Genomic DNA, 1,153,433 nt, shown 5'->3' with positions numbered 1-1,153,433 from the left:
CCTTATTTTTCTCTATGTAACGTCATTGTAACCAACAACTATTTGAGGTCAGATTAGGTCAGGAGTACCCAGGAAATTGAGAAAATAACTCTAATGTTCTGAACACAAATTATGGTGTTCTTTGTAGCTTAAAAAAAAAATTATCTGGTATGACCTATTGTGGCTCAGCAGTTATGAACCCACTAGTATCCATGAGGATACAAGTTTGATCCCTGGCCTCCCTCAGAGGGTTGAGGATCTGATATTTCTGTGAGCTGTGAGCTGTAGTGTAGGTCTCAGACACAGATCAGATCTGTGACTGTGGCATAGGCTGGCAGCTGCAGCTCCAATTCGACCCCTAGCCTGGGAACTTCCATATGCCATGGGTGTGGCCCTAAAAAGAAAAAAAAAAAATCTGGCTCGTAATGTTAAATTTTAAGTTATTGCAGTATATACAGTTTTATGTTTTACATTGTTTTTGAAAGCACTAAAATATTTGTTTCTCAAAGATATTTTGAGGGACCAATTTACCTTCCAGTACTGAAATTATAACAAGAACTGGATTATTTGGGGAAATTACAGTGTTTTTCTTGTTTCTTTCTTTTATTCCATTTATTATTCCTGTTAGTTTTTTCTTTTTATTCCTGAAAATACCTCCCAGACACAACCCAAAACCATGTGCATTGTCCAATCCATTGTTCACACTTAGTGTGTGTTAAGCAAGTGTTTGCTCAGTCGTGAAGAGGTAGCAGAAATAGCCAACTGGCCAGTTTGTAAAACGGTTGCCCTTCAGGTATTGGAGTCAATTTCTGTCCATGTCATTTCCACATTTGGACACAGACTGCACAATAAAGTTCAAATCTGGCTCTTACCTACTCTTCCAAAGCAATTTCCCATCCCATCTACCTCTGCCCTCACCCTCAACCCCAGATGACAGAGTCACCTGCCAGTAGCTCATTAGGGGACACACCTGGATGAAGCAATCCCAGGAAATGAACGCGTGCACACTGCTTGAATGGTGGCCGAGAGCAACTTGGGGAAGGGTCACGTGTCTAAAGGGGTGGGGGAGGGGCTGCTGGTCAGCTCCAGCAGCCTGCAGGAAAGAGGATCCACAGTTGCTAATTCCTCTGCTTTTAAGAAAAGGCAGAGAGCTGGCTTTTCTAATTTTGTGACATCCTGATCTCTTTCTGACCTTTGGCAGGGTATTTTGTATTCACTCTGCCACCATGTTGGTGAACCATTTCCCATCCACGGATGGGCAGCTGGCAACCTGCAGAGCTGCGCCCTAGTGATCCTGACTACTTGGACTTTTCTCAGAAAGCAGAGTTATGATCACACCTCTGAGCTTTGGTTCCTGCTGCCCCCTCTGCCTGCAATGCCCTCCTCCACTTATCGGCTTGACAGGGCCCCACCCACACATTTTTTCTTTTTTTAATTAATAATTTGTTTTAATGTATATAAAATTTCTTTATTTTTTCATCTTAGGGATGCACCGATAGCATATGGAAGTTCCCGGGCTAGGGGTCTAATCAGAGCTGCAGCTGTCGGCCTATACCACAGCCACAGCCACTCAGGACCCGAGTCACGTGTGCAACCAATGCCACAGATTGTGGCAACACCAGATCCTTAACCCACTGAGTGAGGCCAGGGATCGAACCTACATCCCCATGGATCCTGGTCTCATTTTTAACTCCCTGAGCCACAACAGGAACTCCCCACCCACCCATTCTTTTTCTTTTCTTTCTTTCTTTGTGTGTGTGTGTGTGTGTGTGTGTTTAGGGCCACACCCACCCCCATATGGAGGTTCCTAGACTAGGGGTTCAATCAGAGCAACAGCTGCTGGCCTACACCACAGCCACAGCAATGCCTGATCCTTAACCCACTGAGTGAGGCCAGGGATCAAACCTGTGTCCTCATGGATACTAGTCAGATTCGTTAACCACTGAGCCATGATGGGAACTCACCCACCTCCCCACTCTTAAACCCTGGCTCAAAGTGTTCATATCACCCTGCTCACACCCTAGGGGGGAGAAGGTGCTCCATTGGAACAGACTTAGCTCTGACCAGTATCCGTCTCCCTCGCCAGCATGTAAAAGAGATCCTATTCCTCTTACCATCCTATCCTATTGGTCCTTTATACAGTGAACAGCCCTAGGACTGGCTGGTGCTTATTGAAACAGCATAGAGAATAAAGGGTTCACACAAACTTCCCCTGCCTGCCTCACCATCAGGCATCATTTTCTACGCACATCAGAGCAACACAGCCCCAACAGTCTCAGGGAGAATAGTCTACAGTTCAGATTGCAGAATGACTCCTGCTCTGAGACCGTATTTTCAGAACCCGTGAGGCTGTTTTCTGCCATCATGTGCACTGGGAACACACACATGAGCCTGCTCTCGGGGGGAGGGGGGGGCCCTTACATTCTGGTGGCAAGGTCAGAGCATTTGATCTAAAACTGACCATCATTTAGGCTCCTAATCTAAAAGCAGATCAGCTAACACTCCCCTTTCCCATCATTCGATTTGTTTTTAAGGTGCAAAACTTAAGACCTGCAAAATGAAGCAATTTATCCAAAGACACACAGCCAGTTTGTCTTCCAAGTAGCTGTGGAAATCATGTCCAAGCATCAGATGCAGTAAAAATAAATGTTCCAAAAAGCTGTTTCCTCTCTTTTAAATGTAGCTAAACTTTTTATCCATACACACCCTACCTACACAATATGCACACACCACACACTCTCACAAGTGTGCACCCACTTTTTTTTTAGGGCCACACCCTTGCCATATGGAAGTTCCCAGGATCGGGGTTAAATCAGAGCTGTAGCTGCCAGCCTACACCACAGCCACAGCAACGCCAGATCTAAGCAGCATCTTCGAACTACACCGCAGCTCGCAGCAATGCCGGATCCTTAACCCGCGGAGCAAATTCAGGAATTGAACCTGCATCCTCACGGATACTGGTCCGATTCATTACTACTGCACCACAACAGGAACTCCCCCCACGCAGGAGGAATTCCCCTTGTGGCTCAGTGGAAATGAATCTGACTAGTATCCATGAAGATGCAGATTCGATTCCTGGCCTCACTCAATTGGTTGGGGATTCAGAGTTACCATGAGCTGTGGCGTAGGCTGGCAGCTGCAGCTCCGATTCGACCCCTAGCCTGGGAACTTCCATATGTCGCAGATGTGACCTTAGAAAAGAAACAACAAACACCACCCCCGCCCCCCCAAAAAAACTAAATTAGGAATCAGCCACTCTTAGCAGATTTTCATCTGTTCTATCTTTTTATCATTTTATTTGGCACTTCAGCTGAAGTTTTGAGGTGAAGTTGGCTCTCAGGGACCCAGAGCCTGAAATCCTGCTAAGGAGCCTCCTTAAGTGGGGCATCCATCCTTGATGTGCTCCTTGTGGCTCTCTGGTCCCTCAGGACAACCTCCACAGGACCTCTCTCCCTTTCCAGCTTCCACAGTCCAGCATTTTCCTGCCCTGCTCTGCTTCACTGGCCACATCATCATACCTTTCACCTGTGTCCCCACCCTTTCCTCGGCTCCAGAGACCGTGGGAGTGGCTGGTACGGGAGGATGCCACTCCTTCACCCATATTCGTACCTCAACAGGGCCTTCTGCAGGCCACACCCAAGGTAAAGAATGACACACACATCCTGAGGAATTTTGCCACACAGGCAAAGAGGCATTTGAAGCCTCCAACACTGGTCGTACCCTAGCTATTTTCCATTTTGTGTCATGTTTTCAAGTAAAGTTGGATGATGGATGTTTTGGCCAGGGCTGCCATGACAAAGTACCACAGATTGGGTACCTTCGAGAATAGGAAATGTATTCCCTCAGAGGCTGGAAGATTGAGATCAAGGTGTTAGTAGAGCTGGTTTCTTTGGACTCTCCTCTTTGGCTTCTAGATGGCTGCCTTTTACCTGTGTCTTCACGTGGTCTTATAGTTGTAACTGTGGGTGTCCTAGTCCTTCTTACCAGGATATCAATCGTGTTGGGTTCGGGTCCACTCTAATGACCTCGTGTTAACATAACTACTTCTTTAAAGACTCTTATCTCCAAGAAAAGGGAACCCTCCTGCACTGTTGGTGGGAATGTAAACTGGTACAGCCACTATGGAGAACAGTTTGGAGATACCTTAGAAATCTATACATAGAACTTCCATATGATCCTGCAATCCCACTCTTGGGCATATATCCGGACAAAACTCAACTTAAAAGAGACACATGCAGCCGCATGTTCATTGCAGCACTATTCACAATAGCCAGGACGTGGAAACAACCCAAATGTCCATCGACAGAGGATTGGATTCGGAAGATGTGGTATATATACACAATGGAATACTACTCAGCCATAAAAAAGAATGACATAATGCCATTTGCAGCAACATGGATGGAACTAGAGAATCTCATCCTGAGTGAAATGAGCCAGAAAGACAAAGACAAATACCATATGATATCACTTATAACTGGAATCTAATATCCAGCACGAATGAACATCTCAGAAAAGAAAATCATGGACTTGGAGAAAAGACTTGTGGCTGCCTGATGGGAGGGGGAGGGAGTGGGAGGGATCGGGAGCTTGGGCTTGTCAGACACAACTTAGAATAGATTTACAAGGAGATCCTGCTGAATAGCATTGAGAACTTTGTCTAGATACTCATGTTGCAACAGAACAAAGGGTGGGGAAAAAAATGTAATTGTAATGTATACATGTAAGGATAACTTGATCCCCTTGCTGTACAATGGGGAAATAAAAAACAATAATAAAAAATAATAAAAAAAAAGACTCATCTCCAAATACAGTCACATTCTGAGGTACTAGGGGTTAAGGCTTCGAAATATGAACTTGATGAAGGAGACACAATTCAGAACGTAACAGACGTGAAGGTCAAATTTCCGATTCATCTACTTTTCTCGTATTCTACTATCAGAGAATTTGGCAATGAACATGACTTAGAATTGTTTACATCAAGGAACTTCTCTAAAACATTTTTTTTTTCTTGGAAAGTGATATAATTCCATCACTGATTTTTTGTTTTTGTTACCACAGATATGGTGCCGTAGGCATCTGTGTTCTAGAATCTGCGCTAGATCCAGCTCTACAGGATAATTCTTCAACTGAGAAATGCTGTAATTTTTTTCTTTCAAAAATAAATTTAAGGGTGTTTCGTTGTGGCACAGCAGAAATGCATCCGACTAGTAACCATAAGGATACAGGTTCGATCCCTGGCCTCGCCCAGTGGGTTAAGGATCTGGTGTTGCTGTGAGCTGCAGTGTAGTTCACAGATGCAACTCAGATCCTGCGTTGCTATGGCTGTGGTGTAGGCCGGCAGCTACAGCTCTGATTCAACCCCTAGCCTGGGAACTGCCACATGCTGTGAGTATGGGCCTAAAAAGTAAAGTTAATTAAATAAATAAATAAATAAATAAATAAAGTATTGCTATTATCTATCTAACACTATTTTCCTTTATGTTTAAAAAACCTTTTTTTTTTTTTTTTTTTTTTGTCTTTTTGTCTTTTTAGGGCCACACCTGTGGCATATGGAAGTTCCCAAGCTAGTCTAATCGGGGTCTAATCAGAGCTGCAGCCACCGGCCTACGCCACAGCCACCGGCCTATGCCACAGCCACAGCAACGCCAGATCCGGGCTGTGTCTGTGATCTACACCACAGCTCATGGTAACTCCAGATCCTCAACCCACTGAGAGAGACCAGGTATCAAACCTGAAACCTCATGTTCCTAGTCAGAGTCGTTGCTGCTGAGCCATGACAGGAACTCCCAAAAACTTTTTTTATATTTACCAAATTACATATTTAACATGAATAATAAAACCTTATTTAACCCATTTGTATTTCTCCCTTAAGCACACTCATAACCATTTATGAGAATGTTAATTTCTATACTCAATAATTTTTCAACTGAAGAAAAATTTAAGTGATGTAATTATCTTTTCTGCAATGGTTTGATAAAATATTGATGCAGTTTGTCTCCATGGGCCTCTAAGTCATGACTATTTATGATTCAATAACCAAAGAGGTATTGCATTGATGAGCAACCCATTCCTCCATTAAGATAAATGCAAACATGATCTCCTCCTCCAGGTAAAATATATACACTCACCTGCCTGAGAAAAAAATGGAAGCACATGAAAACGTTAAGAGTGCTTAACTTTGGATGGCAAGAATTGCAGTAATTTTAACTTTCTTCTTTGCTTTTCTATATTTTCAATACAATGGTATATTTTAATTTTATATTTAGGAAAAAAACAGGATAATTTGTTTCAAAAAAGAATAAAAATATACAAATTGGCAGTCTCACTCATAATAGCTATGTCAAATTAAACATTTAGCATATTATGCTATGGTCTACTTATTTTTTAAAGTGGCCAAACTTTATATGACCTGAAAATGGTTGAACTAAATTCTATTATGCTCAAGACTAAAGGATATTTAAACATGATCATATATATGAGGCGATCATGGGAAAATAAAATGTACCCATAAGAGCCTCACAGATGCTCATGGTCTGCACACAGGCAACTCTGCTCTGGTTCAGCGAGAGCTGCTTCAGGGCATGCCTTAGGATTTCTTGTCAACAAATTAGACTTACTAACAGGCCAAAGCCCCGGTTTTCTCATTTATAAAGCACTGATAAAAAGATCTACCTCTTCCTTTCCCAGCACATCTGTTGGAGACATCAGCTCTTAGAAAATAAAAACTCGTGATAGACACAGAAGGTTCTAGAATAATAATAGAGTTAGAAACTATTTATTTGTGTAGAGTTTGTATGAGGGTAAGAAAGCGTTTTCACTCGGTGGAAGAGTCCTGAGAATATAGCAATATTCATTCATTAATTCAATAAATATTGTTGAGGCCTAAGTGCCAGACACAGTAATAGGCCCTGGGATTATGATCAAGAATGAGACAAAGGTTTTTCTTGTTTGTTTGCTTTTGGCTGCCCCGTGACATATGGCGCTCCCAGGCCAGAGATCAGATACCAGCCACAGCCTCAAACCAAGCCACAACATTGACAATGCCAGATCCTTAACCCACTGTGCCTGGCCGGGGAATTGAACCCGCGTCTCAGTGCTCCCAAGACCCTGCCAATCACATTGTGCCACAGAGGGAGCTCCAGAGAATGAAACAAGGTTCTTGCCCTTGTGGGATTTACAATCTAACAGACAAGACAATGAATAAGGAAATAAACAACAGGTAAGATAATTACATAGTAATAGCCCAGTTAATACAAATGACAGCATAATCACATAATTATTTTATAATTAACTACAAAAAGTAATAGTGCTTAGTTCTACGAAGGAAACTGGGTGCTGTGGAATAGAAAAACAGAAGGAACTGACTGAAGGTAACGATTATGCTGAACATAAAGATAATTCTTTGTAGGTCTTATATAGGTTGGAGTAGTTGTGTGTTTTGCCCTTTAAATATGAGGATGGAACATGCAATCAGAAATTCTAATGATACAAAATTAGCTGCACTGAGAAGATAATGACTAATTCCCTTACGAGGGGCACTTTTGAGTACTAGGGACATTTTGTTTCTCGAGCTGTATCTCACCTTTAATCACTTACCTACACACAAGTAAGCATTTTACTTTCAAAGTGTTTGCAGTGTCCTCGACTTTGCTGGAAATCTCAGAAAATTGCTGACCCTTTACACAGCCCCTACCGAGCCATCATAAACCCATTTTGTGAAAGTAACAAGTAGAAGGATGGGTGGAAAAAAGAAAAACAAATTTTGTCACTTGTGAAATATGCCCAGATCCAACCTTCACTAACCCCATTGTGTAAAACGTTCAGAATAGTATTGAGAGAAAGCTTACAAGTGTAAATATACTTATTCTCAATGAAATCAACACCATCCGACTGATTTGTAACTATTCCCTTAATGCTGCTATAAACTTTATTGCAGTGAAAACACTGGTTCTACAGATTGCTTTCCTCTTCCTCAGGATGTGTTTGACCTTTGTGGCATTGCCACTATAAATCTCATGGCCCAACAACCCCTTGTCTGCAAGTGATTTCAAGCACTATCATAAAAATGAAACAGACAGACTTAATTTGAGTTCCAGACTTGAGGAAACTCAACTAAAATATTAGCATAATTTTGCTGAGGACAGAGGAAATTGTTAAAATATGTGTATTTGAGTGTCTGCAATCCGATCGATCTTTTTTCTGGCTCTTGGGTGCCACCCAGTGATTAATTAGCGGCAGGTTTCCAAAGGGGCATGTGGTGCACAGAGGGCTCTGGTCACAGGAGAGCAGGACCAGGGCTGCTAGGGTGGTGAGGGCTAAGTCCTAAGTTACATTTAGGAATTTAAAAAAAAAAAAAAAAAATCTCTGTTTAGAGATTTTTGTCCCATCCAGAAAAACCTGGCTATTGTGTTCCTTTCCAGACAGCCAGACAATGTAGATGATCTGGGCTGTGAATAAGGAAAATCAGATCTTTAAAACACAGACTGGTTGGACAGACGCAAGAAGCAACTGGCTCCCCTTTCCTAATCATCTTCCCCATCGCTGTCTCAAGCTGTCCAGTCCCTCTCCCTGATTTTTTTTTCTTTTTATAGCTGCACCTGTGGCAAATGGAAATTTCTGGGCTAGGGGTCGAATCAGAGCTGCAGCTGCAGGCCTATACCACAAGTTTGCAGCAAAGCTAGATTCTTCACCCACTGAGTGAGGCCAGGGATCGAACCCACATCCTCATGGAGACTATGTTGGGTTTTTAACCAGCTGAGCCACAAGGGGAATTCCCCTCTCCCAGGTTCTATCCTAAGACAGGGTTTGAAAAACTCTGCTTTGTAATCACAAAGACAGGAGGGTGATTCAGTGATTATTTTCAGCTCATACTGAAACTCTCATCCTTATAATTCATGGGGTGGAGATAAGAACAAACCCTCCTGTTAGCTTCACACCCCACAAGAATCAACAGCCTGCCAGTGTTGTGCTTGTTGTCTTTAAACAGAGTTCTCTATGATATTTCTGACATATATAATACATTTTACCAAGGATTAGTGATGCTTTTTTTTAAGAGGTAAAGCAATCTGCACTCAACTTAATGAGCCTTATGTTTTCCTCCAGAAAAATATAAAGAGCTTATAAAGAAAAACTTCTCGGAGTTCCCGTCGTGACGCAGTGGTTAACGAATCTGACTAGGAACCATGAGGTTGTGGGTTCAGTCCCTGCCCTTGCTCAGTGGGTTAACGATCCGGCGTTGCCATGAGCTGTGGTGTAGGTTGCAGACGCGGCTCGGATTCTGCGTTGCTGTGGCTCTGGTGTAGGCCGGTGGCTACAGCTCTGATTCGACCCCTAGCCTGGGAACCTCCATATGCCGTGGGAGCGGCCCAAAGAAATAGCAAAAAAAAGACAAAAAATAATAATAAAACAAAAAAAGAAAAACTTCTTCCTCTATAATACATATTTTCATTTTTTACTATTATGTATTGTTACCTATTTTATTATGTCACATAAAATGTTACATATACTTTTATTTTGATTTATTGTATGTCTTTATATATACAACGTGTACTATTATCTACTTATTTTATCATTTGTCTAGTCTCTCCTCTACTAAAAGTTCCACCCAGGCCATGATGAGGTCACAAAAGTAGGAACGTGAGATGGATTCCTCAAACCATTGCGTTTTCTCCCCGCTCAGATGCTATCATCATGGTTTCTGAGGGAGGCAGGATCAGGGGACAGACAGTTGAGAAAGAAGAAAAACATACATACTTCAGAGAACTAACAAGGTCCCTAACAATGAAGTGGGAAGGGCAGAGACTCCGGGATGGGAAATGAGTATGCGTGCTGGTCCCCTGGTCTCCACCGTCTCCACCGCGTACCTGCTCCATCACCCCTTCCGCAGAATTTGCTCCCACACCACCCTCTCAGCCCTCCGTCCCTCTCTCTGTCCTGTATCTACAACTTGGCTGAATTAAATCAGAGGGTGGTGGTGATGCTAACAGCAGGTCCAGATGTTGGTCCGAGGCCAGTGGGGACAGCAAGAGCTCATCTCCAGGAACTAGAAACCACCCCGACACCTGTGAAGTGAAGAACAGATGGATGCCAGGCGAACGGGGACAGATGCAAAGAAGTTCACCCTGGGAGAAACCTTTAGAGGAAGCCGTGGACTTGGCGGCCTTTCATTCAACGCGGCGTGACTTGAAGGAGCTAGGTTCCTCTCAGCCGTGTCTCTGTCCCAGCCACCTTTCCTCCTGGTGGTTTTCCTGACGCCTTCAGGAAGAAGGGTGGCGGGGGGGAGCCATGTTCCCAGACCCTCTTAGTGACACGCTCCCTTCTCACAGGAGGCCGCTTTGCCAAAACCAAAGCGATGACTAGGCCCTTAGGCTGACCCTTAAAGACACACAGGAGACCCTTCCTGATTCTAATTTCTCATGGCAGTATCACAATAGCAAGAAGATGAAATGTTTTAGTTTATGATGAGATCATGCTTTTTGGCCAGTTTTAATCATTTATGCACTGCTGACATATACCAGGCACTGAGCCTATGCCATTTAAAACTTCAAATCTTTAAATACATATTATTATTATTGCTGCTGTTATTATTATTACTCTGCTTTGTATAGTTGTAGGAACTGAGGCAAACAAGGTCAGGACTTACCCAGACTTTGCTGGTAACTAGCAGCTAGGATTCATCTTCTGGCAATTTAAACCCAGAGCCTTTTAGTAACTCATTATTTGATATAATACCCGAAACAACATATATTAGTAACTTAAAAAGTTGCAAATTAAAATGATTTGTCTCCAAATGGATTAAACAAACTGAGTCTTAATATGGATTAAATAAATATTAGACAAGCACACTTTCATTTTTTAACACTATTATGATACCACTGTTTTTGGAAATGTACTCTCACTTTGTATCAGCTTACAAATAGAATTTTGAAACACAACCAGTTGGTAAGTTGGGTACAAACTACATACATAATTTACCAGGAAAACTTACCAAAATTGTTACTTACCACAAAATCTGATATTTTAAATCTGCAATTTCTGAGATCCATTCCAGCCCTGTTTATTTATATAAATATTCGTGAAGGTTAATTCTTTTACCTCATAACTGCTGGAAGTCACGACTTAAAAAAAGCTTTGGATTCATCCAATGTTTAAATTAGTATCTCATTGAAGTTCCAGGTTTCTGTAGTTTAAATCATGAAAGAAATAACCTTACTCAGAAAGACTTTTCACCTAAGCATTAGCAAATCTCTAATTCTGAAATGAGATATTCAGTGCACATGTCATTTTTCACAGGCTTCATCCTCGTGCATCCACTAGAAGAAATTGGCCCCTAAATCCATTCTCAAATAACTAACACATTAACATGTTGAGTGAAACTGTTGCATATTATCTAACTGGATGTCAAACATATGGGGTTTGATTGGAGCATATTACTTGTCCTTAAAAGTTATTGACCAATACATGCACCCCTATGTCCATAGCAGCACTATTCACAATAGCCAAGACATGGAAACAACCTAAACATCCATCAACAGATGAATGGATTAAGAAGGTGTGGTACATATATATAATGGAATACTACTCAACCATAAAAAGGAATGAAATAATGCCATTTGCAGCAATATGGATCCAACCAGAGAGTCTTATACTAAATTAAGTCAGAATGACAAATACCATGTGATATCACTTATATTGGAATCTAAAATATGTCACAAATGAACTTAACTACAAAACAGAAACAGATTCACAGACATAGAGAACAGACTTGTGGTTTCCAAGGGGAAGTGGGGAGGGAGTGGCATGGACTAGGAGTTTGAGGTTAGAAGATGCAAAGTATTACATTCATTCATTCATTCATTCATTCATTATTCTTTAAAAAATTTTAGCCGCCCTGCAGCATGTGGAGTTCCTGGACCAGGAATCAGATCTAAGCCACAATTGTGACCTATGACACAAGCACAGCAATGCCAGATTCTTTAACCCACTGTGCTGGGCCAGGATCGAAGCTGTGTCCTGGAGACATCACTGATCCTGTTGCACTACAGTGGGAACTCCTCAAACTATTGCATTTAGAATGGATAAGCAATGACATCCTACTGTATAGCACAGGGAACTATACCCAGTCTCTTGGAATAGACCATAATGGAAGATACTATAAGAAAGGGAATGTATATATAGGTATGAATGGGTCATTAGGCTGTATAGCAGAAATTGGCACATTATAAATCAACTATATTTTAATATAAAAAAATTTTTAAGTTGTTGACCAAAACATCCATTTACTGGTTAATCACTGACAACAGTGGCTCTCCTGGAGTGAGAAGATTCAACTGCCTTCATGTTAATGCAAGAGTGTTTTTCTTGTGTGTTATAGGAAGAAAGAAAGATTCCAGGGAGTTCCCATCATGGCGCAGTGGTGAACAAATCCGACTAGGAACCATGAGGTTGCGGGTTCGGTCCCTGCCCTTGCTCAGTGGGTTAAGGATCCAGCGTTGCTGTGAGCTGCAGTGTAGGTTGCAGACATGGCTCGGATCCCACATTGCTGTGGCTCTGGCATAGGCCAGTGGCTACAGCTCCGATTTGACCCCTGGCCTGGAAACCTCCATATGCCACTGGAACGGCCCAAGAAATAGCAAAAAGACAAAAAAAAAAAAAAAAAAAAAAAAAAAAAGATTCCAGTCCACCTAGAAGCTTCAGCAGATTGATATATAAACTTTACAAAAGCCTCTTTTAGTATCATTTAAATAAATGTTGTGTCAAAAGGCCATCACTGCTATTCTAATGCTCTGTGTTGTGTGGCAATGGCAACTCTCAAGGAGAAATGGTATATACCAGATCAATGTTGAATTCCACAACTGGGCCTGAAATCACAGGCCAATATGGTGGTGCCTGAATGCTCATCTGTGCTGTGGAAACTGACCTAATCCTGGAACCCAGGAAGATGAGAAATTGGCTCCCTTTGAGATGATCAGATCTTAAGGGCCCTAAAGGATGATGGCCAGACAGTCAAGGATGTCCAGAAAACAGACATTCAATGATCAGCAACCAACCACAAGGTTTACAGCCTTGGAGCTGGACAAATGGACACATCAGCCAACAACACAAATACCCTAGGTCAGCCCCTTTTGTGTTGCTTTGGAGAAGCTGTTGGTCTTCTTCATGTCTGCTCAATATCATCATGTCGAAGCTTTCCTTGACGACTGTCCTCCTTCCCTCAACTCTGCTCCCTTCTCCTGCTTTACTTGTCTCCAGAGCCCTTATCACTACCAAATACATTATTTGTATATTTGTATACTGACAGTTTCTATCCGTTAAAATGTAAGCTCTGTGAGGGCAGGGCCTTTGCTGTGGTCACATGAGAAGCCTTCAGTAACTAACTGGTGGATGAATGAACCTTCCTCAGTTCATCTGTCTATAAAGTCCTGTTTGGGGAGACTAAACAAGCCTTTTCCTTATACATGGTGGGTACTTTTCTGCATATTTCTCAAGTGGCTTGGAGGGAGAAGCGCTTTGCTTCTAGAAACATCTGAATCTTATATTCTCTAATCTAAACCACAAACATCAAAATCAGTCATATTCTTTTATGTTTCATGGATAGATAGGCTGGCCTATTCACTTAAGTCATTTATTCATTCAACAAACATTTATGCAGCATATAGAGGGGCTACTCTGATGCTTTGAAGATTCCTAGAAGCCTGGTTTCTCGAACCTTCATTATTCCTGGGCCTGGGATGCACCTGAGATCAAACTCCTGCCTCTTGAGTGCAGCCTGAAAAACTAAAGCTGGCTTCTTCTACAAGAGAGCATCCTTCTTATTTTCCACAGCTTCTTGTTGGCATGAAAGTTATGCTGTTTTATCTTTCTCTTAGAGTGAACCTCACTTCTTTCTTAAGCCACTTCATCTAGAACATCTTATTTTCCAAAGGGAAAATCACAGCAAAGAATTTGATTTCAATTGTAGTAGCAGCAACTCTTGTTTGAGCCCCACAATTCTGACCTCTTGTTTGTAACAGAAACAGGCAAAATTAGTGAAGAAAGCAACCCCTAAAATATGTTCTTGTCTTAAACCCTCATGCAGCCATAAATCTGGATGGCGTTAGCCAAGGTGCCTACTGATGTGTATCTCAGTGAACCAGATCTTTTTTTCATGTATGTGGAGAGAGCTGTAGCATCATCCTCTTCCATCAATTGCCTCACAGTATCCTCAAGTCAACAGCACTCTCATCTGGCTAATCATTTGCTTCGGAAAGATGAGCCATGATGGTGACAACCGGAACAAAGGTCTACCCACAAATTCCCCCAATTCAATTGATGGTTGTCAGAAACAATGGCACCTGAAAATCTGTAGGTTGTGAGTAACTGGCCCTGATTTCATTTTAGCATCTGAGCCTTTCATTTAAGTCTGAGATGGTAGGAGAAGCACCGTGAACCTCCTTAACTGATTTATCAGAACACAAACTCATTCCGCAAAATTCCTAGGGAGTCTGGGCCAAGACCTCCTAATTCCCTCTGCTGGAAAAGAACATGCCTTTGACAAAGTCATGATGCTTTCCAACCTTTGCTTTTAAGCTGAGAAATTCCAGATACTGAGATAATGCAATGGACACCTTCAGCCAATGCAGTTTACCCACAAATGGAATGTTTTATGGCCAAAGTAACACATGCATATCACTTGGGGATAGGTTGAACTTCTCTGGCAGTTTCTTTACTATGTCTCCATAGAAAATATAAGATGCAGAATCTTGAAATCTTGAATAATTTTGAATTTGGTGTATCATCAGAGATGAGCCAGAATTTATTATTAAAATGTCCAATGAGAGTGGCACAGCGTGACTCAGATATTCAGTGGCAGGTTGAGGACATTTGAATTTGCTATTGTTCTCTAGAGTTGTGGGTGTGTTTTTTTTTGTTTGTTTGTTTGTTTTGTCAGAAGTCCTTTGCCAAAGATACAGCAGAGAGGCTGCAACAGTCCAGATATAATTTTTGATCACTATGAATTTTAAGACAAGACCTTGGAAGCGACTGTAGTACTTCCTGATCCCGACCAAAATCGTTCTGTCAACTTGTATTTGGGTCTGTGATTCCAGTCTGCCTTCTATTTTTCTTGAGTAATGAGCAATCCACATTTTCCAGCATCGTGTGGCAAAAGAGATTTCCAACGTGCTTGTGCTAGGGCCATCTCGAGACTTCCTGGGAATGCTAAAATATACTGGAGCTGTAAGTTTCATGTGTGGATTCTACTTTGGACATCTGTTTGCAAAGAAATACTGTTTTATATTAAAACTAAATTATTGCAGAATAGAATCCCAAGTTTAAATGTATTTTAAAGATGAAACATGAGATTTCGAAAAATTTCTGACTTTGCTGTGCACCTTTTTCTGGCCAGGCCCTCAGCCCGGGGTTTACGTGATCTTCTTTCTGCTGTTGGGGGTATTTAGTAGGGAAGACTCAGAAGCACTGTTTGATGCTGAAATGCTAAGGATATGAAATCTCAATGTGTTCCCAGACTTTGAAGTAAACGATCACTTCACCATTTAGAAAACACTCCTTAGACTACAATCCAACATCATGGAATGCCTTTTTCCCACAGGCAATAATGAAGCTCTGCAATGGTTGCCTTTTATGGAAGAAAAATGTGGTAGAAACTCAATAGTACCAGAATGACCTGAAAAGCTTTGTTTGCTTTTGGAGGTGTATTGTGATTTTTTCCCTCCCTCCTTGTCTTGAATAAAGTAAATATCAATCGTTCTGGGGCAGAGATGCAAAGTCACTATCACAGTTCTCATTTTACAGTTTTCTTTTCCCATTGATGGTCAGATCACTATAGGACTCCCTAATTTTTTTTTTTTTTTTAATGGCCACATCTGCAGCATATGGAAGTTCCCCAGCTAGGGGTGGAATTGGAGCTGCAGCTGAGGCCTATGCCACAGCCACAGCAATGCCGGATCTGAGCTATATCTGCAACATATGCTGCAGCTTGCAGCAGGACTGGGTCCTTAACCCACTGAGTGAAGCCAGGGTTCAAACCCTCATCCTCACGGAGACAATGTCAGATCCTTAACCTACTGGGCCACAATGGGAACTCCCTTAAATATTTCTGTGAATGTATTTTCAGTTGATGCCATAACACATTCACCCAGTTGTCCTGTAGAGCCTTTGAATTCATCAGAGCCCTAAAACTTCACTTCTTCCTGCATGCAAAGGGTTGGCAAATTTTTCTGCAAAAGTGCAAATCGCAAATATTTTAGGATTTGCAAGCCATGCAGTCTCTGCTACATTACTCAATTCTGCAGTTGTAGCAGGAAAACAGCTACAGATAATATGTAACAAATGGGCATGGCAGTGTTCCGATAAAGCTTTAACAACAATATGGAGGCAGGTGGGGAAGACAGTAGACTTTACAAGTGGTTTGTTGATCCCTGCTGTCTTCTTGCTTAGTGGTTTCCGCCACTGTCTATTCACTCTCCCATGACCAAAATTCTCCCTCTCCGTTCATATCCAAAAGGATTATCTTGGATGTTTTACCTCTTTGATCAGTTTTCTAGGGCTGTTATAATAAATTATGATGAACTTGGTGGCGTAAGTCAATAGCAGTTTATTCTCTCACAGTTCTGGAGACCAGAAGTTCGAAATCAAGGTTGGCAGGGCCATGTGGTCTCTGAAGACTTGAGGGATGGCATCTTCTTGGCTTCTTCCCAGGCCTCTCTGGGGTGCAGGAAATCCTTGGCATTCCTTGGCTTGCAACTGCATCACTCCAGTCTCTTCTTGCCTTATCACGTGTCCTCCTGTCCCTGCCTCTGGATCCAAACTTCCCTCTTTTCATGAGGACACCACTCAGATTATATTAAGGCCAATTCAATCTAGTATGGCCTCATCTTAACTTTATTATATCTGTAAAGAGCTTATTTCTAAATAGTGAATTATTTACAGATTCTGAATGAACATGGATTTGGGGGAAGGGGACATTTCCTATTTTCTAATCTGTCCTCTACTTTCTACCTCAGCTGCCACAGCCCTAATTTAGGCTTTTGTCACCCCTCACCTCTCATCTGACTATCCCAACAGCCTCCTCAGAGTCTCACCTCCCATAATCTAGAGTGACCTTTCTAAAATGCAAATTTCACCGTGTCTTTCTCCTTTTAAAAAAATCCTTCTTGTCCCTGTCATCTTAGCAGTGATTCCCCATATTTTTCCCAGTGCACATGATGGATGAGTTCCCTGTGTGACAACAAACTAGTGGGTGCCCAGGGGACATGCAGACTAACTGCACCTCCACTCAATTGAGTCTGCATTAATTTATGGAGAAAAGTCAGTCATTTACATTACTACTCCTGATGACATTACTTTCAACTCACCACTAACTGCACCAACTCAACAGCTGAAAAATCATTGGTCTTCTGGATACAAACTCCTCCTTGATGGGACCTTAGCAGCATCTTTTTATTCTTTGTCCTTGAGCAACTGGTCAACTGTGCTGTTTCTCCTTATTGTTTTATTCATATCCATTGTTCTTGTCTTTTTTTCTGGAATAATACTCTGCTTTCTGGTAACATAAAGATAAGATGTAACTTAATGATCTCATCTTACCCTCGGGAATTTGAAGTTCATTGGTGAGGCTGAACAACTCTGACAAGTACAAGTGTACTTTGGGGAAGAATTTGACTGTGTGTATGAATCAGGTCTATCCTGGAAAACCCAGGACACATGGTAGTCTTATGGAAATATAGCAATATACTAGCATTTTAAAATGTATTTTCCATATTTTCTGCAATGAGGAGATGCTATCATAAAGGGACATGTTAGACAGAGGTCTGCCTCCTGTACTCAATCACTCTCACCATTAGATCAGTTCTTTTTATGCCAGGACAGTTTCCCTCAAAGCATATCTCATCACTTACCCCTTACTGACTTCTGGGTTAGACCTTTATTTTTAATATGTTAAACAAGACCCTTCATGGCTTGATCCTGCCAATTTGTCAATCACCTAGGAGCTGAGCCCAGAGTCTGGCCCTCAGTAGTTCTTCAGAAACATCTGTTGAATGAGTGAATCAATAAATGAATGACTGCATGGAATTTTCACACCTCCCAAAAAAACACTTTAAAATAAGCTATAGCTTACTTGATCACAAATAAGTCTCTTTGTTGGAGGAACTAATCAAGAGGATGTGACCACTGGTTGACCCTGCAGCTGGACCCAGGCAATTAGAAATTCCTCATGCCATCCTGGTCCTTGGAATCTGCGCCCTACCTACTGTTCTCACAATGGGAGCCATTCCAAGGACACAGCCTGGGGAGAGTAAGGTGTTGTTGAAGCTGTCTGGATTGAATACATGACTCTATCCTGTTAAGGCCTCTATATACAGATTTGGTGGGTGGGTAGAGAAAACTACTCCTTTTGCAGCTACTCAAGACCAGCCTCGTTAGTTCCCTTGCTTATGAAACCTGCCGCTCACCAATCTAGACTGGTCTGCTTCTTTCCTGGGTCTCTCCCTGCCCTCTGTGACTGGGGCACCAGTTTCCAATTATACCTAGGAAGAGCCAGAGGTTGTGACCCAACACCCCTTTGCACAGAGGAAGAAAGTATAATACAAAGAAATGAAATAACTTGCCAAAAGTCACACGTGGGAACTGTTGAGTATTCTGACTTCAAATCCTGCTCCGTAAAAGAATAATACATCTACTTTCATTTTATCATTTTAAATGTTCTAATCAAGCTATGCTGCTATAGTCAACTTCATGTTTTCAAAAGCCATTGGCCTGTTAGTTATGTAAGTTTGATGTAAGAAATTCACATAAACTAATCTAATGGACATTATGAAATACATTCTGCACTTTTAACCACTGACCACATGGAAAGTCATCTTTTATGTTCAATTCATTCATTCTTTCATTCACTCGTTCATTGTAATACTGTCAATCAAATGCCCATCTCCCCATCTGGCCTTTATAATGTATGAACATCATGGCTAAGTTACATGCTGTTCGAAGGTTAGAAGACATGATGTACAAAAGCACATTTTCTCCTTCAGCTTCTACATTAGCACCTGCTTAACCGTTCTTTATCATTTAATGTTATTGAGGTTAAACAAGTTTACATTTTAAAATATTTGCATGCATGCCTCCAGGTGTGACTCATACTATAACAATGCTTCTAGGAAAGACAGGATTTGTCTGAAGATGATTAAGACAAATGAGAGATAAACATCTAATAACTTGTCAAATTAAAGGAAAACAGTTGCAGACCATCAACTAAACTATATTGTACAAGCTGTCAAAAGAAACTGAACCCCAAGTGACACGATCTCTGATTACAACTGAAGGCAAAGACAACACGGTAAGAGAAAACTATACATGTAAACATTTTATCCAAATGTTGGAGAAAAATACAAGAAACGGGTTTGGAAAAAAAAATTTTTTTTTTTAAATTTTGCTAGGGTAGCAGCCCACACAAATCAGCATTATTTTTCTTCTGTCTTGATATAGAAATCAAGCTGCTTTAGGCTGCAGATGTAAGCTTAATGTCAGTTTGCCAAGAGCATTGTAGAGCACTGTAGGGAATACTGGAGTGAGCCTTGTTCTTGCGGGTGGTTGAAAAAAAAAAAAAAAAAAAAAGGAATGTTAGAGACCAAACTCCCTCAGCTTCCCTCCTTACTTCCTGGCTTTCCTGTTCTCAAAATTTCCCTGCATCTACATCCAACTTCTCCCCCACCTCACCTCTTTCCTCTTACTCCGTTCTAATCTTTCTACCTAATCCCTTGTTCCCTTGTTGAAACACTGCTGAAGCAATTCACTGGCCCCCACACCGTCCCCACTAACATTGGTTAATATTTCCCCTCTTCAAGAGTTCCCTCCATTCAGCCTGCCAGCATGCTATTGTTTTCCCATCCAAGCCCAGGGGCTTTCTCTTGATCCTGCCAGTCCCTCCACCTCTCCCATGCTTTCCTTACTCCTCCTTCAGACTGAGGCCAAATTTCTGGAAAGAAGATTGTCCACCGTAGTCCTCCAGCGCCTACTCAGACCCCCGATCTGGTTCTCCCAGTTTCTTGAAGCATCTCACTCCAAAACTCACTCTCTTTGGCTTATGACTCTCACCTCTCCCGGGTCTCTTACTTCTCTGACCCCTGCCATCTCTGTCTCTTCTTCCACCTGATAGTCTCTACATGAATGTCATCTGCATGGATCTGTCTGGTCTCCTCTACTTCTTTCTCTGGAATTTCCTTCCTTCCTTCTCTTCCTTTCTTTCTCATCCAGTTTCAACTAGTAATCCATGTAGGTAAATACCCAAACTTTTGCTTTTACTTTAAACACTTTTCTTCCCTCTGGATGTGCATTTCCCTCTGCATCCTGAATATGTTTATTTTATGTTCTATCTTGGTCTTAAGTCCAGGCATTGCTGTGTTTATTTGATCACTCACTCAATATATTTTTAGGAAGCACTTTCTATAAGATAAGAATTAACCTGCTATGCAAATATGATGTCTTTCATAAGGCAGATGTTTATTTTTCTCTTATTTGACAAGATGGCAGAGCACCTACGCTCTGCAAATTCATTAAGAAACCCACGGCCCTTGCAAGTGATGGTTCTGCCCCTCTACATAGGTATGGCCCAAGCTGGATTACTTGCCTGTCAGCGTGTGAAAATGAGAGAAAGAAAATGGAAGGTAGCATGCCCAAGGTTTGCAGACCAAGGCCCAGGGTGGTCTGTATCATCCAGCTCCCATGTCATTACCCTGACTTAGTCATGTTACCGCAGGCTGACAGGTGTCAGGAAGGCTAAGTCTCTAGCTGGATGTCCTTGTCCTCTGCTAAACTCTGTTGCTATGGAAGAAGGGAGAATATACTTTGGAGGGAGGGGCACCAGGTGGTCTGTCACTCCTACTAGGACCAGGCATTGCGCCAAGCATTAAAATTCATTGTTTGGAATAATTCTGGTTATATTTCCTTCCAAATCTGGATTTTGTTCAGTATTTTACACTTCTGTGAATGGCACTAAATATCCCAGTATATTTTTATTGAGGTATAGTTGATTTACAATATTATATTAGTTTCAGGTGTACAACATAGTGATTCAATAGTCCCAAGATATCATTAATGCTTAATCAACCTTTCCTAACTAACTCCCTTCTTACAACAGCCACAGGTTTCCAAAGGATTATATCGTCTTCCTCTACTTCTGGCTTAACCCCAGCCTTTTCCATTTCCCTTAATACTTTTGAAGAGTTGGTGTACATCACCATTTTTTTCTTAAAAAAAAAAAAAAAAAAAAAGGCTCCTAACTTATCTCCTGCATCCAATCTTGCTCTGCTCTTATTGATTTTGTACATCCAGCCATAGTCTTTCTGCAGCAAGTATGATTCCTATATATAAAAGAATGGTATGGACTCCTCAGAATGGCATTCAAGGTTTATAAGAAGGGTGTGTGTCTTATCCAGGATTGAAGACTGGTGACAATCATCCTCCCCACTCATTTAGCTGGCCCTAAGAGGTCCTACTTTGGGTCCATCTTATTCTCCTCTGCACATCTGTTCATCTTTTTCTCCTGGTTGCAATGCCCTTCTAAATCCACAGATCCAAACACTATCAATATTTCAAGATGCAGTTTAAATTCCACCTTTTCCAAAAAGCTTTCTTTGTTTCTTTTAGGGAAAAAAAAAATCTCTCTCTCTTCACATCTTTTATAAAACTTTATCTGTACCTCCCTTTTGGTACTTAACTCTTTATTGTATTATAGCTTATAGGTACATGACTTATCTTCCATAGTAAGCTCCTCAATTTGGGGACTAAGGCTAATTCTCCTGAGTAATCCACTTAGATTCTAGTACAATGTAGGACCCATTGTGGGTATTGAATAGATATCAGTTTAATGAATGAATGTTTGAGGAATCAGCTACCAGAGTATGGTAAATACAAAGCAGAGTCTACTAAGAAAATAAGGCATTTTGACAAAAGGATTGATGCACTATTACTTCTGGAACTGACTTCCACTCTTAAAATATTGGTAAGACATTTAGGAGGACAGATTTGTAGTGATAGCAATTAGTACCTTGGTCTTTTAAGTTAGTAACATGGATACAGGTTTAAAAGAATCATCATGAAAGCATTTTCCCCAAGAAGACATATTTTCCCTGTGATTATCTAAGATGATTGTGAGGTCCTAAGTTTTTGAACTATTGTGGGTTTGTTTTTTTTTTCTTTGCACCATGTTTTCCAGTTAAGCCTAGAAATATTGAAATAATTTTCACTCTAATTATTATGTGGTATTTCCAGTCACAGTCAGAAGTAGGGCTATGAAAACTCTTACTAGAAAGAGCCTTTTCATAGTATTTTCCAATTGCATTTTATAGCCTGGAAATATTGCAATTCTTAAGATAATTTTCCCCCAAAGTCCAACATTTTTCCAAATAAGAACTCCAACTTTTTTTGACATTTATGTATCTGAAGCCTTGGTAAAAATCAAACTAACATTTACTTGTAACAATTCTACATCTGCCGTCTGGAGTTAGGCCAACATTTAAAAGTGGCAGGATCTCATAAATGTTTCATGGAAAATAAGAGAAACATGCTATAAAAATCACCAAACCATGAGATAAGAAGGAAGAGGAAAGAGAGGGTGATCAAGGAAGCCCTCTGGGATGATCTGGAATAAGTTCTAAATATTGGCTTCTCCACAACTGATAAGCAATTTTCTGGCCATTCATTAGATAATTCTGGAAATTGCTTTAACTCTTTTAAGAACTATACCTCTATTTCCTACACAGCTAAATTCGGTCCTTTCTATGGAGTCTACAATTCATTCTGGAGTCCTACACTTCATTTAGAAGTAACCCCATATTCACTGTGTAATCTTGGCAAGTTACTTTACCCTCGCTAAGCCTTAGTATCAATATCTATGAAAACATCCTAATAGAGGTTTCTATTACATTGATGATAGACTTGTATTATTTTTAATATATAGACTTGTATTATTTTTGAATGTTTGAAATATCATTATAAATTTAATTCATCTAAAACATATGCAAAGTTTATAAGGCTATAAGGAAATTATGAAGGCAAATTATCCAGGTCAGTACATGGCTTAATAATTGATCATTATTATTGCTAACAATGATGCTATTGCAGATGATGATAACTTGTATTTTTTTTTTTTTTTTTTTTGTCTTTTTGCCTTTTCTAGGGCCGCTCTTGCGGCATATGGAAGTTCCCAGGCTAGGGGTCTAATCGGAGCTGTAGCCACCGGCCTACGCCAGAGCCACAGCAACGCGGGATCTGAGCTGCATCTGCAACCTACACCACAACTTACGGCAACGCCAGATCCTTAACCAAAGGAGCAACACCAGGGATCGAACCCACAACCTCATGGTTCCTAGTTGGATTCATTAACCACTGTGCAACGACAGGAACTCCTATGATAACTGTATTTTTTTAGCAATACTATGTACAAAGGAATGTCTTAGGCATTGGCAGGAGTGGGGAATGGGATAGGAAGATAATGATTAAAAAAAGAATAAGATCTAATTATTAGATAAATTGAAATCAAAACTACAATGAAGTAGTTATAATACAGTGAGGTACTACCATGAGGTACCATCTCACATCAACCAGAATGGCCATCATGAAAAGTGTATAAATAATAAATTCTGAAGAGGGCGTTGATAAAAAGGAAAGACCCTACACTTTCAGTGGAAATGTAAATTGGTGCAGTCCTATAGAGAACAGTATGGAGGTTCCTTAAAAAACTAAAGATGGAGTTACTAGATGATGCAGCAATCCTACTCCTGAGCATATATTCAGAGAAAATTCTAATTTAAAAAGATGCACGCACCTCAATGTTCATAGCAACACTATTTACAAAAACCAAGACATGGAAGCAGCCTAAATGTCCATCAATAAATGGATGGATAAAGAAGATGTGATGTATGGAATATTACTTAGCCATAAGAAGAAGGAAATGATGCTATTTGCAGCAGGATAGATGGGCCTAGAGATTATCATCCTAAATGGAAGCTTACATGTGGAATCTTAAAAAATGATACAAATGAACTTCTTTATAAAACAGAAATAGACTCACAGACATAGAAAACAAATTTATGGTTGCCAAAGAGGAAACAGGTGGCAGGATAAACTAAGAGTTTGGGATTAAAAGATACATACTGCTATATATAAAATAGATAACCAACAAGGACCTACTGTCCCACAAGGAAATATATTCAATCTCTCTCTGTATGTATCTATATATAGATATATAGTTGAATCACTTTACTGTATATCTAAAACTAGTAATACAACATTGTAAATCAACTCTAATAATTTTTTAAAAAACACTATTAAGTAACAATGAAAGGCAGTATATGATTAAGGTCAAAATGAAGTATGCAGATATATGTTCCAAAGGAGTTCAGAGAACCATGTGCTCAAATCATTTGTGTGTGTGTGTGTTTGTGTAACACACATTAAATAGGACCATGCAGGACTTTTTTTTTTTTTTTAAATCTTTCTAAGGCCACACCTGCTTGCATATGGAGGTTCCCAGGCTAGGGGTTGAATCGGAGCTACCACTGCTGGCCTGCACCACAGCCACAGCAACTCGGGATCTAAGCTGTGACTGTGACCTACACCACAGCTCAGGGCAATGACGGATCCTTAACCCACTGCTCGAGGCCAGAGATCGAACCCGAAACCTCACGGCTCCTAGTTGGATATGTTTCCACTGAGCCATGACGGGAACTCCACAACCATGCAGGACTTTAAGAAAGCAGAAACCTTCCCATTTCAGTCCATATAATGACAGAGTACTGCCAGAGTTTGTTATTTAAGAACTCATTCAGGGTCCATTTTTTGAAACCCAGTGACCTATTCGTGACAAGTCTTCCCCCTCCTGCCTACGAATGCCACTCGTGTACTATTATGCTGACATATATGGTAGAGCGTAAAATATGCAGAAACCACTGAATTGATGAGTTAACAAAATACACATGAGCACCAGGAAATTAACAAGATGATGGTCCCAAGTTAGCGGGAGGCATATAGCGTTCTGCTCCATGTGGTTTTCTGGCATGCTTATTAGACTCCTGGGCAAGGAAATGCCTCTACCTGGAGATTTAGACACTAGAATTGATACTCCCAAGTGAGAGCATACTGTTCGTAATAAAAGCAGTCTTTGTGTGGAGAAAATAAAACTGCAATCTTTGTGCACTTGTAAACCACCACTGGCTCACAAGTTACTACTCCTGCTTTACTCTCAGATTGAAAAGGGCTTTTAAATCTGATATATTTTAGCCTAGGAGGAAAAAAAAAAAAAAAAAAAAGCCGAGTAGGATTCTGTCAGCCTAATCTCATTACACATGTAGCCATTACCGTCAAAATGAGTTTCCTCTGAATAAGGTTGGGTGAGTTTCAAAACCAGTTCTCAGAGGAAAAGAGTCATTATGTTAAAGTAGCGAGATTTGGAGATGGGGCTTCCTATTGTACCAGGGCTTCTCATTTATGTTTGCTTAAACCAGAAGGTGATGAGATGAATAACCCAGCTTTTGTTCAGTGAAAGGAGGGAAGACAAAACATTTAAAATGAGTAATGTTAATACTTTGTTAAAAGGTTTCTTTAACAAGGAAAAAATAATAGTGTTGGAAAAATACGCTCATAATACTCTCTTGCTTCTATTTTACATCCTATCATTTTATATCTATTTTATGTCTATTTTATACTCTCTACTTAGAATCATTTGCCAATTGGCCCATTCATTCCTTTCAACTAATTCACTTTCATCTCCTTCCTTATTCTTCTATGTAAAACTCTGTCCTCTCAAAATACAAGCTTTTTGATGACAAGGATTTGGCTTGATGTTCACTATGTCTTCAGGGACAAGAAAGGTGTTTTCTCCCTAATAAGTCTTCAATTAGTGTTTGTCTGTATACTGACTGTATTCTAGAAGCTCTCTCTCTAGTGACTCTGTGTGAACCCTGTATAAAAGCTAAAGTCCTCATTATGCATATATTGGTAAGGGCAGTAATGGCTCCAAATACAATTTTCCATTGAAAGGAATCTGGCTCAGAGAAATATACTGAGAAAATATCTGGAATAGGAAATGTATACCATCAGCCTGGAAAGTCTTCTTGAATCAGAAAGAAAGGAAATAATAGTGATTATTGGTGTGGTACCCAAGGAATTCAGAAGAGTCCCACTGACCAAAGATGAGATAATTTGACCATTAAGTAATAACAACTTCGATTGTTGTTTCACATATGTGTAAATCCATGAGTTCGCAATTATATGTGGGTGGGTGGAAGAACTTCATTGGTTCTCTTTAGAGGATGCGAGGGAAAAAAACTCACTATTCTATAAACTGATAAATGGGGGAAATGAGCATTTAATGTCTTTTCTGTTTAAATTGTATCTCAGGGCAACCAAAGGGTTTATGAGGAGAATTTCCTATTTTTTATAGAAATTTTCTACCAAGTAAATGAAGATGGAATGACAGAGTATCATCTTTTTCCCAAATGCTAATTAATGGTTCTTAACAATAGTCATCAAAGTCTGCAACATGATGAAATGAGAGGCAAGTGGAAACTATGCCTCTATTGATAGAAGTACATAGAACCATGTGTAATCACTCTTGCCAAAAACAACACAGAACATATCAACCTTTAAATCTAACTGCCTTTTGATTTCACTGGCCCAAGATCATTGGCAGAGAAGGCAGATAATACTGCTGTGTGCAGATATTGCTAATCCTGGTGAACCGTTGCTTATCCAAATTTTTATGTCAGATAAGCTGGGTGTGTGTGTGTGTCTGCACCCGTGCATGCTCACATACTGAAGGTGGGGGTGGGTTGTCATCTTGTTGATAGGGAGAGGATATTGAAATTTCACTTCTAGAATTCTTTACACTTTGTTGAGATAACATCAATTGTCATTATCAAAGAAGGGGGACCCTAGGGGAATTCTTTAGGAGAGTCAAAGCTCCCTTGTGCCCTAGAGCTACTTTAATGTACTATAGCCCCAGACAATGGAGTAATTAATGTATCTTTAGGCTCCTATTGTCAGTCTCAGGAGGGGAGGAAAAAGATGCTACATTTCAACAAAGGGAGTTTCACAGAGGAACTATGTACAAAATGTGGTAAGCCAATACGCACAGCAGGCAGCTGGTAGTTCGCAATATTAGGAAGCCATTATCACCTCTATGCTGAAGGTGGAAAGTGGGGGAAGGTAAATGGGAATCCAGAGAGAGCTATGGCAGAAGCTGTAGAAGAAAGCTCCCAAATGGGAGATGTGGTCTTTAACAGAGAAATTCAGTCAGGGGCAACCTGTGGTCCAGCAGAGAGGGAACTGGCTTCTGTCCCTTCCTATCCTCTGACCTCCTGGTTTCCTCCTATCACCTCCCATTGGATGAACTGGACTTGAAGCCAAGTGGAAGCTACAAAGCAGGAGAGCCCGCTGACTCAGGTCCACAAAGGTCAGGCTTCTGAGGTGATGTCAGCAGGTCAGCAGGGTGGGAAAGTGTGGAATGCACACACCTGCCACAGCCTCCATCTGCCCTGGTCCCCTCTTGTCTAGGGAAAGCTGTCTGATAATGGATGATCCCATCACCATTTTTGATACTATATTGAATCTCAGACTTTGACACCATCACATAAACCCTTTATGATTTTTTCTTCTAGGCAGTAGTGTAGGTTCTTTGCCATCCTGCACATCTCCAGTGATTCCTCACATGCCCATCTATATCCCACAAAAGAAAACAGGGAATAGGCCACTTACCATCTGGTTGAGCCCAATCCTGCCCTTGGTTCACCCTTATTCCATCCCCCTTATTCAAGTCTGAACTCCCATCCCCTTTCCCCTTTCTTCGCCCAAGGCAGGCATCATCAATTGATCTTGGCTCTCCTTCCTAATGAGCTAAGATAAAGCCTCAGAATCTTTCTTAACCTAGAGCTTTAGCAATCAAATCAGTCAGAGTTGGAGTACAAGATGAAAGCCATTTATCTTTGATCCCTGGTCTGTGAGTAGCCTTAAATGAGATGTTTTTGGTGTTTTCTTTAACAGGTCATTTTCCATTAACCCTGGAAAACTTTGCTACACTGTTTGCCTTTACCAACGGAAATAAAATTAGTAGTAGTAGTAGTAATACAGTAGTATCATTAATTAATAACCCTTTCTTGAGATTTCTAAATAACAAGGTCTCAACTTATAGAATGGGAGAAAATAGTTGCAAACAATGCAGTGGACAAAGGCGTGATCTCCAAAATACACAAACAACTCATACAACTCAACAACAAAAAAACAAACAACCAAATTGAAAAATGGGCGGAAGACCTTAATAGACATTCCGTCAGAGAAGACATACAAATGGCCAGTAGGCACATGAAAAGATGCTCAACAACACTAATTATTAGAGAAATGCAAATCAAAACTGAAATGAGGTAACATCTCACACCCATCAGAAGGGCCATCATTGATAAATCTAAATAATGAGGTCTCATAACTTCACATTTATCTTAAGTTTCTTTTCCTTTGTCTAGCTTAGGTCTAGCATTTCATCTTTTGTTTACCACTCCTCACTATCTCTGTGCTTTCAAGGCCAGATTCTGATTGGAGATTTGATTCTCTTACTTAGGAGATGCTGTTCCCTCACCAGGATCCATAATAATAGCCATACCTCACATATATAGAATGATTTACAATACATGAAATATCCATATGTTTATAAAAGTCTTTCTGATCAAAGGCAACCTTCTGTGATGTAATTAAAGGATTTCGGATTTTCGGTTTATGGGACTAAATTGCTCTTCAGATGCTTATTATCTTCCTATGGCTTTTAGTCACCTTCTTTAAAAAAATAACTTTTTACCCACAAATTTCCAAGGTTCTTTTTCCTCACATATTTTCCCTCAATTACATAGGTAATTTTGGCTTTACAGAGTTGGTCAAAGGAAATAAGCCTTTAGAAAAATAACTTCTGATTTAGGAAATGAACTACAAATACTTTCTTCTTCCAAGATGATATTCAACAATTGTACAGAATGTAAACTACGTTCACATGTGCAAATTACTTGTGATTTCAGAAACATGTAGACATTACTTTTTAGATGTTTTTTCTTAAGTGATCTTTTTAAGGATATTAATGTTCTAAACTCTTCCTTTTAAAAAAAATGTGGGGGGAATAGTTTGACATTATTTTAGCTGGTCCTTAGAGAAAGTTACAGATGAAATTTACTACATTTCCTGTGGTCTTTTTTATAGGGGGCCTTTTAAGAAAATTTTTTTACCTTTTTAAAGGCTGCTGCACCAATGTCCTTCCTCTTAGACATAATTTGTCCAGGTGCTCTGGCTGAGCTTGTAAAGCTTTCTACCATGATGAGTCTTTAAACTGGAAGCCTTCCTAAACTTTTTAAAATAATGAGACCTCACCAGCAAATTTATGATAAGGTGCCTGTCTTCCCAGGCTAACGCATTGAGCCTCACATCAATTCATAGCTGGCCAGTGGCGTGTAAGACAATGGCAATAAACAATCAAAAGAGTTTCCAAAGTACCACAATCTCTTTATGAGAAGGAAGAAATGACCAAGTGATTTCACATTAGCCTATCAAGTCAATGGCTATATTGTGACGCTGTTATTAATCTTGAGTTCTGATTCTGGCTCCTCTCTTTTTCTCCCTCACATTCCTTGCTTCCCTTATTCAATAAAGCCAATGCCTATGATACACTGGAAGATAGAAAAAGAAAAATAAGAGCTAAAATGACAGCATCTTTTATCCTCTCTTAATGTTCCTTCTATTTCCCAAGGAATTTCCAGGTCATGGTTAATCCAGAGTCTATAGTTCTAACATTCTTAGGGTATTTTCTCTCTTCCACAATTCAGGGCCACCAACACCCCAGGGAGGGTTTTTAAAACAGGAAGTTACTCAAGCAAATTATTATCTTTAGGAGGACAGATCTATGGCCAAAACACTGCAAAGGCCAACTGCATTTTCTTCAGGGAGGCGAGCAGATGGAGGCATACTTCGAGAGCAGAACTAAACACCCAAGGTTGCAGCTATGTCATAGCTCTGTTACTCCTTAGAGAAGCTACTGAACTAAAAAGAAGAGTCACTTAAGGCATGTTGTTAGGAAGGACTTGTCATCTTCAATTGAGTTCACGCAACTTTTTCAGTAAAGCAGTAAGTGGTTATAAACACACTCATTTTCCTTCCATGTCCCCACCTTGCCTATGGTTCAGTGGCGAGCTTCATGGTGGCTTTTCATTCGAATTCCACTTCTTTTTCCACTTCATTTGTCACCGGGGGCTCCAACGCATGTGTGCCCATGCAGCTGGCTCCTGATCTTCGGGGGCGTCGGGGAGGCAGCAGGGAGCCCAAGTGAGGAGTCTGATGATTGTGATGAAATCCAGCCAGTCCCTCTCATACTGCTTTGATTGTAGGGCTTGAAGATCCCTAAATCTCATTTCCTATAGCCCATGACAGAAATGGGATGTAAGGGACATCCACTGAAGGTCACGTTCAAAGGCTCGGTGCTAAAGATGGGAGTGATGGAAATGGATTTCAGATTCAGTGTTAAAAGCTCTACATGTATGTGGAACTGGGTGACCATGCTGTACAGTAGGAAAAAAAAAAAAGTACTGGGGAAATAACTTTAAAAATAATTTTAAAAAAGATTAAAAAAGCTCTTCTAGAGTAGAACTAAAATTTTTTATTGCACAGAACTTTTAAAACATGAATAAAATGATTTTGTAATAGGAGTTCCCATCATGACTCAGTGGTTAACGAATCCGAGTAGTATCCATGAGGACGCAGGTTCCATCCCTGGCCCTGCTCGGTGGGTTAAGGATCCGGCGTTGCCCTGAGCTGTGGTGTAGGTCACAGACGCGGCTTGAATCTTGCGTTGCTGTGGCTGTGGTGCAGGCTGGCAGTTGTAGCTCCAATTCAACCCCCAGCCTGAGAACCTCAATGTACCATAGGTGTGGCCCTAAAAAGCCAAAAAAAAAAAAAAAAAAAGATTTTGTAATAAATGTGTATGTTGGCCATCTGATAAGGAAAAAAGCAGTTTAAATAGCCTGCTCAGACTATAAAAGACCTTGCACAGTGCATGCAGTGTGGGGTATGAATGCCTGTCATGTCCTTTGCCTTTTGGGGCCACCGCCATAGGTCTGGAACCCAGTAGGCCTTCAAGAATTGCTTTTTAGATACATAGGGGTCCTTAAAAGTGAGTTGTGTTGAACCACAAGTAAGTTTAGGCAGATGGTAATAGAAAAGAGAGGTAGAAAGTATGAAGCGAAAAACAGCCCTCCATTCAATTAAGTTTTTCCAAGATGATTGGGCATGTGATGCCTAGTAAAAGATGAACCTGAGTTCATAGATGCTTCCGAGTCCCTTCTACTTGCAATTTTTAAGGTTTTTTGTTTTTTGTTTTTTTTAAAAAAAGCTTCTTTTCAAAATAAAGTATAACACCATGAAAACACTGAATGTTTGATGTGGAAGCTTTTTTAACATCAGTAAAAAGAAAAAAAAATCTTTTATTATTTCAAAAACAGGGAAATGGTTTTGGATTTCCTTGAACATTTTAGAATTTAAAAGAATTTCCCAAGCATGAATAAAATCAGATTTTCATCAAAAGGTTTTTAAGCAAAACTCCACACTTTCCTCCATAAAACCAAACAAATATTTTTCAGAGCAATATTCTCTTACACAAAAGATTTTTTACAAATCATTAGAGTGTTCTGTGTGAGGAAAATAAAATTCAAAATTATTCAGTAAAATATTTTTCTTTCATTTTTTTATTGCTACTATGAATAAGAAAGCATTAAAGAGGATGTACGTCTATAGATGAAAGTTACCCTGCCAAATGTTAAAAAAAAAAAATTCTTTTAATGTTTTGGTCACGAACTCTGACAATGATAAATCACTTTTCAACAGCTGCAGACAGCTGTTAAAGTCTGGAGCCTAAAACGCTTAATTGGGGAAGTGTGTTAAAAGTTAAAGGGCCAGTGTCTTTTTTTTTTTTGGCTGCGTGGAGACTTCCTTCCACACACTCCAAACAGTGCATTCCAAAGTTAGGGAAAGAACACACTACACTCTAGATTCATTAAACACAAACAGTAGGTGGACAAATGCAAAGCACTCCCATTTACATACATGAGCAAGGAACAAGAGGCAATGTTTAATAAAAGAAGGCACCTGAGCTCCTTGATGAACAGTTTTTATATATTACTTGATATGACTGAGCTTAGTGGTGCTCTTTTACTTCAAATGTTTGAACTGGCAGCTCCTAATCACTTCACTGTGGATCTCACTGCAATAAACTCATTTACCCAGGGTTAATTTATTGATGATTTCCAACCCTACTCAAGTCAGTAGTACAAGAAATTTGTTTTTTAAAGTTTATGTGTTGCTTGAATGTTATTCTGACAGTCTTTGGGAAGGGAGATATTCCAGTTGGTTTAGGGACTCCTTCAACTCAAATGTTTTCTTCATTAAGCTATTTCAAACCAATACGCAGTTATCATATTAATTCAGGACACACAACTGCTGAGATAATGTAATTTTTCAGAGTATGATATCTAATATACATTAGCTGCCTATATTCACTGCAGAACCGTTATATATATATATATATATATATATATACACATTTATAGTGTGTGTGTGCGCTCAGTACTAAGATCTGCGAGAACTACACTGATGGTTTTATTTTACTTTTTCCATGGGTACCAAGTGTGTAAAGTTAAACATCATATATCTGCTTGAAAGGGGACGGTTCCTGTTGAGTAACTGTCGGTAGGTCATTTCTCCTCTGTAAAACTCCTGACATTCAGGAAAGGGAGTAGTTCTGTTTCACACTCCGTAGCAAAGGTGATCTCTGGGAATTGTTTGCCGAGTAATTCGCTGTTACATAATACATCATTTTTATTGGTAATAAGGCAGATGTCACCAACAGTAGAGTTTGTCCAAGGCCGGCTCTGAAATTTCCTTTAAGGCATTACAGTCCCAATCAGGCAGAAAATTGTCGTCAGCTATTGCAGATTGAAAGATCACATTGCAGTGTCCAAGGACTGTTTGTGGCTTTTCCAGCTATACACGGAGTGGGTGGTGGAGAGTGGCCTTGGGTAAGCATGTTTGTTCCAGTTGTGATGTGTCTACTGTATAAAATTGGGGAAGAAATGTGCCATAAAAACATGCTCTGTGAAGTTTGTATTGTGTGAAACAGATGAGTTTATATCAATTGAAGATAGAGGGAAAAAGATCCATTTGCAAAGTCTCATAAACGTGTCTATTTGAAGTAGCATTACCTATTGTTTAATAAAAAAAAAAAAGATGAATGGCTTTAAGTGAAAGCTCTGTATTGTCATTTTAACTAGAGACAGGTTTACACTTTCCTTTCATAGGAAACCTGTGGACCAGTCTTAACACACTGAACAATGACCATTGTGTCACGATCTATACTTTAAGTTCTGTGCTGCAGAGCTTTAAAAAGTTTCAAAATCAATGACAACTCAAATTTGAGACAATACTGTACTAACCCTCGAAGCTAGATTTGTGACTTCAATCTCCGTGGAATGTGGAAAAGTCTTATCCCACTACCCAGCAGAGCTGGAATATCAATTTCCATGAGTTTCAAAAGGTGGCTTATGTCCAGCACTGTGCCCAGACATACTCTCTCCTGTAGCTTTGTGGCTTATCCTAAGGGCTGCATGTTTTTAAAAGTAACCCTGACCTTGATAGAGCCCCCCCTCCCAATGCCTCGATGGCTTTAATAAAATCAAGGTTTATTCCTCTCACATCAGAGGCCAGTATAGATGTTCTTGATCAGGTGATTCTATCTCAAGTGGTAACTCAGGGACCCAGGCTTCTTTAGTCCTGTGGTTCTATCATCCTCAACTGGTGCCTCCAAAGCAGCCCTAGGGGATGATACCCATTAAGGACTGGCATGAATGGAAGCATTTGGAGGGCTCATCCCACTCGCCCAAATGCCATTGGTCAGAACTCAGTCACACAGCCTGACCTGGGTGCAAAGAATGCTGGGAAATGTAGTCCCTGACTGGGCAGCTACCTCCTAGCAACTTCTTCCGAGAAACTCCATATACGAAAGCAAACAGGAAATTTTAGTGGGCATCCACCTCCACCAGAATATAGAGAGATGAAGATCTCATATTTGTTATTTCCTCAACACTTGGTTACTTGTTTGAGGGATTACAAAGTGGGTAAAACATACAGTAAAAATAAATGAAAATGATACATAAGAAAAATCTTATTTTGTGGGATTTGGAAGTCTTTGCAAGGCGGTTCTTGACTGCTTTTGTTTTTACAATAGTCAACTGATTCATGACATAAGACTTGGTATCAGGATTTAATTAAATGAAGAAAATGTCTATATCTGCCTCCATTCTTCCTCCACCCTCCCCACCCACCAACCAGGCTGACAGCTCATAGAGTTAGGTACACAATTCTTCTTAGGGTCCAAAATGTATTTGGTACACACTATGTGCCAGACATCTTTGAATGTTTACCTATATCCATCCATAGATGATGGAGTCTTTGTGGAACTGGGTGAGTACACAAATTTAGCCTTGTTTCCTGCTGGAGTCTGTTTTCAAGACTAGATAATAAATGAATTAAAATATTTCTTGGGACCTCCCTTCATGGCTCAGCAGTAATGAACCCCAAATAGTATCCATGAGGACAAGGGTTCAATCCCTGGCCTCGCTCAGTGCGTTAAGGATCTGGCATTGCAGTGAGCTGTGATATAGGTCACAGACATAGCTCGAATCCTGTGTTGCCATGGCTGTGATGTAGACTGGCAGCTGTAGCTCCACTACAACCCCTAGCCTGGGAATTTCCATATGCCACTAGTGCCCCCCCCAAAAAAAAAAGACACGCAAAAAAGAATTTCTTAATCCAGTTTTATAAAAAGAAAAGGGAGGGGAATGTAAAAATCTAAATTTAAAAGCTAACCCTGAAAAGAGACAAGTGCTAAAACTGGAGCTTCTAAGGTATTTCCTAAAGTGAGGAAATTTTACTTCAATTATACAAATGATTAACGCTCATCAAATTAAAAAACAATGTGTGGCAAAAATATTGCGGAAGTATTTTTAAGTGCTGAACACTAAAATAACAATAGCGCAACACTTAGGACAGATGAAAAGATATTAAATACGTAAAAAAACAATTTCCACAATGACAATAACAAAACCCAAACAATTTAAGAAACTGAATGCAAATATCTATGTCCAAAGGGAAAGAGTTGGCATCCATTCCTCAAGGATGAATCCAGGGAGACAGGTAAGCTAAGACACATAAAAGTTAAGGAAATGGAAAGCCATGCTTGTGTAGACAAAAAAAAATATGACGAAGACTAGTGTTTCCATTTAGTTACATAGACAAATACATCTTTTATTTTTTAATAAAATATTTACTTTAAAAATACTGAGGCCAAGCCAAGCTTTGTAAATGGGCAGGAAACCACTTTGTGTAGGAAATCATTTGATAAAATCTGGGTTAAAAATAACTGGCCAATGTCTTTGAAAAGATGGAGACAGGAAAGAACCAGCATTGCTCATGATTTAGAAGAAAAGAAAAAAGCCTTTGCCATTCATTACTAGGTAAGTAGGAAAAGGAATCCAAATAAAATCCATTTGCCCTCATAGACATTAAGGGTCTATGATCCCCAGGAACAAATTCCATTAGGTTGTGCAAATATCTGCCTCCAACAAAAGAGAAGCCAGCATATGGCTGAGGAGGATTCCACACTCCTCTGCTCAGCATATTCACTAGTAAACTCAGCAAAGTACCTGAGACCACTTAACTCAAGTATCTTCACACCTACAAAGCACTTCATTCTTGGAAAACTGGTAGTAGCAAATCTGAATCTTAGAAACGTCACAAGAGGTAGAAAGCAGCAACTGATCATCCTTTGGTTTTTGTTTGTTTGTATTTAAAGAGCCAAACCTGTAGCATGTATAAGTTCCCAGGCTAGAAGTCAAATCTGAGCTACAACAAGGGATCCAAGACACATCTGCGCCCTACAGCGTGCAGCAATGCCAGATCCTTAACCCACTGAGTGAGGCCAGGGATCCAACCAGCATCCTCATGGATACTAGAAGTGTCTGTAACCCGCTGAGCCACAGTGGGAACTCCCTAAACTGGCACCATTTACAGGAACTTTGCAAGCTGCTTTCTCAAGGAAGCCCCTAGACATATCTTAACTGATTTCATAGCTGCTCTGATACCACTCCTTCCCAGGCTTTATCTTGATTGTAATTTAAATCATTGTTGGGAATGATGATGTGTTTAATATTTATTCCCCTCCACCCCCCGCGCCCCACCCCAGACTGAATTCCCAGGGAGGGCAGCCCTCCAGACTGGTCTCGGGCTGCATCTCTAGTATCAGACACTGGCAAATAACAGACTGCCAATCAGTGTTTCTTAGTGAAGGAATGATCTTAGGTTTGAAGAATGTTCTCGCCTCCACTCTTTGCTTGGTTAACCCCTCACCATTCCTCGTATCGTGACTTAAGTGTGGCTTTCTCAGGAAAACCTTCCTTGACCCCTTAGATGAAGCCAAATCTACCTGTTCTGTCACCATTTGGCGTCAAAGTTGCAATTTTATTATTTATTTGCTCTTTAGGGCCACACTTGCAGCATATGGAGGTTCTCAGGCTAGGGATCTAATCAGAGCTACAGCTGCCAGCCTACACCACAACAGTGCCAGATCCAAGCTGCATCTGCAGTCTATACCACAGCTCATGGCAACGCTGGATCCTTAACCCACTGAGCAAGGCCAGGGATCAAACCCACAACCTCATGGTTCCTAGTCGGATTCATTTCCACTGTGTCACAACAGGAACTCCAAAAGTCGCAATTTTACACTTACATTTGAGAACAACTGATTAATGTCTCTTCTCTCAATAGTCTGAAAGCTTTATGAGTAGATAATTTTATTCCTAATACCTAGCATAGTAATCAGCATATAGTTGGCTCTTAATTTAATTAATCAGTTGATAATTATCTCAGAGAGTTGGATGAAGGAACAAGCAAATGAATACATGAATGAATGAAGAGAAAGCTATAAAGTTTGCCATTAAACTTATCTTGTAGTTGCTGAAGGGGAGGGAGTGGGATGAACTGGGAATCTTGGGTTAATAGATGGAAACTATTGCATTCAGAATTGGATAAGCAATGAGATCTTTCTGTATAGCACTGGGAACTATATCTAGTCACTTGTGATGGAGGATAATATGAGAAAAAGAATGTATATATGTATGTGTGTGTGTGTGAGTGTGTGACTAGGTCACTTTGCTGTATAGTGGAAAACTGACAGAACACTGTAAACCCACTATAAAAGAAAAAAATAAAATTAAAAAAAAATCCTGAACTTGGGGATAGTCCATGTATATAAGGTTTGAGAATTAAAATATAAAGCGACTACTCAAATTAGTATGGTCATGAAAAACAAGATGTATAATAACATAATAAGGCTAAAATATAAAATGTACAATGCAATGATGGGAATAGTAGACATTAGACACATCTTTGCTAGGTGTGAGTAAAGTCAGAGTTATCTGAAGAGTGACACTTTAAAACCCAAAATTGAGATTCCAAAATTATGTGGGTGGGGAATACACAAGGACAGTGCTGAATGCCCACCAAAGAGAAGAAATGTGTCCATATCTGGCTACACTACTGCAAACAGGATAAAAAAAAAATGGATTCAGGGGAATATCCATCTGAAGAATGAGTCAGGGAGTGAAAATTAATTCTTAAGAAAAATGCTAAAAGGATTTGTGCAATTGAGCTTCAAGAACAGGGAAAGAAGCCACGTTCTTCATGTAAGACCTTTTACACTGAGGCTTTAGGGAGCTATTTTCCAACGCTTCTGTTGCCAGAGCAATAAAAATCAACAAAATGCCACAAGTGGGATCTATGTTAGAAGTAAAATTGTTTGAAATTGAGCTTTCCAAACTTTGGGCTCCCTTATTAAGGGCAGTATGTTCCTCTCAAAAGTCCATAAGGACAGACATCCTCTCGGTGGGGTGAAATGATTTAGGGGAACATGAGAGGAGGTCCAGGACAAAGGCCTCCGTGACCTCTGCAATGCCCTTAACCTTCACACAAAATAATGAGAGTGGGTTGGATAATGAAAGAGTGTTTTTCAATGGAAATCTTTTGTCTTCGTTGCAAATTTGCTCGGTGCTCAACCACAGGATCTGCTTACTTTGTCAGTGAAACACCTTCAGAGGTTTACAGTTAAAGGAAACAATCATAGCAGATTTATCCAGAATATGCATAATAATGCAGAATTATTGGCTCTTATGGAATCCAATGGGCATTTTTAAAAATTTGGGCTCAGGGACTATAAATTGAGCTTATGAAGGAAATTTTATACTATTAAACCAGAAACAGACTGAAATTTGGGCTAAGTTTATGAAACAAGGTTCTCAAAACATATCAGTTGACCAAGGATCAAGTATCTGTGTATTGAGGGAGCTATAGTTTTTTTGTCCCAAAACGTTCAAATTATCATTAGTTCATGATGGAACGTGGACTTGCCCAGTGACCAGCTAATTCATTTATTTGTTCATTAAGTGTCAAGCAAGTATTAATTGAGCACCTATCATTGTGTGGGCAAAGTCAGGTGTTAAGGTCTATGGAACTCAGGAAATTTAAAATAAGAAATCCTCCTTTATGAGATTTTCACGCTAGTTTTCTTTTGATTCAATTTATCCAAAACTGGACCTAGCAAACTAGAAAGCATCTACTTTTATTCTGCTTTAATGTAATTAAACTCATTTATTGATTCAATCAACATGTATTTATTGTGAGAGAAAAGCCATATTTTATCTCAAGGAATTTTGGTTTGGTAGGAAAAAAATCATTTTACACCAATATCTAAAATATTAGGCAACTTACTTTCAGTTCCTGAGGTTGGCTCTCTCAACACCACCATTCCCAAACCACCTTGTTTTTCTAATCTATCATTAAAAACCAGAAAGCCAAATGCTTGATTTCACAGCCTTTCTTACAGTGAGGAGTGGCTTCGTGACATAGCCTTTTCCAAACGGATGCAGGCCAAAGTCTGCTGAGGGAAAGACTGCAAAAGCTTTTGCTTTCCAGATAAAAACAGACACAATTTTTCATTGTCCTTCCTTCTCTTCCTATCTGGAATGAGATATGCTACATGGAGAAGCAGCAGCCATCTTGTGTCAAGAGGTGACAAGTATAAAAATGAAAAGCCAACATAACAAGGATAGTGTAACCCTGGTGCCAATGACACCAGTGATCAACCAAATAAACCGGCAAAGCCTACCTCCCGACCTAGGGCAGGGAAAAAGTTGTAAGGACAACTTAAGTTAATGTTAGTTCATGTTTAGACATAGAATGTTCTCATAAATGTAAGTTAAATAAATGAATGTTTATATTCTTTCATTCATATTAAACATAATGAGAAATACCAAAAAATTGTGTCAACTGATACAATTCCCTAAACTAGTTTGACTATACATTTTGTTTATGCAATTCCATTAGTACATCACAAATATATATGTAAATACTTATATTAACATATTATGCAATTGCAAAACACACCAAATAAGATGTTAAGAGAATGAGATAAATATAATAAACTTTATGATTCCCCCACTCCTGACCTCAAGAGATCAAGGTTAACATAACCATTTGGCAACATATTTTTTGTAGCTTCCTTTGGGAAACACTACTCTTACAATAGGACTATTTTAAGGCCAAGAAGAAATTGATGAGTCACATAAATTATATCAATATCTCCATTCACACTATCCATCATTATATATCAATTATTTCTAAGTTTTCCAAACTTTATAGCTGTAAGAATCAGTGCCCAATGGCTAAAAATAAATTGATTACTATGAATCCAATCAGCTGATCTTACCTCCATTTGCTCTGATGTGAAATAAAAATGCACCTAGGAAACATTTACTTATTTATTAAGTCCCTCCTGTGCTGTAGACACTGTGTTAAGTGCTGAGATATAAACATGAACTGTCCCAACTCTTCAGGAGCATTGGGAAAAGAGGTGAGTGAATGGATGAAGCACCATAGTTTCTACAATAGATGCTTGTCTCCATACAATGGAGCCACGCAGGAGAGATTCCAGCAAAAGTTTCTTAAAAGTCAGTGACATACACTGTCAAGGTCGTTAAAATGGGCTCTGCATTTTCATTCGCTAGTTCTGGCCAAGTGAAACATCCTTTATACTTTATTAACTAATAATCGATGTCTTACCTTTTACTATGAATAAAATTTTAGAATGAACTGTTCTAATAATAGAGTAGTCATGGCCTACATGTGCCATTAAAAATTGTCTTGGAAGCACACAGCAGATTTTTGGGCCTAATGCTTGTACAGCACAGGTCATTCTTGAAGTCAGCAAGGATTTATTTTTAGAAGTAGAAAAATGGCCCTTATTACAAGGTGGCCTTATAAAACATCTGGCTCTAGAGCCCACAGCATGGTTCCTAAGGATATTATTGAAATATAAATCTAGGCTAATAGTTTTAAGAAATAGTTTATTCAAATGATTTAGAAATGAAATGAAATTATTTGCGTAAATTTTCAGGAAAAGGAAAATAAGTGTAATAAAACAACAAAGTTCTTTTATACTCTACTGAGGAAAAACAGTGAAGAGAAAAACTTAAATGAAAATTCTTTCTTCCTTTAATTTTAGCCACCCTGCCACCCCCAATCATTTCTAAGGTGGTTTCCATACAGAGCACATTTCAAGTGTGTAGCTCCTGGGAGGCACAAGGCTCTTTGCTTCAAGTCCTTTGACTTCCATCCCCTCCCCCAACCCTCAACCCACCCCCAGTGACTCTTCATTCAACACCTCTGAGAGCAAATGAGTTTCTTTTGTCTAAAATTGTCTAGACAGATACAAAGGGGCAGCGCGCACCAGACCCCCATTTGTTTTTAGCATGATAATTGAGGCTGTATTAACTCACTCCATACCAGTTCCTACTAAAGAGTTTAAAACCTGCTAATGTAAATCCACTTACTTTGATAAAACCATACTGCTTAAATGTCCATTATCTGGTGGTGCCTGAGTATTATGAATGTCGTATTAGCAGGAATAATTTCGCATCTGGCCCCAAAGATCTTGGTGCTCAAATCTGTTCTTTCATAAAGCCCTAAAGGGTAGGCACCCTTCTGCCACTGGGGGCTTACGTGAAAGCAGAAAGCCTATTTATTACATTCCCACGTTTCAGCTGAAATGTCGCCTTTGTTTCCACCTTCCCGGCAGGTTTTCAACTTCAGCAAGATTTTCACAGTAATTTTTATTCACAAAGAGAGTGATAAGAATTCCTCTCGGCTCAATAATCAGTGGACAAATAGATGCCCTTGGAAACCGATGATCTGCATCTACTCCTGAAGATGTCAGACGGATAATGAAGGATTAGTTTCCAGGGTTCTAAGGGACTGTTTTCTGCATGTGTGCGTGTATGAGATGCTGTGTGTAATGGTGTGTTGCTGTGTGTTATGTATGTATTAGTGTATATTGGTGTATGTTAGTGTGTGTGTGTGTTAGGGTGGTTGGCATTTCAGTGTGTATATTGGTGTGTATGCTAGTATGTGCACGTGTTAAGGTGGGTCGGCGTGACAGTGTATGTCTTGGTGTGCATGTTAATGTGTTCTGATATGTATATTAGTGTATGTGCATATAATGTGTATTGTGTGTGTATGTCAAGGTATGTGTGTGTGTTGCAAAAATAGGAGGAAGGATAAATCCACAAGTAGGAAAAGGAAAACTGATGAATGTATTTGTTGTTGTTGTTTTGCTTTTTATGGCCCCACCTGTAGCATATGGAAGTTCCTGGGCTAGCGGTCATCAAATTGAACCTGCAGCTGAGGTCTATGCCACAGCAATGCCAGATCCAAGCCACTCTGCAACCTAAGCCACAGACTGCAATGCTAGATTCTCAGCCCATGAGCAAGGCCCTGGATCAAACCTGCATCCTCAAAGACACTATGTCAGGTTCTTAACCACTGAGCCATAACGGGAACTCTGATGAAGGTATTAATTAAGGAAGGCTGAGCTCTGTTTGTTGTTTTCCATGACCCATTCAACAAAGTCCTGGGGCAAAGAAAACACTGGGAAGAGAAGAAACTGAGAGGGAGCAAGAGTGAGGAGAGAGAGTGCGAGGTAGACAGGAAGGGAGAGAGAAAGAAATCAGACAAGCTGGAAAGGCAGCACCACCACCTGGCCTGTGGATGCCCTTGGCTTCCGCATGGACTTATGATCAGAGATCTAGTCTCAGAGCACGAGGAAAAATGATCAGAAGATCAAGTTCAACCACGTGGGCTGAATCCATCTCACCTCCGTTATGTTTTGTTCTCTTTGTACAGAATGTTAATAACCAAGCTGATGAAGACAGCATGGAGGATGAGAGACCTGAACGCTTCTAAGCTGCTGGTGACTTCCGGGGGTTGGACAACAGTGTCCTCTTGTCACCGCAGCATTGGGCCAAGATAGAACAGGAAAGCTGCCCAGGGAATTAATCATTTGTGTCGGGAGGAGGAATGGGGTGGGGGTGGAGGGCAAGAGAGAAAAAGGGAAGCATAATTTCCCCATAGGACAAAGCTTTGGAAGCTGCCAAATAGCCCTACCCATTCTTTTTTTTTTTTTTTGGTCTTTTTGTCCTTTTAGGGCCTCACCTGAGGCATATGGAGGTTCCCAGGCTAAGGGTCCAATCAGAGCTGCAGCTGTTGGCCTACACCACAGCTCACAGCAATGCTGGATCCTTAACCCACTGAGCAAGGCCAGGGACCGAACCCGCAACCTCATGGTTCCTAGTCAGATTTGTTTCTGCTGCACCACGACAGGAACTCCCCCTACCCGTTTTCATGTGAAGATTTTACTAAAGGCATTTTATTATGATTACTGGTAAAGATTTAGTCATTATTTATCCACACACACATACAGTATCCAAGAGCCTTGCCTTGCAAAACAAAAATTTTAATTGATTACTGGTACAGATTCAGTCATATTATTTACACACACACACACACACACACACACACACACACACAGTATCCAAGAGCCTTGGCTTGCAAAACAAAAATTTTAATTGCATTTTAAAATACGGGAGGTTAAAAAAAATTTTTAAAAAGGAACATGTTTGCAGAGATAAACAGTCATTGCAAACATGCAAATGTGATTTGGACTAAAGTCATGAGTAACGTAATTAAGAACAATGACAACAAAACCACTGGAGGATTTGTGAGAACTCAAAACAAAACGCAAAAGGCGTCAGAGTGGTGACGGGCTTTCCGAGGCCCCCACTCCTCCGGCTCAGGCCCCACGTCAATCACTGCCCTCCCAGCGGTCACTAACCTGGCTATTTGTCCGTTCCCACACTGCCGCATCACAAAACATCATGCCCACTTGACTGGAAAAGATAATATCTCACACATATGGGGCCCGCCTTTGATCTCTGTGGTCGAGCTAGGGGTCAGAGGCCTGCCCTCTCCAGGCCCCTACTTCAAATGATTCCTTTCATTTATGGAGCAACCAAACGTTAGAAGGGCGAAGGCAGGAAAAATAAAAGCCGTGATTTAATAGCAATTTATGTGTTTGGCCTATTTCAGCTTGGGTTTTATTCTCTTTGGGTCACATCTAATTCGTCACTCCTCCCTGTCCCCTGGCCTCCCACCCCCACCATTTGTTTGTTTTTCAGCCTTCAGACAAATTGGCTAAGAGATGCTCTTCCAGCCTCTCAACGCCCCGTGCCTCATTTTTTGTCTTTCTAAATGTAGCATTCAGAGTCTTCATTCACTGTCTTTTGTCCATAGAAGAAAATGTTGTACGTTAAGCTGTAAATCACAGTTACGGGGTGGACGCTGGTAAATTTAATGCTTGAAATTGTGGCTATAAACCGCTTCTGAAACACACCTGATCCACCAGGGGAATGTTCTCTTTGTCCACAGAGGCGAGGAAAGGAGGTAGATGATGAAGCAAGTTGGACCGCAATTTGAATTTGCACTTAGACGTGGAAAGTATTTTACAATTTTTTTTTTTTTTTTTTGTCTTTGCTTTCTAGGGCTGCACCCACTGCATGTGGAAGTTCCCAGGCTAGGGGCAGAATCAGAGCTACAGCTGCTGGCCACAGCCGCAACCCAGCAACTTGGAATCCGAGTTGCATCGGCAACCTACACCACAGCTCGGGGCAACATCAGATCCTTAATCCACTGAGTGAGGCAAGGGATCAAAACCGAGTCCTCATGGATACTAGTCAGGTTCGTAACCTGCAGAGCCACAATGGGAACTCCCTACAATATCTTCTCTTTCAGGAATAAAATAAACATTGTAATATCTGAGGGTGCTTCAGATTTTAAAAGTATGAATTTTTATGTAAGATACAACCAATTATTTTGCAAGGTCATTAATGTTAATCAAAATGCTATACTTCACTTTGTAACTACACAGACAAATAAAGGTTCACATTTATTACAGGCAGCCCATATGGACCAAGCACTGAGTAGGGTCCTTCATCAGCTTTATTTCCAATCATCCTCACAGTAAGTCTACAAGATAGGTACTATTATTCTCCCTTTAAAAATGGCAGGCAGTTATCAGTGTGTGGCAAAGAAAAATCCAAACCACTTTGATTTCTCTGGAACTGACCATTCCCCTGGTGAGACTGACTGGAATGGAAGTGTTTTACTAAAAAAAAAAAAAAAAAAAAAAAAATTGAAAACACTATGTTCTTAAGAAGGGAGAACTGGAGAGCTCAACTCAGTATTGCCACGCTTGCATCATGGCAGCTCACTGTGTTCCCTGCTGCGAATACAGGCAGGCTGGCTGAGGCTCTGGAGTCAGAGGATAGTGGGATCTCAAAGCCGAAGTTAGCCATGGGCCATGGGCAAGATATGGAACCTCCCGGACCCCGGTTTCTCTATAATGTGGGTATAAAGAGTACCTACTCCATGGGATTGTCATGAGGATTAAATGAGATGACATATGTGAAACCTTAGTTTAGTGCTTTGTGTAGTCCCATGCACACATGGCATGAGTGTGTCCCATAAGGCTATATTCTAATATATATACATATACATGGGAGGCAGGGGGAGCGAAAGAGAAACTTGGAGACTGACCACTGTCCTGCCGTGGATGGCACTGTTGAGTGCAAAATGGGACTTGGGTGCAAGCAGACACAGCACCCATGTGATATAAATGTCAAGACTTTTACAGCTCAAAAGGGTATAGCAGGAAAAATTCCTCAAATAATTCAAACTAGAACAACCATATGGTCCAACAATTAAACTCCTGGGTATTTATCCAAAGAAACAAAAACACTAGTTAGAAAAGGTATATACACACACACACAAACACGCAATTTACAATAGCAAAGATATGGAAGAAACCCAAGTGTTCATCAACAGATGAATGTATAATAAAAAAAAAAATGCTCAGCATCACTAATTATCAGAGAAATGCAAATCCAAACTACAATAAGGTACCACCTCACACTGGTCAGAAGGGCCATCATTAAACAGTTTACAAATAACACTTCTGAAGAGGGTGTGGAGAAAAGGGAACCCTCTTACACTGTTGATGGGAACATAAGTTGATACAATCCCTATGGAAAGCAGTATGGCCGTTCCTCAGAAAACAAAGTATAGAGCTACCATATGACCCAGCAATCCCACTCCTGGGCATATATCCAGGCAAAACTATAATTCGAAAAGATAATGCACCCCACTATTCATTAGTAGCACTATTCACGATAGCCAAGACATGGAAACAACCTAAATGTCCATTGACAGCTGAATGGATACAGAAGATGTGGTACATATACACAATGAAGAATTATTTAGCCATGAAAAGAACAAAATAGTGCCATCTGCAGCAACATGGATGCAACTTGAGTGAAGTACTAAGTGAGGTAAGTTTGAAAGAGAAAAGACAAATACCATATATAACTTACATGTGGAATCTAAAATGAACCTATCTATAAAACAGAAACAGACTCGGAGACATAGAGAACAGACTTGTGGCTGCCAAGGGGGAGGGAGTCAGAAGAGGGACTGAGTGGGAGTTGGGGTTATCGGACGTAAGCTATTATACACTGAGGGGATGAACAACAAGGTCCTACTGTGTAGCACAGAGAACTATGTTCAATGTCCCATAATAAACCATAATGGAAAAGAATATTTAAAAAAAGAGTACGTGCGCATATATATGTATAACTGAATCGCTTTGCTGTACAGCAGAAATTAACACAGCATTGTAAACCAACTTCAGTTAAAAACACAGATGAATGGATAAAGAAGATGTGGAACATACATATAATGGAATATTATTCAGCCGTAGAAAAGAATAACATCTTGCCATTTATGATGATGTGGATGGATTTGGAATTATGCTAAGTGAAATGAGTCAGACAAAGACAAATACTGTATGATTTCACTCATATGTGGACTCTAAAAAAATGAAAACCAAAACAATGAACAAACCTAACAACGCAGAAGCAGAATTATAGATGCAGAGAACAAAACAGGTGATTACCAGATGAGAGGGGGTGGTGGGGAAGAAAGAATAAGTGAGGGAGATGAGGAGGTACAAACTTCCAGGTGCAAAATAAATCAGTCACAGGCATGAAATGTACAGTGTGGGGAATATAGTCAATAGGTAACATCTTTGTGGTGACAGATCATAGCTAGACTTAGGTGGTGATCATCTTGATATGTATAGAAAAAATATTGTTGTGTAACAGGAACTAATACTGTAGGTCAATTATACTACAAAAGGAAACAAATTCAGAAAAAGAGATCAGATGTGTGGGGGGTGAGGGGAAGGGGAAATTAGGTTCAGATGATGAATTCTAATAGTGGGCAACTGTAGAAAATAATGTTTTTCCTGAGAGTCCAGTGATAGTGAACTATAATGGAACACCTATAGAATTAAACATGGCATCCAATGCATTACTAAATTAATATATTTGTGTGGTATATCACTGTGAGGTTTCACTGAATTCTAAATGGGTTCAGAATGATGACACACCTGGACTGGAGGTTTGGGAGTGGCATATGCACACTGAGGTATATGGAATGACTGGCCAAAGGAGATCTGCCATATAGCACAGGGAACTCTGACCAACATTCTGTGATAACCTATATAGGAAAAGAATCTGAAAAAGAATGGATGTGTGTCCATGTGTAACTGAATCACTGTTGTACAGCAGAAATTATAACACTGTAAGTCAACTATTCTTCAATAAGACTTTAAAAATGAAAAAAGTATGGGGGAATATTGGATGGTTGAACATTACAGAGCGGTTAGCTTATGGAAAAGAACAATGCAAGACCTTTACACATATTATTGTCTGACATGGAATTCAGTTAATTTGGTATGAGCAGCTTTCTACACATAGTAGGAGGGCAAAGGTACCATCTTGGAGATGCTGCCTGGGGCTTGGAAGTCTGCTGAAGACAAGGTCTTGCAACTGCAGCAGCCTGCTCAATTTTCTGTCAATAAAAGGGCAGGTGGCGTGGCAGTTAAGAGCCTGGACTTTGGAGCCAGGCAGCCTTGGTTCAAATACCAGCTCTACCAACCATGATCTCTGGGGCCATGAGCAGAAGCAGCATCTCCACTTCCCCATAAGTCCAGCACATAATGATGTGAGGGGATACATGAGATCACATATGTCAAGCACTTGGAATGCTGCTCGGCACTGTGTCAAGGTTCAAAGGATGATCTCTTTATAGAGACCAGGTATCAGGCTGGGTGGATTCAACTCAGAGCCAGAGGCTGCCTAGAATGTTTGTCAAAGATTTCTTTCATGGTGCTCAGAATCTAATGGAATATTATTAACAAGAAAACTGATGACATGAGTTTTTAAGAGGCTTCTCGTGTCTGATTCATTCACTGCTGGATTGAGAGAGAACACCACGCCTTACACCAACCAGGGTACCATTCGCTTCCCCTGCTCCTGAGTAAAAACATTCAAGATCCAGGAATAACCCAAATGCTGAGAAGATTCCAGTGAGAGAACAGCAAGATTACACATGCTCAAGACATAGGAACTTGCTGCGAACGGATGTTTATTTTTACTGGATATTTCCATGAAATATGAAATTCCGGAAGAATTTTGGAAGGATGGATTGGAACTTGAAGCTAATCTAAGAACCTTCAATCCCAAGATGACCACAGAGCATGGGAAAAAAAGAACACCATTGCTTAGCCTTGTAGAGCTTTGACATGCTCATCCGGCAGTAACTACACTCATGGGACAGATTTGTGCTGGGAAAACCTACATGATAATAAGATTTTAAAGGGTAACGTCTCCCTTCACCCTGAAACAGGTGAATCCCGTATTTTAGAAGGCTCATAGCAGATACCTTAGAGGCAATTACATAATTAGCCTCAGGTTTTCCTGGAGTTAGAGGGAAAAAAAACCTGCAACGGACATGTAGATATTAGGCAAAGAAGTTCATTATTCATTGGAATCCAAGAAGCAGGGTCTGGGGCAGCGGACACAGGGAAAGCTGGTCCCACCCCAGGTCCCCGCCACACCAGCGGAATCCTTTTCCCAGGTGTGCATTCCGCAGCTGGAAAGCCTACAGAAAAGGGATTAGCCCCACAGCACCTGTGATCGTCTAAGCTCGGGCTTAGACTTGGGACACATGAAGACAAGCTTTGCCAGGAAGGAATTCTTACTTTCCACTTGTTTGAACTGAATGCAATGCTCTTTTCCCACACTTGTCACTTACCATGGAGCCATCTTTCTCTTTTGTTTAAAAAAAAATTTCTTGGGGTCTCAAGCTGAACCCAGTCCTGGTTCACTCAAACCCACTAATCTCCTCACTTACAATAGTCTGAGGTCCTGAAGGCCTGGATCTTTTTACCCACCTGCTAGTCGTTAAAACAATTACATGGTCAGGAGCTCCCAAACAAAGCGCTTCATAATGGACCCGGGTCCTGTTTCTTCCTGGTCCCTTATGAAGGCGAATGAATTATGTCCTTGTCCCATCCAGGACCTGTGTCTCTGGAACAATGGCACACACACAAGAGTGCGGGGATGGGGGGCCGAAGGAGAGGGGTGCTTTTACAGTTCCTGTCCGGACATCCATCTCCCCAAACCCTCACGTCCATTGGCTGACATAATTTACTTTTTAAATCCTGCACTTATGTTCTGCTCCCTTGCGTGTAAACGGATTTTAGTTCATTAAGTCGACATTTAGCACGTGTTCATGAGTACTGACTGTTCTCGGTGTCGGGGTACGGCTGTAAATGGCAAAAGCCCTGACCTTCTGGAGCTGACTTTCTCTGGACTGTGTAGTCTGGCTGCAGCAGGGCTTTGCAAGTTAGATGGAAAGTTTTCCAAGGGTACACAGGATGCTTTCTCATCTTTTTAGTAACAGTATCAGTTTTCACACTGACCATCATTTGTGCTCACTTCATAATGTGCAGAGAATTCTGGTCCTCGCATTCCCATTTTGTCCATCCCAGTAAAAGGCACCATCTCTGCTGGGCTTGTCATTTTGTGACAAGAGGTACTCTGCCTTCTATTTCTTAGAAATCCTCAGATGTCCCATCACACTGCAGGTAGGGTGGCTCCTTCAAATTCACGCTTTTTAAAAAACGATTTCTTATAATGAAAGTCATGCTGAAATAAAACATTACAGTGTGCACGACAGGGTACCAGCACTAAATTCAGAAAACAGGGAAAGGTAACATTCCGGCTGGGGAAGGCGCAGGGTGGGGTTAGACCCTTGGCATAAGAGATTTGAGGAGCTACCTTTTCACTGGCATTTCAACTAGGAAGCTGATCTTTTTACTCCCCCTCCCCAGCCCAGGCAGGCCCCCTGTGGCTGGAGTGGAACCTTCTAGAAGAAAGGGCTGTGGACCCAAGAAAATAACGAGAGCTCTGGGCATTTTTGGAGCTCGGGGTAGGGCAACCCTTTTTAAATACAGCTGAATTCATTCCATTTAACAGACGTGGGCCATCCACCGTCTCTATGATAGGCTTTATGCCAGGTGTCTTGTGAGGGCTAAGTTGGGGAGCGAAGATTCTAAGTAGGGATAGAGCTGGGTTTTTTGTTTGTGTTTTTTGCTGTGTATGATTATCTTTTTCATTGAAGTATAGTTAACTTACAATATTAGTTTCAGGTATACAACACAGTGATTTGATGTTTTATAGCTTATTTTCCATATTGAGTTAATTACAAGTATTGGCTGTATTCCCTTGCTGTACATTACATCCTTGTATCTGATTTTCTTCCAGTAGCTTGTACCTTTTAATCCCCTCGCCCACCTTGCCCTGACCTCCCCTCTCCCCATTGGGTCCTGTTCTGTTTCATTATATTGTTTTCCTAGGTTCCATGTATAAGTGAAAACATACAATTGACTTTTCATTTCAAGGAGGAACTTAGTATGGTTTGCAGATACAAAATTGAGAATTATCAGTGTAGTTGTTACAGGGGTCCTGATATAAAGACGCAAGAATCCCAGCGTGTCCCCGAGTGACCAAATGTTAGTAACACAAATAAGAGGAAATGAAAAGTGAGGGGAGGGTGTTAAGAAAATTTTGGTGTTGAGCAGAAGAGAGACAATGGCTGGCACAGAGAGTCAACCAATTCCTATTGCAGAGGAATAGAAATCAATATAAAAACACCATCACACCAAGGTCCTACACCACAGCTCAGGGCAATGCCAGATGGCAAAGGTTTTTAAGCAGAGATATGAGATACTTCCATTAGTTTTTTAGAAGGTCAGGCAATACCCACATTGGATGAGGCAGATGCAGTGGAAATGAAGAAAAATACCTCCTATCGACTAGTAATTACATGTGATTATATAAGTAGCAGAGACCCAGATCAACAATTATTTAATACAGAGATTCGGTTTTCTCTTACGGAATGAGCATTCCAAGGCTACAATAGTGGCTTTTTCTTACCTCTACCTTCCCCGAGGTGTATCTCCAGCCTAAAAATAATCCCATGATTGTACCGTGGCTGACGCAGTCCTAGCCACCACACAGTCACTCCAGGGGAAGAGAAGCAGAGCGCAAAGTCTTTCCCCTTTTTAAAGATCCTTACGGGAAGCCCCACCCAATTCTTCCACCTGCATCCCATTTACAGGGATTCTGGCTACCCCTTCCGCTGAGAAGCTAAACATGGAGCTTTTCAGCTGAGCACATCACTGCCTCCAACAAAATCAGAATTTGCTGAAAGGAAGAAGGGAAAAATCAATACTGATGGGTTTGAGACATATTTAGAATGAGAATCCCTAGACCTGGCTGAATTGGGACAGAGAATTGAGAGAAAGGGAGCAATCAAGATAGAGGCCACAGGGGACTGGGGAAGACACGGAGAAATTGATTAGGGAATCAGAAATCCACCTGGGAACTATCACATTTAAAATACCTGTGAGAGAAGTTCCCGTCGTGGTACAGCAGAAACGAATCCGACTAGGAACCATGAGGTTGCAGATTTGATCCTTGGCCTTGCTCAGTGGGTTAAGGATCTGGCATTGCCGTGAGCTGTGGTGTAGGTTGCAGACACTGCTCGGATCCTGTGCTGCTGTGGCTCTGGCATAGGCCGACAGTTGTAGCTCCGATTTGACCCCTAGCCTGGGAACCTCCACATGCCAGGGGTACAGCCCTAATAATTAATTAATTTAATTAAATACCTGTGAGATATCTACCTGACCTTGCTAAGCAAGCTTGGCTTTGAAAAAAAAAAAAAAAAAACTGATGGAGTTCCCTGTCTCAGCTCAGCGGTAATAAACACGACTAACATCCATAAGAACTTGAGTTCCATCCCTGGCCTCGTTCAGGGGGTTAAAGATCTGGCAGTGCCGTGAGCAGGATGTAGGTTGAAGACTCGGCTCAGATCTGGTGTTGCTGTGGCTCTGGTACAGATCAGCAGGTACAGGTCCGATTTGACCCCTAGCCTGGGAACTTGCATATGCCACAGGTGTAGCCCTAAAAAGACAGAGGAAAAGAAAAAGAAAAAAATCCTGAATCCAGAGAAAAGGTATGGTCTAAAGGTGCAAACTTGAGAGTGATCATCTAGTTGGAAATTGAAGCTTTGGCTGGAATGAAGCTGCCCCGAGAGAAGGCAGATAAGAATAATAGAAACTGGTTGAGGTCTGTCCTGAAAAGTTCCAAATGGTAAGGTTCGGTCTGATGAGAGGGAGCTGGCAAAGGAAACAGAGAAGAAGCCAGTGATTTGGGCAGGAAACCAGAGGGTAGGTCAGGGCAGCGCCAAGTGGAGAGAATTTCATGAAGATTGGAGTCACCTTGTTTAAAGCTTTTGAGAGGTTGAGTAGTATCTGGGAGATTTTGCAAATGAAGTCACCAGTGACCTTGAAATGAGCAGTTTCAGCAGCCTGTTAGTGTAGAAGCTGACTGAAGTGAGTTGAAGAGAGAAGGGAAGAAAGAGGGGGTGCAGAGAGCATGTGAAAGACCCCCCTGAAAAGCTATATGACTTGGAGAGGAGCAGAGTGATGGTGATTGTTGGGGAACGGACTGAGAATCAAAGGGATTGTGTTTGTAAACTGGGAGACACTAGAGAATCTTTGCATACTGAGGGGGATTATCCAACAGAGAAAGAAAGAATGAAGATATAGGAAAGATGAGGGAAACCAGGGGAGCTGCATCTCCAGGAAGCCAGAAAGAATGGAATCTGGGGCAGAATGGAGGGCCTGGCTTGTGAGCAGAGCCTCCCTCATCCTCTGCGAGGCCATAATGCACTGCGTGAATGTGGGTCCATTGTGTAGATCAGACATTTCGGGGTGATCTCTTTGCTTTGTGATAAAGGGCTCTTCCAAATCGTATGAATTTCCTTTGAGACAAGGATTGGACCCATCATGGGCTGACAGGGTAAGCAACCCCTCCTATAAAATTTGAGGATTGTTCCATTCTGCAAGCACAAGACAAACTTCATAGGTATGTTTTTTCCCCTTTCTTCACAGCACCCATTGAATATCACATTATTCCTCTCCTTCCTCTCTCTCCTCTCTCTCTCAAGATTTTTGTTCCAGAACATATTTACATGGATACTTAGCTGGAATCATGGACACGGTATTTGAGTCTCAAACATTCACGTCGAAAAATGGCACATGGCTGGGTCACCAACTTTCCCAGTTTGCCCAGGATGAAGGGTTAGCACTTTCAGGACTGAACAGGGAACGTTCAAGCAAACCTGAAATGGTTGGTGACACTAAGGGTGGGTTATAATGTAAAGGTTGTTTAAAGTATCTTCTGCCTTATGGTAAACCTATCAAAACATTATTTTTTTTTTCTCATTGCTCAGTCAGGCTTACAACACAAGACTATTTCTGACAAAGATCATGCAAGTATAGTTCAATTACACCAAAGTGTCTGGGACAAGTTAGCCTTGCATAACGCTTAAAGCCAGGTTTTAGAGTCAGAAAAACCTAGGCTTGCGTTCCCAATATTATTGCTTTATGAGCTTGGGCAATGTAATGAGTCTCTCAAGGCTTTGGTTTCCATATACACACTACTGTACATAAAACAGATAAACAACGAGGACCTACTGTATAGCACAGGGAATGCTACTCAATGTCTTATCATAACCTATGATGGAAAAGAATCTGAAAAAAATATATATGGATAAATGAATCACTTTGTTGTACACATAAAACTAACACAACATTGTAAATTAGCTATACTTCAATTTTAAAAGACAGCAAAAATAAATAATAAAATGGCAAGATAACATTAGGACTTGTCTCTAATTATTCTGAGGATTGCCCACCATAACACATGCAAAGCACAGGCTGGGTCACCAACAGGCTGGGCATGGAAGAATGGCTCAGTAATTGGTAGGCGTGATGTGAGTGTTGATAATCATAAGTAGATATAAGGTAATAACTCTGAATTATGCCCAGTTCCATACACTGAAACACTTGAATTACATTTCCTTTATTCGCGAAAGCAGGGTAACTGATATTCTCATGAAACCTAGAGACTGAAATGTCCTACGTCCTGCCTGCATAACTGAAGAAAGGATAAATCATATTAGCATTTGAACATAAAGTATGTCAGTGTTCAAAACAATTTCTTAATTAGAAGTAAGACCCATTATGGCTCAAAGCACAGGCTGCCTGGGTTCAAAGCCCAGCCTCACTACTTTCCCGATGACAAATCTCAGACAAGTTCTTGAACTATCTGTATCTCTATTTCCCATAACTAAAATGGGAATAACATCAATTTTTATCTCACTAGATGATCTGAATATGAATTGGGATTAAGACAAATATAGTTTGGCACCAAAACCAATACCTATGTTTATCCCCTTGATAATGATCCCCTTAGTTAATAAGGATATTTAATTAATTGACTAACATGAAAAAATTTGTTAGTTTAAATTAAATTAAAAATAATGAAAAATGTTAATTAGAAACAAAAATTAAACTAAAAATAGTTTAAATTAAAATTCACAAAAAATATTAATTAGAAACAATTGACAAGAAAAATGCTAATTGATGTGATAAACCAAAAAAATGAAGCTTTGAACATAAAAAAACTTATTCTCTTTCCTATCCCAGATATGTCAATTAAATATTTTAAAACATAGAATATTCCAAGCCTTCAAAATAAGAAAAACAACCTTTTATTTATGTTAGAAGTGAATATATATTTTTTTCAGTTCAGAATTTTTAATAACATATTTCTCAAACCGAAAGAAATATATGAAGTTATACCCCAAATATTTCTAATATAGAAAAACACAAGGATAAACTCCATCTCAAATCCCGTTATCCAGAAATTAACATTTTGGTATTTACACTTTCAGGGCTTTTTTCCACACACACACTCCATGTTTTGTATTTTTATGTTAATAAGTTAAATTCATATACATTCGGTAAACTATTTTCTCATTAACAATATACAATGCATTTTTTCCGAGTCATTAAATATCCTTCTACAATATCGTAGTATAAGTGTATGTACCGCAATAGACTTAACTGATCACATCTTTTTGAACATTTAAGTTTTATCCAATTTATAGCTTTATAATAAACCTACAATATCTACTCAATAACCTTTGAAGAATAATAATTCAAAATTTTTGGTTTTATTCAAAAGAACATGTTTTAATAATTAAAACTGATAATGAGATCATCGAAAGTTAATAGCTATAAAGATAATACAAGTTAAAGTTCAATGAACTTATAATTGTAGCAACGTGATGAAATAAATTCTAAAACTGCCTCTCTGAAATTCTTAACACAGTAAACTTAAAAAAAAAAAAAGAGCTCCTTTTATGTTCTCAACTGAGCTGGATTTGAGATGGTTGGATTCTTAACTTTCCTACTGATTCAGTTTTCTACCAATAGTTACCTCTGGATGGGTCTTAACTTTCCTACTTGCCTGGAAAGTTCCAAACTCTGGAGATCACATGTTCCCCCCGTGGTATCACCTAACCCAGTAACCAGCACTACATGCCTGAAAACTAAATAGTACCAACTACACGTGCTAATTTAAATCACTGAAAATGTTTGTGATGTTTACTTTCTTTAAAACAAAGATGAGAGTTCAGGATACAGTACAAAGAAAATGATTAAAGATTTTTCTAGCAAAAAATTCTCTAAATGGTGATGAGAAAACTGAAGCAAAGTTAAAACACAGTAATGAGGGAAAGGGAGTTACAGTAGGAAAGTGCTTTAAGCATTCATTTCAAAAGCTATCTATAGGAAACTAAAAAACCAGGCTAAATAAATGCAATGTGAGATTCTGCATTGGATCCTGGAGCCAAAAAGAGGACATTACTGGAAAATCTAGTGAAATCTGAATTAGTCTGTAGGTTAACAGCATTGTTCCAAAGTTTTTGTTGTTGTTGTTATTGTTGTTTTGGTTTGGTTTGAAGTTTTTGTTTTTTAGTTTTGGTAACTGTATCATGGTTATGCAAGGTGTTAACATTAGGGAAAGCTACAAAAAGCTGAATAAAGGGTACATGGAACTCTGAATTATTTTTGCAACTTTTCTCTAAATCTAAAATTATCTTGAAATAAAAAAGTTTAAAAATCTATAATGATAACCATAAAACTATAAAGCAACAACCAAGGCCATTTTGGTCTCCTAAAATATTGGAAAATCCAAGTCACATTTCATACCGAAGCTTATTGAAACAAGAGAGGAATGCAAACACTGAAACAGGAAAGTACATGATGAAAATCATCATCAGATGTTTAAATGTGTCCATCTCTATTCAATTCCAGGTCAAAGTTACAATTTAAAAAATTAAATTTGTGCTATTGAGGGTATCTAAAAATGGATGGTGAAGAGTTCCTTAATAATATTTTTCTCTGTCTAAGCTAACTTCTGACAGTGTGGCTTAGTTTCAGAGAGTGTAATAAATAGAGATCAATTTCTTCTTTTCTTCCAAATGCCTGAAAATAAAATGCACAAACCTCAGTGAGTTTTGTCACTGGACTTAAATCTAGAAGACACACATACTTAAGAAAATGAAGTTTCCACATATAAATTCATATTACAAAATGATAAAGCAATGAGAACCATCTAAATGACAGTTTATATGAAATACCCAAATTAACCATATGAAGTATTTCAATTAATTTTGAGCTTGTTACCCTTCTATCACTTTTCTAAAATCAGTGTATTAAATTTTTATTAGAAATTTTAAAAGTGCAGAGGTTCACAGTTTACTTTGTCTTGTATTTCTTGATATGAATCAGCCCAAGTATACAAGTTTTATAACCTATTCTCAGCTCCCACAGTGACCTACTTTTTATATCTGGGAAGAGGCATCATCTGACAAATGAACATTAAAAAAAAAAAGTTAAACAAATACTTATGAAAGCTTTGCAAAGAAAAAAAAATGTAGCTAACATGTATTTACAATTTTTTTCCTTTCAAAAGGTATCTTTGGAAGTCAATGATTACTTTCCACTAGTATAAATATTAGTATCAAAGTATTTCCAGAAACTGATAAAAACAGATTATGTCCTTACTTATAATATTCCTAAAATTCTGCAACCGTACACACAGATATTTACTTTTTTTGGACAAGCAAATACATCTATCTGAACAATAAAGGGAACGGGAATTGTCTTGGTGATACTCTCCCCGTAACTAGCTGCGATTGAAAAAGTAAAACGCTCAAGGGTCATTAGCCTCATCTGAAGGAGAGGAAGTGTATTCTTCATTTCCCAGCAGATCCTCTTTAATTTGGAAGCTACAGTGACAGGTGGCCTCAACACTCAGGGCCTTGCAGACCACCTTGCAGGTCTCAGCGCCAGTAGCCTTTGAAGTCAGAATAATCAACAAGCCATCTGATACCTGATCAGACGAGACCCCATGGACTCAGGTAGACTGATGGTCTATCTAATAGGAATAACTCGATACAGTTTGCTGAGCCAATTTATAGGCTTAACGAAATGCTAAAGCACAGATAAATGGGCACTGCAAACTAATTTTCAGTCCTCTTACTTTCTAGATGTGTTAATACACTTTCTTTCAAGAGTACATAAACATCCACAGAAAAATGATCCTTTACTAATAATGAAGGGAAGAAAAAATCATTCGTATTTATGGGGCAGATAAAGCTCCCCCTTTTTTTTGGTAAATGGTAAATTGTTTAATCAAATATTTTTAATAAGAGGTCATCCAAAGTCATGCATGGTACAAGAGGAAAAAAGGGTTGTTGTTTTTTTTTTTCTTTTACCATGATGTGTAAATAGACGGAGAAAAGAATTTCCATATTTGGGAAGGAACGGATGTTTTCTATCAGGACATAATAAAATTTTCTGGGCACTAAATAATTTCTACTCTGTGATGATGGTTATTAAGATTTCTATTTATCAAACTTGATTCCAGTTGCATTTGTTGAGTTCTTAGTTGGGTTTTTCCCTTCATTGAACAGGTAAATAAATTCATGTTTTTGCCTTGTGTAACCAACACTTCCTGTTCAATTGAGGGTAATTTACAATTGTATTGTGAGCTCAGGAAAGGACCTAACACTATTTATATATACATTTGTGACCCTCATATTGTCAATGTTCATATCAATTAACTTAATAAAATAGTTAATATAATGCTCACATCAAGTCAACTTAATACAATTATTTTTGAGCCTCAACTATATTTCACTGTTAGACCAGGTGCTATGAAGTGTATTCCATGAATTGCAATGGTTTTCTCAAAAATATTGAAAAATATAGACAATCTCCCCAAAACAAATGATGTGTTTGACATCCTCTTCGTATCTGCAGTTCCCAGAAAATCAGTTTCCTAGTTCACAGGAATGCTTGACCTTGTGGAAAACAAAGAGGGTCCCATTAACAAGGACAATTCCCATGATTCATTACATGAACTGGAAGAAAACGTACTGCTGTTGTTAATCTGTACCTACCATAACCTTCCTGCTTCCTGAGAAGTTCAACTACAATGAAGGAAGAGATGAAAATTAAAGCGTTAAATAGAATAATTTTTTGGATACGAATCAGTAGCATTGAGAATATTCCAAAATAGTTAAAGACTCGTCTCTCTACGATGCTGGAATCAATGACCATTTGCCTTATCATTGGTGAATGTCTGTCACCTGATAGTTGCCACATGGTACTTTGGCAGAGTCAAATATAGGCTCCAGAGTCAGACCATGAATCAAGTTCCGACTCTGCCACTTAAGAGTTGAGTGAACTTAAGCTGATTACTTGAGTTTTCAAAGTTTCATTTTCCTTGTAACATATGGGTAATAATATACCTACCACATTCTCAGAGGCTCTCATGAAGATGGAGGAGAGATTGCATGTAAAGCGTTAGCACATAGCTTGGAACAGAATCAATGTTCAATGTCATGTAGCTTCTATTTTTATTTGGAAGTACTCAAGTCTTCCTTAGAGCTACTTGGCAAAGTATATGGCATTTTTCAAGGCCCTCGGTTTCTGTACTTGTTATTGCTCTTGTTTAGCTATTAAACCACTATTGTTCTTTCCCTCCTCCCCTTATATCTGAAATTCCAGAACTCAAAAAAGATACTTAATGCCTAGATGAACTCAAATCACTTTTGTGAAATAGCAGAAAAGTCGTAAAGACTGTCTTGAATACTATTCTGCAGAGGTTGTATGCAAAGAGTTTTAATGTGAATAACAGGAGGAAAGCTGTGGTTGAAGAACACTGGCTGAGAATAAAATGTTGACAACACTGACTACAGACACAGAAGGCAATGACAGAGACTGTTAAAATAATCCAGGTGTTAACTGGAGGGAAAGAATAGTAAAAGCATAATGAAAATGGATATGTGGTTTGAAGAAATGAACCCACAAAATGGAACACAGAAAGCAATACCATTTACATTAGCAACAGGATCAAGTATTTAGGAAAAAATAATCTAACAAAATATATGCAGCAAAATATTCTGACAGCTACAAAACTCTGATGAAAGAAATCAAAGACCAGAATAAATGGAGATATATACCATATTCATTTACTGGAATGCTCAGCATTGTTATGGCCAATTTCCCCCAACCTGATTTATGGATTTGATGCATTCTCAATCACTATCCCACCAGGATCTTTTTAAAAGATATTGACAAGCCTGATTCAAAAACATTTTTTGAATCACACACACACACAAACAGAATAGCCAGAATAATTTTGGAAAATAAAAAGTCGAAGGACTACATGATTTCAAGAATTACTATAGAGTTCTCAGAGCTCCTTCAATGGCTTCTACCCCTTGGTGGATTCTTATCTTTTCTCACAGGATGGCCCCCAAACACCAGTCTGCACTACCACCTCAAGCAAAGAAACCAAGACCAACTCCTGCACCCAACCCAGAGGAAACTTGGAACTTGCCAAAGGAAGAAAAAGAACAGCAAGAAGCAATTGAACATATTGATGAAGTACAAAATGAAACAGATGGACTTAACAACAAGCCAGGGAGATTTTGAAAGCAGAACAGAAATATAACAAACTCTGCCAACCATTTTTTCAGAAGAGGACAGAAATTATTGCCAAAATCCCAAATTTGATGGTATCATTTGTCAACCACCCACAAGTGTCTGCACTGTTTGGGGAGGAGGATGAAGAAGCATTGCATTATTTGACAAGAGTTGAAATGACAGAATTTGAAGATAAATTTGAAGATAAATCAGGTTACAGAATAGATTTGTATTTTGATGCAAACCCTTACTTCAAAAATAAAGTTCCCTCCCCAAAATTTCATTGGAATGAGAGTAGTGACCCACCCTCAAAGTTCACTGAAATCAAATGGAAATCCAGAAAGGATGTGATGAAACATTCAAGTCAAGGCAGAATAAAGCCAGCAGGAAGAGACAGCATGAGAAACCAGAGAGTTTCTTCACCTGGTTTCCTGATCATTCTGATGCAGGTGCAGATGAGTTAGGAGAGGTCATCAAAGATGATATTTGGCCAAATCCATTGCAGCACTACTCGGTTCCTGACATGGATGATGAGGAGGGGGAAGGAGAAGAAGAAGATGTGATGATGAAGAGGAAGAAGGGTTGGAAGATATGGATGAAGCAGCGGATGAAGATGAAGATGATGATGGAAAAGAAGGGAGGAGGATGAAGGAGAAGATGACGAATGGAACACTGATGGATTCCAACCTTTTTCAATCTTTTCCAGTGTCTGGGAGTAAGTTGCAGTCATTTGTTTGTTTGTTTGTTTGTTTTTCCCTCTTGTGCTCAGCTGCCCTGTTTTCTCTTTTCTCTTTTTACCACGATTCTCAATTTATTTTGGAGGGAAATAAAGCAGAATTCAGTGAGAAAAGAATATTTACCTGTTTCTGTTCCAAATTCGTTTTTATCCCAACAAAAACTTTATGGACTCAACACCAATGCTCTTTGGGAGAAAAGAAAAAGCTTCTGCTCCCTTTGCTCTGCTGGAAGCTGGAGGGTGCTAGACCCCTGCATAGTGGTGCACAGAATTCTAGCTTTTTTACTCCTGTCTCTGTATATTGAGCTCAGAGATTACACTGTAACTCTATGTGAATATGGACAGTTAGCATTTACCAACATGTGTCTGTCTAAAATGCGGTTATTAAAGGTCAACAAAGGGTGAGTTTGAGATGTTTAGGTGGGTTAAGTGGGCATTTTGACAACATGGCTTCTCCTTTGTCATGTTTAATTGTGAGGTTTAACAGACATCCTTGCAGTTTAAGATGACACTGAAAAAAAAAATTCTCTACTAATGGTGACTTGAGCCCTGCTGCTTGATGGGAGAAGCAGCAGAACCTGTAAGATCCTATTTGCAATTGACATTTTCTATTGTAATTTTGTTCCTGTTTATTTTTAAATTTTTCCTCCTGTTTCACTGCAAAGGAAAGATGATGCCCAATTTTAAATATTAAAAGTGTACAAGTTACTTTGTTACAATAAAACTAAATGTGTACACAAAAGAAAAAAAAGAATTACTATAAAGCTGCAGTAATCAAGGCAAGTGGTATTGGCAAAAAAGATAGACACAAAGATCGATGCCACAGAAAGAAAGAGGCCAGAAATAGATGTACATACAAATGGTCAACTTGGGCAAGAGATTTTGCCAAAGTGCAAAGACAATTCAGTGGAGACAAAGAATAGCCTTTTCTGACAAATTGTCCCGGACAACTGATCTTCATATCTGAAATATATGAATTTCAACTTATACCTTGCATATATACAAAAATTAATTTCAAATGGATTATGGACTAATATATTAAGCCCAAAACTAGAAACTAAAATTTCTAGATGAAAACATGTGAGAAAATGTGTGTTGCCTTGATTAGAGATTTTTTTAGATGTGTCACCAAAAGCACAATCTGCAAAAGAAAAAATTGGTAAATCAGATTTCACTGAAATTTAAAACATCTGTAAAAGATACCCTTAAGAGATTAAAAAGAAAAGCCAAAAACTGGAAGAAAATGTTTGCAAATTACATAGTCAACAAAAGACTGTATGAAGCTTATATAAAGAACCCTCAAAATGAAATAATAAGAAAATAAATTAGATTATTTTTGAAAGTGAGACAAAGATTGGAACTGACATTTCATACATGAAGATAATAGTTTGGCACATAAGGGCATGAAAAGATGCCCGACATCATTAGTCATTAGAGAAATGCAGATTTAAGCCACTATGGGATACCATTACAATCCTATGGGAATGACTAAAATTATAAAGACTGAGGGAATTCCCATTGTATCTCAGTGGGTTACAAAACCGATTAGAATCCATGAGGATGCCGGTTTGATCCCTGGCCTTGCTCAGTGGGCTAAGGATCTGTCCTTCCCATGAGCTATGGTGTTGGTCACAGATGTGGCTCGGATCCTGAGTCGCTGTGACTGTGGCTGTGGTCGGCAGCTGCAGCAGCTCATATTGAACCCCTAGCCTGGGAACTTATGGGAGTTCTCACTGTGGTGCAGTGGGTTAGGAAACAAATCTGACTAGTATCCATGAGGACATAGGTTCGATCCCTAGCCTCGCTCAGTGAGTTAAGGATCCAGCGTTGCCATGAGCTGTGGTGTGTGTCTCAGACTCAACTCAGATCCCGCATTGCTGTGGCTGTGGTGTAGGCCAACAGCTGAAGCTCTGATTCGACCCCTAGCCTGGGAATCTCTATATGCCACTGGTACAGCCCTAAAAAAAAGAAAAAGAAAAAGAAAAAAGAAAGAAAAGGAATCTGATTGCAGTGGCTCTGGTTGCTGCAGAGGCACAGGTTCAATCCCCTGCCCAGTGCAGTGGGTTAAAGGATCTGGTGTTGCTGCAGCTGCAGCATTGGTTGCAACTGTGGCTCGGATTCAGTCCCTGGCCCAGGAACTCCATGTGTCGTGGACATACAATGGAAAACAACTCAACAAGAGAAAGGAAAAATTTTTATAGATGAGACAACAGGGATGACATGAACGTAGTATGCTAAGTGAAAGTCAGACTCAAAACTACATATTGTATGATTCCATTTAATAACACTCTAGAGAAGGCCAAATTTTAGGAACCAAAAATAGATCAGTGACTGCCAGGGGATTAGGGTGTGAGCAATGATTAATTACAAAGAGGCAGGAACTCCCACTGTGGTTCAGCAGGTTAAGAGCCCCACATAGTCTCCATGAGGATGCAGGTTTGATCCCTGGCCTTGCTCGGTGGGTTAAGGCTCCAGTGTTACCGCAAGCTTTGGAGTAAGTCACAGATGCACCGAGGCTCCAGTGTTGCTGTGGCTATGATGTATGCCTTCAGCTGCAGCTCCAATTAGACCCCTAGCCTGGGAATTTCCATATGCCACCGATGTGGCCCTAAAAAGAAAACAAACAAAAAAAAAACGATTAAAAAAGGGGGACAACATGAGAAAATCTAGGGAGGTGATGGAATATTTGTGTATCTGGATTGTAGTTATTATCACACAATTGTCTGTCCAAACCATATGTCTAAACCTATAGACCTGTAAGCCAAAAAGAGTTCATTTTACTGCATGTACATTTTTTGAGTAGGATAAAAATAAAATAAAATAAAAATCAAGGTTTTTGAGCTGGTATGGTGAAAAAGAAACAGATTAAAGGGGTAAAAACTAGAGAAGACCTCAGAGAAGCAGAAAGAAAACCAAAACTATGTAGAGTCATGGAGGGGAAGGAAAAGTACTTTCTAGAAGCAGATGATGGCAAACATAGTCAACGTTAAAGAAAGTCAGTGTTGATTTTAGAAAGAGCTGTTGGAGCAAAAGAGTTACCCCATTCAGCAACTACTTCATTTTTTCTTAGGTCAGCAACACATTAATTTGCCATTGAACTAACCACTTTTATAGGAGGCAGGCCTGGTAAGGATAAGAGTAGGGTAGTGACTAGATGAGGCTTCAGGTTCAAGAGATAGAGCTTTAAAGATGGGGATAGACTTGGGAATGTAAGATACAAGGGGCGACAAAGGATTCACAGAGGAAGAGGAGACTGAAGATGTTCGTGGGAGTGAAAACACAGCCCCTCTGAAGATGGGAAGAGAAGTTAGCCTTTAAGAATGGGGATTGACCTCTCTTGCCTTGAGTCAGAGGGAAAGTCCACAGATAAGACAGTGAAACTGAGACTCAGGGTTCAAGGGCTGGGCTCCCTGGAGTGATTATCCCAGATGGCTGTGAACGCCATCCTTTCTCTCTCATGGTCATGGGTCTTCATACTGCTTATTCCTTCCTGTGGCAATTTCAGAATGGCTGGTGGGAGTGTTTTTGTTATGCGGCTTTGAATACTGTCTTGGGCAAGCTTTCCCCACTCTGTGGTATATCCAGGAAAGTGTTAAACTAGTGCCCCCTTGTGGCTTCAGGATAGAACACAGCCCATTGTACATCTGCAAACACAACCCCCAACTTAGACTGGTGATGCTAAGAGGCCTATGGAGGTTCTATTGCATCCATCAACTTTTTTCCTCCCTCCTGTTACCAAGGTTTAGTCAAGTGTCGCCCTGAATAAATATTCAGGGATAATGTGCAAGTAGAAATGTTAATAGTAAGTAAAAATAATGTTTGAATGAATTCTACTTCCAGATGTGTTCAAGTACATTTATAGCTTTCATTCAGATAAGACTTGGGTATATAACTTTTGGCATCACCCAAAAAAAGGAGAGGAAGAAATGGTTCTAAAATCGTTCTGCCTATGTCTAAGCCATTACCTAATGGGTGTCATTCATAAATCTATTTGCAAAGCTATGGACCAATGACTGAAGCAATGGAAACCAATTTGCAATGGCATGTGGAATGGAACCTTAGGATATGGATGTTAAACATCGGCAAACTCAAGGCGATTTTTCATGAAAAGGCCTAAGAATTGATCAAATTTGACATATGTCATACCATGTTTTCCAATTAAATAAAAACCCTACAGAGACACACATAGTGCTTTAATTGCAAAAATAACACCTCCACTCAGGAGGAGTACAGCAAGAATTCTCCTGACTCCCATTACCTCTAATTGGAATCAAACAGCAAAATCCCTGACCTCCATAAGGCATATTCATTTCACAGCTGACATGTGTTTTTTTTCTCAACTGATATTTTAAAATTATCACATAGGCAGAAAAGTGTTTTAGGACTCTGCTTGGTTCCCTGTTCTAGCCTTGCTTTGCAGGATTACATTCAGAAGCCAGACTGAGCCCTTTCCCCACACTCCTTTGGAGCCATATGGCAAAACAAAAATAGAATCAGGTAATTGTGGCTTTTCCTTCTAAGCCATCTTGTAAATGGGAAAGTGCTGGGGCAAAGCAGAGCAAGGTGTGAATTTCGACACTCAGAACCAGTAAATAAAGAAATAAATTACTTTATGGTTTCCATCCCTAAATGGAAACAAAATGGCTTCACCTTTGACTCATGACAGTTCTGTCCATTCCAGCCGAGTCGTTCCCAGAGGCCAAGCATTTCCAGATCTGGAAATGATTCAACGTGGCCAAAGTGAGAGGCAGGCCAAATGTTTATCCTCAGTTTGACTATACAAGGCTGATAAACTGACAGCTGAAATTTATAACAGTTTCAGTGCTACTGTGGTATTTATTTCTCGAATTGGCCTGGTTGGGGATTAATAAATCTGTTGAGAAGTACCATGGGAATTCCTTCCCAGGTTGCTTGAATGGTGAAGAAGAATTAAAGTAACAGGTCTAAGAGCTGAAGTAGTACTTGGTGACAGCCCCAAGTCTCTACAAAAGCAAACACCTGAATAAAAAAACTTTCAAAAATGCAGTAAATTACCCTAGATATTGTGCCTGTCCAATACCCAAGTACACAAAAGTCCATAAAAGTTCAGAAACAGTAACTATAAAATAAGGTCTTTTTTTTTTTTTTTTTCCAGGGCTTTAGCCATGGCATATGGAGGTTCCCAGGCTAGGGGTCAAATCCGAGCTGTAGCTACCAGCCTATGCCACAGCCACAGCCACACAGGATCCGAGCCGCATCTGCGACCTACACCACAGTTCACAGGAATGCCAGATCCTTAACCCACTGAGCGAGGCCAGGGATCGAACCCAGAACCTCATGGATCCTAGTCGGATTCATTTCCATTGAGCCACGACGGGAACTCCATTAGGTCTATTTTAGATAAAATCAGCCAGGAGAATAAAACCGCCCCTGAGAGTAATGGTAAATCAGAAACAGAAAAGAGTAGCTATAGAAATAAATTTAGAAATCAGCTTTAAGGAGGGACTGTGTGAGCAAATGAATTTCCTGAGTTTGGGAACAGAGAGAAGGACAAATAGAAGATCAAGCAGAGATGACCAGCAGAAACATCCACCATTATGTTCATCTTTGTCACCACCTGGCATTATACACTCCTTTAGTGTCTTTCCTCCTGACCCCGTCCCTATATGGAAGCTTTGGAAGAGCAGGTGTCTCATGGTATTTTGACGTTCCAGAGCCTAGCTCGTTGCTTGTAATGCAGTGGGTGCTCCGGGGAAAGTACATGGAGCTGGTAAATGAGGCAGAGAAAAACACAAAGAGATGGGAACCCAGGAGAAAAAGTGGGAAGAATCATTAAGAAGTAGATTGCTTATTTCTGTCAGATGAAGCTGAAAAGTACGGATGCAAAAAAAAAAAAATTAGGAAAGGAGACTGTATATTAGGATAATACATTAGAGAGAGGTTAGTGGAGTTGGGAGCAAACAGGCCACGTCATGAGTGTGTACAAGCCTCCAACTGAAAAATGTGAGTCTCTTTTCAGTTAAGGCAAAGCATTTGTTAATTTGCAGTGAAAAAAAAAAAGAAGGCATAATGGAACACTAGAAGCTATTAATGCATGGATATGTTTCTCAGGCGGTCATTTTCCCCTTCCTTGTATGCTTTTTAAGATGGCAATAGAAAAATGTGTGATAGAATACAGGACAAAATGTCTCACCAATTATTTGGAAAAGTTTCAAAAATTAAGATTGCTTTGGAGATTAGGACTGAAATGTATTTGGAGTAAAGGATGTGATGTCTCTTTACAGCACATGGAATTTCCTATTTTGATCAGGTTAATGTTAACTTAAGCTTTGTTGTTTGCAAGTGTTCATGTCAAGGGCAGAAAAAGTGACCCCAGCGGCTAATACGGTACAGAGGAAGCAACTTAAGATATAAATGTGCTCTGAATATGTACAACAAGCCACCTAATATTTCTGAGTTATCATTACTGGTCGATGGCAACCAGCCAGAGGAAATGGATTTCTATGGAGGGCTGGTTTGAGCTTGAGACAATTTAACTTTTTAAGCAATGACACATAAAATCTCATAGAAAAAGTTGCCATTAAATATATGGATGACTAAACTAGGCCACTATGGTGCTATAAAGAACGAAATTAAAAATAGCAAAGCAACCCTGGTAAAGCGGCAAATAGAAGATGAGGACATACGTGAACGACTCAGTATGGAAAGTTAGGTTACATTTTGACAGGAGTCAATAAAGAAGGAGGAAAGGGAAGAGAGGGGCAAAGGAGGATCCATGCTGTGCAAACTGGACTGAAAAAAGATCTGATGGTCACAGGGACCTGCAAAATACATACTAATTAGTCATGTAGAAAGTCTCGTGCACTTTTTTTTTTTTATGAAGGCAGCTATTACCTTTAATACATGAGCAGGGACATGGGGGTGGAGGGAGTACATATATGAGTTGTTTTCTCTGTGTTTTAAAAACTCAGACTACCAGAAATTGAAGTCAATCTGCCATAGCTTCCTTTGCCACTCAAGCCCCCCACATTAGGCTGCAGAGATCTGCTGGAGCGAAGCCATTGTTTCCCAGATAGGTTTTCCCATAGTTCCTACTTCCTCCAGGCAATGGTGGCCACTGGTCTTGAGCATTCTTTCCCTAATCTCCAACCTCACAATTATGTGAGCAAAAAGAGGCTGTGAGAAGGAGCCTCCCCAGGAGAAGAGCAGCCCTCAGCCATCTGGGGAATTCACTCTTTGGTCCAATTGCTTTGCTAACCACACCTGGAAATTAATGACCACCCGCTGCAGCTGGAACAATTTTCCTCCTTCTTACCGAAGCACACTAACACACTAACCGTATCTCCACTCCAACAGGATGCTCAACAACCCCCACCTAGTCACTGTGGCCTCCCGCCTGTCACCACTAGTGAGAGATGGGAGCTGACTGGTCGTGTAGGGAATGAGCTGGGACACAGGTGCCTGGAACACACACGCAGGCCACTGGAGTTCTGATTCCAACTTCAGTGTGTAGTGGAACAACCTGGAAAATGCTCAAAAACAGTGGTGTTGTTAAATAGTATGATTATGGGTTCGGGAACCTGATCTGGAGAGGAAAAGAAAAATGAACTGTATATATTTAATAAGCAGAAGAGAATCCCCACTAGGGACTTAAGGGGATTCTGTGTGTGATGCTTAGTGACTGTTTTATGCACACTTGAGAATGGTTCAGGAGCCTTGCTCTGCCAGCGTGAGAGATTTAAGTTGGACATTAAGACTTGCCTAAATGAATTCCTTAATGAAGATAATGAACTTTGCTATGAACTTTTCAGAGGAAACCCAGCATTTTGGAATGTTTGAAATCAGTATATGAAGATATGTGAATTTTGGACTGTCTCCAACTGGAACTTCTGGGGAAGCATTGCTCTATTTTAAGGGAAAAAATTGTCCTCAAAGAAGCTCAAAATCTCCAGAGCCATTGAGTCATCTGGCTTTGAGTATTGTCTTGTTTGCTCCATTCTCCAGAATTTTTCTTTTGAACCCTGGAGCCATATTTAAAATAGGACCATAATTAAAGTTAAAGGAAACTTTTAGAGTCAAAGAAGAGGGACTTGGAGATGGTTGAGTAGGGGTGGAGGTGAACTCTTCTAGAAAGGGAGAGAGACATGAGACGGTTGGGGTCAGGAAACCAGATTAATGACTTTTGACCCCAGGTTAGTGACTTTGCTAGCTCTGTGACCCTGAATTAACCTTCCTGAGACTGAGATTTTTATCACTTGTAAAATAGGAATGATATCTACTGTGCAGTGATGTTAATAGGATTCATGTTGATTTAAATAAACACTTGACATACAATTGGTACCCAAATTGTAGTCATGGTTACATCTCTTCCTACACATGCCCCACCCAGAGCTAGGTTATACCATATTGCATTGTATATATTGTGATGTTTTCCTTTATAAACATGGTAGGCACCCAACTAAATTTGAATTTCAGATAAATAACATTTTTTTTAGTATAAGTGTGTCCTCTGCAATTTGGAGGACATACTTTCACTAAAAATTATTTGTTACTAAAAAAAATTATTTGTTACTTATCTGAAATTCAAATGTAGCAGAGTACATGGCATTTTCATTTTCTACATCTGGCAAGCCTGTTTACTCAGCATTTATTCCCTGTTTATCCCTTTCTAACAGCATGTAGATTTTCATTCTGGTAATGAACCCTCCCCTACAATGGTCAACTCCACCTAACACCGAGATAGGCTCTACGTGGTTTAGCCAGTCAGCACGTTTCATCCTCCTGGACCAAATAACTGGTTATTGGGTAGGCACATGATCTAAGTCATAGCGAGTTTAGGGACTCTGGAACACAAAATTAGAAATACCTGTTCTCTCTTAGGTATAAACAAGAAGTGAGAACTCTCCAAATTTTTGGTGACCATTTGGTTCCCATGTGAGAAGCTGACCCACAGAAGACGCAAAGCCAAGGTTACAGCTGAAGAATTGCCATCCTTGGCGCTAGGAGTGGGATCAATTTCCCTTGAGGCACATGACTTTGTGGGGAAGAGATGGACACCTAAACAAAAGCTTTTTTCTTCTTTCTGTTTTTGTTTGTTTTTTAAGGAAGGAAGAAGGAATGACTGATGCATCATAGGGAATAGAATCCACTTCACTTCGTGGAACTAAAATAAAGTGTGTTCTTCCCTGAGTTAGAATGCTTTAGTTGCAAGTAATAGAAAAACCTAACTCAGACAGGTATAAACAATAAAGGGAATTTATAGGTTCTTATAACATAAAGTCCCAAGGGTAGGTGAGCTGCTGGTTTGTCTTCAGGGTCCTCTCTGGGGAAGCTGTTTATTTAATAGTGAAATATGGCAACAAAGAGAAAGCAGGGAGGAGTCTTATTCTTTTTATTAAGTTAGCCACTGCTTCTATTTTTATGATTCCATAATTTTAGGATGATTTGGCAAACGCAAAATGCAGCTGTACTCATCAGTTTTCCAAATTAATATTTATATAACTCGATGCAGCATCCAGGGCCAAATTTTTAGTAGAACTTTACAAACATTTCATTGCAGTTCAGTCTTATCTGCTTAAAAATGCAAGCATCACATTTTCCTACACACATCCCAGAATTACTTCTGCCAATTCAAGATTTCATGATAAGTTTACATGATAAGTTTGCATTTGTAAGCTTCTTTTCCTGATTCCTTGATTGGTGCCCCTGCAAATTATGATTCTGTGCATGTTCAGTAAAATTAAGAAGACAATCAAAAAGTCTGGCCTGCAATGGCCCTTACTACCCGAATTTAGATCTCAGATTTTTTATAAGATTTTTCCCACAGCTGATTTTAATAAAATCTGTAACAATAATTGCTATGAAAATAAAGAGCACATGATAAAGAATCTTCTTTTCAACCCAGCAATCATGTTAAACACATTTGTGTCTAGAATATTCTTGGAATATTCGTGGAATATTCTTATATACACGAACTACTGATATGCATATAATAGAAGGTCTTTGATCCAGGAGTCTGAATAATGGAAACATCCAAAGAGTGGAATTGTCCTGAAATATTTTTAAACAGCCATCCCTTTTTAAAATTATATATTGAAATACTTGAAAATAATAGCTAAGTATCTTCCAGCTGCAATGATAGCTCAGTGTTGCTTTGTGGCCTAATAGATGCCAGGGTGGCAGAGCAAGATTCTCACCTGGTGGGCATATGGGTACCACACTAACTGCCTTAGGCTTCAGCTGGGACAGAGTTCAGAAGGCAATGACTATTTTAAAGTGTTATTTTCCAATCATGCAAATATGTCTCATACAAACCATTCCTAAATTAGTAGAATGGAAAGAAATACCACAAGAATGCATCTCATAGAACAGAGTCTTTTCCTAATTGCCAGGCTCCACTGGAGTGAAGACATTTCAGCTCCAGAAATACTGTCAATTTGGACTAAGATTTCAGACCATCCCAGTGAATTCTGCCCTACTAGAAATACCATTTTATTAATAATGAAAATAAGACGGGCTCATAGTTATTATGGCTATTATCATGTCAGGAACAGAGCTAAGAGTTTGACATTTACAGCCCTGTTCCCATTTTGTGGATGGGCATTTTGCAAAGTCCGGTGTAATGATGGGCCCCTTGGCCCAAGACCCTATGACAGCAGAGCTAACAAGAACACAGATTATTCTAGGTACTTCCAGGGATCAAAGGCAGTAGGCTACACCCTTAATATTAGAGCTTTGTGAGACAGGCGCTAGTGTTCCCAATCCGTAAAAGAGAGGAGCTAGTAATTTGCCCAAGTCACGTAGCTTATAAATGGAAAGCCTGGATTTAAATGCAGAACTTCTGAACTCAACTTCATTGTTCTTTCTACTAAAATCCTGCTGTAGTCCCATTCAATTTTTTTATTTTTATTTTTCTAAGGGCTGCACCTGCAGCATATGGAAGTTCCCCGGCTAGGGGTCGAATCATAGCTGCAGCTGCCAGACTACACCACAGCCACAGCAATGCCAGATCTGAGCCACATCTGCAACCTACACCACAGGTCAGGGCAACACCGGATGCTTAACCCACTGAGCAAGGCCAGGGATCGAACCCACGTCCTCATGGATACTAGTCAGGTTCGTTACTGCTGAGCCACAAGAGGAGCTGCCCCCATTCAGATATTTTATCTGTTTTTTATTAATTTAGTATAAAAATTTTAGGGCATGCTGATGATATCTCCCTAGACAAGAAGAAATGTTCAATGGCAGAGCTGAGACAAGTTAGGGAAATTGAGTGGTATAATTGACTTGGAAGTGTTGATTTTTCAAGAGAATCTTCAGCCTCAAAAACAACTTCTTTTTAGACAGCATGATTAAAGGTAGCTTAATCCAAGCAATAATGTTCTAAACCCATACATTTCTTCTACCCATAAGACAAAGAAATAAAACCTTGCAAATAACATTAACTTTAAGAGAAAAGTTTTCCTCACCACACATTCAAATAACATGTACAAGCTCTATTGCTGGCATTGCTGGGAAATTGGTTTTTTTATGTCATTCAAATGGCACTAATGGTCTTTCCTTCAGGGTCTGGCCTAAATTCAAAACCCAACAAACTACAAACAAAGACCGCCCTTTTCAAATTATCTTTTTGTTCTGCAGAGCTGGGGCCAGCTAGCCCTCCAAGTCAGAGAAATTGGTATTCTAGCAGAAAGCTGCTGTTTTAAGCAGAGCGGCCTTTAATATGGCAAGATTTTTCCTTAGAGTGCTAAAAGTTTTGCAATTCTTCTTGTAGTCATCTGTATTATTATGATCTACCATTAAAAACTATCTCTTTCAAGCAAGGTCGTGAGAAGTAAATTGAATATTCTCAAGGTCAGATTGGAGTTCCTGTTGTGGCTCAGTGGGTTTAAGAACCTACTAGTCTCAGTAAGGATGTGGGTTTGATCCCTGGCCTTGCTTGTGGGGTTAAGGATCCAGGGTTGCCACAAGCTGCAGCATAGTTTGAGGATGCAGCTTGGATCTGGCACTGGGGCTGTGGTACAGGCTGGCAGCTGCAGTTCCAATTAAACCCCTGGCCTGGGAACTCCATATACCACAGGTGCAGCCAAAAAAGAAAAGAAAGAGGGAGGAAGGCAGGAAGGAAGGGAGGGAGAAAAAGAGGAAGGAAGGAAGGAAGGAAGGAAGGAAGGTCAGAGTGTCCTTTTCACTATCTACTTTCTCCCCCATGAGAACTGGACCAGATATGGCAGAGTTCGTCACCCAGCCTGTGAAGGTTCCAGAGCCTAACCACATGGGATTCGAAGTTTATGTGCATACTTTCGTGTGCACGCGTGACCTTTTCCCACCTGTCACCTTGGAAAAGATCACTGGCCTTTTTACGCCTCAGTCTCCTCATCAATAAAGTGAAGGCCCTGGACTGGGTTGGCCACTCTCAAAGAATGGCCCGGGGGTTCCCAAGACCCTTTCCAGCAGTTCTCATGGCCAAAACTATTTCCACTATGACACTAAACCTATTACTTTCCTTTTTCACTCTCATTCTCTCACCGGTGGACAGTGGCATTTCCTGGAGGCTCCCTGACACATGATGATGTCATCAATCTGAACATGTGCTTATGTAATCTTGGTTTAAAATCAGGTTTTGTCTTATATATCTAATACTATAAATATCAATAAATATAACTCATAAATTCTAATAGGGTTCTCAGTGATTTTGAGGAGTGAAAAGAAGACTTGAGATCAAAAAGTTTGAAAACGGCTGGACTAGGTCATCTCTGCCTCAGCGGTTTCTAACTGCTGGTGCTAGGGTTAAAATGCCTTTTTTTTTTTTTCTTTAAGGTGGTAATGGTAGATCTTAAATATTTTTTAAAAATTTCCTACTTGGTAAGACAAAAAAAGTGTTCCCCTTTATAAGAGCCTCCATTACAAAAATTACTATACTAGTTTACACACAGGCAGCGCTATGAACCAACCCTTCTTGTGACCAGCTATGATTGAGAAAAACATTAGTTTCTGTGTAGACTATTATCACCCAGATGGGTACTAGATGATGTTCTATGAAACTGTCCTCAGGCCCCAGGAGTGTTTATATTAAGTTTGTACTTGGTTGAAAACCTATAATAAGGACCCACTTATCCATCACTAATTCTCTAATGTCAAGTTCTACTCTGTTTTGTCTTTACCTGGACTTTCCTAGGTTTCCTACAATGGATTTCAAGTCAGATCCTGAGACTGGAGCCAAGAATTCTCTCCTCACACTTGATATTAAAATGTCAGAAGCAAGACTTGGCCAATGTAGACTCTTCTACTAGGTACTCAAAAAATGCCCGCTGGCAAACTCCAAGGGAAGAGCTCCCAATTCAATCAATAGCTCTCTTTGCAACACTCTATGTCTTTGACAGATTACTTCTGGCTAAGATACAAAACTGAAAGTTCAATTTTCAATTTTAAACAAATAGAAATATTTATGCTTAATTTAAAGACTTGCAGCTCAGGATAATATCAATGAATGTTTTCTTTCCCAAACCAATTATATGGTAAAGTAGGATTATCATGTCCATTCAATCTGTATAAAGCCCATAGCATTAAATGATAGGTCAGATAATTAATTGCTTTCACAGCACTTTGGTAGTGCTGAAGATTGCTTTTCTTACTCTCAGACTCCCTCTCTAACTGGCTTTCCATGACCTGGTGCTTTTCTCTTGATTTTTAAGTACTTCTTTTTATTCTCCATTATCTCATCTTTTTCCCCTCCTTGTTGGACTAAAGTGACAAGGGACTTGTATGAAAAAAAAAAAAAAAAAAAGTAATTGAGCCTAGTGAACTAACCACAGGAAAATCTGAGTTCAAGCTCTGGCACCGTCTCCCCTTCATTATCAAACCCTGGAGTGTCATAATGGGGACAATGCATATTGTTACAATAATTCATGGAAATGTTGTAAAGATTACTGAGTAGATTTCCTTTGGCATCACTAGTCTAAAGAACGATGCAGAGATAAATGCTTTTCCAAATGTACTACACTGAATGATGGTACAAGATCTGGGAAGCAGTTCTCTCCCCAAATGTCGATCGAGTCAATAGCAATAGAAACAAAGTGATTAGAAGTATGCTTTTTTTCACTTGTAGGAAGTTGTAATTAGCTTAATTTCTTTCGGAGGGAATCTGAGGGCCCTGTCTATCACCTGGGAAGTAGGACCTGTTCTTGCTGTGAAATTGACTTCATTCTGGTATGGGTTTCAAAGGCAGGTGAAAGGATCAGGGAGCAGGTCTCAGGCCTGAATGCTCACACCGCTTTATTACACTGACCCCTTCCTTGTCTTTTCATTTGCTCTCTGGGAAATTACGAGCTAAAGATTTTCAGCTCAGAAGGCCTTTGATCACGGCAGAGTTCAACTATGCTCCCATGGAAGAACCTTCACAATGCTAACAGCTCTGTCTGTAGCAGAGCTGCTCAAACTTGACACTGTTGAAAATTGGGAGGTGGCTAATTCTTTGGGCACGGGAAGCTGTCCTGGTCATTGTAGGATGTTTAACAGCAACCCCGGCCTCTACCCGCTAGATGCCAGTAGCATTCCCTCTCCTCAGTGGAGACAATCAAAAACGTCTCCAGACATTGCCAAGTATTCCCTGGAAGACAAAATCACCCTCAGCTGAGAACTGCTCAGCTATAGGCTCATAGAGTGACAGAATTAGGAAAAAACTGTTCACATCATGCATTTTTTTTTACCCCCAAATTGTAGCTCATTGACCATTTGTGGTGTACGCGGTGATTTTATGTAGGAAGCAGCACTGAATGGCACTGACTCTCGTGGTGGAGAATAATCACCTTCGCAACTGTCACTCAGATGTTCGATTTAATCAAGAGGAACGTCTCTGTTCAGTGCTAGATCCTCTTTAACACCTCCTAATATTTGTAAGTGGGAGCTGCCAAAGCAAGTGGGGCCTCAGGTGCACAGGCTTCAGCAGACATTATCACGCTACTACTTCATAATTTTGCTCTCTTTTTATGGTTATTTATTTATTTATTTACTCATTTATTTATTAGGGCTGTTATCTGCAGCATATGGAAGTTCCCAGGCTAGGGGCTGAATCAGAGCTGCAGCTGCTAGCCTACACCACAGCTTACCACAACACCGGATCCTAAACCCACAGGGTGAGGCCAGGGATTGAACACACGTCCTCATGGATGCTAGTCAGGTTCATTCCCGCTGAACCACAGTGGGAACTCCTATGGCATTCATTTTCTATGGTTGTCTTCTATTTATGATGTGACACTGGTTCTCCACTTGCCCTATTGATGGAAAAGTTTCTTTTAAAATAAATGTATTAATGCATTTGATAATCACATGGGAAAATATTTAGCTATCATTCAGCAATTCTGTTCCTACACAAATGTGGATTTATATTCACCAAAAGACTTGTGGAGGAGGTTCTAACAACCTTGTTTGTAAGAGTCTCAAACTGGGTATTATCCAAGTGCCCATATGCCAATACACTGCGTTGCCCACACAGTGGAATTCACCCAGCACTACAGCAGCGAAGATGAATCTCACAAACAAAATATTGAGTGAAGGAGGTCAGACCAGGCAGAAGCAATCTATTTGGTTAGAAGTCAGGATCATTGTTTCCCTTATGGAATAGCGACCGCATGGGGGCATGAAAGAGCTTCCGGAGACTGTTAATACTCTGCTTTTTCATTTGGTGCCATGGGTGTGTCCCATTTGTAAAAGTTCGTCACAAATCATAATTATGATTTGTGTGTGCGTATACTAAACTTCAATAGCATTTCAAAATGAAAATTAAAAGACAGCTAAAATAGCAGATTGAGAGACAAATATTAGGCAATATTAAATAAAAAAATGTACCCATCTTACCTGAAATAAAGGAACACAATTGTATATACATAATTTGGAGACAACTGAAGTTGTGGAAATCTTGATTTTGTAAAGCCCTGGGGTGTTAAAGATGAGGGCACAGAGGGCCAGGAAAAGGAGGAGCGACCATCCCAGAGTCCTTGGGCGACGAGTAGCTGGGGCCTCTGCAACTGTAATCAAAATGTTAACTCCCAGTTCAGTGCCTTCTGGGATGAAATGCGTGCCCAGTTCCCTACCACCCGGCCTTAACTCTCAGCTTCTAGCCTCTCCTTATCCTGCCTCTCATCTCGGCCACCTGCCATACCAGCTTTTTGGAGCTGACAAATCAGAAACTTCTTGATATGACGCCCTTCACCATTTTGGCCCAGGTTCTCCAGAACATCCGGGTCCCCACGGGTCTGAGACAGGCACTGGACCAGGTCCAGAAACAGGCCTCTGCCTGGGGAAGTCTCCATGAGGGTCTTTCCCTGTTGGTTGAAATGAAGGAACAAAGCAAACTGGGAGGCCTCTCAACCATGCTAATTCTCATTATCTTAGTAGAAACACACGGCTGAGTTCTACAGCTTGACATTATTTTCAAATCATGTTAAGGCATTTCCAGGCATCACTGTTTGACATGAAAGCAAAATGCATGACACTGACTGCAAGAAGGGAGGAAGAAAGAGTAAAGGCACCGTCTTTTTGGGGGGGTGGGAGGGCACACCTGCGGCACATGGAAGTTCCCAGGCTAGGGGTCGAATCCGAGCTGCAGCTGCCAGCCTACATCACAGCCACAGCAACACCGGATCCTTAACCCACCGAGGGAGGCTAGGTGTCGAACCCGCATCTTCATGGATACTAGACAGGTTCGTTGCTGCTGAGCCACAAAGGGAACTCCCCATTTTTTAGCCACACCCACAGCATGTGGAAGTTCCCAAGCCAGGGATCGAGCTCTCACCACAGCTGCCACCTGAGCCACAGCAGTGATAATGCTAGATCCTTAACCTGCTATGCCACCAAGGGAACTAAGGCACCCTCTGCTTTCTTGGAGAAAACATAGCGGGAAAAGATCCTCCATAGGCCCCCCTGATTTAGCAGTTATCTCCATCATCCTGTAAGTCTTTTGAGAACTCTGCTCCCGAGTTCAGAACTGCTGTGGTGAAGCAGACAGGCTTTGGGTGGCATGCTTTCATGGGAGCCGTTCATCTCACAGAACTTCAGATTCACCATCTGTGAGAAGGGGACAAGAAAAACATGCCCAATTTATCCTACAGGGCCGTCACAGGAACCCTGCAAAATAAAGCATGTGACAACATGTATAAAATGCGAAGTGGGGTTGTTTCCTTTGTAAGCAGTACAAACACTATGCCTCTCCTAACGGACGTTGTATTTGGCATATCTTCACATGAACATGAAAATGGCAAGGCTAGTTTGCCTCCGTGACATATTTTAAAGTGGCCAGAGACAGCATGTGACAGTTGCTTCATTTATAACAGTGCGACCCCAGGCTTACAGTTCTGCAAGAAAGTTTCCATTTCGTTGCGATGAGATATTCGACTTCAACAGATTTACAACTCCTGTGTCCCTAGGATGATTATTCTTCTGGATGGAAACACTTTCCTGCAGTTTTCCTCATGATAAGCCAGGCTGCATTCTGGGAACCCAGCCAGCTCCATGGAGAACTGGGTATTACAGAAATTTCAACGTGAATTGTGTACAGGGTAATTCTGTATCAGTATTAGACATTATGCCCATGACGCAATAAATGATCAAGCTGTTATTCTTAAAAGCTACTAAATCTCTTTGCATGTTAAATCAGAGTGAGAATAACATTGATCCATGGCTTGCGTGACGCTGAGATTTGATTTCCAAAAGTGAGTTTTGAGCCTAACTGGGAAGACGTTTTTATTTCCTAGGCCAAAATGATGTCAACATCGAAGACTTAATTGCCGTCTTGTCAGTGTGTTTGGATACAGTGGAAGGCCCTTGTTTTTACTTGTACATGACAGTCTCATCTGTCCGAAGGAACAGAAAAAGCTACTATGATTAAAAAACTCTGCCATGAAGAGACTCAACCTTTGCAAGTTTACAAGTTGTTGGATTTGAAATGGCATGAGAGGAAGCCTTTTGGGCCGGAAGTTGACATGTCATTTTTGTAGCCCTCAGCCTGACCTTCTCCAAACATCAGCTCAGACACAAAAGACACTGGGATCCAAATGACTTTTTTACCTCCAGGCTGGTAACCCTATCATCTTCCTGAAAGACACCTCTGCCACCTCCACTCTTGTCAGGAAGGAAACCTTTGAATTCTCTGAAGCTCGAAGCCAGCAGTGTTCTTCACAGTGACCTTGAGGGGCTATTCAGCCCTTAGTACTTGCCAACTGCAGATTAATTTCTATTGTTTGACCCAGAGAAACCTGTCAGGGAGCTATGGATTCATGTAAGCCTCCCTGATGGGCTAAGTCCGTTTGAATTTACTTGCAGGTGAATTTGTGATTGATATTTTTGATGGGAATTACCAGACACACCAGGCTATTTAAAAGTAATTGCTATTAGAAAAATAGTGTGAAATATCAGTGATGGTGAACATATTTGCCTCCAAGTAAGGACTACAAAATTGTTAGAAGAAAAAAATAGGGGCTAAACTGTTCTATTTTGTTAACTAACCCAAGAGAAACACAGCCAAAGACTCAGTTTGAGGGTTGGCCTCAAATAGTTGCCTGCAGTGAAAATTGGGAGACGAGCAACACTCCAAAGGCAATGAGAACCAACTTTGATTTAAATAAAGCTGTTGGAAGAGTACTTTTCCTTACCTTGTTTTCCATTTAAAAAACCCTCTTTCTCACTTAGACTGTGTGAGAAATTGCCTAGATATTATTGAAAAAAAAAAACTTGTAATAATGGGCCATCCAACACATTTTGCTTCTGAGGAACAAAAGGAAAAAAGCCCAGGGATCCATCCAAAGATATCACTCAAGAACAGAGTTACTGAGAGTTGAATTTGAAGATGCTTTTTACAGTTTTGTGTCTTGGCATTGACTTGAAACAGAAGTCCTTTGGGAATGCTGGAGCATCATGCACTTGTGTGGGTCCTCTGTGACTGTTAGGAGCTGATGGGTCTGTGTGTGTATACTTGTGTGTTTTAATTGAGGTATTATTCCCATCTCATAAAATTAACCCTTTTAAAGTGTGCAACTCAGTGCTTTTTGATATATTCACAATGCTGTACATCCACCACCTCCATCTAGTTTCAAAACATTATCATCCATAAAAGAAATCCCATAGCAGAGTTCCCATTGTGGCTCAGTGGTAATGAGCCTGGCTAGTATCCATGAGGACGTGGGTTTGATTCCTGGCCTCGCTCAGTGGGTTAAGGATCTCAGGTTGCCGCAAGCTGCAGATGTGGCTTGGATCTGGCGTTGCTGTGGCTGTGGTGTAGGCCAGCAGCTCCAGCTCCAATTCGACCCCTAGCCTAGGAACTTCCATATCCACGAGTATGGCCCTAAGAAGACCAAAAAAAAAAAATCCCATGGCCATCAAGTAGTCACTCTCCATCCCCCATTCCCATTAGTCCCTTAAGCAACTACTAATCCACTTATTTCTGTGGATTTGCCTGTTTGCAAAATCTCATAGAAATGGAGTTGTGCAATGTGTAATTTTTTATGCCTGGCTTCTATCACCTCACATAATGTTTTCAAGGTTCACCCATGCTGCATCATATATTAGTACTTCGTGCATTTTAATGGATGAATAATTTTCTATGGAGTTCGCACTGTGGTTCAGTGAATTAAGGACAGTGTTGTTACTGAGAATACAAGTTCAATCTCTGCCTTCGCTCAATGGGTTAAGGATCTGGCATTGCCACAAGCTGTAGTGTATTTTTCAGATGCAGCCAGGATCTGGCATTGCTGTGGCTGTTGTATAGACCACAGCTGCAGCTCCATTTCCACCCCTGGCCCAGGAATCTCCACATGCTGCAGGTAAATAATAATTATAATAATACTCCTCTGTTGTATGGATAGATCACATTTGTTGATTCATTCATTTATGGACATCTGTGGTGTTTCCAACTTTAAGCCATTGTGGATAGGGCTGCTATGAACAGGTGCATGCGTTTGAACACCTGTTTTCAATTCTTGTTGGCATGTACCTAGGAGTGAACATGCTGAGTCACATGGCGATTCTAAGTTTAAACTTTTGAGGAACCACCAAACTTGTTTCCACAGCACGTGCTCATTTACTTGTGTGCATGTAATCCATCCCTTTTCTTTTAACATCTTTTTGAACAGGGCTCAAGCAAAATAGATAAACCTTTAGGTGACCTGGTTTTCTTGAATCTTCTCGGTGTAGAACAGAAGTAGCAGCAGTTATCCATCCCATGTGGAAAATCTTTCCCGGGGGTGGGGGGGTGGGCTGAGAATGAGAATTTATTCAGCCTGCTTGATGAATCACCCCAAACTCCAAACCTGTCTCCATAGGGGAGGACAGCTGTCATATTTGAGAAGAACGAAGGACGGTAAACACTTACCCTGGTGTGGCTGCTTAAGACCTGGGTCTGCAGTTGGAAATCTGCCTCTTTCCCTCACATTTGTGTAGAGCAGCAAAGGAACATTTAAGTCAAAAGAGCCAAGTTCCTGAAGCTGCAGAGGACTCTGAGATTACTGGGTTCCTGTGAGGTCTTCCAGGTCACACTGCATCCTCTTCATGTATCCAGGGACTGCATCCCTGAGTCTTGAGAAGTGGGAAGAAATCTAGCAGGTGGGCCTACAGGAGAAGGGAATTCCAGGCAGAGAAAATGGCCCGTGGAAATAAACACTGCAGAGGGTGAGTAAAAGGAAGGACCCTTGGGAGGGGTATGGAGTATTTCCAACCTTCTTGGTGGGAAATGGAACAGGCAAATCCAACACTGTTGAGAAGAAGTAAAAAATCCCACATGAAGTGGGGGGTCACCTCTAAAAAAAAAATTTTTTTTTGTCTTTTTTTTTTTTTTGCTATTTCTTGGTCCGCTCTCACGGCATATGGAGGTTCCCAGGCTAGGGGTCGAATTGGAGCTGTAGCCACTGGCCTACGCCAGAGCCACAGCAACACCGGATCGTTAACCCACTGAGCTAGGGCAGGGAACGAACCCGCAACCTCATGGTTCCTAGTCGGATTCGTTAACCACTGTGCCACGACGGGAACTCCCTACCTCTAAAAATTTTTAAATCAGTTTTTTTGAATTTTCATCCAAAGTTAGAAAGCTCCTTTACTCTATTAAAAAAAAAAGAAAAAAGAAAAAAGAAAGAAAGAAAGGAAAGAAAAAAAAACTACATAGATATCTTTGAACTTTATGCTTTGTCTGGTTCATACATGGATACTGCATAGAAATTTGAGGTTTTGACATTCTGGAAAATCATCCAAACCATTGTTTAAATTTTGAGACAATACTTGTTTTTCCTCGGTCTTTGCTGGAGGCTTCCAAGTTCTCCAAGATTAATAAATAAATAAGAGTTGTTTAGCCATTTCTGTGAATTGCTTATGTTACAAGGACATTTCGAACCTTTAGTCTCCAAGCATTCCGTTCCTGTTTGCAGACAACTATTAATACACGGATTCTCTGATTCCCTGAGTGTTCGGTTGGGCTCGAGTTTCTAGTTAAATGTGGATTTAAGGAGTTTATTCTTTCTGACTTCAAGTCACAATGACTTCTCCATCTCTTCTCATTTACTGGGAAGACAATGTCCCCTGGGAACCGCTTTCTTGGTTCTTGAAATATCTCTGAGTTCAACTCTTACTGGCTCCCAAGGGCCTGGTTTGATACCTTGTGGCCCCAGTGGCTGAAGAGGTTTTAGTTGACATTCCAAGTAATTAATTTATGACCCCAGGCTAACTTGGACACAGTGAAGTGGCAAATCAGAATCCAATTTTTCTTGACGGATACACACACACACACACACACACACACACACACACACATAACTTTTTTCTCTTGGCCAATAGACCACATTTGTTTGTACAGAGATAGTCTATGTTGTCTATTCTTCCATTTCACCCTTACATAATAAAGTCTTAGAAACTCCTACTTTTACATTTTCTTGTTTCATAGGACAATACTACTCATGAGACCAGGGACATTTATGTACCTGGATGTCACTTCTTTTCCCTGTCATCTGACGATGGGAGAGCTCATATTTAAGAATTGTGTTTCCAGGAGTTCCCATCGTGGTGTGGTGGTTAACGAATCCAACTAGGAACCATGAGGTTGCGGGTTCAGTCCCTGCCCTTACTCAGTGGGTTAACGATCCAGCGTTGCCATGAGCTGTGGTGTAGGTTGCAGACGCGGCTCGGATCCCGCATTGCTGTGGCTCTGGCGTAGGCCGGCGGCTATAGCTCCGATTCAACCCCTAGCCTGAGAACCTCCATATGCCGCAGGAGCAGCCCAAGAAATAGCAACAACAACAACAACAACAACAACAAAAGACAAAAAGACAAAAAAAATTAAAAAAATAAAATAAAAAAAAATAATAAGAATTGTGTTTCCAGTGGCTTAAATGGGCAGTGATGTTATGAGGAAGCTGGGAAAGGAACACGTCTTCTCCCAGGTCTTCTGGAAAAGGCAATGTGATGGCTTGTGTGTTGTTCTCAGAGACACAGGTTGAGCTGGGGCAGGACCATCACTGGAGACAAGCTGGGTCGCAAAAGAGCCCCTGGAGGTTATTTAGTGGAGCCAGCTGTGGGACAAACGACATTCTTTTCTCAACTGTTTTCAAGATGCAGTGAGTGCAAGATGATCTAAGTGAAGTGCTGAGAACACCTGTGAAGGGTCATGTCCTGTATTTAAAAACATAGTTAAGAGGTTGTTGGTGGAGAAACCTCCACTCAGAGGAGAGTGTGGATGCCCAGACACACCATCCTTGAGCTCCTTTCACATCCTGCCAAACCAGGCCCTCAGCTTTAGCCTGGTTTGGATGTGAGACAGTCTCCTTTTCTTCTAAGGGGGTCATGGATTCTGTTTTGCTTTCCATGCTTTTTCCTGAAAGTATGCCATCGTGTTACTATACCTTTCCCCAAAGTGAGTCAGACGTGCTGACCAGTAGAACACCAAAGTGGTCGTTCCCATGGCAGCCAGAACTACATGGAAGCAAACAATAAAACACCACCACTGTTCTCAAATCAGTGGAGAGCTCCAATCACTGGAGCGAATCAGGGACATAGTCAAGAGGCTGAAGACTTTCCCAAGTTGACATTGCTTTTCCAAACTGGAAGAGTTGTTCCTCCTTCTCTGAAGGCATCTTTGCAAAGTGAATATTAGAGCTGCTCCGACTTTCCGAGGAGGGAGGCTCTTAAGTTTCCTCTTGTGTGCACGGTCCTGGCTAGGATGACGTTATAGGGTGGACTCACAAACAAGACCCTTTTGTGGTCTTTCAAAGTAAAGCCAGATGTTAGCTGCTGCTTCCACAAAGACTAAATGAGGTTTCAGGTAAATCAGATCTATGCATGATTATAAAATTGCATGGTCCATTTCATTGAAATCTGCACTGGTGCAGAACCTGATCTCTGTGGTACAACCTTCAAGTGTGGAGTTGAACATTTCCCTGGAAATATTTTCAACTTACATAGAGTCATATTTGGGTGAAAGAATTAAAGGGGACTTGCCAGTTTCAGAATATTTAATTTTGGGACAAGGAGACAGAAGAAACAAATGCTCTTAGAAATGTGACCAGAAAAGATTTTCTCGATTCTGGGTAAATAAGACCCAGAAAACATTAAATTGGAGTCAAAAACAGGAAAAATTCTGAACCAACCCATTGGCATGCACAACAGGGAGACAATATAACTTAGTGTTAAGAGCATATCCTCTGAAATTAGGCTGATCTGAGTCTGGCCATGTACTTAACACATCCAAGCCTCAATTGCCTTCCCTTATGAGGGAAATTAGAGTGAAAGCAGTAGTGCCCATTTGATGAACATTTCTTGTGTGGCAGGTACCATGTCAAGGTTTTATCCTCATTGAATCCTCAAAACCACTTTACAAGGTAGCTGCTATTACTGTCCAACTACAAATTGGGAAACTGACATAGAGGATAGTTTAAGTAAGTTGCCCAAGTACCTCACAGAAATGACCTGTGGATTAAGCAGTTACTATGGTGTCTGATACACATTAGCACTAATAGGTGATAATGGTGCCTGATACATATTAGCTCTAACAGGTGATATATGACTGATTGGATCATTGCTATAATGTATACCATTATTTTCTGTTTCATTTTGAAATGCAATTTTAGAACGTTCTTTCTCATTTTCTTTTTCCAACTGGAATACCAAAAACCACACATAATTAACATACATAATTTTGTGAGCTTGGCTAGATGCAAACACTTGTGTTACCACCACCAGAATCCAGGTAATAAACATATTCATCACCTCCAAAAATTTCCCTGTTGCTGTACAGTGGGAAAATAAAAAAAATTTTTTAAAAATTTCCCTGTGTCCCTTTGTTGAGTTTTTTGTTGTGAGTGATAAGAACACTTAATATGATAGACCCCTCTTAATAACATAAGTACAGAATACCTTATTGTAATTATTATAATACCTTATTATTAACTAGCATCACCATGTTGTACAGCAGATCTTCGGAAGTTGCTCCTCTTGTATGACTGTAAATTTATAACCATTTTCAAAGGTCAAATTTTATTTTTTTTAATGCTAAACATGCTTTGAGTGATCATCTTTGCTATTTATAAAAATAATACATTTATCGGCTTAGTAAATATTCCTCGTCTTTCTTTTTTTTTGGCTGTGCCCATGGCATGTGCAGGTTCCCTGGCCAGGGAATGAACACAGAGGTCAAATTTTAAATCCCAGAAACTATTCTCCCCCCTACAAGAAATAAGCAACAGGTCCTCAACAACAACTACAAGTTTATGCTACTGGTTTTTTATCTAGAATCACCGATAAATGTCAAGGGGTAGTTTTATTTTAAAAGGCTGTTCTTATGCTACTCTAAAATTGGTGCTCTCACCTCCAAACTTATTAAACTTTTTTTTTTTATGTTTTGGGGAGAGCATTTCACCACTTTTTCACCTCTCATGGAGAAAGTATAGAGAAAACTTTCTTTAGGGAGAATTTCTCCCAGTGGAAAGGAAAAGCCTAAAAATAAATCTGAACAATCCAAACATCCATAAGTTGCTTTAAAAGCAAATATTAGGACCCCCGTATTTATACACAGCCAGAGATATACATATTTTCCTGAACACTGGACACGAGCCCAATCCTGGCAGTGTCTGCAGTGATGAGAAAAAGAAATAAATGTATATGGAGCTATGATATAGTGAAACCCTTATAAGCCTTATTGTTTCATGCCAGATAAAATAAAAATGAGTTGATTGGGAAAGAATTCCCAATAATGCCAGCATCATCAAGAAATAAGCTAAAAGATCTTGGAGTGAAATGAGGGCCAAAATAGATAATCATGGGCTTATTACATAAGTAATAATCTATCCTCATACTGTGGTTGTGGCCCATAAATCTTGATCCACTTTTCTGGCAATGGGGGTGAGTGTGTGCTGACCCCCTTCATGGTCTTGTCTGGACCACCTTGTGATGAGGGTTGGGAATTTATGGATAATGGGTGGGAGCTGAGCGCTGTCCAGAACATGAATCAGGGACACGGCTTTCTGGTCCAAAGCCTGTCCTGGCTATGCTATCGTGGCGCTCTAACCAAATGAGTTACCACAGGAAGCTGACAGCGTCTAAGCAGTATTTCCTGAGTTTCAGAGGATGTTTCATTGATGCTTCTTGAACTCACACTTCTAAAAAGACAGCCTTTGTTAGAGCTGACAGGTCTGGATGGAACTCTAGCATTTCTGCTGAAGATGGTATGCCCGAGTTACAGATTAGTAAATATTTTGAACGTCACCCTGAGTGATGGCAGGGTCCAATGTAACTTGTTTACAACATACCTATCAAAAATATGAAAGCATATTCACTTTGTAAAGGATCGATGCAAAATTGAACAGTAGAGATCAGAGGTCTGAAATTTGACTTGCTGGATTTCTTGCTGTGGTGCAATGGGATGGGCGGCATCTTGGGAGCACGAAGATGCAGGTTCGATCCCCAGCCCCAGAACAGTGGGTTAAGGATCCAGTGTTGCTGCAGCTGTGACTTCAGTCACAACTGAGGCTCGGATCTGATCCCTGGCCCGGAAACTCCATATGCCATGGGGAGGCCAAAAAGTAAAATAAAATAAGCCTTGCTCTGACCACTTAGATACAAGATTTTTAATTTTTTGCTTTGTGAATGTATCTCTTTCCAGAATTGCCAGGTGAGTGTTGATAAACTGATTCTTACGTCAAGGTGTAGGCTCCCACCATTGAAGAAATGATTTAAACCAACCTTCTATGACGATAGGATCGACCTGCTGAAGCCAATCTCTGAGTCTAAGGACCATCCAGACTGCATAGCTGTTTCAAAGTATACATTTAGACATCACAGTTTTGAAAAACTTCCAACACATCTGCCAAGTGCCTTTCCCCTCCACCTTTTAATATTTGAACAGATTTAAGAGAAATCTAATCCATATGTTTCTGACTCATTTACACGTGAATCGTAAATATATTACTATCTAAGAGACATTTACTATCCAACAGTTTTGTCACTTGCAAAATATATATTTTAGACCTCCCTCCCTTAAAAACAAATAAGCAAACAAAAAAACCAACCCAAATTTGAGCAAACTAACATAGAAAATATGTACAATTCTGGTTCAAAGTTCCTGTTTGGGGTTCATCTTAAACTTGGCAAAGTGTGCTCCTTACGTGTTCCCTATTTGTTATGTTAACTTCAGAAGCATGCCAATTTTTCATTCTTTTACTATATAATTATTAACTTTAGTGCCATTGTGGTCCCTGTTAATTCATTCCACACGTTGAATATCCTCTGGAGGCTTCTATTTTTCAAGTATCTTTAAGCTTAGGTCATTTGGGGCTTGAAGAGTAAAAGTAATGGTTTGGGGGCAATTTTGCTTTTTTTGGAAGGTGAATCATTTTTCAGCAAATAATTTCTTAAAAGGCATATACACTATGTGATCCATAGCCAGCTCTGAATTATTTTTTTTCTTCACTTGGAAAACAAATAAATAAAATTCCAGACGGCATAATCATTCTAGGAAAATCCTCCAAGGAGGCCAATAGCCATTAATGCAGTCCTTGAATTTAAGGTGATTTGAATCGGAATCTGCTGTTTCCAACATACTCATGAATAAAGAGGATTGAAGGGCTGGGAACCTCAGAAACACTAGTATTACACTTTACTGTATGACAGCCAAAAGCTTTTATTTTTTTAGCAAATATTATTTTTTCACTTTCTCCAAAAAGTTCATCTTGTTTAATGCATTTCAGTAATGGCCATAGATATGTTTCTATTTCTCACTGAAAATATTTCTATTAATTGCTTCCATGTGTCGGTATCCATGCTGATGTAAAGTTGTCTTTGCTGAGAAGCACCCAGTTACTTACTTTGACATGGCATTTTAAATATCCTGTCTTTTCCTTACTTTTTCTTTTTTTTTTTTTTTAACACTCCAGACACTTGATATAGTTCAGGTGCTATCAGATTGATAGATCTACCTTGAGAAGTTAAGTGGAGCCCAAGAATCTTCCAAAGAATACTGTTGGCCCTGTGAGATTTTTCATGCATCTCTATGTGATCTGGCAAGCCATCTACCAGTGCATATTTATTATAAAGTATAATTAATGTGTGACAAGAATATCCAGATTCTGTTAAGCTATTTAGCTCAAGATTTTTTTTTTGTCTTTTTTTTTTTTTTGCCTTTTCTAGGGCTGCTCCCGCAGCATATGGAGGTTCCCAGGCTAGGGGTCTAATCGGAGCTGTAGCTGCCGGCTTACGCCACAGCCACAGCAATGCAGGATCTGAGCCGCATCTGCAACCTACACCACAGCTCACGGCAACGCCAGATCCTTAACCCACTGAGCAAGGCCAGGGATCGAACCTGCAACCTCCTGATTCCTAGTCAGGTTCGTTAACCACTGTGCCAGGACGGGAACTCCTATTTAGCTCAAGATTTTAAAATTCACTTTTCATTGAAAAGGCATCTATACGCATTCAAAGAGATCCATGAAAGTTGATTCTGATTAGAAGGTATATCAGAAGTTATTAAGTGAAAACAGTTCAGACTGTATCTACATGATAAACTCATAGTGGTTTCACAATGTGTGTGTCTACAGCAATTCATGGCAGATGCAAACTCAATGGCATGGTCGAAAGAATGGTTGGTATGGGTGGCCTTGCCTTTGCAGCTAAATGCTTTGTTGTCCCCATGCCCTACCCCAAGAGCCATTTCATCTGCTTATTCACTTGACTGACAGCATCTCAGGACTTTCTTTCTATTCTCCCACCTCCTTGATACTTGATCCAGTGTCACTTCTCACCCTCTCTGTCCTCTTTATGACATCCCTCCTACCTTCCACAGCTCCCACCAACATATACAGAGACATTAGCTTGAGACATATATTTGCACTCCTATAGAGGAAAGAGAGCTAGTATTATGGAAGAATTCACAGCAATTGAGAGACTTTCAGGGACAGATGAATTCCTAGAATGATAACGTTTTGCATACCGAAGCCTGCTTTGGGGAATCACCCTCTCATTGATAAGCCACACGGCATAATTTACCTCTAGGGGATGAGTGCTTCAGGGAGCCATGCACCAAAGGTTTTGTCAACTCCTTTAGTAACCACAGTGTATAAACATAAATGGCATGTGCCAAAGAAACAAACACATACACCATCAGGGCCAGTAATAGTCAATGCTATGATTGAATTCATGTTTTAGACCCCTGATCTTGTCTTAGAAAGGAAAATTGCTGTTTTGAATAGAGAACCCAGAAATAAACCCAGACTCCTTTGGTCAATTGATCTTTGACAAAGGAGGCAAGAATATAAAATGAGAAAAAGATAATCTTTTCAGCAAGTCTTGCTGGAAAACCTGGACAGCTGCATGCAAATCAATGAAACTAGAACACACCCTCACACCATGCACCAAAATAAACTCAAAATGGCTTAAAGACTTAAATATAAGGCAAGATACCATAAAACTCCTGGAAGAGAACATAGGCAAAACATTCTCTGACATCAACCTTACAAATGTTTTCTCAGGTCAGTGTCCCAAAGCAACAGATATAAAAGCAAAAATAAATCAATGGGACCTAATCAAACTGACAACAAACAAAAAGACAACAACTTACAGAATGGGAGAAAATACTTTCAAATGATGCAACTGACAAGGGCTTAATCTCTAGAATATACAAGCAACTCATACAACTCAACAGCAAAAAAGCCAGCAACCCAATGGAAAAATGGGTAAAGGACCTGAATAGACATTTCTCCATGGAAGACATACAGATGGCCAACAAGCACTTGAAACAATGCTCAACATCCCTGATTATTAGAGAAATGCAAATCAAAACTACCCAGAGATAATACCTCACACCAGTCAGAATGGCCATCATTCATAAGTCCACAAATAACAAATGCTGGAGGGGATGTGGAGAAAAGGGAACCCTCCTGCACTGTTGGTGGGAATGTAAGGTGGTACAACCACTATGGAGAACAGTATGAAGGCATCTTAGAAAACTATGCATAGAACTACCATATGACCCAGCAATCCCACTCTTAGGCATATATCCGGACAAAACTCTCCTTAAAAAAGACTCATGCACCTACATGTTCATTGTAGCCCTATTCACAATAGCCAAGACATGAAATCAACCTAAATGTCCACTCATAGATGATTGGATCAGGAAGATGTGGTATATACACACAATGGAATACTACTCGGCCATAAAAAAGAACAAAATAATGCCATTTGCAGCAACATGGATGGAACTTGAGACTCTCATCCTGAGTGAAGTAAGAAAGAGAAAGGAAAATACCATATGATATCACTTATATCTGGAATCTAATATACGGCACAAAGGAACCTTTCCAAAGAAAATATAACCATGGACTTGGAGAATAGACTTGTGGTTGCCAAGGGAGGAGGGAATGGGAGGGACTGGGAGCTTGGGGTAAATATATGAGAATGTTGCCTCCGGAATGGATTAGCAATGGGATTCTGCTGTGTAGCAGTGGGAACTCTTGTCTAGTCACTTATGATGGAACATGTAATGTGAGAAAAAAGAATGTGTACATGTAACTGGGTCATCATGCTGTATAGTAGAAAAATGTAAAAAAAAGAACATTGCTGTTTTGATTCTTACTTCAAGCCGAGGAAACAGAACACATGTTCTGAAAGTATTGGACAATATTAAGAAAATCTCCAAACAGAAGCCAACTCCCTTAGCGTTGACATTCCAAAGGCTTGTTTCTTAAGGACCCAGGTCAGATGTTCAGAGAATGTATGTTCTGAAATCCTGACTCTGCCATTGGCTTGGCACATAGCCTAGGGTACGTGACTTGGACACCAATGTATCATGAAAATATAATGTGGGGTATGAACTATAGGGTCCTGGTGGAAGGGCTAGCCTGTCCTCAGGCCTAGGGATAATCACAAAAACAGAAATAGGGGAACCCATGGTGGGTCACAGTATGGATGGGAGCAGAGAGAGAAAGAAAGTAGCAGGAAAGATGACCTGAGGCCAGACTGGGATGAACCCTTTAAGCCATGCTCTTGAGTTTGCACTTTATGCTCATGGCCATAGGGAGCCACTAATATAATTAAGCAGAGGGTTGACAGACATTTAGAAAGTTCCCCCTGGCTAGAAAAAGGGTATTATTAAAATTTGGGGTCAACAGAAGCACTATGGACCTTTGGGGGAAACTCAGCATTATTCTGCCAGGCTCAAGAGAGAGGCCGCCACTTAACCAACACCTATACTTTTCAAGATCCTCTTAATTCTGATCAGTATAAAATAGAATAAGGCAGATGGTATTATGAGTTGTTTTACTGGCAAAAACAAAAATTGAAAACTAAATGTTTCTTCTCTGCATTACCTTCAAGGGTTAAAAGAATAGCCTAGTAACAGTTTTCACCACTAGGTTAATCTTTAATACTACTATTTCTTTTTCTTTTTCTTTTTTTTTTTTTTTTTTTTTTTTTTGCTTTTTAGGGCTACACTCACGGCATGTGGAAGTTCCTGGGGCTAGGAGTTGAATCAGAGCTGCGGCTGCCAGCCATAGCCACAGCCACAGCCACACCAGAACCAAGCCTCATCTGTTACTTATACCACAGCTCACGGCAATGCCAGACCCTTAACCCACTGACCAAGGCCAGGGATCAAACCTGCATCCTCATAGATACTATTCGGATTAGTTTCCACTGAGCCACAAGGGGAACTCCCTAATCCTACTATTTCTATGTGTCAGATCATCAAGTTTATAAGAGGTGATAATACACGTAAATGATTCCATATTCTCATTCCTTAGGAGTGAGATAAATTAATCAAATTCTCCACATGATCCTCAGATGTCCTCATGTGACAGTGACTCTGAATAAATCGCTGATGTCACTAAGGGCCACATTTCCTCCTATCCCAAATAAAATACTGTATTGAAACAGCCATTCCTTTGAATCAGTTCAAAATCCATTCCTGGACCACTGGGCTGCTTTCCAACCTATCAGCTTCACTAATATTTCTTTACTGTGGCTTCTGGAGGGGCTACTGGAAAACTTGTTACGGTGGCCAGAAAGGGAAGGAACAGGAGAGAGACAACTTGAGGTGCAGGCTGAAAAAAAGATCAAGTGGAGAAAGAGTCATGAATCTGCAGCGTGGCTTTTGCTCAGGGTAGAGAGAATTCAGCTTGGCCCAAGCTGGGGAGAATAGTTGTTCTGTGATTGTTATTACTTCTGATGGTCATACATTCATTTTCCACTGGAAAAAAAAATATTTATTCCACGAGCCGCTCCATGGGACATGACTAATAAATAATAAATGGAAACAATAACTCCATTTGGTACCATTTATTTCAGTGGGTCAAGGCACATTTTTATTGCTTGCTGTCGAGGACCCGGTGTTTGGAGTGTGTTCACGTGTCTATTTATCAAGAGACAGGTACTGATATTGGCGGAAGAGGGGGACCAACAGGAACTAATCAATTCCAACCCCGTGGTTTCTCTCGAGTTCTTCGGCTGCCAACGCACAGGCTGCATTCAACATTCTAAGAGCCTCGGAAACCACAAGTCAGGAAAACCTGCTTTCCTCTTGCAGTTCTGCATCCTGCAGAAGGACAGATTTCCCTGGCTCGGGGGGCACCATGACATTTGCTGGTGGGAAGGAGGTGGGGGCCGACGTGGGCCTCCGGAGAGGCCCTGGCACTGTTGACTGTTGAGCCAGCTGTCTGGCCTCACATTACTTGGAAAACAACCCTTCATTTTTCACTCCCCTGAAGCTGGAGGGCGGTAATTCTTGGGCTCATTACCCTTGTCTGTAAAATATTGGAATGTGAGAATGTGCCGGAGTAGGTTTCAAAGCCGTCGGATTTTGCGGTCTTGCTATCTACTTGGGTGCCCAGCTCTGCATTTTATGGAACCATTGTCTTGTGTGCTTTGGGGGCGTCAGGCTGGAGAAACACTTTACTGCAGCCAAAGCCCAGAGGACTTGGAGGGACCAGACTATATACTGCTGTCTGTCATGAAAACTCTGATTGCATGGAGATATTTCTAGGCTATTCACTGTGAAATGAAAAAAAAAAAAAAGATTATGAAAGATGGATAGATATCTGTGTGTATGTACAATAATATATAAACTTTATATGTGATATTCATAGGGGAAAATCTGCAAAGCTACACAATAGTGATGTTACAAATAGTTTCTCCTGAGTAGTGGGGTTTGGGTTCATTTTTCATGTGTTTATTGCTTGTACTATTTTAAGAGAGCCAATTCCGTGTCTGCGATCTGCCTCCACACACACTAATAGCTGGTGATTTGGGATATTATTTAACTTCTCTAAATTTCAGCTTCTCCACTTGTACAAATGGAAATAATAATAGTATCCACTACAGAATGAAATGAGGTTAGATATATTAAAAAAACTTAGTTCAGAGTTCCCTTTGTGGCTCAGGGTTAAGAACCTGACATAGTGTCCATGAGGATGTAGATTCTATCCCTGGCCCCACTCAGTGGGTTAAGGATCTGGTGTTACCATAACCTGTGGCGTAGGCCTCAGCTGCAGCTCCAATTTGACACCTAGCCTGGGAACTTCCATATGCCGTACGTGCAGCCATAAAAAGAACAAGATTATAAAAAAATAACAAAAACTTTTTAAAAGTAAAAAGCTTAGTTCACAATAGGCACTCGATATATATTTGTTTTTGCTCATATAGTACTATTCTGTTGGTGGTGGTGGTGTTATTCGTGATATATACATACATATACATTTGGTGAAATTAATAGAGGTATTTCCCTAGACCTGTGATTACCTGTTCACATATGCATCACTCATCGTCCCTATGGGCCAGGTTGTCCCAGTAGCACTTCCCAAAAAGGGTAGGTTTGGGGGATTCCAAGCCCAGCCACACCACTCACCAAACTGGCTTGGTCCATCCTTTATCTAAGAAAATCTTACATTCATCTTTTTTGCCTTAACAAAAAAGAAAATAATCTTCATGTGGTATATATACACGATGGAATACTACTCAGCCATGAAAAAGAACGACATAATGCTATTTATAGCAACATGGATGGAACTAGAGATTCTCGTACTGAGTGAAATGAGTCAGAAAGACAAAGACAAATACCATATAATATCACTTATAACTGGAATCTAATACACAGCACAAATGAACATTTCCACAGAAAAGAAAATCATGGACTTGGAGAATAGACTTGTGGCTGCCTGGGGGAGAGGGAGGGAGTGGGAGGGATCAGGAGCTTGGGGTTGTTGGATACAACTTGGAATGGATTTACAATGAGACCCTGCTGAGTAGCATTGAGAAGTATGTCTAGATACTTATATTGAAACAGAACAAAGAGTGGGGAAAAAAAAATGTATACATTTAAGTGTAACTTGGCCCCCATGCTGCACAGTGGAAAAATAAATAAATAGATTAAAAAAAAGAAAAAGAAAATAATCTTCAGACCATGGTTACTCACCAGAATACTCTGAGTTCTCATAAATCACTAGGGTTGTACTGAATGTCACAGCAACTTAATTGAAGAGTCCCGTGAGAGAATTCCAGAGTGAACATCTCACTCTTATGAGGTTGAGAAGTCCCTCAACGTTATGAAGCAAAGAGAAATAGCCCCTAGTGCGTGGTTCTTGCAATCTCAAAGACTGAAAAAAAAAAAAACAGGCAACAGGTGAGAATTGCATACTTTCCCACTATGTCTCATTAGGATGCTGGAAATCCTTACAATTTCACATGCATTAAAATCAAGATATTTGGGAAAAGTTGTTGAAATTTCAAGTGGCCTCTAAGTATTTTGAGTTTCTCCACTCAAATAAAGGTTGAAGCTTTTTTTATACCTAAATCATCTGTATCCTCTGTCTATAAAGTCATGTAGGTGAAGCTATATGAATTTTTTTTTTCTTTTTAAGGCCACACCTGTGGCATATGGAAGTTCCCAGGCTACCACAGCTTGTGGTAACGCTGGATCCTTAACATATTGAGTGAGGCCAGGGATCAAACCCACATCCTCATGGACACTATGTCAGCTTCTTAACCTGCTGAGCCACAATGGGAACTCTGATGTGCATTTTTACAAGGAGAATTGATCTTACGTGAGAGTATCTTCCCATGGATACAATTTAAATAGTCCAGTCTTACAAAAATCAGTTACTACATGGACTATAGACTGTGTTTACAGATGCTCCAGCTTCAACCCCATACATTTAATGCTACCTAAAGAGAAGGCCCAGATCCGTAATGTGGCTCAGTCTCACAGACCCAATCCAGAACCAGGTAAAGGTAAGGTAATTCTTCAGCTGCACAACCATGAGAGCAAATGTCTACAGAAACCCTTTCTTTGCATCTTTTTCTCCTACCACGGAGGTGGCCAGAGAATCTTGGTCCACTGGAACGGGCCATGACAAGATCAGGCTGCACAGCCATCCATCATCCAGTTAGAAAACCTCATCTTAGCTTCTCTCTAGGAGAGATGTTTCAGTGAGATGACTCCACAATCTTCTACTTAAAACCAAATTACGGTGGAAATGGAAATTCTGTCTTCTTTAGACAAGGCTATCTAGACCTTATTTAGATGATCTCAAATATTTTGCCACTTTTCCGAAGCCTTCCAGTCACGAGTGACTTCCCTCCAGGTTGGCTGGTGCAGTGACCCTGACTCCAGTGGTGCTTCACAGTGACTTCACAGTCTGAGCTCTTTGGTGAGAAGAACCTCAAATTCACAGTGAAAGCAGAACATGATGCTTAAAGACTGATGGTGGAGGGCTCAGCTTTGTTCTTTGATGGAGAGAGGGTTTCTGAGGGTACAGGTGGGCAACCTGTAGAGTTCTGGGATCTTAGTTCCCCAAAGTGCATGATAGCCTGTGTCTGCGAACATTATTCAACTTAATGCTTTTATCCTCAAATCCTTAGATTTGACTCAGACGAGATCAAGGTGACAGGACATGATTGGAAGCTCTGTTCTTCACCTCTAGGGCTCTCTTGAGGGAAAACCCACATCGATGTTATAAAAATCAGAGTGGCAAAATAAAACTAAAGGGATTTTTAAATTACCTCATAGAGGGAAGCTTGCTGTAACAATAAATCAAGCAGTTAAATAACATAGTAGAGATTTGAAGTCACTCTCAACACACATGCAAATACACAGAGAATTGGTATAACATCAGAAAAAAATTCTTAAAAGCCAAAAAAACACTGGGAAAAGCAATAAGTGCAGAGTAACTCAACTGTGAAGTCAATGCCAAAAAAAATTGGAAGATGTTAAAAACATAGAGTTGATGTTTCTGTTTGCAAATTTTGACAATTTGGCTGCCAATCCTATCATTCTGAACTTTACCACATAGGTCTGCAGAATTGAAAATGAAGCTCCTAGTTTTGCTTTTCTTCATTATTTGTCTTTCATTATAAATGTATTAGATCGAGGAGTTCCTGCTGTGGCACAATGGGATCCGTGGTGTCTTGGGAGTGTTGGGACGTGGGTTCCATCCCCAGCCTGGCACAGAGGGTTAAGGATCTAGCACTGTTGCAGCTGCGGCTTGGTTCTCAGCTGTGGCTCAGATCTGATCCCTGGCCCAGGAGCTTCATATGCTGTGGGGAAACCAAAAGGAAAAAAAGAATGTTATATTAAGAGACTGTCTTGCTCAGAGAGATTTAATCCTAATGTTTAGGTAGCTGATTCATTCAGGGTGGCAACAGTCCCATTTCTTCATCCATTCCTTCATGCACTCGTGCATCCTTGCATTCTTATGCGTGTATTCATTCACCTACCAAGTGAGATTTAGAAGCTAAACAGAATGATCTCATCCTCCTCCCTTCAACTATCCTCTTCAGCCTTGACTATCTCTGTAATGGCATTCTTGGTTTTCCAATACCCATTTCACATCTCCTTCATTTATCACTTTCATTTGAAATTTACTAGTAAATATGACAAGTTTGAAGTGCTTAGGAAAATCAAATATAATTTGCTTCATACCTCTGAGCAGTGGTGAGTACTCTTCTTTATCTGTTCTAATGTCTTCTGTGCTTTTCTATATGTTTTCTATATGTCTAAACTTTTAAAAGACTATATAGTTAATATTTCATAATAATTATAGACGGAGTATCACTTTTAAAAATTGTGAATCACTATACTGGATATGTGGAACTTATATAATATTATACATCAACTATACTTAATTTTAAAAAGAAAGAAATTTTTAAATAAAAAGGACTATATGCAAAAAATAAAACAGGATCTATTCTTTAACGCTAGAGAATCATTCTCTAGGGAAGGGCCGTGTCAAAAGCTCCTTGGAAGGCTTTATTTTATCAAAAATAATCCTTTTCAAGATGATTTTTCTACTGAGACTCATCTATGAGCACAATTTTTAAGTTAGGTAATGAGTTTGCAGAAAAAATGTATTAGAGGTCAAGGGAAAAGCAGCATATATTGAGATGGAAGGCAATCTTGCTCCTTTCACAGGCAGAGGCTGCCCTCTGCTGTAAGAAATAAGCTTTTACAGCCCCTTTTCAGATTCAACAGCAGAACTTTTGTATCAGAAATGCTGCATTAAAAACAAGACTGTATATGAGGTATTAAGCGCAACCTTTACATTCATTATGTGAAAATCTTATTGCCTTGGATCTGAAGGGTAGAATCTGGAGCTTCAGATTGGTGGATCCAGTTAATAAGGTGATCTTCATACACGCCTTAAAAATCACTTTTTTACCGCATAAGGATTCCCCCAAATGACCGAATCTTGTTTAATGGGAGGTCAGAGCCACTAGCCAGATCACTTCTTTTACTCCCCTGTCAGATGGAAGTACCAAGCTCCTGGCACAGGTCAGGGGTGCAGATTAAATGACATATGCCAAGCAGCTAAGCTCAAAGCCAGATACCTAGCAATTGCTCAGCAAAAAGTTTTCCTTATTTTATCATCATCATAACCATATCAAAAGCAGTGTGTTAGTTTGCTAGGGCTGCCATAACAAAATATACAAACTGGGTGACTTAACAGAAATTTATTTTCTCACAGTTCTGGAGGCTACAAGTCCAAGATCAAGGTGCCTTTGGGGTGGGTTTCTGGAGAGACATCTCTTCCTGGATTCTAGATGGGCATTTTCTCCAAGCATGTGTGGGGAGAGAGCTCTGCTGCCTCTTGCTCTTCTAGTAAAGACATTGGTCCTATTGGATTAGGTCCTGCCCCTGTGACCTCACTTAGACTTAATTACATCTGTAAGGTACCCATCTCCAAATACGGTCACATTGGGGGTTAGGCCTTCAACACATGAACTTTGGGGGAACACAGTTCAGTCCACAACAAGGAGGATAATAAAAATATCTCTTAGGCACATCTTGGAATGCATAGACAGGCTGGTTGCCTTCCTTTCCACCTTTTAGGTCTGCAACTGGGTCAAATGTGCATTCGGGTGTGACAAAATAACCCCAAAGCATTGTCCAATTCCCTTGCACCTTCTAGCATGGATTCACATGCTGGCTTCCCACATTTCAGGAATATTTGCAATAAGGGCTAAGACAAATGGCCCAGGAACCTGCTGTATAGCACAAGGAACTCTACCCAATATTCGGTGATAACCCATGTGGGAAAAGAATCTGAAAGAGAATGGATGTGTGTCCACGCATAATTGAATGCAAAACTTTGTTGTACAGCAGAAATTATCACAACAGTGTAAATCAACTCTACTTCGATGAAACTTTTTTTAAAATGGGGAAAAAAATTGGATAAACCTTAATTTAAGCTGAAGATTCAACAAGAAAAACTCAGCCCTCAAAGCCATCTGATTAATAGATGTTTCACTCTTTTTTGTTTTTCAGTGGTTCCATCACACATCTCAAAGCCAGAATGGATTCTTGCTGACCAACCACAGGGGCAGTCAGCCTGTCCCTGTCCATGCCAACACTCCATCCGACAGAACTGAAACAGCTCTTGGTCCTTAGAAGGAGGTTGCTTTGTGCTGGGAATAAATGTCATGTTGTGCCCACAGGACAAGTTTTTGGCCTCCCAAATTGTTATTTCATCCACAAGTCATTTAAGATCCAAGGCGTTCTTTGGCATAAGGTGGTGACTACAGCAGAAACACTCAATGTGCTAAGATCTTTGTGGATTTAGTTTAAAAAAAATAAAAGGAAAGAAATTATTAATGCTTTAGCCAGAACATCCACTTTCATTGGCCCACCATCACGTTTCTTTTTAAAGAATAACTCAGGAAAAGAGGACGAAGCACCAATATCATTCCTATATTGCACGCTGAGATTTAAATTGTTTCTTGTGTTTTTGGAGTAAGAAATCAAGTAGAGAAAGAGAACAAATTAATGCAGAGGAGAAGACAATGAATCTATATGCTAAAGATGATGGGCATCTGGCCTTCCGCCTCCTCCTTCCCCTACTGTGGAAACTATTTCATCCTTTGACAAGTAGTCAAAACTTGTTGCCATGGAGTGCTTTCCTTTTGGAAAATAACAATCTTTGTGGTTTTAAAAACCTTCTTTTTCAACCCCAAATTATTCCCATCAGTTTTTTTGAGGGGTAACGGATACTTTTGTAACTTCATTCTTTCAAGGATCTCGAGGGACTTGCTCGAACAAGACTTCTCAACCAGGGCAGCCAGACTGGTGCGGATCTAGCCTCCTCCTCCCTCTCCAGACACACCTTTTCCTCACCTTCTCCTTCCTCCAACCATCCAACTCTCTGGTCCCTAAATAGGCTGCAGTTGCTCTCTTCAATCGCCATGCCTTTGCATAAGCTATTGCTTTTGTCTAGAATGCCTCTCCAACCCCATGCAGTCTGTCAAACTTATAATCATGTACATTTTAGATTCAATCTTGTGACCCTCTGAAACATCTTCATGATCACTACAGAATTTGTTTTCATAGGACATACTTCTGTTTCATCACTTCTTATAATGAAAGGCACTGTTTCTTCACATTATAATAACAGCTAACATGTTTTGAGTACATAATATGGTAAGAACACTGTTGTATATTCTACATGCATTATTTCCACTCCCTTTAAGTTGTATTTATGTGGAAACAGAGGCTTAGAGGAATTAAGTGCTTTGCCTGTGGTTACACAGCTTGGGTGTGTGAAGCTCAGAGGCAAACCTATTTCCTTTCAGGCCACAAGCTCTGCAATTTGTCACCACCTTACACTGGCATTCTTCACTGTCTCCATGATGAGCTCTTTTATGTCAGGCTCATGTTGGATTCCTTTTGGTACATTCCCAATGTAAATCACAGTACCCTATACCTAACCGCTGTGTTGAAAAGCATGCTGGCTGAATATATGGATATCAGTGAATCACTGCAAGAAATCGGAGTTCCTGTCATGGCTCAGTGGTTAACAAATCCGACTAGGAACCACGAGATTGCGGGTTCAATCCCTGGCCTTGCTCAGTGGGTTAAGGATCTGGCGTTGCCATGAGCTGTGGTGTAGGTTGCAGGCGCAGCTCGGATCCTGCGTTGCTGTAGCTCTGGCATAGGCCGGCAGCTACAGCTCCGATTAGACCCCTAGCCTGGGAACTTCCATGTGCCGCGGGAGCAGCCCAAGAAATGGCAAAAAGACAAAAAAAAAAAAAAAAAAAAAAAAAGGAGTTTTTTGAAATGAAGACAAAATAGTAAGAACTCTACTTCCTAAGGTGGAGGAAGGAGGTCCACGGAGGGAGGCAGTATGAACTGCTCCTGATCGAGCCCCCATCCTCACCTCCATCTACTTCCCTGCTTGTCCCCTGTCCCCTGCACTTTAGTCTAGCAGGACTGTTTAATGTCCGTCTCCTCTGGAGTTCCCACTGTGGCACAGCAGATATGAACCCAACTAGTATCTATGAGGACATGAGTTCGATCCCTGGCCTCGCTCAGTGGGTCAGGGATCCAGCATTGCCATGAACTGCAGTGTAGGTCACAGACAAGGCTCGGATCCCACATTGCTGTTGCTATGGCCAGGGTGTAGGCCAGCAGCTATTGCTCCGACTCAACCCCTAGCCTGGTAACTTCCATATGCCATGTGTGCAGCCCTAAAAAGCAAAGAATAATGATAATAATGTCCACCTCCTCAGAATCCCCAGTGCACCTGCCCAGGTTGCTGTGGATGTTCCCACTCCTCTCTCACCTTCCTAGCCAAGCCCATTTCTTTTCCATCCATGTAGCTTATGAAATCAAAAGTCCTCATCCAACACTATGATCTCACTTATACATGGAATCTAATTTTTTAAATGATACAAAAGAGCATATTTTTTTAAAAAAAGAAACGGACTCACAGATTTCAAAATCAAGGGTATGGTTACCAGAGGGGAAACATGGTGGGGGAGGGATAAATCAGGAGTTTAGGGTTAATGTATACACACTGCTATATACAAAAGAGATAACTAATAAGGACTTTCTGTATAGCACAGGGAAATCTACTCAATACTCTGTAACAATCCTTATGGAAAAAGCATCTGAGGGACAACGGATATGTGTCTACATATAACTGAATCATTTTTCTGTACACCTGAAACTAACACAACATTGTAAGTCAACTACACTCCAGCAAAATTAAAAACAAGGAGTTCCTGTTGCGGCACAGTGGAAACGAATCTGACTAATATCCATGAGGATGTGGGCTCAATCCCAGGCCTCGCTCAGTGGGTTAAGGTTCCAGCATTGCCATGAGCTGTGGTGTAGGTTGCAAAAGTGGCTCAGATCCTGCATTGCTGTGGCTGTGGTGTAGGCCAGCAGCTGTAGCTCTGATTAGACCTCCAGCCTGGGAAGGTCCACATGCTGCAGGGGCAGGCCTAAAAAGAAGAACCAACTAACCAAACCCCAACACTTTTCTGGATTAATGAGATGAGGAGGAGTAAATTACAAATACAGAAAAGCTGTAAAGAGCCAACCTGCAGGGCAGCAGTGTGGAGGGGTCTATTGTGAAGACGCTGGGGTCAGACACACCTGACACACATTCATTGGTGCTGCCACTTACTTGCTGCATCATCTTGGAAAAGAAGCCAGCAGTCTCCATGTGTTAGGGAACCGTGGACCAAAACCTCCCACCTTGGCCAGGGGCGATAAGAACCAGTCCCTCGAGTTGTCTCACAAGCAGAAGTCCTGATAAGGAACATGGTGCTGCCGCTGAAAACTAACCACAAGAATTCAGGAGAAGCCAAAGGAGAGAGGAGAGGACAGCCCACAACCGTCCTGCCGACGTCACTGAAACTCTCACACCTGAATCCACCTTGGCTGAGAGATGCGCGCAGCCAGGAAGGGCCCTGAGTCAGGACCAACATGGGCCGAGCAAGATGATTGGCCAAGGACAACCTGAAAACTAACCTCATTACCATAAACCCTGAGTCTGGGAGCTGCATGGCAGAGCAGTTCTCCTGGGTTCCTTACCCTCCCACTCTCTGCTCCAGAGCCCCTTTTCTTTTCTTTTTCTTTTTTCTTTTTTCTTTTCTTTTTAGGGCCACACATGCAGCATATGGAGGTTCCTGGGCAAAGGGTCGAATCAGAGCTACAGCTGCCAACCTACGCCCTGGCCACAACAACATGGGATCTGCGACCTGCACCACAGCTCAGAGTAACGCAGGATCTTTAACCCACTGAGTGAGGCCAGGAATCGAACCCACATCCTCATGGATACTAGTTGGGTTCATAACATGCTGAGCCACAAGGGGAACTTGCCAGAGCCCCTTTTCAATAAAATCTTTGGCTTTGTCAGTACGTGTGTTTCCTCAGACAGTTTGTGTCTGAGTGTTAGACAAGAACCCACTCTCAGCCCCTGGAAGGGGTTCCCCGCCCAGCAATACACAGGACAATCTTTCCAAGTGTGCCCATCACCTAGGGTAGTTCTGAAAATTCATGCCTCTGAAGCTTAGGATTTGGTACAATATAAACACTCAAAAATTATTGGCTAAGCGTTCCCATTGTGGTTTAGGGGAAACAAATCTGACCATACCCATGAGGATACAGGTTCAATCCCTGGCCTTATTCAGTCAGTTAAAGATCTGGCATTGCCATGAGCTGTGGTGTAGGTGGCAGAAAAAGCTTGGATCTGGCGTTGCTGTGGCTGTGGCGTAGGCCAGCAGCTACAGCTCTAATTCGACCCCTAGCCTGGAAACATCCACATGCTGCCAGTGCAGCCCTAAAAAGACCAAAAAAAAAAAAAAATTGGGTAATATATTATTAATAAAACAGAAAAGGAAACTGTAACCTTTTGTAGACGAATGGTCAGGCAGAATGGGAGGGGAGGAGTGGTTGTTAACCTCTCTGAATTTCAAGGCCCAGCTTTCAGTGATTTGAAGAAAAAACATGACTCCTGAGCTATGTACACAGATGCAGCCATTGTCTATGAGTCTTTGAACGCACATTGAAATTTGGGATCAATAAGGAGAAACCATAGTCTTCCACCTAGTAAACCAGGTAACAACTCCACACCCTGTGATTTTTGGCAAGGAGATTGATTTAAGGCCAACTGTTCAGGAAAAACAAGCCATTTCCTATTTTATGGAAAAGGCTCATAAACACATGGGCTCTAGTCTTTGAACTCAAGCACGTCAGGTCTCCAGTGACTAGTGTTCACAGAAATTATTAATTGCAAGGCAGGGACACTTAACAAGTGTTGAGTCTCAGAGAAAATGAATGATGATTTCTTCAGAGGTACAAAGAGGGAGCATGATGGGGTTGGGGGAGGAAATAGGCTCCTAGAAGGAGCAGGGGCCCATGGAGAGACAAGTGGGAGGTAAGAGTGCCTGACTGAATTTTTAACTCTTCTTCCCCTAATGCATGATGTACTTCCTTTACCTTTTTACCTATAGATTTCCCAACAGCTTCTTTGACAAGTAAAGCGGAATATTTCCTCTTCCTCAGTGTCCCTCTGAACTAAAGGCTCTGCCCCAAACAGCACTTCCTGGGGGCAAAGCCTTTGGAGGAAGCAGCTGAGTGTGGAGGTCAAAGCAAGAGGTTGAAGTAAAGTAGCCTTGGCTTTGATCCCAACTCTGTCACACGGTAGTAGGTGACCACAGGCACTTAATCTTCCTGAGGAGTTCCCGTTGTGGCGCAGTGGTTAACAAATCCGACTCCGACTAGGAACCATGAGGTTTCGGGTTCGATCCCTGCCCTTTCTCAGTGGGTTAAGGATCTGGTGTTGCCGTGAGCTGTGGTGTAGGTAGTGGACGCGTCTCAGATCCCGCGTTGCTGTGTTTCTGGCATAGGCTGGCAGCTACAGCTCCGATTCGACCCCTAGCCTGGGAACCTCCATATGCCGCGGGAGCGGCCCAAGAAATGGCAAAAAGACCAAAAAAAAAAAACCTTCCTGAATCTTGGATTTCTTTCATTGTAGTAATCTGGATAAATAATTCCCACTCCAGTTAACGATCCGGCGTTGCCGTGAGCTGTGGTGTAGGTTGCAGACGCGGCTCGGATCCTGCGTTGCTGTGGCTCTGGCGTAGGCCGGTGGCTACAGCTCCGATTCGACCCCTAGCCTGGGAACCTCCATGTGCCGCGGGAGCGGCCCAAGAAATAGCAACAACAACAACAGACAAAAAAAAAAAAAGACAAAAAAAAAAAAAAATTCCCACTCCAGAAAATTATTGTAAGGACTCAATCTAAATACTTATGAAACATCCCTTAGCACGTGTTGGCACTCAACATTTGCTAGCTACTATATACATGTATGTATAATGTACGTATTATATGTGTGTATTTTATATATATATATACTTGTAATTAATCAAAATTATATTTGTGGTAGATTCTCAATGCCTTATAATAATACATCTATTTTATTTTATATTTAATTGAAGTATAGTTGATTTACAATATTGTGTTCCCAGTTTATAGCAAAGTGATGTATATTTTTTCAGATTCTTTTCCATTATAGATTATTATAAGATATTGAATACAGTTCCCTGTGCTACACAGTAAGTCTTTGTTGTTTATCTTTTTTTTTTTTTTTTTTTTTTGTCTTTTTGCCATTTCTTGGGCCGCTCCCTCGGCATATGGAGGTTCCCAGGCCAGGGGTCCAATCGGAGCTGTAGCAGCCGGCCTACGCAAGAGCCACAACAATTAATTAATATATGCAGCAACTGAGAGCCTGCAATAGGCAAGATATATGATGATACACACAAAAAATTCTCTCAAACTTTTATTAAATGAATGTAAAATCTTTTGGTTAGGTGGGAACCAATTCCAAAGGACTCTCTAGAATATTCTTTTTTTTTTTTTTTTTTTGTCTTTTTTTGCCATTTCTTGGGCGGCTCCCGCGGCATATGGAGGTTCCCAGGCTAGGGGTTGAATCGGAGCTGTAGCCACCGGCCTACGCCAGAGCCGCAGCAACGCGGGATCCGAGCCGCGTCTGCGACCTACACCACAGCTCACGCAACGCCGGATCGTTAACCCACTGAGAAAGGGCAGGGACTGAACCCACAACCTCATGGTTCCTCATCAGATTCGTTAACCACTGCGCCATGACGGGAACTCCTGTTTATCTATTTTAAATACAGTGCTGTGTATCTGTTAATTCCATACTCCTAATTTACCCCTTCACTCCCGCTTCCCCTTTGGTAACCATAAGTTGGTTTTCTATGTCTATTTAAAATACGAAAGAGAATCCATTCCCAAAAGTCATCTTGCTACTCTAGGGATCATCACAGCTGCACAGAGGTGTTAGGTCATGACACAGTTTTCATCTTAGGGGATCTTGCAGTTTTGTTATATGACCAATGGGAAAATCCACCTCATTATTCCCAGGGAGCAAGCAACTTACCAAGTTAAGCTGAGTCAAATTTGCTTTGTGAGAATTTCAAGTCCCATCTAAAGAGATAAAGCTACTGTGTAGGACTGTTAGAGCCAGATTCTTTGGCTTCCCACCCTAGAAGAGAAATACTGCAGGTCGCTCAGTGGCAACCATCTGACTGTGCTTGGGAATGAGCCAACTGACCTACTGGAAGACCCAGCATTGGCTTCTCAGTAATCATCCTTGGGTTTGGAGGAAAAGTATTGAGAAAACCAGAATAAAATGGAATAAGCCCAAATTCAGCTTCTCTGCCTTATAGGAATTGCTATACATATTATCCCTCTCACCTTCAAATAGAGTGAAAGGTCCTGAGGACAGAGCAGATCTCCTGATGAATACCCCACGTGGCAGGTGCCCAATAAATGTCTATGTAATTGTTGAGCTGAAATTTATGGTGACATTGAAACACTACCTTTAGTGAGTATAGGGATTCCTGTTCCTACATGGTCTTCAGAAGGGGTTGTATTTGTCAAGCTCTATTTCCCCTGATTATAGTTAGGAAAAAGGCACGTGAGGATGGCATTGGCTAAGAACCCATCCTAAGGAGAATGTTTGAACTATAAATAGTGTGTTTATTGGAAATGAATAGAACACAGCTTAAGTTTTAAAAAGACGAATATTGGTACATATTTATAAAATTATCCAGCCACTAATCACTCCAACTTGTCTTCTAGATATATGGTATATTTATAAATGGAAAATTCTTAAAAAAATGTATATTGAAAGAGCAAAGCTTTCTAATATACCCCACAGCCCCCCTAGTAACATAAAAGAGGTGAATGATGATTTCATCTCTGCAGTTCTAATAATACCCAATCAGAATTTACAGAGAGCACTTGCTGAGTGTTTAATGACAGAACTGATGTTACACCTGAAAGTGACATCATCATTTATTATTATTATTATTATTTTGCTTTTTAGTGCCGCACCTGTGGCATATGGAAGTTTCCAGGCTAGGGGTAGAATTGGAGCTGCAGCTGCCGGCCTACGCCACATCCACAGCAGCGCCAGATCTGAGCCACATCTGCAAACTATACCACAGTTCATGGCAATGCCAGATCCTTAACCCACTGAGCGAGGCCAGGGATGGAAACTGCATCCTCACGGATAATAGTCAGGTTCATTAACCACTGAGCCACGACGGGAACTCCCATGAAAGTTATATTAAAGATTCTGTAGGTTAAAGCAATCTTCCCAGGTAGGAAAAGTCTGCCAGGAGGCGAAAGGGTGGGTTCCAGACTACTGTGGCTTTGTCCCTGCCATTCAGCTTAAAATGATAATCCCACCCCATTTTTCCTCCTTGGGATAAGCTTGGTATTTATTAGTTCCATGCATTTCTTTTAATTTTGCCACCTGAATGTTTATCTCCAAGCAACACATAGCATTGCTTTGCCTGTATTTCAACTTTACATATGTAGAATTCTGCTATGTTCTGCCATTTTTTGCTATATATCAAGAAAAAGATTTCTGTCTACTTATATTGAAATTCAAAACTTCTGATCATCAAAAGACCAGAGGCAGAAGGAACAATCCTCAGATGGAGAGATGATATTTATAAAACTTCTAACTAATGATCACCTCTCAGAATCTAAGCTCACAATATTTGTCAGGTTGAAACTTGAATCTCTAGCAATCACTTTTTGGGCCTCTGGATAAATGCAGCCTATGATGCTCAAAATGATAATGTCATTAGCACTAGACCCACAAAGCCTTTCTGTCATATTACAGCTGCTCAGTAATGAGCACAGATCAGAAACTGAGGTCAAGTTCAGACAGCTTGTTTGGAGACCACCCAGAAAATGTGTTGCCTGTGCCAAGAAATCCAACTTCTCCAAACCCAGCTACATTAGGCAAGTCAGAGGATACCAAAGAAGAGAAAAGAAAAAGAATCTGGAGTTCCCGTCGTGGCGCAGTGGTTAACGTATCCGACGAGGAACCATGAGGTTGCGGGTTCCATCCCTGCCCTTGCTCAGTGGGTTAACGATCCGGCGTTGCCGTGAGCTGTGGTGTAGGTTGCAGACGCGGCTCGGATCCCGCGTTGCTGTGGCTCTGGTGTAGGCTGGTGGCTGCAGCTCCGATTCGACCCCTAGCCTGGGAACCTCCATATGCCGAGAGAGCGGCCCAAGAAATGGCAAAAAGACAAAAAAAAAAAAGTCAAGGGGAGTTCCCACTGTGGTTCAGCAGGTACGAAGCTGACTCGTATCCATGAGGATGCAGGTTTGATCCCTGACCTCACTCTGTGGGTTGAGGATCCAGCGTTGCCCGCGAGCTGTGGTGTAGGTCACAGACACGGCTCGGATCCCAGGTTACTGTGGCTATGGCATAGGCCAGCGGCTACAGCTCCGATTCGACCCCCCAGCCTGGGAACGTCTATGTGCTGCAAGAACGGCCCTAAAAAGCAGAAAATTTAAAAAAAATAAAAATAATAAAAAGCCAAGAGAAGTAACAACCAGAGCCCTTGGAATCATAGAACCCAAGGCCATAGGATGACACACTGTAGGGAGCTGAACATATCCCCCCAAAGATATGTCCACGTTCGACCCCCTGGAACCTGTAAATGTGACATTCTTTGGGAAAATGATCTTTGCAGGTCTAACTGAAGATCTCAAGATGAGATCACCCTGATAATCCTGGTGGGATTAAGTCCAATGGCAAGTGTCTTATGAGACAAAGGGGGAGGAGACATAGAACAGGAGAAGGTGAGGAGAATGCAGGCACAGATTGGAGGCATGTGACCACAGGCCAAGGGATGCCTGGAGACCCCAGAGACTGGAGGAGGCGAGGAAAGATTCCTTCTCAGAGCCTTTGCAGGATGTGCAGCCCTGTTGACACACCCGAAATCTCTCAGAAAGCCAACTGTATTCTCATTGTCTAGGATTTTCCTTTTTATTAGGCCATTTCCAATATTTAAAGAGAGCTGGCCTCCTCTGTTCTCTGTCAACTCTTGGACCTGCTGAGCTACCTGAATCTTCCATAGGCATGTTCTTTTCGAGTCTCCTGAATAGGGAAACAAATTTGAGAAATGGATCAAACCTATACTCAATGGTTAGAGACTTCAATGTCACTTGAATGGGGGCCCACAATTGAAAAAAAATTCACAGGCTAAATTCAGTTTTCCAGTTTGATGTTAAATGGACATACACACAACGTTATAAATTGGAGATAAAATGATACAGCTGTGCAAGTAGAAATTAAATAGGTTAGTGATAGAACATGTGACAAACAGTTAAGCTAAGCCAAAAAAATGAAAGTAACATGCTTGTCAATAGAAATAATACTGGGGCATTCCCTCCATGGCGAGGTGGGTTAAGAATCCAACTTCAGTGGCTTGGGTAGATGGGACTCTGGGTACTGCTGAGCAGAAACATGTAGGGGTGGGTGGGCCTTCAAGAAACGAACAAGAAATAGCCTGAGAACGGGGAACTCTGAGTGTGATGTCTCATGAAGTCAAGGGACAGCTCCTGGCCCGGGGTGTTTGTGTGGAAAGAGATTCATGGCACTGTGGGGACTGCCAGTCACCATGGCTGTGCAAACTGAAAGACCGGGAGGGGGAAGTAGGACTTTTCCAGAGAGGGAGACATCTTTGAAGACTCTCACATTTACATTCTGTTGCCTTGTCTCATATCTATATGTCTTTGAATTGAGATAATCTGAGGAAAAAAAAAATAATTCACCTGTCCTCTACCTTCACTTAGGGTCTAAGTGGTTGTCCACTGCTGCCAACCACCTATGAGGAAAGGTCCTGAAGGCTATCAGAATCAGGAAAAAGAAAAACAAGGTAGTAAGTTTTCCAGCTGAAAGACCCATCCTTCATTTTGGCATAACATCCTTCCTCCTTTTTTTTCTGAGTGTTAAATATTCGGTCATTTTTGAGATCATGACGACCTCTGGAACTTGACTTTTTTACATGTCTGATTTGGGCAAAATAAAAACTGAGGCTCCTTGTGTGATTTTTTTTTGGGGGGGCGGAATTTCTTCTTCTGGCAAACCCCAAAATCTGAGATCCAGGCTTCCATGATATAAGGGAAGATAAGATTGAATTTTTTTTTTTTTTTTTTGGTCTTTTTGCCATTTCTTGGGCCGCTCCCTCGGCATATGGAGGTTCCCAGGCTAGGGGTCAAATCACAGCTATAGCCGCCGGCCTACGCCAGAGCCACAGCAGCGCAGGATCCGAGTCGTGTCTGCCACCTACACCACAGCTCACGGCAACGCCGGATCGTTAACCCACTGAGCAAGGGCGGGGACCGAACCGCAGTCTCATGGTTCCTAGTAGGATTCGTTAACCACTGCGCCACCACGGGAACTCCAAGATTGAATTTTTAAAATTCAAAGACAGGAACTTCAAAATTATGATTGAAGAGCTCTTTTTTCCCAAAGACATTGGTAGGGAAGGAAAGGATGTTTAGATATGTTCCTTATACATAGGAAAGTTTTCATTTATTTATTTATTTTGGCAAAGCCCATGGCATATGGACGTTCCAGGGCCAGGGATCAAACCCAAACCACAGCATCAACCAGAGCCACAGCAGTGACAATGTCAGATACTTAACCCACTGACTCACTAGGGAACTCCTGAGAAAGATTTTAAAATGCATAGGACGGGTGCATTCTTAATATAGAATCAAATTAATGAGAATGACTTTTGGACTAATTATTATGAGCTTTAACATTTAACATACAATTCAGTTGAGGTTATTCTAGTTTAACCCGGAGAGTAATCATCTCCTTTGTGCTTACCTGGGCCAGGTACAGAGCAAAGTCTTTCCATGCTGCATCCACTCCCAGCCAATCCCTCTCACATTCACTGCATTTTAAAGAAGAGGAACCTGAGAGTTTGGAGAAAGAATTCCATTCTGTGCCATAGAAATAACCACCACAGGACCAGCTGTTTTCCAAAATAAACTTCCTCTCCTCTCCCTGGAACGCCCTCATTCCTGTGATACCACTATTGACCACAAGGGGAAGTAGAGACTCATATTTGAATGTATTCATTTTAAATGACCAATTTTATCTATTCTTAGATTAATTAAAAGTTCAAAGTGCCCAAATGCATGCTAACAATGTTTTCCATGCTTCTGCTTTTACCCACAACATTATTTGGCTGGATCAAAGAGCCAAAATGGAAAAAGTGAACAGAACTCAGTGCTTCATTGGAATGCGTGTTTTCATCCTAGGACACAGATACTGAATTTATGCATGAGGGATGTAGGTTTTCCACGTGGAGGAGCAGAGGGATTCTGGTATTTTCATAAAGACACAGCAAGTGAATCTACCACTTTGCATTTATTCTTGAAGACAAGTCTTAGATCTAACATGTATAAAGTGGCAATAATGACAATAAACTTCCCACTTACTTCACAAAGGACCCTTGAAAGTCCAAATGAAGCAATCATCTCTGGCCTTCCCCTGAAATAACTACTCCACTTCCCCTCCAAAAAAATCCTCTAAGAACTGTTGCAAATATGATCAAATGACAAGGCAATCAAGCTAGCTAAATATTTGTATCACCTGAATGAAGTAATTGTGAGGAACATCCTGAAGCTATTTTCAAGAAGGGCTCTGGTGGGTGTAGGGTCCTTGTAGAATTACTGCAGGGGATCTGAGAATCCCCAGGTGAGCCACAGACAAAAGAAATAGCGGCTGTCTTGTGGAGGCCCCTAATATTTTGACACAGGTGCAGAACTTAGTATAATAAGCCTCTTATTTTGTTATTGTTTTTCTTTTCTTTCTTGCTTTCTTATTCTTTTTCTTTTTAGGGCCACATGTCTGGTATATGGAAGTTCCCAGGCTAGGGGTCAAATCAGAGCAGCAGCAGACAGCCTACACCATAGCCACAGCAACACCAGAGGCAAAGCCACATCTGCCACCTATACCACAGTTCATGGCAACACTGGATCCTTAACCCACTGAGCAGGGCCAGGGATAGAACCCAAGTCCTCATGGATACTAGTCAGGTTTGTTAACACTGAGCCACAATGGGAACTCCACAAGCCTCTTTGGATTCCCTCCAGTGGGGTTAGGTCTCCCGAAAGACCCCTTCCACTAGCTGCTTTCTGGATGGTTGCCGAAAAAGAAGTCCCAACCCCAGGGAAGTAAATTTTATTGAGCTCCTTGGCTGCCTTTAGGAACCCAGCCACTTAATGTGAAGGAATTATGATGCCATCATGTCTAGGGAAGAGGGCGGGGTCCCAGCCCCACATGGTTCCCAGAACAAGAGTACAAGAGAAGACCCTGGGTCAGTAGACTTCCAGGAAAGGGAGAGGGAGGGCAAGAAATCCTCTGCCATCCCTCCACAAGACCCCCACGCCCCCTCCCACTAGTACCACCACCATTTGGGGACCTGGTAGTTTCCTGTGTCCTCTCTGAGGACGTCCAGCTCGTCCCCAAACTGTAATCAGCTTAGCTCTGCACCACCTGATGTTTGCTCGCTCTCCTTCTCTGCCTCGCCCTCTTTTCCTTCCTTTTTCTCTCCTGTGATTGCAGTTCCCCGGTGAGGTGTTGGCCTGCAGGCTTTTGCTTCAAACTGTGTCCCCTGGGGAATACAGGATTAGACGGAATGTTTTGTTGCTTTAGAATTTGAAGTCTTCACAGAGGCTTGTTACCCCATCTTGTATTCATGATCGGGTTTGCTGCACCTTCTAAACTGGTCACTAGATGGCCAAACTTGTAGTCATTCAACAACCCTGATCTGGTATTCATAAGGCTTGCTGCAACGTCTAAATTGGTCAGTAGATGGCGCGCTAACCACACCCTTTCATGACTGGGGACCGTTGTATGGTGCTCAAAAATTTGACCTCCTTCAAAAAAAATTACTTTTCTGACCTGTGGTAAGTGTTGGAGCTGCAGAGAGTTCCAAAATAACAGAAACAATAGTTATGTAAACAATATAGTGCGGCAACGTCTATTAGATGTATTTACTGACCTTGAAGGTGGGTTTCAAACAATTCATTTTCTTATACTTGATAAAACGTATTACTTTTAAAAAAGAAATCCCTTTTTGAGGTTAAATTCAGATAACATAAAGTGAACTATTTTGAAGTGAATAATTTAGCGGCATTTAATACATTGACAATGTTGTGCAACTATCATGTCCATCTGTTTCCAAAACATTTCCATCATTACAAACTAACACCCCTTTTAAGCAGTTTCTCCCCATTCCCCCCTCACCCCAGCCCCTGGCAACCAACCAGTCTGCATTTGATCTTGATGGATTCATTTATCTATTCTGGGTATTTCGTAGAAATTGAATCATACAATATATGATCTTTTGCGCCTGGTTTCTTTCACTTAGCATAATGTTTTCAAGGTTCATCCATCTTGAAAAAGTATATTGGATCATGTCATCTGAGAGTGGAGATCATTTTAATTCTTCCTTTTTCATTAGATGCCTTTCATTTTTCTTATCTAATTTCTCTGGATAGAAATTTCAATACAAAATTGAAGAGCAGAGGTGAAAGTGGGCCTCTATGTCTTGATCCTGATATGAGAGGGAAAGCTTTGGGTCTTTCACCACTGAGTTTGATGATAGCTGTGGGTTCTTCATAAATGCCCTTTGTGATACTGATGAAGTTCCCTTCTTTTTCTAGTTTTCTGAAATTCTTTTTTATCATAAAGGGTGATGAATTTTGTCAGTGGCTTTTTCTGTGTCAACTGAGATGGTCATGTGGGTTTTTTCCTTCATTCCATAATCTGATAACATTGCATTGACTGATTTGCTTATGTTTAAAACCACCCTTGCATTCCTGGGCATTTATATTTTAAACAGCTTTTTAAGAAAATGAAGACATAAAATGGGGTAAGACTATAGATGAGGTAGAATTAAGTATGCAGACCAGGGAAAGTGGTGTAGAGAAAAGGATGGGTGGAAAGAAGGAAGAAGAAGACAAACCAGCCAGTGAAAAAGATAAGAATGGCCTTAAATGCTAAGAAAATGAAAGCCAACTCTTCTAAGAGAGTCTTTCTCTGATCCCATATAGCTGAGAAGCCATATCCAATTTCCAAAGATCCAGGTTCATTTTCCTTATCTGTAAAGTGAATAGATTATTTGGGGTATGATTATTATTATTTTAATTATAATTCCACATCATGCTCAGAACATAAGCCTTTCCTAGGTAACTATACACATGGTTGCATAATAGCCCATGGTGAGTAATCACCTTAGGCATTAAGATTCGTCTTTATTTTTCATTAATGTTAGCATATTCTGACAAACACAAAGTACATTATCTATGAGGCACCTTCTAGCTCTAAAAGGTTGTGGCTTCCTGATTCTATGAAGTGGATATATTGCAGGTCCTACCTAATTCCACAATTCCTAATCCCATATGGTTAGAAAACCTGTCCAGCAGGCAACTTCCTCCGATCTACCCTAATTCTCACGTGTCTCAATTCAGTCCTATTATCTCTTGTCCTGCTCTTGTGGAAATGGATAACAGTGAATCACCTGTTGCTAGTGCAGAGCCGTCTCTTCCTCAACTCACTTAAACAGTTGTCTCCGAGGCACATCTAATCTGATTGTCTCTTCTAGGCAGAGTGAGAAGACAATGAGAGAACACGTGTGGTCCTTGCCAAGGTGTTTCCTGCTCTCTCCTGGCTCTCTCCATCCCTTTTTCCCCCTCCAACAGTTCCTCTCTGATCTTCAGGTTAACTCCTTCTTGCCTGCACTGCTGGGACCTCCGAGAGTATATCATTCTGTAAGCTAAAACTCCCAAGTGAGGATAGAGCTACTGCTTTTAGCCCAGCACCGAAACATCAGGCAGTTTTCAACTCATCTTCATTAGAAGATAAAGAGGAACACATTACCAAGATGAAACAGATATTTTTATAGATGACAAGTGCTTTTCCCTGGCTTGCTTTATTGGTGCTGCCAGCTATGCAGACAGACCCTGGCTCCTTTCCTCCCATCCTGAGTGCTGTTCTAAGCACTCAGACCCAAGTGTACCTCCGTGACTCATCATCCACTGCCCCAAGTTCACATCCAATGCTAAGGTGGCCTGAGTGGGCCCCGGTTTTCCTATCTGTAAATGAAGAGAATCAGAGAGTCACTAATGGTCTAACGAGAGACTTAAACGAGATACTCCCTATAAAGTACATGGTAGGAGACCTTGCACGTATATAATGTTAACATGTCTCTTCCAATTTTAAAGCTTTGTCCTTTATCACTCAGTGAATTTCCTTTCTGCCTGAGGGATCCCAAAAACCATCAGCTTCTGTGAAGAGCAGATGTGCTGTGTGTGTGACAAGTTAGTGTCATTTGTCAAAACTTGTCCTGGTTGTCTGTGATTAAACCAGTGTCCTGGTTGCCTGTGATGACTCAGGTGGCTCTAGAGAATGGGCTTTCCCAAATCATCATCATTTCACAACAGAAAAATCATTTAAATCAAAGAGCAGCAATAACTATTCTCTATTAGAATGAATTCATTAAATATGTCTTGAGTGCTTGCTTTGGGCCAGGAAGATGGGGGTTATGATTTTTGTAAAAATGCAAAATGGAAAAACCACGGTCCCTGTTCTGAAGACCTTTACAAACCAAGGACAGGAGAAGGTCATGTTCATGCAGAACTGGGGAAGCGACGTTGGTTTCAAGATTTGCATCTCTGAACCGAGGGGTCCTTGTCTCTCTTTCAGCTTTTAGTTGTTACTGTACCTCCTTCAAATCTGAACCCCCAGAACAAGACCAGATGCAATCAGGATCTTGTTAGGCCAATGGACGGTGTAGTTCCTAAATGAATGGTTGAGTTTCAAAATTCTGTACTCTTTTAAACTCACCCATTTACACTTTAGTGATAAATGATGACTCATGATGTACTATTGTTCACTGTCTGGCCCAAGTTAGAAACCTCATAGTCATCATTAATTCCTTCCTGTCTTTCGTCACCCCCATCCAGTCCACAACCCAGTCAGTTTGATTCTACCCGTAAAATGCCTCTTGAATCCACCCCTTGTGTTCCCACTGCCACCCTCAGCCCAAGCGCTCAGTTTCTCCTGCCTGGCTGGTCCAGTCCACACCTCCTTCAACCCATCCTGCACATCACAAGCCAGTCAGCATCCCAAAAGCCCGGGCTCAGGTGCATCACATCATCTGAAATCATAAAACATCCTTACAGGTGTAATACTAAAACACCAACCAAGATTTTGCGAAATTGGGAAGGCAAAACTACTAAAGGAAAGCGATAGGAAATATCCTACCTAAAGAGGGAAAACACTCACTAGATTCCAGAATTCTCAGAATAGACCAAACGTCAACATTTCCTAGGCTTCTAGGAGTTTAAAGAAAACCATCTCTCTCTCTCTCTCTCAATCTCTCTCTCTCTCTGTCTCTGTCTCTCTCTGAATTGCCTTCTATTTAGAATTGATGTTTTTTCACTCTAATTATTAATCCAGGGGAAATCAAATGTGATCAGAGAATTCTTGTTCAAAGATCTGACATATCTCCTGTCTTACCACTATTTAATACCTATGAAAATCTGCCTTTAGATGGAAATAGCTTTAAATGCCCAAAATACTGTGCTTATGTGATTTCATTATCTTACTCAAGAAGCCTCTAGTAACTTGGTAAGTTTAAATATTGACAATAGAAATGAAAAGTCTATGATGAAGTTTATAACTGAAAATAAAATCATGTGGCAAGAGCTCTGTTCTACAGAACAAGTCAAAACACACCTGAGGGGTTTGAGCTCATCTGAAACATTTAAGGTGGACTTTGTCCTCCTGCTCAGGGGCTTAGTCTCCCTGTTTGCAACCTACCAACCACCTGCAGGAAACATCACTACTGCCATTCAGAAGACCCATAAGACATGGAATCATGTAGAACTGAAAGGAATTGGAGACCTCCTCCAGCCCAGGCCCGTCTTTTTCGATGAGAAACCCAAGTTGGAAAAGCAAGGGACTGCCCAGGGCCACCCAACTAGTCAGTTTCTCTGATCACCCCACTTGTCACCCTAGGCAGGCTCCTCAGTGCTTGGCCAGTGCTCATGGAAAGGCAGCTGCAGAAAATAACTGTCATGGTGCCAAATTCTTATCTGCTGGTGTCCTTTCAGACCGGGTGGGCTGAGTGCCAACGGGAAACTCAGAGTCTGTGAATTCTAATCCTGGACAGCTCTGCTCATCGTCTTAAGTTTCCCTCCAGAGCCGAGGTCCTGGGACAAATCAGAGGGGACTTGAAACGCATGAGTGGGACCCATGGGTGCATGTGAATCAGGGCATGTTGTTGGTGCTGTTTATAACACTGTAACAACCATATGTTCTGATGGCCTTATAACCAGTCTACACATTTTTCTATCCAGCTGTCCTGATTAAACACATATATTTTAGCAATCTCTTCTCACACCCCAAAATGGGTAGATGTGTGGCTCATCGTGCAAATCAATACCTAGAAGATTTCAAAATGCTGAGGAGGCCAATCCCTTTAGAGGAGGGCTGGAAGAGAATTGCAGTTAAAGGCTTAGAATTTTCAGATTTAAGGAAAAATAAAGGGGCTCTGAATGCTCAGGGACTGTGAGCTTTTACTCAATGACGTTTCTCAAATGGTCATCTCCATGCGATGATGACCGTGATGCTGACACTGATAGCAATGACTAACATTTGCTGACTTCCTCCTAGGCAGGGCACTGGGCTTAGTGTTTGACCTTCACTATTGCTTTGACCTTCACAAACAACCCCAGCCAATAGATCCTATTATATCTTTGTTCTACAGGTGAGGAAACTGAGCCTCAGTAATTTTAAGTCACTGGTAAGAGTCCACACTGTTCACCGCCATACTAGATGATCACTGCAGTCACCAGATTAAATGTTGAAAGCCTGCCATTACTTTCCGTTCTTTCTGAGAAGCCCTTGTCCAGACTGGCCTCACCTGTCAGCTCTCTGGGAAGATTTCCACGTCGACTCAAGGCTGGGTGTTGTGCCCTTCCTCCTGCCCTGGGGGGGGCACCCCTCATAATACTTGGCACCCCATACTTAAAACACCAGTCCATCCATCCATTTCTCTTTGTTCCTTAACAGCTCTTCGAGGCGAAGCAACTGTGTCATTCATTTCCTTCCACCCAATGCTGTCCTGGCTCATAGCTGATGATCAATAAGTGTTTTGTGAATAAATGGCTGATGTGCAAATTGACCATATGTTCTGGTTATCCATTTAGCTGAGTCATAAACTACCCCCAGTTTAGTAGCTTCAAATAATAACTATATGATGATTGTGTCTCAAACTCCATAGGTCTGGAATTAGGACAGGGCCCAGCAGGGATGTCTCACCTCTGCTGTCTGTCCTCCATGGTTTCTTCAGTTTCCATAAGACACCCCAACAGTGGGCTCTGTTGAGCTCCTCCATTCTCCTGTGTAATCTCAGGATTTCTCTCTCCCTCTCTCTCTCTCTCTCTCTCTCTCTCTCTCTCTCTCTCGGCCTCTTCATGTGGTCCCTTCAGGAACATGGTTGGAATTCTCACTTGGAAGCTCAGGAATCCCAATTAAGTACAAGCAGAAGTGGCTAGTCTGCAAGGCTCAGGAACTGTCAGAGTCACTTCTGTCCCCTTCTATTTGTTAAAGCAGGTCCCTGTGCCAACCCTACACAGGGGCCTGGGCAGTGGGGTCCTGGTTCATTGGGGACCATCTTTGGAGTTTAGATAGGAGAGCCAACCCCAGTCCAGCCCAAGCCTCCAAAGAAATGATGTTAGTCAGAGGAGGACCAAGGCAGAGAAGATGAAGAGTTCAGCTTAGTCTGTGAGAACGCTTTGAGGGAAAACCTATCATTAAAACACATAAAAGGAGTTCCCATAGTGGCACAGCAGAAACGAATCTGACTAGGAACCATGAGGTTGCGCATTCGATCCCAGGCCTCCCTCAGTGGGTTAAGGATCCGTCAGTGTCATGAGCTGTGGTGTAGTTTACATACGAGGTTCAGATTCTGCATTGCTGTGGCTGTGGTGTAGGCTGGCAGCTATAGCTCAGATTTGACTCCTAGCCTGGGAACCTCCATATCCCACGGGTGCAGCCCTAAAAAGCAAAAAAGAAACAAAACAAAAAAACACATAAAATTTAGGGATTCTCAGAGAGTTCTGTGCACCTGAGCCAGTATAGTGCTTGGTCAAAAACACCTGAGATGTTCTATCTAGAACACAGCTCTCAGGAACTCCCATAGGGCTCGGTGGTAACAAATCCGACCAGTATCCATGAGGATGTGGGGTCAGTCCTTGGCCTCACTCAGTGGGTTAAAGATCCATAGGCGTAGGTCACAGATACAGCTCGGATCTTGCATTGCTGTGGCTGTGGTGTAGGCCAGCAGCTTCAGCTCTGATTTGACCCCTAGCCTGGGACCCTCCATGTGCCACAGGTGTGGCCCTAAAAAAGAAAAAAAGAAAGAAAAAAAATGTGAATTTTTAAAAATTCCAAAAATAAGAGCTTCCTGGTACCTCAGTGGGTTAAGGATCCAGTGTTGTCACTGCTCTGGCTCTGGTTACTGCTGTGACGAGAGTTCAATCCCTGGCCAGGGAACTTCCACATGTCTGGGCGTGGCCAAAAAGCAATTCCAAAAATAATACATAAACTTTTTTAACAAAGATAAAAGCTTCTTGCTCTTTGCTCCTCACTGTTTCTACTGATGATAGAATATCATCAATATATTTTCACCAAATTGAAAGCCCCTGACTGAAAGCCCCTGCTCTTAACAGCTCCGTAAGGCTGTTTACCACAGCAGCAAAGGATCCCAAAGTTGATCTGTAGCCTATCTTGGTGACAGTAGAACCACAAGGGCTGAGATAATTCAAGGCACCAGTACTTCAGTGCTAATTGTATTTACACAATTACATGTAGATTTCAGGTTCTGGCTACTTTCTAGACATTCTTAGAGTCATGGATTCCAAGGATTTTTCTGGACCATTTTTCACCATTGTGGGAGAGAGAAGAAAAAAATAATACAAAAAGCAAAACAGCATAGAGAAGAGGATAAATGTTGATTCGGGGGGTGAGTGCAAAGATGCAAGTACGCTGACTATCCTCAGGTGGATAAGAAATGCCCAGTGAGGGTTATTTTGCTATATAGTAAAATGGCACATTATGAATCAAGATACTTTAATTAAAAAAAGTGAAAAGAAGTAGCTAGGTGCCCTGTTACAAAAGGGGCTTTTTAGGGCCACAGCTATGGCATATGGCAGTTCCCTGGCAAGGGGTTGAATCAGAGCTGCAGCTGCCAGCTTACACCACAGCAATGGTCATGCCAGATCCAAGCCACATCTGCAACCTACACCACAGCTCACAGCAACGCCAGATCCTTAACCCACTGAGTGAGACCAGGGATCAAACCCATGTCCTCATGGATACTAGTCGGGTTTGCTACCACTGCGCCAAGATGAGAACTCCCAAAGGGGGCCAATTTTTACCTCCTGCTATTAGATGCTTGGCAGTAAGAAGCCAGTGAAGAACTTACCTGATATCTTTGTAATATCTTTGCCCTTCCAGATATTATTAATATGAATTTTTATCATTTTAATTTGTTTCAAAATATTAGCCAACCTATCTATTACCTATTACAATAGGATGTGTTCCACTTAGTTCTTTTTACGAAGGGGGGGTGTCTTTCTAATTTTTTTGACTTATGAGGTTTTATTACTGAGGGAAAAACTATGCCTGTAAAAATAAAACTAAAAAGAAAAACAACAAAAAAACTCCTTTGTCAATTGTAATGGTCACTGTCACTGTTTGTAAAAGAGCCATCAGAGTAAAATGAAGTTGTAACTTGAAGCTCAGTGCAAACGAATATGCCCCAAATCAATTCTACATCCATGACCAAGAGAGACGCCTAAATGTTTCAAAATTACAGTGTTGAAAGCATTTCTTTTAAAATATTCATCTTAGGAAGAGCCTGTGAAAGGGGGTTTTTTTGTTCTCTTTGATTGAGTCAGTCTCACTAATAATAATAATAATGCTTTGGTCCCTCAAAAAGCCCCCAAAGAGCATTTTTCAATTTACTCACTTGATTTGTTATTCAGTACTTTTTACATTATATTTCTTAAACATCTTTCCCTCCCCCCCTTTCTTTTTCTCCCACATCAGTGTAATCACATTGAAATAACTAAGGACAAACTTATTTCTCCTTCTTAAAAAAAAAAAAAAAAAAAAAAAATTCCTCATTTCCCCTGTTTCAACACCTATTCTCCAACCCAAATCCCTAAAGGAAAATGATGGGGAAAAAAAATTAATAAAAGTTTTGGGATGCCTTTCTACTATGGAGCGCACACGAGAGTTAAGGTGGACCAAGGAAGAACTGGTTCGGGGTTCTTCAGGCCTCTCCCAACAGCAAACTTTGCCCAGAAGCTTGAGAAATTTATACTGATTCATTGGGACTTTCTAGAAATTGGTCTCTTTCTTTCTTTTTCATTTTTTAAAAATTTATTAAAGTATAGTTGATGTACAATGCTGTGATAATCTTTTTTTACAATAACATAATTCTTGACACTGAACTTTTTTACAGAAACCCTGGAGCAAAAAAAGCTCAAGAAAGTTTTTTTTCTTCTTCTTCTTTACAAATGATCAGATTATCCAGTGCCAAAAAATGAGTTTGCCCGTTATTTTGTAATAACCTATAAGGGAAAAGAATCTGAAAAAGAATATATATATATATATATATATTACTGTTTGTAGGAAGATATATATATATATATATGAGAATTACTGTGCTGCTGTGCTGTACACCTGAAACTAACAGGACATTGTAAATCAACTATACATCAATAAAATTTAATTTAAAAATGAGTTTGCAGAGGACAACACTCTGGATAAGTGAGTCAGTGAATAGCACCCACTTAATGGAGCTGGGGGCAGAGTACAGACAGAAAATCTGTCTGTTTGCCCCTGAAGTGTACTGGAAGAATACAATTATAGTAACAAATATTAAAAATATTTCCTTTTACTTATGAAAATGTGCCCTAATATTTCCTTGTTTATTCAAATGCTTTTTTTCTAATCTGTATTCGCCTCCAACACAGGACGTTTTCTTCTTTTCTTTTCTATTTCTGTTTCGCCTCTGGTGGGGCACTTCTCCCTCATTGCCTTAATCCAGGCATCTCAATACACGACTCCGTCTTCAAGACTGGATTCCTGAAATGTCCCACCTGTTTAAAGTGTCCCCCTTTGCCAAAGCTTCCCCCTCTCTTTTCCTTTAGGGTCAGGCAGCCTACTGGGCACTGCTCACTGCCTTAGAAAGGTTGCTTAAATGTTATCACATTTATTCCTGATGATCCTCTTCCAAGATGGGCACAATTATTATCCCAATTTGTAGATGAGAAAACTGAGGCTGAAAGGGGTTGCACAAGATCACCAGTCTGTGGGGTGGCAGAGCTTTGGATTTCAAGGTGTGCTCTGAAGACATTCAGTTTCACCTTAACAAGAGACTACATAGTCTCCTTTCCTGAAAAAAGAGCCTCATTTGCTGGAAGCTCTGAAAAAGACTTTAAGGCTAGCTTGCAGCAGACATCCCACCCCCAAGAAGCCAGCCACCAGAACTGGTGACCAGGCTAAGAATCTCTAAACACCATGATAAGGTCACTAGTTACTAGTCCGAGTCACGCGTTACTCCCAAGTTCTCCTTTAACCAGTAATATCACCCCGCTGCTGACTTCTGTCCCACAAGACTGGATCCTGAGGGCTGGATCCCCCCTAGGTAAGATCAAAAACCCAAGAAAGACAGAAAGCCATTTTGCAGCATTTGGGTTCAGTGTGGTTCAAACCATGCTCCCTCACTTCCCTCTCACTTCCTAAACTCTGGCCGTATTTTCTCTCCCTGGTCAAGAAACCTACCTTTCCATTCCATAAAATAACAGACACACCCCAAATCAGGCAGTTGTTTGGGAAGTTTTATCCTTCACACTTTTTAAATTTTTCTAAGGTTTCTATAAAGAGGATGCTCCTTAAAAAAAAGACCTGTGTTTAAAAAACCATGTGATGGGAGTCCCAAATTATTATTTCCCTTGACAAGTGCAGGTGATGACGTCAAAAAATTCTATGTAAACCTTATTTGAAAAAAAGAAAAGCTTTACTGAAATACAAATTGGTGCCTTATATTGTGGTTTTATTCTGCCAGTTAGACCTGAGGGCCAATCCCCCACCATGGGTGTGTGGGCTCTAGGGGATTCTTGAACTACTTGCAGTTGTTAGCACTGGAGTGTTTGGGGCTGGAGAAAGCTGTGTGTGTGTGTAAGAAAGAAATGCACTATATTGCTTTGAAAAGTGTATGCCTTTTACCATGGCCCTGGCTCCCAAAGACTCTTTAGGTCCAACAAGCCTCCAGTTGTTGCCCTCCTGTAACCTTCGCCTTGAGAAGAAGAATCAGAATCACAGAAATGAAGGCGAGTCATATTTGGAAAGGCAGTAATCCAAAGGTGATCATCTCTTTTTCCGCTGACAATGGTCCAGTTCTCATCCACAGCCGAGAGGGCGCCTTTAAATTAATTCCCAGGCAAATTCAGTCCGGGGCAACAAAGACCACATTTTGACGCCCCGAGGGCACTTGGTTTTCACAATGCGTTTTATTATTCATAAAAAAATAAATTTATTTACATTTGCTAGTTACTGTGATGGTGCAGTCTGGACAGCGGCGCGTTCCCCGGAGCTGGGTCACTAGGTACCGAACAGCCCCAGCGGCCCGCTCCGCGATCCTCACGCGGGAGGAAGAAGGGGGGCGCAGGGAGGCGGGGTTGGAGGCGGGAGCCACACTAGCTTGGAGAGGGGAGACTGGATGAGGAAGGTTAGGACGAGGGCGCAGCAAGTAGGCGCAGGAAGAGGGAGCAGAGTGAGGCTCCAAGGCAGATCCGAGCCAAGTTAGTGCGGCGGAGGGGGAGGGAGGGGAAGGGAGGAAGAGGAGACACAAGGGGTGCTCAAGCCAAGAACCAGAGAGCTGCCACTGCAGCCAGGTTAGGAAGAGAGGGTAGTAAGGGGCGTGACCGCACCTGGAGGCCAAACCGCCCGGAGCGCTCGGGGCAAAACCCACCCGGGAGGTCTCTGAAAGCACGCCTCCAACTCTTCCCGCCCAGAAAGGGCGTCGTCCGCCCGCCAGGGGGTGGGGGTGGGGTGGGGATGGCGCAGACTCGTGGAATGCAAACCCAGCCCAGGTATCCCACACGTCACTATTTGCAACTTAAAAACACGCCCAGATGTAGGTCTCCTGTGAAGACCTCTGTCTTTGAAGCGGAACACTGAGTGCGCGTGCTAACCGTTGCCAACCCTGAGACGCCAGGGCTGTGCAAAGTCAGGCCATCACACGTGTGTACCGGGCTCTGCTTGGAAACTAACCCCTAGGTGGCTAGGCGCTGGGCTCAGTCTGCGGCGGCGGGGCTAGTCTACACTGCTGAAGCTCGAGGTTGGATCTGAATCCGCGCGTGAACTTTGCCCAGACCTGCGGCAGCCTAGCCGTCCCCGCCCTGAGATGACAGCCGCGCCGCCGACCCTCAGGCTCGGCCCCCCCAGGCCCGCCACCACTAGGTTTCACAGTTCCGGGGTGGGGGAGGCTAGGAGAATCCAATAGGTCTTTCTTCCTGTTCTCCGCGGATTCTTGCGCAGTTTCCCTTCTCTCCCTGACCCCCAAACACAGGCGCTTAATCAATAGACCCGTCAAGTGAGTTCGAGTTCGATCTAAGCGGTGGTCCCACATAACCTGCTGGCTGCGGAAACTTCTTTGGTGTCAGAGTCGGGTCGTCCAGAAACCACAAAGGGCCACGTCTGTAAAATCAAAAAGGTCGTCAGACACTGGAGGAGAAACCATTTCAAGCTGAAACCGCTCTCTAAAGTGAACCCTAGCATATCCCTGGCTTTGAGTAGCTCAGATTTTATCAGTATTCTGGTAATCTATGCATCTTTCCTCTCAGTTAAGAGTTTAATTTTACTGGATTTTGATTACATGAGACATCAGATGTCCGTCCATGCTGCCCTCTCGACGATTCCGCGAAACTTGCATAAACTGGGGATTTTGTTGCTTAATTCCCTTCCCTACAACACACACACACACACACACACACACACCCACCACCATGAGCAGCCACTCGTCCCAAGTAGAAATTGGGATATGATCTTTCTCAAGCCCGGAGAGTTGGCAGGTCGGAGAGGGACTTTCCAGACAAATCCCTTGTGGGGAAACCTCTGCTATTCTTCAATAATTGAAAAATCCAATGACTTTTAAAAAGAGCTCGCCCTTCCCTCTTTCCTTTCAGAAAGCAGGGCTGGTTGATTCAAACCTGTCAGACTCTTAACTGGAAGTTTGGAAAGCGAGATTTGCCTTTCAATCTGCAACGGGATAGCGGACTCAGATGGAATTGGTTCACCCCGGAAGCAGGATATTAGCCAACAGCTGTCACTGGGCAAAGCACCACTTAACAATCATCAGAATGATGCAAGCACAGGAGGGTGGATGGTTCTCCTCCAGGAAAATGGCTGGTCCCTCCTGCGATTTGGGAGAAACTAAACTGGCCTCCCCACCACCCATACCAGATCTCCCCCACGACCGCCTTCGGATTTTTCCCAGAGGCCAGACACTGCCCGAGCCTGGGAGCTCACTGGGCATCTCTCGGCTGCTAGCCACGGGCCTCACGCGAGGCTCCCCTACCAGGTTCACCGGGTGGACGTAGCCGTTCTCGTAGCGGTCCTCCTGCAACAGCTGCCGCAGGTGCGCGATGTAACTGGAAGCCAGCCGGAGCGTGTCCAGCTTGGAAAGCTTGGTGTCGGGGGGCACCCAGGGCAGGCTGGTCTTGAGCCTGGAAAAGGCTTTGCTTAGAACGCGCATCCGGGCGCGCTCGCGGGCGTTGGCCGCGTTCCTCTGCGACTGCTTGCACTCGGCGGCCGAGCCCTTGGGCGGGAGGGGCTTCTTGCCGCCGCCGCCGCCGCCTCCCCCCGCCACACGGGGCCGCTTCCTCTTGCAGCCTCCGGCGCCGCCCGCCGCGCCCAGCGCACAGCGCTCCTCTTCGCCGTCGGGGTCTTCCTCCTCTGCCGATGAGTTGTCACTGGGCGAGATGTAGCTGCGCTCCGCGCCCCGGAGGGGCAGCCTCTTGGAGGCGGGGACCGGGTACCCCCGCTGCAGCCCCCGCAGCTCCATCTCCTCGGGGTCGCTCACCGAGCCGGTGGACATCGCTGAGTCCCGAACGCCCCCGCCTTCCTCCCCCAGGCCAGTCTCGCGGTGTCCGCCTTCCGCTCCCTCGCGGAGGCGGGGGTCAGGCTGAACTCTGGAGAGAACTAGAAACCGGGTCGGGAAGCGCGTAGCCGCGAGAGCGAGCCCCGCCGCTGACCCCAGAGAGGGCGGCGGCGAAGTCGGCGCCCTGGCCCCTGCTCGGCGCGCACCACCGCGCTGCGCCTTTTGACAGGACTATTTATCTGTACTCCTCGGAACAAACCACCCCCGGCAAAAAAAGAGGGGGTTGGAGAGGGGGGACAAGAGGTGGGGCGGGGGCGTGGAAGGGGTGGGGACCGCTTTTCCGAGTGTGGAGGATCTGCTGGTGGGGGAGGGGAAGGGGAAGTCTTCGCTGAGCCTTTTGGGCCCCTGGGCCCCACCGACCAGGATCCGTCAGTTCGAGTTGAGTGTGCGCAGGATGAGCAAAGGAGGGGACCTTGTTCATATCCACCCCACTTCCACCCCCAACTGATCTTTGCGCTGGCGAAGATTGTCAGACACTTGGAAACCCCAGGATCGCGACCTCTCTGCTTCTTTCCCAAGTCTTTTCAGCAGAACTGTGTTTTCCAAGTTCATCATTCGTAATGTACGACTGCTTATCCAAGCCTGGCCCCGACAAAAGAGCAGAAGCCAAACAGGCGACACCCGAACAATCCTCGAACTACCTCTCATTGTCCTCGCCTCTTTTTCTTTAGCGTCCCTTCATGGTTTACGAAGCACTTTCGTCTACGTTGCTTCGTTTCATTTTCAAACATCTGTGACTTAAATGTTATTGTCCCCACTTTGCAGAACCTGAAGCTCAGCAGCCCGGATAGATATTAAGTAAAGGACCCCAAATCAACAGGCTGGTAAGTAGCCTATGGGCCCAGAAGCATCCTGGCCCCTCGATATTGCAGTCGCTACTTGCCTCCCATCCACACAGCACAGATCTGCTGTTTTCTGCTGTCTTGAGAGTTCTGTGCATTAATTTTGTTTTAATACCACAGTGTGTAAGATAGAGGATCCTGTCCCAGCTCTTTTGAGTTATTAGCTAGGGAATCGATTGCTATTTTAGATAGTGTGTTGAAGAGAGCTTCCCGGATGCAGAATGCTAAGTCAGCAAATCATCCAAAGTTTTAAAAAATGACAAAACAGCACCCAGAAGTATGCCCCTTCCCTCAAATGAGACAAAACATAACTGAGGTCTCATTTTCTAACTACAAGGGCCTCTGTAATACGTGGCCTGGAGAGGTGTGCTTCGTTTTGGAAGTGGACACCAGTGCCAGCTGTTGCCTGACACTGGACTAGATGTCCTGTGACTGCCCACTGAGTAAAACGAACAAACCTAAAACAACACAACATGATTAAATAATTCTAGGAGCTTGGGATCTGGTTAGTTGCTCCGTCCTACACTGAGGAAACAGTCTTCATACCTGAATTAGGTGTTTACCTGTGCTTTCCCTAAAAGCCCAAGCTGAGCCTCCCAAGCTGAGCAAAGCTTAGGGAGACAGAAGGGCAGTCAGCCCAGGACCGAGCGGGCAGAAGCCGCCGGGCCAGCCTTACTCCGCCGGCTCTTCCAGCAGAACAAATGCGCTGGGCTCTGAGCCTGAAGTGCTGCAACAGGTGGCTGGTCCCGGCTGACTTCATCACTCAGGCATCATTGTTCCACCTTCGTCTCCCAGGCCCTGCCTCCTCCGTGGGGATGTTTCGTGAAACCCCTCCCGCTCATCCCCTCTTGCAGAGGTTTTCTCCCTGGATATTTTGTCATTTTGTTGGGGGTGGAGGTGGAGTTGGGGGAGGGACACCCCTGGGATCAGTACGGTAAAAAGATCCGCTACTCTCAGTTCTCTCTGCGCTGGGAAAATGCAGAGAGTACTTGACAGAGCGTAGAAATCTGTCCTGGAACGCTTGAACTTGAACTTGACTCAAGATGCGCCTGGCTAAGGAGAAAAGCAAAAGGGGCGGGGAGGGGGAGAAAAAGATGTAAAAGGGAGATCTCAGGCAGCTTTCTGCATCGCCTATTGATGACTTGAAGCTATCAGTATAAATACAGTCTCACACATTAGAGACAGGCGTATAGGTTTTTAAAATCGGGATTGTTTATACAGGTGCAGAACAAAGTCTTTCTTTAGAAAAGATTAATGGCAGAGAGCGCGCTAGATTTTTCTCTAAACAGCCGCAAAAACAGTACCCAGCCTCAACGCTAAGCGGGTCATGGCCAGATTCCTTTTTTTGAAGGAACTGCCTGCCCCCGACAATTTGTGGGTTTTTTCTTTCTTTCTTTTCAAAGCTCTTTCCTTTTTTTCCATCTTCTTCTCTTCCTTCCTTCTTTTCTTCCCTTCTCCCCTCCCTTGTCTCTCTTATTCCATTCCTCCCTCCTGATCTTTTACAAGAAAGATAGCTATTTTCTCCATTTTCTTTCTTCTTGTGGTTTTTTATTTCCCCTTTTCCTCCATTTCTTTCTAGTTATGTTTTCATTCTTTCACCCTTTTTTCCCCCCAAGTTGCGGGCTCCTAATGAAGATAAAGAAATGTGTCTTTGGAGTTCTCTTGTGGCTCACTGGATTAAGGATCTGGCATTGCCATTGCAATGGCGAAGGTTGCTGCTGTGCTGAAGGTTCCATCCATGGCCCAGGAACTTTGACATGCCACTGGTGTGGAAAAAAGAAAGAAAGAAATGCATCTTCATATACATTTCATGTTAGTATATAATTGCAGTTTGCTTTAACAGGCTTGTAATTATATCTGACATTTTTCACTTATTTACACTCTCAACATGCATTTACTTTTCCTTCTTTTTCAATGATTACAAAACCTCCATGAGCTGAGCAGTGAAGTACAATTATGTCTTTTGTAAACTCAGTTGTTTTAATTGTTTTGGTAAGTTACCCCACATTGTAAATAAATAATAAAAGCTTCATTTTTGAATTAAGAAAAAAGCACATTGAAAGCAATGTCTATTTGCCCATGCTTTACAACCTTTTAGATCTGTGACATACATCTTGATGACTCTGAAATTCTTTAAGATGCCCTTTTTAAGTATTTAATGGGAGATGGGGTTAAAGTTACATTAGCGAACATTAATACATTTAATAATCGTTGATACATTAATAATCCTGGCTCTCCTGCTTATCAGCTGTGTGACCTTTAGCAATTTGCTTCTTCTGAGGCCCAGATAACTAATCTATAACATGAAATATCTATCTAATAGTTGGGAAGGGAAAGTATATGAGAAATTGCCTGAGCCACAGCCTGATGCATGGGAGAAAAATCAATAAATGCTAGTTATTTTCATTACTGTGAACTGCACTCCCCAACATCACCCACCTAATAAGGGTCTGGGCCCAGAAGTGACCAAAGTTTTGGACACCAGGGCTTGTTCTGGATTTCAGACAGCACCTGACATTTCATTTGCTTTAAACTGCAGACTTCTATGGTCTGACGTGCACCGTTCCATTGGTAGACATTTTCCACAGGCCTCATAAAAGACTTCACTGAGGGAAAAATGGATGGGACTGCATTTGAAATTTTCTTTCTTTTCTTTTTTTTGGGGGGGGGGCCGCACCCGCAGCATATGGAGGTTCCCAGGCTAGGGGTCCAATCAGAGCTGTAGCTGCCAGCCTATGCCAGAGCCACAGCAACACAGGATCTGAACTCCCTTCATGACCTACACTGCAGCTCATGGCAACACCAGATCCTTAACCCACTTAGCGAGGCCAGGGACCAAACCTGCAACCTCGTGGTTCCTAGTCGGATTCGTTTCCCCTGCATTGCGACAGGAACTCCGATATTTTCTTTCTCCAAGCTCTCTCACCATAAAGTCACAGCACTTCTCCAAGTCTCACTTCCCCTATTTGAAAACTGGGATAAAACTTCTACAGCAGTTACTGAAAGGACTCAACGAGATGGTTGGTGGAGAACCACTATACTAAGTGTAACACCAAAAAGGTGCTTAATTTACTAAAATATTTAAAATGCAGATTTCTGTTTTCAAAAATGGAAGAGTTGAGTGGTTGAAAATCACAGGCCATAGACAAGAAGGTCATTTAACGCCATTCCCCTTTCCAACTCTGAAGTAAGTACTGGGTAAAGAAGTGTGAAGTGGACCAGGCCAAGTTGTTTGGAGTATAGGTCGGAGAAGGGCTGTGTCTATACCCTGTGGACACCAAGTCAAAGGATGTAGTAAGTAGATGCTTGGAGTTCCCGTCGTGGCTCAGTGGAAATGAATCTGACTAGGAATCATGAGGATGCAGGTTTGATCCCTGGCATCGCTCAGCGGGGTTAAGGATCTGGCGTTGCCATGAGCTGTGGTGTAGGTTGCAGAAGTGGCTCAGATCCCATGTTGCTACGGCTGTGACGTAGGCTGGCGGCTACAGCTCCAATTAGACCCCTAGCCTGGGAACCTCCATATGCCGTGGGTGTGGACCTAAAAATAATAAATAAAAGACAAAAAAAATAAAATAAAAAAATAGGTGCTTAAGAAATAGTCGTTATGGAAATGCATTTCCCATATGACTTTCCTAGAGGTATCGCCTCAGGGCCTCCTGAAGTTCTGGGTTGCCTAGCTGGCTGAAGAAATTCCCATACCTTTGATCTAGAAAAACAGAGTTAAATCAGCACTGGCCAATCTGGAAGCCACCAGTCCTATGAGGCTATTGAGCACTTGGAATGTGGCTATTTATATACAGTGTTGTAAAATACACACTGGATATTAAAGACAATATGAAGAAAAGAAAAATATCCCGTGAATATTTAAAATTATGTCAAACATTGATAATTCTCTGGATATGCTGAGGTAAAGAAAGTCTATTATTAAAAATAAATCATACTTTTTATTTTTAGAATTGGCTACTAGAAATTTGGAATTGCAGATGTGGCTCACGTTCTATTTCTATTTCCATTGGGTGATTCAGGGATTAATGCTGCAATTGTGTATTGAGGTCTAGTGTTTGCTGTGGCAGGTGTTGGTGAGACCGACTCCCGCCCACTCAGAAAGTACATTCTCGTGGGAAAAAGCGCCCTAATGTAGGAAGCATAGATGACAGCATGTCTCATCTCACTAATCCTTGCCATCTAGCCTGCACCTCTCCACGTGTACCGCACCCCACCTAGTCACCCAACCCGAGAAGGCATTGAGAAGGGCTGCCAGTGGGTTTGGATTTCCGCGGCCCTTTGTACCCAAAACACTTACAAAGAGGCATTGGGCTCCATTCCCCAGGCAGGATGGGCCGCCTCACCGACACCAGAGAGGGTTTCAGTGACCAGTTCCTTGGCCTTTTCCAAGTGGCCCTGAGTACAAACTCTGAGGCCCAGGCCAGGGAGCTGAAGGTTCCGGGTCTGTCCGTGCGCAAGTCACGTGGTAGGCAGATCACGCGGTGTGCGGTCCCACGGAGGTGGTCGGTCACGTGGGAGCGCGGAGTTAGGCTGACAGGTTTCTTCATCTCCCTGAAGCTTCTGCCCTGGGGTCATCCAGAGTATCCGCGAGCTCCCTGACCAGGAAGGAAAGGACCTCCCGGCACTTGGACCCAGCCAGCCACGTGGTCAGACGCCCTTGGGAACAGTGGGACGCGCGGGAGGAGCCCTCATTCACCCTAGACACAACCAGTCCTCCCCTCGCTCATTTATCCAACAATTGCGGCCAGACTTCTGCTTTCTTGGACCCCTGTGAGGCCTTATTGTTTAGAGAGGCCAGGATCTAGGCACATTTGGTTGGCGGAGGCTGGAGGTAGAAAAGCCGGAGTTAAGAATAAAAAAGGCGAGAGGGAAGGTGGTGAGCCTGAGAGACCTGACTTTTCTCTGCCATTTAGGACAGAAGAAAAAAATCTTCATTGAGTGTCTTGACAGCTAAAAATGCAGGTGACTTTGGAAAAGATTTTTGTTTAAGCAGTAGGTGTTAGGTAAATGTAACTATTCTGCAAATCCCAGATTCCAACTGGAAAGCTGCGAGTCTTCTGCAAATGACTTTTGAATACTCCATTAGCCAGGTACAGCAGCCCAGCTCTCAGGAAGAAAAGCCTTGTGGTAAGGCCTCTGGAGGCCTATTTGCAGAGTCCCTAGGCTTCACTGATTTGGAGAATCCTGAAGGACAAATTAATCTGGACTGTGGCTCACGGGCCTGATAGCAGTCATATTTCATTCTCAAGCAAAAGCTAAGAAACTCTGTCTTGGGAGGTTTTTTCTTTTACCGTTAATTTTTATTGGCAATAATTTGAAAGCGTGAAAACACTCTATTACGCGACATCCCTTGAAAAGGAGCACATAGCCCTGGTCTCCAGTGTGTGGTCCCAAGACTTTGGGTTTATGCGTGGAATTAACCTGAGAGAGGATGACATCCCACCATGTGACACGTTCTGCTGTGGACATTAGGATATTTCTGCCTATTGGGTCTGTGGCTCAGGGCCCCTGCAGCTGCACGAACTCCCCTGGAAATTGTTCAACATTGTACAAGGTTAGTTATTACATTATCATTGTCATTCCTTCTCCTGGGGGCTCATTCTTGTCCTAGGCCCTCTCCGAAGGGTGGGCCCTGCTCAGAGTCACTCTCATTTTAGCAACCCTCCCCACCCCCGCTTCACCCTTCATTCTCTCTAGAACATCACGTGAAAACTAAATGCCGCCTGGCGCCAGGAGGAAGTTCTCATGTAATAGATACTTCATGGTGGCAGAGAGCAGGGATTCTGTACACTCTGTCAACCAGTCCCTTCTGTAAAAGAGGGTCCTGGCTTACTGACATACAAATGTGTTTCCTGAGCCCCAGGCCTCTCTGACCTCCAATTCTAAAATGAGCTCTCATAATGATCAGAGAACAGGGAGGTGCTTTGGGAAACGTGCCCACTTTTTCTTGATGTTTTTCTTTCCCTTTGGATTATTTGTGCCGCTCTGCCCAATTAGCAAGGATAATGAGCCAATTAGCTTGCCGAGGGGGAAAAGCGCTGCTACATTTCTCTGTAGGTTTCAGTCTCCAAGGAGCACTCCCAGAGGATGCTGGAAACAGAATTGGATAAGGTATCCTCACGCCTGTGTCATCACCCTGCCCTTATTCCTTCTTAGGTTGCCACATGCAGGCAACTTCCTTTAGGGAAGACAGGAACAGAATTAAAATAATTAATGAGAAAATAAAAAGACTAAACTGTCAATTCAGCGAAGGCAGAGGCTGTGCCTTTTCCATCTGGATACTCCCAGTATCTCACGCTCACTACCTGTGAAAGGCACTGCCTAAATATTTGGTGATTGAAAACATTCACAAACATAATCCAGTCTTTACCCATAATTAATGGATGGCATGCACATAACCCCTTATTTGCCCTTCATTTTAACAATTCAGTTTTTCCCTGAATCAACACTTACAGAGATCCAGTTACATTTCTAATGAACTGATTAGACTTCTAGAAAGTATTTCATGTTTTCAAATGTAGGTTATATATCTATTTCCTTACACTATGCTTGTCCCAACCCAGAGTTAACTCTAAATAACTGAAGAATTACATTGGCTATAAACATCCCAGTAATGAGATTTCTCCTTATAAAAATACAATCTGGCTTTAAATACCATTTATAACTTTTTTCCTGACTGAAAAAAAAATCAGAATTTTTGTAAAATTTCAGGGGATCATAAACCTACAAAGCCTCAGATTAAGCCTTCATCCTAGAGTAAGGGGGGAATGGAACCCTTAAAGGCCCACACATTTAATGGGTGGACAGAGAAGGGAGATTCAGAGAGAAAAAGACAGTCATCAGATAGGCGAGAAAAAAACCAAAAGAGAGTAATGTTTTTGAAAGCGGAGGAGGAGTTTCAGGAAATAAGGGGTGGGGACTTCCAGTTAAGGTGGTATGGTAAGGTCACATTTTGAAGCTTCCCTTGTGCTCTACACACATGGCAAGAAGAGTTAAACGGCAAAAGTAGGAAACTAAAAAGATAGCCATGTTCAAAAGCAAGAAAAAAATACCTCTGTAGACCAAGAGAAGAAGAGAAACTGAATGTTGAATGAGATCACAGCTCCTGGCATGTCCTTGGGGGCATCGAGAAGTCGAATTCCTTTGCAGAAAGTGGGGGAGCATCGCTGTCCCATGGGAGGAGGAAGACTGACCTGGGTCACTGCCTACATTAGGATGCCAAAGCAGGGCTCCACCTTGGTGAAGGCAACAACAGGAAACTAAAGCAAGCCCAGCCAGCGTTTGGCTCTGAGACCAGATCAATTTCAACTATGTTTCTCTTAATTATAGGTCACATTTTCCTGCTGCTTTGCATGCCTGGTGACTTTTGTTTGGATGCTAGACATTGTGAATTTTGCCTCTTAGGTGCTGGGTATCTTTTTATTCTTATAAATATTATCAAGCTTTGTTTTGGGATGCAGTTAAGTTACTTGGAAATAGAGTAATCCTTTTCCGTCTTGTTTTTAAGACTGGTGGAAGGAATCAGAACCGTGCTCATTCTAAAGCTAATTATTCCCCTTCTGAGGCAAGACTTTTCTGAGCTCTCAACCTAGTGCCCTGTGAATCATGAGATTTTCCAGTCTGGCTGGAGCACGTATTATTCCTGGCCCTGTGTGAGTACCTGGCACTGTTCCCTTTAATCTCTTTTGGTAGGAGTCCCTTCAGTCTCTGGCAGTTTCCTTGTAGGCTTGTACTGATCAGTTGAAAATGCCAGGGAAGCCTCTGCAGATCTCTGGCGTTCTCTTTCTGTGCAGTTCCCGTCTCTCTGGTCCTCTGTTCTGTGAATTTTAGCTGCCTTGTTCTTTCTACCTTCTCAGCTCTGTCTTTTCCACTCGGAGGGTTTGCCTGGGTTCTCTGTTTCTGCCCTTCAGCCTGGAAACCTCTGTGGTAGCAGTAGCTGGGGCAACCATAGCAATTTTAGAGTTTTCCTTATGTGCTTCCTGTCTCTTAGGGTTCACTGTCTTTTACCACCTCCTGCCCAGTGTTCAGTGAACCATTGTTTCATATGTTTTGCCAGTTTTGTGGTTGTTGCAGACAGAGGAATGAGTCTTATCCCTGGAACTCAATTTGGCCCACAAGTGGAAGTCCTTGGAATCCCACCTTGGGAAACCAGTTTCTTTTTGTTTTGTTTTTAAGGGTTAGAGTTGTTTTAAGTGTGCTTATGTTTTAAGGAAGAGATTAAAGACGTTAAAAATAGGAGAAACAGAAGGGAGTAATGATAGGCTAAGTTCCCAGAGGAGGTGGAAGGAGATGGGGGGGTTAGCTTTGAAGAGCAGAAGATGCACCTCTTTGCCTAAAATGAGCTGAAAATAATGTTGGATTCCACTGTAGATCGGTAAAGGTTTCTCATGTTAAAAGTTAAAGAGGTTAGCGTCTGATAAGTTTTATTTGCTCAGTAGAGTGTTAGGTAAGGTTGTCAACTTAAAATGAGTAGACCTGAGGTATCCAGATTAACAGATATGGAAAATGTGGGAAGTAACCATTTTGGAGAATATAAGAAAGAATATTAGGTGTAAAGAAAAATATTTCAGAGCATTGTTAAGTTCCCTGATGAGGTTGACTGAGTAGCCCTTATACCTGTTATCAAATGTGGACTTTTCTAGCTAGTGGTTGATATGTAGTGGCTTTCAGGTAGAAAGAGTTCAATCTTGATATTAAGATTCCCTGTTTACATCTTTGATAATAAGAACTTGCAAGAATAAACCATTAATGAAGTAGAGAGTCAATTTAGGAATACAGAGATACTATTATAGATTTAGCTCTAGCTTCTATAATTGGAGACCCATGGTATGTCAAAGGGAGGCCAAATGAAGCCATATTTTATGGGGTTTTTGGGGGGGAGGGGGTGGTTAGTAGAGAGGAAGGGATTTTCAAAGACACAGTGCCATTATGTGCCAAGTCTCAAGCATTCCATTAACATAGAATTCAATGTGGAAGAATTCATCATTTACATATTCTTTCTTATTGATTTTCTTTTTATATTTTTCAGTTGCACCTTGGCCATACAATCAAAATACATAAACACATGCATACCTGCATATGTACACACAAACTACTCTTTAAAATTGAGGCTACCTGGAGGTATTAGATTTCTTTCATTATATCCCAAAGCCACTTAGAACACAGCAAATATCGGGTACTTTAAATCAATGCTAAGCCCCTGGTTTCTTAATGTATGCCATAGGGCACTCACTGGCATGTGATATATGGTTTACCAGGGGGCAAAAATGTAGAGAAGGTCAGATTAGTCCCGGCTGCCCTTATTTTCTCACTCTGCACATTGTTTCAGTCTCCCCCCACAGTTTGCAGTGAAAGTATCAAGGAGGTGAAGTCCCTTGCTGAGAGATAGTTAAGGGGAACTCAAAATTCCAAACTAGGAGTCTAGCATCTCTGTTACCATATGGTGCCCATGATGGTTCATTTTATGTGTCAGTTTGGTGAGGAAGGAACTCAAATATTTAGTCAAACATTATTCTAGATGTTTTTGTGGAGGGTTTTTTTTTTGTTGTTTTTTTTTGTTTTTGTTTTTGTTTTTGTTTTTTTAAGGTGAGCTTTGCATTTAAATCAGGACACAGATTATCCTCCTTACTCTGAGTGGGCTTTATCTGATCAGTTGACTGTCTTACTGGAAAAAGACTGACCTCTGTAGAAGTGGAAGAGAAGGTTCTGCCAGGAGACTGCCTTCAGACTTGAACTCCTCCTCTTCCCTCTGTCTCCATTCTGCTGGCCTACCCTGCAGATAATGTTCTTAAATAAAGACTATTAAATTCTGGGGGATTTGATAAGCAGGATAATGTGTAATACTAGGTACTCTGTGCTTAAATTGGGAGTATTAGAATTATAGAAGGATAGTGAATTTCATAGTCCTTGAAATTTAGTCCTTATTTTATTTTAATTTTATTTTTTAGTCCTTATTTTAGAAGTCATGGAAAAATTAGTCCAGACATGGAGGAAAATGCCCTAAGTAACTGTAAAGTATCAACACATTGACTTTTCATATTTTCTTCTGATATTATTTTGCTACTTGATTGAAAAATACTGATTGTAATTTTTCTTCACATTGCTTGGATGGATATAAGCACTGAATCTTTTAATGCAAATATAATTCTCATGCCATAAAATTCACCTGTTAAAAATATGCATTTCAGTGGTTTTAGTGTATTCACAAGCCGTTGTATATTTCCCAAACATTTTCATCATCTCAAAATGAGACTGCATAACAATTAAAAGTCATTCCTCACCTCCTGAAAACTTCTCCTCTGCAGCTCCTGGAAACCATTAATCTTTCTGTCCCTGTGTTATTGTCTATTCTGGACATTATTATATAAATGGAATCATTTAATTCCATTTATAAGCCATCGATATAGTAAGCTACAGATCTTTGTGCCTTAGTTTATCTCACTAAGTATAATGTTTTTCAAAGTTTGTCCATATTTTAGCATATATTATCAGTGCTTCATTTTTATTTGGTTGGATAATACTCCAGTGTGTATATATACCAAACTTTGTTTATCTGTTCATCAATTGATGGGCATTTGGATTGTTTTCACTTTGGGGCTATTGTGAATAATGATGCTATGAACATTTATGTAGAAGATTTTGTGTGAACATATGTTTTCAAGCCTTTAAGTTATACATCTATGAGTGGAAATGCTAAGTCATATGATAACTTTAACTTTTTGAGAATCTATCAGATTGTTTTCCAAGGTGGCCGTACCACTTTATATTTCCAGAATCAATGTAGACAGATTTCGATTTCTCTACATCCTTACCGACACTCTTTATTGTACTTTGTTCTGATTACAGTCATCCCAGTGGGTGTGAAATGATGTCTCATTGTGGTTTTGATTTACATTTCCCTAGTGACTGATGATATTCAGCATCTTTTCCTGTCTTTATTGGCCATTTATGTATCTTTGAAAAAATGTCTGTTCAAGTCCTTTGTCCATTTTTAAAATTGCACTGTTTGTCTTTTTGTTGTTGAATTGTAAGTACTTTTTAATTTATTCTGGATACTAGTCCATCATCAAATATATGATTTGTAAGTATGTTCTACCATTCTGCAGGTTGTCTTTTCACTCAGTAGTGTCCTTTAAGCACAAACTTGGAGTTCCTGTCCTGGCTCAGTGGTTAACGAACCCAACTAGCATCCATGAGGATACAGGTTCAATCCCTGGCCTCGCTCAGTGGGTTAAGGATCCAGCGTTGCCCTGAGCTGTGGTGTAGGTCACAGATGCGGTTCGGATCCCATGTTGCTGTGGCTGTAGTGTAGGTTGGCAGCTACAGCTCTGATTCAACCCCTAGGCTGGGAACCTCCATGTGCCACGGGTGCAGCCCTAAAAAGACCAAAAAAAAAAAAAAAAAAGCAGAAACTTTAATTTTGACAAAGTCTAACTTTTTTTTTCCTTTTTTTGCTGAAGCTTTATGGGTCATGTCTAAGAAACCATTGTCTAATGGTCACAAAGATTTACCCTTGTTTTCTTATAAGAGTTTTATAGTGGTAGCATTTATGTCTAGTTTAATGGTTGATTTTTAGTTAATTTTTATGTATGGTGTGAGGTAGAGATCCAAATTCCTTTTTTTTTTTTTTTTTTTTTGTCTTTTTGCCTTTTCTAGGGCCGCTCCCATGGCGTATGGAGGTTCCCAGGCTAGAGGTCTAATTGGAGCTGTAGCTGCCAGCCTACGCCACAGCCACAGCAACACAGGATCCTTAACCCACTGAGCAAGGCCAGGGATCGAACTTGCAACCTCATGGTTCCTAGTCGGATTTGTTAACCACTGAGCCACAAAGGGAACTCCGAGATCCAAATTCTTTTTTCTTTTCTTTTCTCTCTCTCTCTTTTTTTTTTTTTTTGTTCTTTTTTTGTTTGTTTTTCCTTTTTTTTTTTTTGTTTTTTTTTTTTTTTGCATGTGGATATCCACTGGTCCCCATACCAACTGTTGAAAAGAATGTGTCCATTCCCACACTGCATTGTCTTGCTATCCTTGTCCAAAATGAATTGACTATAAAGGTAAAGGTATATCTATGGACTCTCAATTCTGTTCCACTAATCTGTATGTCTGTTCTTATACCAGTACCATAAAGTCTTGACTATTGTGGTTTCTAATAAGTTTTGAAATTGGGGATCTTTTTCAAGATTATTCTGACTATTCTGCATCTTGAATTTCTGTATGAATTTTATGGTCAGTTTGTCAATTTCTCAAACCTACCAGCTAGAATTTTTTTTTTTTTTTTTTTTTTTTTTTTTGTCTTTTGCCATTTCTTGGGCCACTGCTGCGGCATATGGAGATTCCCAGGCTAGGGGTGGAACTGGAGCTATAGCTGCCAGCCTACACCACAGCCACAGCAACGAGAGATCCAAGCCACGTCTGCAACCTACACCACAGCTCATAGCAATGCTGGATCCTTAACCCACTGAGCAAAGCCAGGGATTGAACCCGCAACCTCATGGTTCCTAGTCAGATTCGTTAACCACTGAGCCATGACGGGAACTCCCCAGCTAGAATTTTGATAGGAGTTGCATTGAATCTGTAGATTTATTGAAGAGAGTATTATCATTTTAATATTAAATCTTCTGATTCATTAACATGGGATATTCAGTCATTTAGATATTTGTGGCTCTTTCAACAATGCTTTGTAGTTTTCAGGATATAACTTTTACACTCCATTTGTTGTTATTATTTTTTTTGGTTGCACCTACAGCATACGGAAGTTCCCAAGCCAGGGTTTGAATCTGAGCTGCAGCTGCAACCTACAGTGCAGCTGTGGCAATGCTGGGCCCTTTAACCCATTGCACCTGACTAGGTATCAAACCTTAGCCTCTGCAGTGTCCCAAGCTGCTGTGGTCAGATTCTCTACCCATTGTGTGGGTATTCCCATTTGTTGTTTAATCCTACATATTTTATTTTTTGATATGATAGTAAATGGAATAATTTTTTAAATTTCTGTTTTGGATTGTTCATTGTTAGTGTCTAGAAATACAATTGATTTTTTGTATGTTATTCTTGTATCTTGCAACCTTTCTGAAGGTTTCTTAATTAGTTCCAAAGGGTTTTTTTTAGTAGATTCTTTAGGGTTTTCTGTATATAAACCTATGTCATCTTCAAATAGAGATAGTTTTACTTCTCTCCAATTTGGATGCCTCTTTTCTTTCTTCCTTTCTTTCTCCCTCTTTTCTCTTTCTTTCCCCTTCCCTCCCTGCTCCCTTCTATCTGCTTTCTTGCTTTTTCTTTTTGGTCTAATTGTCCTAGCTAGAAAGGTGAAAAGAAGAGGTGATCGTATTCCTGCTCTTAGAGGGGAAGCATTCATCCTCTTACCATAAGTTTAATATTAGCTGTGGATTTTTTAGTGGATAGATGTCCCTTGTCATATTGAGGAAGTGTTATTCTAATTCTAGTTTGTTTAATGTTTTATCATCAAGAGGTGTTGGATTTTGCAAAATGTCTTTTATATAGCTATTGAGACAATCATGTGATTTTTGCACTTTATTCAGTTGATAATGGTGAATTACATTAATTGGCTTTTGGAAGTTAAACCAACTTTGTATTCCTGGAATAAATCCTACTTGGTCATGTTGCCTAATCCTCTCCATATGTTGCTAGGTTTGATTTGCTAATATTTTATTGAGTATATTTATATCTATTTTCATAAGAGATATTGGTTTTATCTTGTTTTGTCTTTATTTTTGGTATCAGGGTAATACTGGCATCATAGAATGAAGTAGGAAATATTCCCTCTACTTTTGCTTTTTGAAAGAGTTTGTGTTGTGTTTGAAAAACTGGTGTTAATTGTTCTTCAAATGTTTAGAAGAATTCACTAGTGTATATATGGGTTTTCCTCTGAGGAATTTTGTGATTACTAATTTAATCTCTGTCACAGGTCTATTGAGAGATTTTATCTCTTCTTGAATCAGTTTCAATAGTTTGTGTCTTTATCTGAAATTTTTCCATTTAATCTAGATTATCTAATTTGTTGGCATACAATTGTTCATAGTATCTCCTTATAATCCTTCTCTTTTTTGTAAAGTTGGTAGTAATATTCCCTCTTTAATACCTGATTTTAGTAGCTTGAGTCCAGTCTTTTCCTTTTGATCAGTCTAGCTAAAGGTTTGATTTTGTTGATCTTTTCAAAGAGGCAACTTTTGATTTTGTTGATCGTTTTTGTATTCTCTATTTTATTTCCACAATAATCTTGTTTTCTTCCTTCTGCTTACATTTGGTTTACATTGCTCTTTTAGTTTCTTAAGATAGAAGATTAGGTTATTCAGTTGAAGTCTTTTTTCTGTTTTAATAGATGCATCTACAGGTGTGATAAATAATTTTGTTCCAACCTGGGCTAAGGAATGCCCAGATATCTGGGAAAACATTGTTTCTAGAAATGTCGGGAGAATGTATCCAGAAAAGCTTAATATTTGAATCTGTAGACTACATAAAAATGATTGCCTAATGCATGGACATTATCCAATCCCTTGAAGGGTCTGCATAGAACTAAATGGTAGAAAAAGGGCAAGTTTACTTTCTCTGCTTGAGTTGAGATATCCATCTTCTGCCCTTGGACCTCTGCTGTCCTGGTTCTTGGGCCTTCAGACTCAAGACTGAATTACACTACCAACATTCATGGTTCTTCAGCTTTCATATGGCAGCTCAGACTCCATAATTCTATGAGCTAATTCCTATTTTAAGTCTCCTCTTAATATATATTCTACTGGTTTTGTTTCTCTGGAGAACCCACACTAATACAGAAGCTATCAATTTCCTTCAAGCACTGTTTTGGTTGTATTCCTTAAGTTTGGGTTTGTTGTGTCTTCATTTTCTTTCATCAAAGTATTTTCTAATTTCCTTCGTGACTTCTTCAATTCATTGGATATTTTAGAAATATGTTGTTTAATTGGAGAAATACTTGATATTATTTCAGCCTCTTGTTGTTGGGGGTGTTGTTTTTTTTTTTACCCCCTGTGGCATATGGAATTCGTAGGCCAGGGGTCAGATTCAAGCCATGGTTATGACCTAACCTGCAGCTGTGGCAATGCCAGATCCTTAACCTGCTGTGCCAGGCTGGGGATCGAACCTGCATCCCAGTGCTCCAGATATGTTGCAGGTCCCATTGCACTACAGCAGGAACTCCTATTTCAGGTGTTTAATTTACTGAGACTTGTTTATGATGTAGCATATGGCCTGTCCTGGAGAATGTTCCATGTGCCCTTGAGAATGTGTGTTCTACTGTTGTTGTGTGGAGAGTTGTTATAGATGTCTGTGAGGTCTACATGTTGTATAGTATTGCTCAAGTATTCTTTGTTAATCTTCTTTTTAGTTTTATATGTTATTGAAAATGGGATATGGGAGATGCAACTATTGTTGATTTTTTCTTTTTTCTTTTTTTTTTTTTTTTTGTCTTTTTGTCTTTTTGTTGTTGTTGCTATTTCTTGGGCCGCTCCCGCGGCACATGGAGGTTCCCAGGCTAGGGGTTGAATCGGAACTGTAGCCACCGGCCTACACCAGAGCCACAGCAATGCGTGATCCGAGCCGCGTCTGCAACCTACACCACAGCTCACGGCAACGCCGGATCGTTAACCCACTGAGCAAGGGCAGGGATCGAACCCGCAACCTCATGGTTCCTAGTCGGATTCGTTAACCACTGCGCCACGACGGGAACTCCTTGTTGATTTTTTCTAATTATTCTCTTAATTCTGACAGTTTTTGCTTTATGTATTTTTGGGCTCTGCGAATAAGTTTATAATTGTTATATTTTCTTGGTGAATTGACCCTTTTTATTTTATCATCATTAATGTCTTTGTTTAATCTAATAAAAATGTATTAAAGTCTCTCTGATATTAGTATAGCCACTCTAGCTCTTCTAGTGACTATTTTTAAGGTATATCTTTTCCATCCTTTTACTTTCAACGTATTTATGTCTTAGAATCTAGAGAATACCTTTTGAAAATAGCAGGTAGTTGAATTATGTTTTTTTTATCCATTCTGCCAATATCTGCCTTTTAATTGGGGAGTTTAATTCATTTACATATAATGCGGTTACCAATGAGGCAGGATTTATGCCTACCATTTTGCTATTAGTTTTTTGTATATCTTATGTCTTTTTTATTCCTCTTTTTTCCAATTACTTCCTTCTTTTGTGTTAAATAGATATATTATAGTGTATGATTTTAATTCTCTTATCATTTATTTTACTGTATATTCTTTGGAGTTATTTTATTTTTGGTTGTTCTGGGGATTACAATTAACATTTTTATAGCAGTCTATTTTACACTAATAACAACTTAATTTCAATAGTATCCAAGCTCTGTTCTCTTCCCTTTCATTTTTCTGTTACTGTCATACAAGTAATATCTTTATACATTGAAAGCCCATCAACACAGATTAATTTTTGCTGTATGCATCTCTCTTTTAAATCAAATAGAAGAGTTACCAACAACAGAAAACATTTATTCTGTCTTTTATGTTTACCTACAAAGTTATCTTTACCAGTGTTCCTATTTTCTTCATATGTTTTCAAGGATTTAAATTACTGTCTAGTGTTCTTTCTTTTCAGACTGCAAGATTCTCTTTTATATATCTTACAGGGCAAGTTAACTAGTGACAAATTTTCTCAGTTTTTTTTTTTTTTAATCTAAAATGTCTTATTTTGCTTTTTATTTTTGAAAAATATCTTTGCTAGATATTGAATATCTTCTTTTAGCAATTTGAACATGTCATTCTACTGCCTTTCGGTAGAACATGTCGTTCTATTTCCATGGTTTCTGGAAAGAAATCAGTTATTAATTTTTATCGGGGATCCTTTTTATGTGATGGTCACTTCTCTCTTGTTGTGTTCAAGACTCCCTCTTTGTCTTTCTTTTTGTGACAGTTTGATTTTTATTGTCTCAGTGTAAATATCCGAATTTATCCTGTCATAATTGGTTTAGTTTGCGGTATGTGTAGATAATCTTTCTTCTTCCCAGGATTTGCTCTTGTTTTTGGTTTGTTTGGTGACTTTTCTGCACTAAGCCCATGAAGTCTATATTCTTTGTTTTGTGTCACCACCCAGATTTCTGCTTGGTTAGCTTAATGGCCCTCTGATGACTGGACAGAGATTTCCTTAAATGCCTGAAACCAATAAAGCTCCCAGGCTTTGCTCAGGGGCTCTTTCTGTGTGTTGGGGTGCACAGCTTCAAAACTTAGCCAGGTAGTTTGCAATTCTGCTTTAGCTTTCACTTCCTCCTTCCTCAGAGCCTCAATGTCAGCTGGAGGTGAGAGTTTAGGGCCTTTCAGGTCTTTTCTAAGCATGTGGACAGCTCTGGGAATGTGCACAGACCTACTTGTGTTTGTGGTTTTCTTAATTCCCAGGAGCATGTCACAGCTTTTCAGAGCCCCCTATAGAATTCTCATTCCTAAGCTTTACTCTTCAGCATTTTCACATAGCCTACTATTTTCCCAAAATGTTATTTACCACCTTAGGCAGCTTCAAAGTTAAACAGTTGCCTATAATTTTTGACAAATGCACGTAGTGAAAAGACTTTTTTGCATCGTGTGAGCTCTGAGTCAGGTTAAATAAAGACATCACTTCATGTGGGGTCTTTCAGGGAACTAGCAGGTTAGATCGTATCAGTTCTCTTGGAATGTAGCTTTAACAGTGCTCCACCTCATTTGGCTCCCTCCAGTGGCTGCCAGTCTGCTGATTTTCACTTTGATTGTGAGCTGTCATTTTTCAAGGCTATCAGAGCTGGAGAGGAGGAATGGGCATAGGGCAAGTTAAAATCCCTCAAAGCACACTGTTCTTATCAAGATTCAGCTCTTTTTCTTGAAAAGCTACTTCCCAGATTTTTGGGAGTCTTTGGTTCATTTCTAGGATCCTGGAAATATTGAGCCTGACGATTTTTTGTGTTTTCTCATTGCTTTAATGGAGGAGAGAATTTTTGGACATTCTTAACCTGCCATTTTTGCTGACATCATCCCATTTCCCACTGAATTGCGATGTACATTATATATATCATGGGATCCAATTAGAGAGCCAGTAAATGAAGTGCCAGTTATCCTGTTCATGTGTAGGAAGGAGAATGTTAAGAGGTGTCATACATGTTAAGGAATTTGCTTTCAAACTTCCCTTGGTATAAGAATCAGGGGACTCAAGGAGCAGCTGGCCATTGAGATTGAGCAAAACTGTATTCACATTGCTTGTCTACCACATCTTCCTATGTCAACCACACTCCTGTGCATTTGTGCACTTGTGTTTTTGCCTCTCCGTCTTCCTTAATAGCTTCTCTGTGGTTAGACTTTCCATGGCAGGGACTGAATCATTCCCTTGAGAGTCTGGTGTAGGAACAGCTGTGTCTGAAAAGCTTTCCCTCCACATTCAGGAGGGAAAACTACTTAGAAGAAGAGGTGCCATTAACTGTTTACATCTATGATGATGACAAGTTAATATTCTCTAATATTTTTGTAAAACAGTTCCTAGGTGAATAAAAATCAACAAAATGTATTTAGTTTCTTTTATTCTTATCTCCCAATGCTTTCAGATACAAGCCCAAGTCTTCTGTTACTACCAAGAAACAACAGTCATTTTGGGATATTTCTGTAATGAACTCAGTTCATTTAAGTTCAGTTTTTCAGCAAGGATATGACAAGTACCTACAATAGACTAGGAATGTGATTAAATTTTTTGCTCTTAATCTCCCAGAATTCCAGAATTCTCCTGCTCCTTCCATATCCTGGTTGTGAACCATGTGCTGTGAAATTGACTTCTTTACTTCCCATTGCTTTATCCATAAACACAGAACAGGGTAGTCTAGATGTCACACAAAATATCCCATATTGTTCCTCCCACACAAACACACAACACAAAGTGAAATAGAAAAATTACCCAAAAAACCAAAAAATGAGAGGTGAAAATAATTTTCTTAAGCTTACAGCACTTCCTAGTTTGAGCCAAGGTGTACTAGGGAATGGTCAGCAGTTAGTTTTTTTCTACTAGTCTTGCTCAACATTCAGAGATATGTTCAAATACTAATCTGAGAATTGGAGATAGGGCGGAGGGAACTCTTCTCTTGAAAGATTCTGCTTCTGCATCCAATATGTGCAAGGTTTCATTTTCAAACATATTTGTATCAATTTACGGTATAGAGTTCAGAATACTCTGGTTTGGTACTAGAAGTAGTGAGACTGCCAGGGTTTTCCTGTTTCTTGTGTGTCACCTTGCTTTCTCTTTGTACATAAGCAGACATAATCTGCACCGGGCTTGGTACCCCCAGTCATGTGGGGGAGGGTGGGAACACTGACAGCTGCCAGAACGGCTGTGGTGGTGGACGGCTGGATGCAGGTGCACAGACTGCCTCGATTTGATAGGCTTTAGGGCTTGCATTATCTCCAGCAATATCCAATATCCTAGCCAATAAGGTCCTTGAAAACAACAGAAGCAACATAGTTACACATATTCATCAGGGCATTCGGTTCCACCAGGTTCACTCAGCGCCACATGGATAAGACATCTGCAATGTGTTATTTTTGTGATCTCCCTGGTCCCCATGTCACAGCAGCTTAGAAATTAAATCATGCACCTGACATCCTGATGCTTTGTTATCTGCATGATTTTCATTTTGCCCACACCCTGTATGCCACATGAGGCTTAGGATTCTTAAGTTTGTCTAATGGTTTCTTGACAGAGCAGAAGCAAGAGCTAGGTGGTAACTAGTGGGTGAGTTATTCTTCTGGTAGAATGTTTGTGTAGACTTTTGAGGTGGTGGAATGTTAGTGTGCCTCTGATTTTGAGATTCTGGCTTCACTGTCTGATGACCTGGACTTTGTCCCACTCCACTGCTAACTAACTAGACCATAGATGAGTCACTTAGCTTTTCTAACTCTCCATTTTCTTGGCTGTAAATTGAAATGAATAATCCCTGCCTGGCAGTCTCACAAGGTGGTTTCGAGAATGAAATGATAAGAATGCGTGTGAAAGTAGTTTGGAAATGGCTGTTAGAGGCAGATAAACTGATTACCTCTCCTCCCTGCCATCTTCTCACCTATAGAGAGAAGAATCACCAGCCAAACGGGGGTTCACATTATCTTTTTAGGCAGAGAAGCAGCAGATAAAATTCAGGGCTCTGGGAAATCTAGGTTGGAGAACATGGTTTAGACCTTAAAATTCTGGGCTCTGGGAAGTCTGCCTTGGAGACCATGGCTGAGACCTGAGGCTAAAATTGCATCCCCTTCCTCCCAGTCCAAATAAAAACCTATGTACTTGCAAAGAGAGCTGCCAAATCTGCCATGCAGCCTTCTTGTCTGCTTACTGGTGGTTCAGACTTCTGCAGAGCAGGAAGAGCTGGGACACGGGGAAAATGGCAAGCATCCCCGTGGGTGGAGTGGACCGCCCCAGACAGTCAGTGCTCAGAGCCGTAAGTGCCATGGCTCACACCATGGGAGAGGGCTCTCAAGCCTGAGCCCCGGTTCCTCCAAGAGAACTCGACGTCCTGTCATAGGTGAGCAGTGACCATCATCTCATCCAGCAGGAAAATGGGCTCTAGTGGAAGCCAGGCTCCCACCCAACAGATGAGCGCCCTTCTCTCCTAAGGGGAGGAAGAAGTCAAGGGGGAGGGAGACTGGGAGTGTTGACCTCATCACTCTCCAGAGGCGGGAGGGGATTGGAAGTTTGCCCCTCTGTGGGTCTGTGAAGGAGAGCAGGAATCCTCTCCTGTTACAGCCATGGCCGTGAGGCTTTCAAAGTCATCAGGGTTTACCTTATAGGGTTTGCCTCATTGAAAAGTCTGAGGAAGTTGTTTATTAAGGTATATTTGAGGTTACATAAATAGCCCCCTCATTATACAGGGAGAAGGGGCCAAGGATGGGTAAGTGACTGGCTCAACTAGAGTAGAGTGCAGCCATGCAATGTCATTGAAAGGCAATAAGAAACACAATTGAGAGCGCAACAGTTCATCTGTGTAGAAATTTCATCCGTGATACCTGGGATCCCCTGTCAGCCTCAGAATGCCCTTGGTATTAATGTCGGTGCAAAAAGGTTGTTCTACATTTTTAAGTCCTTTCTTCTTGAGCTATAGCCCCCCCCACCCCTTCCTTTATGTCATGATAATCATAAGTTGGCTCTACCTGCTGGCTGCCTGAGATGGAAATAAATTTGATGATTCTAGCTGTGGAATGAAGGAAGGAAGGGAGGAAGGGAGGGAAGGAAGAAGGAAAAAGAAAGACAAGACACACATAATACTCATGCTTGGAATTACCAAACTCAGAGCCATTATTGTTGTATCCATAGCTGAGTCTGTGAGTTTGCATTTGGTGTAGGAATTCCCAAGGCTACTGCTGAAAGTTAAGCGGGGGGAGGTTACTGAATTATGAGTATTCTATACTAGGTTTAATATTTTGTTCAGTGCTTTGCATAGAATTGCTCAAGTGTCATGAGTAATATAGGGGGTTTTGCCATCATTTTTCAGTTGTTTGAGGAAAATGTTACCTTTTAAAGGCTTCTTATTTAAAGTTTTATAAAAAAAAGTCATCATTTTATTTCCACTGATTGTCTCTTAAGCTGTGTGTGTTTTTACTTCTTTAAGGCATCTCAAATTGCAATATTGAGAAAATCTGGAATGTAGGTTTGCAAATTCTGTTCTGAGCAGCAGGCCAGCTGGGAGCCCTGCACAGATACCATGAGCCACTGCTGTGGGAAAATAGAAACCTCTCTCACCACTAATGACCCCTATGAAGTCAATCAATTAATATATATATATATATATATATATATATATATATATATATATATTCATATGCACATTTAGCTGTTAAATGGCTACTAAAATGGCTATTAAAAATCTCAATTTTTAAAATGAAGCTGTTTCTACTCAAATATTTGGAAGAAAGGAAAGAAAGAAAGAAAAAGAAAGATGACAAATTAGCATAACTTTTAAATTAATGGTAATCAGGTCAATGATAGATTATTAACCAAGGTATTATACAGCTCATCTATCTTATTTCATATTTTAAGATCAATTTAGGTAAGGAACTAGCTTTAAGAAAATATATATTCAGTTGAAATTTACAGTCACTCCTTGGCATAGCATCACATTGTTTTTCTGATAATTTAGGCAACTCAACTCAACTTCTAGGAGGGGAAGAAAATTCCAGGCTTTGCTCTATTCACTCTTCTACCTCATTAAGTGCTTCACTGTCCCTGTCAAGCCATTTGAGCTGTGTTTACTACAGTAAACTCTGATCACCGTTAAGACCTCCTCTCTTCACTTATGTGGAAATGTTCATTGGATAATATTTGTACAGTGTTTTGAAAGCCTCCAAAGTATGCACGTTGTTCCCCAAATTCAATATGTGCCCAATAAGTCTCATAAAATACCCCAAATAATTTCCCATCCGTATTTACTTTAACTCAGTTTTTGAATATATGAGTCCTATTGACTAAAATACCCACCCTCCCATCAGCATTCCCACTGACTACCTATTTTCTCTGTTTGGTTAACGTTTTATCACACAGACAAAATAAGTATTTGTATGCTAGCAGAAAACCACACTGAACCAATTAAAGCAAGCAAAGGAAAGAAATAGCTGAGAAAAATCTGTGGTGTTTTATGGATGAGATTTCATGTACAATATCTTACCTCACAGGGCCATAACTCATAACTTCTTACTTTCTTAATGAGTGACAATAGCAAATCTGGAAAACATCTGCCTTGAAAAAGAACACTAACTGCTCTCTGCTTAAAAAATGTTGCTCGGCTATTACTGTATGGCAGCCATGCGTATCATATTGTGGTATGAGATGTCTTGGTTGCAAGAAATTAACATTTTCATGTTTGATTTCAAATTGTCTAGAACAGAATCCGGGCATAATTCAAATCATTGTAAAGCCACAGTTGCAATAAAGAATATGATTTACTAGTAGCAAGCCTTCAACACCGCTACTCAATTCCCAGCAATCATTGCAACTTGGATGAAGAAAATTTAACAAACTACTGCTAGTGTGTGACATCTAAAAGAAAATCTGCAATATAAAAAGAAAATCTAAAAATAATCTCTCATTTACATAACTAACTATTTCAACTGGTGAGCATCTTTTGGCTGGTCAAGTGAAGTATGTTCTTTCAGTCTCATTACCATCTCAAGAGAAGCTGCCATCAGAATAAGTTCATTAACATTCCCACCTCTGTTTCTGTCTTAGGCACGCATATGCTTCCTTTCTTCTCATTACCAATCGATAGATGTTTGGAAGATGAAAGAATGACACTTCTAGAAGAAGGAACCAAAAACAATGCCATTATCATTTGTGCATCCCATGACCTAATTTTTCAAGCTAATGTCAAATAGATCCAAAAGTTAAAAGTAGCTGCTCAGTCATTTTTATTTCTCCTGAAAGTAAGAAGATCACAGTGAACTGCTTTTTCACTTTGAATGTGTGTTCTCATTGTACTAATACTGTATTATTAATTTCTAAACCACTGCAAAAGTGTAATGTTTGGCAAAATGCTAATTATTTCTTTCTTGGCTTAGAAAATAAATTTGGTCATGGAAAAGAATTCATCTCTGGACTATCTCAGATAGTTGTCATCTTTTTTTTTTTTTTTCATTTCAGTAGTGATGTCTTATTATTACAAAGTGTGAAAAATTTCATTCAAGGGTGACTTTATCCAAGACATTATCTAATGGAACAGCTGGTACCCTTGTTCACATTGACCCTGAACCATGGAAGAGGTCACAGTTCTCACAGACTTCTAACTTGCCTTTGTTATGAACAGAACAGGGTCTAAATTATTTACATTAACTGTTTATCTTATTATCCATTATTACATTTGATGAAATAATTCACATAAACTGAAAATAGAGGTTTCCACATACCAACCAAGTTGTTGTTTTTTGTTTTTTGTTTTTTTTTTTTTGGCTTTTTAGGGCTGCACCTGTGACATATGGAAGTTCCCAGGCTAGGAGTCTAATCGGAGCTACAGCTGCTGGCCTACGCCATAGTCACAGCACAGCAATACTGGATCTGAGCTGTGTCTGTGACCTATGCTATAGCTCATAGCAACACAGGATTGTTAACCCACAGAGCGAGGCCAGGGATCGAACCCGCGTCTTTATGGATACTAGTCGGGTTCATAACTGCTGAGCCACAAGAGAAGTCCCACCAATTGAGTTTTAAATTACACAGTTGATTTAATTTCAAACGTTTCCCCCCTTTTTTTTTTTTTTTTTTTTTTTTTGGTCTTTTTAGTGTCCCACCATGCCATATGGAGGTTCCCAGGCTAGGGGTCAAACGAGCTGTAGCCTCTGGCCTACACCACAGCCACAGCAACTTAGAATCTGAGTCACATCTGTGATCTACACCACAGCTTATGGCAATGACTGAGCCTTAACCCGCTGAGAGAGGCCAGGGATTGAACCTGCGTCCTCATGGATACAAGTCAGATTCATCTCCACTGAGCCATGATGGGAACTCCCATTCAAACATTTTTGACTACCAAAAATGCTCTCAAATTATGCCCTCAAATTCAAAATTTCTATATATCTATATAGATGTATATCTGTTTTTAGGTAATTCTATTGTTTAGCCCAGAGCATAAGCAGATTTGAATCGTTAATCTTGTTAGTTCCAGAAGACAAATCTAGCAGTGTGTCAGAAGGACTGAGCCAAGTTTGATGGTAGCTTGTGAATATTTCTGACACCAAATAGAATCATATACTGTTTACAGTTGTCTTTTGCATGCAGGTGCATTGTGGGAAAGTAACCCACCTCTGAAATCACAGGAATCCTTTGCTTCAAGTCTTTTAGTCACATTGTAAAAATTAACAATGCTGTATTTGTTTTCTCTTTAATATTTCTCATATTTCTTATTCTCATTCTGAAGGAATGCATTCTAATCCAAGGACACATTCTCATACATTCAATAATCCTTGTGCTCCAAAACGATTCACATGAAAACTCAAAATCAGATGGTTTCATGTGTTCCAACATAGCTTTTGCTAAAACAGGGTCATCCTTGAACTTGTCATCTGCTGAGGTATTGAATTCCCTATTTCACTCAATTACATGATCTTAAGAATGTGGCCATTTGCCATTTCTGCCTTAACTTTGAACACATGTTTTTGCATCTAGCTGTTCAGCCTTACGAATCCCTGAATTATAAATGACCTACTGGAAAAAAAGAGTAAAATACTTAAGGAACTACCCAAGTAATACATAAAAATGTTATTTCTGTTTAAAAATAAGGGATTTTTAGTATAATTTTCCTGGTGATGACAAGTTTAACTCTTTGAAGCATGCTACTGCAATATCTGAGATATGAATTGATTGTTTAAAGAGTAAAATATTCCTTTAGTTTTGAGAGGAAATCTCATATATTTATTGATGTTTTAATCAGAGTGATATTTTAATCAGTCATCATTTTATTCTAATTGAAGACAGTATTCTGATGTGGAACTATTTAATCGTAAAGAAATTATTTTCATATATGTATATTGTGTTGCTCAGTTTTTTTCTGAAAATGAGTGGATAAATCTTAGTTTCAGATATTTATAATCAAATAGTTGAGTCAAATTAAACACAGTTTGACCACTCTGCTGGACTAAAAACTCCTTAAGGGCATAGATTGTGTCCTGTTCATTCCTCAGATGGAGAAATGATTAGGACAGTTTGGCGTATAGTTGGTTCTCATTCAGTGTTGCTGAACTGATCTGAATCTTTATGTGGCCAGATATAAAACACCATATTTTATTTTTTTATCAGACAGCCTTCAATTAATAAAATATAAGCTCATAGTTTGCATTCATCCCATATCTTTTTTTTTTTAATTTTCAGATACCTTTCACATAAATGTACCATTTGATCTTTTTGGAGTGATAGGTCTAATAAGTCATATCAGTCCATCTTTCTTGTTAGAAGTCACACTGCAGGTTAATTAATTAATTGCATGGCAGGAACTGGAAATTAGATTTTTTTTCTTTTAAAAACTTGTAAGTCCTTTACCCCATACATATTCACTGTTTTATGAGAGATGTATGGGATGGGCCAAATTGCTTCTTTGTAGAATAAGACCTCTTATTTCAATTTGGAAATGAAGAGTGATGAAAAGACTATCGCTCCCACATAAACAAGAAGAAGAAAAGCTGACAAGCTGGAAATTAAGGACTTTCGAACCCATGCGTGAACTGAGATTACAGGGCAAACAACCACCTTGAAATATGGGAAGGGACATATTGCCAAACTCCATATAAGCCAAAGAGAAGATATGGCTAGAAATTTATAACAAATTGCTGTAGATTGTGTGGGAGTGTGAAGTCTCTGGGGTTGCAGACATATTTGTATTTGTATATAGGAAGGATTTTCCTCCAGAAACTAATGGGGAAGATTGAGGAGAGGCCTAAGAAAACTTCCCCTGTGGTTCTGGCTGGATCAGGAGGCCACTGCTGAAACATTGCCAGATTCATTTTCTGTATCATCTCTGAGGAACAAAAGCCTTAATATGCAGGAAAAAGTGAACAAAAGTGTAGACTAAGGTCTCTGGGTTACAGCTGGGACCCTGAGGACCCAGTACTACCCCCTGGAGAAGGAATAAGAATACTTGAGATTGTCACAAACTCAAGACCCAGGTTCACAAAGCCTGCTTAAATCTGGAGCTTAATAAGAACATCAGACAACACCTCCTTCCCCCCCTCACTCACCTTCATTACCCTATCAATGTCAAATAAAATTAAGAGTGGAATACAGCTGGGAGAGCTGCAAGAGACAGTCTCTGTTTCACAAGGAAAAAGAAAAAACCTAAGCCAAGTGGGAGACCCAAAGCCAAGCAGGAAACAAGCTTCAGACTCAGCCCAGCTTCTGACAAGATTGACATGAACGCGAACACTTATAGCCCAACAGAAGGAAAAGTGTGTCCATCTCCAAGTATAACAGTTATTTATCTCAAAATATGTTGTTGTATGCAATTCGTCCAACTTTAATCAAAAACTTTAGGCATACAAAGGGCAGGGTGTGTGGGGGGGGTGACAACACAGTTTAAAGAGCCAGATTCAGACGTGACCTAGATGTTGGAACTATCCAATGGGGAATTTAAAATAGCTGTGATTAATATGTTTCAGGCTCTAATGGAAAAGGTAGACAACATCCATGGTCAAGTAGATATTTTGAGCAGAGACATGGAAACTATAAAAATGAAAATCCAAAAAAAGAATAATAGAGATGAAGAATGCCTTCAACAGTTTTACCAGTAGGTTTTATGCAGCTGAAGAAAGAGCCAGTGAGCTTAAAAATAGAGATCAACAGAAATTACCCAAAGTGAAACACAAAGAGAAAAAAAAAAAAAAAAAAAAGAATGTTAAAAAAACATAGCAGAGCATCCAAGAGCTATAGGACAATACCAAATGACCTAACATAGGCAAAAATGGAATTCTAAGAGAACAAAAAAGAGAAGAGGGCAGAAAAAATATTTGAAGAAACAATGAGCAAGAATTTTTCAACATTCCAGTACCTATGAATATTGTATTCAACCTTCTGAAAGCCAAAGACAGAAAACCTTAGAGGCAGCCAGAGGGGAAAAATGATGTTATGTAAATAAACAATGATGAGAATTACAACAGATTTCTCATCAGAAACCATGTAAATAAAAATACAATGGAATGGTGTCTATAAAAGGAAAAAAAAACTGACTTATATTCAGTGAAAATATCTTTCAAGGTGGAGCAGAAGCAAAGCCTTTTTCAGACAAACTGCAATTGAGGTAACCCGTTACCACAGACCTACTCTGCAAGAAATGTTAAGGAAGTTTTTCAGTTTGAAGAAACATGACATCAGAAATGTTGATTTATACAAAGAATGAATAATGAAAGTAAAATGGAATTTTTTTTAATTTTAGTTTTTCTTTCTTTTTTTTTTTTTTTTACTTTTAGGGCCCCACCCGCAGCATGTGGAGCCCAGACTAGGGGTCTAATCGGAGCTACAGCTGCCAGCCTACGCCACAGCCACAGCAACACAGGATCCAAGCCGTGTCTTTGACCTACACCATAGCTCACGGCAATGCCTGATCCTTAACCCACTGAGCGAGGCCAAGGATCAAACCTGCTACCTCATGGTTCCTAGTTGGATTCGTTTCCGCTGCACCATGAGGGGAACTCCTAGTTTTAGTTTTTCTAAAAGCTAACTATTCAAAGCAAAATCATAACAATGTCTTTATTCCATTAATAAAAGTGAAATGTGTGACAACAATGGCACAAGGAATGGGAGGATTTGGGAATGTACTGTTACATTGTATACAAAGTGGTATACATGGTATATAATTAGTGGTAAATAATTTTATTTGAAGGAAAATTCATTAATGATTAAAAAGTTAAATGTTATTAAAAAAAAAAAAGTATCAAGCCTCCATAAGGAAGACACTGTGGCCACTGTTCCTGGCTCACCACTGTTTCTTTTTGGTGAGGAGGAAGGTGGTAAGGAAGTTATGCTGCAGCCACACAGCAGCCATAGCTTTTAAATATTCTGGAACAACACCAGTGGAACCAAAGTGGAGATTCACTGAATAATTACCCTAACTGTCTGCCATGTAAAATTCCTGGGAGAGGTGTGCGCTGATTTAATCTAGATGAAGATTCACAAGCACCTCATTAACTTGGAGAATCCTTCCAAGAGGGTTAAGCAGATTACTTCTATCATTATTGAGCCAGGAGTAGAGATTGAAGTCTTCACTGTAGTTGCTTAAGTCAACTATTTTAATAAATCGATTATTATTATTGATTAAAGTATAAATATTAAGTAATTGTAGGAACTAAAATAGAATCATAGGTGTTCCCATTGCAGCTCAGTGGGTCTTTAAGAACCTGATGTTATCTCTGTGAGGAAGTGGGTTCTAACCCTGGCCCTGCCCCGTGGGTTAAGGATCTGGCATTGCTGCAAGTTGCAGTGTAGGTTGCAGATGTGGCTTAGACCAAGTGTTGCTGTGGCTGTGGCATAGGCCAGCAGCTGCAGCTCTGATTTGACTCCTAGCCCAGGAACTTCCATATGCTGCACGTGTGGCCATAAAAAGTGGAAATAAATAAATAAATAAATAAAATAGGATCATAAAATTGCTTAGTCATACAGAGAAGGCAGAAAGTGAACAACAACAAAAAAGCAAGAAAGGCCATTTGGAACAAATAGAAAACTTCTAGCAAGATAATAGATTTTGATCCAGCCGTAACAGTATTCACATCAAACGTCTAAGTGTATCAGTTAAAAGGCAAATTTGTTAGAGAGATTTAGAAAGAAGACTCAAGTTGGTTTTAAGAGACTCACTTCAAATATAAAGGCATAGGTCAGTCAAAAGTAAAACAATATACAGGTTCCCCTGCTATCGAAAAGTAGAGTGTTCCCATGAAACTTTTCATAAGCTAAAATAACCTTAGAACACATCTTGCTAACAGATGCACAAAATAAATTGAGATAAAACACAGATGCTCACAGATGCAGTTCAGAGCTATGGTGACTGGATACTAAGATGTTGAGAGTAGCTCCTAGGGAAGGAGCTTGGTGATGCCAGTCTCTCTGCTGGGGGTGTGCTGCCTCTATGCTGAAAAAACAAAATTAAACAAAGCAAATGCTGAATGCTATTTTTTATTGAAGTATAATTGATTCACAATATTACATTAGTTTCAGGTGTATAACATAGTGATGCAATACTTTCATAGACTATACTCCATTTAAAGTTATTGCAAAATAATGGCTGGATCTCCCTGTGCTCTATAATATGTTCTTCTTGCCTATTTATTTTATACATAGTAGTTTGTGTCTCTTAGTCTCATATCTTGCCCCTCACCCCTGCCCTCCCCATTTGCTTTTTGCCTTATTTTCATTACAGCAAAAATCTGCTTCAGACTTCTGTCAGTTCGCAAAAACAGGTACTAGTGTAGGTTTTCCATAAAAGGAAGTGGTGTAAAGTGAACTTTAAAATGATGGAAGATAATTGTACCAAACACTATCACCTCTCTCTCCCTCGCCCTGTCTCTCTCTCTCTCTAACACACACACACACACACACACACACACACACACACACACACCCAAAGCTAGTCTTGCTGCCTTAAATTCAAAGTAGACTTCAGAAAGAGATATTATCAGAAATACGGTAGAACATTACCTAATGATAAAGTGGTAAGTTCTGCAGATGAACGGAACAGTCTAAAAGTTACACACCTAATAGCAGATTTTCAAAATACATGAGGAAAAAACTAATGAATCTGAGAGAACAAATAGACAAATCTATAATTATCATTAGTGACTCCAACATGCCTTGTAGTTACTGACAGAATGAGTAGGCAAAAAAAAAAAAAAAAAAAAAAATCATCAGTAGGGATACAAATGATCAGCACTAACAACCAGCACTAACAACAAACACTAACAACAAACACTAACAACACTAACAACAAACAGCACTAACAACCAGCTTGACATAAATGGCACTTATTACTTCATTAAAGAACTTCAGAATACCCATTCTTCTTAGTGCACTTAGAATGTTCCCCAACATAGACTATATATATTCTGAGTCACAAAATTAACTTTTACAAATTTAAAAGAATAGAAATGATACCAAATATGTTCTCAGATCATTATAGAATTATACTAGAAATAAAAAAATATATATATCTGGAAGATCTCCAAATATTTGGAAATTAAATAATACATTTCTAAATAACCCATGAATCCAAAAGGAAGACTCAGAGGAAATTTTTAAATATTTTGAATCCTCAACAATAGGAAAAGAAATAAGCCTGTGAAAACAGGGCAAATGATCTTGACAGAAAACTCACCAAAGAAAATATAGAGTTGCAAATAAGCATATGAAAAGATGCTTAACATTATCTGTCATTGGGGAATTTCACATGAAAATGAGGTGCCATTTCACACCTATTCAAATGGATAAAATTTTTTAAATCCCTGACAATACTAACTGCTGACAAGGATGAATAACAGCAGGAACTCTTGTCATTTGTGGGGATGCAAAATGATACGGCTATTTTTTAATAAGTTTGGTGATTTCCTACAAAGCCAATCGCAATCTTATTACAAACTCCTCCAGATCAAACTCCTAGGTCTTTAGTCAGTTGATTTTAAAACATGACCACACGAAAGTTTCACCTGAATATTTATAGCAGCTTTATTCATAACTGCCCCAAACTGGAAGCAACCAAAATGTCTTTCCAATAGGTAAGCAGATAAACTTTGGTACACCCATACAATGGAATATTCATCAGCCATACAATGAAATGAACTATAAAGCCACAAAAAGACATGGTGGACCTTTAAATGCATCTTGGTAACTGAGAGAAGCCAGCTTGAAAAAGCTATATATTATATGATCAAAATTATTTGACATTCTGGAAAAGTCAAAACTATAGGAACAATAAAATGATCAGTATTTGGAGTTCCCGTCCCGGCTCAGTGGAAACAAACCTAACTACTATCGGTGAGGATGCAAGTTTGATCCCTGACCCTGCTCAGTGGGTTAAGGATCTGGTATTGCCGGGATCTAATGGCGTAAGTCACAGAGGTGGCTCAGATCTGATGTTGCTGTGGCCGGGCCGTGACTTAGGCCAGCAGCTGCAGCTCCAATTCAGCCCCTAGCCTGGGAACCTTCATATGGCACAGGTGTGGCCCTAAAAAAAAAAAAAAAAAAAAAAATCATTGTGTGACAGGAATCTGGGGGCAAGGAGAGAAAGATATATGGTTGAAGCACAGGGGACTTTCAGGGTGAAAAAATTATTGTGCGTTCCACTGTAACGGTGGATATAAGACATTATGCCTTTGTCAAGCACATTGAACTTTATAGCACAAAGAATGAAGTTTAACATATCTGAAGTTATAAAATATCTTATAGACGGTTGGGGGGACCCAGGATGTAATGCAAAATGTGACAAAACAATCTAACTGTATCACAAATGTATGAAGGGGGTGTGATAAAAAGGTACTGAACTAAATAACTTTGGAAATAAGTGGAGTCTGTCAGGGTGTACTCTAGTTGATAAAGCTGTTTGCCATAGGGTTATGGTTTAATAATTCTGATACCATTACATATGTAATACTGACATTGAACAACTAAGTGGACAGCAATGATGGGAGATAGGTTTCTCACTGTTGCAGAAGGAGTTTAGAGATGAGCAAGAGGAAGAGGCTAGAATGATCCATGTGCTAATAGATTAGAGTTGGACTTAGGTTTGTTTAGCTTAATATAGATACAGGTGGTTACACATAGATACACACACACACACATACACACGGGTTAGTACGCACCCATACATTTCCTCACTCTGTTAGCTCAGGGTCTGAAGCAATGAAACTTTAGTAGCACGACTGTACCTACTACCCAAGTCTTGGTATTATCCTAGTAAAAAGAACAGGGCTCCTTAGAGAAATGGCTGATTCTAGAATTGGGGCAGGAGACATAGAACGTGAGCCTGGAGCATCTTTTAGTGTTATAAATGAAAAAATATGAAACCAATAATAATGGGATGTGCCAAAGAGACACAGGGGCCAACTGAAAGAGCTCCCAACCCCCAAAGCTAGAACAATTTGAGCTCTACCTAATAAAATTTTTTTAGTGATGGAAGTGTCTGTGCTGTTCAGTATGGAAGCCACTAGCCACACATGGCTATTGAACACTTGAAATGTGGTGACTCAGGAGGTGAAACCAAATTGATTTAACTTTAATTAATTTAAATTTAAGTAGCTGCATGTGGCTAGTGACTGTTGCATTAGACAACAAAGCCAGCTCTAGATGATAGGCTCCTTGAAAGCAGCAGTTTGTCTTACTTACTTTTATCACTTGTCTGAATAGTACTGGAGCTATGTGGTAAATAAAGCTGACACTGAGACTTTCCGGAAATTCTGGTCCAGTGTAATGGTTTTCAACCTGCATTAGAATCACATGGAGGGAACTTTAAACAAAATTTAATTTGTGCTTTACAACACAGGCAGTTAAATCAGAATCACTTTAAAGGGGTGGGAAGAGCCAGAGGAGAGAAGGAATGTGCAATTATAAGTATTTTATTTTATTTTTTTATCTTTTTTTTTTTTTTTTTTTTTTTTGTCTTTTTAGGGCCTCACCCTTGGCATATGGAGGTTCCCTGGCTAGGGGTCCAATTGGAGCTGTAGCCACCGGCCTACACCACAGCCACAGCAACGCCAGATCCTTAACCCACTGAGCGAGGCCAAGGATCAAACCTGCAACCTCATGGTTCCTAGTCGGATTTGTTTCCTCTGAGCCACGTTGGGAACTCCCATCAGTACTTATTTTAAAAGATGTCAGGTGATTCTAAGACAACCAGAATTATGAGAAACTTTTCAGTAAAGCCGGGATATATAACCCAATTATCTAAAAGGGATTCCCTACCTTTTTTATAACTCCCAGACTTTCTCACATTATCTAATAGATTGCAAAGTAGAATATAATTCGAAACAGGTAAAATGCCAAATAGTACTTTTAGGAAAAAAGAGACATTGTCTTATCTTTTAGGCTATTGTAATTTTGGAAAAAATTTATGTCTTGCTGGATTAGACAGTACATACATATATGTGTGTGTATATAATTAACATCAAAGAGAATGAGATATCATGAATATATATCTCTGCAGTTGAGAAAAAACCAAATAGATAAATCCCAAATCGCAGATTTTACTGTTGTAGTAGAAAGTGGTTAAAGAGAATTTTTTTTTTATTTCTGATCTATATAGTACCTAGAGATTAAGTAGGTTTGTTACCTGGGCTTTGAATGGTAAATTAACATATGAAATGAGGGGTTTGAATCTTTTTCCTTGGAGTAAAAGCCCAGGAGCCGACTGCCATTGTTTGCTCACTCCCTAAGAATTTCCTCCTTCAAATTCCCAGATTTCTGTGTTTTAATTTGGTGTGTAGGTTGGGAGAATACGTTTAAGCCATTAAGGGATTTTCACTGGAGAAAGGTGAGAGCTGAGGCATACATGTTACTGGATGACAGTATAAGGTTCCATCAAACCCATCAAACATTGATCTTCAACTTGGATCATCGTTTATCTTCTCTGCATCCAGAATGCCAGCTATAATTGAAATCAATTACGTGTTCCTTTCCTCTTAACTTTTTTTTTTTCTTTTTCAAGTAGAGTGATTTGGGAGAATGGGGAGCTGAGAGGCATAAAAACCCTATTAGTCATAGAGAATTATTTGTTGTATAGAATTACTTATTACTGATGGTGAACTGTTCTTATGGGCCATTTGCTAGACTTGGACATGATTTAACTGGTGTAGTGGGAAGAGCATGAACATTGTACCGAAAGACCTGGTTTGGAATCTCAGTTCTTTCACTTACTACCTAGATAATTTTGGCCAGTTTACCTCTTTGAGTCTCAGCTTCTTTTTCTACGTGGTGGGAATAATAATAATACCTGTCCTAGTAGAGCTGCTGCGAAGAATAAATAAGCTAATGTTATAACGTATGTGGTAGGCACTAATACATTCTAGTTTTCCTTCCTTTATGACACCCCATGCTTCTCTCTAAAAGGTCATTCCACTGGCTCCTTCTGGCTCTCAAGTGTCCCAAACTGTGTCCCCACTGTGTCTATTCTGCCACCCTCCTTTCACCCCAGCATCACTACCTCCCTGTGGTCTTTCAGGTTCCTGCATGTCTCAGCATGTTGACTGCTATTACTCCTCCTCTTCTAACCACTCTAAGTTAGTATGTATTGAGTACAGTATTAAGCTCTTTATAGATGTATGTCCACTTAATTAATAATTAATAACATAACTCCTTTTGTCTACTTCATCTCACAACATTATCCTTTTTTTTTTTTTTTTTTTTTGTCTTTTTAGGGCCGCACCCAAGGCATGTGGAGGTTCCCAGGCTAGGGGTCAAATTGGAGCTGTAGCAGCCAGTCTACACCACAGCCACAGCAACACCAGATCCCAGCCATGTCTGCAACGCCGAATCCTTAACCCTGTTTTTCAGAGGAGACAGGGACAGAAAGACAGGATTTTTCCCAAGTGGCATAACTGACTCATGTGACACAACCCGTCCACTCTCTTGGTTGGCTCCAGGTTGCCCACAGTCGGTAACAACTTTTCAAGACAGAATATCATCCTGTTCACCGTTGGTCTCCTGGTGGTTCAACTCAAGGCTTCAGACCCCTCAAAGCCATCCTCTAAATGATCCATATCTCCTGTGTTTCCTGTCTTCTCACATGCTAGTCCTTCAGCCTGCGGTGCCCTGATTTTATTCAGATTTTCCCCATTTTACTTGGACTCATTAGTGTGTAAGATTACACTAAAATTTATCACCCATATAGGTTTGTGTATCCACCACGACAGTCAAAATATCGAACTGTTCCAGTACTACAGGGGCCCATCCTATGCCCTATGATAACTGCATCCCTGTTCTTCCACCCCTTGCCTATTTCCCATTGCATCCTTAACCTCTGGCAACCATTTATCTGTCCTCCATTCTAAAATGATGTCATTTAAAAAATGTTGCATAAATAGGAGTTCCAACTCTGACTAGTGGTAATGAACCTGATTAGTATCCATGGAAATGTGGGTTCGATTCCTGGCCCTGCTCAGTGGGTTAACAATCTGGCATTGCCATGAGCTGCAGTGTAGGTCGCCAACATGGCTTGGAGCCAGCATTGCTTTGGCTGTGGTATAGGCTGACATCGGCAGCTCCAATTCGAATCCTAGCCTGGGAACTTCCATGTGCAGTGGGTGTGGCCCTAAAAAATAAAGAAAAAAAAAAGGTACATAAATGGAATCATGCAGTGTGTAATCTTTGGGGATTGGCTACTTTAACTCAGTGTAACTCTCTGAAGATCCTCTGAGTTATCGCATGTGTTAATAATTGATTCCTTTTTATTTCTTGATAATGTTCTACAGTGTGTCTATGTTGTACTTTATTTAACTATTCACCCCTTGAAAGATATCTGGGCTGATTCCAGTTTGAGGTTATTATGAATAAAGCTGCTAGGAACATTTGGGTTCAGATATTTAGGTGACCATACATTTCAATATCTCTGGGATAAATACCCAGGAGTGCAAATGCTGGGTCATATGGTAACTGCATGTTTCCTTTTATAAGACTTGTTTGCCAAATTGTTTTCCAGAGTGGCTGTGCCAATGATGCATGAGTGGTTCAATTTCTCTGAATCCCAATTAGCATTCTGTATTGACATTATTGTTTTATTTTGGCCACTCTGATCTCTCTCTCGCTCTCTCTGCCCCCCTTCCCTCTTTCCCTTCTTCCCTTTGATATTCCTTTCTTTTCTTCATCCTGGGAATTACCTCCACCTCATTGTGTGCAGTCCTCTACTGTGAGGGCATTTTTAGATAGGTGTCTGCTTCGCTCCATGGATGTATATTATCCTGCCTCCTGTACGTAGAAATGTTGTATGCATGGAAGGGAAGGCAGAGGTCTTTTATTGTAGGGTGGGGTGCTGACTCTCTTTCTGCTATGGTTCCTCCTTTCAGTACCTATAGTTCCTTCCTACTCCTAAGCTCATTTCTCCAAACACCCTCCTAGGAGACCTTCAATGTGTTTTTCACAAATTAACCTTTGTTTCATTTAACCAGATATCTGTTGCTTACAACTTCGAATCCCAGGTGATGCCATTTGCTTTTTCAATTTTATATTCCTTTTAATTAATTAATTACTTAATTTATCTTTATTAAAGGATAATGTATAATGTGCCAATTTCTGCTGTACAGCAAAGTGACCCAGTCATTCATATATATATATATATATATATATATATATATATGTATGAATACACATTCATATTATCTTCCATCATGTTCTCTCCTAAGAGATTGGATATATTTCCCTGTGCTGTACAGTAGGACCTCAGTGCATATCCATTCTAAATGTAAGAGTTTGCATCTACTAGCCCCAAACTCCCGGTCCATTATGTAATGGTTCTAAATACAGAACCATTGCATAATGTGGAATAGTGCTAAGTATAAAGGAAAAATCACGTAGCTTCAGAGAGAGAACTATTATATTTACCAGAGTAGAGATGGGGAGAGGAAATCAGGAAAACCTTTATGGAAGATATATAGAATTTGAGTTAGGTCTTAAAAAGCAAGTAGAATTTGGACAAATTATAATCCACATTGCACAGCCATTTGCTGAATTTTGGTTTTATATCCGTCCAAAGAGACCACATGATATCCGTTGCATATCTTTTCTGCATTTTCACTGCTTACATATTTACCCATTCTAAATAGGTAGAAAAGAGATCCTGTGCTCTAACACAATCTAACCCAACCTTAGATGGGTTTAAGTATATCCTGTTTGCCCTGAGACAGAGTGACCGCAGTTATGGTGGAACTAGATTGTCAGGACTGGGGAAGAGAATGCAGTCTGATATAATAGTACTAGGTTCTTTCTTTACAAGATGATGCTGAAATTTTTCTTGTTTTATTTCTATGATTACTGAAGGTTTCTTTCTAAGTTTTTCCTAAAAATATACTGAAGTTTATTCAGTTGCAAAACAAGGTGGAGATATGAATTTTAAGAGTATCCACTTGATTGCGCTGGCAGGAGTTGAATCACCCCAGGGGGACCTACCCACCCATGATGCTCTCATGGGTGGTAAGGAGCAACATCAATGAAAGGAGCATAAAAAAAACTTGTAAAGACTTCTTCATGTGTTATTGACATAGTTTAGTGTGTTTATTATAACTACTGAAATGAGAGCATGGATTCCTACATGGAATGTTATGACCTCACTGAATATTGTATTTCACGTAGCTCTAGAAGCAATGCAATCTTCTCAAGTTATCAGGTCATAAATTTATATGAGAGGTGAGAGTAACACTTGCAATATAGTTAATAAAAGAGAACTGTATTATTTTAACTTATATCAAGGGGTTAATTTGTGACATTGTTGAGATGAGCAACATGAATCCCAAAACATGGTGATAAATTCTGAAAACATATATCACAGCCCATATTTTTTATTATGACATATATCATCTCTATAAAACAGTTACACATACACACATACACTATAATAGTAAAAAAGCCATATCCCTGGCACTCAGCTTCAGAAATATAATATTCCTGATATATTTACAATCTCTATTTTCCCTGTTGGACCCCTTCTTCTGCCTCCGTCCTGGAGGTGGTTGTGAGCCTGAATTTTGTATTTATCATTCTCTTGTATTTCATACTGATTTTATTACATATATGTGTATCCATACACAATACATATATTTCAATTTGGCATTCTGCTGAGGTATATGCAAATGAAATCTATTGTATGTATTCCTCTGTGATTTGCTTTCTTTTTCCTTGTTATGTTTAAGCTTCAATCATATTGAAGCTGTGGTTATTCTTGTTTACTGCTCTATAGTGTTCATTTGTAATAATGTCTCACAGATATTTTTATCCATTCTAATTGCAATGAATGTATATTTCAGGGTCTACTTTTAGTGGCTGTAAGCACGTAGAATGTGAAATAATTTATAAACACTGTTTTTCTATTATAAATGTGAGCTGAGATACAAGGGTTTCTCTAACATAGTATTTTATAAACTCTTCTGACCATGACCACAAAACAGTGCTTTGAGGATTTCCCTTCTGGCTCAGCGGTTAATGAACCCCACTAGGATCCATGAAGATACGGGTTTGATCCCTGGCCTTGCTCAGCGGGTTAAGGATCCAGTGTTGCCATGAGCTGTGGTGTAGGTCGCAGATGCGGCTCAGATCCCGCTCAGATCCCACATTGCTGTGGCTGTGGTGTAGACTGGCAGCTACAGCTCCCATTCGACTCCTAGCCTGGGAATCTCCATATGCCCCAGTGCAGCCCTAAAAAGCAAAAATAAACGAACAAAAGTAGTACTTGGATTATAAGGGATGCTTTTCGATATTTTCTATTCCATTCCATTTCATTTCGTTTTAGAAAATTCTGGTTATGGTCTCCTGTATTGATTTCTTGAGCTACTAATGGATCATCCTAAGTCAACCGGCAGTTTAAAAATACTGTGTGTGCTAGCACCAGGAATGGAGATGCTGTGTTGCAGAACACACACACTTTTAGTGTTTTTAGACAGTGCCCAGTGGATTTCCTATCAGCCCTACTAAATTACTCTTCCCACAGCAGCAGCCTGGGTTCCCTTTGTTTTACAGCTTTGTTAACAAGGGAGAGTGTCAGCTATTTACATTTTCTGGTTTACTGCATTCCACGTTTTTAATAAAAGAAAACTGAACAGGAATCCAATTTTTTTATTTTTATTTTTTTATTTTTTTATTTTCCCACTGTACAGCAGGAATCCAATTTTAAAGCTCACACAGATAATCCAGAATAAAGGGAATCTACTCAGTCTGTCACAAAAAAATTACACATTCAGAAGAAATCAGAAGTTTCCAGTTCTAGGCACTTTAGTATATGATTTTTTTTTTTTTTTTTTTTTTTTTTGCTTATTTAGGGTAGCACCTGCGGCTTATGGAAGTTCCCAGGCTAGGGGTCAAATCATAGCTACAGCTGCAGGTCTACACCACAGCCACAACAATGTGGGATCCAAGCTGCATCTGCAACCTATACCACAGTTCATGGCAATGCCAGATCCTTAAACCTCTGAGCAAGGACAGGGATCGAACCCACATCCTCATGCATACTAGTCAGATTTGTTTCCACTGTGCCATGATGAGAACTCCTTAGTATGTGGATTTTTTTAAGGAAAAAACAAAAAAACAAAAACTGCTGTATCCTAACCAAATACATTAAAAAGTGAACTGGAGTCAGAAGCCCAGATTCCAGATTGACTCTTTGGGGAACTCAGATTGTCCAGATTGATAGTCAACTATGAAAAATGTAATCCCATAGTTATAAAAATATCTACTTTGGATTTTAATCTGGGTCAACAGAAATATTATTATTATTATTAATACCAGTAAGTAAAGGAAATGTGTGTGTTTGGGGTTTTCAGAGCTCAAGTATACAACCTACTGAAGGAATTCCTGCTGTCATCTTTCTGCTGTTTCTATTTCAATTTGGACAAAGCTGTAATTCCTCAGTGTTCCCACTGTCTTCAGTGATGAATGATAGGAAGAGATTAGAATAATCTGCTTCTTTCACTTCTAAATCCTTGAGAGACATTTCTGGTGAACATGCCACTCACCAGTGGTAAATTCGGGGCTTGGGAGGCACAGGGACTTGTCCTAAATGACTTATGCCACTAGCTGGCATGTGGAAGGTTCAGGAGTGTAGGATTTCTAAATTTCCATGCATGCAATCTTTCAGAGATTTGCAGCCTCTGCAGCCCTTCCCAACGCTGGAGCAAATTAGCAAGACCAAGAAGTCAGTTATTTGCTTGCAGACGGACAGCAGATTTATTTATGGCAAATTCTTTGGCCACTTGCCAACATCAGATTATGTTCACAAATGAAACTGGCTGGGGAAGGGAGGCAGAAACAGAAAGGCGGGGGAGCTGGACCCTGTTCTGTAGCATCACCAAGGCCTCCAAAGCGGCCTCCACCTGGGTTTGAGAAGGGCTGTTTGGGAGGCTTCCTAATCTCACTTAAAAAGAGAGGTATATTCTAATGTTGGGTGGACCTTTCTGCTGCCTGGAAAATGATACTTTTTTTTTTTTGTCTTTTCTGGGGCCGCTTCCACGGCATATGGAGGTTCCCAGGCTAGGGGTCTAATCGGAGCTGTAGCTGCCAGCCTACATACACTACAGCCACAGCAACACAGGATCCGAGCTGCGCCTGCGACCCGCACCATAGCTCACGGCAATGCCAGATCCTTAACCCACTGAGCAAGGCCAGGGATTGAACCTGCAACCTCATGGTTCCTAGTCGGATTCATTTACCACTGCGCCACGATGGGAACTCCTGCAAAATGATACCGTATAGCATTTCGGTAACGATATTCCATTTTGCAGAGCAGTAAGTAAGAGCCCAGGAAAAGGAAAGAGAGGCTGGTAGAAATTAAGACAGGCAGTTTTTGGTCCCGGTTCTGTTGGCGGTTTGGCAATTCAAAAAAGACAAAAAAAAAAAAAAAGAGAGAGAGAGACAATTTCCATTTAGAACTTGTCAAGAAGTTTTTAGATCCATACAGTTCTGTCTATATTCACAGATTAAATGCAACCTATAGAACCTTTGGCCATTTAACTCGCAGGTTATATACTGCCTTATTTCAGAAAATGCTGATCACTAACAGGAGGACTCTGCATGCTGAGTATTTTCCATCAGTTGACTTTGAGTTCTTAAAACTTATGGTTTTTTTAAAAAAATTTATTGGAGTATTCATCTTTATGTTTTAAAGAAATAGCTTTATTTAAATGTGAGTCAGAAGGCTGGAAAAAACCCAATACATTTTAAAGACATTCTTAGGTCAAATACAAATTAATATTTAAGTAATAACCTTCATTTATCATTCATGCATTCATTAAGCACCATGCCAGATGTATATTGACAAAAGCTTAATGTTTTTCAAAGTACTTTTATGCGTCATTTCGCAGAAGTCCAACAGAACCCTGAGAGTGTCTTAGTCGGTCCTCTCCTATCAGGAAGGATGGTGTTTCCTGGCTGCTGGAGGCCTGCTGAACCAGCCTGAAGCCTGAGGGCCTGCGCTGGGAGGCTGCTTGGCAAGCAAAGGAGGTATCTGAAGGCACTGGGACCTTGGTCACAATTTATCCCTTCCTCCCATCATCTACACTGAGCCAGAGCCTATGCTTTGAATGACAAGGCTGAGATAAAGACACACTGACTATGCCACCCTTCCTAGAATAGCCCCCTGAATGCCACAGCACAGCCAGGAGGAAAAGCTCACAGAACTTTCTCAGGGTGGAGCTTCATGTGTGCTGAAACCTAGGTGGAGGAAACACCTTTGCTGATGACCTATTCCCTAGGCCAGGAAAACCCAGGTGGTAATTTTTGCATTGACCTTATTGCTTCATTAGTGTAACTTTTCCCTTTAGCAACAACTGTAGGACTTCTGATATTTTTGTGGCTATTTTAGCTGCTACCTTGAGTAAAAACTTCACCAAATAGATAAGTTGGAAACAGTTTTAAATAACTGTGGGAAAGGAGTGATTCTTAAATCTACTCAAGAAGCATCCAGAACAGCTGGAGGCTATGCCCCCAGTCCTAACAAGCTGATGAAATAACCCACAAGCAAACCAATTAGCTAATGATGAGCTGAATGAGCTGAATAAACTGAGCAATTCTTGAACTCCTGTTGCTGGAGAGGAGCTAGCTTCCTGCCTTTGCTTTTCTTCCAAGTGCATATGTTTGATAATGTTTTGCATATATTAGTAGACTCCATGGAAACTGTTGCCAAGGTCCCCCTCTCTGCCTCTGGTGGTCCTGATGGGCACAGATACTCTGGCAAAGCAAGGAAGGAAAAGAAGAAAAAGTTGGCCATGATTAGCAATGGAATCATGGAATCATGGAATTTGCATCCCTCTGGAGGGTTTTGTTTTTTTGTTTTATTTTGCTTCACCTGTAGGATCAAGCCCTCACCACAGCAGTGACAATGCCAGCTGCTTAACCACCTGAGTCACCAGGGAACCCCCCCCCCCGGAGGTTTTAATGGCACATGTGCCTCAGGTTAAGAAAAGACTAAATACATTTTAGCTGCTTAGGGGGGTCTTCCTCTCATGAGAAGAGGGGAAGTAATCCACCAGGGACTTGGGGTCAGGTGTGGATATTAGGGAACCACTGATTCAAGCCACTCACCTTGGCCAGGCACTTGAATGAGTTGTCTCAAAACAGGAGGCCCTGGACTTCCAGTTGTGGCTCAGTAGTTAACAAATCCGACTAGGAACCATGAGGTTGTGGGATCGATCAAGATGCACAGAGCAAGGTCCCAGCAACTGGGGAGCTGAACACAGGACCCAGTGCCCTCAAGAGCTCACCTGCCTACTGGGGAAAGTAAGAAGCCCCAGTGAGGACAGCCAAGGTGAAAGGGGAATGCAACCTGTGGTTGTCTTCAAGTTCAGACATGGCAGACCATGAGTTGGCTAACCCAACATCCATTCCCAGTTGCCGACTTCTACTCTAGCAGCTGGGAGAGCTGCAGTCAGGGGCAGACATGAGGCAGAAGCAGAAAACTGCACTAAGTGTGGGGAGTGGGATTCTGGAAACACTTCTGCTTTCCTAATAAAAAGGACAGGTGTAGCTTCTTTGCTCCTTTCCCCTTTCTTCCCTTCTTTCTGTCTTAAGTGGGGAGGTGTGGTTAGAAGCTGGGGGCAATTATCTTATGAAGGAGACACCGGGGATTGAACCTGCATCCTCATGGATACTAGTTGGGTTTACCCATTGAGCCACAAGGGAAATTCCCTGGACTATTTTAAATGAGACAGCATTGTTCATTTCAATACAACAATTGCATCCCTATTATTCTTGTTTTATTTTCAGGTCAAAGCCCCAAGTTTAATTACCCCAAGGGAAACTTTTCTTCTGAAATCTGCATCTTTTCTCTTCTAGAGCACCCCCACCCATATTCAAGAAGGCTGAGAAACATACTGAAGTATGTCTAATCTCATAAGCTTTGTGGGTCTGTTTTCAAGCAGAAGTGGAGTGGATAAATTTGGATGATCTGAACCCTTAGAGAAGGGGTGGTATCCATTGAATTTTCCATTTTGCCAAGTGTGATGAAAACAAAATAAAACAGGTGCCTTACAAATGAAGGCTTGAACTCTGCAGAGGTTTCCCCCTTCAGCTGAACTGTGATGGTTCTTTCCTGTGTCCAATTGGCAGGCGCTTAGCAATTGAGTTCTCCCTTCTGTGGGGTATTGTGAAGGGTGATGGTGCAGGAGTCAAACCTGCTGAATAAGGTTTGCAAGTTAAAGTTGACTGGAAGTATCTTCTAAAATTTTATTATTGCTGGTCCTTTTTTTCCCTGAAAGTCAAATAAATCTTCAGAACTCTTCACATTTCAAACATAATATTTTTTCACATCCCTGAAGTGATTTTTCTGAAGCTCTTGAGTATCCTTGCTTCATGCATGTGGCTTTTATGTCCGCATAGTGTGTCCCAGGACTGTTATTAGTTACTTCTCCTGTGAACTCTGAGGGTAAACTCATTTTGTTGCCCTGGTTGGATACTTAAGACATCTGGCAAAGGCTTATCAGAGGCCACCTCTGTGAGCTCTTAGAATGGTGACATGTGGAAATAGGTAAATCCTTCTGTACTTTGTCCAGGTTTCTATTTGATTCTTTTTCTTTTTTTCTTCTTATGGTCATTCCCACAGCATATGCAGGTTCCCAAGCTAGGGGTTGCATTGGACCTGCAGCTGCCAGATATGCCACAGCCGCAGCAATGCCAGATCTGAGTCACATCTTTGACCTATGCCACAGCTCACAGCAACACTGGATCCTTAACCCACTAAGCCTCAGTGGGAACTTCTGTCTATGTCTTTAAAGAGTTTTTTTTTTTTTAAATATCCTGCTTAAAAAAAAAAACCTGCCACATCTTCTTACCTATTTTGCCACTTCAAGATATATCCTGCAATAATATCTCATATATGTATTTTTTAAATTCCGTTCCTTCCTAATTTAAAGTTGACTCAGACCTTTTTTGTGTAGAACTCGGATTGGCCAACATCCTGGGGAAACGATATACTCGTATCCAATACTCTTTCCAGAAATAGCACCCCAGTTCCCACTAGGTATAGAAGGGGAAGCACTAACCTTGGCTTCCTTATCTGGAAAACTGGAAACCATTCTATTAGCTGGGGATTTTGACCTGTCACTGACACCTTGTGACTCACTGAATGGAACTAACTCAGCTCCCCTCACCCCCCACCCTGAACTGGCTGGGAGCAAGACAGAGGGGAGGTTTTGTATTGCAGAGATAGGGGGTTCGAGTAGTTTCACCCAGAGCCAGTGGCTCTCACCTCTTTTATCCTGAAGATGGGCTGTTATTTTGACTTCTCTCAGGACAATTTGGCATTTGGCTCAGAGGAGGATGGTTTTAGAATCAAGGGACCAGGAAGCAGGTAAAGCACTGAACTCTTAGGTGCTCATTTAGCTGTTTTTCAGACTCCTTGACCTGTGTTGTGTATGCCAGGACTCATGACCCTGTTGAGACTGCTTGTGCTGCCTTTGCCAAGGGTACAGAAGTGCCCAGAGAAAACCTCCATGGCATCCACCAAAAGCAGAATTCTGAGAGGAGGAAGATAGCTAATTTTATGGTCCCCACTTACACTGATCTTCTCTTCTCTTCTATGAGTTAAACTATCTGCAGTTTGAAGACATAGTTCTTTCTTTCTTTTTTCTTTTTTTCTTTTTTTTGTCTTTTTAGGGCTGCACCCGTGGAATATGGACATTCCCAGGCTACGGGTCAAATCGGAGCTGTAGCCACTGGCCTACACCACAGCCACAGCAATGACGGATCCTTAACCCACTAATCGAGGCCAGGGATCGAACCTGTGTCCTCAGGGATGTCAGATTCATTTCTCCTGAGCCGCAACTGGAACCCCGACATAGTTATTTCTAATCTAACATGTCTCCCTGTCAGCTTTTTAATATAGTATTTGTAGGAAAAATGCTGATGAACATTTTCTTAATAGGCATTCAGGGAGTTCCCATCATGGTGCAGTGGAAGCGAATCCAACTAGGAACCATGAGGTTGTGGGTTCGATCCCTGGCCTCACTCAGTAGGTTAAGGCTCTGGCAATGCTATAGCATAGGCCGGCACCCGTAGCTCCAATTCGACCCGTAGCCTGGGAACCTCCATATGCTGCGGGTGTGGTCCTCAAAAGCAAAAAAAAAAAAAAAAAAAAGGCATTCAATCTATAAAACACAGAATACTAGAGAAATCAAATTGTTGATGTGATTATACCTGTATGAAGCTGGGTATTTTTTGATTTCAGATATTATTATGTTACAAGAGCATATATTGGAATCTGGCAATGGGGCAGTTTTGACTGAAAAATGTGAAATCATGTGTACTTCCCATCTCTACATTAGAGATGAATGGAACATTTTGAGGAACTGATATTTAACTACCAGTTTTTGTTTTGTTCGCTCTTGTTCTAAGGGTACATGCCCTCTATGTCTTAGCATCAGATTAGGCACTTACCCCAATGCAGTGTCTCTTAAATCCAGAGCCTACTAGGAAAAGTACATTCTTACTATGAGATTACCCTGAAGAATTAGATTTTTCTTTTTTTTAGGGCTGCACCTGCGGCATATGGAGGTTTCCAGGCTAGGGGTCCAATCTGAGCTACAGCTGCTGGCTTACACCACAGCCACAGCAGCATTGGATCCAAACTACATCTGTGACCTACACCACAGCTCATGGCAACACCGAATCCTTAGCCCACTGAGCAAGGCCAGGGATCCTACCCGCAGTCTCATGGTTCACTGTCAGATGCATTTCCACTGTGCCATGACAGGAACTCCAAGAATTAGATTTTTCATTGTTTCTTTTGAAGCTGAAATATGCATTGCAATATCAAGAGAAGTAATACAGGGGAGGGAAACAGCAGGTAAAGTGTGAGTTATTAAGGCAGTTACCAGCATGGAGGTCTGGAGTTTAATTCCAAGTGGAAACTCTGGGTAATGGTTCATGCTTCTCGAATAACTCCTCTGAGGAGGCAAGGAAGCTTGAATACTTACACAGCAGCCTCCATCTTTGCTGGTTGAAAACTCCTCCCAGGGAGTGTTAATTCCCTGGTCCCTGTACCTCCGTGGTTCTGGCAAGAGTCCTCCAGCACTGAGAGGCAGGCCCTGGCTGTTGGAAGTCATCTGGAGCCCCTGAATAGTGGAGCGCAAGGACTGTGAGCAGGGCACCGACAGCATCTGGTACTATGGAATGAATGGTAGTTTGGTACCAGTACAATGGCCATGAGTCACAGATCGTCAGAGGGCGGTCTCATGCAATTCTTATTTTGTAGATGAGGAAATGAAAAGTCCAGTTTTAATGAGGGGTCAGTGACCCTTTCAGCACAAGGGTCTCATTGATTTCATGAATCGTGATGGATGAATGATCTGGTTTTCATCAATTTGGTTATCTAGAAATTTCCAAAAATTAATATGTACCCACCGTGGCTCCAAGGCTGTTGGCCTCCACTTTCAGCACCATTTCTCCTGATCCCTACATGCAGCCCACCCACCTCACGTGGCATCCTTTCTGAGTTGCAATACCTGAAAACCATTGTCTTCTAGAAACTCATTTTATTGCGTACCCCTCAAAACTTGTTTAGGAAAAGATCTTGTTTAAGTTTATTGATACTAAGGTAGAAATGACTAAATTAATTTTACACTAAAGTATTTGTTCAATGTAGAAAGTAAACTTTTTAGCTTCGGTGATGAAGTTTTAATATTTTGAGGTGAGGGGAAGTTCATTTTAGGGTCAGAAGGCTTAGGATTAATTTTAAGTGTTCATACACATGGATTGGCGTACACTTTTGGAAAATACTGCTGATTTTGTGACCATCAAAGTGCATTATATCAGAGGAGATTGATTTCCTCTGGAAACAAGGGTGGCCCTTAGACGAGGAAACTAAACAACTTGAATCTAGTGAGTCACAATAACACAATCATTTTTAGAGCATTACAGTTTGGAAATGTCTGGTAGTATTTTTCATCATATTGTGTCAAATGCAGAGTCCATTTAAATTAATATGTTTATTTTTATTCTAGTTGATTTACCATGTTCTGTCAATTTCTGCTATACAGCAAAGTGACCCAGTCATATACATATATATGTGTATACATATATATATATGTATACACATTCTTTTTCTCATATTATCTTCTATCATGCTCTATCATAAGTGATTGGATATAGTTCCCTGTGCCAGTAGGACCTCATTGGTTCTCCATTCTAAATGTAATACATTACATTCTAAATGTAATACTTTGCATCCAAACTCCCCTGTCCATCCCACTCCCTCCCCCTCGGCAACCACAAGTCTGTTTTCTATGTCTGTGAGTCTATTTCTGTTTCGTAGATAGGTTCATTTGTGCCATATTTTAGATTCTACATATAAGTGATATCATATGGTATTTGTCTTTCTCTTTCTAACTTGGTTCATTTAGTATGAGACTTTCTAGTTGAATCACGAAGTCCACTTTTCATGACAAACTAATAGAAATGGCAACTGTTCAGAGAGGATCAAAAAATATTCAAACTGAAATTTTAAAAAAATTAATATCTGGTTTTTAACTACGTTTCCCATATCATGTTTTGCTTTTGACTAAGATTAAATTGCATTTCATTATGTTCAATATCAATAGCTATCTTTTTTTGACTCCTGTGCACTGGATAAATTGTTAGGGGATTTACATTCTGATTCATTTGACTTTATAATAATCTCGCATGATAAATATTTTTATCCCTGTTTTATGGCCATAAATGGATTAAGTTATTTATGTAGCAAGTTCAATGCCTGACACATAATACATATTTAGTATTAGACACTTCATAACTATATATTTTTTTTGGCCATGCCCATAGAACGTGGAAGTTCCCAGGCCAGGGATCGAAGCCACACCACAGCAATAACCAGAGCCACATCAGTGACAATGCCAGATCCTTAACCCTCTGAGCCACCAGGGAACTCCACATTTCGTAAATATTTTAAAATTCAGAATGAGTGAAGAAGACTTGCCCAAAACCTTAAAGCTTTTGCATAGCCTGGCTAGGGGTCTTTGCAGCCTTCAGGTTGGTGGGGCTCTGAGGGCAGAGCTGGTTTCCAAGACACCTTGGACACTGGAATCAGCTTGGCCAATTGAGGGTTGAAGCCGAGCATGCCAGGTGATGCCGTGGAGTAACCCCGTCCTGAGCACTGGGTTTGTCTTCTTCAGCAGGCCCACACTTATTCAATTTTATCAGCTTATAACTGTTAAGGACTCTGACTCCTCTTACCACTGAGGGTCATATGTTACTCATTTGTGCATGCGCTCGTCAAACATTTATCAAACACCTACTATTTGCTGGGAAATTGGCTGGATTTTAGAGACAGAAAAAAGAAAAACAATCATGTCAGATCAATATTTGCATCAGAGGTATGCACGTGTAACCTAGAAAATGACTAAATGGACCTCTTGAATTGTTCCCAGGATTCCAAAGAAGAATGCTTTTGTGCAGAACATTTTAGTAGGTCAGAGAATTACCGATTAAATGAGAACACATCATTCAGATATTGGATTTTAGACTTCCGTGTCACTTAACATAAAACACTTGGGGGCTAAGAGAACAGGGAGAGAGGCATTTCCTACACCAGATCCTTTTCACCCAGGCTGGCCCATGAATTCCTGAGATATTCCTTATCACCCATCTAAGAAGGATCCTGGGTCAAACATACCCAGCACAAAACCTAAAAGGCAGGCAGTGGGGTGTGAAAGCTTCGGAAATCACTTTTTTTTTTTTTAGCTGTCATAATTCCCAGAGTGTGATTGTAACATGGCTCCACTATGCAGTCTTGATGGCTGATGATAAGTAGCTACTGTTTTTGAAAGGTCCACGCATAGCATCTAACATGGTCTAAAAATTAAAAAAAAAAAAAAAAAAAAAAACAGATTCATGAAAAGGAAGTTCGTACAATCTGAGTTCTTCCTGAAATCAAAGATCTCTTTGGGGAGTTCCCTTGTGGTGCAGTAGATTAAGGACCCGGCATTGCCAGAGCTGTGGCATTGGTCACAACCACAGTGTGTGAGAGTTCAGCCCATGGCCCGGGAACTTCACATGCCATGGGTAGAGCCAAAAAAAAAAAAAAGGAGATCTTTTTTGTCACAATTTGACTTGTGATAGTCTGTGATGGTCGAATGTATCTGAGTTTGTCCATAGACTTTGGGGGAAGGTATTTTCATTGCTAAGTTTCAGTGCTAAAAGCTAGTTACAATATCACGAAAAAGCTGAACCATCTTTAGAATTTTTTCCCAGGATTTCAGATAAAATGTTTTTGCAAGGAACGTTTTTTTTTTTTCTCCAAGGCTCATGTTAAAATAAAGGTCAGGAAATTCAGTGGAGTAAACAAGTTAGCCCCAACTTTCATCCAAAGGGACATGCAGCGCAGGTGTCACTCGGTGCTGCTGGAGTTGGTTTAAACACATTGGTTATGGTTATATATGGCACTTGAAGTCCAAACATTCACTCCAACTCCATCATCACTTACTCAGGTTGTCCCAGCAAATTCCTCTTGGACTATTTCACTGCCAAGTTTAAAAAGTAATGGATTCTAAACTATAACAGAGAAAAATCAACTTCTCCATGTTTGAAAAACGTAAAAAATGTCCCCCCTCCTTCCCCTAAAAAAGGAAGCTTAAAACATACAAATGCATTTATAAAGTATATTTAGTTAAGGAAACAGTGAAAGCAATAATGGGAGATGAAATTTTTATAAATTAAAAAGTTATACGAAAATAAGGTCATATTTGATGGGTTTTAAAAGCCATGGAAGATAAAAAGATAAGAAGTAGTGAATTAAGGTACCTGTTATGTAGCTGTTATGCTTTTTAAGTGCACTTTTCTCTGAAGGGAAATATACATTTTAAAAGGCACAGTTTGTAAGTGTGTAGCTTGAAGATTTTTCACAAACTGAACACACCCTTGTAAGCAGTACCCAAATCAAAAAGGAGATTATCAGCAGCACATTATCTCAGGAGCCTGTCTCTTGTTCTCGGTTCGTCCATATCATTTCATATCCTTCTGGGCAGTCATTACTCTAACTTCTCACACCATAAACTTATTTTGCTTTTTTTTTTTTTACCCTGTATAGATGGAATTATGCAGTATGTACTTTTTGTGTCTAGATGATGAATAGAGCTGCAACCATGTGGTACATGGTTGCACATATCATTTGGTAAATACATGCATGCATTTTCGGTATAAACAAACCATAGAGTTGGTGGGTCATAGAATATGGACATGTTTAGTTAGGATAGATCATGCCAAACTGGTTACACAGTGGTTCTATGTGCTTTCTTTTTCTGCATGCCTGTGCTCAACTATACTGCTTTTCCCAATCTCATTTGTCACAAGAGGTTTTTAAACTGAAAAAAATAATCTAAAAAAAATTCTGCATGTAGTTTAAGATACTTTTGCTAATATGGTTATTTTGAGTGAAACTTTTTTTGCGTGACCTAAATTATAACTCAGGAAAGCATATGTTCATCATGGTACTAACAACTGCACCTAAAGTCTAGGCTGGAAGTTCTGCAGTGAAGGGTGAATCATCATGAGACAAGGCTGTGGTCCAGCCTGGAAACTGAGGACATGTTTTAATCTTATGTAACAAAACTTTCCATGTTACATTTAATACTAGGTTGCTTTCCAGGATAATCAGGTAAAAATGTGTTTCCAAGTCTTACTCAAAATATATCAGACAGATTTTTAAATTTTTTTATTAAAGTATAGTTGATTTACAATGTTCCTTCGATTTCTGCTGTACAGCAAAGTCACCCAGCCACCCATACATTCCCATTCCTTTTTTTTTTTTTCTCTAACCCAAGAGACCAGTCACAGTTCCCTGTGCTGTACAGCAGGGCCCCATCACCCATCTGTTCTAAATGTAACAGTCTGCATCTACCAAACCCAAAATACCCATCAGTCCCCCTCTCTCTCCCCTCCCCACCGACAAACACAAGTCTGCCCTCCATGTCCATGATCTATTTCTATATCAGACAGTTTTTAATTGCAAACAACTGAAACCAATCTGGTTAATTTAGCAGGAAGGAATTTTGATGAAAAGATATTTAATGACAATTCAGTCTCTCAGGAAAGCATATGAGAGCCAGAGAAACTTGGGGACGTTTCAGTCGTGCACGATGCCTTCAAACATGTTTTGGAACTGCCGCAAGACACAGATCCCACTGCCAGCCCTGGGTAGCCAGTCTCTAGGATGGCCCCAGTGAGTGTCACATCCCACGTTTATGCTCTGTGCTGTCTCCTTTCAAATTAGGACTGCTCTCTGTGATCACCCGACAGAGGTGACAGTGTGTGATTCATGGGGCTAGGGTATAGAGGACATCAAAGCATCTCTGAGATGGTACACTGGATGGGGTTGGGGCTGGGGGAACCAGCTGCCATGGGCCATGGTCTGTGGAGAGAAACTGAGTTCCTCATTGCCAACCAGCACCAGCATATGAGCCACATGAGTGAGCTGCCTTGGAAGCAGGTCCTTCATCCCCAGTCACACCTTCAGATGATTGCAGCCCCAGCTAATATCTGAAGTGCAAACCCTTGAGGGACTCAGCCTTGGCTGCTCAGCTGTGATGCTGTGAATTTCTGACCCACAGACACTGAGAGAAAAAGAAATGTTTATTATTGTTTGAAGCCGTTATATTTGGGGGTAGTTTGTTACACAGCAAACAGATAGCTAATCAATAATCCTAGATACTGACTGCAGCTGTTGGAACTATTGCCATCACCACCTTGGGGAACTAGAGGCATCTACAAGCAGTGTCACCAAAATGGATTCCGCATGGTTTCCCCTTCTTCTGATGGCTTCTGATTCAAAGTCTGGGCTCTTTGCATTTGACGGACACTGCCTGGATTCATGTGCCCAGCTTTTAGTGGCAAAAAGTCTTGGAAATGCAAGCAGCTGGCCATCTCAGCTTCTAGAATGAAAGGTGAGTTCTGCCTCATAAGGAAATTCCCTGAACCTAGGAAGACAGTTTTGACACTTGGGCAGCCAAGCAGAAGCCAAGTGTCCACAGAGCCCAGATTCCTCAAAGTGTGCTGGTCTGTGAATTTTCTGTTCTTGGTCCATGACAGACAAATGCAGAAAGTGAGAAGAAACATTCATAAATTTTTGTAGCAATTTGACATTGCCACAATATTTTTATTGCATTTGACCAACATGCTGATCCACAACAAGTTGAAAATAAAACATAAAACTGATTCTTCACCACGGATGGTTTAGGAAGCACTGCATGACACCAGGTCTATAAAAACAGAACTCTTATTTGAAAATTCTGTGCCTCTCAACTCTGCCTCGAGAGCTTCAGGAAGAAGTTGCTTCCTCCTGTGATGAACATCACTGAGCAATGATTTTTTTTCTGCATTCCTTTAATTATTGAGAGATGCTGACACCCTTCAGACCTAAACTTATTGCATTAAAAATCCAATTATTTTGGCCGGGGCATGATGGAAATAACAGTAACAACAAATCTATGAGATAAATATGATCATGGTGCCCATTTTATCAATGGGATGAATGAAGCACAGAGAAGGTAACTTGCTCAGTCATGATGCATCTCCTCAGTGGCAGAACCAGGCTTTGAACTTAGGCAGCCTGGCTCTACCTAGAGTTCACACTCTTGGCCACTCCATCACATAGCCAGCCTCTCTAAAGTAACGAGAAAAAGATTGACATGATCCAAAATATAGCAAAGCGTTTCCAAACAAAGATAAGGACTTTGTTTCCTCTTTGGGCAAAGACCTTTGTAGAAATTTCTAAGAAAGAACTTCTAGGAAAATGCTGTTTTTCGTAATTGCTAATATACTGCATGTTACAAAAGCCCACCTTCTACAATATTATAATGCTCTGGAGACACATAATAAGTAATTACATTCCAGAGTTATGCTTTTAAGAGAAATACCTTTATGTTTTTAGGTCATTTATGAATATGGCTTTTAAAAATATATATCGGGAGTTCCGGCTATGGTGCAACGGGATTGGCGGCATCTTTGGAGCCCTGGGACACAGGTTCAATCCCCGGCCAGGCACAGTGGCTTCAGGATCCTGTGTTGCCACAGTTGCAGCTTAGGTCACAAATGGCTGGGATCTGATCCCTGGACTGGGAACTCCATAATGCCACAGGGCAGCCAAATATATGTATATATATGAGTCTCTCAAGACCCACATACACAAATCTTTCAGAATTTTAACTTCTGAAGTATGAAGTGTTATGTGGATTTCAGCATTACACACCAATCTTACAAAATATATATATTTTATATATATATATGTATATATATATATATAAGATATCATTTGATCTCTTAACAACCATGGTCCATTTAGCAGACCATAAAGCTGGTCTCCAGAGGTCAAAGGAACCAACTCACAGTTATGAAGCAGCCATCTGTGACCTCAGAGCCAGTCAGGGCCAGTCCCGACTCCAAGTTGGAAGCATTTCCAAGTTGTCACCCTGTAACCATGCACATCCATGCCTTAATGACAGAGCCCAAATTGAAGATTTCAAGCCCTGTAAATTCCCAGCACACTTCTGAGAAGTTGGGGATGGCTAAAAGTCATTTCACAGTAGGATTGATTTGCAGCCAGAATCAACCAGCCTCTGGCCTCATTTTTGTGTAGTTTGGATGATTCTATCATCAGATCTGCCTCTCTCTATAAAATGTTTCCTGTTTGAGTTTCCTTTTCCAAATGAATGGATTTATTATCCTAGAGGAAGACTTGGCCTAGCAGTTCTGAAAAGGGCAGAAAGAATGAGAGGTTAGAGATCAAATGCATTTTATGCGGCCCTGTCAGCTGAGAATTGGTTTATGTGTATCATTTTATGGAAAGCAGAGGAACAGTGACACACACATTGGATTTATTGAATCAGGTGTAACAGCACTGGTTGGGTCTAAGAAAACAGATACATATGTGGGGAGAGAAAGAGAGGGAGAGGAAAATAGGGGAGAGAGCAGGAAAGAGAGAGAGGAGAGGGAGGAGAGGAGAGACAGAGAAAGGGAAAGAGAGAGAATGAATGGCCACTTGTGGGCTTTGGGGGGAGGTGTTTTGGGCCACCACCCCCCCCCGAGCATGCAGAAGTGCCCAGAACAGGGATTGAACCTGCACCACAGCAGTGACCTGTGTCATAGCAGTGACAACACCAGATCCTTAACTGCTAGGCTACCAGGGAACTCCTCAAGTGACTGCTTCTTATCTCACTTGGATTGTGTGGGGCAAAACCATCCTTGCCAGTAAGGGGAGTAGAAGAGGGAGAGAACAGTGTTGGATGAAAAAGATTGAGAAGCCTGCATGGGGAAAGCTGAAATCTTAGGCAGGCTTTGGATAACAGCATTGCCAGACACTTAGTACCTACTTTATTAAAGATGATCTTAGGTAATCGTTACCACAACCATTGGAAGTAGCTACTACTGCACTTTATTTTCTGATTACAATCCCAGAAGGTCCATGGCCCCTTTTGCATAGTTAAGAGGACACTGGAATTCAAGCCAGATTCTCAAGCACATGCTCTTAATTCTGCACTTCTCTTTGCTGCCTCAGTCAGGCAGAGCAGAGATGCCCAGCCCAAGAATGGGGCGGGAGTCAGAACAACCTGAACAAAAGTTGAGAAGTGAATAAAAGTATATTCTAAGGTCAGTGCAATTGACCTGACCGGTGGATGGCTTAAGTGGATGAATTTGGGGGAAAATTTGTGGTTGATTAAACTGGAGAATAGATAAAGTTGAAAAATGTTAGAGGAGTTAAAGATTTCTCCATTAACGGATTGTGAGCAGGGAAAGAATGTTCTGGAAAATATTTTCTAAGTAGGGAAACTCGGCAGTCATGTGATGAACAGAAGCAGGAAGGACCAAAGGCTGGGAAATCATTGAGAAGATGTTGCACAAGTGACAGATGAGGCACTGAGAACATGCACTAGTGTAGCAGGTCTCAAATTTTTAGTCTTAGGGTCTTCATACAGCTAAAAAATGATGGAAAGACCCCGCAGCACTTTTGTTTATGAAGTTTTATCTGTCAGTGTTTATCATATTTGAAATTAAAAAAAAAATTTTTTTTAAGGGCCGCACCACCTGCAGGATAAGGAAGTTCCTAGGCTAGGGGTTGAATTGGAGCTACAGTTGCTGGTCCACACCGCAGCCACAGCAATGCTTGATTGGAGCCAAATCTGCGACCTACACCACAGCTCACAGCAATGCAATATCCTTAACCCACTGATCGAGGCCAGGGATCGAACCTGTGTCCTCATGGATACTAGTCAGGTTCGCTAACTGCTGAGCCACGATGGGAAGTCCTGAAATCCAAAAAAAATTTAAACTACATATTGAATTATTTAAAAATAACAATAATAAACCCATTATGTATTAACATAAAAGTATTTTCATGAAAAAAAAAAGCCTATTTTTGAAACAAAAAGCAGTGAGAAAACCGATTTGGTTTTACACCTGTGCAAATTCCTTTACTGTCTGGCTTAATAGATTCCAGCTGGACTGTCATATATTCAGTTGTCATACATTCAATTTGTTGTACTGTCACAAGACACAAGGGCTCTGGAAGAGTCCATTGTGTGCTTGTGAGAGAAAGTGAAAAAGGCAAATAGCACCCTGAAATTAACATGAAAATTGTTCAACCCCACAATACCCTGAAAGACTCTGGGGAACTCCTACAGGGCCCTGGATGACAGTTGGAGCCACTGGGGTAGAGTGTGGTCCAGGAGCTGAGAAATAGCTAACAGGGAGAAACAATATGTCTCATCTGGGGACCCAGCAGGCTTAGGGGGTGCTGCAAAGGAAATACTTTTCTGTGATCCACTCATCAAACCTGGGTGACCTGAGAAAACTGTGTGCTTCCTGCAGAATGGGGAAACGCGAGAGGGGAAGGCAGTCGGAGTGGGGGAAGTTGGTCATTTCCAGTTTCGGTGATTTGAATGTGAAGTGACAGAAAGACAGCCAAGGGCGCCTGGAATTAAGTCCCGGAAGCTGACAGACTCTTCCATTATGAATGGAAGTAAAGTTTTCAAAAGTTAATTTAAAATGAAATTTTAAAGATTATTTGAAAATGAAGTGGAGGCAGGCACTATTCCTTCTTTTTGATGCATCACAAAGTATATGTATATTTATTTATTTAGGAGTAGAACATGAAAGGAATTCGACTGTATTTGAAAGATTTGATTTCCTAAGGTGAGAAATGAGTGTACGGGTATTTATTATATTATTATTCATACAGGTTTATATAGAATAATTTATGATACATTAAAATGTTAAAGTTCAGAGTTCCCATCGTGGCACAGTGGTTAATGAATCCAACTAGGAACTATGAGGTTTCAGGTTTGATCCCTGGCCTTGTTCACTGGGTTAAGGACCCGGCGTTGCCGTGAGCTGTGGTGTAGGTCGCAGACAGGGCTTGGATCTGGCGTTGCTGTGGCTCTGGCATAGGCCGGCGGCTATAGCTCCGATTAGACCCCTAGCCTGGGAACCTCCATATGCCACAGGTGTGGCCCTAGAAAAGACAAACAAAACAAAACAAAACAAAATTAAAGTTCACACTGTATACTAATTTATACATCTCTCTCTCTCATGTACACCCACACGAAATATTTATATTCCTTAGGTTAGATGCCAGTTTACTTTCAGATGCTGGTAATAGGGATCGACTTATTTGGAGAAGAAAGGGAGAGAAGGGAGGGAGAGAGAGAGGAAGGAAGAAAGGAAAGAAGGGAGGGTGAGGGGAAAAGAGAATAGGAAAGGAAAGAAAGATTGTAAACTAAACTCAAAGTCTTGCACCTTCTCTTTAGACAGTGAATCACAGGCTGTAGGGAAAGGACTTACTGCCACATTAGCAGAATCTCGGGCAAGTGTAAGCTGAATAGGAAGATGCCAGTTCAGGATACCAAAGATGTGTATGGTATCACACATATTGAGCAATGATTCAGTCAGACCCGAAGTTCCTAAGAGGAGTTTACAGCACTTTGTGGGAGAGATGAATGGGTAGCAAAGAATTCCTATTCCTGTGCTAAGTTTCCAGTAGAACTGGGGCGTCAGAAGCACGGAGTGTTCACAGGATGCACCAGAGAGGAGGCAGCTGCAGGTCCCTGCTCTGGGACTGGGGGGGATCTGAGTGTGAGCACTGACTCAGGCATCACTCCCTTTGAGACCTTGGGAAAGTTACTTAATTGCACAAGCTTTCATTTGAAAAGATTTTTATTGATTAAAAATACAGGAATAGTAGCTGCTTCCCTGGTTTGCAGCCTCAGTGAATGGCGGCTACTCTCACCACGTAGCCCTGAGCAGCAAATCTCTGTCTGCCCTCCACCCCACCACTGCCATGTCCAAGTCCCTCTCCTGGGTGACTTTAAAATGTCACCGACTGCCAGCATAAACTCGCCACATTCTAATTGCTCCGATTACAGTCTCCACCACGGAGTCATGCACTCCTCCTCCTCCTCAAGCCTTCAGAAGTCTGGGCCCTGGTTTCCACCTCTGCCCAATCTAGCATGTCTAGAACATACCTTACACCTTCCTTTGTATTCATTGCACAGGCTATTTTATTTTATTTTAGTCTTTTTAGGGTCGCATCCACGGCATATGGGAGTTCCCAGGCTAGGGGTCGAATGGAAGCTACAGCTGCCGATCTACACCACAGCCACAGCAATGCCAGATCTGAGCCACGTCTGAGACCTATGTCACAGCTCACGGCACTGCTGGATCCTTAACCCACTGAGCAAGGCCTGGGATCAAACCCGCGATCTCATGGATACTAGTCAGGTTCATTACCACTGAGCCTCAATAAGAACTCCAGCTTTTTATTTTCTGACTCTTCTTTTACTCTGAAACTATTACATAGTCACCATGTTACATATCTTTCTTGGCCTTAGAATTCATTCCAGAATGTGCCCTATAGTCATTTTAGCCAACTAATAAGTGAAGTGGGAAAGAATATATGTTTAATTTTTTACACAAGAAATTAATATAACAATAAAAACATACTTTTTTTTTTTTTAAAAGCATGTTTGTGGGAAGGCAGGATGAGAGGAGGTGATCATTAGATTGTCTTAGATCATTAACAAGTAAATTTACAGGTAGAAAGATATTGTCATTTACCTTCAGTGTCTTTTACTATGTCTATTTAGTGAATATACTCTCACCTGAGGCTCTGAGCTAGCAATAAGCCAGGTGCTCCTGAAGTCAGTGCCTTAGATCAATGAACGAATGAATGAAGGAGATAAGCAAAAATATCTCATCAGAAGCAGTATTAGGAGTTCCTACTGTGGTGCAACAGGATCAGGCGGCATCTCAGCGGCGTCAGACTCTATCCCTGGCACTGGATCCCGAGGTGTAGGTTGCAACTGTGGCTCAGATCTAATCCCTGACCTGGGAACTCTGTATGCTGTGCAGCAGCCAAAAAGAAAGAAATAAAACAATAATTTCCATAAACTGAAGTGCCTAAATTTCACTGTATAGCTAATTTAGCTGAAAATGAAGCTAAACTTTCTTGACAAACAGGAATTTCATTTTGGAGTTTGGGGGTTTATTGTTTGTTTGTTTTCTTTACTCATGTAAAGAAAGATATAACTCATGTAAACTAAGGGTAAAAGTTACCTCAATGCCAAGTAGAACATCTTTTTACTAGTAATTGTTCCATAAATATATGTGTTCTATAAACTGCCATAACCCTCCTTTTTTTGAACTGGTTTTATGACCTTTGCAAACAAATGAAAAACTCACATTTGCTAAGTTCCTCTTCATACTTAATTACTAGAAACTTAAGGACCTGGCAGGGACTGCAGCTGTTCTGAGTTTCAATTATTTTTCTGCTTATCTTCCGGGCTAGTAACGTGGAGGTCTGGGCTGAATGCATTCCATTTTTAGCAATGGGAAGCATCAAGAGAGTCTGGTTTCCCACGTAACTAAGTGCAACAGGAGGGGCGGGTCACCCTCTAGCTTCAGAAACCCTCTTGGAAGAGCTCAGGAGATAAGCAGGAACATTTCCACTCCTGGGAACAATTGCTTCTCATCAGAAGACTCAGCAGTAAAAGCAGCAAACGGGGCTGGAACAGAAGGCGTAGTGGGAAAGACTTTCAGAAGAGGGAAGAAGCCTGTATACAATAACGCTATACCTTCTTTTGGTAAATCTGAGCGTTATTGCTGTGGTTTAGCACCAAGATGTTGGATCACAAGTCTCACATAGAATCTTAGATTTTCATGGCGCTTCATTGGATCCATGATGTTACTTGGATCAGTTTCTTTATAGGCAGGGAGACGGGGGCCCAGAGAGCTGAAAGGACTTATCCAAGGTCACACAGCTAGTCCCATGCAGAGCTGAGAACAGGACACATTTCCTCTTCCCAGTCAGAGCACTTCCCTCCCCGCCACATCTGCTTCCTCTACCGCTTTAGGCTCCTGTCTCTCAGGTCAGCGTCAAGTTCTCTGATGAGTGTTCTCAGCACAGTCTCCAGATGGCTGTTTTCACCACTGCTGTGTCTGGGGCCCTTCTTGTCTCCTATTTTTTTTGTTTGTTTGTTTTTTTTTTCTTGGTCGTTTTAGGGCTGTACCCACAGCACATGGAAGTTCCCAGGCTAGGGGTCCGAATCAGAGCTATAGCTGCCAGCCTACACCACAGCCACAGCAACATGGGATCCGAGCTGTATCTGCAACCTACACTACAGCTCACAGCAACGCCGGATCCTTAACCCACTGAGCAAGGCCAGGGATCAAACCCGAATCCTCATGGACAATAGTAGGGTTTGTTACCACTGAGCCACAATGGGAACTCTTTGTCTCCCATCTTAAAAAATATTGTTTTTGTACAAGATTGATGGAACATTGTAAACCAGCTATAATGGAAAAAAAATCATTATATTACAAAATAATAATGTTTTTGTAAAATTATTAGGTTTTGTGGTAGTCAGGCACTGATGTGAGAATTTGTTGCATTTGTACCATATCTAGGGGGCAACTGATCATATATATAGGTGTGGGCTGTTAAGGTGTGTTTTGAGAATCATACAGCTGGAGGGACTTATTTGGATTGAGTCACTGAAGTCCTGGCTTTGCAGATTAGGGAACAGAAACCTGGAAAATTTAGGAGCCATCAGTTTAAAATACAGAAGTCCTAATGTCATGGAATGTTCCATCAAAGCAACATTTATGTGTTTGAACTTTGTCTTTAGAAAAGATTTAACAAAAATGGTCATGGTTTTCTCACATTCTAAACAAAATTGTATTTATCAAATGTTAATCTACAGTATTATATTCTTCATTATTTCATTCATTTGGAGGAATTATATTAAGAATAGCCTGAAACCATTAACCATTAAAAATTATGGGGATGCTGAGGTCAAGGTAACTTAATTTAGGAGTTCCCATTGTGGCTCAGCAGGTTAAGGACCTGACATTGTCTCTGTGAGGATGTGGGTTTGATCCCTGGCCTCACTCCTTGAGTTAAGGGTCTGGTGTTGCCACAAGCTGCGGCATAGGTCGCAGAAGCAGTCCGGCTCCTGTGTTGCCGTGGCTGTGGTGCGGGCCAGCAGCTGCAGCTCCAATTCAATCCCTAGCATGGAAACTTCCATATGCCACAAGTGCAGCTGTAAAAGAAAAAAAAAAATTAATGTAAATAGGGCAGCAGTAGATTGCCGTGATCATCACAATCTAGATTGATTAGATTTTGATTAGATTGATCATCAGCTTGTCACACATCTTCTGTGTGGATATCATCGCTTGTATTGTGTCCCCATCTCACCATCCTATAGTTTCACCTGTGAAATCTTCCCCATCCTTCAAAGCTCAGGGAAAATGTCCTCTCCCCCATGAAGCTTTCGGTAGGTGCTCCAAACCTATGGGATCTCATCCTCCTTTGCCTCCCAGGGCACAGAACAGTCACTTGTTCTGCCAGGCTGTGTTTCATAAATTAAATGGTGCTCTTACCCCTGTAATTTTAAGCTCCATAAAGGAAGAGATGAGGTCAGTAGTTTCAAATTCCTCACAGTATCTTGTGTTTTGAAGATGCTCAGTGTTTGTTAAATGAGTAAAGTGAATGAATGTGAAATATGAAAGCACTTGACTGGTCACAAAGCATCATACTTTAGAATATTGATATTGAACCGCTCAAACTGTAGGGAAGTCCTAGCAATTTTTTTCTTTTTACGACTAAACCTTGGCATATGGAAGTTCCCAGGCAAGGGACTGAATTGGAGCAGCCGCTGCCAGCCTACACCAGAGCCACAGCAGGATCTGAGCTGCATCTGTGACCTATGCTATGGCTCATGGCAACTTGGGATCCTTAACCCACTGAGCGAGGCCAGGGATGGAAGTGGCATCCTCATACACATTAGTCGGGGTCTTAACCCACTGAGTCACAACAAGAACTGCAAGTCCTCGCCTTTTAAAATTGAGGGTCACTTGAGAATTTATTGAGAAACTGAGTGTCCGGAACAGATATCATGAAGAATGTCTGCAGTTCCTCTCTGGGATGCCTTTATTCACAGAATAATCTGAGAAATAACAGTTTGTGAAATACTAAATGGCATTGCGAGTCGTAAGAATGGAGTTGTTATAATATTCGGTTCCCCACGATTTGAAAACCACATGTCATCCTTTCAATAGCAGTTTGAGCCCTATCAGGTGCATGAACAGACTCCGGGAACCATCTGCTCCAAGGCTGCCAATTAAGTGTGCTGTGTTCTCTCTGACAGGCGGACTGTTCCATTAAAACAAGGGGCTTTTCCAGGAAAAAAGATCTTGGGATTTTCTTTGGTCATTAGATAGCTCTACCCCAGATAGGAACATAAAAATTTCCTTTGTGTGGGGAAAGAGGAGAGCTTTCCCGAAGTTTGACTCATATTACAAAAGTGGGGGGAAAGGGATTTAAGTGCTTATTTCAGTTCCTTTTCCAAACATGGCAAGTTAAATAGTAGTTCAGCCTCAATCCTTTCAGAAGAAGATCTCATTGCAAATGTAAACTTCACCACTCACTCACAGGGTTTCATATATGGCAAATAACCCAGCCTCGAGATTCAAAGGGCCACATGAAAATCCCAGTTAAAAGTCTAGAAGTGGTGGTGAGATCAAAAGCGAAGGAATTCGCTCTCTGCACTTAGATTCTGATTGAACTTTCTTTCTTTTTAACTGTCTATATTATGGACCTCCATATTTTATCCTTTTAAGTGTGAAACAGATGAGAAAACTAATATCACCCCATTATTAGTCGGCCACAGAGTAAGGCAGTGGCAGAAATGGAGCACGGCTTTTGAATTGTAAACGTGCTCAGATCCATGAGCTCATGTTGCCTCCTCTTGGGCTTTGCCGTTGCTGCTGTGGGCTGAAGGTGGACCAAGCGAACCTGATTATTGTTAGAGCACCTTCCTTAAGGCTAAAATCTCTGTAGAACTTATTTCTGGAAACAACAGACTAAGTAAGAGTCAGAAAACTTCATGTAATTCCATCTTTGCCATTTACTTGACTCTTTGAGCATCATTGTTCCTGGTTTGCAAAATGGGGATAATCCCTCACTGTGTATATCTCTTAAATTCACTTAAAAAGCATCAAGATAGTCTTGAAAACTGTAAAGTTCTGCATAAATGTAAGGTAGTGTTGACACTGTAGAGTGCTATATGTACTCATCTTGTGAACCTTTGATATTCTTTACTGGAAACAGTGAAACATACTGAATATTAAGTACTTCCCCAGAGCATGCCTTTTGCTCTCTAATTGCTTATCTAGAAAAGGGAAAAGACCAGGTATTGTGTGGGGGCGGGGGAGGCAGGGAAGTGTACAGAAAAAGCTTGCTAATTAGCATATAAAACACATGTAGGGAGTTTTCTGTGGCCTGAGGATGTAGTTTTCATCTTACTCCTTCCCTTCCTCTCTTCTTATACACACACGCAAATAGACTCGCTGATTCTTTTTTTTTTTTTTTTTTTTTTTTAATCTTTTTAGGGCTGCACTCTTGGCATATGGAGGTTCCCAGGGTAGGGGTTGAATCGGAGCTACAGCTGCCTGCCACAGCCACAGCCACAGCCACAGCAATGAAGGATCTGAGCCGTGCCTGTCTCATTTACACCACAGCTCGTGGCAACGATGGATCCTTAACCCACTGAGCAAGGCCAGGGATGGAACCTGCATCATCATGGATACTAGTCAGATTCATTTCTGCTGAGCCAGGACTGGAACTCCCTTATTGAGTTTTTGCTGTTGTTCAAATCATTAATAATCCATTACTTTTATGATTCATTTCGATGCTCAAATTGTCACAGATTTGACGATGAGGAGCTCCTTAAGTTGTCTCCTGTGATCCACTGACATGTCCCATCGTTCTTTGAACACTTCCTTACTTATTTTTTGCACAAGTTATATGAGACTCATGCTTTCCCTTCCCCAGCCTTAGAATCAGCCATTTTCCAAAAACATTCTGCTTCCTTTTAGTAGGGAATGGAATTTAGAAACCAAGATCTCCATGCTAGATGCGCTCACACCACCGGGTCCTTTCAGAGAACAGACAAAATAAGGGGCAAAATGTAACCAGTCCGAAGTGTGTGTCTGTTTGCAGAAAGTGGTGTGTATTTGAAGATATCATGAGTCTTCCAAGTAGAACACGTGTACAGAGGTGTGTGTGCTCTTAGTTTCATGTTTTTCATTTCTCTGATGGCTCATCATGCTGAGCCCTTTTGCCATATTTACCTGCCATTCATTTCTAGTCTTTTGTGAAAAGAAGTGTGTAACTTTTTTCTCTTGTGAGAAACAACTGAGTTATTTGAACACTTTGGGTTATTTGCATACACTTTTATTTATTTATTTATTTTTTTTTATTTTTTATTTTTAAATTTTTTTTGGTCTTTTTAGGGCGCCACCCATGGCACATAGAAGTTCCCAGGCTAGGGGTCAAATCGGAGCTGCAGCTGCTGGCCTGTAACACAGCCACAGCAACTCGGGATCCAAGCCACATACACCAAAGCTCACGGCAATGCCGGATCCTTTAACCCACTGAGCAAGGCCAGGGTTGGAACCTGCCACCTCATGGTTCCTAGTCAGATTAATTTCCACTGCGCCATGACGGGAACTCCTAAATACACTTTTATGCATTCAAACCAGTTTTCTTTTTGAGACTTTCACCTTTTAAAAAACCTTTACAAATATATGCATATTCAAAAACAGGGACTGAAACAGATATGCATATGCAGATGTTCGTTGCAGCATTACTCATGGTAGAAAGGGGAAGCAACACAAGAGTCCTTCAATAGGTAAACTTATAAGCTAAGTGTAGTACAGTTGAACACAGGTTTGTATCGAAAGGGTCCACATACCAGTGGGGTTTTTTTCAGTAGTAAATACTATAGTACCGCATGATCGGATGTTGGTTGAATCCACAGGTACAGAACCATGGATATGGAAGAATTGGGTGTATAAGGAAAGCTAACTCTAAGTTACATCAGTTTTTGTCTGCATGGAGGGTGGGCACCCCTAACCTCTGTGTTGTTCAAGGATCAACTGTATATTCGTCCAATGAAATATTATTTGGCTATAGAAAGGAATGAAGTTCTGATATATATGACAATGTGGATGAACCTTGAAAACTACATGAGATAAGCCATACACAAAAGGATGAATAATATATGATCCCACTTATAGGGAGAGACAAAAACTAGATCAGAGGTCATCAGGGGAAGATAAATGGGGGGTTATTGCTTAATGGTTAGATTTTTCTCTCTGTAGTCATGGAAAAGATTTAGAAATAAATAGTGGTGATGTTTGCATACCATGGCGAATATAGTTAATGCCACTGAATTGCATAATTAAAAATAGTTAAAATAGGCATTCCTGTTGTGGCTCAGCAGGTTAAGAACCTGATATAGTGTCCATGAGTATGCAGGTTTGATCCCTGGCCTTGTCCAGTGGGTTAAGGATCTTGCATTGCCCGAAAGCTGCAGCATAGGTCACAGATGTGGCTCGGATCCAGATCCTGTGTTGCTGTGTCTGTGTCTGCGGCCGGCAGCTGAAGATCCAATTTGACCCCTAGCCTGGGAACTTCCATATGCCGCAGGTACAGCTGTGAAAAAAGAAAAAAATATATAGTTGTGATAATAAATTTCTTGTTTCTCATATATATGTATTTGTATGTATGTATATATATGTTTAACTATGATTTTAAAAATAAATACATGGACCTATTTATATGGGTGTACTCATGAACCCCCTATTTTTTTCCATCCATGTGTCCCTCTCTCCACTGGTACCACACTCTCTTGGTTACTGTAGCTCTATAACAAATCTTGAATTTGAGTAGACTGATTCCTCTCACTTAATTTTCTTTTTTCAAAATTATTTTAGCAATTCTAGTTCCTTTTCCTTTCCATACAAATATTAGAAAAATCTTGTATACATCTGTAATAATATTTCCTGGGATTTTAATAGGAGTTCATTAAATCTGTTATTATTTTATATATATATATATATATATTTTTTTTTTTTGTCTTTTTGCCATTTCTTGGGCCGCTTCTATGACACATGGAGGTTTCCAGGCTAGGGGTTGAATCGGAACTGTAGCCACAGGCCTACACCACAGCCACAGCAACGAGGGGATCCGAGCCGAGTCTGCAACCTACACCACAGCCCACGGCAATGCCGGATCCTTAACCCACTGAGCAAGGCCAGAGATTGAACCCGAAACCTCATGGTTCCTAGTGGGATTCATTAACCATTGCACCATGACGGGAACTCCTGTATTATTATATCTTTTGATGTAACATTATGATGTACCGCTCCATCCCTCGTAATGTTTTTTGTTTCATAATCTAATTAATCTTCTATAAAAATTGCTACTTCACCTCTTCTATGTTCAGCCTTGTCATGGCCTATCATTTTTAATCCTTTTCCTGTTGACTTCTCTGTATCTTTACATTTAATGTTTGCTACTGATTAACAACATATAGTTGGCATTTTTTAAAATTCAGTTTGATAATTCCTGACCTTTAACTGGTTTGTTTGCACCATTCACATTAAAATAATTACCTATGTGATTGAGTTTAAATGTTTTCTATTTTTCCCACCATATTTGTTTCCTTGTTTTTGCCTTCTTTTGCACTGATTCAAAATTTTTGTCCTTGGAGTTGCTATTATGGTGCGGTGGGTTAAGAATCCGACCGTAGCAGCTCAGGTCACTGTGGAGGCTCAGGTTCAGTCCCCAGCCCAGTGCAGTGTGTTAAAGGATCCAGTGCTGCTGCAGCTGCTGCATAGGTTGCAGCTGTGGCTTGGATTCAATCTCTGGCCCAGGATCTTCCATATACCACTGCTATAGCCAAAAAAAAAAAAGAAAGAAAAAAAATTTTTTGTCATTTGTTTTCTGCACTCTTACTTGCTGTATCTGTTTAAAAATTGACTATTACTAGTCTATCTTTAAATAATTTTATGCCATTTCACTTGTAATAGAAAAACCTTGCAACACTATATTTCAGTTCACCTCTCCTTTCTGCTCTTGTTCTCATGCATTTACCTCTACAAAAGACATAAACCCACGAAACATTGTACTTATTTTGTTTTAGGCAGTTATTTTCCTACCTCAGAAGTTTTAAAATGAGGAGAAAATTTTACATTTACCCACATATTTACCAATTCTGATGCTTTTTACTAATTTATATAGACCCAAGTTAAACTTGATATCATTTGAAGAACTTTTCACACTTTTTTTTATAATGAAGTTTTGATATCAACAAATTCTCTCGGCTTTGGTTTATTTGAAAAAAATTGATATTCATTTCCAAGGACATATTTCCTGGAAATAGACTGCTATCGTGCTGGTCTTTATTTTTTTCTCCAGCATTTCAATGTTTCTCTTGCTAGTTGTTCTCTTTGCCTTTTGGGAACTGTGATGTGATATCCTTCATCATTATTAGAAAATTTTTAGCCATGCTACCTTAAAATATTTCTTCTGCCTTATTCCCTCTTCTCCTTGTAGAATTCCAGTTATAATATGTTAGATCATTTGACTTTGCCTTAGAGCTCTTAGATGCTCTATTATGCTTTATTTTTTTTTCCATGTTTTTCTTTGTGTTTCCATTTGGGCAATATCTATTGCTCTGTCTTTAAGATCATGGATTCTTACTTCAGCTGTGTCAAATCTAGCCATGAACCCCTCAAAAGCAATCTTTATATCTCGTACCATTTCTGTGTTGTTTCTTTTAGTTTCTATCTATTGGCTGAAATTTCCCATCTGTTTATGGATGTTGCTTATCCTTTTGACTAGAACTTTTAACACACTAATTATAGGTTTTGTTTGTTTGTTTGTTTGCTTTTTAATGGTCACACCTGCGGCATATAGAAGTTCCTGGGCTAGGGGTCAAATCAGAGCTGCAGCTGCAGGCCTGCACCACAACCATAGCAACACCAGATCCAAGCACATCTGCAACCTATGCTGCAGTTGAGTGAGGCCAGGGATCGAACCTGCATCCTCATGGACACTATGTCGGGTTCTTACCCCACTGAGCCACTAGAGAAACTCCCTAATTGCAGTTATTTTTAACTTTCTCTTTTGAAATAATTCTGGACTTGCAAGGATAGTAGAGCATTCCTGTAGATGCTTAAGCCAGCTTCTCCTAATGTTAACATCTTACATATCCACAGTATAATCAAAACTAATAAATTAATATTGGCGTAATACTATTAACCTAACTACAGATTCATTCACATTTCACTGATTATTCCACTAGTGTTCTGTTCCTGGATCCCATGTGGGGCCCATGATGCCATTAGTTGTCATGTCTCTTCAGTCTTCTCCAACCTGTGGTAGTTTCTCAATCTTTCCTCTGTTTTTAATGACCTTAACATTCAGGAGTGTCAAGAGTATTGCACCATGTCCCTCAACTTGTTTTCTATGGTGTTTTTCTCTTAAGTAGATTAAGGATATTGATTTGGGGGAATAACATCACAGAGATGAGGAGCTGAAACTTTACCACCTTCTCTGTCACCCTGCCTTCTTCCTGTGCTCGGCCCCACGGAAGCCTGTGTGTGGATGTACTGCCTTTTCTTAGATTTCCCAGTAATTTGTTTCTCTGCGTCTTCAGTTCTGATGGGTACCGAGAGAAGTTATGGTTTTGGAGATTATTCAGATTTTTTGTTATTGTTAGTGTAGGAGCGAAGCTTTTTCTAGCTCTCTGTGTCTAAGGTGGATTTTTACTTTCAAGGGTAATTTTCTTGTTTTCCAACTTGCATTTTGTGGGGGCGGGTGTTGGGGATTTTTTTGCATGAGGAGTTGGCAATCTTGTCTTTATTCTCTATTAATGTCTCTTTTTTATATATCTGCATTTATTATTTTCTGTAACTTTTCTTTGTAACTTTTACTCTAATTTTCCACAATTTGATCAAGAATTGCCAGGTGTGATTTTCTTTGGATTTATCTTGCTTCAGCTTTATTGACTTTCTTGAATTTGTAGGTTTATATTTTTCATCAAATTAGGAATTGTTTAGTTACTATTTCTCCAAATCGTTTTTTTAATACCCTCTACTAACTTCTTTCCTCTAGGACTCTAATTAAAAATATGATAGACCACAGACCTAGGAGGTTTTGTTAAATTTTTCAGTCTTTTGTGTTTCTCTGCTTACTTTTGAAAAATTTTGATTACTTCTCTTTAAGCTCACTGATTTTTCTTTGTAGAGGCAAATAAGCTCTTCCTCTCACCCAACGATGTGGTTATTTATTTCGTATGTGTTCTCTCTAGACATTCTATTTGATCCTTTTGTATATTTAATTTTAATCATTATTATATTTATATTTTATTTTAAATCTTCCACATATTTATAGTAGCTATTTTTAAGTACCTGTTGGAAAATATATCATTTTTCATTTCTCTCTGTTTCCATTGGCTGACTTTAATTTTGGTTATATGTCACATTTTTCTGTCCCTTTGCACATCTAGTAGTCTTTAAGCAGAATTTAGACACTGTTGATATAACATAGTCGCATTCTGGATTTTGTTGTCTTTAAAGAGTGATGGACTTTCTTTTAGCATGCAGTAAAGTTACATGGATCCACTTGATTCTTTTGAGTTTTGCTTTTTTAAAAAAATCTTTATTAAGAAAAGTTTAGGTAGGGCGTTTCACCTGTGGCTTAGTGGGTTATGAACCCGACTAGTACCCATGAGATTTGCAGGTTCGATCCCTGGCCTGGCTCAGTGAGTTAAAGATGTGGTGTTGCAGTGAGCTGTGGTGTAGGTCGCAGACATGGCTCAGATCTGGCATTGCTCTTGGCTGTGGCATGGGCCAGCATCTGTAGCTCCAATTCAGACCCTACCCTGGGAATTTCCATATGCCTTGGGTGCACCCTAAAAAGCAAAAAAGAAAAGGAAAGTTTAGAGTAACTTTTACTCTGGAAGATGGCCCCGTTGGAGTCTTTATTCAGTGGTCTGAATATTCATCAAGGCTTCTTCACTCTGACAAATAAGAAGTTTGAACATCTCTAAGCCCTATGTAAGCTTTGGGAATTATTCAGCTTGTGGCTTCTTGTTGTTCTTTACCCAGTTTTATGGAATTTCACCCTACATATGTGTACATTGGTAGTCAGCCAATGATGCTGGTGATATGGAGAATTCTAGAACTTTTTCTGTGAATCATCCTTTTCTTTCAAACTCTGATGCTGGAGTACCAGTCAGTTGAGCCTCAAGAACCCTAATCTCTGTCTCATAATCTCAGTGAGACTCATCAGTACCACTTGTGAGTCCTCCTTCCTGCACAGTGGACCAAAAATATCTCTGACTGAATGCCTGACTGACCGTAGAGCCTACTTAATTTATTTGCTTTCTTTCAGAAATGGCAATCTTGTGCTGTTACCTGTTTTTAAAATCATTTGTCTCAGATGCTCTGTCCAAATTTTTTTTTAATGTTGTTTACAGTGGGAGAAAAATTGTCCCAGTTACGCCCTCATGGCATCCTCATCTCATTTTTCTAATTCGCTTTCATTTTACTCATGCTTTTCATTGTCATGTTCCTAGCTAGAATATTATCTTTACTATATTTAATATAATGCTTCTGAGTATTCATTCAAATTGTTGAAGTTTTTTTAAATGGCAGGGAATGCATTATAGGATTATGAAATTATTGCCCAGGTTTTTTTTTTTTTTCAAAAAAAATAACAAGGCTTAAGCTCAATGCATAGCTACAAAATAAAATTCATATTTTAAAATTCTGCATACACTCAATGTTTGTAAGAGAGCTATGCCCTGTTCTGATTCACTGATCATGTTGATGATAATGTTATAATTTTCCTTACTGTCAAAACAGTTATATTGAGTCTTAGAAACAACACCATAAAAGTCAGGAAAATATTTTTGTTATTTTAAATTCCCCTTATTATCTTTTGTTTTTGAAGCTAACACTTCATTCTTTTTAAACATTAATCCATATTAGCACATGAAAATACAGATTTAAAATTATGGGTGTGGGAGTTCCCATCATGGTGCAGTGGAAACGAACCTGACTAGGATTCATGAAGACACAGGTTCAATCCCTGGCCTTGCTCAGTGGGTTAAGGATCTGGCATTGCTATGGCTGTGGTGTAGGCCAGGAGCCATGGCTCCAATTTGACCCCTAGCATGGGAACCTCCATATGCTGCAGGCATGGCCCTAAAAGGAGGAAAAATTAATTAAAAAAATAAAATTATGGGTCTGAATATATCAAATAAGAGTAACCATGAAATCCCAAATCCAGATGTTTATAAATAGTCCATTAGGTACACTTGTAGCCATAAGTTGAATTGATGTGGGAAAAGCCAACTTTGTGTAAAATCAAAAAGAAAGAAAATTAAACTACTGCTCCATAGAGAGAGAAATGATTTTATTTTTCAGTAAAGCCAGTCAAATTGTGATGTTCATAGTCCAACCCATCAGTTCAGCAGACTGACCCTTGTGTCACGGCTATGACACTGATATGGCAGGCTCCTGGGTACCACTTGGGACGTGTGCAGTGTGTTCTGTAGGGTCCACTCCAGCTCTGAGAGTGTGGGCGCCTTGGTCGTTCCTGGGAGCCTGTGTAGTTTACATCATGACCCAGCTGGATCATTCATAATCGGGTCCCGACAGACTTCTGAGTGTCACTAAGCTTGGACCTTTGCCTCCTGAAGGAGGCTCTGTCTCCTGTGTTTCCTTCCTTTCCACCCAAACTTTACGCCCTTTACCAGACTGACCTGTTTAGGAGGTTGGGATGTTTTTTCCCACCAAACTCATAAGGGGGAGACTATGGAAAAGTGAGGTGTGTGGAACCACTAGAAGTAGCAAGCACGCTGGATCTATGTCAGGTACTGTTCTAACTCCTTCCAAATACAAATATGCTTAACCTTCACAATGTTATGAATTTCGTGTATTTTAATTTTCCTATATTTTTCTATCTACATCAAAGATCTAATATGGGCCCTGGCTCCAAACGATCGGTTTTAAGTCACAAACGTGCATAGAGATGAAAGCTTTCCTGATTTGTCTCATGCAGTTTCACTCCTCCAGCCCCTAAACCCCCAAGACCAGTAGATGTGAAAAAGCAAGTTTCTCCTAATTTTGCTTCCATATATATGAAACTTTGAATTTAAAAAAAACAGTCCAGGGAGTTGCCATTGCAGCTCAGTGGTAAAGAACCCAACTAGTATCTATGAGGAAGCAGGTTCGATCCCTGGCCTTGCTCAGTGGGTTAAGGATCCGGTGTTGCCATGAGCTGTGGTGTAGGTCACAGACACGGCTCAGATCCGGCACTGCTGTGGCTATGGCGTAGGCTTGTAGCTGCAGCTCCAATTTGACCCCTGGGAACTTCCATATGCTGCAGGTGTGGCCCTAAAAAGCAAAAAAACACAAAAACCACAAAGCAAAACCCTCCAAACAGCCCAGTAACACCAATACTCCATGTAGAAGAGCTATGGTGAGTCTGCGGTTTTGTGTCTCTTTAGCCACCCAAGTATATGCATAAAAGTGGTTTAAATGAGTTTGAAATATAGCATTTTAACTTTGGTAAAATCTTCTTTTCTAGAGATCAATCCTTTTCACTTTTAATTGACTGAGTCCACGTGAGAACCCAGGAGAAGTTGCAGAGAGGCTAAATGGAGGAAGGGGCTGCTTGCCCCAGAATTAACTCATTGGAAGGCGAGGTCTGAGGCCAGAGATGGCCAGTGAGGGTAAACTAGTGCATATTTGGTAGGATTTATGTGCAGAAGATGGCTTGTAGAAGCTCAGGAGAGCTGATAGTTTTGGGAGCTTTGCAAGCCAATTGGTTAAACACAGCCATTATTAAAACATAAACTTCATCAACTTCTAGTTAAATAAACTATGTTAAAAACAAAGGTGGACTTCCCAATTTGGCTCAGTGGGTAAGAACCCGACATAGTGACCCTGAGGATGCATGTTCGATCCCTGGCCTCACTCCATGGGTTAAGCATTTGATGTTGCTTCAAGCTGCAGCATAGTTTGCAGAAGCAACTCAGATCTGGTGTTGGCTATGGCGCAGGCTGGCAGCTGCAGCTCCAATTCGACCTGGGAACTTGCATAGGCCACAGGTGCAGCCTTAAAAAGAAAAAAACAGAAACAAAACAAAGCAAGGGCAGCAAACTCAAACCTCCTCACCTCCCAATTATTTCACTCTTCTCTATGATCTCGTAGTTCTTGGCATGTTTCATATCTGTATGATGTGCTACTACTCCGTGTCTCTTTCCAAGTTCAAAGATGTCACTTTGGTAGCTTGAAATTGTGCAGGGATTTATACAAGGGAGAGCTGATTGTTGAATATTTACCTGCACACCATGCGTGGAAGGAAGCCTGAGTCTGAGAGAATCTGGTTCCTGGGATGGGCCAGGAAGAGGCAATGAGGATGGCCGAGATTATAAATGAAGCAGAGATTTGAGAGGGGATTTCAAAATGAAGGCACCTGCCTTCATGGATGTGTTGTATTTGCCTTCCACATTTAAAAAATAATTTGTGAGAGTACCTTCCCTCCCCGCTTGCACCTCTTACAAGCATCCTATCCTAATAAATCTATTTCTCACCTATCAAACAAATAAAAAAAATACAAAATAATTTGGTGCAGTGGGTTAAGAAGGTGACTGCAGTGGCTCAGGTCACCAGAGGCATGGGTTCGATCCCCAGCCCTGTGCAGTGGGTTAGAGGGTCTGGCGTTGCTACAGCTGTGGGGTAGGTCCAGCTACAGTTCGGGTTCAATCCCTGGCCCAAGAACTTCCATATGCCCCGGGGGGGAAATTGTAATAACAATTTGTATTAATTGGCAGCATTTCTAAATGCAAGAGCTTCATGTAAAAAATCAGATTTCCCTGCCTTCTGGGAAAAATTTTACAGGTTAGGTGTACTGGTGGTCATACTGGGCCACTCTTGGCTACAATTGGCTAGAGTGATGCCTCCCCTTTAGAAGGTGTCCTTTAGAGGGCTATCTTTCCTCCAGGATTATTTTACCATCCTGTCCCAGGTTGTCTGTAGTGTCATTATTCCTGCTGTAACGGTAAGGGCCATTAGGCTTAGTAGTCAAAGGCGTAGAAAGAATGGGGGAGGATGAGGTGCAGACAAGGTTAGATGGTCCTAGGACTCAGTTTACAGACACAGGGCATGTCCTCCGTGTTCCTTTTATGAGAAGCTTAGACTTGCCAGGACTGGCATGACTTCCTAAGAACCCACACAGACCTAGGCATAGATGTTTCTCTAAAACATCAGAATAGAGGTCATATAGTTCATGACTTAAGGATTCTTTATTTTATTTATGGCCCATGCTCTTCCTCAGAACCGGATCATTTGTTTTCTCTCTCTCTCTCTCTCTCTCTCTCTTTTTTTTTTTTTTTTTTTTTTTGGTCTTTTTAGGGCCACACCTGCAGCATATGGAAGTTCCCAGGCTAGGGGTCAAATTGTAGCTGCATCTGCCATCCTACACCACAGCCACAGCAACGTGGGATCTGAGCCACATCTGGGACCTACACCACAGCTCACAGCAATGCTGGGTCCTTAACCCACTGAGCGAGGCCAAGGATTGAGCCTGCATCCTCATGGATACTAGTTGGGTTCATTACTGCTGAGCCATGACGGGAACTCCGTGATCATTTGTTTTAACACTTATTTTTCTTTTAGACCTAATCATAAAATTATTTATATGATCTAAATTTCCAGACCACAGCAGATTCTAAAATAAAAATTGACAATAAGAATAGCACTACTAAAAACACCATCAGACGTCAGAAATGATGGTTGCTGGCAGAAAAAATAAAGTGTACAGGAAAAAGATCCATCAAATACAAGACCTCAAGCACAATTATATGGTACCATTTATTTCAAGAGCAGCAGCTCTATAACTTCTAAAGAAACCCTTTCTTAGCACAGTAAAATCAGTCACTGATGATTAAAATGGTGACTTGAATAAGACAGAAAAGTCTATAACACCTTCAGCATAATTAGTTAGAAAGGTAAGGAAGTGCAAACCATTAGATTTCTGGTTTTTTTTTTTTTTTTTTTCTCTAATCCAGGGGTTTGCTTCCCCACAGGGCTTTGTCTGGTCTGTGTAGAGTTCTTTTTGCCTCTCTCTTTAGTTGGCTAATTCCAGTTTATCTTTCAAGTTTTAACTTCATATCACTTCCTCATGGAGGTGCTCCCTGATTGGTCAATATTAAGTCTCTCTGTTACATCTGCTACTTCATTGTACCCTAGATATTTCTTTTATGGCTTATTCAAATCACATTATAGTAATTTCTATCTTTATTTGTTCAGTGTTTATCAATATCACTAGATTATGAACTCCATAAATGCACTAACCATATCTGTCTTATTTTTGGCCATGTTCACAGTGCACATAATGAGTATACGATAAATAATTTTTTGAAGAGATAATGGTCAAACTGAAAACAAATCTAAAAATGTCACCATATATCTACCAAATTGGTCTTAATAAAAATGTGGAGTGTGACTGAATTCCTACATAGGGTTTTATTTCTTTTGGTAGATCATAATGCAATGGGCATGATAAATATTTGCTGAATGAATGCTTCTGTACATTTCACTTTGGCTCTTTTTCCTTAGAGCCAGTGCCTTCAAGCACCTGAGCCTTAAGAGTAACTGCACATTTACACATTTTGATTACAAATGTCAACAGGCAATTTCTTTTTTTAAATTAATTAATTTATTTATTTATTTTTATTTATTTTTGCTATTTTTTTAAATTACTCAAATGAATTTATCACATCTGTAGTTGTATAATGATCAGAACAATCTGATTTCACAGGATTTCCATCCCACAGCCCAGGCACATCCTCCCACCCCCCAAACTGTCTCCTCCGGAGACCATAAGTTTTTCAATGTCCGTGAGTCAGCATCTCAACAGGCAATTTCTTTGAAAATACTGAAAGATTCTACTTCTAAAGATTGTCAAATACAACAGTGTCGCACATGTAAGAAAATGCAAGAGTATCTTCCTAAGCATTAGCCACTCTAAGCCCCCAAGTGTTCTCCATTTTACTTTTTTGGATCATAAACACTCTGCGGACTCAAACTGCTGTAAGAATATCTGTCTCACCAAGTTATTCCAAAAATGGAAGCTGGCCTTTCCTATAACTAATGATGGGCGTATGTGGTAGCCAGAGATAAAAGTGTCTGGAGGGAGGGGAACAGAGGTTATGTTTTAATGTAACGGAAAATCAGGAATCCTAAACAACTTGCTCATCGATCAAAACACTGGAAATTTTGAAAAAGGGAGCTTTCTAGTTAACAGCGTTTTCACCTGGGGCTCATTAGTGGTTCTGAAAGTGGTTCTTTCTCCAGTTTCTAACTAATGTGTGGCTGGGAGTCGGGCCAGGTGTTCCTTATACTGATTTCCACTTTGTGCAACTTTATCTGAAAACCCATCCTTTTCACACCACACAAATGTAACCTGTTGCCTGGTTCCATTAAATTTGCTCTGTCTGCACTGCTGTGCATAGACCAAGGCAAGTGGCTGGTTTCAAATACAGAAGCTAAGGACCCTAAGTTCGTTTGCCTGTTTGTTACCAAGATTTCAAGCTCCTTAAACTCAGAAGTTGTTTTTTAGAGTGTCATGCTGTATTGAAGGAATTGAATGAGACAGTTCACATAGTCACTTTAAAAATCTGTTGAGCAGTTAAAATATTAGGCTAATATTTTTAAATTAAAAATGTTAAGTTTACAACAATATAAAGTGTACAAAACCTTTGTCTTTCCCCATGTTTCAATGAAAGGAACTGCAACTATTGAGGAGGAACTTGCTCCAAATTAATTTGGCTTCTCCTATCAGAGTTACCCGGTGGTTTTTTTTTTTAAAGCTAGTGCATATTTCCATTCTTCTTGGGCTAGGTCTGGGTGACATATTTTCACATGTTTTTTCCTTTAATTCAGTAATGTTAGACCTACCTTTAAAATCTTGGAGTTCCCTGATGGCCTAGTGGTTAAGGATCTGGCATTGTCAGTGCTGTGGCTCGGGTCACCACTGTGGTAAGGGTTTAATCCTGCCTGCCATGGATGCAGCCAAAAGAAAAAAAAGAAAGAAAGAAAAAATAAAGGATCTGGCTTTACCACTTACTACTTTAAATAGACTCAAACATATTGAGAGAAAAAATATATTGAGGGGATTTAAAAAAGCAAATAAATATAGCAGATCTGAGGTCTATGTCTCCAGAAACTATACTGTGGATATTATAACATGAAACTGATTAAGTCAGACACCACACCTCTAAACTAGTCAGAGAATGATACTTCCTGGGGTGGAGGGGAAAGACCTCACTTTGAAATATTTGTGTTACAGATTTTCTTTTCAAATCACAGGGCAGTGGTGGCAACTGAGAATATAAAACGTCATCAGACTTCACTATAACTTGTTCCAAGGGCAACTCGGTGGGAGTTTTTTAAGTGCTAAATAAATATATGTGGGGGTTCCCGTCGCGGAGCAGCAGAAACTAATCTGACTAGGAACCATGAGGTTGCGGATTCCATCCCTGGACTCGCTCAGTGGGTTAAGGATCCGGTGTTGCTGTGAGCTGTGGTGTAGGTCACAGGTGTGCTCGGATCCCACATCCCACGTTGCTGTGGCTCTGGCGCAGGCCGGTGGCTACAGCTCCTATTAGACCCCTAGCCTGGGAACCTTCATATGGAGCAGGTGCGGCAATAAAAAGACCAAAAAATAAAAAAATAATAATAAAAAGAACTATATGTGCATACTTCGTGGTTCAGTGCTTTGGTGAGCAATTTAGAAAATAACACACTTTTAATGGTTTGAGAAAATGGGAAACAAGTAGGAAACTGTCATCAGGGGGAGACAACCTATGAGTCTGATGAGAAAAGGGAGTCAGAGGAAGGTAGATGGAAAGAAACTGAAGGTAAGGCATGGCAGAAGGAGTATGATGCTGAAAGTGAACCCAAGTACAGTTGAGGGGAGGGGGATGCAATGAATTTCACCTGTGTCTTCTAAATTAGATCAGAAGAGTTAATTAATGGGACAGAGAATAGTGTCTGTGTCCTTAGGGGAGGACATGGCCTCTCGTGGGTCCCCTTGAGAAAGTGTAACGATCATTTTCACTATCACCGAATCTACAGCTATTGGTATTAGACACCACATCCTGATGCGGTGGGGAGGAAATGCACGTGGCTTGTACAGTGATCTGGGAGCTTCAGTATCCTCTAGCTAGGGTGCATGTTGTATGTTTTCTTGATTGTCTTTCAAAGGGCAATAAACATTTTCACTTGAAAGTAGCATGCAACACCTTCTGAGAATGGCTCCTTTTCACTGAACAGACAGTCTCTAAGAAGAACCACCTCCAAGGGTGTTCAGTTGACTTACACTAAAGCAGCCAGAGAAAAAAGTGGAGAGAGTTTTTCCCCAGTGTGGACTTTTCTGGTGTATTGATGTATGTGGCTGCCCTAGTGGATGAGGCGGCACTAAGAGGGGCTCTCCCTAGCTGTTCACCATCAGGACCAGAAGTGGTTCCATGACTCAGTTCTTACGTAACACACTCTATGCGCTCTTGCTCGACTACTTCTTGTCCTATGGCTTCTTCTGTCTCCAAGGTGTTAATTCTTTTTGTAGCCCACCTTCCATCCCTCACTTTTTTTCCTGTTCTTATTCTCTTATGACTTTCTTTTTGAATGTCCTCATAATTTGTCTTTCTCTCCATTCTCCATACACAGAGTAAAAATGTTCTCATGAGTTTCATGTCACCAAACTCCTAAATATTGCATGTATTGTCAATTTTTACAAAATTTTATTCACATGTTACTAATTTAATATAAAAATGGCAGGATTAGAGCTTATTTGGAATATTATATTTAACCGTCAAGAACTAGGAACTTCTGGAGTTCCCACTGTGGCTCAGCGGTAACAAACCCGACTAGTATCCATGGGGACAGGGGTTCAATCCCTGGCGCTGCTCAGTGAGTCAAAAGATCTGGCATTGCTGTGGCTGTGGTGTAGGTTGGCAGCTGCAGTTCTGATTCAACCTCTAGCCTGGGAACTTCCATATGTCGTAGGTGCAGCCCTAAAAAAGCAAAAAATAAAAATAAATTAAAAAGAGAACTAGGAATGTCTGTGAAAAACCCCAAAGAAAGGAAAAGGTCCTAAAAATTTCTTGTGAGAACCTTGACTACAATGTATTTATTTATAAAATTGGTCTGCTCTTTTTCAGTATAGGTGGCAGGAAGATGCAGCCTTCAGGCATTATCCCGGGTAAAGGAGACTGTTTGTCATGTTCTTTAGCATTTTCAACCCATTCCATAAACTATCTAGGGGTCTAATATATCCAAAGAATTAGGAACTCATTTGGGGTCAGCTTTGGAATTTATTCCACTTTTTTTTTTTTTTTTTTTTTTTTTTTTTTTTTTTTTGTCTTTTTGCTATTCCTTGGGCCGCTCCCGCGGCATATGGAGGTTCCCAGGCCAGGGGTCGAATCGGAGGTATAGCCGCCAGCCTACGCCAGAGCCACAGCAATGAGGGATCCGAGCCGCTTCTGCAACCTACACCACAGCTCACGGCAACGCCAGATCCTTAACCCACTGAGCAAGTGCAGGGACCGAACCCGCAACCTCATGGTTCCTAGTCGGATTCGTTAACCACTGCGCCACGACGGGAACTCCTATTCCACTTTTTTATAACTCTTAGATTCTAGAAAAAGCTTATCAATAGTGATGGAGACCTCTCTTTTTGTAGTCTTAATTTCCTATGTGATTTCCCTTTTGTTGCAAGAGTTATTGAGAAAGATGTTCTTTGGTTTCTAAATTTAAAAAGATTTTTTAATTGTTTTATTCCTAATATAATTTTATTGTATTATGAGAAAGATAATTATTATAATTTAGGATTTATTTAAGCCTAAATTTAGAGTTCATTATGGAGCTAATGCATGGCTTGCTTTTGTCACTATTCCATGTGTATTCCCCATTTGGTATTGAGTTTTATATATGTATAATAACTTGAGCTTTTTAATTGTATTGTTCATATCTTTGGTATCTCTATTTAAATTTGTCCACTGATCCATTCATTCCTGAGAGGGATGTGCTAAAATCTTTATCTATAATTATTGATTTTTCTAAGCTGAAATTGTCAGCTTTCCCTGTCTTTTTCAATTTTGAGCCTGTTTTATTAGGTCTGTATAAGTTTATGATGATATATCTTCTTCTTTATTATTCCTTCTACCAGTATATAAAATTCCTTTTTATCTTACTCTATTGTGTCATATATTAAAATATCTTTTGACCCATATTTGCCTGGTCAGTGTTTTTCATTACTTCTACTTTCAACCTCTCTGTGTCTTTTGCTTTAAATATATCCTTTTTAGACAGTAAATTGTTGGATTTTATTTTTCAGTCCAGTCTGAAAATTGCTGTCTCTTGATTGGTGAATTTAATACACATATATGTATTGTAATCATTTATGTTTAGACATTTCTTTTTCTTTCTTTTTTTTGGTCTTTTTGCCTTTTCTAGGGGCACTCCCACGGCATATGGAGGTTCCCAGGCCAGGGGTCTAATCAGAGCTATAGCCGCCAGCCTACACCACAGCCACAGCAACGCCAGATCCGAGCCGTGTCTGCGACCTACACCCCAGCTCACGGCAATGCCAGATCCTCAACCTGCAAGCTCATGGCTTCTAGTCTGATTTGTTAGCCACTGAGCCACGACGGGAACTCCTAGACTTATTTCCTACATCTCGTTTTGTATTTTCCCTTTCTTTCTATTCTTCCTTTTTTCTTTCTTTCTTTTTCATGCTTCCCACTGGATGGTTCAAGTTCTCCTCTACAGTTTTAAAAGTTACAACTTATAATTTTGTCCTTATACTAGTTATTCTTGACTCAAATTCATATCTAATTTTAGTAACTTTCATTGAATTTTTCAACTTTTCAAGTTTAAAAGATAACTTAGCACATTGTCTCCTCCAACACCCCATCATACTGATATTGTCTAGAATTTTACTTACAGGTTGTTAATAGATATACTTTCTTTTGTTAATTTCATCCTTATTTGTCATTGTTATTTTGCTTCTTTTCAATGAACAGTAAACTCTACAAGTCATTTCTTTTACAAACCACAACTCATGAAATACTTCCCAATTTTCCCCTTCATATTATTTTAATACTTTCTCTAAGAGTATTTCCAAGATGGATTTTTGTGTAGAAAATCTTCTGAGGCTTTGTATGTCATTGAATATTTTTATAGCCACATCTGTGACCTACACCACAGCTCAGGGCAACACCGGATCCTTGACCCACTGAGCAAGGCCAGGGATTGAACTCACATCCCCATGGGTACTAGTCAGGTTTGTAATGCACTAAGCCACAATGGGAACTCCTGATTACATGATTATTTACTCAGTGTCTGTGTCTCCCCACTAGCTTGTGAAGTCCTGGAAGGCAGGGACTATGTCTGTTTTTACTCACAATTTTATCCCTGAAACCTGGCACGTAAGAGTCGAGTAAATACATGTTCGATGAATGACTAAACTCAGTTGAATCTTTTCAACCATTCTCATTGCTAATTTGTGGACAATAGACCTGTGTAGATTTGGCTGCACAGTAAAATTCATTTATTAGCATGGTCAGTTTTTAACATCATTTTATTAGGATCCTGTGTCCGCCATAATACATTACTACAAACTTGGTGACTTAACACAACAGAAGCCCATTCTCTCACACTTCTGGAGGTCTAAAATCAAAGAGCCAGCAGCAATGAGTTTCCTCTGAAGGCTCTGAGGAGATTCCATTTCTGGTCTCTCTCTGCCAACTTCTGGTAGCTCCAGGTGCTTCTTGGCTTGTGACCGCATCACTCACACCTGTGCCTCATTGGTCACGACCCTTTCTGCTCTTTTTGTGTGTGTGTGTGTGTGTGTTTTTAATTTTCCCACTGTACAGCAAGGGTGTCAGGTTATCCTTACATGTATACATTGCAATTACAGTTTTTCCCCCACCCTTTCTTCTGTTGCAACATGAGTATCTAGACATAGTTCTCAATGCTATTCAGCAGGATCTCCTTGTAAATCTATTCTAGGTTGTGTCTGATAAGCCCAAGCTCCCGATCCCTCCCACTCACTCCCCCTCCCATCAGGCAACCACAAGTCTCTTCTCGAGAAGAGCCTTTCTGCTCTTTGTGTCTGGCCTGATGCCACATCACTCCAGCCTCTGCCTCTGTCTTCACATGGCCTCCCCATCTCTGTGCATGTGTCTCTCCTTTATGTGTCTCTTATAAGGATACTTGTCATTGGATTTAGGGCCCATCCAGATAATCCAGGAAGACTTCCTCCAGATTACATCTGCAAGGACTCTTTCTACAAAGAAGTTAACGTTCACAAGTTCCATGGATGTGACATGGACACATCTAAGGGGGGCCTCCATTCAGTCCACCTCAACCATGAAAGGAGAAAGAAGGATTTCCTATCTCAAGTACCCCGGTCCCTGAGATTTATTGTCACATCATCCAATTATATACGCACCACGGTAATTATCCTTGTTTTATTTTACTTGGCAGCAGAAATGAGGTTGTTAATTTTCAGTAAAAACACTGACAACATAAACTTTATATTTGTGATTAGGTGGACCTAGTAATGTAAATAGATTTGGGATTTGTCCCCTTTAAATGTTTGTGGAAGTTTGTAGGTGGTTTAGAAAATTCGGCAAGTTGAATTCACTGGATGTTCACGCTGAATCCTCGTCCTTAGGAAGACAGTTTTAGGTAGGAAAGCCAACTTTTAACTCTGTTCAGTAGATCTCTTCCAGTCAATATTCTTTTTTTTTTTTAATATTTAACCATTATTTACCGTGCCTTCTTTCTCTTCCATTTTTATGGACGTATAGTTGATTTACAGTATGTTAACTTCTGCAGAGTGATTCAGTTGTGCATATATATTCTTTTTTATTCTTTTCCATTATGATTTATCACAGGATATTGAATATCGTTGCCTGTGCTATCCAGTAGGACCTTGTTGTTTATCCATCCTATACAATAGTTTGTATCTGCTAATCCCAGTCTCCCAATCCATCCCTCCCCCACATCCTCCACCTGGGCAACCACGGGTGTGTTTTCTATGTCTGCGAGCCTGTTTCTGTTTCATAGATAAGTTTGTTTGTGTCATGTTTTAGATTCCACATATAGATGATATCACTTGGTATTTGTCTTTCTTTCTGCTAGTCAATATTCTAATAATTGAAAGAGAACAACAACTATAGAAAGCTTTTTGTGGAGGCTTAGAAGTCAGAGGGAAATAAGGAGCCAAAATATTTTTTGAAAAATGTCATAAAAATGTAAGGTTGTGTAGGAAGGAAGCTTTGTTATAAAAGCTTTTAAAAGAACAACTGACCTAACAGCTTCCCTTGAATATATACAGCTATTATAGAAAACTAGGCTGACAGAAGATAATGCCATCATTGTTATCTCTGAGTGATTTATTTCTTTTTTCCTAGAAATTAGAATGTAGGCATTGGGGAGTATTTGTTTTGTTCTGCTCTGCTTTCATTAGTGAGATAGCGAATAGAATTGAGAAGTTGATTCCATTAACTAGCTGCATAAAAGATTCACATTTATTCTCAGTATTGTCACAACCATTATTTCATGCCTCAAATTTGGAGATCCTAAGCGACACAGTGAGAGATTTTTTCTGAAAAACATGGATCTGGGGGTTATTTGGAGTATAGGGAAATGGATTAAATCCCTAGTGTCATTGTGGGCTTAACTATTACTTTATATATCTTTTATGCGTTAGTGGAACATTAAAGATGAAATTAATGAGAACTGAAGGTATCATTTAATGATTGGGTGGGATTCGAATGATCAGCGGAAAACAGTTTTGTCACTCTTCCAAATGAATTCTCTACAAATCCCACCTAATATGCCCAATTCCAGATGCTGCATAAAAGCCATCAGTATAATGAATTAGATGGAAATATGAATCCTTCATCTGGTGTATTTTGACCCCAGCTGGTAACAGGACTGTGACCCGAGGAAAGAATTTCCAGAAGTACTCAATGCGATTGGAGTAGCAGCAGCAGATATTAGTCTCAGTTATCATGATATCAGATGTTCATTCTCCAGCAGCCTGTGCTACTCGAAGAACACAGGCAGCGCTGTGACAGACTGCCCAAGCCCAGAGCTTTTGTGTCCGGATCCCCAGCGTTGAAATCTCTCCTTGCGTAACAAAAAGAGAACCTGGAAAATATGTTGGGAAAGGAGAGTGGGGGAGACCAAGCTCCAGTTGTCAGAAATGTGTCCAACATGGTTCACAGTGTGGGGCACGGACCATAAGAGGGACCAGCCCTGGGTCACAAAGGGAGAGTTAAAAGATGACCAGCAGCTGTTCCCATCTCTCCTGAGGCCAGAGAGGAAGTGGGCGAACACCAGAGCGGGAGGGATTTCAACTGGGATCTGAAAGGATTTCTGACTGAAGGTAATGCTTTCTCACAAACAGCACAATTACATCGCCCGTGTCTCTTCTTTAAAAAGACACAGAATCTGGTGTCTTCCCAAGCGGGTTAGAGACCGGTGGCTCCCCAGAGTCCCCAGAGGTCCATGGGATGGCTTGTTTTAATATTTCAAAAAGCCTAATAATGTAGATTAAACATTTCATCACAAGGAGTTGAGAAGACAAATCAAGAATATCTTTTTGAAAACCCTTTGATTGAAATTATGTGGAACGTGATAGAGGATGATATTAGAAAAAGAATGTGTGTGTATATATATATATATATGTATGTGTGTGTGTGTGTGTGTGTATAACTGGGTCATTTTGCTGTATGCATAAATTGACAGAACATTATAAATCAACTATGATAAAATAATTTTTTAATAAAGAAATTATATCAGCTTAAGAGCTCCTGTTGTGGCTCAGCGGGTTAAGAACCCAACTAGTATCCATGAAGATGCAGGTTTGATTCCTGGCTCTGCTCAGAGGGTTAAGGATCCAGTGCTGCCATGATCTGTGTTGTTGGTTGCAGACTAGTCTCAGATCTGGTGGTCCTGTGGTTGTGGTGTAGGCCAGTGGCTACAGCTCCCATTCGACCCCTAGACTGGGAACTTCCTATATGCCCTAGGTGCAGCCGAAAGAAAGAAAGAAAGAAAGAAAGAAAGAAAGAAAGAAAGAAAGAAAGAAAGAAAGAAAGAAAGAAAGAAAAATGCCAGCTTAGTATTTATCTCATGTTGGGCAAATGCTCTTATTTTAATAAATGTTTTCTCTGACTACAAATGGGGAATTAGTTGTTACTTAATTTCTATAATTTCTTTGCTGGGTTCAGATTCTGTCAAAACTTGGGTCCATACAGCAGGAATTATAAGCTGTGAATCAATGATACTTCAATAAAGCTTTAAAAAACAAAGAAACAAACTTGGGTGCAATGGGAGAGAAATAGAGTAAAAAGAGGTCCTTGATGGTGAAAAGGCAGGAGTCCATTTCTTTGGGAGGGAAAGCGGGATGTGTTAAGAAACCAGATTTAGGGTTCAGATACCTCTCAGTTAGAAGTCCAGCTCTTACACATTGTCCAGGGGCATTTTTTCTAGCCTTGCTTAAGCCTTTCCATTGCTCATTCTAAAATAATAATACAACTGGTAGACTGATTGTGAATATTACATAAGGAGATATATGCAGATATTACTGGGAGCTCTCTGATCCCAAAGAAGAAGCACCAAAATAAAATTTCCAGGAAGGAAATCCAAAAATACATGGAGCCGTGCAGTTCAAGAAGAAATTGTGTAAAGTGGCTTAAACAAGGCAGGCATATGACTGTTGCCTCTATTGCTTGTTCATTTTCCTTCACTGCATAACTGGAAGAGACCCATTTGCAAAAACACAAGCAATAAGAATGAAGAACGTTTACAAGTGACATCGATTTTATTTATTTTTTGCTGTCTTGGCCTTTCTCAGTTATTAGTAACTTTATTAATGTGGTTTTAACACAGTTGATTATATATCCAGCTCATTCATGATTTATAGGATCTATGTGTTGTTATTTCCTCACTGCTTTCTCAAGGCCTAAACATTCTTTAGCCTGTTGGAAAATAAATACAAGGTAGTTCTCAGGCGCTGCTTTCCATGTTTCCCATTTTCTTTGGGGGTTGTACTAACAGCTCACCCTTCGAGAGGAGATAGCCGGGAACCCAAGTCTGTGTTAGGCCAAATCCTTTAACTGCTGCCCTATTTCTCTTCTTCAAGTATAGGTGATAGTTTGCTTTTTTCCATTTTGAGGGGTATCAAGGTACTTTTCTGGCAAGGCTGATTAAGAGCAGAGGCCCCAGCTCCTACTGCAAGGGGAGGGGGACGGGGAGTGGCCTATAGATGGTGCCAACTTTGGAGGCAGAGAAGGATCCAGTGCAGACATCAGCATGGCTCCTCTGTATGCTGCCTCGTTTCCAAGAAGCATCTCACTTGGAACTCCTCTTTCTGCTTTCTTTTGTCATTTTACCACTATGGCCATCAGCCGTGTATTTAATCTCTTTTTTCCTGCTTTTTTTTTTTTTTTTTAATTTAACATCTTTTGAGGTTTCTGAATATGGATAATTCAAAAGTAGGCCCTGATCATTCAGGTAAGACGGCTGGAAAGAGTATCTGTCCATGGCAAAATTGATTTATATACTTTTTTTGGGGGGACAAGAAAACATCTCTAATTTTTTGAAATAACAGAAGAGAAACCTCTAATCTGAAATGCTGATTTTTTTTTTCTTTTTATGGTTGCACCTGCGACTTATGGAAGTTCTGGGCTGGGGTTGAATCAGAGTGTCAGCTGCGGGTCTACACCACAGCCACAGCAACGCTGGATCCGATCTGCATCTGCCACCTACAGCACAGCTCACAGCAACACTGGGTCCTTAACCCAGTGAGAGAGACCAGGAATCAAATGCATATCCTCACAGTCACTATGTCAGGTTCTTAACCCCTGAGCCACAATAGGAATTCCACTATTTTTTTCTTAGCAAATCAGAAAAAAATAGTGTGGCAACATATGGTGATAAAGCTTGAGTAGGATAATCTTTTGAGGCAAACTTATCTCAAAGGTTAGAGTGTTTTTCTAAAAGAGAGGATTGTATAGGAATTATGAAATATATTTTCTGTTGTAATAATCAAGAGCTCCTGAGAAGCTGAAATGTTCCTCCTCGGAAGTTTGTACTTGAAAGACACACTTGAGTTGTGTGTTTTCCCGGAGGACCTGGCTCAGCCATTAGAAAGCCAGCCGTGGGCTCAAAGGCCAAGACGCTCAGCCTGTCCAAAGCTCATCTTCCTACGGGGACCGGCCTCGAAATGCAATTAGTCGGACATCTGTAGACATCTTTTCAGTGTTTGCTTACAGAGAGTGTGGGGTCAACCTCGCCTGGAGGATGTCAGACAGAAGACCCTCTACTATTCTTTTCTGAAGAGACCAAAGATCATATTTTTGCTTGGATCGTACCCTAGTTAACATTTGAATAATTTAACCATAGACCTGCTAAATGGCCTTTCACCACTTACCAAGATGCTTCCCAGTGGAGTTCCCATGTGGCACAATGGGTTAAGGATCTGGCATTGTCACTGCAGTAGCTCAGGTCACTGCTGTGTGTGGCATGGGTTCGATCCCTATTCAGGGAGCTTCCGTGCTCAGCTTCCACACCCACGCCACATACAGCTCAGGTCACTGCTGTGTGTGGTGTGGGTTCAGTCCCTATCCAGGTGCAGCCAAAAAAAAAAAAAAAAAAAAAAAGAAAAAGAAATGCTTCCAAAGGCTGACATGGCCAGTGGAATGAACTCCATCCTCCATCCATCCCAGGCTCCTCACTCATAATATGCAGAGCCTCTGTCCTCCTTTTTTTTTTTTTTTTCTTTTTTGTTCTCTGTTTTTTCTCACTTCTGATGTGGATGAAAGTCTGCACACACAGCTCTTTCCAATAGTTTAAGGATATTTGATCCTTCAGTATTTATCCATTATTGGCTCTGTTTACCCAAGGGAAAATTAAGTGCAGGGCCTTAGAACACTGAGCGCTTTAATACGCGGATGCATATGCTGATCTCTGACAGATGTTGGTCTTTGGGAACAACAGAAGGCGAGCTACGTCATTTGCTTGGGAAGCTGCTTGTGCAAACTGACTGATCCTGCAGGTGCCTGGGCTGTGTGGTTGGAGGAGGGTGGAAGGGGGGGTGAGGGGGAGGTGGCGCGCAATGCTGAGAAAAATATCTACTGCAGGAACAACTCCTGAAATACTATGTTTTCTCACACACACACACACACACACACACACATACACACACACACACACACACACACACACACACACCCCAGCCAGCTGGCGGGGGATTCTGAGCAGTGCCCTGCAGGGAAAAATAGTGGCTATAAGAGGTTTTGATTTGAAGTCTATATTAGTGGGCTTTAAAATTTTAACTTGTTTTTTTCTGTAAAAAGAAAAATTTTCTTTGTATTTGTCACTAGGTGTTCTGATTTCTAAATCTACCCCTTTCACAGGATAATATAGATTTTAGGCAAAGTGGGTTTTGTGCATGTAAATGGGGTGTGTGTGTGTGTGTGTGTGTGTGTGTGTGTGTGTGGTCTTGTGTAGTATATTTGTGGTAGAAGAAAGCCCTTCAGGCTGGTTTTGGTAGATCTTTCGTTTCTGATTTAACTTTTTTTTTTTTTCCCTAATTTTACTTGTATATGAACCTTTTAGGAATGAAGTGACATCTCTGTCAATGTGCTGCTTTTTCTGTTGCCCTGAATCACTGTGTCTGAGGCACAAGACTGTCCTACTACCCCACTGCCGGGAAAGCACCTTAAGGGCTGGGCCATCTTTTTCTTTTTCTTTCTTTTTTTTTTTTTTGTTTTGTCTTTTTGCTTTTTCTAGGGCTGCTCCCGCAGCACATGGAGGTTCCCAGGCTAGGGGTCCAATCGGAGCTGTAGCCGCTGGCCTTCGCCAGAGACAGAGCAACACAGGATCCGAGCCGCGTCTGCGACCCACAGCACAGCTCACGGTAACACCGGATCCTTAACCCACTGAGAGATGCCAGGGACCGAACCTGCAACCTCATGGTTCCTAGTCTGATTCATTAACCACTGAGCCACGACGGGAACTCCTGGGCCATCTTTTCCACCTGCGTGTCCCCTACACCTTTTACACTGTAGGTGCTTCTGTGTTTAGCAAAGGCACACCCCTGACCCAGGCAGCTGTCCCAAACACCAGAAGTAATTGCTTCTGTCTATCTTATTCCCAAAAGGCAGAAACCTTACCAGGGCAGTCACGGCCCTGAGACTTTGTGTAAGAACTTTAGGGAAATTTTATCTTCATGGTGTGTGTAAAAACCTTTTTTTCTCAACCACCACCCCTTATTGAGACAGGTTGATCTAAATTACCCATCAAGGTAAACAAAACTGACAAACCTCTGGCCAGACTCACCAAGAAGAGGAGAGAAAGAACTCAAACAAAATAAGAAATGAAAAAGGAGAAATCTCAATGGATACTGCAGAAGTACAAAAAAAACATAAGAGAATACTGTGAACACTTATATGCCAATAAATTTGACAACCTAGAAGAAATGGACAACTTTCTAGAGATGTACAGCTCAACAAAACTAAATCAAGACGGAATAGATCAACTGAACAGGATGATCACTAGAAATTAAATCGAATATGTAATAAAAACACTCCCTACAAACAAAAGTCTAGGACCAGATGGCTTCACAGGCAAATTCTACCAAACTTACAAAGAAGAATGTATACACATCCTTCTTAAACTTTTCCAAAAAGTTGAAGAAATAAGAACACCCCCAAAGACATTCTATGAATCCACCATCACCCTAATACCAAAACCACACAAAGATATTACCAAAAAAGAAAATTATAGGCCACTATCTTTGATGACTATAGATGCAAAAATTCTCAACAAAATCTTAGCCAACGGAATTCAACAACATATAAGAAAAATCATACACCACAACCAAATGGGATTCATCCCAAGTTCACAAGGATGGTTCAACATATGCAAATCAATCAGTGTCACACATCACATTAACAGAAGAAAAGTTTAAAAAAAAAACACACATGATCATCTCAATAGATGCAGAAAAAGCATTTGACAAAGTCCAACATCTAGTCATGATAAAAACTCTGACCAAAATGGGTATAGAGGGAACATACCTTAACATAATAAAAGCCATTTAAGACAAACCCACAGCCAATATAACACTCAATGGAGAAAAGCTGAAAGCCTTCCCGCTAATCTGGAACAAGACAAGGATGTCCACCCTCACCACTTTTATTCAATATAGTATTGGAAGTCCTAGGCACAAACAAAAGAAATAAAAGGTATCCAAACTGGAGAAGAAGTAAAACTGTCATTTTATGCAGATGACAAGATACTATATATTGAAAACCCTAAGGACTCCATGTAAAAACTACTCAAACTGATCAACAAATTCAGCAAAGTAGCAGGATACAAGATTAAGATTCAGAAATCAGTTGCATTTCTATATACTTAAGATTCAGAAATCAGTTGCATTTCTATATACTAACAGTGAAGTATTAGAAAAGGAATATAAAAATACAATACCTTTTCAAATCACACCACCAAAAATTAAATACATAGGAATAAACCTGACTAAGGAGGTGAAAGACTTATATGCTGAGAACTATAAAACATTAATCAAGGAAATTAAAGAGGATTCAAAGAAATGGAAAGATATTCCATGCTCCTGGATTAGAAGAATCAATATTGTGAAAATGGCCTTACTACCCAAAGCAATCTACAGATTCAATGCAATCCCTATCAAATTACCCATGACATTTTTCCCAGAACTAGAACAAACATTCAGAAATTTATATGGAACCATAAAAGATCCAGAATTGCCAAAGCAATCCTGAGGAACAAAAACCAAGCAGGAGGTATAAGTCTCCCAGACTTCAGACAATATTAAAAAGCCGTAGTCATCAAGACAGTGTGGTACTGGTACCAAAATAGACATACAGACCAATGGAACAGAATAGAGAACCCAAAAATAAACCCAGACACCTATAGTTAATTAATCTTCAACAAAAGAGGAAAGAATATAAAATAAGAAAAAGACAGTCTTTTCAGCAAGTAATGCTGGGAAAACTGGACAGCTGCATGTAAATCAATGAGACTAGAACACACCCTCACACCATGCACATAAATAAACTCAAAATGGCTTAAAGACTTAAACATAAGGCAAGATACCATAAAACTCCTAGAAGAGAATATAGGCAAAACATTCTCTGACATCAACCTTACAAATGTTTTCTCAGGTCAGTGTCCCAAAGCAACAGAAATAAAAACAAAAATAAACCAATGGGACCTAATCAAACTGACAAGCTTTTGCACAGCAAAGGAAACCAAAAAGAAAACAAAAAGACAACTTACAGAATGGGAGAAAACAGTTTCAAATGATGCAACTGACAAGGGCTTAATCTCTAAAGTATACAAGCAACTCATACAACTCAACAGCAAAAACCCAACAACCCAATTGAAAAATGCACAGAAGACCTGAATAGACATTTCTCCAAAGAAGATATACAGATGGCCAACATGCACATTAAAAAAATGCTCAACATCACTAATTATTAGAGAAATGCAAATCAAAACTACAATGAGTTACCACCTCATACCTGTCAGAATGGCCTTCATTAACAAGTCAACAAATAACAAATGCTGGAGAGGGTGTGGAGAAAAGGGAATCCTCCTACACTGTTGGTGGGAATGTACATTGGTGCAACCACTATGGAAAACAGTATGGAGGTACCTCAGAAAACTATACATAGAACTACCACATGACCCAGCTATTGCACTCCTGGGCATATATCTGGACAAAACTTTCATTGAATAAGATACATGAACATATATGTTCATTGCAGCACTGTTCACAATAGCCAAGAAACAACCTAAATGTCCAACCACATATGAATGGATTAAGAAGATGTGGTATACATACGTAATGGAATACTACTCAGCCATAAAAAAGAACAAAATAATGCTATTTGCGGCAAGGTGGATGGAACTAGAGACTCTCGTACTAAGTGAAGTAAGTTAGAAAGAGAAAGACAAATACCACATGATATCACTCATATCTGGAATCAAATATATGGTACAATGAAACTTTCTACAGAACAGAAACTCAGACTTAGAGAACAGACTTGGGGTTTCCAAGGGGGAGGGGGAGAGAGTGGGATGGACTCAGAGTTTGGAGTGAGTAGATGCAAACTACTGCATTTGGAGTAGATGAGCAATAAGATCTTGTGTATAGCACAGGGAACTTTATCTAGTCACTTGTGATGGAACATGATGGAGGATAATGTGAGAAAAAGAATGCATGTGTATGTATCACTGGTTCACTTTGCTGTACAACAGAAATTGACAGAACAATGTAAATCAATTATAATAGAAAAAATAAAAACCTAAAAATAAATAAATAAATAAATTACCCATCAACATCTAATCTGATTCAGGCACATTCCTAGTACTCTCTGGAGAGCTGCCATCCCATGCTGAGACCTTGTTGTGATGAGCTGCAGCCCAGAAGCCTGGTGGCCCAGGTTCAAATCTGAGCTCTGCCCCTCATTTGCTAACCTTGATGACTTAGCTTGTCTTTAAATCACTTGGTACAGGGAGTAATTGAGTCAATCTGTGGGAGGTGCTTGGGAGCAGTACCTGATGTATAATATATGTACATGTTAACTATCACATTATAATACAATGTAATATAATATAACTATTATAGGTTACTAGAGAATCTGAGTATAATATAGTATATATATGCTATATATATTATATGTATTATATAGTATATATATTCTATGTTACTGTATATAATATATACTGTATATACATATAATATATAATATACTCTTAGCTTCTCTGGTAACCTATAATATAGTTATATTATATATTATATTATATTATATTATATTATATTATATTATATTATATTGAGTTCCCTGATAACTTCCTTCCTTTGAATGAACTCCAAAGGGAATCTGCCAACTTTTCCCTTTCTCTGGTGCTCAGAATGTGGCACTCTCATGGGTGTTGGGCCTTCTGAGACCTCAGGTCTCCTCCCTGCCCCAGTTCTTGAATAGTAAAGCAAATTAATATTTTGAGCTTTATTTTTTGGCTGTGCCTGTGGTATGTGGAAGTTCCCTGGCCAGGGATCCAACCCATGCCACAGAAGTGACAGCTGCATCCTTAACCTGCTGAGCCACCAGGGAACTCCCAATATTTTGAGCTTTTAAAGAAATAAGCACCCAGTATAATCTAACGCTTTTCCCCTTTAATGTTAACTTACACGATCTCTATTTAATCTAGACTCAATTAGATTTTACCTTTCTGTTTAGCAGTGATACCCTCAGTAATGGGCCCAGGGGTATATTTAGCAGGACTGACTTGTGGATAGATGGGTCTGTGGCTAATCTGAGCTAACATAAAGGTAGTGTTGGTCTCCAGGGAATCAGTAAGCCAATTGCAGGCATTCAAGAGGGACTGGTAATGTTTGTCCTATCTGGGCTGCCGCAGGGGAGTGGGGGGGTTATCCAGGAAGCAGCAGTGTTTTGTTAGGCCAGAGGCAACTTCTTGGTTGGCATCATGTGGGAATATGGGAAGCAATGCCAGTTCTTAAGGAGAAGGCAAAATGTTTTCGTTCAGCATGGCACTGCCTTTCAATTAAAAATCAACTGGACTGGGAGTTTCTGTCATGGCTCCACAGTAACGAACCCGACGAGTATCCATTGAGGACGCAGGTTCAATCTCTGGCCTCACTCAGTGGGTTGAGGATCCAGCATTGCTCTGAGCTATGGTGTAGGTCACAGATGCGGCTCGGATCCCGCATTGCTGTAGCTGTGGTATGGCTGGCGGCAGCAGCTCTGATCGGACCCCTAGCCTGGAAACTTCCATATGCCGCGAATGCGGCCCTAAAAAGACAGTAAATAAATAAATAATAAAGAAAATGAAAATCGACTTGAACTAACAGATTCAAAGGACCTCATGACAAGCCCACACTTATGTACAAGGTCCAGTGCAATAGTCATAACCCCTCCCTGGTCTGTTCCACCCACAAAAGCATCTCAGATCCTTTCCTTCTGATGCCTCTACTTTGCCTCTATAGCTACTGCAAGAAAATGCCAAATAAGCTGCCTGTCTGGAATTTCTCCTCCATTATCAGAACTTTGAGACTGTCCATTTATGCTACACACACACACACACACACACACACACACAGGAGGCTGCTACCATGGACACATCTACTTGATTGAGCTGCTGGTTGTCCCCTGTGCCACCTTGTACATTTTCCTCCTTTTGCTGTTTGTGTGTCAGGCCCTCTTGTCTCAGTCTGGAATGTTTTCATTATACCTCCTAATTTCATAGCACTCGTGTGTCAGTGTCCCAGCATTTATCATGCTTGATCTAATCATCCGTTTGATTACTTGTCTTCTCTCCAGCCTGTGCTACCAACCAGTGCCCAGCACACAGGAGGCACTCACTAAGGCTTCTTTTTGAGAGTAGTTGACATGTAAGGAAAGGGTAGCTTATTACTTATTTAATGTGTAAATTTCTCCCCTCCATGATTATCCACCGAACATCTTTCCTTTCTTCCCTTTCCCCCCAAGACCCAAAACCCCTCACTGCAGCCTTTGGAAATGCAATCCTAATGGGGCAGTTTGTTTGATGGCCTTCACAGAGGATCAAGACTCCACTTCTCTTCCTATTCATCAGATGAGCATTTTTCTGGGTTATGTGTGAAATGTGCTTACCTGTGGAGGAATGGAGCAGTTATGACTTGTCTCAGCTCGCATCTGCAAGAGGAAGCTCTTGCCTAACACACATGAGGTCTGCGAGCTGTGAAATCATTTTAGCCCAAGTGAGTGTCTGGGGTCCTCTGTGCATGGTGGTTGTGTGAAACGGCACACATGTTGCAGTGGATTTAATTGTAGCCCCACGGGGGAAAGAGTATTTGAGGTGTACCTTGAAAGGCCATTTTTGCCAATGTGAGAGAAGGAGGGTAGAACAGAGTGCAGTCACTTCACAGAGAAGAAGGAAAACTGTTCTCTTGAGATAGTGGGGCGCGAACATTCCTCTTTAAAGTGGCCTTAAATAGCAGTTGCAAGCAGTTTTCCTCCAATCCCGGTGTTCTTAGGGAAAGAGGGACAAAGACCATAGACTTTATTCCAGGGCATTCAGGGCATTTATTCCTGCTGTGTGTCACAGGCAGAAATCTGTAGGTTCTTTACCCTAAGGTATGGACACAGGAAGGCAGTGTTGACTAGTAATCTTAGCAGTTAATTTTTAGAAGGTGCAAGTTTCGTTTTGAACATCTGAACCATCTCAAAAGGAGAGAAACAGTGGACTTGCCAAAGGAGACAGCATCTGAGTTGAACTCTGAAGCATGAGAAAGAATTAGCAGGCAAAGATTACAGGGGGACAGGTTTTCAAAACATAGGGCGCAACACATGCAAATGCAGAGAAATGAGAAACCAGGGTGTCCTGCCAAGAAAAATAGTTCTGAAGAGCTGAAACACTGAAAGTAGTTCAGTAGGACCAGAGTCTAGGTTCAGGGGGGCTGGTGGAGGGGGGGGGGAGAGGTGGGCAGAAGCCAGGTAAGGAAGGGCCTTTATTACTTCCTGAGGACTGTGCAATGCATTTTGAGGTGAAGGAGTAGCCAGATGAAGGTTTTAAGCATGAAGGTCACACTGTTAATTTTTTCTTATCGGAAGATAACTTTGGAAGTGGGATGGGGCATGCATCTCATTGAATCAAGACTTGAGAATCCCTAGGAGTGACTGCCACTTCTAAGCATATATAGCTGAGAATTCCCCCCTTGTGGGTAGAGACAGGCAGAGATGCATTATAGCCCTCTTCGCAATAGCAAGGAATCAGAAACAATCTAAATACTCGTTTTTTAAGGGATTGAATATACCAAATGATGTAGAGTCACATGAATAAATGTATTAGCATAATTACATGGTATGAATTTGACTTTTTTTCCACCGCACCTGCAGCATGTGGAAATTCCTGGGCCAGGGATTGAACCCATGCCACAGTCACAACCCAAGCAGCTACAGTAACAATGCTGGAACCTTAACCTGATGCGCCACCAGGAGAACCCCTGATTTTCATATAGCAACATAGATTGACCTTAAAATGATAATGTTGAAGCAAAAAAAAAAAAAAATGAAAAATTTAGCATGGTAAAACAGAGATAACCAAATAAATATGACATATGTAAGCAAAAATTGTTTAATGAACTACAAGAGTATATGTCAATCTGTGATAAGGGTTGAGGAGAAGGGCAGGGGAGGAAATAGGCTGCATATGGCTGGTGAATTAAAGTAGCCGTAGCTTTATCAGAAATGCAATATTTCCTTTTTGTTTTTAAAGGATAATATAGGATTATTATTACTTACATAATTGGGTGGAAAGGAGTCTGATAGCAAATATCACACAATGTTAATAAGTATGAATTCTAAGTTGTGTTTGTTAAATTATACTTTGTGTTGTGCTGTACTTGAAAAAAAATCTCTCAGAGTTCCCGCTGTGGTGCAACGGAAATGAATCCGACTAGGAACCATGAGGTTGTGGGTTCGATCCTTGGCCTCACTCAGTGGGTTAAGGATCTGGCGTTGCTGTGGCTGTGGTGTTGGCCGGAGGCTACAGCTCCGATTGGACCCCTAGCCTGGGAACCTCCATATGCCGTGGGTGCGGCCCTAAAAAAAAAAGAAAAGAAAAGAAAAGAAAAGAAAAAACAACACTCTCCTTTTAAGTAAAAAAGTGTATGGGTACGTATATGTTAGAGAGAGAGAGAATGAGAGAAAGGGCAGTGGCCTGAGAAGTGTGAGCTCCAGCAGAGTTCAATGACTCTAAAACCAAGGGATGTGAAAATTCAAGAACTGTCAAAAGTCAAGATGAGAAATGACAAGTGTTGACTTAATTTGTGTTTCATCAGGTGGTGGGTGGCCTTTACTCGGATGATTTCAGCACAGTGATGTGAGTGGGAGTCTAGGGCCGTGGATGGAGAGGATGTCTTAAGAGATAATAGTGAATTCTATCTGTGTTGAGAACTTTGACTGTGAAAGGGAAAAAACAGATGGATTAGCATCTAGAGAGGGATATAGGTTTAAGGAAAGTGGTTGCTATTTTGGTGAGTAGAAAACTTTGAGATTGTTTACCTGAAACAGGAAAAATATAATAAAAGGGGAGAGATTGAAGATACATGTGAGAGAGAAGGTAACTGGGGGGCAAGTGTCAGGAGGAAGAAGGAAGGAATAGAATCTACAGTGAGAAAGTGGGGTCCTCTTTGGGGAGTGGAAGTTGAGGATAGTAAGCAGAAACTCAGGCTGAGAGAGGGATGGGATGGATTTGAGGAAATTCAGATCAACAGCTTCAATTTTTTCAATGAAAATGCCAATTATAGCTCTGACTTTACTGACTATTCTTACTTACCTAGAGCATTTTAAAATACGTACTTTCATGTACAGAGATAACCTTGCAATGTGTATCTTATCATTAGAAGAAATGATCAAAAGTAGGAAAACTACTCTTCTTCTGGCAATGAGATAAATTTTGGTTTCTGCAGGTATAAGGAATGTCCAAAAAAAAATTACCAAGGAATGTAAATAGAAACATGCTTTTACATGGATCATATGCCTTGAGAGTGTGGAAGTTAGGTCTACCTCACATTATTGATACATTCGGTAGGAAATTACATCAAACATGTTCTTCAGGGTCCTAAGCACATGAAATACTTCATAGAGATGCATTATTGCAAAAACCTTAAATGATCTGTTGTTTCTCCTCTTCCATCCCTTGCCCTGCTGAATTAATTTTGTAGTTCTCCTAATTTTAACTGGGTTGATGGCTATTTTAGCATCTTTCATGACATCCTTCTTTTAATGCAAACATAGTTGTGAATACTATCCATTGACTTTATTCATTCAAGAATACTAATGGAGCTTCTAATATCAGCAGCCCTTTTAATAGTTTATTTGTGCTAAATCTAACTGTATCCCGTTACTGCTTTTTAATTTTTTATTAAAGTATAGTTGATTTACAATGGTGTGCCAATTTCTGCTGTACAGCAAAGTGAGTCAATTATACATATACATACATTCTTCTTGATGCTCTTTTCCATCATGGTCTCTCCCAGGAGACTGGATATGGTTCCCTGGGCTAATACAGTAGGACCTTGTTGTTTACCCGTTCTCCATGTGACAGTTTGCATCTACTAACCCCAACTCCCAGTTCATTCCACTCCCTGCCCCCTCCCCCTTGGCAACCACATGTCTTTCAGTCTGTTACTGTTTTGTAGATAGGTTCATTTGTGCTATATTTTAGACTCCACATACAAGTGATAGCATCATATTGCAGTTTATTACTTTTAATTTTTACTCATCAAAACCTTCTACTCACAAAGAATTTCTTCCAGTTGGTGTTAGATCGTTTTTCCTACATCATGGGTCTCTAAGTAAAGAACCATCATGAATTCACAGACGTTGTGACCATCATGAATTAACAGACATTGTGACCATACATATCAGGTTGAAAAATCTAACAATTTGAGGATAAACTCAACAGAGATAACCACAGAAAATCACAGGGGCCTTTTTTCTTTTCTTCCTTTTTTTTTTTTTTTTTTTTTTTTTTTTTGCACAAAGAAAACAGAGAAGCAGAGGTTTTTAGGAGACCCACTGAGCTAGCCCTGTCTCTTTGAATATGCTGTAAATTTTTGCTAAATTGGGTTACTATTTCAGGTGCCTTTCTACAGAAGAGGTGTCTTCTTTATTACTTAGTGAGTGATTGAAAACTTTACTGAACTTCAAGGTATTTGGAGCAATATTCCTGTCACTAAGATCATCGACTCTATATATTCTTGGAAAGCTTCCATGCGAAGAAAGCTATGTGAATGCTCGTGATAATGTCACAGTTGAATATCAACCCTGCTAGGAAATGACTGTATTTCACATTCTACCTGATTGCCTAAGAGTGGTTTCAGTTTCCAATTAAAGCATGTGTGTGTTGGTGTTCTTGAAAAGAAGGGGCGGGGGAGGTAGAATTTGTGAGAACAGCAAAACTCTCACTTAGGGGATGTTTAACACCAGCCCGAAATTTCTTAAAAGAATTGGACCCCAAAACTCAAGTGCAAAAAGGGAAAGTAAATCAGCCAAATTTGCAGTTATGTTTTTGAGGTCGTAATCCACAACTCTTTATTTACTTACAAAGAACTAAATTTTTGATACATTAACTAATTTCAGCCAAGACCCTTCCTAGGGTGTTCTTCCAGACAGATTCCACTGTTTGAGGCAGATCTTTTGGTTTAAAGAAGCAGAAGGTGAATGAAAATTACCTTTTTATTTAATAGGAAAGAATTTTCTTCCTGTATTGTTACAGAGAAGGTCTAGGTAGATTTAAGCAATTTTTGAATTTTTTTCTGATTATTTTGTCATACTTGATACAAAAATATTTTATCATTTTTCATAAGTAATTAAAGTTAAAATTTTTGGTAATGAAAGGCTAATTAGTTAAGGGGGCAGTGTATCTTGAATTTCTAATAAATCACTTCTTGGGTAGGAAGGAACAAAAGATACTAAGCCAAGAGCTGCTGTGCACAAAAGCACCATCTAGTGACCAAACTGAGTAACTGCGTGCACATAATCCATAAGAATAAAAAACAGAGCCCACCAAAGCACCTCGGGTGTGCTCACCCTTCACCAGCCTCAGTGTTATTATCAAGTTAAAATGAAGAATAATTTGTCAGTAGTTAGTTTCAAGCCCTATCTTATCACCTTTCAGTAAATTCTCAGGTTTTTATTAACTTTTTTTCTTTTCAGTATCAGCTGTTTCCAAATGACCTGATAATCATATTAAGTTGTAAACAATTAATAACTGGCCCAAACTGTTCTCCTTCCAGGATGTATTCAAATTTTGAAAGGCAATATTCTACTAACAATAGGGGGATCTTGGGTGTTACCTAGAATATTGTGGGGATCATGTCATAGTATATACACATATCAAATCATTATGTTGTACACTTGAAACTAATATAATGTTACATGTCCATTATATCTCAATATTTTTTGACCACACCTGCAGCATGCAGAAGTTCCCAGGCCAGGGACTGAATCTGAGCCACAGCAGGGACAACGCCAAATCCTTAACAACTAGGCCACCAGGGAACTCCCTCTATCAGTTTTTAAAAGGAGAGATTTCATGGGTTCATAGGCCTGTAGATATTTTTGATAAAGGAAACCAGCTATTAATAGCATAAAATTTCCCCTGATTGGATGGCATGACCATTAGAAAACCAGTTGGAGTCATCACCCAGGTATTAAAATTGGTGGCTTTTAGTATTTTTCTATTTCTTACGAGGGCAAAACATATAAAGCTTACAAAATTGAGTTGATATATTGACATTATGTGTTACTAAGTTTTTTCTATTCTTTTTATCTTTCTTTTTCTTCAGTTTTATGTTGTTGTTTAACATCCAAAATATGGCTTGCTAAAAGCTAAAAGATGACTGATGCCTCTTATGAAGAAGAAACAGATTTCCTGAGAGTACATCCAGAAGAGTGTACAATTTATAACATTTTTTTTCAAACCTGGATTTTTATTCCCTATCTGCTGTACAACCTGCCCCTTTGGCATCTCATGCTCCTAGGGCTAGGGAAGTGTCATTTTTATCATTTGAATTTTACCCTACTGCTTGGTAACAAAATAGTATCCGCAAACCAAATGTCCAATAACAGTGGAATGATTAATAAGATACAGCCTATCTCTATGCTGTACTAACATACAGAGAGCAAAAACAACTTGAGTAAGAATATTTATTGATATAAAAAAATGGGGAGTTCCCCATTGTGGCTCAGTGGTAATGAACCTAACTAGTGTCCATTAGGACATGGGTTCAATCCCTGGTCTCACTCAATGGGTTAAGGATCCGGCATTGCTGTGAGCTGCGGTTTAGGTCGCAGACACAGCCTGGATCTGGTGTTGCTGTGGCTGTGGTGTAGGCTGGCAGCTGCAGCTCTGATTCTACCCCTCGCCTGGGAACTTCCATATGTTGTAGGTGCAGTGCTAAAAAAAGACAACGAAAAATGCTTCTAATATACTTTATTTTTTTTTTTTTTTTTTTTTTTAATTTTATTTTCCCACTGTACAGCAAGGGGGTCAGGTTATCCTTACATGTATACATTACAATTACAGTTTTTCCCCCACCATTTCTTCTGTTGCAACATGAGTATCTAGACATAGTTCTCAATGCTATTCAGCGGGATCTCCTTGTAAATCTATTCTACGTTGTGACTGATAAGCCCAAGCTCCCAATCCCTCCCACTCCCTCCCCCTCCCATCAGGCAACCACAAGTCTCTTCTCCCAAGTCCATGATTGATTTTCTTTTCTGAGGAGATGTTCATTTGTGCTGGATATTAGATTCCAGTTATAAGTGATGTCATATGGTATTTGTCTTTGTCTTTCTGGCTCATTTCACTCAGTATGAGATTCTCTAGTTCCATCCATGTTGCTGCAAATGGCATGATGTCATCCTTTTTTATGGCTGAGTAGTATTCCATCGTGTATATATACCACATCTTCCGAATCCAATCCTCTGTCGATGGACATTTGGATTGTTTCCATGTCCTGGCTATTGTGAATAGTGCTGCAATGAACATGCGGGTGCATGTGTCTCTTTTAAGTAGAGCTTTGTCCGGATAGATGCCCAAGAGTGGGATTGCAGGGTCATATGGAAGTTCTATGTATAGATTTCTAAGGTATCTCCAAACTGTTCTCCATAGTGGCTGTACCAGTTTACATTCCCACCAGCAGTGCAGGAGGGTTCCCTTTTCTCCACAGCCCCTCCAGCACTTGTTATTTGTGGATTTATGAATGATGGCCATTCTGACTGGTGTGAGGTGGTATCTCATGGTAGTTTTGATTTGCATTTCTCTTATAATCAGCGATGTTGAGCATTTTTTCATGTGTTTGTTGGCCATCTGTATATCTTCCTTGGAGAAATGTCTATTCAGGTCTTTTGCCCATTTTTCCATTGATTGATTGGTTTTTTTGCTGTTGAGTTGTATAAGTTGCTTGTATATTCTAGAGATTAAGCCCTTGTCAGTTGCATCATTTGAAACTATTTTCTCCCATTCTGTAAGTTGTCTTTTTGTTTTCTTTTGGGTTTCCTTTGCTGTGCAAAAGCTTTTCAGTTTGATGAGGTCCCATGGGTTTATTTTTGCTCTAGTTTCTATTGCTTTGGGAGACTGACCTGAGAAAATATTCATGATGTTGATGTCAGAGAGTGTTTTGCCTATGTTTTCTTCTAGGAGTTTGATGGTGTCCTGTCGTATATTTAAGTCTTTCAGCCATTTGGAGTTTATTTTTGTGCATGGTGTGAGGGTGTGTTCTAGTTTCATTGCTTTGCATGCAGCTGTCCAGGTTTCCCAGCAATGCTTGCTGAATAGACTTTCCTTTTCCCATTTGATGTTCTTGCCTCCCTTGTCAAAGATTAATTGACCATAGGTGTCAGGGTTAATTTCCAGATTCTCTATTCTGTTCCATTGGTCTGTCTGTCTGTTTTGATACCAGTACCACACTGTTTTGATGACTGTGGCTTTGTAGTATTTCTTGAAGTCTGGGAGAGTTATGCCTCCTGCTTGGTTTTTGTTTCTCAGGATTGCTTTGGCGATTCTGGGTCTTTTGTTGTTCCATATAAATGTTTGGATTGTTTGTTCTAGTTCTGTGAAAAATGTCATGGGTAATTTGATAGGGATTGCATTGAATCTGTAGATTGCTTTGGGTAGGATGGCCATTTTCACAATATTGATTTTTCCAATCCAGGAACATGGAATATCTTTCCATTTTTTTACATCTTCTTTGATTTCTTTGATTAAGGTTTTATAGTTCTCGGCATATAGGTCCTTTACCTCTTTGGTTAGGTGTATTCCGAGGTATTTGATTTTGTGAGGTACAATTTTAAAAGGTATCGTATTTTTGTATTCCTTTTCTAATGCTTCATTGCTGGTATACAGAAATGCAACTGACTTCTGAATGTTAATCTTATATCCTGCCACTTTGCTGAATTTATTAATCAGTTCAAGGAGTTTTGGGGTTGAGTCCTTAGGGTTTTCTAGGTATAGAATCATGTCATCTGCATACAGTGACAGTTTGATCTCTTCTCTTCCTATATGGATGCCTTTGATTTCTTTTGTTTGTCTAATTGCTGTGGCTAAGACTTCCAAAACTATGTTGAAGAGCAGTGGTGAGAGTGGGCATCCCTGTCTTGTTCCAGATTTGAGTGAGAAGGCTTTCAGTTTTTCCCCATTGAGGATTATATTTGCTGTGGGTTTATCATAAATGGCTTTGATTATATTCAGGAATGTTCCCTCTATACCCACTTTGGCGAGGGTCTTGATCATGAATGGATGTTGAACTTTGTCAAATGCTTTTTCTGCATCTATTGAGATGATCATATGATTTTTGACTTTTTTCTTGTTAATGTGGTGTATGATGTTGATTGATTTGCGTATGTTGAACCATCCTTGTGTACCTGGGATGAACCCAACCTGGTCATGGTGTATAATTTTTTTGATATGTTGTTGGATTCGGTTGGCTAAGATTTTGTTGAGAAGTTTTGCATCTATATTCATCAATGATATTGGGCGATAGTTTTCTTTTTTGGTGGTATCTCTGCCTGGTTTTGGAATGAGGGTGATGGTGGCCTCATAGAATGTCTTTGGGAGTATTCCTTCTTCTTCAACCTTTTGAAAGAGTTTCAGGAGGATGGGCACCAATTCCTCTTTATATGTTTGATAGAATTCACCTGTGAAGCCATCTGGTCCTGGGCTTTTATTTGTAGGGAGTGATTTTATGACCTCTTCAATTTCATTTCTAGTGATTGGTCTGTTCAGTTGGTCTGTTTCTGCTTGATTCAGTTTTGGCAGGCTGTAAGATTCTAGAAAATTGTCCATTTCTTCCAGATTGTCAAACTTATTGCCATATAGTTGTTCATAGTATTCTCTTATGGTTTTTTGAATTTCTGCTGTATCCGTTGTGATTTCTCCTTTTTCATTTATAATTTTGGTGATTTGGGTTCTTTCTCTCCTCTTTTTAGTGAGTCTGGCCAGGGGTTTATCAATTTTGTTCACCTTTTCAAAGAACCAGCTCTTGGTTTTATTAATTTTCTCTATTGTTTTTTGAGTCTCTATTTTATTGATTTCTTCTTTGATCTTTACAATTTCCTTCCTTCTGCTGACTTTAGGACTTCTTTGTTCTTCTTTTTCTAATTCATTTAGGTGGAGGGTTAAGTTGTCAATTTGGGATCTTTCTTCTTTTTTGAGAAAGGCCTGGATTGCTATAAATTTCCCTCTGAGCACTGCTTTCGCAGCATCCCATAGATTTTGAGAGGTTGTGTCTTCATTATCATTTGTTTCAAGATAGTTTTTAATTTCCTTCTTGATTTCCTCATTGACCCATTGGTTTTTTAGTAGCATGTTGTTTAGTCTCCATGGAGTAGGTTTTTTCTCTTTCCTTTTCCCATGGTTGATTTCTAATTTCATGGCATTGTGGTCAGAGAAGATACTTGAGATAATTTCTATGCTCCTAAATTTATTGAGATTCGCTTTATGTCCCAATATGTGGTCGATTCTTGAGAATGTTCCATGAGCATTTGAGAAGAATGTGTATTCTGATTTTTTTGGATGTAGTGTCCTGAAGATATCAATTAAGTCTAACTTTTCTATTGTTTCCTTTAGGATCTCTGTTGCTTTATTGGTTTTCTGTCTAGAGGATCTGTCCATTGATGTGAGGGGGGTATTTAGGTCTCCTACTATGATTGTATTCTCATCAATATCTCCCTTTATGTCTGTTAATATTTGTTGTATGTATCTGGGTGCTCCTATGTTTGGGGCATATATGTTGATGATAGTAACATCCTCTCCTTGGATGGATCCCTTAATCATTAAATAGTGTCCTTCTTTGTCTTTCTTTATGTCTTTTGTTTTAAAGTCTATTTTGTCTGATATGAGCGTTGCAACTCCTGCTTTTCTGTCATGTCTATTGGCATGAAATACTTTTCCCCAGCCTTTCACTTTCAATCTATATGTATCTTTTGTCCTAAGGTGAGTTTCTTGTAGGCAGCATATTGAAGGTTTTTGCCGTTTTATCCACTCAGCCATTCTGTGTCTTTTGATTGGGGCATTCAGTCCATTGACATTTAAGGTGATAATTGATAGATGATTATTTATTGCCATTTGATCCTCGTGTTCCAGTTGATTCTATGGTTCTCCATTCTTCTTTTTTTTTTTTTTTTTTTTGGTTGGATGGTCTCCTGTTATTATCTGCTTGAGTGTATTTTTTTTTTTCATTTTTTGCAAATGCAATATTTGGTTTTGGCTTGTGGTTGCCCTGTTTTTTAAGTATGCTAACCCCTTCCCATAATTGTGTGTTTTAGCCTGATGGTCCTGTAAGTTCAAACACTTCATTATTATATTAAAATTAAGAAGAGAGACATACATACAAACAAAAAGGATTATTTACCTCCTAACATCCCTTGCCCACATTTTATGGTTTTGATGACTCTTTTATTTTTTTCTTTTTAATTTTATTTTGTTTGAAGCATGTTCATGATTAAATCTGTATGCTGGCTTATTTGAGTGACTGCTCTCTGATTGTATCTTCCTCAGTCCTAGTTCTTCCTCTTCTTCTTCTTCTTCTTTTTTTTTTTTTCTTTTCTTTTTTCTTCCCTTTCCTTCCTTTCTTTTTGGTTTAGAGAAGCCCTTTCAATATTTCCTTTAACCTGGGTTTTGTGTTGCTGTATTCTTTAAGTTTTTGTTTGTTGGGAAAAATTTTTATTTCCCCTTCTATTTTAAATGATATTCTTGCTGGATAAAGTATTCTAGGTTGCATATTTTTTCCTTTGAGCACTTTAAATATCTCTTGCCATTCCCTCCTGGCCTGTAGTGTTTCTGTAGAGAAATCAGCTGATATTCTTATGGGGGTTCCCTTGTAGGTAACATTCTGTTTTTCTCTTGCTGCCTTTAGGATCCTCTCTTTATCACTAACTTTTGCCATTTTTATTATGATGTGTCTTGGTGTGGGTCTGTTTGGGTTCAGTTTGTTTGGGGCCCTCTGTGCTTCTTGTATCTTGAATCCAGTATCCTTTAGATTTGGGAAGTTTCCAGCGATAATTTCTTCAAATATATTTTCCATTCCTTTATCTTTTTCTACTCCTTCTGGAATTCCTATTATGCGTAGATTGGCCCGTTTTATATTATCCCATAGGTCTCTTATATTGCTTTCCAGTTTTTTGATTCGGTTTTCTGTCTGTTGACCAGATTGAGTGATTTCCATTATTCTATCTTCCATATCACTGATTCGTTCTTCTGCATTATTCATTCTGGTTTTTACTGCCCCTAGTTCAGTTTGCATCTCTGCAAATGAATGTTCTAGTTTTTCTTGGCTCCTCCTTATATTTTCTAGCTCCTTTCTGAGGGTATCTGCATTGCTGTTCATATCTTCTCTTAATTCCTTCAGTATTTTCACTATTTCTCTTTTGAACTCCAGGTCTGTCAGACTGCAGAGATCAGTTTCATTGTTGACTGTTTTAGGTGAGTTCTCCTGTTGGTTTGACTGGGGGTGGTTTCTCAGCTTCTTCATCTTGCTTGTTGTCTTCTTTCTCCTGAGGGAGTTGTACTCTCCGTTATCGGGTAGTGTTTGCCTTGTCACTGCCCTGGAATATTTCCTGAGGGCTGTCGTTGTTGGTCAATCTTTTTTTGAGGCAGTGTGGCTTTTCTGGAGTGTTGATGGGACTAACAGTGTTTCTTTGAAGCAAAGGAGGACTTCCTGAGGGCAGACAGGACTGGGAGGTCCACCCCACGATGGTAGCAGATTTCACTTGGTTCTCAGCACCCCCTGGGGTCTTGGGCGGGTAGCAGGGCCCTTGGAGACTCAAGAGGTTCCTCCCCAGGGCAGCCCGACTCAGAAAGACCGTCTGAGATCTTTTCCCGATTCCGCCAGGCTTGTTGTAGCTTTTCTGGGCTGCAGGGGGTCCTGCCTGGAGCTGGCAGTCCTATGCAGCTGGTCCACTAGGTCTCAGCACCCCTTGGGGTCTTGGGCGGGTAGCAGGGCCTTTGGAGACTCAAGAGGCTCCTCCCCAGAACAGCCCGACTCAGAAAGACCGTCTGAGATCTTTTCCCAAGTCGGCCAGGCTTGTTGCAGCTTTTCTGGGCTGCAGGGGGTCCTGCCTGGAGCTGGCAGTCCTATGCAGCTGGTCCACTAGGTCTCAGCACCCCCTGGGGTCTTGGGCGGGTAGCAGGGCCCTTGGAGGCTCAAGAGGCTCCTCCCCAGGACAGCCCGACTCAGAAAGACCGTCTGAGATCTTTTCCCAAGTCGGCCAGTCTTGTTGCAGCTTTTCTGGGCTGCAGGGGGTCCTGCCTGGAGCTGGCAGTCCTATGCAGCTGGTCCACTAGGTCTCAGCACCCCTTGGGGTCTTGGGCGGGTAGCAGGGCCCTTGGAGGCTCAAGAGGCTCCTCCCCAGGGCAGCCCGACTCAGAAAGACCGTCTGAGATCTTTTCCCAAGTCGGCCAGGCTTGTTGCAGCTTTTCTGGGCTGCAGGGGGTCCTGCCTGGAGCTGGCAGTCCTATGCAGCTGGTCCACTAGGTCTCAGCACCCCCTGGGGTCTTGGGCGGGTAGCAGGGCCCTTGGAGGCTCAAGAGGCTCCTCCCCAGGACAGCCCGACTCAGAAAGACCGTCTGAGATCTTTTCCCAAGTCGGCCAGGCTTGTTGCAGCTTTTCTGGGCTGCAGGGGGTCCTGCCTGGAGCTGGCAGTCCTATGCAGCTGGTCCACTAGGTCTCAGCACCCCCTGGGGTCTTGCTAATATACTTTAATAGGATCTTTTACTTTCATAAATGTATTTTCAGTTTGATCTCAAGTTAGAAAAAAAATGCTTTTTAATTTCGTATCCCTGGAAAAAATACTGGGTTGATAACATCATTATTAATCATCGTTACCTGTAGATACTGGAATAGGGGGTACATTTTAATTTCCTTTTTACCCTCATCTGTCTTTTTCAAAGCTTCAGCTACTATTTTTGCCAGGTTGTATGAATATTCTTAATTTTGCACGCATCTCTATATTGTCCCACTTTCCTGTGGGATTTTGTAACTCTCCTAATAAAAAGGAATCTTTTCACCACCCTTTATTCTCAGGCTCCCCCGGTGCCTTGCTTCGGTCAGCTGGATGTTGGCAGGCACGGCATGAGCAAAGGCCTGAAGGGTGGTTTAGTTGGCTCTCTTGCCCCTCTGCCATCTCTGTGGGAAGACTGGCCTCAGCCAACCGGCGGGTCCCAGGAGGAGGATGAAACACACACGGAGCCCCACTGACCTCTGCCTCCCTGCACGTCTTTGCCTGTGGCTGAGATTTTTGTGGTTGGTTGGTTGCTGCACAGCAAGACTGTTGCAAGAGCTACCCAACTCTCTTTCATGACACAAGAAAAGCTGCAAAGTGTGATTCAAACAAGTAGCGTTCAAGGTCATTGTGGAGTAGAAAAGAGAGACTCAAGGATGGAACATGTGTCCTCCCTGCAAGACAAGTGCAGCAGTGATTCCCAGGGCATCCTCCTCACTCTTTTACGTCATCTTCTTAAACAACCAGATCTCAAACTCTTTGAAACCTGTAATCCAGATGTTTAGAGATCCCAAGGATTCTAGGACAGCTCATCTCATTTCTGTGCTTTTCCTGGGATTTTTTTTTCCTTTGCTTTTCTTTTTGTCATCAGTGGGTAAATTTATCAAGAATATATTCCTTGGTAAAGAAGTCACTGCATTATTTTTCAAATGTCCATGCTCCAATTTCTTCCCCCACCACAACCTTCTTTCTGTTCTCTGTTCATTCCTTCTTGTCTCCTCTATGGTTTCCTTTATTACAATGGTGAAAGGAACATAGGCAGTTCTAGAGTGTTCTTTTGAAGGACCATGCCTCTGGAACAACTTAATTTAGTCTAGGACTCTTGCACTAATTTTCCCCCCAGAGGATATGCTACCTATCCTCTGGTTCGTGAAGACTCCAGTGTCTTGGCAAATGGTATTCGACTACATCGACCCGCCAGGCTGAGGGCCACCAATCCACTGGGCAATCCGCTTGCCTCATGCCAAAGTGAGTGGGGTTTTAGTGAAAGTGGAAGCCTCAGAGCCAGGCCAGTTGACCCTGAGTGGTTTTGAAGGACTGCTTCTCTCAGAAACCTAGAGCGTTAGGACTGGTCCTGGATCACTGGTGATGCTGACGAAGCAGCCGTGTCTGTTCCCATGCCCTGAGCGAGCCCATATGTAGAGCCTTGATTCACAGATGAAAGGAGGTGCTGCTCAGGGCTACACAGAGAAAGCAAGATAGAGAACAAAAAAACAAAAGACACATTCTCTTCAGGGGTCTGGGAGCAAGCTACACAATCTCGACTCCTTGTCTCTCCTCCCCACTCAACCTCAGAAGAGGACGTGCAGAGATGAGAGGGTCCTAGCCCACCTCCACTCCAGCGCCTCCAGCCTGCCCTGGTTTGGGGACAAGAAACGCTTGAAGGTTGAAGTTCGAAACAACACAAGGGAAGCCCATTTTAAGAAATAAAACAAAACTTAAAATGGAAGTGACTGAAAAAGATGGGCTCTGAGTAGCATCTGAGAAGAGAAGAACAGATGGGACTCATGCTTTGATTTGTCGTGGCCAGATGGCCATCCGCTGGACCTCCCCCCGCGCCATCTCATCCTGCCCTTCTGCACACCCCAGTGAGGACCTTGCTGGTTCTGTGGACCAGTTACTTGTCAAGAGTCAACCTCCAATCAGGCATCCTTCGCTCTTGTAGGAAGAGGGGCCCGGTGGCTGAGTCAATTCAGTAAGAGATGATCGATAGTCTACACACTCTGTGGTCCTCATAAGGTTTCCATCCCTATTCTGAGTCCTCCTCGTGTGTGTGTGTGTGTGTGTGTGTGTGTGTGTACATTTGAGAGAGAGAGAGAGATGGAAAAGATGAGAGGGCACACTTATTCCAGTTCTCCTAAAGCGAATGGTGTGTTGGAAATTGTTAAACCGAGAATAGGAGGTACTACGTCCCTTGGGTTCTCATCAGTGAGCGCAGTCATTAATTCCAGGAACACAAGAAGCACTTCCCCCACACCTCACACGGGCCTGTTTGAAATCCTTTGCTGTAGGAGTGCCACTCACCCGCCCTGCCTCTCATTGGCCCCACCAGCCACTTGGCTTGACTGACTGGCTTGGAGTTAACGCCTCTTCCTCCGGCTGCAGCCACTAATGATAGTGGCAGTTTCTGAAATACTCCCGGAGGGTCTATTCTGCATCTAAGTGTCACTGCGATACAAAGCTTTATCAGTCCACTGGACAGATGAGGAATCTCTGGCTTGGATTATCTCTCTTCCATCCAAGGTCAGAGTTCTAATATTTCCTTTCTGACCTTGGGCCCCTCTGAGGCAAGTTAGGGATTTTCACAGCCACATGGCACCCAGGAATCCAGGGCCCCCCCTGTTTTGACCTGCCACGCTCGCCAGAGAAGGGCGGACAGGAGGTGACTTTCCAGAATCAGTTACAATGGTTCACAACAACGATATATGAATATGCAATTGACAATAGCACGCAGACTACTTTAAAGTAAAATAAGATTGATTCACTGCTGGATGCACAAGAGGTCTCCCAATGTGGTGGCTCTTTGCTCCTTGCCTCTTTAACCCAGGACCCCTGTGATGGGCCCCTTCCTTCCAGCTCTCACTGTTCACTGCCTCCCTTCTTCCCAGTGGCTCATCTTCCTGATGGGTTTCCACTTCAGAGGACATTGGCGGAGGCCTTGGAACTGCCTAGACTGGACAGTATGAACTAGGCATGTTCGAGGGTCAGATATGGACACGTGTGTATGCTTGAACTTAGCATGTTACACTTACCAAGCTAAGGAGCCCATCCTGGGGTTCCATGTTGTATGGAGTCAACCAGTGTACATTTTATCCAAACTATGTTAGAATATTTAATATTTGAATACACCTAATGAAAATATGTTCATCACTTCAAGTTTCCTTTTATAAAACAAGCAGGTAGCTATGGCCAATATTTGGTGCACTGGGGATGGTCTTTTGCGAGAGTCAAGCAGAGCAGCATCTGTTTGGCAAAGTTGCCTATGCACTGTCATTTATCATGTTAAATTTGATTGCACGTCACATTGAACCATCAGTAAAAGAAATAATATTAAGCAAACCCAGAGAAACTCAGAGAAGTCACCTTGGACTCGTTCATTTGAACAAAAGGCGAACCATGGTTCAAAAAGAACAACTTCTGTTTACTTCAGAGGTTCTCAATCCTGAGAAATTAACGTTCTGGGTGAGAAAGAATAGAGTTTAGCCTCCGGAGTGGGGAATTCTGAAATTTCTTAGCCTCCAATTCCAACACACCGCCATCAGAAAGGCCTCTTTCCTTGTTGTTCAAATCACACATCCTAAAATCCTGCAGCTGTTCGCCCAAGATTGCCAGCAAGATAAAGCTATAAAACCCAAACTGTAAGATGCGAGTGTTTGCACATTTTCTCCATCCTTGCCTAGCAAAAATATTCTCCTCCCTTCCCTGCCTCCTAAGAGCCGCTCTGTGGGGTTTTATGACTATCTACTGGGAAAGAAGAAGGTCCCGCAGTTACGCTCTGAGACCTTGTGTCTTGGTTTCTCAAAGGCCCACAATTTGCCCAGAGCGACTCAGTCTGGAAATGCTACATTGGCTTCCAAGGACAGCAGACCCAGAAAGAGCCATCTTTGATGGTTGTACAACTATAACTATAATGAAATTCATTGGATTATTTTTTAAAAAAATAAAACTCACAATAGTAGTCTAGAAAAAACACAAAACACAGCAGACACAGAAAGAACCATCTTTGAAGTGGGTGCATACCCACCCTTTTGCTTCTGCCCCACGAACAAAAAGCCTGGCTTTTCCAGTTCTAACAGTTTGGACTAACACAGTGTGAAAAAACTAAATATAGACTACTTTTGTTAAAATCAGATTAGACTAATTCTATATGAAGTGCTTTAATGAAAAATGTTTAATGGTTGAAATCCTATAACTCTGGAGTTAAAATGCAGGTGCAGGAATGATATTCTACTCTCCCTGGAGGCCAAACTGGTACATACTGTGAAATATCAATTAAAGTTTATAGTTGCCTGGGTTGGCTAAATGTCTTTTTCATGGGAAATTTTCATTCTCTTATGAAATAATCATTTGGGGCTAAAATATGTGCTGAATTATGTGGGCATTCCAAGTTATTAAGAAATGGCTTTATTTTACAAGCAAGCCGTAAGCATTCTTTGCTGTTTTTATGAGGTCATCGACATGACTTTTAAATGGGGCGCCGGGCCAACGCCGATTCTCACATCAGTTCATTAATTCACACAGCTGTCTCTGCAAACTACAAGAATAATATATACTGCAGACGGCGGGCCAGAGAAGGGGGTGGCGTGAGAGCTCAGGGCTGTATTTCAGCCCGGGAGATCCTGCTGACATCATAAACTATGAGAAGACAGCTTAAGCTGTTTGGGGAACGGCGGTAGCCCCCCTGATGGAAATATGGCTGGTCTAATTGATTATTTTTCGTTTCAGTACGTACCGAGCGGGGACACCCAGTCGTTTTTATTCTGAGCCGAGTCAGAACATGAAAGGCAGGCCCTGAAGGAAAGCATTAGAGGGGAAACCCAAGCAGTGACCTGAGGTGTGGGGATGGATTTGATGGGGTTCATGACAGATCTGGGGCCACACTGACCTAGGAGAGGCCCTGGTGGGGTTTACTGGACACTGATCTTGTTTTAGAGGCAATTGTGAACTTACCATCTCTACAAAGAGATCTTCCAAAGGAGATGTGACAAGGCCGATGATCATCCTGTGAGTGAGGGTCTAAGGAGAACCAGATCTTTTTTTTTTTTTTTTTTTTTTTTTGAATGGCTGCACCCGAACGTATGGACGTTTCCAGGCTAGGGGCCACATCAGACCTGTAGCTGCCAGCCTGCACCACAGGCACAGCAACGTGGGATCTGAGCCACATCTGCAGCCTACACCTCAGCTCAACGGCAATGGCAGATCCTTTACCCACTGAGCAAGGCCAGGGATTGAACCCGCATCCTCATGGATACTAGTCGTGTTCGTTTCTGCTGCACCACAGCGGGAACGCTGAGAATCAGATCTTCTGAAGAAGGTCCCTCACACTTTCTCCCGCCTGATTTATAGGCAACATTACATATGAAATATCCTGTGATGGGTCTTCTGACTGCTCTTCCCACTCGATCAGAAAGAAGCATCGCTAATCACTGCATGGAAAACTCATTCTGGTCTGAGCCCACATTTCCGAAGGGTTTGGTACCAAACTGAATTTGCAGGCAACTTCAGCAAAACTTACGTTTAGGAGACCATCCTGGTTTCTGATTCCTCCTTCAGCATTAATGTGATATGTTTAACAAGGCAATCGGCAGTCTCCTATCCTTTAAATTGCAAATTTGTTTGGGTTGCCATGGGAAGGTGAGCTAAGTCTCTTTGAGAGTAATTTCAGTTTTACAAATAAATCCAGCCAAGTTTTTATGTCTTTGGCTGGGGGAATGTTTTATGAAATGTGACATTTTAAGTGTGCTCTTCAGCAACTCTCCATTAAAACCTTGACACCTGGGTACATGTGGATGTTGGAGACTTCGCTGCCCTTATCTCATCTGTATACACAAACGTCTTTTTGTACTTGTGAATTGAAGCTTTGCGTGAAAAACAGATGTGTCCTTAAAGAGAGTGAGACCGTTGGTGTGTAGGAAAGAGGGGAAACATTCAAAATTCCTGAAGAGATCAGGGCTGACGCTTCTCTCAACTTTCCCCCTACACACTTTTCTGTTCCCCTTTTATACTTAATTTTTCTATGGACAAATGCTGTAGATTTTTCTCTTGGACTCTTGGAAATATGTGAAAGCCTAGCATGCTGAGCAGGAGCTATTAGTGTGTTCGGGCTGCTATAGCTACCAGAGCCTGGATGGCTTATAAGCAATGGACATGTATTTCTCTCTCAAAGTTCTGGAGGTTGGAAGTCCAAGGTTGTGGTGTTGGTAGATTCTGTGTCTGGTGGGAGCCTGTTTCCTCATGTAAGACCTTCTTGGGAGTTCCCATCGTGTCTCAGTGGGTTACGAACCTGACTAGTATCCATGAGGATGTGGGTTTGATCCCTGGCCTTGCTCAGTGGTTTGAGAATCCAGCATCACCACAAGCTGCAACATAGGTCACAGGTGCGGCTCCCATCCCAAGTTGCTGTGGCTGTGGCCTGTGGTGTAGGCTGGCAGCTGCAGCTCCAATTCGACCCCTAGCCTGTGACCTTCCATATGCCACAAATGCAGCTGTTAAATAAATAAATAGGAGTTCCCTTCATGGCTCAGTGATTTACGAACCCGACCAGGATCCATGAGGGTGTAGGTTCAATCCCTGACCCCTCTCAGTGGGTTAAGGATCTGGCGTTGCTGTGCCTGTTGTATAGGCCAGGGGCTGAAACTCTGATTCGACCCCTAGCCTGGGAACCTCCATATGCCAAGAGTGTGGCCCTAAAAAGCAATAAATAAATAAAGAATAAATAATCCTCTAAGCCAGATAAGGGTGAGACTCGTATGATTCATCCTGAGGAAAACTCTCCAGCTGTGAACCTATGGAATCAAACCAGTTATATGCTTCCAAAATACGATGGTGAGACAGGATAGAATAGACATTCCCACCCAAAAGACGAAAAATAGGAAGGAAGAAAAGAGTGACAGGTCCCCGGCAAGTCCAGAACCTTTAGGCGCAAGAATAATCCTCTCTGACTGAAAGCTCTTCCCTCTGGGCCCCTGGGACTGAGTTCCCACCTCCAAGACCCACAGGAAGGGACTGGGCCCCCTGGCTTCACTGGCAGAGCCTCTCCTGCAGCTCTCCAGGGCTGGAACAGCAAACTGATGGCTCCACCAGTATGGAATCGTGGGGGCAGCTCACATGGATGCCCTAGGCATTGCCTAGCGGTGGCTCTGTGTAGTGGTCCCACTCCCAAGGCCACCCTCTGCCTGGGTCTTGGGGTCCTGGAAGCTTCATCCTTGGAAATCTAGGTGGAGGAAGCCTCATTCTCATGCTTTCCTAGCTGCATGCTCGCTGCTTGGCCGCTCCCCAGAGCCCCACCTTGGGCTGCCCGGGAGCACAGGGATATGGAGGGAACAGAGACCACGGTGTGAGGCTGTGAGGCATCCTGAGCAGCAGTGGCTTCTTTGAAATCATTGGGCCTCAGTGGCCCCAAACTCCAAAATACGCTCAGGGTCATCCTTCCCCGTCTAGAGTCCTGAATAATTCCTGCCTTTTGTTCAGGTGACTGACTAGTCTCTTCCTTGTCTTGATGAACAGCGCTGGACTTCTGAGAGGCCAATCCCTAGTACTCCCCTTAGCAACTTTTTTTCTATTAAATTTATTTTTTATTTTTTATTTTTTTGTCTTTTAGGGACACACCCACGGCATATGGACGTTCCCGGGCTAAGGGTCAAATCAGAGCTGCAGCTGCCAGTGTACACCACAGCCACAGCAACACCAGATGCTGAACCCACTGAGCAAGGCCAGGGATTGAACCCATGTGTTCATGGATACTAATCAGGTTCTTAACCCACCAAGCCACAAGGGGAACTCCCTAAACTTATTTTTTATTAGAGTATAGTTGACTTACAGTGATGAGTCAATTTCTGCTGTACAGCAGAGTGACCCAGTCATACATAATGGAAAATAATATGAGAAAAAGAATATATATATATATATATATATATATATATATATATATATATATATCCCCTTAGCAAATTTGACCAGAACTTTCATGTTCTCTCCTGAATAGGCTTTCTCGTTTTTAAAACATGGACAGAATTTTCCACATTTTAAAATCTATTTCCTTTCTGATGAACAATCCCATTTTAAGTCATTTTTCTCTTCTTTGGTTTGACTGTAAGCCTGATCAACAGAAGCCAAGCCAAGCCACGCCATCGGGCCTAAAAATTTCCTCAGCCAAATTTCTAATTTCATCACTCACAAGTTCTACAGTCTGCAAAACATGAGAACACAAACATAATCCAGCCAAGTTCTTTGCCACTTTATAAAAAGGTTTGCCTTTCAAGAGTTCCCTTTGTGGCTCAGTGGATTATGGATCCTATGTTGTGGCTAACTGTGGTGTAGGTCGAAGATGTGGCTCAGATCCAGTGTTGTCATGGCTGTGGCGTAGGCTGCAGTTGCAGCTTCAATTAAACCCCTGGCTGGGGAACTTCGATATGCTACAGGTGCGGCCCTAAAAAGAAGAAAAAAAAGGACGGCATTTCCTCTACTGCCCAACAACGCATCCCTCATCCACCTGAGACCCCTTCACAGTGGCCATCACTGTCCATTTTCCAATCAAAGATCTGTTCAGGGAGTTCCTGTTGTGGCTCAGTGTAAGGAACCCGACTGGTATCCATGAGGACAGTGGATTAAGGATCTGGTATTGCCATGAGCTTTGGTGTAGGTTGCAGACGAGGCTTGGATCTGGCATTGCTGTGGCTGTGGTGTTGACTTGCTTATGCAGCTGAGATTTGACCCCTAGCATGGGAACTTCCATATACCACAGGAGCGGCCTTAAAAAGACCAAAAAAAGGAGTTCCCGTCGTGGCGCAGTGGTTAACGAATCCGACTAGGAACCATGAGGTTGCAGGTTCGGTCCCTGCCCTTGCTCAGTGGGTTAAGGACCCGGCGTTGCCGTGAGCTGTGGTGTAGGTTGCAGACGCGGCTCAGATCCCGCGTTGCTGTGGCTCTGGCGTAGGCCGGTGGCTACAGCTCCGATTCGACCTCTAGCCTGGGAACCTCCATATGCCGTGGGAGCGGCCCAAGAAATAGCAACAACAACAACAACAACAAAAACCAAAAAGACAAAAAAAAAAAAAAAAAAAAAAAAAAATCTGTTCATGATTGTGTTTACTCTCAGACAGCTGAGCCTTTCTTTACAGCTCTCCTCTTTCCCTACTGAGGTCTTACCAGAACTGCCCTTGTAGGCCCATCCATGGCAATGTAGGCTTTTTCTAGCATGTACCTCAGGTTGCTTCCAATCTCTACCCATTACCTAGGTCCAGAGCTGCATCCACACATGGATGTCGACTGAAAGAAAAATGCACAACCTAAAAGTTGAGAGTTATGTTTTATTTGGCAGACAAAACTGAGGACTTAAGCCCGGGACACAGCATCTCAGATAGCTCTTAGAGACTGTCCCAAAGAAGCAAGGGTCGGGGAAGCCAGGATACATAGGAGATTTTACAACAAAGACCAGGTAGTCAGAACGTCAAAAGATGACTGTTAATAAAAGAAATCCAGCTATCTCAAATTAAGGAAGTTAGTGTTTTTCCATGTATGGGAAGATGCAAGAGTCTGGGCTCACTGAACTCATTCCTTTGATGGCCACCTGAGCCATCTGGGGCCAAGATGCTGTGTTTTCTCATCCTGAGCTTTCTCCGGGTGCACTGTCAGAGGTGGCTGCAGCAACTGACTGCTAGATGAACTTGGCAGTGGGCAGCCCCTCTGTCTCCATCCTGAGTTCTCTCAGGGCTCACTATCCAGGCAGCTGTCATGTGATGGCTTGATGGCCACAACATCCTTTGCTTACTGATGTGGCAGGTGATATTATTCATTAACATGTAGGTATTTATAACATCCGCACCCCCATGACCCAGTACCAATTTTATGTCCTAGTCCATTCAGGCTGCTATACCAAAATACCAAAAACTGGGTGACTTGTAAACAACAAACATTATTTCTCACAGTTTTGGAGGCTGGAAAGTCTGATATCAAAGCACATGGCAGATGTGGTGTCTGGGGAGCACCCTCTTCCTGTTCAGAGAGGGCCAGCTTCTCACTGTGTCCCCACATGACGGAAGGGGGTGAGAGATTGCTCTGGGGTCTCTTTTATAAAGGCACTAATCCCATCCATGAAGGCTCCACCCTCATGACTTAATCACCTCTCAAAGGCTCTGCCTCCAAAGACTATCACAATGGGGGCTAGGATTTCAACATATAAACTTGAGGGGAACTCAAGCATTCAGTCTATAGCTGGAACCCCAACAAACAAGTGGCAGTCTCCAAGCTGTGCCTCAGAGGCTTTCAAGGGCTTCTGCACCTGCTGCCTCTTCCACTACTGTGTGGGGGGTGATGAGACAGGGGATCAGTTGGGAGCACTGCCTCACCAAGAAAAAGGTTGAGGACTCCTCAGCCTTAAGAAGGCAGTTCCATCCTTTGATGGGCTTGTGTTGAGAAATCCAGGTTTAGTTAAATATGTTGAAATTTGTCTTAAAATGGGAGTTCCTGTTGTGTCTAAGCAGAAACAAATCTGACTAAGATCCATGAGGATGCAGGTTCAATTCCTGGCCTTGCTCAGTGGGTTAAGGATCTGGCATTTCCGTGAGCTGTGGTGTAGGGCACCGACAATGCTCAGATCCCACTTTGCTGTGGCTGTGGTGTAGGCTGGTGGCTACAGCTCCAATTAAACCCCTAGCCTGGGAACCTCCACATGCTATGCCTGCGGCCCTAAAAAGAGACACACACCACAAAAAAAACAGCCATTTGTCTTAAAGTGATATTTTGTGTTACATTTCCATACATAAAGGAAGTGCAAGTATAGTATAATAATAGGTTTTCATCAGTTAAAAGAGAGTGTTGTTAGCTTTGCATGCTAGAGGTAGTAAATCATTAAAATAAATGACAGCTTTTGTGGACAAAGTGACCGCAACAAGGCAAAATTGGACAGTTAGTTAAGGAGTAAGCTTATAAATTAGATAAGGGAGCACGAATTAAGAGAAAACTTCATGAAAGGAGGAACCTGGAATGTTCAACAACCAACAGCAGAAAGTTTGTTGAAATCAGAAACCTATCTTACTAGTTTTTTGAGGGTTAAGACCTCTGGAATTAATAGTTGACAGGTGTTATGGACTGATGTTTGGGTTCCCACAAAATTCATGCGTTGAAACCCTAACCCACAATGGGATGATATTTGGAAGCAGGGCTTTTGGAAGGTAATTATGTTTAGATGAAGTCATGAGGGTATACAAAATATAAAATTAAACCAAGTAAATTTGAAGATCTAATTGGCTTTGTCCAGCAGTTCATGAATTGGGTGGCCTCCCATCTGTCAAGGGGAAGAGTGCTCCAAGGGGTTGTGCCAAATGGAAAGTTTTTATAGGAAGAAGGGTGTTGCAAGGGAGCTATTAGCAAGAAGAAAGAAAGGATGATTTTTTTCAGGCCAGGATATCTTCTTTTGTGGGGGGAAGGAACAGGCAAGGGTTTCATCACACAGGAACTCATTTAAAAGATAATTCAGGTCTATGCTATTATTAAGGAGAACCTTGGCCAGAGATTTGGAGCATCTTTGCTGGGCCATGAATGCCTTAACAGAATCTGCAGTGTCTTCAAGAATTAAAGAATTATATTTTTGATCATATTCCCATTTATATTTACTCCTAATCAGGGAATGGCTGTATTCACAGGAATTGCTGTTTGCTCATTTAAGCCAGGGGTCCGTTATAGATTTTCTCCTGGGGTGAGATAGAGTCATCCTAAATTGTAGAAGTACCCACCCCTACCTCCTCTACCTCTGCACTTAGCAGTGGCCTGAGAGATAAAGATGACTGTGTTATCTGATTATGTTTTCTCTCCAGGTCAATCCTAAAGAAAAGGGAAGGAAAAAAAGGAGAGGAAAGTGTTCTTAAAGTATGAAGTCTTGGTCCATCAACTTGGGTGGAAACAGCCTGCATCACTGTCAGCTGCTTCCTTTTCTCATCTATTTGATTAGCGCGTTTCCAGCATTTGTACAGGACCAGGGGTCAGGGGACCCTTCATCACCTGTGGAGATGTTGACTCAAGACCCCAGTCCCTGAAGTCTGAGTGCCACCTGGGTGAGAGGTGGACCTGAAAGAGGCCCTTCCAAGGAGATTTAAGGGAAGTCTTTGTTCTAACTAATTAGATTTACTTGATATGTTAAATTACACAGGAAGCATTATCATATTAGAATCATGTTAGAAGTAACATTAGGGAGTTCCCATCATGGCACAGTGGTTAACGAATCCGACTAGGAGCCATGAGGTTGTGGGTTCGATCCCTGGCCTTGGTCAGTGAGTGGGTTAAGGATCCGGCGTTGCCGTGAGCTATGGTGCAGGTCGTAGTGGCAGCTCAGACCCCAGGCTGCTGTGTCTCTGGCGTAGGCCAGTGGCTGCAGCTCCAAATAGAACCCTAGCCTGGAAACCTCCATATGCTGTGGGAAGTGGCCCTAGAAAAGGCAAAAAAAAAAAAAAAAAAAAGAAGTAACATTAAGTCATCCTTATGTTGTTTCCGTATAGGTGGATGTTATAAGTGTTCTAGAAATTATGTAAAATTCCTGAAAGTCTGATATGACCCAGTATAAAATCCAAAGGGAGGGAGAAAATTCCAAATGATAGTTGGAGAGCCATAGCCAAATACAAGAGGGAAATCGAACATTCAGGATCCAGTCCAGTATACAGGTATAACAGAACTTCAAAGATGTTTATCAGGACTAGAATCTAATTTCTACAAAAGTGCAAACATAATTTTTCTCTCTGCAACTACTTTCATTTTTTTTAAGCCAAAGATAATCATAGTAAAACTAACTTGTTTGAATAAATACTCCCTGAGAGTTTCTGAATTCTGGAGGGAGCAGGTAGGGAGAAAAGAAAATGTTTCATTGTCATTCTTAAAGGTATTTCTTACCAAACTGTCCACAGCTTAAGAGAAAAGATTTCTTTACATCTGGAAAAAAAAAAATTTAGGAACCAGCAATATTTTAAACCTAAAGTCAGAAAAATTATAATCATCCTCTTTAGTTCATTTAATCTCATATTATTAATTCCCATTCTGCTTGAATGCAGTTTGTCTCTTAAGCCTCTCAACCTTGTCTAATGCTCGAGGGGGATAGAGAACGGTGATAATTCCAAGAAGTTTGCAAGGTTTTTGTTAAGGCTCATATAGTTTGCCCGGCGAAGTGGGTGCCTTGATCACCAGAGATTGTGGAAGGTACACCCCATAGGAAGAACACATTCTCTTACACATTCTTTGCCACTCCAAGGGCATCAGCCTTGCAGCAAGGGGATGCTTCAGCTCATCTGGGAAACATACATATAATTAGAGGAGCACGTCGATAGTCTATGTTAAGTGGCAGTTGAATGAAGTCCCACCACAGGTGTTCAAGTATCTGGAGAGAGGGGTCTGTGGCCTCTTTCTAGGGATGAAAATAGTCTTTTTGAAATGCTCTATAGTGAATAAAGCTATGTGAAAGAAAGAAAAAGAAAGAAAGGAAAGAAAGAAAGAAGGAAGGAAGGAAAGAAGAAAGAAAGTAAGGAAGAAGGAAGGACAGAAGGAAAGAAAAGAAAACAAAAGAAAAAGAAAGAAAAAGAAAAATGGAATTAGCCAGGAAGCTAGAATAAACTAAGTAGCCATCTTGGGTTGCTCAGCAGCCACTGTTGACCATCCTGACTTCCTGACTCAGAATCAGACTATTGTCATGTTACAAAGACATCAAGATAGCAAAATTCTGGCAATGAAGGGTCATTTTTTGCAGAAGTGGAATGAATTGTATGCACATGTACCGCGGTCTTTATAGATTCTATTTCTGCCACCCTTGCACGAAAGTCAACTGGGGCATTTCTCTGAAACTCATGTTCAATCTTTTTCTCTGTTTTTGCTTTGCTTTTTAGGGCCCTACGCCAGAGCCACAGCAACGCGGGATCTGAGCCGCGTCTGCAACCTACACCACAGCTTACAGCAATGCCGGATCCTTCACCCACTGAGCAAGGGCAGGGACCGAATCCCGCAACCTCATGGTTCCTAGTCGGATTCGTTAACCACTGCGCCACGATGGGAATTCCTAGAAACAAATCTTTTCCATATACAGTGCCTCAGTGTGGCATCAAGCATGTTTACTAACCAATCCAAATTTATCTTTAGTTTTTCTGTTATAAGAAGCCCCAAATCAATTAATCTATGTTCAGTAATTTATGTTTCATGAAGTTTTTTTTTTTTTTAATTTGGTAATAATCTAGATAGTCGATGAATTTTTATCATTTAACTTAATCTTAGCAAAACTTTTAAGGTTTCAAAAAGATTCGGGAAAATTCCATGAAAAATTCACCTAAAATTTTTATCCCAGGAGTTCCTATTGTACCTCAGCCGTAATAAAGCCGACCAGTATTCATGAGGACTTGGGTTCAGTCCCTGGCTTTGCTCAGTGGGCTAAGGATCCGGCATTGCCATGAGCTGCGGTGTAGGTCACAAATGCTGCTCAGATCCCACGTTGCTGTGTCTGTGACCTAGGCTGGGAGCTGCAGTTCTGCTTCAACCCCTCGCCTGAGAACTTCCATATGCTGCGGGTAGAGCCCTAAAAGTAAATAAATAAATAAAATTTTATCCCACTTCTATTTATTTAATTTATTTGCCCATAAGAATTATATTTAGATTACTTACGATAATTTGATAGTACCAAGTTATCTTTGTTGCTAACAAATTTGTAAGCCCAGGTAGAATAAAAGTATTATATGTCAAGGCTGATAACGCTAAAGATATATCTGTTTTAATTAAACCAACAAACTTAAATCAGCTTTTATATACTAATTATCTTAGATCATGTGAACTAGAAAAACATTTGGGCTAGTTACTGTTATATTTTTGAGAACTTTGGAATGTACAGTCCTTATAAGTTTGTCTTCAAGCCAATTGCATGGAACACTTTTACAAATTAATTTTGTCAACATCATCCAGGAGTAGAAAAATACCATAGTTCTACCACACATATCTTCAGACACACACATGCAAACAGGTGATCTTAGAACATAATTTAATTCCCTAAATTTCATGTGACCTTTCCCTCACTTTTTGTTTTCCTTCTGATAATAATTATCTCCCTGAAGTTTGTGCTTGAATGAGAATACTTAGATAGGAGTTAACATTTCTTTCTTTCTATGGCACAGGAACAAGCCCTTAGAGATAAACAGGAGAGGTTTGGGACCTGGCAAAAGAAGGGTGGACTTTGAATTGTTTTGGAAGCAACACTTTCGGTCCTGTAAAGACTAGATTTGTAGAAGAACAGCTGTTTTAAAGACTCGGGTTGCCACTTAAAGGGTATTAAAGAACTGATACACCCATCCACCCATTGTTGGAATGTTTCTTTCCCTCTGAGTACTTTTATTTATTTTTTTTTTCTTTTCTTTTTTTTTTTTTGTCTTTTTGTTGTTATTGTTGTTGCTATTTCTTGGGCTGCTCCCGCGGCATGTGGAGGTTCCCAGGCTAGGGGTTGAATTGGAGCTGTAGCCACCGGCCTACGCCAGAGCCACAGTAACGCGGGATCCGAGCCGCGTCTGCAACCTACACCACAGCTCACGGCAACGCCGGATCGCTAACCCACTGAGCAAGGGCAGGGACCGAACCCGCAACCTCATGGTTCCTAGTCGGATTCGTTAACCACTGCACCACAACGGGAACTCCCCTCTGAGTACTTTTAGTTTAGAGGAGAAGGCCTAAAAAGTTTCTATCAGGCTCTAAATATCAGCTTCCAATTGAGCCAGTTTTCTGATCATAAAGTTATTAAATCTTTTCAAATATTTTTTCAGGTTTTAGCCAGAACAAACAATAAATGTTTTTAGCAGTATTGAATGACCCCATTAATTTTCGTTTTAGTTTCCCCTTAGCTGTTTAAGGGAATAACGTAGCAGTTTACCAGGAAATCCCTCAGAACCCTGTAAACTTTGGAAGGAGCCCATGCAGGGATGCTTAAGCTGATGTTGAAGAATTTCCATAGGGCCTTTGAGGATGATCTCCTTTCCTGATTATAGTTGAGACATCAATTTCTGGGCTATTGTTTTGATAATGAACCTTTATCTAGGAGGGTGTAATGGGGAAAGCCTAAGTGTGGTTTTGGGTCTCAGGACATAAAACAAGCTGGTACACAAAAGAAGACAAGCCCATTCACCTTAATATGTCAGCAGTAACCTAGAAATGTTACTGCATCCTGGCCTTTAACAGCTCTCCATGTGGAATTTGACAAAGATTCCAAACAAATGGGGAATTGCAAACTAAACCATCAACACTTCCTAACATGAAATCTGGGAACAGAGTCAAGGGTTGGGATTTTCCACTGTTGGTAATAACCAAAAGATTTTACTACATCCTGGGAATTGTGGTGTGAAAGGCTAGGGGCTTGGCTCTGGGGAGAACTGTCTGGCAGCTCAGTTGGCCTCGACCAGTTGACACTGACCTGCCCTATAAAGGAAAGCAGGTTAAACAAAGAAAGAGTGCAGCTCAACCAAAAGGAACTTCACAATGGCCCTAGGAAATGTTGAGAAGAAAAATGTGAATTCAAAAGAGTTCTCTGTGCACCATCCCTAGGTATTGGTTGTCCCCAAATTCTCTTGGAAATGCACTTCAATCCCACCTCTGCCACCAAATCTATAAATAAATAAATAAATAAATAAAACAAAATTCAACCAAGGAAATATAAAGATCTAATTGTCTGTATTCAATAATTTGAGTCAGGCAACATCTTACCCAGCAACTAGAAGGGTATTCCAAGGGATTGTAAAAATGCAAGGTTTATATAGAAAGAAGGGTAGACAAGGGAGCTATTAGCAAGAGAAAAGAAAGGATTATTTTTTTTAGGCCAACACATCTTCTTTGGGGAGGAAGGGCAGGAAAGAGTTTTATCATGCAGATGTCTCTTCTTTTTCTGGGGGATGGTGAGGGCCCTCGAGATAGATTACTTTACCTGTGCTTAACCAGAAAATTCCAAACTTGTTGATTAAGATTACATTTCTGGGAGAGAGGTTGAAACTACAATTAAATTAGATATTAAGTCAATGGCCATACCACCCTGAACACCCTGATCTCATCAGATTAGACATTAAATCTAGATTTGTTATCCTGGACTTTCATCACAAGTGATGCAATCTTGGGCCTGTGGTTTTCTTTTACTTTTTTGGCCATACCCATGGCATGCATAAGTACCTGGGCCAGGGATCAAACCTATACCACAGCAGCAGCCAGAGCCACAGCAGTGACAATGATAGGTCCTTAACCCACTGAATCACAAGGGAACTCCTGTGGTTCTCTTTTTAACAATTGGAAGACTTTACAATGGGATTAGTGTCCTTAGAAGAAAAAGAAGGGACACCAGGGCTTTCCCTCTTTTTCCCTGTCATGTTAGACACAGCAAGAAGGCAGCCAGTCTCAAGCCAGGAAGAATGTTCACATTAGGAACTAAACTAGCTGGCACCAGGATCTTCCCAGTCTCTCTAACTCTGAGAAATACATGTCTGTCATTTAAGCCATCCAGTCTGTGGCATTTTGTCATGCCAGCCCAAGCTGATGTTAAAAACTAACATTTAATGAAGTAAATTTGAATATCCAATTGACTTTAATCAGCAATTCAGGAATCAGAGAGCATCCCCTCTAGCAACTGGAGGGATGCTCTCAGGAGTGGTACTGAATGGAAGGCAATTATAGAAAGGAGGGTAGGACAAGGAAGTCATTAGCCAAACAGAAGAAATGGTTATCTTGGGCTAGGACCACTTCTTGGGTTGTAGGGGTGAGAAACAGCAACGGTCTTTATACAGATTGCCCCCTCTTCCTCTGGGGGTCAAGGATGGAGAGCGTCCATGTGACATTACCTTCTTGGTACCTGATCAGAAAATTCCAGATGAATTGATTAAGATTACATTTCTGGAAAGGGCAGAAAATGCTATTAAATCCTTATTAAGTCTAGATTTGACTAAGGATCCAGCATTGTCACTGCAGTGGCTTGGGTCACTGCTGTGGCGCAGGTACAATCCCTGACCCATGAACTTCTACATACCACAGATGAAGCAAAAAAAAAGAAAAGAAAGTGACAAATCAGGGCCACTTAAGCTAATTCCATTACTTTTTGGTAAGGATTTTTTTTTTAAGGATCATTACTTATTTTACTTATTTTCAGGAGCACGTAAAAACTATTCCTCAACCACTGCTGATCTACTCTCTGGAATTGTGGTTCTATGGTGAGCTCATTGGCTGGGCCAGTTATCCAATCCTCAGGACCAACTGGCCTTCAGCCTTCCCTTCCTATAAGATCCCCTGATTCCTTTAGTTATCCAGTATTTTCCTGGCTTCTCCTCACTGTTGCTAGAGCCCTGGAGAACAGTGTTAAATAATTTTCAAAAACATGAGGAGTTCCTGTTGTGACTCAGTGAATTCAGAACCTTACATAGTGTCCGTGAGGATGCAGGTTCCATCCCTGGCCTCGCACAGTTGGTTAAGGATCTGGGAATTGCCTCATGCTGCATGCCGTGGTGTAGGTTGCAGATGTGGCTCGGATCCTGAGTTGCTGTGGTTGTGGGGTAGGCCTGCAGCTGCAGCTCAGATTCGACTCCTAGCCTGGGAAATTCCATATGCCACAGGTGTGGCCATAAAAAAAAAAAAAAAAAAAAAGCTGGCTTAATAACAGAATTTTGATATGCTCTTATTATTCAGAAGAAGCGGCTGTTTCCTGACTAATGAAATTAAAATGACAGAAAATATGTTTAAGGTGCTTTCTGCATGGTTTTGTAAGAAAAACAGAGAGAGTGAAAATCCCTACAGCCTGGCAATAGATCCCGATAGACCTACAGCAAAGGTCATGTCCCTGATCAGGATTAGGTCCAGTATTTGGGACAGTCATTTTTCTCTCTTATGTAATTCTGTTTTCTTCAAGTTTTGCCATTTTCTTAGTGCATTACACTCTCAACATTGGGACATGAGCATCTGGACAAAAGCAGTATATTTTTGGAACTTGTTTTTCAACAAATAATATTATAGCACATGGGGATAAAGATTATCTCAAAGCCTGAGATCTCTTAAAATATATGCATATTATTGTTTATACTTATGCAAATATGCAAATATCCATATAGATCTCTTCTAGTAGAATATTGTGTTGTGGCAAAAGCACCATTTACAAAAACATTTCACATACTAAAGCACAAAGTAAACCTCAACAAATATTAAAGAATTTTAGTACCTGTAGAGAGACTATTCTCTCAGTAGAATGCCACTAAATTAGTAATTATTAATAAAAAATATCCTCCAAATACTTTTGGACTATTAATATCCTTCTAAATAATTCATGAGTCAATGAAAAAAATAATTGACATCTTACTTTTGGAATATAGAAGAAATTCCAAATAAAATTCTTGCATATTGGACTCTGCAGTGTGCTGGAAAAAAATATATCAGAACCAATTACTGTTTAGCATAAGAATGCAAGAATGAGTTTACATTAGAAATTCTCTTATATCAGCATATCAACAGTTAATTGGGATATTGCATTATAAGTTAAGAGAAAAAAATGACGGCCTATTAAGATAAAAATTCATGGGAAATTGGTGATGATGTGGAAAAAATAAAATTCGGTCCCAGATTCATACTACACACAAAAATAGACTCCAAGTAGTTTCAGGGATTCAACTTAAAAAGTAAACTCGAAGACTTCTGAAAGAAAATATAGTCAAATTTATTTATGATATCAGCCTAAAAAAAGATTTCTTGAACACAATATGAAATGAACAAAAACATAAAAGAGTAGATTAATAAATTTACTGCATTATTATTTTTAAATGATTAAATGAAAATATACCCTATAAATAAAAACACATAGCCAGTTACAAACTGGGAGAGGATATACAATGTAAGTAGCAAAAAGAAATTCATACAAAGAGTGTATTTTAGACGTCCCACAGGAGTTCCGTGGCTCAGTGGTTAATAAATCCAACTAGGAACCATGAGGTTGCGGGTTCGATCCCTGGCCTCCCTCAGTGGGTTAAGGATCCAGCGTTTGCTGTGAGCTGTGGTGTAGGTCATAGACACAGCTCAGATCCCACGTTGCTGTGGCTGTGGTATGGCTACAGCTCTGATTAGACCTCTAGCCTGGGAACCTCCATATGCCAAGGGTGCAGCCCTAAAAAGAGAAAAAAAAAAAAAGTCCTACACCCCCACTGGAAATGGATCTGAATATAATGACTTAAAAACATGTTAAAATATGCTCACCCTCACTAGTAGTAAGGAATATGTAAACTAAGATAGCAATATAATTAAATTTTGTAGCCACCAGTTTGGCGGATATTCTGCTAATACTAAGTGTTGGTGCGGAGGTAGAAAATGGAAACTCATATACCACTTATAAGGATATAAATTAGTGCAGTTCTTTTGCAGAGTAATTTAGCAATATCCACTAAAATTGAAGAAACACACACCTGAGAGACCAGGAACTGCTATTTTTTTGACAAACCATGTAGGACTATTAGATTCTCAAAACCATGAAGAATACAATTAAAAAATGTAAATGTTGCAGGAAGCATAACTCTCACAGACTTCAGGCAATATTACAAAGCCACAGCCATCAAGACAGTGTGGTACTGGTACCAAAACAGACATATAGACCAATGGGACAGAATAGAGAACACAGAGATAAACCCAGACACTATGGTCAATCAATCTTTGACAAAGGAGGCAAGAACATAAAATGGGAAAAAGAAAGTCTATTCAGCAAGAATTGCTGGGAAACCTGGACAGCTGCATGCAAATCAATGAAACCAGAATACTGTGAAATTGGATTGTGATGATCATTATACAACTACAGGTGTGGTAAATTTATTTGAGTAATAAAAAAAAACAAACAAACAAATAAAACCAGAATACACCCTCACACCATGCATGAAAATAAACTCAAAATGGCTTAAAGACTTAAATATAAGACAAGACACCATCAAACTCCTAGAAGAGAACATATGCAAAACATTCTCTGACATCAACCTTATGAATTATTTTCTCAGGTCAGTCTCCCAAAGCAACAGATATAAAAGGGAAAATAAACCAATGGGACCTAATCAAACTGACAAGCTTTTGCACAGCAAAGGAAACCAAAAAGAAAACATAAAGGCAATTTATAGAATGAGAGAAAATAATTTCAAATAATGCAACTGACAAGGGATTAATCTCTAAAATATACAAACAATTTATACAACTCAACAGCAGAAAACCCAACAACCCAATTGAAAATGGGCAAAAGACCTGAATAGACATTTTTCCAAGGAATATGTACAGATGGCCAACAAGCACATGAAAAAATGCTCGACATCCCTTATTATTAGAGAAATGCAAATCAAAACTACCATGAGATACCACCTCACACCAGTGAGAATGGCCATCATTAAAAAGTCCACAACTAACAATGCTGAAGGGGGTGTGGAGAAAAGGGAACCCTCCTGCACTGTTGGTGGGAATGTAAGCTTGTACAACCACTATGGAGATCGGTATGGATATACCTTAGAAATCTGTACATGGAACTACCACATGACCCAGCAACCCCACTCTTGGGCATATATCCAGACAAAACTTTCCTTTAAAAAGACACATGCACCCGCATGTTCATTGCAGCTCTGTTCACAAAAGCCAAGACATGGAAACAACCCAAATGTCCATTAACAGATGATTGGATTAGGAAGGTGTGGTACATATACACAATGGAATACTACTCAGCCACAAAAAAGAATGAAATAATGCCATTTGCAACAACATGGATGGAACTAGAGACTCATCCCGAGTGAAGCAAGTCAGAAAGAGAAAGACAAATACCATTATATCTGGAATCTAATATATAGCACAAATGAACCTTTCCACAGAAAAGAAAACCATGGACTTGCAGAATAGACTTGTGGCTGCCAAGGGGGAAGGGAGGGAGTGGGGTGATTGGGGAGTTTGAGGTTAATAGATACAAACTATTGCCTTTGGAATGGATTAGCAATGAGATCCTGTTGTGTAGCACTGGGAATTATGTCCAGTCACTTATGATGGAGCATGATAATGTGAGAAAATAGAACATGTACGTGTATGTGTAACTGGGTCACCACGCTATACAGTAGAAAAAAAATTGTATTGGGGAAATAACTATTAAAAAATAATAAATATAAATGTAAATATTTATTTATTTGTAATATATTTTTCTTTTTTTATTAGAGTATAGTTGATTTACAGTGTTGTGTCAATTTCTGCTTTACAGCATAGTGACCCAGTCATACATATATATACATTCTTTATCTCCTTCTATCTTCTATCTTCCATTACATTCCACCCCAAGAGACTGTATGTGGTTCCCTGTGCTCTTATAGTAGAACCTCATGGCTCATCCATTCTAAGTGTAATAGTTTGCACCCACCAACCCCAAACTTCCCATCCATCCCACTTCCTTCCCACTCCCTGCTGGCAACCACAGGTCTGCTCTCCGAGTCCATTATCTGTTTCTGTTTAGATAGAATCGTTCGATGTTAATTTAAAAGACACAGAATAACAAGGAACTATGCTTGGCAATGTAGGCTAAAGCCAAACCTTAAAAGCCTTTGACTATCAAACTAAACTCTATTTGTAACTGATTCAGGTGGTAATGGTAAGCTACTGGGTGGTTTGAACAATGAAGACCAAAACTATTCTTTAAGACTGTCATGCCAAGATGTGAAAGATAGTTTGGAGAGGTCAGTGACCAGTAAGGAAGCACAGAGTAAGTATGGGAATAGATTCAAAAAAGCTGAACTGGAACATGGTCTAGGAACTGAGAAGAGAAGATAGAGATTATAGAAATATCTGGAGTTACCATCGTGGCTCGGCGGTTAATGAACCCGACTAGCATCCATGAGGATGTAGGTTCAATCCCTGGCCTTGTTCAGTGGTTTAAGGATCCGGCATTGCTGTGAACTGTGGTGTAGATTGCAGATGCAGCTTGAATCCTGAGTTGCTGTAGCTCTGGCGCAGGCCAGCAGCTACAGCTCTGATTGGACTCCTAGCCTGGGAACCTCTATATGCCATAGGTGCACCCCTAAAAAAGACAAAAAGATAAAGAAATGTCCCATCTGCTGAGTCATTTACAAAATTGACATGTACAACATTGAATTAGGGTTTTTATGTTTTACTAGTGTATTAATGTATTTTCAATGTTAACCTTCAGAATTTAAAAGTAACATATTTTGGAGAGGGGAAGTTCCTGCTGTGGTGCAGCAGGTGAGGGATCTGGCATTGTCTCTGAGGTGTCATGGGTTTGATCCCAGCCCAGCACAGTGGGTTAAAGATGCAGCATTGCTGCGTAGGTCACAGCTGCATCTTGGATTCAGTCCCTGGCCCAGCAACTTCCATATACTGCCAGCATGACCAAAAAAGAAAAAAACAAATAAATATATAACATATTTTTGGCAAAGCATATTATTGAGAAATTATTCAATGAACCCCAAAAACATGATTGCAAAAATACTAATGTCTAAATTGTTACAACCCCCCCCCCAAACCTATGAAAGATCTTTTTCTGGAGGGCTTCAAATCAAGGTTATTCAGATCCTTTCCAAATGTATTTTTCTGGAATTATTTATTGTTTTATTTTATGTATGTAACCCTAAATTCTACGAGGAAGATTCCAAAACATCTGATGGATATATGAAAAGTTTCCATTAGATTTGAAATCTACAAATTCCAGGCACTCCATTCTTCCTTCTTTTTATTCACAAGAAAGTCACCTAAATAAAGCCTAAAATAATAAAACTTAACTTTTGTGTAGACATATTGACTCTCTAAAAAATCAAAACTGAGTTTCCAACCTATTTCATTTGTTAAGCCAGAATTTGCTAGTGTTGTACTTTGCCTTTCAAGATATTATGTGTAGGTAAGGACAGTGCAAAACTGGAAATTGGGGACAAAACTTCAAATCTATTCTTCAAATGTCCAAATGTTCTAATTTTAACTTAGCAGGTTATAATTAAATATTGATCCTATGCTTGATATTTAGGAAACAGCTTAACATTAATTTTATAAATGACTATATAAAATATAGTATTTTATTAAATGTCTTAAACATACAATTTCACTTACAACAGGAGAGATTCCTTTTTTAAAATTTTATTGGAGTGGAGTTGACTTACGATGTTATATTAGTTTCAGGTGTACAATGAAGTGAATCAGTTATACATGTACATATATAGGAGAGATTTCTTTGTCTCATTATTAGTATAAGGAACTTCCTGATTTTTTATAATATCCAGATTGATTTTTTTTTTTTTGTCTTTTTTTTCTATGGCTGCACCTGCAGCATATGGAGGTTCCCAGGCTAGGGGTCTAATCAGAGCTGTAGCTTCCAGCCTACGCCAAAGCCACAGCAAATGGGGATCGAGCCGCGTCTGCGACCCACACCACAGCTCACAGCAACGCTGGATCCTAACCCACTGAGCGAGGCCAGGGGTTGAACCCACAACCTCATGGTTCCTAATTGGATTCACTAACCACTGAGCCACAACAGGAACTCCTCCAGGTTGATTTTTAAACGCCAATGCATGCAATATTTTCATGCGTTTACTTTCACAGCTAGTATATTTTTCTAAATATTACCATTAAACAGGGTTATTTGTAGCATAGTTCACACAAATGAATGCATTTAATTTAAGTTAGTTCTTAGCAACCACATTGTTAGCTTTGGTTCATTCGTGGTTCATTGTAGTACTGTTCCTTTTCTCTCCACTTTAGAAATGAAACACTTACAATAGAAATGTTACTAAAATATGATGAAAAAGGAAAAGCCAAACAAAAATCACTTTATATGAAATTTGGCTCTTGCTGTGTAAAATTAATGACAGTAAGGTTTATGATGCTGCTGCTGAATCAGGTATTGGCTGTGGAAATGGCTTAGTGTTTTCACAGGTAGACATATGCCCACATAGAATGAGGGTAGCTCCATCTAGACGGAATTTCACTTTGAAAGAAGTAATTTATTACATGTATGAGCCACTAGATCTGATAAAGGAAAAGTGTTCCAGAAAAAAAAAAGTGTAGTACCTCCTATAAAGAATTTCTTAGATGAATATTCTGTGCTATTTTAACTTTGAACAGATTGGTCTCTTCTGAGGTCCTTGTCAAGTACAATAATTCCTCATCAGACTAAAATGAAATTGCATATTTTAAAGTTTAGTTGAAGATGAGCTTACTTTGGGTCAAAGATGGAAACATTTTTTTTTTTTTTTTAGGGCCACACCCGCAGCATATGGAGGTTCCCAGCCTAGGGGTAGAATCGAAGCTACAGCTGCTGGCCTACGCCACAGCCACAGCAGTGCAGGATCTGAAATGCATCTGTGACCTACACCCCTACAGCACAGCTCACAGCAACACCGGATCCATAACCCACTGAGCGAGGCCAGGAATGGAACATGCAACCTCCTGGTTACTAGTTGAATTCATTTTTGCTGCGCCACAACGGGAATGCCAACATTTTGTAATTTAAACACAAATTCTGTAATTGAATATGGAAAATAGTGTGTAACTGTTGTCAAGATTCTCTGTCCACATTAACCCAGTTTGTGGAGTTGGACACAAATGGTTTTCCATGTAGTTGGAGCGACTTCTTGAACTGGCACAGTTGTCATTAGTTTGAAAGGAGATTTTTAAAGGATCTCAGGGAAAACTTTCCACCCACATGCCCCCATCTCTCTCCCGTGCAAGTTGCCATAGCAATTGGTATCTGCCATTACAAGCCTTTCCAATTAGTTGAGCAATGACTTGGTTCTTCAGGGTGACCCTCTGTCTAGACTTCCTGGTAAGAGATTTGTGTATCCTCAGCTCTCTTCTCTCACTTACAGCCTAACCACCCTCAATTGATCACAAATACCTCCCAAGTGCCTTCTTCCTTCTCCACTCTTACAGCCATTTCCTGGAGTCTCTGAGGACCCATCTCCACTCCTAGGCTGTTAGAAGACTGCTCCTAAGCTCTCTCCCCCGATCCATGCAATCACTGATCACATGACTTCCGCTTCCAACACACTAAATTCTGACCTTTCCTGGAACATTTTTGGCCCTTTCACAACTCTGTGACTTTCTCTTCCTGGCTTTGCTCTTGTTCTACCTAGCCAAACAAACAAACAACTCACCAGTCAATGTTCATCTCAAATGCTATCACCTCCAGGAAGCCTTCCCTGATTGACTCTTCTATGCTCTGAGAGCATCTATCTTACAGCATATAGCAAATTGTAGTATAATTTTTTTTTGCCCTTTTTTTGTCTTTTTAGGGCCTCACCTGCAGCATATGGAGGTTCCCAGGCTAAGGGTCAAATCGGAGCTACAGCTGCCAGCCTACACCAGAGCCACAGCACGCAGGATCTGAGCCATGTTTGTGACCTACGCCACAACTCATGGTAATGCCGGGCCCTTAAACCCACTGAGCAAGGCCAGGGATCGAACCCATGTCCTCATGGATGCTAGTTGGTTTTGCTAACCGCTAAGCCATGATGGGAACTCCAGTATAATTTATTTTTAACCACAACCTCTCCCACAAGACTAAGCTGCCCAAGAGCAGGGATGACTTCTTAACTTATCCAGGTCACTGCCATGGCTGCATTTTAGATTACATGTCTGCTATTAGAAATTTGCTTTTTAAATTTTTTTATTTGTTTTTTAGAATTCACTGCAGATATGTGTTCTGAGGGCCTGACATACATCTCAAACTACTGAGACCACCCTGCCACCAAGGTAAGGCTGTCCTCATGTTGGCTGTCCATGCTGGGTCCAAAGGAAATGTGAGCAGCCACTGCCCACATAGACAGCACCTCACTGCGATGGAACTAATTGACTGATAGGAGATTTATCCTGATATGCAGTGTGTGCTTTTCTTCCAGTAACACTGGGTGTTGCTTGCTCATTTTAAGGCCTGACTTAATTGATGCTCTGAGTCCAAACCACATTTCTAGCTCCTGTAAGAATTCAGCGCTTCTGAGTATTAGCTTTGTTTTCTTAGTGACATCAGTTTGTTTTAACATTCCCATCGGGGATTCTATTGTGAGAGAAGACATAAATTAGGCTTTATGGGGCTTATTTGGAGTGGCTTGTGAGCAGAGTTTGATGAAATGATCTTTGAAAATCCAGAAGACCCTATACACGATGGAAGCATAACTCAGTTTCTTCCTCACTAACCCACCTGACATCCTTCTGGGGGAAAAATAATGAGTATTTTGGGCAGGAGACAAACTCAAAGGAAAGAAGGGGCTTGAGGGTAAAATGGGGGGCAGATGAGAACTCCAGTTTGGTGAAATGTATCTGCCCGCTTGGTATACTGATTCTCAGGCTGCTGGCTTCCTCTACTTTTCCGCTCTGTTTGACTCCCCCACCTGCAAGGTCAGCTGCTCCAAGGAGCAATTTATAAACTTGCAGTTCATATTGTGGTTGCTGTTCCAGGGCTGACATGAAATTAAATCAGTCTTGAGTGCTACAGGATACAAAAGCTACCTTCCGAGTTTACGGAGCCCTCCGCGACTCCTAATAAATCTTGAAAAGGTAGCATTCCACCAGCAACTACCCAGTTTCTCTGCTCACAAAAGGACCTTGAAATGGAAACAGCAAAGTTTTCTTTGAGGCCATATTTCATACCAGGGAGAGAAAGACATACATGGAAGCCACATTCTTAAGTGCCCTTTTTCCAACTCCAGGGCAAGCACTGGGTAAGACAGGGTTAAATGAGTCCTTAACTTACTCCTCCATGTTCTAAATTACTGGGGCCACAGGGCATGCAAACACCCATGAAAAGTTGACTGTCCCCACAAAGTTTCTTTATTGTTTTTCAAGAGCAGAAGGTTGAGTTTTTGAAAAGTCCATAAGCCTAGAAGTATCTCTGTGCTACAAGTATGTCACCCCTCAAATTCCAGGACCTCTGAAGCCTATGGCAGGAGGCTGATCAGTGTGGCTGAGACTCAGGAGTCTGAAACAGGCTGTCACATGGTCAGCTTGTATTCTACCCAGTGGTCACATTTTTTAATATTTTAAACTAAAACTTAGTCTCAAGTCATGAGTCAAATCTGCCTTAAAATCTTGGGACACAGAGTCCGTTATCAAGTCCTGTGCAAAGAGTTTTTTAGACATAAACATTTAATTTTCCCCAAACCTCTCTGAGCCAAGTATTCTTATTATCCCCTGTGGTGGTTAATTTTATGTGTAAACTGGCTTGGCCCTGGTACCCAGTTTGGGGCCAACCACCAGTCTAGGTGTTGCTGTGAGGGTATGTTTTAGATGAGATTAACACTTAAGCCTGTAGACTTTTTTTTTTTTTTTTTTTTTTTTTGTCTTTTTGCCTTTTCTAGGGCTGCTCCTGTGGCATTTGGAGGTTCCCAGGCTAGGGGTCGAATTGGAGCTGTAGCCGCCGGCCTACGCCACAGCCACAACAACGCGGGATCCGAGCTGCGTCTGCAACCTACACCACAGCTCACCGCAACACTGGATCCTTAACCCACTGAGCGAGGCCAGGGATCAAACCCACAACCTCATGGTTCCTAGTCAGATTCGTTAACCACTGAGCCACAACGGGAACTCCCAAGCCTGTAGACTTTGTGTAAAGCAGTTTAGCTTCTATAATGTGAGTGAGCTCATCTAATCAGTTGAAGACCTAAAGAAAATAAGACTGAATTCCGCCAAGGAAGAGGGAGTTCTGCCTCCACACTGCTTTCAGACTCAAGCTGTAGCCTCAGCCCTGCCCTGGGTCTCCAGCCCCCAGGCCGGCCCTGCAGACTTCACACTTGCCAGCCCCAATCACATGCACCAATTGCTTAAAATAAATCTGTATATAAACAAATGGGTAGATATCATATAGATATTAATAATATAATGAATATGTTATAAATAATATTCATTATATTAACAATATAATTATATTGATAACACCTATATATTACATAGATATAATTAATATAACATCTATATAATTATAGAGAGATATTAATAATATCTATATATGGTAAAATATTAACTATTATTGAATTAAATGTGATTAAATATAATACAGTGTGTAAATGTATATATTAATTCTTATTTATATATTAAATTACAATAGATGTTAGATTATTATTAAATTAAATATTAAATATAATATGTCCATTTAGATTTTATTATATACATTATTTATATATATATTGGGGTGGGAGAAAGGGAGAGAGAGTTCTCTGAAGAACCCTGACTCCTAACTACACCTCCATTTCACAAATAAGGGAACATCTCAGAGAGACCTAGAGGAGCCGCAGAGCAGAGTGTGGGCCACTTTTTCCTGCAGGGCCATCCTCCATGCTCCTCTCAGCCCGTGGCCAGCCACCTCAGGAGGGGCGGGTGAGGAGCTGGTCACGTTTAATCCTGTCATCACTTTATTGGAAAGCTTTTCGCTGCAGCCCGCATGAGGGAAAACGATTTGCTGGGGATGAATGTGGCCACCAGTGCGTTATTTCCCTTAATCTAAACAGAGCCTCAGGCACACTCCATTGATCATGCCTTCAAGCTGAAAGGTTGCCTTAATGCTGGCCAGCAAATATTATGTTTCTCAGGCAGCCCTGTGCTGTCAACCACATTTCCTGATCCACTCTGATTAGATATATAAACAGCTCCAGTAAAACAGAGCCAGAGCTTTGCTGTTAAAAATATAAGATAAGGCTTCCATAAAGATTCATCAAGCGCTGGAGATGCTGTCTACATTAAGTCTGAACCCTCATAGTGACAGCTTCTTTTTTTTTTCTTTTTTTTCTCTTTTTTCTTTCTCTCTCTCTCTCTCTCTCTCTCTCTCTCTCTCTTTTTTCCCCCCTTTTGGTGTTGTAAGGGTCAGTGGGCAAATAACCATGATTTATAATTGTGTTTTTAATAGTGACTGGTGCTCCAGCTAAGCGACACTTTGGGGAGAAAAAAAGGGTTACAATAATTGAGCAGGGTCACAAAGTGGTCTTGCATTAATGACTCAGCACATAATGGACATTATCAAAGTTACTTAGTCATTTTGTAACTGCTAAGAAGTGTCACCCTGTCCCAACTAAGATCTGGGAAGAAGGAGGCTGATGTCTGCAAGGTGCAAAAGGCTTCTGAAGGAAAGATAAGGGCACTCCTGAAACACGGGAAATGAGGCAGTCAAACCCAAACATCTTATACCTTCAAAGCATCGGGTCTGCTTCGGATACATCTTATAAGCTAAACACATACAAGGCAGGGAAAGTTTTGGAATTTTATTATACATATGGGTGTTTAATTGATATGCATTTCAAAACACTCTTCTAACAGTTGAAAGATGGTCTAAAGGATTTTTCCAGCTCCTGTTTCTTTGAATGAGAACATGCGCCTTTTCTAGATAATTTTTGGCTTTGGTTTTTCAGAAAAGTAAAAGGATTATCAATATTGGTTTCAAAACGCAAAACATGAGGTGAGAACGAGAAGTATCCAAAATTGCTTGCTGGGAAAATATAAGAAATTAACATACTAGATGAAGTTTTCATGTGCATTGGTATTGGAGTTCTTTGGAGGTGCAGCAGGTTAAGGACCTGGCATTGTCACTACAGTGGCTTAGGTCACTTCCATGGTCACGTTCATCCCCTGGTCTGGGAACTTCCACATGCCATGGGCATGAGCCGCACCCCCCACCCCAGAAAAAAGTGCATTGATATTTATATGTATTTTCTTGGCGTTCCCACCATGGTGCAACAGGATCAAGTGTCTCTCCAGTGACAAGACACAGGTTGGATCCCAGTGTTGCCACAGCTGTGGCATAGAGTCACAACTGTGGCCTGGATCTGATCCCTGGCCCCAGAATTCCATGTGCTGCAGGGTGGCCAAAAATGAAAAAAAAAAAAAAAAAAAAAGAATGGGTCAAACATATTTGTATGTAATTTTTCTTCTTCTTGGCTTTAAAGATCTTTATTTTCCAGAAGTTTTTTTTTTCTTTTTGTCTTTTTAGGGCTGCACCCATGGCATATGGAGGTTCCCAGGCTAGGGGTTGAATTGGAGCTATAGCCGCAGGCCTGCACCTCAGCCACAGCAACTCCAAATCTGAGCCATCTGTGACCTTGCACCATAGCTCACAACAATGTTGGATCCTTAACCCACTGAATAGGGCCAGGGACTGAACCCGTGTCCTTATGGATGCTAGTTGGGTTTGTCACCGCTGAGTCATAATGGGAACTCCAGAAATTCTTTTAAAAAAATTTCTTTTTATTATAGTTGATTTACACTGTTGTGTCAATTTCTGCTGTACAGCAAAGTGGCCCAGTTATACATATATATACATTCTTTTTCTCATACTGTCTTCCATCATATTCTATCATAAGTGATTGGATATAGTTCCCTGTGCTCTTCAGCAGCACCTCATTGCTTATCCAGTCCAAATGCAATAGTTTGCATCTAGTAACCTCCAAACTCCCAAGTCCATTCCCCTCCCTCCCCCTCCTTCCCCTCTCCCTTGGAAACCACAAGTCTTTTCTCTATGGCCATGAGTTTGTTTCTGTTCTGTAGATAGGTTCATTTGTGCCATATTTTAGATTCAACATTTAAGTGATATCAATATGATATTTGTCTTTCTTTTTCTGACTTACTTCACTTAGTATGAGAATCTCTTTTTCCATCCATGTTGCTGCAGATGGCATTATTTTGTCTTTTTTATGGCTGACTAGTATTCCATTGTGTATATATAACACATCTTTTTAATCCATACATCTGTCAATGGACATTTAAATTGTTTCCATGTCTTGGCTATTGTGAATAGTGCTGCAATGAACATAAGAATGCCTGTATCTTTTGGGGTTTTTTTGTTTGTTTGGAGGGAGTTTTTGTTTTGTTTTGTTTTTTGCTTTTTAGAGGCTCATCTGTGGCATATGGAAGTTCCCAGGCTAGGGGTCAAATCGGAGCTGCAGCTACTGGCCTACACTGCAGCCACAGCAATGCCCGAGCCTTAACTCACAGAGCAAGGTCAGGTATTAAACCTGCATCCTCGTGGATACTAATCTGGTTCCCACTGAGCCACATCGGGAACTCCAAGTGTATATTTTTGGATGAAAGTTCTGTTTGGATGTATGACAGGAGTGGGGTTGCTAGATCATATGGTAGTTCTATATTTAGTCTTCTGAGGTACCTCCATACTGTTTTCCATACTGGTTGTACTATATATAATTTCTAAAAGACATTCTGCTCACATAAAAAGCTGATTACTCACCACTTTAAAGATCACTTAGAATTTTCCTGAGCTAACCATTATAATGTCTACTCAATACTGAAAATAATTGGTAATAGCCATTGACCATTTACTGTGTACTCAGCACTGTTTTCAATACTCTTATACAATTTAGCTGAGAAAATCCTCCCAGCAACCAAAGAGCTGGCTGCTTTTATTATTTCCCTCTTAATTTCAGTCTATTAAATTATACATGCTAAATTTAAATCCTTCTGAATTAGCATAGTATTCTCCCAGGTTTGGGTTAACATCAGATGTAAATATCACTTATTTTCCCGAAACGGTAGTTTTATTTTCCTGGAGTTATCATAGTGTTCTATGTCTAGTTGTTCATCAGAATCAGGTGAGGAGCTTTCCAAAAATGCAAGTTCCTGGGCCACACCACCGCCAACTGCTGGATCTCTAAAGATGGAACTCAGCATTCCAGCCAGGAAGGTGCTATTTTTATCCTTCTCATAGAAGTAACTGAGTTACATAAAGATTAAATCACAGCCTGAAGTTTCACTGGTAGTAAGTGGAAGAGCTAAATGAAAACATAGGATGACTGTAGGGGTCTTTTAAACTGTACTTTAGTTGGTCTTAGTATATCTGTGCTACCATAACAAGCAGCATATTTTCTTTGAACTCAAATACTCAAGGTACTCAAATACTAAATGCTAAGGTGAGATTAGGCTGAAGGATACATTTGCGGGAACTTGAGCCAGCTCTCTGAGGCTTCCAGAAGAATGGATCCATGTGGACTATCTTTCATTCTTTCCTTTAGATCAAATATCCTTAGACATGGTTCTCACATGCAAAGGGGTTTCATGCTAGACCGACTGGAGAGACTCCGCCAGACAGATGTGGGTCAGGGAACAGGGCTGGACAGATGTTTGGGACCATCTGCATTTTCAGGAGGAACAGACACCACATCGACCTAGAATCAGAAGCCCAGGTGCTAGCGATGTCCCCGTCACCTCCCGTTGGCTCAGCCCTGAGCCGGTGTCAGCCTCTCCTTGGGATCACTTCTACCCAAGTGTCAGGGGCCCATGAAGGACAGAGCCATGGCCATTGTCTAATGAGGAGGAGGTCCACAGCTTCCAGGACAAAGGCTTGGAACAGAGGTGCTGGGCAAGGGCTTGATAAGCCCATTTCTGAATCAAGGCATATTCTTCACGAGGGAAAGAAATGTGAATCTCTGATCAAATCCAGGCACCGAAAGCGCCTCTTTCCTTCAGTTCAGATTGGCCTGCTTGACACGACGTTAGCAAGCCGGAGCTGGTGGGGAAGGACAGGGCGCGCTTAATTTTTCATCCGTGGAAAGAACATTTTGTTCCATGTGCTATTTTAAAAGTTTGAAATGTAGTTCCCCACATTTTCTAAGGAAAGGAATTTTATATTCTAAACATTGCACTCGGGGCCTTTACTGTAACAGTAGGCTTTTTTCCCCTTAATTTTCTCTTAATTCCCAAGTACACAATGCACAGATAAACAGATCTAGCCTTTCACCATTTAAAGCTCTGAAGTGTTTATCTCTAAATCCAGGAGCACTGCAATCCAGTGCGCGCAGTGATACAGATCGCGTTACTCCGACCCTGCGTTCTTTGGTTGTAATTTCCTGTTTATTCAAGGTAAAGAAGGAGCTTGCTGCCACAGTCTGGAATCAGATATAGCCCTGTGCACCCAGGAGAGCTGAAGTTAGAGGACCATCTCTTGTTTTCTAAACAAGCTGTGTTTACTCTGACCTCTGCAGTGTTTAGACCTGCCTATTTCCTCATTATGTTTATGCTCCACTGCTCTATTTACATACTTCTCCCAAGAAATATATAAAAAAGCCTCACACATTGTGATTTTTTTCAAGTACAATGTGACATCTTTTGCTCGTATATCACATCCAGCAACTGGTACCTCATGGCGCTGCCAAATCTAGTCTCTTCTGAGGTTCACGCTGCTGGGTATCTGAAATAAACATGAAATTGACAGTGATTCAATGTCTAAAATAAAGAGAACGATTCTCTGCAGCCCCAACTTTGTGAAATCTCTAAATCCTACCTAAGCTTAGTTAAATTGAAAGAAATGTCGGCCATCTGTCCAATGAGGCTGCACTTTGCCCGTCCTTAGGGTCTTACTCCTTATTAGCCAATCAGGGGCTCCTGCATGCTGACCACCTAGGAGTGCCTCTGTGCCCTTCTTCTTGCTGTAATGCCTGTCAGAATGCAACTGTGACTGGTGATTAAGCCCTTTGCCTTCAAAGCAAGTACCTAAGAAATGCTCGTTTTTGGTTTCTGACTAATTTTCCTATTTTCAGAGGCAATGCTGACTAATCTTCCTATTTTCAGATGTGGTGCTGAGTGGACTTACAGAAATGCAAAGCAAGGGGGTGGTTTAAGAATTAGCAAAAGTCTCTTAATGAGAAATTGACCTAGAAGCGAAGGACATCCATGTGGGTTACTAGAACACGTTTTGAGAACATCTTATAATCTTACAACTAGACCTACGCATGAGTCCATGCACAGTGACAGGAGATAAATAGGCCAGAGCGTCTGGAAATTCTAGAGAACAGTTAGGTGATGACCCTTCTTTGTTTCTGTTTCTGTTCTGATTCAGTTTTAACTCTCGTAGGGTGTTATAGACTTTCACAGTGTCCTGAATATTGCTCCTCTAATCCAGTGTTTGTCAACCTTGGGCTACTGAATTTGGGGTCCAATCTTGGTCGTGGGTGCTGTCCTCTACACTGCAGGACACTCAGCCACGCACTCATTAGAGGCAAGTAGCATTCCTCCACCACAGTTGTGACAACCAAAATGTCCCTGTTCCCTATTCTCTGCCCCCCATGGAGTACCACTGCTGTAATCCTCTACTTCTGAAATCACAGAGGGCAGAGCAGAGAGCAGGTTCCATCTCCATCAAGTAGGTAAAGGGATGTGGCCCACTTCCTATGGCCCACATGCAGGCCTTGCAGGTGGTAGCCAGCTATTCCCCATCTTGTAAAGGATCTTTCCCTAGAGGGTTCCAGCCAGCATAAAGCACCTAAGCCAAAAACGGCTGCATGTATGACTTTGTGTAAAAGGTAAGGGGTGGGAAGGCAAAAATAATTAGCAGTGGAGATAGAACCCATCCCAGGGAGCTGCAGTTCGAGGTCCCCAGCAGAAGACTGTCAAGAATTCATAGCAGAGTTCACTGTGGATATCTGTCACACCCAAAGGTACCAATGTTAGGACAGGAGCTGCACTGACCAGTTAAGGCTTCTCCTTCTTTTCCGCTTCCTGTAGGAGATAGAGGCTGCCTACTGGATGTGGAAGGAGGGATCAATGAGGAAAGAGAAGAGAAAGAATGGAATGATCGAATCTACACTATTCATCTTTCAATTTATAAAATTAAAAAGGAAAAACTGTGTGCCAACCCAGAAGGCTTGCTAGGGCAGGGGGTAGAGGAAGCAAGTCGAAAGTGAAAATATGGACTATCTGTGACTTTGCCTGTGCTGGTGATTGATGCTGTCAGGAAAATACTTGAAAAGATCTTGAATTGGGCAAAAGAACAATTTTTTAAGAAGTGGATGAAATCATCATTTTTACAGAACATTCGTTTTGTGGGTCCCAGGGGACACTGGGTCTGGTTTGGGGCTGCCCTGGTGTCTCTGTTTATTACCATCCTCACTGCCAACTTCTCCATTCCAGCTCCGAGAAAGGCTAGGCCTTCATTGTCCTCAGACCAGCCCCCTGGACTTTAGCCTTGGCCTGCAGGAGAAACCAGGGCAGGGCCTCTGACTGTAGAGGAGGAATAAATTCTGCCTGCCCAGTGAGTCACTAGCAGATTTGGCCTTTCCTCTCTGCTCTCAGATATTGGACAAGAGGAAAATGGGCTTCTTTTCTTTTTCCTAGCTTTTCTGAGATACACTTGACATATAACATTGTGTGAGTTTAAGGCATATAGCACATGGATTTGACACATTTATAAAATGCAGAAAGATTACCACCTTAGTATTAGCTGTTACCTCCATCCTGTCACATAGTTACCAGGGCTTCTTTGTCATGAGAACATTTAGCATCTACTCTCAGACAGATGAGGGAAAGAGGTGGAGAGAGAGATTTTCACTAGGCATATTTGTATGTCTTTTGGTTTTTGAAACATGTAAATGCTCTAGCTATTCGAAAAATAAAATGAAGTGAAATTGAAAATAAAACTGTCCAAGGATGCACATGTGCGCACACACACAAGCACACACACACACACACACACACACACACACTGTCTAGTCTTTAGCAACATTCAAATATAAGATACAGTATTATGAACCATAATCACCACACTGTACTTCATTTTATGTATCTTTCCCTTTTGGAAGTCCAGTCTCTCAATCATGAACTTCACCTTCTGGCCCTCCTGCTCTTAAGCAGACTCCTTCAGATAACAGATGATATTATTTATTGTGTCCACATTCTAGGAGGGACAATGACCTCAGGGCTTTCTTGGCAGCCAGAAAAGCACATCCTCTCTGACCATGTGCTGCTCCATGTAATGGGTGTCCAACACTTACCTGTTGAATGAATGCATCAGTCAGCCAAGAAAGCATAATTTTTTTTTATTTTCATTTGTAGGGAAATAAAATTTTTGTTGTATTTATAGCAGTAATAGCATGAAGATCTGTTTTAAAATCATGTTTATCAGTTCACTAGAAAGACTAATTGTGTGATCATTAGAAGATAATTAGCACAGTAATACATTGTATTTGCCTTCAGGCTCTGTAGAAGTAAAATCATTTGAAACATAATGAGTAGAAAAAGACCAAAGTAGAGTGGCAAAAAAAACTGGCAGAATATGGACAAAGGCAAGCTCTGTTAACATACAATGGGGGGGGATGGGATAGGGAGTGGGATGGACTGGGAGTTTGGGGTTCATGGATGCAATCTACTACATTTAGAATGGATAAGCAATGAGGTACTGCTGAATAGCACAGGGAACTATATCCAATCACTTGTGACAGAACGTGATAGAAGATAATATGAGAAAAAGGAAATATATATACATATGTATATATATATATATATATATATATACATATATATATATATATATATATATAACTGGGTCACTTTGCTATATAGCAGAAATTGACAAAACATTGCAAATCAACCGTAATAAAAATTTTTAAGAAAGAAAGAAGAAAAAAATTAAATATCCAATTGCTAGAGAAGACCTGTAGATACTTAGAATGGTGCCTGGTACATGTGAAGCGTCAGTAAATGTCAGGACGATGATGATGGTATCATGATGTCAAGATAATTTAAGTGGTATTCAGATAAGACATTTAAATAGTGTCAAATCACATATTGAGGAAGTTATTTCCTTTTCAATTTGATTTCACTTTTTCTAATGATCTCCAGGAATGTTGCCAAGTGGTACGAGTGCATCTTGTATACCTAGTGATCTTTGAGCAGATCTCAAGCTTAGAGCTTCAATTTAATAGCATTGTTTTGTTTTCATTACATTTATTTTTATTATCACTTTCTATTTATTAAAACTCTATCGATATTTATCAGTGATAGTGTTTAAAGTTTCCTTTAAAATAATATTTATTTATGTGGATAAAGCAAGCCAATTGAAAATGTGAAGTTTTGGATAGAACAGGAGGTATGTTGACCAGACAAAATCCTGATAGTGGAAGGCTTATGTATATCTAAAGTTTGGAAGTGCATTTTGGGATAGCGACTTGACACCATCAAACCTCCACAATTCAAATGTTTCTGCTCAGAAAATATGCTGTACCACGAGTGGGTGCCCCCACCACCACTACCTGGCCATCTCTTTGGTACAGGTGGCCTAGGAAATAGTCCTTCCTGCATCTGGTTACTAATGGAGAGAAGGAAACACCAGCCATTGGTGGTTACACTACCCTTGTCTAATGCCTTGGCGTGCTTCTCCGCTCTCCTCTCATAGAAACCTGCTTAGCGGCAGGTGGACAGTTGGCACTCTATCCCAAGAGATAGAACACTTATCTCCAAAAGTGTGCGGGTAAATGGTTAATAAATGTGGTTCTGGGGGAAGGGCTAGTTCGTGACTTTTGCCAATTTCAGTGGCCTAAGTACTTCACCTTAGCTGCTTTCAAGCAGGGCTGTGTTTCACATACAGCTGACAAAATTCCTGAAGATTTGACAGTTGACTGTGGGAAGCCAGTATCAGCAGCCTCCCACCCTCCACTCCAAGTCATCTCCAATGGAAGCATGTCATCGTGGAACTACACCTTTTCTCCCCAGATCTGTCTTTTTTTCTAAACTTTTAGCTCCATGAGTGACGAAACCACATCTGTCTTACTCACCAAGGTCACCTCCCTGCTTAGGGCCGTCCTGACACCTACAGATGCCCACAAATACTTCCTGCTTACTAATGATTACTCGTGGACGGTGTGCGATTAAAAGAAATTCCCACAAAGGTCTTAGTTCCTTCAATCTTGCAGATTTCTTAGGCTTAGGAAGCCTTTAACTTAAAAAACACAAACAAACAAACAAACAAACAAAAAAACGCTTTTGCTTTGAGCAACAGACCAGCCGTGGCTCCAAAGTTTCTGAGAGCGAGTATATTTATGTAAGACCGAGATGAGCTGGGGCTGGAAGGAAGCAGAGCAGAGCCCATCCACGCAGTTCCTGGTTCCAGGGCTCCAGCCTTCCGCAGCCCTGCCGGCTCGCCAGTGAGTGACCCTCAAACCGCCACCGCCACCCTCTCTTAGAGTCCTGCGAACTCTCCGCTCTTACATGTTGTCTCCGAGAGTCAAGGGAGTCCAGGCTGGCAGCCCTGCTCCCTGACAACTGGGGAGCCTGCCTGCCTCTTCCCCCGCAGGGCGGCGGGGACCCGGGAAGGGGAGGGACAAGGAGCCACGGGGCATCCGGCTCCGGAAGGGGCGCTGGGCCGGCGTCACCCGGGACCGGAACGGAGGTGGCTTGCGCGGCTCGCATGCAGCGGAGGCGGGCAGAGAGCGTGGGCACCGCTGGACGCTCGTCCCCCAGCGCTGTCTCCCGGGCCATCTGCGAAGCCACCTGAGCGGCCACGGGTCGCCCCCGGATGTGGGTGGTGACAGGCTTCCGTGGGCGCCGTTTCACAGATGGAGTCCCAGACTTCTGTCCCCCTCTACGTTTAGGATTAGGGACATCCCTTTCCTCCAGAAGGCAGCGACCTTCAGGGACCTGCACTCATTCTTCGCAGTTGGAGGGGAATTGCTTCAGCGGCTTGAAAGGAAACTGTCCTTTGTACCCCACCTGTCTGCCCATCCAAACCCTACCTGCGGTGGGCAGAGCCTGCTCAGGACTTCCGTGCCATCCCCCTGGGCTGGCTTCAAAGCCTTGGAAGGCGACTGAGAGAAGTGACCCTACCTTAGGCAGGAGGTTTCTGCCAGCCCAGGACCCCAGCCTGGAGAGAACTTACTTCTTCTTTTTTTTTTTTTTTTTTTTTTTTTTTTTAAACTCTTTTGTCTTCTTAGGACTGCACCCATGGCCTATGGAGGTTTCCAGGCTAGGGATCTAATCGGAGCTACAGCTGTTGGCCTACACCACAGCAATGCCAGCTCTGGGGCCCCTTCTGCCACCTACACCACAGCTCACCACCTCAGCTCAAGGCGACACTGGATCCTTAATCCACTGAGCAAGGCGGGGGATCAAACCCGCAACCTCATGGTTCCTAGTCTGATTCCTTTCTGCTGCTCCATGATAGGAACTGGTTGTTCAGTACCTCCTGCCTATAAGGTTAAAAAGAAAAAACTCCATAGGCCAGGATACCCAGGTTCTATTTACAACACCTTCGCTAAACACGGCTCAGTGACTTGGGGCAAGTTACTAAATTTCTCTGGATCTTAGTTACTTCGCCTGAAAATGGATGGAGTTGGACCATGTGAATATTAAGGTCCCTTTCAGCTCTGATGGTCCAAGATGCTAAAATTCTACTTCCTGGGGATATAAAAACAGAACACAATCTCTTCCTTTAGAAATATTAAGCACTTAACAGGGAACAAGGCTAACCATGAGAAAACAAATGCCACAGACTTGTTCCACATATGGCACTATGGCAAAATGGAAACTAATAACATACCCATTTAAAAGTTTCAGGATTTATTAAGAGCCCTCCAAGTGCAAAGCACTTGAAATATTTGGCTCAGAAAGGAGGACAACAACAATCGAATAAATAAAGGATGAACTCTGCCCCCTATTTCCAAGGAGCTCTTTACATATATAAGCTCTTTTTGGAATAAATAAATAAGCCTTTACGTTAAGATCTATAAATGTAAAAGGCAGCACCAAAGTGAAGAAAGAGAAATGGAGTATAACACAGAAGATTGAGATAAGACTATAGTTTTCCTTGAGAGAAGGGGAAAAATAATGCCTTTTATATTTCCTTTGGATTATAGCTTAAACAGGGAAACAAAGTAAGAGTGATCAGGTGATTTTTGTTGTTGTTATTCTTTGTCAAGATGCAGTACAGTCCACATGTGTCCATAATACAATTATTGACACCTGAGTTCCATTTCCTAATAAGCACTATCTTTCACTGCCATCTAGTGTTAATCAGATGAATGAATTTTTTTCTGTATTGTTTTTCCTAAATTTCTTTCCCAACCCTAAGTATTCAGATTAAAATAGAGCATGCAAACCCTCTCTCCTGAACTTCTAGTCTTATGCTGTGGTGTCTGTGTCCTGAAAAAACTCTTGATATTTACCTAAAAAACTTTTAGTTGATTTTTAGAAAATATTTCAGAGCCTGTGAAACTCAAGTATTTAATATAAAGTTAAGAGGCTTCTTTTGATTTGGGGTTTTATCAAAGTGAAAGTTTCAACTCACTTGCAAAAATAGAGAAGTACTTTTCTTAGTCATCTTCCCAATTTATTTTTGAGTTATAGGCTTTCTCTTTCTGCTACAAACATTCTGCCCAGCAAATAAAGCATATGGTTCTATGAGATTCTGGCATCTGAAAGGAAAGTCCATGGAAAGAGAGCTGGAACCAATGATTGAGGATCAGGGCAGATGAATAGAAAACAAGCCATGAGCCACAGGATGTGCCTGGTTCTAGCCCTCATCTAAAAGTTTTTTAGGTAAACATCATGTTGCTTTCAATTTTGTCTTATAACTATAGTAAATACATCTTTAGGTATAAACAGACAATGAAATGGCCTTTATTTCAGTTGTCTCCAATTTCTTATCTAAAATTCCTATTGTGCTTGTCTTAGTGAACTTGTTAAACAAAAAAAAAATCAACAAAATACTAAATTTTGATTATTTAGAGATAGAATAAAAAACGCATAATTCACTCATGATATTCAAATTTAAATCATCTATATTTATAAAACACTCTAAGAATTCTGTCAAGCTTTTTTTTGAGTAATTTGCATAATCCTTAAATACTAGTGAAACTAAAGTATAGAAAATTCAAAATCCCATTTTATGAGATAAAAAATTATTGCTGTGTTCCTGAATCTTCAAAAGTAAGCTTATCTGGGAGTTCCGGTTGTGGCTCAGTGATGACGAAACCGACTAGGCTCAATCCCTGGCCCTGCTCAGTGGATTAAGGATCTGGCAATGCCATGAGCTGTGGTGAAGGTTGCAGACGTCACTTGGATCTGGTGTTGCTGTTGCTGTGACGTAGGCCGGCAGCTACAGCTCTGATTCAGCCCCTAGCCTGGGAACCTCCATATGCCATGAGTCTGGCCCTAAAAAGACAAAAAAAAAAGAAGAAGAAGCAGCAGAAGGAGGAGGAGGAGGAGGAGAAAAAAGCTTATCTGAATGTTGAATTAACTTCTGTGCGGAGAATGTAGGGATAGGAAAACAAACTCAGCATTTGGTGGAGGCATTTTACATTGCTAACAGAAGATGTTTGGGAACGGGAACAGCCCTTGCTCTGTTCACTTAGTTCATTCACTCTCTTCTTCCCTATCTCCATTTCCTGATAAAGCAGGTGTATGCTTTCCTGAAGATGGAGATTTTCACCCAAACCCTCTTTTATGGCTACCTTAAGCTATTTTGCATTGTTCTGATGTATCTGTAAGGCTGTTTGGCTATAGCCACTTGGGACTGGATTTCGATGCAACTTCGCAGTCTGCAATGTCATCCGTAAGTTCAAGAGTCAATGATTTGTTAGATCTTCCCATACCAGCTTAAGAGACTAGGGTCAAATTTTCAGGAATTTTTCAGATATCTCTTGCTCTCTCTCTTTTTTCCTTATCGATTCCCAAGGTTATTGGAGCAGAAAGAAAGTTACTAACTAGCCCTCTTTTGGTGAAGCGTATTGGTGGCCATGGACCAGCAGGTACTGAACTCAGGGAATGAATAGAGAGTTAGTGGTCAAAGTATCCCCCAGCAGCTTAGGGAAGGAAAGGAGAGAAAGCACAGGGAGTGAAAGTGGATACACTAGATTGTGGTGCAGTAGCCTTCTTTAAGAAAACACACACACTCCAGCCTTCCAAAGTTAGCTCTAGAAGAAGTTCTGCTGGTAGGGAAGGACAGGGTACTGGACCACGCGGGACCACAGCCATGATCAGAGAAATTACTGCTACCTCTGCCCTCTACCATTTGGCCCTCAGTAGGCTCCGTTTCATCATTTAAACATTCTGGCCTAAGTATGAGCAAAAATCTCTTCATCTAATCATTGGCTCACAGCTGAAAATGGAATGAAATGATCAAAAACAAACTTAAGCAATTCTTGAGTAGAAAGAAAGAAACACAAAGAGTGTCAAAAAGCAAAATCATTTGGATTGCATAAAAAGTGTTTGCTCTCAGAGTTCTCTTGTGACGCAGCAGATTAAGGATCTGGTGTTGTCACTGCAGCGACTCAGGTCCCTGATGTGGTGTGAGTTCGATCCCTGTCCCAGGAACTTCCTCTAGGGGCTTTCAGCTGTTATCCCATCCCCTCGTAGACTTCCAGAAAGAAGAAGGCGGCTCTTCCTGAAATGTGATATTAACCAGTTTCCCCTGAACTTCCTTAAGATTGCCTTTTGGTTTAACACCTAACCTTTTGCACACCCTTGTGCCATTTCAAAGACCAGATTGAACAAAGTCCTCTCTGTCTTTTAACTAAGACTCAGACTCCCAGAGAATACTTCTGTTCTAAGACTCTTATCTTACCTAGGGGAGGCAACTGGCATTAGAAATGGCTCATCACTTTAGAGCCTGCCCTCTCCTCACTGGTGGTGGAATTTTGTAACTTTCTCTTATGGTCTGTGGTAGAGATTGCTGGTTGACCACCAGCATCTATTGGTCCAGTCTTTCAAATAATAGCAAGTTTCATGGAGCACATGGCCGCATGGAATAAGGACTATATTTCTAAACTTCTATTAAACGTAGTTTTGGAGTTCCCGTCATGGCTCAGTGGTTAAAGAATCCAACCAGGAACCATGAGGTTGCGGGTTTGATCCCTGGCCTTGCTCAGTGGGTTAAGGACCCGGCGTTCCCGTGAGCTGTGGTGTAGGTAGCAGATGTGGCTCGGAGCTGGTGTTGCTGTGGCTCTGGCATAGGCCGGTGGCTGCAGCTCCGATTAGACCCTAGCCTGGGAACCTCCATATGCCGCAGAGGCGGCCCTAGGAAAAAGACAAAAAGACCAAAAAAAAAAAAAAAAAAGTAGTTTTAATAAATCTAAATATACCCAAAGTAATACGTACAGATTTTAGGACCCTTCTTTAAGAGACAATTACATAGTCCTTTTTCCTGTCCCTTCCTTTAATTCACAGTCCAGAATCATGGGTGCTGACATTTTGGACCTTAAAGACAGGGGTGCATGCTTGGATGGGAAGCCAAGGATTCTGTGAAGTAGGATTGCTGTCTTAGCTCTGCTCACCTCTAGACTTCATCATGTCACGGAGAAATAAACTTCTAGTTTATATCATTTTAACCATAAACTTTTCATTTATGGTCATGTTATTTTGAGTTTTGCTCTTGGAAAAGCTGTCTGTTATGGGCTGAATTGTATCTCTCCTGAAATCCATGTATTGAAATACCAACCCCTAGTACCTCAGAATGTGACCTTATTTGGCAATAGGGTCATTGCAGTTGTAATGAGTTAAGATGAAGTCATCAAAATGGTCTCTAATTCAATATGACAGGTGTCCTTATAAGAAGGGAAAAAGTTTTATAATCTTGGAAATTTTGTAATCTTTCTATGCTTCAGTTTCCTCATCTATAAAATGGGGAATATAATAGTTACTTTCTTACAAGGTAGTTATGATTTATTTTATGTGAACTACTTAGAATGGTCCATGTCATTGTGGCCTGAGCTGGTTCGTACAGGCTCACAAGGACTGATAGTATACATCTTTTCTGATCCCGCCAGTTGTCCCATCCCCATATTCAGTAATGTCCTGTGAGTAGCTTGCAATTAATTGGCTCTGGTGAGAGTATTTACACCATGGAAACTGGCATATGCTATATAAACATCAGGGGCTGGCTGGCCAGCACACCCATTGATTATAAAGCACTTATTAATAAGTTCTGCATAAGTGTTAAGATTATTGTTCTAATTCAGTAGGTACTCCTACTCCCTTGTGGGTTTGAGGAGGTATTCTGCTAATTAGATAAATAATTTTGAGTTAAACTAACACTGACAGGATTCCTTTAGCAATTGATTACCTTCCGGGAATCCGTGCATACATTTGTGTTCTATCGATCTTAACCCTTAATTCACTTGAAACTGATTTTTGGGAGTTCCCATCGTGGCTCAGTGGAAGCAAACCTGACTAGTATCCATGAGGATGCAGGTTCGATCCCTGACTTCACTCAGTGGGTCAAAGATCCATTGTTGCTGTGAGGCATGATGTAGGTCACAGACGTGGTTGGACCTTAAAGACAGGGGTGCATGCTTGCAGTGCAGCACGTGATAACACCAGATCCTTAACCCACTGAGCCACCAGCCACATTTATTTACTTATTTAATTAATTTTAAGGCCCACAAGGCATATGGAAGTTCCCAGGCCAGGGATTGAATCTGAGCCACAGCTGCAACCTATGCCACAGTTTCAGCAATGCCAGATCCTTTAACCCACTGTGCCAGTCGGGGGATCGAACCCACACCTCCACAGCTACCCCAGCCACCGCAGTTGGAATCTTAACCCACTGCACAATAGCAGGAACTCCTTAGGTCTTTATTGTTTGAAAGGGGATTTTAATGTCAGAAATTGGCGGGAGAAAAAGTAGGCTGGGATCAAAAGAGGTTAACCTTGGGTCAGGTAGGGAGGTAATACCAAAAATATAATCAGATACTTAAGGGCTTCCTAAGCCCTCCTATGTTCAAAGACCCATCTCTCTGACCAGGTCCTCTTCTGGTCTGGGAACCTAATTTTGGCCTCTGTGCTACCCCAGCAGCTGCTACTCTCTGCTGGCTGCCATGGCCTGGTAGATACTTCTCTGCTGGTTCCTTGGCAACTATGTTTTAATAACCTTTGTGAGTCACACAATTCATACACGTAGAGCTGGGATTAAGCTAATGGAGGCGTGATAAGATTTTCCCACAATATTTCTACCAATGATTCATCACTACCAGTTATAGCTTGACACATTTTGATAGCTTACTTGAAACAAAAAGGTTAGTAACTCATGACCTCCTAATAGATCAAAACCTTTATCAGTGTAAAGCAATATTTTTTCTAATTTTACTGTTTTCCCTTGAGTTCTTTGTGTTAAGTTCATTTTGTTACTCCTGTTGCTTACATTTTTACATTTACCTTTGCTCATCTTTCTGTAATGCTAGTCTTCTCTAGTAATTCAATTTCTTAGCCCAGATGGACAGTATTGTGCCTTTTACTGATGTTTATGTTTATTGTCAGAATCAATAGGTTTTATTTTATTTATTATTGTTTATGACTTTGGATTTTGTGGGTCTTGATGTTTTTGTTTTTTAAAAAAGCTTTTTTATAGAATTGTTTTGTTTCTTTTCTCCTTTATTTTAGTGTATTGATAGGTATTTATTCTGTTTAAATTATGTTAGTGATTACTTAATTTTGAAAGAAATAATCTAATCTGAATTATCTGTATTTTTTGTTTTTTTAAGTTACAAGTGTCAGGTATGAAACAGTATCTTTAACTTTGATTAGAATAGAATTGACTCCTTGTTAAAATAATGAGTGACGTGGTATGTTTACTATCCTCTCTCGCCACTGTGAAATGTGAAGGGTTTGGCTTTTTTTATGGTTGCCAGAGCTGTCAGTGATCAATACAGAAGATTGTGCCTACAGCTCTTTAGCACGGGTTTGGTCTTTGAAGTGTACACAGTGGAAATTTACAAAGGGCTTAGTCTTTTTCCCATAAACCTCTGTGTCCTGTGTCATGTACATTCAGGCTACAGGGTTCCTGATCTCTTGCAACATTTGTTGACCAGTGAGAATTCATAGGTGTCCCTTGCTCCAAAGTTTGGGCTCAGGCATGGTCTGTTGAATGGAAGTTTTAAAATATCATAAAACAGCTATCCAGGGCCTGGTAGGACCTTAGGAACTATTATTTTCTTCCTGTTTTAGACCCATGTTTTATTGTTCTTGTCTTATCTAGTGGAATTGTCACACATGTCAAATGTGTGCCTCATTATGGTGAAAAATGAAACAAAAGGTGCTTTTTTCCCATTACTTTATATCCTGAAATAGCCAAAATATATACACATGGCACCAGAAAGACAGAGAGTTTGCCTCTTTCTGACTTGTTTTTAAAGTTCAGGGCAGACAGGCTAAATCCAGCTGGGAATTCGGTGGGTCACAGTGTCATTAGCCATGCAGAGTTGAAGCCCTTGTCTGAGGCTGACTCTTTAGAATATTTACATGGTGAGGTTAAGCTGGCAATGTATTTTTGTTTGTGTGGCCTTAAATTTGCTTCTTTGAAGGTTATGCTAGCTGCTAAATGACTAAGCGGTTATTTTGTTTTTATCAGTGATACATTCTTTGTTTAACTCAAAAGCCTCTGATGCTTCTCCTCTTAATAAAAAGTTTTAAGTTGAACACATAGCATTCTGTTATCTCAACACAAGAGCCCAAAGGTATAGAAAGTTTGCTATTTACCCATTTTATCTGTAGCATTTGAAATACATTACATAAATCTGATTTTACATTTCAAAAATTATCTTTAGTAGTAACTCAGTGTATCTATTAACGTGTAAATAGTCCTTAGAATGTCATTTTTCAAAATATGAAGGCATGCATATATATCCATGTGAGCTTTAATTCTGCAGCCAATTACTTTTTCTGATCCTCTGTCTGTATACATGTAATATTTTCTATGACAATGGTTTCTTAAAATATTTATTTAAAAGAAAATATTAACAATAAATGAAGATGTTTAAAGTTGTACTTACTTTTGCAAGTGCCATTTTAAATGGTGTAATCAATGTACCCTTACTGACATTTTCCCCACTTTTCTCTACTCCTCCTTTTCCATCAGGTAATGAATTGAATCTTAGGAAACATTTAACCCAACCAGAAAGACCTTCCCCCCCTTTTGGGGACCAAACTGGGAAAAAAAATCTGAAATATGATATAATGGCTGTATTTTTAAGATGGTTCATAAATCGTTCTTACATTTCTCAGCTTAGACATTAAGGAAAAATGCTTTAAATAAAAGGTTGTTCTTCCAGGTATTTATAAATGACTTGCTCTTCCATAATGGCCAGTATTTCTTGAGTGCTTATAATGAGAATATTGCCAATTCACTATTATGAGCATTTTACCTGCATTAACTCATGTGATCCTCAGCACAGCTCTCTGAGGTATGTTCTTTATCACCCTTTAACAGAGGTGAATAGCCAAACAAATCTTGCAGTGTATGCACTACAATAAAAACCTCGCATTTACAGAAGACTGATTAAATATGATAGCACTTTTCCTTATCTTTATTTTTGCCTCAGATTCAAGTTACTAAATCAACAGAGCACCACCTCTCCGCTAGTCAGAATAAGTCTGTTGGATTATTATTAGAAGAGATTATTATCCTACATGAAGTAAGTCAGAAAAAGACAAGTATCATTTGATATCATTTATATGTGGCATCTAAAAAAATTGTTTGGCTCTCCTTCAGGGTCACACACCTAAGTAGTTGGTTGACTTAGAAATGCCTCACGCGGCCTGACCGCATAGCCTGCATACTTTCTTTCACGATGTCTCTGGTGCCCCCTATCTTCCAACCTTTACAGGTACTTACCTGTAATGGTTACAAACCAAAAGTCCACTCAGTAATCTTTCAAGTGTCAAGTCCTTGAGGAAAAAAATCATCTTTTCTCAGGTTTTTATTTAAGAGACAGGATAGCTTCATGATAAGAACACAGCATCAGAAAGCAGATGGGTGAGTTCTCATCTCAGCAGTGTGACTCCTAGGGGTCGAACGGGAGCTGCAGCTGCCAGCCTATGCCAGCAGAGCAATGCAGGATCCAAGCCGTGTCTGCCACCTACACCTAGCTAACGGCAATGCCAGATCCTTAACCTAATGATGAAGGCCAGGGATCAGACCCGCATCCTCATGGATACTGGTCAGATTCATTACCACTGAGGCACAACAGGAACTCCTCAGCAGTGTGACTTTAAACAAGTTACTTGATCTAGAAGTGTCATGATTTCTTTCATAAAACAAGGATAGTGATAATAACAGTCCCTAACACATATGGTTGTTTTGAGAATCAAATGAGATAATGGAGCAGTGCCTGATGCAGAGTAAATACTTTATAAGCCCTTTCTGTTATTCTTATTTCAGCTACTCATATCCAAATGTCTAAAGTGGTTTAAAAATATATAATGATAGTGATTTATTCTTTTTTTTTAAATTGAAGTGTAGTTAATTTATAATGTGTCAGTTTCAGGTGTACAGCAAAGTGATTCAGTTATGTGTGTATACAGATGTATTCATGTGTACATGTGTACATATATATGTATTCAGTTTCAGATTCTTATCCATTACAGGTTATTAGAAGATATTGAATATAGTTCCCTGTGCCATGCAGTAGGTCCTTGTTGTTTATCTATTTTATACATAGTAGTGTACCTCTGTTAATCCCAAATTCCTAATGTATCCCCCCCCTTTCTCCTTTGGTAACTGTAAATTTTTTCCTATGTCTGTGAGTCTATTTCTGTTTTGTAAATAAGATCACTCATAATTTTTTTTAGATTCCACATATAAGTGACACCATATGATATTGGTCTTTCCCTGACTTACTTCCTTTAGCATAATAATCTCTAAGTCCATCCAACAGTGATTTATTCTGACTAGCAGGGAGATGGTGTTCTGCCGATGGTTAGTGATATGAATCTGAGGCAAAAATAAGGATAAGAAAAAGTGTTATCACATTTAATCAGTTTTCTCTAAAGGTGAGGTTTTTATAGTAATACATACATTTCAGGATTTGTTTTGCTAATGAGATCCAGAAAGTTCCTCAGCAAGAATCAGGCTGCCATTAGTAACTTCTAAGTAAATTTCATGGTATGAAACTGGTACAGTATGAAAACTGTAGTGTTGATAACCCCCTTAATCTCAGGTAAATCAGTTCTGCATGCCTGACATTGTCCAGCCCTACACCACCACAGGGTTATATGCTCTTATCATTTTAAGAGATGTGGAAATATCCAGTCACTCAACCAGGAGGAGTTAGGGTCAGTGTTAGGGTTCAAGTTGTCTTATTGCTAAGCACACTTTCCTTTGCCCACACTAACCCTAGTTAAAAACCATAAAATAAACAGGTCGAAGCAGTGAAAAAAGGAAGACAAGCGGTATTTGAGTATCTCTTCCACCAGTTAGAGGAAAATCATTCAACTCCCCTAGGACAAGGGTCAATAGAATAGGGACACTAAACTGCTTTTCTGAGGCAGGCTAAACCATTTTCTTGCAGTATCTTTCAGGCTTATAGTATGTATTATTTTTCCTGATTTTTTTATTATTGAATTTATGGATATATGTTCATTGAGCACCTGTTATTATCTACTACTCAAGGCCCTGTGCCAAAAGCTACACAGGATGAAAAAAAAAAGAAACAGAGTGGATTCCATGAGACTGCTGATGACAGTGGATCATGGACCTCAACAGTCTGCCCCCTAGTGGGAGAGAAAGTCATGGGCAGCAAAACAGGCAGAGGCAGCAGAGGAGATATGCAGAATCATCATTTCAGCTGATGCAGGAATCATCACTTTGGGCATTTGGAAAGACTTTAAGATGGAGGTGCCCTTAAACTGAGCTTGTGTCATTTTCAATTAGATCACACATATAAGTGATGTCATATTATATTTGTCCAACTTATGGTTACCATAGGGGAAACCATGTGGGGGAGGGGTGAACTAGGAGGATGGGAATAATGTCTACACACTATTGTAAAAAATAGGTAATTAACAAGAACCTACTGCATAGCACAGGAAAATCTATTCAATAGTTTGTAATAACATACATGGAAAAAGAATGGATACAAGTATATGTATAAGTGATTAACTTTGCTGTACCCCTGAAACTAATACATTGCCAGTCAACCATACTCCAATAAAATTAAAAAATAAAATAAAATTGAGCTTGAAAAGAGTTGAAGAAAGGACATCATGGGTGGAAGAGAGATAGTAAGAGGTGAGGAGATGGGAAACCATGAAGGGTTTTGATGGAATTGTGACCTTTTGATTTGGATGAAGTGTGGAATACTGGGACATAAGACTGAATTAGATTGAGGAGATATGTTAATAGATTAGGTTGATTCTTAAGGAAAAGTCTTTAAAGCTTTTTAGCATGGATATGATGGCTTAGAGCTGTACTTTAAGAAGAGTAATCAACGGGATATGTCCATATCAAGTCTCTCAAGCCTGAGAGAATAGCGGTGGTCCTATTGATAGAAAAGACGAAATCAGGAGGAACTGGTTTCCCCATTCATATTTGTATGTTTTTAATTTAAAGAACTATGGAAATATAGAACTGGACTTTGGGAGAAGGGGCAGATGATACATCAATTTGTCAGATACAAACCTAAGTGAAGTTGTGCTACGATGATTGCAAAGGAGTGTGCAAGGTAAGAGATCAAGATCTCAGAGGAATGAACATCTAGTTCACAGGCAGGAGGGAGAAGCCAGAGGAGAAGCAGAGGAAAAGCACAGGGAGAGCCATCAGAAAAAGAATGGAAGAAGCTGGAGAATGCAGTGTTTGGGGGTAAAAGGAGGAGAGAATTTCAGAGAGTGAAGGATGACATCAAATTGTAAACCTTTGAAAGCAGGTGCAATAACCTATTTATTTCAGTACTCCCCACCTAGGTGTGGTACAGTGTGTCACACACATTCTTGGCATTTAATAAACATTCAGTGAAGCTCTGTATGGCCACAAGATGCACAAAGTTTGAGGAGCATGGGGACTGTGAAGGGACCATATATAATGGAGGCATTTTTGCAAATCTCAAAATGCTAATGTAATAAAATAATAACAGGCTTACACAGTAATCATGGAGGTGACTATATAGATTTTATTAATTATCATCATTGGGAGACCAAAAAATATGGAAATAACAGATACCACATATAGTAAAATTTATGCATAACATAAAATCTATTCATTTGGGTCTCAACTCAGAGTGACAATCAGCTGTGTTAGGAGCAGCAAGCAGGTGGGGGATGGACTCTGCTAGGAACAGAGCCCACAGGGTTCCAGACACAGAGTCTTCTAACACAAAAAGTAGATCACAGGATAGGACCTAGTACAATATTTGATTTTCTAATGCTTTCTCTATAGTATAATTATTAAGCAGGAATCCAATATTGACATTTGTATTCTAGCTTAATTATTACATGAATTACTCCTTATCACTGCAAATATATGTTCTAGCAAATTGGTTTTCTACCCATTCAAATAAGGCAAGGTAAAGTCCAACCTGAATTTATTAGCAATGCTATTCCCTGTACAGAGTGACTGGCAGAAAATATGGAGAGAGACAGAAAGAGAGTCTACTTATGTAGAATGTAGGAACCATGCAAATTTCTGCTTTTCCTCACTCTTTCCCAGTTGGAATTTAGACCCTGTAAAACACACAACCCTCCATAGGGAGCTCTGTTGCAGGCTTGGAAAACTCATGCTAAGGGGAGTGTGTTTTTGCCTTTACTGCTCTCAATACAGAATTCCATTTGCTATTCCTTTGTTCTAACTGTTGTTTCTTAAACCTGTCTTGAAAAGAACTCTGGTAATCTTCATCCTCTGTCTCAGAGATGATTTCCATCTTCTGAATGATGAGTTTAATAAGGTCATGCTGCTTTTCCAGAAGAGAACTGAGATCCTTCAGCCTAAAAGGACATATATTTTGTCAGTTTATTTTCAATTATCCTTTCAGCCCCTGAGTGAGAAGCCTACATACTCCAAGTGTTCTATAGTGTTTTTTCTTTTTCTTTTTCTTTTTTTTCTTTTGGCCTTACATACAGCATGCAGAGTTCGCAGGCCAGGGATTGAATCTGCACCATAGCAGTGACCTGAGCCATAGCAGTGATGATGGCAAATCCTTAACCCTCTGAGCCACCAGGGAACTCCTTTTTTTTTTTTTCCTTTTTACAGGAATACCTGTGGCATATAGAAGTTCCCCAGGCCAGGGGTCAAATCAGAACTGTACCAACACTGGATCCAAGTGGCATTTGCCACCTACACTGCAACTTGCTGTAACGCTGGATACTTAACCCACTGAGCAAGGCCAGGGATTGAACCTGTATCCTCATGGGCACTATATGTCAGATGCTTAACCTGCTGAGCCACAACAGGAACTCCTGATCTCATTTGAAAGATTAAAACACTGTTGCACAGAAAGGTTAAATGGCTTTCCCAGGGTCATGCACTCAAGAAACAGTTGAATAGGTCTTTGAATGCAGGTAAACTAACCCTAAAGCACTCATGCTTGACCACTCTACACTACATAGCTTCTCCAGGGATCCTCAAAGCTTTCCAAGCTTTGATGAATTCAAACAGCTGATGAAGAATGCAGTTCAGGATACTGATCAGCGAATTGATTTGTCAATAGCGGCAAATCAATTGTTGGGTCAAAAGAGTATCTCATGATTCTCAGATACTATCAACATGAGTCAATTAAAGCATGACTTAATATATGAGATAGATAAAGACAAATATACAATATAAACTTCCAATAGGCATTATTTTTAAAGAGTTTTAAGTTTCTTAAATACAGATAAAAGGAAAAATACATACCGGTATTTTTGCTTCATTATTTCTGTTTCCAAAGATGTATCAACATTTGGTATTTCTTGTCTTGTCTCTTGGGGGCAAAAGATATAGTGAAGTACACCACGCTATGGGATAAAAGATGAATAGTTATGGAAGTAAGACTCAATTCAGGAACTATTCCTCGAACATGTGCCATGATTCAGCTCCTGAGACAGACATGCTAACGCAGATATTCAAAGACACAGCCATGGCCCTCAAGGAGCTCACAGTCTCTTGAGAGAAAGAGACATATGTAAAGAGCTATAAAACAAAGTCACAGGAGTTCCCGTCGTGGCTCAGTGGTTAATGAACCTGACTATTATCCATGAGGATGCAGGTTCGATCCCTGGCTTTGCTCAGTGGGTTAAGGATCTGGCGTTGCCATGAGCTGTAGTAGGTTGCAGATGCAGCTCAGATCCCACATTGCTATGGCTATAGCATAGGCTGGCAGCTACAGCTCAGATTCAACCCCAGCCTGGGAACCTCCATATGCCTCAGGTGCGGCCCTAAAAAGTTGAAAAAAAGTCACATGTGTTATAATAGAGGAAAGAAGTACAGGATGCATAAATAATACAGAAGAAGGAGTAAACTGGAGTGGAGGTTGTTTAGGAAAAGGTATAACCAAACCATTTTATATTTTCTTATGAAAAATGTCCATCATAAGTGGTGGAATTCTATACAGGATTAGTTATTTCTCTCAAACTGCTCTGTAGATTATCCAGCACAACTGAATTTCACGTGGGGAAATTTCTGAGATGTTATTTTAATATATAATGTTTGAAACTTAGTGATTTTTAAACTATCAGTGGACTGGAGTGGGGCAGGGGCAGGTGTGAAATGACGAGGAATGGGGTAATTCTAGACATCCAGGCGAGAGAAGACGGCCTCTTGCACAGGCCACCCAAAGAAGTCAAATGGACCAAATGTGGGCTTGACTGGGTGTCGGGGATGAGGGAAGGGAAAGGAGACGGCCAGAGTGACATCTTGCACAGGCAAATGAACGCTGTTGACATTCATTGAAATAAAGTCTGGAGAAGGATGGAGCTTTCACTCTGTCCCTGTAGGGGTCAGGAGGAAGGGAAACGAGGGAGTAGTGAAGATCCTGAGAGTCCTTTGCTTGAGTCTGCTCTGAAGCTGTGGAAGTTGAGGAACCTTGAGACATACCAGGGACAAGGTCAAGTAGACATTTGAACACAGGGGCCTGGAACTCAATGAGCATTAGGCTAAAGGGCCAAATCACCGAGCTTTCTCTGTTCGGTAGTGATACTGCAACTGTGGAGGTGCGTGACATCAGAGAGGGAGATAGTGTAGAATAGAATAAAGCCTAGGCTGATACTTAGACTGACCTTATCATTGTCTGGCTACACCATAGGAAACAGACCTACGAGGAACTCAGGATGCTCATAGAGATAGGAGGGAGCCCAGGTGTGGTTAGAATTGGCATCTAGTACTTCTGACTCTTGCTATAGTCCCTGTTCCATTATAATGCAATGGCTTTGCTCAGTCTTTGGCACTTTGTATGTTCTCTATAATGTACATTTCCTGCGTGTGTACCTGTATATACATACATGTTTGTTCTACACATGTGCCCACAACTTGCACATTTATGTAAGTGACATATGACTAGGAAAAATAAGTGAAGCCTAACTATGATGATAAGAAAAGGTACTTAAAGGGCATGTCTGGTCCCCCCACCCATCTGCTCTCACATGCTATGGCTTAACTCAGATGCTATGGCTGAGCATTTAGAAGATGGGAACAAATACCTGTAAACAGGCACCCTTAGGGATAACACGGCGAGCAAATGTCGAGCACTCTCTTATTACTTACGTTGATATTTTGTCACATGTACTTACTAATAGCCCTCCACTATATCTGGGTCTGTTGGGATACACGGTGATGGATTTCTGATCGACCTTGTGTAGGAACCAGAGTGGCAGCTTCTTCTCCAAGCTGGTATGAAGTTCCACCTGAAATGCATTCGGAGGTTTATTGCAAGGCATCTTTAATAAGCACCTGGAATCCGAACGCTGCCCAGAAGCAGTGTTAGCACAGCACGCCGAAGACTGCCTCTGTGTCCTGGTTTGCACACAGGGAGCCGGGCTGGCCCAGCTTCCTTCACCCAGGGCTCGCAGCCGCCTGCCTCTACCTCTCAGCTCATCCACCCACAAGACAGGGGCAGCGGGCGCCCTCAGTGAGGAGGAAGCTGTTTAAAGAAGGAGTTCAGTTTAAGTCAGCAGAAGTTCACTGTTGAGGGACGGTGCCTGACACTGGGCGTGTCAAGACAATTAATCCGCAGCCAGGGGAGGCCACACGACAAAGAGAGCACCGCCGGGAGGTGCGGATGGTGGGAGGGGCAACTTCCACAGGACAGAGGGAGCGGGGCTTAATTGAAGGAACACAATGGAAGCAGGAAAGTAGAATCTCAGCACATCGAAGAGGACTTCTGAGACCTTCCACACTGTGCAAAAAGACTTGGCCGTGACATATTTTGAGGATAATTTCTATTTTCAGAGATACAGTCTTTTATCTTGCTTATTTTTTTTTTTTCTTTTTTAGGGCCGCAGCTGTGGCATCTGGAAGTTCCCAGGCTAGGGTCGAATTGGGGCTGTAGCTGCCAGCCTACACCACAGCCACAGCAAGGCCAGATCCAAGCCGCATCTGTGACCTACTCCACTGCTCATGGCAACGCCGGGCCCTTAACCCACTGAGTGAGGCCAGGGATCTGAACCCACATTCTCATGGATACTAGTCAGGTTTGTTTACACTGATCCACATCAGGAACCTCTTTTGCTTAATGTTTTTATGTTGACTTTAATTTAATGCTCCTACTTCCTATTTTCAACTATTTTTTTGGTTTTCATTTGCCAAATTTATCTTTGATTTTTTTTTTGGTGGGGGAGCCCTTTGTGTCTGTTGTTGAGCTGCATTTAATCTAGTGACCACATAAATGAGATTCTGTTTTCTAATCTAAGATCATATGCTTTTTAATGTATGGGTATCTCAGTGGTTGATGTTAATAAATGATGTGAAAGTAAGAACCTCCCTGACCACACAATTTAAAACTGTAGCCCTCCCCGCTTCCCACACAACATACACCCGGTCCTGCTTCCCTGTTTTTTTACATCACTTCCTGCGACTTCACCTACCCTGTATTAGTCCCAGTTTCAAGAAAACTGTGTCCTCTTATGTCTTATTAACACCAATTAGGAGGTCCCACTGTGGCACAGTAGGTTAAGGGGCCGATGTTGTCTCTGTGGTGACGCCGTTCTATCTGCAGCCTGGCCCAGTAGGTTAAAGGATCCCGCATTGCCATAAGCTGTGGTGTAGGTCACAGATGCGGCTTGGATCCTGCATTGCTATGGCTGTGGTGTAGGCCAGCAGCTGCAGCTCCGATTCAGCCCCTAGCCTGGGAACTTCCATATGCCACATCTGTGGCCCTAAAAAGAAAAAAAAAAAAAAAAAACAACAACCAACAAAGACCTATAGCACAGGGAACTATATTTTGTAATAACCAGAAGGAAAAAAAATCTAAAAAAGAATATATACATATATACACATACATATATATATATATATATATATATATATATATAACTGAAGCTCTTTGCTGTACACCTAAAATTAACATTAACACTGTAAGTCAACTCTAATAATAATAATAATAAATAAATATATATGGATATGTTCTCAGAAATCAGCAACGCTTATTATACGTGATTAATTAGGATGGTGCTAGTCGCCATAAGTTATAATTAAATATAACATTTACCTGCATGGCAATCCTCTTCAACAGCGCATGCTTCTGAACCTCAGCAATGTCACCAACTGCCAAACCAATCTGAAGGACAGCACAGAAGTGAATCACTACCAATTTAATGGCTCCCCTGAACATGCCCTTGTAGTCTTTCTGGCTACAGTGCTCCCACTAGCAGTGGCCACTAGCAGCAGCTTCAAAACACTTATGGCAAACAGCAAAGCTTGTATAACTTTGCAACAGTGGTGGTCACATCAGTGGGTCCAATAATTGTGTTATCGTGAAAAGTGAAGACACAAATGAATCTGCTATTCATTTTAATTTAAAAATCCATTATTTTTGGAGAGGACATTGTGGATGTGATATCAAATGCAATTGGTGCAGCCATGCAACCTTGCAAACTTCGGGAGTTTAGTACCTAAGGTCAACAAAAGTGACTCGACAACATGGAAAGACTAAAACAGTAAACCGAGGGAATGGAAGGAATCTGTATCTTCCATGTGTTTGGGAGGGAAAAGCATACGTTTAAGGGTAGGTGAAGCTGAGGGCATATTTATTTGTTTACTACTTAACTTCGTGACGAGTAATCATGTCAGGACTGGGTATCGGTCTGTTTAGTTCACCACTGTTGTATCTGGATCAGTGTCTGGTATATAGCAGGTTCTTTTTTCTTTCTTTCTTTCTTTTTAGGGCTGCACTTGCAGCATATGGAAATTCCCAGGCTAGGGGTCGCATCGGAGCTGCAGCTGCTGGCCTACATCACAGACACAGCAACACAGGATCCCAGCTGCAATCTACAACCCATGCTGCACCTTTTGGCAACACGGGATCCTTAGAGGCCAGGGAACCAACCCGCATCCTCTTGGATACCACTGGGTTCTTAACCTGCTGAGCCACAACAGGAACTCCTAGTAGGTTCTTTTTAAGTTTTGCCCAGTGAATGCATCTTTGTGTCCCCTGACCTCACACGGCCTGGCACACCCCCAGGACCAAATGAATGGTGAGTGAATGAGTATAGTTATGGGAGTCCTCTTTCCTTCAGGAAGGGAGATCAGCAGGCTACAAATCATTGTTGTCACTGAATACCCCAAGCGATCAACCAACAGCACATACAAGGATAAATCACTTACGAGTAAATTCATGAGGACAATGGGGACGAACATGGTGAACGTAATAAGTAGGGCAAAGGACAGAAATGGATACGCCAATTCATTCCTCAGAAATGGGTCTAGGAAGGCGTCGTGATAATTGATATCTCCTAACATCATACTGAAAGTCTGCATTATAGACAGCAACGGCGAGCTGAAAGCATCCTGAGAAAAGTCAGCAAGGTGAGAATGAGATGCAAAACGTATGTAATGAGTGAATGTTGCCTGGAGAGCGAAATGAGAAAAATCACATTTAAAAAATACTTTTTTTAATGTCATAAGACTATAGCTCCCGAAATACAGTCATAAGCACTACTGATAAACTGGTGGTAAGGTCATCAAAAAGATCTTTTTCTGCAAACATAACAAATCATCATGCACTAGATGGAAACTTTTTGACAGAAAAAGTCATTTAATAAGACTGTACTTTTTCCTGTAATAAAAATCACGTGAATGCTCTTGTATCAGCTATAAATACTTGAATATTGTAATGAATTTTCTATACCATGGAGATTTAAGTATAAACATGCATTCTCAATATTCAGAGCAACAAAATCAACAGCTCACGCAAATACCTCACCTGTATGCTCAGGAGGACATAAAAGCTGAGTCCAAAAGCCACAAGAAGGAAGACAAACACGACTGTCGATTTCAACAGAGTTTTCATGATCACCTCCAACATCACGATAAAAATGCCACAATTTTCAAATCTAGGAACATTTATAGAATTACAGTCTTTATTTACTTTTCTAGTCAAATTGCATTTCACTCAGGGTCAGTATGTACCAGGTACCAGGTACTAAGTTTCCCAGATAAGGTTGCTGAGGCCAGTAACTTTCAAAGGAAGACAGGAGAATTCCTGAAGAGTCAAGTCTTTATTTTCAAACCATTCCTCCATTTTTTTCCCCCTTCTTACTAACGCTTACTTTTTTTTTCTTTCTTTCTTTTTTTTTTCCCTGAATCTGGAACATATGGGAGTTCCTGGGGCCTGTGATAAAATCCAAGCCTTAGCTGCAACCTATGTCACAGCTGTGGCAATGCAGGATCCTAAACCCACTGTGCTGGGCCAGGGATCGAACTCATGCCTCTGCAGCTACCTGAGCCTTGGCAGAGACAATGCTGGATCCTCAACCCATTGTGCCACAGTGGGAAATCCTAATGTTTATCTTTAGTTGTTTCATCACTTTTGGAGAAAAATCACAGCTTCCCCAGGTCAAAGATAATGCTCCCAAACGCTTGATGAAGGAGAGTAGAGAGGAGTCCTGTGCTGCATCCAGTGGAAATGGGGTCACTGAGCTCATGTCCCCAAAGGTGGTGTGACTTGCATTCCCCATCCCACTGTTTCCTGAGGTGTCCCTTTTCTCCACCAGCAACAGACACAAAGAAACGTTTGGGTACGTCACAGGCATGTCACCTGCCACTAACATGTACTTTTCATTGGCAAGGATAGCTTGTTAAAAAGGGGAGTCACAAGATTTTAAAGCTGAAAAGGCCTTTCAAGTTCTCAGAAACTCAGTTCCCAGAGATGGCTTAGTAACTCCCTAATGTCACTGATAATGATGAGGCTGAGGGAGTGGCAGTGCCTGAACCTGTCTTGAAGCCTCCTGTCCTCCAGGTCACTGCTGCTCCCTCCATCCCCTGTCTTTCCTGAGGGCTGGGCGCATCCCCACAGTGACGCTCACAATGTGACAATGCAGCCAGCCCCTGTGGTAGGAAAAGCGTGGTCCCAGGGGATGGAAAGATTTTGGTAAAATATGCCTCCATCCTGACTTACTAGCCAAGCTCTTCAGCCAGTTCCTAAACTCAGTGTTTCAGTTTCTTTTAAACAGAGCGAGTAATAACATTTACCCTGGATATTGTAAAGATGATGTGAAATAACTTTTTTTTTTATGCCACATCTACAGTGACACTGGATCTGAGCTGCATCCTGAATCTATGCTGCAGTTTGCGGCAACCCCAGATCCCCATTGGGTGAGGCCAGCAATCGAACCCAAATTCTCATGGATGCTAGTTGGGTTCTTAACCTGCTGAGCCACAATGGGAACTCACTGAAATAACATATTTAACGCACTTCAATGATTGTGGGAGATAGCGGCTTAGCCCCCCCTCCCCATACTCCAGAATTCAATCTGTTGGGCTTACTTCTTTTTTTTTCTTCTTTTTAGCTGCACTAATGGCCTCTTACTTCTTCTCTTATATCATTATTATACCCCGTGCCTATCACTTCCTTTTGATGCTTTAATGTGAAGTAAATGCCTACCAAACTACCGAGTAAAACCCAGGTAGCCAATAATTTTATTCCTATTTGCTCCCCACATTTAATCTAGATTTGTCTAGACCGGTGGTTCTTGATCCAGGGTGATTTTTCAGCCCAGAGGATATTTGGAAACATGTGTGAAGACATTGTTTTTGTTGTCACATCATAGAGAGGGGATTGCTACTGGTGTCTAGTAGGTACCGCTGGCCACTGCTAAACATCTGACCATGTGCAGGTTAGCCCCGGCTCCAAATTTCAACAGTGCCAAGGTTGAGAAATCCTGGTCTACACTCTGAACTCCAAATCTCCCTCCCCTTTTTCTTAATAATATATAAACGATACCTTCACAGTCTCAAATAATTGAAAAAAAATTAAGCCAGTTAGTTATACGAGTTCCTGTTAGGGTGCAGTGGAAATGAATCTGACTAGTATCCATGAGGCCACAGGTTTCATCCCTGGCCTCAATCAGTGGATTAAGGATCTGGTGTTGCTGTGAGCTGTGGTGTAGGTTACACACAGCTCAGATCCTGCATTGCTGTGGCTGTGGTGTAGGCCAGCAGCTCCAGCTCCAGTTTGACCCCTAGCCTGGGAACTTCCATATGTCACATCTGTGGCCCTAAAAAGAAAAAGAAAGAAAGAAAGAAAGAAAGAAAGAAAGAAAGAAAGAAAGAAAGAAAGAAAGAAAGAAAGAAAAGAAAGAAAGAAAGAAAGCCAGCTATAAATTTATGGTAATTAGAGTAATTCTTGTTTTGATATGAAGCATGTCGAAAGGAGGAAGAAATCACTCAAGCTGGTTTTACCTCTGAAGATACAACAAGAAGTTCATCCAATAGAGGTATATAGCAATCGCTCCACACTGCCACTGCACATAAGCTGGTATGCTGATGAACAAGGGTGACACAAAAATGATGCTTGTTGTGTAGATAATCCATTCAAGTGCATTGCTATTATCAAAAAAGTAATTCCTTTTCTAGGGTTGAAAAGAATGAAGAGTTAGCACATGTAGAGACTGAGACCTGGCATCTTATGGATAGTTTTACATATATGTAACCAGTAACATTTTTCCAGCATTGCAGTTGGCGAGAAGCTTAAGACCAAGGAGCCAGATCCTGCCATCCTGGACCGAACTCAGAGCCATGGGTACAGATCAGTGTTAGAGGTGCCCCAGCCTCTCCTACAGACCTGGCATTTTTGGGAGCCCAAGGAAATGGTACAAGCTTTTGGGCTTTCCTCCAAAGTCCACTCCATCTTAAGGAAACTCCTGGGAGGCTGCAAATCGGTTTAGTAATTCCTTACTGACTGTAAAAGGACAGGCAGGTGGATTTCTCAGGACGCAAATGAACTAAACCTGCTTCTAAGGAAGTTTGGGACCGGTGCTGACATTTAATTACCATAGAGATTTGGCGTCATTTCCTATTCTTAAATAATTTCATGTTTTGGACATCACATTTCCTGCAGGCCATTTAAATATCAATAAGAAACTACAAAGATCAAAACTGATGGAGAAATCATGTAACCCACACCCAGCGCAGTGAGTTAAAGACCTGGTGTGGTTGGTGCAGCTGTGGTGTAGGTCAAAGCTGTGGCTCGGATTTGATCCTTGGCGTGGGAACTTCTATATGACACAGTGCAGCCAAAAAATAAAAATAATGACAAGAGAGATTAAATAATATACCCTAAATCATTTCATACTCTCAGAATTGTGACAACTTACTGAAAGTATACATATATAAGTACTACAGTGCATAATATCAGACAAATAGGAATTCCTGCCATGAATCTAGGAACCATGAGGTTGCAGGTTCGATCCCTGGCCTTGCTCAGTGGATTAAATATCCAGCATTGCTGTGGCTGTGGTGTAGGGTGGCAGCTGTAGCTCTGATTAGACCCCTAGCCTGGGAATCTCCATATGCCATGGGTGCGGCCCTAAAAAAAAGACAAAAAAATAAAAATCAGACAAATGCAAATCACTGTTATTATCGTCATCAACATTCTTTTTTTTGGGGGGAGCTACACCTGAAGCATGTGGAAGTTCCCATACCAGGGATCAAACCCTCGCCACAGCAGTGACAATGCCAGATCCTTAACCACTAGGCCACCAGGGAACTCCATATCATCAATATTCTTTAATGCAAATATTCTTGTGTTCATATTATGTAACAAAGTAAACTCAGAAAATGAGGTGTTATATAAAAGTTATATAACTTATAAGAATTAACACAAAAATACATCAAAAAAGAATAATAGGAGTTCCTATCATGGCTCAGCACTTAGCGAACCTGACCAGTATCCATGGGGACACGGGTTCAATCCCTGGCCTCTCTCAGTGGGTTGAGGATCCTGCGTTGCCATGAGCTGTGGTGTAGGCTGGCAGTTACAGCTCCAACTGGACCCCTAGCCTGGGAACCTCCATATGCTGCGGGTATGGCCCTGGAAAAGACAAAAAAAAAAAGAAATGATCAACACCATTTATCAACCAAATCAGGACCTACAGTACACATAATTGACTTAAACCTTGGGTCTGATCTGAACTTGGTTCACCTACTTAAAGAAACAGAGTATAAAGTTAAAATTATACTATAGCATGTTCCCCGATGTCATCATAACTTGAAATTTTATCCAATAAAGAAAAGCATTCCTATTAGAAAAGGAATTCAAAGATCCATTTGAAATGGATCCTTGGGCCAAATAAGTTCCTTCTAAACAGTTACACTTAAAATTTTCAAATTCAAAATCTGTATGTTAGCAAAATATTGAACAGATATCAAAGAAAACACAGAAAAGTCTTTCATAAGTTCATCTAGAGCCAGGCAGACCCATATGGACTAGTAAACCTGAAACATCTCTTCTTCAGATAAATTAAGTGGGCACCATCTAGTCCAGAAGCTGTATCTAAAATCATGCAGTTTCCACATTTTGAAGAGTTTATGCTTAGTATTTCCAATATATATATATTCATCAAGCTCTATGATTTTATTCTGACAAGTATTATTTCAATAATAGTTTAGCAATTAATGTACATTCTCCATATTAAAATATTCTCAACTTTTAAAGATATAAAATGTATCATGTACCTGCTGGAAAATCTGGGCCACTTCTTTGCAATATCCAAATATACTTGATAACAAAACTAAAATCATACAGACATTTATAGTATATGAATTCTGAAGTAAAAAAAAGTGAAAGACAGTTAGTTATGAAGGATATAAAATAAAAACAACACTTTAAACTTCTTCATAGTTTTCACTATTAAATTTTTATCTTTTTTCTTTTGTTTCACTTCTGTGTTCTATCCTTTTTTTTTTTGCTTTAATCAGAAAATTAGTATGATGCCAATATACAAACAACACATGTATTTCATAATGTCCTTATTAAGAGAGGTTCAAAAATTGCCAATGGAATTCTAAAGGAATTCGAATCTGGAGACCTGTATAATTTTTTTAAACTATGGTAAAATACACATAACAAAATTTGCCATTTAAAGATGTTTACATTTTTACACATACATTTACATTTTTAAACGTACAATTCTGCAGCATTAAGTACATTCATAATGTTACACAATTATCACCACTATTGAGTTCCCTGACTTTTTTATCATCTCCAGATGGAAATTCTGTCCCCCTGCTAATATCACTCTCCTCTCCCCACAATCCCTGACAACCAGAAATCTGCTTCCCTGGATACCTGTTTTAAAGTTTTATACTTCAGCATTCAAGCTAGCCTCTCATACATGTCAGTTCCTCCGAGGTTAATTTATAAGCCTTACTTATTGACCTATTTATTTATATTCCCTGTCATTTGACAAAGGATTTTAGGAGGAACTGCTACCATATATGAATTTTGTGGGCTACTGGTATTAATCAAAGTCTTGATACTTCTGATTTATTATCTGGTTAGTATTCTGATGGGAAAAAAAAACACAATTTTGAAAATCCTTAATATTAAAAAGGCAATATATAAAAACCAATTGAAAATACCTTGGTGTCTAATATTTCTGAATGGTCACTAGTTTCATTGATGATTCCAGTTGAGTTGAAAGCCATACCTGGTCGGATACTGATCACAAGAAAGGTCATAGGCAGGAGGCCAAGACAGTATGATCCCAAGTTCATGACATGGGCTCTAAACCCATAAGCCCACCTACAAAACATAGGCAAGCCACAACTGAGTCATCTCAAGCACAAATATTTACTCAAGATACCTGCAGAAAGAGTAGTTATAATCTCTCTCAAAAAAGGATTTGATAAATTCACTGAACCTTGAAACCAAGAAGATCTTGGAATTTACCTTTTTCATTTTTAGAAAAGGAATTGCAACTTCCCAGGACATTATGACTCACTTAAAAAAATCTCTCACCAAGTAGTGGAAGAAACTTTAGCTCGTATCTTCTGACTTCAAGTTCAGTGCCCTTCCAGGGATATGCAAGTCACTTCATTGTCTACTAAACTGTGGGACCCAGGACTGCTTCTTCATGTTTTATATAACAATTCCCACACCAAAAAATATTGCATTTAATGCCAAAGATAAATAATATCAACATTTTCATTCTAAAATTTGCCTTTGACTTATTTCACTTTCAAGATGTAGAACATTAAAGTGGGGCAGAGGGAGTGGGAGGGACTGGGAGTGTGGAATTAGTGGATGCAAACCATTACATTTAGAATGGATAAGCAATGAGGTCCTACCGTATAGCACAGGGAACTATATCCAATCTCTTGGGATAGAACATGACGGAAAATAATATAAAGGAATGTGTATGTGTGTGTGTGTGTGTGTATATATATATCACTTTCCTGTACAGCAGAAATTGGCACAACATTGTAAAGCAACTATACTTTAATAAAAAAGTAATAAAATATAAAATATTAAGATACCACTAAGCAGAAATATTTAGAAGACATTTAATAAATTTAATAAGGGCACTGTTAAAAAGAAACATCACTTAATACCCACCATTTCATAAGTAAATATTCTTTACACACAGGGTGGTTGAGAAGCTCTATGCGGTTATGCTGTACCATCGCCTGAGAGATAAAGAAAGATCAATAAAAATACAATCACATTAAACTATTATCAACTAAGTTTTTTTATTTGCTGGTTTTATAACTTTATTTTGATATGATAAAAACAATGCCTGGTTATTTTAGAAAATTTGAAAAATCAAAAGTTATATCAAGAGTATATTTTAGGAGTTCCCCTTGTGGCTCAGCGGTAACAAACCTGACCAGTATCCATGAGGACGCAGGTTTGATCCCTGGCCTCACTCAGTGGGATCTGGTATTGCTGTGAGCTGTACTGTAGCTAGGATTCCACATTGCTGTGGCTGTGGCCTAGGCTGGCAGCTGCAGATCCTATTTGACCTCTAGCCTGGGAACTTCCATATGCCATAGGCTACCCTAAAAAGCAAAATAATAATAATAATAATAATAATAATAAAATATTTTAAGGAGTTCCCTTTGTGGCTCAGCAGATTAAAAACATAACTAGTATCCATAAGGATGTGGGTTTGATCCCCGGCCTTGCTCAGTGGGTTAAGGATCCAGCATTGTTGCAAGTTGCAGTGTAGGTCACAGATGCAGCTCAGATCCAGTATAGCTGTGGTACAGGCCAGCAGCTGCAGCTCTGATTCGATCCCTAGCCCAGGAGTTTCCATATACCACAGGTGTGGCCCTATAAAGAAAAAAAAAAAATATATATATATATATTTTTTTTTAAACCACAAGCTAGAGAGAAGCATTTTATACAGATGTTAAAATGCTTTGCATAGAGAAGATGTGAACATAAAGCTGGCAGTGACAACCTTATGGGCATAAAATCCACATGACCCTGCTTCCTTCACACTCCAAGTACTCAGGAAGCCTTCTAGACTTCACTTTGGGTGATGATTGATACCACAGTCTACACCAAAGCTTCCACGTAGGAAAATGAAGTCACTTAAAGTGAAAGTTCTTCATTGGTCTAGACCAGTGCTGTCCAATAGAACTTTCGCAGTGTTGGAAATGTTCTATATCTCACCTGTTTAGCCTTAGAGCTAGAAACCACATAGGCTCCCATGTGCTTGAAATGTGGCTACCGCAAATGAAGAAATGGATTTTAACTTCATTGTAATTAATTTTAATTGAAAGAGTCATAGGTGGTTCCATGACTATATTATATTAGAACAGACCTAGGTCCTTGACTATAATGTGCAAGTCCAACCTTCAAATACCTTTTCTTTGGCATGAACAGGAGTTTCTGTACAGCCAACATTTATACAAATGTGGGCTGCCATTCCGCATGGCCAAAAAATATCTGTAGAAACTAGTAGCTGCTGTCCTTTCAGACAGGAGCCCACCTGTTTGGTACCTGTTTTCTCTGCAGTTACTTGAGTTTGAGACCCCTGGCTTAGACTGAAGTAAGCCCTCTGCTTGGCTTTCATTGCCTCATCTGCTAGAAATGGAAAAGCACTTTTTGGAATAAAAGCTGGCTTGGAGCCAGTCTCTTGGGAAACATGTGGGTCCAAACTGGGAGTTTAGAGCCTGCTTTCAGATTGAGTTACCTCTTCCAGAAGAATCTAAGAGCTTCTGAGAGGTCAGAGTTTACCGTGGAGCCCAGTGGTTGGATGAACTTGGAATCTGACTGTAGAATGTCACTGGCTGCCTTTTGCTGTGGTTTCGACTGCTGGAAACGTTTAAATATGTATGTCTGTATTGAGGTGGGTGGAGGTGGGGGCATGTGCTGACGGTCAGCCTGTGTTGTCCATGTTTTATTGGATTCTGAGTTGGGCAAATTTAACATGACCGTTGGAACTGAAGTAATCAAGAGTATAGAACTTTAAGAGGACCAAATTAGAGCAATTGTAGGAAATTATTTCTTTAGTAAAAAAAGAGAAAAAAAGAGTTAGCCCACATGGCAGACATAGACATAAAATTATAAATCTGCAATTCTCTCTAGGCTCCTTCCTGAAAGTATCAAACCCAAATATTACAGAACCCATGTAGAAACTATCTGGATAAGGAAAACACTGGACTTACATTGAGGGTTGAAAGAGGCTCATATGTCACATCTTGTACAAGTGCTACTTTTTTGGTGAATTCTAATGGACATTGAAGATATCTGAAATTATACTCAATCTGTAAAAGACACAATTTTTAAAAGTTATAGTCTCGCCGAGACCCCAAAGGTAATTCTTAAGAGGTCAAATATTCTGCTGAAAATTAAGTGATTCAAAGAAAGTGAAGTCATTTCATCTGAAGAGAAGTAAAACAAGTCATTCTGTATTCGTGTCAAAAGATAAATGTCCTGGGCTATTTGATTGCTTTTTAACTCAGAGTTATGGAAAAAGATGAATTTTCAAAAGACCATTTCCATCTTTCAGAATTTCATTCTGTAGGCAATATTACCCAGGAAAATGAAAAGACTAGAAACACCCCTAAATAATGCCAAACAATTAAAATATTGGGAGAGGAGTTCCCATTGTGGTTCAGCAGGTTAAGAACCTGACATAGTGTCTGTGAGGATGCATGCTGGGTCTCTGGCCTTGCTCAGGGGGTTAAGGATCAGGCATTGTCACAAGCAGCCACGTCTGTCACTGATGTGGCTCGGATCCAGGGTTGCCGTGGCTGTGCCTGTGGTGTAGGCCTGCAGCTGCAGCTCCAATTCAACCCTTAACCTGGGAATTTCCATATGCTGCAGGTACAACCCTAAAAATAAAAATAAAATAAAATAAACTATTAAGAAGAAACTGAAGAACAAAGGAAAAACTCTCACACGAGTCAATAATACAATAATAGAACAAATGAACATAATTACCATCTTGTGAAATTGCAGAACTCTAGTAACATTTTTAATATTCTTTAAAGAATTATAATAAAATAAACTTTAAATTGTTATGATAAAAGAATCTTACGTGGTAGTCTGGAGAGGACTTGTCTTCTGTAGAGGGCATCATGCAGAAATCTAAAAGTACCTTTGAGAGAGAAAAAAACAGCTAAAATATTGATCAAGAGACTAGACAAGAAACAGGATTTGATTCCATTTCTAAAATACCACCAAGATAGCCCTTCCCCTCCCTTTGCTCCTGACCCTCAAAGATAAACTATAATCTATGTCATTCAGGAACAAAGTCTAAAATATAAAGTGTTACAAGTACCCCTGCACACCTTGAAATACTAGGTAACTCAGAAACATATCATAGACTTGAGAATGAAATTGAATTTACAGAAATTTGGGTAAGAAATATTCCAATGGTTCTATCTAAGACTCGATGTCTTTCTGGGCTCCTAGAAATATATCGATGATGAATGATTCCTCTGCTCAGCATCTTCCACTGATGACTTCCTGTTCCTACAAGATCTTTCAGCTGAGGAGTTTCCGTCATGGCGCAGTGGTTAACGAATCTGACTAGGAACCATGAGGTTGCGGGTTCGGTCCCTGCCCTTGCTCAGTGGGTTAACGATCCGGCGTTGCCGTGAGCTGTGCTGTAGGTCGCAGATGCGGCTCGGATCCCGAGTTGCTGTGGCTCTGGCATAGGCCAGTGGCTGCAGCTCTGATTCGACCCCTAGCCTGGGAACCTCCATATGCCGCGGGAGCAGCCCAAAGAAATAGCAAAAAGAAAAAAAAAAAAAAAAAGAAAGATCTTTCAACTGAGCCCTGAGGTCTTCCCATGGCCTAGGTCTCCTCTCCTGTATCACTCGGGCCTAGGGTGCTATGTTGGTGGATGTGGACACAAAGCCTCAGGGGACCCCATCTGTGTGCCCCTTGGAGTTCCTGAGGCATCTGGTTGACCTTGCCTACAGGATGCATGGGGCTGGACAGCACCCTGGAGGAGAGAAACAGGGAGCTGAGCCCAGCTGGGAGGGCACTTCTGTCCTGGCTGGTCTCAAGCACCAGAGGGACTTAAAAATTTCAAGAAAATCTCTGTTGGTAACCAGGTAGCAGTTCTGGGGGATCATAACAGACATCATGAAAAATAAAGCCAAGACGAGTCAGTAGTGCTGTGCAAGGTGGAAACAGAGGGGCAGGCATGGTTGTTAAAATCAGCACAGGCAAAGTGAAGGCGCGGCCACCTGGAGACAGGGATGTAGTGGGAGAAGGATTGTGTAAGTTACTCAAATGTGTGATGTAAGGCTAATGAAAAGACTTAATTCTCCCTACTTAAAAATACATTCACAATACTAAAATAATACTAAGTCCTTAGAACTAACTAGAAAATATAGAGTAACATGAAGGAGAAATGAAAAACCAATCCCATACTTGTGATCATTCTTATTAACATTTTGGTATAATTTCCTTTCTATGTTCCATATGTAAATATTTTTAACATATATTTGATACCATTATGCTGCAGGAAACGGCACTGCATGTAAACCTGTCTATACTTCTGATTATTCATTAGGACAGATTCCAACAACTGGAATTACTGAGTGAGAAAGTCTGAGATCGTTTTCAATCCAGAATACTTATATGCTCTTTAACAAGACTTTTTTTTCTTTTCTTTCTTTTCTTTTTTTTTTTTTTTAGGGCCTCAGGTGCAGCATATGGAAGTTCCCAGGCTAGGGGATCTAATTGGAGCTAGAGCTGCCGGCCTAAACCACAGCCACAGCAACACTGGATCCAAGCCATGTCTGTGACCATCCGAGCCATGTCTGTGACCTACACCACAGCTCACAGCAACGCCAGATCCTTAACCCACTGAGAGGGGTCAGGGATTGCACCTGCATCCTCATGGATACTAGTTGGGTTTATTCCCACTGAGCCACAATGGGAACTCCCTTTGATAAGATCTATGCACCTAAAATGCTGATCTATTAGAGATCCTTTGTGTTTCCAAACACATTTTAAAATATTTTGTTCTAGTTCTGTGAAAAATGCCATTGGTAATTTGATAGGGATTGCATTGAATCGGTAGATTGCCTTGAGTATCGTAGTCATTTTGACGATCTCGATTCTTACAATCCAAGAGCATGGTATATCTTTCCATCTCTTTGTGTCATCTTTGATTTCTTTCATCAGCGTCTTATAGTTTTCAGAGTACAGGTCTTTTGCCTCTCTAGGTAGGTGTGGGAAAAAAATAAAATAAAATGCTCATCTATGAACTGGCCTGGCTCCAATTTCCATCAGACATCCTAAAGAAAAAATGCACATAAAGCACTTAGCACATAGTGAGTGTTCAATGAGTAAATAAAAATATTAGTAGTAGTATCATCATCCTAATAACCACATAAGGAGTATGAAAATAGCAGGATGCAATAGGATAGTAAGTAGCCAATCACTATCCCAAAGAGCTTTTACATTTTACCTCTAATTTTTGTAATCACCTTGCAAGATCTGTACAGCATCACTGTTTTAGAAACAAAGAAAATGAGAAATGATGCGCAGAGAGGTGAAATGACCCACCTAAAGCGGCAGAGCAAGAGGCAGACCCAGGACTCAACCTCAGGGCCACCAGGCTGCAAATCTGGCCCCCTAACCTCTGTGTCACTATGTCTCACTGCCTCCTCCAGGATTTGAATATATTTTCCCCTCTACATGACATTTGAATTCATTCCTTTTTTCGATTGTTCTATATCTGTCTCAATCCTCAAATCCCAGCTTTCTCAGGAGGTCTTTTATCTGCATCCTTCAACACCCACGTGCCCAACCGTTCATGCGTATTTGACTTGGACTTGGCATCCAGTCATGTGCTGGGTGTGTGTTTCATCCAGCACAGCCACACATTCAGAGGCCCACAGAAGCCGGGCAAGTAGTGGCAATGAATGAACTGTGAGCTAATGAACTAAGAGCTCCTTCCCACTGTTCTTGAAATATTGGCTCTCCTTGTGCTGGTTTTTGTCTTCACAGTCTGGGCAGGGGCATAGAGAGAGAACATCTTTCTCTACTGCAAGGAAAGGAATTGCACAGGAAAGAGAAGACATGACAGCCAACACTGGGCATGAGAGCTGAGGATCCAAAAGGAAGAGCTGGGGTCTGTCAAATGGGAGAGCGCTTCCCCCAACTAAAGGAGGCAGCTGCTACTCAGCCCCAGGATTCCTGCCTATCACCAGATCTCCTGCTTTTTTTTTTTTTTTTTTTTTGTCTTGTCCTTTTGCCTGTTCTTGAGCTGCTCCTGAGGCATATGGAGGTTCCCAGGCTAGGGGTCTAATTGGAGCTGTAGCCACCGGCCTACGCCAGAGCCACAGCAATGCCAGACCCAAGCCACGTCTGCAATCTATACCACAGCTCCATGGCAACGCCGGATCATTAACCCACTGAGCAAGGCCAGGGCTCAAACCCGCAACCTCATGGTTCCTAGTCGGATTCATGAACCACTGCGCCACTACGGGAACTCCGTGATCTCCTGATTTTTCTTTTAATTAGAATATAGTTGATTTATGGTGTTGTATCAATTTCTGTTGTACAGCATAATGACCCAGTCATACACACACACACACACACACATATATATACATTTTTTTTCTCATACTCCTGACTTTTATGGGAAGTTAAACATCTGCATCTTTAAGGGAAGCATCTTGGTTTTAAATGTTCACAACTAATAAATGCAAATTGGAAACAATAATATACATGCCACTCCCCTCGCCCTGCCCCCCTCACCCCCATCTAGTGGTTTCTGCTCTAGCTTTGGATTGTTTGAAGAAAAGATCTCTTTGACATATTTTCCTATATTGCACATAAACACTGATAGGATTTTTTAATCAAAGTTAGGTCCTTCTCAAATACTTGTTGGCTAAATTCCCTTAAAATCTATATAAAACTAGAAGCAACTTTATTTAAAGACAAAAAGTACTAGGATTTAGGTTGTGATTACAACACTAAATCCTCACATTTTATTATATGTCAAGCATATACACAGAAGAAGTTTTGTTTTGAGAGCTTACTTTCATGCATTCAGGCAGATATTCTACCATTTCCATGACTGGACATCTATTGCTTGGAGAATAATGACTAAACGTCATTAGACATTCTTCCCATCTATAAAAAATAATAATAATAAAATACAATTCTTAATCCTCTGATCTGCTCAACAACAAAGCTACTAGTTGAAATTCAAGATTACATCTTTAGGAGAAACTGAATTAATTCCGGTGTAATCAATATGTGAACCAGGATCAATCCAAGAGAGTCTTCGTCCATTCATGGGAATTAGAAATGTAGGAAAATTCCAAGATGACGGTTATAATCACTGTTCTGTCTCTATCCAAGTGCCTTCTCAAGAAGGCAGGTTTTTACCTCGTTTTCCTCCTGAAGTCATGAAATGGATCGTATTTTCAGAGCTGGTCATGCTAGGTAGAGCTTCTCACGTTCACATACAAACAACAGCAACACAGTGCTGGGCACATGATACTTAACATGATACTTTCACCCAGGTATACATCATGTATTGAATTAAACTACAAAATAGCATGTATTTAATACATTCATATCCATAGGTCATGACAGAATAGTGCAGATTTGCCCCTTTCTTATGGCTGTCCCATTGGACAGGATAAAAAGGCATTTATGATGCCAAGAGTGAAATAAATCTACGACAAGAAGTAAAAAGAGCCCATTTATGGCCAAGATCCTATCTTTGTAACAGGAGGCTCATTCTCAAAACTACCCAAATGTTCTGTTAACCCTTTCAGTAAACTCCATCTAGAGTATATGCACAATCAACAAAAAAAACTTGGGGCTACACACTTGCGTTGACTAGTGTTTCCAAGGAATGACAGGCATGGGGTCTGGAGACTGCCCATGCTCCCAGACACGGGTCTGGTCTGCTCAGATAAGACACTGTTCACCACGGTGTCCACTCCTGGGTGACACTGGGCCCTGGTGCATCTCTATCTGCGATTACATGCACTAGTTTATGTTTGAGACACGTGGCAAACTACCCTCCAACTTCATCATTAAAACTCCTTAGAGTATGGTTTAAAAACCCACTACCGGAGTTCCTGTCGTGGCACAGTGGTTAACGAATCCGACTAGGAACCATGAGGTTGCGGGTTCGATTCCTGGCCTTGCTCAGTGGGTTAAGGATCCAGCGTTGCCATGAGCTGTGGTGTAGATTGCAGACGCAGCTCAGATCCCGCGTTGCTGTGGTTCTGGCATAGGCCGGTGGCTATGGCTCCAATTAGACCCCTAGCCTGGGAACCTCCATATGCTGCGGGAGCGGCCCTAAAAAGACAAAAAAAAAAAAACAAAACAAAAAACAAAAAAACCCACTACCACAAAAGATTACATGTTAAAAGAAATTTCATATGATGGTACTGGTAACAACACGGATTTGCCCTAAGGAATATTTTCACCAACATCCAGTTTGGGGGGTTTCTGTTGGCAGGGGAGTGTCAGCTAAGTCCAGGTAGTGCAGGGCAGAGTTTACCTGACAATGGCCATGGTGCCATACACTATCCATGTCTGAACCCTGTGAGCCTCACAAGAGTGCTGTGAAGGTGGTCTGTGCTCCCATGATTTAGAAGTGCAAATGCAAGATCAGAGAGGTTAAGCAACATGTCTGTTGTCACCCAAAGAGTTCGTTAAAAATTTTATTTAAACAATTAGCATTAAAAAATTGTTTTTAAATTTTATGGCAATACAGTGGCATACAGAAGTTCCCAGGCCAGGGATTGTATCTGGGCCACAGTTTCGACCTATGTCATAGGTATAGCAACACCAGGTCCTTTAACCCACTACTCTGGGCTGAGACTCAAACTCACACCTCCACGGCAACCCAAGCCACTGCAGTGGGATTTTTAACCCACTGGGCCACAATGGGAACTCCTAAAATACTGATTGGCTTTTTGGATCTGTCTCCTAAAGCAAAGGGAATAAAAGCAAAAATAAAGAAATGGAACCTAATGAAACAAAAGCATTTGCACAGCCAAGGAAACCAGCAACAAAACAAAAAGATAATCTACTGAATGGGAGAAAACATTTGAAAATGATATGACTGATAAGCATATATAAACAGCTCATACACTCAACATCAAAAAAACAACCTGGACATAAGACCTCTATAGACATTTTCCCAAAGAAGATGTGCAGATAGCCATCAGGCACTTGAAAAGATGCTCAACACTGGTAATTATCAGAGAAATGCAAATCAAAACCACAATGAGACTATCACCTCATATGTGTCAGAATGGCTATTATCAAAAAGAACACAAATTACGAATGTTATTTTTGTACACTGTTGGTGGGAATGTAAATTGGTGCAGCCAATGTGGAAAACAGTATGGAGGTTCCTCAAAGATTAAAAATAGATATGATCCAGCAATTCCATTCCTGGAAATATATCCAAAGAAAACAAAAACACTAACATGAAAAGACATGTGCATCCCAATGTTCATAGTAGCATTATTTACAATTACCAAGATATGGAGGCAACCTGAGAGTCCATCAACAGATGAATGGATAAAAAGGATGTGATACACACACACACACACACACACACACACACACACACACACAGGAATACTACTCAGTCATGAAAAAGAATGGAATTTTGTCATTTGCGACAACATGGATAGACTTGGAGGGTGTTATCCTAAGTGAAATAAGTCAGACAGAGAAACATAAGCACTGCATGATAGCACTTAGATGTGGGATCTAAAAAATAAACTAGTGAATATAGCAAAAGTGAAAGAGACTCACAGATATAGAGAACAGACTAGTGGTTACCAGTGGGGAAAAGGGAGGGAGGAGGGGCAAGATAAGGGTAGGGAATTAAAGAGGTACAAGCTACTATGCATCAACTAAATAAACTACAAGGTTGTATTGTACAACAAAGGGAATATAGCCTACATCCAAAAAGAAACATATAGGAGTTCCCTTTGTAGCTCAGTGGTAATGAACCTGACTAGTATCCATGAGGACGTGGGTTTGATCCCTTGCTGTGAGCTGTGGTGTAGGTCGCACTGCACTACTTGTGGTTCTTAACCCGCTGAGCCACAATGGGAACTCCACAAATATTTTATAATGACAATAACTGGAATATAAACTTCACAAATTATGAATTACTATGTTGCACACCTGAAATTTATATAATATAGTACAGCCACTATGCCTCCATTTAAAAGAAAGAGAAAGGGAAAAATAAAATGTTGATTGACAGCTGACACCTTTATTCTTTTTCTCTTTCTGCCTCCTTTTGGGTTTAAATAACCTCTGATGCCAGAGGACACCAAACGATGGTGGGAGGGCTGGCCACATACCTTTTGTTCCGGATGGTGGTGAGAACCACCTCCTTTCGCTTATTGTGAATTGCCACGTGCAGGAAGGAGGCCCGCTGCTTGTTCAGGATGATGTTGGCGTCGTAGCTCAGGAGCAAGGCGACAGCTTTGGCGTGGCCCTCCCTTGCCGCAAAGTGAAGCGCAGTGTTCTTTTGGGGAAAAGAGAACACGGAACATTTGGTGACAATGGCTACCCATCCTTTGGCTATTTTACTGTTTTGTTTCACTGTTGAACAGCTTAAAAGAGATTATTGATGAAACTAACCATCTAAGACCAAATACATACAATGTAAAACTGGTGTTTGGAATCAAGCTTCAAAATAACAAGTTTATGGTACAAGTTGTGTATGGGTGGGGGTGAGGAGAGGACAGTGTCTGTGTGTGCATATATGAATTCCAAGTGGTTTGTTTGGCTTATTTCTTGAAGTGGGACTATTCCATCAGGACAAAAGACAAGCTTTCTGGGTAAGGATGCCGGGATGAAAAAAAGAGGAAGAGACTTCTGCGAGATTAATCATCTAGTAGAGCAGTGGTTTCCAGAGTCTAAGTTTTCACAGGCTTGTCATGTCTTTTTTTTTAAATCACAGATTTCTGGAAGGTTGTTACTCTTTAGTTTGGTCACATAAAGACAGTTTGAAAAGCAATGACAATCTATCTCCATCACTTTATGGAAGAATGTGCATTTCGATACTCTCTCCAAAAAGGGAGAAAGAACATCATAGCGGAATAAAGGAAATCTTTTTGAGTGAAATACACTTCGTTTTAGGGAAAACTTAACCCCCACCTTTTTCCTTTCCCTCAGTTCACCAAAGAATGGTCAAAGTTTTATCCCCCATCCCCATGGGGCTGTGGACAGGCCTCCGCGAGACTAAACCCACCCACCCCTTGGTATCGTCTCCTTATTCTGTTCCCCTTCAACTCATTAAGTGTCTGTGTAGTAAGAACCCAGTGAAAGGCTGTGAATGGGGCAAGGAAAGGAAGAGGGTGGCCAAGGAGGTTTCTTGCAATATTGGGAGTTTCTTCTATGCCAAGATTTGGGGTGGGTGTGAGGAACACAGTACGTACCCCTTCGTCATCTAGCCGATCTGTGCACTTCATGTTAGTGTCAAGAATGACCTTCATGGTCTGAGTGTACCCTCCCAAGGAGGCATGATGCAGAGCAGTCCAGCCATTGTGGTCACTGGTCAAGAGTTAAGAAAAAACGTGTACATTCACTGAACAGATGCAAGTGGGAGGGGTGCCACCCATTTGAAAGGTGGGTCTGGAGACCAAGAACAAATGCAAATCTGAGATGGCTGAGTTCCAGCCACTAAATAATGTCCTATATATTTATAAAAGATGAGCTAATTTCAAGCCTATTTGGATAAAGGCAGTTAAAAGGTACAAGCTCCCAGTTATTAGATAAATAAAGGATGTAAATTACATGATAAATGTAAGTACCATGGCTGTAATGTTTTAAATGAAAGTTAACAGAGTAAATCCTGGAGTTCCCATCGTGGCTCAGTAGAAATGAATCTGACTAGCATCCATGAGGACGAAGGTTCTATCCCTGGCCTCTCTCAGTGTGTTAAGGATCTGGCATTGCCGTGAGCTGTGGTGTAGGTAACAGACACAACTCGGATCTGGCGTTGCTATGGCTGTGGTGTAGGCCAGTGACTACAGCTCTGATTTGACCCCTAGGCTTGGATCCTCCATATGCCTCAGGTGCAGCCCTAAAAAGACAAAACAAACAAACAAACAAACAAACAAACCAGAATAAATCCTGAGTTCTCATCACAAGGAAAGAATTTTTTTCCTTTTTTTTTTTGTATCTGTATGAGAGTAGATATTCATTAAACTTACAGTGGTAATCTTTCCATGATGCATGGAAGTTGAATAACTATGCTGTACATGTTACAGTGTCAATTATATCTCAGTAAAATCAAAGGGAAATTAATAAATAAAAGTATATAAACACATTAAGAGTTCAGATCTGAAGAGCTCTTTCCTCTTGTGCTTTCGATGATGCTTTAGAAAATGTTTGTCCTTTGTCACAGCAGTTCAAGATGTAAGTACAGTGAAGGCTTGACTTTTTTCCAAGCTAGAAAAAAGGTGTGGTATCCCCTCACAAATTAATTTTAGGGCCAGTGAGCAACTGTTTTAGGGTGCAAAAGCCACCTCGCTATTTTGGTTATGATGTAATTAGGCAACACCGCTCAGGCCTGGGTCCACTCGTTCACTTCTCAGCTGCATCACTGCTTGGCTGGGATCAGTACTCTGATAGAGAAATGTGTTTTTAAATGTTAGCCTAATGAGTTTTTTGCTACCACCTTGCTGAAATTAGAAATTAGCTCTGCTTGAAATTAGAAATTAACTCTGTAAAACTTTTCTGGGTTTTCTTTTCTTTTTTTTTTTTTTTTTTACAAAGATGTCATTTAAGGTGCCACCTTTTATTATGCTTAATTATTTTAATCTGGTTTTGTTCCTTGTGCCAGATTTCCTATAAGTATAATGAAGTTCAGGAAGTTTTTGTCTCATGTTGTAGTTTAAAGGGAGCATTTTATGTCCATCATTCATCAGATTGACTGAAAAAGTAGAGTCTTCAATGTGTGTGGTGTGTCTGGGCACAGCTTTATATCTGCATAGACAGATGACAACATGACGAAAGAAAATAAGAGGAGTTCTATTTTGAAGGTTCTAGAAACACCTCCACACAAAGCCATTTAATCTTTGACCTTGAATAAGGGTGTCAACCCTATAAACCTCAATGTTTTCATTTGTCATCGGGAATAACACTGACTTCCCTTTCAAAATTTGAGAAGTCATACCTGTTTTCAGTATTAAGTAAGATGGGTAAAAATACTTAATGAGATAGAAAGTTAAATATCATAATTAAAAATAAAATAGAAAAACAGCCTAAAAATGGCTAATAACAAAGGATATATAAATATATATGTATAACCTCACCTGAGAAATAATGCACCTTTTTTCAGAAGAAGTTGAACCACTTTATCATGCCCATTTTTTGCAGCCAGGTGCAAAGGAGTCATTCCGTGAAGGTCACCTTCATTCAAAAGTCTCGTGTCACTCATGTCTTGTAAGAGCCTCTGACAGGTATTGATACGCCCATAGCTTGAAAAAAAATACGTTTCCTATTTTCAAAGCAAATATTAAACGGAAAGGAGACATGCTTGTATGTCACTGAAACTGACCCTTACCTGGCTGCAAAATGCAGGGGTGATTTCTTATCTTTGTTTTTGGAATGAATGGACACATTGAAGTCAAGTAAGTTATTTACAGAGACGGGGACCCCTTGTCTACACGCGTAGTGTAGAGGCGTGCACCCGTCATTGTCTTCATCCATCACCAGCTCTTTAATATGTTGCATCTGGGGAAAAAAATTTGTATTCTAAATGGAACTCTGCTACAATGCTAATACAATGTTTCTCAAACATATTTTCCAAGGGCCAATATGTACACCTTGAGGGTAGAAATGTAAACACCCTAAAGGGTATCTGAATAAAATAAATATGGGTGATGGTGCAGGCCCTGTCTGTCTCTAATGCACATTACCATATTAAGATTCTGAGAAACTAAGAGTAGGAAGTGCATTGAACACTTTTAACCCAGTGCTTTCCAAATGTCTTTGACCTTGAGACAACCCCCTCATCCCTCCCTTCACTAACACTTTAGCCCTTAACTTAACCTTAAACTTAACCCCTAACACTTAATAGCTTCATGCTAATGTATTCTGTTAGGCAAAAGGGATGAGGTGTTAGAATTAGGGTCACTTTATCTTTTATACGTATATTAAATAAAAAGCAAATGGCAAATGAGCAGCTTAATCTAGAAACATTTTATTTTTTAAACATTCAAATATAGATTTTTGATTCTTTATGTAAGACACTGACTACGTTAAAACCGTTTATTACAAAAATAAGAGGCACTTCAGATACACCTAATAATCATTCAATAAGCATTAGCAAATATAAATATGGAAATAATGTTTTCAGCCTGTCAACAAGCATGTTGAGTAGTTTTTCTTAATGACGATGGAGTGTGGCTGATTCACTCATGTAGTTGGCTTTTCCATTGATATGCAATTTGTAACAGGTCAGAGTGAAGGAAAATCAATTTATTATAAAGGAGGATATATGGCAACCATGTATAACTTGGAAAATTTATCCCAATGTAATTTATTATCAATTGTAAATAAATATTCAAATATAGCATCTTCACTTAAAAACAAAATTTAAATTCCAGAATCAGCCTTCAAAATAATAAAAATAATAATAAACAAAATCACTTTACTCTCAGTCTAACTCAGTTTATGGAAATCTACATATATGTATTACCTGCAAAAACTCAGGTCGCAAATTTTTTAATCCGTACGGTTGTTGTACAGTCAAATGCAAAAAATTACGTCCAAGATGATCTTTTATGCCTACACGGGCACCTAAAAAAGAACAACATAAATATAACATCTATTTATTTATTTAAAGCATGACCTAAGGTGGATTTTCGATTTAAGAAAATAAAAGATTTTTGACTTAAAACTTGGAGTTCCCATCGTGGCTCAGCAGAAATGAACCTGACTAGCATCCATGAGGATGCAGGTTAGATCCCTGGCTTCGCTCAGTGGGTTCAGGAACCGGCGTTACCAAGAGCTGTGGTGTAGGTCACAGATGCAGCTCAGATCCTATATTGCTGTGGCTGTGGTGTAGGCTCGTCATGGCAGCTCTGATTTTACCCCTAGCCTGGGAACTTCCATATGCTGCATGTGTGGCCCTAAAAACAAAAAAAAAAAAAAAAAAGAAAAAGAAAAAGTCTGCCAATCCTTAAATTACCAAAATCTTTATTTAGGTAAGAAAACTAAACATATTTTTTAATGTATTTACCTTACGGTGTGCGTAGGTGTGTAAGGGGATGGTGAATGTGTGATTTATTACAATAATTAATATATGAGGTCTCACCTTTTAAACAGAAAATATAAATATAGAGAGACAGGAGATCAAAAGAGAAGAGGAATAGGTAACTTTTCTTTGTTATCATAGTGGGTTAGTATCTAAAATGGGATGTTACAGTACCTACATCATGTAGGATTGATTGACTGAGATTATGTAGATAAAATGTCCAGCAAAATGCCTGGAGTAGAATTCCCTTAAAAATGTTATCTATTAATGCTCCTTTTTTTTTTTTTTTTTTTCGGCCACACTTGCAGCATGGGGATATTCCCGGACCAAGGATCAAACTCGTACCACAGAAGCAACCCAAGCCACTATGACAATGCCAGATCCTTACCCCTCGTGCCACAGAAGAACTCCCTAGTATTGTTCTTAAATGATCTTTTCAAGTACTGCTCCCTACTGGACTGAAAATCACCCAAGACCTGGGAAGTATTCCATTTATCTTTGTATTCACAGCACCTGGCCCAAAGCCTGGCTCACAATAAATGGATACTAAATGTTTGACCACACTAAGTAGTAGTCTAAAGGCCTGGCTCAGCCCATCTTCGTACCTTTAGAGAGAAGCAAATTGACAATATTCCAGGAAGCGGAAGCGGTGGCTAAGATAAGTGGAGAACGTCCTTCAGAATCCGTGCTATCAATATCTGCTCCCTAAAATAAAAGTCATTTAATAAAGAGCTTATGAACAGGCAAATCAGCTTCCGTTACAATCTATAAGTTGTGTATTCATTAGGATACAGTGTCCAAAATATGGTCAGCACTCAAGCATATAATTTCTTGAATTTCCCTATAAGGCATACAATATATGAATCAAAGGGGAAAAAAATCAAGGCATTCTTTTATAACTTCAACAACAAAAATTCTTCTACATGGTAATCTGTTGACTGAGATCTGGCAATAGATCTATCTTATTGCTGAAATCATAAAAATAAAAATTTTGATCTCTAGTACTAGTTTAGTTCCCACTAAAAAGATTTTTAAATATGGATGATAAAAAAAAAAATCTTAGTTTATTGTGCTTGTAATTCTAATGCATTCACAAGAAATTGTTCACTTCCATCGCCAAGACAGTGGGTCCTGGGAGCTCTCATCACAGGAAAAAAAATTTTCATAAGCTTGAATGGTGACAGATGGTAGCTAGATTTGCTGTGGTGATCATTTTTCAATGTACACAAATATTGAATCACTATGCTGTACACTTGAAACAAACATAAGGACGTATGTCAACTATAACTTAATAAAAAGATGTATGTCAACTATAACAATAAAAACTGTCTACTTTTTTAAAACTACTTCATCTGAAATTGATGAGCTGAAATCATTGAATTGAAATCATTCTAATTCTAAAGTAACATTTTCGCCAAATATTTAAGAGAATTTTCATTTAACAACTCACATCTCATAGATATATATTTTAATGACTAAGTCAATATTTACTGTTACATGCTATAGTTATAATATTTGCTGGGACAAGAAACAAAAGCTTTTTAAGAGTTCATGCAAAGAATTCTATCTTTTGGACAGTGTGATAAACATAGCTTAAACCCCAATTATAGACATGACCCTGCTCTTTTGGGATCCACTGAATACAGATGACCATGGCAGCAGTATCCCTTTCAGAGCATGGTGGTGGTCAGTGAGGTCCTGCCACAGTCTTCTTGCCAGGTGAAGAGATGGCTGCATTTGCAGGAAACCGTGCATGACAAAACTATGGTATATAATGAGTCTTCCCAGGATTCTTCTATGTAAATATGACAATTTCAATAGTTGCTATAGACAACAAATACATGTGAAATACTACAAGTGGGACAACATTCGTTACTGATATGGTGGGGCTCGAATAAATACATAGACTTTATAGACTCATCTGGGCAAAGGGCTTACTAAAATTTAATTCAGAAGCCAATTGATGCCACTTCTAAGGGTGAAAAAGATCTTATGCTTTCACTTGTAACAAACCTTGGACAATATTTTTAATTCTTCATTTTTCATTGTTTGAGAACTGGCACCTGAGGCAGCTGGGATAGAGGATTATAATGGGAGGTGAAGGTCACGTGTGCTTCCACCTCAAAGCCACTTGTGCTGAAGAAGGGTCAGTAGAGCACCAAGCCTGACGGTCTCTTGAGACCAGTTCATGGAAGAGCTTTCCTTGCCATGGAGCTACCCACTCCCCACACTAAAAGTACACTCTGGTACTTCCTGCTTCCTGGAAATGAGGTTTGGCCAATATATATAGTCAAACAAAATGCACTCTATTTGTGAATATTGTGAAGGTAGCAATCATCTTTTTCCCCCTCTGGTTCTATTGAGGTATAATTGACATATAGGACTATGCAAGCTTAAAGTGTATGGCATAATAATTTGACATATCACATAATGATTATCGCAGTAAGGTTACTGAACATTCATCACCTCAGATACAAAATTTTTTGCAAATGTATTAATCACCTTTTTGTAGGCTTTTTGCAAGAAATTAAAATTTGGTTTATTTTTTAAAATTCACAGTTTGTAATTATGTGATTTTTCAGCTATAAATGGTAATAAAAAATCAATATGTCGATAGAAGAGTTACCATTGAAATTAAGTAGTCTGCTAGTTCATGGTGATCAAATAATGAGGCTCTGCAAAAAGAAAATTATAAGCATATAAGGAACAATTAATATAAATATATAAAATAAAGTTACTATGTTCAGAATGTGGACTTAAAGATCATTTAATAACATGATAAGGGGGAGGGAGAGGGATGGACTGGGAGTTTGGGGTTAGCAGATGCAAACAATTATATTTAGAATGGATGAGCAATGAGGTCCTACTGTACAGCACGGGTAATTACTATCCAGTCTCTTGGGACAGACCATGATGGAAGATAATATGAGAAAAAGAATGTATACATATGTATCACTGGGTCACTTTGCTGTACAGCAGAAATCAGGCACAACTCTAGTAAAAAAAAAAAACGTGAAAATGAAAAGTACCATGATAAAATACTATTTTTTCTTCTTTTCTTTCTTTTTTTTTTTTTGCAATTTCTTGGGCCGCTCCCACAGCATATGGAGGTTCCCAGGCTAGGGGTCTAATCGGAGCTTAGCCACAGGCCTACGCCAGAGCCACAGCAACGCGGGATCCGAGCCACGTCTGCAACCTACACCACAGCTCACGGCAATGCCAGATCCTTAACCCACTGAGCAAGGCCAGGGATCGAACCCACAACCTCATGGTTCCTAGTCAGATTTGTTAACCACTGAGCCAGGATGGGAACTCCGCCACGACAGGAACTCCCCATGATAAAATACTAAAGAATTAATAACCTTTCAAAATCTATAACTGATTCTGATTAGGGTAACTTTTCAAAGAATAATAGAGAAAGATCAAATACATCAAAAGATTTTCTTTTCATCTTTTTTTTTTTTTTTTTGGTCTTTTTTTGCCATTTCCAGGGCCGTTCCTGCGGCATATGGAGGTTCCCAGGCTAGGGGTCTAATCAGAGCCGTAGCTGCCAGCCTATGCCAGAGCCACAGCAACACGGAACCCAAGCCATGTCTGCAACCTACACCACAGCTCAAGGCAACGCCAGATCCTTAACCCACTGAGCGAGGCCAGGGATCGAACCTGAAACCTCTTGGTTCCTAGTCGGATTCATTAACCACTGAGCCACGATGGGAACTCCTCTTCTTCATCTTTTTGTAACCTACTTTCTCCATGTAAAACCATCATAAAGAAGTTCTGAAATGAAGAGTAAAATCTGTTCTGAGAGTTTAAAATAAAAGACTAAGGAACTGACTGTTACCCTTGTAACTATGAAGGATAACAACAGTTGCATGCAAGGTGCACATAAAATTCATCTGCAGGGTTCAACATGCCCCCTTTTTGGCAAAGGTTAACAAGCAGTGTTAGTTTTCCTAAAGTTTTATGAAGCCAAAAAATGATGGGGAGAACTGAAGTCAGTTGGTACCATCTCATAACCAGCCATAAGGCTAATGTTAATGAATAAAGCAAATAAAAATTTTCGATCTGTATAAAAGCATCACCATAACAAATGTAACACTAATGATTTAAAAGTTTATGTTTCCTACTGGAAATCTTGTTTCTTCGTTCCTATTCATGATTATCTGAGCTTTTCTTAACCTTCTGTGTATGAATCTCAGACTCAGCTTGCCAGTTTTCACTCCCAATTCACAAGAGGTTGCATTATAAATTATATTAAATGAATTTGGTAATTTTAGGAAATAAATAATAATATTAAGGCCCCATTTGATTCATTCTATATCTTTTCAGTCGAGAGCTTTGCTACTCGTGGGCTGCAGACTGCTGAGATCTTTGCACTGCTGTATTCAAAGCAATGGTAGCCTGAAGAATAAACTTTCCTTTGAAGCTAAAGATAAACTCAAGATAAATTCACTGGCTATTAGAAGGGTATTCCAGGATATTTACAGATCAGTATCAGGTTCATCAGAATTGGACTGAAATGGCTCCAGAAGTCTTCGGCCAAACCAAGTTGAGTATGTCCAGCTGATTTCTCAGCTAAGGATGGATTCTTTGGTCAGGTAGTTGGGTCTGTAATCCTAAAATCATTCCTTCTTATGCACATTTGTATATTAAAGCCCTAATTTTATTTTGCTAATGTGCACATTCATACCTCATCTTCCCAGTAGAGCCAGATCTTGTGTCAGGTGCTAGAATTTCTTTTTCCCCAAGGGATGTGGTGGGTTTCTTGGTCCAGTTATCTAGTGAGACTATCTCAGCTCTTTTCTGTCATTTGAGGATTGCAGGTGTGTGTGTGTGTGTGAGAGAGAGAGAGAGAGAGAGACAGACAGACAGACAGACAGACAGAAAGACAGAGAGAGACAGAGAAGGCTTGTCTGAGACACCTCTTTCACTCATACAGGTAGGGAACATTCAGTCTTGACTTCCCCAAGAACTGAACTCAGTCTACACTGCCTGTTTCCTGTCCTAGAAGCTAGTAAAGCCTACAGTTTCAGATGCTTTTCTCTGATGTGTCTTTCTGTTAAATTCAACAAAAGTATTTATTTTCTTTGGAGCTTGGCTCTCAATCCCTAAAGATACACATGTGTCCTGAGAACGTTTATGTGTAATTGTGGGTCTAAGTGGAAATGGACATAGAGTAGGACAAGTGGACCTTCCATGTTTATCTGCCTCATTACCTTCACTGAAAATGAGGATAGAACACACAAGAGGAACCGGAACAGATTAGAAAGGGCTTAAAAAGCCATGTATGTTGACCTCCTGAGCATGTAGGAAATGTATCTTGAGCCTAGAAGCCCTAGTCTAAGAGTTGATCCAGAATATTCCACTGGAGGTGTTATCCTATGAACATCTACTTAACATTCTACTCTATTCCAGAGGAACATAGAGATTCCAGTTGAACCATAGGATCTTGGTTATCTCTGCTCTTTTCTTTTGAACCACAAAAGAAACCTACTTGCTACTGTAAGTGCTAACTTTTCCTTGCAGGGTATAATTAAGGACATGAAGACTAAAAATCTGTCTGCAGAAGGATAGAGAGGAGACTTGCCTGTGAAGCAGCGTTTCCTGATTTCCATCCACGGCGTTAATAATATCCTGGCTGCCCGAATAGGATGATACCATCAGTTTAACAATCTCGGTGGCTCCCTGGGTGGCTGCAAAATGAAGGGCAGTGCACTTCCCTTTCTGTAAAGAGTTTTGATATCAGCATCAATCAATACTGAAGCCCCAATTTCAGGATCACACCTAAACAGTTGTTTTTCTCCCCAGGCCAATGAAATCAAGGAATATGCAATTTTTAAATTTTACTTATTTATTTTTATTTTGTTTTTATTTTTTTTGAGGGCCGCACCCTCGGAATATGGAGGTTCCCAGGCTAGGGATCCAATTGGAGCTGTAGCTGCCGGCCAATGCCAGAGCCACAGCAACGCCGGATCCGAGCTGCGTCTGTGACCTACACCACTGCTCACGGCAACACTGGATCCTTAACCCACTGAGCGAGGCCAGGGATCAAACCCACAACCTCATGGTTCCTAGTCAGATTCGTTTCCACTGCGCCATGATGGGAACTCCTTGATTTTTTTTTGGGGGGGGAGGGGGGTGTACCTGTAGCATATGGAAGTTCCCAGGCTAAGGGTCAAGTCCCTTAATCTAGGCACTTCATGAGTTACCTGGCATTTCTCCACTTGAGGTTTCTGACCCAAAACAGAGAGACAAGTCACACACTAGGTCTGAGCTTCAATTTCACTGATGCCAGTGATGTCATTCATTGAAATTTCTGTTTCTCTGATTGGCCCTTTCTCCCTCCCTTCCTTCCTTTCTTCCTTTCTTTTTAGCTTTTTAGGGCCACACTCATGGCATATGGAAGTTTCCAGGCTAGGGGTCAAATTGGAGCTGCAGCTGCCAGCCTACCTCACAGCCACAGCAAAACCAGATCTGAGCCTCATCTATGACCCACACCACAGCTGATGGCAATGCCAGATCCTTAACTCACTGAGCGAGGCCAGGGATCGAACCCACATCCTCATGGATACTAGTTGGGTTCATTACCACTGAGCCACAATGGGAACTCCTAAGGAATATGGAATTTAAGGTGGTGAACAGTAATCAGATTCAGCTATCAAAAGGCAGCAGTATAAAAACCATAACTAGCAATTTTCCTTCCTTGCCACCTGACAGCTCTTGACAGCCCTGTCAGTGCGTTTCACAAGTGTCATTATCTTTACTATATCTGTATTTGTGTTTACAATTGTCTTCATAGCTCTTGAAATTCTTTAGATAGATTAAAATTTGGGAGAACCTCTTGTTCTGCTTCTGCATGAACAGCAGGAAATATTATCATTTCAATCTAAATTAAATGTCAAAGAGCTGTCAAGCATTTTGGCAAACAACATATGACAACTCTACAGTCAAAGTATTGAGGAGGGAGTGCCCGTCATGGCACAGCGGAAACGAATCCAACTAGGAACCACAAGGCTGCAGGTTCGATCCCTGGCCTCACACAGTAGGTTAAGGATCTGGCATTGCCGTGAGCTGTGGTGTAGGTCACAGATGTGACTCGGATCCCGAGTTGCTGTGGCTGTGGTGTAGGCAGCAGCTATAGCTCCAATTTGACCCCTATAGACTAGGAACTTCCATATGCCACAGGTGTGGCCCTAAAAAGCCAAAAAAAAAAGGGGGGGGTATTGGGGAGAATATGAACCGTTACCTCCATCAGGTCCAACTGGGCACCATTGTCCAGGCACATTTTAATCATTTCCAAGTCACCGCTTTGAACAGCCATGTGGAGAGGGCTGACTTTCCTGTTGTTTACAAAGTTGATGTGAGCTACTCTGCTGTACCCATTCTCTTCACCTTTAGGAGAAAATAAAATTCAACATCATACATATCATAAAGAAATAAAAGGAATTTTTTAAAGAAAAGGTTTTTAGACTTAGATGCCCACGTATGACTTCTATTAACTATTTTTCAAATTAATAGCATCCACCAGAATAGGCATCTTTATATTATATAATGGAGGAAAGCCTCTACTCACCAAACTTCAATATTATTTCCATGCATTTTTTGGCACCTGAGAATGCAGCCTGGTGAATCGGGAAGCATCCCCACTTATTTGATTTACATGGTTTGGCTCCTTTATTTAACTGGAAGAAAAGAAAGGACAAAACAAGTCAAATGACACACATTAAGCCTCAGATGACAAGAATGGGCAAGACTTTATATGCCTCTCCTAGACCTTTTCACTACTCTGTGCCTTTGAAAAACTATGTGGAAAAGCTTCTTGTGATATAAAATCTAGGCAAGAAGGTAATTTTGGAACTAGGCTAAGATTCTGAAATAGAGACACTTTACATTTTCTTTCTGTAAAAAATTTTATTATAGTTGATTTAGTTGTCAATTTCTGCTGTACAACAAAGTGACCCAGTTATACACATATATACATTCTTTCTCCCAAATTTTCTATCATGTTCTATCACAAGTGGTTGGATATAGTGCCCTGGTCTCTTTATATTTTCTAACGATGAAGTAACAACATAGACATCAAAATATCAAACTGCTTCCCCCAGCAAACTAAAGTCAGCCTATTTTTCTGTGGAACTAAAGAGTTTTTTTGTTTGTTTGTTTTGTTTTGTTTTTTGTCTTTTTGCTATTTCTTGGGCTGCTTCCGTGGCATATGGAGGTTCCCAGGCTAGGGGTCTAATCGGAGCTGTAGCCACTGGCCTACACCAGGGCCACAGCAACGCAGGATCCCAGCCGTTTCTGCAACCTACACCACAGCTCAAGGCAACGCCGGGTCCTTAACCCACTGAGCAAGGGCAGGGATCGAACCCACAACCTCATGGTTCCTAGTCGGGTTCGTTAACCACTGCGCCACAAAGGGAACTCCAAGAGATTTTGTAAAAAACATTATCATGACTCCTCCTATATCCATTCTCAATTCCTTATACAAATAAAGTCATATTTCCCAGATTATTTTCCTTTCAATTCTGCAATGAACAAATGATTTGACCAGCACTTATGTTAAACTATGAAAATCAGACATTTTCATTAATGAAAGTTCTCTATTTAGAAGTTGTTAAAAAAACTGAATGGTATATTACCTCTGAGTCAATCACTTTCAACTATCATTTTCTATAGATCACTGGATTTCAGTTTTAAGTACATTTTATCACAAGAGATTTTCAAAAGAGCAGAAAAGTGTGAAGAAGAAAATACCACCTATAATTTCACTTTCTAGAAAAAGAGACATTACATTGGTTTTACATTTTAGAAAGTAATATGTTTTGTCTTATTTCTTTGCATTTATGGTAGTTCCCATAATGGTGCAGCAGAACCGAATCTGACTAGTATCCATTAGGGTGCAGGTTCCATCCCTTCCCTTGCTTAGTGGGTTAAGGATCTGGCATTGCCGTGAGCTGTGGTGTAGGTCACAGACGCGGCTTGGATCCAGCATTGCTGTGGCTGTGGATGTGTCCAGCAGCTGTAGCTCTGATTCAACACCCAGCCTGGGAACCTCCATAAGTCAGGGGTGCAGCTCTTTAAAAAAAATTACTTTCAGCTATTTACCCATTAATGTATATATTATGTGATCACACTTCAAAAAAGTATTTTACCTAACGATATTCTTAAATTATATGATTTTATCAAGTACCTATTCCATTTGGGGGTATACCAAATTTTATGTAATGAATCCAGTATTTTCATTTTTCTCAGTTTTCTCTGCTATATATAATGTTGATGTTGATACCAGTGATAGCTTTAATTATCTCCTTGAGATGAATTCCAAGAATGAGAATTAGTGAGTCAAAAAGTATTCACACCAACAGTGTATAAAGTCCCTGACTCATTAAAATTTCTCCATCACTGTAAACAATAAGGATTTTTTCATTCATTGAAGTTAAGCGATGAAAAACAATATTACCTCATTGTTTTAGCACGTGTCTTTTTGATTATTAGAGACATTACAAAAATTTTATGTGTCCCTTGCCAATTTTTTATGGAGCAATGCCTTTTTCTTATAGATCTGTAAGAATACTTTATAGATAACTTTACATCCATTTAAAGATAAATTAGATTGCTATAATATGCTTTGTCAGCTCAGGTCAATTGATGGGTTAAAATCTAATTTAATACTGAACTGCCTGTACATTCCCTGGATAAGGCCAACCTGGTATTAAGTGTTACTTTTTATTTAATTGAAGTACAGTTGATTTACAATGTTGTGTTGGTTTCAAGTGTATAGCAAAATGACTCAGTTACATATGTGTGTGTGTACATATATATATATTTATATATATATTTCTTTTTCAGGTTCTTCCCCTTATAGGTTATTACAAAATATTGAGTGTAGTTCCCTCTAGGTCCTTGCTGTTTATATATAGTAGTGTATGTGTATTAATCCCAACCTAAAGTCTCCTTTTCTCTGCCCACTTTCCCCTTTGGTGACCACAAATGTGTTTTCTGTCTCTGGGTCTATTCCTCTTTTGTAATTAAGTTCATTTGTGTCATATTTCTTTTAGATATTCTGTTGAATTAAGTGCTAGTATTTTTGAGACTTTCATCTATATTTATTTATATGCGAAATCAATTTACATTTTTCTTTGGAGGGGGCTCTCAGATTTTAGAATTATTATTATGCCCGCTTCATAAAATTAATCTACAAGCTTTCTTGTGCCATAGGAAGGTTATTACCTGATATGGAAACTTTTCCCTTGAAAGTTTGAAAGAACTTATAGTTCTCTGGTGGGGCAGCGGGTTAAGGATCCCTCGTTGTCACTGCAGTGGCTAGGGTCGCTGCTGTGGCATGGGTTTGATCCCTGGCCTGGGAATTTCTACATGTGAAGGGGTGAGGGGGAATGCAGCCAAAATAAATAAATGAATAAATGAAAGAATTCATAAAATCTATAAAAGCATATACCATTAGCTGGATACATTTTTTACTTGTTATGGTTCCCTACAGATCTTTAAGTCAATTTTGACATTTTAATTACTTTCAGAGATTTATCCATTAAAAAAGCATTTTCAATTTTTTTCGGTTAGGACTGTGCGTAATGACCTATTGTCATTTTAAAATTCCCCACCTAATATTGTTGATTTGGGCTTTATCTTTTTCCCTTGTGGTTAGACTTGCCGACTTGTCTGTTTTATTATCTTTTCCAAAGGAAGTAACTCGCTTTATCAACTAATTCTAAAAGCATTATTTTCTGTTTTCCATTTCAGTGTTTCTTTAAGACTCCAATTTTCTTTTGGTTCATTTGGGGTGCTTTTGCTAAATTCTTGGTTTGAGTTTTAGTTAACTTATTTATTCTCTTTTTGGTCCAATCATGATAGCTTATAAGGAAGATATCCTTTCATCCAAGTATACAGTAAGTACGTTAGAACATATTTGAAAATGGAAATACCCCGCAGATATTCTGAAATTCTTTTATTTCATTTTCTTTCTGGGATGGTGGAGAGGGAAAATCAGGTGTGAAAAATATAGAACCTGGCCTGAATACTGCACATGTGATGAAGAAATATTTAAAAGACAGCTATTTGCTGGGGCTCTGGTACCACACGCAGAAAGGGTACTTCTTGGAGCAGGACTCAGCCATTCTGGTGGGCATCTCCAGAGTTTTATGGACCACCCCAGGAAGTCTCACAGCAGAGAAGTCTGGCTTTGCTTTTAGGGCTGTGGCTTACAAGGCCCTTAGTCATTATATCATACAGAGCTTTCTTTCTGAGAACCCATGGCAGCAATTTCTTCTTGCCTTGGGAACAGGTCTGGCTGTGTTTCTCTTGGCTTTTATTTTAAGTTGCATATGGCTATAGTCATCTTTCCTTTGACTCTTCAGAAGCTCAGAGCCATAAATGGTCTCCCTTTATGAACATATAGGCCCTTATACTCTGTATTTTGTGTTCTAGACTGCCCACCAGCTTCACCTTAATTTTTCCTCTCTTTTATTTTCTTTTCACTTTGACTTTCTCATATTTTCCCTAATGCTTTCCTCTTAGTCTTCGATAAGCCATCTCAGACCCATTTAAGACAGAAGGGGGTGTACATATACCCAAACACAGAGAACCATTTTTTGCTGAGAAACTGACAGATGTTGTAAATAAAGAAAATTCGTGTTGAATTAAAAGATAAAGAAAATAGAAAAACATATGAATAAAATGCAAACCAAAAGCTCCACTGCTTCACTATTATCCGTGAAACACGCGATTATCAGAGCTGTATTGCCATTTTCTCCTTCCAGATTAATATCCGTACCGCTGTGCTCAATCAAGACCTACAGAAAGAGGGGATAATGATCAAAAAGTTAATTTATAGGTTTCCAAATAGGGCATTTGTCTTCCCCTAGATTGAAACCTCTCAGAGGCCAGGTACCATGTCCTTATTCATTGTTTTCATTGCTCTCCCACAGAATCTGGCACGAAACCGTCTACAGAGTGGGTACTATATGAATTTCCTAAATAGATGAAATAGTGGCGATTTCTATATCACATCTTCCAAGGCAACATGGAGTTGCAGAACTGGAAAAAGACTAAGAAATGTAGATACTAACCATTGCTCACTGAACACTCTTCACTTGTACTGAGTTATATTAACCAATATCTACCAAAAGTAAATTGGTGGAGCCATTTGGAACACATGGGTGGTAGAGGAGGAAGGGATGTAAAGAAAGAAGAGAGGGAGAGGAATTCCCGTCGTGGTGCAGCAGAAACGAATCCAACTAGGAACCATGAGGTTGCAGGTTCAACCCCTGGCCTCGCTCAGTGGGTTAAGGATCCGGCGTTGCTGTGAGCTGTGGTGCATGTAGGTCACAAATGCAGCTCGGATCTGGCGTTGCTGGTGCTGTGGTGCAGCTGTAGCTCCAATTAGACCTCTAGCCTGGGAACCTCCATATGCTGCAGGTGCAGCCCTAAAAAGCAAAAAAAAAAAAAAAAAAAAAAAAAAACAAAAACAAACCCAAAAAACAAAAAAAAGGGAGGAGGGAGAGGGGAATGGCTTCCTTTTTCCATCTAGTTATTTTTCTTTTACCTAGATTGCAAGTATCCTGGGAAATGTCAATTAAAACTCCCTTCTCTCCAGAAGAGAAAAGAGAGTCTCATGTAACACAAGTATAGCTTAACTTAATCAATTCAAACTAAGTCTGGAACAGTTTTTCTATGATGTAAGAAATAGCATTCCTGATAAAAATGATTCAATCATTTTTCTGATGGAATTTAACCAAAGACCTGCTACCACCTCAGTTGGTTGACTTCCAGCTGGTTATTGGCCTAGGATCTAGGCTAGGGTCGAATCTGAATTGTAGCTGCTGGCCTACACCGCAGCTCATGGCAACACCAGATCCTTAACCCACTGAGTGAATCCAAGGATTAAACCCACATCCTGGATTCTTAAGCCACTGAGCCACAATGGGAATTCCCCCAAAGAAAAAAATCTTTGAACCGGCCTACTAGAGGCCTTTTCTCTTGTAGCAAGGCTGATAAAATTATAGCATGTGCTTGCAATTAAATTGTTTAAGAGAATTTATTAAACAAGCTGTTTCTTGAAAACCTTGGCTTAAAAAAAAGACACGCAGAACGCCTTGTTAAGAGAATGTGTCCTGAAGTGAGTGTCAGCAAACGAATTAGGCTTCCTAATTTGCTCTGCTCAGAAAGGAAAATGACACTGAAATTTTAGGCCATAAGAAGATACAGAGAAATTATCGATGATGGAAAATGAGAATGCATGGTTTGGTCCGAGGACTGAAGGCTTTGTGTTCAGTTCTTAACAAACTCTGGATTCACATGTGAAGTCATCTCCCCAAGCCTTTAAGGAGAGGTTTTGTAATCTCTTCCCCCTCTTGACTCATGGATCATGGTTTGGAGCCTCCATTAGGGTGTTGGTGCTCACTACCATTAGCATAATCTTTCCTAAATCTGGATTCATTTATAAGTGGCAGAGGGCCCAGAGACAGCAACTAAACTGTGCATGCACTTCCAGTTCAGGCATGCCCAGGCAAGGCTGGAGGCCCACAGGCGAGGGCTCCGGAGGTCCCTGTGATGAGAATCCAGGAAGCCTCAAGAGAGAGTCGGACTGGATGCTTGGAGGTAAAGCCCCAAGGACTAAGGCCAGCTGGCTATTGAGATGCAAGGCCAGCTGGTCCCGTGTGCCCCAGGGAACACTATGCATAAAACTGGTATCCTACAAGAACTTGAGGTAGCACATGGGTGACAATTTTTTACTTTACAACCACAAGGCAGCTGGGGAAGGTCTAGGGAAGCCTGAACAATGGAGAAGCATTAGAAATTATCAAGAGGAGTTCCTGTCATGGCACAACAGAAAAGAATCCCACTAGGAACCATGAGGTTGTGGGTTCGATCCCTGGCCTTGCTCAGTGGATTAAGGATCCAGCATTGCCGTGAGCTGCGGTGTAGGTCGCAGACGTGGCTTGGATCCTTCGTTGCTATGGCTGTGGTGTAGGCCAGCAGCTGTAGGTCTGATTAGACCCCTAGCCTGGGAACCTCCATATGCCACGGGAGCGGCCCTAAAAAGACAAAAAAAAAAAAAAAAAGAAGAAAGAAAGAAAAAGAAAAGAAAAAAGAAATTGGCAAGAGCTAGTGGGGAACAGCCTAACTCCTGGCCATAAATGGGAGAGGCGGGCCTGCAGTTTGTAAGCACACAGAGACACGTCAAAATTCCTCCTCTTCCTTCCTCCTCTTCCATCTCTGAAAGCAGGAGGGTTTGACAGTATTTTCTGATGAGGTTTTATGGCTGGTTAAGACCAAGCAAAGGAGAGACAACGAATTTTGATCCCTTATCACCCTATTTTTTTTCTTCTTTTTTTCACCCAGGAAAAATCTTCATTCTATCCACTGCCCAGGTTATAAATCAGTTATGAGATTATTTCTAGACTTTCTTTTCTATATGATACCTACCTTTCTAGTCTGATGATGTCTGATTTCTAATTAACAACAGCCTTTTTTAACTGTTACCCGCCTTTGAATTCCCGAACCAAGCTTTCAGAGCCAAGAGTCATTAAGTCAATGGGCATTTGTTTCTGAAAAGAGGCTTCAGAGGAAGCACAGGAGTTCACTGGGGAAATATGTGGCATCACGGGGGGGCGGGCCCCCCCCCCCCCGCTGGAGGTGGGGTGTCCCTAGGAGCCTGACCCAGACGATACAGAAGTAGCATGTGACTAGTGTAGACCAATGAAAAGACAAGCAGCCTGTCATCAAAGGCCTTTGTGTCCTAACCTCCGCAAGAGCTGCTCGGACTCATCTTCTTAGGCACTAATACCTAAGCTCTCCCCTTCTCCTTCGGCCCTAGTGCCTAGTAACATTTTTTTCATTCAAGAGCTGTCATTTACCAGCCGTGTGTTGATGACTGGAGATATTTAGGTTGGTCACACCCAGTTCCTCCTTCAAGGATAACCAGTCAGAGGAGGAGAATAGCACATGAACATTTGAACTACAATAGCCTATCCTAAGAATTACAGCAAAGCTACACATGAGGCACAAGGGGACAGTGGAAAGGGGGCTCCTCTCATACCCTCTATGCCTGCCTTAAAGGAGCCAAGGACTCAGGGGGCTGAGAGGAAGGCATTTGGGTTAAAGGGCGCGTGGAGCTCGTGGACACCCTGGAAATCTCCTTGGCGATTTGTAAGCAAAGCAGGTTTGGGGTGTGCGATGATAAACTGGATGCTTTCGTCCCCCAAAATTCTATACCCTGAAATCCCAATCCTCAGTGGGGTGGTACTAGCATGTGGGGTGTTGAGAAGGTGATTAGGTCAGGAGAGCTGAGCTCTCCTGGATGGGATCAGTGCCTTTGTAAAAGAGACCTTAGAAAGCTCTCTCGACCCTTCTGCTACATGAGGACACAGAGAAACAAAGGCCATCTGCAAACCAGGAACCAGGCCCTCATCAGACACCAAATCTGCCAAGGGCCTTGATTGTGGGCAACCCCATCTCCACAATGTTGTGTAAGCTACCTGGTCCATGGCATCATGTGACAGCAGCCAGAACTGACTGAAACAGGTGGCTCAGAGCTACAGCCAAGTCATCATTCGCAACATTGTTTCTGCAGGAAAACTTACTAGAAGTTCCAAATGCCTACCTTAGAAATGAATTTCTAGAACATGCTGTTTGTAAACTGCTTTTCTCTTTAAGTCAATGTGCGTGTTTTCTAGTGAGTCCATGAGACTCTGAGATGTAGTGTAAAAGCCATGACCTAAAGACCTTTAGGCATTTACCAAGGCTTCCTGTTTGACCAAACTCATGCTCTTGAAAAAATAAGAAATTTCCCAATAGTATTATGTCTTCCGCGAAGACATGCCATCCACCAAGGCATGTCATCCACTCTAACCAAAACAATAAATCATAATTATGTCTCCTGTCTTCACTGAAGCACTCAACACCTTTTTCCTTTGGAGCATTAAATCAGCCAAATAAAAGCAGTAAAGTCTTGACCTGCAAAACATAAAAATGTGAACAAAATTCCTAATTCTTGCTTTTACCACCTAGCTTTTATGTGATAATTAGGCGAGTTAGTTAATTCTCTCAGTTTTCTCAGCTATGAAATAGGGAAAATAATAGTCTTAGCTTTTAGATGTTTTTAAAATGAGGATTTTAAAAACAAAAGCACAGAACGCTCTTTGAGAGAACTAGTCCATGAAGATAAGACTGTTATTATCATGATTCCCATTGTCATCATCATCTTCACTTGCATTATCAACTGGACAGAAGAAAAGCCCACTTTGAAATCATTGTATTTCATTGGTCCAGCAGACACAGCTGGATGTGGGCCCCGGCTCGCCCGCGATGGTTGCTGGTGCTACGGAAGCTGCCAGCAGCCTTACCTTCATCACCTCGTTGTTCAAGCGCTGCACAGCCACGTGCAGGGGCGCCATCATGTTGCAGTTTCGGAGGTTTGGATTAGCTCCTTTGCGAAGAAGAAACTTAATGCTTTCAACTTGGTTTTTCTCTGCAGCCCAGTGCAGAGGGGTATTTCCATAATCATCCATCGCATTCAGTACTAGGAAAAGACAGCAAAATGTGGATTAGATTTTGCTTGGACCATATTCAACACCTACTGCACACGCCTATTCACCTGTGGCATATGGAAGTTTCCAGGCTAGGGGCTGAATTGGAGCTACAGCTGCCGACCTACACTAGAGCCATAGCCAACACCAGAGATGAGCCGCCTCTGTGACTTACACCACAGCTCACGGCAACGCTGGATCCTTAACCCACTAAGCAAGGTCAGGGATCAAACCTGAGTCCTCATGGACACTAGTTGGATTCATTACCACTGAGCTGCAATGGGAACTCCCTCCTCTCTAGCATTTCAGTGGAAAAAAAATTGAGGAGCATGAGACTTGAGGGAAAAACCACATTCCTAAGTGAGATACTCAGGTCCTTGATAACCGGGAGCTAATCTACCATCCAGCATCACTTCATTCCTCGCTTGCCAATGAGTCTAATGGATGATGGGTTTATGGAGCACTCGCTGCAGCATCCCGTTACCTTCACAGGAGGAGTCACTGACAATCATCTCCATCAGCCCCACTTGACCTTCTTCTGCAGCGTGATGCAAAGGGGAGGCGTTCACATCATCATATTTTTTAAGTCTCTTTCGTTTCTTCAAAAAGTTTTGTAAACCACATGCACTTTCCTCAAAAACCACCTAGAAATATATATATAAAAAAAAACCTGTTACCTTAAATAAGGATACATAAAATTTAATATACACTTATTGTTAAGAGATTATCAGGGTTCCTGCTGTGGTGCAACAAGATTGGGGGCGTCTGTGGAGTGCTGGGATGCAGGTTCAATTCCCAGCCTGGCACAGGAGGTTAAGGATCCAGTAGTGTAGGTCAGATTGGATCCCTGGCCCAGGAACCCCATATGCCGTGGGGTGGCCAGAAAGAAAAAAGCAAACAAACTAGTTATCATTCTTATGATGAAATAAGTATCTTTTTGGATTCAACCTGTGCCCAGGAACTTCCATACGCCCGCCACAGGTGCAGCCTTAAAACAAATGAAACAAACAAAACCATCATGGAGTTCCTTGGCGGTGCAGCAGGCTAAGGATCCAGTGTTATCACCGCAGCAGCTCAAGTTGCTGCTGTGGCATGGGTTCGATCCTTGACCAGGGAATTTCCACATGCTGTGGGCACAGCCCAAAAAAAGCTATCATTAAATAAAATGAAGTGGGAGTTCCTGTCACGGCTCAGTGGAAACAATCTGACTAGTATCCATGAGGACACAGGTTCGATCCCTGGCCTTGATCAGTGGGTTAAGGATCTGGCATTGTGGTAAGCTGTGGTGTAGGTCACAGATGTGGCTCGGATCTGGCATTGCTGTGGCTCTGGTGTAGGCCAATGGCTACAGCTCCAATTAGACCTCTAGCCTGGGAACCTCCATATGCCATGGATGCGGCCCTATAAAGACAAGAAAAAAAAAGAAGTATTAAAGTACTGAATGTATTTTAATATAGTTAATGAAGAATTGAGCATATAGGAATTCACTCAGTAAATATCAGGTTGAAATAAAGAAAAATCTCTTAAAATTTTGAACTTTAGTTCTTGCTGGGTAATCACAAAATAGTACCTAAGAAATCACTCTTCTGTGATAGTCCCTTAAACAAAGATGTGTCACTTTTCAACTATAAAATTCTATGTAAGGTACATAGAGCCTTAGTGAATGTAGGATGTAACAATGGGTATCCCATCCATTTCCAAATTTACACATATTCAGCAATAAATTAAAAATGAGCTTCTTACAGAAATAGGTTCCTTCTCAATGTCTTACCCCATCAAAGAAAATGTTTACCTAAATTGATTTAGGAGTATTTTTGCACTTGAATTTGATAAGTTCTTCCAGTGATAATAAAGGGATTCTACTGTCCGCCTCCACAGTACAAGGAAGAGCAATTTTCAGGCTCAGTGCTAGGCTGTCAACACAAATGTAATTACACACTCTTGAGAGCAAGGACTAGGTTCAGAGACTTATGAGGCACTGCTGAGTCCACAGTGACAAGAGAGCCTCTAAGTACTTTATGCAAGCTCATCAGATGTGTGAAGCAGTCTGAATATAGTGCATAACATGTTAAACCAGTCTTTGAAGATACTTCTTTGAAGAAAGTTCCAAAAGTCAGTCAAGGCTGTCATTTAGCTAAATTATTATACATTCAGTCAATACAGTTTTCTACTGTTGTAGGGTCACTTCAGATTCTTTCGAATTCTGAACTATATGACTACATTCAGAACATGACAGACTAGATCACTTTTAAAGAAGCTAATTCTAACTGAGCCCTTTAAAATGGAAATATCAAATACAACCATTGGAGGCTGCTTTAATGAAATACATATAATCAGTAATAGAGCAAAAAGGAGGGAAACGATATAATCCAATGAGAGATTATAACAAATGAGAGATCAAATGCTAAAATCTTAACTCCCTTGAAGGAAAGTCATTGGACAAGGTTAAAGGCATCAGTCAGATGGTTCCTTTTCCATGTTTCTAATCTTGTAAGGTTTCTGCCATCCTTCAATTTTCTTGGTTATTCCTGAGATAGTGTGTGTGTGCTGGAGAAAATGCTATATAGCATATCTTCCTACGAAGGACATCCCTAGAGTTCAGAACTCTCCAGGGTCTTCTATGTATTGATTTGTAATTAGTCTCACTGCTGAGACTCCCACAGGATTGTCTGGAGTTATTGCAGGTAATAAAATAAAATATATAAATCCCTCAATCTACAAGCTCTTCTGTAGCTACTAAAAGCCACATAACATAAAGCCCTCCTGCTGGACTTGAGCAATAAAATCAAATAAAGACAATTAAACAAAAACATGAGGAAAACTAAGTTTGAGACTTCGTGCTATAGAATTCCTTCACTAACATCTCTAGCAAATAAACAACCACATCAGTAAACAAAAGAAGTATTTCTGGTGTGATTTTCAGAATTTAAATTTTTTCCTGGCCCTTTCTGTTAATTCCAAAGACATTATCCTAGTGTTTGATATCCACTCATAACCTCCATTCTTTTTATTAAGCCAAAGACCATGGTCAATATACTGATATTAAGAAGGAGGAAAGAAGTCAGTGTTTAATCCGGATGTGCAAATAGATTCGACTTGGGAGGCCTGGTATGTTGCTTTATGGGATTTACTGTGCATGCCTGACTCACACGCATGCTTGGAAACAGTGTCAATTCATGCAACTAGTTAGCAGTTTGGCTATATCTACCAAAATCAACACTGTACTGAACTCTTGATCCCGCTAGGACTCCAATATGCTCACCAAGGCGCCGTGGATAGACGGTGGAAGCCACATCTAACTCACACTCCATCATGTGTAAAAACAAAACAAAACCACCACCATTGAAGTGTCCACGCTGCAGGACCCATCAAATAAAGTAGGACACATTCATACAAGGGAATATCATAAAGCTGCTAAAAAGAGTGAGCTACATCTCCAAGTGCTGATTTAAAAAGTATTCTAAAGTACGGTTCATGAGTAAATCCAAGTGCAAATCTGTGACTTCATACCTTGTACATTAAAATTAAAAATTAATTTTTATTAATTATTTAATAAAATGTTTGATTAAAAATTAAATTTAAAAATATATTTCAAATATATATGTATACATATATATACATCAACGTGTGTGTATTTGTATAAGCATTTTTCCCTTCTGGAGAATACAAGAGGAAACGTTAACACGGTTCCACTGTAGAAAGAGATCTGTGGTGGGATTGGAGAAACACTTTTAATTCTACTTTAACGTTTAAAAAGAGATCCTCCCTTCTGTTGACAACGTGAGGAAATCCGGTTTTCTGAGCAGCCAACAGCCTCCACTTTCAGACCTCGCTATCTGGCAGCGATGAGGAGGAGGGGTGGCTGATGCTGCCTTTAGGTCAGAGTGACCCAGGGACCACGAAGGAAATAGACTCTTCATCTTTGCCCTTGGAGCTCCCAGAAGACCACTTACCCAGCTTCGAAGGGTCTCCTCCCCCAAAGTCCGACTCCCCCATCCCCTGGAGAAATCTCTGGCCCCGCAAAACACTTCTTTGGTCGGTTTCAGTGTTTCACTCAAAGAGACAAGCATGCTTCTAAATCCTCAAACACCTCTTGAACAGCCATCCAGATATAGCCACCTAGCTGTTTGGTTCTAAGTAAAATCTAGAAAAGGGTCAAGCGGGAAGGTACACGCTCCCAAATTGTCCTCTTTTAGGCAGTCTGCTGATTCTGCCAAACGCCAAGGATACTTTGGGGGTAGATCTCCAAACTGCCACCTCCCATCACCCTCAAGAGCAAGCCGAAAAAGAAGGCACAGGGAAATGATAAAGCAGACACCGCACCGCGTGGGCGCCTGAATAGCGCAGTCTCCGGGCTCCCCACATCCTGAGAAGGTCCGGTCTTGGACTGCACTCACACCCCGAAGCAAGCAGCCCTCACCCCGCCGCGTCCTCCCACCCGAGTGCTGCCCACTTGGAAACCTGGAGTGAAGGAGGGCAAAGTTAAGTAAAGCCGACCCCCCCCCCCCCCCGCACATCGAGCGCCTCCCGATCGCCGAAGCCTCGGGTACCTTAAAGGAGTCCTTGGAGTCTTCCATGTCGTCCTCCACGCCCTGGTAGACAACGCCCGGGGGTTCTTTCTTCTCCCCCGGGCGCAGCATCTTCCTCAGGCTACTCCTCATTGACCACACCCCGGACGCCACCTGCTGCAGCTGCTCTCCACGGGCGCAGGCACCTGGGGCGACAGAGCGCAGGGCAGGTTGAGCGGGCGCGGGGCGCGGCGGGGACCGTGGGGTCGCGCGCGCCGCGGGTGTCAGGGTCCCGATCGCGCTGCGCTCCGCGCCTGGCGGTTCCTGGGAGGAGAAAAGCTTGCTTTGCGTGAAGCCCGAAGAACTTCTGCCTGGAGCTGTCCCGCCCAGGCTACTTGTAGCTCAGGAAGCAGGAGGGGCGCGGGCAAGGGTGGGGACTCGAACGCGGTGTACTCGCGCGTCCAGTGGACGGCCCCGCGTCCGTCCCAGGCTCGGGAGTTGCATGTTCCGGCTGCAGCTGCCACAGCGCCCTGAGTCGCCTGCTCCAAGGGGGTCAGGTCACCACCGTGAGTCCAGCCAATCTGGAATCTTTAATAATAAAAACGTTAAGTGCCTCCCCCACCCCTGCCGGGTAATCCGAGAGAGAAGACGGGAGCGAAAGGAAAGGGGCGAGGGAGAGAATGACAGAGAATAACTGGGTACCCTGGAAAGATTTCTGTTTAATTTTTTTCCAGCTGAAAGCCACTAAGCCTCAGTTTCCCATGTCTACATCATTGTATAAGGGTTTTTTTTTGGTTTGTTTGTTTTGTTTTGTTTTTTGCCTAGTCTGCGCATGAGAAAATTCGCGGGCCAAAGACCCAACCCAGCTATAGCAGTGACAACCCTGGGATCTTCAACCTGCTCTGCCACCAGGGAACTCCGTAGAAGGCTCTGATTTGAAAATAAGGTTTTTAGAAAAACGTCTTTTTCCAAAAGAAAAGGAAGAATGATTAAATCCTGGTACTGGTTTGAGTGATTACATGAAGTTCCTTTGAACTTCTGGTCCCATTTCCAGTGCCTAACAATAGTAATTTCTTCAGGGGTTGGTGTTTCAGAATGCCTAATGAAATGATTGTTGGATTAGATAGAAAGTCATAATGACTGTTATCTGCTTGTTTACCCTCAGCTCTGTTTGAAAGTCTTATCTTCCTGGGCCTGTGCTGCGTTTATTAATCAACAGCATAGGTGTAGTTGTGGAGTAGATGTCTACTCTCTATGACAGAGGCTAATCCTACCTTTACCTATAGAAGGTAGAGCCTCAGAAACTGTTGCCATTGTTTCTGATACAAGGTTAGAAAGCAACAAGCTTCCTTACAAAGCTGATTACTCTTTGCACAGGCTAGAGTTTAGCTTTTGACAGTCTTTTGTTTGCATAACCTGTGTGCTCCTTTAAAGCGATTGTTATAATCACCTGCAATCTCCACCATCTGATACAAGAACCACAAGGATCCATGACCTGGTAGAGCCACTAAATAAAAGGTTGTAGATTGCCTGCCCTGCGGGCTTCACTGAGCTGAACTTCAGAGCCAGGGAAGTAGCTGGAGGAGTCTGTGAAACACTGAAGAGCTTCCCCTTAAATCTTCCAGGAGTGATGGCAGGTTGTCATTTGTTCCACCCTTTGAATGGAATGCCTTGGAAGGATAATATTGAAGAAGTTATCACTGGTCAATGACCCCTGAGAGTGAACCTTTGAAAGACCGGGAAAGGATATGGTGTTCAACTTGATCACCTGCAGTTTTCCCATCAGCCTCTGTGTTCAGGGAGTACAGAACAAAGATCCGTTGCCCACTGGCAACTGAAGTCTGGCACTTGCCATCAGCCTCTACATGGATTAAATCATGAGCCACTACAGCTGCCGACCTGCAGCCCCCCCTGAGCAGAGTTCGGGGTGAAAATCAGGAGTGAGGCATCTGTGCTCTGGGAAAACCGGAAGCATAGGTCTTCAGATAGTCAGATATTCTTAGGAGAAGATTTTATGTGCCCAAATCTTGCATCTCCTCATATCTAGAAAAACACTAAAATCCTTCATGGTGATGTCTGCTCCTGGTGACTGGTGGTGACCTTCAGATCAGCCACAAACTTTTGTAAAATGCCTGCATGGCTGCATACACCTCCCCCTCACATTTATCAATCCTGATATCTCCCCTTTCCCCTTTGGGTGGTATTTCAGAGCTATCTGAAATACTGCCTCTGTAGTTAAGGCTGAAACAAAGAATGTCAATTGTCACGGTCATAGGCGAATGCAGTCACCTCCAAGGGTGAGAGCTGGTGAGTCCAGCAGGCTGTGAAAACTCAGGATACTGGCCCTGATGGTGGAGGTGCACATCAAAGGAATGTAAAGTGAGCCCAGGCCTCTTTTGTTCCTGCTCCCTGCCCTTGGTTGCAAAAACTCCTACACATTCTAGCTCCTCCCTCACCTCCTCCAGCAGGTTCTCAGTGCTACCCAAGATGTTGTCTCCTGGGCTTAAGTCCTACTTTTGCCCCAAATAAAACTTAACTCTCAACTTTCAGGTTGTGCATTTTTTTAAGTCAACACGACCTTACTATTACTTAGTTGAAGCAGGTAATGTATGGGGAGAACCAAGAAAGAAGAGAATTTAGAAACAACAGGGAAAGAAAATAACCTCCAGTCACTGCTGTCTGCCCGGCATTGTACTGCCTGAGAGCCTGTGGATGCAGGCTCTCATTTAAAAAAGGAAATGCCTCAGAGGACTATGAAGACTTTTTATTTGTGATGGTCAATTACGTTGATCAATTGCTTTCCTTCTGTTTAGCTGAAAGGGGTCACTAACACAAAAAGAGAATAAAGAGGAGTCTGTGTCAGGGGTCAAAAATACAATTCAAAAAATTTCCTTGTGCCCAAATGCAGTTATTCACATCCCACCCCAGCCCTAAACAACCTTCCATTTGTTCTCTGTCTTTATAATTTTGCTTTTTCTAGAAATTTCAGATACAGGGAGTCCTACACTGTATAGTCTTTTGTACCTTGCTTCCTTTGATTAGTATAATGCCCTTGAGAATAACCCATGTTGGAGTGTGCATCCATAGTTTCTTCATTTTTATTGCTCGGTAGTATTCCATTATATGAATGCACAGCCCCTCTATATCCATGCATTCAGCATTCCAGGATTAAACTAATCCAAGCTAAAAACACCAAAAAAAAAAAAAATTCCAGGAAGTCTCAAAAAGCAAAACTTGAGTTTACTGTTCACTGGCAACTGTTCACATAGCATTTACCGTGTATTTTGTATTATAAGTAATCTACAGATGATTTAAAGTGTGTGCAAGGATGTGCATTGGTTATATGCAAATACTATGTCATTTTATCCAAGGGACTTGAGCATCCCTGGATTTTGGTTTCTGCCTGGGTCCTGGAACCAATCATCCGCAGATACTGAGGGATGACTGTGCCTTATTTTCTTTGTTTACCAGTTGATGAACCTTTCGATCGTTTCTAATTTTTAATAATATTTAATATTAATAATATTTGATAATATTTAATAATAAATAATGCTGCTATGAGCTTTATCATAGACATCTCTTTGTGGACACATGTTTTCATTTCTCTTGGTTAAATGCCTAGTAATGAGTTGCTGAGTCATATGGTAACCATGTGTTTGTATGAAACCCCCAAACTATTTTCCAAAGTAGCTGTGCCATTTTCCATGAAAATTCCAGTTTTTTCCACATTCTCACCAAAACCCAGGATTGGCAATCTTTTTTATTATATGCATTTTAGTGGGTATAGAGTGTTATCTCATTGTGGTTTTAATTAGCATTTCCCTAATGACTAATGGATGTTGTCCATACTTTCATTCCCTATTAGCCATTCCTATGTCTTTTTCATGAAATGTGTATTAAATTCTTTGCCTGTTTTTATTTATTTATTTATTTATTTTGTTTTTTAGGGCTGCACCTGCAGCATACGGAAGTTCCCAGGCTAGGGATCGAATTGGAGCTATAGCTGCTAGCCTACACCACAGCTCACAGCAACGCCAGATCATTAACCCACTGAGCAAGGCCAGGGATCAAACCCACAACCTCATGGTTCCTAGTTGGATTCATTTCCGCTGAGCCACAATGGGACTCTAGCCTCTTTTTAAATTTGAATTATTTGTCTTATTATTATTGAGCTGTAAGAGTTCTTTTTTCCTGGATATAAGTCTTTTTATCAGATAAGTGATTTGCATACATTATCTTAGACTCTTCTATTTTCTTAATGCTGTCTGTTGAAAAGCAAAATTTTTGAATGTTGATAAAAATCTAATTTGTTCATTTTATAGACTGTGCTCTGTGTGCCATATATAGAAATGTTTGCCCACTAAAATTAAAAAGATTCTTGGGAGTTCCTGTTGTGGCTCAGTGGTAATGAATCTGACTAATATTCATGACAATGTGGGTTCGATCCCTGGCCCTGCTCAGTGGGTTAAGGACCTGGTGTTGCCCTGAGCCATAGTAGTTCACAGACATGGCTGGGATCTAGGCTCTAGCATTGCTGTGGCTATGGCATTAGGCTGGCAGCTGCAGCTCCAATTGGACCCCTAGCCTGGGAACTTCCATATGCTGCAGGTGAGGCCCTAAAAGGGAAAAGAAAAAGATTCTCTTCAGTATTTTCTTCTAGAAGGTTTATGATTTCAGCTTTTAAAAAGATTCATTTTGAGGTAATTTTTGTGTATGGTGTGAGGTAGCATTCTAAGTTCCTTTTTATTTCATGTGGATAGCCAATTATTAACATTTACTGAAAAAAACTATACTTTCTTCATAGAATTGCCTTGGAACTTTTGTCAAAAATCAATTGATAGTAGAAAATTGACAGAACACTGTGAACCAGGTACAATAGAAAATAAATAAATATCATTATATAAAAAAATCAATTGACCATAAATATGAGTTTGTTTCTGGATTACCTATTCTATTCTATTGAGAGATATATCTGGGTTTAAGCTGATACCATAGAGTCTTTTTTTTTTTTTTTTTTTTTTTTTTTGTCTTTTTGCCTTTTTCTTGAGCCGCTCCTGCGACCTACACCACAGGTCACGGCAACACCGGATCCTTAACCCACTGAGCAAGGGCAGGGATCGAACCCGCAACCAGTCGGATTCGTTAACCACTGCACCATGACGGGAACTCCACCATAGCATCTTAATGTTGTAGCTTTGTGGTAAATTTCGAACTGAGATCATGTAAGTCCTCCAAATTTGTTCTTTTTTTCTAAATTATTTTGGCTATTCTTTGCAGTATTCTATTGGCTATTCTATTTTGGCTAAGTCCTTTGCAGTATAAATTTTAGGATCAGCTCGTCAATTTCCATGGAAGAGCTTGTGACTATTTTGATAGGAATTGCACTGAATCTACAGATCAATTTGGTGAGAAGTGCCATCTTATTGTCGTCTAATCAGTAAACATGGTATTTTTCTCCATTCATATAGATCTTTTTTGATTTTTTCAGCAGGGTGTTATAGTTTTCTATGTGAAGGTCACACATCTTTCTTGTTAAATGTAGTTCTAAATATTTTACTAGTTTTAATGTATTTTGAATGGAATTGTTTTTTTTAAATTTTACTTTCAGATGTCTGTTGTTAATGTATAGAAATACAATTGATTTTTTATTTTATTTATTTATTTATTTTTGTCTTTTTGCCATTTTCTTGGGCCGTTCTCGCAGCATATGGAGGTTCCCAGGCTAGGGGTCGAATCGGAGCTATAGCCACCGGCCTATGCCAGAGCTACAGCAACGCTGGATCCGAGCCGCATCTGCAACCTACACCACAGCTCAAGGCAACACCGGATCGTTAACCCACTGAGCAAGGCCAGGGACCGAACCCGCAACCTCACGGTTCCTAGTCGGGTTCGTTAACCACTGCGCCATGACGGGAACTCCACAATTGATTTTTTATATTACTCTTGTTCCCATAAACTTGTTAATCTTGCTCATGAACCTTAGTAGTGTTTTTTTTTTTACAGATTCCTTAGAAATTTATACATATAATATCATGTTTTATACTATGAAGACAGTTTGCTTCTTCCTTTCTCAACTGTGTGCCTTTAACTTCTTTTTTTCCATTTTAATGCACTGGATAGAAGCTCCAGGACATTGTTGAATAGAAGTCCACAGAATGGACATCATTGCCTTGTTCCCAATCTTAAGGGGAGATCATTCTTTTTTACCACTGAGTATGACGTTCATAGTAGGATTTTCATGGTTGCCTATTATCAGGTTGTGGAACGTCTCCTCTGTGCTTACTTTATTTTGAGACCTTTTCAAGAACAAGTGTTGAATTTTATCTGATGCTTTCTCTACAACTATTGAGATAACCACATGCTTTTCCTCTTTATTCTATTATTTTATGTTAATTGATTTTCTGTTATTAAATTAACCTTTCATATGTTGCTGGATTCAATTTGTTACTGTTTCATTAAAGATTTATATGTTTATGTTTATGAAGAATATCCTTTTGTAGTTTGTGTGTGTGTGTGTTGTCTTGTCTTTGTATGGCTTTGATATTAGTGCAATAGCAACCTCATTGAAGGAGTTGAGAAATGTGCCTTTATTTTCTAAGTAGTTTTTATAATATTAGAATTATTTCTCTCATGTTTGATAAAATTCACCAGTGCAGCCCTTTGTGTCTATTCGGGCTTTTGTTTTCTTTCTGGGGATATATTAATTACCAATTTCCTCTTCCTATTTTTTATAGATCTCTTGATTTTATATTTTTGCTTGAGTAAACTCCAGTGATTTGTGTCTTTTGAAAAATGTGTCTAAGTTGCCTATTTCTTTCCATAAAGTTGTTCTTAAGTTTCTCTTGTATTTTAGTTTTTGTAGGGTCTGTAATAACATTCCCTCTTTCCTTGCTGATTTTTAATAATTTGTGTCATCTGTCTTTATTAACAAATAGTTTATCAATTTTCTTGATCATTTCAAAGAACAAAATTTTATTTTTCTCTATTGTCTTACTACAGTTGGTTTCATTGTTTGCAATTTTTTTTGGATTTATCTTTCTTTTTAATCACGTTGGGTTTGATTTACTCTTCTCTTTCTACTTCCTTGATATGTAATCTTAAGGTTATTGATTTTAGGTCTTTCTTCCTTCTAATATAAGCATTTAAAGCTCAAAATATTTTCTAAGCATTGAATTAGCTGCAGCCCATAAACTTGGATTTATTGTGTTTATATTCGTGGTTTCTTCTTTAATTTACAAGTTTTTTGGAAGTGTGTGTTTAATTTCCAAAATTGGGGGTTTCCCCAGATTTCTTTCTGCTATTGTTGACAATCTGGTTGTAGTCAGAGCACATACTTTATATAATTTCAATCCATCAAAATTCAAATGTAGACTTATTGAAAGGTGTTTTATAGCTGGCATGTGGTCTCCTAGAAATTGTTTCACAGACACTTAAATGGAATGTGTATTCCACTGTTATTTGGTAAAGTTTCTGAATGTTTTTAGGTCCATTTGGTTAGTAGTGTTCTTCAAGTGTTCTGTTTTCTTAGATTTTCTGTTTATTCTTCTGTCAGTTGCTGAGAGAAGTGCATTAAAATCTCCAACTATAACTGTTAAATTGTTGATTTATCATCTCAATTTTGTTCAAGATTTATTTCATTTTGGGTGGGCATCTGTTCTTAGGTATGTGCATATTTGTAATTATTGCTATTCTGTTATATTTTCCCTCATTATTAAGAAATTTCTTTATTTGTCTTCTATGATATTTCTTTTGTTAAAATCTACTTTGTCTGAGAAAACTACTCCATACTGATTAGGTTTGTGGTTTACCTAGTAGACCTTTTTCTCTCCTTTTACTTTTAACTTATTTGTGTATTTAATTTAAATTTCTTATACATAGTATAGAGTTAGAGCCTGTTTTTTTATCCAAATTGACATTCTCTGCCTTTTAATTCCAGTGTTTAGTCATTGATATTTAATGTAATTGCTGCTATGATACTGACATTTTGATATTTGTTTTCTACATCTTATATACTTTTCTGCCATTCTGTTCCTCAACTGCTGGCTTATTGTGTGTTCAACAATTCTTTTAGCAAATGATTTTAATTCATTGGTACATTTTTTATAAGTTTTTTGTTAGTGTAGCGATTATAATGTTCATCTTCAAGCTACATCAGGTTAATAGTTATTTAATTCCTGTAAACTGTAACAACTTTGCTCCAATACATCTTCATTTCTTCTGCCTCCTTTATACTATTATTGTCATATGTAATACAGTTATGCATATATCCTGTATCTATGTTTTACATTTCAAAATACAGTGTTGTAATATTTACCATATCCAGTGCTTCTTATTTTTTCCTGTAGATTTGAGTTATTATCCCGTATCATTTCCTTTCAATCAAAAGGACTTCCTTTAGGATTTCTTATAAGGCAGTTCTGCTTGAAAAAAAAAGTTAAGAAATACTTTTGCTAGATATAAGTTTTATTTTTTATTTTTAAATCATAGTTGATTTACAATATTCTGCTAATTTCTGCTTTACAGAAAAGTGACTCAATTATACTTATGTATACATTATTTTTCTCACATTATTCTCCATTCTGATCCATCACAAGTGACTGGGTAGTTCCCTGTGCTACACAGCAGGATCCCATTGCCCATCCACTCCAAATGTAACATTTTTCATCTACTAACCCCAGACTCCCAATCCATCCCACTCCCTCCCTCTCCCCCCTGGCAAATACAAGTCTGTTCTCCATCTTCATGATCTACTTCTGTTTTGCAGATAGATCATTTGTGCTATATTTTAGATTCCACATATAAGTGATATCATATGGTGTCTGTCTTTCTCTTTCTGATTTGCTTCACTCAGTATGAGGATCTCTAGTTCCATACAAGTTGCTGCAGATGACATTAGTTTGTCCTTTTTTATGGCTGAGTACTACTCCATTGTGTATAGGTACCACATCTTCTTAATGTTATTAAACACTTTTTGAAAAGCACTTTCAGTGTTATTAACTGCCTCCTGACCTCTTTGTTTCTGATGGGAAGTCATCAAAATATTTTATTGTTGTTCCTCACACAAAATTTTTGTCAATTTCAAAAGTTAATTGTTGTTTTTAGCTTCTCATTTACAATATAACAAGCTTAGCATACTTACATTTCTCTCTTCCTGATTGCCCCTCTCATATATATATCCAGTGCTTTATTTTCTTAGGTTTTCAAAAACTAAACTTTATAAAATATTTAGACAATTGTAAATTGTATTGTTGTTGTATTTTACATTGTTGTTTCTCACAACATTATCATTCTTTTTCTTAGATTCTTATGATCTTTTTCTGTATTCCATATATAAATAATTCATTTGGAGACGAAGAATTTGTTGAAGAGAAGTTGGTTGTAAAATTTCTAGGTCGCTAAATGTCCAAAACTTCTATTTTTATTTTGGCTTCCTATTGATGATAGTTTAAATAGATAAAAAAAAAACTCTTCTAAATTTATTTTCCCTAAGAAATCTGAAGACTTTATTGTTCCCTTTTATCATTTATTTTTAAGGATGAAGTATCTTTTTTTTTTTTTTTTTTTTTTGCTTTTTTTATGGCTGCACCTGTGGCATATGGAAATTCCCAGATTAGGGGTCAATTTGGAGCTGCAACTGACAGCCTACACCATAGCCACAGCAACACATGATCCAAGCTGCATCTGTGACAAACACCGCAGACCATAGCAATGCCAGATCCTTAACCCACCCAGGGATCAAATCCATATCCTCATGGATACTAGTCAGCTTTGTAACCTGCTAAGCCACAACAGGAACTCCAGGATGAAGTATCTTGTGTCAATCTGTTTCTCACTCACTTCTTGGTAAATTTTTAAATTTTTTCTCTACAATATTTTAGGAGTTTTATCTTATTTTGATGTTATGAAATTTCACCATTATGCAACTCCACCATTATGGGGATTTCTTTTTTTGTTTGTTTGTTTTTTGGGTTTTTTTTTTGCCTTTTCTAGGGCCACTCCTGTGGCATATGGAGGTTCCCAGGCTAGGGGTCTAATCGGAGCTGTAGCCTCTAGCCTATGCCAGAGCCACAGCAACTCGGGATCCAAGCCATGTCTGTGACCCACACCACAGCTCACGGCAACACTGTATCCTTAACCCACTGAGCAAGGCCAGGGAATGAACCCGCAACCCCATGGTTCCTAGTCAGATTCGTTAACCACTGAGCCACGACGGGAACTCCTGGATTTCTTTTGTTTACCTTGTTCTGAACTCGATGTTTACTTCTAATCTAGCAAATTTCTTTGGCTTTGGGAAATTTTCTTCCATGTAATGTAATATCATCATTTATTTCTACAAGGTTAGGCATCTTTTCATGGCAAATAATAGAAAGACACAACCAAAACTGGCTTAACCAACAGTGGAATTAACTGGCTCACAGAACTAAAAAGGCCTGCGGTAACGTCATCCTAGTGTAAAATAGATCAATCTGGAACTCAGTGTCATCAAAGCTGTTTCTCTTTCCTCCTACCTCTTTTTTCATTAATAAAGAGAAATTCCTCTACCCATTTGAAGGTTCACATAAAGCAGCACCTGGCTGAAATCTTCCAGGTTTATGACCATCAGTATGATCACTGAATTTTCTACCAGCTCTACAGAATTTCATGATATGCCACTGGCTCATTCATAATTCAAGCCATTCATTGAGTTATGAATTCCATCGTTTAGTCAGTCACCATGGCAGGAAAAACAGTGATATGATTATCTAGAGCTGAGCTACCTACCCTCATGGAGTCAGCTCCAAACAACTTTACCCAAATTGCATAGACTGGGAATGGGGAAAAGGATATTTTCCATCACCCTGAGAGAAATTAGAGTACTACTGGCAAAAGAAGGAGGAATTGATGCTGAGTGTCTATTTCTAGCTGGGTGTATAGATGTTTATAAACCTTCTTTCTCTTTGATTTTTTCTGGGTACATGTGCAAATTTCCCAATCTATTTTCCCCTCATGGAAATCTTAAGCTTACTATCATATTTCTTTTTCACTTCTTTGTTCATTTACACTATATTATGGGGAACTTCTTTAACTTGATCTTCCAGTTCACTCTTTTGCTCATCATCTATGTCCCTCTGTCAAGTATTTTAATTTCATAGAGACTTTTTTTTATTTCAAAATCTCTGATTGCATCTCTGTAAATGAAATATATTCTCACATTTTTATTGTATTTCATTCTAAAATCCAGATCGGCTTGTCCTGTTAACCTCATTTTCTCCTTATAATGTTACTTTCTTTCCAATGTCGAATAACCCCTGTCTACTCATTTTTTTTATTGGATCTCTCTCTTCACTTGCCTCTTCTATTCCCCAAAGTCAGTCTCTGATGACTGTGCAGGAGGGGCCATATGTGCCACTAGGAGGACTGTACCTCAATTTCCCTTCTGGGCGTGGCAGCTCCTGTCCTCCTGGACCATTGCCCTGCCTCAGGGGTCCATTCCACACACCCTGCTTTAGCACACAGCAAACACCATTGCTGCCTGCTGCTTAGAACAAATCAGAGAGAGAAGGGATGCCAACCAACCTCAATCTGACCGCAGATAATAACCACTGTAGGGGATGCTTGAAGACCAGCTCTGTGTTCCTGTGGTCACTGCCTCTTCCATCATTCTTCCCATCACAGTATACTTTTGCCTACCTTTAACACGTCTTTTCCTTTTTATTTATTTATTTATTTATTTATTTAGTCTTTTTGCCTTTTCTAGGGCCGCTTCCGGGGCATATGGAGATTCCCAGGCTAGGGGTTGAATCAGAGCCATAGCCACCGGCCTACGCCACAGCCACAGCAATGCGGGATCCGAGCCGCATCTGCAACCTACACCACAGCTCACGGCAACGCTGGATCCTTAACCCACTGAGCAAGGGCAGGGATTGAACCCACAACCTCATGGTTCCTAGTCAGATTCATTAACCACTGTGCCACAATGGGAACTCCTTTTCCTTTATTTTTATCTCCATAGGTCTGGTCTTGTCTGCCTCCCATCATTACAGAATTCTTTAACATTTCCAAACTGTTAGTGGTATTGCTTTTTGTTTTCCTACTTCAGTTTGGATTTTCTCCTTACTATAAACAGTTTTTTTCTTCCAAAGGATCTCAGATGGGAAGGAAGGTAGACGTGTGCTCAGACAACTATCTTAATCCAATCATTTTCTTTTATTTTCTCTGTAATTAAAAACAAAATTCTCTTGGAGTTCCCATTGTGGCTAAGGGGTAACAGTATCCATGAGGATGAGGGTTCCATCCCTGGCCTACTCAGTGGGTTAAAGGTCTGGTGTTGCCATGAGCTATGATCAAGGTCACAGACAGCTTGGATATGGCGTTGCTGTGGCTGTGGCATAGGCCGGCAGCTGCAGTTCCAATTCGACCCCATCCCGGGAACTTCCACATGATGCAGATGTGGCCATTAAAAAAAAAAAAGACAAAAAAAATTATCTCTTGTTTCTGTCAAGTTTTATGGAAAGGAGACATTTTCTGTATAGCACACCTTGAAATAGTTAAGTTACATTGGAAAAAGATTGGGTCTGGGAAGAAGGGGGAGACGCTAATGTTCATGTGATTTTATTATTCACTGGGCTGTGTCATTAGTGTAGTGACAACTGGCTCCTAGATGGAAAGTTTTCCTTCATACAGATACATAGATCAATTATACACACCCGTGCATGTGTAAGTGTGTGTACACGCACACACACATACTACTGTAGATGTCTATGAAATGCTCTTTGCAACCAGGGCATCAGAGAAATGCAGTACACTTTGATCCAGAGAAACCTGAAGCAGATTCTGCCCTATCTCCTTCCCAAAGGACCAAATGATAGACACACAGTGTCCAAACCACCACCATTCTGGGGCCCTTGGCAACCATGGTCTAGATAGATTATTGGAACAATTAATAAAAACGCAAAAGATTGTCTCTTTTGGTGAGACATTAAACAAAGCTAATTAAGTTGCCCCCTAGACAAGAAAATCCTGAGTCAATTGTATTATGGCAAATAGTATTTGAAACTTAAGAATAAAGTTAAGGAATATAAATTTATTTTATTTGTATTCAATTCCTAAAAATTGTATCCCATAACTTAATCAGATGGTGGAATTGATTTTTAAGTTGTGAATTTTTATTTCTCACTATTGAAGTAACAGCCAAGATTTAAAATATATTTCCATGGTATCTGCCAGTGAGTGAGATACTCGAAGATTTCTCATGGTAGTAGTATTACTTTATAGGATCAAAAGTACAATTGAATCTCTCCACTGATTATAAAAAGCCTCTATGGTACAACTTTGTTTCCTATACATTTAATTAATTTATACCAAGATCACTATAGACTGGGGCAGTAAAAATACAAAGAAAAACACCTCTGCTATTTACCTTAATAACTTTATTATATATGGAAACTTTTGAGCACAAGTATATTCTAAATTAATATGTGAAAATGTTTTATTGAATTTCTCTCAAGCACTTAATAAAAATAATATCTGTAGTTCAAAGTCTGTCTTCAATATATAGAGATATCCTTGTTTATTGTTTCATGGCTATATTAACTTCTCTCAGTCTATGAAGAAAAAAAACTTTATAGGTTCCTAATTCGTAAGCCTCTTGGTGAATTTTGGATAAGCGGAGCTCAAACAATTCAAATAAAATTCTATGTAAAAATAAATATTTTATTTCATCTAATTCATATTGGGAACTAAGACAGATTGAAACCAAGTAACATCAAATATAAAATGAGAACTTAGAATAGATTTAGAAGGAGATCCTGCTGAGTAGCATTGAGAATTATGTCTAGATACTCATGTTGCAACAGAACAAAGGGTGGGGAAAAAAATGTATACATGTAAGGATAACTTGATCCCCTTGCTGTACAGTGGGAAAATAAAATAAAATAAATAAATAAAATAGAATGAGAACTTATATTTCTGACAACTGAAACACAAATGAGCCTTTCAAATAGAAATAACTATTATGTTAATTTTTATAACAGACACCTGGACTCATATAACACCTAAAATATATGCATTATCCTTTAAAATATGAACATAACAAGATATTGAATAAAAATTATGCTTACCTTTATTCATGGAGATTGACATCCTGTTTCTGATGTTACACACGCATAGATATCTAAGTAGAGAGCTGATCCTTTTCTTACACAGTAAATAGGTTGCACCCACTTTTATAGTCCCATATAATTATACAAGGGGTGGTTCATTCTAGGAGTCAATATTATGCCTTTTTATTAGACTACTTTATATAACTAATGGGTGAACACTAAGTTTTCATAGTTTGGGCTTTGAAATTTGATTACTGGCTACTGAAAAGGAGTTGCTTAATATTTGGCTTATAGGTTTATCTCACTGACCATGACCTCTTGTAATGTAAGATCACGAATCAAACTAGTTAAAAGTAGTAGCCTTAGGAGAGTTATCTAGCTTCTGTGGGAAACTAGTAACTATCTTTCTACTGAACACAAGAGAGATCACCCAGAAAAGTCAATAAAGGATTGCAGCATTGTCATTTACATATTAAAGTTTGTGATATATTAGTAAATTGGGGACAAAACTGAGTTATCCCAGAGAAAATTATCCAGAACATCCAAGACAATTATCCAGAATAAAATAAGACAAATGCCTCAAACAGTAAACATATATCTTGGTCTACCAAAATATGATTACCAGACCAGGGATTGAACCTGGGCCATAGCAGTGAAAGTGGTGAGTCGTAACCAATGGACCACCAGGAAACTCCAAAAGAAAAACAAATCTCTAAAGAGAGTAATTAACAAGGTAATCTGTGAAAGCTGGAATGTTTAAGTTAAGCTAGTTTTGAACTTCAAATATGACAATTTAATTGGAAATATTCCATCTGATGTGTTCTCTGTTTTCTGTCTCTAATGTGTTTTTATGCATTCGTTCAATTATTAATTCAGAAACATTTATTAAGGAGTAACTATACACTAGGTAGTATATTAGGATCTCCCAAGGAGCTGCAAGCTTAATGGGAAAGAAAGAGAAGTATTTGTACCTGAGTATACAGAGTGTTAGCATAGGCAAAATACGGGAATAAGAGTTGGTACCTTGGAGTTCCCGTCATGGTGCAGTGGTTGACGAATCCGACTAGGAACCATGAGGCTGTGGGTTCGGTCCCTGCCCTTGCTCAGTGGGTTGACGATCCGGCATTGCCGTGAGCTGTGGTGTAGGTTGCAAATGTGTCTCGGATCCCACATTGCTGTGGCTCTAGCATAGGCCTGTGGCTACGGCTCCGATTCGACCCCTAGCCTGGGAAACTCCATATGCCGTAGGAGTGGCCCAAGAAATAGCAAAAAGACAAAAAAAAAAAAAAAAAAAAAAAAAAGAGAGTTGGTACCTCAAGCATGCAAAGTCCAAACCAGGTATTTCTAATCAGCCAGAAACTCCTTTTCAAGTCATGATTCAGAGACTAAGGATCCTGCCAAATAGTGAATTTGCCAACTTCATCTCATGACTTCCCTTGCTGCCTTGTCTTTGTGTATGGAACCACAGAAAGAGAAAAAACCCTGGAGCAACTAACTCTAGGTGCATAGTTTTGGGCCAGGCCCACTGTGGCCATGTGACCATAACAACTGCAAGGGAGGCTGGGAAATGTAGTGCCTATAAGGAAGAGGAAGCGTATTTGTTGGTATTTGTCGATAGTTCTTCTGCAGGAGCTGAGGAACCACAGCTATGGGTAGGAGGCTGCTCAGGGAAGGCTCTCTACAGGAAGCAAAGCCCTTATTTATTTTAAATTTGTAATATGATATACTATTACAAGGGAAAAAAGTAAACTGTATTTCACATTTGGGTTTTTTTCTGTGGACTCACCAGGGATGAAGTAAATACAATAATTTCATATAGAAAGTGAAACAACTATAGACCAATAGAGAGAACACTACAAAACTGGTCTATGGCCTCAAAAGGAAATCAGCAATCTCACAGCCAAAATACCATCTACCCATAGAAGATTCCACAAATGCTCTGCTGAACCAATCTTTTGCAAGTTGGGAGAACACCATGTTGTATAATGACATGGAATTTGAAGTAAGAAGATCAAAGTTTGAGTTCTGACCTACCATCTGGCAATTTGGTAACCTTAAGTTGGTCATGGAGTTTCTCTGAATTTTTGATCTCTTATGCACAAAATGAAAATAGTAAAGCCAAGGAGTTCCTGTTGTGGCTTAGCTGGTTACTAACCTAATTCGTATTCATGAGGATGCAGGTTCAATCCCTGGCCTTGCTCAGTGGGTTCGGGATCTGGCATGGGTGTAGGTCCCACACGTGGCTTGGATCGCAGATGCTTTGGCTGTGGTGTAGGCTGGCAGCTGTGGTTCTTATTTGACCCAGGAACTTCCATATGCTGCAGGTACACCCCTAAAAAAGTAGATAAGTAAATAAATAAATAAAGATAGTAAAGCCAGCTCCACTAGAGTTATGTTAGAAACAAATTAGACAGTGTATGAGAAAAATGCTTATTAAACTACAAAGTGCCTTGTAGCATAATTATCTGGGTTTTATAAACAGCATTACAAAATATTTACTATGCTGATGATCATTTCAGTAATAGGAGAAACCATTAGAGCACAGTACAAGACAGAACACTATGAGGCTTTCAGGTGGAGAAACATTACATCTTAGACTCTTTTGGATTCTTCTAAAGTCAAAGGTGCTTCATTGTGGTTCTTGGGGATAAGAGAAATCACTGAGGAAATGACTATGGAGTAATTTTTAAAAATCAAATCACTCTAATAAAAGAGAACTAATGCTTCCTTTTTATTCCAGAATCAACAAGATACTTAGTGTAATTACTGGACAGTATTCACTATATTGATGGCCAACAGTTTTCATACTTATTATCTCATTTAAGTGCTTTACGCTTATCATCTCATTGCATGCTCATGGCAGCTTATGAAAGTAGGTCCTTTATTTCCTCCCTTTCACAAATGAGGAAGCTTAAGCATAGAGTGATGGAGTGACTTTCCTAGAGTCCATGTCTAGGACTGTTAAGGACTATCAGGGACACAGAGTCCCTAACATCTTTGGTTGTCACCTCTAAGAGTTAGTAATCTCCACGCATCACAAATCGCCCCACCTACTCCCTCCATCACTCTACTCCTGTAATTGTTATTTTCATCTGTAAACACTGAAACTTGGTAGCCTGATTCATCCTACTATGCTCAATAAATACTTCCAGACAATTTATCTGCCCAAGAGCAGATCCTTCCAGATATAAATTTCCTGTGTTGTAGTTTAAGAAAATGAAACAAAGTAAAATTGCATTCTTGCTCAGTCCAGTACAGAGTCAATTCAAATTAGGGCTGATATTGGACACACTGTGTCTCACCCTCATTGGCAGGTTCCAAGCACAGACCCAAGGGCGACAACCAGTTAATCTTTAATAAAGGCTAAATTGAGAGCCAAGGTGAATATCATCACCTCCTTTCCTTAAAAATAACTTCACTACTGTCAGAAACATCAGGATAAATATTACAGTTTTCTTCTACATCTAACAACATTTAAAATAAATCTCAGTGTACAAATTGAAATAAAGTATCTGAGTGAATACATCACTAAACATTAATTTCCTATTTTAAATGATATATTCATTCAATTGACACTTGTTGAAGACCATCTAGGCTTGATGCTAGAGATACAAAAAAGAAAGACATGGTTTCTGGCTTGAAGACCTTCTCCAAGAGAGAAAAGCAGTTAGGTGTGTTTATAGGGACCAACAGATAGTGGAGAAGAAACAGCAGGGATAAAGACTTGAGTACCTGAAAGTCTGTATAAGTTGGCTGATGCTCTTGGAGCATAAAACCAAACCTATCTACAGAAAAACAAAACAAAACAAACAAGCAAAAAAAGAAATAAAGAAAGAAAACCTCATGGTCATGGAGAACAGACTTGTGGATGCCAAGGGGTATGGGGAGGAAGTGGCGTGGACTGAGATCTTGGGTTAATAGATGGAAACTAATGCACTTGGGGTGGATAAGCAATGAAATCCTGCTATATAGCACAGGGAACTATATCTAATTACTTGTAATGAAACATGGTGGAGGATAATGTAAGAAAAAGAATGTATGTATGTGTATATTTATTTATATTTATGTATATATATAAAACTTGTCGCTTTGTTGTACAGCAGAAATTGACAGCACATTGTAAATCAACTATAATAAAAATTTTTTTAAAAAAATAAATGCCACAACTGGATGCCAACAACAACTAAGAGGAGAGTGGCTGCCTAGGTAAATAGCAGTGAGAGTATTAAAGCCTTTATCTCACCTTATATATTGTGTGAGACACCAAGTAGAGCAACTTTCAGTTTGCTTCTTAGAAAATCAATCTGCTTGTGTGAGGAATGGGTTGGATAGCACAAGACCTAAAGATGGGGAACCAGTTAGGTGGTCCTAACAGGCAGGGATATTAAGAACCTGATTGGGGGCAGTAGAAATGCAAATGGCAATAGCAAACACTGATGAGTAGGAAAGATTTATAGGAGATAGAAACAGCAGAAGTGTGAGCCATTCAAAATGTGGGTAGGTGAAAGGGGATGTCTTTCTGAGATTAATGTTTCTGGGTGGTGTGGGGTATTAGCCATCTGAGGATCAAGAGAAAAGTCTGAGCTCAAGGTACAGTTGAGACCATCAGAGTAAATGAAATCAACCCAAATGAATAAGTAAAGCTAAGACTGCCAGGCAGACTAGTATCATAAATGAGTGGGGACTGGTGGAGAAAGAAAAAATACTGTACAAATGAGTCATCTAAATGAGCATGGCAAATTTGGAAGACTAAGTCCCATGTAAAATCCTGCTACCCCAAATGTGGTCCATGGACTCTCTACACTGACATTACATAAAAGCTTGTTAGAAATGCAGAATCTCAGTCCCAGCCCCAGGGCTACTATACCCAATATTCATGTTAACAGGATTCCCAACTGATACTCAGGCACTCTAAAATATGGGAAGCACAAGTCTAAAAGGTGTAATTGTTGTTCTGCTCTAAACAATTGTTTTGTGGTAATACGGCCTGGTATTATCATATCTTCTGATTTTCTTGCAGTATTTTCCCAATTTTAGGAGATAGCGACTATAACGTCAGGGTTTCAGAAGGAAGCAGTATTACTCCAGATGATTTCAAAAGTATAGCCTTCTAGCAAAGGCTGGTTAGCCCAAGAGAATGAACAATGCTGAGGCTTCATGGGCCGGCAACAATGCAGTGGGTGGGAAGCATTACAGGCCGATGGGGCTGAAGCCAAAGGAAAAGAAATAACCAGAGCCTGCTGGGAGCTGGAGTGCTGGAGGAGGGACTGCTGGCTGAAGCCAGGCTATTGCTGGAGACACAGCACTGAAGGAAGGAATAAGTAAGAGAGAAGCACCGTGACTTCTTCTCTTCAATGTTCTGCTGCTGTCTTCTGTTCACCAAACCCACACATCAGCCAACACCAAGGGAGCCTGCAAGAGTCACCTTTCAAGGCAAGTGAGTAGGGCAAAAACAGGGAGAAAAAAAAATACTGTGCAGGTCAAGCCAAAAGGTCTTTGGGTTGTATCTGGACCAGAGAGAGAGAGCCAAGAATGAAATCCTGGAGCAAACCACCTGGACCACACCATGTGGGTGCAATCCATTGGCTTTTTATGTGGTGCCATTTTGAATGAGGAGAAAGGATGTGGTACAAAAGAGTAGCTCAGGATCTAAAGGAGGCCCAGAAACCACCCAAGAATCTCCACAAAGCAGGAGCTGTCATTCTCTGTTTACCTCTTTGTCATGGTCTGTGCACGTGGGTCAGAAAAAAGAATTTCCCAGCATAGTGAGGTGAAGAGAAAGAAGAGTTTATTGAGATGAGATGCTGCTAGGGCAGTGGGATGACTTCCTGATGATCAGGGAAAGCCAACTTGGGCATGTGGTCATGTCTGTTTTTATAACCCAGGGAAAGGAGAGGTCTTATGATACACCTGCTGACCTGCAGTTTGGTTGGGAAAAGAGGGGTCTTACCATACAATTTCTGGTTGGTTGGGGGGCTTATAAAACCCCTATAGGGGCAGGGTAAGGAGTGGGTTACATACCTTTTCTAGTAGGAGGTAGGAAGGAGTAGGCCAGGTTGCTCAAGCCTGGGGAGGAGGCATTACGATGAGATGGTGGGGGGTGATAAGGGTCTGGTAATTCTTGTCCAGAGGTTTTAAGTTCAATCTCCTTGAAGGGGCCCTGAAGTCCAACACTTGTCTTATCTTCCTTTCACTTTTTCTCCTATAGCCTGCATTCCCAGATTTCTGTCTTTTCCCTTAGGTGAGTCCCTTTAATGAGGATCCCAGTGGCATTCATGGAAATAATCTGAGCCAGTTTCATCCAACTGTTCAAACAGCAAAAATCGGCTCCCCATATTGGCCACACCCCCACAAGATGCTGGCCAATCTGGCCAGCCACAGGTACAAAAGCACCTTGGTACTGCACTGCATGCCTCAGATTTTGGTGCTCACTGAACAGCTGCTTTTCTTCCTGCACAGATGTTAATCTTCCATTATGATTAATAGATCAGGTGTTTATATTACCAAATGTTGCCTGATTTTCTGTAAAGTTGCCTCATCACTGTTGTACAGTGTTTCTGCCTGGTCACAAGGGTGTCCAGTCACAAGAACAACTTGAAACAGCAGTAAAGCTATCTTAGCAAATGAAATAAATATTTGGGGAGAAGATAAACTCAGATGTGTTTGTTCCAGAATAGTAATCACGATAAAATTTCCATCTTCATTTGTTGATGTTTTTCCTTCTTTCGGTGGTTCTTTTGGAATTCTTTGATACATTTTGTACAGTGGTATTTTATTTTGATTTCTGGAAAATTACTTGGTGATCTGGTGTATAAAAATGAAATATCAGAGGTAAATATGCTTTTAATTGTTTTTTTTGTGGTGGTGATGAAATTGCATGCATCTATTAGCACTCCTTTCTACTGATTCTTTATAGGGTTATTGTAGGACTGAATATTTGATCAAATATTATCCTCATCCCAACCTACACATTTATCTAGAGCAAGTTTGCTAAAGTGACAAGACTTATAAGCCTTCTCTCTCCTAGACAGAGAGAGAGAGAGAGAGAGAGAGGGTTGTTATGTCTGTGCACCAAAAGTATTAGGAAATGAGTTGTTTTTATTTGTCTTTCTTACTTTTCATGTAGACTTCTGTTGTCCTACATCTGGCATATAACATATGTCGAAGAACAGAAAGTTGGAAAACTCACTTGAAGACTTTTTTTTTTGGTCTTTTGTCTTTTTAGGGCCACACCCGAGGCATATGGAGATTCCCCAGCTAGGGGTCCAATATTATAGCTGTTGGCCTATACCACAGCCACAAGCAACGTGGGATCCAAGCCACATCCTCAACCTACACCACATCTCATGGTAATGCCGGATACTTAACCCACTGAGCGAGGCCAGGGATTGAACCTGCAACCTCATGGTTACTAGTTGGGTTTGTTAAACACTGAGTCACGAGGGGAACTTCTCATGTGAAGACTTTTGTTCAAAATGGCACATGGCAGACAACCACAATGGAACCCAGGACAGATGTTGTTCCTTGCCTACCTCAATTCCATTCCATCTTTTTCTTTGATAATGCTGGGTTTTGTTTGATAAGCTTCAGGGACTAAACCATAATAGGTCTAAACTAATTATGATATTCTGGTTCACTTTGCCATTGACTGGTTTGGATATGAACAAGTGGAACATGAGACCTGAGGAGGTTGGCTAGGGGAAGGACAGTGAGGGGATGGACTTCTTCCTTTCTTTTTTTTGGTCTTTTCTAGGGCCACACCCACGGCATATGGAGGTTCCCAGGCTAGGGGTCTAATTGGAGCTGTAGCCACTGGTCTATGCCAGAGCCACATATGCAACCTACACCACAGCTCACGGCAACACCGGATCCTTAACCCACTGAGCCAGGTCAGTGATTGAACCTGAAACATCAAGGTTCCTAGTCGGATTTGTTAACCACTGAGCCACGATGGGAACTCCAGGATGGACTTCTGAGAATAATTTTACTCTTTGATTGAAGGAGAGGACCATATGAAAGCCCTTTTTCTTTCTGCCTACCTCCTTTTTTTTTTTTTTTTAGCTTTGGTCATTGTCATATGAGGATTTAATGCCTGGAGCTGTGGCAATTTATTTTGTGACATGAGGCAAACTGCATGAGAATGGAAGCTGGCATGCTAAGAATGGTACCAAAGGATGGACAGAATCTGTGTCTGTGACACTATTATTGAATTGGCTTTACCTTGGAATTGCTTTATCCTGTACTTTTGTTAATATCACAATAGAGATTTTCTATTCCTTGCAATTAAAAATAGCACCTCTCTTTAGATTTTGGAATCCAATTTCAATGTTTGGTAGAATAGGTTTTAACACACTAACAAACAATTCTCTAGACACCATTAGTGTGTTCTACAATTCAATTCAATTCAATTCTGACACTAGCTACCTGGAAATAGAATCAGATTCCATAGCTTAGGGGCTCAGTCCCTCCATACTGCCCCCATCCACATTTCTGATGCCAGTAGCAAATCCAAGTTGTCACTGGGCTTCTGACCAACCAGGTGCAGACTAGAGGTTCCAATGACCTCCTCCTTGGACTTCAGATGCCAGTCACAAGTCCAGGTTGTTATCTGTACTTCCAACTTGTTATAAATCAGGGGTTCCTACAACCCTCTCCTCAAAGTCGATCAATTTGCTAGAGCAGCTCACAGAATAGAGGAACATTCTGTTTACTGGATTACCAATTTACTACAAAAGGATATAACTTAGGAACATCCAGATGAAGATATGCATAAGCCAAGGTTATGGGGAAAGGACATGGTGCTTCTGTGCCCTCTCCAGACTCTCCACAAATCTCCATGTGCTCCTGAACCTTCTCCTTTTGGATTTTACTGGATGCTTCATTGATAACCATGATGGTTTAAATCATTGCCTATTGGCAACTGAACTCAATCTCCTCTCTTCTCCCTGAGGGTCAACAGAGTGAAAGTCTTAAACCCTCTGGTCACTGGGTTGGCTCTACTGACAATAAACCCCCATCCTTAAGTTACCTACCTGCTTTCCGAAGGCCACATTAACAACACAAAAGATACCTTTATAGCTCTCACCACTTAGGAAATTCCAGTGGTTTTACAAACTCCGTGCCAGAAAAGGGGAAAGAGACCAAATATGTATTTTTTATTATAAAGCAGAAGATCATACCTTTGAATACATAGCCTCTTCCAATTTCTCACTGACACAGGAAAAGTACTAGCAACTCATTCCAAAAACAAAACAACATCAAAACGCCCTTACCATTACCCTTTCCCCTGTGCTTCTGTCACCATAAAAGTTTATTCACTGAGAAATTATCCAGGAAAGCACCACTACATTTCACAGGCTTAGGCCAACTTCCTCTATGATGACTCAAGGCTCCTGACACCAAGTCATGTTGGGTAAATAAAGGTCCTGGTAATATAAATTCCTTTCGCCATCATAAAGGAGAGCATCACTGGTGTAAACATCCTGTATTCAAGAAGCACCATAATTCTCTTATATAAATGTCTAAACCACAACAATAAACATGGCCTGTGTATTATTATACATCACAGGAATCCACAAAGTTATAATTTGCTAAGGAAAGCAACATTTCCATTTTCTGCCTTAATTATCTTATGAGCCTTCTTATAATCGTAAATTCAGATACTGATTTTTAAAAAGCAATTCATCTGTACTTGTTTGCATGTATCATTCTGCAAATAGAATGCTGTAAAAACATTTTTTAAAAAAACTAGAAAATTATCATAAAGATCCATGGGGGGGGGGCGCATGTTAAACAGAGTTTAAATGTGTTTGTGTGCATGTGTGTGTGTGTGTGTCGTGTGTGTGCATCTACCATTCAGGAAATACTGTCATTTACTCATTAAACAAACCATTAGTAACTAATTAAACTTGCTTATATGTATACAGATATTCATAGGGTTGAACTAACATGAAAAGAATGTCAGGAAAACCATATGGAAATCAGATCCCATACTGAATGGACTTCAAGAAGAGTGAACTTCCAGGACCTTGACCTTCAGCTAAACACTCTGCTTGGAAACTTGAATGCTGACTTCATTTTTTGTAATATCAAGGGCTTACTGCCAATTTTTAGTATACTTTGTTATTGTAGCTCTGTTTTTTAAAGAGTCCTTGTGATTTAGGGATCTAAACTAAAATATTTACAGGTGAAATGAATGGTATAACGTCTGGCATTTGCTTTAAAAGAATATGGGAAGTGGGAAGTGGGAATATATTGGAGACTAAATTAGTCATAAGCTGATCATTGCAGCTGAATATAATCACATGGTTACATGATGGCTCATTATACTGTTTTGTCTACTTTTAAAAAACTTTGTAAGGGAAATCTCAATTTTCATGAATTGAACATACCTGGGTACCTGGCATTCCGATGAAGGAAGAAATATTACCAGAACCTCAGAAGACCCCATTGGTGCCCCTCTTACTAATATCCTCCACTTTTCCTCTGGTGATCACCATCCTGGCTTCTGTTTATACGAATGGAACACTCATATATGCCTTGGTTTTTCATTCAAGATTAGGAAAAAAAATTTTAGAATTTTTTTACATAGTTATAAGTCATTCATTCTCAGTGCTGCATATATTCCAGTATATGAATAAAATACCACCATGTACTGATCCATTCTACTACTGACTGCCATTTGGAATTTTCAGGGTTTTTTGTTGTTACGGACTATGCCACTATAATAATTCTATATCATGTCCTTTGATGAATATATTTTCATATTTTGGTTGTTGAGCATATTTGTTGTTGATAAAAACAACTAGGTCATAGGTATGTATTGCCAGTTATAGATACCAGTAAACTGTCTTCCAGAGAGATTAAACCATTTTATATTCATACCTGCTTTGTAGAAGGACTCTGGTTTATCCACACTTAGTATTTTTGTTCTCTTTTTTTTTTTTTTTTTTATGGCAGGAGTACTGTAATATCATGTTGTGGTTGAATTTGCAATTCCTTGAAAAGAATGAGGTTGAGCATTTTAGTATAGGTTTACTGGCTATTGGGATAGCCTCTTTTGTGATGTATATATAAACTATTTTACTAAAGTATTTTTGGTATGTCTATGTTTTTCTTATTGATTGGTAAGAGTTCTTTATAGGTCCTGGATAAGAGTCTTTTTTCAGATATATTGAAGAGAATATATTCCTCACTCTGTGGGTTGTCTTCACACTTTTTTAGAGGTGTCTTTTGATACACAGAAACTCTTTTATTTTAACATAATCCACTTTATCAACTTTTCCCTTTATCTTTAATGCTTTTTTGGTGTGGTATTTTGAACAACCCAAATCACAAAGACGACTTCTTATATTCTTTCTAAAAGCTTTGACACTTGACCTGTCACATATAGATCTCCAATCCATATGGACTTGATTTTCTATAGAGTGTGAAGCTGGAAGTCAAAGTACACTAGTCCCTCATATGAACATCTGATAAACCCAGCACTGTTATTTAAAAACTGTTTGTCTAGTGCACTGCTATTTGCCATAAAGCAATTGCCTAAGTATCTGTAGGTTTATTTCTGGATTTTCTATTGAGTCCTCCCCTTCAGCATACCTATGTTTTTGCACAATACTTTGTCTTAATATTGCTGATGGGATTTAAATGTCCTTGTCTATTAACCCCAATATTGGGATCATTCACAGAGCAGCTCTCTGTCTAGTAGTTGTTGATTACATATGAGAGTAAAAGGACAGTAAAGAATCATATAGGCTCTAGTGTTAAAGGACCATGAAGGCTCTGATGTCATTTCCCATATTTCCTTCTTAGGAGAAGAGGGAGAAGGAGTGAATATCTCGATTCAGTCAAGGATTGTGCTGAGTCAGGGTTGGGTTGCAGTTTTCCTAAGACTCATTCTAGGTCTGATTCACATTTTTTTTAAGGCATGTCCTTTTCCGGGATATTCATTGAGTTTTGTTTTGTTTTGTTTTGTTGGTGTGTGTGTGTGTTTGCCTCCTTATTCTTGAAACATTGTAGGAGGTTTATTTCTGCCTTCGGAGCTTTTTGGATGATCTTTTTAGATCTTTACTCCATATAGCTTTACATTTTGTCAAGGATCTCAAGGAATACTGGCTGCTGTTTGTAGGCAGAGAAACAATCCAGGCTCCCAGTCTGCCTTTTAGAAGTATTTCTACATTTTTCCTCAGCCTTCTGTACAAATCTAGAACTCAGAAAATGGCCCCTGGGGAAATTTACCATGTAGTGGAACCCCTTAATTCTCCAACTTATTACTCTTAGCCCCGTGTAACCACTAAAAGCTTTGCTGCACTTTCTTTCCTTCTGTAAAACCCTCTGGGCATTCTAAATTTTAGCTTCAGCCCATGCTCAGAATTTTTAAACACTTCGCCAGAGAGAAAATATCTGACTGTCCTCGGTTTACTTTTGAAGGCTATCATCTCTTCATAATTTCAATTCATTTCATCCTTGTTGGTTCTACAGCTCAATGATACCTTCCAAAGCCTGATTTACTTAGTTTATCTTTTTCTGGTTGTTTCAGTGGGAGAGTTTAATCTGCTGCTACTCCATACTAATCACATGCCAATTCCATGTCCTTTTCAGAATGTATAAAATTTCCCACAATAAAGTGTAAAAAGGGAAACAAGCCTTTACAGAATAGTTGGGCTAAGTCCCTCAGAATAGAAGTGTTCTCATAAAGAAGGTGTAAATACTGTCATTGAGGGGTAATGGCCACTGCTTTGTTCCTATGTTACTGGCAATGACCTTTGTTTCTCCCAAAGAGTATTAGTGAAAAATTAGTCTGTAGAACAGGAGTTGAATTTCACAATCCTTGTTTAAGAATCTTTCTTTCCTGAGGCAAGAAGCTGGGGGCAGGGGGCGAGGGGGTGAGGGGGGGGGGATTTGATAGTATCCAGAAGAACGCACCAGAAAAGGAAGGAAAAAGTGACCTCTCACTTTCCAGGAAGAGGTCATGTTAAGTCTGCAATGGCAAATAAGCAGCCATACCCACCGAGGAGAGGTTAGGATGGGAGCAAAAAAGGCAAAATACTGATGATGACAAAATCAACGAATGGGGACTTGTTGGTGTTTCCCTTCTATAAGCTGTCCCAGCAAATGGAAGGCAGAGCCACTTCTACTGGCCAAGCTTTGGTCTTGTCTGCAGCCAACTGTTGGTCTTGTCTGAAAAAAGTAAAGCCAAGTAACTGAGGACAAAGTTATGGATGATAAACAAGATTTTGGGGATCTTAATTGCAAGTTACAGACTCCAACCTAAAATTCTCTTAAACAAAATGGCAGGACATTGGCTCTAGCCACAGGTGAAACTAGTTTCAGGCATAGACCGAAAATAGTGGGAAATAAATCCTCAAATAAAAATGGTGGCTCTTGGAGTTCTGGTTGTGGCCCAGTGGTGATGAACCCGACAAGTATCCATGAGGAGACAGGTTCGATCTCTGGCCTCATTCAGTGGGTTAACGATCTGGTGTTTCCATGAGCTGTGGTGTAGGTCACAGATGTGGCTCTGATTCATCCCTCTTGCTGTGGCTGTGGTGTAGGCCAGAAGCTACAGCTCCTATTCAACCCCTAGACTGGGAACTTCCATATGCCGCAGGTGCGGCCCTAAAAAGACAAAAAAGAAAATTGTGGCTCTCCTTGAAAAATTTTGGGGAGAGTGATTAGTTGGAAAAGTCAACTGCAAACATCCCCCTCAAAATGTACCAAAGAATCAGTGGAATGATTGCTAACATGCTTAAGTTTCTTCTGAGTCATAGACTTCCTTAAGATTCTGATAAAAACCATACACTATTTCCCCAGGAAAAAAATTACTCATAAATACATGAATCAGTCATAGCATTTTAGGTGATTCCCTGACTCCCTGAAAATCCATTGTGGTCCCAAGAATCCATGGGACAATAGCTCTACAAATTGTATAATAACAGGAATGAGGTAACTAGGATTTTTCACAAATAGTTTGTTCAGGATCTTTAATTCCTGATAATATGCCTTGTACTAAATGATCTAGGGACTTCAGATGATCTTCTTTTCGCAAAAACAATTCTATTTTTACTATGTGGAGGAATGCATCCCATTTACTCTAGTGTGTAAAATATCTAGCTGCAACAACATTCTAAAATTGTCTGAATTAAAAATGCTTGATTTTATTTAATGATAAATGATTACTTTCTTCCAAGAAAAATAGAGATAAGAAAGCTAATAACACTCAAGAAATAGGGACACTCAGTTGATAGTTGTACCATCACTCATTTGTGTATCAGCAGGATTTGTGAAGGAAAAATTTCTCCCCTTCCAAAGTTTCTGTAATGTTACTATTTTAACCTTGCTTGACACTTTTTGGTACACACTGCTTTGCCTTTTCTCCCCAAAATAGACTAATATTGCATTAGGAGAAAATTGTCATCTAATACACAGACTCATGTGTTAAAGTTAATTCAGCTCTAAAAAGTACTTCCATGACACAGAAATCAGGATGTCTGCCACACCCAGGGTACTTTCAAGACAGCCAGCCAAGCTTTGCCCTCTGCAATTACAGCTTATGGGACTAAAGAAAAGAACTTAAAGAGCAGTGAAACAATATGTTAAAAATTGAAAAATAACTGTGTTCCTTGCATTACTTCATTCAAAATATGAATTAAAAAATACCAAGAGCATAAGCTATGGAGCAGTGGATGGTGAAACCAAAAATATATTTAGATTAAAATCCTGTAATGAAATCTGAGAGGTCATCTCAATGGATGAAGGATTTATTTAGCTGAGTGAGGACTTTGAAAAGCAAAGAGGTAAGAAAATAGAAAATAAAAGCAAATAGAAAATAGAAAATAAAAGCAAAGAGATAAGAAAATAGAACAAGCAGAGGCTGCCCAAAGGTTTTCAAACTTTTTCCCCCCAGCAACAATCGTCCATCTAAGATCAGAAGAATCCCGGTGTGTACAATGGGTTAAGAGAAAACCCTGCTGCATGAATCCACAATGGGGACCTCAGACCCTCTTTAAACAGTTTCCAACTCACTATGGCGCCCCCTGCAGGGCAGCAGAGAAAACATAACTTTAAAAAGAACAGTTTAAGTACCATTGAGATGGAAAAGAGAAATACAGAGTATCATGCCTATCATTGTTCACAGGGTGTCAGAGAATGGAATAGATGCTGAGAGAAGAAAGACACAGTCTAAGAACCTACTGGGCAGCCCAGGACGTCATTGGAGGGTTTCTGATCTCCCAAGAGAATCGGGGACCCACTAACTTTCTAGTTACAATCCAGTACGCCCTAAAACTTCAGTTTGCTTTTTAAAAATCTCAATGGGAGTTCATGTTGTGGCTCAGTGTTTAACGAACCCAACTCGTATTCATGAGGACACAAATTCAATCCCTGGTCTTGTTGCTCAGTGGATTAAGGCTCTGACGTTGCCGTGAGCTGTGGTGTAGGTCGCAGACGTAGCTCGAATCTTGTGTTGCTGTGGCTGTGGTATAGGCTGGCAGCTACAGCTCCCATTCAACCCCTAGCCTGGGAACCTCCATATGCCGTGGGTGTGACCCTAAAAAAGACAAATGGAAAAAAAAAAAAGCCAAAAAACCCAAAACTCAATGCCTTTATTGATCTGAGTTATTTCTGCATCTTACAAACTAGGAACAGACCGCATCTCAATTACCTTGGTCATTGAATTAAATGTTTATCTATGGCAAAGTGTTTCAACCTCATCGTTACTTTATGACTCTTGAAAAATTATGAGCTACTTAATTAAAGGTGTCAGATAACATAAAATATAAAGAATATATCATCATTATCATGTTATCATTCATTCATTCATTTAACCAACATCATTTGGGTCAATTCTGTTCTAGGCTCTTTGCAAAATGCTGGGGATACAATTAGGATAGTGCCCCTGCCATGATTATTTTCATCATTTAGAAAAATCAGAGGAGTTTCCTGGTGGTTCAGCAGGTTAAGGATCCAGCATTATCACTGGTGGGGCAGGCGTTTGATCCCTGGGCTGGGAACTTCCGTATTGCAGACCCTGACAAAAAAAAAAAAAAAAGTAGGAAGAGAGAGAAAATAAGAGGCAGAGAGGAGTTCCCATCGTGGCTCAGTGGTTAACGAATCCGACTAGGAACCATGAGGTTGAGGATTCGGTCCCTGCCCTTGCTCAGTGGGTTAATGATCCAGCATTGTCCTGAGCTGTGGTGTAGGTAGCAGATGCGGCTTGGATCCTGCATTGCTGTGGCTCTAGTGAAGACCGGTGGCTACGGCTCCGATTGGACCCCTAGCCTGGGAACCTCCATATGCCAAAGGAGCGGCCCCAGAAAAGGCAAAAAGACAAAACAACAACAACAAAAACAAACAAAACAAAACAAAAAAGAGGCAGAGAAATCATTTGATATTGGTTCATGGTCTTACAATTTCTGAGAATATTAATTTCTTAAGTTCATATTTATCATCATGATAGTATAATGAATGTTATTATAATGAGGCAGATTACACAGAGGTGATGAGTGTGGTCTCTGACACCTAAAATACTTGGACAAAAACCACAGCTGCCACTTCCTAGCTGTGGACCTTGAACAAGTTTCTTAATCATTCTGTTCATTTTATCTGAAAAAAATGGATAAGATAATAATACCTAGCTCATGGGCTTATAGTGATGATTAAGTTTTTGATAATCTGTGAAGTTACTAAGAATAATAAGCGGTCAATAAAATGTTAACTATTACAACTTTTCTTTCACTTTTATTTATTGCACCAGAATAATGAATGAATAAATTTTAAGCCCTTCAAAATATATTTGCCTTAATCTTACCTTTCCATGCTTATTCTTAATATTTTTACATAATTGTAGTGAAACATAGCCTCAGTTTAGTATAGTACCTGCTTTTTATTTGTAACCTTATCAGAAACATTTTCTAGCTTCTGCATAGCTTTTATAATTATTCATTCTTAGTGTAACTAGAACTCTAGCACAAAAAACTTATCCTATTAAAAATATTATGCAGATGCCTTTTCCAACCAATATCAAGTAATTGCTAAATGAAGAAATACATAATTATTTATCAGGCAGAACACATTGCTTAGACCCACTGAGGAAAAGCCTGGAAATACTCAAAACAAATCCTGCCCTTAGGGATTTCACAGTCAATTTGAAGAAACTCCATTTGTAAATAAAAGAAATGACTAACCCATGACAATGGTACTAAAGAAATGTTATTGGAATTTGGTGGAGGAAGAGATTGCTGTTAGCATTGGAAAAGGCTAAAATGAGTTTGTTCTTGAAAGATGAGAGTTGTACAGGCCCACACAATACCACTGCCATATTCTATGGAGCAAAGAAATGTGTACATCTCAACTGAGATGCTCTAAGTAGATATATTTTTTTAAAAAAACAGCCGGGAGTTCTTTGATGGCCTAGCGGGTTGAGGCTCCTGCATTCTCACCGCTGTGGCTCTGGTTGCTGCTGTGCGGCGTAGGTTCAATCCCTGGCCCAGGAATTCCCACATACTGCCTGTGTGGCAAAAAAGAAAAAAAAAAAAACAAAAAACAAGAGATAACCTGAAAAAAACGTTGCAACTCTCATTTAAAACAAAACAAAACAAAACAAAACAAAAAAACACCCAAGTTTCAACAACTTTTAGTATGAAAAAAAGAGGTTTATAAACCTCTATAGAGATCGACGCCAGTGTGGTGTTGCACAGCTCTTAGGTCATTTTCAGTAGATAACAGTAGTCATAGCAAAGACTGCAAAGGTTAGACATTCCCACACTACCTTTTTACCCATTTATAATGCAGGTAAGTCTCAGACCAAATTCTGCCTACAAACATTCATTCACAATTTTTTTAAGCACTATGGAATCCATCTCTGTCCATCATTCCCATATTAGCACCTTTAAAGCAGACAGGAGAACATTCCAGATGCAAGATTCAATCACCATTAGCAAAACAGAAATCTTCCTAATGAATGGGTGGCCACAGCAACTTTCACGGATCTGTCCACGAGAATTATTGCTAAGAAGGCTGCCTTCACTAGATTCTTCTCTCCTGTTTATGTAAGAGTAGGAAATATTTCTCCAATGTTTTAGCCAATCCACATATTTTGAATACTTTTCACCAAGGAGATAATATTTATAATATACAAGTCACACACTTCACCTGTGAAAACCTATTCCTAATGCTCTCTAAGCTAACTCATAAACCCTCAGATGGTGGTCAAGATACAGACAACAGAAGCACTTATCGAAGCCCCTTGTGAAGTGTAGCCTTTTTCACATAACTCAGGCTAAGTCTGAGAAGATGTCTCATCATTGCGGAGGCAAGGGATTCCCTTCTCTCCCTCGTTTGGAAAACAAGGAAAATAATCTGCACTACTTTTAGTGCAAATTATATTATTAATATTACATTTAGAGCCATATCATACTATGCTTCTCATAGAAACGTACAGTAAACGTGTCTTCATGCATTTGATATTCAACAAATATAAAGGTAATAACTGAATGAAGTTAAAGGTAAAAGTTCTTTAATTGGTGTGGCATTCTGTCCTATGAAGATTTTCCACATTGAGATAGAATTATCTAGGAAGAGGAAACAAATTCATTTTAGAATTTCTAGGCTTATAATCTCTTGATCTTTATTTCCTTCCTGCCCTTTCCAGTTCAGAAGATCACTTTCCTAACCAGAGAAGCTAAGGTCAAAATAGCATTTGAGTACTTCTCTTTCGAAAAAAGCATCAATAACAATTTCAAGCATTTATTCCCTATATTAATACTTAAATAGTTATGAGCTGGCTTCCCACCATTACAAATTTTGCTAGTTTAAACTTTACTATGTCTCAGCATTGTATTGGCTATTCTAAGCCTTCTGTCCTTCTCTGCAATCTTTAGGATCAGTTTGTCAATACCTACAAAGTAGCTTGCTTGGCCTTGGTTGCATTTAATGTATAGATCAAGCTGGGAACACTGACATCTTAACAATACTGAATCTTCTGGTCTATGAGCATGGATGATCTCTCCGTTTATTTAGGGCTCCTTTGATTTCTTTTATCAGAGTTATGCATGTTTGCACATGTAATCTAGTACGTATTCATTAAGATTTGTTTTTAAATATTTCATTTTTTGGTGTAACCGTAAATAGTATTTATTTTTTTATTGAAGTGTAGTTGATTTACAATGTTTCCAGCATATAGCGAAGTGATTGTTATATGTATAGCATATATATATGTATTATTTTTCAGATTCTTTTCCATTATAGATTATTATAAGACATTGAATATAGTTCCCTGTACTGTGCAGTAGTAGGACCTTGTTATTTATCTGTTTTACATATAGTTGTTTGTATCTGCTAATCCCAAATCCTAATTTATCTCTCCCCACCCTTTCCTCTTTGGTAGTCATAAGTTTGTTTTCTATGTCTGTGAGTCTGTTTATGTTCTGTAAATAAGTTCTTTTCTATCATTTTTTTTAGATTCCACATATAAGTGATACCACATGGTCTTTGTCTGACTTACGTCACTTAGTATGATAATGTCTAGGTTCATCCATGTTGCTGCAAATGGCATTATTTCATTTTTTATGGCTGAGTAATATTCCACTGTGTATATAAGCACTGTCTTTCCTTTATCCATTCATCTGTTGATGGACACTTAGGTTGCTTCCATGTCTTGGCTATTGTGACTAGTGCTGCTACAATCACGGGGGTGCATCTATCTTTTTGTTTTGTTTTGTTTTGTTTTTTTCGTCTTTTTGAATTAGAGTTTTGTCTGGATGTATGCTTAAGAGTAGAATTGCGGGGGTTCCCGTCGTGGCGCAGTGGTTAACGAATCCGACTAGGAACCATGAGGTTGCGGGTTCGATCCCTGCCCTTGCTCAGTGGGTTAACGATCTGGCGTTGCCATGAGCTGTGGTGTAGGTCACAGACGCGGCTCGGATCCTGCGTTGCTGTGGCTCTGGCATAGGCTGGCAGCTACAGCTCCGATTAGACCCCTAGCCTGGGAAACTCCATATGCCGCAGGAAAGGCCCAAGAAATAGTAAAAAGACAAAAAAAAAAAAAAAAAAAAAAAGAGTAGAATTGCAGGATCATATGGCAACTCCAATTTGCTAGAATGGATCACAGAAAAAACCTGCCAGTTTGTTATGAAGGATATAATTCAGGAATACCAAGTGGAAGAGATGCAGAGGGCATGGAATGGGGAGGAGCTAAGGGAAGGTGTAGCAGAAACTCCAGGCCCTCTCCAGGCACACCAATGATTAAATCATTGACCACCAGCAATTAACTCAATCTCCAGGCTCTCTCCCCTCACAAGAGGAGGTAGGGGTGGGGCTGGCAGTTACAAAGAAAGACCACACCTTGGTCTTTCTGGTGACCAGCTGCCATCCTGAAGCTCTATAAGGGCCCATAAAATGTCACCTCCTTAAAACAAAAGGCACTCCTCTCAGCTGGGAAATTCCAAGGGATTTAGGAGTTTTATGTCAGGAATTAGGACAAGGACCACAAAGATGCTTTTATCATTCCTATTAGTCAGGAAAATATAGAAATTTTAGGAACTACATTAGCAATGAGGAATAAAGATCAAATATATATTTCTTATTATGCCATGCATCATTTAAATTTAGAAATAGCTATTTTATACCACATCGTATATCATAAAAATTTTTTTGTGTCTTTTTAGGGCTGTACCCACGGCACATGGAGGTTCCCAGGCTAGGGGTCTAATTGGAGCTGTAGCCGCTGGCCTATGCCAAAGCCACAGCAATGCCAGATCCGAGCCACATCTTTGACCTATACCACAGCTCTCAACAATGCGGGATCCTTAACACACTGAGTGAGGCCAGGGATCAAACCTGCAACCTCATGGTTCCTAGTTGGATTCATTTCCACTGTGCCACAACGGGAACTCTGTATATCATAAAAACTTTTAGCTGAGCTATACTTTTGGTTTTGTTATTTTACTTGCAATTTACCATTTCCTAGAATATTAAGTTGATAAGGCTTTTAGGTTTTAAGTAATAGAGATTTATTGTCATACATTTCTTTCCCACAGAGAATTCTGTTGCTCAGTGTTTTAGGTCAGTAAGGAGCTAATGGCAATATGGAACTGAAAATAAATATAATGTTTTCCTATTGGTCTTTACAATTTATCATGTGAAAAACTCTTGACACAACAGAAGGCTAAATAAAATCCTCAGTGTTCTTGGATAATCTTCATTTTACGTTAATTTACTGTGTTAAATTCTTTAAGCTTTAGAGGTTATTTTTTCAGATTAAATAAGATGTATGTTTCCAACTGCATATTTTGAAAAATTTCATAAGACGATCACGCGTCTTCACTACTCCTTGGGAAGAACATGTTTCTTTTATGGTGTGAAGACACTGTTTATTGTTAATATGTTATTATCACTATATGTTTTAAGGTATTCTGAAATCAGAACTCTTTAATGATTGTATTTTGGACACACAACTATGTGGAGAGAGGACTGAGCTGGACAGGACTTCCTGGAGTCCCCAGGATGTGGCTGAGATGGTAATGGGCTGGGTCATTTCCCTGAGCCTCTAGGGTATCAACCTTGGCCTCCTGCAGCTGGAAATTGGTTGGAATCTGAAACTAACCAGCAGGGACCTGAGGGTGTCTTATAAGTTTGAACCAGGAGATTTTGTTTTGTTGTGTTGTGTTATGGATCTGAGTTCTATTTATTTATTTATTTTGTCTTTTTAGGCCCACACCTGCAGCATATGGAAGCTCTTAGGCTAGGGGTCGCATTGAAGCTGTAGCCACCAGCCTACACCACAGCCACACCAATTCCGGATCTTTAACCCACTGAGCAAGGCCAGGGATCGAACCTACATCCTCATAGATACTACTCAGGTTTGTTACCACTAAGCCACAATGGGAACTCCTGGATTTGAGTTCCAAATGGGGATTTTTAGCATTTTCTCTAGGGAAAGGACAAGATGGAAAGATATCCAAAATCCCATAAAGTGGCAAAATAATGACACAGAAATAGGAGCTTGGTCAGGGAGTTAGGAATTCATGTGAAGATTCTGTGCCTACCTTGGACTTGTTTAGAAACAGCTCATGTAAGATAGATAGACAGATAGAGACAGACAGACAGACAAATAGATAGATAGATAGATAGATAGATAGATAGATAGATAGATAGATGTGACCCTGTCTGAGGCATGTGGAAGCTCCCAGGGCAGGGATTGAACCCACGCCCCAGCAGCAACCCAAGCCACTGCAGTCACAGCACCAGATCCTTGCTGCACCACAAGAGAACTCCTGTACTCTTACATATGGCTTTTCCCAGCTTCTTTTAAGTATAATTGTGAGAAGATTAAACTTCTTTCAAGGCTTTGGGAAAACAATACAAAAGACTTGGCATTCTAGGGCTGGTAGATTAAAGGACAGGGAATTTGGGGATCCAGGCTTAGAAGGCACACTGGGAATCATGAGACACTCTCTTGGGATGGGTATAAAAATGCAGAAAGCAGGAGGCCGGGTCTGCACCCATGACCACCTCACTCCATCCAGACGCCGTCCATTGCTCTGGTCTGTTCAAACCATGGAAGTCACTGTAGGTCATTTGGATAAGGAACGTCTTTAGAATGCTTACTGGGAGTGCTTTTTGTGACAGTAAATGGAATGGATTAGCAAGGAGATCCTGCTGTGTAGCACTGGGAACTATGCCTTGTCACTTATGATGGAGCATGATAATGTGAGAAAAAAGAATGTATACATGTATGTGTGACGGGGGTCTCCATGCTGTACAGTAGAAAATTGAAAGGACACTGTAAACCAGCTATGATGAAAAAAATAAAAATCATTATATAAAAACCAAAAAAAAAAAAAGAGTCTTCTAAAACATTGGAATGGGATTTTATACACCCAGAAGGGACTTTAGCTGTTACTGTCTTAGAAGGCTTGCTTGCCCTCAAATGACAAAATGTACCAACAGTGGCTCACAATGACTGCCATTCGTTGAGATTAGTCAAAGAACTTCTGAGCCTCCATTCTCATCTGGACTGACCTTGGGAAGTCTCTTCTCTTTCTGTGACCACTGAGCTCTGCTAGGAGAATGCTTTTGTACTTCATGGCTGAATAAGCTTCCAGTTACTGTTGCTTTCCCCACCCCCACCTCCAGCTTGCTACAGGACTGCTACTCAACAGGTCAACAGGGTTGAGGTTTTCTGCAGCACTTTCCCAACAAGAAACTTGAATTCACTGTGAAAAGCTTAATGATATTAAAAACGTGCCCTGGGTTCATCTTCCAGATGCTTAATGCTTCCCATCAGGGTTCTTACTAGATGGAGATGAGGCTTTTAAAAGCCCATTAGCTTTCCAAGAAGGTCCCCTTTCTTCCTCGGATTCAGATCATTTGCTCACTTTTCCTCTGGGAGCCACACCGGTAACAAAGGACTCCTAACTGAGTTCCTGAAATTCAGCCCATTAGAAAAATTATTCTCTAAGTCTACCTTGATCTCAGGTCCAACACTTTCCAGAAATCTCAACTGAAGCTTTTCTCAGATACAATTTCTATCAAATTTTAGTTAAAAAGGCACCTCGCCTGGAAATGCAATCACATAAATTAGATTACACTGGAAAGCACTGAGAATAGGGCTTTTTGTGTGGCAGAAGTTAAAGCTGTATTTTTAGGACATGAAAAGGAAGCATATCGTAATGAAGGAAAAAGGTTTCTATTTTAAAGATTATATCACCTCAGGATCTTAAAAAAACTGATTTAAACCTTTTGTTGAGACTTCCAATTATCTTTTATATTCATATATTATGCTACCGCCTGTGGAGAGAGGTCACTTTGTCATGCTGAATAACTGAGGGATGATATATTATATATTAAATAGACCAAAAACATGTCCCATTGTCTCTGGAAAATGAACTACATCTAACTTCTGCTATGGTGACGCTATCTCCTGCAAAGAATTTTAAGATTCTTTTTGAAAGACTTATTTTTTAAATTAGTTGATGAAATCAAAGTTTAACATGAAAAACCTTAGGAGTTCCCATTGTGACTCAGTGCATTAAGAACCCAACATAATCTCATAAGGATGTGGCTTCCATCCCTGGCCTCACTCAGTGGGTTAAGGAGCCAGCATTGCTGAAAGCTATGGTGAAGGTCGTAGATGCAGCTGAGATCCTGTGCTGCTGTGGATGTAGCGTAGGCCGGCAGCTGCAGCTCCAATGTGACCCCTGGCCCAGGAACTTCCATAGGTCACAAGTGTGGCCCTAAAAAGAAAAAAAAAATATGAGGGGGCTCCCTCTCCATCCTCTCACTCCCTTTTTTCTTTATTTCTTTTTTTCCTCTAACATTTTCCTGCCTTCTTGATGTATTCTGCTCCTGCACCATAGCAGAAGTTAGTCAAGAGCACTAATGGGGCCATCAGACAATCTTGATTCTCACACTGACCATCTGTGTGATTTTAGTAGGTCATGTCTTATCTCTAAGCCTAGACCTCCCCACCAGGGGATTTGGGGTGATCTTGTTCACCTCGTAGCTTCATTATGAGTACAACATGGTGGACTATTAAAGCAAGCGTTCAGCCACTTGGAGTTTATTTTTGTGCATGGTGTGAGGGTGTGTTGTAGTTTCATTGCTTTGCATGCTGCTGTCCAGGTTTCCCAGCAATGCTTGCTGAATAGACTTTCCTTTTCCCATTTTATGTTCTTGCCTCCCTTGTCAAAGATTAATTGACCATAGGTGTCAGGGTTTATTTCCGGATTCTCTATTCTGTTCCATTGGTCTGTCTGTCTGTTTTGATACCAGTACCACACTGTTTTGATGACTGTGGCTTTGTAGTATTTCTTGAAGTCTGGGAGAGTTATGCCTCCTGCTTGGTTTTTGTTTCTCAGGATTGCTTTGGCGATTCTGGGTCTTTTGCTGTTCCATATAAATGTTTGGATTGTTTGTTCTAGTTCTGTGAAAAATGTCCTGGGTAATTTGATAGGGATTGCATTGACTCTGTAGATTGCTTTGGGTAGTATGGCCATTTTTACAACATTGATTTTCCCAATCCAGGAACATGGAATATCTTTCCATTTCTTTACATCTTCTTTGATTTCTTTGATTAAAGTTTTATAGTTCTCGGCATATAGGTCCTTTACCTCCTTGGTCAGGTGTATTCCGAGGTATTTGATTTTGTGAGGTGCAATTTTAAAAGGTATCGTATTTTTGTATTCCTTTTCTAATGTTTCATTGCTGGTATACAGAAATGCAACTGACTTCTGAATGTTAATCTTATATCCTGCCACTTTGCTGAAATTATTAATCAGTTCAAGGAGTTTTGGGGTTGAGTCCTTAGGGTTTTCTGTGTATAGTATCATGTCATCTGCATACAGTGACAGTTTGATCTCTTCTCTTCCTATATGGATGCCTTTGATTTCTTTTGTTTGTCTAATTGCTGTGGCTAAGACTTCCAAAACTATGTTGAAGAGCAGTGGTGAGAGTGGGCATCCCTGTCTTGTTCCAGATTTGAGTGAGAAGGCTTTCAGTTTTTTCCCATTGAGTATTATGTTTGCTGTGGGTTTCTCATAAATGGCTTTGATTATATTCAGGAATGTTCCCTCTATACCCACTTTGGCGAGGGTCTTGATCATGAATGGATGTTGAACTTTGTCAAATGCTTTTTCTGCATCTATTGAGATGATTTTTGACTTTTTTTTTGTTAATGTGGTGTATGATGCTGAAATAAACTCCAAGTGGCTGAAAGACTTAAATATACGACAGGACACCATCAAACTCCTAGAAGAAAACATAGGCAAAACACTCTCTGACATCAACATCATGAATATTTTCTCAGGGCAGTCTCCCAAAGCAATAGAAATTAGAGCAAAAATAAACCCATGGGACCTCATCAAACTGAAAAGCTTTTGCACAGCAAAGGAAACCCAAAAGAAAACAAAAAGACAACTTACAGAATGGGAGAAAATAGTTTCAAATGATGCAACTGACAAGGGCTTAATCTCTAGAATATATAAGCAACTTATACAACTCAACAGCAAAAAAACCAATCAATCCATGGAAAAATGGGCAAAAGACCTGAATAGACATTTCTCCAAAGAAGATATACAGATGGCCAACAAACACATGAAAAAATGCTCAACATCGCTGATTATAAGAGAAATGCAAATCAAAACTACCATGAGATACCACCTCACACCAGTCAGAATGGCCATCATTCATAAATCCACAAATAACAAGTGCTGGAGGGGCTGTGGAGAAAAGGGAACTCTCCTGCACTGTTGGTGGGAGTGTAAACTGGTACAGCCACTATGGAGAACAGTTTGGAGATACCTTAGAAATCTATACATAGAACTTCCATATGACCCTGCAATCCCACTCTTGGGCATCTATCCAGACAAAGCTCTACTTAAAACAGACACATGCACCCGCATGTTCATTGCAGCACTATTCACAATAGCCAGGACATGGAAACAACCCAAATGTCCATCAACAGATGATTGGATTCGGAAGAGGTGGTATATATACACAATGGAATACTACTCAGCCATAAAAAGGATGACATAATGCCATTTGCAGCAACATAAATGGAACTAGAGAATCTCATACTGAGTGAAATGAGCCAGAAAGACAAAGACAAATACCATATGATATCACTTATAACTGGAATCTAATATCTAGCACAAATGAACATCTCCTCAGAAAAGAAAATCATGGACTTGGAGAAGAGACTTGTGGTTGCCTGATGGGAGGGGGAGGGAGTGGGAGGGATCGGGAGCTTGGGCTTATCAGACACAACCTAGAATAGATTTACAAGGAGATCCTGCTGAATAGCATTGAGAACTATGTCTAGATACTCATGTTGCAACAGAAGAAAGGGTGGGGGAAAAACTGTAATTGTAATGTATACATGTAAGGATAACCTGACCCCCTTGCTGTACAGTGGGAAAATAAAAATAAAAAAAAAAGCAAGCGTTAATAGGTAGGGGCTCATTATATCCAGTGCCTAAAATAGCACACTTGTTTAAAAATGTTCATAGACTTGAATTGTAGATGTGTAGAATATTATTGCAGCTAGATATTTTATGCCCTACAGTAAACTGGAAGCATTCCTCCACATAGTAAAAATAGAATCGTTTTTGCAAAAAAAAAAAAAAAAAAAAAAGATCATCTGAAGTCCCTAGGAGATCATATAAGGCATATTATTGCAGGAATTAAAGATCCTGAACAAATTATTTGTGGAAGATCCTAGTTACCTCATTCCCTGCTCATATTATCTTGTTACTATATGGCTAAAACTATTTCTAAATTTTTTTTTCTACCTGAGCTATTAATTTACAGATTATGTACAGGTGGTAGCCCTAATACACAAATTGATACAAATTACATCCTCCAAATTTATTCAGTATATTCCCATGAAAAGTGTCATACAAGCAGTAGTTAAAGGTTCTAGGATAGGCCATAGGAATCTATACCCATAAAATAGTTGAAATCATATTAATTCAACTATGTAGACCCAATCCCTTAATCCTGAGAGCCCTGGGTGACTCTGAGCAGGAGTCCCTTTGCGGCTTAGCTGGACTCTGCTCATTTCCAAACCCTCCTGGACTTTTCTGTTCTCCTCAAGACTGTGAGTGAAGTGAAGAGCTATAGAGAAATGGTGAGAAGAGAACAGAGGAGAAAGAGAAAACGAGCACAAAACACCAAGAGGCAGACATCTGAAGACCTCTGGAGAAGGGTCTGAACAAAAGCAGCATTGATGAAAAAGGATTACAGAGTATACCCACTTTCTGTTCACAGCAGCCTTAATCACAACAGCCTAAGGGTGGGAGCATCCCCAGGGTTCACTGAGGGATGGATGGGTGAATAAGCAAAATGTGGTACATACGTATAATAGGAGATTATTCCAGCTTAAAAAGCAAAGAAACCCTGACGTGTCTTACAGTATGGGTGACCCTCGAAGACAATATGCTAAGTGAAATGTGCCAGTCACCAAAAAAGACGAATTTTGTATAGTTCCACATATATCAGGTACTTAGAGTAGTCGGATTCAGAAATACAGAAAGTAGAAAGGTGATTGCCTGGAGCTGAGGGAAGTTGATTTTTAATATGTAGAGAGTTTCAGTTTTGCAAGATGAAAATATTTCTATAAACACTGGGTGCAGGACAGTGTCACTGTATGTCACATGGCTGAACTGTAAAGTTAACAATGGTTAAGATGGTAAAAATTAGGGTATGCATATGCTACAACTTTTAAGAAGTGAAAGAAATGGATTATAGTTTTAAGGAACCCTTAAGAGTAGGAACAATGTTTTGTTTTTGTTTTGTTTTTCTTTTAGGGCCACACATGCAGCATATGGAACTTCCCAGGCTAGGGGTTGAACTGGAGCTGCAGCTGCCCGCCTACACCACAGCCACAGCAACGTGGGATATAAGCTGCATCTGTGACCTATGCTTCAGCTTGCGGCAACACTGGATCCTTAACCCACTAAGCAAGGCCAGGGATCGAACCAGCATCCTCATGGATATTAGTTGGGTTCTTAACTCGCTGAGCCACCACTAGAACTCCCCTAAAGGCTCTTTAGTAGGTAAGTGTATTTGTTCTCTAGGGCTACCGAGACCAAGTACCACAAACTGGGTGACTTAAACAGCTGAAATTTCATGTCACACATTTCTGGAGGCTGGAAGTCCAAGTTCAATGTGTTGGTAGGATTGGTTCCTTCTGGTTGTTTGCTGGCAACCACTGGCATTCTTGCCAGTGGTTCTCCGCCTCTGTCTTCACATAGCATTCTCCCTGCGTGTGTGTCTGTGTCCAAATGTCCCCTTTTATAAGGACACCAGTCATATTAGTTCAGGGCCGCACCCTATTCCTGTATGAGCTCATCTTAACTTCTTATATTTGCAACCACCCTATTTTTACATGGAGAATATGGCTCCAACATAGGCATTTTGGAGAGGACACAATTCAACACATAACATAAGCAATGTAGACAGAGATGAAATAGCTTCTGGAAAATGACTCAAGTCCCAAAGCCCATGTAATGTTGGTAAACTAGTGAAGTTGACTATATAATACAGTAAAAATGTATTCCCGACAAAGCATGGAACATAGTAAAAATTTATTTCCAAAACCCCACCAGCTAAACATCACTTATTTTCATGATTTGATATGTTTCCAAGTGGTTCTCTACCTTCTCCCAAAGCAAGTCACTGTATGCATATGAGCCTCACACAACCGTCTCAAATACATTCACGAATGTCTAGTAAACTAGACTGACCCTGTTAGGAAAGGCGGAACTGGAACTTCCAGGTGCTACAGGCTATGTTTTTAGTTTATATAAAGCTGATTCCAGATATAGCCAAGTAATGGGCTCTTGTTAATGTGAAAATATTCTATGGTAACCCATTTATAACAAAATACTAGGTTCTCTGAATGGGTTCAGACTGAATCATCTCCTTTCTAAAAGAATCTTAATATTTACTCTTTGCCTCTTTGATTGCCATTTAGCATCTCTTCCCATCCCATCAATACAGCAAATTATTTGCTGAAGTACTTTCACTGGCATGTAAGTCCAGAAGCCTGTTTTAATTGGAGTTAAGTGATGAGGTGTTTAAAAAGCCATAGTCTGGAGTTCCCATGGTGGTGCAGCAGAAATAAACGCAAATAGGAACCATGAGGTTGTGGGTTCGATCCCTGGCTTTGCTCAGTGGGTTAAGGATCTGGCGTTGCCGTAAGCTATGGTGTAGGTCGCAGATGTGGCTCAGATGTGATATTTCTGCGGCTGTGGTGTAGGCTGGCAACTCTAGCTCTGATTGGATCCCTAGCCTGGGAACCTCCATATGCTGCGGGTGCGGCCCTAAAAAAAGCAAAAAAAATAAAAATAAAAATAATAAATAAATACATAAAAAGCCATAATCTGGAGTTCCCTTTGTGGCTCAGCAGTAATGAACCTGACTGGTATTCATGAGGACATGGGTTTTATCCCTGGCCTTGTTCAGTGGGTTAAGGATCCCATGTTGCCATGAGCTGTGGTGTAGGTTGCAGACGTTGCTCGGATCTGGCATTGCTGTGGCTGTGGTGTAGGCTGGCAGTTGTAGTTCTAATTAGACCCCTAGCCTGGGAACCTCCATATGCCGTGGGTGTGGCCCTTAAAAAAAAAAAAAAGCAAGAGACAGTTGTTTAATTTCCTATTTCAAACTTGTGTCACCTTCAGCAGGAGTATAACTGAGGCACCTCTCCATGAGAGGCTCCATTTAATTGGTCAGCCCCAGGTCAACAGAATCTTGAGTGCAATAGCCTTACAATATCTAGAACATACTAGAGCAACAGCAAGAAGACACTGAGAATGACTGACCCCACTGTATGGAACAGACTGATGAACAGTTTTCTACATAGTTAACTGAATTATGGAAGGAGATCAGGTAGGTGGATCAGCACATATGAGTAGAAACAAAACAATGAGAATGAATGAAAACCCATCTATTTCTTTTTCTTTCTCTCCATGTATCTATCCATCCATCTATTATAGGAATATGACCATTACAGATTCTTTTTTTTTTTTTTTGGCCATCCTGTGGCAGATAGGGTTTCCAGGCCAGGGATCAGATTTGAGCCGCAGTTGTCATTTAGGGTGCAGCTGCCACAAGGCCTGACCCTTAACCCACTGTGCAGGGCCAGGGATCAAACCCACATCGTGGTGCTACAGAGACACTGTCAATCCTATTGCATCACAGAAGGAACTCCAACAACCATTACACATTCTATGCAGTGGTGTTCTTGCAGTTTGTTCCTAATTCTTCCTAAGGACTGAATCCATGGATCTGTTAGTTTGCTAGGGCTGCTGGAATGAAGTGCCACAAGCTGGATGGCATGAACAACAGAGATGTGTTGCCTCACAGTTCTGGAAGTCCCTGATTAAGCTGTCAACAGGGTGATTCCCTCTGAAGGTTGTGGGGGAAAGTCTGTCCCATGTCGCTCTCCTGGCTTCTGGTGACCCGCTGGCCATATTTGAAGTTTCTTGGCTTATAGATGCCTCGTCCCGATTTCCACTTTACTTGTCACCTGGTCCTCTCTCTGTGGGCATCTGTCTCTGGGTCCAAACTTCCCCTCTGCATAAGAATTAGGGACCCTGCCCTTGAATTAGGGACCCACCTGCCCTTGAATTAGGGACTCACCCTACTTTAGTACGACCTCATCTTAACTTCATAATTATACCTGCAACGACTCTATTTCCGAACAAGGTTACATTCTAAAGTACGGAGGTCAGGACTTCAACATATGAAGTTTTGGTTGTTGCTGTTGTTTGTTTGGTTTGGTTTTTGGTTTTCTTTTGGGTGGAACGCGATTTAACCCATAACACCAGGGATGCTTGAGAAAAGTGTCTTGGAGTTCCCGTCGTGGCGCAGTGGTTAACGAATCCGACTAGGAACCATGAGGTTGCGGGTTCGATCCCTGCCCTTGCTCAGTGGGTTAACGATCTGGCGTTGCCGTGAGCTGTGGTGTAGGTTGCAGACGCGGCTCGGATTCCGCGTTGCTGTGGCTCTGGCGTAGGCCGGTGGCTACAGCTCCAATTTGACCCCTAGCCTGGGAACCTCCATATGCCGTGGGAGCGGCCCAAGAAATAGCAAAAAGACCAAAAAAAAAAAAAAAAAAAAAAGAGAGAGAAGTGTCTTTGTTCACTGTTCATATGCTTCTCAGATACCACTGACTCGTCCCTGCTGCCTACTGGTCTTACTGTGTGTAAAATTGCCTGGGAACAGTTGCTACTTTATATCAGGGACTTGATTACAAATGGTCATTCTTAGCTCAGGCAAAGACCAGGTTTTAAGAGCAGCCTTCATGGGCTCCGGGTGTCCTCAGTCTGTATGCCCACGATGTTTGGGGCTCCACTGCCTACTCTGTGCAAGTGTGAGAGTCCTGCTCACTCTCTGCCTCCACTCCACTGCGGTGGCCACACATGAAGAGAAACTGCCGGACGGAGCTGCAACAGCTCCTCTGCTGCCCAGAAACACGCCCTGGCAGACATCCTGCTTCTGATCACCGATCATCTTCCAGGGACTTTATCACGGTCTGCTTGGGTGTTATTTGATAATACTACCAAGTTGATCACTGCCTTTTGGTTTAGACATTTAAAATAAGTTTCTCATTCCCTCTTCAGAGGTACCCTACCTGCCAGTTTGCCATTTTGAAGACAAATAGGAAGAAAAATTGGGACAATTTATAAACCCGGGTTAAAGTCTATCACTAGATTCCCCTTTAACTATGCAACCGATGGCCCCATCACAATTAAAAATAAAATTTCTCAAATTTCATGTTCTTCCCCAAAGATTAGACTGGCTAGATAGCATAGAAGTTTCTTTTACATTCATCATTTAGGTAATAATCAATTGCATTTATTAAGCATACACTAAGTTAATCATTAAACAGCAGAATTTTCGTTATCAAGAGTCCTTAGGGGAAAGTCATTCTAAAGAGCTGACTTTCTGAATGATTGAACATGATTGCTTTCAGCAGTAAGCCTTCTGAAATAAATCAGCAAATAAATAATCCTTGGATACAATTTTTTTCCTGAGTAAAATCTATATTTTGCTACTTACCCTAAAAGCTGTTTACCTTTAACTTCTGTTGAAAATATGTTCATTAGTATGAAGATAAACTCTCATTCTGAATTTTGTTATAGCTATTACCATAGATTCTGTCAAAAATATGACTGTTTGTCTCAACATACACACAAACACACAAACTTGCTAAACTCACCCCAAATTCCTCTTTTGAAATCTCACATCAGAGTCTGATTTTTTTGCTGCTTTTGCCTTAGATGCTGGGTCTTTGCATTTAGCCATATTAACCCTCCTGTTTTGTATCTACTTAATTTAACCCTTTTACTGCTTCTAATCTACTGCAGAAACAAGCACTCAAACCTGTTTGATTTCCAAGCAGAGTAAGCAGAAATGAGTTGGAACTAGAAACTGCAGGTGAAATATCATAAGTATTTGTTTTTTGATAGTGTGACAATTATTTGGGTTTCTTAGAGTCTCTTTAATATGTTTTTTCAGCTTATATTCTGCCCGTTAGTCATGCCCCTAGAAATTTGAGGTTTCCAAACATCTGAGTCTTGAGCAGACAAGGCACCATTCTCCAGTCAGTAATAACAAGTGCACTTCCACATACACACAATCTCTTCTTCCTTGAACCCTGTTCTTAGATGAGATTTTCTTAAGAATTTTGTCCCCACCTCCAGAGAGTTCGCAGTCTTGTTAGGTGACACATGCACACAACTGAAGATGACTAAGAACCTTTACAAAGGACTAGACATTCAAAGATCTTAATGGAACATTTACAGGGTAGTAAATGGAGTAGCACACAGGTGAAGTTAAGCAGGAATCAAGTACCTGTCCCCACGGGGCTGAAGAGAAGGCAAGATGAGAGGGCTCTCTAGGGAGTAGGGAGTCAGATGAAGTTATGTAAATGGAAAGAGCTCTTGGAAGTGGGCCGGGAGGAATGAAAGCAGAGGGCCTAAGACTGGGTCCTAAGAAATGCTCCTTGGTAAGGGCTGGGGAAAGTGTCAGGGAAGGAACTGCAGGGCGGGAAGCACAATATTGTTAACTGCCTCTCAATCAAGTGCCCATGTGCTTTGTAACACATATATACACTGCTGCATATAAAACAGATAAACAACAAGGACCTATTATATAGCACAGGGAACTATATTCAGTATCTTGTAATAACTTATAATGCAAAGCTGTACACTTGAAACTAGTAAACATTATGAATCAACTATACCTCAATTAAATAATTAAAAAGAAAAGGTCTCTGTATTTTGTACTTCATTCTCCTAGTAGAGGGCTCAAATATGTTATTTCTCAAACGTAGCAGAGTTGCAGTTACACTTCCATCCCCTCCCCAGCACGTTTAGCAGGGGCTATGGTTCTTTTCGGTATAACCAGATGCAAATCAGACAGTGCCCTAGGCTATCCAGTGTACTCACTCATGGTTTCACTTCTCTTCCCTACCCCTCCATCGCCATTATCATGGCTTCCAGTTTCTTTAAAAGTTCCACTGTGGTTGGAATTCCTCTTCCCGGAGTTCAGCGCAACACTTCTCACAGTATTGCTGTTACTAGGGAGGTAATATTACTAAAGATGATGACATTTTGCCTCACATTTGGGTAGAACTGAAGCTTGATATCCACATACAGAAAGCAGAACTATTCAGATAGTTATAAGGATAAGAACTAATCCTTATCAAGTTGCCAATATTCCACCAAGTTAGACCTACAAAATCTCTCCTGAGGTTCGAGTCTCATATTTTTCTCCTCACTCCCTGTAAAAGAAACTGCTACATCCTGCTCTCTTGGCCTATTGGCTTGTGGTTCCATAAACCCACTCATCCAAGAAAGAGTTCATGGAGTGTTGCTGTTACATAATTCAGTGTTTTTCCAACCTTATTCCAAGCTTATCAGATTTTATTTACTCTTTAAAAAAAAAAAAACCCACTTGTTCTTTCTCAACAGATGATTTTCCTCTTTGCCTCTAACAACTGGGTCCAGTGTTGTAGCAGCAAAGGCATTAAGATTTATAAAATTAGGAGTTCCCGTCGTGGCGCAGTGGTTAACGAATCCGACTAGGAACCATAAGGTTGCGGGTTCGATCCCTGCCCTTGCTCAGTGGGTTAACGATCTGGCGTTGCCGTGAGCTGTGGTGTAGGTTGCAGACGCGGCTCGGATTCCGCGTTGCTGTGGCTCTGGCGTAGGCCGGTGGCTACAGCTCTGACTCAACCCCTAGCCTGGGAACCTCCATATGCCGAGGGAGCGGCCCAAGAAATAGCAACAATAACAACAACAACAACAACAAAAAAGACAAAAGACAAAAAAAAAAAAAAAAAAAAGATTTATAAAATTAAGGAAGCCACTGTTGGGGGGAGGGCTCGATTGGGGGTTAGGAATTGGCATCTGCACACTATTGTGTATGGAATGGATGGTCAGTGGGGACCTTCTGTACAGCACAAGCAACTCTACTCAATATTCTGTGATAACCAATATGGGGAAAGAATCTGAAAAAGAATGGATATAATATGTATGTGTATGACTGAATCTCTCTATTGTACAGCAGAAATAATCACAGCATTGTAAATCATCTATACTTCAAAAAATCATCTATACTTCAAAAAATGAAAAAAACTCACAAGAAGGAAGAAAGAAAAAAAAGGAAGGAAGGAAGGAAAGAAGGAAGGAAGGAAGGAAAGAAAGGAAAGAAAAAGAAAGGAAAGAAAGAAAGAAAGAAAGAAAGAAAGAAAGAAAGAAAGAGAGAGAAAGAAAGAGAGAGAGAGGGAAAGAAAGAAAGGCAGGCCCTTGGCTGCATTATCATATCTCTTCAGCTATGAGCTTAAGAAATCTTTTGCAAAATTTTGCTTCGAGGACACAACATGTCAAGGTGAAAAGTTCTTTGCTACTCTTGAAATCAACAAGTCATGGATCTTAATGGAGATTTACAAATAAGATTAACAAAATCCATGTTGCATCTCATACTACATCTGTTTCCTTTAAAGCAAATACTGCCTCTTTTAAATGTGGAAACACTGAAACACATTCCTCTTAGATATAACCTAAGGAATGAGTCCTCCAAATCACAGAATTTTGGACTGAAAATGAGATTCAAAGCTACCTATTCCAACCCTCACTTTTTTAGAATATGAAACAGACAAGTAAATGAAGGAACTTGCCCAGAGTGTGTCACTCGTTGATAGAAGAAGTGGATTGGCCATCCACATTTCTTAAATCCCAAATTTGTTTCTACGTCTACTAGATAAAAGCAGAGTCATGGAAAAGCAAGAATGATCACCACTTAGAGTGTTTCATGATCATTAAGGCCACTGACATAGACATGGACCAGCCAGATACCACATAGAGAAACATGGAAGCTCCCTGTGTTCTCTCTCCTTTTCTAGAATTTCATGGGAATTGGCATTCACTGGAAACTCTGGGTTCATTTGCCACCAACTGAGGCTGTTGTTTGATTAGTTCCCTGGATGGAATGGCAAGTAACCAAAGGTTACTTCTAGCAGTCAGTGGGAGATATGACTCTGTTAACTTTGAAATTGGCCACTGAAATTTGGTGGCTCTGATGGGATTCCTGGGGGAGCAAGAATGCTGTGTTTGCAGATAAATAAAACAAATGGCACCTCCTTGTTGGGAATGATTCTGTTTAGCCACCCAAGGTGAGGATTGCAATATGTACTTTGACTTGACATAACACGACACCTGCTAAAAGTGTTCCCTGCTTGCCTCTTCAGAGGCTTAAAGATTCCTGGAGTTCCATAGATTTTGAGTGCATGCCAGCTTGCACTCAGGTTGTCTGCAGAGCTCAAGGTATGTCCAACTTAAATAATACGAAACTCTAAGTTACCCAGAGAATAGGAAGAACTTAGGGATTTCAGTCATATCCACCTCCAAGATCCTTCTCTTTCAGTAGGTTTTGAATTCATGGGATGGTTAATTAGAATTGGTTTTCCTAGGGTTAGACAGCATTTAAATCCAACCCCATGGGAACCTGAACTGGCTTAGGTTCAAGGGCTTAATCTTGGTTTGGCATATATAGTTGAAATGTAAAGAGGTTCTAAGAAAAAAGACACTTAATTTCCAAATATAAGGGAAGAAGCAGCCATATTTATGTCAGCCTGGCTACTTTTTCCATTACTGAAATGTAAACTGTTATTCCATTTTCCTTTCACAGCGGACATTCAGCTAAGACTTGAGAAATTGACACAGATATCATGTGAATAATATGATTATCTTTGGTCCTATGAGGAGTCTGATTTACAACTTGAAACCATCCCATAACTATATGCTATTGAAAACAGGTAGGAGTAAGAATTTAAAAGAATTTGACAGTTCAAAAACTTGAGTTGAAATTAGCTGGGTTGCTACCTGCCGTTAGTCTCTTCACACTTTGCTTGATCAGCATGACAGAGTCTGCTATTTGCCTCCCAAATACATCCTCCCCTTCTTGCTTTGTAATAAGGCCCCAGTATTGATGGGGCACAGATAAATGGCACATTCTCTACCTCCCTGGCAGCAAGGTTAGTCAGTTTGGGCAAAAGAATTAAATATAGAAATTTCATATGCCATTTTGAAGAATTTTTTTTTTTTTGGCCATGCCCATGGTATGCAGAAGTTTCTGAACCAGGGATTGCGCCCAAGCCACAGCAGCAATTGAGCCACAGCAATGACAACAGTCAGGTCCTTAACCTGCTAAGCTACTAGGACACTCCCTGAAGAAATTTTTTAAATAAAACTTGGCATACTTTTCTCTACTTCTTTCTTCCTTCCTTCTATATTGAATGTGGACTTTATATGATGGCTGGGGCTCTAAAATCCATCTTGTGCCATGAGGAAGAGGATTGGCAGAGTAAGAACAGAAAGGAGGCTGGACCTTGGATAATTATGTAGCTTCTTAAGTAGCTGAACTACAGATGTCTGAATTTCTTTTTCATGAGAGAGAAATTGGCTTCCTTCTTGCTTAAGCCATTGTTGTTTAATGATATAAATTACATGTAATCCTAAACCATGGAATGATTTAATGATCAATAGTATCCTCTCTTGTTGGTAGGAATGTAAATTGGTGCCACAATGGAGAACAATATGGAGGTTCCTTAAAAAACTAAAAATAGAACTACCACATGATCCAACAATCCTTCTCCTGGGCATATATCTGGTGAAAACCATAATTTGAAAAGATACATGCACCACAATGTTCACTGAAGCCCTATTTATGATAGCCAAGACATGGAAAAAACTTAAATGTCCATCAACAAAGTAATGAATAAAGCAGATGTGGTATATATATATATAATGGAATATTACTCAGCCATAATAAAGAATGAACTAATGTAATTTGCAGCAACAGGGATGGACCTAGAGATTATCATACTAAGATACATAAGTCAGACAGAGAAAGGCATATCATATGATATCACTAATATGTGGAATCTAATAAAAAGAACCTATTCACAGAACAGAAACAGACTAAGAGATGTTGAAACCAAACTTACAGTTACCAAAGGGGAAACAGCTGTTGGGAGAGATAAATTGGGAAGCTGGGACTGGCATATACACACTACCATACATAAAATCAAGAATTAACAAGGACCTACTGTACAGCACAGGGAAATCTACTCAATAATCTGCGATGGCCTCTGTGGGAAAAGAATCTGAAAAAGAACAGATACATGTACATGTACAACTGATTCACTTTGCTGTACACTTGAAGCTAACACAACATTGTAAGTTAACTCCAATAAAATTTAAACAGTATATATTCTCTAAGAACTTATGTAAGATATTATTTTTGGTCAAAACAACTGTACTCTCTACATACTAGGAATTTATACCTTTTCTCTAGTATTAGGAGGTATATCTCATGCACTCTTTCCTTTGGGGGAAAAAATAACTGTTATTGTTAAGCTTAGGAAAGGACCTAGCATGCACTGGTCTCTTTTCCAGGAGCAGCTGCTCCTAGCTCTCCCTGTGATTACATTACCACATTGGCTCTGCCCACAGCAGGAGAACATTGAAGCCAGGGAGGGAAAGTAAGCCTCAGTGAGGAAGTTATTTGTCCGCCTAGCATGGCCTCACATCTCCCATCTAGCTTTATTAATATGTAAACTGATGTCTTCCATCTGCACTACTTTGTTTTATTTCTTAATTGGCTTTGATGGGGGTGGCAGGGCTGACACACATAGGGGAATATTGGGGTTTTTAATTAAATGATGGTTGATTTATAATTTTGTGCCAATTTCTGCTTACAGCAAAGTGGGAATGTTGGTTTATCACCCTCAAACCCCAAGAATAAAGGTCAGTAAGAGGATGAGGGGTCTCCCATCAGATTTTGCTAAGATATCTTAGCAGTTCAACTTTTCCTAATGGTATCATGCAGCTAAGACAACATAACTGCTCTTGGATTACTCCTGGGAGGTGAATGACAAAGAGAAAATTTGTATTTCTAATTCTTTAAATCACTTATTTTATTTTGTTTTATTTATTTATTTATTTGTCTTTTGTCTTTTTAGGGCCGCACCTGCGGCATATGGAGGTTCTCAGACTGGGGTCTAATTGGAGCTGTTGCTGCCAGCCTACACCAGAGCCACAGCAATGCCAGATCTGAGCCGCGTCTGTGACCTACACCACAGCTCATAGCAGCGCCAGATCCTTAACCCACTGAGTGAGGCCAGGGATTGGACCCACAACCTCATGGTTTCTAGTTGGATTCGATTCCGCTGCACCGTGACGGGAACGCCTAATTCTTTAAATCATTTTTAAGTAAGCTCTGGTCCATCAATATTTCATATCATTTAATTTTTTCTGCTCTGGAAAATAGTGGCCAAATTGTATAAAGATGCCTTTATAGAGATATTGCTGAGCTCCAGAATTACACAAATATAGCTTAACAGGCAAAGCATTACAAAGTTTGAAATCATCTAGACCTTTTCTGGAAAAACCACAATGTTGCCTAATAGCTGTTTGCATCAATATTCTGCAAGACCACATCATTATAGACTACTTGGATTTTAAAATTAAATTTGGATTTCCCCACATTCTCTTCTCAGGACGTAAAATTAAAACCACTGGCTCTTTCACTAAAAATGGAAAAATTATGAATTTATCAAAACCCATACTTGAAGCTCTTTATTATGTTTAAGGACAGTGTTTCTATTAAAAAGAATTTCTGGGAGTTCCCCTCATGGCTCAGAGGAAACAAATCTAACCAGTATCCATGAGGATGAAGGTTTGATCCCTGGCCTCGCTCAGTGGGTCTGGGATCCCACGTTGCTGTGAGCTGTGGTGTAGGCCGGCAGCTGCAGCTTGGATTTGACGCCTAGCCTGGGGACTTCCATATGCCGAAGATGTGGCCCCTAAAAAGCAAAATAAAAATAAAAATAAAATAAAGAATTTCTTAGAAATGGTCATTTCATTTAATCAAATGTCATGATAAAATTGAAAATTTTGTGTAATTTTTCCTCCAAGTTTGAGACACAGCCTACTAATAACTTTCCAGAGACTGAATCTTTCCTGTTTTTCTCAAATAAATCATCTATGACCAAGACATATTATTTTAAAATATATGGTTTCATTTTGTTAACCAATAACCTATGTGGGACTTATCTACATATTCTTAATTGAAATATGTTTTTTATTTTTGTTTTGGTTTTGGTTTTAGTTTGGGAGCTTAGGGTAGATTTGGGGTACAAGTATTATTTTGCTTTGTTAGGCTAACTTGTGAAACACACTGATGTTCTGGAAAAATGATACATAAATTTCCTTTGAAATATTTAAGTAATTAACTTATAAATATCAAATGTATGTTATGTAGACCATTTGATAAATATTTAAACTAGATCCTTGATGATTAGTTCATTCATATTAAATATTTCATACTGAAGCAATTTGGTAGTTTTCCAGAAAATACACACTTTATTGTATTTTCAAATTTGTTAGCATACTACTGGGCATGGTATTTTGTAATGTCAGCAAACTTCTTTAAGTATTTGTCATGTTCCATTTGTTTTTTTGTTTTCCTCACCTTTAGTTAGGTTTTTCAAAGTTTGTCTACTTTTTTTCAAAGACCATATTCTATTATTTTCTAAATAATCAGCTCCTAGATTAATTCCATGATTTTTCCATTACAGTAATTCTTTTGAAAAAACTATAAATGTCTGTATTTGGATAAGTAGTAGATGTTTAAAGAAAGTTTTTGGAGTTTCCATTGTGGCTCAGTGGTAAACACACCTGACTAGTATCCATGGGAACGAGGGTTTGATCCCTGGCCCCCCAACCAGCGTCGCCGTGAACTGTGGTGTAGGTCACAGACGCGGCTCTGATCCCACGTTGCTAAACCTCCAAATGCCAAAGACAAAAAGACAAAAGACAAAAAAAAAAAAAAAAAAAAAAAAAAAGTTTTCAATAATGTGTATAAGACAGAGTCTTTTACTATAATATTCTTTTTTTTTACAGCAATGTATAAGTTTCATGTGTGCAGCACAGTAATTTGACTAATGTATATTGTGAAAAGATTACCATGGTAAGTTTAGTTAACATACATCTCATATTAATATAAGAAGAAAAAGAAAAAAACGGTTTTTGCCTGTGATAAGAATTCTTAGGATCTATTGTCTTAACAGTTTTCAAATATATATCACACAGCAGTGTTAACTACAGCCATCATGTAAATTACATCCCAAGTACTCTTTTATACTATAACTGTAAGTTTGCACCGTTTGAACAAATTCATCCAATCCCCCCTCCCCCAACTCCCCACCTCTGGTAACAACAAATGTGATCTCTTTTTTCTTTCTTTCTTTTTTTTTTTGTTTTTTCAGTGCCATACCCAAGGCACATGGAGGTTCCCAGTCTAGGGGTCAAATTGGAGCTATATCGGCCGGCCTACACCACAGCCACAGCAACGTGGGATCCTTAACCCACTGAGAGAGGCCAAGGATCAAACCCGCATCCTCATGGATACTAGTCAGGTTTGTTACCGCTGAGCCACAATAGGAACTCCTGATTTCTTTTTTCTGTTTTGCTGTTGGTTGTTGTTGCTTGTAATATTGTTTCTGTTCAGAGTCTCCAATGAGTCTTCAAACTCTCAAACCTCCTCTTTACTCTATAGCAATTCTCAGTCTGAAAGGGAAAGCAAACATCCAAACAAACAAACAAAAACTATAACAGACACAGAGAGCAAGGATATTTGCTAATAAGTGTGTTCAAGAGAGATAAAGAGGGGATTGCAGAAACTCAGATCTGAGTTCAGTTATCCACCTAGGATTCAGGGAATTAGGGAAGGATACTTAGAGGAAATATTTGAGCTTGGTGTTAAAGATCGTGTAGGAAAATTCAGGCAAAGCTGGGAAAGGAGATGGGTTAGGGTATTTCAGGGAGAGAAGAGAGTGAAAACAAAAGCACAGAAATGAGAAAAGGCACTGTGTGTGCCGGGAGCCACTGCAGGTGAGAGATGAGGTCAGGGAGGCAGAGAGAGCTCTGACAGCCTGTTCAGGAGTTGAACTCTATCCTGAGTGACAGAGGTTTAACCATCAAGGAAACAGCGGGATTTGAAGTTGAACAAATTTCCCTTTGATGCTGGGAGGATGTAGTTGAGAGACGCAAGAATGGGAAACAGATGAGGTGGAGCCGAAGAGCAAATGAGAAATGAGGAAGTAGAGATTAGAAAGTACTGATAGTGGTTTCAAGAAGTTTTTGGATTATACGGAGAGGAGAAAATTGCATGGTGTCTGGTGGGAGCAAAGGTCAAGAAAGGTGTGGAGGATTTTGTTTTTTAGGATAGAAATATATTGCTTTTCTTACATGCTGAGAAGAAGGAACTGCTGTAACAGGGGAGCTTAAAAAGAAGGAGTGGTTCTTCTCAGATGGCCTCCCCTAGAGTGGAAAGTGAGTGGTCTGTCTATAAACTTATCTCATGTTTGGACTGCTCTTATTCTGCTCCTGCCCCGACACTACACTTATGCCTTTGAAGCTGGTGCTGTATGTAAGCTTTCTGCAAACTATGTTTAAAATCAGTCATTCCCAGGATGAAAGCAGATTTTTCTTGCAGATATAGATATTTAGATTGTGTCTGGGCATCATAAAGAAAAGTAAGATTGAGCACAAATGTTCCTTTTAGCTGTAGCACTGCTGCCACCTGCTGGACACCTGCAGAAAACCAGTTTTCCTTCTGTGCTTCTTGAGCCAGACCAATTACTTAGGTCACAAGCACAGGCTAACAAGAACCCAATTCGCCATTTGTAGTTCCCTGTTTGTAATCAGGCAGTAAGTATCTATGCGTAATGCACCACACAGCCTCACACTGTGTCTTCCAGACTGGCCAGCATCTTCCACTTGGCTAGCTTTCCTGGGTAATGGTTTGATTATTAAAAGCAGTATCGATGCCATAGTAAATAATATATTTAGTGAATTCCTGCCTTCATCTGCTAATCCATTAAGATAATAGATATTCATTTCATTTTAATGGTTTATTCTTATTACTAATGTTTGCTTCTCAGTAGAACCTAGCATTACTACTTTCCAATATGGAGGATCATTTATGAAGAAACACAAATTTAAGAAGATATTTTTCATTTTTAACCTACTGTTTTCCTTAGTGGAATGGTATATGGGGACTCTCTGACCTCTCACTTCAAAATAGTGAACAATTTAAACAGTTTAGCTCATTGGTTTGAATTAAGAGATGATGAAAGATTTTTTTCCTTCTAAAAGCAAAGTAGCCTTGATGCACAAAAGGCATCTTCTGTTTTATGTCATTTGGCCAATTTTGAGACAGCTAATGATTTCAAATGCTTGGACTTAGTTCAGTTTTCCTAATCACCCAGATGATGGCAGCATACCCAAATTTCATTGACTCGGAACACACAGGGGAAAGAGTTCATCTCCACTTATTCAGCACTGCTAAATACGACTTTCTTATTTTTAACTCCATGGACTTTCAACCTTAAAAGCTTTCTAATCCTAATATTATAATGTTTTCCATTTTGAACAAAGGACGACATAATCACTGTAACCACACCTACCATTTTCCCGCTAGTGACCAGCACTTTAATTAGCACGTGGCCCCTTCCTTGGGCATTGACAGCCCAAGTAGTTATTTTCTGGATCAATACTGTCCAATAGCACTTTCTACCATGGTGATAACATTATACCTGCTCTGTCCAAAACTGTAGCCACGAGCCACGTGGGGTTACTGAGCTTTAAATGTGCTGGTGCTTTTCGTAGTACTGGTATTAACATCACTAACAAGTGTGCTGGTGCTGCTGAGGGGCACGATTTTTAATTTTATTGTCTTTGAATTAATTTAAATGGATGGCAGTAGTTCCCAAACTGGGGAATATAGTCCTAAATGGTACAAATGACTTGGTCAACAGATTAAACTGCTTCTCCTAACATCAAATTGACCAATGTTTGTCAGTTAAAGCTTGCTCAACTATTTGAAGTGCATTACTCAGGAAAGACTGTTTCGAAATTAAACTTTTAAAGGTAGTTTAGCATTACCATATGATCCAGCAATCACACTCCTGGGAACATATCTGAACAAAGCTGTAATTCAAAAAGATACATACACCCCTATGTTCACTGCAGCACTATTCACAATAGCCAAAACATGGAAACAACCTAAATGTCCATCAACAGATGAATGGATTAAGACGTGATTTATATATATAATGCAATACTAACCAGCCATAAAAAAGAATGAAATAATTGAAACAATGCCATTTTCAACACATGGATGCAAATAGAGATCATCTTCCTAAGAGAAGTAAGTCAGAAACAGAGGGACAAATAGCATATGATATCACTTATATGTGGAATCTAAAATCTGGCACAAATGAAACTATTTACAAAACAGAAATAGACTCACAGACATGGAGAACAGACTTGCGGCTGCCACGAAGGATGATGGAGGGAGTGGGATGGACTGAGAGTTACATTTAGGATGGATAAGAAATGAGGTCCTACTGTACAGCACAGGGAACAATATCCAATCTTCTAGGATGGAATATAATGGAAAACTTATATATATATAAGTTCCCATTGTGGCTCGGTGGTTAACGAACCCAACTAGTATCCATGAGGATGTAGGTTCAATCCCTGGCTCTGCTCAGTGGTTTGAGGATCCAGCGTTGCTGTGAGCTGTGATCTGTGGTGTAGGCCAACAGCTACAGCTCCCATTCAGCCCCTAGTCTGGGAACTTCCACATGCTGTGGGTGAGGCCGTAAAAAGACAAAAGTCAAAAAAAAGAAAAAGAAACAAAGCAGTGAAAAAGAAACTAAAACAAAAAGAGGAAGAAGAAGAGAGAGAAAGGCACAAAGCAGAATCAACCCCTTAATTATTCTTTTTCCAATTAGGAAATAGAAATTTTTTCCACTTGACCCACTCCTCCCACTCATTGAAATTGGATCCTTTGGGAAAATTATCATTATTTTTTTAACCTGCAGGTTTCTGTTCAGGTTTATAAATCTAACTGTGATACAGGTCTTGACTTCAAACGTTTGTATTTCTCAAGGTGGTTGGCCTTTAAATACTGAGCACAATTTTTTCAAGCATATTACATAGATCTTAGGCAACGTGCACATGCAGGTCCTCCACACATCACAAGAATCTCCTGCATAAGGAGTTCCCCTTATGGCGCAGTGGAAACAAATCCGACTGGTGTCCATGAGGACACAGGTTGATCCCTGGCCTCGCTCAGTGGGTTAAGGATCCGTGTTGCTGTCAGCTGCAGTGTAGGTCGCAGATGCAGTTGGGATCCCACATTGCTGTGGCTGTGGCCTGTGGTGTAGGCCAGCAGCTGTAGCCCCTATTCAACCCCTATCCTGGGAACCTCCATATGCCATGGGTATGGCCCTAAAAAGGAAAAAACAAAAAACAAAAAACAAAACAAAACAAAAAAAAACATTGCCTGCATAAGCGCTAGAAACAGATTTTTGAAAATGTTCTGTTATTTGCCAGTAAGGGAAGACCAACTGTGCTCCCAGCCTTCCCCCAGTCTCTCCCCTGGAAGGTAGAAACCGCATCTGGCTAGGGAGGATCACCTTGGAGAAGGAGACACTTCTGGAAGGATAAACGGGAAGTGTCTGGCTCAGTTCTGCTCTTCTTCCTCTTGGAGGGGGCACCTAACAAGCTCTTACCTCCCTCTCCCCCCATCAAGGTTCAGCACTGCCCTTGAACCCAGCTTGGGTTAGCTCCATATTTTGGCCACCAATCTAAGCTCTATACTATACAACTCTCAAGAAAGACCATGTCATTTCCAATTCTGTACCTTCATGGTTGTGTCTCCCTATGTAGATACACATATTTAGGATCACAGGGTTATGTACTTTTCCAAAAAAATCAGCCTCAGAACCAAGAGTTGTACCTCTCCATCTCTGAGCTCAGAGTGAGCAGTCTGGCTAAAAGTAGGCATTATCTTTGACTCTGAAGTTCTCCTCCAAGATGACAACATAACCAGTCCTTAGCATCCAATAAAATGAGTGGAAACTCTTCACTGAATAATTCTTCTTTGAACCACTGAGCAACATCCCTTAAATGGACTTGCTCCAAATAGCTAAATTAAGCCCAAGTCACAGAGATGCTGACCCTTTTTTTAAAAACGTAATTTTTTTTTTTTTTTTTTTTTTTGCTTTTTAGGGCTGCACCCACGGCATATGGAATTTCCCAGGCTAGGAGTTGAATCAGAGTTGCAGCTGCCAGCCTACACCACAGCCACAGCAACACAGGATCCAAGCCACGTCTGTGACCTATACCACAACTCATGGCAATGCCAGACCCTTAACCCACTGAGCAAGTTCAGGGATCAAACCTGTGTCCTCCTGGATACTAGTCAAATTCATTACCACTGAGCCACAATGGGAAATCCCAAATGGTCTTTTTAGAAGAAAGTTAGCACAGAAATTACAGTTCAAAGATGTAAATAAATTTTGTTGATCACCATCAGCAAAATTTTTGACAAGTGTAGACCTAGCCCATTTCTAATCTGAAGGAACCTTGACTTAGTAATCAAGTTTATCTTCTCAGTATGACTGTATTTATTTATACTGTTTGCATGCCTGCTAAATAGATTGAGAGCAGTGAGCAGAACAGATACAGGGAGATGCTCAGAGTTGCCTACAAGCTTAGCTATGAACCATTGGGTCTCTATGTGGGTGGTTTCTCAGTCTGACCGAAATTGCTACCTACTTTGATCTGATACTATATAGGCTGTAACATAGTTATTAATAATCAAAAGCTCTTTAATGCATTTTGCCTGATCCAGACACCGTCTTCCATCTTACAGAAAAAAATGTAACATTCTAGGCTTCACCCTTTCAACCTGTAAGAGATAAGACATATCACTAGGTGCTCTGGTTTACAACAAGAGAACGAAGCTTTCGGAAAATATGATTCCTCATGTACAACAAGAAATAAATAAATGGGTGAGTCCCAGGCCAATCCTTCTCATGTGCAAGAATATCAAAGGAAGGGGAAAAAAAAGAATAAAGCAAACTCTTGTTTAAATGAGGGCTGATTTCTAAATCACAGCAGATGGCAAACGAAGGGGAAGAGGTGACTCATCGTATCTATTCAGAGAAAACCAGCGAACAGACTGTTATCCATCCTTTTATGAGTTTGTTTGCCTGTGAACAAGCCTCAGAAATTTACCAAATTGTCCCATTGTAAAAATGGCTTAGTACAAAAAAGTGCAGGAAATCACCGTTGACCGGTCCTTATAATGGGGATAAACACACACCCACCAAACCAAGACCCATGATGGAACATATTCCCAAGTGGGCTCTTTTCCATGTTACCCGAGTTCACTTATGTGGCTCAGTTGTCTGCAGTGTCCTCATGCACACACCCTTATGATTTGGGTACCATGTCAGTCACAGAACTGCAACTCTTTATCAGTTTCTACCACTACTCCAAGCACACTAAGCATTTCATGAGGTTGATGAGTCCCACCCAAGAGTCCTGTTGCCCTAAAATTCCTCTCGGACCCCTCCTTTCCAACCCCCCACTTCTTATGCTGATGATATTGCTTGCCTCTTAGCATGCCTCCCACCTGGTGGATGCCTGGCATTCTGTTTCCCTCTCCACAGCTCTCAGGTAGTCATAATGCAAAGCAGTTCATCTCTCCCAAGTTCTATTTCAAACTTATGTGCCATCACCCACCAAGGCATTTAGCAATCTGGTTAAACTATCCATCCTTTTGGGGGAAAGATTCATGTACTACAAATACTTTTATGTGACACTGAAATAGATTGATGTATACAATGGATTTCTTTATGTAACGTTTAGCAAGACTCTTATCCACATTGGTAAAATCTGTTTCAAAAAGATCAGTTTCCATGTTTCACCCAACTTGGGTAGAAACTAAGATTTCACATACGTACTTTTTTCTTTTTACTGCTGCACCTGTGGCATATGGAAACTCCCAGGCTAGGGGTCGAATTGGAGCTGCAGCTGCAGGCCTACCCCACAGCCACAGCAATTCCAGATCTGAGCCACATCTACAACTTTACCATAGCTTGAGGCAATGTTAGATCCTTAACCCACTGAGCAAGGCCAGGGATTGAAACGGCATCCTCACAGACACTATGTCTGGTTCTTTTTTTTTTTTTTTTTAATCTTTTTGTATTTTAGGGCCACACCAGAGGCATATGAAGGTTCCCAGACTAGGGGTCCAATCGGAACTGTAGCCACAACACAGGATCTGAGCCGTGTCTGTGACCTATACCACAGCTCATGGCAACGCTGGATCCTTAACCCACTGAATGAGGCCAGGGATCAAACCCGGGTCCTCATGGATGCCAGTTGGGCTTGCTAACCACTGAGCCACGACGCGAATGCCAGTATGTCTGTTTCTTAACCACTGAGCCACAATGGGAACTCCTCACATATGTACTTTAAATAATAAAATCTTCAAAGCTAAAATTGAGTTCTTTTTATACATCATGGTAGGAAAGATTGTGTTAGGATGAAGTTAGGAAAAAATTAGAACAAACTTATGCCCTTTCTGGGAACAGAACCTAGAGAGGAATAAAAAGAATAGGACAGGCAAACAGTCTGGAAGATCAATCTGATGAATACGAACAAAAATTCACTTAACGTACAACTTTGTACACAAGGCAGATCTACTTTGTGTATAACATAGAGCATAACAAGCCCTGACCCCAGGTAGCTCCCTGCAACACCAACCCCATATTAAATTTTCTGCCCATTTGAACACAATACAGAAGTTGCTGGATTTGTTAGAGCCAGGACACCTGCAAGCACCCCTACATAAATACATAAATACGAAAGCTCATGGGTTGTATACAGTCATCATTTCTCTTTAGACAATATGCTTTAATCTGGAATGGGTTCTTTCTTTGACTTGATAATTTTGTTGGAATACCCCTCAAGGTGGGCTTTATCTACTGTTTCCTCATCATTCAATTCAGGTTGTTCATTTTGGGCAGGGATGCTCAGAAGAGAATTGTGCTGTTTTTAGGGCATTTTAAGACGAGGCTGCTGATGTGTGACTTTACAGGTGAGGTTAACTTTGATTTCTCAGTCAGAGGGGCATCTGCCCTTTTTACATGTGTCCATCCTTCTTTGAGATCTTGCTTAATTTCTGGTTCAATGAGAAATTCCAGGATTATTTTTTCTAATAACTCCTTTTCAAACATTCCTCTCTGCAAGTTTCTTCTTTATCTTTAAATATCAAAAATATACAAAACAATTGTATTTGAGCCACAAGTGTTCTCTAGAATATAATCTTAACATCTTAACTACATGCATTGCTGAGGGGTAGTTCCAATAAGAGCCCATGCAAAACAATCTATGATCCAGAAATGCTAGTCATATGAAACATATTGAATTTTGTGCTTCACGTGTCAGCCCCCAGGTGAAATTAGCACAGGCTGAGAAGTATTTATCCTCAGTATAATTATTTGCTTATTTAAGTGGACACTGCTACCCTCTTGGGTATTGCCTATCATCACTGTGTTTATGGATCTTTTCAAATCTTGTGTTCATTGCTTTGTTCCTTTTTCTGTTCTATGGCTTTTAATGGGCTTCCAATATACTAAGCGCCTAAACAAGGAAATTGGGAGTAAAAGCTTTGATGAAGAGATGCATATTCACTGATAAATGTTCACACCTACCTGATCTGGCCTCTGCCTGTCTCGCCACCACCTGCCCCATCACTTTCTGGGGGTCTCTGTGCAACTCCACTGGTGTCACTGCCAGTCTTCAAACATGCCAGGCAGGACGTGGCCACTGGCTCTTCCCTCTGTGTGGATGCGCTTTTCCTATCGCCTCACTCCCTCACATCCCCACAGTCTCTGCTCAAATGTTCACTTTTCACATGGAAATCCTAGCCAGAGGTTCAGCAACTGTCTTTCACCTTGAAGAGGAAAGCCCATAAACTACAAATGAAAGAACAGAAAGACCTGGTCCCCTAATACATTTTTGGAGTTATACCATGCCAGTGGTAAAGGACCTATTTCTAGTCTTCATTCATAAGGTGAAAAATCCCACCCCTAATCGATTTCTTTACGATTTAATTCAGTATGTATAAGTCAGTATGACTACACTGAAGGTCAAAATAATCATTTATGAGCCTGCCTCATGTAAATAAAATGAATGCAATTCAGATTTTACTTTAAAAAAAGTTTACTTTTCAGGAGTTCCCGTCATGGCGCAGTGGTTAACGAATCCAACTAGGAACCATGAGGTTGCGGGTTCGATCCCTGCCCTTGCTCAGTGGGTTAACGATCCGGCGTTGCCGTGAGCTGTGGTGTAGGTCGCAGATGCGGCTCGGATCCCGAATTGCTGTGGCTCTGGCGTAGGCCGGTGGCTACAGCTCCAATTCCACCCCTAGCCTGGGAACCTCCATATGCCGCAGAGCGGCCCAAAGAAATAGCAAAAAAAAAAAAGACAAAAAAAAAAAAAAAGTTTACTTTTCAAACTTTGCCCATCCACCCCATCTCGGGTTATCTACTCCCTATCCCCCCACCCCACCCTGCCCCGGTCCCTCTCCAGTCACTGGACCTGCTTCACTTTCCCCCCAGCCCTTATCTCTCCCTCATATCATATTCTGTTTGTGTACCCTCATGTTTTACTGTCTTTCTGTCATTGAGGGTAAACTCCACAAGGCCAAGAAATCAGTTTTTGTTCACTGCCTTCAATCTCATAACAAGATCAGTGAGTGCTCGGCAATTTATTAAATTGATGTGTTGGTTCATATCTTTTCCTTATCATATGTCTTCCATATTTTTATCTCTGCAAGTTTTAGGTTTAACATAGAACAGAAAGGCTTACCCTCCCCCAAATAAGAGGGAGTTCTTCCTGCCTGACTGCCTTGGAGCTGGGCCATTGGTTTTTTCCTGCCTTCAGCTCTTCCTGGGTCTCTAGCCTGCTTGTCTTTAGCTGGAATTTCACTTTTAACTCACCTGGGTCATCAGCTTGCTGACTGCAGATCTGTGATTATAATGTGAGGCAATTTCTCATAATACGTGTGTGTGTGTGTGTGTGTGTGTGTGAATATATACACACACACATATATATACATGTATATATATGTATACACAAACAAATACATCCAATTGATTCTGTTTCTCTGGAAAACCCTGACTGATACACAAGGTTGTCTATTTTTCCTGTAAATGACACTGAGTTGAACACTATGCATGTGAACAGACTGTCTCACAACCTGTTGCTGCTGGTCAGTGCTGCTCGTCAGTTTCCTCAGGAGGATAATTACAGATGGTTTGATTCTTGGTACCACACTGTTAGACGCATACCTCAATGTGCTTATGAATCTTGGCACATATCTTTCATTCAGGCATACAAACAGAGGTCAATACACTCAAGTTAATAGCACTTTGCAAATCAAGTCCTTTCTCTCATGCATCTGCATTTGATAGAAACTGTGTCCCAGTGCAAAGCCTGTCAACACCAAGAGTGCCTTCTTCTCATCTCGATTACTGTGTGTATCACCCCATCTTTGAACTGTTTTCTATTTTTTTTTGTCTTTTTGCCTTTTCTAGGGCTGCTCCCATGGCATGTGGAGGTTCCCAGTCTAGGGATCTAATTGGAGCTATAGTTGCCAGCCCACGCCACAGTCACAGCAATGCAGGATCTGAGCCGTGTCTTCGACCTACACCACAGCTCACGGCAACACTGGATCCTTAACCCACTGAGCGAGGCCAGGGATCGACCCTGCAACCTCATGGTTCCTAGTCGGATTCATTAAACACTAAGCCATGATGGGAACTCCAAGAACCGTGTTTTCTAAAAATGAGTCACTCTTGCTTGGATGAGTTGGTTTTAATAAAGAATAAATTTCTCTCCCACATTCGAATTACTTAAATGAAGTTGTATTTTCCCCACTCAGGGATTTCTAGACATCGTGTCTATTTTAAATTCCAAAACATGGTCGAGGATGTTTAAAGGAGCTCCCATTGTAGACTATTGAGAAACTGACACTTGAAATACAAGAATTGATCTTGTGGGATTTTTTTGTTTTGTTTTGCTTTCTTGTACCTAAGAGGATACTAAAATATGTATTCTCGTCTCTGTGCTAATTAGATATTTATTGGAACATGAGACTAAATTATAGCTCAGTCTGCTCCAATTGCTTTGTACCTTATTTATACAGTTTTGGTGATTGTAAGTCAGAAGTTCAAAGAGAGAGAGAGAAGTCGTTACTGAACCAAACTTGGGTCGACTCATCCATGCACAGTAAAGCCAATCTATGGACACAAGGTTGTGGTGAAGGAAAGTGCAATGTTTATGCAGGACAACAGGCAAGGAGTCCAGGCAGCTAGTGCTCAAAAGACCTAAACTCCCCAAAGGCGCTCCGAAAAGCCTTATAAAGATGGGGTAAAGGAGGGAGTTTAGGAAGTGAGCGATGGGCTCGTGGACATTCTTCTGATTGGTTGATGGTGAGGTAATCTAGAGTCAGCATCTTCAACCTTCCGGTTCCAACCAGTCTGGAGTCTACCTGCTTGTGGGTGGCATACATCTTTCATCTGGTGGGAATTTCAGTATTTGCAAAACAGCTCTAAGGACACGGCTCAGAATATTATCTCTAGCCCGTGAGGAGGAACTAAAGTCCTTGATCTTGTTGGATGGCTAAACTGTTATTATTTTGTCTTGCTTAACTGTTTTCCTTCCTTTCTGCATTTTCTCACTTCTCTGATTCAATTTATCCTTTGACGAAAGTTTTTCTACAGACAAAAGGCAGGTGGAGGTCATGGGTAGGGGTCTATTCTGGGAAGGATTCAGAGGTTACGAAGCCCAACAAAGCTGCATATTCATTAAAAGTTCTTTTTGTTCTGCCTTTGTCACTCTTCTTTGGTATCACTCTTTACATCTACTTTCTGCAGGTAACAGAGACTAATCCCACTACTCTTTACATCCTCAGAGTCTGCTGGCACCTAGTAAGTGCTCAGCAATGATTTTTGACAACTGCAATTACTTGCTGCTTAAGTAATAGAACTACACATGTCAATGCCTTATAAAAGGCAATCAATCAAACATTGGTATGGATTTGACGTGTCTGCCAGCATTTATACTATTCTGAGTAGTTTTCCTGGCTCTGTGCTTATAGATTTTGGTGTTATTTATTTTTTTTAGTTTTTTTTAAATTACAGTATGGTTGATTTATAGTGTTGTGCCAATTTCTGCTGTATAGCATACTGACCCAGTCATACATGTAAATACATTCTTTTTCACATACTTTCATCATGTTCTATTCCAAGAGATTGGATATTGTTCTCTGTTTAGGTTGTTTAGGTTGTCTTGGCTGTTATAAGCAGTGCTGCTATGAACATAGGGGTGCATCTATCTTTTTGAATTAGTTTTGTCTAGATATATGCCCAAGAGTGGGATTGCTGGGTCATATGGTAGTTCTATATTTAGTTTTCTGAGGAAGCTCCATACTATTTTCCATAGTGGTTATACCAATTTACATTCCCACCAACAGTGTATCTAGCATTTGTTGTTAATAGACTTGTTAATGATGGCCATTGTGACCTGTGTGAAGTGGTACCTTATTGTAGTTTTGATTTGCATTTGCCTAATAATTAGTGATGTCAAGCATCTTTTCATGTGTCTATTGGCTATCTGTATGTCTTCTTTGTGGAATATATGTCGATTTAGGCCTTCTGCCCATTTTTTGATTTTTTTGGTGGGGTTTTTTTAGTGTTTGCAGAGAAGGCACACTACCCTCCCTCTCCTAGTGTGCCCCGGTTACCTAGATACTTATATTTTTACATTCATAGTCTTATTTCAATCAGAGGGATTGAGTTTACTTGTTAGCACTTAGGCTCATACATAAGATTCCCTCCCCTACAGAAAAATATAAAGCAGAGCATTTTCTAACAGTTTCTAAGGCAAACTTGTCTTTATTGTTTCTTTTTAAAATCTTATTTATTTATTTATTTAATTTTTTAATATTTTACTTTTTTTAAATTGTTATTTCCCCAATACAATTTTTTTTCCTACTGTACAGCATCGTGACCCAGTTACACATACATGTACACATTCTATTTTCTATTGTTTCTTTAAAGAAAATTTCTTAACTATCCATTAACCTTGAATTGGCATTCTATATAACATAAAATTTCAAAGATTTCAGATTTGGCCCTCTCACATGTCCTGGCCTCCCTCTACATTTCATTACGTGGCTGTGGGGACCAGGGGCAGCCTGTGCTCCTCCCTCAAGTTGATTCAGTGGAAATATCAGCCAAGTAGGGGAGCATCTTCAGTTTTTACAATTTAGAGAAGAAACACACTCTGAAGACATTTGAAATATATATTAGGTTGAAGAATTAGATGTGAAAGATAACTTTCATCATTGTAAAATTTCTGATTAAAGTCAAGAGAGTCTTTTGTGAGGGACTGTAACCAATTAAAGATCAAGGAACAAAAACATTTGAAAGCAAGAACCTATTGATTAAAGAAAGGTATGAAACTAACAGGGAAAAAAAGTCACAAAGAGAGCCAATGTAAAGAAGATATTAACACAATCATTACTAATTACAGTGAGGTCACACTAAGGACAATGGCAAAATATTTAAAAGTTACTTGGTTAGCTTAGATGAATCAGAGGTTAAATGATCCAGATAAAATATCCACTTTAGCATTTTAAATTTCAGGCTATGATCTCCCAAAAACAGCAACAGAAGTTTTCATCACTAACAATTACACTCTGGACGGGAAAGTCATCAGATGCTGCCTTACGCAAAACAAAAAGTTCTGAAATCATACCAAAGTGTTTTACATGAGACAGGTCTTAATGGAATTTTAAAAGAGCCCCCAAAAGACAGTTAAAGCTGTTCCTTCAAAACAAGTCAAGTATATTACAAGTAAAAGAAACTCACCCAGAAAGGAAGGATGATACAGGCTATTCAGTAAATTTAACCACTTCGGGTCCAGTCAAACGAGAGGTTCTCTCTCCTGTCTCATCCACAAGGAAGGCAGAGATTTGGAAGGAGTGTGATCTGCTGGGGAAAAAAAACAATCTAAAGTGAAAAGTACTCTGAAGAATTCATAACAGGGATATTGACACTGTCCCCCTGACAAAGGATTGGAGCAGAGACTCTCTCTATAAAACCCTAAGGTATGTTTCTAGTTCTGCGGGTCAACACACTCTCAAGCATGCAATGATTAGATAAACATTCTTTTCATTTTATGGCCACATCCATGGCATATGGAAGTCCCTGGGCCAGGGACTGAATCTGAGCCAAAGCTGCAACCTATGCTGCATCTGCAGCAACACTGAATCCCTTCACCCACTGCAAGGGGCAGGGACAAAACCCACAGCTCAGCAGCGACCTGAGTCACTGCAGCCAGATTCTTAGCCCTCCGTGCCACAGCGAGAACTCGAGATAAACTTTATTTTTGCTCCCTTACAAATTTTGACCCTATCAGGTGCTAGGTACTTGGTGGCTGTGTACAGAAATCATATGCATTTACAAGCGTTTACTGGCCTAATCTTTTAAAAATCAGGCTCAGATTTCTATAGCATAACAGCTAGTTCGAACTAAAGCAGTGCAGAAAAAAAAAAAGATATTTTCAAGAATTGCATATACATCCAAGAATTTATTTCTCTCAACAGAGTCTTAAGAACTATAAAAATGGTTGAACCTTAGGTTATAATTCTGGGTTATAATTCTCTGTATCTTCCAAAGAGAACCCCAAAGAATAGAAGAAAAAAATGGAAATAGGAAGAGTGAAACTAATCATATAGAAATTGCCAGATAAGAATAATCATCTCTTTATAATACATGTGGAAGAATAGAAAAGAAATATACAACCATGAGCAAGGAAATATACAGCAATGCAAGGAAAAGACGTATCAAACAATTATAATATCTGTATATATTGATCAAGATTTGTTAGAATGGCTAATGTTTTAAAGGACTTAGGTTTTTTTTGGTTAGTTTTTATGGTAATTCACTATTACAAAGGATTGTATTTTTGGTGATTTATGATTATAAAAATTTGATATGACTATAATATAAGTTATTTGGGGGAATGGTCTTCCTTTTAGTTAATGAAATTCCATATTCTCCCACTGGATGGCAACAATGGTTTAAAAACTAGAGGAGTTTTGAGAAAAACACCTTACAGTGTTGAAATTACAACTTACTCAAAGGATAAGTACAAATCAAACATAAAAACAAATAGTTAATAAACCACAATAATCCGGCTATGAATCCATGACATGAAGTACATAATTTTATGAAACTATATAATGCATAGAAATGAGCAATTTTTAAAAGTGTGTTGATTTTTTTTATGTTTGATGGGCAATACTGATTATGGTTCTTGTGTTAGAATAAGAAAATCAATTTGAATGGCATCATACTCACAAATGAATTAATTGCCATCAGACATGCAAGTAAGCTACAAAGAGTTGTCAAGGCATTCTCTTATCCAGAACAATTTTTTAATTAATAATTTGTTCTGAACTAGTTTCAGGTAGGAATAATATCATAATCATCTTCATATTCCCTCTACCCAAAACACTGGCTGATACCTACAGATATTTAGTAAGTATTTATTAAAGAGAAACAAACTGAAGATACATTCACTTTTATATGGATACGCAAATTATATAAAAGTCCCTACCAACCATCCCTGGCTTTCTATCTTTGAATGTCAGCATTTATTTATCCACTGAAGAAAAGGATTGAGGACTCACCATATATCAGTCACTTGTTAGGTGCTGAGAGTTTAAATATGAATAATTCCAGGTTCCTGTCCTGAGTATTAACACTTGAATGGAGTAGAGACTTGTAAACAAATACTTTTAGAACCCTCTGGAAATACTTCTAGATATACACATACACAAACTACTGCGGGAGAGGAGAAAAAGGAACAGTTCATTCTAATAATAGATAGGTCTTAAAAGTCTTCAAAATGCAGGACCAATGAGCTGTTTTGCAACCTGTTCACCTAACCATTAAAATATATAAATCTCATGGGTCACCAGCACAAAATATCAGAACTATGGCACCCACCAAAGAAAATATGGAATTAGAACTCGGCTAGCTCCTGCTAAAATTCAGGCTAATAAAGGTGAGATTCAAAGAAAATTCTAAGTGTGTGAAAGATGTCCTCTATCGCCTTGTTTAAAAAACAGGAATGAGTTTAGGACAGGTGCAGGATGTGTTTCTGCCTGCCCATGTCCCCCCTAAGTCTTGGTCAAAAGCTGCACAAATAAGGTACCCCTCATCCTCAAAGCATCATTAGGAAGAGCCCCACAGACCCTTCTGGAAGATGCTGTCCTCTGGGCGCTCTGCTATAACCCTTCCTCCGTTCCCCTCCTGCATCAAGGTTTCTGTGCAAGGGCCCTCTCAGATCAGCATCCTATCGTCACTTCTGCATCCAGGAGATGTCGCCTCTCAACTCCCTTTGATGTGGTTTACAGAGAATTGAATGGAAGGGAAAGTCCCGTGGTCTTTATTTCTTCTCTCTGTTCTCTCATGCAGCAGGTTTCAGTGGCTTGACTTCTGTGAATGCAATTTGCTGTCAGAAACTTATTCTGTTTATCTGGTTCTGTTTGGTAAATCCTGGAAATACTCTCATAATCTTCCCCCAGAACTAGAACTGTCAGCTACTACGAGCTAAAAATAAGAGGGACTCGCAGGCATTTCCAACAAATACTGACATTTAAACAGAAACTCGCTTCCTTTATTCTAAGAATTCAGAAATAAGGTCCAGGCAATTATTTTTTCACATACCTAAGTATGGTTCAACTAAAAATAATGCTGTGTTTTAATATCTGCAAGTTGGAATTCTCATCCAAGCAAAAATGTTCTGACTTCTTGGAGCCCCATTGTGATAAACATCCCTTAGGGAGTTGGAGCCGTAAATACATCAGGATTTATTTTAATAAATTAATTTATTTTTTGTCTTTTTAGGGCCACCCCAGCGGCATATGAAGATTCCCAGGCTAAGGGTCGAATTGGAGCTGTAGATATGTTATCGTATTCACAGGTTCTGGAGATTGGAACGCAACATCTCTTGGGGAGCCAGTTTCAAAATTACGCCACCCCAGGCAGTTTAGTCCATCAAAGTGTGGTAGATGAGAAAGCAATACAGCCTGCCAGCAAGAGGCAAGTCACAATGGTGTGTGGACAGCGGGAGCTGGTGATCACGGGGGCCCGTCAGACCACAGTCTGCCTGCCATACCATCTAATGTTCCTCTTTCCTCTGTGAAATGGGAGGCTGAGAGTGAGCAGGAGTTGCTCCGGCCAGAAGTTTAGGGAGAAAGGGAAAATGTTCAAATGTCACTGTGGAGGATATTGAGGTACACAGATTAGGGAAACACAAAAGGGTTGCTGGTAGTACCAGATGATGCCTTGAGGTTGGAGGTTAGAGAGCTCGCTTATATTTTCAGTTTTCAGAAAATTTAGTCTAATTTATGTGGCATAGATACCAGATGGCATTCCCAGATTTATGAATGGTCTGATAGACAATGATTAATTTAGTCATAGCAAACAAACCATTCTTTGCAAGACTCTCTGATGGACAGCCATGGCTCCAAGGATAGAGTCCACTCAAAGTCCACAGATTTACACTAACATACATATTTATTCTAGGGGAAAATAACCAAAAATTTAGTCACTATGATAGTATTGTTAAAATGTGAAATTACTATTAAGAAATACAAGGCATAATTGGATAAATGTTTAGTGTTAAAACAAATGAGCTAACAACATTGAGTTGGTAACTGTATTATTGGATTTCAAAGCTTTTGTTAGGATTTCTCACTCGTGCTCAATTTGAACAACTGCCCATAGAACAAAACTATTGAGTGAAAATAGCAATTTAGAAGCAGGTAAAAAGTATGTGATTTTATAGCTCTATGTGTATTTCAGGATAGCAGAATATCGTCCCAACCTGAGACAGTTGCTTAACCTCTCTGAGCCTTAGTTTCTTTATCTTAAAAATTGGAACAAGAATATGTTTCTCGGAGTTCCTGTCATGGTTCAGTGGAAGTGAATCTGACTGGAATCCATGAGGATGCAGATTCGATCCCTGGCCTCTCTCAGTAGGTTGAGGATCTGGCGTTTCTGCGAGCTATGGTGTAGGTCGCAGACGCGGCTCAGATCTGGTGTTGCTGTGGCTGTGGTGTAGAGCGGCTACAACTTCAACTCGACCCCTAGCCTGGGAATCTCCATATGCCATGGGTACAGCCCTAAAAAGACAAACAACAACAACAAAGAATATATTTCTCTCAGATTAATCATAAGTATTAAATGAGACAACATATGTAATTAGTACAGAGTAAGAAATGTGTGGATTTATTTATTATAAATGTGTTTTATTGCTCAATTTACTCCAAACAGAATTATGAATCCAAATGTTGTCATTCTAACCCAAATCATTGTAAAATCAAATTAATGCCCAAATTCTGTTTCAAAACCCAAAGGAACTGAAAGCGAAGTCTTAGAATTATTTTTTCTTGTTGGGTGGGGAGTCTCAAAACACATGCAATTCCCTTTTCCATAATAGACACTTTATCTTAATTTTCTACTTGTTCAAAAGGCTGATTTACAATCTCTTATTACGTTCTGATGTTGGCGAAGAACCCAATTATTTCTCTAATGGAATTGACCTATAAATGTTCATACTTCAAAAGGCTTAGTAAATAAATATTAATCAGAGAATCTCACAAAACTATGAATGAAAAATGTACATATGAGTTCAACCAAAAAAGAAATTGGAAAAGAAAGTAAATGGCTAATTTTATGACAAATGGGAATTTACTCATTGCCAAAATACAATGGATAGTTTGTTGTAGGCTTAAAAAAAATGTAAGATATTAATTGAATTTTAATTATACTGGCCTTTCCAGTGGCCTTCTTTGTTCACATAAAAAACTTGAATTCTGCAATTCAGTTTAACTGAAATTTGAGAGGGTGTATTTCAATTTAATATCTGCTCTTTTTATTTTTTTGATAATGATTTTTATTTTTTCCATTATAGCTGGTTTACAGTGTTCTGTCAATTTTCTACTATACAGCAAGGTGACCCAGTCACACATACACGTATACATTATTTTTTCTCACATTATCGTGCTCCATCATAAGTGACTAGATATAGTTCCCAGTGCTATACAGCAGGATCTCATTGCTAATCCATTCCAAAAGTAATAGTTTGCTCTTTTTAAATAAGGTCATCACTGATAATTAAATAATTTATTATGGATACATGTGCTATTTTTATATCACAAGCCACATTTACTGCCTCATTCAAACTAATGATGTATATACTAGACAAAGCCTGAAGTGATCATTTAAAATTTCCAATAACTTTTTTTTCTTTTTCAGCCACACCCATGGCATATGAAAGTTTCTGGGCTGGAGATCAAACCAGCACTTCCACAGAGACAAGCCAGGTATTAACCCACTATGCCACAGTGGGAACTCCCTCCAATCCCTTTTGACAGCTTGATTCTACTCTGTTTGATTCTACTCTGCTGTGATACAGTTCTCACAATATAATTTATTTGGATGAATTAGAACCATTATAAACAACATGGAACTATAAAGGCCAACACTGAACTCAAGATCACACCCCTCTCCTACACACACACACACACACACACACACACACACACAAACCTTAAATATGGTCCATTCATGTTTACTGACTCTAAAATATTCATTAATTCAATGAGCAAACAAAACTGAGCTCCACATCTTGGTGTCAGGCATTGACCTATGTTCTACAGACACAATATTAAATAAGAAATAGTTACTGCCTTCAAAAAACTCACAGATCAGTAAGAGAAAGAGCAGGCAACTGTAATACCCTGTCATGAGTGCTCCAAATAGCAGAAAGTACATAGACGCTTATAGGAAAGCCAACTCCTATCCTCCCCTCTCCTATCCTCTGCTCTCCCGGAAGCAGACCACTTCCAGGAGGGGACAAAAAATATGGATGACTTCATAAATTGCCACAGACAACCCTAGAAAATCTAGTCAGTCCATATGTCTCAACTATGGGCTTCCAGTCTTCACTATTTTGAAATACAACACATTTTCTTCCAGACATCTAGTTTGCTGTAGAAACACCCAATTTCTCTCACAACCTACCACATAAATTTTTTTCAAGGAGCATTATGATTATACTTATATGAATAATTATATACATGACACACAACTGGAGGGATTTACTCAACAATTGCTTTCAAAACAAGTTGTAGGAATAACACCTTGTTAATTGTATATTTCTGTATCTTTGAATTTTTAAATCTACATGTATTACTTCAACCATCAGAAAACAATCAAGAAAAATTCATTCACTATTTCTCCTGAAGACCTCAAGAACTTTCCTGGCTGTCACCATTTTTCTCTCGTGCTTCATAGGGAAACTAATTTAAAGAATATTCTATACTGCTTTTCGGTTCCTCATCTACCATTTCTTCCAGAATCACTGGAGTCTGTGTTACCTTCCTAGTTTCCCTCACCCTAAGGTGAAAACAACAGTGAAAGACCATCTCATCTTATTTTTGCCGTAAAGTCAAATGAACACTTTCCATGCTTTAGCTTACTCTCTTATTCCTCAAACCACTACACTGTATCACTTTATTTTTTTGCCTTTTCCATCACTTATTTTATTTCTTGACTCCTTTCTTGCTTTTCTGTTTTTTTGGACATAGTAACAATATGTGTTGTTTACATACCTTCCCACTTTTTGTTTATTTTGTCTCATTTAAATAGCCATTCCAGCTCTCTTACGGTTGCCATTTAGAGTATTTTTTCCATTCTTTCACTTTCAGCTTAAATGTATATTTGCGACTAAACTCTGTCTCCTGGTCATGTTTTATAAAAATCCAATCTGATGATCTTTCTGTTGATTGGCTCATTTAATCCATTCACTTTTAATATTATTCTTGATATGTTTGGATTTACATCTGCCATTTAGTTTTTGTCTTCCTTATATCTCAGGACCTTTTTATCCTTCTCCCTTTCTGCCTTCTTTTGTATTAAGTAGTATTTTCTAATGTGACATTTTACTTTCCCTGATATTTTAAAATGACATTTAAAAAATATTTTCTTAGTGGTTGCTTCAGGACTCACAATAAAAATCTTAATTTATTATATTCTATTTCTGATTTATACCAACTAGTATTAGTAAAATATAAAATTTTATTCCTATATAGCTACATCCCTGTCCCCTTTTTTTGTGTAATACACATTATGTCTATGTATGTAAAAGACAATCCATTGTTATAATTTTATTTTATATTCTTATATATTTTTAAAAAGCTAGGAAAAGAAATAAAAAAATATGTTTATAGTTTATTATATTAACCTTTTTATTTACCACTTCTGTTTTTTTTCACTTCTTCCACAAATTTGAGTTATCATTTGATGTCATTTTTTTTTTTGTGCCAATACAGTTGCTTGGTTCTCACCTGCTTCCTTTATGCTATTGTCAAAAATATAAAATATATTATACATTATAAATATATATATTAAATAAATAAGCTATAAGATATAGTTTTATGAAATTGCTTTTAAAATCAAATAAGTGAAGAAATGAGGAAGTATGCAAGCACACTGCCTTTTATAATTACCTCCTTAATTACATTCACTGATACTCTGTGGTTTGTATGAGTGTGTGTGTGTGTATTCAAATTATTGTCCTGTCACTTGCTTTCAGCCAGAAGATTTTTAGTATTTTCTAATAAGGTAGGTCTTGTGGCAACAAATTCCTTCAGCTCTTGTTACCTGGGAATGTCTTTATTTTGCTTTATTTGCTTTGTTTTTGAAAGATAGTTTTGCTGGCTATAAGATTCTTGGCTGACTATTTTTTATTTTGAACATTTCTTATATATCATTCCATTGCTCTCCATTACTTCTGATAAGAAGTCAACAGTTTAATAGTTAATCTTATTAGAGTCCCTTTGCATGTGATGAGTTTTCCTCTTACTGCTTCAAGTACATCTATTTTTGTATTTCAAAACTTTTACTACATTATATATGCATGTGGTTCTCTTTGCATTTATCCTACTTAAAGTTTTCTTGGATGTGCAGATAATGGTTTTCAACAAAACTGAAGAGTTTTTACCTTTATTTCTTCTAATGTTTTTCCTTTCTCTTTCTGTCTTCTCCTCTAAGAACTCTCATTGTATGTATATTGGTGTGCTTTAAGGTGCCACACATTTCTCTGAGGTTCTGGTCATTTTTCTTACTTCTTCTTTCTCTCTATTATTTATACTACATATACTCTATTAATCTGTCTTCAAGTTCACTCATTCTTGCTTCTATCAGCTCAATTCAATTGTTGAGCCCTCTAGTGAATTTTTCATTTTGTTTATCATACTTTTCAATTCCAGAATTTGCACATGGTCCTTTTAAATAATTTCTATCTGTTTACTGATATTCATCTACTCATATGAGACATTGTATCACACATTCCTTTAGGTCTTCAGATAGGGTTTCCTTTCCTTTACTTCTTTGAACATATTTATAATGGATGCTTTGAAGTCTTATTAAGTCTAACATCTGGGCCCTTTCAAAAGCTGTTTTGAAAAACCTGCTTTTTTTCCCCTGAGTATGGGCCACACTTTCCTGCTTCTTCAAATCTCCTGTAATGTTCTATTAAAAAAAATGAGTTTTTTAGATGATATACTATAGCAAGTCTAGATACCGATTCTTCCTGCAGCTATCTTTAAATTTTTAATCCTATAAATATTTTACCAAATAATTCAACTAGTAAACATTAATAGACAACCCAATTTATAAATTTTAAAAATCCTCTCATTTACTGTTGTATTCTTATATATAGCACAGTGTCAAACATACAGTAGGAACTCAATAATATTTGTGAATAAGTAAACTCCATGCAATGGGTAAAAAGTGGGTAAGCTTCTGGGAGTTCCCATCATGGCGCAGCGGAAATGAATCTGACTAGGAACCATGAGTTTGTGGTTCAATCCCTGGCCTCACTCAGTGCGTTAAGGATCTGGTGTTGCCATGAGCTGTGATGTAGGTTGCAGACATGGCTCAGATCTGGCATCACTGTGGCTGTGGCGTAGGCCAACAGCTACAGGTCCGATTAGACCCCTAGCCTGGGAACCTCCATATGCTGTGGGTGTGGCCCTAAAAAGACAAAAAGACAAAAAAAAAAAAAAAAGTGGGCAAACTTCTAATGTGACTGATGGTGCCAAGCAGAGCCAGAGACACTAACTAGGATTGCCAATAAGATAACTATCCTTTCTGGGGCCCTTGTCCCATTACAAGCACTCCCACCATCAGCCTTTTACAACTATGTCAAATTTGTCCCTCTTTTGCTCAAAGTCCTCCAGTGGTTCCCATCATGCTCAGAATAAAAGGCTCCCATTGTATTTCTGTCTTATATCCTAAGAACTGCTTTCCTGCCTTGCTCTATTTCAGCCACACTGGCCTCCTTCCAAGAGTCTTTTGTTTCCCTCTTTTTTTTTTTTTTTTTTTTTTTTCTTTTTTAGGTCCACACCTGCAGCATATGGAATTTCCAAGGCTAGGGGTCAAATTGGAGTTGCAGCTGCCAGCCTTCACCACAGCCAGAGCAACACCAGATTCAAGCCGTCTCTATGAACTACACTGCAGCTCGTGGCAAGGCCAGATCCTTTAATCTACTGAGCGAGGCCAGGGATTAAACCCACTGAGCCACAACAGGAACTCCTATTTAACTCATTTTCATGTTAGATTTTGTCTTCCTGGAGTTTTCTTCCCTCCCAGATCCACAAGATTCTCTCACTTACTTCTAATACTGTTTCAATTGTCACTCTATCCACAATATTCCTTATCTTGCAACTTTGTTTTTCCCCTAAGCACTTATCTAAAGTACTATATACATTATGTACTATATAATTTACTTTTTGAACTTGCTTATTATCTTTCTCCCTCACTAGAATAGGAATCCTTTAAGGACAGGGTTTGCCTCTTTTGTTTGTGCTGTATCCCTGTTCATAGAAAAAGCACCTGGCACATGGTGAACACTTCAAAAATGTGTGTTAAAAGTATGTATGAATAAACACAGCAGGGTGAGTGTTTGACAAGTGATATTTCATTCATTCAACTAGTATTTACTGAGTATTGACCACATATCAGAGTGCTCTGAAGGAACCAAACCTGCTGACACCTTGATCTTGGGTTTCTAGCCTCTAGAACTTGAAACAATGAATTTATGTGGTTTCAACCATTCTGTCACTCTTTTAGGAACTCAAGACATTCTGGAAAACCCAGATGAAGTCCCTGTTCTCATGTAGCAATAGTGAACAAATGAGCAGAAAGTATAACTTTTGACATTTAAATATATTATGAGAAAACATAAAATAGGATAAAGGGGTTAACAATTATGGAAAGATAAACACCAGTGACAAAAAAGAATTAGTTCAGAGAAGACTTCTCTAGAAAAGTGACATTTGATGTGACGATATTGACGATGATGATGGAAATGGTAAGTGCATGATGGCAATAGTGAGAAAGGCAGAGATAACAGAGGTGGCCAAAGGTTAAGCTGAAAATTGTCAGGCACTAAAAGTGGCTTTGTAACATTTCCCCTACATACTGCTGATTCCCCAGAACAAGTTGTCTCTTGTATCTAATTTGTTAGATGCTTGAATGAAAGATTGTGTGAAAATGTGAGAAGAGCACCATTAGTACTATTTCTGGTTCTGTTACATTTTGTTCCTTCCCAAATTGCTTGTTTACTCTTTTAAAAAATATTATTTATACTTTCTAGGATGGATAACAATGTATTTTTAAGTAAGGTCATAACCATCACTATTTCTTATTGAATAGAAAATTCCATATTTCTCAAGGAAAGTAAACAATAAATTCTCATTTTAATGAAAACTTTGACCTAAAACAAATTAAACATGTCCAATCTTTCTTCAGCAATCAAATACACTCCCAGCAAGAGATCAGCCAAAGAAATTCCAAGTAATGATTTTCCTTGACATTAACTTTATTGTTTCTTCATCTGAGTGACTAGTCCTGTTCCTACCCTCATTCCCATCCTAACTCTCCCCAACCCCTCCAAAAAGGCTTCCAATGATGTGAATCTTTTTCAATATAACCCTGACACTTTCAGGCAAAGAGCAGAGCGTGTATCTGAAATAAGCAATTTTCTTATTTCCTTCAAGAATAACATAATTTTCACTTCTATTGTATGTCATGTTATTCATCAAGATTTAAGAAAAAAAACTATTGCAAACCTATTCAATTCTTTTTCCTAAATCCTCCAATGATTCCAACCATCTTTCTTCTCCATTTATACTCAAAATAGATCCAATGACGGAGATTTTTTCCAACTAATAATCATTTTCATAAGACTCAAAAATTCATGTTCATTTTAAAAAATAGACTTCCTAGATGTAAATTAACACTTACTAATCTATACTAATTTTTTTAGAATTAAAGTTGTGTTATCCTCCTGGATAACAACAAAAACATATATAGATCATTGTTTTTACTTTATTATGCAAAGCCATGGGCTAGGCACTGAGCAATCACATAAAAGGTTTTGTTCTCCATTTGCTTTTGTATATATAGGTATCTGAAAGTGACAACTGAATGACCAAAAAATAAACAAAGCAAGGTAGGCCATGGGTGGCATGAGATTATTTCAACAATTTTAGTGCAACATATATGAATCTGATGAATATTGCATAGCTAATGAAAAAGAAAAGATATGAAATAAAAGCAATGTTCTTCTTAAAATATAAGCTATAAAATATATCCCAAAGTACTTCCATTTGTTTATAAATATTACAAGATAATATCTTGAAACATTAACCATTTTCTTCCTTTTTTTTTTTTTTTTGCACTTCCTTAAAAGTTACTTCTGCTATTGACAGTCAAAATGGCTGAAAGACTTAAATATAAGACAAGACACCATCAAACTCCTGGAAGAGAACATAGGCAAAACATTCTCTGACATCAACCTTACAAATGTTTTCTCAGGTCAGTCTCCCAAAGCAACAGAAATAAAAGCAAAAATAAACCAATGGGACCTAATCAAACTGATAAGCTTTTGCACAGCAAAGGAAACCAAAAAGAAAACAAAAAGACAACAACTTACAGAATGGGAGAAAATAGTTTCAAATGATGCAACTGACAAGGGCTTAATCTCTAAAGTATACAAGCAACTCATACAACTCAACAGCAAAAAACCCAAAAACCCAATAGGAAAATGGGCAAAAGACCTGAATAGGCATTTCTCCAAGGAAGACATACAGATGGCCAACAAGCACATGAAAAAATGCTCAACATCCCTGATTATTAGAGAAATGCAATTCAAAACTACCATGAGATACCACCTCACACCAGTCAGAATGGCCATCATGAATAAGTCCACAAATAACAAATGCTGGAGGGGGTATGGAGAAAATGGAATCCTCCTGCACTGTTGGTGGGAATGTAAGCTTATGGAGAACAGTATGGAGGTACCTTAGAAATCTATACATAGAACTACAATATAACCCAGCAACCCCACTCTTTGGCATATATCCGGACAAAACTTTCCTTAAAAAAGACACATGCACCTGCATGTTCATTGTAGCTCTATTCAAAATAGACAAGACATGGAAACAACCCAAATGTCCATTGACAGATGATTGGATTAGGAAGATGTGGTATATACACACAATGGAATACTACTCAGCCATAAAAAAGAACAAAATAATGCCATTTGCAGCAACACGATGGAACTAGAGATACTGAGTGAAGTAAGTCAGAAAGAGAAAGACAAATGCCATATGATATCACTTATATCTGGAATCTAATATATGGCACAAAGGAACCTTTCCACAGAAAATAAAATCATGGACTTGGAGAATAGACTTGTGGTTGCCTAGGGGAAGGGGGAGGGAGTGGGATGGATTGGAAGCTTGGGGTTAACGGATGCAAACTATTGCTTTTGGAATGGATTAGCAATGAGATCCTGCTGTGTAGCACTGAGAATTATGTCTAGTCACTTATGATGGAGCATGATAATGGGAGAAAAAAGAATGTATACATGTATATGTAACTGGGTCACCATGCTGTACAGTAGGAAAAAAAATTATATTGGGAAATAACAATTAAAAAAAGAGAGAAACAAAAGTGAAAAAAAATAAGCATACAACTGCTGAGAAAAGACATAGAATTTTATGGTGGACTTCAAAAGCAAGTCAATGTGTACTCTTTAAAAATAAACATAAAAAGAGTCAATGTTTATTTTTTAAAAATAAACATATGTTAAATCAATGATCTGCTATTGAAAAGTCAAAAACCCTGCAAAGATCACAAATACAATTTTTCCATCAGGTATCCATTGCCTAAATCGAAAAAGTACTCATAAGCTAATAATAGGATTTGCATGAGAAATAATTATAATTCAGTGTAATTTGTATAAAAACAATGTTTTTCACAAATAGGGGTTTCTGCCTTTTGGAAATAAGTTGTCCTCACAATATCTTTTTTGCTCATTAAAATAATATATTTGTTTATTTGAATGTCAATGATTTCTCTGTGACATTCGTCCCCAAAGGAGTGGCATCCTGAACCGTGTGTTCATGTGCTAGGGTCGGGGAGAGGGGCTGTGTCAAGGAAGTAACTGGTGTGTAAATGGTCTTCCAGGCAAGAATGACCCATCTTGACCAGAGAGGGAGAGTCAGATTAATTAGGCAATAGTTTAAAATTTCCACACAGGCAGAAAAGTCTATTTTCTTCAAGAAACTACTACATATTCCATACATGGCCTAGGAACAAGCATATGTGGTGCCTCCTGAAGACTGAAATGCCACTTCAAAGCTCCATAACTTACAATGATGACCATTAATCTCCTCAGCAGGAAGGTGAACCATGCACTAGGCTAGTAGCTTAATAACTAACCTATAGCCTATGACTTTGTTTTCTTGATCTTATTACATATGTAATCTGCAATTATGAGGAGACAAAGTAGGCTTTCAATGAAAGGTGAGACTCTCACAAGTGACTCCATTCCACTCTCTTTACTTTTGTTATGAATTTTATTGTGTCCCTCAAGAAGGTGGGTTGAAGTCTGAACTTGTAGCACCTGCGAATGTGACCTTATTTGGAAATAGGGTCTTTGCATATTTAGTCAAGCTAAGATGAGGTCATTAGGTGGGACTTAATCCAATCTTACTGGCAGTCCTTATAAAAAGAGGGCCATGTGAAGAGTCATATAGAGGGAAGATGCTATGGGATGATGGAGGCAAAGACTGGAGCCATGCATCTACAAGCTAAGGAAACCCCAAGGATGGTAGGCAATCACCGGAACCTATGAAGAGGCATGAAACAGATTCTCCCTCAGAGTGCTTGGAAACAACAAGCCCACTGACACCTTGACTTGGGGTTTCTAGCCTCTTCAACAGTGAAATAATGAGTTTCTGTTGTTCTAAGCTCCCTGTCTTATGGTACTTTGATACAGCAGTCCTAGGGAACTATCGCAGCCTTAGAAATTACTTCACCATGCACTCCTTTTCCCTTCCTCTTCCAATCTCAGGGGCTCAGATGATTGCAACATACCTTTCTGACCATGTTGTTATTCATCCCTTGGCTGTTTATACTAATCCATCCCTAGATAACTTCAGATCATCACGAAGGAGGAGGATACCATCAGGTGTCCTTGTTTCTGATGGCATGGCACTTACTCTAGGCCATAACATGATACTTTCTGGTCATTTCCCTTCTTTGAAGAAACAATGGTTTCCATGCCAAGTATTATCAATGTTTCATTACTTAATTCTTTGGGAAGGCAAGGATATCTTCAAGATGTCATGATCAACTTCCAAAATTCTTCATGGTGTATTACAAAAAAAAAAAAAAAAAAAAAAGAGTCACCTGTGTCAAGAGAGAGAAAATGGTCCATTAGATGAACTTTTTACTTTTTAATTCTGCCCCCTGGCATTAGTTTTCTATGGAAATTGGGGGAAATCATTTAATGTTTAGGTATCTCAGTTTAATGATGTTGACTAACCTTACAGGAGTGCCCTGAAAACTAAGTACTGTTGAATTGAAAAACACTTGGGAAGTATAAGGATAAATGTCAAGGTTAAAAAAGAACGACCCTTCTTGACTAGAGAGAAAAGTTCAGGTCCTGATTAATTTAAACTACTCTCCAACCACAAACCATTCTCAAGGGATTCTTGCAAAAAACACCCACTGTTCATTATATTTGAAGAAATAAAAAGTCATCTTACAAGGTAGGATTGATATATATTTTGCTGATTTCAAGTTATTCACATTTCAGTCATTGTATTAATGACAGTATTGGGATAAAACAATGTTCTTTCATGCTCTGTGTCTTCATACTACTTATTTCTGCAGTAGTTCTTAGAGGAAGAGCTATCAGAAAATTTATCATGGTCCTAAGTCATAATATATCACAGCTCCTAAAGCCATAAACAGACTCTATTATGTTTATAGTAGCTGAGATACCTTCCATATTTGACTTTTGTGGATATTGAATCATTCAGAGAGGAGAGTGGGTCATTACAATTCATTTCACGTTCTAATTTAAACGGCTTAAAATTGTTTACCTTCAAGAGTGTACAGATCAAGCCATTGAGATCCTGCCCAGATAATGGAAGATATGAGCCAAGTTCTTTTGTCATTTCATTTTATGAGTGGTTTGTTCATTGCTGCTTCATTCTGTGCCCTGGTTGAACACAGTTGCTTTATTGTATTAAAACACTGAGATTAAATTTTATGTGCTATATTATGTTATTGGCTAATTTATATAATTGTATGATTGCCAGATTTCTCTTTCAAGGACCTGAGTGCCAGGACACTGAGGAAAAAAAGGTAAATCTGGCTGGCATTCCATTCTCTCAGTCAACAAGGAGAGATGGCTGTAATACTCTGTAGAGATAAGAAAGAACAGCAGGGAGCCTGAATTTGATGATGGGCATGGAGTGAATCTGTGGTACCCAGATGCCTACCTGCTCCTTTGATTGAGCTTCCATGCTTCCTAGTGGCTTTAAGGCTGTCTCTAGATTCCTGTGCCTTTTTATGGGTTGCCTCTTAGAGACTGCAGTTTGTTAAGTTCTAGAGCTGTGTGACTTGACTCTTTACATGTAGGAGATGAACAAGTCTGGTCACCTGTTGGAGCTCTGGACCTCTTCTGGAAGCAATCTGACTGGAAGTGGGAAACCAGCCTGTCCCAATGATGGAACCATAAATGGACCCCCACTTCACATTGCCTCCTATCTCCAAACCTGAGAACAATCTTGCTGCAAAACTGCTGTTCCCTGAAAATATGTCCCTTTCTTTCTTATACTTTCTAAAGTTTGTGAACAGAGAATTTGAGGCCTCTTTCAGGTCTCAAACAGTGTGAGGTTACAGTAAATATCCCCAGAAGTCAGTCATTTTATTTATTTATTTATTTTAATTAATTTATTTATTTTGGTCTTTTTGTCCTTTTAGGACTGCACCCACCTACCTACAGCATATAGAGGTTGCCAGGCTAGGGGTCTATTGGAGCTATAGCCACCAGCCTACACCAGAGCCACAGCAACGAGGGATCTGAGCCATGTCTGCGACCTACACCACAGCTCACAGAAACGCTGGATCCTTAACCCACTGAGCAAGGCAGGGATCGAACCCACAACCTCATGGTTTCTAGTAGGATTCATTAACCACTGAGCCACGATGGGAACGCCCAGTCATTTTAATAGAGAGTGGTTACACTTTCTCTTTGGTCATGTTCATCTATACTACCTGTTGAACCAGTCTTATGGATCCAAACTCATAAGTGGAACCTCTTCCTCTTTAAATTTATGGCCCCAAATTTGTGAAATCACAGCCACTACCAAACATTAACTAGATTGATTCTCAAACTTGAATTCACTTAAGAATTTCCAGGAGTGTTCATTCAAAATGCGGAGTTCCTGAAGTTTCCATTGTGGTGCAGTGGAAACGAACCTGACTAGTATCCATGAGGACACAGGTTCGATCCCTGGCCTCACTCAGTGGGTTAAGGATCCGGTGTTACTGTGAGCTGTGGTGTAGGTCAAAAACATGGCTTGGATCCCACGTTGCTGTGGCTGTGGTGTAGGCTGGCACCTGTGGCTCCAATTCGACCCCTAGCCTGGGAACTTCCATATACTGCGGGTGCAACCCTAGAAACAAAACAATACTTTCTGCAGCTGTACGGTAGCTTGCCTACAAGATGGCTGCCATCAGTCCCTTCTTCCCTTGAATGAGGGTACCATTCTTCCTGCAAGAGGTGGAATCTATTCTTCTACCCCTCTGAAATAGGCTGGACTGTGGCTTGGGCCAATAGGCTACAGAAGCTGGCAGCTTTCACCTCGTTTCCCTGAAATTCTCATTCTGGAAGAAGTTAGTTGCCCCTAGTTCAACCACCCCAAGACCACCATGCTGTAAGGAAGCACAAGCTAGCCACTGCGCAGGGATGTACAGGAGAGATACTTATTGTTTCAGGTGCCCCAGCCTTCTGAGCACAGGGGCTAGATACCTGAGGGGAGTCTTAAAATAACGCTCTTCTTAGCCACCATCAAATTGTACCTGGCTAAGAAATCACAAATGAGAATCAGCCCCCCATGCAGCTGAATTCCATGAACTCCTAGAACTAGAGAATACAATAATAAATGAATAATGTTTTTTAAGCACCAGACTTTGGGAATATATAGCAGCAAGTGGACTCTCACTCAAGACTCAATATACAATGCTTTGAGAAATACTACTTGGATTATCTTCCAAAGATACAGAAGCATTGAATGTTTTCAGGTTGTGGATAACTTAAAACAGGGACATAGAAACTTTAGTTAATACTCGACTGATTAGAGCATTTCTAGTTTCTTAATATCTCTGTGGTGTGCTCTAGCCACCATCCGACCTCTTCTTACTCTCTAGTTCTTGGCTTTGCCCTTAGAGCAGATATAGAATTTTGGTAGCATGTAGCCTCCGTGGTTGGTCTGATTGCTTATTCAATATAAGCCCAGTCCTGGCAAATAAAGCAGGCAATACCCTATGTTCAGTTCAAACACCTGCTATAGATTTTCTTCTCCTTCCAAGAAAGGCGACAATCATAAAAGATATATCATGTTCAGAGATGCTGGCATGCTAACTCCAGGTCTTCCTTACCTGAGGTTTCTCATGGAAATTTCTTTGGAATCATCACTCTAATAAGCTCTTGCTACATTGCATACATTTTTGCTATCTTTTTAAAAGATCCAGCTTTGAGCGGTACATGACACCAAATTCTAGAAGGCTGATGTCAGATTTTTTCCCTACCCTCCCTCTGACTTCTGTGAGCATTCTAAAAACAAGCACCGGATCACCCAGGTTGTATGTACTCCAGCTTAGCTCCTTGGTGAAGATGCTCTTCTGGATCAATCCAGAGAAGGAGTTTACTTAGAATGCAAAAGGGGCCTCCATCAGAATTAAAGAATGTCCCAAGGTGAGCTACTATACCGTAACTCAGAAAGATGGCACATCTTTATCCATTCATGCATTGATGGGTACTTAGATTGCTTCTGTATCTTGGCTATTGTAAAGAGTGCTGCAGTAAACACTGCGGTGCACATATCTTTCCAAATTGGTGTTGTTTTCTTCAGATAAAGACCAAGAAGTGGACTTGCTGGATGGTAAGGTAGTTATATTTTTAATTCCTTGAGGAACCTCCAGGCTATTTCTCACTGTGGCTGCACCAATTTACATGGCCATCAATAGTGCATGAGGGTTCCCTTTTCTCCACACTCTCATTGACACCTTCTATGTGTTGCCTTTTTGATAATAACCATTCTGACAGATGTAGGGTGATATCTCATTGTGCTTTTGATTTGCATTTCCCCGATGCTTAGTGATGGTGAGCATCTTTTCATATGTCTGTTGGCCAGCTGTATGTCTTGTTTGGAAAAATGTCTATTCAGGTCCTCAGTATGTTTTAAAAATCTGTTTTTTAAAAAAATGTTAATTAAAAAGTGATGCTAATCACCTTTCTTACTTACTGGCAGTTACTTTGTTTCATTTTCTTTTCATCTGTTTGGTTATTGCTTTATAAATAAGTATAGAGAGTTCCCATCATCATGGCTCAGTGGTAACGAAGCTGATTGGTATCCCTGAGGACATGGGTTCGATCACTGGCCTCACTCAGTAGGTTAAGGATCTGGCCTTGCCGTGAACTCTGGTGTAATTTGCAGACATGGCTTGGACCTGGCATTGCTGTGGCTGTGGTATAAGGCCAGTAGCTACAGCTCTGATTCGACCCCTAGCCTAGGAACTTCCATATGCCATGGGTGCGGCCCTAAAAAGACTAAATAAATAAATAAATAAATTGATAGATAAACTGCTTAGGTTATCTGTAAGTAAAATTAATAACTAGACACCTCAATCAGAGTTGGAAGAGCAAAAGGGGGATCTCTCACACCCTATGAAGATAGCAGAGCCCAATAAGAAGATTCCTCTTCTTTCCTGGCACAGATGAGGACAATGAAAAACCATGGACTCCTCATTTACTACAGCCCTTCCAACTTCCTTTTCCACTCTATGAAAGCATTCCTTCCCTTGTTGAGGGGGAAATTTGCACATGGCTCACCATGGTGGCAGACCTAGAATTGCAATTCTCTATTAATCCCAAATAAACCCTTTTTTGCTGGAGAAATATCTGCTAGTGGAATATTTTTAGGTCCACAAATAGGACTATAAGTAGAAAGTAAATCCTTGATTCTTAGAAAATAAATAAATCCCATACAGAAAAAAACAAATAAGCAACTTCAGTATACAGTAATTTCTGTATTGAATACATGCCCAAAGAATTAATTTTACTAGTACCTGGCACTTCTCAAAGTATTCTTTCCAGCAGCAACAATATGCTTTGTAAGGCATTTTCTTTGAAGGCAGATAAATGCCTATGATTTTACCAAAGCCTGAAGATGAAAACCAAACTACACCAAGAAATGGGTCATAGAAACATCATTTTAGGCTTAGAATAATAAATTAAAAGTATCTCATTACTGAATTATACAGTGAACTTTATCTCCAGGACTTCTAATTGTTAGTCCTTGAACAAGGTGAATAGACAATGAGTCACATATAAACTAGGAGAAAAGAAAGAAGAGTAGTTTTATCCCAATATGTGTTTTAAATCCAGGCATCCTTGGATGCAGTAATGATCTTCCCTGGAGGAAATTCACAAGGAATGCTGAGAAAGTCTTCTGTGAACTCTTGGCCTTAACTCCCTTCTCGGCTGACATTTGCTATTAACTCAGCTGTCCTTTGAAGACAGATTTCTTTTTTCTTCTTTCTCTCCCTGTATATGTGATTTCTTTATCTGTTAGACTGAACCATATGAGTTGCTATATTTAACGATTTTTAACCTACAGAAACAATTTCATCTATCACAACCTTGTAATTTATCAGGAACAGTGTTGCATCTCATAATATATATTTCTAAACCTATTTCTTAAGCTTTAAAATTCTTTCAGGAGAGTTACCTGTAAACTGCATTGTAATTTTTTTTAAATAAACAAATTTATTTAGGATCCAGCTAACTGACCAAGCAGACATAGGATACCAATGGGAGGAGTGTGGGTTACCCAAGTGCTTTTGCTTCTTCACTTATAAAAGGATTACTTAGGGAAACCACGAAATAAATGCTCAATTATAGAAGGAATTGGAAAGTTTGAAAATGTCATACATATAGGGAAAACTAAAATCCTACCCTACCCTTACGATAATCTTCGAAAATACAGATCTGATTCAGTCTTAATATCTGGACTCAGTCAAACACACAAGAGAATCCTTGGTAGTAAATCTGGGAAAGAGAAGCCATATTCCCTCCTTATTTTTCTCCTTCCTTCCTTTATTCATTCATTCATCTATTCATCCAGTTAACATTTGTTGAGTGCCTTCCTTATGCCTGGCATCATTCTATCATCTGGGTTTACACTTGTGTAAAGGACAGGAGTGTTCCCTTCTCTCACTGAATTCACATTTTATTCTAACCAGATTGCCACTAGAGAGAGCGAGAATGTTCTAAATACCCATACAAATGCCTGCATAAGATCTGTCTCTGGTCTACTCCAAATCTGCTAGGGTATATCTTATTTACATGACTTTAATTAGAAGAATAGTTGCAAGAAGCATACTGAACTTGATCATGATATACTTTCATACAATCTGGATTCTGTTCTTTGACATGCGTGAAATAATAATTCTTGGAACTAAAATTTCTCAGTAACAACGATGTTATTATTTTCAGCATGACTCTACATGAGTATCCCGCCTTATGTGTACTAAAAAAAACTCTGATTAGTTCCAGCTCCTATGGCTAAAAGGAAATTGAATCTTTGGTTCAGTGGTTCTCAACTAAGGGTGATTTTGCCCTATTCCACGCCCCTCTCCTCCATCCATTCTCTGCCACCCAAGGACATTTGGCAATGACTGGGGATGTATTTGGTTGTCACTACTGGCATCTGATGCATACAGGTCAGGGATGTTACTAAGCATCCTACAATGCACAGCGTAGCAATCACTCCCCTTCCCTACAAAATGAACCCAAGAAATTCTTCTCCCCAAACTATCAATGCTATTGAGGTTGAAAATCCCTGCTCTTGTTTTTTATTATAGATTATTCCCTTCACATCTTATTTCTCTTCATGACTCATTTTTAGAAGTCTGATTCCATTGGTTTATTCAACCATTTATTATTATTATTATTTTTTTTGTCTTTTGTCTTTTTTTTTGTTGTTGTTGTTGCTATTTCTTGGGCCGCTCCCACGGCATATGGAGGTTCCCAGGCTAGGGGTTGAATCGGAGCTGTAGCCACCGGCCTACGCCAGAGCCACAGCAACGCGGGATCTGAGCCGCGTCTGCAACCTACACCACAGCTCACGGCAACGCCGGATCGTTAACCCACTGAGCAAGGGCAGGGACCGCACCCGCAACCTCATGGTTCCTAGTCGGATTCGTTAACCACTGTGCCACGATGGGAACTCCTCAACCATTTATTTATTTATATACCCCCCAACCACTGTTATGACATGGTGGGGATAACAAAGATACATAAAATAGGATATCTGATCTTTAATTTATATCTGATTGCAGGAAACTACCTTATGCCTAACTGGAGAATTACTTGGTTTTCTGAACGGGATAAGTGACCCATGAAAACATTCCTTTGGGTGGTAATACCAGGACATCTTTTGTGAATTCTGCTCATCCTTCCAGCTCTCTTTACCCTGAGGTGAACGCCATTTTGCATGGGTAGAAGTCGGGTTCTGAATCCTCTGGAAGATAAAAATGCAGCTCTATTGTTCAAATTGCATTAAAGGCAGAACTGCGTGGGGGTGAGAAGGACAGGAAAATACAACCCTTTGTAATCATAATGTGAGGAAAATGTGGTGCTTAATAACAGGTTGCAAAATAGATTTCTTAATCTAAAATGATAAAAATCTCCTGAATAGAGGCAAGCAGATAGCTCAGATCGTGAATAAATAAGGCAATATTTACTCACATTGTTTACCCTGGGATAGATGGAACCAGTAACTCTTTCTGTCTGCTATTAGTCCTCGTTTATAGTCTGCATTTGACAACACACAAATCCTCCTCATTTGTACCAAAACGGCAATGAGTCAAATCAAGAAGAGAAAATAACATCAGAATTGTGTAATAAATCCCTAACTGAACAGATAACTGTAGGAATTCTTTGACTGCATTTGACTAAGAAAATATAGGGACACAGAAAAGCTAAGTATGAACAAACTAAAGTTACTGTGTTTTTTCATCATCAATCTCTGTGTACACACACTACACCTGTGTGTACGTCTGTGTATATACACACATACATATTCTCTCTTATCCAGAAACAGCCATGTAATGAAGAGGGACCCTGCCTGTCTTTTCTTTAAAGAGCTGATTAAGTGGTTCACAGTGGAGCAGTGTGCTATTTGCTCTTAGCCTCAATTTTCCTGATGATTCACGTAGAATATGGCTGTCTATCCAGAAACAGCTAAAATTAACAGAACCATTTAGAAAACCCAGTGAGCTAGAGCTGCACCAGGCAGACTGAAAGAAGGGAGGAAGATCGGTGACTCAGGGGATTCTTAATGGAATCTTAAACCTTCCCTGCTCCCTCAATTTACAATGAGGTAGTGTTGTCCTGGATACTTCCAAAGTGCTTTTTTGGACAACTCATTACTTCAAATGGGAAGAGGCAGTTAGCAGGTGTGGTGTTTCCGGAGTCAGCCAGCACTGGAGGCCAGATTTCTCCCTCGGGATTTCTGGTGTTTAGAAACTTGCTTTATAGGGAACACCATCAGTGACTAAGGGGCTGGGGCCACCACTCTGCTCATGCTGGGAAGCTTGTCCAACGCTGAAAAGCTCCTCACCTGTATCACTAAGGTCTGGAGGAGGTTCTGAGAATCTGGCGATTCTTCCTGGAGCAGCTTGCATCCCCAGGGGGAGGGAAGTAGCTGGAACATCCCCCACAGTCACACAGGACACAGGAGAAGCTTCCAGGCTGGGAACTAACCCAGTGGTGGTGGGGTCATTATTTTCTATGCATTCTTCACCTCCAAACAGCTCTCCAATTCCAATCACAGCGTTTCAGTGGTCAAAAAATCTGGAAAATTTCAAACCCTTAAAAAAATCTGAGACAAGGATCCTGGATACTTTTCCTAAAATAGATAATCGTGAGAACTGGAGCAAAGCTTTCCTCCAAGCCCTCATGCACCTCATGGTTTCCTAGTATCTCAGAGAAAATATGTTGTTTCCAATTTTGTCTTACTTTTATGGGGACAAATTCTCCCTTTAATTCAGGACCATGAACCTCGAGGGGACTGAGCTGCCAAAATAAGACTGAGAAGGAGGAGGTTCACCTATGAGAAGCTGTGGCCCCTGTGTAGTCACCCCCTCGGTAGGTCCACAGCCAATGCCTAGTGGCAAGTCTGGGGTCTCTGTTGACAGTGGGGCCAGCAATCAGGAAGACCAGCTAGATGGAGGAGGGCAAAGTAAGCTGCGCTGAGGTAGTATCATCACTTCTCAGAGCAACAGCTTTCTGAGAAGAGTAGCCACTGTCTTCTGTGTTCAGTGAACACTAACCTGGCCCAACCAGGTAAGAGAATTCCAGAAAAGGACCAGCTTGACCAAGTCAACAACAGCACACTCCAGCAGGAAAGGAGAGTCAAGCTAGAGAAAGATCAAAAGTTAATCCTTGGATATAGCAATGATGACTATGGCATGAGGAAATTTGGTGGCAGAATGGGAACAATAGATTTCTTTTACAATAGATCAGTTGGAAAAGATTCTGAGAAGTTTTACTGCAGAGAGCAGCAAAGACATGTGGTCAGAGCTGAGTGAGAAGTGGGGCCAAGGGGAGTTTTTTTGTTTTTTTGTTTTTTTTTTTTTTTAAGTTGGAAGAATAACAGCACATTTTCATGCTAATGAGGATGATTCGGTAAAGAGCATTTATCTTTGAAAAGTAAGGGGAGAACTGCTGGAGCAATTCATTTGGATAGAAAAGAGGAGAGAGGAGCTACACAGGAGAGGCGCTGACTTCAGATAAGAGAGCAGGATCTTGGCACTGTTTCCATCTCCATCACCACCAGCCCATCCGGGATGACTGCCATTGCTCCTAAATGGTCTCCCAGCTTCTGCCCCTTAGCCACCTATAAATGCTTCTCAACACAGCATTCAGTGATCCTTTTAAAATGTAGGTTAGAGAAAGCCAGCCTTGTGCTCCAAATCCTGCAATGGACCTCACTCTGCGAGAAAAGTCAGTCTTTGCGAGGTACCTGGGGATCTGGTTCTCCAATATTTCTATAATCAATCTCTCTCTCTTTCTTTTCTAAACCTCATAACTTTTCTTAGAACTTCCAGGAACTCCCTGCCAAGGGCCTTTGCTGGACCTATTGCCTCTGCCTAGAACACTCCTATCCCAGACACGCCCTTATTCAACTCCCCGTCTTCCTTTATGTCTTCTTCACATCACAACTTCCTCCTGACCACTTCAAATTGCCAACTTAGTCACACTTTCTTATCCCCTTTTTGGGCTCCCCCTTTTTCTCTTTGCCCATAACTATCTACTACCTTCTAAAGACAATGTAACTGACTGTTTCCTTCTTTTTACAGCGTGTTGCCTCTTCAGATAGAGAGTGACTTCCATGAGAGTCACATTCATTCCGTTAGCTCCAGCTCCTTAAAACCATGCCTGGAACATTGTATCAATAGATATTTGTAGGATGAATTAATAGATTTAGCTAACTGGAAAACCCAAGTGAGCCCTTAGAAGATTTATGGCTAAGAAGTCAGAAACCGCCTCTCTGTGCCAGGTAAATATATTACTCTCGGTAAATCTCATCAGGGGTGTGTCTGCTAAGCTGCAACAAATTAATTTGAAAGCTAAAGGAAGTGTATGATATTCTTATCTACCTCTTTCGCATTACAATGCAAAGCCCATTCATCAAATAAGTATTTTTAATAACCTTCACAGATGCTTAGAACTTAGGATTTAGAATTTATCGTTTGTTTCATTTAGTTAAACCTCACCAACAACATTGTGAGATGGGCATTGTCTCCTCATTTAATTGGTAAGGGAAATGAAAATCAGAAGACTTAAGTGGCTTGCTCAAATTCTTACAAAATTAGTAAATAGGGGGCAGGTCTTAATAACAGATTTTTTTTTTTTTTTTTTTACATTTCATTGGAGATACTTCCTAGCTTGGCTATATTACATGAAGAAATATCACATGCAGCACCAAATATGGCAATTTTAATATTGAAGGATTATTATTATTATTATTATTAATGTTTTGCTTTTTAGGGCTGTACCTGTGGCATATGGAAGTTCCCAGGCTAGGGGTCGAATCAGAGTTGCAGCTGCCGGCCTACACCACAGCCATAGCAACATGGGATCTGAGCCACATCTGTGACCTACACCACAGTTCGGGGCAACGCCAGATCCTTAACCCACTGAGCGAGGCAGGGGTACACCTAGATTCTTATGGATACTGCTCGAGTTCGTTTCTGCTGAGCTGCAATGGGAACTCCCATATTATCTTAAGATGTGTATAGTCAGCATATGGATCTGCATTTTTTTGCTTAATCAAGTAGAGACTTGAGATTTCTAATGCTCCTTTGCGGAGAGAGGATGAGGCTGATGTGAAAGGAGGGGGTGAGGAACAAGCCAGTGGTAAGCAGAGGACCTGGAAAGAAAGATAGCCTTGGGAAATGAACAGTTCGATTAAAAGATTTTAAAGAACACAAAGATGCCATTAATATGTACTTTGCAACTTTTGGCTCTACTGTAACATCACTGCCTCAGACATGCACAAGCCTTGAATAAAACTGCCACACAAAAGAATCTTGCATTTGAGGTTGTTCAGGGAACCCAAGGTAAAAGGATCTACAATGTGCATTAAGATCATCTTGAGCGAGGGAAGTGACCAGCCACAGGAACAGAAACTCAGACTTCAACGGAAAAAGAAAATTAAAGCAACTGACTAGAGAAAGGTGATCCAAGATTTTCTGGGGATGACATCTCTGTGCGTATCTGTGTGCATTCAGGTGTGTTCTAAAACATAGTAGAAGATATTGGATTTCTCACTACCTGTGCAATGGAACTTGAAGCATTTAAATTTAAAAATTGCAAAATTAAGTTAACCCATAGTGCTAAAAGATTTGGGGATTCCAAGGCAGATTGGACTGCAGAGCAAACATATTTCAGATCAAATGGTGGTTCTACAGTAGCATTGCGATATTTCCTATTGTGTGCTTGTTTTACAAACTGGGGAGTTCAGATGGTTTGAGTCTCTGCTAATGAAGTCAAACTCATGTATTTATCTCTCACTCCAGGCATTTCACATTGCATAGAAGAAAATTCTGTGACAGAGATGGGGTCACTCCAGGGCAGCTGATGCAGGGCAATGCAAAGTCTATCCTCCTCCAGATCCTTGCAAATGCTGTGCCTCTTGGCTCAACTATTTCCCTGCTTTCCTATCCCAGACACAGTGCGCTGTCACTCATGTTGCCAGGCTTAGCAGGGTTACCTCTCCACAAATCCTTTTTTCTTTATTAAAGCAGAGTTGATTTTCACTATCGTATTCCTTTCAGGTTTATAACATAGTGATTCAATATTTTTATGAACTATACTCCATTTAAAATCATTACAAATCAGTGGCTATAGTTCCCTGTGATGTACAGAAGATCTTCATTGCTTATCTGTTTTATACCTGGTAGTTTGTGTTTCTTAATCCCATACCCCTATCTTGCCCCTCCCCACTTCTCTCTCTCCAATGGTAACCATAGTTTGTTCTCTATATTGGTGAGTCTGTTTCTGTTTTGTTATATGCATTCATTTATTTTATTTTTTAGATTCCATGCGTAAGTGTTGCCATAGAGTATTTGTCTTTCCCTGTCTTACTTCACTAAGCATAAGACCCTCAAGGTCCATCTCTGTTGTTGCAAATGGTAGAACTGTATTCATTTTCCAGCTGAAATGAAAAGAATTGCACCCTTTTTCTCCATTGAATCTATCTATCTATCTCTGTTTATCCACCCATCTTCTTTATCTGTTCATCCTCAGAAGGACACTTAGGTTGCTTCCATAGCTTGGCTATTGTACATGCTGCTATGAACATCAGGCTACATGTATATTTTCAGAGTAGTGTTTCCATTTTCTTTGCATATAGACCCAGTAGTGGAATTGCTGGATCATAGGGTAGTTCTATTTTTATTTTTTTTGAGGAACTCCATACTATTTTCCATCATGGTTGCATCAGTTTTCAATCCCAGGGTAGCAGGGTTCCCTTTTCTCCACATCCTCGCCAACATTTATTATTTGTAGACTTTTTGATGACATTTTCACAGGTGTGAGGTGATATCTCATTGTGGTTTTGATTTGCATTTCTCTGATGATAGGTGATGTTGGGCATCTTTTTGTGTTCCTCTTCCCCATCTATTTATCCTTTTTGGAAAAATGTCTATTCAGGTCTTCTGCTTATTTTTGGATTGGGGTGTTTGTCTTATTGATATTGTATTCTATGAGCTGTTAATATATTTTGGATATTAATCATTCACTGGTCATATCATTTGCAAATATTTTCTTCCATTCAGTAGGTTTTCCTTTTGTTTTGTCAATGGTTTCCTTATTGTACAAAAATCTTTGAAGTTTGATTAGGTCCCATTTGTTTATTTTTTCCTTTTGTTCTTTTGCCTTAGATGATAGATCCAAAAAACATTGCTATAATTTATGTCAAAGAGTTTTCTTTGTCTTTGTTTTCTTCTAGGAGTTTTATGGTTTCAGATCTTACATTTAGGTCTTTAATCCATTTTGAGTTTATTTTTGTTTATGGTGTGAGGAAACATTCTAATTTCATTCTTTTTCATGTAGCTGTCTAGTTTTCCCAGTATCACTTATCAAAGAGATTATCTTTTCTCCCTTGCTTATTCTTGTCTCCTTTGTTATAAATTAACTGACCATAAGTGTATGGGTTTATTTCTGGGTTCTCTATTCTGTTCCATGAACCTATGTGTCTATTTTTGTGCCAGTTCCATGCCGTTTTGGTTACTGTAGATTCGTCTGAAGTCAGGAGCATGATACCTCCAGATTTGTCCTTTTCTTCCTCAAGATTCCTTCGGCAATTTGGGGTCTTTTGGAGTTCCACATAAATTTGAAGATTACTTATTTTAGTTCCATGAAAAATGTCAGAGGTGTTTTGTTAGGGATTGCATTAAATCCATAGATTGCCTGGCTTGGTATGGACTTTTTTTTTTTTTTTTCGCTTTTTAGTGCTGCACCCATGGCATGTGGAGATTCCCAGGCTAGGGACTGAATCGGAGCTGTAGCCGCCAGCCTACACCACAGCCACAGCAATGCCAGACCTGAGCCTCATCTGCAACCTACACCACAGCTCATGGAAGTGCCAGAGCCTTAACCCACTGAATGAGGCCAGGGATAGAACTTGCATCCTCATGGTTCCTAGTCAGATTCGTTTCTGCTGAGCCATGACGAGAACTCCGTTATGGACACTTTAACACTATTAGTTCTTCTAATCCAAGAACAAGGAATATCTTTCAATGTCTTTGTATCATTTTTAATTTCCTTTTTCAAGGTTTTATAGTTTTCAGAAAATAAGTCCTTTACCTTCTTGGTTAAGTTTATTCCTCAGTATTTTATTCTTTTTGGTGGGATTTCAAATAGGATTTTTTTCTTGCTTCTCATTCTACTAGTTTATTATTAGTATATAGAAAAGCAACAGATTATGTATATTAATCTTGTGTCCTGCAACTTTACTGAATTAATTTACTAGTTCTAATAGTTTTGGGGGGAGAATTTAGGGTTCTCTATATAAAGTATCATGTCACCTATAAATAGTGATGGTTTTACTTATTTTCTTCCAATTTGCCTTTTATTTTTCCTATCTGATGTCTGTGGCAAGGACTTCCAACACTATGTTAAATAGAAGTGATGAGAGTGGGCATGCTTATCTTGTACCTGATTTGAAAGGAAAGGCTTTCAGCTTTTCACCATTGGGTGTGAAGTTAGCCATGGGTTTGTCATTAATGGCCTTTATTGTGTTGAGAAATGTTCCCTCACTATCCACTTTGATGAGAGTTTTTATCACAAATGGGTGTTTAATTTTGTCATGTCCATTTTCTGCATCCATTGAGATAATTGATTTTTGTCCTTTCTTTTGCTAATGCAGTGTATCACATTGATTCATTTGTGCATATTGAACCATCCTTCCATCCTCTCCATAAATCTTTTTATGCTCCTCACTCAGGAAGAGTGTCTTCTCCCTCACTTTTGTGCTCTCCCATTGTGCTATATTTGGACCTCTTCTGTCACAGTTCATGGAACCTTGTGGAGAAAGTCAGCCATAGTACATGAATAATGCTGGGGTAACTATTAAAGAATATTAAGAAGAAAGATGCTTTTGATATTCAATTCATTAACATTCTGTAACAATTTATTGCACTGCATTGTTTTGTTTGTATCACACAGCAGGTCCCCTGTATTATAGTGTGCGTTTTCTCAGGTATGGGGATCTCATCTTCTCATTCCTATGCTTCATCCCAGGTTCTTCCATAACAAGTGCTTATTAACAAATGTGTGTTATATGAATCAACTAATAAATAGGTAGATGGATGGTTGCATAAAAGGATAAATTTCTTGTCCCTTGACACTTGCACTATATCCTCAGAAGATGTAAGCTTTTAGCTTATTGTTGCTGTTGTTATAATTTGCTTTAAAAAAAAAAAAAAGCCACTGGGTGGAGAATAAAATGTTTAACTGAGAACTAAGATAAAATTGAAAAGCAACTGCTTTGGACCAAACTTGACCATAATCATACAACTTAACTTATATAAACATGTCATAACTGGTCTTAGGATAACAAAGAAATTATAAATTGATTTGGGACAACCAGTCATCACAAGTAAGAAAGTAAACTCTAAAGCCTAGTAGGTAAGTTAGATCATTTTTGTGGTAAAAAGAACACCTCCATTTAGAAGATATTTACATCAGAATTTGTTCTGGGGAGGAGTGCCCATTGTGACTCAGCAGTAATGAACCCAAGTAGTATCCATGAGGGTGTGGGTTCGATTGCTGCCCTTGCTCGGTGGGTTAAGGTTCTCCCATTGTGGTGAGCTGTGGTGTTGGTCACAGACATGGCTTGGATCCTGTGTTGCTGTGGCTGTGGTGTAGGCCGGCAGCTAAAGTTCCGATTGGAACCCTAGCATATGGGATACTTGGCATATCCGTATGCCACAGGTTTGGCCCTAAAAAGCAAAAAAATTAAAAAAAAAAAAAAAAGAACTTGTGTTTGTGTTCTGGGAACAGGACTAACTATAATTTGTGGGGGTCCAATGCAAATGAAAATGAGACACCAGCATTGTCAAGACTTTTAATGACAATAGAGAATTAAAACAATCTCAAGGTCTTCTGAGAGCAGGTCTGTATGTGATTCCACAGTTTGCATACCAGGAAGTCAGGTCTACCTAATTATTCCTTTCCTGTGATATTTAGATAACATAAAATTTTGTTTGTGTATATGACTATCTGTCATGATATCTTCGACTAGAAACTGTAAAATGTCAAAGACTATATTCCCTGGATATATTCCACTCTGTGGCTGTTATACGTATTACTCATATTCTCGAACACTAATGTATGACAGTCCATCAAGATTGTTTATATAAGACCCATGCTTGGCATGTAATAAATGCTCAATAAATATTTAATAGCAAACATTTCTGTTCGATTAATCTTTTTTTTCCTCTTTTTTTTAGGGTCACACCTGTGGCATATGGAGGTTCCCAGGTTAGGAGTTGAATCAGAGCTGGCCTACACCACAGGCCACAGCCACAGCAACGCCAGATCTGAGCCATGTCTGTGACCTATACCACAGCTCACGGCAATGCCAGATCCCTAACCCACTGAGTGAGGCCAGGGATCAAACCCACAACCTTATGGTTCCTAGTCGGATTCGATTCTGCTGTGCCACAACACGAACTCCTCTATTCAATTAATCTTAATGAAATAAAAGTTTTATTGAAGTCTCTAGTTAGGTGAATACAAAGATGAATGAGGGAAAATGCATTTAACATATAATGTATGCTTTAGTATATCAACTTATGAATACACATGGTAGTGTAGAGCTATATTTGAAAACCTTCCTTCATTTAGGGCAAAGGTCAAATTGCATCATGAATACCAAAGACGCTAAATAATATCTCAGTTCTACCATTGAAGGCACATCTGAAAAGCAATATAAAATGATATTTTCTACCCTCTGGATGATCCCTTTCAAGTCTGAGTGTTAACTGCAGCTGCCTCCTTCTGGGCCCATTCAGAACACTGATTCCTCTGCTCCCTCAGTAGCATCTAGAAAACTGAGGTTTTTCTATATGACATGTGGGTACCAGCTTTTGTTTCTTATATTCCTTAATCAATTCAATTGTTCTATCATGTGTGACTGACTCTGATTGTACTCCAATCAAATCACCCCTGGAAAATTAGCTTTATTTTTGTGGCATTTCTCAAGTGCTAGAAACTTGCTTTAATCTGCTGCTTTAATTCAGTGATTATCACAACCCCTCTGATACTCACTGGCTCATTCTTCCTCAATGCCTAAGATATCCAGGTACTGTACTAGACACTTGTACCTCCTTTATTTAAAAGCCATAAATACTTGGGCAGATAAAGTAGAATCTTATTATAAACAAGTCAAATTATTTACATGCATCATTAAGACTCTGAAGAAAGTGCTTAAATAAAACACCATATACTGAGGTTATTAGAAATCTAGAAATCACATGAATTGCAACTGTGCAAAGCTCTTCTTTGCATGGTCTCAGGAGTGGGAGGGGAGTTGAGGTCTAAGATACATATAATTTTTCCTCATTTGCTTCTGGGAAAATACACTGTGGTATGTTTCTGTGGCCTCTGAGATTTAATCATTCTCTACCATTTACATTTCTCCTCTCAACTGATTAGCAGGTGAACTGATATAAAGCCCTTGAATAAATATTTCTTACATAAGTGGGACTGATTTACTAGGACTTAGTAAAATCAAAGGGCTCTCACAGCTAAATTTTCTTCAGAAGCAGCATCATTAATGTTGATTATACCACTTTACCCTGAAATCTATAACACATGGAAATTTTGGTTTATTTAAATTCTACTGTTTCTTTATAAGCTACTTAGAATAAACCAATGCGGATAGAATAACTGCAGAATGTATGCATGTTCCTTTCCAGTTGACTTTCAAAGGTCAACTCAAGGTAGTAAGGGACACCCCCCAGGGCTCAGTTCCCGAAGAGGCAAGATGGAGGCACTAGATAAAGGGTGGGCTACATGGATTCTTGGAGAAGTGGCAGTGTCCTTTCCAAGAGGAAAGCACAACTGCTTCTTGGTGGCAGTAGGGGATGGGGATGGGGGATGGGAGAGGGGAAGGCGCTGAAGGGTGAGCAGAATATAGATGTGTGGTCGAAGAGAATTAGAAGAAATAGCAGATTTGGACTTTACAAATATCTTTGAGTAGGTTCCACACATGTGCTATTTACAAGCAGAGACACATTAAGATATGCTGAAAATAAGGGAAACTAACTTAAGAGACAGAAAAGATAGTGTTGAGATAAATGAAGAAGACTAAAAATGCTAGACCAGCTCTTAATAACTGAGTGAGATTATATGGGACTCTCTCTAAACTCACAGGGATATATTATCTAGGAAGCTTTGGCTCTGGAAGACATAAGGCACAATCCAAACTGGCTAAAACCTCGAGAGAGGTTACTGGGTTATTTAACTGGAAGTCCCAAGCTAAACTGGGCTTCAAGACAGATTATCTAAGCAACTTCAGCACCATTTGGCTACAAGTCTCTTACTTTTCCTCTCTCCTAGATGTCAAATGCATCTTCAGCCTGGAAATAAGATGGTAGCAGCTTCTCTTGGTTTCTACCTAGACAACAACTTCCCCCACAAAGGGTCAGAGGGTTGTTTCTTAAAGTTCTTGAGGAACAGTACCAAAAAAAAAAAAAAGAAAATACCTAGGAGCCTCTTCTTTAATCTCATTGGTCCATATAGGGTCACACACTCACTCATGAGCCAGTCATTGGCACAAGCGATGACCTTCCCTCTCTTTCTACCAAAAGGCAAAAAAGCCCATTTCTGGAACTGGGGTTTGGTTAACCTGAGGACACACTGGGCCTGTGTGGGAACTCTACCAACCATCCAACACTGGGTTGTTTTTCCACTGCTGGAAATAGTTATATCTGAGAATATCTGAGTGGCATATTTTGCAGTGAAGCTCTTTCTATTGTAAGGGAAAAAAAAAAAAGAACTAAAGATTTATTCAGAAATAAATATTCCCTTCTTTTATAATGCACTTTATAGTTTTTTATTATGGAAATGATATTACTCCCTTTAGAAAACTGTAAATACAGGAAAGCATAAAGAAGAAAATGAAAGTTATATGCAATTTCTCGCCACCATTAACATTCTGAAAATTTCTTGCTACTGTTTTCTATGCGTATTTGTTTATCCCATATATTTTGGGTTGTTAATGATAGAAACCCATTTCGAAAGGATTTAAACAAAAATGAGACTTTATGTAGAGTACGCTGGGGCTATTCCAGGGAACTACAAGGGCAGCAGGACCGTGGAGGGATGAACACCGGAAGTCGGGAAGCAACTGGGAACCTCGGCAGAGAGGATCTGTCCTCTCTTTCTATAGCCTGTCCTTTTTGGCTTTGGCATGCAGACAGCCAAATATGGTCACCCCGTAGGTCCCAGATCTATTCCTAATTGTTTCTACCATTAATTAAAAATAAACCAGGGTTCCTGGGGAAGTCAATCAGTTTCCCCAAGCTTGTGCCAAGAGTCTACACTTTGTCCAGTCAGCTGTGGGAAGGGAGCAGTCACATAAGATAACATGGTTGCTGAGGCCCCTGTGTGTGGGCAGTGAGTCCTTTGTCAGAAAAAGAGGACCACTGCCCCCTGGACACTGTTCCCAAAGCTTACTACCATTCTACCCCTACCGCTACTATGGGTGCTCCTACGGGGACATAAAACATACCTATGTAAAATAAACACATGAATGTCACTGAGATCATCCTGAACATGAAGTTGTATAACCTGCCTTTAAAAAAAAACTCCCAGGCACTCCAACATCAACCTCTCTCTTACATGATTATAATTGCCCCCAAAACATCATCTTTGGGGACTGCTGAATATCCCTTCTAAAGGATATACCACAACTTAGTTCTACCATATCTTAGTTGGAGAACGAATATTTACAGTCTTTCCCAATTTCCTGTTAACATAAATAATACCTGAATGGACATTTCTGTAAAGTGGTTTTTGCCTTCATATTGCCTTACTCCCACAGAATGGAATCTTAATAGCGGAACATAAAGGGGCACAAAACTTATTAAGACTAGATGCGTGTTGCCTGTCTTCCAAAAAGGTTGTATTAAATTACACTTCTTGAAGCAATGCCTGAGAGTTCTCATTTTGCAGAGTGTGTCTTTGATAATCTATCCAATTATCCAGAGATACATCCTTCAATGAATTATGTCATCATTCAGAACAATTTTATAGGTGCTTAGAATTTATCCTTTTATTAAAGTAGGTTTCCCAAGTATTGTCTGTTCCTTACATCCTGGCTAGCAGTTAGGAACTCTGGGTCGCACCTCCCTCTCCTGAAAGCCCAGGGCCACAGGGCATTGCCGGCTGGTTGGGCCATGTTCTTCCAGCCTTAGGATAGGGTGTGGGTGAGATGAAGTCTCTTCTGTTTTGATATGCATACCTGAGGAGTGATGATTGGGAATTGAGTCTCTATGAATGCCAGGTCAGACTGAGAGGAAATTTTCTCAAGCCAACTATCAATCAAGAGGAAGTCAAGGTTGGAAGCCAAAAAGAAGGTGGATACAAGGGGGGAGTGGAAAAAGATTGGAAGCATGATCTCAGATGCCTGAGGGACCAAGCAGGTAAAGGGTGGGGCAGGTCAGGATGTGGGCTGAAGCAGTCTGGAAAGCCCAAGTCTTACTTGAAGTTACTGCTCCTTAGCCCCAACCATTGCTACCCAGAGCTTGGGGCTGTGGGGTTCACAATCTTTTTGAGAGAAACCAGAAATATGGATTTTTATAAATCTGCTAGTTTTTAAATATTTTCTCTTAAAAAAAAAAACAAAACAAAACCATGTGTTGGATAAACCTGTCTATGGTCTCTATATGGATACAGTTTTTGACCTTTGACCTAGAGTAATAAGAAAACGGGGAGTATGGTCACCTGCCATGTAGTTTTCATAATCACAGACACAGTATGGCTGGAAGCACTTAAAAGTTTTAAGAAGGGACGGTTAAAAGGCAAGGTGAAGGTGGTTGGATGTTCCAAATAAGAATGTTCTTGTCCATAAGTAGCAAGACCTCAGAAAGGATAAGCAGAACCTCCACTTTATAACAGAGAAGGTAAGTTTACCTTGGCTGAGGCCATATCACACCTCTAGAAATGGGAGTATTGTCACATTCCTATGCAAAGAGCATGTCTTCTGTCAATGAGCCTCTGAAATAATGCGCTTAGGTAACCGGTTTCACTCACTAGCACCAGCACACCTGGATGCGGTGACTATTTTATAACAGATCAATTCAGCATGAAGATGAGTTCCAGTTAAGACACTGATTTGTGATGCTTAGGTCTAAAAATAGAGCCAAGGTCTAGTCAACGTTGCCCTTTAGATTCAATTTTTTTTCAACTTTACTGGCAGCTATGTCCCTGGGATCAGCAGAAGTCCTATCACAAAAATAAGAGCCTGTGTTTAGGAAGGAAAATGGACTTTGTGTTGCAGCTTAGTAGACATGGGTTTTTTTCCTTAAGTAAACCTTAGCAACGCCATCTATCATGGCAACCACGATGTACACCACACCTGAAGCCTTTGGATTCATAGCCTCCCAAGATCTTTCACTGTGGATCGGTTCCCTCAGCACAGGTCAGCAGAACCCTCCTGGCCTTGCCTTCTGCATCACCAACACCAGGGAATGCTTGCCCTCTGCCTGGCACTCCAGCCAGCTCTGGACATGCAACAATTGATCCCTGGTGGAGGTGAAATCACACTGGAAGAGAAACCTCTGCAGAAGCACTCTCTCATGATGGGCATGCACATTTCAAACTCTGTTGCTCCTTGATGCTAGTAGTGGTTTAGCAGAACAGTCAACATTCAGGCTTTTGAAACAAACCCATAATGAGACATTGACAAACCAGATCTTGGTGTGGGAGCTACTGCTTGCCTTTTGCTATGTTTCATACTGTGTGGGTTTGGATACTGGGGGACAGAGTTTAGTCTGCATACTGAATAAGATGGAAAATAATCTGCCAGCATGAACAGGGTCCAGAATTAGATGCCTGGTTGATTTCTAAGAAAAGCCCTGAAGTGAGGGTGGTTTGGGATTGAGGGTCCTTTTTTATTCTCTAGACCTAAAGGATGCCAATACCAAAATCTACTCTTAGGGTCTTAGTCTCTAAACTCTCAGATGACCACAACTGATCATAATTAGAAGAATTCTCAATGAGTATGACACTTAATGAGACATAACAAGGCACAGAAATAACTGTTATTTATTGAGCTCTTACTATGGGCCAGGGAGAGTGCTTTACATGCATTTTCTCATTTAATTTTCATATGAGCCTAGGAAGGGGCAGAACAAAATAGTTGAGCACTTTTAGAATTAGATTGCTTGGGTTTAAATCCTGACACACTTTGGTTATTAACCATGTGAGATTAGACAATTTACCACACTGAGTGTCAGTGTCTGTATCTGTGAAATGAACAAATATTAATGTCATAGAATTGCTAAAAAGATCAAATGAAGTAAATGGTCAGACAATGGTCTTAGATCAGTGCTCAATAAATGTTAACTATTATATACTGCAGTTACGCTAACGATGGGAAGTGAGGATGAGAAAATTTAAGAAAACAGCTCAAGATGCTTAAGATCACACAGCTACAGTATGAACCACTTTTATCAGGGCCCAGAGGCCCTGTCTTCAACTCCCTTTGGTATTCATTTCCCTGATAAACAGATGTTCTTGAACTATCTTGCTTCCTGTACAGATAAGTGGACTCAGGTCAAGATGTTGAATAGGGCACTTGATTTACCAAGTCACTGGTCCAACAAACATGGTCCATCTGTCTTTGTCCCCAGCCTACTAGGTACACTTATGTTTGAGAGGGCAACAAGAGAGACAATGCTCAAAGTGGCATTGTCTCTTAAAGTCAGACCAGGAAGAGTTGAAGTTTCATTTCAGGTAAGATCCTATTACAGGGGTTTTTCACTGAAGAAAGATTAAGCCTTCCAATTTGGGAAGATCATAGAGAAACTTTTTGTTCAAAATCACATAATACAATGCTAGAAAGTCACTACTATAGAAAAACAGTGCTTCTTGGGACGTGTTAGGTTTTTTTTTATTTGTGATTTGTAAACAAATTTATTATTTACAAAGCACTATCACCTACACCATCTCAGATGATTCTAAAAATATTTTAGACAAAAAAATGGAGTTCCCATCATGGCACAGTGGAAAAAATCCAGCTAGGAACTATAAGATTACAGGTTCGATCCCTTGCCTCGCTCATTGGGTTAAGGATCAAGCGTTGCCATGAGCTGTGGTGTAAGTTGCAGACGTGGCTCGGATCTGGCATTGCTGTGGCTCTGGTGAAGGCTTGCAGCAACAGCTCTGATTAGACCCCTAGTCTGGGAACCCCCATATGCTGTGGGTTTGGCCGTAAAAAAGGACAAGAGACAAAAAATAAAAAATAAAAAATAAAATAAAAATATTTTAGACCAAGCACTATTACCATCATGCTAATTTTTTTTGGCCATTCCCTCAGCATATGGAAGTTTCCAGGTCAGGGATTGAACCTGTGCCCCAGCAGTGACCCAAGCCACCACAGCAACAATGGAAGATCTTTGACCCAGCATCAAGGATCTGGGAACTCCTAACATCATGTTATAATTGGGGAAACCAACACTCAGAGTGGTAGAGTCATTTACCCGAGGCCCATAACTCATAGGTGGGAAGGCAGGAGTCGAAACTTCTAACTCCAAAACCTAGTTCCCTTTTTCCTCCTCTTTTTGCCTGCATTTAACCTAGAATCAAAGTCTTATAATGTAAAAGACAGAAAATATCTTAAAATCACTTTGGTACTAAGATTTTTACTTCACAGATGAAGAAACCAAGGACCAAAGAGGAGACTGACTCCATTACAAAAAGAGATAGCAGCAAACATGAGATGGCATTAACTTACTGGGAAACAGTGACCTATACAGAATAGATCAAAGGCTTTTAGTTCAAATTATGAATTTAATCACATAATAACTCTATGTCCTCTTCCAAGTTCCTATTTCTGCTAGTTATAACAAGGACTAACAGTTATAAAGCACCCACTTTACAATTATGAGATGCAGAGAAGTTAAGTTACTTGCTCAAGAACAGAGGTGGGAGGTGGCAGGACTGGCATTCTGAACCCAGGCATTTGACTCCATGAACCAGGCCGCTAACCATGAGCAGTGCCTCTTCTCCAGCCTTGGATTCTTCCTTTGTATAATTAAGGGTGATGGTACACACCCTATTATGCTATAAGATCAAATTTATAGGGCTCTAGTGTAAAACGTTATTTTTCTCCCTTTTCCCTGCTTGAACACAAGCAAAAGAAGGGGTTTTCAACCAAGGACACTACCTCCTTTCGGGTCATCACAGAATAAATTCACAAACCCACAAAAATGTATAGCTGTAAGCGGTGGAATAGACTAATTGTTGAGTTCAACAATCAAAAGAATAATTCAGGTACATGAAAGAAAACAAAATAGAGTTGAAGGAAAAAAAGACATAACTGCTGGTATGCCATCTAATCCTTCCACTGTACAACATCCCATTATGGCCCATCAACGAGGTTCTTCTTTACTGTTACAGATCATAAATGTCCCAGGCTCAGACTACGCTTTCCTCAGTTCAGGCTTATTATGCGGGACACACTGCAGATACGTTGTTAACAAAAGTCATGAAAATGAACGAGAATAAGACATATAGCTGCATAAAATGTGTCTCTCCCTCATTGACTACTAAATCCTTGACATCAGGGACAATGTCTCATTCAGTGTTTAGTCCCATTGGGTCTTACCCGACTTGTATCTCCACTGCCTTGTGAGGTCCTTATATATGAACAGGCTCCCCCCAGATACTGAAAGAATGAATGACTTCAGAAATCTTTCTAAGGATCATGCCACCTTGCTGATTTGTCCTTCTCCATACTACTCCTGAATGCAGAATTGACTGTGGTCTTTAGACTCAACCTAGCCTTTGCTCCACAAAGAGCTAGACATTCTGGAAAATAATTCTACTCTTCAGATTTCCTTTTGCAAAGATGTTATGAGATATAATACTCTCCTGTCATAGGAATATTTTGAAATTAATTAATTGGATGTGTTGGTATGTGCATAGAATAAAACTGAATAAAAATACTTCAAGCTGTTAGCAGGTTATCTCTAAGAGAACATGAGACATCTACTTGCTAATTTGAAATATTTTTGTAAACCACGATCTTCTTTAACAGTGAACTTTTACTATTTCAGTAAATGAGAAAAAACAATTTGGATTTTTGAAATAATTAGGTTTAATTTGTTTACACTCATTTTATATGAATTAAATGATCCCATCTTTGATGATATTTAGGAGATAATTTTAACTCTTCAGCAAAATCTTTATCTATCAAGTGGGTTATCTCTGAGATGATTCATCAGGCTTTTGCACTGATCTTTATTAGATTTTTTTTAGAGGATTATATCTTCTGAGCTTCTAGGGATGCACAATAGTGAGGGTGGAAGTTTCAAGTAACCCAAAATGCATTGATGGCTTGCGTTTGTAATTGCGTGCATTTGCAATTGCACAACTTGCAGGAAACTGGAGAGGAAAGTAACATAATGATGTTATATTGATGCAGAGTTGAAAGGCCTTTGGAAGCAATGTAATCCAACCTTCCTTGCCCTGCCGGTCTCTCCTGCACCAGCTTCTTTGGAAAACTTCCCAGATGGGGGAGCCTGGAGACTCATGAGGGAGCATTCATAGTTGTACAATTTTGCTGAGAAAACTTCCCTATACCTTCAGCTGCAATTTGCCCTGCAGTAGCATCCATCTCTCCATCCCCACTCTGTTCTCTGGGGCTACAGACAGGTGTGTGTACCCAGCCCTGTGGCTCTCTCCACCTGTTAGGACCTGACAAGAACTGCTTGCTAGTTTGGTGATGTATGTAGGATAACACTAGTTGGAAGGAATAGACATGACAGTATTTGAAGAATAACTGGGATGGAGCACAGATTGCTTTTCAAGATGAATCGTCATTAGGTTCACACAATGTCAAAGCGCAAATGTCTTTTTATTTCCTTTACAGGAGCAAGAGAAAAGGTAAACTGGCTTTAGATGAGCGAGGAGAATGTGTTGGGTCTTACAGGGATACACAGTTTCTAGAGACAAGACCAAAATATTAGTAAACAATCTAGGTTGCAGTCCACATCCAGATATGAAAGCAAAAAAAAATCTTCGTAGCTTCCACTAATTCTGCTAACAAGTTCAGGGTGTGGGGCCTTTTCATAGGTGATTACCCTGTAATGAGACTTCTGCGATGTTTTAAGCATGCTGTACTGTTGGACAGAGCTTAGAGGTGAAGGGCCTTACAGTGAAGAAGACCATGGTGAGAGTATGAAACACCATCACCCTAACTATCTTGCATTGCTGTGAGTTCAGTGCCCTTCCTGGGTAGTTAGTTTCTCTTGATTCCATCTCCACAACTTGGCAGATGGTGACGTGCTATGGAGGAAGAGAGAGGTTGGGAGTTTCTTCACAGACCTATCCCAGCAGGTGATTTTTTTCCAGCTTGACTTGGGTCATTAATCAGCATTCTTGGGCCTGAATACGGCCAAAGATAAGTCTTGAACTAGCATCTAAAGACCGTGTTTCTCCTTCTGAGCCACTGGAATACAGTTGAAGACTTTGCCAAAAGGTCTTGCCAAGATTCAGGAACTGCCTCCCAGTTTTCCCCAGGGTCACCATTCCAATTCCAATTCCTTTCCTAAGCATGTGGCCTTTTGACCTTTCCATGTTCCTGTTCTGAATGCAGGAACAGAACTGAGATGACTAACAACTTCTTCCCTCAGAAAATGAACCAGTGTATCTGTTCATTTTGTGCTGCACAAGCTCCCTATCTCTCTCTTCCATGATTTAGATGACAATGAAAAAAGTTTCCAGAAAATTTAGTAAAGAGTATAAAAGTGAATTTAAATAATAAGGGGTCTTTGGTTACTTTTGAAAGAGAAGGAAATAAAGTTCCCCCTATAGGCTGAGGGGGGAGGCTATTATAGAAAAGACTTTCGAAGAAAAGAGAAGATGGTGAATAAAATAAGTTCTACAGTTGGACAGATCACCTTGAAAGGTAAGAAATCACGTGCTTCTGAATTAGGAAGCAAACACAGGAGCTTTGAGTATATTAAAATGTTAGAGTGGTATTTATGTTTTTCCTGCACACTATGAGAAGTGACCACAAACTCAACGCAAATTTATTCTCTTACAGTTAGGTAGTTGAAAGTCTGGTCTGGATCTCACTGGGCTAACACCAAGATGTTGGCAGGGCTGCATGTCTTTCTGGAGGCTTTAGGAGCAAACACATTTCCTTGCCTTTTCCATATTTAGGGTGTCCACATTCCTTGGCTCAAGGTTCCCCCCACCGCCGTTTTCATAGCCGCAACGTCGTGTTGAGTTTTCTCCTATCACATCACTCTGATCCTCATCTGCCTCCTTCGTCCACACTTAAGGACCCTTGTTATTACCTTCACCTCACCTGACAAATCCACAATAATTTCCGCAAAGTCCTATTTTTAACCTTAATTCCATCTTCAACCTAATTCCCCCTCATGTAAGGTAATATATTCACAGACTCTGGGGATTAGGACATGGATATCTTCGGGAGTTCATCATTCTGCCTACCATAGACAGGAAATTGAAGAAAATGGCATAGACTGACTTGGTTTTAGTTGATGAAATTGAAAGCGTAATTATTTTTTTCAAAGTGAGAAAAAAAAGGGACAAGGCTGGGCTTATTTTCATCTTCAAGACACTTCTAAAAGCACACACAACCTGCTACAGCTTTGGCCTGCATTCACTGTCTACCCTGATATACCAGCATTAACTTTATACCCTAGTATAAAGATGACCTTGCTTACCTGTGATGGTTTAGTTTCTTATTTATACTTTCATGTTTACTGTTTGTTTCTCCCTTAGACTGTAAACAACATGGTGGGGGCAGGGGGTTGGGGGGATTATCTTTAATTTGTTCACAGCTATATCCCCTGAACTTAGCATTCATAATAGGCTCTAAATTAGGATTTAGTGACAAATTTAAATAAATCCTACTGGACATTCTGACATTTCCACACTTGAAAAATTCATATGGCTTTACTGGAAATGAAACCCCAAAGCTTCCACAATCACCTATGGCTCAGAGCAGGCCACAAGGGTCAAAGACTCTCCAAGCCTACCAAGCCCATGTTCTGCCTCCTGGTCAACCCCTTGGTCAGCACAAGCTATTCCAGATTAGTCCAAGGCACCTAAAGACTTGCCAAGGTGGAGTTTACCTTGGTATCTGATGGCTCAATTTTTCTCACCAGCATCCAAATTCTGATTTCAAAGTCCTGGATGGGAGACTTTTCTTCTGAAAGCATCCAACAGCTTGACCCAAGGTGGACAGAGATTTTTTTTTAAATAGCTTTTCTGAGGTTATAATTTAAAGGCAAAAACACTGTATATCATTTTTAAGTTTTATTAAGTATAGTTGCTTTACAATGTTGTGTTAATTTCAGGTGTACAACAAAGTGATTCAGTTATACATGTGCACACGTACATTCTTTTTCAGATTTGCTTCCCATATAGGTTATTACGGAATATTGGGTAGAGCTCCCTGTGCTGTGCAGCAGGTCCCCACTGACCATCCATTTCATATACAATCGTGTGCATAGGCCAATCCCAAACCCCCAATGCATCCCTCCCCCATCCCCTTGGTAACCATAAGTTTGTCTCTGAAGTCTATAAGTCTGTTTCTGTTTTGTATATAAGTTCATTTGTATCCTTTTAGAATCCACATATAAGTGATATTATATGATATTTGCCCTTTTCTTAGTATGATAATTTTTAGGTCCATCCATGTGGCTGAAAATGACATATTTCATTTTTTTATGGCTTTTTTATCTGTTGATGGACACTTAGGTTGCTTCCATGTCTTGGTTATTGTAAATAGTGCATGTATCTTTTCAAACTTTAAAAAAGTGCTATTGTATGTGAGTTTTTTAATCCTAAGTATACCATAAGGTGAGTTTTGACATATGTGTATACTCCTGATTGAGTAACAAACACATCCATCACCTCCAAAAATCTTTTCCTGCCCCTCTGGGTTTTTCTCCTGCTTGTTTTTGTTTTTATTGTGATGAGAACACTTAATATGAGATCCATCTCCTTCACACATCTTTAATTGCATAAGACAGTATTGTTCACTAAAGGCCCAATGTGGTACAGCAGATTTTACAGTGGTGTCTCAAAGTGAACTGCTAGTCTTCTTCCAGAGTCCATAAATGGAGCCATTAACCATGAGGTGCTCACTGCAGGATTTCTGGAGCAGCGGTTGTCCTCAGGCCCTCCTATCTCTCCTCTCCGGGTGAAGTCATCCTTGAGGGGTCAAGGTCACCTTGACTCCAGAGTGGCTCTTGGGAACAAAGTTTCATCAGCAAGAGCCATTACCTCATCTTATATTCCAGCAGGATACTGTATGCAATCTGGCCATGACCCTCACAATTCAAATTACAGTGAACTTGGGTGACATCATCCTGAGCTACATAGTTCCCTCAGATGTGAAGTTGGCTCTCCTGACACTTTGAGATCAGGGAACTTCCAAGGGCTGTTTTTCCACTTGGAATGATAGATTTGTACTGATCTTTTTGTGCTTATCTAGAAAAATTAGATCATGGGCTTGGGTCAGGAGTACAGTCTGTGATGATTCAAGGTAATAAATGTAAATTAATCATTTGATTGAATCCTGAATCACATAGGAAAATTTAAGAGTTTGAGTAGTTTAAAACAGTGAAAACACAATGTTCATGTATTTTGGCTCATTATAAGGTAACTCCATTCAGAACCCCATAGATTCTGATAAGAGATTCTCAAGAGAGACTGTGAGTCTTAAAAGGAGAAACAATCCGTTTAAAATCGCATCTCACTCCCTACAACAGAGTAAATTTTAAATAAATTGAAAAGCTAAACACAAAATTAAAGTATATGGAAAAATGGAAACAAATGTCCACCAAACTTTTTGGAGAAGAAATGTCTGAATATGGAGGCAATAGGAGAAATTATAAAAGATTGAAAGATATATCTACCTAAAACATTTAAATATTTCTAATTAAAACCATAATTGAAATGAAAAGTCAAGTATCATTGGGGGAAATTATTTGGTATACCACAGATATATTAATTTTTAATAACTTTTTTTTTTGTCTTTTCTAGGGCTGCACCCAGGGCATATGGAGGTTCCCAGGCTAGGGGTCTAATCAGAGCTGTAGCTGCCAGTCTATGTCACAGCCACAGCAATGCCAGATCTGAGCCACGTCTGCGATGTATACCACAGCTCACGGTAAAGCCGGATCCTTAACCCACTGAGTGAGGCCAGGGATTGAACCCGCAACCTCATGGGTCCTAGTCAGATTTGTTAACCACTGCACCATGACGGGAACTCCCCACAACTTTTTAAAATAAAAGGTTAACCTATGTTGATAAGAAAAGCAGTAATGTCTGATAGGAGAGTGAGTAAAAGATGAGAATACCATTAAGAAACAAAAGAGAAAACACAACCCCATGATGAAAATATAGGAAAATATTCTACCTTGCAGCCATCAATGAACATTTTATTTATTTATTTACTTATTTATTTGTTTGCTTTTTGGGCCACACCCACAGCATATGGAGGTTCCCAGGCTAGGGGTCAAATCTGAGCTACGGCTGAGGGCTAGCCACAGCCACAGCAACATGGGATCCAAGATGTGTCTGTGACCTACACCACAGCTCACGGCAATGCCAGAGCCTTAATCCACTGAGCAAGGCCAGGGATGGAACCCGCATCCTCGTGGATCCTAGTCGGGTTCGTTAACCACTGAGCCACGAAGGGAACTCCCTCAATGAACATTTTAAAAACTAAGATACCATTTTCACTCCATTGGTTATTTACTTATTCATGTGTGATTCACTGAACCAGCCTTTATTCAAAAGGAATAGGGAAGGTGATGAGAATTAGTGGATTACACACCAGTTCTCTCCTCAGTGACATTTCAGCTCCAGGAAAAGAGAATGGCTCAAGAAGAGAAAACAGGTGCAAAAAATAAAAGGAGTGGTAAAATACACATGGGGTAGGAAATAGTTTTGGTGATATTTGGTATCATTAATAATACCTCTGCTGATGAGAATTTCGTACAAGCAGGCCCTCCTACACACTGCAAATAGGAGTCAAAATTGTTACCACTTTTTTTTTCAGACCAGAATGTTCATTTATTAATCTACCTTAAGAAATAGAACTGTCAGGAGTGTCCTGACTTAGTACATGCTCCCTTTTAGGCCTTGGATTGTCTGGATTGTTACCACCTTTTGGGACAGAAATGTGTCAAATTATTTTAGGAACACTAATGTATGAACTCTAAGTTCATAGCTTTTGATACAGTTATTATTTTTCAGGGCACTTAATCAAAAGGAAAGATGTTATATCCAGAAAAGTATTTACTGACAAAGATTTTCCTAACACCATTAGTGATCATTATAAGAGTGAAAGACTAGAAGAGACTTAAATGGACACATTAGAGAGAAGTCATTGTTTCTCATTTTCATGAACTAGTATGAGCCATAAAAGAGAATTTTCATGAAAAATACTTTATTGAGCAAATACTTGAAATCTGAAGTTGTGTATATATGAAAATCAAAACTAAGTAATCAATTAGCCCTACCTACAAATATTCCTGAATGAAAGTTTGAGCAGAAGCAGTGTTTGGATATAGCAACTGTGGTAATGTTATGGCTGTTAATAATTTACTTTGTTCATAACCATGAGAGGCTTATACCTCCCTGTCCTCCTGGTTCTGGGCTTAGCAAATGACTTGCTGTGGCGAGTAGAATGTGAATAGTCACACACGCTCTCAATCCCAGGAGAGGCTCTAATGCAGTTCCATGACTGGAATCAGCCTCTTACACTTCTGCCTTGTGCCATGAGACCGGCCTGTCCCAAAGAGGGACTGCTTCTTCAGCCTCAATTTTGCAATGAGAAGACACCGATCACCCTCCAGACCCCATATAATGTGATAGGGAAATGGATATATTATTAAGAGTCACCGGCGTTTTACAATTGTTTGTTCCTTCAGCAAAGGCTGATTAGTACAGAGACTTTGTGTGTTTATTTTTTTTAGAATACTGTATTTTCAGAAATTTTTTAGGAAACATTTAATGATTTTCAAAGTTTCAAATATAAACAAGTACCTCTGCCTGAGAACTAAGAACAGCCCTGGAGGGAAATGAAAATTGTTATTTTTCAAACAAGAGGGAGGATTGTGCCTGGGTACCAGGGGAAATTATCATGACTTGTCCTGAGGATTAAAAAAAAATTTTAAATTCAATAAGTTTTTTTTTCACTCTTAAACTTAGTTTACTTTTTATTTTTCTTACTGAAAATGAAGGGGAAAGCCATTTGGGACAGAGAAATGGAAACGACTAATGAAGATCCAGACCTGGGGACAATATATATCCTTCTAAAGTGCCTTCTTTCCCTTCCTAGCTCATTCTTATTCTTTCCAATTAATGTTGTTCCTTATTAACTCTGAATAATAGAAATCAGCTGTGCCACTATTGTGCTAGCAATGAGTGCAATGGCTTTGCCTGTTGGCAGAGGTGACAGCAAAGGACTCCTAATATTTAAAGTAGAGAACGGACCCTTGGTAAAGAGCAGCAAATAATACCCAAAATGTGAATCAGAGACAATATTTTTATCGTTCCATAAAGAAGAATAAGAATTTGTTGATAAAAGCATTAATGCCAATTACATATCTGAAACGGTATAGGAGATTTTATCTTAGATGAAATAAAGAGATTTCCTCTAAAGAAGGACAGCCTGAGAGTCATACTTTGGCACTAGATCTAGAAAAGACAGTGAGAAGTGGACCATGAGTTCCTTGGCAAGCATAAAAATGTACAGTCAGTTTACCACAAGTTGAAACTAATGAATATTGGAGTGTATGCATTTATCTAATAAAATGTAATTTAGCATCTACTAAATCTCATGCATTCTACTAAATACCAGGTAAAGATGAACACAGCTTCTGCTTTTCCAGACCCTTCAGAGGCCAATATGACCCTAGCCTTCATCAATCTCATAATCCAGTGAAAAAGACATTAATTAACTGTGCCATGGGAGAAAACAGCACAGAACACAGAACACAGGAGCAACTCGGCTAGACTGAGAGGGAGTCAAGGAAGGGTTCTTAGAGGAAATAAGAACTAAGCTCATGTTCAAAGAATCCATAGAAGTGATCTGGGATGACAGGATGAAGGCAACGCTGCTGGGAATGGTTAAGGAACACTGAACAGCATGTTCCAAAGTGAGACAGAACCAGTGCATTAGAGGGAATTAGGTTCAGAGTGAGGGATGATCAAGAGAGGAGGCTGGATGGTTGGCAGAGTCTGATCATTCAGGGGCTTCATTCGTGTAAAGGAGCTGGGGCTTTGTCATAAAAAAGAACGGGGTACCGTTCAAAGAATTCAAACATTATATGATCAGATTTGTATCTCCGTGAGCTCACTCCAATTAATATGATAATGAGTGGGTCATCTCAAGAGAGTCCAGGGAGAAAATGCTGTATCCAGAAGTAGAGGGAGGGCAGGGAAGATGAAGAATAGATGCATTCAAGACACAGTGAGGAGAAAGAACCAGGTAGAATTACTGGAATCATCCAACTCAGTCCTCTGGCTTTGTCATTACACTCCCCATTCTTATGCTAAAATCTGCCTTTCTAGATACTTTTCTTACTGGGAGAAATTACCCTCACCCAGCTCTCTGCTATATTTAGACAACTAGATTTCCCCCGTTTGTTTTTTTTTGGTGCCCCGGCACATGGAAGTTCTGGGCCAGGAATTGAATCTGAGCCACGGCTGTGACCTCCGCCACAGAATAGCAACTCCTGGTCCTTAACCCATTGTGCCACATCAGGAACTCCCTAGACAACTAGATTTCTTATTGCCTGAAAATAAGCAGTATTTCTAGTTAGACACTTGAGATTCTTGGATGTTAATTTAGTAAATTTTTTTTTTTTTTTGTCTTTTGTCTTTTTGTTGTTGTTGTTGTTGCTATTTCTTGGGCCGCTCCCATGGCATATGGAGGTTCCCAGGCTAGGGGTTGAATCGGAGCTGTAGCCACCGGCCTACGCCAGAGCCACAGCAACGCGGGATCCGAGCCGCGTCTGCAACCTACACCACAGCTCACGGCAACGCCGGATCGTTAACCCACTGAGCAAGGGCAGGGACCGAACCCACAACCTCATGGTTCTTAGTCGGATTCGTTAACCACTGCGCCATTACGGGAACTCCTAATTTAGTAAGTTTTTAATCAGGATTTCCAAGTCCAATAAACTCCAGGACTCCGAGATAATCTCGCTCTCACAGAGTAAATTCACCAAAGTCAGGCCAACCCCTGAATCCTCATGGTAAGGGCTCCACTCATACTTATGTCACCAGGTACCACCTTTAAACTTCAATCTCATGGAGGCCTTGAGCCATTAATTACTGCTAGCTCCATATTGTTCAGAGAGCAAGAGTAGCACTAATAGATAAAGCAGCTTGGAGTTCCCATCGGGGCTCAGCGGTTAACGAACCTGATCAGTATCCATGAGGAAGCAGGTTCAATTCCTGGCCTCACTCAGTGGGTTAAGGATCTGGTGTTGCCATGAGCTGTGGTGTAGGTCGCAGACCCCCGAGTTGCTGTGACTGTGGCATAGGCTGGCGGCTACAGCTCCGAATCAACCCCTAGCCTGGGAACTTCCATATGCCATGCGTGCAGACCTACAAAGACAAAAAATAAAAATAAAATAAAAATTGAAAAAGTGGCTCAATGTAAGGAAAACTTTGTTAGGGTAGAACAACAATGAATTGGAGTTCCCCAAAGTCTTTCACGCTTCCAGTGAATGGTACCATAACCATCAAGGCTACTGAGAAATGTCAGCCACAAGCTGGGTATAGAGAGAGAGTGGAAAGAACCACTAAGCTGGGCAGTACAAGCTACCTTAAAACAGAAGATTGAATGTTATCCCAAAGCCTCAATGAAATCAGCTACAGAAGTGAAATGTGTCATGCCTCAGTGAATTTACCCTTTTTGATTTTGCAAGTAGCAATGGCCTTTGAGATGATCATGAATTAACTGCTCAAGACTTGCTTTTTTTTGTTTATTTGTTTGAGGCATAAGGAAGTTCCCAGGCCAGGTATTGAATCCAAGCCACAGCTGCGACCTATGCTACAGCTTTGGCAATTCCAGATCCTTAGCCTGTTCCACCACAGCGGCAGCTCTAAGACCTGCTTTCAGTCATGTGCTGTTATATGTATTTCCTATGATTGGCATAGCGGCACAAAAAATAAATCCATTTAAATTAGTAATTCCTATTATACTCCTAATGCATTATAAATACTATTTTCAACTATTTTTAAATCATTGTTATATATTTGTCAAATAGTTTTCTTTAATATTCCTTTATTCCACTAGACTTGTTTTGCTCACTACCACATTCTCAGTGTCCAGTATCTGGTAAGTACTCAATAAACATATTTGTTAGTTGGTGGGATGATGGAGTGCCTGGGTTAGAAAGTTCGATTACATGACTATAAAAGTCTGTGGTTTTATGATAGCCCATATTTCTGCAGATAAGGATTTCTGCAGATAATCCTGACGGATTTAATCCTGCTTCCCCACAGTGAGAAATATACTGTGAATAAAGCTAAAGCTCTGAGAAGTTAAATAGTTTTCTGCAGATCACACCCTAGTGGTTCATCAATTCTGTGGCTGGACGAGTTCCATGGCTTGTTAAGTGTGTGACCATGGACAAGTCACTTAAGAGTTTCTTATTCATAAATAGGGAATAATAGAAGTACCTACTTTATGGGATTGTTTCAGGATTTAAAGTCCTTAGGAGAGTGGCACATAGGAAGTGCTACATGTATGTGACTTACTATTATTACACAATTTAAAATAATCTAACTTTTATGAGTCCTAGGATCATGAGTCCAACTTTCTACTCAACACATGCACTCGACACTTTCTGTGCTACCTATGAGTCTAGGTCTTGAGGATGGAAACAGAATTAAAGAGCATGAGGTCTAGGAAGGACAAATAAGCCAGAGGACAGATACCACCATGAGATTATGATAAGCATTGCTGCCTAACTAAAAATCCAAGTTCCCCAGGAGTATACACCACAAAATAAACCAAGCTGCTGCAGGCATGATGAGGACTACTTGATGGAAAAGTTGCTACCTCGGTTGGGTCATGAAGGATGACTACGGATATGGCATCAGACCCACACTGATGACACACTCTCTTCTCTAAAAATAGAAACTTATTTTCTTAAGAATCTCCCAGAGACCCAAATCTTAAGGAGAATAGGGCTCTACCCTAGTCCCATGGGATATATTAGGATTGATTTAAACCAGACCTGGTACTATCTATCCTCTTAGCCATCAACTAGTTCAGTCCATCAACTAAGATGTATGGAAAGGCAACCTTTTCTGAACTAAGCAGACAAAGCCTTATCATTAAAAGGCCATTGTTTGCTTTTCCCTTCTGAAATCTGCTGGGTACATAGATGCAGTGCTTGGAAGGAGATGCAGCCATGGTGAGAGCCAATGGGTCTCAGAGGAGGGAGCAGGGGATAGAGGGAACCCATGTCCCTGATACTGTGGTTGAATCACCAGATCAATTTAGTCTTGTTAAGGGAAAAAAAATACACCCCAATTTATTTAAACCTCTGTGGTCAAGTTTTCCATCACCTAATAGTTGGGCCCATTCCTAACACAAAGAAGCAAAGGATGTATTTCCAACAGAGCAGGGTCTGTGCAGAGGGTCTGTTTTGCCTACAGATAGGTCAGCAGCTGAGAATGGCAGAAGTGAGTGCAGATCATGACAGAGAGAAGAGATTGAGGCACAGCAGGAAATGAGGCTAGAAGTGAAAGTCACTGAATGCTATAAGTTTGAATTTGGATTTGTATTTTATTCATAATTATAAGCAACAGAGAAATGAAGGCAGTTAAGCGACATGCTTAGTGTCACTTATGTAGGAAAACAACCCAGTTAGTTGTGTACAGCACATTGCAGGCTACTTAATGGGTATAGCAGTTTAAGAAAGATGAACCGAAACACCACTATGGGATGAAGAAGAAGGGCCAACCACAAGGGGCCTTCCTGAGGATCTTATTTCTGGAACTAGAAGGTTCCCTTACTACACTGGTGGTTCAGAAGCTCGGGAAATTTGTGGAAAGAGTTGAGACATGAATTTGGCCTGTGGAGTCAGACTGTATGGTCGAATCACAGCTCCCACATTTGGTACCTGTGTAAGCCTCCCACAACCCTAAACCTCACAAACTCATAAAATCCTCCTCCCCTGTACAGTGTGCTCAATAATACAATTATTTTTGTTTATTGAAGAGACAGTTACATACCATTTACTATATGCCAGGAGGTTCCTAAGTGCTTGACAAATATCACTACATGTAAACTTCAAAACAAACCTATTAGATAGGCCAGGGATCGAACCCATGTCCTCATGGATATTAGTTGGGTCCATTACCACTGAGCCACAGCAGGAATTCCTGTCCTGTGAATTTGTTAAACTCACTTATTAATTCTAGATGCACTTTTGTAGATGTGTTGGATTGTTTACATAGATGATCACATCGTGTGCAAATAAAGATGTATGTTTCTTTATTTCCAGTGTGCATCTTTTTATTTATTTCTTCTTGCTTTACCTCATTGACTAGGGCCTCCAAAAGAATATGAATAAAAGTGATGAGAATGGACAGCCTTACCTTGTTCCTTATCTGAGAGGAGAAACATTCAGACTTCCACTATTAAGTCTGATGTTATCTGTCAGTTTTCATGGATAAGCTTACTCGCTTCTAGAAGTTTCCTACTATTTCTGGTTTAGTGAGAATTTTTATAACGAATGGGTGTTGAATCTTGTCAAATTATTTTTCTGTATCTACTGAGCTGAGCACATGGTTTTGCTTTTACAGTCGGTTAAAATGGTGAATTATATTGATTTGGCGATGTTGAAACAACCTCACAATCCTTGGATAAACCCCAGTTGTTCATGAGGCACTATTCTTTTTATAGATAGCAGCATTTTGTTAAGGCTCTTTTTTTTTTCATCTGTGTTCTATTCTGGAAGAGTTTGTGCAGCATATGTATTATTTCTTCCTTAAGCATTTGGTAGAATTCACCAGTGAAGCCATCTGGGCCCACAGTTTTCTTTATGGAAGGTTTTTAGCTACAAATTCAATTATTTTAGTGGATATAATACTATTCAGGTTATCTGCTTTTTCTTGAGTGAACTTTGGGAGTTTGTGTCTTTCCAGGAATTTGCACATTTCATGTAATCAAATCTTTTTGCATAAAGCTGTTCATATTACTCATTTGCTTTCCTTTGGTATATATACAATCCGTAGTCATGGTCCCTCTTTATTCCTAACTAGTGATTTGTTCTCCCTCTCCTTTTAATCCATTTGATTAGAAATTTATCAAATAAGTTGCTCTTTTAAAAATAACCAATTTTTTATTTCATTGCTTTTTCTTTATTTTTATTTTATTTTATTTTTTTGCCTTTTGTCCTTTTTTAGGCATATGGAAGTTCACAGCCTAGGGGTTTAATTGGAGCTGTTGCTGCTGGCCTACACCAGAGCCACAGCAACACCAGATCCGAGCCACGTCTGCAGCCTACACCACAGCTCAAGGCAATGCTGGATCCTTAACCCACTAAGCAAGGCCAGGGATCGAACCGGCAACCTCATGGTTCCTAGTTGGATTTGTTTCCACTGCACCATGACCGGAACTCCCTTTATTGTTTATTTCATTGATTTTTGCTCTAGGATATTTATATTCTTCTTTGTTTTGTGTTTATCTTCTTTTTCTAGTTTTTATGGTGAATGCCTATCCATTAAGATGTTTCTAATTTTCTAATGTAAATATTTGATGCCATAAATTTCCCTCTAAGCACTGCTTTAGTAGCATCTCACAGAATTTAATCTGTTTCATAGTCACTCAGTTGAAACTAATTTCTAAGTACCTTTAGGTTTTTCTTTGGGTTAATAGCAGTGTGTTCAATTTTAAATATTTTGGGACTTTTCCAGGTATCTTTCTCTTTTAATTTAAATTCATTATGGTCAGAAAACTTTTTTAAGATTTCAGTCATTTTAATTTAATGAAACTTGTTTCATGATCCAGAAATCTGGTAATTGTTCCCTGTGTATTTTAAAAGAACATAACTTCCTCTTTTGAGGGTTGAAGTATTCTGTAAATGACAATCAGGTATAGTTGATTGAGAGTAGTGTTCAGATTTTCCATATATTTATTGTTGTTGTTGTTTTTAAATATCATTTGCTGAGAGAGCCATTGTGAAGTTCTAATTGAGAGTAGTGTTCAGATTTTCCATATATTTGTTGTTGTTGTTGTTATTTTTAAATATCATTTGCTGAGAGAGCCATTGTGAAGTTACCAAGCTAAATGTTGATTTATCTGTCTCCCTTTTTACTGTCTGTTTTTACTTTATGCCTTATGAAGATCTGTTATGAGGTATAAACACATTAATATTGGTATGTCTTCTTTATAAATTGATAGATCATAATATCTCTTTTCATCTTGGCTATATCCTGTGTTTTGAAGTCTTTTTTGTCTCAGATTAATACATTTACTCCAGCTCTCTTGTGATTAGTTTTTCCATGCTATATATATTTGCTATCTTTACTCTTTTAACAGCTCTCTATATACATGTATTTCTTAAACTGGGTTTTACTTTATTTATTTATTTATTTATTTTTTGGCTGCACCTGTGGCTTGTGGAAATTCCTGTGCCAGGGATAAAACCTGCACCATAGATGTAACCAGAGCCACAGCACCAACAATGCCAGATCCTTAAACTGCTGAGCCACAAGGGAACTCTGATATACATGTATTTTTATTTACTGTTTCCCAAGCACAATTACAAATCCCTCATAAGTTTCTAATGTCCAATTTTAAGAATTCAAAACTAGGTGATGTATCACATTCCAGTTCTCTAAGAGGTATATTTTCCATTCCCCCCCTTTTTTTGCTTTAATCTTGGACCCTATATAGAATTGCAATCTACAAAAGAGACAGGCAATAATTGTATAAAATATATGGCATTGTCATTTTAAATGGCTACAACTTAATTTTATTAAGATCCCCATTTTGCCATAAGTTTGTTTTCTATGTCTGTGAGTCTGTTTTTGTTTTATATATAGATTCATTTGTATCATATTTTAGATTCCACACATAAGTCATGTCAGATAATATTTGTCTTTCTCTGTCTGACTTACTTTTCTCAATATGATCATCTCTAGGTCCACCTATGTTGGAGCAAATGGCTCTATTTCATTCTTTTTCATGGCTGAGTAAAAACCATATTCTATGGTTACCAAAGGGGAAGGGAAGTAGAGGATGGAGAAATTAGGAATATGGGATTAACAGATACAAAAACTGTTAAACAACAAGGACTTACTATATAGCACAGGGAACTATATTCAATATCTTAAAATAACCTATAATGGAAAATGATCCAAATATATATATATATATATATATATATATATAAAACTGAATCACTTTGCCAAAACAAATCACACCTGACACTAATACAATATTGTAAATTAAGTATACGTCAATAAAATTTTGAAAAAGATCCCCATTTGTTAAGTTTCTTGCAGTTTTCAAAGAGCACTACTGTAAATTCAAATGACCTTTAAAAAATGTTTTGCCGAAACCACACCCTTCCTTTTTTTCCTTTACCTCTTTTGCCATTATTGAGCGTAACCATCAGAGTATTTCTGTATAAATCAAAACTCTCTCCCTTTTAGTCCAATCACTTTTCCAGCCTCACTTGCACAGAGATGTCACACTCCATGGTTTGTGACATCATGGCACTTTATCATGAAGGTGTTTGTGATGATAGGAGCAAAGTTTCGAGCATTTGGTCCTCCTCCATTAGCCTTAACATATCCCAGTGGTCCCTTTTCCCTTTGGACCTTATCAAAGCTTTGATACTGAAACTATCCTTGGAAACTAGGGTTTGTATTCCAAACTACATGATGTTAAGCAGAAGCATTTCAGAAGAAGAAATTTTATAAAACCTAAAACCCCCGATGCTTCCTCTGTTAGAAACATCAAAAAAGCAGGAATTCTCCTTCAAGATTTCCATTGATAACCCTCTGGATTTCAAGCTGCAGTGGAAACCCCAAGGCATGCAAGCCAAAGATGGTGCAGATTCCTCCAAAAACACTCAATTGTTCGGCCATCTCATAAGATTTCAACCAATCTCAGCTTTGTTATCTGAAAGATGTCTAGAAAACTGGGTTCTGGTTACTTTAACAGTTTTGCAGATAGACAAAATCATCCAGTTGAAGGAGAAATTGCTGGAGCCAAAACCATCTCCCATTTTTATATTTCAATTCTTTTCTTTAAAATACTCTGCCATCCCAATAGAATTCAGTCAATTATTTCTTCTAGCAACATGATATTTGAGCAGTGAACTGAGGCAATGTTACCATTTGATTAAAGGTTTCCAAGAAACCAAAGTTACCAAAAGGGCAATGTTGCTCATTACTTTAGAGGAAAATATACCCTTGTTCTAATTCATTATATATATTTTCAATGGGCTGAGTTTTATCATGTCACTCCAGTGATCTTTGCCTTTGAGAAATATTTTGAATTTTGAGTGTCACAATAGCATGCTGTGACTGATTAAAATGTAACAGCTTATGTCAAAAGGATGCTTCCTTGTTTCCTCTCCTCCAAAGAAACTTAGAAAAGTCTAAGAAATGTTGAAACTAGTGCTGTTAATAATGTGAGAATCCTATAAGAAGAGATCTTTGGATTATTTTTAAAAGAACTTTAAAAAGTACTTGCTGATTTCCTCAAGGAGAAATGTTTCCCCCATAATAATTATAGAAACCTTAAACATCCAATTCTAATGTGGCTTTTTTCCCCCTAGAACTCATTAACGTACATGATATTGCCAGGGAGGAAGAAATTTTCCTCTAATTTTCTAGGTTCTTCTGGCTGGCCTGAGAATTAAATAACATGAGACATTAACAAGAGGAAATCACACAAAAGTTTAATAATATGTATATACGGGAGAGAGCCAAGAGTTAACTCATCAATGGCCTAAGGCTTCACCTCGAATACCACGTTTGGCTAAAGATAAAAGAGAATGTTGAAGGCAATGGCTTGGGACTTCAGAAGGAGGAAGGCAGTTCACATGGAAATAGAAAAGGTTTGGTAAATAGATATTTGCTGGGCCAGGCAGAGACAATGGGACACAGAGTGGACTCTGACCTCCAGATCCTGCCAGTTTACTTCAGCACAACTTGCCCATATTCCTTGCAGACATCACTGGCTGTAGCTCTATTTTAGGAATAGGTCTTCTGTCTAAATTCTTTTAGGCAGCTATGGGAAGGTCAAAATTTCTTCCCAAGTCTTTTGGGCCTTGATTGCTTTCAGCTTGAAATAATCCACATGTCAAAGAGACACATTTGGGGGTAGCAAATTTGTTCCCCTACAATCTGTATGTGACAAATTACTGGCTTTATTACCCTTTGGAGCTAGTTTTAAACACAGTGAAGATAATCAACAGAAGCTTAAATGTCAAGGTGCCCTTTCAATGATAATGGTCGTTGTTCAATTACATAGGAATTGACCATTTCAAAATAATATTTTACATAATATTTTACTTTAGTAATTATTTCAGTGTTATAGTTGAAGTCTCTGATGTAGAAGAAATATAATCCTGTGCTTATGCCTGGTGCTAAGAAAAACATATATGGGTTCTCTAAAGGTAATTGAATTCTGACTGATTTATTTTAAATTCACCCTCTACTACTGTTGTCAAAAACCCTTGTCAATAGAGTTAGTATTGGTTTCTTGCTCTGGAGCCCTTGAAACTTCATAACCGTTAAATGGGAAGACCATCCAAGTTGTCACAAATGGCTGGATTTCATTTTTTTTTTCATTTTTAAAAATGTTATTGAAGTGTAGTTGATTTACAATGTTGTGATAATTTCTGCTGTACGACAAAGTGATTCAGTTATACATATACACACATCCATTCTTCTCCAGGTACTTTTCCCATATAGATTATTACAGAATATCGGGTAGAGTTCCCTGCACTACACAGGAGGTCCCCATTGGCCAGTCGTTTCATATACCTCAGTGTGCATGTGCCAATCCAAACCACCAGCCCATCCCTTCCCCTCAACCTGTCCCCTTTGGTAACCATAAGTTCGGCTGACTGCTATCCCATTTTATACCTATATACACCACATCTTTATCCATCCATCAGTGGGCACGTAGGTTGCTTCCATATCTTGGCTATTATAAATAATGCTTCAATGAACATAGGGGTGGATAGATCTTATTGAATTAGTGTTCTTTTTTTTTTTTTTTTTAATATACCAGGAGTAACATTTCTGGATCATATGGTAGTTCTATTTTTACTTTTTTGAGGGATCTCCATACTGTTTTCCATAATGGCTACACAAATTTATATTCCCATCAACAGTTCAGAAGTGTTCTCTTTCCTCTATACCCTCATCGACACTTGTTTTCTTTTTGATGATAGCCATTCTGACAAGTGTGAGGTGATATTGCATTGTGGTTTTGATTTGTTTTTCCCTCATGATTTGGGATGTTGAGGATATTTTCATGTACCTGTTGGACATTTGCGTGTCTTCCTTGGAAAAATGTCTATTCAGATCTTCTGCCCATTTTTTAATCAGGTTGCTTGGTTTTTTTAATGTTGAGTTTCATAAGCACTTTGTACATTTTGAATATTAACCCTATTGAATGTATCATTTGCAAATATCTTCTTCCATTCACTAGGTGGTCTTTTTGTTTTCTTGATAGTTTCTTTCCCTATGCAAAATCTTTTTAATTTGATGTAGTCCCATTTGTTTACTTTTGCTTTTGTTTCCCTTGCCTGAGAAGACATATTCAAAAAACATATTGCTAAACCTGATGTCAAACAGTGTACTGCCCATGTTTTTCTCTAGAATTTTATGGCTTGGAGTCTTAGTTTAAGTCTTTAATTCATTTTGAATTTATTTTTGTACATGTGTGAGAGAGTAGTCCAGTTTTTCCAATACCATTTATTGAAGAGGCTTTCTTTTCCCCCACTGTATATTCTTGCCCCCCTTATCATAGGTTAATCGCCCATATAAGTGTGGGTTCATTTCTGGGCTCTTTATTCTGTTCCATTGATCTATGTATCTGTTTTTGTGCTAATCTCATACTGTTTTGATCACTGCAGCTTTGTATTATAGTTTGAAATCAGGGAGCATGATACCTCCAGCTTTGTTCTTCTTTCTCAAGATGGTTTTAGCTATCTATTTGAGGTCTTTTGTGTTTCCATACAAATTTTGGAATTATTAGTTGTAGTTCTATGAAAAATGCCATTGATATTTTGATAGGGATTGAATTGAATATGTAGACACCTTGGGTAGTATGTCATTTTAACAATATTAGTTCTTCCAGTCCATGAGTATGGTATACCTTTCTCTTTATATTATCTTCCATTTCTTTCACCAATGTCTTATCATTTTCCAAGTACAAGTCTTTTACTTCCTTACTTAGATTTATTCCTAGGTATTTTATTCTTTTTGATACAATTGTAATGGATTTAGAGGGTATTATGTTGATGAAATGTCATAGAGAAAGAAAAATACTGTATGATTTCACTTTAAATATGGAATCTAAAAAACAAAACAAATGAACAAACAGAAACAGTCACAGATACAGAGAACAAATAGACGGTTGCCACAGAGAAAGGAGGTGGGAAGATAAGAGAAATAGGTGAGGGAGATTAAGAGGTACAAATTCCCAGTTGCACAATAAATGAGTCATGGGTACAAAATGCACAGTGTTGGGAATATAGTCAATAATTATGTGATATCTTCATTTGATGGCAGATTATAACTAGATTTATAATAGAGATCTTTATGAAATGTATAGAAATATCAAATTATTGTGTTGTATAACAGGAAATGACATATTGCTTCAGGTCAATTATACTTAAAAAAAAAAACCTCACAGAAAAAGAGACTGGAGCCAGAACCGCACACCTAGCTTGGTCCTGAAATCTTGACTCTCATAACTCTATAAGATAATAAATAATAATTAATGTTTATTATAGTTTTAAGCAGCTAGGTTTGGAATAATTTTTTACACAGCAAAAGATAGCTAATACAACTGGTTATAATATGAAACTCCATTTTATCTTAGCCATAAGTCTCCCACACTTTCCCCACCAACATTCTATTTTGGAGAACTTTGCACGGTATGGATTTAATTGTTTTCTCACTCAAGATTAGATTTGGGTTAAACATTTTGTCAAGAATACTACATCAGTGACACCTTATTTCCAACTATCTTTCCTGCTTATCCATTAGGACTCAGATTAAACACTGCTTCTGTAGGAAAGACTTTCCTGAGCCTTTGTCCACATCTAGCATCAGAATTTCTTTGTCATACTCTCTCACACAACATGGTTTCTTTCTCAAAGTATGTTCCCCATCACATGATCCTAAATGCAAATATTGTGTTAATGTCTACTATTCCCACAGCATGAAACTCTGTAACATCAGGGACTACATCTCTATTTCACCAAGTATTAGCACTGTTCTTGGCAAAGAGTGAATCCTCAACAAATAGTTGTTTAGTCAATACATATATGAATAACATTATTGAAATAAAATCTATTTTATCCAGTTATTCACATACGCATGTTAATATCACCTCATATTCATCAGGCGCCTAAGATATACTAGGTCAGTGTTAAGCATTTTTTAATAGGTATAATTCAGTGACATATACAATGTTCATTTATTAATTCATTCATTCAACTTGTTTTTGAATGTTTATAGTGTGTAATATTTTGCATTAGAGACTTAGACTACTGGCTATGTGGTGCAATTATGAACCTCAAATCCCTTTAAGCAACAAAATGAACCATAATTTCTTGAGTTTTAAATAACTCAAGAAAGAACCATATATCTATATAACTGGTAAGAAACAATGATGTTCCAAAAACATTTTGCTTTGACTCATTTGCTACATCTAGGTCCAAAGGGACACAAAAACTAAGTACTCTATTCTTATTTTACAGAATTTGGGGGATTTGAAAAGGACCTCTTTCTTTGATTTATGGAAAAACTGATTTGTTCAGCTTAGCAAAAATATTTGTGAATTTTATGGTAGAAGACTTTGAGCACAGATGGTCAGAAAAACAAAAGAGATGAACATGGGGAGTTTAATGGAAGGAACTGAAATTTCTAAGTTAGGAAGGGTTTGTATTTGCTGCCAAATGCAGCACAGAAGCAAAGGCATCAATGCAGGAGCACATTTATCAACTTAACACATTCCTGTTGTGTGGCTACATCCCACTTGACTGTACTGAGCATCCCCACTCAGTGGAATTGGCTGGAACCTCTTTATTTGTTTATTTTTGGATGTGAAAATCTGTGCCCAGTGCTCAAAAGTTCCTCTGGGTATACCAACCATATCAATTACCAAGCTGAAACAAAGGACAAAGGAAACAAGACAGTGAGTGACAAAAGGCTCAGATCCTCTTCCTCTAAGGTAGTGCTTCTAATCAATATGGCGGAATTAAAGATGAACATGAAGGTCAGCCATCTGGCTGAGACTCTGCCCTCAGAGGACATTTACTGATCCTCTTTTTTCCTTGAGTTTGTAACCAGCAGTGGGGCCGGTAAGACAAATGATACAGATCGACAGAAATATTCATTGAGAGGGAAAACGTTTCAAATAAAAGAGATAAAATGTTTATAATATGCTGAGCATGACCCTACTATATGGGTATGTTCATATTTCTCTTTGTAGACTATACACACTCATAACACACACACACACACACACACACACATATTTATACATCAGAGCCAAGCTAGTGAGATGACATGCAAAATGAAAATCCTAAGAAAAAACTCCTAAACTTAATAAAACTGAAATATAATATTAATCCTCTTATGTCCTACCTAAATCCTTTTCAGTATAACAAAAATAATAAACTCAACTCAGAGGACCCATATTTGACCACTGGATATAGTTTAAAAAAAAAGAAAGAAAAAATGTGGATATATAAGTTATAAAGTTGGTGACTAAGCATGTAAATCGACTATACTTTAATAATAAAAAATAAAATAATTTTAAAAATAAAAATAAAGCTGGTGAATAAAGCCAGATAGAGGCTTAGATTATTCCTGGTTGACATGCCAGAAACATGTTTTATTATCTATAAACCAAGTCAAGAGCCATGGAATTTATAGAGGGTTTTTTCCCTAGATCTGGCTATTTCTCACACATATGTTGGAGTGAAATAGAAGGCTTAAGCTAAATAAAGTTCCTTGGGAAGATTCTTTCAGCTCCAGAAATACAACAGGTACTGCTATGGAAGAGTGGGTACCAGGTCCCCACTCTTCTGTCTTTTCTTTTTTCTCTCTCCTTTCAACCGTATGGGTGGAACTCAAAGTACAGTCTATCTCATTTTTGAATAAGGAAATATGTGGTGTTCTCAAGATAGTAAACTCAATAATGTAACACAAATCCACTTTAAAAGAAATGTTTTCTTTAATAGAATACAATTCTGGAATCCTTAGGTCAAAATCATAGCCAAGGAGCAGACAGGTCTGATGCATGGCATTTCCATTATGGCAACTAACATATATTATTGCCTTTCTAAAAAAATCTGCTGAGGCAATTATAAGATTACTTGCATTTTTTAACCTTAGCCTTTGACTCAGGTAATTGGTTAATTATGGGATATGATGGATGGGTTTAAGACAGATTCTCATCTGATTTCCATACCAAGCCCATAGTGTAATGCTATTTCAGGAGTTTGAGAAGAATGACATCTTGAAACCTAAAACAGTAATTTCCATTTGTCATTTTAAAAAGGATGCATTCTGCCATCACTCACTGCCAATCTCCACCATTTAAAAAAATTTACCTTGTAAGAAGGAAAAATTCAAACATATGCAAACAAAATGGGATAGTATAATAAACTCTCATGTGCTTATTATTCAGCTCCAACAATGATCGACTTTCTACATTTTTATTTCATCTATATTCCTCAACCTACTCCCCACATCCCTAGACTATTATTATATTGTTTAGAGTTCTTTTTCCACCACTCTTCTTACCTTACAGCTTGACTATTTGATGTCATCTCTGGATGGAGTGGATGCCTGTCTTCTACTCTTACCAAGAGAATTTTAAGCATTTGTGTATACCCGGAGGTCAAGGATTTGTCATGATCTAGCTTTAGTAGACAACTGGTCTGGCAATGCAAATCCTCCCAAAGAGGACAGCAGAAAATAATTCTGAAAACAGTCATTGTTTCTTGACATTGACCAGTTTTTCGCCTGCCCAGAATTCCTCCATCTTCTAGGAACACAACTACTTTCTTCTTTGCAGATCCTACTTCACGTGGTCCTAATGGAGGCAACTCCGCTTTACCAGGAGTGAGCACATCATCCAGACTGTCCAGAGAACTCTATTCCTGTGGCAATTAGAAGTCATGAACTCATGATATGTGGGCACTCATAGGACAGAGGCTCTTATACACCCTTTGTGATTATGAGCTATGAGGACTGTGTGAACCTGAAGTTCAAAGTCATCTTCCTCATCTCAGAAAGAGAGCCTGAGAAGGAAGCAATGTGAAAGAAAGAGATCAAGATAGAGACACACAGAGACAGAGAGAGAAACAGAGAGGCAAAGACAAGAACAACACCAGCTGTGCCTCGGGCTCTCCTGAACTTTGCAGATTCATGAGGCAATACATTCCCTTTATTGATTAAGTGAGTTTAAATTGGTTTCCTGCCACTCAAAACAGAAAAGAATCCTAATACAGTAAATGAATGCTAACATTTTACAGGCCCCTAGCCATAAATACCACACTATAAATTCATTTAAGTGAATTTCACTACTTGGTACTAATTTCACTTTCAGCTTTGGCAACATGTTTTCCAGCCACTCTAAAGGTGGCAAGGACTCCACTCAGGGCCACTTCTGTGAGGAGCTGGAATGGCCTTGGGTCAGGAGTGTGAGAAGAGCATGTTCAAAAATGATCCTGAAATCTTTCCCTGCAATCATTTTCCTCCTTCAGTGTTTCCCACCCTGGAAATGGTGCCTCCATCAGTTACATAAAATGGCAAGTTAAGTTCTGTCCTTGCCTCTTTCACTCTTGCACCCACTACCACTGACCCATCGCTAAGCCTTGTCCACTCTGGCTCTGAAATACAACTCTGCTCTAGCCACTTCTCTCCACATCCGCTGGCTCCACCCTGTCTAGTCAACTCTCCCGTGCACTGCTCTACTCAAAGTGTTCGCCAAAACACCAGACTCTGGCACTGTCTTCCTTAAAACCATCCACCTGAAAAGCGCCACAGCAATCTGGCCCCTGACTGGTCCAGTTTAGACCCGAGTTCCATCACATCCTGGGACACTCACCATTCCAATGCACAGACCTCTCTGATCTGGTCCAGGATCTCTGGCTTATCACCTCCAACATCCTCCAGCAGACTTCTGCCCTCTTCTTGGCAGGGTCTTTTCACAGTTTTTATTGGGCAAAATATCACTTATTGCTGTTCTCAATTTAATGCCCTCTCTATAAAGAGGCCTTCGCTAACCTCTCTACCTAAAGTAGTTTCCTCTGGATGACACTTGTATTTATCTTTAATCTTTTTTTTCCTACGAAACACTTATCCCAATTTTTAATTTGGTTCATTTCTGATTTTACATGTTTATTTTTGTCTCTCTCTTTGGAATGTAAACTCCCTGAAATCATCATGGCTCCCTCCCTCACTGTTGTATCACCAGGAACTAGCACAATGCTTGGCACATACTTCATAAGTCACTGGTTAATGAATCATTATAAACAGTATGTCCTGCATTAAGTAGCATTCTATAAAAGTATATATTAAAAAGTTTTATACTAAAAACAAAATACACTCTTGAATATTTAGGAGAATAAATCAAAATAAAAATTTGATTAGAATGTCTATAATTAATCTACTATTATTATTATTAACATGTCCTACATGTTGGTTTTCACTGGAGGCAACCACATCACCTTTCATTCACAGGTTGCTCTAAAAGTGACTTGTATCTAGAAATTCCCATCATGGCTCAGCAGAAATGAATCTGACTAGCATCCATGAGGATGCCGGTTCACTCCCTGGCCTTGCTCAGTGGGTTAAGGATCCGGCGTTGCTGTGAGCTGTGGTGTAGGTTGCAGACGCGGCTCGGATCCTGCGTTGCTGTGGCTCTGGTGTAGGCCGGTGGCTACAGCTCCGACTCGACCCCTAGCCTGGGAACCTCCATATGCTGTGGGAGCAGCCCAAAGAAATAGCAAAAAGACAAAAAAAAAAAAAAAAAGTAAGAAGAAATTTTATTTAATAAAAATATAATATAAAAGTATAAATAATATTACCAAAATGAAATGATAGTCTTAGAAAGCCACTTTAGAGCAGGAATATAGCAGAAAATGCATTGATCTGACAACTTCTGTGCTATGATATAATCATGCTAAGGATCAGTGGGGTATAATTTCACCTAAGTGTATAAGAGTTTTTGTGACTAACAGTGACTTCATTGGACAATAGTTAACATTATTAGGATTTTATCATGGACTTGACATATTGACATGTCCTCACTGTATAGTATCTCATTTAATCCTTTACACAATATCATAGTTTAGGTCAGCAGTTCTCAACGTGTCATCAGGGACTTCTGGGTGATCTCAGAGACTCCCTCCAGCTGACTACAAGTTCAAAATTATTTTTTAAATAATCCAAAGACATTATTGGTCTTTTTCCTTTACTATTCTACAGGTAAGATAACAGGTTCAGAGATTTAAGTAAATTGACCAAGATCACACCATGTGGCATTGAGAAAACCTTTAAAAGTTATGTCTTTGTTGGTTTCATTCAATTCTTTGTAACAGAGGGACCTCAAAAGGACCTCAAAGAGTTAAGATTTTGATAGATCAAGAGAGATCAAGGGAAAGTGATTCCTCCTTTTATGGCTGTGACTTAGAGATAAAAAATTTGGCTCTTAGTTTCCTAGGTTTGGGCTGAAACTTCATGGAAGATGAGAGGGCTTTTCCAAGAAGCTCCACCTTACCACCGGACTTCATCAATCCCATCCCATTCTGCACTACTGAAGCTCTCTTATCAGAGCTACATTTTAGGATTAGAGGTTCCAATACTTCTCCATGTGGCCCTGTTAGCAGGACATTATGGAAATCCTGGATTCTGGGTCATTAAAGAATCAGTAACACACCTCCCCTCACTGAGAGAGCCAAAAATGTGGGTCAAATTCATCTGTTATCATAAAGGTAGTACGTTTATCATCTGCAATACAAGTATTTATTATTAGCAGCTAAGCAAATGAGCTCACTACAATCCTGAAGAGCAAAAAGAGACACTGATGGTTGGAAGGTAAGTAGGAAAAATCTGTCAAGCAGCTGAAGACTGTGCCAGGTAAACAAGATGTGTGGTCACCTTGGCATACTGGGGAGCTCTGTGTTAGTAGGAGCCCAAATAACAGAAGGCATCCTAAGGACCCAGATCCCTGGAGGTTAGGGCTGGACACTGAGGTAAACACTGGAGAAAGCCAAGGATGACCTCTACCTCCTCAGCCTTTTGCCTAGATTTTCTTTGCTCAGCATTCAAGGAAGAATTCCTAGAACAGACTATTAGAACCTGGCAAATGTTAGAAGAATTTATTTATTTGTTTATTTTTATTTTTAATTTTTTTTTTTTTGGTCTTTTTAGGGCCACACCCACAGCATATGGAGGTTCCCAGGCTAGGGGTCGAATTGGAGCTGTAGCTACTGGCTTACACCACAACAACAGCAATGCCAGATCCAAGCCATGTCTGTGACCTACACCACAGCTCACAGCAACGCCAGATCCTTAACCCATTGAGCAAAGCCAAGGATCGAACCTGCGTCCTCATCTTCACTGTGATCCAAGTGAGGCCAGGGATTGAACCAGGGGTGCTATTGAGATTTGTTTCTGCTGAGCCATGACAGGAACTCCGATTTAAATAGGAAAAAAAAAAAAATCATAATGTCTTTTCTGCCTGGATAAAAATCCCAAGTTATTTTTGTAATTTGATATATACTCCCTCAAACACATTTCCAAGTTTAAGAATTCTAAAGATTGAGAAGGTAAAGGATAAAACCAGGCAAGAAGCTACCTGCAGGGAGATCAATGAACATGGATTAAATACGAACCACTCTTGCTGGAAACAAAATGTTAAGACAGGCGGTTATGTGCGCATGGACTTTTGACCTCTGTCTGGTCACCTAGAATCTGACCACTAAGAATGTGGTCACCCAGAACTGTTCCTGACAAAGAGATAAAGAATTGTCCTGAAAAAAGAAAAAAAAGAAAGGGAGTTCCTGTCATGGCGCAGTGTAAATGAATCCCACTAGGAACCATGAGGTTGTGGGTTCAATTCCTGGCCTCGCTCAGTGGGTTAAGGATCCGGTTTTGCCATGAGCTGTGGTGTAGGCTACAGACGTGGCTTGGATCTGGCATTGCTGTGGCTGTGGTATAGGCCAGCGGCTGCAGCTCCAATTAGACCCCTAGCCTGGGAATCCCCATAAGCCACGGGTGCAGCCCTAAAAAAAAAAAAAAAAAAAAGAATTCTCCTGGCCTGTGCTTGGCATATCTTTTTGTTTGGAAATGCCTTTCCCTGTTTCAGGCTTGATTTGTACTTCTTTGTTCTACTTAAGTGTCAGCATCATATGGCACCTGGCCATTTCTGCTGCTGTATCTACTCCCTGCAGGGAGGCAACGAGGTCCTTCTCCAGCAGCACAAACTATCTCCCTGTGTCCGCCGCTGCAGAGTGAGACTCACGCGAGGCTGACACTCACTCTTGAAGCTGATCCTGGTCTGTCTCTCTTCTTTGTGAGTTAAGCATTGTTCCAAACAAGTGCCTGGTGAGTTGTGCTTTTCTTGGTGACTCTGAAATCCACAAACCATGCACTGTGTTGATCACAACTGCTGCTCCTGGTGGTGGGCACCAGACTTCACCAGCTGGACTCTAAAGGCTTCTCTGATATCCTTACCCACACCTGCATGATCACTCTAGGTCACAGAGCTGAAAGTTCCACAGCCAAATCCCAGTAAATCTCAATTCATCACTTCATACCCATCAAAGTTAGTGTTTACCCACAAATGTATTATCTACTCTAGCTGAGATTCCTGCCATGAGAAGTTACATTAAACATCCAAAGCAAAACAAAAACAATCTCAAAGCCCTTGGAGATACATGCAGTGTCAGGGGATAAAGTTCTGTCCTTTTCCATGAAATAGAGATAAAATTCTGAATCCAGACTACACCATCTTATTTGACCACTGATGGCTAACCTCCCCTCCTTCAGCACATTAAAGCATATCTTAACTATTCTGTAATCAGGTAAGTATTGTGATGGGAAATGGGTTCCAAGTTCAGGTTCAGAGAAAATAGTACCAACATATCCAAACTTAACTCTCATAGAATGCAAGCTCTTATATTGGAGGTTAAGAAGATACAAGAAAATTCCATTTTTGTTTACAGTATCCTTTTTATAGCTGTCAATGTTTGTTGATAAATAATGACAGCCGATGTTAATTGAGCATCTTCCACGTACCTGAGGTGACACTGAGTGCTTAATTTATGAGTTGGGTATGAATCTCCTTGAACACATTCAAGTGTGCAAGAAATATTTCCTATCTTTAAGTAAATCAACCTAACTTTATCTCAAGGCCCATCCCTCTGGCTGGCAGGTAGCTTAATGTCCATCATGCTCAGGCACCAACCCCATTATTGTTCCGAGATCATACAAAGAACCAAGGACACAGAGTAGGAGGATCATTGATCATATATTTTCACAGGTTCCCACTGAAATGCACATCCTCCCCATCCAAGTGACTTCTCAGCTCTGGAGATGTGCAGCTGCTTCTGGGCTACTTTGGGGTCACAAAGAACCACTGTGAGGATTCCTGGTGTCTCATGAGCCTGCATCTACCAAGTAGCCATTCCTCTCTGGGGTTTTGCTGCCTCAGGGGCATTGTCAGAAAGCAACATGAACGCCCCCTATGTCAGAACCCACAGACCACGTGTTCCTCTCAGGTTCACAGGGTATTCGTGTGGTCTAAGAGAAACCCTTCTTCCTCCAAGACTTCCCAGATCCTGTCCTTTTCTACACACTCCTTTCTTTGTTCCCTTTTAAAAACCCTCCAGTTCTCTATAACCTTATGCTTTTGGAAAAAAAAAAATCTAGATAGACTCTCAGGCTACTTCTACTTTGCTCCTCTCCCTGCACCTGCCTGGAAGTCAGGGGAGCCAACCACTTGTGGGGGCTGGCAGGAGGAATGAGGAAGAAAAGGTAAGAGGGAGAAACCAGCATCTCCTAATATCCAACCTTATATTAACTCAGCAAAACCATCCAATAAGTTGGGTGTTAGCATTCAAATTTTATAAGTAGGAAAACTGAAATTCAAATGGGTTACCCAGGTCACACAGCTATTTAATAATATTAAAAACTTTTAAATAATGGCCTGGGAATGTAAGTCTAATTGACCCCATATGTTCAATCAAACTCTTGGCATGCTTTGTAAATAGGCTATATCTATCGTAGAATGGCAGAATATATCTACTTATAAGTATCTAATTTGTCTGGATTTTTTGTAAGGGTCTAATTAGTTTTTTTTTAATTATGGGAGAGAAACGTTCTCAGTATTGTTTAAAACTGACATGCAGATGGATATGTTAAATGCTTTTGCCTCTTAAAATTTTTTTTCCTCATGGACTTGACTGAGATTGTATTAACCCCACTGGTATCAACCCAGGAGCAAATACTTTCAAGGCAGCTTGACACGTTTTCATACTTGGAGGATTTGAACAAGAACAATCAGTCCGTGGGGCATTGCTTGCCATGACTCTTCTGCCTGCTGGGTTTCTGGCTTTTAGGCATTTTGACAATATGTAGTCCTTAATTGGCCTCTTTGCAAATGCCGTGTCTCACTTTTGGCATTAATTGCTAATTAATAAAGGCATGAAAATGTCAGTATGTCAGCATATGAGCCAATACCTTGATGTTGGAGGCATTAGGTAGAAACATAGCATTTAGCTTTGGGATAGGCAAAAGGAAAAATATTCACCAGGCTCCAACATCCCTTCTTTAAACTTGCTCTGAAGTGGATGGAGAGTCAGCTTTCCCAGGACCCTCAGTGTCTTCCCTTCCCCCTAGAGACTTAGATCAGAAGGTTATACTCAAGCAAGAGGCTAGGTAACTCTTGCCAAACCATATGAGGTACCTATGCACCACCTGAAATGAGGATTTGTTTGACTTGAACTCATTGTTAAACTTGGGGTTCTTCAGATACAAATATATCACACACCTTAGCGGTCTTGAGGCAGGAGATAAATGGGCTCCAGGTTAGACAGTTACAACTGGCCTCATATTTATACCTCCTGAAGCAGGAGATAGGTGGGCTCCGAGATAGACATTTCCAACCAACCACCTATCTATATCCCAAGACAGAAATAATAATAGGCACAAGACAAAGAATTGGTACTTGTCTTTGAACTTGTTAAACAATGGTAATGGCAGGATCAAAAGAGGGGCTGAGCCCAGCTTGGACAAACGACCAAGAGGTCACATACTTCCTATCCTCGGAGGTCTGGGAGACCCCAACTACACATGCACAGGGAGACCCCTCTGGGTCAAAAACGGAGGGAATCTAGACCATAATAAGTCTAGATAATGCCACAATGCCTTGCTTTGGAATCCATCTTGACCAAAAGATGCGTACAAAGATCGGGGGGGGGGGGAGTCCTGGGTCCAGTCAGATGTGAAAGATGTTTAAGATAATTGGGAAAAGAAAGACAAAGATCCAGAAGAACTGTCCTATGTAAGTGGTTTAAATTACCTCTCTGGCATGCTCCTTATTCAGGGGGATGCCCACATCCTCACTCCTTTGCGTGTGTATTACTGCTTTACTTCTGCCTTAGATAAAATAGACTAATTCTCTGGGTACCCTCCCACATGTTGTATTATGTTTCTAACAATAAACTTTGTACCTGTTTTTATAGTTTTTGCCTCCTTGAAACACTCTTGCTTTCAACAGAGGGGAGGGGTGGGGAGCAAGAAGCAGGGCAATTCTGCTTCTAGCCTCTAGCTGGTCTAGTGGTTAGGATTCCTGGTTTTCATCCTGGCTGCCTAGGTTCAATTTCTGAGCAGAATTAAGATCTCACTTTAAGCCATCACCCACTGCTCTCACTCCAAAATCAGTCTCATCACTTTAGTTTCTGGCACCTGGAGTAAGATGTGGGTTTGTCCTTGGAAAGGGGGAGATGTTTTCCCCTGGACCACAAGACACAGCTGCTGCTCCAGTCTGGTTTCTCAGAGAGCTTTGAATGTCAGTGATGAGCTGGAGCCCCCTGGAAGGAAGGGGCCTCCAAATTACCACTTGCACCATAACCACTGCAAATGTGTCTCTTGGGAACTCTGTGGAGCTCGATAGCCTTGCAAATATTATTTCTCTTTATTGACAGCCACTAACTACCTGGATGTACCATCACGGAGATGGTAAATTTTGCTTTTTGGAACTTTCTGGAATTTAAAAAGAATAGGGGGAGTTTCTTTCCCCATAAAATCATTCTCCCCTTACTAAAAAAGCATCTGTTAAAGAAAAACAAAAACAAAAACATGCATTATAATGGAAAGCAAGGACCTAGCATTTCCTGAATGTGGAGGGAATTCTAAAGACATTGATTTGAAGTGGGCTCACTCTTAATACCTTGTTTGGAGCACAGTCCACCTCCACGTACCAGCAACTGAAGACTATTCCTGCTGCTAGAGGGTGTACTGGACAGAGAAGAATGTCTCAATTCTCCCCTTAGTTTTTTTTTTTTTTAAATAATAAATTTATTTTGGAACACTTTTATAGAAAAATTGCAAAGATAATAGAGACAGTGTCCTCATACCCTTCTCTCAATATCCCCAAAGTTTGATTTTTCATCACCGTGATATGTTTGTCAAAACTGAGAAACCGCTGTTGGTACAGATTTTTAACAACTCCAAACTTTATTTTGATTTCATCAGCTTGCCCACTAATGTCCATTTTTCTATCCCAGGATATGATTTGGGCACAATTCCTATACAGTTATCCCTCAGTATCTAGCGTAAATTGGCTCCAGGAACCCTGCCTTACCATGGTTACTCAGATCCACAGAGGCACAAGTCTCTTATATAAAATGGCAGAGTATTTGCATATAACCTGTGCATATCCTCCCTCGTACTTTAACTCATCTCTAGATTACTTATAATACCTAGTAAATGCAAATGTTATGTAAATAGCTGTAAATATAATGGAAATGCTATGTAAATAATTGCTAGTGCCTAGCAAAGTTAAATGTTGCTTTTTGGAACTTTCTGGAATTTAAAAATATATATATTTTTGATCCACAGTTGGTTGAATTCAAGAATGTAGAACCCATAGATATGGGAGGGCCAGTTGTACTCATTTGTTTAACCCGAGTTTACTTTGCTTTTTGAAGTATCAATGTGGCTCAGACTATCGAAATAGAAAACAGAATTGAGGCAACGGTCTGTGTAATTCATAAAAAGTGAGGCTTTTAAATGAGACTCCTCTACCCCCATACAAGGCATAGAAATTCAACTTAAATATAGTTTAAAAACCAATTAAAACCCTGTACTGGTAAAATGCAAAGAATAATCATTTCTACCACATGAGATTACTTGTGAGAATTTAAATGAGACAACACACAAAGATTAATAGTAAGTTTGGAATAAATACTAGCTGTTATTACTACACACAATAACCAAAGCTGTGAAAATCAAATTCTTTATACATTTATACTGTAAAATTATAAATTTTCTACTCTACAACCAAACCTGAGCACCTCACTTAAAACAAACTGGACATGGGCTCTGAGAGCAGAATGATAGGGACGACCACATTGGTGGCCAAGATCAGGAAGAAAGTGCTGCTGGCAAGGTCATGATGCTGCAGCTGTTCTGGCCTTGGGTGGATCCCCCAAAGACCAGGAGGCCCGAGACCTCTATGAAACCAAAAGAGTATCACTAATCAGAAGTTCAGTGAGGAGTTCCCGTCGTGGCGCAGTGGTTAACGAATCCGACTAGGAACCATGAGGTTGCGGGTTCGGTCCCTGCCCTTGCTCAGTGGGTTAACGGTCCGGCGTTGCCCTGAGCTGTGGTGTAGGTTGCAGACGCGGCTCGGGTCCCGCGTTGCTGTGGCTCTGGCGTAGGCCGGTGGCTACAGCTCCTATTCAACCCCTAGCCTGGGAACTTCCATATGCCGCGGGAGCGGCCCAAGAAATAGCAACAACAACAACAAAAAAAAAAAAAAGAAGAAGTTCAGTGAGTGCAACTCAGAAGTCAGAAGTACACTCGGGATTGCAGCCCAAGCAGTTTAGTAAAGATAAAAAGAGGAGCCTTATTTTTGCCAAATAGGTAGAGGGTAGAGTCTCACACTCTGCAGCATGCAAATGCAAAGAGCCAAAGATATCAGAGAGTTTGTAATATAATCACAGAAGACAGTAAACAAGAGCAGACAGGACCAAAAGCTTCAAGCATCATCTCTTCTGTGAGTGAGGCTACAAAGGTCCCCATAGCTATCAGAGTCTAAAGATGGTACCATGTCTCAAGGCCAGGGGTGCTAAAGCTATGATCAGGAATATCACATGATATCACATCTGGAATCTAAAAAATGATACAAATGAATTACTTACAAAACAGAAATAGGGAATTCCCATTGTGGTGCAGCAGAAACGAATCCAACTAGTATCCATGAGGTTGCAGGTTTGATCCCTGGCCTTGCTCAGTGGGTTAAGAATCCGGAATTGCCATGAGCTGTGGTGTAGGTTGCAGACACAACATGGCTTAGATCTGGTATTGCTGTGGCTATGGCATAGGATGGCAGCTGCAGTTCTGATTCAACCCCTAGCTTGGGAACTTCCAAAACCAATCCAAAACAGAAATAGATTTACAGATATGGAAAACAAACCTATGGTTACCAAAGAGGAGGGATGAATTAGGAATTTGGGATTAAAGTATGCACACTACTATATATAATATAGATAAAAACAAGGACCTACAGTTTTATATCTACTGATCAATCAATCAATCGATAGGTCTGAATCACTTCACTGTACACCTGAAACTAACACAACATTGTAAATCAACTATATTTCAATGAAAAATTTTTAAGGAAAGGGAAATAAGTAAAAGTACAGTCAGTGGCCCACTGCTGTGAAGGTCTTGTAACAGGCTGAGAACTGATATGCAACGCAATATAAATCTTTAATTTTTATCAGTTAAATGAGCTCCATGACTCTGGATGTTCATTTTTATATAATTCAAGTCTGAAATAAGGAAATTGAGGTTGCTCTGTTTAATTCCTGTTTAAAATTTGTGCCTGGTTACTAAAGGCCACCAATAAATTTCATCTTACATCAAGCTCATTAATGTTAGAAGCTCCATGAATATAGCCTAATTCCTTTATTCCCTGGTAATAATATGCTGGCAAAAGGAAGCATAGTCATTAGATTTACTGTCCACCCTGAAACCAAGGCCATAACCCACTAATCAGGTTTGGAAAGACATTCTCCTCTTAATTTATGAATGAAATGAAAGTACACTAATTACATCCTTGCAGTGTTGCTAATGTATGTAAGTAATTAAATACTGATTCAGGCCTCGAAGGAAGTTTTAGCAATTCCAGACACATACTAGAAATAGTCACTAATAATGGAGTTTTCAAGAGGTGAATCCCCACGTTTTTAGGAAGAAAAAATATACGAGCAGTGAATATCAATTGTTCTTTCTATATAAACATATCTTGTTTTAACCAGGGGTAAAAATTGCTAATTAAGCTTTTTTGTAGAGGTCAACTCTAAAACATAAACCTGCCTGATGGAGCGTTGATGGGAAGTATAATTTGCCCTTGCTAATCATTTTACACCCAGCTTTTAGGGAGACCTGGTTTCTACTCTGTCCCTAATCTCAAAATTATGTAGTATCTTTTTTCTTTATTGCTCATATTGGGTTTTTCTGACTGCTTCATCCTAATCTGCTTTGTTTAAATTATTTTTTTTCCCTATCAGCTGGAATTTAACACTAGCATCAGCATGATCTTTTCCTACAGAATCTATCTCTCTTTTTTTTTTTTTAGGGTCAAGGGTGCAGAAGGTGGAAGTTCCCAGGCTAGGGATCAACCTGGAGCTGCAGCTGCAGCCTACACCACAGTCTCAGCAAAGCCAGATTGGAGCAGTGTCTATGACCCACACCACAGCTCGCAGCAAGGCCAGATCCTTAACGCATTGAGCAGTGCCAGAGATTGAATCTGAACAAACATCCTCATGGATACTAGTTGAGTTTGTTTCCACTAAGCCACAACAGGAACTCCCTAGAGCATCTCACTTTTTAAAGGTTATTTAGGAAATGAACAGTGTATCACATTTTGGTATCCTTAAACGCATCATGGTTACGAGAGATAATTAATATTTACTCAACCTTCTACTATGGAATTTGGCCTAAACATAGTCACAGGACTTACTTCACTTCATTTTCAAACCAGCAGTCGATGTTAGCAGATGGTGGGATTTCCCAGCATTTAGATCCCACTACTGAAAACATTCACAAAGGCAGGAACTTAAACTAAGAAATTATACTTTAGTCATTGATAATAAAGCAATATCCATACTGACTTAAAGCACTCTTTCACATGTTCCATAATTGGATATTATGAAACAAAAGGGAAAAGGAGGTGGATATGGAGGAGCCTGTGGGGTGCAGAGGTCTTCAAGGTTATTCTTGAAGTATCGCTCTCCATTTGAACACCGTTTTTTTCCACCCACCACAGAGCCGCAGGTTGCATAAAATAAATAAGTCACAGGGACGTAATGTGCAGCATAGGGAATATAGTTAATAATATTGTTAATGACTTTGTATGGTGACAGATGGTAGCCAGGCTTATCATGGTGATCATTTTGTAGTGTAGAAAAATATCAAATCACCGTATTGTATACCCGACACTAACATAATATTCTAAGTCAATCATATTTCAATTAAAAAATGTTAAAGACTCTCATTATAATTATTGCTTTGAGCCATCATTCTTCTGGAGGACAGGTATTGGTGGGGCGGGAGTGATAGGATCACATGTCCACCTGCAGAAGGGAGAAAGGCTACCCCTGGACACGAGAGGGCCAGGAACAAACCACATCTGTGGCTTTTTTCCTGAGGATTCTGCAAAGCCCTGGAAATTATCTCGGTGGCAAATATTGTAGGTGTTAGAAGCATGGAGGCTTTGGCTAGTCTGAACGAATTCGAATGCCAGTTCCATCGCTTACAGCTGAATGGTTCCGGGCAAGTGATCAAATCTCCCTGTGCCTCGGTTTCCTCCTCTGTAAAATGAGAATAAGAGGAGTGCTTATTTTGTGAGGATGCTATGAGGATTCAAGGAGGTAAGTATTTGCAAATGCCTCTAGGAGTGCCTGGTATTTAATAAATACATGCGTCTTTGTTCAATTTAAAGGTGCATGAGGTAAAATATTACTCCTCTCCTGGAAACCTTCTAATTCTTCCCATTTCATTTAAACTCAAAAGTGTCTCCAATGGTCTGTCCTATGAGAACCATCCCCCTTTCTTGTCTGACATAATTTCTTTTCTTCTAGCACTCAGCTAGATGGCATTTTCTCAGCCTTTTTGCAAAATGTGCAGTTGACTGCTGGCCATGGTGTGTGCCTACCGCGATGCATTTCTAGGTCTGGCCAACAGTTACCAACCATCCCAGTGTTAACATTGAAAGTCCCACATCCAGGAGTTCTCTTGCTGTGCATCAGGTTAAGGATTTGGCATTGTCATTGCAGCAGCTTGGATCACTGCCATGGTGCAGGTTCGATCCCTGGCCCAGGAACTTCCATATGCCGCAAGTTACAGCCAAAAAACAAAACAAAACAAAACAAACAAACAAAAAAAAAAACACAAAGAAAGAAAGTCCCTTATCCTGAGAAACCCATCATTCCCAGGCAAATGGGGACCATAGCAACTTAACCCTGGCCTAAAAACCCTCTTGTAATTCTTCATAGCCTCTTCTACCACCAGCTGGATATCACTGTCCAGGGTGACCTTGAATGTCATCTATTGAAGATGACAGAGTCACTATCAGCCTGGGCTCCTGAATGAAGCTGACTTAACATGAACAAAATAAATTTCTATAATGATAAACCATTATGATTTCATCACATTAACCTAACCAATAAATGACCATGCTGGTTATTCTGGCCTCCTTCCTATTCCTGGAACAACAGTAACAAAAAAAAAAAAAAAAAAAAAAAAAAAAAAAAGCATGTATTGTCTGTCACTCTGCTTAGAATGCTATTTCTCAGACATCTGCATAGCTAACTCCCTTACCTCCAACCATTCGTCACTTAATTCTTGTTCTCTACGCCACTTACTCTACCAATTTATTCAAAATATCAGCCCTAACCCCACTCTCCTCCTCTTCTTTTTATTTTGCCATAACACCATTACCTTCTAATTTATACTACATCATTTACACTTCTTCCTTCCTTCCTTCCTTTCTTTCTTCATTTCTTCCTTTCTTTTTCTTTCTTTCATTCTTTAGGGCCACACCTACAACATATGAAAGTTCACTAGCTAGGGGTCAAATCAGAGCTGCAGCTGCCAGCCTACACCACAGCCACAGCAGGAGCTGTATCTGCAACCTACATCACACCTTGCGGCAATGCTGGATCCTTAACCCACTGAGCAAGGCCAGGGATCGAACTCAAGTCCTTACAGATACTAGTTGATTGGTTATCACTGAGCCATGATGGGAACTCCCCATTTACCCTTATTTCTTTTTCTTTTTCTTTTTTTTTCATCTTTTTGCCTTTTCTAGGGCCACTCTCCATGGCACATGGAGGTTCCCAGGCTAGGGGTCCAATCGGAGCTGTAGCTGCCGACCTACACCAGAGCCACAGCAACGCCAGATCCAAGCCGCATCTCTGACCTACAACCATGGCTCATGGCAACGCCAGATCCTTAACCCACTGAGCAAGGCCAGTGATTGAACCCGCAACCTCATGTTTCCTAGTTGGATTCGTTAACCACTGCACCACCACGGGAACACCTACCCTTATTTCTTATGTTTACTGTTTATTGTCTGTCTTCCCTCCCACCTCAGAATAGATAAGCTCCACAGGGGTGAGACATTTGATTACTGTAGAGTCTAGAACATTCCTTGACAAACATTTGCTAAATGAATGAATTACTTCAACTTATTTCATTTTCAGAGTTTGTCAAGTTTACAAAAGTAAATTTAAATCTTAAAATGACTTTCCTCCCTAAGAAGTAACACATTTCATGAAGATTCAAAACAACAAATCCTTTCGACCATTTCCAGAATATGATTATAGAGTTGGGAAATTCTACACAAAACAGTCCTGCTATTTACTTTTTCACAATAACCTTTGCTCCTGATGTGCATCTGAATTTCTCCAAAATAGAAATTCTAAGTGAGTATGTCTAAAATCAAATATCTAAGTCTATCAGTGTCTTGGGCTTTGTAATCTTTAGAATGATTAAATTCTGCAGTATCTCAGATTATGTTCTCTATCTTTTTAATGCTATAGTATTAAAGCTGTAGCAGTAACTTAATATGGGCATTCTATCTCTTTCTGTTTATCTGTACTCATAACAGTGCTTGCATGTCTCAGTAATGCCCAATGTTTCAAAAAGTGTTGGAGACTTATCCAATATTTACCCTTATATATTGTAAACTCTTTTGCAAGTTGGAGGCATAGCATTCTTGAACAGAGTGAAGGGACAACAGAGTCAATTAGCTCTCCTATTGTTCCACTATACAAAAATAAAGAACATATTTGTCATATTTGCTTCCTTGTTTAGAGAAGGGATTGTGTACTGCTCTTTTATGGCAATGATTAAAATGCAGAGATCCACAGATCACAGTTTGTGTCTTCTTTCCAACAAACAGAACACAAAGTGTCACATATTTCTATGGGCACTCTTTGTGGTTCAAGGTTCTAACTAATCAAGATTTGGATTTGGCAGGAACAGCATCCTAGTGATTGTGAAGCACTAGTGATTGCTTCCAGAGTCTACAGAGCTTTTGCATTCAAGGAAATGTTACCATGGAGAAAGCCTTCCATCCGCTGATAAGAAGGGTATGATTCTGGAAAAGATTAACTGTGCCACCAAGGTATAATTCCATTGTTTATTTATATGCCTCTGAGAACATTTTCAGAACTGCTGTTATCACTGAAGGGTACCTATTAAGAGAAGGTGTCTAATTAGAGATTTGAATGACTAGTTACAGATGGCCTAATCCAAAAATCTTTCAGAATTAATTTTGAGAATTTAATTTGAATGTATTTTCCTGCAAATTATTTAAATAAACACCAAAGTTGACTATGCATCAGGCGCTGGCTAGGAACTGGAATGATATGGTGAATGAGTTATGCCACCTCAAGGTGCTCACAGACACTCAAGGCAAGGATGGGATGAGTAAACAAGAGAATGTAATTTCATATGCCTTCAGGTGGTATGAAAGAGGGAAGTAGTGAGTACCCTACCCAAGGCTGGGTTTTCCAGAGGAGACTGGTGATGGCAGGGAGTCAAGGCGATGGTGGGTCTGGTGTGACAGGGAAACTGCAAGCAGTTCACCATGGTGGGTGTTTGCTGGGGATGGAGGGAAGGAGATGTGACTATAGGGCTTCAGCGGTAGGATGCTGTGCACTGTACAAAGGAGTGTGAACTCTGTTTAAACATAAGACAAGACACTAGCGGTTGTAAGCAGAGGGTTAACAGTACCAAATGTGCCTTCAGAAAATTCATTCTTCTGTAAAAAGGTGGAAAATTTTTATTATTTTTAATTTATTTTATTTAAGAATAGTTGTTTTACAATGTTTTGTTAATTTCTGAGGTACAGTAAAGCGATTCTGTACACACATTCTTTTTCACATTTTTTCCATCATGTTTTATCAGAGGATATCGAATATAGTTCCTTGTGCTATATGGTATCCATTTTATATATAATAATTTGCATCTGCTAATTCCAAACTCCTAATATATCCCTCCATCACAGCCCCTCCTCCTTGGCAACCACTAGTCATTTCTGTATGTCTGTGAGTCTGTTTTACAAAGCTCATTTTTGCATCATATTTTAGATTCCACATCAAATGATATCATATGGTATTTGTCTTACTCTTTCTGACTTGCTTCACTTAGTGTGATAATCTCTTAGTCCCTCAATGTTGCTGCAAACAGCATTATCTCATTCTTTTTTATGGCTGAGTAGTAGTGTATATATACCACATCTTCTGGATGGACATTTAGGTTGTTTCCATGTCTTGGGTATTATGAATAGTGCTGCTATGAACAGAGGGGTGCATGTAGCTTTTTGAATTAGGATATACACCCAGGAGTGGGACTGATGGAATCATATGGCAACTCTATGTTTAGTTTTTTTGTGGAAGAGCCATACTGTTTTCCACAGCGGCTGCACCAATTTCCATTTCCACCAACAGTGTAGGAGGGTTCCCTTTTCTGAAAGGTGGAAGAATTTTAAATGATTTAAAAAACAAAAGCAAAAATAGGAGGCTGAGAGACCTCTTGGGACTTGACGAGGTCCATGATGGTTGTGGTCTAAAAAGTAAAGTATTGGCCAAGACACTGGAAGGAATTAGAATACAAGCTAAATGGGTGGATCAGTGGCGACAGTCATCAAGCCTGGGAACATTGGAAGAGTTCATGGAATCAGTTCAGGAGACCTTTCAATATTTGAAATATGGGTAGGTCAGCTGAGGAGTCATCCATCCTCTTTATGATGGCTTCACATTTCTTTTTTTTTTTTTTTTTTTTTTAGTCTTTTGTCTTTTTGTCTGTTGTTGTTGTTGTTGCTATTTCTTGGGCCGCTCCCGCGGCATATGGAGGTTCCTAGGCTAGGGGTCGAATCGGAGCTGTAGCCACCGGCCTACGCCAGAGCCACAGCAACGCGGGATCCGAGCTGCGTCTGCAACCTACACCACAGCTCACGGCAAGGCCGGATCGTTAACCCACTGAGCAAGGGCAGGGACCGAACCCGCAACCTCATGGTTCCTAGTCAGATTCGTTAACCACTGCGCCACGACGGGAACTCCTACATTTCTTAGTCTTGTTAAAAGTTCACTTAAGAGGGAAAAATGAATTTTCTATTTCAGAGACTTTCAAATTTTTAACTGCAACTGAGAGAAAGAATTATACTTTGTATCATTAAACATGCATACAGAGAAATGGAAACAAACAAACAAAAAATCCACAAAACAGCAATCACCCTCATTACATATAACCTACTCTGATAGTTTCTATCCTGCTGCCATTTTTCTTATCTCTTCCCAACATGATTCATTTCAGGACCATGAATATAAAACTTTAACTTGGCTAATGACGAATGCTCTGAGGACATCTTCCTTTGAATTCAGGCTTTTACAACAGGAAAATACACTGGAAGAAGTTCTGGACTTTGAAATCAACCCTGGATTCACAACTTACTAATTACGCCACCTAAGGCAATACTTACTCCCTGAGAACATAGAGTAATTCTACTAGCTATCATTTGATAAGTATTTTCTCCATAGCAGGCATCATACAAATCTACAACAAAACAAACAAACAAACAAAGCAACCCAAATCAAAAAACCCAAAAGTTCAAAATAAGGATATAATAGTAATACTAAAGGAAAGGATGACTGTCCTGATGAAGTGTGATGAGCCCTAGCACAGAATCTGGAAAACAGTAGTTCAGAAATGAAAGAATGAAAAAATGTATAATGTGAAGCATTTATTAAAACCTTTGTTAAACAGGAACATTTTTTTACTACGGTATAGTTGATTTAAAATATTGTGCCAATTTCTGCTGTATAGCAAAGTGACCCAGTCATACATATTCATACATTATTTTTCTCATATTATCTCCCATTATGTTCTATCCCAAGAGATTAAATACAGTTCCCTGTGCTGTAGAGTAGGACATCATTGCTCATCTACTCTTTTTTAGGGCTACACATGGGGCATATGGAAGTTCCCAGGCTAAGGGTCAAATTGGAGCTGTAGCCACAGCAATGCAGGATCTGAGCCACGTCTGCAACCTACACCATAGCTCATGGCAATGCCAGATCCTTCACCCACTGAGGCCAGGGATTGAACCTGCATCCTCATGGATACTAGTTGGATTCCTAACTGCTGAGCTACAATGGGAACTCCTCCATTCTCAATGGAATAGTTGGCATCTACTAACCTCAAACTCCCCATCCATCCTACTCCCTCCCCTCTTCCCCTTGGCAGCTACAAGTCTGTTTTCTATATCTAAATAGGAACTATTTTATTTTTTTATTATATAGTTTCAAACCTTCAAAAGAATAGACACACAGACACACACATTGTTTCCCCACATTTATATGAATCTTTAAAAGTACACTGTTTCCTCTTGTACCATTTTGAAGTTACATCATTCTGTGTACATTTTTTCTGAGATTTGTTTTTTTCCCCTCGGTATTGGACTTCTGATATTCATCCAAGAGGATGTGTATAAAAGGCACTCAGCCATGTTTAATGTTTGACACCTCACAATTTATTTATAAATGTGTGGGTTATTTCCAGCTTGTTTTTATATCACAAACAATGCTCCTAAGAGCAATCTTGTACCTGCTTCCTGGTACACGTTTTTCAGGAAGCAGGAACCCTTTCAAGGCCTGAGAGCCGGCTCTTGCCTAACACTCAGAAATGAATCGCTGGAGGAGAAACTCATGCTAACAAAGCAAGAGATGTTACTGGGAAGGCCCCCAACCCCCACCCCCACCCCCATCCCCTGTGGAAAGCAGCCAGATAAGGGGACCCGGAAGAACTGCTCTGCCATGTGGCTAACAATCTCTGGTTTATGGGAATGGGGTTAGTCTCCGAGTTGGCTCTGGCCAGTCATCTTGCTCTGCCTGTATCTGGTCTGGCCCAAGGTCCTTCTTAGAGGGAGCACACCTCAGCCAAGATGGATTCCCGTGCCAAGGATCCTGAGAGGTTCTCTGTCTCCTCCCTCCTATGGTTGTTCAGTTTGTTCTTGACTCCATAACACTGCAACCTCAACATTTTCTATAGCCCCCTTTCACCAAGATTCCTTCAGCTTTAAAAAACTGCGGTCCTTTATTTGTTATAACGCTTCTTCATATAGTAAGAATTTCTCTTTTCTTGTGCTAGAATTCTGAATTAGGCTTGCTATTATTTTGTTAGAGCTTAATTACAAAATTGTAGAGATTTCCCCTAAAGTCTTATTATTTTTAGTGTGCAATTTGAAGAAAGCAAGGCTTTCTGAAGTATAAATGGCAGTACAGTAGTAACACTTGTACCTTATGTAATTTGTGGTAGTTATAGTTTATTTTTTAAAGTTTTTATTATTTATTTATGTTTCTTTTCCGGCCACTCCCGTGGCAGATGGAAGTTCCCAGGCCAGGGATCAAATCCGAACTGAAGCTATGACTTATGCCGCAGTTGCAGCAATGGCCCACTGCACTGGGCCAAGGATCGAACCAGCACCTTCACAGAGACAAGCTGGGTCATTAACCCACTGCACCATAATGGGAACTCCAGTTATAATTGATTTTTGATAATTATGTTTTCTGTTTATTGGTGGTACACAGAAATACAATCAAGTTTTGTAAGTTGATCCTATATGAAGTAAAATTATCAGATTTCTTGCTCTAAACAGATTTTCTTCATACACACAAGCCCAAAGTCACTTGGAAAGCCACATGAATAGAGTGGGGATGTATTATCTTAAGAACAAAAGGAAAAATGAGGAACAATACTATAAGCTACCACAGGGAATGTTCCCCTTTTCTCTGTGTTTTACAAAACCTTGTAAATAATTGAAATAATCCATTTATTGCATGTATGATGGTGCACATCCATAAAAGCATCTGAACCTAGAGTTTTCTTTGCTAAAGTAATTTTAAATATTCATTCGATTTCTTTAGTAGTTGTATGCATTTTCAGATTCTATTCCTTCTTGATGCTCTTTAGGTAAGTCACATTTTTTTAGAAATATATAAATTTCACTTAGCTTTGCAGAACTATTGAAATAGCATCATTCCTAATATTATTTCATTGTTTTTTATAACTGTTGGATCCATAGCTATGTATGCTTTGTCATTTCTAATGTTATTTGCCTTTTCTTACTGATTCATATCATGATAGGCTTATCTATTTTATTATTTTTTTTCAAATAACTTTATTACACTGATTCTTTTGATATTCTCTTTGCTTCTCATCATGGTGAATTTTTAATCTCATTTTCTTTCTTTCTTTCTTTCTTTTTTTTTTTTTTTTTTTTTTTTTGTCTTTTTGCTATTTCTTCAGGCCGCTCCCGCGGCATATGGAGGTTCCCAGGCTAGGGGGTGAATCGGAGTTGTAGCCACCGGCCTACGCCAGAGCCACAGCAACGTGGGATCCGAGCCGCGTCTGCGACCTACACCACAGCTCACGGCAACGCCGGATCGTTAACCCACTGAGCAAGGGCAGGGACTGAATCCGCAACCTCATGGTTCCTAGTCGGATTCGTTAACCACCGCGCCATGACAGGAACTCCTAATCTCATTTTCTAAAAACACTTGAAAGACATCCTGCATGTGTTGAGAAGCACTAATTTCACCTCTCTTCTCTCTGTATAAAAAATGATGCCTGGAGTTCCGGTTGTGGCGCAGTGGTTAACGAATCCGACTAGGAACCATGAGGTTGTGGGTTCAATCCCTGGCCTCACTCTGTGGGTTAAGTATCTAGCGCTGCCATTAGCTGTGGTGTAGGTCGGAGACGCGGCTCAGATCGCACATTGCTGTGGCTGTGGTGTAGGCTAGCAGCTGTAGCTCTGATTCGACCCCTAGCCTGGGAACCTCCATATGCTGCAGGCAAGGTCCTAAAAAGCCAAAAAAAAAAAAAAAAAAAAAATGATGCCCAATTATAGAATACTGTCCTTTTATGGATATTCCAGGGATGGAAAAGTTGTTAGTAGACTGAATGCAAATATTTATAGTGCAAATTATCTGCAGTATAATCATCTTCCATGCAGCCTATAATAATCTTGACAAACTTAGGTAAATTCTTAGGCTAATTAAATATTCCCGGAAGGCCTTTTCTGAAATAAATATGTACATGTCATAGAGATGTTTCTATCTGTGCTTGGAACTTAATGATAACCATATAGGTTGTAATACACAAAGAGATGCTTCTTTTGTTATAGCAAATGTCACTTCTCTATATTATCTTGATGCTACACTGTGACAAAATGCATGAGGCAGGAATATTCATAGAATGTAGGTGTCTGAGGATAATTATTTTGAGATTTTTTTAAAAACACATTATTGTCTACATTAATAGTGATTGTGTCCACATCATAGGGAATATTACAAATCATGCAGCTATCAACAAGGAAATTATTTTTAAAATGTTCAAATATTTTATGGTTCTCTGCTCATTACTCATATTTTGTACATTTTAAAATGTCACAGCTACTCTAAATTACGGCCCACTAGTTCAGTTTCTTTTCTTTTCTTCATTATATAAAACTTATTTAAGCCATGTGCTCTTCTGTTCTAGTTTGTTCTCATTCTTTTAGATCAAATATTTATATTGAAGAATATCTTTCTCTTTTTAGTTCCCTGAGTATATAGTAACTCCAATTAGTATTCTTGAGTTTTACATAATGTAGAAAATAAGAGAGGAATACAAATAAGCAGAAATGTCACAACAGTTAATTTTTTATTTTATACACAGGATAGCATGATTTTATTTCTGTTTTGCCTGCCACAGCAGCAAAGACAGGGCATGTTATTGTGTGTATTCTATTTCTAAGAAAGTGAAATAAAAGTGAAAGTACACTGTGTGTCTCACTTTTTATTTTATTGCTAAAATATAGTTATAACCATCAATTGATTCATTAAGAATTATCCAATGTGAAAATGAGCAATGAAAGGTATTTTAAGTTTTCCCCTGTATCAGTAAAATTTCTCAAAACTATTAGGAGATTTTTTTCAACTATTAGGAGATTTTTTAACACACTGAAAATTTCCAAGTTTAGATTCACAAAGTTGTTTGATAGGAAAATTGAGAAAATATTTTTTGCTACCAAAGTAGCAAACTTTTATCTCACCAGGAAGGAAAAAAAATGAGATGGCAAATATGGACATATGAATTTAGTGTCCCTGGAGATATTTTTCTTTTACTCAAGATGAATCATATTTTTTTTCTAATGCAAAATATATAAATTAGACTCCTGCGATGAAGCAATACAATGTAGGAGATTTAAAAAAAAAAATACACTGGATGGGATAAGAAGAAAATTAGACATTTCCAAAGGAAAGATGGGTGGGTGAACCTGAAGACATAGCAATAATTTACTTCTGAACCCATTCAAATTTGGTTCTATCCTCACTTTTCATGTAGACTCTCTCTGGGTCATCTCTTTGATTGCCTCCTGTATCCTCAGCAGGCTTCTAAGCCTTTGTATAAATTTTCTTGAGGCCCCCTCTCTTCTCCTACTTTCTTACTCCTCCCCTCCCTTCCTATATGTTCTCCCTGGGCAATCATATGCATGTTTGTGACTTTAATTACAACCCTGCTATTTATGACTTCCAAATTTACAGCTGACTCAAGTGACTTGCCTGTCCCAGATCCATGCGGCCAACATGGATGCTTTCTCCACCCAGAACACTCTCCAACTCAGCATGTTCAATAAGGGATTTATCTTCCCCAGAGGGATATCTATGACTTTACATTCATTATCTTATTCAATGGCACCACTTACTGAGACTTGGGGGTTACCTTAAATTTGTCTTCTCTTCACTCTGCATTGAATCAATCATCAATTTCTATCAGGTCTTCCTTTCCCACCACCACCATTTCCCCACTACTTACATGTTATGGGCCCTTGTCAGGTTTAGAACTGCCCAGTTCTCACTACATCAATTTTTACCCACCTCCAGTCATCCCTTCAGTTTGCTACCAGAGAACATTTTATAGTACATGGTTTGGACCATGTCATAGCCCTAGTTATAAGTGTTTCAACGACTTCATATCACACTAAATTATAATATCAAAATGCCTTATCAATAGCTTGTGCCAAAGCCTCTGCCTACCTGCTTGGCCTCATCTCCTATGGGTGTTCTGGTTCCAGAACACCTCATGTTCCCAGACAGATCTATTCCTGCCCATGGAGGACCCGCTCCCTGGACATTCTCCCTGCATACTCTGACTTCCAACCTCAATATTCCTAAAAAGTTCTACTCTTCTTCAGCTATCCTCTCAAAAACCTTCTTTGTAAAGCTGTCTAAGATTCTGTCAGTCAGTCTTAAGTGCTCCTTCTCCTATACACACATGTGCTCTTTGAGTTTCATAGGACTAGGTGCAGAAAGAACCAGTGCAAAGAAAATAATAAATCAGAGCATACCTTCATGCCAATAAGATTATACAAAGATTCCCAAAGTGGGAGTGGTGGCAGCAGAAAGGAAATCAGAAGAAAAAGAGTCAGATACTGGTCAAGCTTGGTGCCATTTGGACTGGGCTCTGGGAGAAGAGAAGAAAGGGTAGAGAAAAGCAAGTGATAGCACAATGTCCAGATAGATTTGTAGGATCTGAGAGGAGAGAAGATCAGAGCATCTCTTCCTGAGTAAACCCTCAAGAAAGGTGTGGAACAATAGGAGAAAAGTGGCTGTATGGTGTATCTCAGTAGACAGAACCACTCAGGATAGAGCAGAAATAGGACCATGACACTGTGGGTCTGGGAGCTGCAGGCAGATAGGATCTCAGGAAACCATATAATGTATTTTCAGGCCTCATGAGTCTTTTGGCAGCAAAATTGGTTCCTGTATACCCTTCAAGGGCATAGATGTAGCAAGAAGAGTCACTAGAACTAGAACCCTAGTTCTAGTCCATGGATGAATGATCTAGAACCAGTTAGATTTACCCTTTGGAGTTGCTTAGGTGTCCAAACTTCTTTCCATCTCCAACTCCACAGGTAAATTGTAACTGATGGCCAGACATGGTACTCATGCCAGGTGATGGTGATTCCACTAGGGGTTCCAGGGAAAGCTTTGCTCAGTGCTGGAAGGCTCAGTGCTAGAGAAAAATGATCCCTTTCTGTCTCAGAATGTTGCTGTCTCTTAATTATCTCCACAACCATGGCTGCCATTTTAGTCGTGAGGCAAGACAGCCTAAGTAAATCTAACATAGGGTGGAGTCAGAGAAAAAGATGAAAACATAAAAAATCAAAAGCAGGTCCTTCATGGTATTGAGTCACTGTATTAAGTCTAAAATTTATCTTCCAATTAGATGAGGTAGTATTTTTTTCTTTATTACTTAGACCACTTTGAGTTAGGAGTTTCTGTTTCTTGAAATCAGACCTTCTACTTTTATACAATTTCCTTGTGCCTCAAAAACCTAAAACTTTCCCTTTAAAACACAGCATGATAGTCCCCCTTTGCTCATTCGGAGGAGTTTCACTCAATCGTACACCCTTTGTCAGCCCATTATGTGTTGAAATGGTTCAACGAAGCATCAAATAAATGGCTAAAAGGGAGGCCAAGATACAGTACACAGTACATTTTTTATAAGTACATTTTATATGAAGACACTCAGCTAGGGGTTGTGCAGACAGCACACACTGGTTGAGCGATTTTACAAGGTGAGGAGCCCCACTGGTTGAGGGTGCGGAGTTCAGTTCTCAATGCTAGTTTTCACCATCTGAATACACGGGAGAGTAGGCAGCACAAGGAGGGGCTGTGCACCCACGTGTCCTTAGGAAAGTAGCTCAGGGAGCAAGAGTATCCATTTAATTAACTAACAACTTGATATAACTATAAAGTTAATCAAGGCTACACGGGCAGCATGAAACACCGCACCTACTCCAGAAGGTTTTATGGTCTCTGTTGTCCAGAGACTAGAAGCCTAAAGAACAGAAGAGAAGGTAGACAGTGGGAGGGACACAGGCTGAGGGTGGTGGTGATAGGAAGCAAGCATCTCAGAGGGAAGAAGGAGTAAAGTTAAAGTTTGTAGAACTAGGGTGGTAGTGATTACAGTTTGGCTCCAGGTAACCATGAGATTAGGTGAGAAGGAGGGTCAGAGAAGGTAGAATGGAGTGACAGTCTGAAATAATTAAGGAAAGTCGAGTAGATGTAATAGGGACAAGGAAGTGGAAGAGAGGATGAATGGACCAGAAGTGATGGTCCAGAGTCTGCCGTCTTAGAGGTGGATGAAAAGGGCAAAGGCTAAGATGGAACTAAGACGGCGATTGAGCGTGAAGGATGGAGGTCAGTGAAGGGCAGGAAGCAGCACCGAGTGGGAGCGTGCCAACCTGTCCTCTATGTGATGGAAAGAGGAGGTTATTTCAGAAAATAGTACACTCATGCATTATTGTTCAAATATTCCACATGCAGAGATTAAAATTGCATTTAATGAAGGCGTTCAGCATAAGACTAATCATCTCCTTTTATTTTGAAAACACAAAGAGCTACGGTGCCTATTCATTAAGGTGTCTGCCTTAGTCTGTTTCAAAATGCAGTCACTATTCACACTGGCTTGCTGAGCCATTCTTGAAGGAAAACGTATGGGCTGGTTCCAAAGATCATGTGATAATCTCTTATTTTTTAAAAAACTTCATTTTGAATGCCTGATGTTTTTGACAATTTTCTGCTCTGCTTCCTAGGAAAGGTTGAGATGAAAAAATTAAACAACTCTGTCTCTATTTTTTTTTTTTTTGTCTTTTCAGGGCTGTACTCAGTTCCCAGGCTAGGGGGTCAAATCAGAGCTGCAGCTGCTGGTCTACACCATCTTGCAACCTACACCACAGCTCACATCAATGCCAGATCCTTTAACCCACTGAGCAAGGCCAGGGATCGAACCCACAACTTCATGGATATTAGTCAGGTTCATTATCACTGAGCCATGACAGGAACTCCACTCTGTCTCTAGTTTTCATTGTTTTCTTTCCAGTGTTGACTATTTCTTTTGCTATTGTTTTGTTTTGTCTTTTTGCTATTTCTTGGACCACTCTCGTGGCATATGGAGGTTCCCAGGCTAGGGGTCAAATCAGAGCTGTAGCCTCTGGCCTACGCCAGAGCCACAGCAATGCAGGATCCAAGCCACGTCTGCGACCTACATCACAGTTCACGGCAACACCGGATTGTCAACCCACTGAGCAAGGGCAGGGACCGAACCCACAACCTCATGGTTCCTAGTCAGATTCGTTAACCACTGCACCACGATGGGAACTCCTTCTTTTGCTATTGTTTTCGTTTGTGTTTGTATTTGTTGACTTTCTTGCAGGTTGTTATCCAGGCACTTTGGATCCCAGAGGTGCTCTCAAGATGCAGACTTTGCAGCCTCCTGGACACCATCAGACACTTTCCCTGAAGACCCAGGATGAAACCATTGGAGAATGTCCTGCACATTCTCTAACAAATACTTAGACCTGAGGTTCTTTGTTTCAATACTTTTCTTTGAGAGTTAAAACTAGTTATGTAATATGGAATGACGGAAGAACTTGAACTTTGAGATCCAATGGAATACTACTCAGCCATAAAAAAGAACAAAATCATGACATTGGCAGTAACATGGATGGAACTAGAGACGCTCATACTGAATGAAGTAAGTCAGAAAAAGAAAGACAAATATCATATGATATCACTTATATCTGGAATATAATGTAGGGCACAAATGAACCTTTCCACAGAAAAGAAAATCATGGACTTGGAGAATAGACTTGTGGTTGCCGGTGGGCAGGGGGAGGGAGTGGGATGGATTGTGAGTTTGGGGTTAATAGATGCAAACTATTGCCTTTGGAATGGATTAGCAATGAGATCCTGTTGTGTAGCACTGGGAACTATGTCTAGTCACTTATGATGCAGCATGATAATGTGAGAAAAAAGAATGTATACATGTATGTGTAACTGGGTCACCATGCTGTATGGTAGAAAAAAATTGTCTTGGGGAAATAACAATTAAAAAAAGAGAGAGATCCAATGGCTCTTGTATTTTTTCCTAAAAATGCCTTCTAAAGAAAGTTACTTGACCTCTCTCCACCTTAATTTCCTGTCTGTAAAAAACAGGGTGACAATACTGTTCAACATTCACAAGTATTAAAAGGATTAGGTGAAATAATGCATTATGATACCTGATAAAAATAAATACTCAGTGAATAGTAACTTTCTCCTCCAATTTTCTGCAAATAGGTAAAGATTCAATTTTTTAAGCAACAGGAAGACTTCATTTGGGTCTTTTGTTCTACTTTGTTTATGCCTCTATAGCTCATGGGAAATAGAAAATTTTCTTTCCAATAGACCTCTAAACCTGGTATTTTTGTGTGATTTAGACTCCCATAATCCAATTTTCAGTCAAGTTTTCTTTTCATTAAAGTCATACATATGATGACTTAGTAAATTCCCACTAAATGGACATAAATGTACATAGTTCGCCATACAGCACACATACAGCATAGACTTTTCTAACGTGCCATCAATTGACACTACTTCAAATAACATGCATTTCAATTAATTTAAACTTGCAAATAAAAATATTTTTCTCTATTCCTAGATCTTTAACTTAGGATATGAATGATCTCTTTGAAAAGTTTTCCATAAAGTGTTGACAATGCTTCTTTCTCTTTCATCTTCTTCCCTTAGCAGCAAAGGCATTCCAAATCCTCTCACCAATAATTACCTTAAGCGACAACTGCTGCATCTTACAGTGGAAAGAAACTACTGGCATAAAAATCAGGAGATTTGGTTTTAGCCCCAGCTCTGCTATCAACCAGCTGGGAGAAGCTGAACTAGCTCATTAAATATTCTATTGCATTAAGTGATTAGAACAGAATTGCTCTTCCCAAATTGTCATGAGCATGACATTAACATTCTGTTAATTAAGAAAAAAAAAGAGCGAGAGAGTGAGTTTCATATCAGATTAACCAGAGCAAAATGTAACAACTGCAGAACTTTTCAGGGCCTTTAGTTTGCTAATGAATATAATGACACTTTAGAAAAATGTATGTTCTGGATTTCCCAAAATTTTTAAATCTGAAATTACTCTTCCTTGATATTACTATTGTAGAAGATGGAAGACAATTTCAGAAACTCTTCATGGGGTATTTTATGAATTCTCTTTCTCTTTCAAAATTCTGACTACTGATCCATTTATACTCAATTAACATTGAACCAGTTCCTGCCTATGTACCTGACAAAGTGATCACACTGGAGATACTGAGATAAAAGATATATTCTCCTCCGGCAAAGATTTCGTAGTCTGGTCAAGGAGAGATATAATATCAGAGTTGTACAAATCCCAATCATTTGTTAATTGTATTCTTATTCCATCCTCATACCCATCCTCAATGATATGAAAAGGTCATCTTGAGATGAAACTAGGAAGTATGTGTACAGTGAGATTGGAGGGTCAGTTGAGCCTCTTTGGGGACAGTGAAAGTTGTTTATGTCAGCAGAGGAAAACTTTAGCTCACTCTTACTGGTGCTCCTAAGAGAGATGCTTAACCTCTACCCTTCATTTTAGTCATCTCTAAATGGAGGGGTTACTGCAAAGGATTTAATATCCTCATACATAAAGAGCTCTCACAAATCAACAACAAAAAATACAAATAATTGGGGGAAAAATAGAGAACATGTGAATTGAAAATATGTGAAGATAAAGTAAACCTTAAAATAATAATATAATATAATATAATATAATATAATATAATATAATATAATTCACACGTATTCCAAGTCCTGGAAACAAACAAAAATGACTAGAACAAAACTCTTGTTCTCAAAGATCTGACAAGTTTAGACAAGCATTTACAAATCACTCTAATAATGCTAAAAAAGAAAATGTCAAGGGTCCTACTAGAGTCCAGAGAAGTTGTCTCTCTCCAGGGCATACTGACAATGCCACACAGGAGAAGTGGTGTCTTAGCTGAGTCCTGAAGGATGCAGATGAGCAGATGAGGGAAAGGAGTCAAGCCAAGTACTAATTCTTTTCCATGGTGTTACCTAAAAATATTTAGCTCAGTAGGCTCAAATATATGAAACTCAAGAATTGTCATTTCCAAGTGGAAACAAAGGCTTTCTTCCTATTTTTTTTTACCTTATCTCTAACACCTCTCTTTGGATATTTGCTTTGTTTGTATACAATCAGTTCCTTGATGCATAGCATTAAGTTTCCTTTTTTCTTTTTCTTTTTTTCTTTTTCAACACCCATGGCATGCAGAAGTTCCTGGGATCAAACCCACACCACAGCAGTAACCAGAATCATAGCAAGGACAACACAGGATTCTTAACTCACTGAGCCACCAGGGAATTCCTCTAAGTTTCTTGATTAACCTGTTTTCTAATAAAAGACTGTAGTCAGTGTGTTCAACAGATTGAGGCACATCTGTTAGGTACCACATCACATCCTCTTGACCACCTTAGTTTAGCCAAGGAATGTTGAATGCTAGTGATATGCACTCTGCAATATCTCTCTGCTTCACTCTTTATAAGCTGTGGAGACCACTCCCCTATGTACCACTCCAAATGGGGAGGTGTTAATGTCTCCAACCTCAACCCATGCGGGACAGGAAACTTCAGTCTTCCTGTCCTAAAATGGGACAATTCTGAGGTGCATTCTGCACAGCTCCTCAGAGGACCACCAGCAAGAGTCCTACAAAGTGAATCCACTCATTAAGACATAATCGAATCCATGATAAATCATAATGGAAAACAATGTATAATGCATAATGGAAAAATCAAATGAAAAATAATGTGTGTATATATACATACACATACATATATATGTGTATATACATACACATAACTGAATCACTTTCCATACAGCAAAAAGTAATACAACATTGTAAATCAACTAATTATACTTCAATTTTTTTTTTTTTTTGCCTTTTTTTTTCTGCCATTTCTTGGGCCGCTCCCTCGGCATATGGAGGTTCCCAGGCTAGGGGTCGAATCGGAGCAGTAGCTGCTGGCCTGCACCACAGCCACAGCGACGCGGGATCCGAGCTGCGTCTGCGACCTACACCACAGCTCACAGCAACGCTGGATCCTTAACCCACTGAGCAAGGTCAGGGATCGAACCCACAACCTCATGGTTCCTAGTCGGATTCGTTAACCACTGCGCCACGACAGGAACTCCTGTACTTCAATTTTTAAAAAAAGACATAATTGGTCATTCTACCATTCTGTCTGTGGGCAGAAGAGTCCCTCAAAGCTGTCCACATACTAATCCCCAGATCACATTAATGTGTTGTCATATATGGCAAAAGAGACCTTGCCAATGTAATTGAAGTTGAGGACCATGAGATGGGGAAAGTATCCTGGGTATTTCAGGTGGCATAAGCTAATGATAGGCTTTTTTTTTTTTTTTTTAATTTTCCCACTGTACAGCAAGGGGGTCAGGTTATCCTTACATGTATACATTACAATTACAGTTTTTCCCCCACCCTTTCATCTGTTGCAACCTGAGTATCTAGACATAGTTCTCAATGCTATTCAGCAGGATCTCCTTGTAAATCTATTTTAAGTTGTGTCTGATAAGCCCAAGCTCCCAATCCCTCCCACTCCCTCCCCCTCCCATCAGGCAACCACAAGTCTCTTCTCCAAGTCCATGATTTTCTTTTCTGAGGAGATGTTCATTTGTGCTGGATATTAGATTCCAGTTATAAGTGATATCATATGGTATTTGTCTTTGTCTTTCTGGCTCATTTCACTCAGGATGAGATTCTCTAGTTCCATCCATGTTGCTGCAAATGGCATTATGTCATTCCTTTTTATGGCTGAGTAGTATTCCATTGTGTATATATACCACATCTTCCGAATCCAATCATCTGTCAATGGACATTTGGGTTGTTTCCATGTCCTGGCTATTGTGAATAGTGCTGCAATGAACATGCGGGTGCATGTGTCTCTTTTAAGTAGAGTTTTGTCCGGATAGATGCCCAAGAGTGGGATTGCGGGGTCATATGGAAGTTCTATGTATAGATTTCTAAGGTATCTCCAAACTGTTCTCCATAGTGGCTGTACCAGTTTACATTCCCACCAGCAGTGCAGGAGGGTTCCCTTTTCTCCACAGCCCCTCCAGCACTTGTTATTTGTGGATTTATGAATGATGGCCATTCTGACTGGTGTGAGGTGATATCTCATGGTAGTTTTGATTTGCATTTCTCTTATAATCAGCGATGTTGAGCATTTTTTCATGTGTTTGTTGGCCATCTGTATATCTTCTTTGGAGAAATGTCTATTCAGGTCTTTTGCCCATTTTTCCATTGATTGATTGGTTTTTTTGCTGTTGGGTTGTATAAGTTGTTTATATATTCTAGAGATTAAGCCCTTGTCAGTTGCATCATTTGAAACTATTTTCTCCCATTCTGTAAGTTGTCTTTTTGTTTTCTTTTTGGTTTCCTTTGCTGGGCAGAAGCTTTTCAGTTTGATGAGGTCCCATGGGTTTATTTTTGCTCTAATTTCTATTGCTTTGGGAGACTGACCAGAGAAAATATTCATGATGTTGATGTCAGAGAGTGTTTTGCCTATGTTTTCTTCTAGGAGTTTGATGGTGTCCTGTCGTATATTTAAGTCTTTCAGCCATTTGGAGTATATTTTTGTGCATGGTGTGAGGGTGTGTTCTAGTTTCATTGCTTTGCATGCAGCTGTCCAGGTTTCCCAGCAATGCTTGCTGAATAGACTTTCTTTTTCCCATTTTATGTTCTTGCCTCCCTTGTCAAAGATTAATTGACCATAGGTGTCAGGGTTTATTTCCGGATTCTCTATTCTGTTCCATTGGTCTGTCTGTCTGTTTTGATACCAGTACCACACTGTTTTGATGACTGTGGCTTTGTAGTATTTCTTGAAGTCTGGGAGAGTTATGCCTCCTGCTTGGTTTCTGTTTCTCAGGATTGCTTTGGTGATTCTGGGTCTTTTGTTGTTCCATATAAATGTTTGGATTGTTTGTTCTAGTTCTGTGAAAAATGTTATGGGTAATTTGATAGGGATTGCATTGACGCTGTAGATTGCTTTGGGTAGGATGGCCATTTTTACAATATTGATTTTCCCATTCCAGGAACATGGAATATCTTTCCATTTCTTTACATCTTCTTTGATTTCTTTGATTAAAGTTTTATAGTTCTCGGCATATAGGTCCTTTACCTCCTTGGTCAGGTGTATTCCGAGGTATTTGATTTTGTGAGGGGCAATTTTAAAAGGTATCGTATTTTTGTATTCCTTTTCTAATGTTTCATTGCTGGTATACAGAAATGCAACTGACTTCTGAATGTTAATCTTATATCCTGCTACTTTGCTGAATTTATTAATCAGTTCAAGGAGTTTTGGGGTTGAGTCCTTAGGGTTTTCTATGTATAGTATCATGTCATCTGCATACAGTGACAGTTTGATCTCTTCTCTTCCTATATGGATGCCTTTTATTTCTTTTGTTTGTCTAATTGCTGTGGCTAGGACTTCCAAAACGATGTTGAAGAGCAGTGGTGAGAGTGGGCATCCCTGTCTTGTTCCAGATTTGAGTGAGAAGGCTTTCAGTTTTTCCCCATTGAGGATTATATTTGCTGTGGGTTTCTCATAAATGGCTTTGATTATATTCAGGAATGTTCCCTCTATACCCAGTTTGGCGAGGGTCTTGATCATGAATGGATGTTGGACTTTGTCAAATGCTTTTTCTGCGTCTATTGAGATGATCATATGATTTTTGACTTTTTTTTGTTAATGTGGTGTATGATGCTGATTGATTGCGTATGTTGAACCATCCTTGTGAACCTGGGATGAACCCAACCTGGTCATGGTGTATAATTTTTTTGGTATGTTGTTGGATTCGGTTGGCTAATGATAGGCTTTAAAGGCAGACATTTTGGATTAAGAGGACGTGGTACATATATACAATGGAATACTACTCAGCCATAAAAAATAATGAAACAATGCTATATGCAGCAACATGGGTGCAATGAGAGATTCTCATATTAAGTGAAGTAAGTCACAAAGAGAAAGACAAATACCATATGATATCACTTATATGTTGAATCTCAAATATGGTGCAAATGAACCTATATATAAAACAGAAACAGACTCACAGACATAGAGAACACACTTGTGGTTGCCAAGGGAGATGGGGGAGGGAGTGGGATGGACTGGGAGTTTGGGGTCAGTAGATGCAAACTATTACATTTAGAAAGGATAAGCAATGAGGTCATACTGTATAGCACAGGGAACTATATCTTATCTCTTGGTATAGAACAAGATGGAAGATAATATGAGAAAAAGAATGTGTGTGTGTGTGTGCATGCACATACGACTGGGTCACTTTGCTGTACAGCAGAAATTGACTGACACAACATTGTAAATAAACTATAGTTTTTAAAAAATGAAGCCATTCTTTCCTGGGTATAGTCACAGAGACATGTGACTGTAGAGGAACAGTAATAAAGATGCAATGTTATTGGCTGTGAATATGGCAGAAGATCTATAAGCCAAGGAATATAGGTAGCCTCTAGTGGCTGGAAAAGGCAAGGAAACAGGTTTGCTCCTAGAGCCTCCAGAAAAAAATGAGACTTGTCTTAGACTGCTAACCTACAAAACCCTAGATAATAAGTTTATATTGCTTTAAGCCACTAAGTTGGTGGTCATTGGTTACAGAAGCAATAGGAAATAAATATGCCTATTTCACTCTCTATTTACTCACTTCTGTATCCTAGGATAATCTCTTAAAGAAACTACCACAGCCAAGTCCTTATTTTAGGGTCCAAGACAAAGCAAAGATAAATTATTGCTCCATGCACCCCCTGCCATAAAGAGGTCTAGTGTTGATTGGGACTACTGAGATTTTGAGGCAGCATAAAGCCATACATGAAAATTTTCCCCCAACCCATTCTCCATCAGATGACTTAGAAGACTGTCAGTTTAAGGGAGGCCCAACTCAAAAACAGGCTCTGTGGCAGGTCCAAGCTCTGGTTCCACTTCCTTGCCACTTAGGTTGTATAATCTTGCAGATCCAATGATGGTAGAGAGGACATCAGATGGAATCTCTGGCAAGTTGCAGCAGAAGGATCATTGGATTCTGGGGCAAAGAATTATTCATCACTTGAAAATAGGTCCTGGCATGCTCCTCAGTCCTATTAGGGACCAAGAGCCTGGCTATGGGATTTCAATGACTATGCAACAGAGCTGTCCATCTTTGATTGTCAGATCCTCAAAGTCATAAGGTTGAGTGGGTGCAAGACTGGTCCAGACATCATCAGTAAAATACATGAAGATATGGCTCAGACTCTCATTTCCCCTTTCACTATGGAATTGATGTTCCTCCCTCAGTTCCTCCCTATGGCCTCCTAGGAACTTTCTCTCTGAGCAGCCGCTGAGGGAGGAAAATACTCAGGCCTCCACTTAATGGATGGGTTGGCTCAATGTGTTGGTATAAGTCAAAACCAGCCATCCACTAAATGACAACCCCACTCAGCACTGGCCCTGAAGGATAGTTGTGCAGGGAAATCCTCTCAGTGGGTAGAGCCGCAAGCATTCTGGGTCATCAAATTTGTATGAAGGAAGAAATGGCCTGGAATAAGAATATAAACAGACTCCAGCGCTTTGGCTGGTTGATCAAGATCCTGGAATATTAGAAGAATGCAGGCAAGGGGTTACAAACTATTCACTTCGAGATCCTCATGCTGGTGGACCAGAATGCAATTATGCTGGCCAAGCAATCCGCCTTCATATTCATGACAAACTAAAGTCGCTGCTGTGGAATGGAACCAGGGAGAAGCATGCCAGAAGCATGGCACATTCACCAAAACATCTCCTGGCTTCCACACACATTATCACAGCAAGCAGACAACTGCTCCAGCCACAGCTGGCAAAGGCAAGATGACCAAAGGCTCAGAGGCTTCAGGTCTGTGTTCTTTCGCCAGGCAAGCAAACTAGACCAGAGTGGCTGAGGGAGTAAAAAATGAAGAAATTACAGAATGGGTGGTAGAAAGGGGAGATAATGAAGTATAACTATGGTTACTCTGGACCAAATGCAAAAGCTGACTAACCCTTCTGTTCTCAGTTTTTTTTGTTTTTTTTTTTTTTAAAGGAGGTTTATGACCATGTTGAGGAGTCAGTGACTGACTGGAATTAAAGTGACATGGGAAAGGATAAAAGGAACTGACTGGTATGAGGGGTGAATGGAGCAGAAGAAAGGAAGGAAGGAAAATGTAATGGAATAATGGAATAGTGGATGGAATAGGCACCCTCCAAAAGATAGGCCCAAATTCCAACCCCTGCTACCTGTGAATATGACCTTATTTAATAATAGGTTCTTTGCAGAGGTAATTAAGTAACTAAGTTAAAAATATCAGGGAGGAGCTCCCGTTGTGACTCAGCAGTAATGAATCTGACTAGTATCCATGAATATGTGGGTTCGATCCCTGGTCCCACTCAGTGGGTTTAGGATCTGGCCTTGCCTCAAGCTACGGTGTAGGTCACAGACACGGCTCGGATCTGGCACTGCTGTGGCTGTGGTGTAGGCCAGCAGCTGTAGCTCTGATTCGACCCCTAGCCCACATGGCCTTAAAAAAAAAAAATCTCGAGGTTGGGGAGGGGGTTCCCATGGTGGATCAGTGGGTTAAGAGCCCAACATAGTGTCTGTGAGGATGTAGGTTTGATCCCTGGCCTCGCTCAGTGGATTAAGGATCCAGCATTGCTGCAAGGTGTGGTGTAGGTTGCAGACACGGCTTAAATCTGGCATTGCTGCGCCTGTGGCATATGCTGGCAGCTGCAGCTCTGATCTGACCCTTACCCCAGGAATTTCCATATGTGCAGGTGTACCCTAAAAAAAAAATCTCAGGATCCAGATAGAGGTCCACCCTAAATCTGACTGGCATCCTTACCCAAGAAAGAGGAGGGAGATTCGAGACACAGAGACATTGAGAGAAGAGGCTTCATGAAGACAGAAGGGACTGGAGTTACGCTGTCACAAACCAAGAAACACCTAAAGCCACCGGATGCTGGAAGTGGCAGAGAAGCCTGCTTCTCTAGAGACTTTGGAGGCAGTGTAGCCCGTGGACACCTTGATTTCAGGTTTCAGACGTCTGGAAAGGTGAGAAAATGAATTCTTACTGTTTGAAGCCATCAAGTGATAATTTGTTGCCGCAGATCTAGGAACCTCATGGGGGGAAGGACAAAAACAGGCAAGAATTGCCAAATACTTGAAAGTAGCAAAATCGTTGATACACTGATTTATCAAATGAGGGAGAGTCAGTGATCACCATGCTTCTTTCTGGCCCAAACTATTCATGAGTCGGGAAAGATCTTGCCCTGAGACGTCATCTACTGTGTTCTGAAGAAAGTGAGGGAATACAAGCGGAATTCTGAAGTGATCCCCTCCCCATGCTGCATCGAGGGCCCCCTACAGGACAGGCCGAGTATATTCACTGGTAAATCTTTTCTCCAGGAAAGGAAATAATAACAAAAGTGTCCCTTGCATTGTTCTGTAAATTATCTGTGAGAAACTGCCCTCGGAGAATTCAGTGAAGACTACTTGATTTAAAATAGTTAACACAATTTTTAAATATGTAGAATAAAGAATATAGACTTTATTTTAGTCTTAATGCAACAGAAACAGAAGAAAATAGACAATACGGATGAATGTAATTCAGGTATAAAATATAGACAGAAATGAACCTAATAAGCACATTAGTTTCCAGCCCGAAATAATGCCATCTGCATCAACATGGGTGCAACTAGGGATTCTCATACTAAATGAAATGTCAGAAAGAGAAAGACAAATACCATATGATATCACTTATATGTGGAATCTAAAATATGGCATAGATGAACCTATCTACAACATAGAAACAGACTCACAGACATAGAGAACAGACTTGCAGTTCCAAGGGGGAAGGAGGAGGGAGTGGGATGGACTGGGAGTTTGGAGTTAGTAGATGCAAACTGCAGCATTTAAAATGGATAAGCAATGAGATTCTACTATACAGCACAGGGAATTATATCCAATTTCTTGGGATAAATCATAATGGAAAGAAATAGTAAAATAAGAATGAATATATGTGTATAACTATATAGCAGAAATTAGCACAACACTGTAAATCAACTACACTTTAATTTTATAAAAAGAATGCTAAACAGTTGAACCTATGTTTTGGAAATAATTTTCTTAAAAAATAAAACCAGGAGTTCTCATTGTGGCTCAGCCAGTTAAGAACCCAACATAGTTTCCCTGAGATGCAGGTTCGATCCCTGGCCTCCACTCAGTGGGTTAAGGATCTGGTGTTGCTGCCAGCTACAGAGTAGGTCACAGATATGGTTTGGATCTGGTGGTGTTGTGTGCGTTGTAGGTCTGCAGCTGCAGCTCCGATTTGACCCCTAACTTGGGAACTTCCAGATGTCACAGGTATGGCTGAAAAAAGAAAAAACTGAAATAAAATAACACCAAAAGGAATAGGCTCTTAAAAAAAAAGACTTTATTTTAATCTTAATGCAGCAGAAGTAGAAGAAAATGAAAAATTGTGATGAATGTAATTCAGGTATAAAATACAGACAGAAATAAGCAAATTAGTCTCCAGCTCTAACACTAAGATTCAGTCTTTGGGTAGAAAAATTTGTGAAAAAAATTTTTTTTACTGACTAATATTTTGGTTCTCAATTTTGTTAATTAGGAAAGCTGGAGGGAAAAACACTATTCTACTGGTTCTTTGACAGAGATGTACAATGAACAGGTTTAGAATTTGCATCACAGATATCCAACTATAGAGAAAAGTCATACAGAGGTTCTCATGCTTTCTGAACACAGATATTCAGCAAATTCACTTGCTCCATATGATTTTATTCAGTACACATTTTTGCTAGCCACAGTCACTCCTTGGTGAGCTCATTGGTTTCAAGGCTTTAAATACCATCTTAATGCCACCAAATCCCAAATTGATGCTTCCAGCCCAGACTTCTCCCCTGGACACCAGATTCATCCATCCAACAGCCATTTAACTGTTGAATCTCCACATATGTGTTGAATAAATATCTCAGACTTAACGTGTCCCAAACTCCTGATCTCCTCCTCAAGCAACTGGCCCCTGTCTCATTTTCATTAGTATCATTTGCATTCTTGTCACCACCTCCTCTTGCATCTCACACTCAATCCTTCATGAAATGCAGCTGTCTCTCCAGAATCCATCCAGATTCTGATCACTTCTGCCACTTCCACCCTGGCCAATTCCATCTCCCCAGCCTGGATTCTGCTATCTTCTCCTAACAGATATTTCTGCTTCTGCCTTTGGCCTTTTGCAATCTCATTCTCAAATAGCTGCAGGAAAGAGCCTCCTATAACTTAAGTGAAATCATGCTATTCCTTTGCTTAAAATCCTTCAATTCACTCCTTGTTACTCAGAATAAGAGGCACCCAATTACCTACTTCCCTGACCTTTCCTGCTACTACTGGTCCCCACCACCCCCTCTCCAGCTACAATGGCCTTCTTGGTCTCCCTGAGGACAGCAAGGAAGGCTCCTCTCTATGCCTTTACTACTGCTGTTCCCTGACCTGAAATGCTTTCCCTCCCAATTCCTTCATGGCTAGCTGTCTCCACCACCTCCTGCATGTCTTGGCTCAAATGTCACCTTCTCACTGAGACCTCCCTTGACCATCTCTGTTTATCTAGATCCTCCAAGAAGCAGACATCAAGGAGACATCAGATGTGCAAGGATTTTATTAGGGGAGAGCCCTCTTAGGGAAATTTCAGTAGATGTCTTGGGAAGACTAAGAGAATCATCAGATTGTGTTGCAAGTCTGACCCCAAGGGAAGAAGAGATGGAAAGAAGTTGGGGTGAAGGAATCTGAGACCATGCCGTCTATGAGGGCTAGAGGCTTTTGCAGCATCTTCCAGCTAAACCAAAGAGCTAGGTTTTACTAGGGAAGTGTGGACTACCTCTGCAATCCTATAGAGTCTGGGAGAAGGGGTGTGGTAAGGTCAACATCCTCAAGAGCATCCATAAAGATGTCCCCATCCCAGGTTCCAGGATTCCCTGACCATTGCATAGCAGACCAGCATTAATGAGGCTTCAAACATCCCTGCAACTCTAACACTTAGATCTTCAGCCTGTACCTCCCCTGTCACTTTAGCACATAAAAGCCTCTTTATAAACCATAAGACTGTCACATTTGTTGACAGCCCCATTTTCTTATTTTCCTTCTGTAAAGTGTGGATATAACTTGGCAGCAAATGACCAGGTCTGATGTCTTTGTGGGCACTGCTCCCCTGATTTTAAAAAAATGCCCACCTATTACACCTGCCAAGGCATGCTCCTTCCAAGGCATGGTTCCAGGTCACCCCAGTGAAATCCTTAGCAATGGAGGTGCTATCTCGTGTCAGGGATGATTGAGGTCCCTGGCCTATGGTCATATTATATGACCTTTAAACAGTAAAATTCCTCTGGATCTCACCCCTTCTCATTTTACAGACACACTGTTGTACCTCCCACATATTAAGGTCTCTATTCTTAAACAATGCTATCTATTCCTGAAATGTCAAGTTACTCTTATTTAAGATATGGACATGGATACTCTCCAGCAATAAAAAGAAGCAAACTATCCATTCACACAGAAACATGGTAAAAAAAGATAACTCTTCCTTAAGGTTTGACCAAAACCTTTCCTCAATTTTTTTTTTTTTTTTTTCATATGGAAGTTCCCAGGTTAGGGGCTGAATCCGAACTGCAGTTGCCAGCCTACACCACAGCCACAGAAATGCAGGATCCAAGCCACATCTGCAACCTATACCACAGCTCAGGGCAATGACAGATCCTTAACCCACTGAGCGAGGCCAGGGATCAAACCCACATCTTCATGGACTCTTAGTTGGGTTTGTACCCCACTGAGCCGCAGTGGGACCTCCCAAAATTTTCCTCATTTTATATAGGAAGATGCATCCTTAGAAAATTCAGTGTATACTAAAACTGTACAAAAATATTCTGTGTTTTATCAAAAAGAAAGTACTAGTTCACATAGTTATAAACATATTTTCCCTTTTGTGAAGATCTAGCAAGCTATTTGAAAGATATGAATAATCTGAAAAAAATTCTTTAATGTGGAGGGTAAGCCTAAGTCTATGCCTAGAAATAGAAGATTCTTTATACTATGCTCCTAAATGTTTACTTCTCCAGCTCAACCTATACCTCTCTCCTCCTCATACCTAAAATGTCAGACATACTGAATGACTGGACATATTCTATATGAACATGTTTTCAGATTATCATGCCTTGTTCATGCTATTTTTTACGTGTAATTGATCTACCCCTCCCCATCCCCATCTCTCCTATACATACCCCTTAAAAAAAAAACTCATATAAGATTAAGGAGTCAACTCTGAAGCATTCCCCAGTCCTTTCAGCTAGAATTGGTAGATTAGTTAGGGCAGTATCTGCTGCTTTAACACATTATCCCAAAATGTCAGTGAACTGGTATATTCCCCTATTAGTCCAATTAGCAGTGACGATTCAAGGACGCAGGTACATTCCATCTTGAGGCTCAGGTTCATAAAAGGAATATTCTATGTTCTAAATTCATTCCCTTTATGCTTTAGAGTTAGTTTTTTCCCCCCTTTTTCATGGAGTTTTTTTTTTTTTCTCTATTTTAATTTAACAGATGACATTTTAATACAAGCTTATTATTATTTAAGACCTTTAGGCCTCATACTATTGCATTTTTCTAGGTTTAAACCCAATATTTTGGAATGAAGTTGAAATTATTGATGGTATTTTCACCAAGTTCACTTTTGATTACAGCCGATGCAAAAAATTCTCAATATTTACAGTATATGGCTCTGGTTTTAGGATGCTGATGGGTCCTTGGGTGATTTAGAAAAATTATTCGTGATGATGACAACCATGAAGAGAAGGAACATGTGGGCATAATGCCATCAAAAAGGGAGGACACAGGTTATTTTTGTAAAAACAGGACAAAACAAGTTATTAAGTATGATAGACCCAAACAGACAAAAATTAATAAAATTTTGGCGATGGCTCTTTTAACATCCCAAAAAGAAAAGAATTCTATATTTTCATACAACCTTGGAGAAGATTATACAGTGTTTAGGGTCAAATACTCAGAAAGGGTGAAATAATATTATGACATATTAAAAGTATGATTTAGTCATTGGGCTAATATCAAGTAAAAAATAAAATGATTTGTTCCATTAGACCCAAGAGATCACAAAACCTAATTATTCCATCACTTCCTCAGGCACGATCTCGGTGTCTGTTGTTTTAAGAAGGTAATTCTCAGAGGATGCTATTAGTAAGTCACTTCTGCACTGTTTGTCTCACACTGGAAATAGTGCAGGCATTATAAATGTCACTGGGTTTCCAAAGCATAAGGTTCTATTAATCATTTATATTTATGGTTTACCAGGAAATCATGTCACTAAGTGGCAATAGGATATTATTAGGATAAGGTAAATGGGATACTGAGAATTTTTAAAAAACAACGTGCATTTCAACTCCACTGTGCCTTCGTGTGTGCTCTTCCCTTGGCCCAGGATCCTCTTTCCCTCTCTCTCTCTCTTGAATTTCTGCTTGTGTTCAAGGCCCAGATCAAGTATATATCAGCTCTGTGAAACCGTCTTTGTCTTCCCCAGCCTAAAGCTCTCTCTCCTTCCCTTTGCTGTACAAGTGTTTTATCAGAGGCTCTGATTGTGTGCCTCTATCTAGTTCTATGCCTGCTCCTTGTCTATCTACTCCACTACATTTAAACTTTTAAACTGGATTCTTCTCATCTTTTTTTTTCCTTTCTTTTTAGGGCCGCACCTGCGGCATATGAAAGTTCCCAGGCTAGGGGTCAAGTTGGAGCTGCAGCTGCTAGCCACACCACAGCCACAGCAATGCCGGATGCGAGCCATGTCTGTGACCTACACCATAGCTCACAGCAATGCCAATCCTTAACCCACTGAGCTAGGCCAGGGATAGAACCCAAGTCCTCATGGATACTAGTCAAGTTCATTACCACTAGGCCATGTTGGGCACTCCCTGGATCCTTCTCATCTTTGTTTCCCCAATACCCAGAACAAGGCTTGATACACAGTAGGCACTCAACATGCTGACACCACGTGCTGTTTTTTTTTTGAAGGATGCCTTCACTCCACTCATGCCTTGTACCTGTCAGTATGGATGTTTCTTTGCAAACGTTTGTGGAACTGAGTGGAATCCATTTACATGTAAGACAAATATCTGATGATTATTTTAATTTTCCTAACACTCTCCAAATGGCACTAATAATAGCAGATAGATGCCTACTGCCGTTACCATGGGCAGTGCATAATGGCACTTAGGAATGAATAATTGGCTTCAACTTTCTTCCGTAAAAGCCCATAAACTGAAACCACTCTACATGGATACTGGAACCGGACAATTAAGTAAATGGATGGCAGAAGGTGGGAGCCAGGTTTCTTCCTGTTGATGTGGGACTTTACAGACAAGCAAGAGGAGAAGCTAGAGTGACCCATGTGATAGTAGATTAGAATGGAGACATCAGTATGAACTCCTGTTTAGTGTCATATAAATACAGTTGTTTCTATAGATAGATTGCAGATACAAATAAACACACAAGGGTCATTATACATGTTTGTGTTTCCTAGCTCTGTTAACTGAGAGGGCCTAGAAATAAGACTCTGCCAGCAACAGGCACACCTAACGCTCAGATCCTGATATCTACACTGTTCTTCAATAAAGAGAACCAGGGATCCTTGGAGAAATGGCTATTTGTGGAGCAGGAAAGGTACACGTTGAACCTGGGACACCTTAGAGTGCCAGAAAGTAAAACAATGCTAAAAAATCAATAATGATGAGGATGTCAGAGGGGCCAGGAGTCAATTGAAACAGCTCCCAATGGCCAAAGCTACAACAATTTAAGCAACAAAATCAAGTAGTTGTGGATTATAACTTAAACTATAAATAAATATGATTCTGTATCCAGTCTCTTGGGATAGACCATGATGGAAGACAGTATGAGAGAAAGAATGTGTGTGTGTGTGTGTGTGTATAAGTAACTATACACACACACACACACACACACACATAAAACTGGGTCACTATGCTGTAGAGTAGAAATTAACACACACTGTAAATCAACTATACTTTAACAAAAATAAATAATAGAAAGAAAAAAATTCTTAGGCCACAAAGAGCCAGTGCTAATAATGACATCCCTTTGAAAAATTACTATTTTTTCCTAAAAACAGTCTGAGTCCATAGTGATATAAATAATAAATAGACAAATAGGATTTATATAATTTATATAACTTCTCCGCAGAAGAATTCCAATAACTACTCTGCCCTCAAGGAAGTGGAGCATAGGAGTTCCCTGGTGGCTCAGTGGTTACGGATCAGATGTTATCACTGATGTGGCTCGGGTTACAGCTGTGGCACAGGTTCAATCCCTGACCCAGGAACTTCCACATGCCAATGGCATAGCCACTAAAGGAAGAAAAGAAAAAAAAAGAAAGTGGAACATAGTTCCTTCCTAATTCCTTAAATGTGGGCTGTGCATGGCGACTGCCTTCCAAAAAATGCAGTGTGGAAAGACGAGAAAAGAGCAGCTTTAAAATGGAGAAGATTGACCAACACTCCAGAGTTCAAGGCTACAACATTGATAAATCAGGTCGATGGTATGAGATGAGAATGGTGCTTTTTGTCTGTGGGTTTTCTTTTATCTCTTTTGCTGTCTTCTTCCCCCAAACTCACAATCCCAGACTCATTATGAGAAAAATACCAGAAAACTCTCAGGAGAGGTACATTCTACTCACTGCCTGCCCAGTACTCCTCAAAACTTTCAAGATCATCAAAAATAAGGAAAATCTAAGCATCTGTCCTAGTTCAGAGGAGCCTGACATCTGAAAGTCTGGGAGCATCCTGGATGGAATTCTGGGACAGAAAAGGGACATCATGCGAAAACTAAAGAAATCTGAATAAATTGTAGACTTTCGCTAATTAAAAAAAAAAAAAAACTATCAGCACATAATGTAAAGAGTCCAACCAGAACATAGACTATGAACTGGAATATAATGAATATGTCATATGTATTAGAAAATGAGTGTGGGAATGGTCTTTCCTTATATTTATATTCCTCACCCAAAACACATAGGGACCATAATCACGTAAACATGAATATTTATACCCATGTATGTCTATATATAGGTATAAATACTCATAAGGAAGAGTAGATAAGCCATTACAGACATTTGTGGCTTATTGGTTTGACCATCTTTTCAGAACTGGAGCCATTTATTTTCATCCTCCCTCTCTCATTTCAGCAGAATAGAAAAATTTCATGAGGCAAAGTTGTGACACAATTGTGGAGCTATTGGCTTTTGCATTTCTGTAAAACTCAGAGGCAAAGATGTAGAGAAAGCACTACATCATTTCATTTAGAAGTAAGTGCCAAGTGTAGCTGCTGATTACATCTTTTGACATCCTGGTGACAAATGACCACACAGTCATTCACATATTTCACAGGGATGCAGAACACATCGCTTTTCCACAAACCCTGGCCACATGCAGCTCACACCTTGTCTAGTGTGAGATGCAGATAGGAGAAGAGGCAAGTCAATGCACCATAATAAATGCATCTGACATCAAGGAGGGCTTCACCAAAGCGGTTTGATGCAGCTGAACTTGAAGGATGAATGGGTGTTCAACTGGGAAGCAGGATCATACGGATCTAGAGAAAAGAGAGACTCTTCGAAAAACATCCTCTGCTTCTGCATGAGGACAGGAGGAGGAAAAGCCGAGGAGAAGAATTACTCTGCTAAAGAAAAATGGAGGCGAAATGGCAAAGTTGGTGAGGGTTGTCTTTTCTTTTTTCTTTTTTGCTTTTTAATGCCTTACCCGCAGCATATGGAGGTTCCCAGGCTAGGGGTCGAAACAGAGCTACAGCTGCCAGCCACAGCCATAGCCACAGCAATGCAGGATCTGAGCCATATCTGTGACCTACACCACAGCTCACAGCAATGCCAGATCCTTAACCCACTGAGCAAGGCCAGGGATCGAATCCACAACCTCATGGATACTAGTTGGGTTCATTACCACTAAGCCACAACAGGACCTCCAAGGGTTGTCTTTACTGAAAGATAGTTGATTTAAAGTGTTTTCTTAGTTTCATGTGTACAGCAAAGTGATTCACATATATATACATGAATATATATATGAATCATATATATGATTTAGAAATGAGAGCTTATATACATAAAGGGGGGGCTTGGTTTCTAGATGTGGACTTCTTCCTTCATTCTGGAATTACCTCATCAGCCTCTCATTCCTTGCCACTGGCTCTCTTCACCTTTTAACAATACCCACTCTGTCCTTAAAGCTTTAAAAACAAAAGCAAAACAAAAAATCTACTCTGTCCTAGTGAGAGCCCCCTCCCAACCTTCATTCTCAAGAGGCTTATCACAGAGGAATAACTTCCTGGCAGGAGTGTTCAGGCAAGTAGGAAGAAAGGGTAGCTCTTTGGAAATGTGAAGAAGGAGGAAACAACTGTGCTCATGTTTTTTCCCCATGGACATGATAGCCCAGGACCATGTACATAGAAGCTTTAGGACTGAACTCCCAAGCTGTCCCCTCACAGCACAGCTGCACTGGAGATGTTTGATTAAATGGAATACCAAGAGTAACCTAAAAGGAGAAGGCAACTGTACGAGGTGAACATTTATTATGAATAGTTAGGGGGTGGGGGCAGTGAGGAGGGGCAAACTCTCTGACATTTCAGGAAAGCTGACACCTAATTCGTAGGTGGATGGGAACACTGCATCTTTATTTATGCACCCACCAGTGGAAACTACCTGCTGCTCACATTTCACTGGCCCCCTGGGGTGACACCTGGGCCACCCAGCAGCCCCCTCACAGAATGCTGGGGTGAAGGGTGGCCATCCCAATAGTGCCACCATCTGAAATGGCCTCTGAAGGGGACCACTGACATCTTTGTCCGCTTATATACTCCCCACCCCTCTCAAGCCTATGGAGAACATATTAGCTTAGGGAGACTGGAAAGGTGCTTGGGAGGAGAATGGAGGATGGAGGGGAAGGAGAGGAGCACATAAAGAAAGGGGGACTCAGAAGGCTACAAATGAACTTATATGCAGAACAGACACAGACTCACAGACATAGAAGACAAACTTATGGTTACCAAAGGGGACAGGTGCAGGGGTGGGAGGGACAGACTTGGGGTTTGGGACTGGCATAGGCACACTGAGGTCTATGGAATGACTGGGCAATGGGGACCTGCTATAGAGCACAGAGAACTCTACCCAGGAATCTGTGACCATCTACATGGGAGAAAAATCTGAAAGAGAATGGATATGAGTATATGTAAAAAATAAATAAAGTCTTTGATAATAAAAAAACAAAAAAGAAAGAGAGACTCACAGCCTCTCCAGGTTCTTAAAAGCAGCTCCTCCATCTTTTCAACAGTGGCATCCCTACCACATGACTTTGGCAACCTAGGTTTTAAAAAATGTAGTCATAGGTGTTGACATATTTTTCCAAATTAATTTATTAATCTGCTCAAGGGTAAACTTTTCCCATATAAATAAACTATGTACAAAAATATTAGTTTTTAACCTTTGAATTACAAAGAACCTCTCAGTAAAGTTTGCCTTTAGTCCCAATTTGACTCTTTAGGACCACCTAAAACAAATTTAAGGAGTTCTGTTGTGGCTATTATCCATGAGGGATAGGGTTTGATCCATGGCCCTTCTCAGTGGGTTAAGGTTCTGACATTGTCATGAGCTGTACATGCTGTTTCTCAAATCCTGTGTGGGAAAAAGCAGCCTAGGACCGCATGCATGTCATAGAGTGCTAAGCCTACCTGGCCAGAGGGGTCACAGCTTGGGGACAAGGAGTCCACATTTGAGACCCCAGGACAACCTGCCCAAGCTGAGACCAAGAGTGTGTCATGGTAAAATCTCTGGGGTCCTCAGCACCTGAAAGCGCCAAGCTGGGGACTAGTCAGCAGAGCAAGGATAGAAGATGCGACTTTGGGGCCCCAGATATTCAAAGTATGTAGAACTGAGATGCCTGCATAAAACTGAGCTCTGGGAAGGCTGCGTCCTCAAAAAAAGGTGAACCTGAAAAACCTCTGCCAATATCTCTGCCCAAGGAAGGGATGAGAAGTTGTGGGTGAAGAAGGACATTTTAAAATTGGAGCCATGTGCCAGTGAGTCTTACCAAATGCCTAGTAAGGAAACCATCACAACAAGAAATTAATGTCAACAGCTAGTCCTGATATGGAGTAACACCTGGGAACCAGAAGGAAATGCACCACTACTATACAGCAAGCTTCAGCCCACAGTACACGTGGCTCTTATAGAAAAGATCTCCGTTGAAGATAAATTCACCTTCCAAAATTATAAGATGCATAAGGACATGATCCACCTCATGCAAGAGTCAACAGAAAGAAGAGTCACGTTAGACTTTTAGAATATTAGTGTATAGAAAGTCACAAAAGTTGTCATATCTAGGATAATAATATATTTAGAAAGTAGAAACATACAAAAAAAGCAGGATATTATAAGAAATAAAGCATTTTATTAAATAAAAATGTCTAGAAATAAACATTTTAATTATTTGATATTAAAAACTGAATAAATCAGACTGCAGTTGAGACACAGTAGAAGATAGAATTAGTGAACTGGAATATCAATTAAGAAAATTTTTTTTCAGTACAACACAATGAGAAAAAGAGATTAAAATATGAAATAGCTGTTAAGAGACAAGAAGGAAAGAATCAAGGAGAGTGTATAACAGAATGAGATCTTAGAGGGATAATATTGACAGATAGTGACTGATACATTTTTAGAAATTGTGTGAGACAAAAGTTCTCACATTAAAGAAAAAACACCTTGTCTAGTTAAAAATGAACAAATAAATTCACACCTGCAAAAATCATACTAAGAGTGTAAAACATCAAAAACAATCAAAATATGAAACTTCAAATGCCTAGTTAGGATGAATAAAAATAAATTTACACCTGGAGAAATCATAACAAAAATATAAAATATCAAAAATAATAAAGATCACCTGGAGATTAAAACTAGATTATCAACAACAAAAAGTTCATGCTGATAGCTATCTTCTCAATGACAATAATCAAGGCTAAAAACCAGTGAGTATTTTCAAACTGCTGAGACAAAATAGCTGTCATACTTAAATTTTAAAGGTGTTTAAACTATCATTTAGGAATTAGATTTGAAAATACATTTTTAGGGGGTTTCTGCTGTGGCATAGAGGGTTAAGGATCCAGCGTTGCTGTAGCTGTGGGTCACAGCTCCGACTCAGATTAGATCCCTGCCCAGGAATTTCCATATACTGTTAGTGCAGCCAAAAATATATACATATATATAGTTTTTAGGTAAATGTTTTTAAAAATACTAAATGGATTACTTTATGAATAAGCATATTGATCATGAAAGGAGTAGGGTATATATGAAGGATAGAAAAACAAAGGCATTAGAAAAAACATCTGTATATATCTAAAAAAACATTAACTATAAAAACAAGAACAAAGAAAACTGGAGTGAAAGGATTTAAAAAGAAGGTGAAACTAAAATATTTCATGACCATCACAGGAAGAGAGGAGGAGCGAGAATTCAAGCCCATAAGTTTTAAGATGCTTCTATTTTGATTATTAGATTTTATTTTTTATTTGGCCGTGCCTATGCTATGCAGAAACTCCTGGCCCAGGGATTGAACCCATACCACAGCAGTGACAACACCAGATCCTTAACATGCTACACTACCAGGGAACTCCCTAATATTCATTTTTTATGAGGCTAATGGACTGCCTACTGCACTAAGAAGGCACTCATTTTTTATAGTCAAACACATTCATTAAAAATTTGAGGATAATTACTAAATAAATCAGAAAAGAATCTTAAACACTAAACCAGTCGGTGGATAAATAGGTTAGGAATAAAGAATAGTTGATCAATCCAATGGAAAGGCTCTATGATCCCTCAATCCACTCCTAGCTAAGTAATCTAGAGAGACTGGCACATGTACATAAGAAGATACAGAGATTATCATATTAGGTGAAGTGAGTCTGAGAAAGACAAGTATATGATAACACTTACATGTGGAATCTGAAAAAAAATGATAAAATGAACTCACAAAACAGAAAAAGACTTACAGACAAAGAAAACAAATTTATAGTTACCAAAAGAAATAGCAACTAGGGGAGGGTGGGGAGGAGAGAGAAATTAGGAGTTTGAGATTAACATGTAGACACTACTATATATAGAATAGCTAAACAACAGGACCTACTGTATAGCATAGGGAGGTTTCCTCAAGGTTCTATAATAACCTATATTGGAAAAAAGAAGGGGGATATATATATATATGTATATATATATACATATATATATATATATATATATATATATACTTTTTTTTTTTACCTTGGTATACACCTGAAATTAATACAACTTGTAGTAATCTGATTCACTTTACTGTACACCTGAAATTAACACAACATTGTAAATCAACTATACTCCAACAAAATTTTACTGGACAAAAAACAGATAGGAGTTCCCGTAGTTGCGCAGTGGTTAACAAATCCAACTAAAAACCATGAGGTTGCGGGTTTGATCCCTGGCCTTGCTCAGTGGGTTAAGGATCCGGGGTTGCCATGAGCTGTGGTGTAGGTCGCACACACAGCTCGGATCCCGCGTTGCTGTGGCTGTGGCGTAGGCGGGTGGCTACGGCTCCGATTCGACCCCTAGCCTGGGAACCTCCATATGCCGCAGGAAGTGGCCCTAGAAAAGGCAAAAAGACAAAAATAAACAAACAAACAAACAACAAGGACCTACTGCATAGCTGTGTAGCACATTGAACTATAGTCAATATCTTATAATAACTTATAATGGAAAAGAATCTGAAAAAGTATATATATCACTTTGCTATACAACTAAAACTACCAAAGCATTGTAAATTAACTATACTTCAATTTTAAAAATGGTTTTAAAAAAGAAGTTATAGATAACAACATTCATCTTCATCAATAGTGGAATAAATAAATTATGATAAGGTTGTCCAACAGAACATCATAGGCAATTAAAATAAGTTAACTACCTCAACCTGGATAATACTGGAAAGGGATGCTGAATATAAAAAACAAACAGCAGAATGATGGGTAAAAATGATGCCATTTACTTAAACTTATACACACAAAAGAGACCTTGGTTGTTCATGAATGTATCTATGCACAGGTAAATTATAAAATCATGCACAGATATCCTAACAATGATGAACAGAGGCTCTGTAAGGCAAAGGCATGATTGATATGCATGTGAATGCTGACGAGAATCATACAGAGCTGGAAAGGGATGGGCAAAGAGAAAGAGAGTCATGCACAGGAAAGATTCATTCCCACATTAAGATAATGGTTACTTCTAGGGAGAGTAGGAGGGCGAGTGGGAACTGAGGTGTGGGTGAAACGGCTTTAGTTCTATCTATGACACTTCATTCCTTTTGTAAAAAAAGAGCTGGAGCAAATATGTCAAAATATTGACATTTGATATACTCAAGTGATGGGTAGACAGGTGTCTATTATATTTTTGTACATTTCCATATATTAAAGTTGTTCATTTGAAAATTTTCTAAAAAAAAGCAAACTCAGAAGTATATAAAGCAAAATCAGCATCCTGTTCCTCTTCTCTGGCAATTTTATCTTTCCATATTTTTCTTTTGCTTGTGTAAGAATAAATATATATTATATATATATATATAACTGTAGCATAGTGTACACATGATTCTGTAACTTAATTTTTGACTCAGTATATTGTAGACAATTTCTTCCGAGTCAATACACACAGATCTTTATATTTTTTCACAGTATGGATGTATCATAATTTCATCCACTGACTCCCATATTGATCAGATTTCCAGGAGTGGTTTTTTGCTTGTTTGGGGAGAAATTGCTACTAAAATAATTCTCTAAAGAATTGTTGCACTTTTATTTCTGTCAGATAAATTCCCAGAAGTGATATTTCCGTATCAAAAACAAATACAGATTTTACACTTTAATAACTATTACTAAGTTGCTTGCAATAACAGTTATAATATTTTTCAGTCCCATCAATTTTGTACGATAATGCCAGATCCATGTCTCTTGGTTGGCACTAGAAGTTATCAATCTTTTTCATCTTTGGCATTCTAAATTATTCAGACTTTTTCTTTTCTTTTCTTTTCTTTTCTTTTTTCATTTTCCTAACAACTTGTAAATTGGAACATCTTTCCTATATTTACTGGACATTTGTGTTTTCTCCACTGAGAGTTTCCTGTTAATAGTTTTTCCTCATGTTTAAAATAATTTGATTATCTTCTGTACAATTCACTCATTTGCTCTGTAAACATTCACGGAGCAGAGAGTGAGGGCCTGGGACTAAGGGACAATGGCAATTAAGATAAAGATTGTTCTCCATGTCCATGATTTTCTTTTCTTTTCTGTGGAAAGGTTCATTTGTGCCATATATTAGATTCCAGATATAAGTGATATTATATGGTATTTGTTTTTCTCTTTTCTGACTTACTTCACTTAGTATGAGAGTCTCTAGTTGGATGCAAACAATTGCCTTTGGAATAGATAAGCAATGAGATCCTGCTGTATAGCCCTGGGAACTATAACTAGTCATTTATGATGAAGCATGATGGAAGATAAGGTGAGAAAAAGAGTGTATACATGTACGTGTAACTGGGTCACCTTGCTGTATAGTAGAAAACTGACAGAACACTATAAACCAACTACAGTGGAAAAAATAAAAATCATTATTAAAAAAACGATAAAGATTGTACTTATTAGGGAATGTACAGTCTAGTAGAAGGATTCCAGTGATAAACTGTTGCAGGTACTGCAAGAAATATCTGTTTAAACAGAGTACAATGGAGACCCTTTGGAGACTCAGAAAGAGCTGGAAATCTTTTTTTAAGTTTTCAAAAATTTTTTTTCAATTAAAAAAATTGAAGTATAGTTGATTTACAATGTTTTGCCAATTTCTGCTGTAGAGCAAAGTGACTCAGTCATATATATGTCATACATTCTTTTAAAATATTATTTTCTTAATATTATAATTATTAATATTATTGTTAATGATTATAATATTTTAACATTATTATTATTATCACTAGTTTTAATATTATTCTTTTTAATATTGTTTTCAGGTTCCCATTGTGACTCAGTGGGTTAAGAACACAACCTGTACCCATGAGGATGTGGGTTTGATCCCTGGCCTCGCTCAGTGGGTTAAGGATCTGGCGTTGCCACAAGCTGTGGAGTAGGTCAAGGAAGCGGCCTGGATCTGGAGTGGCTGTGGCTGTGGCATAGGCTGGCAGCTGTAGCTCCAATTCTACCCCTAGTCTGGGAACTTCCGTATGCTGCAGGTGTGGCCCTAAAAAGAAAAAGTATATGTATTATTTTCCACCATGGTCTGTCCCAGGAGATTGGATATAGTTCCCTGTGCTATACAGTAGGACCTTATTGTCTATCCAGTCTAAATGTAATAGTTTGCATCTATTAACCCCAAACTTAGCACTGGATATCTTAATTTAGCGTATGATGCTTCTGCTACTGGATCTTGCAAATCAGTAATTATCTTCCAGGCATTTCCTTCAGCTTGAAATCTGTGTAAGAGAAAAGAAATCGTGTATAAAACCACACAGATTAGCACTGGCGAGTTGTGCCACTGAGATAGAGAATCAGGAGTTGCAGCTTCAGGAAGAGAATGTGGAGGAGGAATTCGAAGTGCCTGTGAATATCCAGCTGAAGACATTCAGTGGGTAGTTGAATAAATAGGTCTGGAGCGCAGAAGGCTGGTCCAAGTTAGAAATCTAGATTTGAGAGTCATCAACATACAGGTAGTGATTTGTCATCAGTTACAAAATGCTAAAGCTGCACCAGCTCTTGGGGGTTTCTGGTGTGAAGGATGGTTTGTCAGCAAACTAAATGGCCTCCAACTGCTATTTTTTAAAGCTCTTGTGTCTGCTTTATTGGTTTTTTTTTTTAAATGTCTCTTCCTTTGCTTTTAGTAGTCATTCTTTTGATGGTATCAAGTATCTCCTATTATATTTCCCTTTCTGCCTACTTTAAAAAGTCATAGAGATTGGCTAACCTCTTCCCAAATTTAGGATTGTGCATATATATATGTATGTATGTATGTATATGCATATATATATATACACACACACATATACACACATATATATACATTAGTATCAATATCGATTAATATATCTAACTAGAGGGGGATAAGAGGCTGTCTTGGTAAAATACTGAGACATGGTGGTTTACATCCTGATTCTGCTGTGTTTCCCAGGATAGATTAAGGGGTCAGATACTGGGGTCCTGGATCAGCGAAACTTTGCTATGTTAATAGACTCAGACATAATCTCAGCATTTTTAATCGCCTTCACTTTACAAATAAGCTACGTATGGACTGAATTTTTAAAGAAAATCTTTTAGCCAAGAGACCTGCATTTTAATTTCAGATGCACTTTAAGATGCATCTTTAATAGCCCCACTTTTATCACTTGAGCTTGAAGACTACTTTCATCAAGCAGTTTAGGACTAACCACGAAATGCAGATGGTACCTTCACTGTTTTAAGATGCCCATCACTGAATCCTTAGTAAACTAAGTAATATTTTGTAATCAAATCAGTACTCCAAATTATGTTGATCTATGAATTCTAATCTTATCTACTATTTTCTTTTCATTTGGCATTGCATTTTGTATTTTACTTTATATTTTCAAAGCAAGAAATGCACGGGGCTTACAAAATCAAAAAGAAGGGCTTACGATGAAAAGAAGAGTTTGCTGCTTCATCTTTCCAACTCACTAACTTGCTCTTCAGAGGCAACCCTCTAAAAATATTTTTTTCTAGTCCTTTTGGGATGCCTCAATAACCTTTTAACTTGCTCACCAGTGTTTGTGTTTTTTACAGCTTTTCTTAATGTTTTCCGACTTCCTACTGATAACTACTTTTACCTTACCTCCCCATGTTTTATTACTATTTACACTTCTTCTTCTATTGGATATCTCTGCAGGTTTTTGTTTTTTGTTTTTTTTTTTTTTTACTTTTTAGGGCTGCACCTGCAGCATATGCAAGTTCTCAGGGTAGGGGTTGAATCAGAGCTGCAATGGCCAACCTACACCACAGCCACAGCAACACCAGATCTGAGTCACATCTGTAACCTACACTGCAACTTGTGTCAATGCCAGATCCTTAATCCACTGTGCAAGGCCAGGGATCAAACCCACATACTCATGGACACTATGTCGGGTTTGTAAACCACTGAGCCACAGTGGGAACTCCAAATACCTCTGCAGTTGTTTTTTTTTTTGTTTGTTTGTTTGTTTTTTGTCTTTTTGCCATTGCTTGGGCTGCTCCTGCAGCATATGGAGGTTCCCAGGCTAGGGGTCTAATCGGAGCTGTAGCTGCCAGCCTATGCCAGAGCCACAGCAACGCGGGATCCGAGCCGCATCTGCGACCTACACCACAGCTCATGGCAACGCCGGATCGTTAACCCACTGAGCAAGGGCAGGGATGGAACCCGCAACCTCATGGTTCCTAGTCGACGGGAACTCCTACCTCTGCAGTTTTAAACAGCTTGGTAAACCTCCACTTTCTAGCCCAACAGCCACAGCCAAAATCTATTGACCTCCCCTTTAAAGATCAAGACATTGACAACACTGGCTTTCTCTCCATCTCTTCAGCTGCAGCCCCATCTCCTAATTTCTTACTTTTTGTATTACCAGGATGGGTAACCTTTACATTCTTTTTTGTAAGACAATGAAGTCTCTGATTCATTTATAGGTTAGCTCAGATCTCTCTCTTTCATTGGCCTTTCATGGGAGTAGGAACAGGGAAAGTGTCAAGGTTAAAAAAAGATTGGTGGAAGGGTAAAGGGAAATTTCAAGAGTCCTCGGCACAGGCACAAATGCCTTCAGGCCTTTTCTTAGGCCACATGTGCAAATTTGGGGGATTCTGTGTGTTCCATGCAGTGGATTTTCAATCCATGGTGTTCCAAATTCACTGACTGGTCGTTTAGTCTCTCAATGCACCCGTGTGATTTCAGCCCAAGAAGACTGCCAACAAGCTGTTACCACATCTTTGGGTTTCCTGCTGTTTTGCAACTAAGCTCAAAGGTCTTAAGCATCTCCCGCCTCATTTTAACCTGGCAGGTATGGGAATATGGTTTCACAACTGAAAGTTTACAGTATTATGAATCTTTAAATTTTGTTTCCTGCAGAGCTGAGTTGTGGGATTGGACTATATTCCTTCTGCTATAGATCACATGTCTCTATTGCTGTGCCATTCAAAGGAAACATTCCTATAGTTAGGTTCAAACAGAGTCCTCTTTCTCTTCCCTATTGCATGTCTTTACTACAGTCTCAAGCTTCTCAAAATTCTCATTCTATTTAATCAATCAAATCTCCTTCTACTCCTAAGACCTGCACTGGGAAATCTCTGACCCCTTGCTCAAATCTGGGCTGGTTACTCTTTAGGTCTCAGTAAAACTATCGTTTGGAGATTGTATATCATCGTTCTTCTGGTTTGCTACTTCTGTCTCCTTAAGCTTATCCTGTCCTTTTTTTGTTGTTTAGCTAGAACACATCTTTATTTTATTTTAATTTTTTTTGTCTTTTTAGGGCCACACCTGTGGCACGTGGGGGTTCGAATCAGAGCTGTAGCCGCCGGCCTATGCCACAGCCACTGCAATGCCAGACCTGAGCCGCATCTGTGGCCTACACCACAGCTCACATCAGTGCTGGATCCTTAACCCACTGAGTGAGGCCAGGGATCAAACCTGCATCCTCACAGAGACTAGTCAGATTCATTTTCACTGAGCCATGACGGGAACTCCAGAACACATCTTTAAACAACTGTTTAAGAATTTATGAGCATCATAAGAACAGACACAAAGACTGGAATAGAATATAGAAAGCTCATCTTTACATATATGGTCAAATAATTCTTAATAAGGGTACCAAGAGCATTCGATGGTGAAAGGATAGTCTTTTCCATCAGTGGGTCTAAGAAAAATGACTAGTCACATGCAAGAGAATGAAATTGAACCCTTATCTTATACCACATGTAGAAATAAACTCAAAATGGATATAAGTTTTATAGTTAAAACTATAAAATTCTTAGACGAAAACATACAGGGAAAACTTTGTCACATTGAACTTGGAAATGATTTCTTGGATAAGACATCAAAAACACAGACATTAAAAGAAAAAATAAACTAGACTGCATCAAAATCAAAAATTTACTGCATCAAAGGATGCCATCAATAGATAGGAAAGGCAATCCACTGAATGGGAAAAATATTTACAAATCATCTGATAAGGTATTAATATCCAGAATATGTAAATAGCTCCTACAACTCAACAGCAAGAAACCAATTAAAAATGGGTAAAGACTTGAATCGAAGTTTCTCCAAAGAAAATACACGAATGGCCAGTAAGCACATAAAAAGACACTCAACATCACTAATCATTAGGCAAATGAAGATCAAAACCACAATATGATACCACTTCATCCCCATTAGGATGACTATTATAAACAAACAAATAAACAACAAATAAGCCAGAAAATAACACATGTTATCAAGGATGTGGAGAAATTGGAACCCTGCGCATTGCTGGTAGGAATGTAAAATAGTGCTGCTGCTATAAAGAACAATATGGCAGTTCCTCAAAAAATTAAACACAGAAATATCATATGCTCCAGAAATTTCTCTTAGGGGTATTATCCAAAAGAACTGAAAGCTGGGTCCTGAACAGATATTTCTACACCAATGTACACAGAAGCATTATTCACAATAACCAAAAGGTAGAAATAACTCAAATATCCAGTAACAGATGAGTGGATAGACAAAATGTGGAATATCCATGCAATGGAATATTATTCATCCATGAAAAGAAATGAAGTTTTGAAACATGACACAACATGGATGGACCTTAAAAACAAGTGAAATCAGCTAGGTATAGGTCAACTCTTGCATGATTCCACTTATATGAGGTACCTCAAATAGTCAAATTCAGAGAGACAGAAAGTAGAATAGTAGTTACCAGGATCTGGGAGAAGGGAGTAATCAGTAGTTATTGTTTGATGTATACAGAGTTTCAGCTTGGCATGATGAAAAATTTTTGGAGATGGATAATGGTAATGGTTGCACAACAACTGAATATACTTAATGCCCCTCAACTGTACACTTAAAACTGATTAAAACTGTCATTTCATGTTATGTATATCTTGCTGCAATAAAAATTACAATGATGTGAAAAACAAAAACACTAATTTGAAAAGATACATACATTATTTACAGTTGCCAAGATATGGAAACAGGCTAAATGTCCATGCACAGATGAATGGAGAAAGAAGAGGTGGTGTATGTCTACAATGGAATACTACTCAGGCATAAAAAAGAATGAAAATTTGCCATTTCTAAAAAATATGGGTAGACTTGGAGGGTATTACACTAAGTGAAATAAGTCAGAGAAAGACAAATGTTGCATATAATTTATATGTTGAATCTAAAATTATGGCAAACTAGTGAATATAACAAAAAAGAAGGTGACTCACAGAAAAAGAGAACAAACTAGTGGTTACCAGTGAGGAGAGAGAAGAGGAGATGGGCAAATATAGGGGTTATAGATTAAGAGGTAAGAACTACAGGTATAAAATAAACTACAAAGTTTTATTGTACAATAGGGAATACTGCCAAAATTTTATAATAAGTATAAATGGAGTATAACCTTTAAAAATTGTGAATCACTATATTCTACACTTACAACATAAAATACTATACATCAACCATAATTCAGTAAAAAAAAAAAGGTTGAAGCTGAAAAAATTACAATAATATGGAAAAAATAAAGATACTTAGAATGTTTTAAAATAATGAGTGAAAAGAAAATATTTTGAGTTCTTAGAAGTCTAAAAACCTCTTTAATTTCTCTCATATTTTATTGATAGTTTTCCAAGTATAGAATTCTAGGTTGAAAATTGTTTTTACTCAGAAATTTGAAGACACTTTGCCAGTGAAAATCTGTTGACAGCCTGGTCCTTGAACACTCTTAGGAATTTAGCACATGTTCTTAAAATAAGACATACCTATTAAGGACCTAAGAAATTCCAGTTGGCCTTTTCCCTTATATTTTCAGCTACAGACAAAGTTTAACTTATAGACACCTGATCTGTCAAGAAATCTAAAGATTTATTATGACATATTAAAAATAATTCATTCTTACAATCTTTAGAATTCTGCAACTAAGTCACCATGCCTATCAAATTATCAAAACAGGGTCTTCCATACCCATTCTAATAAGGAGTTTGAATCTTATGTGGGTATTGTTTCTTTTTATGCTATGTTATAACTTGGAAAGAGGGAAGTCCAATCACTAATCAAGCGCTATAAATGCCAGTATAAAAAACAACACAGATCTAAACATTACAGTTAACTTTACAGTTAAAGACAAAAGCACCATTGGGGTTGATTTTATCAAGGGAGACTGCTCAATATCTTTTGATACTAGAATTTTAATTAAAAGTGATATATGTTTCAATTTTTCATTTCCTTTCCCTCAATGGGAAGATTGCCAAGCCTGAAGGCTTGAATACAAACCAGAAATAATTACAATATATAATAAAAGCTAGATTTTTAAATAAACTCTTTTCATGGCCTTATACTCTCAGCTCATTTTTGGTCACAAGAAAGCTAATGATGTCATCTTAGTTGGGTTGCCTGCTAAATAGTCTATGTACCTAATCAACATTACAATCCAGACATCCATAAGTTTATTTCTTTCTACAATTCTATTTCTGTTACTTATTGTTACCAAAGAAACATAATCTTTTTCTTCAATCAGAAAGTCAATGATAAATGTCCCCTAAATGACATTAAGAAATATAAAATATTACTGATTATTACTTGCTCCTCAATGCTGTTTACAATTTGTAGGTAATTTCAGATGGCTGATTTCTGAATTTATATTGAATTATCTACACCCCTTAAAGCCATGATGATTTGGGGCTTAATTTTCTTTGTATCCAATATCCCAGCAGCATAGCCAGCTAGAGTGCCACTGTTTCCATAACTGAACATAAAAACAGTAGGCAACGTTTCTAAATGGGGGCTTCTGCACTGCCATTCCCTTGCTGGTCCTTAGGGCTCAAAGCAAAATGCATGTTTTTGTTTTGCAACATTCTATTGAATTTTCTGCCCACTGGATTTAATTTAACTTGATGTAATGCTATTACTGTTTTCCAGTAGTTGATGTTGTCTTATATATTTAGTAAACAGTGAAATTACACTATTTCGTTTTACAGAATTTCAGCCTCCTTGTGAAATCTGGCAGCCCTGATACCGAAAGAAGAAGAAAAGGACAAATAACATTTGAATGAGCCCATCTTACAGGGATTGCTGCCTTTGGTACTGTTATTTTCTTTGTAGCTATAGCCCTCCTCTAAAATAAGATTCAACATCACCATTACTTTACTGTTAAATCCCATTTCACCATAAACACAGACCTGTATCTTAATTGTGTGTGCGTGTGGAGAGTTACAAACCATGTAGTATATCTCACCAACTCTAATTCTAATGATACTATATAGTATATAGTATTGTGAGAGTTTACACAATTGTGTGAGAGTTTACACAATGAATAGAGCTACAAACTACATAGTATACCACCCCAAAACTGACTCTAATTATATTATATAATCTGTGAAACAGAACATGTCATTTTTATATTTATATTCATGTGGTACATCTAGCACAGTTTACAAATTATATATTATCTATTTATTTCATATATATATATATTGTCTCACTTAATCCTCAAAGAAATTCCATGAGAAGGGAATTATTAGTCCTATTGTACAGATGAGAAAACAGGGGCACAGAGAAGTAAAGCGATTTTTCTAGGGTCACACAGCTATTGTTATCAAGGCCAAGACATTAGCCCAGCCTTCTGAAATGAAGCCCATGCTTTTACAAATATCTAGCACCTACTGTTCTTTCCCTCTCATTGTTTCCCACATATCACAACATGTCGCATTTTAAAAAGAGGAACAGTTTGCATGACTCTCTGGTTAATGTCTTTCAGCATGTCTTACTTCAGATTGAGTGAGAAAAATAGTCCATGGCCTGACAATCCAGGTTTTCCTGTCTTGTATCAACCTACATTGTCAACCCTATTACGTTCTAATTTCTCATGTGTACTTTCACTCTAGTGAGACCCAGCAACTTCTTTTCTAAGAAATTAAAATTTTAAATTGTTACAAAAGTTTTTGCTATCAATTGATTTTGATAAAGTCCCCACTGTAAGTTATTTAGAGGACACACAGGGAAAAGAAAAACCCACATTTCTTGAGTGCTTTCTGTGGCTGACATCTTTACATATATTAGATTAATTAGTCTTTAAAGCAAACTCCCAAAATAGGTACGTCCTTTTTCTTTTTATAAAAAAGGGATCTGGGGCTTAGAGAAGCCAAGTAACTTGCTCATTCTCACAGAAATATCTTAAGTTTGTTTGAACTTCATAGATGATTGTAATTTAAAAGCTAATGGTTTTTCATCTTTTTCTTTACCAAATTTCTCTCAAGTTGCTGATCATCTAATTAGAGAAACAGATGACCTTTGCAATGCTCTGTAAAAAGCAATGAGGAGATAGCATTTAATATATACTAAGACATCCAATATAATACATGGCAGAAAAGAGTATGCCAATTCTAAACGCTAAACGCTACCATTTTTCTATGATAAAGGAGTAGCAGATAATGTAGTGTAGTTTAAGCAAGAACAAAATCCCTTCTGCCTGAAGCAGTCAAGGAAGGCTTCAGGAGAAAGTGAGACTGGTATTTAGGTGGGGCTTTTTAGAATTCTGGTTGGTGGACAAGGAAGGAGAGAGTATTTCAAGGTAAGAATGAGGGTTGGTTGAAAGTACAAAATTAGGAAAGGCCAAGTGTCTTTGAGGGACGGGAGTTTGTGTGAGGAATGAGGGTGGAAAAATGGGCAGGAATCAAATCATGGAAAAGTGTGAATTTCAGCCTAAGGGGTTGGGGATTGCTTCTACAGGTAGAAGAGAATCATTTTTAAACTCTTGTGTGATGGGATGATGGGGGTGTTTTGAGAAGGTGACAGTGGGGAGAGAGTTCATACTGCAGGAAATTGTGGGGATAACATAAAGTAGGAAGCAATTGTGTGTGTGTGTATGAGTGTTTTCGATGAAAGAAGAGTGGTAAATTAGCCTGGTGATCAAGGGGAGGACCTATTCCAGATGATGGCAGAGGATCCAAGTGGAAGGCTCCAAAAGACTGTTAGAAATGTAACACTAATTGCGATTATCAAGGCTTGGAGAATATGGCTTTGGGAGTCATCTGGATAGAGATGAAAGTTCTAGAGGCACTGATGCCCCCTAAGAGAGAAAAAGGCAGGGGTATCAAAGCGGCGCATGCGCTCAGCACTGAATCCAGGTTTGCTAATTTCATCACTTCCATGTAAATTTCCAAGGGGAAACCCAACCTGTGGAAGAAACTATTACATATTTTTTTAGCTACTAAAACTGTCACTCTAGCTGTGATAGATATAAAATTGTTCATAAAGTGTGATAGGAAGGAAATAGGGAAGGAATACCAAATAGAAACACCAAAAGCTTGGCTAAATCTATAAATTTCTTAAGGAAAAAATGCAGTAGTTGGTATAAAAATTATTTACTCTGCATTGTCAAGTAAGTTTTCACTTAAGACATGACTTGTTAGAATTTTAATTCTCTTGGGAGTTCCCGTCATGGCACAGTGGTTAACAAATCTGATTATAGACCATAAGGTTGCAGGTTCGATCCCTGGCCTTGCTCAGTGGGTTAAGGATCCAGCGTTGCTGTGAGCTGTGGTGTAGGTCACAGATGCAGCATGGATCCCAAGTTGCTGTGGCTCTGGCGCAGGCTGGCGGCTACTGCTCCGATTAGACCCCCTAGCCTGGGAACCTCCATATGCTGTGGGAGTGGCCCTAGAAAAGACAAAAATACAAAAAAAAAAAAAAAAAGAAAAAAGAAAAAAAGAAAAAATAAAAAAGAAAAGAATTTTAATTATCTAAATCATAAGTATGGATAAAGCAATAAGTAGTCCAAGTATATAATAATGTTAATATTTACTATGTGATGTAACTATGTATTTTCAACATGCAATGAAGCCTCAAGATATGTTACATAATGTGTCTTATTCTTTAAATAATCAAAGTATCACATTTCCTAGGTGCTCATCACATTAGCAAGAATTATCAGGATAAAGACTCTAAAGCACATTTTATTTTTCTTGAGAGAATAAGAAAAGTAGCTCTTTATCATTTGCAAGTTACATTCATTACTATGTCTAAGTATCATTTTGTTTTGCTTTGCTTTGTTTTGTTTTAAAGAGGGGCTTACTACAAGTACTTGGTACTTTGAGAAGAACAAATTTTATAATAAATTTTCATATCTTGTAAAATGGATGTTTTAAAAATAGGAGTGTTGTTTACCTTTAGTCTCACTCTTGTTTTTTTGTTTGTTTGTTTGTTTTTTTACTTTGTGACACTGAACATAATCTCAGTGTTACCTCCATTCACACTGACATTATCATTCTTCAAACACAGGGTTTCTAAATCTCTGTTTCCTCATCAATCACTCTGGCAGTACAACTATACTGTTCCTCTTCTTATTTTCTTCTCTAATTATTTAGGTTAGTCTTTTCCAAATTCCCTCTAAGCTGACCATATTCTTCTGGTAGTAAAGTGTACAGATTCAACTGTAATTTTCCAGGTCAAATCGAAACAAGAGTCATTTAAATGTTAACAGTCACATTTTTCAAATGGGGATGCCAGGAGTATTTTAGAGTTCTGCAAACCAAGCAATAATATTGTCTCTGGGCACTCAAGTCTCATGCTTCAGGGAATAAACTGGAGAGTTTGTAAAGAGATACGAAAGTATTCCTTCTCAGCACTCACCATTAAACTAATTCAATTTATCCACTCTGCTTTTTTGTTAACTGGTTTTTCGTTTTCTTTTTTGCGCTTGTTTCCAGTTCTAAAACTATTGGTAATTGCCATAGGTGATATAGAAAATTACATAAGCCAATAACCTGACACTGTATTGAAATTCTCCTTCCTAGGAACTCTCTTGAGCTTGAAGTTCTTAACAGGTACATTTCATTTTATATCTATGTAGAAAGACATTCTCCTCCAAACAACAATTTCATAATATCCTATATGGTGCTCTTCAAATCTTCAAATGAACTTTGTGCAAAATGCTGAATTTTTAAAGACTTCTCATTGGAATATCAGTATGAGAAATGTTTCCAATGAATGCAATTTATAGTAGAAAAGAGGGTGAGGCTTTCACTAGATTTCTTTTGCACCAATTGTTATCAAATGCAGTTGTCACGACTACTGCGTTTAGGAATGCCAGAGCAATATGAGAGAATGACACACTCCTAACCCTACCTGATACCAGTGTTTACACCCCCAGCTAATATCGGGCTAGTTTGGGCAGTAAATATATGTAGTGAAAGAGGGAACAAGAGAAAGTTTCAACATGGTGCCATGTGAAGTGATCCCTTGCTGAGGCAGGATGGGAACTTCCTTGATAGCAAGAGCAGGAAGTCCAATTAGATGGCTTTCATGCTAAGGAGACTCATTTAACAGGCTGACTTTCTATGATTGATTCTCCTTTCCCCTCTCTGATGATCTCTAGGAGCAATGCAATTAGCTAAATCAAATATGAACTAAGACAGATTTTAAAATCTAGTTGGGCCTGGTGTAGTGATGCAAAGAGTACAAATGGTGGTGGGTATGGGGGAAAAATACTTGTTTCAAAATTTTCACTTCTGTCTTTTACTTTATTTTGTTTTTGTCTTTTTGCCTTTTCTAGGGCCCCTCCCACGGCATATGGAGGTTCCCAGGCCAGGGGTCAAATTGGAGCTGTAGCCACTGGCCTACAGCAGAGCCACAGCAATGCGGGATCTGAGCTGCGTCTGCAACCTACACCACAGCTCACGGCAACGCCAGATCCTTAGCCCACTGAGCAAGGCCAGGGATTGAACCCGCAACCTCATGGTTCCTAGGCGGATTTGTTAACCACTGCGCCACAATGGGAACTCCTACCTCTGCATTTTAAATTCCAGTCAAAATCACTTGCTCTTGTGCTCTAAAATACATACCTGTGTTTGTTGAAAGACTTCTTCGTTTTTTTTAACTGAAAAGAATTAGATTAACAAACAGAACCAAAACACCTAAGATGCATATTAACAATGTTCAACTTCAAATAATATATGTAATATATAACATAATAACATAGTATATTAAGTAAAATGTTGAAGGAGTGGTACAATTAGCATATATTTAATTCCATAAACTGACAATTTGTTCGTAGTAATTAAGCATGGTTGGCATTATTGAAAAAAATCATCCCTTTATTTCCGTAGCATATTTTAAGCCAAATGTGTTTGCTTTTAAACTTGTATGCCTTCTGATATGTATTTATCAGTTTTGACTAGTTACATCTAATTATCTTTAATAGTAAATACTTTTCAATAGTTACTGTGCTAAGTTCTTGGTATAATTTTACTGAATAGACAATGCTAGGTTGCTTTTTTAAAAGCTTTGATTTTATATTTGTCAACATGCTATATTTTATTTAGAACAAAACATTAAAGCACAACTTTAGTAGTGAGAAATGATGACTGTCAGCCTGCAGAGCCTAGTAATGATCAGTATTTCTATCTGATACTGCAAAGAAGGTTTGGAAGGTGTAAGGGGGCCAACGACAAGGAAAACCAAGAAATACGGCAGCATTATTTTTTTGTCATTCTGAGAATCAGTGGCCCCTTTGGAAGGATGTCTCTGTCGAATGTACTGTCAGCTCAGGCTTCATTCTCAGAAGGGAGCAAAGGCACTGTTAGAGATTCTGCCTCAATTTAAACCCAAATTGCTTTGCTAGAGTCCTAGGTCCACTGGGAAATTTCTCCAAAAAGACAATGAATAACTAATTTAACTTTGCTAGCTGTGACTGTGATCTAGGCTTTGGACAAAGTCCTTATAGAGTCAGGAAGGACTTGTTATCTCATTCTAGCCACTTTTTGCTTATGAAAATGTAAATTCCGGGTCTGAGAATAATGTCTGTATTTGCAACGAGGGCTTTCACCCTTGTGACTGGTTGTATTTCCTCAATCTTTGGAGATTATCCATTTCCTACTTATCCAAAGCCCAGATTATTCTAAGAGCCCCAGAAGCTTTCTGATCCACTGTGCTGGCAGTATGTTCACAATCTGGAGCTGTCTTGTCCTGCTGTGTGGGTCGTGATCCACACAGATACCTCCCTATGTAAGGAAAGCCTTCATCCTAGTCCATGGCTACTTGCCTCATCCCAAACATGCCCAATCTTGACAGATCGAATCTCAGTCAAATGTCAGGTAGACACCTAGTAAGCGGTGTGGGTGGGTCAACATCAATCTATCAATTGGAAGAACAAAAGGCACATGTCCTACCTCCTTCCCCTGTAAGAACCAGCAACACATTCTTTTCTTTTCTCTCTCCTCCTCTTTTTTTCCTCTTCGTAGATTGTGCTTGGTAACTCCTGCATTTATCTTAAATTAAATATAATATAATTTAGTTACAAATAATATTTTCATATTATTTCCATCCTAAAAATGTAAAATAACATTTTATATCCTATTTTCTACATGAACTTGAGACTACCTTTGAAACAGGAAGAAAGATGTTATCACTGTGGGGTAAAGTAGAGGGAAATAGTCTAAAATTTTAAGGTCATACATAGTGGCTTAGGTCAAATGCCAATTCTGGGCAAACAATTTATATTTTGTCTGGTTCAGTTACTTCCTTAATTAACTGGAATGATAATGACAGTATCTACCTCAAAGAGCCACGATAAAGATTAAATTAGCCAATACCTGTAAGGAATTTAGCCCAGTACCTGACATGCGGTAATGTCTTGGTGAAATTTCCCTGTTATTACATAGCATAAATACATAATAGAGACAGACTCAGATCTGACTAGCAACCCAATTCTTCTTCTACTAGGTCCTGGAAAAACATAAATATGTTTATGTAGCATATTTTTTTGAATTTCTAGTTAACTGGCCCCAGAAATTCTTTACCCTCAACTTCATGGATTCCTAAGAACTAATTAGGTTGCTTAGATACTAATGACGTCAGGAAGTATCTTCAAAGATGGATTCAAACATGTACTTATATGCCTGCTACTACATAGCAAAAAATAAAATAAAATAAAATAAAATGTTGTGTTTAAGCATTTGACATTTTCCAAAAAGTTCATGCTCAGTACAAGAACTGTTAAAATAAATAAATAAAATCAGTCTGGAGCTTATCTCTTACTTTACATCTTTAAAGGACAGCCAAATCTGTCTCAACTAAATTCAAAAGAATTGGTGAGATAGGACTTATCTCAGTGAAGAACACACAAGAGGTTCATTTATTTTTCAAGCTTTCCCTGCAGTATGCGAGTGTAGGATTTCAGTGGCTGCTAGGATTCTGGGAGCTGCTCCAAACTGCCCAGTTTTCCCACATTCTCCTTTAGATGGGCAAAAGAAGGCACTTTAATGTGAGAATGTGGTAATCGCCCTAATCATCTTTCAGTAGCTGCTTTCTTATATGATGGGTATCATAGCAGTATTTTCCCCATTAAAAAAAGTGTAATCCTGGTTTATGTATAAATTTGGTTTATAGTGAAAAGTAGTGTCCTCATGGTACTGATATTTAAGGAAGATGAATATTCACCAATCCTTTGGTATAACTAAGTTATGCCATATAAAACAAAACCTGCCTTTCAAGTTTTAAAGCTAACTCCTTTAGCTTGTTAATGTATGTATATCCTTCCAGAATACCCCCCGACACACACATATTTATGTTAGTGTATTTTTCCTTTAGTGGGATTCACATCATTCTTAAAGACTCTGAAACTTTTTTTTTTGTTTGATTTTACTCAATATGTCATATACTTCCTTCCATTTAACTTTTTAAATACGTTTAAATCAAATTCTAATAAGTCTCTCAAAACTTGTAAATTTTTAGGCTTCTGCTTTTAACATTTTAAAATATGTTCATTCTCCAGCCTTTACTACTTTATTCTTATCTATACAGGCTCTTCCTGTAAATCAACTTGCCAATGAAAATTCCAATTTGAGGAGTTCCCGTGGTGGCGCAGTGGTTAACGAATCCGACTAGGAACCATGAGGTTGCGGGTTCCATCCCTGCCCTTGCTCAGTGGGTTAACGATCCGGCGTTCCCATGAGCTGTGGTGTAGGTCGCAGAGGCGGCTCGGATCCAGAGTTGCTGTGGCTCTGGTGTAGGCTGGTGGCTACAGCTCCGATTTGACCCCTAGCCTGGGAACCTCCATATGCCGCGGGAGCGGCCCAAAGAAATAGCCAAAAAAAAAAAAAAAAAAAAAAAAAATTTCATAAAAAAAAAAAAAAAAGAAAATTCCAATTTGATAGGTTAAAGTGTAGTCAGTAATGATGTTATCCAGATTATAGTAAATATTTTTCAAATACTTTATTCAATAAAAGGATACCAAAAATATATTTACTTGATATCATTTATATATATATAAATATTACAATATACCAGCATTGTGATGTATGAAAAAACACATTCTTCATCTATATTGATCTAATGATACACAAAAGAGTGTTTCAGGTTAAACTTACATTAAAGTGATATATTTTACAAAGCATTATGGGGAAATCACTTTGACATATTAAACAGACATTCCTCCCCTTTATTTTTAATGTAATTTTATCAAATCTCAGGATAAATCTGAAAAATTGAAATACAAGCAAAAGGAACATTTCCATAAATATCAATAAAGGTAAAAAAAAAAAGATGGTTTTAGGAGCAATGCGAAAACATGTCTAACTTTTCAGCTAGATCATTTTAATCTTTTCTTTGGAGAATGACTGAAAAAATACAAAATTATATACACTAAGGCAGTGAAACCACATGGTGATAATCAACACAAGAGTCTTTGCAGCCTTCCAGAATTCAAGCTGTGCATATGGAGAGCTCAGCTATTCCAAAAATTTTGTATACTAAGAGTTATTCTCTATAACTCATTTGAGCTATGAGTAATTTAGTAAGTAGAATTAGATTTTATTTCTAAAGATTGTTTTTCCACATCACCGCATGCTTACAGACAAGACTTGGGAATGATGGGTAATTACTCCTAGCACCCTACTTCCCATTAATGGAGATGGCAGCAACGTGTTTTACCCAATAGGTAATTTGCTCTTTTGACCAAGGACTACTTAATAGGAAAATGGATTCAAATTTCTAAACCCTAACGGAAATTTAAGGTATAAAAATTTTTTTAAACAAATACTTGTCGAATAATTAAATTCTAATTGAAGGTGATCACTGATGCTGATATAAGTCTAGTAAAGTAAGGAGATTTTCACCACCTGTAAAAATTATGAACTGTCATACTGTTGTATTTAGGCACACCCCTAAATGAATCTTAAGCAGTTTTTCCAGACAAAAAATTTTGTAAGTTCCATTTACTTAACAAATATCGAGTGCCTGAGAAAAGTCGCAAAATAAATATTTGTTGTATGAATAGATATCTCTGATATGTGGGGCTTTGGGTTATACGTAAAGAATGTAAACAAAGTGATATGGAATCCACCCTGAAGAAACTCTTAAAATGGTAAGACTTGGCACACAGGAAACATACATTCTGTAGGACGTGGAAGGTGATATGTCTTTAAAAAGACTGCATGTTACCGGAAGTCAAAAGGGAGGGATTAAGGGTCCTGGAGGAGGCCAAGTTTGACTGCGGTTTTGAAGTGCAGAAATGATTCGGACCTGAGACGAAAAAAGGAGCATCCCAGTAGAGATGCTGAGGTGCAGTGGCACAGAAGTTTGCAGACACTGTTTGGGAGGGGATGGGAAAGCCAGGGAAAGTTTGTGAAAAGGGAAATGATGTGATCAGGGGGTGGCTGGGGCAGAGCAAACTGTAGGAAGTGTGTATGGGAGGCTGGAAAGACTGGGAGCGCGGGAATGGACATCCTGCAGGTCCCTGCAGGTTAGGGTGAGTGTGATAAAAGTCTGGGAATCTGGGAGTCCTCTTCCTTTTCCTGGTATTCATTTGAGAAGCACGGAGAACAGCAGAGGACCTAGGCGGAGGGCGATGGCCTCTGAAGAGCTAACTTCTATACTAAACATCCCGCCCAACTTCTGGCATCTCGGAAAACACCACCCAGCACAAGGTAAGGCCTCGTGGAGAGATGGCACCTCAAAGCGTAGACAATCCCAGATAACAGAGCATCCCACTGTACATCAGGGCTGAACGAGAGGCAAGGATTAAGTGAGATATGTTTAAAACTGAATGTATTTAGACTTTCTTCAATAGCCATCTTTCCTGGCCTAAAGAAACCTGGAAAGGAGTCCCAACTCTAAATATACTGTCATGGCCTGCACTCTTTTTAAAAGGGTGTTTCAAGCCACCTTGTTTTCCTGAAAGCCCCTGTAACTGTGTCGGCTGTCTCTATCTCGTGCCTGTTAAGAACCTCATGGGTCGGGAACCCGGACGGCCCTGCGATATTATACAAGTTCATAGAGTCTTTACCTCGACCTGAAGGTAGGGAAAGGTCTGGGTGTCCGTTCGGCGGCCTCGCCAAGGAGGAACTTGGCACAGTTCTCTAGATGGCAGGAGAGCGGGCAAGGCAGGCAGGCCCGAGTGTGAATAGCGCCCCCGTGGGAAGCAGGAGTTAGGGCTGCCACCGACCAGGCTTTTCCCTCAAACCCAGGAAAGCGGGGTTACCGGGGCTGGCGACGGCCCCCCAGTGGAGCTGGAGGTGCTCCGAGAAAAACTGGATCCTTTCTGTGCTGCTGCTTATCCCCGCGCTCCTTCCCCGGGAGAATACTCCGGGCCCCATCACTCAAGATCCGTCTCTCCTCGCCCGGGTTGAGCGGCAGGCCAGGGTCAGGGGCGTGTAGGGGCGGGCGGGGGAGAGCTGAGCAGCCTGGAGCAGAAGGGCCCGGGGAATCCCGCGGAGCCGCCCGAGAGCATCCCGCCGGGGTGCCCCAGGCTTTCCCCGCCTCCCTGGGCGCGGCGCCCGTGGGGCCGGGGACCCCCCTGCTCCTGAGGAGCGGGAGCCGAGGAGGAAAGCAGGTGGGTGTGGAGCTGGGCTCCCGCCTCCGGGAGCGGCGGGCGCGCGGGAGGAGGTGGGCGGTGCCCGACGAGGTGTGGGCGGTGCCCTCCCTCCCGCGCCCCGGCCGCGCCCTGGGCACCCGGGTTCTGTCCCCGCTCGAGCGCACAACTCCCGGGCCGCCAGGCCGAGCCTGGGCGTCCCCGGAGGTGCCCGGCCAGCCGCGCTGCCCCTCCGCCCCGGCCCGCCGCCCACCTCGAGAGCCGCGAGCGCCCAGGAAGAGGAGGAGAAGGCGGCGACAGCCCCTCCAAACCGCGGGTGCGCGGAGCGCGGGAGGAGGCGGAGCGCGAGGCGGGGTGGCCGCGGGCGGGTGTGCGCGCCCGAGCCGGCGCCCCCGAGCGCCCCGCCTCGCCTCCCGCGCCCAGCCTCTCCCCGGCTCCGCCACAGACACACACCCACCAAGCACCCACCGCCCTCCGCCCCCGCCGGCCGCCGCCGCCGTGCCGCGCCGCGGGCAGCCCAAGCGAGCGGCAACTCCCCGGCTGGCGCGGCTCGCCTTCCCGGCTCCTTCCGCGCGGCGAGCTCAGCCCCGCTAGATTTTTCCTTTTCTGTCCCAGCTCTCTGTCGTCTGGGCGGCGGCAGGGGGATGGGGGCCCGCCAGGGGAATGGGGTGAAGATCGATGAAGATTATTGTTCTTTTTAAGGATGCTTTAGCTTCCTCCCGCCGCCTCTCCTTTGAGCCTTCTACTAGAGACCGTGGACCAGAGTCAGGGATGTAAAGAGAGGGGGGGAAAAAAAACGCCAGGAGCTCCAGCCAGCCGGGGAGACCCTCCTCTCTGTGGAGGGGAGGGGGACTTCCAGCGACAGATCATTGGCGAAGGGGACCGTCGCGGGGAGAGGAGCCCCGGAGGGAGCGGGGAATCCCTCAGCCCTTTGTGGTTGCCCGAGCCCGTGCCGCCTGCTGAGCGGGGTCGGTGGGAGCTAGGTAAGTGGCGGGGGCTTTGCTGCTCCCGGAAGGGGTCTTCCTTTCAGAATACATCATCGCGGGCAGTCTAGCCGGACTTGAGTGACTAAAGGCATTGCAAACTGCCATATGGCACCGAGTGGACTTACACACAAAGCTGACTTAGTCCTGAGAGGGTTGTTAATGTAAGGTTCCGTTCCCCGTGGGGAAGGCGCTCAAGTGTTAGCCCCTGAAAAGCTTCCGAGCAGCCTGCCTGGGAAGGGGTGGGAAATGTTATTTCTAGGAGATGAGCTCTTGTTGCCTTCTGTTCATTTGTTGGTAAATGCCACACTCACATGCACACACTTGTGGGACCGGATTCGGGGAGTGTGATGTCTCTGATGTATGAACAGTCCTCAGAACACAGAGACGAGCCTGCAATTCTGTTCTCCGAGTGGCGCACAGTCTCCGTTCTGTAGCACACGATTCCAGAGGGAGAGAACGAGTCTCTAAGGAAAGAGCTTCATGGCTGTTTCCAACACACTCTGCTAGGGGACCTGGGAATACAATTGCCCTGGATGGAACCAAAAAACACCGACTGTGTGCTTCATCCTTTGCTTCTGATGCCTAATAACCATTTTCAAAATAGTATGCTGCCATCCATTTTTTCGAATTATGAGAATTTTTGTGTATTCATTCATAAAATTGGTCAGTATGCAATCTGCACCGACAGGCCACCTAAGCATCATTTATGACCACACAAGTGTTATAATAATAGATTACACTGAAAAATGCAGGATGCACATTTCATGCAGCTTCATTTCATGCAGGTTCAGCATCACTTCTAATCAAGTTATGCAATAATATCAATATTTTAAAGAGCGTTTCCCATGTCGGTTTTTATATAGGTTGGTTTTGGAATTGTGCTGGGAATCTGATTTTTTCAGCTCAGCTCAAAGGAAAAGTAAAGGTTTGTTATTGTTTTTAAATGTGTAGTATTGTGTGGGACAGAGGTCTCCTCTGGGTTTATTTACCAAAAAAAAAAAAAAAAAAAAAAAAGAAGTCAATTGAGATATTACATTCATAGGCAAGAGAAAGATAAATTCCAGTCAGAAATCTAAAGTCTGTCTTGACAATGCTAAGTAACTTACAGGAAAGATTTTGAAAACAAAGGTAATGTTAAAAAAATTATGTAGGTATAAAATAAAGTTTTATTTTATTTCACTCGTTAGAGGTGTGTGTAGGTGTGTTGTGTGTGAATAAATATAAAGTTGTACAAAGCTCACTTGTAATACGTGAATAAGATCTATTGACCTCTGTCTGTCTGAACTAGATAGTTCTTGGTTCTTAAATTAATCAGAACTTAAATAGTTCAGTAATTTGAAACACTGTGCATGTGTCTAGTGCCTTTAATTGCTTCTGGAGGTGGTGTTTTTAATTTAAGACATAAGTATGGGATGAATTTGTGTGGCTACATAGACTTTCTGAGAATCAGTGTATAAACAACTTTTCCCCTCGCTGAATGAATAGTAACCTCATCACTTAAAGAGTTAACATGTCTCCACCAAGTAAATACTATAATCCCCTCCCTCATGCTGTCAGATTCAGACCAATTGTTTATCACGAATAGAACTGTGTCTAATGCACTCTCTTTCCTTTTCTGGCACAACCCAGACTCTTGGAGAAAGGAGTGAATCACTTGGCAGTTCTCTTTGCGTTCTTCCACCTTTTAACCTTCACCTTGCCCTCTGTGTTCGTGTCCCCAAATCTCCCTCACACACAAACATACCGCTTCCAGAAAATAATTTCATTGCCTGCCACACTGAGAATTCTAGTATCTCTCTTTTCTTGTGCTCCTGTGTTTTTCTATATAGAATCAATCCATGCATCTGTTGCAACTGTTTCCAATCTCACTTGTCTCCAAATCCCACCGTTCAGTCTTCCAGGCATACATGTTTGCTGAATAGTCAGACGAGGTTAATGAAAATTGTTACCTTAGTCAGTCTTTTCTCTTTGGCTTTTAAAGTTTCCTTGATGACACCTTGGAGCAACTGTGAACGTGAACTCGCCCTTCTGATTTCCAGGGTGGTAGCAAAAGTTAGACTGGTAGAAATGAAGTGACAGGATATGCTTTCAGTCATATTCTTGGCAACTCTAAAAGCCTATCTTTCCAGGTTTTTTGCATACCTGCCTGCCTATCTGTGGAAAATATTCTTTAAGCATTGAAAAATTTTTTTCTTGAAATTGTCTCCGGCATTTTGAAATGGTATTCTAGAGAGACTGGTTTATGTGTATGTATATTATTTTGAAAGTCAAATTAGTGGTAAGATCTACAAAATACATTTCATTCTGGTCTAATGCAATTTTTCATGATAAATTAGAAGGAAGTAATTAGTTCCTTGCAATTTGCTGTTCCTTAGAGAGACTAATTCCTAAGGAGCATCATTAAAGTTGATAGGCTGTCTCTTCTATATTTTAAGGTAAATATATAAGGTTAAGACTTTCCGTTTACTTCAGAATGAAATATTACGTGAGATTTGCTTATATTTGTCAAGTGGATTTTACATAAAACTCTCATGCCTATTGTTTTCATAGGGGCTTCAGAGGAGTGGAGAGTATACCTGTATTATATGTAATATTTTTTAAATTCAGAGTATTTTGTAAGGTAAAAGTTTATGGCCTTTTTACTCCTGGTGTGATAAAAATAAACTTTATAGAGGAGCACAATCTTAAAAATTTTCATCACATCCTGCAAGTATCTTTGTACTCTAGATCTATACTCCATTCTTCTTCATTGCCGATTTCCTCCTATAAAATATATATTCCCACCAACTCAGAGGTCTGGGTTGCCAGCAGAAGGTCAAGTGTGTGAGACCAGGGGCTCCTTTGCTTGTGTAAGCCAAACCCTGCTGTGTTATCTTGAAGGGAAAAGTGCGTGTTTCTTCAGGTTGAATTGTCCATGTCTGTGCCATCTGATTTAGTGCCATGTCTCTGATCACAGACTCATTCATTAATTCATTTATTAATTTATTACTCATCAAGTATGTATAAGGAGAAAAGCAGTTGATTAGAATGTAACAAACGCAAAACCAGTAGAAGACATAGTGCCTACCCCTCAAGGGTTTTTGTTTTTTTTTATAGATTAGACAATAACACTTGAATAACTAATTGAAGAATCATGGGTATAGTTCAAAATCAGGGATCTCTTGCATACAGACTTGCATTTAATAATTTCATACAAAATAAATTAAGGCTGATTCAGAAAGAGGACCTTCAAAGTTTATCACAGTCTTTGTATTGGGGAATTATTAGAAGACAATAATAATAATGATAATTTTTATTAAAATGTTTGAAATTAAATTAAAGCATTATTATAAATTCATTTTATTTATGTAAAATAAATTAATTTTCATTATTATTAGTCTATTCTATATAATTATAACACACTCATAATAAATATATAAAAGTGAGCCAGCTACTTTTTCAGTATTTTATAAACACTAAATATTTAAATTCTCACAGCCACTCTATGAGGAAGCTAGCACTAATACTCCTTATTATATAGATATAAAAGCGAAATTGCAGAGACTTTTCGTATCGAAAGTCCCATAGGAAGTAAGTGATGCAGTCAAGCTTGAACCCAGGCATTTGTCTTCACTATGACATTATAGATTAAGAAGCATTATCCCTGGCAGAATAAGAAAAGATGTTCACAGCTCCTAGATTTATTTGGTGTTGTATTTCCCCATCAAAGGATACCATAGTTATTATGACTGGGGATGCTTAAGAAAGATAAAGGAGGAACTTTATTTTAAATAGAAGAAATCCAAAAACTTTCATTGTGAATTTGAAATAAGAAAGTAGTTTAAAGGCTGATTTTTTAAAAGATGTGTGGAATTTTGTCAGAATGCTAACACATTAGGAAGTACTGTTCTTACAGTGACAACAGAGGCGGATACTGGCCAAGACAGATGATCTGACTGGTCAATTTCTTTTTTCTTTCTTTCTTTCTTTCTTTTTTTTTTTTTTTTTTGTCTTTTTAGGGCCGCACCTGTGGCATATGGAGGTTCCCAGGCTAGGGGTCTAAATTGGAGCTGCAGCCTCTGGCCTACGCTGCAGCCACAACAATGCCAGATCTGAGCCGTGTCTGTGACCTACACCACAGCTCACGGCAATGTCAGATCCTTAACCCACTGAGCGAGGCCAGGGATCGAACCTGTGTCCTCATGGATACTAGTCAGATTCATTTCCACTGAGCCACGATGGGAACTCCTGACTGGTCAATTTTTAATGAGAGTTTATTTTCAGTTTCAGTTTTTTAAAAATGTGAATTATTTTTAATAAGGTATAGCACTATAAATTATTTTAAACATATATTAAAAGAAATTGTTAGTTTTGCAATATAATTTTCTTGAACCCATGTCCCCACTTTTTCCTCTGAAAAATGTACTCCCAATATATTGATGGAAATGGGGATAACCACTTAATAAGTTTACTTTCTAGTATATTGTCTGGAGTGCATTTATTTTATTAAGTGATAAATAACTACAATAAAATTATGAAAGCATAAATTGAATCATAAATTAGATTTTCATCAAGAGAAATTTATTTAAAGTAAAGTTCTTGCTAAATATCCACTGCTTCTGTTTATGTGAAAATACCATCTGGACTAAATTTGGAAGATAAAATGGCCAAATATTGCCTGCAGGATGCCATACAGTCAAATATTTAGATACATCCTCATGATTGATTGACATTTTTATTTTTCTCAAAGGCCCAGTCCTATTGTACAGACAACTCTCAACCTACAATCTGCTTGTAGCATAAAAGTTGATTGAAAAATTTTGGTTTCTTTGAAACTCGTAATACATTTGTGGAAATGGTACTTTAGATGATGCTTTGGTCTCCAGACCAATCCACAAGTACCCTTTTAATCAATAATGTACATGAAGTACAGTACTGATAGTACCAAAAACACAGTCATTATGTATAGCAATATTCCTGGAAAATAATTTGATTTACATAATATTCATTGACTGCTTCTTATATGTGGGGCTCTTTTAGGATCCAGAGGTGAACACGGTTCTGCCTGGACCCACAAGGAAGAGAGAAAATTGAGAGAGTTTGTACGTAACTGACTTTGACATTAGGCAAAATGAAGAAAGCTTTAGAATATTTGTATAGGCAAAATATTGAATAATTGATTCAGAGTTCTAAGGAGAGAGCCAGGGACTGGACCTCCTCAGGATTCTCATTTGTTATTTCATTCTTAAGTATCTACTGAACTCCTTCCTTCTCTGTGTCAAGCCGTAGGCTAGGTGTTGGGGTCATAAATATGAATAAGACATCATATATTCGCAGCCTACATATGTAGTCAAGTGAATGATACCAAAATGTCGTAAATGCTGTTGGCAGAGCAGGCTGGCGATTCAACTGAGTAGTTGCCTAACAGAACCATTCCAAGAGTTTAAAAATATGGCTTCTTTGAATTTCTAGATATATTTCATCATGATTCTCTACTCGGTCAGACCCAGTGCCCCCTTTTTATTGAGCCATGTTTTGTCATGTCCCTTTTATTTTCCTGAAATGGTATTTACAGATAGTAGAACCTATCTACACATGTCATGTTTTAAAAATCAATATAAGTGCTCTATCTGTAATAGAAACAAGAAATAGAAGGAAAGCAGCTTCTGAAAATTGCAGGTGTGTCAATATGTGTACACTCAGGTATGACTACAGAAAAGATGTCGTGAAGCAGTCAGATGCGTGCTATTTAAAATGCTTCAGTTTGGATTTAAGAGAAAATACTCAACTGGATATTGGTGACACATTCGTATATTTGGCATTTTGAAAGAAGAAGGAAGTAAATATGTTCTTTGAGCGTGACAGCTATAGTTGCAAACAGATGTGGGTGTTCTGTATTAGTGGATCCGTTAACATGAGCAGCCTCATAGTGGGTGACATGTCTTTCCAAGATGGTGGGCAAATCCTGGTGAAGTTCCAAATATGGGAGTTACATTCCTGGAACATTCCTATGTAGAACTATTTTATTTACCACAAGGTTAGAATCTAGTCCCAGATAATAGTAAGATTTTCATTTACATATGTGTCTGATGAAAGTGTAAAAATAATGGAGGAACCCCCCCCCCCCCAACTCCCAGAATTTCCACCCACATTGTAGGTGGAAGGTATTGCATTCCTGGGCCTTGCCTTCCAAATACTTAACAATTTTTAGAAGACTCGCTGAAAAGGATTGTGTTGATCCCATTGAGCAGTACTGATTATGGCTTTATTCTCCTACTGAAGGAAGCCAATCCCACTCTAATGCATAATTGGGCTATTTTGGAAAAGCAGACGTCTCCAAGTTTTTGGTAAGAAGGTAATGTTAGAGGCTAAGTAATAAAATCAATAGCAACACAACTAAACCACGTAGATTTCTAAGCACTAGAAACTAATAGTACGCACAATCCACAAGGCTGACTAATCTGGTCATACTGTCAGAGTTTCCTTTTCTACGTGGGAGTGTCAGACAAGACTTCGAAGTTGAAGTGACATCTAAGCTAATTTTTAAGAGATGAGTAAGCATCCCCCAGGTTAGAAAGGCGGCAGATGGATAATGTTCTAGGCAGGGGGAACAGCATATGCAAAGCAGTGTAGTAAAAGGGCTTGGCAGGTCGTTGGGGCTCAACATTGGCCATTGAAGGGAGGTGATGGCCAAAGAGAGTGAAGACGCTTGGGGATTAAATGCGAGCAGTGTTGTCTGCCATGCAAAGTCTCTTGGATTTTATCCCAGTGAACAGGCAGTGGGGGTCACCTGCCACTTTAAATAGAGTGAGGTGGTCCAACTTTTACTGGGGGACAGTCTCTGAGCTGTCATGAGGAAGATGGATTGTAAGAGGAGAAGAGATTGATGTGTGGGAGACCAGCTGGGGGACTGTTGCGGAATACGGGTATGATAGGTCCTGCTTAGCTGAAAAAGGAATAGCGAAGCTAGGAAGGAGAATTTGGATACTTCATAGCTTCGTAGCAAATGCTTGTAATCCAAGTATCTCCCAGTCATCCAGCTTCCAACATGGGTCCTAATAGCCATCTTGAAGCTTCCTTCTTTCTTCTTCTGAGGTCATTGTGCTAGTTAAGGTAACCTGAGCTTCTGTAACAAGCTTCCATTTTGCAGTAATGAAGAGAGTGGAAGATTGTTTTTGGCTCCTGTGAGAGGCCATTGGGTGTGTTTCATATAGCAACTTGGGGACCCAGATTCTTTCTGTGTACACTAGGGACTGGGAATTCTTTGCATCTTGCTGGCAGCTGTGGAAGAGATGGAGCACAGAGAAGGCACATCCAAGAAGCGACACACCTTGGTTCCATTCACATCCTGTTAGTGAGACAATCCCATCACTCCATCTGTATACAAAGAGGGGGGACATGTCAACTCCTGGCTGGGCAGCCACTTCCCAGCAACATTCCTATATCATGAAAGGGGGAAGCACAAATTTTGCTAAACAGCTATTTAAGTCATATGCTGCCTCTTTGGCTTCACACAGGAAAGCCTCAGTCCCACGAGACTACCTGAATTCTTCTTGGGCACCACATCCATTTCAAGGTTCAAGTTCTTTGGGTAAAGCCCTCTTCCCCAGTTAAATCTGGATATGGCCCCTCCTTGTCTAGAAATCTTCACACTTAAACGGCAAGTTCCTGGCCTCCCATTATACACTGAAGGATCAGGTATAGAATAGAATAATTGCTTTCAAAGTTCTCATTTGGGGTCCTACTGTATAGCACAGGGAACTGTGTCCAATTTCTTGGGATAGAACATGATGGGGGATGATAGGAAAGAAAGAATGTGTGTATATGTATGACTGGGTCACTTTGCTGTACAGCAGGAATTGGCACAACATTGTAAATCAACTATACTAAAAAAAAAAAAAACCAACAAAAAATTATCATTTGGAAAAGAGAAGAACGGGAGGCATAGAGCAGTCATTGGCCCATAACATGGAAGAAATCCCACTATACATTGCTAAAGACCCCATGCTCTGGCAGTGGGGGAAATTCCTTTGTTAGACTCTAGTTTTGCTATCTTGGAAGAACTGCCTTTGTTCATTGTTCTCTGTAGCACTGGTCACCTCCTGGTGACCACTTCCTTGGCCACTACTCTCCTTGGCCATCTTCTAAACAGGTGTTGGGAAGTACCTCCTTCTTGGCAGTTATATCATGTTCTCAGCCTGCTTCTCGATCCAAGTTTGGATGCCTTAAAGTTGTTTTATAGTTACAGTTCTACAGCCACTAGAAATTAGATTCTCATTTCTTTGGCAGTACATTTCCTTCAAAGTCTATTTGCTATCTTTCTAGCACTAACTACAATGAACATTCTTTCCCATTCATAATCGTTGAGCCTGCCTCATTTCTTTATTCATGGACCAACCACCTGTGTCTCAAGTGGTTATGTTGGGGTCGTCTGAGGCAACAGGCTGGGGTTGTTAGGTAATTTCACTAATCAGGTCTTTGCTGCAAGGCTGAATCCCTGTGTCTTAATGGGCATTTGCTATGCAAAGCCTTTTTCAGTGCCCTTCCTCACTGTGAGAGTCCCTAAAGCAGTGGTTTGTTTCAGCTTTGTAGTCCTATGTTCCAGTATTTGGCTGTTCACCTTTATGTCTGTTCTTCAACTAGCCATTTCTTTCATGAGCTCATCCACTATCTTGTGATACCTTGGAATAGGCAGTGTAGAGCAACCTCCCATACTGGCATTCTGGCTCTTTCTAAATGTTTCCTCCAGAGCTGTAGATCTGCCCTCTAAGCATGATTTTGCCAGGTTGTAACAGGGTTCCATGTTTCTGCTCTTCCCTATTTCCTTGACAATGGCCAACATCATATAATCAGATTTTTGTTAAGGCAGCACCCATTTTGAGGTGTCAATTTCAGAATGGGTCAGGATGATGCCAGCTGCCATAGTCAAAGAAACTAACTGTTAGTATCTTAACATGATAAAAGTTTATTTTTCACCCATGTAACCATCACATGGAGAGAGAGTGAGAGCCAGCTTTGAAAAGATACTGACTTTAAATTTTCTGGCTCAGAGGTGACAACAATACCTCTGCTTATATTCTGCTGATGAAAATTCGTCAGATGACCCATCAAGATGCAGTGGGGCTGGGAAATGTCATTCCTAGCTTAATAGGAACTTCTTGGTGATGACTCTCTCTTACAGACTTGAAACCTGAGTCTAGGTAGACAATTGGCTTTCCCTGTTATTGTCATCTTTCTCCAGAATAAATGAGCAGGGGAAAGGGTTTGAATCACATTCACTCACTGGTAGATCCATACTCTGGGTGGCATCTCCTCCATCTCATTCCTGTCCTGTCTTTGGCTCTTGACCACACATTTTACTTTATTCTCTAAAGCATCACTAGTATAAGGCTTTTGAAGATAACAGACTCAGACTGAGAGCTTTGGGGTGAAGGATGGTAATTATGCTATAGACAAGAAATTAATTCTAATTGATTGCTGTATGTCCCTGCACCTAGAAATGTACTTGCCACTTCTCACCACAGGGGTTTATTCAAGGACCTGGATCTCTCTGGGGCCTGGATAACAGCCATTTGCTTGGCCTTTCTCTTCCTCTAGATTCTTCCTTTCATCTCTTCATCTGGGATTTTCCCTCTATCCTTTTCCAAGGTGCTGGTGGACTTGGCAAGCAAGTCTACAAGGGGACTTGCCTGGAACAGCCAAGCGGTCCATGATGGTTTTTTTTGAAACAGAGCAGTGATTCTTTCTCTAAGAGGACTTAACTGCTTTCTCATAGTCCAACTGGCTCAAGCATGTCTTCTTAAAGATGTGCACTTAGCAAATCTTTATAAAGCACTTTTCATATGTAAATCACTCTTCCAGGTCACCAGGTTAAACAAAATTGGTCTCTCCCCTCACTGGGCTTACAGTTCATCTGAAAGCAAACACAGGAGCTCCCAGTTTTCTCTCCAGTGGCCAAATAGACCTGCCCAAGCTTAAATGATGTGTGTTTCACCTATTTGGAAAGGAAAGGTGATGGGCAGAAGCAAGATTCCTGAATATGAAAGTGTGAGGGTGACACTTCTGGGGTGAGGGTCAGCATAGCATGGAGGCTCTGGTTTTGCTAAACTTGGGCTGTTACGCCACCATTGTTACCCAGAGATAATTTATACTCTACTTCCAGTCACCTGGTTTATTTATTTATTTATTTTTGCAGATCTTAGAACTTGAGTTATTTGGTTCTGTTTCCACTCTCTCCTTTTATTTTCTAGCAGTGAGTACTCAATAATATCAGGATAAGCTGGTCCTAAAAGGAGATCAGCCAGGTAGGCAAACACGGCATCTAAAGGGAATTGAGATCAGATTCTGCTGTATAGCACAGGGAACCATATCTGATCACTTGTGATGGAACATGATGGAGGATAATGTGAGAAAAAGAATGTGTGTGTGTTTGTGTGTATGTACACACATATATATGACAGGGTCACTTTGCTGTGCAGCTGAAATTGACAGAACATAACATTGTAAATCAACTATAATTAAAAAATTAAAGAATAAAAATAAAGGGAATGGAGTCAGATGGCAGATGGCGGGCCAAGTAGGCAAGAAGTTAGATTTAAGGAGTACTGGGGGAAGTCCTGCCCAAATATAGGGAATCGGGACATTTGGAGATTTAAACAGATAAGGCAGGCAGAAATAAGATGATCCAGCCCCATAAGAGCCAATGCTCTGGTTTGAAGGCACTTGGAGTTTAGGAAGAGGTCTATCTAAAGTAGCTAGCAGGGGTCCAGACCAGTTTAGACCTACGTGCGTGTGTAGTCTCAAGAAAGCCCCATGGTGATCACATCATCAACTCAGGGATTCAGGCATGGCAGACAGGATCATTTCCTGGACTATCATCAAACTGCCAACACTTCTTTCTGGACTTCTACTCAAGCTTGGCACCTGGTCTCTCGCCTTCTCATTGTCTCAATCCATTTTCCCTTTGCTTTTTGGATAGAAGGCACATCTGGTCGTATCACTCATCTGCCTAAAACCCTTAAAGGATCTCCTACTTTTCTAAGGATAAAGGCCTAAATCTTTAACTTGGGGGTTATCGTATTCCTTCTTCATTTTCCAAAGCCTTGCTGGTGTAAAACTGTCGTTCATAACAGACTCTGCTCAGTCTGGCCCCTTCCTGCCAGCATCATCTCACATCATCACACTTGCTCCTCACTTGCTGCTACAATTTCTCATTTTCCTTTATTCCCCTGAGGTGACACAAGGCCTGTACCCGTGGCCGTTTGGGATGCTCACTCCACTCACTTTCTTAATTCTGACTTATGCTTCTCATCTCACATCAAAAGTCACTTGCTCAAAGAAGTCTTCTCAGGCTCCTGGTATAGGGCAGGTATCTCTTTTCTTCTCTTTCCTAGCACTATTTTCTCTTTTGCAGCACTTACCCCCCCTTCAGATTTTAGATTGTGGGCAAATACTTGTCAAGTGTCATTTTCCTGTGTGAGAATGTCAGCTCCATAAAGGCAGGGACCTTCCTTCTTCACTGCTTCATCCGTACATGGCACCTCTGCAATGCCAGGCACATAGCTGATGCTTATTGTTTATTTGTGGATCCATCATTAGATCAACACATGATGGGTGAAGCTGGGACATGAGTCAGGTTCTAGATCACAAAACAGCACCAAGAGTGCAGTTACCAAGAATGGCTGGCCAGGGTTGGGCGGTGGAGGACCAGAGCCAGTTTTCCTGGTGATGAGCTGCCGTGCCATGGCCCTGCACTGTTTTATGCTCACACTCCTCGTGTTGTTCTTGACAAGGGCCAGATGGAGGAGAGTTTTTTGTTTTTTGGTTTTTGTTTTTGTTTTTGTCTTTTCTGGAGCCGCTCCCACGGCATATGGAGGTTCCCAGGTTAGGGGTCTAATCGGAGCTGTAGCCACCAGCCTACACCACAGCCACAGCAACGAGGGATCCGAGCTGAGTCTGCGACCTACACCACAGCTCACAGCAATGCTGGATCCTTAACTCACTGAGGGAGGGCAGGGATCGAACCCACAACCTCATTGTTCCCAGTCGGATTCATTAACCACTGAGCCACGATGGGAACTCCGGAGGAGAGTTTTTAAGTGCAGATCCAGGGCTACCACTGCTAAGAATGGAGGCGTTTGGTGGAATGAGATCCAGACAAGGCAGAACAGGGTGCTTCCAAGAGCGTTTTTCTCTCCTCCCTATTTCACAACATACTCAGCTTCCCAACTTCGTAGGAAAACTGTCTAGACCAGTGCTTTCCAATAGGACTTGACATGAGGATGGAAATGTTTTACATCTGTTGCACTCCAGGAGAGTAGCCACTAGCCACAGAGCTATCAAACCCTTGAAATTGACCAGTAAGACTGAGAAATTAAATTTTAAATTTAAATAGCCACATGTGACTGGTGGCTACCATACTAGACAGTGCAGGCCAAGACTATTATTAACATGAATTACTTTAGGAAACCCTAAGTTTCAAAAGCAGTATGGTTTAAATTCTAGAAATATTCATTTACAACCTACATTGACCTCTGATTAACCATATATAACCATGTCTGGAGTCTAGTGTCTATTTTGACTGTGATGAATATCTCAGAGAGATTTGAAAGTCTGTGTCTTGCTTAGAACATAGGAATTGTTCTTTATCAAAGGTATTACTTTCTGTACGTGAATTGTACAAAATGTAAAATATTATACAAAGGTAGAACATTATCTTTTTTTTCTTTCTATTTTTTTTTTAAGGGCCACACCCACAGCATATGGAAGTTTCTATGCTAGGGGTCAAATCAGAGCTGCAACTGCTGGCCTATACCACAGCCACAGCAACTCCAGAGCCAAGCTACGTCTATGACCTACAGCACAGCTCACAGCTATGCCAGATCCTTAACCCACTGAGTGAGGCCAGGTATTGTCCTCATGGATACTAGTCAGGTTCATTACTGCTGAGCCACAACGGGAACTCCTAGAACATTATCTTCATAAGTATCTGTGTAATGTGACCTTAACTGCTTTCTCAAATCCATTGTTCCCAACCAGGATTTTTGTTCTTTTTTTTTGTTCCCTCTCCTTACCTCTCTCTCCTTCCTTTATTCTTATTTCTTTTCTAACCTCTAAAATGACAGATGCGACACTGTGTCCTTTAGCAAGTTCTCTTTCTTTTGTATATTGATTTCTTTACTTTTGTGCTTATTTACAAAAGCTGTTTTATCAGTTAAGATCATTAACAAAAACCAACCAAAGTTCAGTTCATTAGCCAAAAAAAATAAAAAATAAAAATAAAAATAAGATTAAAAAAAAATCTCAAGTGATGACTAACCGGCCAATTGATACATTTTTGAAGATTTATCAGGTATCATGATTTCAGTATTTATCATGTTAATAAAGTAAGGTACTTTTTTTTTTTTCCACAGCTATCACCTGGATAACATTATAGTTGCTCCTAATCCTTTGAAAGTTCTCATATGACTGGATCTCTTGAATTCTTGTCCTGCTTTTCACAAATGAAAGGCTTCCCAGTAAGCTAATACCAGAATGAGAAAGCGATGTTTAGAAGGAAAAATTCTGAAACATAACAGCGAAGTAACATTTGAAAAGAGATGGTCCATCTTTAGCCCTTCTCCCTAGTCAGTATAGAACAAATGTGTCTAGAGGCTTGCGTGCTAAATGTCTCTAGTTCATAAAATCACCATTATTAATCAGACTATCATTAAATATTAATTCACCTTAGAGATAAATGTCATTTTAAATTTGGAATCCTAGTCTTTTCCAAATCTAAGGAGAGCATTTTCATTAGGCTTTATAGAAAGCACATAGAAAGCTTAGAAGCTATTAAAAAACTACTTCTTAAACTTGGCTTCTGGTTTCATTCAAACCCAGCAAAATACTTGGTTTCCAGCCTAGTAAACATAGTTTGTAATCAATATGTATATGCAGCTAAAGTACAACATTGCAATAAGGAGTTTTGCCTTTTTTTTTTTTTTTCTCTAATTTAGGGAGTCATTTTCTTGCAGGCATTTGAGAGCATTTGGAACACAATGCTTGATCTACAATAGGTGCTTAATAAATGCTTGTTGAATGAATGAATTAAATTATTCATGAAATTCATTAATTCATTTAAGACTCGAAGAGTTTTAAAATTCCAAACTGTAGCTGAGGCTAAGCTCCCATAAATGAGGACTTTATTCTGTAAAGCCCCATGAATTAAGATATCTTCTTCAATGGTTGGTGTTTTGTACCTCTCTCTTCCTTTACTTGATAGTTTAAATGAGATAGAAAGCTTTAATTAGGTATCAAATAAATATTTAAGTCCATAATATTGTCTGAGCCTACACAATACATGCTAAAAGCACAAATCCAAAATTTTCTGTAATATTGGTTGCAGTAATTCCATGGGTTGAGAGCAAGGGTTACTCTGCCCAATTTTGTACCCCCTACACTCAGTATGTACTAATAGTCAAGTAACACATTGATTTGAAGGAAAGGAGGGAATGAGGAAGGAAGTATGGATCTAAATCAGTATGTGTTATTGAGAGCTTATGGTCTCTTTCCATTCTGGCCATTATTGGAATAGTAGAATTTATAGATTTATGTTATAGTCAGGAATCATTAATTAGGCTCAACTCATTGGTATTTATAGGTTTAACTGGGTATGAACTAGCTAGATGGTTCCTGCTTCACATTTTTTCTTTTCCGTCGTCTAATTTTTTATTTATTTCTGGTGCCCTGAGGTAGCAAGATCTAGTGGAAAGAACACGGGTTCAGAGACTTGGCTTCTATCCCTTATGCTGAACGGACTCTGAGAAGATCATTTAAACCTGCCAGTTTTGCCCTTCCAAATACTATGAATTTTATATCTTTAACATTTTTTGGTCTTTTTAGGGTCACCCCCATGGCATATGGAGGTTCCCAGGCTAGGGTTTGAATTGGAGCTGTAGCCACTGGCCTACACCACAGCCACAGCAGTGTAGGATCCAAACCGTGTCTGCGACCTACACCACAGCTCACAGCAATGCTGGATCCTTAACCCACTGAGCGAGGCCAGGGATCGATCTTGCATCCTCATAGTTTCTAGTCAGATTCATTTCCACTGAGCCATGGCAGGAGCTCCCTATATCTTTAACATTTAAAAAATAGTTTAAGGAGTTCCCGTTGTGGCGCAGGGGTTAACGAATCCGACTAGGAACCATGAGGTTGCGGGTTCGGTCCCTGGCCTTGCTCAGTGGGTTGACGATCCGGCGTTGCCGTGAGCTGTGGTGTAGGTTGCAGACGCGGCTCGGATCCTGCGTTGCTGTGGCTCTGGCGTAGGCCGGTGGCTACAGCTCCGATTTGACCCCTAGCCTGGGAACCTCCATATGCCGAGGGAGCGGCCCAAGAAATAGCAACAACAACAACAACAACAAAAGACAAAAGACAAAAAGACAAAAAAAAAAAAAAATAGTTTAAAAGCATCTATCTTGACTATAAATCTCAAACACTAAGACTAATAGTGTTACTTTTGAAAGCCACATAGTAAAATTTATGTGTAGTTTTGAGAATTTAGAACTGTAGAAACAGTTGCCAACCCTACCATCTCTCTGCATAAGAAAATTGTTCCATTTAATATAATTTATACATGCCACCTGTCTAAGCTAAGGGATAGCCATAGTTTTATAGGACTTACTTGAGGTTCATTCTTTCCTTCTCCATAATGCTATAAAAATTGGTCTGGTATTTCCATTCATTTATCATTCCGAGGCATCCAGAATCCTGCCATTCAAGGAAAATCCTCAGTGCCTTAGAAGGTTAGGAACATAGGTTTCAACTTAAGATATTGCTGGATTGGAAGCCTGGAATCAGCACTTACTGGTTATGTTATCTTGGGAAAGGTACTTACTTTTTAGAACCTCAGTTTCTTTAACTGTAACTCAAAGATAATAATCCCCACCCTAAGGTGGATTGAGAATGATGAGAATTCTCATTATGAGAATTACATGAGATAAGTGCACTGGCTGCATGGGATAATCACCCACTATGTGCTTGATGATAAAAATGAGAATCATTAAACAAATTGGATCATAACTTTGGCTGTCCTTCAGCTACGACTGCAAAAACATCATCCCTACCTTCTAGAAAATATGGTTTCTACTTATGGACATTTTGATCTTGAGCTAAATCAAAATCCAAGTGGCAAAAACCTGAAACCCATAGCAGTGTCTTATTTTACACTGACCGACATGCTCTTTTATTATAAAAGGTGCAAAGGAGTGAAAGGAGAAAAGGAGTGTTTTTAATATCACCATCTCAGAAACCAATATAATTATTCTCTAAGAAAAAAATAATATAATGACATTAAAGAACAACTGAAAAGAGGGGAGGGTGAAATCTATAATTTCACCATCCTTAACAACGCTCCTTTCAATGAAAACAATGACTTTCCTTTATTTCTGAATATTTTCACCCTTGGCTCAGAGTCACATTCACAATTACACTGTGGCAACCATAATTTTTATATTTTTTTCCACACTTTTTCACATGACTTATTTCAAGACTGTATCATCTGGTACAAGTCACATGAACTCAGGGCTTCAGTCAGTCCATCTGTGGTCTGTAATTTTCACGTTTTTATTTTAGGAAAATGTTGGTGGAATATGATGAGCTCATTTCTCATCATCAAATGCTTTGATATTTTCTTATCAAATAGTGCAAAATTATCTTATTAGAAGTAAATTTAACATTCAGAAATTCATAGGTGCCAGTAGGTCATGTCATCCATCTGCCTTACGTTCTTACCACTAATTATTTATTATCCCTGTAGCTCCCAAGCATTTTATACAACAGAGACACATGTTAAATGGAGAAAGGGGGCAGGGGCGTGGGGAGGAATATTTATAAAGTGTCATACACAGATGGATGCTTAATAAATGCTGTTTAATGATCCTCACTGATGACAAGGGCAGATGGAAAACATTCATAAGGGAATGTGGAGATGGATGTTTATAGTCCAATGAACCCCTTCTTTTTCTACTTAATGCACAGGGGGGAAAAAGCAAGCATACAATTTCTTGGGACACATTCTGATTTTTTTAAATTAGTGCCATTAATGAAGGCTCCCATTGATTTGTTAGGAACTTTTTGTTCATGCTAGAATGTAGAACACATTATTTTGAGTATTCACAGTCAAGGAAGGAGCGAAAGATACCAGTGGATGTGGCTACACTGAGGATAACGTGAATCAGGGCAGTCATCTGCTTTTGAGTCTCGAGAGGTGGCCACCTATTCATTACGATTTGAAAACATTAGGGAAGATTTCTGCCTTTCACCCTAAGTTATTTTTCCACCCCCCCAAACTGCTCTGCTTGTATGTCCATTACCATAGGGTCATTCCTTTGATTAAAGTTTGCCCCCTTTTATAGCTTTCGTATAACAATACTTTGTTACTTAGAAGATCATCATTGAAGGGTATAAGCTCATCTTTTGGAAAATAAAAAGTTTAGACTCACTAACTTTGATTCTTTTCTTTATCCTTTTATTGGTAGAAATTCTATGATATTGGCTTTTCTGACTCAAATATTTTTTCTTGGGAGTTAAGTGTAAGCTGAGAAATTAAAAATTCACTTTTGCTAAATTGTAAGCTTAAGAAATTGACAAGAGTGAACTTTTTTCCTGGGTTTTTCATCCGCCCAGTGGAATATGTAGATGGGTTGTAGTCACACAGAAATCTTGTAGGACCATGATATTTCAGGGATCGAAGGTACCTTGGAGTCAGTCTTGTCCATCTCTCAGCACAGCAGGTGGGCACCGGGGGGCTGCTGGAACCTTACCAGGCCCAGGAGTGTCTTAAGGCAGTGATTATTAGAGAGTCTTACTTGTTTATCACTTGTTCCCTACATGGTTCCAGAAAATCCAGCTCTTATTTTGAACTCAGGCCTTAGTAAACAAGCAAATTAGGGTGAACAGAACTTCTAAACAAATCAGAAATCACCATAATAAATTGATTCTGGCTTGATGTTAACCAAAACGTATGACCACCACCACCCCCTCCCCCCCCGCCAAAAAAAAAAAAAAAGGATAGTCATGCTTTGAAATGCATTGGTCATTCATTTATTCATTCTTTCAGGTAGTCCACAAACGTTTGCATCCCAAAGATGCAGCTATGGATAAAAGATACTAATCACTTTTAAGAACTCACAGCCAGGAGGGTATTTTCAATGAGAGCTCACATGGCATCTTCTTCTCTGTTGTAGCTTTTATAACCATTGTCATTGACTGCTTGTGCATGTTTGTTGGTAGCCTGTTTATCTACCTTCCCTAGAATGTAAGCTCCAGGAGTTCCCAACATGGCTCATCGGAAATGAATCTGACTAGCATCCATGAGGATGCAGTTTCAATCCCTGGCCATGCTCATGAGCGGTGGTCTAGATCGTAGACATGACTCGGATCTGGCTTTGCTGTGGCTGTGGTGTAGGCCAGTGGCTACAGCTCCAATTTGATCCCTAGCCTGGGAATCGCCACATGCCAAGAGTGTGGCCCTAAAAAGAACAAAATTAAAAATTAAAAAAAGAAAAAAAAGAATGTAAGCTCCTTGGTGTCAGAGATTGCACCTTAAGCAGAGTAAAGGGTCAGAGATATTTGCTGAATGAATGAATAGGAAAGGAGTCTAAGTGAATCATTGTGATACAATGAGAAAAGCATTGTAATAGACAGGACAAGAGATGAATTCTCCCTAAACAAGATATTTGTTCTTGACCTTGAATGGCAAGTAAGAGTTTATCAGATGGGGGATGTGAAAAGGAGCATTGCATATGTGAAAGTCATGTTGAATCGGGGGAGTGGCAGATAATATGATGTAGCTGGAAGAGAGGAAAATAGTCAACAAATGTTAAGTAAAATGATTATTACTTTTTCATTCACATAGTATTTATTGTGCGTCTATTGTATGCTTGGCACCTGAGATACAATGATAAATAAGATCAGACTTGATCCCTGACCTCAAGGATCTTAGACTGTGGTGGAGAGAGTGGGTATTTTTTTTTTTTTCTTAAGGCCACACCTGCGGCATATGGAAGTTCCTAGGCCAGGGGTTGGATCTGAGCTGCAGCTACTGGCCTATGCCACAGCCATACCAACACTGGATCTGAGCCACATCTGCGAGCTTCACCACAGCTTGTGGCAGCACCAGATTCTTAACCAACTGAGCGAGGCCAGGGATCAAACTCACGTCTTCAAGGAGACAGGGTCAGGTGCCCAACCCACTGAGCCACAATGGGAACTCCAAGAGGATGGGTATTAATCAAATAATCAAAATACTCCTCCTAACGAATTTAAAACTGCTATGACAAGTGCTCCAGGTGGAGGTACCTAGCTATATCCAAGTTCTTAAAATAAGAGGATTAGTGCATAGTCACGGAAGTCAGGTGGTACTCAGATGTGATCCTTGAGTTGCTATCTGGAAGGGAAGAGGGGAGAAAATAGAAGCTCTGCCAATTCCCTGAGACAGAAGGCAAATGGCACATGTAAAGTAATGAAAGCAAAAGTGAGAACAGAGAGGGAGGGAGAGGGAGGGAGAGGGAGGGAGGGAGGTATTGAACCGCAGAGATAAGTAGAGGACAGACCTTGCAGTCTTTGTTTAGTTCCCTGTCTGCCCTGACCCTGGAAAGCATGGAAGCCTCTTCTGCAAGAGACAGCTAGGATCTGCTAGTGTTTGGGTTGCAGTGTGCAGAAATGACAGGAGGAGTCCAGAGCTGAAGGAAGTACTTGTGCTAAATGCTGGCCCTAGGGAAGGAGAGCCAAGGAAAGAACCATTCTATGAAGTGCATCTCTCTAGAAGAACACAGTCAAGTTGCCTGACCGTCACTTTCTAAAGAAACAAGTGATATACAAGAAAGAACACATCTCAGCGTAGTGTCATTTGAATCCAATGTTTTGACATAGAGGGTAGACAAAGAAATAAAAGTTTTTTAGAACTTTGCCTGGAAGGTAGAAAGTAAAAAATAATGAGCAGGGGTGTAATGGAAAGAGGCTTATGAAGGCATCTGTAGATCTGGGTCTGGGTCCAAGTTCAGCAACTATGAGGGAGAGAGGTCAGGCAAATCACGTGACCTCAGTGGCTCTCACTTGTGAAAGCTGTAAATAGGGAAATTGGACCAGATCTTATCTAAGCTCTTTTCTGGTACATGCAGTGATTCTAGTCTCCAAACACAGGGTTATCTAAAACTGGGTATAATGTTTAAGTTATATAGAGATTGATCTCAAATCAGACTCAGTATCTGAGCTTTTCATAAAAACCCCGTTGCCTACAATGTGTTTGATTACAGAGAAGTAAGGGACCAGAATATAATTGAAAAATATATTTTTACTATTAAACAGAGCCCTAAGAAATATCCCTTGTCAGAAATCGTACTGCTGAACGTTCCAGACCAAGCATTGCATAATCCAAAATCTGATTTTACTGGAAGAAACCTAAAAGAATTTTCAAATCCTATCCAAGCTTCATGAACATTTTTACTTGGTTTCATAGAGACTAAATCTAACTCAGGCCACACAATGAGACGGAATATGAAATTAAAGCCAGTCACCCAAACAGAAGTTTGTATCATACATATAGAACCCCAGGCAGGAGTTCCCCTCATGGCTCAGTGGTTAACGAATCCGACTAGGAACCATGAGGTTGTAGGTTTGATCCCTGGCCTTGCTCAGTGGGTTAAGGATCCAGCGTTGCCTTGAGCTGTGGTGTAGGTCACAGACGCTGCTCAGATCCTGCGTTGCTGTGGCCTGGGAAGCTTCATATGCTGCAGGTGTGGCCCTAGAAAAGACAAAAAAAAAAGAACCCCAGGCAGCCACCCACTGAAGTTTGTAATTTCTTTTATTGAGATGTTACAGGGTGGCCCAGCTTCATTCCCCCTTCCCTTCAGTTTCTCTTGTTTTGTTGCCTTTTTTATTTTTCTCATCACCTTTCATCTTTATTTATCCCCTGCATTCCATTGTGACTCTGGGAAGACTTGTGCAAAAAGAGACGTTTAAAAGAACAAGTCTTCTTTTAAAAGAGCCACATAAAGGGCACTTTTACCGTCATAGTAGAAAATCTTCCACCAGCTGAATGGCTGAAGGAGCATATAAAGGTTTGAGCCTTTTTGGGTGGGATTTGAAACAGACTGAAAATTCCAAGCCACAACTATACCTTGTAGTTGATAAAGTTCTAAGATGTATTCTAACAGTTGTTTATATTTTTTAGGATAGAGAAGGATTTTTCATGAGCTATGGCTTATAAAAAGCCATTTTTTTTTCCTAAAGGCAAATCTAATGTTTTACTCTCATTATAGCAAAGGCATATATAGGAGCTAATTCTTTAAATAGTTCTCTCTTATGCTGAAGAAAATTCATATGATGTGTCTAAATAAAATAGTTTATTTATAAATTTGGTTAGTTGGAGACATTGATGATATGGAAAGATGCTCATATTACACATCCTACTTATTGTCTCTTCTTGCAACAAGATGCTTCCTTTGACCACTGAAAGCAGAGCTTTTAGGATTGCTTTTGAGCATATCTAAAAAAAGCATCGGTTATATCAAGGATAAAAGTCCTGGAATTTTTTTTTTTTGAACTAAGGAGTAAATAGTTGTGCTAAAATCAAGGAACATATCAATATTAGTGGCTTTTGATTACAGAAAAGAAATGATACTTCCACCTCTCTGAGGACAAGGGCAATGTTTCAGTTATTACCAGAATTTGACATCTTAAAAGCAATAAAGAGTACGAAATTCATTCGTATTTCTGGCCATGTTCTAAAGTAATTCAGCAGGTTTGTTGAATTTCTTAGGCTAGCTGAAAGTTTCCAGGACCTTACTTTAAAATACTACCAATCCATCTTTCTCAAATAAATCCGATTTGTTTTTAACTTGTTATAAATTTATTGGTGTTCATTAGTAATTTCTGGAGGTGCTTTTAAAAATTTCAGCGAGTACTAATTTTTTAAAGCACTGCTTACATTTCAGCTAACAGTACGGTGCTTTTCTCTCCAGATAGCTACTGTAAATAATCTTTGTGACTCTCTGAAACAGAAATAGCTGTTACACAAAAGATGCATTTACTATTTAATACCCTACATGAAAATTTAAGAAAATGCTTTAGGACTATACATAGCTTGATTTAGACTTAAAGGTCTTGGAGCTGCTTGTTTGCAAATGTGTGCTCAGTGCGTACCAGCAATGCAGAAACAAAATTCTATCATCACTCAGGTCTTTGGAAAGATTTGTTTTTCATCTTCACGGAATCGCACATGGGATTTATCCTGCCTTTGCTACAGTAAGGAAGTGTCAAGTATATGAATGACATAATGGTAGTATTTTTGAGAATACAGTAAAAAAAAACAACAATAACAACAAAAAAAACCTCCCCCCCCAACCCCCGCCCCACCACCACTTGCCTGCCTCAGACCTAGAGTTTCAAGCTGTAATTACGTTGCCAAGATCAGAAAGTTGTGTTTTGTCAGGTTTGGCCCTGAACGAGTGGCAACATAATTCCATACTGCTAGAAGGAGCCTGGTGCAGCTGTGCAAAACGAGAATGTTTGTTGTTGTTTATTGTTTAAATAAAGAGTCGCTTTTTTTCTCTAAGCGACTAATGAAGGGATGTTTAGTACATTTTGCACTGGCCGACTGATTGTCACAAGCGTACTTCCAATTGATCGAACGGTGAAAGAAACCAGCAAACTGCCAAAAGAAAAGATTCACTGAGATTCTGCCCTTGACATAAAAATGCTCCGTTTATAGCTCTTCATGTATCTAAATCTCCACAGTTTGAACGTGGAATTATTACGTTTTATATTAAGCTTATGTACGAAATTGAATTACATGATTGATTCTCATGTGTAACATTTCCACAGTTTGAACATAGATTTATTACATTTTATATTAAGCTTATATTACTAAATTGAATTACATGATTGATTCTCACGGGGAAAAAATGATTATGGTAGACATAATTTCACATATACAACTAAATGTGAGAAAACATAGCATCATATCCACTTTAATTATGAAAATTAAAAACATAAATTTTGCAAGTTCTCAAGGGTGGCAAGACGCAGTGTCTAAACCCAGTGGAAACCGGCAGATTCATTGTTAGAAGTAAAATTAATATGGCAGAAAAGAACATAGATTCAAAAGGGAAAGTTAAAAACACTAAATAAAATGAATGAAACTTTTATGATGTTCTGAATGTAGTCTGTTTCAAGCCCTGATAAATATTAAAGGGTTCTTGAAATGAAATAGTGAACTCTCTTCTTAAGAAACTAGACATGAAAAAATGTTGTCCTGGACTCTGAGGCTACTATGTTACGTTTTCTATCTAAAGAAAGGCCAGTGATTGGAGGGAGTGGATGGTAACTGCCACAAAATCATTGTGAGAGGGAAGAAAAATCAACCAAGTGTCAGGAATCAAAAAATTGTTGGCATGGGGGAGTTCCTGTTGTGGCTCAGCTGAAATGAATCAGGCTAGTATCCATGAGGATGCAGGTTCGATCCTTGGCCTCACTCAGTGGGTTAAGGATCTGGCGTTGAGCTATGGTGTAGGTTGCAGGTGTGGCTCAGATCTCAAGTTGCTTTGGCTGTGGTGTAGGCTGGCAGCTATAGCTCTGATTTGACCTCTAGCCTGGAAACTTCCATATGCCATGGGTGCGACCCTAAAAAAGGTAGCCATGGAAATGCCGTGGTTTGATGCATGAAGAAGCGGAAGTCTGACCAGAAAGATGAGGGAGTTACAAGAGGGCAGCCCTACTGGACCCCAGGGTCATGAGCTTCAAAGCAGAGCCTCTTTTACGATCTCCTACAACCTCCCATAGAAAGCAACCCACTTTAGATGTTTTTCTCTTCTTCTGAGGTGAGACATGGTAATTTCAGCTCAGGAGGTTCTCTTATTAAGGATATAGAAAAATTCATGCGGTACGGACAAGTTTGAAAATATATGGTTTGGTTTTGTGGTTGGTTAAGAAGCGGTGGGGATAGAAAGATCTAAAGAATAGGATAGGAAGAGAGGGAGAGGAATGGATCCGAGATAAGCCATGTGTGGGAAAATAGAGACAGGAAAGTGGGAGAGAAAAACCACAGAGCAAGAGAGAAAAAGGAAGAATGGCAGAGGGGCAGGTAGACAGAAAAGCTGAGTTTCTAAGGGACTCTCGAGCAGGGCTTATGCTTTGCACTTGACCTGAATAACAAGACAGGCTTACAAATGTGACTTTGTTCTACAACTATGCTGAAAACCTAATGCACTCTCTGAACACTCATCACATCTCTTCACCTGCTCGAGAACTTATACCCTTGAACTTCTACTCTTTACCAGGTCACAGGCAGAATATTTTGCCCAGAGAGAATAAAAAAATATTCACCAGAGTAACAATAATCAGAACAAATTATCTGTAAATCTTAAGAAAAATCAGATCAACAGGCTACATTCACTCATTCTAAGTTTCTCTACTCCTGCTTTGAAAAGAAAGGGCATTGGATTTCAGGCTGTCTTTGATTGTGGCATTTGTAATCAACACTGAATTTCTTAGAATAGAAAGTTGTTGATTAGTAAAGAAGATACTGGGAAATTTGAGCCTTATGACCCACCTCTACTCACTTGGGACACATACTCTATAAAAAGAGGAATTCACTATAAGTCATGAGTATGAAATTATTTAAGATAAATGTACCAATAACATTCAGGCTTTTAGGGATTACTTTTACAAGAAAGCAAGTCACACTAAACCTTTGACCATAAACATGACATGTTTGTATTGCCTTGGAGTTTGCACTCACTCTTCCTGGAAAACTTCCTATCTGATACTATAATCAGTCCAAAGACCATTCATCTTCTTCACCTTTGTATAAGTCATGAGAGTCCAAAAAGAGTAAATTCATTTTTTGTCCATTTGTAACCAAATTAAAAATGGATTAGCTGTCTTGTTTTTTATTATTCATGTGGACTCTTCACAATTTATATGGATTGCCGAGGTATCATTGAACCTGAAACCAAGTTTATCTGATGGGAGAACAAGACATTAACATTCACCACTGGAATTGCCCATCTCTGATATTTTCAGCTGTTTTTCTGGATCCTAATGTTACTGTGCCCTTGTGCACACACTCTGTGTGTATTCATGTGTGGGCGTGTGTCTTTGTGTGTGTGTGTGTGTGGTCTGTTGTCATCTGAAGACAAAATTAGGACATGATCCTCAGTGGCATCAAAGACACATGTTATGAGGTACCTGTTATGTGTAAGTACAGTGCTCAGTAGAGAAAAAATGGGACCAATAATTACTGGCTTTATAGGCTTACAATCCACTAGAGAGGACTGAACATATGCATAAGGAAGAGAACTTAAATGCCAGCATTTATTTAATAGACACCAGTGTAGCTTTTCATCATAGTTTTCATTCAGTCGCTTGGAAGCTAAACTTAAAGGAGGAATAAGAGTTTTCTGGTTCTATTCAGATTTACTTCCCTGTAGTGAGCCCTTGACATAAACTATCTCACTTAATTGTCTTAGCACTGCCTAGAAAGTAGATACTATTATCCTCATTTTATAGATTAAGAAATTGAGACTTAGAGAATTTAAGGTATTTGACCAATTACTGTAATTCTTCTTTATTGTCAAAATAGGCATTTTTGTCATCTGCAGTGAAAGTGTCTATGTATATGCTTTCAATATTTCTGTAACTGTGTAGTTGAAAAAACTCCCAATTCAAGTGTATTTATTAGCCATGGTTGAAATACTTCTTTTAGAGTCCATCTACATTTTTTTCATAAATTGAACTTATTTTCATTTGAGAGGATACTTGGCTTCCAGATGGAGAAATAAATTTAACCTACAGGAGTGGAGAAGCCAAAGACATGCAGAAATTGGTGTGTATCTTAAAAGAGAATTCTAATTATAAGGACTTTTTAAATCCCAAAGATTTTCCCTTTGGTGTAAGCCATTGACTGCATGAAACATGATGTTTTACATTAAAAGTGGTGTTTGGGATGAATTGCTTGACGCTCCATGGTTTTCTGCAAAAAAGTTATAAGGGAAGATCAAATAAGATGATTGCTGCTGCAGGTCAGAAGAATAGCTCAAGAAGAGGGAATTTTAGAGCATCATGTCTTCAAGAATTAGTACACACGACAAAAGGGCTGTGGGGCAAAGAATGCAAACACACACATTCTGACACATACTCTGCACACACAAACATATATGCACACGATATGTAAACATTGCACATTTTAGACAGTGATCCAAATAACTACATTGATGCATTTTTCTGGCCATAGATATTAGCCCTTCTAGATGTTTTGTCAGGTTTCTTGTAGAAAACAATTAAAGTATTGACTAATTATTTAACATTTATTAAATACTCACAATATATATAAGCACTGGGCTTGGTGATAAAGATATAACAGAGAGGATAGTCTTCATCTTTAAGAGCTTCCAGCATCCTTGGGAAAGGTGTTATGGCAGTGGTACGATGAAATAGAAGAGATATTCACAGTTTCATGAACCTAGAAGATGTGTATCATGGAGGGCTTTCTGGAGGAGGTGATATCTGAGTTAAGTCTTGAACAACAAGCGGCAGTTAGTCAAAAGGAAATGAGAAAGGTGGAGGTCCTTCCAAGGACCCAGTGTGAACAAGGGCCAGGAGCTTGAAATAGAATATGTATAGTCTGGGGTTGCTATAATATATTGACGGTGAAGGGTTGAGAGGTGAGGATGGAGAGGTAAGTTAGATCTGGTAGGGCTCATTGGACTTCTGGTAACAGTGAGCCTTTGTAGGGTTTAAAGATGGTAAGGTCAAATTTGTTTCTCAGCAGATCATTCTAGTAGCTATGCAGAGAAAGGTATTTACCTAGACAAAACCAGAGCTCAGGATCTAATTTAACATGCTCTTGTAGAAATGTAGGTAAGAGATGCTGAGGCTTTGAACCAGCACAATGGTTCAGAGCAACAGGACTGGGTAATGAGGGCTGAGAGCTTAAGCAATGCTTGGGAGGTAAAGTTGGTTAAGAAAGACCTGGGGCTTTTTTGGATATGGACAGATGGATCAGGATTTCTCAGAGATGAAGGCTCTGTGTGGGCGTGCAGAGGGCTGTAAATCTGAGAAGGTTACAGGAACTGGTGGGGCTGGTTGGAGGTGTGGTCAGTTTAGTTTAAGGTGTCTGTGGTTCATCTAGGAAGAATTTGATCAGCAAAGAGAAAGTTTAGTCTCCACCTTGAAAAAGAGGTCTCTGGGAGTTCCCGTCGTGGCGCAGTGGTTAACGAATCCGACTGGGAACCATGAGGTTGCGGGTTCAGTCCCTGCCCTTGCTCAGTGGGTTAACCATCCGGCGTTGCTGTGAGCTGTGGTGTAGGTTGCAGACGCGGCTCAGATCCCGCGTTGCTGTGGCTCTGGTGTAGGCCGGTGGCTACAGCTCCGATTGGACCCCTAGCCTGGGAACCTCCATATACTGCAAGAGCGGCCCAAGAAATAGCAAAAATAAATAAATAAATAAATAAATAAAATAAGATAGCGGGTCTTTAAAAAAAAAAAGAAAGAAAGAAAAGAAAAAGAGGTCTCTGGTGACAACTTCAGGAACTGTCAACCTCTAGGTGTATAAAACTAACTACATAGCTTCTTCTGTGTAGTAAGTCCACGGTGTTGTCTTTTTCTCCTTTGACCTTAAAACTAAGATGAACATCTCTGTCAATTCACAGTAACTGATATTATACCTCCTGGTTGTGGGCATTTATGAACAACAGAGTGATCCCATAGGATAGGAAATGCTTTAGGAAAAATGCAAGTAACCGAAGACTCTGTTGTTACCTTCTTCCAGGTGCACCCGTGGAAATGCCCACCTCACAGAGACACTGCTTGAGGTGACCTTCCCGTGGCTCATTCTTTTGGGGACCCTGACTCTGCGGCTTTGTTCGGTCCAAAATGGCAGAGAAAGCTCCCCCTGGCTTAAACAGGAAGACGTCAAGGTCGACACTTTCCCTTCCGCCGGAACCCGTGGACATCATTAGGAGCAAAACGTGCTCCCGGCGTGTGAAAATCAACGTGGGGGGCCTCAACCACGAGGTCCTGTGGCGAACGCTGGACCGCCTGCCCAGGACCCGCCTGGGGAAGCTGCGGGACTGTAACACGCACGAGAGCCTCCTGGAGGTGTGCGACGACTACAATCTGAACGAGAACGAGTATTTCTTTGATCGCCATCCGGGAGCCTTCACTTCCATTTTAAATTTCTACCGGACGGGGAAACTGCACATGATGGAGGAGATGTGCGCTCTCTCTTTCGGCCAAGAGCTCGACTACTGGGGGATCGATGAGATCTACTTAGAGTCCTGCTGCCAAGCCCGGTATCATCAAAAGAAGGAGCAGATGAATGAAGAGCTGCGGCGGGAGGCTGAGACCATGCGAGAGCGGGAGGGCGAAGAGTTTGATAACACCTGCTGCCCGGAAAAGAGGAAGAAACTCTGGGACCTGCTGGAGAAACCCAACTCCTCCGTGGCTGCAAAGGTATGAAAGGCAGAGCGATGCGTTCCTGCGCGTGGTTGGAAAAGGCGGTGCCTTATTCTAGAGAATGTGGTTTGCTTCGTTTAAGTTGCTTCGGAGGTAGGACAGAACACCCTGTGGCTATGCGGTGAGATAGCCTTTCCAAGATCTTGTGCGGTCCAGTTGAGTTATTCTTCCTGTCAAGGCATGCAATGGCATCACTTTCCTAGGTGTTATTATTATGTAGGCGCAGGCCGAGGCCACAGGGCGTCGAAGGGTTCTGGCTACCCTGGAGCTCTATGGGGTTGGTGACTTGGAGGGTGAAGAGAAGGCACCAGCTCAGATCCATCAGGCGTGGAGCCTTGCAGAAAATTCTGGGCTCCATCCCAAGTAGAAGCAAGGTGTTTCTTTGAAGGTGGAGGGAGTGCCTCCTTGCCTGGTTCTCAGCGGGTGCAGGGAGGGACTGGAGAGTGTGGTCCTGGGTAGTTCAGTGGACTGGGCGCCCCCCACAGGAGGAAGGAACTGTAAGGGATGAATCAGTGTCTGGAGTGCATCCATTTACTCATCTTGTGAGGTCTCTGCTGATGGTGATGTTTCTGTCTGTTGGTGTCTGATTTGTCCATGATGAAGGTATGACCATATCTCTGAGTTAATGAAGTGCGTGCCGAAAATGAAGGTCAATTCATATTTTTCCATCAGGCCTGCATACATCTAAATCTCAGAGTAATCTCTTTTGCCACCAATTTCAGTGTTTAATTCAACTGCGTGACTGTTTATCTAATTTTATTTTGAGCTTTGAATCTTAGCACAAATTGGTTTTCATCCCCTATATTTGGTTCTTTATTTTGGTAATAATTATAAGTAAAAAGCCAAAAGAGTCAACTTTAGCTGCAGAAGCATAGTGTTTTGTGCAGAGCAGATGAAGATGGAAAACAGAGTAGGGAAAAAAGTGTGTTATCCTGGATTACTTACTGTTTTTTTCAATTATCTTTTCTTATAAACCATAAAGATTACAGAAATGTAATTGACTATATGTGCCTTTTGACTGGAAATCAAAATTCTACATGATCGTTTACAACACATAAAGAATGTAAATAATCAGCTGAATGCAAATGATCATAAAACTGCTCCTTGCATGGATTGATATGTCTAGTTTTGCATATTGTGACTTCTAAAGGCATTTTGCTTTCCAGCCAGGATGTGGAACTAAGTGAAATAAAATGTTATTTCTGCTGTTCCTAATGAAGAAATGCACCTTTGTGGCAAATGGAAGATTTCAACTAGGTCTTTCCATAGTTGTGAATAATTTGCTTACTTTTGTTTCATCTGTAAGAAAGAAAGAGATGAGGGTTTTCGTTGAGGAGAGTTATTGCTCTTTCCAGCGTCAAGCATTTAAGTTACACATTTGAGTTACTGCTAAAAATATGGAGTGAATTTTGAAGCTACATAAGATAAACTCTGGGTCTCAGGGAGTATTTTCGGTGTCGAATGAACTCTTTCAAGCTTTTAGGCAATTGAGGAATAAATCATTGTTCCATCAGATGTTTTAGAGGGAGTTTAGCCAAATATGTAAAAATAAGCAGCTAAATCAAAGGAAATTTGAAAGGTTAACATGATTTATTTGCGTTTAACAACATTATGGGCACAGATCTAAAATTAAGTACTGATATAAAAAAAATTTTAAATATATACATTTTTTTTTCTGAAGAATTTCTGGTAAGGAATAGATCAATGATTTCATTTCCCAGATGAGGAAGTTCATTTAATCTCTAAATTTTAGACACAGAGCCATCCCTTGATCTCTAAGGTGATATGGATAACGGCCTATTGTAATACACCACTCTATCCCCCTATACTTCAGACAGGGTATTTAAACTTGCTTCAAATTATGTACACATGGATAGCATATCTACTTACAAACTACACCCAGCAGCCAAGGACATTGGTTTTAGATTTGGAAATTTTTATGTAGTTATAAATAATACATTTGGTTCCAAATTATTAATCAAGCTAAGCGGATCTTTGCTAACCTTAAGTAGTTTCTCTACTAAGTTTTCATAAAGGATTTGTGTTTGTTTGTTTAAATGTCTCCATTTCCCTCTCTGTTTGAATGGGGAGATATTATGCAAATTCTTTACATTTGATTATATGGTGGTTAAGTGAAAGTATTGTTCATTTGTCTGAGGTTTGGAGCCTTTTAAAAAACAGCTCTGTATGATGTCTTATATAAACTACTACCTTTCCTGTACTCTTCTCAAGTCCTACAACTTGTTATTTTTCCAGGATAATTATTGGTGAGGGGCGTACTAATGCTATGTGTGTGTGAATATATGTGAATAGTATTTTTACAACTTAGGAAAAATTCATTTCGTCAAAGCTTCAGTAGAGTGATACTCTAGTCCTCAGGATCATGCTTTTGCTGTGAAACTCTTGGAATCTGTGTGTTTTTCTAACTTGCTTGGAAGATAAGCTATGTCTGGAGGAGAGTATCTGTTTACCTTGTCTTTTCAGTTATTGCTTATTCAGCAGTAATTGGTAATTCAGTTGAACATATATAAATGGTTCTTTGTGTGCTGCACACATTAGTGTAGACATGTGGCAGCACATTCTCTTCTCTCCAGGGTTTAAAAGAATATTCTTAAACAGGGATTTAATATCCTTGAAAGTGTTTGTTTTTCCTCTTTTGGTTTTTCTGTATAATATAGTTTATAATATTTCTGTAATAAAATATAAATGTTATGAGATTACTTGCCAGATCCCTAGCATAGCAGGAAAAACTTGCCCTTATCTATCAAATAGTTCACAGTAGGTTAAAATATCTGTTCATTGACATGGAATAAATACTCGGTAATCAATTAAGTAATAATTGTGCAGCCCATGCTAAGTGCATCCACTGTGATATATGAAATTATCGCAAGGCTTGGAGTTCCTATTGTGGCTTAGAAGGTTAAGAACCTGACATAGTGTCTGTGAGGATGCAGGTTCGATCCCTGGCCTTATTGAGTGGGTTAAGGATCTGGCATTGCCGTAAGCTGCAGCATAGGTCACAGATGCAGCTGGGATCCAGGGTTGCTGTGGTGTAGCTGGTAGCTCTGATTCAACCCCTAGTTTCCTAGCCCTGGAACTTCCATAAGCCGCAGGTACAGCTAGAGAAAGAAAATAAAATTATTGCGGGGCCCACTGGTCTGTTGTACCATCTTTGGGTATGATCCTGATGATAGCAATCCAGCCCTTACGGAGCACATACCTTGGTGTCTCTTCTATTAATTTAACTTTCTAATATAGTAATAACTGAAAAAATGCCAAATAGAGTTTAAAAGTGTATATTTTAAAGCCTATATTTAACATATTAACATTTTTGCATATTCACAGTATACCATGCAATATAATCGTACTTTTCAGGAGTTCCCGTTGTGGCACAGCAGAAACGAATCCAGCTACAGTCCATGAGGATGGGGATTCGATCCCTGGCCTCTCTTAGTGGGTTGGGGATCCGGCTTTGCTGTGAACTGTAGGTCACAGACACGGCTTGGATCCTGTGTTGCTGTGGCCGTGGTATGGGCTGGCAGCTGCAGCTACAATTCAACCCCTAGCCTGGGAACTACCATATACTGCAGGTGTGGCCCTAAAAAGCAATATATACACACACACACACACACACATATATGTATATGTACACACATGCGTATATATAGTACTTATAAATAAATATAATATATATATATAATTGTACATTTCACAAAATAGTAACAGGGCTAATAGATATTGGTAGTTTTCTGGGTATGATCTAGTCATGGGACCCAAGTTCACATCTGTATGATGGACTTTGCTTTCTTTCAGTCCTGTCTGTGTGTCTGGTGGGTGACTGTGTGGTTTCCCTCGTGTAAAGATAATATACAGAGTTGACATTTGAGACTGTTTGTGAATGTGAGAGAACCAGCCAAATAGGCCCAGGGAATGAATGGATGGGACAAATCTCCAGGTTGCCACAACATGGAATTGCTGGCTCTGGGACGCCTTTCACAGGAACGTGCAAGAGGAGGAGAAGAGCTTAACCGGCTGCCAGTTTCCTGGGCAGTGATTTGGAATTAGACTTGATCCTGTACTTCTTCCAGCTCACGGCAATTTAGTCAGCCTCCGGATTGGAAACGTTTTTCTCTTTTCTTTGGCCTCTTCCCAAAGGAACTGCAGTAGCAATTCCCCTTTAAATGTTGCATGCCGCAAATTGGGTCTAAGAGGTGTCTGAAAGCATTTAAAGGAAAGGTGTCCTGGGTCAGGAGGTCTTATCAACCTTTGGGTTGAGAAAACACCCAGGAAGGAGCATAGCCCACCTGAGAGCTGAATAGAACTAGAATTAGTACCATATGGCGCCCTCACTCGGACATCTGAAGAAGGTCAAGGGCAGAGGAAGTGGAAGTGAGCAGGTCTTTAGGCAAACCTAGTTAGGAAGGGTGTGCCTGGGAGGCAAGCCTCCGCCCAGCATGCAAGTGGATATGGTGTCCAGGACCCTGCTGGCCAATAGGTCAATCCCAGGTGTCGGGTCGGAAGCCGGATATAAGCAGCTCTTATTTGATAAGAACAATATAAGGTGAGATCTGCAGAAGGACATTTCTGTTCATCTGAACCAGTACAGAGAGAGCCACCCAGTAGCCCTGTTGGGTGCACTCCAGGGTCAATGGGGGGCTGAGGGGCACTGTTTATTTTCTGCTTCCCTCTCTTCAATTTCCCTGTGTATCCCCAGCTACCCCTTATTTAAGGCGTACATTTGTTCCCATTCTCTTCTCTTCCTCCCTTTCCCCACCCCGCCTTCTCTCTCTTTCTTTCATTCTTAGGAAAGGGAGAGGGTAGTTGACTAGAGGAATTATTAACTTTTTTCATTAATGACCCCATAAGGAGAACAATTAAGTCAAATTTAAATTTCCTAAAGAGAGAAACTGCATACAAAGGAATAAGATTTTATCAAAATCGGGTGGAGCTGGAAGGGCTACAAACTACTGAAATATTTTAAGATTTTTTTTCACCCCTCCCCATAAGAACTAATTTTCTCCTCTTGGTGATGACATTGGAAATACATAGAATGGAGGTGGTTCTGTTCCCTACCTCCAGCTCACGACCTCTACACATCCACGTGGCCACCATCACCGAGAAGGCGCAGCACAGCCCTCAAAGCAAGCACGGGAAAGGCCAGGAGACCTCTGTCATCCCTGCATCAAGAGAGCAGCTGATGGTGTAGACGCCCCGGGGCTGACCCTGGAGCTCCAGCACTCGGAGGGGCTAGAAGCCAAAGTTACAAGTTTCCCCAGGGCTCCTGCCCATTCTTTGTCCTTTGATGATAACCTTGAGACCGGACTTTCTTCTGAGTTAGAGTGGGGGCCTCTCAAGTCAGGGAAATGGTAAAGGAAAATAAACCCCAATAAAACAAAACTCCTGTGTACTCATCAAGAGGGAAAGAATGCTTAACATTCTCATTCTGTTTCTAGTACAGGGATCAGTTATTTTCATGCTTTGAGTGAAAAAAAGAAGGTGTGAGAACAGAGCCATAAATGATTCCCGGAGTTCCCGTCGTGGCGCAGTGGTTAACGAATCCGACTAGGAACCATGAGGTTGCGGGTTCGGTCCCTGCCCTTGCTCAGTGGGTTAACTATCCGGCGTTGCCGTGAGCTGTGGTGTAGGTCGCAGACGCGGCTCGGATCTCGCGTTGCTGTGGCTCTGGCGTAGGCTGGTGTCAACAGCTCCAATTAGACCTCTAGCCTGGGAACCTCCATATGCCGCAGGAGTGGCCCAACAAATGGCAAAAGACCAACAACAACAACAAAAAAATGATTCCCTTTCAGTCCAAGAACAGAAACACACATATGTAGGTATATACACACACACAGTATATGTGTATATTTACACACACACGTAGATATACATACACAGTATATGCATAATATACACACACACACATATAGTATAAGTCTATGTATATAGTGTATGTGGTCAATATAACATGTATATAGTGTGTGTGTGTGTGTATATATATACATGTATGTGGGTATATATATATGTATATATATGTATGTGTGTATAGTCAAGTGAACAATTCTGATCGTACAAAAACCTCACTTGACCTTTCCGATGACTTTCCTCATGATCAACAATAATGGGTCCCCAGGCTAAACGACGCGATGTGAGTGCACACAGAAATCCCCCAGCATCGAGGTGCCTCTGTGGCCTGAGCCATCCTCCAGTTCTTACCTCGGATTGCCAGCGGCCTGCTTAGTGTGCCAGTCATGCTGTGTCTGTGTTGAATGCTTGCTCTTTTCCCTTCTCGCGCTTTCCTTTCTGCGTCCCAGCTGCACAGATTAGGTTTTTGTGCTTCTCCGGTAACAGGGCACAAGGGTTCGGAGGTTCTCACGGGAGATCACTTAACAGAATGTGGCCAGTCTGTGGAGGATGTACTTAGGTTGGGTTTTTCCTTTTTAAAATATGTAATCTATGCAGACTAGCAGATTGAAAGCCCTGAAAAAATTAGGTGTAAGAAGATAAAACAGAGGAAGATAGAAAACAACACTGGGTTTTGATGAAAATGTCTCAGATATTCCACTGTTTGGTTCCAGTAGTCCTTAGGTCTGTGTTTCTCTGCTTTCCCTGAATAGCCACCCAGAAAACACACCACTCTTTGCCCACTTGGCCTCATCTGATCAGGGAAAGGAGAGCAAGAAAAGGGGGAAATTGATACAAGTTCACATCCCATTGCCTTTGACCTAGGGTGCTCCCTCTCCCTCTCCCTCTCATACCTAAGTCCCGGTTTTGCTGACAATACCCCAAATGGCTTTGTCCTGGTCTAATTTTTTTTTGTCTTTTTAGGGCCATACCCACAGCATATGGAGGTTCCCAGGCTAGGGGTTGAATTGGAGCTGCAGTTGCCAGCCTACACCACAACCACAGCAACATCAGATCCTCAACCCACTGAGCAAGGCCAGGGATTGAACTGCATCCTCATGGATACTAGTCGGATTCATTTCTGCTGTGCCACCCGGTAACTCCCAGAATCACATACTTTTCATTTCTTCTTTGTTTCTTGGTTACATCAGAAGAGAGCCAGTCTTAATTTTAAAGCAATGTTTCCATCTCTTTTGAAAAATCATTGGTTTCCATTAATATTAAGACATTCAGGTTCCTTTCAAGTCTGATTTTTAAACCTCAATAAGTAATTATCATTTTCAAAGTAAAAAAAATAACTAAAGGCTTCTTTCTACTTTATCTAATGTTATCACAAAACAGAGTACATTGGCAGTATTTAAATTTTCTGGTTTTGAAAAGTCACATATACCGCTTTGGTTATTAACAGATTTGTTTTATTTCAAGTGAGAAACTTCATAAAGTGATGGATGTACTATTTTAGATAAAGCATAAGTATTATGAAAGAATGGTCACAATATTTAACACTCTCCACTTTGGAAGGCTCTAGGAGGGTTTGAATAATGTTTTAGGAGTTCCCGTTGTGGCTCCACAGTAGCAAACCCAAGTAGTATCTATGAAGATGTGGGTTCAATCCCTGGCCTCACTCAGTGGGCTAAGGATCCAGTGTTGCCGTGAGCTGCAGTATAGGTTGCAGTTGTGACTCAGACCTGTGTTGCTGTGGCTGTGGTATAGGCTGGCAGCTGCAGCTCCAAATTCAGCCCCTGTCTTGGGAACCTCCATTTGCTTCAGGTGCTGCCCTAAAAAGACAAAAAAAAAAAAAAAAGTTTTAGATTAAGTGTTTTTATCTGCATTTTATCTCCCACTTGAAAAAAAAATTTAAAAAAGAGGAAGAAAAAACCCAAATACTTCCCAAATGCTAAGTTTATAAGAAAATTCCCATGGTGCACATGCCTCGACCTTAGATAGCTTGCCCATGCTATTAAGTATGTATGCTGTCTGGTGCAACTTTGCCCTGAAAGTTTCATCTAATAATTGTGTGTAAGTCCAGTCTTATAACTGCTTTGATTCCTCAAGGAGATGGTTAGTTCCTGCCTCCTCCGGTATTTGTTTATATTGTTACTATTTTACTTTCCCCCCAGCCTTGTTGGAGTATCCAGGTCATCCTGATAACTATCAATTAGCCCTGTGATGTGGCGCAGATAAAGCAGTTAGCTGAATTGGAACTGAACATGAGAAGATGCTGTGATGAATATCACTGCTCTTTGTCTCTTTTACTAGCTGTTGTTATCTTTTATAGAAATATTTGCTAAATAGAATGAAATGAAACAATCTCTTTCCAAAGAACTTGCTGATATAAGATTGTTTACTATGGAATATCGAATTAGCCAATATGGCTGAATACTCAATACTGGATAAATTGAATCATCAAAAATAAAAACTTTTGGGCCATCTATTTATTTTTCACTCCTCTACCCTTCCACCTAGTTCTATAAAAGAGGCAGTTCACTAGAAATACATATACCATGAGTAATTCAAATAAAATAACAGAAAAATCAAAAGCAAAAAAAAAAAACAGAATTAGAAGAAATATATTTTAAATTTTCACAGTAACACTAGGGAATGCTTCATTTTCTGCAAACTATTTTGCGTAATTTTAACTAAGAAAGGACAGTCTTACAATTTAACAATAGAGTTGAAATTCATAAACAAAATCTGTATTTCTTATTTGAAAAATGAACCCATCTCTCCTTCAAGAACCTTATTAACTGACCCAAGGTGAGAGCTCTTCTTGACAGAGACTCTATATGCTCATGTGAATTGAACGTTCTGATTGATAAGGATATTTCAAAGTAATTGACAAAGTTGATTCTAGAAGAATTTCTGGAATAAAAATTCCTTTTGATCAAAACATGGTTATATTGCTAATGTACAAGTCATGAAATAGCCATAGATTATAGTAGATTTTGGCATTGATTTAGCAGTGGTGGTTTTATTCTAATTGCAAATAACCCCCAGGGCTCCATGACATTCAATAATCTGTAACGTGCCAAAGCATGAATCTGAATTCTTTGTCATGTAAAGTTGGTCTGTAACAGCTGGTGACTTTGATAGTGGGCTTAGCTGGCCACCTGGCATGTTAACCTCAACCAATCTGGTTTTTTTTTCCCCTCTGGTTGTCATATATACTAACTCTCATTAACTATTCCTGTATTTTATAGGGGAGATCATATGGTATTGTAGAGATTTGTACAGGACACATCCTTCATGTAAGATATCCTATTGAAGTATTCTAAGAGTGATAGAGGCCTTTTAAATTTAATTTAATTTTTCTTAGACTACAATTGATTTACAGTGTGATATCAATTTCTGCTGTACCACATAGTGACCCAGTCAAACATATATATACATTCTTTTTCTCATAATATCATCCATCATGTTCTATCCCAAGAGACTCGATATAGTTCCCTGTGCTGTGCAGTGGGACCTCATTGCTTTTTAAAGCAACAGTCAGCCTAGATTATTCTTGCCCACCGACAGCCTGGGTGGTCATTAAAACCCTCCCTGCCTCTGCAGTGGAGCAGAGAAGGATAAAGGAGTTCCCAGGTCATGGCCACCAGCGTGCTCTGCAGAGCATGTGGACAAGCGGCACTTCCCGTGTCTGTAGCATTGTGGCTGATAATAACTTTGTAGTTTACAGTTGGAACTTTGAAGAACTTGAGGAGACTGAGACTTCTCTGCAATTGCTCTGTCAGCCTTGATAGATGGATATAACCAATCTAGAATAAAGCAACTAGACATGGACCAGCTGGGCACAGAGGACTATAATGACAGGCAATGGAAAAGCGGGAGAGAAAGATGTTTGCTTGCATCCCTCTAAAACTTGTCCAGGAGGCACTGAAAGCTAATATCAGAACTCTATCAGACTCTGTACCTATGTATTATTTATTTGCAGCTGCATATACATCTATGTTTAGCTAATGAAGAGAATGAACAGATAATTTTTCCTCTTAAATCATCCCCTTGCATGTCTTTATAAAGCTTTAAATGAAAGAGCTCTAGATATTACTAAGAACAGGTACCTGAAGTGGATAGATCCAAGTGATGTTTGGGGTCAAGTTTCTGTGCTTAGGGTGGAGGAAGCAGATAGTAGCAGCCTTCACCTAGTGAGTGGTACCTGAACCACATCTATTTGTGTGTGTAGGGAGTAGTTACTCATATATACTGCCACCTCTCCATTAAAGCATATTATATTATAATAATCCACCTGCGTGAAAATGCAATGAACTTCAACCTGTCTTTGGTAATTTAGGGTAGGTGCAACTTTATCATCTAAATAAGATAGCTCATTCAAAATAGAAAATTTTACAATAGCCCGATCAGGCATGAAGTCCATCGAAAGTGTTGTAATGATCCAAGAATAGCAAGAAGTATTTTCATTAATCTCCCAGAATTTTGTTTCAGGATGCTAGAGGTCATTGCCACCCTGGATTTCACGCTTTTACTTATGTCTTGTTGAGTCATTCTCGACACAACCACAAGTGTTGAAGGCTCCTTTAAATAGCATCCCAAGCCTACGCCACAGCGGTGCCAAGGACAGCCAAGTAATCCCGGCACAGCTCTGAATGGGATTGCTTGATTGGAGCATCCTTCACTGCAGCCAACTTCAGTGTATTTGCATATGAATGAAAGAACTTCCAACCTTTTGATCTTTGTCTTCTTTCAAATTAATGTATAAAACCTAGAGTGCAATTTTGGATATTGATGTGCAGTTGCCTTATCTGGTGTCACCTAAATTAAATCCGCAACCAAATGTGTTCCTCAAGTTAAATTTTTCAAAAACATTCACATTTTAGTTTACATCTTAAACTTATATCTGTCTCTGGCAACTTTTCATATAGGACTATCTAACTTGTGCATTGGTGTCGAAGCATGTCATATCAACCAGAATTTGGTTGAAATGGAAAATAAATAACTGCCATTCTTTATGAGGTATAGCAACAGATCTATGCTGTGATAAATTAGATGTGTATGATTAATACAATGGAAAATTTCGCTTTGGGAAACTAGCAAAGGCTCTCCCTAATATCCTTAAGGTAAGCATCCTCTCCCATTTCAGTGCAGTTTTTAGTTCAGAGGCGGAAAAACACTGGTAGGCAATTTTGTTTTTTAAAAGGTGATATTTGCTATACTGCAGATGGAATGAACCATGTATGCAATGAGAGAAAATATGAAAAAGTAGGCTAGAATCTAGAATAACATGAATTTGCTCTTACATATTTGCTATGTCAGGAAAGCTAGCACATTTTATTATATTTCTTAAATGAATTCGGCAGGTGCGAAAATTATTGTATTATATAGGTAATTGCATTATGAGTAGTATTAAAATTCAAAGCAAAAATCTGTTTTAAGCACTGATCTTTATTTTTCAAACTCTTGCCCATGAGCCATTGTAAATATTTTAAATTGTATGGAGTGTTTACAAAGTGCTAATCACATACACTTTTTTTTTCAAAGTTTTGTGTGTAGATTATGCATGAGGTAGCTTAAAGGGGAGCCAACTGTTTTGATAGGCATATTTTAACAATATACTGGGTACATTTAGGGGCTCAAAAAAAGAAATGTTATATTACAGTTGAAAAAAATTGCATTGGGTTCTGTGTTTACCTGTCTTTGTTATGTAGCAAAAGGCAAAATGTTGATGAACTTGGCCAGCCTGCTGGCCTTTGATGCAAACATCTGAAACTGAGTCTGAAGGTCAGATGATAGTGTCTGCTATTTATCAGACATTTGGACTGGCTGTGATGCGGTGTAATTTTAGTTCAGAAAATGTTCTCCAAGGTGCCATATTGCCACCAGTGGATACTTTGAAAATATCCAAATGCCTTTCTCACTACAGTTCAACCCAAAAGAAGAAATTACTTTCTTCCAGCTCTTATTTCTTCTCTATCTGAGGAGGCTCATCTCCCCCTTCTCCTCTTTGCTACGTACTTGCTTCACAACTCCTTCACCCAGCTCAGCCCTTTTACAGGAATTCAAAAGAACCCCTGTCCCCCTGCCTGCTCCATGTATAGTCCTAGTGGTTCCCTCCAGAATCCTTTTCATCAAGGCCTGTTTTGGTGACATTCTATTGAACAACTGTTGAATTTCCATTTAATTTCCTTGGCTCCAGTTGGATTTCACATTTGTCTCTAGCCTGGCTTTAAATCTTTTCTGATGTTATCTACCACATTTCAGTGAAATCAGATGTAGTGAAAATCCAAACTTCAATCTAAACGTTACTTTCATTTATAGACAGGCATTTGTGTTCCTTTATCCTAAAGCATCAGTAGACATTTCTCTCTCTCTCTCTCTCTCTCTCTTTTTTTTTTTTTTTTGGTCTTTTTAGGGCCACATCTGCTGCATATGGAGGTTCCCAGGCTAGGGGTCCAATCAGAGCTTCAGCTGCTGAGCTGCACCACAGCCACCGCAATGCCAGATTCGAGCGACCTACACCACAGCTCATGGCAACGCCCAAACCCTAATCCACTGAGAGAGGCCAGGGATCGAACCCACATCCTCATGGATTCTAGTCGGGTTCATTAGCCGCTATGGGAACTCCCCAAATTTTTCTTCTCAACTCTTTTGAGAAGAGTCAAATTAGTACTTTCCTCTGTGAGATAATCTGATTCTTCTCCCACCCTCTGCCCTCTCTTAATCTACGAGCTCCACCTTTTCGAATTAAGCTGGTTTTTCTTTCCGTGTCTTCATAATAGTTGTCACAATCCCCAGAGCCTTCTGTTTAGAGTAGAAATTTAGCTCTGGGGGTGGAGACCTTGGTTCATCGAGATGAACAGATGCTTTTCACAAGGCTATATTACCTTCTGTTTTCAAACTCCTCTGTGAGGTCTAGCTGTAACTTCCTACTGTCATCACTGTACCTGCAAGGCTTCCTCTGTCTCTTAATTTGGACCCAGCTCTTTTCTAACAAAATCACTTCCTTCACAACCTGGAAAAAAATGAACCTTGTTCTAATACAAAGTCCAGAGTCATGAAGTGGAGGCCACATTCTCTCATCCCTTCAATAATTATGATGACCTTCCCGAAAGAGCAAGAGGGAGAGAATTTATATTGGGCACCTGCTGTGTGTCATACACTGAAACTTGGGGATTTTTCATGTCGACCATTTACAACAGAGGTCAGCAAATGTTTTCTGTAAAGGGCCAGATAGTAAATATTTTCAGCTTTGTAGGCCATAAGGTCCTTGTCACAACTACTCAACTCTTTCTAGCGTGAAAGCAGCCAGACAACACATAAAGAAATGGGTGTACCTGGATTCCAATAAAACTGGACTGCAGGCTGGATGTGGTACATGGACCATAGTTTGCCCACTGCTGCCTTCTATCAGCAGCCTGAGAAGACATCAGAATCCCATTACACTGTTAAAAGGGCTGAAACTCAGAAATATCAAATTTGTGTCTCGTCTTCCACTAAGTGGCACATTGGGATTTGTATCCCTTCTGTTGGAAACCTGGCTTTCCCACAGTTCTTTGTCCAGTTGTACTTCTCATTCCTTTCTCATCACTGTCCAGTGTTCCTGTCACTGGTCAATAATCATTGCAGACTTTGGTTTAAGACTGAAACTCATCTTCCCACTTTACCCCTTTGGTGTCATGCAAGATGACCACCAATTATAAGTTACAGCTTAAATGCTTCCTATCTTGAACTCACTTAGCACATGGAGAAAACTATCTCCAGAATCTTGAACTCTGATTACAACCACAGAGCCTTCCCTCTTCCACTAAATATATACTGTGTCCTTACTGTAAGCTCTTCTTTTTTTGCTTTTTATAGCTGCACCTATGGCAGGTGTATGGAAGTTCCCAGGCTAGGGGCTGAATCAGATTTGCAGCTGCCTGCCTACACCACAGCCACAGCAGTGCAGGGTTCGAGCCGTGTCTGCCACCTACATCACAGCTCACAGCAACACCAGATCCTTAACCCACTAAGCAAGCCCAGGGATCAAAGAACTGCATCCTCATGGATGTTGTTGGGTTTAACCCACTGAGCCACAGTGGGAACTCCCTACTGTAGGCGCTTTTGGCTTTGCTTGTCCTATTCTTTTTCTACTCCCCCAGGATCACTGGATCTGCTGTCATGGTCTAGAAGCTGAACATCTCTCACTTGAATTGTGGCCATGTCACTAAATGGATTTTCTCACTTCATCCCCCTGCTCCCCCCCAATCAATTTTCACCTATTCTCTACTTGAGCAACAGAATTACCTTTAAAAAGCATGCCTCTGAATGGGTCACTTCTGAACTCAAACCTCAGTGATTTTCCATTGCCTGAAGTCAAATTCAAACTCCTTAGCATTGCACTGAATATTCTTCACAACAGTCCTACCCAACCACATGCCTTACCATTCCTTCTGCATTATGCTCCAGTGCTTCCAGATGGTCAGCCATTCCTGAAGACAGGGCTCTGGTCTAGGCAGGTGTTTACTGCACTCAACAAGCAATACATCCATCCAGAGGGGATGCCTTTTTTTCTCATTTGCACAGGGTGCTTTGTAAACTGGCTACAGCCACACCTGCACACGCTTGGCACGTTCACATTCATGTCGGCAACACAGCTTTCCTGACCTGGCACAGCCTTTGCCCCTTCTCTGTCCTTCCTAGTTTCTTTCTTCCCTTTTTTTTTTGTTTTTTTTAGAGGCGCACCCATGGCACATGGAGAGTCCCAGGCTAGGGGTCCAATCTGAGCTGTAGCTGCCAGCCTACACCCCAGCCACAGCAATGCCAGATTCGAGCCGCATCTGTGACCTACACTACAGCTCACAGCAACGCCGGATCCTTAACCCACTGAGCGAGGCCAGGGATCGAACCTGTGTCCTCATGGATACTAGCCAGATTCGTTTCCACTGAGCCACAATGGAAACTCCTCTTCCTTGTGTCTCAGCTCAGATGATCCTCTTCCCTGGGGCCCACCTATACCTCCCTCTTCTTTCCCCCCTGGCTCTTTCCTCATACATGTAACCTAGAGATTCTATCTTTGTCTTGCCATCTCCCCAGCTAGGGTGTCACACTTGAGGGATCAGGCTACAGACCCTCCTCTTTAGTTCCTGACACCTAGCACAGTACCTGGCCACTCAGGGTGTGCACTAATCCTGAGGAGCAGATGGCTCTGAGGAACAGACATAACAGCAAGACCAGACATTTCCTAAGATTTGTATTTCTCTATGGAGATTAAACAACACAGAGGTTGAGTATCTCAGCCCAGTGGTTAGACCTGAATAACGCTAGGGTGTTTTAGGCAGTTCAAGGTAGCTGGATATCTTACCCATTTAAAATGGCTTTATGTTTTTGAAATAGGCTGAGAGCCGTGGAGGTGGGCTTTCCGTTTTTCCATTGTATAAATCCTCCATCTAGAGTAGCATGTGGGCTGCTCTGTATGCCACCGAGTTGATGCAAAGGAAGGCATCAGATGCTACTGAAAGGCAAGCTTTCAGAGGCTTGACTTTGCTAAGCTTGCTCCTTCTACATGAGCTGCAGGTCCTGGGAACTCTTGTCATAGGTAAAACGTAGCCTGTGTGTGAACCAGGGGAGGAGGGCTCGATCTGGCCCCAGGGTACCTGTGCCCTCTAGAAGATTAGATCCTTTCTTTTTTTAAACATATTTTTTAAAATTGAAAGGTGGTTGATTTTCAATGCTGCATTAATTTCTTCTGTACAGCAGAGTGATTCAGTGATAGATCCTTTCTTTCCATTCAATCATCCTCCTTTTTTGGGCAACATGGGCCCAAGTTGTGTTATCCCATTACTCGGGAAAGTCATGAATGTAGATAATTCCAAGGTTTGAGCTAAGACAGATCTCCAATCTGAGGTCTCTTCATAAGCAATATGAAGTGAGTCTGAAAAAATAAATTTTTTAATGGCATAAAGTAAAAAGGAAGATCAGGAACCCTTATTTTTACTACAAAAGCTGAAAGAATCATAATGGCATCAACTTAGGGGAGAACTTACTTTTATTGTAATCCAAAAAAGATATTTCCTGGAAACTTCTAGTTTCAGGTTTTGAGTTTTTTTATGGAAGTTAGGCATTGTTTTTTGTCTCAAAATTGCTTGCTATTAGCATGCCACTTGGTCATCAGGTATGTTCAAATGCTGTTTTTTTTTTTTTTTTTTTTTTGCTATTTCTTTGGGCCGCTCCCGCGGCATATGGAGGTTCCCAGGCTAGGGGTCTAATCGGAGCTGTAGCCTCTGGCCTACGCCAGAGCCACAGCAACGGGGGATCCGAGCCGCGTCTGCAATCTACACCACAGCTCACGGCAACGCCAGATCCTTAACCCACTGAGCAAGGGCAGGGATCGAACCCGCAACCTCATGGTTCCTGGTCAGATTCGTTAACCACTGCGCCACGACGGGAACTCCCCAAATGCTGTTTTGATATTTCACTCAACTGATGGGCTTTTCTAATTTTATTTTTTAAAAAGAGCCTTTTTAAATTCTCCAGTCTCTTAAGAAGTATTCTCGACATGTTTAAGTTTAATAATTCATACAAATATTGTTTGAAGAGCTACTTTGTATATAAGAAAATTTAAGCCTTATATGTGTCTTCTAAGAATTTTAATGAGATGGCTTCTAAGAGTAAAATTGTTTTCATTTGTTAAATCCTTTGACCTTGTCACATCTCAGTTTTTAAGAGTTTTTAATAGCATTCCATTATAATGTAATTCTTTCGATTCTACAGCCAAAGAAAACTGTCAAGTTAAAGGATATTTTCAGTGGCCGTTAATTATTTCTGCGCTGACCAGTGAAAAAGGCATCTTTGAAGAGATCACGAGATTTTATGGGAGGAAAACTTGATTGATATAAAATGATCAGAGAATGTTCTTTGTAACCACAAATTCGAATAAACTTTTATATTTGTATGGTATTTGGGTTTCAGAGGAGAGATCTAAGTATGTCAGTTTTTAACAGGTAGGAAAAGCATCACCAAAAGCAAACAGAGATTAAGGTAGAGTTTCCATTGTTGCTCAGCGGGTTAAAGACCCAGTGTTGTCTCTGCGAGGATGTGGGTTCGATCCCTGGCTTTACTTAGTGGGTTAAGGATCTGGCATTGCCACAAGCTGCAGCAGAGGTTGCAGATGTGGCTCAGATCCCATGTTGCTGTGGCTGTGCTTAGACCTCAGCTACAGCTCTGATTTGACCCCTAGCCCAGGAACTTCCATATGCTGCAGGTGCAGCAATTAAAAAAAAAAAAAAAAAGAAAGAAAGAAAGAAAGAAAGAAAGAAAGAAAGAAAAAAGAAAAAGAGAGAGAGAGAGACTGAGTGCCTCATGCATGCATGGGACATAGCGAACTGTCAGTGGTAGGAATTGGGTTGAAAGGACCAGGGAGGGCCATGTACTGCTCTGGCTTGAGCACCCATCTGAGAGTCTGCATTGCCATAGAAGGTCATAGGCGGGTGATATTTGGGCCTGTGCCTGTCAATTGACAGGTGCAGTGACCCAGTGTTGAGGAGCATAGGCTCAGGGATAAGATGACCTTGGCATGGAGGGCTAACTCTGCCACTTAGCCAATTTGGTAACCTTGTTGAGCTTTAGATTCCCAGCGGAGCAGTAGACTGGATACCAATCTGTACCTAACACAGTTATTGTGAAGATTAAGTGAGTGAGTTAGTCAAATCCTTGGTACACAAGCACCCCTAGAATATATTACATCTGAGTGTTATAATTATCGTCACCACTGTTACTCAAAAGAATTCATTTTGAACTATCACCAAGAGAAATTTTTTCCCATAAATATTGGATATTCTTCTATTGCACTTCGAGTAATTTTATTAGACTGTGAAGACAGCATCGATGTATAGGGAACAATCTATTTCCATCTCCCTTTTAAAACCACACCCCTTAAACAAAGGGAGTTAAATTCATGTTTATTGATTCGTCCAAATTTTTGTGACAGTTCTACTTGAGATAAATGGAACTTGGAATCCAAATTAAAATTTAAATCTTAAAAAGCCTATTTTGGGGAAATGGATCCTATTAGTGGGAATGATGAAAATAAAAAGAATGAACTAACCATTCCCAAGTTTGATTACAGTATAGCTTTTGCGTTCATCGCTCTTCCCCTGATGGTTGCCTTCGTTTAATCACCAATATTAATACAACTGCCTGGAAGTTGAGCAGCTATAAAAAGCTCTATTCTGATTCGCAGACAGTGCCTCTGCTTTGAGAGAAGGAAGTGATCAGGCGACCACTTTGTGCTTTCCAGTTGGGCTCGTTGGCTCATATTTCTTATCTAAGTATCTGTTATTAGGGTCTGAAATTGAACACAGATCATTGACCTCCTAAAGCCCTGTCATTATGATGCATTAAGGATAATATATTTGATTGCAAATTATTCGGCTCAGGAAGGCTTGGATTCAAGGTAAAAATAGTGTCAGCCGTAAAATTTTCCATGCCAAACCTCAAAAACTACCAAGTTTGTTAGAAATGTTATAACAACTTGGGAGCAGTTTGAAGAACACTGTTACTCATGGAAGACAAGTGGCGTTTAATGACTAGTTTTTCCATGAAGAATGACATTTTCTGAGCTTAAGACCGAGATAGGTATTTGGCACAGCATCTGTCTCCTGATGTGTAAAAATTTTAAAAATTCTTTCAAAATCAAATATCAGATTTTTAAGATGAGATCAGCATTTGAAAATCATCTTCTTGATTAAGAACATTTATTACCAGGTCTCATTTACCCTAAATTATTTAATATATCTTACAGAGATATATAACATGACAGATAGTAAGTGACTGAATGGATTATAGATAGATAGATCAGCTAGATGGAAAGATAGATGAAATAGAAAGAATAAGTACATATAAAAATAGACTCGATAGATACTTAGATAGAGGGTATATTGATTGATAGACTGATGCATGCATAGATAGGTAGATTGATAGACTGATAGAAGTTTAGGTAGATCGATTGATGATAGGTAGGTAGATTGATAGATAAATGACAAGAAGGAAATAAGGGTAGAAAAAGTACAGAGGGAAACTGGAGTGATTAGCATATAAAATATTCATGACACAGGTGCCTATTGTAATGGGTAGAGGAGGGCAGCAGGCTTGGGGCATTATTAATGCTAGAGCAAACAGGAAACACCTAAAAAGAATAAAATTACATAAAATCCAGACTTTGCCAGCAGGACCTATGGTCCCTCACTAAGTAGGGTTCTTTGGAAAGGGAGGAGAAATGTAGGGTCAACTCTTTTTTCTTTTTTGGCTATGTCTACAGCATGTAGAAGTTCCTGAGCCAGGGATCAAAACCATGCCACAGCAGCGACCAGAGCCACAGCAGTGATAATGCTGGCTCCTTTACCCTCTGAGCCACCAGGGAATTCCAAGTCTTTTTAGATGATCGTTCATTTATTGAACAAATATTTACAGAGCCAGCACTAGGCTCTGTTCTAAGTTCTAGAAGTCTACCTTTGAATGGAATAGACGCAACCCATTGCTGCTACTGTGAAATTTACATTCTAGAGGGAGGAGACAGATCTGAAACAAAATAAATAAATAACTATAACATCAAAAAAGTGGTCAGTGATATGGGGGGGAATGAAGCAAGAAATAAGGTTAGAGAATGCCTGGGACCTGGTGGTTTCATTTTAGATAGGGATTCCAGAAAAGGCTTCACTGAAAAGACTTGTTTTGTTTTGTTTTGTTTTTATGGCTGCACCCATGGCATATAGAAGTTCCTGGACTAGGGATTGAATCTGAGCTGCAGCTGTGGCAACACCAGATCCTTTAATCCACTGTGCTGGGCCATGGACTGAACCAACACCTCTCTAGGGACCCGAGCTGCTGCAGTCAGTTTTTTTTTTTAAAGAAAAAATTATTTTTATTGTAATCAATTGTTATTTCCCCAATACATTTTTTTTCTACTGCACAGCATGGTGACCCAATCACACATACATATATACATTCTTTTTTCTCACATTGTCATGCTCCAACATAAGTGATTAGACATAGTTCCCAGTGCTACACAGCAGGATCTCATTGCTGGTCCATTCCAAAGGCAATAGTCTGCATCTGTTAATCCCAAACTCCCAATCCCTCCCACTCCCTCCCCTTCCCCCTTGGCAACCACAAGTCTATTCTCCAAGTCTGTGGTTTTCTTTTCTGTGGAAGGATTCATTTGTGCTGTATATTAGATTCCAGGTATAAGTGATAGCATATGGTATTTGTCTTTCTCTTTCTGACTTACTTCACTCAGGATGAACGTCTCTAGTTCCATCCATGTTGCTGCAAATGGCATGATTTTTTCTTTTTTATGGCTGAGTAGTATTCCATTGTGTATATATACACACACCACATCTTAATCCAATCATCTGTCAATGGACATTTGGGTTGTTTCCATGTCTTGGCTATTGTGAATAGTGCTGCAGTGAACATGTAGATGCATGTGCCTTTTAAAGGAAAGTTTTGCAGTCAGATTCTTAACCCACTGAGCCACAAAAGGAATTCCTGAAAAGATTATTTATTTATTTATTTATTTATTTATTTTGCTTTTTAGGGCCGCACTCACAGCATATGGAGGTTCCCAGGCTAGGGGTCGAATCAGAACTACAGCTGCCAGCCTACACTGCAACCACAGCAATGCAGGACTGAGCCTAACCCATTGAATGAGGCCAGGGATCCAACCTGCATCTGCAGAGACCAGCTCAGCAGGATGGGGCTGAAGAACGGGTGCTGTGAAACTTAAGGAAAAAAGTTAACATAAAACAAAACACAGAGACATTTATCTTAAGTAGAGGTGGGAACCGGGGAATTCAAGGTCTCAGGGACCAAGATCGCAGCTTCAAGAAACCACACTGCTTTTATTCTGCTCTTTAGGATTACATCAAGTGAGGAGGGATATATATATAGGTGGAGGATACACACACACACGCACACACACACACACACATATATCCATTGTGTATATATACACCACATCTTAATCCAATCATATATATATATAGGTGGAGGATATAGGGTTTTTTTATTATTTTATAAGTTCTTTTATTATTTTAAAAGTCACATAGCATAGATGGTTAAGCTTTTACTCTGACCTTTAGGCATTTAACAATCATTAGCATTTGAATTAGCTATCTATGCATAGCATTTCACAGAATCCTTACTGTGCTTCCGCAAACATGCCTATTTGTGGTAACCCAGCAAGTGCCTAGGTTTGCACCTTGGTTCTCTTTGCTAATGCGTATTCTGCTAACGACTGCTCATAAACCCCTTGGCCATGAGGTTCCTCTTTCTCTTATTCTTTAGAGGACATATCATGCTTGTGCAAATAGCATGCCAATCTGCACAGGTCCAGCGTGCCTAGACCAACACATTATGTCCTCATTCAGCTGACCCTATGAATAACTTATGCCTTTAGGTCTTTGTTCTTAAGCCTCAGTCATTTACCATCACTGTGACTGTTTTCCAAGTAGGAAGATGGGGTAAAGTAAAGCAGGACAAGATGGAGTTTTCAGCAAAGAGGCTAAGAAAATATCATAGAAACATGTCTCGGGACATGCATCCTCATGGATCCTAGTTGGGTTTGTTAACCACTGAGCCACGGTGGGAACTCCTGAAAAGGTTATTTTTGAGTGAAGTTCTGAGGAAGTGAAGGAGCCCTGTAGATATCTGGGATGGGGTCAGGGGGTTGCAGTCAGCAGAGGAAGCATGGCTGACAGGCATGGTGCTCAGCCTGGGGTGATTCGGTCCTTCAGGGAGCATTTGGCAATGTTGAGGCGAGTTTGTGGTTTTTCACTTTAGAAGCGGGGTGCTGTTCTCATCTAGTGGGGCAAAACCAGGGATGCTGCTGAATGTCCTGCAGGGCACAGGCCAGCCCCCATGACAAAGAACCATGAGGTCCAAAGTGTCAGTAGGACTGAGGTTTAAAAACTTGGTCTACTGCAAGGAGACTGCGGTGCTGTGAGCCTGGGGGAACTTTGGAGGAAGTGGGGTCAGAGAGAGAAAGGGCATACAGATCCTGGAGGGCTTTGCCACCTCTTCCCAGGGCTTGTCCCCAAGGGGGAATGGGAAGCAGGGGGCCAGTTCTGAGCACCGGTGATCTGACTTAAAGTGACACAGGCCCTCCCTTGCTCCTGTGCTGAAATGGAGTTTAGCAAGATGAAGCTAGAGACCTCTGTAATAATTCTGGAGAGAGACGGAATCACATTCAGTGACAAAACTGTATAGGATGAGTAAATTTGTTATTTATTCAATAAAATAGCATCCGGAATATGTACATGTTATGTCTTTCATCTTAAAACTGGGTTTATGGGTACGTTGCCTGGCCACTTGTTTTTTAAATGATGGAGAAAATTTGCTGTCAAAATTTAGGTTTCAACAGTTAATAGAATATTTCAGAAAAAAAGAAAAAGGAAACAAAACCAAACTTCTTTCATGTGTAATCCAGTCTGAGAGCACTAGCAAAGGTGGACTTATCCTTAGCCATCCTTATAATTAATTGACTTGTTTGGGGCTGTCTTAAAAAAAGGGAAGGGGGTATGTATGTGTGGTAAACTTGGGAAAAAAATAGAAGCAAGCACAGATGAATCCAGATACATTTTTAGGGGCATCTGAAGAGGATTATTATTTTTTAAGTCAATCAGGGAAGACAGATGAATCCAGATTTAAAAAAAAAGGACTCCAGATGCAGAAAGACCTGAAGACTTCTACAAAAGCAGAGAAATCCAAAGTCAAGTACATGCCGTGGATCTTATTTGGCTTCAGTCCCCGGCAGACCTTCCTAAGGGCCGTCCCCCACCTCAGCTCCCCAGAGCTAATTCAATTCAAATGGAAGGTGAATTTTTTTCTCTTACCTTTATTATACTTAATTATAATTCATTAATATATTTCATTAATTACAAACAGCAATAATGATTTATAGGAAGTGAAAAATACATTGTATAAAAAAAATTTGGACTAGGTTAAGACTGTCCTATGAGGCTCCACCTGCTGACAGTATTATAAGCCATACCCGCCCCCCTGGACAGGAACATGGAAAGGAAAGTCACAGCAAAGAGCTGTGTAGTTGGATTCACTGAGTAGGTGACACATTGCTTTTCTTACTGTATGAAAAAGGCATGGTCTTACACTTAGAATGTTTCAAATCCTGGAAGACACATTGGTGCTTGCTTTGTGGTCACCTGCTATTGACAAAAACAGACTTTGGGAGATGGTGAAGATACGAAAGCCTTTGCCCCTTTCTCTGTGCTCAACTGTCTTGGCTACTCTGGGTTATTAGGAGTGTGTGGTGGTGAAGGGAAGTTTCTAGAGCATCAGCCTTGCCAATCAAAGCTCTGAGACAGATGAATCCAGGCTGGGCCTTCATACACGGAAGCACCTTGAGCTTTGTGTGCCTCATCTTGAATGTGAACGGGGAGATGGGGGTCCCAGTCCTGGCTCACAGGTCTTGCTGAGGATCGCATGGTTAATACTGTGATGCGACTTTGCAGAATACCTGGCAAACAGTCAGCACTGAAAAAGGGGGATTCGTTGTTATTGTTCTTATTAGTTTCTGTCCTTGGCTAAGTGGCCGAGTGCGGGCGAAGGATGCCATCAAGCTTTGTAAACAACTGTCAAGGGACAAGGAGAGAAATTGCAAGTAGTTCCCTGGGAATTGTTCATCGTATTTAAATCAGTAAAGTTTTCTTTTAAGAAATCACCGTGCAGTTAGTTATTTGTTTCTTCTTAATTGAATTTTCTGCGAATATATGTTCATATTCCCAGTTAGATCTTAAACTGTGTCAGGGCTGAAAGTCCTGTCCCATATTTGTCTCGCTCTAATGCTCAAGTTAGTGTTATAGTGCGGTGCAAGGGATTAAGCGTATGATCAGTAAATGCTTCAGCTTTGAATGTTTTCTTTAAAAACAAATTCTATTAATGGTGAAAAAAGAAACAAAAAACTAAGATTTTCTATACAAATGCTTATGGTAGAATATGATTTCTTGTCATAGGCATTTACTGAGTTTTTCTGAGCAGGTTTGGAAAATATCTTATTTCAGACAGATAAAGGCAGCGGACACTTGTTTGAATTTGTCATTTGATGTTTTTCAAATCTATATTTTCAAAAAAGAAAGGACAGTTTGAAATGGCAATAGTTTGAAACATTCTAAAGGGTAAGGCATTTCTATCTAGTCAGATCTCTTCCAAAAATTAATTGCTATTTCTTATGTCCTCTCTCACTCTAAGTAGACTTTTATTAACCCACCAGCATTCCTGAAAAGTGACAAAGGAATGTTCCTCCTTGTGGAGCAGAAGAAATGTCCCCGGTAGCAGATGCCTCAGGCTTAGCAGAACAAACTCTTAGGTTTCTGTCCCTAGAACTGAGAAAATCTTTTACAAAATTAACTGCTTGGAGATGCATGAGACTTGCTTATCGATGCCAAACCCATTACTGTGGTTCTATTCTACTTTGAGAAATGATCTCTAAGGAGTGACAGCAGTAGCTTGCATGTGTAGCTGCTTTGTGGTTGTTGAGATGAAAGGGAGTTCCAGGTGGTACTTAAATTGGGATTTTTCCATGTATACACAAGCTCTGAGGTGATTTAACTAGTTCCTCCAAAAGATAATAAAAGTTCATGAATTGATATCATTTTTGGAAACAGATGTGTTGAGTGTTCTGTAATTTCTGCACTTAGTTAAATCTCTGTAGAAGAGAACTAAACAAAGGGAGGACTTTGATGATGTGGTCAAGTGGAAAGACGAGATTTCCAGGAAAGAGACTAGCATTCATTGTCTACCATGATACTTTCCACATTATCTTATCTCACAGTCCTGTGAGTTGGGTGCTCTTATACTTATTTCAAGGATGAAAATCTAAAGCCGAGAGAAGATAAGAACCGAAAACCAGGGCATTGCCAAACTCCCAATCCTGATTTGAGTGACTCCATGTCTCCTGCTGTTAAGACAGTGTCAAGAGAATGTAATAATCATTGAATAAAGAAAGAAAACTAGAGTCAACAATCCAGCCACATCACATTTACGAAAAGTCTTCTGGATTCCTAGGACTGAGGTCCCTTCCAGCAGTCATTTATTTTATTTGCCAGCCATCAAGAAGTACTACTCTTACACTGTACGGATAGACAACATATATCATCTTCTCAAATTGTCGGGTGTCCTCCATCCTGAGGTTAGCACCCTGAATTTTTATTCAGATATGACCTGTGGAAAGCAAAGATAAAATCTTAGATTTTTCAGAGTTCTGGTCACAGCTCAGCAGGTTAAGAATATGATTAGTATCCATGAGGATGTGGGTTCAATCCCTGTCCTCTCTTAGTGGTTTAAGGATCCGGTGTTACCTTGGGGTGCATGTAGGTTACAAACATGGCTTGGATCCCATGTTGCTGTGGCTGTAGTGTAGGCTGACAGCTGTAGTTCTGATTCAACCCCTGGTCTGGGAACTTCCATACATATGCCACAGGTGCAGCAGTTAAAAAAAACAAAAAAACAAAAAAACAAAAAACTTACATTTTCTATTTGATGAAGTACTACTGGGCATGGATGTCAAAAAAGAAACAGTTCTCCCCCGCCCCCCGGAATTTGCTCAGTATATACAGACTGGACAGCAAAGAACTAACAAATCTTGATTCTGTAACCTTGAAAACAGCTCATCAGCCTCGCTTGTGCACCGCACTTGCAAGATTCACATCATTTTTCATGTTGAGTGCCAATCCAAGTGTGTCAGCCTGTCTATCTCAAGAGACTGAGAGCTTTTTTGAAGACAGGGATTACAGCTTTCGGCTCATGATTTCCAACTCCTTCTTCAGTGACAAGAGCATGGTAGGTTCTCTGTGAATGGTGGCTCAGAGAGAAAAGAATGAATGAATGAATGAATTTGTTAACGTCTAAATACACTTTTGGTAACATGTAATATAAATACTGAAAATGGAAACTTCAAAACAGGGTGAAACTTTACTTTGGAGTCACTTTGTATTTATTAAAATTGTTACAACACCTAGATTACATTAGGAAAATAGAGCTCAAGATTACTTTTTGTTGAGCATAACTTTGTAAATGAGCTAGAGCTAGAGTTTATTAACATGATTCACTTAAAATCGGAAAGAGAATGGATTGGAACATCCATCCACATTCAGGAAAACTGTTAATGTTCTGTTCCAAGGGCACAGTTTTTGTGGAACACATTTACTGAAAAGCCATTTTCCTTAGTTGTTGGATTAGAACAGATCTGGCGCCACGAAACACAGTCCCAAGTTTCAAACCTGGAAGTTCTATCTTTTTCGTAAATTTTCCTAATGACTTACTTTAGCGTTTATGATTTTAAATTTCTAAGCTTTCTGCCAGTCTGAGGTTTCTGAGACTCCCAGGAATTCTTCACTTCAAAAGAGACTCTTGGATATCATTCGTGTTTTAACTTGGATCCTGGAACCCATGGTAACAGCCAACACTTAATGAGCACTTATTCTCCCCTACACACTGTTCTTAACACCAAATAGATTAAGTCATCTCATCTTCACAGCAAACCTAAGAGATCAGTATATCTTTTCCACAGCATTTTAATAGATGCGGGAACAGAGAACAAACAAATTAAGAAACATGCCCCAAGTCATATAGCTGGTAAATGACCAAGCTGGGCTCTGAACCCCATGGTTGGATTTTAGATTTTGTGGGCTGACTCACGGCGCACTGTGCAGTGTGAAAAAATGAAGAAAATAGAGCAACAAGAAGAGGACACTCGATGCTGGAAGAGTGTTCCCTGGAAGCCCAGCTGAGCCATCAGCCAGGGCCAGCACCCACTGTTAATTACTTATAGGCTGAAACAATATTAGGTGACCCCTGAATGTATGCATGTAGCTTGCTGCTTCCTCAGACTGTATGGCATGGATGATGGCAAATAAATCACTTAGTCTGACTCACTTAGAAGGTTTACTGTCTTTTGTATGCTTTGAGTCAAAATGTTACCAAACTCAGGTTCTGCTATTTGTCGCTTAAGAATCTAACTCCGAGAGGAGTTCCTGTCGTGGCGCAGTGGTTAATGAATCCGACTAGGAACCATGAGGTTGCGGGTTCGATCCCTGGCCTTGCTTAGTGGATTAAGGATCTGGCGTTGCTGTGAGCTGTGGTGTAGGTCACAGAAGTGGCTCTGATCTCACATTACTATGGCTGTGGCATAGGCTGGTGGCTACAGCTCCTATTAGACCCCTAGCCTGGGAACCTCCGTACACTGCGGTAAGCACCCCTAGAAAAGGCAAAAAAAAAAAAAAAAGAAAGAAGAAAAGAAAAAGAAATCTAACTCAGAGAGATAAGTGTTGGGTAAAAGGAAAGATAATTTTATTGGGAAGCCGGCAATCCTGGAGAGAAGGTAGACTCATGTCCCAATGACCAAACTCCCCCTAGCCAGTCAGGTGGCAAGAGTTTTTAGAGGGGAATTGAGGGGCGCACAGAGAGAGGGGGCTACGTGCAGAGCAGCATGGTCAGCTCTGACACTCACCCTGAACTCGGTCATGTGGTGGTATGATCAGCATCATCTTGATTATTTTAAGTACAGTTATTCTTCTAGGGCTGATTTGCTCCCATTTCTTTGAGGCCGGTTCTTAGCATTGCGTTCTTAGCATCTGTGATGGAGCAGCTCATGTGAGATTCATAGCTACAGTCTGGTCATCATGTAGTTCACTTTTTACCCCCAGTGGAGGTTTCAGTATCTGCAAAACAGCTCAGAAGATAGGGGTCAGAATATTATCTATAGCCCTTGATGAGGAACTAAAGGTCCGTGACTTTGCTTAATGACTAAACTATTATCATTTTGTCTTGTTTGACTGCTTTTCTTTGCTTCTGCATTTTCTCTTTTCTCTGATTAAATGTATTCTTTAGCTAAGGTTTTTCTACAGAGAAAAGGCAAGTGGAGGACATGGAGTCGTGGCGGGGGGGGGGGTCTGTCCTGGGAAGATTACTCTGTTATAAAAATGTGTAGTATGATAAGTCAGAGAAATGTGACTTAACAGCATGGGGACTATAGTTAATAATACTGTATTGTATATTTGACCATTGCTAAGAGAATACATCCTTTAAGTTTTCATCACAGGAAAACAATGATAACAGTGTATGGTGATGGATATCATAACTAGTCTTAATATGGTGATCATTTCACACTCTATACACATATCAAACCATTATATTTTACACCCCGAAATTAAAACAATGTTATATGTCAGTTATAACTAAATTCAAAACATCTTGTGGTATAGAGAAACTCCTAAAATATAAAAATGTACATACCTTAAAAGTATATATATTTAACTTAATAACTGACTTATATATAAATATGTATATATATTGAACATAAACGTAATGCATTCCTTTCAGTTTAATATGTAAGTTAAAGCAGTACCGTCACTGGGGGCAACACCTCTCCCTGCAGAAATAATGTGTGTGTCAGGGAAAGTTGTCTCAAGGATGCGGCCCTACTGATACCAGGCAGGAACTGGCCCCTCAGTCCTCTGCCAGGCACACAGCCATCCCTCATAAGGAAGACCTGATAGAGATGGAAAACCTGTCTAATCGTCTGAACCTGGAAACTAACTGTTGACGTATTTTTAATGCCAGTTTTGATAAACATTGTACTTTTCAGGAAAATGCCCCTGAAGAGCTATTCTAAAGATGACTGTGCTTTCTTTTGCTCGGAATCCTATGGGTGATGTTTGTCGTCTCTATAGATCCTTCATGGGTAGCAATACCACTCATGGTATCTGAGTCCCTAGTAACACACACTTGTGGATACTGTGTTCCTGGTGATTATACAACCAAGTGCAGGCATTTGACTGTTTCATTCTCGTTGTCCAGCCTGAGCATTTACGTTATGGAGACAGATTGTTGTATTATAAATTAGTTTCCTTTTATCTCTTTTATATTGCAGTTTCTTTCTTTTCATGATTTTTTTTAAAATGAGTGAATGTGTAGGTAGGTTAAATTATTCATGTATTCCATTTTGACATAGTAAATGAGGCCACACAAAAGGATGTTTCTCAGGAGGTGTTGCGAGTGATAGAATTGAGAATCCCTGAGTGAAATTCCATGGAGAGCTGTAAACACCCAGAGTCATTAATTTTATTCTTCAAAAATTTATAGCCATTTTAACCGTAGGTGATTTAATCACCTTCGAATTGTCTCCCTTCTAAGTACCATGTGGTACAATTAACATATATACACACCGTTTCCTGCTTTGTAATTTGTTTGAGTTTCACTAAATCCGAAAGCAGGACAAGAACAGAGGTATCTTCCTGGAATGGTTCCTCTTATTCCTCATTTCCTGCTGCTTTTATTTTATTTTATTTTAGCTCTCCTCTGAAAGAACATTGAAATCAGAACTAAGCTAATATCAGTGAGCAAAAGGGCAAAGTTACTTCTTTTAAAAGAATAGCTCACTTTTCACCATGGTAACCAACCTATCATATGACACACATACCACATGGCCTGTGAAATATGAAGCCTTTCAGAAACATATTTCTCCCAGGTCATAATGAGCTTTCATGTTAGGGTAGCAAGGACTAGAATAAGGTGACACTTTAGGTTGATTTGGGTTAAATGATTCCTTTGATATCGTGTAGTCTTTTTTTTTTGTCTTTTTCTAGGGACACATTCGCGGCATATGGAGGTTCCCAGGCTAGGGGTCAAACCGGAGCTGAAGCCGCTGGCCTACGTCAGAGCCACAGCAACGCCAGATCTGAGCCAAGTCTGCAACCTACACTACAGGTCACGGCAACGCCAGATCCTTAACCCACTGAGCAAGGCCAGGGATCGAACCTGAAACCTCATGGTTCCTAGTCAGATTCATTAACCACTGTGCCACAACAGGAACTCCTCTTGTAGTCTTTTTCTTGCAGTTCGCAAGTGGTAATGCTAGCATTTCATTTTTTAAAAATGCTTAATGAAAATGAACCGTGTACTGTGAACACAAGATAAGTACATTTGACCAAGTCCTAGAAACGGCATGTTTCCATTTTTTTGTGAGTGTAAGGACCGGGCCAAGAAAAAAACCCTGTGGTTTTGTCTTCCTTCTATTTCTCAGGATGTATAGGATGTGTATTTGTAGCTGCCTATGTACTTAAGTGACAACAAAAAGTAAGTTCAAAGTCACGGCTGATCATAGCATGCCCATAACCGCTGCCCTCCCCCCTTTTCCATTATGGTAGCTAGAACCTTTGGTTTTAATTTAAATGTATGTTTGACAAAGGACTAATAAAGAAAAGGAAGAGGGAAACCTTTTCTAAGTATGCATCTTATCATGGGCCATGTAAAAATGAAAATGTTTCACTCAACTTTTAAATATCCTTTTGCCCTTTTCACTTGGAAATACCTTTTGTTCAGTGAGTTCTTTGCAGTTAACATCTTTGAAAATCTCTGCTAGCCATAGCTCTTCCTAAGTGTACTTACCTGTGCTGGAGCACTTAATATGTAGTTGATCTAGTTCCAAAGGCAGAGACTTAAGTAGGTCCCTGAAGGGTCTGCGTAGCTTCAGATACAGTAAGTCATACGAGAACAGATTTCTGTAGCCCAATACTGATCTGTTCCCTTTGGAGCATCCAATGGGATATCAGTGGCCTGGGAGCCAAAAGTTTCCTTTACAAGTATATAAATTAGCCTATAAAATATTGATAATCTGCAACTGAGCTGGAAGCTGATGGGCATGAAGAACAAGCTTCTTTCAGAGCTTACCCAGGACTGTAATAGAAATTAAATGTTACCTACAGTGGAAATGGAAATTATTTATTCTAGTAGCCCTAATGGCGAAACCATAGAATCCTGCCATATGTTTAGTCATCAGTGAAAAGTCAGGAGTTATATTTCTGTTTCTCAATTCAATTCCTCTCTCTCTCCTCAAATTTTCCTGTTTGCGTAGACTTGAATTCACAAGATTTTCCCTTATACACAATGGGAAGAATTCTCTGAAGGACAATCAAAACAGACTATCAGTGAATTGAAGGTCAGAGTCATGTTTCATTCAACTTTTGATTCCTTGCAGGTAGCATGGAGCTTAGTAGATAACTCAGTAGATGCTTGATGAAATAAAATTATTTGGGTTATTATTTTATGTAAAGCTTTTCCTAATATAAGGTTAGCCTTTTGAATTATAAGAATAGTATCACTGAGCATAATCTTACATAAGCTTATATAACTAAGAACTAGATAATCTCTTAAAATGAATATTTAGCTACATCAGAGTATACATTCCAAAACTTAAAGCATAAGAAATTTACATTTTGGCTTTAGAGATTCACATTATTATTGAATTATGCTATGTCCATCTGCTCAAGTACTGGATATATTTAGGCTCTAGTGAGCAAAAATGAAAGATTCAATGGATTATTCATCTGCCTCATGCTCTGATACATAGAAACCTTCTGATTTGTAAATTTTTCCCCAAATTCATCTTCTCTCTTTGTTTCATGATAAGGAAATTATGAAATGCCTGCTTGGGTTGAGAATGACTTTGTGATTTTCTTCTTCACTCTAAGAGAAAACGGGGTGTGAATGATGGAATGAGTACTTTCATTGATGCTGAATTTGAAAGTTTATATATATATATATATATAGAATGTAAGAGGTTCATTTCTAGATGCAAGGTTTGCCTATGATTGTGATAATTATTTGGGCTATTTACAAATATTTCTTTCAAGTGATCCATAGCTATATGACTTGCATTGACCACTGAAATAAGAGTATTGAAGTGGATGTCACTTTTGGACAGACACTTATGATAGATTCATTGTATACTTTGCACATTTCCTTTGTCCTACCTTGGTGAATATGAAAGCATTTATTTATTTATTTTTAATTTATTTATTTTTATTTTTTTATTACATTTTCTTCCCCCCCCAATGTACCACATGCAGACCCAGTTACACATACACGTATACATAATTTTTCCTCCCATTGTTGTGTTGCATTGTAAGTATCTAGACATGATTCTCAGTGCTACACAGGATCTCACTGTTAGTCCATTCCAAAAGCAATAGTTTGCATCCGTTAACTCCAAGCTCCCAATTCCTTCCACTCCCCTCCCCCCCACCCTGGGCAACCACAAGTCTATCCTCCAAGTCCATGATTTTCTTTTCTGTGGAAAGGTTCATTTGTGCTGTGACAAATGAACCATTTAAATACCGGATATGAGTGATATCATATGGTATTTGTCTTTCCCTTTCTGACTTACTTCACTCAGTATGAGAGTCTCTAGTTCCATCTATGTTGCTGCAAATGGCATTGTTTCGGTCTTTTTTATGGCTGAGTAGTGTTCCATTGTGTGTATATACCACATCTTCCTAATCCAGTTGTCTGTCAATGGACATTTGGGTTGTTTCCATGTCTTGGCTATTGGAAATAGAGCTACAATGAACACGTGGGTGCATGTGTGTTTTTAAGGTAAGTTTTCTCTGGATATATGCCCAAGAGTGGGATTGCTGGGTCACATGGTAGTTCTATGTATAGATTTCTAAGGTACCTCCATACTGTTCTCCATAGTGGCTGTACCAGCTTGCATTCCCACCAACAGTGCAGGAGGGGATTCCATTTTCTCCACACCCCCTCCAGCATTTGTTATTTGTGGACTTATTCATGATGGCCATTCTGACTGGTGTGAGATGGTATCTCGTGGTAGTTTTGATTTGCATTTCTCTAATAATCAGGGATATTGAGCCTTTTTTCATGTACTTGTTGGCAATTTGTATATCTTCCTTGGAGAAATGTCTATTCAGGTCTTTTGCCCATTTTTCCATTGGGTGGTTGGCTTTTTTGCTGTTGAGTTGTATAAGTTGCTTGTATGTTCTAGAGATTAAGCCCTTGTCAGTTGCATCATTTGAAACTATTTTCTCCCATTCTGTAAGTTGTTGTTTTTTTGTTTTCATTTTGGTTTCCTTTGCTGTGCAAAAGCTTATCAGTTTGATTAGGTCCCATTGGTTTATTTTTGCTTTTATTTCTGTTGCTTTGGGAGACTGACCTGAGAAAACATTTGTGAGGTTGATGTCAGAGAATGTTTTGTGTATGTTCTCTTCCAGGAGTTTGATGGTGTCTTATCTTATATTTAAGTCTTTCAGCCATTTTTAGCTTATTTATGTGCATGGTGTGAGGGTGTGTTCTAGTTTCATTGATTTGCATGCAGCTGTCCAGGTTTCCCAGCAATTCTTGCTGAATAGACTGTCTTTTTCCCATTTTATGTTCTTGCCTCCTTTGTCAAAGATTAATTGACCGTAGGTGTCAGAGTTTATTTCTGTGTTCTCTCTTCTGTTCCATTGGTCTATCTGTCTGTTTTGATACCAGTACCACACTGTCTTGATGATTGTGGCTTTGTAATATTGCTTGAGGTCTGGGAGAGTTATGCCTCCTGCTTGATTTTTGTTCCTCAGAATTGCTTTGGCAATTCTGGCTTTTTTGCGGTTCCATATAATTGTTTGTTCTCGTTCTGTGAACAATGTCATGGGAATTTGATAGGTTGCATTGAATATGTAGATTGCTTTGGGTAGTATGGCCATTTTTATAATATTAATTTTTCCAATCCAGGAACATAGAGTATCTTTCCATTTCTTTACATCTTCTTTAATTTCCCTGATTAATGTTTTATAGTTCTCGGCATATAAGTCCTTTGCTTGCTTGGTCAGGTGTATTCCCAGGTATTTGATTTTTTGGTATGCAGTTTTAAAAGGTATTGTGTTTTTCTATTCCTTTTCTAAAGTTTCATTGTTAGTATACAGAAATGCCACCGATTTCTGAACAAAAGAAATAAAAGGCATCCAAATAGGAAGGGAAGAGATAAAACTGTCACTGTATGCAGATGACATGATACTATACATAGAAAACCCTAAGGACTCAACCTAAAAACTACTTGAACTGATCAACAAATTCAGCAAAGTAACAGGGTATAAGATTAACATTCAGAAATCAGTAGCATTTCTTTATACTAACAATGAAACTTTAGAAAAGGAAGTGATTATTGTGATGGGTCTTACATCAATCAGGGTCTCTCAGTGACTGTTGAGTAAAATGCCCTCAAGGTGCATGTTAATCTCATGCAATGAGAATCAGAGACTTTTGTGTATTCACATCTGAGATTTTGGTATTTCTGTTTTGATTTGTTTTTGTTTTAGCAGCATAACCCAACATAACCTAACATACTAAGGCTAACGTACCCATCCAGGTTATTTTTGTTTTGTATCCCTGAAGAGAAGTGCAAGTACCTGGTAGAAGCATTTGTAAGAAAATCTCAGGGAATAAAATAAAGGGTTTTAAAACTTGAGCTACTTTGAAATTTAAGACTTTTATTTTAGGCTTCTTTTGTAAAGTTGTCAGAAGAGAAGACAACATGTAAAAAGAAGTGTTCTTTGATTACATTGAGTATTTGGCATGCTTGATAGTTGGTTGTAATTTCAATTAGAAAATAACAACTACTATGTTTAGAATTCATGGTTGTTTGTAGACATTTTTGAAGTTTGTATAATATTTACATTTAGAAAGATATGCTGAGCCCTAAATATCTGTGTGGAGCGAAGTGCTTTTATCGTGCAAAACTCTTAAAAAATGAGTTGTGAGAAGAGTTTCATTAAATTCTTTGATTGTGTTCTCAAATTGTGGTTTGAGTTTGGGGAAGTACAGGTGTGCTGGATCTTCTCTTTGGCTCTGGAAAAGGACAAAGAAAATGGCTCTGGGGGTTTTTGGTGACTAAAGGGGAAGATATTAAAAAATCAGTTCAGGAGTTCCCGCTGTTGCGCAGTGGAAACAAATCCAACTAGTATCCATGAGGATGCAGGTTCTATCCCTGGCCTCATTCAGTGGGTGCGGGATCTGGTGTTGCCATGAGAGCTGTAGGTTGCAGACTCAGCTCAAATCCTGAAATGCTGTGGCTGTGGCATAGGCCAGCAGCTGTAACTCAGATTTGACCCCCAGCCCAGGAATTTCCATATGCTGTGGGTGCAGCCATACAAAGCAAAAAATAATAATAAATAAAATATAAATAAATAAATAAATTCATTGGGAGAAAAGATAGGTAAAGAATATGTTGCTTCTGAGGTGGGTTTTAGTAAAATCAGAGTAATTCCTTTTCTTTCCCATTTTTGTTAGAATTCCTGGGCAACTCCAGGAAAATAGTTGAGAACTGATGTGAAGTTGAAACTATGTTGTGACAACTTGCTCATCTCCATGGTGTGAGATGTGGAACCACAGGGGTTGGGACCACTTCAGGGTCTGATTGTGTTTCCAATGACCCCTTCCTGATCTGGAGCCATGGCTGAATTGATTATGTAGTGATCAATGGTGAAGACCATTGTTGGGGCATCTAAAATGATCGAATCTGCTGGGTTATGGTTAATTTCATAAATATTGAATGAGCCATAGTCTGCCAAATGGCTTTGCTCTGTTTATTGGGCTCACAGGAAGCAAATGTAAACTTGTTCTTTTTTATTTTTTATTTTTTTCAGCTCAAAGGGAAAAGAAAACCTCTATGATAATCACTAAGTCTCAGTGAAAGTTGTTTTACTTATCTCTACTCAACAGTAATTAATTGAACAAGATATTATGCTAGACACTGTAGGGGATAGAAAGATGAGTAAAATTAGCCTCAATTTAAAGGAATTTAGACTCTAACAGGAAATGATAATCTAGTTATATGCCTCCTCTTGATATTGCTTATAACTCAGCTCCATTGATATTTATGAGAGCCTTCAAAGAATTTGCAAGTGGAAATAAGAAGATAAAACAGGTTTTCATTATTAAAAATGTAAGATGTTTTCAATTTGCAAAGAGTTAAAAATCTATCACAAGAAGCAAAGCATTTTGGTTTCCCCCTTTTTCCTGCTACCCACCATCATTCAAGTACATGTCCACCACATTCTTTGGTCCAGATCATCAAGATATGTCTTCCAAATATAATCAGGCAGAAAAGGTTTTAAACTGCTTTGGCTTGTGATCAGTCATCCTGGAGATCTGACTGAAGTGACATCTCAGGTAGATTCTGAGAGTTATGGAAATAAGGAAGTAGATTATTTGACTTGGGTGGCTGTAGCCTAGACTTGTCTTTGGTAATGGTCAGTAGAAAAGCTATACAGATTTCAGCAAGCCGCAGGCTTTTAACATCCCCAGGTACTTTTCTTTACCTGGGGATCGCTGACTTAGCCATTTCAAATAAGAAAACACAAGGAATAACAGTCCAGAAGCCCTCCATCCTTGCCTTGCAAATTACTTATGAAAGTTCACTAAACCAATTTATTTATTCTTTAAAAAGAAAACTTAAAAAATGTAAAGCATGAATGAAGAGTTTTAAATATTATAGCAGAACAGAAGCAGCAAATTGGGTTAGAAAATTTTTCTCCGTATATTCAACATTAGAAGAAGTGATGGTTGACCAGCACCTGGACAGCAGAAGAGACAGAAGAACTGTGAAAAGCTGATATAAGGAAAGTAAGCTCAGCAACCTGGGACTGTTAGTGGAGGAGAATCATTCAGAGTTCAGCAGCCCCTGAGGGTAATGCAGTCTGAGCCTGTCTCTCTCCTGGGTAAAACCTCAACCTCTTCTCATGAGCATCAGCTCTGCCCTCCTTCACAGAGCCCTCCCTGTGCTGGCCCTGGGCTGCCCAGCCCACCATCGTCCCTCCTCACTCTGTCCCAGCCCTGAATTCCTCCATATGACCCTCCTCAAATGGATCACGTCTCTCCTGCCTCCAGGCCTTCTGGTTTCTTCTTCCCGAAGTCCTTCTTGCTACTTTCTACTCGTACTTTAATTCTCACCTGTGTTACTGATTCCTTCTGGGTGAGTTAAGTGGCCCTACCACCTTGAATTCCCATAATATCCTGTATTTCCTGTATCCCTCTCCACGTCCTAATGTAATGGCTTCTTTAATGGTCTTGAGCAAGGTTGGCCAACTATGACCCATGGCCCAAATCCAGCTCCCGCCTATTTCTATAAATACATTTTTATTGGAATTCAGCCATGTTTATTTTTTCACACTATAATAGCACAACTGAGTAGTTGAGACAGATCCTTTTATGTCCCACAAAACAAAAAATTTAGTATCTGGGTTTTTACAGAAAAAGTTTACTAACTCTTAGTCGTAAGAAGAAGCAATGCATCAACCTTATTTACCACCCGATCTCTAATATATGGCACAGTGTTTGCATATGATAGATATTCCATGTATTTTGAAGGAATGAGTTAAAAATAAATACAAGGAAAGTGGCTAAGGGAAAATTAAGATAACTATTGGATATCTTCTATGTGTGAGGCGCTGTCCTAGGTACTTTTCATGTATGCTTGTGTAATCTTCATAGCGACCGTGTGAAATAGGGGTCATTATATCCAGTTTGCAATTAAGACACTGAAGCTAAGGGTGGATACATGATTTCCTGAAATGATACAAAGCAAATGAAAATGGATTGCCTGGAGTTTGAACCAGACTTCCCTTGTAATACAGTGCTCCGTCTAGCATGGAAAGGTGGTTAAGAGCAGGATCTGGCACTAGAGTGCTCAATTTCAATCCTGGCTCCACCACTTACAACTTCCATGACTGGAAGTCACTGAATTGCTCTGTGCTTAATTGTCCACAGCTGTAACAAGTTCTTTACCCTCTCTGGCCTTTGTCTCTGTAGCTAATAAATGAGGTGCTTGGCACATAGGAAGGGCATTCAAGACATGTTCATCTTTATTCATTTTTTTATTTTATTGGACTGTGGTTAACCTAAAAAGTTGTATTAATTTCAGGCATACAGCAACGTCAGTCAGTTATACATATACATATATCCATTCCTTTTCAGATTCTTTTCCCATATAGGTTACCACACAGTACTGAGTAAATTTCCCTGTGCTACAGAGTAGAAGACATGTTGATCTTTAATATGACGTAATTGTGCCTCAAAAGCATTGCTGATAGCTCAGAATTTTCAAGAAGTCCCGTTCTATTTATAACATATATTTACCTAATTTCAAAGAAGATTTTCAGTGCCTCATGTTTTGTATATTCTATTAAAGGTAAAAAAAAAAAAAGCGGTTTGAGATTATGTTTTATTAAAAATAACCAAAGTATTATATTCTGTTTTCTAGTTGGGCTAGAGAAATCATGTGCTGTTGCCATTGGCTTTAGCTGTGCCTACATCTTGGAATTTTCCAAACATCATATACATGGTGTCAAATATGATGCCTGGATCAGTGTGTGGTTTACCTCCTAAGGATTTTCTGCTGATGTTATTGCCTGTGCTATTGGCTCCAGCATTGCAGGAGCACTGGGATGCAGCCAACTCGTTCCCATTTTTACATTGCCTGAAGCTGCCATTTTTTTTTCCTTTTTATAAATGACAATAGCAAGCTACTGCATAAAAAACACAAAAGTTTAGACTCTACTTACAGTTTGGAGGGTTTTTTTTGTTTGTTTTATTTTGTTTTAACTAAAGTATCAGTGTGTTATCAGAGCACATAACACAATATGTTATCATAACCTTGTTTATAAGAAAGTTTCATAAGCTTTTTTTAAAAACAAAAATCTACTACTCATGGAAATAGCCTTGCCCATGCAATAGAAAATTGCTTTGGGGAAATTGGGCTTTGTAGTCTCTCTTCAAATATGACCCAGCTTCTTAAAAGTTAAACCTTACAGAGAGACTGTTTTCTTCATCAAACCATTGTTAGAAAAATTTTATTGGACTGATCAGCTCTAATGCTATGGTTAGGATTATGCTGGCCACGTATGAAAATACTGAGGTCATGAAACCAGGGTTCTAGAATTTAACTTTGACTTTGTCAGCCCCTAGGTCCTGACTCATAAGTATTAAAAAAGGAATAATGATAATATGTTCTAGTTACAACAAATCCTGTGTTTTGGTCTTAATATTGTATTACTAACTATAAAGAAAGAATATCAACCTACTCATTAATTATCCTTTATATGCTTTAGTTGACAAATTAAGAGCATTTTATTCAACATTCTCTTAGTCATAATTTTTACCCTCAGTAGGAGTTGATATACTTGAATTTCACCATTTATATCAGTTATATTGGCCTTATATTTGCCAGCAAGGTATTATCTTTAATCAGTATTTTTTTCCACAAAATGATCCTAAAGATGAAACTTTGATAATTAAGTTGTTAATATACATTCTGGCGGAGAGTATGAAAAATATGATTATTAGATGCCTATCCATTAGCATTTTGCCTCCTGTGACTTAGAGAAAGGGGAGAATTGTGAGCCATGTGGGTTTGAAAAAAGGCAAAATTAGAGGCATCGACCTTTCAATAAACTATAGTGTGGGAAGCTCTGGCTATAAACTTTCTTAGCTTCTTTTGAGTGGTGATACATATATGGCAGATTAAAACTTCTATAGGTTGAAAATCTAACCACTTTTTAAAAAAAATTTTATTATAGTTGATTTACAGTGTTCTGTCAATTTCTGCTGTGCAGCAAAGTGACCCAGTCAAACATATATACATACATTCTTTTTCTCATGTTATCCTCCATTAAGTTCCATCACAAGTGAGTAGATATGGGTCCCTCATTGCCCATCCATTCCAAATGCAACAGTTTGCATATACTAACCTCCAAATCCCAGTCCATCCCACTCCCTCCCCTATCCCTTGGCAACCACAAGTCTGTTCTCCATGTCCATGAGTTTGTTTCTTTTCTGTAGATAGGTTCATTTGTGCTGTATATTAGACTCCAGATGTAAGTGATATCATATGGTATTTGTCTTTCTCTTTATGACTTTCTTCATTTAGTATGACAGTCTCTAGTTCCATCCATGTTGCTGAAAATGGCCTTATTTTGTTTTTTTTTATGAGTATGTAGTATTCCATTGTGTATATATACCACATTTTTTTTAACCCATTCATCTGTCGTTGGACATTAGGTTGTTTCCATGTCTTGGCTATTCTTGGTGAATAGTGCTACAGTGAACATAGGGGTGCATGAATCTTTTTCAATGAAAATTTTGTCCAGATATGTGCCCAAGAGTGGGATTGCTGGATCATATGGTAGTTCTATATTTAGTTTTTTGAGGTTCCTCCATACTGTTTTCCATAGTGGTTGTACCAATTTATATTCCCCTCCAACAATGTAGGAGGGTTCCATTTTCTCCACACCCTCTCCAGCATTTGTTATTTGTAGACTGACTAACCACTTTTATGTGGAATTGAAGATTCAATCCTTCATTGACTGCTGATTAGTGATTTGATTCATTGTAGCTTGATTGATGACTTAACTTCTACTAAGTGCTTAAGGACAAATACTCAGGCATGCTACTGAATACTGGAAATATGACTATTATCCTAGCTCGGTAACTCTTTAACTCTTGAAATAGATGCTGATGTGGTTTCTTGACCTGGGTGGCTTGAAATGCCAGTTCAGTGCAGGACATGCTAACACAAAAACAGTTTGTTGAAAATACCAGCAGAACAGTGCTTCAGCAACCCAAAAGGATGTTGGCAGGCAACTAATGAAGACAAAGAATCATGAACTGAAGCCCCACAGACATGCACATATTTGTGACATATTTTAACTTACTTAAGTCCTCAGAATTGCAATTCAAGTCTGGTCAACAATCAAGTAGATGAAGGCTTGTGCTTTTTTAAACATGCTCTATTTTTGTTCACTCTGTGTGTGTGGGCAGAAGCCCTGGAAAAGCTTTGTTATCATTCCTGAAATGCAAAATGTTCTATTTAGCTTAGAAGCTTTCTTCTTTGTACTAATAACTGATATTAGGCAGCTCTAGCCATTTTTAAAATGATTAAGAGAAAATGAACCTTGGTATTTAAGTCTCAGTAACTGAGTGGTCTGTCATGATTGTACCCAACTAAATTTGGGGAAGTGACCTCAATTTTGTTTTCATTCCTTTCCTTCCTTTGAGTTGCATAACACAATAAGTAGAATTTTTTCCACTGGTATCCACTACCGAATCACTACTAGAATATTTGCTATCCTACTGCGTTTTAATCAAGGGATGAATGTACATTTCAAATTATTTTAATTTCTGCTACCCTTATCAATATTTGTTCATTTAGTTTTACATAACATCTATTGAGAAATTAAAGGAATCATGCCATCTTATTCTGTGGGTTGGTTCCAGTTATCTTTTCCATACTGTCCCAAACTGCAGTGGCTTCAGCAACAACCATTTCACTCTGACTCATAACTTCACAGTTTGGGAATGCACCAGGACATGGCTTGGCAATTTTTCAGTGTTAGGCAGCATCAGCTGAGGTCGGCTGGTAGAATTCAGCTGGTAACTGGCTGGTCTTTGCCCACAAGCCTGACACTTTTGTGGGAGCAGCCGGAAGCCTGGGTTCATAAAGGCTGCTTTTGGAGCTCCCATCATGGCTCAGTGGAAAAGAATCCATGAGGATACAGGTTCGATCCCTGGCCTCACCCAGTGGGTTAAGAATCCAGTGTTGCCGTGAGCTGTGGTGTAGGTCACAGACACAGCTTGGATCTGGCATTGCTGTGCCTCTGGTAGGCCAGGGACTACAGCTCCGATTCAACCACTAGCCTGGAAACCTCCATATGCCACGCATGCGGCCCTACAAAGCAAAATAATAGTAATAATGATAATAATAATAATAATAATAATAATAATAATAAAGGCTCCTTTCCTCTTCCATGTAATCTTTGAATCTTCTGCATGCCCTCTCCAGTAGGATTGTCAGACTTCTTATATGGCAATTCCAGTTTCCTAGTGTGAGGCTTCCATGAATGAAGCCTGAATGGAAGCTTCAAAGCTTCTAATGACTTAGCCCCAAAAGTTCCAGAACATCATGGAACCCGCCCAAAATCGAGGAAAGGAGGCACGAAATTTGCCTTTCTCTAGATGGAAAGAATATCAAAGAATTCATGGACACCTTTAATCCACCATAGATGGATTAGTCAATTTTGTTTCCTCTGTGGTCAAGCACATCAAAGCCAATGTGCTAGTTTGACCATCAAGCCGTATCCCCTGTAAACCTAATGTATTTTCCATCCTTCCCTTACTCCCTTCAGCCAGTCAAATTATCTTCTTGAGTTTTACCTCTGGAATTTAGCCTCTGGGCATATCTTGTATAGTCTTTTAACTAGTATTCCCAAAGGATTGTACTAAAACACTGTGTTATGTGTCACTTCTCATTAATGGCTCCAAGAGGTCTATAAGGCAGAATCCAAATGCCTTAGCCTGACATATAAGGCCCTCTATTATTTGTTCTCAATCTTCTTTTTAACCATAGTATCAACATTCCTTTCCCAACTCTACCCCACCACTCAGCATGTCCCAGTGTGCTCTGGCCATGCTATTTCCCAAACCCAGCATGCCCCTTCATGGCTGTGTACTTTACTTGGCATTTCTCTTCTTGAATATCATCTGTTCCCCTCTGTCTACCTACTGAAAATGGATAGCCTGTTCATCTTTCAAAGTTCCATTCGGATGTCACCTGCCCCACACTTTCATAACATGGTGCTTGTACCACTAATGCAGGAGTGGATGATGCTCTTCCTGGTAGTTATTTCTTGTGTGTTGGAGAGGTGGCAGAGCACAGCAGTCACAAGCATAGACTTTGAGCCAGAGGGAATCCCAGTTTCATAACTTACTAGGTGGGTTGAATAGTGTCCTCTCAAAATCCTTTTGGAACCTTGTGACCTTATTTAGACATAGGTTGTTGCTGGTGTAACTAGTTAAGATGAGATCACATTGGAGTAAGGTGGGCCCTTCCTCTGGTAAGACCTCCATCCTTATAAGAAGAGGAGACTCAGAGACAGACATGCAAGGGAAGACAGTGTGAAGAGACAGAGTTTGTGGAAAAACTGAGACCATCACATGCTGCTTGTGGGAATGTCAACTGGCAAAGCTACTTTGGATGACAGTCTGGCAGCTCCTCTAATGGTTACACATGGAGTTACCACATGAATCAAATTTCACGCCCAGGTAAGTAGTCAAGGGAAATGAAAATTGGTCCCCACAAAAACTTACACAAGAATGTTCAAAGCGGCATTATTAATAATAACCAAGATTCAGAAAGAATCCAAATGTCCACCCACTGATGAATGGATAAATATATGTGGTCATCCGTACAGTTATTTGTCAGTAAAAAAAAAAAATGAAATATTGACACCAGCTTATAACACAAGTTAACCTTAGAAATGTTATTTCAGGGAGTTCCTATTGTGGCACAATAGAAACGAACCTGACTAGTATCCATGAGAATGCAGATTCAGTCCCTGGCTTCGCTCGTGGGTGGGGGATCCGGTGTTGCCGCCAGCAGTGGTATAAGTCACAGATATGGCTTAGATCCTGCATTGCTGTGGCTGTAGTGTAGGCCAGAAGCTGCAGCTCCTATTGGACCCCTAGCCTGGGAATATCTGTATGCTGCAGGTGTGGCCCTAAAAAACAAAAGCAGAACCCAAAAAAGAAAAAAAGAAAAGTTATTCCAAGCGAAAGTAGCAAATTGCAAAAGACTCCATATTGAAGGATTTCATTCATAGGAATGTCTAGAATAGGCAAAGAGAAAGCAGACTATGGTTTCTAAAGGCTGGTGGCTGAAGCAACATTGAGAGGAAATGCGGAATGACTGTTAATGGGTACTACGTGTCTTTTGGGGGATGAAAATGTTTTAAAATCGATTGTGGTGATGGTTGCACAACTCTGTGACTATACTAAAAATCACTGAATTTACACTTTAAGTGGGTAAATTGCATATTCTGTGACTTGTATCTCAATAAAGGATATTTTAAAAAGAGAGAGAGAGACATATACGGAGAGGCCTACATAACCATGAAGGCAGAGTTTGGAATAACATGTCTACAAGACGAGGAACCCAAGGATTGTAGCAGCGCAAGAATTCTTGCTAGGAGAAAGACGTGGAATAGATTCTGCCCTAGAATTTGGCCCCACTGACACCTTGATTTCAGACTTACAGCCTCCAGAACTTTGAGGGAATAATTTGTTTTAAGCCATCTGACCTGCGGGACTTTGTTAAGCCACCCTAGGAAATGAATACTATACTTAAATGACCTCAGGTAGATTCCATATCCTCTCTCTGCATCTCAGTTTTCTCATCTTTAAAATGGTCTTAATAATAAATTTTGATAGAGTTTTGGTGTGAATTAAATGAGTCAAGAGGTAAAACTGCTTAAAACACCACCTGTGTACAGTAAGTGCTCTGTTCGCTAAGCTATTCTGAATGTGCACGTTTGTATATTCCACCAGGATGGAGAGCATGTTCGTTTGGATTTTGTGCCTTATTTTGAGAAGCATTGTGATATTTCAGGAAGAGTCAATGCTGAGAAAAGATGCAGTCACAGAAAGCTTGTCAAGAATGTTCAACTTCACAGAGTTTCCATCGTGGCACACAGGAAACGAATCTGACAAGTATCACTGAGGATGCGGGTTTGATCCCTGGCTTCCTTCAGTGGGTTAAGGATCCAGTGTTGTTGTGATCTGTGGTGTAGATTGCAAATGCGGCTCTTATCCAGTGTTGCTATGACTGTGGCATAAGCCGGCAGCTGTAGCTTTGATTCGACCCCTAGCCTGGGAACTTCCATATGCCACAAGTGTGGCCCTAAAAAGCAAAAAAAAAAAAAAAAAAAAAAAAGAATGTTCAACCTCAGGATGGGTATTGAAGAGCCACCATGTGATTTTGAGTCTCAGTCTCCTTGTCTATAAAGTGAGACAAATGATACCAATTTTGCTGGGTTGTTGTGGGAATAAGAATTACTATATGTCTTACATTATAATAGGCCCTCAAATAATGAGGGAGCTATATACTTGACCCCAGAATCACCCAGCAAAGAACCATGAACATACTGATTGCTCAGAAATGCCTTTCAATTGGATGTACTAATTAATCCCTCAGTATCTGTTTAAATGAACATTTTTGATAATTAATTCTGTATTTTCCCCCAAGTATTCTTTTGGCTTTGAGTTTTGTGTCCTTTCACTTGAACTCCAAAGGTCATCCCTAACAGGGATTAGAATGCTAAGTGAAAGCACATGATTTTTTAAAAAATGTATCTTTCATTATTTTATGAACTAGCCATCAATCTACACCTTTTTCTGCATCCTACGAAGGAGGAGAAAATGGTTTTAACATTCTTGACAAGCTTTCTGTGACTGCATCTTGAAGTCACGTTGGTTTTCTCTTGTTCTCAAGACTCTATTAGCAGTCTCGCTTAGAATATTTTATTTTGTTCCTGTTGTGCAGTCGCTTTTGAGACAGCCAATCACCCTAAGTGGGGTTCACCATGGTGTATGCCACTCAAATTTGCAGTAAGAAAGTATTTGCAGCACAAGGCTGGGAGATGAAGTTAATAGAAGGAGGCTGTAAAAAGTCGCTTGGGGGAAATGTCAGGAAGAAATGCAACACCCCATCGCATTGCTGCTGTGCTCATTAGCGAGCCTGACACAGCACAGCTGGGACGTGGCTGTAACAGCAGTGCCCACACGGTCATCTAGCTTCTAGGCAGTTGGCTGATATCTCAGCTACCCTGGGGCTGTGCACAAGACATCGTTAGGGGTTTTGTGGCGGTGGCATTTTGGGGTTTTGTTCTTTGGATCCATTAGTGTCATTACTACAAATTTGAAACATGAAAAGTGTTAACCATGGGGAAAAATATTTCATGGTCTTAAAGAATTTTCTTATGAGAAGAAGAGAACAATTATTTCAAGCAAGCCAAAGCCATGAGGTCCTATTAGAAGAGCTTTCTAAGTCATTGCTAAGGAAAAGAATGTCTTTCAACAGTTAGATGTTTTATACACACACACACACACCACTAAGGGAGATGTATTAGGTGGAGCATTTTTAATGCTTTGAAACCTGCTTCAAGAAGATTGTGAGAAAGCCATGTAAGTCACACAAACTTATTTACTTGTAGACTAATTTCATTGGAAAGAAATGCTCCAAATGAATCTTCCCAATTTCAACTTGTCCCTGTCAAGATGTGTGTCTCAATAAAGACGCTAATGATGGCAGGTGAGCATAAAATTATAGACAAGGTGGTAATTAAATGGAATTTATTTTTATGGGACTATAAAAATTATAATTTTAAGCTGTCTTTTACATTGAAACTATAAAAATGTCATATCCTTAATATTTCAAAACAAGAGGAACACTAACCCAACGATTGAAAAAAGGACAAAGAGCTTGAAGAAAATTTCAAAATTATAAACAATGTAGTACCAAAGAAATATAAATTGAAATAACCTACTTTTCGAAGTGTACAATTGCAAAAATTAAAAAAAAAAAAAAGAATGAAGATTCCATGCTAGTGGATCTGTAGAAGACAGGCTCCCTGAATAGATTAAAATTGTTATCATTTTCTGGAAAACAAGTTGGAAGACTGTTCATATCCATTGACCCTGTAGTTTTATTTCTAGAAACTGGTCCTAAGGAATAACAAGTTCACTCAGTGTTTAGGTATAAATACTTCTTTCACAGAATTATCATAAATAAGAAAAAACTAAAAATAATTATAGGGGAATTATTAGACAGTAGCAACAACTCCTTGAAATCCTATGTACTGTTAGTGAATATTTAATGATACATGAACATGCTCATAATCCAAGTAAAAGAATTGTAGATAAAATACTATATGATTTCATAAAATTTATGCTATTTTAGAAGACAGGAAAATGCATCAAAATACTGTGGTTATTCATGGATGGTGGAATAATTGAAATTTATTATTTTATTAAAATTTATCATACTAATTATTATTATTTTACAATAAAAAAATGAACAGAACATTTTTTAGCCTAGAGGCATCTAGAGAGAGGTTCTCAGTTCCGCAGCCCCTGTGGCTTTGGCCTTTTCTGTGGCTGCGATTTGGTCAGTTTGCAGGAAGGTCTGATAAGCTATGGAAGAGAAGTTATGAATAGACCATCAGGTATGCTCCCCATAGAGAAGATAGGCAAACAAATAGAAGTGAATATATACCACATGACTGTTGGAACCTTTGAATACCAGGTGAGGAAGTAACACTCCCTAAGGTGGAGCAAAAGGTGAGATGGAAAAGTGTATTTGAGATGAAAGCTGGATCCTGGGTTCCAAGACATCATTGCTAGGAATATATTACCTACCTATAGGCTAGGTGCTAGAGAAAGCTGTGATTGGTGTCTAGGAGAGCAGACTTAAGGGACTAGTCTTGGGTACTGAGGTGGGATCATATGGCCAATAGTTCAGATTGGCTGTAGAAGAGCCTAGGGCAAAATTGGTTCTAGAATGATGGACTGTACCATGTGTTGATGTAGGGAAGAAAGTAACTGGGTAACTGTCTCAACCACTGACTGGCATTTCCTGGATTCTTTTGTGGGTTCCTTCCAAGAGAGTATTTGGGACAACAATGCTGAAGAGTTGACAAGTGATACTTTTTCACAAGTGTCAAAGACAACCGAGGACTAGCAGCCATTAGAGTTAGGAGGTTAGAGTTTGAAGAACATGGATGGGGGCCAATATAGAGGCACATGAGAAGCCGATGGAAGGAAGATGGACTTTATAAAATAGAAAGGACCATCCTTCTCAAGAATGTTGCATGATCTTTCTCTTTCTGACGTACTTTACTTAGTATGAAAATATCTAGTTCCAGCCATGTTGCTGCAAATGGCATTATTTTGTCCTTTTTTTAGCTGAGTAGTATTCCATTGTGTATATGTACCACATGTCTTAATCCATTCATCTGTCTATGGACATTTATGTTGTTTCCATTTCTTGGCTTTTATGAATAGTGCTGCAGTGAACATAGGGGTGCATGTATCTTTTTGAACCATATGATGTCACTTACATGTGGCATCTAAAATATGGCACAGATGAGCCTATCTGCAAAACAGAAACAGATCATGGACATGAGAGCAGACTTGTGGTTTCCAAGGGGGAGGAGAGAGGGAGTGGTATGGACAGGGAGTTTGGGGTTGGTGGATGCAAACTGTAACATTTGGGATGGATGGGCAGTGGGGTCCTACTGTACAGTACAGGGAACTGTGCATTATTGGGTCACATTGCTGTTCAACAGAGATAGAAGAAACATTGTAAATCAACTATACTTTAATAAAGGAGTTCCCAGCATGGTGCAGGGGAAACAAATCCAACTAGGAACCATGAAGTTGCAGGTTTGATCCTTGGCCTCGCTCAGGATCTGCTGTTGCCATGAGCTGTGGTGTAGGTTGCAGGTGTGGCTCGGATCCTGCTTGTTGTGGCTGTGGTGTAGGCCGGCAGCTATAGCTCCGATTAGACCCCTAGCCTGGGAACCTCTTTATGCTGGCAGGTATGGCCCTAAAAAGACCAAAAAAAAAAAAAAAAAAAAAAACACCCAACTATACTTTAATTAAAAAAATGATGTTGCATGATCCAGCAATCCCACTCCTGGGCATATATCCAGAGGAAGCCATAATTCAAAAAGATACTTGCCCCCCAGTGTTCATTGCAGCACTATTTACAATAGCCAAGACAGAAGCAACCTAAATGTTCATTGACAGAGGAATGTATAAGGAAGATGTGATCCATATATACAGTGGAATGTTACTCAGCCATAGAAAAGAATGAACTAATGCCATTTACAGTAACATGAATGGACCTAGGGATGATCATACTAAGTGAAGTCAGGCAGAGAAAGATAAATACTGTATGGTATGACTTATATGTGGAATTTTTAAATGAACAGACTTACAGACTTTGAAAACAAACATGGTTACCAAAGGGGAAGGGTCATTGGGGGGGGGGGTACAGTATGGATTGGGGGTTTGGGAATGGCAAATGCACACTTTGTATATGGAATGGGTGATGAATGGTACCTGCTCTATAGCACAGGAAAATCCACTCAGTGATCTGTGATGACCTATATGGGAATGGAAATGTGTCTATGTATGGCAGTATCACTTTGCTATATGGCAGAAATTAACACAATATTGTAAATCAACTATACTTCAGTAAAACTAAATTAAAAAAAAAAAAGGATGTTGCAAATCACTCCAAAGACCCCTTGCTTCCAGATGCAGTTGAAGGGCTGGAGTCGGCTTGATGTATTTATTGAAAACTGAGCTAGAGAATTTACTTGTGTTGCTTTTACAGTGACTTGTTCTTCATAACTGTGTTCCTAGGCTGGTGTGTCCTGGCCAAAATATTGAACTGCAAGAATGACAAGGATAAAACAGTTCAGTGTATGTGTCGAACATTAATATAATGAACAATAAAAATATATTTTGTGATTGATGTTTCATAATATATTTATAAAATGATCAAGTTTTTTAAATCCTTAGAGACAACTCTTGAAAATTCACCTTCCTTCTGAAGGTTTTGTCCCTCCGCCTTGGATAATTGGTCTTAGAAAAAAAAGTTTATTATAAAATGGAGATGATCCATGGATGTACTTCATGTAGGAATGAAACCATATTGAATAAGAGCATAAAACACTGTAAATAAAATTTAATTTGTCAAATACATTTTGAAGATCACATATTTACTTATAAAATTAAAAGTATAATTATGAAAGAAAAGTGACTTATTCAGACGGGGTCAATAAATGAAAAGACAAGAATTTATTCATTCATTTATTCATTCATTCATCATTATTTATTTATTTATTTTTTTGTCTTTTTGTGTTGCGTTTTGCCCTCTAAAAAAAAAAAAAAGCTTTATTTCTTCTGCTTCAAAAATACAAGCATAAGAGATCTTGGCATCAGAGTTTGTAACTTTATTCTCTTTTTCCACATTAGGTACAAAAATTTACCTAGTAATAAATATTAATAGTATTTTTTACTGCCCTTTTATTTGTACTTGAACATAAACTAGAGCTGACACAAATGAAATCAGATTTGTAATGTGCTGCAAAATCTGGTATCAGGCAAAAAGAGCAAGAAAGAATTATTTAATATTTTATGCTACAATGCCAATTAGACTCAGTCCAGTATAACTTTAATTGCAATTCTTGGAAAATCTGTAAAATATTTTAGACCATTGAGCTTTATGCTCAAGTGTGTGCTTATCTCCATCATTTTTTTTCATGATGGTCTGCAGTGGAATAAAACATTATCATCTAGACATCTCCAGTGCTGCCACATTGCATTCTGGGTACCATTCACCTAGAACTCTGCAATCCAGGAGTGGCTGTTTACATAGAGTATGTCCACAAGGAACAGCCTTGGCTATCTTCTTTTTCCTTATGTAAAGGATCCTGAAAACCTAAAATAGCTTTTTCTTGCCCCTATTATTAGAGTACAATAAGTTATAATACTTGAAAAGGACTTGGTGACCTTTCCAACTGCAGTGTTGATAAGACAACAGGCAAAAATCTACACATCAATGAACGGAAAAAGATCAGAACAGGGAGTTGTTGCAGGAAAGAGAAAAGATGATGACTCTTAAAGCACTTCAGATCACATCTCTTGAAAAGTAGATGTTGTACTGAAATATAATCCCCTCAGCTTCAAGGGTTTGACATCCCAGTCGTCCTGCTTAAATCAGTAGGGTCTCTTCTTCCTACTGATGTGCTGGCAAACTGGACTCTAAGCCAGAAACAAAGTTTGAAACAAAATCTAGACTTTCGACAGTTTGATTTATGCTGACATGAAGATTTCTTTCCTATTTTTTTCTTATTCGTGTTTACCAAGTTGTGTTTGTAAAAGCCTAGACATGTGATTGATTTTTTCGTTCTTGGAGTTTTCAAAACAAACCATGCCTGGAGTTCCCGTTGTGGCTCAGCAGAAACAAATCCCACTAGTGTCCATGCGGTTCGATCCCTGGGTTTGCTCAGTGGGTTAAGGATCCTGCGTTGCCATGAGCCGTGGTGTAGGTCACAGACATGGCTTGGATCCCACATTGCTATGGCTGTGGTGTGGGCCAGCAGCTGCAGCTCAGATCTGACCCCTAGCCTGGGAACTTCCATATGCCCATGAGTACCGTCCTAAAAAGCAAAAACAAACAACAACAAAAAAAACCATGCCGGAGTTCCCGTCGTGGCGCAGTGGTTAACGAATCTGACTGGGAACCATGAGGTTGCGGGTTGGGTCCCTGCCCTTGCTCAGTGGGTTAACGATCCGTCGTTGCCGTGAGCTGTGGTGTAGGTTGCAGACGCGGCTCGGATCCCGCATTGCTGTGGCTCTGGCGTAGGCCGGTGGCTACAGCTCCGATTTGACCCCTAGCCTGGGAACCTCCATATGCCGCGGGAGCGGCCCAAGAAATAGCAACAACAACAACAACAACAAAAAAGACAAAAGACAAAAAAACAAAACAAAACAAAACAAAAAAGAAAAAACGATGCCTAACAAAAAGATAGGGATGGGATCTCTTCTTGTATATTCAGTAATAATAACACCAGTAATAACCCCAAATTGAATAGCATTGCCTATAAGCAAGGCACCATTCTAAACTAAGCACCTTACAAGTCTATTAACTCATTAATCTTCGCAACCAACCATATGATGTAAAGTCTATTATTAGCTCATTTTAAAATGTGGGTAAAGAATTAAGACATCATTAAATTAAAAATGAAATCATTCCAAAGGAAAATGAAGACAAATCAGCAATTAGTTTGGGTAAATTCAGAAGGCAAATGGTTTACATAACACAGGATTTTGGTAATTTAAAACATGCAAGAATAAGACAGGCAGCTTGGGCCATGAGGGGATAACAGGGTGACTTAGGCCAAATCCAGGGAGATCAGATTTGTAAGGAAAATGGTTTTGTCTCAAATCAGTAATGACAGGCTGGCCTTGGGTTTAAGAAACCACCTTTAGAACATTGCTTTCGTCACTGGTGCTTATTAACAGATTTGCTCAAAGAATCAAGGTGTGTATATCGCAATTACTATAAATTCATGTAGCCATCGTTTTGTAGGGAGTGAGAAACAATGATGTGATATAAATCTTGAAACTGAGACCATATTTCAATGCTCATAATATTGTCAGTATTTTCTTACAAATCCCTGACAATTTTGCATTTGCTTGATCTTACAACATCATTTCCAAAGTTGATTACTGTTCCAAAATAGGTAACTGTTAATTTCACCAGTACATTTACTAAGGCAAACAACCAATCTCGTAAATATGGACGCGTCACTCTGTTTCCAGATGCTACCCTGAGATTAGAGTTGGGCTCATCACTTTCAAGTTTACAACTCTTGGGTTTCAGAGACCCTGGCATACTGAATCCCATATCTGAATCTGTCAACATCTCCTGTTTTATTTTAGTCACAGATGATGTTTATATTGTGCAATATATGATCTTTCAATGATCTGTGCTTCCTCTTAGGAGAAGGCCTCCCTTGCCTTGTAAATTACACGTGACTCATTTGGCAACATTGACAGAGGCAAAGAGGATTGTGTAGACTTTTGTTTGGCTGTGTCTTTACAATGGACTGTGGAAGGAACACCTTCTATTGTTACGAACCTTCCAACTTGCAACACATAAAGACCAGAGTATAGTTCTTTCAGTTTCAACTTTTTGCTTTATACTTGTTATGCATGGGAATAGGAAATATCAGGCCTTAGCTCACTCCAACTGGACTTAATACCCTAGGTGGCCCACTTGCTGCCCAACTTGGAGAAATCTATTTATTCAGATCCTCACCTTGCTCATTTACAAATGGAGACAATTGGATTGTGATAAGGATTAAATGATATTCATTCATTAGCTAATTAATATATGCACCCGAGACACATTTGAAAACTTCACTGAATGTTAACTGTAATTTAAAGTAGAAAAAAATAATGCTCCCCTATTATTGAGTTCAAATGAAATAGAGCATTTAAACCTTGAAACATATTGCATGAAGAGTGGATAGGCAATGAGATCCTGCTATATAGCACAGGGAAGGAACTGTAGGCACTTGCGATGGAACATGATGGAGGATAATGTGAGAAAATGTGCCTGTGTGTGTGTGTGTGTGTGTGTGTGTGTACCTTAAAAACACTGTACAAATGTCAGGTATTCTAAATAATATATCCCAGGCAATATCATTGTCAGCCTCATGTTTTACTTAAAACTCATCATCAATATATTCTGTGACTTTTCTCAATTCGTCGCTGTTCCAGCAATATCAGATGTCAACAGAGATACCTGACTGTTGGACTATCTCAGTTTACTAACAAATGCAAATTGACTTGTCCTTCTAAGAGTGAAGGATTCATCAGTGCTGGGTTCTGGTGAAGAATGATACTAAACCTGCTTCCACATGGCTCACAATTTGCTATACTGACTTTTTCTTTTGGTAAATGTAAACAGAACAACATCATCTTGAAAGCACAAGGAAAGAAAACTTTGTTGAAGACCTGCTGGTGAATTTTTAGAATAAGATATCGTTTCCACTTCTTGTCTGTTATTTCGAACTGATGACATTTTTGCCCTGATTTCTTCCTCCCTGAAGTTTTCCATCTCTTTTAAGCAAGTTATATCATGGAATATGCTACACGCATCCCTGAAAATCTGGTTCTAATTTGGGTCTTCTTCGTAAAGCTCAACACATGGAAGCAGACAGTGCCAGGAAGTCAGACATCAGGGTCAAAGTCTTGAACGAGAGAAAAAGAAGTGGTCGCTTTGGGCTTTGTGGAGGTAGAAGGGACGTCTGAATGAATACTGCTGGATGAAATCATTGATTTTTCCTGAGGCAAGGATTATTTTAGTCCTTAGAAGAACTCCTAGGTGTTTTCAAGTTTAAACTTACTAAGAATTATTTTTTAATAAAGTGCAGCTTGAGAAAACCTGGAATGTTCTTTTCAGTAGAAGATTCTATATTTTAACACTTTTTGGGGAAATTAAACATGATGGTTTTGCTAGAAGATGTGGTCCCCAATTGAAATAGCATCTCTATAAAGTGAATGTTGTTTTATTTACACACACGTGGGCGTGTGCACACACACAGACACACAGACACACACTCACGGTTATAGAATAAAAGGCAGCTAATTACCAGTGGATTAAGAACTGCTCCATAGTTACATGTAGACTAATTTTTTTCTGTCACACTGTATATTAAAGTGTTTTCCATACTATGACCAGACAGAGTGAATCTGGATTTAGAAAGATGAGCTGGGGGAAAAAAAAGTGAAAACAGTGGATTTTGAATGGGCAGTTATCTTCCAACCGAATTCAATCATAACAAGCAAAAGACCGGCTATCACATTCGGCCTCCGCAAGCTCTTTTTTTTAAATTTTTATTTTTGGTCTTTTTAGGGCCGCACCCACGGCATATGGAGGTTCCCAGGCTAGGGGTTGAATCCGAGCTATAGCAGCTGGCCTACTCCACAGCCAAGGCAACACCAGATCCAAGCCACATCTGTGACCTACATCATGGGCTCTGCCACTGTGCCTGCGATGACTGTGAATTTACATTTCTCACAAAAGGTTTTAAATACCTTTCATGCTGTTACCCAATATATGTTGAGCCACTGACAGATTATGATTATTTGTTATGTAGCTAGGAAAAAAATATTTATAATTAGTCCCATGTTTCTGCACCATTTGACTTAGAAGGAAAAAAAAAGAACAGATACAAATAAAATCCCCCTTAACATCGAATCAGTGCTTTTGCTCTCGCCATCCGTGGAGTGCGTCCAACTGGTGATCCATACCACTGGTGACCCATCTTGGGGTCAGCTGTGCTGCCAGAGGTAAACTTCACCACCGCCTGCCCCCGCTGGCCTGTCCCAGCCATTCTGGGGTGTCCGATACCCATAGTCATACATCTGCCAGAGCCTCGCTGTAACCCTGAAGTGGTTAAACAGCAGACTTGTTAGTTGCTGTCCCTTGGCACATCAACCATTTAATTAGTGGTGTCTCTTTTCTCTGCCGGTAAATTCTGAACGGGCCACACTGAAAATTCATCACCAGAATGAAGTCATTCGGCAGAGTGGTTTCTTGAGCTCTTGCAGTTATGCAGATCAGGTCTTATCCGATCTAAATACACAGAGATTACTGGTTTAAACTCCCACACCACCACCGCCACCAAGATAATGACACCAACTCAAAGCATAAATGCGGACGATCTAATTTTAGTCTGGTGGCGTGAATTCTCTTGTGGAAATGCTGCCTGTCTCCCTGTGAGGCCAGACAGGGAAGTGTACCGAGTCCCACCATTGATGCAAACTAGTTTTGTTCTTGTAGCAGTGTGTAGTGCACAGTAGGCAGGAAGCAGCTCCTGTTTCTGAGAACATCACAGCCTCTTCTCCCAGCACTGTTGATTGGGTAAAAGTAATTGTAACTAATGAGGTCTCAGTTCCTGGCTTACATATTGATGAAATGCCAAAAAAAAAAAAAAAAAAAAATGGAAGCAAACACCTTCTAATTTATCTCTAATATATTTCTTTATTTTAGCTCCTGCCTCTGAGGGATTTTTGTTGTCATCCTGAAGGGTCAGTCCATGATGTTAAATGTAGCCTCAGAGAGGACCTGGATTCCAGTTCTAGTTCTGCACTAATAGCTCTGTGAATGTAGGCAAGGCTTGTAACTTTGAAACTTAACTTCTGGAGTTCCCATTGTGGCCCAGCGGTAACGAGCCCACATGGGTTCAATGCCTGTGCTGGATCAGTGGGTTAAGGAGCCAGAGTTGCTGTGAGCTGTGGTGTAGGTTGCAGATGCAGTTCGGGTCCCATGTTGCTGTGGCTGTGGTGTAGGCCAGTAGCTGCAGCTCCGATTTGGCCCGTAGCCTGGGAACTTCCATATACCACATCTGCAGCCCTAAAAAGACAAAAAGAGAGAAAGAAAGACAGAACAGAAGGAAGAAAGAAAGCAATTTGATTTCTTTCCTTGTTAGATGAACATTTCCCGCTTGACCTTATTGTTCGGACAACTAAATGAGATCATTTTAAAGTAAAATACAAAATAGATTCTGGTGCATGATTGTTGCAGTTATGTGATGTTTGTTCTTGCTCTGTACTCTGAAGACAGGGTGTTTGAAAGGATGTGTGCTTTTGTATGGCTTTTCCAAAGAGCCTTGCTCCAGGGTACTTTAAATCTGCCACCTGTGACTAGGCTCTCAGGGTCAGTCTTCTGTAGGTTCTGTCCTTTCTGAAATAAGTCATTTAATTTCTTGAATAATTTCCTGTTCCTACTCCATCCTGACAGAAAAGTTCAGAGGAGACGCTGTTTCCATGGAGACCTGGAGAGACGTCATAATTACTTAGGACCACACAGTGGCACATATGACCTGGGTGATTGAATGCTGAAACCCTTTTAAGGTACCAAAAATATCAAAGAAACAGAGACTGTCTTAGTCAACTAGGGATGACATAACAAAATAGCTTAGACTGGGTGGCGTAAGCGGCAGAGATTTATTTCTTCACGGTGCTGGAGGCTGGATGTCTGAGGTCAGGGTGCTAGTATGGCTGGGTTCTAATGAGGGCTCAGTTCCTGGCTTACAAATGGTACTCCCTCTCACCGAGTCCTACAAGGGCACTAAAATCATCGGAACCTCCTCCAAACCGCATTACCTTCCAAAGACCCCATCTCCAAACACCATCACATTGGAGACTAGGGCTTTATTGTTATTATTATTATTGTTTTTTTAGGACTGCACCCGTGGCATATGGAGGTTCCCAGGCTAGGGGTCTAATTGGAGCTGTAGCCGCTGGCCTACACCACAGCCACAGCAACTCGGGATCCAAGTCGCGTCTGCGACCTACACCATAGCTCACGGCAATGCCAGATCCTTAACCCACTGAGCAAGGCCAGGAATCAAACCCGAAACCTCTTGGTTCCTAGTCGGATTCGTTAACCACTGAGCCACGATGGGAACTCCTGGAGACTAGGGCTTTAGTATCTGAATTTTGGAGGGCCATAGTTCAGTCCATAGCAGGGACAATGTATTGTCATGAAAAGCCCCCCACCCCCCACCAGGTGATAGATGTGTCCAGGGCAGCAGCAGCAGCTGTTCATACCGTGAACTGAACCTCTTTTCACATAGCCCTAGCTGGCAGCTGCCCCTTGCACACTCATGTTTGGACTGCATGAGGAACATACGGCCAATCCAGGAAACCAGAGCATGGAACTCCTTAGAAATCTAGCCCCAGGTCTGCCTCTTACTAACCGCTTGCAGTGGGCGCATCATTGTTTTCTCTGAACCTCGGTTCCCTTATCATTTAAGAAAAATCATAAGATCCCCCTAGAGGAAAACATAGGCCAAACACTCTCTGACATAAACGACAGCAACATCTTCTCAGATCCACCTATCAGAGTATTGACAATAAAAAGAAAAATAAACAAATGGGACCTACTCAAACTTCAAAGTTTCTGCACAGCAAAGGAAACCCTAAACAACACAAAAAGACAACCCACAGAATGGGAGAAAATCTTTGCAAATGAATCGACTGACAAGGGATTAATCTCCAAAATTTATAAACAACTTCTGCAGCTCCATACCAAAAAAACAAACAACCCCATCCAAAAATGGGCAGAAGATCTAAACAGACAATTCTGCAAAGAAGACATACAAATGGCCGAGAAACACATGAAAAGATGTTTTCGGCGTCACTCATTATTAGAGAAATGCAAATCAAAACCACAATGAGGTACCACCTTACACCAGCCAGAATGGTCATCATCCAAAAGTCTATGAAAAGTAAGTGCTGGAGAGGGTGTGGAGAAAAAGGAACCCTAGTACACTGTTGGTGGGACTGTAAATTGGTGCAACCACTGTGGAAAGCAGTATGGAGATTCCTCAGAAAACTAAACATAGAACTACCATTTGATCCAGCAAACCCACTCCTGGGCATCTATCCAGAGAAAACCATGACTTGAAAAGACACATGTACTCCAATGTTCATTGCAGCACTATTTGCAATAGCCAAGACATGGAAACAACCTAAGTGTCCATCGACAGAGGAATGGATCCAGAAGATGTGGTATATATACACAATGGAATATTACTCAGCCATTAAAAGGAACAAAATACCAGCATTTTTAGCAACATGGATGGACCTAGAAACTATCATGCTAAGTGAAGTCAGCCATACAATGAGACACCAACATCAAATGCTTTCACTGACATGTGGAATCTGAAAAAAAGGACAGACAGAACTTCTTTGCAGAACAGATGCTGACTCACAGGCATTGAAAAACTTACGGTCTCCAGAGGAGATAGTTTGGGGGGTGGGGAGATGTGCTTGGGTTGTGGGATGGAAATCCTGTGAAATCAGATTGTTATGATCATTATACAACTATAGATGTGATAAATTCATTTGAGTAATTAAAAAAATGAAAAAACAAACAAACAAACAAACAAATCATAAGATCCCCTCCTGTCTCTTTGAAGGGTGGTCTTGAGAATCAAATAAGATATTATAGGAAAAGCACTTGATAATCTGTGGCCCTGGTTTGTTTTATTCAGGCTGGCGTTGCCTGATTCTGAAACCATAAACTTGGATGGGTGGGGAGCGCATGTTAGGCTGATGATGGAGCACAAAACTCACCTTGTGCTCTAGTGTTTGGGTTTTCAGTTGCATAAGAACGACATAAGGTGCTGGTTTCACGCAGATTTCAGGACCCCAGTCTACAGGCTCCTAACTTATTTGGCCCCTGGACTCTGCATTTTAACAAACATGCCGGCAGTGGTTTGGATGGAGCTGGTCCCTGGGCCCCTTCTTGAAAAGTGCTCTTCTGCCCCTTGAGAGGACAGACCATTGGGTACAGGTGCGTTTGGGGCTATTACTAAGGAAAAACAGAGGCGAGGTATTTATTGTAGACTGGGAACATCTGATAGCTGTGTTGTACACTAGAATTTGGAAAGTCTACAAAAAAATGAGTAAAGTTTAAAAAAGATTTTCTAGGAGTTCCCGTCGTGGTGCAGTGGTTAACGAATCCGACTAGGAACCATGAGGTTTCGGGTTCAATCCCTGGCCTTGCTCAGTGGGTTAAGGATCTGGCATTGCCGTGAGCTGTGGTATGGGCCACAGACGCGGCTGGGATCCCGCGTTGCTGTGGCTGTGGTGTAGGCCGGCGGCTACAGCTCCGATTAGACCCCTAGCCTGGGAACCCCCGTATGCTTCAGGAGCGGCTCAAGAAAAGGCAAAAATAAAAATAAAAAAATAAATAAATAAAATAAAATGAAAAAGATTCTCTAATCTATAAATTGACTTTTCTTTGCCCACATGAGGCATACACTTATTTTATTTATTTATCTTTTTAGGGCCACACCCGTGGCATATGGAAGTTCCCACTCCAGGAGTTGAATCAGAGCTGCAGCTGCAGGCCTGCGTCACAGCCACAGCAATGGCAGATCTGACCCACATCTGTAACCTATGTCACAGCATGTGGCATTGCCAGATCCTTAACCTACATCCTCACAGAGACAATGTCGGGTCCTTAACCTGCTAAGCCACATCAAGAGCTCTGGCACACACTTTTTAATTTTATTTTTATCTTATTTTTACTTCACTTTAATTTTTTATTTTATTTTTTGTCTTTTTTGGGCCACACCCATGGCATATGGAGGTTCCCAGGCTAGGGGTGCAACTGGAGCTGTGGCCACGGGCCTACGCCACAGCCACAGCAACGTGGGATCTGAGCCTCATCTGCGACCTATACCACAGCTCATGGCAACACTGGATCCTTAACCCACTGAGCGAGGACAGGGATAGAACCCGCATCCTCATGGATGCTAGTCGGGTTTGCTAACTGCTGAGCCATGATGAGAACTCCTAGCACACGCTTTTTTTAAAAGGTGCATGAATTACATGAACAGATGAAGGAGGAAAGATAAGCAGACTTATCCTCACTGGAGTCCTTCAGCTCACAGCTTCAAGGATCATAATTTGCTGTAATAAGTTTGTCAAGTCAGTGGACGAAAGTTAATTTAAACCAACAGATAATAATGTGTGGCTGTTGAAATGCCAGCTGCTTTGTGCAGAATTGTCCCAATGGCTTCCACTCCCTAGCTCTTGAAACTCCAGGCTACCTGTTGGCAAGGGAGAAACGCTTTCCTGAGCTCTTTGAAGAGATTGAGACAGTTTAAAGTTCTCCATGAACTATCATGTTACCCTCTCTGCTTTTTTAAATTTTGTGTTAAAGGGAATTCCTGTTGTGGCTCAGCGGGTTATGAGCCCTACTAGTACCCATGAGGATGTGGATTCGATGCCTGGCCTCACTCAGTGGGTTAAGGATCCAGCATTTTTGTCGTGAGCTGTGGTATAGGTCACAGACTTGGCTCGGATCTGGTGTTGCTTTAGCTCCAATTTGATCCCTAGCCTGGGAACTTCCATATGTCGTGGGTGTGGTCCTAAAAAAGCAAGAAATAAATTTTGTGTTAAAGGATTCCTTTTGAATTTATACATTTTGTTGTAATTAAGTATTAGACCTCTCTGAATTGTCATCTTTTATTTCCTGGCCATTCAGATTTTCAAGCGAAAACTTGGAATAGCTGTAAAATTAGATCTGGGGTAGAAATGCAGCTGTCATTTTAAAAATCATATGGATTTTGTTGGTGCAAGTTGCATGTTTATGAGAAGGGAAAGCTAACAACAAAATAATGTCATCTATCACTTCCTGAGTATTAAGAGTGGCTTGCAGTGGGCTTTTTTTTAACTCCCAAATTTATTGCACTTTTTTTTTTTTTTTTGGTCTTTTTTTGTCTTCTTTTGTCTTCTTTTTGTTGTTGTTGTTGTTGCTATTTCTTGGGCTGCTCCCGCGGCATATGGAGGTTCCCAGGCTAGGGGTTGAATCGGAGCTGTAGCCACCGGCCTATGCCAGAGCCACAGCAACGCAGGATCCGAGCCGCGTCTGCAACCTACACCACAGCTCACGGCAACGCCGGATCGTTAACCCACTGAGCAAGGGCAGGGATCGAACCCACAACCTCATGGTTCCTAGTCGGATTCGTTAACCACTGCGCCACGACGGGAACTCCTATTGCACTTTTTTTAAACCACCAAAGTCAGGCATGATCCAGTATGTGTCCATGTAAAATTCTTCAGCTTGTAGGCTTTTAAAAATTTCATTTAGGTCTCCATTTAAACACTTAGTGTTGTTCTAAGAGTTCATCACAGACTACCCCATATAAAGGAACCTCTCTCAGTTCTATCGTATTATTTTTATTTTCGTAGCATGTAGCACTATCTGAAATTTTCTTATTTCTTTTGTATTTTACTGTCTCCCACTTCCCACTAGAAGGAAAGACTTTAAAAGCAGGGCGTCTGTCTAGGTTAAACTTCTTTCTGGGTTCTAAAACTATACCAGACACACCGGGAAACACTTGATAAATGTTTGCTTATTATATGGGGCGGGGATTGATATGATGGGCAGAGCTTCCTCTGGGCTCTGCATTCTGCCCTTTGCCTAACACTGAAATAATGAGGAAGACTTGGGGGGCTGGGGAGGGGGCTTAAATGAATCTCTCACCTTGCAGGCATCCCTTCTTTAGCTTCTGGAATTCCTTCCTCTCCCAAAGTTCTAGGTCTTCACACACTGGGCCAGATTTCAGCTCTCCTGTGATTTATATGGACTTATTCCAAGTAGCCAGTGAAACAGTGACTGAATAATTCAGGGCCTATTGTAAAAATGCTAGCTAACTAAGAAGAACTGTGGTTCCTTATCCACTTTTGTATTTCCATTCTGCGAGTCTGTATCAATCATTGGTTTCTGCCTCACGTTGGAAGCAAAGTAAGAACCAAATGGAAATGCCATTGGGGTATGGGAGCTGAACCTGCCATTCAACGATGAGAGTCCTTTGAGTCTCTCTAGGGCTCTACAGGGAACTTGTATGATCTTCTTTGGATCCCAAAGCCCTGCCTTCCTAAAATAATGTTCCCCTGCCTTGGCAACCTTCCCGTTCTGTCTGAAACATACATCAGGGGAGGCATGGCTTTGCTATGGAAATCAGAGATAAGGATGTTTTCTTTTGAAATACTCTTCAGACACCATTTTTCTTTTGAAATACTCTTCAGACAACATCTCACATATGTTTCCTAGATGAGAAACTATCATCTGGGAAAGACTGGAGAGTTAGAACAGGGTTTGATCATTCAATTACCTGTTAGTTTGTCTGGCAGTGGGTGGAGCTTTATGATAAGGTTTGATTAGGCTGGAAGAGGAAACATTTAGACAGGTTGGGGAAACAAAATGATGTCTACAGAATCGGTCCAAAATAGGGTGCCTAGGGTGACATAAGGACATTTCCTAGCCGAGAAACCTGGAGGAAAGGGAAGGAAAGGAGGAGACACAGACCAGTTACTAAAACTCACAGGTGTTTCCAGAGCTGACCCTGAGGGTCTCAGTCATCTGGACTTCATGCCTTCCCCTCACTTCTAAACTCTCCATCTAGTGGGTTTTCCAAGACACAGAATCCCCCCACACCCCTCCAAAAATAAAAGATAAAATAAACAACCAATACAAAATAGAGTGATTTTTGGCAAGTGCTGTCTACAGCCTTTTTTTTAGAAGACACACACCATACTATTATCTAAGCTTCTCAGGCTCCTCAGCGGGGGATATAAATATGTATGAGCATGACTTCGGGGTTCTCAGTCTAGAACATCAGCAGTGAAACCAGGAGATTCCTCCTGCAGCCGCTCTGCAGCCTCCCACACTGTGGTACCTCCAACACGGCTGCTTCTCTGCAGCCCCTTGTGTTGCTGCATCTGAGTGATGGGGAAGCTAAAAATACCTGCCAAGATGGCCATGGAGACTGACGTTATTCCTCCAGCTTTGTGAGCTGCCCCATGTGTGTAAGAAAATGATCCCAAAGCGCTCACATCCCAAGCGAATCAAGTTTCTGTAGGACCTTGAAACAGAAGAGTCGGTCCACCCATCAAACCAAATGGTGGCCCATTGATTTTTGAAGTCTCATACCTTTAGAATTGGAGAAGCTCTCCTTTTGTTTTTCTTTTTGCTTTTTCTTTTTAGAGGTACACCCACAGCATATGGACGATCCCCAGGCCAGAGGTCGAATTTGAGCTATAGCTGCCAGCCTGCACCACAGCCACAGCAACGTGGGATCCAAGCCATGTCTGTGACGTACACCACAGCTCACGGCAACACTGGATCCCTGACCCACTGAGCGAGGCCTGGGATCAAACCCACGTCCTTGTGGATACTAGTCGGGTTCATTTCTGCTGCCCACAAAGGAACTCCTCTCCTTTTTCTCTTGTCAATGAATTCACACTAAATATTCGTTTAAATATAGGAACGTTGCTGTGTTGTCATGCGTCCACCTCACCCATAAAAGTAGACTTTAATAAAAAATGATTTCAATAAAAATAAATTTTATTTTTTTACTGAGACAGAGTAATAGTGAAAGGATTTACCTATTTTCACTTCAAAAACATTACTTTATTATCTTCATTTTTATTTCATCTAAATATTACCCCCCCCAAAAAATGATGTGTTCCACATTTTTGTGGTTATAGACACCATGAATTTTAGGCAACAATAAAAATAATCTTCAAAACTGCAACAATGGAAGGGCGATTTAAACAAATTTCAGAACCATTCAGTTGATGTGACATATTGAAGTATTTGCATATTCATTCACTGGATTTGTTAGTACTTTAGAGCTGTGCTGTCCAATATGATAAATCTTGAACACTTCAAACAGAGCAGGTCTGAATCGAATCCATCTTCTTAATCCATTCATCTGTTGATGGTCATTTAGGTTGTTTCCATATCTTGGCTATTCTTGGTGAATAGTGCTATAATGGACAAAGGGGTGCATATATCCTTTTCAATGAAAGTTTTATCCAGCTATATGCCCAGGAGTGGGATTCCTGGATCATATGGTAGCTCTGTATTTAGTTTTCTGAGGTACCTCCATACTGTTTTCCATAGTGGTTGTACCAATTTACATTCCTACCAATAGTGAGAGAGGGTTCCCTTTTCTCCACACCCTCTCTAGCATTTGTTACTTGTTGATTTGTTAATGATGGCCATTCTGACTGGTGTGTGGTGGTACCTCATTGTAGTTTTGATTTGAATTTCTTTAATAATTATTGATGTTGAGCATGTATTTCTCATACCAGCACTGCTCTAGATAAGTAAGGTTTTCTGGTTACTGTACTGGGAAACCGTTCAATACAGCGTTGCCACTGAAGAAGCGGTGTCACAAATGGCCTAGATGTTATGCCCAGAGAGCTCACTGGTGCTTCCCCTCTAGCAGAAACTGGGGAAGTCAGGAAAGAGACCGGCAGGTTTAGTGGTGTCTGTGCTGATTCAATCCTGAGTCCCTCTTCTGCAATATCAACAATATCAATTAGTGCTAAGTAGAAGGAATTAATGGATCAAACTTTCTGGAAAGAAAAAAAAAATTCAAATGAACCCTATGCAGGAGACACAGGCATTTCAGTGCCCCCTTGAACTTGTCTGTGAAAAGAAACCACAACATTTCTTTTAGAAGAAATTGCTGTCCAAGATTGCTAGGCCCTCCAATGTTATGTTTTAGATATATGAATTCACTGTGTTAGGGCCTTAGATGCAGAAGTGATTAGCTGGACTTTTTTATTGTAATTATGCTAAGGTACACACCACAAAAAACTTACTGTCATAACCACTTTTATTGAAGTATGGTTGGTTTACAATGTTATATTAGTTTCTGGTGGATAGCAGAGTGATTCAGTTATACAAATATATATATTTCTTTTTCAGATTATTTGCATAATAGTTCATTACAAGATATTCAGTATAGTTCCCTGTACCATATAGTAGGAGCTTGTTGTTTTAATTATTTGTAAGTGTATATATTGCAGTAATGTGAAGTACATTCACACTATACAACCAATCTTAGAATTCCTTTTGTCTCGCAGAACTGAAACTCTATACCCATTAAACAACTTCCATTCCTCCTTCCTTATTTCCATGGTATCTGGACTTGTGTCTGAGATCTTTTTTTTTTTTTTCTTGAGAAATCTAACCGTCTCATATGTGAGTATTTTAGAATAAGAAGTAGTAATATATTATGATGAATATGAGTGATTTTATACATATGGGTCTCTCCCTTATCTTGCAATAAGATATAAGACTATATATTTATATACATGTCTTTTTCAGAAGCAGCCCAGGAAAACTGTATCTCTTAACTCTTTCGATCTGAGTCTTTTATTTGATCCAAATGATTTTTTTTAATGATTTTTATTTGTTCCATTATAGTTGGTTTACAGTGTTCTGTCAGTTTCTACTGTGGGAGTCTGGGGTCAATAGATGCAAACTATTGCATTTGGAGTGGATAAGCCATGATCCAAATGATTTAAACCCAGCTTGTCAGGAACGACCTCTCATACATACCAAGGAGCTTCTGCCATCTGCTGGTGTTCCTGGAAGACACGGCAGTTGAGATCCCCAACTGTGATCCCGTCTCCCAGTCCACATCCCAGCTTCCAGATCTTTCTACTCTAAAAAGTAGAAAGATGGAATGGATCATTGGTTCAGCTAATGGCTCTTTCTGTCACTTCCCAGAAAGTTTTTTTTTTTTTTCTTTTTGGTCTTGTTATACTGTAATAACAGCATTACTTGACTCAAATATTTTCCTTCACTCATTTTAATTAGTTTTTTAATAAGAGTATTTTTCTAAAATATCAACACCACAGTTTTAATAAAATTTAGACTAAAACCTTTGGTTAATGACAAAATCAAATAAAGAACTATTGAAATCCATAGCTTAATCTAATCATCTTTTGACCGTTCACTTTGCAAAGTCATTTGACGAGTTGGTTAAATGTTGGAGGCCGTATTCACACATCTGAGGCGAGTGTTCATGTAAAGCAGGCATAGGCACAGGCAGTGTTTCCCGCTTCATTATTATTCCATCTGCTGTATCTGACCTTTAGACAAATGATTTATAGTTAAGTTTGCCTTTAAAAACATAAATTTGTATTCTCGCTAATCTATTTTAACAAATTATTTCCTCTATTAGTGCATATTTAATGAACATCCACAATGGGCCATGCCCCGTGTGAAGCGTTAGCAATCAATTCATAAATAAGGTATCATTCTGGTCTTTGTGGAAAGATGCCCAAAGAAAAAGAAAAACATGCTTTCGACTTTTCTCGGGGTTTTGGTTCATTCTGCAAAACAGGAATAAAAATGTTTTCCTGTGGTTTCAACAGATTATAAACATTTTAAGTGCTTTATAAATGATTTCAGAAGGCGAAAAACCCACTATCTCTCTGTAACTGGTCTTACGAATAATATCTAGATGGTCTCTCCTTAGCCAAGAAGACAGAACCCCTTGGAGCTTTTCTTGACCCTCCAATATTAGGAGACAATGAGACATGTTACCAAAATAACCCACCATCATACACAACGGCTGAAATAATGTGATAGTCATCATCATCTGCTAGAAAGCCTAAGAGTAAATATTACCTTGATGACAAGTGGTTGAATAAATATCCTCCTACATCAGCAAAGTGAAATGGAGATGAAAATCATTTCCTTCTTGTGCCAAGCCTCCTAATAAATGATTAGTTTATTAATCAGAATACTTCAGGTAAATTTTTAAAAAATGCATAGGAGTCTCATGAAGAGGGATGTGACTAATCTAGATGATTAAACCCTACTGTGCAGTTTTCTTTAAAAGTCAGTCTACAGTCAACGCCATAAGGACCCTAAGTATAGTCTGATAAGAGAACCCCAGTGTTTGTTCTGTGCTGCACTGCAATGTTAACACACACGAAATTTGCACGCAGCAAAATTTGATCTGAAGGGGGTGCATCCTGGACCCCTCTCTACTGAGGTTTTCAGCGCATCTTCCATGGAGATGCACTGCCTGGGAAGCTGTGGGGGAGTCCCGAGCATGGCGCACAGAGCCCAGGATCCCAGCCCTGCTGTGCCTGTGATCTGTCCCCACTCTTCCTGAACTCCTCGCATGGCCTTGCGTCAGATGCTGAACCTCCCTGCCCTCAAACTTCTCCATCTATAAAACAAGGGAGTGGGCTCAGCATTCTGATTTCACAAAAATCCGAATAGTGGAAGGAGAAGGAAACTGGAGGTTTGTACTTGCTCTTTGGGGCGTGTCCCCGTGGACTGGCTTGTTATTCATGACGCTGTCCCTCTGCAGCATTTCTGTTATAAAGAGTTCTCTTCCAGTCAGCCAGAGCCAATCAATGTCGAGGTTAACTTTCTTGGGCTGTATTGATCGGGTGGAACAGTTATCCCCAAAGCTGGGGGAAGGAAGGACATTTCTTCTGCCAACTTAGATCACAGAGATGCCCATCACCGTTCAGGGGCACTTCTTGGCCTTTGCCCTCTGAAGGTGACGTGGCTCCCAGAGGGCACAGACTCACCTCCAGCCTTGCGGAGGACTGGCCATGAGCAGGGGAGCCATCTGCGGGCTTGAAGGAGCAGACACGGAGGAAGGGGTGGGGAAGAGAACCGAGGCATCATTTACTCAAACAGGGAGGGAGCAGTCGGAAGAGGCAGGAAGATGAAGGCGCTGCAGCGAGGTTCCTGGTTTGTCCTAAGAGAGGACTTTAGAACCCAAGCCGTTTGGACATGTTTCAGGGGACAAGGGTAAACCAAAAAAAAAAAAAAAAGGTTTTGCAAATGGAAGGAAGGTTGATGGGTTGTTAGGGGAAAGAGAGGAATCATGACCTTGTGAACATGGTGCAAGGAACAAGCTTCCAGCATTCAGAAAGCTTGGCCCAGAGGACAGAGATCCGTAGCATTTCACACCATGGAGCCTGTGTTTCATTGTTGGTTTGGAAAAACAAAAAGGAAAATGGCTCTTGGTAATAATGGTGGTTCCTGCTAAGGATATTACTATGGTTTAATATGGTTTTTTAAACCATAAGGATGTGAGAGTGAATTTCCAAGTTTTTTGGTTTTTTTTTTTTCCTGTTCTTCCTGTTTCTGTGAAAGAAGGTGTGCGTATTATCAGTTGGTTAAGTTTAAATCTGTTTTTCTGATGAATAATACTAAATCTTAGAGTTACCATTTATCTTGCTGGCAGTATTCTGAACGCATTACCTGTAACCAATTCTCACAACAACCATAGGAGGGGGTCCCTTTCTCTCTCTGTTTTGGAGATGAGAAGTCAGAAACCTCAACTGTGTAGGGACTCGGACTGGCCCCAGAGACAGGCTTCCATTTGCATAATGTGTCCCCTTCAGCCACTGTGCCCTCCATGCCCTCAAGATCACCCTTTCCTTTCCCAGATGGCCAGATGCTTTGGGGCTTTTTTCATCAGTACATAAGCCTGTGTTCATTAGATAGAGTGGTTAAGCTGGTCAGGAGCTTATCCTATAAATCACTTAGTAGATAGAGAACTAAAAATCATGCCACCTCCTTTTCCTGTCCACGCCACCTTCATACAGAAATCAATCCAGCGTATTTGATGTTTGTGTTAGTAAGATACTGAAACCTGAACTATTTTACAAATGCATACTCATTTCCCAAATAGCTTTTTTGTTGTTGTTTCATTGGGTTGGGTTTCCTGTTTTCATTTTCAGAAGTTTTATTGAAGTACAGTTAATTTACAACATCTTGATAATTTCTGCTGCACAACAAAGTGATTCAGTTATGCATATGCATACATCCATTCTTTTTCAAATTCTTTTCCCACATAGACCATTTCAGCATATTGACTAGAGTTCCCTGCGCTATACAGCAGGTCTCCACTGGCCAATCATTTCATATACGCAGTGTGCATGTGCCAATCCCAAACTCCTAGTCCACCGCCCCCACCTGTCCCCTTTGGTAACCATAACTTTGTTTTCTGTGTCTGTGAGTCTGTTTCTATTCTGAAAATAAGCTCATTTGTATCACTTTTTAAATTTTATTTTTATTTTATTTATTTATTTATTTTTTGGCTTTTTAGGGCCAAACTATGTCATATGGAGGTTCCCAGGCTGGAGGTCAGATCTGAGCTGCAGCTGCCAGCCTACACCACAACCACAGCAATGTAGGATCTGAGCTGTGTCTGTGACCTACACCACAGCTCACACCAACACCAGATCTTTAAACCACTGAACGAGGCCAGAGATCGAACCTGCATCCTCATGGATACTAGTCAGGTTTGTTACTTATATGTGTAGATTCCACATATAAGTGATATCATATGATATTTGTCTTTCACTGTCTAACTTCACTTAGCAGGATAATCTCTAGGTGCATCCATGTTGCTGCAAATGGCATTATTTTATTCTTTTTATGGCTGAGTAATATTCCATTGTACATATATGTACCACATCTCCTTTATCTGTTCCTCTGTCAGTGGAAATTTGGGTTGCTTCCATGTCTTGGCTATTGTAAATAGTGCTGCAGTGAACATTGGGGTACATGTATCTGATGCCAGCTTTGCTTTCTGTAAGAAGCACCCATTCAGTGCCTTTTCCTTAACTGCTGCAGCACTTCATCCATTTGTGCTTGTAGAAATGCTTTCTTCCACAAAAAAAGATAACATTATGGTTCTGTGCTACATTTACAATCTCTTCCCAAGCATTTTTACAAGCCTGAGATGGTTTTGACAAATTATTTTTACGCAGAGATGTGATTTTTTTTTAACTAAGGAAGGAATTGAAAATCTACTGATTACAGTAGAAATTGAAATTAAAATTGAAATTTGTCCTATATGATAATACTAACTGGATGCAAACTAGATACAGTGGCTCTGCACTTATATATTGCATCAGCATATTAAGAATTGTGATGGACAGGAGTTCCCTGGTGGCTCAGTGGGTTAAGGATCTGGCATTGTCACTGCTGTGGCTTGAGTCACTACTATGACGTAGGTTCTGATCCTGGCCCAGAAATTTTCACATGCTTCGGGCACAGCCAAAAAAAAAAAAAAAAAAAAGAACTGTGATGGATGGACTCTTAGGGCCTCCCCATGACTCCTACTTTCCTGGTGTTCACACTCCACCCATGCTTCTTCTGGAGTGTGGGTGGAACCTGTGACTTGCTGCCGACCAATAGAAGGGGGTGAAAGATGATCCTGATGACACGTAGGTGATTTCAATGTCTCACAGCATCCACCTTGCTGGAGTCTCCTTCTCCTTGCTGCCTTTGAAGAACTGGGCTGCTGGTATTGCGAGCCCATGCAGCAAGCCTCCTAGACCCAAGGAAGCTTCCAGCCAACAGCTACTAAGAAACCATATCTTCTGATATCACAGCTGTAAGGAACTAAATTCTGCCTGCAAAATCAGATCATTTTTCTGATTGAGCCTTAGATGAGATCTTAGCTGGCTGACACCTTTATTGTAGCTTTGTAAGACTCTAGCAGAGGACCTGGTCAAGCTAAATCTGGATTCCTGACCCATAGAAACTGGGAGGTGCTACACGTTTGTTGTTTTGAGTCACTAAGTTTGTGGTGATCTTTTACACAGTACTAGGAAGCTAAGCATCCACAGGGCTCTGGACACCGTTTCAGATGTTGGAAATGGAGCAGTGGACAAAAAAGCCTCTGCCCCAATGAGCTTGTCTTTGAATAAACCTAGAACATATACATGTTAGAAGGTTTAATTCATCCAAATTGCAATATCAAAGTAAAGAGCCCAACAGCCTTTTTCTAAATGAGAAAGAAAATCCAAATTTGCCGAAAATCTTTCTTTTCAAAGTGGTAGATACTTTATATGTGAAGATTTCGGTTTTGGTCCAAAGGAAAAGAAGAAAAAAAAAACTATTCTAAATTAATGCTCACACTGAATTACTAGGTGATACTATTCAAGGAAAGACCATGAAGACGGCCTTGTCACCTGCAGAGCGTGAACCGGAGTTGTCTTCAGAATCAGGGAGTTCCCGTTGTGGCTCAGCAGTAATGAACCCAATTAGTATACATGAGGATGCAGGTTCAGTCCCTGGCCTTGCTCAGTGGGTTAAGGATCCGTCATTGCTGTGAGCTGTGGTGTAGGTCGCAGATGCCGCTCAGATCTGGCGTTGCTGTGGCTGTGGTGTAGTGCCCATTTGACCCCTAACCTGGGAACTTCAATATGCCACCAGTGCAGCCCTAAAAAGCAAAAAAATTAAAAAATAAATTAAAAAATAAAAATGAAAAAAATAATCAGAGCTCTGCAGTGCCTGGTGGTTTGGTCACACAGTACATGTAACCATTTCAAAAGTAAGATAGATAACTTAAAGCTTATGTACCAAACTAGCCAAAGTCACCAGAACAAAAAAGCGACTTCACACTGAGCCAAGCGAATCTATTTCTCTAGAAAGACTTGTGTCTAGAGGAAAACCTGGAATTGTGCTACATCTTCAGAAGAGTGAAGTCATGTATATTAACCTGGCACATGCATTGGTTCTGATGTCTGGCTGGAGAGCTAAGGAGGGCAAGGTCTTGGCTTGAATCTCCACACAAGCCACCTGGCTTTCTAGGCCGCCCCATTCCATCCGGCACACAGACCATATCCCGCTGGGGATCATCCATCCAGCAGGTTTGTGCTCTTGGGAACCAAGAATGCGCTTTATTCATCAAACCACAAAGCTAAGGCCACAGTCTATGGAATAGACTTAAGTGTCTTTAGAAATTATTTAAGACATTCAGAAGACATTCAGCTTATATGTCTAATGTGTTACATGCGCTTAAATGGCTTACATTTGTACAGTGTATACAGAGGGTGTCCACTGAGCTAGCGCTTACTGAATTCCTTGTTATTAGTAGTACATTTTGAGCACTGGCTCTGTCTAGACATTGTGCTGGGCATTTTAATATGTACTGCATTTTATCTTCTTAAAAGGATCACTGCCCTCGTTGTATGGATGAAGAACCTCAGAGAGTCTAAGGGTTATTCCCACGTTCCAACAAGGAGGACATGTTGGGATCCAGATTTTAGTCCAGGCTGTCTGAGGAGAGCTGGTGCCCTCAGCTATCAGACACGCTGTCTCCCATTGGCATGCGAAGCCCAAGACCAGAAACCATGTTCTTTCACTGTTGACATGAGAAGCATGAAACCAGAAACCATGTCCTTTCATTTATTCCTCATCACAACCTTGTGAAGGATGCCTGGGAGTGATGGGGTGGGTGATGAACTACTCTTTCAAACAACCATTTTGTGGAGGAGCTGAGATGAAGGCAAGTATCTGATGGCACAGCCGTTCCTTACACAGCCAGGATAGATGGGGGCACTGAGGGCTATTGCTCTGAGTAGATGACCATTGTGTGCTATTTCTGAAGTTTTCAGGGGACCAGCATAACTCTTAATAGCTCCGCCATCAATTTGATAATACCTGATAACCAAAAGTACATGCTAAATTCCTTTCCCTTGAAGCTTCATTCTCTGTGAAATTGTTCCTAGTCCTTTAACCATATCAGTCATGTTTACTTTAGTAAGAATAAGTTTAACACCACTTTCATGAAAGCAGAGCTTTATGGCAAAGAGAATATAAAAATATGAGGACCCTGGGTGCTAAATCTAGAGAAGGTCGCTAAGGAGTGAAGAAAAAGAGCAGGAGGGGAATAGAGCCTAAGGATGAATAGATATGAAAAACACTTTCTAGAGCTTTTAAATTTGGATTTTTCTGTACATCAAAGAAGGTTGTAGGGTAGAAACAGTAGAAAGTACCTGCATAGAGTCAAAAAGCAAAATCTAGTCAGTGCTGCTATACACTTGTTTTCTTTTTGCATTTATATTTTATTTTTAATGATTTTTATTTTTTCCATTATAGTTGACTTACAGTGTTCTGTCAATTTCTACTGTACAGCAAAGTGACCCAGTCATATATATATATATGTGTGTGTGTGTGTGTGTGTGTGTGTGTGTGTATATATATATATATTCTTTTTCTCACATTATCCTTCATCATGTTCCATCACTAGTGACTGGATATAGTTCCCTGTGCTATACAGCAGGATCTCTTTGCTTATCCTCTCCAAATGCAATAGTTTGCATCCATTAACCCCACTTCCAATCTGTCCCACTCCCTCCCCCTCCCCCTTGGCAACCACAAGTCTGTTCTCCAAGTCCATGGGTTTCTTTTCTGTGAAAATATTCATTTGTGCCATATATTAGAGTCCAGATATAAGTGATATCATTTGGTATTTGTCTTTATCCACTTGTTTTCAAAACATGGTTGATACGTCAGGGAACTATTTGGGCATAGTGGATGAGCATTTCTTGTTTTCTTTTCCTTTCCTATTTTTTTTTTTCTTTTTATGGCTGCATCTGCAGCATATGGAAGCTCCCAGGCTCAAATCGAATCAGAGCTGCATCTGGGGTCTACATCACAGCTACCGCAACAGTGGACCCAAGACACATCTGCAACCTACACCACAGCTTTCAGGAACGCCGGATCCTTAACCCACCAAGTGAGGTCAGGGATTGAACCTGAATCCTCACAGAGACAATGTCAGGTCCTTAGCCCGCTGAGCCACACTGGGAACTCCATTTTTTGTTTTCTTAAGCATGATTTGGTCCATGAGAAACACTAGATGAATGAGGAAAGCTGTGCCCAGCTGAAAGGAACTGTGTGGGAATGCACAAGTCACAGACACGCCCACATCTCAGACATCTGCCAACTACCTCTGTTCCTCATGTGTTATGAGCCCCATCCATCCACATCTGGGGTCCCAACTCTCTCTCCAGTTTACAATAACCCCCATGCTGCTTCCTCCCAAAGCTTAACTTCCACATGCAAACGCCAGACTGTCTTAAGAGAAACTGTTCAATTGATTGTCGTATTGACGTGAGAAGCATTAGACCGGGTTTTACGCATTTAAGGTAAAATCTACCATCTCTATTAGGTGCTTTTTTCAAAGTTTCACTGCTGAAATTTCAAGCCTCCATTTTTCACATGAGCCCTGCAGTTTTGATTGCGCAATTTTATGTCGCATGGTGATTTTCGGAAACGTTACAGCGGAGCTAAACGGTCTCATCCTCAGCCGTGTGCATTGGTCTGTGTTAGGGTGTGTGTGCTGGAGGGGACGGCTGACACCACTTGGAGCGCTTCTTTTCACAGCAGTTTAGCAGGCTAGCAGGTGTCTCCCCGGAAAGAAGCGCTAACGAGGCATCAAAATAATACTTTTTAGGAGGGTTTCTCGAGGATGGGTCCCACAGAACTATGTGCGTTGTTGTAAAAGAATTCATGCTAAGGAGCATGTGTCTCTCCAGTGCCTGGGGAGGTAGCTTTCAAAGAGTGAGATTCTCACATTTGTCTCCACGGGGCTTGGTGGGTTTCCCTTGGGGTCAACATTTGGAAAAGGACTAGCTCTGCTCCCTGCACACATCTACTGTTGAATAACATCCCAGCGAAAGCCCCGCAGTGTGGTTGAGGCTTTGGCTGGGAGCAGGCTGGCTCTCTCCTCTTAACCTTCATCAAGCATCCTCTGTGTCTCCTGTCCTTTACTTTAAAGCTTCAGAGGTAGGAGTTCCCATTGTGGTGCAGCATAAACTAATCTGACTAGTATCCATGAGGAGGTAGGTTCGATCCCTGGCTTCGCTCAGTGGGTTGGAGATCCGGCATTGCTGTGAGCTGTGGTGCGTCGCAGACACAGCTGAGATCTTCAGTTGCTGTGGCTGTGGTGTAGGCTGGCAGCTGCAGCTCCAATTCGACCCCTAGTCTGGGAACTTCCATAGGCTGAGGGTGTGGCCCTAAAAAATAATAATAAAAAAAAATAAGCTTCAGAAGTAAATTCGTGCTTTTTGAGCTGTGTGCAACCCCAGAGTTCATCAGTGCTCCATATGTAAAGGACTTACACTTTTAGGCACTAAATTAACGGTACGGTAACAGGAGAGTCAACCCCACTGTTCGGAGGTAAGTGAAAGACAGTGACAACAAGGACCAAAAAGAAGACATTTGGAAGCCTTAGTGTCACCTGGTAGTTCTGACGTAGGGTAAAGTCAGATATGGTTAAATCTAGGTAGGTTAAATCTAGGACTTCTGACAAATAAATCGCAATTTATACTCAAAGAAATGCTAAAGAGGAGTTCCTGTTGTGGCTTAGTGGATAAAGAGCCCACCATTGTGTCCATGAGGATTCAGGTTCGACCCCTGATCTCACTCAGTGGGTTAAGGATCCAGCGTTTGCTGCAGGCTTGGGCATAGGTCACAGATGCAGTTCGGATCTAGTGTTGCCGTGGCTGTGGTGTACACTGCAGCTGCAGCTCAGACTTGACCCCTAGCTTGGGAACCTCCATATGCAGGTGCCTTAAAAAAAAAAAAAGGCTAAAGAGAAGATTCAGGTGTTAACAGAGGGAAGAATCCCATGGACAGGAGAAACAGACTCCCAGCTCCTTAGTTACAGGTGCTGATGTTACTTGAAGTTAATCCCAGTTCCACATCATCATTCTTAGGCTGGTTCTCCCCTAATTGGAGTTCCACAGCTTCCAGAAACTCCCAAGATTACATTCTATTCTTTCAGCAGTTCTACTGGAAAACAAATATTTCTTTCCCGGAGTTTCCAAAATCATAATAATTATAACAGTAACTCAACACTGAGCCTTACTGGTCTGGTTTGAATTGCATGCCAGTCCTGGAGTGTGGCCTGATAGCTGGTGTGACAAGGAAAATGTGATGCTCTGATTGGCCAGCCATGACTCATACTCAGTTTGGAGCTAGGCAAGGAGTCCACTCACTTGAATCACATGTACTGAGAGTAGAAGATAAGCAGTCCCTCAAAGAAAATTGCAGTAATGTCCCCAGAAGGGGAATGAGTTCTAGACACGAAAGAATAGCGGATAGCCCCTCTCTGAGCCTCCTAAGCCAGGCTCTGTACTAGGCACTGAGCCTGTAATAGTGAGCGAGACAGAACCTCTGGCCTCCCCAGTTTACAGTGCTTTGGGGACATTCATTGAATTAATGCACAGATGAGGCACCTGAGACCTCAAGAGAGGAAGTCACTTTCTCTGTCACACAGCTCATTAGAGGCAGCACAGTGTCTGGAAGCTCTGGCATCACCTCCAACATCCAGGTGCCGTCTTACCCCATCCCTTACAGCAGACTGACCTATTTGAAGCATAGGTGTCTGTCAAGTATACAATTATTATTGTGCTAACCAGATGTATGCTGGAGCTGGCTCCTACCAGCTGGTGATAAATGATGTGGACATCCCTTCCCTACTGAGTGTTCAGTAAAATAATGCCAGTAGCTTGGAATCAGCCAGGGTGGGGGTAGTTACACCATAGAAATTGGCAAACCCAACAAACCAGGCCCTCCCCTTGTTCCCACAGGAGCTGGTGGTTAAACAATACTGCAACCACTAGTTATAATGGCTGTAGGGGTTTAATCTTCAAGTAACTTCTTTTCTAATCCACTGTGTTTAAGATACAGATAATTATTAATACAGATGGTGAGTTGTGACAGGGCAGGAAGTTACTAAACCGCGGAATTTTTGTTTATTTTTTCTTGCATTCCACCCCAAACCCAGAAGTCATCAGTGGTATACATCTGGTGCAATTTAAATTTTGTGTTTACATTCAGTGCATGTTGATCAAACTGCCACTCTTTATTGGCAAGGCATCATCTATAGGTAGCATATATAAATTTCCAGCTATGGACTTGAACTCACTGATGTTGTTGTTTTTTTTTTTTTTTTTGCACATATATATATATAACAAGACAAGCATTAGATACCTCCTTAACCAAGCAAACTGGTAGCCAGATTTGTTAGCATTGTCCTTTCTACCAGCCTGCAGTCATTTCTGCAAATAGGGGGAAAGGGGATACATGGAGACAGCCCTTTATATCCTAACTCTAAAAGGAATAAGCTGCATTTGTGTCAGTTTCCTAGGGCTGCCTTACTCAAGTATTGCAAACTGGATAGCTTAAATAGCAGAAGACTACTGCCTCATAGAGGCTACAAGTTCCAGATTAAGATGTTAGCAGGGTTGGTTCCTTCTGAGGTTGTGGGTGGGAGGTGGAGGAGGGCGGAATCTGGTCCATGTCTCTCTTGTAGTTTGCTGGCTGTCTTTGGCATTCCTTAACTTCTGCTACATCACCCCACTTTCTGCCTTCATCTTCACATGGCCTTCTTCCTGTGTGCATGTCTGTGGTCAGCTTTCCCCTTTTTATATGGACAGCAGTCATAGTGAATTATGACCCACCCTAATGACCTCATCTTAACTTGATTATATCCATGAGACCCTATTTCCACATAAGGTCACATTCTGCGGCACTGGGGGTGAGAAGTCTAGCATATCTTGGAGGAGGGGGACATAATTCAACCGATAGCAGCCTTGTATTTAATTGTTACCATTTGAAACAACATAGATGCAACTGGAGATTCTCATACTAAGTGAAACAAGTCAGAAAGAGAAAGACAAATACCATATGATATCACTTATATGTGGAATCTAAAATATGGCACAAATGAACCTATCTACAGAACAGAAACAGATTCACAGACAAGAGAACAGACTTGTGGTTGCCAAGGGGGAGGGGGAGGGAGTGGGATAGACAGTGAGTTTGGGGTCAGTAGATGCAAACTATTACATTTAGAATGGATGGACAATGAGGTCATACTCTACAGCACCAGGAACTGTAGCCAGTCTCCTTGGATAAATCATAATGGAAAGGAATATTAAAATAAGAATGTATATATGTATACAATGAAGTCAGTTTGCTATACAGCAGAAATTGGCACAATGTTGTAAATCAACTATATTTTAATAAAAGAATGAAAAAAATAAATTGTTAAATCTTCAGACATCAGTATCAATACATGAACAAATGTGCTTTGTCAAGTTAGAGTTCTAATAAATAAATATTTCATTCCTTTTGCAAAACAGATATTCCTGCTGAGTTTCTTTCCATATTATTCTTAATGGCCTGCAGGGCTTGTCGATGTATCCTGGTCCTCAGCCTGGTGTCAGAACCTCCTCTGTGCAAGTACAGCCTTAATTTTAGGATGGGGGCAGCCAACCCGCTGCCTGTTTCTTTATGGCCTCTAAGCCATATTTCATGACATATGAAAATTATCTGAAATTCAAATTTCATTGACAATAAAGTTTTATTGGAACATGGCCGCACTCATTCATTTACATGTTGTCCGAGGCTGTTTTCACACTCCACTGGCCAGGCTGAGGACTTGGAAGAAAGACCATTTGGTTCACAAGGCTTCAGATATTTACTTTGGGACATTTCCCAGAACATTTGCTGACCTCTGCTTCAGGATGCTAATTCCATGAACTATAACCTCGTTCACAATCCATTGCTGCCACTCTTGCATGACACAGCCCAACCACTGAGGCAGATAATAAGTGTGATGGTGCTAGCCTCGTGCTGTGAGGGGATGTTTTGATTCATCAATGAGAACATCACGATTTGGCCTCATCTGTTACTCTGAGAGGAATCATGCAGTTAATTTGTAAGCATTTAATTAGAAAACTGAATCAACACAGTTAATGGGTATGCTTAATATTCCATTGACAAAATTAACTGCTGGAGATCAAAGGTGCTTTCATTACTATCCCCAAGGCTTTCCCATCTATGGCAATATTTCATTAAACACAATCTCCATTGGGACCTAAGACTCTGTATTTTTTTTTTTGTCTTGTTTTTTTTAGGGCCACACCTGCAGCATATGGAGGCTCCCAGCCTAGGGGGCAAATCAGAGCTGTAACCACCAGCCTACGCCACAGCCACAGCAACGCCAGATCCGAGCCACATCTTCCACCTACACCATAGCTCATGGCAACGTCAGATCCTTAACCCCACTGAGTGAGGCCAGGGATCGAACCTGCATCCTCATAGATGCTGGTCAGGTTGGCTAATGACGGGAACTCCAAGACTATATCTCTAACCACCTCCCAGGAGACATAACCCCCGCAAGTCCATAGGCCACATTTTGTGTGACAAGAGTTTAGAATGTGAACATAATGGGCAAATTTCTTTTCATAGAATTATTTCCTTTCCCATACCAACAAATTGTGATTTCTAGGTTAAATATATTGGTATTATTGCGAAGGTCAAATAGCTGAGTCCCACTTTTCTTTCCTGGCATTGGAATTTTGGTACAATTTTAATGATGCTGTGAAGATTAACTGTGAAGAATGTCATTAGTTCTCATCAATTAGATCGAATTAAGGCGAATAAAAAGTGTATAAGAAAATACATCAAGTTAAAAATTTAGATCCAAATAGGGTCCTGATGACAGGGTTGGCAGAGGAAAGTCCTTTTTTCAAAATGTTTTAGGTGCAATTGGAGAATGAGACAGTGTGTTTTAATGATGTGTGTTGATGGAGAGACATTTGGGGCTGGATTACAATATTCTCTTCCTCTTCTCCCTCCTCTGCATCTCTTTTAAGGTACCTGGGGTTCTTTGGGAAGCCTAGAAACATGCCAGCTATTGTTGTATTGGGGAGCTGGTCCAGGCAGTGTGAATCTGAAATCTCAGCATTTGTGTGACTGTCCCTGTGTCTGGTCTGGAAGGATAGTGTAGGTCCACACCCAAGCTTATGGATGAAGAGAATACTTTCAGAAAGCTTTGTGATGCCTGAAGCTTGGTGTGAGGCTGGGCGTTCCTGGGGAGGTGACTGCTTGTCTGTGTCTACTGGCAAGGCTGGGAAGCTTCCTCTCCCCTCTGGCAGTAAGCTGCAAATCCTGATTGAAGGTAGGGAGAGACAGCCCCCCCAGAGGCAGGTATCTTTCATCTTCTGTGATGGAAGGATTTGAGAGTGCTTCTAAAGCAATATAAGTCAACTTATTATGAGATTCAGAGTCATCAAGATTAGGTATGGTTACTATCAAAATGAAGGAATTATCTTCCCAGTGACTTTTTAGCCTGTCACTCAGCTCAGTTTGCCTGATTGACAGAAAGGGCCCCAGAGGAATTCCATGTGAGCCTTCTGGGGACTGGGGAGCCCAGGATTGAATGAAGAGTGCCCCTGTCTCTGCCACTGAGATCTCACCATGCAACAGTAAGAAATGCTCCTGGTCTTCAGTTTTATCTCCTCACCTCTAGGATTAGCAGGTTTGCCTCTTGCTACTTTTATAGGATGGAGGGACACTGCAAAGGCAGGGACACAAACTACCACGTTTAACTATACAGAAAGGGGCTGAAACTTCATATGGGGTATGAGATATAAAGGAGAAAAGATAAGGATCTTTGTGAACAAAGCATTCAGGGTAGAGCAACTCCCAGTGCCTCCCTTCCGACCGAAAGTAACTTATCATCTGCGTCTTTTCTCTGGCTTCCGTTTCCGGTCTGTGACATCTGGTCTGGTTTCTGACTCCTAGTTGTGTCACTTTGGGCAAGTTCCTTAATTTCCTTGTGGCCTCAGTTTTCTCATTGATAAAATGGGAATAGTAAAAATCCATAGGGGTTTCGTGAGGATTATAAGTTTACAGATCTGATTGATTAGGACATCTCCTGGCACATAAACATGTACAGTGAAAGTTTGCCCCTATTGTTGTAAGTTGTCCGATATTCAGAGAACCTGGGGCAACAGCAGTAAGATCAGAAGACATGAGTTCAAATCCAGATTCTTGGCATACATTTGGGCCTATTACACAGTGTTTCCCAAACTCCTTCTCTGTAAAACAGGGAATGTAAGCCATCTCTCTGGTGGTTATACTTAAGGTAAAAGGACATTTTATATGAAGAATTTGGCATTGTTCCCAAGAAGAGATGGTTGAAGTCCAGCTTATTATAGTAAAGATGTACTACTAAAACGTATTGCATTTACCGAGACCAACCAAGTAGCTTTCTATCAATTAGAAAACAATTTGCAGACAAATATCCATTATAAACTATGGAAAGGATATGGTTTTCCTCTAGTTTGCGCTAATCCTTTCATTTTGATTTAATTAGGTTATAAGCATGACAGGAACATGTATTGAATGCTTTTTATACTTTGGCTCACTGGTCTTGCTACAGCCAGGCAATACTATGATGTGAAACATTATGACACCAGCTATACTGTATTTAGCCCAGAGAGGTTAAGTAACTTGCCCAAGGTCACATAACTACTAAGAAGCAGAGGCAAGGCTGTAACTTAGTTCTCTTTGACTGCAAAGACAGTGCTCTTTCTTTAACCATTTTTTAAAATTTGTAATGGATAGGAGTTCCTATCCTGGCTCAGCTGAAACAAACCCAACTAGTATCCATGAGGATGCAGGCTTGATCCCTGGCCTCACTCATTGGGTTAAGGATCCTGTGTTGCTGTGGCTATGGAGTAGGCCAGCATTTGCAGCTCCGATTCGCCCCCTAGCTTGAGAGCCTCCATATGCCGCGGGTGTGGCCCTAAAAAACAACAACAAAAAACTGTGATAGATACATAGATATAGCTCTAGAGATGTGTGTGTGTGTATATATATATATATACACACACATACATATTTTTTCAGGTTTTTTTGTCTTATAGGTTATTGCAAGATATTGAATATAGTTTCCTGTGCTGTAAGTAGGTCCTTGTTTATTTATTTTACGTAGTATCTATTAATCCCAAATTCATAATTTATTTTCCCCCCTTCCCCTTTGGTAACCATGAAAGTGTTTTCTATGTCTGTGAGTCTTTTATTATCATTTTATAAAAAAGTTCATATGTGTCATTTTTTTAGATTCCACATATAATTGATATCACATCATATTTGTTTTCTCTGGCAAATCAGTGCTCTTAATAACTCGATGTTCTCTATCCCATAAATCTTGATCTCTCAGCAATTTTTGTCATGAAACAAATTAGAAAAGATCAGATCTTCATTTTAGTTCAAAGCAAGGAAAGACGTCAAAAGAGAAGAAAGAGCAAGGATCCATAAAAAATCAGGTACTGACCCATTTCTGCCACTGGCAAACAAACTCTGACATGCCCTAAGGGTGAACCATTGTCTTCCAGCCTTGAAAGATCCGCTTCCCAAATCCTCTCCCTTACAGGTGGGCTTTAGGGACAGTATTGGTTTGGAAGGGGAAGTGGTGTCGATATTCTTGCCTGGAAGCTGCATTTGCTGAGCAAGCCCCTGCTTTGGGTGAAGATGTTATGTTTGTTGGGGTAGTTGACACGGGTGATAGCGATTTGGGGGCTAAAAACCTTCCTCCCGCCATCATCACTCGGTGATGAAAATGCAAGAAAGACCTTCAACTCAGTGTCTGCTAATAATAACCAAAGGTAGGTGAGGATGCACAGTGTGGCCTGGGATAATCCAGTGTTTAGTAGCATTACTGGATTAAACCAGGGTGCAAAGAATAGCCCTACTCTAAATAAACTCTGTATTTTACCAGTGGCCTGTATCAGGAGACTTAATCTGGTTTTGCTTGGCAAGTTGTACCAAGGCATTTCACAGCTTAGTTCACTGTCTTTGTAAACAATGTTTTTCCTCCTCCTTCCAAAGAGATCTTTTTGTAGGGAAATTAGAGCTATCAGTCCATCCAGAGGGATGCAGTCACATCATTCTTTTCCATTAGATGATCCCCATTAGCTGGTCCCCATTAGCTGGTCCTGAGGGTGTGTGTGGGCTGCGAGACTGGAGGGAGCCAAGAAGGATATAGAAGGAAATGTGGGAGGTGTAGGCAGAGCTGTTCATGCAACAAAGATGTGCCCCGTATTTGTGGTCCAGCTTAGACTCATTCTCTCTGTCTCTCTCACCCTGTCCTTCTCTTACTTTTCTATTGAAGTAGCTAAATCTTAAAAGTCTTGGAAAACCTCTCCAAGTCCCTCTTCTCGCATCTCCTTTATATATAAATTCCATTTAACAGTTGAGTTGCACTGATACGCATTTGTCTAAAAGACCGTTAAAACCTGCAAGTCACCAGAGACTTGCCATCCACCTCACAGAAGAACAGCGAGGAGCCAAAGTAGAGTAGGTTCTGCAAAGCCAACTAGAGACCAAGTCTGACATGATGAAGGGGGGTATTTAAAAAAAAAAAAAAAAAAAAAAGGAAGAAGAAGAAGAAAAGAACAAGCTATGGAATGAGTTGTAAATAGGGATAAAAACTTGAAGGGCTCTGGGTAGTTGTTTCCTTGTTTTTCTTCTTACCAACCCTGAGACTTGTTGCCTTTGTGTTCTTATCTGCAAAGTGGGATAATAATCATGCCAGTCTCATATAGTTGTGAACACTGAGTGAGAAAATAGTGGAAAGCATTTAGTACAAATTAACACTTAAATTCATTCATTATTTTAGAATTATCACTCTTTTCCCCACAATAATAGAGATTTTGTGAGGGATCATTTAAAATTCTGTGGGCTTTGAAATGGGTCAGACCCTATTCTTCCATCATCTCATCTTTTTTTTTTTCCTTCTGTTTTTATCTTTCACGTTACCTAAAAATTAGAGTAAAACTCCAAAGTTTTCCCCTGTAGGCATAAGGAAACTTGCAAAATATTGGTAAACTGCTGTGAAATTCAGCCTTTTTGCTCTTTAATCCCTTGGCTATTTCCGCCAAGGGCACTGGCCACCACTTCACAAGTGTTGCTAATTCTTTGGCCTCTCTCCAAAATAACCTCATCACAATCTCCTTCTCAGGCCCAGAAAATCCTCTTATGGAAGCTGAGTTTCTTCTTTTTAATTTCTAATGGTGCAATTTGCTTGTATAAGGCAAACATGTATGTGTCAGTCTTAAAATTTTAACTACTGTTAAGAGAGTTCCTTTTTATCTGCCTCTTACATGAACACAGGCACACACTCACATACACACAGACACACACACACCCAGACTCCTAGGATGGAGATACAATTTTGGTCAATTCATCGTCTTTCGTACCTGGAAGGAACTCAGAAGCCCTATGATTCCATTTTCTCGGTAGAAGGAATTACGCAGGAGAGTTTGGATGACCTGCTTGAACACATGGTTATTCTGAAAGAGCCTGGAACTTTTCCAACAACCTTGCATTGTTTCCTACCCCGAAATGGAAAAATTCCCAATTAAAACATCCTTTGTGCCTGTAAAGAATAAATGCTTGAAGGAAGTGCTTCTAAGACCAGCTTTAGGCAATGTTAAAATCATTACTCAACTTAATATGGCTCATGGTGGCTTCTTTGAATTCTCATTATTGCCTCCAGGCATGCCCATTGTGCACAGGTGATCACCTAGACAGCTCCTTCTTTCTACTCCAGCGATGGCACAGATTGGAAATAGGGATTGGTCTTTCAAATTTCAGATAATTTAATGATTAATGAATTCATCATGATACAAAGGAAGCCAGAATTTTTCAGGTCCCTGATCTTTGAGGCTGATGAACATGACTTTCCCAGCATGGTCTCTTTTTCTTTTCTTTTTTTTTTTTTTTTTTCCCCCTTTTTTTAGGGCCGCACCCATCACATATGGGAGTTCCCAGGCTAGGGGTTGAATCGGAGCTGTAGCTGCCAGCCACAGCCACAGCCACAGCCACAGCCACAGCCACTTGAGATCCTAGACGCATCTGCGGCCTACACCACAGCTCACAGCACTGCCGGATCCTTAACCCACTGAGTGAAGCCAGGGATCAAACCCGCATCCTCATGGATATGAGTCAGAATTGTTTCCACTGTACCACAACAGGAACTCCAGCTTGGTCTCTTTTTTTTTTTTTCTTTTTATAGCCACAACTGTGGCATATGGAAGTTCCCAGGCTAGGCGACGTAGAGTGAGATCTGCAGCTGCAGGCCTACACCACAGCCACAGCCATGCTGGATGCGAGCCACATCTTCAACCTATGCTGTAGCTTGCAACAATGCTGGATCCTTAACCCACTGAGCAAGCTCAGGGATTGAACCCACGTCCTCATGGACACTATGTTGGGTTCTTAACCCACTGAGCCCCTAAAGGAATGCCAGCTTGGTCTTGGTTATAGAAGAATCCTGGGCCATACAACTCCAGCTTCTGACCCAGGCTGACTGTTCATAAGCTTGTTCTACTACCTTCAGCGGAAGCGGAAGCACAGAAATGGAACGAGCAGACCCCAAATCTATTGATTAGATGCCCACCAGTTATATTACCCATGACCTGCTCTTAACCTTCAGGCAGAACAACACTTCTGGCTCTCATGCAGTCATTTATTTTTGAACTTCTTAATAGCTTCCATGTTTTTTCTTTGGTCTGTGATTTCCCCACCTTCTGACGTAGGGGTTGCCTTAGTGTTTTGTGACAAACAGAGCTTCTTCCTCTGGCCTTTCCCCCAGATATTCTGCTCACTCACTCTCCTGGGGGAGAGTGTCTTTCCTCCTTAGGGCTGTAGGGAAGTCTTCAATGCCATGCAAATTTAGCTCCTCAGCCTTCAGAATCACTGAGTAGAGCAGGTTTTAGAATCCTGGCTGTTTTCTAGATTCACAGAGGGAACATTGGAAACTCAGTTATTGTGGTGATCATCTCACAATCCTATGTAAGTCAAGTCATTATGTGCTATGCCTTAAACTTCCACGGTGCCCTATATCAATTATACCTCAATAAAACTGAAAGAAAAAAAAAATGCAGGGACTGAGGCTGCACTGCTGACCACTTGAAGTGTAACTTGAGAGGAGACGTCCTGACGTGGATTTACTTTTAAGCTCCCCAAGTTAGTCCAGTGTGCAGCCAGGGTTCAGACTACTCAGAGTTTTCCTATAACAGAGAATTAAAACCATAGGAATAAGGAATGGAACCCCTGAAAGGTGAGACAGATGACACAATGTCAGGTGAAGGAGAACTGATGGCAGAGAAGGCAGGACTGAACTGCATGAGTAGGTCATGGATTTTTTTTTTTTTTAAATAATATTTTCTCAAGAGCAGTTGATCAAGTGTATCATTGCATATGTCTAGAGCTATAGCCGGCGAGTGGTGTGGCCTTGGCCCTGACCCATGATAAAGGGGCTCCCACCAGGCAAGTTGTGCAGGAGAATAGAGTAGTATGTGCTTTGTTCAATAAATGGCCATTGTCAACTCTGATTTAAGGATTGGCTTACTGTTGTGATACTGACTATGCTTTGTATACCGGTGTCCAGCAACACAGAGACTTCTCCAATAGTGGGGACATGTCTGTCTCCAGTGCCAGACACCTGGTAGGAGCTAAAGATGTGCTTGCGGAGCAAATGAGTGAGGGAAGAATGAGTCCATGAACAGCAACGTCGTACCAGTGGGCCAGTCCTCCATCTTGGTGGGTTGTCCTGTGGTTGTCAGTGATCTGATGTCAGGACATATCAAGGAAATGAAGTAACCCAAGTCCTGCCTGATCAGAGTGAAGTCCTTGAGAAGATCTCATCCTGACCTTTCAGAAAGGGCACCTTTCAGTGGGTATCTGTTGTAGCCCTCAGTCCAGTGGGCTGGGAACACTAAGGCAGAGGGCCATCAATTAAAAAAATAAAGTCATTAAAAATTCCCTGTTTAAGCTCTATAAAATCAGAGGCGAGATGTCTAAAATAGAAGCCCATAAAATAACTCATGATAAAAATACATTAGGAAGAAGGAAGTTAATTATGATGTGTAAACTGTTACTGTTGTATCATCATGGACTTCAATACAGACCAGTGGACTTTATGATTTTGATGAAAAAATATCTTTTAAACCTAAGGTCTTTTAAATGATGCTATTATAAGTGAATGAATTAATTCAGTTTTATATGACGAAGGGTGAAAGTCTTAAGAAAAGGTAGAAAAGCAAAAGAAATTGGTCTTTAAGGACCCTCCCCAGCCATAATCTTGAAAACCTAACATATTGTATAGTCTCTCCATGTTTCTATATTGGAGAAGGAGGTGGGGGGTAGGCAGAGGTAGATGAGGAGATTGGTAAAGGCACCGTGAGAATTAAAAGAACTTTAAAAATGAAAGCAAGAGTGCAGGAGATCAAGCAACAGCAACCTTGTAAAATTATGCCATTGATGAAACTGCCTCAACTCCCCCTTTACAAGCTAACAGAATTTTCTTATTTAATTAAAATGTTGATGCATTAAAAGTATCATTGTATGCTTTAGTTTGGGAATGATTATTTTGATGGTAATAGTTCTACTGGTGATAATAGACTTAATTGCTCCCTCCTGGTGGATGCATTCATTTTTTCACATCCCTTAAAGCCCCATTTCCAAAGCACCTTGCAATATATTTATTTTTCTGTAACTACCCAGGTGGTTTATTTATTTTATTTTATTTTATTTTTATTTATTTTATTTTTTTTATTTTTTGTCTTTTTGCTATTTCTTGGGCCGCTCCTGTGGCATATGGAGGTTCCCAGGCTAGGGGTCGAATCGGAGCTGTAGCCATCGGCCTACTCCAGAGCCATAGCAATGCGGGATCCGAGCCGCGTCTGTGACCTCCACCACAGCTCACAGCAACACCGGATCGTTAACCCACTGAGCAAGGGCAGGGACCGAACCCAAAACCTCATGGTTCCTAGTCGGATTCGTTAACCGCTGTGCCACGACGGGAACTCCTACCCAGGTGGTTTAAATCAAGCTCATGTAATTAATTCTTTATTGTCTCGAGAGAGAGAGAGATTATATCTTTCTATGTCAGAAACAGAAATGGACATTCTACATAGCCTGGGCTATACCTTCTTTCCTTGGTAGCTACTCTCATTACTTACATTTTCAGTCTAACTTTTGTTGTTATATCGTGTTAAATTAGAAACCAGTGGAATAGAGTATTGGGAGCTCTCCTTAGTCATCGGAGTACTAAGAGAGCATGGTGATGGCTAACGTGCACTGGAACTTGGTGATCAGGGTGCCTACGCTTGAATCTTGACGCTGCCTCTTACTGGCAGTGGGACTCCAGGCAGACTATTAACTAAGACGCAGTTTCCTCGTCTGTAAAATGGGTACAGTCAAACCTTATGGGCTAGTCACGAAGATTAATAAATGAGGTCTTGTAAAGTATTTAACTCAGGGTTTGGAACAAGTGAAGGCTGAGCTGGTGTTAAGTACTAAATATAATATGGGATATTTCATACGAGGCTATGACATGTAACATCCATAAGCCAGAAACACTTAGTGAATTGCTCATTACTCTTAAACACAGGACTACATTGAAGCCCAGGATTTGAATGAATCTTGAAGTTTAGTTAAGTAGGATTTAGTTAAGTAAAGGAGGAAGCCTAATCTATATTGTCCAATATCATAGCCTCTAAATATATGTGGCTATTGAGCACTTGAAATTTGGTTAGTCTGAATTGAGATGTGCAGTGAGTGTAAAAGATGCCCAATTTTAGAAACTTTGTGCGAAAGACGAAAATGTTATCTCATGAATTTATATGGATTGTATGTTGAAATGATAATATTTTGGAGACATTGTGTTGAATGAAATGTATTATTGTAATTAATTCCACCTGTTTCTTTGTATTTTTAAAAATATGACTATTAGAAAATTTTAAATTAGATATATGGCTCACATCCTCTTTTTAGTAGATGACACTGTTCTGGACAGTACAGCGCAGCATTAAAAAGGAAACAGGAGAGTAGGGAGTGATTCAAAGGTCTTCTGGTCTAGTAAAGGCAGACAGTATTGACACATGTGAGAAAAGAGCCCACAATGCCTTATATGACTTGGTTCATAACACCTGGGGGCTTTGAGATCACCAGCATCTTGTATCTATTTGTCCCTTAAAAACCTGTGTAAGCAGAGGAGAAATTTTCCTAACCATTTTGGAGAACTTAACAGCATCGTCTTTGTCTTTTACAAAATCAGATATCACAATAGCAAAAGAAAGGTAAAAAATTCTCTGTTCAGAGAAACTTTTTTTTTTTTTTTTGCATTGGTCTGTGTGGTATTTTGGCCAATAGAGTTGAGACGTACTTCAGAGAACTTTGTTGAAAAGATGTAAGATGTAAAATAAGCCTGAATATAGAGGACTTGAAACTAGAAGGAAAAAAAGGCACATTTTAAAGCTTCTAGCCTTGTCAAGAAATAGCTATTTTGACTCTCCAATAGATGGCTTCTGAGCCTGCCAAGGAAAGGAAACACAATTTCAGCTAGCTTACCAGAACTTTCTCTTTTCTTATATGTCAAATTTGTGGGGGTTGTTCTGTCCTCTAGTTCAAGAGCTTGCTTTCAGCATGTTTTCAGTACCATCCAAGTACCCTTGGCACACATAGCCATAACCACAAAGTGAAGAAGGGAAGGATGGAAGTAAGGATAGAAAGAAGGACAGAATCTTTACAGAGCACCTTCTACCTGCCAGGCATCTTGATGTTTAATTGAGGAGCGTGATGGGATCCCTGGAATGTAATTAAGCAGCTTCCTGATCATCCCAGGGCAACAGTGACAGCATGGCACACCTTAGACCTTCCAGCAAGCTCTAATCTAGCCTGGGACCATTGAGTGTTTATCCTGAGGTCTTTTTCTTGCCCACTGTGCACATGTGACTCACTTCTTCCATGGGGAGGAAGACCCTTCTTCAGTGTGGAGCGAGGCCGTTCTCTCTGCTGAGAAGTGTTGCTTTGCCTTTTGATGAGAATATAGTGTATATCTGTGAGGCTTACTCATCTTCTCCTTCTAAACTTGCATCCCTTTTGATCACTGCTAGGTTTTACCCTTCTAGAAAATACTCCTTTTTTTTTTTTTTTTTTTTTTTTTTTTTTACTTTTTAGGGCCAAACCTGCGGCATATGGAGATTCCCAGGCTAAGGGTCAAATCAAAGCTACAGCTGCTGGCCACAGCCACAGCCACAGCAGCTCAGGATCCGAGCCACATCTGCGACCTACACCACAGTTCATGGCCACGCCAGATCCTTAACCTATTGAGCAAGGCCAGGGATCGAACCCACAACCTCATGGTTACCAGTCGGATTCGTTTCCGCTGTGCCACAATGGGGACTCCTGGAAAATACTCTTTAATGTCACGAATCCCTAATGGAAAATAGAAAGCTGCCATATACTTCCCATACAGAACTGATTTTTGAAGACGAGTACACTTGTGCATAAGCAAAGGAAAACTCCGTCTGATGAACGGATTTCTCTTTGCTTCAAGCAGAGGTGCATAGGGAAAACTTGTTGGAACAACCCTATCCAGAGAGACTATTAACCCTGCAAAAACACCCAGAAATGAAATATAAATAAACTTTTCTCTCATGTTTTCGGCAATTTGAAATTGGCTGAATTGGGACAACTCAAAGGAAATAAGCTTTTTTGATCAATAGGTTATATTGTTTTGAGCATCTGGGGTAAGAATGGCCCTTCATTCGTTGAAATGCGTGTGCAGTGAATAAATAATAACACTATGATCGGCAACCTAAATTTGCATGTAAAATGCCATGTTCTTTGAAAGTGGATTTTATGCTGTATGTGAACCAATTGTTTTCATACCCTGAAAACAATAATTCGTACCAGAAATTTAATTACCCATGTGCCCCGTAACTATGCCAACCACCTTGAACCTGGTTTTTTAAAAATCCCACACCCCCCTCTCTTCAGATGAATGCTATCTGGAAATGAAGTGGTGTTTTTTTGTTTTATTTTGTTTGGCTGTGATTATACTGCCTCATGATATTAACGGGTTGCGTACTGGATTTCTATCCTATACTGTTTAGTCACAGTTTGACCAATCCTGAGGGTACAGGTTGAAATCTTTTCAACAGAAGGGGAATTACAATTGCAAGGAATAAAAATGTATTTGCCTTGCAATGTAATATTGTGGCACCACACAATGGACCCCCAAGGTAATAATACCATTGCTCCTGCAGCGTTAGGACAAGTTTTGCCTAATTGCAGCTGCACACATTTGTCTATAGAACTTAAAACATAGCCTTTGGCTAGAATCTTCCCAGCAGTACTCTGGATGTAAAGTCAATAGTTATCACTCTCTATTAAGTGTCATTTAATAATATTAAGTGTCATGTGTTAAGCGTTTGCTCGGTTCTCTGACTGTGTTAGGGTCCAATTCAATCAAGGTGTGTTGAGTATTTTCCCCACACCAGGTACTCACTCAACTGTCTATTTGCATTATCTCACGTTTGCATTTGCTCATTACCTGTGAGCTTATTTCCCTTGCTCTGCAAATAAAGAAACTGACATCAAGAGGAATTCAATAGCTTGACCATAGTGAAAGTTAAGACTCCAATCCGGGTCAGGTGACCCTCAATCTAGTAATAGATTTGGTGACCCTCCTATTATGCCAAAAGTCTATACTGAAGGGATTGAGACAGGAGTTCCCCCCTATGTCAATAGAGAAAAGCTAACAGTGCTAGGATTTCCTATATACTCATCTTATTGGAAATTAGAAAAATTGTGTATGTGATCACTACGAAATATAACTGAGTCATAGCTCTATGTTGCAATCCATAGCCCCTAATCAATACCACACTGCACTGACTGAGTCTAATGTTCAGTGATGCAAAATGCTAGAGCCCAGCTCCTACCTAAGAACCACATCTCATGGAGGCAGGATTCAGCCCCAGCAGGTGGCATTTCATATACTGGGTATGTATGCCAGATCTCTGCCCCTTGCCACTTTATAGGCATCTTCTCATAGACTGTAGGTCCCACGGTTGGTATATGTCCCATCTGAAGGAGCTTCAAGCTGCTCCTGGACTCTTCATATGAGCAGCTGCAAGATAGCAAGAGTGCATTTTCTGCTCTCAAATGCTATATATATATCTCTCTCACAACATCAACTCTCTCTTAACGAATTCCAGTAACAAAGCTGCCATCTTCCTCTGCTGCTGAAGGCATCCCCAGAAAAAGTATTATATATAGTTCACTTTGATTCACTTGGCTCAGTGCTTAGTGATATCAGAGCTTCTGGGCTCCTGTTTTCAGAGGGAGGTATGGGTGGCCTGTTCAGCTGGAGCTTCAGATGGGACATGGGACTGCTCTGCATTCTGTCAGCTAAACTGCCTGCTGATTTCTAAGTGGAACCAGATTATGTCCCGATGCTTCCAGTTGCCAGCCTTAAACATTCATGAATGGAGCCACACCTACTTGAAGATAAAACTCCAAATGGAGATATCAGAAATTCTCCTGCCTTCATCCATTTTAGATACTGATCCATCAACAATGTCACTTTGATTAGTAGATGACAGAGCCCATTGAGGAGTCTTTCCCACTAATGTCATTGGTATTCAGTACATATCCTATTTCACAGATTACAAATCTGTACGTCAGGCCACCAGCCTCTGAAATGTCAATTACTATTGTCTTTTTCTCTTTGGCTTTTCATTCATGTTGAATCAGAATTTGTCACCTTCATTTTAAAACAAATGAAAAATCTACCAGGTGGAGTTACGGAGTGTTTTTGAGATGTGAATCAGTTGTATTTTTATGATTTTTCTAGGCATATATCAACTTGATATAGTCTGATATAGCTATATCAGATATATTTGTATATTCAAATAACAATACATTCAAATGTGTATGTTTAATACATTATATATACATTAATATGGCTATTTGATTACATACTGTTTTGTGTTTGCATTTCTCATTGATACTTAGTGCTTAATGTTTTATTGTTGGTTTTTTTTTCGTTGTTGTTGTTTTGTTTGGTTTGGTTTTTTTTGTCTTTTTGCTATTTCTTTGGGCCGCTCCTGCGGCATATGGAGGTTCCCAGGCTAGGGGTCGAATCAGAGCTGTAGCCATCGGCCTACGCCAGAACCACAGCATCGCGGGATCCGAGCCGCGTCTGCAACCTACACCACAGCTCACGGCAACACCGGATCGTTAACCCACTGAGCAAGGGCAGGGACCGAACCCGCAACCTCACGGTTCCTAGTCGGGTTCGTTAACCACTGCGCCACGACGGGAACTCCTTAATGTTTTATATTCCATATATTATGAGAAGTCTAACTAAGAGATATGTTTTTTCCTTAAGTTATTACTTCTTATGGGGGAGTATAGTAATAGTCCCTCAGGACTGAATTCTTTCCAGAAACTGAAGGATTGCTTCACAAACCTTCCAACATCTCTTTGGTTGGATGGTCAGAAAGGTATTATTTAGACTGCAGTTATGCTTCCCCAAAAACTAGATCAAAAAGTAAGTTTTGAGCTCTCCAGTTGGCACTCTTGTCTTTTTTGTTTATTACCTCGTTCTCCAGTGAACTCCATCTGATCAGGTGATTCAGAATCAAGAAGAGACCCATCCTTTGTTACATCCAATGAAAGTCCAAGTGAGTTCTGAATTTTAGTCACCCTTTATTTTTAACACTTGAGAGTAGTTGTAATAAGGGCTGTCATTAATAAACTTAGGTTCTACATTTAAAAAAATTAATCCTGGGATTCCCGTTGTGGCTCAGGGGTTAACGAATCTGAGTAGGAACCATAAGGTTGCGGGTTCGATCCTTGGCCTTGCTCAGTGGGTTAAGGATCTGGCGTTGCCGAGAGCTGTGGTGTAGGTTGCAGACGCAGCTCAGATCCCATGTTGCTGTGGCTCTGGTGTAGGCTGGTGGCTACAGCTCTGATTCGACCCCTAGCCTGGGAACCTCATATGCCACGGGAGTGGCCCTAGAAATGACAAAGAAAAAGACCAAAAAAAAAAAAAAAATTAATCCTGTATTCAGCCTTAAAAAGGAAGAAATTCTGACACCTCTTACAACATGGGTGGACTCCAAGGCCATGATGCTAAATGAAATAACCCACACAACCAAAGGACAAATATCACGTGATTCCAGTCTACTCCTTGAGTAGGTAAATTTATAAAGGCAGAAAATAAAACGATGATTATTGTTGGGGAGAAGACATTTCCCTCTGCTCCTCTATGTTCTTCTGGCTGGTCTAAGAATTAAATTGACATGAGACAGATTAACAAGAGAAAATCAAACAGAAATTTAAAAACATGTTTCCTGGGGGAGACCCAGGAAAACTGAACAACTTGCCAGACTGGCCAAAGCCTTCACCTTAAATACTATCTTCAACCAAAGACAAAAGAGAATGTAGAGGGCAGAGGTTTGGAACTTCAGAAGGGAGGAAAGGAAAGCAGTTCACATGGAGATAGAAAAGCCAAGGTTTGGTAAATAGATATTTGCTGGGCCTGCAGAGACAGTGGGACACAGAGTGGACTCTGACCTTCAAATCCTGCCAGTTTCCCCCAGGACACATTGCCCATCTTCTTTGTAGATACCTCTGGTGACAGCTCTATTCTAGGATCAGGCTGTTGATCTAAATACCTTTAGGCAGTTAAGGGGGAGGTAATAAAAACTTTGAGTCTTATGTTGTTTCTTAAAAATTCTCAACCTAGGAGTTCCCATTGTGGTTCAGCAGGTTAAGAACCCATCTATTATCCATGAGGATGTGGGTTCAAGCCCTAGCCTCGCTCAGTGGGTTAAGGATCTGGTATTGCTGTGAGCTGTGGTGTAGGTCACAGGAACTGCTCAGGTCTGGCATTGCTGTGGCTGTGGTGTAGGCCTACGGCTGCAGCTCCGATTTGACCTCTATCCTGGGAACTTCCATATGCCACAGGTGTAGCCCTAAAAAAATTAATAAATAAAACTCAACCTAAATTAATCCTCTTGACAAGGAGACACATTTTGAGGTGGCAGATTTTGCTCCCTTATATCGCCAAGGCTGGCAGGAAAGAGAGATGGGAGTTAGGGTTTAATGGGTATGGAGTTTCATTGGGGGTGATGACAGAGTTCTAAAGATGGAGAGTTGTGGTGGTTGCCCAACAATGCGGATTTGGTTAAGGCATTGAATTGTACGCTTAAACATGGTTAAAGTGGTAATTTTATGTTATGTATATTTCACCACAGGTTTTTTTGTTGGTTTTTTGTTTTTGTTTTTAATAATTTGGACATGATTTCCTTGTAACTTGAGAGTGTGGTTCTTCAAGTGCTGAAGGAGCTGGGGCTGGAGGGAGAGAATTTAAAGAGGAGACCAAGCACCCATTTAATAATCTATGGTTTGAGGGATATATACCTTTCCTGACTTTTTAAAATTCATACAAGAGTTGGGAAAACAGCATCTTCTTCTATTTACCACAACTCTCAACAATTCCTGATAGAATTTCTGTGATTCTGAGAAAGATCACAGAGACGCAAAATCCTAACACATTTTTATAAGAAAGCATTTGTTCTTGAAATCTTCTAAGAAAAGTTGTAATGATTCTATTTTCTTGGCTGAAGTTCCAGAATAAAAGGAGGTTGAGTAACCTCGAGACGATCACTCAGTAAATACAAGGAAGAGCTAAAAATGGATTCAAGGAGTTCCCGACTCACCCTACCTCTCACCTCGTCCTTCTCTGCAGCAGTGATGTTGGCAGCATCTGTGAGGGACTGGCAGCGTGAAGAGAATCTCCCACGTCTTAAAATTAAAAAAAAAAAATGTGTTGGGGAAATAACCATTGATTATAATTTCAAAAAAATAAATAAAAAATAATAACATATAATGCTCTCAAAAAAAAAAAAAAAAAACCCTATGGTGGCAAAGCAAGCTCTGTTATAAGTGCCAACTCTGTATCCCAGCCCAGCAGTGCCTCCTGGAGAGAAACTTAAGGAAACAGCTTTCCTTTTTTCTAAAAAAAAAAAAAATTAATTTTATTGACATATACTTGATTTACAATGTTATGTTAATTTCTGCTGTAGAGCAAAGTAATTCAGTGATACACATCCATTCTGATGTAGGTTATAACAGAACACTGAGTAGATTTCCCTGTGCTACTCAGCAGGTCCCTGTTGATCATCCATTATATACGCAAGGGTGTGCCTTTCCCAAACCCCTAATCCATCCTTCCCGCTCCCACTTTTCCTTTTTGGTAACCATGTTTGTTTTCAAAGTCTATGAGTCTGTTTCTGTTCTATAAATTTTTTTTAGATTCCACATATAGGTATTTTTTTTTTTTTTAGATTCCGCAAACAAGTGATGTCATCTGGTATTTGTCTTTTTCTTTCTGACTTACTTCACTTAGAATGATGATCTCTGGTTGCATCTATGTTGCTGTGAATGGCATTATTTCTTTTTTTATGTCTGAGTAGTGTTCCATTGTGTATATGTACCACATCGTTTTTATCCATTCATTTTTGATGGACACTTAGGTTGCTTCCATGCCTTGGCTATTGTAAACAGTGTTGCAGTGAACACTGTGGTGCATGTATCTTTTCGAATTATTGTTTTCTGTATAATATGCCCAAGAGTAGGATTGCTGGATCATAAGATAGTTCTATTTTTAGTTTTTTAAGGAATCTCCATACTGTTTTCCATAGTGGTTGTACCAATTGACATTCCCACCAACAGTGTAGGAGGGTTCCCTTTTCTCTGTACCCTTTTCCAGCTTTCCTTCTAATAGCCATGTTGCCAATTCTCGAGATGAATCCCTCCCTTTTTGGATTTTTAACCGTTTGGGTCATTTTTATCTCTCCTTTTCCTTTTTTTTAAACATTGCATTGATCAAGTTTGTTAGAACTTTTTCAGTGCCAAGGAAATTAAGAGAAATTTAAAAATCAATTCAGTATCAACAAACACACTAGTCTCAATTTGCATCAAAAAGCACACACATTCTTCAAAGTGCTTTGGATACTTACCCAAAGATATATGGAATGACATTTCAATGAAATTATGAATTTCAAAGAAAAAGCAAGGGTTTGATGCTATCAAAGATAAACAAAGCTGAACATTCGTTAAAACAAAGAAGACAGATTTTACTCACTACCTATTGGCTGTAGGGGAAAGATGGGACCTCCATTCAGAATCATGAAATGCACAAAGGTAATGGCATTTTAAAAGGAGAATGAGGAAGTGGGTGGCATGGAATAAGCCAGGGCTCCAGTAGGGTCATATTAGGATTCTATTCTCCCAAGGGGATCCAGACCCCAGCCTTCCTAATGATTGCATTTCACAGGAATGTATATCCTGGAGAGATAGACCCTCTTGACGATATAGATGATAACTCTGCATCTCAAAGGAATGAGGAAGGATTCACAGTTGCAAGTCCTTTTCATGAATGCTTTAAGAAAGGGAAGTCCTGGAGGCTTATCTTCAGATTTAGCTAGGAGAAACAGTAAATCCTTTTGATACCCCTGAGCTTTTCTAGGCCGGAAGTCACAAGGGGGCTGGGTCATCCAGGGACACCACCTTGGGCTGTGATAAGCCACCCTCAAGTTTGGTCAAGTGTCTTAATCCAGGAGTTTGAATGGGGTGTTCCTGCCCAAAGGTTTTGTAGTTCATGTACTCATTCATGATGTCTCTGTAGAAAAGATGTTAGGTCTCCACAGAAAAGAATATAGTATTCGCTTTGGAGGTAGCTACAAAAAGCTTGATGTTAAGCTCTGCTTTAATTCTTTGGTGTCACATTAGATTAGTGAGGCTTGACCTGTCCTTTGATAAACACCTTACCCACGGTTGCTTGTGTTCAGGAGAAGATATCAGTGGTTTACTGTAGAATGAAAGGAATATGACTTAGTTTTTAAACTACACAATAGAATTTTTGCATCAGATGCCTTAGAAATTTTAGTTGACTCCTGTTATATTGTGCATGTTTTATATATATTTTTCAGATAACAGAAAGTCATAGTTTGAGTAAAATATTAACAAATTAATATTAAAGAATGAGTGTTCATTCATATATTCAGTTTCCATTTACTTTTAGTTCACAGCCAGAATTCTACTGGTTAAGTAGGACATAAGATTTATTAGTCTATGTAGAAAAATCTGTATGGAATAATGCATATCAGAAAAGGAGAGAGAAATTGCTGATTCAGAAATATCTGTCTAAATAGCTTTTACAAGCAGACAGACAACTATATTACTCTCCCAACCAAGTAATAATACCTCCAAACCAATAGAAAATGTCTATATGATAGGCATTCGCTTCATAAGAAAGATGTTTGCAACTAAATTAATTTGACATTTTTTCTCCTATGAAATTTTACATTGTGCAGGATGTTTTAAATTTGTTTTTTCTGGCCTGGTATACTTTCCTTATCTTTACAGAAATGTGCATGGTACAAAACTATGCTGTTTTTTTATTAAAGATATTATTCTTGTCTACTTTTAAAAGAGTGGGTTTTCATTATATCTAATAGCCTAAGAACATATATTTCCCTTTTACTCCTCTATACTTTACAGAGTAGAATAAATTGTGCTTATTTTGACATCTTCTCAGTCATAATTTCCAGAAGTATACCATGATGGATTTATGGGTATTGGTTCCTATTTTTAAGTTACTCATCACTGAAAGTCTATTATTTGTCTTGTTCTAAACTTTTCCGAGGGAGATACTGGAACGCTCTCTCATTTGCTGAAAGGATTCAGTATCATTCAGTTTGCAAGAGGAAGATTGGAAGGTGACTCATGGGCCATTGAAAAGTGGTATTTCCTACTAATCATCAAAGAGAATAGACACTTCAGTGATGGAGGTGGGGGATCAAATGGGTCAAGCTTACTGTGAAAATCTTCCCAGGCTTCTGTTGTGGAATAGATCCCATTAGAATCTCAGGAAACCTCGAAGCACAGTGATCTTTTCCTCTTTATGAGGATTCTGAACAATTCCAAATATGATGGCAAATATTCGTGATTGATAGATCCACCTAGAATGACTCCAACAGGAGCAAAATATTAAATTGCAACTGAAGGAATGACATCCGCATCTCACTGAACAGGTGGTTCTTCCCATCATGGCAAGTCTATTCTTGATCAGTTGGCAAGGAGAAAGCAGTGAACCTGGAAACAGGGACTAGGTAAGAGTGGTCCAGGATTCCAACCCATTTCATGTTGTCATGCATTATAAATTAGTAAAGAGTCATTAAAAGGAAAAACAATACCTAGAAATCTTTAAACTGAAATAGTCCCATATGTATTTAATTCCTTAAACAAAATATATTTTTTCATGGGGGTAGAAATAGGTAGGTAATATCCTGTAGCTGTTTCATAGCCCTTGCCTGCTTTTATTTTCACAAGTCCATTCAACCAATGACTCCAGGTTTCTTGTCTTTTCTAAACTCCAAACCTGAGATTTCGATCTGCCGGAAGCCTCAGTATTTTTCTCTAGCTCCCACTTAGTGGCCACCTTTTTCTAATAGCTCTATTCCTGGCCCCTTGTTTTACTTCAAACAAAAAGAGACAGGTGATTGATGCCACTGGAAGAGGTCTGGCTTTGAGTTAGGCACTTTCAGTCCATTTTCTCTTTTAATCTTTATGACAGCCTCCATTTCACTGAGGAGGAAATGAAGGTTCAGAGAAGTTAGTAACTTGCTCAAACTCACGGTGACAGCCTATGTCAGAGGCAGGGATCACACCAGCCAGGTCCTCTGCTGCCACGTGGGCATGCTGCATCCCCAGATCATGTCACCAATTTAGTCAACTCACTGAAGAGTGAGTGTATCTGTGACGGTCTGCTTGAAAAAGAGCGGTTGCAGGATTTATAGGGGATTTTTTTATTGCTTACTTTTAAAAGGAAAGTCACCATTTATCATACTTTCTAAAGAATTTTACCTGTCAATGTCTCTAAGGGCTGATGAAAGCATAGAAATAAAGATAGAGATGTAGAGATACCCCTACCTACCCCCCCACCAGTAAAAATGACTCAATCTCCCTGGAGACATTTTTATAAATTTACTCTATGGCAGCCAAGGCCTATTTAGTAGACTGATACATTTGGGAACTTCAAAATAGCATCGGTGTCAAAAACTGACATTAATTTTCCAAACCCTAGAATTACTGTGTCACAAGCCTGTGGGAAGCCCTGGAAAAAATGCCTTTTCCTGGGCTCTGCAACATTCATTCAGAAACCTCTGGTGAAGTGAGTCTAGGGAATGAGGGAAAGACAAAACATGAGCCTAATGCTTTTCTTCCAGTAGAAGCAGGTTGCGATTTTACCCATGAGACATCCCTTTCTACAAGCCTTGTAAAAATAATTACACTAAAAAGTTGCTTTTTCTGTTCATATCCATTTTGACCTACCGTTGATTCGAGTCATTATTTCTGCAAGTAAATAATTTTTCTGTAAGGATCAGGGGAGGCTCTTTGGACACAGGAATAACAAACAATTTTCTCTTGGGATTTCTTTCGAAAGTTGCATTTCAATTTAAGATGGTGTGGGATAACAAAGGCAGTGTGAAGTGGAATTATGGATTTGAAGTACTTACCATCCAACACTAAAACAACTCATTAAACCCCGACTGTTAAAGATTACTTAACATTAACATCCTCAGAGACTTTCTAACCCCCAAAGTCAATGAAAGCAGCCCTGAGCCACACAAACCAGCGATAAAAGCCTCAGCAGTGACTTGGCTCTAGGCCCAGATGTGGTTCATCCAGTATAAATTTTACTAGATAATCATAGTCAAGTCTAAGCACCTTTGGAAAAATGCTGTCATTTTTCATTGGGCACAGAATCCACCTCTAGTTCATCCAATCAACCTTTCACAATTAGGGGGGAAATGTAATAACAATTTATTACATTATTTCAGGATATAAATTATTATATTTAGAGAAGAGTTTATCAGAAATTCACACCTGATTTAGTAGATACAACTTTCTGCTCAGTCTACTCGGACATTTAACAGACACCTGAAAGGTAACAAGAAAGAAGTAACCCTTGAGTCCATTGCTACCCCAGGTGAGCACACTAGGTGGGTGTTCTCCCATTTGGCCCACCTTGGTAAATTACTTTTATTTATTTATTTATGTATTTATTCATTCATTTTTGCTTTTTAGGACTGCACCCACAGCACATGGAGGTTCCCAGGCTAGGGGTTGAATCAGAGCTGTAGCTGCCGGCCTACGCCAGAGCCACAAAAACGCAGGATCCAAGCCGCATCTGCAAGCCACATCACAGCTCACTTCAACGCCAGATCCTTTAACCCACTGAGCAAGGCCAGGGATCAAACCTGCATCCTCATGGATGCTAGTCAGTTTCATTAACCACCGAGCCACGACGGGAACTCCCATCTTGGTGAATTGTATCACCCAGTGCCTCAAATCAAAAAAGTGATGGGTCATTCTTGATTCTTCTCTCTCCGGCTCCCAATGGCAGCAAGTCCATCAATTACCTTCATAATCTACTTTGAACTTGGCCTCTTTGCAGAACCTTCTCACCATCAGCCCAAGAATCAAGCTTCATCAGCCCTTGTGCAAATTTAAAAGGGCATCCCTGTTCAGAATATAAGCATCTGTTGGAATACTGCTGTTCTATACCTTTTTTTTTCCCCTCCAAACAAGAAACATCTTCCCCCTTCTGCTGGAAAGCTACTGTAGCAAATATCTAAGTCAATGATGTTCACACTATTAGTGGCACCCATGGGGTTGTGCTCTCCAAGACCTGAAGAATCTTGCATAGCAGCCTTGAGTCAGCAACCATCATCTGATGTCTAGGCTACTGCAAGAGCTGCCTAACTCTCCTACATCCTCTCTGGCCCTTCTGCTACAATCATTTTTTCACAGAGCATCTAGAATGATCTTTTTAAAAACAGACTTCAAACCATGTCCCTCCTCTGCTCAGAACCTTCCAATAGCTTCCATTTATACTCAGAATAAAATTCAAACTCCCTTCCCTGGCTTACAAATCTTTTTTCCAATCTTTCCTCCAGCCTCTCAGGCTGAAAATGCATCAGTAGGTACTGGCAGGCCTTACTAACTAGTGTGTGTCCTGGCTGATGGGTCAGGACAGCCATTGTCAGGTCAGCCATTAAATATGTTGAATATCTACCCTGATTACCTCTTTGATCTCTGCCTTCTTGGTTCCAGCCCTGCTGGTTTTGCTGTTCCTGGAACAACCAAGAAGATTTCCATCTGCATTTCCTAGGGCTGCCTTAACAAATGACCACAAAGTGGGTGGCTTGAAATAACAGAAATTTATTCTCTCACAGTTGTGGAGGCAAGAAATCTGAAATCAAGATGGCAGCAGAGCTGTGCCTTCTGGAGGCACAGTGGGAGAATCTGTTCCATGCCTGTCTGCTAGCTTCTGGTGAACACTGGCAATCCTTAGCTTGTAGCTGCAAACTCCAGTCTCTGCCTCTGTCTTCTCGTGGCCGTCTTCTCTCTTTTCTCTGTGTCTATGTCCCCATTTCTTTTCCTATAAGGACTTCTCATCAGATTTAGGGCCAACTCTAACCCAGGATGATTTCAAGATCCCTTTACTTACTTTCATCTGCAAAGACCCTTATTCCAAGGAAGGTCATATGCCAAGGTTCCTGGTGGACATATCTTTTGGCAAGCCACTATTCAGACAACTATACTAGATAACAACTCTTATATCTGCAGGTTTTTTTTCCTTGAATCTTTTTTCACCTTGCAGACATGGCATTGCTCCTTCACTTTCTCCATTTCTTCTCAAGTAATAATTTCTCAGAGGCCTTCTCTGACTGCCTTATGTAAAATGGCGTCTCCCTCCCCCACCATTTCTCTCAATTCTCTCATTCTGCTTTTATTTTTTTGAATCCAGAATCCTATTTTATTTTTTATATATATAATGATTGTTATTTTTTTCCGTTATAGCTGGTTTACATTGTTCTGTCAATTTCCTACTTTACAGCATGGTAACCCAGTTACACATACATGTATACATTTTTATTCTCACATTATCATGCTCCGTCATAAATGACTAGACATAGTTCCCAGTTCTACACAGCAGGTTCTCATTGCTAATCCATTCCGAAGGCAATAGTCTGCATCTATTAACCCTGTGCTCCCACTCCATCCCAAGGTTGAAAATGGCAATAAATACATATCTATCAATAATCACCTTAAATGTCAATGGTCTGAATGCTCCAATCAAAAGATACAGAGTGGCAGATTGGATAAAAAAGCAAAAACCTTTAATCTGCTGTCTATAAAAAACTCACCTTAGGGCAAAGGACACATATAGATTGAAAGTGAGGGGATGGGAAAAAAAATTCTGCTTTTATTGTCTTTGTGACCCTTTAATACCATCTGCCATTTCACTGCATATTGTATATTTTTTGTTTATTGATTGTTGTCCCCACTAGAATATAAGCTCTATGAGGTCATGGCTTTATCTTCTCCATCTCAGTACTACTCAGAATAGGAGTCAGCAAGCTATGTCCCACCAGTCACATCTGGTCTGCCACCTGTTTTTGTCAATAAAGTTTTACTGGAGCACAATAAAGCCCATATGTTTACATGTTGTCTGTGACCAATTTCATGCTGTAATAGCAAGGTGAATAGTTATGACAGACTGGTCCACAAAACCCAAAATCTGTACTATCTGGCTCTTTGAGGAAAATGGCATGTGCCTGGAGTATGTATCCAGCTTATATTATATATTTGTTGATTTATATTGTATAGAGTTATTTCTAAGGAGAGGAATTTAGTTTGGCCTTGATGTTGCCGCTCTGAAGAAGATATCTGGGTTCTTTTTTTCCTGTTTCTAACTTAATTCACAAATGTTAATTTGTGTGGTTAGAAGAGGAAGAGAGATTTCTATTAAGATAAGATTAAATAATGCACTTCTTAGATCACAAATTACTTTGGAGGGTATGCCATCTTGTTTAATTTTCATAATCACCCAATTAGGTCAGCATTATGCTCTCTATTTCATAGGCAGATAAAATGAGGTCACCTAGCCTGTAAGAGGCAAGCTAGGGCTCCAGTTGGGCTCTCACTTTAGGTTCAGATGTCTTCCCTTTGCTTCTGTTTCATAGCAAGTGTCATCGTCCCCCAAAGACAGCAGATCCAGATGCTTCGCTAGGGCTATTTCATGCTTCCAAAAATCTCTGTGGACACATATATCATCATAAAGCATACCTCAGATTGCCCAAATTATAAGTATTTTCTTACATTTTAGTGTAAAATTTAAAGATTAAAGAGTGTAAGCTGCCTCAGATATGTGCATTCCAGTACACAATATAGAATAAAAAGAATGCTATTTAAAGGCCAAAGTGACTTAAAATATTTTTCTGAAATCTCAAATGGTCATCCGTAGGATGGAAGATAATATGTACGTAGATAAAATAAACTTTAGTAATTAGACTCTTTGTATTATTAACTACTTTTTCTGGTTCTTCAACTGTTTGGTTTAATGAAGAAATGCCAAATTAAAAGTCAGTAAACATGAGAATGGATATGAAAAAGAATAATTGGTGAATAACAATACTAATTTCAAAAATTCTCTTAGAACGTGGAGTGGAAAGATACAAGCAGAGAAAACTGTGGCAGAAAATATACAAGATATGGATAAGAAATTCAGTATCTACATAATAGGATGTTCAGAAGGAGAAAAAAAAGAGATAGAGCACAAACTATTATCTAGCAAAGTCTTGAGTATTGAATTAGAAAAGATGCTTGGAATGTGATAGGACTAGTGAATGAAGAAGAGACATAGCTATGTCCTAGGAAATCACTAATTTCTAAGGAAAGTAGAGTACCTATAGACCAATAATAGGTTAGCCACAAAGGAGTTACTCGAACAATAAACATAGTTTGATCCAGCATTGAGGCGTTAGGCTGAGTGGTAAAGTATTTCAAGATTACGTAAGGGAGAGTTGCCACTGTGGCTCAACGGGTTAAAGCCCAACTAGTATCTGTGAGGATGTGGGTTCAATCCCTGGCCTCATTCAGAGGGTTAAAGGACCCAGTGTTGCTGTGAGCTGTGGTGTAGATCACAGACATGGCTTGGATCCAGCATTGCTGTGGCCGTGGTATAGGCTGGCAGCTGCAGCTCAGATTTAATCCCTAGCCCAGGAACTTCCATATGCTGTGGGTATGGCACTAAAAATGGGGGAGGGGTTTAGAAAGTACTCATAATCCTGATTAATATTTTAAATAGAAGGGTGGAAATTTCACTATTCATATCATTTGAAAAGATAGGATTGTTCTATCTGCCTCAGACTCAGTCCTTTCTTATTTTTTATTTGTCATCCATTCTGTATAGTTACTTACTCAGCGCTAGATGCTGGTGACACACGACTGAATAAAGCAACTCTCTGCTCTCAGGGTGTGCGCAGTCAGGTGGAGACAAACAATTTTAGTAGGTATGGCTATGAGAGATCAAGGAAGGCTTCTCAACGGAAGAGGCTTTTGAGCTGGAGATCAGGGAGAAACAGGCATTATAAGCAGAAGTGTCTACATGTGCCAAAGCACAGAGGCCAATGAGTTTTAATTTAATTTTCACCATCATGGTCTTTTTTTCACCTCTTCACCCCTTTGCTTTCAGCGGTGCAACACTGGAACACCAAACCAACTATTTTTTAGGAGAATTAATATCTTCATTGTTTCACTCATCTTCTCCAAATGAAAACATGTACAAGTTAATACAAAAGGTTATAAAGGATAAAGAAAAGGGACAAGTGACTTAAGGACAAAGCTCCTTGCACCTTTGAGAGTCAGCTACCTCCAGAGAGTTTTAATATGAAATATTTTCCCTGTGTTACTCATTCAGTAAACCCCAAGGCGGAAACCATGCTTCTTCTATAGCTTGTGCAATGCTGAATTGGCTGTCAATATTCAAGTCATAAATAATAACAATAGCACCCAAAAGCCAGGAAATGCAAAAGTGAAGGCTTTCATTATAATGTTAACTCATCCAAATTGTGCACATATATTGTCTCTCAATATCTAAATAAACTTTCCAGGGTCATTTTATTATATGAAAAATGTGCAATAGAGTCAAGTTACCATTCTAATGAGAACCTTAGATTTTCACAGTTTGGCCCTTTTCAAAGCCTTATGACTTAAAGCCTTCACGTTTTATTAGCAGGAAGTTTCACATTAAGGAATAAAAGCAGACCGTCCTTTGTGTTTGTAAATAATTCTCCCCTGAGGAAGCAGGAGCACATGTACTTTGGAAGCTGCTTTTCAGTAGAAGTCATAGATTTCCCTGGTTTCCTCTGTACTTTCTCACCCAATCCAGCTTGGGGCCAGAAGCTCAAGGGGACAGGTCAGCCGGAAAATCCCAGGGTCCTTCTGTAAGCACACACGTGGGATGGAAGCCCCATCCTCTACGTGATCACTAGCCTTAGGTTTTCTATATTAGTATGGGAGAAATATGGTATTCAGTATGTTCTCAAGTTCACTTAAGTAAAAGTGAAGTGACTTTAATTCAATTTAGTAAATATTTACTGATCACCTCTGATGTTCTTAGATGTTCAAAACATACTGGGCGCAGTATGAAATACCTAGATTGAAACATACTCCTACCCACACATGATGAAATTATGATCTATAGGAATAGTGGTCACTTAGACAAGGATTTAGCAAGAAAGTGTACAATTTAAAAAGTACAAAGTACTTTGAGTGCTTATAGGGAGAAATAGCAGGAAAGAATCAAAAGCAAATTCTTAGAAACAAAACTGCTAAAGAAAAAAATTTAAAGATGGACAGGATTTTTTTTTTTTTTTGCATTTTAGGGCTGCATCAGCGGCATATGGACGTTCCCAGGCTAGGAGCTGAATGGAGCTGCAGCTGCCGGCCTACACCACAGCCACAGCAACGTGGGATCCAAGCCACATCTGCGACTTATACCACAGTTCATGGCAATGCCGGATCCCCAACCCACTGAGCAAGGCCAGGGATCGAACCCGCATCTTCATGGATACTAATAGGATTTGTTTTTTGTGTGCCACAATAGGAACTCCTGGACAGGAATTTTTAAACCAAAATTTATTTAGTTAAATGCAGTAATCTTGAGTAAATTCTGCCCTGGTTACATAGAAATGAATTTAGTTTCAAATGTCTCTATTCGTAAGATTTTTCATGTAAAGCTCTTACTACAGTTCATTGACTTATACAGCAACAATTTGAAATTTTATTCTTAAATTACTTAAAAGAAAATGAAAAGTGAACAGTTACTCATGAAATTCACTTTTAAACTACATTTATAAAATATTCTGAGAATTCTGCCAAACTTTCCTTGAGCAATTGTATAATCACTTAGCTGCAGTAGTAGTGAAACTAAGTGAGAGGAAATTGAAAATTACTTTAGAAAAAAAATAAAGTTTCTATGTCAATAGAAGAGACTTGTTAAGTAGTTTTAATGAAACTATTATACTTAGATTATCTAAAAATCAAATGAGGAGTTCACTTCAGGGCTCAGCAGTAACAAACCCAACTAGGATCCATGAGGATGCAGGTTCGATCCCTGGCCTCGCTCAGTGGGTTGGGGATCCGGTGTTGCCATGAACTGTGGTCTAAGTCAAAGATGTGGCTTGGATCCCACGTTGCTGTGGCTGTGTCATAGACCGGTGGCTGTAGCTCTGATTTGACCCCTACCATGGGAACTTCCATAAGCTCTGGTGTGCCCTCATTAAGGACCTGCTCTATCAGGATGGAGGGCTTCTCCCCCCAGAGTTCTGGCCCAGAGTATTGGGTCATCTGTTCCCCACAGGAGGCTGGACCTGGACCCCTGCCATCACCACCAGAGGATTACTTGGTGATCTTTGCAAGCTTCTCCAAATGCCCTTTAAGTATACTTTTCAAAATGTTTAAATTCTTTTGCAGTAAATTGTGTCTGATATATGCTTTTTTTTTCTTCTTAAATTATTGCAATTTCTCTCAGCCAACAGGGCTCTCAAACTATTACCATAAACTCTTCTTTCATGAGAAATAAACTGGCTTTGACAAGAGTTAGTGCTTCACTCGAATTTTTTTAAAAGAATTTTGGCTTATATTTTATACATGTACAGCTCCTCACATGTATGGGTGAACTTGTATCAACTTTGGAAATATTCACCTCTGTTTTTTGTTTGTTTGTTTACTTTTTAGGGCTGTGGCATATGTAAGTTCCCAGGCTAGGGGTCGAATCCGAGCTGCAGCTTCCAACCTACACCACAGCCACAGTAGCCACAGCAACGAGGGATCCAAGCCCCATCTGCGACCTGCACCACAGCTCACAGCAATGCCAGATCCTTAACCCACTAAGCAAGGCCAGGGATTGAACATCCTCCTGGATACTAGTTGGGTTCATAACCTGCTGAGTCACAGTGGGAGCTCTGATTCAACTCTATTTTTATGGGTTAAATTATTTTCAGATTGGCTATTTGGTGACCATCCATTCCATTTTCTTTCATTTTTTTAAGTGTTATTGAAGTATAGTTTATTTACAGTGTGATAATTTCTGCTGTACAACAAAGTGATTCAGTTGTACATGTACACACATCCATTCTTTTTCAGATTCTTTGCTCATATAGATTATCACAGAATATTGGGTAGAGTTCTCTGTACTATACAGCAGGTCCCTGTTCCCCAGTCATTCCATAGACCACAGTGTGCATACGCCAATCCCCAGCCCCCAGCCCCCAGTCCATCCCTCCTGCCCGCCACCTGTACCCTTCGGTAACCATAAGTTACCATAAGTCTGTTTCTTTTCTTCAAATAAGTTCTTTTGTATCCTTTTTCTTTAGATTGCACTTATAAGTTATATCATATTCCATTTTTTTAAATGCAGTTCGGAATACATCTAATGTTCCTGCTGAACTTTTTGCATTTCCCTTTCTAACTCTGTTTTTTCTAACTGCAGGAAAGCTTCCTCTGTATGGAGGTTTCTAATATGATCTTAAAGTGCATTGGTTACTTTATTTCCTTCAGGTAATTTTGTCTACATTTTTTTTCCTTTTATCAACATGTATTTGATGCAGCTGTATCAATTGGTTTCCTCAAAACTACTTTTGGTTCCTATTCTACCAAGTTTCTCCCCACTTTCTGATGCTTTTGTTATAAGCAATTCCAAATTCTCTCTACTCAAGTTGTTTCACCAAGAACACCATAGTCTCTCCTTAGCAAGAGGTCATCCAAAGGCTTCATTTGACTGTTCTGGTCATTTCATCTTGTCCCATAAACACCATAGTATCTTCTGCTATTTTATTCCATTTAACAAGTTTGTTCACACTTCCTTCCATCCCCAGTCTCTTAGGAAGACAGCTTATGCTTCCTTGAGGAGTAGAATTTTCATCCAAAGCGTCTTTTAGTTCTCTGTGAAGTTCTTCATTTTTCTGATGTGTTTTGAAGGCTGGTTTAGTGGCAGCTACTTGACACTGGACGTGTATTTGTGCACCTTTTAAAGACTGAATCTCGTCCTGTTGGGCGTCGGTTCAACTTTTCTAAATGTTTATATTCCTCTTCTTAAAGACCTTTTCCAAAAGTCTCTGTTGTAAACGCAAGTGAAGAGCTGGAATAAAGAGCTGGACCTTCCAGCTCTTGCCTCTCCTTTTCAGAGAGGCTAAGCCTCTCAAGAACTTGATGTCCTTTTTTCCCCAAAAGGCAGAGATTCTAGTAACCCGTTCTTTCTTTTGCATAGAGTAGACTTTTTAATGATTAAAAACCCGACCCTGACTAGTCATACCACCACTTCCATGGCAGTCTGTGGGGGCTCTGGGCCTGGTCTAAGGGGCTGCGCCCAGCATCTCCAAGGCCAGCACAGAGCATCATGACCATCTGTGGATCCTTCAAGGCTTCTGGGGCCCTGATGGCCACAGCAGACAGCAGAGAACACTGGAATCAAACCAGTCCAGGGCAACCAGCACAGACCTCGGTGGAAGACAGGGAGAAAAGATAGACAATTCCTCCCAACCTCCTCACTTCAGAGAATACATAGGTAATGCTGGTTTCACATAACAATGAAGCATATGAAGCTAGGATGCTGGAGGAGATGGGTGATGGCCCGGGGCTCCAGGCCCTACCGTATTGCCCAAGAACTAGGGGATCCGTGTCACACTACCACCTGTTCAGTGTCATTAGTTGGGCGGCTTTGCTATGACTTGTAAGCCCTCACCCCAGCTCCTCGTTTTCCTGAATAGACATTTTATTCTCTGTCTCTGGAGACCTCATCTTGCCCACAGGAGTCACAGAGACCTGTGCTCATAGCGCCTCCTGGGTCTGAAGCTGGCCTGCTTTGCATAGAACAGGGAGGGGTGAAGGAGGAGGACTCCTGCATGGTTTCAGCTTTCTTCCCCAAGTGCACCTTTAAACACTAAGGGAAAAGTCAGTGAGCTTTTCATAGTCCATGCTGTTTAAGAAGGTGAGCCCAACTGTGAACAAGGGAAGTGCAGTTTTCAGACTTGTTCTGCCCAGGGTGAAATGTTTAGTGGCGTGGAAATCTTCAGAGCACTGATATTCAGAAAGATGATCTTTGAGGGTCCTAGAGCCCTCCCTGAAGTGTCAGGAGTGCTGGGCCACCTGGGATAATAGCCAGCATGAATGGGACACTTCCACAGTCCAGGTGATCACTTCTCAAGGGGCAGTTGGCTCATAAAAAAGTTACCAGGTAGGTACTTCTGTGTGCAGCTCCTACAGATGTAGACGGCTTGACAAAAGCTTTTAGAGGTTCTGTAACCTGCCTAAGGCTCACAGCTAGAAGGCATTTCACTCCAATTCAGTTTTTAAGGATATGAAACATGGCAGAATGAAAGTCAGGAAGTATTGCAAGTAACCATGAGTAGAATGCTTTGGTTTAACATGGGGTAGATATTGGATATAGAATCGGAGAATAATGGGAAAGTAATTTGGGGTCACCATTTGTAGAAAATCTTGGGTTGCAGAGTGAAAAAAAAAGTCACTGAATTTTTCAGGCCAGGGTTTTGCAAACAGCTCCACTGAGCCCTAATTTTTGCAAACACATGCATGCAATGCTGGGTGGTGGGTGGGTGGGGAATGGGTATAAGAGCCAGTCACTTGGTTTCTAGGCTTTCCACCCCACCCTCCTGAAAGCAGAGCAGTTCTGCTGTTATCTGTATTATATTTTCATTTGGTGTCTATTTTGAAGGAAGAGTTCTATTGCATAAACATAAAAATTTGAACCACTGTTTAGACAATGAAAAGTCCCAGGAGCTGTTTGAGAGGGAGTAGCACAGTATGGGATGAATCGCAGGTAAGGTCAAGATACTCATTTAAGATGGATTGTCATAGATTAAAATGGAAGGTAGGACAACCAGAAAGGATGGTTTTTACACTGGGAAAAGAAGAGATCTCAGATGTCTGCATTTTTATTTTTTATTTTATAAACAAAGATCTTAAACCTCCTAAAGTAGTACTTCCAGGAAGCAACTGCAGGGTGCAGGTTTGTCAACTCAACGTCATGGCCTCCTTATGATTTTTCTTTCTATAAAAAGATGAGCCCCCTCCATGGTCCTTCAAATAGGGCCCTGCTTGACATGAAGCTCTCTTTGGCTAAAAACGTTGAGCTTTTTGATAAGATCCAGTTTTGTGATTTAGGTTACAGTGAAAAGGAAGATTCATTTTCACTGCAGGGATTATGTGACTCATCTGGACTTTCAAAGCTGTAAGTTCCCAGAAGGTAAGGATGAGGCTCGCCAGCCGGCCTCTCCCTTTCCAGTGGCTGCTTGTTCTCCCTGGTGTCAGCTTTGCCTCCTGACTCCGTTACCCTGCAGCTTCCTCCCAGGTGAAGTCCTCACATGGGACTCTACGCAGGGCTGGCCCAGGGATCAGGTAAAGGTAAAGTGGTGGCATCTGAGGAAGAGCCCGTCTGCATTTTTTTTATTTTATAATAATTTTTATTTTTTCCATTATAGCTGGTTTACAGTGTTCTGTCAATTTTCTACTGCACAGCAAGGGGACCCAGTCACACATACATGTGTACATTCTTTTTTTATCGCATAATCACGCTCCATCATAAGTGACCAGATATAGTTCCCAGTGCTACACAGCAGGATCTCATTGCTTATCTATTCCAAAGGCAATAGTTTGCATCTATTAACCCCGTATTCCCAACCCATCCCACTCCCTCACCTCCCTATATTTTGTGCTAGCGTATATGTGAGGTCAAACAAGCGTTCATTTGTTCCTGTGCTTGAGGACAAATTGCCATCAATATATCCAGAGATAGCATCTACAAACACCTGTCGCTTTTCCCACCCATAGCTCTGGCCCTTTCCATCATCCCTGGTTTGATTAATGGTCCCTTTGCTGAAGGTCAATATAAAATAGGACTTGCATCACATAAAAACCTTTAATGGCACAGAGAGAACTTCTGGAGAATCTGTTCTTTCAATAGGCTGGACTACCCTTTCTGGCTTGGGAACATCAAAACCATCTCTCATTGTAACACTCATTCCTGAAACATATCTTTGTTGCATACCTGCTATACAACCGTCACTGTGTAGGGTACTAGGAATGGGATAATAAGCAAAACAAAAATTCCAACCCACCCAGGACTGCTTTTCACTGGAGAGATATAGACTAAATAAGGAAAATCATAGTGTGTTAGAAAACGATAAGTGCTATGGAAAAAATGATACAGAGAAACAGTTGTGGATTTGTTGGCAGACTGTCGAGTTCAAGTAGGATGAACAGGGAAGGCTGTGGATGCCAGCGAACCTGGGCAGAGGAAACAGCAAGGACAAAAATCCCTGAGGCAGTGCCTTCGGCGTTCAGTAGGCATGGGGGGCGGTGGGCAGGGAGGCTGAAGTGCCAAGAACAGAGGCAAAGGGCAAACGAGGAAGCAGAGGGGGGGACACAGGGGAGCAGATCTGGAAGAACTTCGTAGGACTGACATTCATTCCACACAAGCTGGGATGCCACCACTAGATGGTATTGACAAAGGGATGGGTGGCCGTGACCTGACCGACTTTTGCCTGTGATCCCTTGAGTTGCTGTGCTGGGAGTGGGACGAAGGGGAGTAGGAAGGATCTGGGAGATAGTGATGTAGCTACAGTGAACATCCAAACAAGAGGAACCAGAGTGGTTCCAGGAGAGATGGGGAGATGTAGAGAGATGCTGGTGTGGGGCTAGACTGAGAGATGACAAGGCTGACTCCAGGCGTTTAGCTATAGCCACTGGGAGGATGAAGTCCTCATTACCTGGGATGGGGAAACTGCAGGAGGAGTTGCAGCAAAGAACAGAGAAAACCTGTAAAATACCTCTTGTTTGTCCATATCACCATTTAAAAAAGTTAAAGTCAATGTACCAAACATATTTATGAAAAGCATATCTATGAAATTCCGAAGTAGGGATTTTTAAAAATCAACATTGTAAATAACATTATAGAGGGAGATCATCAGCTTATTTGAGAAGTGGTGGGAGAACCTCTTAGTCACTGCTGTATTCTCAGAACCTCAGATGTCCTGACCTAGAGGAAGTACTCAATGGATATTCATTGATGTCGATCACAATTTGCGACTGGAAACTAACATAGGTAAATTTGTTTTAAAATCATTCCTGGTTTTAAGGGTATTTACAGATTGTCAGACTGAGTTTGCCCTAGGCCAAAACTTAGTTCCATCCAGATGACTGTGTTTTATTCAACCAAAAAAAGCAAGCAGAGCCCCAGCCAAAACAGACTAGTCGCCTCCCATCAAGCTAATGATTAAACACAGCCAACCTTTCCCCTCCTAACCAGCTGCCGTGCTGTGAAAATGAACTGGTTACCACAGTGAATAAGGAGGGTGGAGTTGTGTGCACTTAGAAGGGAAAGGGCTCACTGTGTCCATGTGGAGTCCCCTCAACGTCCCTTATCCTTTTCCAATTTGCCGCAGAAAAATAAGAAAAATTCCTGTATTTTTCCTTCACTACCATGACAGCTATCTCTCTTATTTAAGTAAAATCAGAAAGTTATGTTCCTTTTCAAAATCTTAAAAAAGGAATTCCCGCCGTGGTGCAGTGGTTAACGAATCCGACTAGGAACCATGAGGTTGCGGGTTCGATCCCTGCCCTCGCTCAGTGGGTTTACCATCTGGCGTTGCCTTGAGCTGTGGTGTAGGTAGCAGACGTGGCTCGGATCCCGTGTTGCTGTGGCTCTGGCATAGACCGGTGGCTTCTGCTCCAATTGAACCCCTAGCCTGGGAACCTTCATATGCCGCGAGAGCGGCTCAAGAAATGGCAAAAAGACAAAAAAAAAAAAAAAAAAAAAAAAATCCCATGGACATCGTCAACTCTTTTTTCTCTACAAACAAAAATAACAATAATACATTTAATGTAAAGAAAAGCTATCATGCAGAGGCAGGCTTCATTTCCTCTCCAGTAGCACATACCTAATACCATCCTTCCCGCCCCCCCACACACTAAAAATCACACTTTGGATCCTTTCTTCATACTTTGTTCTGGTGCTTAAAATAAGGGGGAGAAGGTCCTCGTATCTTATTTCATATATTATCCACCTAGAGAAAATGTGATTTTGCCCATTCTCTGAAGACTTTATAAGAAAATAATAATGGCTAGTATCTATAACACTTTGCATAGCCCTTTTGAGTTCATCATCAAGTGTAATTTTCATAAGATTGCCTGGATTTTGTAAATGAAAAAATCAAAAGCTCAGATCGAATTCTGAATGAAATGTCAAGGGAGCAGTATTTTATGGTATTAAATTTTATTCAGTGAGTTGTGTGAAATGTGTACAATTTTATAGTTTATTTTGTGACTTTTGAGTAAGAAGTGGAAAGACTTTTTTACTTCAGTGATAACTTCTTTTGTGTATATCTTTCCTGATCCTAGAAATTATAACTAGAAATTTCTTTAATCCTTGCCTGTTTTGTTGTTTATTTTGTTGGTTTTGGTTTTGGTTTTCCTTTCCTTCTATGACATTGAAGGAGGACCAAAAAGAACACAGGCATTGGAGCCAGATGTTTGGATTATGGTTCTTTCCTGTGTTTATGTGTGAGAGAGAGAGAGGGAAACTAAGGTACTTAAGGCAAGTTATCTGACTTCTCTAAAAAGTCTTGGTTTGCTCCTCTGAAAAAATAGGAATATCTAAACAACCAATAGATAAAATAAGAAATCAAAGGAGAATCAAAAAATACCTTGAGACAAATAAAACTGGAAAAGCAACATACCAAAATTTATGGGATACAGCAAAAGCAATTCTAAGAGGGAAGTTCATAGAAATAAATGCCTACCTCGAGAAACAAGAAAAGTTTCAAATAAAACAACCTAACTTTATACTTCCAAGAACTACTAAAAGGACAAAGGAAGCTTAAAGTTAGCGCAGGTATACCTCATTTTGTTGCACTTCAGTTTATTGCATTTCACAGATACTGAATTTTTAGAAGTTGAGGGTTTGTAGCCACTCTGTGTTGTCTGATGATGATTAGCGTTTTTTAAGCAATAAAATATTTTTAAATTAAAAAGTATACTTTTTAAAACATATAATGCTATTATAACATAATAGACTAGAGGATTGTGTAAATATAATTTTTATATGCACTAGAAAACAAACCAAAAAAAATCACGTGATTCCCTTAATTGCAGTCATCTGGAATCAAACCCACAGTATCTCTGAGATATTCCTAAGATTAGAGCATAAATAAATGAAATAGAGACTAAACAGACAATAGAAAATATCAATGAAAGTTATAGCTGGTTCTTTGAAAATACAAACAAAGTTGAAACTTTAGAAGAAAAAAATTAAAGACTTCAATTAAAATCAGAAATGAAAGAGTTGTCACAAGAGATACCACAGAAATACAAAGGATCATAAGTGAATACTATGAACAATTATATGACAGCAATTGGATACTCTAGAATAAATGGATAAATTCCTAGAAGCATACAATCTACCAAAACTTATTCATGATGATATACAAACTCTGAACAGACTAATTACTAGTAAGGAAATCAAGTCAGTAATCAAAAAACTGAAGTCCATGACCCAGTGGCTTCACTGGTGAATTTTACTAAACATTCAAAGAAGAATTAATACAATCCTTATCAAACTCTTCTAAGAAATAGGAGAGAAGGGAACTATTCCAAACTCACTTTACAAAGCCAGCATTACTCTGACACTGAAACCGTATAAGGAAGTCATGAAAAAAGAAAATTACAGGCAATTTAGATGCAACACAGATGAACATAGATGCAAAAATCCTCAACAAAATTATCATCAAACTGAATTTAACAGTCTATTAAAAGGCTCATATACCATGAGTAAAGATTAATTCCAAGAATTCAAGGATGATTCAAAATCTCCAAATCAGTCAGTGTGATACACCACATTAACAAAAGGAAGGGTAAAAATCATGATTTCAATGGAAGCAGAAAAACCATTTGCAAAATTCAACATCCATTTATTATCATAAGAACCCTCGAAAAAAGTAAGGAGAGAAAGTACTTCAACATAATTAAAAAAAAAAAAAGATTTATGACAATCCCACAGCTAACATCATTCTCAATGGTGAAGAGCTTTCAGCTTTTCCTTCAAGATCAGAAATAAGACAAGAGTGTCCAGTCTTGCCACTTTTGTTCAGTATAGTTTTGGAGGTCTTAGCCACAGCAACAAGGCAAGAAGAAGAAATAAAATGTATCCAAGTTGGAAAGGAAGAAATAAAACAGTCACAATTTGCAGAGGCCATGATAGTATATATAGAAAGTCCTAAAGACTATAAAAAAACTGGTAGAATGAATTTTAAAATTTAGTAAAATCACTGGATACAAAATCAATACACAAAAACATTTCTAAACAATAATAACAAACTGTTAGAGAAATTATGAAAGCAATCCTATTTATAATTATCTCTATACCTAGGAATAAATGTAACTAATGAGGTAAAAGACATACTCTAAAAACTGTAAGACATTGATGAAAGAAATTAAAGAAGCCTCAAATAAATGGAGAGATAGATAGAACTGTGCTCACGAATTGGAAGAATTAGTATTGTTAAAATGTCCATATTACCCAAAGCTATTTACATATTCAGTCTACATGTGCACAATGGAATATTATTCAGCCATAAAAAAGAATGAAATCTTTCCATTTGCAACAGCATGGTTGGGCCCCAAAGGCATCATGCTAAGTGAAATAAATCAGATGGAGAAAGATTAATATTATATCTCATATATATATGGAATCTAAAACAAACAAACAAACAAACACCAACAAAAAGCAAATACCAAGCTTATGGACATAGAGAACAGATTAGTTGTTGGCAGAGTTGGGGGTTGGGGAGGTTGGGAGAAATGGATGAACTAGTTTTTCTATTTGTGTTTTTTAGTTTAAGTACATTGAATTATTTGTAATTAAAAAAAACCAATTAGGTCTAGCTTAAGCTTAATAGTTTCTAAAAGTGGGGGCAATAAAATTACCTCCTACAGTCTTTGTGAGGATTAGCTAAATTAGCTCATGGAAAGCATGAGATACTGAGACTGATACATAATAACCTGCCTCTTCCTCCTCTTCCTGAACTCTGAATGTTGCAGGTCCTCCAGGATTCTTTCTGAACCCCCTCTCTTTTATCTCATATGTTCTCCCTGGGTGATTGTATCCATTATTGTGGCTTTAAATATTATCCATCTATCTGTCTGCTTTCGTTTCTCAAATTTATGTCTTTGGTCCTCTCAACTTAGATATCTCACATGCATCTCAAACTTAACCTTAAAATAAGACCATCCTTCAGGTCTTATTTTAAATGTCACCTCTGCAGAGAGGTCTTTTCTGACCACTGTACCTAAGTAGGCCCATTCCCTTATTACTTTCTATCACAGAACCTTCATCAAATCCTTTGTAAAACTTATCTTAAGTGATGACTGTGTCTGTATGTGATTATTTACTTGCTTCTTGTCTGTCTCCTCAATTAGATTTGAAGGTCCACAAATATGGGGGACTATGTCTTGTGCCCAGCACATTGGCTGAGGTGTGATTGTCACTCAAAAGACTTTTTTTTTTTGAATGAGAGCAGTTCTTTTTATGTGTGTATTTGTCTCCTTGGTTTGTATTTGTAATTTTAGTGAATGTTTTCATTATCTAATCTATGAATTAAGTGTGAGGATATTCGGCTGCCATATCTGTAACTTATTGGGTTGATTAGCCTGGCTTGGATGGTGAGGCAATTTCACCCTTTCTGCCTGCCCTTCACCTGTGTCTGTGTGAAGCACCCCCTCTGCAAATGCACAAGAGAGGCAAGGCCCTGAGGAAAAGTAATTTATTCTTCCTAACTTCTTCCTGGAACCACCACACAGCTCCAAATCCATTACAGCCATTAGATTACACCTCCATTGGCTTTGTGAATTGCTTTGTGACTTTTACATTTTAACTGAATCCGTGCTCTTCAGAGTGTTTGGTAGAATTAATGTGTCATAGCTTAGTAAGATTTTAGATTATGTATAACATTTTGTTTTGAATGTAACTAAAATATTTAATAATGGTTATAGAAATAACTGAATAAAAAGATAACTTTCTCAGTTCAAGGAAATCTGACACAGGGAGGAAAGAGATAAATATATCCAAACAATTCTGATTCACAGTGATGTGTATAATTTTGGAAATGTCTCTATAATAAACAGAAACTTCTCTTAGATTTGAAGTCTTGGGGGAAAAAAATCTAATTGCCTTTGACAATTTTCAGAAATTTATTCTTCTGTAGTAATGAAATCATGTGAAATGTATTTCACTCAAATTTTGTATAAGAATTTAAAATAATATAGAATATTTAAGTAAAATACAGCTGTAACAAACCTTCCATTATTTCATGATTTCACATTTTCTATTACAAGGGATTTAGAGTCCTGTGGCTTGTCATTCAGGGTCCTGGAGAATTAGAACCAGCCAAGATTTACAGCCTCCTCTTCTGATCACCTAACTATACCCCACATCAGCCTTTACTATACTATCTATTGTTCTCTGACTCAGATATTTTCAAGTCTAGTGGAAGATCATGTGGTTGAGAATACTGACTTAAACACATGAACAGACGTGAATGTGCCTGCATGCTAAAAGTATCATGCAGAGAGCACTAGCTGAGCATGACCAAGGGAGGTGGGCTCAGTCCCACCACTGATTAGCTGGATCACCTGACGACTACTCACTGAGACTTGGTTTCCACAATCGTAAGATTGACCACGAAGACTCAAAATTGCCTATAGCACTGAAAGCCTAGATTCTGTCTTCCTTTGCTGACAGTCTAGAAGACTTCATTAGGTATCAAGAAATCAGATTGCAGGTGGACAGTTCAGCCTCTTGAAAGGTGAATGACCAGTGAAGTGCTTCTCGTGGGTGGCCGCTGCTCTTAGTGATACGTCAATTTGAGTTTCTCGTTGCTCTAACAATGCTTTCGAGGCTAATTAACCAGGACAAGGATTTCTGTCTTTGGTAGAACCAGGATTTGGAATAAGTTCATTTCGGTGGAAAGTTTGGGGGAAATTTTAAGGACTAACATTTACTGTAAAATATGTAAACTCAGCATGTAATTTGACTGGCTTCCTATTAAAAAAAAAAAAAAAGATTTAATGGGCAAGATGTTGGACTGTTCCTCTCTTACTCCTGCTTTCAGAGCCTCTTCACTCTCCCTGCCATCTTCCTAATTTAGATCCTTATTATTTCTCACCTAGACAGTTTCAATAACCTACGGACTTATCTGCCCACTGCCTCTCCCTACATAAGGCTCTTCTGTATTGTACTATCCAGACTGGTCTTTTTAAAGCATGGGAGAAAAGATTTAGAAAGATTAAGTCTGCAGAAATAAGTACAAACCCTTCAGCTTGCTATTCAAGGCCATCAGCAATGTAGATCTAACCTGTCTTTCCAGGTTTAACTCCCATCAGTTGTTCATGTTTACCCTTTGTCCCAGCAAAATTGAATCACTCCTTGGCCTTAAGTATGCGCAGCCTCACCTAACTGTTTCTTCATACCCCCATTGGTTTTTAAAGTCCTGCAAGTCCTTGAAGGTTACCTTTCCCATGAAGATTTTATTCTCCAACCACAAATGTGCATGACCTTTTTTTCTTTTGAATTACTTCTTCTAAAGTAACGTATATTCTGCCTTCCATTATTTTGTACCTAAAGTAATAAAACTGTGGAATTTCAGAGCTGAATGAAATCTTACAGATCATTCTTATTTGAAAGATATTTCATGCATCCAGCGGAATTCTAAGCAGGAATGGAGATTGATTTTTCGCTAGAGAGGTATCACTCACATTCCTAAGTTCTTACTATAGAGTTTTGCACAAAATAGATGCACATTTCACATTCTAGGATGCATTGGATGTAATCACCTCATCATAGAAAAATAAGGAAAATTTTAGAAAATCACAAAACACACTCTTCTAATGTTAATTAATACTATCACAAGTTAATATTATACCAGACACCATGGCCTATAGAATCTTTCATTCTTCATTATTTCATTCATCCATCATTTATTGAACAGTCACTCAGCATTAGGCACTGAGTTGGAGTCTTACTGATTGGGAGTATTTACAGATTAGCAAGATACTTGTTATGAGACTGGCAATTGGGCCAAAGAAAAAAAGGGCCCTTCCCCAGAAATTGTGATAAGAAAAACTGCATCACAGACTGAGTTTATGGAGGTGAGTATGGTGGACTGTTAGCATTAATGGCTCCATCTTTCACCTCTCTTTGTTCATATGACCTAACAGTTCCTACTTTCAAAAGGTAGAGAACATTTTCCTGCCTCTTGATTCTGAATTTAGCCACCTGAACTTGCTTTGGCCAATGTCATGTCAGCAGTTATGTCATAGGCAAAAGCCTGAAAAGACACCTGCATGCCTCTGTCTCCTTTTTTACTTTGTTGCCATGATCACAAGAATATGCATAGAGGAGCTTGCTGGAAGATAAGACAGGGCCAGTCTCTTGAGTGTGGCTGTCCTGGGTAAGCCAACCATCAGCTGACACCTAGGCGTGTCAAGAAGCCCAGTTCCCATCACCTAAGCTCCCAACAGATCAGTTCTGGCTAAGTAAACGGTTATTCCAGTCCATTGAGGCTCAATAGTTGGTAGTTTCATGGCATTAGTGGGACAATAGATAACTGATGGAATGATAGCAAGGACAGTTCTCAGTCTTATACGTGTCCTATTGAGGAAGTAACAAGGGTTGCTAGTGGTTTCTTATTTGCTTACACATCTAAGGGCAGCTGGATCATTGAAAAGTCAGAAGTATTCTGGAAAGTTCATTTTGCTACAAAATTATTGTTTTTAATTGAGTTAAATGAATTAGAAAAAATAATGGAATCTCTATTTAGAAACATAAAAGAGATAATACTCAACTAACTCATTTTCCTCCAACTCATTAGCATAACTATTTCCACTTCGGTTGCAGCAAATTAACATAGACTATGTCTCCACACCAGCAATTATCAACATGAAAACACATCCTGAATGATGGATGGTTTAATAACATTTGACAATGGCATATTGTTCCTTGAGAGACAATTTTAGGGGTCCCATAAGGCTTTGGGCAATTGTGATCAAATAAGATAGTTTTATTTTTGTCATAATTGCTCCTGTTACCATTCACTGATACTATCTCCCATGAAAGATCAGTTTATGTTGTCATTTGCTTGTTTCTGTTTCATGGCAGTTGTTCCCAAGGTCTCCAAAGTCTTCTGTTTATTGAAAAGGTTTCCGGCCCAATGCCCTGGTACTTTAGGACTATAAATCTCAGTGTCAAGTGCAACTCTTCTGGCTCCTCGTTACAGTGGGGACCTCATGATCATTAAAAATCCTTCACATTCTGAAGCTTATTATATAGTTGCAGTAATCCATACAGTGTGGCATTGGCAGAGGGATAGACATATAGATCAGTGGAATAGAATAGAGAACTCACATTTGGACCTACACAAGTATGTTCAACTGATTTTTGACAAAGGTGCAAAAGCAATTTAATGGAAGAAGAATAGCCTTTTCTTTTTTTTCTTTTCTTTTTTTTTTTTTTTGCCTTTTCTTGAGCCGCTCCCGCGGCATATGGAGGCTCCCAGGCTAGGGGTCTAATCGGAGACGTAGCCATTGGCATACGCCACAGCCACAGCAACGTGGGATCTGAGCCGCATCTGCAACCTACACCACAGCTCACGGCAACGCCGGATCGTTAACCCACTGAGCAAGGGCAGGGACCGAACCCTCAACCTCATGGTTCCTAGTCGGATTCGTTAACCACTGCGCCACGATGGGAACTCCAGAATAGCCTTTTCAACAAGTGATGCTGGAGCAGTCAAACACCCATAGACAAAAAATAAATAAATAAACCCTGATTTAAACCTCCCACCTTAAGCAAACTTAATTCAAGATGGATCACATAATTAAATGTAAAATTAGAAAACTTTTATAGAAAAATAGGAGAAAATTTTCAGGGTTTAGGACTAGATGAAGAGTTCTTAAACTTGACATCAAAAGCAAGATTGACTAAGGGGAACATTGCTAGATTAGGCCACACAGACTGTAACCATATGACCCAGCAGTTCCACCTCTGGGTATATACACAAAAGAATTAAAAGCAGGGACTCAAACATATGTGTGTATGCCAGTGTTCAGAGCATTATTATTCATAGTAACATTATTTACATCCTTTTGGTGAAAATAATCCGAATGTCGACTGACAAATGAATGGCTAAACAAAAGGTGGTATATACATATAATGGAATATTATTCCGCTTTTAGAAGTCACAAAATTCTGATACATACTACAACATGGGTGAACTTTGAAAACATTATGCAAAGTGAAAGAAGCCAGACAGAAAAGGACTAATACTGCACGATTCCACTTATATGAGAGACTTAGACTCGTCAAATTCAGATAGACAAATAAGAGTAGTGGTTACCAGGGGCTCGGGGGAGGGGAGAATGAGGAGTTATTGCTTAATGGGTATAGAGTTTCAGTTTGAGATGATGAAAGATTTCTGGAGATGGATGGTGGTGATGGTTATACAATAAAGTGAATGTATTTAATGTCCCAGAACCATACACCTAAAAATGGTTGAAATGGTAAATTATATGGTGGGTATATTTTATCACGATAAAAATATGAAAAAAAAAAAAAAAGACTGCTAGTAACTTAAGCGCATCAGTGCATTCCCTGGTCATTCTGTGGGCATTCTCCCTCAGCCTCTCCAATGCCTAACTCTACAGAAAGAACTAACGTGATGTGATAGCATAATGGTAAGTTCATAGGTTATAAAGTCAGATGCATGAGTCCAGATCCCAAGCACATTTCTTATGGCTATGAGGCAAGTTAATTAACCTTTTCTTACCCTTCATTTTCTTTCCTGTAAACGTTGATGATAATACCTACCTAGATAGATTGTTTTAAAGAATTAAACATCTTAGAGGTCAAAGTGTCATTCTTTTTCATTAAGGCTTCTGATTTTCCTTCATTTGGTTTGCTAAACACCACTTATGTTAACAACATTTTAAGTTGTAGGTTTCATCAAAGGTCAAGGGCATATCAAGGTCTGCTGAGGTTTTGGAAGGGTAGAGTGGCATTTTGGATGTAGTTGTTTCCCATTAGCAATTTGGGGCTCTTGAGGAGGCAGTGTATGATATACAAATATAGCACTTTTTATTTGGCAGCTCTACTAATTTATCAAAGAAAAGTTCAATATAAATAAAAAGGAGCTTTACAAACACCATCATGGTAAAGATTGTAATTCTCACTTTTAATAAGGTCAATAGGAAGTTATTTGCTTAAATCACTGGTGATAGAAGATATGCCATTTATCTTTGTAGCCCTAGCATTTCTCACATATTGAGTATTTGATTCATCTTTTGAATGAACATTTAAAAAAAAATCTAGGGAGTTCCCATTGTGGCGCAGTGGTTAACGAATCCGACTAGGAACCATGAGGTTGCGGGTTCGATCCCTGCCTTTGCTCAGTGGGTTAAGTATCCAGCGTTGCCGTGAGCTGTGGTGTAGGTTGCAGACGCCGCTCGGATCCTGTGTTGCTGTGGCTCTGGCGTAGGCCGGTGGCTGCAGCTCTAGCCTGGGAACCTCCATATGCCATGGGAGCAGCCCAAGAAATAGCAAAAAAAGACAAAAAAAAAAAAATCTAACTTCTGCCTCATAGATAAGGATATTTGTATGTTGGAAACTACAAGGATGCCACTCTGAAACTATGCTGGTAGCACAAAGGCTACCAGATGGAATATTTGAAAGAATCATCAGAGAAGTTTATTTGTTGCTGTTGTAGAGCAGTGGATGAAGTTATATCAAATAAAAAATAAGGATTATTCCCATCTATAAAAGGAAAAAATTATATTATATGGGTATGAGAAATCAAACATGTTCCTGAAACAACCCAAAAGTAACTGCTGTGATTTCACTTTGCTGGAGGGGTTGACTTCTATTTTTTTTTTTTTTTTTTCAGTCATTCCCTTTGCTTACATCCAACTAAATGCAGAAATGACTAATGGGGGCTGCCATTCCGGTCAGAGCATTTCAGAAGGGAACAATATGAAACAAACAAAAAAGGATTGTTTTTATCACAAAGCCAGGTAGTATATGTAGGTACATTGGGGAAGAACTTAATAAAAACTATTTGAGTATCTTTGCCAAGAATTTTTTTAATCAAAGCTTTTATGTTTATGAGTTTTCTGATGGAGGCAATGAGCACAGTCTTTGCTCAATTGGTTTCAAAGCAATATTGAGGAAGATTGAACAAAATATTCAGTAAGAAAAAATTCTGTGCCATTCCCCTGAATATAAACAGACTGACAATATAATAGATGTTTTCCATTTTCCAGTGTCTTGAGTTCTAGGTGGTTGCAGGCCATATATTATTGTTGGTCCACTCCCACCGTTTACACTGACATTGATGGGAGGCTCATTGCGGAAATAAGGCAATCTGCAGTCATGTTTTTATTTATGGAATGAGATCATTTTATCTGATATAAGAACTCCATTGTCCCTCATTATACACTCAGGACAGACAAAAATGTTAGCAGCAATTATGTGAGTGCATTGGAGAAGAATTAAGCCTTGGAAAAGTGTGACATTGGAAGCATTCATTTAAAGCAGGGAAGTTTTCGGTAACACAGCAATAAATATTCCATTATTTATTGGTTACATTATTTTTGTTCGTATCATTTATCTCCCCCCACCTCCTCAAGCTAGTTTTCACATATGCATGGAACGTCTTTAGATTTAGAGATGAAAATTGCGAAGAAATGACACTATTTCTTTTGCCATAGTCTCTGTTGCAAAATCAAGTGCAGTAATTGCTAAACATAAAGAACTTGAAAATAGTTCATTTTAATCATAAAGGTATCGAGGCCAGTGAGCAATGAGCATTCACCTCAATTCCCATTGATAATAAAATTGTTGTACCTCTATTCTGGGGTTATTAAAATCCACATTCATATTTCTTCTCTCCCATAGCATCCTAGGAAGACTCTGCCATATTTTTCAAGGCTTGAGGAGGGTTTCTCTTTCTGATGTGTTTTTCTCTGCTTCCTATATTCTTTCTCTCTCACCTTCTCCCATTATCTAATGTTTATATATCCATTAACCCACCATTCTAGGTAGTTGTTAGAAAACTTTTCATATTCAGACTATTTTATAATTCCCTCATTATTTAAATCATAATTCCAGTTAGAGCTTTGCTAAATAGTATACTTTTTTGGTTTGTTTTCCAGACAATGGAATTTACATTTAAATGCAATAGAACTCATTTATAATTGGATTGGGCAATATTCAGCAGAGTTTAGGTTAGTTCGACAAGTAGGAGTTAACCTTAAGATGTTGACATCATAGTATCCATGAGGACACAGGTTTGATCCCTGGCCTCGCTTAGTGGGTTAAGGATCCGGCATTGCTATGGTTGTGGCGTAGGCTGGTGGCTACAGCTCCGATTTGACCCCTAGCCTGGGAACCTCCATATGCCATTGGGTGTGGCCCTGAAAAGGCAAAAAAAAAAAAAAAAGCAAACAAACAGACAAAGAGATGTTGACATTGCCTTTGATTTCACTGCAAAAATTAGGAAAAATCAGAATAGAACTTCCACAGATGTCGCCACCATAGCTATTTGTATCTGAATCCACATACATTCTCTGCCTTCCTTCCTCTTATAAACACCAGCCTGTCCACTTTGTGTTGGGTCCTGTTATGGATTGATTTGTGTCCTTCCCAAACTCATATTACTCACAGTGTGTCCTTATTTGGAAACAGAGTTGTTACAGATGTAGTTAGTTCAGATGAGGCCATGCTGGACAAGGGTGGGCCCCTAATCTGACTGGTATCCTTGTAGAAAGGGAAAATTTGACACAGGGAGAATGGACTGTGAAGATTGGACATTTGCAACCACCAGCCAAGGAACAAGCAAAAGCTAAAAGAGAGGCCTGGAATAGACCCTCCCCTAGCAAGCAGAGGGAGCATGGCCCTGCCAACATCTTAATCTTGGACTCCAACCGCTTTTCATCATCTCCACCGCCCATACAAACTACCGTCATCTCTCACCTCATTTATTGCAAGAGTTTTCTAGTTGAAGACCCACGATGTTAATAATTGCCCTATAAAATACCCTCACATAGCTGCCTGGATGATTCTTTCAAGATAAAGCATAGATCATGTCACCATCTCTAGTGGTCTCCAACTCAGTCACATCCAGAGTCCTTAAAATGATCTGTAGGCTCCATATGACTTGCTCTTCACTCATTCTGTTCCAGCCACCCCAGCCTTGCTTTTGTGTTTTGTTTTGTATTTTTTCCCCAGCATGCCATGCCTGGTCCTGCCTCAAGGCCTTTGCACTTGTAGTTCCCTGTCCCTTTGATGACTCTGCTGGGTCATCCCAAGGCTCTCTTCCTCACTTCCTTCAAGTATGAAAATGCCATCTTAACCAGAGAGTCTTCCCTGACCTACTCATCGGTCTTTATCCATCTGACTTTATCTTATTCTTAAAAGAATCTATAAGCCTCATGAAGTCAAGGGCTTCATTTTTGTATCATGGACACACAGACGTATGTTGAATGAATTATTGAATGATCCAGGGTTAGCCTTGTAAGGCCGCACTGCAGGAGATAGCCTGGCATTTCTGTACTTCACTCAATATACCCATCTAGGATGCTGCCATGGGTCCCCATGTGAATTCTTATGGTGATGCCCTTCGAGGAACATTTCTGTCTTTATCTATATTTTCTTAATGTCTAGATGAGTGCTTGTCACATGGTAAATGGTTTTGAATGGCTCAGTGTATGGTTGGCTTTTGGGCTTTTGATATTTAATCTTGAGCTATAATCCTGACCCAAACTGATTCTGCTATGATCTTGTTCCATGGCAGATTTGTTTAAAAGGGATTTAGATGACACATCTTCCAAAATGTGATAGCTAAATTATGTTTCGGAAGATCCAAGCTACTTTGTGAAATCTCAGTTAAATAAGCTAAAGCAGTAAAAGCAACATCCAACTTTTACGAAACAACATGGACAATGCTCTTACTTGTACATAGACTCACATAAAGCCATTAGAATCATTTTTCTTGAATGTATAAATATATGTGTGTGTGTGAGAGAGAGAGAGAGAGACTGGGTCACTTTTCTGTATAGCAGAAATTGACAGAACATTGTAAATCAACTATAATAGAACAAATAAAAGTCTTAAAGAATCATTTTTCTTTTCATATGTATTAATAGGACATGCCCTTCATGTCTGGCACGAACCTTTCATCACATGATAACTAGACTTTGCTGGGTCTTGGTCCACAATACTTAACACATGACATCAGTATTTCTCAAGCTTTTCCACCGAAATACTTCTAGTATCAGAGGATAACAACATGCACTCCCAAGAGTCTGACTATATAAACCAGAGGAGTCAAAAGCATATTCAAAAGTAGTTCGTGCTTTATTATTAAAAAAAGAATCATGGAATTTTCCATTCTACTCTACAATAAGCGCATAAAGTTATGTTTTGACATAAAATATTATGGGATATTTTCAGTTCAGTTATTTACATTTTTCTCTGAATCCGCAGAAGTAAATTAAAGATGAACCATGTTTATCCCATGGCTTTGAGCAGTCTCTTGGACCTGGCATCAGTTTAAACCCTGATCTTGGACTTGCTACACAATCTCCTGAGAACAGCAGAGTTGACCATCTTTGTGAGACATGGCTCGGGCAGCTATTGAACCAACTCAACTGCCCAGGAAGGCTGTCCTCAGATCACATGGCTGTTCTTGGCAGCTGATAACTTCCTGCCTGATCCAGTCCTCATCTCTAATGGAACCATGCATCACTGTGTAATGGGTCCTGTTTTATTCATCTTGTTCTATTAAGCCAAGATCAATAATGCAACTAACATCTGAAAGCTCAAAATGATACCCAGGTTTCACCAAGATGCCACCCCTTCCTGAGCACAAAAACTTAATCTAATAACATCAAGTGCTTAATAAGATTTTAATTAACTGAATTTCTTGGGCACTTGAACACAGTTGCCACCCTAATACATTCAGGAGTTTACCCAGGCCTTTACTCCAAGGAATGAAGTCTTAGGAGACACCAAGAAGGGCTTATTATAGACAGAGGGCCACTGCATGAGTAAAGGCATGGGTGAATAAACAGGATGGGTTGGGGGTAGAGAGTGAGGTACCCCGTAAGGATGCCCCTCAGGGCAAGGGAGCCATGGGTTGTGAAGACAGAAAGATAAGAGAGGTCAGGCAAGATGACATGACCTCTTACCTTCTCACCTGGCCTTGAATGCCAGAGCCATGAAATTGGAATGTATTAGACGAAAGCAATCATGCAGCAAGGGGGTGCTTTTAGAAGCTTTTGATCCAGGAAATGACACAAAACTGAATTTGGTGTTGCTTTCCAGGTTACTGTGCAGTGGAACAGCCAGTGAGGCAGGACAAAGGCTGTCCCAGGGTCCAGACATGAGGCACAGAAGTGTTACAGGGTAGAAGAGAGTGTGGATCTTGGAGCTACTTCTTAGATGTAGGATCTCATGTATAAAGTGAGGATGTGACTGAGTTACAAGGTCATTACTGATGACTAATGAGATAAAATACAACATCTAGCAGAGTGTCATGCAGGGGCCCTCAGAAGTGCTAGAGGCGTAGCTTGGGGCTAGAGCCTACCACCTGGTGTGAACTCTGGCTTGGCTGCTCTGTGCTGGATGTGTTACAGAATCTGAAACTTCTCTAAGCCTCACTCTCCCTACCCAGAAGATGGGATAATTATAGAGCCTTCCTCCAAAGGCAGATTGCGAAGATGAAATAAGCACCAATTTCCACATACTCTTCTATCCCCTCTGCCTTCCTGTAACAGCCTCCAGACTGGGACCCCCAAAGGAATATAGAAGAGAATGTGGCAAAAGTGGAAAAGAACTGATAACTGGTTTTATATGAAGGGTGATGCAAAAAAAAAAAAAGGCAACCCCCAAATAGTTAGATGGATGGAGAAGGGGAAGTCAGGAAGTGAAGTGAGTTTGGTTTGGGAAGGATGAGCTGATACATAGTGGGAGACGTTGAACTTGAAAGTCGCTTTCCACTAGAAATAACTAGAAGAGCTTTTTGGTTAGGTCAATACAAAGTTCAAATGATAAACTTATTATTGGGGTAGCATAATGTATTTTCACTCTTCATGTATCAAGCATTGAAGTAGAATATCAGTAATATTTTTACCAAGGGGCTCTCAACCCATGGTTGTCAGTTGTACTTGCTAAAGGGTAGTGGAATTTTCTTTCTATGTGGCTATTTTTAAAGGAAAAAAAATTTTTTTTACTAAATTTTCTAGCTAGAGGGGACCATTTGATTCAACACCCTCGTTCTTTGGCTGAGTAAACAGGGACCCAAGATAGAAAGTTGATTTACTCAAGGACATTCAGCTGCTGAATGGACAAGCCTGACAAGACCCCTGTCCCCAGACACCCCTTGCATGCTTTTGGATGTCACCTTGCTGCCTATCTTACCTGACACTCTACTTAACTCACTTTATTACTGTTGGGTAGATGGCAGAATTAAACAACAACAGCAAAAGTTTTGTTTATCTCCCAGACTAGCTGTATAGAGATTGACTGATAATTCCAGGGTATTAAATGGTATTCGGTAGCAATAGGTGTTGGGAGAAAGGCTCATGTAGGCTGCAAGCTTTCATAAATGAGACTTCTTTTCCCACTCAAGAATGCCGTCTTTGGGAGTTCCCATCGTGGCGTACTGGTTAACGAATCCGCCTAGGAACCATGAGGTTGCGGATTCAATCCCTGGCCTTGCTCAGTGGATTAAGGATCTGGCGTTGCCGTGAGCTGTGGTGTAAGTTGCAGACGTGGCTGGAATCCGGCATTGTTATGGCTCTGGCATAGGCCAGCGGCTATAGCTCCAGTTAGACCCCTAGCCTGGGAACCTCCATGTGCACTAGAAAAGGCAAAAAAAAAAAAAAAAAAAAAAAAAAGGAATGCCATCTTTGATTCTGGAGGAGAGCTATGTGCTTTTTCAGCAGGAGTTCCAGACAGGAACACAGAGTTCTCAAGTGATTTTTCACTCTTCCCTATGGATTGCAGCATCACTGGATGAAGGAACCAATGGCTACAGAAAGAAAAGTTTGCTCTTTCCATGTTCTAATCCCAAGTGAAAGGGATTTTTTTTTTAAATTTGGAATAAATTACAATGTTGTGTTTCACATATACAGCAAAGTAATTCAGTTAGGAGTTCCTGTCGTGGCTCAGTGGTTAACGAATCCCACTAGGAACCATGAGGTTGTGGATTTGATCCATGACTGTGAGCTGTGGTTAGGTTTCAGATGCCGCTCAGATCCCACATTGCTGTGGCTCTGGCAAAGGCTGGTAGCTACAGCTCCGATTAGACCCCTAGCCTGGGAACCTCCATATGCCAAGGGTGCGGGCCTAAAAAGCCAAAAAAAAAAAAAAAAGTAATTCAGTTATATATATATATATATATATATATATACATACACACACACATATATATTCTTTTTAAGATTATTTTCCATTATAGGTTATCACAAGATATTGAATATATATAGTTCCCTGTGCCATACAATAGGTACTTGCTATTTATCTATTTTATAGATAGTAGTATGTATTTGTTAATCTCAAATTTGTCCCTACCCCCTTTTCCCCTTTGGTAACCATAAGTTTGTTTCCCATGTCTGCATTTCTGTTTTGTAAATAAGTTCATTTATATCATTTTTTAGATACCAATGTAAGTGATATCATACAATATTTGTCTTTCTCTGTCTGACTTATTCCTCTTAATATAATCTCTTGTCCATCCATGTTGCTGCACATGGCATTAGTTCATTCTTTTTTAATGGCTGAGTAATATTCCATTGTGTAAATCTTCTTTATCCACATCTTCTTTATCCATTCATCTGTTGATGGACATTTAGGTTGCTTCTATGTCTTGGTTATTGTAATTAGTGCTGCTATGAACATTGAGGTGTCTTGTCTTCTTGAATTAGAGTTTTTGTCTTTTCCAGATATATGCCCACAAGTGGAATTGCTGGATTATATGATAACTCTATTTTCAGTTTTTAAAGGAACTTCCAAACTTTTCTCCATAATGGCTGCACCAATGTGCATTCCCACCAACAGACTAGAAGGATCCCCTTTCCAAGTGAAATAGTTTTTTTAAACTTACTTGTAGAGAAACAGCCCCTGGGATTCATGAATTCCTTTAGCTCTGGCTGAATATATATAGGTGTGGATCAGTTGGGTTGAGTTTCTGGGAGCCTTTGCCTTTCAGGCTGCTCATGCTCTGTGCTGCTGTAGGCTTGATAAAAAAGCCCAGTGCTGTGGTCTCCTTTGCACAGTGGGTGAAAGTGTGGTTCTTTGGTCTCTTGTTGCTCTGCCTCTTTGCTGAACACAAGGCTTGCATCCCAGGCCGTTAAGTCCAGGTTGCAGGTCTTAAATCTGCTTCTACTGTGGTTGCTACCCTCTTCACTGATGTCAAGAAGGTCTCCTGTTGATCTCTGTTTTCTAAAAATCTTCAGTGATTCTGTGCTTTTTCTGCAGGTGTTGGCCAACTGAATTCAGCCCCTGTAGGTGAAGTTACCTTCAGCTCATTCTGCATCCTCACTTATCCTGCTGCCGTTCTTTCATTCTCAGCCTGTCAAAAAGGACATGCACGCCCTTACTTTGGAAAGTCAGATAAGCAGCTCACTGAGAATGGAGGTTTTCCCTGATTTTAGCAATCTGCCTGTATAAATTGAGTATGTCTGCATTTGCATCTTCTTCCAAAGCATCTGCAGGGTTCAACAGAGTGGAAAGTAGTATTCCTGTTCCACGAGAAACAGGAATTCCTTTTAACTGAAGAGAAAACTGAGATAAGAGTGTGGGGACTTAAGATCCTTCAATTAATGCTCTTTTGAAAACTATCTGAATCTTGGGGTTAGGAATTGAATTTTAAAACCTTTAGTTCTGTTCAATTAACGAAGACATTTGACTTGACAAGCTGTCGTGAGAAGGTTTCAATTTACTTACCTTCTGGATATGTATATTTAGTTTTCCTTAGATAATGTTAATATTAACCTGTCTGATTATGCGATTTTTTATATGAAACATAATTCCTTTGAAAGAATAACTAAGACTTAGCATTCCAAATATACTATATTGGGTTCAAGCCATGACAAATGTCCTCTGGAGTGTGGTTATCTTACCTAACATACCTGGTATAATCTCCTGAAAAGCTCAGCATGACTTGCTGGTTACTGAGTGGTTATAAATCAAGGCAATATAATATCTTATATTATAATATCTTATATTTTTCTAAATTTTATATAACTATATATATTGTGTATAATATATAGTTATTGTATTTCGTCTTCTAGAACTTAAGAATGTTGCTGATTAGAATTATAAGGAAGTTGCCAATTATAGTGTTAACATCATCCTGTTTACATAGAAATTTATATAAGCTCTAAAGCCAATTCTAGTAAATCCCAAAAACTAGAAACTGTCATCTGACTCAGCCTTGGAATCTTTCTCAACACAATTATCCAAGTAGTCTTGGGCACTCAAGTTGAATTCTAATTGTCACCTGGACAATTTTGATAAAATACCATCGAGATAAGATTGTGTCCAAATGCTAGAAGTTATCCTTTTTCCATATTTATTGTGTATCCATAACATGTAAAGTGGAAAGAGAATCAGAAGAATCACATGGTCTAGTACTGATGAAGTAATGCATTAGATCCTTGTGAAGCACATTTATCTGAACATAATGAAAAAGTTCTCTTAGTCTTTCCATCCTAACATTGGGAAATATGAAGTAAATATTAGGGATGTAAAGAGACACAAATAACTCAGTGCTACCCTGCTGACACCATTGAACAATGTCAGTACCCCATTGCTTTGACACAGTTTTCTCCCTGTTCCTTCTGAAGGGTTTTCATTATTCACATATGCAAGCATGAATTAATTAATTCAATAAATGTTTATTGATTTCTAGGCACTATGCCAGGCCAGTATGGAAAGAAGAATGAAACAATAAAATCCATTCTTCAAGAGTTTTTTCAGTTAGGGTTTGTGGGTGTGTGTATTTGGCTGGGGTTGGGGAAAGGGGTTGTTTCCAAGCAACCTAAAAAAAAAAAATTAAAGGATCACCAAAAAAAAAGAAAAAAAAATTAAAGGATCAAAATATCAACTAAGTTTTAGGAATTTCTGGAATGACGATTCTTCCTTGGATCTAAATAGCAGAATGAATGGACTGTCCCACCCAGGCACTGCTGCAGAAGTGAATCAACTCCACCTCTTGTCCATTTGGGTCATTTTACCCAGTTGGAATTCTGGGAGGAGCTTCTGATTGGCCTGGCTTAGGTTAGGAGCCCACCCCTTGGAAGGTGCAGGCAGAGCACCTTGATTGACAAGCCTGGCCATGGAGGCCAAGTAACTCCAAAAGTTCTGCTACCATTAGATGAGAAAGCAGACTCTGAACAGGCAAAAAGAGCAGATGTCTGCTGCAGAGGGGGCCAGATGAGAGTCGTTTCTCATGCAGTGTGGGGCCACATTATTAAAGGTATGGACAGGGTGCTGGGGAAGTACAAAGGTGAAGAACTTCCAGAAAAGGAAAGAAACTCTCAGAGAGCAGCAAGAGATGGGGTTTGGACAGGTTGGAAGGACCTAGGTCATAAAGTACTTCCTGTGGTGTGTTCATGAATTTGTACTTCATCCTCACTTGATGCTGTGAATAATAGATAGAGATTGAAGGATATTAACATAAGGACTTATTTTAGAAAAATTACTCAGTTGGCAAGGCAGTGGACAGATTAGGTGAGAGAAGAGAGAAAGCATCAATTAAGAGACATGGCAGGGCCGAAAAGTAGCACTGGTGGCATGAGCAGGCTGAAGATTCTAGACACACCTGAGATGAAAAATGGATTTGGTGACTGGCTGACCACGAGGCATGACGAAGAGTTAGAAATCTTAGTGGCTTGAGCCAACTAAGAAAGGAAATATAAAAACAAGGTGCTACACCTTTGATGTGTTGATTTGATATTTCCCTGGAACTTCCGGTGGTACTAGCCAATGGCAGTGGCTTAACAGGATGCCGAGAACAGCCCAGAGATTTGGCAGTGAGCCCAATGTGTAGGTGGTCGGGAAGGCCTTGATGCAGGCAAGATTGCCCAGGCAGAAAGGGTAAAGGGGGCAAGTCAGAGTCCTTGCAATTCACAATAGTTAAGAGGCAGAAGGAAGAAGAGAAGGTACGAGAATAGAAGGAAGGTTGACTGTCCCTACCTGACCCGTCCCCACTTTCAACCTATAAGTAGATTTGATCAATCTGTAGAGATTCAAATAATCCCTTTTCTCTAAAAAAAAAAAAAAAAAAAAAAGTCCCTGGTATAGTATATCCTGGTACCATGGGGTGCTCTTGAATATGTGAGATTTGAAAAGAATATTTGATCAGTGACCAACAGCTAACACCAACCATCACTGGAAAGCTTAGAATGTGTTAAGAACCAGACCGGCAGAAGCGTATTTGGAGTGCTTGAATTAGAAAGCCACTGAGTGCATGTGTGGGGTGCATGCTTCTACACTGAGATATTCACCCGAATAGATTAAGGTTTACTTTATGAGGTGCACTCAACGTAATTTAAATGTCACCTTTATTGTGCTTCTACCCTATGAATAAATAGGGTCCCCTTTACTCCTTTATGTTCAGACTCCTTCATCTTTAAATAACTTATGTCAAGACAAATTTGGGCAGTTTCCAGATTATGAAAAAAATGCTCATTTTGCTAAGGTCAAGAAAAGCAAAAAACATTTCTCAGATATATGACAGGCGTCCGTGGCTGTTCTGAAACACATATGTGTGAGTGTCACCACATATTATGCCATTCTTAGAAAGCAAGAAAAAATTTCTGACATAACACCAACTGTGACAGGTCATACTGATATGTATAGATCTTAGAAAAGAATGACTTGGGCTTGGAGAAACCTCACTCTTCTCACCAGCATCCTATGTTTTACAGCGATTATTTTTTCTCACCGTGTTGCTGACAGTCTCTCTTTTTTTTCCTTCTAAGTACTAAAAACAGTATGTGCAAAAGGCTTGATCCTAAAACCTGGGGAAGTTTTTAAGGAATTCATTGATAAATACTTAATTTGAGTTCCCTCTCTATGCCATGTCGTGTCCTTGGAAATTGAGGTACCAGATCGAATGGACCAACATGGCTCTTGTTCTCTGGGCTTGCAGTCTACAGGGAAAGACAGACACATGGTATTAAAAATGAGAAATGCCAGGTGTTCTGACATTGGAGGTCCCAGGAGCCAGGAGAGCATGTAACAAGAAGTTCTAACTAAATATAGGGGTCAGCAGTGTTCCTGTTGTGACTCAGCAGAAATGAACCTGACTAGGATCCATGAAGATGCAGGTTCAATCCCTGGCCTCACTCAGTGGGTTAAGGATCCAGCATTGCTATGAGTTGTGGTATAGGTCACAGATGCAGCTTGGATCCTTCATTGCTGTGGCTGTGGTGTAGGCTGGCAGCTGTACCTCCTATTCGACCCCTAGCCTGGGAACTTCCATATGCTGTCAGTACAGCACTGAAAAGACATAAAAATAAAAATAAATGTAGGGGTCAGAGAAGGTAACCCAGGAGAAGGAATGTTCAAACTGAGCCCTGCAGATGAGTGCAGAAGGGGCATGGCAGGGTCAGACAGAGGCAGAGGGAACATCAGTGTGAGAAGATATACATGACAGAGTGTGTGTGTGTTACCTGGGCACATTTGTGGAAGCAGAGGAAGTTCAAGGTACCTGGAAGGGCAGGACATGTAAGTAGGAGGCGTTCCTGATGTTAAATCCTTTTTGTTTGAAATGCTGTCTCTAAGATTACATTCTTCCTATTCAAAACACAAAACTTCTCAACTTCTTGCTTTGTCAAGACCTTGGCCTTTCACCCAGAGAAATGTTCCAGCCCTTAGATGGAGTTTGTCCCTTCCACAAGTGTCCTGGTATTAATCTTACAAGCTCTAGCTGGGCTCCTCCAGGTGAGCAGTAGGTGATCCTTCTTTTTTGGAGATTTCTGCCTAAGAAACTTGAAAGGGAATGAAAAACAAAGCTTCAGGGCAGAGAGTTGGTATTGAAAAAAGCAGTCAATAAGTTATCTTGCCAGCATGCGAAGCGAACCTGAAAACAAACTTCACCTCAAACACAGTACATTGCTGAGTGTTCTGTAGTGACCTCCAAGAAATTGTTTCTTGTCACTGGGTGAGAAGGAATTTTCTAAGACTGAAAATGATTGTTCACCCTGTGGTACAATTACATATCCTTGGTGATTTTGTTTAGAAACAGAACCCCGAGGCACAGAACTCAGAAATTAAACCCATATCATGTTTACCCAGATCAATACTTAGAATTAAATGTGTCTCCTAAATAGTCATCATAAAATTATTTTGCTCTCCAGGACAGTGGTCTTCTTCCAAGTTCAGTGGCATAGAATAATGAGGATGAAATGTCTACGTGATTCCTATAGAACTCCCTTGAGAGGTCTGATCTGCCCAAATGCTCCCCTCATGGCATCAGTTACCTGGGAGGCTTGGTGTGAAGCCATTTGGGAATGCCACTGAGAATAATAAAAGGCATCCTCTCTGTCAGGAAGCTGATGACATGAAAGAATCTGATTCAACTCACTCTTTGATATTAATAGTTTTTGATGGTCACACATTGAAATATCTGTTCTTGGAGTACCTACTGTGACGCAGTGGGTTAAGAATCCAACTGCAGTGGCTCAGGTTGTGGTGGAGGCATGGGTTCGATCCCCAGCCCAATGCAGTGGGTTAAAGGATCTGGCTGCAGCTTGGATTCAGTTCCTAACTTGGGAATTTCTGTGTGCCATGAGTGCAGCCAAAGAAAGGAAGGAAGGAAGGGAAGGAGGGTGGAAGGAAGGAAGGAAATGTTCTTAAAAACAAAGCAATTTTTTAAAACTGATTAATCAATATAAGTGTTTTTTATGGTATTTTCTCCTGACGTGATCATTTGGGGGGAGTAGTGTCAGTATTTTTTTCTCTCAGCTCTATTGTCTTCAGCCAGTGGAAATTTTAACTACCTATGTGACGGTAACAAAATTTTCCTTACTTGAGTTTATTTTGTGTATGTTTAGCCTGTTTTCAAGCTTGACCTGTCATCTTTCTCCCTCAGCAAGTGATGAGAAAACTGTCTAAGGAGATTTATTCTTTGTCATTTGCAGCAAGTGTGCTGCCTTGGGGTGGACCTGTGATTCTCTCTCTGGAGGAGGGGCTGCAATAATGGAACTCATTAACAGTAAGACTTCAGCAGTAAAAATACAAAAATAAACCATAGTCTTGAAGTATCACACCATTAAAGCTAAGGTCGCAAATGATATGGTTCCAGATAGTTAAAGAGTTTGTTGGTTTTTTCTAACTAAAATTTTGTTTCAGTAATTTCATTTTGTCCTTACACAGTGATGCTTCTACAATATCACATTCTAGAAGCATATAATCGCCTTGGAAATGGAGACATCAGTCCACATTCTTTTCGTTGTGTGTCTTTTAAAGTAAGATACCTCAAAATGCCATGTCACAAAAGCCCACAGCTGGCCTGCCCTGGGTACCTGATAGGCACGAGCTTTTGGGAGCTGGGTTTGTCTGTGTCAAAGGAAGAGTGGGGATTCCTGTGCAGGGCATCTGGAGAAATCTTGACCACACAGGGCAGGGCAAGCCAGAGTCCATGAGAGGAAGTGTGGAAACACCAGGGGCCAACTGGGCTCCTGCTTACTGAGATGGAATCAAAATCTGGAAACCCAGGAAGCAGAGCCCCAAGAGATGGCTGAGAGAACCACTGTATGTGTCGCCTCTATGCAAGGTGTATCCTGTTGTCCTCCACACTCAGATCAAAATGATCTCTCTAGGGAGTTCCCATTGTGGCTCAGTGGTTAGCGAATCCGAGTAGGAACCATGAGGTTGTGGGTTCAATCCCTGGCCTTGCTTAGTGGGTTAAAAGATCCGGCGTTGCCGTGAGCTATGGTGTAGGTCACAGACGTGGCTTGGATCCTTCATTGCTGTGGCTCTGGCGTAGGCCAGCGGCTAGGGCTCCAATTCAGCCCCTAGCCTGGGAACCTCCATATGCTGCGGGAGCTGCCCAAGAAATGGCAAAAAGACAAAAAAAAAAAAAAAAAAAAAAAAAAAAAAAAAAACCTCTCTAAAATCTCCATCTGATTTGCAGTCACCAGCTTAAAATCAATCATGGGTCCTCTAACTTTCAGGTTAAAAAATTGAAGACCCACCTACAGAATGGGAGAAACTATTTGTAGACCATATGACCGACAGGGGATTAATTTCCAAAATATACAAACAGCACATACAGCTCAGTATACTTAAAAAAAATAAAAACAAGCAACCTAATCCAAAAGTGGGCAGATGATCTAAATAGACATTTCTCCAAAAAAGACATACAGATGGCCAACAGGCACATGAAAAGATGCTCAGCATCATTAATTTTTACAGAAGTGCAAATCAAAACTACGGTGAGGTACCACCTCACACCAATCAGAGTGGTCATCATCAAACGGTCTACCAACAACAAATGCTGGAGAGAGAAACCCTCCTACACTGTTGGTGGGAATGTAAGTAAATTGCTGCAGCCAATGTGGAGAACAGTATGGAGGGTCCTTAAAAAACGAAAAGTAGTTACCGGATGATCCAGCAATCCCACTTCTGGGCATGTATCTGGAAAAGATGAAAACTCCAATTCCCATAGATACAGGCACCCCAGTATTCATAGCAGCATTCTTTACAATAGCCAAAACAGGGAAACAACCTAAATGTCCATTGACAGATGAACGGATGTGGTGTGTAAATATGTGTGTATGCATGCATGTGTATATGCACACAATAGAATATTACTCAGCCACAAAAATAAAGTAATGCCATTTGCAGCAACACAGATGAACCTAGAGATTATCATACTAAGTCAAGTCAGACAGAGAAAGAGAAATATCACATCACTTATAAGTGGAATCTAAAAAAACATATACAAATGAACTTACTTGCAGAAAGGAAACAGACTCGGAGACGCAGAAAACAAACTTATGGTTACCAAAGGGGAAAGAGGAGAGAGGGGTAAATTAAGAATTTGGGATTAACAGAAACACACTGCAATATATGAAATAGATAAACAACAAGGACATGCTGTATAGCACAGGGAACTATATTCAGTGTCTTGTAATAACCTGTAAGGAAAAAGAATCTGAAAAAGAATATATAGATATGTAGATATAGATAGATAACTGAATCACTTTGCTGTACACCTGAAATATTATCAATCAACTGTACTTCAATTTAAAAAATTAAAGACCCTTTCTGAGATCTCTAGCTTGTCACCTTTTTTGAGCTGGTGTTAGTCCATCATTCTGGCCTTGTTTCCTATTAATACCTGAGTGCACTCATCACCTTAGCTCACAGAACCTGTGAAACTTCCCCAGGTCTCTGGCGCTAGTTCATACCTCGTGTTGTTCTTTCTGCTGGACTCTTCCATTCTTTTTGAGCTGTCATGTAGCTAATTCTTTCATAACCTTTTTGGGTTGGCTTGGTTGAAAATGTGTTATCCAGGAGTTCCCGTTTTGGTGCAGCAGAAATGAATCTGACTAGGAACCATGAAGTTGCGGGTTTGATCGCTGGCCTTACTCAGTGGGTTGACAATCTAGCGTTGCCCTGAGCTGTGGTGTAGATCACAGACGAGGGTCTGATCTGGCATTGCCTTGGCTATGGCTGTGGCGTAGGCCAGTATCTGTAGCTCTGAGTCAACCCCTGTCTGGGAACCTCCATATGCCACAGGTGTGGCCCTAAAAAGACAAAAGACCAAAAAAAAAAAAAAAAGTGTTTTCCCCTCACAGCACCCAACCAGTTTCATCATAGTATCCACCGTGCTTTGTTTCTTTCATTATTTGTTTCTCTACTATACCGTATGCTTCTTGAAGGCAGAAACCAGGGCTCATTGTACCTTGCATTTCAGTGCCTGGCAAAGTGCTTAATAAACATTTAAATAAATATCGAATAAATAAATGAATTGATTCACTACTTGAGATTATAATTGCCATAGGGAAAAGAGGGAATTTAATTCACCCGTTCTTTAAATTGAGGTGTATTATGTGTATAAATAACCTTAACATTTTCAGTCAAGATAGACATCCAGGTGGATACAGATATAAAGATAGATATACAGAGATAGATTGTGCTTTAAAAGTTATTGCATTCATGTAACTGCTCATTCATATATATATGTTGTGTGATAGCCATGTAATTGAAGTAAAATTCACATACCATAAAATTCATACCATAAAATGCACCCATTTTAAGTGTACACCTCACTGATTTTTAGTGTGTTTGTCGAGTTGTGCAATAATTATCATTCATGTCCTAATCTTAGAGCGTTTCCATCACCCCCAAAAGAAAGCTGTGCCCCTTTACATTCCCATACCCAGCTCTAGGCAACCACTAATCTCCTTTATGTCTCTATGGATTTGCCTTTTGGGGACATTTCCATAAATGTAACCATACCTTTGTGACCTTTTGGTTTGAGTTCTTTCTCTTAGCATAAGGCTGGTGGGGTCTGTTTATGTCGTATAGATTATATCACTATGTCATTCCTTCTTATTACTGAGCAGCATTCCATACTATGAATATACCAGATTTATTTATCTTTTCACTGGCTGATGGATGTTTGGATTATTTCCCTTTCGGGGGGTAAGCTGAACTTTGGAATTAAAGACAAAATTCTTCTGGTTGTGAGTCTGACTTATGCTTTGCATCACCACCTATAAAATCTATCTTTATTTGGTAACCAGCCTGGGAGCCAGCTTCTTTTATTTGTGACACTAAAAGCTATTATTTTTTTTCTGAAATTACTCATTCCACTAACAAATCTGCATTCAAGCTTTCTCTAGCCATGAACAAAATTCAAATTCTTAACAATTTAAAGATATATAGTGAGTTGGATACTGGAAGAGAGATTTTTCTAGAGTCATTTTCTGCATTCATTGAGTTTTGAAAAATGGGAAGAAATTTATTTCAAGTCACTTGCTCCTGTGACCTGTTGCTTTGTAGACATGGACATGATTTTCATCTTGAATCTTTTGAAAGTGGACTTATCAAGTGCTGTACAATAAGAGGAACCATATGATTAGATAATTATTATTTTCTTCTCTTCCAAAAAGCAAATCGCTGTCATTACCAACTGTCATCAGTTAAATCAACTATCATCTCAGCTGAATATCCCTCCTTTGAGGGAATAAAGCCAAAAACAAGTGTTCTCATTTCCCACAAAATCTTTCTGCCTTTTACATGCTTCCCATACATGCCTACAGCTCTCCTAGCACTCAGCAATTTCTCTAATTCTTGGTTTGTCTGTCACCCCCACTAGACTTGAACCTTCTTAGGACAGAAACCAGTTCCAACTTGGCTAGGGCCATCATTTCTAGAAGCACCCGCTTTCAGATTTTGCCAGGACTTTTGATAATTTTTCCTGCAAATTGCATGCGACCATTTTATTTCACTGTGTCATCAAATGCATAACTATACTACCTTAAATTAAAACTATAAAAGGAAACTGTGATTATTTAATTTAGATACCACGAAGCATCCAGAACCGTCTGTTAAGTGTCTTCTAACGCAGCAGATACAGGATTCTTTATAAACAATTTCACAAATTCCCTCATATTTTAAAAATCAAAAGGGAGTGGTTGGTTCTCACATTTGCCAAAGCTTCTGGATCCATAATCCTGAAAATAACAACAGGATGCAAAGACAGAATCTTGATGGTAGCCTGGTATGTGTCCTGTTTGAAAGCTGCGTGGCAGACCCTGTGTGCCACTTGCTGTGGCAATGAAGAGTGTCCATGTCGGCTCAGTGCCCCTTCTCATATGACGGACTGGTTCAGCTCCCCCAGGCTAAGGGACATTCAGTCTGTTTCCCTTTTGAATCAAGTGTTTATATAACTTGACGTTTTAAAAAATAGACTTTGGGAGTTCCTGTTATGGCACAGCAGAGACAAGTCCGACTAGGAACCATGAGGTTTCGGGTTCGGTCCCTGGCCTCACTCAGTGGGTTATGGATCCAGCATTGCTGTGAGCTGTGGTGTAGTTCACAGATGCAGCTCAGATCTGGTGTCGCTGTGGCTGTGGCTGTGGCCAGCAGCTACAGCTCCGATTAGACCCCTAGCCTGGGAACCTCCATGTGCTGCAGGTGTGGCCCTAAAAAGACAAAAAAAAAAAAAGGCTTTGTCTTCCCCCAGTGCCTGTTGCTCCCTGTAATAATCTAAAGCAAGCTCTGGCAGCAGATATCACGTGTTTCCCCGAGCACCTGACTTTCTCACAGAATAAAAATAAAGTCTCCTAGCTTTTATCACTTTGAACAAGTGACCAGTTGACATAAAGCCTCTCATAACAGGCAATGATGAAGTTACAGGAAAAAGAAAAGTCTTGCCTATGTGAACTAATGCCATTTTACTGCTCAATGGGAAACTCCTTCCAATTGCTAATCAGTTGTAATCGCAGCAGTCAGGGAGCCTTATAAGTATTCCAGTGAATGAAGCTGGTAGTTTTCACTCCAGCATGAGGAGTTTGCCTCATTGCTGCAATAATATTCAACTTCTGCAGGTGTCACAGGTTAATCGCACATTGTAGGGCAAATACAGCAGCTCATGAATCATTGGATAGCCTCAAAATTCTCAAGCCCACAGATCCAGAGAGCCTGAAAGTTTCTTGATTTTCAAAGCCAATCATCAGGGAACTTTCATGGCAACACGTATTAGCACGTGACTACAGAGCCTGAACTTCTATTTTGGGGCTTCCTAAAACAAGTTGTTTGTCAGTGGTCTGTGATGGGATCAGTATAGAAATGGAGAGTAAGGCTTTCCATATAATAGTCTGTATGTTTCTGCCAAATCTAATTATAAAAGTTGGGGATGGGAGTGTTTTGTACATCTTTGGTTTTTTAATTCATTTTTCCATTCATTGATTTTTATCGTATTTGACAAAAGTATCAATCGATGAAGGGCTAGGGTGGGAAGGAGCAGTTCCTTTTACCATAGCTAGTTTAAGAAACACTATTCCATTCTAGCAGCACCTGACTTGTGGGAAGAACGGATAGTTTCCCGGGTCCTATTTATTTAGGTTTGCTATTATTTGGAAAAGTTAGTGTGAAAGTTCTTTGCCTCCAGCGGTAAATCACGTCTCTCATCTAACATCATGCCAACATCCACGGATTGTATTTTGGGATAAAGATACATGTGAGTCTTGAATTCTAGGTTTGTCGGTACCAAAACGCTCCCCATGCGTACACGTCATCTGATCCCATGTGCATAATCTAACAAATTACGTAAAACAGCTTTCTGGGCTTTTTTTGACCACTCCCGCAATACTTGGAAGTTCCCTGGGCCCAGGGGTCAAACCAATGCCATAGCAGTGACCTAAGCTGCTGTAGTGACAACACCAGATCTTTAACCCACTGTGCCACAAGGGAACTCCAAATAGCTGTTTTATTTCTGAAACTATATTCCATAATACCAGGTTTTTTTCCCAAGTTGAGAGTTATTGGCACTTAATACTGTATTGTTTACTGGATTTTAAAAGACAGTGATGTTTTCCTAATTCGTGATTTTGTTCAAAAGTCGTGAACTAAGAACAGGCCTGGGTCTTTGATAAATCTTAAATCAAATAGTAGCGCTGATGGTGGTATGAGTCTCATGAATTTTGTTTTCAAGCTTTTTGCTGATGGTGAAACTATGCAACTTGCTTCTGATAATGAATAAAATAGAGTACTGTGAGTATCATAATATTATGATATCATTATCACTGACAGCCCTCTTTTGGTCACCATAATTAACTGCCTAGTCTAATTTGAACAACTGAAAAATAATCGAGTACCTTCAATGACAGCCAGGCCTGTGGATGGTGTGGGGCGGGGATGGGGGTGGTGGATGTCTGTGTTTACTGGGGACCGTGGGAGGGGCTGGAGAGGTTCTCTTCCCATAGCACTTTTTTTCCTTTTTTTAAAAACTGAAGTATAGTTGATATACAATGTTTTGCAAACGTCTGCTGTACAGCAAAGCGACCCAGGCACACACATATATACATTCTTTTTCTTGTACTATCTTCCATCATGTTCTATCCCAAGAAATTGGATCTAGTTGCCTGTGCTGTGCAGTAGGACTTCATTGCTTATCTGTTGCAAATGTGATAGTTTGTACTTACTAACTCCAAACTCTTTTCCTACTTTTTTTTTTTTTTTTTTTTGTCTTTTTTGCCTTTTCTTGAGCTGCTCCCCCGGCATATGGAGGTTCCTAGGCTAGGGGTCGAATCGAAGCTGTAGCCGCTGGCCTATGCCAGAGCCACAGCAATGCGGGATCCGAGCCGTGTCTGTAACCTACACCACAGCTCACGGCAGCTCTGGATCCTCAACCCACTGAGCAAGAGCAGGGACCGAACCCACCACCTCATGGTTCCTAGTCGGATTCATTAACCACTGAGCCACGACGGGAACTCCCCAAACTCCTTTTCTACCCATTGGTATCTGCTCTCTGCACAAAGCGGAGACTGGTCCTTTGGTGCCAGAGTATCCCTTCCCCAAAGCACTGTTGTAACTCCTCTTGCCCTGTCTGACAGTACCCTTGTTCATGCAAAGGCTTGTCCCTCTGGTGCCCTTGGACAAGGTTCTCTGGGACTTGTTGAGAGACCATGCCACACAAGGAGCATAAATCCTACTGTCCATCAACCTGCACGTCCACCCTACAGCCAGACAGAGGGCAAGCTCTCTGTTCTAAAAAAAGCAACAACTCACTGTACAAAAATGTCACTCATTCTGCCTTGGATTGGACCCGGGCTCCAGAATATATAAGCATTTCCTAAGATTCCAGAAATAATCTCAGAAGGACTTAAAATTTATGCAGTTTAACCTTATCGGAGGAAGCCTGCTTCTCACAGTAGTCACAGGGTTTCAGTTTGGACTGAAAATCCCCAGAGAAGAGAGAAAGGAGAAGCAGAGAGAAACAGGGGACCGGGGGAGGGATTTCTCACCCCTGTGTATGGGAAACATCAACTCTGCTTACCTAGAAACGAGCAAACTCTCCCAGGTCTGGATTTGCCCCAGATGTGCCTCTGTGGTTACAGTTCAATATTCTGTTTTTCCCCCCTTTTGCTGAACAATAGGAAAACTTGCATTCAAATCGTCCCTTACTCCCAACATAATAGAGGATGTTTATCCTGAGGACGAAATAATAGACACATTGGGAAAGAAAATAGAAATGTAGTGTTAAATGGGTGCATTTCTGGGAGTTCCCGTCATGGCACAGTGGAAATGAATCTGACTAGGAACCATGAGGATGCAGGTTCGATACCCAGCCTGGCTCAGTGGCTTAAGGATCTGGAGTTGCCATGAGCTGTGGTGTAGGTCACAGACGCAGCTCAGATCCTGTGTTGCTGCGGCTCCAAATCAGAGCAGCTACAGCCTGGGAACTTCCATATGCCACGAGTGCGGCCCTAAAGCAAAAAAAAAAAAAAAAAAAAAAAGTGTATTTCTGTGTCATCTCTTACCCTTATGAGAGGAATAGGCATAATTGTAGCGTAACTCAATTATGAACTATTAAAAGATATGGAAGTACTTGAGGCCTAAATTAATTTTTGTTTGTTTTTTCTGCAAAGGTCATTTCTTAAAATATCCTCTTGCAGGCATGCAAAGCCCTTTACTTTGCATAAGGTGGCCTGGAAGAAGACTGGCTTTTAGAGTCAAATGGGCGAGTTTGCATGTGTGACAAATCCACATTTGTTCGCTCATAGAGATGTGTGTTTCCTTTGTCTCCCCTACTGTAAGCCCCCTGGAGTAGTGAGAAATAAAACCAGGATTTATATATTGTAAGGATTTGTTCCACTTATGTATTCCTGCATTTTAAAGAGAAAGCTGCCTTAAGCAATCATTCTAAAGACCAAAAATAAATCCATCACGTAGCAGTAGTTTTTAAATAACAATGTTTTTTAATGTGTGTGGAAAAATTAGATCAAAATGTTCTAGAAGGTGGTGACTTCTATATAGACATTAAAAAAAAGAATGTTTTCAAATCTTGTCAGATATAACAAAATAAGTGGTATTAGATGCTAATTTATGACTTTGAGCCATTGGTAAATGTATTTCTTTAAAAATACTAAGTATGGAGTTCCCGTCGTGGCGCAGTGGTTAACGAATTCGACTAGGAACCATGAGGTTGCGGGTTCAGTCCCTGCCCTTGCTCAGTGGGTTAACGATCTGGCGTTGCCGTGAGCTGTGGTGTAGGTTGCAGACGCAGCTCGGATCCCGCGTTGCTGTGGCTCTGGCGTAGGCCGGCGGCTACAGCTCTGATTCGGCCTCTAGCCTGGGAACCTCCATATGCCGCGGGAGCAGCCCAAAGAAATAGCAAAAAGACCAAAAAAAAAAAAAAAAAATACTAAGTATAATATGTTACATTATCAAAATGAGTCAGGTTAATAAGTAGTGGTAGTGTCTGTTTTTAATGGAAAGTTTATAGCATCTGTGTTTCCATATTTTCTCATAAAAAAAGATAAAAGACAAGCTTTTAAAATAAAATAAATGAATATCTTATTTGTTTAACTTACTGAACTCTGTATTTCAGGCTTTTTTTTTGTTTTTTGTTTTTTTCTTTTTATGGCATCTGCAACATAGGACTTTCCCAGGGCTAGAGGTTGAATCAGAGCTGCACCCACAGCAACGCTGGATCCCAGCCCCATCATCTATGACTTATGGCGATGCCAGATCCTTAACCCACTGAGCAATACCAGGGATTGAACTCACATCCTCAAAGACACTATGTTGGGTTCTTAACCCACTGAGCCACAATGGGAACTCCAATGTTTCAGGTTCTTAAGGGATATTTGTCATCTAAAAACAAGGACACATAGGAGTTTTGGCTGTGGCTCAGTGGTAATGAACCCGACTAGTATCCATGAGGACGCAGGTTTGATCCCTGGCCTTGCTCAGTGGGTTAAAGTATCCAGTATTGCGTGAGCTGTGGTGTAGGTCACAGATGAGGCTCGGCTCAGATCTGGTGTTGCTGTGGCTGTGGTGTAGGCCAGTGACTACAGCTCTGATTCAGTCCCTAGCCTAGAAACTTCCATGTGCCACAGATGCAGCCCTAAAAAGCAAAAAAAAAAAAAAAAGTTGGAAGCAAATATTCAAGTAAGTATGGTATTTACTTAGAGAGTGATGAGTTTTCCCATAAGCACATGATTATGAGGCTATGACAAATTTTAAAAGTTAATCAAGTAACCTAACCAGTGAGCATTTCAAAAAAAGGAGTTTTCTCAATCAGTATTGGCTGTGTCCTTTAATTAATTCATGCAAAGATCTTATGTTCCGAGGAAAAGGTTCCTTTAAGTAACAAAGGCACAGAACATTCCCAAATACTCTTTTTTTTTTTTTTTTTTTTTTTTTTCGGCCTGGTGTACTTTCCCTATTCTTGAGTAATTCAGCTCATCTGATAGATTTCCTAGAACTGATTTTTGACGCATCAGTATTTTCATAATCCCTGAATGCATCACTGCCAGAACTTTGGTCATTGTTTAACACAGACAGCCAAATCACTCCAACCATTTCTTTGTTCTAATTGCTTAATTCTTTCCGTCCGCTTTGTATTTTCTAAGACCTCTTGCAAATTGAGTATTAGCTGTATGAGGTGACATATCAAATTAGTGACAAAGATACACTCCAGATTGACTGAATTGTAGTCATAGGCTGGAGCCAGTGAACCATACTGAGAAAGTGATTTTTCTAAAGTGATGTAGTAGCTGGCACTTGCAGAGTCATCTATCGGAGGCAGTTTGTTGTAACCTTGTCAGGGAACCAGGAATAAATCTGGTGGTTTTTTGAAGTTTCCCTTCCTACTTTCCTTCCTTTATTCTTTCCTTCCTTCAGTAAATATTTATTAAAGGCTTTCTCTGTGCTAAGTGCTTTGGCAAGAACCCAGCGGCGAATCAGACATGGATCCTGCCCTGAAGGGGTTTATGATCCAGCAGAGAGAAAGCAGGAATAACCTGAACTCATGTGTTAGGTGGCCTGAGAGCTGTCTAGGATGTTCCTGGGGGAGAGGTGACTTCACTTTTGGGAATTAAGGAAAACATGAATCTCTTGGAGCCTGATAAAGGCTCTAGACCTTTCTCAAGAAAAATAAAGCTCCCATTAAGAATATAATTTATGGAGTTCCCGTCGTGGCGCAGTGGTTAACGAATCCGACTAGGAACCATGAGGTTGCGGGTTCAATCCCTGCCCTTGCTCAGTGGGTTAAGGATCTGGCGCTGCTGTGAGCTGTGGTGTAGGTCACAGACACGACTTGGATCCTGCATGGCTGTGGCTGTGGCGCAGACTGGCAGCTGTAGCTCCAATTCAACCCCTAGCCTGGGAACCTCCATGTGCCACTATGCTGTGGGTGCAGCCCTCAAGGGACAAAAGCTAAAAAAAAAAACAAAAAAAGGAATATGATTTCAAAGACTTTATGGAACCACTGGAGGTATGTGTGTGATGTATGGTGTGTATGTATGTGTGTGATATGTGATATGTTTACCCGTGCGGCGTGTGGCATGTATGTGTGTTTTGCACATATGCATGTAATGTATGTGTGGTATCGTGTGTGTGGTGTGCTCTGTGTAATATGTGTGTACCTGAATGTGATGTATGTATAGTGTGTGTATATGTGGTATGTATGTATATGCAGTATATGTGTAGTGTGTCTACTGTGAGATGTATGTATGTGTGTGGTATGTGTATATGTATGTGATGTGTTATGTGTGTGGTATATGTGTGTGTGGTATGTGTGTATGTGTTGGTGTGGGGTATATTTATGTTTGTGATATCTGTGAGGTGTGTGTCTGTATGTATGTGATATATGTGTATGTGTGGTGTGTAAGTGGTGTGTGTATATGTGTGTGTGTATGTGTGTAGTGTGTGTATATGTGTACAGTGTGTGTATATGTGTGGTGTGTGGATGTGTGTAGTAGGTGTATATGTGTACATGTGTGGTGTGTGGATGTGTGTTATGTGGCTGGGGTGGGGGTGTGCTAGGTTGGAGATTAAGATCCTTGACTTCAAGAATCAGTATTTGACTTGAGCCTTCAAGTAGGGGTAGGATTCTGATGGGAAAGATATTGTGGAAAGAGCCTTGGATGGTGAGAGCAGAAGGAAACTAGGGAGCAAGAAAGCACAGCCATCGAGGAAATGCAGTCTGGTCTTGGATTCTGCTTTCTTATTAGAGAACCAGATACTCATATATATATATATGAGTATCTTTGCTGTATAGCAGAAATTAACACAACATTGTAAGTCAATCATACTTTAATTTTTTAAAAAAGTGTTGGTTACAGATGGCAAAAAAACTCATGAGAGGATATTTAACAGCACTAATTATCACAGAAGTGCAAATCAAAACTACTATGAGGTACCACCTTACACCAATCAGAATAGCCATCATCAAAAAGTCTGCAAACAATAAATGCTGGAGAGGGTGTAGAGAAAAGAGAACCTATTACACTGTTGTTGGGAATGTAAATTGGTGCAACCACTGTGGAAAACAGTATGGAGATTCCTCAGAAAACTAAAAATGGAATTACCATTTGCTCCAGCAATCCCACTCCTGGGCATCTATCCAGACAAAACCATGACTCAAAAAGACACATGTACTCCAGTGTTCATTGCAGCACTGTATGCAATAGCCAAGACATGAAAGTCTAATTGTCCATTGACAGAGGAGTGGATCAAGAAGATGTGGTACGTATACACAATGGAATATTACTCAATCATTAAAAAGAAAGAAATAATGGCATTTGCAGCAACATGGATGGACATAGAAATTATCTTGCTAAGTGAAGTTAGACAGTGAGACACCAACATCATAGGCTGTCACTTACATGTGGAATCTAAAAGAAGGACACAATGAACTTCTTTGCAGAACAGATATTGACCCACAGACTTTGAAAAACTTATGGTTTCCAAAGGAAACAGGTTGGGGAATGGGGGGATGGACTGGGGGTTTGGGATGGAAATACTATAAAATTGGGTTGTGATGATCATTCTACAACTATAAATGTAATAAATTCATTGAGTTAAAAAGTGTTGGTGCCTGGTGGGTGCCCACTCCTGGTTCGTAGATACCTGTCTTCTCACTGCCTCTTCACATGGCAGGAGGAGCAAAGGAGGTCTCAGGAGTCTCTTTTATAAGGGCACTAATCCCATTCATGAGGACTTCACCTTCATGACTTAATCTCCTCCCAAAGGCCCCATCTCCAAATAGCATCACTTTGAGGACTAGCTTTCAATATATGAATTAGGGGAATTTTCCAACATTTGGTCTATTTAAACATAAAAATGATTTTTTAAAAACAGGAAGCAGCATTTGAGTCAAACAAGAAGGTATATACTGCAGATTCTTTAAATAAGCTCCTCTAAAGCTGTAGTTTTCAAATTGTGGTCCTCGTACCAGCAGCATCACCTGGCAGTTGTTAAAGATGCACATGTTCAGCCCCAGACCTGAACTACTATATCTGAAACTCGGAAGTTGGAGCTGGGCAATCCATGTTTTCTTTTTACAAGCCCTCCAGCTGTTTCTGATGCATGTTAAGGTCTGAGGACCACCACTCTAATACATTTCAAATTAGAACTAAACTTCATTGTGGAATAGGCATTGTTAGTTGCACATTAAAAACATTATTATCACAATTTTCCTTACATTTATTACTTAAGAGATTAACCAGCTGCATAAAAGCAAGCACATCTCATAGCAATGGGAGTAAATTGTGACCAGATTATCTACTAGTAACATCAGCTTCGAGCATCTCACTGCTCTGCATCCAACAGCATGTTGATACTGTAATAGGAGCTGTGGTATTTTACATAATACCTGTCCCTTTATGTAGCTTTTATGGAACTTCCTCCTACTTTTCTACAATGATCATCTGAACTTGGGTTTGAAATGCCTAGCAAAATGCAGAGCATTGGGGGTTCCCGTTGTGGCACAGCAGAAACGAATCCAACTAGTAACCGTGAGGTTGCGGGTTCAATCCCTGGTCTCACTCAGTGGGTTAAGGATCTGGCATTGCTGTGGCTGTGGTGTAGGCTGTCAGGTGTAGCTCCAATTCAGTCCCTAGCTTGGGAACCTCTATATGCCATAGGTGTGGCTCTTTTAAAAAAAAAAAAAAAAAAAAGCAAAGCATTAGGCAAACTTTCATTGTGACCTTTGTTATTGGTGGTAAGGTCACCGTGATGCTGTATCAAAACATGATCTCATCAGTGGGTACATAGAACCAAAACAAAAGTTGACATCCTTAGGTTCAGATGTCATGAACACGCCCCTTTGAGGGTGAAGGAACTCAGTACTGCTGTCATTTCCAATGAACACGATTGCTTCCCCACCCTACAGCTTGTCATCTTCCAGGGGACTCCCCTTGAGGACCAAGACAGGAGCTTCTGAATGCAGACAGAAATGTGTATCCTCAAATAACACCCAACAAATGGGGCCAGCAGTACAGAGTCTATACTTGTTCCTCTTGGTATTGTCCTAAAATTATGAACATGGTCTCTATGTGCTCTGGTTGCACATTTGTCTCAGGGAGAAGTCTGGTTTTGTTTTCCTTTTGTGTCTTCTCCCCTGGAGCCTGGAAAATAGGGCATGTCATCAATTACTTTGCTGGTGGCCGTTTGGAAACCTCAGGCTCCCTAAACTTCAGAGGGAAGGGGAGGGCTGAGCTTCTCAGGCCCTCACTGTCTCAGCCTACCATGCTTGGAGGAAAGAAATGATGTGAAGAAGTTGCACCATCATGTGGCACTTGCTTAATTTAAGAGCCAGGAGTTCCCGTCGTGGTGCAGTGGTTAACGAATCCGACTAGGAACCATGAGGTTGTGGGTTCAATCCCTGACCTTGCTCAGTGGGTTAAGGATCTGGCTTTGCCGTGAGCTGTGGTTTAGGTTGCAGACGCGGCTCGGATCCCGAGTTGCTGTGGCTCTGGTGTAGGCCAGTGGCTACAGCTCCAATTAGACCCCTAGCCTGGGAATCTCCATATGCTGCTGGAGCGGCCCTAGAAAAGGCAAAAAGACAAAAAACAAACAAACAAATTTAAGAGCCAGCTTCTGCCAAGAATCTGCTAGGAAAATAGTGAAAGGTGCTATTAAATGTTGTGCTCTGAGTCCCTTCAGCCTGATGGAAACAGCCTTGGGTGAAGGTGCTGAGGCAGAGTTGTTGTTGCCCCTTAGAAGATGTTTAGGAAGTGGGAGGGGCCTGGGTCATCAGGTTTAGGGGATAATGTTGGGAATCTTGAAGGTCTGTACCTGTGATCCCATCTCTCAGAGCCACACTGCCCTTCATCTGGGCTGTCCTTCCTCCCAATGACCTGGTCTCATCTTGGGGCCAATGGGGAACATTAAGGAGCCACTTCCCTGGCTTCCACTTCTACCAAGGAAGCTTTTAAGGTTGCTTCTCATCCTGCTGGGGCAGCAGTTGAGAGCTCTTATGTGAATATCAATAAATCCTTCATCATAAGGCCAGTGAGAGAAGGATATGGAGATTAAAGGCCTTTTCTGGCCCTTGCTGCATGTTTTATGCACAGTTTTAAGCTCAGTTATGATGCTGTTAGATGGAGAAAGTTTGGCCATCATCTTGTGCAAGAATGCCAGGAGCACTCCCTCCTGTAAGGAGATGGGGGAGTCAAGGCCCAGCTCCTGTGAAGCATCTCTGAGATGGTGATATGCAAGCACTAACTTACTAGGAAGTGACCTTAGGGGGAGTGTGGAGAGCAGGACTGGGCAGAGGAAGAAGGAGAATTGTGATGTCACCTGACAGGTCACCTGGACAGTTGTCAACAGTTGAGATGAGAGGACTTTTCACCTCTACTGTGATCCCTCCTTGGGTATGGCTGTCCCTGGAAAAGAGACATGACCTTGGACAAAATGACTCTCTTCAGCCTTGGACAATCCCTAGCAAGGGTCTCAGCTGAGAGCTCCTGGCAGCCAATATTTCTGGCATCTGAGAGGATGAGGGCTATGGTCCTGAGGTCAGGGTAGGGAGAAAGCTGGGCCATGCTCCAGCATTCACTACTGACAAGAGCCAAAAAACATCTGACCGTACAAGGTAGTTAAATGGTTTATGTGGGTAGTTCTGGAATAAAAGGTATGATGTCATCAGACTCCCTGAAAACTACCCATGAAAATGGTTTGTGCTAAGGGAGGAAGCGCTGGGTTGAGCAATTTGCTATTCATGAAGAGTAGATAATGCTTCCAAACATCATCCTATTAATGTCATTCTAAGCAGAATATTGCCTTTGATTCTATGCTTAAAATTTAAATATAGTAGATAAGTTTCCAGAACAAGGCCAAAGACTGATGTGCGCATTTGAATTCTCAATGTACAGCTGCCAGAGAGTAAGCATCCCACACGTCAACCATCCAGCTCGAAAATCTATTCTTGGATAATGTCAATGACCATGAAAAACAGACCTTTGCTACTAGAGTTAATTGAGAGAGTTCAGGTCCAAATTACTTGATCAGTCATTTAGCCAATGACATTTATTGAGCAAATAACCTTTTATATAAAGGTTGTAAGGCATCACCGATGTGGAATGGAAATAATGACTACTAACATTGGGCTCATTCTTCATTGTCTGTAGAATATTTTAGCATAACATTATCTCATTTAATGAGCTATGTTAGTGTCCCCATTCTATAGATGAGAAAAGTGAAGTTCAGAAAAGCAAGTAAATCATCCAACTTCAAGTAACTGATATTAGGTGGTAGTATTACCCCAGACATTTCCTATGAGTCCACAGTCTGAAAGGAGTTATTGACACAGCTCTCTCTCCCAAAATCAGAGAAAACTGGATGTGTGTGTGTGCGTGTGCGTGTGCGTGTGTGAGAGAGGGAAACAGCTAAGTAATCATGGACTAAGGGTATAGATAAGATGAGCATCATGTCCTTGAATTGACCCCAGTCTTCAGAAGGATTCTCTGACCTGGCACCCCAAAATATGGAACAGGCTGCAAGATCAATCAAGAGTTACTCTTTTGAGTGATCCCTCTAAAGATGAGAAATCTAGGAGTTCTCTTGTGGCTCAGTGGGTTAAAGATCTGGCATTGTCACTGCTGTGGCTCAGGTTCTATCCCTGGGCCAGAAACTTCTGCATGCCGTGGTGTGACCAAAAAATAAAAAAGTTGAGGAATCTAGCAGTGACCCCAGATTTGAAGATATAAGAGGTAACAAAGTCAGAGTTCCTATTGTAGCTCAGTGGTAATGAACCCGACTAGTATCCTTGAGAATATGGGCTCAATCCATGACCTTGCTCGGGTGGGTTGGTTAAGGATCTGGCATTGCCATGGGCTGTGGTATAGGTCACAGACGAGGCTTGGATCTGGTGTTGGTGTGGCTGTCGCTGTGGTACAGGTTGGCAGCTGCAGCTCTGATTCAACCCCTAGCCTGGGAACTTCCATATCCTGCAGGTGCAGCCCTAAAAACACAACAACAAAAAAAAGAGGTAACAAAACCAAGATTGATCTAAATCTTCGTTAGCACAAGACTCTTTCTTTCCACATCAGTGAATCCCTTTGACATATTTTTTTCAATTCCTTGGTCTGTCCTTTATCTAATCATCTGTGGGACTGAAGCTCTAGCTATTTGCTACTAAAAAAGTGGTTCAGTTAAAGATTTCTTATCCCAGGAACCTATCCCTTTAGATGATCCTCTCTGTTGCACACAACCTTCTTCTTTTTAATTTCTAAATGATTTTTATTTTTTCCATTATATTTGGTTTACAATGTTTGTCAATTTTCTACTGAACAGCAGAGTAACCCAGTCACACACACACACACAAATATATACATTCTTTTTCTCACATTATCCTCCATTATGTCCCATCACAAGTGACTAGATATAGTTCCCTGTGCTATACAGCAGGATCTCATTGCTTATCCACTCCAAATGCAACAGCTTGGGAGTGCCAGACTCCTAGTCCATCCCATTCCCCCCTCCCCTTGGCAACCACAAGTCTGTTCTCCAACCTTCTAATATTATTAATGTCCCACCTGATTTCCTCACTAGATTTTATAGGTAGGACCCATCGACCCTTGACCAACCTCATCAAAGAATTCCCACCCAGGGTCCAATCCAGTTTTTCCCATAGAATACAAAGACAGAGTAAAATGCAGTGTTGGAATGTATTTAAGCTAGTGGACAGACAGCAGGGAAGAAAGGACTAAGAACCTCTAAGACACTGTATCTGTGAAGAAATAAATCTTACTGGTAAATTGTTCTAGTTTCTGTAAAGATGGGCATGACTGGCAGGTCCCTCTTACCTGCTGTAACAGTGCGCGTGGTGGTGGTAGGTGGCTCAGTCGACAGTGAGAACCCACTAAAACTGAGTTTGTATGAGGGTGGAGGGAAGAAATAAAGCCAAGTAGGCTAGAGCACCCACGAGTGCCAGTAGGCGGTGTAAGGAGGGATCTCGCATATGTCATCAGGGTTGTTTTGTCTGGTGTATGGAGCATGGGAGTGAGATGTTTGCTACCAGGATTTCTGGCAGCAGATAATGGCACCCAGGCCTCTTCGGTGGCAGAAATGGGAATGCTGACAGAGAGGCTGTTGTTAAAGACCTGAGGTGATACGCAGATGACCCGGGCAGACATGGACTCAAAAGAATAAGACAGGAGCTCAGTTCCTGATGGGATGTACTTTGGGGATTTGGCTGGACAACTGGGGTGGAAAGTCCACCTTTAGAGCACCAGTCCCCAGTTGGGAGGACCCAAAAGCAGGTTTTGCTGGGGAGGGAGGGATGTTTGACAGAGACTCCCCAAGGAGGACCTTCCACAGCCAAGGCAAAATGGGAAGACAGACAGCCAGACTCCACTGAAGGAAGCTGAGGGAGAGCTAGGCTGGTCAAGGGGCAGGGCATTGAGAGGACACGGGACTGGCAGCTGGATGCTGAGCCTCCTGGAAACAGAAAGAGAAGGGGTCAGGTTGAGAACTTCTGTTTAGAGAAAAGGTCACACAGTGGTGTCTGATTCTGGAGCATCGAAAAGAGAACTGCTGAAACATTGCATAAGCATCCTGCCTGAGCTGAGCGATGAGTGTGTGCTCAGTCAAAATGAGCCTAAGAGACTTCTGAAGACTCTGATCCTTCTCTCACCAGCTAAAGTCCTGCATTGTCACAGTTAAAAATAAGAAGTAGCCCTTATCTGATAGCTCAATAATAGATGGAAGTGTATCCAGGGTTTTGGCTCGAAGTATTGGTTTCAAACCCCCAATCACAATTTTTTTAAAAAGTAAAAAATAAGTATAGTCCACAAGTTACCCAAGTTGAATACAATGCCTTTCCTTTAAGGTGACTGTGAAATCAGGCATGGGGATTAGTGCTTCATCCCCACCCCCTGACCCCGACCCCCCGGAGAGGTCCGTTACCAGTTAGTGTCATGGCTCTGGGTTTCTCCTCATGCAAATAGGCACAGGATTTCATAGTTGTGTTTTTTCTTTTTGTTTTTCTTTTTGCTTTTTACTATCCCCTGGATCATGTTGTGTCCATCTGTACAGGCTCCTGTGATGAACACTTCGTGAGTTAGAAAAATAAACATGACCTGTCTTTTCATTGTATCATGCATAATAAAAAAATATGGTGGGTGCCCTTTATGTTCTGAAGGAAACTCCTAATTGTCCCTACATTTCTCATCTCCTGTCATACCTGGTCATTGATCTTCAAGCATCACTTTTTGGTTTGGTTTGGTTTGGTTGCTCAGGTTTGATTTTTTTAGCTCTGTTTCAAAGAAGACAAAATGGAACCAGAGGAGGCGTGATGAGTCAGCAATACAAGCTGGGAAGAATCAGAAAACCTGACCCCACTCCTGCAAGCACAGTGCACAAGCACATTGGCCATCACACAACATTATATGCCCCATAGAGAAGCTGTCCAGCGCTTAAGAACTAAAAATGACACATCTTCTAAGAAAGATAGGACATGAATATGGGTTAATATTTTTCCTGTTCAGGGTTAATTTTCTCCCATTTTCCAGATTATCAAGATGTGGCTTGGGAAATACACTTTTTAACTTTCAAATAAACTATCTATCAGGGTGTCAACCAGTAAGACCCAGACACCCAACACACTCAAATTAGGGTGATTGGAGGGGCATGTAACAAAAGGACCCTTAGGTAGAGGAGGGTGAGAGGGGACCCAGGAAGTGGGTATAATAGGGCTCTGTTCTCATTCCAAGACTTAAAGATTTGAGGAAACCAGAACCCAGACAGAGAGGATAGTGTAGAGAACATTCCTGGGTGAAGGCTGAAGTCAGGCCACTGTGACTCCACAGCCCACTGCAGTCCGTCTCCTGCCCATGTGCCCCAACCCCAAAGATGGCCAGTCCCCAAAGGAAGCTGCAGGGCATGGAGCCTATCGCTGTAATCCATTTCATTCAGCCTTCCATGGCCCAGAGCCAGAGGGGAAAGGTGAAGAGGAGGCCTGGTGGGCAAATGAAAGATTTCCAGCCCCGATGGTAGGAAGAAATGTGGCTTCCTATATAAAGTCGTATTTGGGCAATCTATTCTGCTTCATTCTCCTTTCCTTGGAAAGTATATCCGTTCAACAGGGTAGCTGTAGAAGAAACAGCTAAGTGTTAGTAGAGGTGAATCTAGCATTTTGTTCTAATTTGCTGAGCTCATCCAGAAGGACTTATCCTGGTACAACGAAGAATCAATAGTCGAGTACAGGCGGGAAGTTGCCATTGATTTGGGGGAATGCCATTGATTTGGGGGAATGCCATTTTCTGGTGCATTATCTTAGAGTTAATGCTTTTCTTATCAAGGGTTGGAACAAGCCTCTAGACTCCCCACAAGCTTTTTTCCACCAGAGTTAATTATTCAGACGTTTCACCCTTTTTAAGAGAGTGGAGAGAGTGATTACTTCTCAGGCTTTGATTTCAGGACCTTCCTGCATCTGCCCTTTTCTCCCTCCCTTCAGCGGAGGAGCAAGTGCAGACTTGTTTTACATCAGTGACACGGGCTCACATGGTCTTCCCGGTTGCCACCTTTGGACTTCACGGTAATGTCCTTCTGCCTTTGTGTTGCATAAAAATGGAAGCAAAGTGTTTCCGAAAGTCTGGCATAGTTTAAAGAATAAGAATCTGGCCTGTGGTTATTCTTGTCCTGCTCCTATTTTTATTGGCAGGCTTGGTGACATAAGAGATCTGAGAAATCAAACTCTCTCCCAGGATCGCCTTTCTACCTTGCAGATACCAGTAGCCTAACTCGGATATATACACCCCGCCAGGTTGTTAAGAACAGCTAATAAAAAAAGGCAGGCGCAGAAAAAAGGAACGTGTCGTTTACCTTAGGATGGCATCGCCTCCTCTGAGTACTGACTTTATTTACTGCCTCTTTACATATTTTCATCAAGCAGCCAGTGGTTTGAGTTTAACTTTTTCCATTAAAAAATGTCTACGAGAGCAGAAATGGGAATATTTTTTTTTCTTACTGAAAGAGGAAAGAAAAGAAAAAGAAAAATCTCCTTCGTCTGTCTCCATCACTTCCAATATAAAGCAAACGGAAAAACTTTTCAATTTTTGTTTGCATTCAGTCAGGTCAAAAGAAGGGCTCCCAAATTATTGTTTTCATTGTTTGGAATTTGATTAGCCTTCCTAAATAAAGAATCAGATTCTTTTGGTCTCTCAGTTATCTTGTCAAGTATGGCTCTGTTCCAGGACAGTGGGACAGTTGAGTAAGCTACTTTTTAACCAGAAGGGTCTCAGTAATGCCTCTTATAGTTCCAATGGATGCTCAGCCCCGGGAAATAGCTGCACCGACCCTGGATGAAGTCATGAAATGGAGCTTTTGACTTTGCTGCATCTTGCCCTGTCAGTAACCCAACTCCCGAGTGTCCATGGACTTCAGTCTGCTCTTACCTGGCCATAGTGTCTATGAAAGCACCTCTATACCATCCAGACATTTTTATCCTGTGTCCTCTTGTCTCAGGACCACAGTATAGCTGGCAGATAATTTCGGGCAATAACTAATTAATTTTAATCCATCTCCATATAACTTAAATTTCATAAAGGCATCTCAGACACACCAACACAAAAACATGTTGGCAATTTGGGGGCGGTTTTGCCTTCTGGCTCCCTTCAAATCACAAGCCACAGGCTGTGGCTAGTACTTTGGAGTTTGACTTTGTTTCTCATATTTCTCTCTTTTGGGTTTCATTGTAACTCCCAAAGAAGCCAATTCATGAACATGATAAATGACTTATCTAAAAACACAGATAATGAGAGTTAATCGTGAATTGACGTGGGGAATGTGGTCTTGTTATTATGCAGACTCTGTGTATTTTGAACTATAGGGAAAGAGGTATGTGTGTGTGAGTGTGCTTGTGTGCACATTTGTGAATGTGTGTATGTGCGCATGTGTGTTGAGTAAGAGCAGAAACTAAAGGAAATGTGTGGGAAAAGCAGTGGGGTCTGCCTACCTCAGCAGTGTTGACCCCTGGCCTCACACTGAGCTGAGTTATCAGTGGCTTGGCCATAATGTATCAGAACCAATAGCCTCGTGAAATCACAGAGGACCTTCCATATTTCCAAAAACTCTCTGTAGGTCACCTCCCTGGTTAGAAGCAGAGAAGAATTTCCTAACTGAGACATTATTAAACATCCAGTTGTATTCTTAGTCGTCTCTAGAGATTTTAAGAAGAGACTAAATATAAAGCATGGGCTCTCCTGAGAGGCAGTGGATTTGAAGGCCTCTCAAGACTGTGTAAGCAAATGGCCAGAGTGCTAGCCCGTCTTTATTTATTCATCAATATTACAGACTTCATGTATCAGGATGGGTTAAGTTATATTAGTAAGAAACAATGCCAAAATCTCAGGATTGTCTGCAAGGACAAGAATTTGTTTCTTGATCTTGCTGTATGTCCACTGTGGTCAGCCAGGGGCTCTGCTCAGCATCATCTTCACTCCAGGATCCTGAAGGATGGAGCAGCTGCTGTCTGGGAAGTTGCTGGTCCCCATGGCAGAGGGAAAGAATGCTGCATAAGCTCTTGTACTGGCAGCTGATTGCTCTGAACCAGGAGTGGTACCCTTGTCTTCTACGTACCACTCATTGGCCAGAGCACATGGCACTGCTCAGCATAGTCACGAGTGGACATGCCATCTCACCGTGAGCCCGGGAGGCAGAGAGCCAGGAACATGTATGAACAGCACTAATGACCACACCACTGCCTACACGTATCGGGCTCTCTACTCTTCTATACTAAAGAGTCGGATGTATCAACAGGCAACTCGAGTAGTTTGGTGAGGTCTCTGATAAAGAGTGTACAGGAGCTTAGATGAGGGGGAGCCTCAGTTATTCATAGTTTCACAAGAGGCCTTTTAGAGGAGGTCGCATTTATGATGTAACCTGAAGGACAAATAGGCACCAACCAGGCAAAGAAGGATGACAGGCTATGGTCCTGATGGGGGAACATCATATGCAAAGGCCAAACACTGGATGACTGAGGGGCTTATTTAAGAATTTAATTCACTTGACTTTTATCATCCTAATAGATTGTTTATGTATATTTCACTTATATTATTCTAAATATGTGCTCAGCTACGCTGTTTTTTTGTTTGTTTGTTTGTTTGTTTGTTTGTTTGTTTGCTTGTTTTTTTGCTGACCTGCAGCATGTGGAGTTCCCGGGCCAGAGATCAGATCTGAGCCAAAGTTGCGACCTAAGCCAAAGCTGTGGCAACACTGGATCTTTAACCCACTGTGCCAGGCCAGGGATTGAACCTTCCCTGTGTCCCAGTGCTCCCAAGATGTCACCGATCCCATTGCACCACGGTGGGAACTCCTCAACTATGCTTTTAAATTTGCTTTATTTAATGATGGCTGCTATCCATAAAAGGAAGAGCAAATCATTCATCATATTTGTTTTATTCTGTAGACTCATGAGCAAGTTCAGTCTAGAAAGAGAAGGGGAAGGCAAGGGAGGGGACAAAAAGGAGCAGATTTTTAAAGAGGTGCCCAGGGCCCCATCAGCTGTGATGCCTACTGCTGCGATAAGTAGTGTTTTACCCACTGATTCCTATTGACACAGTGGCAGGTTTCTTACCATCTTTTATCCTGTGATAGGCATTTTGTTTTGAAAATAGTTGTCCTGGTGGCCTCACTCAGAAGGCCAAGCACCTCCATGGACTATTCCTGTGACCTACTCTGACCTTGACTTGGATAATGTGGTTTTCTTCCATAACCATCATTTATCAATAACTCTCACTTATTGAATGCTTATCATAGACCACCAGTGGTGGTCAGAGGTTTTCATGCATTATGGCTTCTGTGCTTTAATATTCAAAAGTTTCCACTCAGTTAAGAAACTATTCATTATGACAACAAATCTATAAGGTATTATTATTATCTTGGGTTTTTTTTTTTTTCCTTTTTTACAAATAAAAAAAATAGAAGTTCAGAGATGGGAGTAAATTGGCCAAGTCCTAAGTACAGATCATTTTTTCCCTACAGTTTAGTAGATTAAAAATCATCAAAGTTTAGGAAAGGGATTATGGCTAGAACAGCAATGTAAGACTAGAAATGTATGATAGGTATTGGTGTCCAGTTTCTCACCTGATATATCTCTTACATGGAATAATGCCTAAGATTTAGAAAGGGATGGAATAGTCTCTCCAATTACTTTTGGACTCCTTTTGATGTTACCCTCAAATGCTGCATGCCCATGATGTCAACTGGACCCATAAGGAAGAACTCAACCCTTGGTTGTTCTTGACACTCTTGTGGAAGCTCTAGGAAGAATGACCCTTGCTTTCCCATTCCCTAGAATGAAATTTTTTTGGCAATGCCAGTCATAAAACCATCTAATTTATTATTCTTTTAAAATACAGAGGATAAATTGACAGAACACTGTAAATCAGCTATCATGGAAAAAATAAAAATCATTATAAAAAGGGGGGGGACATTCCAATATCTTGTATCTCTTTGGCTGAAAATATGCAATTGAATTTATTACTAAATACATTTCTTTAACAAGTAAACACTTACAGGCTTGGTTTATAGACTGGCTGGAGTTTTCCCATCAAAACATATTTTCTTTGAAAAAAATATAAATTACCTCTTAATTTTCTATCTGCCTAAGTCCTTATAAATGTCCTCCCATAGATTTCATTTTAGTTGACGGGTAAAAGAAGCTTTGGGACCTGGGGCTTAAACACTCCTCCTTTGCCCCTGCACAGTTGTTTTATACCAAGGAGAACTCAGGAGTAGGTGATGGCAGGTGGCAATTTTAGCGAGAAGGGAAGGAAATGCGGGGGGTGGGGGAGGAAGGGAGGGAAGAGGGAAGAAAGGAAGGAGGAAGGGAAGGGGGAAAGAGGGGGAGGGTAGGGGGGAGGAAAGGAAAGAAGGAAGGGAGAGAGAGAGTGTGTGGACTCCATTTTTCTTTAATTCCTTTCTTCCTCTTGAATGCTTCAGAGCCTCTGAACGTTGCCTTCAGCATACAGACTAGAAGACTGGGTATCTTTTCCACTATTTCCTTTAACCATTATATTTTCTAATAAATTTCATTTTCCTAGGGTTTTCCTTTTGTCTTTTTGGCTCATTGTCTTTCAATTAGAATTGATTTTTTTTTCTTTTTCTTTTTCTTTTTCTTTTTCTGCCTTCCTTGTTCCCTCCCTCCCTTCCTTTCCCTCCTCCCTCCCTTCCCAAGAGGCAAAGGCTCCAGGTCACGGTCATGTTTTCCAACCCAGAATCAGCTGAACAAGTGCTCTTAAGGAGAACCAAAAAATGGTAGGATTTCCCAAGCCTACCCTAGGACATTGGGTCATGGACCATTCCAAACCAGCTTTCTCTCCCTGTCAGTTGTGGGAAGAGGCTAAAAGGCTTGGCTGTGACTTGTTAGAGCCCCCCTACTCAGGTATTGTCCCTGGATCCATTCGCTTGGGCAGATTCAAGTCAATCTTCACCGTCTACCTGATCATGATTTTTGCATCTTATGCCTGGGAAGTGATACTTCTTTCTTCTTTCCTTTATGCAGGTTCTAAGTACCTTTCCCTCAAGAGATAGAGTTTCACCTTTTCTGCTCCCAATTAGCTTCCTGCCCTTTTCTTTGCTCTGCCTTCTTATCTTAGTGTAATGGCCATATTTCATAATCTTACTTGAGGATATCGTGTGTCACTGTCCACTTTGTATTTTTTTGTGTGTGTACCCGCGGTTCCGTAAATTAAATATGAGTGAGTGGTTATGGCCAGGAAAATCAATCTTTAAACGAATTAATATTTCAATGCCAGTTGTACAGCTATTTCTCCATTTAATGTGTGCCTTGGCTTAGAAATGGAAAACAGTGAATGTATCATTTTGGAAAAAACTTAAATCAAAGTGAAGCTAAAGAAAGCAAGCCAAAATGCCATAAGATTTTGAACTGAATGTTGGAGGAGAGCTAACGCCTTAATTTGTGAGAGTTCAGATCTTTTGAGACAAACAGTGGCAACTTTATTTGATTTCTTCCCTGCCATTTCATTTTCATGATATGGAAAGTAAAATGTGAATCACTATACCTATCTATGGTCGCCAAATAAAATATAGGATGCCAAGTAAAATTTGAATTTCAGGTGAATAATAATTAGTATAAGTTTGTCCCGAATATTGCATGAGACATACTTAAAATTTTATTTGATGTGTATCTGAAATTCAGATTAACTAGGCATCCATTTTTTTGTGTGCAAAATTTGATAACCCTACTATATAAGGCAGTTGTAAGAAAGAAAAGCAATTTTCGGAGATAATACAAAGGAAAGAATTTAGCATAATACTCAACCCGCAGTAAGTATATTACTTTCTCTTCCCTTTATTACCAAGTCACAGGTTATCATTCCGAAAAAAAAAATCCTTACTATTCAGAGAAATAGTCTAGATTTGAGAACTTTAGCACCAAAGAAATGTTACTCTTTTTTTCTTTTCTTAATACTGGAGATGTCAAAATCACTTCCACAAAATTGTTTAAGATTTAGTTTCACTTAACATGTCTAGAAAATCAATCCTTCCCCTTCTCCATTAAAGCAAACCACGTTTTAGATTAAAAAAAAAATAAACTTCTGGTTGCATCAGTGGTTTTTCCCCTCTACTGGATAATTCTGAAATTAAACTGTAGGCAAGAAATACTTGTTTTTTGTTTTTTGTTTTTTTTCTTTTTTGACCATCCGGTGGCATATGGAGTTCCCCGGCCAGGGATCAGATCTGACCCACAGTTGCAACCTATGCTGCAGCTATGGCAACACTGGATCCTTTAACCCACTGTGCTGGGATGGGGATTGGACCCATATCGTGGCACTGCCGAGATGCCGCCGATCCCATTATGCCATCATGGAAAATCCTAAATATTTTTAAATTTTCACATCTTCGTTGTACCTCAGAACAGGGTATTTGTGGAGAATGAATGCATTTTATCATCTTTCTCTAACTGCTGAGGGATATTTCTTTTGTCATTTGAAATAGTACTAGGCACTGAGCCAGCAAATTGATTACTAACAGTTTTAGAGAAGAGCAGTGATGGGAGCAATTGACAGTCAAGTTCAGTCCAATAAATTTTCAAAACTGACCTGACACTTAGGGAAATGGACTCTCTTTCCTGCTGGCAGGACGTTAGAGGCTTTCTAGAAGGCAGATTGGCAATATGTATAACAAATTTTAAAACCATGCATCCTGCTGAGGTGAACTGGCTCTGCAGAGGGCAGAAGGAAGTAAGTGTGCTTCAACTCTCCTTGGTAGTTTTCTTTACCCATCTCCTCCTTCATCTTTTGGTCCAGACTGTCAACTCCTTGAGAGCAAAAAGTAAATTTTTTTTGGAGTTCCCATGGTGGCTCAGCAGGTTACAAACTAGTCTCCATGAGGATGTGGCTTCGGTCCCTGGCCTCACTCAGTAGGTTAAGGATCGGGCATTAAGGTGAGATGCGGTGTAGGTCAAAGACACAGCTCGGATCTGGCATTGCTGTGGCTGAGGTGTAGGCCGGCAACTGCAGCTCTGATATGACCCCTAACCTGGGAACTTCCATGTGCTTCAGGTGCGGCCCTTAAAAAAAAAAAAGACCAAAAAATTATCTTTTTTTTTTTTTTTTTCCTGTACTCACGTAATTATTACACTGAATAATTATTTGTAATCTGGGCTAAATTTGAATGAACAGGATATAATTTGGTTATCCTAAATTAATTTGAGGAAAAGAAAAAAAACTTCCAAGAACACATATCTCATCATCCAACAATTCTTTTTTTTTTTTTTTTTTTTTTTTTTTTAAGGGCTGCACCTGCAGCATAGGGAGGTTCCCAGGCTAGTGGTTGAATCGAAGCTGCAGCTGCTGTCCTACACCATAGCTCACAGGAACACCAAATCCTTAACCCACTGAGCAGGGCCAGGGTTTGAACCTGTGTCCTCATGGATGCTAGTCGTATTAATTTCTGCTGAGCCACAATGGAACTCTTCATCCAACAAGTCTATGAATTTATGCCAAAGAAAGAGATTTTTATTTTCACAGAGATATGTGTCCAAGGATCTTTATCACGTTATTATAGAAGAACAAAACAGAGGGCAACTTAGATATCAGCTGTGCACTGAATTATGCCTCTCAAATTCATATGTTGAAGCTCTAACTCCAAATGTGATGGTACTTGGAGGTGGAGCCTTTGGGAGACAATTAGGTTTAGATGAGGTCAGGAGGATGCGGCCCTCATGATAGGATTAGTTACCATTTAAGAAGAGATACCTTGGAGTTCCTGTCGAGGCTCAGTAGGTTAAGAACCTGACTAGTATTCATGAGGACTCAAGTTCGATCCCTGGCCCTGCTCAGTGGGCTAAGGATCCAGCTTGCCATGAGCTGTGGTGTAGGTCACAGATGCAGCATTGATCCCTTGTTGCTGTGGCTGGGGCATAGCCTGGCAGCTACAACTCTGATTCGACCCCTAGCCTGGGAAATTCCATATGCCGCAGGTGTGGCCCTAAAAATACCAAAAAGAGAGAGAGAGAGAGCTTCGTTTCTGTCTGTCCCTCCCTTCCATGAGGCTGCAGCGAGAAGGTGCCCATCAACAAGTCAAAAAGAGACCCTCACCAGAAGTCTATCATGCCACCCTGATCTCAAAGCTCCAGCCTCCAAAACTGGGAGAAAATAAATCTCTGTTGTCAAAGCCACACAATATATGCTGTATTTTGCTAGGGCAGCCCCCGCAGACTAAAACAATATCTAAGAATAGGATACTGGTTAAATAAAGATGCTAAATCCATATGTCGATTATTGTGTAGTCATAATCATTCTTTAAAAGACTTGTATGGAGGAAAATTTTCATTGTGGTTAAGGGAAAGAGCATGCTGAAAACAGCATTAAATATGGTTCTGTATTTTTAAAGCGAAGGCGCATGTACACATCCACAATGCATACAAATTTTTGAAAAATAGTCAGATACCAAAATGTGAATAAATAATTGTCTCTAGGTGATTGAATTATAGGTTGTTTTTCTTTCATTTTTCTTCATTCTTTACTTGTATTTTACAGGTTATGGGTTTTGATTATATTTTACCTTTGGAATTAGAACATACATTTAGAGTTTTTCTTTGTTTTTGGTTTGGAGGTTTTCTTGGCTTGTTTGTTAATGAACGGACACCCACCCTGGGGAGTGATATTGGAAATGAAGAGGCAGGCCAGGAGGTAGTTTCTCAGACCTGGGGGTCTTTCCCCAAGATGGCTGAGAGTCCCCAGCTGTAGCCAGCAGTCTCTTATGGTACCAAGAGAAGTGTTCCAAGCTCCACCTAATGGAAATGCTCTCTTGTTTCCTCTCTTCCCACGTTTTATTTCATCACTATTTCACTTGCCAGTTTTCCTGATATTTCTGCTCATTGGATGAAAAAACTAGTAAGCTCAAAAGAACCAAGAAATCTTTAACAAGTAGAAAGAGAAAGATGTTTTAATGAGCTAAAGAGACCTTTAAAAAATGAAGTGAAGAGAAATGCTTCAAACAAAATGACTTGGCTTCCTTACACCTCCATTTAGAGCAATTTTAAATCCCTAGGGCACTCACCCATTTCCTTCATCTGTGCACAATTTGAAAATTTATCTTTTTATCAAATATTTTAGCAATTACACTGCAAACTCAGCAATAGAGGTGTGTGCCTTATCTTCCTTTGGCTGGTACGGTCAGCTCATTAACCAAGACTTTTGTTCCTCTTCTGTGTCTTCTTTTTGTCATATAGCTCATTATAATAGCACATCTGTAGCTGTGCTGCACTGTTATAAAATGGAAGCATTTTTATAGCTTACATTCAAAAGGTTCCAGTCTCTGCATTTGTTGGGTGACCTCCAACCCCTTAGCGTGGATGAAGTCTTTATATCTTGACATCTTATTGGAAATACCAGCACAGTCATGCCTCGTTAGCAAGGTTGAGGTTGAAACCTTCCATGGAACTCTTATTCTTGCCCTCTTACATTGTCACAAGCTATGCAGAGTGACCATAAGCCTAGAGAAAGGCCTAAATGACAAAGAGTGTGTGAAACAGCTGGTGACACATGGATCCATAGCAGATTTAAGTCACAAGGAAGAATAGGCAAGAGATCATAAACCACTACTTTTTTTATTTTTTATTTTTATTACAGTATATTTGATTTACAGTGTTGTGCCAATTTCTTTTGTTCAGCATAGTGACCCAGTCATATATATGTATATGGGTTTTTGTGTGTGTGTGTATACATGTACGTGTGTGTGTGTGTACACACATGTTCCTTTTCCCATGCTCTCTTCCATCATGTACTACCCCGTGCTACACAGTAGGATCTCATTGCTTACCATTCTTTTTTTTTTTTTTTTAACGCTTTTCTTTCTTTGTATTTTTGGGATACGTTTGGTTTTCTGTAACCATCACATATTGTTTTATTTTATGTATTTATTTATTTAGTCTTTTGTCTTTTTAGGGCTGCACCCATGGCATATGAAAGTTCTCAGGCTAGGGGTCAAATCAGAGCTTCAGCCACCAGCCTACGCCACAGCCGCAGCAACGCAGGATTTGATCCTTGTCTGCAACCTACACCACAGCTCACGGCAATGGCGGATCCTTAACCCACGGAGCAAGGCCAAGGATCAAACCTACAACCTCATGGTTCCTAGTTGGACTCATTTCCACTGCGCCACAAGGGAACTCCTCATTGCTTACCATTCTATATAATAGTGTGCATGTACCAACTCCAAACTCCCCATACATCCCACTTCTTCCCCCCCCCGCCCCCAGGGCAACCACAAATCTGTTCTCCATGTCTGTGAGTCTGTTTCTGTTCTATAGATAGGTTTATCTGTGCCATATTTTAGATTCCACATATAAATGATATCAATTGGTATTTGTCTTTCTCTTTCTGACGTACTTCATTTAGTATGAGAATCTCTAGTTGCTTCTGTGTTACTCAGATGGCATTGATTTGTTGTGGTTTTTTTTTTTTTTTTTCCTTTGGCTGAGTAGTTTTCCATTGTATATATGTACATCTTCTTAATCTATTCATCTGTCGATGGACATTTAAGTTGTTTCCATGTCTTGGCTATTGTGAATAGTGCTGCAGTGAACACGGGTGTATGTATCTTTTCCAATGAAAGTTTTGTCTGGATACACACCCAAGAGTGGGATCGCTGGATCATATAGTAGTTCTATACTTAGTTTTCTGAGGAACCTCCATATCGTTTTCTTTTTTTTTTTTTGTCTTTCGTCTTTTTGTTGTTGTTGTTGCTATTTCTTGGGCCGCTCCCGGGGCATATGGAGGTTCCCAGGCTAGGGGTTGAATCAGAGCTGTAGCCACCGGCCTTCGCCAGAGCCACAGCAACGCGGGATCCGAGCCGCGTCTGCAACCTACACCACAGCTCATGGCAACGCTGGATCGTTAACCCACTGGGCAAGGGCAGGGACCGAATCCGCAACCTCATGGTTCCTAGTCGGATTCGTTAACCACTGTGCCACGACGGGAACTCCTCCATATCGTTTTCTATAGTGGTTGTACCAATTTCTATTCCCACCAACAGAGAAGGAAAGTATTTTTTCCCCACACCCTCTCCAACATTTGTTATGTGTAAACTTGTTAATGATGGCCATTCTGATGAGTGTGAGATGGTATCTCATTGTAGTTTTGATTTGCATTTCTCTAATAATCACTGGTATTTAGCATTTTTTCATGTGCCTACTGGCATACAACAGATCTTTGAAGAGGAGTTAGAACTATTATATAAGAAGGAAATCAATGATTCTTTAAGTAGCTATTTCAAAGCGTAATTTTATGGAGGACACATAAATAATAATCTTTCCATTTTTAGACTTTATTTACATACCAAGATTATTTACCCAAAATGCAAGGAAAAATAAACTAATTTAGGAAACATGAAAAACAGCTCAAAACTGCAGAAAACAGAACACAGTCTCTTTCTTGGGGCAGTTGTAATTGTCCCCTCACGAGAACCACACTGTAACTAAGAAACCATGAAAGAATGGAGGCCAGTTCTTCTCTTCCAGTTCCAGAGTTTCCAAAAGTGTCTTTGCTATATCCTGTTCTCAGTATGACTCTGTTCTCCTGACATTTTTACTCACTTTTTTAAATTGGGAGGGAGGAAGTAAACATGAATTCCATGTATGGTTGACTCAATATTTGGGTCAAAAATCTGTGTGATTTAGAATACTTTCATTTAGCCTGGCAGTATGATAGTCAAGCTATTCTTCACAGAGAGGCTGATCAAGAAATGTCATAAATAGCATTGCCCCCCTGTTCCTGTTGCTACTGCTGTATTTTCTGATCTTGTTTTCTTGGTCTAATTCCCTGCTCTAACAATATGTGCTGTGTTTTAAGAACTAGATGAATGAACAATCATTCAGGACTAGTTTCAAGGAAGACAAACCCTTGCTTGAACAAACCCTCAATAAACACATCCATGTATTGCATTTCAAGCACTGTAGTCCTCTAGAATACAAAGCAAACAGCCCTCAAGGTCTTCATAGTCTGGTGAGACCAGCAGAGGTAGACACATAGCTATGATGCAACGTATAACGTGATGTGTGCTGTCATGGAGGTGTAAAATTGTGGGAAGTTAATTATACCTTACTTAACACCTGTGAGGTAAAGGGAAGAGGAAATAATACAAGAGAAGTTATAGAAAAAAGTAACATTCAGCAGGACTTGGAAATACCATGAAGAGTTTGCCAGAGAGGGTGACAAAGAGCATTGCAGGAAGATTATCCAGCTGTCTATTTATACTTGATGTTATTCTTCAGAGAATTTTGAGTGAATACCATTCTATCAGTCTGTTTTCTGGTTTTGATTAGCGAATGGTACTTGGGCTGTCAGCTCCAGGATTGTTGGCATAGAGGAACCTGAAGGTTACCGAACTGACTCTTAAAAGCAAACAAGGAGGACTTTTCCTGCCCAGTAGTGGTTACTCTGTATTTCTTTCCATTGAGAAAGATGCATTTTCAGTGAATTGCCATCCTACAAAGTTTCACTTGATACCAGCATATTCTGAAACACCTCCTTCCTTATCAAATTTCTCAGGAAGAAAAATGTTCATGACCTACAAAAATAGCTGATAATGTTCAGTGACTCTTCACAATATTTGGATCTTCATGAGAGGCCAAGAGTAAACTTTTAACATCGTCACTTCAATCTATAGGAACCAAGGAGAGAGAAATTTTGTTGATAGTTCTACAGCTGCTATTGTTGTTACTGACGCTGTTTAACCTAGAGTTCTTTTTTGATGCCCTTAAACATCATCCCCATGTAGACTAGGCCGCCAGTTCTGTCTACTCCAGCAGGACACTGTACTGTACAGGAGTAGCAAAATTTTCAGATTCACTTAGACAGTGGGAGAGAAGTTGAGCTTAGTTAGGGCTAGCTAGACCCCAAAGTGCACTCATGGATTTGCTTTTGACACATTTCTCCTTCCAGTTGTCCTTATTTTTAAGCAGTGGTTACAGTTCCAAACTTATTTCAATACATTTTAAATTGGATGTCTAAAATAGCCTTTGATGAAATCTAGATTAATTTGTATTAATTTCAAGGGAAATGTCAATTGAATACTAAAATCACATTAAGAAAGAACAGAGTGTATAATGCTTATCTTAATGATTGATTAAATTTTACCTCTTGTGATTGGCCTATTTTTAATCCACCAAAGTCTTACCAAGTATATAATAAGGCAATAACTCATGAATAAATTCGTTTGTCCTGGTTTCTTCACAATCAATGTCACTTTTCTAGTTTTTCCTTCCAATGAACAGTGAAAGTTGGAGGGAAAAAAAAGCAATTAGCTCTACATTCAATATTTTTACTTTCAACACTGAATTTCCAAAGCTGAAATGGTAGAGGTAAATCTTCTACATAAAACACAGTATGTGTAGAGAGAAGAAAAAATGTAAAGAGAAATGTGTAGAAAGAAAAAAATGCTGATGTTTAAAAAACATCAGAATCAGAAGGTATAATCAGGGTCAAGGTTGAACTTCTAAAAACCAGCCAACTTAGCCAATTTCTTAAAAGCTTATTCTCAAAAAATTATTCGGATAACTCTCACCAAAGCAAATTACTTTGCATTATAAATGATTTGGAAATTTCCTACCAAAAGAGGATGTTCTCTTTTACAAAAACAACTGTGCCAGATGTTGCTTTCCTGACCACGAAGCCTTCTCCACCCCCTGCCCCTTCTGTCATGTGCCGTCCCAACTACCACTGGAAAATGGGTGCTAGAAGTGAGATGTGGATTTCCGATGATTCTGGTACAATGGTTAGAAGCCCACACTATAAAGACTAGGTCTATAAGAATGAATTGTGTGGAAGCGTGGATAAGAGGGAAAGACAGAAAGTTGGAGGAAAACATTTTGGATTGTACATGTATTAGCCTAAGTTTTCAGAGAATGAGATGTTTTACTTGCTATATATATGTGTGTGAGTGTGTGTGTGTATACATTGATATGTATATATCAAAAATGAATTGTTCACTTAAGAGTAGCATGCAGTAAAATGCACCGCGGACAAAAATCCATATCGGGCAGATTTTAATTTTCTTTTTAATCATTCAAAAGGCATTTCAGAATCTTGCAATCTTCATTTTGAACATCAATCATCATGGTGTGTTAAACATGGAAGGATCTGCCAAGAGAGTTTGCCCATTAACCAAGTGTTACTCTGTTTGTAAAAATACTTTACAAACAAAAAGACAGATGCTTCCTATAAAAGATACCAGTTTAGGAGCCGATTTGAGCACGGCCACTTGCTCAAGGATGGATATTATGAGGCAGTGCTGTGTTTCCTCACAAGGGTGAGGCAGTGCTCACTTTGAGTGTGAACACATTGCTTAACCTTCCTCAGCCTCTGCTGCCTCTCAGGCAGTGTGGAGTGATAAGGTCTTCTCCTCTCAGGACGATTGTGAGAAATGAGCTAAGAAGAAAAGAGAAAAACACATTGCAAATCAATAGATATTTAATAGAACATCAACAGACTTTCTTATAGAAAGTGTTCTGTTTGAACAGATCATTGATTTTAGAAACTGATTCTTTGATGTCATGCCTGGTAAGCTGGATCCCTGCCAGGGTGATCTTGTCAGTCGGGGGTCACTTTGGTTACTAGGAACCAGCTGCCTCAAGACAGCCTCTGCTGAAGTCACGTGGCATCTTGTGGTGCCTTTGCTAATTCATCTTTGCAGAATGGAAGATATTCCCACACAGTTGGCTTTGAATTCCCTGCTGATTCTTCTTCCCCTTCAGATGCCAAGAGAATGCCTCAGTTGGGAGTTACTACAGCCACACTCGTGAAGTTGATTTCTGTGTGATACAGGGTATTTTGTTTGTTTCTCATGGAAGATGTTTTCTTTTATTCAGTTGGGAGTTACTCCTTTACCTAATCCCATAATTGTCTATTCCAGGGCAGTTTGCTATGTGTCAAGTGGCAGGTCTTTAGTTGGTGGCTGCTACTCCTTAGCTGGAACCCATGAACACTGCGGTTTATTGGTCTGTCAGCTCAGACTCTGGGCTTCCCAAGTGAAGATGAGGCAGAGCTTGCTTTCTGTCCTAAGCTGTAGTCACAGAGCCAGTCTTCACACTGACCTGACTCCAGTGCTGAGAGGCAGCCCACAGGCTTCTAGGAAACACTTGGCAACAGTGTGCTGGTCACTCTCAATTCTTTGGGGCATTTAAACATTACAAGAAAATGTGACTTATAGAACTGAGTTACCTACTAGAGAGATAGATGCTTTTTCAAAAGATTTTTGACCACAAGGATTGATTAGTTAACATAGTACTTAAAACCTCTTACCAGGCCTCTATTTACAGTGAGTGTGATGTTGAAGCTACTTGTCATGATGCTATGGACTTGGCAGAAGGAATAGGTTATATAAGAGTGACTTCGTTCTGTTGACTATTTGCTCAACTGTACTTCAGATTAGTATTAAACATAAAGCATGCTATTAAAATAAGACATGTAAGAGCATTTTGTACCTGGCTAAGCCCAGACTAACTACCCATCCTAGGAGCTAGGATAGTAACCAATGTGATGTCCTGTCGTAAGAGGTTTCAGCCTGCTCTATTGCTTTGAGTTCTCTGTCTCCCCAGCTAAAAAGCAAGCATTTTGATGGTGGTAGTTATATCTTTGTATCTCCAGCACCCAGTGCTGTGTCTGGGGTGTCAAAAGCACTGAAGAAATAATAGAACAGATAAATGCACAAGTAAATAAATGAATCTGTAAGAGAGAGAATAAGGAGGGGAAACAAGGGAGAAGGGGATGGAAAAAAGAAGACAGGAAAGAAAGGAGGCTCCACAGATGCTAAGGGTATGGTTATTTAGCATGGACAGATGTTATACCAAGAGCTAAAACTCTATTTCAGCACCTTTAAACCTATAGTCTCATGGTGTATTCCAAGTTTTAGCAAAACTGCATCTGTTTATTTCTTTACTTTTCACCTACATTATCTTTTTAAAATGCAAGTCAGCTAGACTCAAGAAAGTTGGTTTGGGTTTTAGTTTTGGGGTGGGGAGCAGGATGCAGGACTCATTGGCAACCCCCCATGAAAAAGGTGCTAAACTGTACGTGTCATGAGATTTCCATTCTTGACCAAAGAGGTAGCATAGCATAATGGCTGAACGCAGGGCTCTGTGTTTCGATCTCAGAATCTGTTCTACCACTAATTAAATGTGTGTCCTTGAACAGGTTATTTCTTTGAGCCATCATTTCCTCATAGGCCTGTTGAAGGACTGAAGAAGTTGTGTATTAAAGTGTTCAGTACAGTGCCTGGCACCTTTACACACGTTCTAAATGTTAGCCCTAAAAAGCCATCCTTTCCCAGGAAAGGCAGTGGTTGGAACAGTGGGGTAGGGAGGGAGAAGGGAGGGAAGGAGGGGAGGAGGAGGAGGAATGTTCTGAGCCTGCAGCCTCTCGCTGCAGCTTCCCATGTTAGCCCTGCTTTTGGTGCCGATGACTCTAAGGCGCCTGCAAGGAGCACTGAACACACCATAGAAATCATCATTTAAGGAGCTGGAGGGAGGAGGGAGTCAGGGTGGTTGGAGGGGGAAGCCTGACATTGAAGGGAACTAAATCTGTGCAAGTGGCTATTTTTGTCAGCCCAACCACAGTGGGTGTGTGATCGGGAGTCTACTTTTTGATCCAGCTCTTTTTATAGTGGCTGGTTTTTCTTAAAGGCGACTCTTCATCCTTTCCCTAGGCTGCTGAACTGATTTGGAAGATTGCTTATGGAGTTATTTATCATCCGCAATCCGGAATAGACAACATCTAGATTAGTAATTAGATACTCCTTTAAAATGTAAAAACAGTCTCATTATCCCCCCTAGCAGAGATTCAGTATAACGGTGTTTTATCCATCAAGACTGCAAACACAGCATTACCATTTCAAAAGTGCTTTAGATTGACAGCAAAGGCTCAACCTGTAGCGGGCAGCTTTGGTGAAAATATGAGCTGACATCAGTACAGCACAGCGGCCTCTCCCCTTTGTTCTTGTGATGAAACCTTGATTTCGACCATTTCAAAACTTTTTCCCACTGTTATCTGACTGGTTCAGCTAGAAACCCCTCCCCCTGCTTCCAAAGAGCATTTATATGAGGTTGCAAGCTGTCTGATGGAAAAGTAGGACGTTGGTGGCATTTAGTGCTTTGAAAATATTTTTTTTTGAAAGAATTGTCTGAATATTTCCTACCTGTTGGCCATACTGAAATGTTATTTTTAAGAGCCTGGATGCGACAATTACCATTCCAACGCTTGAACCACAGAATCCATAGCACGCTGGCCAAACATCTATCTGCGTGTGTCCTTGGAAGAAGAAAGATGAACGCGACCCATTGCCATCACGTCTGAGTCTTCAAGACCAAGTCTCCAGATGGAGCCTGTGACCTCTTTAAAGAAGAAATCAGTGCCAGTGTGCTGGGGTGTGCTCTAGAGGTTACCTGGTTGAGTGGTGCATACAGCGTCTCCTTGTTACTACAAGGAGGATTTCCAACAGTTTCAGATAAAGGTCAGCCATTTTAGAAAAATATGGACTTTCCTCTCCTTTATTCTCCACCCTAGAGCCAGGTAGGTGGTCCACACAGGCTTGTGCGGATGAATTAGGCAGCTAGTACCACACAAAGTGCATTTTCATTACTATGAACAAAGCGGGCTGCGGGGGAAATTGGATAGGTGGCTTCCACTCAAACGACAAGATGCATTTATCCAAAGGCAATTCCGTGGTTTCTAATGGACAGCAGGGCCCCTTTGTCTCTTTGTCACAATCTTCCTGTGAACATCATCGTGACTCATAGTCAAATTATAGTCACTTTCCACCACCCTGGCTATTTAAATCACAGACTCTCCAATCTACGATCTTCACAATTTTAAATAGCATCCAGGAGTGCAGTTCCATTTTTTAACACAATATTTTGAATTTGCACAAATAAGAATCGGTCACCCGGAAGTGACTTTTTGATTATTTCTTGTGCTTTGCTATAGGTAAGTATTAAGGCTTTTACAAGTACTTTGATTACAAACAGTTGGAATCACATCATTTTCCAGCAAGACGTTATTTTACTTGTGAAAGTCATTGTGTATCATACCAAAAAAAACCGGTAATAATTTCTCATTTCCCTCAAGTATCTGCACTTTAGCCTTGATACCCAGCCTGAGTAGTGATCTCCAATGAGACTATGAGGTAACAAGATGTTATCAACATCACTGATTCATCAGAGTCATGCAGGGTACTTGGGAAAAACTTAGAAACTGAAGCCCATTCCTGCATCCATGAGACTGGCCTTTGTATTTTTTATGGTCTCTCCAGGGGCTGATGAACACTGGACTAGACCATTTCATTTCTTTAGTTTATTAAAGAAAAGAACAGGCCTGGATTGTCTTCTGGGAGCAATAAGTATTTGTACTGTGGTTCCCAGGAATATGCCTAGGATATGTGTGGTATACATACATAGTAGTCATTTAATAAAACTCGATTGCCAGTTCCTTCATCTCTTGATTTGCCCAGATGCTGACAAGATTGTTCTTAATGGATGTCCTCAAGATATATTACAGAGGAGTTCCCTGGTGGTCTAGAGGTTAGGATTTGGTGCTTTCACCACTGAGACCTGGGTGTAATCCATGGTCTGGGAACCAAGATCACACATCGCAGTCAATACAAAACAAAACAAAAACAAAAACCAACAAAAAGCCTGTATTACAGAAACTGGACAGGGCTGACTGAAGTTCAGATTTCACAGAAATTATGGCTTCCCAGTAAATCAGACTGCAAGTTGATAGACACATTGTTTGGTCATTCCTCCTGCTTAGAGACTATATATGCTAGAGAAATCATTTCCAAGTGACCCTACAGGACCAATGTCCTCAATCTGAAATTCCAGAAATCCCCAAAACACTGAAGACTGAAAGATTTCCTAAATTTTGCACATAAACTCCCTTGACAACAGAACTTGGCCTGAGTTGATGTGAGGTTATTAGTAGCCTTTACTTACTTATTATATAATTACACAAATTAGTATCAATAGTGAAACATTTCACTGCAGAAATGCTACTGATTTGGATTCCCTGCTGGTAATGTTATGCAGAATTCAGTATATGCACTCTTTTGCCTTCCTATCATTAAGGAAAAAATTTTCTGAATCTTGAAATGCATCTGGCCTCAAAATATTCAGCTATGAGTCTGTGGACCAGCACTATAGGAGTCCACATTGATGATGGAGAACTAAGGATTTGTCTACTACCCTGGCTTGGTCCTGAGGGTTGTTATGGATAAAATTCAACAAAAAGAAAGTCATTCCACTGAAACTTAAAATGGCTAACTTTTCTTATTAAGGAACCATGACAGATGTTAATGCTTATTCTCTACTGAACCATGGATATCCTTACTTTTTTTTTCTGACAAAATGCCCTACTTGAAAAAAACAAAAAAGGAGTTTGCTTGGCTTTTAGATGCATTTCCTACTATCCTCCACCTTCCAGCCCCTTCTTTTAATCCCCTCTTCTTTCATGTCTAACCAACAAACTATAGGAATAACACATTTACATTAACTTCAGGTATATGACTGTAGTTTGAAATGTAGGTAACAATTATGGTTAAAAAGAAGCCAAATTATTAAAAACAAACAGACCAATGGAACAGAATCAAGAGACAAGAAATAAATCCAAGCACATATGGTCAACCAATAATTGGCAAGTGAGCCAAGAATACTCAATGGAGAAAATAGTCTCTTCAATAAATGGAGCTGGGAAAATTATTGGGGTTTTTTCCCTTAAAGTATAGTTGACTTACAATGTTGTGCCTATTTCTGCTGTACAGCAAAGTGACTCAGTCATACATATATATACATTTTTTATGTATTATTTTCCATCATGATTTATTCCAAGAGATTGGATATAGTTCCCTGTGTTATACAGCAGTACCTCATTGATTATCCATTCTAAACATAATCTACTAACCCCAAACTCCCCATCCATCCCACCCACCCCCTCCCTTGGCAACTGTAAGTCTGTTCCCCATGTCTGTAAGTCAGTTTCCATTTTGTAGATAGGTTCATTTCAGCGATAATTTAGATTCCACATATAAGTGATATCTTATGGTATTTGTCCTCTTTCTGACTTGACTCAGTTATGATAGTCTCTTGTTGCATTCATGCTGCTGCAAATGCCATTAGCTTGTTCTTTTTTATGGCCAAGTTGTATTCCAGTGTGTATATATACACCATGTCTTCTTAATCCGTTCATCTGTTGATGGACATTTAGGTTGTTTCCATGTCTTAGCTATTGTGAATAGTGCTCTATGAGCATGGGGGTGCATGCATCTTTTTGAATTAAAGGTTTGTTTGAATATATGCCGAGGAGTGGGATTACTGGATCATATTGGTAATTCTGTATTTAGTTTTCTGAGGAACTTCCATACTGTTTTCCATAGTAGTAGTGGTTGTACCAATTTACATTCCCGCCAACAGTGTAGGCTTCTCTTTTCTCCACACTCTTTCTAGCACTTATTATTTATAGACTTATGAAAGATGGCCATTCTGACCAGTGTGAGGTGGTACCTCACTGTGGTTTTGATTTGCATTTCTCTAATAATTAGCGATGTTGAGAATGTTTTCATGTGCCTATTCACCATCTGTATGTCTTCTTTGTAGAAATGTCTACTTAGGTCTCCTGCCCATTTTTCCATTGGGTTGTTTGTTTGTTTGTTTCTTGGTGTTGAGTTGTATGAATTGTTTGTATATTTTAGAGATTAATCCCTTGCTGGATGCATCATTTGAGAATATTTTCTTCCATTCTGTAGGTTGTCTTTTCATTTTTATGGTTTCCTTTGCTTTGCAAAAGCTCGTAAGTTTGATTAGGTCCCATTTGTTTATTTATTTTTTTATTTTATTGCCTTGGGAGACTACTAAGAAAACATTTGTATGGTTTACGTCAGAGAATGTTTTCCTTATCTTCTTTTCTAAGAGTTTTATGGTGTCATGTCTTATCTTTAAGTTTTTAAGCCATTTTGAGTTTATTTTTATGCATGGCATGAGGATGTGTTACAGTTTCATTGATTTACATGTAGCTGTCCAGTTTTCGGTGCTGGGAAAGTTAGATATTAACATGTGAAAGGATGAAAGTAGACCCGACACCTACATTTCACCAGTTACAAAAATTAACTTGGGATGGATTAGACTAAAACCATGAAACTCCTAGAAGAAAGCATTTTTTAAAAGCTCCTTGACATGTGTCTTGGCAGTGAATTTTTGGATATAAAACCTAAAGCACAAGTCAAAAACATACAAAATAAACGTTGAGACTACATCAAACTAAAAAGCTTCTACAGAACAAAAACAATCGACAAAATGAAAAGACAACCTACAGAAGCAGAAAAAAATATTTGCTCATGATGTATCTGATAAGGGTTTAATATCCAAAATATATAAAGAATGCATAATTAATTCAAATTAAAAATGAGCAAAAGATTCAAGCAGACAGTTTTCCAAAGAATATATGTGAACAACCAGCAGGTACATGAAAAGATGCTTGACATCACTAGTCGTTGTGAAAATGCAAATCAGAACCACAATGAGGTATCACCTCATGCCTGTTAGAATGGCCATCATCAGGAACACAAGAAGAGCGGATGCTGGTGTGAATGTGGAGAAAAGGGAACCCTTGTGCACTATTGGTGCGATTGTAAATTGGTGCAGGCGCTTTGGAAAACAGTATGGAGGATTTTCAAAAAATAAAAAATGGAACTACCATATGATCCAGCAATTCCAATTCTGGGAACATATCCAAAGGAAATAAAAACTCTTTAACTTGAAAAGATATTTGAACTCCCATATTCACAACAGCATTATTTACAATAGCCAAGACCTGGAAACAACCTAAGTGTCTGTCGATGTGAGATATGTAGATAAAAACATAGATATATTTCAGCCATTAAAAAAAGAGAAAATCCTGCTGTTTGTAACAACATGGATGGACCTCGAAGGCATTGTACGAAATAAAAGAAGTCAGAGAAAGACAAATAGGGATGATCTCACTTATATATGAAATCTGAAAAAACAAACAAACAAAGACAAAATCTCGGGTTCCCTAGTGGCCTCACAGTTAAGGATGCGATGTTGTCAGTACTTTGGCGTTGGTTTGATCCCTGTCCCAGGAAATTCTACATGCCTCAGGCATGGCCAAAAGACAAAAGAAAACCTAAAGAAAAAGAGGTGAGATTTGTATTGATTAGAGGTGACGATGGGAGGGGAGGGGGCATTGGAGGAAGATGGTCAAGTGTACAGACTTGCAGTTTTAAGACGAATAATTTCTGGGGATGTAACGTACGACAGTGTGACTTTAGCTAACACTGCTGCATAATATGTATCGAAGTTTTAAGAGAATCCATCCAAAGAGTTCTCATCACAAGGAGAAAATTTTTTTCCTTTTCTTTTTATTGTATTTATATGAGATGATGGCTGTTAACAAAACTTACTAATGGTAATCACTTCACAATATTGTTAAGTCAAACCATTATGCAGTAATAATTTATAAAACTTAAACTTATATAGTGATAAATGTCGATCACATCTCAAAAATCGAAGAAAGATTAAAAATCAAACACACAAATGAGCCAAATTAACATACTACACAGTTATTTCTGATTAATGTCAGAGATTTCTCTGGTCCAACTCTGTTCCAGTAGACCTCAACTGCTTATGTGTGTATTATAAAATATTCATCTATAGAAGTTCCCATTGCGGCTGAGCAGTAATGAACCGACTAGAATGCATGAGGACATGGTTTTGATCCCTGACCTTGCTCAGTGGGTTAAGGATCTGGCGTTGCTGTGGCTGTGGTGTAGGCCGGCAGTTGCAGCTCAAATTTAACCCCTAGCCCAAGGAACTTCCATGTGCTGCAGGGCATGGCCCTAAAAAGAAAAAAATATTCATCTATATATCTATATTTACATTTGTGTAATTTACATACTAACCCAGTTTCACAGTTGTGCAGAATATGGAAGGCAGTCATTATCACTCATTTGCTTTTTCATCGTAGTTGTTTGTGTTTGTATAATTAGGCATACAAAACACCAAAGTTATTTAAAATATACTTTAGAATCAGAAAAAATATTTTTCTTGCTATATTTAAGCATCATATACTTTTCAAAATAATTTATTAAAGTATAGTTGATTTAAAATGTGTTATTTCTGCCACAAATATGCAGCAGAAATAATTCAGTTGTGTGTGTGTGTATATATATATATATATATGTATTCTTTTTCATATTATTTCTCATTATAGTTTTAACAAGGATATTGAATATAGTTCCCTGTGCTATGCAATAATACCTTGTTGTTTATCCATCCTATATATAATAGTTTGCATCTGCTAATCCCAAACTCCCAATCCTTCCCTCTCCCGTCCCCCCTCCCCATGGGCAACCACAAATCTGTTCTCTATCTGTGAGTCTGTTTTGGTTTCACAGAAGTGTTGATTTATGTCGTATTTCAGATTCCATAAGTGTTACGGTATTTGTCTTTCTCTTTCTAACTTACTTCACTTAGTATGGTAGTCTCTAGGTCCATCCATGTTGCTGAAAATGCCATTATTCACTTTTCAATGGCTGAGTTAAATATTTATTTATATATATATATATATATATATATTCACACACATATATATACACACACATACACACACACACACACACACACACACACACACACACACACATATAATCTTTACCCATTCATCTGTCGATGGATATTTAGGGTGTTTCCATGTCTTGGCTATTGTAAATAGCTGCTGTGAACATAGGGGTGCATGTATCTTTTTGAACTAGAGTTTTGTCTGGGTATATGCCCAGAAATGGGATTGCAGGCTCATATGGCAACTCTATTTTTAGGGGTTTTTTTGAGGAACCTCCATACTGTTTTTCATAGTAGCTGTACCAGTTTACATTCCCACCAATAATGTAGGAGGGTTCCCTTTTCTCCATACCTCCTCCAGGTTTGTTAATTGTAGACCTAATAATGATGGCCATTCTGACCAGCATGAGGCAGTACTTTGCTGTAGTTTTGATTTCCATTTCTCTAATAATTAACGATGTTGAGCATCTTTTCAAGTGCCTGTTGGTCACCTGTATTGTCTTCCTTGGAGAAATGTCTCTTTAGGTCTGGGCATCATATACATTTTGCGCAAAAATCTAATGATGCTTTCAGCTGATTCTTAATGTAAGTTTGGATTATAGTTGGACTTGCAGTAATTTCCAAGCTAAATAAATGTACTGGCTTTCCCAATAAAGGCTATTAGTTGTGATTGATAATATATAGATTTTGCCAACTATATTAAGTAATGCATACTCCTTATGGTCAAAATCAATTGCTTACTCTGCTTAAAATCTTGGCTTCAATTCAGAGTAACTGTGGGATGAGGTTACACCTTCACAGCTTGTAAACATGCCCACTTAGCCAGTGTTCATTAATGCAAATTAGTTGAAGACAAATGTTCTCAATGGTGTATTTAATGTAGATCCTTTCTGTGAAGGTTTCCAATAGACAGTCAGATTCAGTGTTTAGTTTCAACTATTATAAGTACCAACTTTTATGACAGCCTGAAAGGTACAGTGACCTTAGTAGTGAGTTGCAAATCAGGTCCTCTGTGATAGGGTGGGAAGATTACTAAGTTAATTAGTACTAACTTGTAGTTGGGCATAGAAATAGGAGTGAGTATAGAATGACATTTGTGGAGAACTGTCCTGCTGTAGGTTCAAGAACAGACAATTCTCTGTCCTCAGAAGAATATACAAATCTCAGCACTTAATTCTCACATAGCTATTAATGCATAGCATTTGTTTTTCAGATTCCTTACTTTTGATGACATTTTCCCTGAAATTTAAAAGGACCTCTTGGAGTTCCCATGTTGGCTCAGGAGGCTAAGAATCCAACTAGTATCCATGAGGATGCAGGTTCGATCCCTGGCCTTGCTCAGTGGGTCGGGGATCCAGCGTTGCCATGAGCTGTGGTATAGGTTGAAGATACAGTTCAGATCTGGCATTGCTATGGCTGTGGCTGTGGTGTAGACTGGAAGCTGCAGCTCTGAATTGATCCCTAGCCTGGGAACTTCCATATGCCACAGAAGTGGCCCTAAAAAAAAAAAAAGGAAAAAAATAAAACACCTCTTTTCAGGTGCCACTAAAAAAATCTGAGTAAAGAATTTTCCTGATTTTCAAATTGGTGGCCCTATACTCACTGCAGACTTGGACCACATATTTAGAATCAAGAACTATCATATTGTTTATGCCCCAAATTGACAAACTTTAAACAAATGCAGTCTTCATAGATTCCTTAAAAGCATTAGGACCCAGGGTATCTGGTATTCTGTATATGTGGGAATCATGCATCTTCTCCAGAATATAGTCCACAATGTTCATCAGCTTCGCAGAAGTCTCATGACTCCTCAAAAAAAGGTTAAGAGCCCGCATTTTAATTTTTCTTTTTTTTCCTTTTCAGGGTAGCACCTGTGGCATATGGAAGCCAGGCTAGGGGTCAAATCTGAGCTGCAGCTGCCGGCCTACGCCACAGCCACAGCAACATAGGATCTGAGCCGCATCTGCAACCTACACCACAGCTCACAGCAACGCCAGATCCTTAACCCACTGAGAGAGGCCAGGGATCGAACCCACATCCTCATGGATACTAGTTGGGTTCTTACCCTGCTGAGCCACAATGGGAACTCCAAGAGCCCTCATTTTAGAGAATAACTCTCTGCAGTTTCTACAAACCGGTATCTTTCTTTTTTTATGAAAAGGAGGTACTGACCTGTAGAACTCATCCTGAACACTAACTCTGGGCAGGAAGTCCTTCTGGGAACTGATGGTCAGATCCTCCCTTGATTGCTCATTCCACCAGAAGTGACTGGTCAGAGTGTTTCCTGAAGCTTAAAGCGCAGTTGTCTAAGTTGTCTTCTAAGTCAGCAAGGATGAGCCCCAAGTCTGTATCATCCTTTCTCAGCTCTCCCCAGCGTTTACATCTCCATCTCAGAGCCAGCTCCTGGCCATCAGAAACACAGATGTGTTGTGGTGGGGACTCAAAAGAAACTAATAAGAGAAAAAGAATGGATCCATGGGTATGCCTGGGTCACTTTGCTCTACAGCAGAAACTGGCACAACATTGTAAATCAAATATACTTTAATTTTGGAGTTCCCGTTGTGGCTCAGTGGTTAACGAATCCGACTAGGAGCCATGAGGTTGCAGGTTCGATCCCTGGCCTTGCTCAGTGGGTGAAGGGTCCAGCGTTGCCAAGAGCTGTGCTGTAGGTTGCAGACACGGCTCAGATCCCACGTTGCTGTGGCTTTGGCGTAGGCCAGCGGCTACAGCTCTGATTCAACCCCTAGCCTGGGAATCTCCATACACCGTAGAAGTGGCCCTAGAAATGGCAAAAAGACAAAAAAAAAATTATATATATACTTTAATTTAAATGAATAAGTAAAGAAAGAAGCCCTGCTTGCTCCCCCACCAGGCTGCAAGAAAATCAAAGCAAACCACTCCTGGCAACTCCCCCACCCCCCACTGGCAGCTGTCCTGCTGTGATTGTACACAGCAGGCATATGGTGATACAAATTAATTGGTTGCTTTGGCATTTGGTTGCAACTCAGTACCAGGGCAGAGGAAGTCAAGTCTGAGACTCCCTGGCAAAAGAACAACACACTGACCCAAGAATTCAGCTAAAAATAGTCTTATATTAAATTACATCAGTGTTCTAGTCCGACAAAGAGTGTTTCTTCAATAAGGGCATCTAAGAACACGATGGTATAGGATGTGGTTCTCATCTTGACATCACATTTTGAAAGGCTATAACCTTAAAGTATTCCTTTTGGATAATCATCCCTAATTTAATCATTAAAAAAAATTATTTGCAGGAGTTCCCATTGTGGCTCAGTGGTAACAAGCCTGACTAGCATCCATGAGGATGCAGGTTCGATCCTTGGCCCTACTCAGTGGGTTAAGGATCTGGCATTGCAGTGAGCAGTGGTGCAGATCGCAGATGCAGCTCAGATCTGGCGTTGCAGTGGCTGTGAATAGACCAGGAGCTGCACCTCTGATTCGACCCCTAGCCTGGGAACTTCCACATGTTGCTGTTGTGGCCCTAAATAAATAAATAAAATTATTATTTACTTATGCCAGCTATACCACTTCTTAGGGTTAGAAGAACCATTTTTATGTTTTCTTTAGATTTGCCTTTCAAATATGAAGTAATAGGTTGTGGCTTTAGAACATACAGGAGATTTGGTAGATAAATTTATCTCACCTATCTCCTGAATGGTTTTATAGGTATCGTCTGGTAATCACTCTACCCTGTTGTGCTCTATAATTTCTTTTCTTGGAGATACATCTTTCAACCCTCTTGAAGAAAATCTATCTGCCATCTGCCACTACCCTCACCATGGCATTCATTCAACAAATATTTATTGAGCACCTGTTTTATGCCTAAGTTTCACATTTGGTACTAGGGACACAAATGTAAATAAGGTTCAGATCCTCATCCTCACTTAAAAAACTAGGATAATTAGGGCATTAGACCAATATATGAGATGTCAGTGCATTGTGAAATTGCTGTAATGCAGTTAAATACAGATTTACAGTGGAAAGGAAAAGGAGGCACACACAACTTTTTAGCCTGAGAAAAGATTTCCCCGAGGAGGAGACTCATTTATTTATTTATTTATTTATTTTTGCTTTTTTAAGGCAGCACTCGCAGCATGTAGAGGTTCCCAGGCTGGGGTCGAATCAGAGCTGTAGCCACCAGCCTACAGCAATGCGGGACCCGAGCAGCATCTATGACCTACACCACAGCTCATGATCCGTAACCCAGCGAGGCCAGGGATTGAACCTGCTTCCTCATGGATACTAGTCAGATTTGCTTCCGCTGAGCCACGACTGGAACTCCAGGAGGAGACTTTTAAATGGATGAGCAGTAATTCAACAAAAGAGAATGGGAAGAGCATTTAAAGCAGAGGAAATGGGCTGGCAGTGGGGAAAAAAAAAAAGAGGAAAAGATGACAAATCTGGAAAATTGCACATGATTTGCTAGGGCGGAGGCTTTGGGTTCAGGCAGTAAAGTGCTAGAAGATGATGCTGAAAAAATAATCAGGGACCAAAGAGCCTGGGTTTCCCCAAAACTGGTAAGGAGTTTGGATTTTGTTCCCAAGATAAAGGGGAGCCTCGGAAAAAATAAGCAGCCATCAGTTCTGTCAGTATCACATAGTCCACTATAATTTTTTTCCTCCAAATAAGCAAATGAGAGAAACCACAGCAAAGTGTGCCATGTACAATACTATATGCAAAACAGATATTCAACAACAACAAAAAATGCTGACTGATTGATTGATTGATTGATTGGAATAGTACAACTGCTGTCTAGATAACTGTAGTTTGGGCCCAACTCAGTGACTTCATCTCTACCTTTTTGTAAGTACTCATTTTCTGAGGGTTTTAGATTCAGCTTATTTAAAGAAGAGAAAAAAACAACTTCCTCATGAACTGTTTTTCCTCTTCTCTCTGCACTTGTTTGATATTAATACTCTTTGAGATTGGATAATATTCAACTGGCGATTTAATGTAGATCAAGTTGAAGCCAGCATATTTGTATGATATTTGAAATTGTGTCATACCGAACAGGTACTGTTTTTATTGGCACTGGCCCAGAAGATCATATAGAATAGCATTTTCCGAAGCATAGGTTCAGAATCAGATTTATGGCTAGGAGATGCAAAGGGGTCGATGTCTTGAATACTAGGGCTCTTGGAATGCCCCAGATCAATAGTCACCCCCCAAGCAATTAGCTAATGCCTCAAATTACTCAGTAAAAAATTTAGACCACTGCCCCCTCATACAGAGTAAATACTACAAAGACACCCCATTAAGTCTTAGTTCATTCAGACCTAATATGAATAATGTTTATAAAATCCTTCCCAAAGTGCCAGTTCTCGAGGGAAGATACGAGAGGACCATGAACTCATGGCTGCCAAAAGGAAGAGATAGAGGGGGGAAAGGCTCGGATGGAGAAACACAAACTTGACCTTCCTCGCAATGTACTTGGCCAGCCATGCATTCTCCTTTGAGTGCTTCAGTCAGAATGACAGCTGAAGAAAATCTCTCAGCCTATCTTTAAGTCTTAAATAGGTAACCTAATTCTTTTACGATTCTTATGTTCATCAGTTCTTCCAACTACTTAGTTGCATTTTGGAATGCACGTGATCTTATTTTTGAATCTCGACAGGTAGCATTTACAGCAAAAGAAAAATGAATTCTAAATTGTTCAGTGGGCTATTTCATCCTGAGTATTATAACTTTATTCTAGATATTTTAATTGAGGTCTTCGCTCTCTCACTGGTTTTAATCGGTGTATTTTGCTCTTCTCAAAACATAGCCACTTTTCAGGTCCATTTTCTGACTGTGAGCTGAAATACTGTTGATTATAAAAATGGAAAACATCATCTCAGTAAATAAGGTTTCCTTCTTCTCAAATAGAACCTCAGGGATAATAAACCTTCATGGCATCTAGAGAAAAGAAAAGGAGCAGAGGACTTTTGAAAATAGCAAAATAACTATTTAAAATATTCTTGGCAATCAAGCCCCTAAATAATAAAAGTTGGTGTTATTCTTTCTAACATTACATTTAAACTTCATATGTTTTCTATATGTCCCTAAGAGCTCTGGTTGTAATCTAGCATTTTGCACAGGCTGACTCTGATGCCATCGGTTTGAGAGAAAGGAGACCAGATTTCACTCCGGCTTTTATTCTGCCGCTCTCCAGCGAACGTCTAGTTTGTGTGCTGCTCTGTAGTTTCTAGAACAATGCCACATGCCATCATACTTGGGAGCTTTACCTTTGAAAATTCCTTTCTTCCCCTTGATGCCTGCTAAATCGCTGCCTCTCCTTTGATCCTCAATTCAGAAGTCACCTCTTTTCTTAACTGCCTACTCAGAAGCAGTGACTCTCTTGTCTGTGTTAATGTTTGAAGTTGTGCATATTTTCACTACCCTGTTTTTACCTTGCCTTATGATTATGGCTTCAATTAAGGCTTCTTTAGATATTGCCACAGTTTAAAAAAATATTTGTTCACTATTGATCCTTTTCTATTGAAGTGGAATTGATTTGCAATATTAGCTTCAGGTGCACAGCCTAGTGATTCAATATTTTTATAGACTGTACTCTAAAGTTGTTACAAAATGATGGCTTTATTTCCCTGTGCTGTATCTTTGTTGCTTATTTTATACTAGTGGTCTGTCACTATTGATCTTGGAATCCCATTCCTTCTGTGTTCATATTTCCTTTTCTTGATGTACATTCATGAGTAATTTTTTTCAAGTCCAGGTCTGTAATGATAATTCTTGCGGTCTTTTTCTTAAAAAATGTTTTGCCCTCACACTCGAAAAAAGTTTAGCTAGGTAAGACATTTTCTTTGTGGAGTATTCCTAACACCGTAATAATGGCATAAATGAAGACTTGGTGCCCATGTTCAGGGCAGCCTGGGGATTTTTATTTATCGTGGATGACCCTTGCTGCCCTACCCTATCACATTCCAGAGCCAGGGAGAGAAATAAGCTGACACTTTGCTGCCCTGGCTGGCTGATGCCCCCAACTCAGCCATGGGGATCCAGATGACATTAGAGTTGCCTATCTATAGCATGAGTTATAAATGTGGCAAGATTCTAGGCAGTGACGGTCCAGAACGAAAACACGTGACTGTCCATTATTATGTCATTCCTAACTGTGACCTGTACCTTTTGTAATATACATTAAACATACTGGAAAAAATCACATCTGTTTATCTAAAGAATAAATATTCCGGGGCGGTTTGTTTTATCTTTCAGATAGAATGCCAATTTCCCTTTAAAAGCACACCCTCCATTTCAAAAGGTTGTATTGGATGGCACTTAAAAGGGAATTGCAGCTGGTTAAATTTAGGGTGTTGAACAAATTCCAATCCAAGAATATTCCTTGGCCCTGGCATTTTTATTTCATTCAAAATTATATAAAATTTAATTCATTTTAAGTTCTTTGCTTTCTGAATTATTTTCTTCTGAGACAGGCAACTAACTCTTGGTATATGTTCTGTCTTTAACACTATAGCTAAATTATGACATATTGTGTATGTATAATCCCCTATACGTTTTAATTATTATTATACAGATCTATCCATACCTCAAAGCATATTAGGAGTTCCTGCTGCAATGGGATTGGCGGCATCTCTGCAGCACCAGGGTGCAGGTTCAATCCCCGGCCCAGCACAGTGGATTAAAGGATCCGACATTGCGATAGCTGCAGCATAGGTCAGATCTGAAATCTGGCCCCGGGAACTCCATATGCCTTGGGGAGGGCAAAAGAGATAGAAAGATAAATAGATAAATAAATAAATAAAAATATCGATCACATCTATTCAATCTTGATAAAGCTGTGCCCTAAGAATAATGTAAGAAAATAGTTGCACCATAGGTTTTCCCCCTAGTTAATAAGACCTTTCATTTCGTGGCACAAGTTTACTAAATTTTGAAGCACTGAATCTTATTTTCCTGTACATTTTTTTCTGATTTCTTTACCCATTTTTATATTCTTTTTTTCTTTTTTGGCCTCAATTTATGCTTTCTAGAAGACAGTGTTAATTTATTTATTTATTTTATTTTATTGCTTTTTAGGCCCGCACCTGAGGCATATGGAAATTCCCAGGCTAGGGGTCAAATTGGAGCTAGAGCTGCCAGCCTGTGCCACAGCCACAGCAACCTTGGATTCAAGCCACGTCTGCAACCTACACCACAGCTCACAGCAACGCCAGATCCTTAACCCACTGAGCGAGGTTGGGGATCGAACCTGCATCATGGATCCTAGTAGGATTCATTAACCTCTGAGCCACAAAAGGAATTACTAATTTTTTTAAATTTTATTGGAGTATAATCAACTTACAATGTTGTATTAGTTTCAGGTATACAGCAAAGTGAATCCATTATGCCTATAAATGCATCCATTCTTTATTCCCTTATAGGTTATTACAAACTATTGAGTAGATTTTCCTGTGCTATGCAGTAGGTTCTTGTCAATCATCTGTTTTTTACAATAGTGTGTATATGTTATTCCTACCTTCCCAGTTCCTCCCTCCCCATAATTCTTTAAAATAAGAGAGAGAGAGAAGGAAAGAAGGAAGGAAGAAAGAGAAGAGGGAAGGAGGGAGGAAGAAAGGAAGGAAAGGATAAAAAAAAAGAGGCCTATTATGTGTTGCTAAGACTGTTGGGAACAATTCAGGAATCAGCTACACAGGGACACTGAAGTCTGGACAGGGATAGACCCATGGGGCAGGAAGAAGAGAAAGCCAAGGGCACAACCTTGAACAACACTGCTGAGAGGGGAGTCAGCCATAGAAATGGCTGGAGCTCTCTATTTCATATGTACCTGTGACTCAGTTTAAGAGAGGAAATGAATCATGGGCCTCTCCTATAGGTCTCACCCCATCTCCCACAGTGAGAGCACCTGGTAAATGTTCCTCATTTAGACCTTCATTCATTGATAGCTGCTACTTACTATGAGCCAAGAATCTGATATAAACAAGATAGGCCAAGTCCCCATCATTTCATGCTCGTGTTAGGGTAGACTATGTAGGAGAGGTAGAAATGGAAAACAAGACCATAACCAAATCAATACCTAACCAATACCTGTAGCAGTAAGTGCCACAAAGTACATTAACCAAATAATCGACCAGAAAGGAGCTCTATGGGGGGGCTGCGGGTGGGTGCTGCTTTCCCGCGTATGGCCGGAGATACCTCTAAGAGGAAGTGATGTTGGAGCTAAAATGCACGTGCTGAGAAGGAGCTGCCATATGGTTTGCGAGGGAAAAGGATTCCAGAGAGAAGACAAGTGCCTGAAGCAAGGACAAACTCAAAGTGGTTGAGGGGTGGGAAGGGGACCAGTGTGGCCTGAGCCTAATGCACAGTGGCAGAAAGTCATAGAAGCAAGCCAGATCCTAAGGTCCCTTTGACTATGAAAGTTGTTTGAATTTTCTTCTGTTTGCAGTGGTCTTGTAGGCTGATCCACTTGATCCTGTTAGTTTGTCTTTCACTGCTGCAGCTCCTGCCAGCATCATCCAGCTACTTGGTTCTGTTCAACAGGGTCTGAAGGGACTTGGAACACAGGCGAAAAGAAAGCAACAATTTGCTACCAAAGCTTTCTCACCATCTGAATTAAATTTGCCTGCTGGGATCTCTTACCCACCCGCATCCAAAAATATCTGGTGCCAACTACCCACCCCACCAGAGAAAGAAACTAAGCAAATCCTTGGCAAAATTGGAGTGAAGTGAGCACTCATGAAAATTGCGCTAATAAAATGAGTATACAATAAGGAGTTTTCTGGAGTTCCCGTCATGGCGCAGTGGTTAATGAATCTGACTAGGAACCATGAGGTTGCAGGTTTGATCCCTGGCCTTGCTCAGTGGGTTAAGGATCCGTCGTTGCCGTGAGCTGTGGTGTCGATTGCAGATGGCTCGGATCCCGCATTCTGTGGCTGAGGTGTAGGCCAGCGGCTACAGCGCCAATTCGACCCCTAGCCTGGGAACCTCCACATACCACGGGATTGGCCCTAGAAAAGGCAAAAAGACAAAAAGAAGGGGGGGTTTCTATCCTCAACGTATGTGTACTGTTAATTAGAGGCAAGGGAATGAGAGAGAGAATGAATGTGAATATTTGAGGACATCTGTATTCCCTGATGGCCAGAGATTAAAGCTACAGCCTTTCGCAGACTATGCTCCCTTAGAACACCAGCTATAAGTTTGGGGGTCCCCAGAGCCACCCTCACTTCTGACCGATCGGCTACAAATTCAGGCTTTCCCACTAGCCCCTCAGGTTTGGTAATTCACCAGAAAGACTCACAGAACTCACTGGGAGCACTGTGCTTATGATTATAATTTTATTTTAGCAAAAGAATACAAATTAGAAGAGATACATAGGGCAAAGTCTGGCAAGATTCCAAACACGAAACTCCTGCTATCCTCAAGAATGCGTTACCCAGTGGGCATATTGATGTCTGACAATATGCAGAGAATTGCCAACCAAGGAAGCTCATCCAAGCCTCAGTGCTCAAAGTTTTTATTGGAGTTTCATTGGGTAAGCATGATGGATCAAATCATTTGCGGCAGGTTAATGCCAATCTCCAGCCTCCCTACTCTCTCCAGGGATAGATCTGATATGATCTGGCTCAAAGCTTAAACCCTCTAAGGACAGGGTCAGTCTTTCTGATATAGCCAACCTCCATCCTAAGTCACCTCACTGGTATAAACTCTGAGGGGCCCACCATGAACAACAACAAAGATGCTCCTATCACACTGGAAATTCTAAGGTTTTAGAGGCTTCCGCCCTAGAACCAGGGATAAAGTTCACTCGAAATTTTTATTATACAGTAGAACTCCTCAAATCAGATTTGCAGTCAATTACCCATTCTATGCAGCAGTCCTGAGAACAATTCGCTACAGTTGCTTGAGTAAGAAAGAAACAGTACTCATTGCTTGAATTTTTAGCAGACTAGAGCCATGGAATTTAGAGCATCACTATAAAGATTCATGTTGCCCCCCTCTAGGCTTCACACTCTTTTTGGCCAAGCAACATTTCCATTTGCCTCCTTCCTAGCTGATGAGGGTCATCATTGTATTCTTTCCTCTACTGAGTGCAAGTTGGATATTTGCCTGTGCCTGGCAAATGACATAAATATTATGAAAAACAGTGAGAAAAAGGCAACCCTAGCTTATCCTTTTGTCCAGTTGAAAGTGGTCATAAATAGAACCTTGATGTTCTTAACATTTAGAATCACAGCCTGATGTCAGGCTTTTAAATTTTTCTTTGTGTACTAGCAAAAAGCACCAAAAAAACAATGATAACAACAAAACCTGAGTGACTCAATGGAAAGATGATGTAAAGAACTTCATGTCTTGTTGCATAATGGGTTAGGAGATGTGTGCCCTTATGTACTAGCTTTTCAGATGACCTTGACCGGAAAAGAAACTACCTCCCCCATTTCCCAACGTGTGTGACAGCTATGAGGTCTAGCCTCTAAACAATTACACCACTGTCTGAAGGAGCTGTAATATATCTTTTTCTGATTGCTAGACCTACACTGACCTAAAGAACTCTGTGGAAGGTGATGGCCACATGACAGCTGACTTCTAGATGAAAAGTCACAATATTGAATCACCCAGATGTTTCCAAGCATTGTGTAGACTTCCTATCCAGAAAACTGAATTTTCTTCTAGCTAAATTTTATTATCTTGGAGCCTCAATTTTATATCCCTCCCCACCATTCCATGCCATTCCAAGTAAAGATTTATTTGATCACAATTCCAGGAGATTTTTTAAAAGCGTACCTGAGATTTGTTTAAATCAGTTATGGTAATTTACACAGATACGGAAATGATTGTCCCGAAGGAAAATGTTTTTCAAAAGGAGAAAGATTTTGACTCACAGACTGAAAAACTTATGATTTCCAAAGGAGACAGGTTGGTGGTGGGGGGGGTGTGAGCATCTGCGATGGAAATGCTGTAAAACTCGGTTGGGATGATCATTGTACAACTATAAATGTAATAAAATTCATTGAATTTTTAAAAAAATCATAATAAACCTTGTAAGACTAAGTTTTTAAGTTCTATGTCTTCTAAAAATAAAAACAATAAGGAGTTCCCATCGTGGTGTAGTGGAAATGAATCCAACTGGGAACCATGAGGTTGCAGGTTCGATCCCTGGCCTTGCTCAGTGGGTTAAGGATCCGGCATTGCCGTGAGCTGTGGTGTGGATCGCAGCCGCGGCTTGGATCTGGCATTGCTGTGGCTGTGGCATAGCCCAGTGGCTATAGCTCTGATTAGACCCCTAGTCTGGGGACCTCTGTATGGGTGCAGTCCTAAAAAGACAAAAAGACAAAAAAAAAATTAAATAAGATAATAACAATAACACAAAAAAAGGAGAAAGATTTATATTATCTGAAGAGAAACACGAGTAAGAATGGAAGAAGTTGTTTTATACATAAAGATCCCAAGAAACAAGAGGCATGGCATACTGTGCAGGGCCACACAGGGAAGCACCAGGGTTAGTCAGAAGGCAGAGGGAGTGGAGGAAATATAAGCAAGTGTCTTTTTTTTTTTTTTTTTTTTTTCAAGGAATGACTGCTAGGTATTTATTAGAATCCTTAAAAATTATCAGGTAATCTTCCCAAAAGAAGGCATGTATCTTTATTGTGATCTCTACAGGAAGGGATGGGTAAGGCAGGGTAAGCAGTCTTAGATTGCATAGTTTGAATGATTTCAGCAGGACCTTGGTAATGGGGATTGTCCTTAATTGTCTGGCACCTGGTCCTGGGGAGGATTAGAGCAGAATAGTGGCCCAGAGTGTAAATCTGGGTAATGGAGATAGTTGAGGTGTGCTCTCTGGATTGGTTAGCTTGCTTTTGAAAGGTGCTCTCCTAGGAGAGTTGTTTGCTGTCACTGAGTATGAGCTAGCCCCTGGGAGAGGCAGTCCTCCTGTGTCAGCAAGGTCTTAATGTCAACACATCCAATACAGGAACTAGAAAAAATGTGGTTATTGCATGAGGCTAGGAAGGGCTCTTTTAGTTGTAGGTCCCTTAGCATCAAGATTATTTTTTAAAGTCTTTCATTTTTGGAGTTCCCTGATGGCTCTGAAGATTAAGGATCTGATATTGTCACTTCTGTGGCACGGGTTAATTCCTTGGCATGGGAACTTCCACATGCCATGGGGATGGCCTAAATAAATAAATAAATAAATAAATAAATACATCTCTCTTAAAAAATATTTCATTTAGCTTTGACATAACTTGTGTAATTGCATAAAGTTCTAGAATTAACCCAAATGTTTAAATATCTTTGGGGGAAAAACAGATCTATTTCTCAAACTTTAATGTTTATACAGATTACCTGCTGGGTTGCCAGATAAAATACAGGACACTCAGTTAAACTTTCATTTCCGATAAACAACAAATAATTTTTTAGGATAAATATGGTCTATGTAATATTTGAGACATACTTGTCCTGGAAAAAAAAAATCGTTTACCTGAAATTCTAGTTTATCTGGGCATCCTACCTTTTTATTTGCTAAATCTAACAACCTTGATGACCTGGGAATCTTGTTAACATGCAGATTCTGATTCAGTAGATCTGGGAGGGGCCTGAGACTCTGCATTTCTAAGCAGCTCACAAAGTTTGCCAGTATTGCTCTCCCTTGAACCACATTTTGAATAGCAAAACTCTATCAGGTACCTTTTTGATGTCCCATAATAGAAAGTGGTCAACTAAAACTGCTGATCAAAGAAATAGAATTAGTCACCTTCGATTCTGCCGTAGAAATGGATTGATTCTCTAAAGGACACTACTTGATTATTAATATATCCACCTTCCAGCTTTGCCAAAGAAGCTAATTTATTCCTTGGATTAGAAATTACTTAGATTCTGATTTATAAATAAAATCCTTTGAATTTGCAAATCCAAAGACTTCAGCACCACAATTAAAAAAAAAAAAAAAAACCTCTCTTCTTAGAAGAATACAAAGATTATTTTTAATACCAAAGGAAATGATCAGGATGATTGTCAGCCCACTAGAATATTCTCATGCTCAGTACAAAGCACAAACCTAGATGATACACTTTTTATTTTAGAAAGCAATTGAAATTATATATTGAGACATTCAACTAAAGCAACTGCAATTTTTCTTCTGTTTAGGAACAATCTGGTACTTCCATCTTCAAAGCTGTTATTTACATATCAGCAGCTTTGTTCAGCTCCCCTGTTCTTCGGTCAAGTGTGAAATTATAAGGAAACATAGAGAACAGGGTGGCACCCACAGAGAGTAAGATCAAAAAAGGCAAGGAAGGAGTAAACAAGAATATGAGAACAAATAAACAAGACTGGAAGTCCACAAGATTGTCCCCATTTAAAATGAATTGAATTTGTATGGTTATAATGTTTTTAAACATCCTGGGTGTTTATTTCTCATTAGTTTAAATCTCATCAACTTATAAAATGTTAAGTGTTGGGTTTTTTTTTTTTTTTTTAATTAAGAAAGATACTGAAATATCTGCGGCCACTCGGATGATTTTAAATAGCTCAACTTTCTTCTATCAGATAACCTTTCTCTGTGCTGGATGATTTCACATGCTATCCATTAGAGGAGCACACTGCCACTGGTTAGGGTTATAATATTTTATTATGCCATGGTGAATTTCAAGCTATTTTTTTATTTCTAAGACCTACAGACCTTTGAGGGGACAGGTCTTGGGGGAGAATAAATAGGCTAAAATAAGTAAGTAAACAAAGAAACAAATAATTTATTTTTTTAAATCTTACCAGATTTACAGTGTACTAAATTTGGGTTGGTTTATTTTAGAAATTAGGAGCTAAAGACCTAAAACTGAAGTTCATTATCATGGTTTATTCTGATACATAATCAGCACACAATACTCCTGAACCTACACTCATCCAGGGCCTTTTCTACATCCACTCATAGATTCTAGTCTGACCTATTGTTTTCTCTGGGATTTTGTGGAAAAAAATGATTTTTTAACTGCTGAATATGTGTGTTTTAGAGTAAAAAATAATCACTGTATTTTTGTTTACTCTCTTTCTATATATATAATATATATTATATAAAATATATATAACTGTATGTATATATAATATATATATATAATATTATTCCCCCATCCCAGGAAACAAACCCAAAAGAGTTTTCAAGTATAAATACTTAGAATTCAACCCATTTTTTTATTGCAGAAAACTATTCAGACAAGGAAAGTAACATTTTAGACCCCAAAACTGTGGTATAGCATAAAAAGATTTTTCTAATATGTATATTTGGTATATACAAAAAGGTAACATATGTACATTTTATTTATTTATTTTTGTCTTTTTTGCCTTTTCTAGGGCCGCTCCCGCCGAAAAAGGAGGTTCCCAGGCTAGGGGTCTAATCGGAGCCGTAGCCACCGGCCTACGCCGGAGCCACAGCAATGCCAGACCCAAGCCACGTCTGCGACCCACCCCACAGCTCATGGCAACGCCGGATCATTAACCCACTGAGCAAAGCCAGGGATCAAACCCGAAACCTCATGGGTCCTAGTCGGATTCGCTAACCACTTCGCCACGACGGGAACTCTCTATGTACATTTTAAAAACATAATAGGGGTTCCCGTCGTGGCTCAACAGAAATGAATCCGACTAGCATCCACAAGGATACAGGTTTGATCCCTGACGTCAATCAGGGGGTTAAGGATCCGGCGTTGCGTGAGCCGTGGTGTAGGTTACAGACGTGACTCAGATCCCACATCCATATGGCTGTGAATGTGGTGTGGGCCAGCAGCTACAGCTCCAATTCGACCCCTAGCCTGGGAACCTCCATATGCCATGGGTGTGGCCCTAAAAAGACAAGATTTTTTTTATTTAAAAGAATATTAATAATCCAAGGGGGAGGCTGGTGGGAGAGGGATGGAGTGGGAGGTTGGGTTTTGCAGATATAAGCTATTATATGTAGAATGGCTAAACAGTAAGATTCTACTGTATAGCATGGGGAACTATATTCAGTATCTTATGATAAACCATAATGGAAAAGAATATTTTAGGGAGTTCCCGCTGCAGCTCAGTGGGTTGATGATCCAGCTTGTCTTTGCTCCATGGGTTAAGGATCCAGCGTCACCACAACTCCAGCTAGGATTTGATCCTTGGCCTGAGCGCAACCATATGCCACAATGTGTGGCCAAAAAAAGGAAAAAAAAAGAATATTTTTTTAAAGAATCTACATATGTTATATATATATAACTGAATCATTTTGCTGTGCAGCAGAAATTATCACAACACTGAAAATCAACTACGCTTCAATAAAAAATTTTTAAAAAGGAAATGAAAATTTTAAAATAATAGTAAGTTAAAGATCCGCAATCCCAGCACCGAGTTCCCCTAGGAGCCAGCTTATCCCGGTCATACAGCTCATTTCTCTTCCTGTGGAGGAAATGACCCATCCTGTGCTGAGCACACTGTGTTCATTGTCTCATTTAATCTGCCCAACCTCCCTCTGCAGAGATATTAACGTTTCCTTACTGTGTTATAAATGAAGAAACTAACGGATTAAAAACCTTGCCAAGAATGTCAAGCCCACTGCTCAGGTGCAGTATACATAGGAAGAGGAAGAAGAAGTAATTTTACAGTAGAGAAACCTGACAAACACTGCCTCGGCCAGGTGCTCTAGATCAACGTCAACAGTGGTCAGTCATGTCGCTAATAGGTACCCTTGATATGATGTAATGAGAATGGCATTTTTCCTTTGTGCCCTTCCTCCCAAAAAAAACATAACCCCAGTCTAATTATAAGAAAAGCAGTGGACAGTCTCCATCTGAGGGATGTTCTCCAAAATGCCTGACCAGTGCTCTTCAAAACCGTCAAGGTCATCAAGAGCAAGGAACATCTGATAAACTTTCACAGCCAAGAGATGACTAAGAGCATGTGATAACCAGATGTAATGTGGGGTCCTGGACCAGAAATAAGACATTAGGTAAAAACTAAGGAAATCTGAATAAACTATGGACTTTAGCTCATGTATCAGTATACTGATAGCTCAGCATATCAACATTGCTTCATTTACTGTAAGCAGATGTACTGCACTAACGTAAGATGTTAATCATAAGGGAAATTTGAATTTAAGATGTATGGGAGCCTTACTGTCATAATTTTATGTTAATCTAAACTGTTCTAAAAAATAAAGTTTATTTTTTAAAATTACATTAAAAGACCCTCCCCCCCAAAAAAAGGCAAAAAAAGAAAAAATGAGTAGACACTTCACCAAATGGGGCATGTGAATGGCAAATAAACCCATGTAAAGATGCTTGACACCTTTGTTCATTAGGGAAAATACACATTAAAACCACAATCAGGGAGTTCCCTTGGTGGCTCAGCAGTTAACAAACCCAACTAGGATCTATGAGGATGAGGGTTTGATCCCCGGCCTCACTCAGTGAGTTAAGGATCCGACATTGCCATGAGCTATGGTGTAGGTCGAAGATGTGGCTTGGATCCTGTGTTGCTGTGGCTGTGGTGTAGGCCAGTGGCTGTAGCTTTGATTTGACTCCTAGCCTGGGAAACTCCATATACTTCAGGTGCGGCCCTAAAAAGCAAAAAATAAAAAATAAATAAAAAATAAAATGGTATGGCCATTCTGGAAAACAATTTGGAAGTCCTATTACTGTGTGATTTATTTATATGACATTCAATAAAAAGCAAAACTATAATGTTGGAAATCAGATCAATTTTTCCAGGTGCTTGTGTTAGGGGACAGTGTGACTGCAAAGTGGTGGTGTTGGGGGTGATGGAGCTGGTCTGGATCCTGATTGCGGTGGCAGTTTACATGAATACGGTTGTGCCTCCGTACCCCTGGAGGACTGGATGCCCTCAGACACCAAAATCTGCAGATGCTCAAGTCTCATATAAAATGGTGTAGTATTTGCGTACAACCTACTCAGAGCCTTGGATACTTTAAATCATCTCTAGATTACTTATAATACCTAATACAATGTAAATGCTATGTAAATATTTGTAAATATAATGTAAATGCTATGTAAATAGTTGCCAGCATGAGACAAATTTAAGTGTTGCTTTTTGGAACTTTCTGGAATTTTATTTTCCACGAATATTTTCAACCCACACCCAGTTGAATCAGCAGAGGCGGAACTTGAGGCTACAGAGTGTCAACTGCATATGTGTGCGAAAACTCATCAAAATGGCCCACAAATTAAGCCTTGTTTTACTGGTCTTAATTTAAAACAAATAAAAAGAGATACCTTCTAGAGAACTAGCCCATTGCTGTGGAAAAAAAAAAAAAAAGAGGGAGGGTCTTTATTATAAAGAACGGCACATCTGAAAGCAGGAAAGCCTGAGATTCCACTATAAAAGGAACAAAAGGCAAAAGCTTGTGTTTGGTCCTGATGCAAAGACATTGTCCTTCCAGAAGAAGCCGAGGCCACTCAGTGGCTATCAATTACATCATGGCAGAGTTTTCCTTTTGTGGTCAGTATAATCCTTAAAAGAAATTACCCAGCATTCAAATATGATCTAAAAGGTGTGTCAATGTATGCTACCATGGTTTTTACAAGGTCATTATTCAGCTAATAAATCAGGCTCTAGTATCACAACTTATTTCTCAGAAGAGTTGGATGCAGGTGTTTTAATACTTTTATGGAAGCTTTATATCCATTGAACTTCTATGAAAAAGACTCCCTGATAAAGAAGATGTGGCCCATATATACAGTGAATATTACTCAGCCATAAGAAATGAAATAATGCCATTTGCACCAACATGGATGGACCTAGAGTTTATCATACTAAGTGATGTAAGTCAGAAAGTGAAAAACAAACATCATGTGGTATCACTTATATGTGGAATCTAAAAAGGGGGGGATACAAATGAATTTATTTGCACAACAGAAACAGACTCACAGACTTTGAAAACAAACTTATGGTCACCAAAGGGGACAGATGTGGTGGGGGGGAAATGGACCGGGAATTTGGGATTGCCATAGGCACACTGTATATATGGAATGATTGGCCAACGGGAACCTGCTGTATAGCACAAGAAACTCTACCCAATATTCTGTGATAATTCATCTACATGGGAAAAGAATCTGAAAAAGAATGGATGTGTGTGCATGTATAATTGGATCACTTTGTTGTACAGCAGAAATTATCACAATGTTGTAAATCAACTACACTTTAATAAAATTTTAAAAAATGAGAAAAAAAGAAAAAGACTCCCTGCTATTTTTAGGGGTGTCTGCACTGAATTTTGAATGCAACTTTACCTGCATATAGATGTATAATGATTTACCTCAGCGTTGGTGTTGAGAATGTGTGACTGCCTGCCTGTGCATTCAGGTACAGGTGTTACACAAAATAAAATAAAAAGAGGATGGGCAGGTGACTATGGCAACTGTTCCCTGGGAAAATGGCTTTTCCAGTACAAGGCAAAACTAGCCTATCCATGTTATTTGAATTTTTTCAACTGCTGCAATATCAGTATCTAGACTAATTACAGACTGGTCTGAACAAGGAGTTAAAATTTAAAATGTCTATTTTGGGGAGTTCCTGTTGTGGCTCTGTGGGTTATAAATCCAGCTAGTATCCATGAGGATGTGGGTTTGATTCCTGGCCTCACTCAGTGGGGTAAGGATCTGGTGATGCTATGAGTTGTAGTGTAGGTCGCACATGCGGCTCAGATCAGGCATTGCTATGGCTGTGGTGTAGGCCAGCAGCTGCAGCACCCATTCAACTCCTAGCCTGGGAACTTCTATATGCTGCGAGTGCAGCCCTAAAAAAAAAAAAAAAAAAAAAAAAAAAAAAAAAAAAAACCTCTGTTAAGTGCTTTATAAACCATGCATGGATCATGGCACATTCATCCGTCAAGTAGAACAGCTGCTAGAAGGCCCCAGCTTGAGTAGAAAGCCTTTAAGAAAGTGTTTATAAGACTGTCATCACGGATTAGTTAGCAGAGAGATGCCCACAGAGTCCCTGCTGCTGATTTGTGAAACAAGGTCTGTGCCATCAAGGGCCTGAGCAGTCCTTGTGCCCGGGAGGCAGCCTGCTACTATGAGGCTGGCAAGCGCTCAGAGGCCAGGTTGGCTCGGGCCAGATCCAAGGCCTACCCCTTAACCACTCTGTCTACCTTGGCAAAGCTAATGCTTCTGAACCTCAGCTTCTGTATCTTAAAGTGGAGAAAATACTCCCAATGGCATAGAGTTAACGTGACCAGTAAAGGTGATGATGGAGGGAAGACCTAGTGCCCCTTTGCCAGGCATCAAATGGTAGCAAGAATCATCTGTAAAGCAGTCACCTTATTGGCAGGGAGAGAGAGTAAACCTTTGGACCTGCTTTCCACAGCCTTTTGTCAAAAAAGTGCTGAAGAGACCACGGTGGGTCGGGGGCAGGGGGTGGAGCAAGTGGGAGAACTGGTGTCTGCAGAGAATGGCCCCTGGAGGAAAGGAGTCAGGGGAGGTTCAGATCACTGGACCATACACCCCTCTCCAGAAGCTTCCTGGGCTGGAATGCATCTCAGACAGCCTGCACCTCTGATGAGGGAGCGTGTTACCTGCTGTATGAGTTTTCCAGGGCAGCTGAGACAAAGTACCACAAACTCTGTGACCTCAAACATCACAAGTTTATTTTTTCACAGTTTTGGAAGCTGGGAGGCCAACATCAAGGTGTCAGCAGGGCCACGCTCTCTCTGAAACCTGTAGAAGCATCCTTCCTTGCCTCCACGGGCTGCTGACGGTTTAGCAGCAATCTTAGGCATTCCTTGCTTGGCCTGTAGATGCATCGCTGCAGTTCTTCATCCTCACGTGGCATTCTCCCTGTGTGTCCTCACAGCGTTTTCCCTCTGTGTGGAGCTGTGTCCCAAATTTCCTCCTTTTTTTTTTTTTTTTTTTTTTTGTCTTTTTTGCCTTTTCTAGGGCCACACCCATGGCATGTGGAGGTTCCCAGGCTAGGGTTCTAATCAGAGCTGTAGCTGCCAAGCCTACGCCAGAGCCACAGCAACACAGGATCCGAGCCACATCTGCGACCTACACCACAGCTCTCGGCAATGCCGGATCCCCAACCCACTGAGCAAGGCCAGGGATCGAACCCACAACCTCATGGTTCTTAGATTCGTTAACCACTGAGCCACGACGGGAACTCCCAAATTTCCTCTTTTTATAAGGACCCCCATCACATTGGACTACAACCCACTCTAACGACCTCATTTCAACTCGGTGAGCTCCTGAAAGACCCAACTTCCAAATAAGGTAACATTCTGAGGTAATGGGTTTTAGGGCTTCAACCAATCCTCTTATTTTTGGCCACACCCAACCAAAATGGACAGGTCCCCATGTCCTAACAGACCAATAGCGATATGGTTTGCTATTATTTGGGAAAGTTAGTGTGAAAGTTCTTTGCCTCCAGCACATATAATGTCTTTCATCTACCATCATGCCAACGTTCTAGGATTGTACTTTGGGTTAAAGATACATGTGGGTTCTGAATTCTAGGCATGTCTCCACCAAAATGCTCCCCATGCATGCATGTCATCCATCCCAGGCACATAATCTCACAAATTATATAAAACAGCTTTCTGTTGTTTTTTTGTTTGTTTTTTTACTCCTCACACAGTAACCAGAAGTTTCCGGGCCGGGGAATCAAACCCGAGCCACAGCAGTGACCCAAACTGCTGCAGTGACAACGCCAAATCCTAACCCACTGCGTGACAAGAGAACTCCCAACAAATACTGTTTTTAGGGGGCACAATTCAACCTAAGACACCTGGTTGTATACATCAGGGGTTGGTTGTCATTTTGTACTGCAAGTAGGAGATTGCTGTGCTTGTTTTATAAAGCAAATGTTCTGGCTTGCTTGAGCCAAGAGAAAGGTCTCATTCTTAAGAGCTCCGTGAAAAGGAAAACTGTTTTCTACCAAGTCCAACTCTTTACTTACCTGTCCAGGAGCACTGCCCAGCTGGGGAAAGCTGCCTCACCACCCCAGAACCCTCAGCAGCTGTGCCAGTGAAAATTCTGGATCTTCTCACAGTGGACTCAGCCCAGAAGCCAGCTCTGTAAAGCTCTTGTGCTAGGAAAAGGCCCAGCCCCTTGGGGCTGGAGGCATTCCCCGGGCTCTTCAGTCAGGGCCATGCCCTGAAGCAACTGGAAAGCAGGTAGCAGCCTTCTAGGTAGCAAGTATCCTATGACACTGCACAGGCCAATGAATTGTCAAGGTCAATGGCTCCCCTTCGCTTCCTCCCACGGCTGCTTTCTCCCTCTCTGTAGCGCTGTGCTCCCATTCCATCCCTCTGCCTCATCACTAGTTATCCTCCACCCCGAGTATTACCTGTGTGATATCTTACACCAGTATCCTACATGCATACAAGCTGGGGGTTTTATATCGCAGAGCTGATACAAGGACAGTCATATGGACAATGGTTGGCAGCCATGGCTTTCAACCCTGGCTGCATATTTGAATCACCTAGGGAATTTTTAAGATTTCAATACCTAGGCCTTCCCCAAACTACTTGCAACAGAAGGTTGGGAATAAGATCCCAGCATCACTATTTTTCAGAGGTTCCTTTGCCTTGAAATGTTTGAATCCAATGTTTGGCCAAAGTTGAAACTCACTGATTTAAATTTTTATTTTTATTTTTTTATTAAAGTATAGTTTATTCACAATGTTGTGCAAATTTCTGCTGTACAGCAAAGTGACATATATATATATATTCTTTTTCCCATATTATCTTCCATCATGGTCCCTCCCAAGAGATTGGCTAGAGTTCCCTGTGCTGTACAGTAGGACCTCACTGCTTATCCATTCTAAATGTAAGTCACTGCTGTAGATCAGGTAAGAGAGGATCCAAGCTGTTCAGGATGGAAAGGTGGGGCAGCTTCCAGCAATCATAAAAGGCAAGGTCAGTAGAACTTGGGTTAATTAATAGGGAGTTAAAAGAGGAAAGAGCTTAGGAAAGGCCCAGGTTTCCGGTTCTATTAAATCGGTATGAGGAAGGCAGAGGGAGGAAAAGACTGATTTAGGTTTAGGATGTGTTGAAGGTCATGTGCTTCTGGAGCGATCCAGGTGGCAGCATCAGATGCTCAGGAGAGAGGTGGGCCAGAGAGAGCATTTGGGTATCATTGGCATAAAATGATCCGTAAAGCCTTGGGGATCTGCAAGATTGTCTTGAGAGAGCAGGTGGAGTGAGGAGAGTAGCGCTCTGGCAAACACAGGAAGGGCTGAGGACAAGGGGCCAGCAGAGCAGACTGAGGGATCGCCAGGGTAGGAGAGCTGGGACGTTGTCTCAAAAGATAAGGGAACAGACACTTCCAGTAAGAGAACTAATGAGCAGGTCGGATGAGGATGCTAGATCAAGCCTTGTGTTTATTGAATTTGGCAGTATGGAGGTCAAGGGTGACTTAGGTCAGACCATTTTAGCAGGAGCCTGACCACAGTGAGGCTGAGGAGAGAAGTAAGGAAATGGAGACTCACATATAGATGAGTCTTCGGAAAATGTCGCTGTGAATATGGAAAGAGAGACAGTGGTAGCTGGAGGAGAATGCAGAATTCAGGGAAGGAACTGTGTGTGTGTGTGTGTGTGTGTGTGTGTGTGTGTGTGTGTGTGTGTGTGTGTGTGTGTGTGTGTGTAAGCTCCAGGTAAGGAATCAGTACCAAGGAAGAGATTAAAACTTTAAGAAAGAGGTGCATAATCAATACATCAAGGATCCTGAATGGGAGAGAGGGAATGGTACCTTGAGATAGTGGAGCTTTGAGCCAGAGGAACACGTTTGTTTTGTTTATTTGTGTGTGTGTGTGAGTGAGACTAGAGAAACAAGGAAGATTTCTCTAAGGAAGAATATGAAATGAAAATATTTTCATTTGACCTTCTCCTTCCTTGTAGGCAGCCAGGGTTGGTGCACTGGGGGCTGACACTGATGTTGGGCATTGACAGCAGAGGAAAAATAAGACTGTCAGGAACAGAAGGTGCCAAGGAGTGAGTGTGAGCTACGTCCCAAGAAGTGCTCTGAGTTTTAAAGTCAAGGGAATGGAGAGTGGTCTTCAAGTTTAAAGCTTCTGAGTGGGGCCAGAACCACCCTCCTAAGCCAAGGTCAGGTACCCTGTGATACATGCATGTTAAGGAGGAGAAAATCCAGGATACGGCAGGGAGCATTCTGGGAGCTGAGGCTTTCTTAGCCATCACCTAGATCAGTCATAGAGATGGGAGACTGCCTTCCACAGAACCTCTCTTCCTCTCTGCTTTGAACCAAGCAGGACTCAAGTGTCTTTTGAACAAAAGAGAGCAGGAGTTTGCCAAAGAGGGTGGAGGAGAACAGTAAAGTTTTGGAATATCCACGGAGGAGAGCAGAAAAGGAAGCTGAAGCAGGATGAATCAAAGATTGGTCCAGGTGACATCAAAGACTAGACATTTGTAGTGGTTGAGTTATGGTCACCATTTGCGCTTGGCAGCCCAGGTATAATAGCAGACAAGCGGCATCATGAAATCAGTCGTGCTGGGCAGGTGTGGCAGAAGTCCAGGGCTCAGGGAGTCAAGGAGGCTGGAAAAAGAATGAGCCAAATAAGAGCAAAAGCAGTGTTTCTAAACAGAGATATAAATAGAGCTATATAATCATAGAGCTAATGAATGACTCATAATCATGAAAATTAACCCGAGCCTGTTATCCAGTGGCACTTTTCTACTTTCTAAGAGTGCAGTCTCCTGGTTCTTTCCACTCAAGAAGATCATCTTGCTCCGTGTTCATTACCCAGACCTTTCAGTTTCCATCTCTTTCTCGAAAGGAGAGTGTTCCAAGTTATCAGGTAGAGAGACAAGCTGTTGACGTTCCAGAGGTATTTTTGCAGTGATGAAATAGTGACTGGAATTGGCAGTTGTTGAAAGCCCACCATTCCGTTGTTTTTAAAGGAGGAACACCGGTTATTTCCCATGGGTGTTCCATGGGAACGTAAAAAAAGCAGAACTCCACAGACTAACCTGGGTTGACATTTACTTAAAATATGCCGAGTGCTATTTATCTGGATTTTCTTATGACATGCCCTAGCTCTGCCAGATAATTAAAGGGCAGCTGGAAAACGGGGATAAAATCATGGCAATATCTTCCAAGAAGAACTTTCAGAGCTCTCTCTCCTTTGTTTAATGAACTTAGTCTGAACTAATGAAACTATTATGTGGGGCCAGGAGGCGGATAGAGTGGGAGTGCAAGGCAAGGTTGCTTTTCCTCTTGTTTTCAAAAGAGCTTTGTTACTCTGATAAGTAAAAGAGTTGGCAAAATAGAGGAAAGGATATGAATCTTTTTAGTTTTAATAGAAAAATTTTCATTTTTGGCTCATTTATTCTCTCTTGTGACATTATATTTCATTATAAAATACAGAAATGAAAATCACCCCAAAAAATAAAGAATCCCACCTCTCTCTCTATTTTTTTGGAAATTAAGACATATAAGATATTAATGAGAATTTATGGGGGAAAAAAAACCTAGATAATCTGGGAAGAATCCTGCAAAAGAGCATGCCTCCTGCAGGTCCTCAATAAATATTAATAGATGGTCATGAGGATTTAAATTTGGTTCTCTGATCCAACTCTGCTGCCGTCTTTCTCCTACCGCAGCTACCTAAAATTATGCAATCAGAGTTCAGAGCTTTGAACAGGATATATATCTTGGTCTTAATGTGAAATTAACCAAACTACAACATGACCTATGTGGAAAGCTGGAATCCATGTTGTTTATTAAAAGTGAGAAAATTCCTGTCTTTGGAAGCGGTCAAGATAGGGAGGGTATGATGGGGTATGGGGCTTTGCCCCAGTCCTAAATGGCATCCTCAGAAGTAGGTGGCTCATTAGGGAATTGTATTCATGAGAGAATTCACCAGGAGCCTTCTCAGGATAAGCTGAGGTGATGACTGGATGGATACCTGAATGAGGTTAGATCAGAGTTGAGGTCTGGAGCAAAGCCCTCAGAATTCAGGAAAGTTTACCAATGTCACAAGCAAAAACAAAGAAATCCAGCCTGGCTAGGGTGGAGTGTTGGCAATTTGGACAGCCTGTGCTTTATAACAAATGAACCAGGAGTCCACAGAGTCAACTTAGGTGCACACCTTGACTTTATCTGCTTTTTTCCTATCTGGGGGCTTTAGAAGATCCTCATTACAAAGATAAAGGCAAGCTGGTGAAGGAGAAGTCTGGATGTCATGGAAAGTCTACAGGTTTGGTTCCAGACCAACCCAGCTTGACTGTTAGCCTGAGCACTTAAGACCTTCAAGGACTTTCACAACTGAAGCAACCTCTCTCTGCTTCCATCCTCCTAACTAAGATGTGGGGACAAAGATGCCTATCTCTCAGGTTGCTGTGAGCATTAAGTGAGGTTATGTATGAAAGCATTAACACACAAGAGTTTCTGAATAAATATTTCTCTCTTACTCTTTCATGGGCAGACATTTGAACAACCTTGAGGATATAGCCCTGTACTGAACCCCATTTTTCAAATAGAGCAAGGAAGACTTTCCCTTTCCTAGGTCTCAGGATGTGTGGTTCTCAAATTTGATCCCTGCAACAGCATCACCTGGGAACTCAAACTCCATCCCAGACCTGCTGTATCAGAAACTTATGATTAGAAATCAGCAACCTAGCAACCTTGTTTTACCAAGGCTTCCAGCGGATTCTGCTATGTGCTGAAGTTTGAAAACTATGATATTAGGATAAATCAGGTTAGTAATTCACAGTATATAGCAGGTGGAGAGCTCACAGGCCTCAGGGAAACAGTTCAGATGCAATACAGTCTCGTGTTTTCCTCCCCACATTTACTGGTGTTGGCAGTGCTTTACTTCGAGTTGTGCAGGGTTGGCCTCAACTGGCATCCATATCATGATGGTAGCTCAGGTCCTGGACTTGGGGAGATCAGTAATTTCCAAAATTCGTTCGACTGTCAGACCACTGGTTGGATTACATACCTTTGTCAGGTTTGGGAAACGAATATAGAACTCATTACCTCCCTGTTGCATGAAGCCAGTTTTTCCCCCCATAAATAGAAAGGGATTTTTTCCTTTAGTTTTGTTGATATATAATTGACATATAACATGGTATTAATTTAAGGTGTACAACATAATGATATGATGGATGTCTATATTGTTAAATGACTACTATAGTAAGACTAGTTAACTGCATCAACACATTGTTAAAAATTTTTGTTTCTTATAATCGAAACGTTTACAATTATTCCCTTGGCAACTTTCAGATATACAAAACAATACTGTTAATTCTAGTCATCATCTAATCATCAACATGAAGCCAGTTCTTAATGGACACCATCCAACACTCCCTCTTCCCTTCTTCCTAACTGTATTTAGTGACTGAATATTAAACTAGATACTGGGTAACTTGGGATGCTTTCAACCATTGCAAAACCTTAGAGTCTCAAAAAACAGTCACAACGCTCAATAGGTGCAGCCTCGAGAACAGGCTTGCAAGTGATCTTGAGGATTATGAGGAGTGGGGTCAACCTACGGTTTCTGATCTCTGCAGCCCAGCCCCTCTCTCTCCCCCGAACCTAGTCCAGCAGGCCGTGTGTTGGGTGCTGCCTCACAGGAGGGCTTTGAAATGATTCTTCAGCAGGTGTCTGTCATACTTTGGATTAACTGCACACCTGCTTCCCCTCCCTCACTGTCTCTTTCCACGGAAGACAAAACCAAAGTACAGCCTTGAGCTTGTGGAAACACATACATTCACAAATGAGCTTCTTTCAACAATGCCCAAGGATATTTGGAAAACAAAACCAGCTCTTTCTCTCTTGTACATACAGTGGCCACCAAAGGATAAGCATTGTTCTGTCAAGGTCCAACACTTGCTAGAGTGATTGCTGGAACCTTCAGGGAAGAGAGATTGTGTTTATAATGAGAGGAAAATGGATTAATCAAAACTCCAGCCTTCAGCTGTCAGCACTAGAATACAATATGTCAATTGGAGTCTGAGGTGGCTTTGACAAGAATACCATCTTGCGTGCTTTAGTCAATCCTATTTGGAGCGAGCTGATTTAAGCAATGATTTTTCTCTGCAGCAGATGAATGCATACCAACAAAATCCATTAGCTATGAAAGTTGTAGCATTGATTTTTAGAATAAAATGCTGTTGCAAAAGAAGGAAATCATATTCTAATATTTCCACTGCAGACAGCCTGTACCAGCATCAGGAGAGATCTGTTTCAATCAAGGAGTGTGGTGTGCAGGGAGGACAGCAATGGGAAAGAGGTGATCCTGTCCGCTTTACCTCCATTCCTCAGTAGAAATGCTGTTCTACACCATGAATTGTCTGCTGGACTGTTTATGTTCAGGCAGCACACCTCCAGGTTAAGCAAAAGGCCACTTGTTTGGACCCTTGTAGATAGTCTTTAAGTTCCATGTGCTTGTGTTTTTTTCTCTTAATTTAGAAAATATGTAGTAGTAATCACAGAATAATCCTCTTAATTCCTGTTTGCCTTTTATGTACCACATATTAGGAAACCACGTTTTGAAATTTATCAAGTGGAAAGTGAGTACTAACCACCTAGTTTGTTTTTGGTGCTTTCCTGCTGGAAGAAAAGAGTTAATATCTATTCTGAGGGAAATCCATCTATAAGATTCACTAAGATAAATTCCCCAACAGGTAATGACTGGGTAACCCCCAGCACAGAGTCTGAACTAACCGTGGCAAGTACCCTAAAGGGGAAGACATTTACCCTTCGGCACAATTCAACTGGCATTTTAAAATTGATAAACCTCATGGCTCCCAATTAGAGAATATCCCGAGAACCTGTAAACCAAGAAGAGACTCATATAACTGTGTAATTGAGGGGCAGTGTGTGTCTAGTCATCAGCAAGCATTGTTTACACTGTGGAAAACGACGTCTCAAACCTTCACTTGTTATTGTCTCTGACAGGCAGCCCAGCCTCAGCCATCAGGAGGAACACTTAGCCAGACTGCTTGTTGACAGTCATGTTCCACTGGGTGAGAATTGCAAGGGGAAAGTACCTGAACTTGTGAAGGCTTCAAATGGAATTACCTGATTTCCATTTGTATGTTGTGCTGATAAATGTGCCATGAGTTTCATCACCTATGTCCTCGCTGTCAGACTTCATTAAATCAGATATAATGGCAAGTTCTCTGCTGATTTCAGTCAGTTTGCTTGATGCTCATGTACAGTTAAAGAGGATGTTTCCCCCAAAACCAATGTGAAGATAGTCATATCAAAATCTTGTTCAATTTTAACCTCCTTCTTCCACAAAGATATCATAGTTTCAATTATGCGTACTTTTAGCCATTCTGAGATTCAGAATAAGTCTAATGGAAAATAGTCACTTTCAAGATGATCTAGGATTTCTATCTTAAGAATTGAGATGAGTATAGACAAGCTGATCATTATATAATCAATAATACTAATTAGTATGTTTAAAATGCGTGTATGGGAGTTGTCTTATGGCTTAGCAGGTTAATAACCCAACTAGTATCCATGAGGAAGTGGGTTTAATCCCTAGATCCAATCAGCGGGTTAAGGATCTGGTGTTGCCATGAGCTGTGGTGTAGGTCACAGATATGACTTGGATTCCATATTGCTGTGGCTGTGGCTGGCAGCTGAAGCTTCAATTCAGCGCCTAGCCCAGGAACTTCTATATGTCACAGGTATGGCCCTAAAAAGAAAAAAGATGCATATGTGATTAAGGCTATGCTCTTTCCTAGGGATTCTCAAATTGAGGGCATCCAAATCACCTTGGAGGGCTTGTTAACACAGGTTGCTGGGCCCCATTCCCAGAGTTCCTAGTTATCTAGGCTGGGGGTGGGCCCCCAAATTTAAAATCCTAACTCTTTCTGAGGTGATTGCTGCTGATCTGAAACCACTGTAAGAAGCATTTTAAAGTTCCCATTCGTGGTGATGAGTTCACTGAGCCATTCGTTTTCCTCTTTCATTCTTAAAGCTTCTTCTTGAAATGCAGTCTCAGCCAATGTTCATTGCAGCACTATATGCAATAGCCAAGACAGAGAAACAATTTAAATGTCCATCGACAGAGGAGTAGATAAAGAAGATGTGGTACATACACGCAATTGAATATTACTCAGCCATTAAAATGAAAGAAATAACAGCATTTGCAGCGACATGGATGGACCTAGAAATGATCATGCTAAGTGAAATTAGACAGTGAGACACCAGTATCATATGCTGTCACTTACATGTGGAATCTAAAAAAAAAGGACACAGTGAGATACAGTCTAAGGACCACATACATTGGAATCACTTGGATTGCTTGTGAATAATGAGTGGGACCTGTCCCAGGCTTCTGAATTGGAGGCTCCCTAGGTGAGCCTCCTACACTGTTGGTGGGAATGTAAATCAATGCAGCCACAATGGAAAACAGTATGGAAGGCTCTTAGAGGAATAATCTGTCATGTCCAGCCTGAGTTCCAAGAAAGGAAGTCTCAGTGCTATTATTTGTAAAGGAGAGCAAGGAAGTATCTTTAAACTCTGTGAGCAGTAAATCAAATCTTCAAAATTAGTGGGAAGGGAGGTAGCAGGGCAGTTGAATATTGGAGCAGAGTCATACAACTGAATTTAAACCCTATGTCCAAATTAAACCCTGGTGGCTCGGCAGGTTAAGGACTCGGCGTTGTCACCGCAGCACCTCTGTTACTGCTGTGTGTGATTCAGGTTTGATCCCTGGCCCAGGAACTTCCACATTCCAGGATCAGGACTAAGAAACAAAAAACAAAAACCCTGGGTCTGTCACTTATCAGCTCTGTTATCTCGGACAAGGTACTTCTTGAAGCTTTAGCTCCTTGATCTGTAAAATCAGGATGATAATAATGCCTGCCTCATAAAGGCATTGTGGGGATTAAATGGGATAATCCATGTAAAGGCTTTGGGAGCTGACACAAATTAAGTGCTCAATAAGTGATCTCTAGTTATTATTACAAGGACCAGGGAGATTTCTTGTTTCACTTCAGAAATCAATAGTGATGCACCACGCTGAAAATGATTGTGTGTATTCAGTGTGTGAAAAACTTTCTGAACTAAGTCCTTAGCCAAACCACACAATGATGTACATTCAGTTTAAGTAACATACATTAACTTCTGAGTAAATTGTGCTATTCTTAAATCTGTCCAAATTTTATATATATATTTTAGTATATGTATTTTTGCTTTTTAGGGCCACACCTGCAGCATATGGAAGTTCCTGGGCTAGGGGTCAAATCAGAGCTGCAGCTGCTGGCCTACGCAACAGCCACAGCAACGCAGGATCTGAGCCACGTCTGTGACCTACACTACAGCTCACAGCAACACTAGATCCTTAACCCACTGCGTGAGGCCAGGGATCGAACCCGAATCCTCATGGTTACTAGTCAGGCTTGCTATCGCTGAGCCAAACAGCAACTCTCAAATGATATTTTTTAGAGTTTCCATTGTGATAGGAACTCGGCTACCTTTGGTTATGATGATCTGTGTCTTGCTGAAGAAAAAGGCTCCCAGCTATTGGCTGAGAGAAGTAACCAAAACCAGCTAAATGTGAAGTCCATGGTTTCTCCAGAAAAGTCATCTGAGGCTGCAGTTACTGCACAGGAGATGAAAGGAAGCTGTATAATTAAGGAAAGGATGCATTACCAAAAAGTTATGATGATAAAAAGGGGGAAGATATGTAATTAACCTTTCCAACAGTTAACATCAGTGGTTACCTAAGCCTCTTCTCACAGAACTGCTCATTTGAAAAACATCCAGTTTTGCTGTGGCGTGTTCTTAAATATTTAATTTACCTGTCTGAAGATAAAGTGATTGCCTTTATTTTTTTGTGGTTGTTGCCGTTGTTGAGCTACAGAGTCCTGATTTTTACCACATCAACATTCAGAATTGTATTTTCTTAAATGAATTGATTTTTAAAGGAGCTAATCTTTAAGTCAGCTCCTGACTTCTCTAACTATAAACTAATATTTGATAGATATGAATTATGGGGAGGTCAGCCTAATGTTTTTGTATTATTGAAGGATGACGGTGCGATGGGCAATTTGAGGTTTTCCAACAGCCAGGTCTCTGTGAGTGGGGGATAGGACAGGCCAGGCAGGGGCAGAGCAGGGACCAGGAAGACCTGGGGGACTGGGCAAGGACAAGCAGAGTGTGGTTGGAAGATTTGGATTGAGGGCAGTCCAGCCAAGGTCAAACGTCGAGGTGTTCCAGGAGCCAAGCAGACCATTTGATAAGATATTATCAAGAGAAACCCCAGGCCCTGAATCTGAGAGGCAGGCATGCTTATCCAATCACTACAGTCTGCAGGAAGGCCCAGGAGCAGAAAATGAAGCAGATAACTGGTTGGCATCAGGAAGACCCCATGGCAGGCCACGTAGTCCTAGCCCAGAGGACTAGAGTATAGGATCAGGCAAAAGTTAAAGCCACAGTTCCTGCTGAATCAGGCAGAACATCAGACAGGAAATTATAGGAGGAGCTCCAGGATATGGGGCACAAAAAGAAGGTGAGAGCCAGGCACTCAGGTTCAATGGCTGGGCACACTAAGTGACAAGGCTGATGCTCTTGAGCCATTAAGGTGCTGACTAGAAGACCCTGACCAGGACCAGAATTAGCCCCAGGCTAGGGCAGGTTGTACCTGTAGGTAAGAGTTAAGTCAGGGTTTCTCAGCCTTGGCACTATTGACATTTGGCCCAGGTAATCCTTTGTTGAAGGGACTGTCCCATGTGTTGTACAATATAGAGCAGCATCCCTGGCTTCTAGCCATTAGTGTCCAGTCATAATCACAAATTTCTCCAACTATTGTTAAATGTCCTGGGGGCTGGGGGCAAGGGGTAAGTTTCCCCTGGTTAAGAATCACTGGGTCACGTGGGAAAGGCTACCTAAGTTTGAGGAGTACCAAGATGAAAAGTCAAGTGGATAACTGGGCACTCAGAGCTTCTGTGTTGTCGTTGTTGTTGTTTTTACTTTTTAGGACCGAACCCGGGGCATATGGAGGTTCCCAGGCTAGGGGTCGAGTCAGAGCTGTAGCCACCGAACTACGCCAGAGCCACAGGAATGAGGGATCTGAGCTGTATCTGTGACCTACACCACAGCCCACGGCAACGCTGGATCCTTAACCCATTGAGCAAGCCAGGGCTCAAACTCAAGTCCTCACGGATACTAGTCGGGTTCATTAACCACTGAGCCACGATGGGAACTCCAAGTTTGTCTTCTTTATCCTTCCTGTCTGGACTTCCTAAAGAACTTCCTTTTGGTTCTTAAGCAGCAAAATCTTTTCTGCTCATGTTGGACATTGTTCTGGATTCTTCTGGAGTGTGCTAGTAGGAAATAAAGTCAGTATTCAGGGTTTCCACTAAAAACAGTCACATACCTATATAGTTTACAAGGTTATAGTTACAACTGCCTTGATATGTCCATTTAACATAAATACCTGAGTGAAAGATGTTCTATTTGGAACCCTTGCTGAAATGTCCACACAGGTGTGTTGGGTGGAGACTTCCACCCTGGCCTGGGTGGGTCTGTGATACTAATTTTCAATGAGTTCTTGCCTCAGAGATGTCAGCTAAGGTATTCTGAAAAGCCCACAGGTTCAAAAGTCTCCCTCTCTCTAGCTGGTCATTAGTGCTTGAAATAGCCAAGCAGCAGGTGGCTTGGGGACAAGTCTAGTTCATCCTACCCATTAGGGGAATTTTGCATAACCTTCCTCTTCAGTCAGTTTTCTCAACTGGCCATAATCAGTGAATGCAAGGACCACGCTAGTTTTAATCAAGAAGGGTAACACAGAAGATGTGAAGTTTTAGCGTCTTTCCTGCCCCTGGACATGTTCTAGGTGACATTTCTTTTTTTTTTAATTTTTTGTTAAAGCATAGTTGATTTACAATTTCTGCTGTTCAGAAAAGTTATCCAACCACCCATACACACACATTCTTTTTTTTCCAGCATGTTCTAACCCAAGAGACCAGACACAGTTCTCTGTGCTGTACAGCAGGACCCCATCACCCATCCATTCTAAATGTAACAGTCTGCACTACCAACAACTTCTTATTTGTTCATTTGTTTGTTTTTAACTATAGTTGATTTGCAACATTGTGTTAGTTTCTGGTATACAGCAAAGTGATTCAGTTATACACACGCACACATTCTTTTTCATTATGGTTTACTATAGAATATTAAATATAGTTCCCTGTATTATATAATAGGACATTATTGTTTATCTATTTTATTTATTATTTATTTAATTTTATAAGTGTTTGTATCTGCTAATCCCAAACTTCTATTTTATTCCTCCCTCACCCCTTTTCCTCTTTAGCAATCATAAATTTGTTTTCTATGGCTGTGAGTCTGTTTCCATTTCATGAACAAAGTTCATTTGTGTCATATTTTATATTCCACGTGTAAGTCGTATCCTACGGTATTTGTCTTTCTCTTTCTGACTTACTTACTTCACTTACTATGATAATCTCTAGGTCCATCCACATTGCCGTAAATGGCATTATTTCATTCTTTTCATGGCCAAGTAATATTCCATTGTTATAAGGGTACCACATCTTCTCTATCCATTCATCTGTTGATGGACATTTAGGTTATTTCCATGTCTGGGCTATTTTAATAATGCTTCAGTGAACACTGGGATGTATCTTTTTGAATTATAGTTTTGTCTGGCTATATGCCCAGAAGTGGGATTTCTGGATCACATGGCAACTCTATTTTTAATTTTTCAAGGAACCGCCATACTGTTTTCCGTAGCACCTGCACCAATTTACGTTCCCACCAACAGTGTAGGAGGGTTCTCTCGGTAACATTTCTTAACATCTGCCAAAGTGAGTTCTATGATAGATGAGACCCAGTCACTCAGCTGCTGCCCCATTAAGTTGAGCATCATGAAGATCTACCCAGCCTGCCCTGAATTGCCCAGGCCTACCAACCACTTCTACACCCTCGGCTATGTGGTAAAAATAGCCTGGGTACTTGTTAAGGTGGAAGAAAGTATAATCTAATCAACAATAATTAATAAGTTGTCAGAGATCTTCATGAAATCCCAGAGAAAGCCCTGTTGAAGCCATTTGGTTCTCCTGAAGAGAACATGACCCAAATTTAACCATTTGATTATTCATTCATTTTCTTGTTAGCATGTATTACATTATATTCGAAGATTTCTTCATGGAAGGGGTATAGAGATTTTACTTGGATTATTTTTGATGTCACATGGCTTTCAGAATGCTAATGGAAATTGAAAAGAAAGGCCTAAAAGTGCCCAAGCTATTCTTGGCAACATTAGATCTTATTACTAAAGTATTGTCTAGGATACCCTAGGTAAAGAGGTAAAAATCTTTTAGCATTACCAAGTATTTCGAGCTAGTTGGTTTTCATGTTTGTTTTTCTGGAGTTTGTTCATTTTCACAGTTAATTTTGTACCTAGGAACTGTAAGACAGTGAGACTATATGCCAAAATACATTTTTATGCTAATTTATTTATTTAAATATAAATCAGATTACTCATTCATTCCCAGCTTTGAGCTATGGTTGATATGCGATATAGTAATCAGCAAGAAATGCAAGAATTTAGATTATAAAGCTTGTAAAATTCTCTAAAAGTCACATTGCATATTTTAAAGTTTCTAAGAGAGTAAATCTTAAAATTTCTCATCACATGAAAAAAATTTTTGTTAACTATGAATGGTGGCAGGTGTTAACTAGACATGCTGTGGTGATCATTTCATAGTATATGCAAATATTGAATTGATGTTATATTGTACCCCTGAAACTAATATGTTACATGCCAATTGTATCTCAATTAAAAAATCCTACTGAACATCTAAATGAGAAACTTCTCATGCCTTAGAATGCATTTTATTTCCTTGAGTTCACTTGTCAGTGAGGGCAACAACAAACTACAAATATAGAGACGTGTGATGATGTGAGATATTAATAATAAAACATCTGCTATTCATTCACGCCAGTGCCTCCTATATAGGGACCTGCTGACGTTCGTCATGACTGTGGCTCAGGGCATGACCTCTCCTGGACTCAAGGGGCAGGGTACCCCCACCACACATACCAGTTTGCATTGGAAAGAGGAAGGGGAGTAGCCCATGAACAGTTGGTCCAGCAGAAGGATTTAGGCAGCTGAGATCACCAGGTAGGGGGAGGTGTCAGAGACCAGAAATGCCAAGTCACCCCAAATGCTGACATCAACATGGGGAAGTCTTTTTTTTTCACTTTTTTTTTATTAAAGTACAGTAGATTTACAATGTTGTATCAATTTCTGTTGTACAGGAAAGTGACCCAGTCATATATACATACATATATATATATATATATATACACACACACACACACACACATATATATATACACACATATATATACACACACACATATATATATATATATATTCTTTTCCTTATGTTATCTTCCATCATTGTCTATCCCAAGAGACTGGATATAGTTCCCTATGCTGTGCTGTACAGCAGGGCTTCATTGCTTATCCATTCTAAATGGTTTGCATCTACTAACCCCAAACTCCCTGTCCATCCCACTCCCTCTCCCCCACCCTTGACAACCACAAGTCTGTTCTCCACAACCTGGAGAATTCTTGATCACACCTACTTCCTGCCCCAAGTTCAGGATCACAAGTTCCCCGGGGGGCAGAGGAAAGCAGGGAGGGGCTCTTCACCTGCCTTCTTTGCCTTCTGTCCCTCTGGGGAAGAGAAGGGACAGGGGAGACAGTCAGCTCTCCCCTACATGGTCAGGGCCTGGCACAGCCTCTCACCCGTCCCTGGAGCAGACAGGATCTGAACACACAGTCCTCCCAGGACTAGTCCCAGCCAGCATCTGGAGGTGGTGGTGGACCCCAAAGAGAAGGAGAGTGTAGGCAATATTGAAAAATGCTCAAATTCCAATTTTTAAAAGCACTGTGCCTACAGAACAAAACCATCTATGGCCAGATTGTGGCCCCAGGCAGCCAATTTTTGACCTCTGTTAGAATCTCCGAAATGAGAAGGCTCAAGGGATTCTTTCAGGATAGGAACAGTTTGACCTAAGAGGAACCATGGTGCTTGCTTCAATCACGAGACATGTGCATGTATTTTTAAAAGCATGTTCTTTATCCTCCCTTTAAGTAAATAGATATTTAAAAAACACAGATGCGTGACTTTACTGTGTGACTCACAATAAACAATCCAATGGCAACGCCCCTCGGCTTTGGAGCAAAAGCAAAAAAACCACTGTGCCTCCCTCCCTCCCTCCCCCCAGCCTTTTATTAATAGATCAATTGGCAGGGAGGGGGGGCAAAATTAAGTGGCTGTATGAATGAGCTTTTAAAAAATGACCTACAGGTGAGAACAGCCAGGTAAGCCTCATTTTAGACTACGCAATTCCAGGCTGTGTCCTTGGCTGTGTCCTTCTCTAAAAACCGTTTCATTATTTTCCATGTTTTCAAAAACACTTTGCTCATAATTCATCCTTGTGTCCTTATTTACATATGTTTGATTTGTGTGGGTTCGGATCTAAGGAGGATGTTATCAGCTCCACTGGCAAATATTTTTGGCTTTTTCAATGTAGCATGCCTTGTTCATAGCATCTCATTTGTATTTCTATGATTGCTTCTAAAGGGATCCTTTACAAACATCTGTGAGATTGGGGACTTGGGGACTGTGCCCGAGGGAGACCAAATCCAACATGGCCAGGAACAGGGTCCTGGGGTGATAGTTGCGACCTAGAGGTCCGAAATCAGCATGCATTAATCCACATCTTTAAACCAGTTCCAGCTCATGGCATCCCTTAAAAAGCCCAGAGGAAAGCCCATCAGAGAGGGAGGGGCTTCTGCCACCTGCCAAGCCAGCCTGACGACCTTGGACCTAAGCTCTAAGTCTTCAGCTGGGAAATGAGAGAGGTTCTGAGGTTCCTTCAAGCTTTAACATTCTCTACTCCATGATGTGTTATTCTCTGGGTCTGCTGGCCCATGTACACAGTAAAGCCCATCTACTGATATCCGGTTGTGGCGAAGGGAAAGTGCAGTGTTTATTGTAAGGTGCCAAATAAGGGGTCCAGGTCAGCTAGTGCTCAAAACACCCAAACTCCCTGATGGGTTTCAGGAAAGCATTTTTAAAGGCGGGGTGAGGGAGCGGAGTCCCAGGGTGTAGGATCAGCTTATGCACAGTTCTGATTGGTGGATGGTGAGGTAATGGGGCGGGGCCACAGGGGTTCACTTATCCCTCCTCAGACTCCAATACGCCTGGAGGCTGTGTGTTCCTAGTCAGCAAATAGTTAACATCTCCCATCCCATGCGCATTTTTAGCATCTGTAAAACAACCCAGGAAATGTGCGGTCAGATACCGTTGTCTAGGTACTTCCCATAGTCGCTAAAGCAGAAAATATAGGGGAGGGAAATTCTCTGACTGGTTGATGATGAGGTAGCAGAGTGGTGTCACAGGGGTTAACGTTATCAGTCCTCAGGCTCCAGTAGGTCTGGAGGCTACACACTCATCCTTAGGAGGCAGTTAATTTCTTCTGTTTTGGTGGCAGTTATAGCATCCTCTAGGTACTTCACAGAGAAGCTAAAGCAGAGGATATGGGGGAGGGGTCCATCCCCATAGGATCCTGCCCGATATTTGACCTAACCCTGTACATGCTTTAAATGGAATAGACCCCAGAAGTTTCACAGAAAATGTAGAAATCATCTTAAACCCCAGAAGATGAATTCCTTTGTTGATGAAATCAACGTTGCACCAAGACATTAAAAGATTGTCATGTTAGTTAATTCAAGCAGCATCTTCTCCCTTCCCATTTGTAGTGCAGTCATACCAATGAATCAAGTGCCTGGGGGCAAAATAGTTAGTGCTACATAAACATTAAACTCAATAGACTGCTGAATAATATCCTATTTGTTGTCATTTGAGCCTTGCATATTTGCAAAGTGCTACTAAGTCATTTTATGAGCCCGTTTAATGTGGCACTTGGCAAAATGAGAGGATGAAACTCTTCAATTTAGGAGGTATGGCAGGGGACAAAAATTTCTTGACCCTCTTTGGAATTGGAAGTGATGGAGATTATGAGAGGATTGAGCTCTGGTGACTCAGGAGGCTGAGTCATCCAGGGCAGCCCCCATGGGGCAGGAAGTCAGTGGGCCCCTGTATTCACTGTATCTTCATAGAAAAGTCACTGACATTTAGTATCCCCAGCTCTCAGTGTATAAAATTGGTCTTATAAAAAGTATTGTCCCAGGGAGTCCCCTTTGTAGCTCAGTGGTAACCAATCCGACTAGTATCCATGAGGATACAGGTTCAATCCCTGGCCTCGCTCAGTGGGTCGGGGATCTGGCATTGCCGTGAGGTATAATGTAGGTCACAGATGCAGTTCTGATCCAGTGTTGCTGTGGCTGTGGTGTAGGCCAGCATCGTAGCTGCAGTTCGACCATAGCCTGGGAACTTCCATATGCCGCGGGTATGGCCCTAAAAAGACATAAAAAAAAAAAAAAAGTATCATCCCAGAGTTTCCCTTGTAGCTCAATGGGTTAAGAACCTGACATTGTCTGTCTGAGGATGGGGGTTCAATCCCTGGCATTGTTCCCTGGGTTAAGGATCCAGTGTTTCTGCCAGCCGCAGAGTAGATCACAGATATAGCTTGGATCCAATGTTGTCATGGCTAAGACGTAGCCTTCAGCTGCAGCTCCGATTTAGCCCCTAGCCTGGGAACTTCCATATGCTGCAGGTGTGGCCATAAAAATTTTAAAAGAAAATCTGCTTTATTCTTCATACTCAGGTTTAGTAATCACAGTCTAAAAACAGGAAGTAATAACACAAAACATTCTGCTTGATCTTAAGACCAAAAAAATGACACATACAGCTCTTCCAAACAGTTGTCTGGTATAGTCTTTTTGGAATTTGTATATCCATTGATTTTGAGGGTGTAATTTGTTACTTCTTCCAAAGAAAACTGCCACACTGGCCTTCATTTGAAGTCTTCTCCTACACTTAAAACTCTTGTTATTCCCCACAGCTGAAATAAAGTTGGCCTTTCCCTCTCACCCCCTACTCTCTTTCGTTTAGCACAGGATATCAGAAGCACTTTTGTTTCCAAGCTTTGTACTTATAAACTAACCCTAGACTAAAAATGCTTTGTCTAAAATAGCGTCTGTGAGAGTTAATAGCTCTGGTGGGTGGGCCATATGATAACTCTACCATCACTCACTGTGTGATATTTATAATTAATACCGTCTCCTTCCTAGCCAACAGTTATACAGCTTCGTTTTCTAATCGTGGAAACAAAGCATGAGTTTTCACACAGTGGTGTTATTGTTTTTACTGCCCTGGAAAATGAAGCGTTAGGAAAAGAAACTAATTTCCATTGGCCTCTGGCTTCCTCCCAATCTTTTAGGTTCCGCTGCATTCCTTCATCCCACTCGAAGGAGGCTACGAATGCGTATCTCTTTGTTTAGGGAGCTATTAAATGGTGGCTCGATTCACCATCTCCTTTCTCTAGAAATCACTCGGATTCAGTAGCGTTCAAAATAACAACGTAAGATATTCAAATCTCAACCCAACTTTATAGCCTCATTTCCTACTGGGTCACTTGGGAAGCCAAGCATAGAGCTTGGCTGACATCTTCCCTTTTAAACACAGCTGCCGGCGCTACATGCAGAGCAGGCGATGGTCAGAAGCCAGGTGGTACCCAGCAGCCAATTTTAAGTAGCTGGATCACTGAGCTCTGTGGTGATTCCCTCTCTCCCAGTCAGTGAGTACACAGACTATGGGAAAATCTCCAGCACCCACTTGGTTTGTGGCTCAGTGAGAGCCTGGTGTATCACTGTCCAAGTGGCAGCTGATCAAGACTTTGGCATAGGAGGCTCAGGAAGAGAAAGGGATGCAAATGATAAGACGTTTGCATCACCTCCCTATTCCAGGTCCTCCATTAAAGGAAGGCAATGGCCTCTCTTTGAAAGATACTCTTCGCAGCTCCCCCTAGCGCTGACCATAGGAACAAAGGCTAAAATTCTAGCCCCGCATGCATCTGCGAGCAGGGTAACTTCAACACAGAGCGGTCCTCGGCACGAAAAGCCAGGCCCCTAGGCATCTTTACTTCAGGCTGAATTAAAACCAGATTCCTTCCTGCCACGCGTCTCTCCAGCCAGATGCAAACTGCCCTGGTGTCTGACTCCCCAAGGAGGTTAAGAAAAAGAAGGTTTCAAAATACATTTGACATGGTGCTCCAGTTCTGATCCCATTAATTTTCATTTACCGTCTTCCAGAATTCAGTTCATAGATTTGATTTGAAAGTCCTCAATGAATTTTATGGCTCTTAGAAAATCTTACCGTCTGGCTGTAGAGCTTGTCCTTTTAAAAGAAGACTTGACAGTTTCAGAATATAAAATTACAGATAAACGAAGAAAAAGGGGCCAGATCGTTACATATAAAACTGTGACGACTGCATGATATAGAGGGTAAGTCAAGCCGAATAGTATCCTCCTCAGCTCAGCACCAAATTGAATCTCTGAGCGCTGTATAAAAATGGACTGCTGCTTCTCATTGACCTAGGATTTTAATATCCTCCGCTGCTTTTCAGGATTATGTGTTTAGTCTGAGGATGTTATTGAGATTTATCTAAGCACCCTTCTTCCAATGACTATGCACAATACGTTGGAGAGAGGATGGACCCACTCATTTATCCTGAGCAGTTACTGTGGATAAAGCTGCCGTGTCACTATAAATCATAGTCACTCTGTCTGAAATGTTATTTAATAGTGTCCAATGCTGTAAGGGAAATCTAGTGGTTGAAACTCAGAGCCAGGAGCCAAATACTTGCCGTTCCCCTCTCAGCCCAGGCACTTTGACTTTATTCTGCAACATCTGAGCATCTGTATGCGTAGAGGGAATTGAGACTATGAGGTAAATTTGACAAATAAAGACCAACATATCTGCAAGATCCTGAACTGAAATAATTTTTTGGTCTTTTTAGGGTTGTACCCACGACATATGAAAGTTTCCAGGCTAGGGGTCAAATCGAAGCTGCAGCTGCCAGCCACAGCTACAGCAACATGGGATCTGAGCCTCATTTGTGACCTACACCACATGGCAGTGCCAGATCCTTGACCCACTGAATGAGGCCAGGGATTGAACCTGCATCCTCAGGGATACCTAGTTGGGGTCATTAATGGTAAGCCACTATGGGAACTAGTTATTTAAAATTAATTAAGAATGAGACAGTCTTCAAAGTATGCCTGGCTTCATGTTAGTTAGCTAAACCTCTGAGAAGACTCCAAGCCAGGAATGCTTTGTTATGTCTCCTTGCTTGTAAGACAGCCACCTTTCCAAGACATCCATCCTAAGTGGCTCTTTTTCTGGATAACTTCTGAGTAAGACTCACCTCACTCAAGTAATTTTTTCAATATTTGTCTTGTTGGCTGGAGGTGAAGTTCGAGTTGAAGTTCAATTTCATATTGAAGGACTTCTGTTGACCATGGCAGAGTGTTTCAAGAGTATTTGGCTATTCATTTAAGTTTTTCTCCCTCTGGGTCTTTTTTTTTTTTTTTTTTTTTTTTTTTTTCTGCTGCTGTACAGTTGATCTTACTACGAGTTTTAGTTTAAGAATCCTTTAAGCAATTGTTACCCTTATAACACAAGAGAGAGAATGCTTTTACTAGGCATAAAAGTGGCTGTGGAATCAGACCTAATCGGAGTTGTGAGAAACTTCAACATCTCCCTTTTGCAGCCCCATCTGACATTGGCATCAACTCTATGGTACAGAGACGCTCGACATCATGTCTCACAAAATTCTTTCCTGCAATAGTTCTAAGAACTTTACAAACGCTTTATGGGGATTTGTTTGTTCCCACTTTACAAAGTAGTCAAATCACCATCATTTCTAGCCTCCTGCAAGGGACCCCAGATTCTGCTTTCCCCCATGCCCCCATAATTTATTCCCCACACAGCAACTATTCTGACCTTTTTAGACCATAAATCACTTGCCTACTTACAGTGACTTTTTGTGAAACCCAGCCCCTCGCCCTGGGCTGCAGGGCCCTGCAAAACTGACCTTGGACTCCCTCTTTAACTCCTTTTGTCCTCTCTTGTTACTGTCCTTAGGAAAATCACTCACCTCTCAGGTCCTTGAATATCCCAGTTTATTCCTATCTCAAAGCCTTTGCAGTTGTTGGTCCCTGTCCTGGGAAATCTCATTCCAAGGGATCCAAGGAAATCCCTCCATCTTTGTGGCTCAATGTCAATGTCACCTCCTCAAAGAGGCTCTTGCTGCCCAACTATCTAAAAATGCCTGCCTATGCCACATCCCCTAATTCTCTGTCCCATTCATCTTTTTCCCCAGAATCTCTCACTGTCAGAAGCTACTCCTTTGCTCCAGCTAAGTGTAAGCTCCTGAGAGCAGAGACCTGTCTCTGATCACTGCTGTAAGCCATGCACATAGCACTTTGGCCAAATGAGAAGATATGGTCCAAGATTTTCATAAAATTTCCTTCCAGACACACTAGGAGTAGGAACAAACTTGTGTTTCTATGAATATACCGTAATGTTTCTAATTCCACAGCTTTGCTCATATACTATCCTTTCCCTGGAAAGTTGTCAGTCTTATGGACAAGCTCTCCCATCCTTTAAACCAGTCCAGCCGCCCGCCCTTTAGGAAGCCTGCCCTTCCCTCTTCAAGCTGGGTTATGTGGCTAATGCTAAGCCCTCCATATGGTCCCTGCGGTCTCTACCATTGTATTTACCACATGGTTTTTATAATTATTGACTTGGTTGCCAGGCTCTTCCAAGGAGACCAGAGTCTACTACAGGGAAGGGACAATTTAATTCAGCTAATTTCCCTAGCCCAGAGCGTGCCACTGAACACATGCACAATTCAAGCTTGCTAACAGAGACCAGAACCCTCAACCTCTTTTTAGTTTTTTTTATTATAGTTGATTTATAGTGTTCTATCAATTTCTGCTATACAGCAAAGTGACCCAGTTATACATATATATACATTTTTATCCTCCATCATGTTCCATTACAGGTGATTAGATAGAGTTCCTTGTGCTACACAGCAGGATCTCATTGCTTACCCACTCCAAATGGCAATAGTTTGCATCTATTAACCCCAAACTCCCAGTCCATCCCACTCCTTCTTCCTCCTCCTTGGCAACCACAAGTCTGTTCTCCATGTCCATGACTTTGTTTCTCTTCTGTAGATAGGTTTGTTTGTGCCATGTATTAGATTCCAGATATTATTTGGTATTTGTCTTTCTCTTTCTTTCTTTTTTTTTTTTTTATCTTAAGTAGAGGTGGGAATGAGGGGGGGAGGACTCAAGGTCTCAGGGACCAAGAGCCCTGCCTCAGGAAACCACACCCACACGCTTTTATTGTGCTCTTTATTTTTTTTTTATTTTTTTTTCCCCACTGTACAGCAAGGGGGTCAGGTTATCCTTACATGTATACATTACAATTACATTTTTTCCCCCATATCTTTCTCTTTCTGACTTACTTCACTTAGCAGGAGAGTCTCTAGTTCCATCCATGTTGTTGCAAATGGCATTATTTTGTTCTTTTTTATGGCTGAGCCAGAACCTTCAACTTCTGGTTGTGGTTCAACTGTATCATCAAAACACATTGCGTATTCTACAGACATAAGTCATTCACATCTCAGTCCACGTTTTATCACTTATAATTATTTAGTTAGACCTTCAGAGTTTAAAAAAAAGAAAGAAAGAAAACTGTATAACCCGTTGTCACTCAGCTTTAACTGTTTTCAGCCTAAGGGGAATGTGGCTGGCTACTATAATTTTTTTTTAAAAAATCTCAGGGCTGCTAGGGATAATTTAAATCCGCAGATAATCCGCAAACCTTATTGTAGAAATTAATTATACCAACCCGTTTTTATCAGAGAGGCTAACCAATGAGGAGCTCTATTGATATGAGTTTTAACTTCCTTTCATTTCTCTTCCTAATAAAAATACATGGGAGAAAGGGAGGAATAAAAGGAATTATAAACAGCCCCCATGCTGATTATGAGCTCCTGAATAATTGAGAACTACCTAAATTTGTGTTAGTCATTTCTTGCAGTTCCCTGACTGTCAGGTCCGTCTTGGGGGTGATGAGAGGCACTGAGTAAATCATAAAATGTGCTGTGCTCCTTTTTCTCCATTCAAGGAAGAAAATAACATTAATCCAGTTAACAATTCACATAAAACCAGAAAGAAAATTGGCTTGGGTTTAACCATGTTCCGTAATTGAAAGAGGTTTTTGCCCAGAGGGAAGATGATAGCATTTAATCAGGTATTTTTCTGACATTCTGTTCTATGTGATTAAAGACACCTGCCATGAATATTAAGTCATTTTTTTTGTTATTGGTACATTTCCAAAATTCCTGGTATCTTGTCTTCTCAGGCAAAATCTCCGTAACCTGTTTTTCTTTAGCCATGATTTTAACAGCTCATGGAATCCAATGAAGATGTGGTTCATTCTTCCAGTAACTGTTGAGTGCCTACTGTGTGTCAGCCACAGCGTTAAGTGCCAAAGGAGATGCATCATGGGGTTTATATTTAATAAGACCTTTCCCATAACCAGCATATTGAAAAGGGCAATGCCATTTTAAAATTCATAAGTATTTCCATATTGAAATGCAACTTACAGACACAAAAAGGTCACTAGTTTTTGGCAAAAAATAGAGTTGTTCATAATTAAATGTGAAGGGAGGGAGACAACCTGAAAACAACAACAATAACAAAAAAAGTAAGAAGGCTTTATTTGCATCTTTACAATTAGTATGGTCATGTTTATATGTTTATAAAATCTTAAATTATACTAGATTTTCATGTCAACTATTACAAGCACAAAAAATTACTATTATAGTCTAATTTGACAGAGATACATTGTTTGAAAAATATACACTCCTCTCTGAGATACACAGGGCATGACATTTACCAAAATAAATCATGTGTTACACAGATAGAAACCATATATATATATATATACACACATATATATATGTGTGTGTGTATATATACATACACACACACACATATATATACACAAACACATACACACATGTATATGTATACATATATATATGCATATACACATATATGTTTCATTACTAAAAATTATTTAGTTAGAACTATAGAGTTAAAAACTCATTTTGCTCATGAATCCCTATAATCCTTAAGGTGTTTCTAGGACAAATCCATTATGAGATACAATCTCAGAATGAACAATAGGTAGTACACGGCTGATTAAATGTGGCTCAGTGAATGAGACCCTTTCAGGAAGAATACCCATGTTCAAGACTCTCCCCAACACCTTATTCCTTAGATACCTCAAGGAGATACGTTCTTCCCACTGCTTGTACAGCTGATGTTCAAACAACCATCCTAAAGCTCTGTAGGAGGCCTGACTGGCACCAACATGAGATTTTCCTGGAAGTGCAGGATTTTCCACGGGTCATGTCCTCTTGCCATCCAACTGGATCTAATCAGCCGTGGCTCAGCTCTGAGGCTGTGAATTATCACCGAGTGTGGATTTATTGGGCCAATTGTTTTATGTAATCAAACAATTCAGTTGGGCTTCCTGGGGGCCAGGATAACTTGAGGATAGATAACTTTTGAGAGCCTAGATGTGCTTAATTCTGAGTATCTTTAACTGATTGTGTCTATCCTAAAATGAAAACAGTCTTTAAGGAATGGGAATAAAAATGGGAGAGAATAACCCTCAATCATTGGGGGCGGGGAGGACTCTTAAAGAAGAGCAGACATCTCTTTTCCCATTTTTCTTTCACTCTGAGCACCTCTCCTAGGGCTCAGGGATGCAGTGTTTTATATAAATTCACAAGTGAAAGTGATAACAGATCATTCCCTAAAGCTTATATTTTATCACTGCATGCTAGTACTTTCCACACTAATCATTTGCTAACTGTAAATGAACCCATTCCATTTATGAAGTACTCATCCTTTTTGCCCTCTAATCAGAGTTAGAAAAATGAGTCTGGTGTTCATGGACCCGTGGAGTAAACCATGAAATGGTTAGGGCTTTGCTCCCAAGCAGGAAGTCACTCCCTGAAAACACTGAAATTAAAACCTAGAATATGAAGTTTAAGTGATTGTGATGCCATTTTTCAAAATTGCCAGGGGGCGGATCATACACATCGCTACAGCTTCAGCTCTCTTGACCTATTCCATTTAACCAAGTAGCCAGGTTAACCAAGGCTTCCATTCTCTTCTGACATAGACCATACTGGCCACTCAAGGCTAAGGGGATGCCAGCTCACCTCCTCCTCCCTCAGAACCCCAGGGTCAGTTCTTAAGGGTCTGTTGTGTCTGCTCCCCATTCTGTTTCTGCCAGTTGAGATCATTGTATTTATGCAATTTAATTCAGTAGTACATCAACCTTAAAATACAGAAGTTCTCATTGTGGCTCAGCAGGTCGTGAACCCGACTGGTATCCATGAGGATGCGGGTTAGATCCCCAGCCTTGCTCAGTGGGTTAAGGATCTCGGTGTTGCAGCGAGCTGTGATGTAGGTCACAGATGCAGCTCGGATCCCAGGTTGCTGTGGCTGTGGTGTAGGTCACCAGCTGCAGCTCTGATTCAACCCCTAGCCTGGGAACTTCCATATGCCACAGGTGCAGCCCTAAAAAGCAAAAAATAAAAATAAATTTTAAAAAACTCCCCCCCCAAAAAAACCCTGTAAAATATAAGTACAATAAATATGGGTTGTTGCTTTCATGAAACCCAAAATAAGTATTTAAAGACATTCTGTTAAGGGTGTGTGGCTTTAAAAAAATTGTTTTGAATTAGATGTGGATATGGCAACTTTAAAAGACTGGGGACTGGAGGAATATAAAAATCCAGACAGATCTTCACACAGATTGCTCAGCACAGGTCTTAAAGGACTCACTCCACTTTGAAAGAAGGAAAATGAGATTGTCAGTGATGCGTTTCAGGGTATGGTTTATGAAAGAAAGATAATGCAGAATTCCAGGAGTCCTTATCAGATAAATGATCATCCCCATGCCTCATCTTCCTCCCCACCCGATAAAATATTGGCAGATGAGTGTGCCTTTATGCATTTTACAATAAAGTGGCATTATAAATTATGCGTTAGTTTTTCTTACGAATTTTCTCACTTGAATTAACTTTTTAAATTAACCACTACTATTCTTCCTCATGACGGATAATTTGGTTTCACTCCATAACATGGCGATTGACAGGCATCCTAAATTCCAGATCTGATGCTTCTTGTTGTCTGAATCTTTGGCCCAGTTGCTTAACTATTCTGATCTTCTGCTTCCTCATTTGTAAAATGATAATAATAATAGTACTTGTGTTTTAAGTTTGTCAAGAGGATTTAGGAGATAATGCATATTAAAGACTTGTCAGGTAGCATATGATAATGCATATTAAAGTGTCTGGTGGCACATTCAGTCCTTAATCAACAGTATCAATTTATACATCTTTATTATTATAGAAATTTGGAACCCAGGTGTGCATCGGCTCGTGCTGCCATACCACAGACTGGGTGGGTTAAACAACAGAAATTTATTTTCTCATTGTTCTGGAGGTTGGAAGTCCAAGATCCAGATGTCAGCAGGGCTGATTTCTGATGAGACCTCTCCTCAGCTGTGAGATGCTACCTTCTCTCTGTGTGAGCAGCATGGGGACGCACTCTGGCGTCTCCTCCCCTTTTGCAAGGACATCTGTCTTATTGGAAGAGGGCCCCAGCCTTTTGACCTCATCTACCTTAATTACCCCGTCTCCATATTTTATCAAATATTAGTGGGGGTTAGGGCTCTGACGTATGAATTTAGGGGCGCACAATTCAGCCCCTAATACAGTATAGTTATACTCTACTTAAAGTGAATGGAACTTAGAAGTAGCTTTGGGATGCAGCAATGACCCATCATACAAGATGGACCCCAAAGAGAGACTATGTTTCAGTCCATTGCAACACAGATTCAGGAGAGAATCTTAGTTCCACTCCTGATCCACTCTGCGAAACTGCAATTGTTATTTAATATCTTCTTTCTCTAGATCCACATATAAAAGTGAATTGTAAATGAACACCTCATTGGCTTGCTTCATGAGGATGTATTAAGGACCAATATGACGTCGTTCAATAACTGAGATTTCTCAATAAGATAAATATTGAGCAGCAAGACAGGCTTGTTCCCCTTAATGTTACATTCATTTGTTCTTCTATTCATTCATTAAAAAGGCAGTCAAAAAGCACAACATTCTAAGATAAATAAGGACTAGCGATATGAGGTACAACATGATAAACATAGTTACTACTGCTGTAGGTTTTATATGAAAGTTGAGAGAGTAAATCCTAAGAGTTCTCATGACAAGGAAAAGTATTTGTTTCTGTTTCTTTCATTTTGTATCTATATGAGATGATGGATGTTTACTAAACTTACTGTGGTAATCATTTCATGATATATGTAAATCAAATCATTTGGCTGGATATCATAAATGTATACAGTGCAGTATGTCAACTATATCTCAATGAAACTAGAAGAAAAAAAGTCATTAATTACCTACCATGTGCAAACACTAAGACTGCAGAGGAAATTGTTCCTAGAGCATAACGTTAAAGTAGCTCACAGGCCTTTGGGAAAGGCAGACGTGAAAATAAGTAATTACAATAAACCAGAAATGCAGTACAGGGAGTTCCCGTCATGGCGCAGTGCAAACAAATCCAAGTAGTATCCATGAGGACTCGGGTTTGATCCCTGGCCTTGCTCAGTGGGTCAGAGATCTGGCATTGCTATGGTGTAGTTGACAGACTCAGCTTGGATCCCCCACTGCTGTGGCTGTGGCATAGGCCCGCAGCTGCAGCTCCAGTTCGATCCCTAGCCTGGGAACTGGGAATTTCCATATGCCACAGGTGCAGTCCTAAAAAACAAAAAAACACAAACAAACAAACAAAAAAAGGAACACAGTACATAGTTGTTTGTTGTAAGATTAACTGCCATGAAAATATAATAATAAATATCATTTATTGGGTGCTTTCTAGGATATTCCAGTTACCGTGCCAACTGTTTTATATTCTTTATCTTATCTAATATTTATTTAAAAATACTGTACTTTCAACATTTTTTTTTTTTGTCTTTTTTGGGCTAAACCTGCGGCATATGGAGGTTGCCAGGCTACGGATCAAATCGGAACTGAAGCTGCCGGCCTACACCACAGCCACAGCAATGCTGGATCCAAGCTGAGTCTGCGACCTGCACCACAGCTGACAGAAACTCCAGATCCTTGACCCACTGAGCAAGGCCAGGGATCAAACCCACATCCCCATGGATACTGGTTGGGTTCATTAACTGCTGAGCCACAACAGGAACTCCGATTGTCAACATTTTATAGACTTAGAGAGATTAGGTGTCCAGTGGCTCATGGTTGTGAAGTATTACAGCAAAGAGAAGAACTCACTTGTGTCTAATTCCAGAGGGCATTTTTGTAACCACAGTCTGTCCTTCTCTTTGCTGTGGGAGCACAAAAAAGGGATCTACATCTACTTAATAGAAGGGTTACTGCCGAGCTGGATCTTGAAGGATGAGAAATTGTCTAATTGGAGGAGGAGGAAGCAGGGATGTAAGAAAGCTGAGAGGCGCGAAGGAACACAGCCCACTCAGGAATGGACAGTAGGTCATGTATCAGGGAATGACCCTAAGGGAGGTCACTTGGAGGACAAAGCACAAGGACCTAGGAAGTCATGCTACCCAAGGACAGCAAGGGACCCTAGAGATTTTTTGGAGCAAGAAGATCATGCAAAATGAGATCTGCTTTCCATATCACTCTGATGAAGATGTGTGTGCTGCGCTGGAGAGAGTCATGGCAGAGAGTTGGAGTATTTAGAGAAAGGATGACCAGTTCACCGCTCTACCTATCCAAGCAAGAGGTGGTATGGATCTGAACTTGAGAGCTGGAGAGAAGAATGTTGAAAAGATATATTTAAGAAATAGGAGTTCCCGTGGTGGCGCAGTGGTTAACGAATCCGACTAGGAACCATGAGGTTGCGGGTTCGGTCCCTGCCCTTGCTCAGTGGGTTAAAGATCCGGCGTTGCCGTGAGCTGTGGTGTAGATCGCAGACGCGGCTCGGATCCCGCGTTGCTGTGGCTCTGGCGTAGGCCAGTGGCTACAGCTCCGATTCGACCCCTAGCCTGGGAACCTCCATATGCCGCGAGAGCGGCCCAAGAAATGGCAAAAAGACAAAAAAAAAAAAAAAAAAAAAAAAAAAAAAAAAAAAAAAAAGAAATAGACTTGCCAGTGGTTTGTGGTCAATCAGATATGAGGAACGAGTCAAATGAAAAGACGGACTCCCAGCTTCTTAGTTCAAAGAATTGGGTGCAAATCTGTGCTTCGAGGCAAGAGGGAAAGGGGCTCAGGGGTGATGGAGTTCCTTTAGGATGCTTTCCTTTCAGTCACTTGTGGGATACTAAGTGCATGTCACCAGTAGACAAGTAGAAACGTAGTCTGGAGCTCCTAGGAAGATGTCGGGGCTAGAAGTGCAGATGGAGAAGCTGTCATCACGTCTGTCGGTGACAGAGTCAAGTCCAAGCAGTAAATGAAAGCCCCCAGGGGAGCAGCTCAAGGAAAGAGAACCTACCAAGGTCAGCTCCAGGTTCCTCCCAGAGGAACCCAGAGTGGATGAAGACCCTGGGGAGATCAGGAAGGCAGGAGAACCAGGGGAGAGAAGGATTCAAGAGGGTAATAGGCGTCAAAGCCACAGAGGTTAAGTAAGGAGGATTTCCTAAGTATCCATCGAAGTTGAGAATTGAGAGGTCACTGGTGACATTACTGCAGTGGCTTCAGTGGAATGCAAGGACAGATGCCAGATTATAGTAGGTAATAGAAGGTAGGGAAATGGAAACCTCAGGTAAAGAATGTCTTCAAGAACTTGACCTCTGGGGGAAGGATGGTTCTAGCCAGCAGGGCGATAGGATCAAGAGAGCACTGGTGGGTTTTCCCCATTACACCTAGTGTTTTTATAATATCCAAATGTTTAAGGACCAAACAGAATCCTAACTTTTAAGACCTTTGAAAAATGCCTTACAGGCATTCTTTTTAAGTTTTGCTTCATTTGTTTGTGATAAATAAAATTTGCTTGCACTTGAAATTCATATTTCCTAAGCTGACTCTGTGGCCAGCTGATATAAAGGCCTTCATAAAAAATATCTGTCCCAGGAAGTATCAAATTCAGTATGCTTTTATTATGCTTCTTCTGTCACTGTCAATTCAAATGTCTTATAAATCCATTAATGTTACTTTATTCATTCAACTGTACAATCAGAATAAAGGAAATATCCATTGGAGCATTTCCATGAATAAACAAAGACCAAGGAGAGGAAGAAAGAATAACCAAATGACTCCCTCCCAGAGATTTGCATGGTTGGGGCTTGGAGAGGAAGAGGTCCCTAAAATTTGATTGAAATGTTCAGAGTAGCTCCTATGAGGGGAGACCTTAGAGGTTTGTTAGGTAACCAAGCAGGATCCTATGGGGCCTTCCTGGGACAGCGGGTCTCTGAAGTACCTAGATAACAGTATCTGATGCACATTTCCTGAGTTGTTTTACAGAACTGCCTACCCACCGAATGGAAGATATTAACTAGTGATTACCAGGAGCGTGTAGCCCCAGGTCTATTGGAGCCTGAGGAGTGATAATGTCACCTCTTGTGGCCCCGCCCCATTACCTCACCATCCACCAATCAGAATTGTGCAGGAGCCGATCCTGCACCCTGGGACTCCCCTCCCTCACCCCGCCTTTAAAAGTGTTTTCCATGGAGTTCCCGTTGTGGCTCAGTGGATTAAGAACCTGACATGGTTTCCATGAGGATAAGCGTTCAATCCCTGGCCTTGCTCAGTGGGTTAAGGATCTGGCATTGCCGCAAGCTGCAGCATAGGTTGTAGATGCAGCTTGGATCCCGTATTGCTGTGGCTGTGGTGTAGGCCAGCAGCTGCAGCTCTTATTTGACCCCTAGCTTGGGAACCTGAATATGCTATAGGTGGAGCTGTAAAAAGGAAAAAAAAAAAAAAAAATGCTTTCCTGGAACCCATCAGGGAGTTTGGGTGTTTGGGGCACGATCTGCCTTGGACTCCTCATTTGGTGCCGTACAATAAACATTGCACTTTCCTTCACCACAACCCCTTATTGGTAAACTGGCTTACTTGCATGTGGACAAGCCAATGCAAGTTTGGTTCAGTAACAGTTGGAGACCCTTTTTCTCAGTCTCCGACAAGAAAGGCCTAGGATTTTAAGAAACAAGGCTGAACCTGTGCACATAGCACGTTTGTCTGTCCATGGGCTGTAAGTGGGACACCGATGAGCTGTAGGGAGCACCTCCCTTCAGGCATCACCTACTCCCTCGTCTAAGACCTTACACTGAATAGGAAGGCCACCCTCCCTGAATGACAGGGCTCCCTTCAGCGGGTCAAACTGAAAAGACACCCTTCTTCTCCGTGAAACGCTGACTGATAATCATTTGAGGGTAACCAACGTGTTCATGGATCTTTCGCCTCCAGTTTTTACGGCTTGTTTACCTGTAAGGAAGGCACAAGGGTAATCCACGCTCCCCTGCAAGAGGATGAGGGAGGACTTTGAGTAAGAGGTTGAGAGCACACCTTTTAGGGCTAAAAGTGAAATTCATCCTGGCAAAGTTTGAGCCATGACAATAGACAGGCCAAGCACTTCTTTTGCACTTACTATGTGCTGGGCCGGAGTTCCCGTGGTGGCGCAGTGGTTAACGAATCCGACTAGGAACCATGAGGTTGCGGGTTCGGTCCCTGCCCTTGCTCAGTGGGTTAACGATCCGGCGTTGCCGTGAGCTGTGGGGTAGGTTGCAGACGCGGCTCGGATCCCGCGTTGCTGTGGCTCTGGCGTAGGCCGGCGACTACAGCTCCGATTCGACCCCTAGCCTGGGAACCTTCATATGCCGCGGGAGCGGCCCAAGAAATAGCAAAAAAAAAAAAAGACTATGTGCTGGGCCCAGGCCCATTGGTAAAGGGATATATACCTGCAATTCAGAGAGAGATGAAAAAGAGAAAAAGTCATCAGGGCAGTTACCACTGTGCCTCAATGGGATTGGTGGCCTTTTGGGAGCACTGGGATGTGGGTTCGATCCTCAGGGCTGGCACATTGGGTTAGGGATCTGGGGTTACCACAGCTTCAGCTTAGATCAAGACTGTGACTTGGATCTGATCCCTCGCCCAGGAACTCCATATGCCATGGGCGGCCAAAAATGAAAAAAACAAAAACAAAAACAAACAACTCACCAGGCATGCCCAGCATTTTACATATACTACCTGTGTTCATTGAGGAAGGTGTCATCATTCCATTTGTAGGGAAACAAATGAGACTAAGAAACCTCAGGAACTTGTCCAGAGTCACAGAGCTGGTAAATTGCAGAGTGAGTGTCAAACTCACCTCTTGCCTGAGGCCTGGTCTCTGCATTGCCCCAGGCTGCCTTCTTGCAGCCAGATAGTTGAGCTAGCAAAACCACTCTGTCCCTTTCAATAAATTGCACATTCTGCATTTCTCCAGCTTAATAAGCACTGTAAAAACATTTTCCTTAAAAAAAAAAAAATCTACGTATTTTTCTTTTATGACCACTGATAGCATTCGTGACTTTGTAAATTAAGGTGATGAAGTGAAAAATCAAGGTGTCTCAAGGTAAAAACTAAACAGCACTATTGTCAGCAAAGGATTCCTCTAGTCCCAGATATTTTCTACTTGTATTAGCATATTTAATGGATTTTTTGCTCTCTCCCCAGGCCAAATGGTGTTGACTGTCAGTGGCTATTAAACCTGACTGCACAGCAGAATCACATGGGGGAAGCCACAGGGAAAAAAAGAAAAAAGAAAAAAAAACTAAAAATGCCAGAGCCCCATAGTCAGACATTCTATGTTAATTATCCTCTTGTAGATTCCAGGAAGATGTACACTTTTTGAGTTCCCCAGAAGGTTCTAATGTGCAGCCAAGGTTGAAATCACTGAGCTCCACCATGTGATAACCTCACTGATAGCCTGGGAACTAAATTGTGTGTCTGCAAGACAGACAAGAATCCTCAGTTAAATGCCCTGCCTTGATCTCTGTCTGTATCATCAGCCAGATGATGGATAATAGCCTGGTGATGGATCAATAACGCTTATCAATAAAACTATAGGTTGCCGGATGTTTTTGATCCCTACTGATTAAATATCTTAAAATTTAAGCAGTTAAAACAGTGAGGAAAAAGAACCTCTCCCTTCTCACCTTCGCAAAGCAAGGAAGGATGCTTCAAACAAGAGAGACTGGCTACAAAATGTTCAGCATTTTAGTGTGTTAAGAAACTGAAATTTCCCAGATTTTTTTTTTAAAGAAAGTACCAGTTTCAATATTCTATCTTATTTTTTTTGAGATTATACTCATACCACATTGATTTGTCCATTTATCAAATATTTGTTGGTAATCTATCGTATTTTAAGTACGGAGGTTGGTTTCTGCTTTTATCAAACTTACAGTCTAGAGGGATGAGCAAAATGAAAGAAGAAACAGACGAGAAACAATGAAAACTAGGACAGAAAAACAGGGAGTGTGATAAAGACCAGTGGTCACCTGGGAGTTAGTGATTAGGGAAAGCCGCTTCGAAGAGGTGACAGTTGAGCTGAGAACCAAATGCCAGGAATGAGCCATGCTTATAAAATCTGGAGTGAAAACATGCTCAAGGCAGGAGTGGGCTTAGGACATTGGAGGCCACTGGAGCTAGAACAGCAAGAAAGAAAGCAAGAGTCAGAAAAGACAGGGGCACAGAGGTGGGCAGGTGGACCAGTCATATAGGCAGTGTTTTCAACCCTGGCTGTACATCCTAGTGATAGAGATGGAGTAGGCACAGGTAGTTGTAGAAATCTCAATAAAGGGTCATAGATGGAGAGGGAAATCTAGGGGACTTCGGGAGATCACTGTGAGTTAATCAATTGCTCAAAAAAGCCATCAGAATGAGGCAGGCTTGCTTGATTCTTGGAAGCCTGCGATATTGGGTGGGATCTGGATGAGGTCTGCATTCAGATTCAGACCAAGGGCAGGAGTTTGAGGACCGCCCTTCTGCTGATTTGAATACACACCTTACTGGATACTAAGGAGAAGCTACTTCCCTAAGAAAGAGGAAGAGGTGGTCTTTTCCGACCCCCACTCCTCCTAGATGATAAAACTGTGCCCCACGGGATCCTTGGGGCAGAGCTTCCACGCCTGCCCGCTTGTAGCCTCCTACCCTAATAAATCTATTTCTTGCCTATCACTTTGTCTCTCATTGAATTCCTTCTGCATAGAAGCGTGAAGAACCTGAAGCTCAGTGAGTCCAGTCACTGGGTGAGTGATTCTAATTTAAAACCATGGGTTCAAGTCCCAATCTGGGTTTAGGCTGGGTTTGAGTCCCGGCAGAAGGGTTCGAGTCCCAGTCCGTGTTCTGGCTAGGTTCAGGCCATTGGTGCTGCTGGTTTCACTAGGGCTTTAAAAAACAAAAACAAGAAACCAAAGTCAAGGTCCACTCCAGATTTTGATTCAAAATCTCAGGTGTTTCAACAAGAGTTTTCTCCACAAAGAATATGCAGAAAAGGAGTGAGACCCATTAAGCAAGGCTTTAAAAGCCAGATTCAGCATTTGATTTTACAGAGAATAAGAAGTAACTTTAACTGAATGGCTTTCAGCAAGGGAGTAACACTGAAACAGGAAAGATGATCCTGGAATCTGGGTTCTTGTTCACGGCAGTAGAAGAATGAACTCCGCGAACACACAGGCAGCAAGCAAGCAAAGTCTACTAAAGAAAGGCAGATAAATAGCTCCCAGGACAGCTGGGAGGGGGGAGAAGAGCCCCTTTCTCTATTGTCCTTTAGGGGTTTTTATTCCTTAAAGATGAGGGGGTCCAGAAAGACATGGTTTTCTCCCACTGGCCTTGTTCAATTACTTATCAGTCCTTGTCCAATAGGGCTTTTAGGGTTGGAAATGTCCCCTGTAAGTTTTATGGTTTTTTTTTATCCTTTTCTTTCCTTAGATGAAGTCACCATTTCTCTCATTCCTTTTTTATCCGTTGAGGAGTGGGCTAGACATTCGCATTTCCTATAGTAAACAAAGTCTGTGGGAAATGCCCATTTCCTATGATAAAACAAGGTCTGTGGAGCTCTTACTGCCTGGAGCCCTTAATCCACAAAGGTTAATCAATATCCATATCAAAAGAATGTATAGGAGCCCGTGCTCCTACACTAACTGCCTGACTTAATATTCTGCCTCAACATCACTTAGTGGAAAACGGATGGGGGTAGATTTTGCAAGACCGAAAGAAAATCAGTTCAGAGGCGATTGGAGTATTTCAGAAGAGAGATGGTGGTGGTTTGCCCTGGTCTGGAACAGGTCAGAAGAAATGGTCAGTCTTGATACCTTATAGGCAGATGGTGTGGAGTCAACTGCACGTACTGGATTGGAGATGGAACGACTCCTAAATTTGTGGTTAAGAAACAGTGTGAATGGAGGTGTTTGTTACTGAGCTAGAGAAGGATTGGAGAGGAGCGGGTTAAAGGGGGCGGGGTAACTAAAATATGAATATGGAGTTCCTGTCGTGGCTCAGTGGTTAACGAATCGGACTAGGAACCATGAGGTTGCGGGTTCAATCCCTGGCCTCACTCAGTGGGTTAAGGATCCAGGGTTGCTGTGAGCTGTGGTGTAGGTCGCAGACACGGCTCGGATCCTGCGTTGCTGTGGCTGTGGTGTAGGCCAGTGGCTACAGCTCCGCTTAGACCCCTAGCCTGGGAACCTCCATATGCCACAGATGCGGCCATAGAAAAGAAAAAAAAAAAAAAAAAATATATATATATATATATATATTAATATGTAAGGCCTACATATAATAAGGTTTACAAATAGGAATCTCTTGTTCAACTTGTATCTTGGTCAGCTAGTGGCAATATCAAGCAGGCAGTTAAATATATGATGGTGTGGTTCAGCTCAAGATTGAGGCTGGAGATGCAAATTTAGAAGCACCCCCTGCCCGCCTCCGTTTCATAGAAACTGTTTAAGTCAAGAAGACTGCTTGGGAGTGTCTGGAGAGAAAACAGCCAAAGTCAAAAGTGTTTCAAGAAGAAAGGAATGGCCATCTGGCTTTAATGCTGCTGAGGGTCTGATAGAGAAGTAACCACCGGAAAAATCTCTGCCCCGATTTGGGGGTTGGGAAATACAGTCCCCAAAAGTCACACTGTTAATGACACTGAGATTCTTGCCACAAGTTCATGGACACTTTTTGAAAAATAGACCAAGACTGAAAATATATAAGTGAAGATGTTAAAGGTGTGTGTGTGTGTGTGTGCGCGCACACGCATGCGTGGGCACGTGTGTGAGTGTAGGATTAATGCAGCATCATTACAAGATAAGTAAGATTTAGAGTTTTAATACCAACACAGAAAAATAGAGTGTATGGATCATATTTCTTTCTAAAGTACAGTGAGTGGATACATTCCAAAGTAGACAAACAGTGACTCAGTAAATTTTACATATGTTCTATTACCCTTTTTCTTTAAAAATTCAGTAGGACCTAAGAGGGTTGATAGGTAAGAAATAACAATTATGGGCACGGCTAGAAATTTCAATGAATTAAAATGACCAACTTCAGAACTAGGGGAGCAAATTCACAAAAAATAATAATCTGGATGTTTTCTGCAACGAGTCCAAGATTGACATCAAAAACCGTGTCATGTGAATAGACTACTAACATATTTTAAAAGCAACCTTAATTTGTTGAAAGGAGAGTGCAATGCATGAAGGGGCCCCTGTGCCACTAAGGGCTGGCCGTGTCCATGATTTAGGAAATCAGCTCAGATTACTTTGAGCTTAGTAATTATCTATCAGCGATCTTCATTTCCGAGAACAAACAAACAAAAACCCTGAAACTAGACTAACTAGAATTTCACCCCTTAGGTGTCCTGAAGTGTTCCACATCAAGGCAAACTGTGAAAAATTAGGATAGGGCAAAACTCCTGAAGATGACTTCAAAGACATGCCAAACAAAGCCAGAAACATTTGTGCAGCCTTTATTCAGATCACAATCAAGAACAAGCAGATTCTGTTCCTCTTCCTACAGCAAGCAAGCCAGTGTCCCTCACTGATAAATAGAATGATGCATCGATCGTGAAATTAGCTTCTATAATTTTTAAAGAGTATGAAAAAAGATGGGTCTTTTGCTCCTAATAACTGAAAGATGAATATATAGTCCTGAGAAGCAATATAGCATGTAACACCCAGGAAAAAGTAGACCCCCCGGAGGAGTTCCTGTCGTAGCTCAGTGGTTAACGGATCGGACTAGGAACCATGAGATTGTGGGTTCGATCCCTGGCCTCGCTTAGTGGGTTAAGGATCTGGCGTTGCCGTGAGCAGTGGTATAGGTTACAGACTCGGCTCGGATCCCGCGTTGCTGTGGCTCTGGCATAGGCCAGTGGCTGCAGCTCCGATTGAACCCCTAGTCTGGGAACCTCCATATGCCATGGGAGCGGCCCAAGAAATGGCAAAAAAAAAAAAAAAAAAGTAGACCCTGAAAGTAAAGCTCCTTGCTTGCAGTCATAAACAAATCATACTGGTTGCCCTTTAAAGTTCCACCTGGCATGTCTTACATTAAGCAAGCACATTTATGACCCATGATCTTTCATATCACCAGGAAATATTTACTGAAGGAGATGTTTGTTCAGGTTTGTTTGTCATGGGGTGACCACCTGTTTGGCGCCGTTGGGATAATCGGTGTTTGAACTATTACAGGCTTGGGTTTGATCTTTCAGACCCAAATCTAAAATGCCTTATATGTTCCTGGGTTTTCATCACAAACACAGAAGACCTAATTGAGAGAGGTGATCTTAGGTCTAAAAGGATATAGAAATAAATATATTTGCTCCTTTTCATTGAGGCAAACTGCTGGCTAATGTTAACTATAGAGCCAGAAATTTGGTAACTTTCCAAAGAAATAGAAAACAGAGTTATTTTCATCACTATTCCTGTGACTTTAGGACAGTTTCAGAAAACAGATTCCTGTCAAATTTTAAAGAAATTGTGGTTTTCAGCTTCTTGCTGCTGCTATGGGAGAATTTATAAATACATAGGACATTTATTAAGATAATAAGGTTGAAATTTATGTACCTATTCAATCTAATCAGATTTACTCTTACTAAAAATTACAAAATCAAAATATCCTATTAAACTCTCCTGGAAATGAATGCCAAATGAATAGTTTTTGACCTATTGCACAGAATAAATAAACCAAACAGAAATATTTTATACTTTATTGTGGCTAAAGTAATTATATGCAAATTTTAGTTTATCACCAAATTCTTATCCACCACATAATGAAAAGTATGCTCCTGCATGTATGTGTCTTGTATAAAGTCACTTTGCCAAGTGTCCAGAAAGTTATTATCTGACAATTCCTGAGCAGAGAGCCTGCTAGGTGTTCTCAGAACTGTTCTTCGGCAAATCCAGTGGGCAAGTGGGATGAAGAGTGTTCAACTCTCTGTAAGTACAAATAGTTCCATTTATTGTGTACAGCAAGACCTTTCTATGTTTTTTATTTTTGTATTTTTTGTCTTTTTTTAGGTGTTTTAAATTTTTATTTTATTTTATTTTTGTATTTTTAGGACCCACCTGAAGCACATGGAAGTTCCTTCGGCTGGGGTTGAATCAGAGTTGCAGCTGCAGAACTATGCGACAACCACAACAAACAGAATCCAAGCCACATCTGCAGCATACATGCTGCAGCTTGTGGCAACACCGGGGCCTTAACCCACTAAATGAGGCCAGGGATCAAACCTGCATCCTCAGAGAGGCAGCATCAGGTTCTTAACCTTCTGAGCCACAACGAGAACTTATAGGGTGTGTTTTTTTTTTTAATTTTTTAATTGACATGTAGCTGATTTACAATGTCAGTTGTACATATATACACATTCTTCTTTAATATTCTTTTCTATTATGATTTATCTTATGACATTTAATATAGTCCCCTGTGCTATATAGTAGGATCTTGCTGTTTATCCTGTCCTTATATAACAGCTAACATCTGCTAACCTCAGCCTCCCTCTCTATCCCTGCCTCACCCCACCTTGTCTCCCTTGGCAAATACCAGTCTGTTCTCCTTGTCTATGAGTCTATTTCTATTTCATAAATAGGTTCATTTGTGTCAAATTTTAGATTCCACATAAAGTGATATCATATAGTATTTGTCTTTGACTTACTTCACTCAGTATGAGAATCTCTAGGTCCATCCATTTTGCTGCAAATGTCATTATTTCATTCTTTTTTATGGCTAAGTAATATTCCATTGTATAAATATACAACATCTTTATCCATTCCTCTGTTGATGGACATTTAGGTTTTTCCATATCTTGGCTATTGTAAATAGGGCTGCTGTGAACATAAGGGTGAAAGTATCTTTTTCATTTAGAGTTTTGTCTGGATATGTGCCTAGGAGTGGGATTGCTGGATTGTATGATAGTTCTATATTTAGTTTTCTGAGGAACCCCCATGCTATCTTCCATAGTGGTTGTTCCAACTTACATTCCCACCAACAGTGTAGGGCCCCCTCTAGGTTAATAATGATAACAGGCTATGATATACGAGATGATAAGATCATAATAATAACTTCAGATCCTTTTATGGTCCTCGTTTCGCCATTCAGGTGATGCTGGTGATAACATTTGTCATCTCTAAAGGAGAATCCTTGTTTATCTGAATTTGCAAGGAGTATTGTTAAAAGTGTCCTAGAAGATGTTTGGTGGTTCTATCAATGCAGTCCCCACAGACTCCTGAAAAAGTACCTCTGTGGTGGAAAAAGTCTTCCTATTTTTTTATTTTTATTTTTTTGTCTTTTGTCCTTTTAGGGCCACACTTACGGCATATGGAGGCTAGGGGTCAAATCGGAGCTACAGCTGATGGCCTACGCCACAGCCACAGCAACACCAGATCTGAGCCGTGTCTGCGACCTACACCACAGCTCACGGCAACGCCGGATCCTCAACCCGCTGAGCGAGGCCAGGGATCAAACCTGCAACCTCATGGTTGCCAGTCGGATTGGTTTCCGTTGCGCCATAATGAGAACTCAAAGTCTTCCTATTTTATCATCTGAGAAACCTGAAGTTCTGGCTTCCATGCCTTACCAGTAAACACTGACAATAAATTACCCCCCGAAGCTGTGAGTGTAATAAAAAAAAAAATTTAAAAAAAAATTAAAAGTGGCCTCATTTGTAAGGAGTGCTGTCAGCAGCAGAGTCCTCCATGCCCTGTGTGCTCAGAGGAGACCCTGCATTGACTACAGACGATAAGAGTTCAGCTTTTAATTTCTGTAATTGGACCTATTTATTCTTTGACTTATATTTTTAACTTCATCACCAAGAAAATGTGCTGCAAATAAGAATAGCTTAATAAAGTGAACTGAGGTTTGTGGGCTTCTGCGTCCAGCACCTGCCAGGTTTGAAGCATCTTCTCATCCATCTGGGATAACCCTTGCTGACAAAGCGTAGCTCTGAAACCAATTACCCCACGTCGCTCACGGTAACATGGCCTGACTAGATTCTGATTATGCCAACCGCGGCGGCAAGTCCCTGACAACTCTCGTGGGCTTATCTATAAATGCTACTGGATGTACCCCATGGATGTCTTTGGGGGAGTTGGAGAGGAAGAGGTAGACAAACAGCCAAAAGAGGGGTCTCGTCTTCCAATCTTTTTGAATTGTTTTTGTTACAGTCAGAACTTTCAAAATTTTATATCTGTTGTCAAACCATTTTTTAGATCACTTTTCCTATCCCACTTGTCTTCTGCAATATTCTTTCTTTGTCATTCTTAGCCCACCTTTTCCTTGCTTAATATACATACATTGAATTCTTCAAAATACTTTCATTAAGATACTGCATGATGGGTCAAGGCTGGAACACATACAGCAATTCTGCATTTGTCCTTGATCCTGAGAGACAACTTATATATTTTGCATTTTTATATGTTTGAAGGAAATAGCCTTAGGCTTGGAACTCTGCAGGCTCTACCTCCATGTGCGACCCCATGGAAACACTCTTAGCTGTGCCTTAAAACTAGCATACAAAGAGAGAATTTCACCCCAAATCTCTGCCTCTCAATGATGTGTTTGTCTGTTTGTCCAAAACAGACAAACAGTGACTTGGGTCACTTCAGTGACCCAAACATGAATGTTCTGACACACCCACTGGAACTTAAAGTCTTTCTGAAGGCAGGGTCTCTGTGTATTTTTTTTTTTTTTTAATCTTTTTGCCATTTCTTGGACCGCTCCCGCAGCATATGGAGGTTTCCAGGCTAGGGGTCTAATCGGAGCCGTATCCACCGGCCTATGCCAGAGCCACAGCAATGCGGGATCCGAGCCGCGTCTGCAACCTACACCGCAGCTCATGGCAATGCCGGATCCTTAACCCACTGAGCGAGGCCAGGGATCGAACCCGCAACCTCATGGTTCCTAGTTGGATTCGTCAACCACTGCGCCACGACAGGAACTCCCTCTGTGTATTTTTTTATCATATCTACCATAGCACTGAGCATAGTGCCTTACTCATAGAATTGTTCAATAAGTGCTTATAACATGGACTTTTATTTATTCTGCCCTTCTACTCTTGGAAATCTAAAACTAGCTGATACTGAAACCTGGCTCTGCCAACTTGGGAATCCTGGTGTTCACAGATGCCGATAAATAGTGGGTTTCTTTTTGGCAGGATAACGAAAGTCCACTCCCCCTCCTGCCTGGCCCACCCCCACCTCCCACCCTACCACACAGCCAAACCTATTGGTTTCTATTTCATTTCTATTTCCCTACTTCATCCATCCCATTAGGACACTGTAAGTTGCCCTAGAAGAGTGATGCTCTACCATACAGTAGAGTTCAGACTCCTATTAGGAATGGTCTTTTAGGGGAAGAGGCCCAGGATGAGGATGTTCCCAGATCATTTGGTGGGTCAAAGAAGTGACAAATAATGAAGAGAATCTCTTATCATCTCTATTCTTGGAGCCTCGGGAGTGGTGCTTCTCCAAGACCATCTTTGTTCACGTGGCACCACCTCTCCTGGGCTCTATCATTGTGAAGTGTCACAGTGGGAATCTCATGGCACAGCTTTCTCAGTTACAAGCTTTAACTCCAAAATGCAGACACTCAAGCTACATATACCTTGTGTGAGGACCATGGGAGAATGGCCCACTTTCATCTTCTCAGCTCTTGGGGATGACCTTTAGTCACATCGTCAAGGTCATTTTTCACAAATCAGAGAGCCAGGTGAAATGTACTGGAGAATAACTGCTTCCTAATGACCATTCTGGTGCTGACACCTTGAGCAAATCAACTTGAGCTTCCTTAATATACAATTGAATTAACAGTACTTTTCTCCTTACCCCCAGCCTAAAAAACTAAATACATAACAAATAAATATATGGAAGGGACTCAACTCTTTTCAACTAACCACTGCCCCAGAATGCATTATTATTATCCTCCAATACACGTTTGGTCTTCAGAACTTAACAAAGCACGGCAATAATTTAAACAAGTATCATATACTTTCAAAACACTGATGACACAATTCCCTTAGCACTTCATATGTTCTCAAACTCAAAGACTGCATTGCGACTTACAGAAAAAAAGGGTAAGAGATCAGGCAAGAGAAAACCTCCATGACCATAACGTCATAGACTATTAGGTCTGACGAGTATCTAGAAAGATAATAACCTTATATTCTGAATTTGGCAGAGGAGAGTGACAGGGAAGCAGCAAATATGTTTTCCATACTCAGTGGCCAGGACCTGTGCTAGGAGTTTAAGGAGGGAGGTATCTCGAGACAGGGACAGACAGAAAAAGAATTCAAGGAGAAACTTGATATTGTGGGAGGACAGAGGTTAATTTTAGTCAGAAAGGACTCTTAGAAGAAACTTCATTCGATATGACTATTAAAGGATTAAGAGAATATCAGTAAGTGGAGCTGTAAATATTGCATACTTAACACGGAAAAGTTTTATGTTGGGGTGCTTTTGAAGAAAGCTATAGTCCATCTGCCTGGTACATTGGAGTAAGGGACAATCGGGCTGGCTACTTGAGGCTAGTCCAGTGTGAAAACTAAGTTAATGAATTTCAGTTTCACTTGCAGACCTTAGACTGAAAGTTTTTGAGCACGGAACCGAAATGATCAGAGCTATGTGTATTTGGATGTAGAATCAGGCTTTTTCCACATGCCCATGGAATACCTTGAGGTGTGTGTGTGTTTGCATGTGTGTGTGAATGCTTTTTGTTTTGCTTTTTATAATGTCTTCATCAGTTGAAAAGGACAGTAAAAGAACAAACAAGAAAATCCTTTAGAAACCTAGCTTGGCAAAAGCATCATGTCATTGGAATAGAACCATATTCCTCCTTCAAGAAAGCAGTCCAATTTACTCAGTGGAAAAAACAATGTACTACATTTCTATATTTTATTCAACCATAATTCATGAATGTTTACCGAGTTCAGTCCTTAATTATGGGACACTGTGTCTCTTGGCCCACAATTTTTGGTTATTGAATAAGTTTGCAATCTGTGTAATAAAAAGATTCCTGAGGCAGCTCGTTTTTTCCTGAACAAAAGTTTATTTGTAAAGAATCTCCATTGAGGCCAGGAACTCACTTGAGTCAGTGCCATTAGCTCCCCAAGGCTCCATATTTGAGAAAATATGGTTATTACCTTAGAATTCCATAAAAGGAGTTTCCACTGTGGCACAATGGAATCGGCGGCATCTCTGCAGCACTAGGCAGCAACCTCTGCACAAGTTCAATCCTAGGCCCAGCACAGTGGGTTAAAGGATCCAGCGTTGCCACAGCTACGGCATGAGTCTCAACTGTGGCTTAGATCTGATCTCCAGCCCAGTAATTCCATATACCATGGGGTGGCCAAAAAAGAAAAAAAGCAACAACAACTTCATCAAAGGTCCAATACCTAATTTGTCTGTTGGGAGTCAATAGGTAAGTTTTGCCAATGAGACAATCTCTACTCCCTTTCCACAGATTTTTTTTTTTTTTTTTTTTTTTTTTTTGGTCTCAACCCTTCAAGGAGAAGGATACAATTGGCTGCAGTTGTGTTTATTATTATAACAGATAGAATTTCAGATTCACCTTCTGAAGTGACACTCTGTAGAGTGATGTTCCTTTTCCAGGTACCGATAATAAAAATGGGCCCGGGTGCCTGGCTTCCATTAATAAGGGTGCCATCCAAACTTCAAACTTCCCTGCAGATTCAGAGTCTTCCTAGAAGAGAGACACATGCACTCATTCACGATAGCACAATTCCTAATAACCAAGACATGGAAACAACCTAAATGTCCATCTACAGGTGAATGGATTAAGAAGATGTGATATGTATACACAATGGAATACAACTCAGCCATAAAAAGAACAAAACAGTGCTATTTGCAGCATCATGGATGGAACTAGAGACTCTCATACTAAGTGAAGTAAGTCAGAAAGAGAAAGACAAATACCATATAACATCATGTATATCTGGAATCTAATATATGGCACAAAAGAACCTTTGAGCAGAAAAGAAACTCATGGACTTGGAGAACAGACTTGTGGTTGCCAAGGGGGAGGGAGTGGGATGGATTGGGAGTTTGAGATTTAATGGATGTAAACTATTGCATTTGGAGTGGATAAGAAGTGAGATCCTGCTGTGTAGCACAGTGAACTCTATGTAGTCACTTGTGATGGAACATGATGGAGGATATTGTGTGAGAAAGAATGTATATATTCTTATATATACACACACATATGCACATATAAGACTGGGTCACTTTGCTATACAGTAGAAATTGACAGAACACTGTAAATCAACCATAATGGAAAAAATAAAAATCTTTAAAAAAAAGAAACTTTTATTCCAATTGAGGTCGGTGCAAGGAATGCTTTGTATAGTTTTCCTCACATTACATTCATTCCGTTTCCTGTGTGAGATGATCCACCAGTGCCTCAAAAACGTAAAAGGAACAAACCCTGACTTGAATCCTGTGTTTCCCCTCAGGGAAAACAATGCAATTAGCTTGTGTTACATCCTCTCCTGTTAGATCTGGAGATGATGGGACCAATACAAAGTCCTGCCAGAGTCCCGTTTCAAAGATGCCATTACTTGATTGAAATAGAAGTGTAACATAGTATATTCAGCCATCACAAACCCCCTTTTTAGATGTTTGTCTGCCAAACCTAAGATATCTTCATGGACAACAGTGTCTTATTTTCCCATGTTTGGAAAAAGAATAGACCACATTCTCTGAGCTCTTCTTCTTTTTTTTTTTTTTTTTGGTCTTTTTGCCTTTTCTAGGGCTGCTCCCGAGGCATATGGAGGTTCCCAGGCTAGGGGTCCAGTCAGAGCTGTAGCCACCAGCCTACACCAGAGCCACAGCAACGCGGGATCGGAGCCACGTCTGCAACCTGCACCACAGCTCACGGCAATGCCAGATCCTTAACCCACTGAGCAAGGCCAGGGATTGAACCCGCAACTTCATGGTTCCTAGTCGGATTTGCTAAGCACTGAGCCATGACGGGAACTCCTCTCTGAGCTCTTCTGAACAACATTTTGATGAGCCCCTTTGGAAAGGTAGATATTGTACCAACTATAGTTTAGGTTTTAGACCTGAATTTTGAAGGTCAGATAATAAGCCCCTTACCTTTGTTTTGGGTTTTTTGGTAATAGTTTTATTTTTTCCATTATACTTAATTTACAGTGTTCTGTCAGTTTCAGCTGTACTGCAAAGTGACCCATCTACACACATATACATACATTTCTCACATTATCCTCCATCATGTTCCATCACACGTGACTAGATATAGTTACTTTTGTAGATCATACTATTGTCTGAATATTTTCCAGGATCCCTAATTGTTTTTTTCTGGAGCATTTCTTGATTTCATAATATATTTATTAAGCATGATTTGAGACATGGAATATGTAAAAATGAAAATCAAGGAGTACCTGTTTCAGCTCAACAAGTTAAGGACTTGATGTTGTTTCTTTGAGGATGCAGGTTCAATCCCTGGCCTCACTCAGTGGGCTAAGAATCCAGTGTTGCCACTACCTGCAGCCTAGGTTGCAGATGCAGCTCGAATCTGACATTGCCATGAGGACTCTACCATAGGCCTCAGCTGCAGATCCAATTCCACCCCTAGACTGGGAACTTCCATAGGTTTGGCCATAAAAAGAAAAGTACAAAAAAAAATCATGGCCCCTGCTCTTAGATCTAAATGAGGAAGACACATTATCCTCCACCACAGGAAACCCTCTGCTCTTATGCAGTGTAATGAGGGCTACTGTAGAGGTCGGATAAAGGCAGTAAAATCACCAAGAAGAGATGCTTTATCTGGGCACATGAGAAAAAGTATCTAAGAGGAAGTGGCTTGTATTCAGGCTTAGAGCAGGAAGCTTTCCAGATGGACCAAGTGAGGGCTATGAGACTGAGCAGGAAAGCAGCAGCATGGCCTCATTTCCCATTGTACCCATTCGCCAAAGCAAAGGCAGAATCATTTAAGCCGCTTCCTGCAGCCTCCAAGGAGGGAAAACTTAGCATTTAAAGGAAAAATTAAGTAACTGATTTCCTTATTAAATCTCTGTAAAAGATGAGGTTACTATTAGTCCTGTTAGCCTGCCCAGATCTCAATTTGGATAATTACATTCCTCCTAACTAATTTATCCCTGTAGTTTTAATTGGTCTCAGAATTTGACTGCATTTCTCTTCGATCCTTGTGTCATGTCGTTATTTGGTATCAAACAGCTGTTATGTTCTACCACAAGCTGAATATCTTTCAGCAACTGATGCAGTGATTTCCATCCTATTGGGGCAAACAAGGCAATCTGCAGGGCTTGAGATGACAGATAATCCCTAAATGCAAAGATGTGTGACCATAATTATTGATGCAATGGTTACACCCAGAGAGTCCTGCTCTTAGAATAACACAGAGCGTCACCTTGGGTCCGCAAAGTCATAATGATGCCGAGAAAAATTCTTGTCTAGAGATCTTGTCTCTGGATTGACACACACTCCATATATTGATGATCTTTCCTCTACTTTGCCGAGATCTTATGAGTTTTAATGAACTACATACTGCATTGAATGAAGAACAGATGTTCATTTTGTGTTTTAATCAACATAGAGGAAGTTTGTTAGGTCCTTTATTTGTATAACAACAATGCTCTGTAGCCTTTCTCTCTTCCATCGCTTGTTTGTTTATATCCAACCGGGGGTGACAGAGATTGAAAGTCTGCAACTAAAAGCTACTCTGAGGTCTGACATCAGTGTGTTAATGAATTTGGGCATCCTCTCAGGGACCCATGTTATTGCTAAGGCTGTTGTCAGGTACCACGTTTGACACCCGTAATGGAGCTGAGCAACTTCTGCCACCCAGTGTGATTTTCACATTTGGTGAGCATTCAGGCCCAGAGTAAGTAATAATGATATAATTAATAGACATTAAGCAGCATCTTTCTCTATCTTTTTGACATCAGAAAAAAAGGTTTTCTTGGCATTCCCTTGTGGCACATTGGGTTAAGGATCTGGTGTCACTGCAGCAGCTCAGGTTGCTGTGGTGGTGTGGGATCATCCCTGGCCCAGGAACTGCCACATGACGTGGGCGTAGCCAAAACGAAAACGAAAGAAAGAAGAAAGGTTTCTTTGCTCTTTTGATGAATGTGGTAAAACATCTGGAAAACCTTCCACTGAGAATTTGATGTTCACTAAGAGATTCATTCCTACCCATACATCCTTCAACTTTATCACCCAAATCTTTGAAAATTCATGTGACCTGGGAAAATGTGGTGCCCACCAAATACCCATGCTCACTGCTGACAACTGTAGCTCTGTGTCAGTGACCTTGACCTGTGGAAATAAGGCAGGCACCTCTTTGTTCACTTTAGGAGACACATGACCAACAGAGGCAGCACAGAGTCGTCAGCATCAGCACCAAGGAAGCCAGAGCAAGTGGTTCCTGACCTGGGCTGGGGCTGCTGAGAACCAGCCAACTCCGCTGTCTCTGATTGGTTTTCATGGACGGTCCACCCCTGTAACACTTTCTGTATCATCCTCTGCTCTCACACCTGACCTGCATCCAATGCCCATGCTTTATTTTATGCCTATAACATCTCACCAGCATCCTTCCACACTTCCCTAATGGCTGAAAACTCCCAAAGCATAAGAGCCACTCTAGATAACCAGAAGATCTGTGCCCCAGGTAACACCATATCCGGACCACCAACATCACAGCTTTATAGATGGGGCATAATAATAGCATCTCTTCTCTATAATCCTGCAAGTTCACAGGTCTGGAAGACAAGGTGCCAACATGGAGTGCCTGTAGACAGTGACACCAGAATTGAATGTCTCCAAGATAGTTTGGGGGTCAGGACAGGTGGATCCAGTGCTTAGAGAAATGTGAATGACAGCCCAGTACTGGGGGCTGATGGGGAATGTCTGGCACCAGCAGAGAGGAGCAGGAAGCATGACTAGGTGTTCCAAACTGCACTTCTGCCAGGCTGCTGTGATAATGAGGTTGGAGGAGCAGAAAAGCAGAGAGAAGGCAGTGAGTCACCTGACCTTGACCCATAGATTTCCTTTCCATCTGGCGAGAAGGCAGATGTGCATGCAGGCAGGAAGGCATTTTCAACAGATAGAACTCTAGGCAAAGACGTAGGAGAGTGGCGTGTTCCAGACAGAAGCAGTGGTTCAGGATGGCCAGAGTGAAGGGAGAGGAATAGACACTGTAAAGTGGGAGGGGTGGCATCTGGAAAGGAAATTGAGTCTAGTTGTGATGATTTGGGGACTATATATGGAGTCACGCTTATCCCCAAGACACTGGGGAGCTTTCAGAGGACTTTAGATAGAGGAAAGATGGTTTGATCAAGTTTCTGCTAGCAGTACCATAAGATATATATTGAAGTGGGGAGAGATTGTAGGGAGGCCAAAAAAAAAAAAAAGTTTTAAGGAGCTTCCTCAGTGGTCCCAGGGAATAGCTAATAAGAGCAAGTACCTTCCCCTCTTCCTTTTTTTTTTTTTTTCCTTTTTTTGTAAAGCCTGCATGTGACTGCACATCATTGTCTTTACTCACTGCTGTGATGGAACATGGAACCTAGAAAATCGAGTCTGTTTTGTTATAAAGTATCAGCAGGATATAGAAACTGCTGATGGTCACTTGGAAATAAGATCACCCCGGGGAAGGTGCTAAGTACCTAGGGACAGCAAAAATAAAATAAAATTGATTCTTCTGCTGATGAAGATTAGTATTATTATTTGATTGTACTCACATCAAAGGTTTTAATCAATATTGTGCTTCCTTTTCTACTTCCTTGCTGTCCACACTGCCCCCCTCCCTATAGGTTTAGCCAGATTAACTGCTAATTAAGCCAGAACATGTGAAGATGACTTGTGAGCCTTTGCTATATTATTAACAGAATGAAAGGAATGGCAATCGATTTGGAAAATTCATTCGCTCATTGAATAAATGCTGTGTGAACATCTGTTCTCTGTATTTGTCAGCTACTATGCTAAAGGATTGGCCATTCCAAGATACAAAACAGTGTCCCTGCCTCTTGAAGCTGAAGCAGAGGCAGGGGAGGGGTAACTTAGGACTTGATTAAGTGGGGGTATCGAAAAGAAAGTACTGGATCCACCCCACCCCACCCCCAAAAAAAAGGAAAGGAGAAGAAAAAGAAAGTAATGGATCCCAAAGCTTCACAGAGGGATGGATCTTTTACTCCTAGAGTAAGTGTTACAAGTTACTATCTCTTCAAATCATAAATTAAAGATGAGACATGACAGGGGAGTTCCCGTTGTGGCTCAGTGGTTAACAAATTCGGCTAGGAACCATGAGGTTTTGGGTTCGATCCCTGCCTAGCTCAGTGGGTTAAGGATCCGGCATTGCCATGAGCTGTGGCGTAGGTCACAGACTCGGCTCGGATCCCACGTTGCTGTGGCTCTGGCATAGGCTGGCAGCTACAGCTCCAATTTGACCCCTGGCCTGGGAAGCTCCCTATGCTGCAGGTGCAGCCCTAGAAAAGACAAAAAGACAAAAAAAAAAAAAAAAAAAAAAAAAAAGATGAGACATGACAGTGTTGCTGGCCACTGGTACCCAACTGCCTGGGTTCAAATCTCAGTTCCATCACTTACTAGCTCAGCTTCTTCACTGAGGTAAAGGTGGATCCTCATATCCTAAGGGTCATTGTGCTAAGGGTCATTGTGAATTCAATGTCCTAACATAAATGATAATGGAAAAGAAGATTTACTTGACCACATCCATGACCTGTGAAAGTTCCCAGGCCAGGGATCAAACCTGTGCCACGACGGTGACAATGCTAGATCCTTAACCACTAGACCACCAGGGAAGTCCTGCAAAAAGGCTTTTTAAAAAAAAAAAAAAGAATATATATATAAAACAGAACCACTTTGCTGTGCAACAGAAATCAACACAACATTGTAAATCAACTATACTTCAATTTAAAAAGGGTAATTGCGAGGCTCATGTGAGTTAACATCTATGAAGTGCTTGAAACAGTACCTCCCATGTTGTAGCTCCTCAAACATTGTTATCTATTATTATTATTATTAGGATCAAAAGCCAAACAATTTATAATTGCAAAGTGAAAATAAAATATAGTTCAATAGATCAGATATATTATTAAGGAAGAGATGTCTTCCCCAGATATCTGCCCTTCCCTCTACAGAGGGAAACTTTCTCCCTTTGGCCATGGTTCTAACCAGAGAGTTAGCATCGCTGAAATAAGACAATCTTGAGAAGGAGACTGCTGTTGTTCTTGCTTTTCAAGGGTTGCAAGGTGTGATGTGGGGCCCCTAGGGGAATTATAAGATGGAATTTAAGAACGTTAATTTAGACTGCAAATCTGTCTTTCTGCATACAGCTATGTTTTTAGGAACTATTCCTGTTGCAAATAAAGATCTTGGGAAGTAGTAATATACAGAGTTAGCTCAATCTATTGTCCCCAGAGTGGTTTAAATTAACCCTTTCTACCCCTCAATTACCATGTTGGTCCATGCTCCTCTCAACCTCAAACCCATCTGCAGTCTGGTTCTCTAAATAATATAACCAACCAAGATGCTGGTACTTGCTTTCAAGTAATGGGACTCAACCAACATCATCATGTCCTTGAGTTTACAAATCACTTCATGCAGTGCTTTCTCTTCAGTCCGCGTGCATGAAGCCTGCAAGGGTAACCTTTGTGTGAAAGAGGATTGACCACTGGAACCTTTTATAAACATAGTCCTTCTCCATGATTGGTCAGAGTGAGATACAGGAAGAGCACTGGACTGGGCAAGGAAGAGCAACCTGGTTCTGGTCCTGGCTCTGACCTTGGAAAAGAACTACAATTCCTGGGACTTCAATGCCTTCCTTTGTTGAATGGCAGAAGTAGACTGCCTGAACTCTATGGTTTTACTCCATCAGGATCCCAATTAGTCAAAAGTGATGGATGTGTTTATCAAAGATATAATGGAATGAAATCCTTAATAGAGAAGTGTAAGAGGGGTTCATTCATTCATTCACAAGTATTCATTGAAAGCCTAGGATGTAGCTGTACCAGGTAGTGCATGGTGGTAGCAAGGATGGGCCTCTACCCTTATAGAGCATGTTCTCATGGGGGAGGCAGACAGTAAAGAAATTAGTAAAATAATTTTAGATTGTTAGAAGTACTCAGAGGGAAATAACTGCAAAGACAGAAAGAATAGCAGAAGGGGGTTCACACAGCTAGAGAGAGTGGTCACGTGGTCATGGATCTCCTCAGCCAACCCCGTCCTATCTATCTATCTACCTATCTATCTGTCTGTCTGTCTATCTATCTATCTCCATCTCTCATGGATACATTTTAATTGTGACCTGAATGAAGACTCTGCCACAAAGGAAAAGGAAGAGAGGTTTCTAAGGGAGGGGACAGCCCACTGCAAAGATCCCCCAAGGAGGGAAAATATTTGAGATTTTTTAGCATGACCACCAGGCTTCAATATGTACCCACTAAGAGCCAGTGGGTGATTTATGGCTGGTTTTGGAAGCTACGGAGATATGGTTTCACAGCATGCAGACAGTGTAGGTAATGTCCTATATCTCAAAACACGCCTGCTCCCTAAAGAGCTCTCGAGATAAAGTATGTGAGCCGTATACTGTGTGCAAGCCAGCGCGAGGGAGCTGTTTTGTGGAATCCAAGGTTGTTGTGACAATCATAAGGTAGACTAAGCCCTTGTAAACCTGACCCCACCTGCAGGTGTGATTTATTAGTATGCTTCCTGCTAATAGAGATGCTAGAGATGGCATTTGCAAGCACTGTCCACTCCTAGATGTTCAGCTTGGTTCCAAGGGCAGCTCTGTTCTTCCTGCTTCTGTCTCCTTTGCACATATCAGACTCACCTTGCTTGGGATCCTATTCACAGCATGGCAAAGGTGAAGTCTGCCCTTTCACGGCCCATACGGACATTTGTGTTTGACCTTCCCACTGAGTCCCTGGAAACGGCTCAGCATCACACATCAGAAAACACTGTCTAGTGGCGTCTGGGCAGGGGAAAGGCCACCCCTTCTGTATCACACAAATGTGAGACAAGAAGAAATATATCTCAGGTTGGGTCACATATTTCTCCAGGAAATAATAAGTGAAAGAAAAGCAAGCTTTGGTTAAAAATAAGCCCCAAGAAAGTGAGTGTTTTTCTAAAATCCTTTATTGAGTTAGCGAGGGACCTTGGGAGAAATAAGAAATCAGAAAGAAGGAAACAGGAAGGGCAAACCCAGTTAGTAAAGCCAAGGTGCCATTAAAAGGACTGACAAATTGCTAAAACATCCTACCGTGATAATTTTCCTGATGCTAACCTTGCTGGTAGTTTCAAGGCAAGTTATGCAAGAGCCAAGAGCCTTCAGTATTTTTTGGTTTGGCCAAATACAGCCTTCCATTTGACCTCATTAAATCTTATACACCAGGGATCCATTCTGTTCTGAAACAGTCTTCTAAAACGTGCTCCCATACCATATTCTCGGGGGAAATCTATCTGTAATTCCCTGTGCATCATTGATATATTTCAGAATATGTACTTTGATTAGAAGTATCTAAATCCATGTAATAATAATTCCACAATATTTTTGGACATTTCACTGTGTTCCTAAATTAAAATCATTAGATGACAACAAATCTTTGAACTACCAACTGATCCACTTCATGTCATAGTTTTACAAAACATCTGGTAGGGTACCTGGCATGTAGCAGGCACTCAGTGTTTCCTGAATTAAAACTGTTAAGTGGAGTCTTTATCTCTAAGAAGAGTCATTGTAATCTAGTCCCTACACTAACCTTTTTTTAATTATTTTTATTTAAAAAATTTTTTTTAGTTTTATTGAAGCATAGTTGAGTTACAAGGTTGTGATAATTTCTGCTGTACAACAAAGTGATTCAGTCATACATACATATACATTCTCTTAAAGATTCTTTTTCCACGTAATTATCACAAAATATTGGGTAAGGTTCTCTGTGCTATATAGCAGGTCCCCATTGGCCAATCATTCCATACCTCAATGTGCATATGCCAATCCTAAACCCCCAATCCATCCCTCCTATCCCCACTTTGGTAACCATAAGTTTTTTAAAGTCTGCAAGTCTATGTCTGTTCTGCAGTTCATTTGTATCCTTTTTTTTTTTTAGATTCCACATGTAAGTGATATCATGTGATGTTTGTCTTTCACTGTCTGACTAACTTCACTTAATGTGATCATTTCTGTGTCCATCCATGTTGCTGCAAATGGCATTATTTCATTCTTTTTCATGGCTGAGTAATATTCTATTACATATGGACCACATCTTTACCATTCCTCTGTTGATAGACCCTACACAAACCTTGAATGTGATCCAAATCTACATACTTTTTGAGGTAGAAAAAGTTGGGGAGGATGTTTACAATTAAAAATTTTTAGTTACAACATACTTTTCATGTTTTGGGAGAAATTTTCTTAAGACCATTGAAGATTATGTCATTTAATGGGAAAATAAACAGGGGTCCCATATACTTGATATATTTCACCATCCCACCCTCAAGCGAGCTCGTCACCTCAATAATGCCTATGTATGCTCCATACCAGAGTCATGTCCTGAGGGAAACTTCTGGATCCTAAATCTGCATCAGATCGCCTTTTAAACACTCATAGCACCAAGGACCAAGGTGTCAAAATACTAACGTTGCTGAGGATCCTACTCAGAACATCTCAAAGGCGAGGCCTTTTTAACTGTTCATATAATTATAATAATAACTTTATCCTTTGCTATAGCTAAATAGTATTTCATTGTGTATATATACCACATCTTCTTAATCCATTCATCTGTCAATGGACACTTAGGTTGTTTCCATGTCTTGGCTGTTGTGAATAGTGTTGTGATGAAAATCTTTTTGAATGAATGTTTTGTCCACATATATGCCCAGGAGTGGGCCTAATGATCATATGGTAGTTCCGTATTTCTTTTTCTAAGGTACCTCCATACTGTTTTCCATAGTGGTTGTACCAGTTTACTTTCCCACCAACAGTGAAGGAGGGTTCCCTTTTCTCCATATCCTCTCCAACATTTGCTATTTGTTGGCTTGTTAATGATGGCCATTGGTGGATGCAAACCATGACATTTGGAATGGATAAGCAATAGGTACTACTACACAGCACAGGGAGCTATGTCCAAACTCAGGTTAGAACATGATGAAAAATAATAATCTATATATGTATGACCAGGTCACTTAGTGTATAGCAGAAATTGAAGGAATATTTGTAAATCAACTGTACTTTTTAAAAAAGATTTTTAATCATAATTTTACATCTGTTTGGTTCATTACTCAATTAATACCTACTTTCTACTTTAGATTATAAGGTCCTTTTGAGGTTAGGCTCATGAAAAACACCGTTTGCTGTTCTAGCACAGTGCCTGGCCCAAACTGAGTGCTCAATAAATATTTGTTGAATAGAGGTTGTATTGACGTGGTTTTGTGTCCAGGACTAATGTGGCCCATTAGTCATTTCAAGCCATCAGAAAAGCAGTCTTTCCATCTAGTAAAGTCTGCTCCAGTGTTTCCATCTACATGTTATTCTCTGCCTGATGGTCTTGGGTTGATACCTGTTCCGTGTGGAGAGAGAGCCCAAGCATCAAATAATCTTTCTTCTTCCAAGATAAATGTTTTAACCAATATCCCTAACCAGTTTCTCCTCTAATATATGAAAATTAGTTGCCCTTCCTCTTATACATCTTATTTATACCCAAAGGTATATGTGACCTTTACAAATTATAATTAAATTAAACTGCACAAAAAGAGAACATGGAACTTGGAATAGTAATAGCTCCTCTTCCTCCGTGCTGCAAGCGACCATTATTCTGAGGAACTGAAAGGAAGGAAGGTTGATTAGCTCTAGGACATAGGTCTCTGAGATAACAGAAGACTTCTGCTTTCAATTTTATTAGAGAAACACTCTTTTGAAATGAATTCATAGTATGAGTATTGCCCCCAAATGTGTCTTCTATCACTTTTCAGACAAAGATAATCAATATACAAGAATGTCTCTCCCTAAGGAAGCCCCGAAGCACCCACATGCTCGAGATTCTTCAGTATTTTTCAGGACTTACCCATGGTTGACATCGGACCTTCCACCTTAAAATTGAGAAACAGATGCCATTCTGAAACTGTAATTGTTCTTTTGAAAGAAATGAAGGAATACCATTATATAGGAATGTGGTTTTTATTATTGCCATAATCATGCTGCAGAATAAATAATCACTACCTTGGTGACCTACCATAATAAACATGGGGGTATTTTGACTCACAGGAAAAAAAGGAAGGAGAAAAGAAATAATTGCCTAAGCCTTTTCCAAGAGTATTAGCCTTTGTTTCTTGTTATTTTTCTTTATATCTCTTATTGTCAGGTTTATCTTGGTATCCATTACTCTAACTACAGTTGCCTCATTCTTTTCATTATTGTCAAGGGAACCAGAAGAATACTAAAATCCCATTGGCTTAAAAAAAAAAAAAAAAAAAAAAAAAAGGAGGTTCTGACATAGCTCAGCAGAAACAAATCTGACTAGTATCCATGAGGATGTGGGTTCAATCCCTGGCCTCAATCAGTGGTTAAGGATCCGAGAGCTTTGGTGTAGCTCTCAGACGTGGCTTGGATCTGGTGTTTCTGTGGCTGTGGTGTAGGCCAGCAGCTACAACTCCGATTTGACCTCTAGCCTGGGAAGCTCCATATGCCGAGGATGTAGCCCTAAAAAGACAATTAATTAATTAATTAATTAATTTAAATCCCATTGGCTTAATATCCCTCTCGCCTTGATTCCTACTTGAACGGTTTTTACCTGTAGAGTCAGGGTGCCCTCTAGTCTAGGGTCCAGGTAGATGTGAGGGGGTACATCATTTTCACCTGAGACACCAGAATAAAGGAGGAGTATCTTGGGGAGATGCCCATCAGAAATGAGAACAGATCATCAAACAGTCTGAAGAAATTAGCAGAGTGTGTTCAGCACCAAGAAGACAAAGATGAGCAAACAGGTGAGTCAGAGGAGGCTGAAGTTTTAGGGACAAGATGCCCATGTAATTTATCACCCATTTCATTCTGAGAATAAGTGGAGGCACTATAAATAATTATACCAGAACAAGAGCCATAAACCTGGACCATCCCTGACCAAGACATATGGTTGCCTTCAGAGGGAAAGGATTCCAAAGCAGTCCTGCAAGTCCACTATGGTAGAGACTTTATCTCTCGGTCCTTCTTTGTCCATATGTCCATTGCTGACCAGCGCCTCTCTTATGGACACGTCAGTTCCTTCTCTTGTTTAGTGAAAGAAGTACCTTCAGTCAGGTATGGTCCAATCTTGTCTTTGCACCACCCAGTGTTTTTAAGGTGACAAGCCTGGATATCCCTAATGGGAGCAGTTTTGTGTTATAATATATCTATTAAAGGAGAACAGACTTCCATCATTTATTCCCTCTTTCCATTTATTAGGACATCCATATTTTATAAAGAGATCTTTATTTTTCCAAGTTTTGGAACCTCACATCAAGCAATTTTGGTGCTTGGAAGAGGGAAAATATGGGTGCCCCTTTAAACAACCAATCGAAAGCCTATATGTCTCTGGGTGGATATTCTCAAGCATTTAAAATGTGACACAATCTATCAGAAAGGCATAGCAGCAGCTATGCAAGTTGTGATATGTAAATTGTGGCCCAATTTGTTGTATAACTGTCATAATTGTCAAGCTAGAGCATAAAAGCAAAGAGAAACTATGAACATCATCTCAGGAAGGGAACTGTTCAAACTATATTTATATTATCTGTTATCCTATCTTTTCAACCATTGCTTTTTCAGCTGACATCTTACTTAGAGAAATAAGCTTCAGAAGTTCACTTGTGGGAGTTCCCGTCGTGGTGCAGTGGAAACGAATCCGACTAGGTTGCAGGTTTGATCCCTGGCCTCGGTCAGTGGGTTGAGGATCCGGTGTTGCCGTGATGTGTAGGTTGAAGACATGGCTCGGATCTGGGTTGCCGTGGCTGTGGTGTAGGCCAGCAGCTGTAGCTCTGATTAGACCCCTAGCCTAGGAACTTCCATATGCGATGAATGCGGCCCTAAAAAGCAAAAATTTTAAAAATAAAATAAAAGGAGTTCTTTTGTGGCACAGTGGGTTAAAGATCCCACGTTGTCACTGCCATGGTTCAGGTTTGACCCCTGGCCCAGGAACTTCCACAAGCTGTAGGTACAGCCAAAAATAAATAAATAAGCTTCAAGCACAGGAAACTCTATCCAGTCTCCTGAGATAAACCATAATGGAAAGAAACTTTTTCTTTTTTTCTTTTTTTTTTTTTTTTGCCTTTTTTTTTTTAAGGTCCTCACTTGTAACATATGGAAATTCCCAAACTAGGGGTCAGATCAGAGCTACACCTTCCAGCCTAGACCACAGCCACAGCAATGCCGGATCCAAGCCACGTTTGCAACCTACATAACAGCTCACAGCAAGGCCATATCCTTAACCCACTGAAAAAGGCCAGGGATTGAACCTGTGTCCTCATGGAAACTAGTCAGGTTCATTTCCACTGCACCACAATGGGAACTCCTTGAAAAGAATATTTTTAAAAAGAATGTATATATGTGTAGGCTATAACAGAAATTAGCACAACATTGTAAATCAACTATACTTTAATAAAAAATATTTTTAAAAAGAAATAAGCTTCAGTTATCTGAAACAGGTACACGCCATGCCAAATGAGAAAGAGAGTTCCATCTGTTTTCTCTTTTGTGTAAGTTTTTTTTGCTTTTAACCTTCCTGATTTTGAGTGAGAATTTAAATTGGCTTTCCCCATTCCAAAGTTATGAAGGTATTTTGTCCTTTCTTCTAGAACTGTTGTGGTTTCATTTATTTTTAAACACTTAAACCTTTGGCCCATCTGGAATCTGCCCTGTGATGACAAGTGGATTCAACTCTTCTTTTCCATATGGCTGACCCCTTATCTCAGTGATGCCACATTTATCATATATAAAGACCTATGAGTGATGGAGTCTGTCCTCTTCCATTGTCTGCCTGTCTATTCATGTGTTTGTACTGCATTGATTCAATTAGGAATTCAGTTTATAGTATGTTTTAACATCTGGTAGGGCTAGTCCCAATTTCTCTCTCTTCTTTCTCAGAATGTTCCTGGCTTTCCTTGTTTATTTGTTTTACCATATAGATGTTAGAATCAGCTAGCTTAGTTTCTTTAAACTCATCAATATTTCTATTAGGATTATGTTAACTTCATAAATTCCATTGGGGGGATGACAGCTTTCTGTTACCACATATTGATCCCCAGGATAGAACTATTTTGTCATCTCTTAAGTTTTATTTTCTGTCCTTCAGAAAGGTCTTAAAGTTTTCATGTAACTTTCCACATTTCTCATAATTAGTTTTATCTTTGGGAATGCTATTCTAAACATCATCTGTTCTTTCATTATGTCTTCTATCTTCTAACTTGTATTTATATATAAAGACTTGATTTTTACTAATTGATCTTGTATCTTTCTGAATTCTCTCATTTTTTGTATGCTTTTTTGTTGTTGTTGACTCTCTTGGTTTTTCTAAATACAAATGCTTACCTAAATATAGTGATAGATTTATCTCCTCCTTTCCAGTTTTTATATTTCCAATTTCTTTTGCCTGCCTAACTTTGTTAAATAATAGTAGCGACAGTGGGTATCCTTGTTTCAGCTGTAACATTAGCATGAATCCTGTTTATGTTTCTCTATTAATTTTGATGCCAGTTTTTGACTGATGATGGATGATAGATAGATGAATGGCTAGAAGAGGATTCCGAGATATATTTTTAATGTCAAGAAAGTAGTTATCAATTCTTACTTTAATTAATTTTTTTGAATTAAAAAATAGTTCCTGGACTTAGGCAATTACCTGTTATGGGTCTATAAAGTGATCATGTTTTCCTCAAGTCCGTAAATATGATAAATGGTATTAGCACATTACCTAATACCAGTCTTGTATTTCCGGAATAATCTCTACTTAGTCATGAAGTTTTACTATTCGAATGTGCTACCAGTTCTAATTGCTACTATTTGATAGAGAATTTTTTTTTTTTGTCTTTTTGCCATTTCTTGGGCCGCTCCCACGGCATACAGAGGTTCCCAGGCTAGGGGTCTGATCGGAGCTATAGCCACTGGCCTATGCCAGAGACACAACAACACGGGATCTGAGCCACGTCTGCAACCTACACCACAGCTCACGGCAACGCCGGATCCTTAACCCACTGAGCAAGGCCAGGGATCGAACCCGCAACCTCATGGTTCCTAGTCGAATTCGTTAACCACTGCACCACAACGGGAACTCCAGGATTTTTACGTGTATAGGCAGAAGTTCCACTGAGCACTAGTTTTCTTTTTTGTCCAGTGCTTATCAGATTTTGATATCCATGTTGTACAGACATCATATAAAGAATTTGGAAGGGTTCTTTATTTTTCTATGTCTTGGAGAAGTATAAATTGCTTGGGAACTAGATGATCTTTAATGATATGGTGAAATTCCCAGCAGGCTGGATTGATTGCCTTTTCTATGTCAGACACGGTGCTTGGTCTCTGGAGATAAGAGGTGAATGAAAGATGGTTCCAGAACTCGTGCTCTAATGGATGTGATAAGCATGTCAATAACATATTACAAAATGAGGTTATACTTTATCATAAAAGTAAAAAGAATAGTTTGTTAAGGAAAACAGTGACCTAGGCTCCGTGTTACTCATGAGAAAGGCAGGCAGAAGCCCAGAGTAATTACAGAAGCCCTAATCCCATAGACTTGCCTCCAGCTGCTGAAGTTCCTTGCATAAGTGACTGAAAACTTCTTATTTCATGTTATTGCCCGTTGCAGGTCTCCCAATGCAGCTGCCCTTGGGAGAGGTGGAACCCCTTTTAGTTTATACTCGGAAAGACATGATTAATAGACATCTGTTCCTGATGGTTATTTTAGTACAGAAAAAGAAACAGTCAAGGTTGTTAGGTCCCCAAGTCCATGATAGTAAGGCTACGAAGAAGGCCCCAAAAGGGAAAGAAAGGGCTGTCAGCAGTAAATTGGGTCAAATGTACTCATTTGTCTGGTCTCTACCCCCAGTGTAGTCAGTGAGTAGATGAGCCTGTTTCTTCACCAGTTTCTGTCTGCCTCTCCTCTCTCTCTCATTCTCTTACCCTGAATCTCAACCTTTTTCTCTTTCCCATTCTTTCACTCTCCTTGTAAATAGAATTGAAGGATTACACAGAAGAATTCACACCTACAGAAAGTGGATAACTGGATTAATTTTCATAAAGCAAGCACACTCACATATCCATCAGCTCCCTTGACCCATCTCCCATGAGAACTCTCCCGACTGCCTGTTTTTGAACTTGATGCAAATAAAGTGTATCCTTTTTTAAAAATTTAGTTTCTTTTGTTCAACATTATGTTTGTGAGATTCAGCCACGTTGATGCATATTACTTCAGTTCTCGGTACAGTATAGTATTACGTTGTATGAATACCTCACAATTTAAGTATCTGTTCTTAGGTAGATTGTTTTCGGTTTGGAGCTATTTCTGCAACTCCCTCTTCAAGACCTTTAGCTCACCAGTTGGTAAGGAATTCCCCAACCTCAATAAAAACTACATCTCCTTTCTCTGCTCTTCTTAAGACCTCGTGCTACTCTAAGCATTTGTTCCATGATGTTTCATTATCCTCCTATTGGGCGTATACCTAGGAGTGGAATGACTAGGTCCGAGGAGAGGCAGATGTTCGCCTTTTACAGGTACTGCCAAATAGTGTTCCAAAGTGGCTGTGCTCATTCACACTCCCTCCAGCAGTATCGAGGGTTCTCTTTGCTTTATACCCACATCAATACTTGCTAATTACTATCATTATTGTTTTAGCCATTCTGGGCAAGCCACACAAGAAAGTTCGTTGCAGTGCTTAGTAAACCTTTGGCTAATTTTGGCTTTATTTAGAAACAAATAAATAAGCAAAAGGAATAGAAAAATTTTAAGTAGCCCCGAGACTTCATTCAGAGGTTTAAAATTATCCATTTTCATTTAAATCAATACCAGGCAAAGTCCATTACCATGTATACATGATCTTATATAAAGTAGATAACCAACAAGGACCTACTGTATGGCACAGGGAACTATGCTCAATATTTTATAATAACCTTTAAGGGAAAATAAACAGAAAAAGAATACACACACACACGCATATGTAACTGAATAACATAGCTGTAAATCAACTATACTCCAATTAAAAAATACTATGCAGGAGTTCTTGCTGTGGCACAGCAGGTTAAGATTTGGCGTTGTCTCTGTGGCAGCATGGGTTTGATCCCCAGCCACGGAAATTCCATAGGCCAGAGATGGGGCCAAAAAAACATATATATATATACTATGCAAAGTCCAAACATTCTTACAGTGTACTTTTAAGGTTTTAAAATGTTTTTTTCAGGGGAGTTCCCATTGTGATGCAGTGGAAACAAATCCAACTCGGAACCATGATATTGCGGGTTCAATCCCAGGCCTGCTCAGTGGCTTAAGGATTCAGTGTTGCCATGAGCTGTGGTGTAGGTCACAGACGTGGCTCAGATCCTACGTTGCTGTGGCTGTGGATGTGGCATAGGCCAGCAGCTATAGCTCCGATTCAGCCCCTAGCCTGAGAACCCCCACATGCTGCAGGTGCGGCCCTAAAAAGACCTAAAATGTTTTTTCAGGAGTCCTGGTAGCTCAGCAGGTTAAGGATCTGGCATTATCATTGTTGTGGCTCAGGTTACTGCTGTAGCACAGGCTTGATCCCTGGCCTGGCCTGGGAATAGCCATGGCAAAAAAAAAAAAAAAAAGCTTATTCAGTTGTAATGTTGCTACTTTATTCTGTACACCATGGTTCTAATAAATGACATCTATAAGGCTGTGGAATAATAATTGTTCCACATAAATAATGCAAGATAATGAGCCGAAGACTAGTTTGTGAATTACAAAGAAGTCAGTGGGTTGTGGTAATTACTGAAAAATTAAAGAAGTCAATCAGAAAGTCAGGAATAGATAAAAGAAGACTTAAGGAGAGCAGAGAAGGGAGACATCGTTTTTGTTGAGATTGGAGAATTCCTGATCAACTGGTGACTTAAAGGTCATGACGAGGGAGTTGCAGCAAATAAGCACTTTAAATGGTAGGGAGTCTGCTCCAACATGGTTCAATGCTCTTTAAAAAATCTCCAGGTAAGAGGAAAGTCAACTCTAGCCATGAAAGCAAATACTGAAGGCACCCTCCTTTTACACTGAGGAAGGAAGAAAATGCAAGTGAAAGAGGCAAAAGCAGAGGAGTTGGAATATTCTGAAATGATTTCAAATGGATATTTTAATTTTTTAGAGCAAACCACCCCCAGAATATATTCAGACGTAAGGGCTAAAAAGATAGGAAAATTAGGTTTTGTCCTGTCCAATTAATTCTTAAAGTATTAAATATAATGTAATAACACATACTTTCTCCTTTAAGAGCACTTTTCGGTGTTTGTTTATTTGTCTTTATCCCTCATAGACTGTTCACTCGGAGAAAGCAGGGACCTTTGCCCATTGTTCTCCATTGTTTACCATAGCACCTGAGCCACTCAATACATATTGGTTGACTTCACCAGAAGCTAGCACAATATTGTAAATCAACTATTCTTCAATTTTAAAAAATCTATAAAAAACAATATCACTATAAAGTTCTTTGAAATTTAGAAATAAGCATTTCCTTATTTATTAGACTATTAATAAATTTGTAGAAGTTCCTGCTGTGTATGGTGCAGTGGGTTAAGAATCTGACCCCAGTCGCTGTGGAGGCACAGGTTTGATCCCAGAGCCAGTACAGTGGGTTAAAGGATCTGGCATTGCCATAGCTGCGACATAGTTTGCAGCTGCGGCTTGGATTCAGTCCCTGCACCAGGAACTTCCATATGCCATGGGTGCAGCCATTAAAAAAAATAATAATAACAAACAAACAAATTTGTAATTTTAGAAATTAAAAAAATATATGGGGGAGTTCCTGTTGTGGCCTAGTGGTAATGAACTTGACTAGTATCCATGAGGACATGGGTTCGATCCCTGGCCTCACTCAGGGGTTTAAGTATCCAGCGTTGCTGTGAGCTGTGGTTCAGGTTGCAGACATTGCTTGGATCTGGCATTGCTGTGGCTGTGGCCTAGTCTGGCAACTGCAGCTCTGATTTGACTCCTAGCCTAGGAACTTCCATATGCCACAGGTGCAGCCCTAAAAAAAAAAAAAAAAAGAAAAGAAAAAGAAAAAAAAATTGATTGAACACATGAATGCACAAACGACCCAGTAGGGACGGAGACTGGGTTAACCCTTTGCTTTGTTTTTTATTGACTAATCCTCAAATCTTACCTTTCCTATCTTAATGTTTTAAAATAAAGGGGGGGGGGGTTAAGATCTAGTTCTGTTATCCCAAATTTCCTGTTCAAAAGGAAAGTTTTGCAGGAAGGGGTCTACAGAGCAGAGAGGGGGTCTACAGAGCAGGAAGGGGTCTACAGAGAGAGAATGAGAAGGCCAACTCTGTCCTAGAGGAAGGTCAGGAGAGGGCAGAAAGAATTTCCTAAAACCCTGAGAGCAAACCCACAAATTGAGACCTTAACATTAAAAGTTTGTGAGACCGGAGTTCCCATCATGGCTCAGTGGTTAACGAATCCGACTAGGAACCATGAGGTTGCGGGTTCAATCTCTGGCCTCGCTCAGTGGGTTGGGGATCTAGTGTTGCTGTGAGCTGAGCTGTAGGTCGCAGACACGGCTCGGATCCAGCGTTGCTGTGGCCCCAGTATAGGCCGGCAACTACAGCTCGGATTAGGCCCCTAGCCTGGGAACTTCCATATGCTGCGGGTGCAGCCCTAGAAAAGACCACAAAAAAAAAAAAAAAGGTTTGTGGGACCAACAGACATAGAGAACAGACTTATGGTTGCCGGGGGGAGGGGGAGGAGTGGAATGAACTAGGAGTTTGGGATTAGTAGATGCAAACTATTCCATTTAGAATGAATAAGCTGTATAGCCCATGGAACTATATCCAGTCTCTTGGGACAGATCATGATGGAAGATATTATAAGAAAAGGAATGTATTTATATGTACGACTGAGTCACTTTATTGTACAGGAGAAATTGTAAATCAACTCTACTCTAATAAAAAAATTTTAATGTTTTTTCATAAAAGTTTGTGAGACCTAAACAAGGGTTTAGAGAAACCCGCATAATTTAAAAGAAAAAGTATTCAAATACAGTTATTTTGAAGTAACTGTAAAAGACAATCATGAGAGAAAACAGAAAATAAGAAAGATAAAGTTGTCATAATCAAGTGACTCAAAGTTATATCACTGTTAATTAAGACAAATTTTAGGATCTTTTGTACAGAGGAAAAACTTATCATCAGCCATGCGTGAGACCAAGCAGGGAAGCCGGGAGAAGATGGATCCTTCTAAAATGAAAATAGATTTCCTTAAAGAGGAAAGATTGGACAGATTTCTGCAAAATGTGTTGAATAGTAATGCTTATCACCGTGAGAAGTCAGTGAAGATAAGCTTCTTGGATTTAAGCGAGATCCCTGAACCCGGGTCCTTTGCGAGTTGCACAGCTGCCAATGCATCAGCCGGGTTTTATTTTAACAACATTTACAATTTCCCTTTCAGTTGAAGCAAGACTGAGGGACCATCTGAACAGATAATGAAATAACTGTGAAAGTTCAGAGCATGCTGAACAAAACAAAATATGTTTTGCCTGATTTATGCAAACTAAACATATTGTCAAGGTTTTGAAGCAGTTAGTCCAAAATATGCACAAAATACAGCATTTTCTCAAGTAGCCTGGCAGCGGATGAATTAAATGGAAATGTGCCTCTGTAACAGTTTAATCAGATTGTATAGCTGTGCTGAACATGTTGATAGTTTTGTGATCTGAATTCATGAATAATATCTTTTCCTTATGGACTACACTACCAAGTTCACTGGAAAACCACCCCTCTTACCCCTTATTAATGGAGTTCTTCCTTGACAGATTTTAGGAGCATCTAAAGAAGAAGTAAAATTAAATAACGTTGCTTGCTCCTTTCCCCATGGAAAACAAACCAGATCGATAGTGGGCCCCCATCACTGTTGTTTTCACATAGACGGTCCAGGACTTTGTAGGACTGAAAAGGGCTGTTCTCTCTTCTGCAGCGAAGAGGTCAATGAATTCTGCAAATATCCGAAATTAGAGAATTCTTAAACCCAAATGCACACATCGAGTGTGTTAGATCCTGAAGGAGAATACAGCCTGTAGAAAAATCATCTTCCAAGGGGAACGAAAAACCCTGGCCCTGGAACAGATTTTAAAGGGTTTCGAATGTATAGAAGAACGTGTCTGCTTATGACAAGTTCTCAGTGGTTTTATATTTCTGAAGGAACCAATTGTGATTCGTAGGACCAACCTCCTTTAGGACTGTGGCAAGTGGTGCTAAAAATAGCCTTGCCCTCTTTTCTCCCAGCAGTTCCCTCACCCAGCAGATTCATTCAAGTCCTAGCCTGGAGAGACTGAAGAAAAGGCAATGCCTACTGTAGCTGACATCGAAGGACATGGCAGGACATCTCAGTCATCGATTTTTCTGTAATGTCTTTGGAGGAAGCAGAGTAATCCAGCTGTTACTCAGTAATATCTCAGATTTTGGTGTGAAGGGTTTTTGCTCTTAAGAAAAGAAAAATGAAAAAAAAAAGTGAAATGTCATCATTTCTCAACTTGTTTGATGATGACTGATCGGATTTGCATGTCCTTTGCGTTTCATGTTCCCTTGTTGGACTCTGCAATAGTCAGTCTACACCCATCACGTTAACCTTTCTTTCAGTAACTTTCCCAACAAAAACCCAAGGAATTATTTCTCTTGGACCTCATGGGCGAGCTATCAAGCCTTCTTCCCGCCTTGTCAGCCTTCCTACTGGTTTTATTATTAATAACACTAGTTTTATTGGGGATTCCTCAGTGACTGATAAAAAGTGAGGATGGGAGTTCCTGCTGTGGCACAACAGGATCGCCGGTGTCTGCAGCGCTGGGTCGCGGGTTTGGTCCCCAACCTGGCACAGTGGGTTAAGGATCAGGCATTGCCACAGCTGTGGCATAGGTTGCAACTGCGGCTCTCTGATCCCTGGCCCAAGAACTCCACATGCTGAGGAGCGGCCAAAGAAGAAAAAAAAAAAAGGTGCAGATGAATAGAATGACTTGCAATTCTCTCCTTGTATAAATCTGTCCATTTTCTCATAGCAGTATTGTGGGACATGTTTTTATGCACATTCTCTATTATGTTTTTAAATCTAATTTAGCTGGATTCATAGATTACATTTAAAAACTCATAGATTAAATTAAATTTTATGCCAATAAAATGTTTCCTAAACATCTTCATGGCTGTCTCCTCTGTCATCAAATAGGAAATTTGAGTTGGGGAGCAAGGATTGACTAACAGGTATTATTTTACAAATGAAGAAATGTGTAGAAGAAAGGCTATGATATACAGCTTTACCCAAAAGAGTTAATTTAATGCCAGAGTCATAGTCTTTGAGTGTCATTCTTAAAATGTGCTACCATCCTAACTCAAAGTGGGAAAAATTCTTGCAGCCATTCTCTTTGTAGGCAATGGAAATGGATTTTCCTCTAACAAAAATAAAAAAAAAAAATTCAACATTATGGCCTACCCCCCTAGTATGCAACAAAAGTATTAAAAACTTCTTTAGTAAGGTCAAGATTTTTTTTCTAATAGTCTAATAGTTTTTCTAATAAATTTGCTAAATTTAAATCTCTTATTCCTAATAAGATGCATCAAAATTCATAGCAAGTCTGATACTCTTTGTATCTTCGGAGAAAATTTGGGTTGGAATAATTAATTATACAATGGACAGCACATAAAACCAGTGCAATCCTAGTCCCCCTCCTGACTTGCTCTGTGGCTTTGAAAATGTCACTGTCACTTCCTGGGGCTCACTTGGGAAATGCACAGTCACACCTCCTTCATACATCGCTATTTTAAGGACAAAGTTATGTGAACTAACATAGTGCTTGGCCAGGTCGGTGGGAAAATCTTTTAGGTAATAGTGACATAAGTTCTCCATTTAACTGATATTGAGTGAATATAGTTTATGATGCTTTACTTTCTGAATCTGATACTAATCTTTGGGCTGTACACATCTTCAGCCCAACGTAAAATTCTTCCTCTTCAATCCTTCCTGACACACTTCTTGGTACACCTGCCAGGTACTAAGACACTGTGTTTGTTCAGTGACTTCCCTCTCGTTCCTACTACCTAATTCATCACCATCTCTCTTCAATCCTTTGATTCACAGCTCCCCTTCTCTCCGTCCTATCTTCCAGTGTAGACCCTCCCAAGCTCACATCGAAGCAACAACTACAGGTTGAAGTCCAGGTCCCACTGTTTACCGGTAGTGTGAATCTTTCTTCTGTCTCAGATTCCCCAGAGGGAGGAGAACAGTGAAAGAGTAAAACCCAGGACAGAGAAAGGAAAACACCCTGGTAGCAATTGGGCTGTGATAACAGATAAAGTCAGAGACCAAGCCAGCACAAAACAGTGATTCTGCCAAGATCAGCCACAGCCACCAGAAGTCTTTTCAGCCTTCTTTTTTGAATAATGATGGCTTTCTTTCATGCGTGTGCATGTGCGTGTGTGTGTGTATCTATCTTTTTAAGGCCACACCCACGGCATATGGAAGTTCCCAGGCTAGGGATTTAGTCGGAGCTACAGCTGCCAGTCTACCCCACAGCCACAACAACACGGGGTCCGAGCTGTGTCTGAGACCTACACTTCAGCTCCCAGGAACACCAAATCCTTAATCCACTGAGCGAGGCCAGGAATCGAACCTGCATCCTCATGGATGCTGGTCAGATTTGTTTCCGCTGAGCTACCATGAGTGCTCCAATGATGTCTTTCTTGTCAATGACTTTCCCAGCCCCACTTTGTTCCTGAAAAAAAAAATTTACTGAGATAGAGCCAATCGCTAAGCTACCCTCACTTCTTGGCAACAGCCAGCCCAGAGCTAATCCCATCCCAGGGAATCCCAATGCAGAGATGATCCCTAGAAACCTTAGCTCCTCAGAATTATCCAGCCAAGCTCAAATCCTACACAAAGCCTCTGCCTACTCCCTCTTAGTAAGGCATTCCAGGAATTTCCAAGGCATGGGATCTCCCTTGTTCCAGCAAATTGAATAACCCTTCTTTATGGGACTGCAGGTGTTCTCCTGATTGTCTTTCCTGGATGTGATTTAGCAACAAGGAATAATATCAAGCATCCCTTGAGAATTCTGAGAGAATTAAATGAGATAAGTCTCTAATGCACTTAAGATGTTATATGGCAAACATTCTACAAATGCCAGCTGCTCTTCTTTTCATCATCATCATCATCATTATAACCCCCTCCTTATTGATGTCTGCCTACCAGTCTCTAACCTCCCAAGTCACCCTGTATGGGGCTTCCAATTATTCTCATCTACTTAGGCCCTTAGTTGAATTTTTCAGTGGTTGTCCATTGCTATCAAATAAAGTCCAAACTCGGTCTAATATCCAGCCTTGCTATATTGACACCTGTGACCTTTGTCTTTATCTTGCTCTACAAAGCGTTTCTACTCCAGCTGTCTTTTTCCTGGTTTCCCAAAGCAGAACTTACACGTGGCCTGAAAACTTTTACTCAAGACAGATTCCCCTCCTGTCTTGGCCTTCTGACTTACTTTCAACTCTTTACAAATACTGCCCATCTTTTTTCACACAACTGCGAAGCCCTCCTGTTCCAGAAAGTACCCTCATCCCCTCTGGACCAGACAAAGCCTTGTTGCTTATTCCATTCAGTTAGCATAAAATCATATGTTTCTTTGCGTGGTGACTTTTTTTTTTTCTTTTTTTCTTTTTTTTCTTTTGCTTTTTAGGGCCACACTTGAGGCATATGGAAGTTCCCAGGCTAAGGGTCGAATCAGAGCTACAGCTGCCAGCCTACACCACAGCCACCACAATGCAGGATCTGAGCGGTGTCTGTGACCTAAACCACAGCTCACCCACTGAGTGAGGCCAGGGATCGAATCTGCTTCCTCATGGATACTAGTTGGGTTCGTTTCTGCTGTGCCACAAAGGGAACTCCCACGTGGTTACTTTTTTTATAAATACATTTTTGGTCTAGGTTGTCAGCCTCCAGCTAATACTGGATCATGTATCTCTTTTGATTACACATAATTTGGTCATAAATAATATCTTTTGAATAAACAGCTTCACAAATCAACCTTTCCATTTCCCTAAATAGTAAATTTACTCCACAAACTCCTTTCCAATTAATTTACACAATACATTTCTCCAAATATGTGGGACTTCCAGAGTGGGCTTCTCAAACATGGTCAAGATGAAGGTTTTTTTTCAATTCCAGACTTCTAAACAAATCCATAATTTGCACATTGTTATATTGCCTTTATCTGTCTTTCTCTTGCAAGGTGGTACCTAGAAATGCTTGCCTGTATCTGACCTATGACTTTTTTTGCTCTGTAGTCATTTGAATTTTTCAGTTCTCTTAGTTTGTGAGGTAGCATCGTAGTGAAGTTGTATTTATTTCTACCTCTAATTCTGTCCCCCTAAATTAAATTATTTTATTTACCTCTTGAAGTTTTCAAAACTCTTTAGCTTATCCTCTCTACAATTTTTGCTATTATTTATTTATTTATTATAAATTGACATTTATTTTAAATTGACCGGCATATTTTATTTTATTTTTATTTTTTCCATAAATTCATTACCCCACTTTTGGTTCCCTGTCAGGTCTGTTTATAATAATCTTACAGTTCACTCATTCTGACTTATTCAAACAGAACCATACTATTTTCCTTATGTTCATTGGTTTAGCTAGTTTCTTCTCAACAGTATCTCCTTCCTTGGGGATGCTTCTTCTACAAAGTATAGGCAAATATATTTTTTCTAATCTCCTTGAAAAGAAATCTACTAAGGTAATCTACTCATGTTTTATTATGGTATTCCTTAGCATGTTCTAGCATCCTTAGAGATTTAAATGCCCCTACCTCCTGAATTAAGATTATGTGTGTGTGTGTGTGTGTGTGTGTGTGTGTGTGTGTGTGTGTGTGTATGTACACTGGAAGGGTTTCTTAACCCACTGTGCCACAGCAGGAACTCCAGGATTATATTTTTTCCTCAAATTGCATTTCTCCAAAGATAATATTCTCTAATAGAAGAACATAAAAAAGAAGTTGGTGACTTTGTCCTGTCATGACTTACCTTTTAACCATGACCATTCAGAGAACCCTCCTATTCACGTTCTCATCTGGTATCAAGAATGGTCGTCCTGGCCCCTTTGTACTCTTGAGGGGTGCTGTAAGGATTGCACAGTTTACCTATGAAACCTCCCAATCTATTCTTTAAAAGTGCTAAATAAACATCTCGTAGTTATTAGTAACAGGATTAATGATGGGTCCTGTTGTTATTCTGTTCGCATTCTAACAATGACTGAAGAAGACCTGTACAACTCTGGGAGGGGGTAGAGACAGCACATTCAGGTCTAAAGACCCAAATTCAAATCCTAGCTCCAACCTCTCACAGCCAGATGACCTTGGAGGACACTCAGCTGCTCTGAACCTCAGTTTCTACCGTAGAGATAATAGTAACTATGGAATACAGCTGTTAACATTTTACACAGAAGTGAAATGTCAGAATTTATTAAAGGATTTGAAGCTAATGATCTGGTATACCCTTCTGAAGGAAGTTTCTACATGCGACTAAACTAATGACTAAGTTAAAACACACTCACACACACACACACACACACACACACACACACACACGCTCATACTGAGCCCCACAGTGTATGGAATTGCAAAAACTAGACAATGATTAATAAAATGTAGTCCCATTAAATTCACTTTCTGTAAACGGTCATTGATGTTTTTTAAAGCAAAAGTATAAATTAGTCCCTTTACAACACAAGTGAGAGGAAGGAAAAGAGACAAAAGAATCCCCCAAAGTCATCCTTTCCTCTTGCTTATGCCTTAGCTCCTCCCCTCATCCAATCAGTTATCAAGTCCAGTGTCTAAGATGGTTTTCATTATCTAAATACCTCTCACACTCAGCCCCTTTCCTCCTCTTCATCCCACTCCCACCACCAACATCTCATCCTAGACTAATGCACCAGCCTGCCAACCAGTCTCTCTAATCATTCTCTCTCTCTCTCTCTCTTTTTTTTTTTTTTTTTTTTTTTGGCTGCACCCACAGCATGTAGAAGATCCCAGGCCAGGGATTGAACCTGTGCCACAGCAGTGATCTGAACCACAGCAGTAACAACACTGGATCCTTAACCCACCGAGCCACCAGGGACCTCCTCTAATCATTTTTGCCTCCCCTCCAATGCATTTGCTAATCTGATCATGTCACATCCTCCCTGAAACTCTGGTGATTTCTAGGTCATTGCAGAGGGCCTTTCTTCAGGGAATAGCTGTGCATGTCTGCTGCTTCTGCCCTTTCTCATTTAACACGACTGATACTTTTGCCTTTATGGCATTTGTCATATTCTGTACTGTTTGCTGGCTAATTGTGCATTTGCCTTATGTTGCCTTATGTTCCTTCACTTCTATTAAGTTTCTTGGTGGGGAGGGCCAATGCCGCCGACCTGCCAAGGGCTTGGCCTTTATGTATGGAATGACATGACAATCTAGTTGCAAAGATACAACACAGACATAGAAGAGGAGAGAACAGGTTTGGGGCAGTGTCTATGGATTATGTGCTGTAGGCTGTATACTGAAGTGTTGTGTGGGGCATTCTTGTCTTGCTTGGAAAGAGGCAAGTGCAGTCAGCATCTCTTACTTACCTTTCCTCCACTTCTACCATCCTAGTCCAGGTACCATCATTTATCATTTGGACAATTAAGCCTCTGTTTCCCTCTTACCACCCTGCCCCCTACCTCTTACCCGGTTCAATCTTCAATAGCAGCCACAATGATCGTTTTTAAGTGACTATAAAATCAGATTAATCGCTTCACTGTTTAAAACTCTTGAATGATTTTTCTATCAAACTTAGAATAAAATTCCAACTTAGTACAGGGTCCTCCAAATTCAGACACCTTTGTCCTCTGACTTCTAGCTCTTCTTCTTCTCCTCCTTCTACTTCTTCTTTTAACTCTTTTGGCTGTGCCCACAGTATGTGAAAATGCCCAGTTCAGGGATCAAATCCCAGCGGAGCTGCAATGTACACCACCACTGCGGCAGCACTGGATCCTTAACCCACTGTACCAGGCAGGGGACCGAGCTGGCACATCCATAGAGACAAGCCAGATCATTAACCCACGGCACCACAGCAGGAACTTCAGCTCTTTGCTGCAACTGAGATGAATTTTGTCAGAATCTTCCCAAGCCTTTACTCCTTCATGTTAGTCACATCTCAGCTTAAATGCCACCACCTCATTGCCTTGGTCACCCCAAAACTGTAGGATATTTATTTATGTGTGCATGGTCTGTCTCCCACTGCGGCCCTCACCAGCTCGCCGGAGTATGGTACCCTGTCCATCTGGTCTACCACTAATGTCCCAGTGCCCCGACCAGTACCTGGCTCCTAAAAAGCCGACGAGGGATATCTGTTTGCTTTCTGAGCACTCCCCCATATCCTGAGCCAGTCCTTTTGCAAATCCTTCCTCTCTGCCATCATGACTGTGCTCGCTCCCTCATAAGGCATCTCTGTAACTTTGGACCCTCTTTCATACCCTCTGTTTGCTCAACATTTATGATCCAGCAGATATTCAGAAAGAGAAAGACCCCATGAGTCATGCTGTGTAATTTGAGTACCTTGAGAGAGGTGATATTTTTCACAGTGTCAGCTGCGGTTCTTCACAAGTGCTTCCCTGTTGCCATGGAAAAGGCTTTACGAAGCGAAACCATCAAAGAGAAGCAGGTTCTTCACTGCCCCCCAAAGTCTCTGCATTATTACCGTCCCCCAGATGGGCCCGGCAAAGGGCCAGTCAGTGCTGACCTGAGTTTAGTTGACTTGGGACTTTGATGCCTGTAATACTCAGCATCCAAGCTCCTAATCAAAAGCCAGTTTCCAGGATTTCAGATAGAAGATTCGTTATATTCTTTGTTGGAAACTAAATTCCCTGGAGGCCAACACCTGTAATTATTTCTACCCATAATCATCATTATAGCTCACATGTATTAAGCACTTATTTTCATTGTCTCACTTAATTTTAAAAACCATCAAGGTGGCAGATACTGTAATTAGCTCCATTTTACAAATGAAGAAATCGAGGCTCGAAGAAGTTAAGTAAATGATCACAGGTGACCTGGAGAACTCGCACATAAGACCAAACCTCAACCACCATGTCACCCTGGGGACCACTGGCTTCTCTTTCACTTCTAGGGGTTTTTCCAGAAGCCTGAGCAGTCCTTCAAGCACCCCCACGGGAGCTTGCATCTTGTAGCTGATGGTGGTTGATGATCAAAAGACAGCTATATTTTTGTTTCCTGCTGTCCCTTTGAACTCTGTGCAGCATAAGTAAAATCCTCTTCTCCACAGACCCCAAAATGCGTCTGCCTGCTCAGAGGCACCCACTTCATGTGGCTGTCTTAATTGGGACATTAGAATGTAGCCTCTAAGTTACTAGTAAAAACTCAGAAGTGGCTGGAATCTGCTCTCTGGGCTAAACTTGCTTTGAGCCATCTTGGCTCTACCCCTTCTCATGTCCATTCCCCACTGGTTTGGGGAGAGAGGCAAAGGAATAATTATGACAGGTCTTACTTGAATCAGTGCCCCCTGAAACCTGGATCCATGCTTCCTGGCCTGGCAGATGTTCAAAAGCTGACTTTTAGAGTTCCGTGGTAGCTTAGTGGGTTGAGGATCCGGAGTGGTCACTGCTGTGGCTTGAGTTTGATCCCTGGCCTTGGACCTTCCGAATGCCATGGGGGTGGCCAAAAAAAAAAAAAAGAAAAAAGAGGAGTTCCCATCGCAGTGCGGCAGAAACGAATCCGATTAGGAACCATGAGGTTGGGGGTTCCATCCCTGGCTTCTCTCAGTAGGTTAAGGATCCGGCGTTGCCATGAGCTGTCCTGTAGGCTGCAGACACAACTCAGATCTGGCATTGCTGTGGCTCTGGCACAGGCCGGCAGCTGTGGCTCCGACTGGACCTCTAGACTGGGAATCTCCAAATGCTGTGGGTGTGGCCCTAAAAAGACAAAAAAAAAAAAAAAAAGAAAGAAAGAAAGAAAAAAACTGGCTTCTGGGTACTGTGAGTCCATGACTCTTTGGAGGACCCTGCTGGATGTTCCTGCCCTGCTCCCCGGCCCTTCCCGAAGTGGCCCACTGGTCACTCCCTTGGTTCCCAACATCGCCCTGTGTTGTGCCCTGTACCATCGCTGCTAATGTCCTCCTGCCCCTGAGACAGGCTTGGTGACTGGTACCTATGCTTGGACCAAAGTCACACTGCCTTCCTTGTTCCCTGAACTCTGCAAGTACTTATCTCAAGGCAGGAGTTTTATGGTCATGAGACCAAAGCAGTGAGTCTGCCCTTCTCTGGATGTGTTGGTTCACGGTAAAAGTTCTCCCAATGTCCCACAGCTGCTCCACCACCACTAGACCTGTAGTGAAAGAGGTAGCAGCTGCTGAAGTGGCGGAAGGTGGATGAGATCCTGGGTCTAGAAAGTCTCCTTCCCTTCCCTTCTCTCTTCTGCCTCTAATTTCTTTTTTTTTTTTTTTCCTTTTTTTTTTTTCATTCTGGTAAAATATATGTAACATAGAATTTACCATTGTGACTATTTTTAGGTGTACAGGTTGTGGTATGAAGTATATTCACATTGCTGCACAACCATCACCACCATCCACTAAGTACTAACCCTCCGTTTCTCCTCTTATCCACTGGCCAGCACCATCTGCTTTCTGTCTGTCTGAATTCAACTACTGTAGGAACCTCGTATAAGTGGAATCATACAATATATAGTTGTCCTTTTATGACTGCCTGATTTCACTTAGCAATCTGTCTTCAAGTTTTATCCATATTGTAGTGCATGTCAAAATTTGCTTTTTTAAGGCTAATATTCCCTTCTATCTATATACCACATTTCCTTTGTCCGTTCACAGATCAGTGGACATCTGAGTTGCACCCACCTCTTAGCTATTGTGAATGATGCTTCTATGAACATGAGTGCACAAATATCTAAGTTCCTTCTCTCACTTCCTTTGGGTTATGCTCAGAAGTATAATTGCTGAATCATGTGGTAATTATAGACTTAATTTTTTTGAGGAATCTCCATACCATTTTCCACAGTGGCATCATTTCACATTCCCACTAACAATACACAGCATATCAACTTCTCCACATCCTCCCCAACCCTTGTTATTTTCTAGGTTTGTTGTTTTTTTTTTATAATAGCCACTGTCGTGAGTATAAAGTGGTATTTCATTGTGGTTTTGATTTGCATTGCCTTACTAGCTAGTGATGTTTTCATGTACATTGACCATTTGTACATCTTCTTTCTAGAAATGTCTATTCAAATCCTTTGCTCATTTTTAATCAAGGTTTTATTGTTGTTGAACTGTTTCTATATTCAGGATATCAATCCCTTATCAGATAAATGATTTGAAGAGATTTTCTCCCATTCCATGGACTGTCTTTTCACTCTGTTGATGGTGTCCTTTGATACACAAAAGTTTCTAATTTTGAGGTTGTCCAACTCATCTACTTTTTCTGTTGCCAAATCTTTTGGTGTCATATCCAAGAACTCATTGCTAAATCCAATGTCACAAAGCTTTCCCACTATATTTTCTTCTTTGGTTTTATAGTTTTAGCTCTTACTTCTAGGTCGTTATCCCTTTTGAGCTGATTTTTGTATATAGTGTAAGATATCTTAATTCCCTTTTCTTTTCTTTTCTTTTTTTTTCCCCTTTTTTCTTTTTTGCTTTTTAGAATTGCTTCTAAGGCACATGGAAGTTCCCAGGCTAGGGGTTGAATCAGAACTGTAGCTTCTGGCCTACACTGAAGCCACAGCAATGCAGGATCCAAGCTGTGTCTGTGACCTACACCATAGCTCATGGCAATGCCAGATCCTTAACCCACTGAGTGAGGCCAGGGATCAAACACACATCCTCATGGATACAAGTTGGGTTCTTTACCACTGAGCCACAATGGGAACTCCTGAACTCCCTTTTCAAGGTTTTGATTTACTGCAGATCTCAGCATCATGGGTTTTCTTGAGAAATCTCATATGCAAATTTTTCTTACACTTACTTGGTATCCAGTATTTATCATATTGTCAAAGCTGAGTCAGAAAGAGTCTAACAGCTGTGGGGTAAGGATACCAGAAGTAGAAACTGCAAATTATCGGCTATTCCCCAATTGGATTCTTGTAGCACAAATCCAACTGAAACAGAAGGTCCACACAGGAGATTCCCACCCTAACAAAAGCAAAAATGGAGTAAAATTTATGATGTTTGTGAACAATAGGGAAAGACAGAGGAGTATTTCACTTGGAGAAGAGAAGACTGAGGGGTGATAAGAATAGTTTTCAAACATATGACAAGGGTTGCAGACAGCTGTTCCCTCACTTCACTGAAGAAAGAATAAAAGGAAGTTAAGTTTAAATTGTAGCATGAGGGATTAATTTAGATATATCCTGAGAATGCGTATCTAGGTTACCGGGGACGGTAAGTCTATCTTTAGAGATTTTTCTTTTTGAAGAAAATAGAAGACTGAATGGGGGGAAGGGTGACGTAGAAGACTTCTTAAAGTCTCTTCTGTGTTGAGAAATGATAGTGCAGAAAAAAAGCCCATTTTGAGAGGAATCAATTTCTGTATCTGACTAGTCAGTCACTTTGAACAGTAAGTTAAAACCTAAAGTGCTCTCAGCTAGAACTTACCAATACTTTGATGCCTACCTCCGTTATACAGTTTCTATGCCATTTGTTTTTGTTGTGGGTTTTTTTTGTTTTGTTTTGTTTTTTCTTGTTTGGCCAACCCGTGGCATATGGAGTTCCTGGGCCAGGGATCAGATCTGAGCCTCAGTTGCAGCCTACACTGCAGCTGTGGCAACGCTGGATCCTTTAACCCAGTGTGCTGGGCCAGGAATCAAACCTGTGCCCTGGTGCTGCAGAGGTGCCACTGATCCCATTGCACCATAGCAGGAACTCCTTCTGTGCCATTTGTAATAGCTAAATGGAAGCAACAATAATAGTGACATGGAATCTTTATGTTACTGTTTGCTTTTGCCTTCTCTGCTGTATTTGTTTTATATTTGAACGTGGCAGAGAAAGGACCAACCAGCACTCAACATTTCTTTGCTGTTATGGTCACCTATAGGTTGGCCACTGTAGAGAAACTGGCTTGAATATCAGTAACATCAGACAATTCAGGAATCGGTTAGGTGTTGGAATGTAGCACCTGACATAACAGGAAAAGATTGACTTGTGGTAGGTGAAGGTGAGGGAACGTGGCTCTTAGTAAATTTGGTTTGCATCCTTCGCTCAGGAGAAGGGAGAGGGAAGAAGTAACTTGGACCTGTCTTGGAAAGTCAACTTGACACTTTTTTTCCCACAGTTAATCCATTAAATAATCAATGTGGGAGCTCCCAGTTGGCTCAGCAGGTTAAGGGTCTGTCTTTATCACTACGGTGGTCCAGTCATTACCATGGCTAGCGTTCAATTCCTGGCCTGGGAAGTTCCACGTGCTGCAGGCACAGCCAATACATAAATTTAAAAAAAAAAAAATTAGGAGTTCCCATTGTGGCGCATCAGGTTAAGGACCCACTGTTGCCTCTGTGAGGATGTGGGTTAGATCCCTGGCCTCATTCAGTGGGTTAAGGATCCAGCATTGCTGCAAGTTGCAGCATAGGTTGCAGACACGGCTCAGATCCAGTGTTGCCATGGCTATAGCACAGGCCACTGCTACAGCTCTTATTCAGCCCCTGGTCTGGGAACTTTCATATGCCACAGGTGTGGCTGTAAAAGCAATAAGTAAAAATTTAAAAATAGAATAGGTTAGGATGGGATGGGATGGGATGGAATAGATCAGTGCGTGAGCTGACCTGATAACATCAGCAATCCTAGGTCTTTTTTTTTTTTTTTTTTTTTAGCTTGTGAATTCAAGGTCCTTTCACCTAGGTTACACTTGGAATGTTTACCTTCCTAGTCCACACACAGCTCTCACTGGGTTGTTATTACTTCCTTACCAATGCACAAAGTGAACATCTCAGATGTTGCAAAGTTACACTTGGCTTTTCCCCTGAAACTCATCCATGGCTCTAACCTCTGCTTATCTGTCTCTCCTCATCACCTCCCACTTCCTCTGTCTCAGCCCCAGCCCTCTTTCCAGGGTCCTCTATGCCAGCCACATTGCTCTTCGTATCTGCTCCCGGCCCTCTCCGATAGCTGTTCTTTTGCCCTGAACATGTATTGATTGCATCCTTCAAGTCTCTTCAAAGTCTTCCTGCTTCTCACACTTAACCCAAGCTGTGTGACATTTTTTCACAGTACTCAGGGTTTACCCCCATCATGCAACTCGACAGCTTATAGTTGTGCACATACGTGTCACTCCCAGCAATTTTTTCACTCACTCAGTGGAAGGGATGTGATGTGTTCAGACTTGAAACCCTTGTATCAGGCATGTAAATGTTTGTGGTGATTAAGTGAATCAATTATTACCCCAACAGTATCTAGCGATTCTAAAGCATTTAAAGAAGTATTGATAGTTGCTGGATTTTTTTAAATCCAGAAAACCAAATTTCTACCCTTTAAGATACATCATAAAATCATTTAAACCTATATACTCTGCCATGATGAAAAATTCCAACCGAACGCTTCCTTAGCCATGACCTTAAAATAAATGAGTAAATTAAGGACAAATAAGAAAAACACCTCTCCTAATTTCTACACTAGCACCCAAGAATTGTGAAGAGATCCTACATGCCCACTTTTTATTCATCCACATGGTCATTTAGCAAACATTTGTGAGTGCCTCCCTGATATTTATAAGTAGGTTACAATACCAAATGCTGGAGATACAAGTCTCAGAAAGGGCTCATTTCTTCCTCACTTTAAGCTCACTTTATGTTCTCTGCATTTGAATTCCAATGAATATTATTCTTTCTTCAACAAAATATCTTTTTAATTACAACCATATAAAAAGAGGTTGACAGGAGTAATATGAAATATGTAAGGGAAGAGCAAGGTCAAAAACACAAATTCATTTGTAACCAATTTTCTCGTGTGGACTCAGTTCAAATACTGATGGTTGAAAAAATATAATCAAATTGTATTCATGGCCTTAAATTATTAGAGTATCTTGTTAAATAATGTGATGTGAACATATGGGAAAATAACCTAGTTTTTACAATATTTCAGTGCTGCTTTGTTACAGTAATAAGTATCCTAGAAGTACTTATGCATATTTTTCATCAGTAAGAAACAGATTAATGTCCATGCTTTGAGGCCATTTATCATATGGCCCTAGCAGAGAAGTTGGAAGGAGTTCCTGGATTTTTTTTTTTTTTAACATGCATAGTTGATTAGAGCTCTTCTCCTGATCTCATAGGATTTCGTTTGAGAAAGGACAGATTTGCGCCTGCAGGGTTTCGGTGTTTATCCAATCTTAAAACCCTGGACATGTTACAAAACAGCACATGGGTTTCCATCTGCTTGCTCTTTCTATGGATCTATTTTTTTTTTTTTTGGAAGGATTGAAAAGATTTATTATGCTAAAAATATATTCTATTCTATAGTTTTCAAGCCAAGCTAAGATTCTTCATTTTCCAAATCCTCTAAGAATGAGGATGCTATATATTTACCCATTCTTTAATACTTTAAACCTAGAAAGTCTGTAGAACTACTTAAGCAAAAGTCCCAAAGCAAAACATAAACTAGCAATAAAACTGGGGCCTTTTCTTTTCTAGCACTGAGAGAAAGCTTAACATTTTAGATAGTTTGGACGTAGCCCCCTATATTTCTTACTTCTGCCTTATTCCGATCACCATAATATTATCGAACATAAATGCACACACACATTCTTTATCATCAAGTTAACGCTATGATTCTCTGTTCAACTCTAACGCCGAGGCCCCTCCAGGCAAGTTTCCTCCCATGATTCATTATAATTTTATTTGTCTCGTCATCATGGCTCTGCCCGGAGAAAATTCGGTATACTTGCCCCCCAAAGCTAAATTTTGTTTGTGGAAAAGCGAAGAGTCAAGTCCATCATTTATTTGGGACAATACTGCCCAAAAGTATCCCCCAAATTTTAAACACGTCAGAGGCTTGAGTTATTGCTACTGAAGACAGTCTTACATTATTTATGTATAAGGAGATGCTCACCAAATATGCTAACCTTTAACCAAATTCAGTAATTATCCAGCTCTTCACATTTGAAAAACCAGTGTAGGCTACAGAAAAAATTTCATTAATAAATGGTGGACAGACTGGGCCAGGTTGAAATCTTCAGAATGAACTGAAATCTACTAACATTGCCAGGTTTGTGTTCTTTGCCATAGTGCTAGAACACCCTCTGTGTAAAAGGTGTACAGAACGAATAATCCTGAGAGGGAATTAACACTTGCACAGTTCTTCAAAGAAATTTGTAAATAATGTTTTCTCCTAAATTCTCACCACAACTCTATAAGGCAGATCTTGTTTTTACCACCTCACAGATGGAACTGTGAAGTGGTAAAAACAGGAAGTAACTTCTTCCATGTTTCATTTACTCTCCTAAATCCAGGTACATGGTAACCTTGCTTTGTTTTTTGGTTTTTGGTTTTGTTTTTTGGGGGGTAGGGGGCACAAATGTGGCATGCAGAAGTTCCCAGGCTAGGGATTGAATCAGAGCTGCAGCTGCCGGCCACAGCCACAGCAATGCCAGATCTGAGCCACATCTGCAATCTACGCTGCAGCTTGAGGCAACACTGGATCCTTAACCCACTGAGCGGGGCCAGGGTTGGAACCCGCATCCTCATGGATGCTAGTCGGGTTCATTAACCTCTGAGCCACAAGGGGAACTCCCGTTACCTTGCATTTTAATATCTAAGAATTACAGCAATGAGCTAACTTGCCTCAGGTCACATTGGTATAAATGATGGGTCAGAACTGGAATCCAAGTTCAATGCCTCTAAATCACTCATTCCTTCTACTGTGTATAGTTCCAGTATTAGCTTTTTTAATGTATTTCTTATTAAGTTTATTCCTAGGTGTTTAATCCCTTTGTGGTAAACAGATGCTTCCCTTCAACTATTTTTTTTTATCTTATTTCAGTTTTTTTAAATTACTCAATGAATTTTATTACATTTATAGTTGTACAATGATCATCACAACCCAATTTTATAGCATTTCCATCCCAAGCCCCCAGTGCATCCCCCCACCATCCAACCTGTCTCATTTGGAAACCATACATTTTTCAAAGTCTTTGAGTCAGTATCTGTTTTGCAAAGAAGTTTATTTTTTAGATTCCACATGTAAGTGATAGCATATGATGTTGGTGTCTCGCTGTCTGAATGACTTCACTTAGCATGATAATTTCTAAGTCCATCCATGTTGCTGCACATGCCATTATTTTTTCCCTTCTAATGGCTGAGTAATATTCCATTGTGTATATATGTACCACATCTTCTTTATCCACTCCTCTGTCAGTGGGCATTTAGGTTGCTTCCATGTCTTGGCTCTTGCATATAGTGCTACAATAAACATTGGAGTGCATGTATCTTTTTGACTCATGGTTTTTTCTGTGGATAGATGCCCAGGAGTGGGATTGCTGGATCAAATAGTAATTCTATTTTTAGTTTTCTGAGGAATCTCCATGCTTTTTTCCATAGTGATTGAACCAAATTACATTCCCATCAATAGTATTATCTTTTAATATACTGTTCTCTTTGGCTTTATAAACTCTTTTCCAAACTTGATTATTTCAACAAAACAAATATAATGTATGTGTTCAAAAATAAAATGTCAAAAAATTCTTTTCGTGTGACTGGCCTTTGTAACCTTAGATATAGATGTGCATCTTTATATGAATTCTGAGAGAAAGAAAGTAGGTAATTGTGTCAGGAATTCTTATTCTTCGTCAAGGTAGTAGGAAGAGAAAAAGACATGGGGAAAAAAACTATTGCTGAAAACAATTTTTAAAAAAACCTAGTTATTCCATAATTGACCGCCAAAAATTGCTACTCCTTGTCAACTGAGAATATCTGGTGTTCTTCAGAATTGTATCTCTTCTGATTTTCACTATTCCTCCTGCTTTTAGTGTAATATAACCCACTTCATCATAGTCTACTTGCCTTCATATGATGTACTCCCCCTCATGTTCCTGTAACAGTAGAAATTCTTAGAGCTGAAAATTGTCTTCATAGATATTTGCCAAAAAGGAAGAGAGGGACAGAGTCCTCAGAAGGTAACCAAAAGCATGGATTAGCCCAATATGTGGAAATAAGCTCACCCACAGCTGCTCATCAAGATGCACTTAAAGAAAACTACACAGGATCATTCAAAATGTATCCTAGTACAAGTTTACAGTGAAAAAGAAAGGATCCCTGGGACATTATATGTTAAATCAAATAAGCCAACCAACGCCTTGTCCATGTAAGAACTATTTAAATTCTCATTTCTGTCCATTCCACCCATTCCAGAAGTCACATCTTCCATGTTCCATTTATTCTCCTAAATCCAGGTGCATGATAACCTTACTTTTTGTTCGTTTGTTTGTTTGTTTGTTTGTTTGTTTTAGGATGGCAAGCATGACATATGGAAATTCCCAGGCTAGGGGTCAAATCAGAGCTGCAGCTGCCGACCACAGCCACAGCAATGCCAGATCTGAGCCATGTCTGCAACATATACCACTGCTTGTGGCAACATCGGATCCTTAACCCACTGAGTGGGGCGAGGGATCAAACCCACATCCTCATGGATACTAGTTGCATTCGTTTACCGCAGAGCCACAATGGGAACTCCGGTAACCTTGCATTTTAATATCTTCTGATCATCCCGCCTGGTTTACGATTGCTGTTCAGTCCTGTGTACTGGGGTAGGCAAAGGCCATTGGCAGGTAGCTACGCTTGCCTCTGTCCTCCCATGGGTCACAGCACAGCTGAGAATCAGCACCTGGTCTCCCAGTTCATGGTTGAGACACTGTTTTGATCTCACCCAGGCAACAACTTTAATACCTTTGTGATGCTCAGCTAAGGAAAGCAATGAACATTTGAGCAAAAGCAAGGAAACTCAGGCCCTGATGGTCTAATCTTCGTTTGGAGAGCAGTGGAGATTGAGATGTTCTGACTTCAAATAAAATCTCCAGACTTATCCAAGCTTTAGCTCAAGTCATGAGCCATTTGGGTTTGAATCAAGAAATTTCTGTTTTGCCTCTCTTTATAGATCAATGCCATAAAATAAACATCAATTTTAAATAGATGCTTGTCAGTTCCCATCATATCGCAGCAGAAATGAAGTATCCATGAAGACTCGGGTTTGATCCCTGGCCTCACTCAGTGGGTTGGGGATCCAGCATTGCCATGAGCTGTGGTATAGATCGCAGATGCAACTCGGATCCCACGATGCTGTGGCTGTGACGTGGGCCAGCAGCTGTAGCTCCCATTCAAGCCTGGGAACCTCCATATTCCCCAGGCATCACTCTAAAAAAGAAAAAATAGATAGATAAATAAAGATACATGCTGAACCTTCTGCTTTAACAACTGTCATGTTGTGAATGCTTCATAGCCCTTTCGTGGTCAAACTTTCATGGCCAGCCAGAACCTCAGGTTATAGCCCCCTGTTGTATAGTCTTTTTGCACTTACAGCCCCACAGCATGAGCTGCATAGTCATCAAGAGTCAAGGAGGAGTTCCCGTCGTGGCGCAGTGGTTAACGAATCCGACTAGGAACCATGAGGTTGCAGGTTTGGTCCCTGCCCTTGCTCAGTGGGTTAACGATCCGGCGTTGCCATGAGCTGTGGTGTAGGTTGCAGACGCAGCTCCGATCTGGCGTTGCTGTGGCTCTGGCGTAGGCCAGTGGCTACAGCTCCGATTCGACCCCTAGCCTGGGAACCTCCATATGCCGCGGGAGCGGCCCAAAGAAATAGCAAAAAGACAAAAAAAAAAAAAAAAGAGAGAGAGTCAAGGAACTTTGTCACTCACAACAATAGCAGTAGTCAGGGTATCCACATTTTCTTATCTTGTTCTGTAGGCCCAGGTCTTTCTGAGTGGCACAGAGAAGCCCAGGTGACACCTGGATGGCATTTACAGGAGAGGAACCCTAGGTTTAAGGATCCAGAGATCTGTTATAATGAATGAACAGCAAGCAAAATTACCCTTTGCTTTGAGGAGATATACTAACCCTATCTTCCAAAGCTATTTGCTAGCCCAGCCTCTCTAGGGAAATGGTCCAGAACAAAGGGAGCCTCTGCTCAGAGACATGGAGGAACTCCAGAAATCGTTGGAGAATTGTTTGCCAAAAGTAGGTAGTGGGGAAGTTAGAAGAAGGGGAAATATTAATGACCCTAAGAGATAAACACTTAATAGTAAAGTTCAAGAAGGAATTGAAGAGCGAGAATCAAGAGCATTAAAGGCATCGTTGGTTTTGGAAAAGAGAAGAGGCTGTTTCCGGCTAGTCTAGAAGAGAGAAGAAAGGAATGGGTGGAGTATGGTAAAATATGAAAGAAGAGAGGTGGAAGGCTGCAGGAACTTTTATCAGAATGCCCTTTCCTTTGGCGGGAAGGAAGAGATGAGGTCAATGTGAAGATATACGAAGATGCTTTGGGGCTGGGAGGAGGGGAAGGTGACATAGAGAAGATATGAAAGCTTCATAAGGGTTAGTGGTTACCGTGAGGCATGTGACATGCTGTCAACAAAGAATGGATAAAGGGAAGTAGTGACGGTCCTGCCAAGGAGAGATGGATTGTGTGACTTTTTCGTGGGGCAGATTGGAACAGTTTCTTTTTTCTTTGTCTTTTAATTATCATTTATTTATTTATTTATTTATTTATCTTTTTTGGCCACACCTGCGGCATATGGACGTTTCCAGGCTAGGGGTCGAATCCGAGCTGTAGCCAACAGCCTACACCGCAGCCACCGCAACGTGAGATCTGAACCACATCTGCGACCTACACTGCAGCTCACAGCAATGCCAGATCCTTAGCCCACTGAGCGAGGCCAGGGATTGAACCTGAGTCTTCATGGATACTAGTCAGGTTCATTTACCACTGAGCCACAGAAGGAATTCCTTTTTTTAAGATTTTATGGCTGAAACTGCAGCCTATGAAAGTTCCCTGGACCAGAGATTAAATCCAACCTATGCCGCAGCTGCAGCAACACCAGATCCTTTAACCCAGTTGGTACTGGGCTGGGGATCGAACACTGGGCTGGGGATCGAACTTGTGCCCCCATAGCAACCCAAGCTGCTACAGTCAGATTCTGAACCCACTGCACCACAGTGGGAACTCTGATTGGAACAGTTCCTGCCCTTGACCTGTATCACTCTGCTCTGTGAAAGTGGAAACAGGAGAAGCAAATGGTAGAAAGTATTTAGGGTAGGAGATAGCAGAAGGTGTCGGGCGGTGAGGAAATTCTAAGTTTTCCTGACAGCTTTGATTATAGAGTTCAGACCTGGGAAGAAAAGTAAATAAAGTTAAAAGGGGGCTGATGGATTGGGTGCGGGCAGGAGATGTGGGGAGGAAATGTATCATTAAGTCAAAAATATTGTTGAGGAGTTCCTGTTGTGCCTCAAAGAGTTACAAACACGACTAGTATCCGTGAGGATGCAGGTTCGATCCCTGGCCTTGCTCATTGGGTTAAGGATCTGGCATTGCCTCAAGCTGCAGTGTAGATCGCAGGTGTCGCTCAGATTCAGTGTTGCTGTGGCTGTGGTATAGGCTGGCAGCTGCAGCTACAATTCTATGCCTAATCTGGGAACTTCTATATGCCGTGGGTGTGGCCCTGAAAAAATATATTGTTGAAAGCAAGGAGCTGTTCAGCAGAATCGTGGAAGGACAAGAGCTGGAAGGTAAAAGTGTTGTGGTTGCAAAGGAAGAGGGTGAACCTTGGCAGAGGAGCAAATCTAAATGAAAAGGGGACTTAGAAATGGCTGCTCAGATGCAACCCTCTGGGAATAACGTTAAGGAGCTGTGCGGAATCAATCAGGACGGGAATCAATCAATTGGGTCATAATGCAGGCAGAACACTGATGGTGTAGACAACAGAAGGCTCCGTTGCCCCCTCACGTGCCCCTTAAGTTGTACCTTTTCTTAGACTCTCACTTGGCACTTATATTCTGTCACATCAGCACATGTGGTTCTGCCCAAGAGGCCTCAGTTACATTTGATAGAGATCAGAAGCATTTTTCTCCCCACTGGGATTTTTTGTTGTTGGTTTATTGGTGGGGAGCAGGGTAGGGGGAGTGCCCTTTTTTTAAAATTGATGTATGGTTGTTGTAAAATATTTTATAACTTACTGGTATACAATATAGTGATTTGCAATTTTTAAAGGTTATATTCCACTTAAATTATAAAATATTGGCTATATTCAGGTTGTGCAATATATCCTTGCAGCTATTTTTACATGATTTTTATTTTTTTTTCATTATAGTTGGTTTACAGTGTTCTGTCAATTTCTAATGTACAGCAAAGTGACCCAGTCATACATATATACATACATTCTTTTTCTCACATTATCCTCCAACATGTTGCATCATAAGTGACTAGAAATAGCTCCCTGTGCTATACAGCAGGATCTCATTGCTTATCCACTCCAAATGCCACAGTTTGCATCTATTAACCCCAAACTCCCAGGCCATCCCACTCGCTCCCCCTCCCCCTTGGCAACCACAAGTCTCTTCTCCAAGTCCATGCATTTCTTTTCTGTGGAAAGTTTCATTTGTGCTGTATATTAAGATTCCAGATAAAAGTGATAGCATATGGTGTTTGTCTTTCTCTTTCTGACTTACTTCACTTAGTATGAGAGTCTCTAGTCCCATCCATGATGCTGTATTATAGCTTATTTTATACCAATAGTTTGTACCCCCTACTCCCCTTCTCCTATCATGCCCCTCCCCCTTCTCTCTCCCCACTGGTAACCACTAGTTTGAGTCTATTTCTTTTTTTCTTTTTAAAATGCTATTGGAGTATAGCTGACTTACGGTGTTGTATTAGTTTCAGGTATACATCAGCCTGAGTCAGTTTTATATGTACCTATATCCACTCTTTTTTTTTATAGATTATTACAGAATATTGAGTAGATTTCCCTGTGCTATACAGTAGGTCCTTGTTAGTTTCCTATTTTATGTACAGTAGTGTGTATATATATTCTAATGCTCCTAATTCATCCCTCCCCACCATGGTTTCCCCTTTGGGGACCCTAAGTGGTTTCTTTTTTGTTATATTCACTAGTTTGTTATATTTTTTAGATTCTGCATATAATATCATACATTACTTGTCTTTCTCTGTCTGACTTATTTCACTTAATAAAATGCCCTCCAAGTCCATACATGTTGCTGCAAATGGCAAAATTTCAGTCTTATTGTGGCATAGTAGTATTCCTGTGTGTGTGTGTGTGTGTATCACATCTTCTTTATTCTTTCATCTGTCGATGGACACTTAGGTTGCTTTCATATCACTGCAATTGTAAATAATGCCACTATGAACATTGTGGGTACATGCATTGGGTTTTTTAAGTAATACTTAACTGAGAAGGACAGATCTATGGGCTTGTGAGTTATTCATTTCCCATATAAATTAGCTATTTCTAATTACTTATTTATGCATCTGTGTGAGACATCTTTTAACCTGTGCAGGAATCATGTGTGTTAAATTTTAAACTTTGCTCTCATCCCTAAACACCTTGAGTTCCTCCCTCTATCAGGTCTCTAGGTGGCAAAGATATCTCATGATAATGCTAAAGAAATATGGGAAAAAGAGACATCTAACCCTGCTGTAAGACAACACTAGGGGAGTTCCTGTTATGGCTCAGCGGAAAAGAACCTGACTAGGATCCATGAGGATGTGGGTTCCCTGGCCTCGCTCAGTGGGTTAAGGATCCTGTGTTGCCATGAGCTGTAGTGTAGGTCACAGATGTGGCTCAGATCCCACATTGCTGTAGCTGTGGCATACACCGGCAGCTGCAGCTCTGATTGGACCCCTAGCCTGGGAACCTCCAAGTACCAACAGTGCTGCCCTAAAAAAAAAAAAAAAAAAAAAAGACAACTCTAGAACTTTTATTGGAGAAATGTTTAGAGAAATATTTCTGGAAGAGAAAAGTAATTCCTAGGTGAAAATAGCATGCGGTGAAACAGATAGGGCATCTCTTTGGATCAGACCTAAGGACAGCTGAGGACCAGCTTTGACCTGACCTCCATGAGGATGGGACGTTGTTCTGAAGGATTCATTGTCAAGCCCAACTGATGAGAACTCACAAAATCAGTTACAGTCTTTGATGTGGAGCAGAACCAAACCAAAATTCTTTGCTAGAAGTCCTCAGACACACATTCCAAGAACCTGTGACCTTCTGGAGGCATCCGCAGCCCACTGTCTGGCCAGGAAGGGTGGAATGAGCTCTGCATCCATCATACTGGTGGATATGAAGGATGCACTCCACCTCATCAGGCCTCTTTCTATAAAAGAAATGAGGTGAGATGCCCCTGGGGATATTTCAGGGAAATAATTACTATGACAATTGTGGAAAAAATTAATCACCGTCTTTGAATATAATTTACGGAGTCATGCCAGAAATATACACAGAATCACCTTCTTGTTTCTGTTACTCTGCATTGAGCCCTGCAAATAGAGCAATTGATTGTTCCAAACCAGGCCAGTGCTGAATGGGTCGTGCTAGTCCTCAAGTGACTGTTCCTCTACTGAGGCTCATTCCTTATGTTCTAAGAATAATTGTACCTTTAAAGAGTAGCTCAAAGGTCATGCATTATTGGCGGGGAAGATTAAGCAAGTGAAGCAGGCATGTAAGACAGACACTAACCAGGCAAATGCTAATCAGAGCCACTTTTCTTCAAAATATTTCAAATTAGGAGTTCCCAGGTGGCCTCACAAGTTAAGGACCTGGGGTTCTCACTGCTCTGGCTCAGGTCACTGCTATGGTGTGGTTCAATCCCCAGCCCTGGAGCTTCCCCATGCCTCAATTGCAGCCAAAAAAAATTTCAGATTATAAGCAGACTGTTGATACTTCGCATCAGTGCTGAATACAGTGGAGTTCTCAAATGTTTTAGTTTTATTTAGAAATAATGTTGGGGTTTATTTTTGTTTGATTGCTTGTTTTTGATTTTTAGGGCCACACCTGTGGCATATGGAGGTTCCCAGGCTAGGGGTCTAAACGGAGCTGTAGCTGCTGACCTACGCCACAGCCACAGCAATGCTGGATCCAAGCCACATCTGCGACCTACACCACAGCTCACGGCAACGCCGGATCCTTAACCCACTGAGCAACACCAGGGATCAAATCTACATCCTCATGGTTACTAGTTGGGTTCATTTCTGCTGAGCCACAATGGGAACTCTCAGAAATAAAATGTGGTTTCCCAGGAAAAAACCATATACCTCATCACTGTCTTTTTATTTTTTTAATTAAAATTTTTTAAAAGAAAATTATTTTTTAATATCTTTACTAAACTAAAACCAGATACAGTTATATGGGTTTGCCTTTTCAGGAAGGAGAAAGCAGTAGGGAAAAAAATAATAAAAGGCTAAGCATCAACTCCAAGATGCTAATAGAGAGATGGATGGTGCGCATGGCAGAGAGTTCTGAGAATCATGGTTTCTTTATTAGAGCTCTAGCAGGATCATCTATGAACCAATAGCCTCTGTTTTTGACGGTTAGCACTGAGTTTCGGGAACTAGACAGAACTAACAGTACTTCAAAATGAATACCTACAGTTCCTGTCGTGGCTTAGCGGAAATGAAACTGACTAGCGTCTGTGAGGACACAGGTTCGATCCCTGGCCTCACTCAGTGGATTAAGGATCTGGCATTGCTGGAGCTGTGGTGTAGGTCACAGACGCAGCTTGGATCCTGCGTTGCTGTGGCTCTGGCGTAGGCCAGCAGCTACAGCTCCGATTTAACCCCTAGCCTAGGTGGGAACCTCCCTATGCTGCGGGTACAGCCCTAAAAAGATTAAAAAAAAAAAGAATACCTGCACATATTCTGAAGTTTTCCATGCAAAGAGCTCCAGATGTGTGATTTCCAAGGCCCCTGGAAGTGTAAGCAAACTAGAAAATAGAGATCACAACTAGGAAACACAAATCACACAGGACACCAGTTGAAATTTCACGAGTATGGGATTAATGAGGTTGGTGTAGCCAGCCAAACTGGATAAAATCAGAACTAGCCTCTGCCCTGATCCTTGCAAATTCATTTCTAGAAAATATTCCTTCATTCACACACTCATTTACTCCATTAGCAATCCTGCCAATAGTCACTGTATTCCAAAGGCGCTGTGCTGATTGTAAATATAAACAGAGCTCCAAGGTCACAAACATTTGTGTTCGGCTTGCCCCGTACGTGTCAGCCTTGGACTGGCTGTCTTTTTCTTTGTCACTTCATAATGATTTATATTTAATATCCTATCCTTTACTAATTTGGGAATATAGCAGCAAAATTTTCAACCAGAATTCTTTGCTCAAAGAATTCTCTAGATTTTAAGTTAAAACATCAAGACCAGATTATCCCACTTCCGTTGACCTGCTGTAATCTATCTTCTCTTGAATTTGCCAAGTGCCTGCGAAAGAGGTAACAGGTACCAGTGTTCAAAAAAAGGTTCAGGAAGAGATATTATTCAAACTTGTCACATCAAAGCTATAATTTTGCTTTTTTTTTGTCTTTATGGCCGAAACCTTGGCCATATGGTAGTTCCCAAGCTAGGGGTCTAATCTGCAGCTGCCAGCCTACACCACAGCCACAGCCAAACCAGATCTGAACCGCATCTGCAAACTACACAGCAGCTCCTAGCAACTCAGGATCTCTAGCCCACTGAGCGAGGCCAGGGACTGAACCCGTGTCCTCATGGATGTACTAGTCAGGTTCGTTTACCGCTGAGCCACAATGGGAAATCCTACTTTTGTTTTTTTAAAGCTGGCTACAGTTCACAAAGTAAATTTATTTTAAAGAAGCCGCTTTTCACCTCAACTTAGATTAAATGCGATAGCAATTAAAAAGCCAGATATGTTTCTTTAAAAAAAAAATTGAAAATGGAGGTATTTTGCAAGAGAGATGGCATGCCTATTACTATGGCTCAGAAGCAGATAGATGCTTGTCGCAGGTGGTAGTGCCAACCTAAGTTAACACTTTTGTCTGGGAATTTTCATTGTTTCCTAGGAATGTATACATTAGGGTGTCCCTTTCGCAAATGGCTGGCTACCTTACACCAACGAATCTAAAAGCTACTCTGTTATCTGTTTATTAGCTTATTCTATATCCACTGCTCCAAATATTATCAACCACTCTTTCCTTCTGTTCAGGTACTTCATATTCAGGTGGCCCTCAATATAGTAGCCACGTGGGCTCTGCCACTTATGATTGGAACATGGTGACTTCTAATTCTATGAAAAGGAGTTGGAGCCCAGCTTTATCCATTGATAATTACTAATAATTACTAATTACTTCAGAGTAAATGCTATAGACATTATAGCTGTTTTATGGTAACTTCACCTTAAAATGTCTGGACCTAGGAGTTCCCTTGTGGCCCAGTGGGTTAAGGACACAGCATTGTTACTGCAGCAGCTCGGGTCGCTGCTGTGGCACAGGTTTAGTCCCTAATCCAAGAATTTCCACATGCCACTGGTACAGCCAGCAGAAAAAATTTTTTTTCTGAATTTAAATGGTCACGTGTACTGTAAAATGGATAATAACATATGAAATGATTAAATGTCATACGTGTAATTGTTCTAAGATTTTAGTTAAAGAAAAAATCCTTGACTCATATGAAATTTCTAAACTTTTGAAGCCAACATGAATTTAGGATGTTAAATATGCAAGACAATTCTCCCCCAACTTTTTTTTGCTCTTACTGGCATTAGCTATGAAAGATGTGATTTTTACTAAAAAATTAGACAAAAATAATTTTCTAAGTAATCAAACTTATTTTCAACATCGCCCCCAAGTGGCCTTTCAGTCTCTACTTGAACAAGGAACGAACCTCCAGGATGCCAGGCATCTTTCAGCCTCACTCTGGAATCATCCAGGGCTCCTGCAAACAAGTTGCTTAGTCTCCTGGATATATATATTAATATGCTCGTAAAGTGAGCATTTTTGCATGCAGACTCTGTATTTCCTTTTGCATTTATACAACCAATCAAGGGTGGGAGATCGTTCTCAAGACGTAAAGTATGAAATTTTAATTTCATCTCCTAAAAACATCTGCTGCTACCAACCTAGCAGTCCCTGGTTTCCTCAGAAGTCACTGGGATTTCTCGATGCTCCAACTGAAGAAAATGCAAAATAAAAACAATCATTCAAATAAGGCATGGCACAAAACAACAAAACATGTTTGCCACAACAGCCTTGGATGTTCCAGGCAAATATTTGGTTGAGGGAATCAGTAGATGAATGTTTTCCTGGTGAAGCCCATTTTTCCTAAATACCCCCTTCCTTACTCAGTCTATCAGTCATCACTTAAAATAGGTCATATAAACCAACCTCCTTATTTTTTAAAATCCCCTCTCCACTGAAAACTTGTAGACATTTAGAGTGAGAAGGTTAAATCTCTTTATTGCTTTGGAGATGAGCTAGCCAAAAATGCTTTTTAAAAACAGGAGCTCTGCTAGCATCTATTTTTCAATCGTCCTTCAATAACACGAAACATCTTTGTCTTTCTATTATCACCGCTGTGCAACACGAGGCTTTGAGTGGCAGTCTTCAAAAAAAAAAACCGAGGCTTTGCCACAAATTATTGCTGAGAGGATGTGGAGAAAAGGGACCCCTCTTACACTGTTGGAGGGAATGTAAATTGGTGTAGCCATTATGGAGAACAGTATGGAGAGTCCTTAAAAAACTGAAAAAAGAGAGCTACCATGTGATCCAGCAATCCCACTCCTGGGCTTATATGTGGAGAAAATCATAATTCAAAAAGATACATGCACCCCAGTGTTCACTGCAGCACTATTTACAATAGCCAAGACATGGAAGCAACCTAAATGTCCATCAACAGATGAATGGATAAAGAAGATGTACATTTAGGCAATGGAATACTACCAGCTATGAGAAGAGCTAAATAATGCCATTTGCAGCAACATAGATGGACCTAGAGTTATCATACTAAGTAAAGTAAGTCAGACAAAGACAAATATATGATATCACATATGTGGAATCTAAAAAAATAATAGAAATGGGAGTTCCCAATGTGGCTTAGCAGGTTAAGAACCCAACATAGTGTCTGTGAGGATGCTGGTTCAATCCCTGGCCTCGTTCAGTGGGTTAAGAATCCAGTGTTGCCACAAGCTGTGGCGTAGGTCACAGATGTGGCTCAGATCCTGAATTGCCATGGCTGTGGCAAAGGCTTCAGTTGCAGCTCCGATTCAACCCCTAGCACAGGAGCTTCCTTATGCTGCAGGTGAAGCCATAAAAAGAAAAAATTAAATAAAAAAGGGATATAAATGAACTTATTTACAAAACAGAGACGCACAGACATAACAAACTAATGGTTACCAAAGAGGAAAGGGGGAAGGGATACATTGGCACTATGGAATTAACAGATTCACACTATTATGTATAAAATAGATAAATAGGAGTTCCCGTCTTGGCGCAGCAGAAATGATTCCAACTAGGAACCGAGAGAGTTCGGGTTAGAACCCTGGACTTGCTCAGTGGGTTAAGGATCCGGTGTTGCTGTGAGCTGTGGTATAGGTTGAAGATTCGGCTTGGATCTGGTGTGACTGTGGCTGTGGCATAGGCCGTCAGCAACAGCTCCGATTAGCCCCCTAACCTGGGAACCTCCATATGCTGCCGGTGTGGCCCTAAAAAGATAAAGAGACAAAAAAAAAAAAAAAAAAGAAAGGAAAGAAAGAAAGACAGAAAAAGCTTTTAAAGAAAAAAAAAAAACTGCAATTCCTCTTGTGGCTCAATGGTTAACAAACCTGACTAGTACCCATGAGGTTGACGGTTCAATCTGTGGCCTCGCTCAGTGGGTTAAGGATCCAGCATTGCCGTGAGCTGTGGTGTAGGTCACAGACATGGCTCAGATCCTGCGTTGCTGTGGCTCTGGTGTAGGCTGGCGCTGCAGCTCTGATTTGACCTCTAGCCTGAGAACTGAGAAAGGAAGGAAGGAAGGAAGGAAGGAAGGAAGGAAGAAAGAAAGAAAGGAAAGAAGGAAAGAAAGAAAGAAAGAAAGAAAGAAAGAAAGAAAGAAAGAAAGAAAGAAAGAAAGAAAGAAAGAAAGAAAGAAAGAAAGAAAGAAACTTAAGACATCGAATCGGCAGCCTAACATCCAACAATGCTGTGTGTCCAGAATCAAAACCTTGCCATCCAAGGTACAATGATTCTAATTGTCCCCAGCATCCAGCACTTGGTCACACAGACTCCTGTGGTCTGGAGGACAGGGACCATACTTAGTCCATCTGTGTATTCTAACATCTAGTGCCATGGTGACACCTAGTAGACACTAGACAAATGTTTGTGAAGTGAATGTTAAATGCGGTATTAGCAAATTTTCAGATATGGTGTTTATGGATCTACTTTTGCATAATCAAAAGGTGGTACATATTAAGATTGTGCTGCCATTTAGATGTAATAAATTACAAAAATCCTCTTTACCCAGAGGAGCCAGTTGAGTAATTTACGGTGCAAAACACAGATTCTGCATTATACAAAGAAATTATTTGATAGAGACTTTCATGGTGTACAATAATTTCTGCATGAACCTATAAATCTCAAACTCCAGTTCATGTGTGAGTGCCAGGGGAGAAATTTAAATGGAGTAGTTTTATAACCCTGTATGAATGACATGCAGAAAGTTAACTCATGGCATAAATTGAGAGAGGCTAATTATTCAAATCACCTCCCATCGTGTGTGTATGTAATTGTAATACAAAGTAGGACTTCTGTAATGTATCAACCTTAAAGATTCCTTCTTTTACAATCATTTGATCTTGCTACAATCATTTTGATTGTCATTTGATTGAAATTCCAGTATTTGCAGCTGTGTCTAATTCTGTATCTCGTACAACTGCTTTCATCATCCTCCGATATAGGTCTACAACGAATAACCCTCCCCTGTGCCTGCTGGTCCCTAAATCATGGCTCTCAGACACAGATTCTAAAGTACATCCCATAAAAAGAGTTGATGATCCCCAAACTTGATTGTCTCACCAGAAGCTAAAGCGAATGCAGCACAGCTTATAAAACATGGACGTATACTGCTCCTGGAATATCATCAGTATGTGCAATGAGGTAGAATATCTCCAACAGTGAACCACAGAAAATTCCTCCTCCCCTCATCTCTCCTAACATTTAAACACAGGACATTCTCAGCATGGGCTACCTTATATCTTTTCTTAGTTAGGGACATTCTCCTGTGTGTTTAGCCCTGAGACCTGGACATGGTGAGGTTACAGTAAAGTCTAGTTAAGAGAGATAAGACATACCACCTGAAAAGATTAGTCACAGGACAGTAAGTGGTAAAGTGTCTGCAACGTACTCTTTAGCACTTTATTACATTTTCATATTCATTTTGCACTATTCTTATAATGGGAGGTTCAAGTGAATTTTGATCTTGGAGATTTTTTTTTTTTTTTATGGCTGTACCCACAGCATATCACCCATGGCTTATGGAAGTTCCCAGACCAGGGATTGAATCCAAGCCACAGCTTTGACCTATGCTGCAGCTGCGACAATGCCAGATCCTTTAACCCACTGTGCCCAGCCCGGAATCTGAACCTGCGCCTCCGCAGTGACCCGAGCCCTTGCAGTTGCATTCTTAACCCACTGCACCACAGCAGGAACTCCTGATGTTGCAGAATTTGAAACAGACCTAAATCTCTCTAAAGAGAACGCAGATGCCAGAGCTAGATCTTTCCTCTAAAAACTAAATTTGGGCTACCTCTCAGCTGAACTTCCAGCACTTTCTAGTAAATGGCATGAAACTTTCCAGAACAGGAAGTTTAGTCCCCTTAAGACTCCCACAGAATGTCTATACCGAGGTTCCATATCTCTTAAATGTCAAAGTGGATCTGATGAGGCCTGCTCGAGAACCCAGGTCCGGAAGTCAGCGGTGCCACAGAAATAAGAAGAAAGAGACACAGAAACAGAGTGGGGATCAGGGGGCTATGCCTTCGAGAGGCAATAGCAACCCTCGGAGCCCACTCATGGTTTTTATGTACTATCTTCTACTTCCTTGTACGTGCAGGGGATACATCGGTATTTTTGCTTCAAACAGATTGGAAGCAAGAAATGCTAGGACAGTCATTCCTAAGCACAGAAAATAATCATAAATGTTTTAACCCTCCCACGCCCTAATTTGTTGTTTGCTTCAAGCCATCTATGGCCTCTCCCACAAATCCCCCAAGGCTCCAGTCCTGAGAATGTCAGAGCTGATGGTTTTCCATCAGCAACATCAGTGCTTCAGCAGTCTTGTTTTCAAGATGCCGTTCTTTGATGTTGTTCTCATTTGTTTTGCCTCAAGGGTCATGAGAGAGTCACAAGATGTTGTATAGACTGACCTTGTACAGCCACTCTATGGCACCAGTCTTTTCTTTCCATTCTTTGCCTCATCGCATATTCATGCCTCCAACATGGATCCACATGAGTGAAGAGAAGATTCCAACTGGCGTGATTTGCTCATGAAGCCGTTGTTCTGCCAGGAAGCTCCCCTGGAGGGAAAAACTGATGGCTGATGTTTAACTAAGTTAACTATGAGTTTCCTTTTTCCTTCCTTCCTTCTCTATTTCTTTCTTTCCTTCTTGCTAACGTAGTAACTGGTAGAAAGGCACATGCTTCTGAGTTCTAGAATTTTCCCACTGCCTTAATGAACTCTTGATCAGATGCGAGAAAATCTGATGTGTTTGTGTAAAGGATAAAAAAAGGATCTAGACAGCAAAAGACTCATTTTCTTTTTTCTACTATTAAAAGAGTTCATTTCTAGCACCCTTATTTGTGGAAAAGGAAGAAGAGATCTGTCTTCAGCTTAATTTCAGGGTGGCATGCCTCTGTTCTTAGTCCAATATAGTAGCCACTACCTACATGGCTATTAGGCACTTGAAATGTGGTTCATTCATACCGAAATGTGCTGTACACGTAAAATACATGCCAGATTTTGCAGACTTAGTGAAAAAAGAGATTTTTAAATATCGCTTTAATAAATTGGATGTCCATTACATGTTTAAATAATATTTTAGAAATACTGAGTTAGGAGTTCCCGTCATAGCTCAGAAGAAATGAATCTGACTAGGATCCATGAGAACACAGGTTCAATCCCTGGCTTTGCTCACTGGGTTAAGGATCCAGCATTGCATGAGCTGTGGTGTAGGTCACAGACACTGCTCATATCCCAAGTTGCTGTGGCTGTGGTGTAGGCCAGCGGCTATAGCTCCAATTCGACCCCTAGCCTGGGAATTTCCATATACAGCGGGTGCAGCCCTAAAAAGACAAAAGACAAAAAAAAAGAAAAAAAAAATACTGGGTTTAACAACATACCTTATTGAAATTGATTTCACCTGTTTCTTTTTAATTTTTTGAATGTGACTACTAGAAATTTTTAAATTACACCTGTGGCTCACCTTGTATTTCAACTGAACAGTGCTGCTTTAGATAACATAAGTTAGTAAGAAATTTATTCCAGAATTCTCTTACTTTCTCAGAATCTCTTCATTGTTGGAATCTTATCAGGAAAACTATGAGAAAAGATATTAATTCTGTCAGCAAGCTTAATGCTTACCACACATCTTAAATTCTTAGTCTCAAAATACCTTTCTTCTCTTTAAAAACTGTGTGAAAGAACCATAGCCTATATGTCTGTTGAGGTTCCCTAGAATGGCACTCAAAAATATTATTAGCTGCTTTACGCTCATCAAAAAGACTAACAGTTCTTTAAATAATTTGGAAGGGAGGTGTCTTCCCAGGTATGACTTTTAAAGCAAATATAATCCTCTTTTCATTGTTTTATTTATTTTTATTAATTTTTTTATTTTTTTAATTTTTTTTATTTTATTTTATTTTTTTTTGCTTTTTAGGGCCACACCTGTGGTATATAGAAGTTCCCAGGTCAAATCAGAGCTGTTGCTGCCAGTCTACACCACAGCCACAGCAATACAGGATCCAAGCCACATCTGCAACCTATATAACACAGCTCACGGCAACACGGGATCCTTCACCCACTGAGTGAGGCCAGGGATTGAACCCTCATCCTCATGGGTACTAGTCGGGCTCGTAACCTGCTGAGCTGCAACAGGAACTCCCTTCACCATGCTTTTTATGACCATTTCTATTGCTTTTCTATGAATCAAAAGAGAGGTTTGTATTATTTGTCAGCAATATTACATGTTCCATATTTATTGCTTTGTTTACACTTGTGCTGCTATGATGTAAATTACAGTTGAAATAGTGCAGACCTATAGTTCTATTACATTAATCTTAGTTTACAGCCGAACATATTATTAAATATTTGTGGGATGCAAAAGCCATCAATAGCCATATTCTACAGTGAATAATGTACACCTGAATAGACTCACCGTAATCAGTCTCTCCATCGAATAGTGGGCATATCAGAGAGAATCAGATGGTTAATTTCTCCATCTTATTTCTCTATGGAGACATATTCTATAAATAAATACCCAACAACAGTGAGCAAGGATTAACAAATTAGTCACCCATGGTTTTAGAAGTTTGGTCATTTGTAATTTATAATGTCAAAACTTTTCTTGTATCAAGTATCTTTTTAGGTTACTATGGATTATTTACCTCGGGGTTTCACATATGTACAATTCAGATAATAAGCCTGTAATTTTAATGCTTTCTCATTGATACAGTGCAGTCAGTTCCATCAAAACACTGACTATTTGACTATTTGGAGAGTGTTTGCTCTAGCATATGGTTAAGAAATCCACCTCTGCAGATAGCAAAAAGCTTTTTTTTTTTTTTCTCGTAAAGAGAAATAATTTGGTTTCTATTCAATTCCATTGAAAAGAGCACTAAATTTGGAATCAGTAGGTTTGGATCCAACAAAGCATAGTTGATACTTATTATCTGTGTTATCTTGGGCAACCCGCTTATAATAGACACTGTTTATTCCTCAGCCAGATCCCCTGTACTGAGTCAGTACACCCATGCTCAGCTGCTCTGAGTGGTGGCTGCTGACAGAGCAAAGCCACCCCCTATTTGCAGAGGACCAAGAAAAGCTGCCTCGGAGTTCCCATTGTGGCTCAGAGGTAATGAATCCAACTAGTATCCATGAGGATGCATGTTCGATCCCTGGCCTTGCTCAGTGGGTTAAGGATCTGGCATTGCCGTGAGCTGTGGTGTAGGTCACAGACACGGCTCAGATCTAGCATTGCTGTGGCTGTAGTATAGGCTGGCACCTGCAGCTCCAATTCGACCCCTAGCCTGGGAACTTCCACATGCAGCCCTAAAAAGACAAAAAGAAAAGAAAGAAAAAGAAAAGAAAGGAAAAGAAAAGCCACCCTGCACAGGAAATCCCACACCCTGCCCCATCTCCACCCAGGGCAGCCTGCACAGGGTAAAAGCCAGAACTGGCACAGATTAGAAAAGGCTAGCTCCCTTGCTGAAGGTCGTTCCAGTTCTGTGATGCCACATGCTCCAGAACCCCCTGGGAGGTCAGGCTGAAGCCGAGACCATGTTCTCAGGTAGCTTTTTCCCTTGTTCCATCCTGCCTTCCTCACTCCTCTTCTCCTCAAAGCGCTCTTCCAGTAAGTACATCCATGAACAAGGATCCTCATTTCAGGCTCTGCCCCGAGGGAACTTGACCTAAGGTACTACCTAACCCCTGAGCCTCGGTTTTTTTATCTGTAAAAGTAATAGCTGACCCATGGGAATGTGAGAATTCAATGAAATATCACGTTTTATGAAAGTGTTTTATACCCTGGAAAGAATTAAACAAATGTTACCTATTGCCATCTGCCCTGTTATTACGAAAGCTAATGATAATAAGCTGGTGTTTGTCATTCTCGGGGATTTACTGTTCCCATTCTTCCAAAATGTGCTGTAAACATCACACATCAAAGCTGAAAAAGTCTTTCTCTGCACCTTCACATAAGCCTGACTTGAATGGAGAATTTCCTAGTTGCTTCCAAGTTCTACTTATTTTAAAATTCTGGAGCTCCCTTGCAGCTCCAGTGTTGTCACTGCTGTGGTGCAGGTTTGGCCCCTGGCCCTGGAACTGAGGGCACCACCAAAAAAAAAAAAAAAAAAAAGAATTCTTGGTGGTGTTTTTTCATGCAAATAGATAGATACTTCTGCAGTATTTGCCTTTCTTATCCTCCTCACTCTGGGATATTATTCTCAATTAGTGTAAACAAAAAAACATGGACAACTCATTTATAGGTCTAGAACATTTCCTCCTAGTTAAATTAGAAACATTTAAGGCTATTTTACTTCAGTTCCTAAGAGATTTTTATTTATTTATGGGATATTTATTTACTTATTTATTCAGAGCGTATAATTGCTTCCTGGACTGATCCGTCTTAATCAGGAACGCTATTATGCCATTGCCTAAAATGAATCTTGCTACCTTTGGAATATTCTGCATTTTTCCTAAACAGGAAAGGTAAAAGCTCATGTTTTTCCATGCACATTGGGCAAATACAACTCAAATAATAGTCAAATGTCCACTATATTTTTTTAAGTGATAGGAGAAAAACTATTTAAATTTAACTTTTTTTAGACTTTTTTTTTTTTTTTTTTTTTTGCTGCACCTGCAGCATGCAAAAGTTCCAGGGCCAGGGGTCAAACCCACACCACAGCAGTGACAATGCCAGAAAACCTTATAGGCTACCAGGGAATTCCTAAAATTTAGCTTTTGATGTTCATTTTAAGCCTAAGGACTGTGATGTTTTGTGAAGGTTGACCCTGCGCCAGTACTTTTTGAGATATTTCCAGTGACTTGAAGAGTTAGGATTTAGGAGTTCTCCTTGTGACACAGCAGAAATGAATCCAACTAGTGTCCACGAGGATGCGGGTTCGATCCCTGGCCCCACTCAGTGGGTCGGGGATCTGGTGTTGCCATGAGCTGTGGTATAGGTCACAGACTCGGCTCAGATGTGGTGTAGGCCAGCTGCTGCAGCTCCAATTCAACCCCTAGCCTGGGAACTTCCATATGCTGCAGGTGTGACCCTAAAAAGCAAAAAAAAAAAAAAAAAAAAAAAAAAAGTTATATTGGAAAAGTTGTTAAACCACATCTGTTTGGCCTTAGTGTTAAAACTGAAAAATTTGCTAGTTCTATTACTTTCCCACCTGTACTGTAATCAGTCATATGATACTGTATGTACAGTGCTTTGAACTAGCAGAATGCATGGTAACATATAAATCCATATGTTTATTGTTATATTTCTAAACCTTGTAGTTCCCATTTTTAAAAATTAGAACATGTTGGAGTTCTCTGGTGGCCTGGTGGTTAAGGATTCAGCATTGTCGCTGCTGTGGCTCAGGTCCTTGCTGTGGCACAGATTCGATCCCTGGCCCAGAAACTTCTGCGTGCCACAGATGAGGCCAAAAAAAAATTAGAACATGTTCTTAAACATGTTAAAAAAGATTCACCAAATTAAATTGCACCAGCTCCACAATATTTTATGAGATACCCATTATCATTTTAAGATATGTCTTAAAAGAAGACCATAATCAAGTCCATTAAAAATGTCACTACATTAATTTTAGAAAAAGAAGAGTGCTTTTGTAAGAAGAAAAAAATGCTTAGAGGGAGTAACATTAACTCTTTATGATGTGCAGTTGGCCATGTTTTTGACTGAAATCATTAAATCATTTTCCATAACAGCAATTTCAGTGTTCTGCCCCAACACCCAGCAGGAATATTCCCACTTTTCGAGGTTAATACGGTGGTACACATCTGCTTTTCTCCAGAGCTTAGCACTGTGGTCTAGTCCTTAGTAAAATGAAGCTATGAAGCTGTTCAAGAAAAGGGTTGGTGGAGTTCCGGCTGTGGCGCAGCAGAAACACATGTGACTAAGCATCCATGGGGACGTAGGTTCCATCCCTGGCCTTGCTCGGTGGGTTAAGGATCCAGCGTTGCTGTGAGCTGTGGTGTAGGTCGCAGATGGTGCTCGGATCTGGTGTGACTGTGGCTGTGGCTGTGGCTGGCAGCTGTAGCTCCAATTGGACCCCTAACCTGGGAACCTCCATATGCCGCACATGCGGCCCTTGACCAAAAAAAAAAGAGGTTTGGCAAAAAGGTGAGCAGCATATGAGGCCTCAAGAGACTTGTCACTCTCTATTATAAGACACCCCCACTGGCAGGGCTATGATTACCCGTGGCCTTGCAAAGTGAGAACAGAATGGGACCTCCAGGGAATCTGGCTTTTATTGTGGCTTCTGCTCCTCCTGAGTGCATATTGTCTTACACCCAGCGTGAGCTGCTCTTCTCTCTGCTAACTTTCCCTGAATAAATGCAACTCTCCAAGGGGAATTATGTTCTCTGTTTTCTGCACCCTTTATCTCATGGAAATTACTCTTGGCTTCAAGAATGGAGCTTTTAATCTTGTTTTCCTCCATCACAGATATAGGGTTACACAAATGCTAAACGATCGATCCTGCAAAGTGTCCTCACAGACAGGGCCCTAAAACCTTCGGTTTTCACAGTAATACCTCCAACGTTTAAAGCCTGTGTCTCCTAAAGAAAAAAAAATCTCAGCATGAATCCAGGACACAAAAGTGGTTTCACCAGGTCCCTATAAGGAAGAAAGAAGGTAAAGCCATTTGCTGTAGTTATTCCATCTTACAGATGGGGAAGCATCAAAAGGGTTAATCTGAGATTCCTCAAGGGATAGCAAGCAGAGATGAAAGTCCTAGTGTGGGGTATTATCACCCAGTGCTGTTTTTTTGGTATATTCACAGAGTTGTGTGTTCATTGTTACAATCAATTTTAGAACATTTTCATTACCCGTAAAAGAAACTGTGTATCCTTTAGCCATCACCCTCATCTCCCCATCTCCCTTGCCAGCCCTAGGCAACCACTAATCTACTCTCTATCTCTATAGATGTGCCTATTCCGGGCATTTCATATAAAAGGAATCATACAATGTAGTCTTTTGTGACTGGCTTCTTTCCCAGAGCATAGCGATTTCAAGATGCAATCATAATGTGGTATGTATCAGTACTTTCTTTTTATTGCTGAATAATATTCCGTGGTACACATCTACTACATTTTATTTATATATTCATCAGCTGATAGACATTTGGGTTATTTCCACCTTTTGCTTATAATGTTGTGATGAGTATTTGTGTACAAGTTTTTGTGTTCCTATGTTTTCATTTTAAAAGTAACACCACTTAAATGGCAGGTAATGGCTGGAGTCCTTCAAAGAAAGGATTCACGCTTTGGGCTGTACTGTTTGTACTTGCCTCTATAAAGCTGTATTCCATTTATGGGACACTGCGGAGAAGCAGTGTCCCATAGGAAGCACCGCAATCTGAGGAAATATATTTTAAAAGAAGACATTGTTCCTGCCCCTAAGGTAATGTGGAAATTAAAAGGCAAAGTCCATTCCCTTATTCTCTTCTTAATCCATCCTTAAATAGTCACAAGAACAGATGAGTGTCTTTCTCAAAGGCATGATGTGTGTTCTGGAAGGATGAACCCACATGACTCTTGAAGGAAAGGTTTCCCATTTCCCTGGCAAATGGTCAAGTTCACACCGGCAAGACAATTAATTCCCTTTTGCCCAAACCCAAATAAACTTAAATAATCAATGGGAAAGTATTTGAAGTTAGGGCTTGGAAGTTATAGAAAAAAAAAAAAAAAACCTTGTATAGTTCCAATAAATTGGAGTGCTGATGTCTGTAGTTTGTGAAAGTGCCAGGTTTAAGTGTTCAAAGGCTGGAAAGGACCTCAGCTCTTCATTTCACAAATGGGAAGATGTAGACTTAGATACCGAAGGGCTGACTCAGATCCACACGATACCAGAGGAAGTAGAACCAGAACACACAGGTAGGGTCCCCCCAGTTAGTATGTTTTCCATGACACCAGACTGCCTCTCTAAGGCCCCTTCTGATTCGGTGAATGACTTTAAATGTACACTGGGGAAAAAATGTTAAGGGCCTGGCTTTGGGGAGATTAAGTAAAAATCAAGCATCCTAGAAAGGAGAGTCTGTTTCCTGTATAATTCAGACTGAGGAAATTGACAGGGCTGAAGACATTCACTTGTACAGAGCTGCAAGTCTCAGCCCAAATGGGAGTCATGAAATCAGTGTGTGTGTGTGTGTGTGTGTGTACTGGGTTAAACAGTAAAAAAAACAACAACAAAAAAACTCACTTCCTCCTACTCTATTGGTGGGAATGTAAATTGGTATAGCCGCTTTGGAAAATAGTGTGGAAATTCCTCAAAAAATTAAAATTAGAGTTGCCATCTGATCCACCAATCCCAATCCTGGGCATATATTCAACAAAAATATAATTCACCAAAATGCACACACCCCAGTGTTCATAACAGCACTATTCACAACAGCTAAGACATGGAAGCAACCACCTAAAGGTCCATCAACAGATACATGGATAGGAGTTCCCGTTGTGGCTCAGTGGTTAACGAATCTGATTAGGAACCATGAGGTTGCAGGTTCTATCCCAGGCCTTTCTCAGTGGGTTAAGGATCTGTCGTTGCCGTGAGCTGTGGCGTAGGTTGCAGACGTGGCTCAGATCCCGCGTTGCTGTGGCTCTGGCATAGGCCGGTGGCTACAGCTCTGATTAGACCCCTAGCCTGGGAACCTACATATGCCGCGGGAGGGGCTAGAAAAGGCAAAAAGACAAAAAACAAACAAACAAAAAAAGATGAATGGATAAAGAAGATGTGGTACAGGAGTTCCCACTATGGCTTAGCGGGTTAAGGACCTGATGTTGTCTCTGTGAGGATGTGGGTTCAATCCCTGGCCTAGCTCAGTGAGTTAAGGATCCACTGTTGCTATAAGCTGTGGCATAGGTCTCAGGTGCAGCTTGGATCTGGTGTTTCCATGGCTGTAGCTTGAATCCAGCTGCAGCTCCGATTCAAACCCTGGCCCAGTAACTTCCATATGCCACAGGTACAGCCATAAAAAGGAAAAAAAAAAAAAAAAACATGGGGTACATATATATAAAGGAATATTACTCGGCCATAGTGAAATCATGTCATTTGCAGCAACATGGATGGACCTAGAATTATAATCACACTAAGTGAAGTAAGTCAGAAAGAGAGAAAAAAAATACCGTATGGTGTCACTTATATGTGGAATCTAAAATATGCCACAAATGAATTTATCTACAAATTAGAAACAGACTCACAGACATAAGAGAACAGACTTGTGGTTGCCAAGGAGGAGGGGGGTGGGGTAGGATGGATTGGGAGTTTGGGATTAGCAGAAACAAACTGTTATATACAGAATGAATAAACAGTAAGATCCTATAGTACAGCACAGGGAACTGTATTCAATATCCTATAATAAACCATAATGGAAAAGAACATGAAAAGTGTGTGTGTATATATATACACATATACATATATTTATCTCTGAATATGTATACATATATGCATATATATATCTGAATCACTTTGCTGTACACCAGAAACTAATACAATATTGTCAATCTACTATACTTTAATAAAAAATAAATTTAACAAAATTTTTAAAAGTTCCCTTTGGCAGAGGCAGGGAAGAATGTAGCCACGCACATGCAGTGGGTCTTCAGGGTACCGAAAGGCCACGTACCACAGAGATCTCTCTGCCAAGGTGTGGGAAATTTACCTCATTTCTCCCATCTGTAATTTGGATTAAGCCATTGTTGAAATGACAGCAAACACTTACTGAGCATTTACTATGTAAATGTAAATTTACTATGTGAGTACTTTACACATATTAACTCCTTATCCTACGTATAGCCTTTGTCTGCACAGGTAGCTACTGATTTGCCCAAGGTCACCCCCCCTAGTTAATTGCAGAAGTGGGGTTTGACCCCAGGCAAACTGGATCCAAAGCCTGCTGTCTTAATTGCTGGACCACACCCTCTCCAGAACTGCTTAGGGAGCCTTTACTACAGGATCATTGACATGAATTAACTGATTCGGTTCCTTAATCCAGGAACCTAGTGGGGCATCTCCTTTTTGATGATACTTTATTGGCCACTGGCAGCTCCAGAACTTCCCTCTCTAAGGGTTTAGGAGTGGATATTTGGTTGGCGGATGAGCTCCTCAAGAATGCCTCTTGAGACTGTGCACAGAGAGAGCGTTGGTTTTTTTTTTGTTGGTCTTTGGGTTTTTTGCTTTTTAGGGCCACACCTGCAGCATATGGAAGTTCCCAGGCTCAGAGTCAAATGGGACTACAGCTACAGACCTACACCACAGCCGTAACAACTCGGGATCCAAGGAGCGTCTTCGACCTACACTGCAGCTCAAGGCAATGGTGGATCCTTAACCCACTGAGCAGGGCCAGAGATCAAACCCGAATCCTCATGGATACTAGTCGGATTTGTTTCCACTGCTCCACAACAGCAACCCCGAAAGAGCACTGTTTTAAACCTAGTTTGTTTATTTGTTTTTTTTTTTTTTTTCCTCCTTTTTTGGCCACACGCCCACAGCATATGGAAGTTCCTGGGCCAGGAATCAAATCTGAGCCATAGCTGCGACCTATGTACACCACAACCTCAGCAATGGCAGGTGCTTAACCCACAGTGCCACAGCGGGAACTCTAAGCCTAGTTTTTTGTTTACTGAGGGAGATTTGCAGGTAGGCTGATGGAGATGGAGGTCACGCTGTTGTTGGTGTTTAGGGTCTAGAAGATGGGATGCTCTTGCAGAACAGGTTGGGGAGGAGAGGAAATGCAGGGTACAATGGTGAAAAATCTTTGGCAGCCTAGGTCAACCAGTAAGTATGAAAGAGGCACAAGAGGGGGAAAAAAGAGGCCAGAAACAAAGGCTGTCTCCTTTAAAGCCAAATCCAGAGGCAAAGCCCTCTGCGCATGCAGATCCAGCCTATGATAATCTGCTCTAGATTATTCTTGTTAGGGGAGAAATAATGAATTACATGGGAAGAGGGTTACAGAGGCTGGAATCCATGTTCAACTTTAAAAAAAAAAAAAAAAAAAAAAGAGTTCCCATCATGACTCAGTGGTTAATGAATCTGACTAAGAATCATGCAGTTTTGGGTTCAATCCCTGGCCTTGCTCAGTGGGTTAAGGATCCGGCGTTGCCGTGAGCTGTGGTGTAGGTCGCAGACATGGCTCGGATCCTGAGTTGCTGTGGCTCTGTCATAGGCCAGCGGCTATAGCTCTGATTAGACCCCTAGCCTGGGAACCTCCATATGCCACGGGTGCAGCCCTCAAAAAAGATAAAAAGACAAAAAAAAATAAAAAATAAAATAAAATAAAAACCCTACTACAATGCCAAAATTTAGGGACTAGAAGCTCTGCTTGTGCAAATATATGATGCTGTGTTGTGTCCACTGAGCAAATACACACTCTGCTTTCTTGCACAGGCATAATTCTGCTGCCAGAGAGGATTGTCCCTGGAGCCATGTGGTCAATGGACACAGGCTAGAATTTCACGAGCAGAGTCCAGATAACATCTGCAAATAGAACTCCTTATAGGCTCTGGCATCATTCCAGTGTCCATGCCAAAACTCTCTTTCTGGAAGGACAAAAGAGGGTGAGGTTGCTTAGCAGATCCCTTCTTTACCAAGTCAGGGAAACAGGTATTGTCCCTGTGACCACCTTTATGCACAGCATGAGCCAAAAAGCTTAGGAGGGCTCCAGATGGGTTTTGTTTTCCCAACTTAATGCTGGCTATTAGCACTAAGATCTTGCTCACGGCATCCTGCTTTCCAGAAGTGCCTTCCCTTTTTCAATCCAGCAGTCAGTGTATATTATTTTCCTTCAAAACTTGGTTTAAAATTTCTTCCTTCTTGGAGTTCCCATTGTGACTCAGTGGGTTAAGAACCACCATCCAGGAGTTCTCATCCTGGTTCAGGATTAACAAACCTGACTAGTATCCATGAAGATGCGGGTTCCATCTCTGGCCTCGCTCGGTGGGTTAAGGATCTGGCATTGCCACAAGCTGCAGGCATAGGTCGCAGATGTGGCTCAGATCCATTGTTGCCATGGCTGTGGTGCAGGCCGGCAGCTGCAGCTCCTTTTCAACCCCTAGCCTGGGAACTTCCATATGCCGTGGGTGTGGCCCTAAAAAGAAGAAAAGAAATTCTTCCTTCTCTGAGAAGTCTTCTGTGATGATGATGCTCCCCCACCCCCACCCCACATCATTGTGCTCTCACTCCACTCAGCACTGGGGTAAGATTTGTATCACTACTTAAAGACACATTTATACAATAGGAAACAAACAATGCTGAAAGTGTGTGGAGTTCCCTGGTGGCTTAGCAGGTTAAGGAGCCACCATTTCACTGCAGCAGCTTGGGTCACTGCTGTCGTGAGGGTTTGACCCCTGGCCCGGGAACTTCTATTTGCCATGAACACAACCAAAAAAAAAAAAAAAAAAATCTGAATGTGTTAGATGATACTTGAAAAATTGCAGTTACATTAAGAATATTCTAGGAGTTCCCGTCGTGGCGCAGTGGTTAACGAATCCGACTAGGAACCATGAGGTTAGGGGTTCAGTCCCTGCCCTTGCTCAGTGGGTTAAGGATCCGGCATTGCCGTGAGCTGTGGTGTAGGTTGCAGACGCGGCTCAGATCCCGCATTGCTGTGGCTCTGGCGTAGGCCGGTGGCTACAGCTCCGATTCGACCCCTAGCCTGGGAACCTCCATATGCTGCGGGAGCGGCCCAAGAAATAGCAAAAAAAGACAAAAAAAGACAAAAAAAAAAAAAAAAAGAATATTCTAGAGAGTCCTTTGGAATTGGTTCCCACCTAACCAAAAGATTTTACATTCATTTGATAAAAGTTTGAGAGAATTTTTTGTTTGTATCATCATATATCTTGCCTATTGCAGGCTCTCAGTTGCTGCATATATTAATTACTTGTTCATCTTTCAAAGTATATGGTTACTATTTTTTTGTTAGTAGTGGTAAGCTTGTTTTGTTGTATTTGTTTGATTTGTTACCTAGTCAGGTAAGGTAACCAATGGGCAGATCTAAGAATTTTTATGTATCCAACATATAGTTATGATTCTATGACATCAGCTCATCCATATTGCCTGTAACTATACCCAGATTGTTGTGCATATGCCTATGACACTATACTATAAACTACTCCAAATCAAGGACTGTGTCTTCCCATTTTTTTTCATAACATGAAAGTACCAAATACATGCATACAAACAAATACAAATACATATAGAGGCCACTCACAAATAATGTTAGTAAGTGAATGGTCCAGTTTGGAAGAATCCACACATCTCAAAAAGCTAGGAAGTTCCCACTGTGGTGCTGTGGGTTAAGAATCTGATTGCAGCTACTTGGGTGGCTGCAGAGGTGCAGGCTCAGTCCCTGGCCTGGCACAGTGGGTTAAAGCATCTGGTGTTGCTGCAGCTTCGACTCAGATTCAGTCCATGGCCCAGGAACCTCCACATGCTCTTGGTATGACCACACACACCAAAAAAGCCAGAAGGACACAGGAGGGTTTTTTTTGTTATGTACATTCATTTGTTTGTTCTCAAAATAATACGATCCATAACAAGGAGAGTGACTTTTCTTTCTTTTCAGTTTAAGTACTTGTCTTGTCTGAGCAGAACTGTTTATAAATGTTGAGCTCCTATACACTCACTAATGTCCCCAGTGGAAACGAATCAAAATGATGGAATTCACACATTGTGATTTCTCTGCATATTTCTAACCTCAAAGCCATTATGTCGTTGTCTTAATGCAGTTTGGGTAAAAATAAGAATTTGATCTGAGCCGTGTGATTTAAAGCCAAGAAATACAGGCTAGCTCCTCTTACTTGTGGCTTTTCCGGGTAGTTACTGCTTTGCTCCCCAGGGATGGATCCTGAGAGATGCAAGCCCACCAGAGGCGCCAAGAGTCAAAAGCAAATACATTGAGACTTAACTGCTTAGAGCCAAGGGTGTCTTTACTTAGCAGAATGTGGGCGGAGCCTCTGTCTGATTTTGACAAGGACCTTTCCTATGTCAGGACTGGACTGGATGCTTCCTGACAACAGGAAAGTCTCAATTTGCTGGACCTAAGAAACACAGCAAATCAAAGACTAATTCACACAAGTTCATTAATCTTATTAAAATAAACCTGTGTAAATCTTCCTTTTAAGGTGACTTCCTAACGTATGAGTGCTCTGCAAAATAGAAATGGTTTCTGTCTCCTGTGACCAAAGACTGTCCTTATCAAAGCAGTCACCAAATTCAAATGTTTGACTGGGTTTTTATTTCATTGAGAAACACTAGAAACTGGAAACAAAATACTTGTGAAATGGCCACCATTTTTAATTTCTTCATGTCTAGCCACAAGCCAAATTTAGTTTTTTGTTTAACTAGTTAAACACATTAGTTTTCAAGTATAAGTAGAGATGTTCAAAAGAAATAAAAGTCATGAACTTGCCAGTAATTTTGCTAGCTGTGGTCGTTAAAGTGGCCTTTATACAGTCAGTTTCTTTCTTAGTATATTTCCATAAAACCCAAGACCAATAAAATTTTGATTGCTGTTAAATATTTAAAACGTGAAAATTTCCAAAATACTCACATTAAAGAGACATTATGATTTTTAAGATACTGTTTTTTTTGTTTGTTTGTTTTTTTGTTTTGTCTTTTTGCTATTTCTTTGGGCCGCTCCCGCGGCATATGGAGGTTCCCAGGCTAGGGGTCGAATCGGAGCTGTAGCCACCGGCCTACGCCAGAGCCACAGCAATGCGGGATCCGAGCCGCGTCTGCAACCTACACCACAGCTCACGGCAATGCCGGATTGTTAACCCACTGAGCAAGGGCAGGGACCAAACCCGCAACCTCATGGTTCCTAGTCGGATTCGTTAACCACTGCGCCACGATGGGAACTCCAAGATACTGTTTTTACTGAGAAGTTTTACCTTTTCTAACTTTAGACTGGCAGATTTGTGTGTGTGTGTGTCTTTTTGTCTTTTTAGCCCCCCCCCCCCCCCGCAGGCATATGGAAATTCCCAGGCTAGGGGTCGAATGGGAACTGTAGCTGCTGCTCCATACCACAGTCACAGCAAGGTGGGATCCGAGCTGAGCTGCATCTGCAACCTACACCACAGCTCAGGGCAACGCTGGATCCTGGATCCTTAACCTGCTGAGTGAGGGCCAGGTATGGAACCCGCATCCTCATGGATGCTGGTTGGGTTCGTTAACCACTGAGCCGCAATGGGAACTCCCTACATCGACAGATTTAACACTAGTTATAAAGGACAGGAGTTTCCACAGTTTTCTCATCTATAAAAAGGGGATTCCTGGATTCCCTGGTGACATAGCAGTTAAGGATTCAACACTGTCGCTGCTGTGGAATGCTGGCCCAGGAATTTTCACATGCAGCAGGCGAGACTAAAAAAAGGCAGGGGGAGGGGAGGAGTGGTGGATTCTATAATAGCTGGTACTCAAATGAAAGCTGTTATTTTTACTATTATAATTAATCAAATCAACATTCTTTTTTATTGAGGTACAGTTGATTTACAATATTATATAAATTTAAGGTGTACAGAATAGTGGTTCACAACTTTTAAAGTTTATACTCCATTTATAGTTATTAAAAATATTGGCGGAGTTCCCGTCGTGGCGCAGTGGTTAACAAATCCGACTAGGAACCATGAGGTTGCGGGTTCGGTCCCTGCCCTTGCTCAGTGGGTTAACGATCCGGCGTTGCCGTGAGCTGTGGTGTAGGTTGCAGACGCGGCTCGGATCCCGCGTTGCTGTGGCTCTGGCGTAGGCTGGTGGCTACAGCTCCGATTCAACCCCTAGCCTGGGAACCTCCATATGCCGTGGGAGCGGCCCAAGAAATAGCAACAACAACAAAAAAGACAAAAAGACAAAAAAAAAAAAATATATTGGCTATATTTCCTTGTGCTCTACAATATATGCTTGTACTTTTTTATTTTATACATAATAGTTGGTACCTCTTAAACCCCTCCCCACTTCCCACTGGTAACAACTAGTTTGTTCTCTACATCAGCTTCTCTTTGTCATATTTAGTTTCATGTTTTTAGATTACACACTTAAGTGATATCATATTAGTATTTGTCTTTCTCTGTCTGACTTATTCTACTAAGCATAATACTCTCCCAGTCCATCCATGTTCTTGCAAATGGCAAAATTTCACTCTTTTTTTGGCAAATCACCAGCCTTGCCTACTTTCTCTCCAGTTTGTGAGATCGTATTGTATTTCTGTAGAGTTAAATTTTTTTACCTCTCAAGCCAGACACAATCTAGATAGAAACACAATCGGTCCCTTCTTTTGTGCTAGTGGTGGTTCTAGCTGCTTTACATGGAACCAGTATCTTCACAATAACCCACAAAGGTCGGTATAAGCCTCATTGAAGGAGAAAGCGAAGGTTCAAAGAGATGAATCTACACACCTAGAGTCACAAAGATGGTTAAAGGAAAAGCCTGTGATGCAAATCCAGGTTTTTCTGATTCCAAACCTCCTGTTTGTTATGCTCTTACAAACAGTTTTCTTTTCTTTTTTCTTTTTTTTTTTTTTTCCGATCTTGCCCATGTCATGCAGAAGTTCCCAGGCCAGGAATCAAACCCGAGTCACAGCAGTGATCAACACTGAATCCTAAACACTTGGCAACCAGAAAACTCCCGAATCATTTTCTTTTTAATTACAATAGAATGTTAAAAAGTGCAGTTTTATTCTCTCAAAAAAAAGCCATATAATAACTCATATTAAGCCAATTCAGTGTTGCCTGGTAGGGAAGATCTGATTTAATTAACAAATTCTAATGGTTTATGAGCAGCATGTCATTTGTTTCTATGTAAACAGCACTCCTACAGGGCTTGTCAGTGCTGAAAACAATTTGTCCTTTAAGTATTTTAAACATTCCCTCTGCAATCTGGTTTGCACTATTAATTTTATACTATTAAGAAAGTGTTTTACCAAGCAAAAACAAGCCAACCCAGCTTGGTCCTATCAGAATGATAATAAATTCTGAATTAATGGAATTTTTATTAGGTTTTTGTCTATTTTAATGGATTTCACAATTCCTATCAGATTATCATCCAAAAACCCAAGACAGTTAATGCATTAAAAAAAAAATCAGGCTTTTGTATCAGCTTCCCTATGAGTGTAACATCCTTTAAACTGTTACCCCACCTGGGCACTCACTATCACGTCATCATTAGTGGCCAGTGTTCTAAGAATGGGCATTTGTATACAGAGGACCTTTCATTCATGGGAGGGTTCAAGGTCCCCTACATGGACCTCCAGCCTCTGAGATGGTGACAGAGCCCACCCAGTAGTCTGTCAACTTGTGAAAATGTGACTGTGACGAGGGTGCAAAAAGCACGTGATCACTTTTTGCACACTCAATCCAAGTGGTAGATTAAGGGGGAAAAAAAATCACCGTTTTCTAAAACCCAATTCCAGCCTGCCTCCCAGTTGCCTCAACTGACCCGTGATCCTGGTTCAAATCAACTGTAGCTCCTATGCAGAAATGCACGGTGGTGGGTAAGATTATAGAATCGGAGCCTAAATAAATGGATTGGTTCTCTTCATCAAGAGTCATGTCTACCCACCGTCCACCTAGAGGACCAGTGTCGGCCTTTTCAGGCTCCTTATAAAGAAAAACATGTGCTGGAGTTCCCTGGTGGCCTAGAGGTTAAAAGATCTGGTGTTGTCACTGTCATGGCTCGGGTCACTGCTGTGGCACAGGTTCGAGATCCCTGGCCCGGGGACTTCTGCAAGTAGAGGACAGGACCAAAAAAAAAAAAAAAAACAGAAACATGAGCTCATTAGATCCGTGAAAATATGAAACTGGTATTTTGTTGTAAAGTCCATCTTTCATATCTTAAAAGTGGGCTATTTATTCTGAAAATGTATCTTCTCTTTCTTCTGGTTCATAAAAAAACAGAAACAAAAACCAAAGCAGAAACCCTGTGTGAGTTCCTTTAGCAGACACCTCTGCCTGCTGCAGAGGAGGTATAAATAATTTATAGAGCTTCCATTAGGTCACCCGGAGTGTGTGTTACCTACAGTGTGCACGTGGCAGAGAAGCTTGGGCTTGGAACTAATGATCAGGCTGAGATCAGGAAGGTTTCTGTTGCTTTCAGTGGCTGCTGATGTGTCCTGCTATGTAATTTACCAATACAGATGTGGAAAATAACCAAAAGAAGATAACCGTAATAGGATGCTATATATAGCCTGTGATGTGGAGCCATTCTCAGCATTTCCTCTTCTTTCATTGCCTGGTTTGATTAACCATCTGATGTTTCTTTAAGAGAATTTGTAAAGAGATAGGAATTGCTGATGGCCGGGTTCTCCTAGAGCAACCCTGCTTAATTACATCTCTCAGAAGGGATTCTGTTTGGTTTAATGAAATGAGTGTGAGAAGGAATCAGAACCAGCCTTAAATACTCATGAAAGTGTGTGTCCTGCTGACACCTCTAAATCTCGAACACGGAGCTCAGCAGCTCCGCACACCTCCTGCCTGGCCAAGCTCTCTCCTCCACGTGCCTTACCCTTGCCTTCTCTCCCCTGCCTGTGGCCACTCCCCCAGCAAAGGCCTTCAGAGTCTCTTCCCAGAATTATGACAGTAGGCCCTTGGCTGACCTCTAAGGACCACTCATTTCATCTTGCTGTTGGCACAGTGCCAGCCATAAAACTATCTTGGCTTAAGGCCCTTACACTCAGAAATGTAGGAGGGCCCGTCACCACTGCCATCCTCACTCTGCATCTCTGCATCCAAGAGTTACCCACTGCCTGGCCCTTAAAGGCCAGGGACTCCCTCTAGCCATGTCCCACGTACCTATCTGCTAACTATAGCAAGGCTCTGCTCCAAGGCAGCCAGTTCTCAGCTGCCTTTCTGCTCTGCCTGATTCTTCTCAAGCCTCTTTCAGAGACACTGGGGTGCTCCCTTGAACTTCAAGGACGTATTTTATTGCATAGAGCTTGTGAGAGCATATATACTGACTGCCTATTGGCAGCATGCTTTATCACCCACTAAATTAACCATTTAGCATAATCATTTAGTATAGGAATAATTAGTAATAGCATGAATCAATGACAGTGATCATAATGGTTATTATGATTATTTTTTAAAATTTTTTAAGGAAGTTTTATTTTTTGTTGTTGTTACTCAGTGAATTTATTACATTTATAGTTGTACAATGATCATCACAATCCAATTTTATAGGATTTCCAACCCACAATCCTAGTGCATCTCCCTACCCCCCAAACTGTCTCCTTTGGAGACCGTAAGTTTTTCAAAGTCTGTGAGTCAGTATTTGTTTTGCAAAGAAGTTCATTCTGTCATTTTTTCAGATTCCACATGTAAGTGATAGCATTTGATGTTGGTGTCTCACTGTCTGACTGACTTCACTTAGCATGATAATTTCTAGGTCCATCCATGTTGCTAAAAATGCCAGGATTTTATTCCTTTTAATGGCTGAGTAATATTCCATTGTGTATATGTACCACATCTTCTTGATCCACTCCTCTGTCATGGACATTTAGGTTGTTTCCATGTCTTGGTTATTGAAAAGAGTGCTGCAATGAACATTAAGTACATGTGTCTTTTTGAGTCATGGTTTTCTCTGGATAGATGCCCAAGAGTGGGATTGCTGGATCAAATGGTAGTTCTATGTGTAGTTTTCTGAGGAATCTCCATACTGCTTTCCACAGTGGTTGCACCAATTTACAATCCCACCAACAATGTACTAGGGTTCCTTTTTCTCCACACCCTCTCCAGCACTCTTATTGTTTGTAGACTTTTTGATGATGGCCATTCTGGCTGGTGTTAGGTGGTACCTCATAGTGGTTTTGATTTGCATCTCTCTGATAATGAATGATGTTGAACATCTTTTCATGTGTTTTTTGGCCATCCGTATGTCTTCTTTGGAGAATTGTCTGTTTAGATCTTCTGCCCATTTTTTGATGGGGTTGTTTGTTTTTTTGGTATTGAGCTGCAGAAGGTGTTTAAAGATTTTGGATATGATTATTATTCTTCAATCACTTAGAATAGTCCTTGGCATGTAATAATTGCTTAATCAATGTTAGTCTTCTCCCCTCTTTAAGTTGCTTACCTTCCGTACATTGTTCATAAGCAACTCGCAAAATTATAAAAGGCTTTGCTTCTGAAAAGCTTTTGACATTCAGACATACTGAACTCTCCAGAACGTATGTATGTGTGTAGAATACTTGTCTTCGCGCCCTTAAGTTCACTGCCTCTGATTTATCCTCTGGTCTCTGCCGCCGAAATGTCACCTCCTCAGCAAAGCCATCTCTGAGCATCCCCCAAGTAACCCCCTCCGCACTCCTATCTTCCCTAACTTCACTTTGTCCCATTTCTTTCTTCTTCTTCTTTTTTTTTTTTTCTTTTTGCCTTTTATAGGGCCACTCCCATGGCATATGGAGGTTCCCAGGCTAGGGGTTGAATCGGAGCTGAAGCCACCGGCCTACGCCAGAGCCACAGCAACGTGGGATCTGAGCCGAGTTTGCGACCTACACCACAGCTCACGGCAACACTGGATCCTTAACCCATTGAGCAAGGCCAGGGATTGAACCCACAACCTCTTGGTTCCTAGTCAGATTCATTAACCACTGAGCCACGAAGGGAACTCCTGTCCCATTTCTTTATGGTGCTCAACTTACTAATCATGTCTGTTGGTAAATTTGTGTGTTCCCAGCTCTTCTCACCCACTTCTCTCATGGCCGTGGAGGCAGGGGCCCTGATGTTTTCTTCATCACCAAACCTTCTGCTCCTGGCACTGGACCTGTCCCATTGTGGTCTCTCGATAAATATTGGTTCCATTAATTATCCATTTCAACCAGACCCAAATATGCAGAATGGACATTTACATTCAGATGGTGAAAATGAGGACCACCAAGAGGGGTCAGTAATGGAAAAATCCAACAAATAAGTCTGGGTATGCTGAGCATTATGACCAAAAAGAATAATAATTCTCATTGTGAACTGTATAACATAATTGCTGCTAAAACCTGCTTGCATTACTCTTCCCATACATGGCTTGACATGCCTCCATTCCCAGGTCCAGTAAGGACCAAGAATGTTCTACTGGAAAACAGAAACATCATCCAATCCAAGCATTGCAGGGTTCCACATTCAGTCTCCTTTAAGAAAACTGATTGAACAAAGCTTGAAGCTGGGAAACTTCCCTTTAAGTATGTTTGCATGGATTTATGGCTACATCAGTTTCAACTACCCAGTTTAAATTTCTGCTGAACACCTTTGCATAACAAGTGCTGTATAGCCATATGCAGGTCCTGAAGTTATCAAGTTTTCCAGGCCAGGGTACTTGACTTGGAGAGTGAAAAGACTTAAAAGGAAGACTCATGGTGTTCTTGTTGTTCCTATTGCTCTGAGCATATTTCACACAGGATGAGACTCTCTGGAATATACTTTTGTCCAGATAACAGTCTTGGACCTCTCAAGGTCCACCTGCAGGAACATTCAGCAAAGCAGATGTGTTTCCTACAAGCAAGCATAACTGGCTCTACTGACACCTTCCACTCCATGAATTGTTTTTTAAAAGCAAAGCAAAATTCTCATCTCATTTATTTTTTAATGATTTCTAAGGCAGATAGGAAAGTATATTTTAAAAGGATGAGACTCCAGATGAAATCAGTTGCAGGCTTTGAAATTGATTCAGTTCGAGCATCATCTTCCTGCCCCCTACTGTGTGCTTGCTTCATGCCTGTTACTGTGCTCCCACCACCTCCTCCATACACCTGCATTATAAACACCCCTAAAAGACGTGCTCCTTGAGGACAAACACTCTGGCTTTCAGTTCTGAATTCCAAGGTATCTCTATATCCCAAATTATGTCCAGCACTCTGCCTGGCGTAGAGTAAGAGCTTACTAAATAGTGATGAAGGAATGAGTTAGTCCATGACTTGGAGATATGTTAGTCAGTTGCTTTCCCATTTATAAGCCTCTTCATTTTCTTCTTTTCTTTTTTCATCCACTGCTTGCAGCAGCTCGATGTGGGATCTCAGTTCCTAGACCAGGGTAAAGCCCAGAATCCTAACCACTAGACCACCAGGGAACTCCCCATTTTCCTCTGTTTTTTACCTATCTATCTCTCTATCATCTATCTGTTTGCTTGCTTTTTTAGGCCCACACTCATGCCATATGGAAGTTCCCAGGCTAGGGGTCAAATCAGAGCTACAGCTGCCAGCCCATGCCACAGCCACCCAGGATCTGAGCCACATCTACAGCCGACACCACAGCTCATGGCAATGCCAGATCCTGACCCACTGAGCGAGGCCAGGAATTGAACCCGAGTCTTCATGGATGCTAGTGAGATTCATTTCCACTGAGCCGCAATAGGAACTCCCCATTTTCCTCTATTTTAGACAACATTTTACCTGCACAAATAATACCTGATGAATATATCGCTGAATGCCATATTGTGAAGCAGATGGCTTAATATGAGAAGTCAGGTAGCTCCAGATAGGAATATTTACTCAGTTTCCAGGAAACCATTCTTACCTTTGTTCTAGGCATTAAGTACTTTGTGAGCAGCTCTTTTCTCTGGCTTTTTTCGGGGGGGGGGGTGGGGGATGGGGGGTAGTGCTGGAGAAGTTCCTGGGCCATCCTATAGCAGTGATCCTTAACTGATAGGCCACCAAGGAACTCCCTGTGAGCAGGTCTTAAAAATGCAAGCCAAAAATTTTCTTCTTGATAAGAAATAATGTCTCTTGTTTAAACTTAAGTTAGTCAGATGAGTATGTGATCTAAAAAGAGAGCTTTCTGCAAACTCAAGGACATGGAGAACAGACTTGTGGTTGCCAAGGGGGACGGGGAGGGAGTGGTATGCACTGGGAGTTTTCAGTTAGTAGATGCAAACTATTGCATTTGGAGTGGATAAGCAATGAGATCCTGCTGTATAGCACTGGGAACTATATCCAATCACTGGTAATGGAACATGATGGGGGATAATGTGAGAAACAGAACATATTTGTGTATGTGTATCTATAAATATATAAACTGGGTCACTTTGCTATACAGCAGAAATTGACAGAACGTTGTAAATCAAACATAATAAAAAAATTTTTTTTTAAAAAAGAACTTTCTGAAAAAGTAGCCCACCATGGTATAGGCCACTTTCTCATGAACCTAACTGGTGAGTCAGTACACATTTTTTGCTCCTGATTGGTGGGGTTTCAACAAGGCAAACCAAATAAATCGACTCACACTTCAAGTTATTAGCCCACAATAGACCTGGTTTGCCCTGAACCATCCATCCAGTGACAGCATTCTCCTTTCAACACCTCTTTTTATGCCAAATGAAAATGACATCATAGTTCTGTCGTGGCTTAGTGGTTAACGAATCCAACTAGGAACCATGAGGTTGCGGGTTCGATCCCCGGCCTTGCTCAGTGGGTTAAGGATCCGGCATTGCCATGAGCTGTGGTGTAGGTTGCAGACGCGGCTTGGATCTGGCGTTGCTGTGGCCCTGGTGTAGGCCGGCGGCTACAGCTCCGATCGGACCACTAGCCTGGGAACCTCCATATGCCACGGGAGTGGCCCAAGAAATGGCAAAAAAACAAACAAAAGAAAGACATCACTACAGTTGTTTTCTAGACAGGAGCAGAGGAGCCATGGTCATACCCAGCGTTTCATGGCTGTTATCTTCTTTCCATCGTTTACCTCTCAAGAATGGCATGAGGATTCACAGGAAAAAATCCATCCAGCTCTTTGAAACGAATAACATGAACAGGGCAGGTGTCTGTGTGTCTTGAAGTAATAGTCTACAAACCAAGGGAGATTGTTTTGGTTTTTTTCTCAATTTATTGCATATTCATGTATTCCAGTTCTAATAAGGACCTTGTTATTAAGAGAGACTCTTAATTGTCAATTTTAAGTGAATTCAGAAGTTTCCGTTGTGTCTCAATGTAACGAGCCCGACTAGTATTGATGAAGATGCAGGTTCGATCCCTGGCCTCACTCAGTGGGTTAAGGATCCAGAATTGCCATGAGCTTTGGTGTAGGTTGCAGACATGGCTCAAATCCTGCGTTCCTGTGGCTGTGATGTAGGCTGGCAGCTACAGTTCCAGTTTGATCCTTGTTCTGGGAACTTCCATATGCCGCACCTGCGGCCCTGAAAAGCAAAAAAAAAAAAAAGTAAGTGAATGCTTAAAAAAAAATAACAACCTGAGTTTCTTGAGTTACAGCCCAGACAGGAAGATGTAAAATGCATTGTTCTGAATTGATTTGGTGAGAAAACTTAAAGCACACAAAACAGTGGAACATCAGGGGAAGAGCATGTTTGCACCAAAGATGCACATTTGTGTCCATGGGTGGCTCCATCCAGGCCTGGGAAGACTTTTTTGTTTGTTTGTTTGTTTTTTAGGGCTGCATCCATGGCATATGGAGATTCCCAGGCTAGGGGTTAAATCGGAGCTACAGCTGCTAGCCTACACCACAGCCACAGCAACGCCAGATCCAAGCCAAGTCTGCAACCTACACCACAGCTCACGGGCAACACCAGATCCTTAACCCACTGAGCGAGGCCAGGAATCAAACCTGCATCCTCATGGCTACCGGTGAGATTCCTTTTCACTGAGCCACGATGGGACTCCAGGCCCAGAAAGACTAGAGAGGTTCCTTCCAATATCCCAATATCATACCAACTTAACCACCCTCCCATGGAAGGGCACCTTTCTTCCTCCAGTGTCCTCACTTATCAGAATCAGAACTAGGCAGGTGACCAGAATTGGGGGTGGAGATTAGTACAGGATAGAAGAAATTACTTACCTAGGAAGGTTACCCTCCAGCCCCAGCCAGTCCTATTCGTCTCACTGCCACAGGGCGGAAGAGCATCCGGCTCAGGAAGCAGCCAGAGGTGAGAACTGGAGGGCACCTGCCCTCCCTGTGGGTGATGTGGTAGCTATTAATAGTCTCAGCAAGTGTGTAATACATAGCAAAACACTTAAATGGAGTCAAAAGAGGTAGTTTCTATTTCTGTTTTGTTTTGTTTTGACATACTAGCTATGTGACCTTGAGTCAGGCACTAACCTTTCTGAGTCCTAGTTTCATGACCTGTAATGACCTCACAGGCACTTCCCATTGTGGCGAAACAGAAACAAATCCAAATAGTATCCATGAGGATTCAGGTTCCCTCCCTGGCCTTGCTCAGTGGATCGGGGATCTGGCGTTGCCATGAGCTGCGGTGTAGGTCGAAGACTCAGCTCAGATCCCACGTTGCTGTGGTGTGGCATAGACTAGCAGCTGTAGCTCCAATTGGACCCCTAGCCTGGGAACCTCCAAATGCCACTGGTGCAGTCCTAAAAAAAAAAAAAAAAAAAAATATATATATATATATATATATATATATATAATAACCTCACAGGATTGCTGGAAGAACAAATAAGATAATGGAATGTAGAAGCATATTTATTATAGCTGAAAGCATCACATGCAAGAATTATTGTCATTACTAAAAAAGTCAAAAATCAGGTAAAGGGAAGTATCCAGTGCCTGGCACACAAAAACTACTGAGTTGATGTTTATAGCATGAATGGATGCCTCACAAAACTTTCAGCATTCGAAACACTAATGTCTGCGATGGTGTGCTTAATGGTAAAAAGAAGCGCAAAGGCAGCTTAAGACAAAAAATCACAAGTACTTTATATGAGGAGATTGTAACTAATAATTCTTAACTGTGACTTGCACCTGTGTCTTAGATTGTAGGCTCTCTTCCTACTGAATTTTTTTTTGTAAATTTTATTGGGATATAGGTGATTTACAATGCTGTGTTAATTTCAGTTGTACAGCAAAGTAAATCAACCCTACGTATACATACATATATCCATTCTTTTTCAGATTCGTTCCCCATATAGGCCATCACAGAGTATTGATAGATTTCCCCAAGCTGCATAGTAGGTCCTTGTTCCCGATCAATTTTGTATATAGTTATACTGCAATTTTTCTTTCTTTCTTTTTTTAATTTATTTTATTTTATTTTATTTTGTTTTTGCTTTTTAGGGCCATACCTGCAGCATATGAAAGTTTCTGGGATAGGGGTTGAATCAGAGCTATAGCTGCCTGCCTACACCACAGCCACAGCAACACCAGATCCAAGGCGTGTCTGCAGCCTGCACCACAGCTCACACCCATGCTGGATCCTTAACCCACTGAACAAGGTCAGGGATGGAACCTGCATCCTCATGGATACTAGTTGGGGTCTTAACCCACTGAGCCACAACAACAGGGACTCCATGAAATATTTTTTATTCCATTCTTTCCCTCTGAGTTCTTCCTTTGCTGTATGTATAAAACTCTCACATTAAGGGCTCTCGGTAAATAGGACTTGAATGAATAAGTTAATAAGCTCTCAACTCTAATTTTATTTTAAATTTGCGTTGCTAATTATACAGGTAACAGATGCTTGAGAAAATATACTTTTGTATCATAGGAGCTACAATAGAATAGTTTAAACTCATATGGTATCTTCATTGAATCAGACTTCAGCATTCCACTCAAGATTCGTGCCAGGATGAATCACCAGACAAGTCCATTGTACCCTGGAGAAGAAGTATGATCAAATCTAGGCATTTCTCACTGATGGGACCAGTCCCTTCTGCTCCCTCCCCTGTGAATGGCCTTTCAGTGTTCAAAAACAATGCGCTTTTTTCCAGGACTCTCAGGTCGGCTTGTGAGCATCACACAGCCTGTTGAATCTTTGAAGCTGTGACCACTTGCTTGTGAAAAGAGAGAGTGTCTTTGGAGAATTAGTGTGGGGTAGCATTTTGTGAAAACTGCTCCTTTTGGCAGCATCCGAGGATAAATTGGTATCTCCGCGGTGCAGCTGTGATGATAATTGACTGAAGTTCGGAGCAGAAAGGGCACTGATCATCTTCCTCAGGCAAATAGCTCTGTCCAAAAATCCCCATTCCAAACACCACCCCATCAGCCTTTAAAAGGTAGATCTCTTTGCTGGCTTCCTTTGATGTGCATCTTTTGCAGTTTCTTCCTTTCCTCTGTCAGTTCGCATGTGGTATTTGCTGTGTGTGCAGTGGGAGAGTTTCCTGGACGGTTGTTTGAATGTTAATCAGATTTCACTTGGGGTGGGGGGCAGGGAGACTGAAAGGAAGTCTTTTGATTTCATTTATAATTTGTGGAGGCTTCTATGACTCTTATGTCTGTTCTGAAAATGACTGTCACTTGTAAATTGTCCTCCATGGTACATGATAGTTAATGATAGCAAGATGTGGACTAGAGAAGAGCTTTTCAAAGCAGATGCTTTTACCTTCCCATGGAAGAAGAGCAGAAAGTAGAAAGGTGGTGCCTAACCTGTCTCATTAGCATAAAGCAAGTCAACTGTCAAGAAGAAAAGAGAGTCCTAATAGAGAGTCTTTGAAAATATTCAAGGGGGGGTCAGCTGACCTGCTGACCACAGCTTTTACATGTCTCCTTGTGGGCCAGCTGTGTTCTGTATCTGTTTGAAGGGTTGGGTCTCCTCCATATATGGAGTGTGTCTGCACATTCCTTTTGGTTTTTTTTTTTTTTTTGGTTTTTTTTTTTTTGTCTTTTTGCTATTTCTTGGGCCGCTCCCGCGGCATATGGAGTTTCCCAGGCTAGGGGTCTAATCGGAGCTGTAGCTGCCAGCCTATGCCAGAGCCACAGCAACGCAGGATCCGAGCTGCGTCTGCAACCTACACCACAGCTCACGGCAACGCCGGATCCTTAACCCACTGAGCAAGGGCAGGGATCGAACCCGCAACCTCATGGTTCCTAGTCGGATTCGTTAACCACTGCGCCACGACAGGAACTCCCACATTCCTTTTGAATCCCCATCGCCTCCCCAGGCACATAGTAGGAGCTCAATAAATGTTCACTGGCTGGGAATCACTTAGGCTCAGCTGTGTGCCCTGAACTGGCAGCAGACACACTTGGCCCAACACAAGGTCAAATTGTACCCTCTTCCTAGGCACCCCCCAGCCACTTCCAGGTCCTACCATGCAACGAGAGGAGTCTCAGTGATGACTTTGATATTCAAAACCCTCATTTCATTAAAATCCAAAGTTGAAAGTAATCTGGAATGGCCGGCGTAGGTATTTCCTCTTCTTCCACAGACAAGGGAACCATATGCCTTGCAGGTTAGGGCTTCTTCATTTTCTTTTTTGTTGTTGTTGTTGTTTTAGGGCCATCCCGGCGGCACATGGAAGTTCCCAGGCTAGGGGTCACATTGGAGCTGCAGCTGCCGGCCTAGCCACAGCCACAGCAATGCCAGATCTGAGCCACATCTGACACCTACGCCTCAACTTGTGGCAATGCCAGATCCTTAATCCAGGGATTAAGGAGCGAGGCCAGGGATCAAACTCCCATCCTCATGGATACGAGTCAGGTTCATTACAGCTGAGCTACAGCGGGAACTCCCTGGAGCGTTTCATTTTTGTGACTGCAAAGCAACACATAAATGTAAGGGACCACCGCCCCCTCTATCAGGTAGCAGAGACAATAGAAAGGACACTAAATCTTAGGGTCATCATGATTTTGAAACCTAGCTCTGACATGTGTCACACAGCTTTTGAGTTAAAAAACAAAAAAGCAACCTTACTAGGTTTTGTTCTCTCATAATGAGAATATTAAATACAACGTTCTCGCCTCTACCCACTGGAGTGGGATTAGGTGAGATAAGTGCCTGATGCCAGGGAGCTTCTCAGCTAGTGTTCGTGGCTCTTCCCCAAGGGCCTCTGGTGGGGCAGAGCTGACTCACAAGCCAACAGGAGCCTATGATGGCCAGTGATGAATGCCTGGCCAGTGATGAATGCCTGGTATGTCATCAGGTGCTTAGGATTGTGTGACAGCAACAGGGAGGGTGATAACGATACAAGTCCAAGGTCCTTCCCAATGTAGTGGGGATGCTTCTCCCACAGGGGTCTTTCCATTTAGAACAAAGGGAAATCCACATCTTCCTCCATAAGTCCCTCTGGGGGTACAGCTGGGGATGCGGAGGCGTGCTGTAGTCCAAGGTCGCCACCCGCATGGCATGTGTCAGCCCAGCTCCCTTTACCTGAGCCCAAGCCTCTCCTCCTGTGGATTCAAACTTCCCTCTAGAATAGCATTTCCTGAAATTCCTGCTCTCTGCTAGCCGGTATCGCGTGGCGTTGGGTTTTGACAAATTTGGTATTCCATGAAATAGACCTCGTGTTTGTAGCGTTTTTCTTATTTCCAGGAGAGGCATCAGTAGGCAAGTGGGGACCCGCTTACTCATGCGCGTTCGTATCTTCAATTTCAAATAAATTAGTTATTTGCTCTTTTGTCTCTTGGAGATGGTCTTTAATTTTTCCCTCTTACTTTGTGTAGTGTATATAACTCTTGGGGTTCCTGTTGTGGCTCAGTGGCTTAAGAAGCCAACATAGTGTCTGTGAGGATGCAGGTTGGATCCCTGGCCTCGCTCAGTGGGTTAAGGATCCAGTATTGCCGTGAGCTGTGGTGTAGATCGCTGATGCGGCTCGGATCCCGAGTTGCTTTGACTGTGGTATAGGCCAGCAGCTGCAGCTCTGGTTCGACCCCTACCTAGCCTGGGAACTTCCATATGCCACAAGTGCGGCCCTAAGAAAGAAAAAAAAAATGTGTGTGTGTGTGTGTGTGTGTGTGTGTGTATCCTTACCGGTGCCCAAAATTATTTTGCATGAATCTTGTGAATTTTAGGTAATGTGGCTTTGCCCGGAGTGATCAGAATTACTTGGGAGACATCCCGCAGTTCTTGAAGGTATCTTAAAATGCATCTCAGGGCTCCATTCTGTTCCAGCCACTGACATTGTAGATCTGCAGGCTCTCCCAGCCTGGCTGAGGGGGTCCTGAGTGGAACTCCCCAGCAGGGACATCCTAACAGACTGTTGATGAGTCCGGTTTCCACCCGAGTCTCTATCTAAGGCTTCCCCGCCCCACCTCGCATAAATGGCAGGTGGGGCCAGCTTGAGGATCTCATCCCAGCCCCTCCACGCTCTCAAACACAGAAAGGTGGAGGCAGAGACCTATGGGAAGAAAGCTGTTCAGACGCAGAGCCGAGACGGGATCAGATGAGCAGATGAAATGTTTACATTGTAGACGAGGCTCTTGTTCAGCTGCTAAAACCAAACAACATCTGTCGCAGTCCTGTGGGGCCCAGAGGCCCTCATCACCTTCATGTCAGAAACAGAAGGCGGTGGGCCTGACTGTGACACCATCTGTGTGCCAGGGACTCAGGCCAAAAGGCCAGGAGCCCAAGGGCTTCATTTTACTTCATCCAGTCCGCAGTGAGGCAGAATCTTGGAACAGATAAGCAGAATTGTCATCCCTTCTCTCCCTCACCTAACCCACCACGACCTCCAAGCAAGCACACGAGGGACAATTTGCTGCTTTCCTGGAGTCCATGGAGCTTCTTTCTACGAAGACCCTCTGATTTTAAGCGCGCCTCCTCCAGAACTGCCCTTTTGAGAACAATGACACATGGCACTGCTGTCACCCTGTCCTCCTGGGCCTTTGCTGCCTCATCAGCCACTACCCAGCTAGGGCCCTCCCTCAGCAAGGCTCGGTGACAGATTATCATCCTGGGCAAGGAGAGGACAGGTACTTCCTCCAAGTGAAGAAAGAGAATCTGCATCTTCTCCATTGCATCATTCCCCCCTTAACCTTGACCTTCCGTTGCTCCTCAAAGTGCAGCCCATGGACCAGCAGCATCAGCATCACCTGAGAGCTTGAGGGCTCCGCAGCATCACAGAGCCACCACGCACACAGAATCAGAATCTGTATTGAACAAGATTCCCCCTGTGATGCCTGTGCACGGTCAGAGCCAAGAGGCCCCTCTCTAAGTCTCACGTTCATGATCAAATGTGTGATTATTCTGTGTTGACCTCAAGTGAAAGGAAATCTCTGCTTCTTCCCAGACTTAGAAGAAAAAAATAATGAAGACATTCAAACATCTGTAGACCAAAAAGCCCAGCTATGCAGAAGTTAGTGTTTTGTTTGTTTGTCTTTGTTCTTTGGTTTTTTTGTCTTTTTAAGGCTGAACCTGTGGCACATGGACGTTCCCAGGCTAGGGGTCGAATCAGAGCTGCAACTGCCAGCCTACAGCAACAGCCACAGCAACACCAGATCCAAGCCTCATCTGTGACCTACACCATAGCTCACTGCAATGACAGATCCTCAACCTGCTGAGCGGGGCCGAGGATGGAACCCACATCCTCATGAATACTAGTCAAATTCATTACCACTGAGCCACAATAGGCACTCCAGAACTTAGTTGTTAACATTGGCCATATAATGCAGAGCTCTGGCTGCCTGGCCCTGCCCCAGCTCAGAGAGTTTCCTCAGAAAAGAGCCTGTGTTTGTTATGTAGAAGCAGCCAGACAGTGACGTGGAGTGTTTCCTTCAATGCCTGTCCACCCGCTCCTGTCCACCTTCTGAGCAAGGGGAGGTCCCAGGCCCTCAGGTCTACCTTCAACTGAATCCAGAGAAGAGCCAGCAAAAACCAATTGGAACATCCCTGTAAATCAAGGGCCATTAATATTTTACAAGATGAAGAGTACTTTTTTCAAAAATAAAACCCAGAGTTATCATTTCAGTAGGCTGGGGAAATGTACAGATCCTTTTTATAGCTGCATATGAGAGCAGTTCCATAACAATTTAAATTTCTTCTTCTGATTCTCAGGTCTTCTCTGCTGAGCGGGGAAAAACATGTAGTAAAGCGCTCAGGTGTCCTTTAGCCCCTCAGGCACACGTGTGCCCACAACGCGCTCCTCACAGTCCTGGGGCACGACTATCCCCCAGGGCAGGGATGAGTTCTTCCATGGAGCAGGGCAGTGTCCCCTTTACCATTCTGGTCCTCAGTTTCCCCTTTTGCAACAAGCTGTTCTTTAAGAGCCCAGAGGCCTTTTCCTCTGCCACAGGGGGGCGGTAGTGAGACCCAAGCTTGGATTCCAGGAGCCACTGCTTTCTCTGTGGATTCCCAACCAGATGGTCGCTAGCAGAGACCCCCAAGGAGCACCTGGTTTATGCTTTGGTGGTGGTGGTGTTATTTTGTCCTACGCAGTAGCCATAAGGACTGTGGGTTCGATCCCTGGCCTCACTCAGTGGGTTAAGGATATGGCGTTGCTGTGGCTGTGGTGTAGGCCGGCAGCTGTAGCTCTGATTGGACCCCTAGCCTGAGAACTTCCATATGCCTCGGGTGCGGCCCTAAAAAGACAAAAAAGAAAGAAAGGAAAGGAGGGAGGGAGGAAGAAGGAAAGATTGAATTACTTGGAACATTTAAAAAGTCAGGAAAGTTCATATCTTTTTTTTTTTCCTAACATCCATATTTCTGGCTTCCTTTGATTTGAAAATCTGAAGATAGTCACCCTCATTTTCCGGTGACAGCAGTCAGCTAAATTCCTAGCGACTTCCCACTTTAGACCCCCTCTCCGTTCCCCACCGACCCCTCCCCTCCCCAGGGTCTTCCACCCGCCCCTGCCTCACTCCGGATTCACTCCTGATTGTGACGCACCTGGGCTCCCAAGGCATTTCTGTTGCCAACTCCTTTTCACAGGCTAAGGTGGAGCTGGGCTCCCAGTCCGGGCTAGAGTGTGAGAAGCCAGATGGCTGGTGGGAGGGTCCACTTGATTTGGTTTACAAAGCACTAAAATATTCCCTTGGAATATCAGATTAAAAAAAAAAAAAAAAAAGGTGCACCAGTGTGTGGTGAAACTATCTAATGAGCGATTCAACAGGGTGCCAGCCTTTAAGCATCTAATGTCAGTTTAACTAGTAGGTTCTGTTGCTGAACTGAAATGCAGAGACAGGGTTTGGGGTAGAGGAGAAAAGGATAGCTTTTATTGCTTTGCAAATAAAAGCAGAGGAGGCCACAGCAGGCTAACGCCTTAAAACTGTGCCCTCCATTGGAAAGAATTGCAAGAGGAGTTTTATAGTAAAAAGGAGAAAAACGGGTTTTCAGAGAGGAATCAGTATTCGGAAAAGCATACATGAAAAGCATACATTGTTCTTTCCTTAGGGGACTCTTAGTCATCAAAGCTGGAATCAGGAGCCCTCGGCCTGATCATGACGGTGGTCTTCTGGGTTACTGCCTAGAATAACAGTATTTGCAAAAAGGGCATATTGATCAGAGATTAGAACAAACTAGGAAAGTTCCTGAAAAACATCATGTGGTAATAATCTTTAAGCCACAGGCGATTTTGCTTAAGGTGCCTAATCTTTAGCTTATGGATTGTGTTTAGGGTGCAATTAAGCCAGGGAGAAGGACAAGGTAGGACTCTAAGCTGTTCAGTTTTAAAGTATTCATTTCTTCCCGCTGTGTGGTACTGGGAATTATATCTAGTCACTTGTGATGGAGCATGATAATGTGAGAAAAAAGAATGTATACATGTATGTGTGACTGGGTCACCTTGCTGTAAAGTATAAAATTGACAGAACACTGTAAACCAGTTATAATGGAAAAAATAAAAATCATTATTATTATTATTATTATTTTGTCTTTTGGCCTTTTAGGCCATACCCAAGGCATATGGAGGTTCCCAGGACAGAGGTCCAATCGGAACTGTTGCTGCCGGCCTACACCAGAGATACTAGCAGCACCAGATCCGAGCCGCATCTGCAACCTACACCACAGCTCACGGCAATGCCGGATCCTTAACCCACTGAGCAAGGCCAGGGATCGAACCTGCAACCTTCTGGTTCCTAGTCGGATTTGTTTCTGCTGCGCCATGGTAGGAACTCCCCAAAAATCAATATAAAAAAAATAAATAAAGTACTCATTTCTAAAAGAAGCATAAGGAATATAATTTTTCTCTTAGGTGTATAAAATGCCTACCTCATTATCCCTTGAGAGGAAACCAGAATCCGGCCCTAAGACTGTACTATTGTTGCTTGACTGCTCATCCTTGGTCTCTGCATTCCCTCCCTTCCCTGATCAGCAACTGTCTGAACCTGCCCCTTGGAACTCAGGGAAGGCCATGGAGGCTGAATGAGGCCCATTTCCGAAGAATAAGAAATGGGAGACACAGACAGGTTTTTGTGCCAGGAGCCCCACAGGGCCCTGCTAGGTTACAGTTCCTCTTGCTGTCTGCCCTCCTTTGGGCTGGCTCCAGCCTTCCCTCAGGATCGCCGCATGGTCCATGCTGTATCCCATCTGGGTGCAGTCCCTGTATAGCCTCTGAGCTCACTCACCACCCCTTGCTGCTACCTTGCACTGTAACTCTACAGAGGCAACTTATGCGTTGCTCTTCCTTTGTTTTAGTGTTTTATTCTTAGTGATGTCAGATCAATAGAAAAGAGCTGAGGATGGCATCACTTACACACGTCCTGTCTTCATCTATTTATTTTTTTTTACAACTGAAAATTTTTTATTTTTTAATTACTCAATGAATTTTATTACATTTGTAATTGTACAACAATAGTCACAACCAAATTTTATAGCATTTCCGTCCCATACCCTCAGTGCATCCCCCCACCCCGCAACCTGTCTCATTTGGAAACTGTAATTTTTTTCAAAGTCTGTGGGTCAGTATCTGTTTTGCAAAGAAGTTCATTGTGTCCTTTTTTCAGATTCCACATGTAAGTGATAGCATTTGATGTTGGTGTCTCACTGTCTGACTGACTTCACTTAGCATGATAATTTCTAGGTCCATCATCCATGTTGCTAAAAATGCCGTTATTTCTTTCCTTTTAATGACTTAGTAATATTCCATTGTGTATATGTACCACATCTTCTTGATCCACTCCTCTGTCAGTGGACATTTAGGTTGTTTCCATGTCTTGGCTATTGAAAAAAATGCTGCAATGAACATTGGAGTACATGTGTCTTTTTGAGTCATGGTTTTCTCTGGATAGATGCCCAAGAGTGGGATTGCTGGATCGAATGGTAATTCTATTTTTAATTTTCTGAGGACTCTTTATGCTGTTTTCCACAGTGGTTGCACCAATTTACAATCCCACCAACAATGTACTAGGGTTCCTTTTTCTCCACACCCTTCCTGGCCTTATTGAAGCCTACACATTGCCACCTGGCTCCAGATTGGTTTTTTCCCTAAAGAATAAAATAGTACAGGTATTCCACCCTGATCCCTTCTCTTCCCACACTTTCCAGAGGTTACCAGTAGCCTAAATTAACTTTCTCTCCCATTATTTAAAATAATATTTTTAGGCAGTTCCCACTGTGACTCAGTGGGTTAAGAACCAGACTAGTATCCATGAGGATGCGGGTTCAATCCCTGGTCTCACTCAGTGGGTTAAGGATCCGGCATTGCTGCAAGCTATGGCGTAGGTTCCAGATGCGTCTCGGATCCTGTGTTGCTGTGACTGTGGTATAGGCCAGCAGCTGCAGCTCCAATTTGACCCCTAGCCTGAGAACTTCCATATGCCCGAAGGTGCAGCCCTAAAAATAAAAAAAAAAAAATAGTATGTTTTTAGATTCAACCATCTGATTCAGGTTCCTTTTTAAGTGCTATGTAGCATTCCACTGGAAGATACGGGATGATTGATTTTAATCTCCCCAACTCCTGCTGTGTCTTTTTTTTTTAATTAAAGCATCACTGATTTACAATGTCATGTCAATTTCGAGTGTACAGCACAGTGATTCAGTTTTGGATATATATTCTTTTTCAGATTCTCTTCCCATATAGGTTATTACAAAATATTGAGTATATACAGTTTCCTGTGCTATACAGTAGATCCTTGTTGGTTATCTGGTTTTTTGTTTTGTTTTGTGTTTTGTTTTCTTTTTTGCCATTTTTGGAGCCGCATCTGCGGCATAAGGAGGTTCCCAGGCTAGGGGTCAAATTGGAGTTGTAGCCTCCTGACTACACCATAGCCACAGCAATGGCAGATCTGAGCCCCATCTGCAACCTACACCACAGCTCACGGCAACGCCAGATCCTTAACCCACTGATGGGGGCCAAGGATCAAACCTGCAACCTCATGGTTCCTAGTCGGATTCGTTTCTGCTGCACCATGATGGGAACTCCTTCTTATGTCTTACTTAAGAAACATGAGATCATAAGTACATTTTCATACGTTATTTTCTAAAAGTTTTAAAGTTTTACTCTCCACATTTAAATCACTGATCGCCCCCACCCCTGGAATTTGTGTATATTAGGAAATAGGAATCTATTCATTTTCCACTTTTATTGAAGACTTTATTTTTTCCACAGCCATCTGCAGTAGCACCTCTATCATATATGTATCATATACGTTTGGGGCTGATTCTGGGCTCTCTGTTCTGTTTCATTGGTCCTTTTTTTAAAATTATAGTTGATTTACAATGTTCTGTCAATTTCTGCTGTACAGAAGAATGACCTAGTCATTCATATATATATACTTACATACACATACATTCTTTTTCTATCATCTTCTATCATGTTCTATCACAAGTGATTGGATGTAGTTCCCTATATATATATATATATATAGCAGGACCTCATTGCTTATCCACTCTCAGTGTAATGGTTCGCATCTGCTAAATTGGTCCTTTTTAATCTATTCCACATAACTGTAACATGCCTTCGTTACCAAGGAAGGCTTCCTAACAACGGCAGCTTCAACAATTTTTTTGTATTTTAAGTTATCTTAGCTTTTCTTTTTCTTTTATTGAAATAATATTGACCTACAATACTATGGTAATTTCAGGTGTACAATGCAGTGATTCAACATTTAAATATGTTACAAAATGATCACCACGATAAGTCTAATAACCACCTATCCCCATACAAAGTCATTACAGTATCATTAACCATATCCCTTATGCTGTGTATTATAGTCCCTATAACTCTTCTTTTTTTTTTTTTTTTTTGACTTTTCTAGGGCCGCTCCCGCAGCATATGGGGGTTCCCAGGCCAGGGGTTGAATCGGAGCTGTAGCCACCGGCCTACGCCACAGCCACAGCAACTCGCGATCTGAGCTGCATCTCCAACCTACACTACAGCTCATGGCAACACCGGATCCTTAACCCACTGAGCAAGGCCAGGGATTGAACCCACAACCTCGTGGTTCCTAGTCGGATTCGTTAACCACTGCACCACAATGGGAACTCCCCACCCCATAACTCTTTTAACCTGTTGCTGTTCTAGGAAAATGTTAATATCGTCTTGTTTTGTATCAGGAGACTCTCTTTTGGGATTTTGATTGGCATTGCACTGCCATAGATTAATTCGGAATTTTGTTTTAAGGAGATAGTTTTTACAAGGTTAAGGAAGTTTCTTTTTATTTGTAGTTTGGTAAGACTTCTTCATCTTAAATGAGTGTTGAAGGCTATCAATTTTTTTGTGTGTCTACTGGTATGATCATATGTTTTATGACATAGTCTCTTTAAATGTGTTTATTATATTTCATTAATATTTCATTAATAGATTTTAAATATTAAACTATGCTTGCATTCCTTAAATAAAGTCTCCTTAGTCATACATACTGCCGAACTAATTTGCTAATATTTTATTTAAGAATTGTTCATCCATATTCATTAGTGAGATTAGTCTATAATTTTCTTATACTTTCTTTTCGCTTTTATTTGTTAGCCAAATGAGTTGGATAGCTTTCTCTTTTTCTGTTCTTTAAAATAGTTTATATAATAAGACATTACTTGTTCCTTGAAGATTTGTTAAGCATCATGTATAAAACCACTCAGGCTATGTGTCTTTTGGGCAAAATTAAGCTTCTGTTTACTGATTGCAGTTTTTTTAAGAGTTGTTGGTGTATTCAGACTCTCAACTTCTCCTTGAGTCGCTTTGGTATTTCGTTGTTTTGTAGGAAAGTACCCATTTTATCTTGGTATTCAATATTATTGGCATAAAGATGTCCATCATAATACTTCATTTTTTAAATTTCTGAAATACGATTAGTTACATATCCCTTATAATTTCATGATTTTTCTGTTACTATTTCTACTCCTCCATCCTTCTCTCTCTCTCTTTTCTTTCTCCAGCCTTTTTTGCTTTTTCATTTACACATATCATCACAAAGCTCAACTCTGAATTTTCTTGTGCTACAGTTTTGAAATTATAATTGATTTCTGAGATGGTAAGTAGGGCTATTTCTAAATATGCATGATTTTAGGTAGAATGTGCTGCCAGAAAGACGGTCTCCTGGTATTTTAATCTCCTATTTTCCCTGGTATTTTTCTAATTCTGACTAAAGACATCAATGTTGCAACTTGGAGTACAATCAAACTCCATCTCCCTAGCTTCTAAACTAGATGTTTGGGAAGAAAAAAAAAATTCTTATCCTTCCTGGCCTTCATCTTTCCCTATATCAGAAGTAATTTTAATTGCTAAATATCATATATCTTAAAACATCGTTGAGGGAGTTCCCTTCGTGGCTCAGCAGTTAATGAACCTGACTTAGATCCATGAGGACGCAGGTTCAATCCCGAGCCTCGCTCAGTGGGTTAAAGGATCCGGCGTTGCTGTGGTGTAGGTCGAAGTCACGGCTCGATTCCTGTGGCTGTGTATAAGCCAGCAGCTGTAGCTCCAATTCGACCCCTAGCCTGGGAACTTCCATATGCCATGAGTGCGGCCCTAAAGAAAGCAAAAAAAAAAAAAAAAAAATTGTTGAGATTAAACTTATTAAAAGAAAAAATATTCCTGGAGTTCCCTGGTAGCTCAGCAGGATAAGAATCCAGCGTTGTCACTGCTGTGGCTCGGGATTAATCCTTGGCCTGGGAACTTCTGCGTGCCATGGGCATGGCCAAAAAAAAGAAAAATATATTCATTTGTAATTTATTCCTATATTCTTGTGCTTTACTACAGACTTCTTCCCTTGCCTCCTAATCTCCATACCCTGCCCTCCCATGCCTCACCCCCTCCCCCAGTTGTGCATCATCACCTTTTAAAATCTGGGAACTTGCGGCACTGCAAAAAGCTCTTCTGTTATCCTGAGGGCTGCCCTGTCTTAGCCCCTCTGTCTCTTTTCCCCATAGCACACAAAAAGAGCAAACCAAACTGAAAGCAGGTGGGGAAGTGGGCCATTCCCGGGACAACCTTCTGGCTCCCAGCCCAAAGTTCTACTTTGAAAAAAGACCTCCTCTTGGAGATCCCCCTGTGGCAAAACGGGATCCTTGCTGGCATCTTGGGAGTGGTGGGTGGCAGGTTCCATCCCTGGCCCAGCACAGTGGGTTAAGGATCCAGCATTGGCACAAGTGGGGCTTAAATTGTGACTTCAGCTCAAATCTGATCCCTGGCCCAGAAATTCCATATGCTGCGGGGTGGCCAAAAATGGGAAAACAAAAACAAAAACCCTCCTCTGTCTTTCCTAGGCTGTGTGTCTCCCCCGAGGAGTTAGACATAAAGCCTGTGGCTATCTGGGAAGCATAAATTCCCACCATCGACTTTTCTAAAGAGATCCCTTTTCTAAAGCAGCCTCCTTCAGGAAGGGAGCAGACCTGCCTGCACCTCTGAGCTTTGGCTTGTCCACACAAAGCCTAGAAGCCGCCCCAACCCCCCAGGGCCAGTGGAGGAGGGGTGGGGAGACTGCCCTTGGCAATGACACTCCACGACTGCCTAAGAAAGTTTCAAATCACCGGAACTCTATCAGCCAAACAAAATAGCAGCAATTTCAACAGATAATCAGCTTTCATCACAGTGGCAGCTGGCACATTGTGAACATTCAGTAAATATTAATCAATAGCTATCCAGTGGCACTGAAGAGAGAGAAAGGAATAATCTCATGGCTTAACCAAGGTCACACAAAACAGACGCCTCGGGGCTCTCATTTTCAGAGGTGGGGATGTGTTCCACCAGCTAGAGCTGCTTAGGCAGGAGATGCTGCTCTGGGCCAAAAGCATTGTGCTTCCGCGGGCAAGCTCTCCAGGACAGAGGACATGTTCTGTTTATGGCTCATCTGTATTAGTGAAAGGGGATTATTATGTATACCCTAAGCCAGCCTCCTGAGAATCTTCTAGAACTATTTTTGAAGCCGTCAGGTGAGGGAGCTGAGGCAGATCCTGACTGGACATTAAAAAAAAAAAAAAAAAAAAAAAAAGGAGTTCCCATTGTGGCACACTGGAAACAAACCCAACTAGTGTCCATGAGGATGCAGGTTCAATCCCTGGCCTTGCTCAGCAAATTAAGAATCCTGTGTTGCTGTGGCTGTGGTGTAGGCCAGCAGCTACAGCTCTGATTCGACCCCTAGCCTGGGAACTTCCATATGCTGTGGGCATGGCCCTAAAAACAAACAAACAAATAAAACAAAAGAAAAAACCCACAGCATTAGCAAATACCTCATTCCACCCCAATTTCCAACCTATGTGTCTAATACAAATACAATCCAATATCACATCGTAGTTTCCTGTATCTGAAAATTGGCCACACTGGGGATAAGTCTTATCCACTTGGTGAACAACCTTCCCAGAACTAAAAAAGATGGAAAATATTATTTAAAACCACAGAGAGAGAAAACTTTACCAAATAACCTAATCAGTTTAGTAGAGTCAAGTTTACCCAGTGACATAATCAGTTTAGTCTTGTTTGCTGGGTGAGGGCCTGACACGGTTCCTGGCTCTCTTGGAAGGTCCGATTTCAATCACCCTTTTTAGAGCATATCGGAAGATGGGCACAGTCTCTAGCCAAGAACAGGAAGTGGGCTTCTGATCTAGAGCCACTGTCTAAACAGGCTGAGAGCATCTGCCCTGTCCCCTGCCTACAGGTGGAGCTGAAGTCTCCTGGGAAAAGGCTCCCCTCCAGGGCCAACAGTTGCTCCAGGGATGTTTCCAGCTCTACTTTGCTAAAGGCTTTACTCTCTGCGCTCACTAGTCATCCCTCTGGGATCTTATTCCCTTCTGCCCCATGCTCACAGGCGGTTCCCAGCTCATTCCTACCCCCAAGTTCCCTCACTCAGTCAAGTCCAGCTCTGAAACCCAGACTTGACCACGGTCCTGGATGTCTCTCCCCAGCAGGGGAGCTTGGATGTGAATGAGCTTGAGGGAGGGACCAGTCCATCACAATTCTTCTTCACCCTGTTCCCTGCTTCCCGGAAGGGCACCCTTTGGAAAAGATGCACCCTACAACCAGAGTCTGCCTCACCCTGTATCTCACTTCCCCCGATTTCAGGCTTCTTCAGAATATAGTCTTTACACTTTCATCAGCTGTCTTGCACGTGACCATCTCCTAATAAAGATTTCTTGATGGATTTCCAGTCAGTTAACTTGCTAGCTTATCTATAATCGGTGATGATTATAAAAGGTTGGGTTTTTTTTTTTTTTCAGTAGCTACTAAAACTTTATTTTTGATACATAAAATTCATGGAGAACCAAGGCTGAAGTCATTCCTTAAGACTTTGAATCAAACAGCCTATTGCTTTTGACACAGCTATACGTTTTAAAATAAGAAAACATTCTGCGGATGTGAAGGTAAATTATACCTAGCACCTCGTGATCTCGTAAGCCTCAGACTTGCAAAACAACAAAATTAAGCTCCTTGTTCTTCAGCCTTACAGGCTTCTATTATGATTCCCCGGGAAGACCACAGAATATAAACTGAGACTGGCTCTCAGCAGAGGGAAGCATAAGCCAGTCTCTCTCCTTCATAATTATTTTATTTAGAAGGCATAGAAGAGACATATAGAAAAATAACAGTGTGCAGAGTCCAGGGAGAACTCATTTCTTGGAGCGGGTTTTACATGAATTAGAAATGTATTTTCTCCATCTGCTGCTGCTACTGCTCTTATGAAATTTGGGATTCACAAATTGCAGTTTGTATAACACTAACTCTGGGACTCGGAAAATCTACTCGGCATCTGTAACCTGAAGCAGATATTCCGGATTACTTCTGAAAACTCCACGGCACAATCGGGAACCTGCGCTCTGTCGGGCTTCCCCCACATCTGACGGGCAATACCACTTGCTTGTCAAGGGAGAGGATGTTAGCGCCTTGGCATCAGTTACTGGACCACATTTCATGTCTGATAATCCTTCACAGCCCTTTGGTGTGACTACTCCCAGCATCCCTTAATGCAGAAAGTCTCATCATCCAGCTAAAAAGACATCCTTACTGAGGCTGAAAACATAGGCTCACGGGACACCACAAGATAAAAAAGGAATTTAAAGGTACATACACAACACAGCCTCTCTAACAGAAAACGGAGGAAAACAGATATCCCTGTAATCAAAAAGAAATAAATAGGAGTTCCAGCTATGGCACAGTGGGTTAAAGATCCAGTGTTGTCTCTGCAGTGCCTCAGGTCACTGCTGAGGCTCAAGTTCGATCTCTGGCCTGGCACAGTGGATTAAGGATCCGGCGTTGCCACAGCTGTGGCGTAGTTCACAGCAGCAGCTCACATTCAGTCCCTGGCCCGGGAACCTCTCTATGTCTTAAGTGCAGCCAAAAAAAGAAAAGAAGAAAGAAAGAAAGAAAACACGTGAGCAGTGACTCAAATGAAATGATAAATGCAAAACTCAGCACCCAAAAAAAATCTGTTATTTTTTCATCTTCATTTTTTTTATTAGGCATGAAAAGGATCAGATTCTACAGTTCTAGAACATTCTCTGTAGCAAAGTAACCACAGATGGCCAATCTACCCAAATACAAATGCCTAAGGCATTTTATTCATTCTCCCAACAGTGCCAGGCACTGAGACTGCAGAGATAAAACAAGGCTTTGAAGAAGCTTCAGCACTAGTGGAGAGGCAGAGACAGTGGCAATCACAATAGACATGACCATGTCTTTTTGGAGGGTTTTTTTTTGCTTTTTAGGGCCATACCCATGGCATATGCAAGTTCCCAGGCCAGGGGTCAGACTGGAGCTGTAGCCACCGGCCTACACCACAGCCACAGCAATGCGGGATCTGAGTAGCATCTGTGAGCTATGTTGCACCGGATTCTTAACCCACTGAGCAAGGCCAGGGCTTAGCCTGCATCCTCATGGATCCTAGTCAGGTTTGTTATTGCTGAGCCACGACAGGAACTCCAACACGACCGTGCTTAAATAGAGGAAGGTATATGCCGGGGCCAGCTCAGCAGGATGGGGCTGAAGAACGGGTGCTGTGGAACTTAAGGAAAAAAGGTTAAAATAAAACAAGACACAGAGACATTTATCTTAAGTAGAGGTGGGAGCAGGGGACTCAGGTCTCAGGGACCAAGAGCGCCCTGCCTCAAGAAACCACACTGCTTTTATTGTGCTCTTTAGATGAGATCAAGTGAGGAGTGGCTATGGGTGGATGATACAGGGTTTGTTTACTATTATATAAGTTCTTTTACTATTTAAAAAGCCACTTAGGTGGTAAAGGGTTAAGCTCTTACTCTGACCTCTAGGCACATAACAGTTCTTAAGCTTAAGTCACTTATGCCTTTAGGTCTTTGTTCTTAAGCTTAAGTCATTTACCAGTACTGTGACTGTTTTTCAAAGCAGGAAGATGGGATAAAATAAGACAAGAAGATGGGATAAAGTAAAGAAGGACAAGATGGAGTTTTCAAAGAAACATGTCTTGTAACAGGTATAGAGTGGGGTGAGGCAGAAACAGACCTCAGAACCAGTATGTCTCAGCCCACCAATCCAGTGCTCCTCCTATCTGTGAACCTCGGGTCCCCTCCCCAGTCCCATCGCACCACCCTGAAAGCCACCTACCATATCTCTTTCCTCCAGTCACCACAGGAGTCACAGGCCCAAATTTGTGCAGGAAATAACGAATATGCATGAACTCGGAGTACCTGCTCTCGACTGGGGCATTATATTATTTAACCATCACCACAACCCCATTTTCCAGATGAGATCATTGAGGGCCAGAGAAGTTCCATGGTGCCAATACCAGATCTTAAGAATGGAAGGAACCACCTCTGACCTCACAGTCCATGTTCTTTCCATTACATTTCTCTCCTTTCACTGCTTTGCCCATGAACAATGAGCAACAACAATGCTGGGAGTAGCCCCATTTTTGTGGACTTACATTTAGCCTCTTTAGTGTAGATTGCAGTCTGTTGGCAGAAAATTAACTTTCAGCAATGGTGACTCATTAAGCGCATTTTAGGATTACCCTGGAGGATCCTCAAGCATAGCTCTCCCATCATGAGGCTCAGGGCACAAACCCCCTTGTCCTCAGGGCCAATGCAGGGGGAGGCTGACTCTTTAGGAACAATGACCAGAGTTGTCCCCACCCTCAGGTCTAATCATGTCAGGCTAAAGTATCTCACATAAATACTATTGGAATGGAATACTAGGAGTTCCCGTCATGGCTCAGTGGAAATGAATCTGACTAGTATCCATGAGGATGCAGGTTCCATCCCTGGCCTCGCTCAGTGGGTTAAGTGGGCGTTGCTGTGAGCTGTGGTGTAGGTCGAAGACGAGGCTCAGATCCTGAGCTGCTGTGGCTGTGGTGTAGGCCAGTGGCTGCAGCTCTGATTCAACCCCTAGCCTGGGAACTTCCGTATGCCTCGAGTGCCACCCTAAAAAGACAAAAAAACAAAAAACAAGAAAGAAATGGGATACCAATTTCCCACATTGATGCAAAAATCTTAGTGGTTGTAAAACTACATGCTGCTGGGAGTTCCCATCGTGGCTTAGTGGTTAACGAATCCGACTAGGAACCATGAGGTTGTGGGCTCGATCCCTGGCCTTGCTCAATGGGTCGACGATCCGTCGTTGCCATGAGCTGTGACGTAGGTTGCAGACGCGGCTCGGATCCTGCGTTGCTATGGCTCTGGTGTAGGCTGGCGGCTACAGCTCCGATTCAACCCCTAGCCTGGGAACCTCCATATGCCGAGGGAGCAGCCCAAGAAATGGCAAAAGACAAAAAAAAAAAAAAAAAAAAAAAAAAAAAAAAAAAAAAAAAAACTACATGCTTCTTGTGTATTTTTCATGTAAAATAAGGTTTGTTTTCTTGGCACTGTGACGTTTGTGGCCAGATGTCATCACGAGGCAGCAAAGTCAGAAACAGATTCAAGGTACAGAGCTGGAGGTGGTGCTGTTTACTATTTACCTTTGCAGGATAGTCGCAACATAAATGTGAAGGTTGGTTACAGGGGAGTTGCCGAGTTCCTGCATGAAGTCCCATCACTGTTGTAAAAATTATCATACATGCTTATGTAGCAGGGTTGGAAAGGAGGAAGCTTAGCAGCAAAAGGATATGCGAACAGAATTATTAATGGGCAGAGTTCATATGAGGCAGTTCTCAGAAATGGTAGCGACCCAGCTTAGATTGTAAAAGACCCACCTCCTTTCCGTGATGTGTGTCAAGAAAACCAAAGCTAGGGAGTTCTTTTGTGGTGCAGCAAGTTAATTATACGAGTTGTCACTGCTATGGCTCAGGTCACTGCTATAGCCTGAGTTCAGTCCCTTGCTTGGGAACTTCACATGCCAAGGGTGCAACCAAAAAGAAAAAAGTAAACCAAGGCTAAAAATTAGAGTAAGCCGGGATCTATAAGATTTATAATAAGATTTATAAAATCCACTTCAGTGCTTACATGTAACACCTAAAATGCAGACATGCACTTTGATGAATAAGTGGCTGATTGAATGGATGATTTCATTAACCATTCATTCCTAATTCAGAGATCTTTGTATTGTGGAACAATGTTCTGAGATTTAACTAAAGCTAGCCATGGTCCAGACAGAGGTGACATTTCAGCCTCATCTAAAGGAATGCTCAGGCCAAAAGTACCTAGGGATGTTTTCCTTGTAAAGAATGGAAGCGCTCAGGAAGAGACATATCACATTCACTCTCAACCATTTTTCCTTTGTGTGAACAAATTTAATCAGATGTCATCCTTGTAATGGATGACTGGTCCAATGGGAGTTTTGATTGGCTCCGAATGGAAAGGAAAGAATTTGGGAGACTGGCAGCTCAATCTGTAGATGTGGTCCCAGATCTGAGAAGCCAGAGTAGCTTGAAAGAGGAGGTAGGTTAAAAGATGAGGGTAAAGTCAGTGCCGTCAGTACCATACCCTCGGAGTTCCTGTCGTGGCGCAGTGGTTAATGAATCCGACAAGGACCCATGAGGTTGCGGGTTCGATCCCTGGCCCGCTCAGTGGGTTAAGGATCTGGCATTGCCGTGAGCTGTGGTTGTAGGTCATAAATGCGGTTCGGATCTTGTCTTGCTGTGGCTCTGGCATAGGCTGGCGGCTACAGCTCTGATTAGACCCCTAGCCTGGGAACCTCCATATGCCACGGGTGCGGCCCTAGAAAAGACACACACAAAAAAGTACCATACCCTCAGGTTTGCTCCAGTCCATTGTCAGTGCCCTTGAGGACACCAGCAGGCAGGAAGTCGGCAGGTGCTCCCTAAGCTTTATTAGGTTGCCCATCCTAAACTTCTGTCCCACTGCAGACCATTCAAAATCTGTATTTTTCTACTTTTGGGCTCTCATATATGAGTCTGGGAGAGCAGGACACTCATGGCTCTTCCCTAATCTGAAGGGAGAGGGAGAGACAAGAACGGCTGGGTGTGTGGAAAGGGTTTCCTGGAGCAATGACACAGGACAGGGCCCCACATCATCGGGAGCGGCTGCAAAAACAAGATGCTTCCTGAAGAGGCATCGCTCCTTGCAAGTCAAAAATATCTTCAGTAAATATCTAAGCCTACTTTATCCTTTTCTCTCTTCTTTTTTTCTTTCTTTTCTTTTTCTTTCTTTTCCTTTTCTTTCTTTTTTCTTTTTTTTCTACACAGGTAAACTGAATCTTCTGAGTTAATCTGGGGTCATAAGCTGGGTACCAGGCACATGTCATGTGTTTCATATAAATCACCTCATTGAACCCCCACCAGCCTGAAAAGTCAGCAGATCATCCCCATTTAATTAGATGGAAAAACTGAGGTTCCAAAAGCTTGCATAGGGAGTTCTGTTGTGGCTCAGCTGTAACAAATCCAACTAGTATCCATGAGGATGCGAGTTCGATCCCTGGCCTTGATCTGTAGGTTAGGATCTGGCATTGCCTTGAGCTGTGATATAGGTTGCACATGTGGCTCAGATCTCACGTTGCTGTGGCTGTGGATAGTCTGGTGGTTACCACTCCAATTCCCAAGTCTGGTGGTTACCACTCCAATTTGAGCCCTAGCCTGGGAACTTCCATGTGCCTGCAGATTTGGCCCTTAAAAAAAAAAAAAAAAAAAAATCCCTGGCCTCGCTCAGTGGGTTAAGAATCTGGCGTTGCCCTGAGCTGTGGTGTAGGTCGAAGACACAGCTTGGATCCCGAGATGCCATGGCTGTGGTGTACACTGGCAGCTGTAGCTCTGATTGGACCCTTAAGCTGGGACCCTCCATATGCTGAGTGAGGCCCTAAAAAAGACAAAAGACAAAAAAAGTTCATGTGTAGTTGATTTACAATATTATATCAGTTTCAGATGTACTGTGTTGTGATTCAGAATTTTTACACATTATAGTCTGTTAAAAGTTATTACAAGATAATGGCTCTAATTCCCAAGACTTATGTGCCTGCAAGGTGGCTGAGGCAGGATTTGAACCCATGTACAACTTCCCAGCCTAGGCCCTCTTCCTTTTCCTATACCTCTTTATATCCTAATATGACATCTCACTCATTCTTTTTTTTTTTTTTTTGTCTCAATCCCCTATGAAAAATGTTGCCTTTGAAAATTTGTCTGGCATCTGATAGCTCTGGACACAAAGCCATTAGGTTGTAAATTAAATTAAAATACTGTTCAAACAAGTATGCAAAATAATCTTTAAAGGCAGCAATATGCTTAAGGAAATGGCCATGATAACATTTTGCTTCTGAAACTATGAGCTTTGCAGTACCAGCTGATCAACTCTCAGAGATCTTTAATGATTTTGTCCTGGTCTACTGCACAGCCAGAAAATTCGGTTTGACCTTAGGATGATGGATGTGTGTGATTTAGATCTGAGACCTGATAAAAGGAAGAAGGTTTATGCAAGTTGACAAAAAAACAAGATGGCCATAGCTCAGTGTGATTTGCTATTTATGAAGAGATTCTGTTTGCTTTTGTGACAGATTTATCTGCCCTGACATTTATTCTGCTTATTAAAAAAAAATTCACACTCATCAGTTTGTTCTCTGGGCATGATAAATACATTTCGTGTCCCAAGTCCTATTACACGAAATTTATTTTCCATTCCAGCGTGGGGCAAAAAATACATCTTTGATTTTTTCTTTCCAACTCTGTTGAGTGCATTATTGTGTGCTTTCATGCATTTCATGCTTTTAGATGCTATACTTGCACTTCAAGGACTTCTGTCTATTTTAGACTAATATAAAGCCCACGATATTAGTCAGCACAATTCAGATTTAAGACTTCATCATAATACCTCTCACAAAATAACAATAGCACTAAATGAGCTGTGCAAAGTGTTTTTTATATATTCATCATTTTATTCAATCTTTGTGTATATTGCTTATCAAAATTAGTTGAAACAAGACTAAAAAGCAGTTTGTCAGATTTTTATCTCGCCTGTTTTTTTGGCCATTTAGCAGGTAGCACAGGGAAAAAGGTTCCAGGCATGGTGTACTACACAACACCAAAATGTCTAGCTTTTTTTGATCCAGATGTTTATTGCTATACAAACTTAAAAACCAAATAGTTTGTAGTAGTTCCCAGAGAGCAGAGGAAAGAGGGGAGGGTAAATTAGGTATTTGGGATTAAGAGATACAAACTGTTATGTACAAAATAGTTAAGTAACAAGGACATATTCTATAGCACAGGGAATTAGAGCCATTATCTTGTAATAACTTTTAACAGACTATAATGTGTAAAAATTCTGAATCACAACACAGTACATCTGAAACTAATATAATATTGTAAATCAACTACACATAAACTTTTTTTGCCTTTTGTCTTTTTTAGGGCCTCACTCTCAGCATATGGAGGGTCCCAGCTTAAGGGTCCAATCAGAGCTACAGCTGCCGGTCTACACCACAGCCATGGCATCTCCGGATCCAAGCTGTGTCTTCGACCTACACCACAGCTCAGGGCAACGCCAGATTCTTAACCCACTGAGCGAGGCTAGGGATTGAACCCATGTCCTCATGGATATCAGTCAGGTTTGTTAACCGCTGAGACACAATGGGAACTCCAACTATACACAAACTTTTAACAAAAGAAACACACCTTAAATTTTTCTTTAAATGCCAAATAATTTGATTGAGGTGGCTTGCTGTATGGATAGCGATATGTTCACGGAGAGCAGAGTAAATTCTGCAACAGTGTAAAATCAGTTTTGAACTCAGGGGTGTGCCAATCCAATTGATAAATTAATGAAGTCATGTATATATACACACTATTATATATAAAATAGATCAACAACAAGGACCTACTGTATAGTATAGGGCACTATATTTAATATTTTATATTAACTTACAATGGAAAAGAATCTGAAAAAATATATATATGTATATATAAATACATATGGAGTTCCCTTCGTGGCTCAGTGGTTAATGAACCCGACTTAGATCCATGAGGATGTGGGTTGGATCCCTGGCCTCGCTCAGTGGGTTAAGGATCCAGTGTTGCCATGAGCTGTGGTGTAGGTTGCAGATGTGGCTCAGATCCCACATTGCTGTGGCTGTAGTGTAGGCCGGCAGCTGCAGCTCTGACTTGACCCCCTCTGATTTGATATGCCACAGGTTCGGCCCTAAAAAGCCGAATCTGAATCACTTTGCTGTACACCTGAAACTAACGCAACATTGTAAATTAACTATACTTCAATTTTAAAAATGGTTAAAAAGAAAGAGAGAAAACATGAAAAAAACAGTCATGTATAAACCCGATTGTTCGTTCTTTCATGCCACCCACAATTAATACATCTCAGAGAATAAATGCAATGCCAGAAATTGAAATAAGGAGTGGAAGTAGGTAGGCATGAAGAAGGAGCTGGCAGTGCAACAATGGGCAGGAGAAGCATTGCAGGTGTAGAGATAAGCAAAGATGCCAAAAGGGGAAAGAGCTTGGCAAGAGGTCTGTGGTCAAGGTGAACAGCAAAGGAGGAAATGAGGTCAAAGAGAGGAAGGGCAAGGCCACGTGGGCCTTACAGACCCGGGGAAGGAATTTTCCTTTTATTCTCAGTGTGAGAGGAAGCCATTGGAGGGCTTCAAGGGAAAGAGTATGATCTGATTTACATTCGTTTTGTTTATTTTATTTTATGTCCTCCCCCATCTCCACGACATATGGACCTTCCCAGGCCAGGCATTGAATCCAAGCTGCAGCTGCAATCTATGGTGCCGCTGTGACCACACAGGATCCTTATAACCCACTGTGCTGGGCCAGGGATCGAATCCATCCGTCTGCAACGACCTGAGCCTCTGCAGTCAGATTCTTAACCCGTTGCACCACAGGGGTAACTCCAGATTTTCATTTTTAATGTTTTAAATGTCCAGGTTAGAAATGCAACTATGCATTAATTCTTAGAACAAAAAAAGGAATGAGTTACCTGTTGATTAGATCAAACTGCATGGGGTCACATCACCTCCTCCCTTCACTTGTCCCCTTACAGCGTAACCCCAAAGAGGCCATACTTGGACACCTTCATCAGACTTTTCAAGGACCTCTCTCTGGAGGTACCCATGGCAGCAGCACCCTTGTCAATTCATCTTGTTTAGATATTTCATCTAAACTCCATTTGCCAAGACCCTTACCTGTGATTCAGTCAGGTCTCCATCCCTTTCCTACGTTCAGGAAATCCTGCCTCTTTCTCAGGAACTTAAATTTGACTTTAAAACAGGTTTGTATTGCCTATTTTAGAGCATCTGGGCACTCAGGACACAGGCATGATAGTATGGATAGAGCCTTGAGTTAAGGGAGAAATGTTTGAGAAGCACTGTAAATATTCAGGTGAGCATTTTCATGTTTTGTTTTGCTAGATCTCTTACCTGCAAGGACTGAGGTCATACATCCTCCTAAAATCCTCTGGGCCTTGCCCATCAGGCCCTTAAAAAGTGGTTGGGAAATGGATCAACCATCATGAAAGAATCAGTGACTACAGAATGATACTTATTAGCCTTCTGTGATATGGAAGGCAGACTAAGGACCCTCCAAGGATGCCAGTGTCCTGATCCCTAGAGTATATCAACATGTTACTTGTATGGCAACAAGGGAATACAGTTGCAAATGGAATTAAAGTTGCTAATCAGCGGACCTTAAAATAGGGAGATTATCCTGGATAATCTACGTGGGCCCTATGTAATCACTGGGTCCTTAAAAGTAGAGGAAGTCAAAGGAAAGTCATAGGAAGATGTGACAATACACGAAAGCTGCAGAGAGATGCAACCTTGCTGATTTAGAGGATGGAGGCAGGAGCCATTGAGACCCAAGAAATGCCAGTGACCTTGAGAACCTGGAAACAGCAAAGAAATGGACTGTCCCTCCTAAAAGGAACACAGTGCTGTCAACACACTTTGAGATTAGCTCAGTGAGACCCACGTCTAACTTCTGAAAGATAGAACCTTCAGATATAAATTTGTGTTTTTTAAGGTGGAGGTAAATTGTTAACAGCAGCAATAGGCAAGTAATACAGTAGAATAAAGCTTCACATTGTGGAATAAGGTGGAAAGTGCAAGGGGTAAAGGTAAGAGAGATAAATACAGATTCACAGGCTAAGGGGTTCATAGAGGAGATGAATCTTGATCCTGAAAACCTATAATAGAAAACCTTTTGCAGAAGGTAAGACAGAGCAACCCTCTTAACATCTTTAGAGCCAACACTCATAACCAGGAGCTTGTCCAAATCCGTATAGGGTGCAGAGTGCTTTGAGATGATTTCCGTATGCGTTTGAACATATTTGGGCCAATTAATATAGATGCTGGTTAGGAGGTAGGTTTTGTTCCTAATTCTAAAAGTCTATATTTCATAACCATTTAAGTTGTCATTTATAGCTCATCAAATTAGCAGGGCATAATATCCTTGAGCTTTTATTTTCAAGTTTCCGGAATAAAGTTCTGTAAACTTCCTTGGGTCTTTGAGAGGAAATACGAGGAAGCAAAATGTGTACTCTGGCAGAGTTTTGTTTTGCTGAATGTTCCTGACAAAGAGAAAGTTAGCTCAGGAAACCCTCCTAAGTGGATATTGATTTTTGTTTGTTTGTTTGTTTGTGAAGCCACATTCGCAGCATATGGAAGTTCCCAGGCTAGGGGTCTAACAGAGCCTACACCATAGCCACCACAGCCATAGCAACACAGGATTTGTTTCTGCTGAGCCACTCCTGGATATTGATATTTAATAAGCTTGACTCAGATAACAAGTTTCAGCCAGTGCCTCTTCCAGAAAGTGGACGCTGTCTCCAGTTGTCTCTTATATAAGCCAGTTTGGGAAGAAAATCATCACCTGAATTCCTTGCTTTGGGAATTGCTGTGGGTTCAGCTCTTGTCTTTACATTTTCAGCTCCCTCAGGACAGATGCAACATATGTCTTTCACCTCTGTGCCCACCCACCTGCAAGCACAGAATCCTTCACAAAGTCAACACCAAATGATATTTCATGAATGAAATAAAACTTTCTAATTATAGCTGAGACGGTGAGCAGAATAGTCTTTTCAGATTCATAATTAGATAGGAATCTCCACACTTGCACGTGAAACTTCTGCATTTCTACATGTGTGCAGACACCTGTGTCTCTAAAGTTCATCCTAATATGTCTAATGCTGTCAGCTGCAAAATATAAGACTGCTGAGCATGAAATTATTAGATCAGATACACTAGTTCCAGTGATCCAGAAAATATGTCAAAAGAGAACACCGTATTTAAGAGTCAGAAATTCTCGAAGTTCCCGTTGTGGCGCAGCGGAAAGGAATCTGACTGGTAGCCATGAGGTTGCAGGTTCGATCCCTGGCCCCACTCAGTGGATTAAGGATCTGGTGTTTCCATGAGCTGTGGTGTGGGTTGCAGACGAGGCTCAGATCTGGTGTTGCTGTGGCTGTTGTATAGGCCAGCAGCTGTAGCTCTGGTTCGACCCCTACCATGGGAACCTCCATATGCCACAGGTGTAGCCCCTTAAAAAGAAAGAGAGGGAGAGAGTCAGAAATTTTCTTTGTGATACTTTTTCCAAAGAACTGATTTTAACATGGTATGTTAATTGAGGGTTCTTTTAGATCTAGTCTCTTGTCACTACAAAGAAAAAGCCAAGGTGTGAGTCATTCAGAGAACCTCATCTTGTCAGCCCAATACAGACCTGGAGACAAAAACTTTCTTTTCCCTTTAGTAGTTAATATCTATTTATCCCTATTGGGCATTTTTTAATGATTTTTGTTGTTGTTCTGGACTTTGCTAAATGGAAAATATAGACGATGGCTAAGCCTATATGTGCATAAATTTAAGTAAGGTAATTGCAAAATCTAAATTCTAAACAATTCCAGACTGAACTGTTTTTTTTTTTTTTTTTTTTTTTCTTTTTGCCATTTCTAGGGCCGCTCCTGCCACATATGGAGATTCCCAGGCTAGGGGTCCAATCGGAGCTGTAGCCACCTGCCTGCGCCAGAGCCACAGCAGCACGGGATCCGAGCCGAGTCTGCAGCCTACATCACAGCTCACGGCAACGCCAGATCCTCGACCCACTAAGCAAGGGCAGGGATCGAACCCAAAACCTCATGGTTCCTAGTCGGATTTGTTAACCACTGCGCCACGATGGGAACTCCAGACTGAACTTTGTTATTACATCATTACAGTATAGAAAATTGCCTTGATCTTTCCTCTCGATGTCCCTGTACTGTGACACAGACCACACCATATTAATTTGGTATAATTCCTTATACCTAGAATACAGTGGCCTTCAAATTTTTGGTTGAATTTTACCCTGTAGATAATAGAAAACTAATAAAACAATAGAGAAATCAAGTGAAAATAAGAAAATTATCTAATTCGTTTCACTCTTTGATGTAATACTAATAAAACAAGCCTCCAAATGCTAACTTTTTCAGTTTAGCTGGTTCATAGAGAATATAAGGAATTATCTGAACAACTTTTGCTCCTATCAAGATATTTGAAGTATAAGTCCTCTTCAGCTTGAATTATCCACAGGCTATTTCAAAGCCCTCTCCTTATTTTGCATGTGTAATCATAGATCAAGATTAAGGGTGTTATTTAAGAATCTGTTTAAAAGACAGATTAAAAGACAGTAGTGGCTAATCATTTAAAATTAGCTCCTTAACCCGAACTGCACAGCTATGCAAAACCAAAGCTTGAGGCTTGATCCCAATTAGATTGATTGTCTACTTGTTCCAAATTCATTAATTCAAAATTCCTGTTTCTAGCACTCCCTCTCATTTGCACTATCTTGATTTTACCCTTGAAAGCATTATTGCTTGGGGAGGAAAGATGGCTATTTTTTTTTTAGGGCCATACCAGCAGCATATGGAGGTTCCCACGGTACGGGTCTAATCGCAGAGCTCCAGCTGCCAGCCTACACCACAGCCACAGCCACACCAGATCCAAGCTGAGTCTGTGACCTACACCACAGCTCACGGCAATGCCGGATCCTTAACCCACTGAGCGAGGCCAGGGATTGAACCCACAACCTCATGGTTCCTAGTTGGATTCGTTCTCACTGCCCCGTGATGGGAACTCCAAGATGACTTTTAAATGAATCCAAAATACTGGCAATCTATTTAAAATTCTAGCAGGAAAAGAAATTCTCACCCAGATACTGTGTTCTTTATTTACAATTTTGACTTCTTGGATGTATCCTCTTCTCAGATGTAGGAGGGCTTGGTGTGTGTTGGAGACTGTAACAGACCCCACCCCATCCCATCCCCCAAAGAAAGATAAAGATGCCCTGGGCAGTTACAAAGCCTATGCACTTCAAAGGCTTCTGCTAGCTCTAGATTTTTAAGGATCGCTGGGCTTTCTAAAAGCAGCCCTTGGACTCTGGGAACTGTCTTATCTATTTTTTGTTCCATACTTCAAATACCATCCTTTAAAATGGGGATTTATTTCTCTATGGAATTCAAGAGGATTTGCATGTCTAACAAGGATTCACGTCTTTGGAGAGAAGAATCAAGGAGGCGTCTTTGTAACCACTCAGGTGCCTGACGGATTATACCATTGATGTTGAAAAGCTGACCCCTTATTGTGTCTGGAGTAGTTATTGCCTGGACTGCATTATGGAGGCCAAAGCAACCTCGGCTTAACACTATACTTAACCAAATGTATTGAAATGAAGCCAGGGCTCTTATCAAGCAAAGCCAGAAGTTCCCCCTCGCCTTTCCACATTCCTTTCCAATTTTGCTGCACTTCCTAGACATTTATTTTAAAAGGTTGCTTCTTCATGGGTTCATGAACATTACTTTTCAGACAACTCTATAAAAACTCTTTAGATTCCGCAAATATTCAATAAACTAGTTTCTGAATGTTAACTATAGACCCAGGACTGTGCCAAGCCAATAGAATTCTAAGGGGTTTTCTCATAGGTAGCAATGAGCTTGGCTTCTGGTCCATTTATTCTACACTTTAATTTACAGACTTCTCCAAGTGAAAGCCTGTCACCTTACTTTATTTATTTATTTATTTACTTTTTTTTGCTCCAGGAAAGTGATTTGCCCAAACTGAAGGGCAATTGCTTTAACTGAGGACTTTTGTGCTTAAGTACAAGAAAAAAAAAAGTCCTTTATTTCATTGTTTCTGCCCTTTGCATTGCTCTAGTCTGAAAGCAATAGGTCAGAAAGGGCTGTGGGAATACAGAGAGCCAGCCAAGCAAGGATAGAGAGCTGCAGTCTGGTGGGCAGGGCCCAGACTCCCGCTCCAGAAGATAATTCTGGTGATGCAGAGGGAAGGGTGCATGCAGCAGACTAGCCAAGGAGAATGCATTTTAGCAAGTGACCGGCCAGAAACAGTAGCCAAGTTTCAGAAAAAGGCAGAACCCTGCCCTGGGGGCATCCAGGCGTGTGTCCGTGTATAAGAGCCAGACATGTGGTTGCCAAGAAGGGGTGGGGGGAAGGGCTAGAATATTAGTTTGGGATTAGCAGGTGCAAACTATGATATGTAGAATGGATAAACCACAAGGCCCTACTGTATATCACAGGGAACTATATTTAACAACCTGTAATAAACCATAATAGAAAAATATTGAAAAGAATATGTGTGTGTATATATAACTGATTCACTTTGCCATATAGCAGACATTAGCACAACCTTGTAAATCAACCCTACTTCAATAAAATAAGTTTTTTTAAAAAAAGAGAAGTTCCCGGAGTTCCCGTCTTGGTGCAGGTGAAATGAATCCAACCAGCAACATGAGGTTGCAGGTTTTATTCCTGGCTTTTCTCAGCGGGTTAAGGATCTGGCGTTGCTGTGGCTGTGATGTAGGCCAGCAGCCATAGCTCCGATTCAACCCCTAGCCTGGGAACCTCCATATGCCGCAAGTGAGGCACTAAAAGAAAAAAAAAAAAAAAAAAAAAAAAAAGAGGAGTTCCCACTGTGGCTCAGCAGGTTAATAACCCGACATAGTCTTTGTGAGGATGCTGGCTCAATCCCTGGCCTCATTCAGTGGATTAAGGATCCAGCATTGCTGCAAGCTGCATAGTGGATCACAGATAAGGTTTGGATCCTGTGTTGCTGTGACTGTGGTGTAGGCCTGCAGCTGCAGCTCTGATTCTACCCCTAGCCTGGGAACCTCCACATCCTACAGGTGAGACCATAAAAATAAAAAAATAAAAAAGAACCAGACAGTCACACATTGTTCTTTCTGAGAATATAAGCAAAAATGTACATAGGTTCCTATCCTCAACCCCTATTTTACACCAAAAGTAGCATATTATAACCTCTTCTACACTTTGCTTTTTTCTACTGCAAGACTAAGATCACTCCATCATAGTCTCCTCTTTAAAAAAAAAAAAAAAAATAGCTACACAGTTCTCCATTGTGGATGTGCCTTTGTGTAGGGTGCTGAAGGACATTTGGGCTGTTTCTAATCTTTTCTTCTTATGGTGTTAGAATTAATATCTTTGTGCTTAGGTCACTTTGTATTTTCACCATTTTATCTTCCAGATAGATTCCTAGAAATGGGTTTGCTGATTCAAGGTATCTGTGCTTTTTCCGGGTGCTACTAAATTCCATTCCATAGAGGTTGGGTCATTTTGTATTCCCCATCAGCAGTGAAAATCAAGTGCAGATGATGTTCTGTTGGAGAAGCAGGGTAGGAATTTGAGATGCCTCCAGTTCTGTGCTTCTGTTTTGTGTTGCAGCAGAAAACACATCATCTGTGACTAGAGACACACATTAGAGGTAAGTGTGCAGTTGGTGCCTCAAGGGGAGTAGGGAGGTGCTTGTACAGCTGAAGCTGAGTAGCAAGTGAAAACGGAACTAATCAGCCGTTTTGAAGATTCAGCCTAGACTCTGGCCTTTGAGTTTCTCCTAGCATCAGTCAGGAGAGAACAGCAAGTTTCTCTAGCCGTAGTTCATGGACGAAGTACAGGACTTTAAAAATGCAAATGGTTGGCTTCATCTACAATGGGGGCTGGGGTGGCATAGACAGGGCATCGATGGAATTGAAGGAATTTTTGTCAAGAGAATGGATTCCAGGCTGGATGGAGAAGGAAAGGAAGCTAAAAATGGTCTAATGAGAAAGAAGTTAAGGGACAGAAGACCATGATGAAGAGTCAACGATAGGTGTTGTGGGGTGTTGTGGTCTGTGCTTGCAGGTTTGGAAGAAGAATTTCCGGACTCCTATCAGGGTGAAAAGAAAGAAGAGTTTATTGGGCATGGAGATGTGGAAAGTAAGAGTTTACCAAGTTAAGAGACACTGAAAGCACAGCAGGACGACTTCCTGACAGTAGGGAGAGCCGACATCTAGTGCATGGTCATGTCTATTTTTACAACCCAAGGAGAAGATCAGTCTCATGATACACCTGCTTACCTGCTGATAAGTTGGGGACAGAGGGGTCTTACATTTGCTGGTTGGTTGGGGGCAGCCTATAGGAGGCCCCTATAGGAAAAGGATGAGGAGTGAGCCACATGCCTTTCTCAGCAGGAGATAGGAAGGAGTAGGCCAGGTTGCTCAAGGTGGGGGAAGGGGCACCATAGTGAGACAGGTGGGGCGATGATAAGGGTCTGATATTCTTGTCTTGGCCAGAGGTTTTGAGTTTTATCTCCTTGAAGGGGCCTTGAAGTCCAACATGGGAATAATGAGAAAGCTAGATGGACACAAAGCTGTGATCAGAGTGTGGATTTTAGGTTTGAGATTTCAGATATAGGACAGTGCCAGGTGACAGCAGGGTCCTTGTGGGGCCACGGGAGTTGACAGAGGAATTGGACGGGAGCTGATCTTAAGAAGGCTGAGAAGCTTAGACACAAAGGCATTAGAAGGGAAATTGGAGTTCCCTGGGATAGGACTAGCGTTGACCAAATTATTTGATTTGTGAGGGAAAGGTCCACTATTCTTTCACTCTGATGGAGCCTATGTCCTGAGATATAACTTGAGTTCATAATATAATTGTTAAATGAACAGATGCATGAAAAACCCAGCTGCTGTAGAAAAGACTTATCAGCTTTTAGGAAATAAGACGGTTGAGGGATATTAATGATATCACATTTGGAATAGTGTTACTGACTTGTTCTGTGATTTTGTCCCTAATGGCTGACTAATAAGGAAAATTGACATATTTCTTTTCCTGTATCTTATTTTTCTCCATATGTGAAGAAATATATAGTAAAAGGATCTATAAAGGAAAAATTGAGAAGTCAGAGTCTTGCAAAGTGCCAACATTGTTGCTAGTGGTCTGTGACCTTTGGCAAGACTTCTCTTTCTGCAGAAGAAATGGCTTGGAATAGTCTATGCATTCGCTTCTAACTCTAAAATCCAGGTGACTGTGACTATGAACATTGAAGTAAGTCAGAAAGTAAAAATTTTAGTTATATTCATATATCTCATTGGAAATTATTTTGGTTTCAAATTGTTTTGAAGGCAAATATTGAAACTCTTGAATTGCCCCTTTAAAACTATGTTAAGGGAAATCATGCCAGTTTTTTGCCACAGAATGAGATTCCAAAGGATGGAAACACCTCTCAGATATTCCATGACCCTAAATCAAAGAGTATCTCTGAAAAGATGATCTTCCCCTTAAAAGCTAGAGGACTGTGAAGCCAGATTCTGCGATCTTGATCAGGTAAATGACACATGTCTCTGAAAAGATGATCTTCCCCTTAAAAGCTAGAGGACTGTGAAGCCAGATTCTGCGATCTTGATCAGGTAAATGATACATGTTTCCCTTTCTATTAAAATAGGCTTAAGAATGAAAAATATATTTCTTGGAGTTTCCATTGTGACTCAGTGGTAGCAAACTGACTGGTATCCATAAGGATGTAGGTTTGATCCCTGTCCCCACTTATTGGATTAAGATCTGGTGGTATAGGTCAGCAGTTGCAGCTCTGGTTCAACCTCTAGCCTGGGAACTTCCATATGCTGCAGGTATATATATGAATATATACTTCTTTATATAACAAAAACTTGATTTTATGCAGTATTTGGATGGATAAGGACTCTTTGCCCTTAAGATAATTACACGCTTATAGAGGGGATAAAACCATGTGGACATATAAACAAATAACCACAGTTCAAATCAGGCCAAATCCCATATGAGTAGTAAAGGTCAAAATAGACCTCTAGGTTATTTTTTAAAGGTGTTGAGAAGTAGAGAGTAATTGGAATATTCCCACTTCTCATTTTTTATCTTAATACCATCTTTTTTCCATTTTCAGCTCTTTCTATTTTTACCTAAATAATTTGCTTTTGTGTACAGAAGTTGGCTATATTGCCACTTATTTTTGTTCAATGTTGATGTGCTTAGAAGTAAGTATAGCCTTACTAAGGTACGCAACTACAATGCTATTTTTAAATGTATAGAGAGACTTTTAGACTCATTGCAATACAGTTAACCAAAGTGCATTGTCTACTTTCTGTACAATAATAATTTCTCCCCATTTTTTGATCTCAGACATTACAAAATTCTTTCTCAATTAGACAGGAGAAAGAAACTAAGATACAAATTAGATTAGCTTAACTGATTGCCTCTAAGTAGCTTTGTTATTTAAAAAAAAAAAAAGGCTTCTTTATTGGTGCTGCCATAACACTTTATGTGAACTTGTATTTGAAAATATATGACACTGTATCATAATCTTTGGCTCAGATGCCTCCCCTCACCTCTTAAACTTTACCTCCTTCTCTCCTCCATCCTTTCCTTTCTACCTCCTTTTTTTCTCACTAGAATATAATGTCTAGGGGACAGGACTGTCCTATTGACTTTTGTATTTCTTGTACCTTGTACAGATAAACACTGGGTAGGTGGATAGCTGGATGATGAGTGAATGGCTGGGTGATGGGTAGATGGATAGAATAAAGGATGGATGGAAGGAAGGAAGGATGGATGGTTGGATGGATGGATGGGTGGATGGGGGGCAACTATAGGTGAACTCTTTCACAAGATCTGCAGAACCATGCATGATTGATTGTGTTTTAATCAGGACACACCTGCCAAGTGTCAACCTCACTTTCAATGGGTTTCTGATTCCAGTTCTATCAAATGATTCATTTAAATGGCTTGAGAGCCAATGTCTTTGAAAGGTTTTCAAAAACTTCTATGAGTTAAGCTTGGCCTGTGAAAATGAAGAAAATAGAGTATTTATAAAACTCACCGCAGACTGATGCAAGGCACTCCAAGTCTTGCATTCCAAGTTTCCTCTCCTTTTTCTCCCTCCAAACTGGCCACCTAAAAGCTTCTCAATTAACAGGATCCTGCAGTTCTATGCTTCATTTTAGCCATTCACATGGGACTTAAAGAAAGACACTGGAAATGTAATTGCAAAAAACAGGGATAAAAGTCAGGACCTTTGGGAAATATTTATGTGCTAAAATTGTAAGCAGAATAGAAAGTTAAGTGAATTTTAATGATGCAAGGCATTTTTATAAGGAAGAAGGCTCTCAGCAAAAGAAAAGTGATGAGGAGTTCCCTGGTGGCTCATCAGGTTAAGGATCCATACTTGTCACTACTGTGGCTCGGGTCACTGCTGTAGCCCTGGTTTGATCCCTGGCTCTGGAACTTCTGCATACCATGGTCAAAAAAAAAGACTGATTATACCTCTGCAGTGTAGAGGAACTGGTCAGAGCAGAGGACCACAATATTCTGCTGTGATTATCTTCTTCCAGTTCCACAAAAGCACAGGTATTGCAAAGCCATTGACTAATCATCCAGAAGTAGAACATTTCACGTCCTCTATGTGTGAGGCAGGCTTGCCTCTTGTAAAAGGGCCTTCGATGCCTAAAATCTGTGGTAGCAGCCCTGTTTCACACCAGAACCCACCAAGAACCTTGGGGAAGCTGATTATTCAACTTGGTCCAGAACGCAGTCAGAATGCTGTGCTCACCAAAAGCCACCAGATCATCGGGAATTAATATAAGTTATTTGAGATGCAAGCAGTATTCCTTGGGGCCACTGCCTATAGTAGAGAGGATTCACCCTTAAGGAGACCTTTCTCATCCACCAAGCAAGCTGCTATTCAGTTTTCTCTCCTCTTTCCCTTGATGCTTTTGTTAAGAGGTCCAGCAGCCCTGGAGCTGCCCTTTTCACTTTCATATGAGTATCTTAGGCTTCATTTTCTGCATGTAAGTAAAACTATTCGCTGTATTTAAAGAAACTTTAGGGGAGAAAAAACACAAAGCAAAGTGAGAACTTGGCATTATGCCTTTTGCTCTTTCTTTTCCACTAAAGAACATTCATTTTTGATGCCTTAATTTTTTAAGCCTTTTACAACCTAAGCCTCCTATTTTAAGAAGCCAATGAATCTTTTGCTTTTTACTCCCCTATAGATCTTAGGACTCTAGGTAGTATCTAAAACATTTCCAAGAAGAGATTTGGATCATCTCCATTAATCTTCAAGATTACGCAAACTTAAAAACGATAATTTATAATTAGAGAAAGTATTCCTTTCAGTGTCTTTACAACTAAAATATTCAGTAGCTTCCAAAGAGTTTAAAAGATACTCTGTAGAATTTAAAGTATAGTGAAAGAAAGCTGCTTCTTCGGTGATTTTATGTAAAAATCATTCCCTCTCTTAGAGTAGAAGTTGGTTTGCAAATGAACGAGGTGAAGCCAAAATAGAGATTTGCATTGTAAGAGAGTGACTCACAATGTTTTGACTTTTTAAAATATATCTTTCCCGACAGCAAAGACTGCCTTGTCATTTGATGGCTTTCTAATTAATGTTGAGTTTTCCATTTTAAATATCACACTTTTGCCACCAGAACTACCAGTTGTGACCTCATGTTACCTGTCCTTGAAGGACGAGGCGGGCAATTATGACCGTGGGTGTCTGTGATTACAAAGATGTATCTTCTCATATTCTAACCCAAGATGTGGTACAATCAGTACTGCCGTAAGAATACTTCCATTAATAGCAGAGAAGCAAATCAATGTTTGTCTGCTTGGAAGTAAAAATAGGTACATGCTGATAAGTGTGTGTTTCTTGCTACTTTTATTTACAAAGAATTAATCAACCATGAAGTATCCTTGATAAATAAAACCAAATTATGATACTCATAAACTATTGAAAATTATTTTTTAAGAGAAAACTGTAGTTTGTGCAAAGTGGAAGATAGATTGAGCAGATGAAGTCAATCCAAGACACAAGTCATGCCCAGCAGAGCAGACCCTGCTTGAAGTCCCTGCCTAGAGACCTCACGCAAATTTAAAAGAAGGATTTGACCCAGAGGAGTACAGGGACTGTTTTGGATTCTCTGAACACACACAAAATGTTTGTAAGTAGAAAACCAAAGCTGTGTTTAAAAGGCTTCAGAATCAGACTATGCCAGAGGTAGGTCCTGAAATCATCTGTGCCTCTCCACTTATACGCCACTATATTTAGTAATTTAGACTCAAGGGAGCCTAGGCTGGCCCTGCTGCTGTCTGTGAATCCAGTGGACAGATTTAAACATTTAGCCTATTTAGCCTTGGTATCCACTGAATGTTATGTGATAAGGTTTACATCCAGAGTTAATCAGTTCTTACATTTGACTTCCAAAGCATTTCCCCTTTTCTTTTTTCTTAATTAATGATTTTTATTTTTTCTATTGTAGTTTGTTTACACTGTTGTGTCAGTTTTCTACTGTACAGCAAAGTGACCCAGTCACACACACACACACACACATATATATACATATACATTCTTTTTCTCACATTATCTTCCATGATGTTCCATCACAAGTGATTGGATATAGTTCCCAGTGCTGTACAGCAGGATCTCACTGCTTATCCATTCCAAATGCAATAGTTTGCATCTATTAACCCCAGGTTCACTGTCCATCCCCCTCCCTCCCCCTCTCCCTGGGCAACCACAAATCTGTTCTCCAAGTCCGTGAGTTTCTTTTCTGTGGAAAAGTTCATTCCTTTCCATTTCTGTGAAAAGGAATATATTAGATTCCATCCCCTTTCTATTTGAATTGAAGTAGAGAATTAATTTTTCCCCCAGCCTCCAAAACACTGGCACTTGTATACATGTGTCCAGGAACTATCATTCTCCATTTGAACTGAGACTGTGTTCATCTCCTTCTAGCACATTCTGACCTAAGCTGACTTGTCTGTACCACTTGTTTTTTCCCACCATTCCTGATTCATTCAGTGTTGTGGTCTGTGCACGTGAGTTGAAAGAAGAATTTCCGGCAAAGTGAGGCAAAAACAAAGAAGAGTTTATTGAGATAAGATGCTGCTAGCACAGCGGAACCACTTCCTGATGCTCAGGGAGAGCTGACTCCTGGCGCATAGTTGTGTCTGTTTTTATAGCCCAGGGAGAGAGAAGAGGTCGTAGGATACACTAGCTGACCTTGCTGGTTGGTTGGGGTACATAAGGCCCCTAGAGGGGGTGAGGAGTGGCTACATGCCTTTCCTAATAGAGCGTAGGAAGGATTAAGCCAGGTTGCTCAAGGTGGGGGAGGGGCATTACCGTGAGGTGGGTGGGCGATGATAAGGGTCTGGTAATTCTTGTCTTGGCCAGAGGTTTTGAGTTCTAGCTCTTTAAAGAGGCCTTGAAGTCCAACATTCAACAAATATTTACTGAGCTCCTCTTCTGCGCTGTGCTCTGAAGGAGAGCTTCAGACAGTGAAGGCATATAAACTTTTCATTCTGCATCCACTCAATGCCTCCTCATCCTTTCTGTGAACCATCCTTTGCTCAGAGAAGCATCCTTGACCCACAGGTTAGGTCGGCCTTCTTTGCTGTTGAGAACCCTCACCTTTTCTTTACAGAATGTATTGGTTCATAAATAAACTCATGTATTGATTATTTTACTAGTGCCTGTCTCCCCAACTGGAGCACAGGAACCATGTCTAATTTTGCTCACCAGTTTATACCAGTGCCTGGCACACAGCAATGCTCCATTAACTGGTACACTGATTGGTGGGTGATGAATGGATGGATTGAGGAAGGAAGCTTAGTTTCTTCCTTCCAAGAGCTCATAGCATGTTATAGGTAAATAGGCATAGTTCTGTATGGAAAAATAGGTTTGGAGCAAAATTATAAACAGCTTGGCTTAAGTGTTTTAGCATTATCTTGGAGGCAATGAGAAGCCAACAACAATGAGGTTAGTATTTCCGGAAGCTCCCCGAGGTGCCAGGATGGAGGGCAGCCTGGGAAAGGGGGAGGGGGGGCAGGAAGAGCTGCAGTGGCCCAGGCCACAGATAATGAGGTTTATACAAAGGCAACAGCTGCAGAACAGCAGGAGCAGAGGGCTGAGTCACAGTATCCAGACATCTCTATGCTTTCGTGGGAGATTAATAACCTTTGCAAGGAATACCGTCCAGAGGATGATCCGCTCCTATAGAGAGGAGTACGGCCTGGCTTGTAATAACCCAGGGGGACCCATGCAGCAAAAATTTCCTTGAGCCAGGGGCTGATCCAAACTTGGGCTTGATGCACGTGGCAATATCAGCAGAATGCCAATGTGCTGTTTCTTCCTGGCCATTTCTCAGTCTCAGGAAGGTTGAAACTTCAGGTTAACTCAGACAAATGGTTAGCCAACCAGTATTTATTCAGCACGGGCCATAGCTCAGGACATAGGGATAGAAGGATGAGAAAGAGGGTCATGGATGTGGCCACTGTCCTTGCAAAGCTTAGGGACTACTGAGCAAAATGGCAAATGAGCATGTGCAGCTCAGTGTGGTAAGTATGCTGACAGGAAAGGCACCGAGGGCTGTGGGCCCATGGAGCAGGGCCCAACCAGATCCCAAGGGCACGTGGTCCCAGAGGACCTGTGATCTCAGCTGGGACCCATCCGAGGAGAAGAGTTCATCAGTTGAGGATAGTTGAGCATAGCAGGCACAGGGACCAGCGTGCGCACAGACTCATAACCAAGAGAGAACAGGATGAGTGAGACAGAGTGAGCCGAGTTCTAAGGTGTGATGGGGAGGCAAGTGGTGGAGGAGACAGAAGGGGCAGGAGGTGATGCAGAGCCTGCAGAGTTAAGTGGGGACAAGACCACATAGTGCCTTGCAATCCACCAGGAACTGAGCTTTATGGTGAGGGTGATGGGAGATGGGCTTTTCATTTTGGATGGCTGATCGGTTCCAGAGTGACCAACACACTCAGGAGGGGCAGGGCACCGGGAGGATAGACAGTTCTGAGGCGGAGGCATCCATGTGGGCAAGATAATAGTAGCCAGTGCTTGGGGCGCAGCGGAAGGGGTGGAGAGTAATGAACAGGCATGAGAGGTATTTAAGAGGTTAGTTTGTCAGGCTTTGGGGACTGATCCAGTGAGGAGGAAGATGAGAAGGTGACAAGGATGCTGACATCACTGTGGGCCAATAGGGCCTTTCGATGTGTTGCAGAGGTGAGCAGAAGAGGAATAGATTTAAGTGACAAAAAAAGATAATGAATTCACTTTTAGGTCTGTTGGGTAAAAAGTACCCATGGAAGGAGTTCCCTGGTGGCCTAGCGACTAAGTGTCTGTCATCATCACTGCTGTGAAGGGGTCACTGCTATACTGCTGTAGTCCTGGTTCAATCTCCCTGGCCTGGGAGCTTCCGCATGCCATGGGCATACCCTGCCAAAAAAAAGTACCCATGGGTCAAGCCAGGGGAAATACTCAGTTATCTGTTGAGTCAATAGATCTGGACCCAAGGACAGAGATTTCCACGGTCTTTGTGATCGCTTTGGTTGATTCCTGCTCATGTGCTGGCATGGTTCACAGCAGCCTGGGCTCTTGAGTCAGACAAAAACCTCGATTCAAGTTACTTGTGAGCTTTGTGAGCTTGGGCATGAGAATACTAAACCTGTTTCTTCATCATAAACTGGGATAATGATATTCACTGCTTCATAGGATGTTGGGAGAAATCACTGAGCTAATGCTTAGCCTCCGTAAAGCTTTAGGGGTGGGTGGTAGCACTCAGCCTTGATAAAGCCTTACTGCTGGTGCAGTGTAGCAGGATCGTCTTCCCTGGAAATGTAGATTGAGCACCACCAGTGTAGAGATGGTCTTGGGCCTCACTGGAAGAAATGACGAAGAGGAACGCATAAAAGAACACCAACATCTGGAGTTCCCGTCGTGGCTCATCAGTAACAAACCCAACTAGTATCCATGAGGATGCGGGTTCGATCCCTGGCCTCACTCAGTGGGTTAAGGATCCAGCATTGCCATGAGCTGTTGTAGGTCACAGATGCGGCCCGGATCCCACATTTCTGTGGCTGTGGTGTAGGCCAGCAGCTGCAGCTCCCATTTGACCCCTAGCCTGGGAGCCTCCATAGGCCACAAGTGCGATCCTAAAAAGCAAAAACAAACAAACGAACAAAACCCTAACATTAAAGGGATATGGAAAGAATGTACACAGTGGAGACTGGGAGGTCAGGGAGGTGAAAGAAAAATGAAGAGAGGACAGTAACATCATGGAAACCAAGGGAAGAGAAGATTTCCAGAAAAGGAAGTAGTCAGTAGAGTAAAATCCTACCAATAGGTCAAGAAAGCTAAGAGCTGTAAGGTGACACTGGATTCTGGGACAAGTAGGATCAGGGACCCCGAGACAACAATTTCAGTAGAAGAGCGGGGACAAAAGCAAGGTTACAGCAGGTTGAGAGAAGTTCTAGATACGGATCACTGTGACGTATGCCATGACTTTTTGGGGATAGAAGAGAAAATTAAAAACGTTTCCTGCCTATAGAAATTTGATTTTGCTTCAATGCTCCGATTCAGTGTGTAACAAAAAGACCTTCAGGGCCTGAATGCGGATGCCCCATTCTAGCTTTTTATCATGCATTGACAGGCACTGGCAAAGGAAAGGGAAAAATAATCATTCTCAAGTCATTTCCTACTGAAGAGATTTCTTGAATACACCTTCCAAGCATAATGTGTTTATTCTGTTCTCAAGGCTTTTCTGAAAAGGAATTAAACTCTCTATAGCATCAGTAGCAATTTTCTGCCGTGCGTACATATTCACTTAGAGAAATCATTTTCCCTTTTAGAGCATTATAAGGTCTCTGTTGAGCAAAAACCCTGGCAAGAACCTCCATCTCCGGGTCTTCCCCATGATGTCTGTGGATTCTTCTCCATGATGTTTGTGGATTCGAGAGCAGCCTTGCCTTCCCAGCAACATCAACAGAGAGAATGGACAGGTTTGGGATTGGCACTCAGGTGGTACCCATCCTTGTGGCCATATTGTATGTGATCAGTGTTAGGACCTTCACTCTCAAGCCAAACAAGTTTTATTCCCTCCCAATACACACACACACACACACATACACACACACACACACACACACACACCCCACACACACACACTCCTACCCAGACATACACCATTCAAAGCCTTTCACCTGGAAATAGCATTTAACAGACAGGGGGACTGAGGCACCAAGGGACTGGTTTTTAGACAAACAGCACTGACCAAACTGGAGCCAGATCCCTCTTCATTAGCCAGCACTGCCTTCTTAGCCAGGTTTTTCCTCATCTCCAGTTTTCAGCATCATCTCAATGGGATGACTTGCTGCAGGTGATTTATACTGTACAATCTCACGTTTGGGAACGTGATGCCTTCTTTACCAGAGCGGTCCTTGGAGCCAGACTGGCTGGATTCAAAACCTGCCTCTCAGAGTTCCCATTGTGGCTCAGCAGGTTGAGAACCTGACATAATGTCTGTGAGGATGTAGGTTCGATCCCTGGCCTTGCTCAGTGGTTAAGGATCCAACGTTGCCTTGAGCTACGGTGTCGCTATGGCATAGGCTGAAGATGCAGCTCAGATCCTGCATTGCTGTGGCTGTGATACTCTATTTTTCTTTTCTTTTTAGGGCCACACCCACGGCATTTGGAAGTTCCCAGGCTAGGGGTCGAATTGGAGCTGCAGCTGCCAGCCTACACCACAGCCACAGCAATGCAGGACCTGAGCAGCATCTGCAACCAATGTTGTGCTGGATCCTTAATCCACTGAGTGAGACCAAGGATCGAACCCACATCCTCATGGATCCTGGTCAGGTTCTTAACTGGTCTGAGCCACAACAGGAATTCCTGATATTTATTCTTGATAATTACTTTATCATGTAGTACTAATATTATCATTATCCCTTTTATTTCTATGAGGAAATTGAAGCACAAGATGAATAAGTAGCTCGAGGAAGATCAATTCAGTAATTAGAAGCACAGCTAGGATTTGGAACCAGATAGTCTGGAACCAGAGATTACATACTTAAGTGTTAGGTTGCTCCTCTCTCAAAAATTAACATCTGAGCTAACTCTAGAGGCTGCTCAGTCCAATATTTTATTTTACAAGGAAGGGAATAAATGTTTCGGAGAAAGTCTTATGTTTTGAGCATCCTCACATACCTAGAAACTTTGTTATTGCTGTTTTGCTCAGAAATGCACCACTGATTCAAGTGAGATAAACCCTAGCAACAAAGCTAACTTAAGTATCAGAGTCAAAGGGGGTTTATCTTGAAAACACCCTCCAACTTTATCAGCAACCAGTGCTGCAAAACAAGGCCAAATTCAGGGGAAAGTGAATATAAATAAAAAGAGAAGTCACTTTTTATCTTCTCTTTAAAGTATAGAGTTCTAAAGCAAAGATCCTTTTATGTAACATCTCTATTTCCAGGAGAAACCTGGGCGAGCTTGGGGGAGAGCATGATGGAACAGAGACACCTACTGGTGAGAATGAGCCTCACTTCATAGATTTCTATCACTTGTTTTAAGAATGGGAAAGAAAAAAAAAAAAGTCCCCTTTGTGGCTCAGTGGAAACAAACCCAACTATAATCCATGAGGATGCAGGTTTGATCCCTGGCTTAAGGTTCTGGCGTTGCCATGAGCTGTGGCGTAGGTCGAAGATGTGACTCGGGTCCCCAGTTGCTGTGGATTTGGTGTAGACTTGCAGCTGCAGCTCCAATTTGATCCCTAGCCTGGGAATTTACATATGCCACGTGTGGCCCTAAAAAGCAAAAAAAAAAAAAGCAAGACCTCCACGCTCCCTTATAGGAGCACCAAGCTGCATTTTAGGATCCTGCATTATTCAGCTCTACTTGGGTGAGGCAAACACCAGGCTGGGTGCCATGTCCCTTGGGTCCTTCATTACTTTTCATTTCAGGTCAGAAGACCTTGATCAAACACTCTCATCCCAAGAAGAGGTGAGAGAGTGGCTTCTCCCACAAAGCATTCCCATCTCAGAAGCCAGGAGCCACAATGCTCATCATTCTAGAGACTCAGGATGGCCCTAGAGAGGTGCTTTCCATCCAGGCTGCAGCTCTCAGGAATGGTCTGATCAGATCAGAAATTCTTATCTCTTCTGGGGCACCCAAATGTTACTTTGATTCCCCAGAGATGATGATCTTTCATCAAAAATGTCATGAGTGGGAGTTCCCATGTGGCTCAGCAGTAATGAACTCGACTAGTATCTATAAGGATGTGGGTTCTATCCCCACCTTCGCTTAGTGAGGTAAGGATCTGGCATTGCTGTGAGCTGCAGTGTAGGTTGCAGATGCAGTTTGGATCCCGAGTTGCTGTCAGCTCCACTTTGATCACTAGCCTGGGAACTTCCATGTGCCTCAGATGAGGCCCTAAAAAAAAAAAAAAAAAAGTGTGTAATCCTTTGAGTTCTCTCCTATGCCATGTCAGTTGGTTGAGGTTGGAATTGTGCTTTTCTAAGTTTTTTCTAGGAGAAAGAGTTCAGAAGGGAGAAATGGGGAAAATGACATTTAGGAGAGGAGAAGACTCTGTAGGGAGATGGCAATATCACCCTTCGACTTTGGTTTCATTCGGTAGAATGCTTTGCAGTCTGATTAAACTTTCTAAACTGCCTAGCCATAACCACGTCTAATTGAAAAGTCTTGATGGCTTTGGATGAAATCATCCTCTGTTGGGTCGTTGAGAAGCAGTTGTTTCTTTGGTTTTGGTTTCGGTGTGGAATTTGGAGTCAAAGTCAGAGAATTTGCCTTGCTGAAAGTCAGCTGAATGATGCAAAAGTGATTAAGGCATCCAGTGACTCCAAACAGGATGGTTTCATCTATAGGGTGTGATGAGGGAATTTAAAACAAGTTCATGAGAGATGTGCACATCGGCACTGAGAATATAACCAACTATTGAGATGTACCACGGAATAGTCAAAATAAATTCATGAATGCTAGTGACTAAATTTTATTTATTAAGCACCAAAGTGTAAACATTGTGTGGGGAACACTGAAGAAAGCAGGTCTCGCTCATATCTGTCGTGACCCTTTAAGAGTTGTAACCCAGCAGGAGAGATGAGACAAATAATGAAACTCTGAGATAGTAGGGAGAGGCTACTGGAAGAGTGAAACAGATAAGAGCAACAAAAGCATCCTGCACGCCTTCAATTCTCTCTTTCCCCAACATCCATTTCATCCCCAGAAAGAAAATGGGCAAGATGCAGAGGAGCCACCATGGAAGTGGCTCCTCCAGCCCCAGTCAAGCCTTCAGATGAGTGCAGCCCTGGCTGACATGGGATTGCAACTGTACGAGGGACTCCAAGAAAGAACTGGCCAGATGAGCCTGTCCCAAACTCCTGACCCATAGAAACCAGGAGATAATACATGGTTATCGCTTTGTAGAGCTGCTGAGCTGTGGGCTGATTTGTTCAGCAGCAATAGCGATCAACTGTCTTGTCCCTTATTGTCTGTTATTATTACAAATAATTTTATAATGCCCCCCAAAAATGAAAGAAAGAAAAGGACAATACAGAAGGTAATTGAAACAATTAGAAAGTTAATGAAGTTGTTAAGGAATGGAAAGGTGAGGGGCTGAATTAATAGGGGTGGGGGAAGAAGAGATGGATTGGGGTCAAAAGGATCTTAAAGAACAAATGAGTAGAACTTAGGGGCTTCATCCTACTGTATAGTGCAGGGAACTGTGTCTAGTTTCTTGGGATAGAACATGATGGGGGATGAGATGAGAAAAAGAATGTATATATATATATATATATATAATATATATGTATGACTGGGTCACTTTTAGGTACGGGAGATATCAGCACAACATTGTAAGTCAACTATACAAAAAAAAAGAATTTAGGCACTTGGATATCGAGCTGAAGGGAGGGGGTTATACATAAACACAGATCTATAGACATAGGATATTAGGGCTGAGGGAGAAAAACTTTAATTCCCAGGTTAGAAAAATGAAATAAAGGCAGCACTAATAGAATAGAAAAGTCAAGAGGGACTTGCTGCAGAAGGTGGACGGAGGGTGACATCCTAAGTTTCCTTTTCCAACACCTGTAAGCCTAAAGGGACCAATGGATTTGTAGGTGGGAATATCACCTAGAAAGTTGGAAACTGGTCTCATTAAACTATTTCTGAATCGGATCCATGGAGAGAATCCATGAGATTCTTGTGAACCCCCTGAAACCTGTACCCCAAAAAATTATATTAATTTGTTAAGATTAGGGGTTGGAGTTCCCTGAAGGCCTAGTGGTTAAGGACTCAATGTTGTCACTGCTGTGGCTCGGGTTTGATCCCTGGTGCAGGGAACTTCTACATGCTGTGGGCGCAGACAAAAAATAAAAATAAAAAAGATTAGGGGAGTTCCTGTTGTGGTGCAGCAGAAACGAATCCCACTAGTATCCATGAGGTTGAGGGTTCGATACCTGGCCTCGCTCAATAGGTTAAGGATCCAGCCATGAGCTATGGTGTAGGTCTTGGACATGCCTCAGATCCCACATTGCAGTGGCTGTGGTGTAGGCCTGCAGCTGTAGCTCTGTTTGGACCCCTAGTTTGGGAACTTCTATATGCCATGGGTGCAACCATAAAAAGAAAGAAAAAAAAAAAAAGATTAGAGGTTAATTTGAAATCACTTTACTACCATGTGCTTTTGTAGAAAGTTAGTTCAGTATAAAAGAATGTTGTTTATAGAGGAAAAACATTTCTTTGTGAGACTTTTTAAATGAATACTGAAGTTGAAAATGATTTAACCATTTAGAGAGTGAATATATCAGAATGAAATGCACCCATCTATATAGCTAAGAGAAACCAAGAATCAAGAGATTGAATTTAGCACCAAATATACTTTCAGTGGAATGAGAGAGCATGAATACTATAACCACTTGGCTAAAAGCAGTCATTAATGTGTGAGATGTCACCCTTATTATAATGTTCACATAAAAAAGAAAGACAAAAAACAGTCAATATGAACGAGTGGGAATTTATTTATATTATCTTTAAATGAGCATATGGTCATTTTACTGAAAATAAAGACTAAATCCCAAAGTTAAAAGCCTGAGACCTAGTCAATAAATCAACTCTATTTAAAAATGTCCCTAATTGGCAGTGATATGCCACATGAATAAAGCCAAGTATTTACATTTTAGTTCAAGCAGAATTTTTATTCAGCTAATGAGGTTGAGATTAGGAGGGGGGGAGACATTACATACCATTTATTTAAGCAGTAAATTTTCAAAAGAATAATGAATGATTCCTTGTACCAAAACATATTCCTCCAGTAATACCAGCCTTATAATTAGGTATAAGGGGGTGAATGTTTTGTGGGTATAATTTAAAAGCTTCTGCAAATGAAAAATATCTCCATTGCCTGAGACTCTGCTGATGAGGATATACTCATTTTAGTCAAAATATAATCTGACTCTCAATAATGGAATCAGGTTGGCAGAGCAGGAGCCAGAGGTAAAGGCTGCTGGACAGATGTTTCCGCAGAGAATGGAAGGGAGGAGTACCCATCGTGGCAGAGCAGAAAAGAATCCCGACTAGGAACCATGAGGTTGCAGGTTCAATCCCTGGCCTCACTCAATCCCTGGCCTTGCTTGTTGAGTTAGGGATCTGGCATTGCCGTGTAGGTTGCAGACACAGCTTGGATCCTGCTTGGATCCTGCATTGCTGTGTCTCTGGCATAGGCCGGCAGCTGTAGCTCCAATTCAACCCCTAGCCTGAGAACCTCCATATGCCACGGGCGCAGTCCTAAAAAGCAAAAAAAAAAAAAAAAAAAAAAAGAGAGAGAGAGAATGGAAGGGAAAGGGCAAGGAAGGAACAGCAGCAGCAGGTGCTGTGTTGGAGAGCCCTGAGCAGCCCCAAAAAGGCTGAGAACTTGGCCTTGTTAGGAAAGGGGGTGGGAGGGAGCAGCACAGAGGGTGTAGAGGGGAGAAGGGGAGGCAGGCTGAAGAGTAACCAGGATAAATAAAACTTGCCCCCATGATGTCTCCCAGGCTGGCCTGGATGCCAACATGCCATTGAGCAATTATGTTCTCATTTTCAACCTACCTGTGGTTTTGCAGAGGGCAAATTTGTTCTTTTCAGCTTATTTCTATTGTGAATTTCAGTGTGCTTCATGTATCTGCCAAATATGTGGTACCCAACAATCTCCCAACCATATCATTAAGTTGAAAACTTTAAAGACCAAAGACCAAGAAGCATAAAAGTTGTGTCTCTTGCAACTGTGGTAAGTCATCATCTGCCTGTGCTTTGCTCTCGAGTTTGCTTAGACTTTCAGAAGCAGACACCTACTATTTTTGCTATGAGAGGAGAGGGCTGTGGGAATGACACTAGGTTTTTTTTCTTATTATTATCATTAGGTTAACTCTCTTATTTATAGAGAAAGCTTAGAATTTGTTTTCCTCAGCTTAATGTCTTAGGAAATAAGGTTTAGAAACTCTAAGGGCCACAGATGGCATTTGTTAGATTAGCATTTGCATAAATAAAAATTTGATGAGAACGACATACATATGCAATGGGCATTCTTTGGGTTGACTACTCAGACCTGGACAGAATCCTAGAAAATGCTTTTTTAGGAATTCTAAACCAATGTGTAAGTACTGTGGCAAAGTGAATTTTGTATTTTTTTTTTTTTGTCTTTTTGTCTTTTCAAGGCCTCACCCACAGCATATGGAGGTTCCCAGGCTAGGGGTTGATTGGAGCTGCAGCTGCCAGCCTACACCAAAGCTCACAGCAACATCGGATCTTTAACCCACTGAGTGAGGCCAAAGATCAAACATGCAACCTCATGGTTCCTAGTTGGATTCGTTTCCACTGTGCCATGACAGAAACTCCCAAATTTTGTATATATCTTTACAGTTCTCTAAACAATCCAAAACTATAAAATAATAGTTTGATATCGCAAGAAAACTGGTGATTCAGTCTCTCCTGGTGCTCAAACCTTTCAGTTCAGCCTCCTAGAGGTCATTTAATGTAGTACAGCTGGCCCCTGACAGGGCTCATTGGATTGCAATTTGATGGGCTACCTGAAAATAATGTGTTTAATCATGCCCTCTGCTGTTTTGAGAGGTCCAATATTAGCTTCTTGGCATATATCAAAGTGGCCTGGCAATTAGGAAGCCTCAATCTGTACTCAGTATCCAACTCTGCAAACAACAACTGTGGCCACACATAAAATAGCCTTTTATTTGTGAGCACATAGTGTGGAAACGGCTTTGGGACACCCAGTGGTCTTTCCCACCATATCCCCTAACACAGCTAGCAATATTTATCATCATCTCCAAAGGAGAGATACAGCTGTTTATGTGTATAAATGCATGTGTCTGTATGTGTGCAAAATTTCTGACATAGAATGAGGCACTTCCATGAAAAGTGTTCACCTCTTCACACATTTATGCATCTTCAGCACTGCATGGGAGGACAGCTCCTCCTGATTTATCATAGGGATGGGTTCCCATAACCCTGTCTACCAAGTCATCTTCCTTCTTTCAGAAATGTGTAGCTAAGGCATATCCAAAGAATCCCAAGGCTCCAGAAACCCCATTTGGAAAAGCCAAAGAATTGATTTTCACCATGAAGATAAGAAAGAGAGTTCCCCTTGTGGCTCAGTGGTTAACAAGTCCGACTAGGAATCATGAGGTTGTGGGTTCGAACCCTGGCCTCGCTCAGTGGGTTAAGGATCTGGCATTGCCATGAGCTGTGGTGTAGGTCACAGATGTGGCTTGGATCCCATGTTGCTGTGGCTCTGGTGTAGGCTGGCGGCTACAGCTCTGATTGGACCCCTAGCCTGGGAACCTCCATATGCCGCAGCTGCAGCCCTAGAAAAGACAAAAAAAAAAAAAAAAAAAAGAAGAAGAAGAAGAAAGAAAGGAAAGAAAAAAAAATTTTTTAAAGAAGATTCAGCTTTTAAACTGGGCCCTGATTCAAAATAGGCGATTACCACACAGACATAGACAACTGAACAGATACAGATGCCCCTTCCTGCCATTAAAGGAAAGACTTGACCTTCCCACCTCTCTTTGCAGCTGGTATATATTTTATAGGCTACAAGCAATAAGTTGTAGCCAGAAGCTGTGATAGGGTGTAAGTCAACAAATGACAAACATCTACCTTACAAGTAAGAAATTCAATCATGAAAATGTTTAGCCTATATAGAAAACTTAGTGAACATTTGTCATAATATGGTCATTGTATTTTTATATGTAGACTAAATATCCTAATGGTTAATTTTTCCTTGCTAACTAGGAATTACTGTAGACCTAAATCTTCATCTGTGAAAACTATTTGTGGAACATGTGCAGTAATATTAGCCACCATTAAATAAGTACCTACTGAATGCTCTATATATTTAAACTCTAATCTAAACTCTTTACCTAAAGAGAAAATGCCTCATAGTTGAGTGACAGAACTGGGATTTGAGTTCAAAATGTGACCTATAAGCTAAGGTTGAATTTTAAAAGTATTGGATCAATTATTTTTTGAGGGGCTTTTTTAATCTTTTTTTAAAATTGTTGGATCCAATTTTTTTTTTTTTGGCTGCACCCATGGCATATGGAAGTTCTTGGGCCAGGGACTGAATCTGAGCCACAGCTGCAACCTATGCCACAGCTGTGGCAACATCAGACCCTCAACCCACTGCACCAGGCCGGGGATTGAACCCATGCCTCAGCAGTGACCTGAGCTGCTGCAGAGACAACACCAGATCCTTAGTCTGCTGCACCACAGCGGGAACACTCTTGGATCAATTATTTTAATAGTAACTATTTAAGTCATATGTAACTCTTGTGTGATAAATAAACATTAATCTAATAAAAATTGGGTTTTTAAGACAAATTAAATCCATTGACAGATTAATGGATTAAGTTGTGGTGTATATACACAATAGAATACTACTCAGCTGTAAAAAAAAGAACAAAATAATGCCATTTGCAGCAACATGGATGGAACTAGAGACTCATACTAAGTGAAGTAAGTCAGAAGGAAAAGACAAATACCATATGATATCACTTATATCTGGAATCTAATATATGGCACAAATGGACCTTTGCACAGAAAAGAAACTCATGGACTTGGAGAACAGACTTATGGTTGCCAAGGGGGAGGGGAAGGGAGTGGGATGGACTGGGAGTTTAGGGTTAATAGATGCAAACTGTTGCATTTGGAATGGATGAGCAAAGAGATCCTGCTCTATAGCACAGGGAGCTATCTCTAGTCACTTGTGATGGAACATGATGGAGGATAATGTGAGAAAAAGAATATATATATGTATGACTGGCTCACTTTGCTTTACAGCAGAAATTGACAGAACATTGTAACACTGTAACAAAAAAATTTTTTTAATGAGAGGAAGTAATATTATCCCTCATTAAAAAAAGACAAATTACATAATTGAAAAACCCACGTGATATTTAGAAACTGATATCAATCAATGGTCCATCAATAATGTTAAATTCTATTATATCTTGAATTATTTAACTAAGAGGTTAAAAAAAAAATGTCCAAAGCTGGCGGTTATGACCAGGCATAATTGAATCTATGGCATTTCCTTAAAACAAAGATTTATAATCTGATAAACCTTATAACAAAGATTTGCTAAATAGATTTGCTAACGTTCAATGAAAATTGACCACCCCAATTATATCTTAGGAAATATCATGAAATAAACTACTTGAATCTATTCAAAACCCAAATAGCAACAGAAGTGCAAAAAATAATAAATAAAAGTTTAGAAATCTAAATGTTAGGACTAAGAAAGGATCAATACGAATATGACACAGAAGCTATACACACGTACATAAGTTGTCAGTCATGCTGAAAACCTTCTCGCCTATTGATAGAAATTACCCAAAACTCAACTTAGGAAACATTAGGATCGTGTTACCTTTAAATGGGATCATCAAAGTAAAATAATAATTATAATTTAGTAATAATAACTATTGTTGTTGTTATTATTTGGGGGTAGGAATTATGGCCCAGTATACAAACACACACACACGTAAACACACGTAAATTGACAAATATTTTACAAAACATTGCTTACCCTGGCTGATATTTTCTGTTCTATCTTCACCTATTCTATTTCACTTTTTTTTTTGAATGCTGATTCTGACTCTCAGAATTGCTTTCTCTCTCATAAAGGGGTTGATACTTGCAGTTTGAAAAATGCAGTTCTAAGGACCAGATCCTAGGTAGCTTCCACCATGTCCTAGTTGGACCTGCTTCCTAAAAGCTTAAAGAACAGACATAGATACACAGTACATTTACTGGGGGTTTTATGTAAAAAAAATGGTTTATGCGGACAATAGCATGAGAACTTCCCAGCACTTTTAACTTATAAACCGCGTCTAGAAGTATTTAAAATGGGTTCTTGGAATTCCTGACGTGGCTCAGTGGTTAATGAACCTGACTAGCATCCATGAGGACGCAGGTTTGATCCCTGGCCTCGCTCAGCGGGTTAAGGATCCAGCGTTGCCGTGAGCCATGGTCGCAGACGCAGCTTGGATACCACGTTGCTGTGGCTGTGGCATAAGTCGGTGACGACAGCTCCGATTCGACCCCTTGCCTGGGAACCTCCATATGCTGTGGGTAGGGCCCTAAAAAAGAAAAAAAAAAAAAGTGTTCTTTGTTGTTGTTTCACCTTCATTTATAGCTACAGGTCCATTTCCCTTATTTCCCTTATAGCAAATGTCTTCAAAAACTAACAACAAGTGCCTTCTTGTTTTATGCACTGAATTTTAATCACAGCCTCTGAAGAGTTTTATGAGAAGGCTGCTTTGTCTCTAAATTGTCATAGTCTGGGTAGCACGGGTGCTGGTGATCACAGAAGATATCTTAGTATACATGACTCCTATAGAAACTACAAAAAATTGTTTCATATTTTACTAGATTCTAAGACATAAAATGCTGGTGCAGGGACATATATTTTATATATAAAGAGATATATAGATGTGTGTGTAGATACATATACAAAAAGAAAAGTATAAATTAGTGCTAAGGGTGGTGTGGTTAGTGAATACATAATCCCTATCATTCTTTTTTTAATGTAAGTTTCAAGTGTACATCATTATAATTCAGCATCTGTACACGAAAAAGTGATCACCAGCACAGTTCTAGTTCCCATCGATCTAAAATTGGGTTTTCTAATTTCTTAGCATCAAAGAAATGTCTTATTGCTAGCTTGACCATTTTAATACGTTACTCTGCAGAATTTCCTTATTTATCTTTCTCCTACATCCTGCTGGTATAAATGACTTTTACAGCTGCTGGACCCATGTTTGAACTTGTCCTGGGCTACTATTTAGAATGCAAGGGTTAATTACAAATGGACAGATCCTAGCGATTTACCTCCAACGGTAAATACAACTGACTTTCTCCCAAAGTGAGACCTGTTTTTCCTGCTGACTAGGGTTCCAAAGCTCTATAACTTCCCTCTCCTTTGCAAATAACAGTAAATTCTCTTTTGAAGGGAATATGTGTAGTGGCTCCTCCAGTGTCCTCAACTCTGCCTCTCATTCAAGGCTAGAACTTTTCATTGAATAATACACCCATACTATATTGATTTTGTAGGGCTTCTGGAACAAAATACCACAAACTGGGTGGCTTAAAACAGCAGATATTTATTCTCTCACAGTAGTGGAGTTCAGACATCTGAAAGCAAGGTGTCTGAAGGCTCTGTAAAGAGGAACCATTCCTTGCCTCGTCCCAGCTTCCAGTGGTTGTTGTCAGGCCTTGCAATTCATTGCCTTACAGCTGCACCACTCCAGTCTCTGCCTCCCCTGTCACATGGCTGTCTTCTTTCTGTGTGTGTCTCTAATGTCTACCTGGATTTCTTACAAGGGCATCAGGTATTGGATTTAGGATTGACCCAACTGAATATAACCTCATCTTAACTAATTATGTGGTGTTTCCATTGTGGCTCAGTTATAACAAACCTGACTAGCATCCACAAGGATGTAGGTTCAATCCCTGGCCTCACACAGTGGGTTAAGGATCCAGTGTTGCCGTGAGCTGTGATGTAGGTCACATATGCAGCTAGGATCCCGCGTTGCGGTGCCTGTGGTGTAGGCCAGCAGCTGCAACTCCGATTCAACCCCAAGTCTGAGAATTTCCATATGCCGCAGGTGTGGCCCTAAATAAAAAGAAAAAAAAAAAGAATGAAAGAAAATGTCCATATCAGACAGCTATAAACAGCAGGGGCCTTCTGCCCAATAAACACTTCCCTAATCCCTAGTAAGTGCAGAAGGGCTAGTGCCCATTCAAATCATGGCTCTCTGATGTTTGCTGTCAAACAAGCTAAACAGGAGTCCATTAAAGGTCCTTGTTTGTGATGTTTGGCTTCATGCCATGAGGAACACCTGTTACCTACACAACAGAAGCATCCGTGAGCTGCTGCTCCCCACTGCCCTGGGACAGCACAGCCGCCTGTGCTGGGTAGCAGGTGTAAGGTGAACCATGCAAGTTTTCTGCAGTCACAGCTGGGTTTGGCTCCTATTTAACTTTTCCCTTGGCAGAGCCACCTCATTTCAGCATGACCCTTATATGTCTTCTGTTTTCTGGCATCCTATAATGTAGTCTTAATGATGTTGACCCCGAAAGTACTTTTTAGAAGAGGTGTACTGCAGAGATTCATTAAAAGGAAAAATAATGATTGCATTATGGCTTTTGTTGTTTTCTTTCTTTGAAGCTGCTGGGAGACAGCCTTTAGATATGGGGATAATGGTGGAAATAAATCCTTGCAATTCTCTGTTAATGGTGATTGATGAGCTGATGAAGCCGACTAGGTGTCCAAGGAATGCAGCCAGTTTTTAATGGCACTTTAATTCTGGAAATGGAGAAGACTTCCTTGCAGAAATTGGACGGAGTAGATGAGAAATAATTCAACAAATGAACATGCTTTCAGGGACCAGCTAACATAAATGAGTTCTTAAACTAGTCTTGGCCCTGTGTGATTTCAGAATATACACTAAGGGTAAAATTTTATAAAAGAAAATAATTCTGGCAAAATAATAGAATATGTGTCTCGTCATGTTTTCATGTACCAAGAAACAGATTTAACTCTGAGAGAAATGTATCTGCTTCTATTTTGAAAACTCAAGTTCTCATTAGAATTTTTTAATATGAAGAAATGTCATTTTCGAAGACAAATGATTTAAGTCAAGGATCACTCAGAGTTTCTACCTGAATAAAATAATAATGGAGGCATTCTCTTGTGGCACAGCAGGTTAAGGCTCTGTCATTGTCACTGCAACGGTTGGGGTCGCTGCTGTGGCGTGAGTTCGTTCGATCCCTGGCCCAGGAATTTCCACATGCAGCAGGCTCAGCCAATAATAAAAGTAATAGTAATAGTGGAGATTTGTCAAGGTCAGTGCTGCCCAATCTTCCTGGTATAATTGGTCATGAACATGGCAGAGTCCTAGTCTCCGTATCCACTCCCACCCAACTCTGTGGCTCCATCTGCATCTAGTCACACCAAACTACTGGATTCCATGAAACCAGAGCTATGGCAAGCTTGGAAAAGCTGCACACTGCACAAATGACAGAGGCATTGTTCACATTCGAATCTCCTGTTAGCCCCTCAGGAGTTGACCTCTGGAGCACGATGCACAGCCTACAGCCTTATACAGGGCAGCCCTGAAATCACCAAGGACTCCTGTATATCCCCCAGTCACACAGAATTACTTGGAACTTTCTCAGCAAACCATGTGATCTGGGCTTTGAAGCTTCACCTACGCTCTCCTCTCAGCTTGTAGCACCCTTTGACCCCTTTTCTGCATGGAAACTTCTACCCATCCTTTAAGGCCTCTCTCTCAAAAAGATTTGTGATTAGAATTGTTCTGAATGCAAAGGAAACATTTTTCCAGTAGGAAAGGAAGAATATTATAGAATCTGGGTAGAGCTGTAAATACTCTAATGTTCAAAATGCTCTCTATGTGCTCAAACTCTTTTTTTCTCCTTCAGGATTTTCATGAACTATCTTTTCAAAGAACTAGAAAATTGAGAAGGAGAAAAGGGAGGGAAACTTCATTTCCTTATTTTGTTTTAGGTCTTCATACACATTATTTATAGAGACATGCTATTTTAACAAATTACACTTGTAAATATTAAATAGAATGTACAAAATTGTTAAATTTACCCTTTTATGACATTTTTATGATTTTCTGTAATGTTTTACTTTTGGGTACATAGAACAGTGATGTGTGTGTGTGCGCACGCATTTTTTTCTTATTCTTTGATTTTTTTTATCGAAGTACGGCTGTATGAATGTACCCTTTTTTGGCCACGCCTGTTGCGTGCACAAGTTCCCAGGCCAGGGATCAAACCCTCGCCGCACCGGTAACCTGAGCCACAGCAGTGATAATACCAGATCCTTAACCGATAAGCCACCAAGGAATTCCTATGTATATACTTTTAAATCAATAACCTACATTATTCATTCCTCTATGTCTTCACATTTTATTGCACAAACCTAAATCCACTCAGAGCTGTGCATGGAACTATCACTTCATTCACTAGTTAGATTAACTGCATGCTTCAGGTCATACTCAGCAAGAAAAAAAAGTGATATAGAATGAATACAGCAGTTTTCTTTAAGAAAATGTATCCTTCTGTGAAGGTGAAACACGAGGCTGATATATAGTCAAAAGCAGACTTCTCAAAGAATAAGTTTGAAAAAAAAAGAGCAATCTACTTAGCATATCGAAAAAAGAAAATGAAAGGATTAATAAAAAATACAGAGCTTAACTAGGAAAAGATTGTGGTGCTGAACTTGTAAAGCTGGTCTGTTATCGCAAAATGGGCTATTTGTAATATGAATTTCTATTGTTAAAAAATATTCTATTGCTGATTAAAGCTTTTAGGCTGACTTTGGACCACGTGGAAGTAAGAGAAAATGACTAAGAACCTGTCTTATTCTTCTTGGGTGATTAGAAAATATTTAGTTTCTTCAGGGTCTCTTCTTTCTTTCAGTTCTGTGGAGTTCTCCTTTCTTTTCTGGTTATTCATTTATTCAGAATGGGTTTGTGAAATGTCTGCTCTGTGTTAGGCACTGTAAGAAATTCTATAGAAAATAGCTAGTCATTCCCAGAATTCCCTTCGTGGCGCAGTGGTTAACGAATCCGACTAGGAACCATGAGGTTGAGGGTTCAATCCCTGGCCTTTCTCAGTGGGTTAAGGATCTGGCATTGCCGTGAGCTATGGTGTAGGTTTCAGACGCGGCTCAGATCCTGCGTTGCTGCAGCTCTGGCGCAGGCCAGTGGCTACAGCTCTGATTGGACTCCTAGCCTGGGAACCTCCATATGCCGCAGGAAGCAGCCCTAGAAAAGGCAAAAAGACAAAAAAAAAAAAAAAAAAAAAAAAAAAAGAAAGAAAGAAAGAAAGAAAATAGCTAGTCATTCCCTTCCATAATTCAAAAATTCAAGGAGGTTCTATGGTTTTATGGGTGTAACAGCTCAAAAATTCTGGCCAACTTCAGCTAAAAAAGGGGACCCAGAGGCAACTTATTGGAAGATGCTGTTCCATGGCAGAAACTGAGGGGCTCTGACACCTCAACTTCTGGAGCACTGCCTTTAATTTGTCTCCATCCCAGCAAAGCCTCTTCTCCAAGTTTCTCAGTTCAAACTTCAGATTTGCAGGAGGGAGAGGCTCTGATTGGGCCAGCCTGTAGCGAGGACTGTCCCCTGGATCAACATTCCAAGGAGGTAAGGTTGCCAGATCCAAGGCAGAATGCTGAGTGGCTTTCACATACACAAGTACTTCTTTAGTACAGAAATGTCCCGTACAGAAATTGGATTGAAACGTAACTGGGCACCCTGTATCTTTATTTCCTAAATCTGGCAATCCTGCAAAGAGGCAGCTGAGTGCAGGCAAGGCGGCAAAGGGAGACCACTGGAGTTTGAATAACTGCAAGAAGTGTGTCTGACCCCTTCTGTACCAAGAGGTGACCCAGGAAATAGAGGCTACATTCAGAGGAGAAAGTCCCGTGCAATCTGAGTGCTTCCTGGAGAAGTGGCAGGATTGGGGCAGATAGAGGACAGTGGGAGGAGGCATGGGATGGAGGAATGACATGCCCAGGGAACAAGGAGGGTCCCAGCCGGGCGGGAGGGGGCAGTTCAAGATGATTCAACCACAAAGAGTGAGTAATAAGACGAAACTGGCTGAAAAACACAAAACAGTCTTTCCAAGGGTCTCCCACATTTGAATCAATTACTGATTTCCCACACTACTGTGGGGACGAGACCTAATGGCACACAATGAACAAACGACTTACATATGTTTTTTGAGCATAGTCTGTGTTCATCTTTGTTTTCCCTTTGCTTACCTTCCCTGGCTTCACAGGCTCAGCTAAGTGGAAGAGGTGGCATCTTAGGAGCTTGGCAGCTATTAAGAAAAGTCCAATATAGGGAATTCTTTTCTCTTCTTTCAGGACCACACCAGCAGCATATGGAAGTTCCCAGGCTAGGGGTTGAATCAGAGCTGTAAATGCCAGCCTATGCCACAGCCATGGCAACTCGGGGATCTGAGCCATGTCTGTGACCAACACCACAGATCACAGCAACACCAGCTCCCTAATCCACTGATCAAGGCCAGGGATCAAACCCCTGTCCTCATGGATACTAGTTGGGTTCATTACCACTGAGCCACAAAGGCAACTCCAAATGTAGGGAATACTTGATGCATTTGTACCGAGGAATAGAACCATCTCTCCTTATGGCCCTCTGAATTATGCCATGCATGTGGATATGCTTTCTTTGTAGGCTGTTGAAAAAACCACCATCCTGGCACTGGAGTCACAAATAATGAGTAACTGGATTCTTCTTATGGCTCAACAGGAACAGATGTATGATTTGAGAAGATCTCAAAAAAGTACAATAATTAACTTTTTTTTAGCACTCTACCACTTACAGAGTGCTATCGTGTATTTTATCTTATTTGGTCTTGCACTAGAATTCTCCAGCGAAATAGAACCAATAGAATATATATAGATATATGTACATACACATATATGTAGGTGTATGGATATATATGTGTATGTGTGTGTGTGTGTATACACATAGAGAGGGAGACAAAGAGATTGACAGACATTAAGGAATTGGCCTCACATACCTGTGAGGACTGCTAAGTCTGAAATCCATAGGGCAAGACAGCAGGCTGAAAATTCAGGAATTGACATTGCAGTCTTGAGTTCAAAATCCACAGAGCAGAGAGTTCCCGCAGTGGCTCAGAATAAATGAATCTGACTAGTCTCCATGAAGGTAGGAGTTCCATCCCTGGCCTCGCTCAGTGGGTTAAGGATCCAGCATTGCCATGAGCTGTGGTGTAGGTTGAACACGCAGCTCAGATCTCACGTTGCTGTGGCTGTGGCTGTGGCTGGCAGCTGCAGCTGCATTTCAACCCCTAGCCTGGGAACTTCCATATGCTGTAAGTGCGGCCCTAAAAGGACAGAAGGAAAAAAAAAAAAAAAAATCCACAGAGCAGAGTGGGCCAGGCAGACAGGAAACTCGAGCATGGTTTCTATGTGGAGTCTTGAGGCAGAATTGCTTCTTTCTTCTTTGGGAAACTTGTCTTCATCGTAAGACCTTCTGCTGGGTGAAGTCCACCCACCTGGTGGAAGGCAGTGTGCTTTACTCAAAGCCCACTGATGTAAATGTTATCACATCTTTTAAAAAAAAAAAAAAAAAAAAAAAAAAAGGAGTTCCCGTCGTGGCACAGTGGTTAATGAATCAGACTAGGAACCATGAGGTTTCTGGTTTGATCCCTGCCCTTGCTCAGTGGGTTAAAGGATCCAGCGTTGCAGTGAGCTGTGGTGTGGGTTGCAGACGTGGCTTGGATCCTGTGTTGCTGTGGCTATGGTGTAGGCCGGCGGCTACAGCTCCAATTAGACCCCTAGCCTGGGAACCTCCATATGCCGCAGGAGTGTCCCTATAAAAGGCAAAAAGACAAAAAGACAAAAAGACAAAAAAAAAAAAAAAAAAAAAAAAAAAAACCTTCACAACTTCTAGACTGATTTTGGATCAAACAACGGGGCACCAAAAGCCAGCCAAGTTGGCACATAAAATTAACCAGCATAGTCCTGAAAGCAATGCTCTAGGAGTTCCCACTGTAGCTCAGTGATAACGAACCCTACTAGCATCCATGAGGACACAGGTTCTATCCCCGGCCTCGCTTAGTCGGTCGAAGATCCGGCGTTGCTGTAACCTGTGGTGTAGGTCGCAGACGTGGCTCAGATCCCACATTTCGGTGGCTGTGGCGAAGGCCGGCATCCATAGCTCTGATTTGACCCCTAGCCTGGGAACCTCCATATGCCACAGGTACGAGCCTTTAAAAAAAAAAGAAATCAACAATCTATAGGCAAGAAAAACAAGTATTTATTGTCCACACTGTCTGTACAGGAATACTGAGTCCCGGAACAGCTAACTATGGTGCCCACAGCCTCAAAACTAATAGTCAGAACCGAGATTCAAACTCAGATCTTTCACCTCTAAGACCCATACTACCGCCATCCCTCCACCCACCAGGCACAGGAGAAATCCCTGGATCTTTGTTTCTTAATCTATAAAGTGAGAAATTTCATACTTCAAAGATTTCTTCTGAGTATTCTATGATTTTTTTTTTTTTACAGTCTAGATGATATCCAGTTAAATGAAATCCTGTTCAAAGGATACACTCACCTTTGAACATAAACCCTTCTCTGTCCTTCCCCCTACACCTGTCATTCATATGCTAAAGAGAACAGTCTGAACATTTATGTTGCACTTTCTTGAGAGTGAGGCTAAGCGGAACCAAGAATTCCCATCGTGGCTCAGCGGAAACGAACCAGACTTGCATCCATGAGGATTCGGGTTTGATCCCTGGCCCCGCTCAGTAGGCTAAGTGTTGTCATAATCAGTGTTGTCATGAGCTGTGGTGTAGGTCACAGATGCAGCTCAGATCTGACGTTGCTGTGGCTCTGGTGTAGGCCGACAGCTAATAGCTCCGATTCAACCCCTAGCCTGGGAACCTCCATATGCCACAAATACAGCCCTAAAAAGCAAAAAACCAAAAACCAACCAAACAAACAAACAAAAAACATAGTTCCTACCCTTTAGGGGTGAGTAGAGGCAGCAGTGTTTGTGTTTCCCCAAGCTTGGCCCATCTCCATTCTCACTCTCTGGTTCTTGAAGACTTCGTAAGAACAAGTTACCTACAAAGAGGTTATCTAATCATTGGAGTGGGTGTAAAGATTAAAGGTGTCTCCGTCTCACTGTTGCTTCTTTCTTTGCACAGTTACTATGAATAAGATTAAAGTTCCCTTTGCCAGGCTTCTACCTAATGACTTGCTTCCTAAAATATAATCTTTTAAAAGAAGAAATATATCATGGGAAGTAAGAAGCTTATTTCAGAAGATACCAAAAAAAAAAAAAAAAAAAATTAAAGTTGTATCTTTAGTCCTAAGAGAGCCAGGAACTTTGAAAAGAGATTTGTCTTTGTGTGTGTGTGTGTGTGTGTGTGTGTGTGTGTGTGTGTGTGTGTGTGTGTGTCTTTTTGCCTTTTCTAGGGCCTCTCCCTCGGCACATGGAGGTTCCCAGGCTACGGGTCGAATAGGAGCCGTAGCCACCGGCCTACGCCAGAGCCACAGCAACGCCAGCATCATCGTAACCACGTCTGCGACCTACACCACAGCTCACAGCAACACCGGATCCTTAACCCACTGAGCAGGGCCAGGGACCGAACCTGCAACCTCATGGTTCCTAGTCAGATTCGTTAACCACTGCGCCACAACAGGAACTCCTAGATGGTTTTTCCTTTGGTACAAATCACAGGATTTATTTTCTTGTTTGCTGAGTCTGATAGTCTTCTGAGAAACAGCTGGAAATAGAAGATGGATAGATGAAAGTGATGTTCTTATCCACGTCTCACTTCTTTCCTCAACAAATGGTTTGGCCTTGGGCTTATAGGCTCAGACATGTCATTGTGCTTTATCCTTTCTCTGAAAATAGCAAATCTTTCAAGTTTCTAATCATGCTCATCGAAGACCTTCTCCTTCCTGCCAGCTTAAATAAGCTCATTCTCTCCTGAAAATTTTTATCATCATGTTTCTCCAGGTTGTTTTCTGTTGCTCATCACATTGGGATTTTTTTTTTCTTTAATGTGTTACAAAGCAGAAGTGCTGTATAGTTAAGAGCTTGTAACTCACTTTCACCTCTTGGCACATAGTTGTCAAAAAAGGAAGGGGAGTTTGGGGGAGATGAGAGGGAGAAAGTACATGCACTGACCTCAGTGCAAGACGCCCAGGTTCCCGTGTGTTTGGGGGGAGTATTGAAAATTGATGAATATAAAGCCGATTTTCACTTGGGAGGCCCAAGCTTAAAAATTTTCTGCTTATTTTAATACTCAAGGCAGGTCACTTGCACCTACAGCAACCTCAGGCCACCTCTGGTTTGTTTTTTGTTTTTTTTTTTTTATTGAGACATAATTGACATATAAAGTTACATTCGTTTTAGGTGTACAATATAATGAATTGATGTATATCCATATTATGACATGATCACCACGAGTTTAGTAAACATCTGTCACCTCACCTGGTAACAAAATGTGTTTGCTGTGATGTGGATGACTTTTTTTTTGTCTTTTTGCCATTTCTTGGGCCGCTCCTGCGGCATATGGAGGTTCCCAGCCTAGGGGTCAAATCGGAGCTGTAGCCACCAGCCTACACCAGAACCACAGCAACACAGGATCCGAGCCATGTCTGCAACCTACACCACAGCTCACGGCAACGCCGGATCGTTAACCCACTGAGCAAGGGCAGGGATCGAACCCGCAACTCATGGTTCCTAGTCGGATTCATTAACCACTGCACCACGACGGGAACTCCTGGACGACTTTTAAGATCTACCCTATTAGCAACTTTCCCATATACAACATAGTATTATTAACTACAACCATCATGCTCTTCATACCCAGCACTTAATTTAAGTTCATACCTTTTGATTAACCTCATTCATTTCAGCCATCCACCTACCCACTTGACCTCAGTCCAATTCTTTTTTTTTAATTGAAATAGAGTTGATTTACAACTATATTTATCATGTTAGTTTCAGGTGTACAACACAGTTATTCATATATATATATATATCTTCTTTTTCAGGTTCTTTTCCCATATAGGCTATTACACAATACTGAGTATAATTCCCTGTTCTGTACAGTACGACCTTGTTGGTTAAGTCCAGCTTTTAAATATTGGCAAACTAGATGGTTCAGTCCTAAGACAAATAAGCTGTAAATTATCTGGGTTTGGCATGCAAACCACTGGTGAAAGAATGTGCTTGAAAGTGTTTAAAACATCACCATGAAATAGGTATGCAGTTGTTTTTGCTTTTGCTTTTTAGGGCCACACTTACGGCACATGGAAGTTCCCAGGCTAGAGGTCAACCACAGCCATAGCAACGCAGGATCTGAGCCATGTCTGCAAACTACACCACAGCTCACAGCAATGCCGGATCCTTAACCCACTAAACGAAGCCAGAGATCAAACCCACATCCTGTGGGTACTAGTCGAGTCTATAACCAACGAGCTTCAATGGAAACTCCTGTAATCGTATTTAATGGGGAAGCATTTTGTGTTCATTATTCCCTCCCAATGCTAATCAAAGGCTTTTTCCAGACACATCTCCAGCATTTCTTACATGTATTATACTTTACATTTTATAGGTGCTTCAGGGGCTTGATCTAGTCTGGTCCTTACTAACCCTCTTGAGGCAAGGCAACGGGAGACACCTCATCTTGCAAATAAGGGTAGTGAGGTTTGGTGAGAGAACTGGCTTGTCCCGTGTGGCCAGCGGAGGTGGAGCCAGGTGTTTTCATTCCTTGTCCTGTGCTCTTTCCCCTGCAAAACAGCCACTGTCTGCAAAGGCTATAAAATCAACAAGTTGGTACATGGAGGCAAATCTCCAACTGCCTTACTTCTCTCACAAACAGAAGTCAATGCAGCCAACTGTGGGGACCCATTATTCATTCATTCTTAATTCCGCATGATCCTCTTGATGTCTGTGTCTAAGTGAAGAATGAAATCATTATCCGGCAATGCAAAAGGGAAGAAAAATGTTATCCAGAAAGAATATCTACTCCTAGTAACCAAATGCTTGGAACATACGGCGATTTTACAAAGCCTTCCTATTTGAATTTTCTGTTTCTTCAGCAACAAAATTGTATTTTGGCAATTCAGCCAAAACGATGGGATCAGTTGTGACTTGTCCTTCGTTTGATTTGTAGACGTGAATAGAATTAGCAAAATGAGTTCGTTTAGAAAGAGAATCCCCAAATGTTAGAGGTAAAAGGAAGCTTGGAAATGATGTAATCTAAATCTCCAAGGAGGATTGACTGGGATCACACAGGTAATTGTTTGAAATTTCTGCTTCATTTGACAGGTACAAACATAAGTCTCTTTTCTGGAGCTGAGATAAACAGCTCTGGAGGCTGGTTATTAGCGGTGACAGGATTAAAAACCTAACTTGCAGATAGTTATGATAAATAAAGCAACACCTAAATGCCATAAGGGTTTGCCTTTACTAAAGTAAATACCTATGTTTAGAAATACGTCCTGTAGCTTATAGCATAATTTCACACTTGTTCTATTTATTAAGTTTAAAAAAAAATACAATAAGATAATAACCCTGCATTTGGCTTATTGCATCACATATCATCCTTGGTATATATTGAATTATTTGTCTAAAGTATTGTCTTTCTGGAAGAACTCCGAGTTTAATAAGATATTTAAAATAAGCCATTCCTTTACATTGAAAGCAAATAGCTTTTGACAGATTAAATTTCAACATGAGACAGAAAATAATGCACTTCAATACCTTATAGTTTCTTTAATGTGAATGTGCAGTTGCTAAGGACTTGAGTGTTTGGATTTTTTTTTCTTTAGTAATTCCTTTTCTTCAAGAACATTCTCCAATCAGGTTATGCATGTACATGTTTTCAGGTGTTAAAAGTAGCCATAGAGGGAGTTCCTGTCAGGGCTCAGTGGAAACTAATCCAACTAGCATCCATGAAGACCCAGGTTCTATCCTTGGCCTTGCTCATTGGGTTAAGGATCCGGCATGCCATGAGCTGTGGTGTAGGTCACAGGTGTGGCTTGGATCTGGCGTTGCTATGGCCTAGGAACCTCCATATGCCATGGGTACAGCACTAAAAAGCAAAAAAAAAGAAAAGAATCCAGCTTCAGTGGCTTGGGTCACTTGGGAAGGTACAGGTTTGATCCCAGGCCCAGTACAGTGAGTTAAAGGATCCAGCATTGCTGCAGCTCAGATTTAATCCCTGGCTCAGGAATTTCCATATGGTGTGGGTGTGGCCATAAAAAATAAAATAAAATAAAAGTAGCCATATTCATTAAATTGCCACCAGCTAGACCATAGACTGCATTAGAACAATACAATGTCATCCATTATTTCTGAAAATCAGCTACCAAAGTAAAATGACCTCCAACCTCACTCGGATTATGGAGTCAAGGAAAACTGAGGGGCCACCTTGAATCTTCCACTTTGTTCTTTTTTTTTTTTTTTTTTTTTTTTTTTTTGTCCTTTTAGGGCCGCACCTGAGGCATATGGAGGTTCCCAGGCTAGGGGTTGAATCGGAGCTATAGCCACCTGCCTAAGCCAGCACAGCAATGCCAGATCCGAGCCGAGTCTGTGACCTACACACAGCTCATGGCAATGCCGGATTCTTAACCCCCTGAGCGAGGCCAGGGATCAAACCCGCAACCCCATGGTTCCTAGTCGGATTCGTTTCCGCTGCACCACGACGGGAACTCCCCATTTTGTTCTATTCTAAGGGAACGAAAATCTATTCTTCTCTAAAAGACTGGGAGATAATGGAATGGTTTCATTTGTATATCTACTTTTTGCTTGCTCTTGGAAGTGATAAACATCAGCAAAATGCAGCCAGAAAGGGCAGGTGGACAGATAAGAAGACATGGAAAATCTAGGATATGGGTTATCAGCACAAGAATGATAACAGAAATCCCAGTACTTAACATGCCCCCAAAGTATATTAGCAGCTGTGTGACCTCCTGGAAAATACACAGGGACCTAGTTCCTTATGGTAAGAGCATAAGAATGGATGCAATTGGCATAACATTGTAAATCAACTATATTTCAATTTTTTAAATTAATTTAAAAACACAGTAAGGGAGTTCCCATCATGGTGCATTGGAAACTAATCCAACTAGGAACCATGGGGTTGTGGGTTCGATCCTTGGCCTCACCCAGTGGGTTAAGGATCCGGCATTGCCGTGAGCTGTGGTGTATGTCACAGATGCGGCTCGGATCCCACGTTGCTGTGGCTGTGGTGTAGGCTGGCAGCTGTAGCTTCAATTAGACCCCTAGCCTGGGAACCTCCATATGCCGTGGATGTGGCCCTAAAAAAAAAAAAAGAAAGAAAGAAAAAAAAGCAAATAAAATAAAAGACAATTGAAAAAAGAGTGGATGGAATCTGACCAGTGCTTCCTAAGAATATTTTTAGTGACAGAATATTATATATGTCCCCCTCCCATTGGCATCTGAAAGTAGAGCTTCTAGATTAAGCATTCCAACTTGTCCTTAATAAACCTTCTGAATCGATTATCCCCAGGTTTAGCTAAACCCTCTTGAGGGGATTTCTAATTTAACCTTCACAGTCTCTTAGAATAGATGGAGAGAATTTGTATTCTACTGTCATTCACTGATCCACATTTCTAAAGGAAATTCTGAAGTATACTCAATTAAAAAGTATTTAGTTTTGCTTAAGAAAAAAAAAAGAAATAATTAAGTACTGTTCCTTAAGTTCTGGAATCATAAATCTTTACTCTCTGAAAAACATCGTGAAACACACCATGGTGTTCCTTTATAGCAATTTAAGAGGAGGGATGGGAACTGGAAGAAACAGGAAGAAAAAACAATGCAAGGCATCAATGAGATGTAAGAGGAGAAGGGTGAAGAGAAGTGTAAGGAGAAAATTCAGAAGTAGAGAAACTTAGGAGTTCCCATCATGGCGCAGTGGTTAATGAATCCGACTAGGAACCACGAGGTTGCGGGTTCAATCCTTGGCCTCGCTCAATGGGTTTAAGGATCTGGCATTGCCGTGAGCTGTGGTGTGGGTCGCAGACGTGGCTCGGATCCCAAGTTGCTGTGGCTCTGGTGTAGCCGGCAGCTGATTCGACCCCTAGGCTGGGAACCTCCATATGCCGCAGGAGCGGCTTAGGAAAGGCAAAAAGACAAAACAAACAAACAAACCAAAAAAAAAAAAAGAAGAAGAAGTAGAGAAACTTAGAGAGATAAAGAGAAGAGGATACCTGCTGCGTAGCACTGGGAACTATATCTAGTCACTTATGATGGAGCATGATAATGTGAGAAAAAGGAATGTATGTGTGACTGGGACACCATGGGGTACAGTAGAAAAAAAAAATGTATTGGGGAAATAAAATAAATTTAAAAAAAAGAAAAAGAAAATTGACAGAACACTGTAAACCAGCTATAATGGAAAGAAATAAAAATCATTCAAAAAAAAAAAAAAAGAAACGGGAGAGGACAAATTTAGAAGTCTCGAGGTCAGTTACAGATAAAGTCATTTTTTCACAGTTGGCCTCAAGATATTTAATCACCGTCTTCTGAAATGTTTACTAGATGCTGAATTTCTAAATTAAGCAGTCACTGTTAGGACATTTTCCTCAGAGACACAAATAATAACCGAGACCAGTGACACCTCCCCAGGTCACTGGCAAAGGTCAGATGAAGCCAAGTCAGACCCAACCTAGAGGTTTCCTACTTCTCCAAGAATTGTGTGTTCCAAGTGCACAATCTTAAAAACAAATCCAAAACAGTTCGTTAAATGGCAATAAGAACATACATATCAATAATGACCTTAAATGTAAATGGACTAAATGCCCCAAGTGCACGATCTTTATTAAGCCAAGAAGTGGTTCCTTCCATTGCCCTCAATCTTGGCCTTATCCATCTAGAACACCGGTTTATGGTGAGGACATCCCTGCCAGGGCCATCTATACCCATCATGGTTTTATAGATTTTCCATATACCTGTTCTTGGTCTTCACCTTCCCAGACTGAAGTCCTGTTCATTTCAGCCTCTGATACTATGGGATAATTTTCATTCATTTAGTGATGTCTGCGTGTGTGTCATCTTCACAACAGCCATGAAATAAGTACAGGTGTTGTCTTCCTTCGACAGATCTGTAAACTTGAGACACAGAGATGTTAAATAACTTGCCCCAAAGTGATAAAGCCAAGCTCAGAGGTCACAACGTCTGACTCCCAAGTTCAGTCACTTGACCCTCTTTTTCACTTTTTTTTTTTTGCTTCTTCCACAGTCTCACCCTCGGCACATGGAGGTTCTCAAGCTAAGGGCTGAATCAGAGCTGTATCTGCTGGCCTACGCCACAGCCACAGCAACGCCAGATCCAAGCTGCGTCTGCAACCTACACCACAGCTCATAGCAAAGCTGGATCCTTAACCCACTGAGCAAGGCCAGGGATCGAACCCACGACCTCATGGTTCCTAGTTGGATTTGTTTCTACTGCGCCACAGTGGGAACTCCTCTTTTTTACTTACTGAAGTAAACTGAATACTCATTACCTCTTTCCTTCCACGTCTGATGTTGTGCTGCTGTTCCCCTGCCCGAGATGGCTGCCCTGAACAAGATCACCAGGGGCAGTCTTCGAGGGCTTCTTTATGAAACCTTCCTCCACTGATTGAAGTTAACTCACAATCTCCCTCTCCCGCACGAGGCCAACAATCCCAGGAGAGGACTCCCCTGACTTGGTCCTGCCTTTAGTGCTTACCCCACAAATCGTGTTTGTTCTTTGGAAGCATGGCTGGCTTGAGCCCATATTATCTCTCCATGCATAGGTCTGCATTTGTGGTTTTCATTGTAGAATAAGAGTTTGGAAAATCATCAATTTCTTCTCGGTTATACAATATGTATGGCAATTCATGTGAGGAAATACAAATGGGGGTTTAAGAGAGAAAATTCCAAACAACTAGGAGACAAAAGATGATTATGTCCCGCAAGTGATTTTCAAAGGTGTCTAAGAAACAATGGGCAAGGAGGCGGGGCCAATGGATTTTTTTTCAAATTGCTTAGCAACTTAAAGTTATGCTATTAGGCTTCTAAGTGCAATGAACTCATGAAAAGTGAGTGTGGGAGTTCACATTGTGGCCGCAGTGGGTTAATGATCCAGCTTGTCTCTGTGGAGGTGCCCATTCGATCCTGCCCAGCACAGTGGGTCAAGGATCCAGCCATTGCTGCAGCTGTGATATAGGTCAAAGCTCCCCCTGGGATTCCATCCCTGGTCCAGGAATTTCCATAGGTAGTATGTGCAGCCAAAAGAAGAGGGAAGAAAGGAAGAAGGAAGGGAGGGAGGGAAAGAAGGAAGGAAGGGAGGAAGGGAGAGAGAAAGAAAGAGAGAGAAAGAAAAGAAGGCAGGAAGGGAGAGAGAGAGGGAGAGAAAAAGAAAGAAGGAAAGAAAGAAAGAAAGAAAGAAAGAAAGAAAGAAAGAAAGAAAGAAAGAAAGAAAGAAAGAAAGAAAGAAAGAAAAAGAAAGAAAGAAAGAAAGAAGGAAGGGAAGGAAGGAAGGGAGGAAGGGAGAGAGAAAGAAAAGAAGGCAGGAAGGGAGAGAGAGAGGGAGAGAGAAAGAAAGAAAGAAAGAAAGAAAGAAAGAAAGAAAGAAAGAGAAAGAGAAAGAGAATATATTTGTATTAAGGAATTAAGGGTTTGTAAAGTTACCTCCTTGGAATACCTATGAGCAAGCATTTAAAGAATGGTGAACCCAATATGTCTCCTGGTTGGCTAAGCAACTAAGAGGACCTGCTAACTTGACCTTCTCTTCTCTTCCAGATCTTGGCCATCGTGTCCATCCTATTCATTGTCCTCTCCACCATCGCGCTGTCTCTCAATACACTCCCGGAGCTGCAGGAGATGGATGAGTTCGGACAGCCCAATGACAACCCCCAGTTAGCACACGTGGAGGCCGTGTGTATTGCCTGGTTTACCATGGAGTACCTCTTACGGTTCCTGTCCTCACCAAATAAATGGAAGTTCTTTAAAGGCCCTCTGAACGTTATCGACTTGCTGGCCATCTTGCCCTATTATGTCACCATTTTCCTCACGGAGTCCAACAAGAGCGTGCTGCAGTTCCAGAACGTGAGGCGGGTGGTTCAGATCTTCCGAATCATGCGAATCCTCAGGATCCTGAAACTTGCCAGACATTCAACGGGCCTGCAGTCTCTGGGCTTCACCCTGAGGCGGAGTTACAACGAATTGGGTTTGTTGATATTGTTTCTGGCCATGGGGATAATGATATTTTCCAGCCTGGTATTTTTTGCCGAGAAGGACGAAGATGCTACCAAGTTCACCAGTATCCCGGCCTCGTTTTGGTGGGCCACCATCACCATGACCACTGTAGGCTATGGGGACATCTACCCAAAAACGTTATTAGGGAAGATCGTGGGGGGTCTGTGCTGTATTGCGGGGGTTCTGGTGATTGCCCTTCCCATCCCAATCATTGTGAACAATTTTTCTGAGTTTTACAAAGAGCAGAAACGCCAGGAGAAGGCCATCAAAAGGAGAGAGGCTCTCGAACGGGCCAAGAGGAATGGAAGCATCGTTTCTATGAACTTAAAAGATGCCTTTGCTCGAAGTATGGAACTGATAGACGTGGCGGTGGAGAAGACGGGAGAGTCGGCCAACACCAAAGACTCGGCAGATGATAATCACCTCTCTCCAAGCCGGTGGAAGTGGGCCAGGAAAGCTCTGTCAGAAACAAGCTCCAACAAGTCTTACGAGAATAAGTACCAGGAGGTCAGCCAGAAAGACTCCCACGAGCAGCTGAACAACACTTCTTCCTCCAGCCCGCAGCATCTGAGCGCCCAGAAACTGGAGATGCTGTACAACGAAATCACGAAGACGCAGCCTCACCCACCCCCCAACCCCAACAGCCAAGTGCAACCCGAGAGGCCGTCTGCGTACGAAGAGGAGATAGAGATGGAGGAGGTGGTCTGCCCGCAGGAGCAGCTGGCCGTGGCGCAGACCGAGGCCATCGTGGACATGAAAAGCACCTCCAGCATCGACAGCTTCACCAGCTGTGCCACCGACTTCACGGAGACCGAGAGGTCGCCCCTGCCACCGCCCTCGGCTTCCCACCTGCAGATGAAGTTCCCCCCCGACCTCACCGGGATGGAAGAGCACCAAAGAGCCAGGGCCCGACCCTTCCTAACCCTAACCAGAGAGAAGGGGCCTGCGGCCAGGGAGGCCACCTCGGAATACGCTCCAATCGACATAACTGTGAACCTTGACACCGGCGGGTCCCAAAGTGGACCCCCCGGCCCTCTGCAGTCGGACAGTGCCTCCGAGAGCCCCAAGAGCTCTCTGAAAGGCAGTAACCCTCTCAAGTCCAGATCGCTCAAGGTGAACTTCAAGGACAGCAGAGGGGGTGCTCCACAGACCCCGCCCAGCACGGCCAGGCCGCTGCCGGTCACCACGGCTGACTTTCCGATGGGCGCCCCGCAGCTCATCAGCACCATCCTCTTAGAAGAAACTCCGTCCCAGGGAGACAGACCCTTGCTGGGCGCCGAGGTTCCGCCACATTGTCAGGGACCCTCCAAAGGGCTGACGCCTCGGTTTCCCAAGCAGAAACACTTTGCTTTCTCGTCAAGAGAGAGGAGGAGCTTCACGGAAATAGACACTGGCGAAGACGATGACTTCTTAGAGCTCCAAGGGACCCCTAGGCAGGACAAACAGGCAGACTCCAGCCCAAACTGCTTTGCAGATAAGCCTAGTGACGGAAGAGACCCTTTAAGACAAGAGGCCTCTGTGGGCTCTTCCCCTCCACAGGACACAAGTCACAACTGTAGGCAAGACATTTACCAGGCTGTGGCGGAAGTAAAAAAGGACAACAGTCAAGAAGGGTGCAAGATGGAAAACCACTTGTTTGCTCCAGAAATTCATTCCAACCCGGGAGACACAGGTTACTGTCCCACACGTGAAACCAGCATGTGACTAGTTCCAAAAGCAATAATAATAATATACTTAAAAAAAAAAAAAAACTTGTTTCTTAAAAATGCGGTTAATAATGCCTGTGAACTAAAACGTGGGAAGCCCCTCTCCCCACCCCCAAAAAGTGCATAAAATGTTATTTTTGCATGGCATGAACACTTTAGTTTAAGTACTGTTTAAATAAAGACTCGAGACTGCATTTTGTACCAAACAAACAAAAATGACTGAAGAACAGTGAGCAAATAAAGAGCTCTATTAGGAACCTGTATTCTGCAATGTCTAACATTTTTGATCCTTTCATTTCAGATTGTAGACAGAGTTTCGACTTTGAGCTTTTCTGTTACAATGAATTTAGAATTTGCACATGAAAGGATGAAATGTCATTGCATGTATTCATAAAGGCGCAAGGTGCTTTGAGCTTGCAAAATGCATAACTTTGTAAATACCGGGGCTTGGGATGCAAAAGTGTCAAGAACAGATGGAAACAAGTTTCTGAGACACGAGCACTTCCTTCATAGCTACTGCCTGGAGGAGCTGTACAGACTTCTTGTTGCAAAATTGCAACCTCTTCTTAAACCATCTCACATATCTTGCTTTGGGTTATAAAGCTCATAAGAACATTTGTTTAAAGGAATACAGTATTTTTATTGACTCATAGGGTGCATTTTTCTGTTTTTGCTTCTGCTTAGTTGTGGCATTTGTGGTTTTATTTATAAATCATGAAAATAGTCAAGATGTAATGACCAGATATCCAAAAATTGAGAATTAAAGCTTGAAATTTTGCCAGTCAATTATATATCAATAGTTATCAAGGAAAAAAGTATATATCATGTGACAGCCTATTACAGAAATGCATTTTTATAAACCTGAATATATGTAAAAGGTTAAATTATACAACTAAACTTTTTTAAATTGGCACTCCACACATTTGGAAATCAGTTCTTTAAAAAAAAAATGTATGTTGGCTATCTAAAGATGACTGTTTTCCACTTGTATCCATCCTAACCTTTTCCATCTAAGTAGCTAAAGATAGCATGTATGTATGCCAAGATGGGAATTCCAAAAAAATGACTTGGGACTCAAAGCAGAGCTATTTAAGTGAGGCTGTCACCCCCTGTCCCTCATAGGTAGAGTTAGGTTTGGAAATGAGTTAATATAAAAAGAACCCAGTATTTCCCCATGGGGGGAGGGAACACTGCCACATGGGAAGACCATAGAGGCCCATGGCACCATCCAGTCAGTAATTGCAGCATCTAGAAACATCCCCTCACATTTCCAACGTCCGCAACAGCTGAAGGATTACCCTTGCTGAGAGCAGTACTTCCAGAATTTTCTATAGAGAACAGTGAAATCCAGACACATGAGGGTTCTGGCTGGTGGTTGTCCTATTGGGGAAGACTGTGCTGGAACCCAGGTCATTTGGAGCACATTGCCTCAGAGGAAATCAAGGCTCTGACATTACATATGCAGCTGCCTGATGGGTGATCCTGGATGAGCCTTGAAGACCTCTCTTAGTCTCAGTTTTATTCCAGTAAAAACTGAGACATGGAGTTCCCTTCGTGGCTCATCAGTTAATGATCCCAGCTAGAATCCATGAGGATGAGGGTTTGATCCCTGGTCTCGCTCAATGGGTTAAGGATCTGGTGTTGCTGTGAGCTGTGCTGTAGGTTGCAGATGAGGCTCGGATCCCTCAAGTTGCTGTGGCTGTGGTGTAGGCCGGCAGCTTCAGCTCCAATTCGACCCTAGCCTGGGAACCTCCATGTGCCTCAGGTGCAGCCCCAAAAAGAAAAAAAAAAAAAAAACAACAACAACTAAGACAAATTATTTTTAAACTGCCTTAAGCCTTCAGATTAATATGATTCCTTGGTCTGTCAGGAATGTCCAAGTTTTGCCTCAGCATATTGCATTTTGGATGTGTGTGTGGCTGTGAGTGTATAGTTTAGGGAAATAGGAAAATCCTAGGCCAAATTTAAAGCACAACTTTTTATTTAAGGAAAAACTATTCTAAATTTTTTTTTCTATTTTTGAAAGAAAAAAAAAAAAACACTAGGAAACAACAACCTAAATATTTAAACTCTAATTTAAGGCTTTAAGGAATAAGATTTCTTTATTTTACAAATCTGGTCATTATGTCTCAGATAAGAAAACAAGTTTTGTTCTTAGTTGAAATCCAAGGAGCCCTACTGCTAAAAATTATTTTAAACATTTCTTTTTCACTGTGCTTATTAGAATTTCTTAATGGTTTTTCTGTTTGTTTCGAAACACAACCTTTAAGAGTTTATGGTCATTTATCATGGATATTTACATTACCCATACTTATTTCAGTGTCTAAAACTAAATGTTGATCAGCTTTTGTAAATCTAGAGTGTCTGAATTTTCTATATATAGTTTTTCAAGTAAACAGATATATCTGCTCTTAGAGAAGTAGCAAATAAGTTATGAAAATTATTTTCTTTACATAGTCTCACAAAGTAATTATTTTCTAATGTCTCTGTAGTGATGAATCTCAATTTATTTTAATTTATCTGATAGTTTGCTAACGCCTATTTTTCTTGTGTCCATTAGGCCTTCTCCTGAGAATCCTGCTCCAGAATGCTTAATATTAGAAATATTTCCTGGATAAGGAATTTTAGACATCCCCCCGCCAAAAGCATTCTTCCTAAAAACTTTTCCCCTTTAATTTTTTTTTTAAGTTTTCAAGAATTTTCAAGAACATCCTATGAAAAGTTTATCCTTGAATTCTTCTTTGCCCCTCTGAGCCAAAAGTCTTCAGCTAGGAAAGAAAAAAATATATACATTCCTCTGAAAAAAGCTCTGACATTGTTGTTTCACAGGGAAGCATTTTGGGAACGAGGGCTCCCAGAATGCACTTGGGCAGCACTTCCTAAACCTTTTCAGGGAACTGCAACGAATGCAGGAAATGAACACATATACCTAGAGCAGTCTGGGGATATACCAAGCACAGTTTTTTAAAGGTCTTATGTTTTATGTTAAGAAGTCATGAAAATGCTGCACTTGACTTCATATGTTTCTATGTTTCAATATGTTTTCTATTACTTCTCAACTAGTAAAACAGATACTTCTTTAAGTTCAGACACCTCTTTTGTACCCCCTGGAAAACACATCCTCAGTTTGAGAAGCATGAGTGGTGAAGACAGGCTGGTTCCCTGAGGGGCACTGGAGGTTTCTTCTCCTGGTCATCAGCTAGCTCAGTGACCAGGGACTAACTTCAGAGGAGAGACTGTTTGAATGAAGTCAAAAGAACACAGTCCCAGGAATGGTTAATTTAGTTCTACTAGCTATCCTAACAGGTATAAATTGACACAGGATTGGGGTTTTTTTGGGTTTTGCTTTTTGTTTTCCAGGGGTTTTTTGGTCTTTTTAGGGCCACACTCCCAGCATATGGAAGTTCCCAAGCTATTGGAATTGCAGCCGCCAGCCAACGCCACAGCCACAACAATGCCAGATCTGAGCCACATCTGTAAACTACACTGCAGCTCACAGCAACGCTGGACCCTTAACCCACTGAGTGGGGCCAGGGATTGAACCTGCATCCTCATGGATACCAGTCAGGTTCATTACTACTGAGCCATAGGGGGAACTCTGCCACAGATTGTTTTAGATCAAAGCTTGAGATCAAGCATAAGAGGATAAAAATGGGTGCATGGATATATGTCCTCTGTTGGGTCACAAATCCAGGAGTGACACACCGAGTCCCTGAGGTTCACCTAATGACTCTCTAAACATTTTCACTAGAATTTTCTTCTTTCTGGCACAGCCAACAGCTCTGAAGCAAGCATTCAAATGAAGCATTATCCTGTTATGAACTAGATTTGGTAACAAGAAGAATATGCGCCAAGTGTCTGTTCCCATTCATTTCTTGTCAAAACAGTCTCGCTGTCATGTAGACATGAGGAAAATCAACAGTTCAATGATTTTCTCTGAGAATTTGAATAGAAAAAAAAAAAAAGCCTTATGTATGTAGAGTATTTAAGAGTTTTTTGTCCTGCTTAGTCCTCCTTCTGAATCAGGTATTGTTTATCAATAAAAGACCAGAGAGGGGCAGTTCCTACCTTGGTGCAGTGGGTTAAGAATCTGACCCCCAGCTCCTCGGAGCCTGCATTGCCATAGCTGCAGCGTAGGTCACAGCTGTGGCTCAGATTCATTCCCTGGCCCAGGAACTTCCACATGCCTCGGGTGCAGCCCTAGAATAAAAATTTAAAAACAAACAAAAAAAAGGACCAGAGAGGTTCTGAATCTTGTTCAAGTTCACACTGATCACTAGTGAATAGTAGAACGAGACCTTATCTACATCCTCTGGCTTCAAGTCCAGTGTTCCAATAAATGACAGGAAAGTATATTTAGTTAGGGGTTTTTTTCTATGAATATTCAAAACTGTCTAAATAAAAGAGGAGGTGTGTTTATCATCATGGAGTTTGTTTAAAGCAGCTGTGGATCATGCCAAGTGGACTTGAGATAAAGGACATTGACTGTCTTTAGCACATATTTTTGCTCATTTGAAACTCTGATCATAAGATACACATCCCTAGGTTGAAGAGAAGAATGTATTACTCACGATGTAACATGACATACTCATTAGGCAGAAAGCTGAAGGGAACCACTTGATCTTCTAAAAAAAAGGGAAAAAAAAACTTTAGAAGTCCTTCTAAGTTCAAAAGTATTGTCTAATAGAGTTTGATTGGCATTTCACCATTCTTTCAGCTAATACTAGGTCATCGCCCCTGTGTTCTGTAGAAAGTATTGTGCTTGGTGCCAAGATACAGCCCCCAGCCTCATGGAGCTTAGTGCCCTGTCCATTTAAAATCAGGTTGAGGATCATTTGGCTTACTGAAAAATATCTCCCTGGTTATGGAAAAATCCCTCAAATGTCAAACCAGGGAAGCATAGACAAGAAAAAGTGAAATGCTTTTCCAAAGAACAACTTGCCTAAAAAAATGGATGGTATAAATGGAAATCTGATGGCTAATTATTCTTGAATCACTGTTTAGATTTTACTTTTGAGACAACAAATTGTTCATCTGATTGAGATTATGAGTTGTCTTTATTATCTGATAAATTGAAAAATAATTTTTCAGTAATAGTACTTTGTCAAAATAGCTAATAATAGTCTATCATTAATCAGTGAAAAAAATCTATAATAAATTATATATTTTAATAATGTGTTGATAGTTATTTGGTTAAAAACAAAGCATCTTAATGTTTTTTTCTTAATTCCTATTGATTATAGGCAACATTTTAACAGTATATCACTATTCTCTGTTTAGTTCTCTGAATTTCTAAATGGAAGATGTTTAAAATTCAATAATCAAAAATTATTTAGCTAGGCATTCCCTTGTGGCTCAGAGGGTTAAGGATCCAGCTTTGTCACTGCAGTGCTTTGGGTCACAACTATGGCTCAAGTTTGTTCCCTGGCCTGGGAACTTCTACATACATGCCATGGGTGCAGCCAAAAATTTTAAAAAAGAAAAAGACCTGTTTAGCTTAGTTCAAGAGATTTATTTGCTAGGTCCATGTGGTCCATGTGAGTTTGAAAATATATTGCACTATCCTCACCCAAACAGAACTAAAAGAAAAAGTCAACATAATCTAAGCAAAAAATGGAAACACTCAAAGTCCCTAATAAGAAGGAGGAAAGGTTTCAATTCCAAAACCCTGGTGAACGTTCTATATTATCGAAGTTAGTACTTATTATAATATAATGCTATTCTTTAGTGGCTCCAGTTACCATTTCTTCTACCTTACTTTTTAGAAAACATCCTAACTTTATTTAATAAAATTTGTTTACCACTGCCATTAATGCATAATCTCTTCCTTCTTAAGTCTGAGAGTATTTTAACCTATATATATAAATAAAGGAAAGTGGGAGATTCTCTTTAGTAAGAAGATAAAACCCAAAGCCAGCAAAAGATACAAATACAAAAAAAAGAGGCGGGGGGGGGGGGACTTTCCTGGTGACTTAGTTATTGGGGATTTGTGTTGTCACTGCTGTCGCTCAGGTTCGATCCCTTGCCTAAGCCCCAGGCAGGGCCAAAAAATAAAGGGAAGAAAGGCCCCAGGCAGGGCCAAAAAATAAAAGGAAGAAAGACTAGGGAATAGTAAATTAAACATGTTTTTAAACAGAGAAATTTATTTTAGGTACATTTACATATATATGTACATATATATGTATACATATACATATTCTTATATATAATATAAACTACTTATTAACTTGAAATTTGCAGTTGAGACCATAATTCCAACTTTAATCTCTCTCTGGAAGAAATTGTTTCTTATTATCTAACAGATACTTCCATATTTCTAGAATAAAATATTTCTTTTTTTTTTTTTTTGCTTTCTAGGTCCGTACCAGTGGCATATAGGTGTCCAATCGGAGCTACAGCTGCTGGCCTACGCCACAGCCATGGCAACATCAGATCCAAGCCACATCTGCCATCTACACTATAGCTCATGGCAATGCCAGATCCTTAACCTACTGAGCGAGGCCAGGGATCAAACCCACAACCTCATGGTTCCCAGTCGGATTCGTTTCCACTGTACCATGACAGGAACTCCTAGAATAAAATATTTCATCCAACAAACATTTATTGCCTACTCTATGCCAGAAATTAACTTACTTACAGTTCATGCTCTCAGTTTTACAGTCTGGCAGAGATTTCGTGTTGAAAGAGATTGTATTCCCAGAGGTCCCTTTGTGGCTCAGTGGCTAATGAACCCAACTAGGATCCAGAAGGATAAGGGTTCAATCTCTGGCCTATTTCAGTGGGTTAAGGATCCAGTGTTGCTGTGAGCTGTGGTGTAGGTCATGGATGCTGCTTGGATCCTGCATTGCTGTGGTTGTGGTGTAGGCTGGCAGCTACAGCTCTGATTCAATTCCTAGACTGGAAACTACCATATGCCACAAGTGTGGCCCTAAAAAGTAAATAAATAAATAAATAAAGAGATTATATTCCCAAGTGAAATCCAATTCCACAGGGTGGGCTGGAACTAGTATGGCAATATGTTTGAGGGTATTGTCTGAGGATTTCAATAATCCATCTTTATTTTCTCTCAGACTCAAATTATTTATCTTCATTCCTTAATCCAGAATCTGAATGATCACCATGTGAGCTTTCTTTTTTTTAAAATGATTTTTATTTTTTCCATTATAGTTGGTTTACGGTTACATGAGCTTTCTAAACATCCATGCTTAAAATGTAGTAGATGTCTGAAAGCTAGTAGGGACAATTTATTTCAATTTAGACATTACCCAGTTCCACTAAAGGACATAGGATTCTAGCAAAAATGATGTAGAAAATAATTGTTTTTATAGTCCCATAACTGTTTTGTTTGATTTATTTAAACCCATAGCCTATGTTATGATAGAAGCCATCACTACTTGTTGATGTAAGGAAAGCTTATTGCCGATCTGAACACAGTAGTTTATCTATCCACTGTGGGCAATGGTAGCAAGTGATATAACTGAATAGTTTTCCTTTTAGTTATTTTTGCTCCATTTCAACCTAAAAAGATTTCAAATTCAATGCCAAACATAAAAATAGGCTTTCAGAATAAGACTCAGGGAAATAGACACAGAACAGCGGCTAAAGAAAGAGGTAAATGCACAGACTCAGAAAGGATGTCAGGAGCCAGCCATCCTGCTTCTTAGTCTCTATGTTGCGCGCCCGCTAGTGGTAAGTTTGAGAGGCCAGTGGAAAGGCTATAGTAAGGAGGACTTAAAAAATTCGTAAACATGTTCCACCTGTGCATATAGTTAAAAATCACAACTATGTCCCAGATATTTTTTCCAGCGATCACCTCTCAGTTTGCTTTTTCATATTCCAAAACATCTGATAAAACTCTTACTGCCTTCTGAACAGTGCTTTCAAAATATTCCTACCAAGCTACCTCCAAATCAAAACAAAATCTCAAGTCTAGCTAAATATTTAACAGTGTTCTAGTCTGTAGTCTGGATACACAGTAGTAAATGCTATTTTGACCTTTCTGCCATTAGTGTAAAGGCAGAAGAGAACGCAAAACAATGATTTTTTTTTTTTTTTTAAGAATCACAGATCTGTAAGGATAAACCCTCAGTCTTCATTCCCCTTGAAGATTACAAGTAGAACGTGAAATACCCTTGAATTGACCCTGGTGAAGAAGCAGGTGGTTTCTAAACTTCCAAACCATATCTGTGAGTACTAGCCAGAAATGCTATTACAGCCAGATTTCTGCCATCTTTAAACCAAGATGCTTCTAACATTCTTATTTGCAGCACATGGGTTAGGCTATAACTTTAACCTACAGATTATACTCACATCATAATGTTTAACTGAAATTAGGAGGATTTTTGTAAAGAAAACAGATACACAGAAAGTAATATGTACTAATATTATCCAAATTACTTATCCAACAAAATACTCTCACCAGAATTAACGAATATGTACATACTACAAAAATCTCACTAAAGAATTTGCAAAAATCTTCCTATTTATTTCAAAGCCAAAGAAAGAAAAAGAAAAACCTGCAACTTACAAAACACTAGGTTTTGTCATACAACAGCCAAGTTTCAAACTTATACAATTTTAAAGAGGTATGATATTAAACCATTAAAAATTCAACAGTGAATGTATAAAATAGGTTTGTTAAGCAAATATAAGGTACCATTAGCACACTGAAGCATTTTTAATAACCTTTCATTTAACTGCATAATGACTACGTCTGTTCTTAGCGCCTTGCTTTCAATTTGAAAGCTTTTCTGTTTTATATTGTTGCTTGTATGCCAGCTGCCTTGCTTTGTTTTGTTTGAAGAAGTGAGGACAAGTGAAAGAACAGGCTTAAAGGGGGGAATTGTTGGACGACTTACTACTATTATCTTCTGTGCCCTGGGATGCAGTGGAGACCATTTGCAGAAGTGACTTGGTCTTCTCTCTCACTCCCTTCCACTTTCTATCCAAGTTTCATCATCTTGGTTTGGAAACAGATTTTTTTGGATCAAATCTCAGATCTTGTCATCAAGATTTTTCATTCCTCTCCTATCTGCAGTATCCACTAGCAATTCTTCCCTAGGGCCTAACTGTATATACAGGACTTCACTGTCAAGTCAAGGGCAGGACCAAATGAGCCATTAGCAGTAGCAACTTGGAGCCCAAAGCCAAGTGTAGCAAGAGACTATCCAGGTGGTCAAAAACCTTAGAGAAGCCTAATAACAAAGGAACAGTCTCTACACCGTGTCATCATATGATTTAACCAACAAAGCAATGACACGATATTTTTCTCCCACTATTAACAAAAGAACAATAATTTTAAAGCCTTTATTCATTTCTTGAACTTCAAAGATAAATAATGAAGTCGATGAGAAAAGTGGTGTCCAGTTCACTAAATTATCCTAAGATATCATTCTAAATGCAAACTTTCACTAAATTTTGTATGTAACTGATTAGTCTGTCTGTTTTCCAGACAGTCTACAAAAGGAAAGTACCAACCTTACCCTTTTAATCATTTTCAATGGTAACAAACATTTTAATCAGGGAAAACTAATATTAGGATGGTAGTTTTATAGGGTTCTTGGCCAAAATCATGATGGCAATTTAAACAAAACTTTAGCAGAAGATACTAGGGGTAGAAAGATGCCCATATTGAAAAATTGTACTTAATTTTACATCCAATGAGAAATAATTCATATTTGAATTAGGAGTTTTTTAATTTTTTATGTAAAAATACCTTTAGGTGGTCATTTGAAATTGATATGTCTCATCTTACTATAAGTATGACATTTTAAAAAAACTATCATAAATTAAATGAGGGGGAAAAATGAAGTTCCCACTGTGGCACAGAGGGTTAAGTACTCAGCGTTGTCACTGCAGCAGCTCCTGTCCCTGCTATGGCTCCGGTTCAGTCCCTGGCCGGGGAACGTCCACATGCTACAGGCACAGCCAAAAAATTAATTAATTAATTAATTAAATGGCGAAGTATATAGTAAAGCACCTAGCACAATACCTGAAGACAAATAGGAGGATTTTTTTTTTTAATATTCCAAAAGAGGAGTTCCCGTCGTGGCACAGCAGAAACGAATCCGAGTAGGAACCATGAGGTTGTGGGTTCGATCCCTGGCCTTGCTCAGTGGGTTAAGGATCCGGCATTGCTGTGAGCTGTGGTGTAGGTCGCAGACGCAGCTTGGATCCCAAATTGTTGTGGCTCTGGCGCAGGCCGTTGACTACAGCTCCGATTAGACCCCTAGCCTGGGAACCTCCATATGCAGTGGGTGTGGCCCTAGAAAAGACAAAAATAAATAAATAAATAAATATTCCAAAAGAAAGCATTCAGCTCACATTTATGTGTTACTTAGTCTTCTAAAATTCTTCTGTGGCTTCCTAGGCAGTCAAAATTTTAAATGTGTCAGTATAAATGTAGATTTTTTTTACTCACCGTTACCTTAAAATAGATAGCATTTTATTTGCTAATTTATATATACCTGTATAATATATAAAGCCATCTCATGTGGCTTTAAAAAGAGGTTTGACCTTATTTGGACAAATAATATGCTATGAAAACTTATGTAATGCAGGTTTTTGCCTAACAGCCTTAGATTTTTAATGTTTAGTAGACAAATGTCAATTTCCCCTAGAGAAAAATCACCTTCCTGTAATTACTAAGACTTTATAGGTATTACCATCCATATTACTACAAATTTAAACACACTTAGTCCATGTAAATGTTCAATATACTGTTCCATTTTTATGCTTTAAATATTTGTAAACCTAAGGATCTATTTCATAAAGTAATTCATAATCAAATTTTGTTCCAGAATTATTGTAATTGGCTATTGGCCAGATTAAACTCTGAAAGGAGAGCAAAAACTTTCAATATTAAAAAATTCTTCATTAAATTGTGTTTTAAGAATCTAGAGTATGGACCGTCATTGGATTTCATCAGAGGCTTGTTTTCCCTTTTATTTATTTATTTATTTATTTTTTGATGTTCAAATCTTAGTAACCAAGAAAAGTAGCAGAGGAGGGGGCTTACTTTCTATTTCAATTTATTTATAATGCCAAGTCACAAACATTTAGCTAGAGCCCTTATTTCTTATTGGTGATGACCAAGGACTACATATAATGTAGCACATCTAGTCCTTACACTGACTAAATGCAACTACTCCAACCAAATCAGGCTGATCACTGTGCAACCAGAGGGAGGAAATTAACTGTAACCCTGGAAAGACAGACTTACTTTAGGTAGATTGTCCACTGACACCACAAAGGAACATCCAAAATATGCTAAAATTTCACCTTTAAAGTATCCAGTATTCATCATTGGTAAGCTGAAAATAATAGTTTGATTTTAATTTTAATAAGCATTTTTGTTTGTTTTTTATTTTGTTTTTGCTGTTTTGGGCTAGTAATTTTATGAAAGCTTTCATATAACACATTATTTAGTTTGGGGTTTCATTCAGAGTATTATGATACTTAAAAAATAATCCATGTTCTAAAGCATAATTGCATGACAGTTTTGATCTTGTTACTATTTAGTTACAGCTTAACGAATACTGTATTCCTACCTGTTTTCTCAAAAAATGAAGTCCCTAGCTTATTAAATAGTATTCAGATAAAGCATTATGCTGCCCAACCAGCTCACTAAATGTATTTATGACCTGTCTATACATAGCTTATGTGAAAACTCAATGTTGACTTCTGTGTCTGCTGCTTTTAAAAGCTCACCAGAGTGATTGTCTTTTATTATGTCAGCACATTATGTCACAGCGTCACCTACATAGGCCGTGGTACAAAAGTAACTGTAAACTGCTTACTCAACATCTAGCCCCAAAAGATCAGAAGCAGTGCAATAACGCCTTTAGTTAAAATGGCTCACGGTTTGAATCATTTCAATCTGTGCATTTTTTTCCAGAAATACGGAGGTCGTATTTTTTTAGCTGTCTTTTCTGGCTTGTAAGTAAAAGCTCTACATCATATCTACATAGTCTAAATATGTCAAATACTTCAGTTTTCAAAAAATGTTGTCTGCTAACAAACTAAAGAGAAATAGCTGCTGATTTTTCCAGAGAACTGCTTGATTTATTTTTCATTGCCAATGTGGACCTGCCTTAAATGGTTTCTTTCACCACTATTACATGTTAAATAAAAGGAGGATGTTGTGGTGAATGACTCCCTGTCTGACATTAGCTCTTTTCACTGGTCAAAGGATCTCCGTTCCTCAGAAGTGACCCATTTAGTGATGTCCAGTAGTCAAGTGTGCACTATTTACGTTTTGGTCTTCACATACTGCAGTTGGATTATCTACAAAATTAACATATATAGACTCTCAAAGGCTAGTATTTTGGGAGGGGAGAGGAGGTGAGCAGATGAAGGGAGAGAAGAGGAAAGCAAAAAAGAAAAGCTAGTAGAGAAAAGCTAATCTCCCCAAAATGAGTTAAATGGGGGAAACCGAAGTTGATAATGTACATTTTTTGAAAAGTTGACTGGCTTTGGGGAAGGCCGTGGGTGTTTGTCTGTGTGCACGTGTGTTTAGGGTCAGGAAGGGGAACCTGAATGAACTACTGCTTCTTCAGTTAACATGAGTCATACGGTTATTACAAACAAGTACGTCTAACTCTCCAAACTCATTAACTCAATGTTTAATGTTAGAATTATCTCACAGTTAAACTCAGGACAACTCTGTGAATATGCACAAAATAATTTTATGAAAACTTACAGTGAAACTATGTAACTCTCAGAGAGTAATGCACACTAAAAAGCCTTGCTGGGGGAATTCCAGTCATGGCACAGCGGAAGTGAATCCAACTAGTATCCGTGAAGATGTGGGTTCGATCCCTGACCATGCTCAGTGGGTTAACCATCTGGCATTGCCGTGAGCTGTGGTGTTAAGTCGCAGATGCAGCTAGGATCCCACGTTGCTGTGGCTGCGGCTAGGCCAGCAGCTATAGCTCTAATTCGCCCCCTATATGCTGCACATGTGGCCCTAAAAAGCAAAAAAAGACCCAAACAAAAAAAACAAAAAGCCTTGCTGGGAATAATCATGGGTGATTTCCCTGTAAAACAGGTTGATAAACAACCTAATTCTTGTTTTCTCAAGTTGTAGAAATTTTAATTGTTTCTATTAAGTCCCTAACATCTCCTAGATTGAAAATACTCAAAACTATTTTTAAAACCTGAGGAATATAGAGTACCAGAAATTCAAAGTTAGGTAATAGTTCTTAAAATTACTGTATACCTTAAGTAATGCAAATTCATATTTCTTAAGTTCCATATGGTATTAGATTTATAGATACGGTCCATGAAGCATCATCGTCTTTTATTAACATTAATGTTTTAGAGAGTTTTCATACCATCTGTGAATGCTCTGAATGCTGCAGGGGAAAAGCACAATCAGTATTTTATTTTTGAAGATTTCTCAGTTGAGTTATCCTGTCCCATCTACACACATAATAGCATTAACATTTCATCCTATAACTATGTTGAAATGTTTTTAATATAAACTCTCAGTAGAAGCCAGAGCTTGTGTACACGTTAAATGGTAAGTCTTGTCTAGTCTCATTCATCTGCCTCAACATGCTTTATTTCATTCTATTTGCAATGTTCTGATTTCAATTTTGTAAAGAGATTTAGCAGACACGTGTTTGTTCAGCTGTCCATCCTGCACCATTAAGACAATGCCTTTCTCTCCCATTTAATGGTGTTTGTATCAGTGTCCCCATATCTGCTGCATTTGAACTCCATAAAAAGAAAATGTGATTTTTGTATTAGTAGTTTTGCTGATCAGCTCAATATTTCTGCACCAATCAGCATCCTTATGTGCATGTAGTAGTCTGTATAATTGTTTGACATCAAAATACTTGTTTACTTTATGTCAAAATGTCTGTAAAATTGCTGGCATTGTTCTTCATTCCAGTCTGGTAGAAAAAGCAAGACAGAAAATAAATGTGTAAATGAATCATCTGTGTCATTTCGGTTCTCTGCATGAAATCACTTCACATTAAGCATGGCATACATGCCCGCCACCCAACAATCCATGGTTTCTTGACACTTCATTACTAACTGTGGAGGCAGGTAACTTTTGGAGGAAGTATAGGATAAAACTGCTAAGACCAGAGAAAAGATAAAAGCTGGATCCATTGCCAAAGTCCTCTCCTTTTTGAATGAATCCTTTTAGTCTACAGATACATCACTTGGTTTATACTTTTTAAAAGACTCAACACATACCACCTTGCCAAAACTCTGGGGTGAGATCATCAATGAATTTTGAGATAGTCTCCCATGGCCATTCCTAAAACCAATTCAGAACATTCCTCCTTGGGTAAATGGAGTCTTAACTCCGGACTCCAGGGTTAGCTTCATAAATAGCAGGGTTATCTATGCATCAGTCACACAGAGGTGCTGATGCGTACAAGAGCCAGCATTTAATTTAATGCCCTGCTGTCGCCTTTTTGAAATTCTGAATAATTTTCAAGTAAGGAACCCTGTATTTTCCTTTTCTATTAGACCTCATAAAGTATAGAGGGAGGCAAATGATAAGACTGCCAGTTGAGGAGTTCCCACTGTGGCTCAGCGGGTCAAGAACCCAACTAGCATTCATGAGGATGAGGGTTCAATCACTGGCCTCAGCTCAGTGGGTTAAGGATCCAGTGTTGCCATAAGCTGCATTGTAGGTTGCACATGTGGCTCGGATCTGGCACTGCTGTGGCTGTGGTGTAGGCTGGCAGCTGCAACTCCACTTCAACCCCAAGTCTGGGAACTTCCATATGCCACAGGTGTGGCCCTAAAAAGCAAAAAAAAAAGAAAAAAAAAGAAAAAAAATGAGGAAGCAGCACATAAAGAATGAATTTTTATGGACATAAGAGGTTGGAGCTGGTGATACAGAGAAATTCAGTGCTAGATTCTGAGAATTAGATGAGGAGTGACATGCTCACTGGTCATTCAGTCTGCAAGTGTTCTTCATTCAGGGCTAAAGCTCAAAGTCCAAAGCTATAGATAAGGAAAGAGGGCTCCCCAAAAGCCTGCTGTACTGCATCCTCCAGGCTGAAGAGTGCCACCCAGGAGAAGCCCCTCAGTCAAAATATCCATAGGATTCTCTGGTCATTCCAGAAGGTCAGCAGCCCCCAGGGAAAGGACAATTTAGCCACGGAAGGATATATAAATCTTCTCCTACATCAACTTCTCCATCTCATCCATCACACTCCATTTCCCAAACTCTGTTTTCCTGAATGTTCAGGAGACACAGACTAAGAGATCAATTGGGAGAAGTCAGGGCTAGAGTCGTGCAATCTTAGAATTCCATCCATCCCACAGGAAAGGGAACATAAGCAGCTTTCATCTCCTTCCCCTTGTTAACCTGGTTTAATACTGAACTCTCACCCCTTTGGTATGGTCCCTTCTTTCTGCCCCAGTCCACCCTATTCAAGCTCCATCCTCAGCCTTAAAAGAATACATCCTATAGTGCACAGAAAAGATGGAGCCATGAAAAAGATGGAGGTGGAAGGGAGAATAATAGCATGGCATCTACTCTGAGCAAACTCAAGAGAGATTTTTTCCCCCTTCTCCTTCTTCCCACATTCAACCTCATGTGCACAGATGGGTTTAACAGTGTGACTCAGGAGGCCCCAAAAGAGCAGCGACAGCACTGAAGCCAAAACCAAGCACATTCCTCACTCCAGCCCCAGGATTTTCATTTCTCAACACTTATGTCTCCTCTGAGAATTTTCTAAGGGCTAAAGATTGTAAAGCTCCCCTGCAAGAACTTTAGAGCTTGATTGGCAAAGTGGGCAACAACCCTAATTAGGATGAAATGCTGTGGGAAACCCTCCGATACCATTGGCTGACATGCTGTGACACCTCTCTTGACTTTGAACTTGGTCCTTCCTCACAAATGAATGAAGCCGCCATGATGCCAGGAAGCATCAGCACAGAGCTTGAAATATCAGCACTCATCATAATGCTCAAGGTTGTAACAAGACGCAGAGTTTGCCTCAAGAACTCATAAATAACCTGGATGAACTTAAAGCACCTCCAGAGGAGAGTCACCATGACCACTGGCCAAAGTACACAAAAAAAAAAAAAAAAGTGGGAGAGATGGAAGAGGACTGACCTGAGAAACAGCAATACGTTCAAGGTTAATTTTTTTGTTTGTTTGTTTTTGTTTTTGTTTTTGTCTTTTTGCCATTTTTTGGGCCACTCCCGCGGCATATGGAGGTTCCCAGGCTAGGGGTTGAATTGGAGCTGTAGCCACTGGCCTACGCCAGAGCCACAGCAACGCGGGATCCGAGCCACATCTGCAACCTACACCACAGCTCACGGCAACGCCGGATCGTTAACTCACTGAGCAAGGGCAGGGACCGAACCCTCAACCTCATGGTTCCTAGTCGGATTCATTAACCACTGCGCCACAACAGGAACTCCAATTTTTTTTAATTATAACACCATACTGGAAGATAGGAAAAACACTCACATGATAACATAAATATTTCTTTGAGTGATTTTTATAATAATCAATGTTTAAGTGTTCAATACCTAGTGTGGAAGGTCCCGTTGTGGCTCAGCAGGTTAAGAACCCAACACAGTGTCTGTGAGGATGTGGGTTTAATCCCTGGCCTTGCTCAGCGGGTTGAGGATCCAGCATTGCCTCAAGCTGTGGCGTATGTCATAGATGCAGCTCGGATCCAGTGTTGCTGTGGCTGTGGCATTGGCCTGGGAACCTCCATGTGCCACAGCTGTAGCCATAAAAAATAAATAAATAAATAAAAATAGTGTGTCTCTGTGCTGAGCACTATGCTAAGTACCAGGAGCCCAAGATTCATAAGATGGGGTCCCTACTCCAAAAAGCTTGAAGTCATCATCACGGGAACGGCAAACAGCTGGCACAAGTGTAGCCATTCATTCATTGCCGCCCCCTGCCCTCACCTGTGTCAACCATTAACTGTGCATTCCTTTCCAAGGTGCCAGGCTACAACACCCAAGTCAATCACTAAGAGGCAGTCAGAGAGGATAACTCCCAAATGACTTTATGCTTCTTTTTTTTTTTTTTTTTTTTTTTGTCTTTTTAGGGCTGCTCCTGTGGCCTACAGAGGTCCCCAGGCTAGAGGTCCAATCAGAGCTACAGCAACGCCAAATCCAAGCCGCATCTGCAATCTACACCACAGCTAGATCCTCAACCCACCGAGCGAGGCCAGGGATGGAACCCGCACCCTCATGATTCCTAGTCGGATTCGTTTCCGCTGCACCAGAACGGGAACTCCACTTTATGCTCCTTTATCACCAAAGACCCTGATGTCTCCTTCTGCAATAAGATCGTGATGATGGGTATTCTGGCAGCTAATGCACGTGGAGAGCCCATTTTGTGTCAGACACTGTTCTAAGAGCTTTATACACACTACTTCCTTCAATCGCATTTCTCTAAAGTGGTTGGTTAACAGAAATTTTATGTGGTCATCATGGAAGACTCATTAAAAGGAAATGGGAATAAACCCTAGCATGAGGAAATTAGATGTCTTTCAGACGAATTTTCCACAAGTGATGGATGCTTCCCATTAGCAAGAACAAGAGAGCTGGTGAGATCTGCTTCCCAAGATGTCTTCAGAATGAGGATAGATTCTCGCCCCACTATAATGAGAAGTGCAAACCTGTCTGAGTGAAGAAGGACAAATCAGATGACCTTTCGGTGTTCTTTTCATTTCCGAGCTTCTATAATTTGTGGTGCTCCAGAATCAAATTTTCTTTTTTTGCTAAAGTCTGTGGTAAATTGTATTCATTAAATTGTCTCCACATCCACTTAGCACAGATGACAAATTAGCCAAGGCGGGCAGGAGGCAAGCAATTTGCAAAAACATATTTTTAAACTTCTATTAAATCACATATCTACATTTTTTGGTGCTGAAGCACACATCTTGTTTGGAGAAATACTCTCAAAATACCTCAAGGCATGTGCTAGACCTGATGCAAAGGTAAAGGCCGGGAAACTTAACACAAATGAATCAAGTTAACATGTGCGAATAAATTAATTTGTGGTGAAGTGCCTTATTTCAGGATGAGTGTAATTTCATGAACAGTTATTACTTGAAGAAACCAACTGATTCTGAAATCCAATATTTTAAAAAAGAAAAACAATGAATAACATCTTAGACATTTTTCTATTTTAAGAATTCAAGGAGTTCCGGAGTTCCCGTCGTAGCTCAGTGGTTAACGAGTCCGACTAGGAACCATGAGGTTGCAGGTTTGATCCCTGGCCTTGCTCAGTGGGTTAAGGATCCAGCATTGCCATGAGCTGTGGTGTAGGTCACAGACGCGGCTCGAATCCCTCATTGCTGTGGCTCTGGCGTAGGCCAGTGGTGATTAGACTCGTAGCCTAGGAACCTCCAAATGCCATGGGAGCAGCCCCAGGAAAAGCAAAAAAAAAAAAAAAAAAAAAAAAAAAATTAAAGGAGTTCTTGTCGTGGCTCAGCAGAAATGAATCTGACTACCTAGGTCCTTGAGGACACAGGTTCGATCCCTGGCTTTACTCAGTGGGTTAAGGATCCTGTGTTGCCGTGAGCTGTGGCGTAGGTTGAAGATGCAGCTTGGATCCTGTGCATCTGTGGCTGTGGCATAGGCCAGCGGCTACAGCTCCGATTTGACCCCTAGCCTGGGAACCTCCATATGCCACAGGTGCAGCCCTAAAAAGCAATAACAAAAAAAGAGAGAGAGAGAGAGTGAGGGAAGGAAAGGTTTTGAGACCCCAGAAAGATGAAAAGAGAAATAGCCCTCAGGAAGTCAAGTTTAATGGTATAAAACCTAAGAGCATGAAAGTTGTTGGGAACTAGGACATCCCTTTTTAGGAGGTGTCTGTAAGGTCTCATTAGAGTCATGCCGAGCTGGGCTCCTCGAGCTACCCAAGGTCTTGTGGGAAAAACATATGTGAGCAGAAGCAACCTTTGCCCTGGAGGAGCCTATAGCCTAATAGGAGACAGCTCATAAATAGTCTACAAAAAGAGGCCAAATAAAACAAACACTGGGAGGGAAGTGCAGGCAGAGTGCAGGGCTACTGCAGTAGGGACATAGAAATTAAGTAGCAAAGTCTCGGAGGGCTTCAAAAAGGAAGCAACATAGGTGCTAATAGGTTTTTGAGAAGCCAAGAAAAGGAAAGAATACGCCCAGTTTGAGGAACACCATGACTGATGACACAGAAGTGTCTGGTCTGTTCTGGAAACAGCAAATACCTCACAGAATGTGTGAAGGTACAGAGTGGCTTGGAGCTATAATTTATAGGATATAAGCTATAGTTCATAGAGTCATGCTAAGGAATGTCACCTTTACTAGATAAAGAGAGAGAATTCCTTGAAGGAGAGAATGACACCTGAGGTGAAGCCAATGAGGCATTAAAGCAAAGAGGAGAAACTTAAATGGGAGAGAGTTACTGAGCGCTGGAGATGCAGGAAAGAATTTGCCATGTGCTTTATATGCCTAATCTTACATAAACATCACAACCACCATATGGGTGAGGAATGTGTTTCTGCCACTCCCACTTTATAGTATGGAAACTGAGGCTTAGAAACTGAGTTTGGGAAACAAGAACACCATTTTAATAATTTAGATAAGATGTGAGGGTCTGACAAATGAACTTACTTATGAAACAGAACTAGACTCACAGGACAAACTTAGGGTTAACCAAGGGCCTTTCCCCTTTTGGATGGGAGAGAGATAAATTAGGAGTTTGAGGTTAGCAGATGCAAACTCATATATAAAATGGAGAAGTTCCCACTGTGGCACAGAGGGTTAAGGATCCAGCATTGTCACAGCTGCGGCTATAGGCCACAGTGGCAGCTCAGATTCCATCCCTGGTTCACGAGCTTCCATATACCGAAGGGGCAGCCAAAAACAATAATAATAAAATAAAATAGATAAACAACAAATTTCTACTGTATAGCACAGGGAACCATATTCAATATCCTATAATAAACCATAATGGAAAAGAATATGAAGAAGAATTATAAGTATGTTATAGTATTAATGTATATATGAATATAACTGAAACACTTTGTTGTACGCCAAAAACTAACATTGTAAACCAGTTATGCTTTAATAAAAATAAATAAAAATAAATAAATAAAAGTAAATGAAGGGAGTTCCTGCTGTGGCACAATGGGATTGGCGGTGTCTCTGCAGCTCCGTGACACAGGTTGGATGCCTGGCCCAGCACAGTGGGTTTAAGGATTCATTGTTGCCACAGCTGCAGTGTAGACTGCAACTGAGGCTTGGATCTGATCACTGGGCCTGAGAACTCCGTATGCCTCAGGGGGTCAAAAAGAAAAAAGGAGAAGAAGAAGGGGCAGGGGGGAGGAGACGGAGAAGAAGAAGAAATGAGGATCTGAACTAGGACTCAAAACTCCAAAGCAATGAAAACAGTAACTTTATAGAACTGCATTTCATGGAGTTCCCGTCGTGGCGCAGTGGATCCAACTATGAACCATGAGGTTTCGGGTTCGATCCCTGGCCTCACTCGCTGGGTTAAGGATCTGGTGTTGCCATGAGCTGGTGTTGCCATGTCGCAGACGCAACTTGGATCTGATGTTGCTGTGGCTGTGGTGTTAGGCGACATGTGGCTCTGATTCGACCCCTAGCCTAGGAAGTTCCATATGCCGTGGCTGCAGCCCTAGGTGTGGGGGCCATTTAGCCCTATTTTTCTCTACCTGAACACAGGTTTCTCAGCCTGTTTACATTCTCAACCATTGGCATCTTAGGGGAGTTATTCTTTGTTATGATGGAGTGTCCTGTGATTACAGAATGCTTAATACCATCCCCAGCCTCACCCACTGGATGCCAATAGCACCCCCTCAGTGGTAACAATCAAAAATGTTGCCAGATGGCACATCTGAGCCACACCTCTTAGGTTACTGGAGTCGGCCTCTAACCTTTCTAGGAAGGACCCATGAGGAGACATTCATGATGTAGGCATCATTTCCTTTGTCAGGGCTTTTCCCTGGTTAGGAGTAATTACAAATGAGAATATAGTCAGAAGCCTCTCCTTAACTCTTGGAGACATTATAGATTGTGTTGCATTATCTGCTCAGCAAAGATTTTTAAGCTCTCTGGCGATGGTTGGTTTTTTTTCTTTTCACTTTTGTTTTCGGCTGCCTCCATGGCATATAAAACTTCTCAGACCAGGGAATGAACCCTCGCCACAGCAATGACAGTGCTGGATCCTTTCATTGTTAGGCCACCAGGGAACTCCCCAAAGTGGTTCCTTTGTTTTTTTTTTTTTTTTTTTTTTTTTTTTTTCTGCTCTGTGGCATATGGAGTTCCCAGGCCAGGGATCAGATCTGAGCTACACCATAGCTGTGGCAACACCGGATCCTTACCTGTGACCCAGTGCTACAGAGACACCACCCATGCCCTTATGCCACAGTGGGAACTCTCCCAAAGTTGTTATTTTTTATTTATTTATTTTTTTTATTTTGTCTTTTTAAAGCTGTACTCATGGCATATGGAAGTTCCCAAGTTAGGAGTTGAGTTGGAGCTGTAGCTGCTGGCCTATGCCACAGCCACAATAATTCGATATTTGAACTGTGTCTTTGACCTATACCATAGCTCACAGCAACGCAGATACTTAACCCACTGAGCAAGGCCAGGGATCAAACCCTTGCCCTCATGGATTCTAGTTGGGTTCGTTACCTCTGAGCATGACAGGAACTCCCAAAGTTTTTCTTAATAATAGAATAGTCCTCAATTACCTTGTAGCTGAACAAGGAGATATCTGCTGTTGCCACATCACCTGCTGTACCCGACTGACACTTCTGGGGAAGCTGAAACTCGGATACATAAGATCACTGAGCAAACCACTTGGCTTAAAAGGGTGGCTCCCTCAACAAGGACTTTGATTTATTTTACCTTTGATTGGTTTGGGTCTTGAGCACTGCGGCTCTGAAGTGTACTTCAAATGTTGGGAATTATCCTGCTTATCGTTATGATAATAATCTCCCTGGTGTGTTGTAGTCTCTCAAAAGCTTAAAATGCTTCTTCAAAGCTGCCGACCATCAGGCAAATGATCACCCTGAGAATGGGAATGTCAAAAAGAACAAAGAGAATGACTGACTTAAAGACTGTGAACCTGGAATCACAACCAGTGACTGTCACAAGGATTAAGCAAAAATGCCATGACCAATGGACACCACACCAAAGACCAGCAAAGTTTCGAGGACTTCAGAGCCCTAGCTGAGGGTGACGCTGATGCCTTAACTTTTTATCAGCTCTCTCAGACTGAGAGTTTGACCAAAAGGGGAGAGTTATTAAAAAGAAACAAACAGACACAAAATGGAGTCACTTGTGGTAAGCCCACCTACACGTCACACCCAACCCAACTGCAGTTTCAGGCTCTCCCAGGAGTGGAATTTTAAACCAATGTCTGGAATTTCCTGATTCCAGCACAATAAAACCCCTGCCATTCCCTTCCCCACAAAAGAAGATGAGCTGGCTTGAAACAATCATTTTTGTTTGTTTATAGCCTCTGCCTATAAATACCTACCATTTTGTACAACTCCTCTAAATGCCCTTCTGCTTGCTAGATGCTGCCCAAGTCATGAATCAATTAATAAGGCCAATTAGCTCTTCAAAAAAGAAAGAAAGAAAAATGCCAGATGGTTGAGAACGATTCATATAGAGTAATGACCAATAAGAAGTAAGATTCACAATTGCTGGGGTGGAAATTTTTTTCTTCTACCCTTCTTTGGCTTGTCTAATAACTAAATTGACATGGGACAGATTAACAGGAGAAAAAATATTGAATTTTGTACACATGGGAGCTCCATAAAAATATGTGACCTCAAAGATAGTCAGGCAATTGAGGCTTATAAGTCACCCTGACTAAGGAGTGGGATGGGGCCTGGGGCTTCAAATGGGAGAATGGCAATTCATAGGATCAGAAGAGGAGAAGTTTGATTATTAGATGTTTGTTCTGCCATGTAGATAAGTCTGTCCGATAAAAAGTTGTAATCTGAGAGTTCCCATTCTGGCACAGCGGAAACGAATCCAACCAGGAACCATGAGTTTGCAGGTTCAATCCCTGGCCTTGCTCAGTGGGTTAAGGATCCGGCGTTGCCATGAGCTGTGGTGTAAGTTGAAGACACAGCTCAGATCCAGCATTGCTGTAGCTCTGGTGGCTGGCAGCAACAGCTCCAATTTGACCCCTAGCCTGGGAACCTCCATATGCCATGGGTGCGGCCCTAAAAGGACAAAAGACAAAAAAAAAAAAAAAAAAAAGTTGTAATCTGGTAACAATTCTCTTTCTGGGCCAGGCCCCCACCTAAATTCTTTTAGACAGTTAGTGGAGACATAAGTCTTTCCTGAGTTTGGTGGGTCTTGACTGCCTTCAGCTCAAAATAATCCATGCACCAAAGTGGCATGTTTTGGGGTAGCCTTTTCTGTTCCCCTTCAGAATGATGACAATGAATCTCTTTTACACCTTGAATTGCTTTCTTTGGTAAAGTTTATGCCTTTTTTTTTTTTTTTTCTTTAGGGCCACACCCACAGCATATGGAAGTTCCCAGGCTAGGGGTTGAATTGGAGTTGCAGCTGCAGCTGCTGGCCTACACCACGGCCAAGCAACACCGGATCCGAGCCGTGTCTTCAACCTACAGCTCTCGGCAACACTGGATCCTTAACCCACTGAGCAAGGCCAGGGATCGAACCCAGGTCCTCATGGATACTAGTCAAGTTTCTTTCCTCTGAGCCACAATGGGAACTCCTGGTAAAGTTTAAATAATGTTCCTCTTGGAAGTTCACAAGTGGCGCAGCAGGTTAAGGATCCAGGATTGCCGCAGCTGCGGCATATGTTGCAACTGCAGCAGGGGATCTGTCCCTGGCCCATGAACTTTCACATGCTATGAGCATAACCCCAAAATAAATAAATAAATGAATGAATAAATAAGTAAATTAACAAATAAACTTCCTCTTGTTAAAAGAAAAAAGACAGGATTTTCCAGTGGCTTAGTGGTTAGGACTCAGTGCTTTCACTGCTTTGGCCTGAGTTCAGTCCTTGTTCTGGGAACTGAAATCCCGCATTAAGCTACCACCATCCCATGGCAAAAAAAAATTTTAAAAAGATGAAAGATTAAAAGGCATGTTAGGGAGTTCCTGTCATGGTGCAGTAGAAACGAATCCGACTAGGAACCATGAGGTTGCGGATTCAATCCCTGGCCTCGCTCAGTGGGTTAAGGATCTGGCATTGCTGTGAGCTGCTGTGGCTGTGGTGTAAGTCACAGATGCGGCTTGCATCTGGTGTTGCTGTGGCTGTGGTGTAGGCCGGCAGCTGTAGCTGTGATTTGACCCCTAGTCTGGGAACCTCTATAAGCCATGGGTGCAGCCCTAAATAAATAAATAAATAAATAAATAAATAAATAAATGGCATGTTAAAAATTGTTACAGTTTTGAAGTTCCCAGTGTGGCACAGCAGAAAGGAACCTGACTAATATCCATGAGGATTTAGGTTCGATCCCTGGCCCCTCTCAGTGGGTCAAGGATCTGGAGTTGCCATTAGCTGCTGTGGCTGTGGTGTAGGCCAGCAGTTGTAGCTCCGATTTGACCCCTAGCCTGGGAACTTCCAAATGCAGCAGGTAGGGCCCTAATAAGCAAAAAAAAAAAAAAAAAAAAGGAGTTGCTGATTGCCAAGTTATTTCCCTTTCTGGGACAGCAAGGGTCTACTAGGCCAATGACCTAACTAGTACTGATCAGGTGATTCCTGATTGACTGGTTTAAATTCCATTTCTGGGAGAACTAAAAGTGTAATTAAGTCTCCATTTGGTGACATAGGGTTTAGCAGAAGCAACACCATTTTGGGTCTCTTATTTTTAACATTCTGTATGAAGAAGCTTAACCAAAATCCTTAACCAAGGGAGTTAACATATTTCAGGAAGATTTTCAGCAAGGAGGGAATGTTTTCCTCTTGACATCCCATCAACCATCAGTTACGTTAACTACTGAAGGGTAGCCAATTATGCACTCCAAAATATGCCTCTTTAGCATAAAGATTATTTTGAGCTGATTATTTTTAAGAAGCAGCAAACACAGGAGAAGCTCTGAAAATTGACTAAGAACATCTCTGTCTATAAGGGAAATCTCCTTTGGCAAAGGTGTCTCCCGCCCTGTACCAGGAACAGCAGGACAGCTCTCTATCACGAGAAGCTCTTACAGACTGAAAAAAATCACAACCTCAGTCTAGATCACCTCCCATACCTGGCCTCCCCATCCCTCAGCATCTTTCTTCTCTCTTTAGCTGAAGAGAGTGTTTTAAGGTGGTGGCTTGGGCCACTTTGGGGAATTCTGCTTAATTTTCCTGGTATCTCCCATATAAACAGGGAGTATACATGTCATTAAACTTTCATTTCTGGAGCTCTCTTGTGGTGCAGTGGGTTAAAGATCCAGCATTGTCACTGCAATGGCTCTAGTCACTCTATGGCGCTGGTTAGATCCTTGGCCTGGGAACTTCCACATGCTGCGGACATGGCCAAAAAGCACAAAAAATAAATTTTAATTGTTTTCTCTTGTTAATCTGTCTTTATTATGGAGTGGGTTGGGGTGCATCTCAGCTAAAAATCCAAAAGGATAAAGGGAAATTATTATTCTTCCTCTACATTATCTTACTCAAAAAGATTACATTTCAGGTTAATTAAGAGTGAACCCATTGTGGCGCAGAGGAAACAAACCGCAGTAGTATCCATGAGGAAGTGGGTTCAATCCCTGGCCTCACTCAGTGGATTAAGGATCTAGCGTTGCCTTGAGCTGTGGTGTAGGTAGGAGACATGGCTCAGTTCGGAGGTTGCTGTGGCTGTGGCATAGGCCTGCAGCTGTAGCTCCAATTGGACCCCTAGCCTAGGAACTTCCATGTGCCCTGGGCGTGGCCCTAAAAACACCAAAAAAAAAAAAAAAAAAAAAAAAGATATCATTTTTCTTCTATCAGAATAGAAGAAACTCTCAAACTTGCGAGAATAGAAAAGGCAGGGAAAGACTTCCTCTGAACCCCCCTTATCTGCCTGAAGACAGATCCTTCAAAAGGAACTCAATTGTCATAAGTACCCCCTCCCCACTCACCCCTCCCACCCCAAGAAAGACAGACTCTTATCACAGGGGAGGAGACTAGAAGTCAACACCACACCCAGACAAACTTTGTCACAAATGGCACAATCTCCTTCTTAGGATCATTCATTTAACCTATGAATCATTTACGGTCCCCTAAGAGGCCTACATCTCTCCTCCTCTTCCCCTATTAATGTGATATAAGAAACTCTCAAATCTGACAGCTTTTGTGGATATTCACGTTCTCTTTTTTTTAATGTGATCCTCCTGTGCACATAATATTTCTGGGACTTCAAGGCCCCTTCAAGGAAAAAGAACTCAAAGCCTCTGGACAAGACTAAAATTACCAGACTCTTATTATCCCCACCCATCTCACTGTAATGCCCTCTCCCCCACCTTGAGCAACGTATTCCTTCCTACCCCATACTAGGAAAGGTATGTGGCCCACTCCTCAACCCACCCCTGTAGGGGCATTACACACACCCAACTAACTAGCAAGTATATCGTAAGACCCCTCTTTCCCCAACCTATCAGCAGGTCAGCAGGTGTATCTTAAGACCTCTTCCCTCCCTGGGCTATAAAAACATTCTTGACCACATGCTTGCACTCCCTGATCATCAGGAAGTTGTCCCAATGAGCCAGCAGTGTCTTTCATCTCAATAAGCTCTTCTTTCTCTTTACCTCACTATGCTGGAAAATTCTTTTTCCAACCCATATGCATGAACCACAACAATATTAAAAAGTTAATAAAGGTGTATACATTTTCTCCTGTTAATCTACTTGTTATCAGTTTACTTCATAGACCCAGCTAGCAAATCTAGGAGAGTAGAAAGTCATTTCTCCCCTGAACCATTAATACCCAGGTAGTCACACTAATCCCAGTATAGAGAATGGAGTTCCATGAAGTTGTTAAAAAAAAAAAAAGGAAAAGAAAAAGGGAGTTCCCCTCATGGCGCAGTGGAAACCAATCTGACTAGGAGCCATGAGGTTGCAGGTTCGACCCCTGGCCTTGCTCAGTGGGTTAAGGATCCGGCGTTGCCGTGAGTTGTGGTGTAGGTCGAAGACAAGACTCAGATCCTGTGGCTGTGGTGTAGGCCAGCAGCTGTAGCTCCAATTAGACTCCTAGCCTGGGAACCTCCATATGCCGCAGATGTGGCCCTAAAAAGAAATAAAGAAGAAGAAGAAACAAATTAAGGGAGACCAGTCCTTCCAAGACAGGTTCAAAGAAAATGGTAACCATCACTGCCTCTGGGAAAGAAGCTAGGGGATTGAGCGCTCACCTGGAACTGGGGAGGAGACCCAGTACTTTTTGCTGTAAATTTGTTGTAGTATTTGGGGGTTTTTTCATGTACTTATAACTTTTTTTCCAAAAAAAATAAACTGTAAAAGAAAACTTTTCAGGGGTCCCCACTGTGGGGTGGTACAACAGATCAGCAGCATCTTGGGAGCATGGAAGCACAGTGGGTTAAGGATCTGGAGTTGCCGAAGTTGCAGTTTAAGTTGTGACTGTGGCTTGGATCTGACCCCTGGCCTTGGAGCTCCCTAGGCCCTGAAGTGTGCCCCCCCCCCCCAAAAAAAGGAGTACTCATTGTGGCTCAACGACAATGAGTCTGACTAGGATCCATGAGGACACGGGTTCGATCCCTGGCCTCGCTCAGTGGGTTAAGGATCTGGCATTGCCATGAGTTGTGGTGTAGGTCGAAGACGCAGCTCAGATCCCGGGTGGCTGTGGCTGTGGCTGTGGCCCTTGGTTGCAGCTCTGATTTGACCTCTAGCTGGGAATTTCCATATGATACAGGTGTGACCCTAAAAAGCAAAAAACAAATAAACAAAACAAAAAACAAACAACATTTCAGTAAAGTGGGGAAGGCCACAGCTGTCCTGCAAGGGAGTAAAAGGGAATCTAAATAGAAGTGCACAGAATGGAGGCGGGGTGCAGCATCTGGGTTCATCTTCCCTTCTTTTTCTTTAATCCTGATCATGGCCCACTGTGCTACTCATCACTGTCTCAAGGATGGAGAATAAGGCTCAGAGGAACTATTTACAAGGTAAGAAGGCAAGATAAGCATGGGAAGGGAAGGCGATGGATTCTGTGCCATGCAGAGCTGACTCTGAATTGGCTGTAGGAAATCCTACCCCTACCTCCATCCCACTCTCCACCAGCCCGAACTCTCCCCTTCCAGACATGCCTCCAAAAGCACCTCCTGTGAACATTTGTGGGGGCCTTGGATTTTCTCTTTAACTTACTTGAAATTGCACCAGGAAGTTCCTAGATATTGAGGCACTGAAAGAAATGGCATAAGCAGCCTAAAAATTCTTTGTGCAAATGGAAAATTGCGCTCTTGCTGAACAAGTAATCAGCCATGATTCTCCAAAGAGCCATTTCCTCTCTGAGAGAACAGAAGCCCATTTCGGAGACTTCATAACTGTAACCATTTTATAAATGAGCCGCCATCAGAAGGACCACTCCACCATTAGAGATGGAAGCAGCAAACCAGGAAATAAGGGGCAGGCAGCAGAGGGAATTCCTTTAGCTCTGAGGAACTGTCCATGTTGGCTTTTAGGCTGCAAGATTTTTAAAGAGACTAAGCAATTCCAAAGCCCAAAATACTAAAAGTTTAATCATCAATGGAAAAAATCGGGCTGTGACTCCAGTGGCTCCAGTCATTGCAGAGGTCTGGGTTCGATCCCCTGCACAGGGAGTTAAGGATCCATCTGGATCGCTGGATTGCAGCTGCAGCTTAGATGCAATCCCTGGCCTGGGAATGTTTGTGTGACATGAGTGCAGCCTTCTAATTAAAATTAATTAATTTGTGAGGGAAAAGATCATTGTAACAAGATTAAAGCACTCTCTTCATTCAGATGAACCAGGATACAAAGAGTTAAAATGAAGTTAGCTGTCATGTTTGCAAAATATAAAAGAAAAACCAACACAATATGGAATTGTGGTTAGAATCAGAGAAAAGATCTGGAACAATTATCTCCTCTCCATTAAAAGTGGATGGTAGTGGTTTTTCATCTTTTTTGAGTCAGCTGTTTTTTAGACTCTGATGAAAATGTAAATGGTTAAAAATTCAAGTCCAGGAGTTAGACGGCCTGAGTTCAAATTCCTGTCCACCATTTGTCACCTCTGTACCTTAGGCAACAAATTTAACCCTTCCAAGCCGTAGTTTTCTCATCTATATTATGAAAGGAATAATTGTAATTGTTTAATAAAGCTGTTGTGAGAACTAAATGAGAAACTCACCTATAGTTCTTACAGCATTGTTGACACTTAAGAAACCCTGGAGGGAGTTCCCGTTGGGGCTCAGTGGGTTCCAAACCCAACTAGTATCCATGAGGATGCAGGTTCGATCCCTGGCCTCGCTCAGTGCCTTTAAAGATCTGGAGCTGTGGTGTAGGTCGCAGACACAGCTGGGATCTGGCATTGCTGTGGCTGTGGTGTAGCCTGGCAGCTATAGCTCTGATTTGACCCCTAGCCTGGGAACTTCCATATGCCACAGGTGCAGTCCTAAAAAGAACAAAAAAAAAAAAAAAAAAAAAGAAGAAGAAGAAAACAACAAAGTGCTTGATAAACACTCTGTATGACTATAGTCAGATGGACTCAAGTATTCAAAAATGCAGGCATTTCTGGCTTTAGATAGGGCTGGATCTGATAGGGATGGAGCAGGATAGTTATACCAGTAGCTGTAGAAGTCCCAGTAAGAAAACCTAGAGAGGGAAACTTAGAGACCTCTGGGAGACCACTGTAAGTTACTAATTGCTCAAAAGGACCATCAGAACAATGAAGCAGTCTTGTCTGACTAGTGGAGGTGTGAGACATGCCTCAAGTCATTGGGTGGAGGATGGAGTGGGGTCTGCATTCAGGTTCAGACCAAGGGCAGGAGTTTAAGGACCACCCTTCTGCTGATTTGAATAAGCACCAGGACAGACCTAGTTTGACCTTACAGGGTCAAATACTCTCTTAGGGACTACTTGAAGAAAGAGGAAGAGGTGGTCTTTTCCGACTCCCGCTCCCCTTGGATGATAAAACTGCAGCCCACCTGATCCCTGGGGCAGAACCTCCTCACCTGCCTGCTTGCATTTCTCATAAGCATCTTATCTTTTTTTTTTTTTTTTTTTTTTTTTTGCCTTTTTGCCATTTCTTGGGCCGCTCCTTCGGCATATGGAAGTTCCCAGGCTAGGGGTCTAATCGGAGCTGAAGCCGCTGGCCTACACCAGGGCCACAGCAACGCGGGATCCGAGCCACGTCTGCAACCTACACCACAGCTCACGGCAACGCCAGATCGTTAACCCACTGAGCAAGGGCAGGGATCGAACCTGCAACCTCATGGTTCCTAGTCGGATTCGTTAACCCCTGCTCCACGACGGGAACTCCCAGCATCTTATCTTAATAAATCTATTTTTTGCCTATCACTTGGTCTCTCACTGAATTCCTTCTGCACCGAGGCACAAAGAACCTGAACTTCACTAAGTCCAGATACCAGGTGAGTGAAAAACCATGGGTTCAAGGCCCAATCTGGGTTTAGGATGGGTTCAAGCCATCAGTGCTGTCAGTTTCAGATCCGGTGGCTCAAGTGATATGTTTTTGTCTCCTCTGCTTTCTCTATGTTGGCTCCAAGAAACTTGAATGAGAAGGCATGCCTCCTTAATATCCCCAGAAATGAGTCTTGTTGCTTGTACGCTGTGCCCAACACTGAACCAATCACCAGCCAAGGGAATGCAAAGCTCTGACTGGCCCGGGACCTGGGTCTGCCAGGATAAGGAAGATCATCCCTACCCAAGTATGGACCTGGACAGAGGGAATGGGAGGGCCACATTCCCCTGAGAAAAATCAGGATGTCGTTCCTAAGGGTTTGTCATATATTCTTATTTATTTATTTATTTTTGGCTGTGCTCAATGCATGTAGAAGTTACTGGGCCAGGAATCAAACCCACGCCACAGGAGTTTCCACTGTGGCTCAGGGGGTTAAGAACCCAGTATAGAATCCATGAGGATGCAGGTTCGACCCCGGCCTTGCTCAGTGGATCAAGGATCCACCATTGCCGTGAGCTGTGGTGTAGACTGCAGATGCAGCTTAGATCTGGTATTGCTGTGGCTGTGGTGTAGGCAGGCGGCTACAGCTCTGATTTAACCCCTAGCCCTGGAACTTCCATATGATGCGGGCCAGGCCCCCCCACCCCAAGAAAATCCTGCCACAGCAGTGACCCAAGCAACAGCAGTGACAATGCCAGGTCCTTAACATGCTTAGCCACAGGGCTCCTCCAGGATGTCATTCCTAAGGGAAGAGTGAGTGGAAATTGGAACAATAGGTGACCACTTATAAGAGGCTAATCACCTTTATTTTAGGCAAACACTTCTTCAATTTTAGGGAAATGGAAGAGCTTCCACAATTTTCTCTTTTACCTATTCAATGCTTTATAGTTCTGAATATGAAGAAATGTCATTTAGTTAACTCTGAATCTTTAAGAGAAATTAAAACTCATTTTCACCGAGGCTCAAGAGTCATTCTCAAAAAGAAAATTTGTTCTTACCACATTTGACTGAGGGGTTTGATTTTCTGGGTCTCAGGTCCTTTGTCTGTAAAAATGGAAGGGTTGGCTTGGGTGATTTCTAAAGTCTCTTTTAAACATCTGGGATTTCTAAGAACAATAGCAATGACTCAACAGAAAGTTTGCTTGTTATCATCAATTCTATGTACCCTAGAAAAGTCTTCCATTTATCTGGTCTGGTTCCCCAGAGCTCATCAGTAAGCAACAGATACAGGAGTGTATTAATTTAGAGCACAGACACTGCATCCAGAGTGCCTAGGCCAAGTCCTAAATCTGGTCATTAATAGCTGTGTGACTTTGGGCAAATTGCATAACCTCTGTTCCTTGTTCTCCACTTTTTTTTTTTTTTTTTTTTTTTTTGCTTTTTAGGGCTGCCTCTACAGCATATGGAAGTTCCCAAGCTAGGGGTTGAATCAGAGCTTCAGATGCCAGCCTACACTACAACCACAGCAACGTAGGATCTGAGCCTTGTCTTTGACCTACACTGCAGCTCACAGCACTACTGGATCCTTAACCCACTGAGCAAGGCCAAGGACTGAACCCACATCCTCGAGGATACTAGTCAGGTTCATCACTGCTGAGCCACAACAGGAACTCCTACCTTTTCTATAAATTTAATCTGCCTCATAGAGTTGTGTGAGCATTAAAGAATTTATACATGAAAGAGTCTAACACTCTTATATTAGTAAAGGTGTTGGCCATTAGTAAGCAAGCAACATCTCTTAGAATGAAAAACACCTCGCCAGAGTTGGCACTGCAGCAAATCGGGGCCAGCCGCATCTCTGAAGTGCCAGGACACAGGTTCGATTCCCGGCCTGACACAGGGGGTTAAAGGATCTGGTGTTACCGCAGCTGCAGTGTAGGTCACAACAGTGGCTTGGATCTGATCTCTGGCCCAGGAACTCCATATGCCTCGGGGCAGGCAAAACAAAACAAACGAATAAATACAACCTCACTTTACCTATAGAGAGGAACGAGTATAAAAATTAAGGTGGACTCAACACAGACCACGCGTGCAAGAAGAAAATGAAGTGAAATAGTTAAAATGTTGAAAGAAAAGGTCAATTACTGGTCACATAGGCATACACATTTATCAAAAATCCATGGAATTGTGCCTTAAAATAAGTGCATCTTATTTTATATAAATGATAATGCCTCCATACTGGTTTTTTTTTTTTTTAAGTCTACTGAAGTCTACCATAATGTTTTTAAAAGCCTAGTAAGTGAGGACCTGAAGCGCTTTAAAAAGAGAAGGGGGCAGTGGGAGGGCTTAAAGCATGGTCTTATCCCTCCTTCATGACTTAAAAGCTAAACAAGCTCTGAGTTCCTATTGTGGCTCAGAGGGTTAAGAATCCAACTAGTATCCATGAGGATGCAGGTTCTATCCCTGGCCTTGCTCAGTGGGTTAAAGGATCCGGCGTTGCTGTGAGCTGCAATGCAGGTCACTGTTGAGGCTCGGATCCCGAGTTGGTGTGGCTATGGGCAGCTGTAGCTCTAATTCAACCCCCAACCTGGGAACTTCCTTATGCTGTGGGTGAGGCCCTAAACAAACAAACAAAAAAGCTAAATGAGCTAGTCATGGGGTAAGGAAGAATAGCAAAAGGCCTATTCCACAAGGCCTTTGCTGTGGAGAGACTTCTAAAATTTCTCTGCTTGGTTCAGGCTAAGAAAAGACAACCAGGCTGAATGCTGCTTTGTAAGTTTTTACTCTGCCTTGTCTAGAATTTTTAATTTCTTTCCCCATTAAATTTAAGACAAGGAGTTCCTGTTGTGGCTCAGCAGTAATGAACCTGACTAGTATCCATGAAGAAGCAGGTTTGATCCCTGGCCTTGTTCAGTGGGTTGGGGATTGGGTGTTGCTGTGAGCTGTGGTGTAGGTCACAGAGTGGCTTGGATCTTTGTTGCTGTGGCTTTGATGTAGACCAGCAGCTGAAGCTCCGATTAGACTCCTAGCCTGGGAACTTCCATATGCTACGGGTGTGGCTCTAAGAAAGAAAAAAAGAAAGAATATTTGAGACAACATGGAGTTCCCTGGTGGCTCAGTGAGTTAAGGACTTGCATTCTCATTGCTATGGCTAGGGTCACTGCTTTGGCAAGGGTTTGATCACTGGCCAGGGAATTTCCACATGTCATGGGTGTTGGCCAAAAAACCCCAAACCACAAAGTATTAATCTTCCTGGATGATGGCGCCCCTCTGTCCTGTCTAGTCTTTCTTCCCAATCACCTCTTTGCTCAGCAGAGACCAGTCCTTATAGCTCTTCCAGCCCCTGAAGGATCAACCTTCTATGAAACTGAACAGCATTAGCTTCAGAGCACCTCACTCCAAGGTGCCCTTCCAAGTCCCTGAAGGAGCACTAGCTTCAGACCCCACACAACCCCTATCTGCCCTGGGTCTAGGTCTTGTGACTCAGACATCCCCTGATCTGGGAACAGCTGGGGGTCTGTACAGCCACAGCCCACAGCGGTACCCAGGTCTATCAGTCCCTGTAAGCCAACCACTGATGAGCTCTGTGCTCCTTAGCTCTGAACAAACCTTAATAATCTTTGAACACACAGTTTAAATGCTAAGCCTAATTAAACTGATAACACCACTCGTTTTCATTTTGTGTGTTAATGGGGACACATACAGGAACTGCTAAAGTAATGACTCTCATTAGAGGAAGAACAAAATTAGCATTCATGGGTTCTAATTAAATTTTGGCTTCCAAATATGATGTCAAAAAATGGAGAACTTTCAAACTGGAGAGGAAATAATAAAATGCCGGAATAATTAAAAGGAAATGGATGCAAGAGTGGTGCCATTTTGTTTCACAGTTTCCCTTTTTTTTTTTTTTTTTTTTTTTTGCTTTTTAGGGCTGCGCCTGTGGCATACAGAAGTTCCCAGGCTGGTAGTTGAATTAGAGCTACAGCTGCCAGCCTACACCACAGCCACAGCAACTTGGGTTCTAAGCTGCATCTTCAACCCATACCACGGCTCAGAGCAACGCTGGATCTTAACCCATTGGGATCGAACCCAAATTCTTATGGATACAAGTCAGGTTCATTTCCACTGAGCCACCACAGGAACTCCGGATTTTTTCACAGTTTCTGATGCTTACAGCCTATCTAGAAGTTTCATGAGCCATTGGAAACTCAGATGCACCAGTGAGACAAAATAAGATAAAAATAAATAATAAATGTGAATATCCCTTAAGAAAAGGTAAAAACACTGTAAGTCAACTATACTCCCATATGTTTAAAAAAGAAAGAAAGAAAAGGTAAACATCTCTTAAATATCAGTTGCTATTATTATTATCATCATTTCTGTGATCATAACACTAGCCCTTGGGGCTGAAGAGAGAGTCTGTAGGAACCATGGAATATTAAATGCATAAAATGGAAAAAGTTTATCACTTTTAGTTCTTCCACAGGAGAATTAGCATAAGTTGTTCAAAGCCTTTAAAAATAAAAACAAAAAGACCTCCATGTGGAATGGATTTTATTTTTACAAAATAATTTTGAAAAGCACTAGGAGCTGCAGAATTTCACCTGGATCTAGTATAGCACACTCAGACAAAAATAAGCTTTTATTTTCTTCCAAAAACCTCAGCAAAATGCCCACAACAGCTCAGTTACTACCAAGGGAAGATGGCTCCATCTATTTTGGTGGTCCTGAAGCTTTTTCTCTCTAATTAGAGCCTCCATATAGTCCGGCCATCTGCTTTCTGGGTTCTGCCCAAGGTGTGATAATGGAAGGGGGATTTTATGATCTCATCGTCTCAGTGGGAGGATAAATTCAACATTAGTTTGGTCCAGACAAAAGACCTTTGGGAAAGACACATGGACCCCTATGGTGCTTCCTGTGTAAGAGCTAAACATTTCCCCTCAGCTGCAGAGGTTGTGGAGGATCCCGTTTGACAGCTCACGGCCAGGTATCAGGAAAATGCCACATGCAGAATGTTCTACCTACTCTCAACCACAGTCTTTATGTGGTCTCCTTCTACTTGATTTGCTACTTGATTAAAGAAACCACTGTATTTTGCCCATGTTTAGCTGACCTCTCTCTCTTTCTCTTTTTTTTTTTTTTTTTTGAAATTATTTTTTTGTCTTTTTAGGGCCACAACCTGCTGCACATGGATGTTCCCAGGCTAGGGGTCCAGTTGGAGCTGCAGAAGCCAGCCTACACCACAGCCACAGCAAGGCGGGATCCGAGCCGCCTCTGTGACCTACACCACAGCTCACAGCCACATCGGATTCTTAATCCACTGAGTGGGGCCAGGGATTGAATTTACATCCTCATAGATACTAGTTGCATTCGTAACTCACTGAGCCATGATGGGAACTCCTAGTTGAACTCTTATCTTGAGTCATTTTGACTATTAGATAGAACTCTGCTTGGATAACTACCAGCCTGGATGAAACCTTTGACTCCAGCATCTCATCTTTCCACATTCAGTCCAACACTCTGGTATGTACATAGGTCACAAGGATAGCCTTCAACACTTCCTCTAATCCCTGTACACGGATGTTCCTCCTCTAATCAAGAGGTGAAGCCCATTTGTCCACCATTGAATCTGGGATGGCCTTATGGCTGGCTTTGACCAAAAGGGTATGGAAGCCGTGGCACTGTGCTATTCTGGGCTTGGGCTTTCAGGGGCCGGAAGTGTCTACTTTTGCTCTTTTATTTATTTATATATTTTTTGTGTCTTTTTAGCACCTGCGGCTTATGGAGGTTCCCAGGCTAGGGGTCAAGTTGGAGTTGCAGCTGCTGGCCTACGCCACAGCCACAGAAACACCAGATCCGAGCCAAATCTGTGACCTACACCACAGCTCACAGCAACACCAGCTCCTTAGCCCACTGAGCAAGGCCAAGGATTGAACTCGTGTCCTCATGGATATGAGTCAGGTTTGTTACCACTGAGCCACGATGGGAACTCCTGCTTTTGCTCTTTTAAAGCCTAGCTGCCACAGAAAGAAGTCCCGATCTGTCCTCCTCAAGAGAGAGGCCATGAAGACAGGTTCTGGAGGAGACACTATCCTCTGACTCAGCGGCCCCGGGCTCCTCAGTTTCCTGATTCTTAGGGACTTAGTCCCAACAGATACCACATGGGTGCTCTGTGGAGAACAGAGAGAAGAATCTTCACCTTGAAATCAGGAGAAATTGCTGAAGCCATAAGAGCAAACACAGTATGCCACATTCATAAGTATTATTTACATTTGTGCAGTGGCCTTCAAACCAGTTTCTTGGGTCTCTGGCCTCCATTCCACCTTGTGTTTAGGCTCTTTCACACACTGGGCTTGCAAGTGAGCTAGCAATAAAAAATTTCACAAAATTTTTGTATGGGGGGAATTATATACTATGTACGCTATTGTGTAAGCAAAGATTTCATTACATAGCAGCCTCTACTGGGAAGAGTAAATGGAACACCAGGGCTGACCTAAAAGTAGCCAATTTAGTCTGTTTCCTCAAGAGACTGGTTCATTCAGAAAGGTAATGCTGGTCAAATCTATTATTTAGAATTAAGGCCAGATCTGGTTAAGGATCTGGTGTTGTCACTGTAGCGGCCTGGGTTGCTGCTGTGACTCAGGTTCAATCCCTGGTCCAGGAACTTCCAACATACCATGGCTACAGCCAAAAAAAAAAAAAAAAAAAGTATAGAGAATAATATAATAAACACATACCTGCCACTCAGTCTTATCACATCTTAGCTTTTGACCGTATTTATCTCTGTTAAAGAGAAAGCCCCAAAGGATGCCACTTGAGCTAAAACCCATGTACAAAATCTAGACTTCATACCTGACTTAACTGCAGTTTTGACCTTCCCCAGAAATGTAATCCCCCCCCCCCCACTTTTTAGGGCCACAGGTGCAGCATATGGAAGTTCCCAGGCTAGGGGACCAATCAGAGCTGCTGCAGCTGCCAGCCTATGCCACAGCCACAGCAAGCAGGATCCAAGCTGCATCTGTGACCTACACCACAGCTCACGGCAATGCCAGAACCTTAACCCACTGAGCGAGGCCAGAGATCGAACCTGCATCCTCAAGGTTCCTAGTCGGATTTGTTACTGCTGAGCCAAGACTGAAACTCCTCAGTTAACCTTTTAAACAAGGCAAAATATTATTCTTTTCCATTTGAAATAATATTATTATTGTCAGGAAGAATAATGGAATGTGCTGTGATACCCTGTCATTAAATGGGAAGACCTGGCAGTGCTGCTGTCATGAGCTGGCTATGCAAATGTTGGTATGCCTGGGAGCTTGGGGCTTTAATTCTTTAGCAGAGAGAAAGGGAAGTGGGGGTGGGGGATGTCCTGTCACTCCAGGAACCCTGACAAGGAAACTGAACTCTGGTTGGTGTCTGCTCCCCTGGGGAGGGCTTCTAGGGTGAAGAGGGAAGAGCATAGAGTCGGAGTGCCTGCTTTGCATCTCCTGGGTCCCTAACTTGCTCTTGCCGAAATATCCACTGCCCCTGCACACCTATGCAAATAGAAACTTGGACACAAGAGTTGGAGGAAGAAACAGAAAAAGTAGCTTTAATTGCCAGGCTAAGAGGGGAACACAGGAGGCTAGTTCCTCAAGGATTGTGCCCCCCCCCCCAGCCCCCATAGATAGGGTAATGAGGAGTCTCATAGTGTCAAGGAGCAGGGCCTGATAGCTCATGGACATTTTCCTGATTGATAGGAGGTGAGCTAATTGGGAGTCCGTGTCATCAACCTTGTGGTTTGAACTAGTCCGAGGTCTACATGCTTGTGGGCAGCAAACAGAGCTTCAGCATCTGCACAACAGCTCCAAGGACATGGCTCAGAATATTATCTCTGGTCCTTGAGGAAGAACGAACTAAAGGTTTTTGACTTTGTTGAGTGGCTAAACTATTATTATTGTCTTGCTTGACTGTTTCCTTTTTCCCTGTATTTTTTTTCCCCCCGCTTCTCTGATTAGATTGATTCTTTGACTAAAGTTTTTCTATAGATAAAAAGGCAGGTGGGGGTCCCCTCTGGGAAGGCTGAGCCAAGATGGGCATGCTCGGTTACATGGCTAACTCACCAGTCTTGGGTGAGATAACACCCCTCTCTCTGTCTCAGGTGCAACCTCTACTTTGCTGTAGGAGCATAATCATATCTCCCTAAGACATTTGCTGTGAAGATTAAATGAGATAATGCATATAATGCACATAGGAAAGTTCTTGACATTGATGTGTCGTTGATGTGATCACCATCATTTTCATCATTAGTATCTGGCTGAAGGGACTTGGTCTGACCTGAAGAGAAAGGAGGCAATGATGAAATCAAGCAGGGCCCTGTGGGGCTCCTGGGCATGAAAGCCTTTCTGTGGCCCCCATTTCTTCCTTTCAGGGACCAAGGTAAGGCTCCATGGCCTTCCCTGAGTTCCAAAGGGCAAGTTCAAACAGTTGCTAATCAGAGAAGGGAGGGGATGCAGAGGCCAGGGAGGAGCAGTCCAGAGACTTTAGAGCCTTGGGGCCGGGTCCTGGTTCATCCTCAAGGAATATACATGACAATATCTTTGAGTTCTTCCACAGAATTAAATCCTCTGGCAAATGGAAGATGTTAATGAAGCATTCTTCTTTCCAGAAAGAGGGATCACCAGCTTGGAAAAACAAGGAAGGCTTGCATCTAACCCCATATTTATCTGTGGCCCTATTTTTCACTCCCAAACTATAAAACCACTCTTCTGGAGGTGGGCAGTCTTTAAGGTATTAAGCTGCTGTGACCCCCCTTCACCTGGCAAAGCAATAAAAGCTCTTTTTCTCCTTCACCCAGAGCTCTGTCTCCGAGTTTCTATTGGTCACCAGGGGACAAAGGATGAGTTTCAACAACAAAGACAGAAACAGAATTGTGTTCTTTTGTGAAGAGACACAGCAAATCTTTTTTTTTTTTTTCTTTTCTTTTTTGTTTTCCAGGGCCACACCTGTGGCACATGGAAGTTCTTGGGTTAGGGGTCGAATCAGAGCTGCAGCTGCCGGCCTACACCACAGCCAGATCAATGAGGGACCTAAGCCACATCTGTGACCTACTCCACAGCTCACAACAAGGCCAGATCCCTAACCCACTGAGCAAGGCCAGGGATCGAACCTGCATCCTCATGGATACTAGTCGGATTTGTTTCCACTGAGCTTCGATGGGAACTCCAAGATGCAGCTTTTATCTTAAAGTTGTCTGTTCACAGGAAACAGATTACAGTTGCTCAGCCTCGGACCCATCTATCTCCTGCTTCAATAAGAGCAAAGAGATTTGGGCATTCCCTTGTGGTACAGCAGGTTAAGTATCTGGCATTGTCACTGCAGCAGCCAAGGTTGGTGCTATGGTGTGGATTTGATCCCCAGCCCAGGAACTTCTACATGCTGCAGGTGCAGAAGGAGATCAGCTGTGGTCTAAATGAGATGAGGGTCACCTGGCTGAGAGCAGCGATGAAGATGATGGTTAGTAGTCAAAATTGGATCCATTCTGAAGGTAGAGCTAACCAATGCTATTGAAGGACTAGATGTGATGCATGACATGGATAAAGAAATCAGAGATGAATCATTGACCCAATTTATTGCCTAAGTTGATGGAGGTGCCATTTACTAAGAGAAGAGCGGGTCTAGTTTGGCAGGGTAGGAATTAAATTGGGACTTACCAAGTTTTTTGCTTTGGGGTTTTTTGTTTGTTTGTTTGTTTTGCTTGTTAGGGCTGCATGCATACGGAAGTTCCCAGCCTAGGGGTCAAATCAGAGCTGCATTTGTGGGCCTACGCCATAGCCACAGCAACACCAGATCTAAGACATGTCTTCAACCTACACCAAAGCTGGGGTTCGTTAATGCTGAGCCACTCCTGGACTTGTCGTTTAGATGCATAATAATCCAAGCAGTGATGTAGGTAGCTCAGCAGAAATGTTAGGGAGAGAGATTTATGTTTGGGTCTCACAACAGGATCTTGAGGAATTAAAACAATGGGAGGAGACAAATTCAACTAGGGAATTATAATGAGAATCTAGAAGAGGTTTAAAGGCTGAGGATGAACGTATCCCAACATTTAGAGTTTAGTAAGAGGTGGAATGGCCAAAGGGGATACTGAGAAGTAGCTAGGGAGGTGTGAGGAAAATTAGAAAAGAGATAGTATACTTTAAATCAAATAAAGAAAATGCATCCAGGAGGAGGGCGTGGTCAACTGGGTCAAGTGATACTGAATTTTCTACAACCCTTAGAGATCATGGAATAATCTTTTTTTTTTTTTTGGTCTTTTTAGGGCCTCACCTGCAGCATATGGAGGTTCCCAGTCTAGGAGTCGAACAGAGCTGTAGCCACCGGCCTATGCCACAGCCACAGCAAGGCCAGATCTAAGCCATGTCTGTAACCTACACCACAGCTCACGGCAACGCTGGATCCTTAACCCACTGAGTGGGGCCAGGGATCAAACCTGAAACCTCATGGTTCCTAGTCAAATTCATTTCTGCTGCGCCACGACGAGAACTCCTCCATCTTAATAGCTGGCATCTGTATATATTTGTATGGTAGTTTACAGCACCAAAGTATGTTTTCTGGCACAATAATTATGCAGGACATCGTGTGAAAAAAGAGCATAATGATCAATTATAGCATATGTTGCATGCTATGTTTCACTTAGAAATTCATAATCACGTTAGTGTATAGATTTGTATATAGCTCTGAGAAGTCCACAGAAAAGAAAACTGATGCTTTTTTAAAACCAGTTATTTCCCAAATTGTGTTTTTATTTTAAAATTTTTATTACCTATTTATTTTTTGCTTTTTAGGGCTTCACCTGCGACACATGGAAGTTTCCAGGCTAGGGGTCTAATCGGAGCTGTAGCTACTAGCTTACACCATAGCCACAGCAACGCCAGATCCAAGCCAAGTCTTCGATCTAAACCACAGCTCACGGCAATGCTGGATCCTTAATCCAAGGTGAGGCCGGGATCGAACCCGTATCCTCATGGATACTAGTTGGGCTCATTAACTACTGAGCCACGAAAGGAACTCCCCAAATTGTGTTTTTTAAAATCAGGTTTAGGAGTTCTTGTTGTGGCTCAGCAGGTTAAAGGCCCGAAGTTGTCTCTGTGAGGATGTAGGTTCGATCTCTGGCCTCACTCTGTGGGTTAAGGATCTGGCATTGCTGCAGGCTGGGGCATAGTTCCCAGATGTGGCTCAGATCTGGTGTTGCCATGGCTGTGGCAGGCCTGCAGCTGCAGTTGCAGCTCCAATTCAACCACTAACCCAAGAACTTCCATATCCCATAGCTGCGGCTGTAAAAAACAAAACAAAACAAAAAAATCAAGTTTATTGAGAGTAACTTACAAGCAGTAAAATCCAACCATTTTAGATATGCCACTCTATAGGAGTTTTTATACAATCATATAACTACCACCACAATCCCAGCTGATTTTAAATCATGAATTGTGTCAACTATGAACTTCTCTAGCTCCGCTTTGGGAAATGGTTATCAAGGGCTTGGGGAGCACTTCCATGTCCATTATCCCATTTGACCCTGACGGCATCTCTCTCAGCTTGGTATGAAGAGGTTCAGACACACTACCCCAAAATATGGCACCTTGTCATATGGAATATCTTAAGCTGAAGTTTTTTTGCTGGGGGCGGGGGCAGGGGGGCACACTATGACCATGGCATGTGGAAGTTCCTGGGCTAGGGATCAGACTTGCACCACAGCAGTGACCCAAGCCACTACAGTGAGAACGCTGGATCCTTAACCTGTTGTGCTACAAGGGAACTCCTGAAGATATATTTGTTTGTTTATTTATTTATTCTTTTTTTTTAGGGTCACACCTGTGGCATGTGGAAATTCCCAGGCTAGAGGTCGAACCGGAGCTGCGGTTGCCGGCCTACGACACAGCCACAGCAGCTTGGGATCTAAGCCACATCTGCAACCTACACCAAAGCTCTCAGAGAGGCCAGATCCTTAACTGAGTGAGGCCAGGTATCGAATCCAAGTCCTCATGGATACTAGTTGGGTTCATAACCCACTGAGCCACAACAGGAACTCCTGGCAGATGCATTTTATTAAAAATATTGACTAATCAGTGACTTGTTAAAGGCATACACTAGAAGTCTTTTAAAATATTTTTTATTTTCAAAAATGTTTTATTTAATCAATTTATTTATGGCTGTGCACATGGCATGGGGAAGTTCCTGGCCCAGGGATCCAACCTACACCACAGCAGCAACCAGAGCCACAGCAGTGACAACACTGGATCCTTAACCTGCTAAGCCAACAAGGAACTCCTTATTTTTTTACATAAAGCAAAAAAAATAAAATGATCATGGATAGTCAGTCCTAGACTCCAGCATTTAACTAAATGCATTTTCTTATAGAGTGAGCCAGCATAATGCCAATGCCTATAGCCTGACAGTCACATAGTAAGCCTGCAATGCAGGAAATACCATCTGAAATATCTCAAGGGGCGTTCCTGCTGTGGTGCAATGGGATCAGGTGCATTTTGGGAGCACTGGGTGGCGGGTTTAATCATCCTATCCCAGCGCAGCAGGTTAAGGATCCAGTGTTGCCACAGCTGCAGCTTATATTGAAACTCTGGCTCAGATCTGATCCAAGGTCTGGGAACTCCATGTGCCACAGCCAACAAAAAGAAAGAAAGAAAAAAAAAATGAAATATCTTAAGGGGCTACAGAGATTTTCTAAATATTTTTAAAGCTCCAAAGAGTTGTCTAAAATAATGTTTCCCTTCCTTAAACCTACTTCACTTTAGTTTTCTTTTTTCTTTTTCTTTTCTTTCTTTTTTTTTTTTTTTTTTAACAGCTGCACCTGCAGCATATGGAAGAATGAATCAGAGCTGCAGCTGCCAGCATACGCCACAGCCTTGGCAATGCCAGATTCTTAACCCATTGAGCGAGTCCAAGGATTGAACCCACATCCTCACAGAGACAACATCCAGTCCTTAACCTGCTGAGCTACAATAAGAACTCCATTTTAGTTCTAAACCTTCCTTCAGTCCTTATTAATTCATTGATTCTGCAAAGGGAAAAAGTCTTCATAAGAATGTGCTTCTTCTTTTTTTTTTTTGGCTTTTTTTTTTTGGCTTTTTAGAGCCACACCCGTGGCATGTGGAAGTTCCCAGGCTAGGGGTCAAATCAAAGCGGCAGCTGCCGGCCTACACCACAGTCACAGCAAGGCGGGATTCTTAACCCACTGAGTGGGGCCAGGGATTGAACCTACATCCTCATGGATACTAGTCAGGTTCATTACCACTAAGCCACAACAAGAACTCAAAAAAAAAAAAAAAAAAAGCATATTTCAAAAGTATATGTAATTTGGATAATCATAAGATGTTATAAATTCAGAAAAATTTACATTATTTATAATGAGACCTCTGGGTTATATTAGTGATAAACATTCAGCATGGCAAACATAAGAATTGAAGAAACATGGGTTTCCAAGTGTTCTTTAGAATGCAGTCCAAGGCAAAAATAACCTTGGGAATTGCAACAGCAGGGGAATGTCATCTACACTTTATGGGAATGATATTAGTTAACTTGGGCTGCCATATAAAATATCATAGACTGGTACCTTAAATTAATTTTCTTACATTTCTGGAGGTTGAGAAGTCAAGATCAACACATTGGCTGATTTTGTTCTGGGTGAAGGCTCTCTTCTTGGCTTGCAGATGGCCACCTTCTCACTGTGTCCTGGAGAGGGAGAGAGGATACAAAGCAAGCTGTCTGGTGTGTCTTTTTTTTTTTGTCTTTTTGCCATTTCTAGGGCCACTCCTGCGGCATATGGAGGTTCCCAGCCTAGGGGTCCAATCAGAGCTATGGCTGCTGGCCTACACCACAGCCACAGCAACTCAGGATCCGAGCCACGTCTGCGACCTACACCACAGCTCACAGCAACACCAGATCCTTAACCCACTGAGCAAGGGCAGGGACCGAACCCAAAACCTCATGGTTCCTAGTCAGATTCGTTAACCACTGAGCCACGACGGGAACTCCATGGTGTGTCTTCTTATTAAGTATACTAATCTTATTGGATTAATGACCTCCCAATAGGCCCTATCTCCAAGTACAGTCACATTGAGGTTATGGCTTCAACACATAAATTTTTGGAGGGAGGAACCACCCAGGGAGGGCCCACCCCCACCCCCACCCAATACAGTCCATAGCAGAATCTTTCTACCATATTTCTGTCTGGTGGTCATCCAGCCAATACATCAATGATTCTAGAGGCAAGAAGTCAGTAAGCGGCAATACTTTATTGTCAAAAAGCTCTGACAATTAGAAAGCACATGTGATGTGAACTCATATTGGATCCCCAAAATTTCAGTCTTGGTTATCATGTTGTACTGTAAGGATCATCACAAATCAAATAAAACCTCTCCCCTCATAACATCCCTTTAATTAAAGATAACCGTAGTTATTATGGATCTCAGTCTACAAACTCAAGTTTGCAAGAAATACAATTTCCTTACTTTACTCACGGGATGACTTTAAAGTCAGCAAACTCAAAATTCTCTCTCTACACACTCCTTCCTTCGCCTTGAACTATTAGACTCCATATCTTTTAAAGTGGTTATTAAGGGAATGATATATTATAAAATTTTCTGCCAAAAAAAAAATCCCCCATCTCAGAATGTTTATTAGTTACACGTAAGTTTTACTGAAATGCCATGTGTTTGATTTATCTACTGTACCATTAAAATATATATGGCTAAAGTGTTACTGGGACTTTATGAATTAGTTATAAGTTTTATTGTAGCTATTTTATATTTAATCACTGTTGAGTTTTCTTTTCATAGCAATGTTAACCTATTATTTCAGGAGTTGAATCCAACTAGGAACCACGAGGTTGCGGGTTTGATCCCTGGCCTTGCTCAGTGGTTTAAGGAACCTCCATATGCCGTGGGTGTGGCCCTAAAAAAGACAAACAAAAAAAGCTATTATTTCAGAGGTATAAATCTACCATCCATCCTGATGGGCAGGTTTAAAAAAATTATTGTTTTTTCTTTAATGAGAGACTTCCTCCTCCTCCAGCTGTTTTCTGGCCCATAATCCAATAAGACTGTATTATTGACTGTCTGTTGGGATAGGACTTTAAAATTATTATTATTATTATTTTGACCTCAAACACAATAGATGGTAGTTCCCAGGCCAGAGATCACACCTGCGACACAGCAGTGACCTGAGCTGCTGCAATGACAATACTGTATCCTTAATCCACTGCATCAACAAGAGAACTCCTTAAAATAACGTTTTTATCCACTCTAGTAGGACAGTGCTTCTTAACTTTTCTTCAGTGAACTACCAGTAAGGAAAGAGGCCAGAGAATACAGTATATAGCTGGAAGTAGCCCCAAACTAAAATTTTGTTGACAATTATGGTTAAATCCTAACCAGAAGTATACACTTTTCATTCCACTTCATTACATATTATTACTTGATAGATAAAAATGTTTCATTTCCCTGAATCTTTCAGTAAATGATTCCACAGGAAAATTCCCTAGGTTTAGTTTGTGGCTCTGAATAAATTGGTTGACATATTTAAGAATAACCATTAACTCCCTGCTGGGAAGAAGCAAAGGAGGATTGGAGGAAAGAAAGAAGGCCCCATCTGAGAGACCTGCGTGACAAAAAAGTTCCAGTTTGGAAACCTGGGGTTTGTTTGCTAAATTCACAATGAACTGCAACTCTTAATCCCTTAGACCTATTCCTCTGTATTGTTTGTAAACAGGATTTATTGCCATAGGACCATTAGAAGCTGAAGGAACAATTCCTTCTACGGTGTTATTACCATACACAGTATACAGAAGAGAACATGAAGGCATGATTCACCCAAGGTCACACAGCTAGTGGGTAAACCGTAGTGGATGGATATTCCAATCTAGGCATTCTTTTTTTGTTTGTTTTTTGTTTTTTAGGGCCCAACCAGCAGCATACAGAAGTTTCGAGGCTAGGCTAGGGGTCGAATCAGAGCTACAGCTGCCCGGCCTACACCACAGCCACTGCAACTTGGAATCTGAGCCGAGTCTGTGACCTAAACCACAGCTCACAGCAATGCCAGATCTCCAACCCACTGATGGAGGCCAGGGGATGGAACACGCATTATCATGGATATTAGTTGGATTTGTTTCCTCTGAGTCACAATGGGAACTCCCCAACCTAGGCATTCTTAAAAGACATAATATAGTGTTTTAATGATTCAACATTTAAACTATAGCTTTAAAGCAATAATAAATGTGTAGGAGTTCCCATCCTGGTGCAGTGGAACAAATCTGACTAGGAATCATGAGGTTGAGGGTATGATCCCTGGCTTCACTCAGTGGGTTAAGGATCCCGTGTTGTGGTGAGCTGTGGTGCAGGTCACAGAGGAGGCTCCGATCTGGCGTTGCTGTGGCTGTGGTGTAGGCCGGCAGCAACAGCTCCGATTAGACCCCTAGCCTGGGAACCTCCATTTGTGCAAGTTCGGCCCTAAAGGAAAATAATGATAATAATAATAAATGTGTAAAATTAAAACATAAAGGCTTTGATGATGTTGCACGTGCTATATAAACGGAAAGGTTTTTTGCTGTTTTTTGTTTTGTTTTGTTTTTTTGTTTGTCTTTTGTCTTTTTAGGGCCAAACCTGCGGCATATGCAGGTTCCCAGGCTAGGGGTTGAATCAGAGCTACAGCCTGTCTGCCTATGCCACAGCCAAAGCAACACCGGATCCAAGTCATGTCTGCAACCTACACCACGGTTTACCGCAACTCCAGATCTTTAACTCACTGAGCAAGACCACGGATGGTATCCGCATCCTCATGGATACTACTCTGGTTTATTAACCACTGAGCTATGACGGGAACTCCCAGAAAGGTTTTTAAAGTAAACTTTTTTCAATTAGAAGGCACACACTGAAAAGTGCATATATCACGTTCAATGAATTTTCATAAAGTGATTACACTGATGTAACTGTGACTCAATAGATAAATAGAACATAGCCAGATCCCTCCCCCAATCCTTTCTTGCGCTCAAAGGTTAAGTTTCAAAATTCAAAATAAGTGTTCACTTCTTGTGCCCGCTGAATTCTATAGTCTGTTTAGGGACCTGACTGACATCATTTCCATAATAAAACACTCTTTTTTTTTTTTTTTTGCCTTTTCTGTCTTTTTAGGACGCCACCCGCGGCATATGGAGGTTCCCAGGCTAGGGGTTTAATCGGAGCTGTAGCCGCCGGCCTATGCCACAGCCACAGCAACTCGGGATCCCAGCCGCGTCTGTGACCTACACTGCAGCTCAAGGCAACGCGGGATCCTTAACCCACTGAGCGAGGCCAGGGATCGAACCTGCAACCTCACGGTTCCTAGTCGGATTCGTTTCCGCTGCGCCACGATGGGAACTCCAAAATACTCTTTCTAATTCTCAAAATTTGGTCCCCAGACTATCAGTCTCAGTACCACCTTCGAATATTCAGACCTATGGAACAGAAACTCTGGGGGAGAAGCCCCGCAATCTGTGAGGAATGATTCTGATGCCAGTTCAGGTTGGCGAAGCACAGCTCTAACTCTGTTGGAACAATGTGGGTTCATAATCACACAGTACCTGCTAAGTGAATACGGGGATAGAAAGTGTCACGCTTAAATAATCGTGACAAGTTTTAATCGCCTCTTTTTGAAGCACACTGTGCATAAAACCTTTTTCCATTTTAACCAACCGTGTTCTAGTCAATGCAGCATCGTACCATGAGGATAAAACTGCCCCACCGCTTCCAAACCTCTCGCCACACCCAATTTGAACTTGTTTGGTTTACCAACAAAGAGGCGGCCCTGAACTGCGGCGAATTCAAGGTCCAGCTGTGAGAGCAGCTCTAGGCCAATCAGAAGCCAGACTCAAGTCGCTGGTCCTTCCCCGCAGTGTGATTGGTGGGTTTTCGCGGGCGGAAGTGATCCTCCGCGGTCCCGCCCTTCGCCCTCCAGAGCGAGCCAATCGCCGGTCGGCGTCAGGAAGGACTGAACGGCGCGAGCTGTTTAACATGGCGGAGGGCGCCCCCTCAGCGGCTCCGAGCCCGCGGGGTCGTGCGGATGGCGAGGATGCAGAGCTCCCGGAGGAGCAGATGGCAGAAACGGCGAGAGAGGATCAGGAGCAGTTTGAGTGCCAGGAACTGCTCGAGTGCCAGGTGCAGTTGGGGGCTCCCCCGGAAGAGGAGGACGCTGGCCTAGTGGCTGAGGCCGAGGCTGTTGCTGCTGGCTGGATGCTGGATTTCCTCTGCCTGTCCCTTTGCCGGGCGTTCCGTGACGGCCGCTCCGGCGACTTCCACCGGACCCGCGACAGCGCAGAGGGTGAGTGCCGGGCGCACCCGAGCCGAGGCCTGGTTTGCAGTGCTGTGCCCCGGCAGGGCGGGCGATTGGGCTGCTACGGCGCCGCAGCGGGAGGCCCCTGGTTTGGATACAAACGTTGGCTCGAATCCCGCATCCGCCTCTTAACAGTTTCTCAAGTGTTGTTTTTCTCCTCGGTAAAGTAAGATCAAGACCCATTTAGAGTAGATAGAGCACTGAGTTAAAATGTACAAAATTTTAACTAACTCGGTGTCCTATTCCTTTTGTTTCCATTGGCGCTTGTGTTGCTTTCCTCGACTGAGGTACTCCTGTAATGGCATTTATTTAGCAAGTCACTGTGACCTTGGCATTAGTGTTTTCTATTACTTTATTTATTTATTTGTTTGTTTTTTAAGGCCGCACCCACAGCATATGGAACTTTCCAGGATAGGGGTCCAGTCAGAGCTGCAGCTCGCCTACGCCACAGCAACAAGGTATCCAAACCGTCGATCCTTAGCCCACTGAACGAGGCTAGGGGTCGAACCCGCGTTCTTATGGATCCTAGTCGGGTTCGCTACTACTTAGCCACTACCGGAATTCCAATGTTTTCTAATACTTCGTAAGCTTTTTAAACCTCATTTGGCTTGCTTGCCCACGGTAGGCTTCTGAATAAAAGTAATTGACGATTAAGTTCACCGCCTGGACAAGACAGCCTGTAAATGATGGACAAAGACATTGACCTGTAGGAAGGCTGGCTGACTTTTTGAATGATAATCGGAAGATGCTCTGGTATTTATCTGAGTCTGAACTCAACTTATTGCAGCTGAGTACACCCCCCAGATAGTATTTAATAGGAAATTAAATATTTAAAAAACGGTATTGACAGAGTTTCTCTTCACAGTTATACCTTCAGTTAGGCAGGTAATCTCAGTTTATAGAGTTGAGCAACCTAAAAGTATGGATAAGTTAAAAGGGTTGTTCCAGGAGTTCCTGTCGTGACTCAGCAGTAAGGAACCTGACTAGTATTCATGAGGACGCCAGTTCGATCCCTGGCCTCGCTCAGTGGGGTTAAGGATCTGGCGTTGCTGTGAGCTGTGGTGTGGGTTGCAGATGTGGCTGGAATCCCGCGTTGCTGTGGCTCTGGCATAGGCCGGTGGCTATGGCTCTGATTAGACCCCTAGCCTGGGAACCTCCATATGCCACGGGAGCAGCCCTAGAAAAGGCAAAAAAAAAAAAAAAAGAAAAAAGTATCAGACAAATTTCAGTAGAGAGGTACCCCAAAAATTTCAAGGTCATCAAAACCAAGGAAGATCTGAGAAACTAGTGCAGGCAAGAGATGCCTGAGAAAACATGAGGACTAAATGTTATGTGGTGTCCTGGTTGGGATCCTGCAGCTGGAAAAGCACCTTATGTAAAAACTAAGGAAATCTGAATAAAGCACGGACTTAGTTAATAATGTATTGTTACTACATTCTATAAATTTAAAACCATTCTTAAAGTTTACTTAAAAAATAAAATGAAGATCTCTTTCAAGGTTCTAGCCCAAGACCCAAGGAATAATCTAGGCCACCTCCATTATTTTAAGATAAAGGACACTGAAATCCAAGAAAGAGTAGACAGTTTTTCAAGTTGCACTGCTAAATCAGTGACAAGTACGTAAATCATGAACACACTATTGTCTCTGATTTACATTTTTGACTGAAAAGGACTCCATTATCTCTTTTATAGAATTTCATTTACTACACTTTTTGCTTTTTTTTTCAGGGCTGCACCTGTGGCATATGGAGTTCCCAGGCTAGGGGTCGAATCGGAGCTGCAGCTGCCAGCCTACAACCACAGCCACAACAACTCGGGATCCAAGCCTTATCTATGACCTATACCACAGCTCACAGCAACACCTGATCCTTAACCCATTGAGTGAGGCCAGGGATCGAACCCGCAACCTCATGGTTCCTAGTCAGATTTGTTTCCGCTGCGCCACAACGGAAACTCCTCATTTACTACACTTTTCAAGATTATGAAAATATACAACCTAGAGCATGAGGCTCCGTAGTAAATTGTCTAAGTTTGATTCCTGGCTCTGCTGGTTTGTAGCAGCAGGACTTGAAGCAAGTACTTGGTACCACCACAGTTTCCTTGGTACCACAATTTTCTCATCTGTAAAATGGTAGTAATAATAGTATCCACCTTAGAAGGCTGTTGAGAGAAGCAGCTGAACTAATATGTATAAAGCAACAAAGCACAGTTTCTCAAACTCAAACCTTTTGACATTTTATACCACATAATTCTTTGTTCTGTGTATGCTTGAGGGGGGAGGAAGTGAGGTGCTCCTGTGCATTGTAGGATCCTTGACCTCAACCATTGGGTGTCAGTAACACCACTCATGACAAAAATGTCTCCAGACGTTGTCAAACATCTCCTAGGGGACAGTTTGTCCCCAAGGGTGCCAAAAATCACCCCTAGTTGAAAACCACTGTTAAGAGCTGAGAGTGGTGCCTGCTGTTGCAATAAGTGCTTAAATAAGTTTGGATTGTTGCAGGTCATTAGATGTGTGAGTGTATTCTATCAGCAGTGTTTAGTTATAGGTTTGGCAAAAGCAGGAAGCTGAGTTTAACCAGGGTAGTTTTTCATGCCTTTTGTTTTGTTTTGGCTTAACGGTGTGGGGAATCTGTAGTTATTGCATGGTAGGCTTAATAGAATATGAAAGGAAGTGAGGACAGAAGGGATCTGACTTTCTTCCCTAGAATAGATTAGGTCTCTGTTTTGCTTTGCTTCTGTACCAAACTTACCCTATATGACACTTTAAATTAGTCACTGGCATAACTTTCTGTTTAATTTGTACCTTTTTCAGACTAAAACCTTCCTGAGGGGCAGGGACTGGCTATCTTATCATTCAGTCATGTTCAATAAATTTTGAACAGCAGTACATGTTCAATAAATACTGAATAAATTGTGTTTAAATTTTAATTCTATTTTGTGCTCTTTTTGAATCCTATTTAATTATATTATGACTATATTTGGTCCAGATAATCTCTGATAGAGCATGAGATTATGACATAATAGAATTGAGGAAATAAATAAAAATAAATGTGTTCATTCGTGTCATCTGCTTAGCAGCTGCAGAACTACTTTTTGGTTTGCTAGTTAATTTAATCTATTTTAATTAATTTATGTGTCTTTTGTCTTTTGAGGGCTGCACCTGTGGCATATGAAGGTTCCTAGGCTAGAGATCTAATCTAAGCTGTAGCTGCCAGCCTACACCACAGCCACAGCAACCCCAGAGCCAGAGCAACGCGAGATCCTTAGCCTTAGTCCATGTCTGCAACCTACACCACAGCTCACAGCAGCACTGGATCCTTAACCCACTGAGCAAGGCCAGGGATCAAACCCACAACCTCATGGTTCCTAGTCTGATTGGTTTCCACTGTGCCACGATGGGAACTCCCTAATTTAATCTTTTTATGTATACCAACCAAACCCTGGTTGAAAGATAATTTAACGGTGGTACCTTTAAGTCCGACTTTAAACATTATTTCCTTAAGAGAAGCCTTTCCTGGTATCTCCCCCCTCTAACCAGCTACTAAAACACACTGTAAGATTTCTCTGTTATTTGCTTCCATAGCATTTTGTACTTACCGTTTTTAGTTTTCTCCATGTTTTAACTCTAATTGGTCAATCATTTGTCTTCTATTGCTACATAGTAAACTCGCCAGAGACCAGGATTATGGTTTACTACCACCGTATGTACTCACTACCTTGCTTTCACTACCTTGCTTAACATCTGGGTGCGCATTCAAATATTGAGAAAGTTAATATTAATAATTTTTTTTTTTTTTTTGTCTTTTTGACTTTTCTAGGGCCGCTCCTGCAGCATATGGAGGTTCCCAGGCTAGGGGTCTAATCAGAGCTGTAGCCACTGGCCTATACCACAGCCACAGCAACATAGGATCTGAGCCATGTCTGTGACCTCCACCACAGGTCATGGCAATGCCAGATGGTTAACCCACTGAGCGAGTCCAGGATCGAACTGACAACCTCATGGTTCCTAGTCAGATTTCGTTAACCACTGCACCAGGACGGGAACTCCAATAAATGTTTTTAAAATCAAGCTTTATAAACTGAACAGACTCACTTAACTGAAACCCTGATGTCAATAATATTTCCTATAGTTTTAGGCATTTTAAGGTATACATTAAGTTTCCAGCTAATGATTTGGCACAGTTTGGATCTAAATCTCCCTTTTTGTTCGTATGGAATGCTACCTGTGAGAGGACATAATTTTAAATACTTCTTATTCTGCATGTGAAACATCAGTTTTATTTTGAAAGAAAAGTGTTTATTATTAAAATTTTTTGTTCAGATTTTTTGAAATTGTCAATAAAGCATACAGCTCCAAAGTTTTGATTATCTTTGGGTGATGTTTGTACCTGTTACTCAAACCACACAGAGGCACTGCTGGGTCAGGTTTGGAGTCTTGATATTTGTTTTTTTGGGGTTTTTTTTGTTGTTGTTTTTTGTCTTTTTGCCTTTTCTAGGGCCGCTCCCGTGGCATATGGAGGTTCCCAGGCTAGGGGTCGAATTGGAGCTGTAGCCACCAGCCTATGCCAGAGCCACAGCAACGCGGGATCCAAGCCTTGTTGTGTCTGCGACCTACACCATAGCTCACGGCAATGCCAGATCCTTAACCCACTGATCAAGGCCAGGGGTTGAACCCGCAACTTCATGGTTCCTAGTTGGATTCGTTAACCACTGCGCCATGATGGGAACTCCCGGTGTCTTGATGTTTTAATAAAATTCACTTTTTTCACTTTCAGCTCTTATTCATGGACTACCCAGTCTAACAGCTTATCAACTGAGAACTGTATACATCTGTCAATTTTTGACAAGAATTGCAGCAGGAAAAACCCTTGGTAAATATGTGTTTATATCTTATATTGAATGTATTTCTATCTATGTCTAAAGGTAAGACAATGAGAAGAAACAGATGGGAACTAACCTTTGTTTTTGAGAATTTGCCCATGTGTATTTGGCATGTATATCTACACACAGGCATATCTAAAGCTTAGTAAAAGAAATATACCTATTTTCCTAGAGTGATGAGCCTCAAATTTTAGCTTGCCTCAGAGTTATTAGGGAACTTAGAAACAGGATACTGAGGGCCCTTCCTTATCATGAATTTCTGATTCAGTAGGGTAAGTGAGGGGCTCTGGAATTATATTTCTAATAAGTTCCCAGGTGATTCTCATGCTACTGTTGGGGAACCATGTTCCATGGACTTTGTCTTAAAGATATTGTTAAATTTGGAGTTCCCATCGTGGTACAGCGGAAATGGATCTGACTAGGAACCATGAGGTTGTGGGTTCGATCCCTGGCCTTGCTCAGTGGGTTAAGGAGCCAGCATTGCCATGAGCTGTGGTGTAGGTCACAGATGCGGCTTGGATCTGGTGTTGCTGTGGCTGTGGTATAGGCCGGCGGCTACAGCTCTGATTCAACACCTAGCCTGGGAATCTCCGTATGCCGCAGGTGCAGCATATGGAGCCCTAAAAAAGACAAAAAACAAAAACAAAAACAAAAACAAAAAGATATTGTTAAATCTATATGGTAACTTTGTGGTGACCTTTATTACTAATCATACATACCCTTTTTTTCCTGGCAACTTTATTTGAAACCTCTTATTTGAGCTTGGTTTTAATTTTAAATTGGACCGTAACAGAGAGGATTGATTCTTTTTTTTCCTTGTTTTTTCGGCTGCACCTGAGGCATGTGGAAATTCCCAGGCCAGGAATCAAACACATGCCATAGCAGTGACCCAAGTAGATCCTCAACCCGCTGAATCACATGAGAACTCCCTTAGCACTTATTTAATAAGGGAATATGATTTATAGCTAAAAATATCTCTCTCCCTTGTTCTTATAGTTTATTTTATTTTATTTTATTTTTGTCTTTTGTCTTTCTTTAGGGCTGTACCCATGGCATGTGGAAGTTCCCAGGCTAGGGGTCAAATTGGAGCTGCAGCTGCCAGCCTACACCACAGCCACAGTGACATCAGATCCTCAACCCACTGACTGAGGCCAGGGATTGAACCTGTGTCCTCATGGATGCTAGTCAGATTCATTTCTGCTTAGCCATGACAGGAACTCCTCTCATAGTTAATTTAATTTTACTTTATTTTGTCTTTTGTCCTTTTAGGGCCACACCGTGGCATATGGAGGTCCCCAGGCAAGGAGTCTATTCAGAGCTGTAGCCGTCTGCCTACACCACAGCCATAGCAGTGCCAGATCCTTAACCCACTGAGCAAGATCAGGGATCAAACCCACAACCTCATGGTTCCTAGTCCGATTCGTTTCCTCTGCACCACAACAGGACCTCCTCTCATAGTTAATTTTAAATTGTAATGGCTAAGCCTGGTTTAGTTTATGAGTGGCTAATACAGCATGTTCATATAAATGACCTTTTGATGCAAGTAATGACATATTTATATTGGTTTTTATAGTTTACAAAATGCTTTCCCAAAGGTCTCTAATAATTACACAAAAATGTTTACTTATAAAACATGTAGTGTTACATAAAATCCCACCATATTAGTACCACCATCAGGGCCCTCATACTAATCTAGCTCTGGCTTACGTGGCACATTTTGTTCTGGCATTGAGGTTAACTCTGGAGTTGGTGCCATGACAATAAGTGGATAGGACTAGAGGCAGAATAAATGGAGACAGTAGATAGTCGGGCTGGGCTGGTGGCTGAAGGAGAAAGCAGGCTGTTACAGACACAAAGAAGAGAATTCCTGACCATGCAGACTAAAAGTTAACATGGTTAACAGTTGTCTTGTAAATTAAGTGCCGCAAAATATTCTGAAAGTGCTTGGCTGGGCTTCACAAATGGCATTTCTCTTTCCAACAACCTTTTATCTGAAAGAAAGGGTGGAAAAATAACCCTATGTTTTGTATGACCCTGTGGTTTAATCTTGAAGTTCTTGGGTACATCTGAAATATGATAAGTCAGGGTCAATGATCAAGAATCCATGTATGTTGGAGTTCTTAGGGATAAATCTAGCAAAAGCAGTCAAGATCTGTAGAGCAAAGCTTCAAATGTTTTGTGAACTCACCTAGCTTTTCTTTTTCTTTTTTTTTCTTTTTGGCCGCCTAGCAACATATGGTGTTCCCAGTCCAGGGATCAATTCCATGCTGCAGTTGTGACCTACACCATAGCTGTGGCAATATTGGATCCTTTTTTTTTTTTTTTTTTTTTTTGTTGTTGTTGTTGTTGCTATTTCTTGGGCTGCTCCCTCGGCATATGGAGGTTCCCAGGCTAGGGGTTGAATCGGAGCTGTAGCCACCAGCCTACGCCAGAGCCACAGCAACGCAGGATCCGAGCCGCGTCTGCGGCCTACACCACAGCTCACGGCAACGCCAGATCATTAACCCACTGAGCAAGGGCAGGGACCGAACCCGCAACCTCATGGTTCCTAGTCGGATTCGTTAACCACTGCGCCACGACGGGAACTCCAATATTGGATCCTTAATCTCACTGTATGGAGCTGGGGATTAAACCTGTATCCCAGCACTCCAGAGATACTGCCAATCCTGTTGCAACACAGTGGGAACTCCTTTTTTTTTTTTTTAAAGTTGATTTGAATGAAGAAATTAACCTGAAAAATCTTTCCTAAACTGGTATATATAAGAGCAGTGCCTGACACGTAGTATACACCCGGTCAATATTTAAAATGAATTTATAAAAAAAATAATAAATTTTCTGTAGCTTTCTAAGTTACTTGTTTTGGTTTTGGTTTTAAAAGATGCACAGTTTGAAAGTGATGAAAGAATTACACCCTTGGAATCAGCTCTGATGATTTGGGCTTCAATTGAAAAGGAACATGACAAGCTTCATGAAGAAATACAAAATTTAATTAAAATTCAGGTATGAGCATTACGTTGTGTTTGTTATTTTGCTAGAAATTAAAACTGTAACTTTTTTTTTTTTTTTTGTCTTTTTGTCTTTTTTTGTTGTTGTTGTTGCTATTTCTTGGGCCCCTCCCGCGGCATATGGAGATTCCCAGGCTAGGGGTTGAATCGGAGCTGTAGCTGCCGGCCTATGCCAGAGCCACAGCAACGCGGGATCCGAGCCGCGTCTGCAACCTACACCACAGCTCACAGCAACGCCGGATCGTTAACCCACTGAGCAAGGGCAGGGACCGAACCCGCAACCTCATGGTTCCTAGTCGGATTCATTAACCACTGCGCCACGACGGGAACTCCAAAACTAACATTTAAAGAAACTAATAGCCATTTGGTAGAAATTGGACAGTACACCTATAGTAAAATTATAATCATTCTCTTTAGAAATCGGACCTTTGGTTTGTAGTTTCTTTTAGGGCTGCACCTAAGGCATGTGGAAGTTCCCAGGCTCGAAGTGGAATGGGAGCTGCAGCTACCAGCCTATGCCACAGCTACAGCAATGCCAGATCCAAGCCGCGTCTGCAACCTACATCACAGCTCATGGCAACTCTGGATCCTTAACTGAGCAAGGTTAGGGATCAACCTGTGTCCTCATGGATACTAGTCGGGTTCGTTACTGTTGATCTACCATGGGAACTAGTTTATAGACTTTACATGAGCTCTAAGAGCTGGGACTTCATGTTTGCCACCTAAGTGCATACTGCCCCCACTTTGGAAAGTATACCAAATCTATTTAAAGATCACTATAAACAACCAGTGATTTGTGCTCTGTCATTTAAAGATTATCAAATGATAATAAAGTGGATTTTTGTGATTAAGAGAATGTAAAATTGTAACTTTGTAGAGAGAATTTTAGGAGTAGCCTATTAAAGAGAAACCAAAGAAGTCATTCAAAGATACACTAGGAAGGAAAATACGTTTTACATATAGGAAAAGCAAATACTCAGTATTTTTTATTTAAAAAACTTCCAGATTTTTATTGATTTATTTTTTTTGCCTGCACCTGCGGCATACAAAAGTTCCCAGGCCAGGGATTGAACCAAGCCACAGCAGTAACAACAGCAGACCCTCAACCACCAGGCCACCAGGGAACTCCTAAATTTAGATTAAAAAAATAATTAATCATTGGGTAGGAGAAAATCCAGATGGTGTCCCACCTTCTCAAGAATTAATTATCGGTAGTGTGAATGTCAAGTAAAATTAAGACCTGAAGAGAATGGGCAGAAAAATGGCCACTTCTTTTAAGAATTTCACCTACAGGCAGAGATTTGCCATGTTATCCCGATCTTTTGGAGCTCTAGGGAAAGTAGGCCTTTGTTAAATACTACCATAAAGTTGAGCGAGTTACCATAAAATAACATAGCTAACTTGTAAAAATATATTGCTTACTATTTGCCAGATACTGTTCTAAACATTTTCATATATAACTCTTTAATTCTCACAACTAAGAAACTGAGGCACCAAGAGTTTTCTTTTCTTTTCTTTCTTTTTTTTTGTCTTTTCTAGGGCCCCACCAGTGGCATAGGGAGGTTCCCAGGCCGCTGGCCTATACCACAGCCACAGCAACGCCAGATCGAGACATGTCTGCCACTCACACCACAGCTCACAGCAACACTGGATCCCTAACCACCAAGCAAGGTCAGGGATCGAATCTGAAACCTCATTGTTCCTAGTCGGATTTGTTAACCACTGAGCCACAACAGGAACTCCAGCAAGAGTTTAAATAGCTTACCCAAGTTTACAAGCCTACCCTAGTGTTAATGGTAGTCCTATATTTTACTGCATGTGGTATCAAAAAGGTCAATTTATAAAATGTTTATTTGAAAGCATTCCTGAGTTTTATATAGAGATTTTCCTGGGGTCCTAAGTAGCAAATTTTATATATCCTACTTATCACAAACACCAGGAGTTCCTGTTGTGGCTCATTGGTTAACGAATCCGACTAGGAACCATGAGGTTTCAGGTTCGATCCCTGGCCTTGCTCAGTGGGGTAAGGATCCGGCGTTGCCACAAGCTGTGGTGTTTGTTGAAGGTGTAGCTTGGATCTGGCATTGCTGTGGCTGTGGTGTAAGCTGGTGGCAACAGCTCCAATTAGACCCCTAGCCTGGGAACCTCCATATGCTGCGGGTGCAGCCCTAGAAAAGACAAAAAAAATAAAAATAAAACAAAAAAATAAAAACACCATCCACCTACTTTCTCCTTTCCCTTTTACTCAAAATTAATATTTAGGTAGGTCTTCAGTATACATTATATAGCTCCTAATTTGTTTATTAATTTTTGTTTTTAGTTTGGCCTGAATTACAAAGAGATAACATGCTGGATATTTATTAGTAAATATACAAGGGGCTGATGAGAAATTTTCAGGCTTTCAAGTGACAGTTATTTTGTGTTTATTATCATTTAGCAAATCAAAAGTATTAAACTACAGAAGAATTTTTCTCTTTTTTCTTTTTTGACTACCCTGTGGCCTGTGGAGTCTCCAGCCCAGGGATTGAATCTGAGCCAGTTTCAATGCGACCCATGCCACAGATGCAGCAATGCTGTATCCTTAACCCACTATGCCAGGCCAGGGATTGAACCTTCGTCCTGGTGTTGCAGAGACACCTTCTATTCTGTTGTGCCACAGTGGGAACTCCCATAAGAATTTTTTTTTTTTTTTTTTGGTCTTTTTGCCATTTATTGGGCTGCTCCCACGGCACATGGAGGTTCCCAGGCTAGGGGCTGAATCGGAGCTGTAATCACCGGCCTACGCCAGAGCCACAGCAACGCGGGATCCGAGCCGCGTCTGCAACCTACACCACAGCTCATGGCAACGCCAGATCCTCAACCCCCTGAGCGAGGCCAGGGATCGAACCCACAACCCCATGGTTCCTAGTTGGATTCATTAACCACTGCGCCACGATGGGAACTCCAAGAATATTTTAAATGAAGTAGTTTAGACATAGATGAGTTATTTCACTACTAAACAACAATTATGTATTCTTAAAAGCAATCTAAGGTATGCGCTTGTCATTATATCTTTTAGGCTATAGCCGTTTGCATGGAAAATGGAAACTTTAAGGAAGCAGAAGAAGTCTTTGAAAGAATATTTGGTGACCCAGATTCTCATATGGTAATTTTTTTTTTTTTTTTTTTTTGGGTCTTTTTTTGTCCTTTTTTTAGGGCCGCACCTGAGACATATGGAGGTTCCCAGGCTAGGGGACTAATTGGAGCTGTTACTGCTGGCCTATGCAGCAACGCAAGATCTGAGCCATGTCTGCCGCCTACACCACAGCTCACGGCAACACCAGATCCTTAACCCACTGAGCAAGGCCAGGGATCAAACTCACAACTTCATAGTTTCTAGTTGGATTCATTTCCACTGCACCACAATGGGAACTCCGTTTTTCCTTTTTTTTTTAGGGTCACACCCAGGGCATATGGATGTTCCCAGGCTGGGGTCAAATTGGAGCTGTAGCCTCTGGCCTACATCAGACACAGCAACACCAGATCCGAGCTGCATCTGTGACTTACACCACAGCTCACGACAACACCGGATCCTTAACTCACTGAGCAAGGCCAGGGATTGAACTCACAACCTCATGGTTCCTAGTCAGATTTGGGTTTCTGCTGCACCACAACAGGAACTCCTTATATATGGTAATTAAAAAAATTAGATTCAGAATCGTAGAGCTGCTTTTATGGAATAAGGAAAATTGAAAGTATATTGGGGGAGAAAAAAATGCTTTCTCTTTTAAACAGTATAGAACGGTGATGTCCAATAGAAATATAATGCCAGTCATGATATGTGATTTTAAATTTTTTAGTAGACACATTAAAAAAGTAAAAAATAAGTAAAATTAATTTTAATTAACATTTTATTTAACCCAATTTATCCAAAAACATTACTCTTTTTAACAATCAGTATACAGATGTGTTGGTGAGATATTTTGCACTCCGTTTTTTGTACAATCAGCCCTCTGTATCCTGGGTTCCATATCTGGGGATTCAGTCAACTGCAGATTGAAAATATTTTGGGGGAAAAAATTCTAGAAAATTTCAAAAAGCAGAATTTGAATTTGCCACTCACCAGCAACTATTTACATAGCATATTCATTGTATTAGGTATTATAAGTAATCTAGAGATGATTTAAAGTATACAGGAGGATGTGCACGGGTTATATGCAAATACTGTGCCATTTTATATAAGGGACTTGAGCATCCTTGGATTTTAATATCCAAGGGGAGTCCTGGAACCAGTCCCTCAGAGATGCCAGGATACAACTGGACTAATAAGTCTGAAATCTAAAGTGTTATTTACTTAAGTCTAAATTCAGGGCTCATATTTTTCAAGGGCAAAGTCACCATATGTGACTGGCGGCTGTCATATTGAGCAGTGCAGGAATAGAAGAATACATTATAACTTGGTTATTTTTCTAGCGATTTCTTATGTGACCATTAGTTTTTAAGTGTATGTGCAATATTAAGGTCAATAGAAGTTAATTTTGAAGTATTAAAAACAGTGTTAGCAGAGCAAATTATGCTTATTTATAGAAATAAAGATAGTTTTTAGTGAACTTTTTAGATCTACACCTGTGGAATATGGAGGTTCCCAGGCTAGGGGTCAAATCGGAGCTACAGCTGCTGGCCTCTGCCACAGCCACAGCAGCGCCAGATCCACGCCTTGTCTGCAACATACACCACAGCTCACAGCGATGCTGAATCCCTAACCCACTGAGCGAGGCCAGGGATCAAACCCTCATCGTTCCTAGTCGGATTTATTTCCTCTGCTCCACAATGAGAACTCCAGTTTTTAATGAACTTTTTATTGAACAGTAGCATACCTTTAGTAGACTATGTGTATCATAAGTGTATAAGTAGATGTATTTTCACAAATGGAACACGCTCACATGGATGAGCTTCTAGATCAAGAATCACAAGGACCCTCAAATCAGATCATTCCACCTCTCAAGGGTAACTACTATCCTGACCTGAAACATCCAGGATGAGCTTTACTTATTTCTGAACTTTATATAATGAAATCATATAGCAAGTTTATATTTGTCAGGGAGACTCATAATGTATGTGTTTCTATTGCATGTATGTTTAGGAATAGAATTGATGGGTTGCAGGATATGCCCGTACTCAGTTATGGTAGATACTGCCAGATGGTTTTCCAAAGTAGTTCTGTCAATTCCTCCAGTAGTGTGGGGGAGTTCCAGTTGCTTCACAGTCAGTATCTGTGGTTTTCACTTTAGTCTTTCTGACAAATACGTAGTGCTACCACATTGGGTTTTCATTTGTTTCTTTAGTGGTTAATGATGTTCACTGCCTCTGCACATGCTGATATGGGTGAGTGGGGAAATCAATCTATTGGGGGACTGAGCCTTAGTAAAGGCTCATTCTTTCTCTGCTTTACCCCTGTTCCTAAGGTGTAACCCCAGAGATTTCAGCTGAAAGTCTAATGTGTTTACTGGGTACCCTACTCTTACTTTTTGCCTTAGCGCTGTGCGACTACAGAAAACTCCACTGTGTGTGTACTTCACAGAAGAGGAAACTTTATGGCCAGTAAGCATAAGAGAAAGTGTTAACCTTAGTAGTAGTATTCATGATTGGACAACACCAAGTAATATCCTGAAATAGCACTTCCTGTACCTCAGATTGGCAATGATTAAAATGTCCTAGAATACCAACAGTTGGCGCAAAATGTGGAGAAATGATAAGATTGCCATCCCTTCCTCTTAGTGTAAATTGGTGTTTAATCTTTGGAGTGCATTTTAACAAAATTGATAAGCATGCATTCCAGCAATTTCAATTCTAGATATATACTCTAGGGTAACTGTTTGTACTTTCACTGCATGCTTTTAAAACAAGGAAGCTTTATGAAAAAAATTAAAGCTGGAAAAAAAAATAATAACCCAGGCCCTACTGTCACAGTTGTTCTAAGATAGATAGATTGTGCTTGAGAATTAGGATTTTTTTTTTTTTTTGTCTTTTGTCTTTTTTTGTTGTTGCTTTTTCTTGGGCCGCTCCCGCGGCATATGTTGTTGCTTTTTCTTGGGCCGCTCCCGCTCCCAGGCTAGGGGTCTAATCGGAGCTCTAGCCACCGGCCTACGCCAGAGGCACAGCAACGCGGGATCCGAGCCGTGTCTTCGGCCTACACCACAGCTCACGGCAACGCCGGATCGTTAACCCACTGAGCAAGGGCAGGGACCAAACCCGCAACCTCATGGTTCCTAGTCGGATTCGTTAACCACTGCGCCACGACGGGAACTCCGAGAATTAGGATTTTAAAGCTTTATAGCTTTATTGTGCAACCAGCGTTGAAGGAACTATTGTCTAAGAAAAACTTGTACTGTGCACAAAAAAAAAAAATGTAGAAAAATGTTTAATAGCATTGTGGTAATAGAAAATAGCCTAAATGCTTTCAACAGGCTGGAAGGAAAGATGAATAAGTGGTATTTTTGATCAATGGAATGGAATACTATACAACAGTGAAAGTAACTAGTAATTCTACAAATATAAAATCAACGGGGATAAAGTCATCAGCATAGAGCTGAGCAAAATATATAGAAAGTTTCAAAGGACTACACACAGCATAACACCATTTGTATGAAGTTAAAACCATGCTAGACAATACTTTCTGTTGTTTAGGGAAGCATACATAGTGCAAATATAAAGGAACGCGTGGGTGTGCTGAGTTCTAAATTCAGGATAATGATTACCTTGAGAAGAGGAGGGGCAGGGTGGGAGAGGGATGCCCTCAGATTATGGTAATACATAAGACTTTAGTTGTATAGTAATGTTTTATCTCTTAAACTTGGTAATGGCTATTTAGCTTCATATGGTTTTTTAATCCTTTTTTATATGTGTGAAATATAAAATATTTTTTAAAGCCAAAAATATATTGGTGGGCATTTAAGATGGGAGAATTTTTTTAAAAATCTCTTGCATTTTTGTTTATAGAGTTTTTTTTTTCAATTAAATAGGACTGCTTCTAGTACCATATTTCTGATCTGTTAATGTTTCTTCTGTTTTCTTTAGCCTTTTAAAAGAAAATTACTTATAATAATCTCTCAGAAAGATACATTTCATCCCTTTTTTCAACACTTCAGCTACAACCACATGATGGAGAAAATTAAGAGTTATGTGAATTGTGTGCTAAATGAAAAATCATCCACCTTTCTAATGAAGGTATGCATATTTCAGAGAGACTATAAACATAGGCTTAGGTAAAATTGTTATAATAAAAGAGAATACCTGAAATATAAATCCTTAAAAGGTAATCAGAATTTTATTTAGTGATTTTATAGAAAATGTGGTGTTGTAATTAGTAAATCTAAAGGGTTTATTGGTGATCTTTGTAGTATTTTTACAACTTTTCAAAGGAAGAGTTGGGGAAATTTTTCAAAGTAAAAAGTTGAGGGGAAAACTTAGTAAAACAAATTAAGAAATTAGTGAAAAGGAAATTTTTTTTTTTTTTTTTTTTTTGGTCTTTTTGCCATTTCTTGGGCTGCTCTTGCGGCATATGGAGGTTCCCAGGCTAGGGGTCAAATTGGAGCAACACCGGATCGTTAACCCACTGAGCAAGGCCAGGGATTGAACCTGCAACCTCATGGTTCCTAGTCAGATTCGTTAACCACTGCGCCACCACGGGAACTCCAAACTTTTTTTTAAATACGTTTAATTTTTTTTTTTTTTTTTTTTGCCTTTTGCCTTTTGCCTTTTGCCTTTCTCTAAGGCCGTACCTGCCGAATATGGAGGTTCCAGGCTTGGGGTCTAATGGGAGCTGTGGCCACCATCCTACACCAGAGCCCCAGCAACGCCAGATCCAAGCCGAGTCTGCGACCTACAACACAGCTCACGGCAACGCCAGATCCTTAACCCACTGAGCAAGGCAAGGGATTGAACCTGCAACCTCATGCTTCCTAGGCGGATTCCTTAACCACTGAGCCATGACTGGAACTCCTGAAAAGGAATAGTTTTAATTAAATTTTAAAAGAAATTTTTAGCATATTTTTGAGGAAAGTAAAATTGGACTAAAGAGTTGTAAAAAAATTTTTTTTATTGATGCTGTATCCTGTCTTAGCTTCAAAAATTTTCAACTTCATATGTTATAGTGTAATGTTGTTTACCTTTGAGGTAGTTTTATTTTAAAATACCTAGAATATTTTTTTTTGGAATTTTTTTAAAGTAGCCTTTTAAAATTATCTAGAGAGCATTGTGTGTATCAAATATATTTACAAGGAAAGGCCTTCTCTATATTGCTTATAAGCCAAGCCACTGGCTGATGGTGGTGTCATAGTGGGGAAATAACAATAAACTGCCCTTTATTGGCCTGTAAGAAATACTTTGGTTATGACTGTCAAAGTACTCAAAGGCTTAATTTAATGTTATTTGGGGTTGTTGGGTTTTTTTTTTTTTTTGTCTTTTTAGGGTTGCACCCACAGCATATGGAAGTTCCCAGGCTAGGGGTAGAATCAGCTACAGCTACCAGCCACAGCCACAGCCACAGCAATGCAGGATCCGAGCCACGTCTTCAACCTGCACCACAGCTTATGGACCACAGCCAGATCCCTGACCCACTAAGTGAGGCAAGGGATTGAACCCACATCTTCATGGATGCAGGTTGGATTTGTTTCTGCTGCGCCACAATGGGAACTCCCTAATGTTATTTGTTTTAAATGGCTTAATGCATTCCTTCCTTTTTTACCCTGACCCCCTTTTTTTAAGGCAGCAACAAAAGTAGTCGAAAGTAAAAGAGCAAGAACAACTTCTCAAGATAAAACTAATAGTAATGATACTGAATTGGAAACTGAAGCTAATTTGGATATAGGACAAAGGTTTGTAAGTTCATTAATATATTTTATGTCTCATGAGTGTAATATCTATGTAAAGTGATGCTAGTGAGCCATTATTAATAAAAATGATTACCACGTAGTAGGTATATGTCTTACTGATGATTAACATTTGGATATTTGGGAGTACTGTAGAGTTACTTCATGGCTTATGCAAATTGTCATATATGCTAAGCAAAAGTAGAGAGAAAATAGTACTGTTTAAATAATGTGAGTAATAATCGTTTACCATTCTCAGGGAACATGTGCTCTAGAACAGTGTTGAGGTTGGAAGCCTGAATCATTTCTGTCCCTTAGGTGTCAAGTCCTATATGCCCTCATGTGACTGTTTATTTTACTGTCCTCTAGTATTTTAAAATATTGTAAGGTAATAAATAAATTGTAATAAATAAATTGTAAGGTAATAAATAAATAAAATAAGGTAAGCTAACTGTTTCATCTGGTTCTTAATGCACAAACAGTAATTTGCTCCAGTGCTGAAGGGAAAGAGGCTGTGTCAGTCCTACGTATTGAGAGACAAAAGAGTTCAGGCTCTAAAATTATTTCTTTAGGGATTTTCAAGGGTAATTTTTACAGAATTGGCTTGCACCTTTTGCTTTGGCTTTAGAAACCAACCCTAATGAAGAGGATAAATTCTGCTATTGTAAAGATCTTTTCTGTTGAACCTGTGATCCATTCCTCTCTTCATCCACCCTTATACCATGGCCAAATAGCAAAATCTTTATGGTCTTTGGATGTGTGTATTTGGCAATGCCTATGATACTCCTCTTTTTGTGGGGACCATGACTTAAGTGCTACAAATCCCCATCTTATTTACAGGTGGGATTGGAGTCGGAGTCAGGTGGACATGGCATTGATCATGCCTCAGGACTAAGCTCGGTCTTCTTACAGTTTCTTCTTGTCCCTACTTTTCAAAGCATGATCTGCTCCTTACTGCTTCACCTTCCCAAGGGCTCTACTGCAGTCTAATTTCTCATTGACTTTTTTTTGTCTTTCTCTCTTTTTTGGGCCACACCCAGGGCATATGGAGGTTCCCAGGCCAGGGGTCCAATCAGAGCTGCAGTCACTGGCCTACACCAGAGCCACAGCAATGCTGGATCCCCAACTCACTGAGTGAGGCCAGGGATCAAACCTGCGTCCTCAGGGATGCCAGTCAGGATCATTAACTGCTGAGCCACAACGGAAACTCCGTCATTGACTTTTTTTTTTTTTTTAAGACCCATTTTGAGCAGTAGGGACTTCATTTTTTTTTTTTTTTTTTTTTTTTTTTTTTGGTCTTTTTGCCTTTTCTAGGGCCGCTCCCTCAGCATATGGAGGTTCCCAGACTAGGGGTCTAACTGGAGCTGTAGCCGCTAGCCTACTTCAGAGCCACAGCAACGTGGGATCTGAGTCGCGTCTGTGACCCACACCACAGCTCACGGCAACGCCGGATTCTTAACCCACAGAGCAAGGCCAGAGATGGAACCCGCAACCTCATGGTTCCTAGTCGGATTCATTAACCACTGTGCCACAACGGGAACTCCAGGACTTCATTTTTATTGGCTCAGTTATTTCCTTTTGTTTAGGAAATCAAAGTTTAATAATACTAAGACCCAATACATTCTGTGGCCCAGCCTTCCTGCTCACTGTATTACTGCTTTAAAGTAAAATAAAATTAAAACTTAACATGATTCTTACAGATAACAAACACATTTCCTAGGTGCTCTCCTAATACAGTACTACCCACTTATTTCAAATACCCTCCTGCACATCAACAGCTTAATCAGTGTGTGTAAAGCAACTCTCGATGTTCTCATCTGTCTCTCTGTACCGTGGCTCTCCTCTTTTACCTCACACATCCAGTTATCTCTCTAGGCGCTATGAATTCCATCTCAGAAATGCCTCTTTAAATCTGTTCTTATCATTTATATCCTAGATTATCCCTTAGCTCCTGCTACACAAACTCCTCCTTGGGGTGACTTCCAGAGGTAGCTTTCCAGGAAAGTAAATCTGTTTAACTCACTTCCCAGCTTAATAACTTCTGCTGGCTTTCGGTTTCCTACTTGAGGAATTAGATTTTATTGCATGGCTTACAAAGCCTTAGGTAGCCCCTTTCTGTTTTTGTTTGTTTTTTTTTTTTCATACGTACATTGTCCCTAGCATTAACCCCTCCCTCCTTTCTCCCCACATACATGGCATCTTCTAGCAAAACTGCTTCTCCCCGATCTTCAAATATTACACGCTCTTTCATGCCTTGACTCTTGCTTCTATTTTGATTTTCTTTCTTTCTATTCTCTTCAAGGTAAGCTCTTGTAAGCTCTTATATGCCATTCAAGGTCTAGCTCAAAGATCACCTGTAAGAAGTCTTTCTGAGCTCTGATCAGAGTTGTCACTTCTGTGCTCCCACAGCACCGAGTCATACCTCTGTAGAAGGACTTATCTTTGATGGTAATATATCTGTTTATATCTGTCTCTTAAATAGATTAAGAATTCTTTGGAGGTTCTTTTTAAGTTGTGTATCCCTGGGTTGTAGTTGATTACCAGGCATGCATTAGAACTTGTGTTGTAGACACAGGGACCAAAACCAAAATTAGAGACAAAATAAAGATCAAGAATCAAGCAAATAAAAGACTTTGTTCTGGTAAAGTTTATAAACTGTTTGAGGCAATAAGAACTATAGACTTGAAATAGAAACAGAATTTATTGTTAAAGTTTATAGACTTAAATGCTGAAGGAGTTGATGGACAGTGTCCAGAAAAGGAGTGTTGAGCTGGGCCTTGAAGGATGGTTGAGGTGAATGCAAGAGAAAATACCGTTTCAGGGAGAGGAACAGTTCCATTGAAGGCATGGAGCTGTAAATGGTTATGCTGTATTTGTTGGAGCTAATTTTAACTATATTAAAAGGGAGGGATTTTATAAAAATCTCCATTGGAGATTGCTGGGGAGGACAAGAAATTAAGCTTGAATTCATAGAACTAAAGATCCATGGGAGGAGTTCCCATCGTGGCTCAGCTGATTAAGGAATCTGACTGGCATCCATGAGGACACAGGTTCGATCCCTGGCCTCACTCAGTGGGTTGAGGATCCGTCATTGCCGTGAGCTGTGGTGTAGGTCACAGACATGGCTCGGATCCAGCGTTGCTATGGCTCTGATGTAGGCTGGCAGCTACAGCTCCGATTGGAGCCCTAAAAAAAGAGAAATACAAAAAGATCCATGGGAGAGTTTTTGAAAGAGTGACATGTGAATGCTCAGTACAGCACCAACCCTGCTGAACTTATGTCTGGGGAAGACATGGAGACATCTGGGCAGAAATTAGCTATATTGTAATGGACTACAAAGGTCCTAATTTTACCAGGGTTTCTTTCCAAAGATACTTTTTATAAATTGAAATATGACTTGACTATGTGGAAAGTACTATCCTTATGAAAAGTTTTTTTGTTTACATTCTTACAAATGTTTTCTTCTTTTAAAGTGTTAGTGAGAAACAGTCTGCGGTAACTGAATCCTCAGGGGATACAGTATCCTTATTGAGGTGAAGTAAATTGACATTTTTCTTCTCTTTTTAAAAAAAATCTATGAAGCAATTCATGCAAACCTAAGGTTATAATAACTGCCACATAAATGGTATGATTTGAGGAGTATCTCAGGGTTCTATTTACTTTAACAGATATTTAAGACCCTGATGTATCTTGAAACTTGGGAGACCTGCCTCTGGGATCCTGGGTTGTTTCACTTTGTTTCTACAAAGAAAATCCATGGAGGGAGTACTTGAACTTAAAGCAGATAATTAGTAAACTCTTACTCTGTCAGAAACAAGGATATGATCTTGGGGCAGGAAGGGGACAGAAGTTGCATTTCTGATGAATGCCTCAAATTCGAATTTCATGAAATTACTTGAGGAACTGTTTAATCTACTGGAAAAGCTGTGGCAGACAATGTAACATGTTCAGAGAGCAGAAAGTCTGCATGAATGATTTCAGAGGATAGAGCAGTTGGGATGCCAAATGGAACCATGGGAGGGGGTGGCTGACTCGGTGGGGAGGAGGTCACTGGAAATGAGGAGCTGAGAGGCCAGGATGTTATGTGTCACCCATGAAGACCCTGAAAAAATTCAAGGTAATGGCAGCACTTGGGGGTAGAGAGAGATCTGTGTGCGATGGGAAGTGCTTGGAAGGATAGTGAATGATTCTGGAGAATGGTAGATGGCGATTCACCTCAGTGACATGAATCTGCAAAGGCTTCTATGAAAGCAGGATCCTGAAAGCAGCATCCATTAGGAAATGGAAAGTATAGAGACCCACCTTTGGAAGGAGGCCACAAAGGAGAGACAGAAATATCCCCAGGAGAGAGCTAGACTTAAGACAAAGCGAAGAAGTTGAGCGTGGCATTCCAGAGAGCAGCATACTAGGAGTTTGGGGAGGGAGGGAAGGAAGACAGTAGCAGGTTGCAGAGAGCACTTAAAGGGGGGAAAGTACAGATTGTAGGTGGTGATAAAATAGCTGCATAAGCTTAGGTGAACTTTTTTCATTTTAGTTTGCTCCTTTATAAAACTGGAATAACACAGACTTTGCAGGTTTGTCCAGAAATTCTGCCACATCCTGTATTTCCAGTCTTAACCTTTCAGAAAAGCCCATTTTGGGATCTGTCAAGATAATCAAGTGATATCTGCTGTCACATATAAAGAAATTTTGGGGAAGTTCTCATTATGGCCCAGTGGTTAACGAACCCGACTAGCATCCGTGAGGACAAAGGTTCAATCCCTGGCCTCCCTCAGTGGGTTAAGGATCCGGTGTTGCTGAGAGCTGTGGTATAGGTCGCAGATACGGCTCGGATCTGGTGTTGCTGTGGCTGCGGTGTAGGCCAGCAGCTACAGCTCCAATTGGACCCCTAGCTTGGGAACTTCCAGGTGCTGCCAGTGTGGCCCTAAAAAGACAAAAAAAGAAAAGAAAAAAGAAATTTTGGAATTTCTCTAATTGGAAGGCCCAAAGAATCTTGGTTTCTGAGTAGAAAGTAAGTAATGGGAGAGAGGGAAGTCTGAAAACAAAAATCTTAAGAGGCCAAAGATTAAGATGGGGCACTAAGCAAGGAGAGCACCAAAGGAAATAGGCCAAGGTAGAAGCAGATCTTAGAGGTTGAGACCAGTCACCTACCTTTTCCCATAGCTTTTCTGGTCTTTGCAGAACAAATCACAAGCTTTTGTGTTTCATTTAGGTCTCACAAAAATCTCTTCCTATCTAAGCCAAAACATGGAAACCAGCAACAAGATTTTGATAAGAAAGAGGAAAGAGTGGAAACTCTTCAAAGTAAGTATAAGTATTTAGTTTTAGGAGTGGGGAATTGATGTGTCCTTGAAAGCAATCCAACCCTGACCTTACGCTACAACACACAAACACACCTTAGAAAACTGAAGCACGCATAGGCTGGCAGCTGCAGCTCCAATTCAAACCCTAGCCTGGGAACCTCGATATGTTGAGGGTGGAGCCCTAAAAAATAAGAGAGACCAAAAAAAAAAAAGAAAACTGGAGCACAAAGAGATTAAATATCTTGCCTTCAGAGAGTTAATGAGAAATGGTACTTTATTGAGTATTGATATATATGGTAATGTTCTATAGCATTTAATTAATGTTAACTTTTTAACATGAACATTTAATTAATACTGAATGTTGTTTCTGTTTAAAAACACCTTATTTAATATATATTGTTGATTCCTTAATATTGAACCCACAGCCAACCATACTGTAGCTTTAATATGCATTTTCTCTGAAGGAAACACCTGCACAGCCTTCTTGCATTTAGGAACACTAGATAGCACTCTCACAATACATGGGGGCCATTTTAAACAGCAAAATTACCCCCCAAAAAAGCATAAAAATATGGCACTAAAGAGACTGTAAAAAGAACAGTTATCTAGCATGGGAGCTCAAACAAGAAGGCAGAGCTTCAGCTTGTTTAATCTCAACTGGGAACATACACATCGGGTGACTCAAATATCTTGCCATTCTGTGCATGTCCACTAGTGACCACAAAAACATTGCAAGTATTGATTTTTGATTTACAACCTTAAGCAGGTAGGTGAATTTTCAAAACCAGAATCCATGAATATAATGAGGATTGGCTATATAGAATCTAGCTACCCTTCTCACTGAATTTAGAATTTATCATCCTGGGAGTTCCCGTCGTTGCACAGTGGTTAACCAATCCATGAGGTTGCGGGTTCAATCCCTGGCCTTGCTCAGTGGTTTAAGGATCTGGCGTTGCCTTGAGCTGTGGTGTAGGTTGCAGAGGCAGCTCAGATCCTGCGTTGCTGTGGCTCTGGCGTAGGCTGGCGGCTACAGCTCCGATTGGACCCCTAGCCTGGGAACCTCCATATGCCGCAAGAGCAGCCCAAGAAATGGCAAAAAGACAAAACAAAAAAAAAAAGAAAGAAAGAAAGAAAAAAGAATTTATTATCCTTATAAAAGACATTGCTGGATTAAAAAGAAAAGCAACAATAACCATTGTTTGGTTTATTTTCTTCATTTATTGTTTATTGTTTTGGGCTTTTGACCATGCCCATGATCTATGGAAGTTCCTAAGCTAGGGATTGAACCCGCACCACAGCAGCGACCCAAACCACAGCAGAACAACTCGGGATCCTTAACCTGCTGCACCACATGGGAGCTTACCAGTCCATAATTATTTTCAATTATAATTTGATCGTTAAGTGCCTTCTTGATGTATACTCGTTCAAAAAATGTTTATAGAACCCATACCAGTTCTAATGCAAGGATTTTTAAATTGTGTTGATCTAAATATAAATACCTACTGATCAATCTAGAAATAGTAAGTGTACCTGCTTGATGCTGGGTACATAGTAGGCCGGCAATAAAGCAAATAAAAATATCTTTATTTTTTTTTCTCAGATTTGTGGAATTGTCATGTACTTTAAAAAAAAACAAAAAAAAAAAAAACAGGTAGTTAAGAAAACTTGAAGAAAAAAAATCACCTAGGTTCTTTCTATGCAGAAAAATCTCACCAGCATTCAGTGAAATGATGATTAATATTTTAATTACAAAAGACAAAAAAAAAAAAATACCCTTGGAGTTCCCATCGAGGTGCAACGGAAACAAATCTTACTAGGAACCATGAGGTTGTGGGTTCAATCCCTGGCCTCACTCAGTGGGTTAAGGCTCAGGCATTGCCATGAGCTGTGGTGTAGGTCGCAGACATGACTTGGATCTGGTAATGCTGTGGCTGTGGTGTAGGCTGGCAGCAACAGCTCCAATTAGACCTCTAGCCTGGGAACGTCCATATGCTGTGGGTGCAGCCCTCAAAAGACAAACCAAAAAAAAAAAAAAAAAAAATTGAATTAAAAGACTTTTATCTGTAAACTCAATCCTCAAAGCAATCTGGATCAGTGATTTCTTTTTTTTTTTAATTTAAATCACTCCCATTTTACAGAGGAGGCCAAGACAAATTAAGTAAAAAGCCCTTGGCCACACAGATCATGAACAGAACCAGAATTTGAAATCAGACATTTCTGACTTCAGAGCCTGTGTCCTTAAATGCTGAGATAGACAGACTGCCTCATTGGAAGGATAGAATCAAAGCGAATAGAAATTTATAAAAATGTGATGAGGTAACATAGGTGCTTTAAAATATATTTACTTTTAATTTTCTAAAGGTGAAACTGAAGGATTCAATGAACTTCAGATAAATGCTATTTCATAAGAAATATATCAGTAAACTCTATGGTTTCTCCAAAATGAAGAATAAATAATATGAAATGCTTTGATATGTTGGGGTCAGGTTGCCTCTATAATTTTAAATTTAAACTTTAGACTGTTGATTGATTTCAGTTGTAAAGGATGAGATTAGGGGAAAAAAAGAAAAAAAAACCTCCCACCAATCCCCAGTTATTCTTGGTTACATTTTATTATGATCAAGATTTATAGCATTCTGTTTTCTAACCATAATTTTCATAGTAGTTTAATCTGTATTTAAATTGACTATTTCTCATCTCTAACCCTTTGATCAGGATTTCCCTGTTCCTTAACTCTTCATTTTGATTTATTTCTTGTTTGGCTGTGCTTATTATTTGGAAATACGCTTCCTCACAACTTTACAGGCTTTGCTTCATTTTCTGATTTTATGAGTGCTGCTCTGGAGAATCTGACATCACCCTAAATTTTTTCCCCCCTTGTAAGTAGGTTATTTTTGCTCATAGATGCCCAGATATTTCTAATACATGCATTTAATGCTGTAAGTTTGCCTTTAGTTATTGCTTTAGTTACATCTGACCAATTTTTATATGTTGTATTTTCATATAGTTCAAAATACACTTTCATTTCCCTTGAGACTTTTCTTTGATCTGTGGGTTATTAAGAAGCTCTTTGTTGGAGTTCCCTATGTGGTACAGCAGATTTAGGATCTGGTATGGTCTCTGCGACAATGCAGATTCAATCCCTGGCTCAGCAAAGTGGGTTAAGGATCTGGCTTGACCATAGAATAGCTTCAGCATAGGTTGTAGCTACACTTCGGATTTGATCCCTGGCCTGGGAACTTCCATATGCCACAAATGTAGCTGAAAAAAAGGCAAAAAAAAAAAAAAAAAAAAAAAAGCTCTATGTTTAATTTCCAAAAAGGAAGTGGAAGGATAGTCTAGATATCTTTCTATTAATGATTTCCAATTTAATTCTGTTCTGGCCTGAGAATATACTTTGTAGGATTTCTTTCGTTTTCTTTCTTTCTTTTTTTTTTTTTTTTTTTGTCTTTTGTCTTTTGTCCTGTTAGGGCTGCTCCCACCGCATATGGAGGTTCCCAAGCTAGGGGTCTGTCTAATCGGAGCTGTTGCTGCCAGCCTATGCCACAGCCACAGCAACACGGGATCTGAGCCGTGTCTGCAACCTACACCACAGCTCACGGCAATGCTGGATCCTTAACCCACTGAGCAAGGCCAGGGATTGAACCTGCAATCTCATGGTTCCTAGTCTGATTCGTTTCTGCTTCGCCACAATGGGAACTCCTATTATATACAGATCTTAACTGCTTTTGCTAGATTTATCCCTAAGAATGTTATATGTTTTGTTACTGTTAGAAATATTATCTTTTGAATATTCTAATTATTTTAATATTTTAACTGTTGCTAATGTACAGCAATACTGGTGAGTTTCGAGTTTTGTGTTTGTTTTTTTGGGTTTGGCCGCACCTACAGCATATGGAATTTCCCAGGCCGAGGATCAAATCTGAGCCGCAGCCTCAACCTTCACCACAGCTGCGTCAACACCAGATCCTTAACCCACTGTGCCACAGCAAGAACTCTTGTTGAGTTTTCTTTATCTTATATCCAACCATCTTACTAAACCCTTTAAAATTCTATTTGTAGATTCTTTTAGATTTTCTGTACAGTTGACACTTAAAGGACATGGGGATTAGGGCACCGGCTCCTGTGTAGTCCATGCATACTGCTGTCTCTGCCTCAAAAACAAAGGAATTGATTCACCCGAGAGCAGGAAGCTGAAATAGTTGGGCTAGAATTAGAACTCAAACCCTAGTTCTTTCGATTCCACATATTGTCATCTCTGATCAAACCCAGACTTCTCCATACTGGGGAATCTGTGAAATGAAAATACAGGCACTATGTTTATTTTTAAAAACCCACGTATAATTAGACTTATATAGTTCAAACCCACATTACTCAAGGGTCAGCTGTATAAACAATTTTTTTTTCAATAATTACCATTCTATTTCTTTTTAGTCACATATTCATTTATTTCTTGTCTTACTAAACTGTAAATAAGAAAGAGGGAAAAAGAATAGTGTTTTTTTACACTGCGTAAAAATTCCTTAAACATTATCTTAAGAAATTACAACAATCCTGTAAGGTAAATATTACTCCCTTTTGTAACAGATGATGAAAAGGCAGGCTCTGGGAGGTAAGGTGGCTTGTTAAAAGTGTAAAAGAATCAAGATTAAAAACATTCCCCCTCCGGAGTTTCTGTCGTGGCATAGCGGAAGCGAATCAGACTAGGAACCATGAGGTTGCAGGTTCAATCCCTTGGCCTTGCTCAGTGGGTTAAGGATCTGATGTTGCCATGAGCTGTGGTGTCAATTGCAGACACCGCTCAAATCCTGCATTGCTGTGGCTGTGGTGTAGGCCAGCAGCTATAGCTCCAATTCGACCCCTAGCCTGAGAACCTCCATATGCCGGGGGTGCAGCCCTAAAAAGCGGGGGGGGGGGGGACGACACACCACAAAACCTCGCCCCCTCTGATTTTCTTTTTTTTTCTTTCCCGCACAGTACTATAACTTGACAATCAGCAGTTCTCATCCACAGTAACTATAGTTTTTTGAAAGTGGTGATAGGCAGCTAGATAACCAGCACAAAAAGCTTTTTTTTTTTGTCTTTTTGCTATTTCTTGGGCTGTTCCCGTGGCATGTGGAGGTTCCCAGGCTAGGGGTTGAATCGGAGCTGTAGCTGCCAGCCTACACCAGAGCCACAGCAACGCAGGATCCGAGCTGCGTCTGCAACCTACACCAAAGCTCACGGCAACGCCGGATCATTAACCCACTGAGCAAGGGCAGGGACCGAACCCGCAACCTCATGGTTCCTAGTCGGATTCGTTAACCACTGCGCCACGACGGGAACTCCAAGCTTCTTTTGTGAATCTTCATCCTCATTCCATCTTCTGGGAACAACTGCACAGATACGATATGGGACATTGCTTATTCCTTTGGCCTAAACAGCTCTGTGGAGCCTGCTGTCAGTGCACATAAAGAGTTCCTTCCCATCTCCTTCGGGGCATATTTCCAGATGTCTCAAGTGCCAGGGGGTACCCTTCTTGCAACCCTCTCCATAGATACACTTGTGAATGTTGATGCTGTAGGTTCTGGTTACCATCTCACTGATGACGGATCAGCCCTTCTCGCCTCCCTTACTGGAGCCATTTCCCCAGGCCCAGGTTGAAAAGGAAGCGCACCCTCCTGATTTTCAAAGACGGATTTTTTGCAGTTTACCATTCTGCTTCCAAATTCAAAGGAAAAAAAATGAAGCAGAGAAGAGTCCTTTAAAAAAAAAAAAAAAAAAAAAACTCCTGGAGTTCACGTCGTGGCGCAGTGGTTAACGAATCCGACTAGGAACCATGAGGTTGTGGGTTCGGTCCCTGCCCTTGCTCAGTGGGTTAATGATCCGGCGTTGCCGTGAGCTGTGGTGTAGGTCGCAGACAAGGCTCGGATCCCACATTGCTGTGGCTCTGGCGTAGGCTGGCAGCTATAGCTCCGATTCGACCCCTAGCCTGGGAACCTCCATATGCTGCGGGAGTGGCCCAAGAAATGGCAAAAAAGACCAAAAAATAATAATAATAATAAAAAAATTAAAAAAAAAAAAAAAAAACTCCTGGAGTTCCCGTTGTGGCTCAGCAGAAAGAAACCCAAGTAGTATCCATGCAGGTTCGATCCCTGGCCTTGTTCATTGGGTTAAGGATCAGGTGTTGCTGTTAGCTGTGGTGTAGGTTGCAGACTCTGGCTTGGATCCTTGTGGCTGTTGCTGTGGCATAGGCCAACAGCTGTAGCTCTGATTCAGCCCATAGCCTGGGAACTTCTCTATGTCATGGATGCGGCCCTAAAAAAAATAAGTACATAAATAAGTTTAAAAAATATGTATATATGAGTTCCCATTGTGGCTCAGCGGAAACGAATCTTACTAGCACCGGTGAGGATGCAGGTTCAATCCCTGGCCTTGCTGTGGCTGTGGTGTAGGCCAGCAGCTACAGCTCCGATTTGACCCCTAGCCTAGGAATCTCCATGTACTGTGGAATTATTATATATATATATATAATTCCTCTTTTTTTTCCCTCTCTTTTTTTTTTTTTTTTTTTTTGTCCACACCCTTAGCATGTGGAAGTTCCTGGGCCAGGGATTAAACCCTCACCACAGCAGTGACCTGGCCTGCTGCAGTGACAATGCCGGATCTTTAACCTGCTGCACTGTAAGGGAATTCCCCTCTTTTTCTTTCAATGTGAGACAATTTTTAATGATAGTATTTCTGTTTTAGGAGGAAGAAAGAAAAAAGAGAACAGTAGAAGATCCACTGAAAACAAGAGATTACGTGTTTTAAACAATCAGCCTGTAACTCCTGAAAAACATCGATCTAGGAAAAAACAGGTATTTAAATAATTAAATAGTACTTTAAAAATGAGTATTAAAGTCATAACTTGAATAATTATAGTTATTTTACATTATTTCTGTTCAACTGTAAAAAATCTTGAGGATAAAGATTTGCCATCTTTGATTTTGTCATTGTAGATTAGTTGACTGGTCTGCCTCTTCATAGTTCTAGGGAAAAACATCAGATATTCTTAAGTTGGGTGTTAATAATGATATTTATGTAGAATTATTGTATTACTGTCGTCCTGAAGTCACTTCATCAGATGTAAGGTGAAATATAAATCCATATAAGCCTTTTTTTTTTTTTTTTTTTTTTTTTGTCTTTTTGCTTTTTCTAGGGCCACTCCTGAGGTATATAGAGGTTCTCAGGCTAGGGGTCTAATTGGAGCTGCAGCTGCTGGCCTACACCACAGCCACAGTAACACGCGGGATCCAAGCCTAGTCTTCAACCTACACCACAGCTCACGGCAACGCCAGATCCTTAACCCACTGAGCAAGGCCAGGGATCGAACCCGCAACCTCATGGTTCCTAGTTGGATTCGTTAACCACTGCGCCATTACGGGAACTCCATATAAGCTTTTATATTTGTATCTTCTTAACAGAAATTCAATTTAAATAAGATTTTTCTGTGCTTTAAAAAATGGGAGAAGACACAATTTGGTAAAGACTTTTTCTATTCATAAAGCTAAGATGGGTCAATACTTCTTTTGTTTCCTCTCTCAGTGATTATAGTCCTGGGCCATCTGTCCAGTTTCTGAAATCATTGTTCACTCTATTTTATCTGGTTTTCTAGTTGCTTACAGCAGGTGAGTAAGCTAGTCCTTATTGGGTCATGGCTGGAAGTGGAAGGTGATCTATCCTATACTTTTTTGTTTAAGATACCGTTTTTGGGTCAGGTGTTTGCAAATGGTTCATTGTTGAAGTGTTAGGCTAGGGTCAAGTCCTAGGCTACTAGGGACTCAAGCTTATTTTGACCATACCTTCTCTCTCAGTGAAGATAGCAAGCAGCTCCTACTTTTAGTTTGATTCCTGCAAATATTACTTGTCTGTGTGATTCTTTATCTAACTTCATCACCTTTAATTTTTGGAGCTAATGCCTGTTAAGGGCAGCTCCTGCTGTTGCAGACCAGGGATTTAAGGGTGCACCTCAGGACATCCTCCTTACTTTGGAAAAGTGCACTCCATAGGGTGCTTTCCTTCTTTTTTTCTTTTCTTGTTTTGTTTTGTTTTTTAGGGCTGCACCCGAGGCATATGGAGGTTCCCAGGCTCAGGGTCAATTTGGAGGTGTAGCTGCCAGCCTTCGCCACAGCCACAGCAACATCAGATCCGAGTGACGCCTGTGATCTACGCCACAGCTCACAGCAATGCTAGATTCTTAATCTGCTGAGTGAGGCCAGGGATCAAACCTACTTCCTCATGAATACTAGTCAGATTCATTTCTGCTGAGCCACAACAGGAACTTTTTTTTTTTTTTAAACAAGTTTTTAGGGAGTTGTGGCTCAGTGCTAACAAACCTGACTAGTATCCATGAGAAAAAAAAAGTTCCAGGGAGTTCCTGTTGTGGCTCAGTGGAAAAGAATCCAACTAGTATCCATGAAGATGCAGGTTTGATGACTGGCCTCGCTCAGTGGGTTAAGGATCCGGCGTTGCTGTGCTATACATATAATCAGGTATTATTCAGCCTTTAAAAAGGAAGAAAATTCTGACATTCTACAATGTAAATGAGGACATCTCACTAAGAAAAATAAGTCAAACATAAAGGAACAAATACTGTACCATTCCACTTAGCTGAGGTACCTAAAATAGTCAAATTCAGGAGTTTCCATAGTGGCTCAGTGGTTTACGAATCTGACTAGCATCCATGAGGACACACGTCCGATCCCTGGCCTCGCTCAGTGGGTTAAAGATCCGGCCGGCGTTGCTGTAGCTGTGTATGCTGGCAGCTACAGCTCCGATTCAACCCCTAGCCCGGGAACCTCCATATGCCATTGGCGTGGCCCTAAAAAGCAAAATAAATAAATAAATTAAATTAAAAAAAATTTTTTTAATCTGTCAATAGGAGTTTTTGTCGTATAAGAAATTTTCACACATTCAGTTTTAAAAAGTTGTCTTTGATTTATGTAAATCTCATTTAAATAGTATAGTTTGCTTCTTTTGATCTGAGAAATACTACTTTTAATAGAGAACACATGAGATCTAAAACAAAAGCCCATTTCTCTCAAGAAACAACGTTCTCTGATTGAGTATTATTTAAGTTCCTGGGTAGAACAAAAGTTCAAGCAGTATCTTCCAGTGTATCACATACAGCATGGCTCTGGTAAGCTACTGCCAAAATACAGTCCCAGGCTATTAGTAGAGCCCAGAAGCTAATGATGGTTTTCACATTTTAAAAAGTTGGGGGAGTGGTTATTTTTGATTTTTTTATTTCCTCTTTAGGGCCAAACCTGCAGCATATGGAAGTTCCCGGGCTAGGGGTCCAGTTGGAGCTGCAGGAGCAGGCCTACACCACAGCCACAGCAACGCCAATCCTTAGATCCTTAACCCACTGAGCGAGGCCAGTTATCAAACCCGCATCTTCATGGATACTAGTTGGATTCTTTTCCGCTGAGCCACAATAGGAACTCCCTGGAAATTTTTTTTTCATCTTGCAAAACTGAAGTGCAAATACTCATTAGACAAGCCCCCATGTCCCCACCTCCCGTCCCCTGGTAACCACCATTCTACTTTCTGTTTTTGGGAGTTTCACTACTCTATAGATATTTCATGTAAGTAAAATCATGTAATATTTACCTTTTTGTGACTAATGATGAATGGATTTTTAGAGAAAATGTGAGTCAGCTGGGGAAATAATTGTGGGTCAGACACAGTAAGTAACCACTCCGCTGACCACATTGCTCCTCAGCATGTTGACAGAAGGAAGAATTAAGTGGTCACCTATATATATAGCAGATGCCAAGTGTCGGTCACCTTTTTCTGTTCATAATACTGAATTTGCTTTTTAAAATTTATCAATCATTGTCTCCAAAAATAAAGCAGTGGGTTTTTTTAATTAGTTTGTGTTGTGTTTTTAGAAATTAGTTGTAGAGAAGATTTGAGTTTTATGTGTGTGTCCTTTGCCCCACATAGGCAGAACAGGGTTTTCACTGAATCATGAGGGAAGAATTAAATATTCATAAGTTCTATTTAGGATTCATAAATACCCTTCTATTAATAATTGAAGAAAAGATTCTTAAAAGACAGTGCGGGAGTTCCCGTCGTGGCTCAGCTGTTAACGAACTCAACCAGCATCCATGAGGACTTGGGTTTGAACCCTGGCCTCACTCAGTGGGTTAAGGATCCAGCATTGCCATGAGCTGTGGTGTAGGTCACAGACATGGCTCAGATCCTGCATTGCTGTGGCTGTGGTATAGGCCGGCAGCTGCAGCTCCAATCCGACCCCTACCCTGGGAGCCTCTATATGTTGCAGTTGAGGCCATAAAAAGACAAAAAAAAAAAAAAAAAGGATCTTATAGAAATCTAAGATAGGTTTACAGAGTTTCTTCTACTCTTAAACTGTAACATTTTGATGAAAAAGTTGTATTTCTAGTAGATATGTTCTTTGAAGAATTGTTTCTGTGAATAGCTCTTCTACTTTCTGTCTGCTTTTGGTGGATGTTAACTGGAATTACTGTGATCATATCACAGAATATATGAATATTGGATTATTGTATTGTACACCTGAAACTGACGTCATTTATACCTCAATTTTATTTTTTTAATTATTTTTATTATACCTCAATTTTAAAAAAATTGTTTCTGTGAATAACTGTTTTACTTTTCATCAAAAGGCATGGCTTTGGGAAGAAGACAAGAACCTGCGATCTGGTGTGAGGAAATATGGAGAGGGAAATTGGTCTAAAATACTGTCACATTATAAATTCAACAACCGAACAAGTGTCATGTTGAAAGACAGATGGCGGACTATGAAGAAGCTGAAGCTTATCTGCTCAGACAGTGAAGACTGAATGTGTTTGCAGAGCTTGATGAAGTGCAATTAAGCATTTTGATAACTGCATTTTGTTTGAAACCCGGCGGTCATTAATGTAGCTTAAATATTTTTTTAAAGCATTACAGTATTTTTCTCTGGCACAGTCATTTAGTATGAGGATCTGTGCTGTAAAAGTGAGCCTATATGCCATCATTGTATTCTGTGAGAATCTTTTCACTTTGATAAGAAATAAATTTATTGAATCCTACTGATTTCAGTACTCCTACCCCCAAAAGCTGTTCGAATAAAAAAAAAATGAAAACCTGTTAGAAAAATAAATTACTGTTAACTTATTCTGTATCTGTAGGCTGACTTCAACTCTGCAACACACATAAAAATGAAGTTTCTAAATCAGTGAATAATAATAGGCCTTTGACTTAAGGTGTAATGATTTGCTATATGGCCTTATATATTAATTATTAGGACATTTGTTGATAGAATGATAAATGTACAAAGTAATCTGTGAGTTATACTTAAAATTTTCTTTTAGTAGTTTCATATAAAGGAAAAAACTTGAAAAAAATAATACCCGTAGACAAAGTTTATACTATTACTAACAGCTTATGTCTCGTTTAGGTACATCTGACTTTTGTTCTAGTGTTAAAACTTCAACAAAGATGGTTTTAAATAAAGCTTCTTATAACCTGGTGCCATAAATATCTGTTTCTCCGGTATTTTCATTTAATAGGTAAATATTGGACCTAAATGGTATTCTGTAAATGTGTAAATTGGTTTTAGCCATGATCATTTTGATGTCTATGGTAAATACTAAATAAACAAGGTCCTACGTGCTCTATTAGACGATTTTTGAGTTTTCACCAACACATTCTTTAGAAGATTTAGTCAGAAACTAGAATTATTTAGCATTTTGAGTTGGTGTGCTCATATTAAAGTTTTATACATTACTTTCTCATTGTTCCTGTTGTCCTATACTTATAATGAACAGAAATATGGATAATGCATCCTTACTCGTTCCGTCCTGTTATACCACTAGTTACTGTCACTGTGTTTATTGTATGCATTTTGATGGCCAGTGCCAAAGCTGATGGCCTGAGCCAAGATAGTCAACCTTATTCTAAACATACCATAAGCCACCAAAACTAAGTTGATATTAACTCTAAGATTCTCAATTATTTTATGTGCCACTAAAAAAGATTACTATCAATTATACTATAGTATGGTGCTCTTATTTAGAATTTTATTTTACTTACTAAAAGAGCTGTTTCGGTAAGCATAGTTTTTTTTTTTTTGTTTTCTTTTGTTTTTAAGGGCCGCACCCGTGGCATATGGAGGTTCCCAGGCTAGGGGTCCAATCGGTGCTACAGCTCCTGGCCTACACCACAGCCACAGCAATGCCATATCTGAGCTACGTCTGCCACCTACACCACAGCTCACAGCGATGCTGGATCCTCAACCCACTGAGTGAGGCCAGGGCTCAAACCCACAACCTCATGGTTCCTAGTCAGATTGTTTCCACTGCACCACAACGGAACTCCTGGATCTTTTGAATTTTTTAATGGAATGCTTTGTTGAGATATAGGTTCATATGCACTTGAGAGATAATAGGTCCTTTGTACATTTGTTCTGGCTTCCTCCAGTGTTATTTTATGAAACCATCATAATATTGATACTGATGTAATTATACCAATTTTATTCAGCTTTCCTCAGTCTTGTGCCATATGTGTGCAATGTGTGTATTTAATTCCAAACTTAGCTCTTGTGTAGGTGCCTGTACCCACACAGACAGGAAACCTCAGCACCGTGAGGACCCCTTCTGCTTGTCTCCTGCCTCATTCTTCCAGCCCCTGGCAACCACTAATCCGCCCTCCATTTCTAAAATGTCATCATTTAAAATGTTAGATGGAGAGTGATGTCACTGAAGAGGCAGAGAAGGGAACTCCAAAGAGCCTTCTTCTAAAGTGACTGTGAAGCTAGCAAAAGCTATGATAAAATCAACATTTTAAAACAAATTAATAAAAACTGAGGACTGCTTAATGAAGAAAGCCTACTAAATTTTGGTAAGAGGATTTTGATGTTTTTATGTAGCCTGCCTGAGGGGACAGTGACCTTTGTTCTTGGTGCAGCTTGATGCTGCCAGAGGGGGCAATATAGACCTTGTGCTCAGAAGTTTGGTGTGTGTTTTGGCCTGGTTGGCAGTTCCCTGAGGTTTGCCTTTATTTTGCCCCCTCTGAACTCTCAGGGGCTTTGAAAAGCTTATCTACCTCTGCTGGGGGCAGGGGAATAGTGGGCCGCAAACAACAGACAGACTTAAAAGCCTAGGGAGGAAGGTATGTGGAAGGGAAGGGCTTTGAAGGGCTCTGGAGTAAGCCAGGGAATCCTGAGCCCGTGCACATGCCCAGCACTGGACACAGTCTCGGGAAAGATCTGGAGGACCCTAGGCCTCTATGCCCAGTGACCTGTAGTCTTTCTGAGTGAAAGAGGCGGAAGCCGAGACAGAGTTGTAAGTGGCCTGGCTCAGTGTTGAACAAGTACCCAGGCTGGGGGAGTATCTTGGTTTTGATTTAAGGAAATTAAGTGAAATACTCTGTAGTCTGCCATTTTTTCCTTTACTCAACATACTCAGTTGTATGTAGCTGTACTTGTTCACTTTCATTTCTATATAGTAATATATCACAATTATCTGTTAATGCTATTGAGGATTTGTGGAACTAAATGACCACTCAAAAGTGAAAACAAACAGGCTGTTTATTCAGAGCTTGCTTGCTATAGCAAGGGAGTCAGCCACCATCACTTGTGTTTGGCAGAAAACCAAGCCAACTTTTGTAGAGGGAAAGCTGCAGTGAAAAACAAAGGCTTCAGGTGCATTCTGACTGGAGGTTGTTGGCATGAGGAAGCTGGAGGCTGGCCAGCTAGTACCAGGTATCTTATGTGACTGCTCTGGGCAGCATACTTGGCTTTCTCTGATTGGTCCTGAGTTGAAAGTGGGAACAAAAAAATAGAGGTAATAGGGAGTTCCAGTCATGGTTCTGTGGTTAATTGACCTGACTAGCATCCATGAGAATGCAGGTTCAATCCCTGGCCTCACCCAGTGGGTGAAGGATCCGGAATTGCCATGAGCTGTGGTGTAGATCGCAAAGGCGGCTTGGATCCTGTGTTGCTGTGGCTCTGGCAGAGGCCAGCAGCTATAGCTCCTATTGGCCCCCTAGCCTGGGAGCCTCCATATGCCTTGGATATGGCCCTAAAAAGACAGAAAAAAACAAAACCTGCTGGCAGTCATGACCAAGTCCTGGCCCCTCTGGGTGGATTGCTTTGGGGGTTTTAGTTCAGCATCCTAAACTGGTTACTGCAAAAATCACAGCATGGGATGTCATGTAAGCTCTGCCCATTGTCAGTTTTCAAATTCATTCTCTGAGTTGTTTATGGCTGTAAGATTTCAACAATTGACAGGATGTCTAATATTAGGAATAATACTAACTCTTAAATGAACTGTGAAATGTTAGATATGATATTGTAACCCTAGAGCAACCATTTAAAAATGCACTTATATAACCTATACATACATTAAAATGAAATAGTCAAAAATTATTCAAATAATTCAAAACAAAGCAAAAGGGGAGGGGGAAGTGTAGGAAGCAAACCCCCCCCCCCAAAAAAAAAACAAAACAAAAAAGCCCAAACCAAGGGACAAACAGAAAAAAATAAAAATAAAAAAAAATTGGGCCCTCCAGAATCCAGCTACATCAATAATTACATTAAGTGTCAATGGTCTAACCAGGGTGAGCAGCATCTGGTATTATCACTGCTGTGGCTCTAGTTACTGCTGTGGTGTGGTTTCAATCTCAGGCCCAGAAACTCCTGCATGCCATGGGCATGGCAAAGAAGAAAAAAAAAAAAAAAAAAAAGCCAGGGTCAGCAAATTTTCTTTAAAGGCCCAGATAAAATATTTTAGCCCTTGTGGGCCATAGGGGTCTCTGCGAACTCTGCTTGAAATTAGCCATAGATATAATCACGTAGATGCGTGAGCATGGCTGTGTTGCAATGAAACTATATTTACAGAAGCAAGACAGCAGGAAGATTTAGCCTACAGGCCACAGTTTGCTGACCCTTGGCTTGAGTTCTAGATTTTGTTTTCTTCAAATATATTGGAGAGTTCCCTCGTGGCCTAGCATTTAAGGGTTCGGCATTGTCACTGCTGTGGTGTGGGTTTGTTCCAGGCCTGGGAAATTCTTTTTTTTTTTTTAATGGTTTTTAGGGCCGCGCATGAGGCCTGTGGAAGTTCCCAGGCTAGGGGTTGAATTGGAGCTGCAGCTGCCAGCCTGCACCATAGCCACAGCAACACCAGATCCAAGCCATATCTTTGATCTACACTACAGCTCACAGCAATGCTGGATCCTTCAACCAGCAGAGCCAGGGATGGAACTCTTATCCTCATGGATACTAGTTGGGTTTGTTACTGCTGAGCCACAACAGGAACTCCACGGTCTGGGAGTTTCTGTATGCCACAGATGTTGCCAAAAAAACCCCAAAAGCAAAAAACATGAAAAAAAAAAATGGACTTTGTTATAGTAGGCAATTAATTCCAAATCTGGAACTTCTTTGAATTCTTTTTTTTTTTTTTTTTCTTGCAGGTTTGGAGTTTTCCAAGGTTAGAAACAATTTATTAAACTAAACATTTTGAGGTTTCTAAAGACCAATGTGGGAGTTCTCCTTGAGATGCAGGGGGTTAAGAACCCGATATTGTCTTGTGAGGATGCTGGTTTGATCCCTGGCCTCACTCAGTGGGTTAAGGAGCCAGCGTTGCCAAAAGCTGCAGTATAGGTTGAAGATGTGCCTTGGATCTGGCGTTGCTGTGGCTGTGGTGTAGGCCCTGCCACAGCAGCAACCCCAGCCATAGCAGTGATAACACTGGATCTTTAATCCACTGAGCCATGGAAACTGACTATTCTTAGGGGGAAGAACCAGTTTTGTCTCTTTTTTTGGTCTTTTTTGTCTTTTCTAGGGCCACACCTGAGGCATATGGAGGTTCCCAGGCTAGGGGTCTAATTGGAGCTGTAGCCACCGGCCTACACCACAGCCACAGCAATGCTGGATCCAAGCTGCATCTGTGATCTACACCACAGCTCACGGCAACGCCAGATCCTTAACCCACTGAGCAAGGCCAGGGATCAAACCCGCAACCTTATGGTTCCTAGTCGGATTCGTTAACTACTGAGGCACGGCAGGAACTCCAGAACCAGTTTTATCTTACATAATTTTGTTGCATACCTGGAAAAGATGGCTAATTAAATTTTTATGCCAGGCTGGAATTAAGCAATTTAAATTATTGCTATTGCTATGTATGCTAAAAGACAACAGACTCAAGTAAAAACATCCCAAGAAGGACCCTCAAAAGAGAGGTTATAATTCACCTTGTTCCTTTTTTCACTTTTCCCTTCTCTCCTTTTTTTTTCTTCCACTTTTATAAATGATCACCATCTCTAATTCCTTCCCCCTTCTTTCCTGAGTAAGTATATTTATTTTTGCTCAAATTACTTTCCTCATGCACTTTTGAGAAACAACCTATTAAATAATGTGAAGGTCTGTAAATCATTGCAGAGTGTCCATGGAAAGGACCTGGAATCTAAGGTACTCATTAAAAAAAAATACCAAAGCAGTCTTAAATACTTTGATCTTTATCTTTGGAAATAAAAACTTGGGGTCCTTCATTAATCACTTGGATGACATATTTCAGTTCTGTACCATTTCCTGGGGTTTTGCTAGAATAAATAACAAGCTGTTTAAGACCAGTATTTCATAGTTATGCCTTCTAGCCAATGAAATTCTCCACAAGAATAGAAATAACAAAAATATGCTTCAATATGAAAGTAATTAATGGCCAAAGACTAAAAGCTACATATGTACTTTGAAAAACTGATTTTATATAGCTCAAATATGCTAAATGTTCTAACACATATTGAAACCATAACCATAATACATCAGAGTTTTATTGCTGTTAATCATTATACCTATGATTGTCACTTCTGAAGCATTTGGTTTTGGTTTTGATGACATTTTGTTTATTCTCTGGCCAGTCCGGAAAATCTGGATATCTTCCAGTCAAAGAACTTTTAGGAGTTCCCGTCATGGCTCAGTGGTGAACAAATCTGACTAGCATCCTTGAGGACACAGGTTCGACCCCTGGCCTCGTTCAGTGGGTTAAGGATCCGGCGTGGCCATAAGCTGTGGTGTAGGTCACAGATATGGCTTGGGTCCTTTGTGGCTGTGGCTGTGGTGTAGGCTGGCAGCTGTAGCTCCGATTGGACCCGCAGCCTGGGAACCTCCATATGCCATGGATGCGCCTTAAAAAGCAAAGAAAAAAAAAAAAACTTTAAAAAATGTGAACAGAAAGTTTATTTACTGGTATAAAATTTTAAGTAACATTGAAAATTACCCGGGGAGGCCCAAAAGTTTTACATGTTAGAAATGGTCTTGAAATGTTAATACTGAACTTACAGTTGAAATTCCCAGCCCTGTTGAGACACAATTTTTTAATTATTAATTTCTGAAGAATTTATCACAAAACAATTCTGACAGTTAAATAAATACATAGTCAGAAATATTGCTACACTCAGTGTTAAATATTGGGGACTTTCTCATCCCTATTAAGCTTCACTATTGTCATTATATACTTATAAGTACCAAGAAATACGTGTGCTAGTAAATAATATTTTATACAAGTGAAACCAAAGAAGTTTCATATATAGGCATACCTCATTTTATTGTGCTTTGCAGATATTGCATTTTGTTCAAATGGAAGTTTTGAAGCATTTGCTCACTTTGTATCTCTGTGTCACATGTTGGTAATTCTCACAATATTTCAAACTTTTTCATTATTATTATTATACTTGTTAAGGTGATCTGGGAGCAGTGATCTCTGATGTTACTACTCATTAAAGGTTCAGAGGATGTTCAGCATCTTTCAACAATAAAGTATTTTAAAATTAAGGTATGGGGAGTTACCATTGCATCTCAGCAGATTAAGAACTTGACTAGTATCCATGAGGATACAGGTTCGATCCCTGGCCTCGCTCAATGGGTTAAGAATCAGGTGTTGCCATGAGCTGTGGTGTAGGTCACAGACGAGGCTCAGATCTTGTATTGCTGTGGCTCTGGTGTAGGCCAGCGGCTTCAGCTCCGATTAGACCCCTAGCCTGGGAGAGCTTCCATATGCCACAGGTGCCGCCCTAAAAAGAAAAAAATAAAATAAAACAAAGTATGTACATTTGTTTAGACATAATGCTGTTGCACACTTAATAGACTTCAGAATAGTATAAACATAACTTTTATATGCACTGGGAAACCAAAACTTTCTCTTTCTCGTGACTTGCTTTGCTGTGGTGGTTTGGAACCAAACCCAAATATCTCTAAGGTTCGCTTGTAGTTTAAATCTCAAGACTCAGTTCTCCAGAAAAATATCCTGAATTTAAAATTTGTCTCAGAACTGAAATGGGCTTCGCTTTTACAGCAGAATCTTTGGCATCGTCAGGCCCTGTGTCGAAGCTAAATCCTGGATGAGAAGCTAAGATTTGGCTCCAACTGTCAGCCCAGATCCTTCAATAAGGCACTTTGTTTCTCGTTCATTGATATTCCAATTATAAAGTAAAGAGACTAATACTTCTCTGTGTGTGTATGTGGTGGGTCGTCGGCAGGAATCCTAACACTCATAAAAAATCTACGCCTTAGATAATCTATACCTCTGCCTTCTACTCCAAACAAAAGAAAACATGTGCTATAGGAAATAAAACGTAGTACACTTACTTCAATTAAACTTGGGGTTGGACCCCAAGATTATTTTAGTCAACTTCAGGCTTTAAGCCTTGGAAATAATTTTAGACATTTATGATAGTAGAATGCTGATAATTAAGCGATTTCATTCACTGGTGCCAAAATTTCACTTCATGGAAATTATAACATTTAAAGGAACTTGTGGAGTTCCCACTGTGGCACAGTGGGTTAAGGATCCAGCGTTGCTGCAACTGTGGCATAGGTCAAAGCTCTGGCTTGGATTTGATCCCTGGCCCGGAAATTTCCACATGTTTCAGGGGCAGCCGAAAAAAGGAAAAAAAAAAAAAAAAGGAACTTGTACTGACCTACAATGAACATTGGATTGATTCTTTTCAATGCACCAAAGAAAATTTCTTCTATTTCGTAAAAAACATTTTTAGCAGAGCTGTTGGTTTCGCATTACAAAATTCTTACTAAACCTCAGACAGCTTATCCTGTTGAAAACTACTTGTGACAATTTGCTCGAAGTTATTATTTCAGAATTTAGGAAATAATAAATGGGAAACAAATGAAGACGAATGTACCTATATCTGTAGACGTTTTTTAAAGCAAGAAATTTTGAGGAGATTATGGAATAGAAAGAAAGTATGCGAGATGCAAAGTGTGGACACCCTTAAAGTAACAATTTACCAACACATAGACCACTAAAATGTAGTAATTTTAGCTCAGACAGATGTACTCTGTGTCTGGGCCACCTGTCGAATGAGAAGACTAGGTGACAAATCCAAGGACATAAAACCAGAGAAGACTTTTGGTGTGGGTCCTCAACTTAGTAAAAATAGAGAGGAAGGCACGAGGTTTCTTGAGAACTGGCCTCTAAGTGTCCTTTCTCTACTTCAGAGTGTGGCAATGACATATATTCAGGGAATTTGGCCAGAGTTTTGAAAGGATTATGCAGTGTTGGACATGACTTGCTACTCTTTAGCATGTTTACAAACACATTTTGAAATACTTATAATCTATATAAAAATAAAGCTGTGAACAGCTGGACAGGAGCACTGTTCCACTCGCCGCACTTTTTTCCAAGTTCCCTGACACCGAGGGTTGCCAATTGCCTGCCAGTGGAGAGTCTGGTTTCTGAAACGAGATTTTGAAGATGTGAGTTATGCTAAAGCAAACCAAAGATCATTCTAATTTAGAGTCCTAAATCAAGATTTGGTGTTCTTGTTGTTTTTGTCTGTCTGTCTTTCTTTCTTTCTTTCTTTCTTTCTTTCTTTCTTTCTTTCTTTCTTTCTTTCTTTCTTTCTTTCTTTCTTTCTCTTTCTTTCTTTCTTTCTCTTTCTTTCTTTCTTCCTTCCTTCCTTCCTTCCTTCCTTCCTTCCTTTCTTTCTTTATCTTTCTTTCTTTCTTTCTCCCTCTCTCTCTTTCTCCCTCTCTCTCTTTCTCTCTCTCTCTCTCTCTTTCTTTTTTTGTCTTTTTAGGGCCACAACAGCAGCATATGGAGGTTCCCAGGCCAGGAGTTGAATGGGAGATGTAGCTGCTGGCCTACATCACAGCCACAGCAATGCCAGATCCAAGCCACATCTGAGAACTACACCACAGCTCATGGCAACACTGGATCCTTAACCCGCTAAGCAAGGCCAGGGATAGAACCCTCAACCCCATGGTTCCTAGTCGGGTTCGTTTCCGCTGCGCCATGACGGGAACTCCTGTTATTGTTGGGTTTTTTTTTTTTTTGCCTTTTTTAGGGCCGCTCCCTCGGCATATGGAGGTTCCCAGGCTAGGGATTTAATCTGAGCTACAGCTGCCGGCCTACGCCAGAGCCACAGCAACGCAGGATCCGAGCCACGTCTGTGACGCACACCACAGCTCACGGCAACACTGGATCCTTAACCCATTGAGCAAGGCCAGGGATCAGAACCCGAAACCTCATGGTTCCTAGTCGGATTTGTTAACCACTGTGCCACGATGGGAACTCCATATTGTTGCTTTTAAAAGAATCATCACACCTGGAGTTTTAAAGTGCATTACAAATTGAGGAATTCCGTTGTGGCTCAGTGGTAACAAACCTGACTAGTATGCATGAGGACATGGGTTCAGTCCCTGGCTCTGCTCAGTGGGTTAAGGATCTAGCATTGCGGCAGGCTACCACATGGTGTAGGTCGAAGACGAAGCTCAGCTCCTACACTGCTGTGGCTGTGGTGTAGGCCAGCAGCTATAGCTCTGATTCGACCCCTAGCTCGAGAACTTCCATATGCCTCAGGTATAGCCCTAAAAAGACAACAACAACAACAACCAAAAAAAAAAAAGCATTACAATTTTAAATTAAAAAAAAAAAAAGAAAAAAAGATCACAAACTAAATGTCCCTTCTTTAGGTTCTATCAAAACAAGCTACTACCCAGACACCTATGATCAATTAATCTTTGACAAGGGAGGCAAGAACATAAAATGGGAAAAAGAAAGTCTATTCAGCAAGCATTGCTGGGAAACCTGGACAGCTGCATGCAAAGCAATGAAACTAGAACACACCCTCACACCATGCACAAAAATAAACTCAAAATGGCTGAAAGACTTAAATATACGACAGGACACCATCAAACTCCTAGAAGAAAACATAGGCAAAACACTCTCTGACATCAACATCATGAATATTTTCTCAGGTCAGTCTCCCAAAGCAACAGAAATAAGAGCAAAAATAAACCCATGGGACCTCATCAAACTGAAAAGCTTTTGCACAGCAAAGGAAACCAAAAAGAAAACAAAAAGACAACTTACAGAATGGGAGAAAATAGTTTCAAATGATGCAACTGACAAGGGCTTAATCTCTAGAATATATAAACAACTTACACAACCCAACAGCAAAAAAACCAATCAATCAATGGAAAAATGGGCAAAAGACCTGAATAGACATTTCTCCAAAGAAGATATACAGATGGCCAACAAACACATGAAAAAATGCTCAACATCGCTGATTATAAGAGAAATGCAAATCAAAACTACCATGAGATACCACCTCACACCAGTCAGAATGGCCATTATTCATAAGTCCACAAATAACAAGTGCTGGAGGGGCTGTGGAGAAAAGGGAACCCTCCTGCACTGCTGATGGGAATGTAAACTGGTACAGCCACTATGGAGAACAGTTTGGAGATACCTTAGAAATCTATACATAGAACTTCCATATGACCCCGCAATCCCACTCTTGGGCATCTATCCGGACAAAACTCTACTTAAAAGAGACACGTGCACCCGCATGTTCATTGCAGCACTATTCACAATAGCCAGGACATGGAAACAACCCAAATGTCCATCGACAGATGATTGGATTCGGAAGATGTGGTATATATATACACAATGGAATACTACTCAGCCATAAAAAAGAATGACATAATGCCATTTGCAGCAACATGGATGGAACTAGAGAATCTCATCCTGAGTGAAATGAGCCAGAAAGACAAAGACAAATACCATATGATATCACTTATAACTGGAATCTAATATCCAGCACAAATGAACATCTCCTCAGAAAAGAAAATCATGGACTTGGAGAAGAGACTTGTGGCTGCCTGATGGGAGGGGGAGGGAGTGGGAGGGATCGGGAGCTTGGGCTTATCAGACACAACTTAGAATAGATTTACAAGGAGATCCTGCTGAATAGCATTGAGAACTTTGTCTAGATACTCATGTTGCAACAGAAGAAAGGGTGGGGGGAAAACTGTAATTGTAATGTATACATGTAAGGATAACCTGACCCCCTTGCTGTATGTACAGTGGGAAAATAAAACAAAAAACAAAAAACAAAAAACAAAAACAAGCTACTAATTAGTCCCTGTTTGACTACACCCTGTTGAGATTATAGTTTCATGTTACTGTGTTTGTGTCTCTCACTTGCTCTAAGTATATTTTGTGTATATATAGTATGTTTTGTGTATATTTAAATTATTATTTCTTTTAAGGCTGCAGCTGTGGCATATGGAAGTTCCCAGGCCAGGGGTCGAATCAGAGCTGCAGATGCCGGCCTCCGCCACAGCCACAGCCATGCCAGATCCAAGCCACATCTACAACTTACACTGCAGCTTGTGGCAATACTGGATCCTTAACCCACTGAGCGAGGTCTGGATCAAACCCGCATCCTCATGGACACTGCACAGACACAGTGTGGGGTTCTTAACCCCCTGAGCCACAATGAGAACTCCTGTGTATTTTTAAATTAGAGGAGTCTGTACAGCATAGTAACCCAGTTACAGAAACACACAAACACACACATATATATACACACGCACACACACATATTCTTTTTTTCCTTTTTTGCTTTTTAGGGCTGCACTAGCGGCATATGGAGGTTCCCAAGCTAGGGGTCTTTTTGTCTTTTTTGTTGTTGTTGTTGTTGTTGTTGTTGTTGCCATTTCTTGCGCCGCTCCCGCGGCACATGGAGGTTCCCAGGCTAGGGGTCAAATCGGAGCCGCAGCCACCGGCCTACGCCAGAGCCACAGCAACGCGGGATCCGAGCCGCATCTGCAACCTACACCACAGCTCACGGCAACGCCGGATCGTTAACCCACTGAGCAAGGGCAGGGACCGAACCCGCAACCTCATGGTTCCTAGTCGGATTCGTTAACCACTGCGCCACGACGGGAACTCCCCAAGCTAGGGGTCAAATCAGAATTGTAGCCGCTGGCCTCCACAACAGCCACAGCAATGCCGGATCCTTAACCCACTGAGCAAGGCCAGGGTTCGAACCTGGGTCCTCATGGATACAAGTCAGATTCACTTCCACTGAGCCACGATGGGAATTCCACACATTTTTTTTCTTGTGCTATCTTCCATCCTGGTCTATCCCAAGAGGCTGGCTATAGTTCCCTGTGCTGTACAGTAAGACCTCAGGCACAACATTGTAAATCAACTATACTTTAATACAAATAAATGAATAAATAAATAATATTGACGTAAAAAATAAAGGAGCCTGAACCAAATGATCTTCTGTATTCCTGTCCAACTCTTGGATTCTATGGTGAAAAATGGGAGCAGTGAAAAGAAATGAGAGCCAGATTATTAAAATGATTATTTTTAAAGTCACTGGAACCTCAGCCAGGATCGAAGGTGCTTTATGAGTACAAATTAAATTATAATATTCATTTACAGTCAAAATATGGATGAAGTATTCGGGAAAGTATTAGGTCTAAATATTAGGTTTCTATTTCATTAGAATTCTTTACCCATTTACTGTTCGTATGATGTACTCGATACAGAGGCACAAGCGACTAATAAACATAAATTCAAGTTATTAAATATTAAAATATACGATGGGACTAATGATTAACTGGAAAGGCCCATAGTTTTCTTTCTAATCTGCATTTTATCAGTCCCATCTGACATTCTCTTTTTTTTTTTTTTTTTTTTTGGTCTTTTTCTAGGGCCACACCCGGGGCATATGGAGGTTCCCAGGCTAGGGGTCTAAACAGAGCTACAGCTGCTGGCCTGCACCACAGCCACAGCATCCCCAGATCTAAGCCACATCTGCAACCTACACCACAGCTCATGGTAAGGCCGGATTCTTAACCCACTGAGCGAGGCCAGGGGTCGAACCCACAACCTCATGGTTCCTAGTCAGATTCGTTAACCACTGAGCCACGACAGGAACTCCCCATCTGACATTCTTAAAACCACAATCCATTGTCCATTGTGAAGTCTAACCTGGTTTTAGAGATGAGTAGTGTTATCTGATTTAACTGACAGATAATAGATAAGTACAAGACTGCAGTGGGTTGGTTGGCTGGTTTGTTTGGCCATGCTCGGGCATTCAGAAGTTCCCCAGGCCAGGGACTGAATTCATGCCACAGCAGTAACCACAGCCACAGGAGTGACAATGCTGGATCCTTAACCTGCTGAGCCACTGGAGAACTCCCTGGGATGGGTTTTTAATGTGGTAAAATATTTTCAAGAGTAAATTCTTTGGGACAATCTACAGACTTCTGTAGCTTTATGTGAAACTATGACTTTCAAGAAATATATTTTTGGAGTTCCCGTCGTGGCGCAGTGGTTAACAAATCTGACTAGGAACCATGAGGTTGCAGGTTCAGTCCCTGGCCTTGGTCAGTGGGTTAAGGATCCGGCATTGCCATGAGCTGTGGTGTAGGTTGCAGACACGGCTCAGATCCCGCATTGCCGTGGCTCTGGTGTAGACCATTGGATGCAGCTCCAATTCGATCCCCATATGCCTGAGAACCTCCATATGCCGTGGGAGCGGCACTAGAAAAGGCAAAAAGCCAAAAAAAAAAAAAAAAAAAAAAAAAAAGAAAAAAAAGAAAGAAAGAAATATATTTTCACCATTCCAATGACCAAAATATATTTCTCATGTATGGTGGGTCTCTGTCCGAAGGTCCTGGCTCACAGCTCCCAAAGCCCTTGGAATTTCCTAAATGTTGAGAGTGATGAAGGTGGTTTTGTTAGGTGAATGAGGTGATTCTTTTGGAAGCACCTAAAGTTGGGAGCTGGTTGTCAGGAGAACTAACCAGGTGATTAGAGGGTGGGAACTTTCAGCCCCACCCCACCCCCAACCTCCAGGGAGGGGAGAAGGGCTAGAGGTTGACTCAGTGGCCAGTGGCCAATGATTTAGCCAATGATACCGATATAATGAAATCTCCATAAAAGCCCCAGGGACAGGGTTCAGAGAGCTTCTAGGTTGGTGAGCACGTGGAGATGTGGGGAGAAGGCCGCCCATCCCACACGCCTTGCCCTCCGCTTCTCTTCCCTCTGGCTCTTCCTGCGTTCGATCCTCTTACCATAAACTGGTGATCTAGGAAGTGTGTCTCTGAGTTCTGGGAGCTGCACTTGCAAATTAATCCAACCTGAGGAGGAGGTCCTGGCAACCTCCGGCTTATAGCCAGTTGGTCAGAAGCACAGGAAAACAGCCTTGGCTTGAGATTGGCATTTGCAGGCCTCACCTCTTACCTGTAAGAGCTCTGATGCTGTCTCTAGGTGGACAGTGTCATAACTGAGTTGAGTCGTTGGATCCCCGGCCAGGGGCCTATGAATTGCTTGGGGTTGTGTGAGAGAAACCTACCCCGTCCCCCACACGGGAAACTGGGTGCTCAGAACATCAGAAGAGTTTATGATCCTGCAAAGCTGGGCCCACCGCTACCATCTCAAGTCATGATTTTATGATCAATCCATGAAGCAGTGGTTCTGAATTTTTGCTGTGGTATGAGTCATCTTGGCAAGGGTTCAGCAAACTGTGACCCACGGGCCTGTTCCAGCCCACTCCTTTGTGCAGTCTATGAGTTAAGAATAATTTTGGGAGTTCCCTTCGTGGCTCAGTGGTTAACAAACCCCACTAGTATCCATGAGGGTGTGGGTTCGATCCCTGGCCTCTCTCAGTGGATTAAAGATCCAGCGTTGCTGTGAGCTGTGGGGTAGGTCGCAGACTTGGGCTCGAATCCCCTCTTGTTGTGGCTGTGGTGTAGGCTGGTGGCTGTAGCTCTGGTTCGACCCCTAGCCTAGGAACTTCCCATATGCAACAGGTGTGGCCCTAAAAAGCAAAAACAAACAAACAAACAAAACCCTTTACATATGATTGGGCAATTCTACTCCTGGGTAGATAGCCAACGAAAATGGAAACAGTAATTCAAAACAATACATGCACTTCAGTGCTCATAGAAGCATTATTTACAATGACCAAGATATGGAAGCAACCTAAGTTTCTATCAACAGATGAATAAAGAAGATGTGGTATATATACATATATACACATACGTACGTACACACACCATGGAATACTCAGCCATTAAAAAAAAAAATGAAATTCTGTTATTTGCAGCAACATGGATAGACCTGGAGGGTATTATGTTTAGCGAAATAAGTCAGAGAAAGACAAATACTGTGTATATTATCACTTACATGTGGAACCAAAAAATAAAAAAATAAAACAAACGAGTGATTATAACAAAAAAGAAACAGACATACAGAAATAGAGAACAGACTAGTGGTTATCAGTGGGGAGAGGGACAGTGGGGGCCAGGGAGGCAAGATAAGGGTCGGGGACTAAGAGGTACCAACTACACATATAAAATAAATAAGCTATGGGAGTTCCCGTTGTGGCTCAACCATAATGAACCCAATGAGTATCCATGAGGACGAAGGTTCGATCCCTGGCCTTGCTGAGTGGGTTAAGGATCCAGGATTGCCGTGAGCTGCAGGGTAGGTCACAGATGCAGCTTGGATCTAGCATTGCTGTGGCAGTGGCGTAGGCCGGTAGCTGCAGCTCCCATTTGGCCCCCAGCCTGGGAACTTCCATATGTCGTGGGTATGGCCCTAAAAAGGCAAAAAAATAAAATAAAATAAAATAACAATAATAATAATAATTAAAATAAAATAAAATAAGCTACAAGGATATATTATACAGCACAGGGAATATAGCTAATATTTTCTAATAACGATAGAGTACACCTGAAATTAATATAATATTGTAAGTCAACTATACCTCAATAAAAAATAACAGTAATAAAAAGAATGATTTTTATGTTTTTAAAGAATTAAGTTAACCCACTCTGGTGCAGTTGGTTAAAAATCTGACTGCAGCAGCTCTAGTTGCTGCAGAAGCGTGGGTTCAATCCCCACCCTGGTGCAGTGGGTTAAAGGATCCAGCATGCTATTGCCGAAGGTGCAGCTCAGATTCAGTCCCTGACCTTGGACCTTCCATATGCTGTAGGTACGGCCATAAAAACAAACAAAAAACTATAGGTAAAGAGCTGAAAGTAAATCAAAAGAAAAATATTTTGCGATAAATGAAAATTATAGAAATTCAAATTTGAGTGTCCATTACAATACTATTACAACAAAGACAAGCTCAGCTGTTCACACAGTGTCTATGGCTGCTTTTGTGCCAGTCTTTGGTGGTTGCTTGGGGGCTTGGTCTGAACCCCAATATCCAAATTCAGCCACTCCTCTCTGGGACAGAGTCCCAAAGTGTGAACTGGACTCTGGGCTTGGACCTGCCAGGCGGAAGGCTTTCCTCACTTTTTGGGTCTCTGGGGGCACGGCTTGTTCTGCTACGTACTGTCCACTGTTCAGACAGGGAGGGGACAGATCTCCTCGAATGAGACCAAGAGAAGCCTTCCAGGGAGTTCCCATTGGGGCTCAGCGGGTTAAGAACCCGACATAGTGCCCGAGAGGACACAGGTTTGATCCCTGGCCTCGATCAGTGGGTTAAGTATATGGTGTTGTCACAAGCTGCAACGTAGGTTGCAGATACGGTTCGGATCTGGCATTGCTGTGGCTGTGGTGTAGGCTGGCAGCTGCAACTCCAGTACACCCCTAGCCTGGAAACTTCCATATGCTGCAGGTGCATCCCTATAAAGACAAAAAAAGAGAGAGAGAGAGAGAGAAATCCTCCAGCCAGTTTCCCTTCCTTACCCATCAGAGTCCAGGCCGTCTCCAGAGCAACGGAGGCTCACAGCGTTCATGGCTGGAGGCTGACAGCCCACACACACCGTGTAGCCCTCTCGGAGGTACTGCATCCACCGTGTCAGGGGGCGGTTTTCCAGGGCGCAGTGATGCGTCAAGGACTCTGTCTTGAACTCCATACAGTATCTAGAGCAAAAGCAGGAGCAGTTTCACATGCTCTGATTAGACGGGGCTCAATGCTGTAGACAGTCTGAGGAAGCCTGGGATCCCCAAGGGCATTTCACAACCTGGACAAGGTAGAGCAGTGTGTCTTCGCAGGTCACAAAATGCCTTTGTCAAATTTCTCATTCACGGAACTCTGATGTCTGACTCATTCTTTCCTTCCTTCCTTCCTTCTATCTTTCTTTTTTTGTCTTTTTAGGGCTGCACCCGCAGCATGCAGGATTCTCAGGCTAGGGGTCAAATCGAAGTGCAGCTGCCAGCCTACACCACAGCTACAGCAATGCAGGATCCAAGCTGAGTCTGCGACCTTCACCACAGCTCACAGCAACGCCACATCCTTAACTCACTTAGCGAGGCCAGGGATTGAACTCGCATCCTCATGGATACTGGTCGGGCCCATGACTGCTGAACCACAATGGCAACTCTCTTTTTGCTGTTTTCCAATCCACGATTAAATTTTCTGGTCAGCATGAATTGGCAGAAATTTGTCTTGTAGATTGTCCAGTCTGACCACCGATGAATGTCTAAAAGCACATATCAGGGAGTTCCCTGGTGGTCTGTATAGTGGTTGGGATTTGGCACTTTCACCCCAGAGGCCCAGTTCAACTCCAGTCTGGGAACCGAGATCCCATATCGAGTGCTACAGGCTGCAGCCAGAGCGGGGGTTGGGTGGGGAAGCATATTTCAATAGGAAAATTGCCCTCAGTGATGAATTATAGAAATTGAACCAAAACTTCCTTGATCCAGAGGACATATGAGTTCCAGGAGGACTAGTCCTTGGCACCCAGGTGAGCACCTGTGTTTTTCTGCCCCACGAACATTCCCAGGGCTCTCCTATACCCCCCACCGAGCTCCCCTGTGTGATCTGGGGTCAGGAGATGAGTTTTGCCTTGAAGTCAAGCATCAGAGTTATACTGGGCATTACAGGTAGAAGGACATGGGAAAATGAGTTTTCCTGTAACAGGCTAGTGTCACCTTACACTGAACTGTGAAAACTAAACACTCTATTATGTGACCAGACTCAAGCCCCTGGGGGCACAGCCAGACATTGATGATTTTTTTTTTTTTTTTTTTTTGTCTCTTTAAGGCCACACCCCCAGCATATGGACGTTCCCAGGCTAGGGGTCAAATTGGAGCTGCAGCTGCCAACATATGCCACAGTCACAGCAATGCCAGATCTGAACCACTTCTACAATCTACACTGAAGCTTGCAGCAACACTGGATCCTTAACCCACTCAGCAAGGCCAGGGATCAAACCTGAGTCCTCATGGATACTAGTCAGGTTTGTAACCAGCTGAGCCACAACAGGAACTTCCGGTGAATAGTTTAGACTTACATAATTCTTCAGAGCAATGAAACATAGTCAAACCCCTGAAGGTGGCATTTTTGGTTCTAACTATGCTAAAATGGGCTAGTTAGCCATAGAGCTATGAGCTGTAATAGGTTAGATGGAAAGTATTTGGAGAGTCTATTCCAAAGAAAATCTTTAATGATGACTTGTATCACCTATTAAGTAAGATCTTTAAGGATGGCAGGTATCACTTATTAGGTACCTTACGGCATTAAGGTAGGAAATTCTGGGATGTGGCTTCAGTCAACTTCAGACAGCTTAACCCAGACATTTTTTTAAGAATATTTTCTCGGAATTCCCATCACGGCTTAGCAGTAATGAATCTGAATAGTATCCTTGAGGACACGGATTCAATCCCTGGCCTCGCTCAGTGGGTTAAGGATCCAGCATTGCTATGAGCTGTGGTGTAGGTTGCAGGTGTGGCTTGGATCCCACATTGCTGTGGCTGTGGCTGTGGCCAGCAGCTGTAGCTCCCATTCAACCCCTAGCCTGGAATTTCCAAATGCTGCGGGTGCAGCCCTAAAAAGACCAAAAAAAAAAAAAAACTATTTTCTCATTAAATTCTTGCAGCAGTTCCATGTGGTAGGAATTATTATTCTCATTTTCAAGAAGAAAAAACCGAGGTGCAGGAGGTGCCATGTGGAGATTTGAACAGGAAGCCATCTGGTGTCTGATAGCAGAAGAGTGAATTTCTATGGAGCATGGAGGTTCCTCCCAGCTGAGCCATTAAGTCTTGATAGAAATCCTCAATCTCAGTTGGGGACCACTTTCAATTCACCAAACAGAGGTGATGCTGGAGTCCACAGTCCCATCAAGACCATGAGTTGAGCATGTGATTAAAGGGACTGACAAAATAATATCATCTCATTGTCATCTCATTATAAGTTTCTTCTTAGAGCTCAGACCTCAGAGACAAAGAAATTTCTCAAGCCCCATAAGAACAGGCAAGGGACTAGTACTTTCCCAGATCTGTGATAACAAGTCAGGTTTTGTTTTATTTTTGTCTTTTTGCCTTTTCTAGGGCCACACCCACTGCATATGGAGGTTCCCAGGCTAGGGGTCTAATAGGAGCTGTAGTCAACAGCCCACACCACAGCCACAGCAATTTGGGATCGGAGCCACGTCTGTGACCTATACCACAGCTCACAGCAATGCTGGATCCTTAACCCACTGAGCAAGGCCAGGGATCGAACCCACAACCTCATGGTTCGTAGTCGGATTCGTTAACCACTGAGCCATGATGGGAACTCCACAAGTCATGTTTTACCTGAAGTTCATGAACAAATAACAGAAGAAAACCCATCTTGCTAAGTAACCTGTGTGGGCGGACTTAACCATTTGTCTGGAAAGACTCAAGTACAAAAAGCACCACATTACCTGGCATCCTCTGTGTCTGCAGACCACTGTGGGGAGGCTGCTCGTCTGGTTCGCTCCTTGTTGAACGCAGAGGTGGTTATAAAGGCAGGGACTGGAAGAAGGAGAACGGTGTTGAACACATGCAGCACCTAGGCAACGTTTCCCAAATGCAAACTGGTTTAAGGCCCTCCATCCCGAAGTCCAGAGGTCTGTGGGACACCATCGAGGCGTCAAAGGAGGTTAAGTCAGAATCCTGAGAACCCAATTCCGTAAAGCTTTGGGCAGGGCAGTTGGCTGGGGAGAGCATTGGCAGGCTATTGATATTCACACTCCTCTGCAGTGGGAACTCTTCGTGAAAAGGAAGGAAGGGGCCAGGAAGCACAGCCCAGAGGGAATAATAGAAAGATAGGTGGGGAGAGAGGAACCCAGGGAAAAAGTGACTTAACAGCAAAAGGGAAAGGATTTTTTTTCTCCTCCCACCCCCGCTTTTCTCTTTTTATGGCCACACCCTCATCATATGGAAATTCCCTGCCTGGAGGTCCAAGCAGAGTGGCAGATGCCAGCCTACACCACAGCCGCAGCAACACCTGATCCGAGCCGTATCCGTGAACTACGCCCCAGCTCGTGGCAACACCAGATGCTTGACCCACTGAGCGACACCAGTGATTGAACCCACATCCTCAAAGAGACAATATCAAGTTCACAACCTGCTGAGCCACAAGGGGAGCTCTGGATTTTTTTTTTTTTTTTTAATGAAAAGAGGAGAAACAGAAGAAAAGAGAAAGATGGGGGAAAATAAAGTAAAACAAGAGAGAGAAGGAAGAAAGGCAAGAGGAAGAAGACAAAAGAGAGAGAAAGGGGGTTGAAGGGGAGGGGGAAGACAACAGAGAGAGGGAATGAGAAAGAAAAAAAAAAAAAAAAAAACAGCAGCAGCAAAGAGAAAAGGGTGAACCCTCCCAGGTCTTCTGATAATCACAGCGAGGAAGCTTTGCCAGCAACCACATAGCCCGGGATGTGACCAAACAGCCCTGGCCAACCTCGGGAAGGGAAAGTCCTAAAGGTTTTCTCCCCTCCCTTCCCCTCCCCCCGCACCTTACCCACCTCTGGTGGGAGGAAAGAAAACAGCCAGGAATTCTTTCCTCTCACCTCTGCTCTCGTATTTTGTTTGTCTCCTTCCTATTTCATCTCTAAATCTGAGGACATCTCTTGCTCTGGGTTGCACGTGGAGATAACCTCTGGATTTCACCCTGCTGTCAGTTCAAGGAAGATATGGTTTTGCCTCTTGCATCACAGCAGCCCTCACACATTTACACGCTCAGTAAATATGGGTGCGAAGAATGAATGAATGAAGTCGTGAAACTGCCACCCAAAAGTCCTGCTTCTCTAGGGTCTTCTGTTCTTTTACTAAGCCTCGCAGCTAAGATGGCTCAACCCTCCTTCCTACCTTTTGTTGCAGAAACTGGACCGTCCCAGGAAGAGGAGGTACCAGCTACGGTGGGTCTATGGTCAGCCTCAACCAGAGCAAATTGGCGGGAGGGTACCAGCAGCAAAACAGAGGCTTCAAGCCTGCCTCTTCATAGTGCTGAGCTCCTTCTCGCCACAAGATGGCAGCCCTAATTCTTCTTTAGATTTTCTGAAATGCGGCGTCAGTGATGTATTACATAGGAATATGAGTGCCCCAGCCTCTGGTAGCCACTTGGTCCTGAGAGTTGCGAGCACGGTTCTTGTCCCATGTGGCCGGGCACCTCTAGTGCCGTCTGAATGTTAGCCACATCTAGCGTAACCGCTAGAGTACCAGCCAAGGGGCTCTTTCTTGCTAGACTAACATGTTTGTTTTCCAAAGAGGACATGGTATTCTTTCTAAATGTGATAATTGTAGCTTTTAAACTTCCCAAATCCACGCTTGGAATCAAAAAGGACAAGTGAATGCATGTATGTTAGGATCCTAATTACCAGGAACACAAAACATTGAAAGGGTTTTCTTGGTCTCGGGTATTGTTTTTGTTTCTGTTCTTCTAATGCATTTATGGGTTTATTCACTGAGGGAAGAATGCACGTATTGCTAAACCCACGAAGCAAGACACCAGTCAAACTGTAACATTTTCAGGATGTGTTTCTTTAGTTCAAAACATTTATCTGAGCTTCTAATTTGTGCTACCTATCTTATTACAAAAGTTCAAAGACAGTGCACCTAATGTAGAGCTAGGGGGTGGGTTGGTTAGGAAGTGGAGGACCAAGTGTATTACTACAGTTTCTGACATAAATTCCTAAGAAAGGAGTTCCCATCGTGGCTCAGCAGAAACGAATCTGACTAGTATCCATGAGAACCTGGATTCAATCCCTGGCCTCCCTCAGTTAAAGGATCTGGCGTTGCCATGAGCTGTGGTGTAGGTCACAGAGGTGGCTTGGATTCCAAGTTGCTGTGGCTGTGGTGTAGGCCAGCGACCACAGCTCCAATTCAACCCTAGCCTGGGAACCTCCATATGCCATGGGCACAGCCATAAAAAGATCCCCCCAACCCCCCTCCAAAAAAAAAAAAAATCCTAAGAAAAAGTTCTAAGATTATACAAATAAAGTTAACAGAGATATATTTCTAAGTTTCCAGGCATGACACTAAGCATTTTTCATGTGTTAATTCATTTAATTCTTGCAACCAGCTTCTGAGAGAGAACCTATTATTTCCCCATTTCAGAGATGAGGAAATTGTGGCCCAGAGAGATTAAGAATGTATTCAAGGCTCCTATTTAAATGTGGCAGTGCCAGACAGGCTGCCTCTATTATAATACACAGAAAATTTCACTTTTTTTTTTTTTTTGGCCATTCCTGTGGCATACAGAAATTCCTGGGCCAGGGATTGAACCCACGCCATGGCAGTAACCTGAGCCACAGCAATGACAATGCCAGATCCTTAATTGCTAGGCAACCAGGGAACTTCATACTATTTAAAATTTCAATATTATAGCATGTGACCCATAAATTACTAAATTCAGCTTTAGGAATTTCCATTGTGGCTCAGCGGGATAAGAAGGAGACTAGTATCCATGAGGATGTAGGTTCAATCCCTGGCCTCTCTCAGTGGGTTAAGTATCTGGCATTGCTATGAGAGGCCCTGGAAATTGCAGATGAGGCTTGGATCCTGCGTTGCTGTGGTTGTAGGCCAGCAGATGCAGCTCTGATTTGACCCTAGCCTGGGAACCTCCATATGCGGCAGGTGTGGCCTAAAAAATAAATAAATAAATAAAATTTGGCTTTACTTTCCCTTTCTGTTGGGAAATCTAGCCCTTACACTCTGAGTCCCCCCAGGCTATGCGGGGAGGGGTGGTCCCAGAGGTGGGGGAGGGCTCCCAGTGGGCACAGATTAAAGCCCAAGCAGGGTGGCACCCTGCTCAATTTACAAAGTGCTTTGACATCATAGGTTAAAGGTCATCACCAATGCTTTGTAAAGAAGTGTCCTGATGAGGTCTGAATGAAGGGAAAATAAATGGTGAATGACTGGAGGAAAAGGAAAGGAAAAAAAAAAAAAAAAAAGAGGAGTTTCCATTTTGGCTCAGCAAGTTAAGAACCCGACTAGTATCCATGAGGACGTGGGTTTGATTCCTGGCCTCACTCAGTGGGTTAAGGATCTGGTGTGGCTGTGAGCTGAGGTGTAGGTCCCAGATGCAGCTGGGATCTGGTGTGGCTGTGGCTGTGGCATACGCTGGCAGCTCCAGTTCCACCTGGGAACTTCCATATGCCGCAGGTGTGCCCTAAAAAAGAAAAAAAAAAAAATAGCGAATGACCTAGCAGGGGCTCCAATACAGACAGTAGCTTCCGTTTTTTAAGACTGACTACCCATGCTCAGTGTCAAGCCTCTGTGGTTATGACCCATCACAGAAGCAAGCCTGTAACCCTGCACCTGGTCTCCTCCATGTCCTGGCCCCTCCAGCTCTGGCTGGGTTTGATGGCATCTTCTATTGAGGGGGCGCCCTTCCCTTAGGCTTGAATCTAAAGTAAATAAGCTGGAAGCCAGATAGCCTGGAGGCCTCTGAACCAGCACCATTTTTTAACATCCCCCACAAATTTAATTTTTCATTACTCTAGAGCAGTTAGTAATTTAGATTATTTTTGCCTCCAGTCCCACTTCTGCTTATGTATGGAGGCACGTAACTGGAGCCCCAGGACAAAGACTCTCAATAAGGCCTGGCTTCCCCTCCTTTCCCCTTCCTGGCAACAATATTCAATGTAATAGATTCTTTGTTAACGGGCTATTTGCCAACTTTTCTGGCATCTACCTTTAACCCACCATTGTTCATTTTTACAACAACTTCCACTTCTGAAAGCGTGGCACCACACATACTTACTTTGAACATGAAAGTAAATTAAATTTGCTTTGAGAATTTCATAAAGCCCTCTGACACGACAGGGGGCCTCGAAAGCAGGCTTAGAACCACTGGTCTGAAGATATTGTGTATAGAAGAGGATGGAATGAAAATGGGACCAACACCACCAGCCTGGAAGCATGCAGTTCACAATACTGCACAGTGATCTCTTCTCTGGAGAAAAGTGCATATAAACCATTGTCAGTACGGGCAACAAAGACATGATATGGGTTTTTGGATTGTTCTTATGATGATAAATATGGCTGTGATATACAGTAATGAAACAGGAAGAATGCAATGGCTACTTGATCATTCGTAAGAGTGCTTCAGGGGAGTTCCTGTTGTGGCGCAGTGGTTAACGAATCCCACTAGGAGCCATGAGGTTGTGGGTTCAATCCCTGGCCTTGCTCAGTGGATTAAGGACGCGGCATTGCCTTGAGCTGTGGTGTAGGTCGCAGATGAGGCTTGGATCCTGTGTTGCTGTGGCTGTGGCATAGGCCGGTGGAGCCTGGGAACCTCCGTATGCCACGGGAGAAGCCCTAGAAAAGACAGGGAAAAAAAAAAGAGTGCCTCAGGGAGTTCCCACGATGGTGCATTGGATTGGGTTAAGAATCCGACTGCAAGGAGTTCCCATTGTGGTGCATCGGAACCATAATGATGCTGGTTCAATCCCTGGCCTCACTCAGTGGGTTAAGGATCTGGTGTTGCCTTGAGCTGCGGTGTAGTTCGCAGATGCGGCTCGAATCTTGCATTGCAGTGGCTCTGGCTTAGGCTGGCAGCTACAGTTCCGATTGGGCCCCTAGCCTGGGAATCTACATATGCCACGAGTGCAGCCCTAAAAAAGCAATAGATAAATAAATAAATATTAAAAAAAATTTAAAAAGAATCCAACTACAGTGGCTCAGGTTGCTGCGGAGGTGCAGAGATCCTGGCCCCGGTTAAAGGATCTGGTGTTGCCACAGCTGTGCCTGGTCACAGCTAAGGCTCAGAACCAGTCCCTGGCCTGGGAACTTCTATATATCTCGGGTGCAGCCACAAAAGAAAAAAAGAGTGCTTCATTAAACATGTTTCATTCCCTGGCCTTGCATAGCCTTTGTATTTCTACTTAGTTACTAGACTCTGTCACTTCAATTTTGAAATATAATATTAATAGGAATTCCTGTTGTGGCTCAGCACGTTGCAAACCTGAGTGGTGTCCATAAGGATGCAGGTTCAATCCCTGGCCTTGCTCAGTGGGTTAAGGATCTGGCGTTGCTGTGGCTATGGTGACGGCTTGTAGCTACAGCTCCGATTGGACCCCTCCTAGCCTGGGAACTAAGAAAAAAGAAAAAAAAGAAAAGAAAAGAAAATACAAATAAATGGAAAGATATGCATTTTCACATCACTGTCATTCCCTTCCTTTTGTTTACCCCTAGTCGTCCATCTCTCTCCAAAGTGTATGCATGGGAGTTCCCTGGTGGCTCAGTGGGTTAATGATCCAGCATTGTCACTGCTATGGCTCAGGTTGCTGCTGTGGCATAGGTCCTTTGCCCTGGAACTTCCAAATGCTGAGGGCATGGGCAGAAAAAACAAACAAACAAACAAAAAACCCAGGAAAAAAAAAAACAACAACAAAGTAGAGCCACAGAAAAATGATTAGTGATGCCCCCTGGATAAAAAGGGTTATTTAATCAAATAAAGTGGGGAAATAACCTACATCAGATCTCTCTTGTTGGTCTCCTAGCAAAGTTGCTAACACCTTCTGGGGACCCACAGAATATCCTTAGTGGAGTCTGATGGGAGGGCAGGTGAGAGGGGTACCTGGGGAGCTCAAGGACATTTAGAGGAAAGCGGGGCTGTGAGCCTTCCCTGTCAGGGACAGAGGAGGGGACATCTCCAGGCAGAGAAGAGACCGTGGGGGGTGGGGTGGTGGCAGGTGTGGGGCTAATGCTCTCTGGTGTCCTTGACCCATCATATTCCACTGCATCCTCTTCACTGGCCCTCCTGGCCCCTTTCCTGTGACCTCCATCGTTCCAGGGCTTCAAAGGGGTCTGGCAAGCAGGTGAGGCCCTGCAGAGTGGGATGTGCTGAAGGAGTACATTGTAGCAGCGGAGCCCTGAGTCACACACTTGCTTTTTCTGACAGGTCTGCTCTAGACCTTGAGTGTCATCCCCTAAATCAATAATGTCCCACAGAAGCTTCCTCTCTGAGCCTTTGTGTAGTGTTTCTGCAGAGTGCCGGAGCTGAACGTGATCTTGTTCTATGACCTTTTCTGTGAGCCCTGAACTATTTCCCCAGGAGCTTAAATCGATTGCCAAATATTCGAGGGGCCTCTGCCCCAGACCCCACTACTGCCCATTCCACTACCTCCACTACCGGAGAGGTCACAGGTCGTTTCAAATCACAGATCTGGGAGTTCCCGTTGTGGCTCAGTGGTTAGCGAATCCGACTAGGAACGATGAGATTGTGGGTTTGATCTCTGGCCTCGCTCAGTGGGTTAAGGATCCGACATTGCCATGAGCTGTGGTGTAGGTTGCAGATGCGGCTGGGATCCTGCGTTGTTGCTGTGGCTCTGGTGTAGGCTGGTGGCTACAGCTCCGATTAGACCCCTAGCCTGGGAAGAACCTCCATATGCTGCAAGAGCAGCCCAAGAAATGACAAAAAGACAAGAAAAAAAAAAATCACTTATCTGATCACACTGGCTCCTGAAGAAAACACCCCAGTGGCTCTTTTTTTTTTTTTTTTTTCGCTTTTAGGGCCATACCCCACGCACATGGAGGTTCCCAGGCTAGGGGTCCAATCAGAGTTGTAGCCGCCAGACTATGCCACAGCCACAGCAATGTCGAATCCAAGCCACGTCTGTGACCTACACAACTCATGGCAACGCCAGATCCTTGACCCACTGAGCGAGGCCAGGGATCGAACCCACAACCACATGATTCCTAGTTGAATTCGTTAACCACTGTGCCACGACAGGAACTCCCCCAGTGGCTCTTAAAGACCAGAATCCTGACAGGGACTCCCAGGCCCTGCGTCAAGGTGGGTGTCAGCCCAGAGGCCCCCTTCTCTGCTCCCCACACACTGACCTTCCTTCCACTTAGCAAATGGGCCTTGTGGCTCCATGAGTTACATAAATAAGCTGAAGATGTCTCCTGGGTTTTTATTTCCTCACAGCTGGCTGAGACCTCTTAGCTCCCAAACCTGCTGGCACCAAATTCAAAATTTTATACCTCCAATTGTTTTCACATTTGGTTTTCCTTGTAGGACCGTTGCCTGCGGCACATGGAAGTTCTTGGGCTAGGGTCAAATAGGAGCTGCAGCTTTGGCAACCCCAAGATCCTTAACCCACTGAGCAAGGCCAGGGATCAAACTTGCATCTTCATAGACACTAGGTCAGGTCCTGCTGAGCCACAGCGGGAACTCCCCAATTGTTTTAAAAATAGCCACATATGTGGATTTTTAGCCATTTGGGCCCCTCCTGCTTTGCACACCCTGTGAAATGACACCCAGCATCTGGTCTCCGTTGATAAGGTAAAGCCTTGGGCTTACAAGACCCCAAGCCACGTGGCACCTGTCCTTCACAGCTCTCTGACCCACAGGTTCCAGGCCATGCTGCTGAGCTGACATCACCTAGACACACGGCCCCTGGTAGGTTCCTCTCTTCCCTGTCTGGGTGGTGGTGGCCGCATCCCAGCCTCTGGACATCCTCTCATGCAACCCTGTCCAAGTACCACCCTACAAGGTGGAAGTGTATTACTGCCTGTCCTGGTCATGTGCTTTTTCCTAGATTAGCCCCCAAATCCCTCAACGCCCCCCTCCCCAACCTGGCTCCCCATGCTGGTCTCTCTGCCTGGAAAGCCTCACCTCCACATCCTAGGGAAGTCCTGTCCCACCCGTCTCTGCCGCTCCCAGCTCTCTGCTGCTCCCAGCCTCCGCCAAGGCCAAGGGGACTCTGTTTAGAACACACACAGCTCCGCACACCTCTCCCTTGTTCAGGACCTGCTGCACCCAAATGCAGCTGTGATTTTCTGGGACCCACTTTCCATGATGATCTACTTATCATCTCCCCCTCCCACTAGACCGCAATCTACTGGACAGCCGGTTCCACGTCAATGTTTTTCCCCCACTGTCACTCTGGCACCCTGCCCAGTGCCCAGCATCAAGTAGACGCCCAATATCTGTGGGTGGAATGAGAAAAGGAATAAAATGGCTTGGCGAGGGTCATGCTGACATGGAATTTTCCAGGTTCCCATGAAAAACATATGATCTTTGCTACCCTGAGCAGTCAGTGTTTTACTCTGTCGGATTCCATTGTGGTCAACATGCAGGTTGTGGCTTTTTCGCTTATTTCTTGGTGAGTTTCCTATGGCTTCATGGGAGTTCAAGCTCTTGTGGCCTGTCAGGTAAAGGATCCTGAGTTGACACTGCAGCAGCTTGGGTCATTGCTGCTGCAGGGCATTCAAGCCCTGTCCTGGGAACTTCCATATGTCTCAGGCACCGCCCAAAAAAAAAAAAAAAAAAAAAAAGTCATTTTATCATCCTTTAGGAATTTCTAAGTTTTCTACTGTTTTCACGTTTTCACATGTATGAGATCGATGGTGATTAAAGCAGGAATGGTGGTAAAGGGAGTTACCATTGTGGTACAGCAGAAATGAATCCAACTAGGAACCATGAGGTTGCAGGTTCAATCCCTGGCCTTGCTCAGTGGGTTAAGGATCTGGCATTGCCTTGAGCTGTGGTATTGGTCGCAGCCGCGGCTGGGATCCTGCATTGCTGGGAAAATCCATATGCCGCGGGTACAGCCCGAAAAAGCAAAAAAAAAAAAAGCAGTCTTCTGGACACATCCCGTGTGAAATAGCCTCATCCTGCCTAAAGTCCTTTGTGGTCCGCTTGCTGAGTTTACTGAAAACCACAGTGCTCGTCCTTTCCACTGAGCGCAGGCACCACAGGCAGGGGCCTCAATTGGGTTTTATTTTTTGGCCACCCGGCCACATAGGGATGTTCCCTAGACAGGGATCAGATCCAAGCCACAGCTGCGGCAACACCGGATCCTTAACCTACTGTGCTAAGGCAGGATCGAGCCTGTGTACCAGCGCTCCCAAGATGCCAATGCCCTTGCGCCACAGCGGGAACACCCCTTCTTCTGGTTTTATAACAAAAGGAGTGGGAGGGGGTATTGGGAGACTTTATGCAGCTGCCAAATAATTCCTTTATCAAGGATTTTCTGAGCTTCCCACCTCCTCTGAGCAGACTAGCCCATTCCACTCCGCGTGGAACTTTTCCTGCTCAGCACCTGGCCTTATATGGGTAGAGGGGATGGTAAGTCACCCCAGGGCCCCCGGGGCCGCAATCAAGGAAACGCCATACCAAAGGCGTGCCCGCAGTCCTGGCCCTGGGCTGTCGCATACTCCAGGCAGCCGGCTCTCTCCTCCAGGGCCGGGCAGGGCGCGCCGCCGTTCTGGGGCTCCTGGCGCACCGCGCGCCTCCGCACCCGCGCCGTCGGCTTGCACTGGTCCGCACATCCGCTCCAGGGGCTCCACTCCCCAACGATGCATGGGCGAGCTGCAAAACAGCACCACCGGGCGCACACCTGAGCAAACCTAGCGCCTGCCAGGCTGCTCCCACCAACGCACAAGGTCAAGTTCAGCCTGAGTAAACTGCGCTTGGACCCGGCCCCGGATGGGGAGAAACACACAAAGTTGACACTGACGCCACCAGCCCTGATGGTTATCTCTTAGAAGCAAGCGGATGTTCCAGGGTCCTGAAAGTGGATGTGAGCCAGGACACACCCGAAGGAAAGAGACTGATGGCTTTAGGGTTTGCTTCCTCCTACTCCCTGGGCTGAGATCGGATCTTTGCTCTTGTTTTCCTTTGATCGTAAATTTATCCTCCTCTGCCCAGAACTTTTTTTGTTTTTTAATTTTTATGGCTGTGCAGCAGAAACGAATCCGACTAGGAACCATGAGGTTGTGGGTTCGATCCCTGGCCTCGCTCAGTGGGATAAGGATCCAGCATTGCCCGTGAGCTGTGGTGTAGGTCACAGATGTGGCTCTGATCTGTCGTTGCTGTGGCTGTGGCAGAGGCTGGCAGCCATCGCTCCAATTGGACCCCTAGCCTGGGAACCTCCATATGTCACTGATGCGGCCCTGAAAAGCAAAAATAAAATAAAATAAAATAAAATAAAATAAAAATAATAATGATAAATATTTTTAGGGCCGCACCTGTAGCATATGGAAGTTCCTGGGTTAGGGGTCCAGTAAGAGCTGTAGCTGCCAGCCTATACCACAGCCACAGCCACAGCCACACAGCAACTCGGGGATTCCAGCCGAGTCTGTGACCTATACCACAGCTCCTGGCAATGCAGCATCCTTAACTTTCTGAGTAAGACCAGGGATGGGATCTGCATCCTCATGGATAATAGCTGGTTCTTTACAGCTAGACCACAATGGGAACGCCTGCCCAGAACATTTTTGTCATGACGGGAATATGTATTCATTGTGGAAAACAGAGGGGGAAAAAAGTCTAAAAGAGAAAATATATATCTCCCACCAAAAATTCCATCACTTACTGGGTCAGTTCTTATCAGGAAATGTGTCTCTGTAAGACATAGCTTAGGGCTACACCAAGGGAACCCCTCTTCAGCGGTCGTCTCCTGGGTGCGCTATGCTCATCCTCCATGGCTCAGACGCAACAACTATAAGAGGTGAAGTTTAGAAACCAGAAACCAGTGCCCACAGATGTTAAGAATACTCATGGTCAGGCATGAAGGGCCAGAGTCAGGGCAAGAATTTGGTTCTCAAGTTAATTCTCTGGTCATGACTTTAAAATCAACGTGGTCACACATTTAACTTTCCCGTTTAAAGTCTGAGTGAGTCTTTTAAAAGGACTGTAATGAATTTTTAAATTGAATTACTTGAGGAGTTGCAATTGGGTATAAGAAAAGAACAGGGAAGAGTTCCCACTGTGGCTCAGTGGGTTAGGAATACGACTAGTACCCATGAGGATGTGGTTCTATCAATGGCCTCATTCAGTCAGTTAAGGATCCCACATTGCTGTGGCTGTGGTGTAAGCCAGGAGCTGCAGCTCCAATTGGACACCTAGCCTGGGAACTTCCATATGCTGCAGGTGTGGCCCTAAAAAGAAAAAAAAGGGAAAAAAAAAAAAAAAAGACAGAAGATGTACCCTGAACTAGATGTCAAAACTCTTTCCCACAAAATGTGGCCTGCTTTTCCGTATCACCCTCATTCTTTCAGGTTTACAGAGTCTTCACCAAGGAAACACAGGAACTTTTTTGAAAACTGATTGGACTTTGGACAGTTTGAAAACTCATGTTGCCTCTCAGCATGCTCCAGTTTAGGGTTCATGGTGTTTGGAAGCCATATCATTTGGCAGCAGGTAGCTACGCCTAGAATGAAAAGGGTCACATAAAACATAAATCTTAGTCCATAATTCAATATTTTCCAACTGTTTTAAAACATGCTTTTATTAGTCATCTAAAAACTTTAAACACGTCAAGTATCTAAGGAAGCAGAATGAGACACATGAGATTTCATTTCTAATAACTACCATGCCCACATCCTTTGGAAAATCAATAACAGGCCACTTCCTGCTCATCATCTCTTGCTGACCTTCCTTTTTATTTTCGCAGTCCCATGATGAATTGGCCCATAGAACCAGAGGCATGTAAAGAGACTGCCCGGTTAGGAGCTGGTTGAGATGCCTTCTGTTCTTAATTTTTTTAATAACTCTCTTCCCCCACAAATCCATTTATCCCTCCATGAGTCTAGCTAGTGCAATCCCAGTATGTTGCACTTGAACTATACTTAATAAAACACCTAAAATGATACACTTGTTTCAAAGATTAACATTTGTTTTATTTTTTTAATTTATTTTTTGTCTTTTTGCCATTTCTTGGGCCGCTCTTGTGGCATATGGAGGTTCCCAGGCTAGGGTCGAATTGGAGCTGCTGCCACCAGCCTACGCCAGAGCCACAGCAACGCGGGATCCGAGCCGTGTCTGCAACCCACACCACAGCTCACAGCAACGCCGGATCCTTAACCCACTGAGCAAGGCCAGGGATGGAACCCACAACCTCATGGTTCCTAGTCGGATTCGTTAACAATTGCACCACGATGGGAACTCCTCAAAGATTAACATTTGGACATCACTATGAAATACAATGGCTTTAACTCAAAACTTAGTAATAGGGCTTTGGGTTACACCCTATCTATATGGTAAAAGATGACATAAGGGGATGAGTTTAGTTTCCCAGTCTTTCGGCAACATTTGTGTCTCACGTCCAATGTTTATTTCTTTTGTTGGGTTTGATCCATAGGTAAAGTCCTCAAATCAGGGAATCATTAAATCAGTTGTTCCCATGGGTTAAGGTTTGTCCTTGGCAAAATGCTATGTCCTGTCTTTGCAGTCTATGGCTTTGACAGCCTCAGAAAGAGAATCAGAAAGTTCTGGGGCCCTGAACAAGATCATAGTGGGGTCTTCATTGTCAGACAAACTGAAAAAAGTTCACACAGAGTTTCACCAGTCGAAAGATGCTCCCCAAAATATTTTGAGTTGGAAGATGAGTCTGGGATATTTTTTCCTATTCTGCACAAAATATTCTATTCTTGATTAACTTGTGAACTTCTGCTTATCTAGATCACAGTTTGTCATAGATGGCAAGTGATCTTTGGCCACAGAGTTTGGGAGAAGTACGGAAACTTGCGACAGATTTATTATCGGCCATGCATCTCAGCTGTATGACACAAATTTCCTTTTGAACTATTCCACTGGTACCTTGTCCTCTACCCACTCACTAAAGCTTACCTAATTCATGGAGTTCCTGTTGTGGCTCAGTGGGTTAAGAACCCAACCTGTCCTGAGGATTCAGATTCGATCCCTGGCCTCGTTCAGTGGATTAATCATCTGGCATTGCTGTGGCTGTGTCGTAGGCTGGCAGCTGCAGGTAGGATTTGACCCCTAGCCTGGGAACCTCCATATGCCCTGGGTGCGCCCCCCTGCCCCCCGCCCCAAAAGCTTACCTGTATACTGCATAGCAAAATATTCTTCCTTCTAATCTCATCCTTCACATTTCACTAGTTGTCACTGGGGCCCAACAGACTGTTACCTGGTGCAGAATAATCTCCAGACTCCAAGATTGTCCCTGGGTCTTAATAGTTTGGATTTGGTGACATCAGCCCACCCCTTTTAGGCAAAAGAAGCCCCGATTTAATGGGTGCCTGGAAGGTCAGCAAGCTCTTTTCTTTCTTCTTTTCCTTTTTCCTTCCTCCTTCCCTTCCTCCCTCTTCCATCCTTCCTCTCTTTCTTTCTTTCTCTCTTCCGTCCTTTCTTTTCCCAGGTCACACCTGTGGCATAAGGAGGTTCCAAGGCTAGGGGTCAAATTGGTGCTACAGCTGCCAGCCTACGCCACAGCCACAGTAACACTGGGTCCTTAACCCACTGAGCAAGGCCAGGGATGGAACTGCAACCTCATTCTTCCTAGTCGGATTCGTTTCTGCTGCACCACAACGGGAACTCCCTAGTCGGGTTCTTAACCTGCTGAGCTACAACAGGAACTTCCTCTTTTTCTCCTCTGTATTGAACATTGGGACATTCAAGTTGAGTTTCCCCAGAAGCAGACCCTGAGACATGGATCTGAATGCAAGCAATTCATTTGGGAGGTGGTCCCAGGAAGCAGAATAAGAGAATGGGGGACAGAGGCAGAGAAGCAGACTTAGAAGAGAACGGAGGTGGGAGGCGGCGCCTAAGCTTTTACTTTCTGTCCAGTGGGTGCCCCTGGCTCCTGGCTCATTGGGCAGTGAGGCAATGGCTAGATCTGGAGCGCTGGGAATCACCAAGCCCTTTCAGATGCACCAGCCAGCGCCCCTCCCTCAGGAAATTTCTAGTTATCAGATGTCCCTACCAAGGCCATGAGAAGGATGGCCAAGGGCAGAAAAGCAAGGTATGTTGTTCAGTAACGAATGAGCACCCAGCAAGAGTGAGACACATTTTCACCTGTCCTCACAAGGGTATCATCCAGTCGTATCCAAGTGCAATTACCTTAGAAGATGTCCCACTAATACTTTTTTTTTTTTTTTAATGGCTTTAAAAACTCCTTTCAAGACTTGCCATTGAATTTGGAAGAGAATCCGACTCCCTGCCTGGCTCGCCAAGCCCTGGGTTCCCTGCCTGTGGCCTCGCCTCCGCCCCCGCCCCCGCCCCAACTGCCCCCAGCCTCGCCCCGCCCCAAGCTCCGGCCACACTGCCCTCTTCACCTTCCCCAACACGTCAACCTCTTTTACATTTGGGGAGGAAGTGTGTTCTCACTGCCAGGAATGCTCCTCCCACACGAGGCCTGGCTGGGTTCCACTCATCCTTGAGGACCCAGCTAAATTATTTGGTTTTCAGGGCGTCCTTCCCTGCCCAGTTATCTAACTAGTCACACACACACATAAAATACCCCACGAAATTATTTCCTCTCAGAACTCAGTGTTCCTTCCCTTATAGCATCTCTGCAATTCAAATTACATATTTACTTTTTCTGTTTATTGTTGAATTTGGGGGGGTTGTTTTGTTTTTTGTTTTGCTTTTTGGGGCTGCACTGCAACATATGGAAGTTCCCAGGCTAGGGATTGAATCAGAGCTGCACCTGCTGGCTTACACCACAGCTCACAGCAGCACGGGTTCCTTAACCCATTGCGTGAGGCCAGGGACAAACCGTATCCTTATGGCTGCTAGTTGTGTTTACTATCACTGAGCCACAGTGGGAACTCCCTATTGTTGAGTTTGTTTTTTTTTTTTTTTTTGTCTTCTTGCCATTTCTTGGGCCGCTCCCGCGGCATATGGAGGTTCCCAGGCTAGGGGTCTAATCAGAGCTGTAGCTGCCAGCCTACGCCAGAGCCACAGCAACGCAGGATCCGAGCCGCGTCTGCGACCTACACCACAGCTCACGGCAACGCCGGAACCTTGACCCCCTGAGCAAGGGCAGGGATCGAACCCGCAACCTCATGGTTCCTAGTCGGATTCGTTAACCACTGCGCCACGACGGGAACTCCTGTTGAGTTTTTTATTTCATGCCTGGCACTTGGTGCATGGCAGATGTTCAATAAATGTCTGTTGAATGAATGAATGAATGAAATGGCATTGGGCAAGTTCCTCCTCCTTCCTAATTTCAGTTCTACATGTAAATAGACTCTGCTTTGCTCCCATCTTAAGTAAAAAGCCAACACGCTGACAAAGGCTGCAGGCTGGGAAGGAAAGCTGGTAGATGGACAGGAGCAGAGTCAGAAACTCCCAGAGCCAGATGGATAAGAGATTCCCAACAGGGGCCAGAGCTGTCTGGGCTCTTCTGGCAATGGTGGCCCCAGAGGGCATCCACTGAAGGAGTCTTGCTTTCTGTGGCTTAAGGTCAGGCAGATCCACAGGCCACCAAGTCCTTCTTAGTCCACTTCTATCTCCTGCCAGCACCACCTCTTAAAAGTAACAAGCTCCTTTAATTTTATTATCTGTGGCATGAAGTGGTATTTCTTTTTATTGAGTTAATTTCCCTCACCTGAGAATTTCAGACTATGGTGAAAAAAAGTCTGTGTTTACCTTATCTGTGCTACTCATGGACTGACCACTTCAGTGGACCTCCTCCCCTCTAGCTTTGGGACCCAGGTTTCTAGGAATGCCTCCCCTCCCCGAATTACTCTGGACTTTCCCCAGGCCCAGTCACAGCCTGGCCAGTTGTGGCAACCAACACTGTTCTCAGGCTTTAGGTACCAAAGGGTAACTAAAAAAAATTTTCTCAGAGTTCCCGTTGTGGCTCAGTGGCTAACGAATCCGACTAGGAACCATGAGGTTGCGGGTTCGATCCCTGGCCTTGCTCAGTGGGTTGGATCAGGTGTTGCCGTGAGCTGTTGTGTAGGTTGCAGACGCGGCTCGGATCCTGTGTTGCTGTGGCTCTGGTGTAGGCCGGTGGCTATGGCTCCGACTCAACCCCTAGCCTGGGAACCTCCATATGCCATGGGAAGTGGCCCTAGAAAAGACAAAAAAAAATTATTCTAGTTTTTTTTGATGATGCCAAATGCACACACACACACACACACACAAATGGCAACAAACTGAGCTGAAAGCCAGACTCCTTTGTTTCATATAGTCTAGATTATTTCTTCTTCTTCTTTTGTTTTTTTCTGGCTGTATCCACAGCATATGGGAGTTCCTGGGCCAGGGATCAAATCCAAGCCACAGTAGTGGCAACACTGGATCCTTAACCCCTGGCGCCAGGCTGGGGATGGAATTCACACTGCCTTAGAGACAAGGCCGGATCCTTAACCTGCTTGCTGCAGTGGGAACTCCTGGAATATTTCTTCTTAATGTAAGGTCTTGTTTATCTTCATGTAGGGTCTTCTTGGTTAATTACAGACACTCAAGCCTTCCTCTTTGTAATCTGGCCCTGCCTGCCTGGCTCCTTGCCATCTCAAAGTTGAAGGCCACCCACGATCAAGTACTTTCTCCCTCACACAGTTAAATTCTAATCAGTTCTAGTCCTAATCGTCCCTAAGGAAATACTCTTTTTGCACTTTATCCACAGAAGTACCATTTATGCATAGCCTCTCTTTCTCGAAAATCTGTGGAGGAAAACTAAAAGTCCCTTTACACACACACACACACACACACACACACACACACACACACTTCAGGTTGACACAATTTTAAATGTATGTCCTCTGCCTTTCCCCCTCTCCTCGTGTATATATATCCCTTTCCAAGGAATCTCATCATCACAACTTATCTAAAAGTCAAACAAGGAATTCCCATGGTGGTTCAGTGGTAAAAAACCTGACTAGTATCCATGAGGACATGGGTTCGATCCCTGGCCTCGCTCAGTGGGTTAAGGATCTGGCTTTGGTTCAGATCTGGCGTTGCTGTGGCTGTGGTGTAGGCTGTCATCTGCAGCTCCAATTCCACCCTTAGCCTGGGGACCTCCATATGCCATGGATGTGGCCCTAAAAAGACAAAAAAATAAAAATGAAAAGGGTGTGTGACTATGCCCTAGATGTCCTCTGAAGCCACAGGTAACATCTCCCAGGTAGAGCTACTGGTCACTTTTTTTGGCAAAGGCTTACAAGCAGCACTGCATTAGCTCTTAGAGAATTGCAAAGAGGAATGAGATGCATTTTTTTTGCCCTTGAGGGGTGGAGAAAGAAGGCATGCTCACTCTACCAGTATTTATTTGGAGCCCTCCCTGCAAAGTCCACAGCCTCTCATAAAGCCTTATTTCTCTGAGGCGATAAAAACATAATGTTGAAACCTGTGGACTCTGGACCTCAAATCCTGGTTCCTGGTTCAAATCTTGCTTCATCACCTACTAGCTGTGTGACTTTGGACAGATTGCTTAACTTTTCTGTGCTCTGGTTAGTTTGTCCATAAATGAGAACATGACGAAGACTTATCTTGGTGGGTTGTGAGACCTGAGTCAGTTTAGAGCTGAGAGTTGCCTGCGAGAGGAAAGCCTAACACTGAGTAAATGCTGGGTAAACGCGGATGACCTTACCCTCTGGGACCGCATACCCAGTGCTGCGGCCAAATCATGTCAAATACTGGCGCCAGGCCCTGCTCGTTATTTCTGCAGAGACAAAGGCAGGGGAAGCCACACACTGTCTCTCAGGCCACTGTGGCTCCACTGAAGCCTCAACTTTCTAAATCATCATAGACTGTGACATCCTTTTGGTGGGGAGCGGGGGTTGGAGCCCATATTTTCCAGCATGGTGCCCCTTCTTTCTCCAGATAGGCTGTCAGCAGATTTTGAGCAGTTGGTTTCCTAGATTCCCCACAAATCAAGAAGAGACTGACCCAGACTGGCTACTCAATTTTTGTTCTGCTCCACTTGGGCTGCACCTGCGGCATATGGAGGTTCCCAGGCTTGGGCTCCCATCAGAGCTATAGCCACCAACCTACACCATAGCCATGGCAACACCAGATCCTTAACTCACTAAGCAAGGCCGGGGATTGAACCCACACCCTCATCACGTTTGTACTACTGAGCCACAACAGGAACTCCTGCTTCTATAGTCTTAGAATGCAGACTCCAAGAACACAGCTGATGAGTTAGACTGGGTGTTATGAGCCAGATAGGCAAGCCTTTTCCAGGAAGTTCTTTCAAAGCAGGGTAACTTGGATCAGCCCAATCCTCAGTCTCTCCCCATCCTTGATCAGGCTCAGCCAATGGAAAATTTTTCTTTCATCTTTTAGGAGCTTGGATGGTTGTGAAGATGCATCACTGGTATCGAAACCCATGTCATAATCATATTGAGATTTTCTGAGATGATTAATTTCAGAACTGATTTTGGGGGGGTAGTTTAGTAATTCTCTCTCTCTCTCTCTCTCTTTTTTTGGGGGGGGGCTTTTTAGGGCTGCATTTGCAGCATATGGCAGGTCTCAGGCTAGGGGTCAAATTAGAGCTACAGCTGCCGGCCACAGACATAGCCACACCAAGGTGGGATCCAAGCCGAGTCTGTGACCCACACCAGAGCTCATGACAATGCTGGATCCTTAACCCACTGAGTGAGGCCAGGGATCGAACCCACAACCTCGTGGATTCTAGTTGGGTTCATTAACCACTGAACCATGAAGGGAACTCCATAATTCTTTAGATTCATCTTATTTTAATTTTTACCAAGTAAAAAAAAATAATAATAACTTTCTACTTTCTATTTAGAAAAGAAAAATTCCAGTACTTCATCTCTTAGCCACACCCCAAAATAATGCATTTATCAAGATGAAAAAATCAGAAGGGTTAGACGAAAGGCTTGCTTAGCTCCACTGACGTGGTTACATTTTTCTGTTTTTTTTTTTTTAATCTTTTTAGGCCGCACCCGAGCCATATGGAAATTCTCAGCCTAGAGGTCAAATCAGAGCTGCAGCTGCCAGCCTACGCCACAGCCACAGCCACGCCAGATCTGAGCCACGTTTGCAACCTACACCACAGCTCACGGCAACACTGGATCCTTAACCCTTCGAGTGAGGCCAGGGATCGAACCCCCATCCTCATGGATACTAGTCAGGTTTGTTACGCCTGAGCCACCACAGGAACTCCAATGGTTATGTTTTTCATTCACATTTAATGTAATTTCAGTCAAAAAGTCTTGCAGCAGCATCAACAGGGAACATTACATGGGGTCAGAAGGAATCGAGATGCTAAGAGGCAGAATGGTTCTAGGTACAAAGCGTAACAGGGGGCTCTGTGCTATGGTACCTTGATTTATCCAGGAAGAAATTTATGAATTGGCACAAACAGTTGGGGCTGATGGCAGCCCGAAATCAGGCAGCCATGTGTTCAGATCTCACTCTGCTGCCTGCCCATGTTACCTCGGTGATGGGAGAACCCTCTGAGAGCCCCAGCTCTTGCAGCTGGAAAACAATAATGCAGGCCCACCTCATCTTCCCCCCAACCGCCCAGTCAGCACAGTTGTCCAGGGCTGAGGAACTGCATCTCAGCTTGGCCGTGTCTCCACCTCTGGCCCTGAGCTCTGAGGCACAAGCAGGCTCAGGCTTGCCAAGTGGCTGGCTTCCAATTGTCTCTCTTTTCTTGCTGCCGCCCCCCAAACTCCAGGCGCAGAGAATCCACCAGCAAAGAGCCCTTCCCATCCTCAGCCTGCTTCTGCCGAGGCCCTGCGAGGGCCTCTGTTAACTCCCTGCGGAAGGGCATTTAAGGCTTCTGAACATGTTCCTTTAACAATCCTATCAGACACCATTTCCTTTTCTGGCTTGGGGTTACTTTGTCCACTGCTCACGGCCCTTCCTAGACACAAAGTTCCTGGATTTCTTTCTGGCTTCTCTTGGAGATGGTAAGGTCTTCTCTCTTCTGCTACCATTTCCCTAATAAATCCCCATTCTGAAATGCTAGGCTCTTTGTTTTCTGTGTCTTTGTTTTTGGGGGGTCACTCCTGCGGCAGGCAGCAGTGCCCAGGCCAGGGATAGAACCCACGCTCCAGCAGTAACCAGAGCCACGGCAATGACAATGCCTGATCCTTAACCCGCTGAGCCACCAGGGAACTCCCTGTTTAATGTATCTACTTCTTGGACTGAAAATAAGGGATTTGTTTTTGACTAAATAGAGACTGGGAGGATTCTGCAAACCCTCAGAGCACTGACAGGGCTCACAAAAAAGCCAGTTTTCCTCCTGACACTCACCTGTCTAGCTGTGTTCACTGTCTTCCCTGTTCACCAGGGAACAGGGAGCCGCCCAGTGCTGGCACGGAACCTGACACACAGTAATGCTCAACAGCCCTGGGATGCTTTCCTCCTAGAATTCCCCTCTCCTTCTCGAGGCTTTTTTTTTTTTTTTTTTTTTTTTGGTCTCTTCTAGGGCTGCACCCGCAGCATATGGAGGTTCCCAGGCTATGGGTCTAATCGGAGCTGTAGCTGTCAGCCTACACCACAGCCACAGCAACTTGGGACCCAAGCCACGTCTGCGACCTATACCACAACTGATGGCGACGCCAGATCCTTAATCCCCTGAGCAAGGCCAGGGATCAAACCCACAACCTCATGGTTCCCAGTCGGATTCGTTAACCACTGAGCCACAACAGGAACTCCCCTCTCAAGGCAAGATTAGTCCTGCCTATTACTTCCTTTGGGAAGTCTTCTGTGAATTCCTCTAGTCTTCTGAGTTTTCCCTCTCTGGCACTGAGCATGTTGCAAATAGGTTTTGTGTGTATATTTCCCTGACTATGAACTTCCACAGGACAGGGATTGTGTCTTTATCATTTTTGTGTCACTGTGCTTACCACAGACCAGGACCCATTATCTGAATGGCAGGGATTCTGTATTTACTTTTTTTTTTTTTAGGGTGCGGCATATGGAATTTCCCAGGCCAGGGATCAAATGGGAGCTGCCGCTGTTGGCTACACCACAGCCACGGCAAATTCAGATCTGAGCCGTGTCTGCAACCTACACCACAGCTCATGGTGATGCTGGATCCTTAACCCACTGATGGGGCCAGGGATCCTTCATGTATACTAATCGGGTTTGTTACTGCTGAGCCACAGCGGGAACTCCTATATTTGCTTTTAAAATGTAGCGGATCCCTCCAGAGAAAAGGTTAGTGGGAGAGGCTGCCACAGTGGAAAGGCTATGCTTGAGTGATCCAGGTAACTGAGGCAGGCAGTTTGGAGGGGGGCGGATGCTGCAAGGAGGGGGTGGAGGACATCTGGCCCAAGAGGGCTGCATTTCCTAAGCCACTGACTCTTCACCTTACTTTAGTAGTGAAGCACTCTGGCCTTGGAGCAGAAGAGGGAAAGGAGCTTATCCAAAAGATCAATATTCACAGGTTAATCATTAGCTTTCAATCATGATTAAAGCATCTTAACGTATTTCAACTCTGTTCTTTCAGCAGCAGGCCTGGGTGACTGTCCTGCCTGGGGCTGGTGACCTCTCTGGGCAGAAAAGAGGCCTAATCGGTGCTGCTCTTTCTAGCAGCCATCTGGTTTCCCCGGTAACGACACTACCCTGCAGGTCACTCTTCCAGGAGGATGCTGAGGATCCCACAACATGGGGATCCTTGAGGTCAAACCCTAATGTATGGGTAACTTTGAGGTGATGTGATGATTAGGGAGCAGGACTACTTTTATTTCCAAGGCTGGCTTGTTCTTTAGGACTATTCTCACCATTTCTTCCTTTACCTTTTAATTTAAAGAAATCAGCATTTATGGAGTGTGACCCAAGGGCTGTGATACCCTGGGAAATTTAAAGATGAAAAAGACTGACCCCAGGAGTTCCTGTTGCAGCTCAGCGGAAACAAATCTGACTAGTATCCATGAGGATGCAGGTTTGATCTCTGGCCTCATTCAGTGGGTTGGGGATCTGGCGTTGCCATGGTGTAGGTCGCGGATGCAGCTTGGATCTTGCATTGCTGTGGCTGTGGTGTAGGTTGGCAGCTGCAACCCTTGCCTGGGAACTTCCATAAGAGGGGGTTTGGCCCAAAAAAGCAAAAAAAGAAAGAAAAAGAAAGAAAGAAAGAAAGAAAGAAAGAAAGAAAGAAAGAAAGAAAGAAAGAAAGAGAGAGAGAGAGAAAGAAAGAGAGAGAGAGAGAAAGAAAGAAAGAAAGAAAGAAAGAAAGAAAGAAAGAAAGAAAGAAAGAAAGAAAGAAAGAAAGAGGGAAGGGAAGGGAGGGAGGGAGGAAGGAAGGAAGGAAGAGAAAGAGAGAGAAAGGGAAAGGAAAGGAAAGGAAAGGAAAGGAAAGGAAAGGAAAGAAAGATTGACCTTAAAGGAAAACCAGCAAGATTAAAATATACCAGGAACCCTGAGATAAAAATCTTTCTCATGCTATATAGATAAAATTGAGTTCAACGAATAGGATCATCTCCTAGGAGGAGGGGCTGGGCTCCACGCTGGAGTCCAAGTCTTGCGGTTCTCCAAGAACTTGAAGAGTTCCCTCCCCGAGCAAGCCCTTGGCACCAATAATTACACATCCCTTCCTCCATCACTGCTCACCGCCAGAGCTCTAGGATCTTTGAGGGTTAACAGGCCGAACGAGGTGGCATCTGGCCCGGGGGTGTGCCCCTGGCACCTGTCAGTGCTTTCTCTCTGGGCAGGTGATGAGAGGTGGCCCTACCAAATGGGAGCTCCCAAGCGGAGGGTTTCATCCGGCAGAAGTAGCCAGTGCCCTTCCAGAACGCCAGGCTCCATCTCTTCCTCCCAGGCTCTGGTGGGAAGGGGTGCTTTGGAGCCATGTCTAGATGGAGAAGACTGGGAGATCCCTGGATGAAGGGGGGTTGAGGACCCAGGATGAGGGCCTTGGGTGCACCTAGAGGGGACAGGAGGGCCCAAGGATGGAGGGAGTAAGGTGGACCTCGTTGGAAGGGCCTGGGGTGGGCCGGGATAGAGGAGCCGCGGACGCTTGGCTCTGGGCTTCAGTCTGGTGTGCGACCCTCTGCCCTTTGGCTGCGGGCTGGAGAACGGCCGGCTCCCCACCCTCCGCCCCTCGCCACCCACCTGGGCACGCCCTGGCGTAGTCGAAGCAGCAGTCTCCGGTGAGGCGGCAGGCTTGGTCGCAGAAACACGTCCCATAGACCCTGTCCAGCCTCCAGCCGCTGGCGAAGCAGGCGGGGTCCCGGCCGGGGCAGCAGCGCCCCGCGTCAGCGCAGCCGCCCAGAGCCCCGGGCCACAGCCGCGCTAGCGCGCACAGCGCCATCCACAGGGTCCTCATGGCCGGCGCTTCGCACACCTTCGGGGCAAGTGCTGTGCTCCTTGCCGAGCGCCCGCCCCGGAGCGGCCCGGCCCGGCCCTGCCCCGCGCCGGCCCCCGCCCTCCCCGCCGCCCCTCCCCAGCCCTGGCGGCGCGCCCGTCCGGAGCCGAACGGGTGCCGCCAGTGCCCGGCCGGGATGGGGAGGGCGCCTCCGCCCCAGGCGCCCGCGATCGACGCCGGGGCCACTGGCCCCCTTGTGGCGGCGTCCCCTGCTCGGGCCGCGGGAACCGCTCGGAGGCCGAGGGAAAGCAGGTGCTCTGGAATCCCAGCTGCCCCGCGAGCGGCCGGGCTCCGCAACAGCCTCGCCAGGGTGGCCACATCTCCTGGTTCCAAATCCTGCTTCCTGACGTCCCCGGACATGTTAGCCAGTGGGCATTTTGACTCCAGGTCCCGGAGCCCATTTGCACAAGCCGGGCCCAGCCGCACCTTGCGCGGGTCACCCTGACTTCGCCCAGGAAGCCCACGCTTTGCTTTTCTTGGGACACCGGTCCTCCTGGGCCGCAAAATGGAGAGATAAGACCGAGGGAGCATCCTTTTTTTTTCTGCAGCACTTTATAAAGGGATTTTCCTGCCCCAGGAAAATGCCCCTTTGCATCACTGAAGCGGCAATTGAATATAAAAGTTTTTGGAGTTCCCTTCGTGGCTCAGCGGTTAAAGAATCCGACTAGTATCCATGAGGACTCGGGTTCGATCCCTTGACCTCCCTCAGTGGGTCAGGGATCCGTCATTGTGTAAGCTGTGGTGTAAGCTGCAGCCATGGCTGGGATCTGGTGTTGCTGTGGCTGTGGCGGAGGCCGGCAGCTACAGCCCCCATTTGACCCCTAGCCTGGGAACCTCCGTATGCCAAGGGTTGCGGCCCCAAAAAGACAAAATAGTAGATTGTAGAAATAAAAATAAATGCTTTCTGTTAAAGCAGATTTCTCCAAAGAAATTCTGTGGGTTTGAATTTTAAAATATCTGTTTGATGATATTTTAGAAATAACTTCGGCTTTAATCAAGTGCCTGCTCAATTTTCCAGACACTCTCTTTCACTTTTCTCTCCAAATATATTTCCTGCACTCTTTTCATTAATCAAAAATTATTCTGGGCATTCCCCTCGTGGCGCAGTGGAAACGAATCGGACTAGGAACCATGAGGTTGTGGGTTTGATCGCTGGCCGCGATCAGTGGGTTGAGGATCCTGTGCTGCAGTGAGCTGTGGTGTAGGTCGCAGAGCGGCTGGGATCTGGCATTGCTGTGGCTGTGGTGTAGGCCGGCAGCTGTAGCTCGATTAGACTCCTAGCCTGGGAACCTCCATGTGCCATGGGTGCGGCCCTAAAAAGAAAAAAAAAAAATTATTCTGAAAGTTTCATCTTACGTTCTTAAATAATTTAAGCTATTGGAGTTCCCCGTTGTGGTGCAGCGGAAACAAATCCGACTAGGAACCATGAGGTTGCAGGTTGGATCCCTGGCATCACTCAGTGGGTTGAGGATCTGGCATTGCCCTCAGCTGTGGTGTAGGTCGCAAACGCAGCTAGGATCTGGTGTGGCTGTGACTGTGGTGTAGGCTGGCAACTGTAGCTCCAATTAGACCCCTAGCCTGGGAAACTCCATATGTCGCAGGTGTTGCCCTAAAAAGACAAAAGACAAAATAATAATAATAATAATTATTATTATTATTATTATTATTTAAACTTTTAATGGCTTTTGTGAGAAACTAGGAATGTAAAGTTATCTGCATCTGTGAATTTGAGCAATATAATTAATTTCAGATCTAGTCTTTTCCTTTCTCATATAAAGACTTCTCAAAGAGGAATTCCCTTTACTCTTTAGAGAGAAAAGTAACAAAAGAAAAAAAAAACTTTGGTGTGAAAGTAGTAAAACAATAAAATAATCAAACAGAAATAATAAGCAACAAAGTGAAATGAAAAAGATTGAATACATTATAAGAATTGTTATCTTATGAAATGTAAACACAAATGGAGTTTGACAAATGCAGACATGATGCAATCTCTTTTCACCATCTAAGGAAAACGTACTCTAAAATCAAAAAGAAATCCTCTCTTTGTGATTATTTATACTTGTAAATCTCAGGTTTGGGAATATTTTTGTTTTCTTCTTTAGGTGAATCTCTCTTACTTTTTGCAATTTAATTAAATAACATATATTTTATTTTTTATATTTTCAGTTCTCTGGAGTTGGTACTAAATAACTTTGTCAGCAAATTATACCCTCTGCCTTTACCTGTGTTGTAGGTTTTATTAGCTGCTTTGTATTAAGTCATTCATGTAATTTATCCCCACGTTCCCTAAGGCTGTCTGCTTTATGGAATGCCTTTAGCGACAGACTTGTTTTGTAAGGTCATAAGAATCTGGACTTGTTCCAGGAAGATGTAAAAGAAAATGATCCACCAACAAGATCATCTTCGGATACAGAAAGTAGAAGAAGACAACCTCCAGTTAAAGAGAATTAAAGATACGATGCCAAATGTTTGCTCGTTTTTTTCTCTACCCAGACAAAACTAAAACCTCAAATCAAAAAGTTGGGGGTCTGTGCTCAGGGGGTTTGGGTCCAGTTCTGATTCTATGATCTTAGAAAAATGGCTTCAGGGTTCTTATTTCAAATATACAAGACTGAATTTTTTTCAGAATGCTGTGAGTTGTTTATAGAGATGAGGAGAATGTGTGTAAATTGAGCACAAAGTGGACACTAAATACCTATTAGGTAGTGTCTTAATGCTCACCCCACTCCCACTTCATAATTTAAGCCTAAAGGCAAGTAAAAGACAAACTTAGTTTTAAAGACGGACAAAGTAGCTGAAAGCACAAAGTTAAGGAAAAAACCCCCTCAATACTGGGGAGAACCCCCCCCCTTTCCTCTCTTCTCCTCCACATATATACAAGAATCCAGAGGTGTTTAAGTGCCTTATATAAAAAGACATGGTACAGTCACCCCCAACCCTGCCCCAGGCATCCGTGGATTCAAGCAACCACTGGTCGCTGGTCCAATGTGGGACCTGTGGATACTGAGGCCAGATATACATGATTTCTCCTTATCACTCAACATAAAAAGGAGCTTGTCTGTGGTAAGTGATGTTGAAAGAAACTTACAATTTCAAGTTAAAGCTTGCACTGTCTTGAAAACATCAAGATAAGTTTCCTCTAACAGGCTCTTGCAAAGTAAGCAGTTCTCCCCAGAAGGCAAAGTCAAGGGGACACTGACATTTAAAGCAAGGGAGTTCACATTCTTACTGGAAACCGGATGCAGTCAAATGTAACAATCAGTCACTTTGTTTTCCATGTAGCTCTTTGGAGAACAGAAATCATCCTAGTGATGGTATGGAGAATATAGGAAGTAATCCAATGCACCTTAGAAAATACCCTTTCTTCTGATGTGTTGTTTTTGGAAGCTGCCCAAGATTGGTAAAATTAAAAAGGAGGAAAAGAGGCCTTTTCTGTTCACCAGATTCCAGAAAGCAATCATTTTAAAGGATGTCCACATATATGATCTCATTTGACCTTGCATAACTGGGAGGAAAATGTTGGCACCCTCATTCTGCAGATGACAGATGAGACATGCAGTTAATTAGTGACAAAACCAGGCTGGAACTAAAATTATTCTTTCCAAAAACATTGCAGAGTTCCTCCCATTACTTAAAGCTTGGTGGTGGTGGTGAGAGGGCAATGGAAAGTAAGAACAAGGAAGATGAAGTGCTCTGCTAAATACCGTAACTAGTGGATGTGGAAATGAGACTATAAATAATTTCCAAAAAGGTCTGGCTGCAAGTGAGATGGATAGGGAGTTGTTAACGGCATCCAAGGTGCTTGAGGGCTATCGAGGCAATCTCTTGAGGTTGACAGATAGAAGAGTTGATTCCTTTTTTTTCTTCCTCCCGGTTTTATTGAGATGTAATTTACACTGTATGAGTTTAAGGTGTACAGCATAATGATTTGACTTACATACATCATGAACTGATTGTCACAAGATGTTTCATGAATATCCATCATCTATAGATGTAACATTAGATAGATAAGGGAGTTCCCTTGTGGTGCAGTGGGCTAAAGATCTGCTGTTGTCACTACAGCATCGTGGGTCACTGCTGTGGCACATGTTCGAGCCCTGGCGGGAGAATATCTCAATGCCAGGGTGCAGCCAACAATAAAAAATAGAAAAAAAAATTTCTTTTCCTTGTGATAAGGACTCTGAAGATTCATTCTCTTAGCAACTTTCATATGTAATGTACAACAGTGTGAATTATCTCTATCAGGTTGTAGATTGCAACCCTAGCACTTATTATCATATAACTGGAAGTTTGTATTTTTTGACTGCCTTCATCCGTTTCCCTCTCCCCCCATTCCTGCCTCTGATAGGCACAAATCTGATCTCTTTTTCTTTTCTTTTTTTTGTCTTGATTCAATTCTTTTTTTTTTTTTTTTCCTCTCTTTTTAGGACCACACTCATGGCATGTGAAGGTTCCCAGGCTAGGGGTGGAATCAGAGCTGTAGCTGCTGGCCTATACCACAGCCACAGTGACGCCCAGATCCTTAACCCACTGAACAAGGTCAGAGGTCAAACCTGTGTCTTCGTGGATAATAGTCGAGTTCATTAAATGCTGAGCCAAATGGGAAATGCCAATTCTTTTTTAAAAAAATTTTTTATTATATTTGATTTATAATCTTCTACCAATTTCTGCTGTATAGCAAAGTGACCCGGCCATCATCTCATCATATATATATTCTTTTTTTCATATTATCCTTCATCGTGTTCCATCATGTTCCATCACAAGTGTTCAGATATAGTTCCCTGGTCTATACAGCAGAATCTCATTGCTTATCTCTTTCTCTTTTTTCTTTCTTTCTTTTTTTTAATGCTGGTACCCGTGGCTATGGAAGTTCCCAGGCTAGGGGTCAAATTGGAGCTGCAGCTGCACACCTACCCTACAGCCACAGCAACACCAGATCAGAGCTGCAACCGTGTCCTATGCTGCAGTTTGCGGCAACATCAGATCCTTAATCCAGTGAGTGAGGCCAGGGATTGAAACTGCATCCTCACAGAGACAACGTCAGGTCCTTACCTCGCTGAGGGGCAATGGGAACTCCCTGATCTCTTTTTCTATGAGCGTCTTTGTTTTTGGAGTATAATTGCTCTACAACACTAAACTCTTGATCTACAACATAATAATCTGGTATTTCTACACATTTCCAAATCTTCACCGTCATAAGTAGTTGTCATCTGTCACCATACAAAGACATTACCTAACGATTGACTATATTCCCCACACTGCACATTTCATCCCCATGACTCATTTATTCAGTAACTGAAAGTTTGCACTTCCTTATCTCCCTCCCCTATTCCTCTCTTCCCCGAAGCCCCCTCCCCTCTGGCAACCACCTGTTTGTTCTCTGTATCTTCGACTCTGTTTCTGTTTAGTTAGCTTTGTCCGTATGTCATTTGGTTCTTTGTTTCTTTTGTTTAGACTCTATACAGAAAATTCAAATAGGAGTTCCCGGTCATGGCGCAGAGGAAACGAATCATGGACTAGGAACCATGAAGTATCAGTTCGATCCCTGGCTTTGCTCAGTGGGTTAAGGATCCGGCATTGCTGTGAGCTGTGGCGTAGGTTGCAGACGTGGCTCGGATCTAGCGTTGTGTGGCTGTGGCATAGGCCAGCAGCTTTTGCTCCGATTCGACCCCTAGCCTGGGAACCTCTATATGCTGCGGGTGCCCTAAAAAGACCAAAAAAGACAAAAAAAAAAAAGAAAGAAAGAAAGAAAGAAAATTCAAATAGAATCATTGATTCTTAGGCAGGTTTTTGGGCATTTGTAAGAGGCGGAATCCTGCATGGATATTGATGACATTGTATTTTGTTGGAAACAGACACCTTTAATTAAGATTCACCATTATTTTATGTAATACTAAGAGAGACTACATAAGACAAAACACTGTCAGTTAAAGTATGGTGCCTACTTATACATGGACTGCAGTATTGTCTTTGTTTGGGCTGTTATAACAAAATACATCACCTGGGTGGCTTATAAACAACAGAAATTTATCCCTCACACGTTCAGGATTACATGATCGAGTTGCTGGCAGATCAGCGTGTGGTGAGGGCCTGCTTTCTGGTTTAATGGCAGTGTCTTGTAGCTCTAACCTCGTGTGGCAAAAAGTCTAGGATCCTTGTGGGGTTTCCTGCATGAGAGCACTGATCTTCACAAGGGCTCATAACCTAAGCCCCTCCCACAGGTCCTGCTTCCTAAGACCATGACCTTGGGCCTTAGCTTTCAACCCGTGAATCTGGGGGAAACATAAGCAAAGATTCATTGCAAGGATGGCTCTCAGTTTCAGAGATGTTAAAATATGTGAAAATGTGCATCTTGGTAAGGAGGGAAAAATTGAAAGAATGAACATTTTCATCACTTAACTTTTGGGGGGGGCTCTCTCTTTTTTTTTTTTTTAGGGCCGAACCTACAGCATTTGGAAGTTTGAGTCTAGGGGTCGAATTAGAGCTCTAGCTGCTGGTCTACACCGCAGCCACAGCAACTTGGGATCTGAGCCACATTTGTGACCTATAACACAGCTCACAGCAACACTGGATCCTTAACCCACTGAGCAAGGCCAGGGATCAAACCCGCAACCTCATGGTTCCTAGTCAGATTTGTTACCGCTGAGCAACGATGGGAAGGTCTCACAATTATTAAATCAGTGGTCAATCTGTATCTTTTTGTATAAAGTTTCTTCTGAGATAAAACATGTCATATATCATTTTCTTTATTATATGTTTCTTTATTATTTTCCTTACATGAATTTAGTCATTTATAAAACTTACATTTTTTTTTCTTGTTCAGCAACACCTGAAGCATATGGCAATTCCTGGGCTAGGGATCGAATCCAAGCTGGAGCTGTGACCTATGCCACAGCTGAAGCAATGCTGGATCCCTAACCCACAGGTTGGGGATTGAACTGGCACCTTCACAGAGACAAACCATATCATTAATCCACTGCACCACAGTGGGAACCTCTCAAGATGCTTGTTAAACTTTGGTGTGCTCCACGGACCTTGAGCAATTCCTCCCTCACCACCTTAGAGCAAGCCGTTAAGGACACCATTATCAAGACTTACGCTGGGAGTTCCTGTCATGGTGCAGTGGTTAATGAATCTGACTAGGACCCATGAGGATGTGGGTTCAATCCCTGGCCTTGCTCAGTGGGTTAAGGATCCAGTGTTGCCATGAGCTGTGGTGTAGGTTGCAGACGGGGCTCAGATCCTGCGTTGCTGTGGCTCTGGCGTAGGTGGGTGGCTACAGCTCTGATTAGACCCTAGGCATATGTCGAGAGAGTGGCCCAAGAAATGGCAAAAGACAATTAAAAAAAAAAGAAAAAGAAAAAAAAAAAAAAAAAAAAGGCTTACGCTGCTGGAGTTCCTGTCATGGCTCAGAGGTTAATGAACCTGACTAGTATCCATGAGGACGAAGGTTCAATCCTGGGCCTCACTCAGCAGGTTAAGGATCCCAAGTTGCTGTGGCTGTGGGTAGGCCGGTGGCTACAGCTCCGATTAGACCCCTAGCCTGGGAACCTCCATGTGCCGTGGGTGTGGCCCTAGAAAAGACAAAAAGACAAAGAAAAAAACAAACAAACAAAAAGCATTCAACAAAGGGGACATGAAAAGTGAAGGGTTCAGGTTTTAAATAGAAAAGTAAATTTGAACTGTGGCGCTATCATTGACTAGCTACATAACATGGAATAAATTATTGCAAACCCTTCAAGCCTCAGTTTCCTGATCTGCTAAATGAAGATAAAGAAGGAAAGGATTAAGTAATGTCTAGTTTAGTTCCTCATCTGTAAGAACAAGTGGGTAATTAAAGATAATTCTTATACTTGCTCTGGACTTTAACATAAAAGGCATGTTTTAATTATAAGCAATACAATTCTTGAGTTCCCGTTGTGGCTCAGTGGTAAAGAACTTGACTAGTATCCATGAGGATGTGGTTCAATCCCTGACCTCGCTCAGTGGGATGGGGGTCCGGCATTGCTATGAGCTGTGGTGTAGGTCACAGCCACTGGCTTGGATCCCACATTACTGTGGCTGTGGTGTAGGCCGACAGGTGCAACTCCGATTTGACCTCTACCCTGGGAACCTCCATATGCCGTGCCTGCGGCCTTAAAAGAGCACACACGCACATATACAGATACAATTTCTTTACATATACTATTTGTGTTATATTCACAAATTGTCGGTCTATAAAGTACAGTTGCAACAGTTCTGCAATGGTAGCGCAAAGACCTGGCTTCTAGATTCTGCCAATGAGTGATCTTGGGCAGTTCGTTTAGGTTCTCTGGACCTTAGCCTCTCTTATATAATGTGAAGGTGTGAGCCACAAAAATCTTCAATGACCCCTTTAGCTCAAAAATTCTAATATCTGGAGCTTCCATCCTGCCCTAAGGACCTAACATTGTCTCTGTGAGGATGCAGTTTCCACTCCTGGGCTCTCTCTGTGGGTTAAGGATCTGGTGTTGCTCCAAGCTATGGAAGAGGTCACAGATGCAGCTCAGATCCTGCATTGCTGTGGCTGTCGTGTAGGCCGGCAGCTGCAGATCTGATTCAACCCCTAGCCTGGGAACTTCAGTGTGCTACAGGTGTGGCCCTAAAAAGACCAAAAAAAAAAAAAAAGAGAGAGAATCAGGAGATGGAAATTACATCTCATAACTCTCTATCATATGACTTTGAGGAAAGTATTTAATTTCTTTGAGCTCTAGAATCCCTCTATAAAATGAAGAGCTTTTAAGTTCTATAAGTAGTTCCCTGGTGGCACAGCAAGTTAAGGATCTGGTGGTGTTACTGCTGTGGCTCAGGTCACTGCTGTGGTACAAGTTTGATCCCTGGCCTTGGAACTTCTGCATGCCAAAGGCATGGCCAAAAAAATTTTAAAAAGCTCTCTAGGATCTTCAGCAGATTCAAAACTGTTTCTATGACTTGAATTGTCTAGTTCAGAGACAGACAAATTATGCCTATTTTTGTACAGCTTGTGAACTAAAGGAAAAAGCTTTTTAGAGTTTTTTTGTGTGTCGTGAAAATTAATTGACTCTCACAATTCAGTGTTTGTGAGCAGAATTTTGTTGGAACAGAACTGTACGCATTTGGTAACATGTTGTCTATGGCTTCATCCTTCCTTTCTTCCTTTTTTCTTTTTTGCTTTAGGGCTGCACCGGTGGCATATGGAAGTTTCCAGGCTAGGGGTTGAATCAGAGCTACAGCTGCCGGCCTACACCACACCCACAGCAACTCAGGATCTGAGCTGAGTCTGCGACCTGCACCACAGCTCACGGCAACATCTAATCTTTAACCCACCGAGGGAGGCCAGGTATGGAATCTGCATCCTCATGGATACTAGCTGGGTTTGTGACTCGCTCAGCCACAAAGGGAACTCCTCTGTGGCTTTTCTCACTCTCAAGGACTGAGTTGAGTAGTTGCCGAAAAGAGAAACCGTAGGTCCTGCAAAGCCAAAAATATTTCCTACCTGGGCTTTTACAGATGTCTGGCTGAGCCCTAGTCAACACACCAGCTCTAAAGTCTCAGAACTAATATACTTAAAACACTTTGTAAACTACAGAGCCTTCATCCTCATGGAAGGGGTTCATAGAAAATGGAATTCTGGGAGTTCCCGTTGTGGCCCAGCAGAAATGAATCTGACTAGTATCCATTAGGATGCAGGTTCAATCCCTGGCCTCACTCAGTGGATTAAGGATCGGGCGTTACCGTGAGCTGTGGTATAGGTTGCAGACATGGTTCGGACCTGGCGTTGCTGTGGCTGTGGCATAGGCTGGCAGCTACAGCTCTGATTCAACCTCTAGCCTGGGAACCTCCATATGGCCCCAAAAAGCCAAAAAAAAAAAAAAGGAATTCCGATATTAAAAAGGCACGGCCAGAAAACTCCTGCCCCTGCAATCATTGTTGAGGATGGTTGAAGCCGTGGCATGTGCCAAGCTGAGCCCGAGCTGCTAGGAAATACTGTGGAATTATAAGCAAAGCTTACAAAATGAAAAGGAGAAAATCATCTGGATGACATTAAAGAAGTCATGTAATTTACTCCTTTTATGGCAAAAATAACTTCTTTGATCCACAGCAGGGATCCTGACAGCAGATTGTTCTTTCTTCCTACATGCAAAACTCCCACTAAGTCAGCGAAGGGCATGCGGCCCGGGATGTGCCAGCCCCACAAGCCACAGAGAAATGTGCCCCTTCAAGGGTGAGGAATGTTCCCGCTCCACTCAGCTCTAGGAGGCAAGCGGGGAACCAGCGTGATTGCTGGCGTGTCCAGCGGCCCCGCGTGGGTGTGAGGCAGTCCACACTGCCTGTTATGACTTTGACCTTGATCCTGGACATTTGCTTAAGAGAAAACATGTTCCTTTTTTTTCTTTTTTCTTTTGCTTTTTAGGTCCACACCCGTGACATATGGAGATTCCCAGGCTAGGGGTTGAATTGGAGCTGCAGCTGCCGCCACAGCCACAGCCACAGCCACAGCAACTCGGATCCGAGTCTCGTCTTTGACCTACATCACAGCTCACCACAACGCCGGATCCCTGACCCACTGAGTGAGGCCAGGGATCGAACCCACATCTTCATGGATACTAGTCAGCTTTGTTTCCGCTATGACAAAACAGAAACTCTGAGAAAACACATTATTCACACGCTAAGCCTCCAGATGCTCTCTTATTGATAGAGAATAATGGAGCTACCATTTTAAAGGTCTATTCAGTACCATGAAGTATATTACCTACTTAAAGTATCTTATTTTATGGAAGCTTATGAAGCAAGTATTCCTACTTATTTTTGACAGTTAAGAAAATGGAAGTTTGATGGCGTTAAAAAATTTGCCCAAATCAGTTCTGTGCAATTTCAAGAGTCTACCTTTTTTTTTTTCTACTCAGAGAACTGGATTTTATATTAAAATTTCATAGGCTTTTTATGATAAATATCTTGACAATGGCACATAGTTAGACCATTAAAAAACCAAAGAGGAGTTTTCTGTGGCCACAGCAAGTTCAGGATCCAATGCTGTCACTGCAATGGCTTGGGTCACTGCTGTGACATGGGTTTGATACCTGGCCCCAGGACTTCCACATGCTGCAAGGTATTGCAAAAACAAACAAACAAACAAACAAAAAATGAAATAAGAAACTAATAGGCAAACCAAAATCAAAGACATTGAAGCCTGTGGTATCATTTTCTATTATCAGTTACTTAATTTTTTGTTTTGTTTTGTTTTGTTTTGTTTTGTTTTTTGCCATTTCTTGGGCTGCTCCCGCGGCATATGGAGGTTCCCAAGCTAGGGGTCTAATCGGAGCTGTAGCCACTGGCCTTCACCAGAGCCACAGCAACGCTATATCTGAGCCACGTCTGCAACCTACACCACAGCTCACGGCAATGCCAGATCCTTAACCGACTGAGCAAGGCCAGGGATCAAACCCGTAACCTCATGGTTCCTGGTCAGATTCGTTAACCACTGAGCCACAAATTTACTGAGAACTCCTCCTTAAATTTTTTTTAATTAAAAAAATTTTTTTTTTGAGAGGAGAATTTTTAAGATTTACTACTTTATCAACTTTCAAGTATACAATATAGTATTAAGTATAGTCACCATGTTGTCCATCCCACCCCTTCTTTATGTTACCTATTTATTTCTAACTGGAAGTTTGTACTTTTTGACCACCTTTACCCATTTTCACCCACTTCCCAGCCTGGCAACCATCATCTCTAGCAATGAGCTCAGTTGTGTGTATGTGTGTGTTTAAAGATTCTACATGTGAGTGAGATCATACAGTATTTGTCTTTTTTTGTCTGACGTATTTCACTTAGCATAATGCTCTCAAGGTCCATCCTTGTCACCACAAATGGCAGGATTTTTCTTTTTTCATGACTGAGTAGTATTCCATTGTATATATGTACCACTTCTCTCTCTTTTTTTTTTTTTTTGCTTTTTAGGGCCACATCTTCAGCATATGGAGGTTCCCAGGCTAGGGGTCCAATCAGAGCTATAGCTGCTGGCCTACGCCACAGCCACACAGGATCCAAGCCGAATCTGTGACCTATACCACAGCTCACGGCAACACCAGATCCTAAACCCACTGAGTGAGGTCAGGGATTGAACCCAAAACCTCATGGTTCCTGGTCAGATTCGTTTCTGCTGCACCATGACGGGGACTCCCTGTACCACATCTTCTTTATCCATTCATCCATTGATGGACACTTAGGTGGCTTCCACATCTTGGCTGTTGTAAATAGTGCTGCTATAAACATGGGAGGGAGTGCAGATATCTTTTCAAGTTAGTGTTTCCTTTCTTTAGATAAATACCCAGAAGTGGAATTGCTGGATCACATGGTAGTTGTATTTTTAATTTCTTGAGAAATCTCTATACTATTTTCCATGGTGGATGAACCAATTTATATTCCCACCAAGAGTCCACAATTGATCCCTTTTCTCCTCATTCTCACTTACACTCGCTATTGATTGTCTTTTTGATAATAGCCATTTTTTTTTTTTGTCTTTTTAGGGCCACACCCACAACATATGGAGGTTCCCAGGCTAGGAGTCTAATCGGAGCTACAGCTGCCAGCTCATGCCACAGCCACAGCAACGCAGGATCTGAGCTGCATCTGCAACCTACACCACAGCTCTTAGTCCACTGAGCAAGGCAAGGGATTGAACCTGCAACCTCCTGGTTCCTAGTCAGATTCATTTCTGCTGCGCCACAACAGAAACTCTTATAATAGCCATTCTGACAGGTGTGAATTGATATGCCATTGCAGTTTTGATTTGTAGTTCCAATAGTTTCTAAAATTCTCAAACATTTAATTAATAACAGAGAATATTGAATTCAGGGTCAGAAAAACTGGATTTCAGATCTATCTTGATAACAGGGCTCTTGCGTGAAAAAGATTTGTAAGAACTTATCTGTTATTACTTTTTTATTTTTTTTTTTTTTTTGGTCTTTTCAGGGCCACAGCTGTGGCATATGGAAGTTCCCAGGCTAGGCGTCCAATTGGAGCTGCAGTTGCCGGCCTACACCACAGCCATAGTAATGCGGGATCCTAGCCTACACCACAGCTCATAGCAATACCAGACCCCTGACCCACATCCTCATGGATAATTTTTATTTAACATGTTAGTTACTAATACTCTAAGAATTAAACAAGAGCATGCCTCAGAGTTTTAAACAGATGTTAACACAAGTAGATGTACATACTATTGACTTAAAAATGTAATTTAAAAAAATCATGTCTTTATTTAGTAAGCGCAAAAGGATAAAATTATTATCACAATCAGTAACAACTTTCTAACTTTGTATAAGATGCTATACAAAGAGGATGGCACAGCTACAGTCACAAGCCCCCTAGAGTCCGCATTTTAGTCAGATGTAGCAGAGGCTTTGAATTCCATGCCCACATATCACCCTGGACACCCGTCTAGATTCTAACTCCCAGAAATATTTCCCACAAGTCCCTGGTCACAGCCTTCCAAGAATCACAGAGGCTGCTGGCCACCCCCTTGGCAGGAGTCTGCATGATCAGCAATTACTGTGTCCTGGCCACTCCACTTGCAAACCTCTGACAAATTGGAAAAGACCCACCAGGTTTCTCGTCCCGCCCATGCTGGCTGTTTCGCTCAATAGCGCCATCTGCTGGCTTTCCCTGGGAACGGATTCAATGTTCGTTTCTTCATCGGATCTGGCTTTTCCCAGCCTTCCTTCTCCTGCCCTTGCATTTCAGAGTTCACAGTTCAGTTCACTTCCTCTTAAGTAACCATTCTTAGACATGTATCCACACGTTCTCTTTCATTCCTAGATTAATTTGCCAGGGCGGCCGTAGCAATGTACCACAAACTGGGTAGCTTGAACAACGGGTATTTATTGTCTCCCTGTTCTGGAGGCCAAAAGTCAGATGTCAAACCGTCAGTGGGTGGGGTCCTTCCGAGGGCTGCGAGGGAAAGAGCCGCTCCAGGCCTCCCTCCTTGGCTTGTAGAGGGTCGTCTTCACGGTCACCTGGTGTTCTTCCTGTATGCCACTCTCTGTGTGCACATTTCTTCTTTCTTTCTTTCCTTTTTTTTTTTTTTTTTTTTAGGGCCACATCTAGGCATATGGGGGTTTCCAGGCTAAGGGTCTAATCAGAGCTACAGCTGCCAGCCTACACCACAGCCACAACAACTCGGGATCCAAGCCTTGTCTATGACCTATATCACAGCTCACGGTAACGCCCGATCCTTAACCCACTGAGTGAGGCCAGGGATCGAACCCACAACCTCATGGTTCCTAGTTGGATTCGTTTCCACGGCACCATGAGGAGAACTCCTCTGTGTTCAAATTTCTGCTTTTTATGAGGACACAGTCACATTGGATCCAGGCCCACCTTATGACCTCATCTTAACTAATTATATCTGCAGTGACCTTATTTCCAAATAAGGGGACATGCTGAGATTCAGGGGATTAGGACTTGAGCACATGAATGGCGTGGGACTGGGGGGACACAATTAAACCTGTAGTGACTCCCCTTCTCTTTCCTCCCAACTTGCTCAGATCCCTCCAGACATTCTTTTATTCTCATTCTTTTTTATTATTTTATGGCCACACCTGCAGTATATGGAAGTTCCCAGGCCAGGGATTGAATCCAAGCTGCAGCTGTGATCTGTGCCACAGCTGTGGCAACACCAGATCCTTTAACGTACTGTGCCAGGCCAGGGATCGAACTCACCTCTGCACAGACCCGAGCCGCTGCAGTCAGAGTCTTAACCCACTGTGCCACAGAGGGAACTCCTGTTCTCATTCTTTCTTCTGCACCTCCTCCCACCGAACCTGTCAGCCTGCAAATTATCTTATGTGATGGAAACAGGTAAGAATGAGCATGCCTGGGAAAAAGAAGTTCACGTGCTTTGCAATCTGAGCTGAGTGGAGATGCGAGCAGCCCCCCAAATCACTCAGGATCTCTCTTCTGAATCTTCTTACTTCCTCACCCTTCTTTATTTCAACCAGCTTGTTCTCTTTTCCTTAAGCAGCATCGTTCAAAATAATTCCTACACAGCATTGTTCTGTTTGAATCACTCATATTCAAACCATATCATGTTCTGCTATATTTTCATTGCCGAATGTGTAGTATTTTAACCATTATAAACTATATTGGAATAAAAGTCCCTGCGAGGTGGTTAATCTCCCCACCCACTGCCCTTACCATCGAAACAGTTCTTGTTCTCGAAGTATTTGTGTGTTGGCCACTGTGATGGGTGAAATGCAAACATAATTAAGTCATGGTGTCTGCTATAAAGAAACATAACATTTAGAGGAGCAGATGGATATAACAATACTTGAAGTATTTTTCTTTCTTTCTTTTTTTTTTTTTTTTTTTTTTTGCTTTTTTTGGTTGCACCTGTGGCATATGGATGTTCCCAGGCTAGGGGTCAAATTGGAGCTACTGCTGCTGGCCTACACCAGAGCCACAGCAACATGGGGATCTCAACCACATCTTCGACCGACATCACAGCTCACAGCAAGGCCAGATCCTTAACCCACTGAGCGAGGCCAGGGATCGAACCCGCATCCTCATGGATACTAGTCAGATTTATTTCCCTTGCATCACAATGGGAACTCCAAAATCTTATAATAGAGTTATTTATGTGATGATGTGGCAGCGCAGAAGTTGAAGTGATTAATGAACATGAAGAATAAGAGGCCATCAGCCCCCATTCGTCTCGGACAGAACAGTGTTCTTGGTGAAGGTAAATTTTCTTAATAGGTTGAATGATGAGAGAGAGTTCGGCCTGCAGAAGAGGAGGGCATTCCAGCACATCAGGGGCAAACTCAAAAGTAGATGGAAGATGCGAGTGGGATGTGGGATGAAAGAGTCTTTGAGCCCCTTCCATCCAACCATTGGCCTCCATCTACTGCTGTGGATTAGCTGGAATTTGTTAAAGGGATGGATGCCATCTTTGACCTCAGGGACACACACACTGACCAGTGGAAATGAATGAAGTATTTCTGAACTTGCTTAAAACATTGCAAGTCAAGCCTCTTCATCAACTTACAAGAGTCATTAAAATCATCCAACCAATGAATTGTGGACACACTATTTCGTCTACCCTGCAGATGACTATTATGAGCTGCAATAGGTCCAGTCATCCTTAGAAACTTTTAATTTTCTCCTGGTAATTCGTTTCACATCATTTCCGCTTGTCTCAATCCTTCAGCTTGTTTGGGACTAAATTATTTCAGCTTTTGCCATATAATCTCTGAGCTAAAGCCTGGGTACACTTGGAAGCAGGCTTTAGAATCATTCTTTCATGAAAACAGTCTTGGAATCCTGATTTTCATTTGCATTATTTGATGTCTTCAAAAGCCAGAAGGAATATGTTTGTTTTGTTTGTTTGTTGCCTTTTGGCGGGAGGACTGTGTCTGCAGCAGGAGGAAATTCCTAGGTCAAGGGACTGAACCCGTGCCGCAGCAGTGACCCAAGCTGCTGCAGTGATGATGTCAGATCCTTAACCCACTGAGGCACCAGGGAACTCCTGTTTGTTGTCTTTGATGCTAAGATTTGGTCAGAATCTTGCACACAGAATCTTCTACTACCACCAACTTCCCACGGTTACTTCTCCCCAGTTAATGTGGGGTGATAGTACTCATGACCTACGTGGCTTCAACCAGGTCCTCTCCTGACCTTAGAGTGGCTTCCTGTCCCCCAAATTGTGGCGCCAATGGAAGAAATATCAAAATGTTAAAGCTGAGAGAGTGAGAGATTCTCTTAACCAACCCATACTTTTACAGTGAGAAAACTAAAGTCATAGAAATCATAGGACTGACAAGTTTATACAAAATCCAAGCCAGAATTCAGGTTCCCAGACACTCAGTTTTTTTGTTTTATGTTTTGTCTTTTTAAGGCTGCACCTGCAGCATATGGAAGGTCCCAGGTTAGCAGCTGAATCAGAGCTGCAGCCTCCAGCCTCCACAACAGCCACAGAAACAGAGAATCTGAGCTGCATCTTGGAGCTGTGCCGCAACTCGCACTGTGCTGGATCCTTAGCCCACTGAGTGAGGCCAGGGATCGAACCCATGTCCTCAAGGATACTAGTTAGGTTCTTAACCCACTGAGCCACAATTCATATCCCGATAACTTCTAATAATGCTGGATCTTTATCCTTTCTCCTGTGTGTGTGTGTGTGTGTGTTTGTGTGTGTATGTGTGTGTGCGTACGAGCATGTGCAGCTATCCTTGCTATTGGAACATCCATCATGTTGGAGGACGTCCCTAGGCTCAGAATTCTTTCCTAACTTTCCCTTCCCTTAACTCTCTGATCTTCGTCATTTCCTCCACCCCAACCCAGACCTTGGTCAGGACTTTCCTCTCCCCTGAAACTGATGTTATGAAAAGTCTGATAAGAGTTTGGTGGAATATCTAAACAGATCTATAAGCAGGCACTTTTTTTTTTTTAAGCTTTTCAGGGTCTTACCCACGGCATACGGAGGTTCCCAGGCTAGGGGTCAAATCGGAGCTGCAGCTGCCAGCCTACACCACAGCCACAGCAACACAGGATCTGAGCCTCATCTGCAACCTACAGCACAGCTCACGGCAATGCCGGATCTTTAACCCACTGAGCGAGGCCAGGGATCAAACCGGCATCCTCATGGATACTAGTTGGATTTGTTACTGCTGAATTACAACACTAAGTCCAGCAGGCACATTTCTATTTAAGAATCTTCCCAGGATTCCTGTAGCACAAAGAATGATGGGTTCTTGGGAAGTGTAGGGACCAGAGAGGGCTGGGGAGGAGGTGTTTTATGATGGACAAGCTGGGGACTCCCTTCCTTCACACTTTTTTTTTTTTGTCCTTTTGTCTTTTTAGGGCCGCACCGGAGGCATATAGAGGTTCCCAGGCTAGGGGTCTAATTGGAGCTGTAGGCACCAGCCTATACCAGAGCCACAGAAACGCCAGATCCGAACACTGTCTGCAACCTACGCCACAGCTCACAGCAACACTGGATGCTTAACCTGCTGAGCAAGGCCCGGGATCGAACCCGAAACCTCATGGTTCCTAGTTGGGTTTGTTTCCACTGCGCCACAACAGGAACTCCCCTTCCTACACACTTTTCAATTGCACCATGTGGTTGAGATCAGACAAGGCTGCTCAGGAAGCTCTAATTTCAGCACTTCCTCAGACCCTCTAAGTTTTAACCCCACATCACCCACCCTGATGAACAAAAATTTTGGTGCTGACCTCCTGAGAACTCTGACCTGAAAGGCATGTTACATTATGTGGTCCAAGAGTTAGCTCCTAGCAGATAAAGCTAAAGGTACCACTAGTGAGGAAGACAAGTGGAAGCTTCTATTCGAAAATGGTCGAATTGATGGAGTTCCTGATATGGCGCAAAAAGATCAGTGGAATTTCTGCAGCACCAGGACGAAGGTTCAATCCCTGGCCTGGTGCCGTAGGCTAAAAGATCCATTGTTGCCACGGCTGCAGCATAGGTCACAACTGCAAGCTCAGATCTGATCCCTGGCCCAGGAATTCTATATGCTTTGGGGTGGCTAAAGGGAGAAAAAAAAATGGTCACACTGAGAGGAATGAGAGTCATCAACCTCAAGAAACTTTATTTCTAGGGAATTCCTGTCGTGGCTCAGGGGAAACGAATCCAACTAATATCCATGAGGTTGCAGGTTTGATCCCTGGCCTTGCTCAGTGGGTCAGTGATCTGGTGTTGCCGTGAGCTGTGGTGTAGGTCGTAGACTTGACTTGGATCCCAAGTTGTTGTGGCTGTGGCATAAGCCAGCAGCTGTAGCTCAGGCTGGCAGCTGTAGCTTATATTTGACCCCTAGCCTGGGAACTTCCATATGCCCCATGCGTGGCCCTAAAAAGAAAAAAAAATATTTCTAGTAGAGTATTCCTTAATATGTGAATACACACATCCAAACACACACACAAGTGGGTGAGGGACAGGTAGATGGATTGTCTGGAAGAATTTCCACCAGCATGTTAATTGAGATTATTTGGGGATGAGGCAGTCTGTAGCTTTGTCTTGATTTTTTTGTGTGTGTTTGTTTCATTATTTGTATTTTTCCCAATGGTTTATAAGAAGCATTACATTTGCAATAGTATTGTATTAATATGGAAAGAAAACAAAAGAGTGAAAAAAATTATTTTTTTGGTCTTTTTTAGGGCCATACCCACAGCGTATGGAGGTTCCCAGGCTAGGGGTCTAATGGGAGCTGTAGCCACCGGCCAACACCACAGCTACAGCAACACCAGATCCAAGCTGAGTTTGTGACCTACACCACAGCTCACGACAATACTGGATCCTTAACCCACTAAACGAGACCAGGGATCGAACCTGCAACCTCATGGTTCCTAGACAGATTCGTTTCCACTGCACCACGATGGGAACTCCTGAAAAATCTTTTTTTTTTTTTTTTTTTTCTAAAAAGAAAGGAAGAAAGGAAGGGAGGGAGGAAAGAGGAAGACACATTTCAGAAAATGTATTGTGATTGCTTAGACCCCATGCTCAGTCCTGGTCTCGACTTGCTTTACAGAGGGGTGGTTTCTCAAACAGGGAGTGCGTGCGAGCGTGCGTGAGAGGCGTGGCGGCAAAATGCACCGCCAAGAAGAGCAGAGAGGAACCCTCTGCCTGGGGAGAAGCTGCTCTTCGAACAGAGGATTTACTCAATAGTAAAAACACTTTGTTCCTGTTTCAAGTCTCAATTATAGCCACAGCGATATTGAGAACCCGATGAAAGGGTGGTGCAGGTCAACTTCAAAGCAGGGCTGCAAAGGAGGCTCTGTCAGTGGAGAGCTGCCCCCCCCCCTCCACCTCCTCTCCTGGCCCGCCCCCCCGGACCACAGACCCACCCCGTGCACTTTGTAGGTTCTCTGGGGATTTGACTGATGGACTCAAGATGCAAAAGTTCAAACATGCTGCATTTCTGTACTTTTCTTTCCCTTTTTTCTTCTCACTTGCTTATGTCCCTGTGTCTGTTTTACCCTTTAGATCTCCCCCTTCACCTCTCATCCAAGAGCCTGGGATGAAAGGTTCTTAAAACCAGAAGCTTCTTGGCTGTGTGCATATAGGGTGTGAGTCTGTGACTCACGGTTCATTCCTGGTTGACGAGTGGGTGGTTGGCCTTGCTGAGTCCTAGGCCCTCGCTGGGGGCCAACCCAGGGCTAATTTCTCACTAGCATGAATATTGAGTCATTTCGTTTTGGCTTACAGGAATCCTTTTTTTCCCCCCCCTCTTTTTTTTTTTTTTTTTTTTTTTTGCTTTTTAGGGCCACACCAGTGGCATATGGAGGTTCCCAGGCCAGGAGTCTAATCGGCGCTACACCTGCTGGCGTACACCACAGCACCAGATCCAAGCCGAGTCTGTGACCTACACCACAGCTCATGGCAGCGCCAGATCCTTAACCCACTGAGCAAGGCCAGGGATCGAACCTGTGATCTCATGGTTCCTACTCAGATTTGTTTCTGCTGTGCCATGGCAGGAACTCCTACATGAATCCTTTTTAATTTTATTTTTAAGACTACTTCAAGGATCTTTAGAAAAATACATTTATTTTAATATCTTGATATGGATAAGCCTACTTCGATATCAGACAGGTCAAGATTAAATGAGCGTTATAATGATCAAAACTGCAATTTAGAGGAGTTCCCATTGTGATTCAGTGGGCTAAGAACCCAACTAATATCCAAGAGGATGCGGGTTCGATTCCTGGCCTCGCTCAGTGGGTTAACCATCCAGCATTGCTGCGGCTGTGGTGTAGGCCGGCAGCTGCAGCTCCAATTTGATCCCTAGCCTGGGAAATTCCATATGGCCCAGGTGTGGCCCTAAAAAGAAAAAACTTTTTAAAACAAAAACAAAAAACTGAAATTTAGAGGTTCCCTGGTGGCTCAGTTTAGGGATCTAGCATTTTCACTGCTGTGGCTTGGGTTGCTGCTGGCCCAGAAACTTCCAAGTGCCATGGGCACAGCCAAACGATTCCCCACCCCACCCCCCAAAGAAACTCTGCAATTTATTTATTTTTATTTATTTATTTATTTTTTGTCCTTTTGCCATTTCTTGGGCCGCTCTTGTGGCATATGGAGGTTCCCAGGCTAGGAGTCCAATTGAAGCTGTAGCCGCCGGCCTACGCCAGAGCCACAGCAACGCGGAATCCGAGCCGCATCTGCAACCTACACCACAGCTCACAGTAATGCCGGATCGTTAACCCACTGAGCAAGGGCAGGGATCAAACCTGCAACCTCATGGTTCCTAGTCAGATTCATTAACCACTGACCCATGACGGGAACTCCAAAACCCTGCAATTTAAATTGCAGGCCTCAGAGGCCAACATTTCAGCGATGGGTATGTCCCTCCTTTGCTAATAATGGTAATTAACAATTGTATTTTGTTTGTAATGTATACAAAGTATTTCTGCATGATCAGAGGTGAAACTTTCCACAACCCTGAACAGGAATTAAGGCATGTATTGTATTATCTCCAGTTCACAAAGATGGGAAAGAGAAATTAAAAGAAGTGACCAGTAGAAGTAGGAAGCCCCCGGGAAAAGTCTGAGGCACAGTATTTCCAAGCCCATCACCACTCAGCCCCGTTCTCAAAGAGAAAGAAGCTCCTTTCTGGAACTTACGGGGTTCTCTGCAGGTCATCCATGGTCAGGATGATGCTGGGAAGAAGTTGGGGGCTTTTTAAAATGTATTTCCATCGGGTTGTGATGATCATTGTATGACTATAAATGTAATAAAACTCATTGAGTAATTAAAAAAATAAAATAAAATGTATTTCTAGGGGCATTCCCATCATAGCTCAGTGGAAACGAATCTAATATCCATGAGGACACTGGTTCTATTCCTGGCCTCACTCAGTGGGTTGGGGATCCAGCACTGCCATGAGCTGTGGTGTAGGTTGCAGACATGGCTGTGATCCTGTGTTGCTGTGGCTGTGGTGTAGACTAGCAGCTGCAGCTCCAATTGGATTGGTAGACTGGGAACTTCCATATGCTGCAGGTGTAGCCCCCCCCCCAAAAAAAAGTATTTCCCGTAAAATTGTATATGTTACATTTTTCCAAAGAGGAAATGCAGATGGCCAACTGGCTCATGAAAAGATGCTCAACATCTATAATCAGCAGGGAAATTTAAATCAAAACCATAGTGAATAGCACTTCACACCAGTCAGTATGGCTACCATCAACAGGAACTCAAATAACAAAGGTTGGTGGGGATGCGGCGAAAAGAAAACTCTGATACATTGTTGGTGGGAATGGAAATCGGTACAGCCACTGTGGAAAACATTATGGAGGGTTCTCAAAAAACTAAAAATAGAGCTACCATACGACCCAGCAATTCTACCCCCAGGTATATATTTGATGAAAACAAAAACACTAATTTGAAAAGTTACATGCACCCCAATGTTCATAGCAGCATTACTTACAATAGCCAAGATGTGGAAGCAACCTAAGTGTCCATCAACAGATGAATGGATAAAGAAGATGTGGTACATATAGACAATGGAATACTACTCAGCCATAAAAAAGAATGAAAATTTTGCCATTTGCAGCAACATGGACAGACCTGGAGGGCATTATGCTAAGTGAAATAAGTCAGACAGAGAAATGCAAATACTGTATATCACGTATGTAGAAAAAAAAATAAAACAAACTAGTAAATGTCAAAAAATATCACAGATATAGAGGATAAACCAGTGGTTACCAGTGGAGAGGGTATCATAAGGGTGGGAGAGTAGGAGAAAAAAATTTTTTTAAATTTCCAATAGAATTGTATGTTTCATGTTTGATAAAATTATTGATTAAACATTTTAATACATATATGTCATTTGATCAATCCTAATAATATTTGATAACTTACCCCAGAATAAATTTTTAACAGTGAAGGGTCTTAGAGCATAGGAAACCTAGGCACATAATTGTACATGCATATTTTTATTGTGAAACATTATGACAGGGTGCTTTTAAAACTTTCAAGCATAACAAGATCGTATGATAAAATTCTATGGGATAAATGGGATAGAAATGCAAGTTCAAGAAAGGAAAGGAACATTGCAAACTTTCTCACACTTGCAGGAGAGTTTTTCCATGTTTTACTAATAGATGACAGTGGTTATAAAAAAATCATGGTATTTATAGTTCAATGAATATATTTAAGATAGTAGTTTAAGTCCCAATATTTATATTACAATAGAGATTGTATCTACTGCATCAAAGTGCATCACTGACAAAAAAAATTTAGGTGTTAATTTTTTTAAGCAGGAGGCTTACCCCAAGTTTATAACATTCTTTGGGTGGGTCAGGGCATAAATATTTTGAAAACCTGCACATCAGAGCACCCATGGTCTCACCTGAGGGTGGGCCAAACAGTGACAGGCGTCTGTCTTATTGAACTATTTAATGGGAGAGAGAAACTTCCAATGAAATAATACAGATCAATGCCAATTTAGATATGAAGGTTAAAGCTTTAGATTAAAGTGGATCCATCTTTTTAAAAGCTGAAAGTGACCTAAAAGCTGTGGGCTAGGGGATTTGACAGAGTTTGGGGTGGTTTTTGCTTGTTTATTTTTTATTTTTTATTTTTGTCTTTTGTCTTTTTGTTGTTGTTGTTGTTGTTGTTGTTGTTATTGTTGCTATTTCTTGGGCCGCTCCTGCGGCATATGGAGGTTCCCAGGCTAGGGGTTGAATCGGAGCTATAGCCACCGGCCTACGCCAGAGCCACAGCAACTCGGGATCTGAGCCGTGTCTGCAACCTACACCACAGCTCACGGCAATGCCGGATCGTTAATCCACTGAGGAAGGGCAGGGACCGAACCCGCAACCTCATGGTTCCTAGTCGGATTCGTTAACCACTGCGCCACGACGGGAACTTCCTGCTTGTTTATTTTTGGCTGCGTCCTTGGCATTTGGATGTTCCTGAACCAGAGATCGAACCCCCGCTACGGCAGCCACCCAAGCCACTGCAGTGACAGTGCCAGATCCTTAACCTACTGCATCATAAGGAAACTCTTGACAGAGTTTTTTGGTTTTTTGGTTTTTGCTTTTTTGGGGCTGAACCCTTGGCATATGGAAGTTCCCAGACTAGGAGGTCAAAAATCAGAGCTGTAGCTGCTGTCCACAGCCATAACCACAATACTGGCCGAATCTGCGACCTACACCACAGCTCACAGAAACACTGGATCCTCAGCCCACAGAGCAAGGCCAGGGATCGAACCCATGTCCTCATGGATACTAGTCAGATTTGTTACCACTGAGCCACAACGGGAACTTCTTGACAGAGTATTTTTAAAGGCAACAATTGGATTTAAAAAATTAAACTAATTCATGTTTGTAATTAACCAAGTTCTGACTATTCAGTAAGTCACCATAAAATATCTTTCCACGGAAAACACAGGACTTGTCCTTCAATTAATTCATCTGAGCTGTGGGAAAGGGCTAAGGAGAACCACAGTGGGTTGCCTGTAAATTAAGGCCGCCTGAAATATATCACTTAATGAGTTAGCTGGGATTTTAAAAAATTCATTTGTGTAGCCGTGCATAAATACACTTACTCCTATAATGAGATTGGGTTGGTATACATATTATTCCTTTTTTTATATGCACACGGGGGAAAAGTTCATATAAATAAGTATATGAAAACAGAAGATATTTGTTACAGCAAAATCCCTCAATGCTTTGGACTCCATTAGAGTATTCTGTAATCAAAAATTATTTTTAATGATCAGCTTACAACTCAAAAAGATCATCCTTGAATTTTGTCAAAAGTATCTGGAAACCATCTGAGTGGCAACATTCCTTGATCATAAGAATCACTTACTTTCTACAAACCATCACCATTAGGATCTGTCGAATGGTCCTTTGTTAGGTATTCTAGAGGTGTGTCCGACTCAGGACAATGCAGCACAGCTAGATTAGAGAAGGATGATACTCTTCATCTGTAAAATGGAAGAAGGACAATTAGAAAAGCAGAGGTGGAAAATGAGCAATTTTTAGCCGACAGGCACCTTGCTGGCCAAAGACACATTAAGCATGTATGCAGAGTTCCCATTGTGGCTCAGCAGGTTAAGAACCCAGTGTTGTCCCTGTAAGGATGCAGGTTCGATCCCTGGCCTCATTCAGTGGGTTAAGGATCCGGCGTGGCTGCAAGCTGCAGCGTAATTCACAGATGGAGCTCAGATCCAGCATTGCTGTGACTGTGGCACAGGTTGCAGTTGCAGCTCCAATTCAACTCCTAGTCTGGGCACGTCCATAAGCAGCAAGTGTGGCCGTAAAAAGAAAAAAAAAAAAGGATATATGTGGATGTTGATGGTTGAATTTAATTCTCTTAAAGCTATCTGTGAGCTGTATACCCTTGGAAAGACTCTGTGTATCCCAGTGTAATGTGTATGTGGAAGTAATGGAAAATGTATATCAATCTCTGCTCCCAGTTCCTGGATAGAACTCCTGAAAGCCTTGTCATCTCCTGGATGATAGAAGTGTCTTTTGTTCTGATGAGGTGACTCTGGGTGGGCTCCTGGATGGGGCTAGTCACTGAAAAGACCCAGCCATGATTAGAAGTTTTGAATTTTCAGCCCTGCTCCCCATTCTCCTGAGAAGGGAGAAGGGTTGAAAATGAAGTTAATGACTGCTCATGCCTATGTGATGAAGTCTCTATAAAATCCCCAAAGTATGGGATTCAGAGATTTTCTGGGAAGGTAAACATGTTTTGGTGCCAGGAGAGTGGTACCCATGCAGGGGATGGATGCTCCATGCTCCTTCCCATATACCTCATCCTATCATGTCTTCTATCCAGATGTTCATCTGTATCCTTTGTCATGGCATTTTTTTTTTTTTTTGGTCTTTTTAGGGCCACACCTGAGGCATGTGGAGGTTCCCAGGCTAGGGGTCTAATCAGAGCTGTAGTTGCCGGCCTATACCACAGCCACAGCAATGCAGGATCTGAGCCATGTCTGTGACCTACACCACAGCTCATGGCAATGCTGGAACCTTAACCCACTGAGCGAGGTCAGGGATCGAACTTGCGTCCTCATGGATGCTAGTCATATTCGTTTCTGCTGAGGCACGACAGGAACTCCTATCATATCCTTTTGTAACATGCCTGTAAACACAAGTAAACTCTTTTTCTAGGTTCTGCGAGTTGCCCTAGCAAATCAATCAAACTCAGGGAGGGAGAGGTTGGAACCTCCAATCTACAGCTGGTTGGTCAGAAGCACAGATGACAACCTGGGCTGGTGACTGGCATCTGAAGTATATATGTGTGGAGTTCCCGTCATGGCTCAGTGGTTAACGAATCCAACTAGGAACCATGAGGTTGCGGGTTCAATCCCTGACCTTGCCCATTGGGTTAAGGATCCGGCGTTGACGTGAGCTTTGGTGTAGGTGGCAGACGTGGCTCGGATCCCGTGTTGCTGTGGCTGTGGTGTAGGCCTGCGGCTGCAGCTCTGATTCGACCCCTAGCTGGGAACCTCCACATGCCGCGAGAGTGGCCCTAGAAAAGGCAAAAAGACAAAAAAGATAAAAACGAAGTGTGTGTGTGTGTGTGCTTGTGCCTGTGTGGGCGGGGGTGGGAGACAGGGGAACAGTCTAGTAGGATGAAGCCTTTACCCTGTGGAATCTGATGCTATCTCTGAATAGCGTCAGAACTGAGTTAAATTATAGGACACCCAGCTGGTGTCTCGGAGACTTGCTTGTTGTTGTGGGGAAAATCTTCCACACATTTAGTGGCCAAAGTGTCAGAACTGAAGTGTCAGAAATGAAGTGTTCTGTGTGACTGGTAAAGGACACACAGGAAGATACACACAGGTGGAAAACAGAGTTTCTCCATCTCTGTGTTCCCCCTGGAAGACCACTGCCTGGGTAATCTCTCAGGCCCCTGAATCCCTCCTACTTCTCCATCCTCTTAGCTTGTGTTCGGGCCCCATGGCACCTTCTCTGGCACCTACCTCCTGTGTGCTTTCCTGGCTCCACAGTGATGTTCTTTTTCTTTTCTTTTCTTTTCTTTTCTTTTCTTTTCTTTTCTTTTCTTTTCTTTTCCAGGGCAGCACATGTGGCATATGGAAGTTCCCAGGCTAGGGGTTGAATCGAAGCTGCAGCTGCCAGCCTATGCTATACCAGCAACACCAGATCCCAGTCGTGCCTGCAACCTACATGGCAGTTTGTTGGCAGCAATGGATCCTTAACCCACTGAGCAAGGCCAGGGATCAAAACTTCATCCTCATGGATACTAGTCAGATTTGTTTCCCCTGAACCAGGACGGGAACTCCACAGTGACTTTCTGAGGGTCAGTTCACTCCTTTTCCTCTTTTCCAGCCAGCATCTTAAAACTCAGCCTGAGTCTAGTGCAAAACCAACCAAAAAAACCACAGTAAACAAAACATTTGTTTTAAGAATACTTGCTTACAAGAGTTCACATCGTGGCACAGTGGAAACAAATCTGACTAGGAACCATAAGGTTGCGGGTTCAATCCCTTGCCTTGATCAGGGGGTCAAGGATCCAGCGTTGCCATGAGCTGTGGCGTAGGCCGGCGGCTACAGCTCCGATTCGACTCCTGGCCTGGGAACCTCCATGTGCTGCAGGTGCGGCCCTAAAAAGACAAAAAGACCAAAACAAACAAACAAACAAACCAAAACCAAAAAAAACAAAACAAAACAAAAAAAGAGAATACTTGCTGATAAATGAACCTATCTACAAAACAAAAAGAGACTCACAGGCAAAGAGAATAGACTCCTGGTTGTCAAGGGGGTGGGGAGGAAGTGGGATGGATGGGGAGTTTGGGGTTGGTAGATGCAAACTGTTATAATTAGAATGGATAAGCAATAAGACCTTACTGTACGGCACAGGGGACTATATCCAGTCTCTTGGGATAGACCATGGAAGACAGTATGAGAAAAAGAATGCATATATATGTACGACTGGGTCACTATGCTGTATAGCAGAAATTGACCCAACACTGTAAATCAACCATACCCTAATAAAAAATAAATTTGGGGAGTTGCCATCATGGCTCAGTGGAAATGAATCTGGCTAGCATCCATGAGGACATAGGTTCGATCCCTGGCCTTACTCAGTGGGTTAAGGATCTGGCATTGCTGTGAGCTGTGGTGTAGATCACAGACACGGATCTGGCACTGCTGAAATATTCCTCATACTAAAGATATGCTGTAGTCAATTTTATCCTCATTTTACAAACAAGGAGACTAGGGACCGAGGGGTTTAGAATAAAAGCCCACACTGCTCTGATTCCCAAATTTCATGGTTTTAACCAAGATGCTTCCTAATAGCAAGTACTCAAAAATTGACCATTTATGGCTCCTGTGATGCTCCAAGAGTCATTGCCTTCCTGTGTTCCCCACATCCATCCACTCTCCTTGATCTTCCTCTTTTTGCTTTTCCCACTTTTCTTTAGGTGAACAGAGGTCTTAGAGCACTGCATTATTTCTCCCAGGGTTAAAAAGCTCAGCATACCCTGGCCTAGTGGGAAGAATATTCAGTATTTGGACTTGTTTCCAATGTCACATTCCATCTCCGGATGATTTTTTCCATGAAGCCCACACAGAGTAATTACTATCAAATAGTAAGACAAATACTTCAATAATTAACACCTGGAAAGGAGCCAGCCAACTGGCATCAAAGCCAGACAGACTCAGTGCAATTTGGTTTCCTCGAGCTGGACAAATAATAATGAAGAAAAGAACATTTAGTCACCACTGGAGTATTTGGGCGTTAGTAGGGTGATAAAATCTGGACAATACCAAAGATGGGTGATAGGAAATTGGAAGTAACACTGTAGACAAGGACAGCTGAGCTGAAGTGACACATGCATTGGAGATGGGACATAGTGGAAAATGTGATGGGGCCCCTGGACAAAGAAGGCTTTATATGGTTGAAAACCACAGATTTCACTGAGCTTTCTTAGGTTCTGTGTTGGCAGTCAAATGGGGCATTGGATTAACTAACAATTATTCTGAAATCGGTTTTATTCCAATCGGGCTGGCTGTACCCATGGGCGTGATGAACTGCGTTGGGGAATGAATGGAAAGTTCCACTTTCAGAAATGCCCAATCCTAATGCTTCAAATTTCCCCCACTACTTACCCTTCCGGATTGGAGCCCCCGGGGCGTCTTATTATAACTCGTACCTTATGAACATGCTGGAGAATTCACCAAAGGAAAAGCCAGTAACCTTTCCCTCTCCCACCAAGCAAGCTGTTGCATGACCTAAGCACGACCAGCTAGGGAGTAGGACACACCCACCTGCCAGGTCACCCATGTCAGTCCAGCCTATCAAGATGATGACAGCCAGTTCACAGCAAGAGGGGCCATGTCCTTACAGCACTGCTCCATCATGGAGCAGCATTACTACCAGCTTGGTTTTGGATTTTTTGCATTTCAAAGTGTTTCTGCAAAGTTTTCTCAGGTTGATGGAGATACAACAGAAAAGAAAATAAACCTTCCATTTCAATGAGCACAGGATGTACCCACACATCTTCCCAAAAGTATGCAAAGTAGTCTTTGAAGATGGTATTGGCTCAATGAAATGCATTAATAAACCTAAAATCATTAATGTGTTTTAATATGAGTGAGTCATAAGATACGCCCTCTTCCCCCAAAGCCTTCATTTTCCCACCCACTTACATCCTTTATTTCCTCCCTATCCCTTTCTTTTAAGTTTTTTCCCCCCTCATTAAAAATTACTCACAGGTCGGGAGTTCCCTTCATGGCTCAGTGGTTAATGGGACTGACTAGTATCCATGAGGACTCAGGTTCAATCCCTGGCCTTGCTCAATGATTTAAGAATCCAGCATTGCCGTGAGCTGTGGTGTCAGCCACAGTCGGGGCTCAGATCCCGCGTTGTTGTGGCTGTGGCATAGGCCATTGGCTGTAGCTCCGATTGGACCCCTGGCCTGGGAACCTCCATATGCCCCCGGTGTGGCCCTAAAAAGACAAAAAAAAAATTACTTATAAGTTTGTAGCAAGCATTGAGGTCTATAGGAAACTGCCATAAACTGGAGAACTAAATGCCAGGAAAAAGAGAGGAGTTTGGGGGGAAAAAATTATTTGAAGCAAACAGAGCAAAAGTGGCAAAGAACGGGTTTGAGAGCAAAGTGCCCCAAGACCCAAGTTTGAGTCTGTGGTTCATGTCTGATATTAAATGGACTTTGTAAGCAGCCAGCCATCTAATGTATAGACATTCATGTTTGAAATATCAGTAGATCTAGAACAAGTGGCTATTCGAAGAAGATAAATATTAGAGATGACAATGAAATTCATAGCTACTGGGCAAACGACTCTCAGGAAAAATGGCAAAGAGCAAGTATCCTGGCATTTAATGAAATTGCTGATTATTCCACTAGGCAAGCTGTCAAATGATGCTTTCAGAGTCTGTTTCATCAAGGCTTGGATAGATAGGATCCATGGGAAAGTTGCTGGAGGGAAGAGATTGCTAGACAGAGGATTAGGAAAGCTGGTCCCTGTGGAGCAGGGTTTGGAAAAGGATCTGTAAGGAAGAGGCAGGGGTGATCAGACAGGAAGGATGTGGGAGGCTCTTTCTCGGGGTGGGGGCGAGAACAGGGATGTCCTGAGGAACAAGGGAGAGGTCAAGAGTGTGTCTGGCTGGGAAAAAAATGAGAAAAGGAGCCAGATGAGAGCGCCACAACCTCATGCGCAAACGCAGAGAAGGGCGGGGCTTCATGAGCAGGAAAGAGAGGTGTTCCCGGGGTTGGGGGTGGAGGGGACCAGGAAGCCTGGAGAGTGAGATTGTTCCAGAAGCAGCATTTGGCCTCAAAACCCCGGAACCTTGCGCTGCTAAGAGTGTGAGTGAAAGCCTGCAGATAACCTTGACAAGGTCTGTCCTTTGAAGCAGGTTTTTGTTTTGCATCAGATGTTGGAAACCGTCAATGCAGCAGCCACACAGGCTAAGTATCATCCTTGTCTCTGTGATTTATTTGGTTGGCAATAAGAGCAGTAAAAGACCCATGTGCAGAACAGGGTTCTCCACCCCGGTGTGACTTTGCCGCTCGCAGGGGATGTTTTGGCAACGTCTGGGAATGTTTTTGGTTGTCCTTGCTGTGGTGTTTGGGGTGGCGTGGGGTGGGGGGTGGCAATGCTACTGGAGGCTAGTGGATATTCTGTTATCCACCCTCCAAGGCGCAGGTCAGCCCCCACAGCACCGGGTCATCCAGTCTAAAACGCCGTAGTGCCAAGTTGAGAAATTCTGGGGTTAACAGGTTGGTTCTTTCCCTTTTCTTGCGGTCCATGCCCAGGACACACGTACGCATGGGTGCGCCCTCACTTGGAGTGAATTCAAGAATCTGAATCTGGGTCCCAGGTGTCAGGGTGTTGGGCCGTCGTCTGGAAGCCAAAGAATGACTGAATAATGACAATAATAGCTACCAGTTTTCAGTATCATGGACTGTACTCATCTCTCCTCTAACCCCCACGGCAGGCAGCCCTGCCAGATGGGGGTTCCCTCACCTTCACTAAGGGAGACACCAAGACTCAGAAAACGTCTCCAGGGAGTTTCCGTCGTGGCTCAGTGGTTAACGAATCCTACTAGGGACCATGAGGTCGCGGGTTGGATCCCTGGCCTTGCTCAGTGGGTTAAGGATCTGGCATTGCTGTGAGCTATGGTGTAGGTCGCAGGCGCGGCTGGTGATCCCACGTTGCTGTGGCTGTGGTGTAGGCTGGTGGCTACAGCTCCAATTGGACCCCTAGCCTGGGAAGCTCCATATGCCTCGGGTGTGGCCCTAGAAAAGAAAAGAGAAAAGAAAAGAAAAGAAAAGAAAAGAAGAGAAAAGAAAAGAAAATGTCTCCAGGGTCACACAGCCAGTCCTTGAGGAAGCTTAGCCAGGATTTAGAATCCAGTTCTATAGCTTCTAAAGCCCTGATTTTCGTTGACACTGTTTCAACATCCACTGTGATGCCAGAGCCATTTTGATTTGGAACGTTTTGCTGTGGAAGGAAAAAAAGGGGAGGCATTAAACCCTCATCAGTTACGTTGAACTACCATTTTTGTCTCTTCTAGACCCTCACTTCTTTGATGGCCTGAGGGCGAGTTAAACTGAGTGGGGCTCAGAAGTATCTATCATTTTATGTTTAATGAGGTAATGAAAGCACAGTGGCCTTAGATGAGTCTGACTTTGGCTTTTTCTCCTGTACCATGTGATGACATAGGACTCTTTTTAAAAGTTTATTTTTTTTTAATTTAAAAAATTTTTGGCTGTGCCCTGGGCATCCAGAAGTTCCTGGGCCAGGGATTGAACCCTTGCCACAGCAGTGACAACGCCAGATCCTTAACCCACTGAGCCACCAGGGAACTCCTTTTTTTGTGGGATGGCAGATGGCATACATTTGTTTTCATATGTAACAAAGAGCTCTATCTTCCTAATGTCTGTCCCTTTTCTATGCTCTCTCAGCAGCTTGGGCTGTACCTTGTCAGCCCAAAGCCACATCCTCAACAAATGTTTCATAGATGTTACCTGTTATTGGGCGTTCCCGTTGTGACTCAGGGGAAATGAAGCTGATTAGTATCCAGGAGGATGCAGGTTCATTCCCTGGCCTCCATCAGTGGGTTAATAATCCAGCATTGCTCTGGCTGTGGCGTAGGCCAGCAGCTGTAGCTTCGATTCAACCCCGAGCCTGGGAATTTCCATATGCGGTGGGTATGGCCCTTAAAAGCAAAACAAACAAACAAGAAAAGTAACCTGTTGTTATTATTATTTCTTCTTTTCGGGGCATGTTACAACATTAATCTATGTTGTCCATTTTTCTTTCTCCTTTCTGGAACTGCAATCTCCTATAAGTCAGGGACTATGTCTTCTTATTTTTCAAATCTAGCCCCTGGCACATGGTGACACCCAGGCAATGTTTGTTGAGTGACTACTCTATTGGGAAGAAGGCCTCCAACACAAGGTTTGGAGACCTGGTGGATGATTCAGGAAACCTGGTGGATGCTTTGACTCAGCACTCTTGTTTCTCAGAAGGGTTGGCACAGTTCTTCAAAGCCATTGCTCTGCGGAAACATTAGATTTTGGTTACTTCAAACATGGGACTTGGTGATTGGCCCCAATAGAGATTAGAGTCATGGTATTTGTCAGAAGGGAACTTGATGGAGAGATTCAGTTTTCTCTGCCTTTTGATTTGCTTCTTTTTTAATTCTTAAAATTCAAAATAATGACCTACACATTCAAAACTTAATTTTTTTTACCTTAAAAGTTTTTATTAATGTGTAGTCAATCTGCAATGTTGTGTTAGTTTCAGGTGTACTGCACAGTGATTCAGCTACATACATACACATTCTTTATTATTTTCCCTCATAGGCTATTACAAAATACTGTGTATAGTTCCTGTGCGATACAGTAGGTCCTTATTGGTTATCTGTTTTATACACAGTAGGGTGTATCTGTTCACCCTGAATCTAATTTATCCCTCCCGCTGCCCACTTTCCCCTTTGCTGACCATAAGTTTGTTTTCTATGTCTGTGCATCTATTTCTGTTTTGTGAATAAATTCATTTGTATCTTTTTTTTGGGGTTTCCACATATAAGTGATATCACATGATATTTATCTTAAAAACTTAAAAATTTTAATGTCCATGTTTATTATTATAATTTTATTTTATTTTGTCATTTTGTCTTTTTAGGACCATACCCTTGGCATATGGAGGTTCCCAGGCTAAGGGATGAATCAGAGCCGTAGCCACTGGCCTATGCCAGAGCCACAGCAATGCCAGATACCAGCCATATCTGCGACGTGGAACTCCATCATTTTAGAGGAAAAGTTAAAATCCACTCAAGAGGAGGAGAGGGAGAAGGAGAGAAAAAAAGGCAGATGTTGTTCTAACCATACAGTCACCTTATTTCTGAAAGAAATGTATAGATAGAAAGTTGATTCTGGAGTTAAAAAACAGACATACATGTCCTTGAGACAGTAAACAGGGCTTTTCTTTTCTTTGCATTGATACATACAGTGCAAATTCAAGAAAACGGTTTTTGTATTTCTTGGCTTGATGGTCCCTCTAGAAAATGATTTTGGAATGTTAGTGATTTCAAGAGATGGTTTATTCCATTGCTTTCACCCTGACCAAGCCCACATCTTTCTCTGAAGTATGTCTTTTTTTTTAGAGTTTATAAATCAAATGTATTGTCGAGATGGAATGCAGCATGAGATGCATTTGCAAACAAAACCCCAGCCTTATCCAGCAGTCCTCACACAGCAAGAGCAACAGTACCACTGGGACATTTCTCTCCATGAGGCTATAACTTTGGACCCTTTTTGAGATATTTGTCTTGTGTTTTTCTTTTTCTTTTCTTTTCTTTTCTTTTCTTTTTTTTTTTTTTGAGAGAAGGAAGGAAAGGAAGGAAGGAAAAAAGAAAAGGAAAGAAAAGAGCGAACAAAAGAAAGGAAGAAAGATCTACCTTTAAAGAAAATTTGGTTATTCAAACAATTAGTAATAGGAAAAACAAAAACCAACACAATTTTTTCTTTTTTTTTTTTAATGGCTGCACTCATGGGAAATGGAAGTTCCAGGGCCAGGGACTGAATCCGAGCTGCAGCTGCAACCTAAACAGGATCCTTTAACCCACTGTACCAGGCTGGGATCAAACCTACACCTCCACAGTGACCTGAGCCTCTGCAGTGGGGTTCTTAACCCACCCCACCACAGCGGGAACTGAATTCTTATTCATTCCAACATTTGAGATCACAAGTTTTCAATATGTAAAACCCACTGGTGGGAGCTCCTGTCGTGGCTCAGCAGTAAGGAACCATTCTAGTATCCATGAGGATGAGGGTTCCATCCCTGGCCTCACTCAGTGGGTTAAGGATCCAGTGTTGCCATGAGCTGTGGTGTAAGTTGTAGACTCAGCTCAGATCTGGTGCTACTGTGGCTGTGGCGTAGGCTGGCAGCTGCAGCTCTGATTCAACTCCTAGCCTGAGAACTTACCTATGCCATGGGTGCAGCCCTAAAAACAAAACAAAGCAAAAAAACCCACTGGAGAATCAGGAAAATTTTAAATGAACATAAAAAATGAGAATAAACAGAAGAAAACAATTCATGAACATACTATCACCTCTAGGTCTAGGAAGAAAGTGTATGCCTTTGGAGAACCACTGATCTGCTCTGCGTCCCAGTTCCCTCACCCAAGAGATGAAAATGTTGAACCCCGTTTTTTCCCCCGTCCCTTCCTGGCCTCCAAGGCAGGATTCTCTTCTCACTCCCAAATCCATAAACCAACTCATACATCGTACATATCTTGCACAACACTGATTGCAGCCATTTGAAGGGGTTTCGTTTGAGACCCAAAGATTCTAGTGAGAAGTTTTAAGTCAGCCTGTTAACCAGCTTCCAGGGGAAATAAAGCTGCTCACAGAGGGACCAGCTCTGTGGCTCTTTACTGCTGATGAGCAGACCCTAGAGACGTGATGGAAGAACCTTCCCATGTCTTTGCTGAATGCATTCTGGTGCCTCAAATCCTCTGCTCCCTGTCTGCTCCCCCGCCTCCATGGGGATTTTCCACCGCCCCTGGCCATCGCAGTTTCTGACCTTGAACCCGAGCCTCACTCCCGCAGAGGTATCTCCTAGCCCAGGTTAGTTCTCATCCAGATACATACCTTAAAACCCACTGCGTGCCTTTCAGATGGGCCCCAGTGACTTTATTATGCCTTGAAAAGATTGTATGTCTATTAGCTCACTGGTTGTTTGGAAATGGAAGCAAGCAGCAATAATCTCACAACAGCCGGTTTCTAATCATAGTCCTACTACCAAACAAAATCCCCAAACCTGGATTTCACTTGGCCTTAATTTACTCATCTGGAAAAAATAAGCACTAGTCAGAGCTCTTGCTTCCTCACTTAGACACTGTAAGGATAAAATTATATATATATAAGTTTTTTCTGGATATGATATCAATATAAAGTAATATTCCACAATGAAATTAATGTTAGGATTATCTTCAAATATATATATGTGTATTTGAAGAATTATCTTCAAATATATATATATTTTACAAAACCTTGTGTCATCCAAAAATATTTTTAAATATTTATGTAAATATAAATACTTATTTGAAGAATTCTCTTGTGTCATCCAATATTTTTATTTATTTATTTTTTATTAAACATTTTTTTATTATTCACACTTAAAATATTTCAACATTAAGGATATATACATATATATATACATATATATATATTTTTTAGTTTGCTATAGCAAACATTTAGAGTGTCAAAATTACAAGTCAATAGCTACTGGAAATATTATTATGCTGTAAACTTTCAATATTTTATGGGAAAGCTTTTTGCCCCTTTTTGTTACAAGACTTAGAAATTCAGCTTTATAATGACAAGATACAGAATAAGTAGAGATTAAATTATGGCAACTCTTAGGTAAATTTTCACTTAACTGTCTTTCTTATATAGCTAGAGGGAGGCTGATGGCTCCATTCCCAAAGCCTTTACTTTTTCTTTTTTTTTTTTTTAACTTTTATAAACTTATTTTATTTTTTAAATTACTTAATGAATTTTATTACATTTATAGGTGTATAGCAATCATCACAACCAAACTCTACAGCATTTCCATTTGAAACCTTCAGTGCATCCCCCCACACCCCAGCCTGTCTCATTTGAAACTATAAGTTTTTCAAAGTCTGTTGAGTCAGGATCTATTTTGCAAAGATGTTCATTGTGTCCTTTTTTTAGATTCCACATGTCAGTGAAAGCATTTGATGTTGGTGTCTCATTGTCTGACTGACTTCACTTAGCATGATAATTTCTAGGTCCATCCATGTTGCTGCAAATGCTGTTATTTCTTTCCTTTTAATGGCTGAGTAATATTCCATTGTGTGTATGTACCACTTTTTTTTTTTTTTTTTTTTTTTTTTTTGTATTTTCTAGGGCCGCACCCACGGCATATGTACGTTCCCAGGCTAGGGATCTAACCGGACCTGTAGCCACCGGCCTTCGCCAGAGCCACAGCAACACCAGATCCAAGCCACATTTGCGACCTACACCACAGCTCATGGCAATGCTGGATCCTTAACCCACTGAGCGAGGCCGGGGATCAAATCCACAACCTCATGGTTCCTAGTCAGATTTGTTCACCACTGAGCCACAGTGGGAACTCCCACATCTTCTGGATCCACTCCTCTGTCGATGGACATCTAGGTAGTTTCCAGGTCTTGGCTATTGCATATAGTGCCACAATGAGCATCGATGTTAGGATTACCTTCAAACATATATATGTATATTTGAAGAATTATCTTCAAATATATGTATATATATATATATATTTTACAAAACTTTGTGTTGTCCAAAAAGTATTTAAAATATTTATATAAATATTTTCAAATATATATTTAAAGGATTATCTTCAAAAATATATATATTACAAGCCCTTGTGTTGTCCAATATTTTTAAATGTGTGTGATGCCTCTCCGTGTCAGGTGCCTGATAAATTATAGCTTTCAGACCCAAGTTAATAGAGTGGTGGGAAAGAATTCTCCCTCTCTCCACCCCACCTCCGAGCTCCCACCCCCTCTTTTCTCCTTGCTTGAAACATCTGGCGGCCCTTTGTAGTTCTGGATGATTTGATTTGGAATTCATTAGTAATAATTGATGTGCTTTCTGGAATTTGTTTAAACAGTTAATCATGCGGTGAACAGCTAAAGCAAAAAGGATTGCGTACCAAGTGATGGGCAAAGAAGCCAGTGCCTGGTGCCTGAGGCTTTAGGAAGCTGCCCCCTCCCCGAGCCCCCTCCCTGCTGCCCTGGGTGTGATGGAGCCTGTCTGCCTTGGGGGAAGCCCGGTTTTCTTGCAGTGTTCATTCTAAAAGCTCCCTTTTTGCAGCACCATGAGGGAACCACCAAAGACATCTGGGCTTTAATGACTACCAGTGCTGGGGCCCCACAAAGATGTGGAGCTAGGAACTGGCTTTGAGGAGTTTAAAATTCAGAAATCTAGAAATGGACGTGTCCACACAGGCAACTATAGGTAGAGTGGGGTAGACTCCTCTAAGGCAACTCTGGGGCAAGTGTTCTTCAACATTTTGTGGGTCATGGACTCCACAAGCATCTGATGAAAGCTAATGTCAGATGTGATGACATGTATATGATATATGTATGAATATGTTTGTGTTTTGCACAGCTCCACTGGGCATACAACTAACTGCAAGGGGTTCATAGACCTTCTGAAGTGTATCCGAGGAGTCAGGCTAAAAAGCCCCCTAACAGTGATGGTAAAATAATGAAGATTATGTCAATTATGAAGCTTTCTGTTATAAGTAACAGAAAACTCATGTTTTTTTATAACCCCAATTTTTCAGTTATTAGCTTCAATCGGCATTAAATTACTCTGTCAAATTGTTATAAACATTTCAAAATGTGTACTCTAAATCTCTGTACTTAACTTGCTAAGCATCAGTAACACCTTTTTTTGGAAGTTCCCAGGCTAGGGGTTGAATTGGAGCTGCTGCTGCCAGCCTCCATCACAGCCACAGCAACATGGGATCTGAGCCGTATCTGCAACCTGCTCCACAACTCACAGCTCGCAGCAACATCCTTAACCCACTGAGCAAGGCCAGGGATCAAACCCCCATCCTCATGGATACTAGTTGAACTCATAACCCACTGAGCCGCAACAGGAATTCTAGTAACAAACTCCTAGTGGGCTGGCGTGGTCTTTGGATCCCTCTGAATCACCAGCCCCGGACTAGAGCACAGCTCTTCTTGCTTCTCAGGGACATTACCAGAAATTCTCCCCCCTCCCTCCTTAATCATCGGTTTTCCTCTCTCCATCAGGTAACTCTCACCAGCCTTCAATCGTAACTGTTAAGATGGAGTTCCTGTCATGGCGCAGCAGAAACGAATCCAACTATGAACCATGAGGTTGTGGGTTCGATCCCTGGCCTCGCTCAGTGGGTTAAGGATCCGGTGTTGCTATGAGCTGTGGTGTAGGTCACAGATGCGGCTCGGATCTGGCGTTGCTGTGGCTCTGGCGTAGGCCAGCGGCAACAGCTCCAATTAGACCCCTCGGCTGGGAACCTCCATATGCCACGGGTGCGGCCCTAAAAAGAGACAAAAAAAGACAAACATAACTGTTAAGAAAACTTAGTTCAAAATGACTTAATCATGAAGGGAAGTTATTGACACTCTGTCCACAGAAAAATCAGTTGAGGAGTTCCCATTGTGGTCCAGCAGTTTAAGGACCTAACGTTGTCTGGTGAGGATGTAGGTTCCATCCCTGTTCTGGCTCAGTGGGTTAAGGATCGCAAGTCATAGATGTGGCTCCAATCTGATGTGGCCGTAGGTGTGGCATAAGCCACAGCTGCAGCTCTGATTTGACCCCTAGCCTGGGTACTTCCATATGCCACAAATGTGTCCGTAAAAGAAAAAAAAAGAAAAGAATAACAAGGTGAAATATTTTTAAAACTATTTTATCCCTAAATAGTTCAGCATACCTTTTTTTTTTTTGTTTTGTTTGTAGAGCTGCACCCATGGCTTACGGAGTTTCCCAGGTTAGGAGCCAAATCAGAGATACAGCGGCTGGCCTATGCCACAGCAACACAGCATCTGAGCTGCATCTGACACCTCCACCACAACTCATGGCAATGCTGGATCCTTGACCCACTGAGCGAGGCCAGGGATTGAACCTGCAACCTCATCGTTCCTAGTTGGATTCGTTTCTGCTGTGCCATGACGGGAACTCCCAGCATACCTTTCTAAAAATTATATTTTTCACATAACAATTATGCTAGTATCATACTAAGAAAATTTTAAAGTAATTCCTTTCTTTTTTTTTTTTTTTTTTTTTTTTTTTGTCTTTTTACCTTTTCTTGGGCCACTCCTGTGGCATATGGAGGTTCCCAGGCTAGGGGTTGAATCGGAGCCATCGCCACAGGCCTACACCACAGCCACAGCATCTCGGGATCCAAGCCGAATCTACAACCTACACCACAGCTCACAGCAACCCTGGATCCTTAACCCACTGAACAAGGCCAGGGATCGAACCCACAACCTCATGGCTCCTAGTCAGATTTGGTAACCACTGCGCCATGACGGAAACTCCAAAGTAATTCTTTAATATCACTGAATATTTTGATTTCCCCCAACCATGCCTCCAATGTTTGTATATACTTGGTTTGTTTTCATCAGGATCCAAATAAAGTCCACAAGGAGTTCCTGTCATGGCTCAGTGGTTAATAAACCCGACTAGTATCCATGAAGATGCGGTTGCATCCCTGGCCTCACTCAGTGGGTTAAGGATCCGGTGTTGCCGTGAGCTGTGGTGTAGGTTGCAGGTGGGGCTCAGATCCTGTGCTGCTGTGGCTGTGGTGTAGGCCAGCAGCTACAGCTCTGATTGGACCCCTAGCCTGGGAACCTCTATATGCCACAGGTGCAGTCCTAAAAAAAATTAAAAATAAAAAAAATAAATAAATAAAGTCCATATGTTGCATTTTTTGCTCAGTATCATCAGTCTCCTATAATCTTCAAGTTTCTCTCCCATCAACACACACAGTTTATGTTTTCCCGACACCACTGACTTATTGAAAAGATGGGTTGGTATACTGCAAAAGGTTTCACATTCTGGATTTCTCTACTGGGCTTCTTCATGATGCTGTTTAACCAGATTTTCTATTCCTTATATTTCCTATAAGCTGCTAAGTTGGATCTAATGGCTTCATTAAATTGGGGTTCAAACTTCTTGGTAAGGATCTTGGAGAGTTCTGCTGTGGTGCAATGACATAGGTGGCATCTCTGCAACACCAGGACACAGGTTTGATCCCTAGCCAGGCACAGTGGTGAAAGGATCCAGTGTTGCCACAGGTACGGTGTAGGTTGCAACCGCAGTTCTGATTTGCTCCTTGGCCTGAGAACTCCATATGCCTTGGGGTGGCAAAAAAATAAAAGATAAAAAAATAAAAAAACTTGGAAATGCTGCAACATAGGCCATATATAAAACATATGACATTGGAGGCAAAATGTCTGACCCTCTCACTTTCAGGGAGATGGAAATTGATGAGTGGGATCCAGAAATGAGAACTTTATTCCTCCTCTGTAAAGATAGTGTACCCGATTTATAACCTGCAAATCATCTGTGGGTTAATACAAAGTGCTATCAAATATCAAAGAGCACTACCTTCGCAGTAACATGCTTGGGTTTTCTTTTTTTATGTTTTTTTTTTTTTAGGGCTGCACCTGTGGCATATGGATATTCCCAGGCTAGGGTGGAGTTGGAGCTGCAGGTGAGGCCTATGCCATAGCCATAGCAATTCGGGATCCGAGCCACGTCTGTGACCTACACCACGGCTCACGGCAACACCACATCCTTAACCCACTGAGCAAGGCCAGGGATCGAACCAGCATCTTCATGGGTACTAGTTGGGTTCATTACCACTGAGCCACAATGGGAACTCCTCTTTTAGTTCTGTTTTTTTTTTTTTTTTTTTTTTTTTTTTTGTCTCTTTTTTTCCCCCACATCCATAAGCAATGTGTCGGAAGGTACTTGGGAAGTAAAAGTTTTGAGTCCTTGTATATATCAAATGTCATTACTTTGCCATCACAATTAATGGTATGGCTGAAAGTAGATTTTGAAGAACCAGCTGAAGCTTGAGTTTATGAAATTTCTTATGTGGAATGTTATTTCTTTCAACTTCCTTTCTGAAACACATGTCACATTTCTGAACAGGTTGCAGCCTCTGTCTCACCAAGAACTATGACAGATGCGGAAATTCCTAGACAAGCCTGGATAGTTTTTGCTTTAGTGCAAATTCAGTTTTTGCACTTTTCTTACCAAGCCTTTCGTCTTCTTCCTCAGAACACAGAAGCTGGAAAATCTTGCAAAATTGGAGACAGTGGATATTTGTTTTTATGTTTTCCATAAAGCAACGATAGTGGCTAGAAATCAAATATTTTTCAAATTTTTACTTCACAGTGATGTTATTTCTCTCCTTTTCATCCCTTCCTCTTTTCCTCACTTGTAGAAACCCAGGGTACTTTTTTTCCCTTTGCTTACAACCAAATATTATCACCATGGGAAACCATTCGCTCAGCTTTCTGTGCTCCCCCAGAGCTTATAAATTGACAGGTGATACTGTGGAGAGGTTGGAAAGACCCACTTCTTGCTACTTTTTTCCTTTTTTTCTTTTTCATGGCCACACCCAAGGCATGTGGAAGTTCCCAGGCCAGGGACTGAATCCAAACTGCAGCTACAAACTACGCTCCAGCTGCAACAACACCAGATCCTTTAACCCACTGTACAGGTCGGGTTCGCTTCCTTGGCAGTCAGATTTGTAACCCACTGCACCACAGAGGGAACTCCTCTTGCTACTTTTTTTTTTTTCTTTTTATGCCTGTACCTGAGTCTAGGGGTTGAATTAGAGCTGCAGCTGTGTCTACATCACAGCTTGCAGCAACATCGGATCCTTAACTCACTGAGCGAGGGTCAGGGATGGACACTGCATTCTCACAGACACTATATTGAGTCCTTAACCTGCTGAGCCACAGGGAAACTCTTTCTTGCAACTTTCTAATACACACCTTGGATAGAGACAATTTATGTTTTGCTGGTATTCATTCCATTTGAAGTAGCTTTCTTCTGGAATTCTAAAAACATGCCCTTTCAACTTTGTGAAATAGATAGGACCATAATGAGTCATTAGAGATCATGGTTTCCAGTTGTGTTATCGGAGCAGAATTGAAGTCAATAGGAAAATAGAAAATTGTAGACTTATGTTCAAGACAAATAATAGTCCTATTTATAAGCCTCTAAGAAAGACATTTACTATAAATCTTTAGTAAATGTTTTTTTTTTTTTTCAGGTGCAGATATTGGTAACGCTGCAGTTTTCTAAATACGTAAGAATTATAGAATTTCAGAGTTTTGAGGCATCTTAAAGTCATGAAGGGGCGTTCTCGTTGTGGCTCGGTGGTTAATGAGTCTGACTAGGAACCATGAGGTTGCGGGTTCGATCCCTGGCCTCGCTCAGTGGATTAAGGATCCGGTGTTGCTGTGAGCTGTGGTGTAGGCTTTAGACCCCTAGCATGGGAACCTTCATATGCCACGGGTGCGGCCGTAAAAGGACAAAAAGACAAAAAAAAAAAAAAATTCATGAAGTCTAACCATCCATCTGACCCATGACTCCCTCTTTCTGGCAAACAGAGGCAAGCAGCCTCCCAACTAGCCCTTTTCAGAAGTAAAATCTTCTTGTCTCTGACACCCCCCTCCACATCCATCCTGCAATGTACCAGCTTCTGTGCCAAGGGCCCAGAGACCTCAAGAGGCAACTTGGTGGGTAGAGAGAAAAGGAGTATAGATGAGGATTCAGAAATCCTCAAACAACATGAGATGGTTCTAGATGCTGAGTCAAAAGAAAGCACTGCATCTTCTAACTTGCAGTAAGTATTCCCATGTCACCGTCCTCCTCCCAGCCCAGTCCCCAAACCTGGCCAGACTGACAGTTGTTGCAGCATACGTACAGAATCAGTCTTATCTTATATTCTGAAAAATGTGATTTCACCATTCCAGTGGTGTTATGTTGACCCACATTCCCAGTGGAAAGATGTTATGATCTTATAATAGTCAGAAGATACTGAAAAAGGATGGGGAGGCTTGTTTCCCCAGTTTCTATTCTCTCCTATCTCCATTTGGTATTACTGAGAATAATCTCAGGGGAGTTCCCGCTGTGGCTCAGAGGAAATGAATCTGACTGGTATCCATGAGGACGCAGGTTTGATCCCTGGGCTCACCCAGTGGATTAAGGATCCTGCGTTGCTGTGAGCTGTGGTGTAGGTCAAACATGCGTCTTGGATCAGGTGTTGCCGTGGCTGGCGGCTATAGCTCAAATTCAACCCCTAACCTGTCTCAAGGATCCTGCCAATCTGGGAGAGAAGTGGGCAGACGCATGCAGGGCCAGCTGTTCCACGCCTTTGTGTATAAGGGACTGGAGCATCCGCAGAGTTGGGTATCAGGGGTGGAGGTGGGTCCCAGATGCTGTCCCTTGTGGATTTTGAGGCCTGTAATCCAGTTCTCAGACATGGAAGGTGAGGTTCCCAGTGGGCCTTTAGGGGTTTCACGATCTATTTCCTTTCTACTTTCTTTCTCATCTCTTCCTTTCCTTCCTTTTTCTCCTCTGTTTTCTGTTTCTTTCCCCTGCTTCACTCTTTTTTTTTAGGGCCAAACCTGCAGCATATGGAAGTTCCCAGGCTAAGGGTCCAATCAGAGCTGCAGCTGCCAGCCTACACCACAGCCACAGCAACAGGGAATCCGAGCCTCATCTGTGACCTATACCACAGCTCACAGCAACACGGGATCCTCAACCCACTGAATGAGGCCAGGGATTGAACCTGCATCTTCCTGGGTAATAGTCAGGTTCATTACCACTGAGCCATTACGGGAACTCTCCTCCTTCACTCCTTTGATCCTCTCTCTTTCTGTCTCTATGCGTCTTTCCCTCTCTCTGTCTCTTTTTCTATCTCTTCTTTCTCTCTTGCCCTCTCTCAGTGTCCCAGTCTGTCTGTGTGTGTCCTTCTGTCTATCTCTCTCTGTCCCTCTGTCTGTCTGTCTCTCTTTGTCTCTGTCTCTCTCTCTCTAGTTCTGTCTCTCCTGTATATGGAACAGCATTCTGCACATCAATCTAGAGACAGAGATAAAAATGTTACAACAGCATAAGTTGTACAGAACCAGAGGCTAAGGTTCAGGAAGCTGGGAGTCTCCTCCTGACTTTGTCATTAATATTTGTGACAGACAGGACGAGATGAAAGATGTGAACTCCCTTTGAAAAATAACCCAGAGGACATTGCCTCTTCTTCTCAAGCTTCTGCTCTCCAAGTGAGCTTGAGGACGCCCAGTGGCAATACGAAACCTCATCAGTCATTCTTATTTTGCACTTGGCATTGAGTCAGAGACTCCATTTCGGATAGAAAACACTCCTTGAGTTTTAAAAGGCCTGCTTAGAGCAAGAAAATCCGAAGAAACGGGTGCCATACCAGACCTGCAGTGAAACCTGAGAACACAGTAATTTCTGAACTCAGTTAAAAATCGAGATCAAGGTTGTCATTCTGGAGTCACTGTTCATTTAGCTCCAAGCCAAGGATTACTGCCCCACTGAGTGATGGGGCCTTTGGATCCAGCCCATTCCATGAAGAGCAGGACACAGATAGATGTTGTTACCCCTAATTACATTCTTGAATGGGCCACCACTGATCTCTCTGATATGAGCTCTTCCCCCCCCCCCCCGCCACCCCGCAACCACATGCTACAGGGAGTGGAAGTGACTTTTACAAACTGCTGTGTGCATGTTTAATGTGATAATTGCTCCATTATCCGCATATATCAAGTCCTCTTTTCACTTCTAGGTTTCTTGAGCCACAGGCAGCAAATAAATAAAATGGGACACTTTGGAAGACGAATGACCTGTTGCAGTTTAGGGCTTCAGTGAGATAAAGCAGGAGTTTCCGTTGTGGCTCAGCAGGTTAAGAACCCAACATAGTCACTTAGATGGAGCATGATAATGTGAGAAAAAGAATGTGTATATGTAGTATGACTGGGTCACCTTGGGGTACAGTAGGAAATTGATAGAACACTGTAAACCAGCTATAATGGAAAAAATAAAAATCATCAAAAAAAGATAAAAAGATGGGAAGTTCCCGTCGTGGTGCAGTGGAATCGAATCCGACTAGGAACCATGAGGTTTTGGGTTTGATCTCTGGCCTTGCTCAGGGGGTTAAGGATCCAGCGCTGCCGTGAGCTGTGGTGTAGTTCGCAGACATGGCTCAGATCCTGCGTTGATGTGGCTCTGGTGTAGGCCAGCAGCTGTAGCTCCGATTGGAGCCCTAGCCTGGGAACCTCCACATGCCGTGAGTGCAGCCCTAAAAAGCAAAAAAAAAAAAAAAAAAAAAAAAAAAAAAAAGAGAGAGAGAGAGAGAGAGATGAAAAGAACCCAACAACCCAACATAGTATCCATGAGGATGAGGGTTTGATCCCTGGCCCTGCTCAGTGGGTTAAAGATCCAGCATTGCTGGGATCTGGTGGGTAGGTTTGGTGTTGTTGTGGCTGTGGCGTAGGATTCAGGTGCAGCTCCAGTCAGACCCAAACCCGGGAACTTCCATATGAAGCAGGTGTGGACCTTAAAAAAAAAAAAAAAGAGATAAAGAGGAAGTTGTCAAAGGGCCCACCAGCATCAGCATCTCCTGGGAACATATTAGAAATGCACATTCTCCGGCCTCAGTCAAGACCTTCTGAGTTAGAAGCTTTGGGGCATGAACTCCAACAATCTGGAGTTTAGTAGGTCTGCCAGGGAGTTCCTTTCGTGACTCAATGACAATGAATCTGCCTGGTATCCATGAGGATGCAGGTTCCATCCCTGGCCTCGCTCAGTGGGTTAAGGATCCGCCATTGCTGTGGCTGTGGTGTAGGCCAGTGGGTGTAGCTCTGATTAGACCCCTAGCCTGGGAACTTCCATATGTTTCGGGTGCAGCCCTAAAATAAAACTTAAAAAAAATCAAAATAAAATACATGTTAAGACCAGAATCAGTGAAGATATGTTTTTAAGGGGGGTGGGGTGGCAGGAAGTACTTGGATAAGCACTCAAGGGCTTTCAGAATATTCTAGTCCTTCATGCAGGGGGTTCAGAATTGGACCTTGTGCTGATTTACATCCAAGAGGCTGTAAAGGATTCAATGTGCTTTGAACTCACGGAGCCACATTTCATCATAGAATTTTCCTCTAGATTCACATTCAGTTAATGATAGAGAAGATATCCTTCAAAACTTTTCTAGTTCCCCTCTTTCTCCTTCCACCTCCCTCCTCCTTGCTCCTCTCTTTCCTTTCCCCTCCCTCCTGCTCTTCCCAATTTAAAAACTGGAGCATCCAAGTACATTAGAACACACTAGTCAGCGTCACGTTTACAGGTGCAGAAATCTTCTTTTTTTTTTTTTTTTTTTTTTTTTTTTAATCTTTTCTAGGGCTGCTCCCTCGGCATAGGGAGTTTCCCAGGCCAGGGGTCTAATTGGAGCTGTAGCCACCGGCCTACACCAGAGCCACAGCAACGCAGGATCCGAGCCGCGTCTGCAACCTACACCACAGCTCACAGCAATGCCGGATCCTTAACCCACTGAGCAAGGGCAGGGATCGAACCCGCAACCTCATGGTTCCTAGTCGGATTTGTTAACCACTGAGCCACGATGGGAACTCCCAGAAATCTTTCTACAAGTCTTAAGCCTTTCCTTAGGGTTTCAACATAGGGCAGCATCCAGGAAGTATTCATTAGGATGCTGCTTAGAGAGCACATCCAGGCAGTGTGGACATCGAGGGGATGTGGCACGGCCTGACCTCTATGGCGCCATGGTGCTCTCTGCGTAGTCATCACAAGATTTGACCTTGAGTAAAAAGCACAATCTTCTCTATGCCATTCCATTAAGGCCACATAACACTTACCTTAACCTGAGCTAGATGCTGTTCCATCCACTTGATACACTTGATGTATTTGACACAGTCTTTTTTTTTTTTTTTTTGTCTTTTTTCAGGCCCATACCTGTGGCATATGGAAGTTTCCAGGCTAGGGGTCAAATCAGAGCTGTAGCCACCACCCTACACCACAACAATGCCAGATCCGAGCCTCATCTGCAACCTACAGCATAGCTCATGGCAATGCCAGATCCTTAACCCACTGAGCGAGGCCAGGGATTGAACCTGCATCCTCAGAGATACTTGTCAGGTTCATTGCTGCTGAGCCGCAATGGGAACTCCTCACCCACTCAGTCTTGACAGTAGCTCTGCTTGGCAGGCAATTTACAGATTGGAAAACTGAGGCTCTTGGCCTCCGTGGAACTAACTGAGGACCTGGGAGAACTGACCAAAGCTTATCCTCTTTACTACTCTGCCATACTCTCTTGAATCAATAAGTTTGGACCATGATAAAGTAAAATACTTGGAAGGAAAGAAAGCCCAGTTCAGTGTCTTCGTGTCATTTTATTGTTTAAATGTCTTTTCCTAATCTACCACATCTGTATATCATATCTTTCATACCTAACGCCATACTGCATATGTAATGCCATAAATCAGTTGTTGATTTCAGTTCATTGCTTTCTGTTCTTTTTCATGTAAGTGATAAATCAGCTCCTGAACATTTGCTGAAGAATTACCCACCTTGTGAATCATCCTATTTTCAAGAACCACTTACTCTGCTCATCTGGCGTTAGCAGAGTGAGGATGCTCGTGTTGGAGAATCTTTAGAAATAACTGAATTAAGGTAGGCACTAAAATCCAGACTGAGATGCCAGTAATTTCGCTTCTAGGCATATATCTGAAGAAAACCAAAATAGAACAGCTATCAGCACCCACGTTCATAGCAGTACTATTTACCATAGCCAAGACATAGAACCTAGGGGTCCATCGATGGATGAATGGATAAAGATATAAAACAATGAAATATACAGCCATAAAAAAGAAGGAAATTGGAGTTCCCATCGTGGCTCTGTGGAAATGAAATCTGACAAGTACCCATGAGGCCGCAAGTTTGATCCCTGGCCTCGCTCAGTGGGTTAAGGATCCAGCGTTGCTATGAGCTGTGGTGTAGGTTGGAGATGTGGCTCAGATCCCAAGTTGCTGTGGCTGTAGTGTAGGCCAGCAGCTACATCTCCGATTCCACCCCTGGCATGGACAGACCTTGAAGGCATAATGCTGAACGAAGTGAGTCAGATAGAGAAAGACAAATAGTGCATGAGCCCTCTTAGATGTAGAATCTAAAAACAAACCCTTAACTCATAGAAACAAAACAGATTGGTGGTTCCCAGAGACGGGGATGGGATGTGTGTGTGTGTGTGTGTGTGTGTGTGTGTGTGTGTGTGTGTGAGTGTGTGTGAAATCAGTGAAGGGGATCAAAGGGTGCAGATTTCCAGTTTTAAGAAAAATAAGTTCCAGGGGTGAAATGTACAGCAGAGTGACTATAGTTAACACTACTGTATTGTATGTTTGAAAGTTAAGTAAATCTTAAAAGTTCTCATCCCAAGAAAAAAAAAATTGTATCTTTATGAGATGATATATGGTAACTAAATTTACTTTGGTACTCATTTTGGAATATATACATATATCAAGCCAATATGTTGTACACTTTAAAATGATATATTGTTGGAGTTCCCGTCGTGGCGCAGTGGTTAAAGAATCCGACTAGGAACCATGAGGTTGCGGGTTCGGTCCCTGCCCTTGCTCAGTGGGTTAACGATCCGGCGTTGCCGTGAGCTGTGGTGTAGGTCGCAGACGCGGCTCGGATCCCGCGTTGCTGTGGCTCTGGCGTAGGCCGGTGGCTACAGCTCCGATTCAACCCCTAGCCTGGGAACCTTCATATGCCGCGGGAGCGGCCCAAGAAATAGCAACAACAACAACAACAAAAAGGCAAAAATAAAAAATAAAAAAAAAATAAATAAAATGATATATTGTTATAGGACAATTATCTCTTTTAGTGATTCTGTTATAAAAATATTACATAATCCTTTTTTCCTATTCTTTTCTATTATAGGTTATTATAAGATATTGAATATAGTTCCCTGTGTTATTCAGTAAATCCTTGTTGTGCACCTATTTTATTTATAGTGATGTGTATCTGTCAATCCCATAGGCCTAATTTATCCTTCTTCATTTTCCCTTTGGTAACCATAAGTTCGTTTTCTATGTCTGTGTGTCTGTTTCTGTTTTGAAAATAAGCTAATTTGATTATTTGTACTATTTTTTAGACTCCACATGTAGGTGATATCAAATAAAATTTGTCTTTCTCCGGATAATTTCAGTTAGTATAATAATCTCTAAGTCCATCCATGTTGCTGCAAATGGCATTATTTCATTCTTTTTTATGACTGAGTAATATTCCATTGCATATATGTACCACATCTTCTTTGTCCATTCATCTGTTGTTGGAGACTTAAGTTGCTTCCATGTCTTGGCTGTTGTCAATAGTGCTACAATGAACTTTAGAAAAGCCAAAAAAAAAAAAAAAAAAAAAAGTAAGACCTTGCATATAGGATCACAACTCTTGCAGCTATACAAATTTATCCCCAGGATACCTCTTAGAGGGTCCCAGTAATAAAGTAAGTGAGATTAACATTTTTCCAATTGCCTAGGTCAAATGCCACTCACCTAAAACCATTGTCACCCAACACCTATTTCCAAGATGTAATTTATTTAAATCTGGGATCAACAAATTGTAAACTGCTCTTAGGAAGTAGTGTAGTTGAATGGTATGCAGTGCTTTCATAAAAGTTCTATGCTACTGACAGAACACATGTGAATGTGGAAATACTCCTGTGGAAAAAAGTAGTATTTTTGCTACGCTAATGATTTTCCATCCAGCAATTGGTAAGATGTTCAGTACAAAAGGCTGAGAACCATTGCCCTGATGGCCACCCAGAGAATATTGGAATTTATCCAGAGGATTAGTTCTTAGGAGTTTCCCCATTTCTTTCTTTCTTTTTTTTTTTTTTTTTTTTTTTTTGGTCTTTTTGTCTTTTTTAGGGCCGCACCCGTGGCATATGGAGCTTCCCAGGCCAGGGGTCTAATCGGAGCTGTAGCCGCCGGCCTACACCACAGCCACAGTAATTGGGGATCCGAGCTGCCTCTGCAACCTACACCACAGCTCATGGCAACGACTGAACCTTAACCCACTGAGCAAGGCCAGGGATCAAACCCACAACCTCATGGTTCCTAGTCGGATTCGTTAACCATTGAGCCACGATGGGAACTCCTCATTTCTGAAATAGGACACAATCCTGCAGTGAGTGACTGCTTAACACAGAACAAACTTTGAAGTGACAAAGTCCTTTGAAAATGTGAGTTCAAGATGGAAATACTAACTGTAGACCCTGAGATTACAGTCGATTTCAGAGATCAATAAGGGGAAAGGACATTGCAAAAGAGGGAGTTTCCATTGTGGCGCAGTGGAAAGGAATCCGACTAGTATCCATGAGGATTCAGGTTTGATCCCTGACCCTACTCAGTGGGTTAAGGATCCTGCATTGCTATGAGCTGTGGTGTAGGTTGAAGACGCAGCTCAGATCCCAAGTGATAGGCCTGCAGGTGTAGCTCTGATTCAACCCCTAGCCTGGAAACTTTCATATGCCATGGGTGCAGCCCTAAAAAGCAAAAAAAAAAAAAAAGAAGAAGGTACAAGAAGAGTTCCCCAGTGGCACAACAGGTTAAGGATCTGGTATTGCCACTGATGTGGCACTGATCCTTGGCCCAGGAACTTCATCATGCCATGGGCAAGACAAAAAAAAAAAAAAAAAAAGAACAAGATTCCCCCCTTTAATGTGGATTTTTGTTTTGACTTTGGATCGAAACAGCATTCTTTCCTTGAGAGCAGATGTTCCGTCGGAACTGGAAGTATAAGTTCAGCAAGGGTGTCACCTGCTTTGTGTCTAGCACACTAGTCAAAACAAACTAAAAAAGAGGCCTCCAGAGAGGTTTCCTTGTTTTAGTGCTCTCCCTGCAGGTGACATGAAACGAACACAGCCTCCCACACCAACCAAGCCCTGCATCTCGAGGGAGGGGGGCTGCTCTCCGTGGGCTGGAAGCATCTGGTCTCTGACAGAGAGAGGGTGGCGCTGCGTCCTCCGATTCTGTTTTCACAAAATGTGAGGACCACTTTATGATGATGATGATGATGATTTTTTACTTTTTAGACCTGCACCTGTGACCTATGGAGGTTCCCAGGCTGGGGGTCAAATCAGAGCTACAGCAGCCTGTCTACACCACAGCCACAGCAACGCAGGATCCGAGTCTCGACTGGGACCTACACCACAGCTCGTGGCAACGCTGGATCCTTAACCCACTGGATCAAACGCGCATCCTCATGGATACTAGTCAGGTTCATGACCCTTGAGCCACAACAGGAACTCTGAGGACCACTTTGTGTGAACTCTTATTATCAAACAACTCAGGTCAAATGGGAATCCACCAAACTTCACATTTCTTTTTAAAAAGAATCAAATAACTAGTCTGTTTACCTTGTTTTTCACAAAGTCGGTGGTAAAACTCCTGACTTTCTGTGTGTTTCTTGAATCACCTTTTTAACTTTTAATCAGCAAGTTTTTTTATTTTTTTTTTTAAAAATTGAAGTATAGTCAATTTACAATGTTGTATTAGTTTCAAGTGTATGGCAAACTGATTCATATATATATATATACATATATATATACACACACATACACACATACATATACTTTTTTTCTTTTTCAGACTTTTTTCCATTAAGTTATTTTTTCTTCTCTTTTTTTTTTTCTATTAAAGGATAGTTGCTTTACATTGTTGTACCAATTTCTGCTGTACTGCAAAGTGGCTTAGTCGTATATATATGTCTGTGTATATATACATACACACTTTTTTTGGGGGGGGCACACCCACAGCACATGGACGTTCCCAGGCTAGGGGTCAAATTAGAAATGCAACTGCCAGCCACATCCACACAGGATCAGAGCCGAGTCTGTGACATACACCACAGCTCACAGCAATGCCAATCCTTAATCCACTGTGGGGGCCTGTGATCCAACCTGAGTCCTCATGGATACTAGCTGGGTTTGTTACCACTGAGCCATAACAGGAACTCCTATACACTCCTTTTTTTTTTTTTTTTTTTTTTTTTTTGCTTTTGTTTCTCAGGGCTGCACCTGCAGCATATGGAGGTTCCTAGGCTAGAAGTCAAATCAGAGCTATAGCTGCAGGCCTACACCACAGCCACTACAATGCCAGATCTGAGCCACATCTGTAACCTACACCACAGCTCATGGCAACACCGGATCCTTAACCCACTGAGAGAGGCCAAGGATCGAACCCAAAACCTCATGGATACTAGTCAGATTTGTTTCCGCTGCGCCACAATGGGAACTCCCTAACTCCCTTTTAATATATATTATTTTCCACCTTGGTCTCTCCCGGAAGACTGGATATAGTTCTCTGTCATTATAGTTTATTAAAAGATATTGAATATAGTTCCTTGTGCTATACAGTAGGTTCTTGTTGTTTATCTACTTTATGTAGAGTAGTGTGTATCTGTGTCTCTGGGTCAAAGACAAAGACCAGTCCTTACTCACAGCAGAAGCAGCAGCCAGAGCAATATCTTGCTTTGGTTCCCCAATGCGACGAGGACCAGATGATGCCTGCATATTCAGTGAGATGTGTCCAAGGGGAGGAAGGCTGAAGTTAAGCAAATCTGATTTTGGAGTCCCCATGGTGGCGCAGCAGAAATGAATCTGACTAGGAACCACGAGGTGGCAGGTTTGATCCCTGGCCTTGCTCAGTGGGTTAAGGATCTTGCACTGCCATGAGCTGTGGTGTAAGTCACAGATGCAGCTCAGATCCTGTGTTGTTGTGGCTGTGGCATAGACCGGGAACCTCCATATCCTGAGAGTGCGGCCCTAAAAAGCAAAAAAAAAAAAGGAAGAAAGAAAGGAAATCTGATTCTATATGGGGTTTGTGTTAACCTGCCCATCCTCCCTCGAAAGAGAGGGATTCCTCATTACTTTGGAATGTAAGCTAATCTTAAGAGAGAGAAAATAAAAAATAAAAAAGGTGTTATCTTTATTACCCTGGGATGTCTCCAGAGAAAAAGGGAGACATCTCTAAGTTTTGCTATCCTGTAACGTCTCCTTATACACGCAATAGCTGTAAATGCCTTGCCGGGAGGACCTCTACCAGGCGGAAGCACAGAGAATTGACAGGTAGCCATCTCCTTGGTTACAACCCTCAGTGGACTGATTCTGTAACAAGAATAGCATCCAACTGTGCCTTGTCATAACCTGGGAGGGTGCCTTGCTATGGTCCCTTCTTACCCTTCCAGTCTCATTTTGGAAACGAGCGGGGCCCTGTAGGGTTCCTGGGCACACAGACTTTTCTGTGTCCTTCATTTCCTGTTTTTGGGTGATAAGCTTCAGCCTCCATGACCTTCCCCAAATCCCAAAGGGCAGTTGCTAATCAGGGAAGGGAAGGGATGCAGAGACCAAGGAGGAGCAGTCCAGAGACAATAGTGCAATCTTAGGGCAGTCCTGGTTCCTCCTCAAAGAATATAGATCATAATACCTTTGAATATTTCTGCAGCACTAAAACCCTCAACAAAGGGAAGAACTACTTGAAGCAATCTTCATTCTAGGAAGAAGGAGGACCACCAGAACCAGTCCTGTGGCCATTAAACACCAGTTTAGAGAAAGATGAAAGTTTGCCTCTACCCTGATCCTTATCTGTGGCCCTATTTTCCACTCCCCAAACTATAAAACCACCTCCTAATCTCTCCCAAAACAAGCCCAGTCTTTTTTTAAAAATTATTATTACTATTATTATTGTCTTTTTGCCTTTTCTAGGGCCGCTCCCGCGGCATATGTTGGTTCCCAGGCTAGGGGTCGAATCGGAGCCATAGCTGCCGGGCTACGCCAAAGCCACAGCAACTCGGGATCCGAGCCGCATCTTCGACCTACACCACAGCTCACAGCAACACTGGATCCTGAACCCACTGAGCAAGGGCAGGGATTGAACCTGAAACCTCATGGTTCCTAGTCGGATTCATTAACTGCTGTGTCACGACGGGAACTCCCAAAAGGAGCCCAGTCTTTAAGGCATTATCCTGCTGTGTCTCCCTTTGCCTGGCATAGCAATAAAACTATCTTTTTCTGGAGTTCCCGTCGTGGCACAGTGGTTAACGAATCCGACTAGGAACCATGAGGTTGCGGGTTCGGTCCCTGGCCTTGTTCAGTGGGTTAACGATCCGGCGTTGCCGTGAGCTGTGGTGTAGGTTGCAGACGTGGCTCGGATCCTGCGTTGCTGTGGCTGTGGTGTAGGCCGGTGGCTACAGCTCCGATTCGACCCCTAGCCTGGGAACCTCCATATGCCGCAGGAGCGGCCCAAGAAATAGCAACAACAACAACAACAACAACAACAAAAAGACAAAAAAAACAAAACAAAACAAAAAGCTATCTTTTTCTGCTTCACCCAAAACTGTTTCTTAATTTCTATTCAGCAACGGCAGACAGAGGCTGAGCTTCAGCAAAAAGACCAGTCTCCACTGGTCTTCTTTGTGTCTCTTGGCCCTATCAAGTCCATTTTCACCTTGAAGTTCTGGAACTGGCTGTTCTGTCTGTCTGGAACTCTGTTCCCTGGAATCTCCCCATGACTGACCTCGATCTGCATCTAGGACCCAGCTCAGGTGCCACCTCCTCCCGGAAGCCTTTCTTCTCCCCAACACTTGTCTCTCTCTAAGACATCACTGTCTCATTGTCTTCATGGCCTTTATCATTCTCTTTTGTTTAGTTCTGTTTACCTTCTGTCTGCCCCTGCAAGAATGTGAAATCCTATGAGAGAAGAGAACTTTGTACTTGTTGACTAAAAAAATACACAACCTGGGAGTTCCCGTCATGGCTCAGTGGTTAACGAATCAGCCTAGGAACCATGAGGTTTCGGGTTTGATCCCTGGCCTTGCTCAGTGGGTTAAGGATCGGGCGTTGCCAAGAGCTGTGGTGTAGATTGCAGACGCGGCTTGGATCCCGAGTTGCTCTGGCTCTGGCGTAGGCCAGCGGCTACAGCTCCGATTCATCCCCTTGTCTGGGAACCTCCATATGCTGCAGGAGAAGTCCTAGAATTGACAAAAAGACCAAAAAACAAACAAACAAACAAACAAAAAACACAATCCGAAAGTTGAGAGTTACATTTTATTTGGAGCAAAATTAGGACTTAAGCCCGGAGACAGCATCTCAGGTAGCCCCCAGAAATCTCTCTGAGGCAGAGAGGGAGGAGGTAGAATACATAGATTTTGCAACACAGGGCAGGGAGCAGGAACAAAAGAGGCCTGGGCTCACATAAATCATTCCTTTGATATGCACCTCTGCTATCAGGACCAGTATCCTGAATTTTCACAGCCTGCAGGATTCATCAGCTCTCACCCCTGGAGGTGACTGCATTCACAGGTGACCGTGGCATTCTTTATCCTTAACTATAGACCAGGCTGAAATACCACTCAAGGAGGAAAAAGGGGACTATCAGGATATGATAAAGGCGAGGGGAAGCTGCATGCAGCCATACAGGCATTTTAGAAAAGTTTGTTGCTGATCTCCTGAAGGTCACCACCAGTCACAAGGAGCAGACATCACCATGAAGGATTTTAGTGTTTTTCTAGATATGAGGAGATGCAAGATTTGGGCACATAAAATCTTCTCCTAAGAATATCTGACACCCTGCAAGCCTGTTCTTCCAGTTTTCCCAGAGCACAGAGAGCCTCCCTCCTGGTCTCTACACGGAGCTCCATTCAGGGGCTACTGCAGGTCGGCAGCTGCAGTGGCTCATGTTTTAGCTCCATGTAGAGGCTGATGGCAAGTGCCAAACTTTAGTTCACATACTCAATTTTTAACCTTGTAGCTAGAATAGTATCTGGATTATTTTAGGAATTATTTGGTTTTCCTTTTTGTTTTTGTTTTTGTTTGCCTTTTAGGGCCTCCCTCGCAGCATGTGGATGTTCTCAGACTAGGAGTGGAATTGGAGCTGCAGCTGCCAGCCTGCACGACAGCCACAGCAACTCAGGATCTGAGCCACGTCTTCAACCTACACCACAGCTCATAGCAATGCCAGATCCCTGACCCACTGAGTGAGGTCAGGGATCTGACCCACATCCTCATGGATACTGGGTGGATTCGTTTCTGCTGTGCCACAATGGGAACTCCAGGAAATATTTGTTAAATGAAGGTCGAATCTGTAGAATGGAGTTGACCATAGTTACTTCATAGAAGCTTAGATAATTTACTGAATGTGAACATGCTTTGTAAACTGTAGATAAATACAAGGGGAATGTATTAATATTAACAGTGGCCCCAATCACGTAGGGATGGAAGCGAGGGTCTGATGTGAGGGTCAGCCCTGAGGGCTCAGCGGGCTAAGGATCAGGGCCTTTCATTGCTTGGGGTGTTAATTACTACATACATGCCAAAGACCCTTCTTTCAAGCTTCAGACTTATAGAGCCAGCTATTTCTGGACACCTCTACCCCGTACCCCATGGACACTTCAAATTCAATGTGTCCAAAATGCAGCTCGCTATGCTTCCTTCTCAAGCAGCTTATCTGACACCTCCACCCTACCCCACCACCACCCCTTAGTTGGTAGCATGCCTTTCATTCAATCTTACAAACTAGAACCTTGGCAATTATCTTAAGAGTCCATGCAGAGCCATCCTTACCCTTCATGTTCAACAACTAACTATACTCACTGATTTTCCTTTATAAATATTCCTAGACTCTGTCTCCTCCTTACCACCCAAGTTTGGGTCCTCACTGTCTCTTGCCTCTCTTGGACCAGTGTGGTCATTTCTTTGTTGGTTTCTCCACCTTGTCTTGGACCCCACACGTCTATTCTCTTTTCTTTCTTTTTTTCTTTTTTTTTTTTTTTTTTGTCTTTTTGTCATTTCTTGGGCTGCTCCCTCGGCATATGGAGGTTCCCAGGCTAGGGGTCGAATCAGAGCTGTAGCCACAGGCCTGCACCACAGCCACAGCAACGCGAGATCCAAGCCGCATCTGTGACCTACACCACAGCTCACAGCAACGCTGGATCCTGAACCCACTGAGCAAGGCCAGGGATTGAACCCGAAACCTCATGGTTCCTAGTCGGATTCATTAACCACTGAGCCACGACGGGAACTCCCTATTCTCTTTTCTTATTGGATCAAATCCAAGTTCTTTAATATGGCATAGGAACTTCTCCATGACCTGGTATGTGACAAATTTCCAAACCTCATTTTGTTCTTTCCTGCCTCCTGATTGACACTCTAAATTGACTTTCTTTTATCCTCTGACCTTACTCTATTTTTTCTGACTTCTGCTCTTTGCTTGTCCTAGAAAGCCTTGAGTTGGAAAAGCCTGGAGCGTTTTTCTCTCCTCCACACATACCCTCCCTCACCTGCTCAGGTAAGGCTTGACTTTGCCAGTCCCTGATTAAGCGTCAGCCTCCCTTTATTTTGGCTTTGGTGTGAGCTGACGTATGTCTCAATCATTACACTTACCCTCTTTTGTGAGTTTCTCTTTGCGTACCTGCTTTCTCTACTGTACTTGCCTTCTCTAAGAGAAACTGTGTCTGAATTATCCTTCCATCTCCAACGTCTAATCTGTTAACATGACAGAGTAAACCCTCAAATAATATCTGTTGAAGGAAAGACAGAAGAAGGAAGGGAGGGAGGGAGAAATGGAAAAAGAAAGGAAGAAACAAAAGGAGGAAGGAATATTTTTGTAATGGAAAATGCAGCCTTCAAATGCAACAGTTAATTAAATACGGTGATGATGAACTAGAGACATAAACAATGATTCTGTCTCAGTTAAAATGGGGGAAAATGATAGATCAGAATCAGTTTGATATCTTAGGACCAAAATGCTATTATGTCAAGTACTAGTCATGAGTAGAAAGATTGACTTAGGAGCTCCCGTTGTGGTGCAGTGGTTAATGAATCCGACTAGGAACCATGAGGTTGCAGGTTCAATCCCTGGCCTTGCTCAGTGGGATAGTGATCCGGAGTTGCCGTGAGCTGTGGTGTAGGTCACAGATGCGGCTTGGATCCCATGTTGCTGTGGCTGTCATGTAGGCCGGTGGCTATAGCTCTGATTAGACCCCTAGCCTGGGAACCTCCATATGCCACAGGAGTGGCCCTAGAAAAGACAAAAAGATTAAAAAAAAAAAAAAAAAAGATAGATGGGCTTCAAAACTTTTCCTTCTCATAATCTCAATAGTATAAAAACAGAGAAATCAGGAGTTCCCGTAGTGGCGCAGTGGTTAACGAATTCGACTAGGAACCATGAGGTTGCGGGTTCAATCCCTGGCCTTGCTCAGTGGGTTAAGGATCCAGCGTTGCCGTGAGCTGTGGTGTAGGTTGCAGACGCAGCTCGGATCCCGCGTTGCTGTGGCTCTGGCGTAGGCCGGCGGCTACAGCTCCGATTCAACCCCTAGCCTGGGAACCTCCATATGCCGAGGGAGCGGCCCAAGAAATAGCAACAACAACAACAACAAAAAGACAAAAGACAAAAAAAAACAAAAAACAACAAAAAAAAAACCAGAGAAATCAGGAGTTCCAGCTGTGGTGCAGAGAAAAGAATCCAAATAGTATCCACGAGGATGCGAGTTTGATCCCTGGCCTCACTCTGTGGGTTGGGGATCCAGTGTTGCTGTGAGCTGTGGTGTAGGTCACAGATGAAGCCCAGATCTCACATTGCTGTGGCTGTGGTGTAGGCCGGCAGCTGCAGCTCCGATTCGACTCCTAGCCTGGGTACCTCTACGTGCCATGGGTGCAGCCCTAAAAAGAAAAAAGAAAAAAAAAAAAAAACAACAACAACAAAGAAATTAGGAGTTCCCGCTGCAGCACAGTGGGTTAAGAATCCAACAGCGGTGGCTTAGGTTGCTGCAAATGCATGGGTTTCGATCCCCAGCATCTTTATATTTTAGCTTCCTGAAGTAGTCACAAATTCTTCATGGGCTTTTCTGTCTAGGATGGTCCTAAAAGTTGAATACAAAGTTTGGGGGATGTAAACTTTAATTTCAAAGCATGTAAAACAGGGAACTCTTTATTTAATCTATAGATTACTTTTGCTTTAGTGATTGAAATTTGCATATTTAAATAATCTGACATCAGTATATAAATTGTGTGGAGTTATTTGTTCATTAGAGAAAATTATTCAGGCCTCTGGGTCTAGTTTTTCTCTATGTCTGTTTTGCAATGCATAATAAAAATAAAGTCCTCTAGCCACCTCAACACCAACCACAAGGAAAAGTCTATTTTCTTTGAAAACATATTATCTCTTTTTTCACCTACACACTGTTATCATGAATTCGGGTTTCTAAAACACACTACTGGAGGTCCAGTCTTTATGGTCTCTGCAGAGAAATTTCTTTCAAAAATCTTACAGTGTTTGTTTATTTTTAAACTTTTTTTAATGTAAAAAATAATACAAACATCTCTGCTTTGCCACCGTAGGAATTTCACAAACAATGGAAAAAATTTGAAGCTATTTTTCTATCATTTTTTCCATTTCAGTAACAGTTTCCCCTTTCCTCTTAAGGAAGAGATTAAGGTTATTTTCCATTTTATTTTGCTTAATTTTTTTTTTGTCTTTTTATTATTTATTTATTTATTTATTTATTTTGCTTTTTTAGGGCTGCAACCACAGCATATGGAGGTTCCCAGGCTAGGGGTCCAGTCACAGCTGTAGCTGCCAGCCGGCACCACAGCCACAGCAACTCAGAAATCCTTAACCCACTGAGCGAAGCCAGGGGTTGAACCCACATCCTCATGGATCCTCGTCATGTTCGTTAACCACTGAGCCACGAAGGGAACTCCAACTCTTTCTTATATTTTTAAAAATAAGCTTAAAAAAATTAAAAGTTGGTCTAAAATACAATTTATTATGTACTCACATTATTGTGGTCTGTTTCAATAGATACCTGTTTGTTGGGAAAGATGTGTTAGATGTTTACACACACAGCTTGAAAACCCAGAAGATGGAAGGCTGATTTATACTGGGAATCTGGCCCGAACAGTGTTTGGTGGGTAATCACAAGTGAGGATATTTCCTCCCTCCACGCTTTTAATTGTAAAAAAGTTTCTTAGCGTTTGTTTTTAGCACCTTGTAATTGCAAGAAAAGTTGTAATTTTTTCTTGTGGCTTGTTGATACAAGATTTAGAGGTTGAGACCTTTGCATTTTTAGGAGATTTTTTAAATGTTTTTTTGTTTGGTTGGTTGGTTTTGCTTTTTAGGGCCTCACCCGCAGCATAGGGAGGTTCCCAGACTAGGGGTCGAATCAGAGATGCAGCTGCCTGCCTGCACCACAGCCACAGCAATTTGGGATCTGAACCACGTCTGCAACCTACACCACAGCTCACAGCAACGCCAGATCCTTAACCCACTGAGCAAGGCCAGGGATCGAACCCGCAAGCTCATGGTTCCTAGTCGGATTCGTTAACCACTGAGCCACAACAGGAACTCTGGATTATGTAATATTTTTATAACAGAATCACTAAAAGATAATTGTCCTGTAACAACATATCATTTTAAAGTGTACAACATATTGGCTTGATATATGTATATATTCCAAAATGAGTACCAAAGTAAATTTAGTTACCATATATCATCTCATAAAGATACAATTTTTTTTCTTGGGATGAGAACTATGTTTTCATGGATACTAGTTGGGTTCCTTACCACTGAGCCACAACAGGAACTCCTATTTTCCATTTTTAACAAGGCATTTAAGAACAGATATCAGGAGTTCCTGTCGTGGCACAGCAGAAACAAATCTGACTATGAACCATGAGGTTGTGGGTTCAATCCCTGACCTCGCTCAGTGGGTTAAGGATCAGGCGTTCCCGTGAGCTGTGGTGTAGGTCACAGAAGTGGCTCAGATCTGGCGTTGCTGTGGCTGTGGTGTAGGCCAACAGCTGTAGCTCCGATTCGACCCCTAGCCTGGGAACCTCCATATGCCACGGGTGCGGCCCTCAAAAGACAAAAAGACAAAAAAAAAAAAAAAAAAAAAAAAAAAGAAGAACAGATATCAGAGACAAATTACAGAGCTGGGGAGGAGGAGAACCACAGGAGCAGGTTCTTATTCACCATCTAATTACATTACCCTGTATCCAGAATGAAATCACTCCTCTCCAAGAAGCGGGCCCCATTATTAGGGGAACAGTTT

General features: G+C 40.9%; 5 protein-coding genes, 4 long non-coding RNA genes and 2 pseudogenes across 54 annotated transcripts; 7 read left to right on the top strand and 4 right to left on the bottom strand.

Annotated features, from left to right (window-relative positions):
• Positions 1–59,692: 59,692 nt before the first annotated feature.
• Positions 59,693–60,588, top strand: LOC100157395 (protein SET-like; annotated as a pseudogene).
• Positions 60,589–123,293: 62,705 nt separating this feature from the next.
• On the bottom strand, positions 123,294–126,113 carry MSC (musculin). Its single transcript, XM_003125595.5, has 2 exons — positions 125,382–126,113; positions 123,294–124,501 (listed from the first exon to the last, which is right to left on the bottom strand). The coding sequence occupies exons 1-2, from the start codon at positions 125,898–125,900 to the stop codon at positions 124,415–124,417; spliced, it is 606 nt and encodes a 201-aa protein (XP_003125643.1). The 5' UTR covers positions 125,901–126,113; the 3' UTR covers positions 123,294–124,414.
• On the top strand, positions 125,161–128,856 carry LOC146403843 (uncharacterized). The gene is made up of 2 exons (XR_014843693.1): positions 125,161–126,787; positions 128,422–128,856. It is a non-coding gene; the product is annotated as an uncharacterized LOC146403843 (long non-coding RNA).
• A 25,173-nt stretch (positions 128,857–154,029) lies between these two features.
• On the top strand, positions 154,030–155,538 carry LOC110260480 (small ribosomal subunit protein uS10-like; annotated as a pseudogene).
• A 130,783-nt stretch (positions 155,539–286,321) lies between these two features.
• Positions 286,322–540,016, bottom strand: TRPA1 (transient receptor potential cation channel subfamily A member 1). Of its 30 annotated transcripts, XM_085022098.1 has the most exons (33): positions 539,172–539,745; positions 535,057–535,155; positions 405,333–405,455; positions 391,204–391,311; positions 388,572–388,628; positions 344,689–344,794; positions 336,417–336,580; positions 332,351–332,510; positions 331,684–331,859; positions 327,022–327,129; positions 322,896–323,004; positions 322,569–322,714; positions 320,910–321,046; positions 317,949–317,997; positions 315,928–316,027; positions 314,765–314,865; positions 313,628–313,797; positions 313,377–313,541; positions 311,496–311,610; positions 310,413–310,579; positions 307,098–307,191; positions 303,128–303,187; positions 302,253–302,351; positions 300,193–300,263; positions 299,217–299,379; positions 298,311–298,400; positions 296,037–296,206; positions 293,560–293,689; positions 292,962–293,144; positions 291,847–291,915; positions 289,931–290,044; positions 288,060–288,160; positions 286,322–287,152 (listed from the first exon to the last, which is right to left on the bottom strand). In XM_085022098.1, exons 6-33 carry the CDS (start codon positions 344,741–344,743, stop codon positions 286,948–286,950), a joined length of 3,471 nt encoding a protein of 1,156 aa, XP_084878224.1. In that variant the 5' UTR covers positions 344,744–344,794; positions 388,572–388,628; positions 391,204–391,311; positions 405,333–405,455; positions 535,057–535,155; positions 539,172–539,745; the 3' UTR covers positions 286,322–286,947. The 30 variants fall into 30 exon arrangements, with proteins under 30 accessions (XP_084878224.1, XP_084878231.1, XP_084878223.1 ...); XM_085022105.1 differs by lacking the exons at positions 535,057–535,155; positions 539,172–539,745 and adding an exon at positions 419,994–420,301 and having other exon boundaries at positions 336,417–336,962; positions 344,689–344,791; positions 405,333–405,452; XM_085022097.1 differs by lacking the exons at positions 388,572–388,628; positions 391,204–391,311; positions 539,172–539,745 and adding an exon at positions 539,950–539,991 and having other exon boundaries at positions 344,689–344,791.
• Positions 540,017–540,029: 13 nt separating this feature from the next.
• Positions 540,030–968,706, top strand: KCNB2 (potassium voltage-gated channel subfamily B member 2). The gene is made up of 3 exons (XM_021089236.2): positions 540,030–540,679; positions 568,470–569,152; positions 964,191–968,706. Exons 2-3 carry the CDS (start codon positions 568,574–568,576, stop codon positions 966,348–966,350), a joined length of 2,739 nt encoding a protein of 912 aa, XP_020944895.1. The 5' UTR covers positions 540,030–540,679; positions 568,470–568,573; the 3' UTR covers positions 966,351–968,706.
• Positions 799,837–804,113, top strand: LOC146403842 (uncharacterized). The gene is made up of 2 exons (XR_014843692.1): positions 799,837–801,061; positions 801,356–804,113. It is a non-coding gene; the product is annotated as an uncharacterized LOC146403842 (long non-coding RNA).
• LOC146403841 (uncharacterized) lies at positions 889,197–910,932 on the top strand. The gene is made up of 2 exons (XR_014843694.1): positions 889,197–889,301; positions 908,878–910,932. It is a non-coding gene; the product is annotated as an uncharacterized LOC146403841 (long non-coding RNA).
• A 40,297-nt stretch (positions 968,707–1,009,003) lies between the features above and the next one.
• Positions 1,009,004–1,015,506, bottom strand: LOC146403840 (uncharacterized). The gene is made up of 2 exons (XR_014843689.1): positions 1,014,686–1,015,506; positions 1,009,004–1,010,594 (listed from the first exon to the last, which is right to left on the bottom strand). It is a non-coding gene; the product is annotated as an uncharacterized LOC146403840 (long non-coding RNA).
• On the top strand, positions 1,014,887–1,048,794 carry TERF1 (telomeric repeat binding factor 1). 14 transcript variants are annotated; one of them, XR_014843680.1, is made up of 11 exons: positions 1,014,887–1,015,214; positions 1,020,005–1,020,100; positions 1,022,989–1,023,110; positions 1,026,174–1,026,260; positions 1,030,172–1,030,321; positions 1,031,865–1,031,970; positions 1,034,267–1,034,412; positions 1,035,438–1,035,497; positions 1,037,177–1,037,268; positions 1,043,997–1,044,106; positions 1,047,938–1,048,794. XR_014843680.1 is itself a non-coding variant. In XM_005663028.4 (10 exons), exons 1-10 carry the CDS (start codon positions 1,014,908–1,014,910, stop codon positions 1,048,112–1,048,114), a joined length of 1,311 nt encoding a protein of 436 aa, XP_005663085.2. In that variant the 5' UTR covers positions 1,014,887–1,014,907; the 3' UTR covers positions 1,048,115–1,048,794. The 14 variants fall into 14 exon arrangements, 2 of the variants coding, with proteins under 2 accessions (XP_005663085.2, XP_005663086.2); XR_014843676.1 differs by having other exon boundaries at positions 1,031,861–1,031,970; XR_014843677.1 differs by lacking the exon at positions 1,034,267–1,034,412.
• A 5,670-nt stretch (positions 1,048,795–1,054,464) lies between these two features.
• Positions 1,054,465–1,091,801, bottom strand: SBSPON (somatomedin B and thrombospondin type 1 domain containing). Of its 4 annotated transcripts, XM_021089235.2 has the most exons (5): positions 1,091,508–1,091,801; positions 1,077,900–1,078,094; positions 1,068,217–1,068,307; positions 1,065,275–1,065,451; positions 1,054,465–1,056,999 (listed from the first exon to the last, which is right to left on the bottom strand). In XM_021089235.2, exons 1-5 carry the CDS (start codon positions 1,091,719–1,091,721, stop codon positions 1,056,882–1,056,884), a joined length of 795 nt encoding a protein of 264 aa, XP_020944894.2. In that variant the 5' UTR covers positions 1,091,722–1,091,801; the 3' UTR covers positions 1,054,465–1,056,881. The 4 variants fall into 4 exon arrangements, 1 of the variants encoding a protein (XP_020944894.2); XR_014843684.1 differs by lacking the exons at positions 1,054,465–1,056,999; positions 1,065,275–1,065,451; positions 1,068,217–1,068,307 and adding exons at positions 1,070,996–1,071,383; positions 1,073,358–1,073,777 and having other exon boundaries at positions 1,075,904–1,078,094; XR_014843683.1 differs by lacking the exons at positions 1,054,465–1,056,999; positions 1,065,275–1,065,451; positions 1,068,217–1,068,307 and adding an exon at positions 1,070,996–1,073,712 and having other exon boundaries at positions 1,075,980–1,078,094.
• Between the last annotated feature and the right edge of the window lie 61,632 nt (positions 1,091,802–1,153,433).

Source organism: Sus scrofa, chromosome 4 (assembly GCF_054392235.1).
Source record: "Sus scrofa isolate SSC_HxYL_T2T_F1_AM1 chromosome 4, Sscrofa_HxYL_maternal_Yorkshire_Landrace_v2.0, whole genome shotgun sequence".
In the NCBI taxonomy this organism is placed as follows: Eukaryota; Metazoa; Chordata; class Mammalia; order Artiodactyla; family Suidae; genus Sus; species Sus scrofa.
This window is presented reverse-complemented; position numbering and strand designations above follow the sequence as displayed.

Coding starts and splice junctions, on each gene's coding strand:
- MSC (XM_003125595.5), bottom strand. CDS start 125,900: ATGTCCACCGGCTCGGTGAGCGACCCCGAGGAGATGGAGCTGCGGGGG. Junction 124,502..125,381: donor ACGTCCACCCGGTGAACCTG/GTAGGGGAGCCT, acceptor TTGATTTTACAG/ACGTGGCCCTTTGTGGTTTC.
- TRPA1 (XM_085022097.1), bottom strand. CDS start 344,743: ATGATACGGGATAATAACTCAAATCTACAGGAAAAAATAAGAAGCACT. Junction 323,005..327,021: donor GTGAAGCAGTGGAGCTTTTG/GTTTGCATTTTA, acceptor CTTTTCTTCCAG/TTAAATAAAGGAGCCAAACC. Junction 291,916..292,961: donor TTGTCCTCATGAATTTACTC/GTAAGTGATTTA, acceptor GCTGTCCTTCAG/ATTGGTTTGGCAGTTGGTGA.
- KCNB2 (XM_021089236.2), top strand. CDS start 568,574: ATGGCAGAGAAAGCTCCCCCTGGCTTAAACAGGAAGACGTCAAGGTCG. Junction 569,153..964,190: donor ACTCCTCCGTGGCTGCAAAG/GTATGAAAGGCA, acceptor CTTCTCTTCCAG/ATCTTGGCCATCGTGTCCAT.
- TERF1 (XM_005663028.4), top strand. CDS start 1,014,908: ATGGCGGAGGGCGCCCCCTCAGCGGCTCCGAGCCCGCGGGGTCGTGCG. Junction 1,020,101..1,022,988: donor TGCAGCAGGAAAAACCCTTG/GTAAATATGTGT, acceptor TGGTTTTAAAAG/ATGCACAGTTTGAAAGTGAT. Junction 1,030,322..1,031,860: donor CATCCACCTTTCTAATGAAG/GTATGCATATTT, acceptor CCTTTTTTTAAG/GCAGCAACAAAAGTAGTCGA.
- SBSPON (XM_021089235.2), bottom strand. CDS start 1,091,721: ATGAGGACCCTGTGGATGGCGCTGTGCGCGCTAGCGCGGCTGTGGCCC. Junction 1,068,308..1,077,899: donor GGACTGCGGGCACGCCTTTG/GTATGGCGTTTC, acceptor TCCTTCTTCCAG/TCCCTGCCTTTATAACCACC. Junction 1,065,452..1,068,216: donor GCAGACACAGAGGATGCCAG/GTAATGTGGTGC, acceptor CTTTTGCTCTAG/ATACTGTATGGAGTTCAAGA.